A 1,153,433-nucleotide genomic window follows, 5' to 3' on the forward strand; every position below is an offset into this window, starting at 1 on the left:
ATACACAGATTGCCAACAAACACATGGAAGGATGCTCAACACCACTAATCATTAGAGAAATGCAAATCAAAACCACAACTAGGTATATCACCTCACACCAGTCAGAATGTCCATCATCAAAAAATCTACAATCAATCTATGCTGGAGAGGGTGTGGAAAAAAGGGAACCCACTTGCACTGTTGGTGGGAATGTAAATTGATACAGCCACTATGGAAAACAGTATGGAGGTTCCCTAAAAAACCAGAAATAAAACTACCATACGACCCAGCAATCCCACTACTGGGCATATACCCTGAGAAAACCATAATTCAAAAAGAGTCATGTACCACTGCAGCTCTATTTACAATAGCCAGGACATGGAAGCAACCTAAGTGTCCATCGACAGATGAATGGATAAAGAAGATGTGGCACATAAATACAATGGAATATTACTCAGCCATAAAAAGAAACAAAATTGAGTTCTTTGTAGTGAGGTGGATGGACCTAGAGTCTGTCATACAGAGTGAAGTAAGTCAGAAAGAGAAAAACAAATACCATATGCTAACACATACACATGGAATTTTAACAAAAATGGTCATGAAGAACCTAGGGGCAGGATGGAAATAAAGATGCAGACCTACTAGAGAATGGACTTGAGGACATGGGGAAGGGGAAGGGTAATCTGGGACAAAGTGAGAGAGTGGCATGGACATATATATATTACCAAATGTAAAACCGATAGCTAGTGGGAAGCAGCCGCATAGCACAGGGAGATCAGCTCGGTGCTTTGTGACCACCTAGAGGGGTGGAATAAGGAGGGTGGGAGGGAGGGAGATGCAAGAGGGAAGAGATATGGGGATATATGTATATGTATAGCTGATTCACTTTGTTATAAAGCAGAAACGAACACACCATTGTAAAGCAATTATACTCCAATAAAGATGTTAAAAAAAAAAAAGAGACTTCTACCACAATGTTCATAGCACCTCTATTTACAACAGCCAGGACACGGAAGCAATCTAAGTGTCCATCAACAGATGAATGGATAAAGAAGATGTGGCGCATATATACAGTGGAATATTACTCAGCCATAAAAAGAAACAAAACTGAGTTCTTTGTAGTGAGGTGGATGGACCTAGAGTCTGTCATACAGAGTGAAGTAAGTCAGAAAGAGTGAAACAAATACCGTATGCTAACACATATACATGGAATCTAAGAAAAAAAATGGTTCTGAAGAACCTAGGGGCAGGACAGGAATAAAGACGCAGATATAGAGAACGGACTTAAGGACACGGGGAGGGGGAAGGTTAAGCTGGGACAAAGAGAGTGGCATAGACATATATACACTACCAAATATAAAATAGATAGCTAGTGGGAAGCAGCCACATAGCACAGGGAGATTAGCTGGGTGCTCTGTGACCACCTGGAGGGGTGAGATAGGGAGGGTGGGAGGGAGACGCAAAAGGAAGGAGATATGGGGATATATGTATATGTATAGCTGATTCACTTTGTTATAAAGCAGAAACTAACAAACCATTGTAATGCAATTATACTCCAATAAAGATGTTTAAAAAAAAAAGCACCTGAAAGAAAATGACTGGTTCCACTAATCATGTCATTAATGGTATTAATCACTGTTACATTCCTAACCATGTTTATCACTGCTTCTGGGAAAGCAGCTATATGGCCACTAGGCAGTAAGGCATCCTTCAATATATCATAGCATAGTTAGGCATCCCAAAGCATATCATAACATATGATCATCATGAAACTTAGGTACTTAAAATATTAGGTATTCAAAACATAAATCTTATCCACATGAATGTACATAATTACACATAAACCAATGATTTCCAGGAGTGATGTGTTCTGTGCAGTTTAAAGCCACAGCTATAAATTTCAAAAGTTACCAGAAAATAATAACAATAAATGAACACAAATACTCTAATATATATAGTTCCCTTTACTCAGTAAACCTTATGCATGTTTGCATTTATTTTTTTAAAGGTTAAAAATAGTTCTACAGCATCATGTGTTGTCTCTCATGCTATAGAGGATAAACACATTTTCAAATATTCCTTCAGTCACTTTCTCATCATTATTATTAGGCACTATTAGTTTTATTTTGCCCTTTTATCATCTCACAGAATATTACAAGTGCAAATTGTAAGGCCAACTGGCCCGAGGCAGGGGAACGCAATCAGATTCACAGGTTGCATCAGACCGAAACTCTCTGGACCACCCAGCTCCAGAAACTGACCTGGAGACTTTCCGGACCACCCAGTTCCAGAAACTGACCTGGGGACTTTCCACCCGGCCCAGCCTTCCCGCCTTTCGAGGGGCGGGACTAACGGTCCCAAGACTGATGCAACCGGCACCGGATATTGCCACGATACCCGAAGAGACCACCAAATAAGGAATACCCTGTGCCCTCCCAGATTCACCACACCCCTTTCCCTTCTTCCCCTATAAAATCTTGCCCAACCCTCGCCCGGGTGCGACTTCTCTGGCCCCTATCTCTCGCACCAGTGAAACTCGCCCGGGAGCGCTCCCTAATAAAGCTCACTTGAAGCTTTCCTGTTTCGTGGTGCTGTTTGTTAAGATCCGACCTTACACAAATAACAGGGATCAAAAGAAAACGAATGTTACGTGCATCTGTTAAGTACCACAGCAAATAAAGTTACTTGTTTATTTGGTCACCTTTTCTCTGGCCAGGAGAAGCTATGTCTTTAAGCTTCAGAGAAATATTGGCCTCTCATATGAAATCACATACACAAACACACACACACACACACACACACAACTATGAATTACTTTAATCAAACATAAAGTATTCAGTGTGTAAAACCAAATTGCAGGCAGATGAAAAGGTGATTACTCCTAGCTAATAATGGATACTATATCTTTCTTTTAAAAGTGAGGAATATAACAAAGAGCCATGTTGTGAATATATTTTTCCAAAAGACAATATGTTTTTCTTTTCATATTATCTTAGCTCAAAGCAGTTTTATAAAGCACTCAATTTTTCCTAGGGACAGAATGTAATTATATGTGAATTATTCTTTGCTAGTGTTTTAGCTGGTCATGTGACTCATGAGGAAATCAAATCAATATGTTCACTTTGCTTCTCTCATAAAGGCAAAAGGATGCCCAATTTGAATCACTGCCACGTTGTCATTTTTTTTCAGAGAAACCTCAGAGCAGAATTCTTCACCTTCAGTGTTACAACAAATCTTCTTACTTATAACAAATCAGGGGAAAAGTGGCTTTTTTTCAGTTAAGATTTTCTTCTACATGTCTAAATATGGAACTATCCAGAGGTATGACAAATTCCATTAAAAAACAGCTGAAGGTGTTAGATACATGTAAGACCTTTGTGTGTGTGGTTTTAAAGAATCAGTTTATTATTTCAAAGTTCTGTTGCTATGTATCTCTTATAAGAGGTGAAGAGAGGTTTCTGTGTTTTCATAATACATTTTTAATTTATTCTAAGTCCTTTAATTATTTTTCCAATGAAACCTATGACCCACTTACTCTGCAATGAAAAACAGTGTTGGGGTGTATGGTTCATGAATGCAGAATATGACCTGTATTCAACAAAAAGTAAGCTAAGAACCCAATGCACATATCAAAATTAGTTCAGGGTGTTCATAAATGTGGAAAGTTTTATCTTCTAATTTTTCAAACAGTTTCATAAAATTTTAATTTTGATTATATATATAAAACATGCTCATTGTAAAACTTGAAAAGAACAACATTTTAAAGGTCTTGAAATCCTTCCACCAGAGATCACAACATTTAATATTTCATTCACATTCTCTTCATATTTCTATATATCCACATGCATACATATTTTAAAGAAAGTACAACAGATGAGAGAGAAAACTAAACAAAGAACAGTGAGCCAGCTGGAAGTTCACATGATTTTAAACATGAAGAAAATACTGTGAGTTCTGTATCAGTACTTGTAGTAGACAGCTTCTGACATAGTCCCATGATCCCTGTCTCCCCAAGTTCACAATCTTATGTAATCCCCTCCCCTCCATTGTGGGTTGGATCTAATAACTGGCTTCCAACAAATGGAATACACCAAAAGTGATGAGATATCTCTTGTGTAACTAGGTTACAAAACACTGTGAATTCCATCTTTTCAGTTCTCTCTCTTGCTTGCTCTCTTGCTCTCTTGCTCTCTCTTGCTCTCTCTTGTTTTTGCTCTTTTTGAGTGGTTGCTCTGATGAATCAAGCTGGAGAGGTCCACATTGCAAGGAACTAAGGATGGCCTCCAGCCAACCACCAGCAAGGAACTGGGGCCCTCACTCCAATAACCCCTGAAGAACTGAATCCTGCTGCATTAGTTTCCTATTGCTGCTATAACAAATTATCACAAACTTAGCAGTTTAAGACAACACAACTTTATTATCTTACAGTTCTGGAAATCAGAAGTTTGAATTGAATCTCACTGGGCTAAACTCAAGGCATCAGCAGTGCTGCATTCCTTTCTGGAGGTTCTAGAGAAGAATCCATTTCCTTGCCTATTCCAGTTTCTAGAGGCTAACTGAAATCAAGCAGAACCCTGTGTGGCCCTCCCAAGTACAAAAGCCTTTCCTGTCTCCCATTTCTTGTTGGTAGGAAAAAGGTTTCAGCCTCTTAGACCTCCCCTGTGTTCCAAAGGGCAGATTCAAACAGTTAATTAGAGGAGTGAGGGAATGCAGAAATAAAGGAAAGGCAGTCAAAAAATGATAATGCAGCCGATGTGGCAGGGTCCTGGTTCCTCCTCAAGGGATATACATAACAATCTGATATGTATCTCGGAGTTCTTCTACAGGAACTAAGCCCCCCACCCGGGTGGAGGATGGCAACTTCAGGCTGAGCACAAGCACATGGACCCCAGACTGGTTGGAACCAGAAGGCTGATGATAGAGATTCCTGGAACATCACCCTGTTACCTCCCCACCAAGCAATGAGAAGAAGGTCACACATCCTGCAGCCCTCCCCCCAAATTTTGCCTATAAAAACTCTTCCCTGAAAACCATTGGGGAGTTTAGGTCTTTTGAGCATGAGCCACCCATTCTCATTCCTTGGTCCTGCAATAAACCTTTCTCTGCTCCAAACGCCTACGTTTTGGTTTGTTTGGCCTCACTGTGCGTAGGGCACATGAACTTGGCTTTGACAACATGACCACATTTTTTGACTCACACCCCACCCTTTTTTATCTTCAAAGCCATGCAGCAATGAATGGACAGCTCTAGCTCACTGTATCACTCTCACACTGATTTCTCTTCTGTCTCCCACTTCTACCTTTAATGCCCCTTGTGATTACACTGGGCTCACCCAGATAATCCAGGATGATCTCCCTATTTTAAGGTCAGCTGATTAACAACCTTAATTTCTATCTGCAACTTTAATTCCCCTTTGTCATGTAACATAACATATTCACATGTTCCAGGGATTAGGATATAGGCTTCTTTAGGGAACCATTATCCTGCTTACCACAACTGCCAATAACCAAGTAAGTGAGCTTGGAAGTGAATCCTTCCACAGTGGAGCCTTCACATGAGCCTCTAGCCCTGGCTGACACTTTGACTGCAGCCTCGTAAGAGACCCTGAAGCAGAGGACCCAGCTAAACCATATCCAGATTCCTGTCCCATATAAACTGTGAGATAATAAACGTATATTGCTTTAAATTGTGAAATTCTGGGTAATTTATTACACAGCAACAACTAATACAGTACTTTAAGTTATTGTTTTTATTTTCACATTTTCCCTCGATTTTATTTTGGCATCCTTTTAATTAAAAATAAATGTACTCCACTGATTTCAAGTTGTGGAAATTAGGAGTTACATTTAAGTTCAATAGCTAAAATGATCAATTATGACAGTGTTTGTAATGAAAAGCTCCAATTTGCAACACTCACACAGTAATTCTATTACATCAACAATACAAATCACTCTTCTTTTAGCAACAGACTGATCCTCAAAATATGATTACAGTATAGAAAGATGATCAGTCAGAAGAAAAGGCATGGTGGCCCAGCTACACCACAATGCTTGTAATTATAAAGAAATTGTGGTACATTCAACTGAAATTTTAGCTGCTTAAATCAAATTAATGTGTTGCTAGTTAAATTTTTTCTTCTTCAGAAATTAAGAATGCTTTTTTCTTCTTTGTAAAACAAGGAACACCAAGAGACGATACTGCTTTAAAAAATGAAAAGTTGATTTACCTTTTAAAACTTTTGTTATATTCAATGGGTGACATCTATACCAATTGATCTGTAACTGATTCACTCAATTGGTTAAATCATGGAGATAATGAGTGAAGCTAATTGCCCTAGGTAGACTAGAGCTCAAGAGTTTGTTTCTTTAGCACTATGTTCCCATCAGCCAAATGATCACTCTTTTAAAAAACCATTAGGAGGGACTTCCCTGGTGGCACAGTGGTTAAGAATCCGCCTGCCAGTGCAGGGGACACGGGTTTGATCCCTGGTCCGCAAAGATCCCACATGCCACGGAGCGACTAAGCCCGTGTGCCACAACTACTGAGCCTGTGCTGTAGAGCCTGCGGGCCACAACTACTGAAGCCCACGCGCCTAGAGCCCGTGCTCTGCAACAAGAGAAGCCACTGCAATGAGAAGCCCGCACACAGCAACAAAGACCCAACACAGCGATAAATAAATAAATTTATGGGGGAAAAAAAAACACATTAGGAATATTAGTCGAAACTCTGTCTCTCATTAGTAAGAAAGTCTAAAATTGTACATTTCCATATGCTTGTATTTGGTAACTATTCAGAGAGATTACCTGTTTAATACTAACCAGTTAGGTTTCGTTGTTACTTCTGAGAAAACAAATCATACAATTTATTTTATAAACTGAAGCCAGTATTGTTCTAAGTGCGTTTTCATATATTACTTCATTTAATCCCCATAACATCCTTATTCAGTAGGTATTATTATTCCCATTTTATAGATGGGAAAACTGAGGCACAGAAGTGATAAGGAACTGGCTTAATATCACACAGCTAACAATTGGCAGTACTGAGATTCAAATCTACTTTACTCACTATACTAGAAAAGAGTTCTAAGAGCTTTGAGAGTTTTAATTGTTCTTAAATTCAGATGTCTAAGTAGAAAAAAACATATTTAGGATTCTCACGGGTTGAATTGTGTCCCCTAAAAATTCACATGATGAAGCAGTACTAAACTCCAGTACCTCAAAATGTGACCTTACTTGGAAACAGGATCACTGCAGATGTAATTAAAGATGAGGTCATTAGGGTGGGCCCTAATCCAATATGATTGGTATCTTTATAAAAAGCGGAAATATGGACACAGAGACAGAGACACACATAGAGAGAAGATGATTTGAAGAGGAGCTGGTAGAAGATGGCCATCTATAAGCTAAGGAGAGAGGTCTGGAACAGATCCTTCCTGCACACCCCTCATAGCCCAACTCTGCTAACACCTTGATTTTGAACTTCCAGCCTCCAGAACCGTAAGAAACCAAACTGCTTTTTGAAGACCACACCGAATCAAAAGATATGAGCTGTGAGATGTTAAAAAAGCTCTGCTGAACGTGCCTCTTTCTACAAGTTCAGGAAAACTAATTTCATTTAAAAATGAGCAACAGAAAATGACAGAAGTAAAATCCCAAACAAAGTTATTATAAAAGAGAATACAAAGCAGAATGACATCTCTCCTCTCAATGTGCGTTTGTCCTGGAAGGGAGCTTGGGATGCAGTTTTGAGAGTTCATAACGCCTAGGTGATCCAACCCCATCAACCTTACCACATACCGCTTGCACCCATTCTAGTTCCACTTGCTTTTCTCAAATTGGTCCACTGTACTCTCTAGTAAATACTTGTAGAGTACTTGGGTTCGCAGAGTATTTTAGGGTTTTCCTATTTTCTGGTCTGTGAGATGATCCATTGTTTCCCTATGCTCATTCCATCACAGGTTGCTCGGGTCGTGTAGCTGTCATTTGCCCCCAGCCTCTTATACTTAGGGCTTATGAGAATATCTTATCACATACACTTTTGCAGATGCTGTTCACGGATTAATATTAAAATGTTAATATTAATATATCACATGCACAGTTCACTCACCCGTTCTGGTGTCAGCAGTCCCGGTCCCGCCCCTGCTCAGCCTCCGGGCCTGAGCCCGGTCCCCAGCACCGGGCTACGGGCCCCTGCGAACAGGCGCCATACAGTGACTCTCAGTGGGGGAGTACAGGGGGGATGACGCATCGACGAGGACGGCGTTTGCCTGATAGGTGGTGCGAACCAGACTCCTTGTGAACGAGTCTGGGACCAGAGGCCTCTGGCCTCCGCCACACGCCGGTATTTCTCACCCTAGGGCTGTCCTGCCAGCCCCCGTAGAACCCCCCGAGATCCCGCGAGATCCCGAGAGATCCCGCGAGATTTGGTTTCCTCTGGGGAATGCAGTAACGGTGGCCACGCCTTGAGCCTAATTCTGCCATCCTGTAGGCCACGCCTCGCAGTCAGCGCGCCCCAGCCCATTCTCTCCCTGCCCCTCCATCTGTACCCACATTTACACCTCCACACACACCCGAAGCCACAAAGTATACCCTGCGCGCTCCAACTGCACTCTGTTTTTACCTTCCCGGCAAACCCCACACTCCATCCAGCCGGACCAGGCCCTGGTCCTCGCCCCGGCCTGCAGGCATCCCCTATGTTGAAAAGGGAACATTTACGGATGGAGGGGCTTGGGTAAATGGGCCCGTTTCCTCATCGCAGGGTGCTAGCAGTTGGGCTGGGTCCGAGAGAGCAGTGCCCTGAGTCTGTTCTTCAGGGGAGAGGCTCCAGGTACAGGCAGCGATGGTCTCCTGGGACGAATTCTAGACACCTAACTACTGCTGGGAGAAACAACTGGCCCCAACGATGTGCAGCGGAACCGGTGTGTTCGGGTTGCTTTGGCCTTGGACCTTGGGGCCCCATGGTTCCTGGCCAGAGGCCCACATCACTGCCCCAGGAGAGACTTGCGCCCCTTGCATGTGCAGTCCATTCCCCCGTTCTGGCCTCCGGCAGTCCTGCCCCTACACAGTCTCGGAGCCAGAGCCCTGTCCCGGACACCTGGCCACAGGCCCTGAGCAGAGGCGGTGCTGCACTGTGACTCTTGAGTAGGAGGGAAGGCATTGAGGAGGATTGGGCTTAATGGGTGGCATGAGCCACACTCCTTACGGAGGAGTCTGGGACAAGGGGCCTCCAACACTGGGGCACCCAGGTGTAAAAGAAAAATAAATTAATTAATTAAAAATAAGACTATAAAGTTTCAATTATGCAAGATGAAAAAGTTCTAGAGACCTGCTGTACAACATTGTGTTTATAGTTAACAGTGTAGTAAAAGTTTACAGTTAAAATTTTGTGAAGAGGGTAGATCTCATGTTGGTTTTTTAATCACAAAAAAAGGCTATAAAATACGAACAATTGCATGTAAAGGATGTTTTTAAAAAATGTATCATGCCAGTCTGTGTGTGTATGTGTACAGGTATGGAATTAAACACATAAAAATATAAAGAGTGGTACCTCTAGTGGTGAGATTCTGGTTGAATCTTTTTTTTCTTTTTTTCTGTTTTCTAATTTTTCTAAAGTGAAATTAAGCTATGTTTATAGCTTTTTTAAAATATAGCTATATTTATAACCAGAGACCTACCCAGGAAATTGATTTCTGTTGTTTCAGATCTCCTTGGTTCTCTCTTACATTTCTGAAATCAAAGAGGACTGCCCCATAAGGAGACAGAACTCCTGTCCAGGATCAGACATCTCCTTCATTTGAAGCATGGTTGCATCCCAGGAATCATTTTTTACCACTTTCATCATTCCAGTCCCTTGGTTTTTACAAGGTATAATTCTCTCATCCCTAAGGGATCTTAAGAAATGCTGAGCCCTTTGTTCCTGTCCATTCTGCCACTGAAGCTGCCGCCACCTCTTGTCTACCACAGGGACTTTTTTCCGTAACCCACACCTGCCAATATGCTATGCTAGCAGCAGATGCTCTCACAGGCAGTGCTCTTATTTGACATGCTTCTGATTCTGCTTTTGTTAGTGGGAGTGGAAGGGGTTAAATGATAGATGGTATACTAATTGTGGAAATGGGAATGGGTGTTTGAAGGCACTGCTCCTGTGTAGAGTCCAGTAGCAGGTATGAGTGATAGAATGGGTGAGGAGGTGCAGTGGAAGAGAATATTGCTATGATCCTTCACTTTCTCCACACAGATTTTTTTCTTCTCTTGCTCTGAAGCTCCCACAGGATTTAAAAGGCCTCTTCCCCAGCCGCATAGCACAGGGATATCAGCTCCGTGCTTTGTGACCGCCTGGAGGGGTGGAATAGGGAGGGTGGGAGGGAGGAAGATGCAAGAGGGAAGAGATATGGGATCATATGTATATGTATAACTGATTCACTTTGTTATAAAGCAGAAACTAACACACCATTGTAAAGCAATTACACCCCAATAAAGATGTCAAAAAAAAAAAAAGTAAACCAAGTTTTCATCGTATTTAATTCAAATACTGCAAAAAAAAAAATTAAAAAATAAAAAAAAATAAAAGGCCTCTTCCCACCTCCCCTGCACTCTCCTGCTCAGAGAAATACCCATATCCCTCCTCCAGCATCACCACCTTCATAAGTGCCTGTAAGGGACAAGTGCCAGGCCCACCCCTACCATCAATAATGGCATTAGCTGCTGCCAGGCCTGATTCTTTCCTCCTTTGCTCCACCACCATTTATACTCTTCCTCTATTGCACCAGCACTGCATTTAGATACAGCAGGAAAAATACCAGCACATGCCCATCTTTCCAAGTGTACAGGGGACATTAGGATCTACAAAATATCATAGTATCTCCTCTCCTCCCCCTCAAACAGTTTCACGTTTATTCCCCCGACAGCCCTCTTCTTTTCCTTTACTCCTATCCCAAGTAACCAAGGTTGTTAACGGCTAGTCATCTCTGAGAGAAGAGAGTTCTGGTACGATGGTCATTTTTATCATCCACCCCCTCATCTCACCATACCCATTCCAAAGGTGTTCAGATCTTGGCCCCCCTTATCCCAGGGGAGGTTTATGCTGCCAGCCTGTATTTGGTTTTCTACAATCCTGACCACTTGAACCGAATTAGGCTAAGAGAGACAGGAGTGACTTAGAGAACAGAAAGGAGGAGAATGCTGCTTATGATACCTAAGCACTCCTTACTCCATGCCAGGACCCCAGGGAGAAGGCACAGCCCCAGAGGGAAATGGCTGCATGGGGTATTTAGAGAGACTGGACCCTTGGCATTAGGGCTTCTGGCACTGGAAGACACCTCCAACCCCCACTGGCTGTGGAGAAGCAGACATGCCCACCCTCAAGGGACCACGTGGACTTGGGACAGTGAGAGTACCACGGACAATAACAATGGATTGAAAGCCCCATAGAAGGCCCTCCCACTCCCATTCTTGGGTAATTCACAGGAAGAGGAGAGGCCCTTAAATAGTGAATGAAATTGAACCTTCCATCACCTCAGTGGGATGGAGGGAAAATGCAGATTCAAACTGCCGCTTCTGAGCAAACCTGCCCCGAGGTACACACTACACAGAAGACACAGCAAGTAAGTGCACACTCTTTATTACTAGTTAGAATCAGGAAACCTCTGACAAAGGTTGAGCTTGGTGAGCTGGAATCTCCTGGGGGAACTCGAGGACACGTTTTGCTCAGACTGGAGGCTGATCTGACTTCCCAGCCCCGGGGCTCCATTTGCCTCTGAGAAGCTGGCAGAGAACACACCAAGTGGAAGAGAAGGGCCCACGAGCATTCTCAAGCGTGCTCGTCCCAGTCCAGTTCTAGTTTTAACCCATTTAGTCCTCCCAAGAGAAGCGCCATCCAAAGCACGATGTCTGTCCTTGGAATCCATTTTGTTCTTCATCCACTGACCAGAAAGGGGCTTGGGATGGTGGCTGCCCGAAGCTGAGGGCTCAAACGCTCCCCCAAGCACTGTCCTTCTTTAAGACAGTCGCCCAATGGTCTTTCAGGCAACCAGGAAACTAGCTGTCCCTCTCAAGGGAGGAAATGAGGAATCAGAAAAGTCCTGCCTGCAATTTTGTTAGGCCACTTTTCCACTCTTTGCCACTACTCACTTGTCTCACATGGGACCAGTGAGATGAGCAGTTCAGCAATCAAGTCCTTCCATTAAAGTCTCTTTGAGGTTGCTCCCAGAACTGCAAAAATATCTGGATGTTATATCAATTAGGTTTACCTGAAGGTTACAATACATGCAAGACAAATAAGTCACCTCTGATCTGTAATGTATCTTAAATTATGCTCTCTCCTGTCATCTAACCAAACTCACCAAAAAGAGTTATGTGTGCACTAGATAATTCCACATAATTCTAGCTCCTATCATACACTAGGCAATCAATAACTAATTACTTAAATGAAATCCAACAAATTTGCTATCATCTATAGTATTTAACACTGCAATCCCCCCCAACACTTCTGAATTAACTCCATGTCCCAACAGAGAAATCCTAACAAAATTATTTTGCCCCCCTTTTCCCCCTAATAAGTGCCAAAGCATCTCTTCTTCCCCGACTTCTCACTCTTCTTGGCTTCAGCCAGTGGTGGGGGGATGGGGGTCTCACTGAGGTGTGGGTCAGTCAGAAACGAAGAGTTATTTCTTTAGACTCTTGAGAGATCTTCTAATGGGACAGGTTCAGATTCTTCAGCAACAAGCAAATTCTGTGGGGCTCAGAGACACAAAAAGAGGCCCTCACCTATAAAACTTAAAAACAAGAAGAAAACATGAATACTGCAGTAGGTTACAAAGCAACAATAGCATTTTCAAGGAAAAGCAGTGCTCCTAAAATTCAATACAGCTTATAACTCTAAAAACACATGGCTGTTCCCAGGCAAAGACATGGTATTTTCAGGAAAAGAAGGTTAATAAAACAGACATGAGTGAAAAAGAAAATAAATTCTTCATGACTTCAGCATCTCCAGGGTGTCAACGAATCAGCATCAGCCATCCAGAATCCAGCCCCTGCAAACACACAAGAAATTAGGAGAAATCCCTTATTTTAAAAGTGTGATACTCAAAGTGGTCTATCTTTGTTAAAATAAATGTACAAAATAAGAATATAAATGTGTGTGTGTATATATATTTGTGTGTGTACTCAGATGATAAAAATTGCTTAATTTGGGTAATGGGATAATGAATTACTTCATTTAATTTTCTATATCATGATTTTGGTTTTCAAATTTCCTGTGAAGTAAATGAATTACTTTTTAATCAAAAGGTGGGGGGGGCTTCCCTGGTGGCACAGTGGTTGGGAGTCCGCCTGCCGATGCAGGGCACGTGGGTTCGTGCCCCGGTCTGGGAGGATCCCACGTGCCGCGGAGCGGCAGGGCCCGTGAGCCATGGCCGCTGGGCCTGAGCATCCGGAGCCTGTGCTCCGGGACGGGAAAGGCCACGGCGGTGAGAGGCCCGCGTACCGCAAGAAAAAAAAAAAAAAAAAAAAGAGGGGAGGTTGTTAGGAAATTGGTTTTTCTTTGGAGTGTTTCCATTCTTACTTACCTTCCTGAAATTACTGGGTTTGTCCTGGGTCCGGGCCTTCACTCTCAACTGCCATGCAGACTTTCTTGCATTTATAGCACACCTTGCGCCATTGAAAATTCATCACTTTACACGACGGGCACTCCCAATTATTAGGACTGAAGCATGAGGCAGGCTTCCCCCGATGCTGGGAATCTGAGGCTTTTTTCCCTTTTGGTTGCTTGGCCTTCTTTTCCTGAGGCTGCTGTTTCTTTGGGCTTTTTCTCACATCATGGATTGTGCTGCCTCCCGGGGGGGATGTCCCCTGGGAATTCTCTGGACCTTCTTCTTGCTTGTGGCTCTCGCTCTTCCCCAGGGGATATGTTTCCTGGAGCAGCAGTGGATATTCGTTCTGGCTGTGGGTCCTGCTGTCTCCCAGGGAATATTCCCCCTGGAGGTTCTCGGTATATTCCTGGCAGCAGCAATTCTGGCCATACGGTAGGGCTATCTCTTCCTGGGCCCCCACTGCAGCCCACAGGCCAGGTGGGTAGGTTCCCGGAGTAGAGCTCTGGGGTGTGACTGCTGCTATTGTTGCTGTCGCGGTGGCTGCTCCTTCCGTAACTGCTGAGGATGGTAAAGATGTCGAGTACGGGAATCCCGCTGGGAATGGCACATGGAATGCGAATGGCTGTGGCACCTGCACTGGCACAGGGGGTTGCATGACCTGGGCCCAGGGGCTCTGGGACCCCGGTACATAAACCACAGCTGCTGTGGCTGCCATCTGGCCCTCTGACTGAGGCACACCCTGTGCCTCCACAGCTACCATCTGGCCTTGCTCCCCTGCATCCATGGCCCACGCTGTGGCCCCAAGCTGCTCGGGTTGAGGCTGAGGCACCATTTCATGGGCCAATGGGGCTACATGGACCAATCTCTGGAGCTGGAGCAGTTGCCCATGCAACATATCTCGCTCATCCAATGCCTCCCGCAAGGCGGCCTGCGTGCTTTGCAGCTGCACTGCTGCCTCCTCGTGCCCCTCACACAGGCGCCTCAACTCGCAGGAGACGGCCCGGGAAGCCGCCTCGCATTCCCCTAACTTCTCCTGGAGCTGCCGAATCCAGCACGCCTGCTGCTCCCGCTGCCTCGCGCCCACACGCACGCTCAAGGCCAGCGCGCTCCAGGCACAGGCCCTCTTGGTGGCGCACGGCACCTGCGGGTCAGTGACGACGACGCGCAGCTGATCCTCTACCTCATTCCAGGACCGCGAGCAGAAGGCCGTGTAGAAATCAGGGCCGCCCCCGTTCATGAGGACTTCATTGTTGATGAATCTGATCACCTCGCTGTGGCGGAACCCGCTGGCATGGTCCCCAAAGTGCACGGCCATGGCCGCTGCGGCCTAGTCAACCAACCGCCTCACGGGAGATGCCGCCTGCCGCCGCCGCCGCCGCCGCCACCACCAGTAAAGCCCCTCACCTCCCGGCTCAGTCCTCCTTCAGTTCTAGCCCAGTCCTGGCCTCCTCCTCGGCCTCTTTCCTCTGTCACGGTCCGGCTTTCCTCACAGAAAGTAAGGCAGATCCCCTCACTGCGCCAACCCCAAAATGGCAGACGCAAGCGCCACGGGTCACACGTGAGCTCCGAGTCGCCCTGCAAGGCCTGCTGGGACCAACCTCGCTGCCAGAGCCCCTCCTATTGGGTGAGCAGGCCGGAAGCTGCACTGAGTGCCCCTCCTACCGGGCTAGCAGGCCGGAAGCTGCACTGAGTGACGCACTGAACCCATATGTGGCAGAGGCGGGAAGCTGCACTGGGTGCCGCAGTGAATCCAGACGTGGCAGAGGGGAGGGGGGAGTGGGAGCAGGCAGCGGGGCGCAGGCGCACAGTGGCAGCTAGCATAGCGGATCCCTTGGAGATGCTAATAGTTGCCAATCCCACACCTAGGGCCTGCAATCACACACACACACACACACACACACACACACACACACACACACACTCCTGTTCTAAAAGGAAGGGTGAGTCAATGGAGGTCGGAGAACTTCTGGGGGAGGGAGGGAGTTGAGGTGGAGGAGACGGGGGCTGCAAGACCCCTAGTTTAGGGAGGTAAATAGGGTGCAAGTTTGGCATCTTTCAAAACCTAGGGAAGGGGAGGGACGGTGCTGGGAGAGACTTGAGAGAGAAGGCTGTGCTTGTACTACTGTAACAGGGAAGAACAAAATTTGACTCCATGTTGGATCCGTTTCTTTTACTGTGACCTTTGCTTTCCATTGTTTTTGTTCTGTCTCTAGCTATAGGCATACATAATGGCCTGCCTCAGGGAAACCTGCCCCTCTGCCTGAATGCTAAGCTAAAGTGCCTTTTATTTACAATAGCCAGGACATGGAAGCAACCTAAATGTCCATCAACAAAGGAATAGATAAAGAAGGTATAGTACATATATACAATAGAATATTACTCAGCCATTAAAAGGAACGAAATTGGGTCATTTGTAGACACGTGGATGGACCTAGGGAGTGTCATGCAGAGTGAAGTAAGTCAGAAAGAGAAAAACAAATATCATATATTAATGCATATATATGGAATCTAGAAAAATAGTAGAGATGATCTTATTTGCAAAGCAGAAATAGAGACACAGAGGTAGAACATAAATGTATGGATACCAAGGGGGAAAGGGGTAGTGGGAGGAATTGGGAGATGGGGACTGACACATATACACTATTGATACTATATATAAAATAGACAACTGATGGGAACATACTTTATAGCCCAGGAAACTCTACTTAATGCACTGTAGTATCCCAAATGGGAGGGAAATCCAAAAGGGAGGGGATATATGTATATGTATGGCTGATTCATTTTGCTGTGCAGTAGAAGCTAACACAACATTGTAAAGCAACTATACTCCAATAAAAATTAATTAATAAAAAAAAAAAAGTGCCTTTGTTCAGCTCACAGGGAAACACCCTGACCCTGCCCACCTGTGAATGGCTGCAGAAAAGAAGAAATTAACACATCCCCTCCCTGAGGCTGATAAAAACTAGGAGATATTTTGCAAGACTTATGGCCTTTTTACTTTAATTCCTCACCTCCTCCCCCTCTCTGTTCTATAAAAGAAACTAGCATCCAGACCCCGATAAGATGGTACTCTAGGACACTAGTCTGGCATCTTCTCAGATGCCTGGCTTTCCTAATAAAGTCGCTATTCCTTGCCTCAACACCTCACCTCCCAGTTTATTGGCCTGTTGTGCAGCAAGCAGAGCGAACTTGGACTCGGTAACAAATTTGGCTTAGCCATCCAGGAGCCTTGCTGCTCGTGGCTAGCCGGCCCGGGTCAGGGAATTTTGGGGCAAGGCCCTAGCAGCTGCTGGGACCATTTGTCCTGAGGATATTCCCTTCAAAATTCCCTGAAGCAGCACCAGCTACCCCAGCACTTGGCAGTTGGAGCAAGGAGTTGACGAACTTCTGTGAGTTGACGGACTCGGCCTTTGCTGGGTAAGTTGCTCTGGTGTGTATAACCAGGAATAAATTCCCCCCTCAATTTGTTTTGCATTTGGTTGGGGTACCCTACTGGAGAGGGGAATTGTTGGACTCTACCTGATATGGGAACCGGTTCATTTGCTTTTGTTTTGTGTGCATCAATGTTGGAATTTGTTTGTGTTGGAATTTGCTTGTATCTTTTGTGTTGGAATTTGTTTGCATCTTTTGTGTTTTGGTGTTATCAAACTTATAAAAATGGGAAATACTCCATCTATCCCAAAGGAGAGCCCTTTGGGGCATATATTAGATAAATGGGCAAAACATAGCCATGAGCCTATGACTAAGAAAGAGGTGATATATTATTGTAATAGGGTGTGGACCCAATATATGTTAGGATCAGAGGAGCGATGGCCCCTGAATGGCTCACTCAATTATTATACGATCTCACAATTAGAAGTGTTTTGCAAAAGAGCAGGGAAAAGAGATGAGATTTCGTATGTAGAAGCATTTATGCTATTGCATCAGGAGGAAAAGGAGTCAGAGGGCTGCCACCTTATGGTGCGTCGGTCTGAAAGAAAACCCAAGGAGGGACCTAGACAAAAAAGCTTAAACAAAATTTAGGAGATAAAACAAAAACCAAATGAGGATCCATCAGAGTCTCTAGAATAAGGAGGTGAATAACAGAAGGAAGACAGGAGCCTCTCACATGGTAGAAAGAGAGGAAAACTCTGATAATGAATTAAGAGGCCCGAGGACTCCCTTGGACTTGAGGCATCTGATTCTAATTTCCCCCACAGGAGCCCTGGGTAACTCTGACAGTGGGGAACAAGTTGATTGACTTTTTTTTTTTTTTTTTTACTTTTGCTATGTGGGATGCATTTTGATATACTTTTTTTTTTAACATCTTTATTCGAGTATAATTGCTTTACAATGGTGTGTTAGTTTCTGCTTCATAACAAAGTGAATCAGTTATACATATACATATGTTCCCATATCTCTTCCCTCTTGCGTCTCCCTCCCTCCCACGCCTCCCTGTCCCACCCCTCTAGGTGGTCACAAAGCACCGAGCTGATCTCCCTGTGCTATGCGGCTGCTTCCCACTAGCTATCTATTTTACATTTGGTAGTGTATATATATGTCCATGCCACACTCTATCTTTGTCCCAGCTTACCCTTCCCCCTCCCCGTATCCTCAAGTCCCTTCTCTATCAGGTCTGTGTCTTTATTCCCATCCTGCCCCTAGGTTCTTCATGACCATTTTCTTTTTTTAGATTCCATATATATGTGTTAGCATATGGTATATACAATGGAATATTACTCAGCCATAAAAAGAAACAAAATTGAGTTATTTGTAGTGACGTGGATGGACCTAGAGTCTGTCATACAGAGTGAAGTAAGTCAGAAAGAGAAAAATAAATACTGTATGTTTGACTTTCTAAATGACACGGGTGCCACATATTCTGTGGTAAATACCAAGGTGGCACAGAAAACATCTCAGTTTATCCCGGTCACGGGAGTTTCTGGAGAAGTAGAAAACCGTTCGTTCTTACAACTTCTAGAATGCCAACTAGGGGACCTCACCCTGAAACATCCAGAGTGTCCAATCCCCCTTTTGGGACGAGATCTCCTTTGTAAAAGGGATTCTGGGACACCTAATCTAAAACAATATCCTCTGAGACAAGAGGCCCAAAAGAGTATTCAGCCAATTATGGGAAAGTTTTTGAAAACAGGACTGACTAAACCTTGCAGTCCCCATATAACACCCCTATCCTCCCAGTCAAACAGCCAAACTCAGCAGAGTATCACTTTGTCCAATATTTGAGGGCTATTAATGAAGTAGTCCAAGACTTACACCCTGTGGTACCTAATCCATACACTCTGCTCACAACTATTCCAGGAGAATACAGCTGGTTTTCAGTCCTGGACTTGAAAGATGCTTTTTTCTGCATTCCTATTGCAGAAGAATCACAGCAGCTGTTTACTTTTAAATGGCAGGACCCAGAAACACAGGTAGTCTAACAGTATTGTTGGACAGTCCTGCCTCAAGGATTTAAGAAACCTTCCAAACTGTATGTACAGGAGAGACAAGGCATCAGCCTTGGGGTGTTAATTCAAACCCTGGGGAATATCCCTCGACCCACTGCCTACTTGTCAAAACGACTAGAAGGGATAGCCCCCTTGCCTCGGAGCTGTAGCAGCTACTTGTGACGTACTTCAGGAAGCTGAGAAGTTTACCCTGGGGCAACCCACCATTGTGTATGTTCCTCACTGTGTCCTTTCTTTGCTGGAACAGAAAGGGGCCCTGTTTATATTATATGTCTGTGTACACATTATACATAAGAGATCTCTATCTCTGAAAAAATATTATCAAAATTGAATTGATAAAGAGCTCTATTCAATTTAAAAGTAAGCGCTTACAAATTAAAGAAACCGGCCAAAATGACCTTCAGGTTCATGTGAACTGGGAAGTATTCAATATTAAGTTGACACCTGGTATAAAAGGTTGTTTGTTGATCTAATTAATATAGACTTGCCTTTAGAGTCATCAACATTAAATATAATACTTTCCCTGCACCTAGGTTTAATAGAAGTTAAATGAAATCTTGTTATATCTGTTGCAAATTTGTCAGCAAGAAAAATAACTTGGTATGATAAAATTTTTATGAGTGAATTAAATGCAAACGAGATAAAGAGCTTTTAGGTAAACACTAGAAATAATTACGTTCTGAAAATTATCTAAAACAGTCTTTCCAGATTTTGGTAACTATTACTTGCCTCTTGGTTTTCACTAGAAATTATGGTTTTTAAGAGTTGGGGATTCTAATTTAAATATGTAATTAAAGCAACTAAAAATAACAAAACCTTTCGCTATACAGTAGGAAAGTGGGATACATGTTTTGAGTAAAAAGGAGTTTTATGCATGGTCTGAAATTAGATTAAACTTAATTGGGTAAATGAATTTTGCTATTAAAAGTAGGCTGGTATAGGACTTGACTTGGTTCCTCTCTGCTAAGAGAACAAGTTTACTTAGAATGCTGCTTTTGATAACAGATTGTGTGAACTATCTTGCTTTTAACTGGTCTGTATTCTTAAATGTTCTATCTGACCAAATGTTTTTCAAAAAGCTTTTTGATACTTTTGACAAACTTCCTATCAAATTCTAATTAAAGTTCTTTTGACTTCAGCTAGCTTTGGGATGCTTCAGAAGGCCCCTGAGAACCTTCCCTATGGCGTACGTTTTGCCTGTGGCGAGGTGTTGGTTGGGATTTTCTCTTTTGAACTAGCCTTGATCATTCATTCAGCTTCATCTCCAGTGGGGCACTGGCTGGGGTTCTCCCCTTTTGGACTGACGGGGCATTAGTTGGGAATCTTCCTATTTTGGGGCTAGGGAACTGTAACCCTGAGGCACCTCAGAAAAAAAATGTATATATATATATATATATATATATATATATATATATATACATACATATATATATGTGTATATATATATTAAACTGACTAGAATTGGTTGCTATGCTAAATTACATAGAAAGCATTGTCAAATAAGTGATAAGCCTCCTCAGAGTATATGGTATGAATAAATGTTATTAATATAGACATTCTAGAAATTATATAAAGTTTCTGAAATTTGTATATGTCCTGGTATAATGTTATAATTTTAGTCATTATCTTAAAATGTTGTATGTCACAACAACTTAGATAAGCTTCATTACCAGGAAGAATTGTAATCAGATCTTTAACCTTGCCTTTTTAAGACCTTTATCATTCATAGGCAGCTAAGGTGATGCTTTGCAAAACTGCCACATCTCTAAGAAGACTCATGAAAAAGAACTTTTAAAAAATATATAAGTTTCTGATAGCCTTTAGATAATACCACTGGGTAACAAATGACAAAACTAATGGAAAACCTGATTAGTGCACCCAGATCAACAGGAATTAATTACATGGGACTGAATGAACTGATGAATATGACTTATAACTTTATGAGTTTGGGAAATGTATTGATGCTAGCCTTAATCTTTGTTTTCCAGAAAAACCTTTTCTCTTATGCTATGACCTACAACAAGTTGATAAAGTATACCCTTGTAAACAAAGATGAAACATTTATCTTTTTCTCTCTACATGATCCTGCCAGAATTTGGCTTCTCCAGCCAGCTCTACTGTGGATTTGATGGTTTATTGTAACTGGATTACAACCAGTTATACTAAGCATTGTTTTAATGTGTTCTTTGTTTCCAAATTGTTTATGCTTTGTGTCTCCCTGCTAAACTAGGACTTCGTCAGTATTACTAGCTGCATTACTTATATCCTATTTTATGACTGTTGTCTCTTACAGTACCCAGTATGTAACCAGGCCTCCAACAAAATTGATGATGGCTAAACATCTTGAGGAAATAGATCACATTTATGACTCTTAGAGAATAATTGTAATAGTGTGATTCTAGGTATGGGAAAAGCAATAAGGGAAAACATTTCCTGGATCATAATAGACTAGTAAGACAGAGGATCCAGAGAATCTTTAGTAATCAACAGGGCCAAATCTGGAAATTAGCACCTGGAGTGGCATATCAACAAGAATTTTCACCTGATCTGGAATGAGCCTCTCAGCACCATGGAACAAAATTTGGTCATGAAATGTCTCCCAAATATTGGTCGAATTCCTAACCAAGAGGGGGATCTGAGAAATGGAATATTTCCTGCCACAGTCTTCAGTGATTGAAGCCACCACTGATGGTGAGCTGGTAAGCCCTGAGGGAAATCAGGAAGGAAAGAATGCCTGCCATCAAGCAGCCATCAGACTGCAGCCACTCCCTATGGTGAGCCTTGAGGAAAGTCAGGATGTGAAAACACAGGATACTGGCCCCAGATAGGTGAGGTGCATATCAAAGGAATAATTTCAGTGAGCCCAGACTCTTGTATCTTCCCTTACATAGAAAAGCACTAAATTCCATAACTTGAGATTGCAATTTCCTTACAGCTGGAGAAGCGTGGGTCAATCTATTTGTTTAATCCTGTTCTACTGAACAACATAGCATCAGGTTCAAATAATTGAGAGTTGTACTATTTACTAAAAATTATTCCCTACCCAAGGCTGATCAATTCTATTCCACCATCACCCCTCATCACCCCTACACAGCAGGAAGCAGTTAGAGCTGTCATCGCCCTTTATCCCACAAGATTGTGGAATGGACATTGACAGTGAGGAATTGTAACAGGGAAGAACAAAATCTGACTCCGTGTTGGATCTGTTTCTTTTACTTTGACTTTTGCTTTTCATTGCTTTTGTTCTATCTATAGCTATAGGCATACATCAAACTAATAAAATTAGAAATGAAAAAGAAGTAACAACTGACACTGCAGAAACAAAGGATCATGAGAGATTACTACAAGCAACAATATGCCCAAAAAATGGACAACCTGGAAGAAATGGATAAATTCTTAGAAAAGCACAACCTTCCAAGACTGAACCAGGAAGAAATAGAAAATATAAACAGACCAATCACAAGCACTGAAATTGAGACTGTGATTAAAAATCTTCCAACAAACAAAAGCCCAGGATCAGATGGCTTCACAGGCTAATTCTATCGAACATTTAGAGAAGAGCTAACACCTATCCTCCTCAAAATCTGCAAATCCGTAGCGCAGTAGGCAGCAGGTCAGTCTCATAAAGGCTACCCAAGTGAATTCAACATTCAAAAGAAGAGCAGAATTTTCTTTAAAAACAATTTGAATCAGCTACAATAATCATGCATGGGCTTATTGGGCTTCTGGGTACAAGCCTGAATTTTATTCCCATCAACTGGCTTTGGCAAAACCCTAGGAATTGCCAACTGTAGTTGCCTGGTGATTCCCCAAGCCCGATGGTATAACAAAACAGCAGGGGTTAGTTTATCTCCAGGGTGTAACTCTAAAGACTTCCAAGGATTATTCCAATTAGCAGTTTTTATCCAGTGTTGGGTCTGGCCTTCATCAACAGGCGTATGAGCTAGCTGATAAGTCAGAGAAACCAGGATGACAAGTTTGAATGACTATATTAAATTCCTCAGGAAATCTGTGGGGATCCCCAGTTGTTTGGGGGAAATCTTTGACTATGGCTTATAGTTCAGCTTTAATCCAAGGAACATAAGAAAATAGGGGTTTAGCATTTAGATCCTCAGAGGGTCTGATTTTAAGAGGTTCAGGGGAAAAAGCAGCAGGGGGAGGTTGGGAGAAAAGGGAAAGTTCAGTGGGGGGATTCAAATGAGGAAGCAGAGGGTGTAGAGGAGGTAGAATGGTGCAGAAGGGAAAGAGGAAGATGGAAATAGAGACAAAGAGGAAAGGGAAGGGGGAAAAGTCCTCAGAATCTTTTTTGTTTTCTTCCAATTATTTGTTCCCCTCAGTTTATTTAGAAATGGTATCCTATAAAGAGGGAATTTTAGAGGCTTGAATGTGTTTGAAAGCTTCCAGGTACCAATTAAAATAGGATCCCATTCAGTCTCTTTAATTTTAGAGGCATAGTGTTCTAACTTAGTTCTGAGAAAAACAAGTTTGGAGAGGTCTAAAGTTCCCCATAATGGCCATTGGAGTTTTAAATTATTTTTAGTTAAGTTGACCCATTTAGTTAAAAATGTGCATGAGGAGGAACCATAATTTTTAACATAAAACCAGCCAGAGTCCCAGAAGGAGGACCCTTCCAAGAGAATTTAGAGGCTTGGGATCACATACTTTAAAACCAGAGGTTAAGAACTTCCCTGGTGGCGCAGTGGTTAAGAATCCGCCTGCCAATGCAGGGGACACGGGTTCGAGCCCTGGTCCAGGAAGATCCCACATGCTGTGGAGCAACTAAGCCTATACACCACAACTACTGAGCCTGCACTCTAGAGCTCACGAGCCACAACTACTGAGCCTGTGTGCCACAACAACTGAAGCCTGCATGCCTAGAGCCTGTGTTCTTCAATAAGAGAAGCCACCACAACGAGAAGCCCACACACCGCAACGAAGAGTAGCCCTCTCTCACCACAACTAGAGAAAGCCCATGCACAGCAACAAAGACCCAATGCAGCCAAAAATAAATAAATAAATAAGTAAAAATAAAGTAAAACCAGAGGTTAAGAAAACAAATGAGTACTTACCAAAAAGGCAATACCTTCACACACACACACACACAAAAACAGATCCCAATTAAAGTCAGAGAACTCGATCAAAAAGAAGGAGCTCAAATCTGAGAGACTTGCCAGATCAGAAGGAAGAAGACAACTCTTAGAAATGAAGAGCACAAGGGGCTCAAGTGGGTACTGCACACAGTTGCAGGGGTCATTAGTTCCTCCAGAGTTCAGCTCCTTCTATCCCACTTCGGACACCAAGTAATATCAACCTTTAAAACAAAAAGATAAGTGGTTGAACCGGTGAAATCAAGTTTATTCAAGAATGGCAGAGGAATTGCAATTCAGGACATGCGAGCTATGGCAAACCATAGCCAAGTCCAGAGAATATAGGAGAGGAGCACTCTTTTATAGAGGAAAGGAAGAATTTGGGAGGGGCTGTTTTGAGACAAGGTTCGTTGGAGGAGAGCGAGAGTTCTGGGTTGTGTAAAATAGACTATGACAAGTACTGTATGTGAGAGCTCTCCCTTCAGGGCTTCCCAATTCCATTTTGAATGGGGGTTTTCCTTTATTCTTTTTCACACCAGAAATAGGGAATTTAGGGCCAAGAAGGCTGTATAACAAACATTGTTACTTCACTAATTTACTACCCCAAACCCAAACATTTTTCTCTTGTCAAATCTTTGCAAATGCATTGTTTCTCTGTCTAAAAGTATAAAAGCTGCCTGCTTTGGCCACTTATTCGTCTCATATTTTTATGGTGCTCTCATACGTAAATTTGTTTTTCTCCTATTAATCTATCTTATGACAATTTAATTATTAGACCAGGCAAAGAACCTATAAGGAAGAAGGGAATCGTTTTTTGCCCCTACACAGGCTCAGTTGTGTACCCTGCACATGAGTGAAGGGAAAGCCTGGCAACTACAGGAGATTATAAGTCTAAACTTGTTGGTGAAGTCTGGTGAGGGGCACTAGAATCATGTCCGAGTGGATAAGGAGGAATGGGAAGCCAGACCAAGATGTTCTGGGAAAATAGGGAGCTCTCAAGAATAGGAAGCCACACTGAGGATAAGTGACCTGATTCAGTGAAGAGGAGGGAAAGACTGTTCAGATTTTAGCATTCCAAGCTGGAGTACTCTAATGGATGATGAGACAATGTTTGTGAGTAAGTATGGGACAAGTGAATCATAGTGAAGATGTTGAATCTCAAATATTTCTGGGGGCTTCAAGAGTACACCACAAGCCATATAAAGGGGTTTTCCATTCTGGATTGTGTGGAAGGGAGTTCTCTTTGCTCAGCTCCTTCTCTTATACTTCTTAGTTGCCATCCTCTCCTCAAGCCTCCTACATATTTCCCGCCTCACTTGCTCTTGCAGAAGAATTTTCTCTCCTCAATTTTAAAGCTACATCCTTCACCTGTGATTTGTGTCTTAGCCTCTTCCATCTCCTTAGGGAGTTAAATCCAGTCAGAATCTCTCCACTGTCTTCTATATTTCAGCCTTTTCCTCTCTACTAGCTTTTCCCCATCATGGTATGGGCATGTTCAAGCTTCTTCCATCCTGTAAAATGTTCTTATATACATTCCTGTACCTTAATTTACACTCATAAAACTAAAGAAAATATTCTAAAGGTAACACCAGTGACCTTCTACCCTCTATTAGGTCAAGTTTCTTCTAACTTGACTTTTCTGTAGACTTTATTGATCACTCCCTTTTTGGAATTCAATCTTCCCTTTTCTTTGGTGACACCAAATTCTATTGATTTTCTCCTGTCTTTCTGGCTGTTCCTTCTTAGTTTCCTTTTGCTGTCTGCTATGCTTCCATTCAGCCCTTAAATACTGGTGCCTCCCTGAGTTTTGTCCTTAGACACCTTAATTTTTTTAGGTACCCTTCCTTATTCCAGACACTTTTTCTATTCTATTGTATCTATTCTCTTGTTCTTAACTACCATAATTAATTGCCAAAGACTCAAAAACTTTATATCCAGTCCTGCTCTGTGTCCCAAACTTGAGATTTACCTAATCAACTAACTAGAAACCTTTACTTGGATCTTCCATAGGCACCTTATTTTCCACAAATCCTAAAATCAACACTACGTTGGACAAATGGCTTGCCAAATTTCTTACCATTTTTGAGGATCCACTTCCTCAAAGAGTTGTTGCAAGGATAAAATAAGAACATATATATATATATATATAGTAATTTTCACTTTCATCATATCATCCTTATTATTATTAAAGAAATCTTCATGCAGAAGGTAGGGCTTTATCTGGGATTTGAACAATAGGTAGAATTTAGATGAGAACAGTGAGGGAGAGAATGAAATTGACAAAATATGTTTCTTTGTTATTTACCAATCAACTGCTTAGCCAAGATTTGCACCGGGTCACCCAGTTCTTCCATATCCAGTTGAATTATATTGCTCAATTCATATAACAACTGCCTCTTGTGCTTTTGTTCCACTATGTTTTTAGAAGCTGACATCTGGTCCCCCACCTACTTGCCTTCTACATTTCAGCTATTTCCATGGATGCCCTTTGCTAGAGCTACACATGTGATACCACCAAGGAGGCACCATGTGAGTACTGATATTTGTGATATTTCCAGGATCTATGTTGCTTTCTGGGTGCTGAGGCATCATCTGTCTCTGATCAGAAACAAAACGTATCCTGTATATGAAAGTAGAAAGATAGAGTTGTTAGAGAGTACATATAAGACTATAATTGGAATATAGAGAAAAAAAAGAAAACATATTAAGAGGATATAATTATGAGGGTAAATGATTTTATATATAATAATAATCATATCTTCTTAGGTCAGTAATAGAAAAATGAAAATAAAATGGAAAAATCTGGTATGACCCCGAAATATTAAAAAGCTACATTCAGTGTGTTTATATATGTCTCTATGTAGATAACCAGATAACAGCTTTCCCTGAGAATAAAAACATTTTCATGCTTGGACCTGTTCAACTTACCAAGTATAGAAAAAATATTATAAATAACTGCACTGTTTTTCTATCTATATAAAAAAGCATTCAGGTGTAACAGGAGCAATTATCAATATCACCAGATCTAATTTCCAAATTGGCACTAATTATTGTTGCATATTATGTGAAGGTAGAAGAGATTCCATTTAAACTAAAACTAAAGTTGTTCACTGATGATCTTTTCAATAGTTTCTTGCATATTTATATTATAAACAATAATAATGGTGTTAATAAAAAGTTTCTCTTCTGGGCTTTTTATATAGTAATAAATAATAGATAACTTTTTAGTACTTACTATGTGCTAGATGCTGTGCATAGTTTGTGAGCTTTATTTCATGCAATCATCACCACAATCATGTGAGTTAAGTAACAGTATTACCTTCATTTTTTAAATATGGAAATTGGGGCTTAAGAAAGCTAAATAATTTTTACAAGGACCCACCACTAGTATGTGGTGAAGCCAGAACTAATACCGTGATTGGTCTGAGTACAAAACCCATGCTCCTAACATTACACTCTACTGCCTTCAATGACACATTTCCCCAGAATGCTGAGACCCAAACTAATAAAGTCAACACATGATAGTTGTGATTATACATGTGCAAAAGTCATACTAAAAGAGAAAATGTCTTTCAATCCAGAAACAAAAACAACTCTTGCCTATAACCTATTAGGTGGCCTAAACATATTTTAAAAATGAGTCAAATGAAGAGAAATGAACAATTTGAAACATAGGAAAGCAGGAATCAGAGGGTACAAATTGAAATTGGCATTAAAACCTGTACAGTGTAGAGGTTGTTCTAACGAATGGATGGTAACATTCTGGTCCTCTGGTCAGATCTGTCTCTATAGTGGAGACAGAGGCATCAGATCAGAGCATTCCATGACAAAATTCTATGAAAATCTTCCAACCTATTCCAGTTGTTCTCATTACATGTTCATCTATTGTTTCCTGATAATATTTGGACTTCCAGTTTAACTTACAAATATAGAGGGAACTCCCTTATCATCAACCTAAGTGTTGCAGTCTGCTTGACAGTTATGCTTATAATTGTAAACAAATAAAGCAACACTCTGATTTTAAACGTTGATCCCTTTTGAATTAAACTAATATAATCTAGTCTTGTATAAATTGGTAATATTTGGGAACCTGATCAAATTGAGCATCTGATCTACAGAGCTGAGAAGCATATCCTGGATGGGGTATCCCCACAAAGATATATCCATCCCAGATAACAACTCTATGTCAGGATTCATGCAGCCACAGGTTTCACCTACTTGACCTAAACTAATCAAGATAATCATTATAATTTTAGGGAGAATCAGATATATAGTGCCATTTGTAATGTTTCTCATTGTCTGAAAGCCCTACAAATAATTGAAATTACAAATAATATAGCATTTGTAAAAAATTAAAAATGTTTGGTTACATGTTATAATAACTGCCAATATTCCACTAAAGCAATACCCCTCTCTGATGTTCTACTTCAAGAATTGACCTTCTATAACTAATGAGTATTAGCAATTAATTTTAGATGGCTGTAATAGAATACTATTGCTTTTGATCCACCAGTTAGGTCATCATTGTTCATATTTCTAGTGGCAAGCTTAGTGTGTTTTACTTCCCAGGAGAGTTATTTCCTACTCTACCCCTGTGGTCTTGCTTCTGTTGTTTTCCTCTCAATAGTCTTTGTCAGAAAGCTAAAAATATTGCATTACCCTTCTGAGATTGCATTCTAAATTGACAGGAAAATTAGGATGCAGTCATGTGTTCCCATCCCTGCGCTTATAGTATGTCAATAGGGTAAATAAACCCATGAGTTATCACCCATTTGGTATTAATCCAGACAACATTACAAATGGTCCTATGGGTGAGTGTTATGATAAAAACATAAGAAATGCCTTTTATGTCTATGCATGTCAGTTTAATGAAGCTACTGCAAACAACCTTTCTTTTATTAATAAATGCCATGTATCTGCAACTCACAAAATTATCTAAAAAATGTAAGAGTTTTTTTCAATCTGTATCATGTCTTGGAAGTTAGAAATTCCAGGGCTCTTCTACCTGGTCTATGTAAAAGAAATGAAGGGAACATACTTCTATTAATCCTAAGTATTGCCCTCTTAGCTTCCTACTCAATCCTCAATTTCCTGGATTCTAGATTCTATACTCACTATCATAACTGACCTTGCAAAGCTTTTAATTGTAAGCTCCAAGGGAGATTTTTTAACCCTTACTTTTCTGGACCTCTCTACTGTATTTGGTAATGATAATCACTCTCTTTTCCTGAAATTCTTCATTCTTGACCCCCAGGCCCCCAAATTCCTCCAGTTAATTTAGTATATCTTCAACCATTTTTTTGTTTGCATTTGCTCAGTAAATATTGATGTTTCCCAGAGTCTGTATCATTCCTCTTATCTTCTCACTTTACACCTTTCCCCAGATGATCAAATTCATGCACAAGTTCTTAAATATTACCTATATATTCATAACTCCTACATGTATATCTCTAACCTATATCACTCCTTCAGGCTTAAGACTTGTACTAAATTGCATGCTAAATGTCTTACAGAACTTAATACCACAACTGAGCTCATCTCTAAATCTCATGTCACATCCTCTCCTCCCTCTGTAATTATTTGGTATCTATTGGCATGTATTCAATCACCAAAACTAGAAATTTTAAAGTCATCTAGACTCCTCCCTCTCCTTCCCTCCTCCTATATCCAATTGGTGGCTATATCCTCCTTAATATTCCCTGGGTCTGTCATCACTTTAACATCCATACCACCATTATCCAAGGCAACTGTCATCATTTGCCTAGACTAGTACAACAGCTTCCTAACTGTTCTCCCAACCTCTTATATATTCCCTTTCAAATTTATCTTCCAAAAAGCTTCCAGGATGATATATTTTAAAATTTATATATAAATACTATGCCTAAAAATAAATGAATGCCCATATTTCCTTAACAATAATGCCCAAACTCCTTAATATGTTATTTAAGCTCTTCATGATTATCCCTATTGGCCTTGCCAATCTCATTTTTCATCCATTCCCCTATCAAATGCTACATTCAAGCAATGTTGAACTGCTTGTAGTCCCTTACACATGCCTTCCTGTTTCTCCTTTTTTGTTTGTTTGTTTGCCAAGCCATGTGGCAGGCGGGATCTTAGTTCCCCAACCAGGGATCAAACCTGTGCCCCCTGCAGTGGAAGCACGTAGTCCTAACCACTGGACCTCCAGGGAATTCCCCCTTCCGGTTTCTCTTGTATTTCCTTTGTTTCTGCTGTCTTCTCTGCCTAGCTCCAAATACTCTTCACCTGGTTATCTTCTATTCATATTTTAATATTCAAAATAAGTATCACCTTATCCAGAGAGCATTTCCTAAAATTCCCATATCAGGCTTTTATGGACTATCCTATGAACTATTTTATTTTATTCATCTTTGTGTCTCCAGCATCTAGCACAGTACCTGTTACACAATGCATGACTACTGAAAGAAGGAATTCCGAAGGGCAACCCCTAGTTATTAAATATGGACATACAATGAACAGTCCTAAACTCATTCTTTCCCTTACAATGTCTAACCTTCAGCTTCCGGCTTGTCAGATTAAAGAAGCTTACTCTTCATAGTCTACTCTTGAAAATTTGCTCCTCAATCATCCCAATTACTTGTTACTTATATTTAGAACTTCTCCAGTTCAAACACATCTTCAAGATATGGGGATAAATTTTTAATTTTTTAAACAAAGTAGAATGCTGTACTTTTTATGTTTGATATCCACTGTGATTATGCTTTTAATTTTCTTGAACTTTTGGCCACAGTAGCATGCTAAATTGAGGTCTTCAAGATATTCATGCATTCAACAAATATTTAACAAGTGTCTTATTTTTTTTTTCTAGGAGCTGATGATTCAGCACAACAGATAATAACAACTAAAACCAGGGTACCTACTCTCATGGAGCTTTCATCTTGATTTGGAGATGGGAGAGGTCAACAGAGACAACAAACAAATAAGGAATAATAAAATATGAATGGCAAGTGCTATAAAGAAAATAAAACAGGTGGATATGATAAAGTGTCCTTGGGTGCCTGGAGAGGCTATATTAGACAGACTCACAGCTCCATTCCATAGATGTAACTGATAAACTAGGAATCCATTAGCCTATGAGTATAATTTGGATTATTACCCTCATGCTGCGTACCATATGAACTTTCACTCGCCACTTTCCTGCCTACTCACCTTTAAAAGTCATACCTCCTTTCTTTAATCACATCTTCTAATTCATTTTAGTCAGGGAAATGTTAAAAGTGGTCCCTCAAAGTCCCTGGTTGAATTCATGTCTTTGCATTACACAACGTTAGAGTGATCTCACAGAGGATGCATTTTCCTTGTTTTACAACCTCCAACTTAGCATTTCACTAACCTAAAAGACTGTGATATTAACTGCCAACTTGGCAAATGTATTATGGATTCGCTCTTCCACATAGTTTTATTCAACAAACATTTAGAAAACATTATATTATAAATATATGAAAAATAAGATTAATCTTAGCATTTATACCTGTGAGACATCCCAGTTCCCACTTTATGTAGAGAAGTACATGCCTAGCATCAGTGTGTCTTTGTAGCTCTTTTCTCCTCATGAGCTCAGTAACTCCCTTTAAAGTAATAAAACTCTTGTTTCTTTGTGAAAAATACCCCAAAATATCCAACTGCTGGTGTCTGTGATAGAAATGAAGAAAAAGAGAAAATGAGAAGCTCTAAGGTAGTGATGGTTCTGAGCCAGCAAAATAGAACTTCTATGTGTGAAATTACAATGATTATAGTGGTATTTACAATATTGAGAATTTCCAAAAGTCTCTGGATATGTCCTTTGTGAACATTAAGAGTCTATAGAAGCATTTTCTAAAATTGCCTTACCATAAGAATCACCTGGGTTACATTATATCAGGCCACTCCTCCTGATTACCATTCAGGAAGTAAGCTGAGGGCAGGGAATCTGTATTTTTAACAATTGTACCAGGTGAATATAATGACCTGACAAGATTGGGAAACACTGATCTATATTATTTTCCTCATACAATAAAGGTTGCATGAAAATAGACTGGAAAATTTTTCACAAATAATACGTACTTGATAAATGTTTTTATCCCTTTCTCTTTCTTACTTGTTTTTATGTCCCTTTTATGAAATTGTGATATTCAAGGAGGTTTGTATATCTCACTTCTAGAGCTCTGCTTTCTATGTGAAAGGAGAACCAAATTCTTACATTTTATCCCCAAATTTTGCCATATAATCTCAAAATTTTTACTCACCCAAGTGCCATATTACCTATCATGACAAATATTCTTGGTAGCTGAATTCTATTTAAGCATTTTGTTTAGGCCATTCATCAGTGTTATTTTACTTTCAGCATGTTTTCCATTTGAGTGGCCTTCAAATCTCAATATTTTTCTTAGACTTAGAGTAATGATAATTTTATCCAATTTGTTACTCCTTGGGAAGAATAGATTGGCATTACTATAACACTATTTTAATCAGGGCAATCATAGAACTAATTAGCGGCAGAATTAAACTGGAAAAAATTTCTCAATTATCAGTCCAGTACTCTTATCACCACACTACATTGTCTCTCAGCATATATTAATGTAAACAACTATAAATGCTCATTTCAGACATGATACTATATATAGAAAATCCGAAAGGTACCACCAGAAAACTATTACAACTAACCAATGAATTTGGTAAGCTCACAGGATACAAAATTAATGCACAGAAATCTCTGGCATTCCTATATACCAGCAGCGAAAAATCAGAAAGAGAAATTAAGGAAACAATTCCATTTACCATCGCAACAAAAAGAATAAAATACCTTGGAATAAACCTGCCTAAGGAGGTGAAAGACTTGTACTCAGAAAACTATAAAACACTGATGAGAGAAATCAAAGATGACATAAACAGATGGAGAAATATACCATGTTCTTGGATGGGAAGAATCAATATTGTAAAAATGACTATACAACCCAAAGCAATCTACAGATAGAATGCAATCCCTATCAAACTACCAATGGCATTTTTCACAGAACTAGAACAAAAATTTTCACAATTTGTATGGAAACACAAAAGACCCAGAATAGCCAAAGCAATCTTGAGACAGAAAAATGGAGCTGGAGGAATCAGGCTCCCTGACTTCAGGCTATACTACAAAGCTACAGTAAACAAGACATTATGGTACTGGCACAAAAACAGAAATATAGATCAATGGAACAGGATAGAAAGCCCAGAGATAAACCCATACATATATGGCCACCTTATCCTTGACAATGGAGGCAAGAATATACAATGGAGAAAAGACAGCCTCTTCAATAAGTGGTGCTGGGAAAACTGGACAGCTACATGTAAAAGAATGAAATTAGAACACTCCCCAATACCATACACAAAAATAAACTCAAAATGGATTAAAGACCTAAATGTAAGACCAGACACTACCAAACTCTTAGAGGAAAACATAGGAAGAACACTCTATGACAGAAACCACAGCAAGATCTTTTTTGACCCACCTCCAAGAGTAATGGAAATAAAAACAAAAATAAACAAATGGGACTTAATTAAACTTAAAAGCTTTTGCACAGCAAAGGAAAACATAAGACAAAAAGACAACCCTCATAATGGGAGAATATATTTGCAAATGAAACAACAGACAAAGGATTAATCTCCAAAATATACAAACAGCTCATGGAGCTCAATATCAAAAAAACAAACAATCCAATTAAAAAATGGGCAGAAGACCTAAATAGACATTTCACCAAGGAAGACATACAGACGGCCAAGAAGAACATGAAAAGATGCTCAACATCACTAATCGTTAGAGAAGTACAAATCAAAACTACAATGAGGTATCACCTCATGCTGGTCAGAATGGCTATTATCAAAAAATCTAGAAAAAATAAATGCTGGAAAGGATGTGGTGAAAAGGGAATCCTCCTGGACTGTTGGTGGGAATGTAAATTGATACAACCACTATGGAAAACAGTATGGAGGTTCCTTAAAAAACTAAAAATAGAACTACCATCTGACCCAGCAATCCCACTACTGGGCATATACCCTGAGAAAACCATAAATCAAAAAGAGACATGTACCACAATGGTCACTGCAGCACTATTTACAATAGCCAGGACATGGAGGCAACCTAAATGTCCATCAACAGATGAATGGATAAAGAAGATGGGGCACATATATACAATGGAATATTACTCAGCCATAAAAAGAAATGAAATTGAGTTATTTGTAGTGAGGTGGATGGGCCTAGAGTCTGTCATACGGAGTGAAGTAAGTCAGAAAGACAAAAACAAATACCGTTTTCTAACACATATATTTGGAATCTTAAAAAAAAGTGGTACTGATGAACCTAGTTGCAGGGCAGGAATAAACATGTAGACATAGAGAATGGACTTGAGGACACAGGGTGGGAGGGGGAAGCTCGGGCAAAGTGAGAGTAGCATCAATATATATACACTACCGAATGTAAAATAGTTAGTGGGAAGCAGCAGCATAGCACAGGGAGATCAGTTCTGTGCTTTGCGATGACCTAGAGGGGTGGAATCTGGTGGGAGGGAGGTTCAAGAGGGAAGGGAAATGGGGACTATGTATGCATACGGCTGATTCACTTTGGTGTACAATAGAAACTAACACAGTATTGTGAAGCAATTATACTCCAATAAAGATCTATTAAAAAAAACCAATAAATAAATTGTTAGCTATTATTTATTCTAGAACATCTTTATTCTGCTTAATCTATAAACCATTTTTACTCAAACTGAATAATACTTGGAGTAAATGTTAATTTAATTCTTGAATTATCAAATAAGATTAGTGGCATTGTTATTCATTTCTAACCTTTTTATCCTTTTACATAGCAGAACTAGATATGTCAGGGTTAACTGTGAGGGGGAAAAAACATTCTAAAATGCATTCATTTCTGTTAACCTGAGTTTCTCAGAAACAACATCATTAGGGAAACTTCCAGTAACACATAGATTTTTAAATATGGTGCATCACCAAACATGACTCACCAGAAGTTTATGGGCTAATCGTAAGTTATCTTTGCACTTACGTTCTCCTTTATACCATTACTTTTCCACCTATATGTCCTGTTATCCCAAACTAGATGATTAGCTCCTAGAGAACAGAAACTACACGGTAAACCTTTGTTTTTAACCCAGAACATAGTAAATTGTCATTAAATGCGTGCTGTTTTGTTGATCACCTTCTCAGAGTATTACAAGGCACAAAGGGACCTCCTGGGAGCATCTAATTGGTTTGAACCCATTCTTAAAACTAGGTGAATGGCTAAACCATAATTCACACAAACTGGCGGCCCTCAAGTTGAATCTAGCCTTCCTATAATAATTGTCACAAGATTTTTAACAGAAACAACCTCAATAATCCCACATCCATACCTCTCTGTCATTTGTCATCTGCCTGTCATAAGTCAGTCACTAATGCCATTTTCCTCATGAAAATTTCTAGAGGTAAAGAATTTAAACATATATACATCATCACCCGGATGATCCATAAAGTTTACTTGGTAACCAACTCAAAGTTTCCCACTTTTATCATTTTCTTTACTCTTTTCCACTTCACGGTAATCAGAGAGTAGACAAAAATCTTTCACATTAAAATCTTATATTGGAAGACTGTGACCAAGTCACCCCTTAGCCATCCATACTCCAGAAGTAAGCCTAATTCACTTCATTTATCTCCGTAAATCTATTTTCTGTATCTTTCGTTCTATCTCCCTGCCTCTAATCTCACCCATTCTAATCCCTACCACCACCAGTGATTTGAGCCAAATGTAAACAGAAACATGTTAATTCCCTACCTTAAGCCCTTCCCTGGCTCCCCATTGATCCTGAGGACCCAACTTCTATCAAACTCTTCCGCATAAACTCTAGTTACTTCCTTTTTTGCATTCTATTCTCCAGCAACTCTACTCTTGTGTTTTCCCACTGTTCACTTATACGCCTTTGCTCAAGATGTCCTCCTTACTTAGAATATCCTTCCCAAGCTGTCTCGACCACTTTCTTACTCACCCTTTAAGGTTCCAGGTTTCCATTGTTATTCTCATTCTCCATTGATTTCCACAGTGAGGAGTGCACACTTGAGGGAGTACACAAGATGGTGCTTTGGAGTGTGGAAAATATTAGAACTCTTATGTGTACATATTCTTATATCATCTTTTTAATATTGACATTTTGGTGGTATCTGTAATAAAAATATTTACAAAATATACAATATACAGTTAAACGAATATACCCATACATGCATAGAAGCCAAACGTTTTTATGGATGAAATACATCACCAATAAAATTTGGAACGTATTGCTTTTCTCTTTTCACTTTTCATGATTCCTCTAAATGATAGTGTCCACTTCTGTAGCATCAACTAACATATAAGTACAGATGACTCTATATTTTGAGCCCAAACTCCTGACCTTCACACTTAAATTTCCAACCAGCTACTGTATATCCCCACATAGGTGTTCTGGAGTTATCTCAAAGTCTACCTAAGTATGAACCAGTTGTTTGTTCCTCTCTATTTCCCCAATCTATTTTTCCTCATATGTTTCCTACTTTTGTTAAATACAAAGTTTTCTAAGATAGAAACCTAGAAGGCTTTTTGACCCCATTTCTTTCAAATACATTTCTTATTCCATGTTCCTACAACCATGTCTTTATTTGAAGCCCTCAAATTATTACAACGGGACTGTTACAAGTCTCCTAACTACTTTACCTACCTCCAGCTTTCCTTTTAGTTCTTCCTTCAGTCTACTGTCAAAGGATTCATATAAATTGCAAATGAGATTATGTCATTTTTCAGGACTTCCCTGGCGGTCCAGTGGTTAAGACTCTGCATTTCCACTGCAGGAAGCACAGGTTGGATACCTGGTCTGGGAACTAGGATCCCGCATGGCACGTCGCCCGGCTAAAAAATAAATAAATGAAAGAGAGAGATTATCTCACTTTTCCTTCTTAAAACTGTTTGTCTGTCAGTCACCACTGACTTCAGAATACAATGCATGATCTCTTAGCAGAGCCTGGCAGACATAGGAGGCCCTTAATGATGTCCAGGGTCATTTTCTGACCCTCCCACAAGATACAGACAATGACTTACTGTTTTCCAAGTACACCATGCTCTCACTGCTCAGTGATCTTGCAGGACTCAATTCACATGGTCAATTCAATTCAATTCAAATTCAAATTCCTCCTCTAGGAATTCTTTGCTGATAACAATTTGTTCCAAGATTGGTTATGTCCCTCAGTTGTTAACAAAGAAATAATTATTTAATCGTTAATTAACAATTAATCTTGTTGACCTTCTTAGGTGTTCCCAAAGGTCCAGGTGCACAGTTTTAGTGTGTGTGGAGTGTGAGTAGAGATTATTTTTGAATGAATGAATGGTCTAAAGCTATTTTCTGAAAAATCTCCAAGTTATCCATATATCATTAGAAATTCAAAGGAAAAATTTTATTTTATAAGATCTGAACTAGTTCAGAAAATGGTGTAAAGGTGATTTGTTTGGTTTTGTATAGATTCTGTGAGGTTTAGAGCTATAAGGGAACAATAGCAATCTATTAGACTCACTTTCATTTTATTGGTTCAGGAAACTAAGGCTTGGCATTTACATACTCGTCTAAGGTATGTATTGTAGGTAATAAGCAGCAGAGCTGGAAATCAAAACAACCTCTTCTGTCTCTCTTTTCAGGGTGTTTTTTTCCCCACAACAAGAGAGTTCTTCACCCTTTTTGGGCCATAGACCCCTTTGACAGTCCGGTGAAGCTTATGAGCCTCTTCTCAAAATAACACTTTTAAATAAATAAAATACATAGGATCACAAAGAAACTAAATATATTGAAATAAAGCTATAAAACTATTAAAAATTGTGATATAGTAAAATACATGTTAATTAAAGCCATAAGTAGCAAGATCTATTGGCAGGTTTAATAGCTATCCTAATTTTGAAGTAATGATGAGCATGAATGATATTTTGAGATATCTACAAAACCTAAATGTGATTTCCACTGATGAAAAAGTCACAGGTACAACTAATACAACTGTGTGGGTTTTTTTTTTTAACCTAAATTGATAATTGAAGGAAGTGCTAAATTTCAGTAACAGAGTAGTGGAAGTAAAGAAGTAATAATTTTCCCATAAAAATTCATGGATACCAGATATTTGAACCTACACATGTAATAAAATTGTACAGAACTAGACACACACACACACACACACACACACACACACGCACGCACGCACTTGACTATAAAACTGAGGAAATCTGATTGTGATCAGTAGATTGTGTAAATATTGATATCCTGGCCTGATATTATACTATAGTTTTGTAAGATATTACCATTGGGGGAAATTGGATTAAGGGTATACAGGACCTCTCTGTATCTTACAATTGAATGTGCATCTATAATTACCTTAATAAAAATTCCAGTTAAAAAATCCAAACTCCAGGTTAAGAACCTATAGGGGAGCAAAATTTGCCACCCCAAAATATGCCTCTTTAACATATTAATTATTTTAAGCTGGTTATTTTCCAAGAAACAGCAGACAAAGGAAAAGCTCTGAAAACCAAGTAAGAGTTACCCTTTTGTAAGAAACATTTACATTCATAAGGGAAATCTCCATTTGTAAGGGTGTCTCCCTCCCTGTACCAGGAAGAGGGTGACCAAATCTCTAGAAACTCATCAGAGAAGTGAAGGCAATGACGTAAATCTGCATAACAGCACTGTGCTGTTCCTGGTAATCTCCCATAACTAACTCTCCCCATCCTCAACATTCTTTTTGTCTTTAGCTGAGTATGGTATTTAAGGTGAGGGCTTAAGTCATTTTGTACTCAGTTTTCCTGGGTCTGTCCCATGTATACATGTTATTAAACTTTTGTTTTATTTTCTCCTGTTAAACTCTCATGTCAATTTAATTCTTAGACCAGCCAGAAGAACCTAGAAGGGGAGAGAAAATTTCTTCCTCCCCAACAAACACTCGCAATATCAAAATCTTGATGTAGTGTTTCCCCAAGTGTCTTGAAGATGTGTTCCAAGGCATTGAAAGGTACTGAGAAGTCAAGAAATATTTTTTTAAAAAACTCTAACTCAGACTTGTCCGAGACTATTTGCCCCCAAAAACCTTATTTTTGTGGAATACTTATTAGTATCTCAAACAGACTTGCATTCCACAGACTCCACTTTGAAAGTGCTGCCTTGTTCATCACAGGATCACGTCAGCTATTATCACAAGAGCCCAAGAAAAGCATTCAAGATAGCATTTGAATAAGGATATTGCATCAGACTGTTACCACTTTCCTTTCATCATTGTTTTTGAGCTACATAGCTTGCTTTGGGGTGGAGTCTGTTTGGAAGGATAAGGCAACCAGGTGGAAGGGCTATGTGGGTGTACTGTAACACTTTCACACTCATTATTTTCCTTTGCAATTCAGTGAGCTGTACTGAATTGAAAATAAATCTGTCAACAACCAAAGCAAAAGAAAAAATAAAAATGTTCTGAGGAAAAGAAGGATCAATTTAACAGAACATAGCAAAAAAAAAAACCATATATATATATATATATATATATATATCTCCACAGAAAGAGAGGGAGATGCACACATACACTTACCATGAGATATGTACAGAATTCTCTTCACAAACTTATGCATATAAACCCACATTTAAAGAAATTTAGGCATTTGCATGCTCTTTTGAATATTCTTAGAGAAGGTACTTCTAGGTTGAGTCTTGTTCAGCATATCAGCCCCTTTGAATCTTTCTTTCCCAAGATTTCTGATTTAGTACTATATGCTTTGGAATGATTATAAGTTGCATTCGACTTGATGTAGTACAATGTGGTGAAAAGAACACTCGGCTTGGAAACATGTAAGGGGGATCCCAATCACAACAGTGCTACTCACCATGTGACCTTAGGCAAGTCATTTTGAAACAGGAGGGAAGGGGGCAGGGCACAACCTCTAAAAGAATGACATAGTCCAAGGACATGACATAAACTGATTAGAATTAAATAGGTCCAAGATGGCAAACAAGTTGACTAGCACCAGACCTCGAACTTCAGTATATGCTCATTGTAACACACCCACAGGCACCATGACAGTTCCAAGGCCGACTATAAAGGTCAAAAAGTGGGCAGTGGCCCAATTCCTGGATATCCCCACCCCTTCCCCAAAATAGCCGGAATACTCCTCCCACTCATTAGCCTATGAAATTACCCACCCCTATAAAAACTGACAACAACATACCCTGGTGCCTTTCTCACTTTCTGAAATGGCCCACACTCTAACTGGGGAGTGTGTTTCTCTCTAAATAAATCTACTTCTTACCTATCACTTCGTCTCTCACTGAATTCTTTCTGTGACGAGACATCAAGAACCTGAGCTTCATTAAGTCCTGAGTCCAGGTGTGTGATCTCAGTTAAAAGACCATGGGTTGGACTTCCCTGGTGGCACAGTGGTTAAGAATCTGCCTGCCAATGCAGGGGACACAAGTTTGAGCCCTGGTCCAGGAAGATCCCACGTGCCGTGGAGCAACTAAGCCCGTGAGCCACAACTACTGAGCCTATGAGCCACAACTACTGAAGCCTGCGCACCTAGAGCCCGTGCTCCACAACAAGAGAAGCCACCGCAATGAAAAGCCCGTGCACCACAACGAAGAGTGGTCCCTGCTCGCCGCAACTAGAGAAAGCCCGAGCGCAGCAACGAAGACCCAACGCAGCCAAAAATTAATTAATTAATTAATTAATTAATTAAAAAAAAAAGACCATGGGTTCAAGTCCCAATCTGGGTTTTGGCTGGGTTCGGGTCCTGGCCTGTGGGTTCAAGTCCCAATCTGAGTTGCACGGTTTCAACTTAGCCTCCCTTGGACTTTTATATGTGGTTTGTTGCCTACATTTATAACTGAGAGAGAATAAAGTGTAGGTCAGCTGACCTCAAAGGAATCTTTTAGTTATATAGAAGCAATTGTTATCCTTGAACTACTGTACAAAGCATGTATTATGCTCAAATCAAAAGTATAACTGCTAACATTTAATGAGTTTTATTGTACAATAATTTTTCTGTGTGTTTTACGTATATTATTTATTTGGATCCTCACTAAAATCCTAAGGGTAACTATTACTATTATCCCTGTTTTATAGATGAAAAAATCTGAGCCATATAGAGGCCAAGTAACTTGCCCAATGTTATGCAGCTAATGAATGGAAGAGCAGAGATTTGAACCTAGGTATTCTGACTTCAGAAACTTTGAGATTAACCAAGGTGTTGAATGGGGGCAGAATTTGTCACCCCCAAATATGCTTCTTTGGTATAAGGATTATCTTGTAGGGAAATCTCCATTTGTAAGAATGTCTACCTCTCTGTAACAGGAAGAGAAGGATGACTAAATCTCTAGAAACACTTATCAATGGAGAACGCAAAGACCTAAATATGCATAACAATGATACCCATGTTACTAATAGCCTCCCATAACTGGCTCCCCAACACCCAACATCTTCTTTTGTCTTTAGCTGGAATTGATATTTAAGGTGGTGACTTGGGCCATTTTGGAGAGTTACTCAGTTTTCCCAGATATCTCCCATGTATACAGGAAGTATACATGCTAATAAATTTAACTTTATTTTTCTCCTGTTAATCTGTCTTTTATAACGGGTGGGGGGTGGGGTGGGGAGGTGAGCCAAGAACCTAGAAGGGTAGAGGAAAAATTATTTTTCTCTCCTACAGTATAAAAGAAACTGAAGAAATAAATACTGCCACAAAGAGAGAAGATGGGACCAAAAGAAAAAAAAAAGAAAGAAAAAGGAGAACACTCTAACTAATGAATTTCGGTAGTTGCATATTCCGTATGTATGTCAAGAACTTGAGTGGTATTACACAGTTGGAACAATGTGAAGCACTCAGGAAGCTGTTTTGCTGCTCTGAAAGCTATCCAGTAAAAGAAAGACACTAATAAAGAATAAGATTTAGTGGCCTCAAATCCTTATTCCCTGACCTGCACTTAAGAAAATAGATCAGTGTGTTGTTGCAAAAGCTTATGGATAAAATGTTTTCCTTTTGGTATATTCTGTTTGGAACATATAAAATAAAGTGTGTGTTCTCCATAGATAAAGAATGCTAGCCTGTATGCACATAAGAAATCTTAATAGTTTCCAACATGTCAATGAATACTTGTATAACAAAGAATTTAGTTGGCCTTTGTCCTCAGTTCCTGGGAAGTAACTTCTATATTCTTGGAATTTCCTGAGTGATAAGAGTGTCTTTGTTATTCATGGTAGGTGCTGATAGTTTATGCCAATGAGGGGACACATGGTGGGTTTCTATAGAAGCTAGCTAAGATGACTTAGGGTAGGAGAGCTGGCCACGCCAGAAAGAACAACTATATGATTAGAAGTTCAAGGCTTTGAACCATGTGACCTCCAGGGAGGGGCGGAAAGCGGGAGACTGAGTTCCGTCACATGGCCAGAGATTCAGTCAATCATATCTATATAATGAAACTCCAATAAAAAGTCTGGACACTGAGGCTCAGGTGAGCTTCCTGGGTTAACAATACTGTGTACTTATTGTTACACACTGATGTGCCAGAAAGATGACACATCCTGATTCATTGGGAGAGGACCCTGGAAGCTTCACATTTGAGACCCTACCAGATCTTGCCACATGCATCTCTTCTTTCAGCTGATCTTGATTTGTATCCTTTTTACTATTATAAAACTGTAAACCTAAGTATAGCACTTTCCTGAGTTTTGTGAGTCATTCTAGTGAATTATTGAACCTAATGGGGTAGTGGGAAATGTTGAATTTATAGCCTGTTGGTCAGAAATGTGCATGGTTTGAGACCTCCTTTACCTCAGGCTGTTGGCCAATGTCTGAGGTGAGGACATTCTGGGGAGGATTGTGCCCTTAACCTGTGAAGTTTGGCTTAACTCCACATGGCTAGCACCAGGAGTCTTTCCAATAATCCAGTAAAAACTGACTTAGAGTATAACATCAGAAATATTTAATAAAAGTTGACCACTGCAGATTTCCATAATGCATCAGGACCATACAAACAAATTTTCAAATATATATTTATAAATTTTTTCAACACCATAAATCATAATAATATTGCCAAAATAACTTTTCTAGTCAATCATTAAATCAAACTCATCATTTATGAAATCATATATTTCAGTGCACAAAACTGAATTTTTGGTGTAAACAAAAACATTCACTGTTTCTTTTTTTCACTAAAATCAAAGCCTTTTGACCAAGGTATTTTCATCTCACTAAATAAACTGATTATATTCATCAGCTTTATGTCAGCATTAGACAGGTAATTTTCAAACAAAACTTTTTTCTCACTGAGTCTGAGTCCAAACTTTAATCTTATACCTGTGTTCTTCAAACTCAGCTTACAGTGACATCAATATGGTTAGGAAAAGCTCTTAATATGTAATATGCAGATAATAGTGTTAAGTTCTCAGTAACATGAGAGTTCTACAACTATGTCCAGTGATACTGAAACTTGTTTTCAGAACAAAATAAGGCCATTTTGTTTGCTGACTGTAATAGATTTCCTAAATCAAGTTTAAAGAAAACACATCCCATTAAGTAAAAGAAGACTAGGGTTAAATAAGGAATTAATTGAACTCATCCCCAGCATTTAGAGTGTGGGTCGATTGGTTTAGTGTTTCCGAAGGAAGCTGAGACTGTCCAATCTGATTTTCTAACAAAGTGAAGGACTATTGACCATTAGCGCTTAGTTCAGTTTTCCAGTCCTCATGATAAAGAGCAGTTTTAGATCCAGTGCTTCATTCATCTTTTCAATAAATTTTTACAGTTATCGTCCACTTTTCAAAATTTCACTTGATGCCACTTCTGTTTTACTAAAGACCAACATTAGCATCTGTTTTCACTAACAGAAAGGAATCCTAATAGGATTTTCACTTTTACGAAAGATAAAGGCAAAAAGTGAAAATAGGATTTGGTGTTTGTTTTTCAGTGAGCCATTACAGAAGCAGTGGGCACCCCAAGCAGTGGGAGTGGAAGCTCCTTCCCCACGAACTACACTCAGCATCTCAGCATCAAGCCACCATAGCTTTGTACCAGGTTTGTGAGTATCTGTGCTTTATCTCAGTTTATTTTGTGCATCTGTTAGCAAGATGTGTCTTAAGGTAACTGCTTCTTCACTTTTCGCCATTTTGGCTTATGAAAGGTTTCATAGGAACGTTCTACTTTTGGATAGAGGGGGAAACTGGTATTGATTACTTGTTAGGCACCCAAAAACACAAAGATGAGAAAAAACTCAGTTTCTGCCCTAAGGAGCTCTTGTCTAATGGGAAAAACGACCAAGGAAGCAATGTGGTAAATTCTGTAAAAGTGATATCCAGTGTTGTACGGGAGCAGAGAAAAAGGAGAACTTAGCCAGTAAGTATCAGAAAGTTTCATGGAGGAGATGGACTGCTTAGGCCAAGCCTTCAAGCTGATGTTTGAAAACAAGTCAAGGCAAAGACAGGGAGTTGTAGGCATAGAATAAAGACATGGAGACAGGATGACCACTCATCCTGCTTTTCCCAGAACTGAGGGGGTTCCTGAGACACAGGACTTATAATGCTAGTAGGAAGGTCCCAGGCAAACCAGGATAAGTTGGTCAAATTTCAAGGAAATTGTATGTGTATAGTGAGTCAGAACAAGCATTTTTAAAAAGAACATAGTAAGATTCAGTGTTTTTTCATAATATTTTTGTTTCAGAAATGTGGTGTGTGGGTGTAGGTGGGTGGGTGTACATGCACGTGCATGTGTATAAGTAAAACCCAAGTAGAAGACTATTTTCGTTTCTTTTTTTCAACATTTCTTAAGCGCTTTTGAGCAACTACCTGTTTAGAGGATAAACAGGGACCTTGTGTTCCCAAGTGAGCCCATCTTGGAAGACAGGCTTTACGTGCTTAAGACCTATGTAGTTAGGAGGCCCTGATCTCATGAGTCCCACACTTGATTTAATGTTCTGCTGTCACTATCATGAAATTCTTAATAGTTTTGCCTTTGAACTTGTGTTTCGTAAATCAAATCCAAAGGTACAATGGAGTACGGGCATGAGCGGAGGAAATATGCATGGCGCCAGCATACATACCCAAAGCTCAGGCTCAGGAGCACAACGAGCACTGTACTTGATTGCCTGAGACCCACTTGCTACCTTAGGGCAGTCTGGGGCTCTGCTGGACCCTAATGAATGACTGGGGTCACGACCCAGACCCATATATATGCAGCTACAGTGATGGCAGCAGCAGTAGAATTAGCAGTGGTGGTGGCAGTGGCTGTGGCCTGGGGAAGAGGAGGGGTTCCTCATGGGGGCAATGCTGAGAACTGCAGTGGGAGGTCAGCTTGCCTGTCCATCCTGGCATCCCACCCCTGCAGCATCTGTACAAATATTAACTCTCTGAGCAGGAACTGCAAGAGCTCGGGAACAGGCAGTAAATTTTTTCAGTTAATTTTTACAAAGTGAAAACATATACATGGACATTGCAATAAAACATATCAAGGAATTATTAGAATTCTTTTAAGAGTTTAGAATTTCTGGATTTGAAAATTGCTGCAACATTGTAAAGCAAATATCTACAGGCTTAGTAATAGAAATTAAATTTAAAGAACACTATTTCCATTTGAGCATCACATGAACCAATTATTAATGTGGAAGAAAATTTAAAAATTAATTTTCCTTATAATTGAAGATAAAGCAATAGAATGTATAAACAGGCATTTTGAGCTATGGACACACTTTCAGTTTCTTCTACAACCTTAACAAGTTACAGAAATGTCAGAGGACACATTAAAATGCCATTATATGAGTTCGCATTTAAAATTAAATTCAGACTTACATGAAACTGAATTGTATGAAGAGTTAAATATTTTTAGAAAAATTGTTCTGAAAAAAATATCAGCTTTAGATGTACTAAAATTTTTATTTAGAACTAATTTATCAGAAATTGTCTCAATGTCATCATGGCCTCTAAAATACTCTTAACAGTTGCATCAGCAGAAAGATCCTTATCAAACAAAAATTATCAAAAATTATTTGCAATCTTGCATTTGCCAAGAGCAACTGATGTCACTTTCAGTTCCAGCAATTGAAAATGAAGTGGCTCAGATACAGAGAACCAACTAATGGTTACCATAGGGGAGAGGGGTGGGACGAGGGGCAAAATAGGTGAAGGGGATTAAGAGGTACAAACTACTAGGTATAAAATAAATAAGCTCCAAGGATGTAATGTACTACACAGGGAATATAGTCAATATTTTATAATAACTTTGTATGAGGTATATTATATAAAAATATCAAATTATTATGTTATACACCTGAAACTAATATAAGTTCACTGTACCTCAATTTTTTAAAAAAGGAAAAGAAAATAAAGTGGCTAAAAGTACACATTTTGATGAGCTAATAAATGAAATTACAGAGCAATGAGCCAGAAAAATCTTTTGATGGATCAAGATATCATACTAATAAAGTATTATTTATTGTATTTTATAAAATTACTACACCAAAATATTTTTTTCAATTTGCAAGGTTATGTTTTTATTCATGTGTTTTTATTACCCCTATTAAGTTTTATAAGTAAAAAAATATTTCAGGGCTTGCCTGGTGGCGCAGTGGTTGAGAGTCCGCCTGCCGATGAAGGGGACACGGGTTCGTGTCCCGGTCCGGGAAGATCCCACATGCCGCGGAGTGGCTGGGCCCGTGAGCCATGGCCGCTGAGCCTGCGCATCCGGAGTCTGTGCTCTGCAACGGGAGAGGCCACAACAGTGAGAGGCCCGCGTACCGTAAAAAAAAAAAAAAAAAAATTTCAAAGAAAAAAGCTTTATATTTTAGCACTTTCAACTACTTTTTCCTGCTTTTTGAACAAGAGACCATACACTTTCATTTTGCACAGGCCTTGCAAATTACGTATCCCACTCTTGTTGCAAGTATTACCATAGAGTAAGAGAAACAGAGAGAATCTAAGGCATTCTACAAATAAATTTCTTTTGTTTTTTTGGGTTTTTTCCCCAGGATCTCAGTTCCCTGACCAGGGATGAAATCCAGGTCATGGCAGTGAAAGCTTGGAATCCTAACCACTAGGCCACCAGGAAACTCCCTTGTATTTTTAATACATAAATCATCAAGCAAATAAAACTATGATATGTAGTAATTCTTATCTTTGTCTGCTCAAGATATTTTCCTAGCCCCATTTTTTAATAAAAATGAGTGAACATGTGACCCATGCTGAGACCATCATAGTAACCCAGTTATTTGACCTTGGTGATTAGCAATGGGATGAGCATGCCATTCTTGCATGCAATCAGAGTCCTTCCTCAGGATTTTTCAGCTGGAGGTGGTGGTGAAGTGTCTCTCTTAACTCTAGTCAAGGAACTGTAAGGATATCAAAGAACTGTAAGGATATGACTCTAGGGGTACCATAGGCTATGTTTTCCCCCAAGTAGAGAAGCCTGAGAGGAAATACCTAATACAGTGGTCCCCCCCTTATCCATGGTTTTGCCTTCTGCAGCTTCAGTTAGCTACAGTCAAACATGGTCCAAAAATATTAGATGGAAAATTCCAGAAATAAACCATAAGTTTTAAATTGTGCACCATTCTGAGTAGCACGTTGAAATCTCACGCTGTCCTGGTCCATCCCACTTGGGACATGAATCATCCCTTTGCCAGCGTATCGTGCCCATTAATCACTTAGTAGCTGTCTTGGTTATCAGATCAACTGTCAAAGTATCTCAGTGCTTGTGTTCAAGTGATCCTTATTTTACTTAACAGTGGCCCCAAAGCATAAGAGTCGTGATGCTGGCATTTTGGATATTCTCTGTGCTTAGTTTATAAATTAAACATTATCGGGTATGTATGTATAGGAAAAAACATAGTATATATAGGGTTTGGTACTCTTTGTGGTTTAGGCATCCACTGGGGAGTCTTAGAACATATTCCCCATGGATAAAGGGGGAATACTGTATTCTCCAATGGGAGAGAGAAGCAGGAGAAAAAGAGAAAGCGAGAGAAAAAGAAATCCATGGCAATGAGACCTTACTTTACATACCCGATATTCCTAGAGCTACCCTGTCCTTGCAGTTTATTTTTTCCTTCTTTCTTGATTCAGAGAGCTACCCTATGCACTTTCAATACATTCATATTACCCCCTTAATTTAGTTGGAGTTGGATTTCCATCTCTTGCAACCAAAATAAACCAGACTAATAGATAGATGACAACAACTTTATATGATCAAAATTCTAATGCTAACTTTTGTAGAGTATAGTTGACCCTTGAACAACACTGGTTTGAAATGCACAGATCCACTTATACACAAATTTTTTTCAATAGTAAATTCTACAGTACTATACAATCCAGGGTTTAGTTGAATCTGTGGATATGTAGGGTCAACTATAAATTATACACAGATTTTTTACTTCCTGAAGGGTCAGTGCCCCTAAACTCGACGTTGTTCAGGGTCAATTGTATTTCATAATGCGCAAAATACATACAGTATCTCATTTGACCTTCACATCAATTCTGTGAACAAGGTAGGATAAGTATTACTATGGCTTGTTTTCCATGCATTAGATGGCAAACTTCATAAGGGAAAAATCTTTATCTTTTTCAAATTTTATAATTAGCCAGCAGCCAACTATATTTCAGAAATAATAAAACTGAGGTTCAGAGGATATGATTGACCCAAGGTTATACAAATGTAAGCATCCCGTCACAGACCGGTTCCCCTTTACATCCTGTATTTTCTATTTTATGATAGGCCCCATATTTGGCATTGGAGATGCAAAGGTGAACAAAATGCTCTCAAAGAATTCAGAGTCTAGTGCAATGGTTCACAAAGACATACTCCTCAATTCTCCTATGCATCCTGTTGAAATGACTGGTCTGGTGGTAGGTTTGTATTAACTATTCTTACAGAAGGGTCTCAAAGTGCACATTGTTTATATATTTCATCATATTTTAATTTTTATCAAATGATAAAATAACTAACTGGATAAGAAAGACCCCCCTCCATGGGAAATCTGCCACATCCAGTGCAGTACTAAAACCTGGTCCATAATGGACACTTAATTAACCAGCTGTATTGCTGCACTCTCCACCCTCACCCCCAATAGTCTTATTCAGAAGTGATATTTTAGGGTAGTTAAGAGATTGGGATCTTGGGATGAAAAGAACTTGGTCAAGACTCAATTCTGCCACTTATGAGCTCTTCTACTACTATAAAGTATCATAATCATTTTGTGCTTTACTTTCCTTTTCTGGAGTACGAGGATAATAACAGTACTTATCTCACATGATTTGGTGTGAGGACTAAATGTACTATTTCAATATAAAGCACTTGGCCTATATTTTGCAATGTAATATATTTTATTTTTATTTATTTTTGGCTGCGTTGGGTCTTTGTTGCTGTGCATGGGCTTTCTCTAGTTGCAGGGAGCGGGGGCTACTCTTTGTTGCAGTGCGCGGGCTTCTCATTGCGGTGGCTTCTCTTGTTGCGGCGCTCAGGGTCTAGGCACGCGGGCTTCAGTAGTTGTGGCACATGGGCTTAGTTGCTCTGCAGCATGTGGAATCTTCCCGGACCAGGGATCGAACCCGTGTCCCTTGCATTGGCAGGCGGATTCTTAACCACTGCACTACCAGGGAAGCCCTGCAATGTAATATATTTTAAATTTTGTTGTTTTTCCTAATTCTAAGTTAAAATAAAGTATAAGAAGTACTGGCAGGTGATTAAATAATCAGAACAGCATGATCTATGGTAAATAAAAGGCATGTGCAATGCTGTGATGGTATGCTTTCATGATTAAATAAGAAAGGCCTACAGACAGAACTTTTTTAATGAATTTACTCCTAAATATCTCTATTTGCTTTGACCTTAAGATTGATACCACAACCACATTATTTGCAAGCATCTAGTTTATGAAACTTGCATGGTTCATAGAATATCAAAGTTAAAATGCATTACAAAGTAAGTTGTTACTTCTGTAGTTGAGCTTGACAAGGCACAGCCATTGCAATCTCCATTTTTCCCCATTTACTTCCCTTCTGAGAATAGTACTATCCAAACTTCTTTTGGGGACTAATATTATTTAAGTCTGAATGTGAACTTAGAAGTATTCAATAGATCAACTATCTTGCTAATTTGTAGTAATTATCTTACCTTTTATCTAGTCTAATTTTCAAGAGATTTAAATAGCAAATTAGCATGCATTGATTAAAATTCTAAATTGACAAAGGCTATTAATTTGGGAAGCATAAATTTTATGCAAAATATGGTGTCACACAAAGATTTATTTATTTCAGTGTAGGATGATCCAGTATGGTGATCAAGACACATGCAGATCAGATATCAGCATCAGTCCTATAATAGTTTTCTTTGGGGAGAATAAAGAGCTGCCTTTAGATGCTGCAATTTCAGGCACTCTTATTTCCTGAAAATAAGAAATGGGGGGACACAGAAAGGCTTTTGTGCCCAAGAGGGCCCCATAGGGTCCTGCTTGGTTTCACAAACGAAACTTAATGTATTACGTATTTTAGTAAGAACTATCTGTAAGGCCAACTGGCCCGAGGCAGGGGAACGCAATCAGACTCACAGGTTGCATCAGCCCGGAACGTTCCACACACCCAGTTCTTGGAATTGACCTGGAGCTTCCACCCACTCAGTTCCAGGAACTGACCTGGGGACTTTCCACCCGGCCCAGGCTTCCCGCCTTTCGAGGGGCGGGACTAACGGTCCCCTAGGATACCCGAAAAGACCACCAAATAAGGAATACCCTGCACCCTCCCAGATTCACCACACCCCTTTCCCTTCTTCCCCTATAAAATCTTGCCCAACCCTCGCCTGGGCGCGACTTCTCTGGCCCCTTTCTCTGGGACCGGTGAACCTCGCCCAGGAGCGCTCCCTAATAAAGCTCACTTGAAGCTTTCCTCTGTTTCGCGGTGCCGTTTGTTAACATCCGACCTTACACTATCACCTTGACAGAGTCTTAGTAGTATCTTGGAAGGAGAAAGTCAAAGGCAGATATTTATAAAGTTTAGGGGTTTGGTCTAAGGAACCTCTTTCAATGCAGGGATCTGATTGGAATTGGACAAAATTTGTGATATAGATTCTTAGATTGGTGATTATAGCAAGGCAAGAGTTTTGAAGTATGTCCTGTTGAATAATCATTTGATGAGTGAGCAATTTTCCCATCTGAGAATGGTGATATTTACTCTGACCCGTAACCTCTTGCCTTGAGAAGGGCAACTAGTTAAGCCAGCTTATTATTTTAATAAATAACTTTTCAGAAAGTTCCTGAAACAAACAATAAAGTTATTTACAACTTTATTTTCCTAAGGAAAAATTTGCTGTACTAGTAATGTTAATATCGACTGCCTTAGTTCTGGATCTTAATAAGCATTATGCTTACAGGAAGTTTGTTCTCACTTCTATTCCAATAACTTTCAAACAGCATCTACAAGACTCAGTCTCATTTACTCTGGCTGTCTGCTATACCAGCTCCTATTTCCATTTTATTGATGGCATTAATATGTTTCAGGAATCTCAGATTTGAACCCTAGGCACTATTCCTAATTCGTCTTTCAAAATCACTCTTAAAGGGGAGTAGAATTTGCTACGCCAAAATATACCTCTTTGGCATAAGGATTACCTTGAGCTGGTTATTTTCAAGAAGGAGGAGACACAGAAGAAGCTCTGAAGCCCTAGTAAAAGTTACCCTTTTGTAAGGGCCATTTACATTTATAAGGGAAATTTCCATTTATAAGAGTTTCTCCCTCTCTGCAATAGGAAGAGGAGGATGACTAAATCTCTAGAAACTCCTGGAGCAAGGAATGACCTATATCTGTGTAACAACCATACCCCCATTTCCCCAATCTTTCTTCTGTCTTTAGCTAGAGATGGTATTTAAGGTGATGACTTGGGCTATTTTCAGGAGTTACTCAGTTTTCCTGGGTCTCTCCCATGTATGCAGGAGGAACACATGCTATTAAACTTCTGTCTGATTTTCTTCTGTTAATCTGACTTTTATTACAGGCACAGCTGGAGTGTCTCAGCCAAGAACCGGGAAGTGTAGAAGGAAAATTAGTTTTCCTCCCCTACTCCCAATATTCAACTAGTCCCCACGTGCTACCTATTTACTTTATGAATTTCTTTGATGAAACTCTCCAAAAAGTGATGAGACTGGCCTAATGAGGAAGTAGTTGAGCAGCGTCACATAGCATGAGACTAGAAGATGGCCAAGGAGAACATTCACAGAGAGTAAGAAGAAACGTAAGAGAAATAAGATATTACTGTGTCTCAGAGCCAACAAATGAGAGGGAACTTCTTTTTGGATGGAGTGATCATAATTGTCATGTGTGAGAGGTTTAGGATAATAAGAATTAAAAGGAGAGTGCTTAAGCCCTCTCTATAAGGGCTATTCCTCCCATAGACTGAAGAATACCTTTGGCTGGAGGTGAACTGAAACTTTACAACAAAATGTCTCCGGACAAGGAGAGTGAGAGAAATAAAAGGACACTAATTCATCTGTAATTTACTGTTGGTAAGCCTAGCAGTAAAGAGACATTGGTCAATTGCTCTGACCCTACAGATCTAATCTTTCATACAGGTGGTTTCCTGGATGAAAGAATAGATCTGTAGATTAAACAATGTATTAGTTAATCATTAGTTTGACATTTAGGGTTGTACAACTTCCAGAATGGCAATGTAAAAAGAAAAGGCTAAATTACAAGACAAATGATGGGAGAGAGAGATTTGGAAACCATTGGTAAAACTGAAAGTGAAATTTGCAATGCTATGAAATGTCTTAATTAACATCTACAACCAATTAGAAGTTAGGGATCCATAAGAATTCAATTTCAGTATGCAATCAGGGTTGAATAATATTTAGCTTAATGACCAAATACCCTAAGTAGGAAAAAATAAGTATTAGCTGAATTGAAATGATGAACCCTCACTATCTTTGGGAAGTATTCAGGAGTAAAGGCAAAGTATTGTTGCTCTGTTCTAACTTACCCCAGAGGATAGAACGTATAGAAACCAACAAGCCTACTGAGCTTCCCTCAACAAAGCAATTCCTTCCCTTTCATTGACCCCCAACATTCTGATGATGGATAACTTGATATTTGGGGAATTTTTTTTAACTTTTTATTTTATATTGGAGTATAGCCGATTAACATCATTGTGATAGTTTCAGGTGCACAGCGAAGCGACTCAACCATACATGTATCCATTCTCCCCCAAACTCCCCTCCCATCCAGGCTGCCACATAACATTGAGCGGAGTTCCCTGTGCCATACAGTAGGTCCTTGTTGGTTATCCTTTTAAAATATAGCAGCATGTACATGTCAATGCCAGTATTGGGGGAAATGTTGATTCTGGTTGCTGTTTGGCAATGAATTCCCTACTGTAGCAAATAGGTCTAAGCTATTGAGTTGGCCAAAAAGTTCGTTCGGGTTTTTTCCGTAAGCTGTAACAGAAAACCCAAACGAACTTTTTGGCCAACCCAATATTTTGGCAATTCTGGGAATGTCAGGTTCTTCTGGTAAATCTCAGCAACCTCTAGTGATTAGAAAATAAATGGAGGTTACCTATCTTTAATCCTGAAGTATACTACCAGGAGAAAGCAATTCTCAAACCAAATTCCACCAAAGGAACTAATATTTCTTGGCAACCCATTTATAGATAAAAGAAGTCCTTTTCTATGCCCTCAAGTCTACCTTGCATGAAAGGCTCACTCTGAAACAAGTACAATTATATTCTTCCACCCTAAACGGCAGAATGTGGAAGCCTTGTAGCCATACCAAGTGGCAATATTTTCGATGAATAGGAGGTGCAGGGTCAATAAGCTTCAGACGTTAAGCATTGTGCCTAAGGCTTTTGGGCTTCCCGATTTCCAACATCTCATTCATATGAAGGAGTTTGGTCTTCTTGTGCTATTCCTAACCAATCACATATCTTAACACTGCTATTTATTTAAGATAGTTCACCAGCTAATTAGCTAGCCCCCAAGTGTTGCTACATATTAAAGACACTTCATTTGGTAATTAGTCAACCCTAGGATTTTAATTAGAATTAACTTCTTTTCTCTTACCCATCACACTGCTAACACAGCCCTGAAGTATTTTAAATTCCCACTCAAACAGTATAACTCACTGACTCCTGCAGGCCCACATATGTGTTAATGTCAGTAAAGCCCTCCCCACACTCTATAACCTGGCTGCCAGGATGTGGGAGAGCTACCTTTCACACACAACTGGGATGAACCCAGCTTGACTCTCAGCTCTGCCCTTTAATGTATAATTGAGTATTTATGTCCATTGTCCCTACTAGAATTTCAAACCCACTATCATTATCTCTTTCTCTGAATTATCACAGCACTTCTGGATCTCTTATAAGATCCTTAAGGCAGGGTCCAGTCTGTCTTGATCACTGCTCTATTCACAGTTCCTAGAACAGTTTCTGATGAATAAATGTGTCAATGAATGAACACATTAATGAATAACCTGAGTGATTCCAGGCTATTACTGAATCTCTCTAACCCTCTGAAATTTCCTTATGTTCAGAATAGGAATAGTAATAGTACCTACTTTATACCACTAATTTGATATCCTTAACTCAAGTGCACTTTACATAGTGCTACCACATTAATTTTCTTGAAATACTATCTTATATATACAACCCTGCCACTGACTGTACTTATAATATTGTTGCATAATTATCTCTTTACTTGTCTGATTTTCCCACTGGATTGTGAATTTGTTGAAGGCTGAGACTTGACATTTTAAATTGTATCCCCATATCTAACACTGTGAAAAGCACATAGGAAGCCTCAGTGAACGTTTGTTGAATGAATAAAACTGCCTGAGTCATTGAAATTATTAAAATGAACCTAACTATAACTGCCCTCAAGAATCTGAGTACCAAATTTAATGTTACCCGTAGTTTCAAAGTTTGCCCACTCTGAAGATTTCCAGTCTATTATTAAATTGTATCATTTTAAAAGTTATCTTTTCATAGGAAATGAATTCCTCAGAGTAAGTTAACTGAGCCAGTTGATTTGCCGCTATGTGTACAAAGGCAAATGAAATAGAAAGTTGAGTAATTGCTCTGTCAATTTAGTCAATATTGACAGCCACTCTGGAGTACCCACACAGTTTACTTTTTACTTAAATAGTACAGATACTTGCCTCACATCTAAAAAGAATGACCCTGAGTTTGTTCCCCACATGACATAAAACTGGTTGCAGTGAAATGGAAAATTAAAACTCATACAAAGATACTAGTACAAGCGTACTACTTCTGTAAGTATCAGAAGGAAATAGTTCTAAAGAACTTTTCCATATAGGACAGCTACATGACAGGAACCTTGAGGAGAACACCAATGGGGACTGTATAGCTCTCAAGGAAGGGCACCAAAGAGTTCAAATTTTTATTTCCACCATAAACTCATTATTTACAATTCCACACCAACAAACAAGCTTAACCCTTCTTTAAAAACATTTGTCCTAAAAAAGTTTAAGTAGGCAGAAGAGTGAGATGCGGAGATCACCTTCCTCCCCACAGATACACCAGAAATACATCTACACGTGGAACTCCTACAGAACACCTACTGAACGCTGGCAGAAGACCTCAGACATCCCGAAAGGCAAGAAACTCCCCACGTACCTAGGTAGCGCAAAAGAAAAAAGAATAAACAGAGACAAAAGGATAGGGACGGGACCTGCACCAGTGGGAGGGAGCTGTGAAGGAGGAAAGGTTTCCACACACTAGGAAGCCCCTTTGCGAACGGAGACTGCGGGTGGTGGAAGGGGAAAGCTTTGGAGCCGCGGAGGAGAGCGCAGCAACAGGGGTGCGGAGGGCAATGCGGGGAGATTCCCGCACAGAGGATCAGGGCCGACCGGCACTCACCTGCCCGAGAGGCTTCTCTGTTCACCCGCAGGGCCGGGCGGGGCTGGGAGTTGAGGCTTGAGCTTCGGTCGGATGCCGGGAGAGGACTGGAGTTGGCAGCGTGAACACAGCTTGCAGGGGGTTAGTGCGCCACGGCTAGCCGGGAGGGAGTCCGGGAAAAGGTCTGGAGCTGCCGAAGAGGCAAGAGATTTTTTCTTCCCTCTTTGTTTCATGGTGCGCGAGGAGAGGGGATTAAGAGCGCTGCTTAAAGGAGCTCCAGAGATGGGCGCGAGCCGTGGCTAAAAGCGCGGTCCCCAGAGACGGGCATGAGACGCTAAGGCTGCTGCTGCCGCCACCAAGAAGCCTGTGTGCGAACACAGGTCACTATCCACACCCCCGTTCCGGGGAGCCTGTGCTGCCCGCCACTGCCAGGGTCCCGGGATCCGGAGACAACTCCCCCAGGAGAATGCACGGCGCACCTCAGGCTGGTGCAACGTCACGCCGTCACGCCGGCCTCTGCCGCCGCAGGCCCGCCCCGCACTCGGTGCCCCTTCCTCCCCCCCGCGCCTGAGTGAGACAGAGCCACCGAATCAGCGTCTCCTTTAACCCCGTCCTGTCTGAGCGAAGAACAGATGCCCTCTGGAGACCAACATGCAGAGGCGGGGCCAAATCCAAAGCTGAGCCCCAGGAGCTGTGAGAACAAAGAAGAGAAAGGGAAATCTCTCCCAGCAACCTCAGAAGCAGCGGATTAAAGCTCCACAATCAACTTGATGTACCCTGCATCTGTGGAATACATGAATAGACAACCAATCATCCCAAATTAAGGAGGTGGAATTTGAGAGCAAGATTTATGATTTTTTTCCCCTTTTCCTCTTTTTGTGAGTGTGTATGTGTATGCTTCTGTGTGAGATTTTGTCTGTATAGCTTTGCTTCCACCATTTGTCCTAAGGTTCTATCCATCCGTTTTTTTTTCTTAATAATTATTTTTTTATTTTAATAACTTTATTTTATTTTACTTTATGTTCTTTCTTTCTTTCTTTCTTTCCTTCCCTCCTTTAGACAACGAATCATCCCAAATTGAGGAGGTGGACTTTGAGAGGAAGATTTATGATTTTTTCCCCTTTTCCTCTTTTTGTGAGTGTGTATGTGTATGCTTCTGTGTGAGATGTTGTCTGTATAGCTTTGCTTCCACCATTTGTCCTAGGGTGCTATCTATCCGTTTTTTTTTTTTTTTTTTTTCTCTTAATAATTATTTTTTATTTTAATAACTTTATTATACGTTATCTTACTTTATTTAATTTTACTCTATCTTCTTTCTTTCTTTTTTTCCTTCCTTGCCTCCTTCCTTCCTTCCTTCCTCCCTCCCTCCCTCCATTCTTCCTTCCTTTCTTTCTTCCTACTTCTACTAATTCTTTCTTTCTACTTTTTCTCCCTTTTATTCTGAGCTGTGTGGATAAAAGGCTCTTGGTGCAGCAGCCAGGAGTCAGTGCTGTGACTCTGAGGTGAGAGAGCCAACTTCAGAACACTGGTCCACAAGAGACCTCCCAGCTCCACATAATATCAAATGGCAAAAATCTCCCAGAGATCTCCATCTCAACACCAACACCCAGCTTCTCTCAACGACCAGCAAACTACAGTGCTGGACATCCTATGCCAAACAACTAGCAAGACAGGAACACAACCCCACCCATTAGCAGAGAGGCTGCCTAAAATCATAATAAGTCCACAGACACCACAAAACACACCACCAGACGTGGACCTGCCCACCAGAAAGACAAGATCCAGCCTCATCCACCAGAACACAAGCACTAGTCCCCTCCACCAGGAAGCCTACACAACCCACTGAACCAACCTTAGCCACTGGGGACAGACACCAAACACTACGGGAACTACGAACCTGCAGCCTGCAAAATGGAGACCCCAAACACAGTAAGATAAGCAAAATGAGAAGACAGAAAAACACACCGCAGATGAAGGAGCAAGATAAAAACCTACCAGACCTAAAAATGTAGAGGAAATAGGCAGTCTACCTGAAAAAGAATTCAGAATAATGATAGTAAAGATGATCCAAAATCTTGGAAAAAGAATAGACAAAATGCAAGAACCATTTAACAAGGACCTAGAAGAACTAAACATGAAACAAACAACTATGAACAACATAATAAATGAAATTAAAAATTCTCTAGATGGGATCAATAGCAGAATAACTGAGGCAGAAGAATGGATAAGTGACCTGGAAGATAAAATAGTGGAAATAACTACTACAGAGCAGAAGAAAGAAAAAAGAATGAAAAGAACTGAGGACAGTCTCAGAGACCTCTGGGACAACATTAAACGCACCAACATTCGAATTATAGGGGTTCCAGAAGAAGAAGAGAAAAAGAAAGGAACTGAGAAAATATTTGAAGAGATTATAGTTGAAAACCTCCCTAATATGGGAAAGGAAATAGTTAATCAAGTCCAGGAAGCACAGAGAGTCCCATACAGGATAAATCCAAGGAGAAGTACGCCAAGACACACATTAATCAAACTGTCAAAAATTAAATACAAAGAAAACATATTAAAAGCAGCAAGAGGAAAACAACAAAGAACACACAAGGGAATCCCCATAAGGTTAACAGCTGATCTTTCAGCAGAAACTCTGCAAGCCAGAAGGGACTGGCAGGACATATTTAAAGTGATGAGGGAGAAAAACCTGCAACCAAGATTACTCTACCCAGCAAGGATCTCATTCAGATTTGATGGAGAAATTGAAACCTTTACAGACAAGCAAAAGCTGAGAGAGTTCAGCAACAGCAAACCAGCTTTACAAAAACTGCTAAAGGAATTTCTCTAGGAAAGAAACACAAGAGAAGAAAAAGACCTACAATAATAAACCCAAAACAATTAAGAAAATGGGAATAGGAACATACATATTGATAATTCCCTTAAATGTAAATGGTATAAATGCTCCCACCAAAAGACACAGATTGGCTGAATGGATATAGAAACAAGACCCATATATTTGCTGTCTACAAGAGACCCACTTCAGACCTAGAGACACATACAGACTGAAAGTAAGGGGATGGAAAAAGATATTTCATGCAAATGGAAACCACAAGAAAGCTGGAGTAGCAATTCTCATATCAGACAATATAGACTTTAAAATAAAGACTAACAGAAGAGACAAAGAAGGACACTACATAATGATCAAGGGATCGATCCAAGAAGAAGATATAACAATTGTAAATATTTATGCACCCAACATAGGAGCACCTCAATACATAAGGCAAATAATAACAGGCATAAAAGAGGTAATCGACAGTAACACATTCATAGTAGGGGACTTTAACACCCCACTTTCACCAATGGACAGATCATCCAAAATGAAAATAAATAAGGAAACACAGCTTTAAATGATACATTAAACAAGATGGACTTAATTGATATTTATAGGACATTCCATCCAAAAACAACAGAATACACATTTTTCTCAAGCGGTCATGGAACATTCTCCAGGATAGATCATATCTTCGGTCACAAATCAAGCCTTGGTAAATTTAAGAAATATGAAATTGTATCAAGTATCTTTTCCGACCACAACACTATGAGACTAGATATCAATTACAGGAAAAGATCTGTAAAAAATACAAACACATGGAGGCTAAACAATACACTACTTAAAAAGAAAGCGATCACTGAAGAAATTAAAGAGGAAATCAAAAAATACCTAGAAACAAATGACAATGGAGACACAACGACCCAGAATCTATGAGATGCAGCAAAAGCAGTTCTAAGAGGGAAGTTTATAGCAATACAATCCTACCTTAAGAAACAGGAAACATCTCAAATAAACAACCTAAACTTGCACCTAAAGTAATTAGAGAAAGAAGGACAAAAAATCCCCAAAGTTAGCAGAAGGAAAGAAATAATAAACACCAGATCAGAAATAAATGAAAAAGAAATGAAGGAAACGATAGCAAAGATCAAGAAGACTAAAAGCTGGTTCTTTGAGAAGATAAACAAAATTGATAAACCGTTAGCCAGACTCATCAAGAAAAAAAGGGAGAAGACTCAAATCAATAGAATTAGAAATGAAAAAGGAGAAGTAACAACTGACACTGCAGAAATACAAAAGGTCATGACAGATTACTACAAGCAACTCTATGCCAATAAAATGGACAAGCTGGAAGAAATGGACAAATGCTTAGAAATGCACAACCTTTTGAGACTGAACAAGGAAGAAATAGAACATATGAACAGACCAATCACAAGCACTGAAATTGAAAGTGTGATTAAAAATCTTCCAACAAACAAAAGCCCAGGACCAGATGGCTTCACAGGCAAATTCTATCAAACATTTAGAGAAGAGGTAACACCTATCCTTCTCAAACTCTTCCAAAATATAGCAGAGGGAGGAACACTCCCAAACTCATTCTACGAGGCCACCATCACCCTGATACCAAAACCAGACAAGGATGTCACAAAGAAAGAAAACTACAGGCCAATATCACTGATGAACATAGATGCAAAAATCCTCAACAAAATACTAGCAAACAGAATCCAACAGCACATTAAAAGGATCATACACCATGATCAAGTGGGTTTTACTCCAGGAATGCAAGGATTCTTCAATATATGCAAATCAATCAACGTGATACACCATATTTACAAATTGAAGGAGAAAAACCATATGATCATCTCAATAGCTGCAGAGAAAGCTTTCGACAAAATTCAACACCCATTTATGATAAAAACTCTGCAGAAAGTAGGCATAGAGGGCACTTTCCTCAACATAATAAAGGCCATATATGACAAACCCACAGCCAACATCATCCTCAATGGTGAAAAACTGAAAGCATCTCCACTAAGATCAGGAACAAGACAAGGTTGCCCACTCTCACCACTCTTATTGAACACAGTTTTGGAAGTTTTAGGCACAGCAATCAGAGAAGAAAAGGAAATAAAAGGAATCCAAATCAGAAAAGAAGAAGTAAAGCTGTCACTGTTTGCAGATGACATGATACTATACATACAGAATCCTAAAGATGCTACCAGAAAACTACTAGATCTAATCAATGCATTTGGTAAAGTAGCAGGATACAAAATTAATGCACAGAAATCTCTGGCATTCTTATACACTAAGGATGAAAAATCTGAAAGTGAAATCAAGAAAACACTCCCATTTACCACTGCAATAAAAAGAATAAAATATCTAGGAATAAACGTACCTAAGGAGACAAAAGACCTGTATGCAGAAAATTATAAGACACTGATGAAAGAAATTAAAGATGATACAAGTAGATGGAGAGATATACCATGTTCTTGGATTGGAAGAATCAACATTGTGGAAATGACTCTACTACCCAAGGCAATTTACAGATTCAATGCAATCCCTATCAAACTGCCGCTGGCATTTTTAACAGAACTAGAACAAAAAAATTCACAATTTGTATGGAAACAAAAAAGACCCCAAATAGCCAAAGCAATCTTGAGAACAAAAAACGGAGCTGGAGGAATCAGGCTCCCTGACTTCATACTATACTACAAAGCTACAGTAATCAAGACAGTATGGTACTGGCACAAAAACAGAAACATAGATCAGTGGAACAGGATAGAAAGCCCAGAGATAAACCCACGCACGTATGGTCACCTTATCTTTGATAAAGGAGGCAGGAATGTACAGTGGAGAAAGGACACCTCTTCAATAAGTGGTGCTGGGAAAACTGGACAGGTACATGTAAAAGTATGAGATTAGATCACTCCCTAACACCATACACAAAAATAAGCTCAAAATGGATTAAAGACCTAAATATAAGGCCAGAAACTATCAAACTCTTAGAGGAAAACATAGGCAGAACACTCTATGACATTAATCACAGCAAGATCCTTTTTGACCCACCTACTAGAGAAATGGAAATAAAAACAAAAATTAACAAATGGGACCTAATGAAACTTCAACGCTTTTGCACAGCAAAGGAAACCATAAACAAGACCAAAAGACAACCCTCAGAATGGGAGAAAATATTTGCAAATGAAGCAACTGACAAAGGATTAATCTCCAAAATTTATAAGCAGCTCATGCATCTCAATAACAAAAAAACAAACAACCCAATCCAAAAATAGGCAGAAGATCTGAATAGACATTTCTCCAAAGAAGGTATACAGACTGCCAACAAACACACGAAAGAATGCTCAACATCTTTAATCATTAGAGAAATGCAAATCAAAACTGCAATGAGATATCATCTCACACCCGTCATCAAAAAATCTAGAAACAATAAATGCTGGAGAGGGTGTGGAGAAAAGGGAACCCTCTTGCACTGCTGGTGGGAATGTGAATTGGTACAGCCACGATGGAGAACAGTATGGAGGTTCCTTAAAAAACTACAAATAGAACTACCATATGACCCAGCAATCCCACTACTGGGCCTATACCCTGAGAAAACCATAATTCAAAAAGAGTCATGTACCACAATGTTCATTGCAGCTCTATTTACAATAGCCCGGAGATGGAAACAACCTAAGTGTCCATCATCGGATGAATGGATAAAGAAGATGTGGCACATATATACAATGGAATATTGCTCAGCCATAAAAAGAAACGAAATTGAGCTATTTGTAATGCGGTGGATAGACCTAGAGTCTGTCCTACAGAGTGAAGTAAGTCAGAAAGAGAAAGGCAAATACCGTATGGTAACACATATATATGGAACTTAAGGGGAAAAAAATGTCATGAAGAATCTAGGGGTAAGACAGGAATAAAGACACAGACCTACTAGAGAATGGACTTGAGGATATGGGGAGGGGTAAGGGTAAGCTGGGACAAAGCGAGAGAGAGGCATGGACATATATACACCACCAAACGTAAGGTAGATAGCTAGTGGGAAGCAGCCGCATAGCACAGGGAGATCAGCTCGCTGCTTTGTGACCGCCTGGAGGGGTGGGATAGGGAGGGTGGGAGGGAGGGAGACGCAAGAAGGAAGAGATATGGGAACATATGTGTATGTATAACTGATTCACTTTGTTATAAAGCAGAAACTAACACACCACTGTAAAGCTATTATACTCCCATAAAGATGTAAAAAAAAAAAAAAAATTGTCCTACGAGTTAAAAGATAAAATGAACTCACAACATTCCCAATTGTTCACAACATTCCCAACTGTTCTGGCATAACTCTAAAATAAGCAGAGAACTTTAAATTCCTAGTTTGAATTTTTTTAATATAAAAAAACATTTGAAAAGAAGCATTTATATTTCCATTTCTAGTTCTTCCAAATTCAAATCATTTTCTCTTCATTCTTATCTTCACATTATTTTGCTCAAAATCTGAAAATTATTCCAAAAGGTATAATATATTTTATCTTATTTTAAATTGATTTGTTATATTAATCAGTACCATCATACATTAAAATTACTGAATTGACTTAAATATTAAAGTACATGTGACAATCAAATGCCATTAGTCAGTAAAATTTGAATTTTGCTGGGAAGTTGGGCTTGATCTAGTTGGAATTGAGCTTTCAATCTAGTTCTAATCTTCCTGGACTCAGAGGCAAAATGGGAAACATTAAGGGGTCATATAGTTCTTATTTTCTGTAAAAGGAAACAAAAGTGTTTGTTTGCAGAAACTAATGTTACTGGCATTAAACTATCACATGAGTGTTTGAGGAACATGACACAGATATGGAGGAACATGACAGGCATTGACCTCCCCTTTGATTTGATGGAATGTACAGAAATATTTTCCACATGGCCATTTCTTATACAGACTCAAAAATATAATGTAAGGTCTTGACAGAAAGTTGTGATCCAGTAAAGGTATTGTTCCTAGAAAAAATTAGAATTTAAATTCCACTGGGAGAATCTCAAGTTCCTGCTGCAACATTGCTGTCCATTCCCAAGAGTCTCACAAATGTGCCCTTCCCCCTCTTCACCCGTTCCAGGGCAGCCAAGAGGACAAGAAGGATAACTTCTTTAAAGTTTTCCTTATCAGATGCTTTTTGTCTCGAAACACTTGAAATAAATTTAATCTGGAATGGAAGTGAACTATTAGAGTAGAATTTGCAACAAGAGGGACCCATTGTGTTTCAGGTAATCTTGGTGGAGATATACTACATTGTCTCTAAAAAGCAAATGCCAGACAGAAATGAAAATTATGTCTCAAGGGCCTCTGATTTTCAGTCCTGCAGGTATGGAGCTTAGAAGTCTTCACTCCATCCTAACAACAAATAAAAAGCTGATCAAAATGAAAAATCACCAACACTACTTAGAACCACCAGAGAAGTGAAGTCACACGGCAAACCAATGTCCCCAGAATTAGAGAGACAGACAGGTGGATACAGAGAAGCACGATTTACAGGGGCAGAAATCCATGAGCAGCAACCTCTATGGGAATGAGTGCTGTGGTTGGAAAACCTAAAATGTAACTGCAAATTGCTAGAGGCTCAGTATAGACAAGCCTAAGGAATAAAAAATCCAGAAGGACCTAGTCATAGAGAGGCCCTCACACTTCTGTGGGTTTTACCTCCAGGAGCCCTACCAGGTCCTCAGAGTGAATATCAGAAAAAAGTCTTCCCATGCTTTGGGCAGGGGGAATGGAAAAGGAACCATTTTTAAATATGCCAGAGAATTCTATTTCTCTTAACAAGGCTTGCTGTAGGAAAAATGATTTTACCAGAGCCTAACCTGCTGACATTATATCAGAGTTTAGCTTACCTGGGGAAGAGGAGGGATATCCAACACCAGGTCTCTTTAACCTTCTATATGGGGGAAGGGAAGTATACAACTCCAGCCCTCTCCAGCCATCCTGTCCCACCTCAGCAGGGGGCAGGGGTAAGGCCTTGGGGAGAGGGGGGATAGAGAAGCACTGATGAGGTTCACAATCCAGGGGCACAGGCTCACCAAAAGACTGAGACCTAATCACCAGACTTTGCAATGCTTCACCTCCCCCACTAAAGGCCTATTACTGCAATTCCTTTTACCCTGTATATCATATCTACCTTTTTAAAAAAAATTACAAGGCATACTAAAAGGCAAAAAGCACAATCTGAAGAGACCAAACAAGCATCAGAAACAGAGTCAGATATGGCAGGAATGTTGGAATTACCAGACCGGGAATTTTAAAAAGATTATGATTATTATGCTAAGGACTTTAATGCCAAAAGTAGACAACATGGAACAACAGATGCATAATGTAAGCAGAGGGTTTGAAATTCTAAGAAAGAATCAAAAATAAATGCTAGACATCAAGAACATGTAACAGAAATAAAAAATGCCTTTGATTGACTTATTAGTTGACTGGGCACAGCTCAGGAAAGAATCTGAGTTTGAGAATATGACAATAGAAACTTCCCAAACTGAAAAGCAAAGAGAAAAAAGACTGAAAAAATACAGGAAAGGACGTCTAAGAACTGCGGGAAAACTACAAGTGGTGTAACATATGTGTAATGGGAATACCAGAAGGAGAAGAAAGAAAGAAAGGAACAGAAGCAATAGTTGAAGCAATAATGAATGAGAATTTCCCCTGAGTAAGGTAGATCAGAGAACACTAAGCAGGATAAATGACAACAACAACAACAAATATATATCATAGTTATACTTCAGAAAATAGAAGCTAAAACAAAATTCTTGAGAGAAGCTAAAGGAAAAAAGAAAATCTTACGTATAGTGGAGCAAATATAGGAATTACATCCAACCATGAAAGCAGTAGAGTAGAATAAAATATTTAAAGTATTGAGAGAAATAACCACCAACCTACAATCCTGTTCCTATGAAATTATCCTTCAAAATTGAAGGAGAAATAAAGACTTTCCCAGGCAAACAAAATTTGAGGGAATTTATTGCCAGTAAAGCCAGCCTTGCAAGAAATGTTAAAAGAAGTTCTTCAGAGAGAAGGAAAATAATATAGGTCAGAAATTCAGATCAACATAAAGAAAGGAAAAACATCGAAGAATGGAGAAAAGGAGGTAAGATAAAAACTTTCATTTTAAAAATTCTGAATTGATCCAACAGATAACAGTTTGTTCAAAATAATAAAAGAAACAATGTATTTAATTTTATGTGTGGACATACATATATTTATATATGCTTATGTATATGTATAAGTGAAATGAATGATAGCAATGATACAAAGGATGGGAGGAAGGAATTAGGAATATTTTATTATAAGATACTTCCACTATCCATGAAGCAGTATAGTGTTATTTGAAACTGGACTTGAATTAGTTGTAAATATGTATTGCAAACTCTAGGGCAACAAGTATAAAAAGAAGTTAAAAGAGGTATAATTGATAGTCTAAGAAAGGAGAGAAAATAAAATCATATAAACTGTTCAATTAAAACCAAAAAAAGCAGAAAAGAGTGTGGAACATAAAAATAGGAACAAAAACAAGGGCAACAAACAGAAAACAGTAACAAATATAGTAGATATTAATTTAACTATATCAATAATCACTTTCAATGTCAATGGTCTAAATATACCAATGAAAAGACAGAGATTGTCAGAGTGAATCAAAAACTAGACCCAGCTATATGTTGTCTACAAGAAACCAACTCTAAATGTAAAGACACACATAGATTAAGAGTAAATGGAAAGAGAAAGATAGACCATGTTAACACTAATCAAAAGAAAGCATAAGTAGCTACATAAATTTCAGAAAGAGCAGAATTAAGATCAAGGAAAATTATCAGGGAGAACTATGTACATAACATAATGATAAAGGACTTAGAGGAGCCTGACTGAAGTTTGGTTAATGAGTCTTTGTCAGGGATTACTTCATATAAAATTATTTCAATATACTCTTTCATAAACTTGGGCTCTGGAAAAGGAGTTAGGGTCAAATCTATGTTCTGCCACTTGCTAGCTGTGTGAACTTAAAAAGGGATAATAAATAGTGCCTCTCTTGTGGGGTTATTATGAGAAATAAGTGGGAATATATTACAGGCAGTAAGCATAAGGGCATGAAACAATGAAATACAATGTCTACCACATAGTAAGCATCTGAATGTTAACTGGTATTAAAAATAAAGTAATAATGATAATTTAAGACTGTAGACATTGTATGACCCAGAGAGAATTTACTCCACATAAAAGCCATATTATATTATTGAGCAATTCATAATGTTTCTTTATGACTAGAATTGTAATACACTTTTTAAGAAATATTGACTAATATGGAATTTTGTCTTATACAGGTTTTGACTATGCTGCTGGGGAAATTTTTAACCTTTTTGGTACTGAGATAACTGTAGGAATTTTAAGGTTACACGTTTCCTCAAAGTATTACTTTATAGAAATCTGTTCATTTGCATCCAATAATATTTCTTTGATCTGCATGCTAAGTTATCTATCACTGAATAACAGATTACTATGAAATTTAGAGCTTTAAAACAAAAAATACCTCATGATTTCTGTTAGTCAGGGATCCAGGAGCAGGTTAGTTAGGTGGCCTTGACTCAGTTCTCTCATATGATTGTAGTCAAGCTGTCAGCTAGGGATAGAGTATTTGAAGACTAGCTGAGAGGAAGCTGAAAAATCCACTTCCAAGTTCACTCCTATAGCTTTTAGCAAGAGGCTTCAGTTCATCATCACATGGGCCCCTCTGATAGCCTGCTCTGACATGGCTTTCTCAAGAGTAAGTAATCCAAGAAAGACAGAAAGAGGACAAGTGGCAGTGAGCATGCCCAAGACAGAAGCCACAGCCATTTACATCATTTCTGCCATATTCTATTGGTCACACAGGCCAATTCTGGTACCATGTGATGTGGGCTACACAAGGATGAGAATACCAGGAGATGGGTATCATTGGGGGTCATATTGGAGACTGGTCACCACGATCAGTGACTGTGGATTTAGATACATCTGCCCATAGAGTCTTTCAGGACCTATTCTCATTTTCTCCTAATACTTTAATCACATTACAATAGTGTCTAGATTAATATGTATCTCATATATCTTCATTTCTGTTGCTGCAAGATCTTAATTATATTGCAAACCACAGCATGCTCAAAGGCTGAAAATATATACAAGTGTATGTAGATTTCTTTCTCAAATACAATAAATTGTGTTTAAGACATGAACTCCTCATGGAGAGCTCACAACTTACGTAGTGCTCCTATTCTTGTATCGACCAAAAATTATGTAACATTTATAAAGTGTTATTCTGATTAGTAAATCATTGTTCTGACTAAATGGAAGCTGACACCTAGCCTCCCATAATGAGATTCTGTGGAATCATAAATGAATCAACACAATTAGCTTTGAAATGACAATTTTGCACCTGATGTATCTGCCTGTGTTGTGTATCTATGGATAGTTGTATGGACCACAATAATTATCACATTTAAATATTCTCGGGACCTCCTAGGCGGTCCAGTGGTTAAGAATCCGTCTTGCGATGCGGGGGATGCCGGTTCAATCCCTGGTTGGGAAACTAAGATCCCACATGCTGCAGGGCAACTAAGCCCACACACCACAACCAGAGAGCCCATGTGCCGCAGCTAGAGAGCCCACGTGCCACAACTACAGAGCCCACACACTCTGGAGCCCACACGCCACAACTACAGAGCCCATGCGCTCTGGAGCCCATGCACCACAACTAGAGAGAAGCCCGTGTACCGCAAGGAGGAGCCCGTGGGCCACAGCAAAAGATCCAGCGTGCCGCAACTAAGATCCAACACAGCTAAAACTAAATTAATTAATTAATTAATTATTATAAATAAATAAATAAATATTCTCCCAAAATTTTCTTTGTGGGTTATCTTTAGTGCCTAGCACAGTGCCTGGCACAAAGTAAGAGCACATTTTATAATGTTGCATTGAATCTAGGAGAAGTTGACAATGGTGCTGACATTTACCAAGAACTAAAGAAATATGCATTTATGCTTACTGGAGAGCACATGGCATAGTTCAGTGGTTCTCAAACGTCCATATACAGCAGAATCTGTTTAAGAACTTGTTTAGAATTCATATTCCTTAGCCCTAAGCCCAGGGATTTGTTTTGATATGTTGGACGGAGCCATGTGATCTGTATTTTTAACAAGAATTTTTAGGTGATTCTGATATAGGTGATCAGTATTTAATATTGTACTCCGAACATGTACCTAAATATAGCATAGATGTTATCAGGTCCCTTTTAATATCTAAGCAAAATGTCTTAAGCTCCCATCTTCTCTACTGTGGAAATTTGTCACCATATCTCAGCCTCCAGCATTTCCAATGGTTCCTTAAACGTCATACCAAAAGCACAAACAACCAAAGAAAAATGAGATAAATTGACCTTCACCAGATTTTTAAATGTTTGCACTTCCAAGAACACCATCAAAGAAATGAAAAGACAACCCACAGAATGGGACAAAATATTTACAAATCATATATTTGATAAGGGTCTAGAATCCAGAATATATAAAAATTCTAACAACTCAAGAACAGAAAGACAATTATCCCAATTAAGGGTGGGCAAAAGATCAGAAAAGACATTTCTCCAAAGAAGATATGTAAATGGCCAATAAGTACATGAAATAATGTGGGAAATGCAAATCAAAACCACAATGAGATACCACTTCACACCCACTATGATGGCTATAATCAAAAAGACAGACAAGGGCTTCCCTGGTGGTGCAGTGGTTGAGAGTCCGCCTGCCGAGGCAGGGGACACGGGTTTGTGCCCCAGTCCGGGAAGATCCCACATGCCGCGGAGCGGCTGCGCCCGTGAGCCATGGCCGCTGAGCCTGCGCGTCCGGAGCCTGTGCTCCACAGCGGGAGAGGCCACAGCAGTGAGAGGCCCGCGTACCGCAAAAAAATAAATAAATAAAAAAGACAGACAAAAAAAATACAAGTGTTGGCAAGGATGTGGAGAAATTGAAATCCTCATATGCTCCTAGTAGTACTGTAAAATGTGCAGCTACTTTCGGAAAGTTTTGCAGTTCCCCCAATAAATTCAACATAGAATTACTACATGACTCAGAAATTCCACTCCTAGAGGCATACCCAAAATAAGTGAAAACAGATGTTCAAACAAAAACTTGTAAACCAATGTTTATAGCAGCACTCACGTTAGCCAAAAGGTTGAAATAACTCAAATGTCCACCAACAGATTCGTGGATAAACGTAATATGGTATATCCATACAATGGAATATTATTCAGCCATGAAAAGAAATGAAGATATGTATATGTATAGCTGATTCACTTTGTTATAAAGCAGAAACTAACACACCATTGTAAAGCAATTATACTCCAAAAAAGATGTTTAAAAAAAAAAAAGAAAAGAAATGAAGTACTAATTCATGATACGACATGGATGACACTTGAGAACGTTATACTAAGTGAAAAAAGCCAGACACAGAAGGCCACATATTGTGTGATTGCATTTACATGAAATGTCCAGAATAGGCCAATCTATAGGGGCAGAAAGTAGATTAGTGGTTGCCAGGGGCTGAGAGATGGGGGAACGGGGAGTGACTACTAATAGATATGGAGTTCTCCTTAGGAGTGATGAAAATGTTTTGGAATTAGATATTGATGATCAACGCACAACTTTGTGAATACACTAAAAACCACTAAATAGTAAACTTTAAAATGGTAATTTTATGGTATGTAAATTATATCTCAATAAAATTTTTATTTAAAGTTTTTCATTTAATTTTTCCATCTTAGTTTGGCATGCCACATGAAAATTAATAAAAACCTTCAAATATTAAAGTGAGTATTTCAGACAATAAGGCACATCTTCACAGTTGTGTTTTGAGGGAAGGTATTTGCTATTATGAGAGCTAATTCAAAGCTTTCTCCCTTCTTAATTCCACACTTCATCCATCATCTTTTTTTTTTAAATTTTTAACATCTTTATTGGAGTGTAATTGCTTTACAATTGTGTTAGTTTTTTCTTTATAACAAAGTGAATCAGCTATACATATACATATATCCCCATATCTCCTCCCTCTTGCATCTCCCTCCCACCCTCCCTATCCCACCCCTTAATTGGAAATATTTTCAGCTCTATCTAACAAAAAATCTCTGGCCAACAATGTTTTAGATAGTATTTAATTATATTTCATAACTAGAAGGCTGGAACCAGGCTGTCCTAGAGTTGCTTTGGTGGTTCAGTGATATCACAGTACTACTGTTGGGTTGGTATCACTTCAATTCACTTGGCCATTGTGTGGGGATCAAAAGATTGTTGCCACAGCTCTAAATACTACAACCTTACACCAATATCTGAAAGAGTGCGGGGCAAAAAGGCATTTCTTCTTACTCGGCTCATGCCCTGTTTTTTTAGAGATAAAAATCTTTCCCAGAAAGCCCCATCAGACTTTTATTTGCAAGAATTAGGTAATGTGCCTACACCTAGACCAATTACTAACAAATCAAAGGGTAACTTAGAACAATCATGATTAATTTGCTAGAGCTGGAATGAAATTAGGGGGTCTGTGTTGTCAAATGATTGGAAAATGCCTGCCACAGTGTAGCCAAAATCTTTCGCCACAATGTGACTGGTCTCAGAAAGACTTAATAGTTCTTAATAACTCTGAATATAGTACTAACTTCCTGCCTCTACACAGAGGACCCAAGTGTTTGAAGAATAAAACTGATTTCTTTCCATAAAAATGACTGGTGATTTTCCCTGATTATTCCATTTTTTATTGGCCTCTCCTATGATTTCTTTAAGTATGATTAGCCTATATCCAGAGCCAGATCCAAAGTTTGTGCGGACTGAAATTATATACAATTTGGGGAATCCTCCTTAAGGAAAATAATATACAATTAGGTCCAGAAGTGAAAATTTGCTTAGAATTAGGAAATAAGTCACAACAAATTACACATTTCAATAACTGACAAATACCATAAACATCACAAAAATCAGGAAAAATAACACATTTTATTAGTCAACTGCCTGACATTCATTTCTTGAATACATACTTTTTATTTTTTACATCTTTATTGGAGTATAGTTACTTTACAATGGTGTGTTACTTTCTGCTTTATAACAAAGTAAATCAGTTATACATATACATATGTTCCCATATCTCTTCCCTCTTGTGTCTCCCTCCCTCCCACCCTCCCTATTCCATGCCTCCAGGCGGTCACAAAGCACCGAGCTGATCTCCCTGTGCTATGCGGCTGCTTCCCACTAGCTATCTACCTTACGTTTGGTAGTCTGTATATGTCCATGTCTCTCTGTCTCTTTCTCACAGCTTACCCTTACCCCTCCCCATATCCTCAAGTCCATTCTCTAGTAGGTCTGTGTCTTTATTCCTGTCTTACCCCTAGGTTCTTCATGACATTTTTTTTTTCTTAAATTCCATATATATGTGTTAGCATACGGTATTTGTCTTTCTCTTTCTGACTTATTTCACTCTGTAGGACAGACTCTAGGTCTATCCACCGCATTACAAATAGCTCAATTTCGTTTCTTTTTATGGCTGAGTATTATTCCATTGTATATATGTGCCACATCTTCTTTATCCATTCATCCGATGATCGACACTTAGGTTGTATCCATCTCTGGGCTACTGTAAATAGAGCTGCAATGAACATTTTGGTACATGACTCTTTTTGAATTATGGTTTTCTCAGGGTATAGGCCCAGTAGTGAGATTGCTGGGTCATATGGTAGTTGTATTTGTAGCTTTTTAAGGAACCTCCATACTGTTCTCCACAGTGGCTGTATCAATTTACATTCCCACCAACAGTGCAGGAGGGTTCCTTTTCCTCCACACCCTCTCCAGCATTTATTGTTTCTAGATTTTTTGATGATGGCCATTCTGACTGGGGTGAGGTGATACCTCATTGTAGTTTTGATTTGCATTTCTCTATCATTAATGATGTTGAGCATTCTTTCATGTGTTTGTTGGCAGTCTGTATATCTTCTTTGGAGAAATGTCTATTTAGGCCTTCTGCCCATTTTTGGATTGGGTTTTTTTTTGTTATTGAGCTGCATGAGCTGCTTATAAATTTTGGAGATTAATCGTTTGTCAGTTGCTTCATTTGCAAATATTTTCTCCCATTCTGAGGGTTGTCTTTTGGTCTTGTTTATGGTTTCCTTTGCTGTGCAAAAGCTTTGAAGTTTCATTAGGTCCCTTTTGTTTTTATTTCCATTTCTCTAGTAGGTGGGTCAAAAAGGATCTTACTGTAATTTATCTCATAGAGTGTTCTGCATATGTTTTCCTCTAAGAGTTTGATAGTTTCTGGCCTTACATTTAGGTCTTTAATCCATTTTGAGCGTATTATTGTGTATGGTGCTAGGGAATGATCTAATCTCATACTTTTACATGTACCTGTCCAGTTTTCCCAGCACCACTTATTGAAAAGGCTGTCCTTTCTCCACTGTACATTCCTGCCTCCTTTATCAAAGATAAGGTGACCAAATGTGCGTGGGTTTATCTCTGGGCTTTCTATCCTGTTCCATTGATCCATGTCTCTGTTTTTGTGCCAGTACCATACTGTCCTGATTACTGTAGCTTTGTAGTATAGTCTGAAGTCAGGGAGCCTGATTCCTCCAGCTCCGTTTTTCGTTCTCAAGATTGCTTTGGCTATTCGGGGTCTTTTGTGTTTCCATACAAATTGTGAAAATTTTTGTTCTAGTTCTGTGAAAAATACCAGTGGTAGTTTGATAGGGATTGCATTGAATCTGTAGATTGCTTTGGGTAGTAGAGTCATTTTCACAATGTTGATTCTTCCAATCCAAGAACATGGTATATCTCTCCCTCTATTTGTATCATCTTTAATTTCTTTCATCAGTGTCTTATAATTTTCTGCATACAGGTCTTTTGTCTCCTTAGGTACGTTTATTCCTAGATATTTTATTCTTTTTATTGCAATGGTAAATGGGAGTGTTTTCTTGATTTCACTTTCAGATTTTTCATCCTTAGTGTATAGGAATGCAAGAGATTTCTGTGCATTAATTTTGTATCCTGCTACTTTACCAAATGCATTGATTAGCTCTAGTAGTTCTCTGGTAGCATCCTTAGGATTCTCTATGTATAGTATCATGTCATCTGCAAACAGTGACAGCTTTACTTCTTCTTTTCCAATTTGGATTCCTTTTATTTCCTTTTCTTCTCTGATTGCTGTGGCTAAAACTTCCAAAACTATGTTGAATAAGAGTGGTGAGAGTGGGCAACCTTGTCTTGTTCCTGATCGTAGGGGAAATGCTTTCAGGTTTTCACCATTGAGGACGATGTTGGCTGTGGGCTTGTCATATACGGCCTTTACTATGTTGAGGAAAGTTCCCTGTATGCCTACTTTCTGCAGGGTTTTTATCATAAACGCGTATTGAATTTTTCGAAAGCTTTCTCTGCAGCTATTGAGATGATCATATGGTTTTTCTCATTCAATTTGTTAATATGGTTTATCACATTGATTGTTTTGCTTATATTGAAGAATCCTTGCATTCCTGGAATAAACCCCAATTGAAAATGGTGTATGATCCTTTTAATGTGCTGTTGGATTCTGTTTGCTAGTATTTTGTTGAGGATTTTTGCATCTATGTTCATCAGTGATATTGGCCTGTAGTTTTCTTTCTTTGTGACATCCTTGTCTGGTTTTGGTATCAGGGTGATCGTGGCCTTGTAGAATAAGTTTGGGAGTATTCCTCCCTCTGTTATATTTTGGAAGAGTTTGAGAAGGATAGGTGTTAGCTCTTCTCTAAAAGTTTGAGAGAATTCGCCTGTGAAGCCATCTGGTCCTGGGCTTTTGTTTCTTGGAAGATTTTTAATCACACTTTCAATTTCAGTGCTTGTGACTGGTCTGTTCATATTTTCTACTTCTTCCTGATTCAGTCTTGGCAGGTTGTGCATTTCTAAGCATTTGTCCATTTCTTCCCGCTTGTCCATTTTATTGGCATAGAGTTGTTTGTAGTAATCTCTCATGATCTTTTGTATTTCTGCAGTGTCAGTTGTTACTTCTCCTTTTTCATTTCTAATTCTATTGATTTGAGTCTTCTCCCTTTTTTTCTTGATGAGTCTGGCTAATGGTTTATCAATTTTTTAAATCTTCTCAAAGAACCAGAATTTAGAGTTATTGATCTTTGCTTTCATTTTTGATTTATTTCTGTTCTGATCTTTATGATTTCCTTCCTTCTGCTAACTTTGGGGTTATTTTGTTCTTCTTTCTCTAATTGCTTTAGGTGTAAGGTTAGGTGTTTATTTGAGATGTTACTTGTTTCTTAAGGTAGGATTGTATTGCTATAAACTTCCCTCTTAGAACTGCTTTTGCTCCAACACATAGGTTTTGGGCCGTCATGTTTTCATTGTCATTTGTTTCTAGGTTTTTTGATTTCCTCTTTGATTTCTTCAGTGATCACTTCGTTATTAAGTAGTGTATTGCTTAGCCTCCATGTGTTTGTATTTTTTACAGATCTTTTCCTGTAATTGATATGTAGTCTCATAGCATTGTTGTCACAAAAGATACTTGAAAAAATTTCAAGTTTCTTAAATTTACCAAGGCTTGACTTGTGACCCAAGATATGATCTAACCTGGAGAATTTTCCATGAGCACTTGAGAAAAATGTGTATTCTGTTGTTTTTAGATGGAATGTCCTATAAATATCAATTAAGTCCATCTTGTTTCATGTACCATTTAAAGCTTGTGTTTCCTTATTTATTTTCATTTTGGATGATCTGTCCATTGGTGAAAGTGGGGTGTTAAAGTCCACTACTATGAATGTGTTACTGTCGATTTCCCCTTTCATGGCTGTTATTATTTGCCTTATGTATTGAGGTGCTCCTATGTTGGGTGCATAAATATTTACAATTGTTATATCTTCTTCTTGGATTGATCCCTTGACCATTATGTAGTGTCCTTTTTTGTCTCTTCTGAGAGTCTTTATTTTAAAGTCTATATTGTCTGATATGAGAATTGGTACTCCAGCTTTCTTGTGGTTTCCATTTGCATGAAATATCTTTTTCCATCCCCTTACTTTCAGTCTGTGTGTGTCTCTACGTCTGAAGTGGGTCTCTTGTAGATAGCCAGTATATGGGTCTAGTTTCTATATCCATTCAGCCAATCTGTGTCTTTTCATGGGAGCATTTAGTCCATTTACATTTAAGGGAATTATCAATATGTATGTTCCTATTCCCATTTTCTTAATTGTTTTGGGTTCGTTATTGTAGGTCTTTTCCTTCTCTTGTGTTTCTTGACTAGAGAAGTTCCTTTAGCACTTGTTGTAAAGCTGGTTTGCTGTTGCTGAACTCTCTCAGCTCTTGCTTGTCTGTAAAGCTTTTAATTTCTCCATCAAATCTGAATGAGATCCTTGCTGGGTAGAGTAATCTTGGTTGCAGGTTTTTCCCCTTCATCAGTTTAAATATGTCCTGCCAGTCCCTTCTGGCTTGCAGAGTTTCTGCTGAAAGATCAGCTGTTAACCTTATGGGGATTTCCTTGTGTGTTATTTGTTGTTTTTCCCTTGCTGCTTTTAATATGTTTTCTTTGTATTTAATTTTTGACAGTTTGATTAATATGTGTCTTGGCGTACTTCTCCTTGGATTTATCCTGTATGGGACTCTCTGTGCTTCCTGGACTTGATTAACTATTTCCTTTCCCATATTAGGGAAGTTTTCAACTATAATCTCTTCAAATATTTTCTCAGTCCCTTTTGTTTTCTCTTCTTCTTCTGCAACCCCTATAATTCGAATGTTGGTGCATTTAATGTTGTCCCAGAGGTCTCTGAGACTGTCCTCAGTTCTTTTCATTCTTTTTTCTTTCTTCTGCTCTGCCGTAGTTATTTCTACTATTGTATCTTCCAGGTCACTTATCCGTTCTTCTGCCTCAGTTATTCTGCTATTGATCCCATCTAGAGTATTTTAAATTTCATTTATTGTGTTGTTCATCATTGTTTGTTTCATCTTTAGTTCTTCTAGGTCCTTGTTAAATATTTCTTGCATTTTGTCCATTCTGTTTCCAAGATTTTGGATCATCTTTACTATCATTATTCTGAATTCTTTTTCAGGTAGACTGCCTATTTCCTCTTCATTTTTAGGTCTGGTGGGTTTTTATCTTGCGCCTTCATCTGCGGTGTGTTTTTCTGTCTTCTCATTTTGCTTATCTTACTGTGTTTGGGGGTCTCCTTTTTGCAGGCTGCAGGTTCGTAGTTCCCGTTGTGTTTGGTGTCTGTCCCCAGTGGCTAAGGTTGGTTCAGTGGGTTGTGTAGGCTTCCTGGTGGAGGGGATTCGTGCCTGTGTTCTGGTGGATGAGGCTGGATCTTGTCTTTCTGGTGGGCAGGTCCACGTCTGGTGGTGTGTTTTGGGGTGTCTGTGGACTTATTATGATTTTAGGCAGCCTCTCTGCTAATGGGTGGGGTTGTGTTCCTGTCTTGCTAGTTGTTTGGCATAGGATGTCCAGCACTGTAGCTTGCTGGTCGGTGAGTGAAGCTGGGTGCTGGTGTTAAGATGGAGATCTCTGGGAGATTTTCGCCGTTAGATATTATGTGTAGCTGGGAGTTCTCTTGTGGACCAGGGTCCTGAAGTTAGCGTTCCCACCTCAGAGGCACAGCACTGACTCCTGGCTGCAGCCCTAAGAGCCTTTCATCCACACGGCTCAGAAGAAAAGGGAGAAAAAGTAGAAAGAAAGAATTAGTAGAAGTAGAAAGAAAGAAAGAAAGGAGGGAGGGAGGGAGAGAGGGAGGGAGGGAGGAAGGAAGGAAAGAAGGAGGGAAGGAAGGAAAAGAAGAAAGAAGATAAAGTAAAATAAAATAAGATAAAATATAAAGTGTTATTAAAATAAAAAAAATAATTATTAAGATAAAAAAAAAGCGGATGGATAGAACCCTAGGAGAAATGGTGGAAGCAAAGCTATACAGACAAAATCTCACACAGAAGCATACACATACACACTCAGAAAAATAGGAAAATCATAAATCTTGCTCTCAAAGTCCACCTCCTCAATTTGGGATGATTCGTTGTCTATTCATGTATTCCACAGATGCAGGGTACATCAAGTTGATTGTGCAGCTTTAATCCGCTGCTTCTGAGGCTGTTGGGAGAGATTTCCCTTTGTCTTCTTTGTTCTCACAGCTCCCGGGGCTCAGCTTTGGATTTGGCCCCACCTTTGCGTGCAGGTCGCCAGAGGGCGTCTGTTCTTCGCTCAGACAGGACGGGGTTGAAGGAGCCGCTGATTCGGGGGCTCTGGCTCACTCAGGCCGTGGGGAGGGAGGGGCACGGAGTGCGGGGTGGGCCTGCGGCGGCAGAGGCCGCCGTGACGTTGCACCAGCCTGCGGCATGCTGTGCGTTCTCCCGGGGGAGTTTTCCCTGGATCCCAGGACCCTGGCAGTGGCGGGCAGCACAGGCTCCCCGAAAGGGGAGTGTGGAGAATGACCTGTGCTCGCACACAGGCTTCTTGGTGGCGGCAGCAGCAGCCTTAGCGTCTCATGCCCGTCTGTGGGGTCCACGCTTTTAGCAGCGGCTCTCGCCTGTCTCTGGAGCTCCTTTAAGCAGCACTCTTAATCCCCTCTCCTCACGAACCAGGAAAGAAACAGGGAAGAAAAAGTCTCTTGCCTCTTCGGCAGGTCCAGACTTTCTCCGGACTCCCTCCTGGCTAGCCGTGGCGCACTAACCCCCTGCAGGCTGTGTTCACGCCGCCAACCCCAGTCCTCTCCCTGCGCTCTGACTGAAGCGTAAGCCTCAGCTCCCAGCCCCGTCCGCCCCGGCGGGTGAACAGACAAGCCTCTCGGGCTGGTGAGTGCCGGTCAGCCCTGATCCTCTGTGCGGGAATCTCCCTGCTTTGCCCCCCCACACCCCGTTGCTGCGCTCTCCTCCGCAGTTCTGAAGCTTCCCCCCCTCCGCCACCCACAGTCTCCGCCCGCGAAGTGGCTTTCTAGTGTGTGGAAACCTTTCCTCCTTCACAGCTCCCTCCCACTGGTGCAGGTCCTGTCCCTATCCTTTTGTCTCTGTTTATTCTTTTTTGTTTAGCCCTACCTAGGTACGTGCAGGGTTTCTTGCCTTTTGGGAGGTCTGAGGTCTTCTGCCAGTATTCAGTAGGTGTTCTGTAGGAGTTGTTCCACGTGTTGATGTATTTCTAGTGTATCTGTGGGGAGGAAGGTGATCTCCACGTCTTATTCCTCCGCCATCTTCCCGGAACTGCAAATGCATACTTTTGATCACCTCTTAAGATGACAATTATTTTGTAAATTTCATTGTCTGTAGAGAATAGAAAGATAACTTAGTTTTTCACAAGATCAAAACTGGTGCCTTTTCTATTATTGTTAATAAATAAGCATAACGCATGTAACTTCATACAGACATGTTCACTGCTTATAATACTGCTATAGATAAGTGCCCTACAAACAGAAATTTTGATAAATTATATTTCATATAATTTCCATCAAAAATGAAAAGAAACATATGGTCCTTTTATAGTCAATTTTGAAGAATATTGCTGATAGGAGAGAATATTTGACTAGGCTCTGTGAGAACCAAATCCTTTGCTTATAATTTTATATGTTTAATGTTTGGAAGACTTTTGCATAGACAGGCTTCTGACTTCATACATTTCAAATCCTGCTTATCCTTCATTGCCTTTGTATTTCCAGTGCCAGCAGCTATAGTGTCATATTCATATCACAACACAGCTTTAGCTTTGCATCTTCATGTGGTAGGCACAGAGGTGACAGGAGTATTCCTGGAAGCCACTCCGACCCTGGGGCAGCTAGTAATAACTATACAGAAAAGTGACTATGAACCACATAGATACATCCTACTAATGCCAGACTAAATGATCTTCCCCTTAGCCAGATCTCTAATGTGCCTGTGGCTACACCAACCCCAGTCTATACAAGGCAAAGGGCGTGGGAAGACAAAGGTGAAATATAGAAATGGAACTGGGTAATGGATGGAGACTGGAAGAGTTTTGAGGTGCATGTTAGAAAAAGCCTAGATTGCCTTGAAGAGAGTGTTGATAGAAATATGGACATTAAAGGTAAACTCTGGTGAGGACTTAGAAAGAAAAAAGGAGAGCTGTGGATAAAGCTTATATAATCTGAGAGATATACATACATCATCATGAACTGAATGCTGGTAGAAATATGAATGTTAAAGGTGCTTCTGTTGAGATCTCAGATATGAGAAACATGTTATTGGAAACTGGAAAAAAGGCAATCCCTGTCATAAATTGGCAAAAATTTGGCCAAAGTGTGTTCTAGTGTTCTGTTGAAAGTAGAACTTGTAAGTGATGAATCTGGATATTTAGCTGGGGCAATTTGTAAGCAAAGTGTTGAAGGCACAGCTTGGTTTCTCCTTGCTGCTTACAGTAAAATGCAAGAAGAGAGAGATAAATTGAAGAAAAAATTGTTGAGCAACAAGGAACCTGAACTTGAAGATTTGGAAAATTCTATCCTATGCCTCCCCCCTATTGTATTTTGGAAGCAGATAACTTGCTGTTTTCATAGGTTCACAGCTGGAGAGGAACTGTGCCTCAGGATGAATCAAACCTGGAATCTTTCCATATTTGATTCAAATGAGACTTTGAACTCAGAATTCATGTTGGAATGAGTTAAGACTTTTGTGGCTGTTGAGTTGGGATGAATGTAATATGCATGTGGCAAAGACATGAATTTTGGGGATCCAGGGGGCAGAGTATTATGGGCTGAATTTTCTCCCCCCCCCCAAATTCATATGTTGAATTCCTAACCTCCAGTAACTGAGAATGTGACTGTATTTGAAGATAAGGTCTTTAAAGAGGTACTTGAGTAAAAATGAGGTTACATAGGTGGACCCTAATGCAATATGATTGGTATCCTTATAAAAGGAGATTAGGACACAGATACGGACTATGTGAAGACACAGGGAGAAGATGGCCGTACACAAGCCAATGAGAGAGGCCTCAGAAGAGACCAAACCAGTTGACACCTTGATCTCATATTTCTATCCTCCAGAATCGTGAGAAAATAAATTTCTGTTGTTTAGGTCACCAGTCTCTGGTACTTTGTTAGGACAGCGCTAATGAACTAACACAGTCCTAATGAACTAACACAGTCCCTCTTAGGACCTTGCAAGGGACCCATTCTAGTAAGGGTCTCTGAAGTTTAAGTTTCATTAGCTTCATGAATATAACCATCTCTGTCTGTATCTCACAACTTATCACTTAATTTGGTTCTATCTTGAATCATTCATCAATCATTCTATCCAATTCTATTTTAAGTTCCTTGAGGACACTGATAGTTTTCTGATTCTTCAACATCCACCCTTGTCTTGCCCCTCTTATGTCCCCAAATAGAATTGAACACAGTAGGTATTTAACAAGTAACTTTCATTGGTTTATTCATCACACCTACATGTAATCTCATGTAGAGTTCTTAAAAATTTATTAAAGAGAGAATTACCATCTCCCTAAGATTAACTTCTCTGCAAAGTCATGGTTATTTTTGTGAGTAAAGATTTTCACATGATAATTTTGTTGAAAGCCAAGGTAATTTTAGTTTTGTAGTAAATACTGTTGTAGGCTGAAATTATGATATATAAAATGCTAAGTACCAGATATCAAATAAATATTTATTAGCAACTAAAAATAAGAAAACTGATTTATATCTAGGAATAAATGTCATGAAAAGAGAACTTCAGTAAGCGATCAAATGAGTATACAGAATCACTAACTTCATATGTGTTGAGGCCATGGCCTAACCAAACCCCTTCTTGAAATCAGAATCTGAAAATTATTTTTATATATGCAGAATCCTAGTTTCACTTTTTCATATTTTACAACTCTGGTGATTGTTTGTAAAAAGATTTTATTCAGAAGGTAAACCGATGCCTGTTTAAATCTAAAAGGATCTATAAACATTCTAAATCCTTTCCATTTGTAATGTATTGTTGCAAATTTTGTCTTTTTTATTGATGGATTCTTAAAATTGGCTTGATTTCTATTTGAAGTTCTTAAAAATTACTATTGATTTTGGGCTTCCCTGGTGGCGCAGTGGTTGAGAGACCACCTGTCGATGCAGGGGACACGGGTTCGTGCCCCGATCCGAGAAGATCCCACATGCCGTGGAGCGGCTGAGCCTGTGAGCCACCGCTGAGCCTACGCGTCCGGAGCCTGTGCTCCGCAACGGGAGAGGCCACAACAGTGAGAGGCCCGCATACCGCAAAAAAAAAAAAAAAAAAAAAAAAAATTACTACTGATTTAATTATTTTCTGGTTAATAATTTAATAGGCTTTATTCTCATAATTCATTAAAAGAAAACATCAAGGGCTAGAAATCACAATTACTATTATTTTCATAATGATTTACTTGATTCTCCTTATTGTTTCCTAGGTGTTGTCTTGAGAATGGAGTGTGGGATACCTGACATATGGGGAAAATGCTAGACATCGCCCTCATGAAAGAGTAATAAAATGCAGCAGTTCTCTTCCAGAGGAGAAATAAAAAGTTAAATAAGTCCTATATCTCCTAAATATTATGGTGTAAGAAAAAAATATAACTAAGTACATATTATTATGTAAGAAAACAGCTGGTAAACTGGATTTTTAAAAGTAGAATGAAATATACAATGAAAATATTTTAGTCAATGGGAAGCAGAAGGTTTAAGATGTGTCTATGCAAACCCTGTCTCCCTTTCAGTCATGGATCAATGTTTTGTATGTGATAAAATATCAAAGTTCATGGGCATCTTGACAAAATGGTTATGGTACTAAGTTTTGCTTGCTTATTTAGCCAACAACCTATTATTGTTGATGATTTCAGATAATAACTGTGCTTAGAAAAAAATCTTGCTTCTGTTTAACTTGCCATGCTAAAGGCTAAAAATGTGTTTTATAAAAAGGTTCTGCCTTGGGAATTCCCTGGCTGTCCAGTGGTTAGGACTCAGTGCTTCTACTGCAGGGGACATGGGTTCGACCCCTGGTCAGGGAAGTAAGATCCCATAAGCCACGTAGAGCAACCAAAAAAAAAAAAAAAAAAAAAAAAAAAAACGAAAGGGGTACTGCCTTGATTATCATCATCAATATATAAAAGGGTAAAAAATGAATGTATTTTCTAAGTTGGGTTCCATGATGTGAAATGCTGAAATAATAAATTTTACTTTCATAGAGTCATGAAACAAAATAGACAGATGTTGTAATTGTTCTCTTCTAATTGTGGTTTTGACTAGGGTCCCATTAAATAAATATGTTACCTGACTGTAAATATAGTATATGCTCACCATAGAAAATTGGGAAAACAGAAAGTTTAAAGCTAATATTCTATATACAGTTGTATCCCATTTTCTTTTTTTCTCACACATTGCATATCTTATGCATTTTCCCAAGTACTTTATAATTCTTTGTAAACATCATTTTCAGAGTTTCTTTTTAATAGTAACTTACAAAAATGGCCTAAATAAAAGGTTACACTTAGAAGTATATTAAACATATTTAAAACTACACTATGTTGAGAAAGAATGTATGTAACCAGAGACTATTATTTGTTGTTTGTTGGATAATACTACATTCTAAAACACTTATCCTTTCTAGTATTGTTCATTTACTTGAGCTCTCATTTATGGAAATGAATAACTATGTCTGTGAATAAATGTGTCTAAAGCATATAACAAAAGCATGTCATTAATACTTCCTCAGAAATATTTTAGCTGTGGTGGAAGTGGGAGTAGACTTTTAATTCGGACTCCCCCTAACTGATAATTATAGCTTCTAGTTAAACTGGTGTAAACATACAATAATTCAAATACTCAGCCACAGGACTTTTTAGCACCTTAAATTATGTCTTCCCTAATTAAGGAACTCATTAAGCTAAAGTTTCAGGTAACACATATTCTCAGCACTTCACTGAACTTAGGTCAGTTCCCTGGTTTTATTTCAGGCAGTGTCTATTCTGAGATTTTCCAGACCAGTTTTTCAAATGTTAGGGGAAGGACTATAACAAATTAGTGAACTGTCTGCCCATGAACCTGTCGAAATTCTTTACCAATAATTAAGAAAAATATCCTACTTTCCTCTTGATGTGGTTTCCTTAGAATAGAAAATAGTCAGAACCTTGAGATTATTTTTAACAAAACCATTTCTAAAGAGAGAGAGAGAACAGGTGGCTTAAAGAGAGAACGAATTTTAACTTATGAAAGTGACTAAATCTTTCTAAATCTATAAATAGCATTCCAGTCCTCCAGTTGTTCAACTCTTAAAATTTAAATGCTTTTGGCTATAAAAATATTACATCTAATAATTTTGAAGTGTGCTTTCAGTAATGCATTTTTTATTTAAAAATGTCTTAACATTGAGAATGTCATTGTGAATTATGAAACTTTTCTATATTTAATTTTATTTGGTGCCATGCGCTATGAGGAAAAGATTTTAGTGAAATAAGAGCTAATAATAACTTCACTTTAACATTATTTTTCTTTATTTATTTTTTCTTCTTTTATTAGCTAATCATGATTGAGTGCCCCTTAAATCAGGACACCAATGACACTTTGTTTCCAATTAACAGTAAAAGCCTTCTTTGATCCTTTGACTTTTTTTATGAGATGAATTTATATTTTCCAGACTAACATGCATGACAACATAATTCTCTATACTTATTAATATTCAACTTTGCTGCTTTAATGAGAGAAACCAGGAGAAATGTAATGTCATCTGCTTATCTAAGGCATTAGTATCTTTTGCTAATATAAAGAGACCAAAAACACTTTTGAATAATAATAGCCAACATTATTTGAGCACTTGCTATATGCCAGACACTGTTCTAAGTGCTGAATATGTATTTACCTATTTAATATTCAAAACACCTTTATGAGGTAGAAACAATTGAACAGTGAACACAAATAAATATGCCTAACCTACTTCTAGGTTTAATTTTTTATTGATTCCATGGCTCTATGTTAACATTAAGATGAAACTCTGAAAATGATGCTTAAAAAAATTATTTAGTGACCTGGAAAATATGATTTAATGCTTAAACTTTATATACAGTGTTATATTAGCTCTATTTTATACAGGTGCATATTCATGTATATATAGAGAGAGGAAGTTCACCCAATATCCATAGCGTTCCCTCTAGATAATGGAATTTCAGGTGATTTTCATTTCCTTCTTTATACACTCTGAATGTTTTGAACCCAAGTAGCATCCACAAACTTAGCATGACAATAGAATATTAACAAAAATCACATGAAGGATGTGGACTGGATTGATAGAAAAATGTATGTTAGTTATTAATACTCCAAAGCAGAAGAAGGAAGAGGCTATAAAAATCATTGATCCAGTTTCAGCTGATAATCTGGTGATCTGGGAGCTATATTTAATTCATAATAAAATGTGTAGGAGACAATCCAAGCATTTTCCTTTGTTCTAATGAGCCAAATGGTCATATATGTAATCCTTACTGATCCATTACTACTCTCCTAAAATTAGATTGAAGTAGCCAATGCTAAGGATACAAAAATAGAACTCAACAGCACTTTTCAACTTTGTGTTATGTAAATCCAAAGAGGTCCATTTAATTCTGATCCATGTTTAACAGGAAGGATTTGAATGAAGTATAATGAATTTGAAAGAGGTTATAATACTTTTTGAGAATGTGTATATTCACTAAAAATATTAATTTGAAAATAGGGTCTTATACTCTAGTAAAGGCAACACATTAAAGTTGATATAGAACGCTGTCTAAACCAGTATTTCTCCAAGTGTGATTCTCTAGTTATGTGTATCAGAATCATCTGTGGTACTTGTTAAAAATGCAGAATCCTGGGTCCCCTCCCAAGCTAACTGAATCAGAATCTCTGGGAGTGGAGACCATGTTATATGAATTTTCAGCAAGCTCCCTACATGATGTTAAGTGTACTAAAGTTTGATGTTCACTGTCCTAGAGGTAAGATTTAGTCTCTGACAATGAGATATTTTTTATGTTCACAATATAGAACCATAAAGGAGGATGCAGTTGGACTGCAAAACTCAAATTAAGGACTCAATGTCTCTGAGGAACACAGTGCTGAGGACAAACCCCTCCCATTATGCCTCTTGTGGTAATTTAGACTAGTGCATCTCAAATCTGGTTGAGTCTCAGAATTTCCTGGGAAGATTTTTAAAGCACAAATTCTCAGACTCCACACCATACCTACTGAATCAGAATCTCTGGAGAAAGGATGTGGGAATTTGTCTGATTTTTTAAACATTTTCGGGCCATTTTGCTATTTGCCAGGTATGTTTGGAAGCCTCTGGTCTAGACTACATGGTAGGCCAATGTTTTCATTCTGAACTAGTTTTCCTTTCTACCTAGAAGTTCATTTTTCCAGGCCCCTGAGTCTGCCATGGAATGAAACTGCATGTTTTTTGTTTTGTTTCATGTTTTAGGAAATTGATCAAAATGCTGATCACTATGACATCTTATAGAGACTTGCTCATGGGTGCAGCAGTGTATCATTAGCTCCACTGACACTGATTTCTGTTAATTGCATTGTGCAAATAAACTGTGGCACATTGGTTAGAATGAACATTAACAGCAAATATGAGTGATCTACTGTGAGTAGGTTATACATGTATAAAACCAAAGGATTGAAATTTTAAAGCTAATTTGACTAAATTTATTTACCACCGCATTGAGAGGTGGGATTGAGGCTCATGAACCTTAATTATAATAAAATGTTCTGTGATTCTTTTATTGGTAAATGAAATTATGTGGAAACTGGCAGTTCCCTCAAATTAAAAAATAATTACACAAGAAACCTTTTTTTTTTTTTTTTTTTTTTTTTTTAGCGGTACGGGGGCCTCTCACTGCTGTGGCCTCTCCCGTTGCGGAGCACAGGCTCCGGACGCGCAGGCTCAGCGGCCATGGCTCACGGGCCCAGCCGCTCCGCGGCACGTGGGATCTTCCCGGACCGGGGCACGAACCCGTGCCCCCTGCATTGGCAGGCAGACCCTCAACCACTGCGCCACCAGGGAAGCCCCCACAAGAAACCTTTTAATAAATATACCTAACCTCTTTCTGGTTCTTCATGGTTTTCAAAAATCTTTCACATACATATATTTTCTTATTTTATTAGACCCTCAGAGGAATATCTGAGGTAGGAATGTCTAATATTAACTTTTCCAGTTTATAGATGTGCAAGTTAAGGTCTAGATATTAACTAATTTGTGTGTAAGTTTGCCTAGAGCTAATACAATCATAGAACCTAGCCCAGAAACCAAGTCTGCTAAGACCAAGTGTCTTCCCCCCACTGCATTATGCTACCTCCTTCACTGAAACCCACTCAAGGTGGCAAGCACTGGACAAATTGATTTTTTTCTCCTTTAGAGGAAAGAAAAAGGGAAGAAAAAAAGTCTTTAGTTGGAGTTTTTTCTGAATTCTACCCTCACTGAATGCTGCCTTATTTAAAAAAAAAAAAACAACTCATTTTCAGAAGAGCTTGTTTAGTCCAACCCTCTTGAAAATAAGTCAGTCACTAAGCTACAAATCCAAGTGCACGGCAGGTCCACACTGGTGCATTCGTTATATGAAAAAGATAATAATCTTTATTGATAAACAGAGTTTCAGATCACTAATACATTACTTCATAAAACCATGAAAACAAAGAATGCTATGCGAGACTGCTCCAGATATTCTTACTAATGGGCAGCTAATAAAAAGAGGTCAAACTGTCATGACTGTATTAAGCACATGAATATAAGGAGAAAAAATATCAGCAGTCGAATGGAAACTTTAAGGATAAAAGAAGATTGTAAAGATGTTATTAAATAAGGAATTGAAAAGTTAGGTCATGCTGGCCTCATCAAGGTACTAATAGGTTACTGACAAAAACAAAAAAATAAAACAAGACAAAATGGGGGCATTTTGAAAAAGAACATATGTCAGAACAGTGATGCAGAATGAAAGTAATTATTTTTACTTTAGAAGATAACCCTTTAGATGCTGCCTGCCTTGTGACAGTTTACAGTGACATGGAATACTCAAATACAGATCAACCTTTCCAGCCCAACAGGAAATTTCATGTGAAGCACATTGGTAGAAACCAGAGAAGTTTCTTCAGTACAAATCAAGGATTTATACTAGACCTTAAAAAATCATTTCTGTTGCTGAAGAACAAGACTTTTATCTCATTTTGTAACTGTCATCTCAGCTGATGATTGTGCAGCAGAGGTTTCAAAATAGAGGAGCCAGGTCTTAACAAAAAAGTATAAGCGGTTTTTTAAACCTTATCAGCCAAACTTTCCTTGATTATAGCTGACTTTATCCAAACCAGATTTTTGTACAGTATTTATGTGTGCCTAGAGGGTAATAAGCACAATAAACCCAATGAATAAAATAAAATATATTTAGCCATATTCTCTCCTGTGCCTAAGTCTCTCTCTGGGAAGTGAGCGAAGTGGTTAATGTTTTTAGCTACTTACTGCATAACTGCTAGAAGAGACTTAGTGGGCTCCCTAAGCCTCTAACTTACTTCTAAGGAGAGACTTACTGGGAATATTAACCTCTAGATTATATAAAAAGCTTGATCAAGTGTTAAAGGTACAAAGGAAGTATTATAGTCAGCCTTCCATATCCCCAGGTCCTGCATCCGCAGATTCAACCAACCACAGATCGAAAATATTACATAAAAAAAATTCCAGAAAGTTCCAAAAAGCAAAACTTAAATTTGTCATGCTCCCAGCAACTATTTATATCACCTTTACATTGTATTTATAACTATTTACATAGCATTTACATTGTGTTAGTAATCTAGAGATGATTTAAAGTATAGGGGAGGATGTGCATAGGTTATATGCAAATACTACACCATTTTGTGTAAGGGACGTAGCAAATCCCTGGGGATCCTGGAACCAATCTTCAGCATTTGGATGTCGAGGAATGACTGTATTCTAGATATGCAAGGGATACAGTCAGCATGACATAACTTTTAGCCTAGCTGAAAAAAAATGCTCCAGAAACCACAGTGGGCCATGTTTCCCAAAGGAAGAAACAGGAGCTAATCTACCTGGAATAAGTGAGTATTCTTATTTTCTCTTACACTGAGAATTATTTAATAGCCCAGCAAGGGGTGGTTCTCCATTGTTCTGTCATATGATCATATAAGGAAAAATCACTTATAACAAGGATACCAAACACTGATCTGGGAAGAAGATGGATATATATATATATATATATATCTCATAGATATATATATATGATTATGGTTAAGGGAGAACCAACTTTAGCAGGGAGATATATATACATATATATACTCCCAGATCAGTATTTGATACCCTTGTTATATTTCATTTTTTCTTATATTTTTTATATTTATAGCATTGTCATCTAATTGTTTTAAAATAGAAATATTATGTTTTTTAAGTGAATTTTGTTGTGCTCTTTTTTAAAAAATTTTCTTATTAAAATAGCAACATTTCTTCTATATTTAGAAAAACAGGCAAGGAAAAAGAAAAATAGTAACTCTCCAAATCCTGCCACCTAGAAACAACTACTATTAACATTTAGTGTTCTTCCATTCACTCATCGGTATAGAAATATTTTATGTTAAAAATGCAAGTTTTATTGAGTAATTGATAAGATTGAATCACTTCCTTCTACCTCAGTAAATCAAATGGCTTTACATGTTATCCCTCCCTTACAGACAAAAGTCATATCTCTTCTTTGACATATGTGGAGACCTGTTCATATAAATGTTTAAGTGGTTATTAAAGTATGATTTTCATCCTGTTATTTTAAATCTGGAATATGTATTTCGTCTGGAATTCAAAGATTTTTGAAATTCTATCAATTAATAGATGGTTGATTTCTTAGACAGACCCATCTTACCTGAAGTATAATAGTGTCTTTCACAAGAGTCAGGATTCAGTGTTCACCCTGGATTCACCTTTGAATTAGAACTGTATCATGGATGTTTAAAAAATTGAGTCTTTTGATTAAAAAAGGAGAAAGAGGGACTTCCCTGGGTGGCACAGTGGTTAAGAATCTGCTTGCCAATGCAGGGGACACAGTTTCGATCCCTGGTCCCGGAAGACCCCACATGCCATGGAGCAACTAAGCCCGTGTGCCGCAACTACTGAGCCTGCACTCTAGAGCCCGTGAGCCACAACTACTGAGCCTACATGCCACAACTACTGAAGTCCGCGTGCCTAGAGCCCGTGCTCTGCTACATGAGAAGCCACCGCAATGAGAAGCCCGTGCACGCAACGAAGAGTAGCCCCCGCTCGCCACAACTAAAGAAAGCCCACGTGCAGCAACGAAGACCCAGCACAGCCAAAAATAAATAAATAGATAAATTTATAAAAAAGAAAAAAAGGAGAAAGGGAAAGAAAGAAAAGAAAAGGAAAGAAAAGAAGCAGTATTTTTTACCTCTAACATGAGGAAATCCTTATGCTTTAGAATTTATAACAATATATCTGTGGCAAAATATAACCTGACTGATTTACTATGTAAAAAGATTGTGAGAACTAGGCATGACATATCAAAGTAGTGAGGCATTTGGCAAAAACTTGAAAAAGATACACTTGAGTGGAAATGACTGAATATTTTTAATTAAAATTAGAAAAATAACTAAGGCATTGGTGCTCAATGGAAAAAAATACACTTAAAGTTTTGTGTTCTATAAAGAGAATTTTGAATATGCACCAATATGCATGCATTAATATTTTTATTTACTATGTAAATAAATCAACTCTATGGAACCAATTCTTCCACTGAGGCATGAAGAAATTATATAGGAAAGTAACTCTCAAATGAATCAATGAAAGAGTAAGCTATTTAGCATTTTACAGTTCTCTTTATTCATTCATTCCATTTCCCACATGAATATGCCCCAAACCTCAGAACCAGAATCTGTAAAATTACAACCTACAATAACATGCACTTTCCAGGAAAGTGCTATGTGCTAGCACTTTGTGTATCTAGATATGCTTATCTTTGAGATTTCGGAATATTTAAAATGCATTATGCTTACAAGTATCCTTTTTGAGATACCCACATTGGAAACGTTGTTTTAAAACAATACTTACACTGCACTCTACTTTCTGCAGTTATAGGCCACACTCTTCCCCAAAGTATTTTGCAGGGCTTTTACTGGCAAAGAATTTCTCACTGCCTTCATATTTCAGATATTGGTTTACAGGAAATTCGTACACCCTTGGAAAGTTCTGGGAAAGGGTAGTACACATTTGTTCAAATCTTTTTTTTTTGATTAAATATGTGTGCATGATATAGAGGAAGTTAATCGTGTTGCATACAAAACACTGTTCCAAGTCACAAGGTGTTTCAGGGATATGGGAATGCAGCTAATAAAAACATTTATAAAATAAAATATGTCAGGTGAACTCTCAGGAGTTCTATTTCTATTATAGATCCTTTGCATAACAGAGCAAATGGAAACATTTAGATAACATTTAGATACGTCAATAACCAAAAATTCTAACACTATTTCACTGTGTGTCAGTAGCACAAATAAGAGATCCTTAGAAATTCCTGATGGAGATAAAAATCAGCAACAACTAACCAGGGAGTGGGAAGAGATCTGAAGAGGTTAGGGTGCCTAGCCTCAGGCTCCTAACAGTAATTGTACTCATCTGAGATAGAACTTTTGCACCATCAGCTTTGTCAGAAGCATTAACACCTTATTCATCTGCAAATTCCAAATTCAGAATTTCTGATGATCAAAATGGATTTGGGTTTGAAGTTTGCTTTTGTAATAACTGTGAAAGAAAGATTTTCCATGTAATTAAGGGTTTGAATCAGATAACCTAGGGAAATGTTCAATTTGATAAGAAAGTACACTTTCCAAGCCCTCTTTAAAAATCACTTTGATGGTTTTTATTTCCTTCATCATAAAAGCACCATGGGAAACTTGGGAAAAATACAAATGCAGAAAGAAAAATCAAAATCAAAATTTCCAGTAATCCAATAACTCAGATACCCACAACTAATATTTTAGACAGCAGAGGTCAACAAACCTTCTGTAAAGAGCCAGACAATATACATTTTAGTCTTTGTGAGCCACATAAGATCTCTGTCAGTTTTGCGTTTTGTTTTTGTTTTGTTTTTAACAAACCTTTTAAAATGTAAAAACCCTTCTCCTTAGCTCAAAGGTCATACAAAAACAGATCCTGAACTGGAATTGGCCCACGGGCTATAAGTTTGCCAACCCCATTTTAGTGTATATCCCTAAAGGTCATTTTTATTTCAAAGATTATTCTTTTCAATATAAAATATTTTAAACACTCAAAAACAATATTTAAAATATTAATTTTTACATTACCAATTTTCAGTATTAAACTTTGCTGAATCTTATTTTAACTCTTCCTTCAAAAAGAACTCAACATTACAGATGCAGCTAAAGTCTCACCCCCTCCCCAGGAATCAAGTTCTAGAGGTTTTATTTTCCTGAAGTTATGTATATATTATTCCTGCACATAATTTTTAGACTTTTACTATTTCTACATATACCCATAATGATACTGTTTTGTGTGATTTTTAAATTTATGTAAAATAATTGTATTATATGTACCTTCTGTTTTACATTCAACATTATGTTTTTAGATGTCTCCAAGTATTTCCCCCTATTTAAGTCCCCTTAATAATGCTATATACACACGTATAAATTGCTATAAGTCATTCTAACCTATTTTAGAGTGCTTGTATTTGACCGTACCCCATTAACAATTAGTCTGTGTTACTGAATGCATTAACCTCACATCTTGTACATCATAGTTTAGATCTGAGGGGACTCAGAGACTATCTAGTCCAAATCCCTCATATTATGAACGAGTATACAGGCCCAATGACAGTAACTGGCATGTCCAAGATCACATAGCAAGTTAGTATCATATTCAGAACTAGAAATGAGCTTTTGTGCTTATACTAATAAAGCTAGTACAACCCATGTGCTCTTAATTGGGGCGCAGTAACAATGGCAAAGTATTTACCTTGCTTTGCTGCTCCCTTCAACTTGTTCCATTCAGTGAGTCCCTGAGGAGTATCTCACATGAACATGAACATGTGCATTGCTTGATTATCACATGGTGTCCATCACGTTCCTTTCAGATGTCCTCAAGATCGCAGTTCTCTGGAGGGTCATCTTCTTGGATATGTTCTGCCATTTTCTTTCCCTGGCTGCTATAATTAACAGCTCTCACCTGCAATCACAAGAGCCCAAATAGATGATGTCCTCTTTGGTGTCTCCTTTATGCCCTTCTGTAGGCTGGTTTGGTTTGTTGTTCCGGGTGCTGTGCACATGTTGTATTCTAAAAGTGACTACAAATGAAGAACATATCTATCACATTACTAAGTCCTACAGAGATTTAGTGAAGCAGATTTTTACGAATTTAGTGTAGCTCCTCTCCTTTGGACTCTGGCAGAAGAACATGAGGACTGGACAATGGGATAGTGAAAGTGACAAGATCATTCTACCCATATGAAACTGACTGTTGTCCCTTGGACAAGGCTTATCTGCCACAATTTTCTCTTTGCTAATAATGAGCTCCATCCTCACTCCCAATCCAGGATGGTCTCTAACCCTTCATAAAAATAGTTACCTTGCAGTTTATTCTACCAACCCTTCAGATATGCCCAGATAGTAGAGCTCTAAGATGATCAGTCTATTTCTCAAACTAAGATTTCCTGATGTAAAAATTCTATAGAAGAAATTTTTTTATTACTTTAGTCCAACCTTTCCTATAACCTTCTTATTCTGGTATTAAAGATTTAATATAAGAACACATTTTCTTCTAATCCAAGCAATACATTCTTTTTTCCCCCTCTGCTTTTGTTGAGATAAAATTGACATACAACATCGTGTAGGTTTAAGGTATACAATATGATCATTTGATAATATGCGTATATAGTGAAGTTTACTGCAATAAGGTTAGTTAACTTTCACCTCATACGATTACCATTTAGTTGTTGTGGTGGTAACAGTAAAGGTCTGCTCTCTTAGCAACTTTCAACTATACAATACAGTATTGTTAACTATAGTCATTACGCTGTACACTACATCCCCAGGACTTATTCATCTTAGACCTGAAAGTTTGTATCCTTTGACCAACACCTTCCCATATACCCCATCCCTCAGCCCCTAGCAAGCACCACGTTACTCTCTGTTTCTATGGGTTAGATGTTTTTACACTGCACATATAAGCAAGATCATACAGTATTTGTCTTTCTCTGTTTGACTTACTTCACTTAGCATAAGGCCCTCAAGATCCATCCATATTGTTGCACATGGCAGCATTTCCTTCTTTTTTATGGTTGCATAATATTCAAATATATATACATATATATATTATATATCATCTTTATCTGTTCATCTGTTGATGGCACTTAGGTTGTTTCCATGCCTTGGTTATTGTGAACAAAGCTGCAATAAACATGGAAGTATAGATAATTCTTTGAGATAGTGATATTTCAGGTCCTTCAGATATATATCCAGAAGTGAGATTGCAGATCATATGGTAGCTGTATTTTTAATTTTTTATTGAACCTCCATACTGTTTTCCATAGTGGCTGTACCAATTTATATGCCCACCAATAGTAAGCACTACATTCTTGATCCACAGGAAATGTCATGTAAGATTTCAGTATTTAACTACTATGACTATGAATAAAAATTTAACTATTTCCTATTCATTTTTCCCACTTTTTCTCTTAAAAACTAGTAAGGGTTAGTCTAGTAGACATAATAATGCCCCCCCCAAAATGTCCATGTCCTAATAACTGTAACTTTTGTATATGCTACCTTACATGACACGAGGTACTTTGCAGGTTTGATTAAGAGTAAGAACCTTGAGATGGGAGATTATCCTGGATTATCTGGGTGGACCCAATGTAATCACAGGGGTCCTTAAAAGTGTAGAACCTTTCCAGGATGTAGTTAGAGGGAGATATGACTACAGAATAATTGTCAGCTAGATGTGATGTCGCTTACTTTAAAGATGGAAAAATGAGCCATGAGCCAAAGGATGTAGGTAGCTGCTAGAAGCTGAAAAAGGCAAGGAAATGAATTCTCACCTAGGATGTCCAAAAAGGAATGCAGCCCTGCTGATATCTTGAGTTTATCCCAGTGAGACCTGTGTTGGACTTCTGAACCACAGAACTATAAGATAACACATTTATATTGTTTAAGCCATTACACAAACTTGTTATGGCATCTGTTACAGCAGCAGTAGTGACAAACCACTCCAGTTAACAACCCATTTACAGGCTGTTTTATTTAAAACCTGCTTTGTTCCTAAAAGGCTAAAGTAGTGTACAAGGATGCATACCATAAAACAAGACAGTATAAGTTAAACATCGGCACAAAAGGGGTAAAAAAGCAAATCAAGGACAGCAACATAAAATGAAACCTAAGAATGAGGTTAATACAAAAATGCATACCATACATACATATATTACAGGTGAGCTCTAGCTTTCTAGTAGCCAATGCAAAGAGGGAAGCCTGATCAGTTCTAAGGATACTATATGCTACCATAGTATTCATTTTATAACAATCGATGATTTGCTTAGAAGTTCACTTTAACTTGAGACTTGAATCAGATGAGAAGTTGTCCCGAGAAAGTTTATATTATGCAATAATATCCCCACCCAAATTCGTATGATAGAGACAAGTCTAACTATACTAAATTATACGATTAGTGATATATTTTGATGAGTCCACTTTGGTTTACAATTTGCACAAATCAATATAACAATGATCTAAGTTAAAAATCCTCACAAGCTTTCTTTCTAATACTTGAATCATTTGGAATTCCATCTCCTAAACTCAAGTAGTTTTAGGGCTTAATGACCTTAAATATCCTCTAGTTTGACTCAATATCTTTACAGAGGAAGGAATGGAGAGTCCGAGTGACATCACAATCACACGACAAATTACCATCAGAGCTGGGGATAGAATGCAGGTGTTTCCACATTTGTTGGTTCCTCCTATATACCTCTGTAAACTTCCTTAAAAGATGAGTCACAGTTTCTTTAAAACGAAGGCTTAACCTCCTTATTTTGGCATATTCTTCATCATAATTCCAAAGGGTACACATTCTTCCTCTGATCCAAGCACTGAATTCTTGATACCTTGGCAACTCACATATATTACCTTTGGCTCTTTCAAAACTGGAAGAGCTAACTGGGGAATGAATTCTGTTCTTTTAGTAGACCTAGGTTCCTTCCATAGGTAGATTCCTTTCTTCTCCAAGGAATAGAATTTCTTTCTCCCTGTACACTTTTAAAAATAGAAAATTCAGTGTAGTACAGGTATAAGAGACTCTTAGTAGAGGGAAAAAGAAAAAAAAAGAAAGATGGTCAACACTAAAGAAATGTTAGCTACTTATCATTCATTGAGAAAAATGCCTTTTAAGTCAGAGGAATCACAATGTGGCTTCATTTAGTAACACAATTCTGTCACAAATCTTCCTGGTAAAATAGTGACAATAACAGATTGGCTGCAACCAGAATTCAGAAGGATCTCTTGATCTTATCTCATGCATTATCTCCCATCTGAAGACATAGATCCTTTTTTTTTAATTGAAGTATAGTTGATTTACAATGTGTTAATTTCTGCTGTACACCAAAGTGATTCAGTTACACATATATATACATTTTTTATATTCTTTTCCATTATGGTTTATCATAGGATACTGAATATAGTTCTCTGTGCTATACAGTAGGATCTTGTTGTTTATCCATTCCATATACATTAGCTTACATCTTCTAACCTCAACCTCCCACTCCATCCCTCCCCCAATCCCCTCCCTCTTGACAACCACAAGTCTGTTCTCTATGAAGACAGATCCTTCTAAAAACAGCAAGAACTTAATACAGGGTAGAGGGAAATGAGTGACAGAGCAACAAAACTTTAAAGGGCTGCTACTAATTTATATACTGGATGTCATGCCTTTGTTTTGATTATGGTATTTAATGGATGAAAATTCATTGTTTTTATTGAATATTTAAATTCTGGTTGTACATTGTCTATTTCAACACTGTAAATCATTGAGATCTTTAAATGCTGGAAATTGATAAATGAAAGTTAGGAATGTTATTATCTTTTAAAATATCAAGCAGCATTTTCATACTTAGGGAGTTTCTATTCTAACTAAAACAATATGTTCCCATGTTTAACATTCTAGAATCAGAAATATTGCATCAGCCATGCAGATGGAGAAAGCACTAGATTTTACAATGTAATTAAAAAAAAAACAGTAGTTACCAAAGGGCCGTAGGAATGAATGCACACAGAAGGGGCAGAACATGCCAGTTTAGAATTGATGGATTGCTAAGAATAAAACTGAGCAATAGCAATAAGACAATATTCTTTTTCAATAGTTTTTTCAATCATATCTGTACTTAACGACTCTAATATATTTCTAAGCAAACAACATAGAAACTAGAGTCATATTTAGGGTGAAATGACTGTCACAAAGCAGGATAAATAAGTCCTCGGAAAAGTAGGACACTTGGAAAAGTTTACAGGTACCCCACCCAGGCACAGGTGTCTTTTTCAGAATAGGGAAAAAACATGTGGATTCTCTCTAGCCACCTGGCCAACCAAAACAATTAGCTTTCTGGGGATATCCCGCCTTGTTTCATATCAGACAGCTAAAGTGCTCTTCTACGGTTTTTAGTTTTTTTGCCAATGGTCCTCAATCCTGCCCTGGAGGACCCACCTCCTTTTGGTTTTCTTGGTTTGTTAAGGAGCTCTGAATGGGATCTGTGGCTCCTTTGGGGGTACATGGATGGTTTCAGAGATGTGGTTCTTAAACTCCCTGAAACTGTCTACAAATGTATAAGAATGTACAATTGATTAATTGAGTGTCCATATATATCCAGTGACTCAAACTTGACTCTGAAGACACAAAGGCATAGAATTATGATGATTATAGTATTTACAATGCCTTACATACTATCACACATCACATACCTGACAAACTACTTTCATACAAGGGTCTATCGATGAAGAGCTTATATCTCAGTTGGGACAAAAAATACACACTTCAATTGTTTAATAAATATTTATTAAGTTTCTACTATGTGCCAGGCTCTGTTCTAAGTACTCGAGAAACACCATCAATAAAACAAAGATCTCTGCCCTAGAAGATCATCTTACATTCTGCATTTAACAAATGTAAAACATGAGAAGAGTTTGAAAGCTATATATACTCTTATGCAAAGTGAATAGCAAAATGGTTATAGGCTGCAGAGTAAAGAACTTATATTTAAACCTCTACTCTTAAAAAGAAGCACTATCTTATATATCAGAAATACCCTGCCTTTCACACTGCTTTCTACTTTCAAATAATGTTAAGGAATTAAGTTTGAAACTTGCCTGGCCCTAAATGCTACACTTAGCCTTAATAGCCTTCAATATTTTTTATTATGGATCTTCTCATTTAGGTTGATTGTAGAAACAGCTGGTCTATTTCAACACAAAAGCCTAGAGGTGAAAGTAACCATGATTTTTTTTTTTTTGCCTCTTTACTAGAATAATACATTATTTCACAGTGGTACAAACTTAGACCATGTATATTACAAAGTATCTCTTCCTGTTTGGGTCTTGTGCCCTGCTGGCACTGTGCCTGGTAAAAGTGGTCAACAAAGCAATATAATTTTTTCTTTCCAATTAATAAGAAGGTAGTAATTTATTTTTAGGACCACAGAAAATAGAATGTACACATTTATTTAAGTTGTGAAGAATACCAAGAAAAAAAGCATTTGCTGACAAAGCCTAAGAAATTTGGATGGTGATGTATATAAAACCATTGCAGATGAAAGAAATTTTAGTCAAACATATTAATTATTCAATACGTAGTTTCTGGGTTCTTAAAAGAAACTCATGCCTGAGAAGGAAAAGCTGACATGGTAAAATATTATAATGTTTAATTATAAATATTATATTACTAAATATTCTTACTAGTGGACTTTCTATCTTTTGGTCTGGACTAGTTAGTCTGCCTAATGTAAGCTAGAATACAGAATTGCCAATTTGTTCCTTTTAGAGGATGTTTGGTAATCAGAGAGAAAATCTCTTTTCCCTTGTCACGGTTACCCCCCTCATCAGCCACTCTGCAAATGCATGTATTTAGGGGAGCGTGGAGAGCTCAAAACAGAGTATCCCCTTATCTAGGAGAGAAACAACACTGTTCCTAATAAATGAGCCACAGGTGTCACCTTAACTTACAAAAGACAGTATGTACTGTCTTTGCATCATGCTCGTGACTCAGATTACCAGAACTCTTACCAGTTTTATTCTCCACCCCCACCCCCTTCTACTTAGAGTATGTATTAGTTTAGCCTGAATGCTCAGTTCCTAATATTACAGAAGGTGTTAATCTTTTCTCTAAGGGTCAGAATGGGTTCTGGTAAATCATAAAACTGATGTTCTGGGAAGAATTGCTGTAATTGCTGTTCTAACAGAGTTCTTTGTGTCTTTGTATCTATGGAGAGAAGAGAAATTTTTCCCTTTACTAATTGTCTTTCCTTCTCCTTAGAGTGCCGATTTCATTTAGTAGGACAATTTTAAAACTATTCTTTAGAAAATGATTTTTGTCATTCTTTAAAATATCTAATTCTTATGGGGCTCATTATACAGGTTCTCCAGTGCGGCTTTCTACCCGTGTGACACACAAACAACATTTTCTTTTCTCCATTTTCACATCCTTAATATGTCTATACTCTCTACTATGAAAATATATCTACTTTTGCTTTAATCTCCATTTCTTTATCTGCTGTTACCTTTAGGTCTATCATGAAATCACTTTAAATCCAATAAATAAAATCTTATTTTTAAAGTGCTCAGTTCTCAGAATTGGAAGAATGCTATTACTGAGAAAGTGGCTATCAGAACACACCTAACATGGCCTTGAAGCACCTCTCAGCCCTAATAAACCAGAAGAGCCAGAGGTAAGAGCCCCCAACTCAGAGCTTCAGATGAGCTCACCATCAGAGTCAGTTATCTCTTTGGCTCTTCTCCAGCTGCTCAGGTTCATGGAGCAGTCTGCTTGGGCTGCCACAACAAAATACCATAGACTGGGGTGTCTTAAACAAAAAATATGTATTTTCTCACAGTCTGGAGTCTGAAAGTCCAAGATCAAGGTGTCAGCAGAGTTGATTCCTGCTGAGAGCTCTCTTCCTGACTTGTGGATGGTCACCTTCTCACTATGTCCTCACATGGCCTTTCCTCTGCATGAAGAGAGATCCTTAGTGCCTTTTCCTCTTCTTAAAAGGCCCCCAGTCCCATCGGATTATGGCCCTACCCTTATGACCTCATTTAACCTTAATTACATCCTTAAAGGCCTATCTCCAAATACAATCACAATGGGAGTTAGGGTTTCAACATACAAATTTTGGGGAGACAACGTTCTGTCCATAACAGTACTATTCTTCTCTATCCTTGAATCTCTATTCTGAGGATTCAGTTCTCCCCCCTCCCCCCTTCCATAGTGTAACTTACCTTGGCATGCCTCTTAGGTGACATTAATTGTATTGGGCTTTTCATTTTACTGTCTCTCTATTCCTGGTTCTTCGTTCCTTTGCCTCTATGTTTCAGGTACCACTTCTGTAGGCCTGTGTATTTAGACTGTTCAAATGAGTTGTCTCCCCAGCTCGTCCCTCAGGAGACAGATTTTTCTAAGAAATGATAGAATAATTTTTATTTGATAGTAACATTCTAGTTGAATCCCCTTAAAGACAGATGAGCCTCCCCCATTACCTACCTCCTCCACACGCACCCAGTTCCACCCAGCACCTGACCCTGCTCCGCCCTGTCCTGCCCTCACTTACTGTAACCCTAAATTCCAGTCAGGAAGCCCTGCCTGGTCCTGCCTGACTTCTCTGAATCCCACATAAACATCAAACAAACCATATACCCTATAGTTTCATGTGTTGCTGTTTTTTAATAATAACCAAAGTAGCACTGCCATTCAGTGGTAACCCATGAAAGCTCAGTTTTATGAAGGATAATATACAGTTATTCTTAACATTGAACCTGAACCTGAAGAGCTGAAGTCACTCACTGACAACACTGTCATGAGATTTGTTTAAATTAATTAAATTTTTCATGTCGTTTACTACATTTTAATATATCATTGTTCCCACCCCTTGTCAACTGTACTTTTTAAAAATTGAGCCATATATCAGATGATACATCTCTGTACTGTAAACTCTTATATAACAAAATATGTGTTTCCATGGTTTTGTGATATAGTTTCTTCTATAACAGTTTTTGGAATCTTTTCACTACCAAGTTTTATGAAAATTCCAGGTAAATGGCTTAGATTTTTGAGGGATAAGAAGGTGGCGTGGGTAAAGGAGAAACTATTTCTAGTGAGAAAAACAATCCTCTGAAGAACTTTGTACACCAGTGAATACCAAAGAGAGAACTGAAATTGATGTCTCTGGGGCAAAACAGCTCATATAGCCTTAGGCAAAATTCTACCGACCTATCTGAACACATCTAGCTGATGAGAGACTATGTTGCTTGAGATTCTTCTGTTTTCCCAAATGTGCTTAATTTAGATTTCTATGTCCTTTGTGCTTTCAGTGGAAATCCTCCAGGAAGATTTGCAGTGATTTAAAAATAGATACTTGCCACACTTTTCTTTGCATATTTCAGTGGCATCTAACTACAGATTATTTGAGGAGTTCAAATTCCAAAATATCCTAAACCTGCATTGAAAACAAACAAAAATCTATGAGTTCTCTGTGTTCATTGTTAATGTATAGCTCTTGAAAACAAAAATTTCGTATGTGTCTATCACAAAATCCAGAAAAAAATGTGTACTTGATGCTGCAGTGTCTAAAAGACTGCCTGGGCTTCCCTGGTGGCACAGTGGTTAAGAATCTGCCTGCCAATGCAGGAGACATGGGCTCGAGCCCTGATCCGGGAAGATCCCACATGCCGTGAAGCAACTAAGCCCGTGTGCCACAACTACTGAGCCTGCGCCCTAGAACCTGTGAGCCACAACTACTGAGCCCGCGTGCCGCAACTACTGAAGTCCACGCACCTAGAGTCCATGCTCCGCAACAAGAGAAGCCACCACAATGAGAAGTCCGCGCACCGCAATGAAGAGTAGCCCCCGCTCACAGCAACTAGAGAAAGCCCGTGCGCAGCAATGAAGACCCAATGCAGCCAAAAATACATAAATAAATTTATAAAAAATAAATAAAAGACTGCCTAATGCTGAAGGATGAATAAAATTTGTCCTCAGAATTATTGTTTATTTAGAGCATATTATTTCTTTAATTGAAAATATTTTAAAAATAATGTAGATGTTGCAAGAAGATTACTGTGCCAAACCCTTTTTTAATGGATTTTTTTCTTTTTAATGTTTCCACATTGATTATAAAAATAATGTGTAGTCATTCTGTAAATTTTGTAAAAGTGTATCAGGAAAAGAAATAGCCTTTTCATAAACCCACCAACTTGAGATGATTAGTGCTAACATTTCAGCAAACTTCTTTCCAAATACTTCTATAAATATTATAGAGTTTAAATACATGATTTTTGTATCATTTTAACTTAAGATTATGTCATAAGCATCTTCTTATAATACTAAAAAGGTTTTTTAAAATATAATATTAAATGGCTATGTAGTATTCTTTCATACGGACATTCCATAAATTTTTAAACATTCCTCTAATGTTGAGAGTTTAGTTTGCTTTTAATTTTTCATTATTATAAATAACACTGTATAAATCTTGATACTTAAATTTCTGTACAATTTCCCCATTATTTCCTAAGGGTAAATTCCTAGGTGAGGAACTATTGGATGAATAAAAAAATCTGTTGGAAAATAAAAAAACTTAATGCTGAGGTTTCAAACCTCTTTAGGTTTGCAGATACCTCTGAGAATCTGACATAAATTTTGCCCTTCTTCCAGAAAATGCTAGCAATTATAGTTTTCTTCACATAAAGATACTATAAAATGTTTTTTTAAGTATGTCTGCCACACTCATGAAAACACATTGAAATTCTGAAAATAAAAAGCAAATTTTAATTTTGCTCAAAAGTAAATTTCAATGAGAATGTCTATGTTTCAAATGAGTTTAAAATTTAGATGACAGTATATGCAATTTGAGTCACCAAGTGACTTTTGATGGCCACAAGTGCTGAAAACTCTGACTGACAAAATTATGTTAAATAACAAATTGAATCACACAGCTTTGCCGGATGAGAGTAAACTTGTGTCAATGAGCCTCAGAATTCCCCAGAATTATTCCAGTTGAAATCATGTCCCAACATGTCGCTTCTTCTCAAATGAATAAAGGTAAATTCTGTCAGAATTTACCTTGTTGATGCTGTTCATTTTACTAAGGGAGAGCTTAGAAATCAATACTTCAGGGACTTCCCTGGTGGCGCAGTTGTTAAGAATCTGCCTGTCAGGAAGGCTTCCGGGAAGATGGCAGAAGAGTAAGACGCAGAGATCACCTTCTTCCCCACAGATACACCAGAAATACATCTACACGTGGAACAACTCCTACAGAACACCTGCTGAACGCTGGCAGAAGACCTCAGACCTCCCAAAAGGCAAGAACCCCCCCCACGTACCTGGGTAGGGCAAAAGAAAAAAGAATAAACAGAGACAAAAGAATAGGGATGGGACCCGCACCAGTGGAAAGGAGCTGTGAAGGAGGAAATGTTTCCACACACTAGGAAGCCCCTTCGCGGGCGGAGACTGCGGGTGGCGGAGGGGGAAAGCTTCGGGGCCGTGGAGGAGAGCGCAGGCACAGGGGTGCGGAAGGCAAAGCGGGGAGATTCCCGCACAGAGGATCAGGGCCGACCGGCACTCACCAGTCCGAGAGGCTTGTCTGCTCACCCGCCGGGCCGGGCGGGCCTGGGAGTTGAGGCTCGGGCTTCGGTCGGAGCGCCGGGAGAGGACTGGGGTTGGCGGCGTGAACACAGCCTGCAGGGGGTTAGTGCGCCACGGCTAGCCGGGAGGGAGTCCAGGAAAAGGTCTGGAGCTGCCGAAGAGGCAAGAGACTTTTTCTTCCCTCTTTGTTTCATGGTGCGCGAGGAGAGGGGATTAAGAGAGCTGCTTAAAGGAGCTGCAGAGACAGGCGCGAGCCGCGGCTAAAAGCGCGGACCCCTGAGACGGGCATGAGACGCTAAGGCTGCTGCTGCCGCCACCAAGAAGCCTGTGTGCGAACACAGGTCACTCTCCACACTCCCCTTCCGGGGAGCCTGTGCTGCCCGCCACTGCCAGGGTCCCGGGATCCAGGGATAACTCCCCTGCGGGAGCGCACGGCGCGCCTCAGGCTGGTGCAACGTCACGGCGGCCTCTGCCGCCTCAGGCCCGCCCCGCACTCCGTGCCCCTCCCTCCCCCTGGCCTGAGTGAGCCAGAGTCCCTGAATCAGCGTCTCCTTTAACCCCGTCCTGTCTGAGGGAAGAACAGACGCCCTCCGGCGACCTACATGCAGAGGCGGGTCAAAATCCAAAGCTGAGCTTCTCCGAGCTGTGAGAACTAAGAAGAGAAAGGGAAATCTCTCCCAGCAACCTCAGAAGCAGCGGATTAAAGCTCCACAATCAACTTGATGTACCCTGCATCTGTGGAATACATGAATAGAAAACGAATCATCCCAAATTAAGGAGGTGGACTTCGAGAGCAAGATTTATGATTTTTTTCCCCTTTTCCTCTTTTTGTGAGTGTGTATGTGTATGCTTCTGTGTGAGATTTTGTCTGTATAGCTTTGCTTCCACCATTTGTCCTAGGGTTCTATACGTTCGTTTGGGGGGGGGGGTTGAATTTTTTTTTCTCTTAATAATTATTTTTTATTTTAATAACTTTATTATATTTTATCTTACTTTATTTTATTTTACTTTATCTTCTTCCTTTTTTCCATCCTTCCTTCCCTCCTTCCTTCCTTGCTTCCTTCCTCCCTCCCTCCCTCCCTTCTTTCTTTCCTTCTTTCATTCTTTCTACTTCTACTAATTCTTTCTTTCTAATTTTTCTCCCTTTTATTATGACGTGTGTGGATGAAAGGCTCTTGGTGCTACAGCCAGGAGTCAGTGCTGTGCCTCTGAGGTGGGAGAGCCAACTTCAGGACACTGGTCCACAAGAGACCTCCCAGCTCCACATAATTTCAAACGGCGAAAATCTCCCAGCGATCTCCATCTCAATACCAGCACCCAGCTTCACTCAACGACCAGCAAGCTACAGTGCTGGACATCCTATGCCAAACAACTTGCAAGACAGGAACACAACCCCACCCATTAGCAGAGAGGCTGCCTAAAATCATAATAAGTCCACAGACACCCCAAAACACACCACCAGACGTGGACCTGCCCACCAGAAAGACAAGATCCAGCCTCATCCACCAGAACACAGGCACGAATCCCCTCCACCAGGAAGCCTACACAACCCACTGAACCAACCTTAGCCACTGGGGACAGACACCAAACACAACGGGAACTACGAACCTGCAGCCTGCAAAATGGAGACTCCAAACACAGTAAGATAAGCAAAATGAGAAGACAGAAAAACACACAGCAGATGAAGGAACAACATAAAAACCCACCAGACCTAACAAATGAAGAGGAAATAGGCAGTCTACCTGAAAAGAATTCAGAATAATGATAGTAAAGATGATCCAAAATCTTGGAAATAGAATGGACAAAATGCAAGAAACATTTAACAAGGACCTAGAAGAACTAAAGATGAAACTAACAATGATGAACAACACAATAAATGAAATTTAAAATACTCTAGATGGGATCAATAGCAGAATAACTGAGGCAGACAAACGGAGAGGTGACCTGGAAGATAAAATAGTGGAAATAACTACGGCAGAGCAGAATAAAGAAAAAAGAATGAAAAGAACTGAGGACAGTCTCAGAGACCTCTGGGACAACACTAAACGCACCAACATTCGAATTATAGGGGTTGCAGAAGAAGAAGAGAAAACGAAAGGGACTGAGAAAATATTTGAAGAGATTATAGTTGAAAACTTCCCTAATATGGGAAAGGAAATAGTTAATCAAGTCCAGGAAGCACAGAGAGTCCCATACAGGATAAAACCAAGGAGAAGTACGCCAAGACACATATTAATCAAACTGTCAAAAATTAAATACAAAGAAAACATATTAAAAGCAGCAAGGGAAAAACAACAAATAACACACAAGGGAATCCCCATAAGGGTAACAGCTGATCTTTCAGCAGAAACTCTGCAAGCCAGAAGGGACTGGCAGGACATATTTAAAATGATGAAAGAGAAAAACCTGCAACCAAGATTGCTCTGCCCAGCAAGGATCTCATTCAGATTTGATAGAGAAATTAAAACCTTTACAGACAAGCAAAAGCTGAGAGAGTTCAGCAACACCAAACCAGCATTACAACAACTGCTAAAGGAACTTCTCTAGGCAAAAAACACAAGAGAAGGAAAAGACCGACAATAATGAACCCAAAACAATTAAGAAAATGGGAATAGGAACATACATATCAATAATTCCCTTAAATGTAAATGGACTATATGCTCCCACCAAAAGACACAGATTGGCTGAATGGATACAGAAACAAGACCCATATATTTGCTGTCTACAAGAGACCCACTTCAGACCTAGAGACACATACAGACTGAAAGTAAGGGGATGGAAAAAGATATTTCATGCAAATGGAAACCACAAGAAAGCTGGAGTAGCAATTCTCATCAGACAAAATAGACTTTAAAATAAATACTATTACAAGAGACAAACAAGGACACTACATAATGGTCAAGGGATCGATCCAAGAAGAAGATATAACAATTGTAAATATTTATGCACCCAACATAGGAACACCTCAATACATAAGGCAAATACTAACAGACATGAAAGGGGAAATTGACAGTAACACATTCATAGTAGGGGACTTTAACACCCCACTTTCACCAATGGACAGATCATCCAAAATGAAAATAAATAAGGAAACACAAGCTTTAAATGATACATGAAACAAGATGGACTTAATTGATATTTATAGGACATTCCATCTAAAAACAACAGAATACACATTTTTCTCAAGTGCTCATGGAACATTCTCCAGGATAGATCATATCTTGGGTCACAAATCAAGCCTTGGTAAATTTAAGAAAATTGAAATCATATCAAGTATCTGTTCTGACCACAAGGCTATGAGGCTAGATATCAATTACAGGAAAAGATCTGTAAAAAATAGAAACACATGGAGGCTAAGCAATACACTACTTAATAACGAAGTGATCACTGAAGAAATCAAAGAGGAAATAAAAAAATACCTAGAAACAAATAACAATGGAGACACGACAACCCAAAATCTATGGGATACAGCAAAAACAGTTCTAAGAGGGAAGTTTATAGCAATACAATTCTACCTGAAGAAACAGGAAACATCTTAAATAAACAACCTAACCTTGCACCTAAAGCAATTAGAGAAAGAACAAAAAAAAACCCCAAAGTTAGCAGAAGGAAAGAAATCATAAAAATCAGGTCAGAAATAAATGAAGAAGAAATGAAGGAAACGATAGCAAAGATCAATAAAACTAAAATCTGGTTCTTTGAGAAGATAAACAAAATTGATAAACCATTAGCCAGACTCATCAAGAAAAAAAGGGAGAAGACTCAAATCAATAGAATTAGAAATGAAAAAGGAGAAGTAACAACTGACACTGCAGAAATACAAAAGATCATGACAGATTACTACAAGCAACTCTATGCCAATAAAATGGACAAGCTGGAAGAAATGGACAAATTCTTAGAAATGCACAACCTGCCAAGACTGAATCAGGAAGAAATAGAAAATATGAACAGACCAATCACAAGCACTGAAATTGAAAGTGTGATTAAAAATCTTCCAACAAACAAAAGTCCAGGACCAGATGGCTTCACAGGCGAATTCTATCAAACATTTAGAGAAGAGCTAACACCTATCCTTCTCAAACTCTTCCAAAATATAGCAGAGGGAGGAACACTCCCAAACTCATTCTACGAGGCCACGATCACCCTGATACCAAAACCAGACAAGGATGTCACAAGGAAAGAAAACTACAGGCCAATATCACTGATGAACATAGATGCAAAAATCCTCAACAAAATACTAGCAAACAGAATCCAACAGCACATTAAACGGATCATACACCATGATCAAGTGAGGTTTATTCCAGGAATGCAAGGATTCTTTAATATATGCAAATCAATCAACGTGATACACCATATTAACAAATTGAAGGAGAAAAACCATATGATCATCTCAATAGATGCAGAGAAAGCTTTCGACAAAATTCAACACCCATTTATGATAATAACCCTTCAGAAAGTAGGCATAGAGGGAACTTTCCTCAATATAATAAAGGCCATATATGACAAACCCACAGCCAACATCATCCTCAATGGTGAAAAACTGAAAGCATTTCCCCTAAGATCAGGTACAAGACAAGGTTGCCCACTCTCACCACTCTTATGCAACATAGTTTTGGAAGTTTTAGCCACAGCAATCAGAGAAGAAAAAGAAATAAAGGAATCCAAATCGGAAAAGAAGAAGTAAAGCTGTCACTGTTTGCAGATGACATGATACTATACATAGAGAATCCTAAAGATGGTACCAGAAAACTACTAGAGCTAATCAATGCATCTGGTAAAGTAGCAGGATACAAAATTAATGCACTGAAATCTCTTGCATTCCTAAACACTAATGATGAAAAATCTGAAAGTGAAATCAAGAAAACACTCCTATTTACCATTGCAACAAAAACAATAAAATATCTAGGAATAAACATACCTAAGGAAACAAAGGACCTGTATGCATAAAATTATAAGACACTGATGAAAGAAATTAAAGATGATACAAATAGAGGGAGAGATGTACCATGTTCTTGGATTGGCAGAATCAACATTGTGAAAATGTATCTACTACCAAAAGCAATCTACAGATTCAATGCAATCCCTATCAAAGTACCACTGGCGTTTTTCACAGAACTAGGACAAAAAATTTCACAATTTGTATGGAAACACAAAAGAGTCCGAATAGCCAAAGCAATCTTCAGAACGAAAAACGGAGCTGGAGGATCAGGCTCCCTGACTTTAGACTATACTACAAAGCTACAGTAATCAAGACAGTATGGTACTGGCACAAAACCAGAAATACAGATCAATGGAACAGGATACAAAGCCCTGAGATAAACCCACGCACATATGGTTACCTTATCTTCAATAAAGGAGGCAGGAATGTACAGTGGAGAAAGGACAGCCTCTTCAATAAGTGGTGCTGGGAAAACTGGACAGGTACATGTAAAAGTATGAGATTAGATCACTCCCTAACACCATACACAAAAATAAGCTGAAAATGGATTAAAAACCTAAATGTAAGGCCAGAAACTATCAAACTCTTAGAGGAAAACATAGGCAGAACACTCTATGACATAAATCACAGCAAGATCCTTTTTGACCCACCTCCTAGAGAAATGGAAATAAAAATGAAAATAAACAAATGGGACCTAATGAAACTTCAAAGCTTTTGCACAGCAAAGGAAACCATAAACAAGATGAAAAGACAACCCTCAGAATGGGAGAAAATATTTGCAAATGAAGCAACTGACAAAGAATTAATCTCTAAAATATACAAGCAGCTCATGCAGCTCCATATCAAAAAAACAAAAAACCCCATCCACAAATTGGCAGAAGACCTAAATAGACATTTCTCCAAAGAAGATATACAGATTGACAACAAACACATTAAAGGATGCTCAACATCATTAATCATTAGTGAAATGCAAATCAAAACTACAATGAGGTATCACCTCACACCATTCAGAATGGCCATCATCAAAAAATCTAGAAACAAGAAATGCTGGAGAGGGTATGGAGAAAAGGCAACACTCTTGCACTGTTGGCAGGAATGTAAATTGATACAGCCACTATAGAGAACAGTATGGAGGTTGCTTAAGAAACTAAAAATAGAACTACCATATGACCCAGCAATCCCACTACTGGGCATATACCCTGAGAAAACCATAATTCAAAAAGAGTCATGTACCACAATGTTCATTGCAGCTCTATTTACAATAGCCCGGAGATGGAAACAACCTAAATGTCCATCAGAGTATGAATGGATAAGAAGATGTGGCACATATATACAATGGAATATTACTCAGCCATAAAAAGAAACGAAATTGAGCTATTTGTAATGAGGTGTATAGACCTAGAGTCTGTCATACAGAGAGAAGTAAGTCAGAAAGAGAGAGACAAATACCATATGCTAACACATATATATGGAATTTAAGAAAAAAAAAATGTCATGAAGAACCTAGGGGTAAGACAGGAGTAAAGACACAGACCTACTAGAGAATGGACTTGAGGATATGGGGAGGGGGAAGGGTAAGCTGTGATAAAGCGAGAGAGAGCCATGGACATATATACAGTAACAAACTTAAGGTAGATAGCTAGTGGGAAGCAGCCGCATAGCACAGGGAGATCAGCTCGGTGCTTTGTGACCACGTGGAGGGGTGGGATAGGGAGCGTGGGAGGTAGGGAGATGCAAGAGGGAAGAGATATGGGAGCATATGTATATGTATAACTGATTCACTTTGTTATAAAGCAGAAACTAACACACCATTGTAAAGCAATTATATTACAATAAAGATGTTAAAAAAAAAAAAAGAATTTGCCTGCCAGTGCAGGGGACATGGGTTCGAGCCCTGGTCTGGGAAGATCCCACATGCCGCAGAGCAACTAAGCCCATGAGCCATAACTACTGAGCCTGTGTTCTAGAGCCCGTGAGCCACAACTTCTGAGCTCCCGTGCCACAACTAGTGAAGCCCACATGCCTAGTGGCCGTGCTCCGCAACAAGAGAAGCCACCGCAATGAGAAGCCCACACAGCACAACGAAAAATAGCCCCCACTCGCCACAACTAGAGAAATCCCGAATGTAGCAATGAAGACCCACCGCAGCCAAAAATAAATAAATTTATTTTAAAAATCAATACTTCAGTTTCAACATCGTCTGAGCAAGAACTTTCACAGAATTAGGTAATGTTTTTAAGTATCAGCAAATTTGTGCCTGTAGAAAATTTGACCCAGTTTTGTCAATCTTGGCTCCACCCAGGAGAAGTTTGTCCAAGTTTGAAAAGTTTGTCAAGTTACCTGCTTCCAATCCCGTCTTCCAGAATAGCAATCTTGGCAAAACAAAAAAACAATAACAACAAAATTTTTATGTTTTTTCCATGGCAACCATAGTTGTGACTGCAGGACTTCGAGTGAAAAGATTTTTCTTAACCCTATGGCCAAAAATCTTCAAATAAGCCAAACCATCATCTGGTAAGTAAGCTCTAAGTTAATTAATCAAACACTTTAGAACTTGTTTTGTGGAAAGCCTATGTAGTCAAAAATTTCAAATTCTGTTCACCTTTCTTCACAAAGCCTCTTGAAAAGAAGGTGCTTCCAGATTCAGGCTTTCAGAAAGTTGACAAATTCTACAATATCTTAGGTCTAGACAAAAAAGAACAGAAGGGGTAAGTCTCCTGGTGCCAATCTACAGGTGCACCACAAAGGTGGCAATTTAGGCTTGGCTGTAGTCTCCGTTTATCTGCAGGGGATACATTCCAAGACCCCCAGTGGATGCTTAAAACAGAAGATAGTATGAAATATATATACACACACATATATATATACACACACACGTATATGTATACACACACATATATATATATATATATACACACACACATATATATATACTATGTTTTTCCTCTACATACATATGTCTGATGAAGTTTAATCTATAATTTAGGCAACCATTACTAAAATAGAACAATTATTCCAATATACTGTAATAAAAGTTAAGTGAATGTGGCCTCTCTATCTCAAAATGTCTTATTATATAAATTTAATGCCTTTTCCATCTTAACTAAGCACTTGTCACGCACTGTGGCTGTGACTTTTGCAGTTTGAAGTGTGACAGCAAAACTAGCATGTTTTTTTTTGTTTTTTGTTTTTGTTTTTTTTGGCTGTGTTGGGTCTTCGTTGCATGCAGGCTTTCTCTAGTTGCGGTGAACGTGGCCTACTCTTCGTTGCGCGGGCTTCTCTTGCTGCAGAGCTCTGGCTCTAGGCACGTGGGCTTCAGTGCTGTGGCACACGGGTTCAGTAGTTGTGGCTCGTGGGCTCTAGAGTGCAGACTCAGTAATTGTGGTGCACGGTCTCAGTTGCTCCGTGGCATGTGTGATCTTCCCAGACCAGAGATTGAACCTGTGTCCCCTGCATTGGCAGGTGGATTCTTAACTGCTGCGCCACCAGGGAAGTCCCGAGAAGATTTGTTCTTACCATAGATATTAGCAATTTAGAACTTATGAATTGTTTATTTCTGGAATTTTCTATTTAATGTTTTCGGAACTCTGTCAACCTTGGGTAATAGAAACGGCAAATAAGAGGGGACTACGGTATAGAGATTGAGCTTCCTGTAGAGTGAATGTGTCCCTCCAAATTTGTAAGTTGAAATCTAATATCTGATGTGATGGTATTAGGAGGTAGGGCCTTTGGGACGTGATTAGGTCATGAGAGCAGAGCCCTCATGAATGGGATTCTTGCCCTTATAAAAGACACCCTAGAAAAGTTCATTGCCCCTTCTGCCATGGGAGGGTGCAACAAGAAGTCCATCTATGAACAAGGAAGCAGGCTCTCACCAGACACCAAACCTCACCAGACAGATTCTGCTGGTGCCTTGGTCTTGAACTTCCAGTCTCTAGAATTGTGAGAAACAAATTTCTGCTGTTTATAAGCCACCCAGTCTATGGTATTTTGTAAAAGCAAATGTACGGTCAAGCATTGTGGATACTGTATAAAAGACTACCAAGATTGTTTTCCCTATTGAACTTTTGCTTGGCAAATAACCTTCCATTTTTAAAGACAGCAACAACATCTGAGTTTCTAAAAGGGGCTCACAAAAACAGGAATTCTTTTATGACATTAGCATGTATATAACATATAAATACTAGATGCAGTCTGCACTGAGAGATATGAGTGATGCTATCCAGTTCCAGTTCTTGCTGGAGGCAAACGTTTTAGCTGCCTATTTCTTCATGTCTCATTTCAAAATATTTGAAGAAAAATCATCAATTATGGAGTTGATGGGTTTGACAGAAACACTGCTCATATTTTCTCTGGTTTCCCTAAGTCATAATCCAGTTCAGCCTTTTCCAGAGCACATGGCTTCACCAAATCCCTGAAAGTATATGTGGCTTCTTTTGGCAGACAATGTGACAAGCAATCTTATAGGAAAATACTAGAAAGGTTTTTGTGCTGAGGCAAATTTAAGTCCTGGTTATTTCCTTGTCTTTTCAAACTGAACTATCTTTTTAAAAATCCACACTGTTGGCTTCATGTTTCCACTGACAAAATCTTTGGCACATAGTTAAGTATTATGGCTTTGTGTCACATCATATTCAGTAATGAAAGTGAAACCAAAGTACACCTTAAGTATTTTAATACATTATTTTAATTTTTTTGTGTGTTTTCCCACTTAGGCTTGGGCAGATATAAACAATATGTCCATTACTGTTAACTATGTTTTCTTTAATTTAAATTAACATTAAACTGTATGAAAAGTCAGAGCATTGTAATATTACCTGGTGTGACCTTTCATTCCACCCCACAGTTAATAACATAGTTAGGATAAAATATTTCAACACAGTTTTCAAAATCAAAGGGAAAATATATTCATACACATGTAAGTACACACATCTATAGACACACATATATATTTCATACCTCATGACACTTAACAACATTATTTGAATACATTTTTCACACAATTTCTAAAGTAATAGGAAAAACACTGAAGTTATAGATATTTACACATATATGTTTATGTATGCATGTGTGTGTATATGTGTGTGTGTGTACACATATAATTTTACCCTGTTAACAATTAACAGTAACTGCTATACACTTTTACAGCTCCTATGAACATGACTGTATAATAGAGATCACAGAATATGGGTGTTCATAATGAGGACCTAGAATCATTATCTCAATTGGAGTTATATTCAGTAGACTCTATAAATTCAGAGGATGACTAATCCTTTCTATAAGTATTTCCATCAAAAATAAAGTAATTTTCAAAATGCACAGATATGCTCTTTCAGTTTTCATTGGCTAGAACTGGGTCACATTAGAAGTGTCACAGTTTTTGTATTCTATCATGTACTGCAATGAAAGGAAATCAATGCATACTTAGACACTGTTGTGCTTTCTTACTTTGGAAATTTTCTAACCTAAGCTAGGTTCATTGTAAACAAAAGCAATCATCTGTGATTATAATAGCTGGATACATTTTCTTTAATTCCTAACAAGAGAAATAATTCTAGATGTCATAATGTGGCAATAATAAAAATCATATACTGATGGTGCTCATTTAGCATACCGGGCCACCTATATTAATCAGAATAGGCTAGGCTGGTGTAGCATTAACAGCCATACTTTAACGGCCTAACACAGAAAATATTTAGTTCTCGTTCCCACAAAATCCAGTGTGGGTTGAGACAACTCTCCAGGGCAGTTTCCCTCCATGTGGTGGTGATTCCTGCAATAATTAGACTAGACTCCTGCAATAACTTGACTCAACCATTTATTTATTTATTTATTTTTATTAAAAAAGTTTTATTGGAGTATAGTTGATTTACAGTGTTGTGTTAGTTTCAGGTGTACAGCAAAATGAATCAGTTATGCACATACATATATCCACACTTTTTTATATTCTTTTAGGTCATTACAGAGTATTGAGTAGAGTTCCCTGTGCTATACAGCATGTCTTTATTAGTTATCTATTTTTTTTTAACTTTTGAATTTTATTTTATTTATTTATTTATACTGCAGGTTCTTATTAGTCATCCATTTTATACACATCAGTGTATACATGTCAATCCCAATCTCCCAATTCATCCCACCCCCACCCCCACCCACCACTGCTTTCCCCATTTGGTATCCATACATTTGTTCTCTACATCTGTGTCTCTGTTTCTGCCCTGCAAACCGGTTCATCTGTACCATTTTTCTAGGTTCCACATATATGCATTAATATACGATATTTGTTTTTCTCTTTCTGACTTACTTCACTCTGTATGACAGTCTCTAGATCCAACCGCGTCTCTACAAATGACTCACTTTCATTCCTTTTTATGGCTGAGTAATATTCCATTGATTATGTACCACAGCTTCTTTATCCATTCATCTGTCGATGGGCATTTAGGTTGCTTCCATGACCTGGCTATTGTAAATAGTGCTGCAATGAACACTGGGGTGCATGTGTCTTTTTGAATTATGGTTTTCTCTGGGTATATGCCCAGTAGTGGGATTGCTGGATCATATGGTAACTCTATTTTTAGTTTTTTAAGGAACCTCCATACTGTTCTCCATAGTGGCTGTATCAATTTACATTCTCACCAACAGTGCAACAGGGTTCCCTTTTCTCCACACCCTCTCCACCATTTGTTGTTTGTAGATTTTCTGATGATGCCCATTCTAACTGGTGTGAGGTGATACCTCATTGTAGTTTTGATTTGCACTTCTCTAATAATTAGTGATGTTGAGCAGCTTTTCATGTGCCTCTTGGCCATCTGTATATCTTCTCTGGAGAAATGTCTATTTAGGTCTTCTGCCCATTTTTGGATTGGGTTGTGTTTTTTTTTAATATTGAGCTGCATGAGCTGTTTATATATTTTGGAGATTAATCCTTTGTCCGTTGATTCATTTGCAAATATTTTCTCCCATTCTGAGGGCTGTCTTTTGGTCTTGTTTATGGTTTCCTTTGCTGTGCAAAAGCTTTGAGTTTCATTTGGTCCCATTTGTTTATTTTTGTTTTTATTTCCATTACTGTAGGAGGTGGAGCAAAAAAGATCTTGCTGTGATTTATGTCAAAGAGTGTTCTTCCTATGTTTTCCTCTAAGAGTTTTATAGTGTCTGGTCTTACATTTAGGTCTCTAATCCATTTTGAGTTTATTTTTGTGTATGGTGTTAGTGAGTTTTCTAATTTCATTCTTTTACATGTAGCTGTCCAGTTTTCCCAGCACCACTTATTGAAGAGACTGTCTTTTCTCCATTGTATATCCTTGCCTCCTTTTTCATAGATTAGTTGACCATAGGTGTGTGGGTTTATTTCTGGACTCTCTGTCTTGTTCCATTGATCTATGTTTCTGTTTTTGTGCCAGTACCATATTGTCTTGATTACTGTAGCTTTATAGAATAGTCTGAAGTCAGGGAGTCTGATTCCTCCAGCTCCATTTTTTCCCCTCAAGACTGCTTTGGCTATTTGGGGTCTTTTGTGTCTCCATACAAATTTTAAGATTTTTTGTTCTAGTTCCGTAAAATATGCCATTGGTAATTTGATAGGGATTGCATTGAATCTGTAGATTGCTTTGGGTAGTATAGTCATTTTCAAAATGTTGATTCTTCCAATCCAAGAATGTGGTATATCTCTCCATCTGTTGGTATCATCTTTAATTTCTTTCATCAGTGTCTTATAGTTTTCTGCATACAGGTCTTTTGTCTCCCTAGGTAGGTTTATTCCTAGGTATTTTATTCTTTTTGTTGCAATGGTAAATGGGAGTGTTTCCTTAATTTCTCCTTCAGATTTTTCATCATTAGTGTATAGGAATGCAAGAGATTTCTGTGCATTAATTTTTTTTCCTGCATCTTTACCAAATTCATTGATTAGCTCTAGTAGTTTTCTGGTGGCATCTTTAGGATTCTCTATGTATAGTATCATGTCATCTGCAAACAGTGACAGTTTTACTTCTTCTTTTCCAGCTTGTATTTCTTTTTCTTCTCTGATTGCCATGGCTAGGACTTCCACAACTATGTTGAATAGTAGTGGTGAGAGTGGACATCCTTGTCTTGTTCTTGATCTTAGAGGAAATGCTTTCAGTTTTTCACCATTGAGAATGACGTTTGCTGTGGGTTTGTCGTATATGACCTTTATTATGTTGAGGTAGGTTCTCTCTATGCCCACTTTCTGGAGAGTTTCTATCATAAATGGGTGTTGAATTTTGTCAAAAGCTTTTTCTGCATCTATTGAGATGATCCTATTGTTTTTATCCTTCAATTTGTTAATATCGTGTGTCACATTGATTGATTTGCGTATATTGAAGAATCCTTGCATCTCTGGGATAAATCCCACTTGGTCATGGTGTATGATCCTTTTAATGTGTTGTTGGATTCTGTTTGCTAGTATTTTGTTGAAGATTTTTGCATCTATATGCATCAGTGATATTGGTCTGTAATTTTCTTTTTTTTGTAGTATCTTTGTCTGGTTTTGGGATCAGGGTGATGGTGGCCTCGTAGAATGAGTTTGGGAGTGTTCCTTCCTCTGCAATTTTTTGGAAGAGTTTGAGAAGGATGGGTGTTAGCTCTTCTCTAAATGTTTGATAGAATTCACCTGTGAAGCCATGTGTTCCTGGACTTTTGTTTGTTGGAAGATTTTTAATCACAGTTTCAATTTCATTACTTGTGATTGGTCTGTTCATATTTTCTATTTCTTCCTGGTTCAGTCTTGGAAGGTTATACCTTTCTAAGAATTTGTCCATTTCTTCCAGGTTGTCCATTTTATTGGCATAGAGTTGCTTGTAGCAGTCTCTTAGGATGCTTTGAATTTCTGTGGTGTCTGTTGTAACGTCTCCTTTTTGATTTCTAATTTTATTGATTTCAGTCCTCTCCCTCTTTTTCTTGATTGACTCAACCATTTATACAGAAGGTTCCAGAATTGCCAAAGAAGAGAAGTGAGAGCTGAGGAATTGTACACTATGTCATAAGTGTTTCAGCCCAGAAGTGACACACATTATGTCTGCACAGCCCTTTGAACAGAAATATGAAGATGATCCCACCTACATGTGAGGGATCTGGGAAGTATAGTTTTGCAGTTACTCAGAGGAGAACAGAACTGGATATTGATGAGTAGTAATAATGTCTACTATACCCTTCTAGACTCCCTTAGAATGAAGAGAAATATTCTTCAAAGAAGTGAGAAGGAAATCAAAGACACTGTAGTGATCTTTGGGATCCTAGTTAAGGACTCTTGATTTACTTTCTAAAAGTTATAAATCCAACTTTCACTCAACTGATTCCAATAAGAAGCAAAATCATTTAATGAATTTTGTGTTTAATTCTCAAGTTCACCGTATACTAATTCTGTGAGCGTGTGTTCTTGAACAAATGACTTAGTATCTCTAATCTTTGATTTTCTCATCCGTAGAAGGAAGACGATAATGCCGAACTTCCATGGTTATTTTGAAGAGTAAATGAGATATTATGGAAAATGAACTAGCATTGTCTCTGGCACACACCAGATTCTTAATAAATACTAGTTCTTTTCTCTATCTCCTCTTCCTTCTTCCCTCACTCTTCTAAATATTAGCTCTTTCCAGGTAGAAGAAAGAACTTGTGTGGTTATAGGATTAAACTCTGAAAATACACAGCTTGCATCTTAGCTGTTACTCACTAGTGCATAATCTTGGGAAAATTACTTAAACCTCCTGACCGTCAACATTCTTATCTATAAAGTAAGGGTCAATACTTACCTCATAGGGTTTTTAGGAGGATTAAATTATATAATTCTATAGAATATTTAACAAATTTCTCAATAAATGTTGGCAATTATCATTATTAACAATGCAGTGCATTTGCAGATTCATGTCAGAAATTTAGCCTGCTTAAGTCAAGCTTTGGATAATGCATTAATAACCAGTTATTCAAAATATAACCCATGGACCAGCAGAATTGGCAAATTTTAGGAGGTTGTTAGAAATGTAAACCCTGCCCCAGATGTACAGGATCAGAATCTATTGTTTAAAGAGATTCCCAGGTGATTCTTATACATGCTGAAGTTTGAGAAGCACTGCCCTACTATATGTGGTGGTTGAGTGTTTTCATGTAATGTAAATATTATCAGAGTGGTGACAAATAGGATGTCCAAGAAGGTAGCACAGCGTTTTGGAAAGGGCATTGGATTGGGAGTCAGAAAATTATCGTTTACATTCGAATCTTCCACTGACAAGCTGATTGACCTTATACAAATAATTTATTTCAGCCCTTTTCCTCATTTACGAAATAAAGACTTAAACTCTACCTATGGTTCTTAACCAGGAACACACATCAGAATTCACAGAGGGAGTTATTACCAAATATCTGACAAGCCTGCGACACATGAAGAGTCTAATTCATTAGATCTGGAGGCAGTGATCTCCAGAGGTAGGAAGAGAAACTGGAGAGGGGACACCTGTAAAATAACCTCAGAAAAGAACAGAGGGTGGGAACCTGGAAGCCAACATGCATCATGCAACAGACATTAACAAGCACTCCAGTGCAAGAACAAAATCCCATGAATAGGGCAGGCTGGAGAGCTATTATGCTCAGTGATCTTGTGGGTATAAAAGAAATTACGTGGGAGAAGCACTTAGCCTAGAGCCTCGCACAAAACAGACTCTCAATAACTTTTCCTTCTCTTTCCTATTTTCCTCCTTGAGGAAGTTCCCAATTCACTTCAGAGCTATCTAACTGATTTCCAAATGCCCTCCCTACTTTAACTCATTTAGGCGAAAGAAACTGGATATTCTTAAAAAGAAACAAAACACCTAACAAGTAATTTAGCCAAATCAAACAGAACAATTAAATGTCTTACTTTATTAAACAATAGAGTTTTGATGTTGTAATACTAAGACTTTAGACCAGTTATATTATTTGAGGGGCCCAGTGCAAGATGAATATGTGGGAATTCTTTAATCAAAAAAGTATTTAAAAAAGGGGGGTAGGGATAAATTGGGAGTTTGGGACTGACATATACACACTACTATATATAAAATAGATAACTAATAAGGACCTACTGTATAGCACAGGGAACTCTACTCAATACCCTGTAATGGTCTATATGGGAAAAGAATCTAAAAAAGTGTGGATAGATGTATATGTATAACAGATTCACTTTGCTGTACACTTGAAACTAACACAGCATTGTAAATCAACTGTACCCCAATAAATTTTTTTTTTAATGTACTAAGAATTTCAAGGCAGTGACGGCAGAGCATTAAACCAAGTGTAGGTCCCTTCTGCATATCTTAAAGTACCATGGGCCCTTGGAGAATGCACAGGTCACATGCCCTGCAAGACTAATGGAATCCTGGACTTGAAGTCTGAATGCCTGGAAAATATGCTAGCTAGGCAACTTTTTTTGCCAGTTGATCTGAACCCCATCACTTTGTTTCTCTGGACCTTAAAAATTTCCACACCTGTAAGAACAGCTCTGATATTCTATGAGTCTATGGTACACACTGGAATTTCCTAGAAAATACATTACTTAATTTTCCACTCCATTGAATAAATTTTTAAATGACATCGGGCCCATGAAACAAATTAATTCAGAACTTTGTTTTGCCCTCTGACCTGTCTTTTATTTAATGTGTGCTACTCACCATGGAAGCAAGGCAATACAGGGCTAATATAACTAATAAAAATAAAAAGTATTTTTCCGATGTCTGAGTGCAAAGAATCCAGATTTTCAGGTAATAGGGCTTATTGGGAGTAGCCAAGCAAGCAGTTGCAGGTCCCAGCACTCCACTGGGAGAAGGGTACAGATTTACATGGAAAAATAGTGGAGATAAACACCAAAGTCTGGTGTTAATACGCATGCATTATTTGGATTCATCTCAATTATCTGAAATATTCAGTCATACCAATAGCTTTGTTCCCATTATATTCAGTTTGCTATAGATTAGAACAGTGACTGTTTCAAAAACACAAGGCTACATGAATGTTTATCCTTCTCGTTATCAAAGACCTTTGCTATATAGACTAATCAAAGAAGAGAATTTGGAAAAGCATCAGTGAGACACAAGCTTAGCATGTGTGACCAAGATTAACTCAAAATTACTAGAAGGGAGACAGAAAAAAATAAATTAATCCATACCCCCTGCAAGGGATTAAAAAAATGAGCAAAAAGCTTGATTAAAAAAAAACTCGAGGTCAAAAAAGACTATTTGAACAAAAGCAGCACTTGAACAAGATGAAACAGAATACCCCAGGCAGAACAGAAATGGTATCCACTGGAAAGCTAATGCTCCCCAAAGAAGGAAACTCCCCAGAAATTCAGAACAAAGATAAAGACATAAAGAATCAAAGTGCACATTAAGAATATTAAATTCTTCTAAGTGAACAAAGTGCTTGATTCACAAACAAGCACAGTAAGGAAGCTCTCTACCGAGTATTGTTTTCTGCCTGAAAATGCAGGCAATGAGTGAAAATAGCCACGCAAGGCCATGTGGAGACCAACGCCTTACGATGACGTCGCCTTCGTGGTTCATGGCATGGGACCATACTGTAAATGAAATGGTGTCTCAGTGGGGTTGCTATGGACTGAATGTTTATGCCCTATCCCCAATTCATATGTTAAAGCCCTAATCCCCAATGTGATAGTATTTAGAGGTGGGGCCTTTGGAGGTAATTAGATTTAGAGGAGATCATGAGAGTGGAGCCCCCATGATGTGATTATAAGATCAGACCTCTCTCTGTCTCTGCCTTGTGAGGACACAGAAAACTGGAAGAGGGCTCTCATCATACACCCATTACCACCAGCACCTTGATGGTAGACCTCCTGGCCTCCAAAACTATGAGAAATGTTTGTGGTTTAACCCAGCCAATCTATGGTATTTTTTATAGCAGCCCGTGTTGACGTGGACAAGTATTCTTTTCAGACTCTCAGAGATAATATCCACTCCCCACACCCTGAAATTAAAAAGCATCAAAATAGAGCTAACTTAAGCTGTTTTGTATAGTTTTTAAAAGTTTTGTTAAACATCATCACTTTTTATGTTTGCTTCAATTTATCACATATTTACTGAGCACTTAGTATCTGCCAGGCTCTGCACTAGGCGTAGAAGACATAGAGATAAATAAGGCAGGGCCCATATCTTAAAGTACCTTAAAATCCAGTACAGGAGACTATAGGAGACCAGATGGTATTAATACATGGTATACAATCTTTAAACGTCTTTTTAACAGGTGCATAATATTCTACTGCATGCATTTGCCAGAGTAGATTAATCATCCTTCTATTATGAGATATTTAGGCTTTCCCATGACTTTTAGCAACCATAAGCAATAAAGCATAAAATACAGTTGTACACTTTATATTTTCCATATATGTGTGAATGCATGTTTAGGGCAAATTCCCATGCATGAATTGCTTTATCAAAGCCTATATATTTTTTAGTTTTTATTTTTTTAAAGAACTGTTTTATTCAGATAAAATTCACATATCCACACAATTCTCCTATTTAAAGTGTACAACTCAGTGGTTTTTAGTGTATTCACAGAGTTGTTCAACCATCACCACAATCAATTTTAGAACATTCTCATTACCTGCCCTTCCCACAAAAAATCACACTCATTAGCTGCCACTCCCCATCTCCACCCACCCTTCTGCAAGCCACTAATCTACTCTCTATCGCTATAGATTTTGCCTATTCTGGACATTTCAAATAAATGGAACCATACTGTATATGGTCTTTTGTGACTAGCTTCTTTCACTTAGCATAAAGTTTTTAAAGTTTACCCATGTTGTAGCAAGTGTCAATATTTCATTTCTTTTTGCCAAATAGTATTTTATTGTATGACTATACCATATCTTTTTATCCATTCATCAGTTGACGGACATTTGGGTTGTTTCTAATTTTTGGCTTTTATAAATATGCTGCTGTGGACATTCATGCTCAAGTGTTTTTGTGGACACATGTTTTTATTTCTCTTGGGTATATACCTAGGAGTGGAATTGCTGGGTCATATGGTTACACTATGTTTAGCCTTTTGAGGAAGTACTAGACTGTTTTCAAAAGCAGCTGCACCATTTTACATTCTCATCAGCAGCAGTTGCTTAGTGTACTAATTTCTCCACATCCTTGCCATTATTATTATCTTGCCTTCTTATTATCTGTTTTTTGGTTATAGCCATGCCAGTGGATGTGAAATGGTATCACATTGTGGTTCTGATTTGCATTCCCCTGATTACTAATGATGCTGAGTATCTTTCCATGAGCTTATTTGTCATTTATATATCTTCTTTGGAGAAATATGGAGAAAATTTAGTCAGATCCTTTGCCCATATTTTAAATGGATTATTTGTGTTTATACTGATGTGTTGTGAGAGTTCTTTATGTTTTCCAGATAGACATTCCTTATCAGTTATATGAGTCAATATTTTCTCTCCTTCTATGGGTTGTCACTTCACTTCTTAATGGTGAAGCACAAAAGGTTTTTTTGTTGTAGTTGTTTTTTCATTGGAGTATAGTTGTTTTACACTGCTGTGTCAGTTTCTGCTGTACAGCAAAGTGAATCAGCCATATGTATACATATATCCATCCCCTCTTTTTGGATTTCCTTCCAATTTAGGTCACCACAGAGCACTGAGTAGAGTTCCCTGTGCTCTACAGTAGGTTCTCATTAGTTATCTATTTTATACATAGTAGTGTATATATGTCGATCCCAATCTCCCAATTCATCCCACCCCCCCTTCCCCCTTGGTATCCATATGTTTGTTCTCTACCTATGTGTCTCTATTTCTGCTTTGCAAATAAGATCATCTTTACCATTTTTCTAGATTCTACATATATGCATTAATATACGATATTTATTTTTCTCTTTCTGACTTACTTCACTCTGTATGACAGTTTCTAGGTCCATCCACGTCTCTGCAAATGACCCAATTTCGTTCCTTTTTATGGCTGAGTAATATTCCATTGTATATATGTACCACATCTTCTTTATCCATTCCTCCATCGATGGACATTTAGGTTGCTTTCATGCCCTGGCTATTGTAAGTAGTGCTGCAGTGAACATTGGGGTGCATGTGTCTTTGAATTATGGTTTTCTCTGGGTATATGCCCAGTAGTAGGATTGCTGGGTCATATGGTAGTTCTATTTTTAGTTTTTTAAGGAACCTCTATATTATTCTCCATAGTAAAGCCTATATAATTTTTAAACTTTGCAAAATTTTCTCTCAAAGGACTTGACAACATACAAGCATAGAAATAGTACATGCTTCCTCAAACTCACATAATTGTCAAGCCTTTTACATATCAATATGATGAGTGAAATATAATATCGAAATGTGATTTGGATTTGTTTTTCACTAAAAATAAATTTCAATTATTTTTTTAAAAATATATCGTACAGATGGAAAGGTAATACCAGTGACAGAAGCATGAACCTTGGCCCTCCACTAAGTTTGTCAGAAGGAATCTCCTTATACTGTTAGCAGTTTATGAGCCTTTTGGCCTCTTGGCCATACATTCTTTTTTTTCCCCATAATATCACCTTTGCTAGGTAAAGATACTGCCTATGTGGACAGGACGTAAACAAAACAAAACAAACCTCTCCAAAACAACCCGGTGCCTTGGATGGGGAAGCTAAAGCAATCCTATCGCCCCCAATTAATGGCCATCAGTGGACAAGATTGACTTCAAGTAATATCGCAAAGCTAGAGAGGTTTCCTTTGGCTCCTTCTCACTCTTTTTTTCAGAATCCACCATTCTAGACTCTCAGTACCAACTTGTGCCTCTAGGACCCTAAAAGGAGATTTTAATTCCTCATCTTGCTCCTTTTCAAAACAGACAGCTTGTTGGAGATCATTAAAATAACAATTAGGGCTACTATTGCATATTGAGCATTTTGTAAGTGTCAAGCTCCTTGCTTAACATTTCCATATAATATCTCATTTAATTTTCACAAGCCTGGAAAAATATTTTATTCCTCATTTTATGGTTAAGGAAACAGGCTCAGTGAAGTTAATTCAGCTGATATTCCATAGCTCCTGTGTGGAAGAACAGGATTCAAACCCAGATGTATCTAACTTTTAAAGTCCTGTCATTAACCCTAAAGGGTGCTGAGTCTATAAACAAATTCTGGTCGTTGTGTTAATGATTAAGAGTAAAGGAAATTGTTATCTTCTTCGCAAGGTGTCTGTATTTCAAAAGACAACATTGGAGAATGCAAAAATTCATACCAAAGGAATGATTCTCTAATGTTGGGATTGCTAGCACTAAAAAAGAACAGGTAGGCACTATTTTTAGCCACATGGGACTTTTGACTGTACTTCTAAAACAACATTGGGTAGGTAGGCACTTTCTCCACTTGTGTAGAGGCTGACGTCCAGTTCTTCAACCTGTCACATCTTTTAACTACAGCATCCACAGTTTCTGGTATGATAACAGTGGTTGTTTAGTTCATTCATTCATTCATTTAGTCATCCATTTAAGAAATACCAAGAGTCATACACTGTGCAAGGCACTGGAAATGCAATGGTGAATGAGACTGATATTGCCTTTGGCCTCAGGGTTATAGAATAATTAGACATGATGAATTTCTAAGTATAAATATTACTTAGAACATACAGCAATGGCTATTTCTGTCCACATATATATTATAGGCAAAGATATTCTTTTTTTAAAAAATTAATTTATTTATTTTTGGCTGTGTTGGGTCTTTGTTTCTGTGCGAGGGCCCTCTCCAGTTGTGGCGAGCGGGGGCCACTCTTCATTGCGGTGCACGGGCCTCTCACCATCTTGGCCTCCTGCCGTGGAGCACAGGCTCCAGATGCGCAGGCTCAGTAGTTGTGGCTCATGGGCGCAGTTGCTCCGTGGCATGTGGGATCCTCCCAGACCAGGGCTCAAACCCTTGTCCCCTGCATTGGCAGGCAGACTCTCAACCACTGCGCCACCAGGGAAGCCCCTAGGCAAAGATATTCTTATAGCCTAGTTGTAAAATAATCTAAATCACTCTGCAGACATGCTTAGTTTTCACATGAAGAAGAAATTAATTTTTTAAATCCACAAGGAAGTATTGTGAATTAGAAAGCATTCTTCTGCGATGAATTACTTTTTGAATGAGGAGCTTTGGAGAATGTTCAAATCAATATGGTTTATTGGGTTCTGTGAATTTGGAAAGGAAATTGACTGGATTATGTTAGAAAAATAAGGGCACTACCTCCCCACTTCTTGTTAAACTCTAGAATACACATCTCTTTAAAGATGAGCAAAGGGACAGGTATTTTCCAAGTCATTCAGCATTTAAATGGATCAATCTCACTGAAAACCATTGAGATTCAAAGATATTAAATGTTTTTTAAATTAATTAATTAATTTATTTATTTTTGGCTGCGTTGGGTCTTCGTTGCTGCGTGTGGGCTTTCTCTAGTTGTGGTGAACAGGGGCTACTCTTTATTGCGGCGCGTAGGCTTCTCATTGCAGTGGCCTCTCTTGTTGCAGAGCATGTGCTGTAGGCACACGGGCTTCAGTAGTTGTGGCGCATGGGTTTAGTTGCTCCACGGCATGTGGGATCTTCCCAGACCAGGGCTCGAACCCGTGTCCCCTGTGTTGGCAGGCGGATTCTTAACCACTGCGCTACCAGGGAAGCCCAAAGATATTAAGTTTTAAAGCAAGGATATTGTTGAATGCAGAGCTTACGGTAACAAATCTGTATCAACACATTAAGACTACTTCTTTGACATATCACATTCAGTAGATGCCTTTTTCGGGAGAACACTTAACTCTGTCCATTTAACAATCCATTTCTTGCCTTTTGCTTTTGAAAATGCATTGACATTTGCCCTTCTTATTTCTGTAAGCAGTGTCATAAAGCTTAATTTCAATCACAAGGTTCAGCAGCTCAGAAAATTTGTACCCTTCCATTCCTCTTGTGATGAAAAGAAATACATTTTTTTCCAGCAGGGAAAGGGGTAATGAGGTAAAGATTTAGTGTTCATGATTATGAGTGGTTTCTGTGGTTAATCAACTTGTCTTTTTAAAAAGTGTCTTTGTCTATATGTTGCAAGTATAATTGATGTTGCTATAAAGCATATTTTTTAGTTTCTGTTAATTTTAGACAAAATTTTATCATTGGTTAATTAGCATTAACAAAACACAAGTGCTACTAACTCATTTAACCATAATTCATTTTAGTTTCAAACATACTGACAATTTTTGCTTTATTTAAATATTCTGAATGGATAATTTTTTCATCAGTGTTTATTATTTTTCATACAATTTATTTTTCTTTTTCAGTACAAATGGGAAAATGTATTTAAGGAATAAACAAATTCAAATTAAAGTTGAGTACACTTTGTATTAGTTTTCTATGGCTGCTATAACAAATTACTACAAACTAGGTAACTTAGAACAGCAGACATTTGTTCTGTTACAATTTGGAAGGCTAGAATTGTGAAGACCGTTTCGCTGGGCCTAAATGAAGGTACTGGCAGATCCATCCATGCCCCCTCCAGAGGCTCTAGGGGAGAATCCATTCCTTGCTTCTTCCAGCTTCTGGTAGCTGTCCACATTCCTTGGTTTGTGGCCACATCACTCCAATCTCTCCCTCCGTGGTCATACTGCCTTCTTCTCTTCTGTGTGTCAAACTTTCCTCTGCCTCCCTCTTATGAGGATACATGTGATTACATTTAAGGTCTACCCAGATAATCCAAGGTAGTCTTCTCATCTCAAGATTCTTAATTTAACCACACCTCCAAAGTCCTTTTTTTCCATATAAGGCAACATTCACAGGTTCCAGGGATTAAGACATTGATATCTTTTGGGGGGGGCCACTGTTCAACCTACCATTCCCTTCTGAAGTACATACGGGGCCACATATGATTTCTGTGGGCCATAGACACTTTTGTTTATGTGGTCCTTTCCTCCAAAAAGAAATTTAAAATTATATTTTGACTGCAGTGATATAAACATAAATATTCATGTATTCACTGTTATCATTAATATATGTGTATTATTATTGTGTTCATTTTTTCTTCTGATGTTAAAAGAAATTAAAATGAAAACATTTTTGTGGACCCCTAAAAGTGCTATGGGTTCTAGGAACTCTGCCTAATGGAAAAGTCAGTCCTGTATATAGAAAACCTATAAGGTCTGTGGACCTCAGCAGCTGATAAAATTTTAAAGTACACAAGCGGGCTTCCCTGGTGGCGCAATGGTTAAGAACCCACCTGCCAATGCAGGGGACACAGGTTCAATCCCTGGTCTGGGAAGATCCCACATGCCGTGGAGCAATTAAGCCCGTGCGCCACAACTACTGAGCCTGTGCTCTAGAGCCCGCGAGCCACAAGTACTGAAACCCGTGGGCCTAGAGCCCGGGCTCCGCAACAAGAGAAGCCACCGCAATGAGAAGCCCACGCACCGCAATGAAGAGTAGCCCCCACTCGCCACAACTAAAAGAAAGCTCACATGCAGCAACGAGGACCCAATGCAGCCAAAAATTAAATAAATAAATACATACATTTACTTTAAAAAATAATTAAAGAATAAAAGTACACAAGCTCGGGAAAGAATTCTAATATATACATACGTTTCTTAATTGCACTTAGGTTTTCAAAATTCACATGATTTCTGCTCCAGTTTAGATGTTTTCCATTTTCTAAGCTCTATCATTTTCCTATCATGTAATCATTAAAAAGGAAAAGATGAAATATTTTTAGGTCTATTTCTTTCCTACCTCACTAATACGAAAACTGAGAAAAATAATGTGTATGATTTTTTAAAATGTGATAAAAATTGTTTCATTCTGTGTCATCTCACTGCAGATTCTGCATGTAATAATACATACGCCATTGTGTTTGCTTTCTGTTAAAATTTTAAAGATTGGGTGTAAGAGAGAAGTAACACTAATAACATTGAACTAAATCACACAGCTTCAATGTGACCTGGTTGGACATCACCCAATTTACGCCTTGTCCAAATTAGGTTTCTCAACAATAATGTTGTTCTACTATCAAATGGTTCATAATTGTTAACACAGTTCATTTGTGGTTTGCAGAACTACATTTCCTTTGGCAATACAAGGAGAGTGAGAAATCATACAAATCTTTATTTTCACTGTGTTATGAAAGATTATGTTAATCAAAAAAATCAAGCTTGGGTATCTAACAGCAAATCAAAGTTTGTTTTTTTCTCCTTTAGTAGGAAAATGCTATTATTATTGTGCATGGCTTTTCAACTAGGCATTCAACCACCACATATTTTTTTAATATGTAAGCTTTGTTTCACAAACTCAGTTCATTAGTTTTAATAAGCTCTTCTGATTTACATAATGCAACAGATGATATTTTATATTATATTTTATTACCTCCAGGACAGTTTTAGCTACACCTAAACTAAAATGTGCTATTGCACATTTTATATTTATTCATTGCTTTCTTTGGGAGAACAGAATGAGTCATTATATATGGAAAGGATAGATGAATATATCATAAAATATACTTATTAAAGACTATTCCTATGTTTATTTTCAAACTGAATTAAATTTTTCATGCGATTATATAGTTTACAACATTCTCAGTCTCACATAGTTATGAAATCAGAGTAGTAATAACAATAGTTAAATTTTTGGCTTCACATGTATTATCTCATTCACTGCTCATGACAAAATTTGAAACAGTTTCTTTCATTATTCCATTTTATTGGTGAGGACACTGAGGCACAGAGCAGTTAAGTAATTTGAAAAGATCACAAAGCTAGTAAGTAATGAAGTTGGGATTTAACCCTAAGTTAGGTCTGTCTGCCTACAGAGCCTATACATTTAACCACCATATTATACTGCTTCCACATAGACTATCTTTCCATGTTATTATAATATTTTAGTATTCTACTTTTCTGTTGAAAATGCCAATGATCATACAAAGTTTTCGATGACTGCAAAGTAATAACCAGATTCAATTAGTAAGACACATGTATGTCATGAATCAAATGCAGAATACACTCAGCAAGTTAACTAAAGTTTGCAGTTTAGTGGGCTGAAGAATGGGATTAAAAATGACAACATTTTGATAGCCTTGTAGATAAAGCTGTTTGTTTTACTTTGTTACAAAGTAACAGACTGGACCAGTAACCCCATCAGTTTCATAAATATATGGAAGACACAAAGAGGATTTGGGCAGAGAAGATGAACAACTCATAACAAATCTGTTGTTTCTACTGAAACGGAAACCAAAGATTATGGCCCACTGAGGAGGTAACAGTAGTGCAACATTACAATCAGAGGACAACATTAAAACATAAAAGAGCCAAAGGCTTTAACTGAAAGCACTGTTTGCTATCCATTGCTGTTTTAAAAATGGGGGTATCTCTATTACTACATGATACCAGAAGAAGTAAGATAATAATAATAAGAAAAATAATAATAATACATGTATGAATGTTTGCAGAATGCCAAAGCACTCTTTGGCTCACCCCCTCATGCTGCTCAAATTCGCAAATCGTTTTGATACCATAGAATCTAGGAGTTGGAAGAGATTGTGAGAGTTCCTGAGCACAGCTTATGAGCAGTGCAGAGTTTCCCTCTACATTATGCCTGGTAGGTAGATATCCAGTCTCTGCTTAACACTGCCAGTGACGAGCAGCATGAAAAGTAGTCCATTCCATTATTGTACAGTAATTTTAGATTTTGTTGTTTTAGCAGACTGTCTGTACTTCCATTTATTAGGCCTAGTTGGCTTTCTGAAGAAGACAAAATTAGACGTAATCTGTTCTCCATATGACAGTATTTTAAGGTAGCAATTATGTTTTTTTCTCTTCCTTTGGCTAATCACTGCAGATTATGTTAACCACTCTTCGTATGGAATGTTTTCATAGAAAGAACATGCAACTCTTAATTTACTTCCCCATTTATTCTGGGCCAAAGATCACAAGATGAACCTTGTAAGTTTTAAGAGAGAAAGGAGTTCCCTGTTTTATATCTGCAGCTTTCCCTCAATTCTGAAGTTATTATCTATTTTTTTTCCTGAAGCAGATCTCATGAGAAAAAAACATCTTCCTCTGATATTTCACTATGCATGTTCTTAAGCAATCTGAAAAGAGAATGTCTTTGCCAAAATTCTTGCTTGATTCAGAGGCATTTGAATTTGTTGTATCTGACCATGCATCCATGCAGTTAAAAGGTTTTCCGGGGCTTCCCTGGTGGCGCAGTGGTTGAGAGTCCGCCTGCCGATGCAGGGGACACGGGTTCGTGCCCTGGTCTGGGAGGATCCCACATGCCACGGAGCAGCTAGGCCCGTGAGCCATGGCCACTTAGCCTGTGCGTCTGGAGTGTGTGCTCCGCAACGGGAGAGGCCAGAACAGTGAGAGGCTCGTGTACCGCAAAAAAAAAAAAAAAGGTTTTCCACCTCATGTATCAGCCCAGCACACTTTCTTTTAACTGTTGATTATATTGGCTTTGTGCCTACCTTACAGTTTTATCCTCATACTGGCATCAATTACAGTCCCTAGGATGCCATAAACATGAGGTTTTTTTTCACTGTGTGGATCTGAGTCAAGACGAGGTGAGGAGAAGGCTTGAAAGTCAAGCATTCAAAAATTAAGGATAGCCTATCTTTTCTCCCCTGAGACCAAAGTTCTATTCAGAAACCTGAAGCCATCTGCTTGTCTCCAGTCTTCTCATCACATATGCTTTCTCAAACTCTCAACCCTCTATTGCCTTGAACTTTCTCCTTCCTCCCATTCTTCCAATGGGGATAGGGTTCCCCTCTCCAACCTTCCAACATCTTCCTCCCTTACAATGCTTTCCACTATGCCAATCTGTTTCATGATAAACAACCTACCTCTTCTCCTTTGTTCCTGTTGTTTGTTCTCTCCCAAAGACAAGGAAGTTTCCTCTAAGAAGTCCTCTGGAGGAAAAGCTACTCATCCTTATGTTTTGGGTGAGGGGAGAGGACAGGGTGTTCCTAGGAATAAGTATTAGCTAACTCTCCTTTACTGCTTTCAAAACTTTACTTCACCTTCCTGCTAACATATCTTGTTCTTGAGGATGGCTTTACCATTCTCTAACGTACTCCATTACTATAATCCACAGATTTCCTGGTCAGTTTTCCACGGTTTAGTTTTTAGACGCTCAATCAGCTTGCAGATGCTTTTTCTGGGATAGAAGACAGTTATATCTGGAAGTTAGGATGAAACAAACAAAAATTTGTAGGACTGAGTTTGGAGTCTGTTGCCACCTGCTACTGACTCTCCTGATATCTAGAGTATATTCATTCATTGTCTTCATTTATGCTTCCTTGCCTCCTTTTGCTAAACTACCCTAGGCAACAATCAGGATTTGCAAGTAAGGGGTTCTCACCAAGGTCTTCAATGTCTGCTTGTTGACAAATCCAGTTGATACATTTTTTTTTAGACATACCAGTCAAAGGCTGTACGTCGTTCTTAAATGATCTCTTACTTTGGCTCTTATGACACTATTTTTCTCTAGGTTATCCTTTTATCTCTTATACTCCTCTGACCATCTCCTACCTGTTGATGTTCCTCCCATTCTGTCCTAGGATCTCTTCTGTTTTTACTTTTTAAAAAATAATTAATTAATTAATTTTATTTTTGGCTGCATTGGGTCTTCGTTGCTGTGCGTGAGCTTTCTCTAGTTGTGGCGAGCGGGGGCTACTCTTCGCTGTGGTGCGCAGGCTTCTCATTGCGGTGGCTTCTCTTCTTGTGGAGCACGGGCTCTAGGTGTGCGGGCTTCAGTAGTTGTGGCTCGGGGGCTCTAGAGCATAGGTTCAGTAGTTGTGGCACACGGGCTTAGTTGCTATGCGGCATGTGGGGATCTTCCTGGACTAGGGCTCAAACCTGTGTCCCCTGCATTGGCAGGCAGATTCTCAACCACTGCACCACCAGGGAAGTCCCTCTTCTGTTTTTACTTTATACCCTTTCTTTTGGAAACAGAATCCCTTTCTTCTCATCTCACTCCATTCACCACCATTTCCCTGATTCTGAACCTGTCTGTTCTCTCTGGTCCTTCAAGTTTCAGCCCAGGAGTTCTTTCCTCTAAGGACTCTTTCTTGACTCATTTCCCTTCTACCTCTTAGATCCTCCTATAGTTCTTTGCTTTTAGAATATATAGTCATTAGATCTTAACTTTATTTGTCTTAACGTTTTGAATGTTACTTTCCTTAAGGCCTATGGTATGTTAACTGTCTATGGTTTTTTTTTCCCTTGTTTATTCAGTTTAAAAGAGGTCATTCTCTCTGAATGCATCTATTGCTATCATTTCCTCAATTAGTTTTGCATTGTTAGTAAATATAAAGTCCAAAGAAATGTTTCCCATTGGTGCTTTCTCCTTCTTTCCTTGTGAGGAATTAAATCGTCAACAACAATTAAGACAGGAATATATAAGTGTTTTTACTTTTAGCATAAATAACTCTAAAATATGTATATAGGTGAAACTCTAATCCCTATGATGTCTTGCCTATGTAAGAACTGGGGTATTTTAAAACAGATATCTACCATAGTCTCTGTCTATTTGGGTAGTGTATATATGCTTTTAAAAATCATATAAATTCTCCCTCTTTTTCCTTTAACCTAATAAAATAACTGCACCACATTTCTACACTAAGATTCTTGGATTTTCATATGGGTGCTCATTTTGATGAACTGGGTCATAACACAATTCTTATTCTTTATTTCCATCATTGCCTTCTAATTATGAATCACATTTGTGGTAGGCAGCATTCTAAGATGGGCCCAAAGATTCCTCCCCTCTGGTGTACAGGCCTTACATAAGTTCCTCCTCTTAAATATGATCAAATCTATGAATATGATGAGATATCACTTCTCTGATTAGGTTACTAATCAGTTGACTGTGAGTTAATCAAAAGCAAATGGGCTTGGCATAATCAGGTGAGCTCTTTAAAAGAAGGTGAAACATCAGAGAGACACTTCTGCTGGCCCAGAAAATTCACTTTCTCCACTTTTCTGAGTCTATCACTACTACAGTTTAACAGTGTTTCCCAGATTTCCCTGATGATAAGAATCCATGTTGTGAACCTCCATCAGTGATAGATCACATGACAAGGAAATGTGGGCAGCTTCTAGACCCCACACCCAGTGAATGAGGATCTTCAGGAGGAGGGGCTTGGTTATCTGTTTTGTCAATAATTCCTTGTAGTGAATCTTATCCAGGAAATTGAGGAAATGCTGGTTTATACCATGGTCCAGAAAACCAGCTTATCTTATTTGACACAGCTATGGAACCGCCTGATAAATCACTGTATTCCTTAATGCTTACAAAATCATGATAGTCAACTGGAAAAAATGCAAATTCCACTTGTGTCCCAGCACCCTCCATTTCCTACCCCAAATTGAAAAATTACTGGAGATTTTATTATTGTTTAGTCTGGTAATAAAACGTATTCTACAAGGCCTCACTATGTTTGGATTTCATCCTCTTCACCCTACTGGTGAGGGAGGTATTCCCACCCTAGGGTTATGGAGAAGGCTGAACACATTACACCCAACACAGGACAGATGAGATTAGAAGCAGTTTATTAATCACATATACTCACGGTCTGGGGCAGGAGACACCACATGCTATGCAACATCATACAGAGTGGGGATGGGGTTGTACTCAGGAACCAAGTGAAGAACCAGGGGCTGCAGGAAGCAGGCTTTATATTATCAGGAGGGAGGGGTGACCCCTGGTGCCCTTGGAGGATGTGATTGGTTTGTTTGAATAATTCCATAGATTGACAAAGAACTGAAGCTCACTACTCAGGGGTAAGCAGGAACTGTGCCTGCTCTCCTGGATAAGGACGGTTGTTAGACAAGGGGACCTCCTCCATGGGAGCAGAGTGGGGAGGAAAAATATGGTTGGGCTATTTGAGGCGCTCCTGGTTTCACGAGATGCCAAAGCAGCACATAATTCGCGGCCTTAATTTTAGGCCTTACACCACACACAATCTCTAATGAACAGTGGCAGGCAAGACCCTCAGTATACCCTGAATATGTGTACCTGGAAGGGCTTATGCCCCACTTAACCATGCTGGATGAGTGAACCTTTAATGTATATTTACATGTAACCATATTTCATTTGCAATATTGATAACAATAAAAAAATTAGGTTCTTACACTCCTAGCTGAATGCATATCATGCATTTATTCCCCGTTAAAATATCAAATTTTCAAAACTATTAATGGAAGCGGGATATTAAACTATGTTACCATGAAGTTAAAGTCTTCTTTCAAAATAATTCATTTCAATTGTACTTAAAATATCTCGCAGAATAGAAACATTGAGAAGACCATAATGCATTATATCAAATAAATTTGTGTTCTTCTTATTTCTAGGAAGTTGTTAAAGGACATATTTGTCTAAATAAATTTACCCCTGGCTCCAGCTTCAGAAACAAAGAGCAGAAAGCCATTAGGTCTGTTGTTTCATTTTTCTGATAAGAGGAAAGTAGACAATTCTTTCTCTATGAAAAAAAATTATCCATAAAATTTTTTTTTACTTTCCATAGCACTTGCAAAACTTTTCAAACCTGACACATATGCCCTCTTCTTTTCCTCCCTTTCTGCCCCACCTTATGATATTACCTGCTAGGGGAGGTTGTTTCCTTGGTAAAGAATCATTGCTGTAGCCTTCAGTATAGCCATGAGTGTGATTAGAGACAGAGCAGTTGATAACCACTGTGTAATAGTATAGTATTTCCCTCCCTTTCCCCCTCCTTCCCTTCCTCTTCCCTCCTCCTTTTTCTCTCCCTTATTCTCACCTTACTACCATTGCAAGTTAATTGAAACTTATAAAAAGGACTTCAGCTTCAGGTTATGAAAGAAGGCAGTAAGATAAATGAGTCTTGAAGCCAAGGTTCTCATGGCCTAGAGTTGCAAGAGGCTTAAAAGTCTGAAGTCTTAGAGCTGTAGAACTTCTCTGGGGTGGGTATAATTCTAAAACACAATTCAGGGTAATCTAATGAGTAGTATTATCAAAACAACCAAAGTGAGAATTAAGAATAAGTTTAAAGTGTTGCTTCTGTTGAGGATTTCTGGGATGTTCAGGGATTTTCTTCCCCAAAAGCTTACTTCATAAGCATAATCTTTAAATATTATATTTTTAAAGTATATCTATACATAGCTTATAAAGAAGAAAAATAAAGGTATATCTATTTGAGACACAGGGGAAAACATTATTGTTTGGACCCAATATTCCTATTCATAGTACCTTTGCCAACTGGGAGTAGTGATCATATTTGTGATAAAAGCAACTAAATGAAAAAATCCCTAAATCTAGTGAGCTGAACTTACAAACCTCAAGTTATACAGTAATTGCAAACATTACGTATGTCAATGTAATAGTTGCAAATGTGAAACATGATCTACTTTAAATCATAATTAATGAGATGGGCAATAGTTCACAAATGTAATGTTTCCATTTAAAAGATGTTAAAATTCATTACTATATTAGCGTCATATTTTAAAATTTTTTGGACACTGGGTTTAGGCCCAGAGGAATTTCGAAAATCAAAATTCACAGTACATATTTAACTACCATAACCACTCAGCAGTTATGCTTAGCTGCTATATTCTCATCCAATAACTCCACGATCTAGGAACTTCTGTGCATATTGAGATTCCTATGGAAGTTATAGCATTAATGAAATTGAGTTTTAAATTTCCCTAGGCTCAACCTAGACATTAAGAATATAAATGTAAATTAACAGAGAACTAGCAGTCCTGAATACTAACACTCAAATCACATTCATTTCCATTTAAATTTTACGCAGACATCAGGGAAACAATTTCTCCTCCTTTCCTCCAAAGAAATTATATTAATAATTTTGGCAGTCTTCCTGTGAAGGTACAATGTGCAACATCTTTACCTTACTTAGAAAACAAGCATATTGTAAACTAACACTTGATAGATTACATTTGCTTTGCTAGTGGGACAATTTTAGAGGCTATACTTAAATAGGCTACTCCTGCTTTGAGGAGATTCTAAGTTTAAAAATATGAGTTGAATATACTTACTAACCAATAGTTTGTTAATGGCATATAGTACTACCAGGTATATCAAAAAGAAGCATAAAGTAAATAGTCAAAACAACAACAACTCTGCATAATGATATAACTAGTAGCTCCCCCCATCTTTCTAGAAGATTCTGCCATGATGAGAGTGTTGTATGTCTCTACGTGGCTTTACTCATCCTTCTTTCTTCCTCCTTTCCTTCAGATTAGACAAACAAAAGAAAAGGGGGAAAGAGTAACAAACTGCTGGCTGCTTAGTGTTTGGTTTATTTGATGTTTGGTAAAGGAGGGTGTCTACTATAGGTAGACGGACAGGTCCAAGTAGTTTGTGGCTCCTGGGAGACAGGTGGATACCAAGAGCAATCCCTGGTGAAAGTGAAAGTTGTCCAGTGAGTAGCTCCATTCCAAAGTTGTTTATTTGAAACATGTATTAGGTATGGTTGAGTAAGTAGGACAATGAGAGCAAGAAGCTTAGCTTATGTGTCCTAGCTCTTGGGCCCTTCACTCAAGATAATAATTTGATCCTCTTTATCTGCCTCATGGGGCTCCCAACCGAATTTCTCTGTGAATTTCTCACATGGACTCTCTTTTCTGATGAAAGTTTTATTCCTTGGTGTTACAGATAATTTTCTTCTGGGAAATACATTATCAAATACTGTCATGTAACAATAATCCAAATTCATAATCAAGTTTCCAGAGCATTCCTGATAGACATGTGGGGTCATTATAAAAAATTCTGTGTAGTAGAAAGATCTTGAAAGTTCATATAGGGGAAAAACGTGCACAAATACTCTTCTTTTTTTAACCACAAAAAAAGTTGAAAAAAGAAGGATGAGAGAGGAAGCGGAATGCCTTCCTGGAGAGATGTCAAAATACACTATAAAACAATGTTAATATAGGATGGTATTCGTTCAGGAAAGTCAGTCAAATCCACGGAGCATAACTGAGAATTTTTTTAAAAGATGTAGGGCTTCCCTGGTGGCACAGTGGTTAAGAATCCACTTGCCAATGCAGGGGACACGGGTTCGAGCCCTAGTCTGGGACGATCCCACATGCCACGGAACAGCTAAGCCTGCACGCCACAACTACTGAGCCTCTGCTCTAGAGCCCATATGCCACAGCTACTGAGCCCACATGCTGCAACTACTGAAGCCCGTGCACCTAGAACCCATGCTCCGCAACAAGAGAAGCCACCGCAATGAGAAGCCCGCGCACTGCAATGAAGAGTAGCCCCCGCTCCCCACAACTAGAGAAAGCCCGCGCGCAGCAATGAAGACCCAATGCAGCCAGAAATAAATAAATAAAATAAATAAATTTTTAAAAATGTATAAAGGTATGCTCATTTGGTTTATAATAAACTTCAGATTACTGAGAAAAGGACGGACCTGTCATTAAAGGTTTTGGGACAAGTGGCCAATCAAATGGACAAAAAAAAAAAAAAAAAGGCTGTACCCTAAATAGAAGCCACTAACAAAAATAAACATTAGAGTCATGGTTTTAAAACATATTGAAAATAGTAGAAGAAAAGAATGGATATTCTAAAAATATGTGGGTGGTAAAATATTCTTAAGCAAAATACAAAACCCAGACTCCATGAAAGAAAAGACTGACAGATTTGACAACACCAAATGATAGGCTGAGAGAAGATACCGACAACATATACAAAAGAGTAATGCCTAGAATATAACAGAATTCCAACAAACCCATGAGGAAAAGGAAGATAATTTATTAGATAAATGAGACAATGACACAGGTACTTCACAAAAGAAATTTAAAAAGGCAATAATCATATGAAAAAAGTTCAGCAAATATGTAGTAATCAAGCAAATTTGTAGTAAAATGTCAATGAGAAAAAACAAAACGAACAACAACAAAGCAATAAGATATTTTTGTCCACCAAATTTAAAATGTTTGATGCTGTACAATGTTGTTGAGTATAGGGGAAATGCACACTTTCACACACTTTTGCTTTTTTGAAGGGAAATTTGGCAGTATAGAGCTTGGCCTTTAACTCATCACAGCCACTCTTGGAATCTATTCTAAGGAAATTCTCATACAAGTACGCAAAAATTTCTAATGAATAAAAAAAGAACGAATTCAAGAATGTTTATTATAGCATTATTTGTAAAAGGAAATAATTGGAAACTACCTGCATGTCCATCAATAGAAAATGGTTAAATAAATTATAGTACATCCACAAAATGGAATACTATGCAGCTGTATAAAAAAGGAGATAGATCTGTAGATACTGATATATCACCTTGACTGATTTTTAAGTAGAAAAGGCAAGTTTCAGAATCCAGCATATAATGTGATCCAATTTAGGTAAGGAAAATGCATCTGAACATATTCATATACATAAATGTGTAGAACTAGTACTAAAGAAATGCATATCAAATTGTCAACAGGGTGAAAGTAGCGGCAAGATTAAGGAGAGTTATAGCAGAGTAGTTAAGTACATAGGCTCTGTGGTCACAGAATTTAGTGGCCTGCTACTTACTAGCTATGTGACCTTGGCAAGTTAGACCTCTAAGTTAAGCTCTCTGTGCCTCAGCTTCTTTGTCTACACGATGGTGGTGATATTATTGCTTACCTCAAAGACTTGTGAGGTTTAATGGAGGCAATGTTATATAAAGCACTTAAAATGAAGCCTGGTCATAGTATGAGCTTACTGTATAAGAGTCTGCTATTATTGTATGCCTTAAACATTTTGCAACAAGAATGCATTCATGGATTTCTTATTAACAAAAAAGGAAAAAAATGAGAATGGGACAGAAATGCTTCTAAATAAAAAAGGGAAAAAAGGAAAAAATTATATCACCTGCACTGGAATTTTAACTACATCAGAATCCAGTAGAACATCGAATTTATAATAATTCATGTCTGAAATTGTGCCTATGGTACAAAGAAAAGCATGGCCACATTATTTTGCAGCTCCTCATATCAAGAGATGAACAGTCTATTTCTCCAGTCCTGTGATTTTCTTTGAATAATAGAACCCAGCAGAAGCAACACTGTGTGTGTTCTAGAGCCTAGGCCTTTCCAGGCCTTGTAGCTTCTACATTTGCCATCCTGGGACGCTGCCCTGGCACCAGCATTTGAGGCAGCTGGTGTAGCCAACTCTAGAAAAAGAGACCATGTGGAGAAGAACTGACAACTAAGGCATGCAGACAGCACCCAGTACCTATTGCCACCTTGTACCTTTGAGCCCAGCCAACCCTCCTGCTGAATGAAACCACATGAATGTGTCAAGGAAAAATCAGCAGAGCAAACGTGTAGTTACCTACAGAATCATGAGAAATGATAAATTGCTGTCGTTTTAAGCCACTAAGTTTTAGGGTCATTTGTTATGCAACAATAGTTAACTGATACAGAGGATATGGCATCTCATGGAGACACCACACGGAGAGAGGTTGACACCTCAGTTGTTCGTGCCAACCCAGCTAAGTCACCAGACACATAAGGCCATGTGACCTGCCAACTGAATGCAGCTACTTGAGTGAGCCCAGACAAGACTGGCAGAAAAAAATTCCCATCTCACCCACAAAATCGTGAGAAATGGTAAAATGTTGTTTTAAGCTATGAAGTTTTGGGGTAATTTGTTATGCAGCAGTAGATAATTGACACCATATCCAAAAAGCCTAATTTATTAGATACATAGAATCTCTTTCAATCACAATATTACCTCTTAGACATTCCCACGACATGGACTAAGAACTAAGCAATTATACTCCAATAAAGATGTTAAAAAAAAGAGAGAGAACGCAGTAGCCTATAGCATCTAGAGCTTCAACCAATGTATTAGGTGTTCTAGAAAATTGATGAACCTGCTTTGTGGTGGTATGTGACTCCTACCTATACCCATCCTGCAATTGGAATTCCTTTGGTAATAAAATAAAGTGGTCTTGGAGGAGTCTGCATTATTAAAATGATCATGACTGAAAAAATGTGTTTAAAGCAAATTTTGAGATAAATAAAATCATACCTTTAAATGAAAGGCATGAAGACGTATAGGATATGTAAGGAAGATTAGTTCTGTTTTAATTTTTTAATTGTAACTTTCTGATTATGAATTAGTACATATTTATTATGGAAAATTAAATATAGAAAAAGGAAAATTAAAATTACTAACAATCCCATGAATCACTATTAATACTGTGATTTCCTTTTCCTAGTCCCTTCTCCATGCATCTATTTGTAAATAATTTATTTTTAGTCAATTCATATAAATCTCAGATTACATGCTTTTGTAATCTCCCATATTTCCTATTTTAAAATATTTGGGGGATCAGTTCAGTTTTAAACAAGTTGAGTTTGAGGTAATTGTGAAATATTAAGGAGGAAATGTCTAGCCAGCTGTTAGAGGTGGCACCTGGGAGGAATGCTGGGACAGGGAATATGGTCTCAAAGTTATCAAACTAGAAGTAATTATTGCAACCTGGAAATGGGGTGAGATCACCCAAACTTTTTACTGGGTTAAGAAAGCAATTGATTTGGTTGGAATAGAATAGATCATTTCAAAATGCATCATAGAGTAGTTGTAAGTAATCATTCTGGATTGCAATGTAAAAGTCAATTTCTTATTGTAAATCTAAGACTGAGCCTTTAGGAACAGAAAAAGATACTGATAGGAGGGAAACCAAAAGCAGTTTTAAGAAAAGAAGAAGATCAGTGGTTGGCACTGGTCTCTGGACCGCTTTATACTCTAAAAATTTTTTGAAGACCCCAAAGTGCTGTTGTCTTTGTGGGTTATCTCTATTGATATTTATTTATCAGAAGTTAAAGCAGAAAGAAATTAAATATTTATGTACTGATGTACTTAATATAACAGTAATAAACTTAATACATGTTAAAATAAATAAGAGTTTCATGAAAAAGTACTATATTTTCCCAATTATTGAGAAGTTATATTGTTATCTTTAATACCTGGCTTAATAGAACAGCTAAATTCTCATATTTGTTTTTGCATTCAATTAATTGATGTACATTTGTAAGAGAATGTGAGTGAAAGGCAAATATTATCTTGGTATTATTGTGAAAATAACGTTGACTACACAGACACCTTAAGTCTCTAAGGAACTCCCAGGAGTCTCTGGACCAGAGAGAGGTCAGGAGGAATAAGGATAGAAAAGGGGTTACTATTTGAGAGTTGGCAAGTATCAGAATTTGAGCAGGTAAAGAGCCATTGAACTGTAAATCAGATCATAACACATCCTCCCATTGTCCTTAGGGCAAAATCCAAAATCCTTATCAAGGCCCCTAAACCCTTGTATGATTTGGCTTCTTCCTGCCTCTCCTTCCTCATCTTATGTCACTCTCCGCCACCCGCAACCCCCAGGACACTACTTATGTTCACTACACTCCAGATGCACAGGCTGTCCTTGTGTACCTTGACATTGCATATTTCTCATGTCGAATACCATAGTTTCTTTACTCAGTGCCTGGAATGCTAACTACTACTCTTTCATGCCTCAGATTAGTAGCCGCTGCCTCAGGGACGCCTACCTCAATCTAAATGGAGACTCTTCCGTTCTCTAGCCAATACTGTGTTCCTTTCTTTCAGAGCCCTCATCGTGGGATTGGTTTTGTCCATCTCCTGCCGGTGGACTGTAATCTCCACAAAGGCAGGAACAGATATGTTTTCTTTATCACTCTCTTCCCAGTACTTAGCACTGAGTAGGTACATAGTAGGTATTCTATAAATCTTTGCCTAATGAAAGTATGAATGAGAGAATGAAGATACGTGTGGAGATCCTGTTTCCTTAATCTGAGAAGAAATTTTTCGTGTTTATTGTGTTGCATGGAAAATGATAGCATCTTAGTTCCCAATTTTCTTATAAAATGTGTTTAAAATCTGTTTATGATAGACTATCCTAATAATTGTTAGCATCTAATAGCAATTGTTAATGTATGTGGCTATAAAAGTCTTCTTATGGCCATGATTAAGCATGCATTTTAGAAGCACTAAATGCTTTAGTTATTTCAATACAAATTAATAGTTACCTGTACGTCAATCATGATAACAATTCACTTAAAAGGTTATGACGATGAGGTCAAAAGTTAGAGAGAAGTTCAAGTGCATTTAAATGCCAACAGGACAATCCTAATTGTTCTATACTCTTTTCAAATTCTTTTTCTGGAGTGTAATTTCATCTCTCAAACAGAAATCATGGTACATTTTGAAATCAGTATTTCCCCTTTTCAACAACTGTGATAGTTAAAGTGTGCCAAAAAGTAATATTCTTAAAAATATTTACGATAAAAAGGCAAACACTAGCATAAGGCCAGCTTTCAGATCTGCAAGGGAAGGTACTATGTCATCTTTATGAGGGTACAAATTATTGTTATTGCCATATTTTTATGTGTATGCATATCAAATATAAGTGAATTTCATATCAATTAAAGACCAAGGTGCCATTCTTTTAACTGTCTATAATTTTAAATTTAGGCAATTATTTGAATCCATTATATCAATAATACAGATGAATTGCCACTACACCCTATTGAGAAACCTTGGTTTCTGAAGGTTATGATTAATCTGTATTAGGGCTACATTTTATTTTGAGAGTAAGGTGCAAAGAGTAAGGTGCAGAAGCATTGATGGAGCCCTTCCAGTAAGGGATATTCTGTATGAATGTACACTTCCATGAACAGGACTTGCTATATGGAATACAAAGTGACTTGCTAAAGCCCAAAGTTAAAAAAAAAAGTATTTCGCTTCTCCTTGGAACTCTAGCCAGAGAAGTGGATCCGGAGGATCCATTTGGGTACTAAGTAGGGATAGGTAAAGAGAAGACTTGAATTGGTTTGTCTGTGGTTCTCCTGAGGCTTGAGAGTGAAAAAATGTGCCTGTCTGCTCCGAACCTATGGATGCAGAATCATGGCCACAACCTGTTCACATCCAGGCTCAAGTGAACTTCCTTCAGTGTGGCTGCTTCCCCCAGAGGGGCCCATAGCTAACTGGAAATGGGCACTCTCTAGCAGCAAACTGGTGACTGCAATTTTACAACTCTGTTTATGAAAACTGTTTGGGTAGAAAATCATTAAGCTACCTTTCCTGCTTCCAATCATTGTAGCCAAAAGTTGAGGTGCCAGCACCATTCATAATCTCTGGTAGTTAATCTCTAGACGACACTGTTATCAATTGCAATAGAAAATAATGGTTCAGCACAAGAAGTATGTATTGAAGGTGTGCCTTTGAAATCATCTTCGCATTAGACAAGCAACCAAACAAAACTCCTCCATTTCAGATGGTTCACATTGATTTTCTTTATGTAATTGTTATTGACTTCAGTCTTTTAATATTATTGTACTTACACTTTTACTTATGAGGGTACTTAGAAACAAGATTGAAATAAGTGATATTTTCCATTTTCCATTCTTTGCAGAGAATGCAACCTATGGATTAAACAAATACTTTAAAAAATCAAATCTAAATACTATTCTCTAGGACTGAATTGTTCTAGGTACATGGTAACATAGGTACATGGTAATTGTTCTAGGTACATGACTTGTTGATTAGTGAATTGTTCAAAAATCTTTGAACATATCTTAGCTTCTGTAATTTCTTTACCTATTCTCAGTGCTGGCACAGTTCCTGGCACATAGTAGATGCTCCATAAGCATTTGCTGAATTGAATTATGTAATTACATTAGTTCTGGGAATATGTATAAGGGTGGGTATGCATGCGTGTGTGTGGTCTTTGTTAACGAAAAGGCAAATCTCTTTAACAATTCCTAGCACATTATTTGAATAATATAACCCAGGCAACTGGGTAACTGTCTTACACAGACTGCATGCTCCATTACAATTGGTTATATTTTCCTTCACATTGGCCATTCTGAAACTAGCAATTTAGTGTGGCTTCTTCCTGATATCCACATTTGAAATAGAAATTCTTGGTCCCATGAGCAAAACGACTTAAAAATTCTGCAATTTCCTGTTGCTTAAATGTGTCTAGGGAATCTCTAAAGTTGAATAAACGCTTTAGGAAATCCACCTACAGTTTCAGGCTATGGACCTCTAGAAGCAGTAAATCAGTTCTTTGGAAATGGAGAAAAGTCACAGAGCCCTCTGTACTTTGGAATTAGAAAGGGAAACAATGTTTTTGAAGGGACTAAAGGGAGACAGGCGCAGACCAAATGAATTAAGGACTCCAGGGAGCTGTGGAAGATGGATAAGGAAAATGAGAGGGAAGAACGTGAGAGAAAACATAAGGAGGAGCCGGTAGAGGAGAGAGTTTTTTAAAAATGATTAAACAGACTGCCGAATCGCCAGGAGAGAAACAAGCTGAGTTTCCTTTCATGAAATCCCTGGGGATCAACTGTCCCTTCCTCCCTATGTCTTCGAAAAGAGTAACAAAGAGGCAGCGAGTGTGAGCGTGATGATGATCATGGTTTTAAATCGTATATTCCATTTCCATGGCTGTTATGATTTGTCCAAGTCTCATTCTGCCAAAATTCCCTTTTCATTAATGAGGAGCTCTTTCTTTAATCATTGGTGACAGAGTTTCCTTAGACTCAGAGTGTTTCCAGTCACTGGAGAACTAACTGGCCAGATGTTTCTTTTTCCTCCTTCCAGAACTCTTAGATGGGAATTGGGGAGGTATCCTGAGTCTTTTCCCTCCACAGTTCATGTAGTTCTTAATGGGAAATCTTTATTTTATTTAGGAGATATATGTAAACATTATCTCCTATAGCTCCTAAATATATGTTTTCGTTTTGTTTGGGAGGAGAGTAGGGGGTTTTAGGAAGGTTCGTTTACATATTGGTGGCTAGACACAGGTTTTATAGCCATCCCTTCCCCGCTGCTTTTTCAACCGCCCAACAGAGAGATGGTTCTGGAAGCAGTTGCTATCCCCCTACAGAGTCGAGTTGTCATCTTTTGTTTCTTTGTCGGCAGAGCGATGGGGTGGGCGTGGGAGGGGTGATGGTGAGCGGCTGGGATCCAAACGATTACTGCCCGAAGCTGAAGGCAGTGTTTAAAAAGGGACGATGGGAATAAACATGCTCTTTCTTCCCCGATTCTTACCCTGAGAGTGTTCAGCTCGCTATATTTCCTCCCCTCGTTAATGTGCTGGGCTTACAATGCTCCCTCTTTGCAAATACCTGTATCAAAAACCAGGAAGATGGGAACACACGGTTCCGAGATCTATCCCTGGCGTCACCCTATACTCTCTCTTTTTAGGAAACTGAATCCGGTCCCCCTGCTAGGGAGCGCAGAGACCATCCAGCCCGGAAGCCGTTCTCACGCAGCTGCCACCACCCAGGGAGAAGAACAGCTGGAAGCTTTGGTGCGCGCCCACCGCGCCGCGAGCAACTCTTCCCGGTAATTAGCGCCAGCCAAGGCTCCAAGTGTGCCTCATCGCAACCCCTAGCGGACTCTCAACTCAGCAGTAGCTTCTCGCTTTCCTGTCCCTGCTCTTGAGGAGAAAAATTACAAACATGCGTGCACACATACACATTCACACATGCCCTTCTTTCTTCACTCAAGAAAACCATCAGTAACGTCTGTCTCCTAAAGATTCAACTCTTCGCGCTCTCTTTTCTTTACCTAGAGGCTAGCAGTCCCTGCAAACACACACGAGGCTCTCTTTGCTGCTTTGCGCGCCCCCTACCTGCCTACGGCGGGGGTGGCGCTGGGGGGAAGGGGGTCTGGGAGTACGCTAGACTCCTGTTGGTGCCTCTCCCCTGGCTCGGCACTTGGTATCTCCCACGGTCTTCCTCTAGCTGGGAAGCCAGGAAGGAGAAGGCGACTGTGGGCGTCGCCGCCGCCCTTCACGGAACCGGAGCCAAACCCCAATCCCGGACCAACTTCTCCCACCTCAGACTCACATCTGGCCCAGCCGTGCAGATGTTGGCGGCTGGAGAGTTCCTCCACGCGAGGCGCCCCAAGTCCTGAGCATGCCCAGTAGGACTCCTTAGGCTCCCAAAGCGAGTTTCTGGGCATGCAGATTCCGCTTTTCCGCTTTTTCGAGGAAGCTGAAGACACTCGGGAAGGGAGGGATCCAGGGCTTGGGGCAGCGCGCTGGGTTCGTCCGGGTACTTGCCCTCGTGCCTGGCTGGGTGAGCGGTGGAGCGGGTTGGGGAGCCCAGGGACCTTGGCGGCCAGGCTGGGTCGAAGCTGGAGCGCAGGGCCCCTCTCCAGGGGGAGATTGTCAGCGCTGACCCGACGCGCCGCCAGGAGGCTGCTGCATGTGGCCGGCCGGCCTTGGCGCGCTGGGGTCACACTGTCAGCGGGAGGCAGTCGGCGGTGCTCTCACACGCACGCACGCTAGAAAGCTTGCGGGTCTCTTACGCACCGCACTCACGGGCTTGGCTTTTCTGGAAGGCGGGGAAGAGGGAGAAAGGAGGAATCCAAACAATTTTCTCTCTCTCTGTCTCTCTCTCGGTCTCTCGCTCGCTCGCTTTCTTTCTTTCTTTCTTTTTTTTTTTTTTTGCCAAAGTTATACTGGCAAGAGACTTTGCATTCTTTCTAAGTCAGTCCTCAGGCTTTACACATCGCTGTAGCGTTCGCGCTCCTGTGTGTGTGTGTGTGTGTGTGTGTGTGTGTGTGTGTGTGCAACAGCGCGCGCGTTTGTGTATGTCATGACTATAAAACACTGTTCCAGGTTGCTTTGGGGATGACAAACACTCCTCCGAACCACCCCCACCCCACCTAACCCTCCGGAAAAAATAGAATCTGGTCATGAGAGTACCCTGGCCGGGAACTCATTGTGGTACGAAATCTAAATTTTGTTGATCCTTATTTCCTTCCTCTGCTCCCACCCCCAGCTTTCTCCTTCCCTCTCTCCACCCTCTAACACCCTGATCTTTCTCATCTCGATTTCCCTTCCTTTGCCCGCTACCTGGTCCCTAAGCCCTCCTCCTCCGGAGCTCCCCCCCCCGCCCCCCCATCTCAGCTGCGGCTAAAACCTGGAGTCTTAGTGGAAAAGGAAAAAAAAAAAAAAAAAAACCTTGGCTGTGGAGCTGTCAAACCGGGCATGCTCAGTAGACAGGGCAGGTTTTTTGGTCTCGAGTAGAAGAGAAACATTTTTTGCACCACCGCGACCAGCCTTAGAGCGCGGCGGCGGCGGCCACGGCAACATCAGCACAGCCATCAGCCGTGCAGAGGGCCCGCACCCGGGAGCGCGGCGGGCTCCGGCTTAGCCCGGAGTTCATCTCCGAGTGCCCCGGGGGCTGGGCTCACCCCTTCTGCTCGCACACACACGCACACTCTCTCTTTCACGGACATAAACGCGTATACACACTCTCGCACCCACGTACGACCCCGGGCGCAAGCACCCTCCTGGCAGCGATCGTCCGCTGGCGCGGTAGTAGCCAGGTTCGGTCCCTGCCCCCGGCGGCTGCCGGCTGAGAGCACCGCCGCCGCAAACCGGAGGAGAGCGATGCGGGGGCCCGAGCGGCAGCTCGAACAGTAATGTGGATTTACAGTCGTTTCCCGCAGGAACCGGCTGAGACGCCTGAGGTCCCGGGCACGGGCAGCGCCCGGCGGGGCTGAGCACCTGGTGAGGGGGCGGGGGACCGCACCTGGGGACGCCATCGAAACTTACGCCTGGACTAGGTAGGTGCGTTGCTGCCGGCTCCCACCTCCTTCCCTCTGGCTCGCGGCCCCCAACCCCCCACTTCCCACCCCAAGGACTCCCGGCGAACTTCGCCCCAAGGCTGCAGGCAGCGGATGGCGGTTCCCGGCCGTGAGTGGCGGGCAGCGTCCGCTCTGGGAGTCCTGCCTGAGGTGGCATAACCTCGTCTCCTTCTTTTGCTCTTCGCCCGGCCCGGGGCTCTGGACCACCCGGGGGAGATGGGAGGTCGGCCTTGTTCTCAGTTCAAGCTTTCAGCGGGCCCTGGGGGCGCTGCCCTTCGAGGGCTCATTAGCCTTCTCAGGCGACACTTTTGCCAACCAACTCCTCCAGTTCTGAAAGGGGGGCCCTCTCCTCAGCTCTCGCTCAGAGCCCTGGCGCTCTAACAAGTGGACCTGGACGCTGGGAAGTGGGGGGTGGGCTCGGTCCGAGAAGAGACAAGGGGGCGCCTCTTCTCCAGCATCCTTCCCACCAGGAGCGTCCGCCAGGGGCTCGGCCACTCGGGTCCCGCTCCTGCCGTCTCTCTGAGAGAAGATGCTCAGGGGCTAGGAGGCACTTTAGTACCAGTTTGCTTTTGAATTTCTCTTTGAACCTCACTCGGGGAGCCCATGTTCCGGGGGGAACTGCAGGACCTCCTTCTAACCTACGCCGTCTGGGGCCCTACCCAATGCGTCCTTCCTACACCCCAATCTCTGTCATAAGAGACAGTCATTACGCAGCAGTAGGTGCTCTGGGAGCCGTCGGTGTTGGCTTTAACCACGCGCTTAAGCTGTGCGGGTTTGTGTGTTTTCGCATTTCATCCTGAGACGTGGTACCGGCAATCTAGCAGCGGCCAGCATCTCTGCGGACTGCCAAGTACCCACTGGGCATGCCTGAGGAAATGTAACCTCACTTTCTTCCACTCCACAACGGGCGAATTGCCAGTTCAGTTTTAGGATGCTTTTCCTAGAGGTGGAGAAGGGGAGACTGTTAGCGCGACTTGGTGAGTGGATGTGTTTGCAGTCAGGAGTGTATTTAAAGATTTCAGCAAACCCAGTGCAGCCGGTTGTTTACAATTGCGGAGACAGACGATCTCACTCCACTAGTACAAGTCTTCTCGACATCAATTTCGCCACCGGGAGAGTAGGGGCGGGGGCGGGGGCTGGTTTGCAGCTCCTGCTTGCCGTCGGCAGCTTTGGGTTTAGCGGATCTGCATCACTGTTACGGGCGATATGATAATATGGGTAGGTCTTCAAAATGAAGCAATTGGTCAGGAGACGTCTTGAACTTTCCCGTTTTTTTTTTTTTTCCCTGGGTTGTTAATCCTGAGGAGTATTTGAGGTGGCCCGAAGAAATACAAAGAGAAGTTCCTAGTGCCATAGAAGGGAAATTAGTAGCCCCTCGGGTTTAGAAACCAAAAGGAAACGAAACACTCCAGTGGATCCTGTTAGGTACTGTTAGATTAGCACTTAATTGATCGCGTTCGTGGTGAGGGTCACAGACAGCTTCCTTGAATTTTATATTGTTGTTCTATGATTATAATTAACAAACCAGGTACACTGTACTGTGAGAATCAATCGCTACTCTTAACCTGTTTGGGGAAAACATTGCAAATGTCTGCTCTATTATTATCTTTTGGCTGAAATATCCTTGTCCATCTTCTTAGTCCGAAGACGTCCGATTTGGAGCATAGGGTACTCCAGTGCTGCCAAGAAAGATGACAGTCTAAGAAGAAAGGGCTTATTATTATGATGATGATGATGATGAGATCCACAGCTTTACATTCTGCTCCATGGTTACCCAGCATTTGCTTGCTTGCTCACCGCCCCCTCACCCTTGCTCTTAATATTTTCAACGTGGGGAAAAATGAATTTTCATAAGGCATAGTATGACCCTTTAAGTAGTTAACTGGAAGAACAGAATCCTAGTTTTGCCATTTTTGTCCAAGTTCATAAGACTTTTTGTGTGTGTGATGCGTTAAATAATTTACCTTTGCAAAGTTTTTTTAAAAGGTAGTTAAAAGCTTGCAAGTATGCCAAAGTCATGTTGGAACCTTTTAATGATAATAAAAGAAAGTCACAAGATGCATTTTAAGGTGGTTTGGGTAATTTCTAAAATGAATCCATGCTCTAAATGTTATTTAAAAGTTTTCAGATTGTCCCCCAGAATGTTTTTGAAAAACAGGTGTTTCTGGGAAAACAACTCAACGAACAAATGTTAACATTTATATAATAAAACCAATAGAGTCTAGTCCCTAGAACCATGCCAGACACATAGTAGAAAACGAGTATTTTTTGAACACATGAATTAGTATTTACCATTAGTTCTAAGTCCCCATTATGAATTAAGAACCATCATGTCATTTGACAAAATATACAATGGAGCTGAAGGAAAGAATGCTTTGTGGAATCATTGTGCTGTAAGATTAAGTGAGATTCCAAATATTCAAACAAATAGGTGTGTTAAAAAGTAAAATCAGATTGTATGTTAACTACCATCTCTTTCAAAGGCCTAATTAGAAATCTGAGTACTCTAAAGGTCTCGGTGTTTCATTTCAGCTATCATATGTGTAAATAATGCTGACATGATCATAGTTTCCCTTATAGTCATTGCACCTTTCTGATGCTTTTAATACAAAGATTCTTGCTGAAGCAGAACTGTCCAACATTCAAGTTTATTCTGTACAATATGACTTTAAATTGTCAGACTGCAAAATATTCTTTTGATATGTTGCCTCTGAAAACAGAAGGCTTAGTGGAAATTTATTTTCCATGACAGCCTTAAAAACTTGGAAATGGTAAGAAGGTTCAGTATTAACAAAGATTTTTTCCATTTTATGTTAGAGGTAGCAATTAGAATCCATGTAAATTTTACTTGAAGCTTGCTTTTCTGGAAAGTCCATCAGTTTCAGTTTTCAGTATAGTTATCAAGTACTTGGTATAGATTATGGTTAATAAATTTCCTAAGGTTTCCCAAACAAGTGATTTATTTATCTATTTATTTACTTACATACTTACTGACCTGAGGTCAAAAGAAGACCAGTACTTTGAATACTTGACACAATGATTAATTATTTTAACAAAAACAGATTTTCTTATAATATTCACATATTTGTTCTAGCACTCTCACATACACACACACACGTTTAGAAGCAATCTCATGAGAGTGCCATGCATCAGATATGAGACATGTATGATAATTTTATTAATATTACATATATTTAAGTTCCTGTCGATTTACCCTTAAAAGTAGTAATCCATGCGTGCTTTTTTTTTTTTTTTAAAGAAGCTTCCCATCCTTTACCAGAGTGGTTTGAATTGGATTACTAGCACAACTACAGGCAGATTAAATGATGAAGAATATTGTAAGGGATAGTATTTAGCAGTTATGATCAACAACATATATCAATAGCTAGAAATATAGCTGCTGATTATAAAAAATTAAAAGGAATCAGATTTCAGAACTGTTTCCATATACAAAAACTGCTTTAAATCTTCTGCAGATTCTGAGTATTAGATTAAATCATTATTTTGAATTGAAATTAGTCTGTTTCCTTCCCCTAAATGGTAAAACATTATGAATCCTGGCTTAATGTATTATTTCTTTTCCTTTCTGTTTTCCATCGATTTTTTTTTTTAGAACTGAGGAAAGTAAATATCAAATAGAACCAGCCAGAATTGTGCTTAGTTTGAGCAGGTGAATGCTATAAAAGCTTTCACACAGCTTTTGATTATTCCTAACAACCTTGATGGTCCAACCATATGTGTCTCTTCCAAATGTTGTACCCAGTTATGACAATTTATATAATGTATAGAGATTTTGTAGTTTGCTAGTTGTACTATGGTACAATTTAGCAAGACCAATGAAATTGCTTACATTTGGAACCCATGAAAAATGGGGCTGAGGAAATTGGAATATAATGGCCTAAACTGAAAATTGTTTTATAACAATATTTGTACTAATTGTACTGCTAACATTTCTATATATAATCAAAGCAAACTAGTTTTAATTGGAGCTAGTAAATATTTTTACAATTGATGTTGGATCACTAATGTTTTAAAAATAATAATTTAGAGTCTGATAAATAAAGCCTGTTAAATTCTTATGTAACTTCAGGACACATTTCTAGACCTGGGAGTATAATCTTGGATAATTTACAACTTAAAAAAAATTCTGACTTTTACTTCCTGTCCAGGCCTCCACTTTAGGTAAACAATAGCATATGGTGAAACATGCATATATGCCAACTAACCACTGTCTCTTGGATGATGTTTTCAATGTGATGTAATGATTCTGAAATATTGGGTTCTCCATTCCCACCTACTCTAAGTGGAGTGGAGAAGATAATTGGAAAGTGGACACAGGAAAATGTGTTAAATCATCTCTTTTTATATCAGTGAATTACGCCCTGTGAAGCTCTTACTCAGAGCCTTCATATCTGTGTTTATGGTAGGTATGTGCCAAGATTAATATTTTTTTCCTGGGTACTTATGACAGGTCTCTATGGCTGTATCTAGGTGACACCCAAATATGTGAGTGAAAAGTTCCGTCAACCATCCAGCTGTTTGAGGTGATGCAAACAAACATCTGGTTGGTTGAGAGAATTTTTTACTTAGTTTCTGGATGTTTTGGAGTCATTTAACAGGCTGATGAATCTTAATATCTATGTCAAAAAAGAAAGAAAAACATAAAATGAAACGCTTTAAAATACATGTAGAGACCCTTAAACATTCTTGGGTTACTATAAAATACATAATGAGCCAAATGCCATCCTGAATCTACAGTCTTCTATGAAATGTGTAAGGAGCTGTTGCTTGCATCCCTCAGCAGTGACAAAAACAGAAACACACTGGCCTTTTCAAAAAGCCAGGAAATAAAACACTTTAACTTCAGTTCTACCTCCCCGCCGCCGCCCCCGGTACTGATTCATCAGCTTAAAGAAATCGACTTAAAGAGTTTGATATGTTGGCTTCTTACAGTTTCCTGCACCTCACTTTTCACCTATTCTTCTACTGCCATGGAAACTAGGTGGGACAGACAGCTGGGAGTCACTAATTCAGGATGGGAACCTGCTTGTTAATTTAATTTCATGCCAGCCTGTTGGTCCCTGAGAGTAACTGTAAAGGGCTGGGAGATTGAATTTGCGAGCAATAAATGATTAAGCAGAACAAAAATCAGTGCCATCTCTGTCATTTTCCTGAAGATTTTATGCAACCTGCCTTGTCCCTACTCAAGCAGTTCTTTAAAAATTATCACAGAAATAGAGCTTTGATTTGTGCATTCCTATTGGTATTTATGTGTATGCTACAGAGAGTTTTTTGTTCTATGAGGACATTCACAGCTGTTAAATAGTTTCATAATAGCTATTACATTGAAAAAATATGTTCAGTCAAATTATGATTTTGTAGACTTTGAAGAAGCCTAGTTAGAGATCACAGTAAAGTTAAATATAAATCATGCTTGAATTTTCTGGTAAGATTAGTTATTTTTCCTTTTCAAGTATAAAAACAATTTTATTAAAATATCTGTGCCCCACTTTTTTTTTATTACAGAGACCAAATGGATTTGAATACATTTATTTGAAATCTGTAAAACACTCATTTTACCCATCACTATAAAGCATACTGATTGTTTTAATTTTAATTGACTAAGTTATCAGTTGATAAGTAGTCAACAATGAGGAAATTGCCTTTTAATGTTTCTCATATTCTGTTGTAACATTTTTGTGGCTGATTATGACTTGCAAAATTGAACTTTGGGATCACAAACTCTAATATGAGCTGAATTTCAATCCATGTTAAGCCTTTTGCAATATTATCAGCTATTGGTTCTGATAAACTAATTTTTTTTGTCTGAATTTATAGCTGTAAACAAATTTCTGTATTATGGCTAAAAAGAGTGATTCCCAAAAAGGATTTTGGTAAGGAAAAAAAGAATGGAGATCTAAATCTATATCTATATTTATATGTCACCAGGTAATTTTCTGTTTTAAAGTGACTATAATTTCAAAATGTAAATGTCCCAGACAGAATTATTAAAGATAGAATGAAGTAGGATTTAAAAGTTTAGGAAAAATTGGGAATTGCCTGGCAGTCCAGCGGTTAGGACTCCGTGCTTCCACTGCAGGGGGCCCAGGTTCAATCCGTGGTCGGGGAATTGAGATCCCGCATGCCGTGCTGTGTGGCCAAAAAAAAAAAAGTTTAGGCAAAATAATATTTTCATTTTTACATGTTAGAGAATATTCTTGATATCAGTATCCAGTTGTTGGGTATTGAATTGCATATATTTTGTTAACTGGTTTATTTTTGTTACTTGAGCTATATCTGAGTAAAAATACCAAAATATCTGAGTAAAACATGAAAAATTCAGTCAATCATCATTATTGAACATGTAGATTTCCTAGTATCTATCTATGTCATATCTTCTTTGTCATGTCGATTTCCTCTAACCTTTCAGCAGATGCTTGGCATTTGGATGTACAGTGAAAAAAAAAATTAGTCAATCATCTGAATAGTTCCAAAGATCTGATCAATGAATTTTAACTGTTCAACCAAATGATATTGTGAAGATACAGCCTCAGTTTCCCTTTAGAAATGACTGTATATTTACTTTTAAATTGTTTTCCTATTTAGATGAAAGGTACTGTAAATATTCAGAATGTTGATTGCATATATATATGTGTGTGTGTGCATGTATATGTGTGTGACTTTAAGTAGAACCCCTATATGGTTTTATCAAAGGAAATCCAGTTTCATTTTAATGTTTGGAATCACTGCTTAGTGTTTTTAACTGCCTGTCTGAATGAGGGTTTTTAAAGCAACCAAAATAAAAAATACGTTGCTATCAGTTTGCATACGTCAGGGAAAATATGATCGCAGGCTAAGGTCAAGGAGAAAATTTCCCAGTTCCAAGGTTTTGTATAATTGGTGGATTCTAAGTGTTTATATTACTTCTAATGCCTCTATCTGGTTTAGACACCTGTCAAAGAGAAGGTGCCAGATTAGCTGGACAATTGGTTTATTAGATATTGCCTTCCCTGTGTCCCAGATGTATATAGACATTTTAAGAAAACTCTTCAGTTGTTCAGGGAAATTAGAAAAAGATACTGCAGATGGCCTATCTCAGTAATCCAGGTTTTTTCAGGTACATTTAAAATTAAATGTCCTGAGAGATGATTAATTCAGGAAAGTTATTGATAATGAACTCATACTACACATCCTTTGCACCTATGATGATGCCTTATTAAAGGTGTCTCAATCTTGCTAATTACCACCTGTGTTTAAATATAGAGGTGTATAAATACACTACAACCACACAGTGGCTGGAAGCTTTCTAAACCCAAAGTGTTCCTAGCTAACTCAATTGCTATCAACAAAATGTTTCTTATCAACATTTTGAATTTATATCTGTGCATTACCCCCCTTTAGCATTAATGATTTTCTTTTTTTAAAGCTGCTCTGCTTAATTGCAGGCATTTCAGTGATATTGATGTGTGATCTCCTGCTCCATTAACTAGCCCCCAAATATACTTGTATTTATGTGTGTGGGGATGGGATTTTTTGACTAAAGGAATATTTATTAAAAATTATGTGTACATTTTTGATGTGGATTTTGCAAGCATCGTTCACAGAAACATACATCACCTATTTGCTTACTGCGTGCTTGAAATGAATATATTTTTGTGATTGTGACATATCTTTAGAGCTTTAAGCGATGTAGGGAAACATTGACAGAATTGCTGTGCAAGTCAAATAAGAAACTCCTTTTATAAATTTCACTAAGGAGATCTAGTGACCTCTAAGGGAGAAGGCTGTGCAGTTGATTGGCCACTTGATACCTATTACTTCGACTTAAGAAGACTCTTGTACCTTGAAATACCAATAACATCACTCTCATTTCTTCCTCCCTCCTTCCCTTCCTTCCTTTCTTTTTCTTTTTCTTTCTTTCAGCTGTTTCCAAGAGTTGAGGTAGTATATAGATTTATGAGAAAAGAAACTCTGGGACATTCACTAAAGTTTTTGGAGTGATTAATCTTTTTATTCTTTTTCTAAATCTGACCAATTCCTTAGGTATATACTAGCGAATATAAGTATAAAGTGAAATATTATTTTTATATTGTTTTTGGCTCATACATTCTTTCAATTATCTTGGGTAGGAGCTAAAATAACATACCGATTTTCTGGATTGGTACCCTTTATTACAGATTTACTCTGTGCATGTATCCATTCATTGTGAGTGCATTTGTGATTGATCTTTCATGTTTAGTCTAATAAAACGTCAACCGTTAGGTGTGACATCATTATTTTTGGTTTCAAATACATGAAGTGTTAACACAAGAGTGCTACATTTTCTTTTTTGTTTTGTTCTTTTCCCCTATTTGAGCCATTGCCTTGATGAAACATTGGACAACTTGTGAAAGTGAGGTAATTTTAATACAAACAATTAGAATTCAGTGCAAGGGAAATATTTTAAGGGTAATTTAACACGGAATAGAGAAAAATTTAATGATATATTTCTGCTAAACATGGAGTAAAACATGTTGAAGAAAATGTGTAAAACAGCACTAGACCTAGTAAGAAGGGAACACTGGTCCTAGACATTTAGCAAAATGCTTGGGACTGCTTTGCTGTTGAAAAGGCAGAAGAAGAATCAATGTTTACCCAGAGCTCTAGGACAATGGGTCTTGAAATCTCAAGTGTTTTCCACAAAGACTCTCCAAGTCTCATGGACTGGCTTCTTTTTTTACTGACGACTTCAGTATTACAGGGTTTTGGTTATACATCATAAAACAATCTTCATGAAGAAAGAACTTCATCTGTTCAATCATTCATTCATTCATTCATCAAAACTTTTTAAATGTCTCTGTTTACCCAGTGCTGCAAAGACATAAAAAAAAACTTGCCATCTAATGGGGGAGACAGACATTTGAATTGGCTCTTAAAGAATAGCTAAGAATTTTTCAGTCAGAGACTATGGAGACCCACAGTCCACAGGGCTAAAAGATCGTGAAAGGGTACATGGCTAAATTAGAATTGGGGAATACCAACCCAGGAAAATAGAGTGTCATTTTATTTCCTACCCAGATCTGGGGAACAGATGTTAGGGATAATGTCTTATTTTATTTCCTTACATGTGTCTGACACCCAGAGGGGGCTTAGTACATATTTATTGAATGACTGGATGTGTTAGGATTTTCCTGCATGGAGAATTATATTGGAGAATTGTGGTTTTTATGATGTTTATCCAAAATTACACAATGTAATGCATTGTAGCAGAATCTACTGAATTAGATGAAGGGCTTTAAAGTGAGGGGGGGCAGGTCACCAACTTTGAGTTTTAGAAAGATGGCACCTGTATGAAGGATGGATTAAAGTGCATTAAGAGTAGTAGCAGTGAGACATTAAGGGGCTATGTTGCAACGGTGAGCGGTTATGAAGGTGTGAACCATGGCAGTGACAGTAAAGATGGAGAGGAGGGGGAAAATTTGAAAGCCACTCATAAGGTAACATCAGTGGGACGTGGGAATTGATTACATTTAGAGGCTGAGGGAGAGAGAGGAAAGACACTGAGGCTTTTGGCTTGGAAAATTAGGTAATGCCATTAAGCAATACAGGGAACATAGAAGAAAAAGCCAGTTTGGGTGGGAATAATGAGGTCAGGTTTGGATTTATTTAATATGAGGCACTATCTTGACATCCAGATAGAGATGATTTGTCACAGATGGAAATTACAGATCTGAAGATCAGGTCTGGAAGTAGAGATTTGTGTGTCATCAGTCAATGTAGTAGTTGAAATCATAGGAAGGTGGGTTCACCTAGGGAGTATATGTAGAGGGAGAAGAGAAGTAAGGATGAAATCTCGAGACACACTGAACTAAAGAGGTTGGTGAAATAAGAGGAGACTTCAAGAGAGAGCAGGTCAAGAATAAGGTCAGAGACGTAGGAGGCAAACCAGGAAATAATGAAATAGAAGCTAAGGGAGGAAAGGATTTTGTAAGTGCCATCTGGGCAAAGGCATGGAAAGCTAATTCATAAGAGGCAATTAAAATGGCTAATAAATGTGAAAAAAGCTCAGTCTTCAGTAATCAGAATAAATGCAAATTAGAAAAAATAAATACAAGGGTTGTTTTGTTTGTTTGTTTTGTAAGATAATGCTCGGTGTAATTGCTCAAGTCCCAAACCTTAGAGTTTTCTTGATTCCTTTTTTTTTCACACCTGACATGACTCTACCTTCAAGCCATATCCTTTGAATCATTTGCCTCTCCTCTCATTCACCATTAGTGTTTTAGTCTAAACCACCATCACCGCTAGCTAATCTGGACTACTGAAATAGCCTTCTAATTGATGCCCTTACATACATTTTTGCCTCCACATAGTTTTCCACACAGCAGCTAGGGTGATCCTTTTAAAAAATAAATAAGATCTTCTGATTTTCCCACTCTGTCATCTGATGGCTGGCTTCTTATCACACATAAGATAAAATTTTTAAAATAAGTTAAAAAATCTTTACCATGTCCTACACAGTCCTACAGGATTTGTTCCCTATTTATCCAGTCTCATATCATTCCATTTTTCCCACCAAACCTTGCTCATAACATTCTAGCCAAACTGCCTTCCATTCTGTTCCGTAAACATGCCATGCATTTTTGTCTCTCAGGGCTTTTGCACTTGCTCTTTCCTCTGCTTGAAATGAATTCTCACTTCATTCAAATCTTTGATCAAATTTTCCTTCATCATAGAGGCCTTCCCGGACTATCTTATGTAAAGAGTCCTATCGTGGTTTATTTTCTATGCCTTTATCCGCTTCTGTTTTTCCTCATATTACTCATCACTACCTGGTATCACACTGTATGTTTGTTTATTTAGATTTATGAAATCTACTAACATACTAGCTCCCTGAGGGCATGGACTTGATGTCTGTTTTGTTCACTACTGCATCCATATCACCTAGCAAGCACAGTGCCTGGTACACAGTAGGTGTTTAATAAGAATTGGTTGAATAAATGAATGAATAATAAGGACATGATGAAATGTTAGTTGGTATAGATTTGGCAGTTTGCAGCAGAAGCATTAAAAATGCTCATACTATTTGACCCAATAATTCTACTTCTGGGAATTTGTCCTAAAGAAATAATGTGAAAGGCAGAAAAAGCATTATTTGCAAAGATTTTCACCAAGCATTATTTGTAATAGTGGAAAAAATGAAGGAACTTAAATGTTCAACAAGGGAATTGCTAAGTGATTTATAGTACGTTTAGACAATGTAATATTTTATGGCTGTTACAGATGATGTTTACAAATATTTTATGATAAAAGGAGAACGTTTATGTTATACTATCAAGGCAGGATACCAAATTATATATACCCAATAGGTAAGAAAAGAAAGACTGGAAAAAGATGCACAAAAGTGCCAAAAATAATTATTTCTGTTTGGAGGAGGTGGGTAATAGGTGATATTTTCCTTTCTGTATTTTTCAGGTTTTCTGTAATAAGTCCATATAACTTTCACTACAGAAAAAATACATTTATAAAACAAAGAGGAAACAAAAACACAAATATAAATATTGCCACCTTACAAGTGAGGTTTAGGTAATAAAAAACAAGGAGAATAAACCTATTCTCCTTGAGAGATGGTGCTGGAGGGAGAGGAATATACCAATTGTAATTGGGGCCAACTGTTCTGTGGCAGCTTTACTTTGAAGAGGTCCACAGCCAGGGAAAATAATTGAGATCCACTGATCCAATCTAGTCTTCACTCACTGGAGAACCAAGGAAGGTTGAGTTTATCATGTCAGGATTTAAACAGGATGTTCGAGGGAGATTAGGCAAGTTAAGTCTTCTTCATATTGCTGTGGAAAGCACTAGCAATTTGCTTCATGTAAAACAGAAGTGATTACTCACTATATTTCTTCATGTCATGTAGTAAAAACAATTAAGTGAAGTTAGACTATAGATTACTTGGCTATTCAGCCACAGTCACCTCTAATGGAAAAGAAGAAAAATAGCATTGACAAGTTTTGGCAGGTCTCATCATTAGAAATGCCCATATTGCCAGAAAAAAAAGAAGCTGCAGCCAATAATGTAAACCTAGATGTTCTGTAGGCCCTGAGGAAGAAAGTGACAATACAGAGTGTTGCAGCATTAATTGTCTGAGAGCACTGATCATTGTAATGGGGAAACTGTCTCTGTTATTAACACAATTATTTTCTACAAGGTCTTTGAGTAAACGTCCCATTAGAAAAATAGCATTAGGGGTGTCAAAGCATGTGTAGCAATATGTAAAGATACACTCATTAGTAAAATAAAGTGTGACCTGTATGCATCCCAAAGTCTTTTGAAAATATAGTGTTAATATAGGTGTTATAGTTATAATTAGTTTATAACTGAGTAATTATTGAAAAACAAGTTTAAAAAGTCCCATTTTCTAAATGAGTAGGAATTATACTTTTTAAATGCATCTGAGAAAGATATCTATCTATACACACATATATGCATGTTCATATATATGTATATATTTTTTGAACCAGAGTTTTAGACCTTTCTTCTGCTCACCTCCAGTTTATGCATTTTATCTCCATAGCCAGTTTCAGATGATAGTTTCATTTTAAGAAGCTGAGAACTGAAGGATGTAGTATATTATTCTCTAGGTGGGCCCAAACAAGAGGTAGTGGCACTAATGAAAGTTTGGGTTAGATGATCCCTTGATGAGCTTTTCCAATTTAGATTTAGGACTAGAGCTTGTTCTGTGAGATGCATTTCTAACATTTGTGGCTCCTGCTGTTTTTGCCTCTGGTATGCATTATTTGGTTGCGTTCAATGATGGTCCTGTCAAACATTCTAACTTGTTTTTACTCTAAGGGTAGCTAGCCCTCATGCAGTATTAAGACAGTCAACAGTTTCTTTTGTGGAAATGAATTCTTGAGTCAAACAAAAAGGTAAAAGGTGAGGGACGTGGTACATGTTGGGAACTGGTAAGTTATGGAAAGTAACCTGGGGTATCTTACATAGATCGTGTGAACTGGCCTTCTCTAATCATAAAGGGGGAGATAGACTCCTAAAGGCTTCAGTCAGAAGGCAATTGAGAAGTGAGCAGAGAAGAGCTATATGATTTTAAAGCCCTCTTGCTTCCCAGTCCTCTGTGGATCTCACCCAGGCAAAATGCTGCATATAGGGCAGTCTGTTTTTTAAAGCAATTTTGCTAGCTGCCTTGCAGAATCAGCCTGATGAGTATGAAGCCAATTTCTACAGACTTGCTCTGGTGTATGTGGCAGAAGAGCCAGAAATACTTTTTGTAGTCTAGATCTAAGTACTTTCTGAAATGTCTTCCCTTAAAAGATTCTATCTTAGCACTATTATGGAACTACATGAACACTTGAGCAGAACCATGTCTTTTCTGAGCAACATTAACAGTGATGAAAAATGCACATCGGGCAATTAGATTGCAACTAATCAAGAGCACCACTTTAGTCTATTATGAATGATTTATATATAGTGTACTGGATATGGAGATCATTACTAATAATATTATACTCTATTATCATTGCAAGGTCACCTTGGTGATCTTTGTCAAAGGTGACAATGATGTTATTGACCTACATTTTTAAAAAATTGCATTTAGATATTGTCTTCTGTCTTGATTCACTGTGTAGAAATTTTAAATTGTTTGCCCTTATTACTAAGATTTTTGCCTCAAATATTAAAGAAATAGGTTTGGGAATTACTTGATTGATAAGTTGGGGCCATCAGGTTAATTGCCAGTCATAAAATATTGGAATGTTAATGTTTTCCTTTTTCTTTTGCTTTATAATTCATCACACTGCCTTTTCTTTTCTTTTTTTAAATTAATTTATTTATTTTTGACTGCGTTGGGTCTTCGTCGCTGCGTGCAGGCTTCCTCTAGTTGTGGCAAACGGGCTACTCTTCACAGAGGTGCGCAGGCTTCTTGTTGCGGTGGGCTCTAGGTGCGTGGGCTTCAGTAATTGTGGCACATGGGCTAAGTTGCCCCGCGGCATATGGGATCTTCCCAGACTAGGGCTCGAACCCATGTCCCTTGCATTGGCAGGCGGATTCTTAACCACTGCACCACCGGCGAAGTCCCCACACTGCCTTTTCTGAAATGGATTTTTGAAGAATTTAAAACATGTAGCTTTTTAATATATGGGTGATATAAGTTCATTTTAGAAAAATTAGAAAATAATGTGCTTTTTTGTTTATCAATATATTGTTAACATATTTCTATTTCAATAAAATATATATGTATACACACACACATACAGAGACAGAGAGACAGAGACACAGAGAGGTGAAAAAACAACCAAAAATGTAAAAAAAAATTGTAATTCTCCACTCCCCCCACTCTTCCAGAGTATAGTTTAAAAGCAGCAAATTAAGCCATAGGTAGAGATGATATGGAATGACAATTAACATCCTGACAGTTCTCACATCATATTTAATGGCTTCGTAGTAAAACATCCTATGGTTGTTCCTTGATTTATTTAACCAAACTCCAATTATTGGGCATTTAGGTAATTTCCAGTATTTATGTAAAAAACATCAATGAAAAAATTCTTATACTTCTTTGTATACATCTCTGATAATTGCCTTATAAATATATAAACATGCAGTAAGTCGATTGAAGGGAGTGCATTTTTTTTTTTTTTTTTTTTTTTGTGCGGTACGAGGGCCTCTCACTGTTGTGGCGTCTCCCGTCGCGGAGCACAGGCTCCGGACGCACAGGCTCAGCGGCCATGGCTCACGGGCCCAGCTGCTCCGTGGCATGTGGGATCCTCCCGCACCGGGGCACGAACCCGTGTCCCCTGCATCGGCAGGCAGACTCAACCACGGCTCCACCAGGGAAGCCCGGGAGCGCATATTTTTAAGGCTTTGGGTACCTATTGACAAGTTCCCCTCCAAAAATACTGTACCAATTTATATTACTGCTGAAGGGTTTTTTAAAGTTCATATGTTAAACATCTATGTGACTTCATATTGGGCCCTATATAAATCAGAGGGAGAAGTATATCTGTCAGGTGGAATAAATTAATGGGGATCATTATAGGGTACACTTCCTGCCCTATTGCCCAGTACCAAGTGTGGCACATGGAGACATATGCTCCATTTTATAACTTGAATAAAGGAAGTCATGTGGGACTTGGGAAACCAAAGTGAGGAGACATGGATCCTAGTCCTGGCTCTGCCACTAACCACATTATGTGACTTTATGCAAGCCATTTAATCCCTCTGGGCCTCACTTTCCTGAGAATTAAATGAAATGTATATATGAAGGTTTTCTGTAAATTGTAAAGGACTATTTTAATATAAGAAATTACAATTATTATAAATTGTTTACATTGGTGAAAATTTCTTGAAATTGTGGGCATTTCATCTCAAAATGAGCGGTATATTGAGCAAAAATTGAATAGTATTAAGTTGGAAGAGTCTTTGTAGGTGAGAATTCCATAGCCCTCCAGGTCTACTCATTCGTAATGAAGAAATTCTTTATTAGCAGCATAGTTAACATAATTGTTTGGAGTTTCAAGCAGATCTTTTAAGAAACTGACCCCTTTATCCTTTGTGAATTGCAAAATGAAGCCTAATATTCACAACTCCCATGCCCACTCCCACCCCCACCCCACGTGTCTCTTCCTTTCCCTCATATAAGGACTGCTTTGGACCTGCTTGTACATATGTTTGAAGGATAATTTGGCCTAATTTGTTTACAGGAATTACAAGGGTGACCTTTATTCAGCTGTCTCCTTTTTGATTCCCATAACTTCTGGATCTATCAAGGTATGTGCATTCTACACTGAAATTTACTTTGGAAATTGAACACATTGATATATAATGTGAAAAGAACAGAATGTTCCACCTTTATAATCGGTTATATTTATTGCGTGCCACGTGAATGAAATACATTGTTTTAAACTTTAAAAAACCCATCCGGCCATTGTATAGATAAGCTTGTATCTGTACTCCATAATTGCTTGAGTCTTTGCAAAACCAAATATGCAGGCTGCCCTCTGTATTTGAATGATTCTGTGACCTTTTCCACACACAGCTACTAAAACCAGGAGACTCTTTAACTAATGGGAATATCTGCAGAGTACAAGGGAACAGCAGTGGCCAATGAGGATGTTTGCTAAACCATTTAGTAGTTAACATTGACTGCAAATAAACATGGAATTTCTCCATAACAATGGCAAAAGTATTTCCATGCAGATAATTTTACTGACAAAACAAATATTTGCCTCCTGAAAAGAATGTTTTAATTTTTTAGGAAAGTCTGAAGTAAAATATCTGTATTGTCATGGTATTACATTAATTTATTTACCCTTCCATTTTTACTTCCTTTCATCTATCCATCTGTTGAACCATACTGGTTGCAAGTCATTGTGTCTTTTCCTTTGGTAAATATGCCAATGTAGATAGAATTCACCTGGAATATTGAGACAGTGACTGCTTCTATGTTCAGTCCTATGTTAGGTGAAATATGTGAGAAAATGTGGCAAGATGGGGGAGATTTTCAGATTAATCAAAATCTTCAGTTACTTAAAAGACTTCCCTCACTGGGCTTCATTCTTATTAGAAATATTCATCATTGTTAAGTTCTTAGTAAGTAGGGAATAGGAAGCATTGACTTTTTTTCTTTAATACCTGTATCTGGCACTGCTACGTATCGTTATTCAAATATGAATTCTCACCCATCAAAAGAATGACCTGAATTTGTGTTAAGTTTTTGGAATCACTTGATACTTCCTTTAAAGAACATTAAACAATGAAATTACATAAAAAATGAAATCTTTAAAATCTTGGAATTTGCATTGCCCTTCAAAAAATACACTACAAATACATTAAGGGTTTTTTTGTTTTTGTTTTTGTTTTTTAATTGGGCTCCAGTTAATTGAGATTAATTGAGGGAAATTTTAAATGGATTTGCCAGTTTTAACTCTGCGCTTCGTTCTATTTGCCATTCTTCTAGAGGTACTGCCTTTAAGGGGATACCATTGCCAAAAGTTCATTTCACTACAGGAAAAAAAAAAAGTAAGATCAGAACATAAAATGACATTAAAAAAGAAACTTACTGGGAAGGAATAAGAGATTTTCGCATATTGTGTCATTTGTGAAAATAATTTTCCTAATTTGGGAATTGTGAGTCTGCCAGTTGTGTAATATTAACTGAAAGGTATTTTTTCATACTAAAAAGGTTTAAATGTGTGAAAAATGATGGTCTTGCAAAGAATGGGGGAAAAATGCCTAGCAGGCCAAAAGAACGCACACTTATGAAAATAATTGGCACTAAATATTTAAAAAGTTCAGAGAGCAGCTACTTTCCCTCCCTTAGAGAGACAACATGGTATAGCAGAAAAGCCCTTGCCTATCAATCAGAAAACATAGGATCTACTCCCAGTCTTATAAGAGCGATATGGTCCTCCTAGGTCACTTATCTGCTCTGAGCCTTGGTTTTCTCACATCTATAATAAAAACTTTCTTCCTGATAAAACAGTCCATGATTTTTAAAAAATTAAGGGCTCTTCTCAAGTATGCAAAATGGAGTCAAGATTGGCCATTAAGTTGGAATACACACACCAGTTGTTAAACTGGCCATTAAGTTGGAATACGCACACCAGTTGTTGACTGCTGCTTGTTTAAGTGGTTTAGTGCATTGGTAATAGGGCATTTATTTACTTTTTATCTTAAAGCAACTGTGTATGCTAACACCATTGCCCACCCCCCTACCCTCCACTGTGCACACCAGTAGTGGCATTATACTAAATAGATTCAAGTAGAAGTTTAGTTAGTAGTCTCATTTTCCTCCTTGATAAAAATGCTCAACTTTGGGGTGCTGCTGTGCCGCTCCTCTGTCAGTCTGTTGAAGTTCAGCAAAACTGTATGTTTTCTCCCTCTTGCAAGGTGGTCATTCAAGGTCAAGTATCTCTCTGAAACTTGGAACCAGCCAAGTGCATAACCCGATGACTTCAGACTCCAATGCTTTCAATCTGGCACCCTTCATAGCATTGAATTCATATTAAAGCACTTAAAATATATTCTCCTTCATCTACATATCACAGCAATAACACCCTGGGCACAGGACAGTGCCTGGGAGCAAATAACCACTTGGAGTTAATGATCTGAGGGGCAGCTGAAGGACCGTTGACTCTTCCTAGTCAGTCCTTCATCCCTATAAAATGCCTATTCCTGAGATGCCAAGCCTTCAATAATTTTTCTGTCTCACATCAGATTAAGTAGTAGCCATAAATAATAGCGTTTAATACATAATAATGAGATGTGGTAATGCAATAAAATGTCAACAATTCTAGTACTATATAAAGATGTCTATTCTGATCAAACCAAGAGAAGGAGCGGTAAATGAAGTTCATGAATCATAATATTTTAGAAGTGACTTTCCCCTTATTGGTTGAAATGAAATATAAATGAGAATTCATATGGTTTAGGGGAACAGTTCCCTTTCTTTTGCTTCTTATTCCACTGATGAATGATCCATTTTAGAAATAATTAAAAAATACCTCTGACGTCTATTTTAAATAGATTTTTTTAAATCGTGTATGTTCAGCTTCCTTCTCCCTTTTTAGCAGTAGATTCAGCTTTCGAGATATGTACAGCTCTGAAATAAGTAACAAATACAACTCTATGATTTTTTTCGCCAGAGGAAGCATTTTTCATTTATTTATTACTGTGATAACAGTAAGTTTCTGCAATGTGCCAGGCATGGTGCTAGTTGCTGGGGAAACAAAAATCAGTGAGGGACACGGTCCCCAATCACAAGCTATTGATAGAGAGGTGAGGACTGACCTATATAGAAAGAAGTAAAATAATCAAGTGTTGTAGGTGTGGAATGCATATGAATTTATTTGCTCATGGCATTCATATTCTTTTTTCTAAATTAAAAAAACTTCACACATCAGAACCTAACCAGTAGGGCAGTGAGATGTATAGTCTCGATAACCCCCCACTCAAAAAATCTATAGGAATCACTGGTCATGGTAGGCAGAATGGCCCCCAAACATGTCCATGCTCTAATCCCTGGAACCTGTGAATATGTTGCATCACATGGCAAAGGGGAATTAAGACTGCAGATGGATTTAAGGTTGCTATTCAGCTGACCTTAAAATAAGGAGATTATCCTGGTTAACTCGGCCTGATATCGCTGGCTTTGAAGACAGTGGCCATGAACCAAGGAATGGGGGGTAGCCTCTAGAATCTGGAGATAGTAAGGAAAAGGATTATCTCCTAGAGACTCTAGAAAGGAATGTAGTGCTGCTGACACCTTGATTTTAGCCCATCAAGACCCATTTATGACTTCTGACTTAGAGAACTGTAAGATAAATCTGTGTTGTTTTATGCCACCAAGTCTGTGGTAGTTTATTACAATGGTAATAGAGAACAAGTATATTGAGGTCTGCCCAATACAGAAAATCTGGGGAGAAGTCTCTAGTTGTTAGCAATTGCTGTGGCTGAAAGGTATGGTTTGTGCTGATCTTGGTACACAGAGATATTTGTCTAGTGATTATTTTTCCTGGATATCCATATCAGGCCCCTCTATTAGAAGTATGACCACTATGAGATCCCTGAAATACCTGGCAGTTCTCCTTTGCTCCCACCCCGAGTCTCAAGGAGAATGTAGCCCTCTTTCCCTCTTCTTCTGTAGACCACTTATGCCCTTTCCTCCCCTCCCCTTGCCCTTCCTCCCTCTGCCTTGAGGTCTAGGATGCAAGGTTTGTGGACAGGTGAAAAGTGGAAAATTATCTTGCTTTCATGGGGTACCTACAGCAGTGAGAAAGATGCAGGCACTACTATCTAATAAATTATCCTGGCAGGGGCTTTACGACAAGCATAAAGTTGGGAATTGAATATAGTATGAAACAGGAGTCTCAAGCTAGTGGCCTACTGCTCAGGATCATTCCTCAGATATATTTTGTTTGCATCCCAGGACTCTCCTCTTCCTCACTCCTTCCTCTCCGCTCCCCTTCCTTTTTAAAATGCTTATAGCTTGAGTGTGCCCTGTTCAATTCCATAGTGTCTGCCACCCCCCTACTGTCTTATTCCTTGCTTACCTGACTTGTGTGTTATGATCCTGGTCCCTGTGCTGTAGAGGTTAAGTGCAAATGCTTTGGAGTTTAAATAGGTGAGATGATTCAATTCTGCCACATATTGGCTGTACAACTTGGGCAAGTAGAATAAGCAGAGTCTTTCTAACTTTAGTCTTCTCACCTCTAAAATGGGATAATAATTATACCTCACACCTCATAGACTTGTGAAGTTTAAAATAGCCTGCACGTGACACATAAAGCACTTTGCACATACAGCATAGTACATCCTCAATAAATATTAATTGTCACTCCCACTACTATTATCACCACTGTGAGGGCACAGAGGGGGGTTAATCAAGTCCATCTAGTAAAAGGATGAGAAGCAGGCATCTGAAAAGTTTTCATGGAGAAGGTAATGCTAGTACTGGAGCTGTTTCTGTAGGTATGCACTGGTGGGGGTAGGGACTAGCAATTTGGTATTATCTGATGAACAAATGGTGGAGATAGGCAGATGTTCTATGCAAAAGAAGCAGTGGCACAAAAACACCAAATAGCCTGGTCTCTTAGAGGAACTGCAATCATCCTGTTCAGCTAAAGGGTGATGTAGAAGGTAGACATGAGAGAAGATGAGGCTGGAGAGGTAGGCTGGGGACAGATGAAGAGGGACTTCTCTGACCTAAGAACATCTCCTTTTTCCAGGAGGCCAGTGTTTTTTGTTTGGGTTTTTTTTTGACATCTTTATTGGAGTATAATTGCTTTACAATGGTGTGTTAGTTTCTGCTTCATAACAAAGTGAATCAGTTATACATATACATATGTTCCCATATCTCTTCCCTCTTGCGTCTCCCTCCCTCCCACCCTCCCTATCCCACCCCTGCATGTGGTCACAAAGCACCGAGCTGATCTCCCTGTGCTATGCGGCTACTTCCCACTAGCCATCTACCTTACGTTTGTTAGTGTATATAAGTCCATGCCTCTCACTTGCTTTGCTTTGTCACAGCTTGCCCTTCCCCCTCCCCATATCCTCAAGTACATTCACTAGTAGGTCTGTGTCTTTATTCCTGTCTTACCCCTAGGTTCTTCATGACATTTTTTTTTTCTTAAATTCCATATATATGTGTTAGCATACGGTATTTGTCTTTCTCTTTCTGACTTACTTCACTCTGTATGACAGACTCTAGGTCTATCCACCTCATTACCAATAGCTCAATTTCGTTTCTTTTTATGGCTGAGTAATATTCCATTGTATATATGTGCCACATCTTCTTTATCCATTCATCCGATGATGGACACTTAGGTTGTTTCCATCTCTGGGCTATTGTAAATAGAGCTGCAGTGAACATTTTGGTACATGACTCTTTTTGAATTATGGTTTTCTCAGGGTATATGCCCAGTAGTGGGATTGCTGGGTCATATGGTAGTTCTATTTGTAGTTTTTTAAGGAACCTCCATACTGTTCTCCATCGTGGCTGTACCAATTCACGTTCCCACCAGCAGTGCAAGAGGGTTCCCTTTTCTCCACACCCTCTCCAGCATTTATTGTTTCTAGATTTTTTGATGATGGTCCAGGAGACCAGTGTTTTTTAACACTACTATGAACTTTGAAGTTTGGTGTACTGCCCACTGAGCTTTCGTCTTGTCTGTCAGGCAACCCTTGAAACAGGTTTACCTAGGAACACAGCTTAAAAGCCACTTCTATAGTCATAGAGGAACTAGGAAAGGACTTTAATAATCATATTCGTGATATAGAGGGTTCACCCTGGTGATAGTATGGAGAATGGATTGGAGGGGGCAGAACTTCTGATGGCCAGGAAACCAGTTAGGAAACTATTATTATAGGCCAGATGACAGATGACGAGGGCCAGGTGGCCGTTAGCAGTGGGAACAGTGATAAAGGGATAGGTTTGAACAGTGGTTCTCAAACTTGAGGGTTTGTTGGAGGGCTTGTTAAGTTGCAAATCTCTAGACCCTGCCTACTCTTGAGTTTCTGTTTCAGTTAGTCTGGGGTGGGGCCCAAGAATTTGCATTTCTAACAAGTTCTCAGGGGATGCTGATGCCACTGGTTCAGGGACTACAATTTGGGAATCTCGACATTTGAGATATGCTAACTGTAGAACTGACAGGCATGGGTCACTCAGTAGATATGGGGAGTAGGGGAAAGCTTTCTGGCTTGGGAGACTGAGTGGATGGTGATACCATTCAGTGTTACTGAGATCAAGTTTAGGCTGAGTTGAAAAATTCTTTTTCATGACCCTAGCAAGGGAACCTCAGCTAAAAATCTTTAAATAGGATTTAAAGGGCCCTCTTTTAGATATCTTGACCCTGTACTTTTGTACCAGTTTTTCCCAACCCTACCGCACCCCACCCCAATCCCATTTACCTGCCTTGGTGATAGAAGTGAAAGTAGAGGTCTAGGGGAGGTAGGTTAAGGAGTTCCATTTTATACCTGTTTGTTTAAGGAGCCTATGGGGCATCTAAATGAGGGAACCTCAAAAAAATAATTAAAGCTTTAGGGTTTTTTAGGTTTTTTGAATTTAAAATAAGTTAATCTCATTTCAGGTTGGTCATCATCTTTTCTTTATGTAAAAGCAGAATAGTCAAGGTATAGGTCCTGTAGTTAGATTGAGCTTTCATCTAGTGACTTCCTGTATATTTGCAGTCAATCCTATAAGGATTTCTCAGTGCTAAATTTGCTCGTAGCTGACACTCATCCTTTTTATAGTATAGATCGGTGAATCCAAACATGTTCATTTTTAAATTCCCCTTGAACCCTCCTGTGACCTAGCTTTCTCTATATTGCCGCTTCACCTAAAAGAAAAATCAAAGTATGGCAGAATATCCATGCTGTTAAGTAGGGGAGAGTAAGAGAGTATCATTTAGGTTGCCCTTTTTTCTACTTTTCTTTTTTTGTGTGTGGCCTATTTCAGTAATGTTCAGATTTTTCACCAAAGCTACAAGCTATCTCTGTAAGGTTGAGAGTAGGCAAAGAAAAGATCTTACAATAGGATGAAGTACCTATGTGCAATGGTGAGATGAGGAATAAAACAGCCTATTAGACTTTGGAGAAGCAGAAGAAGTGGATACTAAGCAAGAAGAATTAAACCGATAGACTTGATTTTGTTGCAAGGGGGCAGTTGTACAGGTAAGTCGATCTTTTCTGGCATAGAGTATATCCTTACAGAGATAGATAGATAGATAGATAGGTAGACAGATAGATAGCGACAGGTAGATAGAGATATATAGGTATATATAGATTCCCAATTCACTTGTCAGCTTATAATTCCATGAAACTGTAGAATTAATCTTAATTTGGGAGCAGAAATACTTAACTTGTAGATTCAATTCATTTTCTTATAGCATTTAGCTCTAATCTTTTTTTTTTTTTTTTTTTTTTTTTTTTTTTTGCGGTACGCGGGCCTCTCACCGTTGTGGCCTCTCCCGTTGCGGAGCACAGGCTCCGGACGCGCAGGCTCAGCGGCCATGTCTCACGGGCCCAGCCGCTCCGCGGCATGTGGGATCTTCCCGGACCGGGGCACGAACCCGCGTCCCCTGCATCGGCAGGCGGACTCTCAACCACTGCGCCACCAGGGGAGCCCTCTAATCTTTTTTATTTTATTTTATTTATTTATTTATTTATTTATGGCCGTGTTGGTCCTTCGTTTCTGTGCAAGGGCTTTCTCTAGTTGCGGCAAGTGGGGGCCCCTCTTCATCGCGGTGCGCCGACCTCTCACTATCGCGGCCTCTCTTGTTGCGGAGCACAGGCTCCAGACGCGCAGGCTCAGTAATTGTGGCTCACGGGGCTAGTTGCTCCGCGGCATGTGGGATCCTCCCAGACCAGGGCTCGAACCTGTGTCCCCTGCATTGGCAGGCAGATTCTCAACCACTGTGCCACCAGGGAAGCCCTAGCTCTAATCTTTTAAGGAAGATGGAAGTATTGCTTAGTTGGTACTTATTCCTCTACTCCAGGAAACACACACACACCACACACACACACACACACACACACACACACACACACACACACACACACACACACAATCACAAAACTGAAAACAAAGCCTTGGGCTTTTCCTAAGTGTTTCTAGATAAGCCAGAATCTGAAATGCATCCATTATTTCCCAACAGAAAGTCCAACATTGGATGTTTAGGATATGGAATCAGAGTTAATAGAAATGGCTCTTAGGGTTTCTGGAAAATCTCTCTGAGTAGATGATCTTCCTTAGGAGTGTTATTTCAGCCCCATAATATTGCTAACCTGACAGCCGAATGTGGCAAAGTGTCTTTTGGGTGAGGCAAAGTCCAGCCCTCCATCTCACCATTATAAATTTGAAATCACTATTTCTTCAGCCTAACATACTTACAAGGTATATTGAGAATCATTATATATTATTTTTTAAAAAGGTAAAAAAAATTGAAAAATCAATGACAAAAATTCTGAAATAAGTATAAAAGGGCAATGTAATCCCTTGCCGTGTGGTGCACTACCCGAAGTAGTCAGGGTCTTTTCTATAGGATAGGCATTGAATTGGTGACCTTCAAATATTGTTCTGCTTTCGCTAGATGTCTGACATATGTCAGATGAAACTATTCAACTTATATGATTTTAAGTGGCTGTTTTCCGAGAACGCATCAGCTACCTATTTTGTCCCAGACTCATCTGTACGACTGCATGTGAACTTTAATTTTGAAAGGTACACTTTAAGTGATATGGTTGACTATCACTGTGTGTAATAGATGACTGATTTGTTCTCTTCCTATTTGCAAAGTTCTCACCTGGTTAAGTGGGTTAGATATAATTCATAGTGTATGATGTAAACCTCCAATGATAAATTAATGTAAAGAATACAAGTTTTCAATGCCCTTCTTAATTTTATTTAATTTTACACACTGCTTTGTTCAAAAGCACTCTGATTCATGCTTGACTCTTTTGTATCCTGTGTATGAACACAAAATGAAAGATGCACTTCTTTGCATGCCGTGATCTAAGCTTGCATCTACATACTGTATGATGTGAATGCTACCTATGAGTACTAATTTACATCAAGCTTATAGTTTTAATCATAAGAGAGCACAGGAAGTTACTACTCATTTTATTGTTGACAGTAGTTTGAGGAAGTGGAGGAAGGAGCTGAAAGAAGACTGTTTGGTAATTCTAAGAAAGGCTGATTTTCAGTTAAGTACATTTTTGTAAGTCATTCTGTCATTTGGTAAACACACAATGATTATTCCTTCAGACAGATGAAATATTCATTAGTAAGAGTAGTGAGGAAATCACAGTACTATTAAAGAATAGCAAGGGAGTGGGAGGCCTGTCAAGAATACTCTGACCCTAGGAAAAAGAAATCAGAATTGCCATAGAGAGGGACCACAGAACGCAAACTTTCAAAAAGGTTATTTCCATAAAGTCTGAGGAAATCTTGGCCCCCATTAAGATTTTTGTCCCTGAGAGCCTGAACTGTAAGTATGGTATCTGCTTTGTCTGCAGAATAAAAAAGATCTTCACTTAATCATTATCCTGGGAGCTGAACATCCTGCTACATTTGAATAAAAATGCCTACTTCATTACTGATGGGAATACAGAGTTCGGTGTACCAAATGATCTACAGTAGAGCTTACTGACAGGGGTACCTTATAAATGAACGGGCTGTTTAAAGAATACTAGCTATTAATGTGTTTAGTATTAGATGAAGCCCACAAATTCTAAGAAATCTACCAAATGAGTGCTGTCTAGTAAAAAAGTAGTTCTATCATACCTTTAGGTAAAATGGAAAATGATGATGTAGAAAATAGATTTCTGATGCGTCAACAATGCCATCAGTTTTTTTCTCTAGTGAAATCTCTTAAAATGATGGAAAACATAGAGCTATGAAATAACTGAGCTGCAGAGGACCTTGAGAAATCATTTGCTCTAGGCTTCTGCTTTCAAGCATGTGAATGTCTATACAAAGGGTAAGGGAGTCATGTTGTCAGCGTTACGAGTATAGAATCCTTTATTTAGCAAATATGTGTGTATATATATATATATATATATATATATATATATATATATATATATATATATATATATAGCATTTGTGTGTCAGTCACTGTTCTGAGCACTTAACAAACATTAGCTGGACACATTTGTCATGGCATTGCTTTTCCCTCCTTCTAGTCTTTCTTTTTTCCTGTAGTTTTTCTTAGTACATCTTTTTCTGCTTCCCTTTTCCACTGCTTGTTTCTTTGTTTTGCCACAGGCCTTCCTTAGCACTCTTCCAGGGTAATGAGGTTACTGAACTCTAGCGTAAGCCTCCTTTCTTCTCATTGCTTTTAAGAATGTCACGTAATTGAAGTTAAATTTCTTATAGAAATCAAAATAGATTATTTTATCATTTTGCCTTCATCTCTGTGACTTGTCATTTTATCTTGGAAAGGGATAAAATTGGCCTAGAATAATTTGATATCCACATAGCATTGATAGTTACTTCCATTGTCTTAAGATCCTTTCTTTAATGATAGTACTTTTGGATAAGACTAGAATTGGAAAGGGGGCTGCATATAGACTATTCCTTAAATAATGATTTCCCATCTTAAATTTCCAGTTTGCCAAATCACATGAGAATCTTTTTTTCTCATTCTTGACATTTGGCAAAAGAGGGTGAATATACTTTCTTCATTTTATATTTTCTCTTCTCATTCTTGAGTTTGTGTTTTTTTTATTTTATAAACTTAGTAGGTCTTTATAAATAACTTTTCATCTTGTTCTCTCAGTTTTCTGCCTAGAAGATAGATAATCCTATGTGACTGACATACTTGTATTTTAAATAATAGTAGAAAATTCAGTTTTTGACCTAGTATTTAAAAAATCATGTAGAATTTTCTATGTGTTGCTTATTGACGGGTGTGATGTAACAAATTATGAACAATTGCTTTACGCCAAGAACTATTCCATTCATTTTACACCTGTTATCTCATTTAATCCCCACAATAACTTTATGAAGCTGGTACTACTATCATCTCCAGTTATAAAGTTTAGAAGACAGAGGCCAAGAGAGGTTAAGTAATTTGGCTCAGGTTACAGAGAAACTAAGTGGTATGGCCAGTATACAAATATGGTTTCAGCTACTCTTATATCTCTATTTGTTACTAAATCAGTTAAGAAAAGAACTCTGGTTTTTTAAAATCTGACTTGTTTTTCTTGTTTTCTGACTTGTTTTTAAATTCCAAATTTTGGAATTCCTAAGTTAAGGCATCTGAATATTGGACTGGACCTTTGGATATGGCAGGTGAATTTCAGACACCTGCCCAGAGAGTGCTTTTATTGTAGAATACCTCAACTAAAGGATCCTAATGTGATGCCTCCAAAGTATAATTCTAGTAGGTATATTCTGAAATATAGTCTTAAAAGTGTTTGCAGTAGTCTGAATAAAAAGAAAGGAAGAAAGAGAAAGAAAGAAAGGAAGAAAGAGAGGAAGGAAGGAAAGAAGAAGGAAGGAAGGAAGGAAGGAAGGAGAAGTGAATCAGAGTAACTTGGTTTTGTGGTGTCCCCTAATCTTTTGCCTACTCATATCACCATTCTGAGAAGAACTTGTTTGTCTTCTCTTTGCCTGATATCAGTGTTGTTCATTTCCCATGAAGCTTTCTTGAGTAAAGAAAATGGAGATTTCTTCCTGGATTATTTTGTTTTTTATACTCAAACTATGGATATATTCAAGATCCATTATTTTTCTTCCTCTACCTTTTCTTCCTTGGAGATTTCATCTACCTTTATGAGTCTAACTACCATTTCTTATATAAATTATTTTTTAAAAATCTGTTTCCTGCACTATGGTCCCATAATCTCCAACTTCCTGCCACGTATGTATGCTTGGATATTCTGCTGATGTGGGAAACGCATTGCGTTTCTAAAGGTGAGCACATCATGTTTCCGAGGTTGGAAACATAGAGGTTGGATCCCCTATTCACCTTCTCGCTTTCTGTCAGAAATTCCATTATTCTTCTAGCTACCCAGGCTTAAAACCTTGAGGCTTTCTTTGCCCCCTCCTTGTACTTTGCTTTCTGTATATAATCAGTCACTGTGTCCCATTGGTGGTTCGCAATGTCTTTCACTTCCCTCCTTTCTTTTTTATATCACTGCCATGAGATTTACCTCTAGTTTAGACAGTTTAGCATCTTGCTCATTAGTGCCCTACCAAAGCTTAGTGTGTTGCCTTGCCCGTAGCAGGAACTCAGTGTATTTTTGTTTTGTGATTGACTGAGGCACAAGTTCCCTCCTACCTCTAGCAACAATGAGCAAGTCACTTTTGGAACCAGATTTTTGGAAGTCCATCTTTTCCTGCACGTGCGCAATATTCCTTTTGTAGCCAAGTGTATATATTTTATCAGGGTCAGTATTATATATCTATCTTTTGTGAGCTGCTAGGGGGAAAGGGATTTAAATAGATCCTGAATTAATGAGTTCCAATGCTTTAGAAGGACAATCAGTACAAGACAAATTTTTAGAGCAGTTTAAAGTTCACAGCAAAATTGAGAGGAAGGTACAGAGATTTCCCATATGCCCCCTGCCCCCACCCCCCCAGATGCACAGCCTCCCCCAGCATCAACATCCCCATAGTGTGGACATTTGTTACAAATAATGAACCTACACTGACATGCCATAATCACTTAAAGCCCACAGTTTACATCAGCATCATTCTGGGTATTGTATGTTCTGTGGGTTTGGACAAATGTAAAGTGACATGAATCCACCATAATAGTATCACACAGAATAGTTCCACTGCCCTAAAAATCCTCTGTGCACCCATCGCCCATATTCATCCCTCCCCTCCCTTCCCCAGGCCCTGGCACCACTGATCTTTTTACTTTCTCCATAGTTTTGCCTTTTCCAGAATGTCCTATAGTTGAAATACTCTTCAGATTGGCTTCTTTGACTTAGTAATATGTACTTAAGGTTTCTCCATAGTTTTTTCATGGCTTGATAGCTCATTTCTTTTTGGCCTTGAATAATATTCCATTGTCTGAATGTACCATAGTTTATTTATCCATCACTGAAGGACTGAAGGACATCTTTTGGTTGCTTCCGTTTGGCAATTATGAATAAAGCTGCTATACTCATCTCTGTGCAGGTTTTTGTGTGAACATAAGTTTCCATTTCCTTTGGATAAATACCAAGGAGTATGATTGCTGGATCGTCTGGTAAAACTATGTTTAGTTTTTTAAGAAAGCACCAAAATGTCTTCCTAAGTGGCTGCACCATTTTTGCGTTCCTGCCAGCAATGCATGAGAGTTCCTGTTGACAATCAGTACGTTTTATCTAGTGAGGGTGAGATAATAATCTCCATGACGGTGGAAACTATCTAGACTTTATTCACTGCCAGATCCCCAGCACCTAGCTATGTACCTCGCATCTAGTAGGTATTTACAAATATATGTTGGATGAATTAATGAATAAATGCCAATGATAATGATAACTATGCTGTCCCCAAATGGGAGAACAAAAGTCTCCTGATGACTTGCCTCATTTGCTCTAATATATTAGACTGAGGGGATTGTACCAAACATACTGAGATTTTTCCACACAGTCATATATTTAAGGCAATAATTGAATCTTTAAGTAAAATTTATGTCCATTCTAAATTATGCTTCTTGTGGGATATCATGGCATGATTCTGCTTGGGCACTACAAATTATACTGATGGGGTGAAATGTGTTTTCATGTCTGTTTGTGAAATGTGGAATGTTATTGAATTACTTTAAGTGTCATGTTTGAGATGAGTTTAGGCTGGTTTCTTTGAGTTTGACACATTTCAGTCTGTCATCCTGTGCTTAGAGATGCTGGAAATTAAATGGGGATACTTAAATAATTTAATTTATAAGCTTGCTTACAGCTATGTGGTTTATCAAGCCAGATGTCGGTAGCCTCAGTTTCTTGCAGCTCAGATGCTGCCAGAACATAAATTAAAATTGTTTCTGTGTGTCAGGGATTAGCATGTAAAAACAGAAGACACCTTCTATCAGAGGGCCAATAGTCTCTGCTGGGCAGTGCCATTTTTGTTAACCATTGGCTAATTTTGAAAAAAGAAAAAAGTATAATTCACTTATAATACAAGCTCAATTATATTTCTGGGGAACTCTTGTTTCCTATGTATGTGATGACGTAACTCATCTCTATAACACAAAGTCTATAATAGAAATGTTATTCTGGTTTTATGCCTCTCCCTCCCCAGAAGTCATTTTCTGTTGTTGTTTAAATGCAATAGATTTACTCAAGTTTTTATGGTTATATTGTCAACATTTCCAGGTTCTCTTTTAGAAATTGATCTAGACAATGTTTTAACAGGGCGTTTTTCCTAGCAAAAAAGTATGCATCTGAGACCTACTAGAGAATGGACTTGAGGATACGAGGAGGCGGGAGGGTAAGCTGCGACAAAGTGAGAGAGTGGCATGGACATATATACACTACCAAATGTAAAATAGGTAGCTAGTGGGAAGCAGCCGCATAGCACAGGGAGATCAGCTCGGTGCTTTGTGACCACCTAGAGGGGTGGGATAGGGAGGGTGGGAGGGAGGGAGACGCAAGAGGGAAGAGATATGGGAACATATGTATATGTATAGCTGATTCACTTTGTTATGAAGCAGAAACTAACACACCATGGCAAAGCAATTATACTCCAATAAAGATGTTAAAAAAAAAAAAGTTTGCATCTGAGCACATCTTCCCCCACATAAATAGAAAACAAATAGCCTGTATGTAATTTAAGTGAGTTTGTAGGAGACTACTTGAGGTGATAGGAGCAATGAAGATTCTCTCCCAGCATTGCACACATCCACTTTGGGACCTTGGGTAAGTCATTTTCTCTATCTGGGTTTATTTCTTATATAAAATACGGAGTTTAGGAAGAATCGTCTCTTAATTTCCTTGCGTGGTCTAGAATTCTTTGAGATGTTTTTAAGTCTTAGGCAGCCTTTATTTCAACTCTCTTTGCATTATTAAATTCTTTCAGGCCCATGAAATATTCTAAGCTGCATGACTCTAACTTGACTTTCCCATTTTTTGAATGCGTACAGCTTTTATATAGTCAGAATGCAGAATTTTGCATGTTTGTATAGTCACATTTTATCTAATTCTTTTTTGTGCATTAAAATGATCTCCCCCACTATATTGCAGGAGTTTTTAATATAAGAATATGTCTTATATTTCTCCTATTTCCTTCATTAAACCTGTTACATTATGAAGTACATAAAATTATTAATTGATTTGGATGAGATGTGAATCGCTTATCGCCTGTATTGAAAGAATTTGGAGTATAAACAAAGATAGCCTCTTTTCATGGGCAGTTGATTCTCTGGTAGCTAAAAAAGGGTATAGAGGCCTCCTCTGAAATTACTGCTCTAGAGCCTTTAAATTGAAGTAATATTCCAACCAAAAAGAATGTTTCTGGTTCTTTAGATCTGGGGGATTCCATTTGTGAGAAACAAGTACCTGTTTGGCAAGAAAGAGCTATTTTGGTTACTTTTCTTCTCTGGACCTCTAATATCAATTTTCTAATCCAATCCGGCCAACATAAATTGAGCACACACTATGGCCATGTTCTGTTGTAGACACTGTGATGGGTTTGGAGGAAGACTGCTGTGTGTAAAGACTGATGGGACATAATTTTTAGCCTCAAGGCGTTCACAGTGTGGAAGTTGAGGTACAACTAACGTAAAAACAAACAAAACCCCCTACAATATAATTTAAAATGAACAGTAATAGAGGTATATATGAAGTGATTTAGAATCACAGAGAAGGAAGTCTCTGACTGTATCTCATGTTTTATATCTGGGAATATACTATAGAAAGGTGACATTTATTTGGACTTTAGAAAATGACTAGGAACTTGGCTGTTAGAAAAGATAGAAAAGTGAATCTAACTTGGGTATATTATAATAAGTAAAAGCATAAAGGCATGCAATCTATGGTATGTCTGAGGGACCATCTGGTATGGCTAAATTATAGGATGTTTAGGGAAATCGTTTCAGAAGAATGGACTGGAGTAGCAGGCCTGCTTCCTAGCTTATCACTGATCTTCCAAGTACTTTTATTTAATTCCCTAAAGGATATATATCATTGAGCATTTTCTAAAAGTGATGAAGGCCATGCAGTGGGGGAGATAGTATACAAGAGGAATTTGTGGAAATATATTCCTTTCTGCCATAAAATTTTCAGTCAACTTCTTCAACTGTTCTATATATGCCACGCAGTAATTTTTTGTCCTTTTCCATTGCATTAGGAATGATGAGATTGTCTTAATTCATTTTAATGACTAATTAAAATGGAAAAAACAAGTATGCACCTGAAACTGAAATCTTACAACTCATAGCAGTAGGCAGCCACCCAGACAGCTGACACTACATCCCATTCAGGCTTGAATACAGAAAAATTCTTCAGGCAGTTTGGAATGCGGATCTCGCTTCCTTGGGTACTTTTTCAAGTCTCAGTGGTGGATGTCTCCTATTGCCTCAGGCAACCAGGGGATTTAAGTTTACCCTCTTCCTTTGTGTCTACTCTCTGGAAAACATAAAGCCTACTTTCAGAAAAGAAGCTGATAAACTTTGTCATTTGGAACCCTAAAGTGACTTAAGGCTCTGAGAGATGGTCTCCCAGTGCTGTTTGCATTTTAACAAGGGGATAAAGGCCTTGCTTAACTTAAATAACAGACTTTAGAATTCCCTGGTAGTTGCTACCTCAACATTAACAAGAAGTCACTGATAACACTTTATGTCCTTTCATCTTGTCCCATAATATTAAGCTGCTTGAGTTTTGATATTTCTTGCAACTGAAATAAGAATATATAGCTAGATTTCTATAATAAAAACTGTATGAAGGATTTGATTCTCCATACTATTTCCCACACTTATTGTTTCCCTTTATAGTAATGAATAAACAATATTTTAGTTGGAGAGAAAAAGAGAGTGAGAACAAAAGAAAAAAAACTAGACTGAATGAAGAAATGGTTTTCCGGGCCTTGGGTTCTTTCCTATAAGACCTTTACTTTGGCTTCTCCTACATGTTGCTGAGTTTAAGAAACTGATCTTTGATTGGCAAGGAGAGTGTTAAGGTTTTGAATAGAAACTTAGCTATTAAGAGAACTGCATTTTTTGTAGGGAAATTAGCATGGGCTCGGGGTGTTTAGTTTTAAGATAAAACTAAATCTCTTAAAAACTCTCCAAGGGTCAGATAGGAAATAGATACCTCCGTTACTTTAAAAGCAAAGCTGTAGCCTGACTGAGAAGCAAATTAAGAAAGAGGAAAATAATTCTGATTTATACCAGCCATGTGTGGCCACCATAGCCAGTTTGTTAGTCAGTTCATTGTAATTGGATTGCTGAATTATTTTTTTTCATCTTACATTATTGCCATCTTTAAAAGGAATGTGGTCATTTTTCAGCTTCATGCATTGATAAGTAGGTACACAGCTCCCACTGTTTTTCATGTGTGTCTAATTTTTGCCACTCTGCTGAAAAATATGTGACAAAACAGAAGTCAGTATATTGCGTTTCACTTCCTCAGTAGAAAACAGTTTCAGCAGAAAGTACAGTATAGTACCTAGTGCTCACAAGTAGAAATGATTTATTTCAGCCTACAAGTATGCCTGTGCTGTGTACTTGGCTGGGCACTTGGCACTGAGAGAGAGGGAAAGCAAAAGATGTGCTTTCTTCCCTCAAAGTGTTTATCCTCTAGGATGAGAAGTATGATCTGTACACACACAGCGTGTACTGGTTTTCTATGGCCCTGTAACAAATGATCACAACCTGAGTGGCTGAAAACGACACCAATTTATTAGCTCACAATTTCTGTAAGTCAGACGTCTGGGCATGACTTCCACGATTTCTCTGCTCAGAGTCTCACAAGGGTGCACTCAGGTTGTTGGCTGGGCTTGTTCTCATCTGGAGGCTAGACTGGGGAAAAAATCCACTTCCAACTCCCTTATGTTGTTGTTGGAGTTAATTTCTTTCCAACTATAAAATTCATGGCAGGTTGGTTCTTCAAAGTCAGCCACAGAGAGAGAGAGAGAGAGAGAGAGAGAGAGAGAGACTCTGCTACTTCAAATCTCTAATTTCAGAGATGGCCTTAACAGTGTTTTAAAGGGCTCTCCTGTCCACATTAGGTCTACCCAGGATAATCTCTCTTTTGATTAAACTAAAGTCAACTCATTAGGGGGTCCTAATTATACCTGAAAAATCCTTTTGCCTTTTCCATATTCTCTTGATTAGAAGCAAGTGACAGATTCTGTCCACACACAAGGGGCAGGGATAACATAAGGGCATGACTTATTGGGTGTTATCCTAGGATGTGTTTGCCACGTACAGCAGACACTAAATACAAGCAAAGGCTATACAAGTACCTTGGTCCAGACAACAAATCTAAGTGTAAAGTGTGCACAGGGACTGAGGGAACACAGAAAAAATGGGTAAACCCTGCATGGGGGTAGCTCATTTATTCAGCAAACGTTTACTGTATGCTTACCGTACACCAGGCCGTCTGTTAAGCTCTAAGGTTGAAGTAAATGCTGAGTGGCAAGTACCTTAGGTTACTCTTGAAGACAAACAATGTTCAGTTCCAGAACACTCCAGAACCCTATTAGATGTATTTGTCTGAAAAAGAAATACTAAATAAATAGATGATAATAATATGTTTACTTATAGCCATGAGTTCTTTATATCTTGCTGTGGAGGTACAATACAGACAGACACAGACACACACATAAGCATGTCAACAAAGCAACAGAAGTGAGTTTGACTGTATATAACAATCTGCAAATATATCCCTGGACACAAAATTGTGATTGCTTTATTCTGGCCTCTTTATTTAGCTTGTGAGGAAGGTGGGAAATTGTAATGATCCAGGCCAGGGTTTGAAGTTCTCACTATTGAGTCTATTCAGGTAATGTATGTGGTGAGCAAAGAAGCTTCTCAGATCAGTCAGGGCATTTAACATATCACTTACAATTTGTTTGACTCTCTTGGATCTGAATCCTATCACATACACAGAGCAAAGTTCCACTCCCACTTTACAGAGGAATTCTTTGTCCAGAATTACATAAGCGATATAGCAGAAAACAAGGGCAAAAACCTAGGTCTCTCTTATTCCATATCCAGAGTTTTCTGTAGGATACTTACAATTTAACAGGAAGGAAGGAAGGTGGAGAGAAAAAAATAGTATAGAAAACAAAAGTATCCAGCTTCTCTAGTTCTATTTTGTAATACAAGATTTCCCATTTTATTCTGTGTTTGGTGGGCCCTTTTTTAACCTTGTTCATTTTGAAGCCCCAAACCATGGAGGTTGGAGTTCTTTATGGAGTCAGAGTATTTATACTCAAGAGTTTATGAAAGTAAAAGTCATTGTCCCTAAAAAGTGTCCTCAGACACACCTAGAGAGACCACTTCTTACGATTAGGTTCTCCATGCTCCATAAGTTTCTTGATATTTCTACTGAGACTACAAACAAGTGTACCGTTTTCACAGTGATTGTAATGATGTGAATATCTGCCCCATTGGGAATGAGACTGAAATCACCAAATCATTTCATATAGGCTATTGCACAACTGACAGTGATGATAATAAATTTCAGGACACTGCTGTCTGCTTTTTCAAACCCACTTTGGGATGTTTGCAGTTCATCCAATTTTGCCCCAGATTTTATGTGCTAAATATTATTCAGACTACTTTAGGCCAAATGTTTAGTCAGTTTTTAATTTTGTATCCTTACTGTCTGCATGTAGACTTTACATGGTATACTGGAGTTACTGCTTAGTCACCTGGAGCTGCCTTGTCCTGTCAGTGGGAGAGTGTGCTGGGCACTAAATCCTGAGAGGAATGGGCGTTTGCTTCATATAGGTATCTCGAAAGGTAATTGCAAAAGCCCTCTCAGGATTCTATTGCAATGTTTGTTTGTTTTCTGCAGGTGAAACTCAAAGATTAAACAACAGTGTCATATCTGGCTGAAGCTAACAGCCGCAAACCAAACTAGTTATGGGGATTTGATTATGGGGAAATGGAATTTATGATTCCATAGCCATTTAGATACCACCTAATATTCAATTTTATCTGTCTTCAATTATTTGTATCTCATTTCACAGACACATTAAAGTTATACCAACCCTTACAGCCAACCATTTTTGGTATCCTGTTTCTCTAAAAATCTCTTTAAGAAGAATAAATTTAAATGTTTCTAGTTTTTCAATATTTAATATGTTATAGTGTAAACATAATGAGCCTTTCATTTTACACTATAAGTACGTTAGATTAGTAATCTGGGTCCTTTAATTTCAATTGCTGACTTTATTACTAACTAGCTGTGTGACATTGAAGAATTCACATAACCTCTCTAGGCCTTGGTTTTCTAGTTTATTTCCCAAGGCTACTGTGATGAAAAATCAAGATAGTGTATGCAGAAATACTCTGCAGAAAATGAAGTGGAGTGGAAGGAGTAGCTATTAATAATAATAGCAAATGTTGATAACTTGGTTGGGGTTACTATTTAAATTCATATGGTAAATTCATATGGTAAAACTTTTGTAAATGGTGCTCATTCCCTAGTGTGAATATGAGCATTCTTAAGTTAGCTTTGCTTCATCTGAACTTCAATGTTGTTTCCTAAAGAGGTTATGATGTTTTAAAGTTATCAGGTGTAAATGAAAAGGGCCAAGTTTCTCAAAGATTCCTAATGATATGTTTTTTTTAAAGAAGGCATTATATGTTACTAGGTTCTACTTCCTAACAAGTAGGGTACAGAATGAGGAACAGATATTGGGTTGTTCTGCTTGCAATGCTATTGTGCATCCATATGCATTTCAAAAAATGCTCTATGTCAGTATATATCACACGTGCAAAACTTGAATGTCATCAGCACCAAGTCATTTGATTCATTCTTTACTAAAATTGTTTTTCTCTCTAATGGCAAGACTTGTGGCTCTTGAAGCGCCCAGAAAGTACCTCAGACCAACCATGATGGCTTAAAAATGTGACTACTTTGTTCATTATAGTAGTGATAAAATATTTGGTGAACAGGGAGAAGACAAAATGTTTTCCCAGAAAAAAAAGTCCATGTAATTTTCACTACCTGTGTCCTCTGTTGAAACAAGCTTAAGGAGTTAGCATAATTCTCTTCCTGAATTGTGGACCTGGTACCACCAGTCTCTCAAAAGTTGAACAGAAAAGTAGTTCAGCTTTTGTCTTCCTACTGTCATTAAAAGCGTCTCTGCTTCTCCTCCCCCACCTGTATCCATGGGAGTCTCACCACATCAAGGAATATTACCTGTCATTGTGATGCCTTTATGATGCAGATGTCTAAATATTTCTTTTTCCACTTTTTATTTCATGCAGTGTAGTAAATTTAGTCTTCCTATGGAGAGGATGTCTTATAAATAAAATAATGTGTCAGATCTGCATGCACATTTCTCTATGTTAGTGTCTGATGATTTTGTTTTGAACCATTGGTGTATTGTCTATTAATAGAGCCAGAGAATATGGCAAAAATCCAACTTCCTCCACATTTCTGTTTAATATGCAAAACCAATCCTTCTCCATCCTGTTCTTTCCCGCCTTCTCCTCCTGTGTCTCTTCTATCCTCATAATGTTAAGAATTGGTATAATTTCATTAAATAGAGGTTGTGCAAATTAATACAGAAAGTTTCTTTTGATGGCCCAGATAATGTGAATGAGAATCGCTTTCTCACTGTAAACTAATCTGTAATGATACTCAGTGTCATTTGTGTCACTGACAGCTTTTTATGCCAGCTTTAGCAACCCTTGTCCTACTGAATCAAGTCTGTTTTCTAGTCATAAACATGATATTCAGTCATGAATACCTCTTTGGTAGAAGTTGAATGGAGGAGGTGATTGGTATTGGAAGAAAGCCCTAACTCCTTCTCCAGAAACCTACTGCCCATTGCAGGCTGACCCACTCTGTTATGTCTTCAGTGATAGAACAGTGCCTACAACTATGGTATACTTATGCAAATTAACATTGATTCAGTGGAGAATTAAAGGCACAAAGGAAAGGAGATTTTCCCTGTTATTTACTAAGTGAAGTATAATTTGGAAGGTTGTTATCACACCTTAGGTGCATTCTTATTCCATTGGTAGAAGTCGATGAGACAAGTTTACAGGTGTCCATGGAGTATCTACTATGTGCTAGGTACTCTGTTAGGTACTCTGCCAGGTACAGAGCAATAATTTTGACACGTGTTTTTCACATGTTAACTTTCTGTTCTTTAGATTTTCAGTGCAATACATACTCAGAGAAGAGAAACTTAGTGCACACTGTAGTAGTTATGGTTGCTTTTGTAGAGGAGTTGAGACACTGGGGCTTGAGGAGAATCTATAATCTGGAGAGATTGAGAAGAAGATTGAAAATTTTCCATTTGGGCAGAATGACATAATCAAAGGCTCAGACTTTATTTGTAGGCAAGAAAAAATTACTTGAGGATTTTAAGCAGGTAGGTGACATGATAAATGATAGTATTGGAGGGATTGAAAGTGGCTTGGGAGGATGGGGGTTCATCGTTTAAAAGGGTATCACAGTAAACTATGTTTGTACATTACTTAAACAAATGGCCAGTTCAGGCTTTGTGTTCACACGTGACTGCAATAAGTCAAAGACCTAGTTGTTTTGAAATTAAGTGACTTGAAACTGTTGTGAAAACAACCAGTTTGATTGAATTCAGTTGGTTCTCTCCAAATCAGCTCATTATTATAGCAGCACTATGTGTTAATTACACTCAGAAAAAAAATCACTTAAGCTTGTTGTTTCATGGCTCACAAGCAAACCAGCTTGTAGATTACCTAAAAATTTGGCTTTTCAGCTGGAAGTTTCAGTGTTGTGTAGATACAGCCTTTTAAGAGTTACATAAGATATTGGCAGGCAGTACTGAGATATGTTAGAATTTCTAGGTGTTAGGAAAGACTTAAGTTATCTCCCGTAGCAAAATAAATCCTTGAGCAAAGAAATTACAAAAACCCATATGGTATATTAAATTACTTTCAGTGGTTTAGAATTTGCTAACTTATAAATTAAAATTTACAGAATGGAGACTGGTTGAGGAGAAAAAGGTGACTTAAAAGCACTTTATTTTATATATCATGTTGAAAATAATCCATACTGAAGAATACGCTATTGCAAGGAAACAGTCTTTTCTGAAGAGAAGGAGTTCATTTGTCAAAACCATATTCCAAAGGGTTAGTACCATGCTAAACATTCAGCAGGGGTCATGAATATTTTTTTAAACACTCATTTTCTCAGATCTGAATGATGTTTCAAACTTACTTTTCCTGAAGGAATACCAACCAACTACTCTATCCTTAATGATATCCTGGGACATCTTTATTTTTGCTTCTCATAGCCAATCTACATAGAATAGTTAGTTATATCAATCTCTCTTGAACATTAGCTATCAATGCTTTCTAGATAGCTATTATGATGACATTGTCAATGCTGAGTAAGTTAATCTGGTTGTGACAACCAGTGGCAAGGGTTACTCACTGACTAATGGCATGTGCCCTAGGGTAAGTGGGGCAATATGAAGCAAGAAAATCCCTTTGAGAAAAGAAGCACTTCTCTGTGGCAGTTCTTGCCCAATAACCACATGCTGCCACTACTAATTTATTTCCAGCTTCCAATTTATAGCTATATCAGTAATACAGCATCCAGAGAGACTAGAGGCAGGAATACTATTTAAGAGGCCATTGGCACAGTCCAGGAAAGAGTTGACATTTGTCCAAATTAAAGTATTGGCAGTGCGGGTAGTTAAGAGATGGACATACGATTGAGACATTCAAACTTTGGTAACTCTGGGAATATGCAATGTTAAGAGTGAGAGGGAAGGTAAAATGACTCCAAAGTTTCAATCTTGGGCAACTGGGAGTGTGGGTACCATTAAATGAAATTGGATATTTAGGAGGTGGAGTAGGTTTGTGATGGGGAAAGATGTTCCATCCTGGACATGTCTTTGAGGTGCCCAAGGGGGTAAAAGTCAACTGACTGTTGGGATTGTGAGATTGGGGTTTAGGTAAGAGATTAGGGCTGGAGATGTAGATATGAATTCATCAGTATATTCAGAGTTTGGGTGTTAACTAAAGCTGTGGCAATGGATACAATTGCCCATGGAGAGAATATAGAGAGCAAAGAAAACAAAGCAAAATAAAATGGACTGAGGAAAAGACCTTGAGGTGCTGGTGGAGGAAGAGTAGCCAATCAAAGAGTTAGTGAAGGGGCAGTCAAAGAGATAGAATGAGGGCTTCCCTGGTGGCGCAGTGGTTGAGAGTTCGCCTGCCGATGCAGGGGATGCGGGTTCGTGCCCTGGTCCGGGAGGATCCCACATGCCGCGGAGCGGCTGGACCTGTGATCCATGGCCGCTGAGCCTGCGCGTCCGAAGCCTGTGCTCCGCAACGGGAGAGGCCAAAACAGTGAGAGGCCCGCGTACCGCAAAAAAAAAAAAAAAAAAAAAAAAAAAAAAAAAAAAGATAGAATGAGAACCATGATAATGTAGTGTTTTGGAGTCTAAGGGAAAAGAGGGAATCAAGAGGTGTGAGGGTGGTCAGCACTATGAAATGTTGCAGAAAAGTTGAAGAGACTGAGGACTGAAAAAGGCACTTGGCACTTTGACACTTTGGTGACCTTTATTTCAGGAGCAATTTCAGTGGAGTGGAAAGAGCAGATATCAGATTGCAATGAGTTACTGAAGAAGTAGAAGTAGGAAATACATGCTAGGGCACGTATCATCAGTGATAGGAACTATGGTGATAAAGCAAAACGAAATATGAAAACTGCCTTAAGGTTATGGATTTTAATTCTGACAGTGCACAAATGCTTCCTTAGGTATAGCCCCAAGTCCATATGCTTATCTCCCATGAATCCAGTATAGCACTGTGAAATTCTGTCAACAGCCATTGTAATTTTCACAGCCAAAACAGGGAGCAACAGAGATGAAGTCAAGGAAGTCATTCCCTTAGTGAATCCTTTTCTGAGTTCCTCTGGGTCTCCCAGCACCTGGCACATAGTAGGCACTCAACAACTGTTAGTTGAATTGAATCGACTCCCTTGAGAATCTCTGTCTTAACACACTGATTGCCTCAGGGAAAAACAACCAAATAAAAGCTTTTCCACTGGCAAGGGCTCACATGTGCTCCCATGTCTTTTGAGAAAGGAGAAGTTGACATTTTTATTCTTCAGTGCCAGTGTTTGGTACTGGGCTTGTGGTGAAATGCCCCTAGTTTCTTTGTCTGTTTTTCAAAGCAGTTGTAATAACTAGGGACTTCATGTATATTAGCAAATGATCTTAACAGAAACTCCAGAAACTCCCTAACCTAAATAGACATGCACACACACTGACTTAAAGTCTATTGTGAAATGGAGGCTTTTCTGTCTAGAACCGAGAATGATTTAGAGTTTTGTTTCATTAAACATTTGTCATGATTCTCAGACAAAACATTGCTGACATTCTTTCATCTAATTGGTTTATCATCCAGACTTAAGCATCTGCATCAAATCTACTTAACCTGGTTATTATGTTTAGAACTACTTGTTAACTTACAAATTCTAAACATTTGTAGTGCCTAAAATTTATACTACCAGTGGTTTTGCATGTTTCTATATAATGTTAAGATTTTTCACATCAGGTTATATACAAGGAAGAACTTTCCAGGAGATCTGTTAAACACTGAAAAGTGATGGAGAGAGAGGAATGCATTCATTCTCTAAAAGTCTACTAGTGATTTAAATAATTATCATCTCTTCAATAATGGGGTGCAGGGTTCACTGTCAGATAGGGTTGATGGACATGGTAATATGAGCTCCTAAAGACTTTTATAATGCTTAATTTTAAACGATTATTTAGGTACTTCAAGTGATTTTGGTATAAGATGGAATATAAATAAATATTTTTTATTATTTAGGATGTTCTCAACTACAAATTGAAAAAAATGCAACTCAGAGTGGCTTTAACAATGAAGAGATTTATTATCTCACCATAACAAGAACTCCAAAGGTAGTGTTTGTCACTTCTGTAGCATAAAGACATCATTTTATTTCCTGCTCTTCCATCCACAATATGTAGAGTAATTTGCCCCTCGTAATATCAATATGGCTGCAACAGCTCCAGGTATCACATTGTCATACAACAATGCAGAAAGGGGCAGAAAAAAGAATTATTTGTTTCTTGTAAGTCTCTAAGTGCTAAGAAATCTTTCTCATCCTTTTATCCTCAAGAAACCATTCCCTTACATCCTATTGGCTAAAATTGGGTCGCATGAGTTTTCCTTAGCCAATTGCTGACCAAAGAAAGTGGAGTTACCATAATCTACGTACACTAATCAAGAGTGACACTCTGTGGTTGAGTCTGGGTCTGAGTCTGGGCTTGCAGCCTTAGCTGGGACTGAGGACGGGGCTGTGGATGGACTTTTTAAAACAGCTTTACTGAGATATAACTCACAATACAATTCACACATTTAATGTGTAAAATTCAATGGTTTTGGTCTATTCACAGAGTAGTGCAACCATTACCACAGTCAATTTTAGAACATTTAAATCACCCCTAAAGGAAATCCTATACCCTTTAAGTAGTCACTCTCTAGTCCCCCTTCAACTTCATATTCTATACATTTCTTTGAATTCTCAGAATTTCTCAGTTACTGACTCGAGAAAGATTCAGTATAATAAGCAAACATATCTGGATATAATCATCCTTTTTTAAAACTGAAGTATAGTTGATTTACAATGTTATATTAATTTCAGGTATACAACATAGTGATTCAATATTTTTATAGACTATATTCCATTTAAAGTTATTATCAAATATTGGTTATATTGTCTGTGCTATACATTACATCCTTGTGTCTTATTTATTTTATACCTAGTAATTTGTACCGCTTAATCCCATTCCCCAATCTTGCCCCTCTCCCCACCCCCTCCCCCCGGCAACCACTAGTTTGTTCTCTGTATCTATGAGTCTTCCTGTTTTGTTATATTCATTCATTTGTTTTATTTTTTAGATTCCACATAAAAGTGATAACATACAGTATTTGTCTTTCTCTGTCTGACTTACTTCACTGAGCATAATACCTTCGAGGTCCATCCATGTTGTTGCAAATGGCAAAATTTCATGCTTTTCTATACAATAATAATGAACTACCAGAAAGAGAAAGCAAGAAAACAATACCACTTATAATTGCATCAAAAGAATAAAATACCTAGGAATAAACTTAACCAAGGAGGTGAAAGACCTATACTCTGAAAACTATAAGACATTGATGAAGGAAATTGAAGATGATACAAATAAATGGAAAGATATACCATGTTCATGGATTGGAAGAATTAATATTGTTAAAATGTCCATACTACCCAAGGCAATCTACAGATTTAGTGCAATCCCTATGAAAATACCCAAGACATTTTTCACAGAACCAGAACAAATAATGCTAAAACTTGTGTAGAACCACAAAAGGTCCCAAATAGCTAAAGCAATCTTAAGAAAAAAGAACAAAACTGGATGTATCAAGCTCCCTGACTTCAGACTATACTACAAAGCTACAGAAATCAAAACAGCATGGTACTGGCATGAAAACAGACACATAGGTCCATGGAACAGAATAGAGAGCCCAAAATTAAACTCACGCATATATGGTCAATTAACCTATGACAAAGGAAGCAAAAATATGCAATGGGGAAAAGACAGTCTCTTCAATAAGTAGTGTTGGGAAAACTGGATGGCTACATGTAAAAGAATGTAGTTAGAACATCTTCTCACAACATGTACAAAAATAAACTCAAAATGGATTAAAGACCTAAATGTAAGACCATGAATAATCAATTCTATAACTAAAATATGGTATGAAAAACATAACTCTTCAAATTCATTTGGGCTGATGTATTAATTACCCCCAGTAGATGGTATGAATGATACAAGAAATAATCAATGTTATAACATCAATTCCCAGAAGACCAGAATACTTGTCAGGTCCATTTATCCCAGGACTGGGAGTTGGGTTTGGTGAAGAATGGCAAAGTTAAATTTTTTTAGAAACATGATCATGCACATAGGAAGACTTATTCAGGAGATGGGGGTGTGAGTCCTGTAAATCCATAGGCCAAAGCTAAATTCAGTCTGAGAATGTCAAGGGGGCTAACATGAGAAGTTAAGGGGCTTAAAACCAAATGAGAGTCTATAGCTTCTTTCTTGTGATTAGCAATTATATGCCCATAGTGCTTTATGTTACCTCCCTGATTATTTATGGGTCATTGTACAATTTCTTTTTTGACTGAACTTGGTTTCCTACTGGTTAGTTGTGCCCTTTTTGGATCTCAAAATCTCACCTCTTCATGTGTTTATGGACTGTTTCTGCCTTGGCTCTCCTACACAACTTGGATCTCTGGAGATGACTCTAACTCTCCTTGTTTGAATAAGCGCATAAGTAAGATCAGATACCACTACTTGCCTATCCAACAACCATCTGCTCTTTCTTTTTTGTTAACATAATATCAGATATTTTTCAGGAATCCTAGAATCCTAGAGTCATAATCATACTTGATATTTTATACATGGAGGGAACTTAAAAGTCGTTTAGTCCTCATTTTCTAACTGTAGGAACTACATTCAAGCCAATAGGCTTGGCATCTCAAACACTAACCTCTATTAGTAGTCAGGTTCACACTTATACAGTGGTTCCTTGAAACAGGTCTGAGCATCATATTTTGCCTACTAATACCATATGGGCCCTTGCTCTCTCTTGGGAACCTATTATCAGAATCTCTAGGAGTGGAACCCAAAATTGGTGCTTTACGAGTTCCCAAGAGTAATTAAAATGTGCGTCTAGTCTAACTTCCTAAAAAATTGCTTTGAGAAGTATGCATATTAATGCCATAAAGGGCTATGCTCGGATACTACCCTAAATTTTTCTGGTTGATATCATGTAGACACTCACAACCCTTTATCCCTACTCCAAAATGCTCCTTGATACCTCTACAAAGACCATCTTGCCTGGGAAGGACCCTATTGATTCAGTTTGGTATTTTCTGTGATTTTTTACAAATATATTTGTTATCTATGTCAGGATGTAGGTAAGAACACATCCAAAAAAATACTCCTTCCCATCCATAAATTCGATGTCTTTATTTTTGGTTTAGGGATGTGTATCATGGAAAGTTCAGTTTCTTCACATTAGTGTGATATATGCTGTATACATTCAGTTGAAAAGATGGGTTTTAGGAATACTGAAGCATATTGAGTATTCTGCTCTTTTACTTTTTATCAGCTAGTGAGTTTGTTCAAATGATGACCCTTTTCCCCTGATTTAGTGAGATTATTGCTCAGATATATGTCCCAGTGTAGTGTGCTGGGGAACATATTTCGACATTTCTAGGTTTTCTTTTGTGAATTGTAATCTAATTAAGCTCTGAATAACATGATTTTATTTTTATACCTTGGTTGTGGATTCCTTTCACTTTAGAAATGCATTCCAAACACGGCCATCAGTGTTGAATTCATAATGCAAAGTTATTTGGAAATTGCAGCATGTTTGTTCACACCAGATAGACTTGTTAGGAGGTCAGCCATTCTTGGAAATTACTCCCAGAGAAAACAATCATCATCAAGTTTTATTACATGTGCATAGTGTAAAGTGCTCCAAAATCTATAAGAGCAACAAAAACATGATATCAGTCGATGGATACAAAAGTATATGTAATATATAAAAGTGTCTATCTGCATGCAGCCTTGTGCTGAGTACTTGGATTGTGACCTGGTGCTGCTATTTTCAAACTGTATTGCATATTGGGGTGATTGCTGTAACAAGCTAGTTAAACAGAAGTATAACATTGTCCTAGTGCTTCTAATATAAGGCAAACAGCCTATGTCTACATGTATGACTACCTCAACTCTGCCAGCATATTAGGATCCGCTAGGGAAATTTTTAAAAAATAATGACACTCACTCTCTGCTCTCACCAATTCTGATTTAATTGGTCTGGAGTGGGGCCCAGGCATCAGTATTTTTTTTAAGTCCCCGAGATGATTGTAATGTTGAACCGAAGTTGAGAATTGCTGGGCTTAACTGTATGCCTTGTGAGAATAGGCCAGTGCCTGACACAATAAATACTTGTTAAATGCAAAGTTATCAGCAGTTGAGTTGGTAGAAACATGAACATTTAGATTCAGTTTTTTAGGCATTCAAATAGCAACATTTGCTAAATGTTTAATGAGAGCTGTGAGTGGTTACAAAGAATATAATCTCACAAAAGCCCTCATTAGGAGGGTTTCTTAACTAATGGCCCATTATGTTTGTGTCTTGCCTAAAATGCAAAAGTGTCAAAAACAAAAATATAGCAGGCTTTGACCTCAAGGTGTTTGTAACCTACATAGTTTTACTAATTTTCCATGTTCTCCATTTTGTGTGCTCTCCTTCCTGGTCTTTACTCCCTTAAGAAATGGGAACAAATACTACTTCAGGTGGGTCTGCTTTTTCTTTTCATAATAATATAAAGAGGAGGAAGGTGAAAATATGTTGAGTAAACAGAGCAAGAGACCTCTGTAGAATTTTCAAGGTAGTTTCTAAGTCTGGTAGCACAGTAATGTCTCTGGTTTATATTCTTGGTGTAACTTCCTACTTTGAGATCTAGCTTACTCTTAATTGCATCTCAGAAACTTTTCCAAACAGAAAATTTTCAAACTAGTTTCCATCTCTTACTCTGTCATAACTTCAATGACTTCAGAGTTTATCCCATACCCCAGGGTTATGACTCCTATTTAAATATGTAAATTTAAGAAATGTAATGCCAGTGCCCTTTCTTTTTAGTGTAGATTGGCTCCAAATGCTGGCATAGCTGGGATTTGATAATTACTTTGGCCTATAGTAAATCTAGTTGGGTAGTGAATCAGGTAACATTTAACTAATTGATTGTATTTTCTTTTTATTAATTCCATGTTTGCAATTGAGTTATGTATGAAGCAGTAAAAACATCCCGCTGTTCTTTGAGAATGGTGTTATATTTTATCACACAGTGTCTTGAGAATACTAATGTTTAAGGAGACGACGTGAGGATTAAAATGCAGTTTTAGCTTATGGTATGGAAGAAATACCGCTCAACAATAGTCAATACAACTTACATGCAGTGAAAATGACAATCAACCAATCTATTAAGTGTGGAGACAGATGTCTTGTGTAAAAGATTTCTGTGTCATTGCTGGATGACGTGAGTGTGCATTATTCATCTCTGCTCAGACACTACATTCAAATCCTTTCCAAGTGTTCCCTTTTGAAGCACTTTCATGCTGAATTGCTGTCTGTGAATTTGTGCCTTACATTTAACACCCAATTTGACTTTTAGCAGAATCACAGTACCAGAGTAGGGAGAAACTAAGGGTCAAAGAATAGCTTAATCTGAAAATCCCAGCTTTATGTAGATACAGTTGGTATAAGAGGACTCCAGTGAGGAAGTGCTTTGTGAAAATGAAAGCTTCAGAATGTTAGATGGGGTTATTGTACTCAAGTATGCTTGGCATTAAACACCCTCTTTTTTGCTGATTAGTAAACTTTCTCTGATTACCCATCAAGAAACAGGGGGAAAAAAAGAAGTAACTTTCACTTCTGTTTTAGTAGACTCACCTGAGGAATTTAAGCCAGTTAGGCTTTCTTTATTATTATTTTTCACTCAGGAGATTAATTCAGTTTACATCTAAAAGCGGAAAAGACCTTTTTCTCCAAAGGACTGAACTAGTGTAGAAAGGCCTATAATTAATGCAGTAAGGGATTCTGGAAACTGCGTTTGAATAGAATCCCTGTCCCCCGTCCCCCATCCCCCGTCCACCCCCCACCCCGCCCCACCCAAGGGCATTCTAACAGTTGAAACTCGGAGAACTCAGCTTGTTTTACCTTTCCAGTGTTAAAAAAGAACACTTGGTGGCAGTCCTTCTTAAGCACCAAATTTCCTTGATTTAGCTCCTTCTTGGGGAAACAAGAGTCTCCCTCAAGCTTTTCCTGGGCTCCTGACAGATTCCTTTCTCCTTTAAGCGGTAACTGAATTACTAAGACATTTCCTCCAGTGAGGAAACAGCAGTTGGGGGACTCTAGCCTTATGATTTGCTTTTTCATTTGAGACTCAGCTTGCTCAGGAAGGAATTGTTTCTTTGGGATTTTAAGACACACCTCCATTTTTTGCATTATCACTGACTTAATGGTTCTCTATTCCTTCCCTCTTTTCCCTTTTCTGAAGCAACATTTCCAGTGTGTATACTTTGGATTAGCCTTGTCATACTGTCCTTTTTAATAACATCTACCAGCTTCTTGACCATATAACACATCTTGAATCCAGAAGGTATTTTGGGGTGGCAGTAATCTTGGTCTTCACAAGCTTCCTTCTTCACAATATCAGTTTGCACAAACTGGTCAGGCAAATCTGCTTCTGTGTATTCCTAGAACTATATGGCTGTAGCTCTCTTCTTCGAAATTTTTTTATGTAATGCTGGCTCCTAAGTCATATGGAAAGCTTCCTTTGAATATTGTGAACAGAGATTCAAAGTGCATGTGTTGTTTTTGACCAAATGAACAAAAATAATCATTTTTCTGTTGTATAATTCATGTCCTCTCCTTTAATTACAACTAAGTAGTATTCCATACTTGTGACTATTTTCTCTTCCTCAACCATATCTGCATTGTGTGGGAGAGGAAAAATAATTTCCCCTGTACCTTTCTGGGTTCCTGGCTGAGACCTCCCTTAATAAAAGACACATTAACAGGAACAAACAGAAGTGGAATACCATGTATACCTCCTGTATACATGGGGGATACCCAGGAAAACTGAATAACTCCAGGCCCAAGCCAGCATCTTAAATCCATCTCCAGCTAAAGACAAAAGAAGATTTGGGTGGGGGGCAGTTATGGGAGGTTACCAGGAAAAGCACAGTAAACAAGGGTATGGTTGTTATGCAGATTTAAGTCCTTGCCTTCTCCATTGATAAGAGTTTCTAGAGACTTAGAGTCATGTTTCTCTTCCTTATACAGAGACAGAGACACCCTTACAAATGGAGATTTCCCTTGTAAATATCTCTTACAAAAGGGGTTTTCAAGCTTTCCCTTTGTCTGCTATTTCATTTATTTATTTATTTATTTATTTAAATTTTTTATTAAAGTATAATTGACTTACAATATTATTTTAGTTTCAGATGTACAACGTAGTGATTTGATATTTTTATACATTACAAAATGATCAGTTATGGGGAGGGGGAAGGGTGAGCTGTGACAGGGCGAGAGAGAGTCATGGACATATACACACTAACAAACGTAGTAAGGTAGACAGCTAGTTGGAAGCAGCCTCATGGCACAGGGATATTGGCTTGGTGCTTTGTGACAGCCTGGAGGGGTGGGATAGGGAGGGTGGGAGGGAGGGAGACGCAAGAGGGAAGACATATGGGAACATATGTACATGTATAATTGATTCACTTTGTTATAAAGCAGAAACTAACACACCATTGTAAAGCAATTATACCCCAATAAAGATGTTAAAAAAAAAAAAATGATCACCACAATAAGTCTAGTTACCATCTGTCATCATACAAAATTATTACAATAGTATTGACTATATTCACTGTGCTGTACATCACATCCCCTTGACTTATTTATTCTGTATCTGGAAGTTTGTACCTCTTAATTTCCCTCACCTATTTCACTTATCCCCCCACTTCCCTCCTCTCTGGCAACCACCTGTTTGTTCTCTGTGAGTCTGTTTTGTTATGTTTGTTTTTTAGATTCCACATATAAGTGAAATCATACTGTATTTGTCTTTCTCTGTCTGACTTATTTCACTTAGCACAGTACCCTCTAGGTCCATCCGTGTTATCACAGATGGGAAGGTTTCATTCTTTTTTATGGCTGAGTAATATTCCACTGTGTGTGTGTGTGTGTGTGTGTGTGTGTGTGTCTGTGTGTGTGTGTGTCTGTGTGTGTGTGATGTATATAGCACATCTTCATACATCTATCGATGCACACGGATTTCTTCCATATCTTGGCTATTGTAAATAATGCTGCAATGAACATTGGGGTGCATATATCTTTTCAAATTGGTGTTTTTGTTTCCTTTGTGGAAATACCCAGAAGTGGAATTCCTGGATCATATGGTAGTTCTATTTTTAATTTTTTGAAGAAACTCCATACTGTTCTCCATCGTGGCTGCACCAATTTCAATCCCACTAACAGTGCACAAGTGTTCCGTTTTCTCCACATCCTCACCAACACTTTGTTATTTGTGGTCTTTTCAATGATAGCCATTCTGACAGGTGTGAGGTGATATCTCATGGTGCTTTTGATTTGCATTTCCCTGATAATGAGTGATGTTGAACACCTTTTCGTGTGTCTGTTGGCCATCTGTATATCTTATTTGGAAAATGTCTATTCAGGTCCTCTGCCCACTTTTTAACTGGGTTGTCTGTTTTTCTGATGTTAATTTGTATGCGTTCTTTGTATATTTTAGGTATCAACCCCTTATCAGATGTACCACTTGCAAATATTTTCTTGCAGTTAGTCGGCTGCGCTGTAGTTCTGTTGATAGTTTCCTTTACTGTGCAAAAGCTTTTTAGTTTGATGTAGTCCCATTGGTTTATTCTTATTTTGTTTCCCTTGCCTGAAGAGCCTATATCTGCTGTTTCTTAAAAATAATCAGCCTAGAATAATTCTTACGCCAAAGAGGCACATTTTGGGATGGTGTATTCTGCTCCCCTTCAATTGATCAAGTCATCTTTTATCTTCTTAAAGCCACTCACATTCACACACATATTCCTCTGCACATTCACAGTACTTCTGACTCTTCACTGCCTTCCATGGAGTATATAGCCCTACTAGATGAAAACACAGAGTAGATTTATTATAATGCTTTCTAGGAAGACACACATATTAAAAGTAAAATCAACTCCTAGGTAAAAATATCTTTTAATATGTTTTGTACAGTGCTTGGACATGAGATCTAAGATGGTATTCTTTGTGACAAATTTCAGTTGATGTTATCTAAGGTTTGTGAGGTCTCGGTATAGTCACTTAGGAGAGGGTTTCTCTGCAGAGGCACTATTGATATTTGGGGTTGGCAGTCCTTTGTTGTGAGGAAGTTGTCCTCTGTGTTGTAGGATGTTTAGCAATATCCCTGGCCTCTACTTGCTACATGCCAGTAGCATATCCCCCACTAACTGTGACAATCAGAAATTTCTCCAGACATTGTCAAATGTCCCCATGCGGGGGGTGGGGGGTGATGGGGACAAAATTTCCTCCAGTTGATACCTACTGGGTTTGAGTATCTTGGGCCTGGCCTTTCATTAAAAAGATACAATCACTTTCCAATATAAACTATATATACAATACCCTCATGACTCTGAATATACTTCCTATATTTGAAGAGTTAAAAATAGCCTCATCGCTTTTCTATGACTGTGACATGATTATCAAAGTAATTTATAATATCCTTACCCAAGCCCCATTGTCAAGCATTTTCTCTTACAAAGCAATAATCTATAATATACCACAAACAGTTCATCTGTGTCGTTTTCTGCATTGGTCTCTGATCCGTGTGTTATGCTGACTTGCCATTATTTTTAAAGCAGTGATGCTAAACTATTTTGGATAAATACTTTCATTGCTTTGTAACTTTGCTGGAAAGATTAAAGACACTTTATTTTAATATTTTAGGGGATTTCTTTTCTACTAAGGATTTTTAGCCAGCATTGCTTTTTAAGATATCATATTCTGATGATTTATTTGTTAAGTGTACCCTTTCAACATAACTGCTGCTATAAGCTTGAGATGCATCATACATTTTCAAGACCAGTCAGCCCACTAGAATTTCGATTTTTTTCCCGTCACATTTGCAGGAATTTTATACAGACAGATTTCCTATTTAAAGATAACTTTGATTTTGTATAAACCTCACTGTGCTATTTAAGTAATAAATATTGGTGCATGAACTGGTTTGACTTTCTGCTGAGAACTGCTAAAAGCCTTTTAATAGAAAACAATAGGGAATGTCAAACATTGAATCACGATCTCACTGAAACAATTTTTCTTAGAAAGACTTTCATCACACAGAAGTTTTCTCCGTGCTCAAATTTTGCTAGAAATTATGTCTGGTTAAAAATCTATTGTGATGCTTTGTCCTGCTTGTTTACCCATATTTTTATGAATAAAAAGCATACTTTTAATATGTTGATAGCTTTTAATTTATTAAATCTTTATCTGTAGATATATTTAGAGACAAAACAAGATTACAACTTTATTTTAGGTTAAATATTCACTAGGAGATGTGGTAGAATAGCCACATGTATGTTTAATAGTATATGACTGGTTGCTTTGAAGCAAGCTAGAATTCCCCCAAATGAGCCACCTATTTTCACTCTGTGTTCTTGCCAGTCTGTGCCCTCTTACCCAGGCCAGCTGTCACAACAGAGACCATGTGAAAGGAATGTAGACTCGGCAGAGTTCAGTCACCATAGAGAAAATTTGCTAGAATCATATAAAGTACTAGGTTTATTTACTTTAGTATTTTTCAACTACAATATGCTTTCTGTGACTTTTGACTAGGCCTTAATTTTTACAGCTCATGTAGATCTATTTAGAACAGTTGAGAGGAGGAAATAGAAGTGAAAACCAAATAATAACTCAGATTATTCATTCCGGCTTTACGTAAACAGAGTCTGTGTTTGCTATGTGCAAAGTCCCTTTTCACAGCTAACCACCATTTTGGACTTTTCCTTATCTCCCTCCCTCTCTTCCTTCCTTCCATTTCTTATAGAAATATTTAGCTAGTGATGATCCTCATTACACATTTTACAAACATGTGTTCATTGCTGAAATAATGGTATAATTAGGCTAAAAAATAAGGATGTTGCCTGTGTTGGACCCTAGAGGAAGTGGGTCCTCAGATACCTAAAAGATGTAAGTTGTGGTTAGATTGTATGTTATATTCCCTCACTGTACACTTCCATCCTAGTTCAGTGCCTCACATATGAAAGGTACTTTTATTTCCTTTGATTAGGGTATTCTTAGATTAGAAGTGAAAAATGATTCTGTTTTCTTCTCCATTTACTTCCTTCAATGATCACAGTTAACTCCTCTTCCCAGATGGGGACAGAAAAATGTTTTATATAGCATTACAGTACAATTGCTTAGATATACTCAATTCCATAGCACTCGAAGTATAATAGAATTTATCCTTTGTTGCATGGAAGTACATGACTTGTTTGACATCTGTGTCATATGTTCCAGTGTTGCATTGGGACAATTTAATGTATATAATACTAGAAAGATAGAACCTCGAATGCCAATTAATGAATTTGGACTTTATTTTGTAGGCATAGAGAGCCATTGGAAGTGTTTTAAGCAGGATTCTGGCATGATCTCCATTTTATAGAGAGAATTTTGGTAGCAGTATTGAAGATGCATTAGAGGGAAAGGATATGGGATGTAATGGAATCAGTTAGGAGTTCACTGCAATTATACAGGTGATAGATAATGAGTGTCTGAATTAGTTCATGGGCAATGTAAATGGAAAGGAAGAAATATTTTGTAAATATGATAGACAGAACTTAGTAACTAATTACATTTGGGGCATAAGGAACAATAGGGAAGCATGACCCAAAGGCTTCAGCTACCAGCTAGAGGAATACAGGAGGGGGAGGAGGGGGGAGAAGGAGGAGGCGGAGGAGGGGGAGGAGGGGGGAGGGGAGGAGGGGGAGGGGAGGAGGGGGAGGAGGGGGAGGAGGGGGAGGAGGGGAGGAGGTTTGATTGGGGAAGGGGAAGCTGGATGTGTTTGTTATAAGATTACTGTAGAACGCTAGGCATGCAGAACATTCAGAACAATGGAACTGGAGTTCGAGAATTTAGAGCCAGACACAGATTTGAGAGTCATCAGCATATACGGGGTAGTTAAAACCATGACCTGAGTGAAATTGCTCAGTGAGAGCATATAGAATTGTGAAGAGTACAGGGAAGAGGACAAAACTCAGGGGAAAGACAGGTTTTAAGAAGCTGGTAGAGAAAAAGAAGCAGGTAAAGCTAGAGGTGTTGTGATCAGACTAGAGGAGATCTAGGATAGAGTGCTGCTGAGAAACTTGAAAGAAGAGAATGAGAAAAAATAGAAGGAATGAGAAGAGAGAAATTAAGAAAGGGAGAAAGATTGAGAGAGAAATTGAGACAGAGTGATTGAGAAAGATATTGAATGCTGGAGGGAGAGAGAGAGAGCAAGAGAATGAGCAAGAGAGAGAAAGATAGATAGATAGATAGATATACACACACACAGTTTGAGACAGAATTTTGAAAGGAAATATAACTAACAGAGCAAATTTTCAGAAAAGACCATACAGGTGAGATGGAATTAAAAGCACAGATGTGGGAAGATTCTTGGAAAATAAGGAGGACATTTCTTCCTCTGATGCAGAAAAGAGTAAGAATAGATGAAAATACATTTTGAAGGTATAAGTAAGGGAATTTGAGAGTTCAGACCTGATGACCCTTGATTTCTGTAAGAATAAGGGAAAAAGTCATCCATGACCAAGAGAGTGAGTTGGCCTGAATGAAGTAGGGCTGAGTAAAAGCATCAATGTTAGATTTTTAAGGACCAACAGTTGTTAAAAAAAAAATTCCAGCTCTACAGTGGAACCAATCAGCAAGGTCATGTGGGTTTTCTCTTGCTTTCAGCTGCCTGTGAGCTTGAAGAGTTAAAAAAAAGAAGAAAACAAAAAACGAAGGAGGGATGGGTACAGGGTTGTGAATTGGCAGGTCCCATGTGTTGGCAGGTCAGGGGCACAAGGGAACTGTGATTACTGATGAGGGTCAGGTGGGCATGTAAGGGTAGTCAGGAAGAGGCTGATAGACTAGGATGTAATTGGAGGTTTCATTGAGGTTGAAAAACAGATTTAGCGGGAGTGAAAAAGTATATTTTAACATCTAATTATAATGTTAGAGTCTTGCAGATGTAAACAGAGAGTCTATTATGGCTTAACTAATTTTTATAACTAAAAAGTAATGTTGAGTAAAACATGAAAAGAATCTTTAGACTCCCATGAAGTGTGTGTGCCTGTGATTTGAGTTGCACAAGTTTATAGGAATAAAATCAGAAAAACTGAAGCTGGAAATGGAATACTCTTTCTCTCTCTGTATATATATTGTGTGTGTTTATATATACACAAACATATATACATTGTTATATATATTAATATTTATTATATATGATATATATTATATATTTTTATTTCAGCCTATTTGAAACAAGAAAAGCTTGAAAAAATAGATGAATCTGTGTTTAACTGAAAAGGGAAAGATTGGACCTGAGAGAAGCTAACAGAAACTATTAGGGGCTATGCTTAGATTCTTGGTAGGTGGGCTTAGAATTCAAAAATGACTTTTACATATTGAAGAAATGGTTAGAAATCAACCAAATTCAATTATGGCATATTTTGGGTTAACTGGGAGGCAAAAATGAACCATGGATGAGGAAGGTCTGGCTTGCTAATCATGAACCTTTTACGTTTTTTTACACCTCACTAAATATGTGAATAAATTTTTAAGTTTTTTTACATCTCACTAAAATGTGAATAAATTTTCCTTATTAATATGAAAAAACTGCCAATTAACTCTACCCTTCACTCTATTTACCATTAACTCTCTCTCATCCCCTATCTAGTTGGTCCCTAATTATGGTTGGTTCTACCTCAGAAATGTCTTCTTGAATTGATCTTTATACCTCTATGTTGATGTATTGACTTTGTGTTTGTGTAAAATTCACATATGTTGCCTAGTAAATTTTGCTGATCATTTGTGCCGATTAAAAGGTGTAAAGGCTCTCTCTGAAAAGGGACAGCATTCTAGTTAGTTTTGCTATCATAGTGTCCTGAATCAATATGGTTTCCGTGATTAAGAAAGTTAGAAAGCAAGTTGTAAAAATTTAACTTTGTCCTATGCCAGTGAACCCAACCTTGATCAAACCAAACTCGAGTTCTCAGATCTAAGAGGGCATTTGTTCTCAGTGTTTTCTGCTTGATTTCCCTCAGTGGAAGTGAAATGGATGAGGAATTTTAATTTGTCTTTTTTGCATTCAAATATAAAAAGTCATTGAGTGTTAGTTGAAAATTTATGAAGTGACAGTCTTGTTAATAAAGATAAATGAGATGGCTTGTTTTATTAATATTAAAGTTGCACATAATGTAGCTTTGCTAAATAAATACAAGGTTACATTTTGCAAATTTTGCAAACTAAGAATCTATAGCAATTATAGAGCTTAAGGCTAAGTTGTAATTTTCAGGTGCATTTTATTTGTTGGTAAATTTTTAAAAATTGGAGAATCACTTGGATTTATTTGAAATATTTATGAGAAAATCTGGTTATAGCTTTAATGATTTCCAGTATTTGTAGTGATGTCTCAATCATCATACTTCCCTGGTGGCGCAGTGGTTGAGAGTCCGCCTGCCGACGCAGGGGAGGCGGGTTCGTGCCCCGGTCCGGGAAGATCCCACGTGCCGCCGGAGCGGCTGGGCCCGTGAGCCATGGCCGCTGAGCCTGCGCGTCTGGAGCCTGTGCTCCGCAACGGGAGAGGCCACAACAGTGAGAGGCCCGCGTACCGCAAAAAAACAAAAACAAAAACAAAAACAAATGAGGACTAATGCAAAACATATAGGTATCTGGTAATTGAAAAGCAGAAACCTCCATGCTCTAATACAAGTCAGTCCCACCACTATGAACCCCGTAAGGGAGTCACATGTTCTGGCTGCAGTGAAATGCTTACAGCCTCAAAGAAAAAGTCAGGCCCAGATTTTCTGTGGGAGATGGGAGTTAAAATAATAGTTAGGGGGGAAATGGAAAATGGGAAAGGAGAAAGCCTTGGACATGTCTTCATTTCACTCATTCATTCATTAAATATTTGTGAGTACATTTATTATGAGTCAGGTCTATGATGGGTCCTGTGAATAAGACAGTTCTTGCCCTCATGGATATTCATCCCTTTACTTCTCAAATGTGGTGCTCATGTGCTTCTTTGGTATTGTTAGTTGTTTGGGGAATTTGGCTGGATCTTTCTGGTCAAAGTCCTAACTTAATAAAGATGATTAAGATTTAGAGGTGGAGAGAAGGGAGGATAGTTATTGCTGAACAAAACTGATGTGAAGAACTTAGCTGTTCTCTCCTTACCTCTTTCCCTTTTTGACTGCCTGCCTAAACTTTCACAATGGATTAGCAAATAGGATGTGTTCTATAGGCAGCACAGGACTCCATTTCAAGTTTTTCATGATTGTTTTGGAAAGTGACAGGAATTAGAAGCCCAGTTTGGCTACACAGGAGTTAGAAGTGACATTTATTCCAGACCATTTTTTTTCTTATTTTAGTTTTATGATGTAAGCTGTGATTATGAATGCAACTGTTTTATTCAGTGTTTACATTTTTATGTATTGTCAGAACAAGTATTAATGTATAAGAGAGGAACAATGTAAAAAGTGAGCTACATCTTTGGATTTATTGGAAGGTTAGTTTTCCTAACTTATAAATGACTCAGGATCGCTAACAATGCTAATGAATTTGACCAAAAGTTATCATCAGAATGATCCTCAGACATCGTGTACATTTGGATGTAGTAACATACCATTCTGTACTTTACTAGGGAACAAAAACATTTCAAAATCATTCTGTTTTGAGGAATTTAGTTACTTCTTGCTCTCTTAAATAAAAGGATTTGCATTATGACTCAGAATTCCTCAGTGTCAATAAGACATCAGAAATATCTCTGACAAACTTATGGTTACCAGGGGGGGAAAGGTTGGAGGAAGGGATAAACTGGGAGTTTGGGATTGACATGTACACCACACTACTGTATTTAAAATAGATAACCAACAAGGACCTACTGTCTAGCACAGGGAACTCTGCTCAATATTCTATAATGCCCTAAATGGGAAAAGAATTTGAAAAAGAATAGATATATGTATACGTATAACTGAATCACTTTGCTGTACACTGAAACTAACACAACATTGTTAATCAACTATGCTCCAGCATAAAATAAAATTTTTTTTAAAACTCTGAAAAATAAAAGTGTATAAGTTATCCATATGTTTTTTGAGACATCCAGGTGTTTAATTTCATGGTCTAGGAAAATTAACCTCTACATTGACTATTTTTCCCAAATCTGCTATTGATACTTTAGATAATGTAAAGGGAGAAAAAGTAAATGCTATATTAGTCTCTTTTCCAAGAAGACTTATGGCTTTTTTTTCTGATTTTTTTCTTCATGGGATTAATCATTACAGTATTAGAAAAATTCTTGTTTCACAATCTAGACTGTTATGTGCCTTTGCTTTGTGTAGAGGATAGTTAATTTCTCTTTGACAGAATTTCAGATTTCTAATACCGCTATGTTAGCATGTAGGTATTTTGGTGATAGGTACTTTAAAGAAAGTTACAAATGGTTGCACTACTTTTACCTAGTAGCTAACATTAGTTTCCATGGCAGAAGATACATAAACTATTGTCAGTCTTGACAATATAGAAATAAGATCAGCTTTGCTCAAGAAAGTTTTCATTTAGGTTAATAATATTAGAGTAACATCCCAGCTGAGTCTATATTGGGAAATCTTTTAGCTCTGGTATCATTACACATTCAGGAATAACAACCTTTCCTTTAAATAAAATTAGAGGGAGTTGGTTTGAGACTGAGTAAAAAAATATATTGGAATACTGTGTACAGTGGAGATACATACCCTTGCTCTGTTGGGAACCCATTTATCTGTGACTCTGAGACTAATCATGTTATTAATAGTCATACACTCTCTGGGCAACTTAAAAAAAATCAGTTTGTTCAGTTCCAGAAGGACCCTCTGAGATAGCTTCTCTTGCCTGAAAAACCCTGTTTGACTCTCTTTCTGAGATTATTATTTTTTACATTTTTTGCTTGTGTATGTATCCCATGATGATGCTTCATACTTGAACTGTCTTCAGTGTTCATATTCTTTTATCTCCTTCTTTTTTCTCCTTTGGTAGACCCTGTCAAGTATTACTGATCATTAACAGACATTTTCTTGGAGAGTCAGTTCAGGGGCCTACATATTATTTCCAAAGGGTTCTTGCATGCCACTGGTCTGGTGAATCCAAACCCCTACTGCTATTTCCTTTGTATAAGTTTGTTCATGACTGTGTTTGGGCAGCATACACTTATACAAGTATACTTAGAATAGGTTATATTTTCAGATAGCGATTCTGATCCATGTTAGAATGACCTGAAGCCTTATGGTTATAGCTGTACTAGAATGAGATGGCTAGAAATGTGGAAGAGTTAGACTCAAGTGGAATTGCAGACCAGGCTTGACTGTCCATGCCAAGGGAAAGAGGCCATGTTGTATAGCAGTGGGGTTTTACAGCTTTTTTCCTTAAAGAAATACAACCATCTTTTTAAGTAAAATCCTATGTGGAACTCCAATATCTAAAATAATTAAGAAAATGAACTTGCCTGGATTAGAGCAGTCTCTCGTCTGCTCTGCCTTCTGCATGACCTCCTCGTTATCCCATACCTCTTTGGAGTCCTGAGTGCTCTGAAAAATGAGATTGAAAACCACTGGGGTAATAATAAAATTTTTTGGAAAATCATTGATCATTGACTTTGGAATATTTAAAAGATTTTTTTTACATTTTAAAATTGGAGTGTCAGCTGTTTAGGAAAGTCATATCAGTTCACGTAAAAATAACAGTCCTGCTATGCAAACTGGATGCAGGAAGAATTAAAAACCTGTCCATCTTTACCATCTTAACAAAAGATTAAGTAAATATATGAAACGTGATGAAGTTTCATGTAGTTTGAAAACTGGATTCCACACCTACCCCCATATCCACCCCGCTGGCAGGAGGGGAACTAATTTTTGTTGAGCATCTACGGCCTGCCAGGTGCCCTGCCGTGTGTATTATATTCTCTAATTTAATTCTCACAACAACCCTGGGAGATAGCCATTATTCTTATTTAACAAATAATGAAAATTTGGCTTGTAGAGATAAAGAAACTTATCTAAGGTCGCACAGCTAGGAAGTGAAGAATCTGGATTCTGAACCCTAAACTGGCTGGCTGACGCCCATACCCTTTCCCCAGTGTTATGCTACCTTCCCAATAATATAATGAGGGGAGGCAAGGATATCATGGAAGGGAAATACAAGAGAGTTCTGGAAAATCTGCATAGGGACGCCTTTGACCACAAATGCAGTCTTTTTCATTTACTGCCTGTGTACTACTATGCTAGTACCTCTTCCTTTCATCTGCAATATATTTAGTATATTCTTTCTCCTTACTCCTTTCCCTTCTCTCTCAGTAGGGAGAGAGTTGCACAGTCTTAAGGGGGCCAGGTCCTCCTCTCCTCTAGTCAAGATTCTTTTTGATTACAAAAAATGGAAATTCACTTAAGATAGTAAAGTGGGGAGGTTATTGAAAAAAACATAGAGCTAGCTCACAGAATGCAAAGGCAAGACGCGAATACTAGGGACTTCCCTGGCAGTCCAGTGGTTAGGACTTCCCGCTTCCACTGCAGGGGACATGGGTTCGATCTCTGGCCGGGGAACTAAGATCCCACATGCCGCGTGGCATGACCAAAAAACAAACAAACAAAAAACCCACGAATACTATATTAGAAACTTAGGCATCTCTTTCCACCTCTCTGCAAGTGCATGGTTTTTCTTATGCCCGCTACTTTCTCCCGGATTCTCATGGAACATCTGCTCTTTCTCCCCTCACACCTCTACTCCTCTTAATTGGATTCCTCTTCTTAGTCCTCTGAAGCATTGGTCACTATGGATGTCCAAGCCCTAACTTGGCATGAGCTTTCAGATCCAGTACCTGGACTTTTCCTCCACATGTCTAGGTTTAAATTCCTGATGGCTTATGATTGGCTCGGCCCAGCTCCGGAAGAGTCCCTCCTTCCTGCATTAGGTATTCATTCCTGGTCCAGTCAGCTATATTGGTGAGGCTCACAGGTTCAGATATAGTCCTTTCGGTAGAGACTCTAGGTAGGGCCTAAACCCCAAGACATGTCATGTATACTTTCCTTTATATTGGACTTTGCTTCCACGTGTACTCTTCTCCCCTGTACCCGAATTACTCTAGGATAGGAGGGAAGGAGGGACTGTGGTAGCTAGCAGGACTTTCTCCTACAAAGGAGGTCACATTGTTCCATGCAGGACTCGTAGTAGGAGACATGTTTAGTTCAATTAGATCTGGGCATCCCAGAGAGTGGCAGAGGGCTCAGAAACCTTTGTAGGAAAATAAATGGAAAACAATGTTCTTGGGTATTTGTTTTTGTATGGAGTCAATCCTTATAAAACTACTTTTTGAATTAGAATGAACAACATAAAAAGCCTTTACCATGTTGAAGAGTTGCTTTAGACATGGGTAAGAAACATGAATGTAGTCCACCTTGCCTGGAGTTGTCTTACTTGTGCAAATAGTAGGAAACGTATTTCTGTGAATAAGATGTACTGGATGCTTTGTTTCTCGTAGGTTCATGCATACATGAAAGAGAAGTATCTATAATGCTGCTGCCGTTTAAGGCCCAGGACTTCAAAGAACATCCTCAAACTACAGTGCAGCCCTTTTATACTCGTGTGTGTGTGTGTGTGTGTGTGTGTGTGTGTGTGTGTGTGTGTGTGTCTATGATGAGAATGGAGAATTGCAGTGTGAGGCTGGAGTAATGCTTTCATTATAGGCTAATAAGGTTATATCAAACTTTGGCCCTTATGATTTAACTAGATGATAAGAGTTGTGATATATAAGGAAGTGGTTAAGATAATTCTAGGGTACATGAGTCTAGTCTTGATGTATCATGTTGTGAGTTTGCAACTCTTTAATTTTCTAAAAAGCCTAAAAAGGCTTCCTTGGTACTCCTCGGGCATCTTTCACTATGAACGTTTAACTGAGGAAGTAAAGAAGATGGTCATAATCAACAACTCCTCAAACTCGGCAGCATATCACTTTCAGGTTTGAGAGTTTTTCCTGGAGATGCTTTGCTTCTAGATACTACCTCTTGCCTTCCCCACAGTGTCAGCAGGTTTAGTGCTAGCTTAGAGAGGGCTAGCCACTCTGTGGTTGCTCAAGCTTTTCTACCTCAGGGCCTTCATATGTGATGAGTCCCCTAGACTTCATGGATGATGACTTGTCACTTCAGGGAGGCCCTCCCCAGCTATCCTGTCTACAACAGCCTCCTCATCCCTCCTATTATCTCACTTTACACTCTGTTTAATTTTCTACATTTTCTTTATCACAATCTACAGTTATTTAATCATTTTATGCTTTATTGAATGTTTTCCCATCAGACTGTAAGCTCTGAGAGGGCAAGGACCATATCTATGTCAGTCACCATTGGTATCCCCAGTGCTTTACACAGTGCCTCGCACATAAAAGGTGCTCAGTAAGTATTTGATGGATGGATGAATGAAGAAAGCAATGGAACACTATCACCCATGATTACAAAGGAGACGCATAAGCCATTGTTTCACTCTAGAAAACATATAAGAAATCTATTGCCACACTGGCTGTGTCTCTCATATTCACTTGGTTAGTATTAGTGGCATCCATGCAGAAAGGGTTGAGGAGTTTGAGCAAATCTTACTACATGAAAAGTCCTCACGCCTACCTTTTAAAAATAATATTTATTGGGGCTTCCCTGGTGGCGCAGTGGTTGAGAGTCCGCCTGCCGATGCAGGGGACACGGGTTTGTGCCCTGGTCTGGGAAGATCCCACGTGCCGCAGAGCGGCTGGGCCCGTGCGCCACAACTACTGAGCCTGCGCTCTAGAGCCCTTGCTCCGCAACGGGAGAGGCCACAACAGTGAGAGGCCCGCATACCGCAAAAAATAAAATAAAAATATTTATCAAAGTTTAATATAAATATAGGAAGTCTCCCTTATTATAAATGTGCAGGCCAATGTTTTTCATACATTGAACATGTAACCAACACACAGATCAAGAAACTGAATATCCCCAATACCCTGGAAGCTCCCCTCATGCCTTCTTCCAGTTATTATCCCTTCAGGGTTAACCACCATCTTGTCTTCTAACAGCATACATTAGTTGTCCATTTTAACTTTATATAAATGGAATCATAGTCTGTACCCTTTCAATATCGTGTTTGTGAGATTCATCCATCAGCCATATTGTTGCATGTCCACACTTAATCTTTTTAAATAGTGGAAGTGAATCCCAAGACATAGTGAGAGGCCAAGGTAATGGGAGAAGGAGGTTAGTCATACAGAGTGAAGATTGGAGATTTATGTGCTGAGGTGAGCCATGTTCTATTAAGTTCATTTGGCCTTCTTTGCTTCCTCTACCCTTGCTTCCCAAATCTTAGACATGTAGCTTACAAATATTTTCCCTTGGGAAAAATACTTACTGATCCACTGAAGTCCATCTCTGCTACTGCAAAAAAATAAAAAGTCTTTTGAGCCCATGCTCTCTCCCTGAGGTGTGTCAGTAGTACCACTTCTTTATACCAGGGGCAGCATTTAATTATTGATTCTTAATGCATATGTCCTGAAGGTGTTTATTAAACTGAGTTTTGGAACATGGTTCTTTCCTTCTCAATGCATGAGGTTATGAGAAGACCTACGGGGGGGAGGGGCGATGAAAAAACTGATTAAGTTTCTGGACTTTAACACAGAGACAGATAAAAATAGGATACTATGTGTGATTTAAAATTGGCAAGGACAGGCCTTCGGGATGAAGAAATCTCTTCGCGTTATTAATCATGAGTTATATGTTTTTGTGACAGTGAAAGGTAGAAGCTTTAATTAAATACACCTTAATAACCTTCCCTTAGAAAATCTCTTTTTAAAAATACATGTGGCAGCAAATAATCTATGGAAGGTGAGGAGTAACTCTTCTAGAGTCCAATATAATGAGGAAGCACTCCCTGACAGACAAGGTTGCCAAACACTTGCACAAATTACTGAAGACAGCTGGGGAATCGGTGGCCATGTGTTCAGCATGAGTCTCAGGCAAGTGTGCCTGGAGCCAGGGGGCTGGTTGACATGATCTTAGAAGGAAAAGGCCTTTCGCTTTACATTTGATCATGATCAGGGTTCTTCAAGCCTTAAAAATGCTTTAAAACTTAAGGAATGAAATAAGATGTGCCTTTGGCTCATGCAGTGTGTCTGTCTCCCTCTCAAGCATTTTCCGACTTTATGCCAGAGACCACTTGGAGGCAAAAGACACCATTTATTTTCCTCCTTCCACTCTTAGTACCGCACATTAAAAAAAAAAAAAAAGGTGTTGTGCTGTTGCTTGAATAAAGAGCTATTATTTACTGGGCCTCATTTTAAAATGTTTTTATTGCCTTTTAAAGTGGTCAAAATGACACTTTTAAAACCCACAATTTTGTGTGACCTGCATATTGAACCAGGCCAGACACCACTTGAGAGGTCTTTGCAGGCCACTATGGCTCCATACACAATAGTAATCAATACCACTTAGACTACTTATTGGGTGTATACTAGGTGCCAGGAACTGGTAGGCACTTTACATATATTATCTCATTTAATTCTCTCAGTGATCCAGCAAAGCAGGTATCATTATTACTTCCCTTATAAATGAGGGAAGTATGTCTTGGCCAAGTCAGATAACTAGCCCTCAGTCACATAGCTGGTTTTTCCAAGCACTGAATTATGAACTCAGGTCTATCTGACTCCAAGGCCCACGTTTCTTTTCTGCATTATATTTTCCTAATACTTTGAGAACCCTGGCGTATTTAAAATAAGTCTCTGAAACAAACACAACTGCTGATTTGGATATATTTATACGCTCAACTGATTTGTTTCCCAGTCATTTTTGACATATTGGTAAGACTGGGTTTTAGAATTGGATAGTCCTAGGTTTGAAGCCTGCCTTTTCCTCCTGTCACCTATGTGACCTGTATGTAGCAAGTTAATTAACCTCTTTGAACTTCAGCTTCCTCTTCTGTGAAGTAGATCAAATAATAGAACCAACCTCACAGAGCTAGTTTAAGGATTAAATGAGATGATGCAAGTGAAAGCATATATCAAAATAATAAAGAGCACATAGTAAGTGTTCAAGAAATATTAATAACAGTGATACTAGGAATGGTTTTTGAACTTATAGGACCTTGGCAGTCTCTCTTCCCCTGCTCAATATTTAACTTGGTTGCCTCCCTCAGAAGGTTTTCTTGTTCCAACAGGGCCAGAAAATGTTTCTTATCACCCAGAGTTTAGGTTCACCAGTTCAATGGAGGCTGTCATTGCAAAAGAATCTTGTTTCTCAAACTTAGATTTTTTAGGAGCCTGTCTTCCCATCCTTAAGGTCCAAAGAATAACCACAAAAATATAAACTAACCCCAATCAAATCAAATCATATGTGTTCTAGCATTATAAACCTTTAAAATGTAAGAGCAGAATTCATGCCTATTTACCTGGCCCTGTGATTCTTATATATTCCAAAACAAAGATTGGGACACATGGTCTAACAAAGAATTTTTTTTTTTTCAGATTTTTAGTCTGATATATAGGCTAAGATTATGGAGGCGTAACAACTAAATTGTGCTTATACATTTTATGCATCACTTTTATGGGAAAAAAAATATAGGAATTCCGTAGAGTTGAACTCTCCCGAAGATCAGGGACATGTGCTACTCCACCTCCTTCTTTCCAGTAAAAGCCTATCAGTGATCTTTCGAATCTCCTTGAAAAGTAGAAGGTAGAAGGTGATTAACATCTATTGCAATGTTAATAACTTCATTCTAGAGTTTCCTTGGATTTCTGGTGTATAGCTTCACTTGTAGAACTCTTATTAATGCAATGCTCAGTTTACAGAAACACATGCTTTGCCTAAATTTTGGTGTTGATAAAAGTGATATATATTCAGAGGGGGGAAAAAGATAATTAGCCCCAGGGTTTGATAGACATCATTTAGTAGTCATCCAGTGAATCCAAAATCCTGCATATAACCAATTACCATTGTAACGAGAACTTTAATTTTTAAACTTCCTATCCAATTTCTTTCAATCATTGCTGCAAAACATTTGAGAGCCAACAATGCAGAATTTGCTTTATAGGCCTGTGTTAGAAACAGTCAGATCCCCAGGGAGCTAAAACACAGACCACACATGTAGAATGATCTTCTTTTTACTCTGAATGTTATATAATTTAGGCTTTTGAAAAAGTTGTATTAATAAGGAGGAAACCCAGCAACTTTCAGTGATAAAAAAACACTTTGCAATCATGTTCATAGAATACCCACCCAACACCATTGTTTCTCCTGATTTTTCTAAAGAAATTGCACTAACTGAAGTGAATCTAGATAAAGGATGTTGAAGGCAGTGGGTGTTAGTAAGATTCTTGTTTGGTTTCTGCAGGTCTCTGTGTGCCTTTTGCTATTCAGGGCCTTTTCTGCTTCTCCTCCCCCATCAACTTTCCTTTTCTACCTGTTCATAAAGACATTGCCCTGTTAGTTGAGGGTGATTCATTTCTACTGGTGGTGAAAAGACATTTTCTTCCACCACTCTGAGGTAGTATTAATCTGCTAAGCCTTCATAAATTTCATTGTGAAGGGACTTAATTTGTTTCCATTATGAGAACTTCTGAGCACATTCAGTTATCATAATCAAAAAGCACTTAAGTGCGTGTGTGCTATGCCAAGAGAATTACAGAGACACATTTTCTGCCCTCTGAGTGTTCAAGTTTAAGAGTACGTGCCAGGTTTGGTGGATCACTGTGCAGAAGGACGAGGTGATGCGTGATCTTGGTGAGCAAACTTGGGGTCAGGCTGTCCGTTCAAACCAGAGGACCTGTGTCACAATTGGGAATGTCAGGGGAGCTGGGAGGCCATATAAGAAGTCCAGCCATGATAGGGACACAAATGGAAGCCTGGTTAGTTTGTGTAGATGGGAGAAAGAACTGCATCCAGAGGATCAAGCACAGCTAGAGGGTACAGGCAGGAATGGAGTCCAAGTACATTCATGTCAGATAAGAAGAAACAGGTGATAAGAGTTTTGACCCAGATTCAAAACAGATAGGCATGTCTACTTAATAACACAACCATGGTGGGAATCTATATTCCTCCCCTTGCCCTGATTTTAAACAACTTTTCTGATATATTTGGTTTAGGAATACTGGTTTGGGCTACTTCCTCAGGTGAGGCAGGCTGCTACTGATCCTGGGTATTGCAACACAGACTGGGATCCTGGAGTGAGCTCTTATAATTTTACCTTTGACACCATATTAATATGAATAAACATTCATTTGAAGGTCAAATGATATCTAGTGTCTGAGGGCTACAGTGAATCGGACCTTTTCTTACAATTCCTTCTTTCTTGGCAATGAAATACAGAATATAGGCTGACTCCTATCAAAGCAGCTTTTAACATTTAGAACAGAGGAAACCAATTGGTATCTGAATAGAACTTTTTTTCCCATCTCTTAGTCCCTAAGGACAGTAGATTTCCCAGAAAGTGTTCTTAGATTGTGGTAAATTCCAGGTGATCAGTGAATCTGTTAAGTACAGTGGTAAGTACCAAATTAGTCCCTGTTTAAAAATTTATTTCAATTTTTATTTTAAAACATTCAACTTGTACTTCTAGTCATTTAGTTTGATGCACGTTGGCTACTATACTGGTTTCAACTTAGACAGTGATGTATATTATTTCTTCATAGTGTCAACTGTGATTTGATAAACAGATACTAGTGCCCTTTCTGGAATAAAGGCAAACGTAAGCCCTTGGGTGAGTGAGAGGGGAAGGAGGCAAGGTCTTTAAGGGGATGCTTAACAAGCTGCTAATTACTTTTGATGGCATTATGCCATGATGTTGAAGCAATGAACCAGAGAGTATCACTTGGAACCCTGAGGGCAGGAAAGATGATAGGGGAGACTGCCCTAAAGAATTCTGGGGCAATAAGTCCAAGAAAGTTAGGGCTCCATTTGAGTCTGACAAAAATAAGTTCTCAGTGATACCTGAAGAATTGAAGCTTCTCCTGGGTTCCTAAGAAATGGAGAGGGAGAAATGGGAGAGAAAACCACCCACCATTTGTGCATTTGATCTTCATAATAACATTATGAGTTGGTATATATTATCATCCTTGTTTGAGTAAACTGGATGCTCAGTTTACAGTTGAGTAAACTGAAGCTCAGAGATGTCAAGTAACTCTGTTAAACATTGTGGTTAAGAATTAGGGCCCTGGAGGCAGAGGAAGCTGAGTTTGAATTCTAGCTGCCCCTAATTTCTAGCAGTATGACCTTGGGACAGATCATTAAACTTTCTCTGTACCTTGTTTTCACCATCTCTGAAATAGACATTTTAATAGCACATATAATCAAAGGCATTTTGTGGATATTTGATGACATACGTGTATAAGTCACTTAGCACTGTCCCATACTGTTAGTAACTGCTCAGAAAGGATATCTATTTGTAGTCATCATCGTTGTCATCGTCATCGTCATCATCACCACCCTTTTACCACCCAAACATGTCAGGCACTAAAGCTCTTGCTATTTCCACAACAGTATAGTGCTTCCAAGTGGTAAGAATGTTGGTAAGGAGAGACACGGTAAGTCAGTGCGTACAAGCAGGAGATGAAAAGATAAGGCAGTGAGAAAAAAATAAGGGCAAAATTTAAAAACAAAGATAAATGGAACTTTATACTAAGAGGCATGGTCACTAGAAAGCCACTGGCTAGCAATTGTCTCAGGTGCCACACTCAGTGTGTCCTACACTAAAACAACCCTTCCTTTCTAAACCCCTAAGGTCATTAGATTGTAGACAAAAAAAAACCAACAACATGTGATCAATCAATGAGATTGATCGATCGGCTTTCATTAAGCTCTGTTTGAGAAACCCACTACGTAAAATTCATCTAATGTTCTGGCCTGTAACTCAAAGAGGGTTCAAAACTAGTTGTAAGGCCATGCACATGCAATGGAAAATAATGGTCAACCAAACATGTTTATCTGTCTTAATGACTGAATTAAATCAGTTCCATTACCTGTGAGATATAAGGAATAATCATTAAGTATTAAATTGATCAGTTAAATCTATTGAACTTTCAAAGCCATGGATTTTTTGTGTGCCAAATATTATTCAAATTGTGCAAAAGCTATGTGAAACTATTAGGTTGGGCCACTTTAACTCAATTTCAGATCATTTGCCTGAATGTCCATGTTTCTTCTTACAGCACTCAACAAAGTAACCAGCTGTGTGCAGATGGAGCTAAATTAGCCTGATTCCTGCCATTGCTGGTTTGACCTTCATTTTAATATAAAAGTGAGAATAAATAGGATCCTTTTCACTTGTTCCTCTAGTAATTGATCACCATTTCTACTAATTCATTCTTAGTCTCTACACCATTTTCCAAGGGTATTCAGCCAGATGCCTTCCACCTGAGAAATTCCTGGTTCCAAGCTTGAGTTACTTTCATGAGTATTGAAGTTCAACATACAAACTTATTGGACAATAGCTGATGAAGAGTTAACCATTTTTGGTTAAGTGGGACTTTTAAGTTCTGAGTAGAAATTTCCCACATTCTGAGACTTGGGACTTTTGACCTGTGGGGCAGTTGATACCGTAATCAAAGTAGTGTTCTCTTTATTCACTAGGTGGCAGGAGATCCTTAATATAAATGTAAGGGATTTCTATAAATGCATGTTTAGACCAATGCATCAATAAAGCTGTCATTTTAGAGAAAGGAGAATACATGAAGATGTGAGCCCATGAAATATTGAAACAGAGCCTATGAGGAAAGAAATCCTTTTTGTTAAGCACAGCAGTCTAGGATTTAATAATAATAAAACAAGGTTACTGTTCCTTTACATAATGCCATTTTGAAGAAATTTCAGTAGTAAGTTAACCAAAATGGAGTGATAACACTACAATTTACTAGCATTTTACTATTTAATTTCAGTTTTTATTTCTGTTTTGAGCAGTTGTGTAGCATTTTCTGGTGTCTCTTTTTATAAGGACATCAGTCCTATTGGATCAGCACCTGCCCTTATGATCTTATTTAACCTTAATTATTTCCTTAGAGGCCCTATCTCCAAATATAGCCACACTGGGGGTTAGGGCTTCAACATAAGAATTTGAGAGGGGGGGCTTCCCTGGTGGCGCAGTGGTTGAGAGTCCGCCTGCCGATGAAGGGGACATGGGTTCGTGCCCCGGTCCGGGAAGATCCCACATGCTGTGGAGTGGCTGGGCCCGTGAGCCATGGCCACTGAGCCTGTGCGTCCGGAGCCTGTGCTCCGCAACGGGAGAGGCCACAACAGTGAGAGGCCCGCGTACCACAAAAAAAAAAAAAAAAAAAAGAATCTGAGGCAGGGCACAAACATTGAATCCATAACAAACTGCAAGAGCATCACCACAGTAATGTTTAGAGTAACTTTTATCAAGCACTTTTTTGGATGTGCCAGGTACTGTAATAGGCACTTTAAATGAATTATCTCATTGTAGTAGTCAAATATTTTGGTAACTCCCCACAATAAATATTTATTTGGCATTCACATCACAATCCCATGAGGGTCAGTGAGAGGAGCTCTTTTCCATGTAATTATTTAAAACACAAACTCTTTCCATCACATGGCTCTGGTTTCCTCTAAGTCCTAGGAGTCTAGCCAGTGGATGATTAAAAAAGAGTGAGGATTGCAAAAGGTAGGATTTTATGGTCTGTGCCTGAAAATGATACTTTACCACTTTTCATTAGCAAGAACTTAATCACATGGTTATACCTAACAGCTGAGAGATGCAGTCTACCTGTGTGTTGAGGAAGAGGACAACAAAGAAATACAGATCTTGGTGAGCTTTAGCAACCTCTAGCATACTCATTTATCTTCACAGTAACCCACTGAGGTAGGTACCATCGTTGTGCTTATTTTACCAATGAAGAAAGGATGAGTAACTTGCTGAAAGTAACACAACTAGTAATTTGGTGTTGAACTCAGTCTAACTTCAGAGGTTTGCTTTTAAACGCTATGCTGTTCTTTCTGAACTAGGGATAAAAGTATTATTTCATTACTATAGGGAATATTTGAAATGTTTCAACCATCCCTCAAAGATGTTTTAGCAAGTTGCTATGTTTGGATAATAGATCAGTTTGTTTAGTTTTAATTTGTTTTGTTGCTGAAGGAAGGAAGGAAGGAAGGAAACAAAACAGGAAAGAAGAAATAAAGGAAGGAGAGAGGGAGAACAAACGAGAATAACAAGCTTTTGGTGGAAGTGTTGGATGCTGTTCATTATATTCAATCTTATGTGTACTTGTTAATAGAAGCTTATTCACCATTAGGGTCTTTTCCTCATTGGCATAAATTAATAGAGTTACTTTGAATGTGTTTAGGGTATGATGGTTATATCAAAGTATATGAAGTCTTTTGTCTGTCCACCCATGACTACCTCTTCAACAAAAGAGGTTGTACTGTCCAAAGAGACCATGCAAACTCATCTTGGAATCTGAATCCATTTGTCTGTGTTGACCAGAAGTTGAAAGGTCAAGAACTAGGGTACTGCTTCCCACTGAGCTAAGAGGTTCCTGAAGTGATCCAAGACAGGGCGGGGATAAGAGACTCCCCCATCCCTTTTATCTAAGTGAATACAGTACTGAATATAAATGACAATAGGCTGCCACTTGTTTTTTGTATCTGGGGTGACTTACAGCCACTTGGATTGGGCTTCCTTTCCATTGTACCACATTAAATGGTGCATTGGTTGATTTGCAATGTTCAACAAACATCTATTTTTTCCATTCTTATATTGTAGTTGAGAGTTAAAGAAAATTTTTTTATTGAAGTATAGGTGATTTACAGTATTATACTAGTTTCAGGTGTACAACATAGAGATTCAAATTTTTATGGATTATACTCATTTAAAGTTATTATATAAAATATTAGCTATATTCCCTGTGCTGTACAATATATCATTGTAGCTTATTTACTTTATACATATTAGTTTGTACCTGTTAATCCCCTACACCTATCTTTTCCCTCTCCACTTCCCTCTCCCCACTGGTAACAACTAATTTTTTCTCTATATTTATGAGTCTATTTCTGTTTTGCTACATTCATTCATTTGTTTTATTTTTTAGATTTCACATATAAGTGAAAACATACCATATTTGTCTTTCTCTGTCCTAATTATTTCACTTAGTATAATACCCTTCAGGTCCATCCATGTTGTTGCCAATGGCAAAATTTCATTCTTTTTTATGAATGAGTAGTATTCCATTGTATATATATACTATTGATACATTTCCTTTATCCATTCATCTGTTGATGGACACATGGGTTGCTTCCATATATTGGCTATTGTAAATAATACTGCTGTGAACATTTGGGTGCATGTATCTTTTTGAATTAGTGTTTTCGTTTTTCCCAGATATATACAAAAGAGTGGAATTTTTGGATCATATGGTAGTTCTATTTTTAGTTTTTTGAGGAACTTCCATACGTTTTCCATAGTGGCTGCACCAATTTACATCCCCACCAACAGTGCACAAGGGTTCCCTCTTATCCACATCTTTGCCAGCATTTGTTATTTGTGGTCTTTTTGATGATAGCCATTCTGACAGGTGTGAGGTGATATCTAATTGTGGTTATGATTTGCGTTTCCCTGATAATTAGTGATGCTGAGCATCTTTTCATGTGCCTGTTGATCATCTGTATGTCTTCTATGGAAAAATGTCTATTCAGATCTTCTGCCCACTTTTTAATTGCATTGTTTGTTTTTTTGATATTGAGTTGTATGGGCTGTTAGTAAATTTTGGATTTTAACCCCAATCAGTCATATTATTTGCAAATATTTTCTCCCATTCAATAGGTTGTCTGTTTTGTTGATGGTTTCCTTTGCAGTGCAAAAGCTTTCAAGTTTAATTAGGTCTCATTTATTTTTGCTTTTATTTCTTTTCCCTTAAGAGACAGATCCAAAAATATATTGCTACAATTCATGTCAAAGAGTGTTCTGCCTATGTTCTCTTCTAGAAGTTTTATGGTTTCCGATCTTACGTTTAGGTCTATAATCCATTTTGACTTTATTTTTGTATGTGGTGTGAGAAAATGTTCTAATTCATTCTCTTACATGTAGCTGTCCAGTTTTCCTAGCACCAGTTATTGAAGAGAGTGCCTTTGCCCCATTGTATATGCTTGCTTCCTTTGTTGTAGATTAATTCACCATAAGTGAGTGGGTTTATTTCTGGGCTGTCTATTCTGTTCCACTGATCTATGTGTTTGTTTTTGTGCCAGTACTATACTATTTCAACTACTGTAGCTTTGTAATCTAGTCTGAAGTCAGGAAGCATGATATCTCCAGCTCTGTTCTTCTTTCTCAGGATTGCTTTGGCAATTCAGGGTTTTTTGTGTTTTCATACAAATTTTAGAATCATTAGTTCTATTTCTGTGAAAAAACGCCATTGGTATTTTGATAGGGATTGCATTGAACCTGTAGATTGCCTTGGGTAGTATGATCATTTTAACAATATTCTTCCAGTCTATGAAGAGAGTTCATTTTCTTTTGATGGATAGTTCCATACTATCCTAATTCTAGCTAAGTTGCACTAAGAAACTATAGAATATGAAATTCTAAGCTCCTAAAAAAGTTATTTTTCTACCATTCAGATGGTATGTTTCTTAAAAATGCCAACATATCTCAAAGACAATTTAATTCAGCCTTCTTGAAGCACAAGAAGGAAGTATTGCTCTAGTAAAGCTGTTCTCCTACCATATTAAGTGAAATCTCTCCAATACTATAATAGTTCTGGTAGCTTTTGAAGGTGGAGGGAGATAAAGTGTTTAGACAGTGTGAAAGAGCTTAAATGTTTCCTTCCTATATTAAGGAGAGTAGCACACTGGGATACTTTCATCTTAAAATAAATTTGTGTTCTGTGGTTGTTGGTAACGAGATAGGGAAGTGCACTGGACTGACCTGTTCCATTATTAAAAGCTAAGTCCAGATTGTTGCCTGTGCATATATATGTGGTCAAATGAGAGTTCATAGACAATGACATTACAACATTAGGCTTTCATCTGGTGCTGTTGATAGTAGCAATAATATGGATCAGACCTGTCTTACCAATTCTGAAACACTTTATAATCTGAGAAAACATTGAAACCAGACTTGTAGAACTGAATTAGAGATGTGTGGATATTAAAATACTCCATCCAACCCATTTCCACATGTACCATCTGTTGTTTCCAGATGTACTGCTTCCTAGAGGCAGTATTCATGGGCATGGTATTATAACAACAACAAATCGGCATTCCTAGTTCTGGGACTTAATTCCCAGAAATACAAGTTTTCATGGGCTGCACTTCAGGGAATTAGACTCCTCTGTGGCTAGGGACATGCCATTACAACCATGGTAATGGAAATAGACCAATTCAGAGCCTATAAGGCATTAGGGAGCCTTCAAGTTGGGAGCAGTACAAAGTTTCTCTTACGTGTCTGTAACTCAAAGTAAGTTGAGCAACACTATTAACGCTCCCCCCTTGGTGATTAGATATGCCTAGCTCATTGTAGATAAGGTGTCGGAGGTATCTCTTCTATGTTAAGTTTGATAAGGAAAGTTATAAAACGCTCCAAAGGCTCTAGAGTATATGTTGAAATCCTCGTATGTTGTCCAGCACCTTAATCTGGTGCTGTCTGTAAAGCAATGGGCTGTCACCTCCCTCAAGACCACTGCTTGCCTCATTAATACCACTGGAACAAATTATCACTTCACAGCCCAGAAATCTTCTATAGCAGTTGTGGTGATTGATGTAACAAGGCTAAAAAGTAATGATGAAATGCATGTTCCAGAAGACAGATTCAAATGGCAGGAGCTTCAAAGGCAATTAAATGTGACACAGAAGGAGTCTTCCTGGAATAAAGTATTTTCAATAAATGGTAAGATAAGTGTGATAATCTCCTAGACTCACATTACACATAAATTGGCTTGCTATGAATAATTATTTCTGAAGGCTTAGTGTACATTAAAGTAAAAGTTTAGAAACAGCCAGTTTGAACTATTTTTAAAATATATTTTTGAGTTTAAGATGGGGAAAAAAAAGCAATGCTTTGGGACTGGCATATAGGCTCATAGGCTCGTGATGGGATTTATTTATTTGTAGCCATAGTATTTGAATAGCATCTTTTGATAGGCTTTAAAGCTTCCTGTTGGTTGGAAAGAATCATGACTACAGATGTCAAGTTTACCTGCCTTCCTCCAAAGTGAGTCAAACGATTCTTATGATGTATTGATTCTGTACCACTAAGTTACTAACTATGCTGTGGGAGGAACCTGCCTACTCAAGAGAGTGCAGCTGTACATTAGACAGGCACATTAAGGTCGCAGTGAAGGGGAAATTTAAGACATGTGGAAGTAACTGGAACAGCTGGGCAATGTTAAAGCACTCTGGCATCTAAAGCCTTGGAAAAGGTAAACCTCAAACTGCCATTTTGGCTCTGTAAGTGCCCTTGTTTTCTTGAAATTTGAACATAGGACAAATAGGTGAGCACTGGCTCAGATGTAGCAAGAGAGAGGTTATTTTTATAGGAATTCTCCACTGAAAGGTTAGTTAATCATAGGACTGGACTTCCAAAGAGAATTTTAAGAATAACTTCTAAATAGTAAATTTAAAAAATCGTGTTGTTTGAGTTTGGTGTAAACTTATCTGGGGTTGCATTGGATACTTGTTTAAAGTTATTTCTTCACTAGTCTATTATTAGCCAAACCCGATGAGGTCATTTGTTGATTTCTTGGCAGGATCAAAGGAACACATTTATTTAAGGTAGATTATGTGTCGCTCTCACTCAGAATTATCTAGATATGAGTCAATGCAAGTCAACAGCCATTCATTGCACTTTAACTAATCAGTTTGACATTTACTTTTTTTAATGATATCTTGACCATCCTTTTCAGTGAAATGATCAAATGATTAGAAATGTTTTTCTAATTGTATAGGCCATCATTAACACTGTTATTTACTCTTGGTGGGGGGTTGAAGTGTCCTTTTGAAATAAAAATTAAGGACTATTTTGACCTAGTTCTTTAAAATAAGTAACACTTTTATGCCAGGACACTGGTTGATATGTAGACCACAGACAGAAATATTCACCAACTGTCAAAAGAGGCTTAGAGGTTATTTCCACTTTAAGATGTCTACAATTCACTAGGTTAGACAAAGATATATAAACATGAAGCAAGTGACTTTTTCCCTTAAAATGCTTTAAAAATTGCTTTAGCTTTAAAAAATTGCATTCGCCTCTTAAAAACTTTGAGTTTGGACTTAGGAAATTCTGCCTTTTACTTACCTGTCTTGTTAACTGGTCAGAAATATTGAAAATACATACTTATGTATCATGGATGGCAGAAAACACATATGACTAAAATGACAGCTGCTTGAAATAGAAAAGGCAATAAAATGACTTTGTACTTTTATGACACATTTATAGGCTGGTAATAAAGCTCCTTCCTAATCTCATTCTCTCATCACAGCACCCAAATGATTTGTGTAATAATTATTTAATCTATCTTTTTAAACAATGGAAAAGCCAGAAGATGAACCTAATGACCCAGCATTCATTTTTATTGTTACCTGAATGCATACTCATAGTCATTTTGAAGAAAACCCTGGGTTTTTTAGTCCAATCCAAAACGCATGTCACTAAGTTCTCAGATCTTGTGACAATTGACAAAGAATAGCTAGAGTGTATTTTTTATACTAACTGATTTTAAACAATGCTGAGAATTGGTTGCTTATGTAGGGTAGTTAAATTAAAACACAGAGATAAGCCTTTTTAACTGAATACTTGGAAGCACCCCATTCCAAATTAGTCATGTAATATTTTGAGAAAGGAAATATACTTACGTGCACTGAGTGCCTGCTCTGGGCCAAACACTGTCATGTATGTAAACTTATTTAACAGCAACTTCACAACAACATTGTGCGGTAGTTATTTTTATCACTCTTTTTATAGAGGAAGAAACCCAACCTCAGAGATGTTAAGGAGCTTCTCCAGTGACACACCAGCTACTCAGTGGCAGAGCCAATATTCAAATGTACATCTGCCTGGTTCTAACTGCCACATTACATAGCTTTTAAATAAACGTGGAGAATATGTTGGATAATAGTGGTTATATTGTAATACATTGGAGTAAATCTGTATAATACCATTCATCAAGGTAAAGTATGTGTTTAGTTTGTTAAATTGCTTTATTTAAGCTGCTGGAATAAATTAAATGCATGAATCATATCAGAATGTACAGAATCGAGTTTATTATATTCATGCTATTTTATAAATTATAGTAATGATTTTCATATAGGAACAATCTACACAACTAATGGAAAAAATAAAGTTATTTGCACTCACACATTGATAAAATTATGGGTTTTAAAGCTGGAATTTCTATCTTCTACAACCTCATATATAAAATAAGCCAACTACCAAAACTGAAAAATGATATTGCTTCAGATTTGAACTATCTGTTGCTAGGTGTGAGGATTGTTAAAGATATTCTGATGCAAATTACTTTTTAAAAAGAGGACTTAAATTAAATATGTTTAATTGTATAATATACTTTTAGCTTTAGGGTGTAATACAATTATTTCACTGCAATTTAATATTGACATATTTCTGCTGGAGAAAGAGGCCAATTACTATGGAAAGCAATTGTATCATTCTACATGTATAGAAATCTTACAATGTAATTGCATTCCTGTTATTTTGCTACTAATCATTTATGAATGTTTTTATTTTTTTCACTTTCAATTTAAATGACACTTTTTTTGCAGACTTATAGAAAGAATAACCTAAACTTAGAAATGTATTTATTAGAAATAGTAACTATGCCAGAAAGTGCAGCAAAATAAGTTCCTATTTCTTTACCAGATGAATCAGTGCTAAGTACCTATGATAACCCTTGAAGTCCATATGACCTTGTAGTTCTGTAACCTCTCTGAGGCCATAGCTTTCCTTTCTTATCTATGAAATGGGATAATAACTACGACTCTGGGCTGCTATGATAACTACACAATATAGTGTACAAGAGGGTAATGAACAGTGCCTAGCAATGAGTAGCTATCAAATTATTATGGAATCAATTAATGTTTGTGCATATAATTTAGCATTTTTGAAATATGATTTAGGAATGTCTTAAAATCTGATGCAGAAATTGATCTTTAAAATGAATGAACCCTCAATTACACTGCAGCTGCTTATCAGATCCCTTTGATAGCTTCCCCAACATTGATAAAAATGACATAGACCTCTTAAGAGCATGCCTCCTTTACCACATCTTACCCTATACTTTCCCTCTTGTGTTTCACTAGTTTCCCTCTCAAAGCAGAGCGTTTTGATATGGCTCTTTGACATGACTTTTTTGATGGAGCATATTGACATAACCACATCTAAATAATACTTTCAAATATAAAATCACTGTTTTTTTTTCCTTCCAAGGATTGTATATCATATCAAACATTACTGAACCTAGTTCTAGCTCTACCACTCAGACTGCATGGCTCTTTCTCTTCCTGCTTTACTCGTATTTAAATTGTTTGATTTTTTTTCATTAAAATATATTGCTTTTATAGTCATAAAAAAGAGAAGTATTTTAAAAATGCATACAATTGAGTTAACCTCCAAGGGAGAGGGGTGGTTTTGTCTTCCAAAACCATGATTATAAGAGTGCTACCATATAATGTATGTATACCACTGTGGAAATTGTTAGAAGAATTATTCTCATCCATCATCCCCAGTGTCTTATGGGGTTAGTGAAATCAAGAAACCTACCAAAAAACACATAGCCATTTAAAAAACATATTCTACTGGAAAACAGGACAAATTCCATGATTACAAGGCTAAATCTGTATATCACTAGAGATTAAGTATGACCATTGTAACTTTAAGAGATCATCCAATTTGAAATGGTGACCATTCAGCAAACAAAATGAATTATGACTGATACTCCGTTGTGAGAAGAGCATGTGTGATAAGCACGTGGCTCCTAGTTTTATGTCATGTGGATGCCAGATGGTGCCGAAGGCCAACCTCATCTTTTACTCTATTTGTGAGCTTCTTGTCATTTAATACTCTTCCGGCATGTAGATCAGGGATGGGGTGAGGCTCAAAGACAGACTGAGGATGACTGCTTCACATATTGCTTGCTTTCAAATAATCTGAATATTTAATAATTTTGTTGGTTAATTTTGTTGGTTAAACCTTGTCACATTATTAAAATATAAGGTACCCACTTCTTTTCTTTTCAATATTCTTGTCTCCTCTCTCTACCAAAGTAGCAAGTGGTTGATAGTTGTGCTACAGGTCGGGGTTGGTAGGTGGGGATGGAGTGGAGAATGATGTATGCAGTTGCTATAAAAGGCTGGGCATCATTTTCCTTGATTTTTTAAAAATTTTGATTCCCTGCTTCTGTGTCATAAAACAAGTAAAAATTCTAAAATTGTATAGCTAAAGAACTGTAAGATATTGCTCAATAATAAAGAATATTAAAATGTGCTTTCAAAGTAAAAATTAATCTCTATTCAAAGTGAATGCCTTGGAAAATGCAGTGGAAAGGCCAGAACATCTGCAAGAAATACAGATGAGAGAGATTTGGAGAGATATTTGTGTTAAAAAACAGGCCCTATTTTTGCAAGCAACCTGCATGACTATAGTTATATAGTAACAGACAAAGATTTGAGTGAGTAGAATGATAATAGAAAATACCAATACATGTATATGTATAACTGAATCACTTTGATGTGCACCTGAAGTTAACACAACATTGTAAATCAACTATACTCCAATAAAAAGAAAGAAAAGAAAATACCGATATGGAACAAGCTGGTGATATACTTTATAAGGCTACGTTGGCCGTGGCATATCCCGTACAACAGGCAGATGTTAAAATAGTGTCAATAATTATGCATTTGTTGAGGATCTATGAGCAGTGTGTTTTTATAATATAATGGATGCAGGCATTTTGGTTCTTGCCTTTAGACAACTTTCAGCCTAGAGGGGACCATATGACACTGTAAAGAAGAACAATTTTTTAAACGTTGCTCAGACAGATATTTAAATATTGTTAGTGCATAGAATTGTTATTATCCAGATTAATCCAGAAAAGATCTCTGATCCAAGTGAACCTTAAGAGGAAATTTCTAGGAAAGGGTTTTGTCACTCGTACTTTTGAATCAGAGGTATTGAAGACTGCTCAAGGAACCCTGCAATCTATATTATCTTCTAAGTCCAGAGTGAAAGAGTGCTATCATAAGAAGAAGTTCATGAAGAAAGACTGTTGGAGGCTTTGGTTGGGTTTAGTACATGCTGATTTTATGGTAACAGTATGTCATCAACTGGTGCTATAAAGATTATTACTCACTACTCACACAATTAGAAGATAGCAACCATTCATTTCCATTTTGATCATCTTCATTTTTTTCTAGGATATTTATAGCTTGTAAAATAGGATAACCTGATTAAATTTAGTCCCTTGAATCACAAGGATTTCTAGATTATTTCCTTTTTAATTCTGGGAGAACTTAAGCCATCTGTTGCCTTGAAGCAGAGAGATTTAGTAATCAGGCACAGCAGTAAGACGGTATTTGTCTAGGGATGCTATTAATTAACAAACTTGGAAAGCATTCTGCATTTCTTACCTTAAAGTCAAAGCACCCCTAACAAGTACTTTGGACACTTAGATGAGAAAATCTGTCTTGGGTCAGATGCTCTTTATGTTCTGCTTTGGGTAGTGCAGGAGAAAATGTGAATAGAAGGTGTTAGATCCATTACCATGAAGAGAAAAAGCATTAAATGACAAAAATTGTTGATTCTGAGATCCCAGAGAAGTGTGCATTTAGAAAACCCCAATATTTCTAAATAAGCATTATGATATTTTCATATAATCCTTTTTCACGTAAAAGTAACTCTCCTGGTGTTCCTTCTAATTAACTACTAAATTTAAATTGGAAAATTTGTGCAAAAAATTTTGAGGGAATTAGAGAACATTTTTTGTTCCTTTTAAAATCAACTTTATTTAGGTATAATTACCATACAATAAAATGCACTCATCTTAAGTACATACATTAATGAGTTTTGATGAATATATATACCCATAAAATCACCACCACTGCTCAAGACTTAGGATAGATTTCTTTCTTTCTTTCTTTTTTTTTTTTGCCCCCTCCTGGTCAATTCTGCGCTATCCCCAGTCTCAGAGAATCACTGATCTGCCTTCTGTCACCATAGATTAAATTTGCCTTTTCTAGAATTTCACATTAGTGTAATCATATAGTATTTACTCTTCTGTATATGACTTCTTTCACTTAGAAGGAGGGGTTTTTTGGGTTTGTTTTTCCATCTTTACTGAGGTATAATTGACAGATAAAAAATTGTGTATGTTTAAGGTGTACACCTTGATGTTTTGATACATGTCTACATTGTGAAATAGTCAAAACAGTCAAGCTATTTAACATACCTATCACCTCACAAAGTTACCGTTTTCCCTCCCCTCCTTCCTTTCTCCCTCCTCCCTTCCCTTCCTTCCTTCCTTTCTGTGAGAATACTTAAGAACTTCCCTCTAGGCAAATTTCAAGTATTCATTACAGTATTGTTAACTATATTCACCTTGCTGCATGTTAGATCTTGAGACCTTATTCATTTTCCATAACTGAAACTTTGTACCTTTTGACCAACATCACCCATTTCCTCCTCCCCCTAGCCCCTGACAACCACCATTCTACTCTTTGCTTCTATGAGTTCAACTATTCAGATTCCACGTAAGTGCAATTATGCAGTATTTGTCTTTCTGTGGCTGGCTTGTTTCACTTAGCCAAAAGTCCTCCAGGTTCATCCGTGTTGTTGCAAATGGCAGAATTTTCTTCTTTTTAAAAGCAGAATAATATTCCACTGTATATATATGTTTTATATACCACATTTTCTTTATCCATTCATCCATCAACACTTACGTTGTTTCCATATTTTTGAATAGCATGAACAATGCTGCAGTGAACATAGGAGTGCAGGTATCTCTTTGAGATCCTGATTTCTTTTCTTTGGATTTATACCCAGAAGTGGGATTGTTGGATCACAGAGTAGTTCTATTTTTAATATTTTGAGGAACCTTCACACTATCTTCAAAAATGGTCGTACCAATTTACATTCCTATCAGCAGAGTACAAGGGTTCTGTTCCGTTTTCTCCACATCCTTGCCAGTACTTATCCCTTGTTTTTTGGATAATAGCCATCCTAAGAGGTGTGAGGTGATATCTTATTGAGATTTAGATTTAGATTTCCCTGGTGATTAGTGATGTTGAGCACTTTTTCGTGTAACTGTTGGCCATTTGTATATCTTCTCTGGAGAAGTGTCTATACTCAGATCCTTTTCCCATTTTTCAGTCAGGTTTTTGTTTTTGCTATTGAGCTGTATGAGTTTTTGTATATATTTTGGATACTAACCCCTTATCAGATAGATGGTTTGCAAATACCTTCTCCCATTCCGTAGGTTGCCTTTTCATTTTTTTGAGTTTCTGTCCTCAAATGCCTCCAGGGTACATAAGTCAATCAAGAATATCCAGTCTAGACTTTGACATCAAGCAGACTAGCATTTGAGTCCCAGCTCTTCCATTTACTACCTTGTTACTTTTGCAATTTATTTAACCGCTCTAAAGCATTGCTTTATTAACTCAGAATTAATGATAGTACTTTATGGATATATTATTATTGCTAGGATTGAATGAGTTAATGTATATAAAGTGCTTTTACAATAATGACTGCCACATAGACGTTTCCCACAAATGTTAGTCCTTCTCTTCTGTTCCCCTAAGAATTGACTTTATTCTTGAATAAACTTCTATACATCCCATCCTTCCCCAGTCCAAACTATCCTGTATACTACAACCATAGCAATCTCCTAAAAACAGCTTTTGGATCCTGTTGTGCCCTGCCACACAGTGTCCAGTGGTGTTGTATTATCTGCTGGGTAAAGTTCAAACTTCTTAGCTCAAAATTCAAGGTCCTCCACAATCTGACCCCAGCTGTTTCCTCCCTACCACTCTACGTGAACATTTCACTCAAGCTCAATTAGTAGACCCCAGGGTTTCTTCAGTAGGTCAGAGCGCTTGTTGTTTAAGGATAGGGAGGTTTGGTATTGCAGGGGTGGATGGTGGTGTGATGATGGAAGTGCTGATAGCATTTCAAAGAGGGGAGGGCAGGATTGAAAAAAATTTTCTCTTTTTCTCTCTGCTCCGCTCTCCCAGTAAAATATCCTTTTATGAAGTACGTCCAGGTTATCTCAGCTAGGGAGTGTTACTTTAAAAGACCAGGTACTGAGCACCAACTCTGTGTGTAAGATATTACCTTAGAAATGAGGACCAAAGTGACCTGAGAGTTCATCACAAACAGGAGACACACATGAAAACAATTTTTACAAATTTTACAAATTGTAATATGATGTGGTACTACCCTTCTGTGTGTGCGTGTGTGTGTGTGTGTGTGTGTGTGTGTGTGTGTATCCTTGTGTATGTCTTCTATGGAAACACAGAGGGAGATGTGGCAAATGGATGTAGGTAATCATTCACTAAGAAAGTAACATTTGAGTGTGAACTTGAGGTATGTAAAATTTCAAGGTGAACAAGAGCACTGAGGACATTTGAGACAGAGGGAACAGAAGATGCAGAAGGATTGAGCATGTGAAAGGGTTCTGTGTGTCCAGGGAATCACAGAGTCTAATGAGGTTTCAGTATAGAATTGGGGTGAGGAGGGAGTGGAAAATAATGAGAAATGAGGCTCTGAAGGTAGATTAGAGCCAGTTTGTGGATCATATTACAGTAATAATTGCAATTATAATTTATTGAACACCTGCTGTGTGTTAAATGCTGTATATACATTGCCTTTTCCAAAGATTTCTATCAGCCATATGAGATATAAGGAATATTATTATCCCCATTTTATAGTTGAGGAAACTGAGGCAGAAAATAAGTAGTTGCCCAAGATTACCAACTGGAAAAGGCAGAGCTAAGACTCAAACCTAGGTGTGAATGACCGCAGAGTCCATGAACATGAATGAATGAGGCAGTGACGTTAGCAACATGGATATAGAGCAGGGGGAGTTGCGTCCTCTGAGGCATCCTATGAGGTAGAAAGATAGTGTTGATGTGGCTTGGTAATTGGCTTGATGTAGAGGGATGAAGTAGAGTGAGGCATTCAGGATGATTCTAAGGTTTCTACCTGGGGAGATGTGGTTTGGGGGACATGGTAAACCCATTTGCATTAGGAGGGAGAGGAGTGGTGGGAAGTACTCATGAATTTGGATTTGGATGTTTCATAAACTTCAGGATCTTCCAGGGGATTGAAGCTGGTCACTAGAGATTTATAAATACACATGGAGAGATCTGGACTGGATATACAGATCTAGAACCATCAGTATATTGGCAATAATAGGAGTTTAGTGTAAAAGAGTGGAGCACCAAGGATAGAATGCTCCTTCCTTTGAAAATTGTTTACATTTTCCTTGCTAAATAGCATAAGCTTCCTAGTGTTTTATAGAGTTTTGTTTTAAATCTGTCTGATGTCTGTGGATTATCAGCTACTTGAGGACCGAGACTGTTCTGATTAATTTCTGCACGCATTTAGCAGAGAGCCTTGTGCATAGTGTGAATTCATTATAGTGGATTGCCTTGGAACATGAGATGGTGTTGCAGATAGGACTCTGAGAAACCATAAATGAGGGGCTTTGGGTGAGAGCTGTGCATCGGGAGCAATGGAATCGAGGAGAAAGTGTCTACTGCTCCAGTCTTACCAAGGGTTGGGCTACTTCCCTCATTTAAAGGTGGAAATATAGTCATTTCCAAAAGTATTCATTTTGTGTTTTGTTAAGTAAATATTCTCAGGCTTGATGTTTGATAGAATTTAATGGAGGCAGAGAGAAGTCTTCATTTTGAATTTTCACATTGCGAAGAAAACTTCCGTAAAATTTTGACAAACTGAGTAAATGGCAAATGGCAAACTGAGTTTTTTTTTTAAATTGAAGTATAGTTGACTTAAAATATTGTGTTAGTTTCAGGTGTACAACAAAGTGATTCGTATATATATATATATATATATATATATATATATTCTTTTTTTTATTCGTTTCCATTATAGGTTATTACAAGATATTGAACAAACTGAGTTTTTGTTTTAAAATTTAGGAATAATATTTCAACTATGCCTCACAATGCAACTGTTTAAATGAACTATTCACTGGTTATTCTGGGATTTGAGAAGACTCAGGGCACCGAATAAAAGCCGACTATTGTTATTTCATTGTTGCTAAAAGACAAAATCAATACTTGATTACTCTGAATTAGTACATGCAGCCATGCAAATCTTTAACCTCAGATTAACTAAATGTAGGACCATGACCCAACCTACAACAGTAACATTTAGAAATAGAGAATTAACTGATGCAGAGCCCATTTGGAAAGCGTGCAGCTGCACTGATGCCGAAGCTCTTAATAGTTTTCTATCATTCTGTCTGAAGCAGAACGTTAACTAATTGGCATTTCCGTGCTCCTTCCCCTTCTCCCTGTCCCTACTACCCATTTTATTTTTTTAAGATATTTTTTGGTGTAGACCAATTTTAAAGTCTTTATTGAATTTGTTACAATATTGCTTCTGTTTCATGTTTTGGTTTTTTGGCCGCGAGGCGTGTGGGATCTTAGGTCCCCGACCAAGGATGGAAACCACACCCTGTGCATTGGAAGGCGAAGCCTTAACCACTGGACCGCCAGGGTAGTCCCCACTACTACCCATTTTATAACACAGCTCATAAATGAGATCTTCCTATCCCCAGTGGTATTTTGCATCATAGTAAAGGTTGTTTCCTTTCTTAATATCCCAGATAGTTTTACAAATAGCCATTTCTCATGTCCTGAAATATTCATTAAATCATTCAAACTTTAACAATTGTGTATTGAGTACCTGCCATGTGTCAGGTACTATAGTAGTACGCTAGGCATTGGAGCTGTCATGGTGAGCAAAACTGGCAAGGATCCTGACTGTACATTCTGTAATGAGACAGAAAGGTAATAGACAAACAAATACGTAAGTAAACGAGGTAATTTCAGATTAGTGTCATGTAGACAATAGAACAAGATAACGGGATAGAATGATTTGGTGGTGGTGGTATTGGAGAGCTGGGAAACATCAACTAAGATTGTTGTCAGAGAAGCCCCCCCACCCCCGAGGAGGTGACATTTGGGCTGAAACCTGAATGGGGGGAAGGACTCGGCCAGGCAAAGATATAGGACATATAGGAGAAGAGGGTCGCAGACAGGAGGAAGAGCAGGTGCACAGACTCCAGGCTGGGAATGAGTTGGCAGGTCTAAATAACCTAAAGAAGGTCAGTGTGGACAGAGCTAGTGATGGGGTAGGGGGGGAGTGAGTATATGAGGTGATGTTGGAGAAGCAGGTGGAGTCTGGGTCACTTGGGGCCTCAAGGGCTATGCAGCTTGGGTATGATTCCAAGGACAGTGGGGAGTCCACACTGGGTTTACCAGTCCGGCTTCTGAGATTTGCCTTTGGGCCCCTTGTGTCCCCTCTTGCTATAGTGAATGATACCTGTTTTTCAGTGTCCCAGAGGAATGCTCAGATCTCCGGTATTCTAGAACCATCCATTCTATGCTGTCACTGCCCCTCCCCAATTTCACCCCTGCCCTGGCTCAGAGTGGGAACCCCTCATTGTTCTCAACAGAAGGGCACAGCCAGAACTGGGGGACCAGATCAGAAAAAGAACCCCCCCCAAGATGGAAGGCAACATGAATCTTCCTGGAGTAGGTCAGTGCCACTTCTTGCAGCTGAACCTCAAGACAGAGGAGTGAAGGTGCAGCTGTGGCGGGGAGAGACCCTGCAGCCAGCATCAGTCATTTCAGCCTGTGCTTCGTGAGGAGACAGCAGGAGGATGGAAGCTTTGGGTGTCTAATAAGGAATTTGGAAAAAGGTGTTAGAGACTGAGATTTCTCTACATGTCCAAGGCACAGAGACTACGTGTGGTGGCTTTGAGTCCTTAGAAAAGCTGTCTCTATAGTGCAGTAAGGACTTTTTTTTTTTGGTTCCACCAGAGTGGGGATAATATTGCCTGCTGAATTCTCCAAGCCCCTTTCTCAGATTCTATGCCCACCAAACTGCCTTCTTATTGTTAAAAGCAACTTCTATTTGTACCATGCTCACAAATATTGCCATATATGCAATCTAGTTTAGTCATCAAACCAATCCTATAAGGTAGGGTTTATGATATGTCAAAGATTATGAAGTTAAAGCTCATAGAAAGTGCCCCCAAGAAAATATCAATCTTTACATAAAATGTAGGGAAATGAACAAAAATTGTGGTGAATATCCTGGAAATAGAGCCAAGAGGATATTTTTTATGGATTAGATGTGGAAGACGAATAATATAGCTGCTTTGCCATTGTTACAGACAGAGAAATTGAATTAGTTAGGGTTAGTCTATAGTTCTTGCTAGAAAGCAGTTATTAATTCTTCCAACACATTGTTGTGTTTAGGTTTCCGACAATTAAAATAAAAACTTTTAGGAAGGCTTTTCTCTTTTTTTTTCCTTTCTAGTTATTTCATCCTTGGGGTAGCTCTAGATTAAGTCGTCCAATTGTAAGTATTCTGCTTGCTTATAAGTACTCTGTTTACTAATGTAAAACTTTCTTTTTTAATGTGAGGAAATTGGTTGTTCCCTTATGGTTGAGGATGGAGGGAATTGGATCTTTGAAGAAGCTCTTACTAATGAAGAGCACACTTCAGCTATACAGTGACAAATTGGGTCCAACGAGGTCCGGAATTTTGTGAAGGACATTTGACAATATCTTAAATGAAGGATGGAGTTAGAGATAGATCTTAGTTTCCCTAGGCTTTTGTAATCAGTGATGTGCTACATGTAAATCACTTCCCTTTCAGAGTTGCTGGTCTTAGGGAAAAGTTTTGGAAGTAACTGAGAAAGAGCAATTGAACTCAGATTTACAGACCTCCTACAATGTGCCAGGAACTGTTACAAGATTTTTCTAAATATTATCCCATCCACTTTCCACAAAAACACTGGGAGGAAATGTAAAGCCCTCTTAACAGGTGAAAGGATGCCACTCACCCTTAAAGAGTTTAAGTAACTTGCTCAAGGGACAAAGCTGGTAAGTGGCAGATTCCTGATTCAAACCACAGCCTACCTTCTCTTTACACTACGGCCCTTGTGATGACATGAATGAACTGCCTTATTTAAAATTGCTGGTTTATTTGTAGTTTTAAATGTGCATCATAACGAAGCTTCTGACTGTAAGTAAGTCTTAATTTTACATTAAGCAAGCAAGATTGACCTCCCTAACTCTGGAAATAATTAGATGGTTGAATTATGGAAAGATACTTTATGGAACCACTCTATATGATACTTCATTTTGCTGTCAAGTTTAGGAGAGCAATCCCTCTTAATATCACAGTTTGGGGCTATGTGATTAGCTTTTTCTTGGGATTGTCAAAAATATCTAAAGGGTTGTATGAAAACAGAGCCCTAAAAATATGAACAATTGCACCATGGGCCAAAGAGAACTCCAAACACTAGCCAGCATGGGAACCAAGGCACCTGATTATGTACTGAGGTATCATTAAGACCTGAAGTGTTAGCTCCAAATGAGAACAAAATGGGACTAGAAATGTTCACAGCTTTCATGCTGAATTTATAATATTGAAACCAAATTAACTTGGGGTACCATTTTACAATACGTATGTCAAAAAGAAAATTACTAGAGCTGGGAGAATCTAAGAAAAACAATAAGAACTAAAATGGAGGGCTTCCCTGGTGGTGCAGTGGTTAAGAATCTGCCTGCCAATGCAGGGGACGCGGGTTCGAGCCCTGGTCCGGGAAGATCCCACATGTGGCAGAGCAAATAAGCCCTTGTGCCACAACTACTAAGCCTGTGCTCTAGAACCTGTGAGCCACAACTACTGAAGCCTGCACGCCTAGAGCCCGTGCTCCGCAACAAGAGAAGCCACCGCAAGGAGAAGCCCGTGCACCACAATGAAGAGTAGTCCCCGCTCGCCACAACTAGAGAAAGCCCGCGTGCAGCAACAAAGGACCCAGTGCATGTGGTGTGATGAATTGGGAGATTGGGATTGACATGTATACACTGATGTGTATAAAATGGATGACTAATAAGAAAATAAATAAACATTAAAAAAATAATAAAAAAATAAATAAAATATGACACACACAAGACCCAATGCAGCCAAAAAATAAAATAAATAAATTAAAAATAACTAAAATGGAAAATCTTTATATTTGGATTTTTAAAAATTAAGAGTATATAAATTCAACACACACACTTACCTTTTGCATTATAGTTTAAAAATTTTTGATTACAAAGGAAAATATGTGTGCAATGTCAAGTCTGCTACCTCAACAAGAATAATTTATTGAGAGTCAAAATGTGGGATTTAAAAATCATTTCAGATTAGAATTATTTTCATCATGACATTTGTTAGTTTGTTTCTTATACTTCAGCAGAAACTTCCTCACTGTTTTGGCTTAAGTTTCCATCTCCAGGACATGATCTTGCAAGATCAGCTGTCACCCTTATCTCTTGGTGAGTGGGTACTGAGATGGGACATTATGAACTTGATCTGACAACTTAATAAGATGTAATAAGACCTGAAATAGGGGCAGTGCCCTCTCAGCTGAGAAGATCTAGATAGGTACAGAATCTTTTCAAGGGTATGTCTAACTAAATTCCCTTTAAGACTTCCCTTTAAAGCATTAAATGTCTTTTCCTGTTTCAAACTAGAATGTGATCAGTTGGAATATTGGCGAGGAACAGGTCATTAGCAAAAACTCCAATGAAGACAGTTGGCTTTGGGTTTGATTTTCCTGTTTTTGCGGTTAGCTTAGCACCAGATGGTGCCCTCGTGAGTTCTGTATAAATAATACAATCATAGGCTTGAGTGATTCTCTACCAGTCACAGACTCAAGCAGAAAATAGCACTCGTCTTTCCACACAAGCCCGTGTAGATTCTCTTATTGCAGAATTGTTCTTACGCAGCTCTAACCCTCAAGTTGTTGTTATGGTTGATGTTTTTTTTTTCCTATTTCTTTATTGGACAAGCAAGCAGCCAAATCCTCACTGTGACCCAGAGGGAAGGGCTACTGATTTGAGGCTCTTTAGCTGATACATCCATCCGTTGCAGAGAGGAGGAGAGGCAAAGAAGCAAAAATCTCTGCATTTCCTCTATTGTTCCTGAAAAGGAAGAGTGGCCCCAATACCCCCTTGACAGTTGGTGCACATTAGGGGGTGAACTGGCTTTGCTTACAGAAGCCCTGTGGCAACCCCCTTACAGGCTTTCAAGGTCCAGCTCAAGTGCCAACTCCAGCCCGTGATGCTCAGTGATCTTTCCTCTTTCTCTAGGTTCATATGACAGTTACAGTTTGTTCCTGAAGATCTAGCTCTTCATTAGGTACTCTTTGGTATACTTTCCCTGCACTTCTCCTTTTGGATATGTCATATCTCACCTGCAGGATTCTAAGTTGCTCAAATCTATTTTCTTACAACCTGAACTACTTAGCACAGAATTGGGCATTTAATAAACTGTTGTTGAATTGATGACACATATGTGGGTCACAGCTCCCACGCACTGGAGCACAGTTTTAATGGTCAGTACCCCACTCAATGAGCAGAGTTCATCCATTGTGACACAGAGGATTCTAGTTAATTAAGAGTGATAGAGAAAAAATGAAAAACCTCCCCCACTTTTCCCCTTTCACTTTACTGTCCTGAAGATTTGACCCGTATAGTAACAAACCACAGAAAAGGTGATGTAGCACACTGGGGGAAATAGGCAGAATCACTAAGAACCTTTCCTCTTTTGAAAGCTGCCTGTATTTTTACTTTGGAAGCACAAATAACCATACAATGTGTCCAACATTCACAGAGACCTGCAATAAAATTGACACACTCAAGTGTTTTCCTGAGCTTGGGGCTCCATTTCCCAGTCTTTGTTACTTCCTGTGTATTAGATGTTTTGGGTGACCTCAAAAAGGTGCTTAGGAATTCAGATCAGACTATTTAAACCATTAATTTATTAATTATATACCTAAATAACTTATTTCACATATTTCCCAAAATATTTTGTGGTCTGCAGCAGAGTTTTCAAAGTGTGTCCTATGGAATATTAGTATTTCATGAGATATGAATAGATGCTTCCTGAAAAAATAACTGCTCGCTTGGTTGCTAGGAGAAATGTGACATACTCTGCCTCTTGGAGCATCACATAGCATATTAAAGGCTCCAAAGAGTCTTGCAGCAAAAAGATCTGTTTAATTTGTTTAACTTGGCATTTAGCAAACATATTTGATCTTAGGAAGAGAAATAACATTTAGTGAGTATTCTGTGTCAGGTATATATTAGCTTATCGAATTTTCACAATAAGACTCTAAATTAGGTATTACTATCTATATTTAAAGATAGGGAACTGAGGTTCCGCTATATTAAATGATTTGTTCCAGATCAAACAGTGACAGAGTCTTGTATAGTGGGTTTTCATGTTTGACTCTGCCAGCAATTAGCTATGTACGACCGTTTTGGACAAATCAGTCAATCTTGCCTTAATTTCCTTATCTATGAGTCACATCAAAATAATGATGTTGGTTTAAAGATGAAAGGAATTGAATTTATATTACCATATTTTGACAAAAAAGTGCCACACAAGTAGCATTTGTACTTTACAAAAATAGGAGGAGAAGGAGGAAGAAGAGGGCAACAACTAGTCCCAGGAAACATGCTCACTCATAACATATAATGCTAAGTGCTGACTTTTAAGAACACACACACACACACACACACACACACACACACACACACACACACAAATAGTTGCATCTGCCCTGAATGTTTACCAGAGCGCATATATTTCCATTTTGTAAATGCTGTAAATTTTTGGTATAGATTCTCAGATTCACGGATTGATCAAATTGAGTAGTACAGCATTAAAGCACCCAGTGGTACCGTTTTGAAATGTTAAGACTAGAAATACATTATGACTAGATATTGGAACTTTGATCCTTAACTGCAACTTTCTTTGCTTCTATGGCTTTAAGCCTCACTCTACCAATTCTACCGAATGGTACCTGATTCCTAGGACTCTATTGTCTCTCTTAATTTGTCAAGTTCACCATATGAGGTAAACTCATTTCTACTCAGCCTCTGGCAAGAGTTTTGAATAATTTGGATGTAGATACATTTTCCCCCTAAATTTCGAGAGACTTTAAAAATGTGTTCCACCTGTAAATTCTACAGATAAATAAATAACACAATGTAACACATAATTCCAGTTCTCTCCAAACGTACTCCACATACTGACCTGAATGTGGTGATGGGTTTATGACAAAGAGGAAGGAGACTGCTAATTAGATGTCTACCTTGCCAAATTGGAAACTGATTTCCTTGTTACCTAAGTTGAACTGAATCCCGTTTCCAATCTAGAAGTAATTACCAAGGCAGCGCACAACTGAACTGAGGCAGACTGAATTTTGCATTCTGTATCCCTAAACTATCATTAGCTGGTATCATAAATATTGATATATAGTATAATACTCCACCAAGTTTATTAAAAGAATAATTTAAAAGTCCATGGTGGTTTTATCATCCGGGGTTCTACCATTCTCAAAAGTGTGGTGTTTCCGTGGTTTTCCTAGATTTTTGTATTTATGAGTTGTTTATGGCTCTGACATTACTTTATGCCAGAATTCATTAACCTTTAAAAAGTTTCTGATATGATTAGGCACTATTGTCACCTCTGGTTTCTAGACACAGAGAATACATCCTGAAAAGAGGAGATGGAACTGATAGCAATCAGATTCACTGAAAGCTGCTTTCTTTGGCCACTTGGTCTCTGAGGTGTAGTGCCAGATGTACTGGAGAGGGCAGAACTGCCTTTGATGTGATGACATTCCAGGTCCTTTGTTAGAGCCTCAAATTACAAGCTTCATTCTCTGATAACTGTGATTTCTTGAAAGGTGTGCATCCGTATCTTTACTGTAAATAATAGAAGAAAAATAATGGCACTGTTTAAAGAATGGTTTCAATATATAAAAAAGGGTAATTGCCATGGAATCTGTACATAGCCTAAACGAGCTTATACTCTGCTAAAAGCATTTCTCTAAAGGCAGCCGCATGGGTAGGGTAGATTAATGCTACCGTCTGGGTTCTGCTCAATAGAGCTTATGGGACTGAATGGGATGGACAATAAAAAACAAGCAGACAGACATAAAAACAAAAACCTCTTTCACTCTTTTCTAAACCCTTTGGTCTTTGTGCAGCTCAAAAGATGAAGCAAGTATCAGAAGTACTTCTTAACACTCATTAAATACTGAGCCTTCTGCTGCTAAGCAGTGACTTAGGAAGGACTGAGGTTGAAGTAAGATCTATGCTAATATTGATTCTGGCCTGAAATAAATGTTTATGTCCTTGAAGTAATTTGCTGGTGGTTGTTTATTCATTATTTTCTTTATATATTAAATAGAAAGTCCTTTGGTCTCCTTCAAGTTCTGGATGGGCTAATTAGCCATTTTGTAAACCAATATAGTACAGTATTTCATCTGGATAAATTAATTTATAGTCTTGCATTGAAATGTAATTAAAATGTTGCAACTAGTTTTTAGTCCCTAATCAGCAATTGCTGTTACTCTTTACATGAATTGGATGGTAAATTTCATTAGCTTGTTTTCCTGGGCAAAAGATGGTGTCTAATCACAGTCTCTGATCCACAGAGCTGCAGAACAAAACCTTGGCTTCAGCTTGCTAAGCAAAAGTTTTCCATGCCCTGTAAAGATATAGAGATGGAGATGCTCCTTTTTGCTTTGATAATATGTTTTTCATTTCCTTGATGCTTTCTTTAGGCTTGATAATCCCTACTTATGAACTTGAAAAGAAATAAGGCTATTTTTGGCCGCAATTTAAGCCAATATTCACTTATTTTGTTCTTCCTACATAAGTGTCAAGTACAATTACAATCAATCCATCAGTTTGTCTACCAGTGCGATTTAAAAGTAAATTTCAACATTGAAACTTATCCATTCACTCATTTATTCTCATTTATTTATTCACTCATTTATTATAAACTTATCCATTCACTCATTTATTCACTCATTTATTCATTTATTATTTATCCATTCACTCATTTATTCACTCATTTATTCATTTATTCACTCATTCATTCATTTATTCACTCATTTATTGATCACATTGTTCAAGGCATTGTGCTAAATATACCTTATGATGCTTTTTGCGAACATAGCAGGACAATTTCTTAAGTTTAAAATTTGTAGTTAATAAAATTAAAAATTTTAAATATCACATTTTTAGCAGAATGAGGCCAAATTGGTGGCAATATTTATCAGTAAGCATGGTATATTTTCAAAACTTTAATACTTAGTAACTGTGCAAAGAGCAACATATTTGCTGAATTAGTGACTTTTTTGGAAATTTAAATTGCTTGACTGGTAGCCTTTTAAGAAAACACTGACAGACTTTTCTGTAATGGTCTGTGTAATCATGTGATTTACATTGCTAAGCTTTTTTCCCAGGAAGGCACATTACCTCAGGATCAAAATAAGAAATACTGTACTATGTTTGTGTCACAGACCTCAATTTTAATACATTTAGTAAATAAAATTGAACAAATTAAAAATCAGTGAGGCTTTTGGGGTGTGAGAAGGTTATTTGGAATTTTTGGTAACAGGTCTTTGCACCTTAGGTGAGATTTTAAAAAATGCTTTTTGTTGCTTTACAACATTGTTTGAATTTGTAGAAATGGGGCTTTGTGATTGTTTCTACACACACACACACACACACACACACACACACACACACACACACACACCAGTTGAGACCCCAGTTGAGAAAAGAAGGTTGGATTCAGTCAAAACTGGTAGACACAACATAGTTAATGAATCCACTTGTCTAATTCAATGTATACCTTCCTGATTGGTTATGGTGTAGGCCAGCAAAATATTCTGGAGTTTGAGCTAGTTTACATTATACTGAAGGGGGTAAAGAAGGAACAGAAAATACCCTCTCACGTCAACTTGTTCTCAGGTATTAGGTCACAACTACCACTCGGTACCAGAAACCCAGTCTTCAGTAGGTAGGCCCAGATGAGGAACCAGCTTTCTAGTAGGAGGGTCGGGTAGTGGTGGTTGGTGAATGTGGAGACTGGACAGCCCTGGAGCACAGGGCCGCACTCTTCTGTGGTGGCTGAGCACACGAAACACAGTGCCACTCTTTGTCCAGCTTTTCTGTGACTTACCGGGCTCTTGTTTTCACACTGCTGTCTCTTTTCACCAATCTTAATAATCCTTCTCCTAATATTTTACCATTAAGATAGTTGAAAAGTTAGCCTTTTTTTTCCTAAATGTCAGTGTGTATTTGTGCACGTGTGTTTATCATGCAGCCTGAGTGATTGCATCTTAAATGTATTTTCTTTTAAGATTTTTTTTTTTGATGTAGACCATTTTTAAAGTCTGTATTGAATTTGTTACAATATTGCTTCTGTTTTTTATGTTTTGGTTTTTTGGCCACGAGGCATGTGGGATCTTAGCTCCCCGACCAGGGATCAAACCCTCACCCCCTGCATTGGAAGGTGAAGTCTTAACCACTGGACGGCCAGGGAAGTCCCAAGATAGCCTTTCTGAAGCATGTGCTTGCTGGAGAAACTGTTTTTCCCATCACTCTGCTACTGTGGTAGTTCTCCAGAGAAATTTTCCTCACTAGATACTGTGCTCCAGGTGTCATAGGGAATTAGTGCTATGTATTAGGTCTAGTTAATCAGGTATCACAGACTTCCACGGTAGGAGGCAACCTTCTGGTCTTTAGGCCAACATTCATCTGATGTTTGGTTGTCTTCTGTTTTTAAAAAGAATCTCACAAGGAACTCATTGCCTCCTGAGACAGCCCTTATTCAGTGTTTCCTCAGGGGTATCTTCTTTAGTGGCAGTCCCAAGAGGTACTTTACAAAAAGAAGTGTTCCATGGTCAAATAAGTTTGAGAAGTAATGGTCACCATTTAGGCTCTGAGTATTCCTACAGAAAATAGACTTGTTTAAATTAACCTAGAGCTTCCCTCAACTGATTTGGTCATGAAACCTCTTTCTCCCATATAACATATTTTAATATCCATTCTACAGAAAATGCTTCAGTATATGTCTTTCTAGATAATACATATTTATTAAAGCAACTTAAAATTGCATTGACTTTTTGGACTCATATCAAGCTGACCTTAGACTCCTTGAGTCTTATTCTCTACTACAACTTGCTGTTCAGTCACATCTTCCTGTTTTGCTGCACTTGGCTTTTTGGATTCAAGTATTGGTCTTCTTTTTTACATTTCATCTTATTGGATCCAGCCCACCTCTCCAGCTTGCCTTTTTGGATCCTGACTGTGTCATCCCGTACATTCATCAGCAGTCTGAGATCTGTGCTATTCACTGATGTCATGAGCATGCCATCTACATCTTTATTCAAACTGTTGATTAGAAATGATGAACAGGACTGGGCAAGGTTGGTATCATTCCATAAACCATCACCCTTTGGTTCTGATTGCTAATTTCCCTAATCAGTAACAAATCCTTGAGAAGAGAATTTCCAGTTGCCCGGGCCTCTGGTCTTTGTGGTTTGCAAACCTTTTTTTTTTCAAGAGGCAAATCATCTTTTCCTATTATTAGCTCTCCCAATTTTTTCCAGAGCAAAACTGGTAATAATTTTGTTTCTAAATATAGTGGCTCATCAACTCTTCATAAAGCCAATGCCACCTCTTTTCAGGAAGTAATGTTGGTCAAAATCCTGCTTTATTTTTGCAGAAAATATTTTTGGGATGTCTTATAACACTGGGGTGTCTTTCTGTGCCTAGATAATTTAGTTGGTGTGGTTTCAGTATACTTGTATTGTAATTTTCTATCTGGAGGAATAGTCGTTTGAAATTGTATACACTAATTAGTGTAGTTTGTAAAATAATAGATATTTTTGAATGTGTGGGAGGTAAGGCTTTCAAATGCAGCATTTAAAAATAATTGCTCTTTAAATATCATTTCACTTAAAAGACATGTATTAATTAATTTTTCTTATAACTGCAGGTTTGGGGTGGTCTATTGTTATATTTATTTATTCATTTATTTTTGGCTGCGTCGGGTCTTAGTTGCGGCACGTGGGATCTTTCGTCGTAGCATGCGGGCTTAGTTGCCCTGCAGCATGTGGGATCTTGGTTCCCCCACCAGGGATCGAACCCGCGTCTCCTGCATTGGAAGGTGGATTCTTAACCGCTGGACCACCGGGGAAGTCCCTAGGGGGGGGGGGTCTACTTTAATTAATCTCTGCACAAAGCAAAAAAAAAAAAAAAAAAATCCAATGATTTCCCAAACTTGCCCCAAATATCCTATTTTTAATATAGTTTATTTATATTTGTGCAAGTATATTTGCAAAAGTTTAGCCCCAACTATTTATTTCCACCAAATCGAATCCTGGAGAAGAATTTTAGCATTGTGTGCAAATCACTAGGGTAGTAGTATTGAGATTTTGAATCTACTTTTCAATATCAGAGCATCTTTATATTTTCATTGTTAAGGTTGACTTAGAAAGGAGTGTGTTAGAAGCAGTAGAAACCTCAAGTTCTGAGACTGAAAACACGTGAGTTCATAATTGACACCATGCAATTTTCTAGCTGAGGTACCTGTAGTAAATTATTTAATGTGTCTGAACCTCAGTTCTTCATTTATGAGATGAGGATGATGATGGATACTTACCTCATGGGATTGCTTTAAAGATTACATGAGGAGTATTTATAGAAAGCACTTACCACATTGCTTTACACACACTGAGAATTGGATGAGTGATAATCAATCTGTTAAGTTTCATCTATAAGCAAAACTCTTAAAATGTCCAGAAAAATTTGGCATATTATGTCAAAGTTTTATTTCCACAGCGCTCTGGCAATCAAAATGGTTATATTTCTCAAAAGTCTTCAATTTTCATGATGACTGTGGATTTATATTATCTGACTCACAGTCATACAACATGGCAGCATAGTTGGAATTCAGACTGTTCTAGACAGTCTATTTCATATAGCCACCATCCAATAATATCCAAAACATATCTCAATCACAGCACTTACCACAGTGCACTATTCAGTCTGTAGGAAAAAACAAAACAAAACAAAACGACAGGCCCTTTCCATGGGGCATCTGACTAGTCTGAATTTGTCAAAGTGCAAATGGGCTTTTTTAAGTTAATTGAAGTTTAGAACATGGTTCTGGATATTTTGTTTCCCTATCAAAGCAAGCTAGTTTGATTAAAATTTTTTCTGGGTATTTTTCATTTCTTAGGAACAGCCTAAGTTACAAAAATACAGCAGGGTGCATCATGGCTCAGAGTAAAATGTCTTTGGATAGAGTAGACCCCTATTTAATATTAAAAGGACAATGAGGTTTGTCGATTGAAAAAAAAAAGCACAACCTAAAAGTTGAGAATGATGTTTTATTTGGGGCATTACTGAGGACTGTAAGCCTGGGATACAGCCATGTAGAGAGCCCTGAGAAACTGTTCAATGAGGTGAGGGAGGAGCCAGAATTCATAGGAGTTTTTGCTGAAAAAAAAGCAACAACAAACAAACCATATAGTTGGACATCAAAAGATTACTGCTAATCACAAAAAACAGACATCTCAAGTTAATAATTTTAGTGCTTTTCTACGGATGGGAAGAGGCAAGAGTCTGGGCTAATTGAAATTATTCCTTTGATATAAACCTTAACTATCTAGCACCAGTATCCTGTCTTTTTCCATCTTGAATTCCCTTCAGGGTGCACCAGGGGCAGGTGGCTTTATGGCCACATCTTTTGTTTACTGAAGTGGCTGGCGATATACAGGTTTATTGATCACCAATCCTGTGAGGACGTGAAGATCTAAGGTGAAAATACCAGCCAACAGCCCAAGTCCTCTGGAGTGATAGCTCCAGAGAACAAATCCAATAGATGATTTTAGGCAGTCAGCAGGGCCTCACAGATGCTTGTGCGATTTGTTTTGTGTACAAGGATGCCCTACTGAGGGGACATGAATTTGGGTTGAAATTTAGTCTGTGCTCCACTCACTGTGGGCCCTTTGTAGTTGTTCTGCCTGGAGATGGTACCCTGTGGTAATTCCTCCAACTCGAGGGACTGTCTTGTTCTATTTTGCACAAAGATATTTCTACTCTCATGTGCCTCTGACTGTACCTTAAAGGTACAGAACACTTTCATGGAGAACTTGTGCTATGGTAAGGGCTGAAAAGGCATAACCTGGTCCCTCTTGGTTTCTGTGATATTGTGATTTATAAGAAAAAAATATATTTGGTCATTTAGATGACCAAAATATATTTCTCATATATATTTGGCCATTATCCATGGTGTCTGGATCTCAGCTCCCCAAACCCTTGGAATTTCAAGTGTTGACAGAGATTAAGGTGTTTTTTGTTATGTTAATAATTGCTTTTGGAAAAAGCCTAAGGGTGGGGGCTGGTTGCTGGTAGAGCCAACCTAGTGATTGAGGGTTGGAACTTTTATTTCCACCCCACCCTCCAACCTCCGGAGAGGGGAGAGGAGCTTGAGGTTGAATCAATGGACAATAGCCAATTATCTAACCGAACATTACTACTTTACGAAGCCTCCATAAAACCCGAACAGGCACTCTTCTGGTTTGGTGAACACGTGGAGATTGGGGAGAATGGCGAGCTCCGAGAGGGAATGCAGGCTTCCTCGCCGTTTTCCACATACCTTGCCCTATGCATCTCTTGCATCTGGCTGTTCCTGAGCTATATCCTTTCATAAGGAACCGGTAACATGGTAAGTAAAATGTTTCTCTGAGTTCTGTGAGCCGCTCTAGCAAATTAATCAAACCTGAGGAGGTGGTCATGGGAACCTCTGATTTATAACCAGTTGGTCAGAAGTACAGGTAAATAAACTGAACTTGCAACTTCACTCTGAAGTTGGGGGAGGGGGCGGCAGGGGGACAGTCTTGTGGGACTGAGCCTTTTACCTGTGCGGAATCTGATTCTGATCTCGGGTGGCCTCGGCCTGCAGCAGCTTGAAGCAGGATTTTGGTTCCCAGCCAGAGATTGAGTCAGGCCGTGGCAGTGAGAGCGCTGAATCCTAGCCACTAGATCAACAGGGACCAGTGGCCAGTGACAAGGCCCTGGCCCATCAGCTGTGTAGAAATGAATTTCAACATACAGATGGAAAGTAGTGAAACAAGTGTTTATTAGGAGGAAAAGGGGTACAAGTTGATAGACACTCGGTGGACTCAGAGAGTCAAGCCCTTGTGGTAGTTTGAATCACTTTTATGGGGCATTTCTCTCGGGTTTCCTTTGGTCAGTCATCTTGCTTTGCCTGGTTCTGAGTCCATATTTGGTTTATCTCAGAGTCCTCCCATGTGTGTGCGTGTGCATCATTTAGCCAAGATGGATTCTAGTGAAGAGGCCTATGGGTAGGTTGACATCACCTACTTTGGGTGGCGTCCCCTCCCTTTTTGACGTTCTGGGCAGGGCTTAGCTTCTCCTGCCTCCTGTTATTGTCTTCATCTTGGAGTCTATCCACAGGGGATGAACTCCAGCTGCACAGCCTGGGGCCCATCGAGCTCCTGTCTCAATTATGTCTCCAGGTGGATAGTGTCAGAATTGAGTTAAATTGTAGGACACCCAGCTGGTGTTCCCCCACTCACCCACCCCCGCCCATTGGAAATTGAGTCTCAGAATACCAAAAGAGTTCCATAATATTTCTAGAAATCATACAAGGATCACGTTAGTGTTATAATAGAAAGAACTGAGACTTTGTAGTCAGAAAGCCCAGGGTTTTAATCCTAATTTCAACAGTTACTGCTTTGTGACCTTGGTCAAGTTAATGAAAAATTTGGGATGTACATCAACTCTATAACATTTTAAATGATCATATATGCTGTGAATTTTACTACATTTTGGTGAAATTTGGTACATAAATAGAAAGGAATGATTTTTGAGACAAAGAAATGACTAGATTGCTATTTTAAAGCGAGCTAGTCATCCTGCCTACAATATTTGCTATAGGTAAAAATCACCTGTGGTTCACGTTGACTGATAGAATATATGTATGATTCTTACAACTGTGTGAATTCTGGAATTCAGGGAACCATCTCGTATATAATGACTACCTCTAGGATTTAGAGGGAGTGACTCCCCATGCTGTTATCTGGCCCACTGGGGTCTGAGCTGCAGAGGGGTGATGCCCTACACTAATACATTTTGAATAGCTTGAGATTCAAGAGCAGCAAACCAGGTCACATTTCAACGTCCACTGTGTCAGCCTTACAAGTATATTTCAGAAATGGATAGGTGACCTACAAAAATCCTATTCTGTTAACAAAGTTTTTTGTGTTTTCCTTTAATTTTCCAAGTAGAGATAGTTCTCTGGGGGAAGAGCCTATTACATATAGAATATACTTATAAGCAACAATATCCCAAGGTTCTTGTTTACACAGGAATGGGAAAAACCAACTGAAGGTTCTAGGTAGTTTTCATCATTTGAATATGCAGTGTATATAGATTCTGCAGTTGTTAGTCAGGCACAAGATGTTCAGCAGGAATCCTGAGGTGTAACCTAAGAAATACATAACTAAAAATATCAAGCTCCAATAATATCCCCATAATTCTTACTAGCTCTAGGAATATGGGAAGAAGCCTTACGAAAAATGATTTCCTTTCATGTAAATACTTTTAGTAAACAACATTGAATCATAGAGAATGTTCTGTGTGTTGTTTGCTAGTTGTTTTTATAATTTGATGTGATTCATATATTTAGTTCTGTTCCATATATGATCCTTGTTATTTTCTGGTGGTACTTGGGTCAGAACCCATATTAACTTGTAGTTTCCCTGGTTCACAAATTTCTACTTTTCTGGAGCACCTTACTCCCATATTAGACCATAGAATTAAGCTTCATCCAAAAATTGGTTTTCGTAGCAACTACATTCCTTGGAATCACATCTGCAGTTGGGTTTTATGTTCCTGAAGAATATTGTCTTTCATATGACTACTTTTAATGTGTCTTTGATTTTTTATTGTTGCCTTTATTGACAGCATTTTTGGGAGAAACGTTAAATTAGTTCTGCAATTTTTTGGCTGCTATAAAGTCTACAAACGTTTAACTGAAAAGTAATATTGGCAAAAATAGTAATTTTATAATGCATAAAACACTTAAATTTAATTTGAACTTTCCCTTTTGTTTTCTTTTTTTTTTTGAGTTTTTTTTCAGTTTTTTTTTAACATCTTCATTGGAGCATAATTGCTTTACAATGTTGTGTTAGTTTCTGCTGTATAACAAAGTGAATCAGCTATATGCATACATATATCCCCATATCCCCTCCCTCTTGTGTCTCCCTCCCCCCCCCAACTCTTGTAGGTGGTCACAGAGCACCTAGCTGATCTCCCTGTGCTATGCAGCTGCTTCCCACTAGCTATCTATTTTACATTTGGTAGTGTATATATGTCAGTGCCACTCTCACTTTGTCCCAGCTTCCCCTTCCCCTTCCACTTGTCCTCAGGTCCATTCTCTACGTCTGCATCTTTATTCCTGTCCTGCCCCTAGGTTCATCAGAACAATTTTTTTTTTAGAGTCCATATATATGTGTCAGTATACGGTACTTGGTTTTCTCTTTCTAACTTACTTCACTCTGTATGACAGACTCTAGGTCCATCCACCTCACTACAAATAACTCAATTTTGTTTCTTTTTATGGCTGCATAGCATTCCATTGTATATATGTGCCACATCTTCTTTATCCATTCATCTGTTGATGGACACTTAGGTTGCTTCCATATCCTGGCTATTGTAAATAGAGCTGCAATGAACATTCTGGTACATGACTTTTTGAATTATGGTTTTCTCAGGGTATATGCTGAGTAGTGAGATTTCTGGATCGTATGGTAGTTCTATTTTCAGCTTTTTCAGGAAGCTCCATACTGTTCTCCATAGTGGCTGTACCAATTTACATTCCTACCAACAGTGCAAGAGGGTTCCCTTTTCTCCACACCCTCTCCAGTATTTATCGTTTCTAGATTTTTTGATGATGGCCATTCTGACTGGTGTGAGATGACATCTCATTGTAGTTTTGATTTGCATTTCTCTAATGATTAATGATGTTGAGCATTCTTTCATATGTTTGTAGGCAGTCTGTATATCTTCCTTGGAGAAATGTCTATTTAAGTCTTCTGCCCATTTTTGGATTGGGTTGTTTTGTTCTTTTGATATGAGCTACATGAGCTGCTTGTATATTTTGGAGATTAATCCATTGTCAGTTGCTTCATTTGCAAATATTTTATCCCACTCTGAGGGCTGTCTTTTCATCTTGTTTATGTTTTCCTTTGCTGTGCAAAAGCTTTTAAGTTTCATTCGGTCCTATTTGTTTATTTTTGTTTTTATTTCCATTTCTCTAGGAGGTGGGTCAAAAAGGATCTTGCTGTGATTTATGTCATAAAGGGTTCTGCCTATGTTTTCCTCTAAGAGTTTGATAGTGTCTGGCCTTACATTTAGGTCTTTAATCCATTTTGAGTTTATTTTGTGTATGGTGTTAGGAAGTGTTTTAATTTCATTCTTTTACATGTAGCTGTCCAGTTTTCCCAGCACCACTTATTGAAGAGGCTGTCTTTTCTCCATTGTATACTCTTGCTTTCTTTATCAAAGATAAGGTGACCGTATGTGCATGGGTTTATCTCTGGGCTTTCTATCTTGTTCCATTGACCTGTATTTCTTTTTTTGTACCAGTACCATACAGTCTTTAGTACTGTAGCTTTTTAGTAGAGTCTGCATACGGGAACCTGATTCCTCCAGCTCCATTCTGCTTTCTCAGGATTGCTCTGGGTATCGGGGTCTTTTGTGTTTCCATACAAATTGTGAAATTTTTTGTTCTAGTACTGTGAAAAGTGCCATTGGTAGTTTGATAGGGATTGCACTGAATCTGTAGATTGCTTTGGGTAGTATAGTCATTTTCACAATGTTGATTCTTCCAATCCAAGAACATGGTATATCTCTCCATCTGTTTGCATTATCCTTAATTTCTTTCATCAGTGTCTTATAGTTTTCTGCATACAGGTCTTTTGTCTCCTGAGGTAGGTTTATTCCTAGGTATTTTATTCTTTTTGTTACAGTGGTAAGTGGGAGTGTTTCCTTAATTTCTCGTTCAGATTTTTCATCATTAGTATATAGGAATGCCAGAGATTTCTGTGCATTAATTTTGTATCCTGCTACTTTACCACATTCATTGATTAGCTCTAGTAGTTTTCTGGTAGCACCTTTAGGATTCTCTATGTATAGTATCATGTCATCTGCAAACAGTGACAGCTTTACTTCTTCTTTTCCAATTTGGATTTCTTCGATTTCTTTTTCTTCCCTGATTGCTGTGGCTAAAACTTCCAAAACTATGTTGAATAATAGCAGTGAGACTGGGCAACCTTGTCTTATTCCTGATCTTAGAGGAAATGGTTTCAGTTTTTCACCATTGAGAATGACATTGGCTGTGGGTTTGTCATATATGGCCTTTATTATGTGGAGGTAGATTCCCTCCATGCCTACTTTCTGGAGCGTTTTTATCATAAATGGGTGTTGAATTTTGTCAAAAGCTTTTTCTGCATCTATTGAGATGACCATATGGTTTTTCTCCTTCAGTTTGTTAATATGGTGTATCACATTGATTGATTTGCATATATTGAAGAATCCTTGCATTCCTGGGATAAACCCAACTTGATCATGGTGTGTGAACCTTTTAATGTGCTGTTGGATTCTGTTTGCTAGTATTTTTTTTTTTTTTTTTTTTTTTCCGGTACGCGGGCCTCTCACTGCCGTGGCCTCTCCCATTGCGGAGCACACGCGCCGGACGCCCAGGCTCAGCGGCCATGGCTCACGGGCCCAGCCGCTCCGCGGCATGCGGGACCCTCCCGGACCAGGGCACGAACCCATGTCCCCCGCATCGGCAGGCGGACTCTCAACCACTGCGCCACCAGGGAAGCCCTGTTTGCTAGTATTTTGTTGAGGATTTTTGCATCTATGTTCATCAGTGATATTGGCCTGTAGTTTGCTTTCTTTGTGACATCCTTGTCTGGTTTTGGTATCAAGGTGATGTTGGCCTCGTAGAATGAGTTTGGGAGTGTTCCTCCCTCTGCTATATTTTGGAACAGTTTGAGAAAGATAGGAGTTAGCTCTTCTCTAACTGTTTGATAGAATTCTCCTGTGAAGCCATTTGGTCCTGGGCTTTTGTTTGTTGGAAGATTTTTTTTTTTTTTTTTTGTGGTACACGGGCCTCTCACTGCTGTGGCCTCTCCCACTGTGGAGCACAAGCTCTGGATGCGCAGGCTCAGCGGCCATGGCTCACGGGCCCAGCTGCTCCACAGCATGTGGGATCTTCCCGGACTGGGGCACGAACCCGTGTCTCCTGCATCGGCAGGCGGACCCTCAACCACTGCGCCACCAGGGAAGCCCTGTTGGAGGATTTTTAATCACAGTTTCAGTTTCAGTGCTTGTGATTGGTCTGTTTATATTTTCTGTTTCTTCCTGGTTCAGTCTCGGAAGGTTGTGCATTTCTAAGCATTTGTCCATTTCTTCAAGGTTGTCCATTTTATTGGCATAGAGGTGCTTTTAGTAATCTCTCATGATCTTTTGTATTTCTGCAGTGTCAGTTGTTACTTCTCCTTTTTCATTTCTGATTCTATTGATTTGAGTCTTCTCCCTATCCTTCTTGATGAGTCTGGCTAATGGTTTATCAATTTGGTTTATCTTCTCAAAGGACCAGCTTTTAGTTTTACAGATCTTTGCTATTGTTTCCTTCATTTCTTTTTCATTTATTTCTGATCTGATTTTTATGATTTCTTTCCTTCTGCTAACTTTGTGGGGTTTTTGTTCTTTTTTCTCTAATCACTTTGGGTATCAGGTTAGGTTGTTTATTTGAGGTGTTTCTTGTTTCTTGAGGTAGGATTTTATTGGTATAAACTTACCTCTTAGAACTGCTTTTGCTGCATCCCATAGGTTTTGGGTTGTCGTGTTTTCATTGTCATTTGTTTCTAGCTATTTTTTGATTTCCCCTTTGATTTCTTCAGTGATATCTTGGTTATTTAGTAATGTATTGTTTAGCATCCATGTGTTTGTATTTTTTACAGTTTTTTTCCTGTTAATGATATCTAGTCTCATAGCATTGTGGTCAGAAAAGATAATTGATATGATTTCAATTTTCTTTAGTTTACCAAGGCTTAATTTGTGACCGAAGATATGGTCTATCCTGGAGAATGTTCCATGAGCACTTGAGAACAAAGTGTATTCTGTTGTTTGTGGATGGAATGTCCTATAAATATCAATTAATTCCATCTTGTTTAATGTGTCTTTTAAAGCTTGTGTTTCCTTATTTATCTTCATTTTGGATGATCTGTCCATTGGTCAAAGTGGGGTGTTAAAGTCCCCTACTCTGATTATGTTACTGTTAATTTCCCCTTTTATGGCTGTTAGCATTTGCCTTATGTATAGAGGTGCTCCTATGTTGGGTGCGTACAACTGTTATATCTTCTTCTTGGATTGATCCCTTGATCTTTATGTAGTGTCCTTCTTTGTCTCTTGTAATAGTCTTTATTTTAAAGTCTATTTTGTCTGATATGAGAATTGCTACTCCAGCTTTCTTTTGATTTCCATTTGCATGGAATATCTTTTTCCATCCCCTCACTTTCTGTCTGTTTGTGTCCCTAGGTCTGAAGTGGGTCTCTTGTAGACAGCATATATATGGGTCTTGTTTTTGTATCCATTCAGCCAGTCTGTGTCTTTTGGTTGGAGCATTTAATCCATTTTCATTTAAGGTAATTATCGATATGATTACCATTTTCTTGTTTTGGGATTGTTTTTGTAGGTCTTTTCCTTCTCTTGTGTTTCTTGCCTAGAGAAGTTCCTGTAGCATTTGTTGTAAAGCTGGTTTGGTGGTGCTGAATTCTCTTAGCTTTTGCTTGTCTGTAAAGGTTTTAATTTCTCCATCAAATCTGAATGAGATCTTTGCTGGGTAGAGTAATCTTGGCTGTAGGTTTTTCCCTTTCATCACTTTAAATATGTCCTGCCACTCCCTTCTGGCTTGCAGAGTTTCTGCTGAGAGTTCAGCTGTTAACCTTATGGGGGATTCCCTTGTATGTTATTTGTTGCTTTTCCCTTGTTGCTCTTTATATTTTGTCTTTGTATTTAACTTTTGATAGTTTGATTAATATGTGTCTCGGGTTGTTTCTCTTTGGATTTATCCTTTGTGGGACTCTCTGCCCTTCCTGGAGTTGATTGTTTCCTTTCCCATGTTAGGGAAGTTTTCGACTATAGTCTCTTCAAATATTTTCTCAGACCCTTTCTCTGTTCTTCTTCTTCTTCTGGGACCCCTATAATTCAAATATTGGTGCGTGTAATGTTGTCCCTGAGTTCTCTGAGACTGTTCTCAATTCTTTTCATTGTTTTTTCTCTATTCTGCTCCCTGGCAGTTATTTCCACCATTTTATCTTGCAGCTCACTTATCCATTCTTCTGCCTCAGTTATTCTGCTATTGATTCCTTCTAGAGTATTTTTAATTTCAGTTATTGTGTTGTTCATCTCTGTTTGATTGCTCTTTAGTTCTTCTAGATCCTTGTTAAATGTTTCTTGTACTTTCTCCATTCTGTTTCCGAGATTTTGGATCATCTTTACTATCGCTACTCTGAATTCTTTTTTAGGTAGGTAGCCTATTTCGTCTTCATTTATTTGGTCTTGTAGGGTTTTACCTTGTTCCTTTGTCTGTAATGTGTTTTTTTGTTGTTTCTTTTTTTTTTTTTAATGGGTGGGGCTGTATTCCTTTCTTACTGGTTGTTTGGCCTGAGGCATCCAGCACTGGAGTTTGCAGGCAGTTGGATAGAGCTGGGTCTTCGTGCTGAGTTAAGACCTCCAGGAGGCCTCACTCCAATTAGTAGTCCCTGGGGTCTGAGGTTCTCTGTTAGTTCAGTGGTTTGGACTCGGAGCTCCCACCACAGGAGCTTGGGTCAACCTCCGGCCTGGGAACCAAGATCCTGCCAGCTGCGTAGCATGGCAAAAAGAGAAAAAAAAGAGCAGTACAATATCAAAGAATAAAAAACAAAATAAAATTAGAAAGATAAAAATATAGTTGGAAAAAACAAAATTATAATTAAAACACCTGCAACAAGTTAAAATAAAACCACAACAGAGAAAAGAAAAAAAAAAATAGGGGGTGTGGGCGGAACAAGCCAAAAGGAAAGAACAATAAGGAAGTATAAAGAATAAAATAAAATTAGAATAATAAAAGATTTATTAGGAGAAATAAAAATATAAATGAATCAAGAACAATGAATCAATGAGGTAAAACAGAACCCCAGTGTAAAAGAGGAACAAAAAAAAAAAGCCTTGTCTATTGGGGTGGAGTTCAGGCGGGGGTGGAACTTAGGCAGGGGTGGGGTTTAGGGTGGGGCGGGACCTAGGCTCAGGACCCATGCAGCCGGAAAAGGCCTTGGGGGTGGGGCTTAGGCAGGGCAACGTTCAAGTTCAAGCATGGGGCAGGGCCTCTCCTTAGGACCTGAGTGGAAGGGGAGAGGCAGCACATGGAAAGGAGGGTCTCGGGAGTGTGGGGTTCCGGAGTTTGGAGGTAGGGCCCTGAATGAGAGTGTGTGGGTGGGGTTTAGGCCCGGCCCGTTGGAGGGGGTCTCTAAGTGTAGAGGTGAGGCCCTGGGTGGGGGTGTAGGGGCGGGGCTTGGGCTCTGCGAGGCAGGAGGGAGGCTCCAAGGGCAGAGGATTAGGCCTGGGAGCTCAACAGGCTCCCTGGTGCTTAAGTGGACAGGGAAAGTGCTGGCGGCGTTCCCTTCTGTTCCTCCGTGCCGCCCTCATCATCTCCCTCAGGGTCTCCCCGTCCCTGCTGGACCCGTAACCGTGGGTGGGTGCCGCTGGGTGTATGAACTCTTCCCCTCCCCCAGCCACCCCTCAGGGGTGCCGGTCCTGTAGGTCCAGCCTTTACTTTTGCTCCCCCTTCCGTCCCTCCTGCTCCCTCAGGACCCCTGCAGCTGGAGGGGGCCTCGGTGGGCAGAGGATCAGGCCCCAGATCTCAGCAGGTTCCTGGGGGTCCAAGTGGGCAGGGGAAAACTGGCCACACTCCCTTTTGATCCTCTTCCCTCCAAGTGGTCCCCCAATTTCCCCCTTTTGGCGTGGGATCCTGTCCCCTGCCCCAGCCACCCTCAGGGGCCCAGTCCCATCCCACCTCCACTTCCCCTCCCCCTTCACTTCCCCCATGGCCCACATCCTACCCGGTCACTGGGGGTTCCTCCCATCCCTTTAGGTGTCCGTGGTCCCCCACTGATGCCTGATAGGTGCCCTAGTTGTGTGGAGATGCGAATTCCACGTCCTCCTAGTCCGCCATCTTGACTCTGCCCCCCCCTTTGTTTTCTTGATTGAATAGCTTCCGTCTGTTGGGATCCTTAGATTGATAAGCTATTTAAGCAAGGCATGTGTTTGTTTGGTAGATTGTTTTGAGTTGTCACATTCTAGAGAGTTTCATTTGATGTGTGCTTTGATTGAAAGAATTTATATACAAGGGTGGGACAAGATTTCTGCCGTTGGTAGGGATTATTTGGACATTTTCTTTTCCTACTTTCATGTGGATATCTTTCTTTTCAAAACATCACTTTGGCAGATAATGGTGTAAATATCCCAAGCCAAAAAAAAAAAACTTTTAACAATCCTTTGTCCTAATTACCACAAAATCATCCATTTCTCCCCTTAGAAATACTACTCATGGTTTGAATTATAGGTCCACATTAGATGCAAAGGAAATACTTTCTCTTCTTTCCTATGTTCCCTAGCTGATAGATTTGGATCTTAGGACTCTTTATTGTGAATGAACATTGGGCTAGCCCTCCTGACCCCTAGATGGCCTTCTTGGTATTCTGTCTGCTCGGGAGCAGGTTTCTGGCCACCTGTCTTTATGCTCCCCCATGGATCAATTCTCCTGACACCCTGTGTCATTTACTTAACACACTTAACCTACCTGGTCTCCTGTGAGTTGACTGTACTACCATTTAACACTTCCCAACTTAGCTGAGCTCTCTGCATTTCTTTTATAAGACAAGCTTCTTTTTCCATTCCTTTCAATAGCTGTCTCCAGCCGTGTCTGCCTCACAGTAGATGATTAGGCCTTCTAATTTCACCAAGAAAATGGAGGTTGTCAAGCATGAATGCCCTCAACTTTCCTCACCTCTATCTTCAAAATATGCTTCAAAATAGGCTTAAAAATATGCTCAAAGCATTTTTCCTCTTTCCCTGTTTTTGAGTAACAAACCTGTTTTGCCAGTATTTGCTCATTTGTCCTTTTGCTTTCTACTTTCTTGCTACAATCTGATAATTCAGACTGTCGTCATCTGTCATCTTATAACTAACATTGTCTCCAGTCTTGTCCCCCAGCCCACTGATCCATTCTCTTCAGTGTAGCCAGAGCGATTTGCCACTCGAGTGGTAATTTTATATCTCTGTGCTTTGCTCATGAAGCTATCTCTATTCCCTTTTCCTACAATATCTTCTGGACATAGTAAGTTCCTACTCATCCTACAAGACCTCGTTGAAATATTGCCTCCATGTGAAGCCTTTTCAAGACCACCTCTAGGCAGCATTCAATTTCTATACATTTCCATGGCCCCGTTTGCATATTTCTGTACAGGGTCTCCACATTGCCTTCGATTATGTGTTTACATGCCTTTCTATCCTTACTAGCCTTGTGAGCATCCAGTCCTAATCATGTTTGTTTCTCAGTTTTCTAGCAGAGTGCCTGACGTGCATTAGATACTCCATATTATTGAATGAGCAAGTAGAAGAAATACAAGCGAGCAGAACAGATTTCATTTTGGATAGTCAAGCATAACTTGAAGCCTCAAACTCCAGACACTTGAAAAGATAAACAGCATTACAACAAAATTGGCAAAGTCAAAGTTGGAGATGACATGGATAGTGGCAGAGATAGTTATGGGATTGCTAAAGCCGTACACAAGCTGAGTCTTTTGTGTTGGTGGTGGGGGAGTAGGGGTGCAGGGATAGAAAGAGAAACAGGGAGGCAGAATGGCCGACAATGATGGGTCCCCTCTCCATCCCATGACTTCCACACACACTTCTAGATTTTCTATCTGGCACTTCCTGTAGTCCTCCTAGATGGATATAGGAAGTCCGTATCTTTCATTTCTCTCCAGAAATACTTTCCCAAAGGGTCATGTCTACCGCTTGACTGTGGTGTTACTGAATGTCCTTCCTTGTGCTTCTCCATGGTAGAAACACCAAAAGAAGGATGGTTCAACTTACTCCCTTCCTCACCTGCTACCATCATCGGACTCCTCCCATTTGGCTTTATCCCATACAGCATGCCTAATATTTTTATTGACTTCTGTCTCAAAAGACTAAATAGATCTAACCGCCCACTAAGAGGCATAACATGAGTTTAAATTATGAGTTTCTAAACCAAATGTGTTGAGAGACTGCCCTATTTATTCATTAATTCAACAGTCAGATTAAGAGTACCTACTGTGTGCCAAACCACAGAGTACTCAGAAAAATGTTCATCATGCCCTATGTGGATGTCATATTCTCATATACTAGTTTGAAATGATGCATTCCTCTTGCTTTTAAATTTTTAAGTAGTTTTTTGGAATTTAGTTACCAGTCATTTATAAGGGTGATTAAAGTTAGGTGGTACTAATCAATAATCTTAGAGCCAACAGTCTTAAAAGTATCTTAGTGCAGGTAACTCCAAGAAAAGTTTGACAAAATAGGGTGTTACAAAGTAATTGCTAAAACCATAACAGAGGGATCTTTAACTGTGAGGATGACCCTGATAATTTATGAACCTTCTCTGGATATCTTTATAAAAGATCAACACCCCAGTAAAATGTTACAGACAATAATAAACTTGGAGGTCCTTTGAGGTCTAAGATCCTATGGTTAGAATGCATGCTTGATATCATACATTCTAGGACAAACCTCTATTCAGCTCTCTTATCCCTTTTTTGGCATCCCATTTAGGAAAGTGAACAGTCTTTGGGCTAATTTGGAATACAGTGAGCCCTCTTTACGTCACTGGTGTTGGGGGAGAACTGTTTTATATCTAGATTTTACTGTGTATAGGGATTTTTGAAGCTATGATTTGACTCATGATATATGAATTTATTCATATTGTAACTTATCCTACTGTAATGAGCTATGTTATGACATTGACATTTAGATGAAGTGGATTTGATGTTAGGAAAAGCTTGTCTGGTGTTGTCTTTATACCCATTTTCCTCCAAGAGGTCCAGGAGTTCAGTTTTTTCCTCTTTCTTCACTATAATCTCCTAATTTTTCTGACCACTGCTGTTTTACAAAATGAAGTAAAAAAATTAATAGGCTATGTTTAGAATAGTTTTAGGTTTACAGAAAAATTAAGCAGATAGTACAGAGATTTGCCATTATACCCCCCCCCCCACACACACACAGAATTTCCCCTCTTATTAACGTCTTGCATTATTATGGAACATTTGTTACAATTAGTGAAATTTACATTGATTCATTAACTAAAGTCCATAGTTTATTCAGATTTCCTTAGTTTTTACCTGATGTCTTTTTTCTGTTCCAGGATCCCATCCAGGTTACCACATTAGAGTTACTTGTCATGTCTCCCTATATTCCTCTTAGCTCTGACAGTTTCTTAGATTTTTTGTTTTTTGATGATTTGGACAGTTTTGAGGAGTATAGGTCAGACATTTTGTAGAATGGCCTTCTATTGGAATGTGTATTATGTTTTCCTCATGATTAGACTGGGGTCATGGGTGTTTGGTAGGAAGACCACAGAGGCAAATAAAATCTTCTTCACAAATTATCACAGGTACATATTATCGACAAGAATTATTGTTGATATTGGCCTTACATCACCTTACTGGGATAGTGTTTGTTAGGGTTCTCCACCGTAAGCTTACTCTTCTTCCTCCTTTCTATAGTATACTCCCTGGAAAGAAATCATTAAGTGCAGCCCACACTTAATGAGTAGAGTTAGAGTCCACCTCCTTGAAGGTAGAATATCTATACAAGTTATTTGCAATACTGCACAGGATATTTGTCTCTTCTCCCCCATTCATTTATTTATTCAATCATTTATTTATATCAGTAGGGACTCTTGGATATTTATTTTATACTTTGGGTTATAGTACAATACTATTTTTTTTGTTGCTCAAATTGTTCCAACTTAGGAGATCTTTCACTTGGTTCCTGTGACCCTCTGACATACTCCCATCAATGTCGGTTATTTTTTTTTTAAGCATTTACTTATTTTTTGGAACAATGGGATGCTCCTGTTCTTCATTTCCATTTCATTTTGTACATTCAGCTCTTTGCTTTTAATCTTACTGATTTTTGTGAAGCTGTTAGATGATCACAGATGACCAGAACAAGCTGATTAATAGTTTAGAAAAGTGGGATGACTTAAGCCTTTACTAGTCTCTCATCTATGACTTCAGATTGCAGTTAATAAGAATTCTTCTCATGCTTTATATTGATCTCCCAAAAAATTAAACTGTTTTCTATACTACTAAACTGGAATTTGTGGGTGATGACTTTCATAAATTTACAAAGCCTTCTGTGGATTTTAGATTCACTGAATCAACCTTAGTCTTTAGAAAAAAGTAGTTGATATGTTTGTGCCCAGACATCATAGGCATTAGTTACAATTAATGAGTTAGAAGAAGACATTTTTCAGTATAAAATATTGAAAATATGATATATTGTCTAAATAATTGAAAGGCTATGTAGATTGATTATGTCCTAATAGTAACTTTAAGGGAGACAATGGACACTAGATATGATAAATAAGAAAATGATTTTCAGGAAAAAAAAAAAACCTTATCAGTTTACATATACTGCCTATGTATACAGAGATTGCCACTTACACATAAGTGACATTAGAGGTGCTCACGATACTACAGTCTTCTCTCATAAGGTCTGTCAGCATTTTCATTGTAAACTTGCTTTTCAAGGGCATATAACATCTCTAAAATTTCATTTGGGATTTAAACTTGCCAAACACAATTGCAAACTGTGAAAATTTCCTTTGAAAATTTAATCAGAATCATTGTTATTGTCCCAGTGCTTTGACTTGTGGATAGCTACTTTCTTCCTGTGTCTTGATAAATGGTTTCTCTCTCATCTGAGAATGATGACTGTGGAATGAGAACATGGCCTTAAATTCTCTGAGTTTGATGGGTGATGTGTAATATCATAACTCTTTGATTCTACAGAAGGCAACTTCCAGCAGAGAATGTTTCTGAAATGACAGTGTTCCGTCTTCCTTTTTTTTTTTTAATGCCTATTAATGTAGTCCCTATGGGCTGTGCTATATTTCTCTGTTGATGTAGCCACAATAACCAGTTAGAAATTATAAATATGAAAAAAGAGTTTATTGGCAATACTTAAAAATAAATATCTTCAAATTCTAAGGACAGTTTTAACAAGAAAACTATAAGGCCTATATTTTCTTCAAAATTACCGAAATTTCTGGAGAAACTAAAGTAAAATTTGATTAAATGGAAAGATGCATCATGTTCTTGGCTAGGATATCTGAATATCTAAAATATGTAAGTTTTTCCAATTTAATTAATTTATAGGTTTGCAAGTATAGAAAATTAAAAATTAATTTGTAAGTTTCATATAAATGCAACAAAAATTTCTGTTTACTTTTTGGACAAAGTTTCTAAAGTTCATTTTGGAAGAATAAGCAGATTTTAATAGTTAAAATGTGTTTTAAAAACATCAATAAAAGATATTAAAATGTATCACAGAGTTATAATTATTAGCGTGGTAAGGTTGTAAGAATGGAAAGGTGAATAAAATGAACCAGATAGCCTTGAAAAAGTATTATTTTTATAATAAAAAACATGAAAAATGGGGAAAAGAATAATTCAATAAATAGTTCTTTGAAAATTGGCTGTTTGAGAGGTGAGGGAATTTACTGTAGAATCTCAGGTTAGAGCCTCACTTCACACTATATGCCTAAATAAATTTTTGAAACATTTGAGTTAAATGTTTTAAAAGTTTAAAAATAAAAACAAATACAGTTGGCTATTAACTAACTTTATGACGAGAAGAAATCCCAGAAGAAAAGGTTGATGGGTTTAAATCTATAACAACCAATACTTTTTCTTAAAAAACATAATTAACAAAATGAAAAGGCAAATCATAAACATGCAAAATATATGCAATGTATATAACAAAGGCCTAATAATATATAAATATGTCTCATAAATCATTAAGAAAAAGGTGAACACCCCTGTAGGAAAAAGGCAAACATCTGAGTAGGAAATGCAAAGAAATGCACATGGACAATAAACATTTGGAAAAGCAGATTTTTTTTTTTTTTTTTTTTTGCCAATGATATTCACAGAGATTAGTTCTTGTGAAGTTCTTGTGAAGGTACTGTGAGACAGGCAATCTCCTGTACTTCTAGAAGAGTGTAAATTAATATATTTTTTCTGGAAAGCAAATGGTAATATGTACAAAGAACTTTACAAAGCTATTAAGCTTTAATCCAGGAATCTTGTACCTAGAAAACAATCAAGAGAAAATGATCAGGATGTGGACAGATATTTGCAAGGTCAGTCATTTTATTATTATTACCAGTGGTGAAAGACTGGGGAAAATCTAAATACCTACAAGATGGAAATATTAAAAGAAAATTATAGTACACCCATTAGCATAATGTGCAGGCATTTACAACCATGTGGCTTACATGATTTGAATTGTCATTTGAGTAGGTAACTTTTTCTCATCCTGCACTTTTCATCCCTGAGCCTTATCAAATTAAAAGATTGATATTTGAATCAAGGAAACTTTATAGAATTTCCAAAACTATACACAGGTGCTATTCACTGTTTCCAGTTGGATTTTTTGGCCTGGGTCAGGACCTTGCTCTTTTGCTGTTTTGCAGTATCAAATTACACTTGTACTTGCGACCTGCTTAGATCACCTAACTCTGAAAAGATTTCAGAAACTATGTCCCAGTAAAGAACTCAGTTTCTACTCCCAAGTAGGTACATCAAAAGGTTGATCATTCACTTTCCTGAAACTCTCTTTTCCTTACCGCTGGGTCGCTACTCTTTCTGGTTGTTCACCCATATTTCAAATTTGTCCTCTACTGTCTCCCTAGTATGAAGGGGGAGATACCATGTAGGTCTCCCAGACAACCCTCTGCCATTGAAAATGACTGTGCTTTGGGTTAAGACACTTAATCTATCATGAAACAGAATGATGAGCATAGAATTTGGGGTCAGATATACCTAGCTTTTCTACCAGCTAGGTAGTGACTTCAGGCAAATGGCTTAACCTCTCTGAGCCTTAGTTTGTTATGGAATAAAAGATAAAATATATATAAAACACTTAGTTCATTGCCTGAGATATAGTAGGCGATTAAAATGGTAGCTATTGTTACTACTATTGTGTATCAGGGACTGCAGGAGACAATGAATGTCTAAAGAAAATACTGAGGTTTTTAGGAAAAGGTACTTTATTGTTATCATTAACAGCTAATGCTACCAGAAGGACAGAATATCAGCTGAGCTGCCAGTCTAAGTACTTAAGTTAAAAAGGAAAGAAGTAGCTCTCAGGAAATGTTCTGAGCAAGTAGCTCTTACAGACTTCATCCATTTCTTCCATTTCTCTATCCCCAGCACCTAGCACAGTTCCGAGCAGGTAGTAGTACACAAAGATTTGTTGAATAGATGGATGGATGGATGGCTCACTGGCTGGCTGGCTGGCCGAGGTGTGACAAATCAAAGCCCCTGGTAGCCAGGGAGTAGTGTGAAGGAATACAGTGCATGTGTGCCTGGAGAAGAGAGGACATACGTAACTGGGAAGAGACGGGAAAGGTAAGATAAAGGGAGATGCAAGGGTGTGAAAACATCTTCAACTTTTTGAATTACGATCCTCATGTCCTTTTTTTTTTTTTTTTTTTTTTTTTTTCCGTTATGCGGGCCTCTCACTGCTGGGGCCTCTCCCGTTGCGGAGCACAGGCTCCGGACGCGCAGGCTCAGCGGACATGGCTCACAGGCCCAGCCGCTCCGCGGCATGTGGGATCTTCCCGGACCGGGGCACAAACCTGTGTCCCCTGCATCAGTAGGCGGACTCTCAACCACTGCGCCACCAGGGAAGCCCCTCATGTCCTTTATGTTGTTTTCACACCCAACTGAAATAGCAGGGAACATACTGTAAGAAAGGCAAACTCTTACGGCCTTACTGATGGACTTGAGAATCCCCTTCTTCACTTCCACCCTCCTAGTGAAAATTAGTGACAAGATGACAAGGCAGAGACTACTCCAGGGAGCTATTTCTGAAGTCTGTGAGGATCCAGAATCTAGGCTAACAGAGCAAAAGGACCATGGCCAGAGTGACCTATTTTCTGAGCCTTAAATTGGGACACATGGTCTGACCAAAGATTTTTTTTTAATATGTGAATGCATTCATGGTGACAATCTCAAAAGATATATATGTCATATATCCTTTAATAAATTACCATTATTGGAAATAATAAAATTCTCTGAAATTAGGGCTGTCCTAAAAGGTTGGAAGCACGGGCTTCCCTGGTGGTGCAGTGGTTGAGAGTCCGCCTGCCGATGCAGGGGACACGGGTTTGTGCCCCGATCCGGGAAGATCCCACATGCCGCGGAGTGGCTGGGCCCGTGAGCCATGGCCACTGAGCCTGCGCGTCCGGAGCCTGTGCTCCGCAACGGGAGAGGCCGCAACGGGAGAGGCCACAACGGTGAGAGGCCCGCGTACCGCAAAAAAAAAAAAAAAAAAAAAAAAAAAAAAAAAAAAGTTGGAAGCACATGGTTGCCATGGTTTTTGGAATCTTTTAAAATACAAGGATTCTGAGGGGCTTTCAAAAAATTCAGTAATCTCCCAGATTACACACACACACACACACACACACACACACACACACACACACATACACATTTCTTTATTGTAGGAAGTCCTATGAGGATTTCAGACTGGTAGATTTTTCCATAGTCATGACCAGGGTACAAAAGCCCAGGTAGGACACGTTCAGCTTCAGAAGTGGTGGAGGAGTGGGTGCCAATAGATGTGATGTTAAGCGGACTTGACTGATAAGGGTAACATAATAGAATCTAGACCCCAGGAATTCAGGAATAAAAATGGGACTCGAAGGGAGGATTAAGCATTTATTGGGATTGGAGTATGATAATTATGTATGCTTTGTAAATAAACCAAAAAGTACATACACTTGTTCAAAGAGAAAGTGAATCTTTGTGGAAAGACCACAAGAGATGTCAGGCTTTATGAAAGAGGAAAAGGGCACATACTTAGTTGGCTTCAAAAGAGAATACTAGAATGAGGAAGGTTTCAAAGACAAAGGTGGTGTCCGCCAGTATTCATTCAGTTACCAGATATTTTTGGCGTGCCTTCCATGTGCCAGATAGTGTTCTAGGCACCAGGGATACAACAGTAAGCAAGATCTACCAAGTTTCTGCTTTCATGGAACTTGCGTTCTAATGGGAAGACAAACAATAAATGAATAAACAAATAACATGTATAATGTGTTAGCTAGGGATAAATGTTATAAAGAAAATAAATCAAGACAAGGGGATAAAGAATGGTATAGTGCAGTTGGAGTGTTATTTTGGCTATCATGGTCATCAGGGGCCTTCTTCCTGAGGAGGTGACACTTGAACAGAGACATGAATGAAGTGCAGGAGGCAGCCATGCAAAGCCTAGCAGGGAAGGGACCAGCACTGCAAACAGATTGATCAATAAATGAATATGCCCTGGGGTGGTGTTAAGCTTGGAGTGTTAGAAGAACAGAAACAAGCTGGTGAGGTTGGAGCTGAGTGATTTTGAAGGAGGCAGGGGCAGTTTGTGTGGGACCCTGTAGGCCATGATGGGGAATTCACTTCAAGTTTGATGGAAAGCCATTGGAGGCCTTTGAGCAGAGGAGTTAGGTGATCTGATTTATGTTTTAAAAACATTACCCTGGTTGCTGGGTAGGAAGAGACTTTAGGGAGGCAAGAATTGAAACAGTGAGGCCAGTTAAGAGGTTATTGTCATAGTCTAGGTGCAGGCTAATGGTGGTGTGGATGAGAGTGGGTGTGGTGAGGACTGACTAGATTCAGATGTTTTGAAGGTAAACTTGATACAATTTGCTGATTGATTGGCTGTGCGATGGAAGGGAGAGAGGAACCAGAGAGGGCACCAAGGTTTTTGGTCTGAGTAACTGGGTAAGTAGTGATGCCATTTATAGAGGTGGGGTTATAAAGGTGGGGAAGGTTTGGGAGGCAAATCAAGGGACAGATTTTGAACATGTTAAATTTGAGATGTCTGTACTGTTACCAAGTGGCCATTAGGAGTAAGTAGTTGGATACATGAGTTCAGGGTATAGTCATGATTGAAGTTACAGTTTGAGGAGTGGATACATAGTATTTAAACTGTGGGACTGGATGTAATAATCTAGGGAATGGGTGTAGATAGAGAAGAGCTCCAACAGATATGCATTCCACAGAAATTGCTCTCACTGAGATTTATTTGTTCAGTCAGCAAATGTTTCTGAGTGCTTATTACAGGTTAGGCACTGTTCTAAACTCTGGGAATGTAGTGGAGAACCAAATAGAGCTTCTGTCCTTACAGAGCTTAGAATGAAAAGCTGCATGGCTGATAAAAGGATTAGGAGAAAAGTGTCGCCCAGAAAGATAGATTAAAACGTTGAGCTTTACAAAGAGTAAAACAAACATAACAATTGCTAAGTCAATATCCTCCAGTTAAACCAGGAGACAGAGAAAATGAGTATTCAGGATACGTGTGGGGAAGCAGAAGAGGATCAGAGTCAGGGACCCCTCCAGAAGTGAGGTTAGGTATCTCTGGAGAACATACAGGCAGAGGAAGCCTTGGATAGAAGTTTTTGAGTCTATGGGAAAATATCTTTCTTACTCAGGGTAGATATGGAATAGAAGTACATTCACATTGTGCCAGAAAAGGCATCCTAGAGTCACAAGTAGAGAAAAGATCAAAAAGGCAGTAACTGGTTATGAGCTCAGGTTCCAAAGTCATGTGTGGATTAAAGTGAAAAGTATGGAAAAGTATGGAAAGTATCTAAGAAGTTGCCTGGTATATAGTACACAGTGAATAAATGTTATAATAGTACTGCTTCTGATGATAATAAAGTTTGAGAATCTTCTACAGCTGAGCTAGTATTGCTTTCCATCAGTCTGATATTTCCTCCCAACAAACTGAGGGAAGAAACCGGGTTAATTGAGGCTCATAGGTAATCGATGTCAATGCTTGGTAAATATGTCTGGTTTTGTACTTTTAAATTTTTTTCTTAATTTCATCCTTTCATTGTTCACTGTGTGTGGGTCAAGATCTTTTCATATGTCCCCTCTCAGCTATCTCAGAGAGAAAGAAAATATTTTCTTCAACTGGGCATCTTACTATCTCTAGAGCAGTGCTTCTTAAATGTGCTCAGGAATCACCGCGGGATCTTGTTGCAATGCCGATCTCAATTCAGTAGGTCTAGGGTGGGGCTTGAGGTTCTGCATTTCTAACAAGTTCCCAGGAGTTGCTGATGCTGGTTCTGCTTTCCATGAAACAAACTTTGAGTAGCATTGAGCTAGGAAACCTATCTGGAGAACACTAGAAAATATAGAGCTGGGACAATCAGTGATGTGAGTCTCAAATAAGTGAGGCACACTTGCCGTGATTACTTCTGCTTCTCATCTCAGCCTCAAGTGGTTCTCTCACATTACACCCCATGTAAGGAGAGCATTTCGGGGTGGGGAACCCTGGTAACAAAAACAAGAACGCTGCATGTGATCCCTTACTACCTCCATGTTGTCCTGAAACAGATGTGCGTGCACAGCTGTCTACTACAGAGAGAGCTTCTGAGGAAAGTCTCCATGGAGTAATATATCTTGTTTTTATCATTTTCCTCCTTATGATGTTTTCTCAATTCCATGAAAAATCACATAATGGGATTTTATTGTAACCTGTTTGAATGGATAGGACAATGGAGAAATAATGTAGCCAAGAAGGTGTTCCCACAACTAAAAGAAGTTTATCTGAGAAGTGTTTGTTGCAGAACATGAGCAACCATTAAAAATGAAATTCGGGCAAAGTTGAAAAATCATTCAATATAAATTGCATATTGTTTATCAGAAATATTTGTAACATACAGAAAGACTTTCATTATGATTATTGGGATAAAAAATGTGGCTTTCAAATATATTGTTCCAATATGACCAGCATATTTTCTTGCAAAAATAGTCCTTCCTCAAGAAAGTCCTCTGATAAATGGAGATTGAAATAGACAGTATATTCAGATACCGCTGAATATCCTCAGATATCTTGGCCTTTTCAACATGATCCACCCTTTTAATGAATAAAACATTAAGTTTTATCCCATTATTTTAGAGGCATTTATTATCTTTGTATATTGTTCAGTCTTTCTTTGTTGTTTAAAATTATCAATCCACAGCCCTTTAGGAATTTTTTCTGTACTTGATTGATTGATATGAGAGGCAGTATAGTGAAGTGTTTAAGAGCATAGCCTTTAGAGACCGATTCGAATCCTGCCATTGCCACTTATTACCTGTGTGACTTTGGAGAGCTAACTTAAGGTCCTGATGTCAGTTTCTTCATCTGTGAAATGATGAATAATAATAGTCATAGGAATAATAATAGTCCTTAATTTATAGAGTTGTTGTAAGTAATAAATGAGTTAATACTTTAAACCAGCCTAAACTATGACCAGTGTGCTTGTGAACACTTACTAAGCATTCAAAATATTTTGGATAATCTGATTAATGATGTTAAATGGTAAACCATTTCCTATCAGTGCTCATGTTTTATCTCCCCAGCCAGACTACAAATACATTTTAATTATGGGAGCAATATCTTTTATTTTCTGTTTATTTCCTTCAATGCATTATTATTTCTATATGTTTGCCATCATCACTTTAGATTTGGTTTGCAGATGCAACTACCATGAAGTAAATTATACATAAAAAATTAGAAACTGCAGGGTTTCCCTGGTGGCGCAGTGGTTGAGAGTCCGCCTGCCGATGCAGGGGACACGGGTTCGTGCCCCGGTCCGGGAAGATCCCACATGCCGCGGAGCGGCTGGGCCCGTGAGCCATGGCCGCTGAGCCTGCGCGTCCGGAGCCTGTGCTCCGCAACGGGAGAGGCCACAACAGTGAGAGGCCCGCATACTGCAAAAAAAAAAAAAAAATTAGAAACTGCAATTAGGAAACGCTTCCATCAATAAGCAAGTAATGAGGTGGGGTAAATGGAAAACATTTTCTCACTAATAATTAATACTAATTATAATAATCCTATTTATCAAGTACCTGCTTTACTTTGTTTTAGACACTATGTCATATCCTTTATTCTTCACATTAATTACATGAATTAGAAAACTGAAACTCACAGAAATTTAATAGCAAGTTTCAGGCCACTCAAATAGGATTCAAACTGATTACTTAACTAATTGCAAATACTCCCTTGCCTTATCCCTTAAAAAAAATTTTGAGATATGATTCTTGGTTAAAACAGCTGAATTGAGTTCACATAACAGTTCTGCTTCTCACTAACCACGTGACAACTTGGAATTCAGAACCCATGTTTGTACAGAAAGACTCTCTAAATCTAAATCCTTTGCCATTTCCCTGCTAGGCTGCTGCTCTTGCCTCCAGAACCACATGAGTTGACCATTTCCTCCAAATTCCCTAGTTACTGCCAACCCAAGACGGCGCATCCTCTGTTATTATGCCCCAGAATTTGTCTTCTTTTTCTTCGTAGGTATGAGTTATGATAATGCATTTCTGATTTTCCATTCAGTGAGAATAATCCAAATGTGAAAACTTTGTATTTCTCCATCTATTTCAATACTTGGGCTAGCGATCACATTTTAATTAGTAAGTACTACTCTGAAGCAGTGGTCTGGAACAGGAAGAGAATGATCAATACTGCTGGTTCAAGTGCAGTTGTACTATAATGAGTATCTTGGCTATAAATAGGATTACTTCGGTTGACTTATAGTCTTGGCATTGGCAGATTATTAAACCACTAATAATCTCCTAGTTCTACTTTGCCTGGGGCCAATAATTTCAAGAGTTTTTCCTTTCTCTCCTGATCACTTCTATTTCTTACTATTCTTATGGAGTGTGTGTTCAGTGGGGGAGTTGCTCAAGGCTAGGTATAGAGATGGTGATAGATCAGAGAGTAGGAAGATCCCGAATGTACTTTTTTATGCCCGAATATCCTTAATGTGAGAATATACTTTGCCTTATATTGATTCAGTCACCTGAATAATATGTGTCTTTAAGGTTTTGATTACAGTTCCTTCATCATTTGCTTTTCTTCCAATTTGAGTATGATTTGCAAACTAGGAAATGTTTTCAATATCCTCATTCAAATAATTACATTCATATAAAAAATCTGTTAATGAAACATTAGCGCTGAGGGCTTAATTGCTGAAAAATCAACTCTCAGAGCTAGAAAATTCAGTTAAGGTTCCATGGCAACAAGATCTATTATTAACTGTATGAATGTTATCTAATAACATTTGGAAATTAACATGCTAGTTTAGGTACTTTCAAGACTATATATAAAGGTAAGGTGCTGTTAAAAAAATAAGATAGTCTGTTTAAATGGTTTCTCTGGATGAAAATTTTGGAAAACTTCCAGTTTCTCTCAATTATTTTATTCCTTATCAAATTTTATGCTCGTTTTTCTATCAGTTAATGAGAAAAGGCTCCATTTCTTTTGAAATACGACAGCATTTAATGTCCAAGTCTTATTTCTGTCTCAGTTTTTTCTAAAGAAAAAAACTAGCAGAAAAGAAAAATGCAAACACAAGCATAATGACGTGGGAAAGTTGCTATAGGATGTGTCTAAGAAGGGAATTCAGGAGAGCAGATTGTCCTTTGAAGGAAAGAATTTTAGACATGAGAAAATATTTCTGCAATTTGAAAGTATGATAAGGATACAAAAGTATCTCAAGTTGAGTGAAAGATATTACATACTTATTTGCCACAAAGAAGTGAAAACTGGCCCCGGTTAATAAAAATGAATTTAGGAAGGCGGTAAGAGTTTTTAGTTACCACATCATTAATGTAAGGCAAAAATGATTGAATATTGAAACTATTGAATGTATAACTGAGGACTTCTAGTAAGCATATTGAACATATGATTCAGGAGTGGGAAGCACTGCTGAGATTTTTCTCATTCAAACGGTGCCCATGCTACAGATGGCAAAACAGGGGCCCAGGGCTGGGCAGCAATTTTTCCAAAGGCCCACAGTGAAATAGTAGCAGCCTCAGCATATAGAAGAATGCCAAGCTCCACTCTTCTAGAGAAAAATAACACATCCTCATGAGAGATGATGGTAGTATGCAAACACAGGAAGAAGCATTTATTAGAAACATGCTGTTTATTCATCACTATGCTGGTTAACACAGGGGATCCGAAACAAAAAGACATGGTATTTGCCCATGAGAAGCTTTTTATCAATTAGGGAAGACAAGGGTCTAACATATTTACAGCAACACCTAGAGGACAAGTCCAAGTTCAGGTAAAACATAAGTCTCTAAAAGACTACCTGGAGCAGACTAAATACATGCTGTTGGAGCAATTCCGAGTAAAGGTAGATTGTTATGGGATGACGTGACGAAATATGATGGTGCTTCAGCTGCTGGTGCCATACTGACACTAAAGGAAACGACGGAATATTGACCTTAATACGAGTAAGATTTAGGTTAATATTAGGGAATAACTTTCATTAATTAAAAAAAAATACTGAGCTCTGTTTATGCTACTTTCTGGGACCGAGGAGAAGTCAAAGGAAATATAGTAAGTGGTTCTGCCTTACCCACGGTTTCACTTTTCATGGTTTCAGTTACCTGCAGTCAACTGTGGTCTGAAAATATTACATGGAAAATTCCAGAAATAAACAATTCATGTTTTAAATTACGTGCCATTTTGAGTAGTGTGACGAAATCTCGCGCTGCCTTTGGCCCTTGTCCGCCGTAACCCGCTGTCTGCCTTTCAGTAGCCACCTCGGGTATCAGATCAACAGGTAACCCTTATTTTACTTGATAATGGCCTCAAAGCGCGAGTGGAGTGTTGCTGGCAATTCTGATGTGCTAAAGAGAATCTGTAGAGTGCTTCCTTTAAGTGAAAAGGTGAAAGTTCTTGACTTCATAAGGAAAGAAAAAAAATTGCATGCTGAGGTTGGTAAGCTCTATGGTAAGAACAAACCTCTCCACAAAACTGAAGAAAGAAAAAGAAATTCGTGCTAGTTTTGCTGTTGCACCTCAAACTGCTAAAGTTATGGCCACAGTGCATGGTAAGCGGTTAGTTAAGATGGAAAAGACATTAAATCTGTACAAGAAGATATTTTGAGAGAGGGATCACATTCACATAACTTTTATTACAGTATATTGTTATAATTGTTCTATTTATTATTAGTTGTTGTTAATCTCTCACTGTGCCTAATTTGTAGATTAAACTTTATCATAGGTATGTATGTATAGGAGAAAAGGTATATATAGGGTTTGGTGCTATTCGAGATTTCAGGCATCCACTTGGGCTTTTGGAACATATCCCCCCATCACCTCCACAAGGATAAGGGGCGGGCTACTGTACATACTTCTTGCTCTTCATAAACTTATGGTTTGGTCGTAGATACAAGGCATTTGTTTTGAAGTGTAAGACATAGATAAGGAAGTTGTTGATTAAATACTAAAAGATGTAAACAGGAAATCAAGTGAATATCCTAGAGTGATCTCAAAGAAGAGGATTAGTGACTACATGGTGATGTGGAAATATTGTGAGCTATGGAGTCATACAGATTGTGTTCAAGTGCAGGCTCTGATGCTTAGAGGGTGTGTGACTTTGCTGATCCTCTGTTTCTTTATCTGTAAAACTAGGGGTGTAATACCTAACTTGTAGGGGATCCTGTGAAGATTGTCAATAATGGATGCATTGGTTTGGGACTTCATTTTGGGGTAGTGAAAATGTCCAGAAGGTGATTGTGGTGATGGTTGCACAGCTCTGTTAATATATTAAAATCCATTGAATTGTATACTTTAAATGGGTGAATTATAAGGTGATATATATATATATATATATCCAAAAAGTTAAATATAAATTTACCAAATTGTAAAAATTTACCGTATGATCCAATAATTCTACTCCTAGGTAGAGAGACAAGAATAATAAAAACATATTTGAATGTTCATAACAGTGTCATTACTAATAGCCCCAAAGCAGGCACACCCCAAATGTCTATCAACTGGTGAATTGATGAGTAAAATGTAAAATATCCACACAATGGAATATTATTCAGCCATAAAAAGGAATGAAGTTCTGATGGATAAATCTCAAAAGTGTCATGGTAAGTGAAAGAAGTCACATGCAAAAGACCACATATCGTATGATTCCATTCATAGACAATGTCCTGAAAAGGCAAATCTGTAGAGACAAATAATAGATTAGTCGTTGCCAGGGGCTGGGGGTGGGAACAGGGAGTGACCGCTAATGGGCACAAAGGATATTTGGGGGGTAATATAAGTATTGTAAAATTGGTTTGTGGTGATGTTTGCACAACTCAGTAAGTTAACTAAAAACCATTGAACCGTACATTCTAAATAGGTGCATTTTATGGTATATAAATTATACCTCAATAAAACTGTAATGGATTCAAAGTGTCAAGTAATATGTGCTTAATATATTATAATATAATTGCTTTTATCTTTGTTGAAGCAATCAGGGAAGGCCTTCTGAAGAAAGGGACCTTTGATGATGGGTGGTGGGTAGGTTTTGGCTAGATAATGGGGAAGGAAAGAAGGAAGGATAAGGAAATAGTGTGAGTAGTGGCCTGGAGTGAGAAATAGGCCTAATGTAATGAGTATTGCTTTAGAGCTAACTAGAGTATGGAGTCTACTAGGGGCTATTGGTAGATAAGGAACTGCTGCAATCACACTGAAGACACATACCGGTGACGAGTAGGTAGAAATGAAGAGGTCTGAGTGATAGAGCACCCAGGTGATAGTGACAGTTTGTCAGCTGGCTGGTGCTGATCCAAACCATTTAGAGGCCGATTTCGTTCGGAAGAGCTTAGGTGATAGGATGTGATACTGGTGGGGTGTGATGTTGTGTGACAGGTGTCTAAGCAGTAACTTACATAGTAAGATCAGTTTTATGTCTGAGCAAGTATGCTAGAAGGGCCAGCCTGAGGAGTCAGGCCCAGAGTGACTAGCTTGGGAGCAGGTAAGGTAAAGATAGAGTTGTGGAGACATGTAGGTAAAAAAAAGTGGTGATCCAGCTGGCTATCTTTTCTCTGGCTGCTCCAGAATTAGGTAAGAAGCGCTGACTACACTACCTTCCAGTCTTATGAGTTAATTACGTAAGCAGCCCCGTCAACCTTATGGCTTTCCAACAAATTCAGTGAGGTCTCTGGGGGAGAAGTCTCCACATGTCTTCTAGAAGTTGTCTAGAATTTTAAAGATTTCCCACCCAACTTGAAGCAAATCCTTACAGTGCTTAATCTAAGCGATGTGATAAGATCATGACATTTTCAGAAATGCCCTTGCTGTCAATCCTAATTCCGCTAAATTTTACGTGACAGGGGAAGAATGAAACATTATAAGCTAGTTTGTCAAGCATCTCAGTAATCTACTGTGGCAATAATCTGCTGCAACTCAGCTCTGCAATGATGGGGTCTGGTGAGTGATGTTCTTTAACTTGGAAGGAAATTATTAAGTATTTGGCCATTGATTAATGAAGTAAAAATGCACTAAGTAGACCTTGAAGTGATAAACTAAATAGAAACCTTGACAGCCATTAGTCCCTCCTGCCCACTATCCATACTGTGATTTATTTTGAAAATGATGACTGTTCATTTTCTTACCCACATACCTACAATGACTCAGAAAAACCAGTGTTGACAATCAACAGATACAGAAATGAAAAATACTGCGGGTAACTCCTATCTTGAGTTTTAATCACCATTATAAAAGTGAAAAAAAGTGCCTATAAAGGATTAGAGTTGTGAAAGCCCATCTTTCCTCAAACGGCTGTTCTGATGTATAAATTAAAGAGCTATGCTATCATTTTTTGATAATATAAACATAAAAGATCAAGGAAATTGAAATTGCATCTTTATTTTTTCAGGTACACTTTATGATTGGTCATAACAACAAAGTAAGTGTGTGATATTTTTGAGTTGATCATCCATTAAGTTTTAGAATGCTTTTAATCTCTTCTTCATCAATGTGTCCCATTTTCCCAAAGACCATAGATACTACAGTTCACAAACTGAAGAAATGGGATTATTTTGGTCATTATTGCTTTTCTTAATATTTTCATGAGTTATCAAGTTTCTTTCTGTTAAAATTTCCCTCTGTATCCACAAAGATTATTGAGTGCTTAGAGGATTGACAGCATACAGCATATTCGTTTTTCTGCCTCCTGCTTTTGTGCCTCAATGTGATACATAGGGTACAGTCTGAAATATTTGATACTCTTATAGACTAGCAACTCTTGAATCCCTATTGAGGCTTGTTTGCCATGAGTAACTCTTTTTTTTTTTTTTTGTCCAGGTTAGATTTTAGCATGTCATTCCAGACTATATATAGTTTTTGAAACTTCTTTCTAGAGCTATTCTCTCGATGTGATCATAAGGCAAATGAATGAAAACCTCCCCCTTCATCATAAAAAGGCTTTACCGAACATGAACATAATGTAACATTCATAATGGTCAAAACCAAATGAGATATAAAACCAAGGTGGCATGGAAGATTCCACTAGAGATGGAAGGCTTACCAGTGTTGCCTTGAAGTTTCTTCCCTAGACTTCGAACGTTTTTTGTTCATTACAGACCCTCAAAATTTGAATACTACAGCCCCAAACCTTGCTTCATGACAGTCCCTGTGTGGGCAACTCATTTACTAAGAATTATAATTTCTTAAAAAGAAAGGGAGAAGATACTAGTTTGATAACACAAATCAATTCTTCATATCGTGGTGCTCAACAGGTATGCTTATGAATTACTGATATATAATAGTAGATGGCAGTTCCTGCATTATTGCCACTAAAAGATAAATCTATGACTTATTATTACAGCTTTTATTGTCTCTTAAAACATCATCAGATTGATTTTTAGAGTAGCAAGAATATAATATTAAATACACAAGATACCCTTCTCATAAAGGAGAGGAAAACCAGCCTTCTTTGTGCTTGAGCACTCTAGTGTCAAAATGGAATGACATTTCTGAGAAACTTCTTGTTTCAGCACAAAAAAATGTATACCTATTTCATACTTGACTTTAAAAAATGCAGAGCCAGTTTGTTGTAGAAGAAAAATCACAGGACCAAGAGAAAGAAAATCCAATGTTTCAGTCCTACCGCTATCACTAACAAGCTGTATGACCTTTAACAAGCCACTTAAGTTCTCTGCACCTTAGTTTCCACCTCTGTACAATTTTATGGTTAAATTAGATGACCTTCAGGTTCCCTTTTGGTTTTAATATCTTATAGTCTAAAATGATGAATGTACATAATACATATGTACCTTATTTATAATTATGTACCTTAGTTGTATGACGTGACGGCAATATAGAAGTGAAAATGAAATAGTCCCTTTCCCTTCACACATAATAGTGAAGGACATGGTTCTATAATATAGAAAATTCTTGACTAAGTAGATACTTAGGGAAAGGGATGTTAATTGAGGCTTTTAAAAAATTAAGCAGTACAGCTATCTTTTATTTCAGTCTTTGTGTTTAAAACATTTTATAAAACTGTAGTCCATTTTACTACCTTAATAAGTACAGTTTAGTGAACATAATTGAGTTTTACTTTAGTATTTGGAATTTTTTTCAGGGTCTCAAGTTCATAATTCTGAAATCAGTCCTTATTGTACAGGAAAAGCAAGAGATTGTGATGAATTTATATTGGACCACACCATTTCTTAGGAGATGAGTTTGGTTTTCTTTAAGTACATTCAAGATATCTGCTTGCTTAGTCACCATGTTTCTTTTTCTCATAAAAGTTGAGTATAGAACATGAAATAAAATGTTTCATCAGTTTGGCTTCAGTTAATTAAGGTTTTACTGTACATAAAATCCTAATTAGTAACATGGGAATCTGGTTGGGTTTTTGGGAATTAGTACATTCGGCTTTCAGTGCCAGATTTGGTTAGGAACAGGGGCTGACTACATCATGGTATCCAGAAGAGATCAACCAGAAAGTAAAGGTAAAGCATGTGGGAGTTGCTATTTTTTTACCCAGCTTTATTGAGATATAATTGGCATATAAGATTGTGTAAGTTTAAGATGTATTATGCAAAATGGATAAAGAAATTTAAAATATTTGTGTTGAGGGAATTCTCTGGCAGTCCAGTGGTTAGGACTTGGTGCTCTCACTGCCGTAGCCTGGATTCAGTCCCTGATTGGGGAACTGAGATCCTGCAAGCTGCATGGCACGGCCAAAAAAAAAAAATATATATATATATATCTCTCTCTCTCTCTCTCTCTCTATCTATCTATCTATATATGTGTATATATATATATATACACACACACACACATACATACATACACATATATACACACACACATATATATGTATATATATATTCGGGTTGAAGAAAAAAGAACAGGAGATAGATCTATCTTTCATCTCTTTGAAGAGCTCTCTTATGGAAGAGTGAGTAGAATTCCACTTGGAAGGGATCTGAAAAATTGCCTATTCCAATACCTCCTCTTATACATATCTATATAATATTTGAATCCCTTCTACAGCATTCCATTAAGTGACTGAGATCATCTGGAGAACTTCTGACACAGCCCATTCCACCCATGTCTGCCCTTGTTAGCTTTTCATTATGTTGATCTCAAATATGTCCATCTGCTTGCTGGTTTAAGATGTACAGAATACGGCTTTCATACCATACCCCTTTCATACCATAACCCCTCAGATACTTGAATAACAGTTAATCATGTCCTCTTATTGGATCTGATTTTTGCCCCAGAATCTTAACAAGTAGACTGGTTCTCCAGAGGGTGGAGGTAGCACCAAGAACACTCCACTGCTTAAAATCTGCTGTTGGCTCTCTGTTGCCCAAGATATTGTACCAAGTTCCTTAACATGGCATTTAAGGATCTGCCTACCTTTGGCCTTAATTCCCATTATTTCTCCCATGCCGACTTTACTCCAACCTCCTTTGACCTTTCTCTGTTTTATTAATGAGTTATTTATTTTGTTTTAATTCATGCCCGTCTTCTAGAATAGCCTTCTTTCGCTTCTGAGACCAGTGAACTTTCAAGTTCAAGGTCCAGGTCAAATGTCCTCTCTTTTGTCAAATCTTCCTATGCTTCTCTTCATTCCCATCTCCTTCCATCAGAAAACTATTCCCTAATATGTTCTTTAAAAAAAAAAATTTGTTCTTTTTTATGGCTGAGTTATATTCCATTGTATATATGTACAACATCTTTTTTTTGTTTTGTTTTGTTTATTTGGCCATGCTGCATGTGGGATCTTAGTTCCCTGACCGGGGATTGAACCCATGCCCCCTGCATTGGAAGCACGGAGTCTTAACCACTGGACCGCCAGGGAAGTCCCCTAATATGTTCTTATACTCACAGCCCATAACTCTTTTAAATCATTTATAACATTTTATCATGTTTAGGTTTTATGTATTTGCCCAACTGGTATGTGAACTCTTGAGGTTAAATACCATATCTTGTTCATATTTCTTTCCCATAGATTTAACATATTTGAAAAAATTTAATGTATAAATGATATATAAAGTAGTATTTCATTTCATTGGTCATAAACTTCATTCATCAGTTTCATAGGATGTTACCTAATTTTACCTTTCTGCAATGTGATTCATTCAATCTGTAACTTCTTTTGTTAGATTTCTATCATATACTTCTCTTCTTAACCTTTGTCTTTCCAGATTGAAGAACCTTCTTTTGTTCCCCATTCCTTTAATTGAGGTTTTTTCTGGATCTTTTCCATAACTGTTGTGGAGCAGAACACTGAGCAGGAATAATTGGGGTAGGGGTGGGGAGAGAGGCACCATGGCAACTGATAGCACCATTCATCCTAGGTGAAAATTCTCAGCATTGTTCTACTACCATCACTACTTCTTTCATTCTTGCTTGCTTCCCCCAGGACAGCTTCTGATTCTCACTGAATCACATAACGGTTGTGATTATTTCCAAGTCAGTGGCTTATTATTAGTTTGTCTTTTTTTGCTCAATAATGCAAATCCAGAGAGTGTCGTCCTTAAAATTATGTGCATTTTAGTGTGTGGTACTAGAATGTTAGTTCTTACTCTTCCTTTGAACATGCATCTTCCAAAGCATTGCAGATCAATTCTAAATCAACTTTTCACTGGAATTTATATAAAATTACAGGATATTGCAAAGCCAACTTTTATTCTCTCAAAAAAGGAGAGGAAGGATGAGAAGCAAAAGTATAAAGGTTGAATGGGAGCCTGAAGTTAGTTTCTTTAGGTGAAAGCTTGAAAACAGAAACAGTCTCCTGAAACAAAAAACAGAACAAAAGCAAGAAACAACCACCTAGAGAGGCCATTTCAAAATTTGGCAGCAGTAAGAAAGCTGTGGCCTGCTATGTAGATCAGACATGATAGAAGTTTGCCTGCCTCACCAATCTTTGAATAGCAATTCCTTTTAATGACTGAACTTGAGTTACTGAAAGCCCAGATAAGTGATAATAGTCGATCAACTGGAACCCAAGAAGTGATGAGCAAAGTTGAATGGTTTTTAAAATACAGGGGAGCAATAGGAAAAGCTTTCATTAGATAAACTATATTTTCCCTTCCCTGTCAACAAATAGTATTTCAAATTCTTTAACCTAGAGTCTCTGGCAAAACGTCCCTTACCCAGAAGGCTCCAACATGATAAACTGAAATCTATTTGAACCCCAATGTTATTTTGGGAATAAATGCCCTAAAATGCTTGGGAAGCTCTCCACGTCATTGGATTTTTTATGAGACTGGATTTTCCCCCAGATCCCTTGACTTGAATTCTAAGGAGAATGAACCCTTTCTTTGGGGGTGTTGAGGCAAGAATGAGCTGTTAACATTTGGTGTGCATCTCTGCAAACCGATGTATTATTATGGTGAGAAGTGAAAATTGGTCTCTGAGCTGCCATTTCTATTTCTGAGAAAAATTACATTTGAAAGTCACTGAAAATGAAGCATTTATGCTTTAAATTCTATATCTATAAATACTGTATGTTTAGGCCTTTTACTTTTTCCTAATGTGAGATATTTCTGCCTTTAAATAAATGACACATTTAAGTTCAAATATGTAACCTGAATCAAAAACTAGAAGGAGCTATTCCAATTTGAAGAAACCCTGCTTGGGAAAATTCATAGCAGGCTCACTTTTCTTCTGTGGCCTTTTAGGGCTTCTGACCTTCTGTCTCAAGCATAGAATTTTGGCTCCAAGTTCCTTTTTGGCTTGTCCTGGCATTTGCTCTGCTAAGAGGCAGCTCTTTAAAGAAGGATAGTGTGAATTTCTACCAGATTAAACTAATGTTGTAAAAAATGGACCTGAGTTTAAACCAACCAACCAAACAACAAACAAGAGACCATTTAAAGCAATTAGAACTGGAAATAAAACTATGTTTGCCTGAATCACTGACCTTAAAGTTCTTAGCATTCTCTGAACTGAATATGTAGTGTGGAGTTATTTCATTCAGTTTAATTCACTAAGTCAAATGATGGCTTATTTTCATGCTTTGTTACTGCCTTTGAAAAATATCATAAGATATTCTTTAAAAATTAACACAATAGTGATAGAATTATAGTATATTTTCAATTTGAAAATGACCTTAGAGACTAATCTGACTGCCTCCTTTCTCAGATGACAAAATTGAGACCCAGAGAAAATGAACTAAGGGCAGGTCTTATGTAACCTTGGTATCCTCTCAGTTCAGTGATCTTTCCAATACTGCAAGTTGTTCCCTCTGTAGTCAACACTTTGGGGATTGTAACTTGAAGAGAACAATAATGAAGGGCGTGAAAAGTTGCCACTAAGTTTCTGTTCCTCTTCATTAGCATAAGTAGCTAGGCTCAGAATCAGGCTTATTGGAGGGAGGGACTCTGGGCTAGAAGCCGGTAGTAGATGGAACTGGGGAAGGTTGTCACAGACCCTCTGAGTTTCAGAGAAAAGCTGACCCAGACAGAAACTTATCTGTGAAATACCCTTAATTCTGTACCAATCTTGTGTGCCTTAGTTCCCAGCTTCCCACCAGTTTGCCTCTTTAAGGCACAGACTTAGGCTTGGCAAAATCCTTATAGGTATGTAAGTCATCTATTCCTGTTGTTTGAGTCCTTTCCACAACTTTCTTGACAAGTGGCAATTAAAAACATGCAGGGATGACATATCTTCATGCTGTTCAACTATCCTCGTCACTCTCTTCTGAACATGCTCTATTTGGTCCATGGCCTTTTAAAGACGGGGAACCCATAGTTGAATACAACACTCTAGGTATAGTTTGGGCTGCCCAAATTAGATCAAGAATATCATATTTCTCTTCCTAGAGTCTACGTTTCCATTCACACAGCCTATGCTCACGTCAGCCACATCATCCTGCCAACTCATTGTGCTTACAGTCAACTAAAATCTCTTAGTCTCTATACACACACTATTTTAAAGCCAGTTTCTCCCACGAGGTACTTATGTAGTATTGATATTTTTTAATGCAAATGCAAGATTTTATATATCTGTGTATGAAATTATAACATGTCGTATTTGGCTTATAGTTCCATCCTGGCATCAATTTGGGGCATCACGATAGTATTATTCAACATGTTAGCTATTCTGGCTAGCTGTGTGTCACCTAAAAACTACTTCCTCACCCATGGCATGGATTTAAAAAAATGTTAAATAGGATGAAGGAAAGGAGATCGCTAGAGACAAATTAACCAAATTAAACCTTGGTATGGTTGTTCGTTCATTTATGTGTTAATTGGCACCGTCATTTGTCTCATATATTGTTTAAACTCATCTAATAGTATACCACGAAAGACTTTGCAGAATGCTTTGCTGAATATGAAACACATCTACCTATTTCCCTGTTCTGTCAATGAGTCAGCCTGCTCAAAAGGAAAGTGAAGTTAGTCTGTCAAGACATATTCGGAGTTGCCTAGGCTGGCTACTCGTTCTGGATGCATCCTAGTCTCAGAGCTAAGTCAGTACTCTCAGAAGTCTCTCATGCGGGCCAAGAAACATAAGTGCTTTTAACAGTACTTCCTCATGAATCCTGGGCTTCAATTTATTCTTACTAATGATTCTGTTATTCTTTCGAGTTCAAAAATCTCTTTGATAGAAAAGACAGATGCAAAGTAGGGGTTATCTACTTAGTGATTCCAGGGTTTGCTTGACGACTATCATCATTACGCCACTGACTCGAGCAGGGTTCATATTCACTCATTTTTCGTCATGCCCTGGATACACCTTAAAAACCCTCCACCCCTGATTTTTTGGGCCTCCACATCTTTCCTAGATTATATTAGGCTTAGCTAGTCAGACCCTATTCTTGATGATATGCTATTATCCTCATCTTTTAGCATCATCTTTAAAAAAAAATCTGACTTTGTGAAAAAGTTCCCAGTTGTAGCCATATCTTAATCTTAAGGAAATTTCCCTTTGGTCTCCTGTCAATAGTACTCTCCTGTCAATAGTACTAAGATAATGATGATGAAGGTTATGAAAATGGCAGTGACAGCAACAAAAGTATTCTAGGAGCTAACAGCTATTAAGCACTTCCTAGGTGCCAAGAGCTATTCTGTTTTAGTCTGTTCAGACTGCTGTAACAACGTACCATAGACTGGATGGCTTATAAACAACAAGCATGTATTTCTCACAGTTCTGGAGGCTGCGAAGTCCAATATCAAGGTGCCCGCTGACCCAGGTTCTGGTGAGGGCCCACTTCTTTCTGTGCCTTCGCATGGTGGAAGGGGCAAGAGAGCTCTCTGGGGTCTCTTTTATAAGGGTCCTAATCCTGTTTAGGAGGATTCCACCCAAATGACCTAATCTCCTTCCAAAGGCCCCACCTCCTAACATTGTCCCATTGGGGGTTGGGATTTCAACATGAGTTTTGGGTGGATGCAAACATTCAATCCATAACATATTCCTAGTGCTTTTCCCTTGTTAATTCTTAATTTTTACAACAACCCTTTGAGATAAATCCTATCATCTCCATTTCACATATGAGCATATGAGGGCATAGAGCTTGCCCCAAATCCCATGGTTAGTAAGTCTCAGAGCTGGAAGCCCTGCATTCTGATTCCATAGCCTGGGATCTAAACTTTTACTCTACTGCTTGAGAACACAGGTCAGACACTGAAAGGCTGAATTGTCAGGGCAATCATGATGCAGTCTCAGAACATCTTACAGGCAAACCTGTGGGGTGTACAGAATTAGTTTTTGGCATGCCTCATCTCCTCTTCTGCACATTTAACTACCCTACTGCTTCTTGCTGCCAGCCTCTAGGTTTTCTCTACTTGTAAGCTATCCTTAGATCTTCAGCTAAATTGTAAAGTTCTAGAGGGTATGGTTTATGTTTCCCACATACTATAGCCAAGCACGATGTTAAATGTGGGGTGTATGTGAAATCCTTGTGGAATTAAATAAGTGACAAACTTTGGAATTCATTGTTCAAAAAAATATAATGGGCTGTTTTCTAGAGGAGGTGTGTGCGCATGTGCACACTCAGGAGCTCAAACACATTCTCAAATGAGCTGTGAGTAGTGAGGGGAAACACAATACCTGGCATAGAGCAATGCTCAGTGACTGCTAAATGAATAAATGAATGAGTCAGAGAGGCAGAGAGAGTTTCCTTGGATTAAGATCCATATCAGTGGCCCCCCTGCCTTATTTCTGAAAAATATACACTCTTTTGAACCATTAACTAATTGATCCAGTGTGTTAAAGTCTCTTATTCAGATCTGAGTCATAGTAATTATGCCAGCAGTTTACTATGCTGTCTCATCACAAGTTCAATTAAAAACACAAGTGTGTATCTGTATGGGATGTGTGTTTATATAATCTCCAAAGACAGATAAGAATATTATGTGTTTTTTGTTTGGGTAAACAGATGAACTCGTAGTGTGTTTCAGGTAGGTGAATACAGTTTATTATCTTAGTATCCGGGTAAATCTTGAGGTAAAAATTGACTCAGACCTATTCAAATTTTAATATCAGACTTTAGACAAATCTTTTCATAACAAAAAGTAAATGGAGAACATATGACGGCTTAGGTCTTTTATATATAATTATATGGTTCCCAGAGGGGAGTTATAATTGAATTATAAGCTGCCTCATGAGTATTCTAGCCAGTGTTTAGAGAACCACGAAGCAGAGCTGAGCAATTTTTTTTTCACCAGCTAGAATGTGAACAAGGCACCCTATAATTCAATTATAACTAGCCTCCAGGAACTATATAATCATATTATAAAGTAGTTTGGGGAAACTGGGAAACTGAATGTTTTTCAACACATTGTATATGTTTAAATGATAATTTGATAATTTTACTTACCCTCTCACCTTTCCTAATCACGCAGGTATGGGGACACGTTTTGTGACATTAGTCTCATGTACCTTAAAAAATTTTTGGAATAAATTATCATCCTGGGAAGTCCTTAGCTTACTCTCCTTTGATTGTAGGATTGTCTGTACATACATACACATCACTTAAACTCTTTGGTCCTCAATTTTCCCAACTATAAAATGATATATTCGATCTAGATGATATTTAAGGTATTTTCCAACAATTAGAGTGCTTCAGAGAAGAAGACCAATAGGATCAATTGATTATTGATTGATCTATAAAATATATATATATCATATATATAGAACTATATATATGATATATATATATAGACAGAGAGAGTGAGAGTGAGAGAGAGGGAGTTTAAGGAATTGGCTCACATGCAGGGTAGGCTGGCAGACTGGAGACCCAGGGAAGAGTTAGTGTTGCAGCTTGAGTCTGAAGTCTGGAAGCAAAATTCCTTATTCCTCAGGCCACCTCAGTCTTTTCTCTTAGGCCTTCAACTGATTGGATGAGATTTATTCACATTATGGAAGATAATCTTCTTTACTCAAAGTCTAATGATTTAGATGTTAATCACATCCAAAAAAAGACTTCCACAGCAACATCTAGACTGGTGTTTGACCAGTAAGTGAGTACTATGGCCTAGCCAAGTTTACACGTAAAAGTAACCATCTAAGTCTTTATAGCAAGAGAATTTTGTACTATTCAGGGTCTGCTTCTCCAGATTGTAGATTATCTTTTAGGAACGTGAATGTAAATTGGGAAGGTGAAACTTTAGCTCTGAAGCTTTGGTATAATTCAACATTGTCATGAATATAATATATAAAGGTAGATATTTTTATTTGTAACAAACTCATCCTAAGAAATATGCCTTCAGAAAAGAAAAACAAAGTGTTTAAATCTGTTTCCTATTGAAGACTTCCTCGAATTTTCTATTCTATAAGTAACTGATGGTACAGTAACTCTCCGTAGAAAACCCACCCTTATCTGCTTTTGCACCGTCTTACCATCTTACGGAGGTTTCCTCTGAGTAACTAATAGTTGTGGTGGCTATATTAATTTTTAATATTTGAACTAGTTTTTATTTAAAAGTAATGCATACACATGTACATTAATGCTCATAGCAGCACTATTCTTTTTTTTTTTTTTTTAGCACTACTCTTAATAGCTAAAAAGTGGAAACAACCCAAATGTCCATCAACTGGTCAATAGATAAACAAAATGTGGTATATACATACAATGGAATATTATTCAGCCATAAAAGAGGGCACAGTTCTGATTCATGCTACAGTAATGATGAACAGTGAAAACATGCTAAGTGAAATAAGACATCCCAAAAGGCCACATATTGTATGATTCCATGTATATGAAGTATCATGAATAGGTAAATCATAGAGCAGAAACGATTGGTGGTTAACATGGGCTGAGGGGGAGAGTGGGAAATGGGGAATGACTGCAAATGGGTACAGGGTTTCTTTCTGAGGTGAAGAAAATATTTTAAAATCAATTGTGGTGATGGTTGCACAACTCTGAAGAGACTAAAAACCACTGAACTGTGCATATTAAATAGGTGAATTTTATGGTATGTGAAATACATCTCACTAAAGCTGTTGAAAAGTAATGTACACATAGGAAAAGTTTCAAACAACACTGAAGAATATATATTGGAAAGTTAGTCTCCCTTTCACTCCCATCCCAATCTGCACTCACCCTGGGACTCATTCCTTACTGGTAACCACTGTTAACATGTCTTGTCTTTGATTTTTCACTCAGTGGTGAAACACTGTTTTGTCCCTTGATTTTTCACTCCATGATGTTTTAAAACTTTCTGTATCAGCACATATACAGCTTTAACATTCTTTTGAACAGCTGTCTAGTAGTCCTTTATGTGGGTACATCACAGTCTTTTTAAACATTTCCCTCCCGCAGAATTCTTAGTTCTTTCCAGTTTTTGCAAAAATGCTGCATAGACATTCTTTCATATTTATTCACAAGACAGTAGAAACATGTCTGTAAGATAAATTCTGAGACATGAAATTGTCTAGTGAAAGGGAATGTGCATTTTATTTTATTTTATTTTTGAATTTTATTTCATTTTTTTTTTATGCAGCAGGTTCTTATTAGTCATCAATTTTATACACATCAGTGTATACATGTCAATCCCAATCGCCCAATTCAGCACACCCCCACCCCCACCCCCTGCCACTTTCACCCCTTGGTATCCACACGTTTGTTCTCTACATCTGTGTCTCTATTTCTGGAATGTGCATTTTGGATTTTGATAAGTATTGATTGCTTCATTGCCCTATACAATAGTTGGACCAATTTAGACTCCCATTGACAGGGCTTGAGAGCACTTATTTCTCCTAATTAACACTGGGTATTATCAAACTCGTTAATCTTTGTCAATATGATAAGTAAAAAAATTTTTTTCTCATTTCAGTTTTTAATTGTGAAGAAAGTTGAACATCTTATATTTTCTCATATGTTTTCTTCTTGTGAATTTTCTGTATGCTTTGTTCACATTTCTATTGGGCTATTAGTCTTTTTATTATTGATTTGTAAGAGCTCTCAAACATTAAGGAAATTAGCCCCTTGTCTGTCATAAATGCTGCCAAGATTGCCCACTGTTTCATTTTTCTTTATTGTCTGTTTATGATATTTTTTGGATGGGTACTTCTTTAAAGTGTTTGCTTTGTTGCTTTCAAATAGACTGGGATGTACAATAGAAAATATAGTTCACACTAAAATCACACCTTTATGTGACTTATTTTTTTTCGATGAGGCCATGAAGTCCCCTCTGGAGGAAACCCTCAAATTACCAGTGCTGTCAATACTCCACTTCACAGACCCTTGTCCTCATAGATATCAGATATTCCTTAATTCTCATCCTCAAGTTTAAGGGTATTTTTTGGTTGTTTATTTTTTAATTGGACACAGATTGATCAATAAAAACATGATAACATTGAACAGATTTCAGATCATTTTTCTTTTGCCAAGGCATTCTCACTTCACTCAATATAACAGCTGCCACAGTGCTTACATTATATGCTAATATAACTCTATTACTCTTTTCTTATATACCAGATAAGAGTCTTTACAACACACAATTTTATAATGGAGACAAAAAGGCACAGAAAATGGTTTAAAGTAGAAAATGCAATTAAAAACACAGAAGACCTGACAATAGGGTATTAGCTGTTAGTACTACTTTCCTTTTCTCTTCCCTTCCTCCCTCTCTTCATCTCTCCCTCCTTCTCTCCCTCATTTCTATTTTAGTTTCTTCATTTTTGCTTTTTTTCCCTTCCCTCTTTCCTTTCTTCCTCTCTCCCTTCCTTGTTATGAAAGCAATTACACACACGGTAAAAAAAATATGTGTGTGTGTGTGTGTGTGTGTGTGTAGATAGATATAGATATATCATTGGAAACAGGATACATAAAGTAAAACCTCCCCTACTCTGCATTCCCCCCAACTCTCCATTGAAATGCCCCAGAAGGTACAAGTTTTTTTAATGTATTTTTCTTGAAATTTCCTATGGAAATACAAATGGGTATGTGGGTGTGGGTGTGCAGTATATCATCTTGCAAGAATAAATGCATACAGATGAGTGTGATTCCCTTAGGAATAATCATCTCAGCCTATACACTAAATCTAGTGCCATCACTGCTAAACATTTTCTTAGGGTTTCTTTCTGACGACTGCTTTTAGACCTTGCGAATTATCATGAAATGTGCTCACTGGTGGAATTTGTTTTCTTTGAAGATGGAACTGATTTGGGGGGAATAAGCAAATGCTATTTGGAGTCAAGTCTGTTGAATATAGGTGTTCAAAATATGTAGTATGACCTTTGATCAAAAACTCCAGACAGTAAAGCTGATTTTTAAAGCAGCCCATAAACAAACACTAAAGATAATCATCAATGAGGAATTGTATTTTGAGTAATGACAACACTGTTTGTATGTTTACGGCATCACAAGATGACAGAATCAGTGAAGGAGCCAAGGCTCATTTGAATGTACGAATGCCACTTTACTGGTGTTTGGATATCAGAGTTCTACTTATAAAATTTGCCTTAGTTCCCCTGCTTAAGGGAAGAAGCCTCATTCTAGGTCAGCAGTGTGGTGCATCCAGCATAGACTTCTGCTTCTGACAGTAGCCCCGAGGGGTATAATGACAACCGCAGAGGTAAGGAAGAGCCCCCTGAATTTTTTTTGGCAGTCTTTAATAACCCATTGTACAAAGACTCTTTTTTTAAAAAAGAAACCTAGTTTTAAAAGGATGTCTGATTATAGTCTGTTTCTGACACAGATATATTGTTTTAGTTTGGCTTAAATTCATCTCTTATCTCTTCAGAGAAGTAAGATATACATCTTATGACATTCTCTATCATCATTCACATTGAGACACTTAAAAAAAACTTTTCAAAAGCTGTCACTTAGGGCTTCCCTGGTGGCGCAGTGGTTGAGAGTCCGCCGGCAGATGCAGGGGACACGGGTTCGTGCCCCGGTCCGGGAAGATCCCACATGCCGCGGAGCGGCTGGACCCGTGAGCCATGGCCGCTGAGCCTGCGCGTCCGGAGCCTGTGCTCCGCAACGGGAGAGGCCACAACAGTGAGAGGCCCGCGTACCGCAAAAAAAAAAACAAAAAAAGAAAAGCTGTCACTTAATGAAATCATTATTATGTCCTAATATTCAAGGGTTTCTTGCTTCAGGACAGCTGCTATTTTCATTGACTTTGATGGCCTGTATAGAAGCTTAAGATTTAAATTAATGGAGGGCACAATAATAATCTATGGTCAATCTTTCCTAGTTTAGGTAAGAACTGTGGCACAAATATTTGTTTTTCATTCTGTAACATGTACAAATGCTAGATGCAGTAGAACTAGGAAAAATATTGCACTGTGATTATAAAGAGGATTTGTGGTACCATGTGTTGGGCATGAAAGAAAGTAATAATAAAAGCCATTCATAAGAAGTGAAACTTGGTTTCGAAATATGACAGGGTAGATAGGAGGAGGCCAATGATTTGGATTCTTAGTAAGAGCCCTGACTTTCAAAATGAAGAATAGTCCTCTAAATTAACTGCACATTTCCATCAACATATTTTTTTTTCAGATGAAATGTGATGGGGCAATCCTGTGTTGTTAATCCTATGTTGTTTTAAATATACAACTGTTCACGTCTATATACAGTGAAGCCCGTGTCAGGCAGTCCCAGTTCTTGTTAAATACGGGCTTCCATGTTTCTATTCACTAGTTTGTTCCTTTTTGGAACATGGCCCTTCACTGCAACTGAATGGGCAAAATGTGGGTAGAATCGTCTTCAAATGGTTTTATAGAATTTATGTTGACAAGATGTCATTCCTTCATTCAAAAAGCATGTGTTGAATACCTACTATGTGCCCATCACTGTGGTAGGTGCTGGGAATATAGAAATGAAGAAGATGGCATATGCCCTTGAGGAACTCATAGTCTGAGGACAGAGGTTGGAGTAAGGTGCTGAGAAAGAAGTGTCTTTATGGTATTGATTGACTATACTAAAGGCTTTCTCGATTTCCTCCTCCATTAAATAAATAAAAGGCACACCTGAATTCAAATTCCATAATAATTACCTCACAGAATTTCAGTGAACTTTATAATTTATGCATATAGTGTGACTAGTCTTTTGTGAACAGTCAAATAAATGGTAAGTAAGATCATGATTATTAATATATAATTTGCTTATATGGATTGCAGTTGTGTGGCTGAGTTTTTTTTTTTTTTTCTTTTCGGAAACATGATTTTTACAATTTAAAAAGTGACAAACATTAGAAAAGAAAATGACTATTTTCCCAAAGCCTTACAAGTGCTTATAGATCACACCAAACATGCTTTTATGGTGACACATTTCCTATCTGTGCAGCATGGAATGCATATTACGCTTGCCTTAAACACAATAATTTCATTTGCCACTTAACTCCTGTCTCACACATTTTTCCTTCATACTTCCCTTGTAAGGGTCATGCCAAGGAAAAGTGTGCACAGAAAAACGTTCCCCTCCCTTCCTCCACATGTCTCCTTTCTAGTCTCTGATATCTTCCCTGTCAAACTGAAGCCTTAAAATTGGACTCACTTTAGGACATGAAAGGCCAGCATTGAATAAAGAAACAAATACTTCAACCTGACTTATGGCAGAAAGTTTTATGTGCTGTTTTCCTGTCTCTGTCCTTTATGTCCCTGGTTTCAAGCTTGCTTTACTTAATGTTGAAACATTCAGTCATTGGGAAAAAATCAGCCAAATTAGTTGGCAGTTTATAGACAGATTTTTTTTTTTAACTGACTGCACTTCTCGAGCTTTTTGACTTTATGATATGTTGGTACAGACTTAAATGTATCTTTCAAATGAGAGATAATATTTGCATTGGAGTAGGAGTGTCAACTTAATCACATTTTGTTTTTGTTAACTGACTATTAAGCCTAAATTCATTTTTAGTTTATTACTAGTAAAAAGCCCAGTAAGTAATTTTACTTCCTTAGTAAATTCAATAAAGGCGTGGATAGCACACTGTATATGTGTATATTAAGGAATACATGTGTATCATGTGCCAGCTATTGTGAAACATACTGAGGAAGCAGATAAGATGCTACCTCCTTCCCTCATCTTGAAGAAGGGTCACAGTGTAAATAGAGACTTACTGTAGAAATTTGGTGAGTGCTGTGATAGAAATATGAACAGATAAGATAGGGCAGTTATCTTTTCAATAGCTATCATTCATTCATTTAAGAAATATTTCTTGAGCACCTACTATATGCTAGTTACTATGCAAAGCATTGGGTAATTAGCAATGAAAAAACAGACCCAGTCTCTGCTTTCTGGAATTAATAATGAGACAGACAAGAAATAGTTATAAAATTAAAATTGTAATAAGTATACTGAAGGATAATTACCGAATGGTATAAAAATGTATCAGAGGGGGGCTTCCCTGGTGGCGCAGTGGTTGAGAGTCCGCCTGCCGATGCAGGGGACACGGGTTCGTGCCGCGGTCCGGGAAGATCCCACATGCCGCGGAGTGGCTGGGCCCGTGAGCCATGGCCGCTGAGCCTGCGCGTCCGGAGCCTGTGCTCCGCAACGGGAGAGGCCACAACAGTGAGAGGCCCACGTACCACACACACACACACACACACACACACACACACACAAAATATATATATATAATCTCAGAGGGGACTTCCCTGGCAGTCCAGTGGTTAAGACTCCGCGCTTCCACTGCAGGGGGTGCAGTTTGATCTGTGGTCGGGAAACTAAGATCCCACATGCTGCGTGGCGTGGCCAAAAAAAAAAAAAAAAAAAAAAAAAAAAAAAAAATATATATATATATATATATATATATATATATATATATATGGCCTTAAACTCATTCTGGTGGGCAGGGAAGTCTTCCCTAAGCAAGTGACGTTTAAGTTGAAAGGTGGAGGAAAGGCAGGAATGATCAATGCAAAGAAAGGACGACAATTTGTTGTGTTAGGGCAGTGGTTCTCAACTGGGGGTGATTTTGCCCTCCAGAGGACATTTGGATATTCATGGAGACATACTTAATTGTCACAACTTGGGGGTGGGATGCTACTTAGTATCTGGTGCACAGAGGCCAAGGATGCTGCTAAACATACAATGGACAGGGCTCCTCCCTCCCCCAACAAAGAATTATCCAGCCCCAAATGTCAATAGTGCTGAGGTTGAGAAGCCTTGCACTGGATTCTAATAAAAGAAGGGCAGATCAGTGTACCAGGGAAAAGTACAGAAATAGTACAAGAGAAACCTGAGTTCAGTTCAGCAAACTTTATTGAGTATGTATTGTGTACTAGGCATGAGGGTGAAAGACATCGTTCCTCTCCTTAATGAGCTTAATCTACTAGGGAAAACATAAGTAAACTCCAGAAATAGTACAAGTGATACAAATCATTATACTGTGCAAAGGACACATTGAGAAGGGGTGACTAACACATTTTGAAGAGGTCAGGAAAAGCTTCCCTACAGATAAGACACTTGAATAGATTTTAAATTGTGAATAAGAATTAATCTTTCTGAAACCTTTGGCATCACTGAGGGCAGAGAATTAGAAAATGGACTACAGAACCTTAGAAATGGACGAGGGAGCCAAAATTAAGGCTTAGGAACACAAGAGAAGGGTAAGACATTCCCTAAGCTAGCAAGCAGGCTCATCCCAGTGGGTCCTGGAACAAAAATACAAATGTAGCCTCAGACCTGCGAACTGACCCCCTTCCTTGCCATCCGCAGCTCTTTGTAGACACTTTGGGCAAAGAACTGTGGGGCACAACATGGTCTGGATGGAGGGGAAGATCAGGCTCAGTGTGGGCATGGCTCCCTGGGTTCTGCAACGTTCTCATTCTGTGAGCAGGAGAGTGTCTAGGGTCCTCTAAGGTGAGGTACAAGGCCGGGGTGTCAGCAGCTGGAAAACCCAGAAAATGCAGCTAGAGGCTTGGAGTCAGTTAAGTAGTTACAAGTCAGGGCACAGAAAACACAGATTACTTTAGGTAATGGATATACTCTGGATTTAGGATAGCTTTTGGATAGCAAACATGAGACACTGTTAGCAAGGACATCATCCTGAAGCCCCAACCTCTGGAACAACTGTCTCAACTAGAAGCTTCTTGTGTATCTCCTGCTAGTGAAGGAACAAATAAAAAAGTATTGCAGATAAGTGAATACTTCTTCAAAATAGTTCAAAATTTGAGATATATAATGTTCATTCTTCTGAAACACTCTTCTTTTGCTGTGCAGGATTGTACCTAGAGATGGTATAGGTGGTTTAGTTGATTGTATCTAGACCCTTGTGTCCATGCTGTAAATTCTGATGTTAATTTAATTAGCTCATTGTAGAGCTATGGAATTTTTTAAAGCTAAAGAGGTCTTTAGAGCTTATATAGTCTAATGGGATTCAAAATTTTACCTTTTATTTTTTAAGCAACAGAAACTTCTGTTTTCGAGACAGCATAGCCATAGTGGTGAACAGTGTGAGTGGTGGAGCCAGACTGCCTGGGTTCAAATTTGCATCTTTTATTTACTGGCTATGAGAACGTGGGCAAGATCCTTAACTTCTCTGTGTCTCAATTGTCTCATCTGAAAAAATGGGGATCATGTGCTGATTAAATCAGCTAATGCATAAAAAAAAAAGGCTTAGAACACTGCTTGGCACCCAAGAAAGTATCACTAAAATGTGTAATATTTTTCCAAAAAATAATCTTTTATAGAACCCAAGCCTATACAGCAGACAAAAGAAAACCATTTTGGTTGAATGGGAGAGGGTGACAGAAGTGACAGTGCTGCTCAGCTACACTCCACGCTACAGTCACTACCAATGTGGAGCCATTCCTTTTTCTTCCAATAGAGGCAGTCTGGAGAGACTTTGAAAACCTGGAAATAATTTGAAAACCACCAGTCTAAGCCAGTCACCTGTTGGCAAATGAGAAAATTGCTTTAGGTGTATTAACTCAGTTAGTCCTCACAAAAGTTCCCATTTTGAAAAAAGTTCAATAACTTGCTCAAGGTCATGCTACTAGTAAACTGCAGAGATGGAATTTGAACCCATGCAGAAAAGCATGTCAAAGGATACAGGTATTTTTACATGTTGGCTCCCACATCTACCATCTTCCCCAAAGAGGACTTTGTCATAGATTAGATATTTGATTTTGAAGTCATCTCAACTTTGTTTGTTCTCAACTAAATTAGAGCATAGTAAATTCGAATATAGTAAACTTTCAATCAATATTACCTAGTATTTTTCTTTCCTACAATTTTCAGTCACTTTCTACTGTTTTTTTATAATAGTTTTAGCAACTATCATGTCAACATGCTACCTTAAAATTTATTTAATTAAATTTGTGCCACTTTTGGAAAATGTGTTTGGGCAAACAACCATTTCTCTGCTTCTGTTTTCTGTTGGCAAAGCCTGAAACATTTGTGTTCCGCTCATAAAAGTACTTGGTGCTGGCAAGCAGTGGAGTGGGAGTTGGATTGTCTGCTTTATTTGAGGGATCTATCCATTGGATTGCAGGTCTTTTAAAAAATTTTAACAATATTGGTCTTCATGTGCAAAATGAACTAAATGTCCTTTTCATATTGTTATTGTTGTGATGATGATGGTGGTGGTGATGTCTTTGAAGGAGGGGAGAAATCTGGTTGCTTGTTGTGTGGCACTATGGTAGCAGTTGAGCTTGCTCTCTCCCGTATAAAGTGTTTTTGGTTAAAACTGAATGCATTAAATTTCCCCACTGCATCCAATTACTTCAGTAATTGAAAAGGATAGCATTCCACTGTAATTATGTTTTCTCGTTTCTGCATTTCTTTTAATTTATGGGATGATAAAAAGTAAAGCAATGCAAAAAACAACCATTTGAAGAGCCATTTGGTGCTGTTTCTGTTTGACCCCGTCCATTTGCTATTTCCAGATTTTCTGTGATTTTGGTCTGTCTCCCTAAGCATGGTTGGTTAGCTTCACTCGTTATTTTTAACAGCACATTAAATGTCCCCTGAGACCCTGCTTTCAGGCTGACACTTGATACTGTTTCTGCTGTCACTTTGAAGATTCTATACTTCTCCAGCTGTCGGGTTCTGGAGTAACCTGCCTGTGTTGCTTACATCAGAATCATTTAGAATTACAAGGAAACATGAATGGGAATGTGATTGCATCAGTATTTCTACTGAGCACTTTTTTGCTTCCTATAGATGAAGTAATAGTAATAATAACAATAACAACAATAATAATAATTGAAGATGGAGGATGAAGGTGAAGGATGGGGAAGGGGAAGATAGGTAGGAGATTGTAAAACCTTGGTGGAATCCAACACTGAGGAGGGCATTTTGAGAAGTCAGGCCCCTGACCAGGTGGCAGATTCCCCAACCATGGTCCCTTGTGGACTCAGCTATAGCCCTGTTTGGCTTTGGTCCTGCCTTACCACCACCATCTGCTGAAGAACTTAGCAGAGATCATGCCCACTCGTGCCCCAGATGACAGGCCTGCTGAACTCAATCCTGACTGTGACTATGACCCGGCTCCAGTCCCACACAGTCATCAGTCCTGCCTGGGGACTGGGCAGGAGACATGCCTGACTGTGCCCTGAGACAGGCCTATCCTGAAATGGGCCTATGACTCAGTTCCAGCCCCTCTCAGCCATGGGTTGACAACACATGGCAACATTAGCCATGGCCTGCTCAGAGACCGGGTGAGACATGCACCCATCCATGTCCCTGAAGCAGGCCCGGTGACATCGGTCCAACTGCAGATCCCTGTAACTCAGCTCAAGCCCCTCTCAGCCATGGGCCAAGAATATTCTTGTCTACCCAGGAGCCAACTGGGAGCCATGCCTGCCTGTGCCTTTGGAGGTAGACCCATTGACCTTGGTCCAATTGTGGGCCTTGAAACAGTCCTGTAACCTGGCTCCAGCTGCTTGCAGCCATGGCCTGGGAATAGTCCTGTCTGCCCAGGGACCCAGAGGGAGATATGCCTGTCTGTGGCCCTGAGGCAGGCCTATAATCTTTGGTCCCAATTGTGGGCCCTGAAGAAGTCCTGTTACTCAGTTTCAGCCCCACTCAGCTGTGATCCGGGGCCAATCCCACCCGCCCAATGGCCTGTTGGGAGCCTTCCCAGGGACTCAGAAGGAGCCACAACTGTTTGCATACCTGGAAAATAGTCTTGCTGTCTGAAGACACTGGGGAACGCTTGTCACAGTCCCAGTGCTACTGACCAAGGTCCTGGAGGAAGTCTCATCCACTCAGGGGCCAGACAGAATCCACACTCACCTGCGACCCTGGTCATAGGCCCGCCAACCATGCACTCCACTGTGGACTTAAAAACAGCCACGTGACCTAGCTCCAAATGGCTTGACTATGACTCTGTACCATCAGATGAGGGACCTGACATAAAGACTTTACCAGCCAAAACTATTCTTTAAAGACTGGAAGAGATGTTTGCTTCTTCAAATGCGCAAACACCAATGCCGGGCTCTACAGATCATGAAGAATCAGGCAAACATACTATCACCAAAAGAAACTAATAAAGTTTCAGTAAGTGACCCCAAAGAAATGGGGATCTATGAATTGCCTAACAAAGAATTCATATAATCCTCCTAAAGAAGCTCAATGAGTTGCAAGAGAACATGGATAGACAGCTAAAAAATAATCAGGAAAACAATGCGTTAATAAAATGAGAAGTTTAATAAAGAAATATAAACCATAAAAGAGTGGAATAAAAATCCTGGAGCTGAAGAATACAATGATAGTACAGAAAAATTCAGTAGAGAGCTTCAACAGCAGACTGGATCATGCAGAAGGAAGAGTCATCAAACTCACAGAGGTCATCTGAAATTAGCCAGTTGAAGGAACAAAAAGAAAAAAGAATGGAAACCCACACGTATATAGTCAAAGGAGCCAAGAATATACAATAGGCAAAGGATAGTGTCTTCAACAAATGGTGTTGGGAAAACTGGATATCCACATGCAAAAGAATGAAATTGCACCCTTATCTTGCACCATACACAAAAATTAACTTGAAATAGCTAATGACTTAAATGTAAGACCTACAACCATAAAACTTCTTGAAGAAGCATAAAGTAAAATCTTCTTGATATTGGTCTTGGCAATGATTTTCTTTTTTTAATGTACAATGCTTTTAGATATGCCACCAAAGCACACACAAACAAAGTAAAAGCAAAAGTGTGGGATTATATCAAACTAAGAAGCTCTGTATAGCAAAGGTAACAATTGACAAAATTAAAAGGCAAACTAGGGGAAGGGAGAAAATATTTGCAAATCATGTATCTGATAAGGGGTTAATATCCAAATATAAAAGGATCGCCTGCAACTCAATAGGTAAAAAACAAATAACGTGATTTTAAAAATGGACAGAGGACCTGAATAGATGTGTTACAAATAAGACACACAAATGCTCAGTAGGTATGTGAAAAGGTGCTCAATATCAGTAATCATCAGGGAAATGCAAATCCAAACCACAATGAGATATTATCACCTCATACCTGTTAGGATGGTTATTATCAAAAACACAAGAGATAACAATTGTTGGTGAGGGTGTGGAGAAAAGTGAACCCTTGTACACCGTTGGTGGGAATATAAACTGGTACAGCCATTATGGAAAACACTGTGGAGGTGCCTTAAAAAATTAAAAATAAAACTACGATATGATCCAGGAATCCGCTTTTGGGTATGTATCCGAAGAAAATGAAAACGCTAATTAGAAAAGATTTATGCACCCCATGTTCATTGTACCATTAGTTACAATAGCCAAGACTTGGAGACAATGTAAGTGTCCACTGATGGATTAATGGAGAGAGAAAATGTGATTTTATATATAAATACACACACACACACACACACACACACACACACACACATACAGTGGCATATACTTCAGCCATAAAAAAAGAATGAAATCTTGCCATCTGCGAAATGGATAGACCTCGAGGGTATTATACTAAATGAAATAAGTCAGACAGTGAAAAACAAATACCCTATGATCTCACTTGTATGTGGAAGCTTAACAAAAAGCCCCGAGCTCCTAGGTACAAAGAACAGATTGGTGGTTGCCAGAGGTGGAGGATAGGGGTTGGGCGAAACGGGTGGAGGGGGTCTAAAGGTACAAACATCCAGTTATAAAGTAAGTAAGTCATGGGGATGTAACGCACAGGTTGCATCTTTGGAAGTTGCTAAGGGAGTAAATCTTAAAAGTTCTCAACACAAAAAAATGAAACTCTTTAGTGACAGGTGTTAACTAGACATGTTGTGATCATTTCACAATGTATACAGATATCGAATCATTAATACACCTGAAACTAATATAATGTTCTATGTTACTTATACCTCAATTTAAAATATAAATAAGTAAATAAAATAGAAGTAGATATTTTCCTTTTTCATAACTTAAAAAGATGATTTCATTTACTTTTATATTCTGTCAGTGATGAACATTTAAAATGTTACCATTTTATCCTATACACATATCTTTGCCATTAAGACCGTCTATATTTATATGGGATGTTGGGTAGGAAGGCATACGGAGTTTTGATTCCCCCTCTTGATGAAAAAAGCAACAGCAACAAAAAACATGTCCATTTTACTTGAGTGTTCAAAGCAGCATTATTCATGATAGTGAAAAAATAGAAATTCACAAAATGTCCATCATGTGATGAATGGATAAAACAAAATGTGAACTATCCTTACCAGGGAATATTATTCAGCCATAAAAAGGAATAAAGTTCTGATACATGCTGCAATGTGGGTAAGCCTCAAAAACATTATGCTAAGTGAAAAAGCCACACACAAAAGGCCACGTATTATATGAAATGTCCAGAATAGCCAAATCCAAAGAGATAGAAAGTAAGATTATTGGTTGCCACTGAGGGAAGAGAGGACAATGGGGAGTTACTGCTAATGAGTGGTTTCTTTCTCAGGTTATGGGAATAGTCTGGATTTAGATACTGGTGATAGTTGCACAATTATGTGGTTACACTAAAAATCACTGAAATGTACACTTTTTTAAAAAAGGGTGAATTTTATAGTATGTAAATTAGATCTCAAAGCTGTTACTAATTTTTTTTAAGGGAGAGAATAATAGCCAACATTGAGCACTTACTGGATTCTAGGCATTAGGCTAAGCATTTTGCAACACATGATCATATTTAATGTTCAGAACAACTGTATGTGCATAGATAATATACGTTTTCTCCTTTTTACAGATCTGAAAATTGAAGCTTAGTAACATTACTTAAGTTACTTCATAATGTACCCAAGGTCCCATAAGCTAAAAAGTCCAAGGACTGGAATTTAGCATCTAGATAGCCATCTGGCCGTCTTGACTATGACGTGTTCTTCCTGCCTATATTTTTTATAATAACTTTAAGATATAATTAACATACCATATAGTTTGCCCATTTAAATGAACCACCCATCAATGTTTGTTTCTTTGCTTGAGTATACTCACGGATATATGCAACTGTCACCCTAGTCAATTTTAGGACATTTTCATCTTATAACACATACAACCCCTACCCCCACCCCCAGCCCTAAGTAACCACTAATCTGTCACTGTGCTGGTAGATTGATAATGCTACCTGTAGCCACTTGCATCACTGTATTATCTGTTAAAATTGTGTTAGTCGATATAGATACAACCAAGGAATTGAGAACGTAGAGTTCCTTTTAAAAATGGCTTGGAAACCTCCATGGCTAGAAAAGGGAATAACTGAATATGATTTAAATGGACCGAAGGCAAAGGAGGGACATTGCAGGTTTTGATTTGCCCTGTTTCTGGAATTACATTATTTTACTGAGGAGCTGGGTCTAACCAAAAAAAAAAAAAAAGGAAATCTTGATTGCAAAAAGTATATTTTGCTTCTGAGCAAGGATACAGAAATTGTTAGACACTTTCCTTGACTTTGAAATTGGCACAATGCCCTCTAGCTAAATGGTTTTGCTAAGTGGCTTTGCAAGAAAACCTTTCCTACCCTCCTTGTCCCGAAGCTACTGCTTTTCCTCCTGACCCTCTTGACTTCAGTTTGAGTGCATGTCTTCCAGTTAACAAGTAATTTGAGGGAGTGTCAAAAGGTAACTAGTGCCCCCTGGGTTACAATTAACCTAAAAATTAAAAGGTGGAGTTTAAAATCCTCATTAAGTATAACAAAAACATGAAAGGGAGTTTCTAAATTGGAGTTGGATTTAGAAAGTCACCTTTGAATTAATGAAACTGACCGTACTTGACTAAGTACCAGGCTAGGTATTTGAGAGAGGGTATATGCTTGAGAGAGGATCTGTAGTATAGTTTAGTAGGGATTAGTGGTTTAGGCAAAACGAGTAGAAAGGTATTCTTTCTGGGAATCTTTTTCTGTGATCACACTCACAGTGCACATACTAATGCCCTTGAGTTTTAATTACCACTAATTTCTGAAATATGTTTATGAGTGTTATATTATTGGAATTAAGAATTAGTGTTTTCTCATTTAACCTGGCCAGATATTTGGCAATGTCATATTGCCCTGAGAAATTCTTCATGATTTATTTTTAAAGATAGCATAATAAATATAGCTGGGGTTTCTAAAAATGATTTATAGTGAACTTACAGCTTAGTAGTGAATTCTAACTAATATGCATTACTCATAATGGAGGCCTATAGCTTGTCAACTCTGAGCTAAAAGTGGGTAACAATATTGTTATTCTTATTATGTAAACCTTAAGCACCTATTTTGTGCTTGATATACTCAAAGCATGGTGGATGCTTAAAAGATTTAATAATTCAGACATGCCAGTGTTTTTTAAATAATTCTAAAAATTGGTTCTAAATGCAACAAGGTTCTTACTCTAAAATAGTATTTAGAATCTCATTTTTTGGAAGTCAGTTTGTGACCTCTAGAACCAGAAATATGTAAATATAATCATCTACTGAACAGGAAACATTGGGGAAAGGATTGAAAAATACCACTGCTCTTTTGGAATATTCAAAACTGAACTGTTCCCCCAGAAGTGCACATGCTCTCTTCTGGTGTTTCTATTAAATGGTGCCTGGGTAGTAATAAGCCTTATTTACTTATTCAAATGTATTCCTCTCACCCCATCCCCCAACACACACGTTTGAATGAGCAGATACGCTGTGGGTTCCATTGTCTTAACCTTCTCAGTTGCCAGGTTTTTAGGGGCGTTCATTTGGAGGCATGGAAGGATTTAGAGGTGAAATGAAGATGACCCCACTGACCCACAGTCAGTAGGCCATGTCCCTTGAGTTTAGAAATGCAGATGACCTTGCCAGTTCCTCTGTTCCCTGTGGCGAACATTTCTGCAGCAGCTGGTTGGGGTTAGGCTTTCTTCTGTATCCATGGAAGAGAGAAAAGGGAACTGGTCCATTTGAAGATCAAACCCCTACCTCGGCCTCATTAGTGCTGGGCTTTAACCAATGGATATGGGATTATATAGAAGTGAGCAAGTAGCAAAGGGCAACTAGCAAGTTCATGGCTATATGACAGAGATATAGTGCAGATATCTAGGACATTTTCTTCATTAGGAATGCCTCTGAAAGGCTCAAGCGCTTGAGTTCTTTGGAGAGCCATTTAAGATATCTCATGTGTAAGGTTTCAAACAGAATCAAACTGAATTCAGACACACTGTAGGTTTCTGGACTGAGGTCAAAGAAAGATTTTTAGTTTGTATGAGTGCATGAGCAAGTTTGTCTCTTTTTTAAATGCAGGCATACAGATAAAAATAACACTTTCTAAAAGGGTAGTGTTTTTGTACTTATTTCCTTCATCCTTTAATAACATCAATAAAAAGTGAACAGATTTGGTTACCTAGTGGACCTCCTCTCAGTTTAGTTTCTATCACCAGAAATGGATTGGCAAAATTTAGAATTTGAGGTTTTGTTTATTTTTAGTACTACTCTTCCAATATCTTGTTTTTTCCAAACTACCTCCAAGTCAGGAGTGCAAATATAGGAAGTGGTTGCTCTGCTTCTTCAAGAGAAAAAGAAATGTTTCTAGTATTTGTAAATGGAAAATGGTATACTAATGCATATGAGAGTTTTTTTTGTTTTGAATTTTCTTTATTTTTTTATACAGCAGGTTCTTATTAGTTATCCATTTTATACATATTAGTGTATATATGTCAATCCCAATCTCCCAGTTCATCACACCACCACCCCGAGTTTTCTTTTTTTTAATTGAAGTATAGTTAATTTACAATGTTGTGTTAGTTTCTGGTGTACAGCAAAGTGATCCAGTCATATATATACTTTATATATATATATATATATATATATTCTTTTTCATATTCTTTTCCCTTATGGTTTATTACAGATTATTGTATATAGTTCCTTGTGCTATACAGCAGGACCTTGTTGTTTATCTGTTTTATATTATATATAGTAGTTTGTATCTGCTAATCCCAAACTCCTAATTTATCCCACCCCCACCCCCTTTCCCCTTTGGTAACCATAAGTTTATTTTCTGTGTCTGTGAGTCTATTTCTTTTTGTAAATAAGTTCATTTGTATCCTTTTTTAAGATTCCACATATAAGTGATATAATACGATATTTGTCTTTCTCAGTCTGACTTACTTCACTTAGTATGATGATTTCTAGGTCCATACATGTTGCTGCAAATGGCATTATTTCCTTCTTTTTTCATGGCTGAGTAATATTCCATTGTATATGTATACCACATCTCATTTATCCATTCATCTGTTGATGGACACTTAGGTTGCTTCCATGTCTTGGCTATTGTAAATAGTGCTGCAGTGAACGTTGGGGTGCATGTGTCTTTTCGAATCGGAGTTTTCTCCAGATATATGCCCAGGAGTGGGACTGCTGGATCATATAGTAACTCTAGTTTTAGTTTTTTAAGGAACCTTCATACTGTTTTCCATAGTGCCTGCATCAATTTACACTCCCACCAACAGTGTAGGAGGGTTCCCTTTTCTCCACACCCTCTCCAGCATTTATTATTTGTAGACTTTTTGATGATGGCAGTTCTGACTGGTGTGAGGTGGTACCTCATAGTAGTTTTGATTTGCATTTCTCTAATAATTAACAGTGATGAGCATCTTTTCATGTGCCTATTGGCCATCTGTATATCTTCTTTGGAGAAATGTCTATTTAGGTCTTCTGCCCATTTTTGGATTGGGTTGTTTGTTTTGTTACTGAGTTGTATGAGCTGTTTGTATATTTTGGAAGTTAAGCCCTTGTTGATCACATCGTTTTCAAATATTTTCTCAGGAGAGAAAATATTTTAATTGAAATTAAGTTGAAATTAATTGGTAAAACTGTTTTTGGCTTAAACTGAATGAGTCATTGATGTGCTTTAAACTCTCGCAAAAAATGAAGAATTTGTTGGAGAAAAGAATCTGGAGCTGACTCGTGACAATAATTCAGTTACTTGGGTGTTGGGACTATTTTCTACTTTCACTGAAGTCACAACGATGGTCAGAATTTCCATTGACAAGAGTTATGCCTAACTGGCATAATGATTAAGGAATGTGGATTTGCTGAATCCTGAAGATAGATTTGATAATTTCTCTGGCATTTAATGCTGAGCTATAGCCACAGGTAGTAAAACATTCAGGAGTAAAGGAAAAAGAAAAAACAAACATCGTTCCGCCTTTCCCTTTGGATATATGCATAGGAATGGAATATGTCAATCTACAACCTAGTGTACTTGCAACCAACAACAAAACTAGAGACCACTCCGTAACTTTGAGATTACGTAGAATATCATTAGTCTTAGGTATATTTCAGAAAGAAATCAAAGAACTAGCTATTAAGAATTGAATCAGTAATGGAATACGAACGTTAGTATAAAGGTAATAAAGTCATTGTCATATCTTGTAACAAATTTGAAATTACTCATCAAGTTACAAAATTTGGTAGTATGTTAGCTCTCCATTCCTGCAAATGGTTCAGTTGTCATTTAATATAGAAGAATATCCTTGTATAATGAGTTGGATGTGAATGCTTTCTAGGCTGATAATATACCACCACCTGGAATTTATATAGTCTCTGTTGTGGTTAGTGAGGAATCCTTCTGCCAAAGAGATATATTTCTATTTCGGGGTTTATTAAGGAAGATTACATACGATTTGATGATTTTATAATTTTTAAATCTCTGTAATTTGTTAGGTACCTACTCATCTTTAAAGATGAAGGTCAAATTAACCTGTTCCTAAACATTATACCCAGATATGATTTTCTTGCCTTGTAATACCCTAATCTGTATAGTGTGCTGACCAACCTGTTGTTCAACTCTAGGCCTGAATCTGACTTTTGTCACCTACCATCCATCCCTCCAGGTATTTTTTAAATGTCAGCGTCTATTCAGGGTCTTGAACTTTGTTACCTAATGATATCCTCTTCTAATGGGTCGATCATATTTGTTTTAAGAGCTCCACTTGGTATATTATAAAAGAGGAGGAATTCCATATCAATGCCCTCTCTTTAGGTATCTACACATTTTTATTTTCTCCCCAAACATCTCTGACCAACCCCACTATGGTACCTAAAATTCCTTCTTGAGAGTTAAGGCATCATTGCTCTAGGAGTCCCATGCTATAAATGCAATTACTTGTATTGACATATTTTGTTTGATTAGTTTATCCAAGTCATTTTCAGGTTTCTCATTTGAGAGCAGAGTCCTAAGGGAAAGGTTAAGTTTTGGCTTGGCTTGGGAAGGAGAGGAAAAAGCCTGAAGATCATATTATTGTCCATTCTGCTATTAAGTGAGAAGACTGTTTAAAATTACTAGTGTTACCTATTAAGATAAACAAGGGGAGGGCTATAGAAACAGGGAAAGAGGACTTAGAAGGAAAAGCAGATCTGCAAAGACCAACATTACCTACTTTACTGTTCTGCCCAACACTGATTCAAAAATGTAACTCAGCTCATTACTGGCATTCACTTCAAGGTATATTGCTGCTTTTAAACTTAAACTGTGTCTAATTCTGTGATGAAGAGAAATTAATGAACAACCTCAGCTTTTCGGTATTTTTTTAAAGTGCACTAGAGTCATACTTAAAGCTGTTGAATAGAAAGTGCCCATTAATTGAAGTATGGGATATGTGTTGATATGAGAGGTTTTATTATCCTTTGGAGAGTACAATGAATAATCTTTAAAAGTCATTAAAGCGCACACATTCTACTTGACCTGCTATGTTTACATAAGCTTTGCCAGTATATACCTTTGTGGTTGTATCCTCTTCAATTTTTTTTCTATTCTTTCTCCCTTTTATCCTCCTTACTATTCATTCATGCTTCCTTCAGCTGTTCACAACATTGCTAGGCTAAAGTATATATAGTCCCCTGAGTGGTACCATTGAATGGTACCATTTGAGGGATGCCACAAGGTCTGCTTGCTAGTGTTTTTTGTTCTGTCCTGCACTGGTGCCTGAAATTTCCACCATTTTCGTTATGGTTTGTGGCTAAGCCTAAAAAATAAAAAAACAACAAACAAAAAAACCCATACGGGTAGTGCCTATGTCCAAAGTAAGTATACGTACATTTATTTCTTAGAAGGCAGAGAGAAGATTAAATGTTCCATTTCCTTAAGACTTAGGTAACCTGGCATGTTAGAGTTGGAAAGGATTTTTGAGGTCCTCTCCAGTTTTTTTTTTTTTTTTGCGTTATGCAGGCCTCTCACTGCTGTGGCCTCTCCCATAGCGGAGCACAGGCTCCGGACGCGCAGGCTCAACGGCCACGGCTCACGGGCCTAGCCGCTCCGCGGCATATGGGATCTTCCCCGACCAGGGCACGAACCCGTGTCCCCTGCATCTGCCGGCGGACTCTCAACCACTGCGCCACCAGGGAAGCCCTCCTCTCCAGTTTTTAATTAAAGTTGGATTTATTTTTTGTTTCTTTTTGTTTTGTTTCAGAATCCTTTCATTAAATGAGATTTGATATGAAAGTTCAGTGAGTAAAATAGATGAATGAGAGAACATTAGGGCTCACCTTCTCTGGCCATTATCAGTTCTGTGGAAGCTTAGTTCTTCCATTTACTTTAAAATGAACTCATAGTCCCGGAACTATTTTGTGGAGAAAGGTGTTACTAGAAGCCCTGATTCTGATTCCTAATCCGACCTCTTTCTATCCATTGAACTAGTCCAGTGATTACTTTTTGTTTAACTCACTCAAATTTCTCCTATTCTGTGGAAATATTCATATGAACATGCTACATAATAATACTGTAGTAATACTAAATAGAGAAATGGCAAACATAGGGAAAATAATCCAAAGGGGGAGGAATAAGGGTGGTTCTGAAATAGAACCCTTCCTTGTAGGGTCTACAACTTTTAAGAGAATCTCTGAAATATGGCTAGGAAGATTGGGGAGGGGTGTTGTATTATTAGCAATTTTTATTGTTTTTAACAACTCCCTAATTGACATTAAACAATATTCAATGAAAGTGGCCTTTAATAGAAAGGAGAGTGAATTGTAGGTCAGATTCTCCCAACTCTAGAAGATTACTTTCTGAAAACAAATAGCAATATCTGGTGAAAACCAGTTTACTGAGGTCACGTGCCTAAATTTTATTGCAAAGTTCCAAATGATGAATAGTATCAATTTTTTTCCTTCAGCTCAGATTTTTTAAATCAGAGGAAAGGATGTTATATATAGCAAAACAGATGTAATTAGTGAATCCAAATAGAACAGTTATTGTGCAGTGAAACAGTGGATCCAAATGGAATCTTATTAATTAAAATATGTCATATTAATTAGGAAGACAGTTGATGTCATAACATGTATCTAGATGTTTTAAAATATTGTAACTGATGAAAGTTGCCTATATTAAGCATCTGAATGGGTTTTTGCAATGGATGGGAGATTCTCCAGTTCTTGAGAACTGCAATCGGAGCGTTAAAGAGGTGCTGACCATGAGGGAGAGAAATAAATATCATATCATTACGTTTAATTTCCATAGAGTTCCAATTATTCGATTTTTGGTGTCCAAGTTTCTACAGCTTTTCCTTCAGAAACACTTCTGGAAGACATGCAGGCAGGTGAAGATCCAGGTTTTTTGGAGGCCTGAGGTTTATACAATTTGGGGGCCCCGCTTTAAAAAAAGAATACAAGATCACAAATGCAAAATTAGATATGAAAGTGAATATTTAGAAGGGGCCTGTGCAAGTGAGGTGCCCTGAGGCTTAAGCTTCAAGGTAAATCCACTCTGGCATGCAGAACACACCATTAAATAATTCAGTAGTTGATCAGTGAAGGAAAGGGAAATTTTTCAAAAGCCACAACCCTTTGATATTGGCAGCGGTTTTGATATGCTAATGACATGTATAAATACAAGTGACAAGATTGCAATCATTTGGTCAAAGAAAGACGAAATTATAATGCACAGTTTGATGAGATCTAAATTAGATCAATTAAACTTTGATAGTGCTGTGACAATCTGGTATATTTTTATGCAGTGCATCTTGAGGAATTTAGTTACAATTATTTTAAATCATTGGTAGTACATTTTATACCAATGAAATGGGAATTACCAAGAAATACATTCAGTCTGATCAAGGTTAATAAGAAAAGGCTCAACAATTTCATAAATGCCCTCTTAAACAGATGGTCTTGTATAACATGTAAAATGAAATCTAGGATTACAGTAATGATTCAGTTTTTAATTTGTGATACATAGTCTGCAATTTAATCTAGAATCACCATAGTTTTAGGCATCTGAGTCTACTGTCTGGGTAGTTCACAAAGTAACAGCATCGAGTTGATTTCAGCTTCAATAAGAACCTTTGTACACACACTTTGTTATCTATCAGTTTCAAGTTTAATTATGCCTTTTTTTCCTGTAATTCATTAGAAGCTTTTCTTAAGGTCTATGTATATCATTACTAGCAGAAAAGTTAGAATATATGTTGGTGGTTACTAATGGTGGATGAGCACAATTGATTCATGCTTTTGGGACCAGTGATATAGGTTAGGGAAGCTTTTGGCTCGCTGAGTAGTACCATTTGTGGGGCACCACAAGATCACTTGCAGAATGTCTCCCCCTCTGTTCTGCACTGGTGCCTGAAATTCTTCTCACCATTCTGGCTATGGTTTGGGGTTAAAACACTGGTCTGAAAACACAAATCATCAGAAAAATTAAACCTGCTGGAAGGAAAAAAACCTTATCTGATATCGATCCATGCCAAATATAAAACTGATAAGAGCTTGGCTATAAATCTAGTTAAAGGTGTGTAGTCAAGAAGAAGATAATGAATGTCATTGGAATGTATTCATACACACGCAACTTGAATTTAGGGATATAAGTGTGATAAACTGGCTCATTGGGAATGAGACCTTAGTTCTACTCTTTGACTTGGTTACTAGCTAACTGTATGACTTCAGGAATGTCACTTGAATTCTGTAAGTTGTCCCTCTCTGTAACATATAGGAATTAGTCCCTTCCAGTGACAAAAGTCTGTTTAGTTAAATACATGTTGAGCATCAAACTTTTTTTAGCTTAGTCTTCTGGAATATTAGTCTGGAGTTCTTTAAACTGAGGTCTGTAAGCCACTTGCCACTGATGAGCATTGCAGTCACCATCTGCTCATGCACCACTAAATTCATATTCACTCTCCCTTTTCTGCTATTCACTTTTGGTATAGAGGTCTAGGTCAATTACAGTGGGTTTTGTGACATGAAAAATAAATTGAAAAATGACAACTTTATAGGCTGATTTAAAATTTTAACTTGAAAATCGTCTACTGTAGACATGCATGTCATACTTCAAAACAGGTGTGAATGTCCCTGTGACCACGATATCTATTGCAGATAGTTAGATGTGGCCCTCAGAGAAAATTATAGTAGAGGTCTCAGTTTAAATAGCAGAGAATGCCACGTGCCTATAATAGCTGTTATAAACAATAAGGTGCTTTTTGTACAGTAAATGTATGTATATAGCACTTACTATGAGTCAGCCACCATTCTGAGTGCTTTAATATATTTACTGATTTACTCTTTTTAATACATCAGTGAGGTTTGGCACTCTTATTATGTCCATTTTACAGATGATAGAATTGAGACACAGAGAGGCTTAGTAACCTGTTTAAGCTCACAGAGCTCTAAGTGGCAGATGGAAGGATTGAACTTTCTGACTCCAGAGCCATACTGAATAAAGGAAAACAAAGGAAGGCTAAGCTGTCAAAGGGTGTAGAAACATCTCTGGAAGTAGCCAAGCAAAGCTATTTCACATCTACAAAACTATATTCTGAAGAATATGTAGTTATTAAGAGCTACTTATCATAATAATCTGCAAGAGTGGCTAGTATGAGACAGAGAGGAAATGTGAGACAAGCATGGCTGGAGAAGTGTGGAAAACAGGGCTGTGAGGCTCTGTTGTTTTACTGACTCTGTCTTTCTGCCTTGGGGTAATGATTACAGCCCCTGCAGAAATACACCTGTGAATGTGGTGTTCCATATACCAATGTGAAACAGACAAAGTTCTTTCCCACTTGGTTCTGTCGTAATGGCATGAGGAAGACAGGGCAGCTTATAACAAAAGTCTGGGAGAAAGTAGTGCACAGTACTGAGAACATTTCAAGAGTCTAGAGAGACTAATTTATGGGGAAAGATTAAAAGGATTAATTATATACAGCTTGGTTAAGTAATGACTAATGAGAAACATGAGACCTGTCTATAAGTATTTGAAGAACAAGTATAACAAGGAGAGAAGGGATTTACTTATAGATGAACTAGAAACATTAGTTGGAATTACAGAATGGATCATTTTGGTGTATAAACCTTCTTGACAGGTGATATCTACTATACTGTAAAATAGATTCAGAAAATAAAACAAAACATAAAAGGGCCCAATATGGGTTTTAAGAATATCAGTAAGTTTTACAAGAAGGTGCAGTGACGTATATCAAGAGGTGTAGTCTAGGTTAAATACTCTGGTTCTAGAGTCTGATATCCCTTAGAGTTGGGAAGGTCATTGCCCATCTAGCTCATAACAATGTTATAGTGCGAGTTAAGGTTGTTATGTTTTTCTTTTTATTGCCCAGTGGCACGTCCAGTAGTTTTTGTGCCTGGTTCCCTGGATAGGTGTTGCTACAGCAAGAGGGGCACCAGTGAGAATCAAAACCTGTTCTCCTGAGGGAGGAAGTATTATTTCAAGCTGAGACCAGAGGCTGGAACTCAGGAGATTAGACATTGCAAATTGGGCATTTTACTTAACATAGTAAGTATTCACTTATTTATAGACTGAATAAATGGATGAATGAACAAATCTCATTGAATCAAAATATCCTAATCTGTAAAACATGGTTAGCAAAAAATACATACTCATCAGGTCAGTTAACTACTGTGTGTGGAGCCCTGACATATATATATATATATATCTGGTGCTCAGTGAACTGGTACAGAATGATGTTTAAGCTCTTCCTTTGACTACTCCCTGCTCTTGTATCCCTGATTATGCCTACCTTATCAGGAGGGTGTTGACAGGGGTCGTCATAATACTTAAACTCCTTGGGGGAAGTTAGGACTTCAGAATGAGCCACTATTGAAGCACTCACTTTTGGATTCAAATTAAGTCATTCTGCACAGAGTAGAAGCCTGACGGTGCCGCCAAAAAGAAAAATAAATCACCGTGTTTCACAACATTGTTCTGGTAGAAGAAATGAAGATTATTTTATACAATAGCTTGCCAAAGCATTTGCTTATCCTCTTGATTCTCTGTCACTAGAAATCACCCATGTTCATTAAGTTGAAAGTCCCAGTTGGCCATTCGAATATTCTCATAGACACTCCAAGTTGTGGTGGGCATTTCTGTACATGTAAATACAAGTGTATCGTGTCCTAACCTCTCCCCAGTACCCTGTATTATAGTTGAACTCTATGGGGTTTTTGTCTTTGTTTCCCCTTTACAATTCTTTGCACATTTTGACACCTTAACTCGTAAACATTTCAAACTTAAATGTTTTTTTAACTCTCAGATGTTTAAAATCAACACAAATATGTTGCAAAACCGTGATGCTTTATTTAGGGTGAAAAATCATTCTTTTTAAAGATACAGTGGTTGAACTTTCAACAAATGCATCCTTAAAATGAGTATAACAAAAGCAATACCAAGCATAAATTACATTAAAAGATAAATCAGGTGGAAATAGAAAATTTTGACTAAGTGCCAACTGCTACATAATGTTGCTAAGACTTAAAGAATACATTTACATTTATTTAGTAAGGATTAAAGGCATCTCTGTTTGTGAAATGTCAATTAATAAGGACCTGCAGTTTTTGTTAGAGTGAGCATGCATTTTAATTGTTTCTGTGGAATTTTAATAATGATTAGATTGTCCTTTTAACCCGACTACTAGCCCTCAGTCTGCAGAGTAGCCTGAGATAATACACAAGATAGTTCCTGCAGTCTTTTTTTATAAAGTTGTCCATTGAGAGTGACATGCTATTGTTTCTAGTGGAGCACCGTAATGGGAGGACAGCACACCTTCTCCATTCACGAGGGATAGGCCCTGAGACCTTCTTGACTCCCCATGTCCTCAAATATCACTTTAGCATATAATTTCCCTCATAAAATGTAGCAAAGTATAACTGAAAAATTTAACAGACCCTTTTCAGACCATTAATGATTCTATAAATAGAAGACCAAAGTCATTTACAAAGCCATTTTCTAGCTAAGAACTAGCACTTTCTTTTCACTGCCAGGATTCTCACTAGCAGTTGTTTTTCTTTTCAGGGCCATTTTTCACACAGAAATAAAGTTAGCTTTTATCACTTCAGTAGACTTGCTGCATACACCCCAACACATATAGAAGGGCATAGAGTTTTGGATGCTGGGTAGTTGGCCAGCTACTCAGTAGCTATACCAACTTTAGTAGACCAGCCTCTCAACACCAAAGATCCAAATTCCTGTGTCAGCAACACAACCGGTTACTACAGGTCATGGACCCATGGAGTCACTTCATTAATAGTCAAAATTGCGAATGTTAAATCCATAAATTCCAAGGATCTACTGTATTTACTACCTTAATGAGCTTGGAAGTTGCTCTTCACTGGTTATTAGAGCAGAGTATCAGAAGCATCTGAATCTTAACGGACTCTTGGTGCTAATATCAGCTCTACAAAGAAATCTAGAAAAATGTTTTACATCATAGGAGTTGAAGACCAGTACCGGCCTTTTTTAAAAGAATCAATGTACCTTTACTTTAATAATGTGGAGATTATGGATTGCAAGTTAAGAGATTTTCTGCACAAAAAAATCCCCAAAGAGGGCTTTTTAAAAAAGATTTTTAAAATGCTGCTATCCATGCTCACTTTTTGATACTCCCAAAAGTAGTATATCATTTCTAGTAAATTTTACTTATATTACTATTAAGAATTTAGAGAGCATTCTATTTATCTGAAAATTAGATGCTAAATAGCAGTATGTATAAGCCCTAACTATATCCAAACACTGTGCTTGGCACTACAGTGTATAAAGATATTAATATAGAAGCTTTCATTTGTTGTTCACTCACCATATGTCAGACATTGGGTAATCCCTTTACATGCATTATATCTTATTACTTTTAATGATGAGCATATGAGGGGTTCTCCTTGCTCTTAAGGAGTCTGTAATCTGTTTGAAGTGATAAGTCATAAAAGTTACATCTGATTGGTTCCTTAGGATGGCCTGAGAGGCATAAGGGGTTTTACCCGAAAATAAACTGAAAGTCCAACATCCAGTTTTCCAAGTCAATTGCATTCTCATTTTTTTCACAAACCAATTAATTTAGAATTTCTGGTAATTCAAGTAGGTGTCTCTGAAGTTAAAACCTTTGTATGTCTAATTTTAAATGATTTATAGAATATTATAATGATTTATCAAGAATATAGTAGGATATTATAGTAAAATCTTAATCTTCATTTGACCAATCTGCTTTTGTGCTTTTTATTCCAAAGCTTTTCATTACATATAACAGGATCTTTATCTTCTATTAAGTAGTCTACAGCCCTGTTGGGTTTGTGTTAGTTTGTGCGTTTACTATAATGCTACCAGTGATCTTAGATCAAAATTTCATTTTTTTTCCATGGGAGTTGCAGGCATGAGGCAGTCCCAAGCTTGTTCCTTTAGAGCAGGCTCAACTTACTGAATTAGAATTTGTTGATCAGTGCATATTGATGCCAACTTTTGCAAATGACAATTTTTGGTCTCCCGCCTCCTCTGGTGTATAGTTAACTAAGAGCAGTATAACATAGAAAATCCTGCAAAACCAAACAGATTGCAGAAGTCTAGCATCTCGGACGGTATGTAGATTTGTTGCTTTTCCTGGAGGACTCTTATCTGTGAAGCAATAAAGGCAGATAAATAAAGTCTCCTGAGTTATATATTGCCTAGGGAGTCAAGAACTCTAGCTTTTAGTCCAGGCCTTGACACAGACTATGTAACATCTAGCAGGTTACTTTATCTCTAGGGGCCACGGTTTATACAGCTATAAAATGGGATGATGATGTCTATCTCATAGTGCTAGTATAAGGACAAATGCAAAGAAAAAAAAAATGTGTTCCTTTCAGAAGAAAGGCACAATATACATCCAAAGTAGTGTTCTTAGCTATGCACGTATGATGTGTTTTTTCATTGTTGACATGTATAATGAAAACTATTTGTCATTTTATTTAACTGTTGCAGCCCAACAAGAGGTACAGATGAATAAAATTTGGTTATGAACAAAGGAAGAATATTGTATAGATGAGCTGAGTACATTTTTCTTCTGCAATGCATGCAGTTTATGATTGTTATAGTCAGGAAGAGTATATGAAAAAAGAAAGTAAATCCACAGTAATTCAGCACCAATCTCTATAAAGTAAAATGTTCTATAGCAAACTCATGGTTCAAGAGAAGGAATTGCGACTTCCACTGTTTTACCGACCCTTTGTTGTTCCCTGTCTCCTACTACTTATTGCCAGAGGCTGCGTTTTCCACTCTTAAAACCCCATTGCTGTCCCTCAGGAGGCTGAGCAGGCTCTACTGTCACAGCTTTGTCTTCTTCACTGATTTTAAAATGCGGTAAGGATGATATGATTACCTGTAGAACTATCCTTCCCCTGGATGACATAATAAACACTGAATTTTGGGTTTTTTAAAAAAAATAGATTTCAAGTCAGTAAGTCTTTACCTAGTGTCTACCGCGTATCCAGACTAGTGTTAGATACCACAAGGGACTGATGGAAAATAACCAACACAGTCCTGACACCAAATAGTTTACATGTTGAGATGTAACATTTTTATGTATAACACTCATGCTATCTTCCCTTTGAACCAGTAAGCTCACTGAGGCCATGAGCCATGTCTCATTCATCTTGGGGTCTTCACTCACCTTTCGGGAGGGAGAATTCTTCATATATGGGACTGCTCCACACCATTGCATGAGAATTATTATTCCTGGACCCTGTACACTGAATGCCAGTAGCATCTCTCAGTCACTGTAACAACCAAAACCACCCCCGCACATTTCCACCTTTGGGGTAACTGTCCCCTCAACTGAGAGTTGCTGTTTTGTAGCCTCATAGATGTTACCTTGCATATGATGGGAGCTCAGTTAATATTTTCTGAAGGAATGAATTCATAAAACATAACAATTGGAGAATAATTCAAAAGAACATGAAATCACATGTAAGAATTTTTGGAACAGAATACTGGTACATTAGGGCTCTGGGAAGCAATACTGTATTATGCTGGGCTGTATGAATTGTTACCTTGGGCTGTGCCTTAAAGGCTAGGTAGACTTTCAAAACTGAATGGGAGATTAGCAGCCTCTGTAAATAAGAGTAGCAAAATTAAATAAAAGTAGGTTTTGGAAGGTGCCATGCTGACTGGGTTAGAAGACTGGGGAGATAGTATAAGAAATGTTTGTTTATGTAGGAGTGGACCGGACTGTCGACAGCCAAAGAGTCTAGACTTGAGCCTTGCTCCCAAAGGCTCGCGTACAAGGTTATAACAAAGTGGAAGTCTTATTTTATGAAGATGAATTTGGTTATTTGGGTATAATTTGGATATAAGAAGGCACATAGTGGTGACTAGTGAGGAATTGTTACCATAATCTAGTTGGAAAATATGTCATTCCCTTTTCTTTTTTGTTTTCCCATCCACATTTTTCTTTTACTGTTTCTTCATCTCTTTGGGGTATTTTGATACCAAAATTTGTTAATGTTTCTTTTTTACTTCTCCTTGCCTTTCTAGTACCAATGGAACATATTCTATTACTTGCATAATTTTTAAAAATCTGCATAGTTTTATCTTCTAGTCTTTATTTCACATTTTAAAACCTTAAAGTACTGGAAGATGGAAACAAGAATCAACTCAGTCATCAATCTGCTCTGCTCCTAGGAGAAATGGGAGCATAAGAGGAAACATTTAACTCTAAAATTTAATTCTTAAATATGAATGGATGAAGTTCACAGAGGAACAATGCCTTCTAGTTTCTGAAAAACAAAAAACTTGACGATGAATTGGACTGTATTAACTCGTGTTTTTCTTAGCAGATTGTTTTATTCAATTGTCAGTGTTTTAAAATTTCAGTTGGAAGAGGGTTAGAAGAGGGAATGATATATGTCCTTACTTCTCAGAACAATTGCTACTTACTTAAGGTAACCAGAAAAGGGGCAATATAGTTATTAATATAGCAATATAATATGGCAACAACTCACTAATGTCTATTAATTTATAAAACAATTCAGATTAATAACTAATACAAGATTCCTAGGCTGGTGATTTAAACTTCGGAAGAAATACATTTCCAAAACATAGTTTTACTCAAGTGCCCATTTATATACAATCAATATACCAATTTCATATTAATCTAGTCGTTAAATGTCCCTAAGGGAACATCATGTAGCAGTTAACAAGAATCATTGTTTACAAATTAATGAAACTATTGCATTAATTAAAATATTTTAAAATTTACACCTTTTTAAAAAAATTCACAATTTTCTTACACCACTAAGATTTTACCCTCTGTATGTTACATGTGTTAACATATAACATTAAGCAGAACAACTGTTAGACTGTTTGGGTAGAGATAAATGAACTTCTGACATCTGTCATATATAGTTTGAAAGAGAAGTCTGGGGAAAAGAAAACATAAGATTGAATGTTTTTCATGAACAGGTAGTTAAGAAAGTATGGAATACAAAATCCTACATGATATAGGAAGCCACTGTGGTGGCTCCAAACTAGAGTAGTGGCTTTTTACCTTGATAATTAAATTTTCTTTGACATCTTTTTGAACTGAAGTCTTTTGGGAAGCCGATAAAAGAATGGTTAAAGTAAATGCATTTAGGAAGCAAAGACAACAATGTAGTTAAGAGTGAGAAATGTATTTTTCCCATAAGAGTTCATTTGAGCTTCATGTGTCCCTAAATACCAACCTTTGAATCTTTCAGGATTTAATTTTGGTAATATTTAGCCAATTGTGATTCTGCAATTTGAAGAGGGGGGAAAAGGCCTCCTAATATCTACCATGGCCAATGTGCCCCCTGCTTGGTAACATTGGTCCTCAGTTCTCATCAGTGCCCTACCTTGGGAACTGGGTTGGTCCATGTGTCAACTTCAAGGTCTCTATTTGCCTAGGCCATGGGCAGACTATAGGGATATGCAGTGCCACTTGTTTCCTCTTGGCTTTCTAAGAGGCCTGTGGTGAACTTGGGCCTGTGTTCCCTACAGGAGGACTCCGCAGCTTTCTTATTGTGCTGGTTGCATGAGTTCCAAAAAGTAGAAGAGCAGAGCAGTGTAATATTTACTTTTGAGGTTAACTAAGTTATCTTAAACGTAGGAGAAGAACACGGACTTTGTAATCAGACCAACCTAAATTCCAATCCCAGATTTGACACACATGAGCTTTGCCATGTAACCTCAGGCAAGTTGCTATACCACTCTGAGCCTAGGCTCCCCATCTGTAAAATGGCCAAAAGTATGCCTGTTACCTGCTAGAATGCTTTGATTTTAAAGTGTGGCAAGACATAAGAAGAGATGGGGTATTTTCTGGATGCTGGAAAGAGTTGATATAATATAGACTGCTCCCAAGAGTGATTAATACCTGTTGTTGAGATTTAGCATGATGATAAAAATAAATAAGAACTATTCTTAACATCTGGCTTATGAATAGATTTAAGGAAAATCAAATAGAACATAGATAAAAGCGAGACTTCAATGGACTGGAACCAGAGAGCTCTCCAGAAGAAGGTTGAAAGAACTACCTATAAGTTCACCGTCAGGCAGCCTGAGGACCAGCCTGAAGCCCAGTGTCATCATTACTCAGTGTTCATCACGGCAGGATCAGCAGTGCCCAAGGTATTCGCAGAGCAGGAATTCAGAATATTTCATGGCCAGCGTCTATAAAATGGAGGACTATACCAGGAAAACAAGAGTGATATTTTTATCTAATGACAATAGGATTCACATCCATAAAGCCAATTAATTCTCATCACGAGTCTGTGGGAGAGGCATGACAGCTATTTTTATCTTTTTTAAAAAGTCTTTTTTAATAGACAGGAAACAGGTTTGGGAGAAGCAGTAAAAGGATAAAAGATCAAGACAGGCCCACCCCTAACATTTGCCAGGCCTCAGGGTAAGAATATATATATTATCATATGACTAAAATGTTAAAGCTGTATATTAAACTGACATACTTTGAAATACAATGTAGTACACCTTCCTGCCTATGAAATTTATCTTCATAGTGACCTAGAGGGTCAGGTTCAAATTTAGAACACTTCTAAGTGTCCTCACATATACACAGTTGACATTCCAGCCAATGTGTAAACTCCATCCACATCTCCTGCAAACAGCTACTTCTTGACCCCAGTGGACCTGGGGATATGGACACAGAAATCATGTCTGCCATCAGGGATAAGGACTTGGGGAAGAAACCCTTAAAAATCTTGGAAATGGTTTCTAGCTCTTTGGGGAATTCCAGGGTTTTGGATACCCAGAACATAGTCTCTCCCTCCCCCTCCCTATCTTCCTCTCCCTCTCTCTACTGTCTTCTTTGTTGAAGCTTTGGGCAATTACTGTGTAAGATATTTGACTTCTAAAGTCAAATATCATTAAAAGGCACCTTTAACCTAGCAGCAATTCATAAGAAATTTAAAAAATTCTGCTCAGCTCACAATTTTTAGGCTTCTTTGGTTTCTCTTTTAACTGCTGCCGTTTCTTTTTGGGGGGGGGGCATTAAGATGCATTAATATATATTTAAACCAACTTCTCTGTTCATTTAAATCATTTGATGTTTTATAGAATTTGGTATCTTTGGAGTCAATATTTGGAAATCTTTAGTGGCATGTGAAGTCAGCATACAGCTGCTAAATGCCAACTTAACTAGAACCTCAGGATAAAACTTTTAATTCTGGATGAGTTTATCCTGGGTTTTTAATGCCAGGCTGGTTCCTAAACTTGGGAGAAATTTTTAGGAACATTGGGTGAAATGGTTTTTATTTTCCTCTAAATATTTTTATTAATGATGAAATATGTCAAATATACATGAATTTCACATAGCAAATATGCGTATACCCATCGCTCTTTTCTCAGCTCAGATCTAAACATGTCACCATATTTTCTTTAGATTTATTTTCAGGAAATAAAACATTACAGACAAAATTGAAACTTTTTATGTATCCCCCCACCTCGTTTTCCTCGCTCTCAAATACAATTCTCAGATGTAACCAGTATCCTGAATTTGATATTTATCATTCTCATGTATACTTTTTTTTCAGCAAACACATAAGTTTTCATTAAATACATATGCTTCGTCAATGGTCTTTTGTCTCTTAACATTGTTTCTGTGATTTAACTATACTGGTATGTGAGGCTCTGTTTCAATCTGTTAACTTATATAAATGGTCTATTAAATTAATATACTAATCCTCCCCTACTAATAGACATTTAGACTGTTCCTCAAATTTAATTTTACAAACAGCTGCAGTAGAAATTCTCATGAGTGTTTTTTGTGTGTATGTGTGAGAGAGTCTTTTAGAGTATATACCTAGAAGTGGAATTTCTGAGTCAAAGAGCATGGGTATCTTCGACTTTACTAGATATTGCCAAATTGCTCTCCAAAGTGCACGAGGTGAGACTTCCACCATCACTACCTGAAATTCCTAATTCTCTATATTCTTATCAACATTTATTTTTGTTAAATTTTTGCCAGTCTGCATGCATGTTATTGTTCCTCACTGATTTAATTTATATGTCATTGATTGCTTGTGAAGTAAAGGGCTTTTCCAGGTTTCTTTGTCTGAGAATTGCCTGTTGGTATCATTTGTTTATTTTTCTACTTTTTTTTTTTTCTTGTAGTTTTTAAAGAAATAAATCCTGGACACTAATCATTGTAGTTAGGATCTTTGCAGTTTTTGTCTCCAAGTTTGTGATTTGTGTTTTCAGTTTGTTTCTTGTGTCTTTGATTGATTGGCATTGCAACAGGTTTATAGATTAATTTGAGTACAGTTCATATCTTTCTGATATTGAGTCTTCCAATTCATGAACATATTTTAAGTCGTCCATTCATTATAATCTTTTATGTCCTTCAGTAACTTTTACAGCTTACTCCATAAAGGTTTTGCAGAGCTTCTGCTGGATTTATTCTTAGGTTCTTTTCAGCTTTTGTTAATACTATAAATAGGATCTTACTTTTTTTTCTATTGAATTATCTAATTGGTTATTACTTGTATAGGGGTTTGCTATTGATTTTAGTATATTGATTTTGTTTCCAGAAACCTTACTAAACTTTCTTGTTAGTTCTAATAGTTTCTACTGACTCTTGGATTTTTTTTTTATGTAGACAGTTATATCATTTGCAAATAATAACAATTTTGTCTCATCCTTTCCATTTTTATACCTGATTTATTTTCCTTATTTTACTGCATTGTCCAGGACCTCCATTAAAATGTTAAATAGAAGTAGTGAGAGTGGGTGTCTTTGTCCTGACTTTAATGGAAACACTTCCAAAATTATACCATTGATTATTCTGTTTACTGCAGGTTTTTAATAGGTACCCTTTACGAAGTCAAAGGACTACTGCTGTATTCCTAATTTGTTATATAAAAATAGATTTTTAAACATAAATAGATGCTGATTTTGTTAAATGCTATTTCTGTATCTATTCCAATAACATGCATTTTTGTTTCCATATTTGTTAATTTGGTTAATTACACTGATTAATTTTGCTAATGTGGAACCAGCCTTTCATTTCTTGGATAAACTCAGCTTGGCTATGATACATTATCTTTTCTTACACATTCCTGGATTGGTTTGTTCTTTTTTTTTAAAGGATTTTTGCATGAGTTAAGATTAGTCTGTAATTCTTTTTATTTTTTTTTACATCTTTATAAGAGTATAATTGCTTTACAATGCTGTTAGTTTCTGCTTTATAACAAAGTGAATCAATTATACATATACATATGTTCCCATATCTCTTCCCTCTTGCGTCTCCCTCCCTCCCACCCTCCCTATCCCACGCCTCCATGCGGTCACAAAGCACCGAGCTGATCTCCCTGTGCTATTCGGCTGCTTCCCACTAGCTATCTACTTCACGTTTGGTAGTGTATACATATCCATGCCTCTCTCTCACTTTGTCACAGCTTACCCTTCCCCCTCCCCATATCCTCAAGTCCATTCTCTAGTAGGTCTATGTCTTTATTCCTGTCTTACCCCTAGGTTCTTCATGACATTTTTTTTATCTTAAATTCCATATATATGTGTTAGCATACGGTATTTGTCTTTCTCTTTCTGACTTACTTCACTCTGTATGACAGACTCTAGGTCTCTCCACCTCTTTACAAATAGCTCAATTTCGTTTCTTTTTATGGCTGAGTAATATTCCATTGTATATATGTGCCACATCTTCTTTATCCATTCATCCGATGATGGACACTTAGGTTGTTTCCATCTCCGGGCTATTGTAAATAGAGCTGCAGTGAACATTTTGGTACATGACACTTTTTGAGTTATGGTTTTTCAGGGTATATGCCCAGTAGTGGGATTGCTGGGTCATATGGTAGTTCTATTTGTATTTTTTTAAGGAAACTCCATACCATTCCCCACAGTGGCTGTATCAATTTACATTCCCACCAACACTGCAAGAGGGTTGCCTTTTCTCCACACCCTCTCCAGCATTTATTGTTTCTAGATTTTTTGATGATGGCCATTCTGACTGGGGTGAGGTGATACCTCATTGTAGTTTTGATTTGCATTTCTCTAATGATTAATGAAGTTGAGCATTCTTTCATGTGTTTGTTGGCAGTCTGTATATCTTCTTTGGAGAAATGTCTATTTAGGTCTTCTGCCCATTTTTGGATTGGGTTGTTTGTTTTTTTGTTATGGAGCTGCATGAGCTGCTTATAAATTTTGGAGATTAATCCTTTGTCAGTTGCTTCATTTGCAAATATTTTCTCCCATTCTGAGGGTTGTCTTTTGCTCTTGTTTATGGTTTCCTTTGCTGTGCAAACCTTTGAAGTTTCATTAGGTCCCATTTGTTTATTTTAGTTTTTATTTCCATTTCTCTGGGAGGTGGGTGAGAAAGGATCTTGCTGTGACTTATATCATAGAGTGTTCTGCCTATGTTTTCCTCTAAGAGTCTGATAGTTTCTGGCCTTACATTTAGGTCTTTAATCCATTTTGAGCTTATTTTTGTGTATGGTGTTAGGGAGTGATCTAATCTCATACTTTTACATGTACCTGTCCAGTTTTCCCAGCACCACTTATTGAAGAGGCTGTCCTTTCTCCACTGTACATTCCTGCCTCCTTTATCAAAGATAAGGTGACCATATGGGTGTGGGTTTATCTCTGGGCTTTCTATCCTGTTCCATTGATGTCTGTTTCTGTTTGTGTGCCAGTACCATACTGTCTTGATAACTGTAGCTTTGTAGTATAGTCTGAAGTCAGGGAGCCTGATTTCTCCAGCTCCATTTTTCGTTCTCAAGATTGCTTTGGCTATTCGGGGTCTTTTGTGTTTCCATACAAATTGTGAAATTTTTTGTTCTAGTTCTGTGAAAAATGCCAGTGGTAGTTTGATAGGGATTGCATTGAATCTGTAGATTGCTTTGGGTAGTATAGTCATTTTTACAATGTTGATTCTTCCAATCCAAGAACATGGTATATCTCTCCATCTATTTTTATCATCTTTAATTTCTTTCATCAGTGTCTTATGATTTTCTGCATACAGGTCTTTTGTCTTCTTAGGTAGGTTTATTCCTAGATATTTTATTCTTTTTGTTGCAGTGGTAAATGGGAGTGTTTTCTTGATTTCACTTTCAGATTTTTCATCATTAGTGTATAGGAATGCCAGAGATTTCTGTGCATTAATTTTGTATCCTGCTACTTTACCAACTTCATTGATTAGCTCTAGTAGTTTTCTGGTAGCATGTTTGGGATTCTCTATGTATAGTATCATGTCATTTGCAAACAGTGACAACTTTATTTCTTCTTTCCGGATTTGAATTTCTTTTATTTCTGTTTCTTCTCTGATTTCTGTGGCTAAAACTTCCAAAACTATGTTGAATAAGAGTGGTGAGAGTGGGCAACCTTGTCTTTTTCCTGATCTTAGGGGAAATGCTTTCAGTTTTTCACCATTGAGGATGATGTTGGCTGTGTGTTTGTCATATATGGCCTTTATTATGTTGAGGAAAGTTCCCTGTATGCCTACTTTCTGCAGGGTTTTTATCATAAATGGGTGTGGAATTTTGTCAAAAGCTTTCTCTGCATCTATTGAGATGATCATATGGTTTTTCTCGTTCAATTTGTTAATATGATTTATCACATTGATTGTTTTGCATATATTGAAGAATCCTTGCATTCCTGTAAGAAACCTCACTTGATCATGTTGTATGACCGTTTTAATGTGCTGTTGGATTGTGTTTGCTAGTATTTTGTTGAGGATTTTTGCATCTATGTTCGTCAGTGATATTGGCCTGTAGTTTGCTTTCTTTGTGACATCCTTGTGTGGTTTTGGTATCAAGGTGATGGTGGCCTCGTAGAATGAGTTTGGGAGTGTTCCTCCCTCTGCTATATTTTGGAAGAGTTTGAGAAGGAGAGGTGTTAGCTCTTCGCTAAATGTTTGATAGAATTCTCCTGTGAAGGCATCTGGTCCTGGGCTTTTGTTTGTTGGAAGATTTTTAATCCCAGTTTCAATTTCAGTGCTTGTGATTGGTCTGTTCATATTTTCTATTTGTTCCTGATTCAGTCTTGGTAGGTTGTGCATTTCTAAGCATTTGTCCATTTCTTCCAGGTTGTCCATTTTATTGGCATAGAGTTGCTTGTAGTAATCTCTCATGATCTTTTGTATTTCTGCAGTGTCAGTTCTTACTTCTCCATTTTTGTTTCTAATTCTATTGATTTGAGTCTTCTCCCTTTTTTTCTTGATGAGTCTGTCCTTCTTTGTCTGTTCTGATAGTCTTTATTTTAAAGTCTATTTTGTCTGATACGAGAATTGCCACTCCAGCTTTCTTTTGGTTTCCATTTGCATGAAATATCTTTTCCCATCCCCTTACTTTCAGTCTGTATGTGTCTCTAGGTCTCAAGTGGGTCTCTTGTAGACAGCAAATATATGGGTCTTGTTTTTGTATCCATTCAGCCAATCTGTGTCTTTTGGTGGGAGCATTTAGTCCATTTACATTTAAGGTAATTATCGATATGTATGTTCCTATTCCCATTTTCTTAGTTGTTTTGGGTTCGTTGTTGTAGGTCTTTTCCTTATCTTGTGTTTCTTGCCTAGAGAAGTTCCTTTAGCAGTTGTTGTAAAGCTGGTTTGGTGGTGCTGAACTCTCTCAGCTTTTGCTTGTCTGTAAAGGTTTTAATTTCTCCATCAAATCTGAATGAGATCCTTGCTGGGTAGAGTAATCTTGGTTGCAGGTTTTTCTGCTTCATCATTTTTAATATGTCCTGCCAGTCCCTTCTTGCTTGCAGAGTTTCTGCTGAAAGATCAGCTGTTAACCTTATGGGGATTCCCTTGTGTGTTATTTGTGTTTTTCCCTTGCTGCTTTTAATATGTTTTCTTTGTATTTAATTTTTGACAGTTTGATTAATATGTGTCTTGGTGTATTTCTCCTTGGATTTATTCTGTATGGGACTCTCTGTGCTTCCTGGACTTGGTTACCTATTTCCTTTCCCATATTAGGGAAGTTTTCAACTATAATCTCTTCAAATATTTTCTTTTTCTCTTCTTCTTCTGGAACCCCTATAAATCGAATGTTGGTGCGTTTAATGTTGTCCCAGAGGTCTCTGAGACTGTCCTCACTTCTTTTCATTCTTTTTTCTTTATTCTGCTCTGCAGTAGTTATTTCCACTATTTTATCTTCCAGGTCACTTATCCGTTCTTCTGCCTCAGTTAGTCTGCTATTGATCCCATCTAGAGTATTTTTCATTTCATTTATTGTGTTGTTCCTCGTTGTTTGTTTCATCTTTAGTTCTTCTAGGCCCTTGTCAAATGTTTCTTGCATTTTGTCCATTTTATTTCGAAGATTTTGGATCATGTTTACTATCATTATTCTGAATTCTTATTCAGGTAGACTGCCTATTTCCTCTTCATTCGTTATGTCTGGTGGGTTTTTATCTTGCTCCTTCATCTGCTGTGTGTTTTTCTGTCTTCTCATTTTGCTATCTTACTGTGTTTGGGGTCTCCTTTTCACAGGCTGCAGGTTTGTAGTTCCCGTAGTGTTTGGTGTCTGTCTCCAGTGGCTAAGGTTGGTTCAGTGGGTTGTGTAGGCTTCCTGGTGGAGGGGACTAGTGCTTGTGTTCTGGTGGATGAGGCTGGATCTTGTCTTTCTGGTGGGCAGGTCCACGTCTGGTGGTGTGTTTTGGGGTGTCTGTGGACTTATTATGATTTTAGGCAGCCTCTCTGCTAGTGGGTGGGGTTGTGTTCCTGTCTTGCTAGTTGTTTGGCATAGGATGTCCAGCACTGTAGCTTGCTGGTCATTGAGTGAAGCTGGGTGCTGGTGTTGAGATGGAGATCTCTGGGAGATTTTCGCTGTTTGATATTATGTGGAGCTGGGAGGTCTCTTGTGGACCAGTGTCCTGAAGTTGGCTCTCCCACCTCAGAGGCACAGCACTGACTCCCGACTGCAGCAGGAACACCCTTTCATCCACACGGCTCAGAATAAATGGGAGAAAAAGTAGAAAGAAAGAATTAGTAGAAGAAAGAAAGGAAGGAAGGAAGGAAGGAAGAGTGAAAGAAAGAAACAAAGAAAGAAGGGAGGGAGGAAGGAAGGAAGAAAAGAAAGAAAGAAAGAAGATAAAGTAAAATTAAATAACATAAGATAAAATATAATAAAGCTATTAAAATAAAAAAAATTAAGAAAAAACAAACAAAAAAACGGACGGATAGAACCCTAGGACAAATGGTGGAAGCAAAGCTGTACAGACAAAATCTCACACAGAAGCATACACATACACACTCACAAAAAGAGGAAAAGGGGAAAAAATCATAAATCTTGCTCTCAACGTCCACCTCCTCAATTTGGTATGATTCGTTGCCTATTCAGGTATTCCACAGATGCAGGGTACATCCAGTTGATTGTGGAGCTTTAATCCGCTGTTTCTGAGCCTGCTGGGAGAGATCTCCCTTTCTCTTCTTTGTTCTCACAGCTCCCAGGGGCTTAGCGTTGGATTTGGCCCCTCCTCTGCGTGTAGGTCGCTGGAGGTCGTCTGTTCTTCGCTCAGATAGCACGGAGTTAAAGGAGCCGCTGATTCGGGGGCTCTGGCTCACTCAGAACGGGGGGAGGGAGGGGCACGGCGTGCGGGGCGGGTCTGCGGCGGCAGAGGCCGCCATGACGTTGCACCAGCCTGAGGCGCGCCGCGTGACGTTGCACCAGCGTGAGGCGCGCCGTGGCTTTTCCCGGGCGAGTTGTCCCTGGATCCCGGGGCCCTGGCAGGGGCGGGCTGCACAGGCTCCCCGGAAGGGGGTTGTGGACAGTGACCTGTGCTCGCACAGAGGCTTCTTGGTGGCGGCAGCAACAGCCTTAGCGTCTTCTGCCTGTCTCTGGGGTCCGCGTTTTTAGCCGCGGCTCGCGCCCGTCTCTGCAGCTCATTTAAGCAGCGCTCTTAATCCCCTCCCCCCCGCGCACCAGGAAAGAAAAAGGGAAGAAAAAGTCTCTTGCCTCTTCGGCAGGTCCAGACTTTTCCCCGGACTCCCTCCCGGCTAGCCGTGGTGCACTAACCCCTGCAGGCTGTGCTCACGCCACCAACCCCAGTCCTCTCCCATCGCTGCGACCGAAGCCTGAGCCTCAACTCCCAGCCCCGCCCGCCCCGGCGGGTGAGCAGACAAGCCTCTCGAGTAGGTGAGTGCCGGTCGGCCCTGATCCTCTGTGCGGGAATCTCTCCGCTTTGCCCTCCGCACCCCTGTGGCTGCGCTCTCCTCCGCCGTCCCGAAGCTTTCCCCCTCCACCACCCCCAGTCTCCGCCTGATAAGGGGCTTCCTAGTGTTTGGAAACCTTTCCTTTTTCACAGCTCCCTCCCACTGGTGCAGGTCCCATCCCTGTTCTTTTGTCTCTGTTTATTCTTTTTCCTTTTGCCTTACCCTGGTACGTGGGGGGTTTCTTGCCTTTTGGGAGGTCTGAGGTCTTCTGCCAGGTGATCTCCGCGTCTTACTCTTCCGCCATCTTCCCGGAAGCCTAATTCTCCTTTCTTAAATTGCCCTTGTCAGGTTTTTCTATCATGGTTATACAAGCCTCAGTGAATGAGTTGGATAGCTTTCGCTCTTTTTTTAGTCTCTGCAACTGTTTATATAGACAGAAGTTATCTATTCCTTGAAAGTCATAAATTTTGCATTTAAAATTGTGTGAGCCTGTTGTATCTTAGAGTGGGAGATTTTTGATTACACATTGCATTTGTATAATGGTTATTGTTCAATTTTAATTTCTTCCTTAAAGTGCTTTGGTAATTTACATTTTCCTAAAAAATATTCCTTTTATATAGTTTTTCAAAAATATTTGCATAAAGATGTGTATTGTTATCTTTTATTGTTTTTGTAGTTTTTATTATACTAGTATTTTTTCTGTTTGGTCTTACTTTGCCTTTTCTCATTTTTTATTTATCAGTTTTGCCAAAGGATTGTTCATTTTATGTATATTTTTTAAAATGAGCCAGCTTTTAGCTTTACTGTTCCTTTCTCTGCTTCCTTTTTTCTATTGCAATAATTTCTGTGCATATTTCTATATTCCCTTCCTTTTACTTTCTGTAAGTTTAGTCTGAGGTTATTTTTCTAACTTTTTGAAATAAATATTAACTGACTTATTTTTCCATTTTTCTTTTTAGTTAATAAAGGCATTTAATGCTATCTCTTTCCTTCATTGCGTAACTTTAGGTGTGTCCCATAGTTGTTGATACGTGGACCCTTGCTGTCTCTAAGTTCTAAATGTGTTTTTTAATTTCCATTATGATTTCATATTTAACTCATTAGATATTTAGCAGTGCAGTTAAAGTTTCCATACATCTAGGGGTTAAGCATTGTCCTGTTAACATTGATTTCTTAGTGCTCATCACTGTGTTCAAGGGCTCTCACTAATCCTGTCCCTGAGCCAGTGGGTACTTAGCTCAGTGCTGGTGTCTGTGCCTTGTTATCTTTTCTCCCTAGGTCAGCAGTTTCTTATAAATCTGTGACCCTGTTCAGGTGGCCTGCCATCAGGACGTTTTACTATTCACGTAGCCTGCCTCAGAGCACTTTTATTGCTGACAGTCCTCTGGAACTGAAGTCTTGGTTAGCACCACATGCTTTTGGACTCAGAACCCAGCACATCATTTGCTTCACACCACTTTGCAGTTTCTCTTCTGTTCCTAGTCCAAGGAGATGCTAATCTTGTCTTTGAATCCAGCTATGTTTTTTTTCTGTTTTGCTTTTCCCTTTGTATGAATTATCTATCATTTCTGTGTATTGCGAATAGAGGGATGAGTCATTTTGACTTCCGGTAGCTTTCATATTGTTAAGGCATTTTATTCCTTTGTAAAGATAAAGAACTGGTATAACATCTTCACTTTAACTTCCCTGCCCCGCAAGCAACAGTATATATACTTATAGCCTAAATTAATCTTGTATTTTGACTAAACACCCCTCTTCATGCAATGTTGAAAATTCCTCTTTGCTTTATGGTCAGGCAGCTCAATACTTATAGGAACATTACCCTGTTTTTTGGAGCCTTCAGAAGTGTTATTCCCAAATAAAATAATACTTTTGTGTCGAATATTCTCAACATAATTTTTTAAAAACTTTCAACTTTTCAGTATAAAACTGAAGGTCATGCTGCCTGTTGATAACCAGCTCACTCAAGTAACAGTGAATCATAAGGCCAAACAGAATTGATTGGGAATTGGCAGGACTCTGCATTCTCGAGGCTTATCAGGAGATTTAGTGAAAGCTAATCACTTCACTGCAAAAACAGCTAAAAATGTAAAGATCCCTTTTGCGTTAGGTAAAGCATATTGATAGTAATTAGATGAGAATAATAAAGCTAACTAGCATATTTTAATGGGCAGTAAGAGTATAGGTTTTGGGTTAAAGGAGGCATTGTAGAATGCATCTCCTCTACCAGCATCCATGACTGAGAACAGTGGCTGCATGCTTTATACTGAATCATCTGGGAGCATTATTTATACCACTGACCCATCCAGTGAATTTTTTTTAGTTTTTTTTTGTCTTTATTCATGAGGCACAATCTACTTAGTAAAAGTGTATGCATGTTATCATCTGTCATCATCCAATGTTACTCTTCCGGAGCATTATTCCTTTCCAGAATCTTAACCTGCCCAGTTGATGAAGAGCTGTAAGACTCTGGTCAGTCTTCGAAATATATTGTCACATGTCCATGCCTAAAACTTAGCCAAATGGTGGATTTACAACCTGATACTTGTGGCTTTCAGAACTCATGTGGCCCAAAGCTTAGTGGACCACTTATTCCTTTAATCCTGCATATTATTTTTGTACATTCAATATGCAGAATATGTGATGTGTAATAAATCTACATTTAAAAAGATAACACAAGAAAGAGAAATGAAAAAGTCTTACAGAATTAAGTTGTATTTCTTGGGGATCCACAGAGAATATATGCACATTTAATGCAGACCTAAGTTTCTCAAATATAAAATCAATTGTACTTTAACTCATACCTTGGAGGGATAAATGGTCCGTTTTAGTAGAAAGTGCCTTACTCTAAATTAATTAAGCCCTTTGATGCTTGGGATGCTAAACAGAAACATTTTAAAGTAATTTTGTAGTAGTCATAGAAGTGCTCTTTAAAAGGTTCATTATATATCATGTTTGAGACTGGAGGTTTTAGAGCACTGGGCTATACTGAAGTTGCTAAGACCAAGCATCAAACTCTGTTTACTGTAATAATTTTGCTACTTGGCCCCCATATTATAATGCCACCCGAATCTCTGAGGAGTTAACCTAAAACAAGATCATGTATTTTATACATTTTGACCTGAAAGCTTTCATCTTGTATTCAGCCTATTTTTACGGAACCCTGAGCACCACTTCTGCTAGTTCTTTGGCTTCCTCTTTGCAGAGGGACACTAGATGTGGTCAATACTAAGAAGACTGAAACCTGTAAGGTTCTGGTTTTATTTTTTTCTACCATTTTAGTTTCTTTGGGTCTTTCAGCCACCGAGTATAGAGTCACTAAGCTCTAAAGTGAGGTCTTTTTCCTTGTGGAAAAACTATGTATTTGCCCTACAGGGGTGAGGCACATATCAATTATTTGAATATTGGGGTGGAGGGGCTTGATGTTGCTAACACATTCATTTCTAGCCAAAGAAACACTCAACAAATAATTTGCTGAATGAATGAATGACCATATATTGTGCTAGTACTTGCTATAACTTCCTTAAGTTTTTAGTGTTGTATCATCATCAGAGGAGAAAAGGATGATAATTTCTGCTATGTACAAGTGTCACGGAACAACTTAGAGCAGGGGTGAGCCAACTACAACCCTCAACCAGATGCAGCCTGCCTCCTGTTTTTGTTTTTTTTTTTGTGGTTTGTGAGCTAAGAAGCATTTTTGAATGGTCGAAACAAAAAAAATCAAAAGGAGGATAATGTTTTGTGATCTGTAAAAATTATATGAAATTCCAGTTTCTGTGCCCATAAACAAAGCTTTACTGAAACACAGCCATGTACATTTACTTACATACTTACTGCTTTCACACTACAAAGGAAGAGCTGTGTATGACAGATTCTATATGAACTGCAAAGCCTAAAAAATTTAGTATCTGGTTCTTTACAGAAAGAAAAAAGTTTACCAACCCCTGACTTAGAGGATTGATGAAATGGTTCTCATAAAGAAACCAACTAGGGGAAAAACAGTGCAGTATAAACACAAATCGTTATGACTTTCATTTCTAAATCTGTTGCTATTATTTTTGAGCTATTTGCTTGCAGGCCTTTTTAATGGTAACAGGTGCTAATGCCCAAGAACAGAACAATAATTCCTACCATAATTGTCCACATTCATACAAAACTACAGGTATAGCTGCAGCCAGATGTTTAAAGAATAGGAACTGAAATGGAAATGTGAAAGTCTTCACTGGGAAAAAAAAAAAGGATAAATGATAATAGGAATTGCACCAAAGACCTATTAAGAAGCACAGGCAAAATAATTATTTGTCTTTAATTCATGTGTATAATCTCTGGGGTGGATTTTTAATAGACAGCCCAACAAAAGCTCAATAAATTTTACTAGACCATAAAGCAGTTTTCTAAGGCAAAACCTTAACTTCCTTAAAATTTACATAACATCAACCAGTTCAAGTAAAAGTTACATTTTATTTTATTAATGAGTCATATAGAAAATTTTGGCAATTTATTTACAATCACAACATAAAGCCTTGGTGAGATATTTATATTCCTATGGGGTAAGTGTGTAGCGTATTAATTCAGTGGTAGAGGGAGAAAAAAGGGAATATTAAAATTTGAATAATACAAGGAAAATTTGGCAGATTTTAGGACTACAGCCATTTTTAGGACTACAAACTTACAACATAGGCTATCTTAAAACTGCACAAATGGAAGTGAAGTTTAACTAATGGAGTTCGTTTAACTAATGTAGACACTAAAACCAGATACTTCACTCCCCAAATGGGATTACATTTTGGCAGTTACCTAGTTAATTTGATTCATGGGGATTTGTAAATTGGATCATTCAGAGTCCAAAGTGAAATGGTGATTTAAATGCAGCCCAATGGCCTCTGGAGAAATAATCAATTCTTTAGAAATCATCTGAAGACTTAAGTTTTATCCTAATTACTCACCTGGAGAATTAACTTGAATTTTGAAGCATTTGACTAGGAAAAAAAAATAAACCTGGGCCTTCCATTTAGAAAAACCCTCCAGGGAACAAGTTTGGAAACATTTGAGCCCAGAAGCGACAGGCCCAAACCCTTTCTTGATAAAAAAAAAAAAAAAAAAATCAGTTATATTGCTTCATGGAGTTAGCAGATTTATTCACTTGTTTATTTAGTAAATATTTATGAAATCTTTCTATATACGAAGTACTTGCAGAACTATTGGGAATACAGAGGTAAACATGTGGATAAGACAAATAGGTTCTCTGCCTCTTTGGAGCTCACATTCTTGTTGGGGGAGATAGATGAAAACTGTATTTAAAAAACTTATTTCAGGAAGCAATGAGTTTCATGTAATTAAAAAAAACAGGTCATTCCACAGAGAGTGAGATAAGAGGTACTACTCTATGGTCAGCAAAGGCCTCCCTGAGGAGTAGCTTTTGAGCTGAGACCTGAAAGATGAAAACTCATGGGGAGTTTATAGAGAAGATACATGGAAATATGTGAAATTAACCCCAGTATGGAGGCAGATTTCATTCCAGAGACTGTTTGATTTTGTTCAACATTGAAACCCAACCTGTGTTTTCCAATCAATTCTCAAAAACACCTTCGAGGGACAATTATGACATGGATTTTATTGCTATCATTATTTTTGTTAGATTATGGTTAAGATTTTATAACTCTTAGAGTTAAGGGATGTTTTCACATATATCATACCATTTGAACCTCATGTGGTGTGGGTCCTCATAATATCCCCGTTTTATGGAAAAGAAGACTTGGCATTCAGGGAGCTCAAGTAGCTTACCCAAATCCGCTCAGAGAACAGTTTAGTAATTGTGCAGATAGGGCCTTGAATTCAGACTTTTTGTTCCAAATTTCCAAATTGCTCATTTTATTATACCATTCCATCTTAAGCTATACCTGGAATTATAAATGTCTGAATACTAATTAATATCTACAACAGACAACATATTTCTGTCTGATAAAATAAGATGGTTTAATATGTGCTACTTAGGAAAAATAATCAGAACAAAATTTTCCATCTGAAACTTCACAGTGATTTGTGATCAAAATAGAGGATATGATTGATCTTATATAGTATCACACATGATTACCCATGTTTAGTTTTTTGGGCTTCCTCTTTTCAAAGTAACTCAACATGTGTAAATATCACTATTGTTATAGGTTTATTTTATTTTATTTTTTTTAACATCTTTATTGGGGTATAATTGCTTTACAATGGTGTGTTAGTTTCTGCTTTATAACAAAGTGAATCAGTTATATATACATATGTTCCCATATGTCTTCCCTCTTGCGTCTCCCTCCCTCCCACCCTCCCTATCCCACCCCTCCAGGCTGTCACAAAGCACCGAGCCAATATCCCTGTGCCATGCGGCTGCTTCCCACTAGCTATCTACCTTACTACGTTTGTTAGTGTGTATATGTCCATGACTCTCTCTCGCCCTGTCACAGCTCACCCTTCCCCCTCCCCATATCCTCAAGTCCGTTCTCCAGTAGGTCTGCGTCTTTATTCCTGTCTTACCCCTAGGTTCTTCAAGACATTTTTTTTTTCTTAAATTCCATATATATGTGTTAGCATACGGTATTTGTCTTTCTCTTTCTGACTTCACTCTGTATGACAGACTCTAGGTCTCTCCACCTCTTTACAAATAGCTCAATTTCGTTTCTTTTTATGGCTGAGTAATATTCCATTGTATATATGTGCCACATCTTCTTTATCCATTCATCCGATGATGGGCACTTAGGTTGTTTCCATCTCCGGGCTATTGTAAATAGAGCTGCAATGAACATTTTGGTACGTGACTCTTTTTGAATTTTGGTTTTCTCAGGGTATATGCCCAGTAGTGGGATTGCTGGGTCATATGGTAGTTCTATTTGTAGCGTTTTAAGGAACCTCCATACTGTTCTCCATAGTGGCTGTATCAATTCACATTCCCACCAACAGTGCAAGAGGGTTCCCTTTTCTTCACACCCTCTCCAGCATTTATTGTTTGTAGATTTTTTGATGATGGCCATTCTGACTGGTGTGAGATGATATCTCATTGTAGTTTTGATTCGCATTTCTCTAATGATTAATGATGTTGAGCATCCTTGCATGTGTTTGTTGGCAGTCTGTATATCTTCTTTGGAGAAATGTCTATTTAGGTCTTCTGCCCATATAGGTTTATTTTTAAAAGGGGAATTGTTCTTTGAGCATAGAATTAGTCATAGTGTAAATTTGCAATTCAGTGGGGTTTGTTTGGTTTATTTTATGTTTTGCTTTTTGTTTTTATTTTTGAGCCTCCCTGGCACTAATGCTAAAATGCCCACCTGCAGTGGCCTGGGTTTGTGGGGTATTCATTGAGTTTATGTCCATACTGAAGTAGTGCACATTGTCTTATGTGCAAAACACATTTGGCTATGGTTGACAGGATTTTCATTTTCCATTCACAGATGTAAAGCATTTTCAATATAACACAAGCTTCAGCACAACAAAATCAGCAATTTATGAGAGTCATACAGCTCTGCTTACCTTTCATTTGTCAAAGGTTGATGTGAAACATCTATATTGCTTGTTCAATCTGTTAATTGTATGTTTTCATCCAAGCTGAACTGACAAGCTAAGATCTGTCCACTCATATTAGTCTGCAGGGATGTGCTTGTCAATAAGGCCTTTAAACTGCTTTACATGTGACCTATAATTCAAGTGATTCTTAATAAGACAATATTCAAAAGGTTATCTACACTTTAACATTACAGTTGTGACACACTCTAAAGAAAGGATGCAAATTTCAAAGACTGTAGTGTCATCATCTCTAAGGTTTGTAACTTAGTTAATTTTAGGTGGGTTTAGTATTAGTTTTGAGGAAGGAGTTAGGAAATTTACCATTGAAATAGTCTGCTTTTAATTTTTAAGTTACTCAGACTTTTACAGAGAATTTGGAGAAGTTTGGATAAGTAACGTTGTGAGTTTTAGAGATGTTTTTTCCCCTATAGATAAGACCTGAAAAGTCATTTCAAAATCCAAATTGTAGAATATTCGAACCAGAAGCATAGTGGACTGTGAGCCCCTTGAGAGGTGTGTCTCGATTGATTAGCTCTGGGTCTAGTGTATAAAAGGTGCTCAGTAAACAACTGATGAGTAAGTCAGTTGTCTAACTTATTGTTATTTACTATTTTTGAACCTGGGGCCCAAAGAGGTGAAATGACTTTTACATGGTCACACAACAAGTTAATGGTAGAAGAGGAAAGAATTGAATCCCCTTCCACTCACTGCCCTTTCCTCTACAGCACCATGTTTCTTTTAATTAATTTACCTTGCTTCCTCAATCCTAATTTCCATTGACTTGGGTTGGGTAGGTGATTGGCTATTTAGACTGTGTCCCAGTATAAGGCTGCACTCTCAAAACAAAGAAAGTATTGATAATATATCAAAGCATATATATGGAACTTTTAAGGTTAATAATGATTCCTCCATAAAGGGGTCAGTTTTTATTTTATAGGTTGGAGCTCAGCAGTGACAGCTGAAACTAATGTACAGCACAGCTTTTTCTCATTAAAGAGCTATTGGGCAACACTGGGAGCAAGAACATTTTCTGAATAAATGATCAAGTTGAATTGCTTGCTCTGATATATTACATGTATGCTCTATGATATATTGCATAATCCCTTGGGAAGTGTTATCTTATTGATGCTCTAGAGGGAAGGTTTCACTAAGTGTTGCCAGATAAAATACAAGATGCCCAGTCAATTGTAACTTCAGAGAAACAATTAATATTTCTTTTTAGTGTAAGTATGTCCCATCTGGGACTTAGTTGCTGAATCTGGCAATCCTAGATTATCTACCATGTAAGGTTGTCTTGATTTGCTTTTTGACAGCCTGCTCTTCATTGCTTGATTTTAATAGTGGTGGTGATTGCTTTGCTAGCTGTTCTCTTTACTGTGTGTCAGTGAATCTTCAGAGCATCACTGTGGGGCAGTTGCTAATGCTAGCAATTTACAGAACCTGTTAACAGATTAGTGATCCAGGCATAACAGAAACCTTTCCCCAGAGCCTTTTGGGAGCTGGGGCTAAACGTTTGAACTATTTTTTAACCTATTCAAACACATATCTCCTTTTAAGAAACATAAAAACCTATGGCCCTGAACTCCCTTGAGAGTGTTATTTTCTGTAGATTCTTTTATGAAAATATTTAATCTTTTCCATTTTACATATATAAAATTATATTATGATAGTAAGTATGCTTTTTCAAGTTACACTCCATATAACATTGTTCTTGAGATTTTGAAATCCAACCCTGGAGAATTAGGCCCCCAGTTGAGAATCGGTGGTCTAAGAGATGCCAAAACCAATCAGTGAAAAGTCAAGTATTCAATCAAGCTACCCATTTAAATTTTTCTTTCTTTTTTGCTAAATCAGTGTTTCTCAAAGAGTAACTTCAACAAAGGTTAAATAATAATTATATAGTTATTTTAATGTGTATTACAAAATTACAGTTTTCCATTCTGTTGTAGAGATAGAAAGCTTCAGTTTGGAAACCACTGGTCCATATGAAAGCCCAGGAATAGGTAAGCAGAAGACTGCTGCCTTTAAAAATGGCCACATACAAATCTGAAAAGCCTTTTATTGTTAACAAGTGTAAAATTATAATACCTTGCATTTTTTCTCAATTTATCTTTTCAACACTGGGATATGATTATATTCCCATTTTGCAGATGAAAAAGCTAAAACTCAGGGTGGAGAGATACCTGGTTAAACTATTGAGGATCAGATCATAATCTTTATTATAAACCATAGCTTGTTTTTATTTCTATTGAATTAATTTAAAAAATTACATTACTGCACATTTCTGTGCTTCAAGTGTCTATTGATATATGAACTATTAGATTTAAAGGAGGAAGTTTTTATGAGAAGATTAATGTCTAGGCAATTACAGCTCTAGGAAAGAAGCTTAGAGATATGTATTAATTCTCCTTGTACATATTTGTTTTATTTTCACCCAAATGATAGGTTTAGCATCATGCAAAAAATATGTAATAGCAGTGTTTTCTATTGTATCATCCACTTGTGGATTAAGCTTGCTGAAATGCTGTAGCAGCCCAGGGTTCACACGCTTAATCGGGTTAGGCTGTTGCCTGTCAGTTAACTAGGACTTACTGATTCTTTTCAGGTTGGAGAGCACTGTGACTCAGAAATCTTTACCCTTTGATTTAATCAACCTAAAATAAATACCAAACTTAAACTGATTTCTGAGTTTATCACATAATATCACTCAAGCACAGACCATCGTTTATCATTGTGGCATATCCTAGCCTCCTAAATAAAGGAAAACACAAATTACCCCGTGAAATTTTTTGGTGGAAAGGTGTGAAAACACCATTTTACTAATTGACATCCAATATTAGCTCTTCATGTTAACCAAAGGCAGAAATGAATAATCAGGATCTTTAGTGGTTACTGTAATATGAATTATGTATTTTAAGGTTATTGTAGATTAAAGTATTAAGCACTGATTATTATTAAAATTAAATACTAAGATATTTATCAGGCTCACTTTAAAATTCACTGTCGAAACAAAATTTCTACAGCAATAAAATTTAGATAAAGTGTCTAAAATTCTAACCTAAAGCAATCATTTTGTAGTTACTCTACATTTATGATTGCCTATCCCCATTTGCGTAGACATCTTGATTTTTGAGATAACCAGTTTTGTCTTTTCTGTTTATCATCATATAAATCTAAACATGTTACCAGCTGCTTTGGAGATGAGGGACAGTGAGGTGCAGGAAGATGAGGTAACTTCATAAGGGACTTCTCTGAATCTTCGTCCTCAGCCAGCACTAGACAGAATTGTAGATATTGAATATTTTGGTGTTCTGTCTTCCGGATAAAAAAAACCATTCATAGAAAAAGTGAAATGTTGCCTGTTAACTAGGTAGTCAATCTATACAATGCCCAACTTTCAGATACTTTGAAAATATCTGGTTGTTTATTTTCATCTGTAAATCAGATGCTTGACAAGCTTGTTGCTCTAGCCATCTCGTATATTTTTAGATAAAGCTAAAATACCATGATAATCAATCAGCTAGACACCAAATGACCTCAGCTAATATCCATGAATTGTTTTGATCTCTTGCACACCCATCTTTGGTCTTGTGCCGTATCAGTGTTTTCACGTTTCCTTCCTTTAGCCTTTATTTAAATTGATTTTAGGGATAACAAAGTATAATTCGGGTTAAATATGACTCTCACTTGATTTAGAGTATTTTTTGCAAATATAATTATTATACTATTCTGTGAATATCTAAGTCACTTTCCAATTTACTATAATGAGATTATCAAGATATATATCAAAAAGAACACTTTAATTAAATTATTACAACCTAAAAAACTGGCTCTGGGTATGATGGTATGATGAAATTATTATAATTATATGATTCTTTTATTTTAAAGTACAGTTATAAATATATTTAATTTGAAAATCTACTTTAATATTTTTAAGTTGTAAGGAAGCAGTTCACTTCTACATGGGTAGTCTCATTTTAATATTTGAAAGTGGACAGGAATCTGTTCTTAGTTTCTCTCACTGGAATATTCCATCATTTTTCCTTGAAAGTTTTCTTCAACATGTAAAGTAAAGCAAACCCTAGATTCTCTTAGTGGAGCATTTATCAAAATGTTTTCTGGAGATACCCCTTAAACAACAAAAATAATACACACACAGCAACAACAATCAAAAGTTCATCCTTTAATACAATGGAGAAATACTGCATACAAACTGTAATATTATCTTGGAGATTCCCAATGTATATTAGTTAATTAGAGGCTCTATAAAGTTCTGCAACAAAGAAACCTGTTTATTCGAACCAGGGTTTCCCAAACTTATTTGACCATAGCAGTCTTTTTGTGGGTGTGTGTAACACCTGTTAGCATTCTAATGAATGAGTATTACGTGGAACGCACTTTGGCTAATGCTGACTCAGTCTAATTTCTTTCAATATTCTTTTGGAATGAATTTTGAACAGCAACTTAGTTTCCTGGAAAGGGCATTGAGCTAAGAGGCAGGCAAGTTGTCATTACCTTATTCCTAGTGCCTAGCCCAATGTCTGACACAGAAAAGGGATCCATCGTTTCTGTTCTGTTACAAACTTGCCTTGGTATCTCAGACCAATCTTTTGAACATTTCTTAAGTTTCTTTGTCTTAAAAAAAGGAAGATCTCTTGACCTACGTTCTTAATAGATGTTGAGAAAATAGTAGAAATTTAAATATTTTGGAAGTAAAAGTACAATATAAAAGGTTATGTTCTTTTTATATACAGAAATACTTTGGGGAGAGATATTTCTGGGATTTACTTTAAAATACTCCAGCAAAAAAGAAAAATAAAGCAAATTTAGCAAAATATTAATAATTATTCAATCTAGGTATGTGGGTGTCTATTATACTATTCTATTTTTAATCTGTTTGAAAATTTTTTGAATTAAAAGTTTTAAAAATTAAAAAAAGTGGTATGCTCTTTGTATGTAAAGCTGCAGTTACAATTTAGACATGTTTGCATGATTGTACAGAACAGGACATAAGATTACAAAGAAGCGTGCCTATTTTGCCGTCTTGTCCTCCCTGTAACCTAGGGCAGACAAATGTTGAACTGTCATATCTGGTTAGGGTGATCACATCAGAATTTTTCTTTGTGTAAAACCAACTGATTGAAATGAGATTTGAACTTAAAACCTTAGGCTGATTATGACCGTGCTCTAGCACAGTAATTCTCAAAGTGTGTTCCTTGAACCAGCAGCATTGACATCATCTGGGAACTTGCTCGAAATGCAAATCCACAGGTCCTATCCCAGACTTACTGAGTTAGAAACTCTGGGGGCGGAGTCTAGAAATCTGTGTTGTAACAAGCCCCCCCAAATGATTTTGATGCATGCTCAGTTTTTAAAATCACAAATCACTGCTCTAACCTATTGTGTCGATCTACATAGACTGAAGTGCAGTATGAAAACTCTCTATCGTTAGCATTGTGTTAATTCTCTCTTAACTCTATACTAATAGGAAGAAGTTAACAGAGATTGTATCATTGCTTGACTTAACCTGCTTCTCCATCTTTTGAGCACTGTTTACACAGGGTGAGTAGATTGAGGTAGGAGCTGAGAATGTGTCTACTATCTTAATGACCTGAGAGCCTTGCTGCATGCCACAGCAGTCCCATCCACACAAGGCATGCTTATGGCATGCAGTGAGAACCTTTCATTGTGCAGGTATTTTTAGACACATCTTCTGAGTTGTTGTGGACGGCTTATTGTTTTTTTGTGACAAGGATATTCTCTAGCAGGGTCTGCTTATCTATAGATGATGGGTCGCATCCCATCTCCATGCCCGCAGCATATATAAAAGCACTCAATTTACTGGATCACAGAGTTCGGGTTCAGTTACTATTTAACTAGAACTAGTTACTAAAGTAGAAATGTCCTTCTCAGTTTTGGTAAAAAGCAAAAGGAAACCATAGTCATCAGGCTGAGGCTTCCAAAAATTATAAAGCAGCCCAAACTCTGTCCCTTGAGGCTCTATGGTAGAGGTGGCTAACATCTTATAACTTGAAAATAAAATCCTAAATCACGCTTCTTCAGAGGAATTCACAATGCTCTACATTCCTCTATTAACTTGTTGAATTAGAGAAGAGGAGAATTATTTCCATACGGGGGGGATTGATGAGAAAATGGAAATTTGGGAACTTTTCTCTAATTGCATACTTGGCATTATATATGTATTCTAAATGCAAAGCAATATAACCCTCTGTTCTTACATTTCTTAATGAGGAAGGCCATTTTGTTGATCGCATTTCACTTTTTATGCTAACGCTTGGCAAACGTTCTTCCCAAATGTTCATGGAAACACAGGATCAGACATAGCATTACAGGTAATTTCCTCGAACCTTCTCCCTATTTCTGTCGCCCCATCAAAAAATGGCAGAAGCTTTTGGCTTCATAGACACCATGGCCATTTCTAATCATGACAGCTGTAGTATGAGATGTACTGGCGCTGTCCTGCTGGCAAATCAAGGGCATGTTCTCACTTTGTACAATGAGTCAGTATTGCAATAGGTTTATATCATTTACAATGTTTCCTTTCCTGCCTACTTTTAATTTATTCAATTCTAGAGCCATTAGGACTGTGAAAAATTTCCAGTTCCATTTAACAAATCTCTTGGGACAGTCAAGAGTTAAGTCAAGTTATGAAGAAGTGAATTGTAGAAACCAGAGGGCCCTTTAATTAGTAGACTCACTTGGGTATGTAGAGGAAGGACCCATTTACTGGGTCTTTCTCTGGCAGTTGCTACAGCAGAGTCTAGTAAAGAGGAAAAGATGAAGGAGCAGGTCTTACGGAAGTGGTTCATTTTCTTCTTTTATTTTCATCTAAATCTATATGAAGTATTTTAACTGAAACCCATTTGGAAAGGGCTTACTTTTATGAGTCAAATGTACACCAATAAATGTTGAGGCTATTTTTAAGCTTTATCGAGGTATAATTGACAAACAAAAATTGTATAATATTTAAGGCATACAACATGTGATTGGATATATGTATACATTGAGAAATGTTGATCACAATCAAGCTAATTAGCACATCTGTCACCTCACATAGTTACCCTTTTTGTGTGGTGAGAACGCAAGATTTACTCTCAACAAATTTGAGGTGCACAGTATTGTTGACTATTGTCACCACGCTGCAGGGTCCCCAGAACTTATTCATCTTATAACTGGAAGTTTGTACCTTTTGACCAACATCTCCCTCATTCCCCCCACCCCCAGCCCCTGGCCACCACCATTCTTAATGATATTGGGGACTCTGGCAGAAAACCAGGCTTTCAGTCTAGGACAGGTTACAGGCCAGTTTGCAATGAACAAGGACAAGGTTCAGGAGATTTGGGGGTACCAAGACACTTTTGAGCTTTGTCTTAAGCAGGGAAGGACCCTCAGTCACTCAGGGGAAGGGAAAGCGACTTAGAGGGCAGGTTTGACTGAGGGCCTTTATGTACACAAGGCAAGAACTCTTTTGTTGGCCCCAGAAGGCATTCTCCACTTACAGTATGAAAACATTCACTGAGTTCAGACCTTGATTAAACAAATACTTATTGAGCACCTTGCTCTCTAAAGAAGGAGACAGACAATATATAGCAATTACAGTATAAAGTGATAGGTGCAAGGATGGTGCAGGAAGCCCAGGTGAGAAGCACCATGTAATTTAAGGCCTCCTTCATTGACTAAACAAATATTTACTGGACACCTACTATGATCCTGGCACTAGGTACTGAGAAGGCAGTGATGAATATAAAAGACAGGACCCCTGCCTTCCTGGGGCTTATAGTCTAGGAGGGATGAAAATTCAATAGCTATACCTATACTCCCCAGTGCGATCAATTTAGTCATGGGGGTGGGGGGGTGGGGGGGTGGGGGTCGTATTGATAGATACCTTCCTGATGAGCAGTAGGGCCTCATGCTTTGACCTGAAGTGTGTGTGTGTGCCTGTGTGTGTGTAACCTCTTTAGACAAATAGAGGTAAAGGTGTATGTAGAAGTATATACGAAGTTAGGGTAAGCAATACTGCTGTAACAAACCAGCCTCAAATCACAGTGGTTAAACACAATGAAAGTTTATTTTTTTGCTTAGTTCTTAGTCCAGTGTGGATTGGTGGGAGTGGGAGTTAAGGGACTCCACTCTATGCACTGTGCTTCTCATTTTGGTACATAGTAGCCTTTTCCTACCCTGCACTGTTTTTTTTTTTTTTTTTTTTTGCGGTACACGGGCCTCTCACTGCTGTGGCCTCTCCCGTTGCGGAGCACAGGCTCCGGACGCGCAGGCTCAGCGGCCATGGCTCACGGGCCCAGCCGCTCCGCGGCATGTGGGATCTTCCCGGACCGGGGCACGAACCCGTGTCCCCTGCATCGGCAGGCAGACTCTCAACCACTGTGCCACCAGGGAAGCCCCCCTGCACTGTTTTGTATCCTTGTATGGATATAATCTTATTTCTCTAACTGGGTTTCTAGCCACCTGTAGAATCTTAGACCTCTTTGTCTCCCCAGTGCCTATCATATGTTTGTTGAAGATAATTTTCTAAATGTGTGTAGATTATTAAATCAAATGATAGAGCACATTTAAAGTGAGTTGAATTGTAGATGGTTAAAGCAGGGGAAAGAATTTGCACATCATTTAGTCCCAACTACCTCATTTTACAGACAAGGAAACTGAAGTCTAGCAAATAGTTCTAAGACTATCATTTCAGTCAATAAATCTCACCTGACACAGTCAGCCAAGTGTGTCCTATCTCGTATGGAAAGGATATTGTGGGACCAAAGGAGATGATAAAAGGTAGCTAACTATGGTGGGCCCTGCTTCCTTATACTTTGCAAGGGAGGCTGGAGGGGTGTTTTAGTTAATCCACATTATTCACTGTTTCTGATGCTTGGATTTGCCTCCCTCATCTCATAAATTTATGTGTACGAGGATCCTTTCAAATATACAGCAGAATTTGAAAAGAATTGAAATTAGACAAAAATAAATAAAAACAAGGTCGCACATGTACATATGGGATGACTGGAATACACTCTTAGGACAGCGGGCAAGCCCTTGGCAGGCTTGTAAGCAAAGTCCTCTCTGGAGCTTAATCAAGACACTAATTTGAATTGAAACAGGTGGGGGAAAAAAAATTGAGCTCATTCAAGTACAGTAAATTGAATTCCAGTGGAGTCAGTCTCTGGTTGCGATTAGAAGCCGTTGGAAGTCTCAAAAACGAGAAACAGAATCCTCACCCTCATAGAGTCAGCAGCTCAAGGTGAGTTTGGGAAACACTTTATTTCAGAATATACTTCTTAGATGGCTGGGCTTGTGGGCCAGCAAGAAACCATCTGGCTGCAACAAATACAACATGTACATGGTCATTTCTCATTTTATATGAAAAAGCAGACTCAAACAGAGTTCAGAATTTTCCATACAGTTTATCACTTAGTGAAAAAAACAAACTTACTATTTTGATATTAAGGCAAACATCTGTTCATGCCAGACTCTAACTCAATGTACATTAACTTGCTCCTCTCATATTTGTAACGTATGCATTTTGGAAGTATGATGGTTTTAAAGGAATTCTGGAACTATAAATTCCACAAAACAATGTAATTTTCTTTGTTCATGTATTCTATATTTTTCTATTCTGACATAAATAAAAAGATGGCCCCAGTGTTCAGAGACTTCTGTTATTCTCAACCATGAATTTCAGATGAACTTTCAAGTTTCAACATTTTCCTTCCTCTAGGTCAGATAGTATTTTCAGTTATTAAAATCATAATCTTGAAGATAAGCATAATTTTTGTAGCTTACTTGTAAATTTGTAATTTTAATGACTTAGTTTATGCTGAACATGAATAATAAGCTATCACCTATTGAACCTGGAGAACACCAGAAGTTACTAATATGATTTACAATGCACTGTGAAATGGGATTCATTATTGTCTTGCATTTTAAAGATTTTCAGTAGAGTAGTGTAAACAAGTATTTACTTTAATTAAGAAAATAGCAAGGATTGTTTTAGGGCCATATTTTATATAGAAAATAATTATCCAATAACCAAGGAAACTCATACTTGGTTAAAAGAATTCTCTGCATGTACTGAATTCTACCTGAAAACTTGTTCATCCTTTTGAAAGCCAATAAGGCATTTATAAAAGCTTATCTACACGCTGCTGATGGCCCCTTTTCGATCTTGCCAGCTCGCCCTGTCTTTAAAGCAAGGTCAGTGGGAGGGCCTTTACTCAAGGGAGAGAGAATTTGAAGTATCCATGTTACTTTTCTTTTCTTAAATTGCCTTTGTAGAGCAAGACATTTATTAGTGGGCCTTGACAGATCCTTGAGACTTACAAAATCACAGGCGGAGGGATAATAGGCTAACTTTGTGCTTTTTTCTACTTTTTTTTTTTTTTTTTTTTTGGCTGCATTGGGTCTTCGTTGCTGTGCACCGGCTTTCTCTAGTTGCAGCGAGCGGGGGCTACTCTTGGTTGCGGTGCACGGGCTTCTTATTGCGGCGCTCGGGCTTCAGTAGTTGTGGCGCACGGGCTTAGTTGCTCCGCAGCATGTGGGATCTTCTCGGACCAGAGAATGAACCTGTGTCCCCTGCATTGGGAGGCGGATTCTTAATCACTGCGCCACCAGGGAAGTCCCTAGGCTAACTTTAGATCATGCTCAAACTCCCCAGCTAGCATTCATTGGCAGCCCTCCTCCCCCTGTAATCTGGGTCTACCGTATTGTCTATGTTTGTCACTCATTGTTCTCTAATATTAACATCTGCTTTTGCTGATGTTTGGTTTGAAAATGAGTTTCAGGTGGGCTTCTATTTCATGGATTAGAATCTTTTTCAAGTCCACTTTTATTAACTCATCAAGTCAGATTCTTCTACACTACATGGAAGATCTTTTCCCTTACTTACTGTAATTTCCCTCGTTCTTCAAGCCCAGGTCATCCCTACATCTCTCCAATAAAGCCCTTGTCAGCTAGTCTAGTCCATACTGATCTCCACATAATTTGAATACCCATAGTATTTATAATGTATCTGTGCATGGATATCCACATGTAGGAATATTATTCTCTAATGGTCTTACATGAAATGTGTGATGTAAAATGTATAACCTCTTAATTTTAATATAAAGATTTGCATTTTAATATCGCACATACTAGAACCGGAATTTATAGAGTTAGGTTTTCTTCTAGGGAAATTATTGCTGATTTTAAAGATGCTGCCACTGCTCCAGAATTTGGGGGGAGTCCTTTCAGAGAAAAATTCCATCTGACTTCTTCATGTCACATCATGTTCTTGATCCCCAATGAAATTATGTAGCTTGATAGCTAACTTCATTTGACAGACTTTATTCCAATTTATTTATTTATTTTTAGGTATTTACAAAATTTAAACTTCACCTCAAGGTTAGAAGGTTTCCACTAGTGAATAGGATAAGTGTGTTTCAGGTTTAGAACACAGTCACTAAAAATAGAGTTTTGAAATGTTTGCAGCAGTGTAATAAGTGTATGGCTCCCTAAGGTGACTACTTTGAACAAGACAGTCCTCATTTGTTTGTATAAATTCTGCTGTATTGTTAAAAATCATCCATGGTTGCTGTGTTCTCAGGAGGCATATGTTAAATTGCCTGAACCAGAATGTAACCTCATGCCTCAACCTGACATTTAATCTCAGGAAACTTACTTAAGTTCTCTGTGCCTTACTTTTCCCATAAGTCAAATGGTTATAATAAGGCCTGTCTCATAGGATACTATGAACACTAAATATGAATACATAGAAAGCAGTTATACATTGAGCCTGCCATGCAGTAAATATTCAGTAAATATTAACTGCTCTTGTTAACATTGGTTCTTTATAAATCCTTGTTCATGTCTACCTTCTTTTCTCAAATCCTCTGGTCACATTTCATATTTTGGATCCCAGTCGTCTTATGTTAAGTGACCATACACAGCACTCCTGCTAAAATCATCTTTATCTGTTTCTGAGCTTTCTCTTATTCTTGAAACCTCTCCGTAGCTTCCTATTTAATTCTGTTCTAACTTAAAACCCCTTGATGCCAGTTTCAATGCTTATATCCTATTACACTCATTGAAGTCAGAGACTATATGTCTTTATGGTATCTAGCATCATGTAAATTATGTTAATAAATAACAGTAATACCATAATGAGCTATGTTGAAGAACTAGCAGCAACCAGAAAGGCACTTGTGGGAAACAAAAAGTTTTTTCTGAAATGAAACTCCCCAGTTCAAAGCCACATGGTGATTGGCCATAATATAGAATCACAGGTGAAGCAATTGAAAAACTCATCCCTTCTAAAATGAACATGGACAACTGATGCTGTTAATAAACAGACTCAGGGATCATTGCCTTGACCTTGTACATAGATGAAAACAGAGTGGTTTAGGAGATGGAGGCTTTCCAGAGTGGTTTAAAAAATGGTCAGATGTTGTTCTACTTGAATAACCTTACTATCCATGTTGAAAATGGGACAAGGGAGCAATCAGATCTAAAGTCGAAAATTACAGCCCAGTTTGTGTTCAGGTCTCCTCTGTGTCTTCGTGTGGTGTCCAGAACCACTGCCTCACACCTGGCACTAACTGTACCAGGGAATTTGAGACTTTGGCATTTGACAGAGCACATGGTCAAAGTTCTTATCGTTCACTTGACCTAAATTAATGGAAGCATTTGTGATGAGAGCACACCAGTTATGTTAAATCACATTAAACTGAGACCTTTTGTCTCTGCAGAATAATGTTCTGTTTTGAGATTTCTCATTACACAAAGTAATGAAACAGCCAAATCACTATGTACATCTGCGTTTGTTGATACTTGACATTTGGTTTTAAAGTGAGATTTAAGAGGACCCATATTTAATCCGGGTTGGACTCTCCTGTGATCCAATTTATTTGCTGCCATTTGGATTTCATTTCTATAGTTGAGCATCCTGTTGCCCCAACATAAAATTAAAAGGCCTTCTTCCTTTAATTAATTATACTTACCATATTCTGTACCATTATGCAACTCATTCACCTTGAAGAGTTGGAATTAACTGTATCTCAGGGCCATAGACAAATGGCACTCTCAGCTAAAGTTGTGCTTTGGAGAGGTTTTGGAATAGAGTTGCTAATTGCTATTGGCTCAAATTCAAACTCCTTAATCTACTAGCATTTCAGACCTTCCAAAATCTGGTCCCAATTTGCCTTTTCCTTTCATAAATTCCCTTGTAAGTTCCCTGCACAAGGTAGTTGCTTTATAAACCAAGTATATTCCTCCTTTTCCCAGCTTTCCTTGTACTTTAATCAAGCTGCTGTCTTCATACTTCTGTGCTTTCAAACTACCTGTCTTTTAAAGTCTACTTAAATCCCACCTTTTCTTGAAAGTTTTCCTTGTAGTATAGCCTCCTCTATGCTTTCCCTCTTTACTTTAATTTCTTTGGGGCTAGGTGCTAGATTCTGCTGGCTAGTTGATAAATGTTTTACAAAGATAGATCTTTTTAACAAGATTATAATGGCTAAAGGGGCAAGGACCACATCTTATTCACTTATAAATCCTCCAGAGTGCCTGGCACAGTGCTAAGCGTATAAACAACACTTACTGATCTATGATCGAGTGGTTGATTGGCCTGATGTACCTTTGAAATTGTTTATTTGATGAGTATATATTGCCTACTATAAGGAGGATTCTGAGAAAGTGAGAATTTCATGATGAATGAAGTACAGGGTTGAATTTCATTTGAAAATGCAGTTGTAGTATTCTGGAAGGATAAAAGTGGTTGGTTGTTGTGATGGTGGTAGTTGTGGTTTTTTTATTTGTTTGTTTGGGGTTTTTGTTGTTGTTATTTGGTTATTTGCCTTTTAGCTGTAATGGAAGCAGTAAATCCCCTTCTGATTTAACATGGAATCTGTTGGTAAGTAGCTGTTAGGTTTCTAATCCTGCAATTCAGAAAATAAAATTGGACTTTCGACTAGAATATCTATTTTTAGGAGTCTGTATTAGACATATGTTTTCATATGGACTACTCAGAACCAAACTACATCTGTAAGATAGTTGCTAACATAGGGTAACCTGAATAAATTAGGTTTTTGTGTCACTAACATATTTTCAGGGACTTAAGAGGGTTTGCAAAAAGCTAGGTCAAAAAGTTAATATGGAGAAGGATTAAAGAATTGGAAAGATCAGGCACCTATTAGATGATTTTAGTACTTCAGGATTATAACTTGGATTTTCTAAAGAATATGCACAATTCTCAGATTTCACTATTACAAGTCTACTTATGAGTTTAAAATAAAAACCTTCTATAAGTAGTTTTTCCAGAAAAGCATTTCATCAGTTTTCTTTATTATGTCACTTAGCTTTAAACATCTAAAAACGTAAATACATATTTCCACTTACGTTTCTTTAAGGAAGAACGGTGTTCTGTTTTATTTTTTCCTTCCAAATAAGTAACAACTTAGTCTGTGAAAGGTTGTTTGTGATGTTTCTATAAAAACATTAGGCATTTTAAAGAAGAATGAAATTCAGAAACCCAGGTTAGCAAACTGAAAGTATTGGGAAAAACTTTCAAAAGAAACTTAAATGCGCTTGTAATAGTACTACATTCTTTCCTTTTATGGTTAATGCTCAATTACTTACCTTTAAAATTCACATATATACGTACTACTTTGATGATAATAAAAACACTTTGTGCTCACATTCTTTAAAGCATGTGATTTATTGTTCTACCAGTGGGACTGAGTTGCTAATGCATTCATACACTCCCCTTGGTGAAAAATGTCATACATATGTGTAGCAGCTGGCAGAAGTTAAGGGGTTAATATGAAGCCAAGAAATAGAAAAATGTCCCAATCCTGTGTTGTTGACCTAAATAGAAGCAGCATTGTACTATGAAGAGTTCCAAACTAGGACTCAGGAAACTTGAATTCTAACTCTGTGAACTTCTGGAAATTCATGCATTAATTTATTAAATTAATATTTATTGAACTAAGGGCAGGCATTGAGCTGGGTATTGGGGCTACAGTAAAATAAAATAGGATCCCAGCCCTGATGGAACTTACAGTCTGGTGGTGAAGACAGACATTATTAAAATAATCATACATCTAAACTATAAAACTGTACCTGTGATAAGTATGTGAAAGGAAAGATACAGTGCTAAATAAGAGCATAAAATAGGGGAATTTGAACAAGTCAGGAAGGTCAGAACAGGCTTCCCTGAAGAAGTGATGATTAATACCTGAAGGTACAAATTAGGCAAAGAGGGGGAGGGAAGATCAGTCCAGACATAGGAAAAGCATGTGCAAAGGCCCTGTGGTGTGAGGGAGCTTGGCAAGTTTAAGGGACTGAAAGCAAGTTAGAATGATTAGAGCAGAAAGTGAGGATGCAGGTGGAACAAGATGAGACTGCAGAGGTCTGCAGAGTCTAGATATTATAGGGCCTTTTGGGTCACATTAGAAGTTTATTGTTCATCCTAAGATCAATCAGAGGCCTTTGAAGACTTTTAGGCAGAGGTAAGTTGTGATCAGATTTGCATTGTGAAAGATCACTGACTACAGCATGAAGAGCAAATCAGAGTAGGGCCAGAGGAGAAGCAGGGAGAGTACTTAGGAGACTGTTGCAGTGGTACAGGGGAGTGGTGGTGGCAGCTTGGACTAGAATGGTGGCAGTGGAGAGAAGTGGAAAGATTCAATAGGGAGGACACAAAACTGGAAGAGCTTAGACTGGATCTAGGGATGATATAGAGGGGTCTGTTAGATGACTTGTGGATTTCAGGCTTGTCTAACTAGGTAGATGGTGTGTTGTTCCTTGAAATGAAGAACACTGTAGAAGAATTGTGATTATTTTGGGGGTCCAGGAGGGTAACAAAAACCATGCATTCTTAAATCAGATATATTGAATTGAAGTCATTTAACATGTTTGGGCGTCAATTTCCTAATCTGTAAGATGAGGGTGATGATTCATTGAGGTCTCTGTGTCCTCTAGAGCAGAGGTTAGCAAGTTTTTTCTGTAAAGGACCAGACGGTATTTTTGACTTTGTGAAACATGCGGCCTCTGTTGCAACTACTCCACTTAGCTGTTGTAGCTGGATTAAAGCTTTCTACCTCAGTTATCAGATATAATGTCCTTAAGACCACGTCAACATAAACCTGCCAACTGATTTGATCAATTGCAGGAAATAATCAGTCAGTTCAATGAAGGACTGATTGTATATTCAGTTAATGAGTCAAATCAGTAAAATTAATTGAAGCAGTAGACTTGAATGGACATAAGTATATGTATTATGACTATAACAGACCCAGCTGCCAACTTAAGGGGTGGCAATCAGGAAGGTATGGATTACCCACCAATGCAATAACTAAACAAAGCAAATCAGAGCAATCCTTGTGAAGTGAGGGCTGTACTAGACATTTACTTTCTGAATAGAAGTTATTGTTTTTGCAGATGTTACTTCCTGTTCCAGTCATGGGTGTTGCCATTGCCTCTTGTTTTGCAGCCTCAGATTAGTGGGACAGCCCAGGTACATAAATGATACGTGTGTACGTGCACGTTTGGCAGAATAAAACTATATGAAGAATATTATATTGCAATCTGATTTTTCAACTTAATGAATGTTTTGGACATCTCTTAATTTTATAAACTTTTTTGTTGAAAAATGCTTATTCTTAGCTTTGTGAATTGTCTGTATTTAAGTCTCATTTGGCTTTATCCTTGCCACTCAAAGTTTTCTGAAATAGCTTCCTCTCATCCTTAATTGGTATATATTTTGTCTGTAGCCACTGCTCAATAAATGTTTGTGTGGGAATGGGGTAGAAGCATCATATAATGTACTCCCAAAGCTCAGAAGATTTTAAGTTTTGAATAATATACTATTGTTGATGAAATGTTTTTCTGCTCCTCACCATTAACAGGGATGATCAAGGGTTAACCGTGAGCATGACTTATGCAATAGGTGTGCAAAATGAGGCTTCTGAGTATATGGACTATGGCAGTTGGGTGAATAATTGAGTATCTCAGGAAAAAGTAAAAATTTTAATGGAATCATACCCATAATTCATCCTTATGAAATACTAGTTCGTTTCCATTCTTTACAACTTGTCATGAATGAATGTAAGGAAGCTAAGCCTAAAACCAAAGATATTTTTCATAAAATTCTTTCAATTTGAGACAGGTAGGTTGACATTTCCATGATTTATTTAATGAGATACTTTTACTTCATGCTATATTATTGTTACTGAACACTATAGACTGAGATGGTTGCAGGGGGAAAAGAAGGGCGTTTGCCAAGTCTTAGTTGACACCAATTCTGAGCAAAAGTTTTGCTCTAGCATTGAGTCAAAGCCACTGTCTCTGCCTCTCGTGAGTGGAGCATGACCAGCGGTGAGGGCAACCTAAAGAGGCCAAAATCTGGAAGCCAGGCAGATGGAGAGGGACTAGACAGAGCATTACACAAACCCAGGAAGGTCTTGGTTGTGGGGAATAAATAGAAGGAAATCTAGACATGTAGAGAATTGTCCTCAGGGAAACCAAGCAGTAAATAAAAGTCTTAATAAGCAAGTTTAACATGTATCAGAGAAGGCCAGTGACAGATATTCAGGTATTCTGGTAGTCGCTAAATGTCAGGTCTAGCTCTACCAGGAGCTGATGGGGCCTGAGATTCAGAGCCAGGTTTCCATTCCCCAGAAATACTAGAGTGAAGGTACTAGCCATGACCGGGGAACTGTAGTTTTAGGCTAGAGAGTTATGAGAAGGCAAGACAAAGACTTGGTTCCTGGAACTAGGATCATGGGTGGGGCTTAATTGTAAAGGAGCAATAGTGAAATACTAAGAGTTCACAGGGTTAGAGCAAGTCTAGCAGCAAAGTTGATTGGATGCCAGACACTTGAGTCACTTAGAACTTTAAAAAATTTTTCCGCTTGTCTAACTGGTCCCAGATTCAAAGATGGGAGGGGGGAGCATTGAACACAAATGTGGGTACCTAGTGACACTGGCTGCTCATATTAGAAGAATATGGAGTCAAGTATCCTGTCATTGTCAGAGCAGGATGATGAGTTTCCCTTTTCCGTCAATCATTTGAGTGAAAATGATAGAGTCATGAGAACAACTTTGCTACATGAATTTGAATGCTCTTTCTCTGTCACTCACACACACACACACACACACACACACACCACTTCCACTCTCACAAATACATGGATCCACAAGAAGACAGCAGAGCCAGCCTTAAGTGTACATAGTCTTGTCTGTGGTGAGCTTATTTATTTTATATTTACATTTATTTATATATATTTATTTATATTATTTATATCATGGTTCTTCCACTTACTGTGTGACTGTGAGCAAGTTATTTCACCTTCTGTAAACCTTAATTTCCTCGTGTTTAAAATGGTAATAATAGTCCCTTTCTTGTAGGAGGGTTGTGAGAATTAAATGAGAAATGAATAAAAAGTGCAAAGCACAGTGCCTGACACATAGAATATGTTCAATATATAATAACTCTAATTAGTTTTATGATCATATCTTAAATACCCTTTCTCTTTCATGAAATTTCTCTTGATATTATTTCATGTGCTTTGGACCTATTTCAACATTTCCTTTCACTTCTAGAATTAACTTTTTTTCTTTTTCGGTACGCGGGCCTCTCACTGTTGTGGCCTCTCCCGTTGCGGAGCACAGGCTCCGGACGCCCAGGCTCAGCGGCCATGGCCCACGGGCCCAGCCGCTCCGCGGCACGTGGGATCTTCCCGGACCGGGGCACGAACCTGTGTCCCCTGCATCGGCAGGCGGACTCTCAACCACTGCACCACCAGGGAAGCCCCTAGAATTAATTTTTTAATTAACTGTCACTCAGTGATAATAGATAATCATGATATTGTGATTTATAATAAGAAATAGATATTTAGTCTTCATCCACTTTTTCTGGCACAGAGCTCCTAAAACCCTTGGAGTTTCCTAAGTGATGAGAGCAATAAAGGTGTCTCTTGTTATGTTCATGAGGTGACTTTTGGACCTCACCTAAAGATGGGGACTGGTTGCCAGGAGAACCAACCCTGTGACTACAGGGTTGTAACTTACAGTCTTACTCCCCTGACTTCTGGGGAGGGGAAAGGGGCTGGAGATTGAGTTCAATCACCAAAGGCCAATGATTTAATTATTCATGCCTATGTAATAAAACCTCCATAAAAACTCAAAAGTATGGGGTTCAGAGAGCTTCCGGGTTGTGAACACATGGAGGTGCTGGGAGAGGGCATGGAAGCTCTGCAGCCTTTCTTCATACCTTGCCCTATGCATCTTTTCCATCTGGTTGTTCCTGAGTTATATCCTTTTATAATAAACCAGTAATTAGTAAGTAAAATGTTTCTCTCAGTTCTGTGAGCTGCTCTAGCGAATGAATCAAACCCAAGGAGGGGGTCTTAGGATCCTCTGATTTACAGCCAGTTGGTCACAAGTACAGGTAACAACCTGGACTTGCAACTGCCATCTGAAGTCCAAGGAGTAGGTCATGGGAATCTCTAGTCTATAGCTGGTCTATCAGAAGCACAGGTAAATAGTTTGGGCTTGCAACTGCTGGCCAAAGTGGGCAGGGGGGCAGTCTTAACCTGTGGAATGTAATGCTGTCCCCGGGTAGATAGGCGTTAGAATTGAGTTGAATTAATTGTAGGCCACCCAGCTGGTGTCCTGAGAAGTGCTTGTTTGTGTGAGGACTCACCCCCACTGCCACACTGGAATTGGTACCAGAACCAATTTAATAATAATAATAGCAGCAACCATTTTTGAGTTCTTATGTCATGCCAAGCAGAATATTAAGCACTTAATGCATTATCACATTCAGTCCTTACCACAGTTTTGTGAGGGAGGCACATTCTCTGTCTTTCCAGGCACCAGTTCTTCTCCGTGTCTGTGAGGAAGGTGAAAAATGAATTTATTTTTGTTTCTAGCCTTAGTGACTAACACAGTAGCTGTCATGTTACAGGCACTCAATGGAAGATTACTGGTTGAGGGAGCGAGTGCTGTTCCCTTGCTGCTCAAACTCCGCCACCACAGTGCTCTACCTAGGTTTCAACACCTGAGCTCATCCCTAGCTCCACCCACATTAAGTTGTATCTTTCCTACATTAGATACCCTCAGAGCTTTTGTTTCTGCTGGACAGTTGATAAATTAATACTGATAGGATGATAGCAGCACATAATTACTGTGAGTATGTTGATGTGTCACCCCTCCTACATACCTTATTTGCATTTTAATGGAGCAATTCTGGAGATAATCCCTTAAGTCAAAGGACTGAATCTTCAGGGTAAGAAAGCCAGAGTCAGTGCCAAGCTGCAGTTGTAGGGGTGGGGAGGAAGGTGGTGATGTACATATCTCAGAAGTGACACCATATAGACAGCTACCTACTCCACTTATGTGTTGTGCCAGCTTTGATGAGTAATTTTTAAAAGCCAGAATTATGATCTATGGTTGTCCTTCCTTAGTATTTTATTAGATTTGTGGATTCTCTAGAGCAAAACCTCAAGACCTTTTGGGCAAAGATGAATGGCTAAGCCTAATAAGATGCATGGTGCTGTGAAATTAGATTAGCTAGGATTTGAATTGAAATTATTTTCCAGATAAAATTTATCCAAAATGTATTCTTATGAAATGTTTGTTTGCAGTGCGTACAGTATGCCACTTTGAATGTAATTTTTCTCTTGGTACTGGGAAGGGGAGCATGTAGTGGGACATCTTAGAAGAGGAGACAAATATCTCACTCTATTGCTTTCTATTATCCAGGAGGCTTCAGATTAACTCACCATGGTGTATTCCATTTGGGGTCAATTATATCTTTAAGAGGTCATAAGAGTAACCTTTAAAAATTCTATTTAAAAAAAGAGGTCGTAAGAAGTATATTACCACAGATTTTAAAAGGTTTGCTAATTTTACCTTGCTAAGCTATACGCACATAATCTGCTTTTACACATAAATGATTAATTTTGAGGTTGATGGAGTTAGATTATTTTCAAATAATATGATGTCAGTTACCACAGAGAATTAATTAAATTTCTGCCAAATGGATTATTGCCCTAGCCTGAATGCTTAAGATGGATTTATTCAACAAATGTTTGATGAACACCAACTATGTACCAGAACTGTGAAAGGCATTATGGGGAATGTAAAGATTATTAATAAGTGAATACATTTCATATATCCTTATGCCAGACCTGGGGTTTCAGACTTTTTTTTCCTGCATAAGGCTTCTTTAAGAAATTGCTTCCATTTGGTTCCATTGGTCTATTTGTCTTTTCTTACACCAATGCTATACGTTCTTGGTTATTGCCATTTTGTAATGCATTTTAAAATCAAGTAGCATAACTCCTTCAACGTTGTTCTTTTTCAAGATTATTCTGACTATTCTAAGTTATGTGTTTTTCTACCTAAATTTTAAAATCAGCTTGTCAGTTTCTACCCAAAAAAAGCCTGTTATTTTGACTGGGGAGGCAGTTTGGGGAGAATCAACATCTTAATGATATATATCCATGAACATAGTATATTTCTTCATTTATCTAAATATTGTTTAGTTTCTCTCAGTAACATTTCATAGTTTTAAGCATAGAGGTCTTGCACATTTTTGTTAAATTTTTTCTTAAATATTTTATGTTTTCATTTATGCTGTAGTTACTGGCATTTTAAATTTGATTTTCTAGTTGTTTGTTGCCAGTATGTAGAAATACAGCTGATTTTCATATATTGATCATGAGTCATGTGACCCTCCTATATTCACTTATTAGTTTCTAGTAGTTAATTTGTTAGCACCTTAGGATTCTCTAGGTATCCTGTAATTTGCAAATAAAAGCAGATTTACTTCCTTCTTCAAAACTGGTATCTCGTTTATTTTGTATTTTTGCTTACCTTATTGCATAGTCTAGGTCCTGTAGTACAATATTGACTAGAAGTGGTGAATCCATACATCCTTTGCCTGTTCCTGATCATAGGAGAAAAGTTTTTAGTCTTTCACTGTTATAATATTAACTATAAATTTTTTATAGATCCCCTTTATAGATTGAGAAAGTTCCCTTTTTTAATACTTTGCCAAAAGTTTTTTTTAATCGTAAGTGTGTGTTAATTTTTGTCAAATATTTTCTGCATGCATTTTTTGAGGTGATCATATGAATTTTATCTTTTATCCTCTCAATAGTGTGAATAACACTGACTGGTTTTTGAATGTTGTATTAACCTTGCATCCCTGTGATAAACCCTATGTATTTATGATTTATTATCCTTCTTTATATATTGCTTGATTACCTTTGTTACATTGATGATTTTATGTCTATGTTTATGACAGATAATGATGCATAATGTTTTTTCTTGTAATGTCCTTGTCAAGTTTGGGTATTGGTGTTATAGTGGCCTTGTAAAATGAGTTGGGAATATTTCCTCCTCTATTTTCTGAAATAGTCTAAGATGATTATTATTTATTTATTTTTTAAATGTCTGATAGACTCCACCAGTAAAATCATCTGGGTCAAAAATTCTTTTCTGAAATTGGTTTGAAAACTACAAGTTCAATGTTTTTAATAGATATGGGCATAATTAGATTTTCTATTGCTTCTTGTGTAAGTTTGCCAATTTTTAAGAGAATTTGCCCATTTTACCTATGTTTTTATTGCTGTAAAGCTGTCCCTATCCTATTTAATGTCTATGGGATCTGTATTGATATCCCTACCTTCATTCCTGATATGTCTTCCACTTTATTTGGTGGTAGTGAAGAAATAGGTCAATCCTGAATTCCATAGTCAGTGCTTCTTAAACTCTAGGCACTTGTTTCTCCTTCTCTTCAATAATCTACCACTCCATCCTTCCCAAAATTCTACAATTACCCAGAAAAATCATTTTTAAAAAATATTTTATTGAAGTGTAGTTGATTTAAAATGTTGTGTTAATTTTTGCTGTACATCAAAGTGATTCAGTTATACATATATATATTCTTTTCCATTATGGTTTATCACAGGATACTGAATATACTGTAGTTCCCTGTGCTATACAGTAGAACCTCATTATTTATCCATCCTATATATACTAGTTTGCATCTGCTAATCCTAAACTCCCGATCCTTCCCTCCCCCACCCCCGACCCCCCTTGGCAACCACAGATTTATTCTCTATGTCTGTGACAGAAAAACAGTTTTTTTCTGTATAAATTACTGCTATTTTTTTTTCAGGGAAGTTTTAATCATTAAGAAACAATCCATTACCTTGAGCCAATCAAACCTGACTCCAAAAATAGCTACCACTTTGAACTTTAAGCTACAGTAAGTTTTCAGATTGTTTGAGGAACAACCAAAAATCTGGTGTTAATGTAAATGCTTGAATTAATCAGCCAGAGTTCATGGTTCTAGAGATTGTCTTCTAAATTCCTAGGGGGAGAAACATAAAGGTTGTTAGGAAGTATAAAATCTTTGTTGAAAATTAGATAAATGTCTTTGAAGATAGTCTTATGCCATCTTTTAAAATTAAAAGATATATATAAAATGGAGAGCATGTGGGCAATGTATATCATCTATAGTTGCAGCATCTTAACTGCTGTCATTTTCATGCATTTTCATTTGGTCCTTTTTAGGTGTTTACATTTGGTCGTTTTTATGCACAGATTTGTTTTGACTTAGTTACAAACAATAGGATATATTTCTTTTTCCTTCACTTAACAGTATATCATATACATGTCTTTAAGTCTCTACATAGTTTTCGTTGCCTTCACTTTTAATGATGGCATCATAGTAAATCAAGTGGTATACCAAAATATAACTATTTCCCTACCTTGACCCATTGGATTTTTCCCTAAGTATTTCAGTTCTCTAAACAATGCTGAGATGAACATCTTCATATATATAACTTTCCCCAATATTTTGTCTCTTTTAATTAGGATGGGTTCATAGGGGTGAGATTGTAATCGAGTGTTAAATAGGAAAGCCACCAGATTCTTTTTTAAAATTAGGCTAACTGCAGAGACTGTGATCGTAAACTTCTTATTGGAATTCCTTACATGTTGAAAATGGTAATTAGTATTATTATCATGGGATCTCAATTTGGCATACTAAAAAAAAAAATTCTTGAGAGCGAAAGGTAAGGTATAGTATAGCAGAAACACAGGAAAACTTTAAGCCTTTCAAGATCATGGATTTATAAGGAACCCAGGTCTAGGGGAAGGATGTGGTGAAGGAATGGTAGGGCAAGGTGTACAGTTAATTCCCCTGAAGAGTAAGAAGACATGTAGCATCTTAAAGCCTGCTGCTGAGAGAGGTGAGTTACATCCACTGGGAAGGCCCTTGTTTCATAGAAAAATCACTTAAATATTCTCTGTAAGAATTCAAAGCTTCAAATGCTTCTAAGGTTGTTGGACATTATATTGTCTTGTATTCAGAGGGAAACGTTTATAAGAGATTGCCTAAAAGAGAGTGTTGTGTGATCAAGTAACCCCTAGGACAGCAGCCTCCACACTTGAGTCCAGGAGGCTTTCAAATTCTTCCTCGGCATAAGGTTTAAGTATTATTATGTGAAAGTGACAACTCCATTTCATTTCTTAATTAAGAGGAGAAAGGTCACCCTGACCATCATGCTCAGAAAGATGCTTGAAAAAATTCAAAAGTATATTATGTGATAACATTGGGCTAGCCTTTCCCAAAGAAACTGTACACCTTAGTATTTCATTTTCACTGATGGAAAGGTCTTAGGTCAAAGAAAAGGGAATATAAGAAATAGAACATGAAATAACTCCTTGTTTAATAGATATCTGATTATCTGATTTTGAATAGAGCTATTATTTATTTTTATTTATTATTATTATTTTTCTGCAGTACGCGGGCCTCTCACTGTTGTGGCCTCTCCCGTTGCGGAGCACAGGCTCCAGACGCGCAGGCTCAGTGGCCATGGCTCACGGGCCCAGCCGCTCCGCGGCATGTGGGATCTTCCCAGACCGGGGCACAAACCTGTGTCCCCTGCATTGGCAGGCGGACTCTCAACCACTGCGCCACCAGGGAAGCCCCTAGAGCTATTATTATTAGTATTATTTAAAAAATTAATAGTGATCACCTCTTCTTATATTTCCCCCACTGTGTCAGCTCATACACCATTCTTTCTAACCTATGTCCTGAATATTAGTAAGAGACTGCAAACGTTTAACTACCAGATTTCCCCCCATCACTGGCACTGCAGCTGAGCACATTTGATGTGCCATATTTAATTTTCCATGCTTTTCAAAATGATGTTTGAGTTGTGATGTTGTGTAGAAATGTCAGGGCTACTGACTTGTCAGCCTCATTATGCTGTGCTTTTCCCAAACATTAATTACATTGCACAGAGACCATGTCTATTGTTTTCAGTTTTTTTCCTCTTAAACTATGCAGCCAATTAGTCTTTATAATATTCTCTTAATTAGACACAGTTGGAGGTCCAGGCTACGTATTATATGAAACACTGACAGCATTGCCAAAAGATAGCCCACACCCAGTTCATTTTCTGTGACAAGGAGTTTGTAAATGATTACAGCTCATGCCACATTTGTCAACCTATGTGTATTCTGATGTCAAGATACTTTAGAGATACAAATGACTACTTATCTCTAAGCATAGTGGATGTCACCCATGTGTTAGTCACAGTTGCTCATGAGTAAATGTTTTAAGGTGACACTGCATCAAAGAAAGTTATAGTGGTCCTAGATGGTGATTCAGAGGTCTGTGTCTTGATGGCAGTGTTTTTATAATTGCAGTATGATTGAATAATCAGATGCCCAGCTTAATCAAATAATATGCTTTGTAGCACTTCCAAGGAATGAGAATTTAGTAAACAATATTTAAATGTAAATCTTCCATGAGTGGAGTACAGTCTTTCTTTGAATATTCAGAAGGCACTTCCAGTTGAGGCTCTTCTTCAGGGTCATCATTAGAATTAGCTATTATAGTACTGACTGAAGCCCCAATCAAGAGAGATTTCTTACTGACAGAATGCCAGAACACAGGGTGTTGACTGTAATTCACATGCTTTGTTGACGACAAAAGGGTTAGAGTCAGTTACTGTGGGCATTTTTAACCTTAGATATTTGAAACAAACACCAAATGAGACTCAGTGGAAAAAAAAAATTCTAGAAATACCAATTCCTTCTCAGTAACTTGAGGCCGGTAGCTTCTTCAGGACTCTTACAGCATTGGCAGAGGGGGAAAAGAGCCCTAGCTTTGTATCACTGAATCCTATTAGAGGAATTTTATATAAGCACAGGAATACAACTATTCATAGGAAGTCACAAATTCTTAACCTTATTCAGCAGTGTTAATTCATATGTTTAAGCAACCAGTGATGTAACACTGAGTCCCTCTGAGGCTGCAGAGGGGAAAAATTTTATCATTTGTTAGTTTCTATCTAGAGATGAGCTCAATTCTCCTCACTTAATATTAAACCCATGGGAGACATTCCGTGAGGATTCAGGCCAGTCCTGTCTCTGCCCTAAGGCTTAAAAAATCATGTCTGGCTAGAACTCAGCCCTGTAAAGTTGGTGGTTGCTGGAATACTTTGACTTTAGAAGCACAAAGGAAAGCACTCTCTAGTCACAGGCTATCTTCTTAATGGTCTACTATGGGGCTTATTTTTCAAAACTAGAAATTAATACCTTTAGTCAAAGATGCTGAATTTCCAAATGCCCTCTGTAAAAATTAACTTCTTCTGGTAGGGATAACCCATTTAGTTCTGATTAGTCATTAATCACTTTGAATAAGTTGTTGACAGGTAACATCTGGAAAAGACATGAGAGAAAGGGATATATAGACAGATCAAGTAACCTTTGATGAAGGAGAGGAAAGAGGGATAGATTTAGAGTAGGGATGAAGGAAAGGTACTGTGGTAGGATCTTTTATTCAGTCTGGGAGCAGCAAAAAGCCACTGGAATTCCAAAGAAATAAGGGGAAGGGATCGTGGGTGTGGGTGTGGGTGTTCAGGCACCTATACAATATTGAGAGAGAGAGAGAAAAGCTTTACCTACTGATGGAAATCTTTGAGAATTGGCAAATTATTATTGAAGACTGTTGTTATTCTTTAATTTTCAATATTGGAAATCCCTTCCTTTTCTTGATGTGATTTTATGACTCTTTCAAATCTTCATATAATTTCTTGCATACATTTGTCCCCTTGTCAAAATTTTGCTCCATTTTAAGCAGTCGGATTGAGTGAGGGCTTATGTGTTGCTCAAGTTTGGGTTGGTGACTTTCTCAACCAAATCTACTTATTCATGATTCATAAAATGAGATGTGTTTATATATGTGTAGATTTCAAGCAGTATGTTAGGCATTTTGCTTGCTTCTGAGATACATGGAATTAATAAGTAAGCTACCAAACCTCTTTAGGCCTCTATTTTCACAGCTGTAATAGGAGGAATAAGATGATGATGATATCAATGACAATGATGATGGCAGCCACCAATGAGGAATGAGTCCTTATTCTGTTTCCCACACTAGAATAGGAACTTCACATATATTATTTTAAAATAGTATGTGATATCCTTTTCCTCATTATAATATTAGAATGTGTTCATTGTAAGAAAAAATAAGATGGTAGAAAACAGTAAAAATTTGCCTTAGTGCTATTATTTAATAATTAACCTAAGAATTCTACCATCTTATCCATTGTTGATACCTTGATGATATATATACTTTCAAACTTTTGCTACAAAATACATCCAGGGTATGTTTTTGTTAATTCTCACATCAACATTGCAAGGTAGATATTGTTGTTCTAATTTTATAGATGAGCAAACATGAAGTTAAGTGAATGGAAGAGAAGGTAGTAGAGCCCAGGTCTGTCTGACTCAAGAGCATTCTCCAGTATGCTTCTTCTCACTCTTCTGTAATAGAGGTATTTGAGGATACATACTCCTCCCTTTAGCTAAGTAGACATCTGCACTTAGGCTGAACTCCAAAATATTTCATTTCTTCCCCTATACAAAACAACTTGCCAGTAAGGAGTCATATGCATGTAAGACAAGGTTTACCAAATAAAAAAGATTGACCATACCTGCTGGAGGACCAAGTGACACTGTCTGTCATCCAAAGTGACAGTGATATTTCTGGAAAAGTCCCCTGTCTCACTCAGTGAACCCCTTCACTTAAACAGGAGGTATTTTCCCTGAGAGTTTCTATTAAACTGATAGCAAATGTTCTTGTAGCAGATAAAGCAAAATTTTCTTATTCTTAAAAATCTACAGAAATGTCTTCTTCATGGGACTTCCCTGGTGGTCCAGTGGTTAAGACTCTGCGCTTCCACTGCAGGGGGCATGGGTTCAATCCCTGGTCGGGGAACTAAGATCCCGCAAGCCGTGTGGCACAGCCAAAAACAAACAGACAAAACCAGAAATGTCTTCTTCAGATATTCCACAGTGCCCTGCTCTCCAGCATCTTCCCTCCCTGTTAGAGAAGAAGTAGACTCACTTGCAATGATTAGATCATTTGTATCAAACTAAGGGCTACTTGGAGATTTTACAACCTCCGAGGGCAAAAAGGGCAAAGATATTATTCTGCATAGGAGCCCTTAGCTACTTTTGCCCTTATGCTTTTAGTATTCTTGGTTGCTTCCTGGTTTAACTTTCATTTTCTTTCCTGGAGGTTACTTTCATTTTCTGAAATTATAAATCCCCATTCGCTAGCCAGAGATAAACATAAGGCTCCGTTGTATCCCCACTTTCCTTGACCTGATGACGAATCCAGATGACAGCTTAGAGTCCTTCTCCACAGTGGATAATCTGGATAGTTTGTATCCACAAATGGGTCAAGCATATTGCATTCAGTGTTCCATCAAGTCATGCCAAGTCCATGCTCTCACAGGTTTAGATTTTAAAAGAAAGGGCTAGGAGGTTGGTGCATTTCCTGGCATGGAGTATACCTCTTAGTGAAATGAAAGACACTTTGCAGACCAAAAGCTGGCATGAAACATACCTTTGATTTCATCAGCAAGCATGCCATATGTCACAAAATTCTACTGCTTCCTCCCTGTTATTTCATCTGAGTGCCTCTTTCCTGCACATGGCTCTCAGTTGCAGTTAAGTAAAATGGATAGTACAGTTAATTGATGTAAATAACTTGAATTCATTTGGGCCTAAGTTAGTTATTTGCTAAATTAACACTATTCTGAGTTTGATACTCTTTATGGGAGGTAACATGTTATAGTGAAAAGAGGAGCAGACTAGGAATAATGAAACCTGGGTTCTCGTCCAAAGTCTGCTACTGCCTTGCTGTGTTTTGCAAATATTTGAGGCTCTGTTTTCTCATCTGAAAGTGGGAGTAATAATATCCTGCCAACGTGCTATGTCAGAGGGGCGTAAGCATATAAATTGTAATATTGTATGTGAAATTTAAAAGTTGAAAATGTCTAAAGTACTTTGCAAAGTGCGAGGTACTCTTAATATATACCTTCTAATGAATGGCCAAATAGCCATGCATATATGAACGTGGATAGGAAAAGCAGGAAGGACAGTAAAAATTTCAAGTTTTCCACACAAAACTTGTCATTCCTAATAATATTCTGGTGAAAAAGTAATACATCCTCAATGTAGAGAATAGGGAAAATATAAAGGAAATAAAAATCATTCATAGTCACACAACACAAAGATAATTACCATTAGTATTTTGATGTATTTCCTTTCAGTTTTTAATTTTCAAAAAATAATTGGTAATAAACCTCTGTGTATGAGGGGTACTGCTTTTCTGGTTAAAAATTAATAGAAGTTAATTATAGAAAATTTAATAGTTCTCTGTAATCAACCCCTCTTCCTATGAAACTAGGTTTAACAATTTTTCAGTATTTCAGTTTTGTACCTTATTTTTTTCATTTAACATTGTATTGTAGTGTTTCCCCAAATCATTAAAAATTCTCAGAAACTATTTTAACTTTTTAGTATGTAAAATTTTAAATATATATTGAAGTAGAGAGCATGATTGAATGAATCCAATATTTAGCCATCACATAACTTCAGTAATTTTCCACTCATGGGCAATCATGCTTTATCTACATCTCACTCATTTCCCTCTGTTGCCTCCCTAGACTTTTTTGAAGTCCAAGATATCATATCACTTCATCCATAAAACTTTAGTATATGACTACAAGATATAAAGACTCTTCCTTAACCTACTTTTGATACCATATTGCACATTAAAAATATACAATAAATCTTTAATATCATCAGATATGCTGTACATTTTCAGATTTCTCAGACTATCTCATAAATGTATGTGTAGTTTTTCATTTCTTTGTTCAAATGAGAATCCTAGTAAGATGTACATATTACAATTTATAGCTATGTCTCTTAAATCTCTTTCAATTCCTGTATTTCCCTTCCTGCTATTAATTTTTTTCCTTGCAATTTATTTGTTGAGGAAACTCGATCATTTCTCACACTCTTGATTTTGCTCTTTGCATTCCTGTTGCATTATTTGATGTGTTTCTCTGTCTTTAGTATTTCCTATTAACTGGATGTTAGATCTGGACCACCACTGGTTAATAGAAATATAATGCAGGACACATATGTAGTTTTTAAATTCTGGGAGCCACATTGAAAAAAGGAAAAAAAACAGGTGAAATTAATTTTAATAATATATTTTACTTAACCCAATACGCCCAATTGTTATCACATCAATATAAAATTATTGATGAGGCATTTAAAATGGTTTTTATTATATTCTTTGAAATACTAAGCAAAAAGGCTATAAATCCCTAATGTGTAGCATTTTTATAAAGTCCTGCCGTTAAAAGATCAGTGATTTGGGCTAGATTTCTGGCTGTGGCCTAGTAAGGATCTACAAAACCACTTCCTAGAAAACAGCTATAAACTATGAAGCTCTACAAGTTGACAAAAACAACCATTTAAGCACCCTGGAAATCAACCAAAAGCCTCCAACAATCCAAAAGGCACCCATACTTGAGTAAACTATTGGACTTTAAGTAATAGTAGTGGGACTCTGTGGTTTTTTGGCCTGGGAATACTCGTGCTCTACACACACCCCTCCCCCCTTCTTTACACACACACACACACACACACACACACACACGCACGCACGCACGCACACACACAGACTGATCAGTGCCCATGTGGGACAGGCAGTAAGAATTGTAGCTGCACTGCCATGGTTGACAGTGGTTCACTTAATGTGGAGAGGTGCACGATGCCCACGTCCAGTGATATTGCTGGTATAAGTGATAATCTCAGTGGAGTTTGACCAGTGGGGCAGGCCAACCGTTCTGCTAATCTGAGATTGTGGTAAGCATATTCCTGTCTGAGACTGTGCACATGTGCAGTAGGCAGTGGAGACTTGAGAGAGCCTCAAGCCAGCTCTATTCATCAACCCTGAGGCAGTGCACAGAGGAGACGTGAAGAGGCCCAGTGGAAAATGAAAGCTTTGGCAAACTTAAAAATGTCATGAACTTTGAATGTGCTCCCTTTTCCACACACAGATCCATTGGCAGAAGATAGAAGCCTTATAGATTCGAGGTGGTTGAGGACAACCTCTTTGCAATTATTGACTGATCACAAAGCTACAGGGACACAGAGTTCACCCTTAGGAAACCAAGCTTAAAAAAGAATATAACAAAAATACTGACCAGAGAAACCAGCCGTACATCATCGGGTGACATATTTCACAGATTTAGCCCAGGCGTGTCAGTAAATAAATTAAAAAATCAGCAACAGTTACCTTCAGGGGAAAAGTCAGAATCCAGAATTGTTATATTTCCAAAATGTCCGGTTTTCAACACAAAATTATGAAATATGCAAAGAAAAAAAATCAGTCAATATAAACTGTCTCTTAATATCGCCAGATGTTGTAACTAACAGACAAGACTTCAAAGTAGCTATTATAAATACGTTCAAAGAAGAAAAAGAAACCATGAATAAAGACAATGGAAATTGTGACAAAAATGAACAAACTAGTGATTTTCAACAAAGAAGTAGAAATATAAAAAGAACCAAATGGAAATAATTGAAATAAAAAATTCACTAGAGGGACTCAACAGCAGATTCATGATGGTAAAAGAAACAGTTAACTTGAAGATTGATCTATAGAAATTATTTAATCTGAAGAACAGAGAGAAAAAAAAATCAAAGAAAAATGAACAGAGCCTCAGGGACATGTGGGGCAACATTAAGAATACAAGAAAAAACCCACCAAAAACCCAACATATACATAATATGGATCCCAGAAGGAAGTGGAAAAAGAAAGGGGTGGCAGAACATGCTTAACAAAAATATTTGCAAATTTAACACAACAACATACAAAAAGGATTATGTTCAGAAATAAAAAGGACATGAAGGACTGATAAATGCTCCAACATGGATGAACAAGAGCATTATGAAAGCATTGTGAAAGTAGCCAGATGCAAAAAGACCACATATTGTGTGATTCCATTTATAGAAAATGTCCAGAATAGGCAAATCCATAGACAGAAAGTGTATTAGTAGTTGCCAGGTGCTGGGGGGAAGGTTGAATTGGAAGTGACTGCTTGATGGATTTAGGGATTATTTTTAGGATGATGGAAATGTTTAAAAACTGGATGGTGGTGATGGTTTCACAACTCTATAAATGTTATATAAATTATATATCTAAATAAAGCAGTTTAAAAAAGAAATAGTAAACCAACAACAGAAACAAAACAAAAAGATCAGTAACGATTGACTCCCTGAATATTATTTTTTCAAAACAATAGATAACCTAGGATTGCTACATTTACAGTTGCAAAAGTCATTAATTAATAATCATAACTGTATAAATTGTTTTGCAGTTTACATGGGGCTTTCATATATTTCATATATTTTATTGGGGTCATCTGTCAGCACTCTGGGGGAGGAAGGTTGTTTAGCCTTTATTATGCAAAAAGGAGAAGAGGTTAGCTGATTTATCCGATGCCATACAGTAAGTGACACAAGATGGGCCCAAACTCAGACTTTCTGACTCCAAGTTCAGTGCCCTTTCTGCTATATTATATCAACCCCACTCTCTGTGGTAGCAACCCAATTGGAATTACATTGTACTACTCCCTGTAGGTAAATATGGAACCTTAGATATTAGAAGAGGGAATCACAAAGGTGAAAATTACAACTCAATCTGTGCTCTGTTCTTACTGAGCATTTGTTGGTAGGGAGGCTGAGGAAGTCTAGTAAACTTCTGGCTTGTGGCCTGGAATGGTGCAGAAATCTGTATCAAACTGATCACACGTTGACCCAGCAACACCAAGCCTGTTCTAGGCCTCTTTCATCTGGGTGTCTAGTAAAGGCAAAATGTGGTAGGCAGGAGAAATTGTGTTGGAGATTTATACCCAATAGCGTTTGCAGAACAGCCATGTTTTTATAGGTTTACTGGTATCACTCATGGTATTGTAGGACCCTTCCACTTAGATCTAAATTCCTCCTTTCCTGGGCATCTTTATGTCATCCTTGTCCATGAAGCTTATTCTCTTTGTTACATATGCAATACCTTTTTCAGATGATTTGTAGGATCTAGAAGCCACTTAGTCTCCTAAGCTGCTGAACTGCAAACTAAAATCTTGCCTGAGTTTCCCACTCTGGTTCCAGCACCTTCCTCTGAATCTTATTTCGAAGAATCTGTGACCCTCATAGCAAAGAGATTAAGAGTACAGGCTATGGAGCTGGACATTTTGGATTTGAATTCTAGCTTCACTAGCTGTGTGATCTTGGTGAAATTACTTAACCTTTCAGTGCTTCTGTTTCTTTATCTGTCAATGAGGAAAACATATCTCATTATGAAAATTTTGAGGATTAAATGCAATCATGGATGTATATTGCTTAAAAGAGTTCCTGGATCTTCTTTTTAGTCCTTTTACTTCTGATAATAATAATAATAAGGAGGAGGAGGGGGAGGAGAAGAAGGAAGAAGAAGAAGAAGGAGAAGAAGAGGGGGAAGAAGAAGAGGAAGAATTATTACTTAAGCAAGCCGAAAACTTGAACTTATACTACAGGCTTTCCTCTGGTACTTGTTTTTTACAACTTTCAATCATATTATTTTCATGTGCTAGCCATAACAGCCCTGTGAGGCTCATAGGATTAATGATATTAGGTATTTTCCCCACTTTACAGAAAAGAAAATAGTGGTACACTACTTTGTCATAAAGCTGGGTCTGGAACACACATTTTAAGATTCTCTCATGGGGCTCTTTCTAATACAGCCTGCTGCCTTTAACATAGTTAGCATTTGCCCAAAGGAGCAAAATACTTGGTGCAAAACTCAGCAATCATTATTAACCCCTGTATCCACCTCTACAATTAAGTCACTAAAGGGTCTACATCTTTGTAGCATATGTTATGTTAATTTGATTAGCTTCTTTTCCACCTAATATTTAACATAATTGAAATTGAAGTTCAAGCAGTAAGTAGTGAAAATGTTTCTGCTCCCAATTGTTTTACATGAAACTTGAGAGGGTTACTGATAAAGTGCGAATTTCACTGAACTAATGTAGAAGATGGATGGCAACAGAAGGCTATGATTAGTATTTGCTATTTGCAAACTATGGAAGAAAGTGATATCTCTGGTTGTTCAATGTCATATTTAAAGCCTATTACTTTTCAAGATACTGTGTTAAATTTGATGCTACATTTTGGATAAGTGTGTTAATGCTAAAATTACTATGAAATTTACAACACCCCAGTGGATTTCATTGTAAGAAAAATGAATCGACTGTAATTGTTTATTTGGGGAAATAAGCAGCTATTGTTCTTCTCCAAAGAGTGAGAAGACTTTTATACATTGAGTTACCTGTATACATACAGTTTTTTTGAAGAGTATTCCCCATATTAAGTGTTTAGCTGATTTACATAATCTGCCACAAAGGATATTGAGAAGTTATAAGAGAAAGATAATTTGAAATTACTTTAGGTAGTTGTTGGAGTTCCAAAAGAGGGATGGTGTGATGCAGATAGATGTCACTGCAACTCAGAGATGTATTATTATTTTTAAATTACTAAGGTATAGAGATGTGCTAGGTATTTGTACACAGTTTTTAAAAAATCCCTGCCTCAACAAATTTGAAATATGAACCAGAGATTCTGGGCCCTCATTTTGGCATGTGGTAAGCTGTTGCCATTTATCTAATGGGATATTATGAAATACTCAATAAATCTTTAAAATTATGATATATATTGTTCCAGTTCCCAAGAACTTTGACCAAACGTCTGTGTGTGTGTGTCTGTGTGTCTGTGTCTGTGTGTGAGTTTTGGAGTCCAAATTCCCTAAGCAGCAATGGGGAATACGAAATTAGAGTGTCTAAAATAATTGGTCTAGAATTCTAGATGTTTTCCTTTTAAAATCATTTTCCAGATTAGAGTGTTTTGTGGAGTCTGGCAACAACACCAACTTTGCCATTTACTAATTCTTCTCTCTCCCTGCTTGTCTCATGTGATCTAGCATCCATATCCATAAAAGTGTTTAGAGTTTTTATCCAAAAATAATGAGAAAAAATAGACACAAGAAGCCAGAAGAAAACAGAGCATCTACAGAAAGAGATGTGAGATTAATCATCACTATTTAGTTGTGGAATTAAATGACTTCCATTTTTCTTTTTCAAAATGGCCTAAAGAGCCTGCCGAGGCACTGGGAGGAAATCCACTGCAGCTGTTCTCACAACTGAGTCAAATCAGTTTTAGAGGAATATTTTTCCAGGAGGGACCTTTCATGCTTCCATTGTAAGACTTTAAAAGCACTAATAGAACAATTAGGTTAAACAAACTCATGTGAACCAATGCGGTAAACAGAATTTCATTTCAACTCTTGAGTGTTATCTCTTTGATATAATGGGATATCTATGTACCACAAAAGCAGTCTACTTCTAAAGGTATCATTTCCTGGATGAGAAGCCCCATATGCAGTACATAAAATTCTCAGCCTATCTCCTGAAAAATGATGATTTATTTCTCTTTTTATTTACTAAAATGTTATAGCAGTATCCATGAGACACCATAATACCTGGCCAAATCCATAACAAAGCAAACTAGTGCTTTAGGCTTTATGTACCTATCTAGGCTCTCATCATACACATATTGATAGGTTTTCTTGTTTTTTAAATAATAGAATTCAGTCAGACTACAGTTTATTTGGTGTATGAGTAAATGAAGTCAATCAAACAGCTGCTGGGTAGTTAGATACTAACAAATTGTCTTCAGAAAGCCTCTTGGTTTTATCAAGTTTGTCATATTTTTCTAAAGCATCTAAAGCAACTGATTTATGTCCAGCCAGTGATCATGCTTTCCTTTTAGTATAAAGTTCATTCATCTAAAAAGGACAAAAATAAAAAGGACAAACAACAAACTGTGAAAGGCAGTTTCAGCAAATATTATAAAGGCTTAATTTATTTGCCGTATTGTACCAATATAGTTTAATTTTTAAAACTCACTAAGGACCCCAGTAGATAAATGCACAAAAGCCATAAATAGTTCACAAAAGAGGATAAAGAACTAGCAAACACATGCAGAGGAAATATTCAACATCACTAATAATCAAGGAAATGCAAAGTAAAAGTGGATACCTTTAATTTACTTATTTCAAGTAGACGTTAAAAAATAATACTCAAAGTTGACAAGGGTAGAGCGAAAGGAGAGTGTTCCCATACATTGCTAATAGCAGGGTAAATCATTATAATCCTCCAAACCTTTTGACTCATTAATTCAACTTCTTGGAATCTACCCTAAGGAAATAATAAAAAATATCAAAGATGTTCATGTTATTTTTATTTGACTCCAGTTAGAATACTTGTAAATAGAAAGGGAAGAATATAAATGCCCAATAATAGGGGAATGGGTGTGTAAATTACAGTACATCCACACTACACTGCTATTAAAAATGATGGTTACACAAATTCTACAGAAACATGCAAAAAACATCTACTGTGAAGGAAACAACATGAAAAAAATATATGTGTATATTATGACTGTAAGGAAATGGGCCAGAATGACAGCAGTCACTCTTACAGGCTGGTAGGATTATGGGGGAGATTTCTCCCTCAATTTTGCAAAGATGCAAGTGATTATGTTACTTTTAAAGCTTCCCCCCGCCCCCCAACAGTTCACTACTTAAATGTTTGCTTAAGAAAAACAAAGACAGGTGAGAGAAGAATCAGCGAAGAATTCACATTTACTTCCGAAGTCCAATGTCTTCTGAGTCAGTCAATCTGCATCAAAATAAAAGGTCCTTATTAAGGAAAATTATTGTAATAATTCCAAAGAGTACGATCCCCCTTTTGCTAGCTGTTCTCCAGGTACTTGGTGGCCTCATTTGGTCTTGTCTGGTGTGCTCTGAAGGCCTGTTTTCCTTGGGCAATATGCTCTGTACCCTTTAATTTTTTTTCTAGGGTGGAGTGAGCCTTTTTGGTGAAAGCCCCAACAGTTGCTATGAGTAGGACAAGTCTGTTTTCCGATTTGAGACGGCAGCCATATATGATAAAGAACAAGATATGGAAAGAAAGTAACAGGAATAGAGGAAGAGGAAGAGAGGTTATCCTCAATGAATAGATGTATACACAGACCCACGGATTCAAAAGCAGTATTTTACTTAAACTACCCTATAATAGATTGGAATGAGTATGAAGGGTTGGGAAAAGGGAGGGGAAAGGAAGGAAGGCAAGCTGATAGGAGGAGGAATGATAAATAATGTAAACTTGGCTTTGAACATACCCACCATTTGGGGGGGCAATCAATTTAAGCTTCCCTTCAATTTCATATACAATCATGGGATTTTAGAGCTGGAAGAGCTCTTTGAGATAATCTAATCTCCTTTTATATTTAGGTAAACTAGAGGCCCCGAGAGAGGGAACATGATGTACCTTAGGCCACTATTCCAGGTATTCTTCTGAAAGACAAAGTGGAATAGTGATCAAGAGTGTGTCCTTTGGAGACAGATTGTATGAATTGAAATCTCAGCTCTTCTGCTTACTAGCTGTGTGACCTTGGGCAAGTCACCTAACTGTTCTGTTCCTTAGTTTTCTTTATAAAATGGGTATAAAAGTAGTACCTACCTCATAGGGTGCTATAAGAATGAAAAGAGGTAATATATGAGAAGCATTTACAACAGTGTCTGGTAGGCCTGATACCTGGTAACTGCTGTGAGTTAGCTGCTGCTGGGGCAGCTGCTGCTTTTGTTGTGATAATCCTGCCATTCCAAGGCCAGTGATTTCCCCATACCAAATTGTCTGTCCATAGCCTTATGTGACTAAAGAAATAAACATAAAACCTCCTTGGGTCTCCTCTGAAGTCACCTTGGAGTTTATCTTGTTAGCAAGTAGAAAGTGGAAAACACAAGGGTAAACCACAGGTGGTGACATTTAAATTTATACTATGTGATCTATCTGAATGGATCTTCTGCAGTAGCAAAGATAATTGACTTCTTTGTTTTTTACTCTGTTACATTAGCAGCATGCGTTTACCTACACAATTGCTTTTTTTAAAAAAGTTTATCATTATCAAAATAATAGAGAAATAAAAAATTATTTTGATGTGAATTGCATTATATGTACCTTTGGTTTTTCTACGAGTTGATAATGTCATCATCATGTCTAAATGACATTGGCTTGTCAGTGGACCTCCAGGCACTGAATGAAAACGTCAGTTAAGCAGATATGAACCTATTCTTTACCTTAGAGTATTTAGAACAGCATCTTTTCAGAATTATTGTGCTTTCAAACTTCGTTACATTTAAAATATTAATCTCTTTCTTAATGTTTTACCACTTTTTTATTTTCAAAAGGTGAACTAGTTTTGAGTAACATCAAGCTCTGTCTCTCAAGACCTTGTTAAATCTCACAGTTGTATACTTTCACAGCTCTAGGCACATGATTATGTGTGCCTCCGTATCACGTGTCTGAAGAGAGCTGGAGTATATCTTCTGCCATCTCTGTCCACTGACGTAGATTTTAACATAAGAAATTGTGGTTGAGGGTCAGGGAACAGGGAAAGATTATTTTCTCTTGGTTTTTACCAATTTGTGATGTAAGATTGTTTCCAACGGACACTCTGATTATAGCTGTGAATAGCTGTGATTAGAACTTCAAGAATGGTTCAGAATGGCTATAGGAATCTCTCTCTCTTCTCATCTCACTTTCATGTTGCAAGTACACATACTGAGGGAAAGAAGAATGTCTAGATTTTCATACATAAAAATACAGGTGATTTTAACATGATAAATCATAGTAACCAAAAACACAACGTTAGGCATTAGAAGTGAGATGTTTTTCATTTTTAGATTTAACTTGTTAGGTTCGAGTGGTATAAATTTATAACCAGCTGAGGCTTAAGAGGGAGCATTATTTTGGCCATACCTCTGCTATGTTAATCCCAAGCAGAGTGAACCAAAGATTTTACTGAAAGAGCAAGTGAGAGATCGGAAGTGTGCTTTAGAAAATAAAATAATATCTATTTATCTCCTTATTATAACATTTTATCAAGCATGTTATTGGTTTTTTTAATTATAAGGTCCTTGATTGATATTTTTGCATTATCAATGACCTTATGTGGAAAATAGCTCTCCAGCCCTCCTCAGTAAACTTTCAGTCTTTAATGAACAAAGAACTGTATGTGTTGGTTAAAATGAAGTGGCGTGAATTTTATTGATGCCTCCTTTTCTGGGTGAAAGTCCAATCTTCAGCTGCAACAATGCATCTCGGGAAGTCTGCTATTGGTACATTTCTCACTTTGCACTGTTTGTAGCTAAGTCAAGGTCTAAAATCCAGGCAACTGTTTACTTTCTGAAGAATATGCTATGGGAACCTAAGAAGAGAGAGATTAAAATTGGCTTTAGATGCTCAATGGAATTTCAGTGGTTGTGGTGATGGTGTCGGTGATGAACAAATAAGCAGTCCTTTCCCAATATCTTCATCTTTGGTGCTCAAACATTACTTTGTCTTTTTTTTGAGTCATTTCATTATGCTTTGTAGTAGAGTTGTTTATTTATCACTTATATTACATAACAACTGTGAGTTCCTTGGGGGCAGAGACTATGGCCTATTCATTTCTATATTCTCCCTGGCCCCTCTTGTGAGTCTTGGCAATGGTTTATTCATTTCACTTAACAGGTATTGAGCAAAGGTCTACTATATGCAAGGCACTGTGCTCATTTTGGGGATATAGGAATGAATAGAACAGATAAAAATATCTACCTTCATAGAGGTTGCATTTCAGAGGGGAGAGACAGGTGGCAGACAATAAACAAAATATACAGTATATCATTTAGTGACAAGTGCTATGAAAGACAGGAAGGAGGATGAGAAATGACACTTTTCAGTGGTTTACAATGAGAGGTTGCAAAGGCCCTGAGGTGGAATCGTGCCTGGTATTTTTGGAAACAGCAAGAAGGATAGTACATCTAGAGTGCATGAGATGGGGGAAATATCAGAGGATGAGTTTGGAGACGTTAGGGGAGGGAGAGGTGGACACTGTAGGGGTCCACCTAGGTCATTGTAAGGATTTCAGCTTTTATTTTAAAGGAAATAGGGTGCCATTGCTACTTTTGAGCCAAGAAGAGACGTGCTATGACTTAGATTTAAAAGCTTCATTCTGGCTGGAGTGTGGGGAACTTGCTATAAGGGACTGATGGTGTAGCAGCGGATCAATTAGGAGGCTATTGCAATAATCCTGGTGTGGTAGTAGGGAAGTGGAGACACGTTGTTGGATTCTGGATATATTTCAAAGGTAACACCTACAGGATGAACTGATGGATTGCATGTGGGATGTGAAAGACAGGAATCAAGGATGACTTCAAGTAGTGTGGCCTCAGCAAACAGAAGAATGAAGTTGCCATTTACCAAGGTGGAGAAGACTATGAAAGGAGCAGTTTTGGGAAGGGGAGCAGTTTTGAACATAGTAAGTTTGAGATACCTTTTAGATATCCAAGTAGAGACATAGAGTAAGCAGTTGGATATTCAAGTCTATGGCTCAGGGGAGGGACCTCTGCTGGAGCTATAGACTGGGGGACTGTGAGTGTATAGTCAGTATGTGAAGCCGTCAGATGGTATGAGCTTAGATTATTATTGAATCATCAGTATATATTCATTTATAATACTTTATCTGCTTTCTCTCCAAGGATGCTCAACTTTGCTGTCAATTCAACCAAGCTAGGTGTCTCCGTGGGCCACTTAATGGAATTTGTAGATTCAGGAGTTAAATAGTTTTTACTATGTATGTGCCTAGAGTAGTGCTAAGTGGTATGGGGGACATAAAGAGGAATAAGACTCAGAGTCTGCCTTCAAGGACCTGGTTAGGGAACTAAGGCTTCAACTGGTGAAACGTTGCTCATACTATGAAGCATTATGTACCATTGAATGCATATCAGTCAATTGATAAGCTTTATTGAGTGATTTCAGTGTTCTTTTTGCTGTACATGCAATAGAAATTCCAAAAAGTGAGATACTGTACATGATAAAGGAGCCACTACCTAGATGCCTGAAGATTTCTTTGACAATGCATATGGTGAAGAGCTGAAGAAAAATAAGGGAGTCATTTTCACTGCAAAATAAAATCATGGCATTATTTGGTTTCAAGCTAGGTTTCTTTAACATTGTATGAAAGGACCAAGTTGCAGAGTTACAACAGTGGATGAAAATGAGAATGAAAATAAGAACATTTTGACAGGACTTTAAACTTTTCAGAAGACTTTGACAGCTCAGGTGGCATTTGATCTTCTCTGACCACTCTGTGCTAAGTAAGGTGGATAATGCCTCTATGGTTCTTAAGAGCCTTAGTGGCTCCTAGCTCAGCATTCTGTGGGGAAGGGGGGTTCTTTCAGTGATTTATCATGAAGTGTTAAATCTCTATTTCTAAACCCAATTTAGATCCTGCTGTTCCTACACCAGTATACTCACCAGAAGTGTTGTTTATATCCTCTCGGTACTATGAAGAACAAAAATTTACCACCACCTAACTCATTAAAAATGCTCTGCAAGCCTGAGGCGCAGAAGCCACTGTATGAACACATAGAGCTCGGTCCCCCTTAAGGACACTTTATTTCATGAGCCTCTCTAACTCAGAATCATTCTCTTCCTCAGAGCCCCTTTCTTAAATGCAGTATTAAACCAGAGGCAAGTATGTGTTTTTTTCTGAATGTAGTTCTCTTACCAGTTTTCATTTCAGATGTAGGATGTGCTGGGTTAATATTTGTACTTCTGGCCACTTTCAAATCTTATAATGTTTTTTTAATCTGACCACAGACTTTAACATTAAACACATGCACACACCATAGAAAAACGCTGTCCTTTATTTGCCTTCCAATACAAATATTTTTGAAGACTCTCTTTCACCTTGAGTATTTTCTAATACTGCTACCTCCAGCTTAATCCTAACTGCTTGACAAGGTATGCGTGTAACACAGTGTTATTATTGCCTCCGGCTAGCTTCATGTCATCTAGTTTGTCTTTTGCTCCCCTCCTTTGACAGTATTATCAGGACCAATTGTGAATCGGCCAGATGCATTTTCTCGCAAAAGGACAAATCTAAGATGGCTTGTGTTTTTCCCTCTTTCTTTCAGGACTGCTTACATTAAAGGAGTTCCCTTTTTCATGAAACTGAGCTTGCTTAATCAGAGATGGAGCAAACAGACTGCAAACCCTATCAGCCTCTGTCAAAAGTCAAGCATGAAATGGACCTAGCTTATACTAGTTCTTCCGATGAGAGTGAAGATGGAAGAAAACCAAGACAGTCATACAACTCCAGAGAAACTCTGCATGAGTATAACCAAGAGCTGAGGATGAATTACAATAGCCAGAGTAGGAAGAGGAAAGAAGTAGAGAAATCTACTCAAGGTATGTTTTTATTGGATTTTTATAGCTAATATTATTTCTCATTAGGGAATGCTTGTATGCATAAACATAAGTTTCAAAAACAAATTTGCTGATGTTAACTGGTTAATAATTTGCGCTACTTACATATGCTTAGTGAATCTGTTTCATATGCCAATCCAGCTGAGGTTGTCGGATTGTGCATGAATTTGGATGCAACAATCCTCTTATCAGAGCATTCAAAATTTGTCTAATCCTACAAATAGCCATTTACAGACTGAAGGATAAATAATTTATAGTAAGATGAAAAGTAAACAGCTAAGTGCTTTTCAAGCCACTGCCTATATGGGACAAAAGTCTCAAATAAATATTTGGCATCTAAAAGAGCTTTAAAAAGGTTAGTGGGGACTACCAAGCAAAGGTCCAGAAAGTTTGTCCACAGAATGCTGAAACCTTGTGCAACACAGTCCTAAGGGAAGGTAAGAATTGGTTGGAACCCTTCCTACCACAGCCGTAATGTGGGGCATATCCTTTGGACAGCCTTGGTTTTTCAATTATGGATTGACAAGACAATTGCTAATAAATAGAAAACAGATAGAAATATTATTTCCTTATTTCTTTTCAATTGATAGATACGTGGTATTAGACTATTTTAACTACACAGGAAAAAAAAAGATACTGACATTGGCACAGGTTACTTTTTTAAAAAAAGAAGAAGTCTGTGTTGAGATTTTAAAAAAAAATAATTTTATTATCTAGATCAGTGGTTCTCAAAGCACGGACCTTGGCCCAGCAGGAACAGCATCACCCACAGACTTGTTAGAAAGGCAAATTCTCTGGGATCACCAAAGATCATGTAAAGTGTGGTTATTACAAACGAAAATTGCTGTATTCTAATTAGTATTGGAACCTTATGTTAGAAAAACTTTAAATGGAGCCAAAGATTTAAGATATTCATACCAACATTTAGATATGCACTAAATGTTTATATTAACTATGTTACTCATTTTTTAGCTCTTAACATACTTGCTAAAGGTCTTATATCTGTCTTTTCAAGTAATTCATTTTAATCTTCCCTATTTATTCAGCTAAAGACTGAAACTTTGTTATGAGTAATTTTATTCTTCTGCGTAACTGGAAATTGGAAAATGTCTTATGGGAATTTTGGGGGGGGTGTTCTATTATACTTTAAGAAATGTGTAGTTACCATTAAAATATTTTTCTATTAAGTTTGTCTTTACAGAATATGAACTTACAATTGTGACTTGTGGCTTATGGAATTGGAGTGTAGAGTGCCTGACCTAATAATGTTGTGAATTTAAATAAGAATGTATTTCTGGTGACAGTTTGTTCTAAAAGTATAAGCAATTTTATATTAAGTCAATATAAAGAACTAGCCAGCCTCGGATTTTGTCTCTCTGCATTGTGATCAAAATGAATTCTGAGACAAGAGAAGTTTGTCTTTAAAGATGTCACCCTAATTTCATTTTAATAACCTATTATTATTCAATAAGTTTATTTTTTAACATCTTTATTGGAGTATAATTGCTTTACAATGTTGTGTTAGTTGCTGCGGTATAACACAGTGAATCAGCTATATGTATACATATATCCCCATTTCTCCTCCCTCTTGTGTCTCCCTCCCACCCTCCCCATCCCACCCGTCTAGGTGGACACAAAGCACCGAGCTGATCTCCCTGTGCTATGCAGCTGCTTCCCACTAGCTATCTATTTTACATTTGGTAGTGTATACATGTCCATGCCACACTCTCACTTTGTCCCAGCTTATCCTTCCCCATCCCCGTGTCCTCAACTCCATTCTCTACATCTCCATCTTCATTCCTGTCCTGCCCCTAGGTTCTTCAGAACCATTTTTTTTCTTTTAGATCCATATATATGTGTTAGCATACGGTATTTGTTTTTCTCTCTCTGACGTACTTCACTCTGAATGACAGACTCTAGGTCCATCCATCTCACTACAGATAACTCAATTTCGTTTCTTTTTATGGCTGAGTAATATTCCATTGTATATATGTGCCACATCTTCTTTATCCATTCATCTGTCGATGGACACTTAGGTTGCTTCCACGACCTGGCTACTGTAAATAAGGCTGCAATGAACATTGTGATACATGACTCTTTTTGAATTATGGTTTTCTCAGGGTATATGCCCAGTAGTGGGATTGCTGGGTCATATGGTAGTTCTATTTTTAGATTTTTAAGGAACCTCCACACTGTTCTCCATAGTAGCTGTATCAATTTACATTCCCACCAATAGTGCAAGAGCGTACCCTTTTCTCCACACCCCGACCAGCATTTATTGTTTGTACACTTTTTGATGACGGCCGTTCTGACCGGTGTGAGGTGATGCCTCATTGTACTTTTGATTTGCATTTCTCTAATGATTAATGATGTTGAGCATCCGTTCATGTGTCTGTTGGTGATCTGTATATCTTCTTTGGAGAAATGCGTATTTAGGTCTTTTGCCCATTTTTGGATTGGGTTGTTTGTTTTTTTGATATTGAGCTGCATGAGCTGTTTGTAAATTTTGGAGGTTAATCCTTTGTCAGTTGCTTCATTTGCAAATATTTTCTCCCATTCTGAAGGTTGTGTTTTTATCTTGTTTATGGTTTCCTTTGCAGTGTAAAAGCTTTTAAGTTTCATTAGGTCCCATTTGTTTATTTTTGTTTTTATTTCCATTTCTCTAGGAGGTGGGTCAAAAAGGATCTTGCTGTGATTTATGTCATAGAGTGTTCTGCTTATGTTTTCCTCTAAGAGTTTTATATTGTCTGGCCTTCCATTTAGGTCTTTAATCCATTTTCAGTTTATTTTTGTGTATGGTGTTAGGGAGTGTTCTAATTGCATTCTTTTACATGTAGCTATCCAGTTTTTCCCAGCACCACATATTGAAGAGGCTGTCTTTTCTACATTGTATATTCTTGCCTCCTTTATCAAAGATAAGGTAACCATAAGTACATGGGTTTATCTCTGGGCTTTCTACCTTGTTCCATTGATCTATATTTCTGTTTTTGTGCCAGTACCATACTGTCTTGATTACTGGAGCTTTGTAGTATAGTCTGAAGTCAAGGAGCCTGATTCCTCCAGCTCCGTTTTTCTTTCTCAAGATTGCTTTGGCTATTTGGGGTCTTTGGTGCTTCCATACAAATTGTGAATTTTTTTTCTTCTGGTTCTGTGAAAAATGCCATTGGTAGTTTGATAGGGATTGCACTGAATCTGTAGATTGCTTTGGGTAGTATAGTCATTTTCACAATGTTGATTCTTCCAATCCAAGAACATGGTATATCTCTCCATGTGTTTGTATCATCTTTAATTTCTTTCATCAGTGTCTTATAGTTTTCTGCATACAGGTCTTTTGTCTCCTTAGGTAGGTTTATTCCTAGGTATTTTATTCTTTTTGTTGCAGTGGAAAATGGGAGTGTTTCCTTAATTTCATTTTCAGATTTTTCATCATTAGTGTATAGGAATGCAAGAAATTTCTGTGCATTAATTTTGTATCCTGTGACTTTACCAAATTCATTGATTAGCTCTAGTAGTTTTCTGGTGGCAGCTTTAGGATTCTCTATGTATAGTATCTTTCATCTGCAAACAGTGGCAGTTGTACTTCTTTTCTGATTTGGATTCCTTTTATTTCTTTTTCTTCTCTGGTTGCTGTGGCTAAAACTTCCAAAACTATGTTGAATAATTGTGGTGAGAGTGGGCAGGCAACCTTGTCTCGTTCCTGATCTTAGAGTAAATGGTTTCAGTTTTTCACCACTGAGAACGATATTGGCTGTGGGTTTGTCATATATGGCCTTTATTATGTTGAGGTGTGTTCCCTATATGCCTACTTTCTGGAGGGTTTTTATCATATTTGGGAGTTGAATTTTGTCAAAAGCTTTTTCTGCATCTATTGGGATTAGTATATGGTTTTTATTCTTCAGTTTGTTAATATGGTATATCACTTTGATTGATTTGCATATATTGAAGAATCCTTGCATTCCTGGGATAAACCGCACTTGATCATGGTGTATGATCCTTTTAATGTGCTGGTGGATTCTGTTTGCTAGCATTTTGTTGAAGTTTTTTTTTTTTTTTTTTTTTTTTTGCGGTATGTGGGCCTCTCACTGTTGTGCCCTCTCCCGTTGTGGAGCACAGGCTCCTTGTTGAGGATTTTTGCATCTATGTTCATCAGTGATATTTGCCTCTAGTTTTCCTTTTTGGTGACATCTTTGTCTGGTTTTGGTATCATGGTGTTGGTGGCCTCGTAGAATGAGTTTGGGAGTATTCCTCCCTCTGCTATATTTTGGAAGAGTTTGAGAAGGGTAGGTATTAGCTCCTTTCTCAATGTTTGATAGAATTCGCCTGTGAATCCATCTGGTCCTGGGCTTTTGTTTGTTGGAAGATATTTAATCACAGTTTCAATTTCAGTGCTTGTGATTGGTCTGTTTATATTTTCTATTTCTTCTTGGTCCAGTCTTGGAAGGCTGTACTTTTTCTAAGAATTTGTCCATTTCTTCCAGGTTGTCCATTATATTGGCATATAGTTACTTGTACTAATCCCTCATGATCCTTTTTATTTCTGCAGTGTCAGTTGTTACTTCTCTTTTTTCATTTCTAATTCTATTGATTTGAGTCTTCTCCCTTTTTTTCTTGATGAGTCTGGCTAGTGGTTTATCGTATTCTCAAAGAAACAGCTTTTAGTTTTTTTGATCTTTGCTGTTGTTTCCTTCATTTCTTTTTCATTTATTTCTGATCGGATCTTTATGATTTATTTCCTTCTGTGAACTTTGGGGTTTTTTTGTTCTTCTTTCTCTAATTGCTTTAGGTGCAAACTTAGGTTGTTCATTTGAGATGTTTCCTGTTTCTTAAGGTAGAATTGTATTGTGATAAAGTTCCCTCTTAGAAGTGCTATTGCTGCATCCCATAGGTTTTGGGTGATCGTGTTTTCACTGTCATTTGTTTCTAGGTATTTTTTGATTTCCTCTTTGATTTCTTCAGTGATCTTTTGGTTATTTAGTAGCATACTGTTTAGCCTCCATGTGTTTTTATTTTTTCCAGTTTTTTTCCTGTAATTGACATCTAGTCTCATGACCTTGTGGTTGGAAAAGATACTTGATATGATTTCGATGTTTTTAAATTCACCAAAGCTTGATTTGTGACCCAAGATATGATCTATCCTGGAGAATGTTCCATGAGCACTTGAGAAGAAAGTGTATTCTGTTGTTTGTGGATGGAATGTCCTATAAATCTCAATTACGTCCATTTTGTTTAATGTATCATTTAAAGCTTGTGTTTCCTTTTTTATTTTCATTTTGGATGATGTGTCCATTGGTGAAAGTGGAGTGTGAAATCCCCTACTATGATTGTGTTACTATCGATTTCCCCTTTTATGGCTGTTAGCATTTGCCTTATGTATTGAGGTGCTCCTGTGTTGGGTGCATAAATATTTACAGTTGTTATATCTTCTTCTTGGATTGATACCTTGATCATTATGTAGTGTGCTTCTTTGTCTCTTGTAATAGTCTTTATTTTAAAGTCTATTTTGTCTGATATGAGAATTGCTACTCCAGCTTTCTTTTGATTTCCATTTGCATAGAATATCTTTTTCCATCCCCTCACTTTCAGTCGGTATGTGTCCCTAGGTCTGAAGTGAGTCTCTTATAGACAGCATATATATGGGTGTTGTTTCTGTATCCATTCAGCCAGTTTATGTCTTTTGGTTGGAGCATTTAATCCATTTACGTTTAAGGTAGTTATGGACATGTATGTTCCTATTACCATTGCCTTAATTGTTTTGGTTTTGTTATTGTAGGTCTTTTCCTTCTCTTGTGTTTCCTGCCTAGAGAAGTTTGTTTAGCATTTGCTATAAAGGTGGTTTGGTGGTGCTGAACTCTCTTAGTTTTTGCTTGTCTGTAAAGGTTTTAATTTCTCTGTCAAATCTGAATGAGATCCTTGATGGGTAGAGTAATCTTAGTTGTAGGTTTTTCCCTTTCATCACTTTAAATATATCCTGCCACTCCCTTCTGGCTTGCAGAGTTTCTGCTGAAAGATCAGCTCTTAACCCTGTGGGGATTCCCTTGTATGTCATTTGTTGTTTTTTCCTTGCTGCTTTCAATTTTTTTTTTGTATTTAATTTTTGATAGTTTGATTAATATTTGTCTTGGCATGTTTCTCCTTGGATTTATCCTATTTGGGACTCTCTGCACTTCCTGGACTTGATTGACTATTTCCTTTCCCATATTAGGGAAGTTTTCAACTATAATCTCTTCAAATATTTTCTCAGTCCCTTTCTTTTTCTCTTCTTCTTCTGGAACCCCTATGATTCGAATGTTGGTGCGTTTAATGTTGTCCCAGAGGTCTCTGAGACTGTCCTCAGTTCCTTTCATTCTTTTTTCTTTATTCTGCTCTGCAGTAGTTATTTCCACTATTTTATCTTCCAAGTCACTTATCCGTTCTTCTGCCTCAGTTATTCTGCTATTGATCCCTTCTAGAGAGTTTTTATTTTCATTTATTGTGTTGTTCATCATTGTTTGTTTGCTCTTTAGTTCTTCTAGGTCCTTGTTAAACGTTTCTTATATTTTCTCAATTCTATTTCCAAGATTTTGGATCATCTTTACTATTATTATTGCGAATTCTTTTTCAGGTAGAGTGCCTATTTCCTCTTCATTTGTTAGGTCTGGTGCGTTTTTACCTTCTTCATCTACTGTGTGTTTCTGTGTCTTTTCATTTTGCTTGTCTTACTGTGTTTGGGGTCTCCTTTTTGCAGGCTGCAGGTTCGTAGTTCCCGTTGTTTTTGGTGTCTGTCCCCAGCGGCTAAAGTTGGTTCAGTCGGTTGTGTAGGTTTCCTGGTGGAGGGGACTAGTGCCTGTGTTCTGGTGTATGAGGCTGGATCTTGTCTTTCTGGTGGGCAGGACCATGTCCGGTGGTGTGTTTTGGGGTGTCTGTGACCTTAGTATGATTTTAGGCAGCCTCTCTGCTAATGGGTGGGGTTGTGTTCCTGTCTTGCTAGTTGTTTGGCATAGGGTGTCCAGCACTGGCTCTTGTTGGTCGCTAAGTGGAGCTGGGTCTTAATGTTGAGACAAAGATCTCTGGGAGAGCTCTCGCTGCTTGATATTACATGAGGCCAGGAGGTCTCTCGTGGTCCATTGTCCTGAAATCAGCTCTCCCACCTCAGAGTCTCAGGCCTGGCTGGAGCACCAAGACCCTGTCAGCCACATGGCTCAGAAGAAAAGGAAGAAAAAAAAAAAGAAAGAAAAATAAGTAAAATAAAATAATTAAAATTTTAAAAATTATTAAAATTTCAAAAAAGTTTAAAAAGTAATAAAAAAGGGAAGAGAGCAACCAAACGAATAATCAAATCCACCAATGATAACAAGCGCTAAAAACTATACTAAGATAGACAAAAAAATCAGAAACTAGTCAGTTGGATACAGCTAACCCCAAGTCTACAGTTGCCCCAAAAATCCACCACCTCAACTTTGGGATGATTCGTTGTCTATTCATGTATTCCACAGACGCAGGGTGCATCAGGTTGATTGTGGAGCTTTAATCTGCTGCTCCTGCAGCTGCTGGGAGAGATTTCCCTTTCTCTTCTTTGTTCGCACAGCTCCTGGGATTCAGCTTTGGATTTGGACCCGCCTCTGCGTGTAGGTCACCCTCTGGGGTCTGTTCTTCGCCCAGCCAGGAGGGGGTTAAAGGAGCGGCTGATTCGGAGGCTCTGGCTCACTCAGACCGGGGGAGGGAGGGGTATGGAATGCGTGGCGAGCCTACGGTGGCAGAGGCCAGTGTGACTTTGCAATAGCCTGAGGCACGCCGTGTGTTCTCCCGGGGAAGTTGTCCCCGGATCCCGGGACCCTGGCAGTGGCGGGCTGCACAGGCTCCCGGGAGGGGAGGTGTGGAGAGTGACCTGTGCTCGCACACAGGCTTCTTGGTGGCGGCAGCAGCAGCCTTAGCGTCTCATGCCCGTCTCTTGGGTCTGCGCTGATAGCCGCGGCTTGCGCCCGTCTCTGGAGCTCCTTTAAGCGGCGCTCTTAATCCCCTCTCCTCGTGCACCAGGAAACAAAGAGGCAAGAGAAAGTCTCTTGTCTCTTCGGCAGCTCCAGACTTTTTCCTGGACTCCCTCCCGGCTAGCCGTGGCGCACTAACCCCCTGGAGGCTGTGTTCACGCAGGCAACCCCAGTCCTCTCCCTGCTCTCCGACCGAAGCCCAAGCCTGAACTCCCAGCCCCGCCCACGCCAGCGGGTGAGCAGACAAGCCTCTCGGGCTGGTGAGTGCCGGTCGGCCCTGATCCTCTGTGCGGGAATCTCTCCGCTTTGCCCTCCGCTCCCCTGTTGCTGCGCTCTCCTCCGTGGCTCCGAAGCTTCCCCCCTCCGCCACCCACAGTCTCCGCCCGCGAACGGGCTTCCTAGTGTGTGGAAATCTTTCCTCCTTCACAGCTCCCTCCCACTGGTGCAGGTCCCATCCCTATTCTTTTGTCTCTGATTTTTCTTTTTTCTTTTGCCCTACCCAGGTACGTGGGGAGTTTCTTGCCTTTTGGGAGGTCTGCGGTCTTCTGCCAGCATTCAGTAGGTGTTCTGTAGGAGATGTTCCACATGTAGATGTATATGTGGGGAGGAAGGTGATCTCCACTTCTTACTCCTCTGCCATCTTGAAGTGGTCTCTACTCATTAAGTTTTTATTTAGCACTTGCTATGTGTTAGGCCTCCAGTCAGATGCTGGGGATGGAGATGACCATGATAGTTTCTGCTTGTAGGAAACTCATAATGTGGTGGAGAAAATAGACATCCAACAAATCATTACAATTAAATGTAGTAAGTACTTTTACAGATAAAGTGCTATGGAAGTACATGGGTGAGTCAGGGTCCATAGAAAGGTGATATTTGATCAAGGTCTTGTCATTTGAATAAGAGTTTACTAGGAAAAGGACATTTCAAGAGGGTAGATTAGCAGGTGCAAAGGATAAAACTGTGAAAAGGCCTAGCATGATGAAAATTTCAATATAAAAAGAGTGAGGTGCATTGGCGCCAGATGACAAAAAGTCTTGCATGCCCAATTTAGGAGTTCCTTTTTTTCTTTAAACTTTTTTTTTACAAAAAGCTTTTAAGTGATAGAGAATTTCACGATGAATTATAATTTTTAGGATGATAATTGTAGAAGTGAATTGTAGTTGTGTAAGCAGCAGTATAGACGATTGATTGCAATTGGGGAAAATTGGGTGCAGGGAGACAATCTCTGAAGGAACTGAAATAGCCCAGGCTAAGAATGGTGATGAATGTCTAAGCTCTGGCTGTATCAGTAGAGGTGAAGAAACATATTCAAGAGGTATTAGTGTGGTAGAATTGATAAGACTTAGTAATTGATTACTTGTCGAGGTTGAAAGAGATAACAGAGTCAAGGATGACTCTAAATTTCAAGGTTGGAAAACTGGGAGGATGGTGATCCATTTACCAAGAGAAGTAAAATACGAGTGGGTTTGGAAGGGAAGAGAATGAGTTTCTTTCTGAACATGTTAAGTTTAAGTTGCTTGGGTGACATCCTGGTAGATTTTCCTGTCAAGCAGTTGTTAATGTGTGCCTAGAGTTCAGGAATGATCTGGACTGTTGATATAAGTAGATTTGAATTCACAGGTTTCTTATAGTAGGAGATGCCTGGGGATGGATGAGATTACCCAGGTAGAATGTGTAGAGTGAGACCTGAAAAAAGTCAAGGGCAAAAACCTGATTCTATCATCCATGAACTGAAATAAACATGTTTTCAACCTATTTAAAATTTTAACTAGCACCATCCTTTGCTATATTGACTTATGTAAAGTATAAATATCCAGGAGGTGAAGGTCTAGAAACTTGGGGTCTTCTTGCTACTGACTTCATGATCTTTACAGACGCCTAGGAAGGGAAATATGTACCTCTTTGGGAGAGAAATGAATTAACCTACATTAGGCAAAATTGTGGGCCCCGTGATCATCTTTTTTGTGAAGTCTGGAATCCTCTTTGTTGTTCTAGTCCATATATTGCTACCTATGTGTAAAAAAAAATGTTGATTTTCACAAATACATGGTAGCATCTTGCATCGACCTAGCTAAAGGTGAGCCTGACATTATTTTTAAGGAGTAAAATTCTTAGAAAATCATTGAGTTTTAAGATAGGAAGGAAGAAAGATAACATAGTGTTGATTGGACACCTGCTATAGTTCCAGACACTGTGCTAGATGCCTTTTAAGCTCACCAGCTGTGCAGCCTTAAGCAAGTTACTTCAGCCCGCTGAGCCTGTAAAGTTCACTGCAAAGTTGACTTCATCATTATCATCATCAACACCATAATCACAATGATAAAAGTAGTAATAATAATAATAAAAAAACTTGAATAGTACCTGCTCTTTTCCAGGACTCTGCTAGATGCTTAAATTTACTGCTCATGCATGCCTTATGAGATATGAGATGTTATCTCCAGTTTACCAATGAGGTAACTGAAGCTTGGAGAGAAATACTTTTCCAGTTTCTGCAGCTAAGAAGTAGTAAGAGTTGGGTTTGGAAATCAAGTCTGTGACTCTCGTATGTACATCATAAGGTTGTGATATGGATTAATTGTGATCATAAGTGTGAAAGTTTTTAGGGACTCAGTAATTGTTAGTTTCCCTTCATTTCCTTCCCTAAAAGACTTGTCAGCCTCTTTGTGTTCCGATGACCAAGGGTTTACAAGGAGGTTTAAAAAGGCTTTCTGTTCTGATTTTCTTTAGTAAAGGGTAGATGATATGCTATGTAATTTATAATGAAATATTCCTGAGTCTGTTTGTTGTTTTTCACTTTTTAGGGAAGTTACTGTGTCATTCAATTCAGGGCTTGTTGGGGGGAAACATTAATAAGAGGAAATACTTGATCCCATTTAAAAGTATCTTCATATTCTTATCTTTATTTGCCAAGAAAGCAGAATCCCCCCTCCGCCATGTACACAGAGTGCTGGATTTTAAAACTGGTTTTCTTATTTTCCAAAAGCTTTCGAATTAAGAGATGGACACTAATCTAATATTATTCACAATTCTTTGCTAATAGGATGAATGAGGCTTAGGCAAGCTTACTTTATATGACTTTTGGTAGGTCTAATAGCAGGGGTACATTTCCTGGAGGCACACAGGCTAGCAACTCTTCCCAAGCAGCCTCACTTCCAAGGGAGGCATCCGTTAACTAAGAAATTAGTAAAAAACAAATGAAAAAAAATATCGTTATATAAATCAAGGATAATAATTTTAGTTATGAGAATTGCCCTATAATTTTTATAATAGGTAAGATTAGTTTTGAATATAGCCGTTTTACTGAAAAGTAATTATGAATGAAAGTCACCCATGCATAAAAAAAGGTATAGGGAGGACCTATTACAAATCCCAGAAGATCGTAGACTCCTGAGATACTGAAGCTGACACAGACATTTCATTTCTCCCTTCTTAACCTGTTTTGTGGCTTCTCTTTCTCCTAATATGGTTTTTGTTTGGTTGGTTGTTTTCTGCTTTCTGTATTACAACCTAAACCTAAATCTCACATTATCGCCATCTGGTGGAAAAAAACTAAAACTGCCAATCTGTATTTACCAAGATTACATGGGAGCAAAGCTTATCTGTCATCCATCTATCCATCCATCCGTTTTTTCAGTTACTCATTTATGCATCAAACATTCATTTAGTGTCAACTGTTCCAGGTACTTTGTTAGGTGAATGCAGTTCATCTTGAAATAAATGGGCACAAGTGACTGTTATTTTCCTCTTAATTGCCCCTGGCTAATAAGCCACTTCATCCCACAGCGGAAGCTGCTCAAACAGTATTGCCACTTGTGGGTTCAAGGTGTAGACAGAAGCCCAGATTTGAAAAGCACATTTCTTGACTCTTATTTCAAGCACTTAGCAGTAGTATAAACTATTGTTGGCTTATGTCTAAACAGTTTGGATAACAGTTCCTACAAAAATCTTGAAAGAACTCAACCTCAGAATCTGTATTTACGTGGTAAATGTCACAGATGGCAGGTGTAATATAATGTAGCAAAGCCTATGAAATGAAAATTTCAACAGCATTTGATCACCTGTGATGAATTTTCTGCTGTAAGCATGTTATGCTTCTAGTTGTCACAAGTTTCTAGCATAAAAATCTATAATGACTGCCCAAAAAATTAAACTCTAAGAGAAAAGTAAGTTATTTAGCAACAACTCCAATTTGCTCATGTCTTTCAGCCAATATAATTTGTTCATGAAAATTTAATCAATAAATAATTATTTATATAGCGTCTAAAACTGGTATGGGATATCAATGGCATTTGTGCCACTGCTCTCTCTACCTGTCCTATGGCAGACATCCCTGATCAAACAGTTGTGCTCTTTCTTGTTGAGCCCAACTGCGGCCTCACATCCTTATCATCACAGCATTCCATGCAAACATTGTCAGTCAATTAGAGTTGGCAAGAGAGATGAAACCTATTTCCTATCTGTGTTCTGCTTATCTGTGCCAAGTTCTCTGAAGATATAGATGAATAAGAAGCAATCTTTACCCTCAAAGAATTCAGAGTACGTTTAGGAAGGCAGGTATAAACCAGCTACAGTGCTGCAATATGATTGATGTTGCAATAGTGGTGTAGGTAAAGTACTATGAGAGTCTAGAAGCTAGAAACATGTACTCTCTTTGGGGAATGATAACGATGATTATAAGTGAAATATCTAACATTCATTAAGCACTAGGCATTGAGTAAGGCACTTTAGATGGATTATGTTATTTAATCTTCCCAATATGCTATGAGGTTGGGATCATTATTATCCCCATTGTAAAGATGAGTAAAGTGAGGCACAGAGATGCTCAATAACTTGCCCAATATTACAGAGGTAGTAAGTCATAGGACTGGCATTGGAACCCAGGCAGTCTGACATTAGATCCAACTGCTGTATGCAGAGATAGCTCCAAATTCAGATCTTAAGTTCAAGGAAATGGTGTCACTGTGTGTGTGTGTGTGTGTGTGTGTGTGTGTGTGTGTGTAAAATCATCTAGAAATAGATGGTTCCTGAAGTAGTGAGAGTAGAAAAAAATCATCCAGTGAGAATATGTACAGTCAGAAATAAAGAGAGCCAAGTATAATACCCTGAGAAACATCTGAATTTAAAGGAGTGGGCAGAAGAAAAGAGTTGGTCTTGAGATGTCAGAGAAGAATCAAGGGGAAGGGGTATCACATAAGCTAAGGGAAGAGGCTTTCCAGTGGGAAGATGTGACTAAATAGTCAAACACTTCAACAAATAGAATGAAAATTGAGAAAAAGCAATAAAACAGGCAATTAAAAGGTCACTTCTGACTTTAGACCAGAGATTCTCTACCTTGGTTGGACATTAAAATTACCTAGGGAGTTTTACAAATCCCAGTGCCAACCCTGCTCTTCAGACCAATTAAATCAGAATTTTCAGTGGTGGGACCCAGGCATTAAAAAAATCTCAAGGAATTCCAACGTGCATTCAGATGAGGATCTACTGCCTTAGAGTAAACAGTTTCAATAATCTTAGAGAAAGACGCCAAATCCAAGGATTTGAAGAGTGAGTACAACTGAATATAATGACTGGAATAAGGCTCTATTGGAGAATGTTTCGGAATCTCAGGTGGAAGGAAAGGCTTTGAAAGGGTTCATTGCTTCCTCTGAGACAGGAAGTAAATTCCAAAACGGAGTGGCAAGTGTTGAAGTTCGAGTCTTGGGTAAAGGAGGGGAAGGTTGTCTGCTCAAAGTGTGCGTCAGGAGCTTCAGATGAGTAATGAGGGAGGTTTTTGACCTGGCCAAGATGGAGTGTACATACATATCTGCAGCTCAGGTGATGCAGGACGGAAGATGGAGATGTGGGAATATTAATGACAATAAATATTATTGACCACTATGTGTCAAGTAGTCTGCTGAGTGGGTTCACATATTGCTTGTATTTAGTCCTTGTCATAACCCTGTGATGTAGTGATAATCGTCATGACCCCTATATTATAGAAGTACATAGCTTGAGTAGATAGCAGAGCTAAAAAATAAATTTATGACCGATGTTCTTTCCACTACATTATTAGGTGCAGCCCTAGTACATGATGTCCACACTGTGCTCCATGCTTTCAATATTCTCATTTGAAAAAATGGTTTCCAAACAGTATTGAGTGCCAAACTGAAGTTGGAAATTCTTTATTTTGGGGGATGCCACTCTGTAACAGATTTAAAGGAGATAGGGTATTTACTTTATGTGTTAAAGTTTCTTCTTCTAATGAAAAGGGAACTCCAGACTCTCCTCCATATTGTTACCGGTGATCTTTGTAAAAACACAAATCAGATCACACCATTCTTCTGAAAATCCTTCAGCACGTCCCAATGCCCAGAGAAGTGGTTCTTCACAGCAGGGGGTAGAGGGGGGCACACTACTAAATGCTTTGAGAGTCTAGTCAAAGCTCTCTGTCTTCTTTGCAGAAAAAAATGCACATACACACAGTATCTGCCATGTATTTCAAGGGTTTCAGGAAGCTTGAAGTCATTCTACATCCATGGACCATGGGTTAAGATTCTCTGCTAAGGGAATTTCATCTCCCCTGAGTTAATGCAACTTAGATCTTCCACGATCTAGTACTAAAAGTAGAAGCTACAAGGAGAAGCTGTTGGGGGTGGAAGACTCAGCCCCTGAATTTCACCTTCCCTTGGCACTCAGTCACCTTGATTTATTATGTTCCTCATCAGCTAGGAAGTTTTCTACCCAGTGCTAAATCCACAGGTTCTCTGCATTTTGTTTCCAACAAGGGAGACAATATTTCCTTATATAGACACTTATATAGCACACCCCTACATACAAATGATTTTAAGTTAGGCTGATATGTGCAAAAATGTATATTGCACAGGTAAGTTTGGATGCCGACTGTGGAGAAGGGAAGAGAACCAAACAGGTGGAAAATTGGAGGAAGGATATTTACAGTGATGCACTATAGAAGTTGTCCCTTCATGCAACCTTCAGGAAGTCCTCATTTCTGTAAAACTCCCCTTTGCTCTTCATTTAGCCACGAGTATAGGTAGCTACAGTCGGTCACAATTCGTCGCTTCCTAGATACCAAGTCATTATCAAATGGGAGGTTCACCTAGTAGGGCTAAATTGCATGGAAGTAATTCTCTATATAGATTCTTAAACTAACTTTATAAAACAATACGCAGTTACCACTAATTATAGACATATTACACAGTGTGGTTTTACCTTTGACCATCTCTCTTGTTGATGGACACTCTTTATCCAGGAATAGCTAGGTCAGTTTCCCGATTCTTCAGCCTTGCTGCTTCTGAGGCTACATGGCCTTTTGCTCTCAGTCTGAAAATATCTCATCTCTGCACACTCATCCATTTCAGCTGCCTATCCCTGAGCCCACTTTGCTTAATACTTTGTTTAACCCTTTAATGCTTCTTTCTCAATCTAGATTAAAACCTACACCACAGTATGGAGAATAATTCTGGTGTTTTCTTCTTAAATAACTCTTTACTCAGTGGAATTATGTATTTTCCTTTGAGGATCTACATGATTTCAGAAGGAAAAGACTGGCTCCCTGGCTGAGTGTCACAGAAATGACTATGCCCCGGGAAACAAAGCAACTGTCCTCTTTTCAGGTGCATAATTTGGTTGCTCTTTTTGAACTGCTTCAGCTACAGGGCAGGCTCAAAGGGGATATATACCCTGGGGTTGTGAAGACTGGGGAAAAAAAGCTTTGTTCTTTTCCTTTTAACTCTTTAGGGCCCATTTATTATATGGTTAACACAAAGGCCGGACAAGGGTAAGTCAGATCATTTGAATGACAAACATGATAGATAACATGGCTGAAGCAGAGAGACTATTGAAGATTGATGAAAAAGGGAGGTTGGTGAAACATAGAAGAAAGCAGTTGCTAAACCTAAAAAGTGAAGTGAAGGGGCATGGATTTGTTTCAGTACATAACAGGGAAGCTGTGGCGTCTTGAAGGATTCATAGAGTTGATTGAGACTATATCCATGTTACATGTTGATTCTCTTTTATTACAAAGATTTGAACAAGATTTCAGAATTGGCATTTGAAAATGTAGCTTTATATTTCTGTGAACAGCAAAAAACAGTTTTAAATATTTGCAAAGGAATGACTGTGAGGTATGCCAACATGTCCTGTCAGGAAATTGCCCTGTCAGAAAACGGTTATTCTGCTTTTTTGGTCATCTGTGATGCAGAACTAGCTCCATATACAAATAAGTTCTATTTATTATCTTCAGCACTTTTCTTTCTCATTATAATTCTGAAGGGGTCTAGAGGTGACAGAAGATAAATCTTGAATCTTCTGGAACCTTGGAAATAGTCTCATTTGAAGCCTTTATACTAAAAGCTGAGGATTCTGCTGTCCCGTCAGTGTAAACTGAACCATATGCAGTGCTATTTTGGTGCCAGTCATTCCTGTAACACATGAAGTATTTAATTTTATTACTCTTGAGCCTTTAACTGTTTGAGCAAATGACCGTTTGTGTCTTTTATGTCATGTAAGAAGAAGTTAGAAATGAGCTCAAAGGCAAAAAAAAAAAAAAAATGAAATTAATAAGGACACACCCAAACCTTTCATAGAATTTAAAGGTGTAAGGTAAGATTCATTTCTCTACCTTCAACTAAGACATTTACAAGGCTTCGCTACTAAAGTCCAATTATGTCTCCTCATTAATGGTTCAAGTCTAGAGTTTCGAGAACACTTTAAAAAATTATCACATTGACATACAAGTAGGCTGAATGCTAATGTGTCTGAAATTAATCAATAAATATGGTCCAAAACCACCTTCACTAATTGGAAAAAAAGTAATGTGTGGTATTGAAAAATGAGAGTCACAGGAAATGCAGAATTTTATTGTACATTTTCTATGTATAAATACACATATTTATATCATATATTTTGTGATCATCATTTATATATATGTAACATAATGTATAGTTTTATATTTATATAATTTATATATGTAACTTAAAGAAACAGTGAGGTAGATTAATTTTTAATGGAACGGCTCTCTGATTTTTTTCCTATTGATTGCATTTTCTTAAGCAAGACATACTTGTATATAATAATGGAGAGGCAAAACAGAAGAGAAGCTATATGAAGTAGCATCTAAAATTCGAACATGGATACATGCCTCCTGTTTTTCCCATAGTTTCCCACTCCAAATGCCCTATGCTCCAAGTACGCTCAGCAAGTGTTAGTGGCTGGCAAACTATGTGCTTCTCAATTGTTCCTCTCAAACTACCTCTTAAATAGATGGCAATAAAGCTGATTTCTGCTGCATCCTAACTGTAACACACTGCCAAGTCCCTCAGTCAGCATGCTGTTTCCAAGCCACACTGTGATTGGCGGGGCCAGTATATATGGTCAGTGGGCTGTGCAACCTGTCTGATCTATTTGACTTACAATTGGGCTGGCTATGCCATCTTTCTGCCACCATGCTTTTGGAATTAACTTTAGAGCCTAGAACAGTATTTGGCACATAATAGGTGTTTGATGAATATTTATTGAACAAATGAATTCATTAAATATGTCGCACTTAATATTCTCTTCTGGTAAATTAAATTTGTAAGAGGCTCAAATTTGAATTTTGCCCACCTTGATTGCTACATATCTTTTTTACTTTTCATAGAAGAGTATTTGATAGTTTTAGTGTATGATACTTTGTCTGAATGGTTTGTAGTCTTTGCCATACCATAAATAACAAATTTAGATAAAATTGAAATATAAGTTCAAAACCTTTTGCAGTTAACAACAGTTAGCGTAAAATTCATTGACAGAAAGCTTTCTAAAATGTGTGAGTCTTCTTTTTTCCCATGCCTTAGTTTGTAGAGTTGGATTTGGATGTGGGATTGGTTTAAGTGACTTTCTGTGTATGAGGAGGGTGTTATTCTGATCAGTTACTTCCAGTTTTATTGTACTAGGCTATAGATGTAGAAGCCAATGAAGAATGACCTCAGTGTAGAAATATAGAAACAAAGCTCAGAGGTGGCTTTGTATTGTTCATATTTATCTCATTCTTATCAATGCCAGCTGCCAGTGATGAGTGGAAAGGGAGATAATTCCAATTAAATGAGACTCCCTATTATTTAGACTTTTAATCATGGTTATGCTGTACTAGTAAGATGATCTAAAAGGTCTATTTGCAATTCTTATTTGCACATACTTAAATATTGTGGGATTGAAATGTAAATTTCAGTATAAAGTTTGGAGCCCATGTTGTTAGGATAGAACACGGTGGAGGGCTGTTGTCCCAGATTTGTAACCTTATGTGATGTCCAGATTCAACAAGAGTACCATCAAAAAGTTACCTTTTCAACAAAGTAAACAAACTCTCATGAGTCATTCTCTTGGTAAAACACTTGAACTTCTGCTAAAATAAAGCTTAACAAAATAGAAGCTGTAAAAAGGAACCCAATTAAGCAGTTTTTATTACTCAGGTTCTGAACCAAAGTTCAAAGCACTTAAAATTGAATCACAAGGCTGCCAAGGACCTTCAGAGAACATGCCTTCAGGCAGGAACACACTAAACCTACCTCTCTACGAGTTTTGAGAAATTTGGTTCTATTTCAGTTGTATCACCAAGCTTTGGTGATAGTGGGGTGTGTTGATTTTTCCCTCCCTATGTAAGTGTAGCATTTCTAATTATTCATTCTTTATACCCTAAGTCTCACCAGAGTTCAACGCAGTAATCATTGTTTTCCAGAGGAAGCATTCAATAAGTATTTGTTGATTATTGATTTTGAAGGCATCAAGGAATTTGTACCATTTTCTAGTGTTTGACAATGTTTATTGCTGAGCGTATTTTACCAGAATTCCACAGGTAGAACTTTAAGCCCCTTTCCCCTTGTCCCATCCTTGGAGATTATGGATTAAAACCAGACATTATTAACCAGTAACTGGGCATTTTTTATAGTGCAATATTTTGCACATAGTGAGCCAGGAATTGAACAAATATTTATAAATTGAATTAAAAAGTTGAATACCTTGGTTTTGATGTATTTGTTGATAAATTATTCAGGATGGTATAAGAGAAAGGCTACTGAACTAACAGTGATTTACCTAATAGCCTAGCACAGTGTCATTACAGAATAAGTGCTTAGTAACTATTTCCTCAAAGATTGAAGGCATTGAATTGAATGAATGAAGCCTTGGGCACCCCTTCCCCTGCAACCCTCTCATGCAATTCCTCATACCTTCCATCCTGCCTCAGACATGACTCTCCTCTGAGGCTACTATTTCTCCATCAGCCACTTTCTTGGAGCTACTCTTCACTCTCTCACACTCCACAAACCTCAGTTCCCACTGCAGCACTAAAACCCTTACGTTAAAAACCAACAAACCTCAATAAAACAAAAATCCTGCTCCTCTGTGGTGCATGCCATCTAGCTATACCACTTTACCAACCCTACTGGCATGGTCTGTGGTGCATGCCATTTAGCTATACCACTTTACCAACCCTACTGGCATGGTCCCTTATTTCTGTATTGTTTTTGGAACTGGTAAAATTCTTCCTATTGATTCCAAATGTTGTTATAGCCCCAGGTTCACTTGCACCAGCTTTCATTTGTGGCTGAAGCATTGTTATAAACCTGCTCTTCCCCTCTCATCACCTGGCTAGGTCCTTCTTAGCCTGCATGTTTCCATCTAGACACTGCCTGCTCTGGAAATCCTCTCTTGGTCCTGTGCAATCTCAGCTAGATGCCCCTCCTATGTGCTCCTACAGCACTCAGTACATATTCCTACCAAAGCACCAATCACTCTTAATTGTAACTGACTATTAACTTGTTTGTGTCTCCAACTAAACTGTAAACTTCTCGAGGGCAGGGACTGTCTTTTTTACTCTTGTAGACTTTGCTACATAGGTAAGTTCTCAAAACATATTTTTTCTTTTAATAAGATAACTTTTACAAGGTTTTGTTTCCTCTTATGTAAAATGAAGATGGTATTTGCTTACTGTGGTACAGAGGATCAACTGAGATTGTATACATAAATCATTCTGAAAGCTGCTGGGACACAAATATTATTCCCAATTGTCAAATCCTTTCACAGGTGCCTTCCACTCACAGAATGCCAATTACAGCCGTTTTCAGAGAGTGACTTCCTGCCCATTCTTAGGATCTAGGAAATTGTGTCACTGGAAATAATATGAAAATGAATGAAGCAGAACATTATGTATGGGAATAAGGGCACATGCTATGTCCACACCAGCTGGTCTGAGTTCATTGAGGATCGTAAATTCTTCTGTATTTGCTCTGTAGCTTAACTATATGGATGAGCAGTAGTGGAAACAGGCTTAACAAACGTTTTGGCTCTGTCATAGTGATTATAATTGTAAGACCTCCAATTAAGTTGCTGTGGAACACCAGAGAATGGTTTTCACTTCAGATCTTCTTGAGAATGTCTGCTAAAAATGACGTGATTAACACCAGATAATAAAAATTTTAAATCCTGAAAGAATATTGATGAGAATCAAATGTCTAACATCCATCTTTTTCAGTATTGTAGTCATGCATATTAACCAATTAGATTAGAAGAGTCTTCCTCTGCTATAATCTAGCAGAAGTGTCATGGCTTTTGTTACACTGTAGGTCTCTAAAAACTCTATCCAAAGTAGTTCAGCATGTACTCCCTTTAATACTTGCTGACAGCACTGACCTCAAAGACCTTTCAGTAGCAGATGAGTCTTATCCTGTTGGATTCTTTATCACCTTCTATTGCCTTCATGCCACAAACCCATTTGAAAAGTTTTGTGATCCAATCTCATCTCAGTTACTATCATTGCACACCTATATATATAATCAAAACTCTGTACATATTAATAGGTCTATTATGCTGGGAGTTCTCAGGAACTGTTAAAAAATTGAACAAATTTATCTGAACACTTCCCTTCATTGGTAGAGTATAGGAGGCACATTCTAATTGATGTTGTAGTTTGAATAAATGGAAATATTGCTCTTTATTATCCTGACAGCCTTCCTAAGTAAGCATCCACTGGATTATTTTACAGTTTAGTCTACTCAGAGTGAGAATGGGAGAGTTTCTAATCTTCTAGGGGATTTTTCTTTCTTCCTTGAAAGGTTATGATAACTAGAATTCATAGCTCATAAAAAGCCCAAATCAATATTGCCATTGACTTAATCCACATAAGAGGCTTAACTTCATAGGTGACTTCTGAAAAGCTGAAACAAACAAAAATTAGTCTCTGTTGAGTTCCCAAGTTTAAAATAAAGTTGAAAGCTGCTGCAGAAAAACGCTTCTAGGCTAACAAAGACAGCACGGTAGGACCCTGTAAACAATTATATTTCAGCAAATAAATGCTCATGCTTTCCCATTTTCAAGAACAGTAAGAGCTAATATTTATTATGTGTCAGGCACTGTGCTAAGCATGAACTTTAAGACAAACTTATGACGTTTAGACACACTTATAATCCCAGTTCACAGGTGATGAAATTGAGACTTAGAGAGGGAAGTTCCTTTCCCAATATGACATCTAGTAAGTGGCCTAGTTGAGACTTAAACATATGTCTGCTGGATACTAAAGATCATGTCCTTTTTTTTTTTTTAAACACAGGGTAAATACTTGCTTTATTTATAAAACTATTTATTTACTTGGCTGCATCAGATCTTAGTTGCGGCATGTGGTATCTTTAGTTGTGGCATGCAGGCTCCTAGTTGTGGCATGTGGGATCTAGTTCCTCGACCAGGGATTGAACCCCGGCCCCTGCGATGGGAACATGGAGTCTTAGCCACTGGACCACCAGGGAAGTCCCTAAAGGTCATGTTCTTAATCAGTATACTGTGTATATAAAATTCATTCATCAGATATAGTAGTTGATGTTCAAATAGGTCTATAATAGAAGATGATGCTCTTTACCTACCATTAGAAATATCTTTATGGTTTTCCTAGATATAGGGTAACACCCTGAGCCTTCTGCTCTTTAATGTCAGGAATCCACTGTCATTGGCATCAGGCCAGTATGGCTGTGCATGACTATAGTGTATGCCATGGCCATGGGACAGTGTTCTTTTCTTTGTCAGAATAGCTATCTAGGATTAGGGTCAAATTCTTGACTTTATTCTAACATTATGCTCTAACTACTTGAATTAACTGAGCCAGAGGTAGTGTACTCACTGATAAACTATTTATTCCAGGCCTTCAGTTTAACAGCCTTTCTTCTGTTGAAATTCATACCATCTGACTTTTGTTTTCTCCTTCCTTCTGCCTCATTAAAGTGGTCTATCAATCTTCAGACTACTGACAGGTGTTTTTCAGTGTCTGAATGTTGCATCATTTCATTCCCTACTAATATCTACATGAAATCCAACATTGAGGTTAACAGTTTTTCTAACATCTAACCCTTAGAGTTCTTTGGCATTTTAGTAAATGCACTTGTCAAGATCACCAAGGCCTCCACGTTGCTAAATTCAGTGGTCAGTTCTTAGTTCTCGTCTTGACCTTTCAGCAGCATTTGACGCCGTTGATCACGCCTCCTTCCTCTTCACTTGATTTTCAGGATATCTGTATTCTTCTGAGTCATCCTGTGATTCTCTGTTGGATTTTCCTCATCTTCCCAACCATGAAACATTGGAGGGCCCGAAGATTTCTTCTCTTATCTTTGATACACTTATTCCCTCGGTCCTATCATCCTGTCTTATGATATTAATACCATTTATATGCTGAAAAAAAATTCACAGCTCCGGCTTGGAACTTTCCCCTCAAATTCAGATTCGTATATCCAGCTGGCTATTTTTCATCTCCACTTGGGTGGCTGATAAGTATCTCAAACTTAACATATCTATACCAAACACCTCTTGTTCTCCACCTCACATTCTCTCATCCCACCTTTTTATTCCAGCTGTTATTGCAGCTACCAGCTGTGTGCATATGAACACTAACAACATCTCCTCTCAGCTGCACCAGATAGCTCTATTTCCTGTCTTTTCTGCTACCTCTGTGTGGAATGCCTGTGGGAGCCCACTCAGTCAATCTGAAGCATGTGTAAACAGGGAAGTGTGAGAGAGTTAATATGGCATGGGACAATTCCTGACCTATAAGAGACAGAAAGCCAGTCGTGAATGTCTCCCTCTTCTAAGATCAAGCAGATAATCTTCCAGGCATTTTACAAGCTCCTCAGAGGGCCCCCAGTAAGATTAAGCTTCAATTACCCATAGCTGTGACTGGCTCAAAAACTCACCCTTGGATTGACTTTCCATTCTGGTCTTCCATTCCTGTTTGGGAATCACTTCCCAAAGTTCACTCCCGGCAACACAATCTCTTGTCTCAGGTTCTGCTTTTTGGGAAACCTGACTGAGACATTATTCAAAACCAAACTCCTGGTTCTCCCTCCAAAACTTACTTCTCTATCTCAGGTTATGGCAGCTCTTCTTTCCAGGTCCTCTTATCAAAAACCTTGGTGAGGTCACTAACCTCATCTATTTTATCAGGAGACCTTGTCATCTCTACCTCCAAAATAGGTTCAGAGTCTAACTTTTCCTACTTCCTCTGTTACTCTCCTAGTCTAAGCCAGTATCATTTATCATATTGATTTTTGCAGTAGTCTTCTAACCTGTCTCTCTGCTTCTGCCCTTCTACTCCAACATTTATTCTCAATACAATTGTCAGAATGATAATTTTAAAACCTAAGGCAGATCATGCCCACCCCCCAGTCAAAAGCTGCAATGGCAGGACTTCCCTGGCCGTCCAGTGGTTAAGACTGCGCTCCCAATGCAGGGGGCACTGGTTTGATCCCTGGTCGGGGAACTAAGGTCCCACATGCCGCACGGTGCAGGGAAAAAAAAAAAAAAGCTGCAATGGCTCTCCATCTAACTCAGAACATAAGAGTCTACATAATGTGGTCTCCCTTCACATTTGTGACCTCATCGACTACTAACTTGTTCAGTCGTCCTGCTAAAACCACAGTGGCCTCTATGATAGTTCTCAATGCAGGCATATTTCTGCCTTAGTGCCTTTGTAATTGCTATTCCCTCTGCCTGGAATGTTCTTCCCCTTGATAACTACCAGGTTTGGTCTATCACCTGATGGAGGTCCATACTCAAATGTCGCCTCAGTGAGGCATTCCTTGACCATACTACTGAAAATTACAGTCTTCCCCCCATACACTCCTTTTCTGCTTTTTTTGTTTTTCATAGTTCTTATTACTTAGGTGACTGTATAATTTATTGTCCAAACTGGGACATTTTTGAGAGTGAAAGAGCGCACTAGGAAAAATCACACTAGGACCACAGATATAAGCCAAGACTGTTTGAGACAACGGAGATACTATGGTCACCCTACTTATCACCATCTGACATACTATTTTGCTTATTTTTATTTTATATATTTATACTTACTATGTATGTATACCATAATGTATAATTAAATACATAGTTATTTGTATTTTTATTATATTTTACTTTACTCATTTATTTTCTATCTCCTCCACTAGAATTAAGTTCTGTGAGAGCAGGACTTTTTATCTGTTTTGATTTCTGCTGAATCCTGGTACTTAGAACATTGCCTGGAACATATTAGGCATCTGATAAATATTTATTGAATTAATGCAAACCCACTAGAAGACTGTCTGGTACATAATTAGCTCTCAATGAATATTAGTTATTGTTACCAGTACTTACTATTTATCATCAAACAGAAGTGATTGCTTTTAGCTCTTGACTGAGAATGGTGTATCGGGTGGCATTACTCTATTTTATTTACTCTCCAGTAGTATTTTCATGGGCCACCTGTATAGAGATGCTTGCAACTGCCAAATAATTTTTATTGAAATGGCCTGCCCTCCTCCAGTTTTTTAATCAAGATGCCTCATAGTTGGGTGACTTACAATCCTTTGTGATTCCTGACATACTGATGAACTGTTCTTTTATACATCAGAGCAGATTTAAAAAATTAGCTGGTAAAACCTTGTAGGAAGTTCGTGTTTTAGAACATTGGATTAGCTTATTTAAAGTCCAGTTGTGAACATCTTAAAAAAAAGCTTGAACTTCTAATTGTAATAAAAAGTAGCACATCTCTTGTGCACTACTTTATCCACAGTTGGGGAATGTGGCTAAAAATATCTTAGAAGAGTGATTTTGAGTTCTTTCAGTAGAGTTCTAGAAATGCAAATTCAGGTAATTATAATGATCAATCATTTACTGGTATGTTAATTTCTTAATGCATTCAATTTATCAGCGGCAGGTTTTTCCTAATTCTAAAGAAGCAACGCTTAATTCTCTTTTTACTGATTAATTGTGGAGAATTATACTTCTGGCAGTTGACAAAGGGACTTACATGGCTTGCTTCAATACCATTCAAGACATAGGTAAATAATAAAAGTAAACAATTCATGAGAAGTGGAAACATAATTAGCAGCAATCTTATAAATGTTTGTCTCCTCTTGCGAACACCTTGGCAAGCTATGGCATGAGCTTCCGGTTTTCTTTGGATGAGAAGTACTTGTTAGCTAATCAATGTAAAATCCCAAATGCTCCTTAAACATTAAAAAATTGACATTAGCCAATTAGATAATTCAATTAGACAAGCATTTATGGGGCATTTACTATTCAGAGAATTTCCTTTTGGTCACAGTCACAAATTAAATACAGCAGCAGCCCTTTGTAAAGCTAATGTTTGGAAGCATAACTGGTAGCTTTTTTATTTTGGCTTTTGTCTTACTGAGCCTTTGTATTTCAAGGCGCAGGATTTCCTCTATAGTATATCTGCAGCCTTATAATCGTGGGCTGCGTTGTAACAGGATTGTGCTTTATTGAGATAGAATGGATGCATTGAAAGTTCACTTGGTAACTTCTTTTATTTTAATACAGAATTCCATGCTGAGAAGCCTTGTCTTCTAACCTTTTGTGCAGATAGTGTCCCTTATTCCCATTTGCCCCCTTTTGGATAGCCTCTACTATATTGTCTACCAGAAAGATCACATCACTGGGTCAAGACTCATGCTTTCAATTTTGCTTCATTCACTCACTGAATGACCTTAGGTCTTCTTTTAACTGCCTTTACTAGTATATTAATAGTCACCTGGGGTCTTGTGGCACAGTTAATCAAAGTCCTAAAAATAATTTGAAATGTGCAGCCCTCCCTTCTGCCTCTAGAGAGAATCTTTGAACCAAAGAAGAAAAGTGAAATGGAAAGGGAGATTTGCTAAGATAATCAACAATATCTCTGTGTGATGATTTTGTTTTTTGGCACTGGCCTGTCTGATCCTCCTTAGTCTCCTAAAACTGAAATACTCATTTCTGAGATTCTTCTTTATAATTCCTCATTTGAAGAACAGACCTTAGAAAATGACGAGACTGACATCTATTTGAAATAAAAATAATAAAACTGGTGATATTTCTTTATGATGCCTGTGTTAAGGTACAAGAGAACAGCAATGACTTCCAATATATGCTAATCATATAATATCGGGCTTGATCTGCATATAGATATGGTTCAGAAGAAGTGATTGAACTCTAGCAATATCCAAATTGTAATAAGAAGTCAGGTAAGAATTTAATTCTCCTCTAAATTACATTTCCATCTCTTTTTCTGTACTGTTTTACCTCTTTGTCTAATGCTATTACCAGTATTCAGTGACTTCTTATTGCTACTAATAGACTTCTACTTTACTTAGTTAATTACAGCCTTATCAAAATAACTCTGAAACATTCAAAGGTACATTTTTGAATCATTTATAATGAGCCTGGTGGGGGGAAAATGTACAGTCCTCAAGGTGGACTTTGGTGTATTTTAAGCACATTCCTGTACATTGGGGGAGATTTCCTAACTTTTGTGGTTTCTGTTGGGAATGTAGTGGGCCCATTGGAAGAGCAAAAGACAGGTTGAAAAGTTCCCAGTTAGGAAGGCATTGCAATAATCCAGAGGAAGAGATGATGAAGAGCTTAACGTAAGCATTGAATTTCTGAGTAAAGAAAAGGAGACATACATGAGAGAGAAATTAGAGTTTGCAGGACTTGGTGGCTGATTGGATGTGGGTGATGAAGGAGAGAGAGGAATGAAGGTTTCCATCTTTGGTAAGTGAGTGAAGAGGGGTGCTAACAATTAAGGTAGGGAAGCAAGAAAGACAGAGTTTTGGAGAAAAAGTGTTCTCATTTGAACATGACTTTGCAGGTTTTCCAGGTAGAAATATCTAGTATGAAGTTAGATATAAACTTGAAGTAGTGGTGCTGGAAAATGGATTTGGGAGTTGTTGATGTATAATCGATACATGAGATTGGATATGATCACACAGAAAGAGCATATACAGTGAGAAGAACACAGAAAAATGCAGATAATGGACAAAATCATAGTGTACACAAACATTTAAAGGACCGGTAGGAAGAGGAGCCCAGGAAAAATGCTGAGTAGTTAGAGAACTAGACGGAGAATGAAGACAAAGTGGTATTACAGAAGTCAAAAAAGAACAGAATCCAGAAAGAGGGGATAACAGTATCATATACGAAAAATGGTCTCTGAAATCTTTACCAGATTTGGCAATTAGGAGTTCATTGCTGACTTCACCAAGAGAGTTTTTAATGGAATAGCAAAGGCAGAAGACAGATTCCAGTGGATTGAAGAATGAGAGGAAAGGAAAGAAGTGGGGACATTAAGTATAAGCTTTTAATATGCTTGGCTGAGAAGGGATGGGATGGTCAAGGATAGGGACAGTAGCTTAAGGAGGGCACAGGTTCCAGGAAGGAATTTTTCTCATCTTGTTTATTTATTTTATGGGAAAAAAAGAAAAACTTGAGCATGTAGGCTGGCCTAGTCCTGTATCTCCCACAGTGGCAATGAATAAATATTTGAAGTGTGAATGAATGGATGCTTATACAATGAAAGAAAAGGACTAATGAAGAAAGAAAATTTTAAGTGATAGGAAAGACAGGTAATAACTGATAGAGCAAGGTCCTGGAGAAAGCCAAAAGGGATGGGATCTGGAATACAGATGAAAGAGTCTCTGAAACATGAGAGAAGGAGGGATAATTGAAGGCATTCATGATGTCTCTTAATATCTGTTTTCTATGTTAAGTAGGAGACAATGTCATTTACCAATACTCAGTGAGAGACGGTTGTGAATGGGGTAAGACATTAGCAGAGTGAATAATTAAGACATTGAACATACTAGGAATAAATATGCTAAGTGGTATTAGGATTGCAGGGAAGGTTAACATATAAATTAGGATCTTGGTTTTAAGTGATAAAGTCAACTCAAACTAACCAAAGCAGAAAATGGGAACTTATTTGTTTAGAGAATTTTAGAAAAAAAAATTTGAATATCAAACTTCGGAAAAGGTAGGGTTGTGACTGACACCAAAAACAACTAGAGCTAATGAACCAAATATTACCAGCATAGTCTTTAAATCTTTCTAGTGGTCTTTATATTTAAGCTTCATTTTCTTTTATGCACATAGAATTTCTCCACAGAGTCAGAAACATGGCTGGTAAGGGCTCATGAGCTTCTCCTCTTATAGTTCTAGCCACCCTGAGCGAAAAGGATTCTATTCTATGGACTCTAAGTCCTAAAACAGTAAGCAAGGACTCTGATTATTCTTGCATGGTTCAATTGCCTACTTCCGGATCCATCAGTTATGACCAAGGGTGGGTGGGACCTGTGAAATGTACCCTGATTGATAAAGCTTGGGTCAGGTGCTCACACATGAACTGATCAACTATGGCAATTCATTACATCAATTCAGTAAGTATTTATTGGGTGCTTAGAGTGTGCCAGGTCTTGTTGTAGGTGTTGGATACACAGTGATGAAAAGCATAGACGTGGTCGCTATGGTCCCTACTTCTGGGAGCTTACACTCTAATAAAGGGAGGCTGATAATAAACAACAAGATGTTTCTGGCTATTGATAGACTGAATAAAGTAAAGCAGAATGGGGCTGATAGACTGGGAGAATAGGAAGATGTCCTCAGCCTTGTGGTTTTTGGACCACCAAATTGAAGAGTAGGTTTTACGGCCATGATAAAATCCATTAGGTAGAAGGGTAGGAAATCATTGTCAGAGGGGGATTTCCTAGTTAAAGGTGTTGTAATGCCCTTTCTTGTTCAGATGAATATTTGTTTTCATATTTTTACCTATGTCTAACCTACATGCTTGAATACTTTGTTAATGTACCTAGTTTCCAGGAACTTTCTAATGTGGGTTCAAAATACCCTCTCTTTTTCTCCCTCTGTTTTTAAATTGTGATCTTTTCCGTTATTAAACACTGGCTTTTTTCCCAGGGATGGTACTGAAGAAGAAAATCAATGACATATCTAGCCAGCCGCCTTGGACTGAATGGGCATTCAAATAGACTCCAAGGGCCAAGTACAGATGGTGATTTATTGTGCATACAACTTCTACAGAATGCCTTCATTTGAGCATTGTTGTATATACAATTACTTACCAGAATGCTGCAGTTTTACAATTTAGCCAGGAATCTGTTATGTTCACTAAGAAATCCACAAATGTAGTTTTCGCCCTTTTCAGTAATTCTTCAAACTCTCAGTAGTCTTCTACATGAAGAAAAGAGATTTCAAAATAGTTCTTTCATTATACCATATTTCTCACTATCGTCATCCTTACGCAATTCTTATTTCAGAACCAATTCAAATTTATTAAACCATGTCCTTCTCCTGACATGTAGGTCGATGGAGTTGCTAGACGCAAATCGCTTACTGTGGCTATTGTGAAACCTAAAGTTGTGGTAGTCATCCACACATATCACAGGCCTGCTCATGGTAAAGGTCGTTTGGCAGTGTTTGTATGATACTGCAATAGTCACTTGAAAGTTGAACAGTTTAAATAAACCAGATACTTGACATCTCATAGGCAGAAAAAACATGAGGGCACTCCTAAATTCCTTTTTCTTGTTGAAAACAGTTTGAATTACCCAAGTTTGTCCTTATAATTTGAAGTTGAAATTGTAAGGATATTACTACCTTTAAGAAGATATTTTCCAAATCTTGCTTTTTCTCTCTGGTCAAATATTACTTCATGCTATGCTATTTTGGGGATGGTACCCATGTCCAAGCATTTATGAGTTTATATTATATTTGTGTTTTATAATATTATGGAGGATGGGTTATTTACAACTGAAATTAAATTACATTTTTCTTTGCACCAACATATATGGTGTTTTATCACAATGTATTTTCTTTAGTATTTTGGCTAAATTTCAGTGAAAAAAAATGTTAATCATTTTAATAGAAACACTTCAGACCACTCCTTAATGCAAACAATGCACAGTCAAGATTAATAGAAGCTATAAATAAAAAGAAGCTGTGATAGTATTGATAAAAATCAGCTCAGCAAATGAAAATGAGGAAGTTCAATAACAAAAAATATACTGCAATGACATAGCCCATCGAGTTGCTATATGAGGCAGCATGAATAATAGCCCTTGATTTATTTATGTACCTTACAGTATGATCAGCATCTTGGATGGTAAGCTACTAGAAGGGATAATCAAACTTAGTATACATACAGTGTTGAGCCTAGTACCACCCCTAAATTAAATGTGAATGTGCATTCGATGCCGCATGATAGTGCTTCTTCTAGTGTGATTGTGCCCATCATCACTGACTAAGTTTCCAGTTCTCATTAGGGTTTTTTCTTCTTATCTATATTTTCTCTGTGCTTTCTCAGAAATGTCTCCATTTGAATCTTAGTGTGAATTTCCTAATGGAAAAGTTCATGGTCTATGTCTGTTAATACAGGGAGAAGCCCTGACATGAGCATCGTTTATTTGTTGAGCACTGCAATAGGCACTCTTGGAACGATAAAAATAAAATCTACAGTTGCTACTCTCCACGTATAGCGTCTATTCTCCATACATAGGAAGAATAAGCACATACCTGTGGAGGAGTTTACAGGCAGTTAAATACAATTTACCAAAAAAAAAAAAGTTCTATTTTATTTTTAACTGGATCCATCCATTTATGATAACAGTTTTTATACATATAGGTTATCATAGTCATTATTGATTCCATATTACTATGTCATTTGTTAAATGAATGACTGAATAAATGGGTGAATGTTTTCAGTGGTTCTTGCCAGTATTTGTGGGTGAGGTGTGGTGGATAAGTGCTAAATAATTATAGGTCATTATAAGAATTGTGACTAACCACTAAAGATCTATTTATTAAGAACACCCCTCCTCCATGATTAACCATATTTTGCTTTTGCACCAAAGACAGTGTTGTCATTATTTGTACTCTCCATCGGTATCTATTATGCATTTGCTTAGGATTACATTTCAACATACTGAAATGTATATGCTGACTATTGTGGTACACGAAAGAAATATAGATCCTACCTTCATTGAGTTAATGATCTACTAGGGGATACACACAGCAAACAGTGCTATGAAGGTAACCAACAGAGTGTACTGTTAGAAGATGTGAGGATGAAGCTAGGGGCCTACTTAGTGTGTTCAGGGATGGCCTGTCTAAAGAAGTAATCTTTAAACTGAGATAAGAGAATAAGAAAGAGCCAAGCACGTGAAGAACCAGGGACAGAGCACTCTGAGCAGGGGAACAGGATATGCAGAGTCTCAAAGGCATGAAAAAGTTTGGTATGTTTCAGAAACTTTAAGGAGACCTCTGTGGCTGTAGTGCAAAGAAAGAGGGAAAAGGTGCTACTTGAACCTGGGGAGATAGGAAAAGACCAGACTTAGGGCTCTGTAGGTCATGCTAAAGATTTTAGTCTTTCTCTTAAGGGTAATAGGAGATATTGATGGGTTTTAATCTGTGATAGGAGGGGATTTACACGTTTAAAAGATTACTTTGGCTGCTGATTGGATAATGACTGGAGAACACAAAAGATGGATAGGAGAAATCAATTATAAAGTTATTGCAGAAGTTCACATAAGAGGTAAAGCTAGAGAGAAGTGGACTAAATTGATATATATTCTGGAGATACAACCTATAGGACTTTCTGTTCCAGGTTATATTTAAGTGGAGAGGGAGAGAGAAGAATCAAGAACGAGTCAGGTTTCTGGCTGGAGCAACTGATATGAAGAAGAATAAGAAATGAATGGGTTTTAGGCTGTGAATGAAGAATTTTGTTTTAAACATCTTCACTTAGAGACACTCATTAGATATCTAAGAATATAAATAGGTATTTTTATTTACTAGACAATGATGTAGGAAGTTCCGAAGTTTCTTCCATGAAAATAATCGACAAGAGTGGTTTGACTGTCATGCTTTAATTAATTCAGCAAACATTTGTTGAGTCTCTGCTATGTGGCAGGTATTATACTAAGCACTAGGAATAGTAAGTCATAGTCACTGCCGATAGGGAGTTTATTATAATCTAATGAGGAGACTGGAGGAAAAAAAACATGAATAATTTAAAATCCAGTGTGATAATAACAGTAGGAGGAACATCTAACTCAAATAGGGGATTGGAAGGGTAAGGGAAAGATTCCTGGAAAAATGATATCTGAGTTTGGTTCAAAAGTAAAATCTAGCCAGGCACAGAGAAGCAGAAGTCATTCCAGAGTATCTTTATTGGAAAGAATTGTGTCAATAATGGACTTATGATAAATCTGAAAAGGAGCATTTTAGTATTTTTCTGACCACAGAATATTTTATGTCTATACAATATGATTATTGAATATGTCCCCAATATCAGAATCGTAGAAGTGAAAGAGCTGTTAGAAATCATCCGGCATAGCCACCTAGTTTTACAGGTGCGGAATTAGACTGAGAAAAGAGGCCTTTCTAAAGAATCAATTCCACCGTTACTTTTTCGTTTACAAATATTCTAAGTATGCTGTGAATGCAAAGTCTAAGTGGTGCCCCAAAGCATTAATTTTTTTATTTTATTGTTTCTCTTTTTGCTTAATTTTATTTATTTATTTATTTATTAACATCTTTATTGGAGTTTAATTGTTTTACAATGTTGTGTTAGTTTCTGCTTTATAACAAAGTGATTCAGCTGTATGTGTACATGTATCTCCATATCTCCTCTCTCTTGCATCTCCCTTCCACCCTCCCTATTCCACCCCTCCAGGTGGACACAAAGCACTGAGCTGATCTCCCTGAGCTATGTGCCTGCTTCCCACTAGCTCTCTATTTTACATTTGGTAGTGTATATATGTCCACGCAACACTCTCACTTTGTCTCAGCTTATCCTTCCCCCTCCCCGTGTCCTCAGTTCCATTCTCTACATCTGCATCTTTATTCCTGTCCTGCCCCTAGGTTCTTCAGAACCATTTTTGTTTGTTTGTTTTTTAGATTCCATATATATGTGCTACCATACGGTATTTGTTTTTCTCTTTCTGACTTACTTCACTCTGTATGACAGACTCTAGCTCCACCCACCTCACTACAAATAACGCAATTTTGTTTCTTTTTATGGCTGAGTAATATTCCATTGTATATATGTGCCACATCTTCTTTATCCATTCATCTGTCGATGGACACTTAGGTTGCTTCCATCTCCTGGATATTCTAAATAGAGCTGCAATGAACATTGTGGTGCATGGCTATTTTTGAATTATGGTTTTCTCAGGGTATATGCCCAGCAATGGGATTGCTGGGTCATATGGTAGTTCTATTTGTAGTTTTTTAAGGAACCTCCATACTGTTTTCCATAGTGGCTGTATCAATTTACATTCCCACCAGCAGTGCAAGAGGGTTCCCTTTTCTCCACACCCTCTCCAGCATTTATTGTTTCTAGATTTTTTAATGATGGCCATTCTGACCAGTGTGAGATGATATCTAATTGTAGTTTTGATTTGCATTTCTCTAATGATTAATGATGTTGAGCATTCTTTCATGCGTTTGTTGGCGATCTGTATATCTTCTTTGGAGAAATGTGCATTTAGGTCTTCTGCCCATTTTTGGATTGGGTTGTTTGTTTTTTTTGTTATTGAGCTGCATGAGCTGCTTGTAAATTTTGGAGATTAATCCTTTGCCAGCTGCTTCATTTGCAAATATTTTCTCCCATTCTGAGGGTTGTCTTTTGGTCTTGTTTATGGTTTCCTTTGCTGTGCAAAAGCTTTGCAGTTTCATTAGGTCCCAACTGTTTATTTTTGTTTTTATTTCCAATTCTCTAGGAGGTGGGTCAAAAAGGATCTTGCTGTGATTTATGTCATAGAGTGTTCTGCCTAGGTTTTCCTCTAAGAGTTTGATAGTGTCTGGCCTTACATTTAGATCTTTAATCCATTTTGAGCTTATTTTTGTGTATGGTGTTAGGGAGTGTTCTAATCTCATACTTCTACATGTACCTGTCCAGTTTTCCCAGCACCACTTATTGAAGAGGCTGTCTTTTCTCCACTGTATATTCTTGCCTCCTTTATCAAAGATAAGGTGACCATATGGGTGTGGGTTTATCTCTGGACTTTCTATCCTGTTCCATTGATCTATATTTCTGTTTTTGTGCCAGTACCATACTGTCTTGATTACTGGAGCTTTGTAGTATAGTCTGAAGTAAGGGAGCCTGATTCCTCCAGCTCCATTTTTCTTTCTCAAGATTGCTTTGGCTATTCGGGGTCTTTTGTGTTTCCATACAAATTGTGAAATTTTTGTTCTAGTTCTGTGAAAAATGCCAGTGGTAGTTTGACAGGGATTGCATTGAATCTGTAGATTGCTTTGGGTAGTAGAGTTGTTTTCACAATGTTGATTCTTCCAATCCAAGAACATGGTATATCTCTCCATCTGTTTGTATCATCTTTAATTTCTTTCATCAGTGTCTTATAATTTTCTGCATACAGGTCTTTTGTCTCCTTAGGTAGGTTTATTCCTAGATATTTTATTCTTTTTGTTGCAATGGTAAATGGGAGTGTTTTCTTAATTTCATTTTCAGATTTTTCATCATTAGTGTATAGGAATGCCAGAGATGTCTGTGCATTAATTTTGTATCCTGCTACTTTACCAAATGCATTGATTAGCTCTAGTAGTTTTCGGGTAGCATCTTTGAGATTCCCTATGTATAGTATCATGTCATCTGTAGACAGTGACAGCTTTACTTCTTCTTTTCTGATTTGGATTCCTTTTATTTCTTTTTCTTCTCTGATTGCTGTGGCTAAAACTTCCAAAACTATGTTGAATAAGAGTGGTGAGAGTGGGCAACCTTGTCTTGTTCCTCATCTTAGTGGAAATGGTTTCAGTTTTTCACCACTGAGGACGATGATGGCTGTGGATTTGTCATATATGGCCTTTATTATGTTGAGGAAAGTTCCCTGTATGCCTACTTTCTGCAGGGTTTTTATCATAAATGGGTGTTGAATTTTGTCAAAAGCTTTCTCTGCATCTATTGAGATGATCATATGGTTTTTCTCCTTCAATTTGTTAATATGGTGTATCACGTTGATTGATTTGCGTATATTGAAGAATCCTTGCATTCCTGGGATAAACCCCACTTGATCATGGTGTATGATCCTTTTAATGTGCTGTTGGATTCCGTTTGCTAGTATTTTGTTGAGGATTTTTGCATCTATGTTCATCAGTGATATTGGTCTGTAGTTTTCTTTCTTTGTGACATCTTTGCCTGGTTTTGGTATCAGGGTGATGGTGGCCTTGTAGAATGAGTTTGAGAGTGTTCCTCCCTCTGCTATATTTTGGAAGAGTTTGAGAAGGATAGGTGTTAGCTCTTCTCTAAATGTTTGATAGAATTCGCCTGTGAAGCCATCTGGCCTTGGGCTTTTGTTTGTTGGAAGATTTTTAATCACAGTTTCAATTTCAGTACTTGTGCTTGGTCTGCTTATACTTTCTATTTCTTCCTGGTACAGTCTCCGAAGGCTGTACTTTTCTAAGAATTTGTCCATTTCTTCCAGGTTGTCCATTATATTGGCATAGAGTTACTCATACTAATCCATCATGATGCTTTGTATTTCTGCAGTGTCAGTTGTTACTTCTCCTTTTTCATTTCTAATTCTATTGATTTGAATCTTCTCCCTTTTTTTCTTGATGAGTCTTGCTAATGGTTTATCAATTTTGTTTATCTTCTCAGAGAACCACCTTTTAGTTTTATTGATCTTTGCTATTGTTTCCTTCATTTCTTTTTCATTTACATTTGATCTGATATTTATGATTTCTTTCCTTCTGTGAACTTTGGGGGTCTTTTTGTTCTTCTTTCTCTGATTGCTTTAGGTGTAAGGTTAGGTTTTATTTGAGATTTTCTGTGTTTCTTGAGGTAGGATTGTATTGCTATAAACTTCCCTCTTAGAACTGCTTTTGCTGCATCCCATAGGTTTTGGGTCCTCGTGTTTTCATTGTTATTTGTTTCTAGGTATTTTTTGATTACCTCTTTGATTTCTTCAGTGATCTCTTCTTTATTTAGTAGCGTAATGTTTAGTCTCCATGTATTTCTATTTTTTACAGTTTTTTTCCTGTAATTGATATCTAGTCTCATAGCATTCCAATCGGAAAAGATAATTGATGCAATTTCAATTTTCTTAAATTTACCAAGGCTTGATTTGTAACCAAAGATGTGATCTATTCTGGAGAATGTTCCCTGAGCACGTGAGAAGAAATTGGACCCTGTTGTTTTTGATGGAATGTCCTATAAATCTCAATTAAGTCCCTCTTGTTTAATGTGTCATTTAAAGTTTGTGTTTCCTTATTTATTTTCATTTTGGGTGTTCTGTCCATTGGTGAAATTTGGGTGTTAAAGTCCCCTACTATGATTGTGTTACTGTCTATTTCCCCTTTTATGGCTGTTAGCATTTGCCTTATTTATTGAGGAGCTCCTGTGTTGGGTGCATCAATATTCACAGTTGTTATTTCTTCTTCGATTGGTCCCTTGATTATTATGTAATTTCCTTCTTTGTCTCTTGTAATCGCCTTTATTTTAAAGTCTCTTTTGTCTGATATGAGAATTGTTACTCCAGCTTTCTTTTGATTTCCACTTGCATGGAATATCATTTTCCATCCCCTCACTTTTAGTCGTTATGTGTTCCTAGGTCTGAAGTCGGTCTCTTGCAGACAGCACATATATGGGTCTTGTTTTTGTATCCAGTCAGTCTATGTCTTTTGATTGGAGCATTTAATCTATTTACATTGAAGGTAATTATCGATGTGTATGTTCCTATTACTGCTATCTTAATTGTCTTGGGTTTGTTATTGTAGGTCTTTTCCTTCTCTTGTGTTTGATGCACAGAGAAGTTCCTTTTGCATTTGTTGTAAAGCTGGTTTGGTGGTGCTGAACTCTCTCAGCTTTTGCTTGTCTGTTAAGGCTTTAATTTCTCCATCAAAACTGAATGAGATCCTTGTTGGATAGAGTAATCTTGGTTGTAGGTTTTTCCCTTTCATCACTTTAAATATATCCTGCCAATCCCTTCTGTCTTGCAGAGTTTCTGCTGAAAGATCAGCTGTTAACCTTATGGGGATTCCCTTGTATGTTATTTGTTGCTTTTCCATTGCTGCTTTTAATATTTTTTCTTTTTAATTAATTTTTGATAGTTTAATTAATATGTGTCTTGGTGTGTTTCCCCTTGGATTTGTCCTGAATGGGACTCTCTGTGCTTCCTGGACTTGATTTTGAATATTTCCTTTCCCATATTAGGGAAGTTTTCAACTATAATCTCTTCAAGTATTTCCTCAGTCCGTTTCTGTTTCTGTTCTTCTTCTGGGAACCCTATAATTCGAATGTTGGTATGTTTAATGTTGTCTCAGAAGTCTCTGAGACTGTCCTCAATTCTTCTCATTCTTTATTCTTTATTCTGATCTCCAGTAGTTATGTCCACTATTTTATCTTCCAGGTCACTTATCCGTTCTTCTGCCTCAGTTATTCTGCTCTTGATTCGTTCCAGAGAATTTTTACTTTCATTTATTGTTTTGTTCATCATTGTTTGTTCGCTCTGTAGTTCTTCTAGGTCCTTGGTAAACGTTTCTTGTATTTTCTCCATGCTATTTCCAAGATTTTGGAGCATCTTTACTGTCATTACTTTGAATTCTTTTTCAGGTAGACTGCCTATTTCCTCTTCATTGTTTGGTCTGGTGGGTTTTTACCTTGCTCCTTCATCTGCTGTGTATTTCTGTGTCTTCCCATTTTGCTTAACTTACTGTGTTTGGGGTCTCCTTTTTGCAGGCTGCAGGTTCGTTGTTCCCGTTGTTTTTGGTGTCTGCCCCCAGTGGGTAAGGTTGGTTCAGTGGGTTGTGTGTGATTCCTGGTGGAGGGGACTGGTGCCTGTTATCTGGTGGGTGGGGCAGGATGTTGTCTTTCTGGTAGGCAGGGCTGTGTCTGCTCTGTGTTTTGGGGTATTTGTGAACTTAGTATGATTTTAGGCAGCGTCTTTTCTAATGGGTGGCGTTGTGTTCTTGTCTTGCTCGTTGTTTGGCATAAGGTGTCCAGCACCATAGCTTGCTGGCCGTTGGGTGGAGCTGGGTCTTAGTGTTGAGACAGAGATCTCTGGGAGAGCTCTCGCCAATTAATATTATCTGGAGCCGGGAGGTCTCTGGTGGACCAGGGTCCTGAGCTCGGCTCTCCCACCTCAGAGACTCAGGCCAGACAGCAGGCCGGAGCACCAAGACCCTGTCAGCCACACGGCTCAGAAGAAAAGGGAGAAAAAACAAAGGCTGACTAAATAAATAAAGTTATTAAAATAAAAAAGTAAAAAATAAAAGGAGAAGAGAGCAACCAAACCAATAAACAAATGCACCAATGATAACAGGCGCTAAAATCTCTACTAAGATAAAAATGAAAGTCAGAGGCATGTCAGTCGCAGACAGCAAATCCCAAGTCTACAGTTGCTCCCAAAGTCTACCGCCTCAATTTTGGGATGATTTGTTATCTCTTCAGGTATTCCACAGATGCAGGGTACATCAAGTTGATTGTGGGGATTTAATCCGCTGCTCCGGAGGCTGCTGGGAGAGATTTCCCTTTCTCTTTGTTCGCACAGCTCCTGGGGTTCAGCTTTGGTTTGGGCCCCGCCTCTGTGTGTAGGTCGCCGGAGGGCGTCTATTCTTAGCTCGGACAGGACGGGGTTAAAGGAGCCCCTGATTCGGGGGCTCTGGCTCACTCAGGCCGGGGGGGAGGGAGGGGCACGGAGTGCGGGGCGGGCCTGCGGCGGCAGAGGCTGGCGTGACGTTGCACCAGCCTGAGGCGCGCCGTGCGTTCTCCCGGGGGAGTTGTCCCTGGATCTCGGGGCCCTGGCAGTGACGGGCTGCACAGGCTGCTGGGAGGGCAGGTGTGCAGAGTGACCTGTGCTCGCACACAGGCTTCTTGGTGGCGGCAGCAGCAGCCTTAGCGTCTCATGCCCGTCTCTGGGGTCCGCGCTTTTAGCCGCGGCTCACACCGGTCTCTGGAGCTCCTTTAAGAAGCACTCTTCATCCCCTCTCCTCGCGCACCAGGAAACAAAGAAGTTAGAAAAAGTCTCTTGCCTCTCCGGCAACTCCAGACTTTTCCCCGGACTCCCTCCCGGTCCTACCGAAGCCTGAGCCTCAGCTCCCAGCCCCGCCCGCCCCGGCGGGTGAGCAGAGAAGCCTCTGGAGCTGGTGAGTGCCGGTCGGCCCTCATCCTCTGTGCGGGAATCTCTCCGCTTTGCCCTCCGCACCCCTGTGGCTGTGCTTTCCTCCGCGGCTCCGAAGCTTTCCTCCTCTGCCACCCACATTCTCCGCCCGCGAAGGGGCTTCCTAGTGTGTGGAAAACTTTCCTCCTTCACAGCTCCCTCCCAGAGGGGCAGGTCCCGTCCCTATTCTTTTGTCTCTGTTGTTTCATTTTTCTTTTGCCCTACCCAGGTACGTGGGGAGTTTCTTGCCTTTTGGGAAGTCTTGAGGTCTTCTGCTAGTGTTCGGTAGGTGTTCTGTAGGAGTTGTTCCACATGTAGATGTATTTTTGATGTATTTGTGGGGAGGAAGGTGATCTCCACGTGTTACTCCTCTGCTGTCTTGAAGGTCCCTCTCCTAAAGCATTAATTTAAACCACTGAATTGTTTACTTATTACAAAAGAGTATTTTATTCTCAGGCAGATTACGTTTATACCCCGATTCTGCTCTGTTATTTTTTTCCCCCTTAATTCACAGGGAATAATGTGAAGCAATCCTTCAGTGAGTGGTATCTGCAATTAAACGGACTGTTTAACTTTATAGGGCAACATTAACATATAGTCTTTCAAAAGAATGTTCTTAATTGTTAAGAATGTTAAACATTCTTTTTACCTCCTAAGCCATTTATGTTTCCATTTCTTCCACAGGACATACCAGTGTTTTGGGGGAAAGATGAAAGAACTGACTATTCATAGTTAAGTTACATTTGGTTGTCTCTTAGCCCTTTGTTTCTACTGCTCCTATCCTTTGCCAGACTAACTCTCTGTTCAGCTGTACCATTGATTTCCTACTTGTTCTGCCACCATTGTTTCTAGTTTGGTACATACTAGGAAAAGCAGCTCCTCACAAACCATATAGTCAAAATAATACAAAAGCAGAGAATAACACAGTTTTCATCTTCTTCCTCTCCCTGTAATGCCAAGGACAGTATAAATGAGCTGAAAACTAGCAAAGAGGGCAAAATATGTCACAGTAGCAGCAGTGTCTTCAGAATCAAAGGAAAGGATTGTATACTGGTCCTCACTAATTTAGACCAGTTGAAAAGAAGCTCCTCAGAACGTTTGAATGTATTAGTAAGAATTGCAATCTTATTACTCTAAAATATAGAGAATCAGCACTCTTATGTAATGCAAGTCCATGCAGTCTGTTTGGGGGAAGATTGTGCTAGTATCTGACAAAAACAAAATGGAATCGTCTTAAATCTCTGTCAGTAGGGACTGGTTAAAAAAACAAACAAACAATTCTTCCATATAATGGGATACTATGCAGCCCTTAAAAAGGATGTGGATGGATATATCTCCAAGATATTATATTGTTAAACAAAGTTAACAAAGTATAGAATAGTCTATGTGAAAAGTTCCAAAATTTAAAAAAAATATACATACACTCATACAAAAAATACGCATGCACTATACTTTTATCCACATATACAAAGGAGCACGCACACAATTACAAACACATATAGGTGTGTATCTGCATAAAAGATACACAAATATTCTTAACTGTTACCTATGGAGAGTAGCACTTAGGAACAGCGATAGAGGAAGTATCACTTTTCATTCTATACTTTTTTTAATTCTTTTGGAAATGTTTACCATGTGCAAGTATTTTTTTTTATAATGAAAAAGTATGAAATAACGTGAAAATATTTGTATGGAAAATATATCGTGCAAAATAATATACATAGTGTTATATAGCTATATAAAAATTATGGAATAAAATATATCAAAATGATTTTTAAATGCAGAGGAACTTAAACTGGGTAAAGTGTGGCCAAATAGAGATTCTTTGGTGTCTGCTTTAATGAACAGATAAGAATGATTACCAATTGTTGGAAATGTAAATGCATGCCTTTAAAACACTTTTTAAAAGGCTTATTTTAAATAGCTGAAGCTTTTTCTCTTCAAATTTTAATTTTGCAATTAATTTGTCTTACGTGTATTTTTTCACTAATAGTAAATTTCTGACAAAGCCTGTTGGAATTTTAACAAATTCTGGATTTTTAGACCATGAAAGAGGATTTTACCCATTTTTTAAAATTAAATGGATAATATCTAATCCCTCTTTTAAAGTACTCTTTGAAACACTGAATTGAATATTGTCTGTAAGTTGAGAAGTCACTCAAGATTGCTCTAATCACCCTTGATGTGTCTTTAGATCTATTTTTCCTCTTTGAAATCATAGATACGTTCTGTTTGGTGAGCCGGACGCTCACAACTTTGGGTTGTTGAAAGAGGGCTTTCCCAGTTGGTAGACTGTGGTTGCCTTTTTTTCTGTGGCTGCTGGCCTTTGGCCTTTTAGCTGCTCATTAACACCTTCCTGAGAGTGCTGGAAACTGGTTAATACTGCTGCCCCCAGGATAAAAATCTAGGAGGAGGGTTCTATGAAAACCACAGGTTAATTTTCTCTACTGCTACCACATGGATAATCAAGAGTCAGAATCTGTAGAGTTGGAGGATTTGGTTTTACTATTATTCCTGGGATTATTTTTAAACAGAATTTATGATTGATTTGAACATGAACTCACCAAGTGTACTGACTTTATTATGAAACACATTCAGAGGCACCTCTTGGGATTTTTTTACTCTGGCACTGATTCTGATCTTGAACGGAAGTATGCAGAGATGCCTGAAATTTAATTAAAATAAATTTTTTAAATTTATTTTTCTGTTTGCATCATAGGCAAGTTTAGAAAAAACCCCACATGAATTGTGATTTATTTCATTTTAATCTCTAGGGACTTTAATTTCCATATTAATAAGAATATCTCCACTGATTCTTATACTCAAGAGTAAACATAGTAACTGTGACTCATGCTGAAGGTCATATTTGGAATCTCATATTTCCCCTGAGCTTTGGTTACAAACATTCTTTCTGGGATTCTTTCTTGCATTTGCAAATCCTACTCATCCCTCAAGGCCTAACTCAAGTCTCCTGCCTTTGATAAAGTCTTCCTTCTCCACTTCCTCATGTATTGCGCACTGCCTTCTGTGAACTCCTATGGTTTTTATTGTCTGACATTCACAGTCTTGCAGTTGACTGTTTACTACTAGCTTAAGCATTGGTAATAAAGCTTGTCTCTGCAAAGAAATGGTAGCTTCCTTAAGGGTAGGAACTATATATAGTTTTAATTGTATTGACATAGAGGTCTGTTGAATTCCTTATAGCACCTGACATAGAGGACCTAGTGGGTGCTCAGTAATATTGGATTTATTTTTAGTCCATTTTCAGGCTGTTACGCAAGTTACATTAAAAATTCTTTGTATCTCACTATTGCCACTGCCTCAGTTAGTTCCATTGCTTACTATATCATTTTTTTTTTTTTTTTTTTTTTACAAAGCAGGACAAAATATTGCCACTGATACTGAACTCTAGTTTGGCTTATCTGCTGGCAGCAGGCTTTCCTGTAGGGCACTGTGAGCATTTACAAAGCTAGTATAGCTAATCTGTTATAGAGCTATCTTACCCTTTTGGTCTGATTTATTTTCATGGGACTGCAGTATTCTCTAGGTGACTGTGGAAGCTCAGAATTCGACTTTTGCAAGCATCGGTGACCAGGTAGTAACTCTGTGGAACCAGAAATTATGGCATGTTCACAAGTGACCATCTACACTTTTAAAGACCAAACACTTCCTGTGGTGACGAAGGGCCTTTTGGCCTCTTTATCTGCCCCGCCAGTCCCAATAGGCCTCATGCCACCTGAGCTCTAATACTTACGTCATATTTTAATATAGCACATAACAATTTATCTTCTTTCTCCAACGTAGGCCATAGAAAATGTTTGCCTCTCTCCTCTGCTCAGATCTTTGAGAAATTTCCCTCTATCTGCCAGAAAAACAACTTGAGATACTATAAAATTTGAGAGACCTGCGTGGAATCTTATGCAAGCCAGCCCTGCCAAGGAAATAACTCCAGAGGAAATCAGGGACAATAGTTCAGGGTCGCAAGAGGAATCCTATCCTGCACTTGGGCGTTTTCTGCTGTTTCAGCCTCATGGTTCCTCTCCCTGAAAAGAACAGGTGTGCCTGACAGCAGGTGTGTTTGTTCTACTTTTCCTATGGCAGCTGTCACTCCCCAGGTAACTCCCTTTTCCAGGTGGTGAATTCTTACAACCCATCATCTTCTTTCCTGGCTACCATTACTTTAAAAAAGGTTTGGATGTCAACCGCCATCGTTGGACTTTATATTCTGTTGAAATGTCATTGTTGTCATTGTTGGTTTGTTTGGTTTTTTTTTGCCTTTGTGTTGATTTTTTAAAAGGGAAAATATGTCTTCAGATGGATTCTATTTACAATTCAGACAAACTTAACGTTTTCCTTTTAAAAGCCTCCAGGAAAGTCCGCTGCCCTCTTTGATTTGGATTGAGTTTTGAAGGCTTCTTCTGTGACAGCTTTGGGTTTCTCCATTTTTGCCTTTTCCAGTAGATCTTGGGATCTGTCCTCAGTCAAGACACCTGCTGCTGGGACCGCCAGTCACAACATGCTTGGCTTTTATCCTCCCTTGTTTCTATTCATAGCGTGTACTTCTCATAACTCTAAAGGACTATTTGATGCCCCCATGTTGTTTAATATCTACATGATTAAAGCAGCTGAGAGAATTAGCACATGTCCTAAGCCTAAGGAAAAATCCAGTCCCAAGGAAATTATATTACAGACCCAGATCATTTTTAATAAGTACTGCTGCTCAATCTTACCTATGCCTCTGTTGGGCTCCTTTGGGCATTTTGTAGATATTTGAGAGTTAGCTTTAAAGGAATACTTTCAGGCATGCACTCGGCTCTCAGTATAACAACACTTACTGAGCCCGAACAGTGTGCAGGACCCTTATAGTGGTCCCCTGGTAAGATACAAAAGAAGCAAGCATACCATTCCAACACTCAAGGAATCAAGGGACCTGGAACTTAAGACGAACTGAGGGAGACAGAGTGCATACAAATAAAAGGCTTATGTGTATTTTGAAGGCACCGGATGGGTAACAGTGACACAAGTGCCCATTGGGTACATAAGGGGGGGATGCATAAAATGAATGTGTGATCACAGTTGGAAGGAGGTAGGCGTCTTTAGTGAGAGCTTCAGAGGAGTGAAAGGTGTGAGTGGAAGAGCTTTTCTCATGAGGCTTTTCAGGGACTTCAGTAAAGGTGATGAATGAACAGTGCAGAAAACAGGTTTGTCTTCTGATAGAGTTATAAGATAATAATAATAACTGCTACTATTTATTGAATTTTTACTCTGTGTCAGTGTAAAATGAGTGGAAAAATTAAGAGAACAAGAAAATATAAGCTTTAGAGAAATACATTTTTTAAAAAACTTTTTGGCTGCACCACAGGGCTTGCGGGATCTTAGTCCCTTGAACAGGGACTGAACCCAGGCCATGGCAGTGGAGGCGCGCAGTCCTAGCCACTGGACCACAGGGAATTACCAAGAAATACATTCTTGAAGTGTTAAGTGTATGACCATGGGTTGCAGTCTACCTGGGGAGGTGGGTGATGTGTGTGTGTGAGAGAGAGAGAGAGAGAGAGAGAGCGCCAGAGACATATGGAAAGGGAGAGAGGCAGAGAAAAAAAGAGAGACAGAGAGAGGGAGAGAGAGAAACTTGGAGAATAGGGCAGGGTCTGGGAATTAGGTGTTACAGTATAGGTGAATAGTAAGTTAAATGAGGAAAGGAGTACAAGAAAAGAGAGTGTGTTCAAAGAGAAGAATTCATAGTTCTAGATCTTGGAGTTAAATTCTTTACCTTCTGAATGGATTTGTCAGTGAAACCTTGGACTTATTTTGCTCATGCATAATGAAAGAGAACATTTAAATTTGAAAATAGTGTTTTCACAGAAAATAAAGTGTGTCTTTTTTTTTTTTTTTTTTTTTTTTTTTTTGCGGGCCTCTCACTGCTGTGGCCTCTCCCGTTGCGGAGCACAGGCTCTGGACGCGCAGGCTCAGCGGCCATGGCTCACGGGCCCAGCCGCTCCGCGGCATGTGGGATCTTCCCGGACCGGGGCACGAACCCGTGTCCCCTGCATCGGCAGGCGGACTCTCAACCACTGCACCACCAGGGAAGCCCAAAGTGTGTCTTTAAAGTGCTAAATTCTTGACTTCTAGAGTATGCCCAATTTTTCCACATATTTGTAATCCATGGTTAGTCTAGGGCATAGCCTATTGGAAATTAGAATGCCAAAGCCATGTCAGAAAACTAAGCAGGTAGAGATTTGCAGTGAATTATTTAAGAAACTCACATCATCACATTAGCACATGGCTTAGCTGTATTATGACACTGGAAAAGCTGGCATAAGAGCTTCCTAGAGCACCAAGTAATACGCCTGAGGTCCCTTTCCTGCAGGTGAATTCTCTAGTGGCCGTTATCACAATTTATGCCAGAGGCTTTTTTTTTTTTTTTTTTGCGGTACGCGGGCCTCTCGCTGTTTCGGCCTCTCCCGTTGCGGAGCACAGGCTCCGGACGCGCAGGCTCAGCGGCCACGGCCCACGGGACCAGCCGCTCCGCGGCTCGCGGGATCCTCCCGGACCGGTGCATGAACCCGCGCCCCCTGCATCGACAGGCGGACTCCCAAACACTGCGCCACCAGGGAAGCCCCCAGAGGCTTATTTTTATGCAGACATAATCTCTGGCAGAAATTTCACAGCCTCTGTTGACAAAACTGACAGTGTCTATCGGCCCAGGCTACTAGACAACACCAGCAATCAGTTAGCAGTCAGCAAATATTTATTATGTCTTGACCATGTGCCTAGCACCAAGCTAGAAATGAGGGGGTTATAAAAGAAGAGGCATACACAATCCCCTCAAATACTTTAGTCTAGTTTGAGCAACCAAGCTGACATACTTAAAGTAACTAAAATAGTGACAAGGCTATATTGAATCAAATGCCATCTTGGGAGAAGGGTGAGTATTTTAGGATGTTAGCAAAGGGAGAGATCAGTTAGCTCAATAGATTGGGGAAGTCTTCATGAAGGAAATAAACTGGTCCTATAACTCAAAAGATAGGTAGAATTTAAAGAAACAGAGTGGAAAAAGGAAATCAGTTTATGTGGAGAATAATTCAAAGGAAGGCAAAGAAGAAACCTGGTGTTCTTATAGTTTAACAAGGAGACTGGTTTGATTGGCATGGAAGACAGGTTTGAGATCAGTAGAAAATAAGTTAGGTACGGCCAGATTGTCAAAGGACCTTAATAGTCAGGTCAGATATTTTGAATTAAATATATTGAGAAATGGGGAACCATTGATAGTTGCAAGATAGGAGTACAGCATGATCGTTAAGGGAGTATCTTAAGAAGGTGAATATGATACTGATATACAGGACAGGTTAGAGAAGGGAGAGAAGGGTATACAAATATTACCATAGCTGTAAAAAAAGCACATGTGGGAGAAGACTCAAATCAATAGAATCAGAAATGAAAAAGGAGAAGTAACAACTGACACTGCAGAAATACAAAAGATCATGAGAGATTACTACAAGCAACTCTATGCCAATAAAATGGACAACCTGGAAAAAATGGACAAATTCTGAGCAATGCACAACCCGCCAAGACTGAACCAGGAAGAAACAGAAAATATAAACAGACCAATCACAAGCACTGAAATTGAGACTGTGATTAAAAATCTTCCAACAAACAAAAGCCCAGGACCAGATGGCTTCACAGGCGAATTCTATCAAACATTTAGAGAAGAGCTAACACCTATCCTTCTCAAACTCTTCCAAAATATAGCAGAGGGAGGAACACTCTCAAACTCATTCTACAAGGCCACCATCACCCTGATACCAAAACCAGGCAAAGATGTCACAAAGAAAGAAAACTACAGACCAATATCACTGATGAACATAGATGCAAAAATCCTCAACAAAATACTAGCAAACGGAATCCAACAGCACATTAAAAGGATCATACACCATGATCAAGTGGGGTTTATCCCAGGAATGCAAGGATTCTTCAATATACGCAAATCAATCAACGTGATACACCATATTAACAAATTGAAGGAGAAAAACCATATGATCATCTCAATAGATGCAGAGAAAGCTTTTGACAAAATTCAACACCCATTTATGATAAAAACCCTGCAGAAAGTAGGCATACAGGGAACTTTCCTCAACATAATAAAGGCCATATATGACAAATCCACAGCCATCATCGTCCTCAGTGGTGAAAAACTGAAACCATTTCCACTAAGATGAGGAACAAGACAAGGTTGCCCACTCTCACCACTCTTATTCAACATAGTTTTGGAAGTTTTAGCCACAGCAATCAGAGAAGAAAAAGAAATAAAAGGAATCCAAATCAGAAAAGAAGAAGTAAAGCTGTCACTGTCTACAGATGACATGATACTATACATAGGGAATCTCAAAGATGCTACCCGAAAACTACTAGAGCTAATCAATGCATTTGGTAAAGTAGCAGGATACAAAATTAATGCACAGACATCTCTGGCATTCCTATACACTAATGATGAAAAATCTGAAAATGAAATTAAGAAAACACTCCCATTTACCATTGCAACAAAAAGAATAAAATATCTAGGAATAAACCTACCTAAGGAGACAAAAGACCTGTATGCAGAAAATTATAAGACACTGATGAAAGAAATTAAAGATGATACAAACAGATGGAGAGATATACCATGTTCTTGGATTGGAAGAATCAACATTGTGAAAACAACTCTACTACCCAAAGCAATCTACAGATTCAATGCAATCCCTGTCAAACTACCACTGGCATTTTTCACAGAACTAGAACAAAAATTTCACAATTTGTATGGAAACACAAAAGACCCCGAATAGCCAAAGCAATCTTGAGAAAGAAAAATGGAGCTGGAGGAATCAGGCTCCCTTACTTCAGACTATACTACAAAGCTCCAGTAATCAAGACAGTATGGTACTGGCACAAAAACAGAAATATAGATCAATGGAACAGGATAGAAAGTCCAGAGATAAACCCACACCCATATGGTCACCTTATCTTTGATAAAGGAGGCAAGAATATACAGTGGAGAAAAGACAGCCTCTTCAATAAGTGGTGCTGGGAAAACTGGACAGGTACATGTAGAAGTATGAGATTAGAACACTCCCTAACACCATACACAAAAATAAGCTCAAAATGGATTAAAGATCTAAATGTAAGGCCAGACACTATCAAACTCTTAGAGGAAAACCTAGGCAGAACACTCTATGACATAAATCACAGCAAGATCCTTTTTGACCCACCTCCTAGAGAATTGGAAATAAAAACAAAAATAAACAGTTGGGACCTAATGAAACTGCAAAGCTTTTGCACAGCAAAGGAAACCATAAACAAGACCAAAAGACAACCCTCAGAATGGGAGAAAATATTTGCAAATGAAGCAGCTGGCAAAGGATTAATCTCCAAAATTTACAAGCAGCTCATGCAGCTCAATAACAAAAAAAACAAACAACCCAATCCAAAAATGGGCAGAAGACCTAAATGCACCTTTCTCCAAAGAAGATATACAGATCGCCAACAAACGCATGAAAGAATGCTCAACATCATTAATCATTAGAGAAATGCAAATCAAAACTACAATTAGATATCATCTCACACTGGTCAGAATGGCCATCATTAAAAAATCTAGAAACAATAAATGCTGGAGAGGGTGTGGAGAAAAGGGAACCCTCCTGCACTGCTGGTGGGAATGTAAATTGATACAGCCACTATGGAAAACAGTATGGAGGTTCCTTAAAAAACTACAAATAGAACTACCATATGACCCAGCAATCCCACTACTGGGCATATACCCTGAGAAAGCCATAATTCAAAAAGAGTCATCTACCAAAATGTTCATTGCAGCTCTATTTAGAATATCCAGGAGATGGAAGCAACCTAAGTGTCCATCGACAGATGAATGGATAAAGAAGATGTGGCACATATATACAATGGAATATTACTCAGCCATAAAAAGAAACGAAATTGAGTTATTTGTAGTGAGGTGGATGGACCTAGAATCTGTCATACAGAGTGAAGTAAGTCAGAAAGAGAAAAACAAATGCCGTATGCTAACACATATATATGGAGTCTAAGGAAATAATAAAAGGTCATGAAGAACCTAGGGGTAAGACGGAAATAAAGACGGAGACGTACTAGAGAATGGACTTGAGGATATGGGGAGGGGGAAGGGTAAGCTGTGACAAAGTGAGAGAGTGGAATGGACATATATACACTACCAAACGTAAAATAGATAGCTAGTGGGAAGCAGCGTCATGGCACAGGGAGATCAGCTCTGTGCTTTGTGACCACCTAGAGGGGTGGGATAGGGAGGGTGGGAGGGAGGGAGACGCAAGAGGGAAGAGATATGGGAACATATGTATATGTATAACTGATTCACTTTGTTATAAAGCAGAAACTGACACACCATTGTAAAGCAATTATATTCCAATAAAGATGTTAAAAAAAAAAAGCACATATTTGACTTGAATCCCACCCTCAAAGAAGTCATGCAGGCCATTCCCAACAAAGTCCTAGATTCCGTTGTTAGAGGGACCATGCACTTACCTCAGGGTAGAAAATCTCCAGTTCTCAATTTTGATTCGGTTTCTACAGATTTCCTTTTAGGAATTATCACTCCTTTTTATTAGAGCTAGCGCTCAAATTTTCTCCATCTAAGGCTGATGAAATAGCTTGGCAACTCTTACTGTAGGAAAAGTGGAGCGTATAAAAAAAGATGGAGTTCTTTTGTTTGTTTGTGTTTAGGAGAAACAGTGTGTTTCAAGAGGAAAATGTACGCAAATCAAAATAATTTAGGTGGGCGACCCAAAACCCAGGATGTAGCTGAAAATAGAAAAGCAAACAAGAGCCATCCCAAAGAAAGACAAACTAGAATAAGAAGATGGGCACTGCAGAGAACTCAGGACATAAAGTAAATATCAGCGGAATTATACATGAACATTAAGACAATTAGTTATTTCAGTTTTGATTCATGCACTTGGTTATTTTCCTGTTAAACTTTGTAAGCGTAAACTTCGTTATATTTATATCATCATCAAAGGGTACTTGATTGCTAGATTTGAGGGAAGGAAGTACTTTTCTTTAACAAATTGGAAATGAAGACTCAGGAAAGCTACTTCTACAATGAAAACCTTTTAAAGATAATTGATAGCAAGAAGAGAGGTTAATTAAATGACACTGTAAGGGAAAAAGTCAAGTATATCTTTACTTATTTGTCTTTTGCCTTCCTCTGTTCTTCCCCTACAGCATGATTTCTTTCCTTTAGCCCAGTGGTTCTCAACGCTGGCTGTACATTAGGATTTCTATGGGAACTTTAAAAAAATTTCACTGCTGGGACTCCACCCTAGATTAATTCAAGCTTTGGTATTTTCCAAAGCTCCCTAGGGGATTGTAATAGGTAGCCAGCATCTTTCCCTCTTCCCTCCTTATATAGTCCCTTAAGGCATAACACTTTTTGCAAAGGACATATATTTTAACGAGACTAAAAACTAATGTTACACTGATGATTGAAAGCTCTCGTGGGCAGGTCCTAGTTTTATTCCCTTTTATGTCACTCACTGGGCTGTGGTCAGTAAAGTTCGTTAAATTAATATTAAGTAGAGATATAAGTGGTAACTGGTATTGGAAATAGGACCTAGGACACATGAGTTTTTATATAAGGGGTGAGGGGCAGGAAAAATCCAGATTGTAGGAGGCACTGGTGGTGGCTGTAGCGGGAAAGTCCTGGCTAGATCCTGTGGATAGAAAATGCCACTTTAGAACTGTAGTCTATTGCTAGATCTTTTAGTTATTTGTATTGTGACTTTAGGTAAGGCACTTGTCACTGGATGTCTCTGATCTTTGTAAAATGAGGAAAATAGTTTCAGCCCTATCTACTTCACAGGGTTGATGTGCAATTCAGTTGAAATTTATAGTTATGAGTGTTCATTTGACAGTATTTTTAAGTACAATAAGCTAGATATATGTAAAATTGTTACTATGATTTATAAAGCCAGCGAATAGACTTTTTGTCAGGATGAAAAGCCTGGAAGAATCAATAGAGCACTATAAGTGCCTTTAACCATCAAATTCAGTAGAAGTGAAAGAAATAGACTGTTTTTGAAAGGCTTCTTTCCTCAAAGGTTGTGTTCTCTATAAAGCTGAAAGAGAATTATGTCCATGTAGGACATTACGTAATTTTGGCAGCTTTCATTAGTGCTGTGGAAATAATCCTAAAGAAGAAAGTTGATATGAATTTAAGTTCAAGGTACAGTTATTAACTTGCATTTTGAACTTGGGCAGCATACACATACATGTACTTGCATTTGTTTATTCATTAAAGGGAAGGAGTCAAGGCATTATCATTTGTTGAAATCATTAATTAATCTATTCAGTCTATATTTATTCAACACCTATTATATGCCCAGCAATATTTTAGAGCCTGGAATAAAGTAGTGAAAAAAATAGACACATTCCCTACCCTCATGAAACTTACTTTCTAGTTAAGAGGTGGGGCATAATAAAACTACAGGTGCACAGAATTACTATTGGGAAAAAATAGAGCAGGGTAGGGCCATAGAGTGATGAATGAGGCTAAAATAGTGGATGTGTTCTATGTGTCAAGATCCACTATAGGCACCTCCCATATGTTATGTTTATATAATCTTCATAAGTATCTTATGTCATATGTATTATTACCTTTGTTTTAAGGAGAGGGAAACTAGGCTCAGAGTTTAAGAAACTTGCCTAAGGTTACATAGTAGCTATGTAACAGAATTAGAATTGGACTCAGATATACCAGAGTTCAAATCCCATTTTCTTTCTGCTACATGTGGCTAAGTACTTAAGTGACTTCATCTATGTTTCCATATTCCTTTCTGTAATAAAAGAATGTTGGACTTGATCAGAAATTTAAATCTGGCATGTTATGCACCCTATATGTCTTGCAGATAGTAACATTTTAAAAATTGAAGTAGTTAGCATTTAAAAGTAACATATTTCGTCTAAAATTATTGATTTCCAACTTGTCTTTACGTATTGGAAAGTCTGCCCCCCGCCCCCTCCAAGCCTGTATTACCACTTGTCAACACCAGCTGAAGCTGAGCAGTAGCACCTCTTTGAGACAGAGTATATTCTCTGGCTCTCCACCAATCCTTATGGCCATAACCCACCCACTTCCCTCGCTTATATTACTTACCTACCCGACCCATGCAGGTATTTGAATGTGTGACTCACTAGACCACATGGTCTGAAAAGCCCCTTCCAGTTCCAAAATATAATCCAATGTTGAAAATTCAGTTATAAACGTTATATTTTTCTTTTAAGCTTTTAACTATTTATTTGACAGCCTTAGCTATATTTCAGTGAGTTTTCTTCCTTCATGTATTTCTCGCTTTGCTTATATTTTATGATTTAGCAACCATGTAAGTGGTAATCAAAACTGCACACTAACTTCTTTATTTTTCCATTTAAAAATATGATCCAGTGAGTCTTTATGAAGGAAAAAAAATGTGAGACATGCTAAACATGTTAAGTCTCAAGCATGCATATAAAATATAAACAGCATAATTAACAAGTAATTCATAATGGTAGTTGAATTTTGCCAGTGTGGAAGCATGTAAGCCAGTTTAGAAGTCCATGTTTTAGTTAAGTCTGTTACTCACCATAACCTTTAAGATCCAAATAATTTATTAAGCTAATTTTGGTGAGAAGAGAAATCCAATGATAATACTGAAAAGTGTGTGGGAAAAGATCTTTTTCATGAAAATCAAAGTATAATTATTCTTAAGCACAGCATTATTAAAATGTATTTCTATAATATAAAAGTTTTTATTAGTATTCCGTGATATAAGGTACCCTATTGCATTATTATGTTAAATTCTTTTTCTCTCCGTATTTATAAGATTTATAGCATTTATTTTGTAGTGGTAAACAATGGAACCTCTGCTAGAGTCAGAGTGAATTACAGTTGTGTTTAATGTTATGGGTACAAGTTGTTTTGTCATCTCACAGGCCCAATTATCTGTCCGTATAGTTGCCTTAGAGCTGCCCTGAGGCACAGTCACCTCTAAGTCTTGGTTGGTGGTTCATACTCTGTTGTTACTTGTTTGATTTCACACAGGTGTAGTTGGAGCTCACTTACATAGTGCAGGGTGAAGTATGATGCGAAGTCCCCTTCCCTTGTCCCAGCCACAGATGTCTCCTTATGTAGCCAGCCACAGATGTCTCCTTATGTAGCCGGCCACAATGCCTGGGATTCCCAGCCTTGGAGAGCCATTTCTTTGAGTATAGTTATTGTTCCCTTTTGGAAAGCAAAACCGCTTAGGAAAAAAAGTGAAGCCATTGTCCCCCATATAAGTAATATATGTTTCATTAACAGCATGAACTTGTTCATTGCTTTGCATGCCAAAGTGTCATGGAGCATAGAGCAAGTCCCTAGGGGAACAGGACACAGAACAGGTAACTCTTAAGGGAAGAGAGAGAATAATTGGATCCAGATATAAGATATTCACCAGGAAGGTCATGGCACTCTTTGGTGGAGAGCCTTGAACAGTCCATTCTTGGTTGGGGATAAAGGAAAGGGACAGTAAAATGGGAAGGTAAAAGTGAAATAAGGTTAAATTTCACCTACTTCCTGCTACTCCCTCCCTGGGGCTAACCCTCACGTTATCTGTTGGTTATAAATTAAAAGGATAGTAAGACTTCAATTAGTATTAGTGCTTGAGGAATGGGCCACTATAACTGAAAGCTTTTGTTAATTTAGATTGAGATATACTGTAAAATAAAGATACCAGTAAAGTTGCAAATTGCTGTGAAGGGGCAGGTAAGGGAGAAAAAGCCAATTTAAAAATTAAATAAGAAAATGTAAAGAATAAATAACAAAGGTGAACGTTAATATCCTTATTTAATTCTTGAATTGACTTTTTCTCATTATCCATCTACTTCTCCTTTCTGCCCCCAGTAATTTGGAAACGTACCGTTACCTACATTTTACAATATTGTATTCGTTTTCTGTTGCTGCTGCAATAAAATTACCACAAACTTACTGGGTTTAAAAAACAAAAATTTGTTATCTTACACTTCTGGAAGTCAGAAGTTTGAAATGAGTCTCACTGGGCTAAAATCAAGGCATCGGGATTAGGACATAGACATCTTTGGGGGGACCATTATCCTGCCAACCACAAATATAATAAATATAAATTATTACACTGATTAAGACATTGGGTTTGTCACAATAATAAAAATGGGTTGACGTTTCTTATTCCTGGAGTAAAACACACAGATTTATAAATTTTAACTTATGTACGCCTAAAAGAGAGAAACATTAAGCAAAATGGTGAAAATGTTTCAAAATAAAGAAACAAAGAGGTGTAAGAAAACTTTCAATAAATAGTGAGTAGAGTAGAGAGATGCCAGTATCAGGTAATGTGGCATTTAAGGCCAAAAGCATTAAAGTAGAACCTACATGTATTCATTTATTCAAGAAATATTTATTATACATAACTTTGGAACGATACACAAATGATTTGGTAAAACTACAAAGGCAGTTGTGGGATGCAACTCTCACAATTTGAAAAATAAGTAGGCAAAAAAGTAACAATACAATGTATTTGAATAATATAATTAAGAAACTTGACCTAATATTTTGACAAATACATAGAATTATAGACTTTAATGGAAAAGAATACACATTCATATCATATGCCCTGGACCATTAAAAAAATTGATCATGTACTTTGCCACAGGAAAAACCTGGATAAATTCCCAAGTAGAGAACTGACAGGTGACATTCTCTGTTGAGAATTTTATAAAGCTTAGAAATAAACAATAAAAAATATGACAAAAAAGTAAATAGGAAAAAGCCTTGGAATCATAAAATACTCTTCGTAAATAATTTTTGGATGAGAAAGGAAGTCTAAACAAATTTAAAATTATTTAAAAATAAACAAAAATCAGATTACTTCATAAAAAGCCTAAGGATATGGCTAAAAACAGCACAAAGGAAATTTTATAGCATTAAATGAATTTAAGGAAATATTGGAAAGAAAACATCCAATTCAAGGGAACAGAAAAAGAAAAAATATATGTATCACATGAAAGTAGTCATACGAAACTAAGGTAAAATTATTTAAAGAATTTAAAAGCCAAAAGTTCGTTCTACAAAAAGATGTACAGAACAGGAGTTCTTTGTTTTACACTGAAACATACATTGATAAATTTCCTGAACTCCAGGAATAAGGAGAAAATCTTGCAGTGTTCCTGGCAGAAGGAGCAAGTTATCTACAAAGAAAAAAATTAAGACAGGCATTGGTTTTCTCATCTCTATGGTGGAAGCTAGAATATAATGTAATAGCATCTAGAAATTTCCAAGAAAAAAGGACAATCCAAGCATCTTATTACCCAATCAGGATATCATTCACCTGTTTGATTCAGAGAGAGATGTTTGAGGACATACCAGAATTCAGAAAGTACATCACTCTCATACAGCATTGAAAAAAATATTTGAGAAAAAACTCAAACCCAACAATAAATTAATCGGAACAGAGACTTCAAGGTGAGAGAAGATAAATAAGGGAGGAAACAAGGATAAGCAATGAACCTTGCTCTCCGGAAAAATATTTAAATCTAAATAGAAAGGCAGATTGCTTCGGATAAAGGTCTAAATTAGTATTCTTTAAACAGAAAGGATATTTTATAAGGGAAATGTAATAACATTCAGAACAGACTCTCCAATAGAAATATGAAATCTAATTTAAAACTCTTCAGTAAACACATTTTAAAAAATAAAAAAGAAACAGATGAATATATTTTATTTAACTCAATATATCTAAAACACTTCAACGTATAATTAGTGTAAAGAATTATTGAGATATTTTGCTTTCTTTTTTATGCTAAATCTTAGGAACCCCACATATGTATTGTATACTCGTAACACATCTCAGTTCAGACTAGCCACATTTCAAGTGCTCAATAGTCACAGGCTACCATAATTGGACAATGCAAACCTATAACTAAAAATACTAAACCATCTCAGCAAAACATAAGAGTTGGGGGTGAGGAAAAGGGGGGAAGTAACAGCACTCAGAAAATCTCATGAAGTCAGGAAGATAAGGGAGAAAGATATTGAATGTAATATCATTTTTACAGTTAACAATAATAAGAAAAAGAAACAACCTGGATATCTAACAATAGAACACTAGTTTAAATAATTAACAGCACATTCATAACATCGAATATTCCTAGATATGGAAAGCATGAATTAGATGCATATCCTATCATAGAAGAACATCCATATTATATCATTAAGTAAAATAAACAAGTGTAATGTAATTTATAAAATATCCCATTTTCATAAACATAAGAGGAAAGTCTATTCATATGTGTCTATATATTTGTATATATGTTTATGGGCCTAGAGAAAGGTAAGGCAAGACAGTCACTCTTTAATGAATATCAGTTGCCTTGTAATGGGATTGGAGGAGGCAGAGAAGGAGTTATTAATTCATTTTGTCTTTATGAACATCTGTATTGTTTGAGTCGTTATAATGAGGAATGTTTTGGTAATTTCAAAACCATCTTATATAATATAAATGGACTGAGAAAGAGAAATAGACAGCAATGGCTCTTGGTGAGTAGAAGGAATTTGATCTCTCTTGATGGAGTCAAAACCTGAGTTAATAGCATAATTCAGTCATTAATAAAGGGAGGGTGAGATTAAAGGGGAAAAAAGTATAAAAACAATTCTGTTATGTAGAAGGCCTTCCTAAGCAAAGCATGAAACCCAGAACCTGTAAAGGATAAAACTTGACAAATTTGATAACATGAAAATTGAACACTCATAAGAAACAATAAGGGAGAAGCAATAGGCTGAGAGATAATATTTGGCACATATAAAATGCAACGGGATAGCACATTCCATGTACAAATGAAAGAATTACATATAACCAATAAATATATAAAAAGACATTCAAATAAAAAGAATATAAATACATATAAATAGAATGCAAATAAAAATGAAATAACATTTTTACCTTCTTATTTGGCAAAAGGAACAAAAAGATGACTAAGATCTACTGTTGGCAAGGACATAAGGAAGCTGGCACTTGGGCACACTGTTGGTGGGAATGTGAATTAGAATAATCTTTTGTAGCATAACGTGGCAGAACCTAACAAAACTTAAAAAGCATATATGCTGTGACCCAGCAATCAGGCTTTCAGGAATATATCTTATATAAAAATAGCAAGAGTGCAGAAAGATGTCTGTACAAGGAGAGTCACTGAACTTTGATTGTAATAGTAAATACTTCAAAACAAGCTAAATATGCAGGTCTGGTTAAATAAATCATGATATCTTCAGACAGTGGAATTCCTTGCAAGTATTAAAAAGAAGGAAGTAGATCTATATATTCTGACACGGTAAAGGTCCATGATATAGTATTGAGAGGTGAGAGAGACAAGTTACAGAACTTGTGATATGTATCAGTTAATATGATGCTTACAGAACGAGGAATTCAAGTAAATCCATATTTTTGGTTGATTCAGGGTTAACCATACTTTAAAAAAATTTCAACCTTTAATTGTTGAAAATATTTTAAAAATGATTCCTTTTCTGTCTGTGTGATATCTAGGAAACACTTTTGAACCTTCATTCTATGACTGTCTGGTAGTAGAAGAAAGAGACAAACCAAAGAACTACTACAGGGCATTTAATAGTGAGTATTTAGTAATGAGTAAAATAAAACTAAATAGAAGACTAAGTGGTTAGAACAAGACTTTGAAAAGAGATGATTTGAAGTGAGCCTTGAAAAATGATTATAACTTTCAACAGGCAAATATAGAGAGGTTGAACTTTCTGTGCAAAAGAGTCACTTGAGTGCAAAAGTGGGAATTTAAGGACAATATTCAAATACTGAATAGCATAGGTGTGGTTGGAGTGTAGGTACTTGAAGGCCTGCCTTACTCAGGCTAGGCAGGAACAGGCTTTAGAGTGAAACAGATATGTTTCTAGCTCCATTTTAATTCTATTCTAAAATTCTAGCTCCATTTTAAAAAAATTGGCAATGTTACTTAACTTGCCAGGTTACTTAGCTTGACCCTGTTCTCTCATCTGTAAAATAAAGTTAATAATGGCTACCTCTCTGAGTAACTGCAATGACTATATCTTTAAATGTGAAATCTATGTAAAGCTCTTTCTTAGCACAAAGTAGGCCCTTAACTGCAGTCAGTTCTCTTCTTTTCCTTGACATTGACTTGAGTAAGGCCTCTTTCACTTGGCTGAATAGGTAATGGGCAGTATATTTTTCTTGGAATTTCTCTTCAGGCTTAGAGCCCCACCATGACACTTTTCCTTGCTTCTGTTAGAAAACTGACTACTCTCTGACTCAAGTTTTCAGCATCTTCATCGAGTTGTCTTCCTCTTCCTAATTCTTATATGTAAATATTAATTCCTGTACTTCAGAGACAGCCCAAGCCAGGATGTGAAACTCAGTCCAAGGAGTTTGGATAGAAAGAAGGAAGAATGTAGACAAGGTTTTTGTTTGGTTAACCTGAGCTGAGAAACCAGCATCACAATTGGGTTTGAGATTTGAGTCCAGATCTTATAAGCTACATGTTCCCTTTCTGTTTCGTTCCTAGGGGGCAGAGCTGATGTCAGAGAGCTCTGAGTATATACATTACCTGGCTACCACGGAAGGGTGTTGAGGCAAGCGACTTAATTTTACTTGATAAAGGTGAGAAAGTCAGATGAGCCAGTGAATGTACTAGAAAGAAGCAGAGGGTGAATAAGTTAAACAGGGGTGTCCAGAGTTAAATCATATCAGGCGATAGCAAAATAGTGTGACCAGCTAGCAGAACAAGCACATAAACAGAGTTTATTGGAGTTGAAGAGATAAGAAAATTAAAAATCTACAGGAGGAATCTACCACAATTCAATTCAATAGACAGTTTACAGGCACTGATAATGGACCAGGCTCTCCTCTTGGTCCTGGGATGTACAGGGAATACACCCAAGGACAGTTAAAAATCCAAGTCAAAAAACAAGAGCCAGTAAATCTGTGTGGGGTTAAGGGATGAGATACAAACATCCATTAGCAGAGACTTGACCATGAAGATATTTTCTAAATCCAACTCTACAACTGTTTCCTCTGATTTTATTTTAGTAGTCAGGACTCTGATTGCAACGATGGAAACCCAACCCCAACTAGCTTAAGAAAAGAAAAGAATTTTTTTGGTTCATATAACCAGTCAACGAGGTGGACCTGGTCTTAGGGAAAGCTAGAACACAGGCCAGAACCATGGACTTGAGGACAGTCAAGACCTCTTCTTAAGCCTAGCTCTCTCTGCATGTCAGCTTCATTGTGTACAAAAATTGGAAATCTGACCGTGCTGACTGCTCTAGGCCATCAACCTACCTAGCTGACTAAGAGGAAAGGGTCCTCTTCTGCCTATTTGCAGAAAACATTTAAAAAGCAAAGGAAGAAAACCTGAGGACATGCCTGGATTGGCCTGGCCTAGGTCCCAGACTAGGTCAGCTGTCTACCTCTTGAATAATCACTGTGGCTAAGACTGCAACACAAATGTAGGAGCTTGTTTTCCAAAAGCACAAGTCTAAAATGGTGATAAAAAAGAATGGTTTCCTTAAAGAAGTGAGATTACAGATAGAGTGGTCACTGGGAAAATCAGTGTGAGCCAGTCATTCAAACATGTGGCAGTTCCATTGGGCAGCAATCTTTCCAATCACAGCTGGTCTAGCGATGCTGAAGGTTGGGACAGGTATTTGGAAACTCTAGGCTGAAATGGAGACTACATGAGCGATTGTGAGAGCAGCAGATACCAAGAGGCATGTCTGGACCACCTCAAGCCTTCAGTTGTTCTCTATTGCCTACAGAATAAATTCTGAAATACTTACCTTATTAATTAAGGTCCTTCATGATATTATCTTTCTTTTCACCCTCTATATGAACTCTAATCCAGCCAGACTGGTGTATTTCCTGAGCAGAGAACCATGTGCTGAAGCCACTCTCACGCTATCATCAGTCCCCTAGATTTGACATCCTCATTCACATCTGTCTGCTTATGCTACTGTCTTCACTTAGAATGCCTTCCCAATGCAATCCTTTATTCACCAAGTATGTATTGATGCTTCTTTGTATAAAAAGTTGTTTTGGACACGGCTATATACAATGATATACAATGATGATCAAGACAGATATGGTCCCTGCTCTCAAGGAATTCACACTCTGGTCATGTTAGACAGTCATTGCATAATTATGTAAATAATCCAAAAATTATAACTGTGGTAAGTGCTACGAAGAAAAAAGGACCTAATCTGGGCTGAAGGGCCAAAGAAGTGAGCTGAAATCTGAAAGATAAGAAGGAATTAACCAGGTAAAGAGTAAAGAGATGGGAAGGAGAAGAGGGAACGATATGTACAAATATCATGAGGTGAAGAGGATGACACATCTGAGAAAGTGGAAGAAGTACAAGGTTGCTGGAGGAAGAGAGTAAGAGGCTACAGAAATAGATAGGGAGCCACATCATAGAGGGCTTTGGACAGTACATTAAGGACTTCGGGATTTACCCTAAACATTACAATAAAGTATTGAAAGGGGGTGATGTGGTTAGTTTTATCATATCTTTGGTGGCTATGCAGAGAATGGATTGGAACGGAACAAGATTAGAAGCAAGGAGACCAGTTAGGTTACTGCAGTCATCTAAGCCAGGGATTATTGAAAGTGGCAAAGGAAAGAACTGGATAGGTTCAAGGTATAGTTAAGAGATAACAATGACTGGGTTTGATGTTGTGTTGAATACGGGGATGGGGGGATGCCTCCTAGGGTTCTGGCTTCTGCAATTGTGTGGTTTCATTCACTAAAAGGCAATGCCAAGAGGAGGATCTGATTTAGAGGCAATAATAGTCATATTAGCTTTGGATATTTTCTTTTTATTTGAGGTACATTTTAAGCATCTAAGTTAGATGACAGATGAACAGTTGGATATACAAATCTGGAGCACAGTGTTGGGTCTAAACTCTTCCCTCTGCTCATTCAAACCTTATCCATTCATTAAATCCTAGCTTAATCTACCACCACCATGAGATGTCACCGAGCTATTTTTCTCTCTGACCTTCCTCTCCTCTCTGCTCTCCTAGTACTTATTGTCTGGACCACTCACTGGGCTCCAGTTTTATACTCTACCACGTGTATGTTCCTTGAAATTGGAGACCATGTTAGATTAGACTATGCTTCACTACCGCCACTAGCTCTACATATAGTAAGAGTTCATTTTACCTGTAACAAAGTGAATGTATAGCCTTTCTGCTACTAGGTAGTATATAGTTAGAAGTAAAAGGTGTTAAATGACTGGGATTTGAATTTTGACTTCACTTCTAACTAGCAATGGTGGCTATAGTCAAGTATTTTAACCTCTTCTCAGTTTCCTCATTTGTTAATTCAGGATAATACTAATACCTCTCTCAGAGAGTTATTGTTAGGATTAAATGCATACTATCTGCCAAGTGCATAGCATAGTGTTTGGCACATGGTAAGCATTAGAGTAACTGTTTGTTGTTGCTGTTGTTGTTGTTATTATTTTGGTAAGGATCAGAAGGTACCATAATTTAATGTGACATCTAGTGGAGATCAGCTGTCAATTTGTCCTCATTATCCCTGGTTGGAGCTTGGCTCCTGGTTTTAGAGAATGTTCTAATGGAGACAGTCTCTTGGGTTTCAGAAAGCATAAGTTAAGGTATGGCTGGAAATCACAATGTGTTGAGTTGTGTGCACATGTGGCTATATGTACATAAATATGTACGTATTAATCATTTTTATTAAGAGGACCCATTGCTTATGGTGCGTGCCATGTACTGGTTTTTATGTTGCTAACAACTGAAAAGAAATCACTCATTTTAGAGGAGAGAAGCATATTAACTCTTTAAACAAGTAGGGGGTACTTTTTATAAATTACTTGTTCCAGTTGCCTTAATGGTGCCCTAGTCACCACCCCCATCCCCACCCCCCTCAGTAATGTATCTCTGAAGACTAAGTAGTTTTCTGTCACCTCACCAAGAGAACAAGGATATTTCTTTTTTAACATGAAGAGCCTTGGGAGGCCGTGTGGATTTTTTCCCCTTATTTAAATTAATGAAATATTTATGTATGGAATCATGTTGGGAATGTATATAAGTGCATAGTAGACATAAATTGCTACCTCTGCTTATAAAAATCCAGTGTCTCTTTTACACGAATAGTAGTAGTAAAAAAAAAAGTTATAATAAACGTTTTTCCAGTCTTTTACATGCCGAGTCTAATTTTATACTTAAATTATTCTAATTCTTATTGTAAAGGGCTTTTTTATTAAAATGTGAATTTGGAATCCAGTTGCATTTTTAATATACCAGTAGATAATATATATTTCAATTTCATATATGAATAATTAGAATTCCAAATGGCCTTTCCAGTTTTCTTTTCACACTTCTCCTAAGGCCCATTTGAATTTTATGTAGGTTAAGAAATAAAACTGATTTCCTAGATGAGTGAAAGTTATCTTTCTATAATTTTAGCCTAATGCTAAAATTAAACTCTTCACAAATTGACTGTTTTAAATAACCCTGCCCAGACTTGAAATTCTTAGAGCAACTATTATTTGGTATTTAAATGGGGCACCCTATCCAGAATGTACTTTTTTTATTGATTATATATCATGAAGTAGAACACTGATAGACGTATCATTTTATAGATAAACTGTGGAATAATTCAATTTTTCTCTTTCTCCCCCCTACCAAATCCCAGTCACTGCAGGCTAGCCTCTCACTTCCTCCCCTGCACTCAAGATTATTTTAACCTCTCAAGTATTTAGCCAAAAATATTTTTGGAAGCAAAGTGAATACATATAGCAGGGCCAAATGTAGCATATCTCAGCCTAGCTTCCTGAGGTCCTCAACTTCCCTGCTGGAGGATGCACAGAAGACATTGTTTTCACATAGTAGATTCAGGTGTTACAAGAAGCTAAATTCCTCCGTGTCACTGCTTTCATATACACAATTTAATGAAGCCTCTGGAAAGACCTTAAATTAACCCCCCGATGAAATACACAGACAATAATACACAGATGAAAATCTGTGTAATACTGATACTGAGTTTGGTCTGAACACCATTCTTACAAATTTATTCCAACTAGAATATGAGCTCCATGATGGCAGGGATTTTTGTCTGTCTTGTTCGTTGCTTTTTCGCTAGTACCTAGAACAGTGCCTGCCACATTATATGGTTAATAAATATTTGCTTAAAAAAAAGAATTTTCTTACATTCTGGATGAAAACTCAGAGCTCCAGAATTTCCAGGATGCTTCATAGATTTCTGAAAATGTCTTAAAATTTGATTATTTGTGTGTAATGATTCTGACACCCTTACATATAAGGCACAGTAAGCAGCATGGGATATAATTTGAGACAAGTAAGGCCCTTTGCAAACTGGCCCCTCTACCTATACACCTATAGCATAGACAGCAAATCATTTGCTATTCTTTGAATTTACCATTTCCTTGCACATACCTTTGCCTTTCTCTGTGCTAGAAATGCTCTTACCACCTTTTTAACTTGCCAGAGGCATATTCATCCTTTTTTAAGGTACGACTCAAAGTATCATCTCTTCTCTGAAGCCATTCTCAATCTTCCAGGCAGGAGGAGTCCCTCACATCCCTTGGGCTCCACAGTCCTTTATGCATAAATTTGTCATGGCATTTACCTCCTTGTCCTGTCATCATTTCCAGGTCTGCACTGGATTGTCAGCCCTTCAAGGGCAGAGGACATGTCTTTTTTCCCTTTCTTTCTTATCTGCCTGGATCATATCATAGTGTATATCACACAGTAGGTGCTTAATAAATGCTTATTAAATAACTTACGAACTGAGTGTATGAAAACTAAAGGTGGGAGTGTTCTATTAAAAATGAGAATATATAATTTGGCATGAGTTTGGAAAAAGTAAGTATACTAAACCTGGCTTAAATTTATCAGATTTGCTAGCACAGTGCTGTGGTTTGAGGTAACTGGCCACACAAAGGAACAGTTGAAAAAGAAAGAGAATAAACAGATGGAGTTAAAGTTCTAGGCAAGGAGGTGACACAATAAAAATAATGGATGCTGGATATGGAGTCAGAGAGGCTAACGGGCAAGTGGGTGGACAAAAGGAACAGACCTGCCTTAGAATCATATCTAGGACAAACCTTGGAACCACTGAAAGAGCCAGTGACTATGTCGGAAGTGAGTATTCAACCAAGCAGATGTTTTGTCAATACAACATCAAATCTCTCTTTGGCTGTTTGTGTAGGTTGATTTTTTTCCCTCAAGGTGATGATTTGGGGACTGAATGGAGTCAACTGTTCAGGCATTATGTAGACTCATATTATATCTGTCCTTATATCATTAATGTCGTTGGGCAATTCTCATAGACTGATTCACCCGAACATCTTTCCAAAATCTGTAAAATGGACACAGTTGCATTCATGTATATAGATTGACCATTGTATTTTAAGTGCCTGAAATGTTTGTTTGCTTGTTTGGGTTAAATATTTAGAGCAACGTTAATAAGGAATTGGGCCATATGAATTTCCAGTTCAAAAGCATTAATGTTATTGTTGCTGTTTGTATTTGCTTTCTAGCTTTAAGAGGTTTTGGAAAACACATTCTGTAGAAATCGCCTGCAGTGTTAGCACTAAATGATAGCTAAAGAGAAGCATGCCTTTTTCTAATTTCATACCTCCTTGATAAATTTAAAATAAAGAGAAACTTCCTCAACATTTAATCAGAAACTGGAATATTTTGAACTCAAAGCCATTCTCTGAATGCTGTAATACATGTAAAGTTCTGAACGTAGATCACAGATTTAGCCTCAATCTATTTAGCTTGAAATGGTAATGCTACCTTGTAAACAGGAAATGCCCCCAATTTTGATCTGATTGTCTCCTCTGGAGGGGTGATCATGTGTTGAAGTAATACTCCAACACGCATTTCCCAATGAATAATATTCCTCTCAATTTTGTTAATGTTAAATAATTTCAAAACTCAAGGCAGCTGCTGTGAGCTAGGGATCTAAACACAGGAGAGGCCAGCGTTTTATTTGTCCGCCTGTAGACACAGATGTTGTTTGTGTTGTCTGGAAGCCTGGAATATGCTCTAAAATATCACTGTTGCTTTCAGTGACTTAAAGTGCCATGATGGTGATGAAGTGAATCCATAAGAATTTGTACAAAGTGAAATAATACTTCAAAAGGTATAAAAATATATTAAACTCTTATAAGAGCAATGAGCTTATATATGCATAGTTTAAGGATCTCTTTTTCATACTGTCAGTGACAAAGGAAATGCTCATTGCCTCCCAGCTGCCATATCCCTCAAAGTATTTTGGCGGCTGGCTGTGAAAATCCAGATGGAAACGGCAGCGAGGTGAATGAAACCTGGGAAGGCGAGAAGCAGGAAGTTCTAGCATGAGCCACATGCACACTGTACAAAAGAGGAAAACTAGGCTGTGAATTCGAATGTGCTACTTATAACTTCATATGCTGTATAAGGTGATTAGGACTCAGTGATAAAATTGTTCCAAGTTGGCTTTGCCACTTGGTATCTATGTGGCCTTGGACAATTTACATAAACTCTCTTTGAGCCTCAGTTGCTCTATTTAAATGATAGGGATAATAATAACCTTTCTCACAGGGCATACTGTGAGAATTATATAAAATAATGTATGTCTTGGGACCTGGTACATTGAAGGTGCTAAATTTACATCTGGATGTGATCTTGGTGGCCTCGGCCTGCAGCGGCTTGAAGCAGCATCTCAGTTCCCCGACCAGTGACTGAAGCCAGGCTGCGGCAGTGAGAGCGCTGAATCCTAGCCACTAGACCACGAGGGCCAGTGACTGAAGCCAGGCTGCGGCAGTGAGAACGCTGAATCCTAGCCACTAGACCACGAGGGCCAGTGGCTGGTTACAAGGCCCTGGCTCGTCTACTTTGGAGAAAGGAATTTCAACAGAAAGATGGAAAGTAGTGAAACAAGTAAAGTGTTTACTAGGTGGAAAAAAGCACGTGTGGATAGACACACATGGGCAGGCTCAGAGAAAGAGTCACACCTTTGTGGTAGTTTAAATCACTTATATGGAGGCAATTCTTCCGGGTTTCCTCTGGCCAATCATCTTGCTTTGCCAGGCTCTGTGTCCATATTTGGTCTCAGTCAGGGCCCTCCCCTGTGTGTGCACGCATCTTTTAGCCAGATGGATTCCAAGGGTTTCTGGAAAATAGACCAAACATATTATGGTCTGGCGCCCCCTCCCTTCTCTGACCTCTGAGGAGCTTCCTGTGCATGTGTAGTCTGGGAGGTCTCCTTGACCTCAAGAAGGAGAAATATGTGGTCTCTTTATCTTTTATCCAAGCAGGACTCAGTTCCTCCTTGCTCCTGCCATTATCTTTATCTTGGAGTATCAGCCTAGGGTCCTCCTGCCTCAGATGTACTTTTTTTTCAATACATAAAAAAAAAAAAAAAAAGCAAAAAAATCCCCCTGCATGTTCCTTGGTAGCTTGAGTTCCATCCGCTTGTGCCCTAGGACTGGAGAATGTGTGCTTTGAAATCAGAATTACTAGTCAAAGTGTTTAAGTCTAAAACCTTGTACTTTGTCAGTTACAAATGAATTTCCTGGTAAATGAGGTAGATTAGTATCTCAATTTCCACAGCAAATAGAGAATGGCCTTTCTTTCTAAATATAGGTTTGTACAGGTAGGATTGTAATGTAAACACAACTCTCAAAAATAATTCTATTATTAGAATATACAGTTCAGTTGAACTGTACTTTAGAATGAGGTCAAGACTGGCCCTGATTACTAGAGTTATTTGACTACTGTGCTACTGTTTCTGTGTAATAACCTATTCTACAATTGACTATATATACACTATGCTACTAAAGAGCCCTTGTAGAAATTAGTGGTAAACAAAGGGGACATTACTAACCTCCCATTAGTGAGAGATAGCTTTTGAAGGTTAGGGCTGCATTTGCACTGAGTTAACCATTTCCTCTCATCTAAGTCTTCTTTGAAACAAATAACATGCATTTGAACAGAACAGTTAGCCAGGATTATGTGAGAAATCTATAGCTGTAGACTAAAACAAAGGCAACTAGCCTGTTAAGGTAGGAATGGCAAATGTGTGTCACTGGTATTGAGTCCACCTGATCTGTCACAGTACTTTATCGCTGAGCTCAGATTGGCCCATGAATCCTTCCTGCCACATTAGGATCATACCTAATTTGTTGATCATGTTTGCATCAGTCTAACAATCAAAGCATTCAGGAATTTTAGTGTCCAGAATCGAAGCCCTTCTGATTTCACCATAATGAAGGCAAAATGGCAGACAAGTCAAGAGAAATTCACCTGTCATTTCCCTCATGCATGGCGGTTTGTGAACACAGATTGGTTTTTCAGTCTTATCAATTATGTTACTTTGTTTCACTGCTCCCAGTGTTCAATTGTGACATTTGAATTAGGCAAACAAAACATTCTTGTCTTCTCCATTTTCTAAAAACTTGCTTATTAAGGTATAATTAATATACAGTAAACTGTACATATTTGTAGTGTGCAATTTGGCAAATTTTGACCCATGAAAACATCACCACAATCATCATAGTGAGCATATCCATAACACCCCAAAGTTTCCTCTTGCCACTCTGTAATGCTTTTTCCTCTACCACTCCCAACCTACTCCACTCCCAGGCAACCTGGGATCTGCTTTCTGTAGATTAGTTTGCATTTTCTAGAGTTTTACATAAATGGACTTTTTGACCCTTTAAAAAAAATCCAGCATAGCTTGATATTTACCCATGTTTTTGTATGTATCAATAGTTCATTCCTTTTTATGGCTCAACAGTAGTCCATTGTATGGATATATGAGAGTTTACAGTTATTCACCTGTTGATGGCTATTTGAGCTATTTCCAACTTCTGGCTATTACAAATAAAACTGTTGTTTATGTACAAGTCTTTGTATGGACACACGATTTCATTTCTCTTGGGTAAATAGTTAGATCATATGGTAGGTGTATGTTTAACTTGATAACACGTGAAGGTCTAATTAGCCCTAGAGCAAACGTTGCACTCCACCCACCTAACAAAGCTTAATAGCAAGACCCAAAAGGGTAAAACCGTTGCCAAGTATGGACCACACACCAAAACAAAGTTCAATAATAGGTATAGGAATGCAAAACCCTTTTTGCGTACTCTACTCAGTGCTCATGAATTATGAGGTTTTTCACTCTGGTTGAGAACAGGGACTATTGGCAGTCCTGTTTCAGATTTGCAGCCCTGTTTCAGATTCAAAGTTGCTTCCTTTAATCCTTTCAGATGGTTCTTTCTCCAGTCTCAAGTGTTTCCTTGCATCCATGTGCTGTTCCGGACCCGGTGAACATCCAGGGGGACCCTCTGCAGATCTCTGGAATTTTCTTTCTCTGCAGCTCTCTCCTCTTTGGTACTCTGTACTGCTAACTCTAGCTGTCTTGGCTTTCCCAGACTACCAGGTCCGTCTCCACAACTCAGAGAGACTGCCAGGCTCCCCTACAGTCTCCCTCCCCTGTGCTAAGGCCTGGAAACTCTTTGCAGGCAGTAAGCTGGCGCACTCATAGGGCTCATCCCATTTGTTTCCGACATCTCAGGGATTACCGTCCTTTTTTGCCCAATGTCTGAAAACCATTGTTACATATATTTTGTCTGGTTTTTGTTGCTGCTGTTTCAGGCGTGAGGAGAAATTTCGTCCCTGTCACCCTATCTTGACTGGAAGTGGAATTCTTCTCCAGAATTTAACGTTTTTCTCTAAACTGAATTCAAATTCAGAAGTCCCTGATGAGTATCCTAAAAGTTCTTTCTACAACTTTTGCCCGTTTGGAAAGTTTCTTCTATCTCTGGGGAAAAAAAAAAAAGACACATTCTCTGAGTTCATGAAAACAGAGTCTCTCAGAGGAGCCACCTATTTAGTCCAGGACACTCTACAAATTTGCCAAGATGGTAATTTCTATCTGGTATATGGGATGGAACCAATGGGTAAGAAGGACAAGAGAAGTTTTGACTCAAGTCAGCTGAGAGATCGTCTTCTACCAAGGCTTTGTGGCTGGTTTGATCAAAGCCCTCCCAGTTCTATACCCTAGGGTATATTTTGAAGAATTTTAATAGGAATTAGTTTCCCAATTCTTTAAGCCAAAAAGAATAGTGAGGACAGCTTCCTTGGTGAGACTATCTCAGTCAGAAGATGGTACAGAGAGCTTGTTCCCCATTAGTTTAATATTGCTATAAATTGGATTTTTTCCCTAAATCCACAGCCAGTGTGTTGCTGTCTTTCTCTTTCTGCCACATTTGTGGCGCATCAGTCAAAATGCATAGCTAATTTACCAAAATAGCAATTTTTCAATTTGCAGTGGTAGGCATTGTTTTATGTTAAATAAAACCATCTCATATGTGTCAGAATTGGGTTCAAGAACTTAACCCTTTCAAGAGTGGTTTCATATTAAGTACTGACTTTAAAACTTTGGTATTTTATGCTCACTCCTTGCCTAGAATTATTCTAAGGCTGGAAGGGATGGCAATACTACCTTATATTTATATGTTCCTTCATAGATCATACAACACTTTGCAGAAATTATCTCATTTGATTTTGAGAGATACCAAAAAGTTTAGAAAACTCCAGGATCCGGAGGTCTGATTCAGGAGGTAATACAGATGATATACATATAGAGAAAAAAATATAAAATCAGACTTAAAGCCATGTAGTAAAGCATAGAAATGCTATAAGGAAGGATGAGATTATTAGGAGGAGGGAGAAGAAAGTCAGAGAATACTTTGTGAAGGTACTGACCCAAACTGGATATTAGGAATTAGATTGGTGAAAAATCAGAGGGCCGTATTCCAGGTGGTTGACACAACATGTCCAAAGATACTGAGGCACAAATAAATAGGTCATCTGTGAAAGATGGTTAACAGGAATCCCCTAATGGAGCAGAATGTAGTTTATTCAGTAGTTCTTTGTGGACAGTGACTCTGGTGCACAGTTCTACCTTGACATCTTTACTGAATCATCACAAAATAAATGCTTACAGATTAGGGTAGAATGTTGTAGAAGTCACATTGTTTGCTTTTAAGAGTATGTGTTTGAAGCACTCTCAAGTGTTTTTAGTGGGCATCTAACTCTTTAGCTCACTGTTCTCACTTCTCTAGATGAAATTGTGCTGCACATTAATGCAGTTTAACACACACACGTACACATACAAATACATACATTAAACAAACAGCTTCACATACTTTGTGAACATAATGAAAATATGGAAGTATACATGGAAGACCATAGTGGTCAATAAAGATTCAGGCTCCAAAGTGATATGAACAGCCAGAAAATTGGACCAGCACAGGTAAGAAATGAGAAATTTTTAGGGCCATTGAACATCATGCATTTTCAGTGTTCAGTAGCCCTGAAAATCTCTCATTTAGGCCAGGAAGTCTCAGTCTCATTTGAAATGTTGAAATAAAGAGAACATGCACAGGTTCTCATTGATCTAAATTTCTGTTGAAGTCCAGGACCTCCCACCATCTTTTCTAGTCCTTGATTATTTTTCCAGACTCTTGTTATGAAGGCTGTAGAGCAGGCCTCACCTTTTTTTATTGTAGTGGTAACTGCTGTCTGAGTTAGCTTCAGAGCAAATTCTCCCATCTTATGTGAGGACAGTCTAAGCTGGACCCTGCACTAAGATGAATATTAGTTCAAGGAAATAAATAGAAGTTGTTTATTCCCACATCAAATTTCCTTCCTTCCTTAGATTGCTGAAGGATATTTTCATCTTTTTCTAAATAAGATTGGAGTCCCTTTTGATTTCTTCTAGGTTCCTATCTCATCTCCCTTCCTTTTGACTTTATGCTATAATTCTGTGTCCTTCTCTGGTTTGAGCCATTTTTACAGATTTGCAAATCAGTATACTTTTTTTTAACTGTTTATTTTATATTGGAGTACAGTTGATTAACAGTGTTGTGTTAGTTTCAGGTGTACAACAAAGTGATTCAGTTATACATATACATGTATCTATTCTTTTTCAAATTCTTTTCCCATTTAGGTTATTACAGAATATCGAGCAGAGTTCCCTGTGCTATACAGTAGGTCCTTGTTGGTTATCCATTTTAAATATAGCAGTGTGTACAAATCACTATACTTTTGAGAGCATCTTTTTTTTACATTAACATAGTCTTTTAACTATGTTCTGGGATGGCTCCAGTTAGCCAATATCGGTCACAAAGGATGAATGTTTATACTTCGGGCTTTTAACTCTACCAGATTTTTTGCCTTACTTTTCACTATACTGACAGATGGGGAAATCTTGAAAATTAAATAAGGCAAAATTGGTAGGTCCTGAGTACCGAAATAATGGGTGCATTTGGAACTGTGAGGGGGGAGATTAGGCTTCAGGAAGCTTAGTTATTTAAGTCATCTGATATCCACAGGCTCCAGACTTGCATGTGGGAGCACTCCATCTCTCACTCTGGTGCCCCAGAAAAGGCTGATGATCCCTGAGCACAAAAACAAAGGTCAGGTCTGGGTGGTGTGCCTTTAAGACTCTGTTGTCATTTGGACCTTTAAAAAGGCTCTCTGTGATACTAGCCAAAGGACGTGACATGGTCCTGTTAACTCACTCTGCTCAGTGCCTAGTACAGTACTGTGCATTTGATACACCTTTTTCACAAAGTAACAGAAGAGAAGAGAGAATTAAATTGGGCTAATTTTCTAAGACTAGGGGAAATCAGAGAAGTCTATTTTGTTTTGTTTTCTTGACTTGAAATTGAGTGGATGTTCAGCAGAGGTGTGTTTAAGTAAACTTAGATGAACTGATTTGTTTGACAATTTGATATCATTTCCCCTTCAAAGCCCCCAAACTGAGAAATATAAAATGGTAGCCAGTTGTGAAAATTATCTGCCTCCTGTGTAGTGTTGCTCCTTCCTTCCTCCCTCCCTCCGCTCCTTCCTTCCTTCCTTCCTTCCTTCCTTCCTCCCTCCCTCCCTTCATTCCTTCCTTTGTATTTCTTGCTTAAGACTGTAATAACTCATTGTATTTTTCCCTAGAGCCAGTAATGAATTATTAGTGGGTCTGTAGTATTTTTTTTAAATTTGTTTATTTATTTTTGGCTATGTTGGATCTTCGTTTCTGTGCGAGGGCTTTCTCTAGTTGTGGCAAGCGGGGACCACTCTTCATTGCGGTGCACGGGCCTCTCACTATCGTGGCCTCTCTTGTTGCGGAGCACAGGCTCCAGACGCGCAGGCTCAGTAGTTGTGGCTCACGGGCCTAGTTGCTCCGCGGCATGTGGGATCTTCCCAGACCAGGGCTCGAACCCGTGTCCTCTGCATTGGCAGGCAGATTCTCAACCACTACGCCACCAGGGAAACCCTGTAGTATTTTTAATTGTGTGAATTTTTATTCACTATGCCATAGAGTACAGTTTGTAATAGCCATGTTTATAAACTGATAATTTCATGTTTGATGAGGAACTATTTATTAAGTAGACTTTTTACATGATATATTTTATGTACTCGGTTTATTAATAATCTTGCAATTCACAATGGATTACCTAGGTTGTATCAGTACTTTAACATAGCAAGACTTGTAATCATGACACAAGATCTTATTTAGCTAATATGACTGATTATCTTTCACAGTGGAAGTATGAATAGCACCTTGACTCATAAAACCACTAGTTCTTTTCCCATTCCAATTTGAAAATATTAACCATTCCACATTTTTCCATAACAGGCTTAAGTTATAATTACAGAAATTTATAGAGGTCAAGGGAGGTCACCTAGAGATTTGTTTCTAGTTGGACCTGAACATTTTGCAAATGAGAAAACTGAGGCTCCAAGATATTAAATGACTTACCCAAAAACTGCATGGCTAATTAATAACAGCTGTCTTTGCATATAGTCTGTAAGTCTTGTTATGAATTACAGTAATTAAAGCTAATAATTTTATCCCCTCTCCCTCTTTCTTATTTTGGAAATGGACTACACTCTTTGGAAGTTATATTCCAAATCACTCAGGTCATGGCTAAGATATACCATGCTTTTTGGCCTCCAGTTATTTATTTGGAGTGTGATGACTTAAAGCTCCATTTTAAGAGGAAGTGTGGATGGGTAGAATTTAAAGAAAAATAAAGTCTTGAGCTCATCAGAAACTCAGAAGTTCTAGAAAAATGCTGATATAAGTATTACTTTCCCTTTCAAGTTCTGATAAATGACTTCTCCAGGCTGAACACCTGAAGATCAATCCCTAGATTCAGAGAGAATATACAATAGTTCATTTTATTCAGCACTTCATAGAATTTTTAAAAATTATTAAATTATTGGCATTAGTAGAGGCCTAAAGTGATCCTTCGTGCCAATCCACTCAATCTAGTCACATGATTTCCAACTACAGAATGTTCCCTTAGCTGCTGAAAGCTACCAGTGATCAGTTTCACCTTCAGTTTCCCCCCTAAAACTGATTTTCGAAAAATGGTTTTCAATAATGTTCCTAGGAAAAACGTGCTCCCTAGAGGATCAGTGAGAAATCACGAGTCACTTAGCCTTGATTGCCTCTTGACTTATAAATAAGCAAAACAGAATTTTGACTACCTTTTTGTTCATATTGCATGTGCTTTCTTCCACTAGGAGGAAAAAAGCAGGGCCTCCTTCTGGCTCAGAGACGCTTAACTCCACTCTCTTACTATCTGGTGGGGTACAATCCACTAAAAAAACAATTGTAGAGGTATAATTGAAGTACAATAAATTACACATACTCAAAGTGTACAATATGATAAACTTTGGTATGTACACACATGTGTAACTATTGCCATAGTCAAGATAGCAGATATTTAGATCGTCCCAAAGGTTTCCTTGTGCCCCTTTGTTCTCCATTTCTCCCTTATTGTCTTCCCCAGATAACCATTGATTTACTTTCTGTCACTATAGGTTGGTTTGCATTTTCTAGAACTTTATTTAAATGGAAGCATGCATTATTACATACACATTCTGTTGGTCTTTTTTCACTCATTTATTTTGAGGTCCATGCATCTTGTTATATATCAATAGTTCATTTTTTTTGACTGAGTAGTATTCCATAGTGTGCATATACCACAGATGATTTATCATTTCAGCTATTCATGGACACTTGGGTTGTTTTTAATTTTTAGCTGTTAGTGAGTAAACCTTTTGAACAACCTCGTACAGATTTTTGTGTGGACAGAAATTTTTATTTCTCCGTGATAAATGACCAGAAGTGCCTTGCTCTCCTGTTAAATTTAGCTTCACCTTTTTACGGAACTGCCAAAGTGTTTTCCACAGTGGTTGTACCATTCTACTTTCTTACCAGCCGTGTATGTAGTTGCTCCACAGTTGGTGTGATCAGAATTTTTTAGCCGTTCTGGTAGGTCTGTAGTTGTATCTCATTGTGGTTTTAGTTTGCACTTTCCTAATAACTAATGAGGTTGAGCATCGTTTCATTCATTTATTGGTCATTCCTGTATCTTTTTTTGTGAAGGATCTCTTCAAATCTTTTGCCCATTTTAAAAACTGGATTTCAACTCTTTATTAATTTGCTCAGATTTTGTCTCCTACAAGGCTGCAAAATAGGTTTTCCTTACAATAAGAATTAAATACATGTTTGTAAGGCCCACATACATCATTCACTTGGCAACATCTGTGTCTGTTTACTCCTGAAATGTAGTTTCTCATGTTTCCAGTCTGTCCATTTAAATCCTAGATATTCTAAGATTGTACTTATATTTCTCTTGTGACTAGCTTTTTGGTAAGAATAGATCTATAATAAATCCATTGAACTTTATCTTCTCTAGGGAATCTGTAGCATTTTAGTAACAAGGTTATATGTGCAAGGCTAAAAACATCCACTTATGGTGCTTTGTAAATGCTTTATAGAAAATGCATCCTGTGGGAATTTTGAACACCACCAAGACATTTGTGTATTTAAGGAAATAATTTACAATGGTAACATTGATTTCAAGAATGAGAAGCGAGGCTGTTCAATGAATAACACTTACTGTAAATAAGTGAAACTTTTCCTTTTCTTTCTTTCCTTATTTATTTATTAATTTCTTTCTTTATCATTAAAAAATGAACAACTGATAACTTACTTGCATTGTTTCATTCAAAAGTTAGTTATCGGCAAGGCAGTGTACTTTTATCTGACTGTATCTAAGAGAATGTGGGGTTTAGTCTTTTTGTATTCAAATCATAGTTCCAATAGAAATATTATGTAATTTTTTTATCGTGTTACACCACATTTCCTTAGAAGGGAACAAATCCACGTTCAAGTTTCTTTTTGAATGGGAAACAAATCTCTTTAACAAAGAGGGATTGTGCTTACATCCATCAGTGGTTATTTTTAAAAACTTCTCTGTTATTATCTGAAATGACAGGTTAGCCATGTATTTATTTTTATTTGCTCATCCTTTTCCAATGAATGTCTTTACTATGACTCAGATGCTCATATTAAAATCTTTGGAAAGTCTCATCTCATATGCCATCGTATGAGTGAAAATAAATGCAAGTCTGTAAATTTATTTCCTAAATATTCCTAAAGTAAACTTAATTCCTAAAGTAAATTTCCTAATTAGTGCCCTGAATCCATGGCAAATAAATGGGGGGTTGGGGGGGGCAGCAGTTCACAGTAATTCAGTTCAAACACTTTCTTGCTTGTGTCTCCAAATAGAATTTGAGCTGTTGTTGAAAAATCTTTGGTAATGCCACAATAAGGTTGCTCTCTCACTTCTCCCCTTTTCCTGGCTCCCGCTGATTTCAGAGAAATCTCTAGAGAAGCAGTTTTCAAAGTTTTCAAAGTCCCTGGACAAATAGCATAGGCCTTACCTGGGAACTTGTTAGAAATGCAGATCCTCTGGCCCAACTGCAGACCAGTTGAATCAGACACTGAAACTGGGGGCGTGGGGAAGTCAGGCCCAGCAGTCTGTGTTTTGACACGCCTTCCAGGTGATTCTGAAGCATGCCAAAGTTTGGGACCCACTGGTCTAGGGGAATGAAAGAAGTTGTGAATGCAGGCCTATATAAAATTCCTTTCCTACAGCTCCAAGCTGACAGATTCATGATGAGGTTGCTGTAGCAACAACTGCACAGTAGGATTGGATAATGAAACTTTGTGAAATTAAGACGCATGAATATTAACCAATCCCATATTCTAGATCACTAAGATTTATATTGGGCAAAATGGATTTTTACTTTTAGCCTTATGTCAAGAAGCACAGTTTCATAAGGTTTTATGTTTGACAAGTGGAAACCATGCCGTTTCTTAAGCATCACTCCTATAGAATTTAGACAATTTTGGTAGAAAAATAGAATTACTCTTAAAGACATTCATCACAGGACTTCCCTGGTGGCACAGTGGTTAAGAATCTGCCTGCCAGTGCAGGGAACACGGGTTCTATCCCTGGTTCGGGAAGATCCCACATGCCGCGGAGCAACTAAGCCCGTGCACCACAACTACTGAGCCTGCGCTCTAGAGCCCACGAGCCACAACTACTGAAGCCCGCGTGCCACAACTGCTGAAGCCCGCAAACCTAGAGCCCGTGCTCCGCAACAAGATAAGCCACCACAATGAGAAGCCCGTGCACCACAACAAAGAGTAGCCCCCGCTCGCCGCAACTAGAGAAAGCCCGCGCGCAGCAACGAAGACCCAACACAGCCAAAAATAAATAAAAATAAATAAATTTATTTTTGAAAAAGACATTCATCACAGAAATCATAAGTAACATCCTCAACAGTGACATATAACCCTGACAGAATTTATAATTGACTTTTCGTAATAAAATATAGTAGCTTTATTTACCTGTAATACCTGTTTCACAGAACACAGTGCTGGGTACCTAATGGCTGTTGAATAAGCATTAAGATATGATTTGTTAAACCCTTGTTTGGCAATTACATGTCACAAAAATTGCTATTAAAAATATATTTGTATTCTGTACTCTTCTTTCTAGTATACGGTCAGTCTAAATTCTAGCACTTTCTGTATTCAAAGAATTAAATTCATTTTAGGGTTTGCATTTTATTGATATGTGCTAAGGATTAGATGCGCTCAGTTAAGCTTCTTCCTGGCCAAATGACATACCCTGTCTCTGATGTCAGTCTGAGAAAATCCTATATAGTGTACAACATCCCCGGATTACCTTATCTAAGTATTACATGGACATTTCAGATGATATGTCTTGGCATGTGGTCATTTTTCATCATTAACTTATTAAGGTCTGTTAAAGCATCTTTTCCCCCTTTTGACACCTTGCCATAATTGAATGCAAAATTGACTGGAAGACTGAATGAATGCCTGATATTCATGCAGTAAGTTGATGGGGCTTCCTTGGTGTCTAGCAGGCACCATGCCCAGATGAGTGTTTTAGGAAAAAGGGCTCTGTTGCTATCTAACATTGGCTATGGACAAGTGACATCTACCCTGTGGACTTCATTTTCCTCAACTGTAAGCAGAAGGGATTCATTACAGCATCTCTAAGACCTTAAACATTTTATGATTCTAAGGCTTAGGGGGAACTGGGGGGAGAATCCAAGCCTTGAAGCATTGCTGAGGTGCAATATACGATTGAAAGTTTTTTTATGTATTTCTTGAAAGAATGAATGAAACAATAATTAGCATAAAGTCAGCCTCATACTTCTTTGGAGACAATGGAAAGTAGTGATATTAAATACTCATAATTTTAGAGTTTAGACTAATGTGTTTTAGGAAAAATACTTTCAAAAAGTATACTTAATGTTTTTTCCTCAGAGTTTTCACATTGAATTATTTCTTCTTAACCCTAAGGTATATTAAATACTTAGAAAAGCCAATAATTTTAATATTTTAAGCATAGGTGTGCTCTGCAGATCATATATATTCTTCCTAGAAGAGAAATATCTTTTAAAGGACAGCTCTCTACACTTTATACTCCCCTGCACTCACTTATTTCATTACATTTGTGCAACCTAAAATTGTAGGTATAAAGCTATTTTGGGCATGCTTTTTCCAGAACCTTGTAAGAATCAACAGGAGCATAATTTTAAGCTACGGAAGTGCAAAATAAGCACAGAATCCTAGCTACCATAAATATAAAGACCAGAATTCTAACTTGGCAAAAACACATAAATACTAGCAATGGGGGAGAGGGACATAAGGACAAAAAGGTCGAATTTTACCAGGTATTTCTGTATGTTTATAAACCTTTTCTCTGAACTTTGTGTCTTCTCAGAGATGGAATTTTGTGAAACCCCTCACACTCTGTGCTCTGGCTACCAGACAGACATGCACAGTGTTTCTCGGCATGGCTACCAGCTAGAGATGGGATCTGATGTGGACACGGAGACAGAAGGTGCTGCCTCACCTGACCATGCGCTGAGAATGTGGATAAGGGGGATGAAGTCAGAGCATAGTTCCTGTTTGTCCAGCCGGGCCAACTCCGCATTGTCCTTGACTGACACTGACCATGAAAGGAAGTCTGATGGAGAGAATGGTAATAGAGCTATCTGTATTGTTTACATAAAACCCAGAGAGGATGCAGGTTTTAGCCTTTGATTTGTTTTCCTTCCCTATGTCTGCCTACCCTTCATTCTGTCTGCAGAATGGAGATGCAGGTTAGCAGGGTCCCATGGACAAGGCATGTACCTAAGTATCTGGCAAATAGACACATACATTTACAATAATAGATGAAGTACTTTTTATTTCTGGTGATTCCCCCGAAGGAAATAAATCTCATAGAGTCAGTAATATTGTGCATGTCTTATTCATTACTCACCTTTCATTTTCATCTTTATTTTCCAGTGCAATACTAGTGATATTTATTTTAGAAGTACTCATGTCATGTATTTTGGCTTTGTATCAATATATGAACAATGAGACGAACAGCTGTATAGCAAGCTTATTATGTATGTGCTCTCTATTCTGATTCAGATTAACCTGCCAAGTGTACAGAGAAAGGCAAATTAACCAGATTGGACTGAAATGATTAAAAAAAAAACAGAAGGTGAACATCAGCCATTTGCCAGACAATAAGTAGTAACAGCAGTGTCATTAAATTGTAGTTATATATTATTTTCTTACAACTTTTAGAAATGGAAAAGTTTTGTCATTTTGATTTGTTGGGAAGAGGTTAATTTATTTTGTTGTCTGCTTTTCTGTCCCTACCGAAGAACAAAGTCCTTTCATAAAAATCACATTACTGCTTATTAAACACATTAATCTAATCTCCTCCTCATTCTGTTTGTCTAAATTTCATAGGTCCCATCACCATGACCACAAAGCCTGGTCTGTTAGCAGTGGCTAATGAGTATTTTCTCAGGTGTCAGAGAGGTAGCCAACAGCCCTGTACCTGCAGCTTTTTCTATTCTATCCTCCTCTGCCTCCTTCAGCCTGTAGGAGACATTGGCCACAAGGATATAATCAGGAATGACATTTGTAATATCACTAAATATCCTATCACCAAATATCCTTGAGGGTCTTGATATTTTAGGTTTATTTTCATGTATGTATGTATGTATTGTTGACTTAGGCGAAGAGTGTAGAGGAGGTGAAGTGTGGAAGTGAGAAGGGAACATATTTGATCTATGTCGTGCATATTCATGTAAGTGAAGCAGCAATAGGATGGCAGCTGGGGGACCTTGGACTAGTCCCTACAGTTTTGGGGCTTCAACTGTCAAACAGGAAAAATAACGACCAAATTTATGTGAAATGGGGTGATAGAGGCTCTCCTGTATTTCAAAGACATTGTTCTTCGTCATCTCACTCCTGACATAAGGAAGTTATAGCCAGTTCACTGGGTTGAAACATTAAAATAAAAGAAAGGAATTTCCCCGTAGTGCTCCACCATTCTTCTACTCCTGCAAGACCCTAGGTATGGGTTTCTTCTGGGGTGATGAAACCTCTGGAATTAGATAGTGGTAGTAGTTGCACAACTCTGTGAAAATACTAAAAGCCACTGAATCGTACACTTTAATAAGAGTGTGAACATTATGGTATGTGAATCGTATTTCACTGAATTTGTTATTTAAAAAATACTACTGGATGAAGGGTAAGGATTGAAGATTGAAGAATCCCAGATGACTTGGACAAGGATTAATTAGTAAAAATGTTTGCTATTACAGGTTTTAAATTCTCTCCTGTTTGTTGTGACATGGAGGCTCAAGCTGGGTCTACTCAAGGCAAGTGTTTCCAAATATTCAATGACAAATTATTTTACCTCACCCCATCCCTGACACCCACCCTACAACATTCAACACTGCCTGTCTGATAAACCACACACAGGCCTGGTTAATTAACCTGTCAAAGATTAGTTTATTGGTAGCTTGTTGGTTTGCTTTCCTGTGGAAGACTTCATGTATGTGTATGTTGATAGTAATGAGGAGGTGAGGGGGGAGCTAGGTAGAATAGGGAAACGTTGATTTAGCATGAAGGCAGAGATTTACATCAGGTTGGGTTGGTTTTGGCCTCATGACTTTCTGTTCTATCAATACATTATCTATGATTTTTTACATGACTCTAGCCATTAACATAGTATATAGTTCAGATACTGTCATAACTTTACACCTAGCAAATGGTCTTGGTCTTTTCCTTCCGACACTCTGGCTTGGCTTAAGAATCACACTATACCTATGTCATCAATTATAAATAACACCTTCAAATGAAGGAAATGTTGTTCATTCTTTTCTGTAGACCTGTTTTTATACTGTGTCATTCCTTAGTGAGGGGACATTGGTGTCCTTTTACTTTTGCCTTCATTGTGCTCATTGTGCTTTGCCCCTTTGCAGAGGGATACTGAAAGCAATATTTATTAATGATTTTAATGAAAATCAAACACTTTGTGGCAGAGGGAATCCTCACATCTGACCACAGGGCAATGACTCAAAATATGTAAGAAACTGGGGGAAATGGATCAGAGGGAAGATATATTAGAATCAGCTTCATCAAAATGCATATTATCCTCCCCTTCTTCCACCACGAGAACTGCTTACTGTGATGAGCCACTATACGCACTGTGTTCACATGCCACGTCCCTTGGATGTGTTAGGAACCTTCAGGAATGTTTGGGGCTGTTCAGTTTCGTTTTGCCTTCAGTCTATAATCAGCCATCTACCTTGATCATGTAACACTGTTTACTGAGACAGAGTTGGAAGACTCAGGAGTAAAGGCTGTGTATCTTTTCTTTTCTTTATAGGTTTATTTTCCTTATGATTTATTTTAGGAACTGGATGCGCGACCACAAAATTGGGCAGGGCGCCGATATAAAACTATGATCCGCTCTGCTAAAAACTAGTCCTTAACTGTAAGCCTCTTTTGACCCAATGTGCACCTCCAAGGGGGACTTCAATAGAACATAGTGATAAAAAGTTTGTATTGTGAAGCCAGACAGCTTAGATTTAAATCCCAGCTGTGTGATCTTGGGAAAGTTGTCTAAAGTTTCTGTGCCTGAACTTCATCATTTGTAAAACAAGGAGAATATTACTATCTACCTCTAAGATTTTGTGATGATTGAATAAATTAATGTATATAAAGGTTTAGAATAGTACTTGTAACATATGAGTACAATAAGAATGTTCACTATTCTTACTGATCAGCACTTCACAATTTCCAAACACACTTTTAATATCTTTATCTCATTTCATCCTCCTCTCATTTCATTCCCATCTGTGGAATGATTCTATTGTTGTCAGCATTTTACATAGGAGGAAGAGTTAAACAGCAATTCAGAAACAAGTTAGCTAAATACAATTGATTGTTTTCCAAATAGCCACTTTTTTCCTCCCTTGGATCATGAATGAATATAAGATATGAACTTGAACAACTTTTCTCCACTCAGAGTTCTGTTAAGTTTTACTCTGCTCCTACTAGTAATTTTCAGTAAGGAGTATACAATTTGGAATCTTATGACTTAGAGTAAGATTTCACCAATTTAGATTCCAAAAATTTTCAGTCAGTGATACCAGGCCTGGCCTGCCTTCAACATTTCCATAGATTCTCACAGAGGAGGTTTGAGTTGAGAGTGTAAATGGTTTTTCTAAAAAAATGTTAATTTGAAAAAACAAGTTATTTTTAACGAATTAACATTTGTGTGCAAATGTGGCTATTTATTTCCCATTGATCTCATACATTCGTGAAAGCAGGCCTAGCAAGGAATCTATTTCAGTAATTTGAGTTTCTATATACTATGTTGAAAAGAGTAAATAGCTTAAAATTGGAGGGATTTATATACTTCACTACCTCAGACTCCATGCCACTGCATCCCTGTGTTTCAGTTAATGTCAATGACATTTTATTTTGTTTCTGTCTTCCTATATACATTCTGATTTTTAGATTATTGATGAGGCAATGGGCACAATATCATGGATCGGTTTAGGATGATTTAAGCTTCACTCCTGTAAATTTGGGAGAGAAGTGAAGATTGGGGAAATTGTTAATTTGGGTGTGCTGTTCAACTGAGAAAGATTCTGAGATGTGATTTCAAAGACACTTTGAATTCTATCCATCCTAGGCTATAATGTCTTGGATTTTCTACTTATATTTCCAAAATCATGTCTGTAAGGACTTATTTCTTTCATTTAATTAATCGATCAAGCCTTTGAAAATATTTATTTTTTCTCATTTTCGTAAACTCTATTTGGTTACCCTTAATTGAATTGAAGTTTCTGATATGCTTTAACCCATGAAAAATTAAAATAAATAACCTTCCATTTCAGTACCGAAACAGACAGAGGTCTGCAGTACAAGGAAGGGAGAGCAGCAGGTAACAGAAGAGAATGTGGATTTCTCGTCTTTCACAGGGCAGTCAGAACACTAAGGCACTTTATTTCCATTCCCTGAAATTTGTCCTAAGTAAACCCTTTGTTGTCTATTGACGCTTAATCGGCTGTTAGGAAAAATGCAGATTTACTCAAGTTAGCTTCAGCCTGAGGCCCGTGAGCAGGACACTTTGATATCAGTCATAATACTTTATTCATTTTACTCCTTTTCTACTCCCATTCCACGTTACTACCAACCTTACTATTCATTATACTTGAGTTGTGTACTTTCTATCTTCACGATGGTTTTTAATAAGTACTAGATAGGAAGCTACTTGAAGACAAAGCCTGGTTTATTCCATATTTTTGCTTCAGTACTTAGCCACTGGATCTGGAGCCCAGTAGGCACTAAATAAATGAAAAATGTGCTTTGCTCTGAGGGGAAGAATTAAAACTGAGAGATAATATATTTTGTAGATCTTCTCTAATAGAAATGCTACAGTGGGTCAAACCTCTGGTCATCTAACACACAACTGCCTCTAACAGGTGATCCAGTGGGCTTTTCTTAGAAGGATTTGGCAGTCCTACTTGAGCATTAACCTCAGTGATTAGGGTGTTCCTCAATAATTACATTTGACTCTACATTAGGTTGGAGGAAAAAACTATATCAACAGCTAAATCTGAATAATCAATTTCCAAGAATGTGTTTCTCACATATGGCCTAAATGAAACACTTGGATTAGAAAATGTGAAAACGAAATTGCTTATCAAGAAGCTAAATAGAGGGAAATAGGTAGAGAAAAGACATTTATAACCTTTAATAAAGTATAAGTTGCAAAGAAATTATTTATGGCTATGCTCTTGTTGATAATGCTATTTCTATGTAAGCAATACTTATTGAGCACTTACTCTTCGCCAGGCTCTGTATTGGAGACTGGGGATATATAAAAGATGACCAGTACATGATCTCCACCCCCAAGGAATTTACAGTCTAGTGGGCAAGATTGATGCCCTGTTAATTAGGATTGTTTATTATTATTTATTATTGTTATTGCAGGTAACAGCTTGAGCTAGCTTAAAGAGAGAAAAACAAATTCATAAAAAGGGCATGTGAATGCTTCATGGGACCAGGACAAAAGAAGGAACTAGATTAGAAGAATTGCCTGGGCTTTGCCTCTTGCTTCTGAATCCATTTCCTTCAGTCCTGTCTCTGCAGATTTACTTTCTCTAAATCTCCATCCACAAGGCAGGCATAAAACCTCATACAGTTCTCCAGTTTATATTTCTTCTGTTCAGGAAAGAAGTTGAGATTAACTGGATGTTTTTCAATGCCGTTTCTAAATTCCAATGAGACAGATTAATTTTCCCAGCTTGAGTCAGATGTCTACCACTGGTCACATCAGCTACAACCAGGGAGTAAGGTCAGCAATACAAATGTTGCTTTCTGGGAACCCATCCACTGGATTCTTGGAGCAGTTTGCAATGCAGGCGGTCAGAGTCAAGTGAGCATGTATACCCAGTGAGGTCTACCAGAGAAGATAAAGAGCTAACTTTAATATGATTTAGTTAGTACCCTGATAAAAAAATATGTGCAGCTTGCTATGAGAACACAAGGGATGTGAAATCATTTATTAAAGTAAAAATTGCTGTATTAATGCAATCTAAATAACAATGTTCTCCGGACGGTGAGTGATTAAGAACATGGACTGCGGTATAAGATAGATCTAGGTTTGTGCCATGGTTCTGCCACTTTACTGTGTGTCCTTGGACCGGTAGCTAAAGCTCTCCAAGCCTCAGTTTCCTTGTCTGTCAAATGGAGACATTACCTATTTTAGTTTTTGTATGTGAGGATTAAATGAGAAAATGGACATATAGCACTTTACAGTGTTTTATATTAAATTAAATGCTCAATAAATCTTAGTCGTGGTTATCTTTCACACAACAAGAATTTATTATGCATGTATTGTGAGGTAGGTGCTACAGGGTGAAGTCTCTTTTATCAAGGATTAGCCAGACATGCAATGTGGCTTCTGAAACATCTGGTGTCCCAGGAAACTCTAGCGTAGCAGAGTTCAGCCTACCTTCTCATTTCAAACTGGGTAAAATTCCTTGCACTTGTCTTACCTTAAATAATACATCATTTTAATAGCCAACAATCTTGTTCTGCTAAGTAGAGAAGACTATGAGAGGGAATTCAATGAAGCACTTCAACCTGGTTGAGGGTTAACTTTGTACTATTGTATGTCCTATTGTCATTGTAGTAGCCCCTTAAGGTAGAGCTGGAATTTCAGTTACTCAGAAGCCCTGTTGATTTCCATGATTGTTGGGCAGCTGAGCTCCCTATGCACTGCTCAGGAACTTTACAGGTAACAGATTATCTGATACAATCCCATGATAGCCAAAAAATCCGTTAGTACTACTCCCTATTGCTTCTGTACTGCATACCACAGAAACCTGGTAATATACCATGTACTACCAATAAACACCATACCATCATAGCCATGCATTTGTCATTCTCAGACCCTGGATTGCTTCATCGGAACAGCAGGCAGGAGTGGTGAAAAAATAGCTAGCCTAACACCTGGGTTTCTTGAATGACATATAATAGTTATACCCAAATGAGGAGTTATGCCTTCTGATATTTGACCATGTGGGGCCATTCATGTGCATTTAATGGAAGGGATTTGTTTGTTCTACACTTCTTTCTTTTGCTTTTTTTGTTTTCCCTTGATAGTGTAAGTTATACAGGACACTTCCATAGCCATAACAGTTCCTCGGGAACCATCTGAATGTCGAAGGAAGTGTGTGAAACAATGCAATGACTTGGTAATAGCTTTGGCAGGAGCCCTGCCATATAACTGACATCCTAATGGCTCTGTTGGATCCATTAGGCATGTATAAGACAGTGCAGATGACTTTGTAATGGCTCCTTTGGAGACGTTACACAATCAGAGGAAGAGTGTAAGTCATTGGGATCACTTTATGTGTGGGTGAGACACTTCTGCGTTGACCATGATACTCTTACAGTTGAAAACAATTTTGATGATATTGAAATTTCAAGCCATTATAAAGTTAGATATAACAAGCTTATATTTTCCTTTTTAGTAGGGAATTTTAACTACTATTTTTTTAGTATGAAAGTAATATCAGCTGATGGTTTAAAAATTAAAACAGTAAAAACATGTTTAAAGTGAAAATCCTCTCCCTCTTTACGCTTCTATATAAAGTATAAAAGTCATAGGTTTACAAAGATTCCATCGTGCATATGCAAGAAAATAAAAATTATTAACCGGTATATAAATCTTTTAGGTAATTTTATAACTAGGACTTCCAGTTGTATCACCAGGGCAAGAAATTATCAAGACACTCTTGAGAGGTAGCCAGTGTCAACAGTGTATTATGTATCATTGCCCAAATGTTCTGTACATGTACAAATGGGATAACATAGTAAAAGAAGACCAATAACTTTTTTCTAGTTAATATTATACCTATATAATATTAAATATATATAATGTTAAATTATATCTATATAATATATGTAATATTATCATCTAGTTAATATTATATTTTCCCATGTTTGCAGTATAGATCTGCCTTATTCTTTTTTTTTTTTTTGGCCACACTGAGTGGTTTGTGGGATCTTAGTTCCCCGACCAGGAATCGAACCCAGGCCCTGACAGTGAAAGCGCCAAGTCCTAATGCTGGACCATCAGGGAATTCCCCTGCCTTATTCTTTTTAATAGCTGTATAGTATTCTGTTTCTGTATGTATCATTTTTTACTTAGTCCCCTGTTTATGGAAATCTATGTTTCCAGGACTTTGATATTAAAAACAATGCTGGGGCTTCCCTGGTGGCACAGTGGTTGAGAGTCCGCCTGCCGATGCAGGGGACACGGGTTCGTGTCCCGGTCTGGGAAGATCCCACGTGTCGCGGAGTGGCTAGGCCCGTGAGCCATGGCCGCTGAGCCTGTGCTTCTGGAGCCTGTGCTCCGCAACGGGAGAGGCCACAACAGTGAGAGGCCCGTAAACAAACAAACAAAAAACAATGCTGTACTTAACATCTTTGTACACATCTTTTTGCATACCTGTTGGATAATTTCTTAGAAGTAGAAATGATGGGCTAAGGATATGTACATTTGACATTTTTTATAGATATTACCAAATTTCCCCTTTAAACAACCAGTTTATCTTCCTACTAATGCTATATACTACTAATGCATCTGTTTTCCTGTATCCTTTTCAACACTGGCAAGGAATGAAAAAGATTTCTAATACCCAATCTGCTAGATGAAATATGGTATCTTTTTGTGCTATTATTTTGCAATTTACTTATGAGTGAGCTTGGGCATCTTTTTGTATGTTAATGGACCATATACATTTCTTTTTTCTAAATTGTCTGTTGACATCCTTTACCAATTTTTTCTATTTGAATTTTTCTATTTCATTTTTAATTAATTTTTAAGTTGAAGTACAGTTGATTTACAAGGTTGTACTAATTTCTGTTGTACAGCAAAGTGACTCAGTTATATGACATACATTCTTTTTTTATATTCTTTTCCATTATGGTTTATCCCAGGATATTGAATATAGTTCTCTGTGCTATAAAATAGGACCTTGTTGTTTATCCATTCTATATCTAATACAAATTTTCATATTTCTTATTAATTTTCAAGAACATTTTACATATAAGAGGTAAAAAAAAGCCTTGAATGCATTATGCATGTTTCCTAGTTTTTCATTTGCCTTTTGAAATAGGGTCATATGATGCAGTTGTGTTTGTAGATATAGAGCTTTATATTTTTAAGTGGTCAAATTCAACCATCTATACTTTATAGCTTATGGAAGTATGTGAAGATTAGATAGATAGAGAGATAATAGATAGTAGGTAAAGATACAGATATAATTGTTAACAATATTATAATGTCCCCAATTCTAAAAGTAAACTGCTTGAAAATTTATTTTCATTTTAGGTTAGAATATAAATATCTATATACAGATCATAAATCTAAATGGATGGTATGCATGAATGTAGTGTGCATCATGGTTATATTTACCTGAAAACAGACTTCAGTGTGGAAGTAGTTTCAGTATAAATACAGCATAAATAATGTAATTTTTAAATTAGAATTTTTTAGGTTAGTCATCATGATTGATCTTGATATATTGTTTAACCACTTATTTATTAGTACATTAAATAGTGTACTAATGAGTAGTGTACTAAGAAGCCAAAATGAGTTAATGTGGGGAATTCCCTGGCAGTCTAGTGGTTAGGACTCAGCGCTTTCACTGCTGAGGGCAGGGTTTCAATCAGTGGTCGGAGAACTAAGATCCTGCAAGCCGTGAGGTGAGGCCAAAAAACTCAACCAACCAACCAACCAACCAACCAAACAAACAAAACCCAAAATGAGTTAATGTGCTTACAGTACAGCATGTTACTTTATAAGGATCCATGCAACTTGATATTTTAGTTGAATTAAAACATAGGCATGTTCATAGTATTTTAAAATATATTAGTTAAAATGAAAATATGTATCATAAAAATCTAGAACTAATGAATAAATCCAAGAGCCAATTCTGGGATGGGGGGCATAAAATAGATAAGACAATCAAGAAAATGGGAGACAATAAGAAATAAGCATGTCAAAATAACTATAAATAAAGAGGCAACTGCTTCATAAGAGACTACTTTGTGTACCTCTTTTAAGATATGCTTGAAAACATGGGTGGAATAGATGATTTTATAGAACAAATATGAATGACCAAAATGTTCTGAGAAGATAGATAAATATAAACTTTCTAATTTATATTATAGAAATAAAATTTCCAAAGAACCACCCAAACCAAAAAAAGTAGCAAATGTAGACAGTTTCATAGACAAAATCTGCCAAAACTTTAAGGAACACATACATCATTTCAATGCTACTTAAATGTTTTCAGAGCATAACAAAAGTGGAAGCTTCCAAATCTTTTTTTAATTTTTTGAAAGGAAGAAAAGCAATGAGATCTAAAGCAGAAAAAGAAATCACAAAGTAAATCTACAAACCAATTGTAGTTGTGAATACTGATGCAAAATTTTTAAGTAAAATACTGGCAAACAAGGTCCAGCAATATAGTAAAAGAATAATACACTACAACTAAGTGCAGTTCATACTAGGGAATGCGAGGATAGTTCAATACTAGGAATTCTGTTACTCTAATTTATCATATGAATAGATAAGTATAGATAAACCATATGAAAAGTTGCACAGATGACAAAAAGGCATTTCATAAAACCCAATGTTGTATTAAACAAACACATAATATTTACTCTCTGCTTGATACTGTTAAGTATTTTAGATATTAATGAGTTTAATTCTCACAACCACTCTATGACTTAGGTACTAATAACATCCCCATTTACAAATGTGGAAACTGAGGCACAATGAGGATAAGTAAAAAGTTATTCAGCTAGTACGTGGCAAAGCCAGGATTTAAATCCAGTCCGATTCCAAACCCTTGCATTTATCCACTGTACTATACTACTGCTCATTAATTTTTGATAGAGACTCTTAATTTTAAAAAGTATATAATATATATAATTTCTTATGTAAAATCACAAAATCCAGTTTTACTCTAAGTGAGGAAACACTACAAAGATTTCTGTTAGAATCAAGAACAGAAAAAGGATGTCCATTTTCCCCAATTACTTTAAACTTATAATGAAGGTAGCAACTGTAACCATGAGAAGAGAGACTGAAGTAAGAGGAATAAAATTAGAAACAACGAGGTCAATTATTATTTGTAAGTTATACAGTTGTATATCTAAAAATTCTAAGAAAACTAAACAATAAATTAATACAAATGATAAAAATTCAGTAAATTAATTTGGTATAACATTAGGACACCAAATTAATAGTTTTCTTCCATATAAATCACAACCAATTAGAAAATGTGGTTGAATAAATTATTACTTTTACAAAAGCAACAATGACAACCAAAATGCCTAGGAATAAACTAGCAAAAAGACCAAGACACACACTCATACACACATACGTTTACACACACAAACACAGACACACACACAACAATGCTATTGAGGAATATAGAAGAAAACGTAAGTAAATGGAAAGCCCTACCCTGTTCTTGGATGATAAGTATCACTATCATAAAATTCTCCCTAAATTAATCTATAATTCTAACATAGCTCCAATAACAATATCAATTGGTCATGTAAAAACTCTGATTTACTGGCGCTAATGTTCAAATGGGAAAAAAAAAACCAACATGCAAGAATACCTTGAAAATATTTGGAAAAAAACATAATGTTGTGATAATAAGTTTGCCAGATGTTTAAATATATTTAAGTTCATTTTAATTAAACTAATATTCTAATACATGAATAAAGTGTTAGAATGGCAAAGGAAGCCTGCAAATGGACCCAATACAAATAGGAATATAATATATGATAATGCTAGCATTTCAGATCAATAGGGAAAACATGGATTGTTTAAAAAAGGTGTTGAGACAATTGGGTAGCTGTCGAGAAAACAATAAAATTGATTCTCTACCTCACTTCCTACACCAAAATAAATTCTGGTGAATCAAATTTTAAATGTGAAAATAAATAGTAGAAGGAAATTTGGGAGAATTTTGTCCTAACCTTAGAGTAGAAAAGCTTTTATAGATATAGCAACAACAAAAAAAGAAGCCATAAACAAAAATGTTGTCATGCTATCTGTATTAGCATCCAAAGACAAAGGGTTAATTTCTCTTATGTAAAAAGTATCCATAGTCAATAAGAAAAAAGTCTCAACAATAAAATGAAAAATAAAGTGACTCTAGGCCATAGAAAAGGAAATAAGAATGGTTCATGAGCCTATGAAATATGTTAACCTCACTCCTAAGAGAAATGCATAATAGAACTATGTTATTTATCACTGATCACATTGGAAATAAAAAATTTGATAATATACTTTGTTGGTAAATGTGTATAAAATGTTGGTTATAGGAGTATAAATAGATACAATCTCTATGAAAGAAAATTTGGCAATATCTAGCAAAAAATATACCTCCTTTTACTTAGCAATTTCACTTCCCGGAATTTATCCTACAGCTAGTCAATGGGTATGCAGTGAAACGTGTGAGGATGTTCATAGTAGCATCGTTTGAAATATCTAAAAATCAGGGATATCAATCAAAATGTAAATCAGTAGGAGGCTACTTGTATAGTTTATGGTAGAGTCATGCAATGGAATACTCTGTAGCCTTACAAAGAGTGAATATATATGGTGGAAGGAGAAGTGGAATGCCTTAGCGGAAATGGCACAGGGAGATTTCAACTCTGTTGACACTATATTTATTTGCATATTTATTTATCATATTTTATTTCTTAAACTAGGTGGTAGGGGTACATTAGTGTTTACATTATTGCTCTTTATACACTTTTATGGATGTCTGAAATATTTTTTCATAAACTTAACACAAACAAAATGAGACAACTATGTATCGAAGTAAAGCAATCTTCAACATACATCATTAAACAAAAACCACAGGGTTTGAATCATCGTATATAGAAATGGCCTTTTTGTCTGTGACCCAGAGTAAGAAATAAAATTTACATTGTGACCCAATTCTTAATGAATCTATAAACAAAAATAAAAACTAGAAAAAATTTTCATAAGACAATACCTACCCTTACTATGAACAGCGCACTCTGACATTTTCTGTTCTGTTTTATTTCTTGTCATTCTAATGTTAACTGTGATCCATTAAATTTATTTCTTAACCAATTCATAGGTCACAACCTGCAACTTAAAAACTGTGGTGTCCAGTACACTACACTTGATGTGTGATTTTTTAATGGAACAACATGTATATATGCTTGTAGATGTATAGAATTTCTCTGGAAATATTCACAGTAAATGGATTATTCTGATTGCATTTGTGGAAGGGAACTAGGTGACTGTGGGATAGGGTTGGAGGGAGATTTATTTTCATCTGTGCTCTTTTGCACTTTTAGAACTTGGTACCATGTGTTATTAAAATTTTTAATTTAACATAACTAAAAAGTAAATAAAATGACAATGGTATCAAGGAGGAATGAATCCAACTCACTTGCTTTCTAGACCACTTTTTAAAAATAACCAAATGTAAACTAGATAGCTAGTGGGAAGCAGCCACATAGCACAGGGAGATCAGCTCGGTGCTTTGTATCCACCTAGAGGGGTGGGATAAGGAGAGTGGGAGGGAGATGCAAGAGGGAAGAGATATGAGGATATATGTATATGTATAGCTGATTCACATTGTTATACAGCAGAAACTAACACACCATTGTAAAGCAATTATACTCCAATAAAGATGTTTAAAGAAAAAAAAGAAAAATAACCAGTAATTAATTGCTGCTTACAGGGTTCTTTCCAATGTTTGAAAATAAATGAAAAAAATAAAAGCTTCCCTAAAACAAATGAGCGCAAGATTATTAAATATTCCCTTTATGGCAGTCTCCAGGTGTAGCTCTTGATTTATTTCTTTAACACAGCTTTTTTGGTGTGTGTTCCTTGTAAAAATAAGATGAGAAACAAATCTATTAGACCAAGGGTAATATTTTGCTCTTTACATTACCATTAAGTCACTTGCTCATTTTAATTGTCATTATGAAATTAGAGCCCTGTCTATGGAAGAGCCATATTCTTCTATTTACTTGGAAAAAAGCTATGTTTGGAGATCGTTTCTGCCTTACAGAGAAAGCAAGGAAGGCATGGAAGTATTGTTATCCAGCCGACCAGCAGTTTTATGTTTAAAAGTTGTCTGCCAAAATGAGCAGTTTTAAAACAAAGACAGCTGAGAATTTCAAACCTTTCATGTAATATATACCATACTATTTTCCTTTGAAACCAAAAACATGTATTTGTCATTTAACAATTTCAGCAATGTACACATAATTGTGTTTGCATGAACAAATGACTATTATACTAGGCGGTTGACTTTAAATAGCATTTCTTTATTCTCCAAGGTCTATATTTTTAATTTTTTGTTTTCAGTTTTATTCTCCTATCATCTAGAAATTTGTGTTTAAATAATTTTCATTTATTTTGTTGTTTGTAAGTGCAAAACTAGTTTTTTTGAGATAACTTATCTTTTATTTTCATTGTCCCTTGGCAAGTTTATATTCGCTGCACTAATCCTGCAGCTAGAGAGATTGTGTGGCCTGTAGAAATCTTCTGTGCAAAAGTTTAATAACTTTTACTATGAGAAAATTGGCAGCCTTGTGAAATAATCCAAGAATTTCCCTTCTGCCACATTTTTTATAAACCTTGGGTTACCTCTGCTAAAGAGGGGCCAAGACAAGAGATGGTTAAAACTAAGGGAGTATCTCATTTCCTGATGAATTCATGAGTTTTCTGTGCTTACTTCACCTGGCTTCCAGATTACCATGCTCCTAGTTTTCCGCTTATCTCAGTAGTCACTTCTCTGTCTTGTTAGCTGATTCTTCCTCTTCTCTCTGACCTTTTAATATTGTAATGTCCCAGTGCTGTCTTTGTCCTAGAGTCTTCTCCATTTACACTCACTCACTGAGTGATCTCATTTGGTCTTGATACTTAAAACACTGTCTAATACACAAATGAGTCCCAAATTCATATCTCAGCCAAGACCTCTCTTCCAACATCCATTTTCAACTTACTTGATGATTGCACCTGGATGGCTAATGGGTATCTTAAATTTCACTTGTCCAAAACTGAGCTCCTAACCCTCCCTCTACTTCAAACTTGCTCCACTTGCAGACTCGCCCATTTCAGTTGATGGAAATGCCAGCCTACCACTTGCTCAGGCCAAAAAACCTTGGCATCGTCCTGAAAGCTCTTTCACTCTCACACCTTACATCCACTCTATCAGCAAACACTGTTCCTTTATTACCAACCCTACTGCTATCACCCTTGTCCAAACCACCATCATCTCTCGCCTGGTTAATACCCCCTAATAGGTCTCCCTCCTTCCTAGAATGATCCTTTTAAAATGTCAGTCTGCTCTGCTTAAACATATTGCAGTGGCTTCTCATTTCACTCAGAGTAAAATATTTACAGTGGTCTAAAATTCCCTCCCTGATATCTCTCTGACCTCACTTCCTTCTACACTTCCCCTTATTATTCCTGCTCCCACTTCAGTGGCATCTCTGTCCCTCTCCAGAAAAACTGGAGCACACTTCTGTCTTAGGGACTTTGTCTTAGCTAAGTCCTCTGCTTGGAACTCTCTTCCTCCAGATCTTGCATCTTTAACTCTCACACATCCTCAAGTATCATCTTCTATATAATTTACTTGTGTACTGTGATGATTGTTTATTGTCTGTTCCCCCCATCAGAATTACAAGTTCCATAAGGGCTGGGATCCTTTCCGTTTTGTTCACTGAAGTATTTAAAGCTTCTATCAGAATAGTTTTGGACACTTAGTAAGTATTCAACAAATATTTTGAACAAATAAATAAATATAGAGATGTAATTCTTGCTATATATGTTTTGACTGTGTCTTTGCACAGAACTGAGTAACTGTTTTTGATTGATTTGAACTGTTATTTCTTGCACAATTGATTTTTTTAGCGCCTTGTCTATATGCGTAAACCAATTTGGTTTCTGAATGATTTGATCGGTCAGCTCAATAAACTCAGTAGTTCTTAAACCCCTTTGTTAATAGTTGAATCAGTCAGACCTGTTTACTTGTTTCCTGGATTTGTTTAGTTTCAGTTTGTGATGACGGTACTGGCTTTTATAGGTAAAATATTCAAGCTAATTTATGCATGGAAAAACCACTGCAATTGATATGCCAAATCAATGCATGTAGACATAACCATATTCAATCACAATTAAACTACAAGTCAAATGAGTATTGTAGGAGAACTTTATAGTCAGCATAGTTGGTTTTAAGACTAAGAAATAGCAAATACCAATCGGTTGCGTATCCATAATTAAATAAATAAATAAGCGCATACATATATCTTTTTGAGTGATTTATGAAAATAAGCAAGTCAATCAAAATTGTCAAGCAGTTTGATTCATTTAAGACATTGCCTAAGTTGATATGTTGTCTGACTGAATTGCCTGGTCATTCCGGTGGAAGTTATTGAACCTTTTGTTTATGAAGACACAACCATATTTTGTCAAATGACGCATCAATTGATTTTTTAAAAAACCATTCCAATTAGAATTGATCAATCAATTCAGTCAAAATTGAAATGTGAGTCTATAGGACAGTCAAGTCTAAATTAAGACTAGGATAAGAAATTATATGAAGATGTTAAAGTGAGATTTTACTAATCCTGAGTCATGTCAGAGTTTGAGGAAGTGTCTGTACAAGTTGAAAAAACAGTGGGAAATGAAATTTCAACGTTTCAGCCTTGAAAGAGTCATGAACCCATCAACTCATGACATTTTCACCAGTTCTTCCATACTTACTGGTGTCAAAACAGTGCCACAACCGATATTGAAGTACCTCAGGAAGGAAAAGCAAGACACAACAAAACAACCACAAAAAAGAAAGAAAGGAAGCAGTAGCTCTATGAATTAAGTACTTGATATATATGTGTTTACTTACCCACGACATATGTGCATAAATTATTTTAACCTTTGGCTGCTTTCATTTTAGTCCTGGATCTGTAGGATACCGTTTATTAATTTGTATAACTTGCACAGGAAGCAGTAAGGATTTGGAAAGTAATTTTATCTTTTCCCTCAAGTGTAGTTTTCTCCCTGAGCTCTGTCATTTGTACATCAGACTAACACTGCCATTTTTATCAGCTTCAGCCACAAGAAGGTTTATCAAGGTGTTTCTGTTTCACTTCTTGTTTCTAAGGAGCTGCCTGGAACTGGAGTCACGAGTCTGCTAAATTGGGCAGTCATTTGGAACTTGTTTTTTATCACGTTCTTCTAAGAACCATAATTTTCTAAAAAGAAATTAGCCCAAGGTAAATCTCAGCAGAAAAGTGGTTTTCTCTGATAATGGTTTGCCTCCAATGAAGAGGTTGGTCTTTACCCACAAGAACTAGAAAGAATAATTTGGACATATTTTCTTATACCTTATACCTTGGGCCTGTGAGACTTAAAGAAATATCTTGCCTTCCAACAAGTTAAGTTTCAGTTGTTCCAGATTGAATTAGTGTAAATAAAATAGAAAGAAGAGCCCTAGCAAATCAATACTGCATTGGTAGTAAACTGGAAAATACTGACAAATTATCCTTTTAGGCCTTAGCGAGGTTTAATCTAAACATCGTTTTCTCCTGACAGTATGAGAGAGAAGAGGGTAATTTATTACACAGTCCTGATATGGATGAGAAAAGACTGCTGCTTGTTCTTCACTGTTCTGGCTCTTTCCCTCTCCATGCCAGTTCAATTTTTGTTTTGCTTCAGAAAATCATTCTCCAATAATATATTTATAGGTCTTGTAACTTTAATGCATAGTAATTGCTGCCTTATCATGGTGCATTTGAGTACTGGCTAGCTTGTTTAAGAATGTAGATTTTTAAGTGCCCCTTTGAAGCTCAGGTGTCTCTTAATCCCCACACAAAGCATGCTCTTAAAAAGCATCATATGCAAATCTTTTCATAGTTTACCTGCTGTAGGGGATCAGTATATAAACTAATTTTTTAGAAAATCTGGTCACATTATCATGCAAATAATTACCCTGCTCCCAAATTGATGATTTTCATGACTTGGGCTTTTTGTTTGCTGGATTTATTTAAGGTGGCCCCTATTTCTAGTGCAATTAAAACTTATTAGTCATTTGCAGAAAAGGAGAAATTTGTGTTTTTTGACGGAAAAATATTTAGTGTTTCTTTCAAGTTTCTTATGATTTTAATTGTTTCATCATATAACTCTTATTCTTTGTGATAGGTGTGAAGTTCAAATATGTGAAATGTGTGGGAGAAAAAATTAGGTCAGCAATTTGTTCATCTTTTTTCTGTTAAATAAATTAGTTGTGCTAAATGTCACATTTTCTAACATGGATATGATGAAATACATTTTTAATTAACCCAAGAGGGATATGGACATAAGAAAACAAAACACTTGCTCCAGGCAGGATCATTTCTCAAGATACTGCATTGTGAACAATATTTAAATTACTGGTTATATTTATCCCATGTATTTTGCAAAACTTGAAGTCTTATATTAACAGTGCACCTCAACAGTTAGAGTAATAAAGAAATGAACCTCAAACTTTTCACACATTTTGGGGATAGTATGTATATTAAGTAGTAATAAATGTTTTCCTACATGATGTACCCCATACCAAATTGAAGCCTTACTATGTTTAATGGCTCATCTAGGCTCCAGAAATATTTAAACTCCCAGGTACCTCTATCCAAAAGATTAAAAAATTAAGATGGAAATGGTGAACATATTTACAAAAGGAGGAATTTTAGTAAGAAACTCAGTTAAATTTAGTTTTATTGGTTCAGAAGGGAAATAAATTTCTTTTGGGAAACATTTTCTAGAAGAGAAAAATATATTATGGATATATGATTGGACTATTAAATATAAATGTTGCAATCTTAATCTTCTCTAGACCAAGCCATTGTGACAAGATTTCCCTATATAATTAGCAGCACGCTGCATATGCCGGTGAGTTAACAAGAGAAAAAGAATCAGTTTGATGCCTTAAACATAATTAACTACAATGTATGAATTTGCTTTACTTCAGATATTGTATGACACATTATTACCATTCTGTGAGACTTCAAAGTTGTTAAACACTTTAAAATTCCCTTTGAGGGCAAGGCATTGTTATAGGAAAGATATGGGGAGGTGTGCGGGGAGAGATAACGGATTAAAAACAAATGTGGTCACAGGCCTTCTACTTAACAGCTTGCTTACTTGGACCTAATGGTGTTGATAAAAGTAATTCTGATGGCATTATTAGCCTATCTCTGTACAACTAGGCCAGTTGACCAAATAAGATCAGTATTTTTTTCCCAATTGTCAAGACAGCCAATCACCACGGGTTTGACTAGATCACTGCACAGTTGATCCAATTCATTAGTTAAGATTACTGAAATAAATCACACTTGGAGGAAATTCAAATGCAAGTTAGTAGGCAAGTACCATGTGGTGGAACAGTTCCATAAGAGCAAGCTCATCAGATGATTTCTGCAAGTCATTATTTATATCCAGAATTGATTCAGTGAGTAAAGTCATTTGAAGGGTCTTAAAGATATAAGTAGAAAAAGATGTTTTTAGCAATTTAAAGTGAAAACATTTGTTAGCATTTATTAAAGAATGTTTCAACACTAGAACTTATTTATTCAACAAGCATTTGTCAAGCACCTACCATATGCAAAGGACTGGGGACCCAGAAATGAATAATTAGACATTTTCCCTGACCTTGAGAAGTTCACTGTCAGCTGGTAGGGTGGATGAGTAGACAAACTAATAATTATGGTTTGATGTAGTAAGTTTTATAATAAAGATATAAGCAAAATGCATGCAATGAAAGCATAGAGAATAAAATAACAAACGGGGGAAATCTGGGAAGCCATCACACAGAAGGTGATATTTGAAGTATGAATACAGATTTACCAGGCAGAAAAGGAAAGGAAGGATATTTCAGGCAGAGTGAACTGAATGTGCATAAGCACAGAGGCATTAAAGGGCATGGCATATTCTAGAAATTGCAAGAATTTGAGTCTGGCTAAGTGATAGCATACTAACAGAGACAGATAAAAGATGATACGTCAAGATAATTTGGGGACAGTTTGCAAGGGCCTCATATGCTTGGCATTTTTCTCCTAAAAATATGGAGCTCCACCAATTTGTTAATGTGATAAGATTTGTACTTTAGAAAGACAACTTTTATGGCATTGCAGAATATTGATTGGAATTCATTCACTAATTCAACAGTATTTATTGAATACTTACCATTTGTCAGGCAAGTGGTAGAGATAAAAAGACCAATAAATCATAGCCCCTGCCCTAGAAAACTCAGCCTGGTTAGAAAGACAGATATGCAGACGATTACAATTCAACATAATATGTCCTTTATTATAACTATGCCCAAAATACAATGAGAACAGAGAGCAAAGAGTGCCTAAGTTATCTTGAGGAAGTAAGATAACGTTTCAGAAAGTATGTTGACAGTTTAGCTAAGACTTAAAGGAAAAGTAGAACTTTGTCACATGGGCAGAGAAGAAAGACATTGTGGCATAAGGAAAATCTAGAGGTGACTTACATTTTTACAGTGGCATAGTAAAGTGGACCCTGCCCTTTCTTTTCTCTAAAATTACCCAAATACAAAAGGAGAATGAAAAGCAGAATAACCTTATGTCTGAATCACAATGAATGGATAAAGCCTGCCAAGTGCCATGATGATCAAGGAGTGTGGGAAGATGCCTAGAGGTGACTAGTTTTCAGACAAAGCAGAGCATACATTCTCAAAGTAATCAGCTCATACTGTGAAATAAACCAATAATCCTTTATTTAGAAAAATGGGAATAGGGTTATAGACTGTTGGTGGAAGCTTCCATGGGCCAAAGGGAGTTCAAGTCTGAAGAAGGAAGCATGTGCATACATCATCTTTGCAGTAATCATTTTGAGGAATGGTAGAGGAGAGGGATTGAATTTTGAGTAGCCATTCAACTTCCAATATTCATTGACTGGAGATAAATAAAAGCTAAAACAATTGTCTCTCTCTGACACACACACACACACACACACACACACACACACACACACACACACACACACACACACACACACACACACACACCCCCCCCCCCCCCCCCCCCCGTGTTGAAAGGATCTTTATTCTGAACCAGGGGAAATTTCTGTTAGTCAGGAACAGTGCATTATCCTGTCCCCTACCTGAACCTATTACTAATAGCTGGTCTAGAAAGAACTAACCTTATTCAAAGATGAGTAATAATCTAAATGGAACCAGAACATAATCTATACAAAGGAACTAGAAGAAAAATAAAAAATAGGAAAAACAAATGGCAGTTAAGCACTCGCTAGAGAAATATGACCCACAAGCAGAAAAAAGTTGGAACAAACGATATAGCCATGAAAGGACATAGTATATAAATCAGAGAGCTCGAAGAGAGTCATAAAGTTATAATCAGACAACATAAAGGGAAATAATGTGAGACAGTGAAGCTCATGAAAATAACAAAAGAGCAAAAAATAATCATGAAAATGAAGAAAACATTGGAAGCAGCAGTAAGGAGAACAGACACTGCCAAAAATACAGTTTAGACACATGAAGAACAGAACAGAAAAAAGGGAAAGAAATTAATGGGATAAACAAATAGTTTTAAAGAAATAGAAAGTCAAATCTATTTAATGTGGACAAAGTAGATCCCATCTAAGTGCACATGTTATTCCCAAAGACAAGAACCAAACAAAAGTAACAAAAATATGTGAAGATAAAATTCAAGAAAACATTCTAGAAATTAACTTGAATTTGTAGGTTGAAAAAGCACAACATATCCCAGGAAAAGTGTTAAAAGGATGATCATTGAGACACACACTGGTAAAGTGATGAGATTTCAAGAATCTTTAGCACACCTAGGTAAAACAGGGTGCCCTGAGACTACTTCACAATAAAGTTCAACACTAGTAAATAGTGAATCAGTGCCTACAAAGTCATTGGGGTAAAAAATAGAGCTCAAGAAATGTGAGGCAAGCAAGGTGTCTAGACCACTGAATTTAAGGTAGCACTCAATCTCAGGTGCCAACACTACTCTTCACAAAAGAGTTAGTGCCTTCTTGAATTCTGTGCTCTAGGCGCCTCACTTGTCTCTCCCTAATACCAGCCCCAGATACTGGCTACAAAAGTATATAATATGTTATAAATATAAATAAATAATTTATAACTGCAAAGGTAACCATTCGTAGGTAATAGTAGAACTAAAAACAGAATACAAAACTTCCACATTATCAGAAGAAATATGCACATATAATACACACAGCAGAGAAAATATATACCATATCAATTAAGAGAAAAGAAGGCACCACTCTTAGCTCCTAGAGACACCTCTCAGGTCTTTGTCCTGTAGCCTCTTCCATCTCAGCAACAGAGAACCTTCTTCACATTGAATCCCTTCTACTTCCTAATTTCTCTTATAATAAATTTAAACTTCCCTTCCTGGCATTTAAAATGATCCATAATCTGACTCTTCTTCATCTCTAATTTAATTTCAACAATGTGAAAATTCTACTGTAGTCAGCTCTGTCTCTTTTTGATTTTACCTAGATTGTTCTACTGAGAATAGGCTTGAATCTTTTCTCTACTCAGGCATATCCTACCCCTTCTTCAAAGTGTATCTCATATATGGGGTCATCAGGAGTCTGCTTGTTATGTATTCTAGCCCACACTGACCTTTTCTTAACTCCTGCAGTACTCACATTTCGTTCTATCTCTGTTTCCTTAACTCTGTATACTATCTTTCATTGTTCTTTTTATGTGCGTGTTTGTGCACGTATTTTCCTCTCTCCCCATATAGTCTATAGGCTCCTAGACAGTAAGAATGCCTTATACAATCCCACAGGACTTAGCACAATGCTTTGTCTAATGTAGACCTGCAGTATATGTAGTTATTCATCGATTTCAGGCAATGAGGCTAGTTGGTAATGCATTTATTAGTCAAAAGGACCCTTGTTGATGCCTCTTCAAGTCAGACAATAACTGCCTTACCTGTCTATTCTGTAAATACATATCTTTAATGAACTGTTACTAACCTAAATACATTATATGTTAGGCTCTTAGGTCCCTGTTTTGTTTTTTTAATTTTATTGATTTTCTTTTAAACTTTTTTTTCTTTTAATTAATTCATTTTTGGCTGCATTGGGTCTTTGTTGCTGTGCGCAGGCTTTCTCTAGTTGCAGCAAGCGGGGCCTACTCTTCATTGCGGTGTGCGGGCTTCTCATTGCATTGTTTTCTCTTGTTGCGGAGCACGGGCTCTAGGCACGCGGACTTCAGTAGTTGTGGCACGTAGGCTCAGTAGTTGTGGCTCACGGGCTCTAGAGCGCAGGCTCAGTAGCTGTGGTGCGCGGGCTTAGTTGCTCCATGGCATGTGGGATCCTCCCGGACCAGGGCTCAAACCTGTGTCCCCTGCACTGGCAGGTGGACTCCCAACCACTGCACCACCAGGGAAGCCCTCTGTTTTGTTTTTTTCCCTCTTCCACACTTGTTTCCATATAGGTCTGTTTGGAAACAGAGAGGTACCTCTGATTTTGCTGAGTTAATTTTTAAGTACATTTTTGCAATAATCCTATATACTGCAAATACTAGGTGGTGGTGGTTTTGCACTTGAACTGAATTGATGAAGTGATAGGCAGTTAGTTAAGGTTACTGTAGCAGGATGGATATACTTTTCAAGTAAATTGTACTTTTTCTTGTGGTTTCTAGCAAGTCTTATTCTCCTCACAACAAGCATCTGTATTTTTCCTTGTTTTCTTGTATAAGTGTGTGTGTATGTATGTGTGGTTGTGCATACATGATTAGTATCTATATCAGTTAGTACCCTTCAGTTTGAGAGTGACAGATCACCTGATTTCATCTGGCCTAAGGACGAGGTGAATGTTGGACTTCAGGTTTATATTTGTCTTCAGATATGGCTTGATCTTGATCAGGGCTCAATCTATGTCACCAAGATCTAATTTATCTCTGTTGCTTGGCTCAGGTCTACTCTTGGGGTCTTAGCTACATTGTCAGGCTATGTAGTGGTGACAGAAACTTTTCTGGAGCGGGGAGGAAAACCTTCTTCTTTCCCAGAAACTCTAGGAAATGTCTAAGTGCATCTCATTCCCTTTGGTTAGTGGTTAGTCATTTGCCCAACCCTGAACTAATCACCATGGCCAGAGGAGTGAGATTTGCTGATTGTTTAAGCCCATTAAGGGCCTACCTATGGAGCTGAGAATGAGATCAGTCTCATCCAAAACATGAGAGTTATAGAGGGGTAGTTTACAAGAAAATATTTAAGGTACAGTTTTATAAAAAGAAGGTTGAAAAGTACTGGCTAGCAAAAACAACAACTCATCAACACTGTTTGGCTTAGTTGTTCTTTCTCCTGACCTGTGCTTAATATTGATACTGATTGCTACTGAGCCTCTTGTTTTTGAAGAATGTTCTTTGTTTTTTCAACAGCTTTATTGAGATATAGTTCACATGCCATACAATTCACTGGTTTTCAGTATAGTCACAGTTATATGCAACCATAACCACAGTCAATTTTAGAACATTTTCATTACCACAAAAAGAAACTCCAACCCCTTAGCTATCACACCCCTAAGCCAGTATCTCCCAACCCTATGAAACCACTAATCTACTTGCTGTCTCTATAGATTTGCCTATTCTGAACATCTCACAGAAGTGAAATCATATACTATGTGGCATTTTGCATCTGGCTTCTTTCCCTTTGTACGTTTTCAAGGTTTGTTCATGGCATAATATGCATCAGCATTTCATTCCTTTTAATTGCCAAGTAATGGTCCATTGTATGGATACAACACATCTGTTTATCCACCAGTTCTTGGAAATTTTCACAGGGAGTTTACTCTTTTTTTCTTTTATGTTTCTATTGTTCCATCTTGCTGAATTTTTTTTATCATCTTGGAGATTCATGTGCATCTATATCATTTTTCCCAGTTGAGAAGTATTTGTTCTCCTGAGAATGAGATAAATGTGGTTTTCCCTCAGAGGAAAATAATCTTCTGGTCATATCTGTGGTCATAAGTAAAGCTTTTCTCTACTCTCTGTGAGATGTAGAGCAGCTCCTAAAACAGTAACTTTCAAACTTTTTTGGCAGTGATCCACCATAATAAATACATTTTCCATTGCAACCCAGTAAACACATAATATATATGAATATACTAAAGTTTCACAAAACAGTTCACCAAACACTACATACCAATGCACTGTGATATCCTATCCTATTCTAGTCTATTCTTTTCTACCCTACCCTACAATATTCTTTTGTTTTAAAGTGCCCTTCATCATCCCATACATTGATTTCACAACCCACTAATGGATCACCACCTGAAGATTCAAAAACACTATCCAGAAAGATACTTTCTCATCTTTCTGAGGTAATGGCTAAAGAATGATTTTTTATTGTCTGATACCCATCAAATGTTTGTGGATAATAGAAAGCCCCTATGATGACAACTTTGTTCTCAACCTACTGACCTTGAGAAGCAAAAGAGTAATTATTGGCATAATTTGTCATGTTGGGAACAATTAGAGTAACTGTGCTATGCATATTATTCCCTTCTCTTAGGAATCACCTTCCCTCTTATGACCCATAATATTTCTTTTGTACCAAGAATCTAAGATTTACCATTTAAACGTTGTTACCATGACAAACTCTTTATGGGACTTCCCATCCGTGTTACATTTTATTTCATTTTGTTATTTGTCATGTGCACTAATTTTTTTTCCTTTTTTTTCAATTGCAATATAGTTGCTGTACAATATTATATAAGTTACGGATGTGCAATATAGTGTTTCACAGTTTTTAAAGGTTATACTGTATTTATTGTCATTATAAAAAAATTGGCTATATTCCCTGTGGTGAACAATATATCCTTGTAGCTTATTTTTTACGTAATAGTTTGTCCCTCATAGCACCCTAACCCCGTGTTGCCCTTTACATTCCCATGAACAGTGTACCAGGGTTCTCTTTTCTCAACATTGTTGCCTACATTTGTTATTTGTGATCTTTTTGATGATAGCCATTCTGACAAGTGTGAGGTGAAAGGTGATATCTCATTGTAGTTTTGATGTGCATTTCCCTGATGATTAGCAATGTTGAGCATCTTTTCATGTGCCCCACCTGTATTTTAAAGGATGTCTTAAGGTGACAAGGTTTCTCTGGAGTGACAAGTCCAAAGGAAACATTAGTAAAATGTTCCCTGTGGAAACTAGAATAACCTGAAAGACTATTGAGATTTTTTTTCATATGCCCTGCTTTACTAAATTTGGTTTTAACAGTTTAGGTTCTAGAAGGAAGGATAATTGCCAGTTAGAATTGAAATAACTGTGAATAAAATGTGTGTCTAGGACACAATATGATACTATATAATAGCAGCCTGTTTTTTTAAAACTACAATTCCTACAACCTTACATAGCACCTCTTCATGGTTCCTAAGTAGAAGAGTACTCTTATTCTCTTTCTATAGGACATTATTGCTGAATTTACTCTTTTCCCCTTCCCACGCTTCTCCCCAAACACATATAAGCTGGGAAAACTGCTCTAAAGTACCTTCCTACCTCGTATACACAAACCTTCCTTTCCCCTTATCTTTATTTCCTATTCCTCCCGCACCACCCCGTCCAGAGTCTTCTTTTCCCTCTTATACTTGTGGCCTTCATTTCCAAAAGAATCCAAAATGTAAAACTGACAGAAAATACAATCTGGATTAGAGGGGGAAGGGCAGAAACTTCAACTTCCCTTTTTTCTTCTTTACCTATCACCCTGATATTTCAGAGAACTTAAGTTTTGATTGCAAAATTACTGCAAAATCAAAACTGAGAAGTAACCACACACAGTGAGGGCTGAGGGAATCCTACAATGGAAGAACGTAAAGGTATTAGAACCCTCCAGCATGTTACATGTTCTTCATTTTATTTATTCAAGCTCTATCCTTTTTAAAATCTATATTTCCAGCATAGGTCATCATAACAGCTCCATCAAACATCCAATTTTAGCCTTTTTTGTATCGATTTGTTATTTCTTTGGGTGGAGAATTTCACACAAAGCACTGCATTTAAGTAATGCCCAATAATGGCTGGGGAAGATGGTTTTGTATATATATTTTCTAAATGGCAGATAATGCCCAAATAAGGTAAGAAAAAACATAGATGAAAAGTTTAGTATATGCTTCTATAGTCAAGCTTTATCCTGATTTCAGTTAAGAATTATGACATAAAGGTAAATACAAGAATGTAAAATATATGAAAGTTGTCAAATGTAAAGTATATGAAAGTCTCACCTACCTGCGAAATTGCAAACATGCTTTCATTTATTCTTGGGGACTAATGACTTTAAGCCAGAACATCTCAAAATAACACTAATGACAATTACATAGGTTAGATGACTATGAAGTGGACTTGAATTAATGAGTTTTTTTCTTTAGTGATGTTGGCTAATATTCAGTCTTCAAGTATAAAATATTCTTTCCATGTTCATTTCCAAAAAAAAAATCATTTTTAACCCAATTCAATTTTACATTTTTCTCTTATCCTACCAGGCAGAGTTTAATGCAGTATATAGCTGGACTCGTGTTATCTTTTACTGAATAAGTTTATCCTACTTGCCCAGAGTTAATGCATTTTATTACTTTGAAAGTCATTATTGAAACTTAAACGTGTTTTCCACTATTTTACCTAACAACAGTGAGAGTATCTATTTAGTTAAAGTGTGTCTTCAGATTTTGAGATTCTTTCTCCAAATAGTATTTACAAAACATTTTCTGTTGTTCTATTGAAATGAGCTTTTTATAATTGGCATTTTGGGGGATATTTTCTCATTTACTAAATGGCTGTTGACAACTGTAAATAGATCTATGATTCAGTTCATTTATTTACCTCTTTCACCATGCCAGCCTCTAATGATGAAAAGATAAACAATATATTGTACCTGCTCTCCATAAGATTAAGATACAAGCAGAAAAGTAAGTATCCTATAATAACAGTATAATATATGCCATACTTGAGATATGAAGAAAGGAGTAAAGGAATGCAGAGGAGGAAGTAAGTAATTTGGCCAGGAGACAGAATAAAGAGGGATGCAAGGAGCCTTCACTTGAAGGGAAATTCTAGCTGGACTTTTATGATTGGCATTTCAGTGTTTTATTGGATCATGAGGATGATACAACATGTACTAGATTTATACTCTGCTGAATTTTTGGTTTGGGCTGAAATCTACTTTTTTGATAGAAAAAATATCTGAAATTATCTGCCTGTATGTTTTAATAGATAACTCATCTGAAACCCTAACTTACTTCATACTTCCTTGACCTTCTTCAGGCCAGTGATCATTGCCTGCACTCCTCATGAGCAAGTCACTTCCACTGCTTCCACTCGTTTCCTCTCATTAAATCACCTCTGGTATCATCAAGAACTCTAGGCCCTCACAACTCCCTAGCTACCTATCTACCATTCAGATCTTTTCATGCTTTCTTTCTTACTAATCCCAACACATTCTTACCACTAACTCATTGACATCCTTGTATTGCACCATCTTGCCAATCCTCAACGTTGATCATTTTCACTTGATGTTTTCTTTCTTCCTTCTCCCATTGTGCTGACAACTGTCAAAGAAAATCGCATGCCTCATTGATTGGTGCCACTTCAAATTCATAATATCAAACCTTAGCCAAGTCTTTAAGACTACCCCTTGTCTTTATTTTTATCCCTAAGTCAGCTTCTTTTCTAAGCACCCCATTCTTACTGCTCTGTTGCCATCTTCTTTGAACTACTTGCTTTACTCACACCCTCACAGACAGCAGAAAATCTTGCTTCCTGTCTCAACTTCCTATCACCCCACCTTTAACATTCCTGTATTTATACTCAGTCTCACCAGAAATTTCACAGTCAGAAGTTGCCTTCCCCCTTTTCAATGTCAATTCCCATTCTGTGTTTTCAATCCTGTACATTCTTCACTTCCTTTGGAGCTTAAACCTTTACTTCTCTCTCACGTGTATTATTAATTTCTCCGTTACCTTGTAAATACTTCTTCCTTTACCAGTAAGCCCTCAGTCTTCATGGATTATTCCTTAATTTTTTCAGGTCTTTACCTAATGATAACCTGCTCCGTGAGTCCTTATCTGACCATGTAATCTAAAATGACAACTTTGGATTCCTTACCCATACATGTACACCCTATCCCCCTTCTGTTTTAATTTTGCCTTTAGCCCTTGTCACCATCTAACATACTTTAACTTGTCTTATCATTTATATCTGCTTTCCCCACTAGAATATAACTCCATAGGGCAGGGATTTTTGTCTGAATCCTTGTCAGCTATAACAATGTTTGGCACATAGTAGGAGAAAAATAAGTTTATTGAATCAAATGAATAAAATAAACTGTAATTTGACTTCTATTTCCACTATTCTATTAGTCATAAAGATCATCACTAACATTTTGGCCAAATCCTCATTTTAGTTCTCATCCTACTTAAACTTTCCATAGAAATTAGTACTATTATTCAATTGTTCCCTTGGGAAAAGTGATTTCTCTACGTTCTCCAAAATTTTTAGACTCCACTGATGTCGCTTCATCATCCTGCTCAAGGTCAAGTGGAAGAGTAGTGAGATGCATATTTGGATAGGCAAATTTGAACTTGATTATGGGTTGCCTGAATATCATGAATTTATTTTTGTATTGGGTACGTGTGTGCCTAGGCACATGCATGCCACTTAGATACAAGATATATTTTGCCCTATTATCTGTCCTTTTCTGTCCATTCTCATCCTAAAATGACCAGATCTAAACCAAAAGTTTTCTGGAGTCCTCAGAGAATCTATCTGGTTATCCTCTCGCATTATCCTGTAATATTCAACGCTGTCCTTCTGGAGTCTACTCCATTTTGACCTCAGTCTCTGATCTCAGGGTCCAAGTTATACATTGCACTGATTCTGAAGGGAAAGCAGAAAGATGAGAGGTCATAAATGGGATAAAATGTGGATCACAGAGATCATTTTCTTGATGTGGCAACAATTTTCAGCTGGTAAGGTGAAGAGGCAATAAAAGCAGCAGTGCATATAGTCTGCAGTTTGAACCGCAAATTTGAGCCATAGCCTTGGATGTCCCTTTTGCTTTCTGGTTGTCTCTTTATTCAGAAGTCTATGTTAATTAAACTTTGCTCTCCTAGTGTTTGAATGCCAATTCTCAGTGCCTGCGGTAAGAAAATCACAACCTATAAAATCAGTCAAAATGCACATTCTAGAAGAGTAATCACAATTGATAATGATATTTCCTAACATCCTTTTGCCCTTAGTATTCCTGATATTTTCTGTACTGTTTTTTTCTAATTATTATCTGTGGAGATTAGTGGTTTGCCCTTTGCTTTCTGGCATGGCACAGTGTACAAATGCTTTGTGGTAGGACTTTAATTTGTTCATGATGACACTCTTTCTGCCTTTGCCCATGGGAAAAGTAAAATTAAGTCATTCTTCCTCTGGCCTTTTTCAGCAACATATCCTGTCAGTATGATGTTTATCTCAACTTGCCTATTGATGATTACATTGATTGTGTCATATTCTGATATGCAGCTCTATGCTTCTGGCTTTTTAGTTTTGTAGGGTTTACTTCCTTTAAAAGGAAGTCCATTTGAACTTAAAAAGTCACTGATCTCCTGATACTAAGGAACAGAACTACCCTTGACATGGGTTATCAACCACTACTCTATTTGGTGTAACTCAAAGAGGAAATTATGTGAATGGCAGAATACATAAAGCTGTGTGGTATTGTAGCCAAGTTCTACTGTTAATAACTCTTACTGAGTTTTTATTTTAAATCACTGGAAAATGTAACATATTTGAGGGGAAAGAAGTAGCATTTGATCTACTATTTGGGTGGATTGCCAGACTACCATCTTGTTTTTTAATCACTGATTTTGAATGTATTATCTGAAAGTGAAGTGACTTTTTAAACGTTGGGTCATTTGTTGATTTTTCTTTTTTTTTTTTTTTAGTCATGTTAAACACAGATTTGGGGTATAAATCCTGGCTTAGCTACTTACTAGCTGTGCCACCTTGGGCAAATTTTGTAACCTTTTAAAGCCACAGCATCCTTATGTGTAGCCACTTCATAGGAGTCATGTGAGGATGTTGTAAGATAAGGGATGTAAATGCATAGGATAGTGCCTAACATACAGAATGTGATTTATAAAGTTTGCATGTATGCACTCATTAATGATTCAGTGAGAGGGAGTTGGTAGACAAATTAGCTGATTGAGTGCATTCTCTTGTCTTCTACTCCTTACTGTGGCATCAGACAGATTGTAAAACAACGTAATTGTATTAGTTTCCTATTGCTGTGTAACAAATGAGTGCAAACTTAAGGACTTAAAACAACAAACATTTATTATCTCACAATTGCAATGAGTCAGGAGTCCGGGCACACTCAAATGAATTATCTGCACGTGGTTTTTACCAGGCTGAAATCATGATGTTAGCTGAGACTGATGTCTCATCTGAGGATCCTCTTCTGAGCTCATGTGGTTGTTGGCAGAATTAAATTCCTGTGGTTGTAGGACTGACTTTCCTGTTTTCTTGCTGGCTATAAGCCAGGGATCGCTCTCAAGATACCAGAGGCTACTCTCCAGTCCTCGCCACGTGGCCCCCTTGTTGGTATGCAAACTCAGGAGTTCCCCAGGTAAAATCTGAAATGCCCCCATACATGGAGGGCAAGGAGAGACTGAAGAAAGATGCAGACCACTCCAGATTGGTAGGTAGCAGTTTTAATAAGCAAGGAAACTTACACACAAGGTTTGTCTTGGGTGGCTGCAAGATGAGTAAATCTCTGCACCAGCTCGTCACAATCTTAAAAGTTTACGTAGAGACCTTAACTGGGTTTGGTCACTTATACCATCCAGATGGTCTCCACAACATTTTACTTTCTCAAGGCTGCTTCTTTGAAAGAACTCCTACTGTGGGAACTGTGGGCAGAACGTACAATCCAAGGGCAGGGGAGGGGATGAGGAGCCTCTGACTGTCCAGGTTCAGCTCCAGGGTTAACTGGTGGTCATGTCTTTTTGATGACCTCCTCCAACACTGCCTCCATAGGCCCATTCGCAGCATGGCAGCTTCTTCAAAGACAGCATCAGAGAGAGAGAGAGAAAGAGAGAGAGACTCTCTATTATATGCTGGTAAAATGAGTCTTACATGTCTAAGTGGTAATATAATTAGGGCAGTGATATTCCATCACCTTTGCCATACTCTATTGGTTAGAAGCAAGTCATAGGCTGTGCCTACACTCAAAGGAGGGGGTTATATAAGGGCATGAACATGGGGGACATTCTAGGGTCCATGAGCCACAGTACTCAAAGAAGTACAGTAAGTCCCTACATGTGAATGAGTTCCATTCCAAGAGTGAGTTCGTAAGTCTAATTTGTTTGTAAGTCCAACAAAGTTAGCCTGGGTACCCAACTAACACAACTAACATGGCTATATATTACTGTACTGTAATAGGTTTATAATAATTTTCACACAAATAATACATAAAAAACAAATACAAAAAATAAAAAAACATTTTTAATCTTACAGTGCAGTACCTTGAAAAGTACAGTAGTACCAGCTACATCACCACTTCTTTTACGCTTGCTTCCAGACATCCTGAGCTTGAAATAAAGATACTGTACTCTATACAGTATTGTACAGTAAAGTACACAGAAGCACAACCACTTGTAGAGGATGCACACATGTGACAATGTACGCCAGACACATGAACTAACTTACGTGATTGGACATGCAAACGCATGTTCGCATCTTTGAAATTTGGTAACTTGAAGGTTCGTGTGTGGGGGACTTACTGTAATAGGTATTTCACTGGCCTAAAACCTAAGACAAATAATGGGTGTGTCCCTTAATAATTCTTTAATATGCCTGATGAGAACTATTATCAAATGCCTCTCATTTCTTTTCTCTGAGTGTATGACTTTTGAAACTAATGTTTCAGAGATTATTGCAGTATCATTTTACTGTAAAAATACTAGTTACACAATTAATACAGCGTTATATGCTTATTGCAAAAATGAAACAAACCATACAAAAGTATAAAGCTGAAAAGTCCTTTATTTTCCACCCCACCCTGTCTTAACCCATCCCCCTATCCAGAGGTACTCAATGATAATAGTTTGGGAGGTATCCTTCTGTAATATTTTCAAAACCTAAATAGGATCATGCTATATGTGTTTTATGACTGGCTTCTTCCCTTTCTTAACAATGTACATTGGAGATCCTTTTATGTCAGTATATATAGATCTACCTCTGCGGCTTGATATTCCTTTATATGTAGGGGCAAATAGGCCATTTCTAATTTTTTACTTACATGAGCAACACTACAGTGAATTCCATGTGCATACATATTTGTGCAGCTGCGTTAATTATCCTTTAGGAAGTGGAATTGATGAGTCAAAGGGTATACGCATTTAATATCTTGATAGGAAAATAAATCAAAGATATCTGATATATATATAGTGCTAAAAGGTCCTCCCCGAAGTCCGCATATGTTTACAGTCCTACCAACAGTGTGTACATGAGAGTACCCATTCTTTTTCAGAGAATGGCCTTTTCCAAAATCAGTAACATGTTACATTTTATCAACTCCATAGGGAGAGCAGTAGAAGTTGATGAGCATAGGCATGAGTAGGAGTGGGAAAGCACTGGAAACGATGGGCAAGGTTAGTGCCCTTTTGGCTGGCCACAAAAAACTTAAGTATCCTAATAGTGTTTGAAAATGACTTTCAGGGCTGTATTATATCGAGAGATGCTATCTCTTGTGGTATATAAAATTAGAGTACTCATTCTAATTCAGCCCACATTATGTACACATACCTACATAGACGGGGAGAGAGGAGGAGGAGGGAAAGAGAATGAGAATGGCTCATTTAGAGAGTGAACATTTTGGGAGTATAAAAAGTATCATGGAATGTTGGTAACGCATGTTATTAACTCAACAGCTCTAAGAGTCCTTCTTCAAAGCCATTTCCAAATCATCTATGATTACATGATTAGAGACCTCTTAAAACAAGTAAAATAGTTCTGTAAACTAGGTTATCTCTCAGAGTACTAAAAAGCCTGTTGAGAGCTATCATGTAAAAATGTCACAATACATAACCCCCCAAAAAGAAATACAGTGGCTTTCATAATATATAATAATGCCAAAGGATACACTGTAGGATGGTATTTCTGGGGCTGCATGGAGATTTTTCAATTTGCTGATTACAAAGCCTACTCAGAATACCAAGGCTCATTCCAAACCATTGTGGCTTGTTGAGACCCACATTGCTTGTTCAGTCTTCTGAAAGTAATTATGAATGCTGCAGAAACACTCAATTTTATCCAATTTCTAGACAACTCCATTCCGATAGCTACTCCAATTTAGTTTTTCTGTTTTGAAGGAGAATGTGTAGGAGGAATACAACAAGCAAATAAACCTTCTTTCTCCATGCTTTCTGTTTTGCACACACACACTTTTCATTAATTTTATGTCGACGATTTGTGGATCGATCATGTAAAGTGGTAGTGTTGGCTTAGTCCAGTTTGTTTAATTACCCTGAATTGCATGTCCAATCTGGAAGTTATAGACACACTACACTGCCAACGCTGAAAGTTGCTGATTAGAGGACAGCATTGGTGAAATGTTTTGAGAGATTTGAAGATATTTTTAATACAGGCAGTTTTTAAAGGAGTGATTAAACAAGATTTATACCATTTCTTAAGTTTAGAAATAATGATTATTTCCAATATATTCTAATTTCTCAAAATATGTTAAAGTGAAGCCCTAGTTTTGAACTATGCACTGAAAAAGATAAACAGTCAATGTGTCTAGGAAATGCTGCTTACCATATCCTTCTCTTGGTAATTGATGATACCTATCAGCATATTAAAGACTCTGAGACATCCTGTAATTAAGAAACCTGTTAAACATGTGTTTAACACAAAGTTTCCCAAATTTATTTGTACTGAGAACTTTTTTCTCTTGAAACACTCATGAACATTCCCATACATTAGGAAATGCTGATTTAAGAGATATCATTACTAGTATTAGAATTATTTAGCTGTAAAATATTTATTTCAACATTTACCATGCTAGTTTCATGTCATTCCTTTTGATTCATTTGATGAAAATTTTCATTCCTTTTAAAAATACAAATATATCTCAAAATAATAAGATATACATTTGGCTGGCAAATTGATGGCAGCTTTTGTTTATGAAACTCATCATAAAAGCCTTATTAATTAAGATTGTTGAATTAGCCATGCAATGGGGAAGAAGGTGATTCTGGATAACCACACCCCTCATTTCAGAAGATTATTTGATTCATGTTTAATAAAAAACACAGCCCACAGAAGATGGCATTTGATAAACCCTCATCTTTGAATTTATTTTTCCTGTTACCATTGTAGACTTTGCTTGTGAAAGATAATCTAAGGGCACCTCGGGAATTTGATAAAGAAGGGCTGCTGGGTCACCTTCATCCACGTGATGAACTGATAACTGTGATTGAAAATTGTAGTCAACTTAAAACAAAACAAAATAAAGAAGGAAATTACTGTCAAATGGAAGTGTAGCTTTGAAGCTGAACCATTATAAATTGTATTGATGGGGAGCCTGCACCTGAGCCACAGTGAATCACTTCACTTGGATTATATTTAATAGCAGTTGGAAATATTCTTATTCCTTATGCTTTTATCGTATGGCACTTTTTTTTTGGTTCAGCTCAGAAAGTCAAGTTTATTAGGAAATAAATTTTCAGTGTTTCATACATTGTCTTTAAAGAAACAGTGGTCACCACCTGCCGCTTGACACCCACTGAAGTCGTTTTTCTTCACAATCAAAAGAAGCAGGTCAGCAATTTCCTAGCAGGACGAAAGTACTAAAGCTTCCTTTTTCCCCTGCACTATATCATGGGCAAGGCTTACACCTAGTCTGATTTGGGGCATATATCTTCCTAACCTCCCTCCAACTACCCTGCTTCCCCCAAGAAGAAAAAAAAAAAAGTATTTATACAATTGTCACAAGGCCTGAAATTTCATATTACCTTCTCCTTTGGGTCTAAATATATTTTCTGTGAAAGGTACATTTTGGCCAAGTGCTTATTCATGCAAAACTTTTATCACTTCTAAGCCTTCGTATAATCTGTTCCCTGTGCCTGAAACATTCTCCTCCTCTCTCTTCTCCCCCCATCCACTCACCCATCTCCTTCCCAGCCTACCAGACTCCTATGCAGCCTTTAGATCTAAACTTCAACGCCAGTTTCTCCACGACTCTTCCCATACCCCCTCCCATACACATCCAGTCACACCGTGTAATTTCCCCGCCTTGTCAAACTTTTTTTAAAAAAGTATAAGTCCCAGTGTTTTATAAAATGAGACAAAATATTAATTTTTCATTTTTAGAATAATTGTGTTTCTTTTATTTTTAACCCCTTGGTCACCTGGAGTGCTTATTATACATGCAGATTTCTCAACCACAGCCCCAGAGATTCTGTATTACGTGGCCTGTGATGGGTTCATGAATCTCCCGTTTTAACAAGCTGCAAAGGTGAGTGTGATGCAGATGGTCCATGGATCTCATTTTGAAAAACAGTGGGAGATTGGGAGTGATAAGGAGAGAGAATGCAATATAAATATAGTAAAATAAACACCATCTGCATCAAGCCAATTGTAGATACTTCCTTAAAAATACAATACCACATGGCAGATTGTTTATTTTCAAGGGACCAGGTGAACAACATGTTTTACCTCCAGCACAACTTTTTTTCATGTTTGCCAAAGCTCCACAGTTAGTGACACATAATTTTTCAACATGAAGTATTAGTTCTGTGGAAGGGCCTGTGGTTAAAAGCCTTAGCTATCATTAGCTATCAGAGTGTATATAGTCTTTTACAGGAAGCACTCAAAACGTAGTACAAAATGACCACCCCTCGTCCTCCACTGCTACCACCCCATTCAACCACATAGTCCGTCAAGAATGAGAAATTGCTGCTGGGAGCACCAAAGGGAATGTTGCAGAAGGGGAACTTTCCCTTAAAGATCCAATGTAGATCTATAGATTGTAGCCCATGCATTTATAAGAACTTGAGAATAACTTGGGTCAGGATGTGTCTATTTAAATGCCTAGCAACAGATTCTAGTATTGAGTTATTAGATACATCGGAAGTGATAACCTCGAAGACACATTTACAATAGTTTGTGTGCTAAAAATAGTAAAGTATGTCTATAGTTGTGTGCCCTTGAAAATTCCTTTCTACTTGGCTAGAAGGTCCAGTGCCGTAAACTCTAGATGTAGCAGTAAAGGAGAGGCTTTGCCTATGGTAAGTAAAGATTCCACAGAGCACTGAACTGGAGAACGTAAGTCTGTTACATAAACTGTGCATCTAGAGAGGAAGGTGAGGCATTATGTACTTCCACTGTGAACCAAAGGAGGCGGCAGGGAAGTTGATAAAGTTCTTGATTCCACTCTGGCTGCTAATGGTAATGAGTCATTGAATGCATCTGTTCATTGCATTCCTCGGGCATCCCAGGAGGAGAGCACCATAAAACATAAAACCTCAAGGAAGTTAAACAAAAACACAAACTAGAACACTAAGGAAAGTAGGCATCTCAGTGAATGGATCTATGAGTACCACATGGCGCCGCTTAGGAGGTAGGGGAGCCCAGCGGAGATCTGTGTCATTACTTACACGGATTTATAAAGAAGAAACAGAATCAAGTTTGGACCCTTCCTTTAAAAAAGCAGTTTTTTGGTTGAAAGAAAACTGCTAATGATATCTGAATTTCCTCCCAGTGGGCTGCTGCAGTGTTTTATGAAATAGGTGAAAAATAAATTGATTAGCTTCCACTCAGCTTTGAGCATTGTTCAAATTAGCTGCAGAACAACTAAGGAGGCGTTGTGCAGTGAGGATCAGGTCTCTGAAATGGGGGAGGTTGTGATAGGAATAGGAGGAGTGGAGAGGCAACAGGAATCAGCTGTGGCTAATACACTCCTAGGCTCTGAATGAAGTGGCAAATAGCCGTAAGAACAAGGGGTTCCAGATGAATAGAATGCTGGGCAAAGCTGCTCCAAGAGTTAATGGCATAGATCTAGAAAAGCCGAAGAGAGTGCAGCTTGGATAAAAACAAAAAATAAAGGAAAAAACCACTATCTCATTTTGAAAGTGAAACAACGCTTAGTGGGAACAAATTTTATTTGTTAATTACAGGTAATAGAAATGCTGTTAGCTATCTAGTTCTAATATGGCTGGTGTGCCAATAGGGATACTTAGTACATGATTGCTTCTTGTTACTGCTTGCATTTGAGCTCAGATAAGGCAAAATGAATGACAGCATTTGAGGCTTTCATTAATACAGATATGTTCATGCTTGATGAGAGGACCTGAGGTTTGAAAGAAGAGGTGGGACTATGTAGGCAGTGGCATCAATTGATACAAGGGAACCCGAATAGAATGGCTGATGGTAATGGTGTCAAAGAATTCTATGCAGGGCTTTTTTCCAGAAATTTATTCTAACTGTATTCTGACCTTCAGACTAGAAATCCTTAGTAATTAACTTAAAAACAAAACCAGTGTGCTATGGACTGAATTGTGTCCCTGAAATTTTAAATGTTTAAACCCTAACCCCCAATGTGATGGTATTTGGAGATCGAGCCTTTGGGAGATAATTAGGTTTAGATGAGGTCATGAGAGTGGGACTCTCATGATGGCATTAGCGCTCTTATAAGGTGAAACACAGAGTTTGCTGTCTCTGTGTTTGCTCTGTCATGTAAGGACACAGCAAGAAGGTGACCATCCGCAAGTCCTCACCAGAATCCGTCCATGCTGACACGCTTATCTCAGACTTCCAACCTCCAGAACTGTGAGAAAATAAATTCCTGTTGTTTCAGTCACCCCATCTGTGGTATTTGGTTATGGCGCCCAAGCTGACTAAGACGCAGTGTAGTTGTCATTCAACTTCCAACTTAGTTTCCTTTTCATAAATAGAGCATCAGCAAAGGAATCTGCTGCTTGGGAGTAAAGAATGGACAATGTTTGCATATCAAACTTAATTATTTCAAACCCATGAGCTTATCTCATTTTTCTGGTCATTTCCCACATCTCTGAGAAATTATCAGGCCTTGGGGTTTTTTTCATTGATTCATTTATTTATTTCACAAATATTTGTTAAGTGCATACTTTGCATCAGAGGGTAGACTAGGCATTTGGTCATGGTAGTATGGATTTCTAGGCAGTAGACTGAGAGCATGGAAATCCCAAGGTGTGATGAAAAAATATCAGAAGAGACATAGTAAACTTAGGGGGAAGAAAGGTAAACACCTGTGTCATGATTTTGTCTACACTCAGCTCTGATAACACTGCAAGTAAGACATTAAGTGCTGCAAACTTGGAAGTATTTCTAGGAAACCACATTGACTTTCTAGAGGCCAACTGCTCAATGGCAAGTATAACTAGCTATTGAAAAACAGATCACAGACATAAACACACTATTATATATAAAATAGATAACTAATAAGGACCTACTGTATAGCATAGGGAACACTACTCGATACTCTGTAATGGCCTATATGGAAAAAGAATCTAAAAAAGAGTGGATATACGCATATGTATAACAGATTCACTCTGCTGTATGCCTGAAACTAACACAACATTGTAAATCAACTATACCCCAATAAAAATGAAAACAAAACAAAACAAAACAGATCACCTAAATAAACCTAAAGTGATTATTCATGAAAGACAAAGTTATTCAACATGTTCTTGATATGTCCTGGAGGTTTTGTTTACAGATCTTCAGAAGTTTATATAATCCCCAGCAGGGTCTCTTGTTTCCATGAAGGTGATCCTGGCATCACACATCTTCCTGATCCGTATGTGGGTGGTGGTTTGAGAGCATCTGAGGTGATAAAGACATAGTAGGTCTTGACCACAGGTAAAAGGACCAGTAGGTGGCATGTTGATTCTGTGTCTATCAAATCCTCTCCAAATTCATTCCCTTTTTTTTCTTAATCATTCTCAGAAAGAAGCAGCCAGATTACTTACCTGCTAGCCAAGATGGGTCACAACCTATGCTCTGCATGCAGAGCTTTTGAGAAGCCCCAGGTTACTGGGAATGATGCAGAAGCAATTGTACATGATTGGTACTCCTCTGAGCTGAGTTTTGTCCACTCTTTTCTAATAATGGGGAACACATGTTGTGTACCAAGGAAGTCTTTTTGCCTTTGCAGGAGTCCAGGAGTCCTTGCTTTCATTTACAGAATACAAGCTCCCTAAATATTGTAGGTAGGTTTAGTTTTAGTTTAAATTCTATTGCTTATCTGGTTGCTCTCCTGTTTTCCCTTTCTTTAGCCAAAAGGACGAAAGATGGTGTGTTTATCTAACTGTGTGCTTTCCACTGAGGTAGGAAGGCATCAGGAAAAATGCTTTCTCCACCCAGCTGAGGATAATGTTTAGAAACAGCTAACTATTTTCTATTTTTGTTGCCTGTCGTTTTACCAAAAGTATCTAGTTACATGGAAAGGTGTTACTTTTCTGAGCCCTTGGGTATAAACTCTCTAGAAGTAATTTTAGGCATAGAAATATCTTATCCATGGTGACTAAGTCCCTATTTTGATCAACAAAAAAGTGTAAATCACCTTGAAATAAGCAGAGCGAATCATATTCTAACCTCATTCCTTTTTTGCTAGAGAAATCGAGCTGAAATGTAAAAGTAAAATGGCATATTAACTTTGCTGTAACATATTAACGCCTAAGTAAAATTATAACGTGTGTGTGTGTACGTACCTGAAGATACGTATGCATATCTCCAGGTATTTTTAGCTCTTTTCACTTGAGGTTGTCAAATAGGCAGTTGGGTACTGATTATCACATATATATATTTTTTAACATCTTTATTGGGGTATAATTGCTTTACAATGGTGTGTTAGTTTCTGCTTTATAACAAAGTGAATCAGTTATACATATACATATGTTCCCATATCTCTTCCCTCTTGCGTCTCCCTCCCTCCCACCCTCCCTATCCCACCCCTCCAGGCTGTCACAAAGCATCAAGCCAATATCCCTGTGCCATGCGGCTGCTTCCAACTAGCTATCTACCTTACTACGTTTGTTAGTGTGTATATGTCCATGACTCTCTCTCGCCCTGTCACAGCTCACCCTCCCCCCTCCCCATAACCTCAAGTCCGTTCTCTAGGAGGTCTGCGTCTTTATTCCTGCTTTACCCCTAGGTTCTTCATGACATTTTTTTTTCTTAAATTCCATATATATGTGTTAGCATACGGTATTTGTCTTTTTCTTTCTGACTTACTTCACTCTGTATGACAGACTCTAGGTCTATCCACCTCATTACAAATAGCTCAATTTCATTTCTTTTTATGGCTGAGTAATATTCCATTGTATATATGTGCCACATCTTCTTTATCCATTCATCCGATGATGGGCACTTAGGTTGTTTCCATCTCCGGGCTATTGTAAATAGAGCTGCAATGAACATTTTGGTACATGACTCTTTTTGAATTTTGGTTTTCTCAGGGTATATGCCCAGTAGTGGGATTGCTGGGTCATATGGTAGTTCTATTTGTAGCTTTTTAAGGAACCTCCATACTGTTCTCCATAGTGGCTGAACCAATTCACATTCCCACCAGCAGTGCAAGAGTGTTCCCTTTTCTCCACACCCTCTCCAGCATTTATTGTTTCTAGATTTTTTGATGATGGCCATTCTGACTGGTGTGAGATGATATCTCATTGTATCGCATATTTTAAGCATGATCTGTTTAACCTAAAGAGAACAGATCAGCAGCTTTTTGGAATATAAGGCATTTCAGAGATATGCTACGTGCATTGGCAGATTTGTATGATTTTTGAGCTATATGGCAGCCGCTCTCCTTTATCTTTTTCACATTTATCTACAAATGTGCATTCAAGAGGTTAGTCCTAAGCTGTTTCTAAAGTTTACCATCTAACATAATTTGTACACATAAAGATACCTTAGAAGTCATTCTGCGAGTTAAATAAATGTCTGAATGTTTTTTCCATGTTTCCGCTATGTTTATTGCTAAGTCTCATTGCAAAATGAATAGTGAATACTCATAGCTCAGTGAAGGTTAATTGGGAAATTTAATAAATACTTTATAATCATATTATAATCACTGTGAAGTAGATGAATCTCTAGGCCCTCCCAAGACAGTTTATTTGATGGGGGGTGGGTACCAAAAGAACTTATCAAGGTGACCTTTGACTATAAGGGAATCTTATACCACGTGTTCCAATGACATCATTATCATAAGGCTTTTGTGTAGCACCGTGCATTTATCTAATGATGAGTATCCAAGAAAAGAAGTATATTTTAAAAGTAGTGTCAATATTATCATCTTCATTTGAAAGGTGGAAGAACAGAGGTCCAGAGAGGTCAAACCACATGTCCAGCTTTTAAGAAGTCATTGCCAGAGATTGAATTCTCAAGGCTCCAGTCCTGTACTCTATCCACTTCTGTCACTCAGCTGTGAAGCCAAGGATTTACTATAAGCAGAACTAAAAACAGCAGGATCTCCTTCACTTATGATATGCCAAAGAGATGAGGTCCAATCACTTGACAGAATGGATTGAGGCTGATTACATCTGAAGGACAGGGACCAGATGATTTAAAAGGACTTTTTTTTTTTTTTTTTTTGGTCCATGCCTAAAATGACCACTGATGTACTTCATTTAGAAAAAAGTGCTGTGAAGATGTTTCATTAATTTCCCTGTTCTGAATATGGTATCCTTTTATGACTAGCTGATAAACATTTTCATTAGATGAACAGAGCTGATAATGTCACTTCTGTCTAATCAGCAACTCTCCATTGCCCTTTTGTACAGAGGCACTCCATTTTCTGTCCCTAGTCTTTTCTTTTTTTTTTTTTTTTTTTTTTGCTGTACCACCCCCCACCACCCCCCGCTGCTGCAGAGCACAGGCTCCGGACGCACACAGGGTCAGCGGCCATGGCCCACAGGCCCAGCCGCTCCGCGGCATGTGGGATCCTCCCGGATCGGGGCACGAACGCACGTCCCCTGCATCGGCAGGCAGACCCTCAACCACTACGCCACCAGGGAAGCCCCCTAGTCTTTTCTAAAGACAGACACAGACTTTATTTTTCTGTATGAAACCTTTTAACCATATCAAAAAAGTGCAGAAAATATAAAATTTATGTGTCCACAACCAATATTAAACCTATATTAACATTTTGCCACTTTTGTTCCACAACGCTCTTTCTTTTTAAAGAAATAAAATGTTAAAGACCTGTGTAAAGCTGTACCCCATCCTTTCCTTCCCAGAGTTAACCAGTTACCACTGGAGTTTCTTCCTCTGTAAATTGCCTCATTTTGTCCTTTTCCTGTTCCTTCTTTTGAGTAATTAATGTTTTTCTAATTGATTTGTAGGAATTCTTTATATATTCTGGATACTGATCCTTTGTCAGCTGTATACATTGAAAATATCTCCTCTCAGTCTATGGCTTGTCTTTTCACTTTGTTTATGGTTTTGTAACCTTTTCCAATCTTTTTCTTTTATTTCAATTTTCTGATGGAAAACAAATTATGGAAAACTTAGCTTCACACCCTGTTAAGAGACAGATGCCTTCTGTAAATACAATTGTTTTGATCTTCCTGTCTTCCATATAACTTTCAAACTTTAAAAAAAAAAAATCCAGCTCAAATTCTAAAATGATTACTGCATCTCTATGATTACAGAGCAAAATAAGATTAATTTTGGATTGCACTGATGTGGTGCACATTTATTTCTTTTCCTCTTGGTCTTTCTGCTTAAGCACAAAAGCTTATGCATTTACCAGACCCATCTGCCCAGGTGGAGGAAGAATCTCTCTATCTAGCTAGAGAACTGCTCTTCTTCACAAGTTTGATGAGCTAGTATGCCTGGGGGATATGTCTGAAGTCTCTCTGCTCATGTTTTATCCTGTTTGATTTCATTTTCTTTACGTGTGAGCAATGTATTTTCTGTTTGTGAATAACATTAGGGAGCATACTTTTCCAAAATACACATCTGTAAAATACAAAATATTTGGCGATGCGTTGTTGGTTTTTTGCACCTTAACTATGCAACAGTTAACATCCCTCTCTGCAGTGTTGCAAAACTCTATGTGTTTTTTCCCCTAACCTATAATTAAAATAAAGCCGCATTTAAAATATTTTTCCATTGTCATCATCCTTGTGAGTTTCAGTAATTCCCTTTTGTTATCCCATAAGCCCAGTAGACATTTTAGGTATGGAAGAGGCTGTGTTGCATTCACTCAGATTTGATTGTTTCAGGTTCTTGATGGATGGTAATATGATATGTTTAGAGGCGGCATTTATATGGTTTGAGCATAACCCATTTTACACTTCACTGATTTTCACCAAGCAAAGAACATTTCTGCCTTTGTTTCCTACGCTGATGGAGCCATATTCACATCTTTAGACATAATTGCCTTCAAGGGAAATAAGTAGTTTTTTTTTTTCAACTCTGTTTTATTAGAGGTATGTGTCACTGAACCAACTGGTCAAGACAGAGCGAGTAAGAGAGAATAAGATCTATGTGTCATAGTTGGATGGCAAAACTTAAGGCTCAAACTACAATCTAGATCATACCAGGTTGAGGCAAGTGAGCAGCCCAGGGACATAACCTGATTAACATCACAAGTCATGGGATTAACAAACTGGAATCAGTAGAGTAAGAGTCCAAATCCAGATAGAGAACAAGGATCCAAACAAATCCTTTAAGAGTGACAAAGATCCAAACTTAGAAAGCCAGAGCTCTAGGAAGTAAAGCAAAGATAAAGTAATAGCAAATCAAGAGATTGCATGGAGGCTGTTTTCCTAAGTGTTTTAAGTCTGATTCTAGGATGTGACACATCACAGAGGACTAATGCTAAATCCAAATATCAGGAAACTGTCTACTTTTATGAGAGGGGCAGTTCAACAGTCAGGCAAATAAGATGGTGGTGCAGAATACTTAGGTGGTTCTGCATTTTTAATCTTTATATATTTTCTAGAGCTTGGATATGCAAGAGGTAAAAAATTACAAGAAAAATGTCTCCCTTCTCAAAAGGATAAAGATTTTATTATGCTTACATAGAGATAAAGGGTAGTAGTCAGACTGATTACAAGTACTCTAGGGAGGAGTGGGAGAAGGAGGGAAAAGGGAGGAGGAGAAAGAGGAAGAAGATACAAAGTTTTTGAAGTAAGGGTTGTGAGGGAGCTAGGAGAGAGACTCGGACACTAATGATGAAGAGGGGGTTGTAGGGCTTCCCTGGTGGCGCAGTGGTTGAGAGTCCACCTGCCGATGCAGGGGATGCGGGTTCGTGCCCCGGTCCAGGAGGATCACACATGCTGCCGGAGCGGCTGGGCCCGTGAGCCATGGCCGCTGAGCCTGCGCGTCCGGAGCCTGTGCTCCGCAACGGGAAAGGACACAACAGTGAGAGGCCCGCGTACCGCAAAAAAAAAAAAAAAAAAAGAAGAGGGGGTTGTAAAGGACCTGGAGATAAAAGAGAGATGGTACTTTGAAAGGAGGGAAGGCGTATTTTCCTACATAATCACAAATATGTTTATCATTTGGGTATATATGTACTCTTCTGTACAGAGTACTGATGTGGGCCTAGGAAGTGATATATTTTAGACAACAGTTCTTAAAATCAAGTTATGTTGAACGTGCTTTACTGGTCTGACATGAGATTGTGATTTAAAATGTTCACCTGCTTATCCCTTAAACCAATATCACTAAGCCACCTGTGGTCCGTGGAAAATCATTTTATTGGCAAAGTCGTCATGAGTCTTTCCAGAGCCCACACTATGTATTTTAAACTGAATTTCACCCCCTCCAAAAACATCCCTATTGTGCATGCAACAGCTGTGCCTCTTTCCTATGTCCTTGAAGCAACTTTTAATGAATGGCTAAGTGAGATGATTCCCCTGAGGAGTGATATTCCAATGATCATTTTTCACTTCTGGAGCCCCATTTTTGCTGTTATTTCTTTAATTTTAATATTTCCCATTACGTTGAATCATTTATGAAGGTAACTCTCTGTGCCAACTCTTAGTGACCAGCAAACTGAAAACAAATCAGTGACCTCTTAGAAGCTAATGTGGGGAATGCGTCCTATTGCTCCCAATAGGATGGGAAATATTAACACTTAGGGTAAGATGTTAATAAAAACTAGAGTCAAATGTTGTAATGAATTCATTCATAGAGCAGAAATGTATTTTAACATTTTGCAATATATATGAAACATTTATAAATATCAACTAATGTATATTTAATGAACATGGCAAGGATTCTACTGCCTAATATCCAAACATTATATTTCATAATTATGATCTGCTCACTGGGCAACATTTTACAGATGAGAGGTCATGGCTGGGAAAACAATTTCTAGAAGCATAAGCCCCAAATGTACTTTTCATAGCATTTTAGCAAATCAGATTACTGTATTTACCCATGTTCATCTCTAGCCCTTAATTTTGAAAAGGAAATAGCCTTTATAATTGTTGTTTTAGCCAAAAGATATTTACTGAGCACATCCTATGTGCTGAGGAGGCTTAAAGGACAGATGGGAGTCTAGGTCACGAAACGGGGTTGACCTTTTCAGGCAGTGGGAATCACAGAGGCATGAGAGCATGGAATTATGGGAGAAACTAAGGCCAGCTTAGTTTACCCAGAGCAAAAGGTACCCGTGGGGGAGTTGAGACTAGAGAGGTGGGCAGGGACTACTTTACCAAGGGCCTTCCTTCTATGTCCTCTGTGGAATTTGGACTTCATTCTAAAGTCAACGGGGAACATGCAAGTGACATGATTGCATTTGCATTTCAGAAAGCTAAATCTAGCAGCAGCTTGAAATAAAGACTGAATGAGAGATGGTTAAATCTGGAGACAAGGAAGCCAATTAAGAGGTTGTTCCATTGATCCAAATGAGAAATAATGGTTTGGACTAACATTGTGGAAGATGAAATAAGGTGATGGAAGAGGCAACATGGTGTGAGCATGGGCTTTGGAGTCTGTCAGAAATAACTATTAATTCCAGCAATTACCATTTACTGTCTCTGTGGCTTTTGGAAAGTTATTAACTTCTTTGAGCATACAGTGATGTGGCATGGTGCCTGGTGTGAGCTTTCAATTAATAATTAATATTATTTTACTATTTGGATGCTGTGATCTACAGAAGTTGGTAACCAGTTGTACCTAGGGGTTGAAAGAAAGAACATAATCTACAATGACCCCCAAGTTTTCCCTTCAGATAAAGTTGTCAATGGCAAGCAAAGCCCCTGAGAAGTTGAAGAGTGGTATAAATGGTTGTTTCTCAGTAATGAGAGAAAAAGTATACAATCTTATTTGTACATTTATATTTGGGGATATGGCTTAAAAATAGGAACAGTGTCTGGTGACTACGGGGTAGAGAACTAAGGATAAAAAGAAAAGGTAAGCAAGATAGATGGGACATTGAGGTAATGAGTTACTCTTTGTAGGAAGCTAATGGACAGTTTTAAGCATGAAAGTAATGTACTAAAAGTATGAGAAATATTGTGTGTCATAGAATCACAGAATCCTAAAGCCAAAATGAACTGTAGAGTCTGTCCAGTTCAATTGCCAAACCTACAACTCCAAGAATCCACTAAGCACATAAGCATCTCTATTTGTGGTTCACTCAACTCAGGATCTCCTGGGCAGAGACATTTTGGAAAGTAAGGTGGTGATTTTCCATGAAATGCTTCTCCAGACCTAGAGGGATCATTTAATAACCACTCATAGCTCTAGCATTGAAAAGTGTTAGTAAAAATCTCTTGAGCTGATTCAGCCTACGTTTAGAAGTTCATCTTTCTCTCTACCAATTTCACCTGTAATGTGTACCTAACTTTTAGCTTTTGGCTCTTGGTAATTTCCACCTATCAGTACAGGACATAAAATTTCTATTGACCTTTCTTTCAGCTACTTTTATTTTTTGCTATTTCCATAAAAGACGTCCTTTGATGGCCACAAGGCATGTCACCAAAAACTTTTTTCCTATTACATCTAATAGTGTCAATAACATCTAATGTGTTCATTGCGTACTTACTGTCTGCCAGACACTGTTTTAAGTGCTTTGTGTATATGAACTCCTCTAATCCTTACGTGAGAGAGACCCTATTATGTTTCCCATTTCACAAAAGAGGAAATCGAAGTCAGAGAACTTCAGTAGTTTGGCCAAGGCCACACAGCTAGTAAATTGCAGAGCCTGTATTCAAACACAGGCAGTGGCAGTCTGACCCCAGAGCCAGGCTCTTACCCTCTCATCATACTAACTAATATGTTTTGCTGGCTAAGAAACAGACACTGTTTTGAACATTACACAGCACTGTTCTGTTCAGGTATGATTATAACTCCCTTAATAATATTTATTTCTCTCATTTTCCTCTGCTAAAGTTTTCATCCAGGCATTTATTTCTGTTTTGCGAGTTGCCTTAAGATGCATATGTTTTCATTTGTTCAAATTTTGTTTAAGTTTCTTATTATGAATATACACCCAGGGCAATAGCAAGGGTTGCATTAAAAAAAGGAAGGGGGTGGGGATAAATAAGTAAATAAGCACCCCCTGCCAGGATCTCCAGGGACTCTGGCATGTGATAAAGCAAAACAATGTTAAAAATTCATACTAGTAACTTGTGTTGTATATTATGCATGGCAACTAAACTTTTTAGTGTCTTGGCAAAACCCTGGGGTAGCAGAGAAGTACCTCAGAGCACAGAAAGTGCATTTGAAATGGTAATGAGAAGTGAGCCGTGTGACAAAGTGCTAGTCAGTGAAATATTTCTCTGAGATAAACATGTACTTGGAGAGGTTGGAAAGTCACTGACTGCTGCCATATCTTGAAGGTTTTCCTTTTTCCCTCCCAAGCTATGCTTAGGTGGCTTCACAGAGGGCGCAATTTTCATAATGCAATAAATACCACTCCATCTGAAGCTTGATGCTAACATGTTGCATTATTAGTTCTCAGAATGCGAATTCGGGGTTTCATAGTTTTAAAACAGTAGATCCTATATTAAAGTACTTCCAAGGTTTAGAATCCTTTAAATACTACTCTGTTTTGAAGACAATTCCGAAGTTCTTCTTCATCATGCCTTAATAGACTATAAACTTGCTTTTTCTCTGGACTGTTGGATAAACAGTGAGTGAAGTTCCTTATATAATACATTTCTGTTGGTACAAAGTTCATTAAAGTCTCAGCCTTCTGGTCACTGATGAATAAAATATGATAATGAAAAAGAAGCAGCTTCCAAATTTGCAAGAGTCATTGAGTACCATTTCTCATCACACACATATACACTTCAGTATTCAGTGCAGCCTGTGGGATACTGGTACAGTGAGTGAGCTGCCTTAAATCAGCAGGAACTTCCAGATGCTCTAGGATTTTGTTCAGAACTTTTGAGTAAGAGATTAGGAAAGAGAGGCTGTCTAGGGAAGCTCTCAGTTCAGGCCCTAAGAAGAAATTTAAGGGAGGAGAGGCAGAAGGCTGCAGTGGATTGTGAAAACTAAAGAAACAATCTCCAGAGGTAGAGCAGTCAGGGGACAGAGAATGAAGCTGTGAAAATGTTGTGTTGGGAACAAGGAAAAAAGTCAAGGGACATTCAGATCTTCAAAAATTGTCCTTCACTAAGACGAAGACAACTATGGACTTGCCTCCGTGCTAAATCATCACAGCCTGTTACTCCCAGGAATACCTGAAAACTTGGAACACAAACAAAACCAGTCTGGAACTCCAGTGGCTTTTGACATGTATGTGATGCTCTTTGGTCCCCTCGCGAGGGCTTGTGGAGTTCAGTATCCTAACTTTGTAGCCAGCCTTGTGTGTGTAAGAGGTGGGATTGGTTGTGAATAAGCTCAACAGCCTGTTTAGAAAATGCCTTGAATTTTTTCATTATTCAAAGACCATAGGCCTTCATCTGTCTGGAAACGAATGAGGTCACGTGGACGTCAGTACTCACATTTCCCTAACATCCCAATAAGCACTCACAGGTTTTCCCTGCAATGTGCAGGATCACAGCTTCTCGCTGCCTTTGTCTCTCCAGTTATTTCTGGAATCACCCAGTACCTTACATGCTCAAGGCCAATCCTTTCACAGTTTTCTGCTCTGCCTTTCTATTGCCATTGCTGCAACTAATGCACTCTTTATGTAGCCAATTTCCCCTTCAGGACTCCGAATGTTACCCACCCCTTCAATGTACCAAACTCTACCACTACTTCTCAGCCCTTGCTGTGTTGCCAGAGTCATACTGTGTTCCATACAGAAATGATCAAACTGTCCCTCTCCCCTATTCTATGTCAACTTTTGCCACCTGGTCCCTGAAGCATCGCCACTCACTTTTGCTCAATCCTTCATGAACACAGATCCTTCCATTTTTGTCAGCAGCCCTTATTAACATACAGGCTCCCGGGGGCAGGCAGAGAAAATGTGTTACGTCAGGCCAGTCTCAGTTCTCCATCTCTGACGGCCAGATATCCCTCACTACAAATTTCCATACAATACATGTACTCAAAGATCTTTCCTCCTACTCCCTATTTAATTCATTCATACAAATAAACTCCCCTGGGAGTTCTTATATCTCCCAGGCTCACTCTCAGTTTATACTAGGTCAGGACCACCTAACCACCTAACTTGGGATACCTAGTGCCACCTAACCACCTAACTTGGGATACCTAGTGCCACTTACTATGTTTGAGGTACTGGGGCCAAATGTTTTTTTCTAGGTTTTATGTGCTATTTGAAGAAACATGAGGAATGAGTATTTAAGAAGAGGTGTTTTGGGTTTTGTTTTTGTTTTATGGGGAGGTGGGGTAGAGGTAGTTTGTGATGAATATTGCCCACAGATCATAACATAATAAACTATGTAACAGCCAGCACACAACTATGAGCCCAAGAAGTCCCAACTTTTAATTACACAGGGTGAACACTTACAGGAAATAGTAAAGATTTCTGAACTGAGCGATTTCACCCTCCCGTTTGAATCTCTCACCCACTAGCTTTTGTTGCCTTGGACCTTTTTTTTTTTTTTTTTTTTTTTTTTTGCGGTACACGGGCCTCTCACTGTTGTGGCCTCTCCCGCTGCGGAGCACAGGCTCCGGACGCGCAGGCTCAGCGGCCATGGCTCACGGGCCCAGCCGCTCCGGCGGCATGTGGGATCTTCCCGGACCGGGGCACGAACCCGCGTCCCCTGCATCGGCAGGCGGACTCTCAACCACTGCGCCACCAGGGAAGCCCCGCCTTGGACCTTTTAAAAGTAGAGGCCACTGGTCTCATATATGATGCCCCTGAAACTTGAGATATGTTGGTTTGAAGAATGTAATGTCTTAGAGGACACAGACTGTGTCTCCTGTGTATCTTTCCGTCATCTAGCATGCGTGTACTCTCAATGAATATTAAACAATAAGGTATGGCCCTCCTAACCATAAGAGATGATTCCTTGTTTTGAGATGATGTGCCCTGGGAATAAAGGATGCTTCCTTCATTTTCCATGGCTGTCAAACTGGCATCTTTCGTCAACACTAAATTCCCTTTTAAGTAGTGGAATGCCTTACATGGTGTTAACAGGAAATCTCTCAGCACTTCTAGCTATTTGTTGAAAACAAGTCTTTTTTTTTTTTTTCAGATACGTCTTGCAGAAAAGCATTTCCCAAATAAAATACAAAAACGTGGTATCATATTTAGAGGGAAAGAAATAAGCCCCTGAATCATAGTGCCAGTTTCAAGTTTTCCTTAATGTTGCAAAGGTGATTATTTTTGCTGTAATCTTTTTCTGGCTGTTAGCCCAGGATGGCAAGCTGCGTGGTGCCTTGTTAAATAAAAGAGAGGGGAGACTTTCTTGAGGCCATTTTTTCAGAGGATTTGTACATATGTGTGTGGGAAGAGTGTGGGTAGAATCCTCAGGACAAAAATTCCCATCTACTACTTTCATAATAATTCATGAAAAAATGGAGTTCTATCACTTGTTATTAATTCAAGCCCTGGGAATATACTCTAATCATCAGTATTGTTTCCAAACAACATATAAATATCATGGTGTGTTTCAAGTCACCAAAGAACTTACATTCTGTGGTTTCTTTCTTCCTTTCCACCTACCTTCCTTCCTTCCTTCCTTCCTTCCTTCCTTCCTTCCTTCCTTCCTTCCTTCCTTCTTTCTGTTGGGAGTCTCTGTTGCTTCAATAAGGAAAGGAATGGGTACACGTAGAATGGGTTAGTCCCTTGCCTTCGGCCTCTTTGATAATCATTCTCTACATTCCTTTTGTCTAATCAAATGTGTACTGTGCTAAAAAGAACAGTTTATTTGAAAAGGGTCTAACTGGCATGAGCTGCCATTGCTGTCATGTTGAAGTCCCGCTGACAAGGCTGAGGTTGGCAGAGAAACAAATAAAAGCAACTGATAAATGTCAGAAGTGAGTTGTAGTAAAACATACTGTTTGTTTAATGTTGATAAAAGGGCAGGTGGAAAGTGCATCAAATTCTCTTCTCGGAGAGTTCTTGACTCATAAATTGCAAATGCTTGCCAGAAATTAAATTTATCTCTTATTTAGTCATGGCTAAAACAATTGGATAGTGAGTATACTAGGAGTATAGCATACAGCAGACACTGCTTGTATTCCATGCTTGACTCTAACAGATCTGAGAATTATGAAAAATGTGTTTCAAAAGAATGATATTCTAATGTATCCTTTAGCCATTATAAATACTTAGATTTTAATATCAGAGCAGAAGGACTGTAGTATTCCAGGAAATAACCCTAGAGTAAGATAAGTCACTGTTTGAAATGAAAATATCGTTGGAAAATGTGTGTAAATGGTTGTTAATCAAAGCCTGTCTTTAAATTGATTTGATTTACTTTCAAATTTCTGAAATCTGTTACCTTCCATTCTGATTGCTCTGAAATTGACCATGACTCCTAATGTTTTATCTTAAGTTTTTAATTTCTTGCTTTCTTTATATCATCTGACAGTACTAGCACTGGGGCCCTTTCTATTTTAAGGGTCACCTTCTTTTGAAATATATACAGAGAAAGAAAAGGATTGACTTTCTATGTGAATAATAATTTACCTTTTTTTGCCGATGCTTTTAAGTCTGTGTTCACTATATTGACTTTTCCTAAAGGGAAAAACCTGCGACTAGTTAAATCAGGCCAAAAATATTTTAAACTGCACATTAATTTTTTTTTAATGCAGTGAGGCTAGATAATAGCCTTTGACTTGGCATTATAACCAGGCTCTTCTCAGGATACTAAGGACACACATGCTGCTTATCCGATTGACACTTTTTTCAGAAGCAGGAGATAGTTTTATTGACTTTGGTGTAAATCCCAGCGTCAGGGCTTCCCTCATATAAAAAATAATAATGTGAACCTTGGCTGTTGGGAAGGTCACAGACTTTGGATCTGAGCCAAAGGTCTAAGTTTTATTTGGGGCTCCTAAGCAAAATTTTCACACAAGAATTCCTCAGATTCACTTCACTGCAACATAATCGCATTTTCACTCCCTCCCAGGTTTAGTGTGAGGCCCTTTTGTCGCATCGCATGGGGCTGCTTGGGCAGTATTTATGCTTCCATATTGACTGCCTGCAAGCCTCTCAACTAGAAAGTGAAAGTCATCCAGGTGGGCTTGATAAAAATCAGAAAACCCACATAAACTTTTTAGCAAATTCACTTTTCTTGCCTTGCTTTGCTCTTGTAAAGAATCTGCAATTTGGAGAAAAGTGACACATTTTCGCTATTTGAAACAACACTAGCGTCAGAAACAAGCAAGGGATGTTGCAGTGGACAGAAGTGTGACCTTCACAAATATTGGTCCTGTCAATAAAACAGAGTCCAAACCTTTGCTGTCAGGTGATTTAAAAAAATTTTTTTTTTCCTGATTTTTGAGGAAATAGATGATCACTAGAAAATTTAGAAAGCACAGAACAATAAATTTCAAAAATACAGAAAAGTATAAAAGTGGAAGGGGGAAAACTGTTTATTTTCCCACAACCCAGAAGGAACAACTGTCAACGTTTTGGCTTATTTTCTTACAGGTTTTTCATTTTTTATTTAACGTGTATTGTATTATTTATATCATATCTTGCCTTTTGTTCAACACTAGTCACATGTAAGTTATAATACCAGTAAACAACTTTTTGGAAATTATTTTAGTGGCTCTATCATGTTCTGTAATTTACTTAAATATTCCCCTGATGCTGGATATTTAGGGTGTCTCCAGTTTTTCGGTATTCTGAATAATTCTACACTGACTACTTTTTGCATGAATTTTTGCATACATTTCAGATTATCTCCCTAGGAGAGCTTCCAGCAATAAAATAATAGGTCAAACAGAGGAACATCTTTAAGATTTCTGTTATTATGGTTTCAAATTAATTTCCAGAAAAACGTAACTAATTTATATTACAGACAACAATGTATGAGAGGACCTGTCTCATTACTCACTTTCCCCAACGCTGTTTTAATATCTTTTTAATCTTTGTTAAGTTTGTTGGTAAAGGGTGGTTTTGTGTTTTAATAACCTTTTTTGCCTTTGATCAATTTTCAAACTAATATAAACTTGATGACAGACCTGAAGGCCAGATCCTGCACCACAGGCTCTTCTTCAGGAAGTGAGACACGTTATTTACAGTAAAAATTGCCTATTCAGTATTGCTGCATATTTGAAATGATATAAAAAGTATATCATGCACACATATTTTATATCAGTTAAATGCAAAAAATGGTTAATTGGGGATTAGGATGGTTCAAAAGGAAAAATGCTTGCATAACTAATGCCTGATTCTTTTTTTCTTTTCAATCATGGATATCATAACCCATAGACTTAAGAGTAAAAACATGCAGAAGTTGTCATCCTGAATTGTTTGGATCTTTTGGGATTGATATTTTCTGCCCAGTTTTCTAGCTAAAAGGGGATAAAGAAAGTTGACTCGTGTGAAAGAGAAACTTGTCATTTTCTACTTGTTAGAATATCATTCAATTCAAAATCAGTCTATAGTATAACAGTATTTTCCAAATTATCACCTTTCTGGGAAGAGCTTGAGAGAAAAAAATGTTAAGCATTGTCTTTCCCGTCCTGGAGTGCTTTGCTTTGGTTTGGTGTGATGTTTGTAGCCAAGCCTGAATGTGCGATAAATGTTTTCTTTCAACCAACCTGGAAGCATGGGTAGAGAGTTAAGAAATTAACTGTATCTGGTAAAAAAAAATAATAATATTTGCCTTACTTTCCTATATTTCATCACCTTCCCATTTCATTTTTTTTATTTCAGCGGAAGGAAATGTGTGTAATGAGAAAAGAATTTCTGTCCTTTTTAAAATTTTATTTTTGGTAAGGAAAAGTTTGGGATGTGAAATCAGTTTATTTCTAGAAATCCTCTAATTGGAAAAAATGCTGTCCTTTAATAACATTACTCTGGCCTTAAAGTATGGAAGGTAAGAGGTAATAATGCAGGATTGACATATATACACTATTGATACTATGTATAAAATAGATAACTAATGAGAACCTACTGTATAGCACAGGGAACTCTACTCAGTGCTTTGTGGTGACCTAAATGGGAAGGAAATCCAAAAAAAAGTGGGGATATATGTATACATGTGGCTGATTCACTTTGCTGTACAGTAGAAACTAACACAACATTGTAAAGCAGCTATACTCCAATAAATTTTTAAAAAGGAAGTAATAATGCACGTTAGTAATACTGCACATTAAGTGGATTGTGTTTGTAATTTTCTAAGTTACATCCTGCTATTGTTTTATTTGGACATGATAAGAACACCCTGGCAGTGGTTTGGAGCATGGACTTTGAAGTCAAACAGACTCAAAGTCTCAAATTCTGATGCTGCCCCTTACCAGCTGTGTGATCTTAGTTTAAATACTTGGAAACTAAGTTTTCTAATCTGTAAAATGGAAATAATAGTAATTTTAAGACTGGGGATGAAAATTATAAGATTATTGGGAATTAAGTACACACACATTTCATTACAGGCTGCCCATGTAAATGCATGTATGTGATACTCCCTCTTGTACTTACCTATTTGGTTCTTCCTTCCATCACGTGGCTACTAACCCCACTTCATGTGTTTGTTTTGTGGCCCTCCATGAAGTGCATGAACAAAAAATGTCTACAGTGGATATAGCAGCTAAGGAAAAGATATGCTGACAGGTGCAGAGAGCCATAGTCAGGGATATTTGCTTCATTTACCTTTTAATTTTTTTATTTTTTGGCCACGCCGTGCAGCATATGGGATCTGAGTTCCCAACCAGGGATGGAACCCGTGCCCCCTGCATTGGAAGTGCAGAATCTTAACGACTAGACAGCCAGGGAAGTCCCATTGCCTCATTTACCTTTAATTGGCTAAAGAAGCAGCAATTTTCTTTTTAAAACTTTTTAAGAAAAATTTTGACAAAAGCAAACTCCTCTTAAAATATCTTATTAAATAATTGATAAGTATTTTTACCCCCACATTTTGTGTAATTAGGTATAAATGAAATAAATGTGAGGGAAGAAAGAGACATAGAGACAGGAGGGAAGTCCTATAATGGAGGTCTAGTTAAATAAGTTAGGGTATATCTGTACAGCAGAACATTATGCAGCATTAACCATAATGCTTTAGAAGACTAATGACACGAGACATTTTTCATGATGTGTTAAGTGGAAAAAACGCTAATTATAAAACAGTGTCTATGTAATGATCACGATTTCTTGGAAAACATAATTATATGTGTTTTAAATCAACCAGAAGAATGTCCACAAAATTGTTTATGATGGTCATCTCTGGGCATCATATGAGTGTATGAAACCTACATTACTTTCATAAATTTAAAATATTTTCACGTAAAGGAAGAAAACGAACTCTGTAAGGATAGTATATTCTCATACTAGCCTTTTAGGCTCACAGATAAAAACCTATTATTTAGTGTTTTACACTTTTGTCTTTTCACTTTCCTCTTTGCCTGGCACAGGGAATTGAGAAATGTTATTGAATGATGACATATCAAAGTACAAAGAAGAAAATAAGTTTGTTAGACTGTTTGCTCAAACTTTCCTATTTTACATTGATTTAGAACGGTAGGAAAAAAATAATAAATCTCAGCCCAAGATCTCATGTGCAAATTGGTAAGCATATTTATTTATCTGTTTCTGAGTAATTTCTTTGAAAAGTTCAGGTAAGTTTCCAGTTTTACCAATGCCTGTTGCTCCTTAGTATGAAATATAACACACAGGTCTCTGCCATATTGTAAAAACGATGGTGGCACGTGAGGACAAGTGAAAGAAAAGCAGCTTAATATAACAGTGTAGGTTTTCGACTCGAAATGGTTCTTGGCCTATTCAGTGCCTGACTCTACTAAGCTTTTGTAAAGGGACAAAAGTTGCCACGAAGGAGCACTTTGCCACAATCCAGTCAGGGGTTGGTCAGAAGTGAATGTAAACTCTTTAAGATAACTAACATGCATCCTTTATCTTCTTTGGTGCTATGAAATGCTGGAAACGGAAAGCAGCATAAGACATAAGATAGCAAGGTCATAGGTAAAAGTTGTTTTGAGGTCAACTTGTCATCGATTCTGGGACCTAGATTCTTTTCTGCTTCTGTTGCCTGTGACAAATATGTCCTTGCTCCAGGCTCACTCAGCTACAACAGTGGGTTATAGACAAACAGCATGAAGCTCAAATGTTTCAGTCCTTCATTCAGACAGTAAGCAATTCTTGAGAAAGGCACAGTACTAGCACTTTAGAGGTTACACAGGAGAATAAACATGAACTCACTCTCATGAAGTTTGCTCTGGTAGAAGAGATAAGACATACACAAACAAAACTTACGTTATGAGGTTAGAAAATGAGAAGTCCCGTGAGAAAGGAACAAACAAGGTTGTGTTCAGCTAGTGGGAGCTTGGAGGTAAATGGGGAGAAGATTTGTGGAGAAGTTGCATTTCAGTTATGACCCAAAGTATGGGGAGCATGTTGGCACAAGTAGATGGATGCAATGGACACAAGTAATAATAAGCTCTTTAAATACTTTCTGGTGTGTAATAAGTTTCTGGCATATTTGTACATTTATTAGGGTAAAAGGCTTAGCTGCTGTAACAAAAAGACCCAGCAAAGAAAATTATTGCATTCTCATGCAACGGTCCAAGGTGGGTGAGCAGACACCTCTGCTGCACACAGCCATGCAGAGACCCAGATTCATCTCTTCACGTTATTCCATCATCCCTAGGGCCACTGTTATCATCTGGATAGTTGAAACTTCTCCTACTACATCCTAATTCCAGCAGACAGGAAGTTGGAAAGAATGGAGGAATATACTTGCAATGTGTTAAGGCTTCCATTGGTGAGCACATGGTCACCTGGTTGAAATGGGGCTGGAAAATGTGGTCTCTGGCTGGGCAGTCACGTGATTTCTATAAATGTTACTCAGGAAGAAAGAGAAGACAGATTTTGGTGGATAGAGCTTGTAGTCTCTGCCACAGCTATTATTCCTATTGCACAGTACACTATTATTACCATGCCATAAATGGACCACAGTGATCTGAGATGGCTAGTCCATCTCCCTAAGCAGGGAATTTTCTATTATGTAAGTGACTCAAACCCAAGATATTCTTGTCACTATTTCTATAGGATAGGATCTAAACCATTCCCAAGCCTAGCTCAGGCTATCACTGAGTAAACTTCCTTGACTGCTTAAAGCTCATATCTTTGCCCCTAAGTATCAGGCTGTGAAGCAATGGGTTATAAAAGAGTGAATTGCAAAACCAGTGCATCCACCAGCACCAAATGCCCTGCTCTTTTGATTAATTCATTTCACAATAGAGTGGCAAGGGAAAATTGGTTGAAATAGTTTATTCTATACTAAATTCTTCTCCTTTGCCTTTTATTTTTTTTTGCGGTACGCGGGCCTCTCACTGTTGTGGCGTCTCCCGTTGCGGAGCACAGGCTCCGGATGCGCAGGCTCAGTGGGCATGGCTCACGGGCCCAGCCGCTCCGCGGCATGTGGGATCTTCCCGGACCGGGGCACGAACCCGCGTCCCCTGCATCAGCAGGCGGACTCTCAACCACTGTGCCACCAGGGAAGCCCTCCTTTGCCTTTTAAAAATCACTTACAGAAAAAAATCTTCAACAGTTCATTTTGAAGTTTCAAATAATAGTTGTCTATTTGTGAAATATTTTATAGTAAATTAAACGGATAATAATCAATGTCATAGAAGTTTATAGCTTTCACAGTGTGTACTTTTCTAATTGTTCTAATTTTTCATAGTCATCTTGGATAAGACGTAGCGCATCATCTTATCCAAGCTTGGGAATTATACCAATTGAATGCTGTGCAGAAATGTCTATTTTTAAGCAACTTTTCATCCTGTATCCCGTTGACATGATGATTTATTTGTAACTCAGAAATGGAAGGACAAGAAGCCACATGTCTGTAGTGATCACTTATCTTATGGAATTTTAATTGCAATGCTAATTCAGTCTTGGAGTTAGATTGTCAACTAAATGATGATAAGAACAAGATATTGATAAATGACAAATAAGGGAAGTATTTAGTAAGTCACTGGTAAATCTGTTTTATCTTAATGTGTTGAGAAATTTGAAAATTAGGAGAAGGAAATAAGAGCATATTTATGAAATTTTATAAATTAACTGCTGCTCCCAGATATTATTCTAGATGTTGTAGAGGGTTACATAAAGGAGGAAGAGTGAACTCAGCCTTTGGTTGATCTTTGCCTTTATCAAATAGAAGACAACATATACTTACTCAAAAGGACAAGGCAATATGTTAAGTATAGGTTATATCAGAAGAAAAGGACTGGTCTGTAAGGCAGGAGATGTGGCTTCCGGGATATCTTCCACCTGAGTATGCGACTCTGAGCAGGTTTCTGCTTCTCTCTAGGCCTTAGTTTCCCCACCTGCAATATGAGGGGGTTGCATTAAGTCGACTATGATCCCAAAGAGATTATGTGGTTATTTGAATTATGTAGCTGTACACTTAATAGAAACTACCTATTGATAGAGAATACAGAACACTGAGGGAAAACAAGACAAGTGTGAGAAGTTCACTTTCCCAGTAATGATAATATTTAATGGAGAAATATTATCTAAGATTTTTCGAGTGATTGCTTTCAGTGACCTTCAAGAATGCTTCTAATGTGAGGACTTTATGATTACTGTTGGGCAAACAGTGAGATCTCTCTTCTTCTCTCTGAAACCCCTAGAAGATATAAATTGGATGCTATTTTCACAAGTGAATCTCTACTCATCAGATGAATTAAGAGAGAACCCAGATGGAAAGAATAAAAATTGAAGGTCTGTGTGTGTTCAACAGTGAAGGGGTGGGGGTTGGTTCTCTGACTTTGGATAAGATAATAAACTCTAATTTATGTAATCAGAATAAGAGAAGACATGAAAATAATGTATGACTTACTGAAAAGTATAAGTAAAAGCCAAGCAGAAAGAGAAATGAGTTGTCTGATACAGGGGAGAACTGGAATGGAAATGATGGGCTGCATGTCAGAAAGTGAAATTGGGACGGCAACACTAGGACAAAAATACATTGACCGATATATGAAAAAGGAATGGGGCTGGAATATTTTAAATTCATATGGCCCAGTATCATTCAGATTAATTTAAACACTTGGAACTTGAGAATTTCATGGTGCTTATGCGTGAGAGAGAGTGAAGGTTAGCAGTAATTAAAGAAGGGGAAGAAGTTTCTTACAATTATATAGGCCAGAAACATTTTCTCCTACTGTCTCAGGCATTATGTTCTTTTGCCTGTTGCCTGAAAAAGACTTTGTATTGGAAAAGTTTCCGTTATAACACTCTGTAATAAAGAAAGAATTAGAGCTTTAGACTCTAGGTGTCAAACCATTGAGACCACATGATCTAGTGGCAATTCTAGAGTCTGGTTTACACTCTGCCAATGACATCAATGACATGTCAAGCTTTTAGCCAAGTCACTGAACCTATCTATATAACTTTTCTCATATAGCCAATAGGGATTGCACCTCATGGAGTTGAATGTCATAAGAATCAAACAGGGGTATATCACTTTGAGATTTTTAAGGTGCTATAAAAATTCACCAACTTCTTGTACCTTCTTCTTTGCTGTCCTATTTTTTTTTTAATTTTAAGTGACTTGGTTCATAAGATTGTGCAATGAAAATATTTTTAAATTTAGGATTGGTTGGAGCACCTGGAAGTTTTGAAATTCAGATAAATTTCTCAAATTATTTCATGCAAGTCCTTCTTGATATTGCTGTTAATAATAAGAATAATCCATAGCCTGATTAAGACCAGGAGGCACTGAAATTTGTGGCTGGGGTGTTTAAAATTTTTTGGATTAGATTAAATTGTTATCTTCCCGGAATCATTTATCTTCATGTCATCATTATCTTATTTTGTCCAAAATTGGCCTGGGGTGTATAGCCTTGCAATGACCTTACTGTGAGGTTACTATTTGCTCTTAGGCAAATTGTTTAGTTCTTCTTTAATGTTTAAAGTATTCTTACACAACCTGACAGCTTTCTGCTGTGGACTGACCTGAGCATGCAGAACTTTTAGGGTTTTTTAATAAGTAACGGTAGCCTCTGGAGAAGTCTTGAGATGATTGAGGGTTACTCTCTCCAAAATCTCACTATCAGGTTACAGTAAAAGCAAATCTCAAACCAAATCCTGCCATATACACATATATTATTAACATTTATTAGCAGTTTAGCATATAAAACAGTTTGTTCAGCGTGTTCTCTAAACTCAAGGAAATCCCAGTTCACTGTCCTTTCAGGTGCTTAAGAGATTCAGCCAGACAACTTCTCTAAGAAAGTCCTAAAAGATATTATGGGTTAATCCTGTCTTATAAAAGGTGCTCCTGATAGTGAGAAGACTATGTAATCATGGTATTAAGTTCAGAGATGGTGTATCCTGGGTTGTTGGTTGGTTGAGAAATGACAATGATAAGCATGATAAGAAAGAAGATAACAATAAAAGTAGCAACCACATTACTACACCACATTTATATCCCCAAAAGGTAAATTTCATGAGGGCAGGAACTTTGTTTTATTTACCAGTCTGTCTCCAGCACCTAGAATTGTGCTTGGAACATACTAGGCACTTAGTAAATTTTTGTTGCATGAACAAATGAACAACAGCAACAGCTAAAAATTTCAGTAACTGATGGGCCAGGCACTGTTCTAGGCATTATCACATTTACTCACCATATAAACCTATGTGAAAAGCAAGTTAAATAGAGTAAAGCTTTTACTAATATAAATGTTCTAGAAATGAAGTATATTAATTGATTGAATTTTATGATTAACAGAGCATCACACTTCCTTTTTATTTTAACCCTTTTCATTGCAAATTAAAAAAAAAAAATTAGTGACTTTCCTGCCTCACTAAATAGAATCTAGAGGACATTCTTGAATTTTCGATTAGCTGATTGAAGGTTTTCTCAGGGTCCCAGGAGAAGCTTCAAGCATCAGTTGTTTCACACAGAATCATAAGTGGAGAAGGTGTAATACATTAGATTAAATGCATAAATAATCTCATAACATTCTCTAGAAGTTGTTTTTTCCTTCTCGCCAGTGTGGGCAGGGTTACGCTGTTAATGTTTTAATATAGCCTTGTTTTCCTCTGCCAGTGGTCTCATGGAGAACCAGTAGTGCACAGTGGAGAAAGCACAGGTTTTGGAGTATGAAAAGATTACATTAGAATCCTGGTTCTGTCATTTAGCTGTCATGTAATTTAGGCAATTTTCTTAACATCTCGGAGTCTTAGTTTCCCCTTCTATGAAATGGGGAGAATCCCACTTAGTCTCAGGTTTGTTGTGAAGATTGAACGAGTAGTGTATGTAAATCACATAGTTGCCGCTGCTGTGAGAATCTCATGCACTCTGAAAGACAACTTAAAACATATATCTTGCTTTAGAAACACATGAAGTATGATGCATAGGCAAGAGAATATTCTTTGAAAGTTGACAAATCTCAAATGGGCTGTATACAGATAATTAATTATGAAAGTACCTTGTTCCTTTTATAACAAATGACAATGATAAAATACTAATCCAAAATAACTAAGGTAATTTTTAAAGTTTTACAGCAAATGGTCCATTTTATGAATTCTGTATAGTAAAATCTATTAATCCTGAAACTATTATTTATGATTATGAGTGCAATGGCTAGGCTACATCCCATTGCTCTATGTAAGGTGATAAGCAAATTCAGACATAGAATAAGGTGGCAAATAGCATACAATACTTCAGGGAAACCAAAGTGTTTTCAAACACTTTCTAAGCACTCGTTTACATAGAAATAACTGATATGCAACTTGTGAATCATTCTTCTATATTTCCAAAAGCAAGTGCTTAGGAGTGTTTCTTTAGCCTATGTTGAACTCTTGTATATATTTTAAATATGTTGCGTGAACACATACACAACTGCATACACACATGCACACATATATACATACATGCATATATTAATCGTTTGCTTTTTAATGAACTATAATTCTTATGAGTCTTTTTGCAAGTTGGTCCGAAAGAAAGGTTATTTTGTTGTGTTTTATCATCTCCTTTCTTTCCAGCATACTAATGTAATTACCATTTTATGCCCAATGATTGATTTTGTCTTTATGACAGCTGTATGATTTTCATCTTTGTAATCATCTCTTGATACATTCACAGATAGAATAATTTCCAAAATATTTAGAAAGAAACAGAAACATGTTCCATTCATTTTCAAACTTCATATCCAATTTATTTTCATTAACACAGTTTTACAAGATTTTAAAATACTTTTTTCAAATATGTTAAACCCCTAAGTAAAAGTAATTTCCTTTAAAATTGCTTAAAATTTGAAACAAATACTATTTTTTGCACAGAGGAATCCTTCTCTCTATTTTACGTGCTTTTGTTTCATACGAGTTCTTCTAGTCTATCTAAAGTTCAAATAACTATTTGCCAAGTCTTTTCAGATTGTTTCATTGAACGATTCTGTTTCATCGAACAATTCACAATGTCTTAAATCAGTTTTATTTCCCTGAGTACAGTGTTTAGATAAAATTTGCTTTATTCACCTAAACTACTTCTTTTTTAATTAACAGAGAATCTTTTATTATTGAAAATTATCTCTGAAGTATAAAATGCTATGTATATACTGATGGTATTTTAAAGAAAAAAAATAGAATCTATTTAGCTTCTGCCCATAATTTTTCTGGCAATGATTTCAGAGGACAATAGTCATTTAAAATTTAATATTGTCTGGTGTTTTGTAGAGTCCCAATTAGAATGTTATAATTTACTGTATAATGAAATCAGGGTTGGAATAAAAATCCCTGGATTTAACAGAGTAAGTCAATTGTGTCTTGGTTTTAGGAATGTTTCCTTAATGTATTGTTTCATGCGACCAAATTGAAAATTGTCTTCATAAACATTGTAGAGCACTGTAAGTTACATTGTTTTATGTATTTATTTGTATTTACTTGGGCTACAGCATATGATTTGGTGGAGGATAAGTAGAGAGTAAACCTTTTATTTTATGCACATGGGCTCCGTGGAGTGTATAAACAAGCATTTCTAAAACCCTGAGTTGACTCTGACAGACCCAAGGTATTGATGTAGTAGCCTGCCAGCCATTTACAGTCATGCATAGCCTCTTGAATTCCTCATTAGGAAATAATGAGGAAACAGTCATAAATACATTCAATTGATGATGCATTACTACTGATGCTGCATTGCCTTTCAGTACTGGTTAGGCCTACTCTAGAGTTTTAATTAATAGTTTCCAGCAGTTGCTAATGGAAACATTAGATATATGCCATCAAGGCAGACATAACTTTTTTGTTTGATTTAGTGAAAATGTTAAATCCTGTTAAGACTTGGTTACCACAGTACTAACATTCAGTGTAAGTTCATACCCATAGGATTCAGTTAAATAAGACTGGTCAGGAACTGGAATCATTCCTGGCCACCAACGTGAATCACATCCTGCCTGCCTTCCATCCTTTATCACACCTCTTTGTGTTGGCCCTACTGTGTCAGTTAAGGTCTAATCAGGAAGAGAGAAATAGAAATTAAAATAGAGGGAGTTAACATTGGAACTTGGTTACACAAATCGTGGAGGAACTGAAGAACTGAATATGGGACACTGAGGCCACCACAATAAGAAATGGAAGGAAGCCACCACTGCCTCTTGGGTGAAGGGACAAGGGAAGAGTCAACTGACATGGAAACCTAGGAATGGGGAGCAGGGATAAGGCACAGAGGAGGAGAACCATGAATACTGCACCTGAGGGCAAACAGATCCAAAACAAGCACAATTGCTGTGGGCTTTTGGAAGGAAAATGAGGAGAGAACAAAAGGATGAAAGTGAGCTTGAAGCTCTGGAGAAGTGAGTAAGCCATGTTAATAATAATAATAACAATGATAATGGTGGTGATGATGATGATAATAGTAGCTAACATGGTGGAGCACTATGTGTCAGGCATTGATCCAAGCACATTAGACATTAGGTCTATTTTATCCAACAATAGCCTGCTGAGTTAGGCACTACTACTATCTCCATTGTACAGACAAAGCTGGGGTACAGAAAGATAATTTAACTTTCCCAAAGTCACACAGCTAAGATTCAAATCTAGGCAGTCTCATTCCATAAATGGGGCTCTTAACCTCTACGCTACACTACCTCCCAAAGAAAAACTATGCTGTTTCCCTCTTGGCCATTCCATTCCCCAGCCATCTACATAATTGACCATGTCCTAAGTTAATTTGATGACACTATAATAATTTTGGTAAGAGACAACAAAACCTTTTGCATGCCTTGCAGCTTTTATTAAAACACTTCCTTTTTGGCCAAAGCAATCTTGAGAAAAAAGAACGAAGCTGAAGGTGTCATGCTCCCTGACTAGAGACTATACTACAAAGCTGTAGTAATCAAAACACTGTAGTATGGCACAAAAACAGACACATAAATCAATGCAACAGAATAGAGAGCCCCAAAATAAATCCATGCACTTAAGATCAATTAATCTATAACAAAGGAGGCAAGAATATACAATGGGAGAAAGACAATCTCTTCAATAAGTGCTGCTGGGAAAACTGGACAGCTACATTTAAAAGAATGAAATTAGAACATTTTCTCACACCATCTACAAAATAAACTCAAAGTGGATTAAAGACCTAAGTGTAAGACTGAAAACCATAAAACCCCTAGAGGAAAAAATAGGCAGACACTCTGACAGAAACTGTAGCAATATTTTTTTGGATCTGTCTCCTCAGGCAAAGGAAACAAATGGGCCCTAATTAAACTTAAAAGCTTTTGCACAACAAAGGAAACCATTAACAAAATGAAAAGACAGTCTACTGAATGGGATAAAATATGTGCAAATAATATGACTGATAAGAGGTTAATATCCAAAATATATAAACAGCCCATACAACTCAATATTTAAAAGCAAACAACCCAATTAAAAAATTGACAGAATATCTGAATAGACATTTTTCCAAAGAAGACATACAGATGATCAACAGGCACATGAAAAGATGCTCAAACAGCACTAATCATCAGGAAAAGGCAAATCAAAACCACAATGAGATATCACCTCACACCTGTCAGAATGACTATCATCAAAAACCCACAAATAACAAATGTTGGAGAGGGTGTGGAGAAAAGGGAACTCTTGAACGCTGTTGATGAGAATGTAAATTGGTGCAGCCACTGTGGAAAACAGTATGGGTTTTCTCAAAAAACGAAAAATAGAATTACCGTATGATCCAGCAATTCTACTTCTGGGTATATAGCCAAAGAAAATGAAAACAGTAATTCGAAAAGATACATGTGAGCGTCCCTGATGGCACAATGGTTAAGAAGCTGCCTGCCAATGCAGGGGACACAGGTTCGAGCCCTGGTCCGGGAAGATCCCACATGCGACAGAGCAACAAAGCCTGGGTGCCACAACTACTGAGCTTGCGCTCTAGAGCCCGCGAGCCACAACTACTGAAGCCCATGTGCCTAGAGCCCGTGCTCCACAACAAGAGAAGCCACCGCAGTGAGAAGCCTGCGCACCACAATGAAGAGTAGCCCCCACTCGCCGCAACTAGAGAAAACCTGTGCACAGCAATGAAGACCCAATGCAGCCAAAAATAAATTAATTAATTAAATTAAAAAAAAAAGATACATGTACCTCAGTGTTCATAGTAGAATTTTTTACAAGAGCCCAAGATGTGGAAGCAACCTAAGTGTCCATCAACAGATGAATGGATAAAGAAGATGTGGTATATATATATATATATATATATATATATACAATGGAAAATTTCTCAGCCATAAAAAAGAATGAAGTTTTGCCATTTGCAATAACATAGATGGACCTAGAGGTTATTATGCTTGGTGAAATAAGTCAGAGAACGACAAATACTGTATGTTATCACTTATATGTGGAATCTAAAAGGTAAAACTTAATGAATGGATATAACAAAACAGAAACAGATTCACAGATATAAACAAACCAGGGTTACCAGTGGGATGAAGGAAGAGGGGAGCGACATGACAGGGGTAGGGGATTAAGATGTACAAACTACTATGTATAAAATAAATAAGCTACCAGGACATATTGTACAGCACAGGGAATATAGCCAATATTTTATAATAACTTTAACTGGAGTATAATCTATAAAAATTTTGAATCACTGTGTTGTATACCTGAAACTAATACAATATTTTAAATCAACTATACTTCAATTAAAAAAAGGAAAAAAAATGCCTTTTTAATAATAGGAAACACATGCATGGAGGAGTAGATATTGTAATGTTATTTTTGAACCATATGAAATTGATGTTTTTGTATATCAAAAACAGTTCAGTATTGGCAATTTCTTATAGTTCAACCTAATGTAGAGGTTATCCAGTAAAGATAAATATCTCCCATTCCCCCCCTCCCAGTTTCTCTGAAATCAACCACTCCTACTAGATACTAGGTATCTTTCCAGAGATATTATGTAAATATACAATCACATATATATTCCCTCTTTTGGCCTAAATAGAAGCACACTATACTTACTGTTGTACACCTTGCGTTTTGTCATTTAGCAGTATCTTAAAGATCCTTATTTTAAACAGCTACCAAGTTTCCAGTTACACAAATGTACTATAATGTGTTTACCAATACTGCTTTAAATTAGTTTCATTCATTTGCTTTTTTCTTCTTTTTTCATTTGCTATTATAAAAACATACTATAGTTAATATTTTTATGTCTGTCATTTTATACATGAAAAAGTGCTAGAAGTAGAATTTCTGTTCTGAAGTATCTGTGCATTTTAAATTTTGATAAACATTGACAATATTTGTCAAATATTGCTAAATTGCCATCAACAGAAGTTAGATGAATTTGATTTCATCACCAATGTGTGAGAGTGCCGGTTTCCTCAAACACTTGCAAACACAGGGTGTTATCAAACTTATTGAATTCTGCCAATCTGATAGAGTCAAAATCCAATATTAGTGTATTTTCATTTTGCATTTTACTAACGATGAATGAGAGGGGGGATTTTTCATATGTTCAAGAGCCACTGATATTTTATTTTCTATAAACCATATTGTTTACCACATTGAATTGTTGGTCTTTTATTATTGATTTGTAGGGTGCTCTTTGTATATTAAGGAAACCAGTCATTTATTTGGGATTTGATTTGCAAATACTTTTTCCATTTCATTGTGTTTCTTTTATGTTTTTAATGGTGTGTGTGTGTGTGTGTGTGTGTGTATGAATAATAGTTTTTTTAAAATGTTCTATATGGTTTAAAAATACCTGTACTGTAAAAAGCAGACTGTACTTACTAATCAAGAAATCTGAAGGAAGAAAGTTTCAAAATTGGCTGGCTAATTTTTGATGTAGTTGGGAAGGTTCTAGTGGTTTGTTTTATTTTAATCAAAACTAGTTACTTTTATCCTTTATTTCAAAATTTCTATTCTAGATTTTTAATTCTAAAAATGATTTTGTATAAGCGTTCATTGTATGCTTGGAACAGTGTGTCATATAAAATGCATAAAAATATTTTTTCTTGTTACCACAGTGTATTCATATAAATGTAAAAATAGAATAAGAAGAAACAAGAAAACCTTTCAGCATAATTTTTTTGTTGTGATCCTTGTTTCTGATTTGTGGAAACAAATTGGAAAACTTTTTCCAAAATGGATTATAAAAAGTTACCAAATTTTATGATACTGATACTGTCATTAAGCCTACTGATAAAGTCATGACATTTGTTAGGTAGTTGTATTTATCTATAGGAATGTAAAATAAAACCTTAATATTTAGCAATGATTGAGATCACCTGTTTCTTTTCATGCCAGCCAAACATGAATATTTTAAAAGTCATCAATAATGACACATTAAATGCTTTCTTATTTTAGCTGCTTTTAATTTTTGAAATACTATCTTGAGCACTCATTACATACCAAGCCTATTTGATAACTGTTAAGAAATGATTTAAATGGTTGTTAGTTATTAGCACAAATAATTTCATTTGTGTTCCAAAGCATTTTCTTAGTGTCAAGTTAAATTTCTGTCTGGTTTACGTCCATGATATCAGAAATATCTCCTGTAAAGAAGATGTGGCACATATATACAATGGAATATTACTCAGCCATAAAAAGAAACGAAATTGAGCTATTTGTAATGAGGTGGATAGACCTAGAGTCTGTCATACACAGTGAAGTAAGTCAGAACGAAAAAGACAAATACAGTATGCTAACACATATATATGGAATTTAAGAAAAAAAAAATGTCATGAAGAACCTAGGGGTAAGGCAGGAATAAAGACGCAGACCTCCTAGAGAACGGACTTGAGGTTATGGGGAGGGGGAAGGGTGAGCTGTGATGGGGCGAGAGAGAGTCATGGACATATACACACTAACAAACATAGTAAGGTAGATAGCTAGAGGGAGGCAGCCGCATGGCACGGGGATATTGGCTCGGTGCTCTGTGACAGCCTGGAGGGGTGGGATAGGGAGGGTGGGAGGGAGGGAGACGCAAGAGGGAAGAGATATGGGAACATATGTATATGTATAACTGATTCACTTTGTTATAAAGCAGAAACTAACACACCATTGTAAAGTAATTATACCCCAATAAAGATGTTAATTAAAAAAAAAAAAAAAAAAAAGAAATATCTCCTGTAATCATTCATTCCTTTATTCACTCATTATGATAATCACCATAATTTTATTGAGCATTTATTATATAGGCACTGTGCTAAAGGCTGGAGATACAGCTCCGCTGAGGTGCATATATTCTGGCTTATTTAATGAAGTTGCCTTTTTTTATCATCATGACTCTCCAGCTCTACTATATAATACTGACTCCATTCCTCTCTCACCTCTTATTACCCTATCAACCTCTGAAAAACTAGTGTGTTCCATCTTACCACGTATCTCATTTGATTTGAATTTCTACCTCATTACGTCCAAATTCTTCTTTGAGGCTTTCAAGGTTGGAAATATCATCTGTCACTTCCCTTTGTATCTATTTGATGTTATTTTCCTAAGACTCCTCAACATATTTGCTCTTGCAATAATCTCCTCAGCACAGCACACTTCAAAATCACTCTTCTCATTACTCATGTTGTTCTTCTCACCTTATCTGTTTTCTCCATCCTTCAAGGCTAGCATGTTTCTGAGTGAGAAATACACATAATGTCATATCTGGATTCTTGTCCCAGATCTTACTAGCTCTTAATAACTGTGTGACCTTGAGCAAGTTAAAAGAGATAAAGCAGGTAACATATTTCCTGGCACATTAGAAGACACTAAATTTTTTTCTCTCCAGCCTCACTCCACATAGTTTTCGTTGAAGACTTCACTGAATGCACACTCCTCTGAACTAATCTCTCTCTCCTCTTAACTGCAAACACTCCCTGTGTCACACAAACCAATGCTATCTTGCAGTGATGCTATTTGTAATTTTTTTTCTCCCTAACTAGATTATAAACATCTTGAAGTGAAACTTTTCTCCTTGTATGTCCACTACTCCCCTCCCCAAAACATGTGTTATAATGCCAAGGATACCAGGTACTCAATAAATATTTGGTGGTTGGTTTGTCTATGTGTGAAAATAGGATAGCAGCGTCAAACTTTCTTCAATTGGTAAGATATAATTCTAGGAACACATATAATTTGAGGACCTGGTACTTCTTTTTTTGTCTTGTTGTGGTCCCTGCTAATGTCTATTGGTTTATAGATGACTGGATACACAAATTTAGCAAGAACCATTTTGTGACTCACAAAATCTTTGTTATTCAAAGTCATTTTTCAACCTCTTAATTGGTTTTAGGATTGTAGGGGAAAATGGAATAAAAACTGTAGTGATTTAAAATATCATAGGATAGAGGGACCAGGAAATTAACATATTTAATTACAGATTTTGAATGACTTCAAAGGAAACTCAGGTTTTTTTCAAGGGATTAAGCCAGGAACTGGGCCCTTATTACAGGAGGCCACTTGGGCCTCCATTTAGCCAGTTACTGGCACATTCATTGACAGGAATAATTTAATGATTGTGAATAATCACCAAGTGTAGGAAATAAGGTCCTCTTTGAATCATAAAGCTTTTAAACATGAAAAATATTATGCATTTGTTTGAGAATGGTGAAATGAGTGAACTAATTTCGTATAGTCCTACCAATTATGAATGTGTTATTTCTGGCAAGCAGGTCTCTTTAAAATTGCATATGCTTAGTTCCTTGCCAAGGAGGTGAGAGAAAAACATTGTCAGCGTCTTTATACCCAGCTGAGGCCAGGTGTTGTTCATTAACATGTAAATAATGCAATTACTGCCAATTAATATTTTTAAAAACATTAAAGTCTATGGGAACACAGTTATAGCACCTATAAAATTTTAAAAAATATATACATCTTAGTGCTTTAGGTTCATAGAAGGCATATAATGTATAACTTGTACTTTTAATTACACAGTGCATCAAGTTGCTATTCCTTTGCGGAATGTCATGTATGAGGTTAGAATGGTAAGTAAAAAGTACATTGGCTGGTTACTGATCATAGCCAAATATTGAGATTTTATTATGGGTTATAATATTTATTCAGTTCCTACCGTATGTAAAGAATTGCATTAAGTGCAAGGCATTCAGCGGTAAACAAGGCAGAAATGGTCTGTGCCTCATGGAGCTCATAGTCTAGTTGGGCTCCACAAGTAAACACACAGTAAACATACAGATAAACACACAAATATATTAATATCATTATTAGCACTCATGTGAAATGAGAGGGTGCCATTTGAAAACATGATGGGGTCAAGTGGACACAATTTGGGTAGAGTTAGGAAGCTATCTATTAATAAGCAACATTTCAGCTGAAACCCAAAGGATGAGCAGGTGATAGTGAAGAGAGTGAGGAAGAGCATATTAGCAAGAGAGAACAGTGCTTAGGAAGGCCTTGAAGCAGGAAAGAGCTTGATGTCTTCAAAGAACTGACAAAAAGAATACAATACCCACTTCAAGATAGTGGTTGCCTCTGGGGAACAAGGGAGCAGAACAGAATTTAGCAGAGGTAAGAATGGGACTTCAAGAGTAGCTGTAATGTTTTAATTCTTTAATAAGAGATATGAAGCAAATATGATGAAAGGTTAACTTTTGTTAATTTCCCATGGTGGATTTATGGATGTTTGTTATCTACTCTCAGTACTTTTCTGTGTGATTGAAATACCTGATCAGTGAAGGGAAAAAACAAATGAGAAAAGATGGAGTTGAAAATTTCTTTCAGTAGCATAAACTGGGTTTAATTTGCTATAAGGTAGAGTTAAAACTTTTAATCTATTTTTGCCTCAATTTAGTCTTTAGAAAAATACTCTATATGCTTGAGGTAGTCAACATCCTTAGCTGCTACTGACACTTATTAGGAAACCCCGTTACCTATAGATGACATAAATGCTGTGATATTAATAGATGTAACATGGCAATAAGCACATCTTTCTGCCGCACCCCACTCTTAGGTCCCATAATTTGTTTTTATAGTTATAAGACCACTTGGGGCTAAAACAGTGGGACTTAAATAGTGGGACTTTTTCAGGTAGCCAAATCCCTGTATTAAGATCAACTAAATAAGCCAATCCTGCATCAAATGCTGGTAACACCTAGCTAGCTCAGTTATAGTGTTAAGACTTTAATTATGTTCCCAGGGAAAAATAAATCATGCCACCCTCTCTGAAAACTGCAGTCAAGTAAATAGGAGATCCTTGAAAGGAATTTCTTGAATTGTGGTATTTTAGGCTTTATCAAGGTTTTATACCTGGATTAACAAATCTCTAGGAGTACCTAGTGACTGAAAAGCTGGAGAGAAAACGGTTCCTATAAATCATTTTGCGAAGTCCCCCAAAACTATGTGATATGGAAAACCACTTAGAAAATAATCAACTGGAAATTGCTCTTGTTCATCTACTCACCTACGTGAAAATGAATTTGGGACTAAAGCTTATTTTGAGAAATGCACATGATGGGTTTACAAGGGGATATGGGGATATATGTATACATATAGCTGATTCACTTTGTTGTACAGCAGAAGCTAGCATGACATTGTAAAGCTATTATACTCCAATAAAGATGCTTAAAAAATAAAATAAAATGAAGATACACACACACACACACACACACACACACACGCACGCACACACGCTAGAGCATCTGGGGAGCTCAGCTAAGCCCGGAGGCTTTCGAAACATAACCAGAAAGGCTCATGCAGTTAAGGTGCTTCTTCCTGAAAGCTTCTGTCAACAACACTTTGCTTGCCAAAGTAGACTTCACATCTTCTAATTAAGTAAATTATAAAACTTGATTTCTTTCTTTAGGATTGGTGGCTATTTCACTTTCTTTGATATAAGAACTGGAAACATATTGACAGATGTTAAGAGTTTCCTTTGTTTCATCTCCTGAAATGTAGCTTACTTCAAAAATTGAGAAGGCGCAAAATACTCATGCCTCTCTGATGAGAAATACACCAGGGAGGCTGTTTCCTCCTTTTCCCTCAATGACAGAAACATGGAGAATTGTTAATAAAAGTTGTCAGCAATTGAAATTCTTGATATGACTTGAAAAGAGAATTTGTGTGGGACACCGCCAGCCAAACTCACATCCAGTTCACTCACAGTAGGACTAAATTTCAGTTCAACAAATATTTGAGTCATTACCATATAGAAGGCACTTCATGGGCTAAAACTGAGTAGGATACAACCTGAATACACAAGGAGTTTATAGTCTACTTGTGGAGATGAAATACAAATTCTACTTAACTTTGGAATAGGAGTAAGAATGGGAGAGTGGGACATGCAGAGGTGGCCAGGGAATGGGAAATGACTATATTTCTTTCAATTCCTAGATAAAACGGTTCCAGTTGGACTGATGCCCCTTATTCTTATCACATTTTCATGGAAGACAAATTAGTAGAAATCTAGAAATATTCATTGTAGTTTAAATGGCTGTTTTAAATACCAAAGTGAAATTAATGATGTATGATTATCTTTTACAATCCAGGGATACTTTTTTTTCCTTCATAAAAAGTCCATTTATAACAATGAATGTCAAGGTCCCGTAAGTATAAATCTTACAGTTGAGGTTTAAATAACTGAGGTTGTATTTGGTACTCCAGAAGATATAGCTTTGTACATTATGTTTTATAAAATTTCAGACAGAAATTTTATTCTGTTTGACAAAGTATATCTTCCATATTTAGTATAATAATGAGCTCTCCCCAGCAGAGCACAACATTCTTGAAATCTAATGTTTGATGCTGGTCGCGAGACAGTGGTACTCAAGGTACTTGTTTTAGAAAGAAGAAAACAGAAGAGTTATCCTGTGTTTTAAGGTTGAGAAGTCCTGATTTTATATATTGACTTGGATAGAAAAGTGCATAAAATATAATGCAAAGGTCATAGGGGTCTGTTATCTGTTCCAAAATAGTGATCCCTAGTGGAAAAGCAGTGTAGTGCATATTGCCGTGTGCTGCAAAATGAAAATGTGTTATACCACCCTTCATAAGCAGGACCTGCTGAACTGAATAAGCACAGATGTACTTCAAATTAATATTTAATCTGATACCAAAAACACTTAAAGGAGGTAGGGATATGAGTTCTCTGTAAGAAATGACTACTTCCTCACAGACAACAATTATGGTACCAGAAGATAACACAAATAAGATTCTCTTTAGGCTTAAATAGTAAGTCTGGAGGTGAAAGTATATTATTGTCTCTATTTTGAATTTTCTAAAAATTTCTTTAAAAAAAAGAAAAAATTATTATTATTTTTTTTCTTGTTCTTTTTTTTTTTTTTTTTTTTTTTGTGGTACGCGGGCCTCTCACTGCTGTGGAGCGCAGGCTCAGCGGCCATGGCTCACGGGCCCAGCCGCTCTGCGGCATGTGGGATCCTCCCAGACCGGGGCACGAACCCGTGTCCCCTGCATCGGCAGGCGGACTCTCAACTACTGCGCCACCAGGGAGGCCCAGAAAAAATTATTTTTGAATGTCATGGCACGGATCAAATCTAAAGCTAATAAAGTGACTTTGATTAAGAGACTATCTCAGTCCTTGAGAGTAGATGAGAGTGACTTTTAATTGACATCATTAGAATATTATTAGAATGAAATAGAACCAAGTAACCCTTATTGATCTTTAAAAGGAAAGTGCCTATAATAAAGTTACTATTCTAATTTCTTTTTGTTGCTTTTTTGAGGCCATCTTTAGAAAATAAATCCCCAAGATAAGTTTGAGTCCAGAGCCATCTCATGCCTTTCATTTTAAACTTAAGTTTCTTCCAAGATTTTAGCATCTCATTACATATTAGGTACTCAGAAACCACCACCTTAGGTTAAAGTGACATTTCATTTCTTAGGGTGTTTTTCTAATTATCTGTAAAAGGAATGACTGAACCTACTATTTCAATAGGAGGTTTAAAGCAAAGACATTTTGCAAATATTATAGGTATTAACTGGAACACATTGTATGACAGTTAAAAGCAGGCAGTATTACACTTACTGACTGTCTTGTTTAAAGTATTAGCTCCTTCTGAAGGATAGTTAGCTTTTAGATAATCAAAATGACAAGTGGGTGTTGTACTGAGATAACTATTTTTAGATGATGGGTTGGTCTTATACATGGTGGCAATGAGAAGCTATGTACATCTTTCAGTTTTAGAGGAGATTAAAAAAACATGTTCCTTCCCAACCATTCATTAAACAAGTATTGAAACGTACTATTTATTCATATATTTGTTGAGCACCAACTACAGCCAGACACTGGATGTACAGCATTGAATAATGCTGCTTATGGAGCTAATATTCTAGTGGGAAAAAGAGGGGAACATCAAAAAAACAAAGACAAAATTTTGAATTAAAGATGTAAGTACTATGAAGGAAATATACAAGATGTGATGAGGCAAGGGTAGGGTAGGGAGAATCTTTCAAGCATAGGCAAAGGACTTGTGGGAAAAGATGACCCCATCTAGGGACTGCTAGAAGACCAGTGTGCCAAAAATGTGGTGGACTAGATGGAGAATAGCTCAGCAGGAAACTGTAAGCTAAACAGCGGTCAAGTCACAAGGCTTTGGAGGCCATGATGATGAGTTCAAACGTCTTCCTAAATGCAATAAGAAGCCTTTGAAGGGATGTAAGCAAGGGAAGGGTGTGTCTAGGGCTGGTTACTGTACAAGAGATAGATTGAAGAGGGTAAGATTGGAAGCGGGGGACCAAGAAGGAGATTATTGCAGTTATTCAGGTGAGACATGAAAGTAGCTTGGAATAGGAAACAGAGAGAAGTGGATAGGTGCAAGATACACTTCTGAAGGAAGCCGATAGAATTTGGTGATGAATTGGATGTAGGAGGTATGGAAAAAGGTGAAATCTGAGATAATTCCATTTTCTTGCTTAAGCAACTGGGTACCTTGTGGTGTCACCTAGGTAAGATGAGGAAAAGAGTGTGGTGAGATTAAGGAAATCAAGAGTTATATTTTAGGGATGTTAAATGCATGCTTATGAGATACCCAGACTATATCTTGAATTTCAGTTGGATATACAAACCTAGGCTCTAGGAGTTCTGGAGTTAGCCTTCAACTAACTGGGAGGAGTCAGCAAACAGCTGCATTTAGAGTCATCATTTCTTGATGATAGTCCCTGAATACTTACCCCTTTGGATTCAGGCATTGAAGGCTCTACTCAAAATATCGGCACCACCTCCATGGTAGTTGATCATTCCAGATGCTGTCTCACGGCACTGACTTGAGAGAATGTGCCACAGGTTGAATGAGTTTTGTTGGGATACAGAAAAGTTTTTTAAAGGGACTCGATTATAGTTTTATTTAAGAATGTATATTTGGGTGAGATTTCGTAGCCAGAGGGGAAAGGGCCACTTGGGAGGAAAAGAGGAAGCTGTAAAGGAAAGGGGGTTTTAAAGAAAGAGGGAAGAAAGTGCTCTAAACGAAACTTTGAGTCATTTCACAACTTTGCATAGAACCACGCCTACTACTAAATATTTATATGTAAATTATTCTGAATTCCTCTTTATTAATAAGAATTGCAAAATTTAGTGAGCACTTACTATATGCCAGGCACCATTCTAAGTACATGAACTAACTCATTTAATTCTCTCCAGAAATCTATGGGATATTTGTTATTTGACCACTTTTACATGAGGAAACAGGCCCAGAGAGGTTCAGTAATGCCTAAATTAACAGAGATATTAAGTGGTATGCTAGGATTAAGACCATGGTAGTCAGCTTCCAGAACCCCTGGTCTAAACACTACACTATACATTTAAGTTTGCAAGTAATATAAAAATGTGATTGTAAATGGCCTTATGTATCTCTAATAAGTCGGTCTTTCAACATGAGTGCCACTGACATCTTAATATTCATTATTTTTCATTCTGTAAGCTCCACATACTTTATGGCATGGAGAGTAATTGTGATGATGGTTCTGTAACATGAAGATATCTGCTTCCTGGTCTACATATTTCGTGATTTTTATTTTACTTTATTTTATTTTTGTTTTCTTATTTCCTAGCTCTTTGCCCTTTAAAAACAGTAACGAGCAGTATTCACTGGTTGGGATAGAAACCACCACGCAATTCTGCAACCCTGTTATACTGACCATAATTTATTGATGAAGTCTGCCATCTCAAACTCTTTAACCATATTTCCTCCCATGGGGAGAAGACTATAAAATTATTTTCTTACCTGGCACATTTAATTCCAGAAACTTATATCTAACTAGTATTGTGGTGAACAACCTCAGCAGCTGTGTCAGATTCTGAGCCATTTTACTCCACAGAGAGAAATGAGGCATGCTAATTGGCTAATCTATATATTATGATATTTATTTATTTAATGGGATAGTTTTAAGTTAGTTTGGTCATATATTTAAGCCCGTGTTTAGAAACCAGTCTATTTTCAAACTAACATTCAAGAACTACCCAAGTGTAGAGAAAAGCTTGATTGAGATGTTTAAAACAAAACAAAAATGATCTTTTATTGAGTTTAAAGTTATATGTTAATGACTGGCTGTTTTTTAACCTCAAAATACTTAAAACTCATTGAAACTTTATTGTAATCAATTGATTTTCAACTTACTAATTTGAAAGTGTTTTGCCTTTTTTAAATGTTTTTTTAAAAATCTTAAAGAGGGCTTCCCTGGTGGCGCAGTGGTTGAGAGTCCGCCTGCCGATGCAGGGGACACGGGTTCGTGCCCCGGTCTAGGAGGATCCCACATGCCGCGGAGCGGCTGGGCCCGTGAGCCATGGCTGCTGAGCCTGTGCGTCCGGAGCCTCTGCTCCACAACGGGAGAGGCCACAGCAGTGAGAGGCCCGCATACCGCAAAAAAAAAAAAAAAAAAAAATCTTAAAGAAACCTTTTTCTTTTTCCTTATGCCTGGTTCCCATCTGTCCCTGTGCCTATGGTCTTGCCCTTTTTCTTTTGCAAATGATCTACTTCCCTTTTAATAAATATGTTCCCAATTTTTATAGTAAATATGAAACAGAGGTTGCTCTTATTCTGTGGCTGAGAAATGGTAAAAACTTACGACTCTGAAGAGTTTATTACTGAGAACGTCTGTCTCTTGAAGTTATTGATGGATCTTTGCAAAAATTATGAGAAAATTTTCTCTCTTTTGATCGTCATCAACAGTACTTCAATGGAAGGTCGGTTTAGAGGTAATTCCTGTGTCACTGACATGTTTTTTTAATGCCCTGACCAAATAATAGACAAAATCTATAAAACAAAATGACCTACAGTTACTGGAAGCTTGCAGGCTATCAGAGTTCTGGAAATCTACCTACGGAATACTTAGCACACAATTTTTATTCAGCATTGAGTAGGAAAAGAAAATGCAAATTCTCTCAAAGAAAAAAATGTATAAGGAAAAGTGTTGGGGAAAGGAGAGAGTATGGGATTTAGGGAGGTGGAAAATCAGATTACTTGAGTTATTGAAATGATTCAGGCTGGCAAGTTTCTAGAAATACTCCCAGTTTCCCTCTGAGATAATTCAGTCCTCCCAAAGATAGGTCGGAGAGAGGAAATATTGTACTATCCGAAAGAAATAAAATCCTTGCCTGGATCCATCCTTTATAGGGAGGTTAACATTTCCCTGAAGGCTCGCTATCACCTCTGGAGACACAGTGTGATGTGCTGGGGGGTATATTTTACACACACACACCCCACTAAAATTAAGGTAGAGAAATAATGACTCTACTTATTCCCAGCTTCTGACTGAAGTATGCCAATCCCATTGCTCTCATGATACAGAAAATTAATATATCCTGTCAGGGCCACATGATATGAATAGTAAAATGCTGTGAAGTGACTGCATATGGAAGAGTCAGGAAATCCACTTTGATCTCCATTTTTGATGTTTGATAATTGCACTTATTATCGGGTCCTTTATACTCTTTTTCTTTGACACAAGATCCATTATCAGTGACAGCATGAGTGTGAGTATGGGTTTGATTTGAAAAACTACTTAAGATGAGGTAATGGAAAAGAAGCTTTTTTTTGGTCCACGCATATTAAGAGAATGGGAGAAAATTAAGTCTCATCATACAATGCCTCACTTGAATTATTTCTCTTTTATGTGTGGTATTGTTTGGGTGCCTTATGAAGTTATTTTTTTTAAGAATTTGTTTCCTAATGAAATATTTTGTATATACACACACTCTGATTTGCTTTGATACCTTCATTCTCTGACAAAGCATTGAGTGAATAAAGAAATGATGGCCACCGAGAATAGGACAGGTCATGTAGCCAACCTTTGTAGCTTCAGAAATCATTATAAGTAGAATTCAAAAGAGGATGTGGATAGGGCTAAAAACAAAACACAAGCTCATACTTATAGCAAGACAGATAATTGGTAAATTCATTAATTAGGATTCTTTCTGTATCTGTTAACCTATTTTAAATAACACAAATTACCTTGATGCAAGTCATTATTGGCAATTAATATGTGATAATGTATTTGAACTTTTCTGATTGCCTAAATTTCACAACAAGGACCAAGGCTAATTTAGCACTTTAATGCAGAAACTTGCACATTAACGAATTAGTATTCATCACAGTAGAAGCCTAGGTAAAATGCTGATTCATTCATTTACTTCTTGTTTGTCTTTGTACTAGCATTACCTACTGTTTGGTCGTTGGCTGTAAATAGTGTATATATAAATAAAAATGAGGTAAATAATACATAGTCAAATAATAAAATTATAAAACTCTTTCAGCCAAAACTAAATGCTATTCCTGTAGTTTTGCTTTTGAGTTTTTCTTTGCTGTATGGAAGAGAAAATAAACTTGTCCTTTATCAAGTTAAGTTGTATTTAATTGGGGGCAGCTTATAGAAATAATAGTCTTTAATGTTCCTCTTTTCCACTGACTATTCTTTTTTTAGATATGTTCTCAATAAAAGTTTCTGGAGAAGTAGTATTCCTCACAGCTTTTGAAGAAAATGACACTGCATTTGGAAATGGTTTATGAAGTAGCTTTTTGTAGTCCCTGACTTTCTCTGACTGTACCCAATGATCAGGTGAAAGCATTTTATAAAGTATAAAGCACCACACAATTGTCATCAAGTGTTAGGAAAAGTAGAATATGGGAAGGTATGACAAAGTGCAACCACAGGCTTTCCAGATGAAAGCCTTAGCCAAATTTGTGCTGCCTTAAAATTACTAGTCTATTTGTTCCTGTTCAAGTGCATGTACTTTTACATTCTAGCTCCTTTTTTCACTGTTTTCTAGATTTCTGTAAATCATTTAGCACATCTTTAGGGAACTGGGAGGAGGTTTAAAGTAGTTTTAATTGGAAATTTATAAAATAATATTAAAAGTTTGTGGGGAAGGAAAAACAGTTTTCCCTCTACCCTTCTAGGGTCTTGGCTGAGAGCCCTACCCCCATAATAAAAGACAGATTAACAGGAGAAAAGCAAACAGAAGTTTAATAATATGTATACCTTGGGAGATACCCAAGAAAACTGAGTAACTCCCCAAAATTGCCCAAACCACCAAGTTAAATACCTTCTCCAACTAAAGACAAGAAGATGTTGTGGTGGCATGGGCGGCAGTTATGGGAGGTTCAGGAAAAGCACAGTAAACAAGGGTAAGGTTGTTATGCAGATTTAAGTCGTTACACTCTCTATTATAAAAGTGTTTCTAGAGATTTAGAGCCATCCTTCTTTCCCTGGTACAGACTGGGAGATACCCTTACAAATGGAGATTTTCCACATAACTGTAAATATCTCTTACAAAAGGATAACTTCTACTTGGTTTTAGGAGCTTCTCTAGTGTAGTTTGATGCTGTTATTTGAATATGATCTCTAGGGACAAGCGAGAACTTATTGGCAAGTGGCGACCCTCCAATACCATTTTGATAGAGGTTGACCCTGGTACTAAACTATGAATATCAGGCTACATCAAGAGTATTACTAAAGGCAGGGCCTGAAGTCAGAGAATTAAAAGAAACTGGAAAGAAGCCAAAAACAACCTGATCTCAAATTCTGCTGATAGCCAATAACATCAAGACAAGATTTACAAGAGGATAACTTTTCCCAAAGTTTGTGAAATTCTTTAACTGAATTAATTCCATATGGTGAAGGTACACACAAAATGTTTATAGAGAGACAGTGTTTGTTAGTAGGATTAAACTTCCCAGTTTCGCAGAATATTAACTTCGATGCCTGATCAGTACCATAGCTGATGATCTCAGATATTTCAGTTGCAACTAATATGCATCTGCTTTTGTATAGAAGTGTTAACAATTAGCACCGCAATGAAATGCTGTATAACATTTAAAACTGAGATTTGTGTTGGGTGAGCAATAACATTTTCATTTAAATGATAGAGTAAGGGGTATTGAATGAAATTACTAATGTTTTCATGAACACTAAGAGGAAAGTATAGAATTCCCGTGATTATAGAACTATTAACCTCTTTCAAAGTGAGATTTTGGTGTCACATTTTCATAGTGAGTTACATTATTTTTAAAATAAATTTATGTATTTATTTATTTTTGGCTGCGTTGGATCTTCTTTGCTGCACACGGTCTTAAGTTGCGGCGAGCAGGGGCTACTCTTCATTGCAGTGCACGGGCTTCTCATTGCGGCTTCTGTTGTCGCAGAGCACGGGCTCTAGGCGCGCGGGCATCAGTAGTTGTGGCACGCAGCCTTCAGTAGTTATGGCACACGGGCTTAGTTGCTCTGGGGCATGTGGGATCTTCGTGGACCAGGGCTCGAACCTGTGCCCCCTCAATTGGCAGGCAGATTCTTAACCACTGCGCCACCAGGGAAGCCCCATTATTTTTTAAAGAATAGAAAAAAGTCTCTCCATCCCATACTTGCATTGAGTTGTTGTTAGGCCATGTTCATTCCTTTGCTTTGTCTTTCTGACTTGCTTTTTGCATTATCATGGATAAGAAGAGGAAGGGCAAGCATTGTGTAATAACTTGCTTTGTCCATATAAATAGTGGCTCAAATGAAAATCTAGCAAGTTGTTGGACCGTGATAATATTGCATTCCATATTAAAACTCAGCTATAGGAGCACCAGGCTTCCACTGGTTTTTCATTTCTGCTTTGTAACAATTAAATATATTTCTTTTAAGCTCTTTCATTTGGATACAGTTGATTTCCAAAATGTTCAATTTGTGGGTAGTGTTCACTTAAGAATTCCCTGAATGTTTGAGAAAATAATTTGAATGTTGACTGATGGTCCACTAAATCCTTTGAAGTTGACCACACGGTATTCCTGCACACCATAAGCCTAAATTGGTGTGTATAGGTATTAGAGGGAGTGATCTACAGAAAAAAATACTTTATTTTGCAGTATAATTTATTACAAGTTCATTTTAAATCATGTGGTTAAAATATAATTTAACAGAGCACTGATTATGTATATACACTTGCCAGAGCATATATGTTGCACACGGAAGAGATATGTCTGAAAACTCGTTGGCAAAAGCAAATTTCCTTTATTAATTTGTCTTCCTGTATAAATATCAGCTGCTTCCCACTTTGAAAGTGCAGAGTTAAGGTAGAGAATATAGAGTGGTTTTCTTTCCCTGCTTCTAAGTAAGATAATTTCATAGTGAATATATATTTTGCTTTATAGTCAACATTCTTACAATGTACATTTTCCAGTTTTACCTGGAAATGCCCTAGAACATTTGTATATATCTATATATTTTTTAATATTCAAAAGTAACATTGGTCTATTACACGAATAATACAATACATCAGCTATATACAGTTCCTACTTGAGACAAATGTATTTTCAGTATGAAGCTCCTATAAGAATTTCCAAATATTCATGGACTAGAGTAAACACAATTGAGCAAAATACAATATTTGTGAATAATTTGAAATTTAACCTACTTGGATATTTTTTTTGGGTGAATGACAGGATAGAGTCATTACCTAGAAAGACTGGATTGCAAATCTGGGCCTCTTGGGGAGGTACTATCCTATACCACTATTTGGCACATTAAGTCTATTTTATTTTGTTATGACATCTAGAGTTATTTGACCAGTGGGAGTCTGCCTTTCCTTAGCCAAACTCATAAGATACTGATGTATAAAACCAGTAGGTAAATTGATTCTTTTAAAATGTGAAATATAGCTATTAAACAGGTTAAAATATTCTTGTCAGTGGTCCAAGCATTAACTTCCTTTGGGAAGCTACATGGGAAATCAAATGATAACCAGAACGCTTCTTGTGTAGGGGTAGAAACATTTTTCCTTCTTCCCTTCTAGGTTCTTTGGCTCATCTAATAATTAAAATGACACAAGATAGATCAACAGGAGAAAAACAAATTTCATACATATAGGAGCCCATAAAAATACTCATATACCATCTTGAGCTATGCAGAAGGGGGGTAGGGGTCTAGGGCCTCAGACGGAAGGAAAACAATTCACAGGAAGATGAGCAAATGTTTGGCAAACAAATTTTTACCATGCCATGCAGATAAGGCTTTGTGATATAGAAGTTCTCTCTGGTAATAGCTGTCTTCCTGGTACTGGCGCCCTACCTCAATTCTTCTAGGCAGTTAAGGGGGAGGTAAAAAGCTTTTCCTGAGTCTGCTGGTCTCAATTGCCTTCATCTCAAAACAATACATATGCCAAAGTGTTACATTTTGGGGCAGTGTGTTCTGCTCCCCCTCACTTGACAACAATGGATTTGAGGGAAAAAAGGAGTTAGTTTGGAAGATCAAACTGAATATCCCAGTATGGGATAGACCTAGTCTAATGCCAGATACTTAGGTTCCTGAATCAGGGGACCCCTTTCACTAGACAAAATGGGCAAGGGGGACAGTGATGAATTCTTCCTCTGATTCCCCTTTTCTATGACTCATGTTTCTGATAGCATGTTCTTTCTTCAGATAAACTACTATAACTATATTAGCATGTCAATTTAATCACATCTAGCTGTTCCTGAAATACTTGACCACTCAGTTATAGATTATTGTTCAGGATGGGTTTCTTCTACAAATAACTGATCTCATTCACTACATATTTTCCTAATTTCATTCTCAATTAATGGCCTTTACTTTTAAATTTGAGAAGATACCTTATTTGCGTGTTCTTATTGCTTCCGCTTCTCAGCCTTGAATTATTGCCACATCCCGCACTTCACGCATAGGTGAATAGCCAAAGAATAGATATATACATAGCCACATAATCAAGACTCTTTTGATAGCAAGTAACAGAAATGTAAACAAGAAAAGTGGGAAACTGAATTTCTTATAAAAATATAGGGTCATATCAGAGAACCCAAGAACATAAATCATTATAAGGCCTAATGAGGGACTGGAACCAGGAATTGGAAAAAAAAAAATCAGTAACTCCCAAAGTCTCAATTTCTCCATGTGTTTCTCTCTGCAGATGAGTTCTGTTTGCTTAAATCTGTACATGGCTGGGAAGGGCCACACCTCTGATTTAGAATTGACATGACATCTCAATTTAAAAACTTGACTGAGACTGACTAAGGCTCTGTTCTAATTCTAAAATCCCAGGAGAGATATCTAATTAGTAAATCTTGGATCAGGGGCCCACTGCCAAGATATTTAGCCCTCAGAATATTAGAAGAAGAATCACGTTAAGTGTCACAGGAGCCCTTTCTCTGTGGGTGTTGGGCAGTTTTCAAATAAAAGGGAGGGTGAACTAAGCAAATACCCCCAAATTGTTACCTATGAAGAGGGTAATGAGAATTAGTCATGTTCTTGACTTACACATCCTCACCTTTTAGTTCAATTATTGTGATTTTTACATTAGAACTTCCATTTGTCTTTTAAAATATTTTCTGTTTCTCTGATGAGATTTACTTTCTTTCCATTTATTATAAGCATATCTTCCTTCATATTCATAAGCATAGTTACAATAGCTACTTTGAAATCCCTGTCTGCTAATTCCAGCATCTGGGTTACCTTGGGGTGAGTTTCTATAAGGTTATCTTTTCTCTTGAGAATGGGTCATTTTTTCCTATTTTATCATATTATTAATTTTGGATTATATCTTGGACATTGTGATTGTTATGTTACTCCAGGGGCCATGAGTGCCTGGGTTTCTCATAGCCCCCCACAGGGTTGCAGCAGAGGAGGGAGGACCATTTTATGATGAAACAAAAATTCTGTGGGTGGGGGAGTTGGGGGTGGAGGAGGGTGAGGGGTGCCGCCCATAGGCCACAAATCTCTACAAGTGCCTGCTATCCCTCTCCTACTCCCCGCCCCAGCGCCAGTCCAACCCCTTCACCCCCAGCTGCTCCTAGGACTAGCCCGTAGGCAGGCAGGTGGGAAGAGGATGCCCTGAAACCAAACTGAAAGCCCCCTCTGCCTCCCAGCTGGGGCCCCTGGGCTGGGGGTCTGTGGTCAAGCCTTATTCTGTATTGGGGATGGAGGTTGGGGGGAGGGAAGTTGGGGGTTGCTGGAGAATGTATTCAAAACAATAAAACTTTGGACCTTTGGATGCAAAAAAAAAAAATGTGTTATGTTATATTCTGCTGAAGAATTTTGATTTTCTTTTTCCTTTTTATCTTTAGCAAGCAATTCAATTTTTTTTTTTTTCACTCAGTCAGCAAACTCTGCCTCTTGGGTTGCAGCTCAAATCTCAATTCAGTTCCTTTATTCTCAGTTGGAGTTTGCCCCACACATGCATGACTCCCGGGTCAGCCAGAGACTGGGGCAGAGTTTATATGCAGAATGTGGGGTGTAGCTTCTTTATTTCCTTTTGGAGGCTCCGTCTTTACTTTTCAGTGACTGTCATTGCCTGAACTCTGTCTTCTGGTTCTTTTTTTTTTTTTTTTTTTTTTAATTTATTTTTGGCTGCATTGGGTCTTCATTGCTGCGTGCAGGCTTTCTCTAGTTGTGGCGAGCAGGGGCTACTCTTCACTGCGGTGCACGGGCTTCTCCTTGCGGTGGCTTCTCTTGTTGTGAAGCATGGGATCTAGGCATGAGGACTTCAGTAGCTGTGGCATGTGGGCTCAGTAGTTGTGGCACATGGGCTTAATTGCTCTGCGGCATGTGGGATCTTCCCAGACCAGGGCTCGAACCCGTGTTCCCTGCATTGGCAGGAGGATTCTTAACCACTGCGCCACCAGGGAAGTCCCTGTCTTCTGGTTCTTTAACTCACAGATACTAAGAGTTTTCTGTCAGAGTTTTTGCCACTTTTTGCAGCTCTGACCACTCCCTACCCTCAGGTTAAAAAAACATAAAAAATGGAAACTCAGTCACACTTTCTTTTCTTTCAAGTTTCGATTCCCCACCAGAATCTGCTTGCCTTTGTTTAGTCTCCAGTGCCTAAGGTCATTGATTTTTTTTTTTAATTGAAGTTTGTCCAGTGGTTATTGTCTATAGGAGGGCAGAGTAAGGTAGAAGTTTCCTCAGCTATACACTTCTCTTCACTTATTGGATAACTCTCACTGCTTTTTATGATAAGTTAACTTTTTTCATTTTTCAAATTAATGTTACACATGTTTACTGTAAAAACAATATAATAAAAGTAGCTAGCATGTGTATACCACTTAATTTGTGCTAGGCCCTGTTCTAAGCACTTTACATATATTAACTAATTCATGAAATCGAGTACCACAAAATGATGTAAAGTACATTTAGAAGTTTAAATTCTCCTGTCATTCTCCTCCCTGAGAGGTGAGTATTCTTCCTGATATTTTTTACACCAATGAGATTATACTACATATCATCTTTCTGCAATATGTTTTTCACACTCACACTATGTTATAGATATCTCTCCAAGTCACTTTAAATCTTGAATTATCTAAAATAAATTTGCTACTACTACTACTGCAATCCACACACACAAACACATACACACTCACAGACTGGGTACTTTCATAGAGAAAGTTGCAATGGTCATTTTTATGAATGAATTTTTATGGTTAGGGTAGCATCACAAACTAGTTTTCTTTTCCTCCTCCCTTAGGTGGTTAAACCATGCCCATGACCAGTGTCAGAATACTGAGATCTAGACTATACATTTAACCAACTGTCCTTATTTTAATCAAATCATTTAAGTCTACATAATCATTATAAGGCTAACAATGAAATAATATATATGAAAAATACTTTGAAAAGTTTAAATTGATAAATAAACCAAGTAATATCAATTCAACCTATATTTCTTCAGTAAGCGTCTGTGCTAATTGCTGGGGTTTATATGAATAAATGAGAAGCAATCCCTATCCTCAAGGTGATAGCAATCTAGTTTTGAAAATAGGCATATGAACAGCCAAAATGTATTTCAATTTAGAAATAAAGTTAATGCTAATGATACAGATTTTTTTTTAATGTGTTATGGGAGTGCCAATGGGAAGGCAATTGATTCTGACAAAGAGGAACAGAGAAAGATGTCTTCAGAGATGATGACATGTGAACTGGATCATGAATGATAAAAATAATTTCAAGTATGCAACAGAAGAAAGAGAATGGATTCTAAGATGAGGGAACAACTTGGGTGTTGGCATGAATGTATTCTTTTTCCTTCTGAGAATGCCAACTACAGTAATTCATTGTGGTTGAAGCAGAAGTTATGGTATATGACCGTGGGAGGGTAAAAGTTAAGGATTTAAAGTAGAATGAGACTGGTAGAGTGAGTCACATTTAGATCATAAAGGGCCTTATACACGTCCTTCTAAGGAATTTGTGTAGAGCATGATAGCCAATGGGTGAAGGATTTTGACCAGAAGAATAGCATGGTGTGTTAGTTAAGACAGTACCAGCTTCTGTTACAAACTAATCAAAAAATGTACACTGGCTCAAAAATAGTAAATTCTTTTTTGTTCATCTAAATGCAACCTGAGAATTCCTCATTAGTAGGCAGTTTTCCCAGGTTTGACCCAGGTCCCAGGCTCTTTCCACTCTATGGCTCCACTGTCTTCTACAGATGGCTTGAAAAGTTGCCATGTTTGTCTGCATTAAGCTAGAGGAGGGGAGAGGGGCAAATAAGATCATGAATAGGAGTTTTTTATGGATCAGACCTGGAAATGGTGCTCAACACTTCTGTTTTCTAGACTCAGACATATACCTAGACCTATCTGTAAGAAAGGCTGGAAAATGTGGTCTAACTGTGTTCCTTGGAAGACGAAAAAGGTGGTGAACAGCTAGGTAGTCTGTGTCCTGCACAGTCAGATCTAGTTTTTAGAAAGCATGTTCTGGTGACAATGTTACTACTAGATTGGAGGGGAGGATACTAAAGGCAGGTTGTTGTAATAGTTCAGATGAGACATAATGAGGCCCCTCAGGCAATGCCTAAGGCATTTGCAGCAGGGTAAAACAGGGATATACTGCAGAGGCAGAATTAGGTGACTGAGATTTTGGGGGTGAGGAGGTTGTTAACATGAGCAACTAAATGAACGGTGAATTCTCTGCTTCATGTCAATAATGCACATCCAAAAGTAAAAGGTTGCTTTCTTAGACTCATAATTACTGAGTGCTTAATTGATCGGTGCCCTTTACTAAGAACTATAGGCAGATAGAGTAGAAATATTTGATAGAGCCCTTTCCCTCAAGGAGTTTTTCATCTATCCGGGGAGGGAGAATATACCAAAAGAAGAATTTGAGAATTTTGTGTGTATCAGTAACATAAATTAATTCACCACAAACTGAATCCAGAGTGCTAGAGATATTCAGGGGAGAGTTGTGATCAGGGGTACATGGGATCATTTGGACTAAGTTTGGGGTTTAGATTTTATTCCTTCATTTAAAAAACGTATTAAATGTATGGTGTGCTTGATAACTGTAGTGCCTTGCTCATAAAGGGGCTGAATTAATTTTTTTATTGAATTAAATATTGTTTAATGAGACAAATAAAACACAGTCCTTGCTTTTGAGGGACTTATTTGAAATAAGTAATATGTTCAATAGGATTAACATACAGGTAAATCAGCTAGTATGAAAAAGTGTAACGGGTGGTAGGATAGAATGGTCCAGTCAGGGCACAAAAGAAGGAGTGTTCAGGAAAGTATTTGTAAAGGAGACCCTTGAGCTTGTCTTGAAAGAAGAGTGCAGGTGACCACACAAACCAAAGATGAAAGATGAGTGAAGAAAGGTCTTTCCAATACAGAGGCAAAGAAGGAAAAATGACGAGTAGGCAGAAGGTGAAGTATAGTGCTCCTGAGGGTAAGAACCAGATTGTGTTAATATCTGTACCCTCTTGCCTACCATAGTCCTTAGCCCTTCGCAGATGCTCAGAAAGGTTGGATTCTATCCCTGTATGCATTTTCATAGTCCTTGCTAGTATGTTTAGTTTACTTCTCTCCAACTTCAGACATCAAAGTAATTAACAGAGGTGGTAAAATAATGATTTTTCCATCAGTAGTTGAAGGTTCTACTTGTCCCTGCTGGTGACCTCACTTTGCATTCCCCTAAGGCTACAAAGTCATTTGCTGGTGTATGTGGTTGCTTTAAATCACAGTTGCAAACCATCACTGATATAAGCCTTCTGAATCCCAATTTCTGTTCAAAGTGAGATGCCTAACTGAAATAATAGTGTCACCAAATACCATCTTGAAGTCAAAATCAGATTGAGGCAACAAATAAAGTTTTTTTGTTTTGTTTTTTTGCGGTACGCTGGCCTCTCACTGTTGTGGCCTCTCCCGTTGCGGAGCACAGGCTCCGGACGCACAGGCTCAGCGACCATGGCTCACGGGCCCAGCCGCTCCGCGGCATCTGGGATCTTCCCGGACCGGGGCACAAACCCGCGTCCCCTGCATCGGCAGGCGGACTCTCAACCACTGCACCACCAGGGAGGCCCAACAAATAAAGCTTTATGCGATGTGAATCACCAGTGGTTTGAATTTCTCTTACTGTAGTAGAACTATATTTCTTAAAAGCTAACAACCATATTTTCTTAGTGAAATTTACTACTTGAAGTATGTAAGTACCCTTTGGTCCTTAAAGGGTAATAATTTTAACCTGGAATATTTCAGAATAGGATAATAAGTTAAGAAATGAGCACTTGGGCAAGGTGTTTGAAAATGTAATTTTATTTCATTGGAATTTCGGTATCTATCCTCATTTGTGTGTTTATGCATAAAATAAGTATCTATTATAATTTAAACTTTGTGGTTTAATTTTCCATGAGCTCAATTCCTAATCTACCTGGGCAGAATTGATGCTCTTTTAAAATGAGGTATACCTAAAGCTTCTTTGGTGTTTTCCTACTAATAAATACCTTACATTAATAAAAATAGGGTAGGGTGAATATTTGATGTCAGACAGACTCAAGTTCAGCTCTCAGGTTTGCCACTTACTAACAAGGTAGCCTTTCTGAGCCTTGGTTTCTTCATCTGTGTCCATTTGGGTTGCTATAACAGAATTCCATAGACTGGGTCACTTATAAACAACAGAAATTTATTTCTCACAGTTTCAGAGGCTGGGAAATCCAAGATCAAGAAAGCAGCAGAACCAGTGTCTGGTGAGAACCCACTTCCTAATTCATAGATGGCCCTCTTTGTACTGTACCCTCACATGGTGGAGGGGACCAGGGAACTCTGTGGGATCTCTTTTTAAGGGCACTAATCCCACTCATGAGGGCTCCACTCTCGTGACCTAAGCACCCCTCAAAGGCCCCACCTCCTAATACTATCACATTGGGGATTAAGTTTCAACATACGAATTTTGAGGGGACAAAACATTCCTTCCATAGCAGTCTGTAAGTAACAGCTACCCTCTTGCAGGATTTTTTGAGACTTAGAGATTATATTGTGGAAATCACCAAGTATGAGGTGTTTAAAGATTGGAAACTTCTATTGCCGCCAGTATTGTTGTCTGCATCTTTCAATTAAAGTTATTCTGGGGGAGGAGGAAAGCGTGTTTGGAACTGTCCTCTGCATATGTAACACTTTTAAAACTTTCCCCCCTTTGCACCAAGGTATTATGTGCAACTTCAATATACACAACAGGTAAAAGTGAAAGTGAGGACCTCAAAGCTCCAACCCCCATCCTAGTCCATAAGACATGTTCCTGAAACACAATTTGAAAACCATTCCCTCAGTGGCACACATTTAAAAGGACTGGGGAAACTTAAAATGTAACTTTAAGAACAATAGCAAGATGATTAGGAAAACACTGTATAGTTTCTGTTAGATCCCTGTGTGATCTAAATATTTATTCTATGGTTGGTGTGATGAAATCACTGCAGTAGAAACCTACAAGAAAATTGTGCACTATGCCTACTGACCTTAGCATTTCAAAAAGAAGAAAATGGAAATGGATGTCCTTTGAATAGAGAGGTATAAACTTTTCATGGTTTCCTATCTTTCTTGCAGTCTTGCCAAGGAGGATAGCTACCACCTGTGCCCACAATTATTAGAGGAAGGGACTAATTCCCTCATATAATGCAAGGCTACTACTGGAACAGATGTTTATGGGTTTTTTGTTTTTTGTTTCTAATGTGAATATAAACTTCATCCCTTCCTCAAGACACTTTATTACAATCCATCAAAACATGACTGTAAAATACTGGTTGTTAGAATAAGACTCTCTACAGCCATTTTCCAGAAAACTGTTTTAATAAATCTGTAGATTTTCAGTATACTCAATGATCCATAGTGTCCCAATGTGAATTGTCACTCCCTGGGGTGGTGCACTCTTTTGTAGTGTGCAATCTCCTGACCATTACACAGTGACCCTGCCAATATCCACATTTTTTAATGAAGGTGAACTGTTTGGGTAATTTAAAATGGCAGCTAATTAAAAATGTAAGTTTCACTTAAAAATTTTTACAAAATCTTTAGGAATTGTGTTCAAATAAAGCATTAAAACTACAGAGATTCTTGAATTTCAAGGGCTTCTCTGTAGATAGGTAAAAGAACAGAAATTCAGCTGTCAACAAAATTATAAGCAGATTAGGTGCCATCTGTGAATTTAAATGTAAAATTTGTAATAATCTTCCTGGAAGTGATTGAGTTGAATATAATTTACACACATTGACAGATGAAATTCCTTCTTTTACTTTTTTTATGACTTAAAATATATTGGAACTATAAATGCATCCCCTTATGGGGATATATGTTATATGTGTAGCTGATTCACTTTGTTATACAGCAGAAACTAACACAACATTGTAAAGCAATTATTCTCCAATAAAGATGTTAAAAATTAATAATAAATGCATCCCGTTGACTTGTAAGCTGAAGTACCTTTAGAATATTGAAAAACCAAGGCAGCATTTCTTTCAGTCCTTAAAAGCAAATTTTTCACAAAAGTTCCACTCGGTGGAACAAAAGTAGTTTGCAGTTTAAGAGGACAATTAAATAATCCTGGCAGTGAACTCCGTTTTGTGAAATGAATTCACTGAGCAATGAAAACCAAACCAGTACAACAGGGGTCAGCAAATTATGGCCCGTGGGCCAAACCTGGCCTACTGCCTGTTTTTATAAATGAAGTTTAATTGGATCACAGGCACACCCATTAATTATGTATTGGTTGCTTTGGAGAGTGAAATACTTGGACAGAGACCATAAAGACCTGCAAAGCCCAAAATATTTACTGTCTGGTCCTTCACAGAAAACGTTTGCTGACTTATGCAATATTAAGTTATTTCAGGTAAATATTAAATTCTAATTTAATATTTCAATATTGTAGGATTATGGAAGCAAATTCATAAATATAGGGAGAATATTCTACACCACTTTATTTTTTTATATTTTTTTATTGGGGTATAGTTGCTTTACAATGTTGTGTTAGTTTCTGCTGGACGACAAAGTGAATCAGCTATATGAATACATATAGCCCCTCCCTCTTGGGCCTTCCCCTCCCCCATCCCACCCATCTAGGTCACCGCAGAGCACTGAGCTGAGTTCCCTGTGCTATACAGCAGGTTCCCACTAGCTATCTGTTTTTACACATGGTAGTGTATATATGTCAAACCTAATCTCCCAATTCATCTCACCTGCCTCCCTCCCAACCCCCATGCCCACATGTCCGTTCTCTACATCTGTGTCTCTATTCCTGCCCTACAAATAGTTCATCTCTACCATTTTTCTAGATTCCACATATATGCGTTAATATATGATGTTTGTTTTTCTCTTTCTGACTTACTTCACTCTGTATGACAGACTCTAGGTTCATCCACCTCACTACAAATAACTCAATTTCGTTTCTTTTTATGGCTAATATTCCACTGTATATATGTGCCACATCTTTACCCATTCATCTGTCGATGGACATTTGGGTTGCTTCCATGTCCTGGCTATTGTAAGTAGTGCTGCAATGAACATTGTGGTACATGACTCTTTTTGAATTATGGTTTTCTCAGGGTATATGCCGAGTAGTGGGATTGCTGGGTCATATGGTAGTTCTAGTTTTAGTTTTCTAAGAAACCTCCATACTGTTCTCCATAGTGGCTGTATCAATTTACATTCTCTCTACAGCCTCTCCAGCATTTACTGTTTGTAGATTTTTTGATGATGCACATTCTGACTGGTGTGAGGTGATACCTCATTGTAGTTTTGATCTGCATTTCTCTAATAATTAGTGATGTTGAGCATCTTTTCATGTGCTTCTTGGCCATCTGTATGTCTTCTTTAGAGAAATGTCTATTTAGGTCTTCCGCCCATGTTTTGATTTGGGTTGTTTGTTTTTTTGATATTGAGCTGCATGAGCTGTTTTTATATTTTGGAGATTAATCCCTTACCAGTTGCTTCATTTGCAAATATTTTCTCCCATTCTGAGGGTTGTCTTTTCATCTTGTTTATGGTTTCCTTTGCTGTGCAAAAGCTTTTAAGTTTCATTAAGTCCAATTTGTTTATTTTTGGTTTTATTTTCATTACTCTAGGAGTTGGGTCAAAAAAATCTTGCTGTGATTTATAACAGAGAGTGTTCTTCCTTTGTTTTCCTCTAAGAGTTTTATAGTGTCCGCTCTTACATTTAGGTCTTTAATCCATTTTGAGTTTATTTTTGTGTATGGTGTTAGGGAGTGTTCTAATTTCATTCTTTTAAATGTAGCTGTCCAGTTTTCCCAGCACCACTTATTGAAGAGACTGTCTTTTCTCCATTGTATATTCTTGCCTCCTTTGTCATAGATTAGGTGACCTAGGTGCGTGGGTTTATCTCTGGGCTTTCTATCCTGTTCCATTGATCTGTATGTCTGTTTTGATGCCAGTACCATGCTCTCTTGATTACTGTAGCTTTGTAGTATAGTCTGAAGTCAGGGAGTCTGATTCTTCCAGCTCCTTTTTTTTTTCCTCAAGATTGTTTTGGCTATTCAGGGTCTTTTGTGTTTCCACATAAATTGTCAATTTTTTTGTTCTATTTCTGTGAAAAATGACATTGATAATTTGATGGGGATTGCACTGAGTCTGTAGATTGCTTTGCGTAGTATAGTCATTTTCACAGTATTGATTCTTCCAATCCAAGAACATGGTATATCTTTCCATCTGTTTGTGTCATTTTTTATTTCTTTCATCAGTGGCTTATAGTTTTTTGACACCACTTTACTTTAAATGTTAATTGTTATCAGAAAGGGTATTGAAAATTAAACAGAACATTTTAACCTCCCTGTTGTACAACCTTAATGCACTCAGACATAATATCACTCAATGGCCTCAAACAAACACCAACACTGATATCAAGCCATCCCACAGAGGGAGCTATTGTGACATTCAGAATCTGAGGGAGAAGCAGAAAGTCATTTCTGAAATACAGGAGTTCAGCATCAGGAAGACAGGGAAACAATTAGATGGAGTGGTACTCAGACTTTATTTGCAGAACCCTTTCTTCAAACAAAATTTCAAGTGGAAAGCCAAGATATGAAAAACAAAGAAGTAAAGGTGATGATGAAGCTAGGGAAGATGAGTCTTAAAGTTCTGTTTGCTTGGATCTCTCTCTTCTGTCTATCTCTTCCGTGGAGAGGAAGTATGTATTTTCAATTAGCAGTGTCTTACTGAAAGTGAATCAGAAAGCTTACTCAAAGAAATGGAATATGTGTGTCCAGCCCATCTAATTTCCAGCATGTCCTGATAGGCTTATGCTCGGTTGCTGTCTCCCACTTATTTTGTCCTTTGTTTTCCTGTTATGAAATACTTGAGACATACTGAAAAAAAGTTGTGTTTAATATTTACTCATCAAATTTTGTAAAATGTTAAACCTAATAAATTTGCACATGAACAGAGATATAGTTTGGAATGCTTTTTCAGCCAGTATTCATGGGAAAAGTTTATTACTTCTTTGAAAAAAACAGTATTTTTTGACATTCTGTTCATGACATTAATATGTTTTTCTATGTTTAATTGATTAAACCAGTTCTATCTCAAGAATGAATAATGATAACAACAACAGATGTGACTTACTGAGTAATAACTATATGCCAGGCACTATTCACAGTATGTTCTGTGGGTTAATTCATTAATCTTTACAAAATCCCTATGACATAGAATCTATTATTATCTTCATTTGAAATTGAAGAAGCCAAAAACACAGTAGTAGTAATAAGTGTCTTATTCAAGATTACCTAGCACATGAGTGGCAGAGCTGGGATTAGGCCTTTGAACTAAGTCTGGCTATAGTGTGCTTTTTCTCATTCTCTCACAATCACTACTTTAAAAAATTTTTATTGGAGTATAGTTGATTTACAATGTTGTGTTAGTTTTAGGTGTACAGCAAAGTGAATCAGTTATACATATACATATATCCACTCTTTTTTAGATTCTTTTCCCATATAGGCCATTACAGAGTATTGAGTAGAGTTCCCTGTGCTATGCAGCAGGTTCTTATTAGTTATCTGTTTTATATATAGTAGTGTGTATACATCAGTCCCAATCTCCCGATTTATTCCTCCCCCCCTTATCCTCTGGTAACCATAAGTTTGTTTTCTACATCCATGACTCTACTTGTGTTTTGTAAATAAGTTCATTTGAAGGCTTTTTTTTTTTTAAAGAAGATATTGGGGGTAGGAGTTTATTAATTTTTATTTATTTATTTTTGCTGTGTTGGGTCTTCGTTTCTGTGTGAGGGCTTTCTCTAGTTGTGGCACGCGGGGGCCACTCTTCATCGCGCTGTGCAGGCCTCTCACTATCGCAGCCTCTCTTGTTGCGGAGCACAGGCTCCAGACGCGCAGGCTCAGTAGTTGTGGCTCACGGGCCTAGTTGCTCCGCGGCATGTGGGATCCTCCCAGACCAGGACTCGAACCCGTGTCCCCTGCATTAGCAGGCAGATTCTCAACCACTGTGCCACCAGGGAAGCCCCTGTAGCCTTGTTTTGATTCCACATATAAGCGATATCATATAATATTTGTCTTTGTCTGACTTACTTCACTCAGTATGACAATCTCTAGGTCCATCAATGTTGCTGCAAATGACGTTATTTTGTTCTTTTTTATGGCTGAGTACAAGAACAACTAAATGAAGAGGAGTAAGCAATTTATCTGAAAAAAAATTCAGAGTAATGATAGTAAAGATGATCACTACTTTTTAATTGTTATCTTTTCCTGCCCTCTATTGAGTTGATTTTATTCTTTTCTCCCTCTATTAATAATTATTCATTTTAATTCCATTATTTTAGTAGATAACTTTAATTTTTATCAGCCTTTTTTGGCTTGAAGTCTAAAAATTAGTTTCTCTACCCTTTTCCTTAATAATACATGGAGCTTAGAATGCTTTAATTTGATCCTCCCCTCTTCACTTACATGTAATTATTATCTAGTTTTTTGGTATCACTTTTTCTTAACACACCAAAATTATTTATTATAATATTTTCCGCATTCAGTGTTCATTTAGATTTACCCTTGTGTTTACCAGTTATTTTACTCACCACTCCTTGTAGCTCACTCCTTTTTTCTAGACTCAGTTTTATGCTTCCTGAAGTGCCTCCTCTCATAGTGCTTTCAGCAAGGGTTTGTTGGTGGTAATTTCTCCTTCCTTGTCAGAAATTTTCTTCATTTCAGCATCAGTCTTGACTAACAAATTCACTAGATATAGAATCCAATATCGACAGTTTTCTCTAAGCATTTTGAAAAAATTCTATCAGTTAGATTGTGTGGTACAAGTAATATAATATCCAGAAATGATAGCTTAAAATATAGAGATATGTATTTTCCTCGCATAACAAGCAATTCAGAGCTAGGCAAGGCAAGGGTGATTAATTGAGAAGCTCAGTTAATTGAGAGCAGCTGATTAATTGAGAGCTGTTGATCAGCTTCTCTGTGACTCTTTTGGCTTGTCTGTTTTAGTTGCTAAATGGCTAACAGCTCCAAACATCATGTCCTCACAATGACAATGTCCAGAGGCTGGAGAGGACAGATTTCTCCTTGTCTGTCTCTCTATATCAGATAGGGTAATCTTTCCCAAAAGCCTCTTTCAGACTTCCTCTCTGCCAGAAACATGTCCACCCTCTAACCCAGTCACTGGCAAAAAGAGAATGAAATACCCTGATTTGCTTAAACCAGTAATGGAACTCAGGGTGGGGTACATCTTTCATACCCGAACAACTAAGGGTTCTGTTAGCAATGCAGAAGAGGTTAATGACTGTTGTGTAGGCAAACTACAGTGGTTGGCACACGTTGTCTTACAGCTCCTGGGGTGCAATTGAGAAATCAGCTGTCAGTCTAATTAAGTATATATAGTTCCGTTGTAGGTTATCTCTTTCTATCTAGTTGTTTTAAGATTTTCCCTTTCTCTTTGATATTGTGATAATTCACATAATTCAAGAAGCAGATGCCAAGATGGGATTAGACAGGCAAGAGTTTTTTGGAAGTCTCTTTGAAGGATACAGGAGAGAGAGCTGAAGCCAGGGAGGATTTTCAGACCAAGATGCAAGGTCTGTCCTGTAGGGGAGGAAAAATTGAGTGGGAAGAATTTCATACTACAATGTGGATCCAGGAAAGTTTTAGCCAGGCTTATGTAGAGTCCTAGAACCAAACTTACAATTAAAGGAGTCCCCCATCTTGCAGGAATGGCCTGCACTAGTACCTAAACCTCATTCAATCATTGCCTAGGAGTAGGCCTTAGCATGAACCTGGTACTGGATTCAAAAGGGCCGGAACTGGTCAATTCTGCACCCATAGCAGATCTGTGTGGTGCATTTTCATGGCTGCCTCAGATGTTCTTTAGGTGTGGATTTACTTTTATATTTCCTGCTTGGGGGCTGTGCTTCCTGAATCTGAGAATTTTCCCAGAATCTGAGATTCTTGAATCAGTCTTGGGAAATTCTTAGCCATCATTGCTTCTTCCCACTTTCTTTATTCTCTATTGCTAGAACGTTTATTAGAGCTGTATTGTACCATGTCATTCTGTCTTCCGTGACCCTTACCCTTTCTTTCAAAGTTTCCATCTCTCTATCTCTCTGTATTGCATTCTGTGTAATTTCCTGAGACAGACATTCAAGTTCACTAATTCTTGCTTTATTTATGCCTTACTTGCTATTTAACTTGTCCTTTATGTTTTAGTTTCCATTGAGTTTTTCACTTCAATATTATATATTTTTTAATTTTAGAATTTCTCTTAGTTCTTTTTATTGTCTACATGATCTTTTTTTTTAAATACTGTTTTGTTCTTATGTTTTCATTTGACCATTTTAAACATATACTTTTTTTTTAACATCTTTACTAGAGTATAATTGCTATACAATGTTGTTAGTTTCTGCTATATAACAAAGTGAATCAGCTATATGTATACATATATCCCCTCCCTCTTGTGTCTCCCTCCCACCCTCTCTATCCCACCCCTCTAGGTGGTCACAAAGCACCGAGCTGGTCTCCCTGTGCTATGCAGCTGCTTCCCACTAGCTATCTATTTTACATTTGGTAGTGTATATATGTCCATGCTACTCTCTCACCTCATCCGAGCTTACCCTTCCCCCTCCCTGTGTCCTCAAGTCCATCCTCTACATCTGTGTCTTTATTCCTGTCCTGCCCCTAGGTTCTTCATAACCTTTTTGTTTTCTTTTTAGATTCCATATATATGTGTTAGCATACAGTATTTGTTTTTCTCTTTCTGACTTACTTCACTCTGTATGACAGACTCTAGGTACATCCACCTCACTACAAATAACTCAATTTCGTTTCTTTTTAAGTTGAGTAATATTCCATTGTACATATGTGCCACATCTTCTTTATCCATTCATCTGTCGATGGAGACTTAGGTTGCTTCCATGTCCTGGCTATTGTAAATAGAGCTGAAATGAACATTGTGGTACATGGCAAACATGTGGTTGGGTGCATGTGCACAGACTTTTTTTTTTTTTTTAACATCTTTATTGGAGTATAATTGCTTTACAATATTGTGCTAATTTCTGTGGTATAACAAAGTGAATCAGCTATATGTATACATATATCCCCATATCTTTTCCCTCTGTGTCTCCCTCCCTCCCACCCTCACTATCTCAGCCCTCTAGGTGGTCACAAAGCACCGAGCTGGGGGCAGGACAGGAATAGAAACATATGCTTTTTTACAGTCTTTAAATAATGGCACTATTATTTGAAATTCTCAGGGATCTAATCTTATAGTTTGTTGAATCTGTTGACTTTTGTTTAGGTAAACTGTTTCCTCATATAATGTTTAATTTTGGATTGTGATCTTATTTGCAGTTGCCTCTGCCAAGGCCTCCAGATACTTCTATATTAAGGTCTCATACTGCTAATTTTGAGACCACACAGAAATTGTAAACCCAACTCTATTCATTTTTTTTTTTCTTTTTGGCCATGTAGTGCAGCTTGTGGGATCTTAATTCCCCAAATAGGGATCAAACCCATGCCCCGTGCAGTGGAAGGACAGAGTCCTAACCAATGGATGCCAGAGAAGTCCCTGTAAACTCAACTCTAAATCCGTGCATGACATAGACCCATGCTTATGAATTCTCAGGAATGAGTGTTTATTATTTTCACCCGGAGGTCATTCCAGGACAGAAAAGATTCTTTCTTGTCCCCTTATACAAGTGGGCAGACTTTTTTTTTTAATTTAATTTTATTTATTTTCTTAATACAGGAGGTTCTTAATAGTCATGAATTTTATACACATGAATGTATACATGTCAATCCCAATCGCCCAATTCAGCACACCACCATCCCCATCCCACTGCGGCATTCCCCCTTGGTGTCCATACGTTTGTTCTCTACATCTGGGTCTCAACTTCTGCCCTGCAAACTGGCTTATCTGTACCATTTTTCTAGGTTCCACATATATGCGTTAATATACGATATTTGTTTTTCTCTTTCTGACTTACTTCACTCTGTATGACAGTCTCTAGATCCATCCACATCTCTACAAATGACCCAATTTCATTGCTTTTTATGGCTGAGTAATATTCCATTGTATATATGTACCACATCTTCTTTATCCATTCGTCTGTCGATGGGCATTTAGGTTGCTTCCATGACTGGCTATTGTAAATAGTGCTGCAGTGAACACTGGGGTGCATGTGTCTTTTTGAATTATGGTTTTCTCTGGGTATATTGCCCAGCAGTGGGATTGCTGGATCATATGGTAATTCTATTTTTAGTTTTTTAAGGAACCTCCATACTGCTCTCCATAGTGGCTGTATAAATTTACATTCCCACCAACAGTGCAAGAGGGTTCCCTTTTCTCCACACCCTCTCCAGCATTTGTTGTTTGTAGATTTCCTGATGATGCCCATTCTAACTGGTGTGAGGTGATACCTCATTGTAGTTTTGATTTGCATTTCTCTAATGATTAGTTATGTTGAGCAGCTTTTGATGTGCTTCTTGGCCATCTGTATGTCTTCTTTGGAGAAATGTCTATTTAGGTCTTCTGCCCATTTTTGGATTGGGTTGCTTGTTTCTTTAATATTGAGCTGCATGAGCTGTTTCTATATTTTGGAGATTAATCCCTTGTCTGTTGATTCGTTTGCAAATATTTTCTCCCATTCTGAGGGTTGTCTTTTCATCTTGTTTATGGTTTCCTTTGCTGTGCAAAAGCTTTGAAGTTTCATTAGGTCCCATTTGTTGATTTTTGTTTTTATTTCCATTACTCTAGGAGGTGGGTCAAAAAAGATCTTGCTGTGATTTATGTCAAAGAGTGTCCTTCCTATATTTTCCTCTAAGAGTTTTATAGTGTCTGGTCTTACATTTAGGTCTCTAATCCGTTTTGAGTTTATTTCTCTGTATGGTGTTAGGGAGTGTTCTAATTTCATACTTTTACATGTAGCTGTCCAGTTTTCCCAGCACCACTTATTGAAGAGACTGTCTTTATTCCATTGTATATCCTTGCCTCCTTTGTCATAGATTAGTTAACCAGAGGTGCGTGGGTTTACCTCTGGGCTTTCTATCTTGTTCCATTGATCTGTGTTTCTTTTTTTGTGCCAGTACCATGTTGTCGTGATTACTGTAGCTTTGTAGTATAGTCTGAAGTCAGGGAGTCTGATTCCTCAAACTCTGTTTTTATCCCTCAAGGCTGCTTTAGCTATTCGGGGTCTTTTGTGTCTCCATACAAACTTTAAGATTTTTTGTTCTAGTTCCATAAAAAATGCCATTGGTAATTTGATAGGGATTGCATTGAATATGTAGATTGCTTTGTGTAGTATAGTCATTTTCATAATATTGATTCTTCCAATCCAAGAACATGGTATATCTCTCCATCTGTTGATATCATCTTTAATTTCTTTCATCAGTGTCTTATAGTTTTCTGCATACAGGTCTTTTGTCTCCCTAGGTAGGTTTATTCCTAGGTATTTTATTCTTTTTGTTGCCATGGTAAATGGGAGTGTTTCCTTAATTTCTCCTTCAGATTTTTCATCATTAGTGTATAGGAATGCTAGAGATTTCTGTGCATTAATTTTTTTTCCTGCATCTTTACCAAATTCATTGATTAGCTCTAGTAGTTTTCTGGTGGCATCTTTAGGATTCTGTGTGTATAGTTTCGTGTCATCTGCAGACAGTGACAGCTTTACCTCTTCTTTTCCAATTTGTATTCCTTTTATTTCTTTTTCTTCTCTGATTGCTGTGGCTAAAACTTCCAAAACTATGTTGAATAATAGTGGTGAGAGTGGACATCCTTGTCTTGTTCTTGATCTTAGAGGAAATGCTTTCAGTTTTTCACCATTGGGAATGATGTTTGCTGTGGGTTTGTCATATATGGCCTTTATTACGTTGAGGTAGGTTCCCTCTATGCCCACTTTCTCAGAGTTTTTATCATAAATGGGTGTTGAATTTTGTCAAAAGCTTTTTCTGCATCTATTGAGATGATCCTATGGTTTTTATTCTTCAATTTGTTAATATGGTGTATCACATTGATTGATTTGCGTATATTGAAGAATCCTGCTTCCCTGGGATAAATCCCACTTGGTCATGGTGTATGATCCTTTTAATGTGTTGTTGGATTCTGTTTGCTAGTATTTTATTGAGGATTTTTGCATCTATATTCATCAGTGATATTGGTGTGTAATTTTCTTTTTTTGTACTATCTTTGGTTTTGGTATCAGGGTGATGGTGGCCTCGTAGAATGAGTTTGGGAGTGTTCCTTCCTCTGTTATTTTTTGGAAGAGTTTGAGAAGGATGGGTGTTAGCTCTTCTCTAAATGTTTGTTAGAATTCAGCTGGGAAGCCATCTGGTCCTGGGCTTTTGTTTGTTGGAAGATTTTTAATCACAGTTTCAATTTCAGTGCTTGTGATTGGTGTGTTCATATTTTCTGTTTCTTCCTGGTTCAGTCTTGGAAGGTTACACCTTTCTAAGAATTTGTCCATTTCTTCCAGGTTGTCCATTTTGTTGGCATAGAGTTGCTTGTAGTAGTCTCTTAGGATGCTTTTTATTTCTGTGATGTCTGTTGTAACTTCTTTTTCATTTCTAATTTTATTGATTTGAATCCTCTCCCTCTTTTTCTTGATGAGTCTGGCTAATGGTTTATCAATTTTGTTTATCTTCTCAAAGAGCAAGCTTTTAGTTTTATTGATCTTTGCTATTGTTTCGATTTCATTTATTTCTGCTCTGATCTTTATGATTTCTTTTCTTCTAACTTTGGGTTTTGTTTGTTCTTCTTTCTCTAGTTCCTTTAGGTGTAAGGTTAGATTGTTTATTTGAGATTTTTCTTGTTTCTTGAGGTAGGCTTGTATAGCTATAAACTTCCCTCTTAGAACTGCTTTTGCTGCATCCCCTGGGTTTTGGATCATCGTGTTTTCATTGTCATTTGTCTCTAGGTATGTTTTGATTTCCCCTTTGATTTCTTCAGTGATCTCTTGGTTATTTAGTAATGTACTGTTTAGCCTCCATTTGTTTGTGTTTTTTACATATTTTTTCCGTGTAATTGATTTCTAATCTCATAGCATTGTGGTCAGAAAAGATGCTTGATATGATTTCAATTTTTTTAAATTTACTGAGGCTTGATTTGTGACCCAAGATGTGATCTATCCTGGAGAATGTTCCGTGCGGACTTGAGAAGAAAGTGTAATCTGCTCTTTTTGGATGGAATGTCCTATAAATATCAATTAAATCTATCTGGTCTATTGTGTCATTTAAAGCTTCTGTTTCCTTATTTATTTTCATTTTGGATGATCTGTCCATTGGTGTAAGTGAGGTGTTAAAGTCCCCCACTGTTATTGTGTTACTGTCGATTTCCTCTTTTATAGCTGTTAGCAGTTGCGTTATGTATTGAGGTGCTCCTATGTTGGGTTCATATATATTTATAATTTCATATCTTCTTCTTGGATTGATACCTTGATCATTATGTAGTGTCCTTCCTTGTCTCTTGTAAAATATTTTAAAGTCTATTTTATCTGATATGAGTATTGCTACTCCAGCTTTCTTTTGATTTCCATTTGCATGGAATATCTTTTTCCATCCCCCACTTTCAGTGTGTATGTGTCCCTAGGTCTGAAGTGGGTCTCTTGTAGACAGCATATATATGGGTCTTGTTTTTGTATCCATTCGGCAAGCCTGTGTCTTTTGGTTGGAGCATTTAATCCATTCACGTTTAAGGTAATTATCGATATGTATGTTCCTATGACGATTTTCTTAATTGTTTTGGGGTTTTTTTTTTTTTTTTTTACGGTAGGCGGGCCTCTCACTGTTATGGTCTCTCCCGTTGCGGAGCACAAGCTCCGGATGCGCAGGCTCAGCAGCCATGGCTTACGGGCCCAGCCGCTCCACGGCATGTGGGATCTTCCCGGCCCGGGGCACGAACCCGCGTCCCCTGCATCGGCAGGCGGACTGTCAACCATTGTGCCACCAGGGAAGCCCTGGGTTTGTTTTTGTAAGTCCTTTTCTTCTCTTGTGTTTCCCACTTAGAGAAGTTCCTTTAGCATTTGTTGTAGAGCTGGTTTGGTGGTGCTGAATTCTCTTAGCTTTTACTTGTCTGTAAAGCTTTTGATTTCTCCATTGAATCTGAATGAGATCCTTGCTGGGTCGAGTAATCTTGGTTGTAGCTTCTTCCCTTTCATCATTTTGAGTATATCATGCCCCTCCCTTCTGGCTTGTAGAGTTTCTGCTGAGAAATCACCTGTTAACCTTATGGGAGTTCCCTTGTATGTTATTTGTCATTTTTCCCTTGTTGCTTTCAATAATTTTTTTTTGTCTTTAATTTTTGCCAATTTGATTACTGTGTGTCTTGGTGTGTTTCTCCTTGGGTTTATCCTGCATGGGACTCGCTGCGTTTCCTGGACTTGGGTGGCTATTTCCTTTCCCATGTTAGGGAAGTTTTTGACTATAATATCTTGAAATATTTCCTCTGGTCCTTTCTCTCTCTCTTCTCCTTCTGGGACCCCTATAATGGGAATGTTGTTGCGTTTGTTGTTGTCCCAGAGGTCTCTTAGGCTGTCTTCATTTCTTTTCATTCTTTTTTCTTTAGTGTGTTCCGCAGCAGTGAATTCCACCATTCTGTCTTCCAGGTCACTTATCCATTTTTCTGCCTCAGTTATTCTGCTATTGATTCCTTCTAGTGTAGTTTTCATTTCAGTTATTATATTGTTCATCTCTGTTTGTTTGTTCTTTAATTCTTCTAGGTCTTTCTTAAACATTTATTGCATCTTCTCGTTCTTTGCCTCCTTTCTTTTTCCAAGGTCCTGGGTCATCTTCACTATCGTTATTCTGAATTCTTATTCTGGAAGGTTGCCTATCTCCACTTCATTTAGTTGTTTTCCTGGGGTTTTATCTTGTTCCTTCATCTGGTACAGAGCCCTCTGCCTTTTCATCTTGTCTTTCTGTGAATGTGGTTTTTGTTCCAGAAGCTGCAGGATTGTAGTTCTTCTTGCTTCTGCTGTCTGCCCTCAGGTCTCAACTTATTCTGCTAGTGTTGGAAGGTCTCCTGCAGAGGCGGAGGGTGGCTGTGGCTCACCGTGAGGACAAGGACACTGGTAGGAGGAGTTCTGGGAAGTACTCCTTGGTGTCAGCTCTCCCAGAGTCCACCATTAGCCCCCCAAAGACCAGACTCTTTTTCTAACATACCCTTTTTTGGCCTGTAGCATGTATAAAGGTCCATATATATATGGGCAACTCCCTGCCTTGCAAAGACCCAAAGCCTACCTCCTGCCTGTCTCACTTTAGCCTTTAAACCTATGTCCTTAGATTACCACTTGAAGGGGAGCTGCAGCATCAACTCCTGAGCATGCCACTCTTGTTTACAGTTCCCACCTTGGCTTTGGCTTTTGTTGTTTTTTTCCTACTTCTTCTGAGTGCCATTCTTCTATGCTATGTTCGTCCAGCATTTCTAAGTGTTTTGTAGTGTAAAATTTTAGGTTTTCTAGTATACTAGTATTTCCAGAAGCTGAATTCTTCATTCTTCCTCTATACTATCTCCCTGTAGTTTGGTTTCCAAGCATCAAACTTCACTTGCCATCGACATATCTTCTCTTTAAAGTTTAAGAAACCATGTTATTAGAAAAAGATCTTGATTCCTCTAACTTCAGAGAAAACTGTAGTGCTTCCAGGGCAACTAGAGAGGTCTCAGACATTCTAGACAGAGAGATGCTTGAAAATGTTTTAACCAGTCTTACCATTACATCAGTGAAAAAGCAGAGGTCTTTTCTAGAGAGTACTTGGAAAGTCACATTGCTCCTTTTTTAGCATAAGCCATTGTTTCAAGGAAATTGCTCTTAATGTTATCTGTTTTCTATCATTTGGTAAGAAACAGTGAGGAAATAAGCCTATTGTGACCCAGTTGGCTAGTTGTGTAAGTTATAAAGTTTTATTTTGTCAATAAAGACTTACTTTTCTTAAGAAAGTTTATGTTACTGAATCCTGTAAAAGCTGGGTGAAAAGAAATCAGCTGCTAGATTATTAACCACAGATTCAAGGTCCTATCTAGTGACAAATGCAAACTCAGGTCGATGCAATTAACAAAAATAAAAACGGGTTCATTCTTTGATATAATTGACACAGAGTGACATATATCTGCCTTTCAACATCTGCTTTTTAATAAGGTATCTCCTTTACAGTATGTTGTGATATTGTTTTAGAGTTCCTAGAAAGGGGATTTTAAATTGTTATCTACCAAGTAACTATTGGAAATTAGAGATTGGCTTTTTATAATGTTTACACCTTTTATATGCCATTTAAGGGACAATTTTTTATTTAATTTAATATAGCAAAATCTCATAATTTTAAGACTTACGTTGACAGGGTTGAGCTGAAATTTACCTTGAAATAGCCCATGAAAAGGGTACTATGAAGATTACAGAGAGCTCGTTTCACCTGCTTAAGAGCATAAACCATTTTAAGCACATTAAAAGCAGTAATAAGAACAAATAGACATTTTTACAGTTTTTGTTTATCCGTGACCCTAAGTGCCTCTATAGGACATTAGTAGTAGCAACATATTTGCAGTGCACGTGAAAGTAAATACAACATACTTGTATTTTAAATATGATTCAAACTTAACAATGAAACTTGACTCTTTGAATTAGGCTGAATTTATAGAGGTGAAAAACATTTCTACCCATTTTCTTAAATGTAAATATTTTATAAACTGAGGGAAAGCACAGTTTCTTTTTCTTAAGCTGTTTCTTAAGGAATCATTACATTTTCATTACTCACACCTTTGGATTCCATTTTTATTTACAATCCCACATCGAGCTGCTCATGTCTCTTCTCTATTTCAAGTAATCTTTTGTCTCATTCATTTTGAAGATGTGGTCAGAGACAGGGTGTGAGTGGGTAATATTCAATGCAAACAACATGACTACACATAATTTAAAGCGTTCACTGAATTTTAAACTGACATTTAAGGATCGCTCTGGACTAATTTATCCTGCCCTCTTCAGCCTACATATTTCTTCTGTGCATAATTCCTTCTTGAAGTTAATAGGAATTTGGCATGTAGCAGGAGTACATGTTTCATGAAATGGGAATCTGGGACCTGTCATTTGATAAGAATTCTGCTTCTACCTTGATTGGTCTGTCCCCCTAATGTCTTTCACTATACTACAGCAGTGTAGGCAGGCCTTCCATTCCAATGTGAAATGAAACTATTTTAAAATGCAAGGTATATGTGGGTTACCATGAGCAGAGGATAAGTAGTATGATCTATTGGACTGAAGATAGAAGGATTTTGAAATGCTATGCTTACTGAACATAACATAAAAGTAAAAGTTTCTATGTGCTGCATTACAAACATTTTCATTATAACACATATTTTCACTTACCCATACCAGTAAACCCTGGGAAAACATCTTAATTATGCAATGAGCTTCAAGACTAGGACTTTAAATCAAAGGGAAAGTAATAGCTTTTCTAGTTTTTCTTCAGTGCTGTGCACACTGCCCTGTCTTTGTCGTGATATATATTTTTTCTACATTTTCCATTATGCAGATAAGTATTTCTTATAGGTAGAGTGAAATAATTTTTAGCATCTAAAACATTTTCAATTAATTATTCGTAATTTGCCAACACATTGAATAAACTGTAATACATATGCAAGGGAACACTGTGCAGCTTAAAAGAAAAAAATAACAAGGAAGATTTCTATGCACTGATATGGAATGATCTCAAGATGTATTTTTCAGTGAATAAAAGCAAGATGTAAAGACGTATGTAGGGTGTACTATATTTACGTACAGAAAGGGAGAAAATAATAATATACATTCATACATTGTGCATTGGCATGAAAAAATACTGGAAAGATGAATAAGAAACTAGTAAAAATGGTTACCTGCAGGGGTTGGAGGAAGAATGGGGTTGACTGGGAAACAAGAGAAAATGAAACTTCTCAGTGTATATCTCTGTGTACAGGTTGGGGTTTGTTGGTTTGTTTTTAGTTTTGAAACGTTAATTATTGGAATCAGGAGAAAAGGAATTTACCAATACCAATACATAAAATTCTTTTTTACCTGTTGATTCTCCAGGAATACATAAGTTAACATGTTGGACCTAGAGTTTTTTTCTTGGCTGTGCCACTAATTAGCTATATGACCTTAAGCAACTCATTTAACTCATCTGGACTTCAGTGTTGTAAAATAAGGAATTTAGAAGAGATGGTTTCCAAGGTCCCTTCCAGCTCTAACATTCTATGAAATGCAAATAGGTGACAGCATAATATGGGTATATTAAGTCAACTTCTTAAGGACTGGAATTGTGTGTGACTGATAAGAATATTTATTGCTGCTCTAGGGTGTTCTGTTTTGGCTAATTTTTCTCCAGAAAAAGTAACAGTTAAAGTGAGTTTTCTTACTCAGGCAGATAGATGCCTATATATAAATTACCTTTTGAAAGTAGATATAAATTACCTTTTCAAAACCCAAATTTACTGCTGTGCTAAAGAGAATTTCTTTTAACGTTGGGTAAAAACTTTATACAAATATTTTTTAAGATACCATAAGTGTACTAACACAGATGAACTCAAAACATTGACTTGACTTGTTAATCAGTATTTTGATAAGCTTCTGAGTCTTTATTAAATATGTGTTCACGTTTGATATCCATTCTGTTTAAGCTTCAATTATTTAATTACAGGTCTTGATATGAAACTAATCATGCATATATCCATACGAAGCTTGCATACTGACGGGATAAAATCATTAAACAGTCATTACTGTAAACTGACGTTGGCCTGAAATTTTTGCAGTTAACGGGGGAGTTGATGCTTGATGAACAATCCAATTAAAACTGGCAACAAAAGACCTAAAATGTCAGCCAAATTGCTTTTTAATAGTCAATGCAGCCGTCACAAAACATAAACATTAAAGTCCCCATAGAAGCATAAAGCTTCATGGTGAAACAATTCCAGAAAATGAATAATAATTACAGCATCTTGAGGATTCTTTTAATAGATGTGCACTCATTAAAAATATTTTGTTGGTTAGAATCAGTTGATAAAGTATGTTTTGCTGAATACTTCTTTATATTTGTTATAGTAATGGTTTTATTTAATATTAGATAGGTATAATTTCTATTATCCAAAAAAACGTTATTTTAAAAGGCATTTTACTAACCTAGAAGGCAAGGTTCTGATAAAATACACAATATGACTTGCTGGCTCCTCAAAATATAAAAAAAATAATGAATCCTCGGTTACACTGAAGTTCAGATGAAAAGGCAGGGAAGCCAGTTGTGATTTCTACAAGTAACCTGAAAGCAATAGCCAACATTTAGACTCCCGAGGCTCTGGGCGAATACTGAATATGTGCATGGTTTAATCACCTAGATGTTTCCTACTATCCAACAGTTTGGTTTTTAGTTGAAGATACAAATCCAAATATTTTATTGAATTTTTCACCTTTGGTTCAGGTGCTTCACACCTGGAGGCCAAAGTGTTAGATTTTTATAAAAGATTGTCTTGTGTGTTATGAGTAATCCAACTTCCTCTGTCATTACTGCCATCTTTTTCAATAAGCAAAGAAAGAAATTGTGAGGTTTTTATCTTTGTGACATTATAACACAGGAGAAATATCAAATGGCTCCTAGGGGAGATGTTTAAAGCATCAGGGCTTTAATAATCTATTCATTTATTTTTCCAATAAACATTTGCTGAACATTTATTATGTGTCAACATGGTGTTGACCACACTGGGAATCTGGAGCTGAGTAAGATTTGGAAACCATCCTAAAGCTTTCTATTGAGTTGAAGGTTAAACATGTAAACAATCAGCTGTAATACAAGGGAGAAATGTGTGAAGAATTCAAATGAGGAAAATAAAAAATACTTGTCTCTCAGATTCACACGTGAGTTAGAAATTCATAGCCTACCATAATTTTTTGAAATTATTTTGTAGCATAGATATGCACAGTAGAGCCCTCAAACAGATGTCACCCTAATACATTTATGTATTAGAATATCTGTCAATTAAATATTGCCTTCCTCTACAATCATAGAGTATAATTTTTTGTGCTATGAAGAGTAAATTGGCATTCACACTTCTCCAGCTGTGGTTTCTCTGTTTTATCTTTTGAGGAAGTTAGTGCTGTGTTTTCAGAGCAACAATTAAAAAAAAAATCCCTCAAAGGAGTGATAGACACACTGGGACTTCAAAATCTATTAGCTGAAACAGTGAGGAGAAAACCCTATAGGAATATAAATGAAACTTTAATGGTACCATATCACAAAATACTAAATGACCCAACTATCCATGAAAAATTGCTTATCTTTTCATTTTTTTCTTAATACAATGATGACTAAAATTTGGAGGGAAAATTCTAACATGTAGGCTATATCTCTAAGCCACCATCTCAACCTATGGAAAAGTAAAAATGCCTTGGTCTGTATCTTGCACATAATCAGATAAAATGATGTCAGCAGTTTGATTAAATGTTGGTTTGAACAGACCAAATCAGCCAGCTCTTTTGCCGATGTATGGACCACAGAATAATAGATAGAAGTATAATCTTCTGCCCCTAAATTAATATTTTAATTTAGAAGTGAACAATGAAGCTTTCAGTGTGAAAAATAGTAGACAATAGATTATAGATTAAAATTCTTATGACCTCTTGTAAAATGCTTTGTGTTTTGCATTTACAAAATGCAAAATGTCCATTAAAACGAAATAATATATCTCACATATTTAGCAACGAATCAGGTGTCTCTTATGTCCTAGGCATTGTTCTGGGCACCAAGGATTCAGGAATGTATAAGACAGAGACTTCAACTTCAAGTACCTCCTTGCCTAGCTGAAGAAACTCACACAAAGAAATAATTATAGTAATGTGAGATCTCTGATAAATAAACTGTAATAAGTTATGTGAGAACACTTGAAAAGGAATGGATGAAGGCATCACAGAGGAGGTAACATTGCCTAGAAGACTTGTATTCATCCTTTAAGACCCAGCTTCATTGAGGAAGGTGGGAGGCAATGGCATCCAAGCAAAGGAAGCATGTACAAAATTATAGAGACATGGAAGAGCGTGGCCTATATGAAGTTGAGGGACAGGAGATAAAGCTCCCGGCACTTATATGCTCTACTAAGGATTTTGCACTGTATCTTATAGACCAGCGGTCCCCAACCTTTTTGGCACCAGGGACAGGTTTCGTGGAAGACAGATTTTCTATGGACCCGGGGTAGGGGCGGAGGAGGGGATGGTTCAGGTGGTGATGCGAGCGATGGGGATCTGCAGATGAAGCTTCGCTGGCTCGCTGCTCACCTCCTGCTGTGCGGCCCGGTTCCTAACAGGCCACGGACCGGTAATGGTCCGCAGCACAGGAGTTGGGAACCCCTGTTATAGGCAATGAAGAGCCACTGTATTAATCGTAATTAAGAAAACAGTTGTGGATTCATTCATTTTGATTATTCATTGATAATACATATATGTAATTAAATACGTTGTTAATAAATTCCACAGCTATCAGATATTCTTACTTTGATAGGAATCAAATATTTGAATTCCAGGGTGTTATCTATACTCAGTGTTTCCTACATTACCCTAAATATATTTAGTCAGGTAAAGATTTTCTAAGATGATTTCTTAGTAAAGCATGATTAACATTTTTTCCCATAAAAGCTTGAATATAATCAGTATCATGTCTATATAGAAACCCTCAATTTTTAAATATAATATTCAAGTAGAACTCTTAAAAGAGGTCAAACAATGAATTTACCCCACATAATTAATACCTAACTGAAAGATTGCCGGAAAATACTTTTTTATTATCCACAATTATTTTAATGTTAAAAACAAAAACATGGAGACTTTTTTGGCATCATGAATTACTTTTGAGCAACTTGATTTAATGGGCAACATGGTATACTGATCAGTGACTTTTGATGTACTTTTCTCAAAATTTCTCACAGAAACATATTTTACATTATAATAGACAAAACTGAAACAAAAGTTTCAGGAAACACTTCTTTCCTTTACTAAACAAATTCTTACTTACAGTAAAAAATGAAGTCATGGAGCTAATGCTCTATGATATATTATGTTCTATTTCATTCTTTAAATGCTGGTCAAAGTTGGTCTCACAACCGATCAATTGGTCATAGCCAGAAGTTTAAAAAGCACTGTCATAGATAGACTAGTTGAAAGAAAACTGGATCCGAAGTCAGAAGACTACTGGATTAGAAGTTGAAAGACTTGGGTTCTTTCCCTAGCTCTCTTCACTATTTACTACCTCTGTGACCTTGGCAAACTCAGTTAACTTCTCCATTTTTTAATATACAAAGTGGGGATGATGCCTTCTGTGTCTATCTCACAGACTCCTGTTGTGAGGAACAAATGAGATAATATATTTCAAAGTGCTTTGCAAACCGTAAAACACTATGTAGGTGTAAGAAGGTGATATCCATGAAATGAGACTATACTTCATTGTTATGTATTTCATGTGACTTTGGCGAACCTTTTAATCCTTCAAATTCGTTCTTGAAAAATAATTTCCTTGAGGGTATCTAGCCACACCAGATATATATGAAAATAAGATTGACAAAGTGTTTCCCATTCTGAATAAGAGACAACAGTGACATTAGTTCAATACAGTTTACATTTCTGGCCTCTCAGAAGAGAACCTGATACAGATCACCACCCTTTAAACAAGGATACTTGTTAAAATAATGGGAGGAATGCATGGCTTCATATTATGTAATTTGATTATATGACACATCTTTTATGATACATGGTACTACTGCTAAAGTTAGCCTTTGGCGAAGATATGTCATAAACACGTTTGCAGAACTCTAATAGAAAGAGAGAGACAGGCAAGCCACTCATTTGAAAAAGCAATGTTTAGTAAAGTATTATTATGAACTACCTGTGTTTGGTTCTTGCCTTGCTACAAATGATCTGAAATGCAATATGACGTGATGATCAATTGCCCAGTTTTCTCCATCCTTCCAGCAAGCATTTATTGAGCGCTGACTCAATAAATGGCACACTGACTGTGCCACACTGCAGGTACTAGTGGAGTCATGAGAAAAAAAGAAGCCATGGTCACTGCCTTGCAAAGAATTTATGGCCTGTTAGGGAAGGTAAAACAAGTACATAAACACAAGGCACAATATTAGGTTGTTTCGGTTGCTTGAAACATAGACTTGCTCAGAGTAGCTCAGGTGATAAGGATTTATTGTCAGCGTGCATATCCAAAGACTGAAAATGAATCCAGCTCTAGAAACCTCAGCAGTACAAATTTGTGAATCTTTACCTAGGCTTCTGCTGTTGGTATGATGCAGTGACTGGCCTCGTGTCTGCTTTTTTCTGTGACCATCTGCTTCTCTCCCTGCCACCACCTAGCTTCACATGTCTTAGGAGGTGCTGAGAGCATAAGAGGAATACAGTGCTGTAGGAGGTCAGAAGTGAAAAACATTGCTTCTTTATTCAGATTTAGATTTCAAGGAATGCTTAATGAAAGGAGTAACATTGGTAACTGGCCTTGGAGGAGTGGGATGTAGACAGAATATGAGATGAAAGGACACCCAAAGTGGAAATTCAGGTATGAAAATAAACATTCAGAAATGGAATGCATTAATTGTCTGTTAAATGACAAACATTGCAATTTGGTTGGAGAAGAGGAAGTAGCGAAAGGTAGACTGCAGCAAAATGATGCCCTTTTAACCTCCCAAATATATTTTTTTAAATTTTGAATTGAATTGTAATGTAACCAATCTCTATATACATATTAAATTATAATAATATATTTTATAAAATGATTATATATATAAATAGTTTTCCATTTTAAGAAACAGTTTGTACAGAGCATACTTCAAAAAAATGTCTTCCACTGGCCTTTTCTTCTGTTTATTTTGCAGAAATTGGAAGACATTTGTCACTCCATTGACAAGGTTATTTAGTGAGGCACAGCACTAGGCAGTGTGTGGACTGATAAAATAAGAAATTCCCTGTCTTTAGAATTCACCATTTAGTTGAGGGACAAGACAAACAAGCACAAACACAGACATAATGGTATCAGAAGCAGGTACTTGTAGACAGCTGTCACCAAGTGCTTGCATAATCCCTAACCATTGTACACAGGTAGTACTACCCAACTACCTTATTAGCTTTCTTGTCCCCTTACCTTTTTTCAGATCCCTTCCTCCTCTACCCTTCAGCAGCACAAAGAGACACCTAATTGGTTCTCAGGTTGAAATATCTAGTCCTGGGCTTAAAGGCCAACAATCAATTGCTGCCCACCCCCAAACTCATCTGACTATGTTGTTCCCATCTGTACTTAGCCATGCTCTCCTCTCCAGAGTCTCAGACTTATTCATCATTGGAAAATACTGTCTTTTGAGGATCTCAGTGTCTTTCTTAATAGAAGGCAGAAGAGCAAACAATGAATCACTGATAAAATTTGATTGCCTTTGATAAAGTAACATGAATAAGAGCTTAACACATAAATTCCTTGATAAGTGTTGGGTCAAAGTTTAACCAAACCCTGCAATTAACAGTTATATGTTAAATAGTTGAGATGTACTAGCAAAAGTGTTTTATTTTTCTTACTAATTCTCCAGGAAATAGAGGCTAACTAATTCAAGGTGACCTGATTACAATAGGATTCAACAAAGTCCCAGTCTGTTCCAGGATAGAAAGGTATCTTCTTGCTTCTCTTGAACGCCCTCCAGAAAGAGAAGACCGCATCCACACCTATTCCAAATTAATTTCAAACCCAAGAGATATCTCTATGCCTGTTACCTAATTCAACTACTGCCATAGCACTGATCACCTTGTAAAGCACACATATAAATGGCTCTGGAAAGAAACAGAGACGTGTCCTCCCATGAAACTTAGAATATTTGTGGAGTGATTATATACAGATTAATGATGTGGCCATTAGTAGTGGCAGCTCTACTGAGAATAGCAGACAGGTTTCTACAGAGACAAAGAACCTCATGTTCTCACCATTTCTTCAAATTGACTCGAAGAAGATGTATGTGTATGTGTGTGTATGACTGCATGATAATAGAAATAAGCTTTCTTGGGGCTTCCCTGGTGGCGCAGTGGTTAAGAATCCGCCTGCCAATGCAGGAGACACGGGTTCGATCCTTGGCCTGGGAAGATACCACAAGCCGCGAAGCAACTAAGCCCATGCGCCACAACTACTGAAACCTGCATGCCACAACTACTGAAGCCTGCCTGCCTAGAGCCCGTGCTCTGCAACAAGAGAAGCCACTGCAATGAGAAGCCCGTGCACCACAACGAAGAGTAGCCCCACTCGCCGCAACTAGAGAAAGCCCAAGTGCAGCAACAAAGACCCAATGCAGCCATAAATAAATAAAATAAAATAAAATAAAATAATAGAAATAAGCTTTCTTATGTAAGCTGAAGATTTAACATGTAATTTGGTTTTATTGAACTTCTTTCTAGTATCTTGGATTAATAGTATTTATAAGGTATTAAAACAAGATACCGTTAGTTCAATATAAAAAGTTATAGTAGATTCATGGAAAATAATTTACAGCAATAAGAAAATACTTCTAAAACAAATGGACTTGGCACTTAAAAAACTATGGTCTTGTGATATGCTTTAACTGTATACATGTCTGTCCCCCATGCTCCGGCCCCCAACCCATCACACTGTGAGCTTTTGAGAGCTGTGACATTCACTTTCACCATTATATCTTGTGTATAAAACATGCCTAACCCTTAATAAGTAGTCTATAAATGCTTATTTAGAGAATTAAATAACCGGGTTGGAGTAGGGAAAATATTAACTCAGCATTAGCATGTGTATAGTTTTGTGTCCCATCTTTTATCTCATTATTTGCTCCTGCCACCTTGCCATTCCTACATGTCATTCACTAAGCCACCAACAAACTCTGATCCCTTTCACTCAGGCCACTTCCCTTCCCTATCACTCAACTTTTCTGTGAAACCTTATAGATGCGTCTGTTCTCTTGCTCTCTCTTTTTAACTGTATCACTCTTTACTGTTCCTTGCTGGTTAAGTCAGTTAGGTTCATATGAATGTGCTTCCCCTCCCCCTGTGTCGGTTGTATTACCATCTCTGATGACCACCCATTGTTTCTTATGGTGATTTTTCAGGCCAATGCCTATGTTAGGGGAAGGGTGAAAGGGTTGAATGGCAGCTCTATGTCTGTAATCTTTGGAATGAGGTTAGTCAGTAAAGAATACACAAATGTATCTTTTGTTCTTCCTTAGTTCAGCCTATAGTGTGTTTTGGGAAAGACATAAGATGCTGATCATTTGGTATAAAGGTGGAAAGTGATTATGACATGGAGTAAAGCTACCTTCATCAGAAATGCCACCCTTGTTTGACCGTGTGATCTTGGGCAAATAACATAAATTTTCTGTGCTTCATTTTCGTCTTATATTTAAATGTATTTATGTATTGCACCAGCAACTGTAAAATCATAATACTTTACCACATCTTATAATGAGAATGATATGTAAATGGAATGATGTTTGCACTTCTCTCTGTGTCAGAGAACTGAGAGTAATTAAATACAGTAGAAAACCATTTACTCGGGAAGTCTGAGACCTGATCTGTTCTACATTAATTATATCAGTGTTTAGATATCCTAATTCTAAATGAGCATAACAATTTTTAAAGGGATGTTAGCTCATAAATTATGCCATATAGTGTGGGATGGTAAAGTATAGTGACAAATAATTTTTTAAATCAACACTTTTAGGAAGTATGAAACATAATATGGAATGCAAAATATGGTAGAAAATAAGATTTTAAAGCATGAGTCTTAGAAAATGTTTATTTAGTATTTATATATTATTATCCAGATCAATTAAGGAATATGTTGGTGCTAGGGGCTGAATTGTGTCCCATCCCCCCTCCCAAATTCATATGTTGATATCCTAACCCTTAATGTGATGGTATTTGGAGATGAGACCTTTGGGAGAAAATTAGGTTTAGACGAGGTCATGAGGGCAGGGTCGTAATGATGGGATTAGTGCCCTTATAACAAAAGACACCAGAGAACTAGCACTCCTTTTCTCTCTCTTTTCTTTCCTTGCTTTTCTTTCTTTCTCTCTCTCTCTCTTTCTTTCTTTCCTTCCTTCCTTCCTTCCTTCCTTCCCTTTTTTTTTTTTTTTTGCCTCTGGATAAATGATATCTCTAGTCTCACCCAAATCTGATTTAGATGATGTTTAGATAAGAATTTGGACTTTAGACTTGAGTTGATGATGGAATGTGTTAAGACTTTTGGAGCTGTTTGAATGGAGTGAAAATATTTTGCATGTGAGAACATGAATTTGGGGGGACCAGGAGCAGAATGCTATGGAATGAATTGCATCCCTCCAAAATTCATATGCTGAAGCCCTAACCCCCAATGTGATATATTTGGAGATGGAGCCTTTGGGAGATTATTAGGTTTAGGTGAGGTCATGAGGGAGGGGCCCTAATGATGGGATCATTGCCTTAATAAGAAGAGATATCAGAGAGGTTTCTCTCCCTCCCTCCCTCCCTCCCTCCCTCCCTCTCTCTCTCTCTCTCTCTCTCTCTCTCTCTCTCTCTCTCTCTCTCTCTCCCCCCCCTCTCTCCCTCTCTCCCTCTCTCCCTCTCTCCCTCTCTCCCTCTCTCCCTCTCTCCCTCTCTCCCTCTCTCCCTCTCTCCCTGCCATGTGAAGACACAGTGAGAAGGTGGCCATCTACAAGTAAGGCCAGAAACTGACCATGCTGGCACCTTGATCTGAAGCTTCTATCCTCCAGAACTGTGAGAAAATAAATTTTTATTGTTTAAGCCACCCAGTCTATGGCATTTTGTTATAGCAGCCTGATCTGATGAAGAGAGTTGGCTGCTTATCATTCTATTTATGTAAATATTTGGCCCAAATTTTCCAAATGCAATCACTTGTTTTCTCTTTCCATTGTATAAATTAAGGAATAGGCTGTACATATTTACACAATTCAGTGCATTAAAACTATTCTTGCCCATTAAAGCATAAATGGCCAGGAACACCACAATTCTTGTATTACCAGCAAGATCTATGATGATGACCATGTCATCATCTATTACAATTTGTCCACCCTGTCCATAATGCTTGGATTTGGCCACTGTGATATCACTAACCCACATTATCACACTATGACTATATGACTAAGGTAAAATAAAGATTCAGTTAGTGGGAGAATGGCATGACATTTTTATTGAGGTAAAAGAACATACAAAATTTACCATCCTAACCATTTTTAAGTGTACAGTGGTGTTGTGTTAACTATATGCACATTGTTTTGCAGTGGGTCTCTTTTTCAATCTTGCAAAATTGAAACTCTATACCCATTGAACAGCTCCCCACTTCCCCTCCACCCTTGGAAGCCACCATTCATTTTCTAATAGTTTGACTACTACTTTAGATATTGCATATAAGTAGAATCATGCAGTATTTTTGTGACAGGCTTATTTCATGTATAATATCCTCAAGGTTCATTCATATTGTAGCATACAACAGGATTTTCTTCTTTATTGAGGCTGAATAGTATTCCATAGTATGTATATACCACATTTTTCTTTTCAATTCATCCACCAGTGGACATTGACGTTGCTACCACATTTTGGCTATTGTGACTAATGCTTCAATAAACACGGGTGTGCAAATATCTCTCTGAGATCCTGTTTTCAATTATTTTGGATGTACACCCAGAAGTGGGATTGCCAGATCATATGGTAATTCTATTTTTAATTTTTTGAAGAACCTCCATACTATTTTCCATAGCACTGCAACATTTTACATTCTTCCCATCAACACTTCACAAAGTTCTAATTTCTCCATGTCCTCACCAACACTCATTATCTTCTATTTTTTGATAGTGGCCATCCTAATGGATATGAGGCGATATCTCATTGTGGTTTTGATTTGCATTTTCATGATGATTAGTGATGGTGAACATCTTTTTGTAGCCTTGTTGGACATTTGTACATATTCTTTGGATAAATGTCTTTGCACTTCCTTTGCCTATTTTAAAATAAGATTTTTTGTTGTTGTTGAATTATAGGAGTTCTTTACATATTCTGTATATTAACCCCTGATATATATGGTTTGAAAATATTTTCTCCTATTTCATAGATTGCCTTTCATTCTGCAGGTTGTTTCCTTTGCTTCACAGAATGAACAATCATTTAAAAAGTAATTTTTAGGAAAAATATGTTGTTCTGATACTTCTGCTCATTGGATTCCTGGATAAACAAACTTGTTGTAATGTTTAGGGCATTAGGGGTTTGTTTTTGGTTTTGTTTTTTGCTTTTTTTTAATTGAAGTATAGTTGCTATACAATATTATATAAGTTACAGGTATACAATGTAGGGATTCACAATTTGTAAACTTTTTATACTCCAATTATAGTTATTATAAAAAATTGGCTATGTTCCCCATGTTGTACAATATATCCTTGTAGCTTATTTTATACCTAATAGTTTTTACCTCTTACTCCTCTACCCCTATATTGCCCCTCCCCCCCTTCCTTCTCCCCACTGGTAACCTCTAGTTTTTTCTCTGTATCTGTGAGTCTGTTTCTTTTCTGTTTTATTCACTAGTTTGTTGTATTTTTGAGGTTCCACATATAAGTGATATCATACAGTATTTGTCTTTCTCTGTGTGACTTATTGCACTTAGCATAATACCCTCCAAATCCATCCATGTTGCTGCAAATGACAGCATTTCCTTTTTTATGGCTGAGTAGTATTCCATTGTGTATATATACCACATCTACTTTATCCATTCATCTGTTTATGGACACTTAGGTTGCTTCCATAGCTTGGCAATTGTAAATAATACTGCTATGAACATTGGGGTGCATGTATCTTTTTGAATTAGTGTTTTTGTTTTCTTCCAGTATATACCCAGGAGTGAAATTGCTGGGTCATATGGTAGTTCTATGTTTAGTTTTTTGAGAAACCTCCATACTGTTTTCCACAGTGGCTGCATGAATTTACATTCCCACCAACAGTGTACAAGGGTTCCCTTTTCTCTACATCCTCACCAATGTTGGCTATTTGTGTTATTTTTGATGATAGTCATTCTGACAGGTGTGAGGTGATATCTCATTGTGGGTTTTTAAAAAAATATTTATTTATTTTATCTTTGGCCACGTCAGGTCTTAGTTGCGGTATGTGGAATCTTTCATTGCAGCACACGGGCTCTTCTTTGTGGTGCATGGGCTCTGTAGTTGCCGCACGTGGGTTTAGTTGCATCGTGGCATGTGGGATCTTAGTTCCCCGACCAGGGATCGAACCCATGCCCCTTGCAGTGGAAGGTGGATTCTTAACCACTGGACTACCAAGGAAGTCCCTTCATTGTGGTTTTGATTTGCGTTTCCCTGATGACTAACAATGTTGAGCATTTTTCATGTGCCCGTTGGCCATCTGCATTTCCTCTTTGGAAAAATGTCTATTTAGTTCTTCTGCCCATTTTTAAATCAGGTTGTTTGTTTTTTTGATGTTGAGTTGTATGAGCTGTTTATACATGTGGGATATTAACCCCTTATGGATCATATCATTTGCGCATATTTTATCCCATTCAGTAGTTTGTCTGAATCAGTAGCTCGTTTTGTTGATGGTTTCCTTCTCTGTGCAAAAGCTTTTAAGTTTAATTAGGTCCCACTTGTTTATTTTTGCTTTTATTTCCTTTGCTTTAGGAGGCAGATCCAAAAAGATATTGCTGCGATTTATGTCAAAGAGTGTTCTGCCTATGTTTTCCTCTAGGAGTTTTATGGTTTCTGGTCTTACATTTAGGCCTTTAATCCATTTTGAGTTTATTTTTGTATATGGTGTTAGAGAATGTTGTGTTTTAGTTTCTTTTCCTTTTTTTTTTTTTTTTTTTACATTTTCAGGTCTTTCAAATGGAAGCGCAATACAAATTACATTAGAATGGTTGTGTTATAAAGAATACAGTAATTGATGCATAACGAGTTACTAAAATCCATAAAATACAAAATAACATTTAATTCCTCTTTAAAAATAAAAGCCACCTCTAATATCCCTAGCATTTTTAGAGTTTAGATTTTGACATATCCATGAAGCATTACACTATGGATTTGTATAATATAGCCAACCGTTAGAGCTATTTTACTGAGTGACATGTAGTGGTACTACTTCTAGGGTTGCTACTTGAACTACCCTAACTTAAGCCATCCTCATGATTATCCATTGTTGTAACTCTAACACATATTTAGTAAACAAAAATCCCTACATGTGATTCGTAGTTGAAGGAAATCCATTTTATTTTAATAACATGTGTTTGAAACCAATTTTGTACTCTCCATAGAGAGATGGTCATCATGAGTGCCAGTTGTACAAGAATTTATTTTAGAGCCATAGTATTTCATTAATAAATATGATTAGGTTTTAACGTGAAGGAAGAAAAATAACATAAATAAATTGCTCAGTTGTCTTTTTAAAGCAAGCCCATTAAGCAATCTCTTCTGATATTTTCAGGATCAACTTCGGATAAAATGATATACCAACTAAGTTAAAGACTGTTAATAAGGATCACATAAATTATATAGACACTTCTGAAATGAGGATATTTGCTACTGAGAATTAAAAAGAAGCACTTAATGATGTGTGAACGAGCATACTGAACTGGGTTTACAGATAGAGTAACCCACTACCTAGATTTCATTATGAGTTGTTACATAGCTAATTCAGTCACAGCATTTTATCTTCATTGGTTGCTATAAATATGAATGGCAAGTGTGATAGAAGCACCGTTGGTGTGATTTGCTTGGAATCCCAGGAGAGATGGCTGAGTGGCAGCTAATGGAGTTAGTTCAGTACTATGGTATCAAGGCCTTGGACCAGGTTCTTTACTTCATTAAGCCTCATATTCGTCATCTCTAAAGGCGGAACAATATATGACTTTAAAACAATGCATTTTCTTCAAAGAAGTGGAAATTATTCATCGCCTCAGAAGACTTTCATAATCCCACATTCTTAATATTTTTTTCATAGTCCAATTTCACAACATATTAGTTATGTAAACAAGAAGGTACAATAATAGAGTATAGAGGACCAAAAATACTAACCCTAAGAAGCAGTAAATGAAGCTGATGGTATCTCCACTGTGAATGTGTGTAGACTAATGTGTGTTCATGGCACCAATACAATTGATTAAAACTCTGTCAGTTATTTCATTTGGATTATAAAAAGGCTCTCACTTGATACAGTCTCCCCTCCCCTACCCCCCAGAATTACCCATGTGTTTTAAGGACATATCCACAACCATAGTCTCTGTGACAAACAGACACTGTGTAAATGATTCCAGTCGGAAGGCTGGAAGAGGTCTCAACGTGCAAGTAGCCATGCACGTTAGCCATGTTTTCCTAATCTAAATTCATAATGATAATAATTACAATAATAATTAGTTTGGTAACTAACATTAATTGAGGACCAGGCACTGTGCTAAGTACTTGGCATACAATTCTGGTTTGACACCCATGCTTTTTTTTTTTTGCGGTACGCGGTCCTCTCACTGTTGTGGCCTCTCCCGTTGCGGAGCACAGGCTCCGGATGCGTAGGCTCAGCGGCATGGCTCACGGGCCCAGCCACTCCGCAGCATGTGGGATCTTCCTGGACCGGGGCACGAACCCGTGTCCCCTGCATCGGCAGGTGGACTGTCAACCACTGCGCCACCAGGGAAGCCCGCCCATGCTTTTTATATGTACTAGGGACTATCATTAATATGCAGTGTTTATATATATATAGGTTACAAAATTGATCAAATATCATTAGCATATAATGCGGATATTGGTCTCAGTGCCAATACAACAAAGTTCCTGTGTATGTATTTACAATGAAAGCTATACCTATGGGACCCCATACTTCTAAGTAGTAATCATAGTTTGTTCACTGATATTTTCGTATATACTATTTGTAAATGTCTCTGAATATTCTTGACACTTTAACCAGCTATCTACAGTTCCTTCCCTCGTGGGGTTTTATGTACTTTGACGAACTTCACTGAAAGGCAGTTTTGTTTGCAGCTTGGCCCGGTGAATAAAGCATCAGATAATATTCTGAAGGTCTTTGAGGGATGCAGGTGAAAGCTGCTTCCTAAACACAAAGCACTAATGTTGTATTCATGAAAATGGTTTTTCTTCACATCCTTTGCTCTAATGTTAAAATCCCGAGGTGTTATCATTTAGAAATAGAGTCTGTTATCTGAAGTAAAAGGGACTGAGAGCATAATAAAGCTAATCAATAGAGAGTGTTTGGTGTGGCTTGGAGGAAGAGGAAAGGATAGGATTCAACTGTTCTTATATTGACTCATGATTTCAATAATAGCTTCTTAGAACTGTTGGGAAGAAAATAAGAAACGTGTGAAAATTGTAAAATATTTTTTAACTATAATGGAGAAGTTTTAAATAATCAAAAAGCTTAGAATCAGATAGATTTTTTTCTTAGGTTACTTACTAGCTAGTGCTTGAATTTTATAGATTTTGCTGGATTCAATAACTGATCATTCATTTAATAATATTATTTAGTGGTTACTATGTGCCAGGTACTCTACTAAGTGTTTTATACACATGACCTCATTTAATTTTCACAAAAACATTAAGAGATGTTTAGTACTATCCCTATTTTACAGATAAGGAAATACAGTCTCAAAAAGGTTTGATTGCTCAACATCAAACTGATAGTAAACGGCAGAGCTATGATTTAAACTCAGATTGATCTCATCTTAAAGTCTGTCATTTGGAAATGTCAGGATGTACTTACAAATTTAAACAAGTTATGTGCAGATTGAGTTCTCTAAGTAGATGAGTACTAGAGAAAGTACTCTATACTTGTTTCACCTTATTGAAAATAAACAAATGAAACCAAGACACCCTCTCCTTTGTCTTCTGCTACTGAATGAAAGGTGTTCCATAACTAATTAGGTTTAATTCCCTCTCTGATTTGGCTCCTCTATCATTTCTGTTGCACATTATAAGCAGTAACAACATACTAGTAAGATATGAGCCCTACTTTTAAAAAAAGTATATTTCTTTTTTTAAAATTTATTTATTTTATTTATTTATTTTTGGCTGCGTTGGGTCTTTGTTGCTGCACACGGGATTTCTCTAGTTGCGGCGAGTGGGAGCTACTCTTCGTTGCAGTGTGTGGGCTTCTCATTGTGGTGGCTTCTCTTGTTGCGGAGCACGGGCTCTAGGCGTGCGGGCTTCAGTAGTTGTGGCTCACGGGCTCCGTAGTTTTGGCTCGTGGGCTCAGTAGTTGTGGCTTGCAGGCTCAGTAGTTGTGGCTCATGGGCTCTAGAGCGCAGACTTAGTAGTTGTGGCACACGGGCTTAGTTGCTCCAGGGCATGTGAGGTCTTCCTGAACTAGGGCTTGAACCTGTGTCCCCTGCCTTGGCAGGCAGATTCTTAACCACTGTGCCACCAAGGAAGTCACCCCCCAAAAGTATATTTCAATAGTGGTTCACACTTGACCTTTTATTTCTATACCTTGACCTGCAACTGATTTTTTTTGTGTGTGTGTGCGGTACGTGGGCCTCTCACTGTTGTGGCGTCTCCCGTTGCGGAGCACAGGCTCTGGACGCGCCGGCTCAGCGGCCATGGCCCACCGGCCCAGCCGCTCCGCGGCATGTGGGATCCTCCTGGACCGGGGCACGAACCTGTGTCCCCTGCATCGGCAGGCGGACTCTCAACCACTGCGCCACCAGAGAAGCCTGCAACTGACTTTTTGTGATTACTACTAGAAGGCCCTGTGGTATACTGTGGCCCAATTTGCCCATGTAAATCCCCTAAGTGGGAATAAATGAGAAACACCTAGAACTTGTATTGTGCAGAGAGATAAGGGGACATTTCCCTAGTGTGGCCATAGCAAGAACTTGAAGATCAGGGAGCTGGTTGGACATTTACCCTGCATGATATGACTGAGTCACAGAACTATGCTTTACATAAGCTGTTTCCAAATGCTAATGAATCTGGGAGTACAAAAGACAGCAATCCTGTAATACTATGTTCTTTTCCCCGTTAGACATTTCACTCTGTGTAGGCTACCAACCACCAAATCAAGGCTTGTTTTCATGAAGTACAAGGGAGGCAAATGGAGCCGTGTACACATGCCTGTGTTCAAATTTTATTCAGTATCTTTTGCAGTTGACAAAGCAAACTTGAGTCAAGTCCAGCTTGTCATCACACCCCACCATGAACCCAGATCACACTGCAGTTTGGCCTGGTGCAGATCCCCCTTATTAATACACAGGAAGGAGCTTCTGTGCACTCATTCACTGATTTCAGGCACTACAAGAGGTCTCTTTGAGAACTGCTTCACATAAGCAATGTGTGTTTAAATCCTCTGTCCCTCTCAGCATCTCATCTATCATACATAAAATGTTTCCCCTGAGTCCCGTTTGAAAAAGGTTATTTAAATGACCTTGACTAAGAATTAAGTTGCTTAAGATACTTTCTTAAAGGAAACACTGATCAATCACTACCTATGAAATATTTTCTTAATTTCTAGGATTACCATTTATATTTATTTGTTACTGCAGTCTCAGATATTCATAGTTTCCTCAACATATGTTCTCATTTTTCCTTCTGTTTGTGCAGGCTGACACTCTTCCTCTTGAGACAAGTTAATTTGTTAGTTTTCCTAAGGCATCTATACATTAAATCTCAGTGGGTGAGAGTTGGGAGGAACTTGTCTGAATTCACCAGTTGTTCATTCAAGTCTAACGTTATATTAATAGATTGCACTAATTTGCTTATTTTTGTGGGACCTTTCACTTGATCCTCTAGCAGACACATCTATACCAATATATCAGTATATTTCCTGATTGAGCCGCTTTCTCATGACTTTATTAGCCATCTTCCAGTTAATGAAGTCTCAAGTGCAATCTATACATAATTTGAGGATACATGTGAAAAGACATCATTACAAAAGAATTTTTCAGATAACTTTTTTGTATTCTGGGCAATGTTCATCCAGAATATTGCATTTTGTTTGGGGAACCATAAAGACCTAGTTAAATTGGAGGGAGTCCAGGGAGATATGCAGTAATGTAATTGAGGGAATGAATCAGAATTTGAAGGAAAAATAAAATGAGTTAAATATGCGTAGCTTAGCATAAACAAAGTTTATAAGGCAGGCTTACTAATAGGTCTTAATGTTGGCACCTCTCCAAAAATTAACTCTATTTAACGTCTCACTAAAATAACATGTTGAAAAACAAGAAAATGAAAATTTGTAATAATGAGTGAATTAATCAATGAACATTTCAGAACACTTCAGGCAGAAAACTTCAGATAAAGGCTGTGCCCACACAATGCCAAAACAGCTGGTAGGAATGTGAAAAATTCAGTCAAATAAGGTATTTGTCATCATCAAATACTCTCCCACCATAGTGGCTATAATTGGTTTTTTAAAAATAAATTTTAATTGAATTCAAACTTTAGAATTTTGAATTCATTCAAATTAATTAAATTTGCAAACAAAATTATAAAGCTGTATTGAATAAAATTATGAGCTAAGTGTGTGGGAGCTATAAAGATGATTCAGACCTGGGTCTTGATATATGACAAGTAGATGCAACGCTTGAATGCATGACAGAAATAAAACATACTCTCTCCTTCCTGCAGAACTATCGCTTCTCAGCCATACCTTTTGGGAGATTCCCTCAGTAATCCAAAAGATATCCTGCAGAATGGTTGATGGAAGCCAGTAGTGTTTTATATCACAATTCTCCTTTTATTTGGCTCCAATATATTTGAATAACATGTACATGTATAAAACACTCCTGTGAAAATGCCAAGATTTTTTTCCCAATTCACCCCTCCCCATTTTCTTTTTTGGGGGTGAGAATAACCAAACTTTCATCATCCCTGTTATATGCATAGACTCATTTTACAAGCATGTGATATGGAACTGGTTTATGGGATCAGAGTTGTACCCAATTACTAGCACTAACTCTAGCCCCACCCCTTTTTCTCCCATCCAGAAAAGCATATCCAAATGTAACTCAGAGTGTATTAGAGGTATCACCTTGAATTCACTTTCATCTACCATTTTTAAAATAAGTTGTCTGTGAACTTTAGTCCTCTATTGTAGTAACAGGCGATTGCAAAACATTGGTTTATTTAGATCCTGTAGCAGAGAACTGCTGAGTTAGTGCAACAGACCAAAACATGGGTGAAATTTGAGAATCATCTGGGTCTTGTAAATACTGCTGTAACAGTGCTGTCTCTTCCCATTGTCCCTGGTGGAGACTACGTATGTTTTGAGTCTCCAAGTATAGATGTTGGAACCCCTCTCCACCACTCCACTGGGCATCTGTGGGTCCCTGTTGTTCATGGGGGAGGACCTACAGGGTATGGGGGAACTTTCTCATCAAATAGCCAGACAATGATTGTTAGATGGTGTTTAATGTAACATTATTAATGGTTAATAATAAGAACTTTTTCTTCAGTCTTTTTTTGAAAAGAAAAGCTTGGGGTGGAGGGGCTAAAACTTGCCCCAGCCTTTCCTAGTTCTCCATGCTTTCTTTTTATCCTCTAGGAATTTTTTGTCTTTTGCTTTTTGTTTTTTATTACTCAATATAGTTTGCCCTCATTATTTAACATATGGTAGTTTGAAAAATATTTTTCTTAGAGCTTTAGACACAGGTCACAATGTTTTCTTAATTTGTGCTTCAAACATTCAGAATGCCATTTTCATAAATAACATTAGAATGATTTTCATCCATTGCATTTTGAACAAATATAGGGTGACCATTTTTAATAGTCTAATGAAAAATGAAGCTCTGAAAATGAAAACTTTGTAAAATTCCATAATATCTGTTATTAGCTAATTTATTAAATGATTCACTGTCAATTAATTCATAACCCTCCATTACCTACTTGCAAATAAATAATGAACTTGGGGACTGAAAATAATTGAAATACCTACATACGACTTTAGTTTGAGTATAAACTAAATATGAACTTTTAAGGATCATTACTTTTTTATATTTTCTTTTTGATATACTTCACTGACTAATAATGGAAGCCACAGCATCATTGTCAGCATAAGATAAAACAGGGCAATTATCTATTTCATGTTTTATACATAATGAATAACAGAGTTTCCTTCAAGACCATAGTGGAAAAGGCTTTGGCCAACCACTAATTTTAATTGTTAATATCATATATTAATATTTAGAATTTGACATTTAAAATTCCAAATTGTGCCATGAAGTAGAGCTCTTTACCATTCTGCTTAGAAAAATAAATAGGTAATAAATGTATTGGATTCATTTTTCTTTTCTTTTTTTTTAACACTGCCAAATTACTCTAAAAACATAAGCAAAGATGTATTCTTCTTGTATTTTCACAACCAAGAAAATCAGATAGTTTAAACATTTACATTAGTAATTTAAGCAAAATAGCATTTAGCCACAGTCCTCTCTTTTTTTTTTTGGTTGTAAAGTCCTAGTTTGTTTGTCTTAATCTATGTCAGAGAGTTGACTGAGTTAACAGACCAGGCATTTATTGGCAGGAATATTGACTATTATGCCTGAGATTGGCTAATTGCACTATGTAGAGCCAATACAGCGTGCAGCACAGTTGGGTTCCCCCAAAAACAGAGACAAGGAGAAATGGATTGCGGGAGTCCTGCCTTGTGGATATTTAACTCTTCGTTATGCTTGTACAACACACTGGAAAACAGGAAAAGAGATTAATGAGACCTAGAAGATAGAAAGTTTAGGTTTTCTGGAGGTAGACTAGCACATCCTTTGAAGATAAGCATCAGCTTATGGAGAGACTGAAGTGCAAATACGTGTTTCAGCACAAACATGTCAAAGGATAGTAGGTGCTTCACTGTTGACCTTTATTTCTAGTGGTTGTAACGAAGATCAACTTAACTGACAAAAATTAATAGAGCATATTCTCTTACTTGCTGGCTTAGTGAGAGGACCATTCAAAGTCCTCAAAGGGATGGACTTTACAATCTCAAAGATAGTACAAAACACTGCAGGGCTCGGGAGCAGGCAGAGGGCAGTAATCCAGAACCCGATTGAAACCATGTAAACTGGATGACATTATAATTTATTATTGTTGGCTTTCCCCGCAGGGCTTCTGTGACTCTCCTGCAGTCATCTGCTTTCATTGCAAATTCTCTCTGTTTCTCTTTCCTTCTGCCTCTTTCTGTTGTTTTCTGTGTCTCACTCATTCACATGCTAATACATACACACAAATACCTATTAAGCATTAGCTATGTAATAGACTTTATTTCTGTTCTCAATCTAATGGTTTATTTAACTAATGAATCTGCTTTTATTAAAGGTTGTTAGCATATTAATTTTAAGGCAGTATTATTTGAGCCAGAAGAGTAATAAGGTATACTTATTCAATTTTCTTTGGAAAATCAATTTTCTTACCTTCATATTCTTTGAGCCTCTAATAATAATTATAAGGTTAAGAACAGAAATGTCCACAGCCAGATACACTTAAGACTAATTTGATGATCCCTGAACACTATCAAGTTAATGGATATTAGCCGTAACATGCAAATGTATAAACTATGTCCTCACCGGTTGTGAAAGCTCCTTGTGACAAGTACTATAAAGTAGTAATATATTGATACATTTAGAATTAGTAGGAATAGTTAATATTACTAATAAACCTCTCTTTTTTCTTTTAAACCTGTTTTTTTTATATCCCCTCTCCTTCCTGGGAGGGAGAACAGCTCAGAAAACCAACCCAAGGAACCAAAGGCTTACAATTGGCCTCAAGAGACTTGATATAAGTAGTTATGGCCATAACCCTTGGTGCCCTGATGTTCTTTGCTCAGGTAGATTACTAAGGTCTTCAGAAGTATTAATTAATTTTGCCTTATAAGAGTTCAGAGAGGTGGTTAAATACAGCCCCATAATCCTTTATCCAAAATCTTTGGGGTCCACTTGTTTCAGAATTTAGAATTTTTCAGACTTTATAAAAGCAATGGTATAAATATATACTGTCTGTTGTGCAACCCCTGGATTGGGATGTGGGCCAGCACCTCTTAATAAAATGCATCAGTATTTTTGTAGCTAAAGGTAGGAGAATTCACTAAATGAAATACATAAAGACTGTAAATATCCTCATATCAGTTCTGGTTAGGTTTTCCCACCAATGAGTTAGAAAAAAACCCCTCCATTTTCAGACATTTTTTCAATTCCAGAATTGCAGTCAAAGCATTGTGGAGCTATCCCTGCTTTGGCCAATGGGGTAATGAAACAAAGACTAAAGTGAGAAAGTACAGACATGTTCTCTGACCTTCTGTGACCTTTTCCTAGAACTATAGGAATATATGCGCCCCCTTTTGCAACGTATACTGTATAGTGACTTTAGGAAAAAACATATTTTGGGGGATATTGTCATAGTGTCACTATAGAAAAGAATGATCAATTAATTAATTAAGTACATGGAGTTTAAAAAACTAGGCCTGTGTCCACTTTGGTCAAATTGTTCAAGAAAAATTATCTATTTGACTTTACCATATTAATGACAATATTTTTTTAACACCTACCGAAAGTTATTTTGCCTGTACAGTCAGTTCTGCTACAGTGCATGTTTTGAAAACATTAATTTGTTCCCATGCTATCGGTATATTTGAGAACAATTTGAACGTAAGAGAAATTGCATGTTTGCATATGTGCGATCCATCTGTTAAAAATACTAGGTGAGTGCAGGAAACTGCATACAGCAGATAGAGCCATGGAGGAATACACAAAATGCACACATGCTTACATCTGAAACATCCACCAGCTATCTTCGTTCACCACATGTATTAGAAGCCTTGCCCATCCACATCTGGTGTTAGAACTTTCTGTCTGATTCAGATAACACTCCTTCCACCACTTCACAATAACTCACAGGTTGCAACCCTTCTGACACCCACTTTCACAAGCACATTCAGATATTGTGCCCAAACCCCATTTTTCCCATAAGCCCCTTACCCATGCATGATTTTGTGATATGCAATGAATCTTCAAAATGCAAACATCACCTTATAGCTGAATTGACCATATGTGTTAATGAAATGAAAGGGGTAAAACACCCTGGCGGATACCTTGAGAAGTTCCCACACAGTGTTTCTGGGCAGATATATTCTAATTTCTGGTGAAAAGTTTCTCTGACACATGATCCAGAAGAAGGTTTATTTGCAGAAAAAGAGAAAAAAAAAAGTCTATGCATGACACCTTTCTTCTCCCACTTACCTTTTGACAACAAGGATCATGTTTTTTCTGAAGGCTTATACTTCAGTTAACAGCTCTGCCACACCTAAAATGCCTTGGATATAGAGTTTGGAGGACTCCTACCCCCCCACCCCCCGAGAGATTTTCTTTCCAAGTTATTTTAGGACCTTAAACCTGAAACTGGTTCCCACCCAAGTATATTATGTGAATTAGACCTTTCCATCTGAAAACTTAATTTACTTTCAGAAAGCTTTATAAGTATGTCTGGATACCCATATTTGCATAATCACTACTCCCCCCTTCTCCCTTGCGTCTCTCTCTTGGGCACAGAAATGTATGGTTGCCAGATACGTTTGGAAGTGAGTGCATGTGACTCTTAACCCCTTGGAACTGGTGTTCTAGAGCTCCTGACACTGAACGCTAATGTAGTTTTTATTAGTATTTAATGTTGAGAAGTCCCATTTCATGGAGCCCAAGGATTAAATTACTTCATTTGGGAGGGAACCAGTGCATTCCCCATCTTTTTCTTGAGGTGAAAAAAAGAATGAAGCCGAGATGATTTGCATTTCATAAAGGCTTAAGGTCCGGATATATTCCACTCAGTCCAATATTCTGAATTTTAAAGACAGTATTAACAAGTAGGGAAACCTCTGCATATTTAAAATGTGGAAACAAAAATAGACAATAAAATAGATATAAATAAAAATATACATATATATAATCAAAATATATGTTTTCAATACATATAATCGATATATATAATCATAATGACTATACAAAGCAGTACTACCTGTGGAAGAAATGATATAATATGTTATAATAATAGAATGATTGTACTTTTCAATGAAGTAGAATTTTTATCATTTTTCATAGTTAGAAAGGAGTTGCAAAGATTTTGAGGAAATCCAACAAGCAGTAAATCCAAATGATAATGAGTGATCCTTTCTTTTGAACAATTGTACTGAACAGGAACTTTCTTTCTTTCGAACAACTGTACTGACAGAAACACCTACTCATTAGGCGAGTAGATGTCACACGTGTTGCTTGGAAGGTGTTCTGAACACAAGACCTAAAACTGATTCCTTTTCTTTCTAACTCTGGGCTCCCACCTTTTGCTTCCCTTCCTTGCATCATTAAGTTCATGTATTTAGGTGACAAATCTGTAGAGTGTGTCACTGCTGCTCTCTTCGCATCTTAGAGGGCATGATTTTAAGCACCCTCTTCAGGGTATCATTGTCCTTCCCCATGGCTCTGGGAGAGATGTCCCTGAGACCTCCAAGGGGGAAACCTAGTGCTCTATGAGCTGTCTAGAAATCCAGTGGCTATATCAGAACGGAAGAGCCAAGGGAACCTTAAGGGTGGTTCTCTAGGTCCCACAGACCAGTGAAACACTTTGCTATCAATAAAAACTTTTAGGGAGGGGCTTCCCTGGTGGCGCAGCGGTTGAGAGTCCGCCTGCCGATGTAGAGGACACGGGTTTGTGCCCCGGTCCGGGAAGATCCCACATGCCGTGGAGCGGCTGGGCCCGTGAGCCATGGCCGCTGAGCCTGCGCGTCCGGAGCCTGTGCTCCGCAACGGGAGTAGGCCACAACAGTGAGAGGCCCGCGTACCGCAAGAAACAAAAACAAAAACAAAAAAACTTTTAGGGATCTTACTCTGTACCCAGCACTGTGCTCAATCTTACGTGGCATTCAAGAAAGGTAGAAGGTGATTTGCTCTAAGAAACATGTTGTCCCTTTGGGGAGATAGGACAAAAACATGGAGTAGCAAGGGAATGTTGTAAAATTACAAACTCAGAGGCCAATTTTATGATAAAAATAGTAAGTGTTGAAGTCAGAGAAGAGAGTCATTTATTTTCTGCAGTAGTATAATGCAAAGAGTTCTGGGCTGGGAATCATCAGACGTAGGCAGGCAAATTCATACAAGGTGAATGACTTTGAACAAATCACTTCACCTCTCTGAGCCTTGGGTTCCTCAGCTGTAAAATGGAGAGGGAATGAGGGAGGGCCGAACTGGGTGATTCCTATGGTCAATTCCAGTCTCTCTTTTTTTTTTCTTGACCATGCTGCGCTGCTTGCAGGATCTTAGTTCCCTGACCAGGGACTGAACCCAGACTCCTAGCAGTGAAAGGGCGAAATCCTAACCACTGGACCACCAAGGAATTCTCCAGTCTTAAAATTTTATACTCCTGCTACCTTCAAAAGACAGTCGCTGACATACTACGTCTGAGCACATTTTACATGAATTAAAGTTAATTATTAGGAAAAAGGATTATTATCTCCATTTAACATATGAGGGAGTAAAACTTCTAAACGGTAGAGGCAGAACTCAAACCCAGGCTTTTCGTACCTGCAAGTTCTGTGCCCTTTCCACTGTGCTGTGCTGCACACCATTACACCAGTATGCATTCCTTTGTAACGGTCTAAGAGGGGAGCAGACATAGAAGCAAATAACTGCAGTGCAGGTGGTGTGTCATAAGTGAAGAACCCAGAAAATGTGGAGGAATCTGTATCTCTGTATCTTAAGGAAGTAAAGAGAACTTGTATTACAGGGATCTGCAAGACAGTGAACGGAGCATTGGCCAGAGTCAGGAGGTGTGGGTTTTGATCTTGGCCATGCCACTAACTTGCCAAGTATCTGGACAAGCAATTCTCTGGGCATCAGTTTTCTCATCTACAAAGTTAGAGTCTCCCCGGGTGTTTTGGGTTCCAGCATTCAATGCTTCTTTGAGCCCCAAGGATGGAAAGCATGCTTCTGGTTAAGGTTATGAGTATGAGCCCAGAGGTTTAAAAAAATTAACTAGATGTTAAGTACTTGTGATGATATTTTTAGTGGATATGGGATTTGGGCTGGGCCTGGAGTAATGGGGGTGATTTAGAAAATTCATGAAGCATTTTAGTTCCTTTTAAATATACAAGGGTAGCTGACTTTCTAAAGGAATTTCTTGTATAAAATGAATGATCACCACTCCTTATCTTTTGTACAGTTGCGTTCTTCATATAGCAAGCTTATTTAAAGGGAGAGCCACCTGTACTAGAAAACACAGCCAAGAATTTGTCTTGCTCTTGGGGCACTAGTATCGTTTTAAAATACGAAAATGATGCCTGTGTCTTCAAAATTCAAGTTTGAGGTGGAAGGGTTGAAAAGAGTGATTTTTTTTTTTTTTCTACGATCAGCCACTGCAAAGTGAGTCTCGGCACAAACCAGCTGAGCCCTTTGCTGGGCATCGAAAGTCTGTGGCATTTTTCTGCTTTTCAACTCTCAGTCATTTGGGAGGTGGGACAAAGCCATGCTGTCTACAAAGTTCATCTGGAATGTGCTGGTGTTACAAGAAATCACTTGACGTCTGCTATGTTTCTCCCGTGAAAGAGAGGTGGTTATCAACTACAGTAGTGATTTCTTTTCAAAGAGGTTTAATTGGGGTATTTCTCATGGGCCAAATTCTAACTTACTGTGTGTACGTGTGCCTGCCAGGAAAACGGAGGAAAAATACCAAACAATAACAACAACAGAAGTCTGAGGACCGCTGTCCCAGGCTGCCCCCTCTGCAAACAGGCAGAAAGAACAGTCTATCTGCTGCCTAAGCTGCAGCTAATATGGTAGAGCTTCTAGAAGGGTGTGGCAAAGGTGGGTGGAGTGTGGACTGTGCTTTGCGTGGCCATGGAAATATGTGTAACAACCTAAACAAACTCCTTCTAGCCTCCCTTTTATAAGTAGCACTCTGAGTTGGGGGGCTGGCGGAGAGATTAGTCTCACACAGTTCAGTTACACACTTGTGAGCTGTTTTTCCGAAGTATGGATTTGCTCCCATGTAGGCAGGCTAGCATCCTTTCCTGAGGAAGCTAGAAGGTGGCCTTATACTTTTATTTGAAGTGTGGAATGATCTTCCTTGCAACAAATTTGTCCCTTTCACTGGTGTTTTCCGAAGTGAGACTTTTGCAACCATGGAAATCGGCTCACTTCTGTTCTGTAATTCAGTGTCTTGTTGATGATTTATTTGTTCAGTAGCAGAAACGATGACAAATTGTGTGAGGCGGCCTCATTTACTTTTGAGCTGCTATAGCCCTGAAGAATTTACATGTAAATGCGACTGTGAATGTTTTACATTTCATAAGCGTGCTGCACGTGTTTTTGTAAGTTAAGTGACATTTTTACAAGTAGACTGAACTTCAGACTCTCCCCCCACCCCACAGGTTATATTATTCTGAAATCCTGATAAGTCTGCCGTGCTGTTTTCTTGCCTGCCAAGTGAGAGAGTCTGTGTCTATTTTGTGTTTTTCTCCTTCTCTCCTCTTTAGACATGCAGAGCAGCTCACACAACCAGTTCACCTTCAGACCCCTCCCGCCGCCGCCGCCGCCTCCGCACGCCTGCACCTGCGCCAGGAAGCCGCCCTCTGCCGCCGACTCTCTCCAGAGGAGATCAATGACTACCCGCAGCCAGCCCAGCCCAGCCGCTCCAGCTCCCCCAACCAGTACACAGGATTCAGTTCATCTGCATAACAGCTGGGTCTTGAATAGCAACATTCCGTTGGAGACCAGGTACTTGAGCTATTATTGATCCCACTGAACTTAAATATTGGCACAGGATGATTCCACTGAGTACAGAAACGCATAGACATCTGCAGAGACGCACAAAGACTCACACAGATACACACCCAGATGCCTGGGCAAAAAGGCAGACCCCTCCACAGGCACACAATCTAGATCCAGGCACAGCCACAGACCAAAGCAGACGCCCGTGTAAAGAGGAAACCACAGATGCATCAACACCCCTATGGTGGACACCCACAAAAAACATAGGAAACCAAGCAATTACCCAAACTGTCATTGTATCCTCGAAGGAAAAGACTTTTGTCCCTTGTTTTCAGATGCTGCGATATTACAGGAAAATCCAGACACAATTGGAGGAACAGCGATAGTTTACATTTTATTTATTTTAAGATTCTTTGACAAAGTAAGTTGCCTTCAAACATTTTTAAAAACGATTTGCTCCATCGGAAGTCCATGTGTAATTTCAAAAACTTGATTCTGCCTTTAGGATGAAGTTTGATCTTTTGAGCAAAAAGTTTGCCTCTGTTTTTCTGTTGCTTCATATATTAGGTTTCCGGATTCCTCCTCAAGTCTTTGTCAGGTGATTAAAGTTCTACTCCTCCACAGTTCTATGTGCCTTGATCATAATAGACTTTAGCACTAGATGCGATTAATTGAGAAATTATTCATCATTTCTAGTTACTCTCTCAAGTCAAAAATTACAACTTTCTATTAAAGTAGAAAAACATTAACTAATAAAACATAGTATTCTGTTATCTTGTTAAACTGAAGGACTTCCCCTTCTATATGTCGTCTTTAGATCTACCACCAAAGCTTTTTCTAAACACATTTGTGTGTAAACACTGTGGGTATAATATATCACTTCATAAGCAATGTCTGGTGTCAACTCTGATCAACTTCTATCCCAATAATCTGAGAATTGGAATGGAAAGGGGAAGACTAATAAACTCACATTATAAGACTATTTTTCTTTAGCAGCATATTAACTTAAATGCCAACCATAGCATCAGAAATATGTCACCACCAACAAACTGATGGCACTATGGCCCAAATCCAGGAAACTCTATATCATCCCTCACTAACTAGATTAAATAGCTTCATAAACTGATATTTCTAATCTTTCCCAAGAGGTAAAATAGCGGTCAGCACCTACGGTGAAGATAACTGAATTATCACTGTGCTAGTGATAAGGTTTGTGTATCGTTCCTTTTTTTTTGATTTTTAAATTGAAAGGCAGGGAAGTGAATGAAGTGAGAGAAGCAGAGAGCAGTGTATATCTTCAAGGAGTTTTCACTGACAGTGCTGATTTACTCACTCTTCTTTTAATTCCTTTGCAGGGCCTAGTGATAGCTAAGAAAGCAGTGGGCCAATCTGGATAACTAGCAATCTTGATAAGCAAACACACTTCTTTCATCTAAGAAGCCAAATAACAGGAAATCTGGAAGGAGGGTGGGGAATGGGCTGAGGCAAATGCGAAGAGAAAACTATTCTTATTTGAAATGTACATCTAGGCATGTTTGTACAAACTGCACCCACGGACCTTCTGTATCTATGCAAGGAATGTATTAATTGGTCTCAGTTTCATAAGACGCAGAGAAGAACATAAGTTTTCATGTGAGACTGAGCAGAGAGAGAGTACCTTTTTAGTACATTTGAAAATATATTCAACGTCACAAAGTTGAATTTTAAAAAACCTAGAAACCCTATCAGCTTGATCAGCAAGGATTTTCCAAATTTATCCTTTACAGTGTTCATTTCACATGTAGTCAATAGAAGGTAACTCTGTGAGTACCCTGGCACTTAATCATGAGCTGTGTGACATACCGCTCTGAGCCTCAGCTCCCTCATCTGTAAACATGAATATAAAATTGCCTGTCTCGGGACTTCCCTGGCAGTCCAGTGGTTAAGACTCCGCACTCCCAATGCAGGGGGCACAGGTTCGATCCCTGGTTGGGAAACTAAGATCCGCCTGCTGCACAGCGTGGCCAATAAATAAATAAATAAAACAATGGATATGTAAGCCAGCTATACTTCGATTTAAAAAATAAATAAATAAATAAAAATGCCTGTCTCAACAGATTGTTAAGAAGATCAAGCTAGTGTAACAGAATGTGCCTCATACATCATAAAGCATTATAGAATTTAAAGGTAATCTTGCTCTGCCTACTAAGTGGTTACCTGCTTCTGCCTAAATATCTCCAAAATAAGGAATGGACTCATTCCTAAGGCATTCCATTTCATCTCAGACAACTACCGGAAGAGTCTTATTGAACCAAAATCTCCCACCTCTTAACTCTACCCATTCCTCCCAGGTCTAGTTCTAGGGTCTCACAAAATAAATAAAAACCCTCTCACACCTGACAGCCCTTCACTGTTGCTGATACTTCTCTACTAAATGTTTCCTCAGTTCCTTCACTTGCTCTTCACATTAACTGGTTTCAAATCCTCCATCCTCCATTGATTGAGGATCAATCCTCAATCCTCCATCTAAGGTCTCTTCCCTTAGAACATACTTCAGTCTGTCCAGACTGCTCTTGAAGTGTCACAGCCAAGGTTAAATGCAGGTATAGGTTATTAGGCTCTTTGGTTGAAAGGAGCAGAGGTCATTCAGATTGCCTCAAATAATTGAGAACATCTTTTTAAGACTGTTATCTCTCCCTGGGAACCCAGGAAATACCGGTCAACCCACAAGGAAGGATAAGGCCTATAGATCTCTGGCACCAATATGACTCAGCAATTCTCTGCAGTTTTGCCACTCTCTGTCTTTTTCTTTGCCCAATAGCTTATTGTCAGCTTAATATTTCTTTTGTCTACCACGTAGTTTCTACCTTCTCATAGCAATGTCAGGTTTTCATTGCACTACGTGACTCCAAGTATACTTCCCAGCACCTCTTACTTTATCCCTTCACCGCCTGCTCCATTGCTACCTGCCTAATTCTCCTGCTAGTTCTAGGTTTAAAAACCTAAGAGAGGGGCTTCCCTGGTGGCGCAGTGGTTGGGAGTCCGCCTGCCCGATGCAGGGGGCGCGGGTTCGTGCCCCGGTCCGGGAGGATCCCGCATGCCGCGGAGCGGCTGGGCCCGTGAGCCATGGCCGCTGAGCCTGCGCATCCGGAGCCTGTGCTCCGCAACGGGAGAGGCCGCGGCGGTGAGAGGCCCGCGTACCGAAAAAAAACAAAACAAAACAAAAAACCTTAAGAGAGTGAATTTGATTAGCCCAGGTCATCCCTTCTGTACCAGGCAGTGTTTAAGTTTCTTGGCAAGCCCTGTCAGTTATTCTCTCAGTCAGCTGAGACTAAGGGGAGAGAAAGATCATGTGATTTAAAAAGCAACAGTATGGACACCTATGGCTGCCCCTGAGCAAGAGCTGGGAGCAGATCTGAGGTACCTTAGATGGAAGTCTCAGCAGACAGTCAACTTGACTGACTCATTCAGGAATTTGTGCTATAACCAACAATCAGATGTCTCCCCGGTTCTAACTAAAAGTTTCTCTTAATGCCGTCTACTCCAATATCAGCATTTTTGGTGAACACATAACACTACTGATACACACCGAAAACATTAAGTAACTAAACTCTTAAAACTTTTAAACGAGTTCTGAGGCTAAGCCACATTTTAGTTATTCTATAATTATAGAGTTGGTGGGTATTTTAATTATGTGTTTGGGATTGGGAAGATGTAGGTGTAAATAGGTTTAGAGGTTTGATTTGGCCTAATTTGATTTCATCTTGTTAACCTGTGGATATGTAGCTGAATTCTAATTCTGCCATCCAAAGTATTGAGTTGGCCAGAAAGTTTGTTCGGGTTTTTCAAAAGATGTTGCAAACCCGAACAAACTTTTTGGCCATCCCAATATTTGCATTCTATTGCTCTCATAACTGTATCATCTGTAAGTTTGTTAGGTATGTTTTCCTCATTTTTATGTAAGTCATTAATAAAAATGTTATATAGGATAATATTAAGGTCAGAGCTTGGTGGCATACCGCTGGAAACCTCCCAGCAGGTTGACATTTATCCATCAGGCAGCATTCTTTTACTAGCATACAACCCACATTTCTCCATCTTGTTCACAGGCATATCATGAGAGACCTTGTCAAATGCCTTGCTGATATCCAGATAGAGTGCCTACATTTTTACTGATCTGCCAATCCAATAATGATATCAAAAATAGAAATGAAATGAGATTTGTCTAACATGACTTGTTCTTAGAGAATTTATGCTGCCTTCTGACGGTTACTACTTTTTTCTTAAGCATTAACAAATCATCCTTTTAATAACCTGTTTTAGGCTTTTGCACTCAATCAACATGATGTCCCTTGCCTAATCTAAAGACCCCATGTGCTTTCTGTCCCTTTTCAAAACCAAAGCCAATACTAAGGTCTCCAGTCTTCTGACATACGTCACCCATACCACAGTCCCAAAACTTTAGCAACTATGACTGGGCCATCCAATCTACAAGACCTCTCACCACTCTGCAATGTAATTTTAATTCATTTAGAACAGTTGAGTGCCTTCTTAGGGACACCTTGCCTATCTTAGGCTTCAATTTATGGTTCTGATATTGACTACCCTTTTAAGTCTAGAATCATTCTTTTTCACAAAAAAGATACAGTCATTCGATATTATTCCATGAGTTGCAAGTCTATCCTATCCTTGCTCTTCTTGCTCTAAACGTATTTTTTAAAAACTGTTCTGTCGGGCTTCCCTGGTGGCACAGTGGAAGAGAGTCCGCCTGCCAATGCAGGGGACACAGGTTCATGCCCCGGTCTGGGAAGATCCCACGTGCCGCAGAGCGGCTGGGCCCGTGAGCCGTGGCCGCTGAGCCTGCACGTCCAGAGCCTGTGCTCCACAACGGGAGAGGCCGCGGCGGTGAGAGGCCCACGTACCGCAAAAAAAAAAAAACAAAAAAAACTGTTCTGTCATCTTTAGCAGGTATTTTTCAACCTTTAGGGTCATTTTGGATATGAATCTTCTTGGCATTTTTTTCCACCACGCCCTCTTCTATTCATTTATCCTTGATTTTCATCCCTTTATTTCAGTACATGTTCTTTAGAAATCAAAACTGGATGGAGAGCACCCAGTACAGGCACACTGGTTTCAATAGTCAGCAAAGCTCCCCAGCTGACTCTTAATTCATCTCCCTTTTTTAGAGTGTCTCCGGGCATGGAATCATACCTACTTCACTTTAGAGAACTGCTTTCCTAAAGTCTAGGATTTTGCTTCATAAAATACTTATGAACTCTAAGCTAAAATGGTTGCTTTCTCTGAAGGTTTCTATTGCCTTCGACTCACCAGTTTCTCTTTTTTAGTCAGTGAGAGAAACAAATATCCTTATCATTTTCTCTACCTTCTGGGAGGTGGAGTTGTCAACAGTGGAGGTTGAAAACTTGTCAGATGTTGGCCTTTAGTTAAAGGATACGTCTAGTGGATGTCTATGGAGCTGAAACCACTCATGTTTACTACACTTACTCTTAGAACACTTTTGGAGCAACTGTGTTGGAGCATCTATTTCCTCCATCTGGCCAAGTGGCTTATTGTAGACTCCCTGATCTCTTCACCAAAATGAATCCTGCTTAAAGGTTTTGCTGTGATATTCAGTACTAGGGAGAACTTGGATCTGATATTAACATCACCACTTCAACTCACAACGACAAATCAGAATTGTGTGGAGGAGTCAGGCCAGAATAATGGGTAGCAACTATCTTCATTGATTTTTAGCATATTCTGACAGATGGCTGTAGCTTGTTATGAGGCTAACTGCCCTTGGTGGCTTTAGGCCAATGTGACAGTTAACGGGAGCCAATGGGTTATTTTTACAAAAGAAGAGCCAGGGCCATTGGCGGAGGAGATGTTGACAAGGAATGGAAAGAGAAATGAAATCTACATGACCAATGCTTGTTACCAGACTTATACAGCTAGTGTCTATCTTGGGGAAATAAAAATCATTTGGAAGAAATATTCATTAGTGGTGATGGCAGTGATTTAAATATCTATGGGATAATACTCTTTAAATATTAACCCATAAATGTAAGGTCTCTAGTGGTAGTTATCTTTATTTTATAGTACTACTAAAATCTACCTAACATTTATAAGTAGGTTTTCTTTTTTCCCTTAGGGTGTTTGCTGTGGAAAAATAGATTCAGTGATCATTTTTTTCCAAGCTCAGAATATACATATTCAGTGCTTAGATCCAACAATATCGCATGTTTGAATCCTTTAACAGCACTGGGGTTAGCAAAATCTATCTTCAGCCACAGATTTAAAGATTCTTTTTAAGACAAGAAAAGACTTCGTAGGACTAATCTATGACCTATAAATCCTGTTTACTACAGATGAACAGAAATCAACCAAGCTTTTCAGCCTACACCAAATGATGGATGTGGAATATGTTAAATTTACATGAAGGAGAACTCTGTAGCCTTTAAAATATATTTTACATATTGAGAATAAAAATATATCTATAGTAGTCTATTGCTCTTGGACAGTGAAGAGCAATATTTTAGAGATTATCATGATATAGTCTCTAGTCACTTTGGTAGTGATATTATTTTTTTAAATGCTTTTGAATTGACTATCTATAGTTTCAATTGAAAATTAAAACCATAGGCAAACATAATGTGTTTCATTTTATAAAGAAAAGGAATTTCACTATAGGTGAGGTGAAATCTGGTTTTAATATGGAGAATATTTATTTAGCAATCTAAATGTGAATCTAAACAGATATTTTTAAGGAATTATAAAAAATGAGTTGATCGGTGAAATATATAAGTATAGCAAACAAAAAATACATTTTAGAGGAATCTCTGTACTAACCTTTTTGCCCTCCCTCATCATATATACTTCCCTATTCTGGGTTGTATGTTTAAACAAAAATATCCGGTTTTGATCCAGAGCCAAACTAGTTCTTCATTGACTACAAAGTTATTTATCCAGTTAATCATAATAAATATTTTCATTGCCATGTCGAGTTAATAGATACTTGTCTGTTGTATTTTACTAAAAGTATAAAATATATTTGAAGTAGCAAAAAATGATTTTCCTGTCAATTATTCTCCTTATTTTCTACAGAGGGGTGCGTGCGTGTGTGTGTGTGTGTGTGTGTGTGTGTGTGTGTCAAAGACATGCTACTAAACATCTCCCTTTGGGAAAATCTAGCTGGTTTTTAATTAATTCCACAACACAAAAATGTTTGTAGCTTTAAAAGCAAAAGACAAGATCAGGTTAAGTCCTGAGGTCTTTGAAATGTCTCTGCAAGAATTGTGAAAGTGTGGTACTGAGTATTCCATTTAAAGAACAGGAAAGCTCAAAAACAATTGCCCCCTTTGGCGAACGAATAAGCAAATAAACAGTAACATCTGCTTCACCATTCTGTTAATTTTTTTGGTACAATATCTGAAGGTATAAGAATGTGTACAATGTGAATATTTTTAATGAAAAACGATTCATTATAAACACTATGAGGAATTAATTCTAGCATGGATGAGTTTTAACAAACTTTGACCAATACTTACTGAGTGCCCACCACGTACCATCCATTGTTCTAGTTGCTGGGGCTACATCAGAGAACAAAATAGACAAAATCTCTGTCTTTATGGAGTTTACATTCTAGTGGGGGAGACAGTTTTTACCCTAAAATGTTGATTATATTGAGACTAATAATACTGTAGGAATTGTGGCCTGGCTAGATGTAATATGGGAGACAGGGGAGAGGGTACGAAGATACCTCTTAGAAGTCTTCTTTTACCTGCCTTCACTTCCCCACAGCAACTTTCATAGAATTGCCCCTTATCTATGGTCTCATAGCACCCTGTTCATGTGTCTGTGAAGACCTTATTCCATTGTATATTTGCACTCGAAATATTTCAGTTACTTGTCTTTGTTCCCCGTTGCAACGTGAGTGAAGGACTATGCCCTTTTTTTACTTTGACTCCTTAGTTCTTGGCTTATATAGTTCAACAAAATTTTTATAGGGTATATGGATAGACCGATAGAGTAAGTGAGCAAGGAACTACAGATGGAGTAGATTTCTGAAATCAGAAACAGTAGTTTGTAGAAGCAGTGAGTTTTATTTTATAAACATGTATGTGGGACATCCAGTTTGAAATGTCCAATATCTAATAAATAGCTGCAAATATGGATCTGTGTCCCAGGAAAGGAAAAAACGTTTTTCTACTCCCACTTACCGAATGCTTTCTGTGTGCCAAATATTGTGCCAAGCCATTATCACATTTATTCCAACTTACGGTTTTTAAAACTGAGGTTTATAGAAGTTGAAAAATGTACCACAAGGTCACCAGTTAGTATGTAATGAAGCCAGCTCATGATAGATGTGGATAACTAAGAATTTCATAGGTAGACATAATAACTGAATTTCTGTGAATGATGGAAGAAATACTGAAAAACCTATAGGAGAGTTTAGTGTAAGAAGAGGACAGTAAACCAAACCGTGGAAACCCTTTTTGGGAGTCCATGAAGGAGAGAAAGCCAGTACAGATGACTGAGGAGTAATCATAGAATAGAACAAAACCAGGGAGAAGAAAATTTCAAGGAGATAGTGATCATGATTTCCAAATGTCTCAGAGGAATTAAATAGGATGTGGATGAGAAAACATCATTGATTCTGTCCATTACAGGCTTCTTGATTTTTAAGCAGCTAATTTCAGTACAGTGGTAAAATTGAAGCAAGGCTGCAATGGGTTTGAAGAATTGGTAAGAGGGGAGAAAATGGAAATAGAAGGTAGAGTACTGTTTTGAAATGGAACAGTAGATTGAGAAGAAGCTGAATCTGGGTAAAACGTCCTTATAAATTGGAAGGAGGAAAAAGAAAAGGGGAGAACTATATTTAATAAGGAGGTACACAGTAGTCACCAGGATGGTGATGTGATTGACAGAAGGAAACCTACAGACCAAGTTAGAGATCAAGTTTCCTTAATGGTAAAGAATATGGAAACTTGCAGAGATGATCACATAATGCTGAGGAAAACTGCATGATCCCACAGTGGTACAGGCATCCTGGGTTGCCAAGTCTCAACAAGGGCATACAACTGATAATGACACTGCCTTTGGGGAATAATGCATCCCTTAGGTGCAAAAAGTTTGTCTTTGCTAATCTCATACTAGAGGGAGGTATTATACCCTGCTTATTTAAAGTTGACTTTCAAATATAAGTCACATTTCCAAGGGCAAGCAGCTATTATTGGCCAACCCAAGATTATAATTCAGACTTCTGGTCTCCACCTGGCACATACAAAACTCTAGGCAGTCCCCTGTTGTTGATGAAGGTACTCAATAGTGACGTATGCCCAGGGCCTCATTGATGACATAAATGCTAACTTATGACTATTTCCGATTGAACTATCAAAATATCAAGTACGATATAAAAATAATATCAAGATATCATTGATTCTTTTCTTTTGTGGCATTATATTAGTCTCCTAAGTAAATTGATTTTCTTTTCAAATAAAATATTTGCAATCTGCTATTTCCCCCACCGTTCAACCTTTCAACTAAAATAATTGGTTGGTTTTGGTCTATGACAGTCAGATCTTTCAAATCTGTCACTTACCATACTGAATAGTATCATTAACTTAGTTTTATAACACCATGGTTGGTTGCTTTTTAGTAGATACGCTTGTAGCTAAATACTTTTCCTTATTTGTAATACTCAAAATACTCCGATTTTAGATAATATATTGTATATATGTGCATGTGTGTGTGAACACACATGTAGGCATATGTGTATATATAAATATGTATGTATAATTATCTACTGTCCAAAGTCCTTTCACTCGTTATCTCATTTTAAACTCTTAACAACCCTGGGAGGTAGACATAATAGAAATCATGCCCAGTTTAAAGATAAAGAAACTGGGTCTTGGGAAATTTTACTCACTTCTCCCCGTGGCAGTTTTTTACAAGATTTGGAGCTACAGTGCAAGTCTCCATGCAACCAATCCAATATTCTTTGTACTGTAACTATTTGCCTCTGGAATATAAAGAACCCCAAGTCATCCCTTTTTGTCTTTTGGTGAATATTTATAGTTCAGTTAAATTTCCCTGCCTGGAGACATAATCTAGGTTTTATTCTATTTATATTAAAATCTTGATGAGCCTAAATGCCCAGAAAACTGGGGGTTCTGGTTAATTGGATTTGGTGGTTAGCTTAAGGTTAAATAGAACTTTTGAAAAATTACCATTCTTGTTGAAAATCATTCTTAAATGTGAATCTACTTTCCATTTTAATCCAAATGATCATAATTTAAACTTTTATAATTGAAAAGCTTACAGTAAGTGAGGGTTGTCATTTTGAACGTGATTTTTTATTGTACAGCACTCTAGATGTAAAAGATATTGATAGGACAAAATGTCTAGCAGTCCTGGGATATCCTTTGTAAATTTTGGATGGCCTCTTGTGAGTAGTTGAAAAAGCACTGAATTTAGAGTTAGAAATCATGAGTCCAAGTCCAATTCTGCCACTAAATAGTTGTGTGACCTTGATAATGTCTCTTTCTTTTTTTAAAATTTATTTATTTAATTTATTTATTTTTGGCTGCGTTGGGTCTTCATTGCTGCGTGGGCTTTCTCTAGCTGTGGTGAGTGGGGGCTACTCTTCATCGTGGTGTGTGGGCTTCTCATTGCGGTAGCTTCTCTTGTTGCGGAGCACGGGCTCTAGGGCATGGGCTCGGTAGTTGCAGCATGCAGGCTCCATAGTTGTGGCTCGCGGGCTCAGTAGTTGTGGCTCGCAGGCTCTAGAGCACAGGCTCAGTAGTTGTGGTGCACGGGCTTAGTCGCTCCGCTGCATGTGGGACCTTCCTGGACCAGGGCACGAACGCGTGTCCCCTGCATTGGCAGGAGGATTCTTAACCACTGCGCCACGAGGGAAGCCCCAATAACGTGTCTTTCTTTCTCCCAACTTCATTTTACTCAACAGTCCAGTGAGAGAATAAAGCTAAATGATATTTGAAGTCGTTTCTGGCTTTACTAACTGTTATTCTATGGCTTTTGCCTTCTTGTCATTTGCTCCTTGACTCTACTGAGCTTTCCAGTTAGTTGGATGCTAATTAGTTGCAAGATTACTAATTCTAGGTGAGGTCCCCAAACAAGTCAGATAAATTTAAGTTGAGAAATCATGATTCCTTTCAGGATTTCCAGTAGCCAAGAGGAAATGAGGAAAACACTATATATCCCTGTGTGTCAGAGGGTAGCGATAATGACAGGCAAGTATAATCAAGAAGGCAGTCTTAGGCCAATGCATGACTAGTCTATGATTCCGTTTTGCCTGATACATAATCGGTATTCAGTAAAAGTTTGTTGAATAAATGAATTTAAGAACAAAATCCTTCATAGAGAAAGGATTCAACATGCAACACCTTATGCAGAAATTTATCTTGCCTTGGGTCATATTGTGAAGCAGCAGTAGTTTCAATATTTTCTTTCATATTGTCATTCTCTGTCTAATTGTGATATAAATATAACTTCATTTTTGTGTTTCTTATTCAAAGGTAAAAATACAGTCTGTTTTGGGTTTAAGTTCCAGTCAGCCACTACTGTATCGCATTGTGTAAATTCATGATAATTTTTTTCTGTGTAGTGACAACAATGCAGAGAGAAAATAGGCTCAGGTTTAATAATATATTTGCCCAATGGAGATGTATGTTTAGAGGTCAAAGAAGTACATGAAATCACTATACTCTTGAAGTTGGTCTTACCTTGTTGATCTTTCTGTGTTGTCCCTGAATAATTAACATGAACCAATCTTTCTCCTTTGTGTTCTTCAATCCGCTCAGCAGGGAACCAGGGAGAGAATATTTCTGTGGAAGGAAGACCTGGTTTCCACAAATTCTTCTATGCTCAAGTGGGAATATAATCACTGAGTTTAGAGCATGGCACAAAGCTGAATTTGACTGTTTGTTAGGTGGCCTAACCTGAGGGGAGTTAATGCTATTTCAGTTGCTGTGATTATTATATATTGTGCATGTTTGTTTTTTTAAAATTTATTTATTTTATTTTTTTTGGCTGCATTGGGTCTTCGTTGCTGTGCACAGGCTTTCTCTAGTTGCAGCGAGTGGGGGCTACTCTTTTCTGCGGTGCGCGGGCTGCTCGTTGTGGTTGCCCTTCTTGTTGCAGAGCACGGACTCTAGGCGTGCAGGCTTCAGTAGTTGTGGCATGCAGGCTCAGTAGTTGTGGCACATGGGCTTAGCTGCACCGCGGCATGTGGGATCTTCCCGGACCAGGGCTCAAACCCATGTCCCCTGCATTGGCAGGCGGATTCTTAACCACTGCGCCACCAGGGAAGTCCCAACTGTGTATGTTTTAATCAGTAGTTCAGGTTTTGGATTTATGTCTCATGACAGGTTCATGAGGGGTACAGTTTGAAAAGCAATTTAAAAAAATTGAAAGTAGAAAATGTTTTCTATTCTCCATATTTCATAAAGATTTCTTATTTGGTCAGCAGCGTAAATGTTGGAGGTAATTATGAGTGAGTTGTATATGCTCTCTGGTCCTAGGGTTCAGGATATTTGTTTGGATAATAGAACAATCCCAAGTGCAGATAGTCTCAAGGGAGGAACGGCTGTGAGCTTGGGGAGAAAGGCAAGAAAATCTTTCTCTGAGAGTCTTTAAAGAATGACAGATTCCTTCCCATAGGGACATGGAATACTTCAAAACTGCATGTTCCAATCGGAGGAATAGTTTTCAACGAAGGTTTCTCAACCTTGCCCCTGTTGATATTTCAGCCTGGATAATTCATTGCTGTGGGAGGCTGTCCTGTGCATTATAGGCTGTATAGCAGCAACCCTGACCTCTACCCATTAGATGCCAGGGTCCCTGCTCCTCAGTCATGGCAACTAAAAATGTCCCCAGACATTGCCAAATGTGGGCCCATTTGTCCCCAGTTGAGAAACACCCTTTTAGATTAATGGCTAGACAAAATCTATTGTTTCCTTACCTGCTCACTTTACTCACCCCTCTTCAGACTCTTGCAATTTCTTTTTTCCCTTCCCACCTTCCCCCTTCCTATTCCTTTCTTCTTAAGCCTTTGTTGGAGGGTTTAGATAATTCTCCAGTCTATAACATAATTGGGGTTGGAAACCACCGCTATAGATTCAATGTTTGTATCGCCCCAAAATTCACATGTTGAAAACTTAACGCTCAAGGTGATGGTATTAGGTAGGGTTTTTCGAGGTGATTAGGTCATGAGGGAAGAGCCCTTGTTAATGGGATTAGTGCTCTCATAAAAGAGAGCTCAGATTGCTCCCTACCCCCTTCTGCCACGTGAGGACACAGCAATAAGTTGTCAGTCTGCAACCCAGAAGAGGGCCTTCACTGGAACCCTACCATGCTAGCACCCTGATCTTGGACGTCCAGCCTTCAAAACTGTGAGAAACATATTTCTGTTTGTTATAAGCCAGCCAGTCTATGGTATTTTGTTATAGCAGCCCAGGCGGACTAAAACAACCACTAAACTAAATCCATTTAGTCAGTGTATCATTGCTGACTAATAGCTAGACAGCCTATAACAAGGGAGGCCAGAGTGACCCCTAAAGCAACTAACAAATGATCTCCTACCCTTGCATATACAGCCATATCTATCTACCTATCATCTATCTATCCATCATCTACCTCTCTATAAAATTTCCTTTCTTATTCTATTCCTTTCTCTTCCCCTACACTCTTCATTCTTCCTATATTCACACTTTATTCTCTCTTTCTTATCTTTATATCTACACCACTCTTGGGCGTTTCTTAGCTCTTCTGATATTTCTAAAAAGCTTACATGAGAACACAGAAGCCTGAAAAAAAATGGCATATTTGGGAAACCGTATATGACATAGGATGTTCAGAGCTTAGAGAGCACGGGAGACAATAGCTGAGGTGAGTCAGAGAGGCCTGCAGAGGCCAAATTATGAAGGCTCTTATAAAAGTAACAGACCTTCATTCAAAAACAGGAAAAACACGGGAAATCAGAAAGAAAAATATATCTACAAATTCTGTTACCCAAAGATAGTTACTATTAAGATTTCCATACGTTTTCTTTGGGGTTAGATTTCTGCAGAATAGGGATTTGAAATTGGAATTGTTGTTGTTTTTGTGTGGGAAGGGACAGCACGTAGTTGTGGTTGTGCTGTATATATGAATTCTGGGTTTTGTTTCCCAACATGGAAAACCACTTATTGCCTTAGAAATTATCTGATTAACGGGAACAGAAATGCTTTAAAAAACCAAATCTAGTAAAAAGGAGGTTTTAAAAAATGATACAGGATAGTCTCACAGGGAAAGGACAGTGAGTACAACAAGGCCTAATGAGAGATAGAGCTCTCCCCATTGTTCTGTTTCTTTCTGGGGCCACATGCGTGCTTCTCTCTGCACACATGCTCTATTCTCAGGCTTCATTCTAAATGGGATTTTTTAATCTGTTCCCCTGTTCTGCTGCAACTTCAGCTCTGGCTCAAAATGACCTTGCATTTTGGCTTTCCTAGCTGACAGGTTTCTGTGTCTAGATTTCTGAGAGAGAAAGATGGAGAGAGAGAGAGGAAGAGAGAGAGAGAGGAAGAGAGAGAGGGGAAGAGAGGGAGGGAGAGAAAATATCATTGTCTCTGAGGTTGGATGTCCAATTCTGGTCCAATTAACTATGACCGTGAGCAGTGGGGAGTGGGTTTGGGAAAGTCATGGATAGGGATGCTCTGTCCAGGGCTCTTTGCAGAGAGACAAAGGTCAGCATATCTAATATGCTTTTATGGTTAAAAATTCTTAATATTTTTTCTGACGTCATAATGTTCCATGGAATGAATGGACTAGACTCCTTCCATATTTGAATCTGCTCTCTTATGCAAAAGGACATTGAGAATCATGGGTTGGAATTTTTTAGGGCTGAAGACTGGAAGTGTCAAACACCACTTTTTCTCACCCTTCACATTTCACTACCCAGAACTTAGTCACATGACCATACCTAATGGAAATGGTGACTGGGAAATGTAGTCTATCTGTGTGCCCAAGAGAAAAGGAGAACATGGACGTTGGTCAGGAGTGGACAGTTTCTGCCTCAGGCCACATCTTTGATTTTTGAGGCTGATATTTCAGAGGACAGCCGTGCCCTTTGCCAGTTTCTCCCTTAGAGAAACGTTATGCTGAATAGGTTAGAGGACTGATTTGAGTGGCATTTCTTATGTTATTTTATAACATTATAAAAAACATTCTTGCCTTTATTATACATGTATGAGTAAGACTTTCAGAGAAGTGAAAGCTAATGAAAGCAAGTGCTGATCAACATCCTTTAAAAGTTGCATGAGAATGATAATCTAGATTTTTAACCTGAAGAGCTCAGTGGTAAACTCTCAGGTTCTGTCCTTATTATACTCCTTTGTATTTAGTTTGAAACACTCTCTCTTTAAAATAAAATGTCTTTGCTAATATAGATTACAATTCAATAAAAAGAAATGATACAGAAAAGTATACCATGTCAACTGGCTCATAAAACAAACGAGGATAATACATATCTGAGGAAAATGAGAGTGAATAAAAAGGTAATTAAGGTATATGATACTCTGCCCGCTATCCACTCCTCTAAAAAGAGAAATAAATAAATAAGCCAAGTAACCAGTGAAGACCAATTCTACAAAATCAGCAGGTTGCTCTGGTGAGTAAAATTGGGAATGGACTTTCAGCTTTTGTAAAGGGAAGCATAATTGAATTTCTTTATAAAATGAATGAAATTCTCTTAAATCTTAGAAAATTTGGGGTCTGGTTTAATTTTAAACGTGTGCTAATAAATTTTGCCTAGGTTCCATGTTTGTTCCCATTTAAAATGGTTCCCTGGTGGGAAATGAACTCTTGAAAACTGTGGGGTGGCATTTTGTTATGCCTTCATGGAGAAGATGTATAAAATCATAAGAGGATTGAAAGTGTCACCCATCAGTAGCTTTCCAGATTGTTTCTAGTTTGAAAGGATTACAGCTTCCACACCATATCTTGGGACCTAAATTACCTTTAAATACAAAGAGAATGAAAAAATGGTAAGATTACTAATCTAAGTAAATAATTTTTATATGTTGGCCTTATCCTTTTAATACAGGAACGTGTACATTAATAGAAAATACTAATTTGATATTTACCCTTCAAGTGGTGTAGGATTTTTTAATATCGATTTTTAAATTATAAAGTACATCTATAGAGCATGGATTTAACTTAGAGATAGAGAGGATGACTTGAAAGGGCATTATTATGAAGTGGAGGATAATTGTTCATTTTCATTTATTTTGGAGTCTACTAAAGCATCTTGGTCAAACATTATAGAATACGTAGTATTTTCTTTCTCTAGCATTTATATATATGCCATATATATATATATAGATATATATATATATATATATATATATATATATATATATTCCAACCCTGCTAGCTCCAATGTATCTCTAAATGTCCTGTTACAGAAATGTTTAATTTATATTGGGAAGTCTGATACACTGTTGAATGAAAAATGTTCTGATGTATTCTAAACAAGGAGACATGACAGTTCACTTTCATAAGTATGTATCCTCCTAATATCATTTGTCAATTCTATAATTAAAAGAGTTGAAATAAATATATCCATAAAAACATATTCAGTGGAATAATACGCTCATATATGTTCATTCTGAACAGAGAAATGCCAGATGATCATGTGATTTAAGAAGATTTTATTACCTTAATGATTAGCAGTAAGAGTGACATCAGGGATGTCATGAGTTAGTATGTGCACAGTGGTTAAGTAAATGGGTTTCATTGTTCGTGCATAGAAGTAAAAATATTTATTAAGCACCTAGTCTTTGTGAGGCACAATTCTAGATGCTGGGGATACAGCAATAAATAAGACAAACGAAATTTCTACTCTCATGTAGATTGCATCCTAGTAATCAGAAAAACTGAAGTAGATTCTATCATTTACTGGTTGCGTGACCTTGGGAAATGTACTTAAACTTAGTAGCTCAACCTCAGCCTCCTAAACTATGACATGTGGATAATATCATCTACTTTATAGGGTTACTTTGAGGATTCAGTGAGAAAACAAACCCCACAAATTACTTTAGCAGAGTGCCTGGCACATAGATGTTCAGTAAGTGGTCATTGCTATTGCCATTATCATTCACAGCGATTATTTCTAATTATTAGTATTTTTATTAACAATAATTCTTTCCTTACTCAGATGTCTCAAATAGAGACGAAATGTGACTCAACTATTTTTTGACTTATTTGTTTCCTTTAGATTATGTGAAAATAAAATGAAAGCTTGTAATTGTCCTTTTATATTCAGGAAACCAGGAGATATTTGCTCACGAGTGAAACAGTTATTTTAGAGTCCCCAAGCCTCATTCATTCTGTACAGAGAATCAAGAGCCTTTAGAAAAAGCAAAAACATCATGCAAATCAATATATATTCATTGAGTACCTTTGAAGTATGAGACAAGGAACCTAGAAGTTGACTTGGTCCCTGCCCTAACGGAATATACAATCCAGAGGCAGTTGAGGAGGTAGGGTAGATACTACTTCTGATTAAAAGACAAGAGGGAATAATAGCCACAAAAAAGATTTTTAAAAGAGCTCTCCCATTAGCTGCTAACTACCTCATTTGGAAAATCACATGAATACCAATCTAGACCATAGAGTATTACCATTTAAGAATAGATTATAGAACTAAGGCTTAAGCCTAGAAAAATTAAGGTTTAGATATATATATCCTGCAAGTATATTTTTTTAAAAATCTCTTAAAAATTATGAACAACATGGAGAGACTATAAACTTTTTTATGAACACTTGGCATATAAGGTTTGAATGGGACATATGGACAGGGTGACTTAAAATTTGGAAGAAAGAAACCTAGGGCAAATAAAATGAAATCCACCTTTATATAGTTGTTAATAACAAAAAAAAAAATTGTTACCCCCAAGAGGTTGTCCAAGCTGATAATACCATTTAGGCTCAGAGAGAGTTTGGATAAATACTCTTTTTAGGAGCATTTATCCTAAAAAGGAATATCAAGAATAGGCTATTATGCAAAAACTAGAGATGTTGAGGTTGATATCTTGCCAGTAACCACGCTTTGCCACAAAAGAACACTAGATATTCACTAGATATTCTTGTCAGAGAAGAAAATGGGGCTGACTCAGCATGACATTTTCTTTTATCTTCTCATGTTTTTGGAGGCATAAGAATGAATACCTATGAATAGACATTTCTTCAAAGAGGATATGAAAAATGGCCAACAAGCATATGAAAAGATGCTCAGCATCACTAACCATCAGAGAAATGCAAATCAAAACCACAATGAGGTATCACCTCATACCCATTAGGATGGCTATCATCAAAAAGACAAGAAATAACAAGTGTTAGCAAGGATGTGGAGAAATGGAACCCTTTGCACTGTTGGTGGGAATGTAAAATGATACAACTACTATGGAAAACAGTATGGAGATTCCTCAAAAAAATAAAAATAGAGCTGACATATGATCCAGCAATCCCACTTCTGTGTATATACTTAAAAGAATTGAAAGCAGGATCTCAAAGAGATATTTGCACACCCATGTTCATAGCAGCATTATTCACAGTAGCCAAGAGGCGGAAGCAACCCAAATGTTCATCGACAGATGAATGGCTAAACAAAATATAGTATATACGTACAAGTCATCAGCCTTGAAAAGGAAAGAAATCCAGTCACACAGATAAAACTTGAGGACGTTAAATTAAGTGAAGTAAACAAGTCACAAAAAGACAGATATTGTGTGATTCTACTTATATGACATATCTAAAATTGTCAAATTTGTAGAAACAGAAATGAGAATGGTGGTTACCAGAGGCTGGGGAGAGGGGGAAAGAGGAGTTGTTTAATGAGTGTAGAGTTTCACATTTGCAAGATGAAGAAGTTCTGGAGATCTCTTTCTCAATAATGTGAATATACTTAATACTACTGAAATATACACTTAAAAACGGTATAGGATGGTAAATTTTGTGTTCTGTGTTTTTTATCACAATAAAAATGCATTTAATAATTTTTTTAAAAGAATAAATACCTGAATTCCACTGTCTTATCTGAATGTGATTTGGCCCTAACACCTTGACTCAAGGCCTTTTTATTGCAGTCTTCTTCTTTATTATTTTTTTTAAATCAACCTCAGCTTCTAACTGGAGGTAAGTTGAATTCCTTCCTTTGGGTATAAAAATTAGTCTAATATTTGTAGCTAAGGGAATGCAGGTTTAGAGACTCATAAGTATGTTTACAAGATGTAAAAGAAAAAATTCATTGGTCATTTATGCATCTGTTGTTAGAAAGCTGTAGATTTCTGTCTATTTCCTATAGAATTTCAAGTGCCACATTAAATCGCATCATTTAGTGCTAACAGGTACCCTCAGAATTATGTTGTATGTAGGGTTTAAAAAGAGAAAGTACATTTTCCCCTTTTTTATAGATGATTTTAAAATCCTTACAGGAATATTTATTAAATTCCCATTTACCAGCACTGGGTCTCATCAGTCTTAAAGATATATATTTTTTTCAATTTCCTTATATGCCCATTTCCTTTTGGCAATATCTTACTTTTCCTTTTTAAATTTGAAATTGAATATTAAAACAGATGCAAAGGAGAGTACTACTTACACATAAACTCTTGAACTGCATTTTTATCATTTCCTCTGTGGAAAAAAACCTAATTGTATGAAATTGATAGCAACATTTTAGTATATCCTCAGGTCCCCTGGGAAAAGCAATGTGCTTAGACAGATGATCTGATTTTATGAGCACATAGCTGAAGTCTAGCAGTGTGCATTTGTCTTTATGCTCCTACTTTTTTCAGGGACTATGAAAACACATTTAGGCAGTAGTTTCGCTTTCCAACAATGGACTGCAAAGCCTTTGACAGTACATAGCATTTGCATTGCTGTTGTTCATGATGCACATCAAAGTATAGATCACTTTCAGCAGAGAATCTTAATCTCAGTTTGTTAATAAGAAAACAGGAACCTTAGTATGTGAACTCATTTTATTATCTACCCTCACTGAGGACTGTGATTTGGATTCCACTCAAATATGAATTAGTTTAAATGTTGCTCTGCTGCAACTGTCGAATTTATTCATTATGTTGTAATATTTTACTTATGAAACTGCATTTGGAAATCCTTTGGTATATATCAAGATGAAATTACAGTGCTCAGGGATATTGATTATTGCTTGTAATTGCCATCATAATAGCCAACAATTCTCTGTCTTTCTTTGTCTTTCTTCTACCTCTTAATGATATACCAAACCAAATCAATATCCAGCATATGGGGCCACTTACATTGTCTCAAAAATCCAATTGTTCTCCTTCATAAATACGCAAAGGATCGAAGATTTTAATCTCCAAACAGTGAATAAAAAAGCCCCATACTGCTAGATTTCTCTTCTATCCCATAGGAACATATCAGAGTGTTGCTGTATAGGATCAGTTATACGCAAGTGACATATTATCGCCTCCAGTGTAACCACAAAGTTGTGGTGGGGAAATGGGGAGGCTTCTCCACTCTGCTGTTTGTAAAGTGCTATACTTCTTCCTCAACTAGTCAATTAGATGGCCAAAGGGGAAAACATAGGCTGGGAGAGATAACCAGACATTAAAGAAGAAATCTACCTCCTTATGACATGGAGGTGATTATTTCAGGGACTAAAGAGGAAGTACAATCAAATGGAAGAAACATAATGCTGTGAGTCACTTTTTCAATAAAATATGTTTATCTTATTTCTACTACATACTGTTTGTCCATTCTGGGGATACGTTCAGTGCCTTTAGAAGCAGCAATAACTCCTTTACAGTCTTAACGACTGAAGACTAGCTTCTTTCTAATGGTTCCCCATTCATTCAAAAAAGTTAAGGTGGTCTTTAAAACTTACTATGAGAACATGTGACATACAGAAAAATAGATATGTATTATGAAGTACTGTTTGAATAGATTGTATTTGGTTAGCCCTGGTCAGTTAACCCAGAAGATTAGATAGAACCTGGTGGTAATCTGGTGAAGACTGGTTGGCAGGTAGCACAGTGTAGTGGAAATACACTATTTTGCAAGTCCTCGATTCTAACTACATTGATATCATTAACTACTGATGTTTCTTTTAAATAATCCACTTTTATTCTCTGGGCCTCCATTTCCCTAACTGCAAAATGAGGGTGTTGGGCTGCTAGCTGATTTCTGAGATCTCTCTAACTCTGTGATTCTGTAGCCATCATTCTCACGTTTTTCTCTCAGGTCCCAAAGGCCTGAGAGAAAAAGGGTAAAAGTGTGGCTCAATCCAATATCATCCACATGCCAAAATCAACACAAAGCATGCTTCTTCTGTGCCCTATAAGGCCTGGATTCAAAGCTTCATGTGTCCACTAACTGCAGAACCCTGATATACTGTACTGTAATGTCGTGGTTAAGATCAATGGCTCTGGAGCCAGACTGCTTGGACTTGAAAGTTGCCTTTACCAGTACTAGCTGCGTGACCGTGGACAAATTACTTAACCTCTCTGTGCACTGGTTTTCTCATCTGTAAATGTACATACTTACTGTAATGGGATTGTTGTGAAGATTAAATTATGTTATGCTTTCTGAATTAATTAGAATAATGTCTGGCACAAGTAAGCACTTAATGAATGTTACCTCTTATTATCATTATTATGATAACTATTATCATTACCTCTTTGCTCCTACTAAACCTCTTTCGATCTCTGTTTCATCATCTGTAAGATTATAATAATAATATCAACCCCACAGATGTATTAGGATCAAAATATTGCATATACTGTACCTACTTTGGTGCCTGGCTTTTCTAGGTGCTCAATAAATTATGTTCACATAAATAGAACCCACTATTCATGTGGTTGGTATTAGTCACTGCATTTTTCCCACTGACCCCATTCATGTGGTTGGTATTAGTCACTGCATTTTTCCCACTGACCCCACTCCCAATCTTTTTGATACTAGTTACAAGAACAATACAAGCTCAAGGCAGAAAACTTCAAAAAATACCCCTACTATCCAAAGGTAACACAAATTATTATCTTTCCATGAGCATATATATTTTTTTATTTTAAAAATTGTATTCTATTGCCCATATTGTTTTGAAACCTACTTGCTTTTACCTGGTGATATCTGTAAACACTTTTCCTAGTGAATAGATATTCTTTTACAGTACAATTTGTAATGGTTGTATAGTATTCTACTGCGTGTTTATAAAATAATATACTTACCCAACTATCTATTAATGAGCATTTGGGTGTTTATCTTTTGCTGTTATAAATAACACTTCAATGAATGACTTTTTATATACATTGTCATACACATCATTTCCTAAGGATAAATTCCTATAGGCATAATTTTTGGACAAGGAATATGCATATTTTAAGTCTTTTGTTACGTAATGCCAAATTATCTTCCAGAAAGGCGTGTGAATCTCCACTCCCCTCGGCAATCCTGCCCTTTAAATAACTTTTATCCTCATATACTAAAGCAAAACTCTCTAATGTGGATATTTTCATTAACTGGCATGTTGACAGTTGTTTTTTCCTTTAAACATGTATGCTTTTGTTCTTTAAAAATGGAAGCTAAAATCAGTCTTAAAATATTCTTAATGATTTATGCATTTGGGCGTATGTGACATGTACAAGGTGATGTTGGCTCTTTGCTCAGCGGAAGGGTCTTGTGATGTATTACATGAAAATGTGGCACCAGAATGTTTTTTGTTTAGCAGTGCATTTTACTGCCCCAGGCAGCATAGTAGAGTAGATTGAGGACTTTGGAGCTGGAATGGCTTGAGATCTCATTCTGGCTTTGTTATTCATTTCCTAGGTGGATTTAAGCAAGTTACTTAACCTCTTTCGGCCTCCATTTCCTTAAATACACCATGCAGATAATAATGTAGCCTATTTCATATGAATGAATACTAACTGAGATAATGAGTGTTTAACACAATGCATGGCACTTAGTACCCGATAAGGGTAGAGTATTGCACAAAAACATATTTTTATGCCAACTCCTTACATGTGAATAAATCACTACTGTTTATGAAATACCCATATTACAATAGTCATGAGCTGTCAATAATCATCCTCTAGTAATTCAAACATGACAGCAATATGAAGTTCCAGGACAGGCAAAAGTAATGTAGGGTAGAAAAAATGCAAAATAGTGGTTGCCTTTGGGGGTTAGGGAATAGGGATTTACTTCAAAAGGCAGGAGGGCACTTCCTGGGGTGATGGGAATGTTCTGTATCTTGATAGGGGTTTAGGTTACACAGGTGATTGCATTTTCAAGTCTCAGTAAATGTACACTTAAAATTTGTGCATTTCATTGTGTATAATTTTTTATATTATATTTACATATAACAGTTTATAAGTTTAAGGTGTCCAGCATGTTGATTTGGTACATTTATATATTGCAGTACAATTGCCATTTGTAATGTTAGCTAACACCTCTGTCACATAATTATCATTTCTTTCTTGTGGTGGGAATAGTTAAGGTCTACTGCCTCAGCAAGTTTGATATTTATTTTACATTATTATTGTCTATAATAATACTGTGCATTAGATCTCCAAGACTTATTTATCTGCTAGTTGCAAATTTGTAACCTTAAACATCTCCCTATCCCCCACCTCTCAGCTCCCGGTAACCAACACTCTCCTCTTCATTTTAACAAGTTCATGGATGGACCTCGAGGATATTATGCTGTGAGATAAATCAGACAGAGAAAGACAAATACTGTATGATATCACTCATATGTGGAATCTAAAAAACTCAAACCCATCATGTATAAATTTTACATTAAAAATCTGTAAAAAAATTACTGAACTCTAGATAATAATATGAAAGTTGAAATATGTGAAGGGAAGTGTACCGATGTATGCAGCTTACTTTGAAATGCTTGAATAAAAAATGAAATGAAATGTTTTAAAAAAAGATGGACTAAGATAGGAATGGAGAGATGGATAAATATGTGATAGAGTGAATATAGTCATATGTTAAATATAGAATTTAGTTGACAAGTACATCTGTGGTTTTGGGTTTTTTTTAATTTTTAAAATTGTTTATTTGATAACAATCTTTTAAAATTTGAATCTAGCATTTCTAAGGCCAGTGCTGCTCAACTGGATACGCACATCAAACTTACCTAGGACGTTTTATTAAAAAATACATGCTTAGGACCTACTCCAGATTTACTGAATCTCTTTACTTGATATTCTCTTGAGTAGATGTGTGTTTATTATAAAATTCTTTCCTTTGGCTATGTGTTTGGCAGTTTTTATAATAAAATATTGGGTGAAAATATGTCTGTCAAAGCTGGTCTCTAAATAAAATACTGGTCTCTAGGCCATTGATATTATCAAAATGCTTGATGATACTTCTCTTTCTCTTTTTGAGTATTATATTTAATGAAAGGGAGCAGTATAGTTAATACCATCAAATGTGGAATGTTAATGCTTAGAATTTGAGAATTTCATTAGTCAACAAGTCAGGGAACAGAAGACCTCTTTCCTCCTCTTAAAAGTCTAAAATAGGAAAACAAAAAGGAGATCACCAATGGCACTTTGTAGTTAAGTGTTAGGTATAAGAAAATTTTGTTGAGTTCCTCCTAGTTGTCCTGTGCTTTGTCATAGCATGATTGTTTCAAATTAGTGGAATTTGTATTTCTGTAGCAAGTGGCTTTGGTTTTGATAGCCCAAACTTTTGTTTCCTTTCCGCAGGCATTTCCTGTTCAAACATGGATCTGGTTCCTCGGCCATCTTCAGTGCAGCCAGTCAGAACTACCCTCTGACATCCAATACTGTGTACTCGCCTCCTCCCAGGCCACTTCCTCGAAGCACCTTTTCCAGACCTGCCTTTACCTTCAACAAACCCTACAGGTGCTGCAATTGGAAGTGCACGGCCTTGAGTGCCACTGCAATCACAGTGACTTTGGCCTTGTTACTAGCCTATGTGATTGGTAAGCCCTTTTTTCCATGCTTCGCTTTTCTTCTTAATCAACGTATTGTTTTGCTTGTGGTGGAGTTGGGAGCCGGGGGGAGTTTCTCTCTCTACTCTGCGACCTACAAATTTGAACTAAGGCTTAATATTATCAATAACAAATAGAGAGCTCTTTCCGTAGTGTAGTGGTTATCACGTTCGCCTAATACGCGAAAGGTCCCTGGTTCAAAACCATAATTCAAAAAGAGTCATGTACCAAAATGTTCATTGCAGCTCTATTTACAATAGCCAGGAGATGGAAACAACCTAAGTGTCCATCATCGGATGAATGGATAAAGACGATGTGGCACATATATACAATGGAATATTACTCAGCCATGAAAAGAAACGAAATTGAGCTATTTGTAATGAGGTGGATAGACCTAGAGTCTGTCATACGGAGTGAAGTAGGTCAGAAAGAGAAAGACAAATACCATATGCTAACACATATATATGGAATGTAAGAAAAAAATGTCATGAAGAACCTAGGGGTAAGACAGGAATAAAGACACAGACCTACTAGAGAATGGACTTGAGGATATGGGGAGGGGGTAGGGTAAGCTGTGACAAAGTGAGAGAGTGGCATGGACATATATACACTACCAAACGTAAAATAGATAGCTAGTGGGAAGCAGCCGCATAGCACAGGGAGATCAGCTAGGTGCTTTGTGACCACCTAGAGGGGTAGGATAGGGAGGGTGGGAGGGAGGGAGACGCAAGAGGGAAGAGATATGGGAACATATGTATATGTATAACTGATTCACTTTGTTATAAAGCAGAAACTAACACACCATTTAAAGCAATTATACTCCAATAAAGATGTAAAAAAAAAATAACAAATAGATTTCTAATTAGGTTATTTATTTATTTTTTGGTACTTCCTAACCTTAAATACTGCTGAGGAGCGTAAGGATTGCTCTTTGAGAAGAAATATTTATGCTACTAGCACAGTCTTATTGATTGCAATTACTGTAGTTAACCATTTCCCCTTCAATTAAAAGGTTGTTACGGTTTTCTCATTAGAAGTCATAAGTACCAATCTACAATAGCTTCTTAAATTATAGTTAAACAATAATACTGCTACCAAACTTTCAGGTAGCAATTTCATTAAAGTAGTAGTTACTTGGAAGCTATCGGAAAATCCAGGGCATAATCTCTTTCCAAGAATGCAGAGTTTTACACTGGGACTAAAAAAAATGTCTTCTTATTTTCACTAGGTAAATGGCTGCAGAATTGTGTGGTTACTGTGTTTGTGAGGGTAGAAGAGAAAACAGTAGTGAGGCACACTTTCCACTTTTAAGAAAAATGTTGTTCTTGAGGCATCTTGATTAAAGTCACCCTTACTTGATAGCAAATCGTATTGAGTTTTCTGGCTGGCATTTTATTTTGACTGAACATTAATTTCCTTGTCTGAGTGGTTTTACAGTCTAAGATGTAAATTAACTTAAAAAACATGTATTTTGTGGAAGCACTTTTCCTAGAAGAATAGCATATCATGGTAGAAAAAGAATTCTAAGTACGTCACTTGTATCTTCTTTTCAGGTTTAGCCTGATTTCTTAATTGAAGGGGAGCTACCCACAAAGGTACATTGAATATGATTCTGAGAGATAGATTAAAAAGGGATTTAGAGTTTCTTATAATTATAAAAAAGTAAGTTTTGTTGAGTCTGATTTATTAAAAAACGTGAACAATAAGAAATTTCCCATAACCAGTTTTTATAAGAGTCACAGAACAAAGGGTAGTAAGTTAAATAAACAGATATATTTTGTAGGGGAGTCACTGATAATGTCAACAGTATAGGATCATAGCCTATATTGATGTTCATGATTATCTCTTTTCTATTTTCATCGTACAGTCTGAATATGTTTGAACAATGCTTCTATTAAATGTGGATAATATTAACCTATAATATCAAAATGTGTCCTTTATCTCAGACATTTCAGGATAACCCAACGTGTATGTTTATTTGTTTTGTAATAACGTTTAATGAGGAATAGCGCTGAAGGAATGGAGGTTGGAGATGAGAAAGTACTGTAATATAAACAGGGTTTTAATATGGTATCATTCAAAGCAAGGAGTAATTTGAAAAGTTGAAATACATTAGAGGCCCTTTAAAATGTTATTGTTCAATTATGAGACCAACTCTTATCTTGTAGGTTAGCTTCTATTAACTTTTACTATACAGAGAGATAATATTTTAGATTCAAGACTTTACCTCTGGAATAAACAAATCCAGGTATAGCAAGCTTCTTATTAATAGGTTTATACTGTGTTCAAACCTATGTTTCTATTTAAATTTATTATATGGCCACTCATATAAAAAATTGTATTATATACTCTGAGACTTGTTTAGTTAGATTATGTTGATTCATTTCAGAAGCAAAAGTGGAGGACTTCCCTTGTGGTCCAGTGGTTAAGACTCTGCGCTTCCACTGCAGGGGGCACGGGTTTGATCCGTGGTCGGGGAAGTTCCACATGCCATGTGGTGCGGCCAGAAGAAAAAAAAAAGTGAAAGCAGAATGTTTCAGTTATTTCAAGGACTGCCTTTTTTAATAGGGTAAACAATGGCATATAAATCTGATATGACAGTAAGGTTGTATAGTACAACGGTTATGAGCATGGATTTTTCAGACCTCTGCCGCTTCTTAGGCATGTTACCTTGGGCAAATTATTCACCCTTTTAAGGCCTCCGTTTCCTCATCTGTAAAACTGTCTTAAAACAGTATCTGTAACATAGGGTTTTCATAAGAATTAAATGAGTTAATATAACTAAAGAACTTGGAATAGGACTTAAAACACAGTAAGTATACTATAAATGTTAAATATTATTATTGTTGTTGTTACCATAACTACCTATATAATCATTATTCACTATTAAAATTCACTGGTTCTCAGAGTTAGCCATTTTATTCATGGCTGTACCCCAGCACTAAGAACAGTGCCTGGCCCATAGCAGCCCTGTCGGTAAAAGTTTATTGAAAAAAACAAATTATGCTAAGCACTCTACTTGTATTAGCTCATTGCATTATCAGAACAGTCCTTAAGGTAGCTATCAGTATTAAATCTATTTTATAAATGAGGAAACTGAGGCACAGCCAAGGTAAGAGATCACATAGAGGTCACAGCACTAAAAAGTAGGGATCCTGAGCTTTGAGCTTTAAGCCAGAGAAGCAGACTGACCCCAGAGGACATGCTGTTGAGTGCTAGGCCTTGCTGCCCTTCTAGCACTGCAGCAGAACTTACAGATCATTTACTTCTTGGTCTACTAAATAAATCCACCATTTTTTTTCTTATTAAATCACAAATTAAATTAGATTTACCAGGTCATCCACTGCAGTAGTTACTGCAACTGAGATTCGTGGATCAGTGAGAGATATCTGTTGAAATGCTTTTCTGTGTGACTTTGAAAATGCAGAAGTATCAGGCTAAATACTAGCACAGTAGGTTGAGTGGGTTCAAAATGAGGAGATGTTGATGGCAAACACTGGAACTTTGTTCTGAGTTCTGTCATGGACTGGACATTATGTGACTTTGGATAATCAGTTAAAATCTCTTCCTCTACTTACCTCATCCATCACTGACCACCTCAGGAGGGCAGAGTAAGAATTCATAAAGAGGCATTCAAGTGAAAGATGTCGCATAAGAACTGTAACATACAAGATGATTTTTAAATGGCTTTCTGTGGTTGAAATAAAAAAGTATTATATTTCAAAATATGAAACCATTTCACTCTCAACTCTTGCTGAGTCTATAAGAGTCATCTGGTTTTTTTTCAGTCCTCCTTTGCAGTTTCTGTATAACCCAAGTAAGATCTTTCACTGAAACTATTTACCGCTTCTGTTTCCCGTGCAAATTTCTTTCTGCTATTTCATGTTCCTCTATTATCCATTATACATAACCTTTAGATACGAATGGCTATAGGCTGTGCTGCCCTCAATCCACTACGGGAAATCACATCAGTATCAATGGGCCATCAATAGATGTTCTGTGCATTATGGCTCTGTAAGTGGTCATTGGAAAGCAGTGCAAATCCAACAAGTGAAAAGTCAGAGCTGGATTATTCAGGCAACCAGCCCCATCCCCACTCCTACCCACTATACCTTTTGGGTCAGCAAGTAGATAATTTCTTTGAATAAGTTTTGAGGTCATAAAATTCAGTGAAGGGAGGCATGGAAAGATACTGATTATTTGAAGATATTATGGAATGGCTATTGTCATCACTTACCCATAAATCTGTAATATTTTCCATCTGAATCAGAAAATATGTCCTTACACTTCATCCTCTCTGATATTTTGGCATCAGTGATGTATCAGTGCCAGTCAGAAGCACATTTGCTTGAATTTACAAATAAGCCATATGAAGTAGTAGTCAGGAAGACAGATGACCATTTGCAAGGCATCAAGAGGAGGCGAGGTTAAGGTGCTTCATCAATGGTTGTGAAGGGCACAAACTCGGCTTCTTTGGTAATCTTTGATGTTTTGATCAAGTTTCTCCACAGTCAGCAGTTTGTATAAGAGGCAATAGAAACTCACAAGAATACATTGTGCCTGGGGTCAAATGGACTGTTGCATTGAATGACTTGGGGAGTAGGGGTTTCTGTCTCTCAAACCCAATATCATCAGTTAATGATATCAATGTTCTTCTTCTTTTGCCATGAAATTAGTAGTGATTCATACCACCTTCAGGGGATGCAGGTAGTGTCCAAACTCTACAGATGAAATAATTTAAGTCCATGAATCTCCTTGCCATGACATACTATATAGCCCACATGTAGAAAGTTGACCAGAATGGTTGTTAATACAGAATTAGGAGAGATAGAATATTGAGCCCAATTCTGTGATTGAAAGTTTAGGGATGAAACTATTCGACAGGGCAAACGGCCTACTGCACCTTGCTCTCTGCATCAAAATCGAGTAACAATGATTTTAGTGCTTTCTTCTGCCTCCTTTATACTAGTCCAAATTGCTCTACTTTCTAGGGTTGTTATGACGGTGGAGTAAGAACATGCTGAAAGTGATAGAATGAGAGGAGTGGAGTGTGTTTATTTTGCCTCCATCACAAAAAAAAATGCAAATACTTTATAATACAGGGAAGAAACAAAATAGAGTAAGGCAAATTTTGATTTTGGAAAATTCAAGAACTTATTTTTTTTTAATGGAGAGAATTGAAATGGAGTTTTTTTCCCCCATCAGATCTAGATAGACAATGCCCCTTCCCACAAAGTTTGCTAAGTATAGATAAATACACTTAACAAAAACCATCTCTTTCACTTACTAGTAGCTTCATTAATGCCTCCGTGCCTCAGTTTCCTCGTCTATAAAGTGGGAATGTTGATAATACCTTCCTGATAGATTTTCTTTTTAATTAAATGAAGGGAAACATGTAAAACACCCAGGACATTGCTTAGCAGATCTAAGTAAAGATTAATGCTTATTATTAGTGGAACAGGATTATTATTAGGATTATTAATTTGAGCTGAGATAAGCATAATGAGCATACAGTTTATCCTAACATAAACTACTTTTGTTTTCCTTCCTCCCAAAGTCATCTAGAACAGTTTTTTCAGAGCTGGAATATCTGTTTCACAAGAATCCTCTAGTGGGTTTGTTGTTTCCTTCTGCCTGGTCTATAATATCTGTAACTTTGCCTTTATTTTACTAATTTCCCTTTTCCTTGGTGTTTTGGCCCTTCAAATGGTTTTGTATTTCTATCTGGAGGCCATATCTAGGTTGAAACACATTTTCTTTAAAATGCATTATAGCTTATAACATTCAAGAAATGACTCAGCATAAAATGCTAAGAAGCATTTTACTTTATCCTATAGACCATAATCAATCCTTTTGGTGTCACATTTATACTTATTACTACTTTCAGTTCACTCTTGTGGACCCATTTATGATAATGATGGCAGTTTCTGCGTTAGCATTGACTTTGCCTCCTGCCCATGAATCTACCAACTTTCTAGCCATCTCTCTAGGCAGGGATCTGGAAAATGGTGGTATAACTTCAGTCTAATTATAAATCTGCCATCCATGCATTTATCAGAACTCTTCTTTAAAAAAAGGTTTATATTTGCATCTGACATCACCTTTTTGGTGTAATATGTCCCATAAGTTTTATCCCCACTATGTTAAGTGGCACTTTTACCTGTCATAAATAAAAGTATAGATTCAATCTGAATTAAACATACTAAAATGACAGGAAGAACCTGTGCCACATACAACTAATTTCAGAACCATAGTTAGCACCTATTGCTGAAAATGAAGGCACTTTAATGAAAGGCAAATACTATACTTCTATTTTTTTTTTTTTGGAACTCTAGCATGCTGTAGTTTAAGACATAAAGAGAGATAATTTCTTGGGTGAGTGAGTAATGGATACTAAACATAAGTCTTGCATGAAGAGATTACTGTTTTGTCTCAAGGAGAGGTATTCACCCTACTAAGTACGTCCCATACACCACTGTCTAAGCCTGGGTAGAGAAATTAAAATGAGGATTTGTGAAATATGGGGTTGGCCAAAAAGTTCGTTTGGGTTTTTGGTACCACCGTATGGAAAACCCGAACGAACTTTTTGGCCAGCCCAATAGATAAAGATCCACTGGAAGGCATAGTAAAAGAGGACTGGGCAGCATGTTAGTAATTTTGGAGGTTTACATGCTTAAGAAGTTTTACAACAGCAAGAATCAATCTTGCAAATTCAAGGGAAAAATTCTCTCTCAAGAAATCTCTTTCAAAGTAAGTAATTTGAGGGCTTCCCTGGTGACGCAGTGGTTGAGAGTCTGCCTGCCGATGCAGGGGACGGGGGTTCGTGCCCCGGTCCGGGAGGATCCCACATGCCGCGGAGCGGCTGGGCCCGTGAGCCATGGCCGCTGAGCCTGCGCGTCCGGAGCCTGTGCTCCACAACGGGAGAGGCCGCGGCGGTGAGAGGCCCGCGTACCGCAAAAAAAAAAAAAAAAAAAAAAAAAAGTAAATAATTTGAATTCTTTTGCATAAAGGAAATTTCACTCCTGTTTAGCTTAGTTTCTGCTCATCCAAATTATATATATAGGATACATATATAGATATGTTATATGAATATTTTTAGACCCACATTGCGTAAGTCGTTAAGCTATACTTACTCTGAAGTGAATAAGAATAAACTAAATTAGAGCAATGGCTTTGAAACAGATGGCAGGTTAACCCATTTTAAACTTCAGAAATGTGACTGAATTTTCATATAGAACAGCCAGAATGGGGAGGGCCAGGATCACCAGCAGAGTATCTGATTTATCACAGTCAAAACAAAGAGGTGGCATCTTACAGGGTGGAGACACATACATTTGGAGCTTAGCTATATTCCCTTTAAAGAGAGGTGAAAAAGCATAATATGTTTTATTAAATACAAATATATGGGAAAACCTGAGGCAGCACAAATGGAGGATATAGTGGCAGGAAATGAAGATAATAAGCAGGGGCAGATCACGAAAGGCATTTTAAGTCATGGTAAGGAGCTTGGAATTTATCCTAAGAGCAAATGGGAAGTTTTTTATGGTCTTTCATTAGGACAAGAAAATGATTTGCTCAGATTTGCGGTTAGAAAAATCACCCTAATGGCAGTATGGAAGTTGGAATTGGCAGACAGGACCAAGTTGCACCAAAACGGAGGCTTGCAGGGCTAGTGCAGAAAGAAGACAAAACAGATAAGGAAATTATAGGTGCTGCTAATAACGTTTTTAAAGTGGTCAACCAAAGTATCAAACTTAGTAGGGAAGGCAAATAGGAAGAAGAAACTAATGGCATTCTAAACAAGAGGTGGGTCCAAGTGTCTAGAACTATCAATGATATCGTAGGGTAGTTACAGCTGTGAGCAAGCTGAATAGCTAAAATGAGATGGTCAGAGGCTAGTGTATCAGAATTTTAGATTTCAGACTTGGAGCATAAACATGTGACTTCCCTGTATATTTTAGACCTAGTTAAGGAACATATATGAGGACCTCCTTCCAGATGAATCATTTGTTCAGGGAAGACTAGATTCTTAGCTAGGGATAATCTCACAAGGTGGTCTTCCCTGGGTAGACTCACAAGCTCACCAAAGTGTGGATAGTGTTTAAATAAGAGCACCACATTGTACTGGATCCTCCAATATAGACAAGACCCATGTGGAATCCTAGATCACAGTATGGCTCCTCAAGAGCTCCTTTCTTGGGGATCCTGTTGATCTCTGTGGGATAATAATGAACAAATTAAGAGGATCCAAGATGACCCACTGTAATTTTCTGCTGATTAAAACTTCATTATAGCTTTGCCAATCTAATTAATGTAGACCTTATATAAGAAATTATAGTTAACATCTAGAGTAATTGCTTACCATGAGAGTTTCTAAGGAAGGGCCTCACAAATGTCTCATTATCACGTTGAATTGGCAACAGGAAATTTTTAACTGGAAGAAAAGACTTATGATATGGTGCTTTGTAAAAAAACAAAAACTCTTGATTCCATTTCATTTCTTTTATATTAAATGAGCTTCATGTCCTGATCAAATGATCAGGAGACTGAAGGCTAGCATATGTACATGGAACATCAGAGGAGGTTGTGAGTTCTCAGATAAACTAGTTGTGGCTATGGCCAAAAATGAGTACAAATGGGATTTTGACAGCAAGCAATCTGTGCTGTTCTACCACCTGGTACAGAAGAGGCAGATTTTGCTTTTTGATATTCATAGGTTTCACCAAATCAACCAGCCCCACTTTTTATGTTGTAGATAACTTTGTTTCAACCTTAATTCAGTTTTGCCTTTTGTTCCTTGAAGGAAGAACCTAGATTCCCTTTGATCTTGAACTTTATTTTAATTAAACATAGATGTTAAATATAGCAAATAACAATACCACAGTGTCTTTTCTGTATTCCATAGGTCCAAATACTTTGCAACATTAACTAATAAAATTATGGGGTTAAGTGAAAATAATATCAAGAGAGAGTACATATTAGACTTTGGATTTTACTCATAGCAAGCAACCAAGCTAATACTGGGTACACAGTGCTTAAGAGAGATGCCCGCTATTAAGAAATTAGGAACAAGTGTACTTTGCTATGAAAGAAAGTGGAAATTTTTGAAATGAAGCAGTTTTTGTTAAAAGATTTTGTGCTGCCTCCAGACAGAATTCTGATAAATCCAAACCCTCTGAAGTTATCAAACAGTTTAGTAGTTTCCCCACCACCTCACAGAGAGGCAATAAGTCTTTTTATATCATTCACCTTGGTGGTAAAGCTGGCATTAGTCAACCCATGAGTAGTTGAAAGGTCAGATGACTTTTGAACCTAGTTGAACTATTTGGTTTTGGGGAGATGAAAATTTTTATGCCAGTGGGAAAATGTGGTAAAGCATTGCACATGCTCGGTGCTACTCCAGGCTGTAATAGCACATGCTCAAGGATTATCATGTAGGATATTGCAGACATGGCACTAGTTAAGACTTACCAACATAGAAGGCTGTGGGAGTTTTTGAAAGCCAGATGGCACAATAGATTCTTCCTTTGTCATGGCTAAAATACAGCCTGTTCCAAGACTGAACAAAACCCAAATAAACCATTAGTGTCTTTGGTTTCTATTCCTATCTGCTGTATGTTATTAGTTTGATCTCCCTGACCAAATCCTGCCCTTGGATTAGCTGGCGTAAGTCTCCTTGCCGACAGGCACCAGTCTAGTCTTTTGAAACAGTGAAATATAAAATGTAGAGATAAGAACCCATCAACAGAGGGAGAAAAAAAGCTAAATTTTAAAAATAAGAGATGCAATGGGCAATCAAGATCAAATATATAAATAAACATTCACAAAAAAAAAAATGACATGAGTTTATGGGGTCCAGTGATGGGTATGTCTTTTGCCCCAAAATAAACAGAATTAGTTGTTAGCATACACAGCAAATTGGTGAATATAGTTCTATTTTTATTGGAAATAATAGTGTGTGTATCTTTTGTGATTTGAGTAGGTAGGAAAGAAAAATATTTAGATTACTTACTGACTGTCTCAGCAGCATTCCCACTAATGAGGCCAAGGTCATGGGCTCAGTTACTGTTTCAACCTTTTAGCTCTGTTCTGTTTCATTACTAAAGCCCACAGTCTCAATCTCCCTTTTTTCTCCATCCCCCAAATCAGAAACCTAGTCCTGCCTTCTACCCCCTAACAAAACCTGAACTCAGAAATGAATCTGATAAACTAGGCAGGTTTTGCTTGACACACGTAGAAGTTGTTAAATGCTCCCAACTAATTTAAAGACTTAAGTCTAGAGATTTTACATAAAATCTCTGGTTTACATAAAATTTCTAGCCTCTCTTTAAAAATAAAAAGATCTGACATTCCCAGATGTGCATTCACGCATTCATCCACACATTTTTGAGTACCTATGTGCTACACACTATTCTAGTCTTTTGTTTTGCAAAAATAATATGAAAACCATTGACTGCAGCTAAATAGGGGCTGCTCCCAAAAGGCCCATGAACTCTCCAGTCCATCAGAGTAGCCATACTGCCCTCTTCACTTTTTTATACTACCTGCCTTCCTTCTCAGTTGGCATTTACGCTTGCAACCTATGTAATAAGATAATTCACACTGAAGTAAAAAGGGCTGTGACAAAGAAAATGTATTATATCTCCCCAAGATTATTTGCATTTTAACAGAAGACAGAGTTGTACGCCAAGAATGGCAAATCCCTGACATTAATGTCATTGCTTCCCTGTCCCAGACCCATGGAAGATATAAGTAATCAAAGCAACAAACATTCTTTCCTGCTGAGTCTAGATTCTGCAATTTGAGTTTACTCAGAAGTTGGAATATATTTGCCATCACTACTTTCAGCCAAAGAAATGAAATACTCATTATGAATTTCCTATCATTAGAAGTTTAGGAGGAGAAATTATGTAAGGGGCAGAAAAATATAACACAATCACCCTATTAAAATCTGACCCTGTTCACAGTTACTAATGGTAGCCCTAACCATGGCCAACTATCTCATAGATGCATGGAATTGAACATAAAGAACAGTGACAGGTAAATTTATAACACATCTTCATTATTAGAGCCTCATTTCAAATGAATGTCCTGTAAATACTGGGTACACAATGTTCAAGTATATGTTTCTGAATATGTGTTATACAAATGTAAAAGTAGATACTAATAGTGCGTTCTGAGTTCCCGTAGAATAATGCTGGCCCCTTAAATTCAAATCTCTCCACACCTTTCTTGCTGTCCTCCAGAAAGAAATTCAGATCAGCAAGGAAAGCAAATAAAACCACACATAACCCACTTCAATAGCATAACTAGGAGATGGAATTCCACACACTTCAAATTACACATAAGGAGAGAAAAATACTCAAAAGAAGCAGAACTAGCTCTGTAGCCCATGCCAGAGCCAAGAGTGAAACGAAGACTAAATAGAAAAGAAGATGTGAGAGCTGGGGCCTAGCAATGGCAGAATTGATCAATTAAAATGCCCTTGGGGGCTTCCCTGGTGGCGCAGTGGTTAAGAATCCACCTGCCAATGCAAGGGACACGGGTTCGAGCCCTGGTCCAGGAAGATCCCACATGCCGTGGAGCAACTAAGCCCGTGCACCACAGCTACTGAGCCTGCGCTCTAGAGCCCGCGAGGCACAACTACTGAGCCCACGTGCCACAACTACTGAAGCCCGCGTGCCTAGAGTCCATGCTCCGCAACAAGAGAAGCCACCGCAATGAGAAGCCTGTGCACTGCAACGAAGAGTAGCCCCCGCTTGCCACAGCTAGAGAAAATCCACACGCAGAAACGAAGACCCAACACAGCCATAAATAAATAAATAAATAAATTTATATTAAAAAAAAAAAAGACCAGATAGTAGTAAATATTTCAAGCTTTGCAGGCCATACAGCCTCTATCACAACAATTCAACTTATACCCAAAAGCAGCCGTAGACAATCTGTAAATGAATCAGTGTGACTATGTTCCAATAAAATTTTATTTATGGACGCTGGAATTTGAATTTCATAAAATTTTCATGTATCCTGAAATATTGTTATTCTTTTGATCTTTTTCAACCATTTAAAAATGTAAAAGCTGCAATTCCCTGGCAGTCCAGTGGTTAGGGCTCTGCGCTCTCACTGCCAGCGGCCCGGGTTAGATCCCTGGTTGGGGAACTAAGATCCCACAAGCTGTGCTGTGCAGCCAAATAAATAAGTTAAATTTTTAAAAAATGAAAAGAAAACTTAAAAAAAAAAAGCTATTCTTAGCTCTCAGACCCTACAAAAACAGAAAGCAGGCTTGATTTGGCCGAGAGTTGTAGTTTTTTGACTTATGATCTAGAGGGCAAGCTTAATCCACCTAAGAGTTAATGAGGGAAACTTTGGCAGAAGGGCTGTTGGTGAATGATAATATGCTTAATTGTAGATTTAAGGTTAAAACAAAGGTGAGGACAACGATGGAGAATTGTATTAAAATGTTACGTATTTTTGATAAAGTAGTTATTACAATTAAAGCTTGGGAGAAGAAAATAAAAAGGTAAAATAAGCTCAATGATTGTCACATAGAGAGAGTATAATTTCAGGCTGACAAACCAAATAGTAGAAAGCCAAGCGAGCAGAAGGGGGATGAAGAGCTTTATAAAAAGTAATAGCGTAAAGGTAATCAATAGAACAACAATACAGACCTTCTTAAATACCAAAATAAAATTTTTTTAAAATTTTTATTGGGGTATAGTTGATTTACAATGTTGTTTTCGTTTCAGGTGTACAGCAAACTGAATCTGTTATACATATACATATGTCCATTCTTTTTAGATTCTTTTCCCATATAGGCCACTACAGAGTACTGAGGAGAGTTCCCTGTGCTATACAGTAGGTCCTTATTAGTTATCTGTTTTATATATAGTAGTGTGTATGTGTCAATCCAAATCTTCCAGTTTATCAAAAGAAATTTTTAAAAAACCAAAGAAACAAACTACATAAAGAAATAAAATTAACATAACACTGTAAATATAACAAAATAATATGTTGAGGCTAAACATATCTGTCATATCAGTAAATGTAAGTGGGTTTAATCACCTATTAGTAAAAGGAAAAGATTTTCAAAAGAGCTCACAAAGCAAAACCTAATTCTATGCTGTTTAGAAGACACACCTGAAATGAAAGGAGTCAGAAATGGCTAAAAATTAAAGGATAGACAAAAGGTTTATCGGGCAAATGGAAGAAGCAGTAAGAAAGCAAAGCTTATAATCTTTATATCAGACAAAGTAGAATTCAAGCCAAAAACCATTAAACACAACAAAGAGTATACTCTATAAAAAGCTATGACTATCTATGCACAAATAACAACTGCCTTTACAAAACAGAAACTGTAAGAGCTCAAGGAGGAATAAACAAAAACAACTAGTAATAGGATATTTTAACCCATCACTCAGGTCACATGGATAGAAACTTATTAAGTATATAGAAGACCTAAAAAAGCAAAATCAGTAAGATAGATCTATGGCTGTATATTGAACTTAACACCCTGATAATAGAGGATATACCTTCTTCTCAAGTACTCATGGAACCTTCACAGAATTTGATTGTGTATTAGGTCACAACAGGAACCTCAGTGAGTTTCATAAAGTAGAAGTTACACAAACATCATTCCCAGATCATGGTGAAATGAAACTGAAAATTAGGACAAAAATTTTAAAACCAGGAAAGTCCTTCCACCTGGAAATTTTTAAAATCTTAAGTCTCGGGTAAAGGGGGAAATGAAACTTTAAAATTATAAAATTTCTAAGAAATAATGATAATGAACCCAGCACATGTCAAAATTTATGGGATATAAGTAAACCATTTATAAGAAAAAATTTGTATCGGTAAAAATAAAAGAATGAAAATAAAGCTTAAAAAGCCATAAAATAAGCTAGAAGAAGGTACAAGAAAGAAAATAATAAAAATAAAGCAGAAATAAATGGGGTAGAAAACAGAAAAGTAATAGAAAAGTGGTGTTAAAAATCAACAAACAGGCAGACCACAAGCTACCTTAAATCAAGAGGAAAGGGTGAAATGTATGCAAAATAAGAAATGACGGGAAATATCCATTGATACAGAGGAAAGTTTAAAAACATGGTAAGTGGCTACTTTGCATGAATCTCTTTCACAGGGGTGTAGCATTCTGTACACCCACCAGCAGTGTGTGACTGTGCCCATGTCCTGATGGACTTCCCATCAGTGTGTCACAAGTTTTTGGATCTTTGTCAATCCGATAGGTTAGAAAGGGTACCTTGGGGTAGCTTTAGTTTGTATTTCTCTTATTATGAAAGAATATTCAGTGAAGCTGAATATCTTTTCATGTGTTTAGGGATCTTTTTTTGTGAACTGTATGTTCATATCTTTTGTCCATTTTTCTATTTTTTTTTTTTTTTGGTCCTCTTTGTCTCAATTTTTAAGAGTTCTTTACGTATTAGGAAGATTCACTATTTTTAATACACAACTCTGTACACCCTCAGGAGGATATATTCTAAGGAAAAAAAACACAAACTTTGAACTTAGTAGGATTAATTCTGGTAGTGGCATTGGTGTAGTAACTCTAATACTTATTTTGTGTGTCTTGTACAATAAGCAAATGAGTAAATACATTGATGTTATTGAGAATTTGGTTCACTCTGTGAAAAAGGAGATAAAATTATGGGATTAGGGAGAAAGAGCTCTGTGGTGCTGGATTAGAATTGGGAATATCAATATGCACTCATTCTTTAAAAAACATACATACAGATATATGTACGTGTGTATATGTGTACATACACACACACACACACGCACACATACACATTAACAAAGATAAAATCTAAAGGTTTTGTTCTATGTGTCTATATCGTTGCTCTTTTCCCTGAAAGGACTTAAAAACAACGACACCTCAGTAGTAATGAGCATATCTTAAAACTAGACTTTGGTTTCTAAATACATTTTCTACTGAAAGCTCCTTAGAGAAATGGCTGATTCTAGGTCTGTCAGAAAAAGTCAGTGCAGATTAAGCCTGGAATATCTTGTGCTAGAAAGCAAGGAAGAGTTGAGACATGTCAAAATGACACAGAAACCAATTTAGAGGAGCTCCCACTGGCCAAATTTGAGTATGTAATGATGGTAATGGATTATACGTTGAACGACAACAACAAAAAAGAATCTGAGTCTATTGTAATACTTTAAAAATAAAAGGCACTTAATTTCTAGAAATAGATCTGAATTATTTTGTAATTCATGTAGATCCCTTTATGCATACTCATAGTATCTTTCAAATTAGGTATTATTATTTCTAATTTATATGTGAGAACTGACATTCAGAGAGGTTAAGCAGCTTGCCTTCAACCGCACAGCTAGTTAGAGGAAGGACCATCACCTTAAGGTCTGTCTGACTTTTCAAAAAGAGCCTATGGTGCCCTTATTACACTAACTGGCCTCTAAAAATGAGCTCATATAACAAATACTGTCTTATAACCTGCTTTGGGAACATCTTTTTCTATTATTTAACATTTTTCTACAACATTATTTTTAATTGCAGCATCATCCTCTACTGTATACAGTCACTTATATAATCAATCCCTATTTGCTGGACATTTAAGTACTTTTCCTTATCTTGCTGTTATATACAACATCATGTTGAATATCGTTGTTTTAAAATTTATTCAGATCCTTTTCTTAGTATAAATTTCTAAACATGGAATTCCTGGATCAAAATGTTTAAAAACATTTCCAACACTTTAGGTATATATTGCCAATTTGCCCAAACATTTTGCAACAGTTTACACTCCTGCCAGCAGTACACAAGAATGCTCATTTCTCTGAACCCTTGAAAACTTTTGATATCGTCAATTATAAAAAAAGAAAAAAAAGCCATTTTGATAGGCAAAATGATATTTCAGTGTTTTAGCTTGCATCTTAAAATTACCAGTGTGGTTGAACATTTTAAAATGTCACTGCTAACTTGCATTTCTTCTTTTGTGAATTGCCTGTTGATACCTTTTGTCCGTGTTTCTACTAGAGGGTCAGCTGATATTTATTGATTTATAAGGAATTTTATATATTAAAGATTTTGACATAAACTGCATATTTTAACATTGACTAAAAAAGAATCAAAATTAAAATTTTAAATCATAGGGAAAAAAAATAAAACTGAGAGACTGCCATATTCTTTTCCCACATCTCCTGAAATCCTGGCAAGACATTTCAGGAAATAGTAAAAAGAAATTTAGACCCATTTTCGATAATTATATGAAGTTGAGTAAACTTCCTATAGCCTACCTTTTCTTTAAAGCAAAACTTGAATCTGCTTCAAAAATAGAAAACAAGGCTTGGACAGCAAAGTGATCAGTTTTAACAGAAATGCTAAGAAGGTTGAGATAAAAAAGAAAACAGACTGTAAAACCAGTAGAAAATATATGGTGTATACTTCACTTACATGTAACCCAGAAATCCAATAAAATAATCAGTGTCCATATAAAAAGATGATTCTACTCATGTTCTTGTATTTTGAATTGATGAAAGATTGTTAGAGAGCTTCTAGTTCTCTCCTATGCACTTACCTGAGAAGGATGGACGAAATTAGTTTGAGTAATCATTCTGTGGGCAAAGAGCAGAGTTTTCCTCTATGCAAAAGCAACTGGTTGGCATAAAACTTTAACCTATAACATTGGCCTCATTAGCCCAATATTCCAACCAAATTACTTCAGTACAAAATGTCAGTGACTAGCAGAAATGGCTCACATCTTCTCTTGGTCCCGAATAAGAGAGAAACTGGTCTCTGTGTGTCCTAGGGCAAAGCACTTCCTCTCCAGCTTTTAGTTTCCTCTTCTGTAAAATGAGATTGAACCAAATGGTTGGTCTGTGGTCTTTTTTTGTTTGTTTGTTTTGTTTTTTTCCAAAAGAAGCTTTTAATTTTTGAACAAGTTTAGATTTACAGAAAAGTTGCAAAAGTAGTACAGAGAATTCCCATATACTCCTCATCTGGTGTCTCCTATTGTTAACATCTTCTATCACCATGGTACATTTGTCACAACTAAGAAACCGACATTGAATATTACTATTAACTGAACCTGACACTTGATTTAGATTTCACCAGTTTTTCCCCAATGTCATTTTTCTGTTCCAGGATCCCATCCAGGATAGGATATTACATTATGTGTCATGTCTCCCTAGTCTCCTCTAGTCTGTGACAGTTTCTTAGATGACCTTGACAGTTTTGAGTAGCAGTGGTCAGGTTTTTTGCAGAATGTCCCTCAATTTGAGTTTTGCCAGTGTCGTTCTCATGTTTAGACTGGGGTTATAGGTTTGGAGGAGGAAGACTACAGAGGTGCATTATCATCGCATCATGTCAAGGATACATGCTATCAATGTACATGCTATCACTGATGATGTTAATCTTGATCACTCGGCTGAGGTTGTGTTTCTGGGTTTCTCTACTGTAAAGTTACTCCCTCCCTCTTTTCTAAACCATTAGCCTGTGATCTTTTTGAGCTCTGACATACCATGATTTTATTATGTTACATACAGATTCCCTTACCTGCACAGATCAATTTGCTAGAGTTGCATCCATTACCCAGGAATGTATACTTGTGCTGGGTAACTCAGCTGAAAATTTTCTTGGGACCCATTTCATACTGTATGGCTATGTGAGAAATCTCCATTATGTTTCATAGAATGAGACTCTAATCACTTTCTTTGTAGAAAGTGCACTCTACATTTCTTAGTAAAGAAATGATGACTTTACAAATTTTAAGGATGCTCTGATTTTTGGAAACCTTTTACCAAGAGAACCCCAAATCTACAACTTCCAAATCCCAGTGATCAATATGATGGAGAAGAAGAAACGAGCAGGTTTGGGGGATGTTGGTGAGGGTGAGGAGAGAAATGAATGTCTGTTCTAAATTAAGTTGAGGATTTGGAATTAGGAAATCAGGTGAGGTGTGTGTTTGTCTGAATTCTGCTGTAGAGCTGTGTGAAGATGGTAGCTGAAGTTCTATTAGAGACTTGAGTCCCTCTACATTGCTCTTGCCAAAAAAATGCAACTACACAAACCTCATTTAGGGCAAGAAAGCAAAGGATGCGATGGGCAAATGACCTTCTGCCTTTCTCCACTTCCAAGATAGTTTTGGAAAGCCTAGCTTAAGGGGACAATTAACCAGGCCTAATAATAATGGTTAACATTTATGGAGCATTTACTATGTACCAAGCATTTTTCTAGGTGCCTTACATGTACTGACTCACAAGGTCCTCACTAGAACCCTATGGGGAAGGTGCTATTATTATGCACATTTTATAGTGAGGATACTGAGACACGGTGATTGAGTAACTTGCCCAAGGTCCCTCTGATACTAACTGTAGCAGAGTTGAGATTTGAAACAAGACATTTCCGCTCCAGACACATGACAACTGCCTCCCTTTAGATAGAGTGTAAAGCTCCAGGAGGGCAAGCGTTTTTGTAACCAAGCAGTTACTGTTGTATCTTCAACACGTAGGACGGTGTCTAATACCTAGTAGTCGGCCAGCAAATAATTATTGCATGAAGGGAGGGAAAGGCTTGAGGATCCTGATCATGAATCAAGCCCAAACATTGGTGACTCTTCCAGAAGAACACCGTCATGATGCCACCTCAGAAAACTCAGAACAAACTGGGCCATTATAATCTCCACCAGTTCATTCTCTGTATCGCCCCATCCGATCAAATGTTATAAGGCAGGTAGAAGGGCTTGGTACATACCCAGCTGTAGTTTTCTCCTACTCATCTGTTTTCCACCTTCTCTATTATATATTCTGACTCCCCAACCTCATCTGAGCCCTACTCTTTAATGCTAACTCTGAATAAGCAGGTAATGGAAAGGGTTTTAACATCTCAAAATCTAAAAGTTTGCAGAAGAACACATGCCAGGTATCCATGGCTGTGACAACATGATGCCAGATCAGGAAAGTGAGTTTAAAAGCATCAGCTACCAGGGGTTGAGGACATAAATCAATGAATACATTCCCATTTTTTAAATTTAAATACATTCAGGTCAAATGAGTAAGAGGAGGAGAGAGCTTGTGTGTAAGTCTGTTTCTCACTTTCCAGTCACCAGTTTTATATGGATCTTTTTAAAAGAATATGCATATTATTACCAATAAGCATTCAACCAGGAAAGAGGATGAGAGACTGTTTAGGAATCTAAGAGACTTCCATCATCAGTAATGATGAAGTAATAGGCAATGACTTGGACCATAGCGAAAGGGAGACTTCATTGAGCAGAAAACGAAGTAAAATGAGAAAGAAAAAGAAAATTTTAAGGAAGAATCAAAAGTGCCGAGTCCTGGCTAAATTGACATTTTTGCTGCATTATTCATTAAGGTGGGATTTTTTTGGGGAAAAAAAAAAGTGTCCCGTCATTATGCTGCTTATTTCTCCTGACTCCACAAAGCAAATAATAATACAAAAGTAAATAAGATTTGAGTTATGGAGAGCACTTATTTATTGGTGCTGTGACTTGAGATGAAAACACTAAATAATTGTGTCTGTCTGATAAGGAATACACAGATGGGCCCGTTACGCAACTGCAAATGGAGATCATATATTAAACCTGTGATAAGGTACCCAAATAGACATGTTATTTATAAATATTGCTGCAACCTTGGAATGGAAAATATAAAATACATAGTAAATGAAAGTTTTAAGATAATGTAATATAGAACTGGGATATTAAAATGATTTATTACCTTGATAGAATCTTTTCTAGCTTCAATATTGGATAAAACTAGGACTGTACTAAGGCAAAAAAAAAAAATGTATGCTGCAGTAGAGAATGTTTCATTTCATTTGGGAGAGGAAATGTAGGGATTCAAACATGTGGAGCAACAAGAAAGGTGTCATTACCTCTGTTGTACTGTCTCAATCTTCTCTTTAATTGGCATTTAATTTTACTGTTTCACTGTGGCAGACTAGCAAAATGTGTTACGTAAAACTGTTCAAATTATAAAACGCTTTTTTTTCACTTTTTTTTAAATTAATGAAGTCCTTCTTTCAAAGGAAATTCTACCCATACCCGACATGACAGCTTTTAAAAAGGTTTGAAAGGAATCTCATAGTCATACTGACTCCATTCAAATTGCTTTGAAAAGGAACATTTAAGTATGTTTTATTTATGTTTATGATGTCGTGCAACCACAGATAATATTTTTAGTAGAAAATGTATATGTATAACCCTAGGAAAAAAAGAGAAAATTTGAATGAAACTGCTGAAGCAAAAGTAAGGTACCATAAATAAACATGCATTACTTCCTCTGTTTAGTTCTTAAAAAATGTTTCTCTGAAAACTAATGGTTTTCAATCCTGCATATAATCTGGTTATTACCAGGATAAAGCCAAGATCTGAAGGTGATTTATCAAAGGGCTATAGTTCACTCATACACCAATTTGATGTTTAATGTAATGAAAATGGGATTTATTTTAAGATGGAAAGATAACCTGGTTTCTGTAATGTTAGCAGTCACTGCATTTAATTCAGGTAGCATTTATTTTTGCAGTGATGTTCCTTATTGTGGAAGCCTCTTGCTTCACACGATGTCCACTGAAGTATTGGTCTGGTGAAATTGCTTCCAACAGGAGTTAACTTGAAAGCCTGAAGTCATCAGGGGTCACCATCTGGGTAATGTACCTGGTATATTTTTCAGGAAGGGAACTGTCCAACATACAAGTAGATCTGTAGCTTTGACAAGCTTTGCAAGTACAAAAGCAGTAGCATCCCTTAGCCTGAAGGAATATGAAGCAAGATATGTAAGGGAACTAGTGGGGGCAAAACTTGCTGACAAAGAGGAAAAACAAATTACCTTGAAAAATATCACATGCTTTTGTCTTGGCATGATTTGAAGCTTATGACATCATCTATAATGGGCAGGACTTTTATCTGTAAGACAGATTTCAAATTTTCAAAATAAATTTTAGTCAAATTTGAAAATAGCACCAAAAAATTTCTTGTAATAAAAAATATAGCACCCTTAGCTGAATATGTGTGCAGTTTGAGATGCAAGATGAATTTCTTGAAAGCAAACTTGTATTTGCCTTGCAAATATTGCAATTTCAAGGTTACTTGTGTATTTATTATCAGAGCTCTATTTACCTTATTATTAAGTGGATTGGAATATTATCTGTAAAAGAGTGGACACAAAACACCAAGAGATACAGAGTAACATGGAAGGTTTCATATCTTCTGACACTGGCATTATGAAACTATTCCAACAAATTTAATTGCCTAGAAAGAATTCTTCCCAGCACCCAAATTTTCTTGATTCAGATATTTCAAGGATAATTTTTTAGGACAGTACATTTCAAACTATATCTGTGGAGCTTTTGGACTCCCAGTTCCTTTCAGTCAAAAGAGTTCTGTTTTATCTTTTGATGGGTTTGAGGGTTATTCATATTTAATTGCTGGATTGTTCTACTGCTTTAAAATGTTTTGAAAAGCCCTATTTTAGAAAACAAAAATTAAAGAGATGGAATAAAAGAATGCATCTATCCATTCAGCTTTTTAAAAGGTTTGTTGAGCACCTACTATTTTTTTGTTGTATAACAATATGTGAATACAGTATCACTGTAAAAGATTCTAACAATACTATGGAAATGTTGAAGTTCCCCCAGCTCCCCACTCTAAAGATCAATAATTTGATATTAATCCTTCCATTTCTCTTTCTATGCATTTACATACATAGAGATACCTTTTCTTTTACTTAAATAGGGTCATTGGATGTGCCTTGTTCTACATTGTTTTTTATACAAATCTTAGAGCTCTTTCTATGTCAGTACATATAGGTCATCTAGTGGTGTGCTGATAAATGTTTAACAACCAGCTCTCTGGGCAAAAAAGCCTTGATGTGCAACATTTGCTGATTCCTGGAGTGTTAAAACACCCACCATGGTGATTTCAACTACCAATGTGAAGTCACTGAAAGTGGAATTGGAAGAGATGTGCACAGTTGACTCTTGTAAACCAGTAGAAGCTGGCTCTATCACACCACTGGGTCAGTCCTTTCTCTCTCTCTCTCTCTTGTTTTTTTTTTCTTTCTGGCATCTTATTTTGAAATGCATTGAGACTTACAGAAAAGTTGCAAATATAGCACAGAATTCCTGTAAACCTGTCATTCAGTTTCTGCCAATATTAACATCTTGCATAACCATAGTACAGTTGTTAAAAGTAAGAGATTAGCATTAGTATGGTGCTATTAACTCAGAGTTTATTTCGGATTTCTTCAGTTTTACACTATTTGTTCTTCTTGTTCCAGGATCCTATCTAGTATACCACATTGCATTTAACTGTGATGTCTTCTTAGTGTCCTCTAATCTGACAGTTTGTCAGTATCAGTCCTTTTGATTCTTATGTAGGATTTTATATTATGGGTTTACCATTCTCTCATAGATGGATATATTGGTGGGGTATTTTTTCTTTACTATATTAACAAAATCATTATATTAACAATGCTGTTTTGAACTTCCTTGTACATGCCCGTTTATGCATGTATAGGCATACTTCAGAGATATTGCAGGCTTGGTTCCAGACCACTGCAATAAAGTGAGTCATATGAATTTTTTTGTTCCCCAGTGCGTATATAAATTATATTTACACCATACTGTAGACTATTAAATGTTTAATAGCATTATGTATAAAAAAACAATGTACATACCTTAATTAAGAACTACTTTATTGCTAAAAAATGCTAACCATCATCTGAGCATTCAGCAAGTCATAATCTTTGCTGGCGGAGAGTCTTGCCTCGATGTTGATGGCTGCTGACTAATCAGGGTGATGGTTGCTGAAGGTTGGGGTGGCCGGGGCAATTTCTTAAAATAAAGCTATAATGAAGTTTGCCTCACTGATTGACTCTTCTTTCACAAATGATTTCTCTGTAGCACATAATGCTGTTTAATAGCATTTTACCCACAGTAAAATGTCTTTCAAAATTGGAGTCAATCCTCTCAAAACCTGCCCCTGCTTTATCAACTAAGTTTATGTAATATCCTAAGTCCTTTGTTGTCATTTCAACAATCTTTACATCATCTTCACCAGGAGTAAATTCCATCTCAAGAAATCACTTTTTTTTTTTAACGTCTTTATTGGAGTATAATTGCTTTACAATGGTGTGTTAGTTTCTGCTTTATAACAAAGTGAATCAGCTGTAAGTGTACATATATCCCCATATCCCCTCCCTCTTCTGTCTCCCTCCCACCCTCCCTATCCCACCCTTCTAGGTGGTCACAGAGCACCAAGCTGATCTCCCTGTGCTATGCAGCTGCTTCCCACTAGCTATCTGTTTTACATTTGGTAGTGTATATATGTCAGTGCCATTCTCTCACTTCGTCCCAGCTTACCCTTCCCCCTCTCTGTGTCCTCAAGTCCATTCTCTACGCCTGCGTCTTTATTCCTGTCCTGCCCCTAGGTTCGTCAGAAGCATTTTTTTGTTTTTGAGATTCCATATATATGTGTTAGCATACGGTATTTGTTTTTCTCTTTCTGACTTACTTCACTCTGTATGACAGTCTCTAGGTCCACCCACCTCACTACAAATAATTTCGTTTCTTTTTGTGGCTGAGTAATATTCCATTGTATATATGTACCACATTTTCTTTATCCATTTGTCTGTCGATGGACATTTAGGTTGCTTCCATGTCCTGGCTATTGTAAATAGTGCTGCAATGAATATTGTGGTACATGACTCTTTTTGAATTATGGTTTTCTCGGTATATGCCCAATAGTGGGATTGCTGGGTCGTGTGGTAGTTCTATTTGTAGTTTTTTAAGAAACCTCCATACTGTTCTCTATAGTGGCTGTATCAATTTACATTCCCACCAACAGTGCAAGAGGGTTCCCTTTTCTCCACACCCTCTCCAGCATTTATTGTTTGTAGACTTTTTGATGATGGCCATTCTGAATGGTGTGAGGTGATACCTCATTGTAGTTTTGATTTGCATTTCTCTAATGATTAATGATGTTGAGCATCCTTTCATGTGTTTGTTGGCAATCTGTATATCTTCTTTGGAGAAATGTCTATTTAGGTCTTCTGCCCATTTTTGGATGGAGTTTTTTGTTTTTTTGATATGGAGCTGCATGAGCTGCTTGTATATTTTGGAGATTAATCCTTTGTCAGTTGCTTCATTTGTAAATATTTTCTCCCATTCTGAGGGTTGTCTTTTCATCTTGTTTATGGTTTCCTTTGCTGTGCAAAAGCTTTTAAGTTTCATTAGGTCCCATTTGTTTATTTATGTTTTTATTTCCATTTCTCTAGGAGGTGGGTCAAAAAGGATCTTGCTGTGATTTATGTCATAGAGTGTTCTTCCTATGTTTTCCTCTAGGAGTTTTATAGTGTCTGGACTTACATTTAGGTCTTTAATCCATTTTGAGTTGTTTTTTTGTTTTTTGTTTTTTGCGGTACGCGGGCCTCTCACTGTTGTGGCCTCTCCCGTTGCGGAGCACAGGCTCCAGACGCACAGACTCAGCAGCCATGGCTCACGGGCCTAGCTGCTCCGCGGCACGTGGGATATTCCCGGGCCAGGGCATGAACCCGTGTCCCCTGCATCGGCAGGTGGACTCTCAACCACTGTGCCACCAGGGAAGCCCTTGAGTTTATTTTTGTTTATGGTGTTAGGCAGTGTTCTAATTTCATTCTTTTATATGTAGCTGTCCAGTTTTCCCAACACCACTTATTGAAGAAGCTGTCTTTTCTCCACTGTATAGTCTTGCCTCCTTTATCAAAGATAAGGTGACCATATGTGCATGGGTTTATCTCTGGGCTTTCTATCCTGTTCCATTGACCTATATTTCTGTTTTTGTGCCAGTGCCATACTGTCATGATTTCTGTAGCTTTGTAGTATAGTCTGAAGTCAGGGAGCCTGATTCCTCCAGCTCCATTTTTCTTTCTCAAGATCGCTTTGGCTATTAGGGGTCTTTTGTGTTTCCATACAAATTGTGAAATTTTTTGTTCTAGTTCTGTGAAAAATGCCAGTGGTAGTTTGACAGGGATTGCATTGAATCTGTAGGTTGCTTTGGGTAGTATAGTCATTTTTACAATGTTGATTCTTCCAATCCAAGAACGTGGTATATCTCTCCATCTGTTTGTATCGTCTTTAATTTCTTTCATCAGTGTCTTATAGTTTTCTGCATACAGGTCTTTTGTCTTCTTAAGTAGGTTTTTTTCCTAGGTATTTTATTCTTTTTGTTGCGATGGTAAATAGGAGTGTTTCCTAAATTTCTCCTTCAGATTTTTCATCGTTAGTGTATAGGAATGCAAGAGATTTCTGTGCATTAATTTTTTAACCTGCTACTTTACCAAATTCATTGATTAGCTCTAGTAGTAAGAGACCACTTTCTTTGCCCATCCATACAAAGCAACTCCTCTTCTGTTGAAGTATTATCATGAGATTGCAGCAATTCAGTCACATCTTCAGGCTCCCCTTCTAATTCTAGTTCTCTTGCTCCTTCCACCACATCTACAGTTACTTCCTCCACTGAAGTCTTGAACCCCTCAAAGTCATCCATGAGAGTTGCAATCAACTTCTTCCCAACTCCTGTTTATTTTGATATTTTGACCTCCTCCCATGAATCACAAATGTTCTTAATGGCATCTAGAACAGTGAATCCTTTCCAGAAGGTTTTTAATTTACTTTGCCCAGATCCATCAGACGAATCACTATCTATGGCAGCTATAGCCTTATGAAATGTATTTCTTAAATAGTGAGATTTGAAAGTTGAAATTACTCCTTGATCCATGGACTACAGAATGTATGTTGTGTTAGCAGGCATGCAAACAACATGAATCTCATTGTACACCTCCATCAGAGCTCTTGGGTAACCACATACATTGTCAGTGAGCAGGAATATTTTGAAAGGAATCTTTTTTTCTGAGCAGTAGGTCTCAACAATGGGCTTAAAATATTCAAGAAAACATGTTGTAAACAGATGTGCTGTCATCCAGGCTTTGTTCCTCCATTTATAGAGCACAGACTGGGTTGATTTAGCATAATTCTTAAGGGCCCTAGGATTTTCAGAATGGTAAATGAGCATTGACTTCAACTGAAAGTTACCAGCTGCATTACTCCCTAACAAGAGAGTCAGCCTGTCCTTCAAAGCTTTGAAGCCAGGCATTGACTTCTCCTCTCTAGCTATGAAAGTCCTAGATGGCATCTTCTTCCAGTAGAAGGCTGCTTCATCTACATTGAAAATCTGTTGTTTAAGGTATCCAGCTCATTAGTTATCTTAGCTAATTCTTCTGGATAACTTGCTGCAGCTTCTACATCAGCACTTGCTGCTTCTCCTTGCACTTTGTTGTTATGGAGACGGCTTCTTTCCTTAAACCTGACAAACCAACCTCTGCTGGCTTCAAACTTTTCTTCTACAGCTTCCTCACCTCTCTCAGCCTTCATAGAATTAAAAGAGGAGGGCTTGCTCTGGAGCAGGCTTTGGCTTAAGGGAATATTGTGGCTGGTTTGATTTTCTATCCAGACCACTAAGACTTTCTCCAAATCAGCAATAAGGCAGTTTTGCTTTCTTATCATTCACGTGTTCACTAGAGTAGCACTTATAATTTCCTTTAAGAACTTTTCCTTTGCATTCACAACTTGGCTAACTGGCACAAAAGGCCTATCTCAGCTTTCAACATGCCTTCCTTGCTAACCTTAATCATTTCTAGCTTTTAATTTAAAGTGAGCAACATGTGACTCTTCCTTTCACTTGGACACCCAGAGGACTTTGTAGGGTTAACTGGTCCAGTTTCAATACTGCTGTGTCTCAAGGAATAGGGAGGCAGGAGGAGAGCAAGAGAGATGGGGGAATGGCCAATGGAGCAGTCAGAACATACACAACATTTATCGATTAAGTTTGCTGTCTTATATGGGCACGGTTCATGGCGCCCCAAAGCAATTAAGGTAGTAACATCAAAGATCACTGATCACAGATCACCACAGCAAATATAATAAGAATGAAAAAGTTTGAAATATTGTGAGAATTACAAAATTGTGACACAGACACGAAGTGAGCAAATGCCGTTGGAAAAATGGTGTTGATAGACTTACTGGACACAGGGTGGCCACAAACCTTCAATTAGTAAAAAATACAGTAGCTGGGAAGCATAATAAAGCAAAATGAAGCAAAGCAAGGCATGCCTGTATGTGATTCTTTCTTTAGTGCAGATTCCTAGTAGTAGAATTCCTTGGTCAAGGAACATTCCCAATTTAAATTTTGATAGACAATCAATAGCAATCACAAAATTGCTTTCCAAAGCCGATTTACCACTTTACAGTCCTATCAGCAGTGTTTAAGCAAGAGTACTTCTTGACTACCAGGTGCTGAGTTAGGTACCAGGGACAAAAAGATGAAGAAGACATGGTACCCACCCTCTCAGTGCTTAAAATGATGAGGCATTCATATAAATAGGTATCTTCAACATAGCATGGTGGGTTCTATAACGAGGTGCTAAGAGAGAAACACCATATCTCTTTGTGAAATGTTCTAGATAGTCAAGATCAGTACTTTCCAATAGAAATACAACCCACACCACATATATAATTTTAAATTTTATAGTTGCCACATTAAAAACGTAATAAGCAGGTGGAGTTAATTTAAATAGATTTTTAATTTAATGAAATACATATCTAAAATATTAACACTTCAATGTATAATCAATATAAAAATTATTAATTGGATAATTTGCATTCTTACTTTCATATGAAATCTTCGACTTTGACTAACCACATTTCAAATGCTTGATAGACACATGTGGTGAGTGGCTGCCATGTTAGACAGTACAGACCTAGGTCATTCAGCATGTATTTCCTACATCTACTTCTGAAGCACTTCTGCAGTCTCTCCCTTATAAGTGAATATTTGCCTTTTGAAGGGGCATGGAATGGGGAAGCATTATCAATTATAAACATTACCAGAGACCATCAGTCTTACTTAAGAGAAACAAAGACCAACATCCCAACAGAGAGTACAGAAAAATAACTGCAGAGAGGCTTTGAGGCTCCAGCCTATAGAAATATGCAAGTTAAGAAGGGCTTCTTATGAAGTCAGGCTGCCTTGAGATCTAAGATGCTTGATTGAGTTTGACACTTGGGGACAGCAAGATACTCCATTTGTTACCTTAACTTTGTAATAAATTTATAATTTCGGAGCATAGCTCTTTGCAATTGGATAAAACAAGAAGGATAAGAATTATAAAATCTACAGGACTCAGCACTAAGGAACATTTGTGAGGAGAGCATTAGGGACTGCCATTCTTACTCAGCTGAAAAGACATTACTCCTGGAATATCTGAATAGGCAGACACATTCTGTCCGGCCATTGAACTTTAGTGAAGTGCAAATAATGGAACTGGTACTTCCTGAGAGATCTGGCTAGTGTCCAACCTTGCTCATTGAGTATGTATATTTTTATATATGTCTTTAGGAAAGAGAACTTTGTTTGGGGTCAGGAGTAGTTATATTAGACCTACTATAACCAGTAGTGCTCATTTGTAGGTATATGTTGGGGCATGTGTGATTTTAGTTTTATTACTTTCTATTCATTTGTAGTTTATTGGTGACCAGTTTGTGAAGTTGGTTAGAGCACAGAGATAACAGGATTATGGTCCCAATCCTGTTTTTGAGTTTTCCTACCACTCTTCTGTTTCCTAACTGAGCCCTGGCCACACTGAGCTCCTTAGTGTTCTTCACATATTCCGTACAAGACTTCAGGGTTTTCTGTAATTGCTGTTCCTTCTTCCTAGGAGGTTTTTCAACTAGATATTCATATGCCTTCACTTCATTCAAATCTTGGTTCAAATATTACCTACTCCAAGAGACCTTCCCTGACTACTCGGACTTATTTTTTTCCTTTATAGCATTTGTAACTACTGGACATTATTTCACTTATTTGCTTCTTTGTTTCTATATAGCCATATTATATTACATCATATATTTATTCATTGTCTGCCTCTCTTAACTTACCACCCTCTTACATGAGTTCTGGGAGGGTAGAGATTTTTTTTTAATTCACTGCTCTAAACTTAGGAAAACAGTGCCTGGCACAAAGTAGGCACTCAAGAAATACTTGTTGAATCAATATATGAATAATACTTAACACTGCCCTGTTTGTTCATTACCAGTTGTACCCTTATTTCATTATGAGTGGGCTCATAATGTTTATACTTGGGTTTAGGGGACTTGCTTAAAGTGTGGCTATAAATACATAGCATAGATCTGAATGGTGATCTATTAGAAGGTAAGGACTCTGTATCTTCCTCATTGTGTATCCAAGGCTGATACGCAGCCAGTAGGTCCTGGTCAGGATATGTTGGTTGTTTACATCCAACATCCGTATGGGTCAGCCAATACCTTTGCAGTCCTGGCTGTTTATTACCTTTTCCTGTGTTCCCGACATTCCTGGTGTGCTCAGCATATGCTTTGAAAATACTTGTTGAATGAATCAATAAATACATCCCCATAATAGAAGTATTGCCATATCTTTCTAGTGGTGTGTTGGTATATCCCAAAGTTCAACATAGTTTTATGTATTGGTCTTAGTGTGAACAAAGTATTATTTATTTCTAACAGAACACAAACACTGGAGTTATTTAGTTACCTCAGTCTACCCTGCACATAAATGCACTCTTTGATTTCCTTTCACAACTCAGTATATGGAAGTTCAGTTTGGAGGAGAGAAAAGACCCATAGCCTTGCCATGGTACCCATAGTCTGTAGCAAATCATTTTCATTATGTATTCATACATAGGGACATCACAAAACAATGGGTACATTACACACAGCTCATTGCCTAGAAAAGGCATAAGTAAACTCGAAAAATTATAAAGCTTTACCACCCTCAAAAGGTATTTGACTAATTGTGCATACCTCTTTATCTGTCATGATTGGCTACAAGCAGTCCCTTTCATTTGATGGTGAAAAATTAAACCTTATTTTATTATTTTGAAGTGATTCTCAGCACATGTATTTTCTCTCTCATTGTTAAGTGCCCTCAGGAAACTGGCGTAACTTAAATAAAGTATTTAAAATAGCCCTCTTGATCTGCAAAATGCGAACTACTGTGCCTTTTGTTCCTTATGGCCCATCTAATTTCAAAAAAGTAACAGAACCAAGAAAGTCAAACACATTTTCAATATAGCTTCTAATATCCATCATATTCAAATTATTAGGGGACTGAGTAGACTGAATTTTCTATAAAGCTGATAAATACCTTTAATTGGAGCGAGGATGTTAAACCAACTGTACTTTGAGTCTTTTGGCAAGGAAATCTCAGGGATGTCCCTAATATAGCTCTATTAGCATGCCATACTGTACCTTACTCAGAACCAGTATCATTTGAGTTTCATTTGTTTCCAGTAATTGCAAGAGAAATTCATCAGGCAGTACTGGCCTTAATCCAAAGAAAAGGGTAGAAACCAATTAAATGCTTAAAAGTTTTAAGGATAAATTAGAAGGTACGTGTTAGAAATCTCTTTAGCTCAACTAAAAGTGGATGAATGATTTTTAAATAGGCTATCTGGCTAGCTTTCCTGTTCTCGGTTGCTAATTCATATGCTATGTATTTGTGTTAGACATATAAATTAGCCCCTTTCAGTCTGCCTAGGAACATAAAGAAAAATATGAGATGGCTTATGAACAGATACACTTTTTTTTTTTTTGCCTTTTGGTAAGATTTGGTTGATTTGAAAATTGCAGTAAGAAAACAAATAAAAGGATGTTCTCAGCTTCTGTCCGAGGCACTGTTTTCTCCTAACATTCTCTCCACTCAGTAATCTCACTTGCTCTCACTTCAACTGTTGCTTATGTGCATGTGTGATTCTAGTCTTGTCCTAGACCTAATATTTCTCCAGAACTTCAAACTCCTGTGTCTGACATGACTATCTAGATAGCCCATCAGTCCCTGGAACCTGGAATCTCCAAATATTAATTCATTGTATTCCTCCCATCACGTCACCCTTCCCCAGACCAACTAGTAAGCATTCAACAAACACATATCCAGCACCAACTGTTCGTAGCTAGTGCTGAGCTAAGTGCGAATTCCCTAACTCTGTTAATGGTTCCACAGTGCTTTCAGTTATCAGGCTCAAAACCTTAACGTTTTGGATTCCTCCCTTTCTGTCACTCTTTCCTATGCCCATCCCCAGCACACCTACACACATACACAAGCGTGCAAGCACACACCCACCCACTCATACACAGAGCTGGTTGCCAAATCCTGAAATGACATTTATGCAATTTCTCCTTAAGGAATTGCCTTCTTGGCATTCTCACAGCCACGGCCCTAAATGAGACACTCATCATTTTTCACCTAGATTATTGCAGTGCCATCCCAGTTTGTGTTCTTGCCACATTTTTAGGCCTCCAATCCATCCTTCTCCACACTACTACTGGATTTATCTTTCTACAGAGGGTGCTCTGATGATATCATTTATTTGCCTAGAAATCATCAGTGCTCCTCATTGCTATTAAATTAATCTTCCTAAAGAAAATTGATCATAGCCCTCATCTGCTCAGAAAATAGCGGTGCCTCCCTGTTGCCCAGTAAATTGAATCCAAATACCTAAGTGTGGCATTCAATGCCCTCCACAATATGGCCCTTATCGACCCTTCCAGCCTTAACTTCCACTAACTTCTATATGTAGCTAAACTCCAACCAACCCCATCAACTTCCTTTGCCTCAAATACATCTTGTGCTTTACAAAGTCATATTTTGTTCACCCTGCCCCCTCACCCCACCTATTGTTGACACCTGCCCCACATATCCTTCAAGGTCTGTCTCTAATCCTACTTCCTTCATTAAATCATCCCTGATCAACCAAGCCAATTTTTATCTATTGTTCCTTTAAACCATTTCTTTTAAAACAAAAATTTCTTTTTTCCCCAGATGGCAAACATCACACATATTCATTGTAAACAATATAGACAATACAGAAATCATAAAGAAGAAAATAAAATCCTCCATAAACCCCGCATACTGTTACTATGTTGCAATACATCCTCTCAGCCCTTTCTTTCTCCACACAGCAACATATGTGCGCGCGCACGCGCACACACACACACACACACACACACACACACACACACAATATATAGATCATACTATTCATACTGTTTAGTAGCCTGATGTTTTTCATTTGATGCATCATAAATATTTCCCATGCCATTACATAGTCTTCTGCAACAAGATTTAATAACTGCTTAATCTTGTATTATTTATATCATCGGTTATTTAATTAATCTCCTTTTGATGAATATTTAGATTGATCATAACTTTTTACTAGTTTTTAAATGTTTCAATGGATAGACTTGTAGTTTAGTACACATTCATAGCTAATTCATAGAAATTGAATTGTTTCCTAAAAGATTCAGCCAAATTTCAAGTTTTCTTAATAAATGGTGCCACGTTACCCTCCAAAAGGTGACTGGTTTTTTATACTCACATCAAGAGTGTATGAGAAGCAGCCGCATAGCACAGGAAGATCAGCTCGGTGCTTTGTGACCGCCTGGAGGGGTGGGATAGGGAGGGTGGGAGGGAGGGAGACACAAGAGGGAAGAGATATGGGAACATATGTATATGTATAGCTGATTCACTTTGTTATAAAGCAGAAACTAACACACCATTGTAAAGCAATTATATCCCAATAAAGATGTTAAAAAAAAAAAAGAGTGTATGAGAGGGCTTCCATGGTGGCGCAGTGGTTAAGAATCTGCCTGCCACTGCAGGGGACACGGGTTCGAGCCCTGGTCCGGGAAGATCCCACATGCCGTGGAGCAACTAAGCCCGTGCGCCACAACTACTGAGCCTGCACTCTAGAGCCCCCGAGCCACAACTACTGAGCCCTCGCGCCACAACTACTGAAGCCTGGGCGCCTAGAGCCCGTGCTCTGCAACAAGAGAAGCCTCCACAGTGAGAAGCCCATGCACCGCAACAAAGAGTAGCCCCCGCTCGCTGCAACTAGAGAAAACCCCCGCGCAATCTAAAAAAAGATTTAAGTCAATCTAAAAAAAGATTGACTTAAAAAAAAAAGTGTATGAGAGTCCCCATTTTCCTGCATGCTGATCAACACTGAGTATTTTTTAATCCTATGATAGCAATTTTTTTAAAATAAATTTATTTATTTTTGGCTGCGTTGGGTCTTCGTTGCTGTGCACGGGCTTATCATATAGGGAAGCCATATGATAGCAATTTGAACCTGTATTACCTCAATTATTCTGTGTATTATCATTATTTTATACTTGTATTACTTTCAGCTCCTACCCTAATAGGCATCTAGATGTTAACATCTGGAGTAGCTATCATAGGACCTTATGCATACTAGGCACTCAGGAAATATTTGCTGAATTGAATTGAACAAGGGCCATAGAGAAGGTCTCTCATGTTCTCGCGATAGCCTGTCCACCATTACTCTGCGGTTTCCATGTGCAAACTAGAGTTACACGACTGAGGGAAATGGAAGAGGAAGGGGTCACAGCACTGAGGAGCAGAGTCCAATCCCACTGTAATTGCTTGACCAGAATTTCAACTTCTGCTATCACTGGGATAGCTTCAGCCTCAAAATTTTAAGCACTGTTTGGGAAAGTCACTACATGTGTGATGTGGGTATCAACTCCAGGTTGCTTGGCCTAACTGAAAGAAAACCAGTCATGGCATTTTTGGGTGGAAAGGGACAGCTGGTTTAGAGAACTTTTTGACAAGTCTGGAATAAGTTCATGTATGGCTTGTTTTCTTGCAGCAGTACATTTGTTCGGCCTGACTTGGCAGTTGCAACCAGCTGAAGGACAGCTCTATGAAAATGGAGTTAGCAAGGGGAACAGAGGGACTGAATCCATGGATACCACTTACTCTCCAATTGGAGGAAAAGTTTCCAATAAATCAGAGAAAAAAGGTACAGTGATCAAAGTGACTGATTGATTATTGATTACTTTTCTTCTAATTTAGTCATCAGAACCAAACCTGGGATGGTTTCACTTCACATTAAATTTCATGATCACTCGAAAGAAATACTCTACGTGGACAGAATAAATACATGTAAATGTCTTGTGAAAGCAGATTTTCCTTTCTCTAGTGCCTTGAATATAAACCAATTAAACCTTTCAAATATGTTGGCAATTTTGAAAATAGATAAATATTTACAGGATGGAGGTTTCAATACAATGGAAATTGCATTTCACATATAAGTACCCTGAAGCAACGTGGGATTTTGATTAAGTTCTCTGTGTCCAAGCCCAGCATTTATATATAACACTTTACAAAGGATATATGGAAATTTCTTCTGTTAATAATAAGAAAATGCCTTCTATGTGTAATACAAGGGCGAATGTTTATGTCAAAGTGGGAGAATATGAATTTTTTTCCTAGTTGGGAAACATGAATTCTTCCTAGTTGGGGAAAAGAAAAAAGCACTTTGAGTACTGAATTGTTAAATTTAACCAACATAAGCTTGAACTACCTGACATTTACAATAAATGTCACAGTACTGTACCAGCAGTCCCAACATTTTATTCATGTTGAATGATCTTAGTCTTAATATTCAAATATTGAAAATAACTGAAAATTTGTATTGTGATTTCTCTTGATATAAGATACAGTACAGAGGGCCTTGAGCCATGTAAAATATCGGGGATGTCAATTCAAAAAGTAAAATTTGAAAACAAAACGTATAGCCAGTACTATCCTAAATATTTTTAGATTAAATATAAAAAGATGAATGAATGAATGACCCAAACCCTACCCTTAAATTAAGAAGCTTATAATTTTATAGAGGTGGAAAATCAGTTTTGGTTCATTAGTTGAAAATAAGAGATTTTTATAGTTGTTTCAATTACTACTCTTGTGTTTTTAGTTCCTTCTGGGGAGTTATTTGTGGGGTTTGTTTTATTTTTGTTTGCTTTTGAAAAAGGAACTTTGCTTTGGTCTATGCTTCAGTAAAAATTAATGCTTAGGGTTCAGGAAAACATTATGGTTTATTCCAGTTTTCAATTCACGGTGCAGTTTGCTTTATGTCCTTTAGAATTACTGTTTCTAGCCTGGGCTGAACTTTCCCAGCAATTTCATTGTTGCTGCTGAGAGGGACTGAGGGTAGTGCAGGGGTCAGAAATGGCAGAGGAAAGGGTCTGAATACACTTGGACATTTTCTCCCTTACCTTCCCTCCTGCTATTTGATTCCTTTATATCTGCAAGTACAGGAGCCACCATTTGGTATCATATGCTTAGGGATTTTTTTTGCCAGTCACACTGAAAATCATGAATTATCTGTTTGATGAAAATGAAGCATACAAGACAGCAGAAGGTCATCACATAGTTGTCATCAGAGCATATTCATTTTTTTATTCTAATTCAGATTTCTAGAATTCCTTTCCAAAAAATAGTTTGATGATGATGACTAAATTGTATTAAACAGTTACCATGTGCCAAGATTTACTCCAGACACTAAACATGTATTTATATCATGAAAGTAATGCTATGGTCTTCATTTTCCAAATGAGAAATAGAAGCACAGAGAGTTTAAGTCATTTGCCCAAGGTCACAGAGCTAGAAACTGGTGGTCTGATTCCAGAGACTTGTCTCTTAACTTCTGCATTATACTGAAATCCACACATGAAACATATATGAAAACCACAAAAGACATTTTACACGCTGAAAGCAAAGCCCCAGTGTCTATTCATGATAGATTTTAGGTAAATTCTGTATTTTAATGTGTTGTGACAAGTTTCATAAATGGAAAATGTTTTTAAGATTCTGCTCAATTACAACAACAAGCAGGCCAAACCAATTTCTTTATTAAGAAAAATCATTAAAGGTTCATGCCATGTATACCAAATTATTATCTTAAACTGACTTTTTATGGAAGTCTGGACAAAACGTTAGCAATAGCTGCACATCATAGTTCTGTTATATTAGGTCTTTACTGTGTATTACTTACCAAGTAAAAACATAGCTCCTCTTTTATAAAGTCCTGTGTATACTAAACCAAACCTTGCAGAAGATGGAATATACTATAAGGATATTTTCAAATGGTCACCTGTATCCTTTTACAATTTTCTAGACATCACACAACTCCATAAATACAGTTCTAAACTCGAAAACCAGGTAATTCTTTTTACACTGTTTTCTTTACAGTGTAGCACTTTACAGTGTAGCACTGTAGTTAAGAGCCTGGACTCTGGAGTCAGGTTTGGCTTTGAATACTGACTTTGTCATTTGCTGGCACTCCAACCTCAGGCAGTTAATTGACAGAGCCTTGCTGAACCAGTGTCCTAACCTGCAACATATGGATGATAATATAGTACCTGTCGCATAGAGTGGCTGTAAGGAGTAAGTGAGACAATGGATGTAAAGGACATTGTTTAATTTAGCAAAATAATTATTATTGGGTCAGATGATTGGAAAATTACCTTGTATTGGCATCCTATTAGATACTATAGATCCTGCTTTCAAACTGACATCAACTTTTTTATGAATGATGGCCTCCTTAGGATTTAGATGTTTTCTCTCTTTAAAGTTTGATTTCTCTTTACTTACCAATTTAACATCTATTATTTTTAAAATATCATCACTTTCATCACCAAAGCCATGGATAAGTAGAATAGCACTTTAAAAATAATCAAATTTTACTGGAATTGGTTCCCCATTAACAGTAGCTATATGTATCTGCTTCTCATTAGGAGATTAAAGAATTTTCTCACCACTTAATTTTCAAAATGAAAGAAAAAAAGAATATTTGATTATTTAGTATGCTAAAATTTTCTTTTTTAAATTTATTTGAATAATTTAAATTTAGTTTCAAAAAGAAGATATAAGTCACAACCATATGTCAGAATCTACCAGAAAAATCAGTTATCAGTTTTTCACTAGTGTAAAATTGAAAGTATTGCACTAAAACAGGCCCTACTACCTTAGAAGCTTACAAACTAGTCATAACTCACTCTTTCTCTTTAACTTGTAAATATTATGTTAACAGCTGCTTTAAACAGAGCAGGGGATATGAACAAATGAAAGACTTGTTCCTAGACCTGAGTCATGTAAGGTCCATAAATTGAACTGAAAATAATTACAGTGTAATTTATCAACTAGTAGAGAATGTTAAAATCTTCAAGATTATCAAATCCAATATCATTATTTAAAGATGAAGAAACTGAGGTCCAGAGGGGTCAAGAACACACAGAGATGGTGGCGCAGTGGTTGAGAATCCGCCTGCCAATGCAGGGCACACGGGTTCGAGCCCTAGTCTGGGAAGATCCCACATGCCACGGAGCAACTAAGCCCGTGAGCCACAACTACTGAGCCTGCACGTCTGGAGCCTGTGCTCCACAACGAGAGCCCGCAACAGTGAGAGACCCGTGCACCGCGATGAAGAGTGGCCCCCACTCGCCGCAACTAGAGAAAGCCCTCGCACAGAAACGAAGACCCAACACACCCAAAAATACATAAATAAATAATTAAAAAAAAAAAAAAGAACACACAGAGAACTGAGACTAGAACCAAGGACTCCTGGTTCCACCTCTTCTGTTTTCTATTATTGTAATAATGTAACACAATCTAAACATGTAAATTCCTAAAGAGGTTTTCTAAGGGGGAATCAAAGACAGAAACTGAGCTGGTAAGAAAATTAATTTTATTCAGGCTATTGCAATAGGGAGAGCACCTCAGGTTCAAAGATCAGTTTTGCCTAAGGCTTTTATAGGAGGAGTACATGAGCTACAAGCGGGATGATTTACAGTTGGAATTGTTTTGTACTCAGGGCAAATCTCAGTGAGTCAGATGAACAGGAAATGTTTTCTCTGTGTCTAGCTAGTTGAAGGGGAACAAACAGTTCTAAACTCCGATAACTATTTATGAAAGAATGGGAAATTGGAGGGTCTGTATCTGGTTTTTCAGCAGGTTCCAGCAAAAGGGGAAAGGTCTGTGTTTGGCTTTGTCACAGGTAACAAAGGAGTCATGTGCAATTCTTACGGGAGTGCTGAGAAAGAATGGACAGAGAGCCTTCTCTAATAAGTCTTAGGGAAAAGGGTTTTCAATTTGGTTATTTTTGCTTATTTATTTGTTTGTTTTGTGGTAAGCCACTTCCTAAATCATAAAAGCGTGGAAGGATATCTGAAAGCAAAAGTTTGGGGTAATCTCTTAACCAGCTCTGTTTTCCAGGGGCATAGGGCTCAGGTAAAATCCAACATTGTCAGTAACAATCTGAATGAGGAAGAAGTTTGTTGGGTAGATGAGGGTACTGAATTCCTGCAGGTTGGATGCCCAGGAACAAAAAGGGTGGGTAGAGAGACAGAAAACTAAAGGACACTAAAGACAACCTTTATCTCCTTTACAATTTTTGCAAAAGGCTGGCCTTGGGAGGAAGTGACATTTCTTTTAAGTTCATCCTACAAAATCTATCTCTGCAAAGTTGAAGGAAAAAAAAAGACATTTTCTAGTCGATGTCTGCTGAATATACGACCATGTAAACAACGTATAGCTGATTCATACGACACAATCTATAGCCTGTCGTGAAGATGCTTCAGCCAGGACCAAACTGTGACTATAGCTTCACCTGTCTGGGCTCCAGTTTCTCCTCTGAAAAAAAAGGGAGTTGGCTTTGAAGGGAAGGAAAAATAATTTTACCTTTACTCTTCAGGTTCTTGGCTCAGACCGCCTTGTAATAAAAAGAAAGATAAATAGGAGAAAAACAAGCAAGTTAAATAACATGTGCACCTCCTGTTTTCATGGGAGAGACCCAGGAAAACTGAGCACCTCCCTGAAATGACCCAAGCCATCACCTTAGATACCATCTCATCTGAAAACAAAAGATGCGAGGGGAGTCAGTTAAGGGAGGGTATCAGGAAAAGCACAGTAAGTGGAGTATGGGTGTTATGCAGGTTTAAGTCATTTCCTTCTCCTTTGATCAGAGTTTCCAAAGATTTAGAGTTATCCTTCTCTTCCTGGTAGAGAGGGGGAGACACCCTTACAAATGGAGGTTTCCCTTATAAATCTTGCAAAGGGTAACTTTTAACTTGTAATTTTTAACTTGCTAAAGGCTCTCTTGCTAAAGGGTAACTCCTATTCACTTTTCAGATCTTTTCCTATGTCTGCTGTTTTGTAAAAATAATCAGCTCAAGATAATCCTTAAGCCAAAGAGGCATATTTTGGGGTGGCAAATTCTGCTCCCCTTCAGCTTGCAACCCTTTGTGGGGGAGAGGTCATGGGAAGTGAAACACTTTTTGCAAATGAAATCTTACCTAGCAATTAGAAATATATAGCAGATAAGAGCCACCTTTCTCCAGATAAGGTGAGGGAGGGGAGCAGACTCCTGCCACCCCTCTCTTTTCCTTACTCTTTCCTTCCTTTTCCTCCATTCTCTTCCCAGCCGCTAAGGCTCTGACAAAACGGGGTGTTGCTCCGTAGGACTAGCTTATCTCTAAGGTCCCTTCTAGCTGTATACAGTATGAGTCAGTGAATCCGAATTATGCAGTTAACAAAGAAAAATTAGCCATTCCAAGTAAAAGTTGACCTAGTTTTGCAAAAGGGGATATACTCCTGGGAAGTGGTTGAAATGTGTGTCTGTAAAATTTGTAAACCGCTGTTTTCCCATTTAAAGTACTTGCAGAGAATTCTGTTGTCATTCAAATAATTAATTCCCAGTTTTCTGCATTATAAGTTTCGGGTTTTGACATGTATATAACGATAATCATATGCACTTAGAGAGCATTTACAGTTTCAGAATACTTTAATGTCTTTTATCCACATAACAGTTTTATGCTGTAGCAGCTATTGTTACCCTTGTTTTACAGTTGAAAAGGAGAACACAAGAAGGTTAAGTGACTTGCCTTACATAATAGACATAACTACTGGCAGAGCTGAGATTAGGATCCAATCTCTTAACTGTTATCTCAGCACCCTTTTTTGGGTCTTTTCTTTCTTTTTTAAAAAATTCTATTCTCAAGGCCAGTTGTTTAAGTAACAGCTGTCTTGATTAGAGATCTCAATGCTAATAGCCACATCCCTTCCTAAGAATACTTTTTGTTTGCCATTTTCTGCAGTTTTTTTTATTGATATTTTATTGTCCTTGTAATTCGTTTTAAGTCTTTTATTCTCCCACTACATACATTACCATATCTTCCCCATGTGGATAGTCATCTTTAGTTATACCCTTTCTAGTCCCACTACCAATATAAATAGTCACCATATCCACCATGTTTTATCAATTTTCTCTTGCTGTATCCTTAACATCTGGTTGCCATCACTACTTAATTTCAGATGTATACTTAATCTTCTCACCTGTCTCCATAGTGTTCTGCATTTTCTATTTAAAAAAATTTTTTTGAAATATAGTTGATTTATAATACTATATTAATTTCAGGTGTACAGCATAGTGATTCAGTATTTTTACAGATTATACTCCATTAAAAGTTATTATGAGATAATGGCTATAACTCCCTGTGCTATACAATATATCTTTGTTGCTTATCTATTTTATACATAGTAGCTTGTATCTCTTAATCCCATAACCCTAATTTGCCACTTCCCTCTCCCCACTGGTAACCATTAGTTTTTTTACATCTGTTAATCTCCTTCCGTTTTGCATATATGTTCCTTTGTATTATTTTTTAGATTCCATATATAAGTGGTATCATACAGTATTTGTCTCACTTATTTCACAAAGCTTAATATTCTCTAGGCCTATCCGTGTTGCTGCAGCTTGCAGTATTTCATTCTTTATTATGGCTGAGTAATATTCCATTGTATATACATACCACATCTTCTTAAGCTAGTCATCTGTTGATGGGCACTAGGGTTCATTCCATGTCTTGGCTATTGTAAATAGAGCTGCTATGAACATTAGGGTGCATGTATCTTTTCATTTTTCCATTTGTATACCCAGGAGTTGGATTGCTGGATCACATGGTGGTTTAATTTTTAATTTTTTGAGGAAACTCCATACTATTTTCCGCAGTGGGTGCATCAATTTACATTCCCACCAACAGTGTACAAGTATTCCCTTTGCTCCACATCCACTACAGCATTGATTATTTGTAGACTTTTTGATGATAGCCATTCTGACAGGTGTGAGGTGAGATCTCATTGTAGTTTTGATTTGCATTTCTCTAGTAATTAGCGATGTTGAGCATCTTTTCATGTGCCTGTTAGCCATCTGTATATCTTCTTTGGAAAAATGTCTGTTCAGGTCTTTTTCCCATTTTTTGATTGGGTTGTTTGGTTTTTTTTGATATTGAGTTGTAAGAGCTGTTAATATATTTTAGGTATTAACCCCTTGTTGGTCATATCGTTTACAAATATTTACTTCCATGCAATAGGCAGTCTTTTCATTTTGTCACTGGTTTCCTTTGCTGTGCAAAAGCTTTTAAGTTTGATTAGGTCCCACTTGTTTATTTTTGCTTTTATTTCTTTTCCCTTAGGAGACAGAGCCAAAAAAATATTGCTATGATTTATGTCAAATTATGTTCTGCCTATGTTCTCTTCTAGGAGTTTTATGGTTTCAGGTATTACATTTAGGTCTTTAATCCATTTTGAGTTTATTTTTGTATATGGTATGAGGAAATGTTCTGATCTCATTGTTTTACATGTGTCTGTCCAGTTTTCCTAGTACCACTTGTTGGAGAGACTGTCTTTTCTCCATTGTATATTCTTGCCTCCTTTATCATAGATTAATTGATGATAGGTGCATGGGTTTTATTTCTGGGCTCTCTATTCTATTTCATTGATCAATGTGTCTGTTTTAGTGCCAGTAACTGTGCGTTTGTTTTGTTTTGTTTTGTTTTTTTTGCGATACGCAGGCCTCTCACTGTTGTGGCCTCTCCCGTCGCGGAGCACAGGCTCTGGACGCGCAGGCTCAGTGGCCATGGCTCACGGGCCCAGCCGCTCCGCGGCACGTGGGATCTTCCCAGACCGGGGCACGAACCCGTGTCCCCTGCATCGGCAGGCGGACTCTCAACCACTGCGCCACCAGGGAAGCCCCAGTACTGTGCTTTTTGATTACTGTAGCTTTGTATTATAGTATGAACTCTGGGAGTGTGATATCTCCAGCTTTGTTCTTTATCCTCAGGATTGCTTTGGCAATTCAGGGTCTTTTGTGGTTCCATATGAATTTTAGTATTATTTGTTCTAGTTCTGTGAAAAATGTCTTGGATATTTTGATAGGAATTGCATTAAATCTGTAGATTGCTTTAGGTATTATGGACATTTTAACAATATTAATTCTTCTAATGCAAGAGCATGGGGTATCTTCCCATTTCTTTGTATCATCTTCAGTTTCCTTCATCAATGTTTATAGTTTTCAGAGTATAGGTCTTTCACCTCCTTGATTAAGTTTTTCCTTGATATTTTATTCCTTCTCTTTCTGACAGTTAATTATTATTATATAGAAAAGCAACAGATTTCTGTATATTAATCTTGTATCCTGCAACTTTGTGGAATTCATTTATTAGTTCTAATAGTTTTTCGGTGGAGACTTTAGGGTTTTCTATATAAAGTATTATGTTATCTGCAAAGAGTGACAGTTTTAATTCTTCCTTTCCAATTTGGATGCCTTTTATTTCTTTTTCTTGTCTGATTTTTGTGGCTAGGACTTCCAATACTATGTTAAATAGAAGTGGTGAGAGTGGCCATCCTTGTCTTGCTCCTGAATTTAGAGGAAATGCTTTCAGTTTTACACCCTTGAGTATGATGTTAGCTGTGGGTTTGTCATAAATGGCCTTTATTATATTGAGATTTGTTCCCTCTATACCTACTCTGATGAGAGTTTTTATCAATGGATGTTAAATTTTTGTCAACTGCTTTTTCTGTGTCTATTGAGATGATCATGTGATTTCTATTTCTGTTCTTCCTTTTGTCAGTGTTGTGTATCACATTGATTGATTTGTGAATTTTGAAGCATCCTTGTGTCCTTGGCATAACTCCAACTTGATCATGGTGTCTGATTCTTTTTGTGTATTGTTGGATTTGGTTTGCTAATATTTTGTTGAGGATTTTTGCATCTATATTCATCAGAGATATTGGTCTGTAATTTTCTTTTTTGGTCATGTCTTTGTCTGATTTTGGTATCAAGGTGATGGTGGCTTCGTAGAATGAATTTAGGAGTGTTCCATCCTCTTCAATTTTTTTGAATAATTTGAGGATAGGTATTAGTTCTTCTTTATATGTTTTATAGAATTCCCCTGTGAAGCTGTCTGGTCCTGGACTTCTGTTTGCTGGGAGTTTTTTTTATTACAGCTTCAATTTCACTACTAGTGGTCTCTGTGTTCGTATTGTCCATTTCTTCTTGATTCTGTCTTGGCAGATTATATCTTTTAAGAAATTTGTCCATTTCTTCTAGGTTGTCCAATTTGTTGGCATACAGAAGGGTCTTGTTTTTTTAATCCAACCAGCCACCTTATGTCTTTTGATCAGAGCATTTAGTCCATTGACGCTTCAAGTAATTATTGATAGGTATGTACTTATTGCCATTTTATTACTTGTTGTCCTTCTATTCTAAATGACAGTCTTGCTAGGTAAAGTATCTCAGGTTGCAGGTGTTTCCCTTTCAGGACTTTGAATATATTATGCCCCTCCCTTCTGGCCTGCACAGTTTCTGCAGAGAAATCAGCTAGTAGCCTTATGGGGATTCCCTTGTATGTGAATCTTTGTTTTTCTCTTGCTGCCTTTAGGATTCTCTCTTTATCTTTAACTTTTGGCATTTTAATTATGATATTTCTCGCTGTGGCTGTTTGGGTTCATCTTGTTTGGGACCCTCTGTGCTTCCTGTACCTGGATATCTGTTTCCTTCTTCAGGTTTGCGAAATTTTTAGCCATAATTGCCTCAAATACATTTTTGATCCCCTTCTCTTTCTATTCTCCATTTGGAACCCCTATAGTGCAAATGTTGGAAAGCTTGATATTATCTTAGAGATCTCTTAAGTTGCTTTCATTTTTTTTTTTAATTTGTTTTTCTTTCTGCTGTTCTGATTGGGTGATTTCCATTATTCTATCTTCCAGACCACTTATGCATTCTTCTGTATCACTTAGTCTGATATTCATTCATTCTAATACGTTTTTTGTTTCAGCTTTTGATTATTCATTTCTGTTTGGGCTGATTCCTTGTTAAAATGTTCATTGTTTAGATAATTTCTTTTCTGTAATTCAGTTAACATTTTTATACCAATGTTTTGAATTCTTTATCTGATAAATTATTATCTGATACTTTGTTTCATTTTTTCAGGACTTTTCTCTTGCTCTTTCAGTTGAAAGTAGTTCCTCTGCATTTTCATTTTGCTTAACTTTCTCCATCTGTATGAATTTAGGTGAAACAGTTACCTATTGTGGTCTTGAAGGAGTGTTCTTATGTGGGAGCAGCCCCAGACAGACTGCTAGTGCCCAGCGCCTTTGATGGGAGGACTGGATTTGACGTGGATGCAAATCACATCTTCCCTCAGGGTGTGCTGGCAGCTCTCAGCTTGGTAAGGTGTGGGGCTGGAAATGGAGGAACTAGAGCTGCACAGGGTGTGAGGTGGGACTTCCTCTCTGCTCAGTGGTTATCACCGCCCTGTCAGGGGCAGAGTCTAATCAAGTTGCTGGAGCAGAAGCCCCAAGGGTTTGACTTGAGCTGGCTCTGTTTCAAGTGTGTGATTTTCACCTTCCCCACACTGAGACCTTTGCCCCAGAGGAGGGGAGTGCTGAAATAAGCGGGGCCCATGTGCAGACAGAGGTCTGATGCACTGCCTGTGTAGGTGTCTGAGGCTTCACTCAGATGCAGCCTCGGGTGCGAGACCCCTTCGTTTCTCACAGTTGATCACTGCCCACTGCCTCCACCACCCCTGCCCCCTTGTGGAATTGCTCCACAGGTCTGGCGGGACCCGCTTGGACTCTCCGTGTGTATCAAGTAGTGAGCTGCAGTAGAGCGGCTGCTGTCAGAGATCTGGGCTTCTTCTGAGGCACTGCCTGAATAAGTGCTAACAATAGCTCTGCCCCCGCACTGGATCACCTCGGCGGCCCGTGATCTGATCTTTTCCCCGGTCATATCAGCCCCAGATCCAGTGCCGTGCTATGGCGTGGAGTGACCGGGGCCAGAGCGTTCACTCAGCTCAGGCTGTGGTGCATGGCATGGTGGTCTCAGGAAACCCAGCAACTGCTGGGGCAGACCTCACAAGCAGAGTCCAGGCTTCACCAGACTTTCTGTCTGATCCAGCGGTCCTCCAGACAGCTAAGGGGGCTTGTCTTCTCCACATAGTACTCATGGACTGAGACGTCCAGTCTGTGGCTCGACCTGCTCACTCCCCAGGGCCGGTATCTGCCTATGTGATATCCCTTTTCCTCCAGTTCCCCTCCCAGGTGCACAGGTCCCAAGCCAAGACTTTTCTTTCTCTCCTACCCGATTATGTGTGTATCTTTCTTATAACCTTGGTTGTATAGGAGTCCTTCTAACCAGTTTCCATTTAGTTTTCAGTGAGGATTGTTCCACATGTAGATGTATTTTTGATGTGTTGGTAGGGGGATGTGAGCTCCATGTCCTCTTACTCTGCCATCTGTATCTCCCTCCTCTCCCGAAGAGTACTTTGCAAATCTTACATTTCACACCAAAGATCTAGGTTCCCCAAGCACTCCCTTCTCCTCAAAGGAGAACACATACACTTGCACACACGCAAGTACCCTTGGGAATTGAAAATTAAACAACAGCACAGAATGCACCTTTCTGACCTCCTTTCCTTGTAGACTTAGCTGAAGAGGTGTGTGTGTGTGTGTGTGTGTGTGTGTGTGTGTGTGTGTTGCTTGTTTTTTGGCTTTGTTTTGTTTTCTTTCCACCTACAGCATAGATACATTTGGAGGCAATTTATGCTATAACAGTTGTGGGCCCTGAATAACAGGTTGAATTCTAAATTTACTTACAGTTTCACTGATATTTATTTCACAGACCCAGTCAGTAAGTGAAGATCCATTTTGTGGTACCAGAGTAAAAAACTGCACCATCCCCACCCAGGTAATCATTGTGCATTCAGATGGAACACAGTCCTGCATTATAATTCTGTGGTTCTTCAATATTCGTCCATAGGACTTGTCGATATTAAAATGCACTCAGTTGCCCTTTGAGTCAGCCCATAGTTTCAGTATCTTTTACTTAGAGGATATTAGAGCCTAGGATATTGTTGTAGAATTGCGAATAATTCATATAAGCACAACAAACCACATGAATAAAATAGTAGTAATGCACTAACAAAGACAACAGTGTTGGGAGCATAACATTATTAGTTTTAAAGATTGATGGCAAATTACAGTAAATGTTTCCTATAATGCTATATAGATGTTTCTCTAACACAGGGTTTCAGGGGGCCCAGCTAGAGTGCTGCAGCTTGTTTTCCACTATATTAAATCACTTTATCAATATACCTCAGTTTTAACAAAAGCTTTTCTAAAGCATACTGGAGGCCTGACTTCTAAAAAGATTTATGGAAAGCGTTCACTATGCTAAAAGGCCAACTTATTTACATTATAAAAAATTCATGTTAAATGTTCTTGGCCATATATGTTTTACGTTTCATTCTTGTTTCATTTTAATCCTCATTTTCCCTTTTTTTAAACTTGTTTTTTAAACATACCTTTCCTGTGATGCCTATGAAATATGTCTGCCTTTTGGTCCCTCTACCCCAATAGTCTACACCTGACAGAGGCACTAAATGGTATGCTATAGAATGACATATTTATCCTCCTGGAGTAGTCCTTTGAAAGCTACGGGATCTTCCCATAACATGTTTATAATGTCTTAGTTTTTTGAAAGAAGCAGTCCATTGTAGAAATTTATCAACCATGTGTATATCTAATCCTGTTGAGTGTCCAGTTATATCTTTCGGCCTGTATTATTTTTGGAGGAAGTTCAAACATTTAGTAGCTTTTTCGTGAAGTCAAGGTAACTCTAGTATGTAAAATTTACTTTTGAAAATAAAGTGCTAAAGTTCCAGGATCTAATGCACAAGTCTGCATTTTTTCCTATGCATAACTTTGGCAATCCCATAGATAATAATCACAAATCCTTTCTTAGCCTTTGCTTTTCTAATACTAAGAGTCTTTGGTTTTACTTCTGTACACTACTTGTAGCTCCTGTGCTCCCTTAGTCATTTTAGTTGCCTTTTCCTATTTCCATTTTATATCCTACCAAAGGTGTCTTCACCAGGACTGTATACGGATTCCGTCTTGCCATTGCCAGTGGTTCAGTGAGAGGGAAGAATACATGTAAAAAGTTGAATTGTATGAGATTCTTGACCACCTCAAACTCTCCATTAAAATAATATCAAGGGAAGAAAAATGAAATCTTAGTATTCAGAAACATAGAGTAGAAGCTCATGATTTTTAATGCTACTTTGAGTCAAGGTGCTATTTTAACTGTAGTAAGTACTGTGGAGAGTTAAAAAATGAAGCAGAAGACATAGCTTTTGCCCTTGAGAAAGTTCCTATTAAATAGTAGAGCTGGAAGAAACATGCATACATACACACACAGTGCAAAATAACATGCAACCAACTGTTGTACAGAAATAGAAATAAGATGGTTAGGTGACTAAGAGACTTAAAAGAAAGAAGATGAAAAGATGATTGTTATTATAGAAGTAGCTTGAGCTGAGCCTTGAGAAACAAGAAAAATCAATCCTAGTTGACCTTAAAGAGCACACGTTTAGGAGACTGGAATGATAGGGTGGTAAGGGGGAAATGCAGGTGGTAATAACCTATGTGGTAAATGAATAATGAAGCAATAGAGGCAGCAGATGGAGACAGTTTGGCAAGGAAAGGAAGGATATAAATAGTTTGATAACTAGATGAAGGGGCAGTTGTTTCATTTTATTCCTTTTTTTTTATTAAAGAAGAGAGATGTGTGGTTGTTTGAATATACAGAATAAGAAACCAGTAGAGAGGGCGACATGGATGGTGCTAGTAAGAAAGGAGATGGTAAAGGGACAAAGTCTCTGAGGAGGAGAGAAGGGGAGGGAGGAGCCTCAGAGATAAACTGACACCAATTGTATGGCACACTGTGTATGAGAGAGACACTTTGATATTGTGGAAATAAGAGGTAGGAGTTCAAAAAGAGGACACAATACGTTCAATAGATGTTATGTTATTATTATTACTCTCTGTAATGAGTTTTATTTGTGAAGAAAAGTTTTAATTTTTTTTAATTAATTAATTTATTTTTGGCTGCGTTGGGTCTTTGTTGCTGTGTGCGGGCTTTCTCTAGTTGCGGTGAGCAGGGACTACTCTTCATTGTGGTGTGCGGCCTTCTCATTGTGGTGGCTTCTCCTGTTGCGGAGCACAGGCTCTAGCCACACGGGCTTCAGTACTTGCAGCACACGGGCTCAGTAGTTGTGGCATGCGGGCTCTAGCGTGCAGGCTCAGTAGTTGTGGTGCACGGGCTTAGTTGCTCTGCGGCATATGAGATCCTCCCGGACCAGGGCTTGAACCCATGTCCCCTACATTGGCAGGCGGATTCTTAACCACTGCACCACCAGGGAAGTCACAAAGTTTTAATTTGATATAATTATAGATTTTCTGGATTCTCAAAATGTATCAAAATCTGTAGCAATATGACAACCCATGAGAACTGGTGCCTACGCTGGCTGCTTCTCTTTCCCAAGACCTGGCATAAGAAGATATGTACCCCCCTCATTACTCTCAGCTATGGGATAGGAGGGTCATAATATAATTGTGTTTATTAAATGCCTGGTACGTAGATGTCAAGAATTTAGACAGACGTGACTGTCCTGTCCTCTGGGAACTTATATTCGAAGATACAAAGGGGGAAGCTACAGAAAATGAGCCATGACCTGCCCTCCTGCCACTATCCCAAAGTCCAGAAGGATGTGATCATAGTAACCTACCTATAACAAACATCTAACATTGTATAAAATATAGAAAATAGGCGTCCCTGCTGTGAACTACCAATTACATGTCCTAAAAGTACTGGCCAGGAGACAGTTCAGCTTCTAGGTAACAGGTGACCTTCTAATACCATTTGGAAACACATCAAAACTCTTATGACAGTGCATGATAGTTTGTGTGAATGTGTGTGTAGGTTATCCATGGCAATTTATACCTTCCAACCATATTTTTTGTAATAGCTTTGTTGAGATATACAGTTGTATGATCAGAATTTTTTTAAAAAGTGACAGGAATATGTACATCCATATACGGTTGTCCCTTGGTATCCACGGGGATTGGTTCCAGGACCCACCCAGGGACCAAAATCTGTGGATGCTCAAGTCCCTTATATAAAATGGTGTAGTATTTGTGTATAAATTATGCACATCCTCCCATATACCTTAAATCATCTCTAGATTACTTATAATACCGAATACAATGTAAATTCTATGTAAATAGTTGTATATTTGAGTGCAGCAAATTCAAGTTTTGCTTTATGGAACTTTCTGGGATTTTGTTTTTCTGAGTATTTTTGATTCACCATTAGTTGGATCCACGGATATGGAACCCATGGATATGGAGGGCCAACTGTAATTTACATACTATATAATTCACTGATTTAATGTCTACAGTTCAGTGATTCTTAGTATATTCAGAGTTGGGTAGCCATCACTACTATTTAATTCTAGAACATTTTCATCACGCCAAAAAGAAACTTCATAGGCACTGGCAGTCACTTCCTATCCCCAGCTCTCCCCAGCCCCTGGCTACCACTAATTTACTTTCTGTTTCTATAGATTTGCCTATTTGTACATTTCCTATAAATGTGGTCATAATGTGTAGCCTTTTCTTTTCTGGCTTCCTCCACTTAACATAAAGTTTTCAAGGTTTGTTCCTTTTTATCATATTCCATTGTATGATAATCTTCCACTGTATGGATATAACGTATTTTGTTTATCCATTCATTAGTTGATGGATCTTTGTGGATTTTCACCTTTTTTGGCTGTTATGAATAATGCTGATATGTGTTCAAAAATAGATCTATAGAGTCAAAATGCAATTCAAAATTAGTCCTTTAATTAAGGGTAAGATTTTAACAATGCCATTTTATTTCTGTCTGAGAAGATGTATGCAATACTCGATAAGATACTGTACTGGAATCTGAAGTCTGTCAGTGTGTGGACATAACTATTTACACTTATACAGTAGTGTCCTTCTCAAGTGTAAGATTAGTTAATGGACTTTTCTACACAATCAGCTATTATCATTGTCAGTAAGACAGAGGTATTTCATTGCTGAACATATTTTATTCACAGTCAATTCCCAAAGGTCTATGTATGTAGATGATTTCAATTCTTCCTCGCACCAAACCTTGTACTGAAATGTCAAAATAAATGATCAACAGTACTAAATAAATTATCAAGATTACTATTTTATTAATTCACTGAAACAGTATTTACCAAGCGCCTACTATGTACAAGGTTCATTCTTCCTTTTCTTTCTCCTGAGTACTCCTGGGTATAACAATATAAAAGGCATGTGTAATACACCATCTGGAAAGTGAGTTGAATACATACTTTTCTTCAATGGTTCGTATAAGGAAAATTATACAAAGCCACATAGATGGACAGGTTAGGTTTTTCCCCATCCCCTTTTCATCTCTTAACACCTTTGGATCACAGGGAATAGGCCCATTTTGCTCCAAGCACTGATATTCTAAATTTCACAATGACTTGTTACTGTGGAACAATTATTGTATTTGAAAGAACACAAAGAAGATGGTACTTAAAACATGAGAGACACACTAGGACTAATTCAGGTGAAAGATGTACCAAAGCCACTTGATTGTGTATTTTGTGCTATAGGATGAAGTGAAGGGGAAATAGAATCTTAAGGCATATTTCTTTTTCATCTCTTTGGACAACATTCCCTTCAGTTAAAACAGTACTTTTTTAGCTTAGATACTTTTTATGGAATTTGCAAATGTCTTTAAAAGACTTCTAAGATTGCTGTTATGGACACAACCAAAGCCTTTAAACTAGTCATTTTTACACAAGGACCTGATAGTGGAATCTTTTAAATAACCATGTGTCAGTATCTTCTACTAATGTCCCACTGAGTTTTGCACAGAATCATTGAATCCAGTCTAGCTATATTAAGTAGAAAAAACAAATACATGTATATGTCCAGTTATTTACCCCCTCTCTTATAAGGACAATCTATTAAAATCATGTTATTAGTAGTCAGGTATGTGTCTGAACGAAGCTTTGGTTTAGTCAATAGAACCACTACATATGATGTCTGTCACCAATTCCAGCCTCTGTATTTTATCTTTCAGGTAGCTTGACCTTCTCCTTTTGCACCATCAGTTTGCCATCATTCAGCCCAGCCTATCTGCCATTGTTTTTTCCTACTCTGCAGTTGATGCCTGTGTTGCAACCTATAAAGAGAGTGTTTAGCTCAAACTAAATTGGTGGATATTGGTGAGACTGTGATAGCTACAGTACTTCACAGTCTGATATAATCCGTGGCTGTCTGCACTTCATCTTGGATTTGTGCAAGGAAGTGCCTGTTACTGAAGAATATGACCCTCTTGGGCCTTCTGATATGCTTCAGTAAAATAAGTGATTAAGTGATAATTAAAACATGAGTATTAAAATGATAATTAAAACGAAATCTGTACCCTTAGTGCTGTATTTTAACTCTGCCACTGACGATTTGCAAATGAAGGATCAGAATCAGTGTTAAGTTTGTCCAAACTTATTCCACTTACGTATATTGATGCAGAATTTCATCATGAAATCACATTACATATTGTTTTTTTGCATGTAATTTATTTCTCTTTAGTTTCCTCCTTTGAACTACAGTAAGAAAAATAATGAAATAATAAATTAACCAATAATCACTACATTGTAATCCGTAACTAATTTTGGGAGAAGTGGAAAAGGAACAGTCTATTTAGTGAAGTAAATTGCTAACAGGGAGATATCTTCCTTTCTGATGCACTAAGCTCTAAAAGGTTAGGGGCTGAGAAATTTTCCATCTGCAAGCTGTGAGAATTTCTCTAATACCAAATCACTGCAAAAAGCTTGCTTTGCTATTTTTATTTAAGTTATAGCCCACATGTTCATTCATGTTGTCACGTCTCTTTACCTACCTTGTCTTAACTGTGATGCAGGCTCTCAAAGGGTAAGACCATCTTCTTTTAAAATCATTTTTATAAATGACATGTATATGTGCTTTGGATATTTGGTAATGCTAATAACTAGGAAACCCCAACAACACAACTTCATGAGTTTCTTTAGATTTGGTGAATAACATTTAAGTGGCCTTATTATGCAATATATGATGCTGTAAAATACAGAAGGAGAGATGGTGTAGCATTCGGTAAAGCTCATATATAAAGGTTAATGTCCATCAGCCAGTTTTGTCCTGATTTTTTAAAAATGACAGAATCTATATTCATTGGAGACTGTTCACAGCACCTTTAAAATACCGTTTGCTGAACCTAAAACATTTTTTGTCACTTTTTTAAAATTTCAAAGTGAATTTATTTGCTGTTAATGAGCTAAATACTATGGTGAAAATCTACATTGCACAGCACCAGGAATGATGGTATTTCTAGATACAAATAATAACGATCATTTATTGAGCACTTGTCATGTTCATGCTGGGTTTTTTTTTTGAATTTTATTTTTAAATTTTTTTTATACAGCAGGTTCTTATTAGTCTTCCATTTTATACATATTAGTGTATATATGTCAGTCCCAATCTCCCAGTTCATCACACCACCACCACCCGACCCCCCCACCACCCCCTTGGTGTCCATACGTTTGTTCTCTACATCTGTGTCTCTATTTCTGCCCTGCAAACCAGTTCATCTGTACCATTTTTCTAGGTTCCACATATATGAGTTAATACACAATATTTGTTTTTCTCTTTCTGACTTAACTTCACTCTGTATGACAGTCTCTAGATCCATCCACGTTCTCTACAAGTGACCCAATTTCGTTCCTTTTTATGGCTGAGTAATATTCCATTGTATATATGTACCACATCTTCTTTATCCATTCGTCTGTTGATGGGCATTTAGGTTGCTTCCATGACCTGGCTATTGTAAATAGTGCTGCAATGAACATTGGGGTGCATGTGTCTTTTTGAATTATGGTTTTCTCAGGGTATATGCCCAGTAGTGGGATTGCTGGGTCATATGGTAGTTCTATTTGTAGTTTTTTAAGGAGCCTCCATACTGTTCTCCATGGTGGCTGTATCAATTTACATTCCCACCAGCAGTGCAGGAGGCTTCCCTTTTCTCCACACCCTCTCCAGCATTTGTTGTTTGTAGATTTCCTGATGATGCCCATTCTAACTGGTGTGAGGTGATACCTCATTGTAGTTTTGATTTGCATTTCTCTAATAATTAGTGATGTTGAGCAGCTTTGCATGTGCTTCTTGGCCATCTGTATGTCTTCTTTGGAGAAATTGAACCTAAAACATTTTAAATTCTTATGTTTATAATATTGTTTGCATGACCAAATGATGCATTTTAACAAGTGATAAAAGCCCCTAATGAGGATAGCAGTTGAACAAACTGAACATTAAATTGAGAACAGACGTGTCCACATAAACATGGTCTGTTAATTACTGCTGATTGAAGAGATTTGTCCGCTCCAGGACCTTAGGAGTTAAATGTATAATCAACCCTTTAGGGACCAAACTGTTCTGCCTCACATGGAAAAAAGTAACTTCCACTGAAAAATAAGGTCCTCAGTTGGTCATTTATCATCTCAAAGGGCATATTTTATTATAAATGTCAATTCCACAAAATTATGTGTCCTGTAATACATAATTATGTTCAAAATTGCATTTGAAATCTATTATTAACAGTTAACAGTGAACATTCTTAAAATAGTTATTACTCTTAGCCTTAACACAGAAAGCAATAATGGAGGTATTTTAAGGAGTTAAAAGCTGCAAGGCACTGGCCTCTGAATAAAGCCACTGCAGGTGTGTTTCTTAATGGGCTGTTAATTTTATAGTGGGTGAACACAAAGGACAGAGACCATGTGTGTTTTTAAACTGTGTTTGGTGTGGAAAAGGAGTTGATGGCTGCAAAATATAAAGGCAGAGTGAAATGAGGCCAAATTGAACTTGCCCTCCTGAGATGTAATCCTCCTTGCTTAAAATCAAGGCAAACTAATTCTTGCCCCTCTGCTTCTCTCTCTTCCCTCCCCACCACCACATAATAAAGAATCCCAAGAAACTTATATTAAGCTAGCACAGCTGAAATAATTCGAAAATATGGCAAGAAATAATAAAGACCTGATACACTAACATTGTCTCATACTAACCAGCTCCTTCTAGGTTTCCTGTTTTTGCTACTGTCACTAAGTCACACAAAATTACAATTTTGACCACCCCACCGCATTCCCCACACGTAGGTTCCCAGGGTCCTCAGAACCTTGCTTCCCAGAATGTGGGCTGTGGACCACGAAGCATGGGCATTAGTTGGGAACTCGCAGGATCTTAGTTCCCCAACCAGGGATTGAATCCGGGCCCCGGCAGTGAAAAGCACCGAGTCCTAACCATTGGACCGCCAGGGAAGTCCCTACACATTCCAGTTTGAGAAGCACTGCTATAGAACTGTCCTTTACATTGTCTTCTTCCATTTTTTTTCTTTTTTTTGTCTTTTCTTCCTGGGGAAATAATTTGTTTTATTATTATAAATAACTCTCTTTATATTTTAGATATGTTTTTTGTAAGAAACATAATTAGATTTTACTTCTTAATTCCAAATGGTGGTTCTTACCTTTTAACACAAACGTTTAGTTCATTACTCTTTATTTTTAATTATAGATATAGATATATGAAATTTATCTTCCATCTTCTTTTATGTTTTCTAATTGTCCCATCTAGTCTGTCTTCCCCTTCTTACCTTTGTTTAGATAAATGATTTTTATCTCAGTATTATTTTCTCTATGCTAGTTCAAAAAATAAATTTTTCGTTTTTAGTATTTATGCTTGAAGTTATAAGATTTTTAAAATTTATAATAATCTGAAGTTAGTTGATATTTGTACCATTCTTCAGGATAATCCAGTTTTACACTTCCCAGGTAATATGTGATTTTTTTAAACATTATTGAGGCATAATTGACAAATATGATCATATATATTTAAAGTATACAGCATGATGATTTGGTATACATATATATTGTAGAATGATTACCAAGATCAAGATAATTAACACATTCATCACCTCGCATAGTTAACACAGTCAACTCGTGTGTGTGTGTGTGTGTGTGTGTGTGTGTGTGTGGTGAAAATGCTTAAGATTTACTGACAGCATTTTTCAAGTATACATTACCATATTATTAGCTATAGTCACCATGCTGTACATTAGATCCTCAAAACATCTTATAACTGAACATTTGTACCCTTTGACCTACATCACCCCATTTTCCCCTCCCTCCAGCTCTGGCAACCACCATTCTATTCTTGTTTCCATGAAATCGACTTCTTTCTGTCTGCCTTATTTCACTAAGCATAATGCCCTTCAGATTCATCCACGTTGTTGCCAATGGCAGGATTTCTTCTTTTTTATGGCTGAGTAATATTTTATGGCTGAGTAATATATATATATATGTATGTGTATATATATATATATATATATATACCCATATATATATATATATATATACCCATATATATATATATATAAAATCTCACATCTTCTTTATCGATTTATCCACTGAAGGACATTTAGGTTGTTTCCATATCTTGGCTATTGTAAATAATGCTGCAATGAATATGGGAGTGCAGATATCTCTTTGGGATCCTGATTTCAATTCCTTTGGATATATACCCAGGGGTAGGACTGCTGTATCATATGGTAGTTCTAATTTTAGTTTTTTGAGGAACCTCCATACTGTTTTCCAAAATGGCAATACCATTTTGCATTTCTCCCAACAGTGCACAAGGGTTTTCTTTTCTCCACATCCTCACCAACATTTATCTCTTGTCTTTCTTTGTTTAAAGAAGATGTTGGGGGTAGGAGTTTATTAATTAATTAATTTTTGCTGTGTTGGGTCTTCGTTTCTGTGTGAGGGCTTTCTCTAGTTGTGGCAAGCGGGGGCCACTCTTCATCGCGGTGTGCAGGCCTCTCACTATGGCAGCCTCTCGTTGCGGAGCACAGGTTCCAGATGCGCAGGCTCAGTAGTTGTGGCTCACGGGCCCAGTTGCTCCGCGGCATGTGGGATCGTCCCAGACCAGGGCTCGAACCCATGTCCCCTGCATTGGCAGGCAGATTCTCAACCACTGCGCCACCAGGGAAGCCCTATCTCTTGTGTTTTTGATAATATCTAACCAAACAGGTGTGAGGTGATTTTGTGATTTTGATTTGCATTCCCCCAGTGATTAGTGATGTTAAGCACCTTTCATATGCCTATCGGCCATTAATATGTCTTCTTTAGAAAATATATATATTCGAGTCCTTTGTCCATTTTTAAAAATTGGATTATTTGCTGTTTTGCTATTAAGTTGTACAAGTTCTTTATATATTTTGGATATTAATGCCTTATCAGATACATTTAGCCTTCCATATTCTCAGGTTCCGCATCTGCGGATTCAACCAACCTCGAATCAAAAATACTCAGGGAAAAAAATTCCAGAAAGTTCCAAAAAGCAAAATATGAATTCGCCACAAGTGAGCAACTATTTACATAGCATCTACATTGTATTAGGTATTGTAAGCCATCTAGAGACGATTTGAAGTATATGAGAGGATGTACGTAGGTCACGTGCAAATACTTTGCCATTTTATATACGGGACTTGAGCATCCACAGATTCTAGGATCCGTGGGGATCCTAGAACTGATTCCCCACAGAACTGAGGGATGGCTGCATATGGTTTGCAAGTATTTTCTCCCATTCTGTAGGTTGCCTTTCCAATTTATTTATTGTTTCCTTTGCTGTGCAGAATCTCTTTAGTTTGATGTAGTCCCACTTATTAATTTTACAATTGATTGAATGTACTTTTTCCACATGAGCTGTTGGTTCTACCCTAAATTTAGATCTTCATGTCATTCACCTGAATTATTGCCCCATAATTCCTATATCGTTCTTGTGCCTTCCTGCTCTAAAGCATCCTACTTTCTGCCTCAAGATTAGCCTTTTTTTTTTTTAATTTATTTTTTTGGCTGTGTTGGGTCTTCGTTGCTGAGCACGGGCTTTCTTTAGGTGCAGCTAGAGAGGACTACTCTTCATTGTGGTGCGCGGGCTTCTCGTTGCGGTGGCTTCTCTTGTTGCAGAGCATGGGCTCTAGGTGCGCGGGCTTCAGTAGTTGCAGTACACGGGCTCAGTAGTTGTGGTGCATGGGCTTACTTGCTCCGGGGCATGTGGGGTCTTCCCAGACCAGGGCTCGAACCTGTGTCCCCTGCATTGGCAGGTGGATTCTTAACCACTGTGCCACCAGGGAAGTCCCAAAATTAGCCTTTCTAATGTACCCAACCTCTCCCCTCTTCCTAAAAACCTTTAATGGCTTTCCATCCTTTACTAAGTAAACTATTTAGGACTGGCTCTCAAGGAGCTATAGAATATCATGCCGTCCTTTCCCTCCAGCCCTATCTCCAACTGCTCCTCTCTATATACCCATACCCTGCACCTTAGCTTTACGGTTTCTCTCTTTGTTTTGGTTCAAGCTGTTCCCTTCACATGGGAAATCCTTCCCAACTGCTCTGTTGAAATCCTTTGCATCCTTTAAGGCCCATCTTCAGTACCACTTCCCATACATAGGCTTTTCTGGTTCATTCTTTCATTCATTCATTGAATAAATATGTACTGATCACATACTATTTGCCTATATTTTTCTAGTTACTGGGGATAAAGCAATAAACAAAACAGCCACAGCCTCATGGACCTTATATTCTATTGGGAGAAAACAGGTGATAAACAATAAATAAATAAAACATGTGCTCTGTTAGGTGGTGATAAGTGCTAAGGAGAAAATTAAAGAATATAAAGGGGACTGAGACAGCTAGGAATGATGAGTATCCTCCAACCAAAACCTTTTCCTTCCTTTGTATACCCAGCTCAGGTATTTTTCTTTACAGTGTGGATATTTGTGTACTTGTCCTATTTTCTCTTTTATATTCAAAGTTCCTTAAGAGCGAGAACTGTATTTTACTCATCTTTGTATCTCCTACAGCTATCAAGACAAAGTTCAGTAAATAATGGTTAAAATGACTCAAATGATGGAAATAAATGCAATAGTAGTTTAGAGGAAAGAGAGACTGATATAGTGGTTGGTTATGGAAGGCTCCTTGGAAGATATTAAATTTGGGTAAAGTCTTAAAAGATGGGTGGGGTGAGGAGGAAGAAAGAGCTGAGTAAGTCTTTTTGATATACCTGTTTTTGAAAATCTAAAAACCATTGCTTTATAAATTAAGATTAATATTATGTGTAATTTTCTTTACTTTTGAAACCAGTGTTTCAGAAGGGACGGGCAATAGACACCGGAGAAGTTGACATTGGTGCACAGGTCATGCAGACCATTCCACCTGGCTTATTCTGGCGTTTCCAGATTACTATCCACCATCCTATATATCTGAAATTCAATATTTCTTTAGCCAAGGACTCTCTGCTGGGAATTTATGGCAGAAGAAACATTCCACCTACACATACTCAGGTATTTGATAATATTATAGGTATTTCTTGACCCTTTTAGAGAGTGGTGAGATGAATAGTTTAGGGGTTGTGACTTGCAAAGTATGTGGGAGTCAAAGGTGAAGGCAGACAGTTTTTGTAATGAGCAAATATGGAGAATAATCACAGTCAAGCGAATGAAAAAAATGGTACTGAGAAACAAGGACTAGCATTTAGCAGAGCAGATTCAAAAAAGGGAGTTTAAGAAAATATTCTTGCAACTTGAGTTCTGCTTCCTGGAACAGGGTGGTCATGAGCCTTCCCAGCCCCCTCCTCTTACTTATTAGCTTTGGTGCCCACACCTCCTCCGCTGCTTCCATACATTCCTGACCTGTGGTCCCAATAAAGGAATGCAAATCAAGAGGGAAATGAGTCAAAAAGGCACGTTTTGTCTTGCAGGTAAAACTTTTTCCTTGTTATTGTTAATCAAAACACAAATATGTAAAACCTCTATGGTTTACAAGACCCTTTTATAAACCTTTGCCACATCATTTCCCTTAATTTCCTTCCCTTATCTCTTCCTTACATGAACCCATTTGAGGCCCTGCTCCATCTAAGAAGTAGCATAGGGAATCATAACCATCTGGGGCTTGGGATACATGTGCCATGTGCTTGTCCACCGATTAGGAAAAAAAAAAGGACAGGGTCTTTGAATATTTAAATATGTTACCACAAATGTAGTAAATTATGATGAATGTTCTCAAGTTTTCAACTGTTCATTTATTTGTTTTAAAAACTGTAAAACTTTTTAATTTGTAAAGAAGGTCATGGTAACATTTCAAGGGGAATGTCTATTTTCAAGTATCTTCTATCAGATACTTTAGTAAAATATCAAGATTCTCTTGCATAATACTAAATAAGAATTTTTATATTTCTTGGTTTGTTATTTTTAAACAGTTATTTTTAATACTCTAAAACCGAAAGGTTTATAACATTTATAAATATAGTAGAGAGTTTTTTTTTCAGAATTAATAATATGCTTTTGGGTTTAGATAGTCTTAAGAATGAATAACCTCTTCCACTTTGCTCACCTCCAAAGCAAAGAAGTGTGAAGTAGCACAATTGAAATGAGAGATGTTTATCAGCCTTAGAAGTAAAAGTAGCAGCTCATATTTGTGTTTGTATTTGTTCCAGTTTGATTTTGTAAAACTAATGGATGGAAAACAACTGGTCAAACAGGACTCCAAGAGCTCTGATGATACCCAGCACTCCCCTCGGAACCTGATCTTAACCTCACTGCAAGAAACAGGTTTCATAGAGTATATGGACCAAGGGCCTTGGTATCTGGCATTTTACAATGATGGAAAAAAGATGGAGCAAGTATTTGTGTTAACTACAGCAATTGGTAAGCTGCCTTGGCTATGATTTTGAATTGACAGTATAACTCCAGAAAGACACAGTCAGCGGTGAAAGTGATACAGATGTTATTTAAGCATATTGCTCATTCTACCTTAAAGTCATTACTCGGGATAGGTCACAATGAGAAAGGTTTATATTGTTGTTGTCAGTAATGTTGTTTAAATGTTGATTAAGATTTTTAAAATGCTCCTTTATTTGCTGCTATTTTAGGTTACTTGCCACGCTCCTTTTTATATGTTTTCAACAGGAATACTTACCTGGATAATATTAATACTGTTACCGAGAATACATAGATGAACAACTTCATGAAGAAGGGAGATGAGCAAGAGAAGCCCTGTTAATTCAAGTGCTATTAAAAAAGAAAAAGCGAATAAATACCTTTTTAAATGAAAAAACTAGCATCAATCCAGTTCTTCTTTACAACAACTGATTCTAGAACCATTAAGATTTAAAAATACAACTTAAGAGTAGAGAAGAGTCTTAAGGATAATAACTTGGGTCATTCAAAGTTCTTTCTTTAGAACTGTTTAGTTTAAAAATCATCACAATGGCTCTTTCACTGCACTCAGAGCCTTTTAAAGCATGTTCTTTTTAATACAATGTCTACACACACTGTTATTCACTTTCACCCTAGTTAATCAGAGACAGCAAGCTCTTGTCATTTTTTTGGGTGAAGTCATTCCTCATAACCCTTTGTGTGAATAAAGCTGAGATCGTTAGCAGATTTAGAGCCCTAAGGGTAAACAACTCACAGACACAGTATTTTACTGTGTGAATTTTCCTAAAACACATGTCTTTTAAAAGAAGGGACAGTATCTTACAGCTGTCAGTTTTCTATACACCTCTCACCACTTTATCCTTTAGTTAACCTGTTCAACCATATGTTTAGGAAATTGTGTTGACTGTTAATAGATATACCATCTGCTCTTTATAACAATTATGTTTTATTTTTTCTTGATGCTGAAGACCTTTTGTCAGTAGAAAATGGTATTCCCGCTGCAAGATTATCAAAAACTTTCCTCTGAAGTAATCAGAAAGGCAATAAAAATGCACTGATGATTTTCCCCCTAGAGAAAACTCCACTGATCTTACATCTTCAAAAGACAAAGTGTTTGTTAAATTAGAGAAAAAAGTATTTTAAGTCATGACACTGTTTTGCCACTCACAGATTCAGTGGGGCAAATTCAGCAGACACACCTTTCATGATATTTGTCCACCAAGACCTAGTTTTGATAATGCAAATACTAATGAGTTATGAGAGGTTGAGTTTCTCCTACGAAATCAGAGGAATTAGAAGATTTAAAACATTTGGGAAGAAGATTTTCTCTCTTCCTGTTATCCTTACCCCTAAGCTCAAGTTAAAACACTAACCAAGCTATTAACCTTCCAAAAATCAATAGACCCAGAAACATGCTTGAAGTTTTTTTCCTGTTCCTTACTTCCTCCCCCCAAAGAACCTAACCTTTGAGATATAATTTTCTGTTATCCAGAGGTGAAGCTGTTAGTTTCATCTGCAACAACATATTTGCTTTTCCTTATGCAAGTCACTTTCTTTACTCTTCTGTTGTCTTTAAGATTAGAAGCAACAGAAACATTTCTCCTATAATTCCACTTAAAGAGAATCCAAGTAAATTTCCCAAAATGTCAAAGGTATATAAGTTATTCACTCTTAAATTCTCCCCATTATTTTTATGTTTTTGTACTTTATCTTAATCATAGTAAAAAAGAGGATAATGTATTTGATTAAACAAATTAAGGTCTGTATGAACTGTTCTAAATGTTGCTCCTTTGTCTATTTCATGATAATGTTAGAGTCAGTTGATTGATCTTAACTATATTTGGTCTGCTACTCATAGGGATCAAAACAGCATTAATAACCAACATTTATTGAATGACTAATATAGGCTAGCTACTGGCCTATATTATTATATGTTATTTTCTAGCTGTATAGACACAGTTATCAATATCCCCTAATCTCAGCCAACCTGCTCAATAACATGATAATATATACCATCTATGGAGTGCCATTCCACCCCAAGCACTCTGCTGGATGCTTTACATTCAGTTATCTCGTTTGATTCTCATCACAACCTCGATAGCATAGGTATAGTGCTACTTACATTACAAGTAAGGAATCAGAGGCTTGGGATGAGTAAATAATTTGGTAAAGTCTCACAGCCAACAAGTGGCAAAATTGAGATTGGAGACACTCAGTATCTCTGATTCCAAACCCCTGCCCTTTAGACCATACTCATTCCATACGATTATTCGTTAGCTTTGGCTTTTCCCATGAGAAAACCTGCCAGAAGCAAAACCCATCATCAGAGCAGATGCAGAAACCAAGGGGCTTTAGGCTGTAGCATAAAAACAGGGTTTGAAGCATAGAACTTTAAAATGATTCTCAACTCTAATGAACTGGTGTCTAGGAAGTGAGTCTGAAGTAAGATTTAAAAGATAGAAGGCAAACTTCCTGGAGGCCAGTATAAACAGAAAAGCACATTCTTTTTCATCACTAGTTATCTATGTGTTTCTGCTGTAGCCATCCTCCTTTTGGAGTCCCTAGGCTATCCTGATGTCTCTTTGATACCCAGTGGAGATGGCAGCTTCCAAAACCTCCTATATTGCCTTCTCTTCTCATTTGCATCGCAGGTGTTAAGCTCTGTGCGGCATTATGGGCCCAGGAACGGTTCTTAGATAAGTCAATAAGATGTAGGGATTTTTATTCATTTTGATAGCAAACTTTATTAAACATTTTTTCTACAATAGCTACATTCCCACAAGGCTGCTTCCATAAAGTTGTCAATAGGACCTGGTGTGAAATTAAATTCAAGTATATTTACCTTTGAAAGCTTCCTCCATTAACCATCCAGGGCAGGGGAAATCCAAATGTAGATTTAAGAACTGCCATTACTTTTTGGTACAAGAAAGCAAGATAAGAAAATAGATAATAATTGTTCCATCTCTGAATGAAAAGAGAAAAAAAGACCCTTTGTGCCTTTTCGTAATGACCTTTTAAATAAATTAATGATTTTCTGAAAATAACTAATGCTTTAATGAGTTAAAAATGGTTAGCTCATTGTCAAATGTTACATTCCTGCCAGCCCAGTTGTTCAGCAAATGACACGTGTCAGTTTCTTATCCAGTTCAGTTTTCTAGCACAGGGATCAGAAAACAGGCCACCATAAACCTGCAAAAAGGAATCTGATGTATTCACACAGATGTCAGAAGAATAATCTCTGATTGATAATAGGGTGGCTATCCACACAGCCACTGGATTCATTCTCAGCTTTCTAAGAATGACCTAAATGGACTAGATACCACTTTCTTCCTCTTGGTTTTATTGCAGAATTCCAAGTCTAGACTAGAATTCCTCTAACCTGGAAATTTACTATCTGAAGCATTGGTTCTCAATGCTTTAATTCGGTCATCACCTGTAGAGTCACCTGAGGTATTTGCTAGAATGTAGATTACTGGGCTGCATCCCTCAGAGGCCAATTCAGTAAATCTGGAGTGAGGCTCAGGTATCTGCATTTTAAGTGCCTCAGGTGATCCTACTGATATAGGTGGTCAAAAGGCCACAACTGAAGAAATGCTATTTCCCAACTCTCTTTATAAATTCTCATAGTTTAATGGAAGATGCCAAGACTACTTACTAGAATATTTCCTTCTAATTGGAAATAGCTTATCCAAGTGAAACTAGATGAAGTAGATAATTTGGATTGAAAAGAAAAAACTGGTACATACGAGAAGTATGAGTGTAATGGGCTAGAACATAAAAGTCAGAATCCAGGAGTGCTAAGTTATGGAAAACTTCCAGAAAAGAGTAATGAGAAGATTATTTTTTTAAGCTACAGGAGTAAAACATGCATATCATAATAGTTCACGGACTTGGAATTTGATGCTATCATACTCAAATACAGTTTTAAACTAAAAACCGTTTTTAACGTCCTCGTCAGAGACTGATTTTTGTATAACTTTATACCTCTTCAGTCAAGTTACTTAACACAAGACTTATCAAAGTACTGTTGCATTGCACATCTTTATGTCACCACAACTACCTATGGGCACCTTCAAAGCCTTCTCAATTCCCCTGAAACCTATTCTTCTCTAAGAATGGATTGAAGGGAAATTAGTGGCAAAGAACTGATAAGCATTTACAGTCAAGAAAGCATTTCTCAACAAAATACTTAGGTTCTAATGCTTTTAGTGGTGGTGAATTTAATATGAACACTTACTTTAAAAGCTTTCCGTTGTCACTTATTAATGAAAATGAAATACTGATTATCGTATTTAAGCTGTCAAGATAGTAGATTAAGCATTTTAGGTGCTAGAGAAGAAATTTGTATTTGCTGCAACCTAAATTTGAAAAATAAACAATAGACTTCGTCTTCTGGGTTACATTTTAAAGTCCATTTTGCTTTTGAGAAATGACTTATAATCCTCGTACATTTTTAGCTTTATCGTGAATGTCTCATAAGAATACAACTCCTCTAGACCCTTTATGCACTTTAGAGGTGAGGTTGGTTTTTAGTTTCATTCCTGAATAGCCAATTCAGCAAATCCAGGGCGCTTTTAATAATTTGGTGCTGCATATGACATCTTACAGAAATCTTTGGCATCTGATTTTAAATAGGAAGTGCTTTGTAGACAGCAGAGGGCAAAGATTGTTACAGGCCCAGAGTTTTCGCAATTTAGAAAAAAATTAAGGACTCTACAATCTATAGGTTTGTTCTTTTTTTTCTTTTTCTCTCTATTAACAGAAATAATGGATGACTGTTCGACCAATTGCAATGGAAATGGAGAGTGTATCTCTGGCCATTGTCACTGCTTCCCAGGATTCCTTGGGCCTGACTGTGCTAGAGGTGAGGTTGCTCTGTTACACTGATTGATTAGGGAGCTCAATGTCGTTTGAGAACTCAGAATTAGTAGCAATAGGAGGAAGAGGAGGGACAGGAGTGGCAGTAGCAGCAGCAATAGCAACAACACCCGAACTGCCGCTACCAAAAGCTGAGCACTTGCTCTGCCAGGCACTGTTCTAAACACTTTGCAGTACTTCTTTTAATTCCTACATCCTACGATAGTCCTACGATGTAGATCTATTATCACAGTTTTATGGGCAAAGAAATAACCTCAGAGAGGTGAAATACCAAGGTTATCTAACAGCTGGGATTTGTACCTGGATCCTCTGACCCAACCACTCCATGATACTTGTATTCCCTTCATAAACTCATTTATAATGGATGAACTTTAAGAAAGGGCAGAGTGGGTAACCGGTTGTACACACCAAGGTAAACAGGAAGGGGTAGACAGTCACCAAATCCGTGAGTAGCCTAGAAAGGAAAGACTGGAAAGGCAGAAGTTAAACTTTCAAACTTTACTAAAACTAGACTTGCCCATAGTTTAATTCTTGAAAAGCTGTAGATAAATCACACTGTGTTTTCCCCATAGACTTCCAGTTATTACTTTAGAGATGCTTTCTGTTCATTCGCAGTGTGTTCGTAAAGTTCTCAGTCTGCTAATGCTTTAATCTCAGGTTTCTCAGCCACTCCGTTTTCTTTAGATTAAATTCTATTCAACAGAGAATTCTTTTTTTTTGAATTTTATTTTATTTATTTTTTATATAGCAGGTTCTTATTAGTTGTCTATTTTACACATATCAGTGTATACATGTCAATCCCAGTCTCCCAATTCATCCCACCACCACCACCACCACCCACCCCCGCTTTCCCCCCTTGGTGTCCATACATTTGTTCTACATCTGTGTCTGTATTTCTGCCTTGCAAACCGATTCATCTGTGCCGTTTTTCTAGATTCCAAATATATGCGTTAATATACGATATTTGTTTTCAACAGAAAATTCTACAGCATTTGCTAGGTTCCAAGTTCTCTGATAGATCTTGAGGAGGTGGGAGGTAGAAGTAGAGGTGATGGCTGGTATTGAAAAAATGAATAAGAGAAGGTACAGGCCCTGCCCTCAGGAAGCCCATATTTTTAATAAGGAGACATACAGTGACAAAGCGGAGTGAGTGTTCTAATAAAGGTCTGTACAGTGTGGGGTAGGCACAGACATCTGTCCAGCATAAATCTCTTTAAATGCACAACTTTTTATTTTTATATATATATTTTTATTTCAATAAATGCACAACTTTTTAAAGATAACATTCTATAATACGAATAACTCCCTACTAGTTTTACAGATTTTCAGGGTTTTCTTCCTGAAAGTAGCATACATCTGCTTGAGGAAGAAAAACCATAAAAGAGAAAAATCCTAGCTTATAATAATGATGATAATAATAATTGTTTAAGAGTATGGTGGAATCAAAAGCAAGTACTTGAAATAATTTCTCCACTCAGGATGTTTTTATAATTTATCTTTCCCCCAATCCCATAAGAGGAAAATTCTGTTTGTAATCACGAACATGTGCCGATTTAATAAATGGCAAGACAGAAATAGTACAATTTTTTTTACCAGAAATATTATACGAGAATCGATAGAGAATTGCTCTTTGGAGATTTTAAAAGCATTATGCGAACATTACAAGTTCATTTGCCAACCTTCAGATTCGTGCCCTGTGCTGTGTGGTGGGAACGGAGAATACGAGAAAGGACACTGTGTCTGCCGAAATGGCTGGAAGGGACCAGAGTGCGACGTTCCAGAAGAGCAATGCATTGACCCAACGTGCTTTGGCCACGGCACCTGCATCATGGGAGTCTGCATCTGTGTGCCAGGATACAAAGGAGAAATATGCGAGGAAGGTCAGAGCCCTGTGTTAATCTATTGCTCCAGGCTTTTCTCTCACTGAATTGTCCAAGGTGTCATTCTGGGTTTCTAGTAGAGATGTAAGTGGTCTTTGCAAACCATTAAATGCTCAACATGTCTCCTTAGCACATGGAGCGGGGGAGTTCGTGTCTCTTCTGACAGCCTCTAATATTAACATGAGGCTTTATCTGTGACCCTTGCAGAGCAGTAGTGAAAAATGGCATTTCCCCCCTCGTTTTAACACTGTTTTATAACTTGAGAATTTCCATACTGATGATTTTAGGTGTTAATTTACATGCTTTCATTATTACAGAGTGCACTAGGCTACATCTTACTTTAAAGCACATAATAAAAATAATACGTGCACATTTGGAACCATTTCACGAATGTTTTCTTCGGGAGTGATTTGTAATTACCATTATTATTATTGCTTTATATTGTTTATTTTTACATACCTCCTGCTGAAACTTGACGTCCGTGCCTAAGGAAGTAGACTTAGCACTAATGAGTTTTGAGGCAGTGCCTTTATATTAAAATTCACCCCCAAAGGAGCCTTTACACATACACACACAATAGTTTTATCATTTACAAAACATACTTCAAAATAGTAATAGTTTTATAATTTAAAGAAGACACATTGGAAAATAAATTTACTAGTAATCAGACCTTTTTCATGTCACATTCCTCAAATAAGACTGTTTTCAGAAATAATATTAAACCATTACCATGGGAGATGGTCTCATCACAACTGTTGTTCAGGAAAGAGACTGCTGAAAATGCACTATAATTGCTTTTTAAAGATGGCTCATTGAGACGATTACACAGCATTTTAAAGAGTTTAATCTCATTCCACTCCATGAGCAAGCCAGAGTTTAGCTTTCCACTTCCCATTAGCCATAGTAGAATTTTGGTGTAAAGATTGTATCTGTTCCAATGTGAATGTCATTGGGCCTAGGGAAGGCAGTAGAGTTCCTGAGTTACTTTTGGAAGCTGTTTTTATGGGAATCCATCTGCAATCATGATATTTAAGTTGTATATTCAGATGCTATATGGACACACAGACATTCACCAAAAAATGGTGTCTATCACAACATCTACAGTCTGCCCTGAAAAACATTTAACCTAATTAATTTAGACCCTTCTAATTTAAATCTTGTAAGTCTTTGGAAAAAAGAGTTAGCTTATGTTTGCCTTCTAGGGGCCACTAAGAAAATTTACAGAATAACCAAGATAGCAAGGAATACCATGTTTAAAGGTATAAACTTTTCAAATACAGTTTTTTAACAAAAAATATTTGAAGTCAGACATCACAAACCAGGAGCTCACAGGTTGAACTGGGCCCATGGATGGGTTTTGTTTGATTCACAAAGCGGTAGTGGTGGTGTTTTCGTTGTTGTTTAATGTGACGTATTTCCCAAAATTTAAAATAGAGAAATGTCATATAAAAGTCTCTGTTTCTAGCTTCTCTTGAACAACTAGAAAATCTGGTAACCTTGGACCCACATTCCTATGTGGTGGCAATGATTGTAGCCAATTAGCAGCAGCTTCCTTTAAACTGGACACTTATTCCCAGCACACCTTGTTTGTTTTTTTAATTGTTGAATTAATGTACTTTATTTTTTAGAGAAGTTTTAGGCTGATATAAAAATTGAGCAAAAAGTACAGAGTTCCCATATAGCCCTCACCCCCTACACACACACACACACACACACATACACACACACACACACACACACACACACACACACACACACACAGTTTCCCCTATTATTAACACCTTGCATTAGTAAAGTACCTTTGTTACAATTGATGAACCAGTATTGGTACATTATGATTAGTAACTAAATAAAGCCCATAGTTTACTTAGGGTTCACTCCTGGTATTGTGCATTATATGGGTTTTGCTGAATGGATGATGTCATGTATCCACCGTCATGGTATCATCCAGAATCATTTCACTGCCCTAAAAATCCTCTGTGCTCCACCTATTCATCCCTCGTCCTACTCCAGCCCCTGGCAACCACTGAGCTTTTTACTGTCTCTGTAGTCTTCCTTTTTCAGAATGTCATATAATTTGAATCACACAGTATGGAAAAGTTAAAACTGGCTTATTCCATTTAGCAACATGAATTTGTCTCCTCCATGTCTTTCCATGGCTTGATAGCTCATTTACTTTTCACTGAATTTCCATTGTCTTGATATACCAGTTTGTTTATCCATTCATCTATTGAAGGACATCAAGACTGTTTCCAAATTTAGGCACTTATGAATAGAGCTACTGTAAACATCCATGGGCAGGTTTTCGTGGGGGTGTAATTTTCAACTCATTTGACACCCTGTTTTCTTACATCCAGCCCATCTCATTCATGTATACTACTACCAACCTGGTCCTTTCAGCCGTATGACTTTGTGCCTCTTACTTACGTATGACTTGCCTATTCATTGAAGGTGGCCTTCTAAAAAAAGAAACTATATTAAGTTAAATACTATATCATTTATTAAGATTATTGTATTTTGATGTAATAAAATTACCTCCTTCTGAAACAATATTCTACATTTTAGACTTTTCCTCTCCCTCCAAATAATGAACGGATGAAATCAGATGTACCTTCTGGTGTTTATTTGCTGATTAGCTCAGGTATTAAAGCATTGTGCTAATGATCCTGAGATCATGGGCTAATTATAATGGCAATAACACTAATTATAATACTGCTTAGTTAGACTTACTCTGTTCCATGGTACATGCCACACCTTAAAAGTAGGCCAGTCTTGCAGATGATGGAAGATTGGATCAGTCTATTTCCATTGCTGGAAAAGTAATTCAAAGCATACATCCTCATCATGGTTAAGTTATTTTGGTCTCATCTTATTTGTATGGGAAGATCAAAAATTTGGAAATCAACTTTCCCATTTCCCGTGGGATGGTCACTCAATTAAAAGCACAAAATGATTTTCCCCAAGGCAAACATAGGAATCTACTTCTAAAATAGAGTGTTTGTTAGAATGTGTCCAAAAATTTCCAGACTTCACAGAATCCGAGACAAATATAATTGAGTCTGTGATATTCTAAAGCATTGAAAACTGTGTCACAGCATCCTGGTAGAAGGAGAAGCCACAAGGAAAAGAATTTTGAAATTACATTAAAAATGTTTCATTTTCAGTGCTTCTTAGGGATAAATGAGAAATTATAAGAAATTGATTATATTGTATGATTTCATGAAACAGCAGTCACCTCACCTAATACCTTAAATAATCCAAACTTAAATATATATAAAAACTCCTCTAGACACATCAAATAAAAGCCATTTCTGGGAACTATGATTCCAATTTCAGAAAAGACGAGGAATGACTTACTAAAAATTCTTGATCTTTCTTACAAAGCCAAGGAATTCTTATTGAAGGCCCACACTGGTCCACCAACCCATTTGCGTGGGAGTACTATACACTGCTCACAATTTCACATAACATATGTGTGGTTTCCTTCTTCTAAATTTAGGTTGCAACCTTTATGATAGCCTACCATGTTTTTAGTGCTAATAATATTCTGGTTTGAACACAGCGTTTACATGAGTCATTTTATTGCCTAATTAAAACAGCATAAATGATATAATATTAGGAAATCAATGTATCTCGGTTTCATTGTCCTAAGGTAAACTGGCCACACCTGTTTACTTTCAACCTTTTCCCTCCTTTTTGGGGCCTTCAGAGGACTGCTTAGACCCAATGTGTTCTGGCCATGGCATCTGTGTAAAAGGAGAATGTCACTGTTCTACTGGTTGGGGAGGAATCAACTGTGAAACGCCACTTCCCATATGTCAAGAGCAGTGCTCAGGACACGGGACTTTTCTCCTGGACACTGGAACATGCAGCTGCGATCCCAAGTGGACAGGATCTGACTGCTCAACAGGTATGTCAGAGTTTTCTTCTTGTTCTTCTTCCTTCACTCCCAAGTTCTTACTGGTCTTTACCTTAAGGTAGTGTCTCTTAAACTCTGATCTGTATGCCTTCGTGGGTTATAAAGGGCTTCCAGGTATTCCCTAGGCTAGTATTTTACTGGATTTTCATATACAACATACTGCTGGGCTTTTAATCGTATTTTTCATTGTCATAGTTCTGTAGTTGAACTTCTGTCCTCGTTCTGTATTCTCCTGTAGTTATTTCATCCATTCTCAAGTCTTTTGTTATCAGTTCTATACAGATTATTTGAAATCTATGTCTTCCCCAAATTTAAGTAGTCCTTCCTTTCCAGCCATCTGCAGAATATTTACACTGGGTGTCCCATCATGTAAAAACTCAACTTAGCCAGGCACTTTATTTCTATATTGCCATGTTCCTGCCCAATTAATAGTCCCACAACTTTGCTTCTCTACCCTAACATCATCCACAGTTCTCCGTTGTCTATAGAAAACCTTCAGATATCCTAGCCTGTTACCAAAAGCCCAGTACAAACTATTCCATATCTCTCTCTCCAGCCTATCTTCTACTTCTGCTTCCTGCATAAATCCCTCCTTGCACTAAAGTGATCTGTATGCTCTCCTTACCCCCACTTTTCTTTATGCCCTTTCCTCAGCAGGAATGCTAGTCCCTCTCCACCTGTGAAAATTCAACTCATCCACCCAGACCAACTACAGTTTTAGCCATTTTATAAAACTTTTCCTGATCACATCAACAGGATCCTCTGAAATCCTACCGCACTCATTGCTAGAGAATCAAAAAGGCATTGTGGGGCTTCCCTGGTGGCGCAGTGGTTGAGAGTCCGCCTGCCAATGCAGGGGACACGGGTTCGTGCCCCGGTCCGGGAAGATCCCACATGCCGCGGAGCGGCTGGGCCCGTGAGCCATGGCCGCTGAGCCTGCGCGTCCGGAGCCTGTGCTCCGCAACAGGAGAGGCCATAGCAGTGACAGGCCCGCGTACCGGAAAAAAAAAAAAAAAAAGGCGTTGTGATGTAGGTATTTGAGTACGTGACTTGTTTTTCCACCTAAACCAAAAATAAGGGATCGTTCTTTATATATTTTTTTCTTATCCTCAGACCATGTGCTCATTAAGTGAGTAGAATTAATAAGTAATAGCTCTTACAAAGCCTCTGCTGATGAATTTTGTTGCGGATGTAAAATGGCACGTGATAAGCAAGAAGGACAGGTGCTCTGTGAGCACCTGAAATAGTCTTGAACCAAAAATCTGCAATCCTGTACTATAAAGAAACAGGAGAATCGCTCTGTTAAGGGAATTAATTCTAACCTAATACTTCACTGTACAAAATTTTGTTGCCTCACATAGAAATAATATGGGAGAAAGGATGGCATTTTACAATTTCAGAAAATGATTAAAATGCTAAAGACAGTGTAATAATAACTAAAATGCAAATCTTAAAAATCACTCATTTATACACTTAGCAAATGTAGTGTGCCTCCTATGTGCTTGGCATGGTGCTTGGTGCTGGGGATATAGTGATGAACAAGATGGACGTGGTCCTTGCACACAAGGAGCTAGTGGAGAACACACATTGAACAATTAGAAGATAGTTAACAAAAGGGAAGTAACTGCATATTAGGGGACTGTACAGTATAGCTCTAACCTGATTATTAATTTATTTACTAAATGTTATTAAATACCTTCCATCCTTCCATGTGTCAGATATAGTATCATGGCCTAGAGCATACACTTACATAACAAGTATTGTGTATTAGGCACTTTTCTAATTGTTGGACTTATGTTCACTTAATCTTCATAACAACCCTATGAGATAAGTACTGTAATTAGGCCCACTTTACACATGAGGAAACTGAGGCACGGAGAGATTAAATAACTTGCCCAAAGTCACCCCTATAACAAGTATCAGAGTCAGAATTTGGACTGAGGTATTCTGGCTTCACGCTCCATGCACTGAACCATTGTACTATACTGTCCTCTGGGAGCCCATCACCTAATTCACCATGTATAAAGAGGTATCATTGCTAGGCTGTGTCCAAGGCCATGTACTGCAGAGCACAAGAGGGGGGCATGGGTTATTTGAGAAGAAACCCTACAGCCAAGAAGACTTTGGAAAAGTCTTTTTTTTTTTAATTTATTTTATTGAAGTATAGTTGAATTACAATGTTGTGTTAATTACTGCTGTACAGCAAAGTGATTCAGTTATACATATATATACATTCTTTTTCATATTCTTTTGTATTATGGTTTATTACAGGAGATTGAATGTGCTATTCGGTAGGACCTTGTTATTTATCCGTTCTATATATAATAGTTTACATCTGCTAATCCCAAACTCCCAATCCATCCCTTCTTCACCCCCCCTTGGCAACCACAAGTCTGTTCTATATGTCCGTGAGTCTGTTTCTGTTTTGTAGATAGGTTCATTTGTGTCACATTTTAGATTCCACATATATGACAGGGACATAATAGGGGCTCAATAAATGTTTGGCCAATGGACAATTAAATGAGGAGGTTAGAATGGTGCCCTAGCTCTCACATCTAGGGGCAAACTGCTTTGCCTCTCTGGCTTTAGTGCACTAGAATCCTTAAGGGTGCTGAGACAGGTGAACTAGAGGCTACCACATTTGTGAAACATTGAACCACATATCTCTACACTTCTTCTATTAAACAAATTTTCCTTGAGCACTTACTATGTGCCATGTGCTAGCTCTTGGGATACATCAGTGAGGAATACAAAGATTCCTGCACTAGTGGAGCTTGCAGTCTGGCTGGGAGAGATAGACAGTAAACGATGAACAAGAAGTGTACAAGTTTTTGAAACATGAGGAAACTGAGGACCAGCGAGATTCAATGACTTGTCCAAGGCCATAGACCTGGCTAATTTGCAAACGTGCAAGTAGAAACCAGGGCTGTTGATTTCATTCTACATCTAGCGTTCCTTCTAGCCTCCACCCTCACCCCCACCAAAGGAAGAGTTAGACAAGGAGCCAGGGACTCAGGTGTATAGATTAGCTTACTGAAAAGGGAAAGTTCAAGGAGATGAAGGGCATCAAATATCAAGTGCATGAATGACACATTCTTGTCCAGATACAATGTGGACTAAACGTAGACTAAATTAGAATGCAGACTAAAGCCACGTTCATCCATTCTAGACCCAGTAGAAAAAACACTTGAAGCATCTCTTGCTCAAAGAAACAAAAGAGTGAATAAGTATGATCCAAAACTTTGCAGCCTTTCAGGAAAAAGGCTTCCTAATAAAACTACCAACTTGAAAAATAGGGGGAGGAAATGCCTTCCAAATCTCCGGTGTCATGGTATGAATAGTCCTTCTGTGATTTTTAAGCTCCATAAAGGTTGTTCCCACAGAGCATACTTAACCATCGAGATGATCTCACTGTGCAGACTTTTAATTGAGTGTGCTCAGTACAGGATGCAATTTAACATCTGATTCTTACAATGGATCATGTCACTTCAAAGGTGGTGGATATGCTCTTTGCCATTGATCATTTTATTCCTCTAAGCGCATGACGCTTAGCTGTTAGCATGTTAACTGTGCTGCTCTGATACCAGGGGGACTGCAGTGAATGGTTTACTGATTATTTTCAGTCTGTTTTCTAGGTATGTTGAGTATTGTTAGTGGCAGTGAATTGATACTTGATACAGGATTCTTTAACCTGAAGGTCTCATGGTACTTCACAAAGGTTAACTCATTAGTCTTTAAAAATACCTCAAGAGGAATACAATAGAAGCTAGTTATAACATAGTTTAGATTTGGATATACCGCAGGTCAAATCATACTCCCTTAAAATAGAACTCCTTGCCATGAAATCTCAGTAATACATTTAGCCTATACTGAAGATACTGGCCTTGGCTTCTAATATCAGCATTGTAAAATGCATCTACTACATGTCTTTCATAAAATCTGGCTTCTCCTGGTCACATAGTCTTTGAAGGGGAGCACAAAAGCTCATAGAAGGTAAGCATTCACAAAGAGAGGACAGCTTCTACTCTTTCTACCATGGTTACCTCTCATTATACTGGATCTTAGAACTGGATTAATCAGCTAGAGAGATGGAACATTACGCCCTGAAGTATTTCTGAACCTCAGATATATATATATATATTTTTGCTATATATTTTTTGTTTTTGCTATATAACAGAAATCATCTGAGGTACTATCATCATGTACCCCTTCCAAGCCGGGTTAGTTCCTGAAGATCCCAGAAGGCTTTGTTATAAGGATATTTGTTTTCAGGCTATCCTATGACATGTGGCCATCTTGTCCATCAGAGAGATGACACTGCGTGTGTGTATTTGTGTGCGTGTGCACCTGTGTGTCTATTCACAGCACAGTGACTTTGAGTAACTAATTTAACTTCTTTGAGTCTCAGCTGCCTCATTTTTGAAATGGTAGAAGATTAGCCAAATGACCCTTGAGGCCCCTTTCAACACTGAGATCTATGATTCTTGATACTGTTTATTGAGCTGTTGACACTGATTATGAATGGTTCATGGATGTAGTCCATAAACTCTCTTAACTGCATATTGTTTATGGAGTTAAGAAACATTAACTGTAAATAGTTTTGTTTTCATTATAAGGACAAACATACTTTGATATATAGACCATGCTGTTTGAGAATCTACCTCTATTTGTAGAGATATATATGCACACACACACATATACATGTGTATATATAACAATGTCTCGTTATGTTTTTAAGTGTTGCCTAATGGATGGTGATATGCATCTACTAATAAAACGGATAATTAGAGGAGGAAGTTGTAAAAGACTCACATAATTATTATTGCTAGGAAAACTTTCCTTGATTACACAAGTATCATATGCTTTTAAAACATTATTAGTTTTCCCCTTTATTGAAAGTGCCAATAATCAAAAGATTTTCATCTGATTCTACATACCTATCATATGCAATGCATCACTTTCCTGCAATTTCCAGGTATTGATTAGGCCATTTGAAATGATTAGTGCGTACGCTGTATTTTTCCTACAGATATTACAGTAACAGCAGGGTTGTACCTGCCATTTGATAAAGAAGCTTTGTTCAAAATCTAATGTACATGCTGCGGGCACAACGATATAGTCATTCATCATGCCACTGAAGAGAAAAATCCACTCATATATAAAGTAACTACCATTAAGTATCTCAGTAGAAAATAGATAATCAATGTACCCAGATTAGGAACCTAGGATTGCAGGTACTTTTCCCTCTTCAGTTCGGGGAACACACTTGAATTTCTTAGGCACAGTAGCTGAGTTCTCAGAAGAAAAGTTTCTATTAACTAGTAAACAATGTTAATATATTATAATGCTACAAATTCCCTGGACTTAAAGAAAAGCTCAAATATAGACAACTAGTCACCGAAACATGATGGGAAGTACTTTTTAGCGTACAGGGACAAAAGGCTTATGACTAATTCCTATGTAGGCTTAATTATTTTTAACTTGCATTCAAAGTATGACAACCTCTGATCTAATTTATTTTAAAGTAATTCTTTTTCTACTCAGTAAAAAAATAAAGGGTAAACCTTAAGGTGACTCTGATTTGATTGATTTAATAAAACAAACCCCTGCTTGAAACATAGTGGCTACACCATTAACACTACAGTGAGGTCAAAACCTTAACTGTAGATTTACTGAATCAGTAAATGAAGTTCATTGGTGACACTAGAAATATAACCCAAGAGCATCCTTAATAGAATTTCAATTCAAATTAAGTGTGTAAGATGGAATCCACATAAATATTTTTGAGAGGTAGATATGAAATGGAAAAAAAATCATACTATTATCATGATTTCCTAGCAACACATCCTACTCAGAGATGGTTTGACACCCCCTAAGGTTTTTTTGTCTCAAGTGAAAATAGAAATTGAACCCCAAAATATTCTCAGATTCAAAAATCCCTTATTTTTATAAAAGAGAGTTCATTTAATAGCCATAAGATTATATACACAGTGTGGTGATTCAAAGCGCATCAAATATCAAATGTTTTCAAAATACGTCTTTTACATTCTGTTCTGAGACAATAAAAACCATGCCTGTTCTGCCATCATTAGCAGGCTGCAATGCAAAAATCCAGCGAAACTTTTGACAATTTGACAAGTTTGAAAAAGGAGGTACATTTGCAGCTTCCTCTCTGTAAATCTGAACTAACTCTGCTGACTGTTCCAGGACATTAAAGCTTTAAAATTGTTTTTCAAACCAGGGACATATATTAAAATAAGGTGGCAACTGTGAAGCATGAAAATGTAATTAAGTAAGCATGAGTGTGAAGATGCATGCTTACTTACATGGTTAAAGTACAGTTAATAATAAGGAATGCATTGGGACAGACCAATAGGGGCATCAAAAGAAAACAGGAAAATTCTGTGCTTCACTATTAAATGCATTCCTCTCATTTACCCAAATTCTTATTCTGAATTCCAATTCATTTTCTATTTGGCGTTTTTCTCAATTCACATTTATCTACATGAAATGAAAACAGACCCAGAAAAGGGTGTATCTAGAAGGTGTATTTGGCCCTGTAGGTGAGATCCTGCAGGGCAAGTGGCCACCTGGGTGCCCACCTCCACAGTCTGACCTGCCGCCTGCTTCTCTAGTGGAGATGACTGAGAGAGCTCGAAGGAAGCCAGAAATCAATTGTGCACAGTCGGTGGCCAGGACATGGGCAAGGATCAGAATAAGTTGTCCCAGTCCTGTGCAAAATCAAATGATTAGAGATATTGAAGAGCACCCCATACATCTCCCCCAAATAAACTGAAGGATACTTTCCTTCCTGTAATTAAAACTTCCTGCGTTTATCTGTTGGTTTTAATTTTTTCTCCAAATACTTACATATCCATTTTCTTCATTTCATTATTATGGCCATAAGCCGGGGTCATTATTAGAATGTGGATTGCATATTGAGCTTTAATGATACAAGATACCTCCAGGACTGTTCCAGAGATTTGCTCTACATGTATTCTTCTGAGTCACTGGAAAGAAGAAGAGGCATAGGAAGGACAGAGATTAGTCCTTCATTAAAGAGTAAGGACAATACATTTTTACCTGGAAACTTAATAAGGTGGAGCTCATAGAAATTCTGAATGGGTACTTGCCTCTGCTATAAAGAACTTGACTTGTACTTGTACTTCCACATTCCCAATAACCTAGCAAACAGGTTTCTATTACTCTCGTAACATCCATAAGGTCTAAGCAGGGTTGGTAATAAGTTTCCTCATTTTATAACTGAAGGAACTAATTTGCTGTGAGACACAGGGAAAAAGTTACTTTATTGTGTATGCTTCAGAGTTGAGGTTGGCAATAGAATTCACAGCCCAGTGTCCTATCCTAAGGATCAGTGTGGATTAATTTTGTTTTTATCCTGCTTGTGACTTGCAGAGCTTCTTGAATATAAGAACCCATGTCTTATATACACTACCAAATGTAAAATAGATAGCTAGTGGGAAGCAGCCACATAGCACAGGGAGGTCAGCTCGGTGCTTTGTGACCACCTAGAGGGGTGGGATAGGGAGGGTGGGAGGGAGACGCGAGAGGGAGGGGATATGGGGATATATGTATAGCTGATTCACTTTGTTATACCGCAGAAACTAACACAACAATGTAAAGCAATTATACTCCAATAAAGATGTTAAAAAAGAAAAGAACCCATGTCTTTCATAAATCATAGAAAATGTTCAGTCATCATCTCATCGAATCTTGATTTTCCCACTTTCTCTGTTACCTCCTTTCAGAAGTTCCATTAGACCGTCCCACTCTGGTCTCTATGTCTTTTATTCTTTTTCCGATTTTACATTTCTTTGTTTCTCTTCTGTTTTATAGGTGATTTCTTCAAATTTGTCTTCTGGCTCACTAAATATCTCTTCATCTGTGTTTATTATGATGGTTAACCCTTCCATTAGATTTTAAATTTCAGTGATTTCTTTTAATTTCTAAAATTTTAATTCAGTTTTTTTTCAAATATGCCTCATTAATTTTTGGCAATTTCTTGCTCCTTAATCCTGTTTTTGTTTACTTTCTTTTCTTTAAACATACTAAACATAGTTATTTTATATGCTATATTTGAAAATAGATCATGTTAAGGCTTTGTGGGTCTGGGTCTGTGGTTTCTTGTTTCTGTCAACTCTTGTATATGATGGCTTGCTTTTTTGTTTCTTTTATTTTTTAATTGTTGGTTCAAATATGTTTAAATTCTGAGTCTGGGGAAGATTTACATTTGTTTCTGTCAGAACCTGTCTGCACTACAGATCAGGGCAAACTTTATTTTTTTACTGTAGTATAGTTGACTTACAATATTATATTAGTTTCAGGTGTACAACATGGTAACTATTTGTACTAATTTAAAGTTTTTTTGTTTGTTTGGTTTTGGTTTTTTTTGCGGTACGCGGGCCTCTCACTGTTGTGGCCTCTTCAGTTGCGGAGCACAGGCTCCGGACGCGCAGGCTCAGTGGCCATGGCTCACGGGCCCAGCCGCTCCTCGGCATGTGGGATCTTCCCGGACCGGGGCACGAACCCGTGTCCCCTGCATCGTCAGGCGGACTCTCAATCACTGCGCCACCAGGGAAGCCCTAATTTAAAGTTTAAATTAAAAATCTCGGGTTACAGTTTTTCGGACCATACAGATGGTACAAATTCAGGCCCCAAACCCACATGAAACTTGGCTAGTCACCATGAAGTATCAGAGGAGGCTTGTTATTTAACATCCTCAGACCCAAGCCTGAGACAGATTATTTCCTTCTAGTCTGTTTCTGCAAGGCACATTTTCATCTAGATTGGTTTTAATATGGATCCCTGATCCTGTGCAGGCCCAAGGTTCAGCTAACAGTCTGTTTCCCACTCTGGACCCTCACCAGAACTCTAGGTCACCCAGATCAGCAGATGCCTCTGGTGTACTGGCATACCTCTGACTCTCCATATAATCTTAAGCTAATCAGCCACTATGGATCTCAGTTTATACACCTGCAAAATGTGTTTTTCAGCTAAATTTGCATTTCAATTTATTTTTAATAATTAACGTTTTTCACTTTAAGTGGAGAAAAAATATTTAAGTTCTAATTAAATCAAGAATTTTTTCTACTAAGGTATGTGTGAACACATTAGAGTCCAACAAACCTAGAAGAGTTTATTCCAGCTAGCAAAATGGTTCAGTTAGTATGCATTGGAAGAATGTTCTGAGAAGTATTGTTCAGAAGATATTTCTGAAGCCATAGCAGTCAAAGTTAACGGTAGAGTCAAGAGTAAACAATTTCAACAATCAAAGAGAGCTTCCCACAGTTCTCTGCTAGGTCCATTCATTTTTAAAATTGAATTCTGCATGTCAAGCAGTGAGAGGTAAAGCATTCTAAATACTACTGCCTGCTTTCATTTCCAACCATCTTTGTTTATTTCTCCTTTGACAGACTTTTGGCATAATCATGGAATATTGACACTGGATTAGATCTTAGAGATCACCTAGGTTTGCCCTTCCTGTTATAAAAGAAAACTGAGGCCCAGAAAGGTTGAATGATTTTGTGTAAGGTCAAGTAGCTAATTAGACATATAGTTAATATGAGAGACAAGTCTCGTGATTTCTGGTTTAGACCTTTTGTCCAATATACCATTCAGAGAGCCTTGTTCAAATTCAACAGATGTTACCTTTCCTTTGTCAGCACTGCCACTGAATCTCTGGAAAATTGGCAATGAGCATATATACAGGGCAGGATCCCAGCATCTGTCTCTTCCTTGACTATCAGAATGTTATGATTTAGGGGAGAAGTAGGTTGATGAAAGTGATCTGAGCCAGTGTTGGAAAAAAAAAAACAATGTTATGAAAATCATCAGAGGTTCAGCATAGAGAAATTCAGACAGAAATGAACTCAAATCCCAGCTCTGCTTCTAAGAGTTGCTGTGTGACCTTGAGTAAGTTAATTGGTTTCTTCGAGCCTCTCCTGTAAAATGGGAAAGTAATTCTTACTTTGTAGGGTAGTTGTAAGGGTTAAATGAGATAATATATCTGAAACACCTAGCGTAGTGCTTCTCCCATAGTAGACATTAAATTATAATAATAAATGGTAGCCATTATTGTCATTATATTTCAATTCTCATTGTAAAGACACATTTCAAAGACAAATCTTTTGTAAGTAGAAGATAGATTAGTAGCTGTCTCAAAGAAATTCATTTTCAGACGTGGTAAAGCTGAATTAATTTAAAGGAGTATGAAAATTCTTTCTATTCCAAAGTCATTACATTTTTTTTGGTCCCTTCCCAAATGGTATTATTTCTTGTGTTTGTAGAATAGATGTTTCACTGAAAAGTTGGCTATAAAGTATTTATTCTATCTCTTCACTCCCTTTACTTTAAGTCCTGCTATTCATCATAAAATCACATTCAAGGAAAATTTATATTCCTGATCTGTCTGCTAAATTAGATTCAGTAACAGGAAATACCTCCCTCAGAGGAGGCCAAAAAAAGAGTAGGTTTAACAAGATACAACTTTGACCTTACTCTCACACAAAAGAAATCTAGAGGTAGGCAGACCAAGGCTTATATGATGACTCCAGAAAGAAAGTTTCTGCTGGCTCACACCTCTAGTATCCCTAAGATGGGACCCTTATCCTCATAGTACACAATGGCAGCCAGTGCTCCAGCCACCACATCTTCATTTCAGGCAAGGTGAAAGAATGGAGGAGAAAAGGGCCTGTCTCCTCTCTTTTAAGGAGACTTCATTGATGCTGCTGCTGGAAACATTTATTTATATCTCATTGACCAATAATTAAATCGTGTGACCACACCTAGATGCAAAGGAAGCCAAGAAATGTAATCTTTATTTAAGGAAGCCATGTGCACAGCTAAATAACATCAAATTTCATTGTAGTTTTCTAGCTTCCAACCAACACACCAGGGCAACAAGATCACTTCCATGACTCACCATGTCCTCAACATAAAGCCAAACCCATAGCTCAATGGAAATAAAACTTTCTTTGTATTGGGACAGTGAGACACTTCACCTACGGATCCTCTTCAAGATTTAGTATGGAAAATGAATTAAGGTATCTCCTTATTAGTTATTGTATTGATAACATGTTGAAATGATAATATTTTTGACAATGACAATATATTATTAATTTCACCTGTATTTAAAAATATTTTAATGTGGCTACTAGAAAATTGAAAGTTACATCTGTGGCTTGCATTTGAGTTTCACATTATATTTCTATTGGACAGCATTGCTCTAGCATATGGCAGTATTAAGTTTAGCCTGGAAAATATAACTAAATGTATCTTCTAAATTAAACTGAACATAATATAACTAAATGTATCTTCCAAATTAAACTGAACATGTTCAGATAGCAAGGTAACTTGAATAAGTACCTTATAATATAGGATTGTCAACAAAGTCAGCTATATGTGGAAAAGGGTTTACCAAAAATGATGATTTGGGTTTTAGTATAATTGATCAACAATCCTTTTTGGCACTAAGACACCAAGGGTAACCATTATTAAATCCAGTTCTAGTTTATAACAATAAGCCCATAAGAAAGAAGTATAGAAGAATGCTTATACTTATATTTCCTAAGACAGGAGAAGCATCAAGTCATTATACTCAGAGTTCTGCAAAATCTGATAAAGAATACAAATGTGGGACAACAGTAGAATAATTAAATGCCTAATGATAACCTACTTCTTGTATAGAACATAGGCCTGTGAAGCCCAGACTTTTAATCTCTCAAGAAGGAAACCAGTATATGTTTTAAATAATATGTCTAATGAAGTAATAGGTTTCTAACTTGGATGGACGAAAGAGTTTTTATGTCATAAAATGAGTTAGAACACTCTTGAGTCCAGCCAGAAAGCCTATAGAGATAATAAACAAACTGGCACGGATTAGAGCTTGTCATTCAGAGTGGCTCTTGGGTGGTTCTTCAACCATGAAATCTTCCTCAGCTGCTTTATTTAGCTTGATTGTTTAAAAAATCATGTGTGCTATATAAGGGGGAATTACTAAAACATAGACAGAGGTGGCTCCGGATCACCAAGTTGTCAGTTGTCATCTGAGATGCCATGACCTTGCTCTCTAAGTACATACCTGTGTAACTACCACAGACCCTGGCCTCTTTATGGAACAACCAAATTCAGATCTTTCCACAAGGTCATATGAAATCTGAGTTTTTACTTAGCAGTAAGCTTTTCATAAACACAGCTTGACTTTGATAAAAATCCGATGGCCTCTTTTTATTTAGGAAGGTCACCACGTTTGTTTTTCTCTATCCAGCATTCTTGGCAAACCAGATACTAGGACAGTAGAGACAGAGAGTGTATCCATTTTAATTATCATCAACCCATTCATAATGAGAGATGTCCCTCGCTTAAGGACCATGAGGGAAGGATTGAAACGGTCCTTGGGAATCAATGGAGTGTGATAGCTCCCAGTCCATCTCAATCCTCTCAGCCTCCTGGCATTGTTAGTCCAAACATAAATGCAAGAAAGCTCTAGAACAGCTATACCAAGGGTTAAAATAGTGACAAAATTATTAATTTCTGCCTGTTTCGTAATATCCATCTAAGCAAGGTAGTGAGAAAGAGAAGCTAATCCTAGTCAATAATCCTATATAGCAAATAAAATCTATAATGTTGGCCTCCAGGCTAGATACAGACAAAGTTTCTTGTACATTTATCCCACATCCTACTCTTCAGTACCAGCAGGTTTGGTGCATAAAAACATTTTTTATGTGTGAGGAAATTTCCTTTTGGGCTAATACATCTCCCTCTAAAAATGTATCTCTCTCTAAAAGATTGGTTCCTGGGGAAGCAACCCACATAGTCCCTGAAGACTTCTGGTAGAAAGCAATAGGATCCACCACCATCCTAGAATTCAACTCTTAAGATATGACTAATTCTACCAAAAGGAGCAGAGAATGGATAAAAGTTTAAAGATGATTTTAAAAGGGCTGTATATCTAAGCAAACTGTGTGCACCTTGACAGGAGATATACAAGGGTAAAGGCAAATCATTTCCAGATTGTCAGCGAACTGAATCAGGACCAAAAGGAAGACAGTCCAGTATATAAGTCAAGACATTCAATAGCGGTTCACCTTACCTCTGCCAAGTTTTGTAGTTGTTATTGTTTCTTAGCTAAGTGGAGAGGGAAAGAGGCAAAACTGTCATATATGGGAAGATACCTATGTTAAACACAAGGTCTCATGAACATGTTTAAACCAATCAGAAAAGACAGTGTAACAACAGGGTCTCTACCTGTGGAATTCCAGCCTGGGATGTACCAGAAAAATCCTGGTCATCAAAGAACACTTTGGTGACTCTGAGGACTCTATTTTATATAGATAGATACAACCAATATAATTATTATATAGTACATTGTCTGTTGAAGCTTCTACCAACACTGGACAAATTCAACCTAATCTGGCAGACAAAAACCTCTGTCTGCAAAGTTGGAAGACCCCCTATTTCTGCAAATGTATTAGACATACCTTTTCTGGCCCAGGTAATCTGTACCATGGTGGGGCTCACTAATGACTATAATGATGATTATGATAATAATAATAGTGACAAAGATACTACATTTATCGAGCTCTTACTATATACGTGCTTTACAAATATTATCCATTTAATCTTCATGACAAGTCAGTATTTCCAAAGTATTTTCTATACAACTGTTTACTGCAAGATGTTATAGACAAACAAAAACCATTCTATGGTGAAAAAGTAAAAGGAGAAATCTACATGTTAGTTCCCACTTGAAAATTCACAAAGCACATTCTCATGTTATAGATTCTAAAAATTCCCTGCGTAAGGAAAGCTGTCTACCAGAGCTTCCCACAAAATTTTGATCAGTAAACCCAGGTTTCACCTAACATTTCTTTATATCCTGCAGAGATAGAAGTGTTCTTTGGAACCACTTTGGGAAAAGGTGCTATAGAATGCTATCATCATTTTATAGATAAGGAAATGAAAACCTAGAGAAGTTCAGCAGTGTGCCTCAGATCACATAGCCATTTGGAGGCAGAACCTTTGAAGCTAGGTCTATTTATTGCCAAAGCCCATACTCATCATTAACTGTAATGACTCAGATAATTGTTATCACGTATTAACTATTATGTTCAATATGCTATATGTATATTGCCTTTCATCCTTGTAACAATCCTGCAGTGAGAGTACTGTTATTCCCATTTTATAAATGAAGAAAATGAGGCTTGATTAGATCCAATGACTTACCCAGACCTTGCCAGAAAAGCTTATCCAGGGCTGTCAACAGGACTGTAGAGCTGGCTGGTTCTGGTTATGTAGTCTGAAGCAAATTACCTTACCTCTTGAATTTTCAATGTCAGTATCTGTAAAATGGGTGTAATATCTCTGGCACATAATGGTTAGTAAATAGTTTCTAAAACAAGTGTAATCAAGCCAGTATACTTTGAAATAAACACATAGCAAGGTACTTCCCTGGTGGTCCAGTGGGTAAGACTCTGTGCTCCCAATGCAGGGAGCCCAGGTTCAATCCCTGATCATGGAACTAGATCCCACATGCATGCCACAACTGAGTTGGCATGCTGCAACTAAGGAGTCTGCATGCTGCAACTAAAGAGCCCGCGTGCCACAACCAAGACCTGGAGTGGCCAAAATAAATAAATATTTTTTTAAAAAACACATAGTGAGGTTTAACATCATTGGAAGTATGGTTCGTGAATTTATTCATTACCTCTAAGGTAGACAGATGTGAACTTGATATCAATCAAGTTTTTAGGCATCATTAGAGAAGGCAGTTGAGGGCCAGAGAGTAGCAGGCAATCAAATAAACCCCAGGCCCAGGGAGGGAAGATATAAATTCTGTAAAGGTCATACTTTCAGATTCAGTCAAAAAGGTTCAGCACAGGGTAATACAAAGAACACAATTCAGTGTCAGACAGACTGAGTTTGATGCCAGCCTCACCCCTAATTAGCCACATGACCTTAAGCAACTCATTTAACCTCTCTGAGCAACAACACCTCATCTCAAACATGGAATTAACACGACTTTGCAAGGTTGCCATGAAGATTAAACGCGGTAATGTATGTAAAGATTCTAGCACTGAACCTGGCACTCATGACATGGTAGGTTTGGCCCCTAGGACTTTGCCTTCTACCTTCTAGAGCGGCATACTTTAACCAACAAAAGGGAAATGTATCGACGAAGGGGCATCTACCTGGTCCCAGAAATGTGCCTGGCGCCCTCAAGGTGGTCTGAAGTGGAAACGATGTTAATTACAGTCTTTTAACTACCAATCTCAAAGTATCCTCAATCGCTGTGAAAGTGACATGTGTCATTAAGAATAAGGAGCCCAGAGAGAATAAAGTAATCCAAAAAAAGTTTTAAAGCAACAGGGAAGGAACATTTCCCAACTTTGGCAGCTGATTTACATCTATTAAACTGATATAACCAGGTGCAAAATCCTGGGGCAAAATTTAAATATCGCTGTTTTTTCCCTGCAAATTTTCAAGCAAGGTATAAATTCTGTGCGTGTTTATGCAAATATCTTATAGATGTGTTCCAGATACACTTGGTGGGGGGGCATTTCCCCCATTCTATGCTGAGGCTAGAGCACACTCTACTGACTGCCTAAATAAAAGTGCACATCGCATTTAATCTCCAAGCACATATTTAAACCAGAAAGTCACACACAGTCCAACATGCTCACAGCCACACAAATGCACAAACATGCATACACTGAAACACTCATGCACACACTCTTAAACACACTTGTACTCATGCACACACTCTTTTCTTTATTTCAGATTTTAAAAAGGCATTTATATTTTTTAACATCTTTATTGGAGTATAATTGCTTTACAATGGTGTGTTAGTTTCTGCTTTATAACAAAGTGAATCAACTATACATATACATATATCCCCATATCTCCTCCCCCTTGCGTCTCCCTCCCACCCTCCCTATCCCACCCCTTTGGATGGTCAGAAAGCACCAAGCTGATCTCCTGTGCTACGCGAGTGCTTCCCACTGGCTATCTATTTTACATTTGGTAGTGTATATATGTACGTGCCACTCTCTCACTTCGTCCCAGTTTACCCTTCCCACTCTGCGTGTCCTCAACTCCATTCTCTACATCTGCGTTTTTATTCCTGTCCTGCCCCTAGGTTCTTCAGAATCATTTCTTTTTTTTTTTTTAGATTCCATATATATGTGTTAACATACAGTATTTTTCTCTTTCTAACTTACTTCACTCTGAATGACAGACTCTAGGTCCATCCGCCTCACTACAAATAACTCAATTTCGTGTCTTTTTATGGGTGAGTAATGTTCCATTGTATATATGTGCCACATCTTCTTTACCCATTCATCTATCGATGGACACTTAGGTTTCTTCCATGTCCTGGCTATTGTAAACAGTGCTGCAGTGAACATTGTGGTACATTGCAAACATGTAGTTGGGTGCAGGTGCACAGACTTTTTTTTTAATACTATCATGCCATCTGCAAACAGTGACAGTTTTACTTCTTCTTTTCTGATTTGGATTCCTTATATTTCTTTTTCTTCTCTGATTGCCGTGGCTAAAACTTCCAAAACTATGTTAAATAATAGTGGTTAGAGTGGACATCCTTGTCTTGTTCCTGATCTTAAAGGAAATGGTTTCAGTTTTTAACCATTGAGAACGATGTTGGCTGTGGGTTTGTCATATATGTCCATTATTATGTTGAAGTAAGTTCCCTCTATTCCTACTTTCTGGAGGGTTTTTATCATAAATTGGTGTAGACTTTTGTCAAAAGCTTTTTCTGCATGTGTTGAGATGATCATATGGTTTTTTTCCTTCAATTTGTTAATTTGGTTTATCACATTGATTGATTTGCATATATTGAAGAATCCTTGCATTCCTGGGGTAAACCCCACTTGATCATGGTGTATGATCCTTTTAATGTGCTGTTGGATTCTGTTTGCTAGTATTTTGTTGAGGATTTTTGCATCTATGTTCATCAGTGATATTGGCCTGTAGTTTTCTTTCTTTGTGACATCCTTGTCTGGTTTTGGTATCAAGGTGATGGTGGCCTCGTAGAATGAGTTTGGGAGTGTTCCTCCCTCTGCTATATTTTGGAAGGGTTTGAGATTGATAGGTGTTAGCTCTTCTCTAAATGTTTGATAGAATTCACTTGTGAAGCCATCTGGTCCTGGGCTTTTGTTTGTTGGAAGATTTTTAATCACAGTCTCAATCTCAGTGCTTGTGATTGGTCTATTTATTTTTTCTGTTTCTTCCTGGTTCAGTCTTGGAAGGTTGTGTATTGCTAAGAATTTGTCCATTTCTTCCAGGTTGTCCATTTTATTGGCATATAGTTGCTTTAGTAATCTCTCATGACCGTTTGTATTTTTGCAGTGTCAGTTGTTACTTCTCCTTTTTCATTTCTAATTCTATTGATTTGAGTCTTTTCCATTTCTTTCTTGATGAGTCTGGCTAATGTTTTATCAATTTTGTTTATCTTCTCAAAGAACCAGCTTTTAGTTTTATTTATCTTTGCTATCATTTCCTTCATTTGTTTTTCATTTATTTCTGATCTGATCTTTATGATTTCTTTCCTTCTGCTAACTTGGGGTTTTTTTGTTCTTTCTCTAATTGCTTTAGGTGTAAAGTTAGGTTGTTCATTTGAGATGTTTGTTGTTTCTTGAGGTAGGATTGTATTGCTATAAACTTCCCTCTTAGAACTGCTTTTGCTACATTCCATAGGTTTTGGGTCATCGTGTTTTCAATGTCATTTGTTTCTAGGTAGTTTTTGATTTCCTCTTTGATTTCTTCAGTGATTTCAGGTTATTAAGTAGTGTATTGTTTAGCCTCCATGTGTCTGTATTTTTTACAGATTTCGTCCTGTAATGGATATCTAGTCTCAAAGCGTTGTGGTTGGAAAAGATACTTGATATGATTTCAATTTTCCTGAATTTCCCAAGGCTTGATTTGTGACCCAAGATATGATCTATCCTGGAGAATGTTCCATGAGCACTTGAGAAGAATGTGTATTCTGTTGTTTGGGGAAGGAATGTTCTATAAATATCAATTAAGTCCATCTTGTTTAATGTATCATTTAAAGCTTGTGTTTCCTTATTTATCTTCATTTTGGATGATCTGTCCATTGGTAAAAGTGGGGGGTTAAAGTCCCCTACTATGATTGTGTTACTGTCGATTTCCCCTTTAATGGCTGTTAGCATTTGCTTTATGTATTGAGGTGCTCCTACATTGGGTGCATAAATATTTACAATTGTTTTATCTTCTCTTGGATTGATCCCTTGATCATTATGTAGTGTCCTTCTTTGTCTCTTGTAATAGTCTTTGTTTTAAAGTCCATTGTGTCTGATATGAGAATTGCTACTCCAGTTTTCTTCTGATTTCCATTTGCATGGAAGATCTTTTTCCATCCCCTTACTTTCAGTCTGTATGTGTCCCTAGGTCTGAAGTGGGTCTCTTGTAGGCAGCCTAGATACGGGTCTTGTTTTTGTATCCATTCAGCCAGTCTATGTTTTTGGTTGGAGCATTTAATCCATTTACATTTAAGGTAGTTATCGCTATGTATGTTCCTATTACTATTTTCTTAATTGTTTTGGGTTTGTTATTGTAGGTCTTTTCCTTCTCTTGTGTTTCCTGCCTAGAGAAGTTCCTTTAGCATTTGTTGTAAAGCTGGTTTGGTGGTGCTGAATTCTCTTAGCTTTTGCTTGTCTGTAAAGGCTTTAATTTCTCCATCAAAACTGAATGAGATCCTTGCTGGATAGAGTAATCTTGGTTGTAGGTTTTTCCCTTTTATCACTTTAAATATGTCCTGCCAGTCCCTTCTGGCTTGCAGAGTTTCTGCTGAAAGATCAGCTGTTAACCTTATGGGGATTCCCATGTATGATATTTGTTGTTTTTCCCTTGCTGCTTTTAATTTTTTTTCTTTGTATTTAATTTTTGATAGTTTGATTAATATGTGTCTTGGCGTGTTTCTCCTTGGATTTATCCTGTATGGGACTCTCTGTGCTTCCTGGACTTGATTGACTATTTCCTTTCCCATATTAGGGAAGTTTTCAGCTATAATGTCTTCAAATATCTTCTCAGTCCTTTCTTTTTCTCTTCTTCTTCTGGGACCCCTATAATTCGAATGTTGGTGCATTTAATGTTGTCCCAGAGATCTCTGAGACTGTCCTCAATTGTTTTCATTCTTTTTTCTTTATTCTGCTCTGCAGTAGTTATTTCCACTATTTTATCTTCCAGGTCACTTATCTGTTGTTCTGCCTCAGTTTTTCTGCTATTGATTCCTTCTAGAGAATTTTTAATTTCATTTACTGTGTTGTTCATCATTGTTTGCTTTTTAGTTCTTCTAGGTCCTTGTTAAACGTTTCTTGTATTTTCTCCACTCCATTTCCAAGATTTTAGATATATTTAGTATCATTACTCTGAATTCTTTTTCAGGTAGACTGCCTATTTCCTCTTCATTTGTTTGGTCTGGTGGGTTTTTACCTTGCTCCTTCGTCTGCTGTGTGTTTCTCTGTCTTCTCATTTTGCTTAACTTAACTGTGTTTGATGTCTCCTTTTCACAGGCTGCAAGTTCATAGTTCTCCAACCGCACCCATTAGCAGAGAGACTGCCTAAAATCATAAGGTCACAGGCACCGCAAAACACACCACCAGTCGTGGTCCTGCCCACCAGAAAGACAAGATCCAGCCTCATCCACCAGAACAAAGGCACCAGTCCCCTCCACCAGGAAGCCTACACAACCCCCTGAACCAACCTTAGCCACTGGGGGAAGACACCAAAAATAACATGCACACAGTCTTTAACACTGCACAGTCACACATATACTGAAGTATACCATCGCACACTCATGCATGCACTCAAACACATGCTTGCTCCCTCATTCACACCCCTGCACACTTGCACACATTAACACACTCACACACACACAGTGTACGTCCATTTAGAAAGAATATTGTCATTAGTTTGAATGAAAAGAAAATTATTTTATAAAATCCTCAGCCTAAGCTTATTTATGTGCCCATTGAACACTTAAGAATTTATTTACTTTGGTTACATTCTACAGCAGAGAGGGTAGAGAATGTTAGAGGCTGCAAATTGTATTCATGCCCTTTTGAAAGTTAACTCTCTCTCATTCTACCTCCAAATACAGAACATCTTTAAAACTGAAGTGCTTTGGGAAAAAAATGTAAAATTCTGTAATAGTTGTAAATTGGTATGTGCACTGTAGAGTAATTTAAAGTCATTAGAAAGATGAATTTTTTTAAAGTAAGTGCCTCACAAGAAAATGAGTGAAGCAGTATCACAGTGTATTAATGGAGCTCGAGACATCTTAAGTTGATTTTGAAATTAAACATCAAAAACCGAACCTTGAAAAAAAATAATTAGGTAAACCATTATATGTATTGCAATCAAAAAAAAAAACCTCTTGAAATTTAGGAAATTGCAAATTAATGGTGTCAGTCATCCTGATTTGGCAAGGACAAGGATTGTCAATGAAAATAAAACATATGTCTATTTAAAATATTCTTGAAAACTGAGCTGTGCCCAGGGTTTGCTGCTCTGTTTTGGTTTCTGGTGGGTCGTCCTTTTGCTTATATTACATATCAGTGTAAGAGGTACCTTCTGCAAAGGACTTGCAAACCTCTTATCAGTGGAAGACTTGACCCTGTGATCTTTTTGCAAAGGACGGTGGTGACACTAGCCTGGAGGAAATGGTCAAGCTACTCATCTCCTCTTTTCCCCACCCCTAATATTAGATTGAACTGTATGAAATTGCTGATATTTGACCTATAAATGTGATATTTTCATACGATTCAAGCTAATAATTTCAATAAAACTAGATTTCGGAGGGAAAGGAGTGCTGACCCCAGCAGTATACTGAAAATAAAAGTGATCTCAAAATCATTTCAGAGACATGTAGCTAGTTACTTAATTGCTAGTAGCTCATGTGTTAAAAAATGGGAATAAAACCAACCTGCCACACATAACTCAGAAGTTAACTGGCTGAAATCAAATAGCAGGTATGTTGTTAAACAGTCCAAATTGCAATACAAGTAAACTTAAGTGCATCCTCCCTTGTCTGGATCTTTCATTTATTCAGGCTGTTCTCAGTGTGTAAGCTAGCTTGCCCAAAGGGTTTCTCCATTTTTACTATCAGGGCCAAATATAATACTTAATAATTTGAACCATCTCCATGCTGAAAACATTTATCTTCAGCTACCCCTGCATAAGGAGGATTAAGAAATCTTCAACTCTATCTGGATTTCTCTATTATATGGATTGAACCCAGTCTCTGTCAATACAGGTACCTACAGTTTTGTTCTATTCTATTCTTCTCCTATCTCCTTGGGTCTCTAGCAACTCCTGTCGAGTAGAGTGACAAGATACAATCTACCCCCTTCTTCTAGGTAACTCCTCCTGTTATTTATTTTTCAGGTACATACTGGTGATATTGCGTGCTTTGTTTGGTTGTGACCTTGACCATTTATAGTAATTATCTCCATAAGAAGAATGATTTCAGCTCTGAAAAAAGAACTTACTCAGGCTCTGTGTAAGGCAACAGGCTTATATTATGCACCTACTATGTGCTGAATCCTATGTGTTGTGAGAATGGGACATACAAACAGAATGGTAATCCAAACAGTATGCCTGTTATTCAAAGGAGAGAGAAATCAGCTGCAACTTAAATGTGCCATAGTATCAGGATTGTTAGGTAAATTAGGGTGCGTTTTGGAATATAGTTACAATGTTTACAAAGAATTTTTAATTTATATTAGAAAGTTCTCAAGATATAGGAAGTCCAAAAGTAAACTAAAAAAATGTATCTAATCTGTCCATAAAGTACAGAATAGAAGGAAAGATGCCAAAATATCAGTAGCATTTTTCACTGGACTGGGGGGCTGTCTTTTTCTTCTTTACTCTTTTCTGTATTAGGGACTCACAGGATTTAGGAATGTAGAGAGCAACATAATTTAAAATTCTGGGCAAAAAGATACTTGAAGATAAGTTAAGGCCCTTGTTCATTCAGAGAAAAGAGAGTTTGTAAGAGACTTAGTAATAGTCTTCAAGTACTTGTAAAGCTTTCAGATAAGGTATAGTGACCAGGTGTTCCCAACCCCATAAAAATATAGAGTAAAGGGGCTTCCCTGGTGGCACAGTGGTTGAGAGTCCGCCTGCCGATGCAGGGGACACAGGTTCGTGCCCAGGTCCAGGAAGATCCCACATGCCGCAGAGCGGCTGGGCCCGTGAGCCATGGCCGCTGAGCCTGCGCGTCCGGAGCCTGTGCTCCGCAACGGGAGAGGCCACAACAGTGAGAGGCCCGCGTACTGAAAAACAAACAAACAAACAAAAAATATATATATATAGAGAGAGAGAGAGAGAGAGAGAGAGTAAAAAGATATAAGTAAAATACAGCAAAAGAAATCAAGTTTGGCCATCTGGGAAAATTTCATAGGGGGAGGAGATCATTTAAAAATCAGAATTGTTTATGATGGCAAATCATGGCATTTCCTTTTTAGGTGATTTGAACAGCAATTTGTTCATCTGCCTATGAAGATTCAGGAACAATCTGGGCAGTCTCCTAAAGGCAGAAGGGTTAACTGATTATAATCTTGAAATTACTTCGTCCTTTGATTACATCTTTTATTTTGTGCCCTCAGAGCACATGCTATAACTCTGGCCTCTGAACATTATACCCTTTATTATGGGCCATTCTGTTCAAATCCATCTTGATAGTCTTTAGGAAAGCAACTGGAGAAGATGCTCAATTCACTAGTAATCAGGGAAATAAAAATCAAAAAGAGACTTCTTTTTTCACTCATATTGGTCAAAAGTATCTAGAAGCAAGTGTTCTTTCACTCTCCTTGTGGGTGTATTAATTGGTACAGTCTTTTGTCGGTATCTATCAAAATTTAAAATGCAGATAGCCTTCACCCCAGTAATTCCATTTCTAAGAAATATCCTAGAGAAATACTGCACATGTGTTTACAATAGAAAAAAGTGTACAAACTATCTAAATGTCCATTTGTAAAGATTAAACTATATAACATCCAGACTAGGGTATGCTATATACCAAAAGAATGAGTTAGTTCTAAGTGAACAATAATATTGTCTTAGAAATATTTCCCAGTTCTAGAAAAATATATACAATATTATACCATTTAGGTTAAAGTACTGTTTAGTCATGTAGCTCTGTGTACGTATATCAATTTATTGCATAGAAAGATGTCCACAGAGAATTTTATCAAAGAGTTATTGGTGGTTACCCTCTTGAGAAGTAACTACGACTGGTGGCTCAAGATGTATTATTGTTTTATCTGTAGTCAAAAGTTTTACAGTGAAAATGTATTTTTTAATTACTTGTAATAGCATGTAATTAAAGACGAATAAAAATTAGGAAACGGGTATACAATATAGAAATGGAGGCAAATGTTTAAAATAGATGTTCATGGCATTTGACAAGGAAAAAAACTAGGAAGATTAGGCTAAAGCTAAAAAGGATGGTGGCAACAGGGTTTGCTGGGAGAGACAAAATATAGTGGGAAAAAAATCATGCTTACAAAAGGAAAAAAAATTCTTAAGATTAAATAATACAAAATGTGCAGAACTGTGAAGAAAAGTATCAAACTACTGAGTAATGCCCTGCCAGGTGTCAAAATGTGTTATAAAACTTAAGTAAATAAAACAAGTTGGTATTGATGCCTGAATAGACACATCATGGAATGGGATAGAAAGTCTAGAAAGCAACTGAGTACACATAAGAATTTGGAGTATGATAAATCAATAAGGATAGGATGGATAAACCAAAAAGTTTCATCCCAGCCCAAGCAGCATGAAAGTCTTACCACGTCTCTCTGAATAAGTAGGAAAATGATGGGTGGAATAGAATTCCCCAGAGTAGGAGTAATTCCACAGCGTAAAGAATTTTGAATGGTACTGGTTTAAATATACTGATTTTTCATGGTTCTTAGGTTCTATATTTTTACTTAAAGATTTTACTTTCCTGTGATGACACAGGAAATGATAGGGGAAGTTCTCAAGGATGAATATGTTTGTGATAGAAGCCAGGTATTATTTTCCTTAATATATGACCCTCACTTTCATTTCATCCACAACCTCTTGCCTCTTCTGGTGAGTTTATAAATAAGGTCTCATTGTCCAGGAATCTCAGTATTTCTTATAGACTCTAAAAGAATTCAGGGAGGGGGGAAACTAACTGGTGAACAAGTTTCCTTTCTGGGAAAAAAAATCGTCATCATAACAGGAACAAAAGCTTAATTCAAGTCTCCGAGGAATTTAAAGTAAAAATCATAGGGCAGCAAGATGGAAAGCCCTAGGTTTTTGGAACCAGTCCAAGCTGAACCAGAAGGGCCTAATGCAGTCATTCATTGATTTGAAAGATAGGATATGTCAAAGGTATTAGAGTTACAACGAGGCAACCTACAAGGCAGAGGCTAGCCTGCCAACCTTTACTTGATCATTTGCTGCTTGATATTACCGGCAGGAGGGTCAGAAATATTGCCTCTTCCCTGCCCCCTTTCCTCTTTGTGTTATATCTAGTCAATTCTCAATTCCCCTCTGCTTCAGCTCCAGTTATCTCAAAAATAAACCTTCTCCAGAAAGCCTACCTTTATTACACATATATCATTTTCCTCATACTTGGCACTGTTCAATCTAGTCAGGTGTGAAAATTAGGGAGGGATGATTAGAAATCCCTTAGTATCCTTTTGTCTCAAGTCACCCTTGGCATTCCTATTTAGTGACACCTCTTAGGACGTATGGCAAGATACTAAGCACCTTAATTTCTGCTTTAAAGAAGGAAACCTAATTAACATCAGTAGTAATGACACTCAGAACTTTGGCATGATCCAAAGGAAGTCTAAAAGCGGGGAGGACTCTCAATAAGGTAGAGCCTCCCTCCTTCAGATAGAAATATCTTGGGCAGGTAGGTTTTTTTTGTTGTTTCCTCTTCTCTGAATTCCTATGTAAGTTCTTCCACTGATTCATTCTATAGATATTTAACCAATACTCACTCTATGCCAGGCACTGTGCTTACATGATGCAGATTCAATGGTGAAAAAATCCTAACCCATTCCCTCCCTTCATAGAACTCACACTTGAGGTGGTCTGGTACATAGAGACCATGCATTCTACTTCTACCATAGCACCCTCACCGAGAATAAGGACTCACTCCCTTGTTGAATATGTTTCTTAAATCTCACTTGAATGTGCATCTGAAATGACTGGGGTGCTTATTGAACATACACATTTTTGCACTCCCCCCTCCTCCCCCCTCCACACAGATTCTATTATGGGAAGCCTGGGATGGGGATCAGTTATCAGCATGTTTAACAAGCTTCCCAGATGATTGCGATGCAGATGATAGAAGGACAACACGTTGAGAACACTGCCTGCACTTTTGCTCATAGCTAATTAGTATTTCACATATTTTAATTTAAGGCAATTAACTTTCTGTTCAGTCTTCTCTGGACACAGAAGACAGATGCTTAGCATCTTCTTTATATAAGAAGTCTAGACACAGCCCAGAATTGACCATTTTGTGGTTGATTTTGGGCTTTCGGCCATATTAATAGCCAGTTGCTGTGCAATCTGTCAGAACAGATATGTGGTCAATTCAACCATTAAGATGCCCAACGAAATAACTGAGCTGATGGTGCCATACTAACACTGAGACATGTCCAAAGTCTGGCAAGTCACAGCAAGGACGGTTTTGTAGTTCTTTCCTAATCATGGTGACAAAGCGTAAAGAAGAACGCTCTAAGTAATTTCTATTGAAACGGTTTAATTTTTCGATCCACCAATGGCTGATTCAGATCTGAGTGTTGACAACTAATGATGGCAAGGAATATTTATGTCCTCATCCCTAAAGGAACATAATAATGCCAATAATGCCAGGATTAAATGACATAACATGTAAAAATGTTTATTTCATGGCTCCAGTAGGTGCTCAATAAATATCTTTTCCCTACAGAATGATCCAGACTTCATAGAAGTTAATCGGTATTGAAAAGTCATTAAGTAAAAAAAAAAAAAAGTCATTAAGTAGTTGTGATAGTAGAGTATATGACACTACCAAAAACCAAAATAAAAAGATAAAGTAAGAGAAAACACTTAGGCAATATATGAATTATCTTTCTTTTTCCACCTTATTTCCTAGAAGTTGTTAGCTTTTGTAAGAGGTGTTGGCTTTTAAAAAATGCTAGCTTACCTTTGTGTGGCATTGCACTTTTCAAAGCTGTTTCCCAATCATTATTGCATTTGATACAACAATCCTATAAGGAAATATTCTTACCATTAGACAGATGAGGAAGCCAAGGTCCTGAGAAGATACATGATTTGCTCAAGTTCACCCAGTCCATGAAGTGCCTCAAGTAAATACTAAGTTTCTTTTTTTTTTTTTTTTGCGGTACGCGGGCCTCTCACTGTTGTGGCCTCTCCCGTTGCGGAGCACAGGCTCCGGACGCGCAGGCTCAGCGGCCATGGCTCACGGGCCTAGCCGCTCCGCGGCATGTGGGATCTTCCCGGACCGGGGCACGAACCCATGTCCCCTGCATTGACAGGCGGACTCTCAACTACTGCGCCACCAGGGAAGCCCAATACTAAGTTTCTTGAGTGAGTCCAGTTCACCCTGTGTACAGGTTGTTTAATAACTGAGATCATGCTTGAGTATCAGTAAAGTGTGTTTGAATTTCATCAGCCTTTCAATTCAGGGTTTGAAGCCACGACACTTTCATGCAGAAACACGTCTGATCTAGGCGTGAAATGCTACCTCAACCAGTATTTACTCAACTGTTTTGATTGTCCTGCTATACCCAGTGCTACACATTTTTTAAAAAGTAAATATAGGACTTCCCCAGTGGCACAGTGGTTAAGAATTCGCCTGCCAATGCAGGGGACACGGGTTCGATCCCTGGTCCAGGAAGATCCCACATGCTGCAGAGCAGCTAAGCCTGTGCACCACAACTACTGAGCCCGCATGCCACAACTGCTGAAGCCCGTGTACCTAGAGCCTGTGCTCCATAACAAGAGAAGCCACCGCAATGAGAAGCCCACGCACCGCAACGAAGAGTAGCCCCCTGCTCGCCACAACTAGAAAAAGCCCACACGTAGCAATGAAGACCCGATGCAGCCAAAAATAAAACTTAATGAATGGATTAATTAATTTAAAAAATAAAGAGTACCCAGGAAACTTCCAATGCATTTGTAATTTTAAAAAAAAGTAAATATAAATCTTTGTATTATCATCAATACACATTGCTTTCTTCTTCCTTTTGTGGATGAAACAGGAATTAAGAATGCTGTAGAGAAGATGGATTCTAGGCGTAACGTCACATAGTTCATAGTTACTGGCCTAATATTAAATCTTTGGCCTGTTCTTAGCAAAGAGACCCTACTTTGCTCTTGGAAATACCTTTATCATAACTTCCCAGATAGGGGCATTTGGCCCAATGCACTAAGCAAACCAAAACACACAAAAAAGAAATTACCCACTCTGTGCCCAGATTTTATAGATTTAGATCCTAAACCATTTGGCTTTGACCATCTCATACCTCAATTCTTGTTTTTTTCTTCAAACTTCTTTAATTATGATATTTAACCCCCTTCTACATTTATACCTTCAACCAAATTCCCTCCAGTTTGAAGCATGTTCAATTCCTCCTAGTTTCCATCCTTGGTTCTGCCTTCTAGTTACTGTTCAGTACGTCTAAAATGCTATCTGGGTAACCTCCCTTCTAGCTTGAATAAACCCTGGCTCCTTTCCTCCTGTATGCCATCCTATGTGCAGCCACCCCATTTCAGTGTAGTCTTGTTGTATATGCATGACCTAGAAGTGGAAGAATTGGAGATTGTTTTCATGGGGCAGCAAGCATAGCATGGAGCTTCTTGGGAGGTAGATATATTAACTTCTTAGGTGCAACCATCTATACCACGGCTAATTTTTTAGATTGCCTTGACATTCCACATATTAGGCTGTCAAAAGAGAATCTTATGTGAGGGCTGCATCCTTTACAAGTATAATAGGGGCAAACATGGCCACCCCTAAAATTTGTGCTAATATTTGTGGAGCCTCGAGCAAGGATACAAATGGAGACCTGCCTACGTCCAGACCTCCGTCTCCTCCCAGCACTGACTATCAATGAGGGGCTTCATACGGATGTTCCTGGATACACCCTATCCATATACCATGCCCTCTCACCCCCAAAAAACAATTGTCCTTTGGCCATTGCTCAAGCTTAGTGGTGCACATATTGGCAATACATTTCCTACTAGGCAGAGTCCTACATAGTAGGCTCAGACCATTTAGACAGGGAATTCCAGGCTCCCAGCTGCCCAGGAAGTGGTCTAATGGGGATTGGAGATGCAAACTCCAGGTAGGCATATACCATTGGCCCAGTGAACTTCTTGCCCCAAAGGAGGAGTGTGGCTGTAGGAAGGCCAGGTGGGGCCATTCAAAATGGGCTCAAAGGAGACCCTAGTTGCCCAGGTCTAAGGGTGATATAGTGTCTTGGAGTTTTTAGTATTGTTAAGGCCCAACCATCTAGTGCTACAGAAAATACATTGGGGAAAAGAGTTTTGTGATTCAGGTGAGATGTTATCAGGCAGTGAAATGAAACAGAGGATGAGATGGGCAGATTTAAAGGTTACAAAAATAATTTGAAGAATGAAATACTTCATGACCACCTGACCTATATTATAGTTGGTTCTTCCATTTCCCACTGTCTCTTCATTCTGTGCCTGGATTCTGTCTGAATTTTCAAGGACACTTGGTTTTGTTAATGGTTTATTGAAACTAGGACACTACTCTATTCTTCTTTTATTTTATTTTCGTATTAAGTTCAGTGTGCATATACATTAAAATCAAGTACACTGGGATCAGCAGGTGGCCCTTTCCTGGATTTTCTCAACTTTATTTCTTGCCCTGGTCATTTCTATTTTTTCCTCATAATGCCTCAGGCATAAGAAGCAGGGAAAGTTTAAGGTGATGTACGTGACTTGAGGCATTATGATAATGGATCAGAAAGTGCTTGGTAAAGAGTAAAGTTCTATACAAATGTAACTTGTTGATCATCTTAGCAGGCAGCATCTTTCTGTAGCAGACTTGCTTCAAATAGTACCCCTCACTCAACACCAAAAGGGAATTTTGAGCTAAGGCCTTCACTCAGCTTTACAGAATGTAGAAAGCAAAGAAAGGTAACATCTAGGCAATAGAATGGAATATGGATTTTCTTTTCTTTCCTGCTCTGGGAAGAAAATGGACTGAGGGACTAGTAGATTGTTTTGCTAATCTCTTATATGATCGACTGCATATGTGTTATACGTGAAAAGTCTTTGCATTCATGTGTGAACACAAAATTGATGTGGGAATGTGCTTAGATGATAGATAGATAGATAGATAAGTAGATGAATGGATGGATGGATGCGAGTGAGAGAGAGGCAGGAAGGGAGAAAGGGAGAACATTCAGGTTAATAGGTCCTCCTCTTCCCTCTATTTCCCCAACTTGGAAATTATAGGCCTTGAACAAAAATATCTTTATTCTGTGTATAGTTACGTAATCAGTTGTCATTTCAAATGCATAGCACAATAAGAAATGTCTTCTCTCGTGGGGATTTGCTGTTGGCATGCTTTTTATCACCACAGTTGGAGATGGATGGATGACACTGTTGGAAAGAGAATTCTGGGTTTAATTCCTAGGAAAAACATTGTCACGTATGTTTGCAGTACAGAATATTGCTTCAATCTACTAGATTTCAAGCTTTTTATTCTATCTGATCTACCTGAAGGCTATGATAGGCTCCTCCTCTCAGTAAGGATAACTTTTCACAGTATAGATTCTTAATAGGGGGTAGTTATCAGAATGGGTGTGGTAGAGTGGGTATAGTTTGAAAAAGCTCCCCCAGGTGGTTTTGATATGTCCCCCAACACACACACACGCACACACACACACACACACACACACGCCTTGACATCACCGTTCTAACCATTTTTATTCTATGCCTAAACAAGTGCTCCTGAAATATACATACTCTGATTTTTTTCTGTCTTGATTGAAACTGTTACTCATAAAAGCTGGTGACACTGAATGACCTTTCTTATATTCGAAATGATCATTTTTCTTCCAGCCATAATCCAATAAAGAATTTTTGTTTTCTGAACAAATCATATTTTAAAATTCAGCAAGGATAAAAACTTACAGGCATATTTTATTAAAACATTTACTCTTGCATATAAGGCAAGTTGCTTAGTGGTAATAGGCAGCTGTGAAGTTCAAAATGGATCTAAAAATGTATACCTCCTTTGGAATTTAGTTTCTAAACCATGCTGTGCACTTGAGATTCAGCATTCACTATGGGTAACATTATGTGCACCTAATACACTGTGATATAAAAAGTCACAATACTCTTCAGGATTGGGTATCACAGTGGGAGAACCAAAGTATAGTGAGTAAAACAAGAGACAAGGAATAGATCATTCTGTGATTTGCTCCCATTATAGCTTCCATTTTATCTCGTGACCCTGAAAGAGATTATTGGTCTTCTTATCTGTAATATAAAGATACTCATTCTATATGTTTGCTTTGTATGTGTACTGGGGCAGCAATTTTGAATTGTGTTCACTAAATCTGAGGTTCCTTAAAAGGTACCTTACTATCTTCTAAAAAAGCAAGGGGTTCCATATATATGTGTTAGCATACAGTATTTGTTTTTCTCTTTCTGACTTACTTCACTCTGTATGACAGACTCTAGGTCCATCCACCTCACTACAAATAACTCAATTTTGTTTCTTTTTATGGCGAGTAATATTCCATTGTATATATGTGCCACATCTTCTTTATCCATTCATCTGTCTATGGACACTTAGGTTGCTTCCATGTCCTGGCTATTGTAAATAGAGCTGCAGTGAACATCGTGGTACATGACTGTTTTTGAATTATGGTTTTCTCAGGGTATATGCCCAGTAGTGGGATTGCTGGGTAATATGGTAGTTCTATTTTTAGTTTTTTAAGGAACCTCCATACTGTTCTCCATAGTGGCTGTATCAATTTACATTCCCACCAACAGTACAAGAGGGTTCCCTTTTCTCCACACCCTCTCCAGCATTTATTGTTTGTAGATTTTTGATAATGGCCATTCTGAATGGTGTGAGGTGATACCTCATTGTAGTTTTGATTTGCATTTCTCTAATGATTAATGATGTTGAGCATTCTTTCATGTGTTTGTTGGCAATCTGTATATCTTCTTTGGAGGAATGTCTATTTAGGTCTTCTGCCCATTTTTGGATTGAGTTGTTTGTTTTTTTGATATTGAGCTGCATGAGCTGCTTGTAAATTTTGCACATTAATCCTTTGTCAGTTGCTTCATTTGCAAATATTTTCTCCCATTCTGAGGGTTGTCTTTTGGTCTTGTGTATGGTTTCCTTTGCTGTGCAAAAGCTTTTAAGTTTCATTAGGTCCCATTTGTTTATTTTTGTTTTTATTTCCATTTGTCTAGGAGGTGGGTCAACAAGGATCTTGCTGTGATTTATCTGATAGAGTGTTCTGCCTATGTTTTCCTCTAAGAGTTTGATAGTGTCCGGCCTTACATTTAGATCTTTAATCCATTTTGAGTTTATTTTTGTGTATGGTGTTAGGGAGTGTTCTAATTTCATTCTTTTACATGTACCTGTCCAGTTTTCGCAGCACCACTTATTGAAGAGGCTGTCTTTTCTCCATTGTATAGTCTTGCCTCCTTTATCAAAAATAAGATGACCATATGTGCGTGGGTTTATCTCTGGGCTTTCTATCCTGTTCCATTGATCTATATTTCTGTTTTTGTGCCAGTACCGTACTATCTTGATTACTGTAGCTTTGTAGTATAGTCTGAAGTCGGGGAGCCTGATTCCTTCAGCTCCGTTTTTCTTTCTCAAGATTGCTTTGGCTATTTGGGGTCTTTTGTGTTTCCATACAAATTGTGAGGTCTTCTGTTCTAGTTCTGTGAAAAATGCCAGTGGTAGTTTGATAGGGATCGCATTGAATCTGTAGATTGCTTTGGATAGTATAGTCATTTTCACAGTGTTGATTCTTCCAATCTAAGAACATGGTGTGTCTCTCCATCTGTTTGTATTATCTTTAATTTCTTTCATCAGTGTCTTATAGTTTTCTGCATACAGGTCTTTTGTCTCCTTAGGTAGATTTATTCCTAGGTATTTTATTCTTTTTGTTGCAGTGGTAAATGGGAGTGTTTCCTTAATTTCACCTTCAGATTTTTCATCATTAGTGTATAGGGATGCAAGAGATTTCTGTGCATTAAAATGGTCATGAAGAACCTAGGAGCAGGACGGGAATGAAGATGCAGACCTACTAGAGAATGGACTTGAGGACGTGGGGAGGGGAAGGGTAAGCTGGGACAAAGTGAGAGAGTGGCATGCACATATATACACTACCAAATGTAAAACCAATAGCTAGTGGGAAGCAGCCGCATAGCACAGAGAGATCAGCTCGGTGCTTTGTGACCACCTAGAGGGGTGGGATAGGGAGGGTGGGAGGGAGGGAGACGCAAGAGGGAAGAGATATGGGGATATATGTATATGTATAACTGATTCACTTTGTTATAAAGCAGAAACACACCATTGTAAAGCAGTTATACTCTAATAAAGATGTTAAAAAAATTTTTTTTAAAAAGCAAGGGGAAGTTAAATAGGTTTTTATGTCTTCACCATTTTGTATCTGTTTTATATAAACAGGGGTTCTAATTAAGATTTCATTTGAACAAAATGTGTTGTGGTAGACATATTAGTGTTCACCAAGATTCCAGCTGTTTTCTCTTAGGGGGCACGGGGCCCCTATGTAATTAGGTGTGACCGCATGATTTGCTTTGGCCTGTGAAATATGAGCAGATGTTACGTGTAACACTTCCAAGGGGAAGCACTTAAGAACCACTGCATAATTCTCCAAGTTCTTTTATTCTGTCTTGGAAAACCCTAAAAGAAAAGCCTCATGTCATAATGGCAATATTCTAAATAGTGATCAGAACATCACCTCCTGAACTACTTTGGACATGTTGCATAAATGAGAAATAAGCTTCTGTTGTTTCAAGCCACTGAGAGCTGAGGGCTCATTTGTTACCTGATCTAACCTATACTGACTAGTACAAGAGTGACCTTTCAGAGCCACTGCTATAATGGAAAGAGCTGAATGTCAGGAGCCCTAGATCTAGTTCCAGCTCTGCCACTGACCAACACTGTGACTTTAGTCAAGTCACTCATTTCTTTGAGCTTCAATTTCCTCTTGTTTAAAAAAGCAGAGGGACTTCCCTGGCATTCCAGTGGTTAAGACTTCACCTTCCAATGCAGGGGGTGCGGGTTCGATCCCTGGTCAGGGAGCTAAGACCCCACATGCCTTGGGGCCAAAAAACCAAAGCACAACACAGAAGCAATATTGTAACAAATTCAATAAAGATGTTAAAATAAATAAATAAATAAAAATTAAAAAGCAGAAATAAGTAAGCTGCATGCTTCATAGAATGTTTAGGAGATAAAATGATATATTGGATATGAAAGAATAATTATTTAATTATAGTATCATTTTATTAACTCTAACCAATATAAATGTTTGCAAATCAATATAATGCTGAAAATGTCTCTAAAGGGGAGAACAAAAGACCAAATTCCTAAGTGTTTTCTCCCAAGTGCCTAGTACCTCCCCTGGTAGAAAAGATCTTATGTAAAGGAGGCATCATCCCTTTTCCAAGCCACTAGTATACCTAAATCTGGCTGACTCATTTTACTAAGGATCCACCAAGAAATAATATTTCCTGTTGAGATTTGACTACACACACTTATAGGAAGAAATGCAAGACATGTCGTAATCAAAGAATTTAGATGGCGGTAAACTTTACAAAGTTTGTAAAAGACCAAAAAACAAAGGTAGAATTCATAGCTTTTCTGTATTATGACACAATTACTACAAAATAGATTCCAAGGACACTGAAATTTGGACATTTAAAATACGTGTTTCTCTTACAGTTATTTCATATGTTCAAAGGTAGAGAGCAAATACCTACTTCCTAAACTGTATAAATTTGTATGTCATGGAAGACAATCTTTTTCCCTATTCATTTCTGAATTATTAGCTCCTATTTTTGCACACTATAAGCAGAATCAGATGATATTTTGAGCTTATACATTGTCAACTTTCTGAAGGAGTCTAAAGCAATACAATGAAACTGCTATAGGATTTTCAACAAATTATTCTGGGCCTCTTTTTTTCAATTATCAAAACAAAAATAGCTATCCATCTCTAATGAGGTGATTATGTGCCTATGTTAACTTGGGTTAGAGAATTAGAAAGCATTGTGAGCTATTGTGAGAAAGCCCTCACTTACAAATCGATTATAGGAAGTATCAATTATTTTCTTCTGATCACCCACAGTGATCACAACATGGTGCTTACCGGCATTAATCTTTATTGCCTAGACTGCCTTTGGGTGATTCCAGGGTAAAATTTATGTCTGAATTTTTAATATCTACCTCTTATGGTGACGGTATATTTACAGCCATAGCCATATGTTTTCCTTACCTTCATGCTTCCTTGGCTTTAAGCATCAATCTTATATTCAAGAGTCATAATCCTTAGGGACAATGTTGCTTTTTCCTGTACTCCAGCTGAATTATTTCTCCCAGTCTCAACTCTTTGTGTGCTTCTGCACTCTAGGTTTCAAGTACTCTTAACTCCAGTGAGGGCAACCAAGGGTTACGTGAGCATGAGACAGAGGCAAGTCTGAGTTATATCTTTTGATGAATTTCATTTCCCCACCCCAAGTCCACTAGAAATGATGGAACACAGTTCCTTCGGTGTTGCCACAATTTTGATTAAGCATGTTAAAAGGCTTGTTGGCTGCAATTTGAACCCCTGGCAACAACTGTCTTACAATTTCACTTGTAGCATGCCTTACTCAAAACCGAATGTTTTAGAGAACATGTGAGAGAAGAAATAACAGCACTGGTTCAAGGATCTGCAAATCCATCTCCTCTAAAAGCTTCATTTTTAAAAAGTTGATCTTGGCTTGGGAGACTCTTATTTCTTCAACAACTATGTCAGTCTAATTTTCCACCCTATCAGATTAAGCTTTTTTTCATTCATTGTAAACGATTTCCCACAATATCCTTATTTGATCTGCCAACTTATACAATCTATGGGCCCTAGGGGGGACTGCGGAAGGCAAGTTCTACTATTCAAAAACCCCTTGTGTGTTGGCCACAGCATAATTGTATTTCTGCTTTACACCTATATGATGGTTGGGTAAACAAAGTTATACCCAATGGTGAATGAGTAATCCTTTTCAGTAGTATCAATTTCCAGAGCTTTGGCCCCATGAAATGAAATATCTGTTAGTATGTTTACCATTACCAGTCCAACTCATAAGACTGTATTGATTAGATTTTTGCACTGCAAAAATACCATCTTAAACCAGAGTGAAATCAATATGGGTGTGTATTTTTTATATACAAATTGGATTTAGCTCAAAAAGAATATTCTTCGTTGGAGCAGAAATAAATCTGGAAAGAAAATCTGATAAAGCATCCTAAAATGAAAAAAAAAAGAAAAAAGTTTACCCTTCCTGGTGCTTTAGTCCTTTCCCCTGACTATTAATCTGAGCTCAGTCCTTGCTGTCTGCGTGGAGATTTCTTTTCTGTTCAAAGCAGATCAATGTTTGCACAAATTAGGACTTGAGATAACATCATCAGCGTGCAAATGCCTTCTTTAGATTTAAATGACACAATAGCGTTCCATTCAGCTCTTTGGGAAGCAGCACAAACTGAGTACAAAACAGTCAGTGAGGCTCCTGATGGCAGTGCGCTTACTGTAAAGCATAGAAGCTCTTTTTCTTGGAGCACTTAATGCTTCAGAAACATCCCACCAGATGGGGTAGGATTATTTCCAGAAAGCAATTAAGGCAGTTACTGGAGCGATGGTAAGGCATCACTGTGAGTAAGCAAATAGCAAAGTTGCAGCCCCTCAACTTGTACTAGTTTTCATTTGATTTGGTTAAAGCTGAAGTTCAGAGATAATGAATGTGGCTTTGGAAAGCTGAAAAGTGATGTATATTAACGCTGAATGTGGACTTCCCTTGCATGAGGAAAACTGCAGCTTATTCCCCAAATAATTTTCTGAGCACTATGCTAAAGCTAAAGACAGCATTCCCTAGTTCCCTTATAATACTAACAAGAGCACTTTACTAATAAAATCCCAGAGCACCTGTTCCTGGGCTCCTCACGCAGGAACTGCTCACTAAATGTTAGTTGACTGACTCTTCTCACGATATCAACTGATTCGCCTATGTACTTTATCTTCCCCATGCCTGCTACGCCCACTGTCTTCCCCATCTCAGGAAATGCAATTTTGTTTTTCCAGTTGCTCATGCCAAAAACTGTGAAGTCATCATTCTCTCTCCCTTCCACATCCAGTCTATCAACACATCTTCCTGGCTCCATCCTCAAAATATATCCAGAATCTGACCACTTCTCACTGCCTATGCAGCTAGTATCCTGGTCCCAGGCCACCATCATCTCTTGCCTGGATTATTGCAATAGCCTCTCACTGGTCTCTCTGTTTCCACCTTGTCCCCCTAGAGTCTATTCTTAACACACTGGTCCTTTGTAAGTCACATCATGTCACTCTTCTGCTCAGAACCTTCTATTGTCTTCCCATTTCAGAGTGAAAGCTGACTTCCTTACCACAGTTTACAAGGCTCTACACAATCTGTTCCCTCCCACTCCCATGACCTCTCTCACACCATCTCCTCTCTCCCTCGTTCACCCTTCTCCAGCTACATAGTTTGGACTCTGTCCTCCTTGTTATTCCTCAACACTCTGGGCCTTTCTATTTGCTATTCCTTCTGCCCTTCCCCAAAAGGGCTTCAAGGCTTTCTCACTTCAATTATCTGTTCAGTTGAAACATTATTAATAATTGATACATTATTAGAGAGACCACCCTATGTAAAATGGCAGCTCCTCACCCTCCATCACTCTGTCCCCTTGCACTGCTTTAAGTTTAATCACAGCAGTTATCACCACCTGAAATATTCCATATTCATTTATTTATTGTCTTCCTTACCCATACCCCCTCCCCATACACATACATTTCAGAATATAAGCTCCACGAGGTAGAAAGGATCTGTTTTGGTCTTTGCTGTATCTCCAGTGCCTGGAACAGTACCTGGCACATCATAAGTTCCCAACCAATATTTGTTAGCAAACAAATCTACCAGAGCACGAAAAGGCCGACCATCTCGTCTCATTCCCTTCCTTTCCTTCCTCGTTTCCTTTGTCCTTCTCCTCCTCTTTCCCTTCCTTCTCTTCTTTATCACATCTATTATGTATTGGGAACCTGTTGCTGGGTGCTGTTGCAGATATTGTTCTCACTCTTTTCATTATGATGAGCTCTATAAGGTATATTATCCTCACGTTAATAAACAAGCAAATTAAAACCCAGAGAGTAATGTAATTTGCTCAAGATGACTCAAATAGTATATTAGAGCTATGACCTAAACTGCAGTCTGTCTGATTCCAAAACTCATGCTCATTCCACTCCTGCAAACCTAGTGGCTTTTTCAGCTTATCCTCCTGTCCTCTTTTTCCCTCCGCTACTCTCCCTGTAGCAGCTAGAACATTCATAAAATACAGGAATGTTGGATCCAGACAAAATCTTAAACATTAACTCATCTAATAATCTTGCTTCCTCCCCTTCCTTTCCTACCTTCCACCATTTTGCAGTTGGTGAAAATAAAGCTCAGAAATATTAAGACTTGTCCAAGTTCATATGGATAATAAGAGGCAAAATGAGGACTGGAACCTTCTTATTCCCAATCTTGTATTCTCAGTGGAACACCTACACATCTCTTAACAGCCAGCTGGGCAGCTTGAGGTTACTGAGAAAGGATTCAGATGAAGAAGATGATAAAGGCTCTTAGAGAGGGAAAGAACAGAGGGATTGAAGAGTGCTTGCTCCCCCAAATCAGTGGCTCTAAAATATTAGAATGCATAAAAATTACCTAGAATATTGTTAAAAGGCAAATTCCCAGGCCCCTCCCTCACATTTTGATTCAGTAGGTCTGCAGTAGGGCCCAAGAATCTACATATTTAATGCATCTCCAGCAGGCGGTCTGGGGGCCATACTTAGCTAAACTTATATAATCCAAACGCACCAGGTTTAGGGTGACAGTATATGGTCTTGTTGCAAAGGTGCCACAGAAATTATTTTTAAGAAGAAAAACATCATCACATTGCTTCATTTAAGAAAGCTTGGAGAAAATCGAATTGTCATTTCCATACTGAAGTGGTTTATAAATTTCAGACGTTAATACACACTGCCACAGTAAGAATTCAGCTTTTCAAGTCAGCAAAAGTAACACAAGATGAAAAAAAGTCTGCTTGGTTTGATATATGGTGACAAAAGTATGTATGCTAATTAAAACCCTCTCACTTAATGGGAACTGTGCATTTATTAATGATGCATGACATTGGCATTCCAGTGGAACAGTAGATCATGTTCCATATTATCTAATACATTGTATTACAGTAAACACCCCAAGGATTAATAATCTTTCATTATGGGAAAATGGAGTTTAAAATCATTGTTAGGTTACTGGACAAGTGACATCAGTCCTCAAAGGCTGAAAATACAACACTGAGAAAAGCAAACATTACCAAAGACGAAATTGGCAAAACAAAACCAGAAGGGTATTCATAAATTTTAGGTAGCTGTGCTTTCAATATTGGGAAAAGATACTGAAGATTAGAAAATGGAATTTGCTCCCAAAGCTCACCAGCAATTCTCTTGCCCCTTGACTCCATATATAGATCACACCTGGAGTTATTTGAGCAATAGACCAAAGGAGAAAAAAAGTTGTTTTATGTGTGATTTTTAAGGTGAAACTTTCTGTTGGACCTAAGAAAGGACAAAACTGTTCTTATACACACAAAACCACCCAGTCAAAAGTAGTAAAATTCACCCCTTTTATTATCTGTAGTGAAAGAAAAGCCCATCTAGTATGGTGAAAGTGGTATTGAATTTAGAGAACACTTTGAAAACTCATACTCTAGATATTAAAGGCCAATTTTCCAAAATGCAGCCTCCTTTCTGGTTGGACTCAAATTGATTTTTCTAAGAAAATTTGGAGCCTGACACTTTGACTTCACAGTAGTTCCTGGGGCTCCGTCCTCAGGGCTTTTTTTTTCTTTTCAGGCTGGAGTTTTTTTATTTTTTATTCGAGATGGCCAACTAGGGTATCAAAGAAGACAATTTTAGTTGTTGATAAAGTCTCCAGAAAACCCTGAGAGTCCTGCTAAGGTATACACATGACCGGTTCCTCTCTTTACATGCTCAGGGCTTTTTTTTATGAGCTCCATGTAGAGGAAACCAAATATTGGTCCTAAATGGGTTATCATATTTGTCCTGGGTCTAGGGGTGTTCTTCAGAAATAGAAAGGGCATAAAGGGGAGAGATAGGAAGGGAATGATATGATATGACAGTCGGTGTGCTAAATACTCTCATACATATCACCTGTTTATTTTTTTAATATTTATTTTATTTATTATTTATTTTAAATAAATATTTAATTTATTTATTATTTTATTTTTAAATATTTATTTATTTGGCTGCTCCGGGTCTTAGTTGTGGCATTTGGGATCTTCATTGCCGGTGTGGGATCTTTAGTTGTGGCATGCGGGATCCTTAGTTGCGGCATGCAAACTCTTAGTTGCAGCATGTGGGATCTAGTTCCCCGACCAGGGACCAAATCCCAGCCCCCTGCATTGGGAGCATGGAGTCTTAGTCACTGGACTACCAGGGAAGTCCCCATATCACCTGTTTAAAACAACCCTTTTAAGTAGCTATTTTTATCTCATTTGCCAGATTAGGAAACTAAGATTAATTTCTGCAAGTCCACACATCTAGAAGATGGCAGATCCAGGATTCAAATCTAAGTCTGTCCATCATGAAAGCTCATACTATTCCTGTATATCAAGATTATTCTGGTTTATTGTTTAAGCTTTCAAAGTGTTTGCACATATTTACACCATATTTTTGATATTCCTGTAAATTAGGGTAGGTGATAGCGTACTCCTTTTGCACATAAAGACGTAAACTCAGAAAGATTAAATCACATATCCAAGTTCATGTGGATGATAATTAGCAGATCTGGGACTCCCAGCTGGGTCTCTTGATTCTACGTCACACATCAGTGACTTTGTACCTAAAGATGAGTTTCTGCCCCAACGCTTTAAAAACTGATCATTTGGGGCATTTTAATACAGAAAAGTAAAGAACTCTATCCCTTGAAGGAATGAAATTTTGGAAAAAAGCAATGTGATTCTGTTTGAGGAAGGCAACATTTGAAGATATCTCATACATAGAGAGATATTAAAAACATGGGATTGGGACTTCCCTGGTGGCGCAGTGGTTGGGAGTCTGCCTGCCGACGCAGGGGACACGGGTTCATGCCCAGGTCCGGGAGGATCCCACGTGCCGCGGAACAGCTGGGCCTGTGGGCCGTGTGGCCGCTGGGCCTGCGCGTCCGGAGCCTGTGCTCGGCAACGGGAGAGGCCGCAACGGTGAGAGGCCCGCGTACCGCAAAAAAAAAAAAAAAAAAAGGGATTGAACCTACTGCACATTAGTACTCTCTTATGTCATTGTTAACTTCTGAAATAAATAAAAATGTAATCAAGAGATAATGCCAAGGGAATGGAAGGTGTCTAAGTAGAAGAATTTCCTATGACAGCTGAGCAATCCACATGTCAGGGCAGAGCAGAGGGGGAACTGCTGATTTTGAGATGGCACCATATCACTGTGTCTTTTTTCCATTATGCTAAACATATGTAGATTAAATAAATTTACAACAGAAGTTAGTGCAAAGGTGTGAGAATAAAAGAGGAATATAGTCAAATTAAAGGGTGAAAATGTTATTCTGATAATGTAATGATTTTATTAAAGTGTCATTTGCATATATTATAGAGCAAATAGCTTAAATGAAAAAAAGAAAAATTGGACACATTAGAATAACATCCCAATTTAATGTTGGCTGCGGTAAGTATGGTGTTGCAAAAGTTACAATTTTTCTGCTTTTGTCGCCTCTGGTCACTTGAACTAAGTGATAAGAAGTCTTGTAAAGCTTCCAGGTCATTGTGATGTACACTTGCGCTTATTATATAGCAATGACTATCTGAATTTAGATTGTACTTAAAAATGAAATTCCCTTTCTTATCCAGCCAGTCAGAATACAAGTGCCTACCAACTGCTGTAGGGCATCCAAACTACTCTTGAGGGGCTTCCCTGGTGGCGCAGTGGTTGAGAGTCCGCCTGCCGATGCAGGGGACATGGGTTTGCGCTCCAGTCCGGGAAGATCCCACATGCCGCGGAGCGGCTGGGCCCGTGAGCCATGGCCGCTGAGCCTGCGCGTCCGGAGCCTGTGCTCCGCAACAGGAGAGACCACAACAGTGAGAGGCCCGCATACCGCAAAAAAACCCAAGCAAACAAACAAACTACTCTTGAAAGCAGTCCAGTATAGGAGTTAAAAGTGTGGGCTCTAGAGTCAGACTGTATGGGTTCAAATCCCTGCTCTACTGCCTGGTAGTTATATGACCTTAGGCAAATTGCTAAGCCTTCATCCCTTCATCTGTAGAGTGGGGTTCATAACAGTGCCTCTCTCATAGAGCCGTTGTGAGAACTAAGGAAAAGAGTTCATTTAAATCATTTAGTACAGTGTCTAGTATCTAAAGTTCCCAGTAAATACTAGCAATGGCTATTACTATCATTATTCTTGCTTAGTGCCAACAGGTGTACAGGTTGAGAATACTTTATGTAGTCTTGATAGCTACAGTAGAACCACTGTTTGTTTAAATAACGATAGAAATGTATTCTCTCACAGTTCTGGAGGTTAGAAGTCTGAAATTAAAATACCAACAGGGAAGCACTCCCTCTGGAGGCTCTAGAGTAAAAATCTTTCTTGCTTTCTGCAGCTTCTGGTAGCTGTCAGCATTTCTTGGCTTATGACATAATTCCAGTCTATGCAGCCATCTTTACATGGTCTTCCTTCTCTTCTCCTTTTCTGTCTCTTAGAAGGACACTTATCATTGGATTTAGGGCCACCAGGTTAATCCAGGATGATATTATCTCCAACTCCTTAACTTAATTACATCTGCAAAGACCCTTTTTCAAAATAGGGTCAAATTCATAGGCTCTAGGGGTTATGACAAGGACATACTATTCTACTCACCACACTAGGTAAAACACCTGTAGTTTCATTTCCTCTGCCTTCATCAACTCTTCGAGTGATACATCAGGGAAAGGGCTTTTTCGTTCAGCCTGCTATAACATAATGCTACAGACTGGGTAGCCTACAAACAACAGAAATTTATTTCTTGCATTTCTGGAGGCTGGGAAGTCCAAGATCAAGGCACTGGCAGACTCAGTGTCTGGTGTGGGCCTGCTTTCTGGTTCATAGATGATGCCTTCTTGCCGCATCCTCATGTGGCAGAAGGGGTGAGCTAGCTCTCTGTGGTCTCTGTTATAAGGGCACTAATCCCATTTATGAGGGATCCACCCTCATGACTTAATCACCTCCCAAAGTTCTCACCTCCAAATACCATCGCACTGGGGATTGGGATTTCAATATATGAATTGGGGGTGGGGGTGGGGACACAGTCAATCTATAGAAGAGCTGTATCATTTTGTCTTTGTCTCAAAGACATAATTTCATCAAAATTGTGAAAATAGCAAAGTTTATCTTCAGTGGCCTATAACCTCTCCCTAGGCTCTTGCCTTCCCCTATGTGGCTCTTCTGTTCCTCTCCTCTACACATAGCACCCTCATTCTGCCTAGGACACCCACCTGCCATCCCCCCCAAGTCTTCTTTACCCTGAGCAGCACTTCAGATTCAAGACTTAATTTTCTCCTTGCAAATTCCCAGTAATCTTATTATCATTTATTTTAACAATGCTTTTTAGTGCATTCTCCTAAAAATCTGGTAAGGAAAATAATGTCAGCCTTAAGATTAAAATTTGTGAGAAAGCTGACACACTGGCTAGGGGTTCTTTTCACTAGATCAGTCAGTGACTTTTGAACTCCATTTTTGGCAACAGAAACTTGCAGTTAAATCTTCTTCAGAGCCCCAATAAATAACACAGGTAACAGTGGAGCTGTTCATGTGGACATGGAGGTATCTGAACTGTAATGGGATAATATCTTAGTTGTTGAGATTTCAGGCACTAGCTGCAAAGGAGTAGCTGTCCTTTGACTCCAGAATCAATATATTTAACCCATTTGTAATGATACTGAACAGATAGGACCTTCTCAACCTAAAATCTGTAATTATGTGCTAGTGCTTTAAAGTTCTCATTAGTGATTTCAAATGATAAGCAAACTAGGGAACATTACTGTAATTTATTGGGAAGAGTAAGATTTTCAGCTTGGAGAGTATTCAACTTTAGATTTATTCTGACACCTCAGAAGTTTACTAAATTATAGGTTCAGTGGGTTTTATTTTTTCCCCATCAGTAAAAGGTTACAGAACTTCTATATAAATAGTTCATTTAAGGGAGAATGCACAAATACTTATTTCCCCCGAGTTCCAATGCAAATGGTCTGTCATTTCAATCTCTCTTGCAAATACCCTAAAATCCCCTGCCCCATTGGGCCTTCCTGGCAAAACAAACAAGGAACGATGTCACCCGTAGCCTTGTCCCTGTCTGTACCCAGCAGCCAAACTCTGTTGGAGAAAAATCACCATTTGTGTAGATTGGTACCAAGAAAAATTCATGATCACCAACCTCACCTGGGCCCTCAACGGTAATATTGCGCAGCAATACTTTTCTCAAACTTTCAACTTCCTCACTGTCCATTCACTCTCAATGGATGACCTTGCCTCCTACCTCACAGAGAAAATAGTCATCACATGAGAACTCTCTCAATTTCCCGCCATCAAATCTTAAATAAGATTGCGCCCATGCCCTCTTTCTTCCTCCTGCCTGTCAAACGTCAGTCCTTCTGCCTGTGCTCAAGACCCTACCCCTGTTTCATTTTCTCTCACATATAAGTTTAACTCCAAAGTTTCTGCTATATCTTTTTCAAGAGCTTTTAAACATGATCTTGTCTTTCTCATTTGAAAAAAATTTCATTTGGAATCCTACGTTCTCTGCTAGCTAGCCAATCATCTCTTTCCTCCCTTTCATGATTCAACTTCACTGCTTCACTTCCTCCCATTCATACTTCTTTTTCATTTTGAAACAGTCACAAGATTACAGAACATTTTAAGTACAGAATTTTAAGTAAAGAATTTCCCCCGGAACATGTACGATTAAGTTGTCGACCCATTTTCCCCAATTCTTTTATTGTCTATTTCCTAAAATAAGGATATTTTTCTACATAGCCACAATGCAGCTATCAAAATAATGAAATTAACATTCAAACATCACTATCATCTAATGCTCAGACCCCATTCATGTTTTGCCATTTGTTCCAGTAATGTCCCTTATAGCAAAAGGATCTGGTTCAAAATGAAGCATTGCATTTTAGTTGTCACGTCCCTTTATTTTCCTTCATCTTGGAACAGTGCTTCAGTCTTTCCTTGACTCTCATGACTAACATTCGTGAAGGTTGTACACCAGTTATTTTGTAGAATGATTCTTAATTTTAGGTTTCCTGATATTTCCTCATAATGAGATTTAGGTTATGCGTCTTTGACAAGAATATCACAGAATTAATGCTGTGTTCTTCTCATTGTATCCCATCAGGTGGTGTCCATTATTGATTTGTCCCACTACCAGTGAAGTTAACTTTGAATACTTAAGATGGTATCTGCAAGGCGTCTCCATTGTACTCTCCCCCTTTCCACTTGTAATTAATAAGCATTTTGTGGGGAGGTACTTTGAAACTATGTATATATTCTATTACTCATCAAACTTTCAATTTATACATTCACTTTTTTATATCTGTTTGAACTCATGGTTTCCCCTATAATTCAACAAATTATATTTGTTGCTATTTTTATTTTGTTACTCAAATTGTTTCGTTTTGGCCAGTAATAACCCCTTCAAGCTGGCTTTTGTGTCCTTTTGACATATCCTCATCATTCTTTGAGCACTTCATTACTTTCTGGCACGATAAGATGTGCCAGTCTCATTTTGTATTTTCCCTGTTCTAGCCCTGGAATCAGGATTTCTTCAAAGAGCTTGATTCCTTTTGGTGTAATGGTATTTAGAAGTCAAGTTCTGGGCACTAGGTATATTCATGGCTAGACCCTCACAGTGAACAGGGCTAGGGAATATACACATACATTTACAAGCATAATATACTTATTTACATCTATATTACTTTATCTATCTATAGAAAACTATGAATTTCCATTAATAGTTCCAATTCCGATCCAACAACACAATGTCTATTCTAGTTTTCTCCCTTTTCATATTTGTATGTCTCTTCTCTGAAAGAGTTTAGCCTTAATTCCCTTATCCTTAATATATGTACTCTTAATATATCTTAATATATATAATACATATATATGATATGTACTTAATAATGTCATTCATCGACCTATTGATTCAGGCTTCTACCCCTCATCACTGCACCAAAACAGCTGTCACTCAATTGACCAGTGATCATCATTTTACTAAATACAATGGACACTTTTAAATCTTTATCTTACTTGACTTTTAGTAGCATTTGGCATAGCTAACTGCTCCATATTTATGGAAAACACTTCCATTGGTTTCTGTGATGCTACATTTTTCTGATTTCCTTCTTAACGTCTATGGCAAATCCCTCTCACTCTCCTTTGCTGGATCTGCCTCTTTTACTTGACCTTTAAATGTTAAAGTTCCTCAGTCTTAGGCCCCATTCATTTCTCATCTTAGTCTACATTCATTCCCTTGGCTTCAATTACTATTTTTACTTGTGACTCACAAATTTAATCTCTAGTCCTAACCTCTATTAATTCCAGACCCATAAACCCATCTGCTTACTTGATATCTTTACTTATAGGCACCTCAAGTTAACATGTCTAACACTGAACTCATGATCTTCCCCCGAAAACTTGCTCTTCCTCCATTATTCCCTATATTGATAGAAATAGCCTAACTACCCATGCAGTTACCCATGCCAAATCTAGACATCATTCATGGTACCTCCATATCCTTTACCCCTGTTTTATCTAATAATTCACTAAGTCTTATTGCACCTACCCTAGCCCTAGCGACCATCGTCTGTCACCTGGACTCTTATGATAGTCACCTAAATGATCTCCTTGAATCTCTTCTTCCTTCCACCCCATTCTCTATATTGTATCCAAAGAGACCTTTTTAATACAAATCTGATTTTTGTCACTTCCTTACTACCTTTCAATACTTTTCCATTGCTACTACTATAAAGTCCAAAATTTTTAGCAAAGCTTACAAGGCCCTGAATTCTCTGACCTCTGTCTTTTCTCCAGTCTCATCTCACACCATTCTACTCCTCTGTCTGACTCTGCTTCGAACACACATTATCTGTTTTATCTACCCCATCACCACACGCATATCCCCACGCATCCTGTGGGTTTCAACTTAAATACCAGTACCTGAATGAGGTCAAAATCCTGACATCCTCAAATTAAATTAGGTCACCCTGTTACATTCTTTCATTGCACTTTGTATTGTTCCTCCATAGTACTTACTGCGGTTTCTAGCTACATAGTTCTTTGAATGTTTATGCAGTAGATTTTATGCTCATGAAGGCAGAGTCCATATCTATCTTTATTGTAATTTCACCAGTTAGCACATTGTGCTTAACTCGTGGTGCACATTCAACAGATATTTATGAGATGGATGAATGGATAGAAAGTTAAAAGTAAGTAAAAAAGGAAGGAATACTGATCCTCCCAAAGACAAATATTTGGGTAAGAGATTTCAGTCAAACATTTAGATATATCCAAATAATCACATATTTTAAGTTTACATAAATATAGGCAAACTACTTTTTAAAGTCAGGCATAAGGTCCAGTTTGATTGGCCGGCTTCTAATCATTTCACTTTGTGTCATTCAGAAATCACTCTGTGATTTTGAAACGTTTTCTTAACTCAGTTGCTCAAAAATGAAATTGGATTGTATCCTGGACACAGCAGGAAGGTAATTTAAAGAACCCATGAACATTGTTGAAATTATCATGCAAGCTTATTAAATGCAATGTATATTTAAATTGAAAAAAACTGTCTTTATTAAAACTAGATAGGTGAATTTTTACAGCTTCCAGCACTAAAATATATTAGATTTGAGAGTCAGGTTAGATTAATTTCTAACTTTATGGAAATCATTTTTATTAAAAAGTGGAAAGTTAAGAATTTGACAGTTACAGGGTTTGGATAACTCTAAAAGGGTCATCATTTAAATATGCAGGAAAGTAAAATCAGAGTGCTTTCATGATAAAGATGATTTGTTTATCTTATGTGCTCATTTTTAAAAGCTGTTTTAATATTTAGGCTTGTTAAAGAAAATCTGAAATGTGGTTGACTATATTAGAAGCTAAATAAGAATTTTGATTTTCATTTCCTTTTATAAGAGCCAACCAAATAAATCTCAGCCTGGACTTAGATGCTAAAATGAAAAAGATTAAGGGGTTATTTTCCCTTATAAGTGATCAAAATATTTGTTTTTTATTTGCAAATACATTCCATAATTTTCAAGTTAGCTGATATTTTCTACTTTGATAAAAGAATATTTCACATAATTGTAACTTATTTGTTGATCATTTATATTTCATATTGTTTCAAGTTAAAGGACACTTTGGTTTCTGGGGGTGATTGACTCAGAGGTGGATCAAAACATTGTTTTCCCCAGGAGGTAGCTGACAGCAGAGTGAATGGAAGCCACCTCTGTCCTTTGAATCTGGATTGCTCTTGTGTTCGTAAACGTTGGAAACCAAACCTCAAATTAAAACAAAATTTTGCTCCTCCAAAAGAGCAAAGGCTTTTGTCTAGTGTGCCTATTGCTGGTTTGCAAGTGACTTGGGAGGTTGTAACTTGTGAGAACTGACTTTTGAAGTTTAGGCAAAACTTAACTATACTCACATTCTAGGCCTTTCAAACCAACAATTGTATAGAATGAAGTCCTCACTAAATGAGGATAAGAATGAAAATAGAGATTCAGGTATCTAAGAGAGAAACGTAGTGACTCATAGCCACTGGTTTTATCTCGTTACTTTGATTTATTGTTAATCTCAGCCAAGTGCTTAAGAATTAACACTCTCCCCTTTCCTGCCTTTAAAAAAAATTTTTTTTAATTGAAGTATAGTTGATTTACAATGTTACGTAAGTTTCTGGTGTATAGCAAAGTGATTCAGTTATACGTATACATATATTCTTTTTCAGATTCTTTTCCATTATAGGTTATTACAAGATACTGAATATAGTTCCCTGTGCTATACAGTAGGTCCTTTTGTTTATCTATTTTATATATAGTAGTGTGTATCTGTTAATCCCAAACTCTTAATTTATCCCTCCCCTCCCCCTTTGGTAACCATAAGCTGTTTTCTATGTCAGTGAGCCTATTTCTGTTTTGTAAATAAGTTCATTTGTATCATATTTTAGATTCCACATATAAGTGATATCATATGATATTTGTCTTTCTCTGACTTACTTTCCTTAGTATGATAATTTCTAGGTCCATCCATGTTGCTGCAAATGGCATTATTTCATTCTTTTTTATAGCTGAGTAATATTCCATTATATATATATATATATATATATATATATGTACCACATCTTCTTTATCCATTCCTCTGTTGATGGACATTTACGTTGTTTCCATATCTTGGCTACTGTGAATAGCACTGCTATGAACATTGGGGTGCATGTATCTTTTGGAATTAGAGTTTTCAGATATATGCCCAAGAGTGCCTGCTTTCTTTTTGTATCCACAACAGCACTTAGCATGGAGCTTGCAATGTGCCAGCTTCGTAAATATCTATCATTCTGCATCTCTTGCCAGCATTTTAAATTCTACACATCCAAAACCAAACACAATGCTCATCCCAATCAATCACTGCCTTTTCTAGACTTCCTGATTTCTCTCAATAGTGCCAACATTTTTGTAGTCACCCAGACTGAGAATTTCAGTCAGACACTTTTATGTTTATCAGTAATCAATGTATTAAACATATATTAAGGGGCTTCCCTGGTGGCGCAGTGGTTAAGAATCTACCTGCCAATGTAGGGGACACGGGTTGAGCCCTGGTCCGGGAAGATCCCACATTGCCACGGAGCAACTAAGCCTGTGTGCCAAAACTACTGAAGCCCGTGAGCCTAGAGCCCATGCTCTGCAACAAAAGGAGCCACCACAGTGAGAGGCCCACGCACCGCAACGAAGACTGGCCCCTGCTCGCCACAGCTAGAGAGAGCCTGCGCACAGCAACAAGACCCAACGCAGCCATAAATAAATTAATTAATTAAATAAATAAACCAATCCAGAAAGTTCTTAAAAAAAAAAAACATACATTAAGGTCTTGTTATACCCTGAGCTACATGGGGTACTCAATAAATGTTTACTAAGTGAATTAATGAAATAATTCCACATGTATTTATTGAGTGCTTATCATGTGTTAGGAAATGTAAAAGAGAGGAAAAAAGATTGAGACTCAGCTGCTGCCTTCATCACCTTATAATACAGTAGGGACAATATGTATACAGAGCTACAGTAACAGATTATATGCAGTAACAGCCATAATAGATGTGTGAACAAAGCACTGTAGGAGTACAAAGAGGGTCATATCATCCCTGCCTTGGAGCATCATGGACCATAGACTGTTGGCTTTAAGAAGGTGTCATTCAAGCTGTAAGCTGAAGGACCATTGGGGCAGATAGAGATAGACCGAGGGAAGAGCATTGAAGGAAGGGAAAACATGATGTAGCTCCAGATGCATGAAGAGGAAGGTGATTCCAGAACAGGCTGGTAGTCAAATTTGTCTGTAGCAAAGGATGCAAATAGAATAATGAAAGCTAAAGTCAGAAAGGTAATGTGCATCGTTTGGTTGGGAAGAATTTCAATTTCTAGGCTAAGGATTTTGGACATTAGTGTGCTTTGGGAAATTATGAAATATTTTTACACATAATGTGTGACCAGAGCTGTGCTTTGTCCAGAGAAGAGAAACCAAGATGTTAACTGTAAACAAACCATGTAATACGAAGAACACCTAAAGAACTCAGGAATGGTTAGAAGAAAAACTTTGAGATCACGTAACTATTTTCAATTATCCGAGAGGCAGACCAGTGGAAGAGAGAGTATGTCAATTTCTGGTAGATCAAACGGACAGAAATAAAATAAATTGGTGAAAGAAAGAAGATAATTGGTTGTGGCGTGTTTAAAGAGAGAACAGAACATTTGAGAAACCAATAAGGAGGCTTTTGTGAGACTCAGGACAAATGATGAAAGCCCTGATAAGCAGAGATCATCATGATAGCTAACACATACATAGCATTTATTATCTACCCCGCACTGTTGTAAGCACTTTACATATATTTACTCATTTGATCCTTACAGCAACCCATATTATAGATGGGAAACCAAAGCACAGAAAGATTTAGTGACTTGCCCAAGGTCACATAGTTAATCCATAGCTCACCTAGTATTCCAGGCAACAAATTCAGGCTTCAGAGTCCAGACTCTTAACTACTATGCTCTACTGGCTCTCAGAGAGAGAAATAAAAGGGGAAAATTAAACAGAAGAATTGAAAGACCTGGCTAGATACGAGCAGAAGGGAAAAAGAAGATGAACACATAATGACAAGGTTCCTAGTTTGGAAACCAGGAATATTATCACAGTAATAACAAAAGTGAAATCAGGAGGAGCTTCAAGACGGTGGAGGAGTAAGATGTGGAGATCACCTTCCTCCCCACAGATATATCAGAAATACATCTACACGTGGAAAAACTCCTACAGAACACCTACTGAACGTTGGCAGAAGACCTCAGACCTCCCAAAAGGCAAGAAACTCCCCACGAACGTGTCTGAGCAAAGAACAGATGCCCTCAGGTGACCTACGCGCAGAGGTGGGGCCAAATCCAAAGCTGAATCCTGGGAGCTGTGCGAACAAAAAAGGGAAAGGGAAATCTCTCCCAGCAGCCTCAGGAGCCGCGGATTAAATCTCCACAATCAACTTGATGCACCCTGCATCTGTGGAATACCTGAATAAACAACGAATCATCCCAAACTGGGGAGGTGGACTTTGGAAGCAACAATATATATATTTTTTCCCCTTTTCCTCTTTTTCCTTGTGGATGACAGGTTCTTGGTGCTCCAGCCAGGCATCAGGGCTGTGCCTCTGAGGTGGGAAAGACAAGTTCAGGACATTGGTCCACCAGAGACCTCCCAGCTCCACGTAATATCAAACGGCAAAAATCTCCCAGAGATCTCCATCTCAACACCAAGACCCAGCTCCACTGAACAACCAGCAAGCTACACTGCTGCACACCCTATGCCAAACAACTAGCAAGACAGGAACACAACACCACCCATTAGCAGAGAGGCTGCCTAAAATCATAATAAGTCCACAGACACCCCAAAACACACCACCAGACGTGGACCTGCCCACCAGAAAGACAAGATCCAGCCTCATCCACCAGAACACAGGCACCAGTCCCCTCCACCAGGAAGCCTACACAACCCACTGAACCAACCATAGCCACTGGGGACAGACACCAAGAAGAATGGGAACTATGAATCTGCAGCCTGCAAAAAGGAGACCCCAAACACAGTAAGTTAAGCAAAATGAGAAGACAGAGAAACACACAGCAGATGAAGGAGCAAGATAAAAACCCACCAGATCTAACAAATGAAGAGGAAATAGGCAGTCTACCTGAAAAAGAATTCAGAGTAATGATAGTAAAGATGATCCAAAATCTTGGAAATAGAGTGGAGGAAATACAAGAAACGTTTAACAAGGACCTAGAAGAACTAAAGAAGAAACAAACAATGATGAACAACACAATAAATGAAATTAAAAATTCTCTAGAAGGGATCGCTAGCAGAATAACTGAGGCAGAAGAACGGATAAGTGACCTGGAAGATAAAATAGTGGAAATAACTACTACAGAGCAGAATAAAGAAAAAAGAATGTAAAGAATTGAGGACAGTCTCAGAGACCTCTGGGACAATATTAAACACACCAGCATTCGAATTATAGGGGTGCCAGAAGAAGGAGAGAAAAAGAAAGGGACTGAGAAAATATTTGAAGAGATTATAGTGGAAAACATCCCTAATATGGGAAAGGAAATAGTTAATCAAGTCCAGGAAGAATGGAGAGTCCCATACAGGATAATTACAAGGAGAAACACGCCAAGACACATATTAATCAAACTATCGAAAATTAATTACAAAGAAAAAATAATAAAAGCAGCAAGGGAAAAATAACATACAAGGGAATCCCCATAAGGTTAACAGCTGATCTTTCAGCAGAAACTCTGCAAGCCAGAAGGAAGTGGCAGGACATATTTAAAGTAATAAAAGGGAAAAACCTACAACCAAGATTACTCTATCCAGCAAGGATCTCATTCAGTTTTGATGGAGAAATTAAAGCCTTTACAGACACGCAAAAGCTAAGAGAATTCAGCACCACCAAACCAACTTTACAACAAATGCTAAAGGAACTTCTCTATGCAGGAAACACAAGAGAAGGAAAAGACCTACAATAACAAACCCAAAACAATTAAGAAAATGGTAATAGGAACATACATATTTATAATTACCTTAAATGTAAATGGATTAAATGCTCAAACCAAAAGACATAGACTGGCTGAATGGATACAAAAACAAGACCCGTATCTAGGCTGCCTACAAGAGACCCACTTCAGACCTAGGGACACATACAGAGTGAAAGTGAGGGGATGGAAAAAGATCTTCCATGCAAATGGAAATCAGAAGAAAGCTGGAGTAGCAATTCTCATATCATACAAAATAGACTTTAAAACAGACTATTATTACAAGAGACAAAGAAGGACACTACGTAATGATCAAGGGATCAATCCAAGAAGATATAACAATTGTAAATATTTATTAACCCAACATAGGAGCACCTCAATACATAAGGCAAATACTAACAGCCATAAAAGGGGAAATTGACAGTAACACAATCATAGTAGGGGACTTTAACCCCACACTTTCACCAATGGACAGATTATCCAAAATGAAGATAAATAAGGAAACACAAGCTTTAAATGATACATTAAACAATATGGACTTAATTGATATTTATAGGACATTCCATCCAAAAACAACAGAATACAGTTTCTTCCCTTGTGCTCATGGAAATTCTCCAGGATAGATCATATCTTGGGTCACAAATCAAGCCTCTGTAAATTTAAGAAAATTGAAATCATATCAAGTATCTTTTCCAACCACAACGCTATGAGACTAGATATCAATTACAGGGAAAAATCTGTAAAAAATACAAAAACATAGAGGCTAAACAATACACTACTTAACAGGTAAGAGATCAATGAAGAAATCAAAGAGGAAATCAAAAAATACCTAGAAAGAAATGACAATGAAAACACGATGACCCAAAGTGTATGGGACGCAGCAAAAGCAGTTCTAAGAGGAAACTTTATAGCAATACAATCCTACCTCAAAAAACAAGAAACATCTGAAATAAACAACCTAACCTTACACCTAAAGCAGTTAGAGAAAGAAGAACAAAAAACCCCAAAGGTAGCAGAAGGAAAGAAATCATAAAGATCAGATCAGAAATAAATAAAAAAGTAATGAAGGAAATGATAGCAAACATCAATAAAACTAAAATCTGGCTCTTTGAGAAGATAAACAAATGGATAAACCATTAGCCAGAATCATTAAGGAAAAAAGGGAGAAGACTCAAATCAATAGAATTAAAAATTAAAAAGGGGAAGTAACAACTGACACTGCAGAAATACAAAGGATCCTGAGAGATTACTAAAAGCAAGTATATGCCAATAAAATGGACAAGCTGGAAGAAATGGACAAATTCTTAGAAATGCACAACCTTCTGAGGCTGAACCAAGAAGAAACAGAAAATATGAACAGACCCATCATAAGCACTGAAATTGAAACTGGGATTAAAAATCTTCCAACAAACAAAAGCCCAGGACCAGATGGCTTCACAGGCGAATTCTATCAAACATTGAGAGAAGAGCTAACACCTCTCCTTCTCAAACTCTTCCAAAATGTAGCAGAGTGAGGAAGACTCCCAAACTCATTCTACGAGGCCACCATCACCCTGATACCGAAACCAGACAAAGATGTCACAAAGAAAGACAACTACAGGCCAATATCACTGATGAACATAGATGCAAAAATCCTCAACAAAATACTAGCAAACAGAATCCAACAGCACATTAAAAGGATCATACACCATGATCAAGTGGAGTTTATCCCAGGAATGCAAGGATTCTTCAATATACGCAAATCAATCAACATGATACACCATATTAACAAATTGAAGGAGAAAAACCGTATGATCGTCTCAATAGGTGAAGAGAAAGCTTTTGACAAAATTCAACACCCATTTATGATAAAAACCCTCAGAAAGTAGGCATAGAGGGAACTTTCCTCCACATAATAAAGGACATATATGAGAAAGCCACAGCCAACATTGCCCTCAATGGTGAAAAACTGAAAGCATTTCCACTAAGATCAGGAACAAGACAAGGTTGCCCACTCTCACCACTGTTATTCAACATAGATTTGGAAGTTTTAGCCACAGCAATCAGAGAAGAAAAAGAAATAAAAGGAATCCAAATCAGAAAAGACAAAGTAAAGCTGTCACTTTTTGCCGATGACATGATACTATACATAGAGAATCCTAAAGCTGCTATCAGAAAACTACAAGAGCTAATCAATGAATTTGGTAAACTAGCAGGGTACAATATTAATGCACAGAAATCTCTTGCATTCCTATACACTAATGATGAAAACTCTGAAAGTGAAATTAAGAAAACACTCCCATTTACCATTGCAACCAAAAGAATAAAATACCTAGGAATAAACCTACCTAAGGAGACAAAAGACATGTATGCAGAAAATTATAAGACACTGATGAAAGAAATTAAAGTTGATACAAATATATGGAGAGATATACTGTGTTCTTGAATTGGAGGAATCAACATTGTGAAAATGACTGTACTACCCAAAGCCATCTACAGATTCCATGCAATCCCTATCAAACTACCACTGGCATTTTTCACAGAACTAAAACAAAAAAATTCACAGTTTGTATGGAAACACAAAAGACCCCGAATAGCCAAAGCAATTTTGAGAAAGAAAAATGGAGCTGGAGGAATCAGGCTCCCTGGCTTCAGACTATACTACAAAGCTACAGTAATCAAGACAGTATGGTACTGGCACAAAAACAGAAATGTAGATCAATGGAACAGGATAGAAAGCCCAGAGATAAACCCATGCACATATGGTCACCGTATGTTTGATAAAGGAGGCAAGAATGTACAGTAGAGTAAAGACAGCCTCTTCAATAAGTGGTGCTGGGAAAACTGGACAGGTACTTGTCAAAGAATGAAGTTAGAACACTCCCTAACACCATACACAAAAATAGACTCAAAATGGATTAAAGACCTAAATGTAAGGCCAGACACCATCAAACTCTTAGAGGAAAACATAGGCAGAACACTGTATGACATAAATCACAGCAAGATCCTTTTTGACCTACCTCCTAGAGAAATGGAAAGAAAAAGAAACAAATGGAACCTAATGCAACTTAGAAGCTTTTGCACAGCAATGGAAACCATAAGCAAGACGAAAATGTAAACCTCAGAATGGGAGAAAATATTTACAAATGAAGCAACTGACAAAGGATTAATCTCCAAAATTTACAAGCAGCTCTTGCAGCTCAATATCAAAAAAACAAACAACCCAGTCCAAGAATGGGCAGAAGACCTAAATAGACATTTCTCCAAAGAAGATATACAGATTGCCAACAAACACATGAAAGAACGTTCAACATCATTAATCATTAGAGAAATGCAAATCAAAACTACAATGCGATATTATCTCACACTGGTCAGAATGGCCATCATCAAAAAATCTAGAAACAATAAATGCCAGAGAGGGTGTGGAGAAAAGGGAACCCTCACACACTGTTGGTGGGAACATAAATTGATACAGCCACTATGGAGAACCCTATGGATGTTCCTTAAAAACCTAAAAATAGGGCTTCCCTGGTGGCGCAGTGGTTGAGAGTCCGCCTGCCGATGCAGGGGACATGGGTTCGTGTCCCGGTCCGGGAAGATCCCACATGCTGCTGAGCGACTAGGCCCATGAGCCATGGCCGCTGAGCTTGCACATCTGGAGCCTGTGGTCCATGAAGGGGGAGGCCACAACAGTGAGAGGCCCGCGTACCGCAAAAAAAAAAAAAAAAAAACCTAAAAATAGAACTACCATATGACCCAGCAATCCCACTACTGGGCATATACCCTGAGAAAACCATAATTCAAAAAGAGTCATGTACCAAAATGTTCATTGCAGCCCTATTTACAATAGCCAGGACATGGAAGCAACCTAAGTGTGCCTCGACAGATGAATGGATAAAGAAGATGTGGAACATATATACAATGGAATATTAGTCAGCCATTAAAAAGGAACAAACTGAGTTATTTCTAGTGAGGTGGATGGACCTAGAGAGTGTCATACAGAGTGAAGTAAGTCAGAAAGAGAGAAACAAATACCGTATGTTAACATATATATAGGGAATCTAAAAAGAAAAAGTAAATGGTCATGAAGAACCTAGAGGCAAGAAGGGAGTAAAGATGCAGACCTACTAGAGAATGGATTTGAGGATACAGCAAGGGGGAAGCGTAGGCTGGGACAAAGTGAGAGTGGCATGGACATAATTACACTACCAAACGTAAAATAGATAGCTAGTGGGAAGCAGCCACAAAGCACAGGGAGATCAGCTCGGTGCTTTGTGACCATCTAGAGGGGTGGGATGGGGGGCGAGGCAGATGCAGGTGGGAAGAGATATGGGGATATATGTGTATGTATAACTCATTCACTTTGTTATAAAACAGAAACTAACAAACCATTGTAAAGCAATTATACTCCAATAAAGATGTTAAAAATAAATAAATTCAATTGGAAACATAAAAAAAAATCTACAAACAATAAATGCTAGAGAGGGTGTGGAGAAAAGGGAACTTTCATACACTGTTGGTGGGAATGTAAATTGATACAGCCACTATGGAGAACAGTATGGAGGTTCCTTAGAAAACCAAAAATACAACTACCATACGACCCAGCAATCCCACTACTGGGCATATACCCTGAAAATACCATAATTCAGAAACAGTCGTGTACCACAATGTTCATTGCAGCTCTGTTTAGAATAGCCAGGACATGGAAACAACCTAAGTGTCCACCAACAGATGAATGGATAAAGAAGATGTGGCACATATATACAATGGAATATTACTCAGCCATAAAAAGATACGAAATTGAGTTATTTGTAGTGAGATGGATGGACCTAAAGTCCATCATACAGAGTGAAGTAAGTCAGAACGAGAAAAACAAATCCCGTATTGTAACACATATATATGGAATCTAAAAAAAAAATAAAATAAGGTCATGAAGACCCGAGGGGCAAGACGGGAATAAAGACGCAGACCTACTAGAGAATGGACTTGAGGACACGGGGAGGGGGACGGGTAAGCTGGGACAAAGTGAGAGAGTGGTAGTGTATATATGGACATATATACACTACCAAACATAAAATAGATAGCTAGTGGGAAGCAGCCGCATGGCACAGGGAGATCAGCTCGGTGCTTTGTGACCAGCTATAAGGGTGGGATAGGGAGGGTGGGAGGGAGGGAGATGCAAGAGGAGGGAAGAGATATGGGGACATATGGGTATGTATACTGATTTATTTTGTTATAAAGCAGAAACTAACACACCATTGTAAAGCAATTATACTCCAATAAAGATGTTAAAAAAAAGTGAAATCAGGGTAAGAAATGGGATTATGAGTAGAAATTAAAAGGTAGGTTATAAATATTTTGAGTTTAAGGTGATGATGGCCTAGCCAAGTAGAAATATGTAGCATGATATCTGTGGAATTGAAAGTAAGTCAAGGACTTTAAGTTTGTCTTAATATAGCCAGGTTAATATACTCCCTACCCATAGCTTTCCCACAGTACAGTACAGCCTCTGTGGAATGTTGATATTGTGGCACAAGGATAGACATGAAGTCAAATTCTTTATATAATAATAATCCCATTATTAGTTCTTAGAAGAATGAATATGGTAGCTTTTAGGAAACATATAAAGTATGTCTCTTGAAGTTCAGATGACACTAATAACCATACAGCCTTTTAAGCATTTTAGTGATTGCCATAGAGTAAAATTATAAATTAAAAGCTAAGTGTATTAAATAGCACTAAACTGTGCCTTCAGATGATATATAAGGCATTTATATGCCTTTGTCTTCATCGTGCAGAGGATTTTGTTGACACTGGATTCTTTACATTTCATTTCTCCGTGTCATATTTATTTATAGGGGTAAAAATAAACTGTAGGTGCATGGTCTGCTGGGCAATGATGGCAGCTTTGTAAATATGTATGCAGCCCTTCCCCAGGTCTTTGACAGAAAGCTGCTTTCTGTGCCTGTGTAATGCCTTGAACACACCTTACACATTAAGGATGCAGGTGGAGCCTACCACAGTTTCAGAGATTGCCTGATGACTGCTAGCCTTGTCTCTCTTGTGGACTCCAATTAGACTTCATTTTCTAAATCCAGAGAGCCCTTAGCAAGAGTGTTGAATGGGGTAAAAACAGTTATATAAGCTTTCTTTTATTCAGAGTAAATTTTCCAGTCTGCATGAAGTGTCCTTCCAGCAAACAGCTTTGGCTTCACCCCTGAAGTATGCTATCAGATGTGTTTTGGAGCTTGGATGTGTCTGAAGATCTCTCAGTCCATCATTTGTAGCGCTTCAGGGAACATAGACCTTTCTGTGCTCACTTGGAAGGCTTATTGCCTCAGAAAAACACCAAGCAGGAGTTTTAGATGTGCTTAATGAAATTCATTTTGGGGAGAAGAGAGGTAATATCAAAATTTTTTCAAGAGGCAAGAAGAGGTCTAATATCAATCAGAAGGAAGAGAAAGTTCTCCTTAGCACAATTTTAACATTATGTCTAATCATGCCAAAAAGAATGCTAAATGTTATATATAAAGAACAGCTTTCTGACTTACCAATAAATACTTCTTAAGTAGCCACTCTGAGCCAGGATGTAATGATAATTGCTCCAGTAGTAGTTGTATATAGTTGAATGAGTGAGGGCACTGTCTTATTGAGGCCAAGGACATGAGTTTGATACCTTGATGAGCCAGTGAGGCTTGCCCTTTTAGGTGGTCACAGACTGCAAATAGGTAGCAACGATGGTAAGAAAGTCTAAGCACAAAACTATGGATAGACTGACACAAACTTTTCCACAGCTGAACAATCAGTTCAGAGCACAGGGCCTGCTACAAATCATATGTTTGGAGTTTCCAAAGTTAATATTTTCTCCTTAAGGGTAATGGTATTACCCTGACAATCTGGTACCTGATTGGGTCAAGTGAAAAGCAGTTGTGAGACAAGTGTCTAGATATCAACATTCTTTGTCAGTTGGGGATATTATTGGATAGACGAGTATGTTGGGTTCGTAATCAAAGGATTGAGACAGTTTTGCATCTGTATCTATGAATAAGTAGAAATTCACCTCAGCCTCAGTGTTTCCAGCTTCTGATCACTGAGTTAAACAAAATATGATCTCTAGAGTTATGGGAGAATATTTCATTTGGCCGAAAAGCAAACAGGATTTATTCCAAAGGAAAGAGTCTAGCTACTGAAAAAAGCCAGTTGAGTATTTTATTGAATTCAAAAGTTGTAAGCCAGGCATGATTTTTTCTGTCTTGTCAGGTTTTTCACGTTTACCAAAGAGCAGTTCACCAGTTTATAAAGGAAATCCAAAGCCATGTCATAACCATACTCCATGAAACATTAAGCTGAAAGTCAATTCAACTTTTGATCTTCACATACTAGATTCCTTCAGATTTAGTTCTTATCCGAGAATTTGAGACTCATCTCAGGAGTTTTATAGGATGGAGTGTGGTGGTGTTGTTACTGCTGCTTCTATGTTGCTATTTGTACAGAAAGAGCTAGCTGACATGTATCATTTGTAGTCTCTTCAATCAAATTGTTGTTCAAATGTAAGGCAGTGTTCAGATTACTAAAATATATTGAAGCTCATTGTAATGTTGGGGCTGAAAGACAAGTGTTATGCTTATGTCATAGGTTTCTGTGTTAAAATGAGAGATACACTATTACACCTGAAACACAGAAAATGTGATACATGGCCCACAGTAAAACCAAATCTTTGTCATAGCAACGTACTGATAAAGATCGGGTGGAGGTGGTATTGAATTTAACTCTGTGCAATAAAATAGATAATATTTTCCCTATTGCTTTTCAGAGAAACAGGGACCCAAAAAGTGTGCGTGTATGCATGTCTATGTGCGAACCTGCATGTGTACGAGCCTGAACATGTGTTCTACAAAGTTAACAGTTATTTATAATAGTCCCACTCTCAAGTAGAATGTCTGCCACTGAGGAATGCAAGGACCTGTAGTAGTAAAATAAAAACGATTCAAATATTTGAAAAATAATACCAAGTACACAAACCTTTATTCTTAATAATATTTATTATTCTTGGTTGATTCATTGCTTGATTTTAGTGAAGAGCCTGGGATACACTGTAAAAACTTTTCCAGTCCTTAACCTGCTTGACTTGGTACTGCTCACACTTATCAAATCAACTTACTTTTTTTCCTTACTCTTATTTCCCATATTAATCACATAAAACAATGAGAAAATCTCATAGTTTCCCCAATAAAAATTGTATGATAGTCTATCAAAGAGAAGGTCTCTATCTGTTCAGGTTCATTCATTCCCAATTCTTGATTTTCCTTATGCTCCCAGCCTGATTTCCTTTGATCTTTAACTGATTCTAGTAGATGTTGAACAAGTGGACATGTAATACTTCCTTAATTTTCATGAATTTTTACATCAAAGGTGTCCTTTCTTTGTTTAGAATGCCATATTGAATTATTGAAAATGTTACATAAATGTGTATTTTAGAGCCTAACTAATACCCAGATTTAATATTTCAGGGTGCCCAATATTATCATTGTCTAATGTTGGGCACAGCCAAAGTGCTAAGAATAACAGAATTTACTTTACTGGGAACTTTTGTCTAAGAAGTAAACCTAAGAGAAATGGTTCTGAGGGAGGCTCTGAAGGATTTACTGTTTAATCAAATTGTTCTTTGTCAGCATGCAACAAAGAAGTGTTCCAGTTGTATCCTAGTTCAGTTTATACAAGTGTTGTTCATTGTTGACATGCATAAAGAAACTTATTAAAAATGAAATGTCTCAATAGAACTTTAAAGTGTCTGCCTATATTTTTCATGTTCTTTTCCAATACATTTGCACAAAAGAATGTTTATATTTTAGCATTCTTTTGTCATATTTTGTAGCCTGTAATGTTAATGTATTTTCAACCAGATAGAAAATATTACACATGGAATAGAACTATTCATAAGACAAATATATTAGAGCAAATATCATTTCTAGCATGTTTATAAATTATACAATTGCCAGCATCTGTTTTCTGTTAGTCCTCCCACGCCCACCCCACTGCTAATCATGAAAGATTGGGATTGAAAAACATCTTAGATGAGTCCAGAAACTTCATTTGGAAATGGAGGCAATTGCAGGAATGTTGATGCAGTTCAAAGTGAGGAATGCTTCTTGTTGAAGATCTGCTTCTCCATGTGTAGTAATTTATTTCTTAGAGGATTCCCTTACTCATGCAGATATCACTTCCCGCCTGGATCCTTGCAGTGCTGAAACTGTCAATCAGATTAATAGTTGTGGCTTATGTCTGTGGGGGGTTTCGTGTTGAGGTTAAGTCACATCTCCACTTATTTATTCAACAGAGTGGTCCCTAAAGACAGTTGTTTCTTTTTCTTGCACTGTTTACAACATTTTATTAAAGTACAAAATTGTTGGAATTAACCTAAATAGAAAAACATAGTAAATATTGACAAAAACACTGATAACACCACTCAGGTCACACACGTGTAACAAATACAGGAAGGTTTTAAAAAGATTACAAGTTGAAAATTATGGAGATTTCCCCAAATGGATAGAATAGCTCACTGCTGAGTATGGCATCAATATAATATGTAAGGTCTTTGAGAGAATGCTGTCCCCGACTCTTCTGCAATCTAGTGCCTCCTAGAAATTTGTTCTTTGGGAGATTCAGACTCAGAGGCAGCCAGAACAGACAAGTCGTTTCCTTTTTTTTTTTTTTTTTTTTTTTTTGTGGCCCCGTCCTGCAGCATGCAGTATCTTAGTTCCCCGACCAGGGATCGAACCCTTGCCCCCTGCATCGGGAGTAAGGAGTTTTACCCACAGGACCACCAGGAAAGTCCTAAGACAGTCATTTCTTATCTATTCTTTATTTCTTTTCTTTTGGATATTATTACTAAATATTCCAAACACATAAAACAACATAATGCACAACTGTAAACCCACAACTTAGCTTTAAAAAGTAACAAATACAAATAACTCCCTGTGTATCCTTTTGTGCTTCCAGTCCCCTCCCTTCCCTGCAGTGGAAGCCACTACCCTAAATTTAATCATTCTTGTACATATTTTTAGGCTTTTACAAATATGTATATACCCATAAAACTATATTGTTCTGCGTATGTTTAAATTTCATATGAATAACTTGCTTCCTTCCATTATTATGTTTTTAAGGTTTATCCGTTTTGAGGCATGTACCTCTACTTTATTCAACTTAACTTCTGTATATTTTTGCATTGTATGACTACACCAAAATTTATATATCCATTTTCCTATTGATGTACATTTAGGCTGGACACACATACACACATCAATGAATATACTTCAAAATGTTCTTAGTCTTTTCTGTTTCATACGGATTTTAGGATCAGGTTTTCAAGCTCTATGAAAACGGTTGTTGAATTTACAGAACTAGTAGAGGAAAATTGACATCTTAATGATATTGAGGTGTGTGAGCCATGAACACAGTATATCTCCCCATTGATTGAGTCTTGGTATGTGTTCTTCAGAAAGTTTTAAATTCTTATATAAAAGAATGTTGAACTTTTTTTGCTAGATTTGTTATTATTATGAATGAGATCTTTTTAAAAAAATTACATGTTCTAATTGGCTGTTCCTGATATATAGGCAGGCTGTTGATTTTTTTCTGTTGATCTTGTTTACAATAACTTTGCTATCCTCTCTTCCTGTTTCCATAGTTTTCCTGTATATTCAATTTTGTGTCTTCCTTTCCAGACATTAAACATTTTATATTTTTGGTTGCCTTATTGTGCTAGCTAAGTTCTCCAGTACCACATTGAATTCGAAGCAGCAGTTAATTGTAGTACTTCTGACTTTAAGGGAATTCTATTATTTTATTACTACATTTGACGCTTACTTTAGGATTTTGGTAAATCACCTTTATTATATTCAGTAAATTCCCTTCTAGTCCTATTTTGCTAAGAGATTACATCATAAATAGGAGTTATTTTATAAATATATAATATTATATAATCTTTCCGTATATAAGATATTTTTTCTTTAATACATTATGAAATGAGATTAAAGTGAAACGGATTAATTCAATGATGAATTGCATTAATAGATTTTCAAAAGTTAAACCATCCTAGCATTCATGCCTACTTGGTTGTAATTTTCTATGTGTGTGTGTGTGTGCACGTGTGTGTGTGCGCGTGTGTGTGCATTGCTGGTTTGATTTTCAGATCTTCTATTGGAGATTTTTGCAGCCATGTTTATAAGTGAGATAGGCCTACAAAAAAGTCCCTTCTTCTTTACTTACCTTATTTTAGAACTAGATTATAGTAGTCTCATAAAATGATTCAGGAAGTCTTTTCTCTTTTTGTGTTCTCTGGTGTGACTTAAAATAGAGATTATCTATCTGTCGCTTAGAAGTTTGGCTAAATACACCTGTAAAACCATCTGGGCCATTTTCAATGTCTTTAAGGTGTATTCAGGCTTTCTGTTTCTTCTCAAATTCATTTTTTTTCTTGAAAAATAATTTACTTCATCTAAGGTTTCAAACTTACTGGCATAAAGTTGTTCATAGCACTCTCTAATTTATTTTTATATTTTAATCTTTAATGCTTACTTGTTCATTTCCTTTCTTTATTTCTTGTTCTACTTTGTCAAAGCTTTCTCTATTTTATTATTCATGTCAAAGACACAGATTTTGGTTTAGTTCATCTTCTCTATTGTTTCTTTGTTTCTCATTTCATTAACTTTAGCTCTTTTGTTGTTTCCTCCCTTCTACTTATATGTAGTCTTTTTTCTAACTCCTTGGGTTGGATGCTTTCTTCATTAATTTTCAGTTGTTCTTCTTTTCTACTAAATGTATGAAAGGCTGTACATTTCCTCTAAGTTACTGTCTAAGCTGTATCCCACAGGTTTTTATAAATAGTATTTTCATTGTTATTCAGTTCCTAATTTCCAATATAATTTTTATGTGATTCATAAATTATTTTAAAGTGTATTTTTAAGGAACACTTTTCTGCATTTTTTCTTTTGCTTTTTGTTTATTGATTTCTAATTTTAGTGCATTTTGCTGAAACAGCATGATCTATGTGGTGTCGAATCTTTGTCATTTGTTGAGCCTTGCTTTGTGAACTAATAATTGTCAGTTTTGTGGGTATTCTGTGTGTTCTTGAAAAGAATATGTATTGTATAGTCATACGTTTGGGGTTCTATATATGTCCATTAAAGTTGTTAATTGTACTATTCAAATTTTCTACATCCACTAATTTTTTTATCTTCTTATTCCTGAAGTTGAAATTTTCAATTTGTCTTAATATAAGTATGTCGAGTGTTGCTTTATATATCTTGAAGCTGTATTTTCTTACAGGATCAGGATTGTTACATCTTCCTGGTGAATTAATCCTTTTATCATTACATAATGACTCTATCCATAATAATATTTTATACCTTGAAATCTATTTCATCTGATAATATTATAACTATATCAAGTTTCTCTTGGTACTTTACTACAGTGCCTTTTTTCCCTTTTTGCTAACTTTTCTGTATTAGTGTGTTTCAGCACATCTCTTATTAACAGAAGGAACATAACTAGATTTTCTTCTTCACTCAGTTCCAGAGTCTCACTCTTAAATTGCAAGTTCAATTTGTTTTTATTTACTAGTATTACTGACATGTTTGGAGTTATATCCTATAATCTTCTTTTGTGTCTCCTATTTACATCATTTATTTTTTCATTGACTTTTACCCTTTTTCTGCCTTTGCTCTGATTGACTGGGTTATCTTCATTCTTATTTCTCTTTTTCTGGTTAGGAAGTTATATATTTTGTTTATTTTCTTTTGGTCATTATCTTTATTTTTTTTTAAGGGAGGTTTAATTTTTTTAATTAATTAATTTATTTGGCTGCATTGGGTCTTAGATGCGGCACACAGGAGCTTCGTTTTGGCATGTGGGATCTTTCGTTGCGGCGCGCAGGCTCTTCATTGCAGTGTGTGGGCTTCTCTCTAGTTGTGGCGTGTGGCCTCCAGAGCATGCGGGCTCTCTAGTTGTGGCGCGTGGGCTCAGTAGTTGCAGCATGTGACTTAGTTGCCCCGTGGCATGTGGGATCTTAGTTCCCTGACCAGGGATCGAACCCACATCCCATGCACTGGAAGGCGGATTCTTAATCACTGGACCACTAGGGAAGTCCATGGTCATTATCTTTAATTTCTTAACATTTCATTAAAATATAACACACACACAGAGAAAAGGACAAAAGTCCTAACTGTACAGTACAGTGAACTATCCAAGTAAGAAACACCTGGTAACCACTGTGAATATACTCTACCACTGATATAGCATGCTTTTTCTCTATCTTTTTTTTTTTTTTTTTTGCGGTACGCGGGCCTCTCACTGCTGTGGCCTCACCCCTTGCAGAGCACAGGCTCCGGACGCTCAGGCTCAGCGGCCATGGCTCATGGGCCCAGCCGCTCCGCGGCATGTGGGATCTTCCCGGGCCGGGGCACGAACCCGTGTCCCCCGCATTGGCAGGCAGACTCTCAACCACTGCGCCACCAGGGAAGCCCTCTCTATCTTTTGATTAAAAGAAATTCTTAATTTTGATACAGTCCAATTTATTGTCTTTTACCTTTATGGTTAGCATTTTTGTGTACAGTTAAAAAAAGTTTTTTTGTACCCTAAGATCATGAAATTGTTTTCTTATGTTGTTCTAGAAGCTTTATCAGTTTATGTTTAGTACATTCTATCTGGATTTGATTTTGTATATGTGCTGAGGTAAAGATGAATTTTTTCTTAATGGATATTCAGTTTCCCAGAACCATTTAATATAAAACAGTAGTCATTTCCCACTTGCCTACAGTACCACCTTTACCATAAATCAAGTATCCTTATATGTATGGATCTGTTTTAGGACTCTATTTACTCTCAGTGGTCTATTTGCCATTGTACCAAAGCCCACTGTCTAAATTAACATAGCTTTATAATAAGTCTTGCTATCAGCTAGAGTACGTCGTCTCACTTTATTCTGCTTCTTTCTTTGGCTGATCAAAATTCACATAAATGTACAAACACACACACACAACTTCCAAGATATTGATTGGGGTTGCATTGAATCTGCAGAAGAATTTGGGGTAAATTGGCATCTTTAATTTTGAATTTTTCAATTCACAAATATGTTATAGCTTTCCATTTATCCAGGTCTTCTCTAGTTTCTCTCATAAAGTTCTATAGTTTTCCAGTATAGATCGTGCAAATATTTTGTTAAAATTATTACTAGGTATATGATATTGTGATGCTGTTGTTAATGGTATTTTAAAATTTTCTCATTGTTTGCTGTTCATATATAGAAATAACTTTTTTATCTATATTAACCATGTATCTAGAGATCTTGCTAAATTCACATATTCTAATAATTTATCTATACAGATTCTTTTTGTAGTTTGTACATGCACAATCATACTATCCGTGAATAATGATTTTCTTAACTTTTTTTAACATCTTTATTGGCGTATAATTGCTTTACAATGTTGTGTTAGTTTCTTCTGTATAACAAAGTGAATCAGCTATGCGTATACATATATCTTCATATCCCCTCCCTCTTGCGTCTCCCTCCCAACCTCCCTATCCCACCCCTCTAGGTGGTCACCGAGCACCGAGCTGATCTCCCTGTGCTCTGCGGCTGCTTCCCACTAGCTATCTATTTTACATGTGGTAATGTATGTATGTCAGTGCCACTCTCTCACTTCGTCCCAGCTTACCCTTCCCCCTCCCCGTGTCCTCAAGTCCATTCTCTACGTCTGCGTCTTTATTCCTGTCCTGCCCCTAGGTTCTTCAGAACGTTTTTGTTTTTTTTTGATTCCATATATATGTGTTAGCATACAGTATTTGTTTTTCTCTTTCAGACGTACTTCACTCTGTATGACAGAGTCTAGGTCTATCCACCTCACTACAAATAACTCAATTTCATTTCTTCTTATGGCTGAGTAACATTCCATTGTATATATGTGCCACATCTTCTTTATCCATTCATCTGTTGATGGACACTTAGGTTGCTTCCATGTCCTGGCTATTGTAAATAGTGCTGCAATGAACATTGTGGTATATGACTCTTTTTGAATTATGGTTTTCTCAGGGTATGTGCCCAGTAGTGGGATTGAAAGGATGCTCAACATCTCTAGTCATTAGAGAAATGCAAATCAAAGCTACAATGAAGTATCATCTCACACTGGTCAGAATGGCCATCATCAAAAAATCCACTAATTGGCTTCCCTGGTGGCACAGTGGTTAAGAATCCACCTGCCAGAGCAGGGGACATGGGTTCAAGCCCTGGTCCAGGAAGATCCCACATGCCACAGAGCAACTAAGCCTGTGGACCACAACTACTGAGCCTGTGCTCTAGAGCCCGTGAGCCACAACTACTGAGCCCGCATGCCACAACTACTGAAGCCCGCACGCCTAGAGCCCGTGCTCTGCAACAAGAGAAGCCACTGCAGTGAGAAGCCCGTGCACCACAACAAAGAGTAGCCCCCACTTACCACAACTAGAGAAAGCCCGCGAGCAGCAACAAAGACCCAACGCAGCCAAAAATAGATAAATAAAATAAATATATATATTTTTAAATCCACTAACAATAAATGCTGGACAGGATGTGGAGAAAAGGGAACCCTCTTGCACTGTTGGTGGGAATATAAATTGATACAGCCACTATGGAGAACAGTATGGAGGTTCCTTAAAAAACTAAAAATAGAACTACCATATGATTATTTTATTTATTGCTTTTCAATTTTTATACTTTTTTTTCTTTTTCTTGCATTATTGCACTGGCTAGGACCTCTAGAATTATGTTGTATAGCAGTGATGATCATAGGCATCTTTTCTCAGTCTCAGTAGTAGAAGAAAAGAATTCAACATCTCAGTACTAAATAATGTTTGCTGTGGGGGGGTTTTGCAGCTAATCTTTATCAGTTAAAGTTCCTTTTGGTCTTAATTTGCTATAAGTTTTTATCACAAATGAATGTTTAGTATTTTATCAAATACTCATTATATATCTGTGGAGATGATCATATGAGTTTTCTCTTTTATTCCATATATATGATGAATTACAATGATTGATTTTCAAGTTTTAACACAATCTTGCATTTCTAGAATAAGCACAAATTGGTCATTATACAATTTCTTGTTGTGTAATACCAGTTTTACTGTGTTAATATTTTGTTTAGAGTTTTTGCATCCATACTTATGAGTGAGATTGGCCTGTATTTTTTCTTAAAATATACTTGTCAGAATTTTACATCAAGGTTATGTTGGACTCATAAAGCATATTTGTGAAGTGTTTTCTCTTTTTCTATTCTTTGGAAAAGTTTACTCAAGATTGGCAATTTTTTCTTCCTTAAAAGTTTGGTATATTTACAAATGAAGTCATCTGAGACTGTAATTGTTTGTGGGCGAGGGAATATTTTTCATTGTTTATTAAGGTTTTTTATAGAAACTATTCAGTTTCCTGTTTTTCTTGTGTTTATTATTGTAAGCTGTATTTTTGTAGGGATTTTTCCATTCCACTGAAAGTTTTAAATGTATTGACAAAAAGTTGTTTGTGATATCCTCTTATGATGTTTTATGTCTGAAGGATCTGCAACAATGTCATCTTTTTCATTCCCGATATTAGTTATTTGGGTCTTCTGTAGTTTCATCTTGGTCAGTCCCCATCAGGGATTTATCAGTTTTATTAGTCTATGCAAATCATCAGGTATTGGCTTTGTTGATCCTTTCTATCATATGTTTGTTCTTATTTAATTAATCTCAGCTCTTATTATTTTCTTCCTTATACCTCTTGGAGTTTACTTTGCTCTTCTTTTCCTAATTTTTTAAAATTGGATGCTTGGGTCATTGTTCTCCTGGTGGTTTTCCGTTCTACCTTATAAATTTTCCTATACATAGGGACTGAGTTATATTACACAAAATTTGATATGTGGTACCTTCATTTTCATTCATTTCAAAATATTTTCTGGGCTTCCCTGGTGGCGCAGTGGTTGAGAGTCCGCCTGCCAATGCAGGGGACACGGGTTCGTGCCCCGGTGCAGGAAGATCCCACATGCCGTGGAGCGGCTGGGCCCATGAGCCATGGCCACTGAGCCTGCGTGTCCAGAGCCTGTGCTCCGCAACGGGAGAGGCCACAGCAGTGAGAGGCCCGCATACCGCAAAAAAAAAAAATTTTCCTATTTCCATGATGATTTCTTCTCTGTTCTGTAGTTCATTCAGAAGTCTATTTCTTAATTTCCAAATTATATGGATTTTATAATTATCTTTTGTTGCTGATTTCAAGTTTAATTCCATAGTAGGTAGAAAACATGCTATATATAATTTCAATACTTAGAAATACGTTGAGACTTGCTTTATAGCCTAGCATGTGGTCAATATTTGTAAATGTTCTTTGTGCACTTGGAATTTCTGTGTATGTTGTAGTTATTTAATGCAGTGTTCTGTATGTATCAATTGGATCAAATTTGTTAATCATGTTGGTCAAATATTCCATATTCTTTCTAAGTCGTCTGCTTGTTCTGTCAGTTAGTTAACGAGAAAGGGGGTCATAAAAGTCTCTGACTATAATTGTGAATCTGCCTTTTTCTCTTTTTTGTTCCTTCAGTTTTGCTTCAATATTTGGCTTGGTGTTTTCTTCAGTATTGGAAATTTCCTAGCCATTATCCAGTCAAGTATTTTTTCTGTCCCCATGAGACTGACAAAAGCTTTACCCAACCTTTGAAACTTCCAGCTGCATCTACCAGAATTGACAGACACTTCTAGAAAAGAAGCATCCAAAAATATCAGACACCTCTCTGGGTTTTCATTTTCTCCTAGCTTTATAATAAGCAAATATAATTGCTGGAACTTGGCCCAGCAATTCTTTACCCTTTTGTGAATTCTAGTAGTAATATCCAACAAATTTTAGAATATATTTTGTCTAGATTTTCTAGTTCTCATCAGAAGAGAATAGTAAAAATTATTTAGGTCACAATCACTAGAAACAGAGCTCCACCTTTACATTTTTATATGCATACTTGACAAAGTATCTCTTACCTAACTCCTGAAAAATACAAGGCTTTAGAAATATTGAACACAGGGTACTCCATTGCACATATTATGATAAGGTAATATTTTATTTCACTACTGTCTTCTAACCCCCCAATTGTTATTGTTGTTGATGTTGTTGTTGTTACTATTATATAGTCAGTGCTTCTTTGCCATCTCTCTGAGCTAGTGGATAGTTTATTAGTCCCCATCTCATTGAGATTGCAGCTTTTCAGGGGTTGTCCTTGCTTTCTGCAGGTGTTTCCGTCCAACTCTCCATCTTAAATGGGCCAAAGACCTCATCTCTTTTCCCTTTGTGGACACAGATACCCAATCCCCTGGTCATTACTGGGTATAATAACCCCTCTATGCTGCCAGAGGGTTGACTTATATGCTTACGTCTTTGACTGTTAGCATCCTCTTTGCTTCCAGTGTTTGAGAATTTCTCTTTCTTGTGAACTAAGACATGCAATTTTAAAAATTATTACATTATATTCACCATTTCTAAGGGTTTATATCAAGGTGGTTTAAAGATAGCCTAGTCTGCCATTTTGCCAATACTGTTCATCTAGTTCTGAACAGTGAATGAATACTAGATGAATACTATTTCATCTAGTCCTACTACTTTTCAGGAAATCATCAGAATGATGTACTCCTATGTCTAAAATTTATAGTTGTATAAAGCAATATATGCAAAATGTTTGCCTCTCATTGTTTCAGTCAGCTCTGGCTTGATTGGCTTTGACCACTTAGCTTTCTAATCTTAGAAATGCCCTTTCAGTTCAGCTTTTAGTGTCTTGAGGGAGGCCATTAAGGGGAGCAGAATTACAATAGCAAATTCGCTATAAGAACTGAATTTCAAAATCCAGATTATCAATCATAGATTCAAAATCAAGATATAGAGTGTTGGTGCTAATTCAAGATTAACCTACTTGAGCTACCATTTATTAGGCTAAGTCCCCCATTTTTGGTATTGTCTGGGTCCTAGACTTTTCTCACAACCTGGTGATCCCACACACAGTTTTCTATTCACTCTTCCACCCAGTGCAGTCTGGCTTTACAACTACCACTTTATCAATACAGCTCTTCCTGAAGTTACCAACAATTTCCATGTGGTAAATCCAATGGGTACTTCTCTGCCCATGTCTCACTTGACCTCTGAGCAATATTTTTTACGTAACTGAAACCATTAGGTGGCACTTCAGGGGCTCCGAGGAGCTCCAGTTCTTTATGTCTCAACGCAGAAGGAATTCAGCAAGAGGCAAAGTGATAGATAAGAAGTGATTTACTAGAATAGGACACTTGTGAGGCTTACAAGCAGGTGGACGAGAGGGTGCCGCACCCGAAGAACTTAGTGGGCTACAGTTTTATGATCAAAGGAAAAGTGGGGAGGGGGAGAAAACCACCTTCTTCCTCATTCTTGAATAGACATCAAAATTCCATCGTCATCAGTTCCTCCTCCACGTCGGGTGGGAGAGTTTTCTTGTCCCTACATGGTCAAGCTGGGACTGTCATGGTGCAATGGAAATGAGCAAAAAGGCAATAACATATACTAAAATATGTTAAATCATTTCAGGTTTTAGTATAATGTCACCTTTTCCTTATATTTTTGTTTTTAGTGCGTGCAGAGGAGCGTGTCCTAGTAATCATTAACTTACTGAGCTCACTGGGAAGGATGTGGGTCTCATGCCACCATTGTTTTATTGTTTGGGGGCATGTCTCATGTTTCTGTTACCTGGTTTTGTTGCTAAGCAAGCCTGCTTGGTTTTGTGGTTAAGCAAACCTGCTTTCTTGAGTGATCATTAACTTACAGGGGTCTCCTATACTTTTTTCTTTACTTATAATCCCCTAGTGGGATTAACTGTTTAATCACCTACTTTGGCCCTTTACTCTGTCCCTGTGATGACTACCCCCTTCTTCTTGAAAAAGTGTCCTCTTTTGGCTTTAGCTGTACCACAATCTATAAGATTTCCTCCTATCACTCACTGCCCTCTCCTTCCCAGTCTCCTTTGATGGTTCCTCTTCTTCTACCTTATCTTTAAATCACAGAACACCTCAGGGCTCATTCCTTAGGGGATATCATCTGGTCTCAAACTTAGATGCTAAATACCACCTATATGCTAATGGTTGCCAATTTCATATCTCTAACCCTGGCCTGTCAAATTCATATATCTTAGTGCTTAATTGACATCTTCATTTGGCTATCTATACGTTATCTCAATGTTAATCTGTTTGATCTCCCATCTTATTCTTCCTTTATCCTTTTCCATTTTGTTAGTGGCAGCATTATTCACCCATTTGTTTAAGCCAAAACTTTTATTTTTCCCTCTCCTTCATTTCCTATATCCTCTCTTAAGCATTTCATATTGGTTCTACCTCCAAAATATACCTCAAACTGCCCAATGACCCTGTCAGGTGTAAATATTATTACTTTCATTGTGTAGTTACACAAGCAGAGATTAAGAAAGCATGTTAGTAATTTGCCTAAGGATACGCAGCTTTTATGCAGAGGAATTCTTATTCCAAACCGTTTACTCTTTCTGTGAAATCTTGACCCTCAAAGAATACTTGTGAATGAATTAGTGAATATATTGATCCAGTTAGTAATAAAATTCATAATCATGGCTTTATCAGAAGAATATTCTCACCTACTGAAAAATTAACTCTGCTACCTATAGTGTAGAACCTTTGTTACATATGAAGAGCTTTGTTACATGTAATATAGGGTAATACTTATATCATCATATGTCAATATCTATCAATATATAAAACCAGTTTCAGAATTTAAGACTATGAAAGATAGACAACTTGGCTTCCAGCACACCCTCTTTTTCATTCAAGGATATGTGGCCAATTGTACCCAAAACCTATTGCATTCTTTCGATAGGCTTTTATCTCCCTTCTGCTCCTCCAGCAAGGGAATTTTATGAAGAAACAAGCTAGCCAAACTTTTATTTTGGTTTTCTACTGTCATGATTTTATTAATATTCAGTGTTTCTCAAAAAAAAAAAGTCAGGGATACAGAAGAGAGAAACTGGGCAGAGCTAATAATACACCTTGATTATATTGGCTAAATATTGAATGGCATTTTGAGATAAGAAGACTGTGTATTTTAATCAACCAGGAGTCATTTTAAATCCTTAAAATAAATGCAAATATTGTTAGTATGATCAGAGAAAGCAGTTGATTACTGTCACTGGCAGCTTTACCTCTTGTATATTATGAATTTTATTAGAAAGTTATCATCTTTCTGATTGTAAAACCCGAATGAAATTAGGGCACTGTGTGTTTTCCCCAGTGATTTCTTGTAGCATCACAAAATCCCTACAACATTACCTGTAATCTTAATGAATGTTTAGTGAAAACCACTTGACATTTGTTTGGCACTGACTTCATTTCTAAGCCTTGAGTGCTGTTATCATTTTGTGGACTGCTCAAAAGCAATATGATTTAGAGTTTATTTTATACATTGAGATATAACTACCTTTTTTAACAGAGTTCCTTGTACATTCACTCAAATGCTAGAGGGCTTTGTGCCATTTTGATTATATATTTTAAATACAGGTATAGACTAAGATTTTGATAATCCTAATGTGTTTTTGAAAGAGTAGGCTCTGGTTGTAATAAAATATGTAAATACATCTTCTTTGAATTCCCCACAGAGCTCTGTACCATGGAGTGTGGTAGCCATGGAGTCTGCTCAAGGGGAATTTGCCAATGCGAAGAAGGTTGGGTAGGACCAACATGTGAAGAACGCTCCTGTCATTCTCATTGTGCTGAGCATGGCCAATGCAAAGATGGAAAATGTGAGTGTAGCCCTGGATGGGAGGGCGACCACTGTACAATCGGTAAGTACCACCATACTTTGAACAAAGTAAATTGGATGAATTGAAGAAGTAAAGCAGTCTAGCAAGTCAATCACCAACCTGTTTGTAGAATTTGAGATGGGAAGAGGGAAGAAGTAGGAGGGCTGGCCATAAGTTTGAAAGTTTCCTTAACTGGGAGGTTTCCTGTTTTGTTGATAATTTTTACTTATTTCTGTGTCTTTTCCTTTCTCATTACTTCATTATTCTTTATATTTTCTGCTTTCAAGTGCTTTGAGTTACTCAAATGAAAGATGATACATTAGAATATAGTGTCATTAGTTAATAAGAAAAGTGCTTTTGTTGTAAAGTTAACATTCACTGGCCATTTTTCCTTTTGAAAAGTATAGGTTGTTTTGGTTGAAAGCACTTAGAGGCAGTTTCATTAAATGGGACTACTTTATCAGGGGCCATTCAGTATCATTAAGGGCTGTCTTTAATGTGTATAAGGAAGATACTCCTGACCTGCTATCAATAGAACATCTGTGTTGAATTGTTTATTGGGTAGTATAGAGAGTTCGTACCGAGGCATCCACCCTCTCTCGTCCCTTGTCACCAATTTCACTAATTTTCAGGCTGCTTCCTGGGAGAACACCTGTGGGTGTGAGAAAGTCTATGTAATAATTAATCTATCACGTGGTCTTCACACCATAAAAAACACTAATAATAATGAAAGTTTCATTTATAAAATACTTTTTTCTGAGAAAAATATCAAAGCCCTTGACACACACATGTATCTGCCACCAAGGTTCCCTGCATATACAGAGGGACAAGTATGTTTACCACTGTTCAGCTAAGGAAAGTGGGTAACAGAGTGTTCCAGTGTCATTCTATGAGCACACAGAGAATTCATACAGTGCAAAAGCAAGCGTGGGCCTCTGGGTACACAGTTCATTGTTTATGGGCTTTTTTTCCCCTCTAGACTGTACTACAGCTTTCATTTTTAGGTGATTTTTGTTGTAATGGTTGGAACCTGCCAAAGTAATGTATAGTATATATAATATATATAACATAATTTTAATAAACTGCATTACTACTCAACTACAGTCAGTCTTGTTCTGTGACTGTGGAAAATACTTAAGATTCATTAAAAAGGTGGTGAGGGGTGAGATTCAGATGCAGCTTAAGTAATTACATTCCTGCACTAGAGTAAGTTTATTGCCTTCACATAGGAGGATTTAAATATTGTCATGATTACCAAAGGTGGTTACTCCAGAACTCCCTTCTAAAGATATTACTAATAAGAAGTTCAAGCTAGCACTCCTTCATGAGTTATTACTGAAATGTAAAAATGCAGTTCTTATACTTTTAATGAAATATGACACTTTTTTAGGAAGCCTAATAGAGTTTCTTACAGAAAAGCCATTAATATCTTTCCCACAGAAAATATTATTCACAAACCACACAGGCCAGTGTACTAACTTTTGAGCTGCAGGCATTTCAGAATTCACAGTTTGCTGTTCTCCCAGGCAACAGATGGTAAACCATTAGTGCTTGTTGTATAGCTTTGGTCTCCCAGAAATTCATTCAATCACTCTTTTCCCCCCTTTTTAGCTCACTACTTAGATGCTGTCCGAGGTAAGCCCATTCTCTCTAGTTTTATAACAGAAAAATATTTTAAACCGAAAATATGCATGTGGGAAAGGAAGTGTTGGTGGGGTTTGGGTGTTGTTTGTTGTTGTTGTTTTTAATGTTGGCAGTCTTACTTAAGTGCAATATTGTCAGGTTCATGCTGTAATAGACTTAAAAGTAATTTGCTTTCCCAATATCAAAGATTGATTTTTTGCCGTAGAGTTTAATAGACTGATAAGCAGTTTTAAGAATTATTTTTCTTTGTCTTGATGTCGAGGGGGGTGTGTGTGTGTGTCTGTTTATATGACAGAGAGGTAATTATTAAATAAACTAGGTTTAGGTAGACAGCTGAACTTTCTCTCTAACGTAACAATATAGCTTTAAGTCCGTGTAGAGTATCCTTACAAGGGCAGAAGAATTATTCCCCTGTTAGTACCTCATCATCCATCCCCACCAGGGATCTGCATTCGATAGAGACTGCAAGGGTTTTTCTGTCAGATTTCCTGGTGCCTTTCATTACCTCAGCCTCAGAAGGTTGAAAATGTCATACTCAAATTATCCCTAATTTCTCTTTATCCACTGTATGTGCATGAGAATGGAACTAGATAAATTTCTTTCTTAATCTTATACATGTGCGTGAGGAATATATATATATAATCTTTTCATATTTTCTAACAGCCATCTGTCATTTTATTTTAAAGTCTTTTCTTCCTCTGGTCTGTTGAGAGTTGCTAGGAAAACCATTTGCAAGAAACACTGGATTACTTCTACAGATTTTTTTAAAAATTCTTTTGCTTTTTATACTTTTGGAATTTTCTTTCAAAGACAGAAAATGGAAAGAATATTGATTGGACTCTCTCCTGTAAAATCCAGATCTGGTCCTGTGTTGCTACTGGGGAAATTTCCAGAAGCTATGTGCCATTATTGCTCTCTCTGTTCATCTGCCCACTGAGCACTTGGGACATGCAGAGTTGCCCTTTGGAATAGCCTATCTCTGAACCACTGGTAGAAAGAGTAGGTCATCCCTGAGAAATTAAAAGTCTAAATAGAGACCGTCGTTAGTGTTTGTGGTTAGGGTTATCAATGGATAGAAGTCATTTAAGCATTATAATTTCCTCTTGACTATATTTATCCAATTATTCTCTAGAATTCTGAAAGTCTAAATTTGGTGTGCATTAATTCCATAAACATTTGTTGAGCACTTACTACAGGTATACTATTATGCTAGTTTCTGAGAGAGATACCAGATAAGTAAAAAAATCAATCCTTAGCTTTCAGATCAATAATAATCCTGAAGAGAAGAGCTGAATAGGTGTAAAGCAACTGCAGCACATTTCTAAGGCACCATGTGGGCAATTAATGGTCTGAACTGTATACCAACATACCTAAGTCCTGAAGCAACATATCACAAGGGAAAAATCAGCACAGAGTAGCAGTTGTTAGGAGAAGTATCTCTTCATAGAAACTGCTGTCTTTTCCCAACTTTTTGGTCATAACTAGATACAATAGCATCCATCCAGTTTTGATTGAGATGAGGAGATACCTTTTTCGAAAAGAAACAAAAAACATGTCTTGTCCCCATCATAGTTTTTATCCTGTCTGAATCAGAGGTTGGGAATTGGGGTTAGCATTAATAACGTTTAATTGGCTCTCTAAGGAAAAGCACAGCAGAGTAAGGGATAACAAGTTCCCTGGGAAGGTGGTATAAGCAAGCAAGCTCCTCTTCCATTTATTCAACACCTCATCTGAATGGAGCCCAGGTGATTCGATTTTTCCCTCTAGGCAGATACATCATTGTTGGCCAAACCCATTCTGATGTCTCTGAATTTGTTACTCTCTGCTGTCTTTTCAGATGGCTGCCCAGGGCTCTGCTTTGGAAATGGGCGATGTACCCTGGATCAAAATGGTTGGCACTGTGTGTGTCAGGTGGGTTGGAGTGGGACAGGCTGCAATGTTGTCATGGAAATGCTTTGTGGAGATAACTTGGACAATGATGGAGGTGAGTCATTTATTAAATGTTCATAAAAGAAAGGAATAGCCCAGCCTCTAGCACAGTGATGACCAATCTGGCCAAGAGTGAAAATTAGGAATCCTTATAAAGTCACACTATTTTGTAAATCTCAATTTATTGAATATTTACAGTAACCAGGCAATACTCCAAACTCTTTCCATGTATTATATCTCATTTAATTCTCACAATAACGTTATCAGGTATAGGTACTATTTTCCTTGTTTACAAATGGGAAAACTAATACTTGGAGTGGGGATGGTAAGTGACTTTTCCAGGATCACACAGCTAGAAAGTAACAGAACCAAGGTTCCAATTCAGGGCTATATGACTTCAGTTTCTGTTTTCTTAATTGTTACAACCATGCTGCCTCCCATATCTGTGGCATTTATTCTACTAAATTAAATCAGCGTACCACTGTCTAAACTGTCAGATGCTAGTGTAGCTTGCACTATACACATCGTGAGGTAGTTTTCTTTGTTCTTAGTTATTTAGAGCTCCCTCTTGTGTCTTTACCTTTTAGTACCACTTTACATCTTTCAAAGGACACAGCATCATGACAATTCACAGTAGAGTATTTTACATTTAATTCAAGAGCCGCACATGTTTTAGAAAGCCGTATGTGGCTCCAAGGCCTCCGGGTATCCACTTCTGTTTTAATCAAGCAAACAAAGGCATCTAATACATTGTACAGTCAGGCCTCAAAACAGCCAAATCACCTCTGAGTGAGCCTAAAACAACAAATCCTCACTTTCCTCTTACTTTCTACTCAATAAAACATGAAATTGACAAAAAAATTTATTTCTAATTTCTGTATATTGACTTAAAATGAAGTAGGTTGTTAAATTTGACTCCTCAAGGTTTCTATTTGTGCTTAGACAATTATATACCTTGTCATTTGAATCCAAATGGGGCTTAAAACAATAAGGTAGCAGTCATCGTTTAAGCACCAAATTAGGTGTAAAAGTGTCCTCTGTTATTGTTCTGGCTAACAGTTTACCTTTAAAAGTTATAAGACCTTATGAATTTTAAGCAGAAGCAACTTTCTGATTAAGAGCACAGGGCTTTGAAGTTAGAATTTCTGGGGTCAAATATTAGCTCTGCTATGTACTTCTGGCTGTAGGGTTTGGGAAAAGTTTCTTGCTATCTCTGTGCTTCAATTTCCTTATCTTCAAAATGGGGCTGATAATAATAATAACTGTCTAATAGGGTTGTTATAAGAATTAAACAAGATAATTCATGTGCACTACTTAAAGGGTGATAAACTACACCAATCAACGCACACGTGCACACAAACACACACACAAACACACACACACACTAAATTTAGGGTAGCAGACCATTTTCTGAAGAGACTGTTTACTTCCTATCTAATTTGAAATTTTTGTTGGGGAGGCCAGAGTGAGATTTTCAATTAAATGGTACACTAATCAACCATTTACTTGACTTCTGTGGTCCGCCAAGACTCATTTTCTTTTTTTGTTTTTTTCAAGACTCGTCTTCTACACCCATCATTCTCAGTTCATCATTTAAGTCCCAACTCAAGCCATATTTCCCATGATACCTCTGACATCCACCACCCCAGCCTACCATGGTGTTTATCATATGCACCATACAATCAAGCACTAAATTATATCCTGTCTATATTGTTTCCTTGTTACATGTTAAGTATGACTCAGAGTCCATAGTTTGATGCCCAGTATAATTACTAATAATATTAGCTCACTTGTATTCAGGGTTTACTATGTACAAGGCACTGTGCTGAGTCCTTTATGTGAATAATTTCACTTAATCCTCATGACGTAGAAACTACTATTAACACTACTTTACAAATTGGGAAACGGAGGCACTGAGAAGTTAAATAAATTGCTCAAGATCATATAGAAAGTAGACGATAGAGCCAGGGTGTAAACCTAGGTGGTCTGCTTCATTCCAAAAAAGATCGGAGGCAGTAATGGAGATTTCTCAATTGATATATTGATTAAAATGTTATGCTCAGAAAATACATTAACAACCTATGCAAGTATAATTTCTTTCTTTCTTTCCTTCTCTATTTATTTGTTTTTGGCTGTGTTGGGTCTTTGTTGCTGCACGCGGGCTTTCTCTAGTTGCGGTGAGCAGGGGCTACTCTTTGTTGCAGAGCATGGGCTCTAGGCACGCGGGCTTCAGTAGTTGTGGCTCATGGGCTCTAGAGCACAGGCTCAGTAGTTGTGGCGCACGGGCTTGGTTGCTCCATGGTATGTGGGATCTTCCTGCACCAGGGCTCGAACCTGTGTCCCCTGCATTGGCAGGCAGAATCTTAACCACTGCACCACCAGGGAAGTCCCAAGTATAATTTCTGACTCAGGGTTGAGCTAAAATAAGTTTCCTGCTTAATAAAGTACAGCTTGATAAAAATAATTGAATAATTATCAAGCATTTTCTGTGGCGTCCAGGTCACCTCAAGGGAGCCAAAAATGTTTAAGGAATGGATCAATTAAATATTAATGAAATAATGGATTATCAATTTTCAATATCTGTGGCATATATAGATACAAAAGGTATAGAAGATGTTGCTGAATGTGTATTGACCTATGAACATTCCTTTAAAATTGTGTATCTACGTGGGAATCAAAGACGCTGATGTGAGTTTAGTGTATTTTTATGATTGTCTCTTTAGGGAGTAGCAGGGGGAGGCTCCTTGAGATATTCAATTACCATTTTTTCATTTGGTAGGATTAAGATGATACTGATGACAAATAAATATTTAGTTCTACTTTGCGATGGAAAGATGGATTAAATAACCTCTGAAAGCCTCATGACTAAGATTTTGGACAATAAATCCATTTTTATACTGTTTAAGTAACATCCCTAAGAATATATTAAATGCCCTGCATTTGGTGGTCTCAGCTTTCCAGCTATCCAGAATGGCTGGATTCATTTCCAGCCATCCAGAATGATTGTATATGCCTAATGATTAATATTTGCATACTTGTTTGTGCATGTATGTGTGTGAGTTTTAATTAAATCAGAAAGTGCCAATTGAACCTTTTGGGGGAAAAAAAAGTGGTCCTAATTTTTTAAATGTTAATTCTTAAGAAATCTTCCCAGTCAAAAAAAAAAAAATCACTTTCAAGCAGTTGTTTCAAGTAGCTGCTTCCTGATTACTACATATCATTGCTGATACTTACAGAATGGCAGGATTTTTTTTTTTGCATTCTAATCAGCTTTGATTACTCATTAGTATTACTGCTACTTCCTGAAGCTTTGACTTTAGTTACACTCTGATTCAGTGCATTGTGACTCTTAGTAACTAGTTGGGCTCATTGAATATGTGGGTGACACAGGTCTAGGAGCTACCTAAGAGCTCCTTGAATAATAAAAACAGAGCTAAGAACAAATAACCCTTGGATTTTTTTTCTTAACATGCAAGAAAATTGAAAACTGTCTTTTACATTGTATATTTAAGAACTAATTACTACAGAAATCACAAATCTATCAAATGTCTTGACCTCATGTATCCCTTTAGTCAACAAGCACATACCATGGACACAACCTTGTGCTTGGAAGAGGAGACTTAACCTTATGGTGACCACATTTTTCATGTGTTCATCATGTGTCCTGATTTAGGGTTTGAAAAATATAATCACCATACATTACATGCACATATGAATTGACATGAGAAAAAAAGTTTAGACATTATATTAACTGAATCAGAATAGCTAAAACAAAGAATAGTGAGAGCAAGCTAGAACTATCAGATGTTAAAATAATATTTTAAAACTATGATAATTAAAACAAAATGGTACTGATGTAAGCATAGACAGATCAGTACAACCGAATAAAAGCTTCAGGAACACACCCCAGTACAAATATTTAGGATATTATAAAACCAGCATCAAAAATCATTGGGGAAAAGAAACATTATGAAATAGGTGGTGCTGAGACAACTATTAAGGAAAAAAAAAACTTAGATTTTCAATTCATATCTTATTCCAAAAGAATAAAATAAATAAAAACACTGCAGCTGATTAATGAGTTCAAGGCAAAAGAAAACTCAAACACAATTAGAAGAAAACATAGATGGTAGATCTCAAGATTGGAAAGGACTTCTTAAACATAAAAGCTAGGAAAGAAACCACAATAGGAAAAAAATGATAAGTTGGACTTCATAAAAGTTTCCAACTTCTTTGTATTCTTTGGCTAAGTTTTATAGACCATCCGACATCTATTTGGAGATACCAAAATCTGCATTGTCTGATATGGTAGCCACTAGCCACATATGACTCTTTAAATAACATTAAAAATTCCATTTCTCCGTTGCACTAGCCACATCTCAAGTGCTCAACAGTCACATGAGGCTAGTGACTACTGTGTTGGTGCACATCTAGAGCATTCCTATCAATGGAGAAAGTTCTATTGGATAGCGCTGATCCAAATGTTTGACTCAAAGAGTTATTTACCTTTCAGCCAAACATTTCAGATTGGGCACCCAATTTTCCATTCATTCATGACTACTTTGTGCCGAGTATTGTGCTTGACACTGAGGAGAAAATGCCAAACAAGTTTCTGCCTTCATGGAGCTTATGGTTTAGGTATTAAACAAGAAACCACACAAATAACTATATATTTACAATTGTTTAGAGTGCTGTAAAGTTTTTAGAGTGCTATAAACATGTATAGCAGGACCTAACCAGGTCTATATGGCAAGGAAGGCCTCACATGAGTCAGGGGAAGAATGTTCCAGGCCAGGGAAACAGCATGTACAAATGCCCTGAGGTGGAAATATACTAGACTCTTCTAGAAAGTGAAAGGTAAGTCATTGTGGCTGGAATACAATGAGTCAGGGAGAGATTGGTGGGAGATGAGAATATAAAGGTAGGCACTGGCCTGATTATACAGAACATTGTAAATTTTTAAAGATCTTCAGCTATCAAAGATTACAGTTTAGTCCCTCAAGTCATAGAGGAAGGAAGGTGACTTCTGATACTGTGGAACGATTGTCACGGAGGTTAAAAAGACGTACAATAAGAGTGTTTAATCAAAACACTCTTTTTCCCCCTGATCTTTTAAGTGTTTGTCACATGTTTGTCCAAGCTTCTCTTATATAAACTCTTCCGGTGGTCTATATTCATATTCATTGGTAAAATCAATAAGTTAATTGCCTAAAAGAGAATGATCTTCCAGGAATCATTCTTCATAACAAGTCACCATTCATTAAGAACAATAGCTATTTGCAAGCCTGTTTTATGATGCAGTGTTTCTAGATCTAGAAATCAGCACCATGGGTGAATTATGAACACATATAAGCTTATGGATCAATAAGCCTCATGTTTTGAATGTCACCAGCATGCTGCAGGGTTTAATAAATAGGAAAATGAAATAGAAGGAGCAATGAATTGGTAACATTTGCTCTGTTTAAGGGCCCCTCTCTGCATTTACTTTTAAGATTTGGCTGGGAAAAAAGACCTGGCAACAGAAAGCATATTCCTAATTATTCTCTTCTGACCATACCCCCCTCATTTCCAAGGAACCCATTTATTAGAAGATCATCACTTAGTTATGAGAGCCTAAACTGCCAAGTGATTCCAGATACGAGTGGAAGTTGGAACATCTAAACTCTATAACTCAGTTAACCCCTCTATAATGGAACTGTCACATTATTTATCGACTAAGACTAGTAATACTTGACATCTTCCTACTTTGTAGTGGTGAAAATGAATGAGAATGTTTGAAATACAGTAATATAAAGTGTGTGATAAAGATGTGGTATCAATGAAGAATCTATTTGTAACTTAACATATTTTGATGCATTCATTGAACATTTATTAATCTCTAGGTGCATTTATAAATGTCCTAAAAATAGGACTTTTAGGACATCCATTTATTCATTCAATAAATATTTATTGAAAGCTTACTTGGGGTCAGGCACTATTCTAGTCATTGAGGAAATAGCAATGAATAAAAAAGACTAAATCTGTGTTCCATGGATCTTATATTCTAGTTTTGAGAGGCAGACAATAAACTAAAAAATTTTTTAAATAGTCTGATAGAAGATGGTAAGTGTTATGGAGAAATTGTTTTTTAAGCCCGTTAAAAAAGGATAGGGAGTGTGCGACAGAGGTGGCATTTTAAATAATGTGGCCAGAGGAAGCCTTACTGAGAAGGTGGCAATTGAGTAAAGACTTAAAGGAGGTGAGGGATGAGCCATACTGACATTGGAGAAAAGAAGATTCCAGGCATAGGAACAGTGGGGAAGGGGGTTGTGGGATACGGTAATGGGAGGTAAGGTCAGAGAGGTAAGAGAGAGACAGTAAAGAACCAGACTGTGAGGAAGTAGGTCTTGGTCAGGACACAGGCTTTTATTCTGAGCGATTTGGGAAGCCATTGATGGCAGGTGGGGAGGACGTGAACATTAGTGGCATATAAACAATTTACTTTCCTGATGCAGAAAAAGTAAATGTATAGGTTATACATTTATATATAAATGTATATATAACAATGTATATATAACAATTAATATATGTATATATTAACATATATATATAACATATATGTATATAACAAATAAACAAATGTATATATAACAATATATTATAACAATGATTTGGGCAGTTCCAGTACTAAGTGCACTTGAACTTCTCCCACTTTCTTTTTACCAATACAGCAAAATACTAGGGTGAAAGTCAGCCTGAATAAATGAAAAAAGATGAATTAGAGACTATTTCCAAAGGAAATACAGTCATATTACCTTCAATGCATATAATGACAACAACTAAGCTACCAGGAGTGCCTAGTAGAGGGCCTGCTTTAGTAAAAATTTATGAATGATTTGTAATGAGTCCATTGTTTGTAGGTTTCTAAAATGCCCGAGAAGATTTTGTTCAACTGAATCACTGGAATGATCAGCCCTTCAGTTTCTTTTTCACTATTAATTTGCTTGGTAGACGCTCTATTCTATCGATGCTGAAAAGGTTAAGCTTCAGTCCAGCCCCTGTCCAAATGATAACAAATTCTGAATTTGTGAAATTCAATGAATAAAGATTTACTGTAGCATTAGTGTCTGTTTAGAGCCACATAGATTCCTACCTATCTGACAACCTAACCAAGCAGAGTTCACAAAATGAACACATTTTAATGACCTGAATATGCTACAGAAAAGTTAACTGCCCTCTGGCCAGTGATAAGGCAACTTAAATAAAAGTGAGTCTGAACATTTTCAGCTGCCACTGCAGACCATTGGCATCTACCCCAGGACTCTATCCCTGGACTCCTTGTAGCCTGTACAGTCTATAATTTGGTTAATGGCAAGAGCTAACATTTATCGAGAGTGCTAGCTACTAAACTCTAAGCACGATGCTGGTATGATTATGAGAGCATGTGATCCTTACGACAGTTCTACTCATCCCATCTAGTAGATGAGGAAACTGAGAATCCAGGAGTTGCACTGATTTGTCCAGGATCGTGTACATTGTAAGTGGCAAAGTCAAGATTAGAATCAAAGTCGTCTGATTCTTTCACCTTAACCACTTCATGTGTTCTAAATCCTACATTGATCAGTCACTTGGAGGTCTTACAGCCTAGGTCAGTAGTACTAGTCATACGTCTTGGATGGTGATGTTGGACGTGTGATTTGTAGTCAGAGCACTGGGTGTTAATATGACTCCCATATTTCTTCCAACCACATTCAGCTTCCCTTCCTTTATTTGTAAAATGGAGATGAGAATGTCTACCTAACAGGGTTGTCACAAGGATTTAGTTAAAATACTACATGAGGATGTACCTAGTGCCATACCTGACAAATATTAACTAATCTATACGTGGTGCCAAATCCTTTTGGATAGCCTGCCATGGAACTTGCTGTCCGTTTTTATCAAGGTGATAATATGGGTGCTGTCCCTAAGAGGATATATATTTGTAAATTCATTTTAAGGATTAGGAAAATGTGGGTTTTCCCTATATTGTTCATATTCCCTTGTCCAATCCTGCTTTCAACCAAGGGCATACATCTAGTAGGTAAAAGTTTAATATTGAGTGACTTGATCATGTACAGAAGAAACCAGTGTCCTTGACCTTCATCAACCCCAACTGAGCCAGCTGGCATAGTCCCTAACTGGCTGGCAAAGCTAGGACCAGTGAATGCCCTGTTTAGTCCTTCAAGACAATTTAACCTCCCTTTTATTTTGCTAGCTTTTATTTTTATTCCTTTAAAGGGAACAGGCCCTAAAAGTAAAGTAAGCTAACATTTGATATGTCCATATCTGACACCTTGAGCCTGGCTGTCAAGGGTGCCACAGCTTCCAATTCAGGGTGATAAAAGAACCATTAACAGCCAAAAAAAAAAAAAAAGAAAAAGAAAAAAGGAAACCCACACAAGCAGTGTGATATCATTTGCACTTCTTTGTAACAGTCTAGACATACTGTATGGAGTGTTATCCAACGTGATAATTGGTAAGTAGATCTTTGCCCATGTACTGGGCTTACCTATGAATTATAATTCGGGGTTGCATACCATTATTGGTCTGCTTGCCTGCAGCCTTTCTAGATTCAACAGAAGTCTTGCTGTTCTCAGAAAACAGAGGTCTTAGAGGGTCAGCCCTGTATAATAGGCAATTAGTGAATATGAAACATTAACTTGGAATTTATAGCACATAACTAGATGAGAATGTGAGTCCCAATTTTGAATTGGCTCTGTGTTTAGTTTTAGAATCTGGTTTTGAAGATCGTTGGGGCATTACTATTTATTTAAAATCTATTTCTTTTCAAAAATAAGTTAGAATTGTGTGGTTGACAGGTCGAAACCTGTGAATGCCCAATCTGATTATTACTACTGCACTTGCTGCCGATTGAAAGATAAAGGTGACTGGCCATCTGAAAAGCAGTTTTTCATTGTTTAGTATATTATGCATCAATTTCAGACATCAGAAAACTGTTTAAATCAGATTGATATTTTTGCCAGCTTTCCAGCACATCCAGATGTTTAATTGGCAGAGTAAAGAGATAATGTGCTAATAGGAGGCTGAGAACAATGTATTGGAGAGAGAGGTGATAGTGGCATCTAAAATCTATAGAAAATCTGTTAATGTAATTTGCTGAATGAGGGGAGAAAGGGGAGCAGAAGGGAACTTCTTAGGGAAACTAATGCACACAAAAGTTATTCATCAGTGAAAAAGAAATATATATACAGAGAAGTAAAAATCAGGGGCAGAACGACACTGAACAAACAGGGTAGAGGCCAGAAAGCAGCAAACTGCATTTTAAATCAAAGTAGTGTCTATGGTACAGGGAATTTGAAAGGACCTCATGTGGGGAAGAATATTTCCAGGGTGCCCTAGGGCTACTGTTCCAAACGCCTGCTCTCTAGGTGTTCCTGACTTTCATTGCCCCCAGCTGTGGTACTTCCCCCTCCAGCTCAACAGGGGCAGCCATGTAAAGGAGAGAGAGCGAGCAAAAGAGCCGCGTGAAACCGGTGCCAGTAACTTTCATCATCAGCCTTAAGGAGCGGGTGATCCATCTGAACCTCCCTATTCCACTGCAAGCCAAGAAGATGAGCATTTTTATATTTACCCTTGTTAAACATCTGAATTAGGGCTTCCCTGGTGGCGCAGTGGTTGAGAGTCCACCTGCCGATGCAGGGGACGAGGGTTCGTGCCCCGGTCCGGGAAGATCCCACATGCCGCGGAGCGGCTGGTCCCATGAGCCATGGCTGCTGAGCCTGCGCATCTGGAGCCTGTGCTCCGCAACGAGAGAGGCCACAGCAGTGAGAGGCCCGCGTACCGCAAAACAAACAAACAAAAAATCTGAATTAGAGCTACTGGTCTGCTTTAAGGACCATGGAAGGGCTTTAACTTTTTTTTTTTTTTTTTTTTTTTTTTGCTTATTGAGTGTGGAATGAAGTGTCCATATGCTCAAATAATCACTCCAACCCCTTCTCTTTGCACGTAATTCTTATAACACTTATTGCAGGTTTAACTAGTGTAAGAGTCAGCTGTTTTATGCACCTATTCCTCCTAAATTCTGAGCTCCTAAAAACAGGGAAAGGGTTCTTTTTTACCTCTTTCCTTCCCCAAGCACCTAACACAGTGTTGTGCACCTACAGTCAGCCCTTCGTATCCTCAGGTTCTGCATCCTTGGATCCAGCCAACCACGGATGAAAAATATTTGGAAAAAAAAGAATTCCAGAAAGTTCCTAAAAGCAAAACTTTAATTTGGCGCGTGCCTCATAACTATTTACATAGCATTTACATTGTATTTACAACTATGTACATGGTATTTACGTTGTATTAGGTACTATAAGTAATCTAGAGATGATTTAAAGTATACGGGAGGATATGCGTAGGTTATGTGCAAATACTGTGCCATTTTATATAAGGGACTTGAGCATCTTCGGATGTGGGTATCCGCGGGCGTCCTGGGACCAATCACCCTCAGATACCGAGGGACAACTATATCAGGTTCTCAACAGTCTCCCCTCCTCCTGTAACCCCTGTGTCCCACATCATTCCTCTACCAAAGAATGAAGCTTTTATGTGATTTATTTGTTGGAACAACCATGGATTCAGGAGTCTGGAGTAAATGGTGAAGGCCTAGGAAATGAAAGAGAGCCATTCATCACTATATACTGGAAATTTCTTAGTATTTGCTTCAAATAACTGCAGTTAGGAACAAGTAAGCTCTAGTCACTTCTACAGATTCCTAAAAAAGTGGTTCTGAAAATTTAGTATGCTTCGGAATCACTCAGATTAAATACGGCATAATCCTGGGCTCTGAAGAAATTCTGCTTCAATAGGCGGGACTCAAGAATATACAAATTTAGGGCTTCCCTGGTGGCGCAGTGGTTGAGAGTCTGCCTGCCGATGCAGGGGACATGGGTTCGTGCCCCGGTCCGGGAGGATCCCGCGTGCCGCAGAGCGCCTGGACCCGTGAGCCATGGCCGCTGAGCCTGCGAGTCCGGAGCCTGTGCTCCGCGACGGGAGAGGCTGCGGCGGTGAGACGCCCGCGTACCGCAAAAAAAAAAAAAAAAAAAAAAAAAGAATATACAAATTTAATAAACTCCCCAGGTAATTGACTACACGTCTGAAAATCACTGCCCTGCTTTAGACACTTTGTCACCATCAGAATACCAGCTTCTATTGTGGGAATTAGGAATAGACAAGTATATTGGGAGAATCTTTTAAAAATACAAATTCAAGTTGGCAAGCATTTGTTAATTATGTGTTCATAAATGTACATGATGTGAGAAATTCCAAAAAATTATAAGAAATAGTTGCAATCCCAGAGGAATGGTCTTGCGGAGGAAGAAAGAAACTTCAAAAGAGTGATAACTAACAGAATACTCTCTTCAAATGCTAAACAATGTAGTACTGCTGGAGGATTCAGGAAAGATTTATGAACACAATAGTTTGAATTTCACTGATGTGCCACGTAAATTCAGAGTGGGTGATAATTCATGAGAGACATGTGAATTTAATAGATTCTAAACTCAAAATGTGGACCATTACCTTTGGCGATATTCTAGATATTTCTCCATTTGTGCATGTTACTAACTATGTTGTTTCTCTTGACACTAAATTTCAAAAATTCTTTTTCAGATGGTTTGACTGACTGTGTGGACCCCGATTGTTGTCAACAAAGCAACTGTTATGTAAGTCCTCTCTGCCAAGGCTCACCAGATCCTCTTGACCTCATTCAGCAAAGCCAGCCGCTCTTCTCTCAGCACAGTTCGAGACTCTTCTATGATCGAATCAAATTCCTCATTGGCAAGGACAGTACTCATGTCATTCCTCCAGAGGTCTCATTTGACAGCAGGTATATATGTATTTATTCTATTCCTTAATGAACAGTGGTCATGTTTTTCCTTAACCGTGAAAGGAAGATACACACACACACACACACACACACACACACACACACAACACATGATGTGTATTATTCGTAGTAAAGTATAAATGGGGCTTTTAATGACAAAAACAGAAGTATAATTTACAAATTTATTGTTCAGCTTTTGGATTGATCCCTTAAAAAATTCTTGAATTTCAAAAGCCAAATTTTAAGTTTTATTCCATGGTGTAAAATGTTTCCATATGAGTTGGGTGAGTCTGATGTCCCAATGTGAAATGCAAGACTTGTGAAAATCTGTCTTCTAGGCAAGCTCAAATGCGTGAATTGTCACTAAAGACCTGAGACCGAAGTCCAACCCATAAGATGAAGAAATTTTAAAATGCTAACTTACTTATTTGAAGTGTAATAACATGAATTTGCTCGTTGTTCTTCTCAGCTTCATCTTCAGCAATGATATATTTTAGTCATTAGCACTAGATATAAGTAAGTCACTGAAGTCAACATTTCTGATCTCTTAAAAATGTTCATGCCTTGTTCATGCCACAATTCAACATGTGTAAATATTGTTATTAAACTATAAGGATGTTTATCTCTCAGAATAGAAAGTCCAGCAGTTGGGCTTGGGGGTTGGCTGACCTAAGCGTTCAGTAACATCATCTAGGTCCCAGGTCCTTTCCATTTCTCTGTTCTACCATCTTCAGCATAAGCTTCATTCTTAGGTTGGTAGCAAGATGGCTGTGGCAGCTGCAGGTTCACTTCAGATACAACAAGGACCAAAGGAAGAAAGAGAAAAATACTCCCCCAAGCATGGAATATAAACTCTTCCCTTCACTCTGACTGTTTCTCATATTTCACTAGCTTCTAGACTATTACAAACAGAAATTAAAAAAAAAAAAAAACTTGGAAAGTATTTGTCCAGGAGCTCCTGTCTACATCCCACCCACTCAGTTGCATCCTGGTGGGTGTTATCAGGCCCCAGGAAAAACTCGGTCAAGAGTTTATATTGATATGAGTGATAATCTAAGAAAATCACAACTCAATCTTGACCTATACACACTAGGAAAGGGAAAAAAAACGATGTGCGTGGAAATTTAAAACACTCAGCATCCTTCTCACAGACTGTACACTAGAACTGTTAGTGAAACTTAAAACTTTCTCATTATGTTTATTATGTGCAGTTCTAACCTTTTAAATCTTTGACAGAACCCCAAACCAACTGCCAATGCATCACAAGAAAGGCCTTTTCTGCCAGGGGATCTAGTCAAAGTTTGCCTTCTCCCAAGAGACTCAGTCATCCCCATTTTGAAGTATTTCCCCCATCTCATTAACAACTCTGGGGTAATTTCAAATGGCTGTAGTCAAAGTAATTCTTGAGATAGTGAAGCCTTACTTATTGCACACCAGACGAACAAAGGAAACAAAAAGCATTATTCATGCTTAAGGAAAAGTCAGTCCAAAAGAAAAAAAAAATAGGTAAATGAAATAACCACCGCCATGACACGGAGATATGTATTAAATGACTCACTGAACTCAAGTAAAGGGAGAAAGTCAGGACCTGAGAGAGACAGGAGCCAAGTCATTGTGATCCAGAGGAGGGCGTTTGAGCAATAAACTTAGAAAAGTGAAGGGAAACTCCAGCCCCTGCGGTTCAGCTTCATGCTTCAGCAGCGTTGCCAGCCACTCACAGAGTGAACAAGCCTATTACTTGTGGTACTTAATGCCCTTCTCCTCCTCCTGGTTTGATTGAGTTTTCCTCATTCTTTTGTAAAAGGCTCCAAGTTATCATTTGGCCTGTAAGTCACATTTGAATTCAGAACGACTCCTTCTTCCAGTGGTCTCCGCTCTGACACACATGTCTAATCTGTCAGAAAAGGTGCAGGCCTTTTCCAAGGGAAACGGTTGAGGACAAGCAATGTAACTATATTTCCTTTAAAAAATCAACGCATGCAGTGTTATTCGGGTTATCTCTGGATAAAATCAATCCAATTCTGATCATGTAGAGTATAAGTAATAATAGGTACAAGCTCTTACATCTCAATAGTACTTTTTAGTTTGTGCGGCTCTCAAACGTACATTATTTCATCTTATCCTCACAGTATCCCTGTGAAGTAGGTATTGTCTTGGTGCATTTTATATGTGAGGGAATTGAGCTTCAGAGAGATTAAATAACTTGCCCAACATCACACAGCCAGCAAGTTTCTTTGTAGCAACTCTTATAATCTTTCTGTTATACCACTGCTGCCCCATTTCAACTTGTCCTTAAATGAGCCTAGTGACTCAGATCTCATTTTTACTGGATGAATGACATCTGGGTTAACACAAGAAACTTAGAAACCGAGCGATATTGTAAAATCCAGCTCATTTTAACACATTTCAGTGACATTATTTACAAACTCTGAGTCAATGGTAATGAGCTTCTTGGTAGAAGAACACTTTTGAACAACTGGTAAAACAGGCCTTTTGCTACGTGTAAATTGTTATTAACCACTTCTTATGTGTCAGGTCTCTTACCAAGCTTTTACATGTGTTATCTCATTTAATCCTTACAAAAACCCGATATGGTAGGCACCATTATGATCCCCACTTTTCAGGTGAGAAAACAAGAACTGAGATTTCAAGTGAGTCACTTGCCCAGGGTCACAGCCAGTGAGTGTCAGAGCCAGGATTTGAAACCAAGCAGATTCATACTGAGAGCCTGACCTCATGCTGAGCCACTTTGGCTACTTAGAAAGCTCTGCTGAAGACTTATGACCCTTATCCATCTGTGACTGTGGGGTTGCTCTCCTCAGACAGATCTAGAACACTTAGGTACTATAATCAGGGGAACCATTCTCCTCTTTGGCTTTTGCCACATAATTGAGTGATAGCTGAGTAGGTGGATGAAGAAGGCATTGCCGAGGGGCTCATTTGCCTACTGGCAAAATGTGACCCGCATGGAGGACTTGCTGCTGAGTGTTGCCACCATCAGAGGCCTTTGAGCTAAAGATGGTGGCATATAGGTGACTGACTGTTGCAAGGACAGATAAAGGTTAAATAACTGTGCATCCTTGTGCATCCAAGTGAGACTAGCCTTTCTTGTTCTGAGTGTGCTGCACTGGCATGTGAGAGCACATGGAACATTAGACCTCCTGTGTCCCTGATGGTGTCATGTCACTGGGAACATGCCACTTGCCCATGGTAGAGTCTCCAGCAAGCCCAAGTCAGTTACCATTTTTTCCTTAAATACATTTTACCCTGTAACCTGAGTTTCTTGTTTTCAGTCGACTCCAAACATGACTACAAAGTAAACCACATATTCTACGTGCCCTGTATGACTTATTACTTTTTAATAATGTAAATAGGTGAACAGAAGCATTATTGATCTTCAGTGTCTAAGCATTTAATCACTATTAATAATGTAGAAGGTTTTTATAAATATGTAAAAACAAGAGTGCATTAAACTAAACGACAGCAGTAATTTGCAAAGCCGGACATTTCACTCATCATCACTAATGGAGAAGTGCATTTAAAAAACAAAATCCTACCGGGGTTAGTGCAACCGCTGACAGCAAGGTCTGGCCAAACTCATTTGTCTGTTTTGTAGCCACGAGAGGCTGATCCCCACATCAATCCATGTCAGGTGTCTACATCAGGCATTGCTTAATATCAGCCCACAGATGTATTTTGTTTGGCCCAACATTTAGAAACTAAGAGATCTAACATAAAAATTGGAATGTCTTCCTTCTCTAGAAAATTGACAAAGCTTGACATCTCTGGTAGAGGCCATCCAGAGCTGAGGGCCAGTTACCCCTCTGGAATGACTATGACATGCCTCTCTAGCTCACCATTCACTGTTTCCCTTGCACCTGACTCACTTCCCTCACTTTCAAGGTCCTGCCTGGCCCTGCTGGCCTTTGAGTTCGTAACCTCTGGACTACACAGCTTCTATAGCTTTTCATGGAAAGGCCACAAGTGTTCGTTTTTTTTCTTTCTGATCTGTTTCCCTGAGAGTCTTCAAAAATCCAATCTTAACTCTTTACTTAATTTTTGAACCTTTGCTGTGTTGGTTTAAAAAGAGAAAAAAAGTGACCGAACATAAGCTAAAAACCACATTAATGGAAGGGTATTTCCCCCCTTAGTTCACTGGGGACCTGTGGACACCTCATGAATAAGTTGATGTACATTCTGCCTCACATCTTAGAGTAATAAACCCCCAGGTCCCACCATAGTAGAAGCAAAATGTCCACTTTCTATGAGAAAGATGTGTATGTTGAGAGGCATTTGACGATTGTTTGTCACTTAGAGTAAGTTTTAAGAACAATTTAAAGATCTAAAACTTTGCAGCAATGCTGCTGGGTGTGGGTGTGGCTGCCTCTTGTGCCTGCTTCTGGTGGGATCCCTAGCCTTAGTTGAAAAGTTCTAGAGTTGGGACCAAACTTCATCCAGCACTAAGCACATGACAGCACTGTTAACACGCTACAAAATGAAGAGGTTGAGCAGGGTGATAGGTTTCTTCTAGTGCTAACTTTCTGTGAAGTTGCTGTATTTCAGTTTCTTGCTCCACACTGGGATGTGCAATATTTAAGTTCTGAACTGTCCTCATTGCTAAAATCTAAGTTCTTTGAGGACAAGGATCAAGTCTGATTTGTTCTCTCCCTGTTTTGATTATCTATCACTGTGTAGCAAACTACTCCAAAACATAACGGATTAAAACAATTTATTATGATTACATTTCATGATTCTGTGGGTTAGAAAAAAGAAACTTCTTTCTCCTCTCCTCCCCTCCCCTCCCCTCCCCTCCCCTCTCCTCCCCTCTCCTCCCCTCTCCTTTTCTTTTCTTTTCTTTTCCCGGGTAGGGAAAAAAGACAGAAATTCTGACAGGGTATGGCCAGGATGACTTCTCTTTTCTCCATGATATTTGGGCTCTCAGCTGGTATAACTCAAATAGCTGGGGGCTGGAACAGCTGGACAGCAGCCAGGAATCCCTCTTTCTACCCACAGCCTCTCTACTTGGGTTTCCTATGGGCATGGCAGCCAGTCTCGAGTTTGTCAGAGCTCTTATATGGTGGCTCAGGGCTCCAAGAGGTAACGTTCCAAGAGACAGGAAACAACAAGATACCAGTCTCTTAAGGCCTGGGTCCAGAAATTGTCCCAGTGTCCCTTGTGTTATATACTGTTTATCAAAGTAGTCACAGAGCTTGTCCAGATTCAAAGGGAGGGTCATAAATCCTACCTCTAGCGGAGAGAAGTATCAAAGAATTCGTGGCCATCCTTAATCTGCCATACCACTGTATCCCCAGATCCGAACACAGCATCTGGCAGAAAATTGGTAAGAAAATGAGTGAATGAGTGAGTGGCTTAGTTGTAGTGATATTGAAGTGCTCTTCTCATATTTGCTAGTGAAAAACTCTTTTTGGTTGCCTAGAACACACAGATGATATTAGGACCTCAAATAAGTCAATTCCCAAATGTAGAAGCAGCCTAAAGGTAAGATTACTGTTCTCCAAATAGCACAGGAACAAATTCATAAAAGATGAAGTGATTATATAACAGTAGCAAAGTAATTACTCTTTTTTTTTAAACTTATGAGACATTCCACCACTGCCAGAGCCTGTTCATAATTGACATCATTTATAACTTTGTGTAAGCATCAATAATCCTCTCTGCCTTCAGTGGGCTAGATAATCAAAATTTGAAACCAAGGAAAAATTAGAAAATAAGGAGCAATATCAGGAAGTCATAGGAATACTGCTGTGAACTGGCTCACTTTGCTGTTCCAGCTCATGAGAAAACCAAAGACAAGCACCCCAAAACTAATTGAGGTACCTCAAATGCCTTGAGCATGGCATTCTTGGCAAACTCTTTACCTACCCAAGTCCTTCCCTTCCTTTACTATACCCCATTCAGTAACGAAATCATTATTCATGATACCTGGCAACAGCCATGATTACTATCATAACTTGTTTAATAAATTATGCCTTTCTGCACTTAGTTGATCTGGGAACGTATACCATTTGAAATCCTGTGAATGGCAAAATGAGTTATTAAATCAAGAATGAGGTTAAGGCGAAGGTTGCAGGAAGATGATCATTGCTGTTGATCTCGGATCTGATGAAGACTTAAGAATAACCATACTTGACAGATACAAATTCCTGTTTTTTAAAATGTACATTTTATTGAAATATTAGTATTTCCAGAGTAACTGAGAACTTTAAATTTCTCTACAAGAGATACCAAAGTCCTCTGCTGTCTCTAATGTAATCTAATATCCTCCTATCAACTCATTTTTATAAAGTGATGAGGATATGTATTCACTCATTTATTCAACAGATATTTCTTGAGTCACCCACTCTGTGCCAGGAACTGTGCAGATGGAGGTAAACAAAAGAAACAGAGTCCCCTTATTCACAGAACTCCCTTTACATTCTAGTGGTAGAAGCAGTCAAAGCATCAAGTAGATACATAAAGAATTAAATGAATTACAAATTGCAATAAATTCTGTGGATAATGGAACATCAGGGAGCTTGGGGTTCATCAACTCAGGGTCCCAAATTCGACTGCTTTGATGAAGCAGTCAGGTAACCATAATGGAGGTAAGACAAGGTATTCTAGCAAATGAGACCAAGTCATTAAACAATTACAGAAGTGAGACTGACCTGGAAGTTTTCAGCAGAAACTCAGGGATGGGACTAATCGACTCAGGTGAGCTTGAGGAGGCGCCTGGATGACTTGCAAGAAAAAATACAAAGCTTATTTGGACGGTGAGCAGCTTAACTATTCGCAGGAAGTTTCATCCTTTGACATCTGGGCCTATAAATAATTTTAGTACAGTTTGAAATGTTTGTGTTAAAAAGATGAATTCAAGGGGAAAAAACAATCATCCAAAAAATTCCCATTTACCACACTGAAAAAACTTCCCATTTAACCACACTTTGGCGTCATTTGTAATGATAGACCCTACAGTTTCTTTCAAGATAATCCACATTGGGGAAGATTAATCATTTCACTCTTGAGATTGATGAACATGGCAGTGTTTACTTGGTTCGCATAATGGCACTGTCCTAGGCTCTGGCCTACAGCAAATTGCCTTCCCCATACAGTCTAGTGAGGAAAACTGACAATAATGAAAAAGGTAAATGTCAGGTAGGTATAAGTACTGTCAAACGAGATAAAGAAAATTTAGGGACAGAGAGTGACCATTTAGACAGAGTGGTCTGGGAAATCCTCTCTGGCACTAGAGCAGAGAGCTCATAGCATTCATCTATATGTTAGATGATCTTGGCAAGAATGTTTCCTGCCACCTGGACCCTTCTGCAGCAGCTTATCACACAATCCAGAGCCTGGCTGTCACTTTTAGGGTCCACTGAATCAAGATTCTGTGGCATTGTGTGAAACAGAAAGGTAGAACAAACCTTTCTCAAGGAATTACTACATACTGGTTATTGTACCAGGTTTTACTGATAAATGGATGGGGTGCCTGTCCTTCAGGAATACATTGAGAAAAACTGAATACCTCAGACAAACTGAATGGCCTCTGAAAGAGAAATCAGCAACAGCCCTCGACCATTTAAGTCATGAAAAGAATTTTTTAAAATAGCAGATTGTCATCAATTAGTGTTGACCCTAAAAGAAATCAGATACGTAGAAACCACATCCTGATTTGGAATTATGAAAAAGAGGAGGTAAGGAAAGCTTATATTTTAGAATATTTATAAGGAAATGCAATGTTATTATAACATTAAAGCATTCATTGAGTTAACATTCACAGTCTATGTACAGGTATCCCCCAGAAGGTCTGTACCTAATCATTCATAATTTTGCTGAGGAACAAATTTGAATTCATATGCTTTGTGTTTAACTTTTTCATGAATCTAGTAGTTAAGGACCTCCAGGTATACTTACTAATGGCAAATCTTTGTGTATTTTTAATCTTAAGAATGTGAAAGACATTATGCCAGGTACACAACTAGGGACTGATAAACACACAATGCAACAATTGCTGAATAAATTGAATAAACTAAGGACTGGGGGAAGCTCTTTCTAAGGCATCAGCACCTGCAAATCTATCTGTGTTCACCTTTCTTTCTAAAGTGAGGCACTGCACATAACCTGCCCACATTTGGAAGAGGGACCCAAGAGTGGGTTGGCTCTGCCATGATTCCTTGTGAGTCTGTCTGTCTTCCCATGTTGCTTTTCCTAAGCAACCTCCTTTGCTTATCACTTCTGTAGTCGTCCCAAGTGAGAAGTAAGATTTCTGCTACTTGCTAATAAAGCACTTTGATCTCGTGTATGTGAAAGGTGTTACGTGTGTGAAGATGGGATCTCCTGATTTTCAGACAACTATTTTGTCTAATGCTAAAGTTCAGGAAACATGTTCAAGACACATTTAAAAACTTACAAAGTGCTGAAGGTTCCAAGATTTATAGTGCTGGCTAGCTCCTGAAATCAGCAGTCAACACCTAAAGGTACCAAAAAAGAAGGAATGTGTGACTTTCACTTCTTTGCAAATGCTCTTGGGCAAAGAAATCTGAGCACAAATCTTTCAAAAGCTGTGCAATTGATTATTTGTGATATTTTGAAACTCAGATGTTCTGAGGTGCTTAATAATGGTGATTAGTAGTACCAGTAGCTGTCTACAGCTTATCTCGGTGTGAATAGGTGTCTTCTAATATTTTACCTATCTTACTTACTGCTCAATTAGGATTGAAATTCGAAAGGATCAAATCCTTAATACCTACTTCTCAGCCATACAATTTGCTTGCAGTGACTCTAGCTAGTTCTGTCATCTTATCTTGTCCCTGGAGAGGGCAGAGTCAATGCAAGTCTAGGGAGAAAGAACAAATGACATCTTGTGGTGCATCTCCACCATACACCCTGCACGTAGAAAGTGCTCAGCAGCTGGTAAATGTCTACAAAGTAGTGACATCCTGTGGATGAAAAGCACTTTCTTTTCATCTGTAGCCACATTATTTACATCTTGACTAAAAAAGTCTACAGCTTAGGCCATTTAGGGTCCAGGTCAAAAGACGTCCACCATTTCTACCACTTACTAGCTGCGTTATCTTGAGCAATTTTTTTTAACCTCTCTGAATGTGTTTCCTCATTTTTTAAAACAGGCTAATAGTAGTACCTACTCAGGGTTATATTGATGGTAAGTGAAATAAAATAAGAAAAGTGCCTGGCATGGTACCTGACTCATAGTAAGTGCTTAATATCTTATTTATACAAACACATGTATTTACATATATATATATATATATATATACTTTATATATATAGGGTACATAATAGAATATAATTTGAAAGTTCCAGTTCAAAAGACAGTCACTTTACTGGGTTACTTTACTGTTACAGCATCTTTGTGAGGTGACTGGGGATAAGACAGGGAAGAACTATCACTCTCACTTTCCATAAGGAACAAAGGAGGCTGAGAGTAATCCCATTTCTTAGGAAAAGTCACATCGATGATTATTAACAAGCCAGAGCTAGAACTGGCGTGGACAGTTAGGCCACACTTTTTCCTCCTGGAGGGAAGAGTAATCCATGGCCAGGCTATAGCCAACAAGACAGACTTGCCCTGTATTTAACGACTATCCATTTATTTGAAGGGCAGATTCACAGAGAAGTGACAGGAAAGGTTAATGAGGTTAACAAAACCCCATAAGGCTGATTACAAAGATAAACCATTTGAGTAATGTGGAAAACAGGACAAAAACAAACCAACCAAAAAAATAAAATAAAACTTGAGACTATTCAAGAGTTACAAGGGCTTCCAGGGCAAATATTTCAGGATTCAAATTCTGGACAAAAATAATCATGTGTCTAAATGAAGCAAACTGGCACTTCTGCAGTCCTGAAAATGTGACTGTGTTGTCAGTTTTCTTATTGCTTCAAAACACTTGATCTTTTTCCCATTACTTTGGGGATTTCAGGCATCAAAAGCAAGTCTACTTTTGACAAGCAATTACCAGGGCAGATGGGAAAATAGGCACCCTACCTCAGGGTGAGTGCCCCCATTTTGTTTTACTTGAAACATCACTAGCCATGAGGAAAATAATTCTTCTTAAAAAGCTATCTGCATTTGCAATAGCACCACCTTTCCCAAAGTCCTAGAATGTTGATGGGTAATGCTCCTAGCTGCTTTTAATGTTACCCATTTGGTAGGTATTATTTATTTGGGCTAGTGACCAACTGAGTAGGATTAAATCAGCCTGCTCTATTTAACTAAAAACTAATGAGATTTTATTGGGTTTACATATAAACATTCACTGCATTCACATTTGCAGAACATGGAAACAGGTTTATGCTATAGAAGTAAATGTTTTCATGGTACTGTACCAGCTTAGATAACATACATCAAAAAAAAACTAGCATGTGATGTGTGGAAACCCCCAAAATATCTGAATATTAGAACCCTCAAATGTATTTGAGTTATGAAATACCAAATTGTAATTATATAGTTGTATATAAAGGAATAATGGGGTTAGTGTTCATAAATTAAGCATTTGAGGAGGACCATTCATTCTTTCCAATCACAGGGGTACTATTTAATTCCCTGAAGTAGTCAATTATCAGACAAAACTCTCATGATGAGAAGGTCATAATTCACAATCCAGAATGCTGGCTTCTAATAAATGAGCTGTTACACAGGAACCTCAAAGTGGTCTCTGAAACCCTTGAAGTAGTGCTGTGGGATAGGCCGGAAGTATTTTACAACTTCATATAAAAATATTTGAGTTGGGGCTTCCCTGGTGGCACAGTGGTTGAGAGTCCGCCTGCCAATGCAGGGGACACAGGAGGGCAGGCCCGGCAGCCTGTGTTTTAACAAGACTTCCAGGTGATTCTGGTGCATGATCAAGTTTGAGAGTCACCGGTGTATATGAGAGAAAGATAACCAGAAGGGACTGAGGACCAATACTACAGTCCCGAAATTACACTCTTAAAAGAAGATCCTTTATTCATTGTGTGCCACAGTGGATAAGAGGGCATCATAAGCCCTTTGTCCCAACCGCTCAGAGGTATTTGCATTCCAGTAGCGCCCCCAGAAGCAGCAGTGATTTAGCCCAAATGACACAGTCTACAGCTGTGGAACGTTACGGTATAATAAGCCCGCGGAGAAGATGTCAGGAGAACCATGAAACCACACCTCATATGCAGCAGGTTTCTGTCCCTTGGAGATTTGAACCAACTGACAACTCATAGAGGAATTTACAGGGCAGGATTCCAACACCACTGAGCAGAGGATTCACATAGCCTCTCTCAGCCCAGTCCTTCTCGATGCTATCTCTTGACCAGAGCTGTCAGCTGTGGAAAGGATTTCATCTGTTCCTGTGGAAAAAACAACCTAACCTGTCCACCTGCTGCTAGATCCCCTGCTGGCCAGGTCCTTGATTTTGAATGTTACCCTTCAAAGGTTGCTTATGCTCCTGTTAGCAACAAAAGCAAATAGCTATAACTTCCCTAGCCCTTGAGCCTCATTTTCCTTACGAAAGATTTTAATCAGAAATACCATGCAGTAAATTACATCTTCTTTCAGCAATTTAGTTTTCAGCCTTGTTTTTCAAACCAACTTTTGTGCTTGAGGTTAATGTTTTTTGCCTGAGGTGTTGAATGAATATTGGAAATTTGACACCAAAGACAAAAGACAACAAAGAAGGGAAGAGGAAAATGAAACCAAGAATTTATTGAAGCCTAGGGATAATTTGACTATGCCACGAAAATAGCAAATACAGAATGAATTAGACCTTTTGCATCAGAACTGTCTAACAAGCAGCTTGTTAGTTAAATAAGGCTCTCGGTAAAGTGTACTGACTTGCGTTTCCCAAGATGCCCTGTTCTTCAGACCAAGCTCCAAACACCTAGAGGATTCAGCATTTAGTTAAAGGGAGAAGCAGTTCCTCTGAGGTTGCTGCTTTAGCATAGTGACAGCAGGTCGACAGCTTGGCCTGTATTATCCAGAGAAGAAGAAGAGAGACACTTGTGAGGGGTGATCTTCCCCATACATGTTTTTAAAGTCACATTGGACACGTTCATCCAAGTTCAAGTTATCTTGCTCTAACCCACAATAGCAGGGAGAAGTCCTTGTTTTTAGAGGTTCAAGGAAGCAAAATATCCCATCCAAGTCTGTGGATCAAAGAAGGAGAGCCCCGGACAAAGATGGAAAGCATGCAGTACCCGCCATTGAGAGTACTCAAACACACACACACAACCAACACAAAAGACAGTCACACTGGGCACATACCTGCTATACACATGTGCAGGGCCAGCTTCATGATAGTCCAGACAGTAGCTTCTGTAATCTAGTTTGGAAGGTTCACAAGAGTTCCGTATATTACTTAATTGAAAAGGTTTCAGGAAAAGACAGGTCCTTAAAGGTTTAGGACTCACGTTGAACTTTTTCATGTGGCAAAAGTTTAAGAGTTCAAGATGTTTCCTCAGGACAGACCAAGGACAGGCCAAGTATGACTGCCTCACTTAAATGGTGATTTGAAGAAGCTGGACAGGAAACAGGGAGGCACCGCAATTGGGCATGACAAAAAACACGGAAAGTAGGATTGTGGGATGACTGAAGACAGACCCCAGCCATAGATGCCTCACTACTTCAGCAAGGATCTAACCTAGGAAAAAGGTGAATTATGCAGGCCACCTTGGATATTGGAAACATAAACAAACAGATTATGTACATGGGGGAGAAAGTATATTTTAGTGGTTGCGTAAATCAGGAAAAATAAAGCAGATACAAGGCTACCCCCCACAATTAATGAAGAAAGTTGAGTTTAGAAGCTGGAGCGTACAAAGTGGCAGTTGTGCTGTATGAAGTGGCACAATACACCATACCTGCCAAGACTACATCTGAAGGTTCCCTAAGGGCTATCTGGAGCTCGAGTAGCCTGGGGAAGCGAGCAGACGTGAGAGCATTCTTTTTGAAATGGAGAGTTTGCCTGAGAAGATTTTTTTCCTAGGTTTCTGCATGCAGTGCCAATCCAAATTACTGCCAATTAAAAAAGAATAATACTGTCCGGAAATTTAGACAACTTATACTGATGCAGGATGGCTGATGTTGGTCAAAGATTATAGTAAGTACTAGTAACCCAGGAATGAAAGGAGCTAAGAGTTATTCTTGTGAAAAATGGATGACATGGAGTGTGTAAATAATGGAAGCAAATGCAGCAAGATACAGGGAATCTTAGAACATTTAAAATCCAGTACATTACAAAGAGAGTTCAATGCTGATAAATGTAAAATAATAAGTTTTATGGGGCTTTATCATATGCTGTAAGTTGGTGTGGATCATAAAATATGAGGAATAAAAAAAGTAGGGGAGTTGAAAGACAAGTCTGAGCATTATTTATGAATGATGAGAGAAATGAATGAGAACAGGTAGACAATGTCTTGAATAATGATGACTTTGATGAGTCGTTATCACACAAATCTGTGTGCTTCATAAAATATGAGGAATATTAAAGAGAAGAGGATTCAAAAGACAAGTCTACTCAGAATGAGATACAGAATGAAGGAAGAGAAGAATACAAGAGAAGTGCACAGAATAATGATGACTTTTATGAGACTTTCACTCACCAGCCTGGATCCTTCATAAATATAAGCTGTATAGAAAATAAAAGAGCAGCTAAGAGAAGAGACAGATCTGTGTCTGTCATAAAATATGAGCAAATAATGTCAACTAGGCTTGACAAAATAAAAACAAAAATAATTGAGCCTAGTGCAGCTGTGGGAAGACACAATGTCTAGATTAATGTGAACAAGTAAAATAAGCGCGTGTAGAATTGTCTTGCCAGTAGGGAATCAGTGACCACCTAAGTAGGCATCATTGTTGAAAAGCCCACCTTGTTAACTGGTAAAGACTTGGCAAGTTCATAATTACCCCCTACCACACCCCTCCAAAAGCCATCAGCACATAGGGCTCAGGAAGCAATGTTGAACTGATCTTCAAATGAAGGTGGCCTCACTAATGCACGTTTCTTCTCAGCCCCTCTGGCTCCGATCCCTATGTAGTTTGCAGGAGATTTTCTCAGCTGGTTTCTACTTAATCTATACACAGTTTGTCAAATTTTGCTTTGTAAAGACCTTCAAAATGTCACTGTATAAAACTAGAGCCATCCTTCTCTTTTCATGTCTTGTTACATTGGATTTAGAACCAGGGACCAGATCTGTCAGGATTAGTTCAAAATCCAGAACTTGGTGACTTTCAAATATCTTCTCTATTAGAACAAATGGGATTTCAAAATCTCCCCAAAAAGGAACTGGAAGAATCAGACAAGGCAAAGCAAGTGCCAGTGTGCCATTTGCATGCCATTCAGAACCATTATTTACAGAATTCATAAGATGGACAGCTCATTGGAAAGAAGAAACCCACTAATTTATGTCAGAACTAGGAATGTCGCTCTGAAGAGTTCAATAAAGACACTAATAGCAACAATTATACTAGCTTAGCTTTGTGCAATACTTAATGGCTTATAGTTTGTGTTGGGGGAAGGCTTTAGGTGATGCAGGATAAATCCTATCAGTATAACATATCCCAGTTCTTCTGATTGCAGTAGAATTTAGTAGTGATGTTTATTGGCCATAACATATAACACAAGCTTTGGCTGGTAACTGTCTCTTGCTTTTTCACAGTTTTTTTTTCTCTTGAACGATCTTTGTGGCCAAGAGCCTTTAGACACATTGCCTTGACTTGCTGATTGAAAGAATGTATAATGCCAGGGTGGAATTATTATGGTTACTTTGGAAAGTCATGTTTGCCCAAATCACATGGCCCCTTTTTTTTTTTTTTTTTTTTTGCAGTACGCGGACCACTCACTGTTCTGGCCTCTCCCGCTGCGGAGCACAGGCTCCGGACGTGCAGGCTCAGCGGCCATGGCTCACAGGCCTAGCTTCTCCGCAGCATGTGGGATCTTTCCCGACCGGGGCACGAACCCGTGTCCCCTGCATCGGCAGGCGGACTCTCAACCACTGCGCCACCAGGGAAGCCCACATGGCCCCTTTTAATCCAAGATTGAGCTTGCCTGGATACCCTGATCTCACTTGGTGAAAAAAATGACATTAATGCCCTAGGAAAACTCATTGACCCTGCCCAACCTCTTCAACCCTACCAGCTCCAGCTATAAAATGCACGTTCTAGAGCTCAGGGCTGCCAAGGCTAGGACTGGACTCTGGTGAGACCCCCTTCCCCCCAACCCCAAAAACGACAGACAAGTGAAAAATCTGTGCTTGGGGGTTGCCCCTGGGCCTTCTTAACTGCCAAGCTCCTAAACTTTGTTACAACTTGTTGGCCAAGCTATAGCTGAAAGTATACTCGTTTTAGTGGACTATGTCCCTGGGAGACAGCTCTGTTAAGGGCTAGTCTAATGGAATCCTCTTATTTGGCAAAGATGAAACTCATTTGTTTAAAGGGAAAATCTCCTGAAATATTTTATTTCAATCAGGCCAGAGAAACATGGTGCTATATAGTCAGGGACCATGTCTCTTTTGCAGACTTTAACTGTTAAAATTTGCCCAACTAAGTCTGCTTTTTTTTTTATTATTATTTTTCCAGAAAAAGTAATTTGGCAATATGTATTAAGAGCCTTAAAAGTGTTCACACCTATGTATGTAAATGCATAGAAAATGCCCTCAACAAAATGATATTGCTGATTACCTCTGGGGAGAAGACCAGGAACTGGGAGGGAGGTGGTCAGCAGGGACTTTAGTCACGTCTACAGTGTATTTATGTATTAACTAATTTTCATTTTAATTAATTTTAATAAGAGAAAAGTATCTTTCCATGACTAGGACTATCTCCCAAGGAAATAATAAGAAATTCATTGCAGAAAAAAATAAGAAACAACTAAATATCCTAAAATAGGGAATGGATTAAACAAGGAATACTGTTTTAGGGCTATATTATCTAATATCAAAATGATATATTAAGGAATTTCTAATTACATTGGACAGTGTTAATAATATACTGCCAACTTTAAAATATCAGGATTCATGGGCTTCCCTGGTGGCATAGTGGTTGGGAGTCCGCCTGCCGATGCAGGGGACACAGGTTCGTGCCCCGGTCCGGGAAGATCCCACATGCCGTGGAGTGGCTAGGCCCGTGAGCCATGGCCGCTGAGCCTGCGCGTCCAGAGCCTGTGCTCCGCAACGGGAGAGGCCACAGCAGTGAGAGGCCCGCGTACCGCAAAAAAAAAAAAAAAAAAGAAAAAGAAAAAAAATGAAAAAAATATCAGGATTCAGAACTATACTGAGTATAATCCCAATTTTTATTGGTAAAAAAAGGTATTCATACCGTCACCAAAATGTTATTAGAAGTTACTACTCGTTGGTGAAATTATTGTTTTCTTTGTTATACTGAACTGTGTTTTCCAAACTTTCTCCAACTTGGCTTCTAGAATCTAGTTTCAACATGCTTTTATATTTGCCTTTGATCTTGTGTTGCAGGCGTGCTTGTGTGATTCGAGGCCAAGTGATGGCTGTAGATGGAACCCCTCTAGTAGGGGTGAATGTTAGTTTCTTGCACCACAGTGATTATGGGTTTACCATCAGCCGGCAAGATGGAAGGTACGTCAATATTGCTTCTGATCATTGTGTGGGCCAAATACTGACTTCTAGCCATGAGTCAAACCAGGGCTCAAGTGATACAGTGTTTATAAGCCCATCTTCCTTCAAGCTGTATCTAAAAAAGTCATTGGTGTTATTTATTTCCTCTATTCCCCATCTAAATCAAACCAAGTTTAGCTCCTAACCAACCCTGTACTATTACTGTCAAGTCTTCCTGAAACCCTGGCCATGTGGAAAGTTGTCTAGCCTTCATCTAAGCCTTCATCATTTATAAATACAGATTCAAAATCCAGTAAGATGATGCAGGTAATGAAGCATTGAACACCTAGGCTGTTCTTTCCATGATAGCCTCAAAATATTTCAGAGGTAAAGTTGTCCAAAAGGTTTCTTCCAAAGGTATACAATTCAACCACATTGAGACATTAAAGGAAAAAAAAATGTGTCCTCCCTAGACTGCCTATTTTACTAGTGGCTATAACAGGTCGAAAAGCATGGCCAGCTTAACCGATTTCCCTTGGTGTCTATATAACCATAGTGATTTAACCTTAAGCACCAACCACCAAGCTGCTCTCTAAGGGCTTCCCCAGGTTCTCAGAGACCTGGAAAGCAAGACCACTAGTTAAATCTTTTCCTCGTGGAAAAGGGTTTGCTCACAAAAACATTTTTGTTGCCATCCTTCAGGTAGACATTCGTTTAGAATATTTGAGTCAATAGGCCCATGTGTCCAGCTTAAAGGTACCTATTTATGATTCTCAGGAACATTGTAATGATGGCTTTGAGGTACCCTAGACTCCAGGTGGCTACCCTTGAAATGTCCTACTGATAACAAGCCGCTTCAGTACTCATATAAAGAGACCTATTGCCTTGAAGCTTTATCACAGTGTGAGAGACTATGTCATTTCAAGAACCTAAAATCAGACGTTATTATTAGTCCTAGCCACTTCAGAATTGTTAATTGTTCAACTTGGGCTATGCTGAATTTATTTTTTCAACTGCCTCTCAAGAAAAGGCTTACAAAAAATAGTTAAAGAAGATACTAAGGAAGAGTTTAAACCTATTTAAGAAAAACTTTTTAAGATTTTAGGAAATTATATGAATTATTTGTATGTAAATTATATTGCTAATTAGAAATGAGCCGTCTATTCATTATAACAAGCTCAGCAGAACTACTCTGGGAGCATCTAGTTTGAATATATATATATATATATATATATATATATGCAATAAAAACTATTTCCTTTCAAATATTCTATAATCAGAGCTCTCTACTAATTCAAATGGACTTTTTTCTCAATTAGATTGAATGATGGAATTTTGATAGTTCACGCACCAGTAGCTGGTACAGAAAACTGGCCTCTCCCTTGCCAGCAGGTTCAACCATGTGCCAGAAATTGAGAAATGGATTATTTCTTTAAATAGAATATGCCCACAGGGATATTTGGCTTCTTATGGAGAAATGATGTGCCTTAGGTTTTTTAGCTTGTGTCCAAAGGTTTCAGTGAGTTATTCGATATTCACAAAAGAACCTAAAAGAAATGTGATGTCTAAAAAGTCTATAAACTTTCTGTTTCCAGTTTATAGAAAGCATTAAAGAATGACAATTTTTATTGTTATTTTTGTGTTTTTAATCTTAAGTAAAATACCAGGACCCTCCCACTGAGCTCACTGTGAGAACCAGGTTTATATAGATGACAGATATTAGCCAGAGTCCCCTCTGGCAGTAACTCTTCCCTCAGGCTCCACAAAGGATGTAGGCATTCAAAATATATGCCCCAAATACCAACCAGACAGTCCCACTATCATCTCTTAGACATAAAGTGACAGTGTGATGAGAGTTTCCATTTATATGTCTCTGCTGGTTGCTACCTCAGATTGAGTTAAGTACATTTCAGAAGTAGAATATCTAGAGAAACTACAGATCTTCCTCAGTTTATGATGGAATTACATCCCGATAAATCCATCATAAGTTGAAAATATTTTAAGTTGAAAATGCATTTAATACACCTAACCTACCAAGCATCATAGCCTAGCCTAACCTACCTTAAATGTGCTCAGAACATTTCCATTAGCCTACAGTTGGGCAATATCATGTAACACGAAGCCTGTTGTAATAAAGTATTGAATATCTCATGTAATCAATTGAATACGGAACTGAAAGTGAAAAACAGACTGGTTGTGTGAGTACAGAAGAGTTGTAAGCATATCAGTTATTTACCCTCGTGATCACGTGGCCAACAGAGCTGTGGCCCGCTGCGCTGCCCAGCATCACAAGAGAGTTTCTATCGCATATCGCTAGCCCGGGAAAAGATCAAAATTCAAAGTATGGTTTCTACTGAACGCTTATCACTTTTGCACCATCATAAAGTTGAAAAACCCTAAGTCAAGCCATTGTAACTTGGGGACCATCTGTATACCTGAGGGCAAAAGGATTATAGAAAGGTTGAGGTTAGCATTTAGATACCTGGTAGACAGGGTGTGATATGCAAAATGCTGTAAAGTTCTGGCTTTCTGTCTCCAAATCTCAATCCCACCTCTCTGCCACTGTGGCTTTTGTTCCCATCAATGGTATCACTGCTTTGGGTTAAGTTATTGACTCTTTCAAACTCCCTGTTATATGCAAATATGTTATGGTGGCTGGAGAACTAATTACCCACATTATCATCCATCTGCACAAGTTAATTGACAACTTTCCATAGGGAACCAGGAAAAGTCTAGGTCATGAGACCAAAGTGATGTATAAAAAGCAGAAGGAAGGGTGGGAGTGGAAGACGGGTCCCTCTAAAAGTAAGAAGAGATTAGGTATGCAGATTGGGAGAGGCCAAAGTAGCAGAAAAGAAAAAAAAGGCAATTCTAAAGGAAAGATGATGTATGAGTATCTACTGTATTCCTTGCATTTTCATACATATTGTTTCATCCTCATAACAACTTTATGAGATAGGAATCATTATTATCATCCTCCCCATTTGGCAGATGAGAAAACTTATCCAAATTAACACAGCTAATAAGGGTAGAGCCAAAAGTTGAACCCAAGTAATCTTGCTCTTACCTTCTATGATTTACCACCTTCAACTTAGATATGTAACAGATGCTCATATTGATAGTTCAGCTAATGATAAGCAAAATAGGTGAAGCATTGACATTCCTAGAAGATTCTTGAGAGCATTAAAGGTCTCAAGAACTTTGTTCAGAAGACTTTGGGAGATGAAGAGAGGGTTTCCTCTGATTCCCCTCAAGGTAAGAGTTTGTTCATTTATGGATACCATAAGGCAGAAATAAGCATTTTACATAAGCTACAATAGTCTTCCATCTATGAATAGGACGGGTCTGACTTATTACGGATTAACGGTCTCCAGACAAGTATGCTCTCTCCCTTGGGTGTTTTATGCTCACTCTCACGTGACTTTGTAACCTGTTCTTACTGACTCTTGCCAATGGAGACCATTTGTGGTGGGGGAAATCCCAAAGGAATTAATCATCGAGAGAGCATTCTATTGGGTATTGCAATAGTTTAGATGGATTGTTGGCTACAGATCCACCTTCCACCACCATGGCAATTAATGAGCCACCCAGACAGTGTTTTCTATATATAATAGCTAGGTGGGAAGAGGAGAAATCAGTCAGGGTTCTGCAGAGAAACAGAACCTCTGTGTGTGTGTGTGTGTGTGTGTGTGTGTGTGTGTGTGTGTGTGTGTGTGTGCATGCATATATGCATGTACATATGCATGCATATGTGTGTATATACATGTGTGTATATATTATACATATACATGTGTATTATAATATGTATTATAATATACATAATGTATATTATATATATGTATAATATATATACAGTTGGCCCTTGAACAACATGGATTTGAACTGCATGGGTCCACGTGTGGATTTTTTTCAATAAACATGTATTACAGTACTACATGATTCGCAGTCTGTTGAATCCGTGGATGTGGAACTGTGGATATGGAGGGCCAACTGTAAAGTTATAAGCAAATTTTCAACTGTGCTTGCGGGGAAACCCTAACCCCCACGTTGTTCAAGGGTTAACTGTATATAGAGAGGGAGAAAGAAAGAGATTTCAAGGAATTGCTTATGTGATTGTGGGGATTGGCAACTCCAAAAACTGCAGGGTAAGCTAGCAGACTGGAATCTCTCGGCAACGAGTAGATGCTACGTCTGCAGTCTTGAGGCAGAAGTCCTCTTCCTCTGAAAAACTTCAGTTTTGCTCTTTCAACTAATTGAATGAGGCCCTCCCACATTATCAAGGGTAATCCCCTTTACTTAAACTCAGCTAACTGTAGATATTAACCACATCTACAAAATACCTCCCCAGCAACACCTAAATTAGTGTTTGATTAAATAACTGGGTACTGTAGCCCAACAAAGTTGACACATAAAACTAACCCAACACAGGATGCTTAGGGGGAGTTCCCAGGAGAACTTAAAACTCAGTATCTGCTTATGGAGATAATCAAAAACTGGCCTAGAGTTCATCTGAACTACAAGAGAAGACATCTGTAAATTTAATAGGGCAATGGATCTGATTTGACAAGAAAGTTAACATTTGTTGAGTCCCTACTATATGCTTGGTTCTTAAGTCTTTATCTTATTTACTCGCTTATGGCAGTAGCTGAGTGATAGACCATGTTAGCCCCATTTTCCTAATGAGGAAACTGAAGTTAAATAATTAGCCCAAAGACACAAAGTTAACATGACAAAGCTTGAATTTTGAGATTTGAACCCAGGTGTGTATGAAGCCAAAATCACATTCTTTCTACAAAACAAGAAGCCTGGCCTGTCTGCTTAATCTTTCTAGAAGTAGAGAATAATTCCCAGGTACATATGTTCTTGTTTGGGTAGTTTATTTTGTTTTCGTGTTTGCATTTGTTTTTGTTTTCAAATAAATAAGCAGTTCAGTTTTAAGGACTCAAGAGCTGAGGTTTGGGTGAGGCAAATAAACTTGCCCAAGGACACAGCTGAATCAGTGTAGAATGTGAACCACAGAAAAGGTCTCTTGACAAGCAATGTAGGATTTTCCCCGACTACACTTGCCTTAAATTCCTCCTGTATTATCATGAATTCAGCCTCTCTGTCTTAAACCATAAGCTGTTTGGGGTTTTCTTTTTTTACTTCAAACCTGAATTATTTTCTAAAGCTAATACAGTTCTTCAAATCCTCTTTTTGGAAACTGCCTTAATATTACAGCTACTTGACTGAAAAAGCAACAATAAAAAATACAGTATTAGCTATCCTTTAGTTACTGTCCACTTATCTTTACATGAAAGATTTCTGCAACAGGACACAATTGGTAATACTATAATAAATATAATAAATGTCATATGAAGGGAGTGGTGAGATAGCCATAATTAAGTCTGATTCACTATCAGAGCATTTTACCATTGAAAAGTGTGTTAAGAAAGTTCTTTTTTTTTTTTTTAAACACAGAATTGCTTACATCTCTCTCCTGTGGATTTAAGTTGCTTTGAATATTAAGGAGTATCCATTGCCCTTTATCCATTTTTAAGATATAATGATAATTTATCATTATCTTGTATACATAGTATTTTATGCTTTTTGAATGCTTTCAAGTACATTATCTCAAAGACATCATTGTACTTAAAAGAGCAGGAAGGTAGAGCCATCTAGTGCAGAATGAACTGAAATCTGAGTCTATTATGCTCCAGCTGAAGAGTCATTTCAGAGACCACACCAAGAGATGGACTTACAGAAGAGGTAGTCTTGTTTAGTCAGAGATATGGAAGGAGTTGTCAGTGGAGATGGACAGGGTCCATTGCAGACTTCCTTACAACAGGAAACGAAGAGGCATTCTAGAGCGAACCAGAAATCCTAAATCTAGAGTTCAAGTAGAATCAGGCGCCAAAGGGGGCAGCCAGATATGGAGGGTTCAAGCATGGTATTGTTCAAGAAAATTTCACTGAACAAATTTCCTCAGCTGGTATCTCTCTCCAAATGCCATCTCAAAGTCACCATCAGGTTTCTGACACTATGTTTGTGACTGTGAACAAGGTATTTAACCTTTTGGCTCCTTACTTTTATTGAGTTACATTATAGGAATTTTTTTAAGATGAATAATGCAGCATATTACAGATGTTGCTTAATGTTCAATGGCCATCTTTCAGTTCTCTCTAGCACAGGGAGGAGCAGTGATGTCAGATTTGGCTTTGCAGAAATACATGCAGTGATTTTGTTTAAGAAAGCATTAAAATTGATATATAAATCCTAGGTGAATATCAACTGGTGATGTGGAATTTTTTCTCACCAAGTCTACTGGATAGTGAAAAGAACACTCCATGAAATGAATATTTAGTTAGATGGAATAGAAGGAATAAAATAGAGAATACAAGTGGATATAGTTGCATCCCAAAAGAAGGAAAGAGCACTGAAATTACCTGTTTTTTAAACTTTAATTTTATTTTAGTTGTTCATTTGGTTGAAACTATCTTCTGTTTTTCCTTCTCAGCTTTGACCTCGTAGCTGTCGGTGGTATCTCTGTCGTCTTAATCTTTGATCGGTCACCTTTTCTACCTGAGAAGAGGACGCTCTGGTTGCCTTGGAATCAGTTTATTGTGGTGGAGAAAGTGACCATGCAGAGAGTTGTATCAGACCCACCATCCTGCGATATCTCCAACTTTATCAGCCCAAACCCTATTGTGCTTCCTTCACCACTCACATCATTTGGAGGGTCCTGTCCAGAGAGGGGAACTATTGTTCCTGAGCTGCAGGTGGGTACATTGACCTTGAAAGTATAAAATCATAGTATCCATGGCGTGCTCAACAGTGTATAATGGCTAGATTCCTTTTCCTGGTACTCCTGCCAGCCCTAAAATGTGCTGCCCTTCATTTTCCAAGAGAAGCCTTCAAATGTAATCTCTCTGGCACACATTTGCAAGGTGGTTGGCCGGGGTTATAAGGTGCTATCTCTGGCCATGGAACAAAGCAAGATGAACTAGCTGTCATGAGGATTAGACCCCAAACCTTGACCTGATGAACACTGTGTTCAAAAGAACAGAGCTTGCTGGCTCAATAGTGATAACAGTATAATCAATGAGGTGGGACCATTTGTGGTTCTGAAATTAAAGCTCCTTAAGAAATCTAGTTTTCTCCCACTGTCTAAATTGCATCCGCTGTCATTGTTCTTAGAAGTCATGACAACTCCTCTTGTTTAGCTGTGTTTAGTAAAGGTAGTTGTCAAGCCTATGCATTTTCTCTAAAACTGCTTTCTAAGTGTTCAAGCTTTATAGTCAGAGGAAGACATTTTTGAAACTTCATATATTAGGATTCCTGAGCATTTTTCTTTTTTTTTTTAACGTCTTTATTGGAGTATAATTGCTTTACAATGGTGTGTTAGTTTCTGCTTTATAACAAAGTGAATCAGCTGTACATATACATATGTCCCCATATCTCTTCCCTCTTGCGTCTCCCTCCCTCCCACCCTCCCTATCCCACCCCTCTAGGTGGTCATGAAGAACCTAGGGTCAAGACGGGAATAAAGACAAAGAATACAAGATGTAATTTTAGTGACCCCTTTGGTTAACTCCATCCATGCTAATAAACAAATAAGTAATAGTAATTAATTAAGGAAGCCAAGAGTTATTTTCACTCTGGGACCAACATTTGTAAAAGATTTGCAGAGGAGTTAATGGGAGTTATTTGCTTCTCAGTCACAGGTGCCAGCTTGGAAAAACTTGTTGCTAACTATTGATACATCCAAACACAGAGAAATATGCAAGCAAAATTTGATTAAAAAGTTGGCCCTCGGGGTCATTGCAAAGCTCCAAAGAAGGCAAGTTTGATGGCATCAGGAAAGATTAGTTCTAGAGACACCTGTCATAAAATATCACTTGCTGGGCCTGCTTCCAGAGTCCTTCCTCTTAGAGAGCCTAACCTGAATAAGAGCTACAACAGTGGTTTGTGATATATAACTTAACACATTGAACAAGCTTTTGTGTCTGAATATATGAGAAAAAACCTTTGATGGAACCCATAGCACTGAAATCCTTGACATTCAGCAGTGTGATCTTCTCCAACTCCTACAAAGCAATTTTTGGAACATGGTTGAAAAACCAAAATTGTTATTTTCACAGTCTCTCCTGGCAGGAAAAAAAGGAGAGCAATCCTCAGGATAGGCTAGACGTCTTGTCCGCATGCAGATTTGGTGCAAAATTCGAAACCTATGGTCATGTAGCCTCACAAAGATTCTAGACCAAATGCCTTGACATCCATAATCCCTTTAAGCTCTCTCCTCTGGCATGTTTCTAAGACAAAAGCATGCAGTATCCTTGCCTACCTGTGACCGCTGATAAGAGCCAATGTGACTTTTTTTCTTTCAGGTTGTACAGGAGGAGATCCCCATTCCTTCCAGCTTTGTGAGGCTGAGTTACCTAAGCAGCCGCACCCCCGGGTATAAAACCCTGCTTCGGATCCTTTTAACACATTCAACCATTCCCGTGGGGATGATAAAAGTACACCTCACAGTAGCTGTGGAAGGGCGACTCACACAGAAGTGGTTTCCCGCTGCAATTAATCTTGTCTACACATTTGCTTGGAACAAGACCGACATCTATGGACAGAAGGTTTGGGGCCTGGCAGAGGCTTTGGGTATGTTGAAATAATTCTGTGTAAATAGCAGTGTTGTGTTCACAAAACAGAAAGTACTAGCTGCATATTAATTTGTATTTGGAATAATTATGGGTTTTCTTCTATTTGAGGGATCTAAGGCACTTTTTCATTTAAACACTCCCTTTGGGCCTGTTTAGAGTTCCCTTTTGACACATTTTTGCTTCAAAACGATTTTAGTTCCTCTTTCATGATGGCTGCATACCAGTGGAATCACACAATATCTGACTTGTAACTGTCTCCAGAGCTGAGTGTTGACTTCTAACTGTGACCTTTGGTGTGGCGTTCTTCAGGTCATGCTTTCATATTTGACATTTAGACTGTCATTTCCACTTAGAAAATACAAAATTTTAACTTACAGGCATCTCCACGTACTATTTTTTATGTCTAGGATAGTTAGACTCCATTAACTTGTTACTGTGGTAGGTTAAATAAAAAGTCATCCTGCCTTCCTAGTCCTTTTGACTTTAAAACCTAGAATCTTACAAATAGCGGGGACCTTAAGAGGTCCTTGGGGGTCTGTGATCTTCAGATATTTAATTCCTTTAGACAAACGGCATTTTTTTAAAATGAGACTGAGACAGATTTGCCAACTTTTTATTTTGCCAAGTAAGAATATTTTTTAAAGGAAAAAAAAAAAGCCCCTACAATCTACTATTGCCTACCAGTACCATAATTTCATCAAGGAGGAATACCGTAGCATCAAAAAAAGGAATAGTCTGTCTTAAGAAATGGTAGTAAGCAATCTAATACTGATGCTCAGACAGACAGACAGATAGGCAGAGAGACACCAATGTCTTTATTTCTCTCAGTCTGTAGAAGACAGTGAAAACTTCCTAAGAGACCTGACAGGTCTTCGGAACCACGGTTGGGAGCCATTGACTCTTGTGCCTTCAGGCAGTAGCTCATGGAAACCACCCTTGGACAGATGAGAAGACTATTTTTAAAGTTCTCCAGAGGAGATCTTTTCATATTCTCCCTTGGAAGTGTCTATCATGGTATAATTCGCATATAACTGACCTATATTTCTTAGACTACAGTGTGTCGATTTCCTCTCTTTCTTTCCAGAGGGAAGCATAGGGAGGGGGAAAAAAAAAAAAGACTGGTGACTCTTCTTTGCCCAAGAGACCCTCATATATTTAAATAATCAACTCATCTCTGTTGGGCTTTATTAGAATGCAAGGACCATGGAGTGGTTCAGATTGCCTCAGTTAGTGAGGAATTATTGTAACGACACAGGGGAAAGTAAGGAAAGAACAAGAAAAGGCATCAGCAGCCTCAAAGGTGGGCCTCATCAAATTGCAGCCTGGCTTGGGATACACTGTAGTCCTAGAAGATCAGCATCTGCTCTATCAGCTGAGCAACAGCTCTAGTTGTCCCCTCTGCAGCAAGAGTCCACTGCTTCCCACCATGGTGACCCAGCCATAGTGATGGTGGAGCTCATTACTTCTCCTGTGGTACTAACTACCCCTTTTTCTCTCAGCTCTTACCAACTCCATGATCTGGTGTCTTGCTCTGTATTTTGCATTCAGATCTCTCTTACAATATTGGGTTTTGTCAGCCAATCACCATGCAGTAGAGAACATCCGAAGGCAGAGCTCTACCGTTAGGCTAACTATCAATGAGGTCACTGGCCAGCCTGTGGAGTCCTGCCCAATCCCTAGTCCAGTGAGTGTAGTGATGAAGAGAATAACTCTGGAGCCAGACTCCCTCCCTGAGTTCACATCATCCCTTCTCTACTTACTAGCAGCTATGCAACACTGGGTAAATTACTTAATCTCCAAATGCCACAGTTTTTCCATCTAATTACTTAATCTCCAAATGCCACAGTTTTTCCATCTATCATAAAGAGAATGTTACAGGTTATGCTATGAGGATTAAATGCTATGAGGATTATTATGCTATGAGGATTATTATTATTATGCTATGAGGATTATTATTATGCTATGGTACCACACCTGCTATTATTATTATGCTATGAGGATTAAATGAGGTGAGTGAGTGCTGGTTGCTGGTATGGTCAGCATATTGGAATCACAAGGTATAAAGCATGGCGCCTCTGCAGGTGTTTGTTGCCTCAGCTTCTCTAATAAGGGAGCTGTGGGCTTAACAGGTAGGTACTGTGTTAATTATTCTCCATTTGCCCTCCCAGACACACACACACACACACACACACACACACACGCAGACACACACACACACGCACACGCACACACAGTCTCTTCTGTGACCGTCTCTGTGCTTTGAAAGACTGGCTTCTGTGGACCACATTGCCTGGACTCCTTTGCTCTCTGGCTTCCCTCTTGATTTGGTCAATGGATGGCACCATCAGGAGACAGCAGGGTGGAAGGAGAGAGAGGTCAGGGTATTTATCCCTCTCCCTGCTTCACTGCAGTTCTGGCAGTGACTACACTGGAAGATGGGAGCTCCTGTTGAGTAGCCCCTCCTCCAAATCCCCAGGCTCTCTCTGGTCTCCTGTATCACTCCCTCCCCTTACCCCTCTCTGCAAGCCCAGACAGCTTCCCAATGTTGCCAGTCCCTGGGTGGGTCACGACCCTTGTTGATTCCCTTCACCCTGCTCATGCTTCTTTAAATAGTCCCTTCATACTGCTCTTTACTGTGAACACTTCTGAGTGTGATATCTGACTCCTGCTGGGAGTCAAATATCACAGCCTGGCTGATGCCTCCTCAAAGCCTCATATTCCCCTCTCCAGGATATTATCCTAAAGCCTTTGCTTCACTAGAATAATCTAAAATCCCTCTAACTTTTCTCCATAGGGCTTTGTTTTCCAATTCTTTATGGCTTTGCTCAGAACCCTTGCCAAGTTGTGAGATTTGGGGGGTTTTTTGTTTTTATTTTTTTACTTTTTTCTTAAGTTGTGACACTTAGCAACTTACCCAGTACTCTGATGAAGAGCTGACCAAGACAGTGTCTAGCAGTCATTTCTTGCTAGGGTTCACATAAATGCAACTCAGCCTGACTTTTTTAAAAAAGGAAAAGCTTTATTGAGATATAATTCACATACCATAAAGTTCACCCATTTAAAATGTACCATTCAGTGGGTTTTAGTATTATCACAATGTTGTACAACCATCACCAACATCTAATTCCAGAACACTTTCATCACCCCACAAAGTAGCCCTATAGACACTAGCAGTCACTAGTCACTCCTCCCTCCCCTCCAGGCCCTGGCAACCACCTCAGTCTCTGTGGATTTACCTTTTCTGGATATTTCAAACAAATGCAATCATATAATATGTGGTCTTTTGTATCTGACTTCTTTCAGTTAACATAATGTTTCCAAAGTTCATCCATGTCATAGCAGGTGTCAGTCCTTCATTCCTTTTTATGACTGAATAATATTCCGTTGCACAGATATACCACGTTTCATTTATCCATTCATCAACTGGTGGACTTATGGGTTGTTTCCACTTTTTGGCTGTTGTGAATAATGCTTCTATTAACATTTGCATACAAGTATTTGTTTGAATACCTGTTTTCAATTCTTTGGGGGATATACCTAGGAGTAGAACTGTAGGTCATATGGTAGTTGTTTGACATGTTGAAGAGTGGCCAAACTCTTTTCCACAGTGACTGCACTATTTTATCAACCTCACTTTATGCATAAAAATGTGTTATACATCTTCCTTTTAAATACTCCCAGTGCTGAAGATTCTAGAATTTTCCTCCTTGTTGTAGTTAAGCACTCTTAATGACTTAGTTTCTGATATTTCCATGGATGATTGAATAAACAACTAAAACACAAAGAAAAACAAAGATGTTCTAGTATACACGCCAGTGATGAAGGCTTCATCCGTATTTTTTGCCTATGGATATTGTTTTACTTCCTATTTCTACAGTTAAGTTCCTGGTCAAAACTTGCTCCAGCATTCTGACTATAAACATGGCCTTAATTAAAATGCTGAAACATATATTGTTGGTTCCCTTTTAAGGCTAGTAACAGTAATAAAAGCAAGAGACAACTGACCCACTCAGAAGTGTCCAAGGGAGAGGGAAAAAATGTTCCTCGTGGTGTTTTATGTATACTTAAGGGACATTTTTTTTTAGAGTAGAGAAAGGAAATTGGCAAGGATCCCAAGGAAAACAGCCAAAATAATTTCAGGTGTGGTACCTAAGATGGAATATGGATTATTTACCTTGTAGGAAGTGTTCCTGATAACTTAATCATGGTTAAAGGGATTTTATTTACTACCTAGTCTCCATTTCCATCTCCGCGGAGACTAAGGGAATTTTCTTGACAGTGGTAAAGCATTAGGATGTGTGGTAGAATGAAGATGGACAATCTACTTCTCTGAAGATGGATTGTGAGTGCCTTAAGAACATAACAGACAATAAATAGTTCAGGTGATAAATGGATGGACACAAAGAGATCAAGTATGTTACCATTGAATTCACACCTTAATAGATACGATTGAATCTAAACAAAGAAGCAAACATTTAGTTGTACTCCTAGCCATATTTTTTAATCACTTAACTGATGTTAGAAGAAACAGACTAAATTTTGCACCAGATATTAACAATGGTGCTATATATGACACTTCTCAGGTTTGCTTCAAATTCAGAAATCCTAGTATAGGCTTTTGGTAGGAAAAATAATAGCCACCACCTCCCAAAATTGGAAATATATTATGTTACATGGCAAAAGATAATTAAGGTTACAAATGGGGTTAGGGATGCCAATCAGCTGACCTTGAGATGGAATGATTATCCTGGATTGTCCGGGTGGGCCCACTGTCATCACAAGGGTCCTTAAAAGTGGAAGAGGGAGGCAGAGGGTAGGTCAGAGTTAGAGGATAATATAACTATAGAAGAAAGGCACAGCAAGATGCAGTTTTGCTGGCTTTGAGGATAAAAGAAGGGAGCCAAGGACCAAGGAATGTGGGTGGCCTCTAGAAGCTGGAAACGGCAAGGAAATGGAGCCTTGGAGCCTCCAGAAGGAACTCAGCCCACTGACCCCTTGATTTTAGCTCAGTGAGACCCTTTTCAGACTTCTGACCCCCTTATCTATAAGATGATAAATCTGTCTTGCTTGAAGCCTTTAAATTCGTCATAATTTGTTACAACAGCAATAGGAAACAAACCTTGACCACTATCCTTACAGTCCCAGTTATAGCTAGGATTTTGATTAAAACTATGGCTTGAAAGGTCTCCCACTCTTCTTCCTTCCCATGCCAGTTAAATATGAACCTCTCCCACCTGTTTCTGGGTGATAGAGAAAGAGATCAGATTTAAACAAGCTGAATTGGAAATGATGGTGAATATCTAAGTTGAAATGCCCACTTAGTGTGAAATGTGGGACTCTTGTTTCCCCCATGGCTCAGCTGTGGGAGATTGGTGTGATCTCTAAGGCCTAGAGTGTCACAAAAGAAGAACAGATTGTTGAGAGACAGGCAAAATGAGAAAAGGAGTACTTGAGATCCTAGGGTATCCCACCAGTTTTTACAGTGACACAGATTTTGCAACTAGAGGGATAATACCAGAGTGAATAAATTACCAACAGAGGTTGTGTGAACTAATTCCTTGGAGAAGTATCAATGGCAGCTGATAAGATTGATTAATCCAAGTACAATATTGATCAAGTGGAAGAAGAGTAAAATCTCCCTCGGGGTTGCAATACAAAAACCACAATCACTAGTTCATCCGGCTTAAAGATTTTGGTGTCTGATACACAGACAAGACTCCCCTGCTAAAAACTCCATGTGAGCATTTGAACTAATTTGCCCTTAGTGCTTTATTCTCTGGCTCTAAATAAGGTGTGATGTCTGGAAATCACTGTATATTATTTAGTTTCTTTCCCAACTCTGCTGCTTGCAAAACAGTGTAAAAAAAAATCATTTTTAAGTTCACAGTGCTGTTAAAATTCTAGAGACGGCTTATTTAATTTGACAAACTGGCTTGTTCAGGGGCTCTGATCTGCATCCATTATATGAATTTTGTCAAAATAATTCCCTATGTCCGCCTGTGTCCGCATACCTTATCAATATATAATAATGCATTCTGCCTGGTCTTCATTTTAATTAAATTAAACTGCAGTGGTTTGGAGTCCTGGAAGTGCAGGAAATCAGCCATCCGCCTTTAGTAGCACTGCTATAAACAATTCTATTTTTCTTCAAGGTTATTGGCAACAACAACTGCATAATTATTTAGTACAGTAGTTTGGCAAGAAGGAGTGGTGTTTCAGGGAGAACTAGACTTCCTAAAGGTTCACGACGCAACGGAGTCTGTCTAAATTGTGTTAGAGAGAAACAGGGGAACATTAATGGTAATAGGTGCTAAGCTAAGTTTGCTTTGTGCACACAAAACATCCCCAAGAATGATGCTTTAGTGCTCATAAATTTCCCTTCAGTAAAACCTAAGCAGGCTGGGCAGCCACAAAAATAGCATCCACTGAATATTTCGATAATAAATGGGTAGTGCTTCGCAATTTACAAAGTTCTTTCACATACATTTTCTCATTTTAATCCTTATAACATTCCTGCCTGATAGGTATGGCACAATGAATATGATCTTCATGTTACAGAGCGGGAAACTGAGGTTCAGAAACAACAAGTGACTTGCCGAAAGACCGTTCCAGAGCAGGGATTCAAACTCAGGTCTCCCAGTCCTGAGCTCTGCATGCCTTTTTACTGCTGCCTGTCTTCACTAAAGGGACCAACCCACTTTACTGAGTACCCAATTCAACGCCCCAGTGGCTTTCTGTCAAAGAAGCTAGCAGAGATAATAATCTTTCATCATTTCTCTCCACTCATGAATTCGTAATCATTAACTGAGAGCAGGGCTGTTTTATCCATTCAGCTTTATAGGCACAGCACCAAGGATATGAGTTTTTCAAGGACCTACAAAAATCTTCACAACCTGAAAAATAAATTTATTGGCACCAAAATGTGCAAAGAAAACCAGGAATCAACATTAATAAATTGTTTAAATAAATGTCTGCAAAATGGAGCATTATGTCAGCTTGTCAACTCCAACTCAATTTTCACACTTACACGTGAAATGTGTTCAATGTTGGATATGGGTTGTGGGTTGTATCCATTTTAATATTTCTGATAAAATGTGAGATTGGCCCTCCGAAGAGTACCTAGAGCTTACCAGGGTTTTTAAATGACCCTTGATTGACACTCTGGTAAGCAAGTGGTCTGTGCCCATTTCAAACTGCTGGTCACACCCAGTATTAGACTGTGAAATCCATTTGGTGAGTCAATCAATATTTTTTAATGGAATAAAATGGAATGGAATGGAATAGAACATAAGTGAATAGAATAGAATAGAATAGAATAGAATAGAATAGATCAGAATGTAAAACTATGAGGAGAGTATGGTTTGGGAAAACTTCCTTTCACTTATATGTGTGTGTGTGTGTGTGTGTGTGTGTGTGTGTGTATCTTTACATGTGTGTTGGGTCACAATTAAATGACTTTCAGGCATAAGAATTTGAAAGCCATTGGCAAGGTAATATAGTCAAGAGACAGAAAAATTAAATGATTTACCAAACCATATGGTTTATTTTCCAAGTCAGCATTTATGACTGTTCTTGCCTCCCAGTCCCTGCTACCAACCCATCTGAGGGCATTATGGTGATATCTCTTCAAGATTAGGTGACGATATATATAATTTGTCATTCAAACCAATATACTCTTGAGAGTGAAAGAGGATGCTGTTAACAATAGCATAACTGGATACTGTTTTGGGCCAACCAGGATACATGGTGCTTCTGCTTCAAGGTTATCCCTAGCTTCCAATCCTTATACCTTAAACTCAGAGCAAATGAAAGGTTATTTATTTAAAGCACTTCTGAATCATGGGTCTTTCCCTTAATAGCTGTGATCTAGCATAGAAGTAAAAGGCACTTGCTAAGAAGTGACTGGGTTTGAGCTCTGGTTCTGCCATTTACTACTAGTCAGATGACCTTGGACTAGTCACTTCACCTCTCTGAGTCTATTATCTCATCTATCAAATGGGAGTAAATATATCTTCCTCATGAGCTTGCATGAGTCTTCAAATTAGGTAATATACACAAAAATGGTAGGTGTTATGCAAATGTAAGGTGATATTATTTTAAGGAGGCCATGGATGAAAGTTCCAAAAGGCAGGTAACCCTTCAGGGTATGGCCTCTCTGACATGACGAATTATCCTGCCCTGTGTAATATCCACTGCGTCTGCAGTGCTTAGCAAATCACCTGTCTGGCACGTAGAACTGCTCAGCGAAGGTTTGCTGAGTCATTAAATAACCAGCACCTTTCTTTCCATTACAGTATTGCATCCCCGTTAATCAATCACATTGTTTCAAAGGATAACTAGTCCATTTTCAAGGTGAATCCATCTCCTAAACCCCCTCCCAAAGAAAAATGCCTAAATACTGCTAGAAGATAGTAACCTTTTGTTTTCTTTTGTACTGGGTGAGGGGCGGGGGAGCGGGGAAGGGGAAGGGATTGTTCTTCATTTGTTTTTCTTTTTGTTTTTTTGTTTTTTTTTTTTGTTTTTCCGGTACATGGGCCTCTCACTGTTGTGGCCTCTCCCATTGCGGAGCACAGGCTCCGGACGCAGGCTCAGAGGCCATGGCTCACGGGCCCAGCCGCTCCGCGGCATGTGGGATCTTCCCGGACCGGGGCACGAACCCGCATCCCCTGCATCGGCAGGCGGACTCTCAACCACTGCGCCACCAGGGAAGCCCCTTCATTTGTTTTTGATGCACTCCCCAGACATTGACTGTCTAGCTACCCTGACCTTCTTTCAATCTCCCAAAGATATGAAACCTCAAAGCCTTGCCCACATGCCATGCTCTCTGCCTAGAATGTTCTTCCCTGTTCTTCATGAGGTAAACCCCTTCTACATGAAGAGGCTTTCTCTTGTCTTCCCATTCCAACTTAAATTCCCTTGTTACGCTGTCTCATGATACCCTGCACTTTCCCACCATAGCAGTTATCATGATTTGTGTGTGTACGTGTTGTCTTGTTTCATATTTGTCCCTCTCACTAGAATGTGAGCAACGTGAGCTCCGCTGGCGGGAGTGCTATCTTGTTCATTCTCACATTCCCAGTGCCTGACAACAGGAGGTACTCATTAAATATCGTGAATTTGTTCACCCTGCCTTCTGTGGTACACAGGTCATCTGGGTTCTGGGTTCGCTTTTATGCAGCTAGGCTCGGACAAAGCAGCCCGAAAAAAAAATTCATAAGATAAGTTGTCAGTGTACAGGACCTCTTGGCCGAAACTCTGTGTGGCTACCTCACTCCTGGATGCTTTTTACCTTTTCTACCTGTATTTTCTCTTCATTCAACTACTGTGTCGCTTTTAGAACTATGATGTTTAAACTGGTAGGGTTATTTTTGTAAACTGGTTAGGTGCAGATCCTAAGTAAAATATTACCAAATCAAATCCAGTGACTCATTAAAAAGATAATACATCATAACTAAGTACCGTAGAGTGTATTTTAGGACCTCAAAGATGGTTCAGCGTTAGGGAATGTATTGCTAGAATTTTCCACCTCAATAGATTAAAGGAGAAAACTATGTGAATATCTCCATAAGTACTGAAAAGGCACTTGGTAAAAATTCATCACCTGATTCTGACACTCTTAGTAAGCCAGGAATAATAGATAAACAAAGCATTTCAGGCCACTGGGCACTGTGTCAAATTGAGGAGTCTCTGGGGTTATCCTATCCTATGAGAAATCACTAGAGAATAGGAGAAAGTAGAAGTCATTCTGGGAGCAGGTACCCGTTCTCAGTAGATAGCATTTTATCTGTAGTTTTTGTCTATTGTGGCCGTGGCCTTCATTTGGTTTGTTAGGCCTCTCGTCTTTTATTGTTGTTGTTTTATATTAATCTACTATTTTAAAAGAATGGGAAATATTTCTTGTTCTATTTAATGATTTCTTTTCAATAAGAACGTTTCGATCTTGTTGTTACTTACCTTTTAAATGTGATGAAATTATTTTTAGATGTTCCTTGAGTTCATGAAGGTAACATAAATTTCTCACACTGACTATCAGACTACTTTTAATTATATATTGCCTTCATAAATGCAGCCATTATGAATTCTGAAGCCTTAGCCTGAAGCTGTTGAAAATCATCTGCTTAATCTTGTCATATTTTGCACATCAGCTTCATTGCATAGCATCTTTACCTTGGCTACATAATGTCAGTCTCCTATCGCAACCTTTATAGGTGAATGTCACAGTCACTAAGTCGGGTGTCAGGAGCGCTGTGGCCCTCCACCTTCTTGCAGTCCCTGCATCACACTAATGCTGCTGCTCTGATAAGTAGAGTGTAATTCAGTTACTATTTTTCTAATGTCAAATGGCTTTAGGGGAGCAAGCTGCAGTCTTTCTTTATAAGCCAGTAGAATAAAGTCTTCTTTATAAGCCAGTGTTGTTGCAAGATGACTAACAGTGAAGTCAGGTGCAAATCCTGTGACCAGAGGACGGCATCCTCTACAAAAGTAGCAAGGCTATCTTGACAATCAGTGACTCTTGGTTAAGGAACATCCCATTAATATCTCTGTGTCAAGGTGAGGGAGAGAATATGGGAAGACAGAAATCCAGACGGAATTAAGGGTGTCACAAGAGAGGCAGTCACATGGTTCTGAGAAAGTATTCTGCCATATTAACGGCTCTTTCTCAACTGCCTTCCCAATATGTACACACCAGCATGGGACCACTACACCAGCCCCTAGGAAGTATAGCCCGGGACCCCCTCCTTCCCCACCTGTCTCCACTCACTGCCAGCCTGGTCTGTCCTCCATAGCGCCTCTGAAATGTTGATGAATAATTATTCTTTTCTTCCTATTACACTGTTCTTCCCAGGCCCCACTCCAGAATGCTGGAGGCTGAATCCTTTGCCTACACCATGCTGTGTTGATGATCAGATGTGATAGGCACCAGGCCACCTGGGAAGTGGTAGTGGGTCCACTCTGCTTAGTTAACTGAGACTCAGCTGTCACAGTACCAGGCAGAGTGTAATGTCGGTGCTCAGCCTTTTCAGTGCCAACCCCTGAGTAGCCCTTTTTTCCCCCATATTTAATTATATGAAAAAGAGTAGGCATTCAGTGCGTTACAGTCTGCTTCCATGAGAGGAAGTCTAGGATTGGTTGCTACTGTATTTGCCAGTTCCTTGTGCATTTGGAGAGCAGCTCAACTCCGCGGGGTGAAACGTCTGCCTTCTCGTACACCAACTGCAAGTTCCAGGATTCTGTTAAAGCGGCTGCTGTCAGAAAGAAACCTTGCCTTGTTACTCTGAGCAAGGAGCCACACACAGCCATTCTCATTAAAGTCAGTTGGAATTTTGGACAAGTCTTAAGTATAAATCATAACATGATTAGCTCATAGAGTTTTCTCAAGAGAAAGTAAATCTAATAAAAATTAGAGGGAACTTATTAAGTGGCCGCCTTGTTGCTATTTGCTATGACTAGGGGAAAAAATAATATAATTGTGGGGTTTGCAGCCAGTGCACTTTTTTGTTGTGGGCTAGAGAGCAATTCAGACATGAGGAGGTGAAGAGGATGTCTCATTACCATTGCACTGAGGATACTTTATATAAGCATTTCCTGCCACAGTGTTGGGAGGATCTTTGCTCCTGAGAGGGAAAAAGCAGGCTCCAAACCACCATCGGAGGTCACCAGGGCACACTACTTACTTGCAAAACTGCACAATCAACTTCCGGAGAAGAGATTCTAGGGGAGCACATCAGGCTTCAAATGTGTAAGAGGCAGATCCTGACAATAGCAGGGAAGGAGATGTGGCTTTAAGGGAACTTGTAATCATTATCGTTGTGATTATTTATTAATCAAGACTTTTAAGTGTTGGCAAGAGAAGCAGAAACTGTGTTATTCTTCACACCAACAGGGCCCTAAGTGTGCTTTCTCACCCCCTGATTTTTCCAACATGAGATACAGTGCTCTCTTTGGCTTTTGGGTTTGATTCCCCAACTTGAACTGATCAAATGCAATCTTGAAAGAATGCACTTTAGAATCATAGAGTGAAATGCTAAAGGAGGACTGTAAGAATTATCTAGTACAGCAGACTTTGATCTGAGATCTTTATTTAGACTTCAGGAGATCCGTGAACCCCCTAGAATTATATTTAAAATTTTGTGTGCATATGCGTTTTTCTAGGAGGAAGATCCATAACTTTCATCACATTCGTAACAAAAGGTTCCCTGACCCAAAAGGGTCTAAGAACCACCAATTCTAGTCCATCCTCTCCCCTCCTCCTTTGTTACAATGAAGAACAGACTCCCGGAGATGGAGAATAATATGCCTGCAACCACACAGCTAGTTAATGGCAGACCCAAGAATTGAAGTCTCTTCTGACTCTAGGTCTGAAACCAGTTATCTCCACTATACCAGAGTTGTTTTAGCAAAGCACTGGGGACATGATAAGATATCAAGGAGATTGTAGACAGCAATGATTTGTGCCACACGTGTAACCTGAACTAGATTACCTTTGAGATCCTCTTCACCACTGAAATTCTGTGTTTCTATCCATCTTAATAGAGAACAGCATTGAACCAGATGATCCCAAACTAATTTCCCTTTAGAAATCATTTCCACTGTATGATTAGTCTTTCCTGCTTCCTATTGATCCCCCTTGCTAATAGTGCTTGGTTAGGGCTAATACTAAAATGAGTTTGCATTCCAAGAGTCTTCACCAGCTTATGGCAGGGTAGAAGGGCATCCCCATCAGGACCAGCTACATAATTTGCAGGGCCCAGTGTTAAATGAAAATACCCAGCCTCTTGTTAAAAAAGTACTAAGGATTTCAAGACAGTGACAGGAGAACATTAAACCAAGTATGGGGCCCTTCTAAGCGTGAAGATGGTCCTGGTCCCTTTTAAAGCTTTGATGGAGGGGGGACAAAGAGAAGTCAGCCTGTGGTTTAAAATTGGCCACAGATGACCCCCCAAAGGTAACGAGTTGTATATTCACAATCATAAGGACTTTTTGGCTTATCTGTGCATGTGCTTGCACACACACATGCACGTGCACACCTAAATCAGTTGGACTAAAATTACCGTCTTTTCTCTTCACCTAATGCCCAAATCCAAAACTAGTCTGCTTGAATTTTTCCTCTTAGGACCTATTGCACTGGCATTGTTTAAGCACACATTTTCATTACCAGTTTTCATAACCAGATGACAAAGAAAGAAATGAGTTCTCCAGGGGCATCTGAAGAGTCAGGTAGAGGCAGGTACTCGAAAGCAATAGCACACGACCAGCTAGGGATATTTTAAGCTGCCAGAAAGGGGGAAAAGCAGCTAGCTTTGGGCTATGCAGTGTGATGAGCCAATACTCTCAGGCTTAGAACATTATGAGGACACAAAGCATTTTAAATTCAAGAATCAGAACTCTGGGGTTCCAACAGGTAAGCAGATTTACCAACTGAGAAAATGGTTGGGACTTGGTATACTTGAGTTCTACATATTTCAGTAGAGCAGAGGCACCCAAGTTATCACATTCTGCACTTCCCATTTTAGCGCCGTACTGGGGTTCCCAGTTTAATGCACGACATCCGTGCTTCATAAGGGTTGGAGCCAAATGTTCGGCGATGTCCCATTGGTTAGAAACGAAAGTCTGACATGCACAAAGTGGAATTTACACTCACAGTGCTTGTAGCACTCTAAGCAAACTCAGACTTCTTGGCAAACTAAAGGCCAGTTAGCATGGGAGAAAATATAAATGGGCGAATCGATTTTTATTAGTCTCATGTGTAGTCAGTTGTTGTATAAGTGACCCAGTACTCCAAAGCCAACTTCCTAAGTGCATTTTGCACTCCAGAGAGATCAGAAAACAACTTTCCCTGCACTTCTACTACAAAGGTAAAGAAAGAAATTGTATGACCACAGCTTAAGCCTTCAGGGAGCTTATTTCTTCAGTTTTACAACGCAGCCTTTTACCCAAAAGCCCATACTAAAGCTTGATGTCCAAAACATATGGTGCATACCTAATGACAGCCTCAGTGAGTCACTCATTCATATATTTATCCAATATGCACTGACTGGTCACTTTCGGATGCCCGATGCTATGCTAGGTGAAAAGTATTTGTGATCAAATTTCAACCCAAATCAGAATTCAATAGCAGATGTGTTAGCCAGAGGTTTACCAACCAGTGCAAAAATGAAGCAAATCTTTTTAAATGTTCTAATGTGTTATTAACTCTTTGTTTGCAGTGTCTGTGGGATATGAATATGAAATGTGCCCCGACTTTATTCTCTGGGAAAAAAGGACTGTTATCTTACAAGGTTTCGAGATGGATGCGTCTAACCTAGGAGGCTGGTCATTGAATAAGCATCATATTTTGAACCCTCAAAGTGGTAAGCACATTTTTTGATATTTATTAATACTATTTTCCTAGTGCTATATACGTATATATGTAATACTTATTGCAGAAAATTTGGAAAAGTACAAGGAAAAAAGTACTTATAAGTCCACCACCTAGAGATGACCACATTATATTTCTTTTCAAATGGATCTGATTTCAAATTAGTGCTAGTAGAGTGAGACCTCTTCACAAAGTAATATGAAACTGGGTTTTGAGAATCATCTGTCGGGGCTTCCCTGGTGGCGCAGTGGTTAAGAATCCGTCTGCCAGTGCACGTGACATGGGTTCGAGCCCTGGTCCAGGAAGATCCCACACGCCACGGAGCAACTAAGCCCGTGCACCACAACTACTGAGACTGCGCTCTAGAGCCCGCGAGCCACAACTACTGAAGCCCGCGCGCCTGGAGCCCGTGCTCTGCAACAAGAGAAGCCACCACAATGAGAAGACCGCGCACCGCAATGAAGCGTAGCCCCCGCTCGCCGCAACTAGAGAAAGCCCGCACGCAGCAACAAAGACCCAGTGCAGCCAAAAATAAATTAAATAAATAAATTTATTTTTAAAAAATCATCTGTCATTACTGCACTATCCCAGGTGATTAACCAGTTTATCTGACATTGTAACCAACTTCTAAAAATTGGAATAATATTTGCCGTATTTCATATGATCTAAGACACCATCGATTATAAGTACACCATTATTTTATGGAAAACGGTGTCAATTAAACAGTGACACACATTGATTGCAAGATACATACTTATTCCAGAGATGTGAAAATAGGAAGCAAAATGTGCATCTTAGAATTAATGAATAATCTAAGTGATACAGTTTTCAAAGAGTTTTAGTGAACTCTGTCCCATTTTAAACACAACCACCCTGCAGTGTGGCCTTAACCCCATTTAAAAATCAAGACTCCGAAGCTGAGTCACGTTACTTTCCCCTAGGGCTCACAGTAAGTGGCCAAGAGCTGTCCATGTGCTCTTTCTCTACGCCAGTTTTTTATCCACATAAATGTCAGTATATGCAGTAAGAAGCTAGGGGTAGAGTAAAGGGACAGTAATGGGTAATAGAGAAAAAGAGGTAAGAGGAACGCAGGGGAAGAAGAGAAAGAATCTGGGAAAAGGCTACAGCTCTGGACTTCACTTAGTTTTAAGCCTCCTAAGTCCTGGACTTAGGAAAGAGGGAACAGCAGTGAGAATCAGGACACTCTCATCTTCAACCTTTGCCTTCTTTGTACCACTTTTCCTGCTGTCGCTTTCTCCTAGTTTGTAATTTAAATGTTAAATAAATCAGGAGAGGAGACCACAGGTGGCCCTTAAGTCCATGCTTCTCTCAGACAAACTGATTTTGCTACCCTGGTTATAAATGCTTCATCCAAGTCACTTCACCTCCTTTTGCTGGGAAACCAATCGTTGGTGTTTCCATCCAGCGTCATTTGAACATCTACTGGTAAGTTTTCACTGTGAAATCATATTCCTTTTCATCTGAAGAGGCAGCTTCTGACCAACCTTTAGTAGAACGTGTACTTTGGGTTATTTCTCCAGGACTGGGGAAATGAATGTATATATGAGGCAGCTACACCCTTCCATCCAGCTGCCCTTGTATCCCTCTTACCTTTGTGAAATAGCTGGCTAAGGCCGGGTTATCTTGTAAGGCCATGAACTGACCAAGGCTAAGAGATCCGTTTTATAATCACACCTATGGTCTTATTCATTTGCACCGTAGTTAAATCAACCAATCCAACCAGCCACACAGGCTGGGAAATTTTGATCGGCAAAGCTAACCAGGTTTGCTTCAACCACAGAATGAGACCACCTACCAGAGTCCCAGTGTGGGCCCTGAAGGTGGAGTCCATTGCTATATGCCCGTGTTATACCTTCTTCCCCCCATTCAAGGAAGATCCCAAATTCCACTTCCGACTGTTTGTTTTTTTAAGAGCAAAGATTCAGGCACGGATATAAAATATCAACTTTTTTTCTGTTGTCAAAAGGAGAATCACAGTTTTAAAAGTATAAAAACGAAAGGGCAGATGCCACTTATTAAATTATTAGGTTTTTTGTTTTGATTTGAAAGAGTTTGACATTTTAAGCAGCCGTTTCTTTTCCACTCACTTTTATTGGCTCGTATGGATTGTCTCTTTCAAATGCCTGTCATTGACATTAAACACAAAGTGGAAATGATCTCAATCCAGCCCCCAGCTGTGTGCTCCCAGTCCTATATTCTCTTACCATTTGCTTCACCCAGGTTTAAAAATTCAGAACAGAGGGGAGCCATTCAGAGAGTTGGCTTTAGGGGCCCCCCTGATTTCCACAGATGTGTCCTTTTCACCCCTAATTCACCAGTAATTGGTTTTTAGGTAATAGGAACCAAGTTATTTCTGGGAATCTTTTTAACAGCCTTACTGAAGTATAACTTATACACCACAAAATTTACCCATTTTAAGTGTACACTTCAATGCTTTTTAGTAAATGGTAGAGTTGTGCAGCCGTCACCACCACAGAGTTTTAGAATGTTTTTATCACCCCAAAAGATCCCTTGTACTCACCCCAACCCCACTAAATCTACTTTCTGTCTCTTTCTGAGAATTTTATTCTGAGAAAGAAACCTTACTTAAGATAGATTTTTTAAAAGGAAGATTTGTTCATTTTATCATCTCATTTGTAGGCACATTGTATTTCTCACCAAGAACTGGTCACACTTGCCAGGAAACAGATCTGAAGGCAGCTCTGCCAGTGCCTTTCAGCCTGCCCTTGGACACGAACACCTCTCTTGGGACATTTTCGGAACCTAAATCCCACCCATAAATGCAGTTTTCGAAACAGGAATGATAAGTGTGAAGGAGCAGCTTTGAGAGGACCAATTAGAAAGCAATGCTCTTTCCCCCTCAGGTCAGACAGTCTTTTCTGACTGATTAAGGCCAGAGCCTAACTCTTTAGGCACCCCGCTTTTTTGATCTGAGACAGATAGCAGATTAGAAACAAGAATCTATCTTCCCCCAATTTCCTCTCGCTGGTTAAAAAGACACCTGTAATTAGATTGGATGTCTGCTGCCATTCAATTCTGCAGTTTTTCTTTGGCTCCAAAATCATTATGCAGCGGGTAGTTTCTAGTAGGCAGTGTTTTCAGACCATTTGTCATTTCAGTTGCAGCAATTGTATTTACCTGACAATTAACCATTGGTTGTGGAGCATTGTTTCCAAATATTATGCCTGATATATGGAGATGGTTCCTGCTTTCACTGTGAGATTAAAAAAAAAACAACTAGGAACTTGTGTTTTTCAATATTATTCCTTCAAAATACATCTTCTTAGTGATTACAGAGAGTACATATTTATTCTTTTAAGATAAATCAGTTCTTTAAAATTATGCCAGTTGAGTGTTTAAAATTATTAGAAAAAACAATCCAGGGTTCTAATTGGGTATTGTCATCTGTCTGAAATGGATAAAGAATTTCCTTTAACTTAGCTTCCAAGATAGGCCAGTAGTTTGTTGGCAAATGGTTTTAGTGGGAGGACAAGTAAGTTTCCATTGATCATGTTGGCATATCTCCCAGTTTGTGTTTATATCCTCTCAGTCAAGTCCTAAGAGAAATATGTATTGGGTCCCATGTTGTTCATAAGCCTGAAAAATGGTTTCTTCTTTGAAATCAGCATAAAGCACCACTCACTGGCTCCCAAGGGGAATTTTTATTTCAAACTTACTTATAAGCTTCAAAAGAAGTTCTGAGCAAGGTAGCAGGAAGGTATGAGTAGTGTGTTTAAAAGTATGCTTAACTTACTATACAACAGGCTTGACTTTTTGGCAGAGGAAAGGAAACCTTGGGGGAGATCTAAAATGTGCTGTAGGGCTCCAGCCAGTGGGGTTTCTTTGTTGACTGTAAACAAGACACGCAATCCTTAGCAGGAAGTTGGCCTTCATATAAATAATGTGCGTAGTCTCAGGATCATTTGATTCTGTTTTCAAAATGAGCATGTGTGGCAGAATAAACTGGAAAGGAGGCAGCAGTAATTGATCAAGATTTCCAGGAACATAAACAAAATCTTTTCAAAGCAACCTTTTGCAGAAGAATTGGTGTTAAATCATTGTTGCTAGATGGTATGCCCCGGTTCTATGTAATGGAAGGTTAAACAGATTCTTGAAACAACAAAAACACCCTTCAAAATGATCTATCTTTCCAGGGCAATACAAAAGGGGTTTGCCCATTTTTGTTTTGATTGCTTCAGCTTTAAACAGGAATGGTAATTTCAGTACACGGGCACTTTAGTACCTTGCATGAAAGCAAGACATCAATTGTTGAGATGTAATCAGAAAGTACATTGCCTTATGTTTTATTTCCTTTAATCATTCTTCTTCTTTGATGGAGTGCTGGGCTTTCTAATAGAAAAGAGGAGTTTTAGAATTGCAGGCTTAGAAGAATGGTTTGGAATAGCCATCTTAGTTTTTAAATTGGCAGGAGCCTGGTAATAACATGTCATTTTGAAGGTAATTGTTAACTATACCATTATATTAATATAAAAAAAATGGAGATCTATCTGTGAAAATAGATGTTAATAGCAAGTCTGCTATTTCCAAGCCCATACTTGGAAATATTTTTGAATGATATACCCTGTAGTGCATTGCTGAAATACTGACATGCTAAACAGTTGGTTTTCTCATTTATTAAAGAACATATCATGGTCTCATTGGTAGGATATTCAGTGAGTGATCATCAGGAGATTTCTTTTCAATGATGTTGTGCAACCGTCATGCCAGTTCTCATTCACTTTCTCCCAATTCATTTAAATTGCAGTATTGATCACATTGCAATTAAGTGTTTTTTGAGAAATGAAATTCCATCCTATTAATCTAACTTAATTAACTACTCTAAATCTTAAGAAATTTCTTTACTGCCTAATAAAGTTATTAATAAAATAAATAAGAAAGTAGTGAGCCTCAAGATATCTATCTCATGGTTCTACAATGACAGACCAATTTGTTGGGGCATAAGCTCATAGCTGGTCCTGCAGATCATATGTTGAAAAAATAGCCAGAAATCACCTTGTGAGGGAAAGTAAAATTACTTTAGATTTGAAATGCAAAGGCTATATGAGTATGGGATTTCTGTTTCCTGGAAGGCCCCTTCTAGGTTCATATTTGGTGCCATGGTTTTGTGCGTGTTTTACCCTCTTGTCTATTTTTGCCAGCAACGTTCCTATTTCAGAGTGATCAGTAGTTTCTATTGTAGGACTATGGGACTAAAAGTTGGAAGAAAACCGAGGGAGACATTTCAGGAAATGTTTAGGGAGAGTAACAGGTAGTCCGAGGAGATAGATAGCAGGGGTCATGGGAGAAAAAATAAGACTGGACAGGATAACTGCATTCATTCATTTGCTGTCAGTTACTTCAGCCTGACACATTGGCATGCCTTCTCACCACATGGCTTTTTTTTTTTTTTTTTTTATACCTGTCCTGGCTCATTCTGGCAGACTTGAGCTATTTAGCACAGCAGTACTTGTTCCTTGGGTTTTCTGCCCAGGCTCAGCAGGTTTTCAAAATCATTGGAATTTGGACAAGGAAACTATAAGAGACTCAAAGCTTATTTTCAACATTTACTGAGCACTTATAACAACTTGGCCACAGGGATGGGCGCTGAAACGCAGGAAGGAGTAAGACAGAGGGTGCGCCTTCAAGGAGCTCATGTTCTAATGGGGAAGATAGAGAAGTAGTGAAAACCGTATCATACATGTGTCAAGTGTTATAACAGAGCTATGGAAAACTGCACATACAGAGGAGGAAGTAACTAATTCTGGCTGGATAGAGCATTGGGGAAGAACTGAGCTGAGCTTTGGAGGATAGGTAAGAATTTCCCAAACAAACAAGATGAGGAAGGCGTTCAGGATAGAGGGACTAGCGAAGTACAAAAGCAGAGAGGAAGGACTTCCCTGGTGGTCCAGCAGTTAAGAATCTGCCTTCCAGTGCAGGGGACGTGGGATCGATCCCTGGTCGAGGATCTAAGATCCCACATGCTGCACGGCAACTAGAGAGAAGCCCACGTGCCACAACAAAGACCTGACACAGCCATAAATAAATAAATAACTTTTTTTAAAAAGCAGAGAGGAATGGAAGCATGTGAAAATACTTGTAAATAGTTTGCTGTAGCTGAAGCTCGGGATACACATGAGAGGGCGATGAGACAGAAGGCTGAAGAAAGAGGCAAGCGCCAAATCATGAAGGGCTTTGTATTCCTTAATAATAAGGAATGGACCCCTTACTCCACAGAGGGTATGGAACTATTAAAAGGTTTTCAGCCACAGATTGACATAATCTCTATGGCAGGAGTGTGGACAGTGGTTTGGAGATGGGTATGCATGGAGACCAGGAGACCCAGAATTTAAGACAAACTGAACGAAAGCAGTCGTGGTAGAAACGGAGACCATGAAACTGGTTCAACATATTTTAGGAGATAGACTCAATGGGGGTTTAGTAATTAATTAGGTTTAGAGAGTGAGGAAAAGAATAGCCACAGTGGTGCCCACATTCCCAACTTGGGTAAATACACGCCTAGTGATACCTCGGAAGATCAGTGGGGAACACAGAAGGAGGAGGAGGGTTTGGTAGGGGAGTGCAGAAAAATAAAATAAAATAAAAATAACGAGTTCAGTGTTCAATTTGTTGAGTTTGAGGTACCTGTGAGGCATCCAAGTAAAGAGATCTACTAGGAAATTGCATGTCAGGTGAAAACTCTAGACTAGACAGGAGAAAGTTTCAGCATAGAGAGATGGGAGTTAAAGCCGTGGGAATGGATGAGATTGCCCAAAGAAAATGACTGCAGAGTATTTTCCAGCATTCTCATAAGTCAGTATCTCTATTTCCTGCACTGATGATAGTGAGATATGGTCCAAAAGAGTGGAAAATTCAAGTCCTTTTCTTATATCTTTGAAGTGCATTCTAGCAATATGATTTCTTTTCTTTTCACAGAAGTAGATTACCTTCCTGATTGTGTTTTGCTAAGGTTAATATTAAATTGACTGATAACTCCCTTTTCACGAAGCCGTTGCATAGTGCGGGTGGTTTGAAGTCAGACAGGTGTGCGCCAGGCATCAGAAGAAAGCCAGCCAGAGATGAAAAATCAGCCATGGATGATTCACAGAGCCCAAAGTGAACAGGAGATCATTAAAAGTTAGTCATTAAATGCTCCATTGAGGCATTTAGAATCAACATTAAAAGGACTGGGTATATTACTCCATTTCACAGATGGGCAAACTGAGGCAAAGTGTTATGCTGCCATTTGTTGTAGCTGTGCAGTTAACTAAAACCTGGGGCAATGCGCTTCACTCTCAAGTTCTTTTATAGCAGGCCAACGCTCCTTCCTGCTTTGAACAATGAGAAATTAAAATATCACTGAGAATACTGTGTGGTAATTTTTTTAATTCTTTTTTTTTTTCCCTTGGATCTAGGAATCATACACAAAGGGAATGGAGAAAATATGTTCATTTCCCAGCAGCCTCCAGTCATATCAACCATAATGGGTAATGGACACCAACGGAGTGTTGCCTGCACCAACTGCAATGGCCTCGCCCACAACAACAAACTCTTTGCTCCCGTTGCCTTAGCTTCTGGCCCTGATGGTAGTGTGTATGTTGGTGACTTCAATTTTGTAAGGCGAATATTTCCCTCGGGAAACTCCGTTAGTATTTTGGAATTAAGGTAAGTCTCCTCTAATCTCTGTGTTTGCTTAGTGGATAAGGAAAAAGCAAGAATGAGAAAACAGGAAGAGACAAGGCATTGCCAGAAGGAGCAGAAAATGCAGTTGCCCATATTGTAGTACTGAGCTAAGATGCAGGAATAGGGTCACCATGGCTACTCGTACTTGAAGAAACCTTTGAGCACTGCTTTGGAGAACCAGGAAGTGTTGACATCGCTGTATGTGTGGCCTTCCCTGGGTGCATTCCTGTCACTGACGTGGATCTCAGTACTTCTGAGTGCTCAGGTAAGTCACTCAACCCGTGCTCTGGCCACTATGAAGACTGATCAGAAATATCTAGTATTCATTCTAGCAGGTAGAGGTGTTGTCAAATCCAAAAGGCTAAATTTTCTAAGTTCTCCAGGTCCAGTCTTTTGAAGTCATCAGTTCATCAAAAGGAAAATTGCCGTCTGTGTTTGTGTGACATTTTGAGGAAGGATTACTTTTTTATCCTTAAAAGCTCTAATCCATTGGAAAAAATGATTAAAGCATTCATCTTTAGGCTTTCTTCCTCTGTTTTAGGAATTTTCTTGAGAGTACAAAGTATTTTGGCACCTTTTGAAAGGAATTCATACCTTTTGGTATTTCATATTTTGAAGTTACACAAAGATAGCAAGTAAATAGACCATGGCTTAATCAGCTTTATTTCTCCCTTTCTAAGGATATAAGACCAAATATATGTCCCCTGGAGTCCTAGAAAAGGAAAACATCCTCTCTCATCCCAGTAGAGATAAACAGACCTGTTTCCCTTTCCCTGGGTAAACTGGTAGAGCCTTTCTTCTCATTGGTTATCACAGCTTTATCCCTGACACATGCCTTCAGGGCATTAGGCTGAAAATTTCCCTATGTTCCAGAAGACTTTGGCGCCACTCTATAAACTATTCCACAAAACAGTTCTTGCCTCATTCATCACCTCATTGACCTGAAAAGTAGTGACTGGGAGAATAGAGACAATGATGGAACAACTTGTATGTATGGAAGCACAGTCAAGACCAGTGAAAGCACATGCAAAATCTTGGGTCATTTTCATTTAATACTCATGTTGACACAAACGTGGAAATTTGAATACATAAGGACAGTCCTCGAAATTTTTCAGATTCTCGTGCTTTGCTTTGGAATCTACCTCCCGTTTCTCAGACTGAGTTAGTCTTTCATAGCTAGCTGGGGAAATCTTCTAGTCCCAAGCCCCCATCCATTTTTCACATTAATTCACTCCAGTTTTAATACATTTCTTAATTATAATTGCAAACGCTGTCATAGAGAACAAAGCTGTTAAATCCCTTGACTGATAAAAAAATAGATTGTAAAATTAAGATTTTATAAAGATAAAGCACATCTACAGAGTCTAGAGAGGTACTAATTCATAGCACCCTGCCCTAATCAAATGTTCATGTACCTCGGGACGTCATACCTCACCAGGATTTGTCATTACAAGCACTATATCCCTTTGGGTACCTACTTACTGGAAAGTCAATAAGGAAGGCCAAGATGGCTGTATGCCTGGATTTGCAAATGTTTTATACAACATTCTATGTTGTTTTCAAAATCCTAGGGAAGTTCTGTCCACCTGATGCCGAACATGGGTGGAGCACTGAACAATTCATTCACCATCTGAATATTTCCAGGCATGCAGATCTTGGCCATCGGGTAGACAGAGACCTTGTCTTGCTGACCCTATATAGCCAACCCTATAAAACCTATATAGCTAGCCCCTATATAGCTAACTCCTCAGAGGAAAAAGCCATGGGATTATCTATAAAAACAAAAAAGAAAACCCAGCTAAATTTAGTCCCTTCCGTTGTAATTTAAATGCAAATTTACCTAAGGTGGAGCAATTGTCATTCATCAAGGAGATTCTCCCTCGTCAAGGATCCTTAACGGTTCACAAATTTGAATTTTAGTCCAAAGTACCTTATGACCTTCAACACAAAGTCATTTGAAGACTAAAGTAGAATAACTTGGACCCTAATTGCAGTGATTTTCTCAGTATAAAGGAAAATTCATTTCTGATGGCGTGAAGTATTTTCCAATCCCTCTATTCCTTCTTACTCCAAAACACTGCTCTCTCTCACTGTCACAGCTCTTCAAATGCATAGGCGAGTGCACACCATGAGCTCATACACCCAGGCTCTCACTTAGCCTGAGTCTCCCTAGCTGACTCTTCTGAGCTGACTTCCTGTAGAGCAATTCTTCCTAACATTCTTTTTTTCTGTACGCGGGCCTCTCACTGTTGTGGCCTCTCCCGTTGCGGAGCACAGGCTCCAGACACACAGGCTCAGCGGCCATGGCTCACGGGCCCAGCCGCTCCGCGGCATGTGGGATCTTCCCGGACCGGGGCACGAACCCGTGTCCCCTGCATCGGCAGGGCGACTCTCAACCACTGCGCCACCAGGGAAGCCCCCTAACATTCTTTTGTAAAATTCTCAGATTTTTTTGAGAATCTATTGTATGTTATGTGCCTTCTCCCCAGAAAAAAACATTCACAAAAAATTCAGGGGTCACATATTTTCCCTCTCCCCACATTCCCCCCTCCTGTGGATGAAGCCCTTTCATAGACTCATGGTTAAGATTCCCTGCATTAGGTTCAAGAAGAAAAAAATAGTTCTTCCTTCTCTACTCCGACACTCCTCTGACTGGCCATCGGAGGAATAAGCTGATTGAATATATATATATATGATCATTTTGACCTAATTAACAGGTAACTCCCTATTTGACTGCAGTCAATACCATCCACCCAGTCTGTGACAGCAAACATTATCTGTCATGTTTCCTCAGAAACTAATATAGCTCTTATTAGATTCACTTCTTTAAAAAAAGTATCTATCCTGATCGGTAGCCTATACTGTACACATTGCATCTTTCACATACAATTGGTGAATTTTTATATTTGCTTTGTAACTTTTCCAGGCTTAAACTTCCTGGGGAGAAATAAGTTGATATAAGGGGCTTTGCTAGCTTAACAACCATAATGTTCATTGAATTCTACTGTAGATAGACAGAAACTTCATTTTGTACCAGTTTTTGGTTGATGTTAAAATCAGTTAATTTAATTACCCCCCCTCCAGTGCATATTAGTCATTTTATTTGGTTGAGTCATCTGTTTCCTTGGAAACACAGACTATATATAGTCATTATGTTATTAGTTGCATTTAAAGCTGTGAATGAAAGAGCAATATCGTCAACAAGTTGTTACAGAAAGGGATACAGAACATTCTAGATCTTCACTCTCTGTCAGGTTATTCATTATATAACTTAACTACTCTGTTTTCTACTTTTCTATCTATAAAATTGGCTTCACGTTAATATTTGAGCATCCTCTTACATGTCTTATACGGTTTAACTTGTTTTAAGATCCACAGATGTGTACTTCTCAGCCCAGAGTTTGATGACATTTTGAGAGGACATAAAGCTTGCTCCTACTGGTTGCCCTTCTAGATTTCCTTCTCTTTCATCCTCTTGTTCCATTTTGGGCCACATTGAACAATTCTAGATGCCCCTTGACATTTCAAAGATTAGAAGACTATAGATTTTTCCTCTCAGCTCTACCGATCCAAACTGTCCCCAATTGAGTTTCTTTCATCTGACCTCAAAAATAATTTCATTTTCATTGTTGGATGATCATTTATTTCCTCAAGCTGATCCCCCATTGGCTGAATGGGGAGGGTAAGGAAAAGTCAGTTATGTGATTATTATTAGCAACATGCCAAGAACACCAATATTATTTCTTGTTATTTAAGTATATAGTATCCCTTTGCCTGTTTACTGCAGATGTCATCTGCACATATACATCTTAGTGCTTCCTTCCAGTGAGAAATTGAGATAAAATAATAAAGAAGGGAAGCTTATAAGATCATGCGATTAATCCCGAGGGAGTCTCAAAAATACATTCTGTGAAGATTTTTTTTTAAGATAGATTTATTTCCATATGAGATAGTTTAGGCCTAGGTATCCCTAGTGACTTGCTTCTCGTGTTAAAATTTTAAACACACACACATATTTCAGTAACGCAGAAGTGATATCACAGATTTGTGAGCTTAGCGATAGAAAGAGTCCATGGAGGTATCTGGTACAACGTAGTGCCCACTGCATCCCTGACGGTTGATCATCTCTACTTTGTTTGATCCTTTTCAATAACAGAAAACTTACGTATCTCTCTAGACAGTCCACTGCATCTTTGGAATGCTCTGTTGAAAATTCTTCCTTATATTGTCTTCATGAAACATCCACTCAGTAGTGGCAAATGTTAACATCTGAAGCACAGAAGCCACTTCCCTTGTTTACCTGAGAAACTTTCACAAGTGTAAAGACAGATTACCATAGGTTCCTGAGCTTTCTCTTCTTCATTCTCTACATCCCCAAGTCCTTCAACTATTTCTCATCAATTAATGGCTCTGTTTCCTCTTCCTTTGATTATGGCCTCAGGGTCATTTTTCAGTTTTCTAAAACTTACATGGATAGTTATATAAGTAAAAACAGGAGACACCATGTCAAGTGCTTTGCAAGAATTTAAGTATGAATATCCTCTTGCTCCCCTCTCATCTTCTAATTTCATGAATCTATTAGAAAACTTATTAAGCATAACTGGAAATGACTTATCCTTTATAAAAACCTCATGCTGTTATTCTTCAAGATGCTGTTATTCTCCAGATATTTATTTTGTCCTTTCATTAAAAATGAAAGAAAGAAAAAACAGTAAGAGCCTGGCAGATGCTTCTTGGTACCTTGAGTAATTTGGACTTGACAAATGTCAATGTGACATGAAAATTTCTCTTGAGATGTTACTGTTTCTTTTACAGTGACTGGTGAATATTTCCTACATTGTTCTCAGGACTCAACTCCTGTCATTGACTAGGTATTGAGTAGAACTGGAATAGCACCCATTTAGGGGCAGTTAGCATGCTGAGGGGCATATGGAATGTGGACTGTGAGGGCTTTGAAAATATCTGAGAAGTGACCAAGAACCTTCCTCTTGTCAGCAGCGCTGGAGCTACAAAGACAGAAACAAACTACACGTAGATGAAATAGGTGGTTACCTTCCCAGTGTAATCTCATGTATTAACATTGACACTCAAAGGCTCCCTTTACGTCACCCCAAAACATCTTCGCTGGCCTTCCACAGTGCCCCAATTTCCACTCTAAGAAATGTGTTCCTCTGAGTTGAGACATTGCCTCTCCAAGAGTCCCCAACACAGGAACCTGTGTTAGAATGACCCATCAAGCTAAAGTCATCATTAATCCCTGGGCATGGATTCGTTTGTGAGACTGCTTTTCAAACGAACTGCTAGCTGAAAGCAGGACCCTAAACACAAGACAGGTAAGTTGAGATAAGGCCAAGGGACAGAGCCAGAGAATGAGGACAGTCTTAGATGAGGGTTTGCTGAAGTTGGAAGATCTAAGAAGTCAACGAGTGGCAGGAGTGGGAACTCGGTCTTCAAAGGAAGACTACCATGGGACGATGAGCAGGCAGGGAAGTTCGTTCTTTGACTTCAGATATTTCTGGCTACGTATGAGGGAAGAAGCTGAAAACAGCATGAAGAACAAGCAAAGTGCTGCAACCAACACAGAGCAGGCCACGACTGGTCACGAGACAGCACCTCCGAAGTTGGCATGTCCCTTTTTTCTCCATCCCCCACCTCACTGAATATATAAAGAATAGGTCAGAAGTGATGCTAAGTGAAAGAAACCAGACACAAAAGGATACGTATTATATGATTCTGTTCATACGAAATGTCCAGAATAAGCAAATCCATAGAGGCAGAAAGCAGATTAATGGTTGCCTGGGGCTGGGGGAGCCGGGGAAATGGGGAACGACTGCTGATGGGCACGGGGTTTCCTCATGGGATGATGAAAATGTTCTGGAATTCAGTGATAGTGATGGTTGCACAACTCTATGAATGTACTGGAAACTGCTGAATTGCACTTTTTAGAAGCGTGAATTTTATGGTTTGTGAATTATATCTCAATAAAAAGTTTTCAATTAAAAAAGAATAGACAGCCCTTTTAATCATGTAGGTCCTGAACAAAATCAAAGATCTACTTAAAGGTCCTACCATCAGGAGCATTTATTGCTCTAAAAAGATTCGCCATTCCACTCCTTTCTCCGAACTCACCGCAAGCTTCAAGTCAGTCAGTTGCCAGGTGGTGATGCCCGCCGATGGGCCCAGGCACTTGTGAAGCGCTCACACGCTGACACCTCAGCATGCAGTCCATTGCCAGCTAGACAGCAGACCGACTTTGGTGGTAGCTCAATCCTAAATCTTTAACTAAAAGTAATTCTGGGACAGAACAAGGTCACACACTGGAAATAAATTCCGTCATTTTCACTTCCTCCCTCTGAGATGCTAACGAGAGAAGCTGTTCTGCATAATATGGGACATCTTTCCAAATTCACAGTGACATTATTGGCAGGATCAGAAGAAGCTGCAAGAAACTCAGACCATCCCCCTCCCCACACCTTGCCATCACCTAAGAATTTCAGAACCCTTTGTAGCCACACAAATGGTTCTGTACCATGAGACTCTGTGGTAGACGAAACCATTGCTTTAATGAGATCCTTTTAGTATTTTTACAACTCAGCTTCCTTCAGGAAGATCAACCCTGTAATGGTGATTAGAGCCAGCCTCAAGCACACTCAGCCTGTAATTTAGAGACCATGAAAACAAGGAAGTGTCTGAAGACAAAAAAAACTCAAAGAGGTTCAAATGTCTGGGGCCAGATTTCTAATCACATCTCCCCACCCTTACCTTTTGATCTTTTGTGTCAACCCAGGGGATACCCACCCTTTTGAGGTGGCCCCATGAAACAGAAAAGTCAGTGGATCCTCACCATAACCCAACTAGTAAAATCCCAGAAAGATTCTCTTTAGAAAGACTTGAATCAGTAGTTGCAGATGGCTTCAAAAGAAATCATTTTGTATCTTTTCTTCTTTCCTGATGTTCCAAAGAATAAGAACATTTTCTAGTTTAGATAAAAAGATTTGTTATCTTCATATTTTTCAAAATGACATAAGGGCCAGGTTTAAAAGGATTTTAAAATTTAAATGACTATATTTCACAGATGATTATAGCCTTTTAATTCTGGGTAGATTTGACCCAAAGTCAGGCCTGTCCACGAACTGCGCTCCCGGGGTGAGAAGACCCATACCAGGTCGCAGAGTGAAATAGCCTAGGCAGTGCCCTGTGCCAAGAGGCTTACAGATCAGGGGCTCCCCGAAGCGTTCTGCTGCTTCTGACATAGTTCTGTTTTGCCCACCCCGGTTGCCCCCTTGGTGCATGGATAACTGGACAACACAAGGCCCTAGGAGTTTGATGTAAATGGTGTTTTATTGAAGCTATTTTGAGGCAGCAGTTTTGATGCCAGGGACATTCTATCATGGTCGAAGAGAAAACTTTTATACTTTCAATTTGTTAAATTGTTTAATATTGCTAAATAATGTGCTAATGTTCACAAGACATGTCCCTGTCTTATCTCTGCAATCATATAAGTGGCTTAAAGTTGGGTTTGGGATGTCTGTTGCACGCAAGACTTGATAATGAAAGAGTTTGCATTTTGATAAAGTGGCTTTCAAAATAACTAATAAGAACCTGCTGTATTAAAAAATAAATAAAATAAAATTCAAAAAAACAAAAACAAAATAGAGCCTAGAACAGTCAGACCCTTTGCAGTGGCTGCTTCTTCAAAACCTAGCCTAGTGGTCCTTAAACCTTATTCTGCATCAGAATCACCACCTGAGTTCGTTCAAAATGGAATTCCTGGGAATTCCACTCCCACTTCAAGGTCCTGATTCATATGACTGGGGAGAGCCCCAGGAAACTGCGTATGTGGCAAGAACCCAACCGATTCCGATGAAAACGGTCCCGAGTGAACTTTTTGAAAAAACTGCCTTAGAGCTTTGCCCACCCACCAAGCAGGATATTCAGTCACCTTGACACCATTTTAGGAGGAGCAGCCTGGAGGGATTGGGTCCACATCTGGAGGGATTGGCTTGCACATCTAAGTGATCCCTGTGGAGTCCCTCTAATAGCCACAAGCTGAGTTAGGAATTGAATAGGTGTGTCTGGTTAGGTTTGGCTTGTTGAATGACACTGATGACTCTCTGTTTGCTTTTACTTGCCACTCGTGGATACCTTGTGCACCCTAGAAACAGAGATACCAGACATAGGTAAGCAAATCACATGGGTGGCTACCTAATGCCCCTTCTTGCCTAAGACGCCACCTCCTAATAATGCGCTAACAGGGAAACTTCTTAAGTAAGGTTAAAGGCATAATGTGAACATGAACTTGGAAGTTATAACTCAGGTAAGTGTCTTCCAAAAGGAGAGAGCTCCACTAAGTGGGAATTTGCTGGAGGATCAAAATATACCAAAAAGAAAACAAGATAAGTGAAAGCTGGCCGTTCAGTACTTCATGGGAAAGCAAAACTTTCAGGCTTATGTTTTCCTTAGGTGATATCACAAGTGAGTCTGTAAGTTCAAATAGATTCGATGTTTTCAAGTTGCAGGTAGAGAGAGAGGTAGCACAGCAATCTTCCTGCTTCCAGGAATGTAGTTGACGTGTGTATTAAGAGAGAGTGCCCATGATGACCTTCTTGAATAAGATTTTTCCATTTTCCTCTTATGTGACCTCATGGTTTCTATTTTATCCCACCAAAAAAATAATAAACTTTAAACTGACCATTTACTGACAAGGGCACATAACTCTGAAATTAGTCATAATGAGTATTTGTATTCAATTTGTTTATGCATTACACTTGTCAAAACTGTTCTACATTACCTGAAATTGCAAAGGAGAAAATTGAATTTGTTCACTTTCAAATGCCAATTGTCATCAAAATGGCGCTGGTAGGGTTTGTAACTTGGATTTTGTTTGGGAGATGCCACTTCCTAAATACCAGTGCACAAGATCAGCCTTGCTACTTTGGCATAACTGATTCCTTAAGCAAATTAAATTGGTTATCAAATTGCTTTCTGGGAAAATGTTGCCCAGTGTTAATTATAAGCATTAATTGCCCATTTAACAATCTGTGTGATTTTAACTAGCATGAATGAAGGGATCTTTGCTAAGTTGAAGGGCATTGCTTGAATATAAAACGAACCAGAAGGTGACAATAAGTGTAACAACACTGAAGTTGTAAGAGAAATCTTCACGTATCTCAAATTGCAATACGCGTTTAGACACAAGGGATTAGAACAAATTGGAATGTAGTCCAGTGGTTTTTCTTTCTCAGGTTTGGCATGTTTCCACAAAGTAGAAAGAAACAATCTCAAAAGAGCTGACGTGCACTTGGGAAATGGCATGAAATGGCAAGAAATTACATCTCAATATTGGAGACCTTCCTGACTGTTGGCTGTCAAGAAAATAACCATCAGATTTGAATTTGGTGCGTTGGGCTGTTCTGTTTTCTAAAGGCCAGTGTGCAAAGTTTGAGAACAGCCTCGCTGAGCAACATAGTTAGAAGAAGACAGTAACGCTGATTTTTTTGTTTTTTTGCCACTTTCAGAACAAGACTATTCTTGTAGGTATTTATTTTGCATACAGAGTCACATATGATCTAATCTAATATTAGTCCAAGCACAGGCTTGTTGGTGACCTTGGGCGAGCCTTCTATGTGTCTGGGTTTCCCCAGCTGAGGTTTGAGAAGAATGATAATTCCAACTTCCCTCACAGGCACATAGGGGATATTCGATAGTAAATGAATGGAATGCATTCCAAAGTGCTTTTGTGCAAGTAACATTTCTCTTGGAAAAATAGCCTATGGACTTCTCCTAAACAAAACATGATTGATCTGGCTCAGTTGAAACTTCCACAGACTGGCTACCAAAGTATTGAAGGTTATTTCAGGGAAGGGTTGTGACCCCTTCTGTATTCTAGAAAGATCGAAGGGCACTGGAAAAATTTTATTCTGAAGGCAAAAAGTGCAAGTAAATATGTCAAAACTTTTACTCAAACCCCTATTTAAGCAGTCTTTGCTACAGAGATGCTTTGTCTGATATGACTGCCAAATCAATTCTGGAATCTGTTGGGACCCTTTACAGTTTATTTACAGCAGCTGTCATGGTGGTTCCAGGGTTGAAGATGTCCCTGGAATCTACCGGATTCTCTTATTTGATGAAGGTAAGTAGAAAAAAATCAAGTATTCCGATTGGATTTGATTTTTTTCCAATTAAAACCATAAACTGGGTCTCAAATCAGTATTTGCCAGCCTTACTATCATTAATATAAATATGCTTAGAGGGCAAATGCAATTACAAATACAATCAGGAACATGCCAGTCCTTAAGAGTATCTTAATTATTCTAATGACCTTCTCCCCTCCATTTTGCTTGGCTAAGTAGCCAAGGCCCGAACTCCTCTATGTCTTAGTTAGTTTCATGTCCTGCAGTTTAGTTCAGCACTTCCTGAACATCAACCCTGTCAGACCCTCTGTTGGCACCGAGGTAGAGAGCGGAATAATGTTCTTTCCTGCAAAGAGTTCACAGTGTATCTGGAGAGAGAGAGATGTGGAAAAAATAGTGCTTACACCCAGCACTCAGATCTCAGTTTCTAATACCATTCTTCAATGAAAGGAACCAGGGGTCCTTGGAGAAATGATTCGTTCCAGTCCTGGAGCAGGGATTATACAAGATGAGCCTGCAACATCTTGTACTTCCAGAAAGTAAGGAAGTGCTCAAAAAAAACCAAAACGCACCGACATTGATGGGGGTTTATGAGGGGCACATAAGCCCACAGAAAGAACTCCCAATGGCTAAAGCTGGAACAATTTGAGCAACAAAATAAAGTCACATTGGAGTTTAATGCAAAGTATAAAGCAAATATCCATGAGTCCATACTGATATAAATAAATGGTTGAGTTCATAAATAAATGGAGGAGAAAAGATAAGGTTCTCATGCAGAAGAACTCCAAATAATTTATGTAGCTACTCGACCCTCAAGGAGGTGGAGTATAACTCCCTACTCCTTAAGTGTTGCCTTGGCAGAATGACTTCCTTCCAAAGAATACAATGTGGAAAGTAAGAGAGAAAGTAAATTTGCAGAGGAGAAACTTGACAAACACTACCTCAGCCAGGCGATCGAGGTCAACATCAACAGTAAGTCATGTTGATATTACTACCCTTGATTTGATTTGATGAGAATGGCACTTTACCCTTGTGGTCTTCCTCCCCAAAACCTGTAGTCGCTGTCTAACTATGAGAAAAAAGAAAAATCAGACAACGATGCCGTGGGGGCATCCTACACAATATCTGACCTGTACTCCTTAAAACTATCAGGGTCATCAAAAACAAGGGAAGTCTAAGAAACTGTCACAGCCCAGGGGAGCCTAAGGAGACGAAGACTAAATATAACTTGGTATCCTAGGTGGAATCCTGAAACAGAAAAAGGATATTAATTAAAAACTAAGGAAATAGGAGTAAAGTATGGACTTCATAATTTAAAACAATAATGCTAATACAATGTGATAGCTGCTGCTAGGTCACGTGTCCCTCCTATCTGCTCATTTCTCTCCCTTTCTTCTTCTGTTGTAACACTTGGATTTATGACAGTCATAGCCTATTTACTGATCTGACTCCCCCACTAGACTGTGAGTTCCATGCAGCAAGGGGCTGTATTGGGCACACAGGTAGGTCTCCAGACCATAGCACAGTTCCTTGGCACATTGTTTGCACTTAGTAAATACTTCTGAATGACTTGAATAAATCCACAATACAGAAATGGTATTACCAAGCAAGGAGTGCAGCTGAGAGATGTCAGGACTAATGACGGTGGAGATAAAGAGAAGTGGGCAGATTGGAAAAGAGTTTAGGAGGTAGAATTTTTTTTTAATGATGTTTTACTGGATATGGGGAACGGCGGAAAGAAGGAGCAGTAAAGAATGGCTTCTGGTTTCTGGCTTAGACCATTGGGTGTGAGGCAGAGTGCTGTGCAGTGAGCACGTTAGAGATAAGACAAGATTACTCTCCTCCAAGCTCTCATGGTTTACTGGGGCATACCAATACATTTTTAAAAAAGTAATATGATGTGTGATTCCCGAGAATAGAGGTAAGCATAGTGCAAATAACCGAGCCTAGACATTTCCGGAAGGCTTTCTTCAGAAGATGATGCCTGAGTAAAGCCTTAAAAGGTTAAAGAGAATTAATTACTAAGTGAAGAAAGGAATGTGCACCACACTAAGGAACATTTAAAAGTTTGTACAGTTTTTAAAGATGGGAACCAAATGATCAGAATAACCCTGGAGTCAGTATGGGGGAAAAATGGATTTAAGATTTCAAAAACACCTCCTATGGGCAGGACTATAGAAAATATTCCAGGCCACAGATGATAAGAGTTAGAACTAATGTGATGGCAGGAGGGACAAAGCTTCTGAAAGCTTGTTTTCAGGCACAATTAGGCACAATGTGGAGAGAAAAGGGGAGAGTAAGGGTTAGACTTCCATGTTGGGAGCTTGGGTGATATCAGCAGTACAGGAACCTTAAGTTCAAGCAAAATGTCCCCCAAACCAAAGTTCCTGCAGCTATTGGAAAAATGATATTAGGAATAGTCAAAACTAATGAATGAGCTCAGCCACGTATGCAGATAAAAATAACACAAGATCCTATGTAAAATATGGAACTGAAGAGTTTCAGGAATACCAAAATCCGATCAAGGTAACTTGAGTGTCACCTTTTGGAGGTACGGATGATTTTAATTATAACCAAGACAAGGTCAAATATGATCACTTCTGTTATGTCCTGAAAAAGAAAAAGTGTATTAGAGAAGTACGGTGGTCAGCTAACAAAAGGAAGCTTGGAGTGGAAGAGTATCTCCAGCACAGCCCTCCCTAAGACACACTCCTCCCTTTTTGTACATGCCTTTCAATTTCCAGCAGCACCCTGGGATGACAGTAGTGACTGCAAGTGAGGCAGGAAGCCCAGAAGACAAGAAGTAGGTTTTTGAAGGATGGGGAAGGCAGGAAGAGAATAACTTCTGTTTTGGATTTGTTGAGTTTGAGGTGACTTAGACATCCAGGCAGTCATCTAGTAGGTAATTGGAGAACTGAGGGGGGTATGAAAGGTATGTATGAGAAAAAGGATCTCCTGGGATTTTCTATCTTCTGCTTCTTTCTCTACCCCCAAATGGACGGTATTGGAATATCAGGAACATTACAGGTTAGCAGTACGCACTGAATTATTTTTTAATCCCAGACCCATTACTAGAAAAACAAAGAGGTACCTATCGGCTCGATACATAAGGAAGATACATTAATTCTTTTATCTCTTAAGAGAATTTTCCATTTGTGACAAAAGGCAGACCCCAGGGAGTGTATGCTGAACAAATTGCTTTGAATAACTTTACTTTTCTCTTCCTTAGCACAAGTCCTGCTCACAAATACTATCTGGCTATGGACCCTGTGTCTGAATCACTTTATCTATCAGACACCAATACCCGAAAAGTCTACAAGTTGAAATCTCTTGTGGAAACAAAAGACTTGTCCAAGAATTTTGAAGTGGTGGCAGGAACAGGAGATCAGTGCCTTCCCTTTGACCAGAGTCACTGTGGAGATGGAGGGAGAGCATCGGAAGCTTCACTGAACAGCCCTCGAGGTAAAAATAAAAAATCCTTTGGTTATCTAAACGTTTCATTTGACTTGGCAGAATCCTAAGATTGTTATCACACTGTAGTCCATCCGTCCCAATGTACCTCTGACAGACATCATCTCTGAAGTCTATCTCGGAAGATAGGCACACCCAGGACTAATTTTTAGCCAATATGCATTAGTATAGTCATAACTGTTATTAAAATATTGGAATGCTTCTTTTCTGGTTGATAAATAGTTATTGCCCAGAACCCTCTGCCTCCCGGACACCCCAGCCTCTCCCCATGATCTCCTTCCTGGAAACTCCCAATAGTCCAACAACTAAAGGGTTAACTCCTGGCCAGCAGAGAGCCTCCAGGAGGAAGGCTTTAGCACTGTGGCCTGCACTGGTTTGGGGATCAGGTCTGTGCCACCTTCTACCACTTTCAAATATATTGAGTATCTCACAGACTTTAGACACTCCTGGCTTTTCCTTAACAACCAACCTTTAATGAACCTATCTTCCATTAATTTATCTAAATCATTCTTGAAGCTATTTATATTTTCAATTTATATCACCCCTAGTATAACAAATTCCAATTTTTTTTTTTTTTTTTTTTTTTTTTTTTTGGCCTTCTGTGAGAGCTCAGCCTTACTGTTATTTTTTTCTAAATTCAGCTTCTCAACCTTAAAGGGCCAACCCTCAATTCTGTTGCCTGGGATTTGTAAATAAACGTGTCCTCCCAGTCAGCTTCATGATTTTATAGACTTGGATCATATTCCCATCTTAGGCCACTAAGCTGAAGGATAGTCAACTTTTAAGTCTGTCGTCATATATCATCCACCCTATCTCCTTAATTATTTAATCATTCTTCTCTGTTCCTTCTCCAAGATGTTGTGTGTATGTGTGCTTTTATTTCAGCAGGTTTTATGAAGTATTCATTGTAGTGGGTTTTAAGAACCCAATGTGTTTTTTCTTTTTAACTATTACACAAATAATACACAATTGTTGCAGAAAAATTAGGAAAGAGAGAACACAAAAAATGTTTTTAATTGAGGTCACGCATAATCCTACCACATCTAGAAAGCCACTGTTAACATTTTAGTGTATATCCTTCTAGACTTTTTTCTATGCATATCATATATTTTATTCTCTGATAATGGAATCGTATTATAGAATGCTGTTCTGTAATCTGCTTTTCATACGTAATGTATTATGAACACCTTTCCATGCCGAAAAATATAGTGAGGTCAATGTGTTTAATTTGTTAGATGGTCAACTTACTATTTCAAATATTAAGAGGTTACTCTTTAGCTATTTGACATTTGCCGTATGGGGATTAAATTTCAACTACAGTCGGAGTTTAAAGCCGTCCCTTTCTTCAACGCCATACTCAAGGCATGTGTCTTTCATAAAGCCCCTCTGGCTAACCCAGCCCATTAAATCTGAATTTCTTTAAGAGTGTCTCCACTACCCAATTAGCACCTGATTATATTTTGCCTTCTTTTACTTTCCAGTCCTTTCATGAATGGAGTGTTTTTTATTACCAAAGTGAGCTGCTCGAGATGAGAAACTATATCTAATATTTCTTTTGACTCTTCCCCACCTCCTCAGCAATATCTTGCACAGTGTGAGATCCACTACACATGCTTCTTATGTAATTGACCAATTAGGTAACTCTTATCCATACCCAAGTATTCCTAAGAGGAATTTCAATGGCACTTAAAGGGGATGACCTTTTTTCCCTAAGGGAACATAAGCGTCCCCACCCATAAGTATCATGGTAAAGTGTTTGGGAATGTTTCTTTTTTCCTCTTGTACCTGTGCTCCATCCTTACACATAGTAGGTCTGCAATAAATATTTGATGAGTGAATGCATAACTTGGGTGCAACATATAATCAGCTCATCTTTCAAGGAAATACGTCAGGCTGGGTCCCACCTTTTACACAGGTTTAAAACGCTTACAGGTATTATAAGGATTTCTGCATGAGAAATAGGGAGGAATCAAGCTTGTATTGTGCCTGAAATTGACACCCTCCTGAGTTGCTGCTGGTGTGAAAACCACTCATCTCACCTACCACATTCAACCTGCCACACAGGATGAATGTCAGCTTTTCCAAATAAAGCAAATAATTGGTTCACTGCAGCTCTGCTTTTTTTTTTGGCTTGGAAAGCAGCAATAATAGAGTCCTGATGAGCAGGGTTTACATGAACTCTGGAAACGTCAGTAATGAGAGTGTCAAAATTTATATATCTATTAAAGTTAACATTAAACTAAGTTTTTCTTCTTGTCATAGCTAGTAGCACATTTTCCTTTGGCTTGACTTACGCAACCTTCTATCTGAGCGTGGCTTTTACAGTAATCTGGTACACTATTCATCCCAAAGCAGTAAGGGGCCCTAAGAACAGCTGGCCCAGTCTTCAGACAGCTGAATGTCTAATCCATCCAAGACAGCTTTCACATAATGTACTAAAGCTGCTGTTGGCAACATCTGCTCTGATCCAGTGAGTGAATGAGGATGTTTAAAGGGAGGGAATGTGTGACTCACACTAAGTGTCCATCACACCTCCTTCAACCATATTCACAGTGTTTGAGGACCCTGTTAGTGATCTTCGAAATCACTCAGATGGCAGAACCTATGTCCAGACATCGGTTGATCTGAAAATGCTGGTCAGAACACTGAGGTGCCTAGCTAGGGCACCTATCTCCACGCTGAATCTAGACAGCACTTACCCTTGGCAGTGAATCAGAAGTGAGGTTCTCATTATATGGAATGCTGCAGGGCAATTTCGTAGACTTCCGTAGAGGAAGGAAATATGCAGGAAGTCATTAGGGCACGGTGGGCATATTGAGAGGAGAGTATTGCTAATTGCTAATTATGTCTTTGAGGTTCTCCTGCAGGTTCTTTATCTCTCAAGAAAGCCCAATTTGTTTGTTTTTTGGCTTTACAGCTACCATGAACATCAGCTCCTTCATCCCTCCCCCTTAGAAGACAGCAAATGTTTAATGGATTTCTTGAAGGAGAGGTTTGATTTTTCTCTCCACCTAGAAGCTAATAAAGAAAAGCTGTAGATCAGTAGAAAATGGAAATGTACATCTAGGGAGTATCATTTCTAGGTTAGGAAAGAGAGCTCGCTCTAAGACTTTAACAAGCAACATATTGCAATTACAGGCAGGCTCTCCAGCATGTCCTTAATTATGCAAGGTAAGTCAAATAAATGTTAATCTGCAAGACAGCTAATTTATTTTCTGAATCTATTCTAAAAATAGGATGAAATAAAATTTGCTTTTCAGATCATTTGTCCTAACATTGGAATAAATTATCAAATGGGATTAAAACCAGTCAGCAAAAGGTCAGAAAAAAAAAAAGGTCAGAAGCCATGGGATTTTTTTTTTTTTTTTTTTGAGAAATGGCAGCAAATTTTGATGAATATTGGGTTAGGGAGCCTAGGCTTTCGTGTTCCATCCATGTAATGCCACTGTTTCTTGGAAAGTCACCGTACCTCCCTGAACGCTGAAATAGACTTAATGATGCCATTGACTAGTTTTGTTACATTGGACTAGTCATGTACACACTGGGTCCTGAGATTGCTCAGTTGTAAACTGAAGGGCTTGGGATGATCTCCCTCCCAGCTCTAATGTATTAAAATAACCATAGCTCTAACTTACTTAGTGTCTACTGTGTGCTGTACACTGTGTTCGATATTTTACACAGAGTATCTCTAATCTTCACAATTCACAAGGTAAATAGTATTATCCCCATTGTAAAGATGAGGAGATAGAGGCTCACATACCTTAAGAAATTTATCTAGGGTCAGACAGTTTACAGATAACACTGGAATTCAAACCAGGTCTACCTGACTCCAAAACCCATGAGGTGGGGTGGGGGGCGGGGTAGCCTTCCCTTCAGCTAAAATCCATGATCTCTGTTGGCTTCTCTAGGAGGGTAGGAAATAGTGGAAAATGCTTTTCAATCTAATGACACGTATTCAGTGAAAACAAAATATTTTTATTTGGAAGATGAATGACTTTCAGTCCAGTTTCCTTTTCCTATTAAAACTATTCCTCTGATTTTTCTGACCCGATAGTATACCCATAGTGCACTCCATAGCATTTGCATAATCTGTAGATGGAATTGTTCAAATAAATCTCCAGGAAACATTGTCACATCTCTTTGGAAGATTCTGCAGTTAGCAACTTCAACTTTTTCTTAAGAGATGGAGTCAGGAAACCTTAACTTCATTAAACTGACTACAACTGGTAGCTAAAAATTGTGTTTAAAGGAAAAATGGAAGTACCCCTGAATAGAGTTTTATATAAGATAGCCCCTGGGTACTTCTCCTGGGAAGAAGTCTTTATCTGATCCAGTTTTACACACTTTGATTTGAATCCCAGTAAAGAGAAACATTTGCCATTTTACTCATCAGTACTTCAATGTAATGGGGCAAGGAAAAAAGTTTAGCAAAGAAGTTGATGGTGTGCTAATCCCTGGCATTGTATATGAGTTTGAACTGACTTTGCAAGATGCTTTTAAAACATGCATGGCTGATGTAGTTGAAACTTAGGTTCCATTTATTATTTTTACTGCAACGTTCTTTAATTCTACAGAGAACTCAAACTAATGAGTCATGTAATAGATGACCAAGTACTTAAGCAGAATGTGAAATGCTACTAGGTGGAGATATAAAATAAAATTTGTGACAAGCTGAATACATTTATTTTTTTTAAGTAGCTACAGAGGGTGAAGGAGTGACTGGACAGGATGAAATTAATCAATGACTTAATTTGGTCTTCTTGGACCTCACCATGGAGTATATTTCTATTTTCATGTGCATCTTTAAGCATAACTGACCTCAGAACTCAGCAGGAATTGGGCAGTATCCCCAGAAATGCAAACAGCCCTGGAGCCACTCCCAAGGAGGGAAATGATCCTTAAATCTTGATGGCTTCCGAAAGTGTTTTTAGGTTGTTCATGACACTAATCACACAGGAGTTCCTTTAACTTCATTGGCAATTAAGAAAGCTGGGTATGGTAAAGTCTAGACAAAAGCAATCTGTTTTTGTCCCTACCCAGATCTATCCGGGGTGCATCCTGGAGCTCTGCTGATTCCCCTGGTATCTAAATGCTATTCTGAAAGGCTAAACTTGGGGTTAGTGGAAAGATGGTAAAACTCTCATCAGTGACATCTTGTTCATGTAACTGGTATCTATGAGGGAGAGAGTGTAGTGCACAAGCACACATGAGAATGTTCTTCTGGTTCTACTATGCAACTAGGGTGCAGTAAGACTTTTCCTAAATTCCTTTAGTACATGATCCATTATGGTGACGTAACCATTTGGATTGGCACCAGGGCCAGCCCTCACCAAAATTACAGGCAAGCTGCAGCACGAGTAAAATGAATGGTATATTTGGGAAATAATCCAGTATTATTAAAGTAAACATATTTGAGGGTAATAGGAGCAGGGCCAGAATCAGAAGTTTGCATTTTGTCCTGTAGGCAAAAGATTTGAAGCAGGAAAGTGACATGATCACTTGATGGATGCATTCTTGATAGATTGTTTTGTGACAGGGTAAATGCACAGGAGCAAGACTGGGGCAAAGAAATCATAGGGAATGCTAATATTTATAGGGTAGGCAATGGAAGAGCATCTAATGAAAGAGAGAGGAAATCTTCACAAGAAAAGGAAGTGAACAAAGAAAGCTTGGTGTCCAGGAAGCCAAGGGAATCCTTTGTTTCGAGAAGGTGTGAAAAACAATACCAGATGTCACACATTTGTAGCCATTGGATGAGGCACGGAGGAGCTCATTGGTGACCCTGCCTTTGGTGGTCTGAATGGTGGTAGAGGTGGAAGCCGGATTTCAGGCATTTGATGAGCCAGTGAGAGGTGGGGAAGTAAATATGATTAGTGAAGATCATTCTTCTGAGAGGCTTGGATGTGAAAGACAGAGTGATAAGTAGTAAGAGGACAAGGCGCTCAGGGGAGGCTTTTTCTGTGGGAGACATGGCAATGATGATAGGTAAATGGGAAGATACAGGAGACAGAGGATAAATGATGAAACCAGATCTTGAGGAAGCTGGAGCAGGCCTTGAATGGGAGGGGAGATTGCAGAGACCATCCTAAGATAATGTGTAGGTGTAAGGCTGAGAACTTTGTAGATAGAAGGTGCTAGAAAGTTGATGGTACTCCGTTCTGATAGCCTCAGTGTTCTAGAAGAAGTGCATCTATTCTGCTAAAAATGAGGAAGTACAGTTAGGCCTTGAGGTATGTGAGAATGGTTCGGAAACACCACTTAGTGAGGTCAGCTTTTTGGGTAAGATCAACATTCTACCACCCATGCCAAATTCCCAGCTCAGTGTCAAGACATTTCTTGTGAGAACTTTTCCTCCCACATCCTTGTCCTAGAATCAGAGGCATCTTGAGAAAAATATGTTTGACAAAGCCTTAGAATTCAGGTAAAATATTTGTTCCTTATTACTCAGTGATCCTGTGCTGTTTCCACTCCTGGGTATTTCCTTCCTAAACTATGTTATTGGTCTCTCAGTTTACGGTAGCTACACCTGATGACTTACTTAGCACCTGTGATACAACCAGAATGAGAGCTTAACTTGTTATTTGCACAGTTGGTCTAATGCATCTGCTTATGAATAGTCAAAAGATTTAGACCTTACATTATGTCAGCAGCTGGAATCTGAGAACCTTTCTGCCTTTTCTGTCACAATCCTAAAGCCATAAGCTTTTGGTGGAGAAGTCAGACAAAAGGAAGGCACTTACTTCTAGCCTTGGCTAATTGGTCCAGGTCACATCCATGGTTAATACGGCGGAACTTGTATTAAGTTCATTCAGGTTTTATAAAGCCACAAATACATCATTAAATGACTTTTTCTTCTGCATTTATTTTAATTTTCATGCATGTATAGCATTCTAGCAAACAGATAATACTTTAGAGGCCAAATACCATGAGAGATAAGTGCCCAGGTTCTGGAGTCAAACAACTGGATGCAAATTCCAGATCCACCACTCATTAAATGTGTGACCTTGTGTAAGTCACCTAACTTCCCTGAGCTTCAGCTTCCTCATCTATGAAGTTAGAATAAGAGTAATAGTGCCTACATGAGAGTGTTTGGTAATGCAGGTGAAGTGCATTGTAAAGCACGGTGCCCAGCCTGTGGGGTGTACACATTAAGTGTTACCTGCCATTATGATCAGGCTTGCTGTTTGGTTGTTAATACTAATGCTGCTTATAATAGTGACCCAAGCGTGGAACAAGTTACTTTTAAAGGAGGCAAGTTCCAAATTGTCCAAGGAGACTTGGTCATTTCTAGGGTAGAATGGTGCCACAAAAGAAGCAGGAGTCAAGGTAGGGTGGGATTCGAGTATTACATGTGATTTGATTAGCTGATCCCTCCCGACCTTGAGATGCAGTAATTCTAGTGCTGGGTCTTTCCAACGTGTTGTATTTTGAGGAGCCCCCCCACCAAGACCCATGTAACCAAAATAATTCCCTTAGCAGCCTACCATTAAATTCATTCCATGAGGGTTTTCTTCAGATGTGAACTTCAGTGTTGAATGCAGGATAATGCCTAGGAGAGCAACACATTAATTCCTCATTAAAACACTTTATGGGGGCTTTAAGGACATGGAGCACAGGATGGATGTGTTTGGAGAGATGAGATCACTGGAGGGGGACAAGCCAAGGTGGCAACTACTCCAGGTAGCATGAGGAAGGGCAGTGCTAGGTATCGGGCAGAAGGGCAGCAAAGTGGAGAGAGATGGGAGAATGACCATGATATACTTCTCTGCAGTATTGTCTAGAATGAAACTTCAACCCCTACAAATCAGGACAGACAGAACGGGATTATGATTCTTCCTCTTTTTATTTGAGATCACTAGCCCCCAAAACTTTCCTTATCACAGCTCGTCAGTGTCACATCACCTCAGCTGATTAAAAAAAGAACCCCCTCTCCATCAAACAAAAATGACAGGGATCACACACTAACAGACTGCAAATCACTAAAATCATATTTTGAGTGGTGTATTATGGTAACCTATAAATAACTAATTGCGTAAAATTGCTTTAGTAGTTTCTAGATGGCAGCTTTAATTAAAAGCACCAGAGACATTTAGAAGTTTAGAAATGGATGGCATGTAATTTGCCCTTTTACCAACCATAAAATGGTAATTAAGGAATTTGATTCACTTCTTCCTATTAAAAGTTTTATGAGAATAGCAAGTTCCTTCTAAATACAGTTTCTCTTCAGCAGAAGGTAGTACGTTTGCTCTATCAGTCTTCTCCAGCAGGGTAAGATGTTTTAATGTACAAATTCTTCAGAAGTTAATTAGGAAATTTCTTTCAATGCAAAATGTTTGTTTTTAAGGTTCTAAAACATGAAACTGTATTAGAGCTAAAGCTTTGATCATGGCCCCATATTGCTCCACCATCAGTACAAGATGGCCCAGTAATTTCAAGTTTACCAAATGCATGGAGCTGACTGTAAAATCAAAGAAATGAGGAAGTCATTTCCTGGTGAGTCTAGCATGCTTTGCTGATTCTTGAAGGAATCTGAAATCTACCGTGGGTTGACTTCCCAGGGAACCAAGAATATTCGCTCCACAACAGAGGAGTCATCAGAAGATGTTTTTAGCTTCATTGATCCTCCAGCCATACTGGATGAATTAGTAGAGTGTAAAACTCAAACAACATGCAGCAAACCTAGATAACTAAGGAAATCCATTATTTTAACATCATCACAGGCTAAAACACAGCTGGAAATGGAGTCAGGAAGCCCATTTTTATTTTATAATTGATCAATTAATTGCGTTTTTTGGCCATTTCAGACCAAGGATTAGAGATGGCACAACAGAGGGTATTTAGACCAGCATTCTGAAGGTACTAATGACTTAAGTTATATGCACATAAGACAACTGCTAAGTTTTTTTTTTTAAGTCAAGCAGATTCTCAAGTGAACTGAATCTAACTAAGCAACAAACTAGCAGTAAAGGAGAGGCTGTTTGAAATGTCACCTCTTCATTCCCTCTTTCAGGGACTCCCCTGGCTAACTCTGAGCCCCCTCCCTGCAGCCCTCAGCCTGTCTTCCCGAGATAGAAATCCAGCCTTTCCCTTCCCTCTCCCCTAGTCAGAGCTGTGTGGGCATACAGTGGTGTATGCTACAGGGAGACTGGACAGTGCGAAGAATATTTTATCCTGATGTTGTTTACAATTTCCAGTGAATGGGGATAGTAAACACAGTCCTGTTATTCATCAGTTTTATTATTGTTTTTAATTTTCCTATCAAAAATGCACTCCCCTCATTGTCTGCACCCAGAACAGACCATTCCCATAGCCCCCAAACCTGCAGGTATAAGGAAAATACTCACAAAATAATACTCAGTGGAAAGTTCAGGATACAAAACTATGTACTGTATACTGCTACATCTGTAAGGCGGCAGGGGTGGTATATATGTACAGAGAAAAAAAATTGAGAGGAAGTTTATCTAAATGTTAGCAATGGGACTTTCCTGGCGGTCCAGTGGTTAAGACTCCACGCTTCCAATACAGGGGGCGTGGGTTCAATCCCTGGTCGGGGAACTAAGAGCCAACATGCTGTGCGGCATGGCCAAAAAATTTTTTAAATAAAATAAAATAAAGAAAGTAAATGTTAGCGATGATAATTGCTTCATGAGGAATTTTGAGTGATTTGCCTTTGTTCTCTTTAATTTTCTGAGCATTTGTTATTTTTATAATGCAACAAAAGACAAAGCATATTATTTTAAAACACACACGTTCTGTCCTGTCCTATGACCGACCTCTGAGGACCCAGGTCTCTTTGCTTTCATAAATGACAGCTTTCCAGAGAGGGTCTCATAGTACTGATGGTTGCCAGTGGGTTGCTCTCATCTGAGCATGTTACTGGAGACCTGCTGGAGGGGCTATACCATCAGCCAAGGAAAAAAGCTCAGTGGAAGACCTTGAAGGCATCCTGGCAGGCCCGTAGTAAAAGACATTTTAATTATATTTATTATTTTTTAAGAAAGAGAAATATAAAGAATACAAATTAAAATGGCCTATAGTCTCACCATCTAGATAAGCCCTGTTGATATTGAAAGATAAAAATATGGAAGTAATATATGTCTGTGGTTTGGAAATTGGAACTCTGTAGAAAAGCACAGAAAGAAAATTCTAGGCTTCTTTACCACAAACACACACACCCCAGTCCCTCTCTCTAAGGTAACCAGTGTTAACAGTTTCTTGCGATTCCTTTGAGACCTCTATATGTATTTTTCTCTTACATAAAAGGAATCATATCATATACATTACTCCTCACCCTCCTTCTTTCATTTGATTATATTTCTTGAAGATCTTTCCATAAAAGCATGTATATATCTGCCTCTGTTTTTAAGAGATGTATGATATTACAACATATGGACATACCATAATTTATTAAGTAATTTGCTTCTTTTTTTTTTTTTTTTTTAGTAATTTGCTTCTTGATTGATGTTTTTTTTTTTTTTTTTTTTAAATCCTTTATCACTGTAGCACTGCATTGAACAACCTAATTCACGTGTTTTGAAACACTTTTGTGAGTATATACACCGGATTAATTTTCGGCAGTAGTAGATATTACCAAATTGCCCTCCTAAAAGATTGAACACATTTACACCAATAGCGTGTAAGGATGCCCATTTTGCCATACCCGCAGCCACACTATCATTAAACCTCTTAATATATGCCCATCTGATCAGTGGAAAATGGTATCTCATAGCTTGTAGCTTTAATTTGAATTCCTTTAATTTTAGGTGAAGAGGAGTGTCATTTCATATCTGTTGTGACCATGTGTATTTCTTTTCCAGTAAACTCACTTTCATATCCTCTGCCAATTTTTCTACTGAGCCGTTGATCTTTCTCTTTTGAAAATTAAGAAAAGCATCCTTTTGTCTCTCCTATGTGTTGCACATATTTTCCAAGTTTGTCATTTCTTTTAACAGTGTAGAAGTTTTCTAACTTTATTTGGTCAGATTTAGCAATATATGCAATATATGTCCTTAAGATCTCTAAAGTTTGTGTCCTTCTAGAAAAGCCTTCCTGTAGTAAAGGTACTTTTAAGGCAAGTGGGCAGGCCTTTCAATGACCTTTAAATCGTACTCTTTGTATTTCCCATTTGGGCCCCGTGAAATCTGGAAAACTTAGGAAGTGTTTAGAGTAGTTAAACCAGAGACTTTGGAATCAGGCAGGTAAGAATGAGTTCGAATTTATTACTAACATCTCTGAGCCACTGTTTTCTCATCTGAAAGATGGAGACAGTGCTCCTACCTTCCTTGTAGGGTTATAGAGGATAAAATGACACAATATGGGTTAAGCCAGTACCTGGCACAGATGAAGTACTAAATAAAGTATGATGATAAGGAGGATAAGTAAATAATTTTTTTTGTTGTTTTGTTTTTTTGTTGTTGTTTTTTGCGGTACGCGGGCCTCACTGTTGTGACCTCTCCCGTTGCGGAGCACAGGCTCCGGACGCGCAGGCTCAGCGGCCATGGCGCATGGGCCCAGCCGCTCCGTGGCATGTGGGATCTTCCCGGACCGGGGCACGAACCCGTGTCCCCTGCATCGGCAGGCGGACTCTCAACCACTGCGCCACCAGGGAAGCCCAATAATTTTTTAAACTAATATTAACTGGATTGTTTTCAAGACTAGTAGTAAACATTTTGTTTTCAAAATTGTTTTACTGTATTCAAATTCTCTTCTGTCAAGCTTTGTTGATTGTATATACACAGCCCTACTTTAATTCTCTTTGCCTGCAAAATACATTGTCCAACTAAAAGGAAAACTTGCAACTATGTTTTTAAAATACTTGGAGAGAGGTACTGAAGGGAGCTTGGCTGAAGAAAAATGTATGGAAAGTCACAAGTACACATGTGTATAAGGAGATGTGCTACGCTGTCATTACAGTATAAAAAATGGAAACAACCTAATAATCTGTCAATCGGGTTTGGTCAAATGATGGAATATTATACAACAGTAAAAATGAATTAACTAGATGCCCGTGTAAAAACATTAAGTCACAAAACATAAGGTTGCATGAATGAAAGAGAAAATTACAAAAGAATATATATGATGTGATATCATTAGCATAGTTTTGTGGTAAAATATACAAAACAAAATTTACCATTTTAACTTTTTTTTTTTGGCTGTACCTTGCGGCTTTCGGAGTCTTCGTTCCCCAACCAGAGATTGAACCCAGGCCCCGGCAGTGAAAGCGTGGAGTCCTAACCACTGGAGCGGGGAATTCCCCCATTTTAACGATTTTTAAGTGTACGATTCTGAGGCATGAAGTACATTCACATTGTTGTGCAGCCATCACCACCATCCATCTCCTACATAAATTTCTGAAGCATAAAAACATACTGTGTATTGTTTTTTGCCATATACATATGTAGCAAATGTATAAAAACATGCAAGGGGATCACACTAACTGCAGACTAGTGCTTACCTCTGAGGAGGGAAGGGAAAAGGGAACAGAGATAAAGACATGGGTTTTGGCTGTATTCATAATATTTTCTCTTTTTTTTAAGAGCTATATGAAACAAATGTTAACACCTATTAAATTAGGGTGGTAGATGCATGGCAGTGTGTAATGATTTTCTGAGTTGTCGACCATTTGAAATCTTTCATAATTTAAAAAAAATGTTAAGTCAGAAATAGGGTTTAGAAAACAACTTGCAAATTTATACCTGAAAATTCCATTTTAAAAAGTGTTTGTTTTAAATAAGGCTTTCAGTCATACAGAGACAGTGTTCAAAATATTTAACAACCTTTAAAGCACAGGAACCAACATATCAGAACACACACCAGCTTTGGCCCTGGAGTAGGGTCTTCAGGGACCCCTACAGTGGCCAGTATTAATCCCTTATTTTCTGAACTGATTGGATGTGAGTGAGGCTCTTCCATTAGCTGCAGAGCTCACCAACACATCTAGTGTGTGTCCATATGTGGAGTTCCCTAAATGGCTGACACTGAACTTCCTTAATATTAAAGAGCCTTGATATAATGAGTCAGCTTTATCATTGACCAAAGAAAGTCACTGTTCCCTTGCGAATGAGTCCTGGGCCATTTAAAGTTTCTCTCTGAGGAATCAAAGGCTTAATAACTGAAATGTGAGGCTGTCTTTAAGCCCCAAATATCAAAGCCTAGCCAGGAAGCTGCAGTGTTTTTTGCTCTGTTTTTCTTCCAGTTTCATTTACTAGCTATTCCATTTGGTCTTTCAAAAGGCTTGTTAGACTGTATAAGAGGTTTTTGGGGAAAGGAAGGTGGGTAGGTGCCCCATTTTACCAGTATTTGCTCAGGAAAGAAAGCTGATTACAGCAGTAATTTCCCTTAGAAGGCAGGAATCATTCCTCATTGTGGAAGGCGTCTCTAACCCAAGGAAACTGAAGCCATGGTAATGGATTGATAGGTCTGCTTTGTCCTCCTCCCCACTACCACCCCCCAGTCAAAAACCCATCAGAATGCCTTCTGCCAAGACTATCTACTTTGGTTTCTATAATCTTTTCTCTGTGTTCTCTTGAACAAAGTAAAACCAGAACTGTAGGCAGTCAACTGCCCCAGCCCTACCTTAGGGCTTGAGGTCCCTCAAAAGGTGCCTCCCACTTTTCCCAGAGTGGTGAAACTGGGGGCATCTCTGGGGAGAGCGGTCTGAAGAAGGGCTACTTTTACATCTTCTGATTTTAGCCTGTTAGGCTTGAAATTTTTGAAAACCCAGAGATCAGCACTTAGCGCCCTCAAAACCTTTCTTTATGTGGTTGTGTGTGTGTGGGGGGGGGGGTGTTCATTTTTGTTTGTTTGTTTGGGTTTTTTTAGTTATGCTGGGCACTATTTTATTTCCCAAGTATATCTGGTCTAGTTTTAACAGCATGTCTTTATTCAAATAATCTATTTGAATGTTTAAAAAAAAATTAGTCAATTAATACATGACCAAAACCACTGCCTTCTGAATTGGCCCTAAATTGATATCTTCCTGGTTCCTGGAAATGCTGAATATATTTTGAGCAGTTGAATTAAGGAACCATTGCAGCTGCAAAATGTTATCTAGCAGTATCTGTAAATGCCTGTTTCCTTTTGTTTTACCTTCTTTATTAGACTTGCTGGCTCTTATTAATTTGGTTTTTTCTAATTGCTCAAATTGTTCTCTTTCTAATATAGAGCTTAGTCATTTATTATTCTATAAAGCACTTCTGTATGGCAGGAACTATGCTAAATGCTGTCGTCACACACTGCAACCATCTCTTGTTACAACAAAGATCTCCTGGTTATCAAGCAGGTGTCCAGAGGTGCCATCATCTTAACTAATACTTTCAACATATTTAACTAGTGTCAATGAGACACTAGTGTCAATGACCCACTATACTATTTATAAGACTCCCACTGGTTTTAGCTACTCTGTCAGACCCATGTCATGCTCCTGGTATATCTTAGTAGAAAAAGAACCATGTTCACTGACCTTCAGTGTTTTGTTGAGCTTTTCAAGCAGCAGACAATCTGGTCTGCATTGGGAAATTTGGAAATTATAAGTGCAGTAAAAAGGCTTGATCCCTGCCTGTGAGTGAAATATGATCTGGTTAGGCAATGAAGGGAGACATCGTCAGAGGAAACAGTAATCAGCATTAGGTTGTGTGATATAAACCATAAGCACTCGAGGGGCTCAGAGAATGGAGAGCTGGTTGGGATTTGGAGAAAAGGGGAGAGGAAAATGAGCAGAAGGGGGAAGATGTGGAAGAAAGGAAAGGAATCTGAAAAAGGACTGGACACGTGGGTAAAGAAAAACTGGGAACTAGATTCTAACCTCTCTTCCTGGTAGGTTAAGTGAATTCATAAAGGAATGAGATCAAAGAACAAGGCAAAGAAGTAAGGGTAGGGCAGTGGAGAACAAAGAGGCCACCTAAGTGGGAAGTGAATGACTCAGCTCCTCCTACGAAGGCTGGGGTGGTCTTGAAATGGGTTGGTTAAAATGACCCTATCTCAGTATGTAAAATGCATTCTTGAGTCTAGTCAAAAAGCCTCACACTCTTAGTTACAGGCCACGCTTTAGATTTGCAGCTTAATGATGTATACCTGATGTGATCCTCATTCCCAGCCACTTATATCGGTGGAATAACACATCTCTTCTAAGAGGCTCAGATTTCTACCATCAGACAAGATTGATGAAATTGTTTGATATACTCGACAAGGAAGTACCTCCATCAAGATATCTGCAAGTCTTTGAGTTAGTTTATATATTATAATTATTGAGGCTAGACTTTGCACTGTGTCTTAAAAGATGAGTAGGATCTGGATACTAGGAGAGGGAGAGGGGATTCCGGGCACAGGAGTAGTGCAGGCAAATATGTAGTGATAACCAGGGAAAGAGAAAGATGTGTTTCAGAGACAGTGAATAGACCAGTTTGACTGGAAAAGTAACACAGGACCCCTGTACAGACTGCTCGTCACCATCAGCATGGAGGAGACGCTGACAGAATTGCACAGAGGGTTCCTGCCATCTAAGTCAAGCTGTGCTGAAGCAGGTCATCATGTAACAGGTAATCCACAGCAAGACGCCAGAAACCTAACAGTTAATCAAAAACAGAAATATTAACACCATTTGTGTTAACCTTTCAAAACAATTTCACAGACTATTCTGTTCCGATGTGATTTTATTTGGTCTTTACAGTAATCCACTGACATGGGCATCTCAGCTTTTCTTCTCGCAATTAGACAAAGGCAAAACCCCAAGGACTGGGAGATTATGTAAATTTTTGAAAGTCACAGTCAGCCTCACAACAGGATCTCCTCATAGCTTCTACCCTGATGTGCTACTCTCATAGCTCTCCTGAACATGTCTGGGTAATTGAACTTAGAGGGAAAAAGGTGGGGAAATGGCCTTGGAAACCCCAGTCTCAATCAAGACAAGGCCAGAGGTGTCACCAGCCCCCTTTGAACAGCAAATCCCAGTTTTTTTCAATACCTTTCAGTGTAACCTTCTTCTGCACTCAGATTGTCAAACCTGTAGGTCAGAGCGTGGAAAAGAAAAAGTCAAAGAGTTGTTTGTCTCATTGGACAACTGCTTTGCTTAATTTTTTTCTTTTACTCAACTGTCATATTTGTGTTTGTTGTTGTTGTTCTAATAACATATTTTTGATTAAGCCCAAACTGGTCCTCCTAAGTGTCTCTTTAAACCTCATTTCAAATGTTCGAAAATTGTATTCACAGAGTGTTCATCACCCTGCCTTTCTGGCTTCCTGAACTTCTCTTCTAGTGTTAGCTTCATTAGTCAAGATGTACGGCTGTTGGAAGAATTTTAAATGGGCCTTCCGCGTTGTCTTTGAATAGATACTACATGCAAATAACTTTCCTGCAGAAATTTTCATTCTTCTTGAGTTAGCCCACTATTGTGAATAGTAAGCACTGTCAGGCTTAATTCCTCATATCCTCCTTTTATTGAGTATTCAGGCCAAGGTATTCTACTTAGTTCGCTTTTTTATCAGAACCTTTTGGTCGTTCACATATCTTGAAAGAGACTCATTTTCCCCCAGAGTGTAACAACTGCAATTAGCTTTTTGCTGGTTCATGGGCAATAAATGAACTTTCCCTCTTCAAGCTAATTGTTCGCGTAAGGTTCTTGTGAGGTGGTTTGTTTCCTTAGGATGACAAAGGCATTTCTTCAAAATGTATCTGAGTAGTGTCCCAGATACAGTTGCTTGATAATTGAAGAATTTTTTAAGGGGGGGGATATAAAATATTCAGATCGTGTCCAATAAACCTCATTTATCTTAGCCCAAATGTACTGAGTCCCCTTAAATCTCAACCTGTAGGCATCTTTTGAGCAAGAATTCTAGCATAAAAATAAAACATGAGGTATGCATTTCAACTTGAACTAGAACTGTCTATTTAACCCAATCGCTTACACACACACACACACACACACAGACCTCTATAAAGCAAGGAAAAATAACTCATACCATCCCTAGTGTTTGGTGTCACTGTTAAATGTTGAGACACCAGCACCACCCCCAGCCCAGGGTCTCCCTGAGCCAGTTGCACAGCATGGAGCTTCATTTATTTGATTCTCTGGATGAAAACTTTAGCTATCTTATAAAAGCTTGAAGGCTTCTACACCAGTAGTTCAGTAGTGCAGTATTTCCCCTAAGCTAACAAAATTGTTTTCAACCTCTGCCTTGTCTCTGTGGTGAATCTAACATAGGGCACTCTGCCACTGACCCGTGTTATGGACTTAAAGCTTCGACTATGTCTGTCCAACATAGAAGAGCCTAAAATGTTGAAGCAGAGCCTATGTGGAAATCTTTGTCTATGGTTCTAAGGCTTAGAAAAGTCACTTTCAGAAAGAATTACAGCAATGACTGAGCAATTAGGACACCACTTAGCACCACTGTAAGACTTCATCCTCTTCAAAGGGCTCTTATTTCATTGGCCCTTGTGAGCTTCACACTGTTTTAACCCTGTGCAGTAGGTAGGGTGTGGGTTAGGAAATCAAGACAAGTTCTACAGCTAATCTGTAAGAGAGGTCATCCTGAAGCCCAGATCCCCTGATGTGACCCTGGAGCCAGTGTTCTCTCTGCTTTCCCTTATGTGGTCCAGAGTGAAGCAAATTAAGGTGAAATCTTGAGATATTGCTGTTTCCTTAGAACTCCTAACATTAGAGTACGGTTGGAAGAGGTCATAAGATCATAACACAAAGTTGTGTTGATAGAGCAAAGTGGATTTGCAGGGAACCTGAGCTATTCAGTGTAGCTATCTACATGGATCAAATTCAGTTGCAGTTAATTTGATCCATGGTCCTTATGCTATTTTCTCCGAGTGGTCGATTCCCCTTTTTCCCATATTCTCATCATCACTAATTGATAGGGGGCTGTACTCCTCTTAAAGGTCTTTGGAGAAAGAGATTACCATTGCCTCCTTTCTAAACTCATTTTTAGAGAAAATTCATATGCAGATCTTGACATCGTGGCATGCTTTATTTGATTCAAGATAGATGTGCTTCATTATAGATGCGTGGCAGTTAAGCCTGTAATTCAACAAGGTTTATTGAACATTTGTGCCCGGCTCTACTGGATTTGTTGAGATATAAAACTAAAGCATAAAATCCAGTTCTTGCCCTCAAGGAGCTTTTTGCCTAGACAGAGCATGACTGGATAATTCACATTTGAAAAAAAAAAAAAGAAGCTTCTTTAGGTTAGAAAACAGAGAGACCAGAAAGTGGAGTTTATGGAGAAGGCTTCCTGGAAAAGAAACATCTCATAAAAACCTTAGAAGATAAACAGGATTTGAATTGGTGGTTGGTGAATGTAATAGTGAGGCCAAGCTAACAACTATATATTACACACAGACACACACACACACACAATCTCAATGGCTTAACAAAATAGTCGTTTATTTCTTGCTCACATCACAGTGCAGTAAAAGGTTGCCTGTGGGATAGGAGAAATCCCTGCTCCTAGCAGTGACTCAGGAGCCAGGCTCCTTCCATCTAGTGGCTTGTCAATCTCTTAGGCCTTGGAGTCCTCCAGTGGGTACTCTGCATCCAGCCAGCCTAGAGGGAGGGGGGGGCTCCATAAAGGAGCTCAACAGAGGTTTTGTTAGGGACCAGGCCTAGAAGTAGCATATATCACTTCTTCCCACACCTAACTGCAGTGGAGGCTGGGAAATGTAATCTAGCTGTATTCTCAGAAAGAAAAACAGATAGGATGACCTGAATACATAGCATTGTCTCCGCCGTACTAAAGGGGGAGAGCTTCCTGAAGGAAGGATGAGGAAGAGAAGGGGGACAGAGCAAGAGCAAAGTCAAGTTCAGCTTGAACACCTACTTTTCTGGTTTGATTTGACTAAATTTGATGAACTTGTCATAAATTCTGAGCTTTGATCTTGGTGGGAACAAAAGAAGCTGCATGCTTAGCAAGTATTGTGTCACTAGCCATCCAGGGATTTCATTTTCCCGTGATGGAGAATTGGAACTAGATTTGATTATCTTTGGTTTCTCAGAGCTTATAAACCAAGACATAACTTCTTTTTAACCGGACTTTATTTTTTAGAGCAGTCTTAGGTTCACAGAAAAATTAAGCAGAATCTTTATAGGCTGAAACTACTCTGTCTGATACTCTAAAGGTGGAAACATGCTATTACACATTTGTCCAAACTCAGACAGTGTCCAACACCAAGAGTGAACCCTAATGTAAACTATGGTCTTTGGGTGATAATGATGTGTCGGTGTGGGTTCATTAATTGTAACAAACATACCAGTCTGGTGCAGGACATTGATAGTGGGAGAGGTATGCATGTGGAGGCAGGCGGTTTATGGGAAATCTCTGTTATCAGGACATAACTTTTAACGGCAGTACTAGTTATTAGATTTATTCTAAGTTCATGGATCTTGTCTGCTCACAGCAGCCTCTTCACTGACGATATATTCCTCTTGATTGTTCTCTAGCAAGCATCATAAATTGGCAACTCAGGGAATAAATCTGGTTCAAAATATAATTCATTTGTCCCACTCTGTGTCTTTATTAAAAAAAAAAAAAAAGATTGAGTGCATTTAGGTGGGACATGCATTATTTAGTTAACCTTCGTTTCCCCTAGAACTTGTATAATGTAACACCTGACCTAACTCACAGACTAATGCTACCTGCCTGTCCCCTGATGACATATGAGTTTGTGACCCTTGTTTCTGGGGTCTCCTTTTTATTTAGTAGATCATAAATAATAGTCAAGTTACCAAAGTCCCTATCACATGGAAACTCTGGGTGCTTTCCTAAAACTCACCAGCTCTGTAGGAATGAAGCTGCAGAATATCTTTGAAGAATAATTCTGAAAAGGTCCAGGAGCTCTACAGGAATATAAGAATTCTTACAATTTCAGGGGAGGGATCATGGATCACTTTGACCATCTAACAAAAGCAATGGACCATCTCCTCATGACGATACACATACACGAAACTTTTTGCAGATAATTTCATGGAGTTTCTGGACCCTCAGAAACCATTCTGTACACCACTCCTGTGGTAAAGTGATTGATAGCCCCACTTAGGCTACATGGGATAGGGATCAAAAGAATGGACATTGAAAGTCAGACGAACATGAGCTAAATCTAGCATTGGCAACCTGGAGTTAGTCATTTGACCTCTGAACCTCTATTTCCTCTTCTAAAAAATGACACTAATAATACCTACTTCACAGGGCTACTGTGAGGATTAAAAAGAGAAAATGTATGTAAAGAGTCCACAGGGCTTCCCTGGTGGCACAGTGGTTGAGAGTCTGCCTGCCGATGTAGGGGACACAGGTTCGTGCCCCGGTCCGGGAAGATCCCACATGCCGCGGAGCGGCCGGGCCCGTGAGCCATGGCCGCTGAGCCTGCGCTCCGCAACGGGAGAGGGCACAACAGTGAGAGGCCCGCGTACCGCAAAAAAAAAAAAAAAAAAAAAGAGTCCAGCACAGTGCCTGGAATATCTTAGTATTCTCAGCAAATGAAAATGGTTATTATTTAGTGATAATAGTCAGCCTTAATGGGTTTTTTGTGGTGCTTACCTGGGTTTCACACTGGGCTCATCAGAAATTCAACATAGTCCTTCAGATTTCTGCTTACGTGTGATTTATAATCTGAGAAAACACTAGTGACCTTCATTTCCCCAGCCCATCCCCCAAGGCTGCTCCCATGGTACCGTGGACTTGCCCCAAACTAGTGTTTATCTCAAGGCACTGTAATTGCCTGGTTATTTCTCCGTCTCCCCCACTGGTTTCTGAGCTTCTCAAGAGCAGTGCCATATCTGTTTTATAGTCTGCAGTAGTCCCAGTGCCTAGCACAGTGCCTGACATATAATAGGTTCAAACTAAATCCTGAATAAATTAATAAGTGAGGACAAAAACAACTTTCCCAGTAAACTTTTAGGAAAATAGTGCTGGTGGAGGTGGGAGAGCTCTTCATTCACTGTTCCTTGCCTGGGGGGCTAAAGCTTTGAGAGAATCAGAAGGAGCGAAAGTGAAGACAAGTGGCCTTACCTGCCTTTCTCTCAATCACAATTCTTGGTTTAACTAGCCCACGAATCTCTCATTCCTCGTGATGTCTCTGAGTGCCTTCTGAGTCTTGAAAGGAAGGACATATTAGTCTGAATGCTTATCATTTTTAATTTGTATTTAAATTCTTTGGAAATTGACCTTTACTGTTAGAATATAGTGTAACTTTTTTTTAATTAAAGAGGTCATCTGATTAAATAACTCACACTATTCACTTGTCCTGTAATGTTACGGTAGGTTTATTAGAGTGTCATATCTGAGAACTCCTGTTCTCATTGTTAACCACACAGTGAAATCATCTCAGCTGGTCATTAAGCTCTGCTTCCTTCCAACCCTAGTAATAACACAGATATTTGTAATCCCTCCAAATTCTAGAAGCTCCATTTGGTGTCTACCTAGCAAGATAACAGGCTTATTGTACAGAAGTAACTTGGCCCTTTCTGATTTTTGGTAGGTAGTTGTAAGTGGACAGTAGTTAGATCAGTTGGGGAATGGACTTTTCTGCCTAGTGGAGAATTTCCATATAGACCACACATATGATACCAATTTTCAGAGAATTGAAATGCACAGAAACAAAGCAAAAAATTTAAACTCTTTGACTTAAAGGGCACTTTATGATCAACTGGCTAATGTCAGCTACACAATTCAGCACACTCAGTATTGGAGATTGAGCTGATGCCATATTGCACTTAAGACATTCCCTGAAAGTTTATTTTAACCATTTACCTCTGTCTCATAAAATTAAAGAGCAGATTGTGGCAGGAAAAAAAAAAAAAAAAAATAAGCAGTATTTCAGTTTTGTGGTTGCTAGGGCTGTAGATGGAGAGAATTTTATGACTACTTTCCAAAGCTTATATTCTGAAAGAAAGTTCATTTTTAATACAGAAATAATAAAAATGTAGGTGGCCTCAACAGCTGTAATTTTTATAAATTAAATACAGAGATGCCTTCTGCCAACATTTGAAACTGGCATTCTGCACAGCCAAAAACTCTGATCTTCTCTGTTATCTAATTTGGGATTTTAGCTACTATTTCCAGGCTGTTAACCTCCACATCTGGACTCTCAGTGATACCACATCAGGTTGCCCCTGCTGCTTCAGTATCGATCAGCAGCATCCTCTTCCCCAACAGGTGATAAATTTATTAGTAACGATCCAGGCTGCCCCAGCTTTAGGCAATTGTCTTCTTAAGAATTATAGTATTTATTCATTAGAGGATAATAAGACAAGGGTAGAAGTCAAATACTTTCGCCCGTTAATTTGCAGCTGTTTCATACAGAGCTATACTTCACAGAGAAAAGAGCCTGCAGTTCAGATATTATATAATGTCCCCTACTTTGCATAAGACACTGCGAATAATTTTTTTTTTTACAAGATGCACTTTATTTATGAGCAGTTTCCTCCATAGAAAGAGCTTGTTAGGGCTTAATGCTGATGAATGGAGACAGCACCATTCACACTTCCAGGTTATGGTCTGTCAGTGCTTTCATTATATGCACTAATTTACAAGGATTTATTTATTTTCTCACAAATGTAAAAATGTGCTCCAAGCTAAACATGCTGTCTGGGCATCTGAGGGAAGTGTATTCCTTGGTGGTTCGTCCCACCCCTATCCCACCCACCCCGCATCACTGCCTAACCTTGTGGTAATCGCACAGAGCTATATATTTTTTGCTTGCTCTAAAAATGAATACTGGTTAAAATTTTAAACCCTGGAAGTGAGTCTTTTCAATGCAGTTTAATTCCTTTCTCATTCAAAGACTGTGCCTTCCATTGTGTTTTAAGTGCTAATGAAAACCCTGTCAAGTAAGCACATCAAGGGACGTGACCCTTGGAACAAATTATGCCCACAGCATTGGGTAACAAATTTTGGAAATCTGGGTACAACTATATCAAAATATGAACGTCTTATTGAATCTGTAAGATCTTGCTAGCCCCAGATGGCTTTATGTGCTCTGAAATCACTCACGTCCCCATCTCTGAAGACTAAAATTTAAAATAGACTGGGCATGTGCTACCTCCTCCCACTCAGTCTAACAAACAGTAATAGATCATACTGCGTCATCAACATCCCCGGGCTATACCGATACTCATTATGGGAGATGACCACACCCCCTCCCGCTCCCCAGCCAAATAATAGCAGAAATAATTCTCTTTTTCTTACCCGTGATTTCCAGTTTGGTTTTCAACCTCAGTGAAAATTAAATACCCTTTAAACCTCACCAGCAAAGAGTTTGTAAAACTAGTTGTTTGGGGAATTTGTCTGTGTGTTGGTTGTTTGGTTGGTTCATTGGTTGGGGTAGGAAAATGAGAGGAAATGAAAATATGTACATAGAAAATATGCCTAGATGCATAAATAAAGCACCTATCACACAGTCCCTCAAAGCCCTTTCTACTATTTCTTTTTCAACTCCGAACATCAGTATAACCCAATTAAATTTAATTAAAGAATCTCAAAAATTGGAGTATTTTGGAATTTGGACCGCGATAAATTGCTACACAAATATATGAAAGGAGAATATCCTACAAACTGTCAGCCAAATGAGCCCCGAAGGCCAACAGCGAGGATTTAATAAGCCTCATCTGTGGAGTTCAGCTGACAGGAACAGAGAGAGAGCAGTTCAGTGTTTAGAAGTTCACGAAAATTAAAAGTGGGAAAACCATGAAAGTCCAAGATTATCCTCCCCAGCTCAGGCCAAGCTCCACCCTCTGGCGGGGGTGAGGAGTGTAGTAGTCAAGGAACAGAATGGTCCTCCCTGATGTCAGCATAAAGATGTATGTTTCTGTACTGCTAGTTTCTGGAGGAATACATTTGTCTTTACCTTTTGGGAATCTGTTTCAATTTTCAGGGATTTGATTCTCTAAGTTTATCATCTCCCAGTTAGAGCAGCACCTTCACAGTATCCTCTTAGTCTTGCTTTCCATGTACCTGAATTCTTCGTCCTTTAGCGTGCACAGAACTTGGCACAGTGCCATTCAGTATGCGTTTGGTAGATAATTCATGATTTTATACACTTCAAGCCTGTCTGCTCTTAGCCTTTCTCTCTCCAGATTTGAGTCTTGATCTTTCAGTTCATCCCCTTATGACAGCCAGATTTCCAAGTTCACATTCAGTGATATTGAATACAGAGGTCATAGAAGGTGACCCCAAATCATAGGCCTGCCACACACCAGACCAAATTCTAGGCATTTAAGAAATTGATTTCGCCAAAACACAAAGAAAAATAGAAAGCAGAAATACCCCTTGATTCATCTTCAGTCCAGATATTCTGGAGATGAAAGAAATGTTCCTATGCCATCATCCTTTGACCTGCCGTGGTCTTGAAAGTCTTTTTAAAAACCTTCTTTAAGGTCTTTATGCCACCCAAAATAATAAAGGGACTTACTGACATGGAATTGCCCTTGTTTGGACACGCTGGTTTCCTTGGAGAACTCACCAAAACGTAGATGACTTTAGAGGCATTCAGGGAAAGTTAAGATGAATCTGGGGCTTCCCTGGTGGTACAGTGGTTGAGAATCCGCCTGCCAATGCAGGGGACAAGGGTTCGAGCCCTGGTCCCAGAAGATCCCATATGCCGCGGAGCAACTAAGCCAGTGCGCCACAACTACTGAGCCTGTGCTCTAGAGCTGGCGAGCCACAACTACTGAGCCCGCGTGCTGCAACTACTGAAGCTGGTGCACCTAGAACCTGTGCTCTGCAACAAGAGAAGCCACCGCAATGAGAAGCCCACGCACCACAACAAAGACCCAATGCAGCCAAAAATAAATAAAATAAATAAATTTATTTTTAAAAAATGAATCTGTAACTTTCATAGATGTTAAGGATTAATACTTCATGAGGAACATCAGGATTAATCAAAGTACATCATAAAGTCGAGCCTTAATATTAACCTCCTGCCAATGAACTAACTCATCTAAAGGCAGTTTATTAAGTTGGGTTTATAAACTGTCTTTAGATGAGTTCACTCTTTGCCAGGAAAATTATTGTGCGTGTGTGTGTGTGTGTGTGTGGGTGCACGCATGAGCACTAAGAGGACATGCTGGTTATCACAGATCTTCCTAACTTTAACATACATTGTGAGTTTCACAAGGTCTGAATAAAGGAGAACTAGGAAAAGACTAAATTGTAAACTAATTTTAAAGTAATGCCATGTGGTTATTTTCAAAGTAGCAAGGGAAGCAGGAGTTGAACCATATGTTCTTTATCAGTGTCTGACACTTTTTAAATGCATTATTTCATCAGATACTTACTACAACCTAGGCATAGAATAACCAACTCATCCTAGTTTGTCCAGGACTGTCGCCGGTTTAAAACTGAACCCTGCCTCAGTCCCATGCAAGCCAGGACAGTTGGTCACTTTAGCCAAGTAAAGCAATAAAAGGTATTCTGAGACCAATTTCCAGCATGGGGAGAACCACCAACAACACCACCAAGCAATTCTACACCAGTTGAGTATCCTACGATTTCACTTAATTCTGACGCGATCTACCCGTAAATAGTATCAGATCCCACAGGTTAAGGGGTGAGTCCTGCAAGACTGCCTTCCCCCAACACCACTTCACATGCCAATCACACGTCCAGGTTGTCACCTGTGTTTCGGACAGAACTGCTGTAGATAGGAGGTTCCAACAACTCCCTTCTTGGGTTCCATTATTTTGGTAGAGCAGCTCAGCTAACTCAGAGAAACAGTTTACTCACTAGATAACTGGTTTATTATAAAAAGGATGTAACTCAGGAAGAGCCAGATGGAAGAGATGCATGGGGCAAGGTATGGGGAAAAGGAGAGGAAGCTTCCAGGCCCTCTCCAGGTGCACCATTCTCCCCAAATCGCCCTGTGTTCACCAACATGGAAGCTCTCCAAAGCCTGTCCTTCTGGGTTTTCAGTGGAGGCCTCATAATCATAATTGATTAAATCATTGGCCATTGGCCTTTGAACTCAATCTCCAGCCCAGGTCAGGAGGTGGGACTGAAAGTTCCAATCCTCTAATCACCAGGTTGGTTCTCCTGGCAACCAGCCTATTCTTTCGGCCAAAGTGCAGCCAAAGTCACCTCATTAACATAACAAAAGTCACCTTTATCTCTCTCACCACAGGCCATCCCAAGAGTTTTAGGAGCTCTGTGTTAGAAAAGGGAACGGAGACCAAAATTCTTTATTATAAATCACAATATCACAGGCAGATAATCTTTTCCATATTTTACCAAAGAGGAGGCTGAATGACTCAAAGTCACACATCAGTTGTAAGTGGTGCATTCAGTATTAGAACCCCAGCCTTCTAACTGCGTTTATATATTTTCCAAGAAACAAGACTGTAATTAGCACAGTGTGTAAAACTACTGTGAGAATTTTATTGACTTGTATTTTTTCTAGAAGCTTAACCATTCCTTTTGTGACACCATAATTTTGCTCTCCAGCTGCCCTCTTAACAGATAATACAGAGAAAAAACTCAGTCCAGTTTATCAGAATTATTACAGACTCTGTTAACTGAGAGTGAATTGATGAAAATAATTTTAATGCTTTCCAAGTCAGTTATTTCTAATGCAACTATGAAAACAAGCAGCGGCCTGTGCATCTGCACTCTAAAAGAAATGTAACATACACTGCCTCCCCTGTCTTTTCCCATTTGTCTTAGAGGATTTTTTTTTTTTTTTTTTTTCTGTTTGTGGGAGTAAGCAAGTATCCAGGGGGTGGAAATGTAAAACTGGACAACAAAATTGTTAGACTGGCTTTCTCTCCACATACTACATTTTGTCGTTTCTTCTCAATACACAGAGGAGTGAATGTGTGTCCAAACAAACCTCTCCCGTTACTGTTCTGTCTGTGCTGAGCAAAATTGAATCCATATGTCTTTAAAATGCCTTTTCATTTCTATGGCTTCTTTCAAAATACTGATCTTGGCGCAAATGTGGCCCTCTAGACTACTAATGCTCAATTGCTCTTCCCCAACAGGCATCACAGTTGATAGGCATGGATTCATTTACTTTGTGGATGGGACTATGATTCGGAGAATTGATGAGAATGGTGTGATCACAACTGTAATCGGCTCAAACGGTCTGACTTCCACACAGCCACTGAGCTGTGACTCGGGAATGGACATCACTCAGGTAGGCACCGATGGTTTTCAAGCGCTATCACCATTTGGCATCGTGGAAACGGATAACAATTTTCTCATACAGAAATTAGGTAGAAAGGAAGCCTGGTGTATCCATTATAACACCAGATAGCAGAAGTTTCTCTTTATGTAAGTTACTTTTTTCCTCCTCAGAAAAACTCAGTTGAGAGAAAAGAGTAAACTAGGATGGGAGTACCACTGGGTGGAATGTTGGCGTGAACATTAAAGTCTCTCAAATTTGAATCAATTAGAGGGTAAGGCCAATTTCACTTATTGACCATGGTCCAAGATATGTAATTTTATTATTTTTGAATAATACAATAACTCACATTTGGAAAAGTACTGACTACTAAAGTCTGGAAATCTTTTTTAATGAATATATGAGCATGACTTATCATTCATGTCTATGTAAATAGCTATTTCTAGGGCGGTTTTTTGTGGGGTTTTTTTTTTTTGAAGTAAAAGCAACATTCCCTCTGAGATCTATTTTACATGTATTTAGGAGAGCCTTTTGCCAATGAGAATAAAAGGGAAAATTCAGTGTAGTTCCCGTCTGAGTTCAAAATTCTGATTTTACCAGAATTATGCAAAATCAGGATTAGACATGTAGAGATTACAGAGCATAGAGCACAGTCCCAGCACCTTGTGGATGAGTTTCTTAGTTTGCAGACACAAGCAGTTGGTATGTTCAGTGAGGCAAACAGACTAGACAGTCGTCAAACGGACTTTCAAACTAACATTCCATGAATCTATGACTCTGATGAAGTAGATGATTTATCTTTTCAAATGAATCACAGTAGAAGTTGAGAGTTTTAGAATTGGTTAGTGTATCAGAGAGGATGGTTTTGACTGCAAGTAGTAAGACACTTAACTAAAAGTGATTTGAACAATAAGGTTTCATTAATTCACATAGTGAGATGACCAGAAGTAGGCAAAGATGCCGGCAGATTTCCTTCTTGTGTCACATTGGCCAGAAGTGAGTCACTGGCAAAGGGGAAATGGGATCTCCAAAATGGATTCAGACCCTCTGGAACTGGGTCAACCTCCCTGAGCAGACTGCTACCTAATTCTAGAACCCAAATCAGGGTTCTGTTAGCAAGGAATGAAGGATTACTCTTCAGTAGGCAACCAGCAATATTCTCCACGGTTAGGATGCCCCTGCCTCACCCCAGAACCTCAGAAAATAGTCAAATAGAGTCAACTACAAAAATAAAATCGGAATTGGAAGGCCTGGAAAACTGACAAAATGAATGAACCCTCTTTAAGAGAGATAAGAGTGGGTCAGGCTATCAAGTCCTAGAGCAGCCTAATTTTCCACGATGCAAAGTCCTGCGGGAGGCAAGCAAAAGGAGCATTATTTATGGCGGTGAGGAAGGGCGTGAACGTGTTTATATGGAGGAGGGGGACGAAAGAGAGAAGATGCGCGTATATGATTCACTTGTGGGAATAGTTTTAAAGTAGAACACTTAGTATTGCAGTCAGTCAGCTCTAAACAATTTGTGTTTCGGTGTGGAAAGTTATGCTGAAAAGAGAATTCTTTGTCTAAATAGAGCAAACATAGGATCTTCATCACCGTGAGAAGGGTCCTTTTTCACACGACACCTCGTAAGCCATAACTGCCGCCGTAAAAGCTACCTCATCCCTTTCAGGTTGGCATGCAGAGTGCAGCCCACTGAACAGGAGACAGAGTCACAGTTTCTCTATGACATTTCATTCCAAGCCTCAGTTTCCCTGACAGTATCCCCCTTCCCTTTTCCTTAAACAACATCAGCTTGAGAAAAACAGTCATTTTGGGGGGGGAGGTGGGGAGGAGATGGAGAGTTAAGTGGGGTGGGTCAGGGTACATGTTCGAAACCAGCAGGACAGCCTGGGAGAGAAATCAGGCTTCATGTCCAAATTATTTGGCTTCTATCTCCGCTGCTGGCCATCTCTTCGTGTTGTGTGCTTCAAGCACCCTAAAGAGTATCTGGCATTTTTCCTCTTAGGCCGGCACAGGACAATGAGTCTGGACTGATGTCTACTTCAGTGTCCAGAGTATGACCTTCCACTTTTATTAGGAGCCTGCTTCTCATGGCCCCGATCCTTCAGACTGGAACTTCTTCTGCTGGTCCAAATCCCCTTCCCTACCCCCCTTACACCTCACCTCTTCCACGGGACCCTTCCCTAATGCTTCTAATCCTCTCTGTGGTCTCATTCCCTTCCTGGAATTTAACATCACAATGTTTAATATATAATTCGCTCTCTGTTGCCAAACTATGTATCCAACGAGTTTCCCACTGTACCTTCTTTGGACATGCATAGTAAGTGCTCAGCAGGCATCGTTAACACATATACCAATATGAAAAAGACACTATATGGTACAAAGAATATGAAGGAGTTAAGTGCGGGCAATGTGGTGAAGGACCTTATAAGCGTGATGGAGTTCCAGTTTTATCCAGCGGACAATGGGGAGCCAATGAGAGCATTAAGCAAGAAAATGCATTTTTAAAATAGTCTTAAACATGGAAATCCATTTGTAAAGGAGCATTCTAGCTGTAGTATAGAGAATCAAGTGGAGGGAAACAGTATTAGAGGCAGGGAGACCACTTAAGAGGCAGTCAAAGCAATGTAGGTGTGACAGGGACAAAACATCAATAAATAAATGATTAGTCCCCTTTCAAGAAACTTCAGTGCAAATTAAATTGCTTTCCAGTTTTTTTTTTTTGGCTGTTCAGGTGATATTTCTTTGAGATACAACTCCGTGATGACCCTGACCGTGAAGCTGCCCAGCTTCATGCGGGTTACATAGGCACGCAATGATAATGGCCAAGCCTAAAGTATCAGCAGTGTGGATTAAGAAAGCGAGACAGATTAGTGAAATATTGGAGCTACAATCAAGGAACTTGCTGACTGACGATTTTGGAATTAAGGATGTATGTGTAGAGTGGTACCATTCGCTGAGATAAGAAATACAAGAAGAGGAGAAGCAGGTTTGGGTGAGGGTTGGGTGAGGGGTTTATCTGGGGGCAAACTGAGTTTGAGGTACCGTTGCATGTTCAGGTAAATACATCTGGCAGGCAATTGGATATCAAGGCCTAAAATGGAGATGAGATTTGGGATTATCAGTTTTATCCCATGGTAATGGCAAATAGGGAAGTGGGTGAGATCTTCCAGGGAGGGTACATAAGCAGAAAAAAAGAGAAGGCTTCAGACCAAACTCCAACGATAACAATATTCAAGAGAAGAATGAGGAATAGGAACCCACAAAAAGGAGAGTGAGATGAAGAGACCCGACAAGTAGGAAGAAAACCAGGAATGCATGTGGTCCAAAAACGCAAGGGAAGCAAGCTTTTCAAAAGGGAACGGTTAATATCAAATGCTGCTTAGAGGTCACGTAAAATAAGGTGTGTTTTTGTTGTTGTTGTTGTTGTTTTTGCGGTACGCGGGCCTCTCACTGTTGTGGCCTCTCCCGTTGCGGAGCACAGGCTCCGGACGCGCAGGCTCAGCGGCCTTGGCTCACGGGCCCAGCCGCTCCGCGGCATGTGGGATCTTCCCGGACCAGGGCACGAACCCGCGTCCCCTGCGTCGGCAGGCGGACTTTCAACCACTGCGCCACCAGGGAAGCCATGGCAGGCGGATTCTTAACCACTGCGCCACCAGGGAAGCCCTGTTGTTGTTTTAAGAAGCAATTTGGTTGGACAGCATTCGTGACTCTGATAAGAGTGCCTTTGGTACAGTGCAATTTAATTGGAGTTGGACTGCAGTGGTAGAGTGGGAGGTGAGGAAGTGAAGAAAGTGAAAATAGATCACTCTTTTGAGATGTTTGGCTGGGAAGGGGGAGGATCTGGCATTGAAGCAAATCAGCACCCAGGTGCGGCACAGGCGGACAAAAGCTGGAAGACACCAAAGGAAATGCTCTGGGTCAAAGTGTCTACCGGGAGGAAGCCAGCGCGTGGCACAGCTTCCCAGGTGCTCAGCCTCTACGGACAGAGTTTCCACTGTCTGTTTAGACAATGGTGGCAGATTGGGGACTTAGGTTTCCCATGACTCTGCTTAAGAACATGGGCTGTCTTGAGCTGGAAGGAAGAAAGCTGAATAGGGAGCTTCATAACACCTTCCAAGAGGAAAGCCCCAGTTGTTTATAGTAGTACTTACAGTGATCCAGCTGAGCTTACAGTGCTCAGTTTTATATTTCAGTAAATCAAAATATATTGATGGGTGAGGGTAGAGACAAATGTCTAAATGAGAGCACACAGATTCTGCTGACAGGCAGAGGCAAGAGAAAAAATAGAGGCCTGTGCTGCAGCATGAAGATTTGAATCAGACCTTATGAAGAGCTTACTGATTCTAAGACAATGTGGCAGTGTCATACATTATCCAAAGATCTTATAGAATCCCCACCTTCTGAAACTTTTAAAGCAAATGTTGGATAGCAGTAATCTATGAATGCTTGGAATGCAGGCCTCTCTGGAATCAGGAAGATGGATCAACTGTTTTCTCAAGGGCCCTTACAACATCATGAAGGTTTCTCTACAGAAATATAACCCAATTGCTAAAGTTCCTTGTTACTCTCCCTACATTTCAAAACCAAAAGGTCCTGGGCATTCTCTGCCTGTCCAGTGGTTAGGACTCAGCGCTTCCACTGCCTGGGGGGCCTGGGTTCGATCCCTGGTCGGGAAACTAAAATCCCCCCCACACACACACAAAAAGTCCCCAACATGGGAAGGCCCATTCATGCTAGCATAGTATAATACCTTTGGAAGCTGGGACGTGATGCCTTTGTTTTCTGTTCTTTTCTGAGGCAAACCTGAGCCCCTGGGAAGAATCAATCCTCAAAAGCGCGCCCTAATCCTCAACAGACTATGAATATTCTCCTTCTGTTAATTCTAATAATAACTGCTACTACTTATTGAGAGCTTACTATGTGCCAGGAACTATGCTAAGCATCTTACTCACACTGTTCCATTTTATCTCCACGACCCAACCACCCTTGAGAGAAGAAGCCACCCTCCCCATCTAAAGAGAAGAAAACTGGTAGTCAGAAGGATTATGTATTGTGCTATGACCATAGAATTATTAAGTCATACAGCCAAGAGTTGAGCAAAAACTTTCTGACTCCCAGTGTGCAATTTTCCCACTTCTGCATTTTCAATGACAACTGGAGATGACCAAATATAATTGTATTTAGTGGGTGACAAATGTCATTTGGTTGAGGAATATGCTGTTTATTCACAGAATGTGTGTTTAGTGGCACTTAGGAAAGAGTTTAGTAAAATCTAATCATCTCAAGAAATGAAATTTGCTTTGACAATAAAATCAGCCATTTGTTCAAAATCAATATCTTTTTTTGATTTACTGAAATGTGAAACAACTCTCGGTATAAACCCTGAAGCATAACTTCCCATTGTCAGCACTGCTATAAACAACCAGGCCTTTCACTTCAGGAGATGAGTTGATTATGAAGAGATTGGGCTCTTTATTTCCGTTGCTGCTTTTGAATCATCTTGCTCTGGTAACTCACTTCCATCTTGTGCCTGACTAGAATGGAATTGGGAGTTAGACCAAGTCTCTTGGTGTGCTACCAAATTTGAGAGCTGATTTACTCCTTGGGGCCAGCCCAGTGCTCTCCCCAAAATCAGCCCAATAGCAGATACACGAGCACCATGGACCTCTTGTATGCAGATAATCCTGTTCACCCACTGTCCATAATGTGCACACTTGGAGTATCCAGTACATAACCAGTCCTCCGTATATGTTTGTTGGACCATCTTTATACTACAAAGTGCTTCCCCAAAGCACTCATTTGTCCGATGGGCCTAACAAGTGGAAGGAGGCATCATTCATGGTTATGAAAGAAGAACAGTATCTGGTTCTTTGGAGGAGCCAAGCTTGACCCCATGCATTCAATCTATTGAGCTAGTCTACTGGGAATTCTCCTCCTCTCCCCAGTCATTCCCTACAGAATATTCTCACCATTTAGTAATAGTCCAGCGTCTCCTCAAATGCCTCTTGGGATAGGGAACTCACTACCTTTCCCCAGCAGCGCATTCCATCCTTGAATGTCTCTGACTGATGGAAAACTCTTCTGGGATCCCTCTAACTTTTTAATCTTCCTTTAACTTTCACCATCTCGTCTTTACTGCAACTCTTTAGGCCTCGTGGTATGAATTAATCTGTCTTCTATGAAATAAATATATTTGTGAACCAAGCACTATACTGAGTACTTTCATATATATTATCTTATTTAATCCTCATGACAGTCCTTCAAGGGAAGTATTATATTCCCCTATTTTTAATAAACATGAAAAACAAGGTTCAGAGGAGTTGAGAAACTTGGTCAAGTTCACACAACCAATAAGTGGCAGAGTTGAAATTTGAACCTGGTTGACCTGATGCCAAAGTTCACATTCTTTTCACCAAACTATTATACCAAACTGCCTTCTCCACATGACAGCCTTTTCAATATATGTGAACAACTCTCTCAGGCCTCCTAAGTCACATCCCTGATTCATTTAACTGTACCTCACTTGCCACGGTTTTGAGTTCCTTCACCATTCTCCTCATTCTTCTCTGAACATGTTCCCATTTATCAATATCTCTTTGACAGTGAGGCTTCCAGAAATGAGTAAAATAATCCAGATGTGCTCTGACTAACTCAGAACCCTCTTTCTGTATTCTCTGTTTCGGGTCATTTTGCCTGGTGGTTTTCAGAAGGACTTTTGCCAAAGAACATTTACTTCAAACAGAAGAAGTCCCCATTTATAAAACTGATACAAACAGCAAATTCAAACAAGAAGTAGTATCCTAGAACCTTCTCTATTCAAGCTCACTCCCACCCAGTGGTAGTTTGCATGGCAACCCCCAAAGCACTTGGGCAAAATGCTAGGGAAATAAAGAGCACAGGTTAAGAAACCACAGTTAAAGTTGAGTTGGATTTTTGGACACTTTTGACGTACGATGTGATTACAGAGGACTAAAAATTCACATGTCTCTCATCCCCATCTCCTCATCTTGTACTTGCACTGTTGGTTTTTCGATTGTTTTGACTGTGACCCTCAGTAAGAATTATATTTTACACCATTATTCAGGATATATAGTTGAAATAAAAGTTTCATGAAACAATACTGACTTACCCTTACTACACATACATCATAGTACCGGATCTTATGTTAGTCTGTATTCAGTTCCATCTCATTAGATTCAGTGGGTTGTGATTCATAGTGGATCAGGAAAGCAACACGATGGCCTATGACTAGTTTTCAAGAAAAATGAAATAGAACAACAACAAAAAAAATCAGTGTATCATGTGTGGTAAGGGTAAATAAGTATTGTTTCATGAAACTTTTATTTCAATTGTATATCCTGAATAATGGTCTAAAATATAATTCTTACTGAGGGTCACAGTCAAAACAAGCTTGAAAGCCACTACACTCACCTATATTTCCCCTAACTCATCCACGAAGGTATCTGAGAAACCTTACCAAGTTGGTAACTCTGTTTAAAAGAAAATAAGAATCCCTTGACATAATTTGTTTCCAGCCATAGTATCTATAAACACCATTTCCTCATCTAAGAACTAAGAAACAACTGTTTAATAACCCATTCCAAGACCTTTCCTAAATCAACATCAGGTTCCCTCCTTACAGTTTGTGGGGCACATCTTCGGATTCTTCTTGAGGTCAGACCTATGTTTAACCACCTCTAATCGTCCAACATATCTTCTACTGCCCAGTATTTCTCAGTAATTGTAAAACTGGGTTCTAAAAACTCGTTTGCAATTCTAAGAGGTAGTTCTTTCTGTCCAGGAAACTTGAACTCAGTTTAAAGAAGTTTGGTGCTATTTTACAGTCCCTTCACCCATCTTGGACTTTAGTAACTTTGACTCAATGTTCTTTGTGGTCATTCTGTTTAACAAAGGAAACAAAACTTTCCTCTCTCTCATCCATCTGCATTATACCACCTGCCCCAAGCCGAGGACCTTTGCCTTCCCTGAAAGATTTCAGGTCTCTGTGTGCCTGAAGAAAAGCTATTTTCTATTGTTCTTTAAACTTTTTGCAAGTCTCAGATACCCTAACCACAACTGGATAGAAGGAGAAATATAAGCCTCCTCTTTGAAATCTACATGTCAATTCAATTTTATACAAGTGGATTCAGCATTTCCTGTTGTTTTGAAAAACTATATATAATAACATTCATGCATGAAAAGTTACAGCAATCCAGGGAGAACAAAGAAAAGTAACAGTCATTTTAGTACAGAAAAGGCACCTTCTTTTCCCCTTTTTAAACTCTTGCCTAATGTGCCTCATCGTCTCTTCTTCTCTCCCCTGCCAACCTTTTCATTTCTACAGAACGTCCTCCATCACCCTGAGTGATATGGAAGCTACTGAAACTCAAGTTCTTCAGGGGTTACTTGCCTTTCTTCATGCACTTCCATCACTCTCCCATATGCATACTGAAAGAGGACAGAATTATATCTTTGGAATGAAGGCCATTACAAGTGAAATTCCCTGCAGGGACAGACTTCTGAATTTTGTGAAGCTCTGTAGGGAATCAAGAAAATATGAATTATAATAGGTTTGCTTGAATAAAGGGGTTTCCCAGGGAGAAAAAAAAAAGAAAGAAAGTTTACTTTAAAAGTTCTTGGCACCAGAGATGAAAATCTCACCACCTCCACCCCCTCCACCACCCCCTCCCAAGGCCTCAGTGACTATGGAACCTATCTCACTGTCAAAGCAAAGAAACGGTCTGTGGCCACACTCCAGATAATTCAGACCAAGGGATGTGCGGTGGAAGGAAGGAGTGACTTGCCAGTAAATGGCAAACAGGGAAGATGTAAGCAAGTTAATCTGAAATATCTGTAAACACCTCTATCAGGAGCCAGCAATGCCAGTGGGCAGCAGGGACAGCTAGGTGGGAGTAAAAGAGAGGTGACAGAAAGGATAAGAGAAGTTTAGGGAGTGGAGAATGGCTCAAAGAGCAGATTAATGAGGCCCAGGGAGTAGTAAAATGAAACCAAAAAAGTTATTTGACAGCCCTTGTGCCAACCATTTACTTCATCCTATTTGGCTGGTTAGTTTAAACAACTAAATCAACCACTTTTTCTTTTTTTTGGCCTTGCCTTGCGGCACGTGGGATCTTAGCTCCCCAACCAGGGATCGAACCCATGTGCCCTGCAGTGGAAGTGCAGAGTCTTAATCACTGGACTACCAGGGAAGTCCCTGAATCAACCACTTCTATAGTGACCACCAAATAATGAATTGGATGGTATTAAAACATACCACGAGAAAGAAAATCTGGTACATACAGCCAATGGAATATTATATAACCTTTAAAAAGAAGGAAACCTTGTCACATCCTACAACATGGATGAAACTTGAGGAAATGCAAAATGAGATAGACCAGTCACAAAAAGACATATACTATATGAGTCCACTCATATGCAGTATCTGAAGTAGTCAAAATCATAGAGACAGAAAGTAGCAAGGTAGATACCAAGGGGAATGGAGAGAGGGAATTAATGTTTAATGGGTATAGAGTGTCATTACTGCAAGATGAAAAAGCTCTAGAGATCTGTTGCCCAACAATGTGAATATACTTAACACAAGTGAACTGCACACTTAAACGAGGTTAAGATGGTAAAAATGTTATGCGTGGGTTTTTTTTTTTTTACAATAATAATGATAAACTCATACCGACCAAACCTCCAATGGATTTTCTCACTTTCTTTCCCTATTCTCATGCCTGGACAGCATCATTAGTGCAGCAGTCTTGCTGCTCGGCAGTCGGTTCTTGCAGCAGTCCAGATATAAGCATCCTAAGTCAGGAATGTTCTGCTCTATTCATTTGAGCCACGTGCACTCTGTCAACCCACATCAGTCACGGCCAGTCCCTCCCGCAGATCCAAAGGCTCATGAACGTAAAAATGGGGGAGGGGGAAGTGCTACTCTCTAAGGTAAAGAGGAAGCTTAGTCTACACCAACCGTGGCAGGAAGGCGCTGCTAACTTAGCCACGCTCTTCTCAAAGAGCTCAAAATATCGATAACCTTAAATGTGAAAGTACTTAAATTAGAGAGTGATGACAATTGACTAAAAATGAGCAAACTTCCTGTCAGACACGTTTATAAGCTTGGAACAGTTATTCACTTCTTCAGGAGTACTAAGCCATATTTTACCAGTTCTCTGGACAATTTCCTAATCACCCACTTCCCTTTGACTAAGGTAGCATGTCTAGTAGAAAGAACATAGCCAGTCCTGGGTGTGAGTCCAGATTCTACCATTTATTAGCAGTGCAACCTCAGGCAAGTTACTTAAAGTCTCTGTGTCTGAGCTTCCTCAACAAGAGAAAGTGGGATAAAAGCCCGTATTGTTTCCTAAGGCTATTGTGATAGTTAAACAAGAAAACAAATATGAAAGACCTTTGTTTTCTGAAAAGCACTTGCAACTGTAAATTGTTGGTGTTAATCAGAAGTGAAGAGAGAGGTCATATGGCATTACATGTAACGTTGGCTTTTGTTTTCCTTCGCCCCACCAGTTAGGTGAGTGGCATGTGGAAAGGTTTCACAAACCTCCAACTATATAGCAATCAAATTATACTGTCACACAGCATGAGATGGCAGTTACTGTTGTTCAGACTCTGATTTGACAACAGCACCAAGAACCATAAAGAAAGTCGACTTTAGGAGTCCCTAGTGACTCTCCACATTACTCACCTGTAAAGGAGTGATCCATTAGCGTTTATGGCTGGAAATTACAAAATAGCACTAAATAAACAATTCTTCTAGTTGCCATATCTAGATTTGAGGAAAAGAACATCTTTTTTTTTCTTTTTTTTTTGCGGTATGCGGACCTCTCACTGTTGTGGCCTCTCCCGCTGCGGAGCACAGGCTCCGGACGCGCAGGCTCAGCGGCCATGGCTCATGGGCCCAGCCGCTCTGTGGCATGTGGGATCTTCCCCGACCGCGGCACGAACCCGCGTCCCCTGCATCAGCAGGTGGACTCTCAACCACTGCGCCACCAGGGAAGCCCAGAACATCTATTTCTGAATCATTTATTCTGTTCTCCTCTGAAATATGGCAATATATTTTTTTCAATATTTTATTTTATTTTTAAATTTTATTTAACATCTTTATTGGAGTATAATTCCTTTACAATGGTGTGTTAGTTTCTGCTTTATAACAAAGTGAATCAGCCATACATATACATATATCCCCATATCCCCTCCCTCTTGCGTCTCCCTCCCATCCTCCCTATCCCACCCCTCTAGGTGGTCACAAAGCACAGAGCTGGTCTCCCTGTGCTATGCGGCTGCTTCCCACTAGCTATCTATTTTACATTTGGTAGTGTATATATGTCCATGCCACTCTCTCACTTAATCCCAGCTTACCATTCCCCCTCCCAGTGTCCTCAAGTCCATTCTCTGTGTCTGCGTCTTTATTCCTGTCCTGCTCCTAGGTTCTTCAGAACCATTTTTTTTTTTTTTAGATTCCATCTATATGCGTTAGCATACAGTATTTATTTTTCTCTTTCTGACTTACTTCACTCTGTATGACAGACTCTAGGTCCATCCACCTCACTACAGATAACTCAATTTCATTCCTTTTTATGGCTGAATAATATTCCATTCTATATATGTGCCACATCTTCTTTATCCATTAATCTGTCGATGGACACTTAGGTCGCTTCCATGTCCTGGCTATTGTAAATAGAGCTGCAGTGAACATTGTGGCACATGACTCTTTTTGAATTATGGCTTTCTCAGGGTATATGCCCAGTAGTGGGATTGCTGGGTCATATGGCAGTTCTATTTTTACTTTTTTAAGGAACCTTCATACTGTTCTCCATAGTGGCTGTATCAATTAACATTCCTACCAGCAGTGCAAGAGGTTTCCCTTTTCTCCACACCCTTTCCAGCATTGATTGTTTGTAGATTTTTTGATGATGGCCATTCTGACTGGTGTGAGGTGACACCTCACTGTAGTTTTGATTTGCATTTCTCTAATGGTTAGTGATGTTGAGCATCCTTTCATGTGTTAGTTGGCAATCTGTATATCTTCTTTGGAGAAATGTCTATTTAGGTCTTCTGACCATTTTTGGATTGGGTTGTTTGTTTTTTTGATATTGAGCTGCATGAGCTGCTTGTAAATTTTGGAGATTAATCCTTTGTCAGTTGCTTCATTGGCAAATATTTTCTCCCGTTCTGAAGGTTGTCTTTTCATCTTGTTTATGGTTTCCATTGCTGTGCAAAAGCTTTTAAGTTTCATTAGGTCCCATTTGTTTATTTTTGTTTTTATTTCCATTTCTCTAGGAGGTGGGTCAAAAAGGATCTTGCTGTGATATATGTCATAGAGTGTTCTGCCTATGTTTTCCTCTAAGAGTTTGGTAGTGTCTGGCCTTACATTCAGGTCTTTAATCCATTTTGAGTTTATTTTTGTGTATGGTGTTAGGGAGTGTTCTAATTTCATTCTTTTACATGTAGCTGTCCAGTTTCCCCAGCACCACTTACTGAAGAGGCTGTCTTTTCTCCATTGTATAGTCTTGCCTCCTTTATCAAAAATAAGGTGACCATATGTGCGTGGGTTTATCTCTGGGCTTTCTATCCTGTTCCATTGATCTATCTTTCTGGTTTTGTGCCAGTACCATACTGTCTTGATTACTGGAGCTTTGTAGTACAGTCTGAAGTCAGGGAGCCTGATTCCTCCAGCTCCGTTTCTCTTTCTCAAAATTGCATTGGTTATTCGGTGTCTTTTGTGTTTCCATACAAATTGTGAAATTTTTTGTTCTAGTTCTGTGAAAAATGCCATTGGTGGTTTGATAGGGATTGCACTGAATCTGTACATTGATTTGGGTAGTATAGTCATTTTCACAATGTTCATCTTCCAATCCAAGAACATGGTATGTCTCTCCATGTGTTTGTATCATCTTTAATTTCTTTCATCAGTGTCTTATAGTTTTCTGCATACAGATCTTTTGTCTTTTTAGGTAAGTTTATTCCTAGGTATTTTATTCTTTGTGTTGCAGTGGTAAAGGGGAGTGTTTCCTTAAATTCTCTTTCAGATTTTTCATCATTACTGTATAGGAGTGCAAGAGATTTCTGTGCATTAATTTTGTGTCATGCTACTTTACCAATTTCATTGATTAGCTCTAGTAGTTTTCTGGTAGCATCTTTAGGATTCTTTCTGTATAGTATCATGTCATCTGCAAACAGTGACAGCTTTACTTCTTCTTTTCCAATTTGGATTCCTTTTATTTCTTTTTTTTCTCTGATTGCTGTGGCTAAAACTTCTAAAACTATGCTGAATAATAGTGGTGAGAGTGGACAACCTTTTCTTGTTCCTGATCTTAGAGGAAATGGTTTCAGTTTTTCACCACTGAGAACAATGTTGGCTGTGGGTTTGTCATATATGGCTGTTATGTTGAGGTAAGTTCCCTCTGTGCCCTGCTTTCTGGAGGGTTTTTATCATAAATCGTTGTTGAATTTTGTCAAAAGCTTTTTCTGCATCTATTGAGATGATCATATGGTTTTGTCTCCTTCAGTTTGTTAATATGGTGTATCACATTGATTGATTTGCGTATATTGAAGAATCCTTGCATTCCTGGGATAAACCCCACTTGATCATGGTGTATGCTCCTTTTAATGTGCTGTTGGATTCTGTTTGCTAGTATTTTGTTGAGGATTTTTGCATCTATGTTCATCAGTGACATTGGCCTGTAGTTGTCTTTCTTTGTGACATCTTTTTCTGGTTTTGGTATCAGGGTGATGGTGGCCTCATAGAATGTGTTTGGGAGTGTTCCTCCCTCTGCTATTTTTTGGAAGAGTTTGAGAAGGATAGGTGTTAGCTCTTCTCTAAATGTTTGATAGAATTCGCCTGTGAAGCCATCTGGTCCTGGGCTTTTGTTTGTTGGAAGATTTTTAATCACAGTTTCAATTTCAGTGTTTGTGATTGGTCTGTTCATATTTTCTATTTCTTCCTGGTTCAGTCTCAGAAGGTTGTGCATTTCTAAGAATTTGTCCATTTCTTCCAGGTTGTCCATTTTATTGGCATATAGTTGCTTGCAGTAATCTCTCATGATCCTTTGTATTTCTGTAGTGTCAGTTGTTACTCTCCTTTTTCATTTCCAACTCTACTGATTTGAGTCTTCTCCCTTTTTTCCTGATGAGTCTGGCTAATGGTTTATCAATTTTGTTTATCTTCTCAAAGAACCAGCTTTTAGTTTTATTGATCTTTGCTATTGTTTCCTTCATTTCTTTTTCATTTATTTCTGATCTGATCTTTATGATTTCTTTCCTTCTGCTAACTTTGGTGTTTTTTTGTTCTTCTTTCTCTAATTGCTTTAGGTATAAGGTTAGGTTGTTTATTTGAGGTGTTTCTTGTTTCTTGAGGTAGGATTGTATTGCTATAAACTCTCCTCTTAGAACTGTTTTTGTTGCATCCCATATGTTGTGGGTTGTTGTGTTTTCATTGTCATTTGTTTCTAGGTAATTTTTGATTTCCTCTTTGATTTCATCAGTGATCTCTTGGTTATTAAGTAGTGTATTATTTAGCCTCCATGTGTTTGTATTTTTCACAGATTTTTTCCTGCAATTGATATCTAGTCTCATAGCATTGTGGTTGGAAAAGATACTTGATATTATTTCAATTTTCTTAAATTTACTGAGGCTTGATTTGTGACCCAAAATATGATCTCTCCTGGGAATGTTCCCTGAGCACTTGAGAAGAAAGTGTATTCCCTTTTTTGAATGGAATGTCCTATAAATATCAATTAAGTCCATCTTGTTTAATGTATCATTTAAAGCTTGTGTTTCCTTATTTATTTTCATTTTAGATGTTTAATGTATCATTTAAAGCTTGTGTTTCCTTATTTATTTTCATTTTAGATGGTCTGTCCATTGGTGAAAGTGAGGTGTTAAAGTCCCCTACTATGATCGTGTTACTGTCGATTTCCCCTTTTATGGCTATTAGTATTTGCCTTACGTATTGAGGTGCTCCTCTGTTGGGTGCATAAATATTTACAATTGTTATATCTTCTTCTTGGATCGATCCCTTGATCATTATGTAGTGTTCTTCTTTGACTCTTGTAATAGTCTTTATTTTAAAGTCTATTTTGTCCGATATGAGAATTGCTACTCCAGCTTTCTTTTGATTTCCATTTGCATAGAATATCTTTTTCCATGCCCTCACTTTCAGTCTGTATGTGTCCCTAGGTCTGAAGTGGGTCTCTTGTAGACAGCATATGTACGGGTCTTGTTTTTGTATCCATTCAGCCAGTCTGTGTCTTTTGGTGGGAGCTTTTAATTCATTTACATTTAAGGTAGTTATCTATATCTATGTTCCTATTGCCATTTTCTTAATTGTTTGGGGTTTGTTATTGTAGGTCTTTTCCTTCTCTTGTGTTTCCTGCCTAAAGAAGTTCCTTTAGCATTTGTTGTAGAGCTGGTTTGGTGGTGCTGAATTCTCTTAGCTTTTGCTTGTCTGTTAAGATTTTAATTTCTCCGTCTAATCTGAATGAGATCCTTGCTGGGTAGCGTAATCTTCGTCGTAGGTTTTTCCCTTTCATCGCTTTAAATATGTTCTGCCAGTCCCTTCTGGCTTGTAGAGTTTCTGCTGAAAGATCAGTTGTTAACCTTGTGTGGATTCCCTTGTATGTTATTTGTTGTTTCTCCCTTGCTGCTTTTAAAATTTTTTCTTTGTATTTAATTTTTGATAGTTTGATTAATATGTGTCTTGGCGTGTTTCTCCTTGGATTTTTCCTGTATGGGACTCCCTGTGCTTCCTGGATTTGATTGACTATTTCCTTTCTCATATTAGGGAAGTTTTCAACTATAATCTCTTCAAATATTTTCTCAGTCCCTTTCTTTTTCTCTTTTTCTCCTGGGACCCCTATAGTTCGAATGTTGGTGTGTTTAACGTTGTCCCAGAGGTCTCTGAGACTGTCCTCAATTCTTTTCATTCTTTTTTCTTTACTCTGCTCTGCAGTAGTCATTTCCACTATTTTATCTTCCAGGTCACTTATCTGTTCTTCTGCCTCAGTTATCCTGCCATTGATTCCTTCTAGAGAATTTTTAATTTCATTTATTTTGTTGTTCATCATTGTTTGTTTGCTCTTTAGTTCTTTTGGGACCTTGTTAAACGTTTCTTGTATTTTCTCCATTCTATTTCCAAGATTTTGGATCATCTTTACTCTCATTACTGTGAATTCTTTTTCAGGTAGACTGCCTATTTCCTCTTCATTTGTTTGGTCTGGTGGGTTTTTACCTTGCTCCTTCGTCTGCTGTGTGTTCCTCTTTCTTCCCATTTTGCTTAACTTACTTTGTTTGGGGTCTCCTTTTCACAGGCTACAGGTTCGTAGTTCCCATTGTTTTGGGTATATGCCCCCAGTGGCTAAGATTGGTTCAGTGGGTTGTGTAGGCTTCCTGGTGGAGGGAACTGGTGCCTGTGTTCTGGTGGATGAGGCTGGATCTTGTCTTGCTGGTGGGCAGGTCCACGTCTGGTGGTGTGTTTTGGGGTGTCTGTGACCTTATGATTTTAGGCAGCCTCTCTGCTAATGGGTGGCGTTGTGTTCCTGTCTTGCTAGTTGTTTGGCATAGGGTGTCCAGCACTGTAGCTTGCTGGTCGTTGAGTGGAGCTGGGTCTTGGTGTTGAGATGGAGATCTGTGGGAGGGCTTCCGCCATTTGATATTGCATGGAGCCAGGAGGTCTCTGGTGGACCAATGTCCTGAACTCGGCTTTCCCACCTCAGAGGCACAGGGCTGGCGCCCGGCTGGAGAACGAAGACCCTGTCAGCCACACAGCCAGGTATGTGGGTAGTTTCTTGCCTTTTGGGAGGTCTGAGCTCTTCTGCCAGCCTTTAGTAGGTGTTCTGTAGGAATTGTTCCACACGTAGATGTATTTCTGATGTATTTGTGGGAAGGAAAGTGATCTCTACCGCTTACTCCTCTGCCTCTTGAAGGTCTCTCCCTCTGGCAATATATTTTTTAAAAATTAAATCGTTTTTGTCTACTTCTTGACCTAAAAGAGGTTTCTCTGTCATTTCCAATTCAGCCCTACACTTGGAAAACACACATTAGAATTTTAGAGCTGGTTAATTATTCCTCCTTGTGAAGGCTAATTCAGTAAATGACCCAATTGTTGATTAAGTGTCATCGCTTTTTTTAATGTGAAAGCACTTGGAAAAGTATGAACTGCTTTACAAATATAAGGGATGATGTAAGATGTTAATTGGCATCTTCAGGAAATATTTTCTGTTGATTCATCATACACTTTCTAAAATGGGAGGACACAAGAACAAAATAAGTCTGCAAGGTGTTTATTCTGATTTTGTAATATCTGTGATTGTCAGTCTCTATTTTAAATGCCTTCCTGGATAATGTTATTTATTGCTCATTCAGTCCAGACCTACTCTCCTTGCTCTGTCAGATGCAGGAAAAGACCTTCTGGAACTGCAAAGGGGAGCCAAACTTTTCTCTAATCCTTTAATAGAGGGTGCAGGAGACAAAAATCAGGCCTTTAGGGTAGATTCTCCTTCATAATAATATTAATATAAAAATTCAGTAAAGTTGAATGGTTGGGAAAACAGACCTCCTGGATTTGAATCCCAGGTCCACCACTTGCTAGAAGTGTGCCTCTGGGAAAAAATCTTTATCTGTAAATGGAGATGACAGTGATACTTTTCTCTATAGGGAAGTTGTGAGGATTAAATGAGATAATACTGATATATAAAAAATCACTTAGCAAAGTACCTGGCTCGTAAGTGCTCAATAAATTAGCAGGATGAGCAGTAGCAGCACCAGTAGTAGTATTTGACCTTCCATTCACAGAACAGAAAATTGAAGTGATAATTTACAGAACCAAGACATAAAAGGACCAAGAAGTTTGGAACTGCTATAGAAATTGTGTAATCTTCCCTTCCGTCCTTTGTACATAGGGGTACCTTTTGCAGAGAGGCATGCATAAACCTGTATATGAGTTTCATGGGCTGTATCAAGCATATGCTCCAGAGACTGATCTTAATCTACTGTGACCTTCACAGGATGTTTCGTGTGCCTAATGCTAATGTGACGCTCTCTCTAGATTGCTTAAAGCGTGTTCACTGCAGTCATTGAATGGTGCCCCAAATCCTTCATTTTCTTTCTTCTGTCAAGAAGTGTCATGTGGACTGTGGAGCTAGGGTTGGAATGTAGTGTGAGTTTCATACGTCTGTGAATTTGAGATGTATAGATTTTAGATCATCTTCCATCACTTTGAAATCAAGAGGTAAAGAGCAGCTCATTCAGTGGGTGGCCATCCTAGGTGGGTCAATTTCACAAAAAAATTAAATATGAAAGTAGATAAGTAAGATGACAGGGTTTTTCTAGGTCAATACGAAGAATATGACTCTCCCAAGACAAAACAGAGGCTCCCAGCTAAGTGGAAAATCAAAAGGAAAGAAGTTATGAGGCTAATATATTCATAATAAGAAAGAGCGCAGTGTCCTAGAATTTTTGAAGCAAGTTTAGTCTATGAGTTGCTTTGTCTTTTTCTTTTTTTTAATCAAGATATTCAGGTTCCAAGCATGTCAATCAGTTTTTAAAAGTCTAATGTATAAAAACCCAAATTTAACAAAATTATAAACTGGGAGAAGCATTACAATAAAATTACCCACAGAGTTTCTTTCTTTTTTTTTGGCCGTGTTGGGTGTTCGTTGCTGCGCGTGGGCTTTCTCTAGTTGTGGCAAGCTGGGGCTACTCTTCGTTGCGGTGCGCGGGCTTCTCATTGCGGTGGCTTCTCTTGTTGCGGAGCACAGGCTCTTGGCACAAGGGCTGCAGTAGTTGTGGCACGTGGGCTCAGTAGCTGTGGCTCGCAGGCTCTAGAGCGCAGGCTCAGTAGTTGTGGCGCACGGGCTTAGCTGCTGTGCGGCATGTGGGATCTTTCTGGACCAGGACTCGAACCCATGTCCCCTGCATTGGCAGGCGAATTCTTAACCACTGTGCCACCAGGGAAGTCCCAGAGTTTCTTTAAATATCAATCATTTCCCTTCTCCAAATTCATTCAAACTCTTTTTCTTTTAACTGCACTTTTTAGGCCCACATCTCTTAGGTAAAATCACAATCAGGGTAGAATAGCCTATTACCCAAGATATTTGCATTGCTCCCTCCAAAGTGAACGCTCGGTTATTTATATAAGAAGTGGAGAACAGCAGGCCAACATCTTCAACTCCAGCACATCCAAATTCTGCTGAAATGTCTGCACACAAGCAAATAGCCAGAGTTGTCAGGGGCCTTAAAATAAAAGTCAAGTACCGTGCTCAATTCTATATCGAAAACGTAATTTATCGCATAAATAAAACTCCCTCAGCAGTGTCCTCTTTCCACACGAAGGACAATGGCATGTTAGCTCTTATTAAAGCTATGAAGCACTAGAGGAAAAGCATCTTCAGAGTTCAGGGAGAGTCACAAGATGCAAAGCTTGCAAACTACTTTTGAACCACTCAGTCTTGCACACATTTTGCCTGGCAGGCGCCATAACCTGAAATAAACCTGAAACTCTCTAAGATGCAGAGGTATCTGGTTGGAAAATTCAGTGGTTAGTATCTAGGGCTTATCTATGGCCAACATCCTGGGCTAAGTTCAAATGTGAGCCAATTGGCCTAACTATCTTTCAGACTTTATCTTTAAATGTAGCCTTGCTCTCTATTAACTGTGGGAGGGGGAAGTTCATGATTCAGTGCCAACCCATATTTATTAAATGGAAACACAATTCAGAGAGAAAGTTCTGTTAGCTGTCATGAGGCGTGTCATCTTTTCATGCAGAAGTTAGTATATATGTAAAAAGTGAACACGGGAACATATGAAACACCAAGAGGCTACACCTGCTGAGAGGTGTTTATCTTGAGATACATAAGAAAAACTGGTGTTCATTTGATCCGCCTCAGAACACACTCCCCATTCCAAATCAAGGGGAAAAGGATTCTGAAGGAGCAATCCTAATTTCTGACAAGGAGACTAGCAAGAGAGAATATAAAAGACATTTAGTAGTAAATGCCCATTGTATTATTATTTAATAAGTAAATTCTAAGCACACAGGAACTATTGTCATGGGCCCACCTTATGAATCATTCAGTACAGAATTCTTTCTCCAAAAGATGTTTGGGAGAGTGGCATGATCCACTATGAAATCATCCTCAAAAATCACAAGGGTGAGAAGCTTTTAAACGGTAAGGACATCAACATGGCAGCGCCAGAGAGTCAGAGAAGCTCTGGTTAAAGTCAATCACAACGAACTTCATTAAAGTCCAAACACAGCGGATTTATTTTGTGTGGCTATTTTCTGGACATGGCAGCTTCACAGGCCAGTAGATACACTGAGGATGCTACTGACTAATAAATTCTCTCAGTACCAGATAGTCTTTGCTGCTTCTGGTTCACTTTTACTAGTTTTCTATTACCACTGCCCTGCAGTGGGTATTGCTCTTCCTTTGTCGTTGTATATGGGTTGATGCTGTGAATCTCAGTTAAGATCCAGTCAGAAAAACAGAAATTAGTGATTTTAACAGAGAGAGATTTAATATAGGGAATGGGCTGCACAGGTGTTAGAGGGTTGCAAGAAAAGAGGTAGTATCTGCATGAGGCAGTCACCACCTCTAGGGCTGGGGAAACAAAAGAAAGGGGTTGGACTTGTCAGAACCTAGAGAGGTGGGACCTACTCCTCTGAGAAGAGGGTACCAGTCAGCCTGCTTCCGGCCCCTGAGAGGGAGCATGATGAGACCAATTCTCCGATTACGGAGAAGAGCTGGAAAGTGCAGCCAGCCACTGCCACCAGGATGAAGGGCTACTGTTATAGCAACACTGACTGGAACAGAAAGCAAGCAGGAAGGAGTGAGTGCCCTCGCCCTCCTCTAGCCTTCCAGAGTCGCTTTATTTCCCAGATTGTCAGGATGGATCAAATATCCAGCTGGTAAAAAGAGAAATGTAGTTTGCAGAGTCCCAAGCCCAGTATCACAAAGCAGTGTCTTTATTATTATTATTTTTTTTTTGCGGTACGCGGGCCTCTCACTGTTGTGGCCTCTCCCGTTGCGGAGCACAGGCTCCGGACGCGCAGGCTCAGCGGCCATGGCTCACGGGCCCAGCCGCTCTGCGGCATGTGGGATCTTCCCGGACCGGGGCACGAACCCGCATCCCCTGCATCGGCAGGCGGACTCTCAACCACTGTGCCACCAGGGAAGCCCTTTATTTATTTTTTTGAATTTTATTTTATTTATTTTTATATAACAGGTTCTTATTAGTTATCTATTTCATACATATTAGTGTATATATGTCAATCCCAGTCTCCCAGTTCTTCCCACCCCCCCACCCCCCGCCGCTTTCCCCCTTGGTGTCCATACGTTTGTTTCTCTACATCTGTGTCTCTAGTTCTGCCCTGCAAACCGGTTCATCTAAAGCAGTGTCTTTAAAGGAGTGAGTCTGGAGCTGGGAGACAATAGCTCACTAACTAACACACTGTGCAACGAGGTGTTGGATTTCCATGTCATTGTTGCTGCCGGAGTCACTCACATATGCTTACGGTTTGGATGAAATGTTAATTAGAGTGGACTGTTTGCCACAGAGAATTTCATCATTACTGAATCCATAAGAAGCTGTTATGGGGTGACCTCAACCAGAGCTGCTCAGTTTGTTTGCTAGTGATTCTGACTCCCCTGTTGTTGAAACTCGGGTACTCAATATGCATCACAATTTTTTGCTTTTGTTCAGGCTCAAGTCCGTAGCCTGCCTGCTTCCTTAAATGATTCTGTACACATGGTAAGTGGTCAGATGGCCAGTCTCCAGAGTTCTAGAAGCATGAAGCCTGAGCTGGGCCATCTGTTGAGGATGTGCTGTTTTGTATTACACACAGGGAAGTGGTGGGCAAAACCCGGAAGTGCACTGGAGGCCTAATGAAAATAAGACCAGTTAAATCTTCCCTCTAAATGTTCATTAGGCCATCTGTTCTTATTAGTGTCCTTATCATTTGGAAACATTACAGAGTTAAGATGAGACACAATCTGTGGTGGAATTCTAGTCTAACTTGAAATGAACTTTTGAGTAGAGCAATCGTGACTTGTGACATTTCTCTTCCCATTTAGAACCCTGCCCACTTCTAAAGATCTCCATGGTGAAATTTTTTAATAGTTCCTTCCTGAAATATTATACCGGAAAACAGGGTTAGCAGTAGCTACAGAAATGAAAACATAATCTCAGAGTGGCTGATCAATGAAATCAGAACATTTCATAAAAGCAGTGCAGTCATACTTCTGGCCCGTAAATTGCTTTAGGTGCCAAAGGGAATTGGAAGCGTGGTCTATCCTGTCGAGCCAATACTATAATATTAACAACCTGCAACAGACAAGTTTCTGCAACTGCTCAACAGGAAGGAACGCTACCAAATGATTCTGGGGCCTTCTTCAAAGTCCCTGGCTCCTACGCAGGCAAAGCCTTGGCTGTCGACAAGAGCCCCACCCGCTACTGCATGAAGACCCACAATGGTTTTTTCTTTACTCCAGATTCTCTCAGAATGCATGGTCTCATCACCTGGTCTCACATTGGATTTCGTGTTACCTTGGACTGTTCTCTGGTCATCTCCCCTTCTGTATGTGTATCTCCCACAGTGCTGGCTATACACTGGGAATTTAAGAAATACATGTAAAATTAAATTGAAATAGAGACACAAAAGAAAAAGCAAAAAAACAGTACAACTTTCATGTTCCTCTCCCCACCCGCAGAAGTGCTGAAAGTGTTAAGTTCTTTGACTGTAATGATAAAGCCCAAGATACAGAGAGATACAAATAGTAAATCGGCAAGTAGCATCGTGTACAATGTGTTCTTACAATAACAATCAAATTTACAAACAAATTAGCTGTGGAGTCTGAAGGACATGCTGTAGTTTTCACACTGGGCCTTCATCTCCTGCTGATAGATGACTTTGACTGTAAATTAAAAACTGGAAGTGGTTAAACATTCTGTGTATTCACAAGTGCCATTTCCAAAATTGAGGCTTCAGAGAGGAGATGCAAGAAAGGGTGACGGAAACTCAGAGCAATTATGCCTGTTATGAAGATGAGGTAGTGGCAATTACACAGCAGACTCATACAGAGTGTGTACGTGCCGATTGCTCTGAGGGAGCCTCTGAGAACAAACTTTTATAGCACCCATCAGGCCTTGGGTCTCTAGAGGAAGGAAAGATTTTCAGCCACTCGGTCAGTGTGCTTTTGGACAGAGCTTATGGCCCCAGGAACCATCTTGGAAGGGATACGTGCTTTTTTCTTAATGAGCTTGAATGAAACTCTTATGTAGCAGAGCGGTTTCATTCACTGTTTCTTTCCTATTCTCAAGCTTTTTGGTGTCAGGACCCCTTTACACTCCCAAAAATTGTTGGAGACTTCAAAGAGCTTTTCTCTATGTGGGTTTTATCTATTTACTTTATTAGAAAGTAAAAGTGTGAATTTTTTTAAACACAAAGCTATAGTAGCCTCAGGCACCCTCTGGAAAACTCCACTATATATACTCATAAGAAAGTACAAAAGGCAAATAGTATTAAGAATAATTTTGACCTCACAGACCTCCTTGAAAGAGTCTCAGGGATCCCCGAAGTCTGCAGACCAAAATGGAAATACCATATTTCCTCAGTTCTAAGACACCATGTATTCTAAAACGTAGCATCAATTTGATAACTTTAGGTGGTGAGGAGAGATGCTCCATTAAATGTATGCGTTGATTATAAGACACAACCTCACTTCAGAAAATTTAAAATATGGAAGGGGTAGGAAATACAGTTCTTAAGATTGAGGAAATATGGCAACTCCCACTAACCTCAGTGGGTCTCTGGAAATGCAGATTTACTGACTGGAACATGTTGAGGAAAATTAGTTTTTCTTAGAGCTAATTTGTGTTTTACAATTTTTAAAATGCATTCATGGACTGAAGATGTTACAGTCAGTGAGGCACTAATGTTTTCATTCAATAAACATTTGTCAACTGTAATACCAGATACTGGAAATACAAAAATGAATGAGACCTCATTCCTGCCCTTGAAGACTCACAGACCTAATAGAAGACAGAGGAAGGCAAACAAATATTTATAGTATAATGGAGAAGCATTGGATCTGAATGAGTCATGGACCTGGAAGAACAGCTTGAAGTACCCAAAGATGGAGCCCTGGGTATTCAGGAATGCTTGAGGTTAATCACTAAGTGTAAGCAATTAGTCATCCTCATAACAAAGGGCTGCCCTAGTGGACTTTGGCACATGTGTCAGTCTCTTTGGGACATTAATTTATGTCAGTTTAATTTAATTTTGCAAACACTGGTGATCTATCCAGAGATGTAAACCTAGAAATTTGTTAGACCGGATTGACCATATTGGTATAGTCAGTAGCGCCAGTCAAAAAGAGAGCTTAACAGAACATTTTCTTGGTTGTGATTGGATTTGGCTGAGAATAATAGAGCCCCTTCCCCCTGCCACACACACACACACACACACACACACACACACACACACACACACACACACACACACACACAACAGTGACATAAGCAGGATAGCAGCCACATTAGTGTAGTCCAGGACTGGATGGCAGTTCCACGAGGTCGTCTGGGACCCAGGCTCCTATAATTCTGCCCTGCCCACCCGGCACAGAACTTCCATTTTCATGGCCACCTCATGGTCTAAGACATCTGCTAAAATTCCCACCACTTCTATCCATATTGCATATTGGAAGAAAGGGCAAAAAGAGGCTCCTTCCAGTTGGGTCAGCTGTCCTTAAGCAGCATCAATTTAAAAGTGTGGATACTTCCACACCTCCTCTTACATCGTATTGCCTTGAACTTTATCACATGGCTACAGGTAACTGCAAATCAGGCTGGAATGCCTTCGATTCTAGATAGCAGTATGCCCAAATTTTAAGATTAGTGCACTAAAGGAGGAGGAGAGAGTGAAAGAATGATAGGGTAGGTCTAGAACTAGTAGTCTCTGCCGCAGGCATCTTAGTAACCACAAATTCAGCATTTTGTTTTGACCCTGATACTGTCTGAGCTTCTTCAAATTTCTAAAAGCCATCTGGAAAAATTTGGTTTGGGGCACTTGGAAAGCACAATGATACTTTTCAGAGTGATGGTTCCTATTGATCTTCCTTTTAAAAAGTGTGAGTTATTGCAAGATGAAACATACCAGCTCTGCTTTGGGGGGTTTTTATTTGTTTGTTTTGCTTTGCTTTGTTTCCTCAACTTCCACAATGTTTTTGAAACATTGGGGTAGGTGTGATTTAATCTATAGGCTCTGCAGCAAAATGATTCTAAAGATCAGTCCAATTGTAACTCTTGATTAGATTGATCCTGGCTATTCATCTGCAATGAATAATGTGACTTACGTGTCAGTTATTCTGATTGGGCAGCCATGGACACAGACCAGGCTGACACATTTGACCAAAGGTTGAGGGGTTCCTCAAACTCTCCAGCCGTTATGCAGAGAAACACAAGAATGTGGATCTGAGATAATGGGAAATAATTTGCCGGTTGACGAGTCCGTGTAGTCTCAGTGTATTTCATCTTCTAATAATTTCCACTTTTTAAAAGCAAGATCAATAAGGGCCATCGCTCTCAAAGGTGTCATCGCGCTTTCCAACTGCAGAAAACCAAACTTTCTCCAGACGGTTTTTTCCCTCTTTTATAAATTTGAAGAAGCTCAGACAGTATCAGTGTCAAGAAACGAGAAGGCCATTTGCAAACTGACAGAAAGTGATGCTAACAGTCTGCAGTTGTCAGCTTTTAGAAGAATGGGGAAGTCTAACATGGAGTTGGCAGAACACCTGGCAGAGAGCACTGCGTCCCGTCACTGCATCTTCCCCCAGGTTGGCGTACTACAGAAGCGCTAATCATACGCTTCCTGGAAATTCCTGCTGAAGAGGCCTCAGAGATCAAAAGCAAACAGTCACTTTTCAAATGAGCCACAAGGCTAGAAATGTACTAAAGGAGGGAGATGAGAAGTGTCCTGTTTAGGATAGTGAGACAGGGCCGTTTGGGAAACAGCTGGTTTCTTCAGCACAGTTGAACTTGGGGAAAAGAAGTTATTAGCACTTGGTAGCAATGGCAAAATATAGTAACAGTCATGATGTGTTTCTGAGGCTTTTCCATGGAAAGTAATTTCTTAAAATGGATGGAGTGGAACAGAAGTAGTCTACTGCTCTGTGTCACTGGCAACACCCTGTATCTATTAGAAAATGAAGGAAATGAAGTCAGCCAAAGGTTGTCAGTTACATGAGGGCAGGGCCTAGTCTGTGTTGGTTAGAGCTGGCTCCTTAGTGCCTAGCATAATGCCTAAAATGGGATAAAGAGCCATTTATTGGCAGAAGAAAGGAAAATAAAGTAGCATGTTCTACACTTGGAACTGCACCAAGAGTACTGTTACAAATAACAGTGGGGAATCCAAGTAATAAGCTGAAATATTAGCCATGAAATTGGCTGACAAATGTAGGAGAAATAATATATCCCAATATAAGCCAAATGTTTCTTGGAGGACACATAGCTTAAAAGGATTCTCAAGCAATGGAATAAATGAACAAGGAGGGAATGGCTGGTGACAGAGAAGCAAGGGAAACATTGAAAGAGCATGACGATGTGACTGCACTTAAGAGTTCATGAGAGGGACTTCCCTGGCGGTCCAGTGGTTAGGACTCTGCACTTCCATTTCAGGGGGCACAGGTCCAATCCCTGGTTGGGGAACTAAGATCCCACAAGCCGTGAGGCACAGCCCAAAAAAAAAAAAAAAAATCAAATAAGGGTTCATGAGATAGCCAAGGAATAGAACATGTCCATAGTCAGACAGGAATGAGAAGAAATACAGGCATGTTCCATAATAAAAAGTAGCCTTTACAGAGCTCTTTCTGTGTACCAGGCACTGTGCTAAGTGCTTTATGTAGATTTTTTTGGTATAATTCCTATAATAAATTTTTGAGAAGGTATTATTACTATACCCAATTTCTAGATAAGGAAACTGAGGCTCAGAGAGGTTAACTGATTTGCTCCAAGGTCACAGAGTTAGCAAATAACAAAATTTTGAACCCAGGAAGTCTTAACTCTGAAGCCCGAGCTCCTAACCACTTCCTTCTACTACATCTGAGCCTTTTTCTACGGAGAGTATATAGCTTCCATCAGATTCTCGAAGGACTTTGTAAATCCAAAAAAGTATGAGAAACAGTGTAGCGGACTCTAAGCCCATGAAGGCAGGGACCTTGTCTGTCTGAATCAGCATCAGATATTTGCGAGAGGCGTGGAGGGACAGCTATGTAAATGTGTGAATGTACTGGTGAAGATCTGGCCTCCAAATTGATTCTCCTGCATCAATCTGGTCTCCCTCCAGCCTGCTCCCCAAACTGCAGCCTAAGTAATCTTTCTAAAGCCCTAGTCTGACCATGTCAACCCCCAACTTTAAAGATCTTCATTGACTCCTCAACACCCTCAGTTCAAGTCTAAAGTCCTTAGCCTACACAGCCCTTCATGGCTTAATGCAGCGGTTCTCAACAAGGGACAGTTTTCCCCTTAGGGGACATTTGGTAATGTCTGGAGACATTTTTGGTTGTCACAGCTCAAGGGAAGGTGCTACCTGCATTTAGCGAATAAAGGCCAGAGACGCTGCTAAATATCTTGTACTGCACAGGACAGGCCCCACAACGAAGAATCACCTGGTCCCAAATGACAATAGTGCCTCAGTGGAGAGACTTAAAATTAGTCCCCGGCAAACACTGAAACTTCATTTACCACCACTGCCTACCCTACTTATGCTCCAGCAATCCCAGACTCCGGTGAGCTCCACACTCCCATATGGTTTCGTGCTTCTGTGCTTTTGTTCATTCTTTTCCCTCTGCTGAGATCACTCTTCCCACCTTGCTTTTTCTCAGTACCTTTGCTTCATCCTTCAAGATTAAGTTTACATTTCTTTTCTAGGAGTATTGCCCCAAGCTTCCTCCTCTGTGTTCCCATGTCATCCTGGGCATGTGTCTATCGTGTCACTTAACCACGTGATATTGAAATGACCTGTTTCTGTATCTGCCTTCTGTCACTTGACCGTGAACTCATAAAGGGCAGGGACCTTTTTTATTTACCTTTATAATAGTGCCTGAGACAGAGTAGGCACCACAAAGCATTGAACTGAAAGATAACAAATGACAGAGAGAAAGACAATCACTCAACTCCTAATGAGCTTTGACCTTCTCAGGAACAAAACAAAACAAAACAAAAGGTTGAAATCAACCTTTAGGTTGAATCTAACCAGGTAAAGGGGAGGCCAGACTTGGTGAGGAGAGCGTGAAGAAACATGTCCACTCTTCTAGGTGAGGAATCAGACGGCATAGAGGCAAAGCACAGACATCTGAAAATGGGGATATTGATAGTTCCTTTCTCAAGTGATTGCTCTAAGAATATAAAGGAATAATCCATGTAAAGAGCCTGATACACAGGAAGCACTCAGTAAACAGTAGCTACTTATATTAAAGGCTCAGATGAGTGGGCCTGTAATCTTACAGATGTTACTGATTAGGACCAGTTCAAAGGAAGGGGCAGCACCTATTTATATTTAAAAATAAGTCAATTTAAAGAAAAAATATTAAGTCAATAATAGTGCAAGTGGTGGACAGCTAAGGCAAAATTCATGAAGCTGTTATGTGGACAACTGAAGTCTGGGAAACGGAGCTGAAAAGGAACTATATTGAATGGTAACTGGACTAGGTTCCTTCTAGCGCTAAAGGTTTATGACTTTGAGACCATTTTTCATGTTAATACCATTTTCTATCCCATACTTTGTCCAGGCACTGGGCTCAGTACCTTGCCTCCTTATCACAATTGATCCATGCAATATCTCTGAAAAGTAGATAGACTATCATCAGCTTCCTTTCCTTATTGCAGATGAAGAAATCAGAGACTCACAGAAGATACCTCATTTGCCTAGGGTTACACACTAGTATGGGAAGGAACCAGCCTTGAAACTGTTAGGGAGAGCCTCAGTTTACAAATTATGGTCTGTGTCTACAGTGTGGGATAACTGAGGAATTTTCTAGTTTAGTCTAATCAAGGGCTCATATTTAGATATTGCTGTTACACATGGATTTTCCCCGATAGGATTCTGTTGCTTTATAAACTACTACTTAGGTCAAAATTAGCTGACTCTTTAAACCAGCCATGGGACTGGCTGACCTGAGGGCCAAGTGCCTTCAAGGCAGATTTTCAATTAGCAGAGGAAGACATGGTGCTGTCAAGGCTTGACATCCAGACCAAGAGCCCCTTTCTGCTCTGGGTTATTTCTCAGGGAAGGTTGTTGGGAGATGGGCACATTCTACCAGCTGGCGGCTACACCAGTGACCTTTAATGCTAGTTTAGCTTGAATACATTTTGACATTTCAAGCAAATTAATGTATTTTTACAAGGTGGGGCACCGACCACAAATTAGGCCAAATGGTTTCCCTGCAGGCTGGGTTACTGTGCAAAGATTCTCCCACCACCCCCAAAAGAAATGTTTATTTTTCTCCACCTGGACAAATGCCAACAGCCCTCAGGGGTTAACCTTAGTCCCACCTCAGTAGTCTATAATTCTGGGGTCTCTCTGCAGCTAACAGATGCTAATTCTGACAGCCGGAATGAGGCAAAGACTCCAATCCGCATGTTACATTGTGTGTTATGGAAATGCCTTGGTATAAAGCACCAGTTCCTTGAAAAATTACGTGGAAAAGAGAGTATCTACCATGAGAAGCAGAAGGAACTAACAACCTACGAGAGGTGAAGAGGTCCAGTTTCTGAAAAGACAGACCCTAGACTACGAAGTAGCCACACATCTTTCATCTGAGGCGTTTTCAGAGACAAATCAAATGGGAATTAAAGGGATTCTGTGTAGCTCATACAGAAAGTGTCTCAGAAGCACAGAGGCCACTTTAGTCACAGGAAACTGCCAGAGGGTGACTTATTTGATGGAACAGAAAACAAACAGACACAATAGCTGGTGTATTTTTGAGGCAATTTTAAACCTAATAAACATGACACCAGTAGCGTTGACTTAAATCAGCTCGGGCGAGTTGGAGAATTTAACAGCTCGTCTTCCAACTACCAGCCTTTATCTCAGAGGCCGCCTTGACAGCAGAGAGCAGAGTCCAAAACATGGCCTTCTCTGACTTCTGCCAGGTGTGTGCCGTCCCCGGCCTCTGGCCCGGCCTCAGCTCTCAGAGTGGGGATAATTAGAACGTCATTTCTGCCAGCTTTGTTTTTTCTGGGTCACTGACTTCAGACTTGATCAAAATACGAGTGTTGGACTGAAATCAATTGGTTTCCTCTTCCTCAGCCAGCCCCAGCTTATTTCCTGGGGGACCGTGCTCCAGAGGCCCAGCGCACACAGACAGCTTCTGTAGCAGCCCGATGGTGTGTATAGAGGTCCAGAGTGAGGGCTGCGGAGGGGTCCACAGCGCAGGCGCTCCATCTCCCTGCTCTCCCTCTCCGTGGCAGGGCGCTGACATGCAAGGGCCTCAGACAGACGTGCTGAGGAACACATCACAGCAAACAGCTCTGGGAGCTGTTAAGGCTGGTGTTTAATGTTTATCCAATGGCCTCAGTTTGAAAGGCTCTGTAGAACATGCATAACAGAAGCTCAGCTTTATACTCCATTAGCATTCAAATTCCTAGCTGTCCAGAGGCATATGGTACTGACCAGAGAAGGCCAGCCGATGTCGAGGCTGAGGGCATGTAGAGACAGGAGGACAGGTTGAGGCTGCTGGATGTCTGGGAGAGACACTCAGAGACAGGGGACAAAGAGACCCAAGTGGTACAAGAGGGGAGGTCAAAGACAACCTTTGTCTTCTTTATAACATCACCAGTTGTCCTCCATTAAGAGACAGAATTAGAGGGAAGGGCTTTATCTCAGACTGGCCTTTGTCCACTTCATTACTGAGTGGAAGGCCTCTTCCAACCTGGAAATAGTGGGCCTCAGAATGCGATGATAGCATATATCTTGTTTTCAGACTTTCAGATTCAATGAGAAAAACAAAGCTTTCCTCGGGCTTTCACTCAAGGCAAAAAGAATTGCAGCTACATTACTGTTACTATCTTGGCCAGGAATGGGGCAGACTCTTCTGCCTTTGCCTAGCCATAAGAGAAGAGAAATAAAGTACAGAATAAGTGAGTGGTGGAGTCGAGAGTGCACGTAACGTAGTTCTCTGAGAAGTGCCCGGTGATAAATAGCAGCTGTCGTGTCGAAGAGATGTCAGGGTAGACATTGGGCTGACTCCTGTGTCGAGAAAGGAGCTAGAGTAGATCCGTGTTTGCTTGGCCTGTGTGTCCCAGTGCCCAGCACAGCACTTGGCACCAGCACGCCAGACACACACACACACACACACACACACACACACACACACACCCACCCCAGTCCTTTTGCTTCTAACTCTTTGTCTCAAATGCATCTACTTCTCTCCATCCCCACTGTCGCCAACCTAATTCAGGCCACCATCATCCCTCACCTGGACCACTGCAGGAGCCTCTTAACTAGCGGCCTGTTTCCCATCTCACCTCCTCCTCCAATATGATCTCAACAGCAGAAAGGGTGATCCCTCTAGAACCCAAATATGATTATGTCACATCCCTACTTAAAGCCATCAGAATAAAACTGGACATGTACATCTCTCCATTACCTGGTGTATTAGTCTGCTGGGGCTACCACAACGAAACACCACAGACCAGGTGGCTTTAACAAGAGAAAGTGATACTCTCATAGTTCTGGAGGTGGGAAGTTCAAGATCAAGGTGTCGGCAGGTTTGGCTTCTCCTGAGATCTCTCTCCTTGGCTTGCAGACGCCCATCCTCTTACTGTGTCCTCACATGGGCTTTTCTCTGTGCATACACATTCCTGGTATTTCCTCCTTCTTATAAGGACCTGAGAGCCCCACCCTTATGACCTCATTTAACCTTTATTACCTCTGTCAAGGCCTCATCTCCAAATACAGTCACATTAGAGGTTAGACTTCAGCATATGAATTTAGGGGGGCACAATTCAGTCCTGATACCTAGCCACTGTCTACCTCCTGATTCTCACCGATCACCTCTCCATCACTCAGCCTGTATTAGCCTTACTGGATTGTTTGTAGTATCTGGATGGGCCATACTGTCTCTAATCTCTGAACCTTTACCCATGCTGCTCCCTCTCCCTGGATTGCCCTCAACTCTACTGCCTGCCATTTCCACCCCATTCCTCTCCTACTGGTCATTGCAGACCCTATTTAGGTACCACCTTCTCTGGAAATACCCTGCCTCCTGACTCCTAGTCTGGGTAAAGAGCTCTCGCGTCCTCTCCGCTGCCTCCTTCTCATGACATGGAGAGTAATTGCCTGATGGCTCTCCAAGGGTTCTTGTAGACCATGAGGCATTTGAAGACAGAAGCTGTGTCATTTTGGAGATCTTTTGAATGCCCAAAGCCTAGCACAAGGCTTAGCACAGAGAAGGTGCTCAGCAAACATCCAATGAAAGAACAAACCAACCTGTTTCTTTGCTGAGGAAAGAAGGATGTGGAGTGAACCAGGTCAAGCCACATGAGCAGTGCATTACAACTTAGGATTCCAAATCCCCAGCTGATGAACTGTACCTGAGTACTCCACAAGACAGCTGCTAGGTCTGTGCAAGGAAAGGTCCTGTCCCCAAAGGTTGCTGATAGAGTAAAATCGGGTTTCTCTAGCACTCTGTTGTCCAGATGCCTCTATGACTTTGCTGTTCCATGCATCTACAGAGCAGTGAGAGAGATTTGCATCTCATAGTGCCACAGAAGCCCTAGAGCAGTGGTCCTCAAACTTTATTGTGCTTCAGAATCACGTGGAGGACTTGTTAAAACATGGCTGGCTGGGCTCCAACTCCAGAGTTTCTGATTCAATAAGTCTAGGTTGGGGCCTGAGGATTTGCATTTCTAACTGGTTCTCAGGTGATGCTCTTGCTGCTGGTCCAGAGACCACACTCTGAGAAGGATCCTTCTGGAATTATAGCAGAAAATAATTCACATTATGTTGGAAATGGCATAAATGGTAAATGTGTTTACCAGAGCACTTAATCAGCTGTCCTTCCGAACTTTGCCGGATAACACCAACATTGCTGAAATTCATGAGACGGGGAACCAATAAGCCAATTTTTCTTTCAAGGTAAAACGGCCCCGGAAAGATATTGTAACCTAATGGTGTGTGTTCTGTTCTTTTTGCAGGTGCGATTAGAGTGGCCAACAGACCTTGCAGTCAATCCCTTGGACAATTCATTGTACGTCTTGGATAACAACATTGTGCTTCAAATTTCTGAGAACAGGCGAGTGCGGATCATTGCAGGGCGCCCCATTCACTGCCAGGTGCCAGGCATCGATCATTTCTTGGTCAGCAAGGTAGCAATTCACTCCACTCTGGAGTCAGCAAGGGCCATCAGCGTCTCCCACAGCGGGCTGCTCTTCATAGCTGAAACAGACGAGAGGAAAGTAAACCGCATTCAGCAAGTTACCACCAATGGGGAGATCTCCATCATGGCTGGTGCCCCCACTGACTGTGACTGCAAAATTGATCCCAACTGTGACTGTTTTTCAGGTATGACCTTTCTAGCAATTCAGTAGCACCCCCTCTCTGTTTTCAAAAGAAAAACGTGCATCAGAAAAGTCAAAAAAAGAACAGAAGTATTACTTGTAAACATTGGTGTGAGGCACTGGAGAAAGCAATGGATTGGGGGTCAGATAGCTTAGTATCTTGTCCTTGTTCTGCAGCTGACTCACTGAGTGACCCTAGGAAAGCCATAAAACCCCTTCATGACTCACTTCATCTGCTAAGTAGAGGGACCACGTGTCTCAGTTATATCACCTTGCTATTTTGAAGATAAACTAGTATAATAAAAGTTTTGGTACTCTAAGAAGTTAACACCACTCTACAAATGTAAGATCATGATATTATTTGTACTTTGGAGAAAGGGAAGCTAGGTAAAACCTACATTTACTGATTTAGCTAAGGAAAAAATTACTTCCAATAAGTGACTGGTTTCCAGATTAACAATGTGTGCTATTTGAAACCCAAAGGGACTAGAAGCAGACTGCTTTCAGGATACAAGGGCAAAATTAAATCTCACAATGGAGGGTTCTCAGGACATCAGTCTGCTACTTACATTGTTTTTTTTTTAATCCAAAATTTTCTCCATAACCAATAGTGCCCTTTACTTCAATTGAAATAGAGGGGGGGAAAAGAGCCTTTTCTCCAAAACACAGAGTGGATATTCCAGACAGTAAACAGTCCTGTAAATGTCAATAGATGCATTTACTGCTGGTACGTGGACATCCCTCCATGCTGCATGCCGCCCTATTAAACTGCTCATCCACGCCCAGATGGTTCTTTTAACCTTTGCCTTTCCTTGCGACAGAGGAATCAAGAGTGAGCAACTTGGTCAATACTACTTTTGATTGATATTTCCAATGTTTTCCTAGACAACTAGTTTTATAGTTATTTTGCTAATTGATATCTTTCTTTCAAGGCAAAACTGGAATGTTTATTCCAGTTATCAAATTTGATGTTCTGAATCATTGTCGTACTTGCAGACTTAGTGTACTTTGACAGTATGACAATGAAAGTTAACAGAAGAAAGGTGTCTGGGCACAGTAGGACTGGAAAGCCCTGAGATAGATGCTATGAGCATGGACAGGCGTAAGTCTCTGGCTAGATTTGGGGTGACTGTCATCATTTGCTGTTTTTGTATCTTTAGATACAGAAGAGCAGGATTGACGATTTCACAAAATTGGTGTTAACTGAGAGAATTGCATCTCACTGTTCATCTTTAGTGGCACTGACTCAAGAATTGGGAATAATGGGTTTCAAATATCCAGCTGGGGCATGTGGAGAATGTTGGTTCACTGACTGTTCCCTTTAAAATGATTCTTGATGCACAGCGATTTCTGTATATGGTATGTTTGTATAAGTGCTTGTGACCACAACTATTAACATCAGGGTCTTTCTCCCACAGGTGATGGTGGCTATGCCAAAGATGCAAAGATGAAAGCCCCTTCCTCCTTAGCAGTGTCACCTGATGGTACCCTCTACGTGGCAGACCTTGGGAATGTTCGAATTCGTACCATTAGCAGGAACCAAGCCCACTTGAATGACATGAACCTTTATGAGATTGCATCACCTGCTGATCAGGAACTGTACCAGTTCACTGTCAATGGAACCCACCTGCACACCTTGAACTTGATAACGAGGGACTATGTGTATAATTTCACCTACAATGCCGAAGGCGACTTGGGTGCGATTACCAGCAACAACGGCAATTCTGTGCACATTCGCCGAGACGCAAGCGGGATGCCCCTTTGGCTTGTGGTGCCTGGCGGGCAGGTGTACTGGCTGACCATAAGCAGCAACGGAGTCCTGAAAAGAGTGTCAGCCCAAGGCTACAATCTGGCCTTGATGACCTACCCAGGAAACACGGGGCTTCTGGCTACCAAAAGTAACGAAAATGGATGGACAACCGTTTATGAGTAAGTTTCTAAATCTCAACATGGGCTTTGTTAGGTTTGTATTTGCAGTTGTATTACAGTGGGAAAATGACTTAGTAATTGCTGAGTGTTGCATGCTATTTTCTCCTAACAGCCACAATAAAAAAAAAAAAGTCAAGGAGAAAATTTTACCCAACTCCTAGGCTTCGAACCCATTTCTCCAGAGCAAGCACTTTTGCAGAGCATAATAATAAACACATAGGCTGAATGAAGAATCAAGCATGGCGCTGCACGAGACAAGAATGAGGCGGAAGTCCATGTGCTCGAGAAATTTACAGCATAGCTGGGAAAACAAGGGAAAATTTCATTTAAATGACAAAACTAGAAAATAGTTCTAAAGTAGCAAAGAAGCAGTGTAGCTTAACTAGTATTTATTGATCGCTGTGGGGTTTAATGAATGAATGAATGTGTGCGCAGCCCGGCCCAGCCCAACTCAGTTTAAGTTGTGAAATGACGTGGGGCAAATGCTGAAACAGGAGAAGCTGCGCTCCACTGGCTGCTTCTGGGAAATGTGGAGTCAAAAGCTTCAGTACAGGCCTGCGCCCTCCCCCCAGTTTCCCTGCACAAGGCAAAGACTCCAATACATTTGGGTATTCACAGACCGGGTCTGTGATAACTTTGTTTAACTGGGAATTAACAGAAGGTGTGTCTGACGGCAGGCTACTAGGAGGTGTCCTGTCATGGACATAGAGACCATCGTCCTTGCCTTTTAAGGCTGGACAACGTTATTTGCAAGTCAACCCATTTAGAAAGCTAGTTTGCCAGCGCTTGGCAAGCCTCTTCCCCATGAAGGGAGTTGCTGAATTTTTAACCAGTTTACAGAGTGAAGATAATGCATGGAACTGAACCCAGAGCCTGAAATGGCATTCAAGTTGGGGAACGTGAGAAGCGGAGATACTAAATACGAGGAGTTCCAGGTGTGACTCTTCCGTGAGAATGTAGGGAATATGAAAAGGCTGGATCCCACGAAACCCTCCTGAGGAAAGGGACAAAACAGTTGGCCTTCAAGTTTTGGATCATTTCCCAAAGAAATGCCACTTATACAAAAGAGCTGGACAGCTATTTTAGTTTCACTGAGAAAAATGTATTCAGTTTCTGTCGCAGGTCTTCCTCTATTTCTGGAAAAATTTCTCTTACATCTTAATAAAAGTAATAAAAGCTACTGTTCACTGAGGGTTTACTATGTGCTAGGTCCTAGGGTAGGTGATTTACATAAAGTATTTTGTTTGATCTCCAAAATAACAACATGGGATACGTGCTCCTGGTTTGCCTGTTTTATGGATGAGGAAACTGAGGCCCAGCATGGTGAGCTTGTCCTGATTCACACAGATGTCCAGGATTCAAACTGCAACAGTCTGACTCAAGAGCCCACATTTTGAAATATACTACCCTTAAGAAAGATGAAAGTTCTAATGAGAATATCTTTTTTCAAAAATTCATGCAAGATCACACTGCAGCTGAAATTAGACAAATAACTTTTTTTTTTTTTTTTCCGTACGCGGGCCTCTCACTGCTGTGGCCTCTCCCATTGCGGAGCACAGGCTCCGGACGCGCAGGCTCAGCGGCCATGGCTCACGGGTCCAGCCGCTCCGCGGCATGTGGGATCTTCCCGGACCGGGGCACGAACCCGTGTCCCCTGCATCGGCAGGCGGACTCTCAACCACTGCGCCACCAGGGAAGCCCAACAAACAACTATTTTGAAAACTAATGGTTAAATTCAGTTAAGCAACAAGAAATGGCAGAATTATTAACTAGTTTTCAAAATAACCAGTTCAACCGTTTACTTATTTACCAATCATCACATTGTACACTTGAAATACATGCAATTTTATTTGTCAATTATACCTCAATAAAACTAGAGAAAAAGCCCCCACAAAATAACCGTTTAACCATTCATTTATTTATTCAACAAAGATTTGCTAAGCAGCTAGTATACACCTGGCAGTGTTCTGGTGCTGGGGATATAGCCGTGAACAAGACAGATACAAATCCCTACCTTCACAGCGCTTACATTGTACTGGAGGGAGACAAGTAAAATGCACAGAACTTCAGATGGTGATAAGCTCTGTGGAGGAAATAAAGCAGGGTCAGGGGGAATCAAGATTTGGAGGCAGAAGGGGTTTTTATTTCAGACTGGGTGGTCAGGGAAGACCTCACTCAGAAGGTGACATTTGAGTAAAGGCCTGTAGGAGGTGAGGGAGTGAGTCGTGTGGGTATCTGCCGGGGAGGAAGGGCGAAAACATTGCAAGCAGAGTGAACAGCAAGTGCAAAGGCCCTGCAGCAGGAACAAATCTGACATGTTCAAGGAATAGTAAGGCAGCCACTGTGACTGGAGTGGAGTGCACAATCACAGTAGGGAGACAAAATCAACGAAGTGGCCAGGGCCACTTCACATAGGGCTTTGCAGGCCTCTGTAAAGACCTTTTGACTCTGAGTAAAAGGTGAGACCACTGGAGAGCTTCAAGTAAAGGAGTGACAGAATCTGCCTTCCATTTTTAAAGAATCACTCTGTATTGAAAACAGACTGTATGGTGGAAGTAGAGGAACCTAATGGAGGGAGGGGGCTATTGCAATAATCCAGGCAAAATGGTGACTTAGACCAGGGAGTGAGGGCAGTAAGTGATAATATTCTAAATATATTTTGACAATAGAGCTGTCAGGACTGACAGATGGGATGTGGAGTATGAGAAAAAAAAAGGGTCAGAAATAACTCCAAAGTTTTTGGCCTGAGCAAGTGGGTGTTGGACTTTCCATTTACCAGGATGGGGAAGACCAGGCAAGGAGTACATGATACTGGGTGGGAGTTCAGGGTTGGATATGATCAGTTTAGACATCCAAGGGAAAATATCAAGTTGGCAGTTGGATTTATGAGTCTGGAATTGAGGGGAGCGGCTGGAGATGTGAAATTTGGAGATCCAAATTTAGCGTCCACCAGTGTCTTGACTGTGTTTAAAGCCACGAGATCTTCATGGAAAAGTGAGTGTAGTCAAGGAAGAAAAGAGATCTGATGATGGAACCTAGAGCACCCCAACATTGAGTTGAAGATATGAAGAGGAACCAGCAAAAGAGACGGAGAAAGAAAGTCCAGTGAAGTAGGAAGAAAACCAGGAGAGTGGGACGTCCTGGAAGCGAAGTAAAACAAGTGATGCAAGGAGGAAGGAGCGATCAGCCGTGTCAAATACTCCTGATAAGTCAAGTAAGATAAGCACGGAGAATGACAGTTCCATCCAACACTGTGGACATCATTGTGTACCTTCACAAGAACAGGTGCTGTGGCCACTGGGGGACAGAAGCTTTAGCAGAGGAGGTTTAAGAGATAATGGATACACACATGTTCATAGCAGTGTTATTCATAATAGCCAAGAGGTGTAGAGGACCGTGTCCATCCAGTCATGAATAACCAAACGAAATGTGGTATAGCCATACAATGCGATATTATCCATCCATGAAAAGGAGTGAAGTTCTGGTACGTGCTACAGCATGGGTGAACCTCAGAGACGTTATGCTACCTGAAAGAAGCCAGACACAAAAGGACAGATATTATATAGTTCCGTTTATATGAGATATCCGGAAAAGGCAAATTCATAGAGACAAAGTATAACAGGTTAGCAGTTGCCAACAGCTAGGGAGAGGAGTGAACGGGGAGTGACTGCCAGTGAGTACGGGGTTTATTTTGGGGGTGATGGAAATGTTCTAGAAATGGTGCTGACGGTTGCACACGTTGTGAATGTACTGAAAGCCACTGAATTGTGTACTGTGTACTTTTAAATGGTGAATTTTATGCTATGTTAATTATATTTCAATAATAATCATCATAATAATAAAGAGAGCAACTGGGAGGAGAGTTTGGGGACAATGAGTAAAGAACCCTTCTGAAGTGCACTGCTGTAACGAGCAGAGAAATTGGAGCGGGGGGGGGGAAGAGAGTAATCAGAAGGAGGTTTTTAAAATGAAAGAAATAATGGTACATTTGTGTGCTGATGAAAATAATCCAATACAGAGGGGAAAACTGATGATGTCAGATAGAGAGCAGAATGTTGTAGTCGGATAGTTTGTGGTCCCGGCGGATACTTACAGCAAGCAGAGCCCAGGCCTGTTACCAGGACTCAGCTGGCAGTGAGAAAAAAGTAGCATCTAACATCATTGTTTTTGGGTAACCAATCTTGAGGCATTAAGAGATGAGAAACACAGGCATTCACGCGGGGGTAATCATGGAATTTTATGGCCACAAGGAGACATCAGAGGTCACTTTACAAATAAGGAAATGGAGGCCTAGAGTAGGGGACTAATTTGCCCATTCATGTTGCTGGTTGGCTGGGTCTAGAGTCAGATCTTTGAGCTTCTAGCCCACTGCTCTTTCCACTACTACCCCACTGCCTTCCAGAAAAAGGAAGAGGATTTGGGATTACAGGAGTGACCATGGGAAGTCTGGGGAGCTAGAAGATTTCTGCTGCAGTAGCAGGACAAGAGGAGTATGAGAGCGCCATGAAAGAGAAAGGGAGGCTGAATATCCGTTTCGTCCTTCTCCCACCTTCTCGACTCCAGCCAGTATTATGCGGAAACCCTCTGTGGAGAGAAGGTTCCTCTTCCTCCTGAAGCAGTGCATTCTGTCCCCAACGGAATGCTGTCCCTGTCGGTTCCTGCATGTACATACGGGAATGAGCAACTTCCCAACCTTCAAAATGAAACTAATTCTTCCCAGTCTACTCTGTACAAACTCTGGCTTCTTTCACTTTTATCCTCCAACGCTTTAGCCGGTTCTGAGCACTCCTTTGAGGTTTTCCTTCTCCTTCTGAAGCCAGGGAGCACCGAATCGGACCTACTCTTCCAGTCAGGGTTACAGCCATGCTGAGGTCAGTAGAAGGTGGCCTTGGGCCACTGTTACCAGGCCCTCCTAAAAGAACTTGAGCATTGCTCAGAGGTGAGAGAGAGGCTGCCTTCTTTGGCCAAAAGGTGACAAATCCTTTGCTAAGGTGGACATCAGATTTCTGTTCTGAGATGAGAAACAGAAAAAGAGAAACAGAAGCAAAATTGTTGGAAGGATGGAAGACTGCTGCATAGAGGTAGCTAAGCCAGTAATCCGTTCAACTTTCGGTTATCAGCGACAACGCAGGGAGAAATGACACAGATGACCCTGAACAGTGTGGACAGTCCAAATGGGATTTTAAAATGCATCTGGTGCCGTGGTAGTATGTGGGCTTGTCTTGTGTAGTGTGATGTTGTTTAAATAGTTCATTGCTTTCCATAATTCCGTTTGACTCGGACCAGGATCAAAGTTGCACACCCCAAGTATTAGTACTTGATGTGACTGCGCCTAAGTGTCCTGAGTGTCAGGGGAAAAGCTGACCACAGAGAAATGGCTGTCAAAGCAGAACTAGGAACGAGGCAGGGGTTCTGGCCCGAGGGGCTGGCGGGCTCCTAATTGCGATGACCCTGCCCCAGCAGAGGCTGCAAGGATAGCCAGGACACCCTTGCTTGTTTCGCAAGCATTTCCCCGGTAAAGGCTTCTGCTACGCTCAACTGAAAAGGTCCCAGACTGAGGCCAAAGTGTCAGTTTTGTCACTGCTGCCAGTGCAGGCCGAGCTGACAGTTCCTCAGGCCCTTGACCTTTGTGGGAGCACAATCTCTTGATCCCTGGTTTTCTGTGTTCTCTCTATCCCGGGACTTGGTTTGCACATTCCCCACCCCCCCCCCAAGAAAACGCCATTTACTGACAACTTGGAAATGCCCTCACGATAGCTCTGGGTGCCTTCTAGGCTGTTTTACAAATGCTCAGTCTTATGGAAGATGGCTAATGGGAGGTTCTCTCTCCTCCCTGATAAGATTAGCAGAACGGGGGCGGGGAGCGGGGAGGCGGGGCAAGGTACACAAGCCACGTCTCCGGGTGAGATATTTGCCTAAGCAGAGGATGTGATTCCCATGCGGAACTGGTTATGTAAGTGAATAGTCAGTCCAAACACATCGAAGTGTTTCCAGTGCTTTTGAGAATCTCAGAGTAGGGAGAGAGCTAAGGCACCACATGGTCCAGGCCCCTGCCTCTGGGCAGGTGAGGGATTTCATTTAAGCAAGAAGAACGTAGAATTGCCAACAGTTCCTTCAGTACTCCAGAGACAGACTGGACACCTTTGCTCAGTTCCTTCCCCCTGTGCTTTATGCCCTTGGTAAGGCTCAGGAATGGGCAGAGAGAACTGTCGTGGCTCATGCTGGGGAGAGAGAACTACCAAAGAGAAAGGGACTGAACAGAAGGAAGAGAGGCTGCTGGCCGAACGAGCTTTCAGAGCCTGGCTGGGAAATGAGCTGCACCTCACAGGACGTCCGTGTAAGCTAAGCCTCCACACCACCTGGGATGGCTCTGTCTATCCTCTCACCACGCTGACTCTCATACCCACCCCTTCCTTCCCATTTCCACTGGCAGATCCTGTTTCTCTCATTCAACAAGTATATGCAGTGAGAGTCTGCTCTGTGCCACACACCGAAAATACAGAGGTGATGAGACACTGTCCTCTCTCTAAAGATGCGAGAGTTTACAACCTAGGAAGGAAGACTGGTCCCAAGGATAGGCGATCACAACGCATTTCATAAAGGCAAGAGGCCACCATCTTCTCTTACACAAGCTGAGGCGTTAGCCTCCCAACAGGTTTCCCTGCTCCATAGCTTCCCTTCCGAGATTCACTGCCACCAAAGAACTGCTTGAATCATACCGTTCTCCCCCTGAAGAGCTTCCTACGCCTCTCCATTGTCTACTGACTGCATGCTTTCCTCCAGAGCCTGACACCCCAGTTTCCCCGTGCTCTGCTTCCAACGTGCCTCTCCGGCCTCATCTCCCACTCCCCTCCGAGAGGACCTGTGTGCTCCAGCACCATCCTTCCCTCGATGGTCATCCCAGCCACCGCTGTGCCTACCTTTGGAGTGCCTTCCTCCCGTCCCCAGTCTCTACCTATCAAGGGACTGATCTCCAGCTACCCTCCAGGATTCAAGTACCACCTCCTTCTCTTCTGCTCAGCCTGCCTGGAAGTAACTTCTGCCTCTTCTGAGCTTCTGCAGCTCCTTGTTTACAGAAGTATATGGCAATGTTCTGGCACCAGAGTGGTTTGTGTGCGTATCTTATCTACGCTACTAGACTTTGAAGTTCATTCACCACAGTATCCCCAGTACCTAGCGCAAGACTGATATTTATTGAGTGAAGGACAAGTGAAGATAGAAGGGCATTATGGACATGGGCTGAATCATAGGGGGCCACATGAAGTTATTGGTGAAGAAAGGGCAATCCAGTATTTCCTAAAGAACGCTTATTAGGTTGGTCAGGTTTCCGGCATGAGAGGGTAAAGAGGGTCTATTTCCTTTAAAAAAAATAAGTAATGAATTTTTCTTCTATAATCTTCAATATTTTCTTAAGAAGAGCAAAGATGGAAGAGCTACTAGTTTTTACCCTGCCCGGTTTAGCTCTGGCTTAAATTGTCCTCAAGGGAAAGGGCAGGCTATCCCTTACGAGAAAATATCAGACCAAATATATTTTTAATAATGTGTAAATATCATCTCCCCTAATATAAACTATATGTTCCTCAAGGACAAGAATGAATTCTGAATTTCCTTTACAAATGTTTCCTTTGATCCACGGGGACACGTGTGTGCGCACGCACACAGTGGAACTCTGTAAAATCAGGGACGGGAAGGGACAAGGTGATGGCAAAGCTCCTCTTCCCAAGCTCACTCCTGATGACCATGAAGGCAACAGTCAATGCCTGATCACACAATTCACCGACCAGAATTTGCAGCCCAGGGTAGGGAGGGGGAGTGGGGGCAGGGCGGTGGAAGTTACAACCCTGTTACGGCCTGAAGGGATCAGTTGCAGCATATTGGCTTGTGTTCTCTGCACCAAAGGATGCAGGCACCAGAGGGAAGCCCACAGAACAGTGTAAGAGATTTTGATTAAACTTGTTTCTTTGACATTCACTCTGGAAACATGCAGTCCCCTGTGATGGAGGGGAAACAACAACAACAACAACAAAAAGAAACCTCAAGCAAGCCATAAGAAATCAAAGGCTTCCTTTATTTCTTATCCAGTTTGGAGCAATCTTTCCAAAGTTGTGGGATCTGCTCTTCCTTTGAACATGACCCCACAGAAGAGACTTGGGCCTGTAGGTTTTGAATGAGCCCAGGAGAGGCACCACACTGCAGACACCAAATGCCATTGCTTTGGCTGTGACTAGCAGAATTGGGGCGGGTGAGTGTACTGGGGGGGTAGGGTGCTTTGTTTTTTTGGGTTTTTTCCCTTCAGTTTTACTGAGATATAATCGACATACAGCACTATATAAGTTTAAGGCATGCAGCATAATGACTTGATTTATATATATTGCAAAATGATGATGACAGTAAGTTTAGTGAATGTCCGTCATCTCATATAGATACAAAAAAAAAAGAAGAAAAATATTTTTTCCTTCTGATGAGAACTTTTAGGATTTACTTTCTTAGGAATTTTCATACATACCACACCGCAGTTAACTATTGTCGTGTTGTACATTGCGTCCCCAGTACTTATGTAACTTATGACTGGAAGTTTTGACCTTCTGACCACCTCTGTCCCATTCCTCCACCCACCCCCTGCCTCTGGTAACCACAAATCTGATCTCTCTTTCTATGAGTTTTTTGTGTTCGGGTTTTTGGTTTTGTTTTTTTTCAGATTCCACACATAAGTGAGATCATACAGTATTTGTCTTACTCTGTCCGATTTATTTCACTTAGCATAACGCCCTCAAGGTAGAGTGCTTTGTTTATGATAAAGTCAAATGTACACTTTCAGATAAGGAGGCTTATCCAGCCACAGAAAGGAAATCAGACAATACAACTTTCTAGCTCTCTAGTGCCTGGGCAGGACTGTGGGAAATTCTATCTTATCCCCACTGCATTCCCTCTCTCAGCAGACGAGGAGCCAGGCAGCAGCCTCCCAGCTACATCTATCCAGGGAATTACACCACAGGCCACTGCTGAGGTTCATTCAGATTTTTGACCTCTGCTCATGGATGGCTCAGTTAGCATCTGATCTTGTCATCTTGCCCTGAGAAGTGGGCACGACCACTGCCATCACCTTTCAATGAAATCTTGCTTTCAAACAAGGGGCTATGTGACTGGGAAAGAAAGAAGCTGCCCTGAGCTGGAAAGCCCGTTGGAAACCTGCATGCGTAGCATCTTAGGTCAGATCTCCTGGAGGAATAATGAAGAGTGACCTTGCTGAGTGCTGAGGAAACCCTTCAGAAATCAGGAAAGGGAAACCAATGAGGCAGAGTTGCTGGTGATGGATGTGAAACAGAGAGGAACTGCCTGAGTATTCCAGGCTGTGGGACCACAGTCTCCATAGTGAGGGGGGCCTGCAGCAGCTCCCTTCTGTCTGCTGCCTGGAAACTCCTCCCTACAGGGAAAAGCAGGTTGGTACCTTGCAAGAATCAAAACTGGATATCGTTTTCCTCTCCTGGAAGGAAGACCAGGCAGACAAAGTCGGAGCTGTGTTAGGTGTTCAGGCCCTTCCATGCCCCTTTCTCATCAGGGGTCTTCTTCTTGCAGCCACAGAGCCCCGAGCAGGCCACGGGCAAACGGGCTGAGCAGGGGGGAGGATTTTGCCATTAACCCCAGGCGCAAACAGCACCCTTCAGCCTTTCCTCGATAATGAGGCCTTAGCAGCATAGCTGCAACATGCCAATAACCTTTTTGACTGAAATCCATTTAAGCAAAGCGTGCATCCAATTAAACAACTAGGGCTTGCCATATCTATGATGTCAAATGACCTATTTGATTATTTTTATTTGCGTGCCTGACTCTTTTAACTGATAGCATGTGTGTGCAGTGCACACACTCATGTACAAACAGAACTGAACTTGAGATGGCATTGTGTATAGCCTCAAGTTCAGTTTTGTCCTATAAAATAATGTCTAGCCCCTTTTCCCAAGCCTACCAAAGGCTGGTCTAAGTTTTAAAATTTCAGCAGCTATCCAGGCTGAGTTCTTTAAAGCGTAGTGGATTAACACTGAATCACTAGGCCATTTTGCATAATTTTGGTGGGAGAAGGCAGTAGAGCCAGACTCTACCACTGTGTCCAGGCTGTATCCTGCTCACTTTGGGTAAAAAGAATATAATTGTTTAACATTTTAAAAACAAAAAAAGTACTTAACTATTTTGTAATTTGCAACTTGAAAGCAGTAATGGGTTTCCAAGTGCATGTCCTTACTTTTAATGAAGGGTTTATTTTTCATGGTTCTATTGGCAATAAAAGAACAGCTCCACACCAAAAGCCTTCAGGGAGGCAGTTTCCACTTGGAGGACAGTGAGATTGCCAATTCTGATTTTTTTAAAAAAGTCAACTCACAAGACTATATTTCTAGATATAGGTTATTGCCTATTATCCCAGGTAATTATTTGTTTTCGTCTCTTACTCATATAGGCAAATTACAACACATTATGTACTATATTATAAAAAGATTAAAAAATTAAGTGGCACTGAGATCAGGGGGCTCCAGAATGTTTTAATGAACATGTTTCCATTGTCTTCGGTGCTTGGTCATTTTGTTGGAAGAATGATTCATTCATTTCAAATTTGGCAACTTAAAGATCAGCAAACATAATTTTCCTATCACAGTGCAGAATCAGTTTATTAGCCTTCTCAGGCTGGTGGGGGCGGGGCGGGGCGGGGCGGCGGACAGCCATGCCTCCTTTTTCTTTGTCAACAGCACCCTCTGCTGGTCCTTGTGACCCATCACATCTGATGGGATCGACCCAAATTGCAAACGGAGGGCTCCCTGCAACATTGCACACAGCAGGACATGACTCATAAATCAGTTTTCCACCCTAGTGATTCATTACCAGATATATTTTTTCTGTAAAACAGCACAGCTCAAGGAAGTCATCAAGAATTCAGAAGCAGCAAAAAATACCTTCGTTTGATTAATCATCTCTCTGACCTTTTTTTTCTTATTGAACAAGGTTAATAATACTTGTTATCACTCAAAGTTAAACTGTATTAGCTGCCAAGTGATTTTTATTTTGCAAAAGCCTGTTATCACTGCCAAGAGACTTCAACATTGGGATTGGTTACATTCCTCAGGTATGACCCCGAGGGGCATCTGACCAATGCAACGTTTCCCACTGGAGAGGTCAGCAGCTTCCACAGTGACCTGGAGAAGCTGACAAAAGTGGAGCTAGATACTTCCAACCGCGAAAACGTCCTCATGTCAACCAATTTGACAGCAACTAGTACCATATATATTTTAAAACAAGGTAAGAATATTTCCAACTTCGCCAGACTCTAACAGCATCTCTCTTACTTCTACCATCAAACCTCTGCACACCGTCAATGACTAGAATTCACTTTTGGCTGAGAAGATGACTTCTTCTCCCAATATTCCAGCTATGGAGGCTGAAGCCCAGACAAAGTCACACCTTTCACAAAGTTCCTATAGCAACATTGGGCCACATCCCAGTGGGAGTTATGAGGTTAAATCCCTGCCAAATCTACTCTTCCATCAAGTCATTTCCCAACACGCAGCTGTTTGTAAGGCTCTTTAAGCTCCAATTGGGTTATACTAAAGAAATGAAGTCTGTGTCCCATCTGAGATTAGCATTCTAGAGCAATGATGACATGGGTGAATAAAAAGGATGGATGAGGATACACACCAAGCAGGAATATAAGGGAAATGAGAGAATTAAAAGCTCATTCTGTTCAAAGAGAGGAAAGTAAAGGAATGGAAGGAAAAAGAAGGAAGGGAGAGAGGGAAGGAAGAAAGGAGGGAAGTGAGGAGAGAGAGGGGGAGAAATAGAGGAGTAAACAGGAAGGAAGGGAGGAAGGGAGGGAGGGAGGTGGATTTGGAAAGAATATCTTGGAAGCTGAGGGAGGTGGACACAGAGAAATTGTTTTCTCTCTGCCCAGTCATTAAGGACTCCTTCTATTGTTAGGCTGAGCCACTGTAAAAGGATCGGTGGCGACCTTTGTCAGCGTATCATTTTGTGGAGTCCGGCAACCGTGCTGGTGTCCCCCCGCAGTGATGATACTGAGTTAAACTTCATACTCTGCCCATTCTAGCTCCCAGCATATCAAATGGAGGAGGCCAGTCCACCAAGTCAGAAAGGGAGTTTGTGAGGGAATTCTTTAAAAGTGAGAAAGTTTCTCAAAACAAAAACAGCCTGCAGTATTACACAGGAGTCTTTTATCCAAGAAACAAGACAGCCCAGCTGTGAAAATAACGAGACCCAAATGGACAGAGTGTGTTGGCCTGTCAGAGTGGTTGTCTAGCCCAGAGGGCAGTTAGGTCCACGGCACCCCACCTGCTCATCCTTTCCCAACCTTACCTCCTAAAGCTAAACTTGTCTCTCCTCTGCTTCTGTGCTTCCCTTTCTTCCCCCTCTTCCTCCTTTGCTCCTCTGTCTGCAGAAAATACCCAGAGTACCTATCGGGTGAGTCCAGACGGCTCCCTACGTGTCACTTTTGCCAGCGGGATGGAGATCAGCCTCAGCTCAGAGCCCCACATCCTGTCCGGGGCGGTCAACCCCACCCTGGGCAAATGCAACATCTCACTGCCCGGAGAGCACAACGCCAACCTCATCGAGTGGCGGCAGCGGAAAGAGCAGAACAAAGGCAACATTTCTGCTTTTGAAAGAAGGCTGAGGGTAAGGCTCGACCTGATAGAAGCTATAGAATTGGTGTTTCAGTTTTGAAAACGGCAGGGCCTCCCTCTTTGGAAGTCCCATTTCTCCAAAGCTTTTCTAGCTGACTGACTAGCTTATATGATATACTAATTCAAGAGAGGGTGCTAAAGGCTGATAATGGTTCAGTACCCTGAAATGAACATTCTAATAGGAGCTTTCTTTTTATTTATTTATTTATTTTTTAAACATCTTTATTGGAGTATAATTGCTTTACTATGGTGTGTTAGTTTCTGCTTTATAACACAGTGAATCAGCTATATGTATACATATATCCCCATATCCCCTCCCTCTTGAGTCTCCCTCCCACCTTCCCTATCCCACCCCTCCAGGTGGTCACAAAGCACTGAGCTGATCTCCCTGTGCTATGCGGCTGCTTCCCATTAGCTATCTATTTTACTTTTGGTAGTGTATATATGTCCATGCCACGCTCTCACTTTGTCACAGCTTACCCTTCCCCCTCCTAATAGGAGCTTTCTTTGTCATTAGCCAGCTAAAGTGCTCTGACAATAGCGATTTCAGGACCCAAGAACATCTGGATCGAGAAATGTGTTTAGTCGGGAGGCCCTCCAGAATCCCTCACAAGGCCTGCAGATGGTCAGCAGGTCCACTGAGCTGTCCCAGACCCCTGCTTTGCGGTAGTTGATACTTCATTTGGAAAGGCCAGGCAGGCACACACAGAAGGATGTGAGACATCAGGCAACATCTGGACAAAAGCAAGATAAAGGGCGAAAACAGTGAATGATATCATTGTCATGAATATACATATTAAGGGCCAAAGGGGTCAAGGACTAGTACTCACATTGGGCTAATGGTGCTCAGAGACAGCTGCCCGGGGAAATGAAAGATTTGGGGGTTTTCAAGTTCTTACCAAGCACTGTTCACCACAGTTAACCAGGGATCATTCAATCAAAATTGCCTTTCTGCAGCACACAAAGCCTACAGACACCACAGCGCTCTGTCTACCTGTCCCTTCTTGAACATGAACCAATGTTAGGATGACATGACCAACTTTCCAAGTATAGTAACATTCAATATCAGCCCGAGAGCAACTGCCAGCCTGAGGGAGAAGATCACTCATTATTGAGGCCTGCTTTGAGCACCTGTGTCGTGCCTGGGATACCTGGAACACTTGCATTTTCTTCACTCACAGTAAAATTTCACTCACAGTAAAAATGTGGTAACCTCTAGGCTGTGGCAACGCAATGCCAAACAACCACCCAATTCCAGTGACAAGCCGTCAAGTCAGTCCCATGGCTTGATACGGACTAAATGATCTACACTAGCGCTCACTTTCCAGTCACTTCTGTTGGTAACACAAAGACACAGACTTCCATGCTTGTTTTTTGTAACAGCTACTAAGGTTGTCTACATGCACAAGTCAATTTGTAGGTTTTGATTCCATTGGCCAGACTATTTACTAGGTATGCCACTGAATTGGGAGGTGAAACCAGTCCAAATAGTCAAACCTGTCTGTGTGAGAGCAGTGAGGGTTTCTATCAGAGTTCTTCTAGAAATGAGATCTCCTGGGTAGAACCCTCGATGGGGAAGTCTTACAACTGGCTTAAGGAACGCCTTTATTTTCTTCACCTGTGAAATGAAATGTCATACTAGAGAAAAGTCAGAATTATCTACATATGGCTCACCAACCTCATGGATTCACCCCAGAACAATTATATCAAATAAATGGTCTCATAGTGCCTCCCCAGCTTATAGTCTGAATAAAACATTGTGAATCATATCATACACTATGTGACTTTGGGATTTTATATTCTTTAGGAGAACTCATTCTATACTATGTGACTTTAGTATTTTCCACTTTCTACGATCACCCACCCTGTTTTCTCCCTTCCATATGCACGGATAATGGAGAGAGACTGTAAATTGTAATTTGCACCTCATATCCCAAATTGTTCTTAATACTGAGAAGCTAATGGTCATAAAACATACGGGGGCTCTTTCGTGTTGAGTAGAGTGAAGTGTTATTTAGTTAGTACCATTGATAATTGACCCGTTTCCCATCCCGTGGTAGAGTTGAGCAGATTTGTGGAACGGCTTATAAGGGCAACAAATTCAGGGCCCTCTCCTCTATGACTTCTAGGGTTCTTCCTGAGGTCCTGGGACTGAAGAATGGCTAGGTGGTGTTACTGTACATGTCCCTAGCAATCTAACAACAATAACAATCCTTTACATATGTTTAGTGCCTTACAATCAATAAAATGCTTTCATAGTCAGGGTTTTATTTGATCACCACAACCATCAATTTTTTAAATAAATTTATTTATTTATTTATTTATATTTATTTTTGGCTGCATTGGGTCTCCGTTGCTGCGTGCAGGCTTTCTCTAGTTGCAGCAAGCGGGGGCTACTCTTCGTTGCGGTGCGTGGGCTTCTCGTTGCGGTGGCTTCTCTTGTTGCAGAGCACGGGCTTCAGTAGTTGTGGCACGCAGGCTCAATAGTTGTGGCTCACGGGCTCTAGAGCACAGACTCAGTAGTTGTGGTGCACAGGCTTAGTTGCTCTGCGACATGTGGGATCTTCCTGGACCAGGGCTCGAGCCCGTGTTCCCTGCCTTGGCAGGCAGATTCTTAACCACTGTGCCACCAGGGAAGTCCAACAACCATCAATTATTGTTATTCCCAATTTACAGATAAAGAGACTAAGGCCCAGAGAGGTTAAGTGATTTGCCCAAAGTCAAACAGCTATTAAGGATCCGAGCCAGCACTAAAATGCAGGGCTTCGCCTAGCGCAGCACTCTTTCCACTACATCATGCTGTGCTGCCTTGTTCCTTAAAATAATTAATCTATAAATCACTGCCCCGCTCAGTGGAGCCACCTTGGCAGGGCCTGACTCCTCATTTCAGTGCTGACAAAAAGAGACAAATAATCGACTCTAATGTACTGGCAAGTGTGGATGGTGCGGGACAACTGGCTGGCCTCCGGGCAGGCAAAGTGTGGAGGCGGCAAGAGGAAGGAGGCTGTTTAACTGGGTAATCCTTACCTGCTGTCCCTATCCTTAGGCACTTTGGCTTATATTACTGCCTCAATTTCCCCAGATTAGACATATCCAATTTAATGGAATGAATACGCTCCCCAAAGGCAGGTGTAGATCCAGTTTTAACCAGGCAAATTCTTTTTCCTTACTGACTTTATTATTTCATAGATGGTGCCCCCTTCACTTATGGTAGCTTTCAAGGGGCAAGCTGATGACACATGAGATGTAACTTTCTCTCTCTCTGGGCCAAATATGCGGTGACCCATTCGTAAACATCTATGTAAAGATTAAGGCTCTCTGGTGCCCCCAAGTACCTGGAGACCTTGCACTGAATCTTCTATTTCTCCTGGAGGAGCTGCTGTTCCAGAGCTCTTCAGACAGAATAACAGGTTCAGATAGTCACACAACATAGAAACCCCTGCTGCCCTGGGGGAAATAGGGCTCCTCTTTGAAAAACCACACAGAGGTGTGCTTGTAATTTGCAAATGTGCTTGGGCAGCAGGTCATAAAACACTAATTGTTCGGGCACAGAATGACAGGTTCGTTTAAAGGCTTCCTTGGTAAGATGATGGACATCAAATGTTCCCCAAAGCTACCTATCACATCCACCCCAGACCTTCTAGGTGGAAAGAAAAAAAAAAAATCAGAAAATGATAGACCTCTCTTGAAGATAAAGCAACAAGAGTTGCTTTTCTCCAACCATCGGTGATTTTCTTTTTCTATACACACTGGGGGTCCTCTTCAAGGTGAGGAAACAAACTGCTGGGAAACATGATATCCTGCTTAGCCTGAGCAGGCGAGGGATTTGTTACCTCTGGGCCATCCGGCACCAGCTCCATTAAGTGAAATAAATCACATTAACATCCTGAAATTTCATTTATTTTAAAAAGCCATTTCCCCCCCAACCTGAGTTGTATTTGAATCATTTTCCTTACAAAGTACTTTCCCATCCAGTCTATGTACCTTCTCATCTGCTGCATCAGTCTGTCCCCATAAATACATTTCCCTGGACAATAGAGAAATTAGACGTTCACCAAAAGCACACTGGTTTAGGAACTACATCCAGATTGCACCTTGCTGTGTCCGTGGATAATAATGCTATTAAATGTGACTTATCCCAGCATTGGACCTCAGAGCTCTTTACAAGATTTCGCAGACTGAGATGTGAGGTTACAGCAAAACTCCAGAACTGCAGCCTCCTTTATTAAAAAAAAAACAAAAACCAAGAAGCTTAGCACTTCAAACCAAAGTCATCAAATCAAGTAAGATGATTATGTTTTACAAGCAAAATGAAGCCAAGACTAATCTAAAAACCCTCACGATTGATTGGTTTTCTCGCCATTCAAAGATAACTGAGAACAGGGTAGATTTGTTTTGAAATGCAACATGTGACTGTTCATATGCCAGCTGAGCTTTGAAAGGGGGAACAAGCCCAGGTGAAACACAAGGTCCCAGGCTGACAAATGATGGGGAATGTGGGAGACAGCCAAGAGGGTTCCAGCGTCTCCTTCCTTTCTCAGAAAATGTGTTTGCTTCACACTTTTAACTTCGTTCTCCCTAGGTTTGCTGGAGGGTTTCATTTTGTGAAAATTTAGATAAGGAGCCTGCTTGCAGATAGATTCATCTATTTTTTAAATATATCTGTGGGTGTCAGTCCCAAGTAGCAGTGTATTCACCCCTAAGGAGTCGCCTGGAGACAGGAGATTTAAGGCATCGAGGCCACTGGGCAGTGTTGGTTTTTGGGGTCAGGGGATTCTTGGGGCCTTCAAATCACAGAAATTTACTGTGATTTGTAAATTTAACAAATTACTATATTTGTTAATCTTGGGTCAACTCCACAAAGATAGCTAGACAGAAAGTATTATTTCACACACTATTTCACTTGTATATAAGCATTAATGAATTGGTATTAAAATTTTTAAATGCCTGTTGTACGGTTACCCAGATGAATTCGCCAACGGGAAAGTAATTAAACAAGAGCAAATTATTTTAGTGCACAAAGTGTCCAAGTTAAATGGTATGGCAGAAATCAAGTGAGAGGAATGAGTAAGGTTTGAAGAAGAACTGGTATGCCCATAACTTTACACCACTTTTCCCATCTATAAAATGAGGGATATGAGCTATACAATCTCTATGATTATGACTAGTAGTATTATTACCATTAATCATAATTATAGCAACTAACATTCATTGAAATATTATCTGTGTATGGCCATATATTAACTCATTTATTACTCATAACACCTTATCAGGTGTGTTTTCTTATTAACATTCTCACAGATAAAGAAACCAAGGCACACAGCTAGTAAATGGTGACACAGGATTTGAACCCAGGCAGTCCAGGTCAATAGCCCATGTCGTAAGATTCCTTCTGGCACTAAGATTCTGTGGTCTGGCGAGGTAAAGAGAGTGCCTTGGGAGGAAAAAAGAAGAAAAACAGGTATAAAGAAATTCCCAGTGGAGCCGTGCAGGCTGATGTTAACCCTGCATACATGCCCTGTTCATCTGTAGGCAACTCTGTGAAACAGAAGCAAGCCTGAGTCGGTTTGCATTGTCAGCGTAGCAATAGCAAATAAAAAATAAAATCTGTAGAATTGTATTGATCGATTTCTAAAAGTCACGTACTAATTACCTTAAAACCAGTGAGAATAGAGTAGCGTGTACCAATTTAAAAGCAGCTGTGACTCTGTCCATTCCCACAGCTTCATGGAAATTAAATGCAGTGCATCTCCCAAACTGTAATGTGGTTATTTGGCCCATCTCACTTATTCACCTTTCAACTTCTTCAGCAAAAATCAAACACGTACCTCAGTTGCCTTGTGAGTTGAAATGCTAGACAGCATCCTTGAAAATTCAGCCTTCTCCTCCTTTATTCTGAAGAAAATCAACTGCCATGATTGGAGCTTAGAGTTCAGCACGTGTGTGTGTGTGTATTGGGTTGAACCATAGGAAACTGCCCTTTTGGTAGGCCCAAAACACTCAAATATCAGCAGTTGCCTATGGATATTTATATGTCTATATATCTTATATATCTATATATCAACCTAATATATCTTTATATATTATCAACCTAATATATTTTTATCCTACTAATTGAATGAGTCTCAAATTGCAAGGGGTTGAAAGGACTTTCTCTTAAGCAATTAAAACTCAAACTCCTAGGAAAGAGCAAGGAAAGGATCTGAGGGGAGGCAGAGGACACTTTTCTTTGGAGCTTCTGCCTGTACCCACCCTTCGCAGGCACTTTGATTTCTGCTGGCAACACAACCCATGGCTCCCCAGTGCATGCTCTTTCCTCTTCCCTTTCTGGTCGAAGTGTGAACAAAAAAGCAAGCCCTTCTCCTTACTTCTCTTCAGCAAAGCTAAAAAAAAGCCTAAAGAAAACCGAAGAATAAATTAAAGCATAAATACTTTCCTTATTAAAAAAATTACCAAGTCCAACTTTCTTACCCCAATGTACAACTCATCAATTGCCAAACTCAAGTGTCTTGCTCAATGTCCAAAGAGACTCTTTTTAACTTGGGGCTATTCTCAAATGTCAACCTTTTCTTTGCCCCTCTCTTTTCCAGGGCAAAGATTGGTATAGATTGTTTGGAGGAAGAGCCAAAATAAGGATTGATGACCCACACTTAGGTCAAGGGCTATTGTTGTCTTTCAGGCAAACAAGAGTTTGTATGAACGTGTTGCTTTCCCACCCTTGCTCATGACCCCAGCAGTCAAAGGCGGTCAGCCTAGCATTCTTTCTCTCAGCCTTCTCACATGTGGGTTCCATAGGAGACTCGCAGGGTGGGGGGCTGTGGCATCTTCAATTCCTTCATCCCCTTTCAGCTCTTAGCCGAATTTTACATTATCTTCCAAACCTGACTTTAAAACTAGCGTTTCAGCAACATCTGAATATCCGAGTGCATTATCCAGAAACAGAAGCATGGTTGCAGAAGTCTTGGCAGGCAGGGAAAGAACATTAGGCAGAGTTTTCTTCTGCTCGCTTTGTAGTGGATTTTTTTTTAATTTTATTTATTTAGTTATTTATTTTTGGCTGCGTTGGGTCTTCGTTGCTGCGCCCGGGCTTTCTCTAGTTGCGGCCAGCGGGGGCTACTCTTGGTTGTGGTGTGCGGGCTTCTCATTGCGGTGGCTTCTCCTGTTGCAGAGCACGGGCTCTAGGCGCGCAGGCTTCAGTAGTTGTGGCTCGCGGGCTCTAGAGCGCAGGCTCAGTAGTTGTGGCGCACGGGCTTAGTTGCTCCGTGGCATGTGGGATCTTCCCGGACCAGGGCTCGAACCCGTGTCCCCTGCATTGGCAGGCAGATTCTTAACCACTGCGCCACCAGGGAAGTGCCTGTAGTGGATTTTTAACAGTGGTCCCTGCTTGTGTAGCTGTAATGACTTTATTTAGAAATGTGTTCTTGAGTAGTAAACTTAATCTATCAGACAAATAAAACCACAAATTTAGTTGAACTGGAAATCACTTGTTACTTTGGCTCTTTAACTATCATTATAACATAAATTGTAACAGTTACAACCGTCTCTGGGAGTACATGGATATTTTACAGCTATTGTAAATGAACAGTATTACAGTTAGAGATATGTGGCTATAAAACCACAGGAAAGGTAGTAGAAGAAAGAACACCTGGTTTCGTATAGGTTTCCAAGCCCTGTGTATCAAAAGACAGGAAATACGTGCTTCTCTATCCCCTTTTAGGTGATAACAGCAGTTTACTGTGTATTTATGCACCACGGCACTGCACACATTGGCTACAGATGGTTAAAGAGTCATGTTTCCCAATCTGTGGCTCTATTCCCTGAATGAAACCTACCCCTGCAACTGACAAGACTTCCTCCCAAATAATTGGAGTATCTAATCACTAGTCTTCTGGAATTCATGGCGTGGAACATTTGCTGTCCTTTTTTTTTTTTTTTCTTGCAGAAGCTCAAAATTAATGGCAAGTATCATTAGCCCCAGCTGGCTGATGAAGAAACTGAAACCAAAAGACGTTGAAAATAGCAGACAATTCATAGAAGACGTACATGTGGCGAATAGACGTTTAAAAGGGTTCAACCTCATTAGTAACCAAATAAATGCAAATTTAAACCACAGTAACATACTATTTTCCCACTCTCATATTGGGAAAAGCATACTAACAATGACAATACTCAATGGTGGTAAGGATGGAATGAGTTGAACTCTTCCACTGCTAGTTAATAAGAGCATAAATTTGTAAACCTTTGTGCACCATGAAGTAATATCTCGAGTTGCATCAGGAGTCTTTAATGCGTTATCATTTGACCCCATAATTTCCCTTATAGGGTTTTGTATTAAGGAAATATTTATTTACAAAAATGTTCAACAGAACATGAAAGATAAAAGAAAAATGGAAAACAAAAACTCTAATTTCCAACAATAGGAGAAAGGAAAAATAAATGCTTACCATGTAGAAGATATTATGTAACCACTAAAATCCACATTTTAAGAATATTTAATAACATGAGGAATGCTCAAGACAAAACATTAGCTGAAAAAGTAGGACACAAAACTTTAAGTATAATTCTAATTGTATTCTTTAAGTGTATGGGCATAGATTATGCAAAACAAAAGTGGGCATGAAATGCTGCAAAGTACTAGCAATGATTCACATTGAAGGATGGGATTACAGGTGATTATTTTCTTTGTATATTTCTATATTTTCCAATTTTTCTGCAATGAAAAAATATCACTTTTATGATGGGGGTAGAAGTTAAGGAGGTTATTTTAAAAAGCAAAGTGCACAAAATTACTGAGCAAAGGAAAACCAGAGTCTGCAATGAGAATGCTGGCTTTGCAGTCATGTAGGGCACTAAGATAAAAACTCTGGATCTCATTTAGATGTGGAATCAAAAAAAAAAAAAAAGGCCATAGATACAGAGAACAGATTGGTGGCTGCCAGAGGCAGGTAGTGAAGGGTGGGCGAGATGGATGAAGGGGGTGAAAAGGTGCAAAGCTCCAGTTAAAAGATTAATAAGTCCTGGGGATGTAATGTACAGCATGGTGACTATAGCTAATAATACTGTTTTGTATATTTGACAGTTGCTAAGAGAATAGATCTTAAAAGTTTTCATCACAAGAAAAAAAAGTTGTAACTACATATGGTGATGGATGTTAACTAGATTTTTGTGGTAATTATTTCACAATATATACACATATTGAACCTGAAACTAATATAATGGTATATGTCAGTTATAGCTCAAGTTTTTAAATAGCAAAAAAAAATTTTAACAAAAAATTTTTGAAAACCTCTTTCTGAGCCAGGATTTTGAAATTGGACTCAAGACCCCTAAAGGTTTCATGTTTGAGTTTCAGATCCCACTTGAGATTTTGTTTAAAATGTTTGTTTATGTACTTATGTGCGTTTTTCTGGGGACACAGTACATAGCTTTCAGATATTTAAAGAAATCCTTGACCACAAAAATTATAAATGAACATGAAGTTTAGTTGAATAGCTAGTGAATCCATTTAGTCCGACTATGATTAATGTAGTCAAATCCTAATGTTGGTTTTTTTCCCCTACCTCATTAAACAGATATTTAATATTCTGTTCAGGATCGTGTTGACAATTCCTACAGATATAAATCTAATACACCAAGCTACAGTCCTTGGAATCTGACACATGGGCCCATTCAGAAGCCTAACTAAAATGCAAAAAGTAATGATATCTAAAAACAACAATTACTAATATTATTTTTACACATCACCAGGTACCCGTATATGTAATCTCATTTAATTCTTAACACAGGTGTGTGGTGTAGAGTGGTAAATATCACTCCCTTTTCACAGATAAGAAAACTAAGGCCCGAATACAAGAGATGGCTGGTGCACAGGCCAGCAGCTAATTCAGTCTCCTGACTCCCGAGAGCCACTGTTGTTTATACTTCTCAAAGTTTCTCCTTCTTTATTTGAAGGGGAGAAGAATTTGCCACCCCAAAATATGCCTCTTTGGTATAAAGATTATTTTAGGCTGATGGAGAAAGCAATGACTTAAATCTGCATAACAACCTTACCCTTGTTTACTGTGCTTTGCCTGGTCACCTCCCATAACTGGCTCCCTCCTCCCAACATCTTTTGTCTTTAGTTGGAGATAGTATATAAGGTGGTGACTTGGGCCATTTTGGAGAGTTAATCAGTTCCCCTGGGTCTCTCCCATGTGTACAGGAGGTATACATGTTATTAAACTTGTTTGTTTTTCTCCTGTTTTTATTACAGGGTGAGGGTGGCAGTGTGTGGGGGTCTCAGCCAAGAACCTAGAAGGTTCCTTCCAGATATGCTTGGACCCCCTTCACCCAAAAGAAGTCTTTTCCTTGAAAGTTGGGTGAAGAGTACATGGCTACTGTATCATTTTTGCAACTTCTTTTTTTTTTAATAGCTCCAACAATTTACATATTTTATTTTATTGGCCGCACTGTGAGGCTTGTGGGATTTTAGTTCCCAGACCAGGGATCAACCCTGGGCCCTGGGCAATGAGAGCTTGGAGTCCTAACCACTGGACCGCCAGGGAATTCCCCACTTTTGCAACTTCTTGTGAGTCAGACTAGTTCCACATAAAAAGTTATAATAAAACAAAACAAACGACTCACTGAAATGAAAACTTAACTGAGCTAAACTAAAATAAATAAAACAAATTTTTAAAGCCCTCCCCTTGGCCTCTCACCCACCTACTTCAAAACCCCTGTCTTCCAGAGCCTTCTTCAGCTCTGTGTTGTCATCAGCTTGCTATAGCAGTTACTGGTGGGAGTGCCAAACATTGGCATTACTAGCTGAAGAGTAGAACAGATCATGTCAGTTGTCCAGTTGCTTTGAAAACCCAGTAAAAGTGGCCTTTTGTCCAATTTAAAAACTTTTTAACTAAGCCATTTAGTTCTTTGGTTATCTTGTGTAGACCAGGCTGAATTTCCTCAGAGGCAGGATTTCTCTGGACAACTTTGGGGCCGTGAAGTACACAGAGGGGATGCTGGCGTGCAGTCAAGGAAGCCTAAGACCAGAACCAAGCTGAGCTACTAATTGTTTCTAAACTTGGTACCCAGATTGAACTCCATGCTCTAACCTCACTGAGTGGTGTCACCCTCGCAAATACTGGGGGGCCTACCAACACCTGCCACATTTACCTTCTGGTAAAACATTGCTGAGTGGGCTTCCATCTCAGGAGACAATCTGAGTTGCTCTGTGTTTCCCTGTGATAGATGTGAAGTGATAAAGCTCCATGCCCAGAGGAACAGGAAGCCCAAGAAGGGATTCTCTGTATAAATTAGAGGGGGCGCTCTATATTCATTTTTTCTAATTTCTAATTATGTAAATAACTCACCATTCTATGTTTTAGCCACTTCATTGGTAAAAGAGGGGGAGGAAATCCCGTTCCTTGGTAGGCATCTGACTCACATAAAATAAGATTACATAATCACTGAAAATTGTATCAGCACACTTGAGGCTTGAGTTGGGCAAAAGCAATCAATAACCGTATGTTGAGGAGGTAGCACATACCAGTAGTTAAGACATAGCCCCAACCTTCCAAGACTGTACAGTCTGCTGGGAGAATAAAGACAAGTGTCATCCGAGGAGAAGCCGGTGGATTCAAAGGCAAGAGACGCCCCATTGCTGGAGAAACAGAAAAAGCTTTTCAATTGTGAATGCACTTGATGAGGGGAGCTAAGGCAGTGCTTCAAATGTATTTCCTATCTCTTTTTTGTAGGCCCATAACAGAAACCTGCTCTCCATAGATTTTGATCATATGACTCGCACAGGAAAGATCTATGACGACCATCGGAAATTCACCCTTCGAATTCTTTATGACCAGACTGGACGACCTGTTCTGTGGTCTCCCATAAGCAGATATAATGAAGTGAATATCACATATTCACCTTCAGGATTGGTGACGTTTATTCAACGAGGGACGTGGAATGAAAAAATGGAATATGACCAGAGTGGAAAAATCATTTCAAGAACTTGGGCTGATGGGAAAATTTGGAGCTATACCTACTTAGAAAAGGTAAGCATGTAGGGGAAATAAACTAGTTCTGAGTTCCCGAATGAGAATATTGAAAGCGGCACTGAACTACCCGCCTTGCTGAGGACCTGCAGGAGAAAAGTCTGTGTTCTGGCTGTTCTGCTCTATAGAAGTAACAACAACAAATTATACCTGTAAGGATAAGCTGTTTTTCAGCTGAAAACTTTCCCCAACCCCACGCTCTGCCAGGTACTCTTTCAAACTGAAGTCAGGATAATGGCTTCGATTTCTCCTCATTTGAGCATATTTGTTCATGCTCCTGAAAATGTATCTTTATTATTATGAAAGCTCACACTGAAGTAAAATAGGTAGAAAATTATAAAATTGCGTGTTAATGTATCGCAGCTCCGGAAAAGAGCCTCTTACGCAGAGGATAAGGACTTCTACTTTTGTTAGGATAGTCAGTAAAAGTTTAGCGGTATACATTTGAAGACTAATTTTCCCAAGTAATCGGTCTGAGGAAATGGTAGCAGTGGGGCCTCGTTGGTAATAGTCCTTTGTATGTAATGACTCTCCAGTAGCATCTGTAATAGGAGCTCGTGGCCTCTGTCTGCTTGGAATGGGCAAGGATTTTAATCCCATCACTGGATCCATTTGTCAAACATCAGCCCCCCACAGCAAAATGATTTCTAGCCGGATCAGTATCAGAAGACAATAAGAGAAATTGATCTCTATCTACCATCTCAATCTCTGATGTCCTAAGATACTGTCTCTTTTTTCCCAAATCTATCCATTCAACTTATCAGTCCTGAATTAATTTCTGGGAAAATTGGAAGATGCCTTCCCTTGAGGATTCAAGGGTAGTCAGTGCAAAGTCACCCCTAGAAGTTCTTAGGAAAGTCATGGGCATTCATAGCTCACATCGCAAAATTTCACTATAATGATGCTAAGCCTTTCTGATATACCCCTGAAAGTTTTTTTTTAAAAAAAGTGTGCCAGCGGTTGTATGTTATTATAAAACTATTGTATTATTTCCCAGAGCCAGTCGCTGGGGAATTTGCCAAGTTGGGAATGCCTAGGAGATAAAGCAGAGCTCCACTTGGGAGCCAGGGTAAAGGAGGGAGTTCTCTGCTGTATCCACCTCCTGTCCTTTTCTGCTGAAGAAATCGATGAAATCTCTATAATCTGTACTCTACACTGGGAACATCTGAATTTTACAGAGTAGATCTTTTATCTTTTGAATTTTAGTAACAAGGATGATTGGCAAAATCGTATGACTACTGTCCACAAAGAGAGGCCACAACAGTGAGAGGCCCGCGTACCGCAAAAAAAAAAAAAAAAAAAAAAAAAAAAAATTAACTGAATCCAAAGATTTGGTGTACGTTCACAGAGGCAAGGCATGTAATGATGACCATCATATGAAAAAAAGATGCCACTGATTCTAGCAGAATGTAGGCTGATTAGTCTTTCCAGGAATGAGGATAGGTTTGTGCTGATCCTCCCACAGGTCTACGTGTGACTAGTGAAGGAGCTGGCACTCATTATGAGTATGTACAGTTTTGAGGAAATTCCCTGGTGGTCCAGTGGTTAGGACTCAGCACTTTCACTGCCAGGGCCCGGTTCAATCCCCGGTCGGGGGAACTAAGGTCCCACAAGCCGCCGGGCACAGCCAAAAAAAAAAAAAGTATGTACGGTTTTGAACTCAGAGCCCCAGCCTCATTAGCGCCACAGTCTGGCCACTGAGCTAACTGCCTGTAGACAGTTGCTTCTATGTCTCGTAGAACTTTCCCTTTAGGCTGTCCATACGATGACAAAAGAGCCTGTTGAAACTTAAATTTCAGCCCTGCATATAGTTATTTAGCCTCTTCTCTGACACCAATGAAGCAATTTTATTGTTCCCCTTTTCTGGATTAACTGATTATTTCAGCACAGTTATTTCAGCAAAGAATGATGTGAAGCAAACTTCACATACGTCCGTTTTGCTACAGAAACTTACTTGGCAATAATTCTTTAAAAAAAAAAACACAACAAAGAGAGCTCCCTGAGACTGTCAGTGTCTGCAGTAGACAGAAATAAGACCTTATTGTCACAAAACAATGTATGGAGAAAAGCCCCAGTGACTTCCAAAGACTAGTTAACTGACCAGTGAGACAGCCAAATCGCTTGTGCCTTTTAGTTGACTTTTCTCCCTTTCTTGATTTCATATTTAATTTGTTCTCTAGTTACAAGATAGCCCGTGACTTAAGCAATGCTATTATGCAAAACTCAGAACCTACAAAACACATAATTATGGAATGGTTCTTTACTTTCCAAAAATCATCTATCACGAGATTGATTTTATTAACATTATTATTACCAGTGATAATAATTAATTCACTGAATAGAAGCAGCGATTAAATGAAATAACAATATAAAGCACCCAGCACATCTAGTCATTCAATAAAAGTTAATTCCTTTCCATTTAAATCGTGCATTCTAGTATTTATTCTAGTATTTATATGAATCGAAGAACTTAAAGGCTGGCAGTTACTGCTACTTGAAGGTAAATTAAAACAGGAAAGAACGGAAGGAAGGAAAAAAGGAAGGAAATTAAAGCAACTTTGAAATTGTGATTCTAGAAAGAAAAGGTAAAGAATATTCAATTTACCAAAATCCAGTTAACATGTAACTTTTCCAGTGAGGTGATGAGGTTCTGTGCCTCCCCGTGCTCTTTTAAAGTCCTCTCTTTAACATGGCCTTCGCTGGAACATTCTTTCACTATGTCTGGGGCAGAGCAAGACAAAGAGGCTGGCTCTAGTAGTATATTTTGAAGTAAGAGTTCTCAAACTTTAAAATATAAGTCTCTTTTTATACCTCAAAATACTTCTGGTAGTACCTCTGTAAATTTGCTTGCCATCCCTATACCATGATATATTAAAAATCAAACAGCAGATATTTCACCTTAATGTGCAGAAATTTTGTAAAAATTGTTTGACTTCCTCTAGAGTAAGTAAAAACTACTCGTATCATTTTCATGCGCAATGATTTGTAGCCATTAGGAGAAAAATAATTATTTGGCTGATAGCTGCGGTGGCTTAAATGATCTCATCTCTATTTAAAAAAATCAATTATTGTTTCTTAAGTTTTCTCTGTGTGGCCATTAATTCTCTATCTTGATTTATGAGCCTTCCCTGAGTTAATTATATTTTGAAGACTTGTGGGGCTAAAATTTTGTATTACAGTAAATTTACATCTTTCCGTTTCCTAAAATTGTTCTTAAGAACTTCATTTTTAAATACATTTAAATATATTTTATAATCATTTAATAAGATGCTTTAGTCTGATACATTTACACAAAATTGCCTCTTTGGGGCTGAAATTTTCAAAGGCTGCCTCGAGGGAGAGAATGCAGCCTTTGGCTTGTGCTTCCAGGTGGCCCCAGACTGCCATCTGGTGGTCATTCAAATGCTTTAATTTTTCAAATTTCTGCCATTTCTCATTTCTACTCGTGTTCAAATGAGTATACAGCCATGATTGTTCTTGTTTTCTTCTTTACAATGATGTCACAGTCTTTTCGGATCTCACAATCAATTTTTAAAAAATACAAAGTCTCCCACTCCATTGTTTCAACGAATAAGAAATGGCCTTTTACCGTATAGCTGCACTATGGGCACTGGATGGACTCATAAGTATTGTTTTTGAAAGAGCTGATAATAATGCCCACCCAAAGTGAAAAAGCAGGCAAGTGAGAACTAAATGGTAGTCTGGCAACACAACGGTTACATTCATGAGATTTCTAATCACATCATCCACATTTTTGCCATTGGCAGGAAGCTTTAAAACAGACCAGGGAGCTTTTGAGACAGCGCAGCATCAGCACCACCCAGGAACAGGGTCAGGCAGTAGTTTACTGCAGCGCAGAGGATGAGAGCAGGGAGAGAACACAATGGCGATGTGCTATAAATGTTTGGCAAGGCTGGTACAGCGACTGGAAAAGGCCTGGCCCAGGCAGGCTGGTACTAGATAATGTGTGCGAGCCATATGGTGATTGTCCCTGGCCCACATCGCAGGTGACAGATGTCATTTGTTCATGGCAAATTGACAGAAGAGAGTGGAAAGTAGCTGAGAAATCTGGCTTTCAGCATAGAGGTGATGCAAAGGCATCTCCCACCAATTTCCTCCCAGGTTCTGTTGAGTTCTGCCGTGGTCAAGGACTCAGTGGTCCCTTTGTGTCCTCGTGCCCCCGCAGGAGTTCCAAGTCTCCAGCCTTCTGTTCAGCAGATTTTCTGGAGCTACAGGGTGTCCACAGGTGATGAGGTGATAGGATTTCCACACAGCTCTGTATCCCCGGGCAGAGTACTTGGTGGAAAAGAAGGAAAGGATAAGCGAACAAGCAAATAAGTGCTGACTTTGACTTCACAGTACTGACATGCGATTCCATATCAATTCTCAGACGAGCAGGGATGACGTGCAGTTTCAAGAAGCATGTTCAATATTAGAGTATAATTTCATACTTAGAAGTTTTAAAAGTACATTATATATGCTTATGTAATTCATATTCATAACTATGTAATTTATATTTAGAAAATGAAAAGATACCTATTGTTTTCATAACAGAAACTTCAGAAAATAAAGCTCAACTAAATCTTTTTGCTTGATAAGCCAATTCTCAAGAAAGGAGGGGTAAAAGCTCCCTTAGGGAGATATATCAGAATTCCCAGGGGTGAACAATTTTTATTTTTATTGAAAGATGAGGCTTAAATGCTTTTCAATTAGAAATAGGGTTTGAGTTCTCCCTACAGTAGTGTTCTTTTTATGTCTATATTTAAAATTAAAATAAGATAAACCAATATCAATGAAGCACCCATAACGTGCAAAGCATTATACCTCAACAAATAACTGTTTCTGAAATACAGATCAGTTTGGGGGAGAGGGCTTGCATAACCAGAGAAGTCTTCACTGTTAATGGCATGTTTCCCTAATATAGTTTAAAACACGAATTGCAGAGCAATACAGTAGTCCCCCCTTACCTGCGGGGGATACGTTCCGAGGCCCCCAGTGGATGCCTGAAACTGTGGATAGTATGGAACCCCATATATACTGATATTTCCTGTACTATCGGGCGGGTAGCAGATACAGCGTGGATACACTGAACAAAGGGATGATCCACATCCTGGGAAGGACAGCGTGAGATTTCATCACACTACTCAGAACAGTGTGCAATTTAAAACTCATGAATTGTTTATTTCTGGAACTTTCCATTTAATATTTTCAGACAGCAGTTGACTGTGGGTAACTCAGAAAGCAAAACTGCAGATAAGGAGGGGACTACTGTAATAGTAATATTTTATATACAACTTTTCAGAAAGACACCTCTATAAAGTCAATAAGTATTTTTTGGTGACTAATACTTAATATGTGGCATGCCCTGCCCCCCATTTACCTCCCTCCAATCCACCTCCACATTGAAGCAATAGTAACCTTTCTGGAATACCTACTGGATTGCCCTGTCCTTCGATTTGCTTTCAGCGTTTTCCTTGTTGCCAGCAGGTTAAAGTCCAAACTCCTTAGCGTGGCTTAGAAAGCCCAGTGTGATCTAGATCCAGCCTACCTGCCTGGCCTCAGCTCTTGCCATTCACCCACCCCTTCCAACACACCCATACTCTGGCCACACAAAATTCCTGTCATTCCCTGAAAAAGCCATGTTCTCTTTCTTATCCTGACCCTCACAGTGCTATGCCCTGTGTCAGGAATACTCTCCCCATCCTGTTCCACCCACCACCCTGCCTTTATCTGGGCAACCCCTAGTCACCCTTTATGTCTCAACTCAGATGTCCCAGCCTCCAGGACACCTTTCTTGACCTCTTATCTGAGTTAGCTGCTCTTCCTCCGCTTCCCATAAGCGCCCTGTACTTCCTCTGTCATAACACATTTCACACTATATTATAATTGTCTGGTTATTTGTCTTTCTCTTCCATTAAACTGTAAGTTTAAGATAGACACATTATTGCCCACTACTGCATCCACTAGGGTCCACCACAGTGCCTGGCACACAGTAAGTGCTCCATAAATTTGTGTTGAATGGATGAATGTGTATTTTCTTTAATCTCCTGAACTCCAATGGTACTATTATGCTGTCGTGCCTTTGTCTCGTTTCAGTCTGTGATGCTTCTCTTACATAGCCAGCGGCGTTATATCTTTGAGTATGACCAATCGGATTGTCTGCTCTCAGTCACCATGCCTAGTATGGTGCGCCACAGTTTACAAACCATGCTTTCAGTGGGCTACTACCGGAACATCTACTCCCCACCAGACAGTAGCACTTCTTTTATCCAAGACTATAGTCGAGATGGCCGACTACTACAGACCCTGCAGCTGGGGACAGGGCGCAGAGTTTTATACAAGTACACCAAGCAAGCAAGGCTGTCCGAGATTCTCTATGATACCACCCAGGTCACATTAACATATGAAGAGTCTTCTGGAGTGATTAAGACAATACACCTGATGCACGATGGCTTCATTTGCACAATCAGATACAGGCAAACAGGTTTGTTGTGAAAGGGTGGTGATGTATACAACCACATCAGTCTTATGAAATTTTTGCTGGCCACAGTCTGAGATATAAGCATTAACCTATAGACATTCTTCAATTCAACCAAATTTCACTTGCATTATCAAATCATCTTCCATTGAAAATGAAAAACATAAGTGACATGAAAGCTGATTCCTTAAAAACATACAGTACATTTCTCTTTCTGTGTCTCAGCTCTCAAGAAAGTTGAGTTCTAGGTACCTAGTCTAACTGTGTACCGGTCCCTACTCACCACCAAATCTTCCCAAAGATGCAGCTGCAAGATATGAGTCTCACTGAAACTAACTCAAGCCCTATATAACCTCTATAAGCCTCAGTTGATGGCAACATGTCTTTAAAAGTCACAACTTTTGATTATACTTCATCCTTTCGGTTTATAAAATGCCCAAATCCAGTTACTTGAATGCTGGAATTGGTCAAAACCTGACCCTCTGACTTTGTAGCACAGGTTAAATAAACTGAAAGTATTTTTGTCTGTAATTGTTTTTAAAAAAACATGTTTATAATATCAGTTTCATCACCTCAACTACTGGATGGGTTATTACTTCTAAAGTTCCTATAGTTAAATTATTCTATAACTATAATATACAGTATTTAAAATTTTTTCATATTTGGTGACCACAACTATGAGAATATATATATCTATGAGATGAGATGCCCAGGCATTAGATATCAGAGGTCAATCTCTAATATTTTATTTTGAATGTAAAAGCATCCATACTAAAGAAAAGAACACTAGAACTTTCTGATTGTTCAGTGTTGAGCGCCTAGCTTTGTTCTCATTATTTTTATTTTGATCCCTTCAGGACCTCTTATTGGGCGCCAGATTTTCAGATTCAGTGAAGAAGGCCTTGTGAATGCTCGGTTTGACTACAGCTACAACAACTTCCGCGTCACCAGCATGCAAGCTGTGATAAATGAAACCCCTTTGCCCATAGATCTGTACCGATATGTTGATGTCTCTGGTAGAACAGAGCAGTTTGGAAAATTCAGTGTAATTAATTACGATTTAAATCAGGTCATAACTACTACAGTGATGAAGCACACCAAGATCTTCAACGCCAATGGACAAGTCATTGAAGTCCAGTATGAAATCCTAAAGGCAATTGCCTACTGGATGACTATTCAATACGATAATATGGGCCGAATGGTAATATGTGATATCAGAGTAGGAGTAGATGCCAATATAACAAGATATTTCTATGAATACGATGCTGATGGGCAACTTCAAACTGTTTCTGTAAATGATAAAACCCAGTGGCGTTATAGTTATGATCTGAATGGCAACATCAACCTCTTAAGCCACGGGAATAGTGCTCGTCTTACTCCTCTCCGATATGACCTCCGAGATCGCATCACCAGACTAGGAGAAATTCAGTATAAAATGGATGAAGATGGCTTTCTGAGGCAGAGGGGAAATGACATATTCGAATATAATTCTAATGGTCTGCTGCAGAAAGCCTACAATAAGGCTTCTGGCTGGACTGTGCAGTATTACTACGATGGGCTTGGGCGACGTGTCGCCAGTAAGTCCAGCCTAGGACAGCACCTCCAGTTCTTTTATGCAGACCTTGCCAACCCCATAAGAGTTACTCATTTGTACAACCACACGAGCTCAGAGATTACATCCCTGTATTATGATCTCCAAGGTCACCTTATTGCCATGGAGCTAAGCAGTGGTGAAGAATATTACGTAGCCTGTGATAATACAGGAACCCCGCTAGCCGTGTTCAGCAGTCGAGGTCAGGTGATAAAAGAGATACTGTACACGCCTTATGGAGATATCTATCATGACACTTACCCTGACTTTCAGGTCATCATTGGTTTTCATGGAGGACTCTATGATTTCCTTACTAAATTAGTGCACCTGGGGCAAAGAGACTATGATGTTGTTGCTGGTAGATGGACGACGCCTAATCATCACATATGGAAACAGTTGAACCTCCTTCCTAAACCATTCAACCTCTACTCTTTTGAAAATAACTATCCAGTTGGCAAAATTCAAGATGTTGCAAAGTATACCACAGGTATTTAAACGGTGTAACACTTTATGCTAAGGTAAAGAGAAAACTCGTTTATCACATAATCTCAATGCCTTTGTAAATATGCTTCCTCTTCCTGCCAGCTAGCCCACAAGTTATTGTGCAGTCACTCTCTTCCTTAGTCTTCTAGAGTGAGCAGAACTGTGTATGTTGGCATAAAACATGATGCTTTTGCATCCCAGTACATTTTCTCTTTCCTTTTAAGCTTTCTTTTTGTAGTTTTCACTCTTAAAAGTTTCTACAAATAATTTCATAGAAGAAAAATCGGGATTCTGTTGCATCAAGTAAATCTAATATCACAGTCTGTGTGGCCTTATTACCACTACCACATTGAGAATTTCCACACAGTAAACTGAGCTGATCTCTGTGATTATCCATGAATCAAAAGCTTTCCCTGGGGAACGGATCATATGTTTTGGAGTGGGTGACATAAGGGGGAGTTTATCCCTAACTTACCATTGGCTAAACATCTCGAAGGCAGGAGAGGCATCTTTCAAGCTTTCCACAAAATTTGTAAAGTATGGGCTTTAAAATCTTTTTTTCTTTTAAATTTTTGTCTCACAGACATTGGAAGTTGGTTGGAGCTATTTGGTTTCCAACTACACAATGTACTACCTGGATTTCCCAAACCAGAATTAGAAAATTTGGAATTAACTTATGAGCTTCTACAGCTTCAGACAAAAACTCAAGAGTGGGATCCTGGAAAGGTTAGTATATGTTTTACCATCTCTATTTAGCTGAAAAAAACAGAAGAGCATCCAACACCGTGAAACATATATTTGCTTACTTATGTTTGAGTCTTCTTGAATATTCACTTAAATGTCCATGATTAATAAGGAGGTAGAAAAAAGCTTCCATGAGGAAAGGATCAGGGAATTGGAGCTTTGGGAAAAGAAAAGACTAATGTGTGACTTGATGACTGCTGCAGAAGAAAAAAGTGGAACTGAACTTTAACAATTCTAAAATGGGCTACCAAGGGCAATTATGGAGGGGGACTTCCCTGGCGGTCCAGTGGTTAAGACTTTGCCTTCCAATGCAGGGGGTGTGGGTTCAATCCCTGGTGGGGGAGCTAAGATCCCACATGCTTCATGGTCCAAAAACCGAAACAAAACAGAAGCAGTATTGTAAAAAATTCAATAAAGACTTTAAAAATGGTCCACATCAAAAAAAATCTTTAAAATAAAAAAGGGGCAATTATGGATTCTATATAGAGAAAATTGTTCACTAAGAGACCTAAAACATCAGATCTCCAACTGCAAAATAATTCAGGGCATAGTGCATTAAGAGCATGGGAATAACAAATTAAATTATTCTGATAAATGGGACTTCCCTGGCAGTCCGGTGGTTACGACTCTGACCTCCATTGCACGGGGCACAGGTTCAATCCCTGGTTGGGGAACTAGGATCTTGCATGCCTCATGACGCAGCCAAAAAAAAAAAAAAATTATTCTGATAAAGAAAAAGTATAAAAATACAAACACATGGGCTTCCCTGGTGGCGCAGTGGTTGAGAGTCCGCCTGCCGATGCAGGGGACACGGGTTCATGCCCCGGTCTGGGAAGATCCAACATGCTGCGGAGCAGCTGGCTCCCTGAGCCATGGCCACTGAGCCTGTGCATCCAGAGCCTGTACTCCACAACGGGAGAGGCCACAATGGTGAGAGGCCCACGTACCACAAAATAAAAAAAAAAAGGAGGCTAAACAATACACTACTTAATAATGAAGTGATCACTGAAGAAATCAGAGGAAATCAAAAAAATACCTAGAAAAAAATGACAATTGAGACACGACGACCCAAAACCTATGGGATGCAACAAAAGCAGTTCTAAGAGGGAAGTTTATAGCAATACAATCCTGCCTTAAAAAAACAGGAAACATCTCAAATAAACAACCTAACCTTGCACCTAAAGGAATTAGAGAAAGAAGAACAAAAACAGCCCAAAGTTAGCAGAAGGAAAGAAATCATAAAGATCAGATCAGAAATAAATAAAAAAGAAATGAAGGAAACGATAGCAAAGATCAATAAAACTAAAAGCTGGTTCTTTGAGAAGATAAACAAAATTGATAAACCATTAGCCAGACTCATCAAGAAAAAAAGGGAGAAGACTCAAATCAATAGAATTAGAAATAAAAAAGGAGAAGTAACTGACACTGCAGAAATACAAAGGATCATGAGAGATTACTACAAGCAACTCTATGCCAAGAAAATGGACAACCTGGAAGAAATGGACAAATTCTTAGAAATGTACAACCTGCCAAGACTGAACCAGGAAGACATAGAAAATATGAACAGATCAATCACAAGCACTGAAATTGAAACTGTGATTAAAAATCTTCCAACAAACAAAAGCCCAGGACCACATGGCTTCACAGGCGAATTCTATCAAACATTTAGAGGAGAGCTAACACCTATCCTTCTCAAACTCTTCCAAAATATAGCAGAGGGAGGAACACTCCCAAACTCATTCTATGAGGCCACCATCACCCTGATACCAAAACCAGACAAAGATGTCACAAAGAAAGAAAACTACAGGCCACTATCACTGATGAACATAGATGCAAAAATCCTCAACAAAATACGAGCAAACAGAATCCAACAGCACATCAAAAGGATCATGCACCATGATCAAGTGGGGTTTATTCCAGGAATGCAAGGATTCTTCAATATACGCAAATCAATCAATGTGATAAACCATATTAACAGATTGAAGGAGAAAAACCATATGATCATCTCAATAGATGCAGAGAAAGTTTTCAACAAAATTCAACACCCATTTATGATAAAAACCCTGCAGAAAGTAGGCATAGAGGGAACTTTCCTCAACATAATAAAGGCCATATATGACAGACCCACAGCCAACATCGTCCTCAATGGTGAAAAACTGAAACCATTTCCACTAAGATCAGGAACAAGACAAGGTTGCCCACTCTCACCACTCTTATTCAACATAGTTTTGGAAGTTTTAGCCACAGCAATCAGAGAAGAAAAGGAAATAAAAGGAATCCAAATCAGAAAAGAAGAAGTAAAGCTGTCACTGTTTGCAGATGACATGATACTATACATAGAGTATCCTAAAGATGCTACCAGAAAACTACTAGAGCTAATCAATGAATTTGGTAAAGTAGCATGACACAAAATTAATGCACAGAAATCTCTTGCATTCCTATACACTAATGATGAAAAATCTGAAAATGAAATTAAGAAAACACTCCCATTTACCAATGCAACAAAAGAATAAAATATATAGGAATAAACCTACCTATGGAGACAGAAGACCTGTACGCAGAAAATTATAAGACACTGATGAAAGAAATTAAAGATAATACAAACAGATGGAGAGATATACCATGTTCTTGGATTGGAAGAATCAACACTGTGAAAATGACTCTACTACCCAAAGCAATCTACAGATTCAATGCAATCCCTATCAAACTACCAATGGCATTTTTCACAGAACTAGAACAAAAAATTTCACAATTTGTATGGAAACACAAAAGACCCCGAATAGCCAAAGCAATCTTGAGAAAGAAAAATGGAGCTGGAGGAATCAGGCTCCCTGACTTCCGACTATACTACAAAGCTACAGTAATGAAGACAGTATGGTACTGGCACAAAAACAGAAATACAGACCAATGGAACAGGATAGAAAGCCCAGAGATAAACCCACGCACATATAGTCACCTTATCTTTGATAAAGGAGGCAAGAATATACAGTGGAGAAAAGACAGCCTCTTCAATAAGTGGTGCTGGGAAAACTGGACAGCTACATGTAAAAGTATGAAATTAGAACACTCCCTAACACCATACACACAAAAAAACTCAAAATGGATTAAAGCCCTAAATGTAACGCCAGACACTATCAAACTCTTAGAGGAAAACATAGGCAGAACCCTCTATGACATAAATCACAAGATCCTTTTTGACCCCCCTCCTAGAGAAATGGAAATAAAAACAAAAATAAACAAATGGGACCTAATGAAACTTAAAAGCTTTTGCACAGCAAAGGAAACCATAAACAAGACCGAAAGACAACCCTCAGAATGGGAGAAAATATTTGCCAATGAAGCAACTGACAAAGGATTAATCTCCAAAATTACAAGCAGCTCATGCAGCTCAATAACAAAAAACAAACAACCCAATCCAAAAATGGGCAGAAGACCTAAACAGACATTTGTCCAAAGAAGATATACAGACTGCCAACAAACACATGAAAGAATGCTTTAACATCATTAATCATTAGAGAAATGCAAATCAAAACTACAATGAGATATCATCTCACACCAGTCACAATGGCCATCATCAAAAAATCTACAAACAATAAATGCTGGAGAGGGTGTGGAGAAAAGGAAACCCTCTTGCACTGCTGGTGGGAATGTGAATTGGTATAGCCACTATGGAGAACAGTATGGAGGTTCCTTAAAAACCTACAAATACAACTACCATATGACCCAGCAATCCCACTACTGGGCATATACCCTGAGAAAACCATAATTCAAAAAGAGTCATGTACCAAAATGTTTATTGCAGCTCTATTTACAATAGCCAGGACATGGAAGCAACCTAAGTGTCCATCAACAGACGAATGGATAAAGAAGATGTGGCCGATATATACAATGGAATGTTACACAGCCATAAAAAGAAACAAAATTGAGTTATTTGTAGTGAGGTGGATGGACCTAGAGTCTGTCATACAGAGTGAAGTAGGTCAGAAAGAGAAAAACAAATACTATATGCTAACACATATATATGGAATCTAAGAAAAAAGAAAAGGTCATGAAGAAACTAGGGGCAAGACGGGTATGAAGACACAGACCTACTAGAGAATGGACTTGAGGATATGGGGAGGGGGAAGGGTAAGCTGTGACAAAGTGAGAGAGTGGGATGGACATATATACACTACAAAACGTAAAATAGATAGCTAGTGGGAAGCAGCCGCATAGCACAGGGAGATCAGCTCGGTGCTTTGTGACCACCTAGAGGGGTGGGACAGGGAGGCGTGGGAGGGAGGGAGACGCAAGAGGGAAGAGATATGGGAACATATGTATATGTATAACTGATTCACTTTGTTATAAAGCAGAAACTAACACACCATTGTAAAGCAATTATACTCCAATAAAGATGTTAAAAAAAAAAACAAGAAAAAACAGTATACAAGGGTAATGAAGCAAAATAATAAATATTACAGAGAGAAAGTCTCTGGAAAAGTAGGAATACCAAAACATTCAAGGTTCGGCAGATAATTCCATCACTTAATGAGGTACAAATGACAACAAGAAAAGAACTTTATCTTTCAGCTGAAAGAAAGAGGAATATCTGTGTTTGCCAAAAAAAATGGCTTTAACAAAATAAAACTGAAACTTGGGGTGAGAGGGCTTGAAATTCAAGTATAAAAATTATAAAGGAAACGAAATTCTAAATAAGTACTATAGGCTTATCCCTTTTTGTAAATACATATAACATGTAAATGCTTTTTGTAATTAAACGTCCTGAAAAAAGTTTAACAAAATTTTGAAAATTTCTGATGCTTTGCAATGGATACTTGGAGGTTCATTATTCTCTTCTCTTTATTTCTTAGTATGTTTGAAATCTGCCATAGTAAAAAGGTTTTTTTTTTTAAATCCACATAAAAAGATCCATGGACTTGCTGATTTGCCCTTGTGATTTATAAGGTCATAAGCTACTTGAAAGCAAGAATGATGCCTTATACCGTCTCTTTATACCTCACTGTGGCTAATGTATTACTCTACATCCAATAAGAAACAGCTAGTCAGTGTCCGTTGAATGGGTAAAAATAAAATGTCTTTGTTTGGGGGGAACTAGACCCACTTAAGTGCCTTTTAGCTCTGTGATTCTGTGGTATCAAGTTTTAACGTATTTGCTTATGCTTAACTCTTAACTCACCAAGATATCAAGAAATATATGCCAGGTGATCAAGTCACCTGTTAGTCTTTTCCAAAGCTCTGGTGAAGAGATTCCAAACGTGGCTTGTTTTTAAATCACAAACCAGCAAATTAAAGAGAGAAGGAAGCAACCTGGCAAGCCTTTGCTTTCTACAGTGACCAAGCGTATGCTAGGTGTCTAATCGTCTGCTGCCTTTGCTCTGTGCCTTTCTTCTTTCCTAGACCATCCTGGGTATCCAGTGTGAGCTCCAGAAACAGCTCAGGAATTTCATTTCCTTGGACCAACTTCCTATGACTCCCCGATATAATGATGGACGGTGCCTTGAAGGAGGGAAGCAACCGAGGTTTGCTGCTGTTCCTTCTGTTTTCGGCAAAGGTATAAAATTCGCCATCAAGGATGGCATAGTAACAGCCGATATTATAGGAGTAGCCAATGAAGATAGCAGGCGGCTGGCTGCCATTCTCAATAATGCTCATTACCTGGAAAACCTACATTTTACCATAGAGGGGAGGGACACGCACTACTTCATTAAGCTTGGGTCTCTGGAGGAAGACCTGGTGCTCATCGGGAACACTGGGGGGAGGCGCATTCTGGAGAATGGTGTCAATGTCACTGTGTCCCAGATGACTTCGGTGTTGAATGGGAGGACTAGACGGTTTGCAGATATCCAGCTCCAGCACGGGGCTCTGTGCTTCAACATCCGGTATGGGACAACTGTCGAAGAGGAAAAGAATCACGTGTTGGAGATCGCCAGACAGCGTGCTGTGGCCCAGGCCTGGACTAAGGAGCAAAGAAGGCTGCAAGAAGGGGAAGAGGGTATCCGGGCATGGACAGAGGGGGAAAAGCAGCAGCTGCTGAGCACTGGGAGAGTACAAAGTTATGATGGGTATTTTGTTTTGTCTGTTGAGCAGTATTTAGAACTTTCTGACAGTGCCAACAATATTCACTTTATGAGACAGAGCGAAATAGGCAGGAGGTAACAAAAAAAATCTCTGCCTTTGCGTCACCAAAGACTGCCTGTTTTTAAAACATAAAATGGTTTATTGTATTGGTTTTCTAGATCAGAACTCTGTATATGTAAATATGGAGGAGAAACATATCCAACTGCCTTTCAATGTGACGGAAGATGGTATTTTAATATTGTTTGTTTAAACTCTTTAAGAAATGACAGAGATTTTTAGTTCTTGTGTGGCAGTATTCAAAATAACACAAGTAGAACTCAACTAAAAAAAAATTTTTTTCAGCAAGCACCGCTTTCAATTTGTGGAACCATGCCGATGTTCAAATATAAAGAAAGAACCCAAGGTTCTCTATGTCTATTGTGACACGTGGTTTCATATTCAGCTTTTGGCAGAACTTGCGGGCTATTTGAAAGGTGGTGCAATCATATCTGAACCTTGCATTTTGAAAGACTGCCAGCTCTTTCACATGTTCCAGATCTGTTATAGGAAACTTTGAAAGAAGTGTAAAATGTCTTCGGCCACCATCTCCTAGAGTCAGGACCCATTTGCCCTTCATCCCTGATGATTCCTCCTTGCTTGTTGAAATAGATGCCATGTTGTTGTGCTGTGTTTTGGCGTGTGGTGGCTGGGTTCTGTCTACCACGCTTCCCTGTGGGTGTGGTCACCAAACCCAATTGCCACTATTTGCTCGTGTGTACATGATACCAAGGCAGCTGGCCAATGTAACTCCTCCCACCCAACTTGTTTTGACTACATTTTGTACTCAGTTGTCCAGCTGTATTAGTGTCATGAAAACATAGCTTTTATTAACCTGGGTAGGAATTTCTCATTTATATATAGGGTGTGTTTTGGTCATAGTTTCACATTCGTGATTCAGTATTTATACACTAATCCAATGGTTTTGTGCACATGAAAGGTAATTTACTACAAAGTGTGATTCTGGTACAAAAAAAAAATAGGCTTTCACAGGCATACATGCCTGGGATGCCGACACATTACACTCACTACTACTGCAGAAATTCATAAGAGCCAAAAACCTTTAAAAAAAAAATAGACATAGTACTAAGGTGAAAGGAAAGTACCAAAGGGAAGACCAAACTAAACATCACGGGAAGTTGCTGCCACATTGTTTCACCCCACTTAGATTTATCTTTCAAATGTGCAATTCTGTATTGAACATCTCCCAGCCATAGGAAATTTAATTAAGTGAGTCCTTTCCAACCTAAAACATTTCAACTAATTATAGAGAGGCAGACTATTTTTTACTAAGATAATTTATATGGTTAGTTATTTTAGTTCTCTGTCTTTGCCCATTTATTTTTGATTTAATCATCTCTCCTGCCTAGGAAAATAGCTATTTTCCAGGAAGGGTTATTTTGTTCTACAATCATTTAAAATGCAGAAAAGATCAGGATTAGTGTTAATATCAGCTGCAGTTTCTCAATCTGTATGAATCCTGTCGTAAAAGAAGCCCCTTGGTGAGCTGGGAGTTTTGTGCCCAGTGACAAAGAGACAGTTTGTAAACTGCTGTGCAATTGTAAGTTACCACAAATGAAAATACAGGACAGCACAATGTGGCCTGTGGAAAATTCTCCTGAGCCACCTTCAGCACTTTCATCACCAGGTCTGGACACTCACTCACTATGTCTGAAGGAGAATTTATGATGATGGAATGTCGCAGTTTGGATTCTTTCCAGCCACTACCTAAATGCAGTGTGGGGTCATTGCCTTGCTTTGTGATGACAGTCTTTTTTGAAAATATGCAAAGTCAGAATCCAGGCTCACATTAAGGTTTTTAAAGAGTCTGGCTCCTAACTACACAAAGAGTGAGAGAAAGGCAAGGGCCCGCTGACTGACAGTAGGGGAGGGTGTATCCAGACATTTCATTTTCAAAACCTTCAGGTTGGGATTACACATGTATTCCAAGAGAGAGAAAGAATTCACGATGAACTCACTCATATTGGGGTTTTTTTCCCCTGAATCAGGCCTGTGTTAATGGTATAGTATTTATTCAGGACAGGATCTAAAATTACTAGCAAACTTGTTGAAAATTTGAATACCTCCACACCAGCCTAAAAATGGACCTTAAGTTCCTAGAACCTCTGATGTTCTTTTAAATCAATGGAAAAGTAACTTATGAACTGTATATAAAGAGTGCATTCATAAATGTGATGATGTATTTTATCACTAATCCAAGATGTCAATATTAGAGTCTATTTTGCTTATACTTTAAGCGATTATACTTTTTTGCAATTCACTGATGATGTATCATTTTCAAACTGCTTTAAATATCCATTAGAAACAAGTATTTGAAGCTTTTACTTAATAGTAATTACCATGAACTGTGCATTTCTAGTTTGAAATACATATTTAATTTGTGCCTTTAGTTTCTTAAAGTTATATTTGTATTATATTCAGAAAATGCACTTTTTATCACTTAGAGCTGTGGTTTTAATACTGCCTTGAACTATTACTGTTCTCTTTACCACTTCCAAAGTTTTTTAGGAGGAAAGAGAAAAAAACCCAAAAGGTTAGCACTAATGAGTAGTAAATCTAAGAGAAACATTTTGGCATTTCTTAATAAGAACATGGAGATATTGAGTACATCACTTCCTATTCATGTGAATACAAAGGATGCCTTTATTGACTTGTAGTTCTGAAGTTTAAATTAATGAAAGAACAATTCATTTGTATTTCTTGATGAAAGTAAAAGCATTTTAAAGAGAAATATATGAATTTCTCATACCCAGAAGACAGGTGGCTGACACTACACAGCCACACACCATTCAAGTAAGTTCAAGTGAGAGCACAGCAGTTGGGCTCTCCTATGAAGAATATTCTGGGCCGGAGGCAGGGAATACTCCATGGTTGTTTCTTTTTCCTAGTTAGGCCCATTTTATTTGTGCTTTGTTTTATTTTGTTTTGACTCTTGCACTACAGTCTAGAGATCCAAATGAGCTGAAAAGTTCACAGTTGAACAGACATTTAAATATATTTATTTTTAGTTGTCATTCTAATCATTACTGATTAGAAGCATGATTCCTGAAGGAAAGGGATATAAAGCCCAATTCATACTAATTTTTATTAAAACACTCACCATATAAATAGGCATATGTTTTATTTTTAACCCAACAAAATAATGTATAAAATAAGCGTGTCCTTTACTGTCAATTTATCTAGAAGATCTATAATATATAGACTATATATATAATATAATATATACAACATAGCCAAATGTATGAAAACTTAATGATGTATAATTTGGAATTCACATGCTATGTAGAGAGGTATACAATTAATTCTAATTTTTGTAAGATTGTTCTTTTTCATTACTATTGACACAGTTTCAAGCATCCTATCATGTTGTTTCTACTTTTTTTCCTCTCTTTCCTTTTTTTAAAAAAATTTTTAACCAGACCAGGCCCTACTGTAATAGCACCTAAGAGAGTCAGGGCAAAGTTTTTGCATTTATAAAGATATGTTCCTGTAAGGGCAACTGTAATGGAGTTCAGTGGTAATGGAAGCAAAAGTACAGTAATCAAGTACTGAAAGGAACTTTTGGAGAGACTGGAGAGTATTATAGCTTGTGGAAGAACAGAAGGCTACAGGTTGGATGCAACGTTCTTGTGTTCTTAGAGGAACTCACGTACACATAGCTGACCTGACTAGTACTTCAGATCTCAGACTGCTCTTCCACAGCCTTCTGTAAGGTTCTTTATTCTGCAAAAAAACAAAAAAACAAAAAAAGCAAAAAAACAAAACAAAGAAAAAAACCAGAAAATAACAAACAACAACAAAAAAGAATTCAACCACAAAATAGTGACTGTTTCAGTGTGTCCTTCACGTGAAAGCTATTAAGGACCAAATATACTACTGTGTGTAAGAAGAAATTACTTCCTAAACAGTAACTGAAAATAGTTAGAGTTAAACTTGCTGTGGATTTTGTCTTGGCAGTTGTCATCTTACATTATTTGTCAAAGGAAACGTGTTTGGCAGTTAAAAAAATCTTTCCTTAGATTTAGTGGTGGACTTTAACCTCTTAAATAAATGTTAGTATATCAGATTGTGTCCTTGAAAATATTTTACTTGTATGATTCATGACAATGTCTAAATCTTTACTATTCTTCTGGCAAAAGCATCAGTAAGAAAGAAGGTGAAAAAGAGAAGTATAGCCTTTACGTCAGAAAAATATTCTTTTTAGCTGCTTACTTTCTCATGAGAAGTAAAGATGTTTACAGTGTATGCCAAGATTTTCAGTTTCTATATAACAACAGTTAGAGGTTCTAATCATACAGGAAATTGTGTTATAATGGCCTGAGCCATGTTGCTAGGAAACAATAGGTTCCAGTTTTGTATTCCTGCTCTCAATCCTGTGCTGAAAAGTGACTGGATACTGTACAGGTTCATGTTCTCTGGCTGCAGTTAAATGGTCTTTTGCATTTTGCTCTGGCTTTCAGGCCAGAAGCATGCATTTTTCTACAAGAGCATCACAACATGCTGTAAATATTTAAAGTTAAACATTATGTGTCGATATTTGAAAGAAAAAAGTACTTTGAATATTTCATTTTTAAAAAATAAAATTGCAAATGAACACTGTGTCCCATTTTATTCATGCGCCAAACTGCATTCTCAAGTCAGTCTGGTCACCTGAGATTTGAAAAGTGGCTCCCTAAAAGGGAGCAATAAAACCACATCACCTTGAAAATATAGGTGCATAAGTCAAAAAGGCACTAATCCTAAGCAGACGCCTCTTCACTTTTATTTTTCATACATATAGGATCTCTGCCATAAATGACCATTTAATAAAAATAAAAATAAAAAAAGAGTAGCTGTTTCAAGTTTAAATGCCTCTAGGCTAGGACTCATAAAGGTTCTCTCTCCTGCTGATGCCTTTCTGGGCAATAGAAAGAAAATTAAGAATTGAAAAACAGGGGTGGGAGGGAGCTAGGAGAGCAGGGCAACCCAACGCATTGGCAAAGAATGAATGGGGCAGGGGAGGCAATCAGGAAAGACTAAAAAACAACTCTTCTGAGGCCCGAAGTCCTGGGCAGTTACAATGGCCATTGGCACTTATTTTTCACAAAAAGACATTTACGAGTGACACTGGGAAGGCTGGCCAACAGATCTTCCAAAATTCATCTTGAGAGTAATGAGGTACCTATAGTCCAAACAGCCTGTTACTGAAACTTGCTTGGAATCCTGGAATTTACACCACTCTAAAATGCCCTGCTGCCTTTTATTCACTGATATATACAGAGATACAGTGAAAAGATTGACAGAGCAGAAGACAATCCTGATTGTTTCAACACACCAATCAGCAAAAAGCAATGGGGGTGGGGAGTGGAGTTGGGGGATATTAGTAACACCAGGCGATTGGTTTTTCAAAATATGCATCCCACCCTCAGTACAAAAAGAAAGAAGCAAGAGCTCCTACGTGGAGAAAATTATAAAGGAGATAAGGGATTTCTCCATGTTCCTTCCCTATTCACCCTCAGTTTTAGAGATCTTTAAATATCAATGCTATTTAAACATTTAGTAATATTACTACCATAAATTTATATAATTCTAGTATCTCAATAATCCTGTGAGGTGAGCAAGACTTAATTGTTCCTATTTGGCAAATGCAATACCAGCAACGGACTGACTTACCTAAGGTCACTGGCATAATCGGTGACAAAGCCGAAAAGCAAATTCAAGTCTCATTTGCTATGTTGATGGGCTCTCTCCAGTCGATCAGGTTATATTCTTTCCACATAAAAATATTCATTTAAAAAGCAAATGACCTAATGATGAAAATTCAGCCTTTTACTGCAAGTTGGGCCAATGACCCCAAATTATGAAAGTGTCCAAACTGGGCAGTTTAACTTCACCCTGAGCTGCAAACTGCAAAATTATGGTGTCCCATTTACTGCAAGGGCAAACATAGGTGACAAAGTTGAATTTATAGCCCACTAACAGGAAGACTAGGCATCTGTAACCTTGAAATGCTCAAGGGCAAATCTGGGTTTTATTATTAATAGACTTTGGATTCTGAACTCAATAAGTGAATCAAATAAAGCATAAGCTGATGTCTAAACATTCTTAACAGATTTTAAAGCTGGTTCTCACATTTTAACTTTTCTATCCATTCTACCACAAATAATATCTTAAATCCAGCCCTTGATTTATACCAGAAGACTTAATCAGAGGCATCCTCTGTAGACCTATTCTACCTATGTACTACCACAAAAGTTCCCTGCCTGTAACAGCCAAATGGACAATTACCTAAGCTTGTCTCCCTACTGACCTTATCTCTTCAGAACAAATTTCAGAGGAAATGAACAAGTATTTGATAAACTGTCATGTTCCTTGTGGGCTTGCTGACACACGTTTTTTTCTGAAGAAAGGTGTGCACTTAGAAATATATGTGCATTTTTCTACCTTTACTCAGCATCTTACAGGTATATGTTAACATGGCAATATTTTAGATATGGCAAGGATATGACCTTTCTGTAAAGGTGCAAGCTATTATGTACTGGGAAATAGCAAGGATGCTCATGCCAGGAAAGAAAAAGTGCAAAAAACTTGATGAATAAAAGGCCAGCAAAAGAAAACAGTGGGTAGGCACATCAACTGGAAAATTTGACAATAGCAAAATCAGAAAAGCACTTACCTTTTTCAGTGAATCAGTCCAATAAGATAAGATGACCTTCATCGATGCTTTATTTAGTATATTAATAGCACCTATCTTTGAATATTTTTGAAAGGAATATTTTAAGACAAATTAGAAAAATAAAGATTTCAAATACTTTATTAAAATATGAGAAAACATAAATAATTCAAAAAAGGCCCTGGTAAAGGAACATGCAAACAATTCCTATATTTAGGATTATTCCATAATGAACAAATTAGAGTAAAAATTAGTTACACCTATTAAAATTTAAACCCAAGCTACAAATAATTAAAAAGTATCTAAACATATGCATTTTATTTGGAAAGTCAGCTTTCTGAATTCCTTTACAAATTAAAGTGATGCTTTTACTTCCAGAAATGGTAACTGGAGCACAATACATCATTGTGGCTATACCCCACTTTTGCACTCCCAGAGCATCCAGGTTAAATGCTCAGAAATCAGATGTTGCCAGCAGAGAGAGTAGCTTTGTCTCTTGGCAGTTCACTAATTATTAACCAAGCTCACCACCTCTCACATACAACCCAGAATTCCAAGTTACTGGTTTATAATGAAACTTATAATGAACCAGCTTCCTATGGACCATGGGCCAGAGTATTGGGTTAACTCATTCTTCCTTTAAAGACAGATCTACCTAGGGAACCCTTGTACACTGTTGGTGGGAATGTAAATTGGTGCAGCCACTGTGGAAAACAATATGGAGGTTTCTCAAAAAACTAAAAATAGAGCTACCATATGATCCAGCAATTCCACTTCTGGGTATATATCCGAAAAAAACAAAAACACTAATTTGAAAGATACGTGCACCCCAATGTTCACAGCAGTATTATTTACTGCCAAGCTATGGAAGCAACATAAGTGTCCATCAACAGATGAACGGATAAAGAAGATGTGGTATATATATATACAATGGACTACTACTCAGGCATAAAAAAAAAGAAGGAAATTTTGCCATTTGCAACAACATGGATAGACTTGGAGGGTATTATGCTAAGTGCAATAAGTCAGACAAAGAAAGGCAAATACTGTATGATATCATTTATATGTAGAATCTAAAAAATACAACAAACTAGTGAATATTTTAAAAAAGAAGCAAACTCACAGGTATAGAGAACAAACTATTGATTACCAGTGGGGAGAGAGAAGTGGGGAGGAGCAATATAGGGGTAGGGGATTAAGAGGTACAAACTATTCTGTATAAAATAAGCTACAAGGATATATTGTACAATACAGGGAATATAGCCAATATTTTATAATAACTATAAATGGAGTAGAACCTTTAAAAAAAAGATCTACCTACATGTTGGGACACTGACTTACCATGTACTTACCACCTTTTATTGTTATTTTCTTGTCTTTTATTATTTTCTTTTATTGTCTTTTATTGCTATTGTTTTCTTGTCCAACTAGGCAGGGGGCTACCTGAGCGTGGAGGCCAGGTGTTTTTACTTCTCTACCCCAGTGCCTATTGTGTTTGCTGGTGAATGAATTCTATGAGGCCCGAAGCAACTTGACATATAATTGAATTGTAAGAGTCATGAAAATATAAATGTGAGAAGAAAATACCAATACCCATCACTGCCTACAATCTTGGCTCTCACTTAGGTTACAATTACTTGGAATTGTTAAAAATTAATGTAACCTGTAAGCTTCCAATGGTCTTGTAGGGCGGCCTGATAGGGAGACTGCTTGTAAATCAGCTACTCATGAGCCACAGCTGATGAGCTGCAGCTGCTGTTTTTACATGGAGTGACAACTACTGGGGCAGAGGTAAATGAAAAGAAGAAAAGTCCACTTCATCAGATTTGTAATATAATTTCAAATCCTATAGCATCAAATATAATAAACATTTAGAGCATATTTTAAATTACGGGAATTTTAAACTACAGATTGGTCTGTGGATTTTACTGTCCAACGTCAGAACACTAGGCAAGAAGGTTGCTTTCAGAATTAAACAGAAATTCTTCACTCTCTATCTAGTACTTGTTTTTAGCACACAGTGCACAGTTCATATATCCCCAGAGAGCCTATAACACTATAGCTATTGGAGAGCATAATACCTAATGTAGAACCGCACATGACAAAGACGAGGGACACGAACCAGCTTCCTGCCATATAATCAAGCAAGACATTTTAAAATCAGTAGCTATCAAATAATATTTCACTAAAAATGGTGCTTTTGAGAAAAACTGAGGATTATTTTTATTTATATTTGGCAAGAATTGACATTAATCTTTTATAAAGTATCACTATGTTTTAAGTCATTTCCCATTTGTAAATACAATAACTGAAAATAACCTGTGGAATTATTTTTCCCCAATCCTCATTTCAAAGCTCCTCATTATCCGAAAAGTCCATTTCAGCTTTAACATCATGCTATAGATGCTTCCATTACAGGACTATGATGGTTTCAGAAATACTTTTGTAGCTCACTGAACTGTATTATCAATTATATATAAGACTTAGCATATATTTAAATTACTGAAAATAAAGTACAAGGTGTGTTTTATTTTTCTTCATGGTGCTTTCAGGAAGACATCAGGATCTTCTCTTCTCCCTAAAGAAAAATAATAACAAAAATCAAGAAGAGATAAACTTACAAGCTATTAAAATTACAGGTTAACTCAAACATAAAATTTCCAACTGCATAAAGTTCACAAAGATACAATCCAATGATATAGCTCAAGCAACAAGTATTTAAAACTGTTATAGAGAATGGCATACTGAGCCAATTTGTAAATTGGAATTCTATTTACATTTCTTTTAAAAAAGCTAACTACTCATTAATTTAATTCACCACTTGAGTCTGAGTCTAATTGTCAGTTTATGCCTGAGCCTGGGTCCCTGTCAAAAAAGGAAATAACAACTCATTTTATTTAATCATAAATATTTATTGTTTCAATCAACGTGTATCCTCTTACTCAAGACAGATGATTAACCCCCTTCAATAGATATCAACTATCACAAATCTGACAGCTGAGGACATTGGCTAGTATTCGGTGATTAGCTTGACATGTCCACTAAAATAGCTTTGCTCAGGAGATGTAACAATTTGCGCTAGTGGAAAAATAAAGTCTACTAACTTCCTTTCCTTTGCTACAATAAAATTGTATTAATTCAAGCACCACAAATTCAGAAATCGGGATCATGTGGACCAAGCTAACATTAGCCTTTCCATCCCTGAAGGGAAAACACTACCTGATAATAAGCAAAAGTAAAGGACAAGTCCAGATGTTCTCTGAATTGTCCCGTCTTTCAAATTATTTGTGTCTGAATTAGTGAAGTGAAATGGTACTCATGGAGCGACAAAACAGGCTTGGGAAAACAAGACGGGATAAGAGAGATTAAAATGTTGTGGGCTCATAGAATTTTTTATATTTTTGCAGAGTTTTATTAAAAGTTTATAGTATAGCATGTGGAAATCATAGTATGTGAATAGCCCCCTCTCACTGGGGCTGCTGGCTCCATCTTCTTATTGCATTTTTCTATATGTTTATGACTAGGGTGACTCATAGCCCTAAGCTTCCAAACCTGTCAAAAATAAACAGTAAACCATACCTGTAGCACCTTGTGTACTTCTAGCTGAGGGCTTCTTCTCAACTGGATACTGCAAAGGTATTACAATACCTTGATCTGGCTTCTGAAATGCTGAAATGAGATTTTTTATTTTCCGGAAAAATCTTTTATGTACCCCAGGTGCTGTCTGGAAAATAAAAGGCCAAGCAGATTATTCATCTACCTCATAATGATACAAAAAAGGGCCTACAAAATGTGCAAGGGATGCTTAGAGAGGTAACATTTGTGTAACTTGTTCAAATATTTGAAAACATAAGGAAGAAGGAAAAACAACATTCTAGAAGAGCTTACTTTGGTTGGCTGAATTTCCCTGCAAGAGGAGCTAATGAGCTGTCATTTCAGTTCTCCCGAGGGTGGTATTAGTTTGTACAAGCTGCTGCTCATCGCCCTGCCCTTCCTGCCTGCTACCCATCATACATCCCGAACCTCTAAGGGTATACAGGCCATTACCCACAATGAATTCACCAACAGAGAGGATGCAGTTAAACAGAGAAAAAACACAGATCCTACAGGTCATTAATAAAAAGCCTAAAGAACCAAAAAAAAAAAAAAAGCAAACAAACAAATAAAACAACAACTACAACCCATCCTCCCTGCCATCATTCCACAATATAAAATGCTACACAGGAAATTAAAAACTGGCTGTTATGAGGCACACAATGCAAGGCTAGTTAGTCCTCACACTCTTTCACTTCACAATATGTCCTGCCTCATCCTACACATTAAATTTTTTCCTCCTTGGGAAACTTCCCTATCCTCCCCCAAACTGTTCTTTATGTCAACACTTCACTGTGACAAGGTTTTCTCTATGACACGAAAATGAAAGACTAAGGTCACCTTTATTTATTTGTTTGGTTTTGAAGGGATCATTATTTGCAGGTGAGTATTAAAATGTACTCCTCTCCTGACATGAATTCTCTTGTAAAGACACTACTTGAAATCAACAACAATTTCCTGCAAAAGCTTATGAGCCAAGCTTTAAGCGTCAGCTCAAAACTGTCATTTTACATGAAATAAAATAGTATTGCTATAAGCAATTGAACAATGACCAGTTTTTTTAGAAAGCTGTTTTTCAGCTATTCCATCTAGAAAGTTTTTGAGGTGGGAGCTATTTGTTTGTTAGCATTTAATGAGAAAACATGAAGGCTGGCATACAGACGTGTGTCAGCTAGACAAAATGCTAAAGACAGCACACTGTCCACTATAACTCTTGGTCATTTCCTACACTGGGGTAAAGAGTTTTTCACTGAAAACACTGAAAAAGTTCTTTTTAGCTTTAAATTAGTGTCAGCTCATAGGCTCACACAGCTACTCAGTAGATACAGAATACGCTCCCACTCAGCTCCAGCCTTACAGTCAAAACACCTTCCCAGAACTCTATTGAGACCTCATCCAAAATAATATGGCCATTCTTACAGGGATCCAAACAGTTCTTTGGCTCCAGGATAGAATCTCCAAATGTCAAAGGCAGGCCATAGGCACAAAATAACCTTCTTATGTCTTCCTTGGAGTACTTGTTCATTTTCAAAGCACTTTCCCATCTCCTGGCAGTTATTGGCTGATTTGGTTACTCCCATTTGACAGATAAGAAAATGGAAATACAAAGAGATAATTCAGCTTGCCCAAGGTCACACAGATAAGCAGAGGCAGAACTGGCTCCAGATCCCAGGACCCAGTCTCTTTCCTTTCAGATTAGGCAGATTAGAGACCAAACAGGTTCTAGTGAAGTTAGAGTCACCAACCAGAAGAGAAACTAATCCACTCCCCCGGTGTGGAAAGATTTCAAACCACACATCTTTTTACCTGTTCTTGTGGCTTGTAAAACCATTTATCAACAGAAGCATCTTTTTTATGAGGATTTGTATGCAGTTAACACTTGATTCTCCATGCCAATGGAGAGGAATAATAGCACTGAAGGTAAAAAAGCAATTTGAATTTGGCATGCAATGTTGCATTGGCAAATAACTGACTGAATTTATAGTGCTTTGCTTAGGTCAATAAGTAAAATTATTTAACATCCACTGATCTACTGATGATCAAATATCCAGAAAAGCCCAAAAGCACTGAAGTCAGCAGGAGGATGTTAGTACATTTTTTACAAAGTACCACAGACAATGAACATATTAATAAATGATAGGTGACTGTACATGGAATTCTCTGAATTAACAATTTGGCAAAATTTTAGCCTGAGTCACATGAGATAAATTAATATACTAGGCAATGATAAAACCTAAAAGTCTACCTGAAGCTAGAAAATCACATAATATTTGTCTTTCGTAGTTCAGTGGATCCAGGGTTCAATTTCACTCCACTCTTTGAAACAAACTGCAGACACACCTAGATTTCTAGCACAATCTTTGCACAGAAAATTTAGTGCTACTGTCAAGATTTTTCCCGCAATGTGGCAAACTAAAGCATTGTTCCAAAGAGCAATATAAATTATCTGTTATTTACCCCATTCTGAAAATACATTTACCACAAGAATTGTACCACTGACATCTCCCATCCTGTCACTGAACTCAGCTATTGTTCAAATTTGCACATTTCCCATACAGTTATCCATGGAAACATGCTTTGGATCATAGCTGGTCTTCAATATGCTCTAGAGAAATTTCTTCCAGTCAGATGATATGAGCTCTAAGAATACACACTAGTTTAATATTCACCATAGAAAAACATAACTAGAAGGCAAATTTAGTAGATAGAAAAAAATGCAATATGCATTTCAAAAATAAATCTAAAGAGTTTTTTTTTTTAAACTGTTTTCCCTTTGGAGAAAACATGCCAATCTTCTGCTCTCTTGGTGCAGATAATTACAATATTATTAGATAAACGGGTCAGACCAGACAACAGAATGAGAGAGCATTTGTGTTCAATAAGCCCTTTCTTCCCTAACATGATCACAAACATGTAACAATCTGCATATGATGTTATACTTGAAATGGAAGAAAACAAGTTTAAAGAAAACGTTACCTAAGCCCTACTAATTTAAGATCCTTTCCATAAAGAATATTCTTCAGCAGCTGAAGGCTACTTCTCTAGGAAGAAGGGCTATTTCTGGTCAAATTATATACAACTATATATGTATATATCATACACTACTATTCCTCATAATAAATGAAATTTAATAACCTATTCAATCATCTCTGCAGTGATGCAGAGAACTTTTAAAAATAAATGGGTATAAACAGTTTTGATTAGAAATAGTACTGCTTTTCCTCTAATTAGAATGGTAGCATCAATTATCCTGATATAAAGCAACAATGTGTTTGAAAACTTGCCCTAATTCATCTCAGTAGTTCAAAACATTTGTAGTCTGCAATTTGTGCTTTCTAGTTCACCAGTGCATCTGTAAAGGTTAGAGCTATTTTACTTTTTTTTTTAAGTCTAGACTTCAGAGTTTCTTAAATGCATAGACTGAGTTATTAATACAGGTTGATATTAGCATTTACGTTTTCAAACAACTCATAATGAAGTCGTTTCATTATAAAGACAGACTGGTTTTATAAAAAGTCAGAAATCAGAGAAAGCATTTGAAGTCAGAAGTTTCCATTGTAGAGACCTCTACTTTGCTAGCATGGTAATATATTGATACTACCCTGGTATGTGGAAAGAGATTCACTCTACAGGCATTTCTTGCAATGGTACTGTGACTTTCAAATGTTTTCAAAGCCATAAGAACCCATTTTTCTAATGAAATTTTTCTCAGAGCCCCAGTTGATAAGCAAACTAAAAGGGACTGCTCAGATTAAAGACAAATTGGGGACCCAAAGCATACCCACACATCCTCCTATCCTTCTGTAACCCCCTGGGCAACTCCAAGGCACTCAAATGAAAGAACTTCAGGATTTTGCGGAGCATAGCTTAAGAGTCACTGGAATGTTCCCTCTCCCTCTTTTCTACCTATCCTTGTCCTTCCCATATGGCTAAGCTGGGAGTCCTGCCTCCACAGAAGAGCAGCCTTGATTACCCTAATACTTGGAAAATTCTCTATTCTTTAAATGCTTGTGCTAGATAGCACTTGACTATAAACAATCATATTGTTCAGCAACTTGGGTGAGTTCTCATTTTCGAGGGCTTGCTTGCTAGTCCTGTGACTAAGAGCTTTCTTTATATGCATTATCTCATTTAATCTTCAAAATGAGCCCTATGAGTAAGGGACTATTTTTAGGCTTATTTTACAGATGAAGAAACTGGTTCAAAGAAAAATTAGGTAACCTACCCAAGGTCATAGACCTCTCAGAAAGGGGTTGGGGGTAGATAAGACCTGGAACACACATCCACCTGACAGCAAACACCAGGCTCTCACATTGCTGTTTAATTCATGTTGTATCTCTCAAGGGTCTTACAGGCTGTTAGAAAACAGGAGTCATGTTGTTTAATCCCCCATAGAGCCAACACTTGCATTAGTATCATTTGGTAAATAATTGTCGATTTGATTTTTTAATATATTTTTGATACGCTATCTAAAATTTCACATAGGCACCAAAAGTTTGACACAATCCTTAAACTTTGTTATCTTTCCCCCAAAGTGAGACCACTCCATACAGTGGTGGCTGAACAGAACTGGGACCAAAATTCTCTAAAGGCTTCTTAATGATCCATGAGCAATTTTGGATTGGAGCTTTAGTGATTTGAATCTGATGAATATTTTGGGAATGTAGAATTTGACAGCTCTTTTATAAAAGCAGTCTAAATTTCAAATACCTCCCTGATACCCCCAGAAGCAAAAATAAATAAAAGAGCTATACCTCAGCACTCCAAGAACCTGTTTCTGTCTGAGACACTCGGTATGTATAAATGTAACCTTGATACCTGTGAAAGAATAAACTTCCATTACTGAAAAATTCCAAAAGAACAACGGATGCTCTAAATTTGAGCTTTAACTATTACATATAAATGATACATATACTGGGACACACGTATATTGCACCACTGCATTCATAGAAAGAAAAGCCTGTGGAATCTAACTTGCTTGCATATCACAGTTTCTAGTACGCCTTCTTTATCTTTTCATTTTTTTTTCAAACGAGGGTGCTCACACTTCTAAGGATTTGTCAAGGTGAGAGACTGTTGGGACAGAAAGAAACTAGAGACCTATTGTAATTGGTAAAAATTATGAATTATTAAACAGATTCAACAAAGCATAGTAATATTATTTTTTGAGTACATACAGAGCCTTAAGGTGAAAACATTTCACTGGGGATAAGATACTATCAGGCCCACTTAAGTTAATAATAATATTAATTATAAATATAAATGTGGTATATTCCTATGATATTACTATTACTATATAACTTTATAATACATAATATAGTACTAATAGTAATTCGAATTAAAAAGGAGTCCTGCTAAAGTACTTGAAATTAGCTTGTCCTTTTAGATGGGGTAAACGTTTTCCCCCATTATTCACTGTGTACGCATATTGTACATCTGTATAGTTGATTTCTACTACATGCCAAGAGTTTTACATGTTGTATTAGTTTGCTCAGGCTGCCATAGCAAAATACCAGTCTGTGTGGCTTAAACAAAAGAAATTTATTTTCTCACAGCCCTGGAGGCTGGAAATCTAAGATCAAGGTGACAGTAACATAGGTTTTATTCTGAGGCCTCTACTCTTGGCTTGTAGGCAGCCACCTTTTAGCTGTGTTCACATGACCTTTTCTTTGTATATGTGTGTGTGTGTGTGTGTGTGTGAAGAGAGAGATTTCTCTTCTTATAAATCCACCAGTCCTATTGGATTGGGGCCCCATCCTTACAACCTTGTTTAACCTTAATTACATCCTAAAGGCCTATCTCCAAATACAGCCACATCGGGGGTTGAGCTTCAACATATGAATATGGGGGGAGAGGGAACATGATTCAGTCCATAGCATTCCAACACTGGTACCTCCAAATTCACATACAAAATACATTCATTCCATCCCAACAGCCTTAAAAGTCTTAAACACATTCCAGCATCAACTCTGAGGTCTAAATAAAGTCCAGAGTCTCTTCTAAATATCATCTAATGAGATACAGGTGAGACTTGGGGATATGACTGCTGCTGAGGCAAAATTCTTCTCCAGCTGTGAACCTGTGAAACCAGACAAGTCATGTGCTTCCAAAATACAGGAAGACAAGCATAGGACAGATATTCCCATTCCAAAAGGGAGATATCTGAAGGGGAAAAGGGGTGACAGGTCCCAAAAATGTCCGAAATCTCATAAGGCAAATTCCATTAGATCTTAATGCTTGAGAATAATCCTTTTTGGATTGACGCTCTGCCCTCCAGGCCCACTGGGTGGCACTGCCACCCCCACGGCTCTGCAGGGGCAGCCCCACCCACTTGGCTCTGTTGGGCAGCTGATCCCACCTTTGAAATCTAGGTGGAAGCAGCCTTGCCCACCTGGGCTTAGGCACTCTCGGCCTGTGGTGGGAGTGGTAACCCTGATGATCTCTGAAACAACTTCAGGATCATTCTTCCATTTTCTTGAAAGATAAAGCATGTTTGCAGCCAAACTGCACTATTGTCCTGCCCTATTCCCTTTGGTCCAAACTGACAGTGTCTCTGATGCTTTGGTCCAAACTCTATTCCTGGCTTCTGTTGAGATGACTAGTTAACATCATGGGCAATCTCCTTAAGGAGTGATTATCCAGCCATTCCCTTGGTATTCTCTCCAGACCAAGCTTCCTCATTTTTTGCCATATGAGTAGGCTGAGAATTTTCCAAATCTTTGTATTCTGGTTTCTTTTTGCTTAACAATTCCTTCTTCAATTCATGTCTCTCCTTTTGCATTTTATTATAAGTAGTCAGGAGGAACCAAGCTATTCCTTCAACACCTTGCTTAGAAATCTCTCCAGCTAAATATCCACTTTGCAAGTTCTACCTTCCATAAAATACTAGAACACAGTTCAGCCAAGTTCTTTGCCATTTATAATTAAGGATGGCTTTTTCTTTAGTTTCCAACAACACGTTCCTAATTTCCATCTGAGACCTCATCAGAATGACCTTTAACATCCATCATTCTACCAATACTGTGTTCACAGTATTGGTAGGCTTTTTCTAGCATGCATCTCCAAACACCTCTAGCCTCTACCCATGACCCAGTTCCAAAGCCACTTTCACATTTTTAGGTGTTTGTTACAGCAGCACTGTACTTCTCAGTACCAAAATCTGTACTAGTCTGCTCAGGCTGCCATAACAAAATACCATAGGCTGGGTGGCTTAAACAAAAGAAATTTATTTTCTCACAGTTCTGGAGCTGGAAGTCCAAGATCAAGGTGCTAGCAACATAGGTTTCATTCCAAGGCCTCTTCTCTTGACTTGTAAACAGCCACCTTCTTGCTGTGTGCTCACATGACCTTTTCTTTGTGTGCATTGAGAGACGGTGCTCTCTCTCTTCTCATAAGGCCAGAACGCTATTGGATTAGGGACCCACCCTTATGATCTCATTTAACCTAAATTACCTCTTAAAGGCCCTATCTCCAAGTACATCCCCATCGGGAGTTAGGGCTTCAATACATGAATTTGACAAGGACACAATTCAGCCCACAGCACATGCATTATCTCTTTTGGGCCCCACAGTAATCTTATGAACTTTATATTGTGAAATTGATTTTATAGATGAGGAAACTGAGACTTTGAGAAGTTAAGTAACCAAAGCCACACTACAAATCAAGCATCAAAGATGGGATTTAAATCAGGCATCTTTGACTCTAGAGCCCTGGCTTTTGATCCCCACACTGTAATGGATATAGATTATTTATTATATTTTAGTATCTATGGTACTGCTACTTAACTTGCCTAACAAACCTTTGCTTCCTAGAAAAGTATGGTAAACTTTATGCTGAATTACTTCAAATTATGAATCTGAATCTTCACAGAGTTTTATTTCAGACATTTTCTGATTGCTATTCTTCGGCACAAGTTTGGGTCAAAATATATCTTTGATTAGAATACATGCTGGGACTTCCCTGGCAGTCCAGTGGTTAAGACTCCACACTTCCAATACAGGGGGCGCAGGTTCCATCCCTGGTTGGGGAACTAAGATCCCATATGCAGCATGGTGCAGCCAAAAAATTTTTTAAAAAAAGAAAAAAAAATACATGCTAAAGTCTGGTAAAATTAAATGTGTTTAAACCTAAAAGAACCTAAAGTATCTCAAACAGGGTCAAGCTTGAGTAACTGACCTCACTTACCATTAATCCCCTATAGAACTAAAAGTCTTTATGTGGATTAAATTACTATATTTTTAATCACTATCCATCAGTACTATTACCTAAAGGATGAAAAAATTAGGTCTAAAACACTCTAATCACGTTCATTCGATTTGTGAAACCCCAAAAAGGGTCAATTTAATTTGCTGGTACAATTACAGGAAATGTTTCATTTTTGTTATAAAGATTTGCCAGAATACTTAGATCATATATGAAATAGCTTGATATATGCATATAGTATACTTTTTAGCATATATAATATGCTAAATAAATATAAAATATTACATTGTAAAGTCTTTTGTTTTTTTAAGCAATTGAAATGTACCTCACTGATTTCAGTAAGTACGCTACAGGGAACAAAGCAAGAGCTTTGATTTCCATTTTTCACCATGGGGACTCCAAACATAAGGGTTTAAGTGGTTTTCTTAAAGTCGCACAGCAGAGAATTCCCTGGCAGTCCAGTGGTTAGGACTCGGTGCTTTCATTGCCAGGGCCCGGGTTCAATCCCTGGTCGGGGAACAAAGACCCACAAGGTGCCGGAAAAAGAAAAGAAAAAAAAAAGTCACACGGCAAAATGGAGGTAGGAGCAGGGAAATAGCATAGGCCTTTAGTTCCATTTTCCCTATGGGAAGAGATGAATGGCAATAATTCAGTATCATTAAAGGTGTTGTGGAAATGCATTATTTAAAATTTCAGCAACGATGCAAACAAAATCATAGGCAACCAGTTTTCCACTTTCTCAAACAGTGGGTTTCTAAAAGATACAATGAATCTATCTCCCTACTATCATTCAGCCTCATTTAGTCAAAATAAATGAGTCTGTTTTGAAAATGATTTCCTAACGAATCTGATCTTATCGCACTTTCAGTTAAGCAGCAGGAACCTGAGTACCACTTCAAAAGTCCTTACCTCCTTCAGTCTTGAACAACCTGGTGCTAGTGGCACATAAAGCTCGTTGTGATTAACCCATCCAATTTTAACAATCTCCTACTCCACAACTCCTCAAATTTCTGAATGAGCAAAATTGTTTCACCCCTCAAACAAGCCAGAAGTTCATCTCTTCCACTTCCAAGTTGCTGAAGTCACTGACCAAAGATCCCCTGTAGCCAACTGTCGTTGATATACTCTCATATATCACTGATGGAAGAGATTTAAAACAGTGCGATTCAAATTATGTTCCCAGGGTAATAACAGTGCATCACCTGGGACCTTGCTAGAAATGTAGACTCTCAGGCCCCACTCCAGAATTGCTGAGTCAGAATCTGCGTTTTAACAACATTTCCAGATGATTTGTAGGAACATTAAAGTTACAGAAGGATTGATTAAAATGCATGGAAAATGCTCACACCTCATTGGGAATATTGATGGCAATTTCACCAAAGTCAAGCTGGCTTCTTTCACCACCCCCATAGTCACTCAATTTTTTTTTTTAGTCTATGCTTTAAGAATGAAATTTTATTTAAATAAAAGCTGAAGCTTTTTCAATGCTTTTGGTCTTCACAGAACAGTGTTTCTGAACTTTTTACTCCCTCTTCCCCAACAAGATTTCATAGTTTTGTTTTCTGTAGCTTGTATTATGAAACAATAATTCTATAATACAAAAGTAAATGAAAATATTGATTATGTTTTTTCCAAACTACACATACTCTCTCCCTGTCCACTGAAAAATCACTCTTTTAGGAAATAAACTGACAAATTATAACAAGAGCCATAAAACTGTGCGTATTTTTACCTAATGACCTTCTTTATCTTCATATACTCTAAGGAATCAAATGGAAAAAGCAATTTGACAAAGATTTTCATAGTAGTTCTATTTTAATAATGAAAAATGGAATTAACCTAAGGAATGTTACTCAAAATAAGGAAATGGCAGCAGAAAGAATGGTTCAAAACTATACCAAAGTTCAAAGGTATTAGAGAGCTACATTTTTCAAAAAATTTTAAACACCTGGACCATGTTGATATAAAATGATGGTATGTGAAAGAAGTGGACACAAGGAGAGCCGCCACTCTGATTACTGTTCAAAACTATCCCCATATGTATATAAACTAGAAGTAAATTTAAACTAATATAAATGCATCCTTGCATATTAATTTTCCATTTTTTTTTCTTTTGGCCACGCCACCGCATGCAGGATCTTAGTTCCCCAACCAGGGATTGAACCCGTGCCCCCTGCAGTGGAAGCACTGAGTCTTAACCACTGGACCACCAGGGAAGTCTTGTAATTTCCCTTATAAAGTTATACAAATGACTAACAACATTTTTTTAAAGAAACAGAAGTAAAATTACAACTTGGAGCTTTACAAATCTAGCCTAAGCAAATCACAGATCAGAAAAATATCATTCGTCTTTAAAAACTGTTACATCCCTTTTAGGATTATTTTTCCTCTGACTCCCCATTAATATAGACAAACCAAGAATGTAGTGTAATTTTAACTTCCTTCCTCCATCAAACCTTTTTGTCACACTTGATGATAAGCCTGGAATTTTAAATTTATCATGAAAAAATCTAGAAAATAAATAATTGGTAGAAAACAATAGAGATTTCTGTTGTTGTTGTTGCCATTAATTAATTTTCTTAAAAAATTAATTTCTTAAAAAATACATTTTGCATTTTAATGACACAAAGCATGTGTTGATTCAGTCCCTGCTAATATTAAAATTTGCCTTTAATTTTTCAAAAGCTGTCCCCAACTCTTAAAAAAGTGTTCTGGTTAGAAAGAGACAAGAAGAAAGCAACCTGACTTATTTTTTCTTTTCTCAAAGGGTCAGCGTTGGGGACAGGTCTTGCTTTACAATTGACAAAACCACATCAATTCCTTCTTTATACCACTTCAAGGACTACACAAAAGAAAAGGTTTAGGTACATCTGACTTCTTCATGACACCACAAATAAAGCAAGCTAGTGCCCAGGCTGTCTGTGTCTATACAAACGAATGTTACATGCAAAATTCAAGGCACAATTATGATGTGACTGTTTTTGTAACAAATATTTCAGAGCTTTTATACCCAGAGGAATGGTATCCTATAGAAAGCCACTTTGATCCAAGAAGTTTTTGAATTTCCTATGGCCCAATCTTCATTCTTTCAGTGAATTTGAATTTTTCAGAACCATCAAAAGTCATTCAGCTTCAAGTTTGATGGTAAAACTATGTAATACCAGTTTCGATGAGTCATGACAATAAATATAATCTCTTCTTCCCTTGAAGTGCCACAGAACGTTTTATTTAAGTACTCATACAATGGTCTAACTTTGTCTCACAATTATTTATGGAGCTTTTATTTATATTAACAAACACCTACTACATATTAACTTTATAAATGTTAACTCATGCAATAATTCTCATAACAACCCTATGAGGTAAAGTACTGTAGTATTATTATTGCCGTCACCCTTTCCACAGATAAGGAACCTGAAACAGAAAGTTTAAGTAACTTGCTCAAGGTAAAATAGCTGGTTAAGGGCCAGAATTGAGATGCACACCCAGAGGGTCTGGCTGTAAGATACGGGCTCTTAACCATCTTTCTATGCTGCCTCTCTCTTATATCAGAGGGAATGAGTTAACAAATTGATCTTAAGGTGAATCCAAAAGCATAGTTCTCAAAAAGGGAGGGAGTCTGCTTGGCCTTACGACCGGAGAGAAAGGGCAAAGGAAGGGTATAAAGCATAGAGACAAGATGGGGAGAGCCCAAAAGAGGTCAACCTAGGCTTCCCTTTTGCTTTAAACTAAATGACATCTTCAGACTAATCTTGCAACTTAATTTTACATTGTCAACCAGAGTCAGCACGTGATTTATTGGCCTGTGAATTGTCCATTTGGTGGTTTGTGTATTTGCACATTTAATCCTAGGCTGGCCTTCAGGCTTGCTCTGCCATTAATGGATTGTACTTAGATAATCCAAAGTAATTCTAGTGGCCTCAGTTATCATGAAGATAAATGCGGTGCCAACACACATATCCAACTGTATTCAAAAATTAACTAAGTTTTATAATTTCTCATTCTTCTGTTCCCTGCAATTACAACTGATACGCTGGAGTTTTATTTTGTCACTGTTCCTTCACCCATTTCTCCAGTTCAATTGTTTGATAGGCACTTTATTCCCAGTCATCCTTTAAATCTTAAAGGACAAAAAGATAATTATCCTTTTATCTAAAGACGTATATGTCAAATGACTTCATTATGTGTCCTTGAGGCTAAAGAATATAATAGCATTTCTTTTTCCAAATCTTCCATCAGATAAAAGTAGCAAACTGAGATATGTACAGAGGATGTACAGAAATAAACTATTTCTTCAAAGTAATTATTTTAAATATTTTAAATTTGTTTTTCTCTTATCACCATCAAACTATCCCAGTGGGCATTTAGGACTTTCCCAATGGCTGTCTACATTAGGGGTGAAAAGGGGAGAAATGTGAGAGCTCACATGTACCTTAGTGAAAAGAAACTTGATATACCTTGAAAACCAAAAAGAGTAAAATTAAATTAAATTAAATTTAAACTATTTGCATTAATAAGAACATTTAGTATACTGGATGGATACAAAAAAAACCCATAAAGTCAGTAGCTTTCCTGTTGCAAAAGAAAATATAGTGGGAAAAGATTCCATTCATGATAGAAACAAAAAAATAGACACATACATTCATACTCACAATAACTAGAAATAAACAACAAAAACTATGCAAGACCTATGGGAAGAAAACTACAAACCTCTATTGATGGATGTAAATGAAAAAATTAATAAATGGAGAGACATATCAGGTTTTTGGATAGGAAGACTAAATTCTTTAAAGATGACAATTCCTCCTTATTAATGAGTTTAAGGTAACCCCAATGGGATTTTTTTCATTTAACAAAATCATTCTAGATTTCATCTTGAAGAACCAACAGGTAAGAACAGCAAATAATTTTTTAAATGTATTAAAACATTATCATACTATATATAGCGCTAGTGGTATAAGAATAAATAGATCAATTGAGCCAAATAGATAACTGCAAAACAGTAACTGTTATATGTAAGAATTTAATGTATAGTAAAGTAGGCTAATAAATCAATCAGGAATGAAAGTTCTATTTATAAATTATTAGCTATTTCGAAACAAAATCAAATTGGATCCTTTCTCCACATAAAAATATAATTCCAAATGGAATTAAAGAGTTAAGTATAAACTAGCCAAACCATAAATTTAAAACAAAAATTGAAGTGAAGTTTTATGACATCTCTGCAGGTCAAAGAACTTTCTAAGTTGGGAAGCAAAGGGGGAAGTCAAACACACAGAAAATGAGTGACGGACTTGACTACTAAAAATGTTAATTTTTTGTGTGTCAAAGAAAAGTAATGGCAAACACCAAACTGAGAAAAGATACTTTCAATAGATCAAGGATTAGTATATAAACACTCATTAAAAAAAAAAAAAAAGGGCTTCCCTGGTGGCGCAGTGGTTGGGAGTCCGCCTGCCGATGCTGGGGACGCGGGTTCGTGCCCCGGTCTGGGAGGATCCCACGTGCCACGGAGCGGCTGGGCCCGTGAGCCATGGCCGCTGAGCCTGTGCATCCGGAGCCTGTGCTCCGCAACGGGAGAGGCCACAACAGTGAGAGGCCCACGTACCGCAAAAAAAAAAAAAACCTCATAATGTGTTAAGAAAAATAGTAAGATCCAAATGGTTAAATAGGCAAAGTACACAAAGAGCCAATTCATGAACAAGGAAATACAAGTTTACCAACCATATAGACACTCAATCACTAAAGAAATATGAAATAAAGAGTGAGACACCAAATTTCAAGAAGAATTTTTTTTTTAACAAGAATACCCATTTCTAGGGATGGTGCGGTGAGACAGACACTTTCATGCAGTACTGGTGAGCATATATATAAACTGGAATAACCATTTAGGAAAAAATATTTGGTTATCATGTATACATCAAGAATCTTAAGCTGTTCATGTTTTCTGATCTAAAAATTGCACATCTTGAAATTCATTATAAGGAAGTCATCATAAATACAAGGAAACCTTTATGGATTGAAATATGAATCATGACGGAATTTATAATAGCAAAAAACTGGAATGATTCAAATGTCTAAAAATAGATGACTGGTTAAGGAAAATATAGTTGGACTGGTTGGACTATCATGAAATCATTAAAAATAATGTTTTAAAATCATTTGTAAGAACATTATATATAACTGTGTTTTTTTCACATTAAGTGGAAAATGCAGCAGAATACAATAGTGTAAGAGCACATATGTTTATAAAGCAATTTGTTTTATTAAAATACAGAAGAAAAAACACTTAATTTTCAACAATAATTGTCTTTAGGTTATAAAACTATAGATGATTTTCCCTCATTTCCATTATCTACATTTTAAAAACTTTCTACAATATGAATGAGTGTTTAGGAACTATTTTTAATAGACTTATACCAAAATCTAGATTTACTTATTGAAAATAATTGGAAGAAAAACTTCTCGCTTTAAATGAAGGTGAGCAATCCTATAAATGGAAAATTTCTTTAATACTTTATGAGATTCAATTTCCCAAAATGAACAGAGGAAAAGGCCTTATCTAAAGGCCAGGATTGGGGGTTCAGAACTGGGGAAAGGAGCAAACCTAGTTAGAAAGTATAGTTTAAAGTAGAGTTAGAAAGGCATATGCAATGTGTTATTTCTACAATAAAAATACAGAAACTGAAGCTCAACCAAACCTTCTTGGATAATGAGAAGAAACAAAAGACAGATTGAGAAACTATTCTGAGTGAACCCTACAGTCAAATATATGTTTGTTAGCTATACCTTGCTGTTCATATATATATGACACCATTTACATTGTTATTTCTGCTGTATATCATAACCATAGATGTTTTGGTTTAAAATGAGTATGTGGTTTGTTTCAAAATAAAATTTGATTTTGTTACTACAGCGTAGTAGTAAAAAGGAGGAAATGAAATGTTTACGTTTATCAAAAGGGATCCTTGGCTCAAAAAAGGCTGAGAAACTGTCATAAAAGGCAATGCATCCTTGTGTCTTTCCTCTGGAGCAGTCTGGCCATCACCCTCCAGGACTCAGAGGCCTCAGTGTGCCCATCGTAAGATATGCTAGGGGGACTCCCAATTTGCCGACAATTTTCTGCTACTTCATAAGGAGGTGTGCACGGAGAACTAAGAGTCATAAAAACTGCATTTATGCAAGATTTACTTTGGGTGAAAACTTAACTTGAGAAATTCCCACCTGCCTAAATTAATACCTTATGTAGTTCTGGCCTACTTGGGAAAAAGGCTAAGATTATCCTTCTCTCTTGCATCTTTTACCAACTGTAATCTTATGCAGAAGGTAGAACATACATTACTATTCCTGTTTTACAAATATGGAAACCAAGACCCAGAGAAGTTGAGTGATTTCCCCAGAGTCCACACCCTGGCCTCCTGATATCAGCCCAAAAGCTTTCTGCAGTAAAGAACAGTATTTGTCTTGACAGTTCATTCATTAATTCAAAACCGTTTATTGAGCACCTATTGCGTGCCTCACAATGCCTGTTACGTGCCAGGCTGTGTTCCTGGTGTGGGAGACAATGTCCCTGTTCTCATGGAGATTACATTTTAGTAGGAAAGCCCAGCAAGACATAAGTAGACAAGCAAATGTCAGACAGTTTAAAGTTCCCTGAAGAAAAATAAAGTGATGGAGTGTAACTGGGACAGGGAGAGGGCACTTATTTTAGATAGGATGGTCAAGGAAGTCCTCTCTGAGGGAAGAGGCAGAAGGAATAGTTAAGTGCAAAGATCCTAAGCAGGGAGCAGCTTGGCAAGCTCGAGAAACAACAAAGAGGCCAGTGTGTCTGAAGTCTTAAGAGCATCCTGCCACACACTGTCCCCTGCTCTTCCACCCCTTCCTAGGCTTCTTTTGTACCTTATTTTTTACCTCTAGGTTAAGGGGCCCATTACCTCCTTTATCAGCTTCCCTAAAGAAGCCCCTTTCACCAGTCTACTCACTCCTTCACTTTCTTTTGATAAGAAAAGAGCCTAGGAATACTAGTTGGCTTTCACTGACTGTCTCCAGTTTCCACTTGAGAAAAACAATAATATAAAGGAAACGTAAGATCTGAGCCCAAGAGATTCAATAGCTTGCACGTATTGTCCTGGAAGCTTTTATAACAAATGTATCTAGCGTGGCCTGATAGTTGCCACAAACATGTCTTGACCGTTTAAAAAAACACAATAAACAATGAAAATCCTCTAACACCAGGCTCAATACAATCTCTCTTCAATGACCCAGAAGGAACTTCAAAACCTTGCAGTGTATCGTCAGACACCGAAATTACTACCAAGCATTTCCCCTCATTTTGTTTCTGTCTAGAAGCTACTGTGCAGGGCTGGTGTTTTCGTGGATGTTTTTGTCCTGCTAACAAAGAGTGATCGAGCTAGGTACTTCCGTAGAAATGCCCTGTGAGTACTTAAAGATATAGACTGAAAAAAACAAAGAATATAATAATAATACTGAGTACCGAAAGAAACAGACTGAAAAAATAATAATATAATAATAATAACAACAACAACAACAGCTTACTTTTACTGAACATTTAGTATGTGTCAGGTCCAGTGTTAAATTTTCTACCTGCATATGGCATTTAATCCTCACACGCCTATGAGGTAGGTAGTAATATTATTTACATTTTATGGACAAGAAAACTGAGGGGCTGAGAGGTTAACTTGCCAAAGTCAGCATCAGACCAGCACAAGATTAGGTCTCAGATCTGCCTGACTCTGGAGCCCTGAAGCAAAGATGAAGGTGCATCTGATTCAAAATGGGGCGTTAGACTAAGATGCTTAGGTAAAGAGCAAAACTGAATCATACAAGGGTGTTTTCCCTCCATTCCCTTTATGACTATTGTCAGTCCAAGCTTTTATCAAGAAAGGCCCTATTTCTGAAACCCCCCTCTGCCTGCCAACTCCTCTAAAGAAAACTCAGTAAGTAGATCCAGAGAGGTGGTTTTATTCAGAAACATCCCTCTCTCTGCATCCTGACCTAACTGGTATTGATGTCTTAAAGTAATAGATTCAGTTTCTTAGTCTTCTTCCTCTCCTTGAATTTGACGTTCCTTTGGGAAGGCACCTCCAAAGCCATTTCAAGAGAGCTGGAGAGAGAGGCTTCTCCTTCCCTGAGGAGGTGGCCCCAAAGCTGGCCGCTCCACCATCATCGCAGGCCTCCACCTTGCTGGCCTCTATTAGAGGTCAAAACTGAAATCGGGAGCCTGAGTCCTTTCGGCAGCAAAGGTAAATTCTACACTGCGTTTCCCCACCCCAAAGGGCATCCGCCGGGCCTGGGCCGCACGGTGGGCAGTGGAGGCTCCCACCATGTACTCACAGAACACACAGGCAGTACACTCCCGGGACGCTCTCGCTGTCCCTCAGCAAATAGCTGCCGTCCAGACCCGTGGCAAGCAGGAGCTTCTCCCCCGTCTCCCGGCTGATTTTGCCATGATACACAGCCACCGCCTCCATGACCTGGGGAACTCTTGGGAGGACCTAGGCGTGGAACGGCAGCGGACAGATGCCACCACTGCTGCTGCTGCTGCCGCCGCAACCCAACACAAGTCAGCCACCCGCCTCCCAGTTCAGCCAGATGTGCAAAAAAGAGAGAGGAGCGCCCGAACAACAGGATGTTGTCTACCTGCCTGAAAACCTCCCTCTCACGGTTCAATTAAAACCAGCTCAGCAGTTTAGCAGCTTGGTTATTGCCGTAGGGTTCCATCCCCCTCCCAGGCCCACCCACACAACACAGGGTTCGGATGGACGGGTGGACAGAGAGGGGAGGACCATTGGACTTTGCAAGATTTGGCCTGTACTCCCAACGCACGCAGACAGGAATGCTTGGTAATGCTCCTGTCCTTGCGGTTTTCGCAGGGGGCCACCATGACTTAGCTTAACTAACTGACTTAACTTAATTAGCTTAACTAATCAGTCCCCAAAGGGGTTGATGATAGAGGCAAGTTGTACATGACCTTCATGTGGGGCAGAAACACACTGACAGAGAATGAAAGGCCCCAAAGTTCTGAGACCAAAACACAGAAGCTCTCAGTACTGTCAGTGAACAGACACCCCTGAGCACAGCCAAGAGGCTCCTACAGAATCAGAAGTAGTAAGTGAACAGCGGACTTGGGACAAGTGCCTCCTCTCGCCCTGCCCTAGTCATCTCCAGCAATCTTGATCCTGAACAAATCAAAGTTTCCCAACCTTCTTGTCCAAGATCCCAAGGTGCTGGTTGAGGTACAAAAATCAGTCTGCATCCAAAAATGTTCCAGATTTATCTATTTGATGGGTCTTAGATGAGAGAATAAACCATTTAATTGGTGCTTTGTCTTTATGTGGACTTGTACGTGCCCTTTGATGTATAGGGCCCACCTTTTAGCATTTGGGGCATTGAACTTGTTTTAAATCACACTGTGAGTGTTGAGAATTGTGTTGTAACTTTTATCATCTGTTGTTAATAGAGAATATGGTTTTAGTTCAGTTGATGCTAAACTATCATAAATTTTTTAGAACCTTTCAACCTTTATTTCCTTCTCTCTTCTATTTCAAGATGTGCAGTTAATATTTCCCCCAAACTTCCTCCTTTTTCACTAGAACAAGACTTTGTTTAATGTTTGAAGCTGAACGGTCTTCTACATTTTTCCTTTTGAGTATGTAAAATAATTTTTTAAATTGGAATTTAAGTAGCCGAAGTTATGTTGTCTGTTGTATCTCTTCAACAACATCAGCACCTAGCTCCTTGAGAACCTGGTACAGCTGGGAGCCCAATAGGGAGAACAATTTTTTTTTTTTTTTTTGCGGTACGCGGGCCTCTCACTGTTGTGGCCTCTGCCGTTGCGGAGCACAGGCTCCGGATGCGCGGACTCAGCGGCCATGGCTCACGGGCCCAGCCGCTCCACGGCATGTGGGATCTTCCCGGACCGGGGCACGAATCCGCGTCCCCTGCATCGGCAGGCGGACTCTCAACCACTGCGCCACCAGGGAAGCCCGGGAGAACAATTTTTAAATCTTCACTAGTCCTACAGATGGATCAGATGTGCAGAGTTGCCTTATGCCAAAAGCCAGATATTTGCTGTCCATCTGCTAGGGTTGAAAACAATCCTCTACGATTTCAGTGGCAGCTCATAGTTACTCTCCTTGATTGATGCATACTCGGCCTTAGAATCTATCAACCTTGGTAGATAAACTGTAAACATAAGCCTCCTACATTCATTTCCAACACCAAGAATAAAAAAATAAAACAGCATTCAAGATGATGTTGGGGCATGGCTCTGGGGAACTGAGCCAAGATTGTCTCATTATCTGCCTACCTCACTTGCTATGGCCAACTCCACCTCTCACCCTTTTTCATGCTTTGGGTCAAGGAAGAAATTGATCTGATAAGTGAATGGATACACCAATGTTAAGTACTTGAGAAGTTAGTCCACCCTGAACTCTTTATGTTTTGAGTGGGCAAATGATTAGCCCAGAGATTAGTGGGCAAATGATTAGCCCAGAGTGGTGGAATTTCAAACCCGAAAGGAGATGATAGGGAAGGGGATCCCCACATTCACTCCCTATGGACAACAGCCCACCTATGAGGTGAACTGTGAGAACATTCAGTGTCACATAGGCAAAAACAAAACCTAAGCTTTTTTGTCTCTGAACAACCCTGAACAAATCATCCACAAATTTAGGAACAGGGCAACCTCAAGCTGACAGCAAAAGCGTACCATGCATTCTTCTTTTCGTTCTCTGTTTTGTCCTGTGTTGCTAAAATAGCACGCCTGTCAAAGCAGCCAGGTACGATGGGGTTCAGCACAACTAAAACTGTATAAAAAAGGAACAGATAAATTATAAGGTAATAGTACAACTCTCACATCCCGTCCCTCGTTGTCATCTCACAAGCAGCCTGACAGCTGAGCCAGCCCACTACTGCAGTGTTGATGAAAAATACTATCTTCACCCTAGTGCTACACCAGTACTAAACCTGACTTTAGCAAATTCAAAACCTCACGCTGAGCTTGAAGTATAGAGAAAGAAGAATTGTAATGGCTTTCTTCTCTCTCACCATACCCACAAGAGAGGGAAGGGCAAAAAATACAAGAGGGGAGCAATAGAGATAGCAGAGGCACCAATAGAGAAAGACTTAGGAAGAATGGGCCCCGTGATACAAATATAGCTCCCTTAGAAGCAGAATTATCTGATTGTTTATTGTCTGTCTCCCCCACTAGAACATAGGGTCCATGATGGCTAGATTTTGTGTACCTTGGTCACCATTGTATCCTCAGTGTCTGGAACATATCAGATACTAAATGTATTTGCTGAGTGAGTGAATGAATGAGTGAAATTAGTGCTCTCAAGAAAATAAGAGGAAAAAATACACACATGCACACACACAAATTTGGTTCTATGTGCCTCTGGCCCACTTTTGAAATAGCAAGATGAATTGGAAGCACTGGTCCAGCAATTATGAGAGTCTGATTATACTCCATATTTTGCCACTAAATCACTTCCTCTCTCTGAGCCTCATTTTCTCCATCTGTCAAATGGAGTTGAACCAGATGACCCCTAAGGCTACTTCCAACTTTAACATTCTGTGCTTTAAACGAAAGCCAAGCATACTTTAGAGAGAACCAGAGGGGGGAATGGACTGAACTCATCTGTGTGCAAGAAGCAAGAGCTGTTTCCTCAGGTCTTACCCAATAGAGGAAAGATTTTTGTTCTTGTTGTTTTTAAATAACCTAACAAATAAAAACCATGAGGTAGAGGAAGAGAGCTTCACAGCTTAAAGCAAACTACAACCTCTTAGAATATAAATGCCATTTAAATCAAATATAAAAGCATTGACAAACTGTCAGCCAAGGTCAAAAGTATCTTCTTATCTAAACTTGTCACCTCCTGAGGTCTCTGAGAGGTGACAGCATTTTGTTTGTGGATGCCCTGTCTGAGGTGCTAATTGCCTTCATTTCAAATGAAGGCTACTCTAGGCTACTCTCAAACCCAGATAGATTAAAAGGATGATGGCAAGGGTGGTTAGTTTTATAGAGTGGATCTGACATTTCAAAATCTTTTTCTCTAACCTTTCAAAACTAACTTTGTTCTTCAACTAGCTCATCTATAGGTGTGAATTCTCCTGTGACAGTGTTATGATATTGTCACCTGTGGTGAGTTTACACATTCTCTCTTACTAAAATTGACTTCCTTTACAAAAATGAGAAAAGAAAAAAATTACATCTTTTAAAAAAAAGAGCACCTCCTTTTGATATGTTGGTTTACCTATGAGGTTAATTTTCCTAATGCCCTTTTGTAAGTGAAGATTCAGAAACAGTGTTGTGTTTATTTAAGCCTTCTAGAAATATGTTTATTCTTTCAACCAACATTTATGAGCATCTACTGTATGATGGACACCGTGGTAGGTACTTAGGTTAGAGAGAAGAAAAGCATATACCTGATCTCAAGTAGCTCATAGTGTAGTGAAGACAGACAAGCAAACAAACAATTACAATTAACACAATAAGAGCTGCGATAGAGGGAAGGATGGGGCTCTAGAGGCACAGTAATGGGACATTTAACTCAACTTACATTCTAAACCTGCACAACCTGCTCGAGACAGCAATGTCTTTATCTTTCTGTCTGTTATGTACAGTTCCTTTCACTTGTCCTAAGTTTACCTCCTTCATGACTCAGAAGGTACTCCCTAATTCTAGCTGAAACTCTGCCTGCTTCTGAGGTTTTATTCTTGGAAAAATAGCTAATATATGTTAACTGAATACTACATTCCAGGCTTTCCTGCTAAGCACTTTGCATATATTATCTCATTTATTTATATCAACAACCTTATGAAGCAAATACTATTATTATCCCCATTTTACCAATGGGGAAGCCAAAACTCAGAGATCCTGGGTAGCCTGCTCAAGGTTTCACAACTGGTCAGTGTGAGGCCTGGGATTTGAACACAGGCAGCTGACTTCAGAGCCTGTGCATCTCACCATATCCTCTTCTGTCTCCCAATATTAACTCTGAGGTCACTGCACCAGACTGGTGAGGCTTCAGTTTCCTATCTAGCAACTGTAATTTTGACTTCTAGAATATTCTTCTCACACTTCTCAAGTGTCAAATGTTCCCATGCTCCGACTTGTAGCATGTCTATGTCTATCTATATATGCCTTATGAGATCAGATACACTGCTCTATCCTGGGCCTCATTGGTCAGTATGCCTTGGAAGGCTCTTCCAGAGTCAAGGTCTATTCGTCCAGGCTTTAAGATCTGGGATCTGGAGCATCAGCTTATCCATGCAAAGTAATAGATCCCTGAGTAGTTTGTTTGTTTGATTTTTAAGTGGTCTGGACATCTTCTATCCTGGGAAGACCTGGATATACTGGTAAAGTCTTATTGCCCAATTCTTTTTCTACACCAAATGAAGGCCACTCCTAGCCAGTTTTTACTTATCTTTCCTTGTGAAGATAAAATGAAATGACATATGTGATGTGCCTGGAAACTAAGAGACACTCAAAGTTTCTTTTCCTCCTAGTCTGTGAACTCCTAGAAGACAGGGATGTCGTATTCCTCTTTACATACCCAGATCCTAACACAGAATCTGCACCTACTTAGCTCCCTTGCTTTCCCCTTCCTCTTTCCCTTCGTAGAGAACCCTTTGCAAATTTGTCGCAAGGAGTATATCATTTCTGACATTGACTTCTTTCACATCCACTGTTTATCAATGACAATCCTGTGGTCTGCCTCATATGGGTTTATAGAAACAACAGTTCATAACTCACATCTCAGCACCTGACAGACAAATAAATCATCATGTAGCCCTTTAGGTCTCTTCAAACCCATTGCCTTTGGATCGTGTCTGAATCTTCTTCCTACCTCCCTTCATCCTGGCTGTGGGCACTCAAGGTATGATATCAGGACAAGAAAATATCACCTCTTTGTAAGGGAGGCTCCAGCGTTCCTCATAAAAATCTATTCTTTTTCTTGGAAGCTCAAAGAGAAAGTTCTACCACTGATGCTTAAACTAAAAGATTAAAGTCCAAAAGACTATTTTATCCATACTTTTTTTTTCCCTGAACATTTTTTAGGAAATCTCTGATGCTTTGAAACATGGATGACCAGTTTGATCTATACACCACAAACACCAAAATTTGGCAAAAGAATGGAATGAAATGGACTTTATAAATGTTTCCCTAAGCAGCTTTGTAAATACAAATGAAATATTATATCCCAGGAACTTCCCTGGTGGTCCAATGATAAAGAATCCGCCTTCCTATACAGAGGATGCAGGTTCGATCCCTGGTCAGGGAACTAAGATCCCACATGTCGTGGGGCAACTAAGCCCGTGCGCCACAACTACTGAGCTTGCACGCCTCAACTAGAGCCCATGTGCTGCAAACTACAGAGCCCACGCACTCTGGAGCCCGCGTGCCACAACTAGAGAAGAGAAAACCCGCACACCACAACTATAGAGAAGCCCACGCACTACAACGGAAGAGCCCGTGTGCCGCAACGAAAGATCCCACATGACTCAACGAAGATCCTGTGTGCCGCAACTAACAAGACCCGACGCAGCCAAAAATAAACAAAATAAATAAATAATAAATAAATCTTAAAAAAAAAAAATTATATCCCAGCAAGGAAACTAGCTAATGGATTTCTGAATGAATTTTGTAGTTACAGATGCAACATTGGCATTATTTTTCTTTTCCTTCTCAATAATAAATATGTCATGAAAAAATGTTAGAAACATTGATCAACGGGGAGTTCAATAGTATGAGTCTTTTACAAAGCAGGTCATATATGTTCTGAAGTTTCAAAACTGTCTAGACAATATCAGGCATTTTAGTGGCAAAAGCATGAAATTTTCAATATTTGCTCAGTCTTTTCTTTCCTGGAACCAATATGGCTCATTGAAATGATCAAAGTAAATACATATCAAACAAAAAAGTAAATGAGGTTAAATATCCTAAAACTTTTACTTACAGACAAAACCCTCAGAGGGCTCTTTGTCATCATTTTATAAACATTGGAGTATGGTTTACTGCTGCCTGCCAGAAAAGTAATCACAACTTTCTGCCTTGTGTGCAATTATTTTTGTAATGTAGTGCAGAATGAAGAATAAAACATAAAATAGTAGATATAAACATAAAAACAAAAAGCTGCAGAATGTCACAAATGAAGCTGTAATATTGCATATTATTTTGAAGTAAAACAAACTCAACTTTTCTAGCAACTGCTTCATCAAATGAGGGCACAATCTGAAACCATCTGGCTATCATGGAAGTTTTGCAAACTAAAATGATCCATACTGAACTTGGACTTCTCTAAAATCCTTTAGCAGTTACTGGTATTTAACATGTATTAAAACTACTAGCTTTCTATACACCTTGTTCCTAACTTGTGTTCCCAAGGCTCATAGAAGTTTAAGAAGGCAGTAATGATGGATTCTGAGGTACTGTCAGTATTACAAACAGCCTAGTAAAATGGTCCATTTGCCTGCGATTAGGCTGCATGTAATAATAATAATATTAATTGAATCCTCACAAAAATCCTAAACTTAAATGGAAAGTGACTGCTCTTAGTTGGAATTATATCAACCTTGTGCAAGGAAACTTTATACAAGCTTTCCTAATTTTTTTAAAAAATTTATTTATTTTTGGCTGCGTTGGGTCTTCGTTGCTTCACGTGGGCTTTCTCCAGTTGCAGCGAGCAGGGGCTACTCTTCGTTGCGCTACACGGGCTTCTCATTGCAGTGGTTTCTCTTGTTGCGGAGCACGGGCTCTAGGCACGCGAGCTTCAGTAGTTGTGGCACACAGGCTCAGTAGTTGTGGCTGGTGGGCTGTAGAGCACAGGCTCAGTAGCTGTGGCACACGGGCTTAGTTGCTCCGCGGCATGTGGGATCTTCCCGGACCAGGGCTCGAACCCGTGTCCCCTGCATTGGCAGGCAGATTCTTAACCACTGTGCCACCAGGGAATTCCCAGCTTTCTTAATTTTAACTGAGAAAATAATCATTTATTAAATAATGCTGTTTGATGCACAGAATCCTTCGAAAACCAGCATCTACAGGCCAGAAAATATGTTGGAAAAATTGAAGAAAAAAGACTGATAAATGGTGTCTGGTGTATATTTGTCTTATTTCTTCTAACAGGACAGGACATCGCTGAGGGCAATAATGATCACCTTCACAGAGTCTAACACGCTGCCTAGTGCATAGGAAGTCTTCTTTCCATGGATGCTGTTTGCTTGATCTGTAAAGTACCATGATTTTAAAAACATCGATTCCATACACTACCAAACGTAAGGTAGATAGCTAGTGGGAAGCAGCCGCATAGCACAGGGAGACCAGCTCTGTGCTTTGTGACCACTTAGAGGGGTGGGATAGGGAGGGTGGGAGGGAGGGAGACGCAAGAGGGAAGAGATATGGGAACATGTGTATATGTATGGCTGATTCGCTTTGTTATGGGGCAGAAACTAACACACCATTGTAAAGCAATTATACTCCAGTAAAGATGTAAAAAAAAAATAAAACATCGATTCCATTACCATTTGCAACATGAGTCTGGAGCTTTTGAAGTCTCCTTTCCCCCTACTTCCTCACTGAAAAGTACATATGCATATCTATTGGACTGTTACTGCTGGCACCTTACCCACTTAAAAACTGAGTAATTCAGACAGACTTTAGATAAGCAATCAAGATGGGCTCTATCTTAATAGTACTGAACTCGGCTCAAAGATCTTTTCATAAGGCCAGTCTGCTGAATCAGATACAAGCCACTCCCACTGCCTAAATTACCATTCCCCCCCCCTTTTTACTTTTTGCAGTCCTGAGATAAGTGGTCCTACTTACTGGCAGCCTAGATGATCACGTATCCCAAAGCCTGAGAGATTCTAAAAGAGCAGCTCCTGACCACCAGACTGTCACTATGCCTCAGTCTCTCCATTATAGTCATTTCATTGAGCTTAGACATTGATAATCCATGTTAACATACAAATACATTACTTAGTAAGGGTAAAAGGTTAAGGCAGTGTGATATAATGGAAAGAGCACAGACATTAGAATCAGTAAAATTTTATTTTGAAGCCAGGCTTCACCAATTCCCAAATTTTTGAGTTACCACATCTATAAAATGGGGGTAATAATATTCACTTTGAAGAACTATTAATACAGGTACCTATTATACCTTACAGTCACCAAAATGGTAATGTGCTTAGAGTGCCTAGCACACAGTAAGCACTCAATGGTATTAATGATTTTACGACCATTGATAATCCCTTATACTCATTCCCACAGCATCCAGAGCAGAACCCTGAGGGCAGGGAAAGGGAACAACCACTCACTGGGGCTCAGAGAAGTTCAATAACTTGTTTAAGTTCACATAGCTAGTGAACAGCAGAGCAAGTATCTGAACTCAGGTCTCTCTAATTCCAAAGCCCAGGTTCTTGCCTAAGAAACCTCCTGCCTTTTCTTGTGTGTACCCATTCCAGAAGAAAGTAGTGATTTGACAGCCTCAGTTATTCAGGTTGCTTTGGAAAAAGTCAGCCCTGAAAGACTGTAATCATATTAAACTATATAAAAGCTATGCACAGGGTGAGTGCTTTCATGTAGACCTAAAGGCATGCCAATGAATAGCAGAGTCCATTTGAAACCATAAATTAAAGCAAATGTAGTGAGATCTAAAATGATCTGCTGGTACACCAAAATGGATTATGCTGGAAAATTCCCAAGTCTCATCTTCCCAGAATTCTACAGAGCTATCAGCATACACAAGTGTATCACAAAGCCATTCTCCAACCCAGAAAGCCTAGCTTTGGGTCGATGTCCCTGATGGTCCCCTTCCTCCCCAGCGCCCTCCCGAGTTACCCAGGCCTCCTGGTAATCAGGACTCCGAGGGAAGAGAGAATGCTGGTGGGTCAGGTTCACGTCTGTTCTCTGCCCCTTCCCTGTCTCTACACCAAGCAGGTAGCCAGACTCTACCCCCCTTTGCCTCAGGGAACATTTGTCTTGTTAGCTGACTGTCTAAACCTGGCTGTTCTCCAGAATCCTGAGCACCTTGATGGGATTATGCATAGGAGGGAGGGGGCAGTGCCTTGCAGGGCAGAAATGCAGGGGGGAAATTTCTGCTCAAGGGACCTCTGGGATACGGGGCCTCAGGGAAATGGCTTCTCGGTGCCTGTAGGGAGGCTGGACACCAGGCATTAGGGCTCCCAGCCTAGGCAGAAGCCCCCTCCTCACCTCACCTCTCATGCCCCACGGGCCCAGGAGTAGCAGAGATGCCCACCTTCAAGGAACCGTGGGGACTTGGACAGTGAGGGGAGCAGGGACAATCACAATGGATTGACGGCCCTGTAGAATACCCTCTGCCCTCCCATTCTTGAGTAACTCACAGAAAGAGGAGGGGCCCTTCAATAGTGAATGAGATTGGATTTTCTGTCACCTCAGTGGGATGGAGGGAAAATGCAGATTCAAACTGCCGCTTCTGAGCAAACCTGCCCCGAGGTACACACTACACAGAAGACACAGCAAGTAAGTGCACACTCTTTATTACTAGTTAGAATCAGGAAACCTCTGACAAAGGTTGAGCTTGGTGAGCTGGAATCTCCTGGCGGAACTCGAGGACACGTTTTGCTCAGACTGGAGGCTGATCTGACTTCCCAGCCCCGGGGCTCCACTTGCCTCTGAGAAGCTGGCAGAGAACACACCAAGTGGAAGAGAAGGGCCCACGAGCATTCTCAAGCGTGCTCGTCCCAGTCCAGTTCTAGTTTTAATCCATTTAGTCCTCCCAAGAGAAGCGCCATCCAAAGCACGACGTCTGTCCTTGGAATCCATTTTGTTCTTCATCCACTGAACAGAAAGGGGCTTGGGATGGTGGCTGCCCGAAGCTGAGGGCTCAAACACTCCCCCAAGCACTGTCCTTCTTTAAGACAGTCGCCCAGTGGTCTTTCAGGCAACCAGGAAACTAGCTGTCCCTCTCAAGGGAGGAAATGAGGAGAGTATCAGAAAAGTCCTGCCTGCAATTTTGTTAGGCCACTTTTCCACTCTTTGCCACTACTCACTTGTCTCACATGGGACCAGTGAGATGAGCAGTCCGGCAATCAAGTCCTTCCATTAAAGTCTCTTTGTTGCCCCCGGAACTGCAGAAATATCTCGATGTTATTTCATTTGGGCTTACCCAAAGGTCACACTACATGCAAGGCAAAGAAGTCACTCCTGATATAACTTGTATCCCAAATTAGGCTCTCTCCTGTTATCTAACCAAACTCACCAAATCAGGTTATAATGTGTGCACCAGATAATAACATATAAGTCCAGCTCCTAACACATATCAGACAATAACTGTTTAATGAATTAAATGAAATTCGTCACGTTTGCTATCATCTATACAATTTAACACTGCAACCACCACATCTTATGAATTAATTCTTTGTCCCAACAGAGAAATTACATCCTAACAAAATTATTTTGCCCCCCTTTTCCCCCAAGTGCCAAAGCATCTCTTCTTCCCTGACTTTTCGCTCTTCTCGGCTCCAGTCAGTAGGGGTCTCACTGAGTGTGGGTCAGTCAGAAACGAAGAGTTTTTTCTTTAGGCTCTTGGAAGATCTTCTAATGGGATAGGTTCAGATTCTTCAGCAACAAGCAAATTCCGTGGGGCTCAGAGACATAAAAACAGACCCTCACCTATAAAACTTAGAAAACGAGAACAAGAAGCAAACATGAACACCGCCGTAGTTTACAAAGGAACGATAGCATTTTCAAGGAAAATCAGTGCTCCTAAAATTCCTTATAGCTTATAACCAAAAACACATGGCTGCTCCCAGCCAAAGACATGGCATTTTCTGGAAAACAAGGTTAATAAGAAAACAGAAAAGAGTGAAAAAGGAAAAAACAGTCTTTTTTTTAAAAATTTTTTCAACATCTTTATTGGGGTATAATTGCTTTACAATGGTGTGTTAGTTTCTGCTTTATAACAAAGTGAATCAGTTATACATATACATATGTTCCCATATCTCTTCCCTCTTGCGTCTCCCTCAAAAAAACAGTCTTGACTTCAGCTTCTGCAGGGTGTCAACCAATCAGCTTCAGCCACCCAGAATTCAGCACCTGCAAACATAAATGCATTAGGAGAAATTCCTTAAAGAGTGAGTGTGATACTCAAAAGCAATCCGTCTTTGCTCAAGTAAATGAAAAAAAAAAAGAAAGCATATAAATACATATGTATCTATGTGTGTACTCAATGATAAAAAGTTGTTATTTGGGGTAATGGGACAATGAATTATTTTATTTAATTTTCTATATCATAATTTTAGTTACAAATTTTCTGTGAAGTAAATGAGTTACTTTTTAATCAGGAGGGGGTCTTAGAAAACTGGTTTTTCTTTGGAGTGTTTCCATTCTTACTTACCTTCCTGAAATCAGTGGGTTTGTCCTGGGTCGGGGCCTCCACTCTCAACCGCCATGCAGACTTTCTTGCATTCATAGCAAGTCTTGTGCCATGGAAAATTCATTGCTTTACACCACGGGGCACTCCCAATTCACTGAACTGCAGCCTGAGGCAGACTTCTCCTGGTGGTGTGATTCTGAGGCTTTTTTCCCTTCTGGCCGCTTGGTCTTCTGCCCCTGAGGTTGTTGTTTCTTTGGGTTTTCTCTCCCACTAGGGCTCCAGCTGTCCCCCTGGGCGGTTGCCTGAGGCCTCTCTGGACCTCCTTCCTGGCCATGTCTCCTGTTGAACAGCGGTGGGGGCATCCCCTGGGGCCCTTGTGGACCTCCTTCCCGGCTCTGGCTTCTGCTGACCCCTAGGGGGCCAGTCCCCTGGGGCCTCTCTGGATCGTCTTGCCTGTGACTTCTGCTGTTCCCCAGGGGGATGGTCCTCGGGGACCTCTCTAGGTCTCCCTCCTGGCTCTGGCTTCTGTTGTCCCCCCGGGGAACATTCCCCTGGGATCTTTTGGGAACTTCTTCCTGGCTGTAGCTCCCATTGGCCCCCAGGGAGACCATCCCCTGGGGGCTCTCTGGACCTGCTTCTTGGTTGAGACTCCAGCTATCCCTCAAGTGGACCATCCCCTGGGGTCTCTCTAGGCCTTCTTCCTGGCTGTGGCTCCAACTATCCCCAAGAGGGATCATTCCCTCGGACCTCTCTGGACCTTCTTCCTGACTGAGACCACAGCTGTCCCTAAGAGGGACCATCCCCTGGGGCCTCTATAGACCTTCTTCCTGGTTAAGACTTCTGATATCCCCTAAGGGGACTGTACCCTGCAGGATCTCAGGACCTTCCCACTGGCTGTAGCTCCTCTGGTTCCACAGTGGGGCCATCTCCCCCTGAAAGACCACTGCAGCCCACGGGCCAGGTGGAGAGATGCCCAGAGGAGGCACCTGAAATGGGACGACTCCAGCTTCTGTTTCCATATGGCTACTGCTGGTGGTACAGGTGGCAAGAATGGGAATCCCATCGGGAATGGTGCATGGAATGGAAATGGGTATGGTATCGGCACTGGCAGAGGGGGTTGCACGGCCTGGGCCCAAGGACTCGGGGGTCCCGGCACATAAAGGACATCTGTCGGGGCTGGCATCTGGCTCTTGAAATACAGCCTGTCATGCTCCCCCATGGCTACCACATCTCTCTGCTGCTCTACGCTCATGGGCCACTCTGCAGCCCCAAGTTGTTCGGCTCGAGGCCCAGGCAGCAACTCTTGGGCCAGTGGGGTGACCTGTGCCGACCTCTCGACCAGGAGCAGCCGCCCACAAAGCACATCGCGCTGTTTCAGCGCCTGCTGCAAGGCGGCCCGCGTGAGGCGCAGCTACGTGACCACTCCTCGCGCTCCTCGCGCAGGCGCCGCAGCTCAGAGGGCCCAGGAAGCCGCCTCGCGTTCCCCTACCTGCTCCTGCAGCCACTGAACCCGGAACGCCTGCTGCTCCCGCTGCCTCGCGCCCACACGCACGCTCAAGGCCAGCGCGCTCCAGGCACAGGCCCTCTTGATGGCGCACGGCACCTGTGGGTCAGCGACGACGACGCGCAGCCGATCCTCTACCTCATTCCAGGACCGCGAGCAGAAGGCCACGTAGAAATCGGGGCCTCCCCCGTTCATAAGGACTTCATTGTTCATGAATCTTATCACCTCGTTGTGGCGGAACCCGCTGGCATGGTCCCCAAGGCCCACGGCCATGGCCGCTGCGGCCTAGTCAACCAACCGCCTCACGGGAGATGCCGCTGCCGCCGCTGCCGCCGCCGCCGCCGCCGCCGCCGCCGGTAAAGCCCCTCACCTCCCGGCTCAGTCCTCCTTCAGCTCTAGCCCAGTCCTGGCCTCCTCCTCGGCCTCTTTCCTCTGTCACGGTCCGGCTTTCCTCACAGAAAGTAAGGCAGATCCCCTCGCTGCGCCAACCCCCAAAAGGCAGACGCAGGCGCCACGAGTCACACGTGAGCTCCGAGTCGCTCCGCAAGGCCTGCTGGGACCAACCTCGCTGCCACAGCCCCTCCTACCGGGTGAGCAGGCCGGAAGCTGCACTGAGTGCCGCAGTGAACCCAGACGTGGCAGAGGCCGGAAACTGCACTGGGTGCAGCAGTGAATCCAGACGTGGCAGAGGCCAGAAGCTGCACTGGGTGCCGCAGTGAACGTCTAGAAGGCTTTAGTGTTTCTAAGAATTTCAGAAGGACAATATCCAGCATGGTGGAATGAATTTCTAGCTGGGTGGAGCTGCACAGGTGGGTGCAGTTCTACTTTTGTCTCAGCTTCATCTTAGTTCTTAGATACACATCAGACCTTTAATACAGTCAGTCCCACTGTCGGCACGCTTCCCTCAGCATCCTGCACAGGTAAACTTAGAATCCCTGTCATCAAGAAAATCCGGGGACTGAGCCATGAATTTTTCCTGAACTCTCCCTGTAATTTCACTCTCATGTTTACCTGATCAACTTTGTTCTCAGACGATGTCTCTCTTATTTTAAACTAAATGCTTCTCTCTTGATCTGTGTTTTCCATACAGGAGATGCTAAAGGAGTTCTGCAGGCAGCCCTAAATGGTAACTGGAATCCACGCAAAGAAATAAAGCACACGCTAAAGGTAACTACATAGGTAAATACAAAAGACAGTATTACTGTATTTTGTGACTCCTCTTTTTTAATATAGGACTTAAAACATGACTGCATAAAACAATACAAATCTGTCTTCATGGGCACACAATGTATAAAGGTGTCATTTATGGCAGTAACAACATAAAGGGGGTGGAGCTATACAGGAGCAAAGGTTTTGTATACTGTTGAAATTGTTTGTATTAATCCAAAATATACTGTTATAATTTAACATGTTAGTTGTAATCCCCAGAGCAACCACTAAGAAAATAACTAAAAAATATACAGAAAAGAAAATGAGCAGGAAATCAAAAAGGTAAACTACAAAAAAAAAAAAAGAAATCAATGAAACCCAAAACAAGGCAGTAATGGAGGAATGGGGGGAGATATAAGACATGTTAGAAAACAAATAGCAAAATGTCAGAAGTCCTTCCTTATCAGTAATTATATTAAATGCAAATAGATTAAACTCCAATTAACAGGCAGAGATTGGCAAAATGGATACTTTTAAAAAAACATGATCTAAATGTATATTGTCTACAAGAGATTTATTTTGGATTCAAAGACTTGAATTGGTTGCAAGTAAAAAGATAGAAAAGGCTATTCTGTACAAACAGTAATTAATTAAGAGCTAGAGCAGCTCTCCAAATATCAAAGTATACTTTAAGACAAAAATTAGGATTAAAAAAGAGGATATTATATAATGTTAAACAAAGGGTCAATCCACTTAGGAAACAAACTTTTAGTTACCAAAGGGGAAAGACAGTGAAAGGGAGGGATAAATTAGGAGTATGGGATTAACAGGTACACACTATCACATATAAAATAAACAAGGATTTACTGTATAGCACAGGGAACTATAATCAATATCTTGTAATAACCTATAATGGAAAAGAATCTGAAAAAAGTATATATATATAACTGAATTGCTTTGCTGTATACCTGAAACTAACACAATAGTGTAAATCAACTACACTTCAATAAAATAAAATAAAAAATTTAAAGGGTCAATCCATCAAGAAGGTATGTCAATTATAAATATATGTGCACCTTATATATGCACCTAACAACAGAGTCCCAAAATACATGCCAAAAGTAGACAGAATTGAGAGGAGATAGAGGCAGTTCTACAGTAAGAGTTGGAGACTTCAGTACTCCATTTTCAATAATTTATAGAAAGACTTGATAGAAGATCAAGAAGGAAATACAAGACTTGAAAAATACTATAAACCAAATAGACTTAACAAACATCTGTGGAACAGTCAAGCCAAAAACAGCACACTACATATTCTTAAGTGCACATAAAAGATTCTCCAGGATAAACCTTTTGTTAGGCCACAAAACAAGTTTCAATAAATTTATGAAGATTGAAATCATACTAAGTATGTCCTCTGACCACAATGGAATGAAATCAAAAATTAATAACAAGGAAATTTGCAAAATATACAAATATGTGAAAATTAAATAACTCTACTAAATAACCATTGGGTCAAAGAAAAAAATAACAAGGGAAATTAGAAAATATGTTGAGATTGATAAAAACAAAAACACAACATACCCAAACTAATGGGACTCTGAAAGCAGTGTTCAGAGGGATATTTATAGCTACAAATGCCTATGTTTGAAAAAAGAAACATATCAAATTAATAACCTAACTAGCCCACCTTAAGGAATTAGAAAAAGGAGAGAAAACTAAACCCAAAGCAAGCAGAAAAAAGGAAATAAAAATTAGAATGGAGATAAACAAAATAGAGAAGAGAAAAAACAATAGAAAAAAAAGGAAACAATAAATGGTTCTTCAGAAGGATCAACAAAGTTGACAAACAGACTGTTCAAGAAAAGAAAGATTCAAATTACTAAAATCTGGAATGAATGTGGGACATTTACTATCAACCTTACAGAAATAAAAAGAATTATAAGAAAATACTATGAACAATTATATGCCAACGAATTAGATACCTAGATGAATGGACATATTCCTAGAAACACAAAAACTACCAAAACAGATTCAAGAAGAAATAGAAAATCTGAACAGACCTATAAGAAGTACAGAGATTGAGTAAGTAACCAAAAACCTGCCAACACAGAAAAGCCCAGGACCAAACAGCTTCCCTGGTGAATTCTACCAAATATTTAAAGAGGAATTAACAGAAATCTTTCTCAGGCTCTTCTAAACATATAAGAGGAGGGAACACTTTCTAGCTCATTAATGAGACTAGTATTATGTTGTTACCAAAACCAGACAAAGACATCACAAGAATAGAAAACTATAGACCAATATCCTTTATAAATATAGGTGTAAAACTTCTCAACCAAATACTAGCAAATGGAATCCAGCAGCACATTAAAAGAATTATAAAACATGACTAAATGGGATTTATCTCAGGAAAACAAGGATGGCTCAATAAATATTGGTGTAAAACACCGTATTACTAGAATGAAGGAAAAAACCCACATGATCATCTAATAGATACCAAAAAAACTTTTGAAAAAATGCAACACACTTTCATGAGAAAAAAAAAGAACTCAAAAAACAAAATAGAAAGGAATGTCCTCAACCTGATAAAGGGCATTTATGAAAAACCCACAGCTAACATTATACTCCACGGTGAAAGACTCAAAGCTTCCCCGCTAAGATCAGGAACAGATAAGAATGCCAGTTGTACCCCTGCTATTCAACATTGTCCTAGAATGTCTAGCCAGAGAAATTAGGCGAGAAAAAGAAAAGCTATCCAGATCGGAAAGGAATAAGTAAAACTGTTTCTCTTTATAAAGGACATGATCCTATATAGAGAAATTCCCAAAGAATCCACAAGAAAGTTACTAAAACTAATAAATTCAGCACAGTGGCAGGGTACGGGATCAACATGCCAAAATCTGTGGTATCTTTGTACACTAGCAATGAGCGATTTCATTTCCAGAAAATTAAGAAAATGATTTCACTTTCAATACTATCAAAAGAATAAAATACTTAGGAATAAATTTAACCAAAGAGGTACAAGGCTTATACACTGAAAACCACAAAACATTGCTGAATGTGAAGGAAACGTTAAGTAAATGGAAAGACATCTCATGTTCATGAATTGGAAGATGTCAAAGTGATCTACAGATTCAATGCAGTGCCCCAACAGACTCTTTTCTTTTCTTGCAAAAATGTAAAAGCTGATCCTAAAATTAACATGGAATTTCAAGGGACCCTAATAGCTAAAACAATTTTTAAAAAGAAAAATAGGGACTTTCCTGGCAGCCCAGTGTTTAAGAATCCATGCTTCCACTGCAGGGGGCCCAGGTTGGATCCCGGGTCAGGGAACTAAGATCTCGCATGCCGCGCAGTGCGGCAAAAAAAAAAGAATAATGTTGTAGGATTCATGCTTTCATGCTTCCTGATTTCAAAACTTACAAGGTTAGAGTATCAAAACAGAGTGATACTGGCATAAAGATAGACATGCAGATCAATGGGATAGAGTTGAGAGTCCAGAAATAAATCTGTCATCTCTGGTCAACTGATTTTTGACAAGGACACCAAGACCAGCCAATGGGAAAGGAATCGTCTCTTCAACAAATGGTTTGGAGATAACTGGATATCCACAGGTAAAAGAATGAAGGTAGACTACTACCTCAGCTCATATACAAAAATTAACTCAATTTTTTGGTTTTGTCTGTTGTTGCTACTTTTTATTGTCATTTTAGTTACTTTTCTAAATTATTTTTGTAAAATTTCCATTTATCATATGTGGCCACTGAAGTCTGTGTTCCATTAGTTTAGTGGTCAACTAGTGAATTGACAGAGTATCTACAAACACCTAAAGCCCAATAATATTTTTTAAAAGAATTTTTAAAACTCTCCCCACTCCCTGAAGATTGTCTGTGTTGGGACACGCCTTCAGTGCTTAGCCAGGCCATTTACAATACTGCCCTCACCTTTACTTCCTGCTTGTGCAGAGCCTGAAGGTTAGCCAGAGGTGAAAGTTTAGGATCTCTTCTGAGGATTAGGCCTTTTCTGAACTTGTGTCCAGTCTTGGGCATATGCATGGCCTTCTCAATTCCCTGACTTAAGCAGGAGCTTTTAAAAACTCTCACTCCCCTGTAGATTTCCTTTCCCAAATTCTTTCTTACCAGGCTTTTTGATCTGTCTCTTGCTTGTCCTGACTGCTATCCCTTGCCCTAAGCTGCTCTGGCCAATACTTTTGCCTTCAAGTGCTTTTGGCAAATGCCATTTGGGAAGCCACCCCAGACCTGGGAATGCTCTGAACCGGGTGAAACAAAGGCAAGCCCTTGTGTACCAGTCCTTCCAGGAGCCACTAGACAGATTGAAATAAACAACCACAATTCTTTGAGAATAAGGTCTGTAATTGCTCCCTCAGGTGCTTGGCAACCTGCACCAGGGGTACAGGCTGCTGTCTTCATGGCTGCCTCCCATCTGGTATGTGGGGAAGGGTTGGTAGACAATTTAAAACACCAGAGAACTCTGTTGCTGCAATGCAGCAGCTTCTTTCTTCATTAAGCTTTCCCCTGGTTGTTATAAGTTTTCAACTAGACTCCAGAGTTCTGTAAAAGTTGATTCTGACAGGTTTTGCCAGCTCATTAGTTGCTTTAATGGAGGGATGGAGCCCTGGGGTTCCCTACTCTGTCATCTTTGGTATAAAGAAAGCTATCATAGCCCCAAACCATTAATAATCCAAGTAAGATTAATTTCATCTCCTTGTCATCTCTCATTCATCCTTCCAGCTCAGCTATCACCTCCTCCAGGAAGACCACTCTACAAGCCATACTGTAATTAGTTTTTTATTCTTCTTTTTCACCAACTAGACCTAGTCGCTCCAGGGCAGAGACTGTATCCTTTCATTTCTGGATCGCTAGCACCTAACATAGTTCTACTTACATGATAGCGCTTATAAATGCCAAAGGGAAGGAACACCAGAATAATGGAAGATGGGGGGAAAGAAAGAGGGAGAAACAGACAATTCCATGACTTCTATAATCCTGTTTAAAATTCAAACTGAAACCTATAAAGGGATGTCCTTGTCATGGTTTCAATTTTTTTAAAAAGTAATTTTGGGAATTCCCTGGTGGTCCAGCGGTTAGGACTCTGTGACGCGACCACCGCCCCCCCAAAAATAGTAATTTTGTTAAAGACATACACATCCCTAAAGAAAAAAATTCACCATAGCCAAACTGATGCATGTATCTTGTGGGGAAGTGCTTTCATACAATGTTAAACTTTATAACAACGTCAAACTATTTTTAAATTAATGCAACAACACTTCATAAATGCCAAGGTATTTTAAAATTATTAAATTTAAGATACATTTGACCTTTAAGACCTTTATGGAATCAATTTCCACTGTATTGAAACAGGAAAGTGATAGATAATGGCCTGTAAAGTGAGATTTTAAAAGTAACCTGACTGAGTTATCATTCTTGATGAAACAATGATAACATCACAAATACCACCACACTTTACTTTGCAGGTGTGCAAGTTTGCAAAGTGCGAATATATGTTTACAAGAGAATAGAACAATTCAATTGCATAAATTAATCAATCTGAGAAACCACATTAAAAACATAGCTAATTTTTACATGATTTTCAGTAAGTTCATATACTTTCAATTTTAGTGTAACCTCTGTCACAAAGCCTTCATAACAACTTTAAATGATAATCATTGATGATAAAGGAAGGAAAATAACATTTTAAAGTTCATCATATTAGTATGTATCTACGCTTGTGAAGATTTAATCTCCCAGGAATCAGAGGTGGTAAACAGAATAGAGAAAAAGCATATACAGTAAATATAAGCTATATATGCTGAGTACTGAGGAACAGTTTTATACGGCTTTAGGAAAATTTACACCTTTTATTACATAGGCTTTCTTTTCTTGTACTTTGCACCCACAGTGACCTCTGCGATATAGCTGCCCAGAAGATGCCAAAAGAAAAGAGAGGAGGTACCTGGGCAGTTAATCTCAGAAATACTAGAGCCACGTTCCCTGAATTCTTTTCCCCATGTGAGCACAATACATGGGCAGGAAACCATAGTAGATAATCAACCCAAGTGTGAGCATAGCTGAACACAATATATCACATTGTAAGTAAATATAGCTTACAATTAATTTCATCTGACCCATATTGACAACTTGCATAGTTATTATTGTCTATATGGTAAAATTAGCCACGAAGAGTAAGCAGATTCTGTAAATTCATTTTACACAGACAAACTGGATTTTTGTATTTCCTTTCTCCATGTTAGTTTTCAAGTATCGGTAAGTAACATCACTATTGAACATTTTCCCTGAAATCACTCACAATTTTATGTCTTCCTACCCCCATTCCCACCACAAACACACTCATATACACAACCTCTTACATCTGCTCACATTCCAAGGTGCCCTGGAGAACTCAAGGAGGCAGGAACTCTGGGGCATTAAGCTCCAGCTGACTAACTGACTGGCAAGTCATGCTTGGATCACCACACTTGGAGGAGAGGGCAAAGACAGATGAGCCATCAACCAAGTGCCGCAGTGTGAAACAAAGAGGGATGGACTCTCAATCCCCAAGGATCTGAGAGTCTTAAGGTTGGTACAGAAGGTAGGGGGCTGAAGCAGAAGGGGAGGAACCAAGTAAGTGGCAGATCTGTGAGCAGCTAGTTATCTCAGGACAAGCATAGGCTGACTGGTACAGAAAAACTGGGGATGCAGCCTTTGGGAAAAATCACTGGACTAGAATTGGAGAAAACTGACAGGCCCTTTTTGCCCTAGCAGTTCTTAGAAATAGCTTACCAATAGCACCATCTCCAAAATACATTTATATTATTAATATAAATTCATTTATACTAGAGTGTAAAATGACTACTGCTCTGGTTTTGATCTGAAGGCAAGGAGGAGACTTTTGAGGGCACTGGATACCTAAAGGTCAATAGGCTATAGCTGATGACTGAATAACAGGAAGAGGTGAAGTCAACTTCTGTTTTTCTCTGGTGAGGGTAGCACTGACAAGCCTAACCCCACACCACCTCACAGCCTTTTTTTTTTTTTAAATGCCACTTAAGGTATCCCTGTGATTTTTCCATAACCTTTTTGACCCTTGCTCAGTGGATTCCATTTAGCTATTAGAAAGGAATGGGCAACAGGCAGTGCTGATAGGACTTTATCCAGAGTTCCCGAACCTGAGAAGGACATAAAGCCATTGGTAGAAGAAATCAGTTATCCTTCCAGACTTGCCTCAAGGCTGAGAAGAGAGGATGGTGACTTCTTCACCAGCTCTGCCAGGGTCTGAGTTCCACACTCCACTACTGTCCTGCTCTTCACAAGTCAGTGGCTAGGAAGACAGCAGACCACTCTAGAGGCACCACCTCTTTCTATGGAAATTTGAGATTAAAACCTTGTACCAGATAGGGGCACTCATTACCCACCACCCCAAGAAACACAGACTTATACAAACGCTTCAGGGGAGACAGACACTGTACCCAACAGAGCAGCACAATGAGAGGGCAACATTCCTGCCTTGCTCTCTCTGCTCAAGGGCACGCTCGGCACTGTACACTCACCAGAGGTGTTCGTGCTCTGAAGTGCCACCCAGCATCTCTCTCCGGAATGCACTTTTTCCCATCTGCTCTGACCAAAGCTGAGTGAATGCTTTGGACACTTTCTTGCTGGTAATAACAGCTGTGATTTAGGGAATGCTCACGTGGTGACTATGCAAAAAAAAAAAAAAAAAACAACTATATATTACCTCATTGAATCCTCATGACAACTTTATGAATTACAGGTACAATTATTATCCCTTTTTACAGATAGGAAACTGGGGCTCATAAAGATTAAGTAATTTGCCCAAGATCACACAGCTAGGAAGTGGTGGATCTAACACTTTGGTGAAGATGGCATACTTGTTTTCAATCTTTTTCTTTAAAGAACTTTAATGTTAGTGATACAACTAAAGTTCTCCTCCATCACATTTTCTCCCTCTCTCCCTTCCTCCTTCTTTCTCTGAAAGTAACCCAAGGTTGGTGTATATCTTCCTGGGTATGCTTTTATAAATATGTATTTACCCATAAATAATATATAGTATTACCTCTGTGGTAAATGATATTAACTGTTTTCAAACTTGCATTTTTCACTTTACGTGATGTTTTCTAAATCCTCACATGTTGATAACTATAAATCAGTTCATTCATTTTTAACTGCTGTTTAATAGTTCACTCTATGAATGTGCATTTTCCAGTTTTTTCACCATTAGCAACAGCTGTGATCAACAACACTGTACAAGTCTACTGGTGTATATATGTGAGTATATGCCTAGAAGTGGAATTTTCCCCATACAGGCACCTCCAATTTTATTATACATTGCTGAATTGTTCTCCAGAATGGTCTTAACAGTTTATAGTTCAGTCTGATTACAAATACAGAATTTCTGCATTTCAGAACTTACTAAACAGAGTCATCTTAAACATAATAGCAGAGCTGAGACAACTGATGCCTAAGAGAAACAGTGTAAGACAGTGGTTCCCAAGCCATTGGTTCCCATCCCAATGTCCAGTAGAATTATCCAGTGGACTTATAGAATGCATATCTCCAGGCCTGGCCCCAGACAAAATGCTCCCAGGTGATCCTGATGCAGTTGATCTGTTAATTAGAGTTTGTAGACCACTGGTCTCAGCTACATTCTGACCATACACTCACTATTCAAGATTTTTTTCACCTTTAACCATATGTTAATTTAGACTATTAGAAAGCAACACATATGGCTGCATTAGCTGCTCCCCTTTACACATTACCACAGAATATGTGTTTGGCTTTTACTAAGGGCTGTCATAGAAGAACCATGTAAGAATTGGGAGGGAAGAGGGTTGAAATTAGGTAATTCTGCTTCATTCTGCTGTATTCTGTATTAAGATTGCTAATTAAGAAAAAACAGTCTTGTTTTCACTGCCCCAAATTCATCAACAGCAGCCAGACAAGGAAAGGAGAAGAACCTTATGCTGTAAATTTTCAAAAGAGATAACCAGGGGAAAAGAGTATCTGGTGCTTCCAAACCCACCTCCATTCCCATAATTAGTACTGAGGAAAGAAGGAGTGTTCACAAAAACCTGACAACTTTTCATGAATTTTCTTCAATTTATAGAGACACGGCATGCAAGGATGAGTAGGAGTAAAATTGCCTAATTTTTCCTGAGTCAGTTTTGATAAGTAATATTTTTCTAGGAATTTTCCAATTTCATCTAATGTTTTCCATATAGTCTTTTATAATACACTCTTATCATCTACTTGATGTCTGTGGCATATGTAGTGATGTCTCATTTTTTGTTTTCGTATTTTCTTGATCAGTCTTGCTACAGATTTGTTAACTTTATTGTTCTTTTTGTAAGAACTTTTGGTGTTGCTGGTCTACTCTGTTGTATTATTATTTTATATTCTGTTTCATTAATTTCTGTTCTTACTGACAATGTTGAACATTATCTGAGCTTTGTGTTCCCACCCTTTAGTACTCCTGCTAACTTGCAAAGGACCACCCTGCCCTCACATATCCCTAAAGAAGACATACCTTCTCCACTCTTCCTCAACACCTCAAGTAAGATCCATCTTCCTCACTCCTCGTGAATCTCATAAGACTTACCTACAATTCCCTTATTTACCTGCTTCTATAAAACCCCAGACCCCTTCCTTTTAAGACATTCTTAAGGAATATTCACCTGATTGCAATAGCTTGTATAAAATTATCTCCTTAAATGTCCAGTGATTTTGTCTTTCACATCATCTTTATTGTTTTCTTCCTTCTGCAATCTTTGGACTAATTTTTTTTAACTTTATGAGCGTAGCTTTTTAAATTTCAAGCTTCTTCTTTTTAATATATACACTTAAGGCTGTAACTTTCCCTCCAAGTACTACTTTAACTGCATCCCACAGATTTTGATATGTAATATATTCATTGTTGTGAAGTTCAAAATATCTCTTAATTTCCAATGTCTTATTTGATCCAAGTCTTATTTCAAAATCTATTTCTTAATTTCCCAAATGTGAGGGTTTTCTGGATATATTTTTGTAATTCATATCTAATTCAATTATGTCAAAGTTGGAAAGTATATTCTCTGTGATTTTAATTATTTGAAATATTAGGCATATCATTACAGCCCAGTTCATGATCATATTTGATAAGTGTTCCACATGTCCTTGAAAAAAATTATATTCTGCAGTTTTTGGTATAGTATTCAATATCCTTTCATTAGCTCAAATTTGTTCATTGTACAATTTGAGCAACAAAGTAAATAATAATATTGGATTATAACTCAGAATAAAATAAATATCCATGAGTCTCTACACATATAAATAAATAATTGAATAAACATATAAATGGGGGAGAAGAAACAAATCTCCCATGCAAAAGAATTTGAAATAAACTATGTAGATACCCTACCCTAAAGGAGGGGGAGCATAACACCCCATTCCTTGAGTACAGGCTGGACTTAATGGCTCAATTCCAAAGAATAGACTATGAAAAAGGGAAAATAGTAACTTCACAGTGGAAAAACCTGGCAGACACCACCTTAACCAAGTGATCAGAGTTAACATCATTGGTGATGAGTCATATTGAAATCACATACCCCCCTCATAAGATGCAAGAGATGGGTACTTCACTTCTATGGTGTTCTTTCCAAAAACCCATAACCCCAGAGAAATCATGAAATTTCAATCATGAGAAAATATCACATCAAACAAACCCAAATTGATGGACATTCTACAAAATACTTGATCATTCAAATTTAGCCAAGGTCATGAAAGACAAAGACTGACAAATTGTGACATACTGGAGGAGACTAAGGACACATGACAACTAAATGCAATGTGGTATCCTGGATTGGATACTGGAAAAGAAAAAGGACATTAGTGGAAAAATAGGTGAAATCTGAATAAAGTCTGCACATTAATTAACAATATATCTACCAATGTTAATTTCTCAATTTTTACAAATGTTCTATTGTTACTTAAGATGTTCATATGCATAGAAGCTTGGTGAAGAGGATATGGGAACTCTCTATACTATCTTTGCAACTTTTCTATATATTTAAAGTTATTCCAAAATTAAAAGTTTATTAAAAACACATTTATTTATTGTATTGTCCAAATTTTATACACACACACACACACACACACACACACACACACAGGGAGAGGGAGAGAGAGAGAATTTTTTTTTCTGCCTGTACTGTCAACTATTGAGAGAAGTATGTTGAACTCTACCACCGTGATTGTGGATTTGTTTAATTCTCCTTGTAGTATTCTCAATGTTTGCCTTTATGTTTTGAGGCTATGTTATTAGGAACATAAATGTTTTATATTTTTATATCTCTTGGTGAATTGAACCATTTATTTGTATGAAGATTCCCTTTTCATCTCTAGTAATGATTTTTACCTTAAATTTTGTATTGTCTGTTATAATATTGAGCTTCCATGCTCTTTACCATTTTCCCTTCATTTTTGACATGATAATTCCTTACTGTGTTGTCAGTTTTCAGTGTTGTGGAGAAGCTGTCATTCATAATGTCAAGACAATTCAATGGGGAAAGAATGGTCTTTTCAACAAATGATGCTGGAAAAGCTAAACACGTGCCAAAGAATAAATTTGCACCCCTACCTCACACCATATACCAAACTGAACTTAAAATGGATCAAAGACCTAAATGTAATAGTTAAAGCTATAAAACTCATTTAGGATCCAATGGGGTGGGTAAAGATTTCACAGAACACAAAAAACTTTCATCATAAAAGAAAATATTGATAATTTGGACTTTGTTTAAATTAAGAACTTCTGTCCATCAAAAGAGACCATTAAGAAAAGGAAAAGACAAGCCACTTGTAATACATATATACCAGCGGTCCCCAACCTTTTTGGCACCAGGGACTGGTTTTGTGGAAGACAATTTTTCCACGAAAAATTGGTGGGGGTTGGTGAGGATGGTTCAGGCAGTAATGTGAGCGATTGGGGGGATGGTTCAGGTGGTAACGCGAGCTATGGTTCAGGCAGTAATGTGAGCGATGGGGAGCAGCAGATGAAGCTTCACTCGCTTGCCTGCTGTTCACCTCCTGCTGTGTGGCCCAGTTGATATATACAATAACAGACTCATGGCAGACTAAAGAAAGAACTTCTACAAATCAACAAGAAAAAGACAGACAACCCAATTTTTTAAATGGCACGTCACAAAAATACTGAATAAGCACTTCACAAAAAAGATAGCCAAATGACTGTTAAACACGTGAAAATATGTTCAGCATCATTAGTCATCAAGGAAATGCAAATCAAAACAATGATATACCACTAAATACCTATTAGAATGGCTGAAATTTAAAAGTCTGACAGTACCAAGTGTTCACAAGGATGTGGAGCAACCAAAGCTCTCATACATTGCTTATGGGTGTGTAAATTAATGCAATCACTTCAGAAAACTATTCGGCAATATTTTCTAAAGCTTAATACTAGCCTACTCCCAGATCCAGTAATTCTATTCCTAGGTACATAGCCAAGATAGTTGATACCCAAGATAGTTGAGTGCATATGCCCTTCAAAAGACATGCACAAGAATATAATAGCAGCTTTTTTATAATGGCCACAAACTAGAAACAAGTCAAATGTTCATCAGTAATAGAATGAATAAATAAATTGTGGCATATTCATACAATGGAATATGAGCAGCAGCAATAGAAAAGGACCGTCTACTGCCACACACAAAAACATGGTTGGATTTCAAATACATAATGTTAAACAAAAGAAGCCAGAAACAAGAATACTTTCAGTATGATTCCATTTATCTGAAGTTTAAGAACAGGCAAAATCAACGAATTGTAATGTGATGGAAAAAAATGGCCACAAGCTTTTTTGCAGCTCCTGCCATCAGGAAGTAGAGTTTATTTCTCCACTCCTGGAATCTGGGATGGCCTTGTGTCTTACTTTGACTGAAAGAATGCAGTGGGGGTGATACTGTACAACTTCTGGGCACTTTGCTGTGCCTTCTTGCTGCCCTGAGATCTCCATGTGAAGCAGCCCAGTCTAACTTCTTTGAGGATTAAATACCCATGTGGAGAGTGGGGCCCAGCTGACAACCAGTACCAAACCACCAGATACATGTATGACACCATCTTGGACCATCCAGCTCCAGTCAAGCTGTCAAATGACTGCAACCAAATGAGTCACCACAGGTGAGACCAGCAGAAGAATTTTCAGTTGAGTCCAGCGTAAATTCCTGACCACAGAATTATGAGCAAATAAAATGGTTGTTTTGTTGTATTGATCCACCAAGTTTTGGAGTGGTTTGTGATAGACAACCAATACATTGATATAAGACAGAATACCGGTTACCTCTTGGGGGTGGATATTGACTGAGAAGGAGCATGTGATAGCATGGTAGATTTATTTCGTATCTTGATTTGAGTGGTGGTTATGCAGGTGTATATTTACACACTACACAGGCGTATATTTATATAAAGTTCATCAAGCTGTACACTTAAAATTTGGGCATGTTTTATATGTTAAAACCAATAATTTGTTTTAAAGGCAAGGTCCAGTTTGGTTTGGATCTCCCTGAGTTTGGTAGGCAGGATAATGCCCCAAAGATGTCCTAATCCTTGGAACCTGTGAATATGATAGGTTACCTAGAAAGACGGAATTAATGTTGTGGATGAAATTATATTTGCTAATCAGCAGATAGGGAGATTATCCTGGATTATCCAGGTGGGTCCAATGTCCTTAAAAGGGGAAGCAGGGGTTTCCCTGGTGGCGCAGTGGTTGACAGTCTGCCTGCTGATGCAGGGGACGTGGGTTCGTGCCCCGGTCCGGGAGGATCCCACATGCCGTGGAGCGGCTGGGCCCCTGGGCCGTGGCCGCTGAGCCTGCGCGTCCGGAGCCTGCGCGTCAGGAGCCTGCGCGTCAGGAGCCTGTGCGTCCGGAGCCTGTGCTCCGCAACGGGAGAGGCCGCAGCGGTGGGAGGCCCGTGTACCGCAAAAAAAGAAAAAAAAAAAGGGGGGGGGGGAGCAGGATGCCGAAGAGTAGAGTCAGAGGGAGATGTGACTACAGAAGAATGATCAGAAAAATGCAACATAATCTGGCTTTGAAGATGGAGGAAGGGGACCATGAGCTAAGGAATGCAGGTGGCCTCTAGAAACTAGGAAAGACAAGGAAATGCATTCTCTCCTAGAGTCTTCAGTGGGAACTAGCCCTGCCAGTACCTTGATTTTAACCCAGTGAAACCTATTTCAAACTTCTGAATTATAGAACTGGAAGATCCTAACTTCTTGTTGTTTTAAGTCACTAATGTTTGTAGTAATTTGTTACAGCAGCAATAGAAAATGAAGGAACTGACCTCAGTGGATCTAGTTATAGCTCTTAGTGGCCAGCAATCTCATTTTACACCTAACTCCTTCCTCCCTAGTAAGGCAGCTCTAGAGGAGCCAGGGCAAGAACAGTTCTCTTGTGCACAGCCTCAGAAAACCAAGACCATGGGCTGGCTTCATGAGTGTACAACCTGTGCAGTTGCACAGGGCCTTATGCCTAGAAGGGCCTCGCCCTTGGTTTAATGCTTTGCTGTTACTGTCTTGAAATTCTTAATAATTTTTGAACAAGCGGTCCTGCATTTTCATTTTGCACTGGGCGCCACAAATTATATTGTCAGTTCTGCTGCCACTCCCTGCACTCCTCTTTACTCAGTGCCAGCGACAGCCCACCAGACCAGCCTCTCTTTAAACTGTTGGTAAATTTATTTCATGGGTCCTATTATCCTTCCCTGGCATTAGGCCTTAAAAATGGCCACTCTCTCTACCTTGATAGATCCTCCTAACTCCAAATCTCAGGACAGAGAGGCTGGACATATAATTCTCTTCCCTCCCTGGACTTCTCATCGTGACTGGCCCACCCTTGCCCCAGACATATGTACATCTGTCTGGTGAACATCTGCATAACTGAGATGGCCTCTCAAAGATCTGCTCCAGGGTGCCCTTCTGACTGCTTGTACGGAAAGTAACTGGCAGCTTCTTTCTCTGAAGAGGAGAAAATATAATTACAGTCAGCCCTCGGTATCCTCAGGGGTTTGGTTCTAGATACTAAAATCTGTGAATACTCGAGTCCCTTGCATAACTGCCATAGTATTTGCGCATAATCTACACACATCCTCTCATAGACTTCAAATCATCTCTAGATTACTTGTAGTACCTAATACATTGTCAGTGCTATGTAAATAGTTGTAAATACAATGTAAATAGTTGCTGGCATGGCAAATTCAAGTTTTGCTTTTCGGAACTTTCTAGAATTTTTTTCTAATATTTTTGATCAGTGGTTGGTTGGATCCATGAAATTGGAACCTGTGTATACAGAGGGCTGATTGTATATTGGATAGGACACCCACTACATGTAGAACAGTAGTGCTTGGTGATGTTAGTAAGTGTGACAGAAAAAGGAGTTATGTGGCCAAGGAATTTTGTCAAACTGAGTTTAAAAATTAAATAGCTTTTTTTCCTGGAGGACTTCTCAGCTCTCTTAATGTGCTAAAGGACATTATGACTCTCCAAAGTGGGGATTGAGAGAGAACTAAAGTATGTAGTGCTTCACGAACTTATTTGACAAGGGACCTCTTTTCTCCTAGGGAATCATGCAGGACTAATTTTCCACAGAAAAAGGTTAGGGAAATTGTCTCCTAAACAAATTAAGCCCTTACCAGGCTGAAGCTTTAGTTTATCTCCTTTTGCATTAACTATAACCTTGCAAACAAACACATACCTACGTGAGAAGACTTTCTTTGTCTGCAACTCCTCCCTTCCACTGCCCCTCTGCTCACATATATACTCTATACAGAAGGACAGCAGCCTAGAGAGTAGAATTCAAATTCATGCTTCTTGAGTGGGGTGATGATGGTGATAGTGATGGTGATAATGACGATGATAGCTAACGTTTATCAAGCACTCATTCTGTACCAATAAGCTCTGTTCTAAGCACTTGTCACGTATCATTTTATTTAATACCATGGCCTAGTTTTAATTAATACCCTGCAGAAAAAGAGAATACCCAGGACTTCCCTGGTGGCGCAGTGGTTGAGAGTCCGCCTGCCGATGCAGGGGACACGAGTTCGTGCCCCGGTCCGGGAAGATCCCAGATGCCGCGGGCTGGGCCCGTGAGCCATGGCCGCTGAGCCTGCGCGTCCAGAGCCTGTGCTCCGCAACGGGAGAGGCCACAACAGTGAGAGGCCCGTGTACCGCAAAAAAAAAAAAAGAGAGAGAGAGAATACCCTGCATTTGTAATGCAGGAGCCTCAGTTTACAATTGATAAATCTCAGTGGACACCGCTGATGGTAGACCCGGCGTTTTTCTGTCACAGGGTAGCAGCATTTCCAGTGGCACATCTCCACCCAAAGGATTAGAGAATTCCTTTTCTGTTCATAAAACGAACAAACCAAACCAACCAAACAAACCTTATAAAACCAACAGCAAACTACTGACAGCTTAATTGTAAACCTGCAGGGGATGAAGTTGAAACACCTGGCATTTTTTCCATTCAAATATACATCAGTGAATGACTGATGATACTGCCGTTCAAGAAAACTAAGATTTGTTCTGGAAGCTGGGAAGTGATTACTCGAGCGAGCTCTAAAGCAACTGCTAGGGGAAATATGCTCTCAGCCTCTGAAGTTACACTCAGGTTATAAAATATTTCTGTGAACACATGTAGAGGATGTTCAGCTAATGGAATATTGAACACAAAAAGGAGACCTCGCTTGGTTTTTATCTTTCATATAAAAAAGTAATAATAAAAGCCAACATGATGGCTGTTACTCTTACAACAAATACCTTTAGAACACAAATTTCTTCAGGCCCCTCTAGCCTGTGGATACTACAGAACTAAATGTAATCACCAAATTTTACTGTTTCTTCCACTCAGTGCACCCAAAACCCCAACTTCTTCAATTAAGAGCCCTCTAGGCATTCCTGGGGAATGGGTATCACCTGCGAGCACAAACAACTCTAACCACTGTCTAATCAACTGCCATGTGGTTTCTGCCATTTCTTCTGCTTCTACCTTCCGTACCCACTCTCTTCGCTGGGCATTATGGCATCAGCCAGGCACCACTGTCCCCCTCTAGTCATCTTCTGCCATCTTCTACCAGGCTTCTCGATGTCTCATTGAAGCTGAGGCACTGGAGTCTAGAGATGTCAGATCTGCATGGTGCTGTGTGGACAAGTGGGGAAGAAGGCTGCTTATGCCCTATTATTTTTAGTGAAAGGAGGAAGAGTGGATACTATAAGTGAACTAAAAGCCTCATCATTCTTATTGGGAGCATGCAGATATCGTTTTCATCATAAGCTACCAAAGGGGAGCAGAATTTGCAACATGAAACTATACCTCTTTGGCATAAGGATTATTTTAAGTTGGTTTTTTTTAAAAAAAAAACAGCAGACACAGGAGAAGCCCTGAAAACCACGTAGAAGTTACCCTTTTATGAGAGAAATTTACATATATTAGAATTTATTAGGGAAATCTCCATTTGTAAAGCACTCACGTCTCTCTTTCTCTCTGTCTCTCTGTCTCTCCCCCAAGAAAAGGAGGGGAAGGTGACTAAATCTTTAGAAACTCTTACCAATGGAGAGGGCAATGACTTAAAGTGTCATAACAACCTTACCCTTGTTTACTGTGCTTTTCCTGGCAACCTCCCATAACTTCCCCTGCCCCCAACATCTTTTGTCTTTAGCTGGAGATGGTATTTAAGGTGTTGACTTGGGCCATTTCAGAGTTACTTTGTTTTCCTGGGTCTCTCCCATGTATGCAGGAGGAATACATGCTACTAAACTTCTGTTCATTTTTCTCATGTTAATCTGTGTTTCATTACAGGGAGGAGTCGCAGCCAAGAATGTAGAGGGTAGAGGGGAAATAATTTTTCCTCCCCTACAGTACTCAGTCTCACATTTAAATGGACAGGGAGACAAATCTGAGTGATTCTATTTTCCTTAAATAGGAATTCCTGACCTTTTTGTATGCCATGCACCCCTTTGGCAGTCTGGAGAACTCTATGGACCCTTTCTTAGAATAATGTTCTCATATGCATAAAATAAAATACATCAGATTACAAAGGAAACCAATTATGTTGAAATACAGTTTTTCAAACAATTTGGGGTTTTTTGTTTGTTTGTTTGGCCTCGCTGCGTGGCATGTGGGATCTTAGTTCCCCAAACAGGGATTGAACCTGCGCCCCCTGCAGTGGAAGCACAAGTCTTAACCACTGGACCACCAGGGAGTCCCTATCAAACAATTTTTAAACACAAATTTTATATGGTAATATATATGCTTTTTATTAGCTTGTTAAATAAATGATCTAGCAGCAAGTCTAACACCACAATAATTCAAAGTAGTGCATGAGTAAATAATATTTTGAGACATTTGAAAAAAATCGCAGTGTGGTATAAAAATATCTATGATTTGTTTCCATGACAGAGTGACAGATACTGCTACTCCATTGTGGTTTGTTGCCTATGTTCATAATTGGGGGAAAATGCTAAATTTCAAAGCTGTAATTGTTTTCCCTTCCAAGTTCACAGACCCCATGAATTCTATTCCTGAAGCCCAGGTTAAGAATCACTGCCTTAGAATGAGTTCTCTTTAAAGAGTACTCATGCTAAAAGACTTATAGCTGCCCATCCCTGCAGTTCATTGCATAAGCCCAGACAAATCCAAATCCCAGCCAGGACTCAAGCTGGGAACCCTACTATATTTAGATGAAATGTTTTTAAAACTAGATGGGTCTATTATTAGGATATTTGTACATAATCAAGAGATCTCCTTGACTGGGTCAGTTTTAACCTGGCATTGCTTCCCAGTATCCACAGTCCCTACCAATCTACCCACCACACTGTGACAAGAGTGATCATTTAAAATGCAAACATGAGCGTGTCACTCCCCTACTTAAAATACTTGGCTCTTCTGGCCCTCTGTCGCTTTCAGAAAAAAGGCATTTCATAAGCATGTTTCCACATGTTAGCCTACCTCCTTCCCTACCCAACCACAGTTTATACTATAGTAATTCAAAATCACTAAACCACATGCAGTTGCGCATATATACCTACATTTGTACATACCATTCCCTTTTCCTGGAATGTCCTCCCACCCCATCCTCACCCAGAAAATTCCTTCTTGTACTTTAAAATCGAGCTCAAGCACTAACTCCTCTGAGGGAAGGTGTCAGGCCTTCCCTGGCCTCCCTGGGAAGAGTTTATTACTTTCTCCTATGTGCTACCACTCACTGAACCTTGACTATACATATAGTGTGGCACTTAATATAAACTAGTTTATTGAATGAGCTAGACACAGTAGGGTGTAAGCAGAAAGCAATATAGTTCTTTCACACCACTGCTTCACACCACAAGCTCTGTGGAATCATTTTTCCCCACCCCTGCATGAAATTTCAGACAGAGCTCATACCTTTTTCAGTCACTCTCAGATATTAAAAAATAGTTTTGTTTTTTAGGCATTAAAAATTCCAGTCCCGTCTAATATATCACAGCTTCAGTCTGTCACCTATTTCCAAGCTTCTCCCCTCTCCCAGCTCAGGTCTAACTCAGCCAGGAAACTTGCAGTGGGGGAAGGGTATGGAGTGTGGCTGGCTTCCCCCCTCATCCATTTTTCTCTTTTATCCCTCCTCCCCCACTCACTGTACTGCCTCAAACCCTGCCTCCAGGGTTGAAGCACAGGGAAGGACTAGAAGGAAGGACCTAAACAAGCTTTCCTTCATTGGTTCAATTTTAACCTGGCATTGGAGAGTGTCGCAGATGTCCAAATCTGATACTTTCTCCAGGGGGTTACTTGGAACTCCCCTGTCACTGGAGATCTCTCACCTGCAGTTTCCTTGGCCTGGGCAACACCTCCTCTGGCTGGCCTTGAGACTGAGCAGGACCCTGTGGGGCCTTCCTCGGTACAAAAGCCTCTCTGTGTCCTGTTTCTTGTTTGCAGGGAAAAGGTTTCAGCCTCCTAGACCTTCCCTGAGTACCAAAGGGCAAATTCAAACAGTTGCTAATCAGGGAAGGGAAGGAATGTAGTCAAGAGCAAAGGAGAAGCAGTCAAGAAGCAATAGCACAGCAATAAAGCAGAGTGCTAGTTCCTCCTCAAGGACTATACATAACAATGTCTTTGAGGGAGTTCCCTGGAAGTCTAGTGGTTATGACTCCACGCTTTCACTGCCATGGCCCAGGTTCAATCCCTGGTTGGGGAGCTAAGATCCCACAAGCTGCCCGGCGTGGCCAAAAAGTATGTATATATATTGGGTTGGCCAAAGAGTTCGTTCGTTTTTTTCCATAAGATGGCTCTAGTAGCGCTTAGTTGTCTTTAACTTCATTCGAAACAATTTTGTTAGATTGTATTGTGACAACTGTCATTTCAGCATTCATTTTTAAAAAACGTATCAAAATTGGTGAATTTTTATGTAGCCATTTTAATATTGAAGATGAAAGAGAAAAAGCAACATTTTTGGCATATTGTGCTTTATTAAAACGCAACTGAAACACAGAAAAAAGATTTGTGCAGGGCTTCCCTGGTGGCGCAGTGGCTGAGGGTCCACCTGCTGATGCAGGGGACACGGGTTCGTGCCCCGGTCCGGGAAGACCCCACATGCCGTGGAGCGGCTGGGCCCGTGAGCCATGTCCGCTGAGCCTGCGCGTCCGGAGCCTGTGCTCCACAAAAAAAAAAAAAAAAAAAAAAAAGATTTGTGATGTCTGGAGAAGGTGCTGTGACTGATCGAACGTGTCAAAAGTGGTTTGCGAAGGTTCATGCTGGAGATTTCTCACTGGACGATGCTCCACCATCTGGTAGACCAGTTGGAGTTGATAGCGATCAAATCGAGACATTAATTCAGAACAATCAATGTTATACCATGCGGGAGAGCGCCAACATACTCAAAATATCCAAATCAAGCACTGAAAATCATTTGCACCAGCTTGGCTATGTTCATCGCTTTGATGTTTGGGCTCCACATAAGTTAAGAGAAAAAAACCTTCTTGACCATACTTTGCATGCGATTCTCTACTTAAACGTAACAAAAACGTTCCATTTTAAAAACAAATTGTGACGGGTGATGAAAAGTGGATACTGTACAATAATGTGGAACAGAAGAGATCGTGGAGCAAGCGAAATGAACCACCACCAACCACACCAAAGGCCTGTCTTCATCCAAAGAAGGTGATGTTGTGTATATGGTGGGATTAGAAGGGAGTCCTCTATTATGATCTCCTTCTGGAAAACCAAACGATTAATTCCAACAAGTACTGCTCCCAGTTAGACCAACTGAAAGCGGCACTCGACGAAAAGCAACCAGAATTAGTCAACAGAAAACACATACTCTTCCATCAGGATAACGCAAGACTGCACGTTTCTTTGATGACCAGGCAAAAACTGTTACAGCTTGTCTGGGAAGTTTTGCTTTATCTGCCGTATTCACCAGATGTTACACCTTTGGATTTCCATTTATTTAGGTCTTTACAAAATTCTCTTAATGGAAACAATTTCAGTTCCCTGGAAGACTGTAAAAGGCACCTGGAACAGTTCTTTGCTCAAAAAGATAAAAAGTTTTGGGAAGATGGAATTATGAAGTTGCCTGAAAAACGGCAGCAGGTAGTGGAGCAAAAGGGTGAATACGTTGTTCAATAAAGTTATTGGTGAAAATGAAAAATGTGTCTTTTATTTTTACTTAAAAACCAAAGGAACATTTTGGCCAACCCAATATATATATATCTTTGAGTTCTTCTGCAGGAACTAATGTCCCCATCCAGGTGGAGGATGGTAACTTCAGGCTGAGCACAGGATTCCTGGAGCACCGCCCTGTTACCTCACCACCAACCAATCAGAAAAAAGTGATTCATCCTATAGCCCTCACCCCAAATTTTGCCTATAAAAACTATTTCCCCAAAAGCACTGGGGAGTTAAGGTCTTTTGAGCATGAGCCACCCATTCTCTTTGCTTGGCCCTGCAATAAACCTTTCTCTGCTCCGAACTCCAAACACTTTGGTTTGGCCCCACTGTGTGTTGGGCACGTGAACTTATTTTGGCAACAGCCTCTTTCAACTCCTCTGTCCCTGGTTTCTGTCAGTCCATTCCTCTGTTGCAGTCACTTCACACCTCTGAGTATTCTTCTTAGGGGACATCCCTTATAAGATGACCCAACTCTAAATTCCTACCATGGGGACTATTTCTGGCCCCTCAGAAATAGACAGCTTTGCCCATATGTTGGTGGAAATACAGCTCTCTGCAAGTGCAGCCCTTTCCTCTGTTATCACAGGCTGATTTAGCCATAGCCTCTCTCACCTTAAGATTTTGTTTTCAGATGTAAGTCAGTAGCCAGTCCCTGCAAATGTCGATCCCCAGAGAATACATATCAAGCCATTGGATTGTTTCTCTTGTAGTCTCATTCCACTTAAGTGAGTAGGAAGTACCTCCTCCACTCCCCCAGGAGCAGAAAAGACTCCAAGGCATTCTTAAAATTCTCTTCAAAATCATCCTTTCTGCTACTTTTCTCTCAATCAATTCTCTGGCTAAGGGGCCACAGATCATGTTTTGGAAGTCATCCTTCAGCAAATTCCATAAAGATGGTGTGTCACCTTGCTTTAAATATGTGATCCCTTTGTTTTCAACTTTGGATTCTCATCTAAAACCGAAACAGGAAAGTTCTATCTTAATATTTTTTGCATAGGACTGCATTCACTACTACACTATGAGCTCTTTGACACCAGGAAATAAGTTTAACTCACTTTTATACCCCCAGAACCTAGCATAGTGTCTGGTATAGGGAAGGTGCTCAAAACTATTTGTAGACTCCAGTTCAAGATATTGACCTATGTATATGCATTGTTCACAATCCCTCCTATAGTCCACTAAAATAAAAGTACAGCAGTACATAAAGGACTGAACCTCTAACAGGAAAAAGAATGAGTTGAAGGTGAGGGGACTGCCAACAAAAGAGGTTCCAACAAATTTCTGGGAGAAGGAAAGTGGATATGAGCAAGTTGGCAGGTGAAACAGATGGATGAAACCACAGTCTAGAATATATTATGAGGAAGCTACAGAGGAGATGGGAGCCAGCCAGCCTGGCAGAACCCTGGAGATACTCTGGGCTCTGAGTCAGCAAGTACAGAAGGGAGCAGGAATGAGAAGTGGGGATTTAAACTGGGGAATTAATTGAAGATTTGTAAAACAGAACAGCTGCATCAGTCTCCACCACCAAAATCTTCCCCGAATTCTTTGCCCAGAGTACCAGTTACTGGCATCTGCCAACAAGCAAAAAAATTAAAAACAAAACAAAAACTAGAGGGCTTTTATCTAAAAACTAATGAATGCCACAGAGAAAGTTAAGACTTCTAGTTTGGATATCAGCTTCTCAGAGAAGTGCCCTTTTCACTGGGCATTTAGAGAGCTCATAGCCAGACAATCAGTTCCCAGCTTACCAACACTGAAATAAAGCTTGCCAAGCCTGCCTTACCTCATAAAGACTTCCCTGTCAGAATTCCCAGTCAGCCGTTAGAGAAGAGAGCTACCTGGAAAACAGACCTGCTTTACCTGGGAAACAGACCTGGTTTCCAAAACAACAAAAAGGAAACCCACATCAGCTACCCAGTAATTTTTCTTTAAAAACAAATGGACAGGGGAGTGACAGCACCAAAAACTGCAGAGTGGGGGACTCCACTGCTCCATCCCTTCACAAAAGCAACTATTGAGCTTGCAAAAACTGTCAGAATCAACTTTTGCAGAACTCTGGAATCTACTCAAAAACTTAAAACATACAGAGAAGGCTTGGTGAAGAAAGAAGTGACTGCTACATGGTAAAAGAAAGAGATACAGCATTTTAAATTGCCTGCCTATCATCCCCCAATCTCCAGATTGGCGGTGGCTCCAAAGATGGCAGCCCACACTCCTGGAGTAGGTCGTTAGTACCAGAGGGAGCAACAAAACTTATTCTCAAAGACTTGTCCATTTCTACCTATCTGGCAGCCCTTTGAAGAACAGGCACAAAGGCTTGTCTTTGTTTCACATGACTCACAGTATTCTCACAACTGGGACAGCTTCTTAGGTAGTATTTACCAAAAGCAATTAAAGGCACAGGTATTGGCTGCAGCAGATTGTGGCAAGGGGCAGCAATGGGGACAAGTAATAGACCAAAACATATAGGAAGGCAGAGGTTATGAAAGGAGCTATGTGTGGATATAACAGATTTTGAAAGCTCCCAGATATTCCAGGGAATTGAGAAGGCCATGCACATACCCAGGGCTGAATGACTAAACATAGAAGGCCAGAGAAGACCGTAAGTTTCACTTATGGCTGACCTTCAGGCTCTGTATAAGCATGAAGTGAAAGCTGAGGCAGAGTTGTAAACAATGTGGCTAATGTTTCAAGGAGTGCCCAAGACAAAGCTAGTATGTCAAGAATGGCAGCAGATTTTTTTTCCTTCTCTGGCCCCAGGCATTTAAGAAGACTGTCAACACACTAGCTTACCACCAAGCTCATAGATTGTAGACTTCATTGGCCACACAAAACAAAGAATAGAATCCATACAAAAATAGTTTAGAAAAGTCACTAAACAACCAAACAACTATAACCCAAAGCAAGTAGCAACAAAAAGCCATGGGAAGGGGGGAGAATCTGACCTCCAGATGTACCACATTAATATTCAAAATGTCCAGTTATCAACAAAATATTTCAAGGCATGCAAAGAAACTAAGTATGGCCCATTCCCAGGAAAAGATGATATCAATAGAAATTCTCCCTGAGAAAGCCTAGACGTTGGACTTAACTAAACAATGACTTTAAATCAACGTCATAAATATGCTCAAAGAGCTAAAGAAAATCATGGACAGAGAGCTAAAGGAAACTAAGAGAATACTGTGTCAAATAGAGAATATCCAATAAAGCAAAATAAATTATAAAAAAGAAACAGGGAGGGTGGCAGGGAGACGCAAGAGGGAGGAGATATGGGGATGTATGTATATGTATAGCTGATTCACTTTGTTATACAGCAGAAACTAACACACCACTGTAAAGCAATTATACTCCAATAAAGATGTTTGAAAAAACAAACAAACAAAAAAAGAAACAGATAGAAATTCTGGAATACAATAAAACAAAAAATTCACTAGAGCAGTTCAACAGATTTCAGCAGGCAGGAAAAACGGTTGAGAGAACTTAAAGATAGGTTCTAAGGAGCAGAAAAAGAAGAATGAAGATAAATGAACAGAGCCTAAGGGACATGTAGGATACCATCAAGCATGCCAACTTAGGCATAATGGAAGTCCCAGAAAGAAAGAGAGAGAAATGAGCAGAAAGAATATTTGAAGAAATAATGGCCCCCAAATTCCAAAACTGGATGAAATATATGAATCTAAACATCCAAGAAGCTCAACAAACACTAAGTAGGATAAACTCAGAGACTCACACCAAAACATATTATAATCAAATTGTTGAAAGATAGAGAATCTTGAAATAAGAAAGAGAGAAGTGACTCATTATGTTTAAGGGATTCTCATAAGATCAACAGCCAATTTCTCTTTAGAAACCTTGTAGGCCAGAAGGCAGGACTATAAAATATTTAGAGTGCTAAAAGAGAAAAATTTGTGAACCAAGAACTCTATATATTTGGCAAAACTATCCTTCAACAGTGAAGAAGAAATTAAGACATTTACAAATAAACAAAACCTGAAGGAGTTCATTGCTAGTGCACCTGCCCTCTAGGAAATACTAAAAGGAGTCCTGCAGGCTGAAATTAAAGCACACTAGACAGTAAAAGCCCTATAAAGAAATAAAGAACACCAGTAAATGTTCTTTACATACAGAGGTAAATATAAAATCCAGTATTTTGCATTTGTAACTCCTCCTTTTTTCTTATATGATTTAAAAGACAAATGAATAAAATAATTATAAATCTATGTTAATGTGCATGCAATGTATAAGATGTAATTTGTGCCAATATCAACATAAAGGGAAAAGGACAGAGCTGTATGAGATGGGAGTTTTATATACAACTTTTGCATACTAGTGAAGACAAGTTAGTATTAATTCAATTTCTTTGTTATGCATTTAGCATGTCAGTTGTAATCCTCAGGATAACCACTAAGAAAATAACTAAAAACATAGGGAGAATAAGTGGGAAAGGAATTAAAATGGTACACTGAAAAAAATCAATGAGACGTAAAAGAAAGCAGTAATAGAGGAATTGAGGAGGAAAAAGATATATGGCATAGAAAACAAAATGGCAGAAGTCCTTCCTTATCAATAATTACATTAAATGTAAAGAAATTTAACTTTGCAATTAAAAAACAGAGATTGGCAGAATGGATAGAAACACATGGCCAAATTATATGAAGTCTGTAAGAGACTTACTTTAGATCCAAAGACACAATTTGTAATTGAAAGGATGGGAAAAGACATTCCATACAAATAGTAACCAAAAGAGAGCTGGGTTGGCTATATAAGTATCAGAGAAAATAGTCTCTAAGTCAAAATTTTATGAGACAAAGAAGGACTTTATATGTTGATAAAAGAGTCAACCCATCAAGAAGATATAGCAGTTATAAACATATCATACCTAACATCAGAGCCCCAAAATATATAAAGCAAAAATTGACAGGAATGAAATGAGAAACAGTACTACAATAATAGTTGCAATCTTCAGTACTCCCCTTTTAATTACGAACAGACAAAAGATCAATAAGGAAATGAGGACACCATAAACCAACTAGACCTAGCAGATGTATACGGAACATTTCATGCAAAAGGAGCAGGATGTATATTCTTCTCAAGTGCACATGGAATATTCTCCCAGATAAACCATATGGCAGGCTACAAAATAAGTCTCAATAAATTTGAAAAGTTTAAAATCACACAAAGTATCTTCTCTGACCATAATGGAATGAACCTGTAAATCAACAACAGAAGGAACTTGGGAAAATGTACACATTTGTGGATACTCTCAGATAACCAATGGATCAGAGAAGAAATCAGAAGAAAAGTTAGAAAATATTTTAAGATGAATGAAAATGAAAAAATAACATAACAACTTACAAGATGCAGTGAAAGCAGTGCTCAGAGGGAAATTTATATATGTAAACACCTACAATAAAAAAAGAAGGAAGATCTCAAATTAATAACCTAGCTTCCCACCATAATCAATAAGAAGAAAAAAAAAGAGGAAACTAAACTCAAAGCTAGCAGAAGGAAGGAAATAAAGTTTACAGCAGATATTAATGAAATAGATAATATAAAAACAATGAAGTAAATCAATTAAATCAAAAGTTGGTTTTCTGAACTTTGAAAAAAGATCAACAAAATTGTTAAACATTTAACTCGATTAAGAAAATAGAGAGAAGATGGAAATTACTAAAATCAGAAATGAAAGTAGGGAAATTACTACCAACCATACAGAAAAAGATGCTCAACATCAGTAGTCATTAGGGAAATGTACATCAAAACCACAAAATACCACTTCACACCCACTAGGATGGCTACAATCAAAAAAAGAGAAAATAACAAATGCTAATGAGGATGTAGAGAAATTAGCACCCCCATACTTTCCTGGTAGGAATGAATATGGTGGCCACTGTGGGAAATAGTTTAGTGATTCCTCAATAGAGTTAAACATAGAATATGACCCAGGAATTTCCTCCTAGAAATATACCCAAGAGAACTGAAAACATATGTTCACACAAAAATTTATAACAAATCTTCATAGCAGCATTATTCATAGTAGCCAAAAAGTGGAAACAACCCAAATGTCCATCAACTGATGAATGGTTAAACAAGATGTGGAATAACCATACAATGGGATATTATTCAGCCATAAATAGGAATATAGTCCTGATACATGCTACAACATGGATGAATCTTGGACTCAAATGCTGAGAGAAAGAAGCCAGATACATAAGGCTACATATTATATAATTCCATTTATATGGAGTATCTGAAATAGGCAAATCCATAGAGACAGAAAACAGATCAGCATTTCCCTGAGGCTTGGGAGAAGGGGGAATGGGTTGTGACTGCTCAGTGGTATGAGGTTTCCTTTTGGGGTGACAAAAATTTTCTAAGACTAGATGGGGTGATAATTGCACAACATTGTAAAAGTACTAAATATCTTTCTCAAATGGTAAATTTCATGTCATGTGTATTCCTACCACAACTAAAAAAAAAAAAAGAATGGGCAACTTAACCAATTGATCAAAACTGATATTACCATGGATACAACATAGAAATGAAAATGAACAAATGACAGCTATTCACAATCGTTTGATGAAATCTCACAAAGATTGAATATAAGAAGCCAGACATAAAAGAATATATTCCGTATGATTTCACTCATATAAAGTCCCAAAATGAGCAAAATAGTTTTTTTTTCAGTTTAACCATACTCATTTATAATTTTTCAAGTATACTGAACATTAATTTTTTTAAAAAACTGCTGGTGGTTGAGGGTTTTTTGAGCAGTGTTTTTTCTGTTTTAACTGAACTAATCATTTTATTTATTTATTTATTTAAAATTGAGGTATAGTTGATTTATAATATTGTATAAGTTTCAGGTGTACAACACAGTGATCACAATTTTTAAAGGTTATACTCCACTTTTAGTTATTGTGAAATATTGGCAATATTCCCTCTGCTGTACAATATGTCCTTATAGCTTATTTATTTTGTGCATAGTAGTTTGTACCTCTTAATCCCCTATCCCTACATTGCCCCTCCCTTTTCCCTCTCCCCACGGGTAACCACTAGTTTTTTCTCTATATCTGTGAGTCTGTTTCTTATATACATTCATTTGTATTATTTTTTAGATTCCACATATAAGTGATATCATACGGTATTTCTCTTTCTCTGACTTATTTCACTAAGCATTATATCCTGCAAGTTCATCCACGTTGTTGCAAATGGCAAAATTTCATTCTTTTTTTACGACTGAGTAGTATTTCCAGTGTGTGTCTGTGTGTGTGTGTGTGTGTGTGTGTGTGTGTGTGTGTGTGTGTGTGTAGTATATACCACATCTTCTTCATCCATTCATCTGTTGATGGACACTTAGGCTGCTTCCATATCTTGCCTATTATAAATAATGCTGCTGTGAACATTGAGGTGCATGTATCTTTTTGGATTAGTGTTTTAGTTTTCTTCAGATATTGCCCAGGAGTGGAATTGCTGGATCATACATACAGTAGTCCTATTTTTAGTTTTTTGAGGAACCTCCGTACTGTTTTCCACAGTGGCTACATCAATTTACATTCCCACCAACAGTGTACAAGGGTTCCCTTTTCTCCACATCCTCACCAACACTGGTTATTTGTGGTCTTTTTGATGATGGCCATTTTGACAGGTGTGAAGTGATATCTCATTGTGGTTTTGATTTTCAGTTCTCTGATGATTAGCAATGTTGAGCATCTTTTCCATGCCTGTTGGCCATCTGTATGTCTTCTTTGGAAAAATGTCTATTTGGGTCTTCTGCCCATTTTTCAATCAAGTTTTTTTTTCTTTTTTTTTGATGTTGAGTTGTATGAGCTGTTTATATATTTTGGATATTAACCTCTTATCAGTAATATAATTTGCAAATATTTTCTCCCATTCAGCAGGTTGCCCTTTCATTTTGTAGATGGTTTCCTTTGCTGTGCAAAAGCTTTTAAGTTTAATTAGGTCCCATTTGTTTATTTTTACTTTTGTTTCCTTTGCTTTAGGCGACAGATCCAAAAAAATATTGCTACAATTTATGTCAAAGAGTGTTCGTTCTGCCTGTATTTTCTTCTAGGAGTTTTATGGTTTCCAGTCTTATATTTAGGTCTTTAATCCATTTTGAGTTAATTTTTGTTTATGGTGTTAGAAAATGTTCTAATTTCATTCTTTCACATGTAGTTGTCCAGTTTTCCCAGCACCACTACTGTACTGTTTTGATTACTGTAGCTACAAGCAAAATAATTGTAACGCTAGATGTCTGGACAGTGATTATTTTGGAGGAAGATGAGGAGTGGTAATTGGGAGGCTATATGATGGAAACATTTGGGAGATTAGTAATGTACTTTTTGTGACCTGGTAGTAGTTATGTGGGTTTGTTAACTTTGTAATAAATTTATGATCATTTTACTTTTCTCTACATGTGCTATATTTTAATAAAAAGATTTTATTTATTTATTTATTTTGACCACGCTCTGTGGCTTGTGGGATCTTAGTTCCCCAACCAGGGATTGAACCTGGGCCCTTGGCAGTAAAAGTGTGGAGTCCTATCCACTGGACCACCAGGGAGTTCCCATAAAAAGTTTTTAAAAATTAAAAAAAACCTAACATTGCCAATCATGGGAAGGAAGGAAGGAAGGAAGGGAGGGAGGGAGGAAGGAAGGAGGGAAGGAGGGAAGGAAGGAAATAAAGCCAATATAAAATACCAGAAAAAAATTTTAAATGTACAAGAAACCATATTACAAACATCAAGCAAACTAAATTAGTATAACTTTTATTCAACTGATGTAAGAAAATACTATAAAATACACACATACAGAAAATTCATTTCACCTTGATAGTAGGATCCATAGAGAATGTGATGTACTTTTTTTTTTTTTTTTTTTTTTTTTTTGCGGTACACGGGCCTCTCACTGTTGTGGCCTCTCCCATTGCGGAGCACAGGCTCCGGACGCGCAGGCTCAGCGGCCATGGCTCACGGGCCCAGCCACTCCGCGGCATGGGGGATCTTCCCGGACCGGGGCACGAACCCGTGTCCCCTGCATCGGCAGGCGGGCTCTCAACGACTGCGCCACCAGGGAAGCCCAATGTGATGTACTTTTAACACAGATTGGCTTGGCATTTCTTGGCCCAACATTACATGACTCAGTATCGAATGATAATTATATGAACATATGTAATTTTTTACTTAGTTTTCTAATTTTAGAGTTGGCCTACGGACAAGGAATGAAACGTGGTTGTATTTGCAGAAAGGATTTAGTCAAGAAAGCTGAACAATTATATGTATTATGGAATAAGAGATTTGTTGTAGGAATATAACTTTACATAATTGTGAAAGAGGCTGGGACAGTAAGGATCAGAAAGAGAGTTGGAAGATTGGGGAAAGACACAAAACATCCAGGCATGTCCTGCTGTCAGAGTAGGAATTCACAGGATTGATGATGGAGAAGTCTATGGAAATCTGTGTGTGTAATGTGTATAAAGACACATATGTATATATATGTATGTTTTGAATATGTGTATAAAACATACACATATGTGCATGTGTGTATATGTATATATACATATTTTACATCGAAATATATTTTATATTTTTAAATTACATATATATACATATATAGGTAGTGTGCGTGTATACCATGAGCCATACTTATACTAAAAAATTATCCATTGTTTTTCTGAATTCAGTTTAACTGGTGTCCTGATTTACCTGGCAACTCACAGCCCTAGCCAGGGATAGCCCTTAGTCAGCAAGTCTGGCAGTTGGGAAGACGAGCAGGACTCTGAGTTGGGGGAAAGCAAGGACAAGCTGGAACTGGCAGGCACCTCTGCATCTGGCTCTCACTGCATGTGACAACAGCCTTCAGAGAGTGAAATAGCTGCTTCATCTCTCCCTTCCAAATCTCAAACAAATTTCTCTTTTGGCCAATTCTAACCTGGTACCATAAAGGGAAGAACATTCTGAAAAACATAGTTCCAGCTTAGCCAAGCTGATAAAAATTACAGAGAATTGAAACAGGTCTAATATGTTTAAATCACAGGAACTATGCCACTGGTTAACCCAATAGTAGATGAATGTGATTGCTCTTCATAAATCTATTCCAACTAATGAATGGAAAAGAAATTATAAAATTAAAATATCACCATTTTGCAACTTCTACGGCTTAATAGATATAAGCATTAAGCATCAATAGCTGCTAACATCACAAAAAGAGAGACGGCCAGACACTATATGCCTCCCATATTCTTGCCAAACAACACCTATAGTTTTGCCAAAGGAATCAAACCTGAGTTTGATCCAGTCTCTGCATTCACCTGCCAATTTTCCAGAAACACAGAGGACGGAGAAACACGTTGGATTCCACCATGAGTGTGAAATCAGCAAAAACCAGACTGGGAAACGACAGATTTTATTCTCTGAGTTCATTGAGAGTTAAATTGTAAAGAAAAGAGAGGGATAAAGGGTGAGCCTAAAGATTAAACAAACTTAAAAGATATATCAAAATGTGCATATTTTAATGATAAAACTATTTTTAAAACACAAGGAAGCAATTACTCTAGAAGTCAGCACAGTGGTTTCTTAGGACAGGAATGAGGGGGTTGCGGTTGGGATGGGGATCATGGAAGGGCTTCTGGGGGAGCTGGCAAAGTTCTGTTCCTTGATCTGGGTAATAGTTACAAGAATGTTCTCTTTATAGTAGTTCATTGAACTATATGTTTGTTTTGTTTATTTTCTGCATCTTTTGATTTACAATAAAATATTTTTCAAAGAGCAATTTGGAGGAAACAGACTATTTGAGGGAAACTTTAAGAAATATTAATATCTTAATAGAGATAAGAAAGGAGATTGCATCCACAAAACAAAACATGGCTCTATAAAAAAGGAACATTTGGAGAACAAAAGGAAAGGCTGTTAGAAATTTAAAACTGGGTAACAGAGTGAAAAAAAATAATTAGAATGAAAATAAAGCTCAAAAATAAAGTTGAAGAAATTAGAGCAAAAAGATAACTAAGTTCTGGCCAATGAGATATCAGTGGACTATATCCTTTGAAAAGGAAACTGGCTATCCTCCACCCCTCATTCCTTCTTTCCATGGCTAGAGTGAAGAAGTCATGCTCATTATCCAGTTTGAACCATGTAGACATGGACTACACTATAGGCTAAGAATCAGCAAACTTTTTCTCATAAAGGGCCAGAAAATAAATATTTTAGTCTCTGTGGGCAATGTAGCCTCTGTCCCAACTACCCAGCTCTGTCACTATAGCTCAAAAGCAGCCTTGGACAATATGGAAACAAATGGATATGGCTGTGTTCCAATAAAACTTTATTTATGGACACCGGAATTTTAATTTCATCTAATTTTCACATGTCACAAAATAGTCTTTTTTCCCCAATCATTTAAAAATATAAAGACCACTCGTAGTTCGTGGCCAAAACAAAGAAAAACAAAACAAACAAAACAACAAAAAAACAAGTGGTGGGGAAAAATAAAACAACAAGTGGTGGAGACAGGATTTGACCTAGGACTATAGTTTGTGGCTCCCTGCCCTAGGGAATGTCAGAGCATTATGACAGAGGGACCTGGGGTTCTGAAACAACTCATGGAACAGAGCCAGCTATCTGAACTGAGCTCTAGACTACTACATGAGAGAAATATACTTCTATTTTGTTTGGCCAGCATATTTTGTATCTCCGTTATATTGATTTAGTCTAAACTCTAATACAAGGCACTCTTATAAAGTCTCAGAAAAACTGAAGTTAAATAATTGTTAATAAGCTACTAAAGCATTTGATGAGAAGGAGGGGGAGGGAGCACTAGCAATTCCACTTCTAGGTAAATACTTTAGAGAATCTCTTACATATGTACATAAGGAAACTAGTATAAGAATGTTCATTGCTGTATTTCTTACAATAACAAAACTTAGAGCTACCTAAATGATTATCAGCAGGATAACGGATGAGTAAACTGTGATACAGTCATTCAGTTGAATACTACAGATAAGTCAACATGAGTGAACTAGAGCTACGTGTGTCAACGTGGAAAATTTCTCAAACGACTGAGCAAAAAGCAAGTTGCAAGATGATAAATACACGATGATGCCACTTATGTAGTTTTATAGAAAACTAATACTAAATATCATTTATGGATATGTATACATTGAAAGTATATACTATGCATGGAAATGTTAAATATGAAGTTCAGGATAGTGCATGGGGTGGGTTGGGGGGGCAGGGAAGGATGGAGGAAAATGGGGCCCTGGAAGGGTACAGGAGGTGCTTCAACCATATCTTCCAAAATGATCACCATGAAAAATTTAGTTACCATGTGTCACCATACAAAGATATTAGATAATTTTTTACTATATTCCCTACACTCTACATTTCATACCTGTGACTCAGTTATTTTGTAACTGTTAAGTGTGTACCTCTTAACCTCCCTCACCTATTTCTCTCATGCCCCACCTCCTCCCCTCTGGCAACCACCTGTTTCTTCTCTGTATCTATGACTCTCTTTCTGTTTAGTTATGTTTGTCTACTTTGTTTTGTTTCTTGGGTTCCACATATAAGTGAAATCATGAAATATTTGTCTTTCTCTTTCTGACTTATTTTACTTCTCTAGGGCCATCCATGTTGTTGCAAATGGCAGGATTTCAGTTTTATGGCTGAGCAATATTCCATTTTGTGTGGTGTATATAAATATGTCTCTTACAACTTCTTTATCCATTTGTCTATTGATGGCCACTTAGGTTGCTTTTATAGACCCTGTCCCCACCCTCTTAGAGCTCACAGTTGAGTGAAATGATACCAGGTAATAGTCACATTGAAGGTGGGATAAAACAGAAATGCAAAGCAGAAGGTTAACAGGAAAAGAAAAAGAAGAAATCAAAATGACAGTTATTAAATAGAAAAACAAAGATAAAAATGGAAACCTTCCAGTTTATTTTTCAAAGTAATCATAATCCTTATTCCATGCTGATAGCGTGTGTGCACACAAACATAAGACCAATTTTAGCTATATGTGCAAAAATTCCATATAAAGTACCAGCAAAATGAATCCAACAGCATATAAAAAGAATATGTTGCTAAATATGGTTTATTTCAGGAGTATAACGAATATAATGAAACCTATCCATACTATTCATCACATCATTGAAGCAAAGGAAGAAAATATTGTGTTTATCAACACAATGGCAATAGTACATTTGATTAATTTCACTTCTAAAAAACAGAATGAAAAAATCTCTTGATAAACTTGCAATACAAGGCTGTTTCTTTATTAAGATAAAAATGTTTTTTAGTCCAAATGCCAAAATCTTACTTAAGGGTAGAACACTAGAAGCATTTCCTTTAAAGTCAGGGACAAAACAAGAATTCCCCCTACAATCAGCATTATGTACATTTTCTAAAATTGCAATTAGTAAAACATGAAAATGAAGTTATAGTATTTATTTAAGTGTAGTTGATTTACAATATTATGTTAGTTTCAGGTATACAGCAAAGTGATTCAGTTATATATATATATTCTTTGCCATTATAGGTTATTACCAGATATTGAATATAGTCCCCTCTGCTATATGGCAGGACCTTGTTGTTTATCAATTTTATATATAGTAGTTTGTATCTGCTAATCCCAAGCTCCTAATTTATCCCTCCACCACCTCTTTCCCCTTTGGTAACCATAAGTTTATTTTCTGTGTCTGTTAGTCTGTTTCTGTTTTGTAAATAAGTTCATTTGTATCATATTTTAGATTCCACATATAAGTGATATCATATGATATTTGTCTGACTTACTTCACTTAGGATGATATTCTCTAGGTCAATCCCTGTTGCTGCAAATGGCATAATTTCATTCTTTTTTATGGCCTAGTAGTAGTATTCCACTGTATGTATATACCACATCTTCTTTATCCATTCATCTGTCAATGGACATTTAGGTTGCTTCCATGTCTTCACTATTGTAAATAGTGCTGCTGTGAACACTGGGATACATGAATCTTTTCGAATTAGAGTTTTCTCCAGATGTATGCCCAGGAGTGGGATTGCTGGATCATATGGCAACTCTAGTATTAGTTTTTTAAGGAACCTTCATACTGTTTTCCATGGTGGCTGCACCAGTTTACATTCCCACCAACAGTGTAGGAGGGTTTCCTTTTCTGCACACCCTCTCCAGCATTTATTATTTGTAGACTTTTTAATGATGGCCATTCTGACCAGTGTGAGGTGTACCTCATTGTAGTTTTGATTTCCATTTTCTAATAATTAGCGATAATGATCATCTTTTCATGTGCCATGGCCATCTGTATGTCTTCTTTGGAGAAATGTCTACTTAGGTATTCTGCCCATTTTTTGATTTTTGTTGTTGTTGTTTGTTTGTTGTTGTTTGCTGCCCTGCATGGCTTGTGGGATCTTAGTTCCCTGACCAGGGCCCTCGGCAATGAAAGCTCAGAGTCGTAACCACTGGCCCACCAGGGAATTCCCAGCTTGTTTGTTTTTTTGTTATTGAGTTGTGTGAGCTGCTTGTATATTTTGGAAATTAAGCCCTTGTCAGTCACATCGTTTGCAAATATTTTCTCCCAGTCCGTAGGTTGTCTTTTTGTTTTGTTTATGGTTTCCTTGCTTTGCAAAAGTTTATAAGTTTGATTAGGTCCCATTTGTTTATTTTTGCTTTTATTTCTATTGCCTTGGGAGACTGACCTAAGAAAACATTGGTACAATTTATGTCAGAGAATGTTTAGCCTATGTTCTCTCCTAGGAGTTTTATGGTGTCCTTTCTTATATTTAAGTCTTTAAGCCATTTTGCATTTATTTTTGTGTATGGTGTGAGGGAATGTTCTAACTTCATTGACTTACATGCAGCTGTCCAGCTTTCCCAACACCACTTGAAGAGACCATCTTTTCTCCATTGTATATTCTTGCCTCCTCTGTTGAAGATTAATTGACCGTAGGTGTGTGGGTTTATTTCTGGGATCTCTATTCTGTTCCATTGATACATATGTCTGTTTTTTGTGCCAATACCACACTGTTTTGATTACTGTAGCTTTGTAGTATTGTCTGAAGTCTGGGAGGGTTATGCCTCTGGTTTTGTTCTTTCTCCTCAGGATTGCTTTGGCAATTCTGGGTCTTTTATGGTTCCATATAAATTTTAGGATTATTTGTTCTAGTTCTGTGAAAAATGTCATGGGTAATTTGACAGGGATCTCATTAAATCTGTAGATTGCTTTGGGTAGTATGGCCATTTTAACAATATTAATGCTTCCAATCCAAGAGCATGGTATATCTTTCCAAGAAATAAAGTATTTTTAATAAAGAAAACATCACATGGAAACTAAGTGGTACAGTCCAAATTAATGTATTAGAAACAATTCCCTGTGCTCTATCCAATTTGAAGATTTGGAAGCATAGGCTGCATTAAAGATAAGAAAATTCAACTTCTTCAGTGGCATGTGCTAAGTGAGGTCTGGACTCCCAGTTGATCAAGAATGTGAGTATATCTTTGTTTATAATGAACCTGGATCTATGGAAGGAGCATCTGTCTAAAAAGCATGCTGCATAAGCTAGAAATGGTCAAGAACATGCAACCTATGTGTGGCACCTCCATGGGTGGATTTTACTTATAATGTTTGATTTTACACAAATGTTTAATATAACAGGACTTTTTATTACATGTAATTATCATAGCAAGTAATAATTCTCTTTATATCTAATTCTAAAGCACAAATATCCTTTATTAATATTCATTTTATTCCAGTGTTATTTGTAAATTACAGATTTATTTAGAAAATATAGAAGATTCATATATACATTATAAATCTACAAATAAATTATTTATTAAATGTATATTTTATAAATCTAATTTATTCCTAATTTATTTTATAAATAAATTTGTAATTTTTATAAATTTTATTTGTAATATTATAAACAGAATTTGTTTATAAAATACTAATTTTAAGTATAAATATATTTTTAACAGATATCATATAGCTTATTTATAGAATTAATTTCTGAATATTATTTCTAAAATAAATTATTTTATAAATGGTTGATAAAAGAGGGAGAAAGGAGGCATTTTGAGGCATTTCTTTCTGGATTCCTGGTTTCCCATTTTGATCTCCAAAAATCAAAGGAAAGATTCAATCACTAAGGAAAGAATAACTTCCTCATTGTGTATGCTTCAGTGGAGTGCATGCCTGATTAGTTCACAACTGTTTTAAAGCCATAGGAACTAGATTCATTCTCGGCACTCACTAAATAGCAGGGGAATGGGGAACCAAGGCACAATTATTTATTACATTTAACTGCTCTGTTCCTTCCACACTAATAGTTGAGCCTCTTTCAGTTGCAGTAACAGAAAGAAGTAACAGCATATATACAGTAGGATAATATATCATCACTTCTCTAAGATTTTGAAGCTCATTAAAAAATATATTGTCCAAATAATCTAGCAATTGTTTTTGTGGTGCATGCATGGAATGAGACATATTCTGACAGCACATCAACAAAGTGTCAGGCCCTGTGAGAGATACTGGGGAATTATTCACACCATTCTGTTCAGTTTGCTGGGGTTTTTTCTTACAAGTTTTTTTTTTTTTAATTTGATTGTAAAAGTTTGCTGTTTCTGAAGGCTCCTTCTGGTTCATAAAACTATGTCACCAGCAGAGAAGAAGGTGCTTGACTTACTATGCGTTTATTCAGTATATTCAATTATCAAGTTATTTAAATGGAAGGTAGAGAGAAGGGCATCTAAGACAAAGCCCTGCTTTATTCTACTTCCAATTACAATTTAAACTGTCAGGTATTTCTACTCACTCTGATTGTTGTTAGATTGTCTTTTTTTCTAAGAAATTTAAAATGTATATAAAACTTCAGAGGATAATAAAAAAATACATATATTTTCATTATACAGAACTGAGGATTGTTAATATTGTCATCAATGCTTCAAGTTTGCGCGCATGCACACACACACTGTTGCACTGCAGCCAGTTCATAACTTATTCTCAAGAGCTTTTTGTTAAGTTTTGGGGAATTTTGAGAGCTGACTGCTAAATCTTTGGTAGGTTGAAATTTTCCATGGTGGGAGTATTATACCACAGAAATCTACAAATGCTATAAATCAGGGTTTTTTTAATTCCTGGAGAACCAGTTGTTAGACATTTATCAGCACACTACTGCTTATATATAAAAGAAAGAAAGCCCGTACAGGTAAATTCAGCTTGTCTTGGACCCACACTCCCAATACCATTATCCTTCCCCCTCCTCAGAGGCAACTGCCATCATAAATTTGGTGTATGTTATTCCAGAACATCTTCTATACTTTAAATACATTTACATGCATCCATAAATAACAGAGTATACTTTTGGTATGTTTTAAAATGTACATATATGGCAACTTGCTTTTCTCATACAACATTTTGTTGCAAATGGATATAGATCATTCCTTTCATCTGCTATTTAGAAGTCTACATATGAATATACAGGTTGTTTCCAATTTTTCACCATTAGAAACAATGCTAAAATGAATGGCTTTTGTCCATATGTACATGAGTTATCTAGGTATTTACCCAGAAGTATAATTGCTAGGTTATGTGCACAGTGTCAAGTTTACTATGTATTGTCAAATTCCTCTCTCAAGTGTGCAAAACCAATTTATGCTCCTACTCAACAGGAGTGAGTGAGAATTCTCTTTGATTCACATTCCAGCCAATAATTGGTACTGTCAGACTTTCACTTTTTGTCAGTCTGATGGGTACAAAATGACTTCTCATTGTGTTTAATTTTCATTTCCTTGATCACTAGTGAGGTTGAGCATTTTTTCTCCTATTTATGGGCCATTCGTGTTTTCTACTCTATGAATTCCCTTTCATTTGCCCATTTTTCTATTCGGTTGATTGCCTTTTTGGTCTTGATTTATAGTTCTCAATATACTCTGGATACTAATACTTGTCTTTTCACTTTGTTTATGGTAAGTCATTTTGTTTTTGGTGTTTTGTATGGGGTGAGAGGCAGGTGCATTTCATCTCTGTGAGCTCTTTGAGGACGTGGTCTGTGGGCCTAGTGGTCAGAGGACCTGTCTCACTTTTGGGTGATGACACACCCAAAAGACATAGTTTCCAAGGCCACAAGTTCTGGCTGGCGGCAGATCTAAAAACAATAGACTTACTGTCAGCTCCAACCAGTTTTTTTTCAATTGCTCCACATTGTCTCTCCTCTAGGCCTTTGCACATGCTGTTTCCTTCACCTGGAATGCTCTTTAGTCTCCTGTCTGTGCCCCAGAGCACCTTTTACATTCCCTCTCTTAGCACTCACCACATTGTACTGCAATAACCTGTTAGCTTGTCTGTCTCCTCCACTATCTGCCTTTGTAGCTCTAGCGCTTAGTAGAAGTCTTGATAGAGTTCATTGCTTAAAAAAGAGAAAAAGGGTTGTTGAATGAATGAGTGATTGAGTGAGTGGGTATGGTAAGACATTGTGTGCCCCCCCACACACATATATACACATATATAGGGGCAGCTATATGGAAGTTCAGAGAATGTTTCATTCATTCATCCAGCAACAAATCCCTAACACTTGCCAGGCACCTGCTAGTGATATGGACCCTTCCCTCACCAAGCCCACAACCAGATGGGGAAGACAGACTCATACCTGCCAAGCACAGTACAGTGACATGAGTGTCTTGTTGGAGAGAAGCACAGAGTACCGTGAAGTATGCAGAGGAAGGACACTTATTCCAGCCATGAGTGGGAAGGAGTTTGGAAAAAGATCTCTCAAAGATGGAGATCAGCCAAGAAGAGATGATAATTCAATAATCAGCCTCTTAATTAAAAATGTAAATGAAATTCTCCCTAGCAATCCCAGGGGCTGCTATTTGGCTTTCTTAGATTATGTCAATAAGTGAGTCTGACCAGGTGTTTTACTCCTTGCTTCAGGTTATAGCAGCACCTATCAGTGAATTCCCAGTACTAGAACTCCACCCGCCTTGGATAACAGAGTAAACCCAAGGATCGCCCGCTGCCCCTCCCCTGCTCACTCTACTCTCTCCATTTGTTCCTTCTAGCTACAAATTGCCTCACAGCCCCATCTTTATCTTCATTCTCACCCGCAATCCTGGCCCCTCCACCAACTCTCTGCAGCCCCTTCCTATCACCAGGCCGAAAGAAACACAGTCATCCCACTACAGTCTGCTCCCAATCAGTGTTTCCTCGGTGCCAGGTACATACTAAGCACTGGCTAGGCCCTGAAAACTGAAGAATGAGTAGGAGCCAGCCATCAAGGATCTTAGGGAAGAGCTTTCTAAGCAGAGAAAAGAGCTAGTGCCAAATCCTGGTAGTGAGATAAAGCCCGGCGTGTTCTAGAAACTGATAGAAAGCCAGGGAGACAAGAGCATAATAAGTGGGGGGTAGAGTGGTATAAGATGAATCTATAGAGATGGGAAAAAGAAAGGAAATGGTAGGTTTTCTACTAGGTTTTTTTTCTTTTTTTTCTTTCATGGCATCTGCCAGTTCTCACCATAAAGTGTGTAGTCCAGCCCTTAGGGATAATCTGTGCCCTTAGGGACGATCTGCGCACTGTCGGGGATTTCTAGGAGAAATCCACAGATAAGAAAAGTTCTGGGTCTTATCAAAGGGGAACTTCAGTCCAAGGAAAGCAGGGTAAGAAAGCATAAGACTGGGAGAGCTGGAAACCTGTTGCTCAAGGTCTGTCACCAGCCCTCTCCAGCCCTGGTTCGTGGGCTCTTCCTGAATCACATTGCAAAGCTTTCTTCATCTCTATCCCCAGAGTAATCAGCATCCAAGCGTTAAGACCCAGACTGGGCCGAAATGACATACACAGATTGGAGCACGCACGAGTTTATTTGTGACTTGCTGTCTGGGACTTAGGAACGTGCACCTGCATGGGAACAGTCTTTACTCCCAGGACAAGGGACAGCTTGCACATCTCTAGTTAGGAGTCATTTCAATTGAGCATTACATCATTGACAAGGCATAACAGCCTCCTGGGTCCCTTTGCTATTATTCAAACATCTGTTTCCTCCCACCTCCCCTTGCCTTCTTCTGGGGTCCTGGAGCCCTCTTTTGCACATGGCTCCCTTCCTGAAAAATCAATCATTCTTATTTATTTTCCTGGAACTGGAGAAGAGTTGAAAGGTCTGGCCCTCTCCCTTCCCGGCTCTGCCTCTCAACTCTTAAGGCCTCTACAAAGGTGTTGGAACCAGAGGGGGCTTGTCTTCTCTCAGGGACAAGAAACACTGTCAGAACTTTGCTTAGGCTTCTACTGTGCTCACAATCCTACTGTTTGCTTGAACACAAGGTTCCTTGTCCAGGGCCTCATTTCTTGATCTCTGGTCTGTTGAGAGACGCAAGAGCATGTGTCTCTGATGGCCATGTTTTGCAGCCAGCTGAAGTCTCTACTAGTCCAGGGCAGGCAGTCTGCAGCGAGGTGGAGTGCCCCAGATGACCAGCCCAAAGAACCAACCTTCCTCTCAGAAGGAGCCGGTGCTTTGCTGTAGGAAATGTGCCAGAAACCTCTGAGACCTCCTTCTCAGAATTTAGAAAAGGCAAAACCAATCACTGGGTCTTTATTCCTAATAGACATCCATCACTAGAATAACAAAGCTCATACAATTTACCATTGAAATGGAATGTTTAAATCAAACAATAAAAGATGTTTATCTATATTCAATTTTGGATCTCCTTATATAGAAGGAATTATATTTTCATCAGGTGATTTTTTTTCACGTCGGTGCATAGCTCCCTCCAACTTTTTCTAGATCTGATATGAAGCCAATACTTTTCAATACTACTGGGAAAAACAAAGAAAGAGGAAGTCTGAAAAGCATCAGTGGATCAAATATGCATTTGTTTGTGATTCTATGTAGGTAAAATTCTACCTCACCTCTCCCTCTAATTCCTGAATCTGCTGGGAAGACAGATGGCATCAGAAGGAAAAAAATGTAATAGCATGCCCAAAGCATAAAACCCCCATTTGCCTTTCTTTTTCTTATTTATATAAAATAACTTGGTCTAATACTAATGAAAAGGATGTACTCCAAAGCCTTTTTGTCCCCATAAAGAGCTGAAAGAGCCACCTAAACTCCCAGTATGGAATTTGAGATCACTCAAAATACATTTCATTTCAAAGTCCCTTCAATCAATGTTTTTCTCTTCACAGGCACATTTCTTCAAGTCCCTCTACACCCACACATTCTCATAGTTCCCTTTAAGAAATGTGTCATGAAAGAGAAAAGTTATCAAGATGGCATTTTATTTTTTCAGCTTTATTGAAGTATAATTGACAAATACAATTGTTAAGATATTTAAAGTGTACGTTGTGATGGTTTGATATACATGTACACTGTGAAAGGATTCCTCCCATCTAGTTAAACATCAATCACTATATATATGTGTGTATATATATATGTGTGTGTGTGTGTATGTGTATATATATATATATATAAAGTTCCACTCTTGTAGCAAATTTCAATTATACAATACAATATTGTCAACTATAGTCACCATGTTTCACATTAGATCCTCAGACCTTATTCATCTTATGACTGACAGTTTGTACTCTTTTACCAATCTCTGCCTATTTCCCCACCTCCCAGCCCCTGGCAACCACTTTTTTCACTGTTTCTATGAAACACAGTTTTTAAACCTGGGCAATTCTACTTCCTCCAGTCTGCTCCCTTCTCCCTTGGTGGAGCCTCTGTTGGATCTGTCCGGCCTTTTTTTTTCCTTTTAACTTATTGATTGAAAGTCATATAATATAAAATTAGCCATTTCAAAGTAAACAATTCAGTGGCATTTAGTACATTCACGATGTTGTACAACTACCTTCTCTGTGTAGTTCTAAAACATTTCCATCACTCCAAAAGGAAACCCGGTACCCATTAAGCAGTTTTCCCCATCTCCCCTCCCCCAGCCTCTGGCAGCCACCAAGCTGCTTTCTGTCTCTGTGGATCTATCTACTCCGGATGTTTCATATAAATGAAGTCATACAATATGTGACTTTGTGTCTGGCTTCGTTCGCTTAGCATAATGTTTTCAAGATTCATCCACAGTGTAGCAGGTATCAGTACTTCATTCTTTTTAAGGATGAATACTATTTCATCATATGGATGTATCACATTTTATTTATCCATTTAGTGGACTTTTGGGCTGGCCTCTCATCTTGAGCCTCCTCCTCTTATAATCATGAAAGTCTTTGGATCCTGTCTGTCAAAGTAAGTGTGGCAGAACCTTGTGATCTATACAGAACTATAGTCAACTTATGGAAACCTGAACCTTTACCATCTTCTAACCCAGTGGTTTTCAAGTGGGGGCAATTTCAACCCAACCCCTTGGCCCCCTGGGGATACTTGGAAGTATCTGGAGATATTTTTGGTTGTCACAGCTAGGGGTGTGCTACTAGCATCTAGTGGGTAGTGGCCAGAAATGCTGTTAAACATTCTACAATTCAAAGGACAGGACCCACAATAAAGAAATATCTGGCCCAAAATGTCAACAATGCCTAGGTTGAGAAACCACGTCAATTTAATCTAAGAGATTAGCTGAGTTGCCAGAGGCTCCAGAGAGATTTGGTAGGATAGACAACTGCTCATAGATCTAATCACTTTGTCTTGAAACTGCAGTTATGTATAAGACATTCATGGTCAACATACATGTACTGAGCACGTATATATGAGCCCGATTCTGGCCTGCCTCAAAGTATTCACAACCTAAGCTTCATATAACCATTCATTTATGTAATATATATTATACACAAGATGTTATAAAGCTAATAAATTTGCTTCCTAAGGGTGTGAGGTTTTTGATTCTAGCTTTTTAAATTGTGGAAACACTGAGAAACTAGTTACTACATCTACAATATATTGTATTAGTATCATTTCAACACAATAAACCAACTTATTTAATTTGGCATCCCTCAATTTACCCATTCCCACTCCTGTGGTGTAGTGCCCCAGGCCTCAGCTACTTGTGTAAGAGGTTTCACAGTGGACTCTGTAAACCTCAAATCCCATCTTTTTAGACTACTGAGTAATTCTTTCATTTCTTTTAAACAGAAAAGCCACACTTTTTCTTGCCTTCTTCTTCTTTTTTTTTTTTTTTAATTTTTTGGCTGCACCACATAGCATGGGGGAATCTTAGGTCCCTCACCAGGGATTGAACTCACAGCACCTGCATTGGAAGCGCCTTATTCTTGTTGTGGTGGTTGTTTTGTGTGTTTTGAGTGTTTTGGTATTTGTTTATTTAATGGCAAGAGGGAGAAGTTTAATGGCAAGGAAGAACAAGACATTATTTGAAAACCCAAACTGTTAACACAGGACACGTCAAAACCGTCTCTCCACTCTCCACCACTGTGAAAGACCATATATGGTCCCCAGGAAATGCAGAATGTTCACATCTATCACCCTCCCTTTTCCCAGCCCATGCCACACTGGTTTATGATTAAGAGGAAATCTTGACTGTCTAGGCCATACCCTAAAGTGTTATTGCAAAGCAGACAGTTGGTCCTGTTGAGATTTATATCATTTATTTTACTGCTGCCATGGGAGATTAAAAATTAAATCATAATTTAAAATATTTTCCTAAAGGTTAGGTAGGCATGTTTGATTTCTTTATTGCTCTATTGAATGTCAGAGGCTAGAGCATTCACAGAGGACTGACAGTGAGGAATGATGGTATTTATAAACCAAATGTCATTAAGTTTACCTTTGAAGAAGATGCATTCTTGACTTTACCTAGAAAATTATGCACAAATTAATTCCTACAATAAACTAGTTTTTTCCACACTAAGATTGTTATACTCTACTTTAAAAACCATAGCAACAAAATATGTCTAAAGCAATGAATGATTGCCACTACAGGGTTTCATCTAAGCTGGGCACATATGCGGTCAGGAGCACACAACCTCAGAAGGCTCCTGAACGGCCCTGGCTTGCTCACACAGCTGAGGATAGCAGCAAGACCCTAAGCCAGACTGTAAAATTTTTCTTCAGGGCCCACATCTCAGGTTTCTGTGCTCTTTGTACCCATGAGGAAAGGTAAAGTCAGCCAGTACAAAACCTGGCCCAGTGACAGAACCAAAACTTTCAGCAAAGCTGGTCACATGACATGAGGATGGGAATCTGATAAAGTTCTTATAATATTCTTGTGAATACTATAGAGTAATGAGAACTGGATGAAAACTGGAGTGTAGGGTTGCCACGTAAAATACAGGACACCAAATATTGCATGGTACATACTTACATTAAAAATGTATTCATTGTTTATCTGAAATTCAAAATTCAAACTTAATTAGGCATCCTGGGTTTCCTGTTTGATTTTGTTAAATCTGGCAACCCTACACTGAGGAGGTTCATGAGTCTCCTGAACAAATCTATTTTTTCTGTCTTCACAAGATACATTTCATCCTTAAGCAGAAGCCTCATTGTTCTACCATGAGGCACAGTCCAGAAAATTAGATCCTGCTCAACATCATGAATGTGGTCAACTGTTAATTTCTTGTACCTTCCATTCTCTGCCAAGGTCATCCCTTTCACCCTATGAAAGAAATAAAAATGCTACCTATAACTCCCAAGCCCTTCAAGTTTCACATCCAACTTCAGAATCACTAACAAACCCGTTCAGTCTCTTGATTATTTCATTTGTTCCCACATGAATCAACAAATGTGGATAGAGGTCAGTGAGCTTGACAAATCTTGGCAGAATCTCTGTTTTGTGGCTGTCCACTCCAGGAAGAAGGAACACTGTGGCGATCCTGCATTGCCCTCTGTCCTCCTCATTCATTCATTGAACAAACAATAGCTCCTGATCACCTAGAATGCACCAGGCACTGTGCTAAGCATTGGTTATACACAGCAGCTAAACATGACAGACATGGTCCCTGCCTGCATAGAGGTTATAGTCTAGTGGGGAGGGAAGAGGGGAAAAATAAGTAATAAACTAGATTATTTCAGATAGTGATAAGTTGCTTCGAAAGACATTAGAGGAATATGATACAGAGAGCGAATAGGCTGGGGAGAGACCAGCTACATTAGAGGGGATGGTCAGGGTAGGCCTCTTTGAAGACATAACCATACATATAACCTGAGGAATGAAGAACTAGGAGTTCAACATGCCAAGAGCCAAAGGAAGAGCAATCCAAGCAGAACACAGGCCACAGTGCTTGTTCCCAGAGTTAGTAACACGACCAATGCTGATACGGCCTGGTAAATGCATCCTGTAACCCCCAAGATATCAATCCTCACCCCATGCTTGCTTTCACACTCTTTCCACTAAAGGACAGCAACTTAAAAGGCTGAAGTGAAGGAAATAGCACCAAAAATAGGTCAAGAGAGAACAGAGAGGCAAGTGGCATTTTGCCTCCGTTGCCATTTAATACAAGAGAGAAAACACAGAGGCAATGGCTGGAAAACAGTATTTTTATCACATGTAACCTTTATTTTCGAGGAAGTTCTGGAAGTTCTCACCTAAAACCTACTGTGATCTTTCAGATTCTCTCTCCCTGGCTTGTTCCTTGGGGAAACTATGCAGCAGTGTTTTTTTTGAACTCAGCACACAAACCAGATGATTTGGCTCTGAGCAGTGGAATGAAAATGATTCCCAAATCATTTTGGGAACTTTCCCTCCCTAGATTGAGTAGCAAAAACAGCAATAGTAATTAGTCCTCAAGCCCATCTTGGGCTCGAGTTTTTTACATGTATTTCTAAATGACTGCCAAATGACCTGCCTTCTGAGGTGACAGAATGAGCAACTGTTTTCTCATATTTTGGTGTGGTTTACTATGAGGTTGCTAAAAGTGAAGAAGGCGGCTAACTGAAAATTTTTGAGTGTCAAATACCGCAAGTAAGAGATACACACTGACTAAGGTAGGTTGTTTCAGAGTGGTACTTACAAAATGTAACACAGTGAATGTAGGCCAGATATGGAAAAGAAGATAAACTAAGATCCAGTGTTTTAATTATGTATGAAAAATATATCAAGTTACTTTAGTTCGCAGATGAGAGGAAAAGGTGTTATTATTGCCAAAAGGTGCTTTTAAGGAAGTTTCAAATAGAAAAGGACAGATTGGGGGCCCTTTAGCAACCTGGCTGGGTGTTTTCCAAGAACTCTTTTGGGGCAACGGCAACTTAGTGAATTTACCATTGTCTGACTTTCAGGCTTATGATCTCGGGAGCCTTATTTTGTCAGCGTACCCAGAGTAAATTGAATCTCCCAGAAGTCTCACCTTTAGTCATTCAACAGTGTTCCTTAAGAGCCTTCTGTGTGCCAGACTCGGTGTTCTAGGCAGTAAGATGTAATGGTGAGTAATACAGATATTAACAAATCCCTTCTGATGGGTGCATTCTTTTTTCAACTAGGTTAGTACATTTACAACCTAATTATCTCTTTTTTTAAAATAAATTTTATTTATTTTTGGCTGCATCAGGTCTTCGTTGCTGTGCACAGGCTTTCTCTAGTTGCAGAGAGCGGGGCCTACTCTTCGTCGCAGTGTGCGGGCTTCTCATTGTGGTGGCTTCTCTCATTGAGGAGCACAGGCTCTAGGCGCGCGGGTTTCAGTAGTTGTGGCACGCGGGCTCAGTAGTTGTGGCTCACGAGCTCTAGAGAGCAGGCTCAGTAGTTGTGGCGCACAGGCTTAGTTGCTCCGCGGCATGTGGGATCTTCCCGGACCAGGGCTCGAACCCGTGTCCCCTGCATTGGCAAGTGGATTCTTAACCACTGCACCACCAGGAAAGCCCCCTAATTATCTCTGATTTAACTGATCTGTGAGGTCACACAACCTTTTAATGACCAAATCTGAGCATTATCCCACTTAACTACAGAAAATCTAATCTTTTACCAGATTTCCCTCTCCGGAGTCTTTGAGAGTCCCTAAGGAATACTTACACATTCCTTAGATCTATCCTACTTATCCAGCACAGCAAGTGTCCAGTAAACCATTGTTATATGCGTGAATGAATTTTGATATATATGTAGGTTTACAAAGCACTTTCGTGGTTCTTTCATCTTAATCAATCACTTACTATGTGCTCTGCAGAATACATGGCACTATGGGCAATAGATAACTCTCCCTGCCTTCAGGGGGGGTCAGATCTCATTTGTGGAAAACAAATATACAACATACAACACTTAGCTAAGAATCCGAGCAGTATAGCTAGTGAGCATTGTACAAGAACTCAGTGGGCATTCAGTAGCTAGGCAGAGTGTCACATTTGGAAATGGGAGATCCCTCCCTAGCAAAAGGAAAAGATAAGAATTTGGGTTGTGCATAGTGCTTAGAGCCCAATGGCAAGGCCCATCTGGCTGGAGCAGGAGGCATGGTAGGAAACAGATTTGGATAGGTCAGATGTGGCCAGGTTAAACATCAGGCCTTCAGTGCCAGATTCAGGACTTTGGGCTTCACTGGCAAACAGGGAAGATGGTGTTTATGCAGAGAGAAGCATAATGATATTGCTAGCACTGGCCTATTAGGGTTGAAGGAGAGGATAGAGCCAAGTATTTCAAACTTTACTAATAAAAAGTGATACCACTGATGGAAATGGGAAGCTTTTTGTTTTTCCCCTAAAGGGATGAAACGTATAAATCTATGAAAAGAGATGCTGCACTAAGATTTGAGGTTAGAAAAAATTCAGAATGCTGTCCCAGAAGAAGGTATTTTGGTGGGCTGAAGGAGGTAAATTGATTGAAAGTTTCTAATCTCAGCTTGCACTAGATTCCTAAATCAACCTTGTCCTGATATGTCTTTCCCACTATTTCTATTCAGTTCAGCAAGTACTAACTGAGCACCTAGTGCACTCTGATCTCTGTGTTAGGCAGTGTGGGGATAGGAAAGAAGCATAGAGCATCTAGCATGGTCCCAACCATCAGGAGGTAACAATCTGGGGGATAATGCTGTTGTTCTTAAGTACCTGCTCTGTGCCAGATTCGTTACTAAATGCTTCCCATGAATTTACATGAATTTAATCCTCTCAACCACCCTGTAAGATAGGTTTAGTACAGTCGGCCCTCCATATCTGCAGTTTCAACCAGCCATGGATCGAAAATATTCAGGGAACAAAAATTCCAGAAAGTTCCAAAAAGCAAAACTTGAATTTTCTGTGCGTCAGCAAATATTTACATAGCGTTTACATTGTATTAGGTATTGGAAGTAATCTAGAGCTGATTTCAAGTATACGGGAGGATGTGCGTAGGTTATATGCAAATATTACGCCATTTTATATCGGGGACTTGAGCATCTGCAGATTTTGGTATCCATAGGCATCCTGGAACCAACCCCCCCATGGATACCAAGGGACAACTGTATCTTCATTTTGTGGATGAAGGAACTACGATTCAAAACAAAGATTAACCAAAAAATTGGTTAAATTACTTGCCCTAAGTCACAGTCAGCAATCAACCCGTGGAATCAGGATTCAAATTAAGGTCTGTCTGATGTTCTTGCTTTTAACTATTACTCCATTATCCAGGGCTTACGTGCATAAAACAATTAAGGAACAATACCAGATAATACTGCTCAGCACTTCTCATTCCTCTTTGTGGTCTTGTGTGCTTTGTGTGACTGGAGGCAGGTTCATAAGGAGAATGAGACGTGCTGTAGAATATTATCTTGGGATGACCTTTCTAAGGATTAAAGGTGGGTCAAACTGGAGATGGAGAACGTCAAAAAATTTCAGTCTCACCATACGGCGGTACATTTCTCCGTCTCTGGTTACTGACCCATATTCATTCTCTAGTACCTTCCCAGCTTCTACTCTTTCACTTTAACCCATCTTTAGACCTCCTAGATACGTAGCCTTTCAGTGGTCTACCTTGAGCCAAGGATAGAACACATAATACCTATAGGAGTGGAGGGGGTGGGAGTGGGTAACATGTCCCTCACCTAATGTCAGTTATCTCAACCAGGCTCTTGATAAGGGCTAGGGCAGACAATTCAAGGTTATGTTCCCTATCAAGTGTCTGGAGCAAGTAGGTAGTCTAGTTAGTCTAGTTCAGTGGCCTCCAAATTTTTAACACAATTAAGTTAAAAAAAGGTGTATAGTCCAAAAAAAAAGTAAATATAAATTTATTTACAAATTATATATACATACTACAACTATACTAATGGATTGCATATATCATGATATAAACATACACAAAATATGAATTTTAATAGGATGAGAAAAGATAAAATCAGTCGTATTTAAAATAAAACTTTAGGAGGGAGGGGCAAGATAGGCATAGTATATTAAGAGGTACAAACTACTATGTATAAAGGAAATAAGTTACAAGGATATACTGTACATAGGGGATATAGCCAATATTCTGTAATAACCTTAAATAGAATATAATCTATAAAAATTTTGAATCACTATGTTGTACACCTAAAACTAATATAGCATTGCAAATCAACTATACCTCCATAAAAATAAGTGAAATAAGACTATTTTTATTAATGGTACAAAAATAATTTCTTTCTCACTTAAAAGTATTATTCAGCTTAATTTATTAAATGAGAGCAATATGACAACACAGTTTCTTAATTTTTAAAATCTTATATCCATTTGAAGGACTGGTTCTAAATTTAGGTTATTTCAATACTAGGTTTTACTGGATATCTTGGTTGAAAAAGAAAGGACACAAAGATACACAGATCCAAAGAGAAAAAGTACATCATTGTCTGTGCTTAATGTATCATCACAAAAGCAGTTTTAAAGATTTCATACTCCAATCATTCAAGTGTTTTTGTTGTAATTTGTCTAGCAAATTTCTATATTTCCTGATATTATGCCTGCAAAATTCTTCATCTGGAAGTTTTAAAGAGGTTAGAAATATTTTTTCAATTTTTAAAAATTATGCAGATACCAGAGATCTTTCTTAGGTGACAAAGCAACAAAACCACTTAAAAGACACTTTTTTTTAAAAGCAGTTACTTTTCACTCATTAAAAGTCACCTTGAAGGGATAGATTAAGTCTTTTTCTTTTTAAATAATCTCTTCTGGATATCATATTATATTATTATATATTATATATATAATATTATATCATATTATTGCCAACTACTTAGCAAGTAAAAGTCAGCAAATGTGGAATACTTGTTTTTGTTTAAAAGAAAAGAGTATAACATCTCTAAGTTCAACTACTTTTCAAATCTTTTCCTCAAGATAACTCGTGAACCCTCTGGGTGGTACAAAAGATTTCCAATGGTCATTCTTCCTACAAAGTATTCAAAAGACTCTATTATTTAAGATTATTTGAGCCATAACCTTCTCCCTGCACAGGTGGACCACAGCGTGTTGTAATACACTGAAAGCAAGAACAAGTGAGGCCACTGCTGAGAACCACTTTGAATTGTGAAGCACTCATTCTTCCTTCACGGTGCTGATGGATATATGTGACACATCTAACTCAGAGATCCAAGTGAGGGGAGCAGTGTCAATCCAAAGATTAAACTTTAGTAAGGCTTAATTTCTTTCTTTTTGAGATAAAAATTCAATATAAATTTTAATGTTTTCCTCATACTCAAATAGGTCATCTTGCACACCCCCTGGGGGTCCATACATCTTTCTTCCACTTTGGAGACCACTGGCCTAGGTTACTGATTAAGTGCAAGCCATAAACTTTGAAGCCAAATGACTAAGTGGGTGGTAGGGTGAGTAATTAAGAGAGTTGAGTAGCTCACACAGTGTCCTTAACCAGGGGAAGGCCATCCTAGGTCTGCTCAGAAGTGGGCTGAAGGAGTAGCTAAGACAAAATAGGATCAGTGGCTAAACTTAATAGTATCAGGTGCTAAAACAATATTTTCAATTCCATAGTGTGAGACACTCTTATGAAAGTAATAGACGTTTCTGAGAAAGAAAAGCTAATAAAGAAATTTCATATGGAATACAACGTATCTAAAATATAATTGTTAGTAATTACTAACATTTCTAATGCTTCCTATAGACTCAAAGCAGTCTCCCATTTATTAACCTGTTTAATCATCACAGCAAGCCTATGAGATATATGTAGTCTCATGCCCACTTTATAAGTGAGGAAACTGAGGCCCAGAGGGAAGACTTTACTTGCTCAAGGTTGCACACTTACAAAATGGCAAAGCCAAGCTTAGGATTCAAGTGTCGCTTCTCTTCCTTCTGCCCCCAGCCTAACATGGCACACAGCAGCGCCAATCTGGGGCCAGCAGCTCAATTCCAATACAAAACGAATGAATTCCACTTCAGGAACTCCTCTAATCCTCCTTGGGTCCTTGCCTTCAAATCCTAAACAGAATGGCTTATCCTGGACCCCTGACTTCCCAGACACTATTAAACCCCCTGAAAATGTCCACTTTGCTATCTGTGTTCCTCAGTCTTCCAAGGACCAGGAGCAACTCTGGAAATATACTTAGTGCACAAAAGCCACATGCAGCGTGGGATGTTTTCACCTACAGTGTATGCTTAAGTTTATTCTTCCTACCAGACTATAAAGGGTTGCAAAGTGGCCTGTGGTCCATTCACTGGGGCTACGCATTGGTTCCTCTTAGTTACCACATGACATTTCCTAGGACTGGGAGGCAATGCACAGAGTAGGAGCTACTGCAAAATTTTATCAACTATGACATATGTGGATAGAATAAAGGTGAAAATATTAAAATTCCTTTGGATTTAGCACTTTGAAACTTAATGTAGCATCCTTCATAGAACTAATTTGTTCTTCAAGGCAGCTTATTAATGGAAAAAAGAAATGGAATATTCCTGAGGGAATAATTTCAGTACAGATGAAGGTCAGCTAGTCTTTCCTTTAAAAAGTGTTAATACCTCAGCATGGCACAAAGTAGCGTGGCACTCATTTAGCAAATTTACATACATACTTACATATGCACATATATGTATGTGTTATGCATATACACACAAATATATATATATTTGAAAAATTAACATACAAGAAAACCAGAGTACTCTTAATAATCAGAGAAGCTACAGAGCATCACAGAAAGATATGGGTTAAACTGAGTATGTGAACCTGGGCAAATTAACTCTCAGTCTCAGTTTCCTAATCTTTAAAATGGCAAAATAATAATATCTACCCCCATTGGATTATTGGAAGGATAAAATGAACTAATACACGTAAAATCCTTAGCACACTACCTGGCAATTTGCACTCAATAAATGTTAGCTTTTTTTAAAAATGATGATTATTAGCTATTATTATTATCATTATTATTGTAAAAGCAAGAAACCTAAAGATTCATTTCTTCTGGAGTGAACTGAGAAAAGCCTATGTTGTCACTACAGAAAGTTATTTAGCCTAGAGAAGGCTTGAGGAGTATGGTCCAATGGTCCATGAAGGGGTTGGATGGGGACAGCACTGAGAAGCTGTTCTCATTGTAAATGAAACACTGATCAAGGAGAAATGAGCAAAAGTCAAGTAAGAGGGACATGGTTGGAAATAAAGTTTCCTGACTTCCCCGGAAATGGAGCAGGCTGCTGAGAAAGCCAGCGGGGCCCCAACCCTAGATACCGCCCAAAAGTTACAAACACCCATTCATCTGGCAGAAAGTAGGTTTCAGGTCCCAAGAACTGTATTTATGAATCGCTTATACATCACATGCCCACCAGCTGTAATGGGAAATTTCCATTATCAATCTACTGGGAAACCATACGGGAACCCTGGCTTCTGCCTTTGACAAAGCCCATTCACATGACCGCAACAGTAGTTCTCTGCCCCGGCACCATAAAGATCATGATCGCCAGGCACCTTCCCAGCACCATTATCACTTTCACCTTTAAATGTCATCATCTGAAGAAATTAATGGGCACATTAAATTTTCCACCTGCAAATGAGCAAATCCAATTTTTTCAGATGACTCATGGAGAAGTAATCTGAATTTTCCATCCAACATTAAACTCAGAAAAGCCAACACCACACCCACATGGGGTTTTGTTGATTTTCTGCACCCCAAACCATTCTGAAAAGTACATGTCTTTCTGAATACAAAAGGCTCAGTTGTAGAATTAACAAAGTGAGATGGGATTGTGAGATGATAAATTAACTATTTTAGGTCAAAGAGGTGTCGATGAACGTGGCATTCCTTCCCCCCCCCATGGCATTCCTTTTGGCCTTAGATTTTAAGTTCCATAAAGTTCCTTCTTTGTAGGTCCAATGCTCCTTCTATATTCTGAGGGTTAGACAAGACTCTGGACTGATTTTACTTGTACATTTCAAGTAGTCAAGTCCAACATCTTCATAGCTTCTTAGAGTACATTTTCCTTCACTTTCAAACTGGGAGCTTTATGTTTTCCCAGCTTAGTGAGGTTGGACTGATTGCTAAAAATAGCTTGGAAAGAAGACCCAAGAGGCAATTTTGTTTTAAGAAGTAAGGTCAGTTTTCAGGATGCAAGGCTGGGCCATACCTAGAGTACAGAGTATAGAGGACACAATCAGAAAGCTTTGCTTTCCACATCACTTCATTTGCTTAGAAAGGGTGGGGCTTCTGGCAGGCATCACACACACCAGACAGTCCTGCTTCTAACCTAAATTATCTAGGTTATTTGTAGAGAAGTGACAACTTCTGTAATGGCTAATCTCTCCATTCACGTCATGGGCTTCACACTCCTAACTTTGCCCCCACTTTCTGGAAATCATTGAGATAGGAAAGAAAGCACTCATGCTATAGCCACATGGAGAGTGTGAGTTACATATATAAATTATGGAATCTCTTACCAGGTATATTAGTTTGCTAGGACTTCCATAATATATCACCATGGGCTGGGTGGCTTAAAGAACAAAAATTCATTTTCTCACAGTGCTGGAGGCTAGAAGTCTGAGATCAAGATGTTGGCAGTGTTGTTTCTTCTAAGACTTCACTCTTTAGCTTGTAGATAGCTGTCTTTCCCTGTGTCTTTACAAGGTTTTTTTCTGTATACATGTGTGTCTCTGTGCTAATTTCCTCTTCTTATGAAGACCCCGTCATACTGGATTCAGCCCCACTGTAATAACCTCATTACAGTTTAATTACCTCTCTAAAGACTCTGTCTCCAGATACAGTCACATTCTTTGGTATTAGGGGTTAGGACTTGAACATATGAATTCTGGGGAGACAATTCAGCCCATGACCAGGCTTTTAAAAAATGTGTTTTATATGTGTGGGTTTAATAGATAGCTTTACTGAGGTATAATTGACATACAATGACTGAAAGTAATATGTATAATGTTATAAGATTTGACATATGTATATAGTCATGAAACTTTTGCCACAGTAATCAAGATAATAAACTTCTTCCTCATCCTCAAAAAAAAAAAGAAAGCCCCTTGAGATGTTCAGGACAGTGACGCTTCAGTGGGCCATCTTCTTGATCAATTCTTAGCAGATCTCTGCAATCAACCTAATATCTCAGAGAGTAAACCATTGCAGACACCAAACATATGGTCAATGAGTTGAGATATATACATGTGCACTAAATACTATCATTGTCATCTGTATGGGGTCAGCTTTTGCGAACACACTGACTCTTAGCATGCACACACGTGCACACAGATACAGACAAACACACGCACACACACACACACACACACACACACACACACACACACACACACACGCCTACCCTATCCCATGGGTCCTATTCTTCCCTCTAGTTCTGCTAGACTAATTAGATAAACCCCTCCCCAGCAAGTCTCTGATAACTGTTTCCACCTTAATGTATTGGTGTCCCTCCCCATCCAGCTCCCTATATTTTTGAGAGGGGCTCCAGAACAAACAATATTTTGTTTCTTTCTCTAATGGGAAGTTCAGGCCTTGGGGCTTGCCTGTAGGGGAAGAATCTGACAAAGGAAGATCCTTTCCCCACACCCTACAAATCACGAGGCTTAGGTGACTGCCTATGCCCTCGACATAAAGCTGGCTCCAAGTCCAAACACACACATATGGTGTCCAGCTGCCTCTCACTTCAGAGTCAGAGACTTGGCCTTCCTCTTGTCTTCCCCAACCTACATTCCATCACCTCCTCATAGATCACTGATGGGAGCCATATGTTCAGAATTTACATGTACTGTATTCATAATGGAAAATTCTAGTTAGACTTCTGCAATAGATATCTGGATGTCAGCTTTGTTAAATTTCTCTGGACACAGAGCAAAGCCATTTGGCAGTCATATGTCTCTCCACGTCTTATAAAAGTAAAATAATAATCTTTTGTACTTAGGTAGACTTCCTTGACTGTAGAGTCTGAAGACTTTTGTAAATATTCTCACAAGCATGTGATTCCCTTTCGTCTGTTTAGACTATTATATCACTTTCAGAGGCAAAACTTAACTCTGCATTTCTAAATACATTCCAACCTGTCCTCACACAGAAAGATACATACATATACAAGTTGTGTGTCATCAATTGCAGAAGCCTTTAGTCCAGCCTAGACAGATGTTTCCCCATCTCCTGATCTGTGCCAGATTTGCACTTGCTTATACAGTGTCTTCTATGGTCCTCTAATTGCTTCCAATGTGTTAAGCTGATCTTGCCAACCATACTGTAACATCCTTGAAGCCCTGGTCTGCATATGATACTTCTTACATAGCCTACAGAACTTACCATGGAGGTGAGCATCTGGTAGGAACTCTAGAGTAAATGAATGGTTGAATCAAATTCATCTTCTTAATGTATTCTCTTAAAATATTGGGTAGAACATTTTAAAATAAAATCAAGGCATATGAGTGGGAGGAGAGTGTGAGTATAAAATGATAGCACAAGGAAGGTTTCTGGGGAGATGGTTTACATAAATCTATACATGTGCTAAAATTCATGTAACTGTGTACTTCCCCAAAAGTCAATTTTACTGTCATACATACAGTCATACTGTATGTATGACTGTATGTATGATAATTTGAAAAACTAAAAAAAATTTAAATCAAATAAGTGAATATATTTTACTTTAAGTACTGTTCTCTAACTAATCTTGAAACTTACTCTAATCCTTGTTTCCTATCCAGAATTGAGTAAAAAGTTTCTTTCAAATCACACACACCTTTTATAAATCAGGGACAATCATCACATAGGTTTCAGATACCTCTCCTCTTTAATAATCAACTGAATGATGCCAGGGGTTACACTATCCAAACTGATCAAAGGGAACTGAAGTTCTAAGAAGTCTATTAAAATGATAGCGCTTAGACTAGAAGCTATTTTAAATCCAGTGCTTTTTCACTATACCACAGAGGTAAAATAATATAGGATTCGTCTGTTTATATGTTAATGTCCTTCCTCATACCACAGAGGATTTGAGGCAACTTATACATACTTATGTATACAAACTTATACATACAACACATTACATGTAAAAATTATATTAACTAAATATCAAAATTGGGAGGAAAAAAAAGCAACAAAGCCAGAGGGCAGAATAGGACATAGATGTTCAAGCCATAGAATCCTACATGGTTAATAAAGTTGGAGCTTCAAATTTGGCTCTGAACATCCTGGCAGCCAAAGCAATATGATCATGCATGGTTATTTACCAGATTTGTATTGTCCATGAGGAATAAAAGCATACCAGTTCCTCAGGATAAAAAAAGATTTTCCTGGCACTTAGTTCTAAAATTTCTCATGTGGGGATATCATATGGAGGACGCTGAATAATAGAGTGGATGGAGTCTTCAACAACATCCTTAAAATGTATTTAACTGTTTCTGCAGGATTCTAAAAAAAAATCCTGTAAAAAATGTTCCCGGGTCAAACAAGTTACACCTTTAGCAAATTAACTGCCCCCCTCTGAGCCTCGGTTTCCCCATCATTCCCTACCAGCTCTGACATTCCTAGACTGTGACTTAATTAAATATTGGCCTTCCACCAACTTATGTGGTCTTTTCCAATCCATCTTCATTGCATGTGTGTATGTTTCTATGCTGGATATATCTTCAGTGGTCCAGGTCATTCAGTTTCTCTTTCATTTCATATCCTCAAACAGGGCCAACCTCAAATGTAGACATAACAGACAGCTTGCAATCTGATATAATTGTTTAGCGATTAAAAAGTCCCCCTCCCAGTCTCCCCCAGTACTACTCCCCAAACAACCCCAAAACAGTAAAACCTTCTCCACAGGCCCTGATGCTGGAAATTCTGCTATCCCTTGGCCAAAGGGTAGGAGAAAGGAAGAAAATTGACAACCCACTATGCGCTAGATACTTTTACACAAATTTTATCTCATTAATTTTTTTACAACAATCCTATGAGTTAGGTATTATTATCCCAATTAAGAAACAGGCTTGTGGTGGATTCGTATTCTGTCAACCTAGCTAAGCTGGAACTAGGGTCTCTAGAATTTCCTTCCTTATTCCAAATAATTTTATCAGGGCCATGAGAGAGATTTTGCATGAAATTTGAAAGATGTAAGTGAAGTGGCAGCCATCATTTTCTTACGCCCAGATGGTAGGGGCAGGGCGCCAGGTGCTATTCCAGCCTAGGCACGCTGCCTCTTCTCTACTGGCTCTGCTTTTGGAGTGGGGCAGTGTCTGAGCCCCCAGCGACTGCTAAGCCTCCTCCTTCAGCCCGTCTGACTCAGGGGCCAGGTGTGAGTTTAGTTCCATAATGAAGCACACCACCTTCTCCTGCAGGACAGCCCCATCTTTGAATTTGGAGACTTAAAAGACTATGAGAGATTGATGTGGATTCCAGTTTGTTTCATGGGTTCCAGCTGGTCCTTATAAGTTCTAGTTTGACCTTGCTGTCCTCTACTTCACATTCATCTTTCCTGACTATCTGTCCTGCTGACTTCAGGCCCAACACCAAATGCAGAAGCAACGGCCTGATGTGAACTGTTTAATCCACTCCCACAATTGTCTAAGGTCAAATCCCCATGATAGATCCTCTGTTTTATATCACTCCTAATGGTCCTGCTTCTCTAATTCAACACTGAGTGATACAAGGCTCAATGAAGTAAAATTATTCGCCCAAGGTCGTAAAGCTGGGAGCAGAGTTGTGAATTCAAATAGGTTTATCTGACTCCAAAGTCCACGCTTAATTGCCTAGGAATTAAGAATTTCCTGTTACCTAACAGAATTTCCTGTTACCTAAGCCCTGATGAGAACCAGCACTGATTTTTCCAGGGAGATAGTAAGCAACTGTACTCAGAACTCCAAACCCCCATCGTGCTTTATTTTCTGCCATAGAACTTATTTAACACACTGTACAATGAACTACTATATTTTGTTTATTGTTTGCCCAGTCCACTAAAATATAAGCTCCATGAGGGCAGAAATGTGGGGGGGGGTTTGTTGTTCATTGATATATCTCCAGTACCTAGAAAAATATTTTGCACATAGCAGATGCTCAATTAATTTGTGCGGCTGAATGACTGAATCTATATCATACCAGTCAACAAGGACAGCACTTTGGGGTAATAAAAGCACTAAAGGAATCCAAATTTAGTCAAGAAAAAAGTTATTATAAATGTTGTAAGTGTCCATCTCTCTTAAAACAAAAGCTAATGGTGATAACAAAGCATTTTAATAGTGTCGAGAACTCATATCAACATAATGAAAAACCACCGCTAATAACAACACAAAAACCTAAACAAATATATTGTCCATGGTAACCTGCTGTCTCTGACACTAGCTCAGTTGTACAGTAAAGCTACATTTTGAAATATTCCTACTTGCAAGTCGGTCATTGTTGACTTCTGGCCTTTGTCTCTTTAGGAAACAGCCAGAAAACAGTAGAAAGAAGCGCAGGTGCAGAATCATAGGCTGTCACAGCTAAAAGTACTTAAAAGATAATCTTTCATTTTACAGGTGAGGAAACTGAAGCCCTGAGAGAAGTGATTTTCCTAAGGTCACACAGCTGGATCTGGGTCTGGGTCTCCTGCGACCTAGAATCAAATCTCTACTGTACTGTGACCTCTCTAAGCAGCAAAAGGAGACTAATTGTATATACCTTAGAGTTGACATCAGAATTAAATGAAATAATACATGAAAAGCACTTAGCACGGTGCCTGGCAGAGAGTAAACATGTTAGTTACCTCTCCCTGCCAGACAGGCACGCAGACACACACACCCCGTAGCCCATCAGCATAAATCTTTCCTCTTCTCTCCTTCTGGGTCCCCTACAACTCACACCATCTAAATAAGCTTTTGTACTTATTTTAACTCTCTTCTGTGATGACAGTTCTGAAACCACTTTAAGAATCTAAAGAACCCAAATAAAAATGCAAATTTCAGAAACAGGGACACTTATTTGCTGAATAAACAGATTCATAGCTGCGTTTCTTTAGCTAGCATATTCCACTGGCATATTTAAAATTTGAATTGTTCACCAAAAGTGCATTTACTGACTACCATTTCAAGATGAAGAGCAATGGCAGAGTTCCAGGCACACCTGCATTCATTTCAAGCCATCTGGAAAATTCCTGACGTCCTCATTTCCCTCAGTGTAAGTTTGACAATCCCTGTGCTGTTGTCTGCCCTCCAAAAGTTGATGAAAAGGAAAAGAAGTCACTTTTCGGGGGTGGGGGGGTCTATTCTGAAAAGGCTTTAGTAGAATCTACCGAATTTGGCATTTTGCTAGGTGCAAATTGAGAAATGGTGGAACGACTGGCAGCAGAACTGGGGGGAGTAATGCACTGCCAGCTGTTTCCTCAAATCTCATTTTGTAGATGACCACGTCTTCTGCCACTTCTTAAAGTTAACTCTGTTGGGGTTAACTTGAAGATGTTACCAGAAAGCTGAATATGCTCTCCACAGTCAGTGGAAAGTCCATTCAGAAAACCATAATGAGAACACATACCTGTCTGATACTTCAAGAGCAAAACTGAATTCATGTTCCTAACTATTTCCAGTCAACAATCACTAGTAGTCTGTCCTAAAAGACTGTCCTTCTCCATGTCTATCAAACATAAGTGCATCTCATCTTGTGTATGCTCCTAGGGCCCTGTGACAGGCCAGAGGAACAAAAATTCTCAGCAAGCACTGCAGTACTCTAGTGGCAGGGCAGAGGGGAAAAAGAAAGTTATGCTCCAGTCCAATTCCTCGTCCATTGCAGGACGACACAAGCACGAAAGCCATAACTAGATCCTCCCAGACACCCCCCAATAGAGGTCAGTGCTCCCATTTCCCATAATCTTTCTTTGGACCTGAGACTTGCTATGTGGCAAGCATGTAAGAGGACCAAAGGCAGGTAATGAGGCCAGGCAACCATATTCTACCTATGGGCTAGCCTCCAACCATTAAAAACATTTGGTGTTCAGAAGTTTTTAAAAGCATTCTTCACATAACCAAAAAAATACCATAAAATAGATGCTTTTGGACATAAATACTTAAGATATGTAGAGTCTCAAGGAGCTGGGTTAAAATCCAACTTCTAGCACTACTAGCTGGGCATTCTTAAACAAATAACTTTATCTCCCTAAATTTTAGTTTCCTACTCTATGACATAGGGATGATAATTATACTACTACTTCATGGGATTGTTGTGAGTATTAAACATAATATATGTGGTACGATGTCTGCCATCTCCTTTATAACACTTCTGCATACACAGTGTGATATTACATATGGGACAGTAGGTTTTAGCTTTACTTCTAGGGTCAGTCATTTGCCCTCATCAGGATATAGACGGGGGAAGGGAGCCAGAGCTATAGCAGAAAGGGCCACAATACAGAGCTGATGACCACAAGTGTTTCTGTTACCTATATCTCCGACACGGAACCTATACTTTGGTAATTAGCATAACAAGTGTCAAAAGTTTGTATCATTGATGCCTGCTAACTTGAATGATAAATATAAAAATTGGCTCTAACTGGTTAAAAAAAATATCTTAGAGACACTCCCACCCTTGCATGAACAGGGTATAAGAATCTAACGAATCTCGTAACCTCTCTGTACCATTAATGAAAGACTTGAAAATATCTAAAGAGCCTTATTCCAGCCATTGATTTAAAATTTTTTTCTTGGTTGTCTAATGTCTACTATAAGGCACAAAAATCCTGCTTCTGGGAGGAATGTCACTGAATATAGAAGAACAGAGGACTACAAGAATCCTCCCTAAATAGCAACTAATGACCCAGCAAAAACTGCCAAAATCAACTTTTGAGGAACTCTTGAATACAAAATCGAAAACTGACAATAACCAGGGAGAGATGTGAAGAAAGAGGAGGTTGCTTTGCGGTAATAGAGTGCAGTGTTGTTTTAAATCACCCACCCACCCCCCACACACACATCAGACTAGCAGTGGCTGTGCAAACCACAGCCTGCACCTCTGATGCAGATTGCTAATGCCAGAGGGAGCAATACGGACCTTATTCTCAAAAAATTGGGCCTTGACCTGTAAGGCATTTCTCTCAAGAACCAGAGCCCAGCTACCCTTTGTTTTGCCCAACTCTGAGTTCCCAGTGCTAGGGCAGTTTACTGGGCAAAAGCATTCAAAAAGGTACAGGTATTCGCTGAAGCAGTCTGGGAAAAGGAACATTTGCAACAAGAAAGAGACCAGGAAGTCTTGGAAGGAAGAGGTTGGGAAAGGAGCTACATGTGGGAATAAAGGCTTTAACAAGCTCCCATGTATACCAGGGAATCGAGGAATGCATACACATGCCCTACGTGGGATGCATATTCATAGAAGGCCAGAGAAGACCCTAAGCTTTAATGTCTGGCTAGCTTTCAGGCTCTATACAAGTAGGAAGTAAAGACTAAGAGTTGTAATCAGCCTGGCTAAGCATTGAAGGAGAACCCCAACACAGAATCAACCCGCAAAGACTAGGAGAGTAGTCCTTTTTCTTTCTTTATTATTTTTTCTTCCTTTTATCTTTTGTTGGCTGTAGGCATTTAAGGTAACTCTGTCAGAACACCAGCTGACCACTAAACTAACAGAACAGAGGCTTCAGGGCCACAAATAACAAAGAATACAGACTTTATGAAAAGTTTAGAAAAACCCACAACAGGCAGCAACAACAAATTCTGGGTAGAGTGGAAAATCTGTTTTTCAGAACTGCCACACTATAATATTCAAAATGCCCAGTTTTCAACAAAAAAAATTTCCAAGGAATGCAAAGATACAGGAAAGTATGGCCCATCCATAGGGAAAAAATTGAAACCATTCCTTAGAAAGCCTAAGTGTTGGACTTAATAGACAAAGACTTTAAGTGAACTGTCAAATATGCTCAAAGACTTAAGGAAACCATGGACAAAGAACTAAAGGAAACCAGTAGAACAATGTCTCAATAAATAGAGACTATCAATGAAGAGATAGAAATTATAAAAAAACAAATGGAAACTGAAATGAAAAATCCACTAGAGGGGTTTAGCAGCTGATTGAAGAAGTAGAAGAAAGAAACAGCAAACTTAAAGATAGGTCAGTTGAGATTATTCAGTCAGAGAAGCAGAAAGAGAAAAGAGTAAAGAAAAATTAATAGAGCCTAAGAAGCCTGTGGGACACCTTCCAGTACGTACCAACATATGCATAAACAGATTCCCAGAGGGAGAGTAGAGCCAGAAAGGAGCACAAAGAATGTTGGAAATAATAGCCAAAAATTTCCCAAATTGGATGAAAAGCATGAATCTGCATATCCAAGAAGCTTAACTAAACCCAGTCGTGATAAATTCAAGGAGCTTCACAGCAAGAAACATAATAGTCAAATTGTCAAAAGACAAAGAGAGAATCTTGATAGAAGCAGCCCATCACATATGAGGGAGCCTCAAAAGATTAATAGCCAATGTCTCTTCAGAAACCATGGAGGAAGTAGGATGACATATTTAAAGTTTTGAAAGAAAAATAATGTAAACCAATAATTCTACATCTAGCAAAACTATCCTTGAAAAGTGAAGAAAAAAATTAAGGCATTTCCAGATAACAAAAACTGAGGGAGTTCATCACCAGTAAACCTGCCATACGATAAATATTAAGGTGAATCCTACAGAATGAAATGAAAGCGCACTAGACAATGATCCAAAGATACATGATGAAATAAAGAACAATAGTAAAGGAAGCTACATAGGTAAGCATAAAAGCCAGTGATATTGCATATATGATTTCTAACTCCTTTTTATCATTCTTTTCTGTCCCCATATGATTTAAAAGAAAAATGTGTAAAATAATAATTACAAAGCCATGTTAATTGGCACACAATATATAAAGATGTAATTTGTGAAAACAACACAACGCAGGGGCACAAAAATGTAAAGGAGCAGTTTTTGTATACTATTGATTTTATTAATACTAAATTAGGATTAATTCAAACTTGATTGGTATAAAATTTAGATATTAACTGTAATCTCTAGGGTAAACTCTAAAGAAAGAAACTTTAAAACATACAGGGGAAAAAAAGCCAAGAAGGGAATCAAAATTGTACTCTAGAAGAAAAACCAATTAACCATAAAAGAAGGTAGTAATGGAGAAATTGAAGAACAAGAAAGGCCTAACCCAACAACCAAAGGAGAAAAAACCAATGAAAAAAATGGGCAAAGGATCTGAATGGACATTTCCCCAAGGAAGATATCCAAGTGGCCAACAAGCACATGAGAAGGTGTTCAACATCATTAATCATTAGGGAAATGCAAATTAAAACCAAAATGAGATACTACTTCATACCCACTAGAATGAGTATAATTTTAAAAATATATTAATAACAAGAGTTGGTGAGGATGTGGAGAAATGGGAACCCACATAGACTGCTGGTGGGAATGTGAAATGTGGCAGTCCAGTGGAAAGCAGTTTGGCAGTTTCTCAAAAAGTTAAACATAAAATTACCATATGACCCAGCAGTTCCACTACTGGGTATATACCCCAAAGAATTAAAAACAGGAACTTAATCAAATACTTGCATGTGAATGTTAAAAGCAGCACTATTCACAATAGCTAAAATGTAGAAACAATCCAAATGGCCATATCAATAGATTAAAAAATGTGGAATATACACAGGGAGCTACACTCAATATCCTATGATAAACCATAATGGAAAAGAATATTTAAAAAAGAATGTAGCAAGAGGCAGGAGATATGGGGATATATGTATATGTATAGCTGACTCACTTTGTTATAAAGCAGAAACTAACACAGCATTATAAAGCAATTATACTCCAATAAAGATGTTAAAAAAATTACGTATAACTGAATTACTTTGCTATACAGCAGATATTAACACATTGTAAATCAACTATACTTCCATAAAAATTAATTTTTAAAATGTGGAATATGTATACAGCAGAATATTACTCAGCCATAAAAAGGAATGAAGTACTGACATATGCTACAGTATAGATGAACCTTGAAAACATTATGCTGACTTTCTGGACCAGAGTCCTGTGAAGAAATCTGTGCCTTAGTTGTGCCTGTGCAGAGCAATGATTCCTTCACCTTTTCCTTTTCTCCAGTTACCTTTCTCCATGCTTCCCAGTCTCAGCTTTATCCTAACAATATTATATAGCAAATAAAAAGACTGTGACAACAGAGGGAAAACAGCAGAAGCAAGAAGAACTACAATCCTGCAGCCAGTGGAACAAAAACCACATTCACAGAAAGACAAGATGAAAAGGCAGAGGGCTGTGTACCAGATGAAGGAACAAGATAAAACCCCAGAAAAACAACTAAATGAGGTAGAGATAAGCAACCTTTCAGAAAAAGAATTCAGAATAATGATAGTGAAGATGATCCAGGACCTTGGAAAAAGAATGGAGGCAAAGATCGAGAAGATGCAAGAAATGTTTAACAAAAACCTAGAAGAATTAAAGAACAGACAAATAGAGATGAACAATACAATAACTGAAATGAAAACTACACTAGAAGAAATCAATAGTAGAATAACTGAAGCAGAAGAACCAATAAGTGACCTGGAAGACAGAATGGTGGAATTCACTGCTGCAGGACAAAATAAAGAAAAAAGAATGAAAAGAAATGAACACAGCCTAAGAGACCTCTGGGACAACATTAAACGCAACAACATTCGCATTATAGGGGTCCCAGAAGGAGAAGAGAGAGAGAAAGGACCAGAGAAAATATTTGAAGAGATTATAGTCAAAAACTTCCCTAACATGGGAAAGGAAATAGCCACCCAAGTCCAGGAAGCACAGCGCATCCCATACAGGATAAACCCAAGGAGAAACATGCCGAGACACATAGTAATCAAATTGGCAAAAATAAAAGACAAAGAAAAATTATTGAAAGCAGCAAGGGAAAAACGAAAAATAACATAGAAGGGAACTCCCATAAGGTTAACAGCTGATTTCTCAGCAGAAACTCTACAAGCCAGAAGGGAGTGGCATGATATACTTAAAGTGATGAAAGGGAAGAACCTACAACCAAGATTACTCTACCCAGCAAGGAACTCATTCAGATTCTATGGAGAAATCAAAAGCTTTACAGACAAGCAAAAGCTGAGAGAATTCAGCACCACCAAACCAGCTCTACAACAAATGCTAAAGGAACTTCTCTAAGTGGGAAACACAAGAGAAGAAAAGGACCTAGAGAAACAAACCCAAAACAATTAAGAAAATGGCCACAGGAACATACATGTTGATAATTACCTTAAATGTGAATGGCTCAAATGCTCTAACCAAAAGACACAGGCTTGCTGAATGGATACAAAAACAAGACCCATATATATGCTGTCTACAAGAGACCCACTTCAGACCAAGGGACACATACAGACTGAAAGTGAGGGGATGGAAAAGATATTCCATGACAATGGAAATCAAAAGAAAGCTGGAGTAGCTATCCTCATATCAGATAAAATAGACTTTAAAATAAAGAATGTTACAAGAGACAAGGAAGGACACTACATAATGACCAAGGGATCAATCCAAGAAGAAGATATAACAATTATTAATATATATGCACCCAACATAGGAGCACCTCAACACATGAGGCTACTGCTAACAGCTCTAAAAGAGGAAATCGACAGTAACACAATAATAGTGGGAGACTTTAACACCTCACTTACACCAATGGACAGATCATCCAAAATGAAAATAAATAAGGAAACAGAAGCTTTAAATGGCACAAAAGACCAGATAGATTTAATTGATATTATAGGACATTCCATCCAAAAACAGCAGATTACACTTTCTTCTCAAGTGCACATGGAACATTCTCCAGGATAGATCACATCTTGGGTCACAAATCAAGCCTCAGTAAATTTAAGAAAATTGAAATCATATCAAGCATCTTTTCTGACCACAACGCTATGAGATTAGAAATGAATCACAGGGAAAAAAACGTAAAAAACACAAACACATGGAGGCTAAACAGTACGTTACTAAATAACCAAGAGATCACTGAAGAAATCAAAGAGGAAATCGAAAAATACCTAGAGACAAATGAGAATGAAAACACGATGATCCAAAACCTATGGGATGCAGCAAAAGCAGTTCTAAGAGGGAAGTTTATAGCTATACAAGCCTACTTCAAGAAACAAGAAAAATCTCAAGTAAACAATCTAACCTTACACCTAAAGGAACTAGAGAAAGAAGAACAAACAAAACCCAAAGTTAGCAGAAGGAAAGAAATCATAAAGACCAGAGCAGAAATAAATGAAATAGAAACAAAGAAAACAATAGCAAAGATCAATAAAACTAAAAGCTGGTTCTTTGAGAAGATAAACAAAATTGATAAACCATTAGCCAGACTCATCAAGAAAAAGAGGGAGAGGATTCAAATCAATAAAATTAGAAATGAAAAAGGAGAAGTTACAACAGACACCGCAGAAATACAAAGCATCCTAAGAGACTACTACAAGCAATTGTATGCCAATAAAATGGACAACCTGGAAGAAATGGACAAATCCTTAGAAAGGTATAACCTTCCAAGACTGAACCAGGAAGAAATAGAAAATACGAACAGACCAATCACAAGTAATGACATTGAAACTGTGATTAAAAATCTTCCAACAAACAAAAGTCCAGGACCAGATGGCTTCCCAGGTGAATTCTATCAAACATTTAGAGAAGAGCTAACAACCATCCTTCTCAAACTCTTCCCAAAAATTGCAGAGGAAGGAACACTCCCAAACTCATTCTATGAGGCCACCATCACCCTGATACCAAAACCAGACAAAGATACTACAAAAAAAGAAAATTACAGACCAATATCACTGATGAATATAGATGCAAAAATCCTCAACAAAATACTAGCGAACAGAATCCAACAACACATTAAAAGGATAATACACCATGATCAAGTGGGATTTATCCCATGGATGCAAGGATTCTTCAATATACGCAAATCAATCAATGTGATACACCATATTAACAAATTGAAGAATAAAAACCATATGATCGTGTCAATAGATGCAGAAAAAGCTTTTGACAAAATTCAACACCGATTTATGATCAAAACTCTCCAGAAAGTGAGCATAGAGGGAACCTACCTCAACATAATAAAGGCCATATACGACAAACCCACAGCAAACATCAAACCAATGGTGAAAAACTGAAAGCATTTCCTCTAAGATCAGGAATGATACAAGGATGTCCACTCTCCCTGCTATTATTCAACATAGTTTTGGAAGTCCTAGCCACGGCAGTCAGAGAAGAAAAAGAAATAAAAGGAATCCAAGTTGGAAAAGAAGAAGTAAAACTGTAACTGTTTGCAGATGACATGATACTATACATAGAGAATCCTAAAAATGCCACCAGAAAACTACTAGAGCTCATCAATGAATTTGGTAAAGTAGCAGGATAAAAATTAATGCACAGAAATCTCTTGCATTCTTATACACTAATGATGAAAAATCTGAAAGAGAAATTATGGAAACACTCCCATTTACCATTGCAACAAAAAGAATAAAATACCTAGGAATAAACCTACCTAGGCAGACAAAAGACCTGTATGCAGAAAACTGTAAGACACTGATGAAAGAAATTAAAGATGATACCAACAGATGGAGAGATATACCATGTTCTTGTATTGGAAGAATCAATATTGTGAAAATGACTACTACCCAAAGCAATCTACAGATTCAATGCAATCCCTATCAAATTACCAATGGCATTTTTTACGGAACTGGAACAAATCATCTTAAAATTTGTGTGGAGACACAAAAGACCCCGAAGAGCCAAAGCAGTCTTGAAGGAAAAAAACGGAGCTGAAGGAATCAGACTCCCTGACTTCAGACTATACTACAAAGCTACAGTAATGAAGACAATATGGTACTGGCACAAAAACAGAAACATAGATCAATGGAACAAGATAGAAAGCCCTGAGATAAACCCATGCACCTATGGTCAACTAATCTATGACAAAGGAGGCAAAGATATACAATGGAGAAAATACAGTCTTTTCAATAAGTGGTGCTGGGAAAACTGGACAGCTCCATGTAAAAGAATGCAATTAGAACACTCCCTAACACCATACACAAAAATAAACTCAAAATGGATTCGAGACCTAAATGTAAGACCGGACACTATAAAACTCTTAGAGGAAAACATAGGAAGAACACTCTTTGACATAAATCACAGCAAGATCTTTTTGATCCACCTCCTAGAGTAATGGAAATAAAAACAAAACTAAACAAATGGGACCTAATGAAACTTCAAAGCTTTTGCACAGCAAAGGAAACCATGACCAAGACCAAAAGACAACCCTCAGAATGGGAGAAAATATTTGTAAACGAATCAACGGACAAAGGATTAATCTCCAAAATATATAAACAGTTCATGCAGCTCAATATTAAAGAAACAAACAACCCAATCCAAAAATGGGCAGAAGACCTAAATAGACATTTCTCCAAAGAAGACATACAGATGGCCAAGAAGCACATGAAAAGCTGCTCAACATCACTAATTATTAAAGAAACGCAAATCAAAACTACAATGAGGTATCACCTCACACCAGTTAGAATGGGCATCATCAGAAAATCTACAAACAACAAATGCTGGAGAGGGTGTGGAGAAAAGGGGACCCTCTTGCACTGTCGGTGGGAATGTAAATTGATACAGCCACTATGGAGAACAGTATGGAGGTTCCTTAAAAAACTAAACATAGAATTACCATATGATCGAGCAATCCCACAACTGGGCATATACCCAGAGAAAACCATAATTCAAAAAGACACATGCACCCCAATGTTCATTGCAGCACTATTTACAATAGCCAGGTCATGGAAGCAACCTAAATGCCCATTGACAGACGAATAGATAAAGAAGATGTGGTACATATATACAATGGAATATTACTCGGCCATAAAAAGGAACGAAACTGAGTCATTTGTTGAGACGTGGATGCACCTAGAGACTGTCATACAGAGTGAAGTAAGTCAGAAAGAGAAAAACAAATATTGTATATTAACACATGTATGTGGAACCTAGAAAAATGGTACAGATTAACCGGTTTGCAGAGCAGAAGTTGAGACACAGATGTAGAGAACATATAGACACCAAGGGGGGAAAACCACAGTGGGGTGGGGATGGTGGTGTGCTGAATTGGGCGATTGGGATTGACATGTATACACTGTTGTGTATAAAATTGATGACTAATAAGAACCTGCAGTATAAACAAACAAACAAAAACAACTAATACTAAACTTTCTTTGGGTTATTTGTATGGAAATATGTTAATATAAATGTTTTAGACCTTAAAAAAAAAGACTGTGACAAGTTGAAAGGCACAGCACAGAATAAAGGAAAAATCTTTTTTTAAAAAAAAAAGAAAACATTATTCTAAGGAAAGAAGCCAGACACAAAAGGCCACATGTTGCATTATTCCATTTATATGAAATTCCCAGAATAAGTATATCCATAGAGACAGTAAGTAGATTAGTGGTTTTCAGGGGCTGGGAAAGGGGGAGGGAGAAAGTGAGTAGGGAATGATTTCTTAATAGGTATAGGATTTTCTTTGAGGATGATGAAATGTTCTGGAATTAGTGGTGATGCTTACACAATACTGTGAATGCACTAAATGTCACGAAATCGTACACTTTAAAATGATTAACGGTTAATTTTATGTTGTCTGAATTTTACGTTAACCAAAGGAATAATTTTTTAAAATCCTTCTTCTGAAGTGTGGTTGTACCTTCTTTCTGTGACCTTTCTTAGGCATGTTGTGGTCAAAGCCTTTTAAATGACAGGGATATTAATTGCTGGGACATTATCAAGCTTATAGAACTGGTTGCATGAAATATTTTGTCACTGCTATTAATGAATATTCATTTAATAAATGTTAATGTGTATGATAAAATTTCATCATCCAAGACTTTCTTTCATTATAACCTCATAGGGAGATTGTGAAAAAGTGAGACCGTCATCCATCTCAAACTCAAACTTCTTTGACAGCTCCCATTATCTCCAAACAAACACAGATACAGTTAAATTGACTAAGGCCAGTTTACAATACATGGTAAGTGTTCAAAGAATGTTCATTGTTATTATTATGTTTTGAAATGAATTTAATTATGACATTAAAACCTGCAAAAACAGTGAAAAGGGCGGGGTGTGATTTAGTTATAGTGCAAAAAAGAGGATTTCTAAATAAATCACATCTAACCAAAGTACAATCATATAGAGTACAGGTTCCAGAAGCCCACCACCACCACACATGCAGAACTATAAACGCTGTAAGGAAAAGGTTGCGGAAGCCATCAAATACCTTTAGACAATAATATAAATATTATGCTTAATCACACAAGCAAATTTACCAACTCCCAGTGGTTAAAGAATGTTCCCCCGAAGCCAGATTGTGTTTAAACTCCATTTAAAATAACACATCCTAAGCTGTTAAGGCTTTTCACTTTCCTAGGCATGCTCACACAGCTAATCATCTTATTCTCTCCATACCAGTGTGAGATAGGTAAGGCAGGCATTATTCTTATTTTACTGATGAGGAAACTGAGGCACAATGAAAGGGAGTAACTTGGCTAAAGGTACACACAGACTCAGGTCTTCTAATTCTCCTCCCAGAGCTTTTTCAACTCAACTTCCAATTATGTAGATTCAGGTTCAAACGGGGTTCCATGCAAGGAGAATATCACAATTGAGATAAAGAATCAAACAACTAAACAAAAGAAACCAAACAGTGTAAAGCCACAGAGCAAAATACATGACACATTTTTCTCCAAAGAGTCACTCACAGTTTTTTTTGATGTTGTTTTTGTTTTTTTGTTTTTTTGTCCGTGCCGCACGGCTTGTGGGATCTTAGTTCCCAGACCAGGGATTGAACCCGGGCTCTCAGCAGTGAGAGCGTGGAGTCCTAACCACTGGACCGCCAGGGAATTCCCAGAGTCACACTTTTCTTAATCCCCATTTGCAGTATCATCTTGCAACAACTTTGGTAACACTCAGAGGCAACAGCCAAATAGAGATTCAAAGGAGAAAAATCATACCACTACCACATAAAACTACTCCACCCACCCTACCGGAAGGCAAAGCCATTGGCCTTTACTGATGTGAACAGGTCGCTGAATGCAAGTTCAGTGCCACAGCAGTTCAGGCCTCCACCTTGCCCCAAGGGTGGAAGCAATACAAACTGGGGTGGAGATTCTTCCATCCAAATAAGATTCTGGCTTGAAACTCAGTGCCGGGAAGCAAGCATGAGGGAAGCAAGCATGAACGTTGCTGACAGGAAGGGAGGTAGCAAAAAGGAAGTAACTCTGTATGGAAGCTCCATCCCCTTAAGCTGCAGACAGTTCTTTCCTCCCAGCTCCTATAGTACTTTTAGTTTGTGCTACTAAATACTTACAAAATTAGCAAGCATGTGTGGAATATCTTCTGTGTTGGCTCAGTGTACCATAGGAGAATTCAGAGGGCATCAGAGACAAGTGGCAAGTACGGTGCCTGCCCTTAAAAGAGCTTTACTATCAAGTTGGGGAGAAAAGATACTTATATCCATGAAACAATGAGGCCGGGTACAGGGCATTAGATAATAAAAGGCAAAGTTATGTAGTAAAGAGTAGGCAACATAGGAGGTCAGAAAAGAGGCAGGGAGAAAAGGAACTCATTTAATCCTTCTAATAACCCTACAAGGTAGAAACTAGTATCATCCCCACTGTACAGATGAGAATCCATAACTCAGGTTATGCAAATTGCCCAGGAAACATAGGTAGTAAGTAGCAGAGTCAGGAGTTCAACCAAGTGCTGTCTGAATGCAAGAGGATTGGAGTAAACAGAGAATGCTTCCTGGAGGAACTAGGGCTTGAACCAGGCCTTAAAAGATGTGGAGGACTTGAAATTTGAAGGGCCTTGAAAACAGGTAAGAATCTGTAACCATCAAAAGGCAGAACCACATGCAGAAGGCACTATCTTAGGAATATGAAGCTACAGTGATATGCAGAATGACCCAAAGAGTGAAAGACTGGAATCAGGAAACCGGCTAGGCAGCTGTTACAGAATGCAAGCATGCAGTGCTATAGGGCAGCCTGAACAAGGATAGAAGGTGATGTGATGGAGCAGAATTAAAATGTTGCAGCTTAACGGTGAAAAAAAAAAACCAGGGTGACTTTAAAAATAGGATGGATAAGAAAAGATTCCAAGAATTTGAGCCTGAAGTACGCTGAGAATGCTGGTACCACATGATGGAAATAATGTCATCAGGACGGAAAGCAGGCTGGAACACTTGGTTTGGAACAAATTGAGAGTGAGGTGCGGACAAAAACTCCAAGTAGAAATGCCAGGAGACAGTTGAAATAGGTCAGGAGCTCAGATGAAGTCAGAACCAGAAGCGTCAGTCTCCACATAGAAGTGCTCGTTGAAATCACGAATGTTGATTAGTTACTGTGGCAGACATTGTGCTTTGCCTACCACAAAGCTTTTCCTCATTTCTTCTTGGCTTACAGAATCCCAGGTTTGTCCTATAGCAGATACTTGTGCTCTTAAGGGAGCCTAGGCATGCCTCTGCTGCAGAGGAAAAAATCAGAGGGAGTGGTCTAGGCCAATGGTTCTCAACCTTGGCTGCACAGGGGAGTCATCTGGGGAACTTCAAAAACATTGATGTCCAGATCCTACAGTCAGATTCTGATTTGATTGCTCTAAGACATGCTGGGGCATGGGCTTTTATTTATTTTTCCATAAATTTCTTTCTTTCTTTTTTTTTAACCTCTTTATTGGAGTATAATTGCTTTACAATGGTGTGTTAGTTTCTGCTTTATAACAAAGTGAATCAGCTATACATATATCCCCATATCTCCTGCCTTTTGCGTCTCCCTCCCACCCTCCCTATCCCACCCCTTTAGGTGGTCACAAAGCACCGAGCTGATCTCCCTGTGCTATGTGGCTGCTTCCCACTAGCTATCTATTTTACATTTGGTAGTGTATATATGTCCATGCCACTCTCTCACTTCGTCCCAGCTTACCCTTCCCTCTCCCTGTGTCCTCAAGTCCATTCTCTACGTCTGCATCTCATAAATTTCTTTCTTTCTTTATTTTTGGCTGTGTTGGGTCTTTGTTGCTGCATGCAGGCTTTCTCTAGTTGCGGTGAGCAGGGGCTACTCTTCGTTGCAGTGCGTGGGCTTCTCACTGCGATGGCTTCTCTTGTTGCAGACCACAGACTCTAGGCACGTGGGCCTCAGTAGTTGTGGCACACAGGCTCAGTCGTTGTGGCTCGCGGGCTCTAGAGCGCAGGCTCAGTAGTTGTGAAGCACGGACTTAGTTGCTCCATGGCATGTGGGATCTTCCCGGACCAGGGCTTGAACCCGTGTCCCCTGCATTGGCAGGCAGATTCTTAACCACTGCGCCACCAGGGAAGTCCTGGGGCATGGGCTTTTAAAAGGCTCTCCAAGGTGATTCTCATATGCAGACAAAGTTGAGATCCACTCATCTAAACCAATCATGGTAGTTTCATTCCCCTTGTCAGTAATTGACTTAGGTAACTATAGCTGATGGGTCCCAAGGGGAAGTTGGGTGGGGGTATGGAAGATGGGTTTTCTTACTCATAAAATTAAACACACTGCAGGAAACACCTTTTTTAGATGAACATCATCATTTCTACATGTAATATGTGGAACTGCTACAACCGTCTTGCAATTCTGCAAGGGATATGCTAAAGATAGCAGATGAAAAGATGGAAAATGACTGGGTTCTTAATGAGGTCCTTGAGCTACTGAACTGAGCAATTCTGGGACCTCTCTACCTTTAGATATACCTTTTTATAAGAAATAATATTTGTTTTTATGGTTTAAGTCATCTTGAGTTTTCTGTTACTTGCACCTGAAAGCGTCCCACTTGGGAACACATATAGATGCCTCTGCCATGGATTTCCATTAAAAGATTTCACATATATTTCATAGTAGATATTACACTATATTGTGTTCATTGATTTCCTGTCCGTCTCCTTCCCTAATCTGAGTTCTCAGAAGGATTGTATCTAATACATTTCTGTATCCCCAGAGTGCAATTTAAGTCTCCAAACATAAATAAATAAACATTAAAAACGTTTGATGGATGGATGAAAGAACACATAAAGAAAAGAGAAGAGTGCCAATGACTGTGTCTTCAGGAGAATTCATAGTTTGAATGAAGAAAAGAGAGAGGGCTTCCCTGTTGGCACAGTTGTTGAGAGTCCACCTGCCAGTGCAGGGCACACGGGTTCGAGCCCTGGGCCGGGAGGATCCCACATGCCGCGGAGTGGCTGGGCCCGTGCGCCACAACTACTGAGCCTGTGCTCGGGAGCCCGCAAGCCACAACTGCTGGGCCCATGTGCCGCGGCTACTGGGGTCTGCGCGCCTAGAGCCTGTGCTCCACAACAAGAGCAGCCACCCCTCGCCACACTGGAGAGAGCCCCGCTCACAGCAACGACAACCCAACACAGCCAAAAATAAAAACAAATTTTTTTTAAAAAAAAAGAGAACCGGGAAGTACAAGAGGTGTGGCCAAAGGGATAGAAGGAAAACTAGCATAGGGCTTGGTCACTGGAGCCAAAATATTTTTAAAATCTAGTAAGTTAGGGTAGTCAGTGGGAACAAGAAAAACATGGGAGTGAAGAAAAGGCTATTGAGATTTGGTGAGCAAAAATGTCTGGGAACTTCTGGCATGTATTTTCCCAAGCAGACCCAAAGCCTCATGTGGAATTATTTCTCAACAATCTGAGTTACTTGCTCTCTGCAATGGAATCTTTTTTTTTTGCAGTACGCGGGCCTCTCACTGTTGTGGCCTCTCCCGTTGTGGAGCACAGGCTCCGGACACGCAGGCTCAGTGGCCATGGCTCACGGGCCCAGCTGCTCCCCGGCATGTGGGATCCTCCCGGACCGGGGCAGGAACCCGTGTCCCCTGCACTGGCAGGCGGACTCTCAACCACAGCGCCACCAGGGAAGCCCTGCAATGGAATCTTTAGCACAGTCAGGTGCTTAAGTAGTCAAATTAGTGTTTAACGGAATTTCAGTAACTCCATCTTCAGTTTGGTTTCTGGTGACATCATTAGCTTTGGGGACCCTATACCCAACAGAAACTAGATCAAAGTCAAGAATTATTACCATCATGTGTTAAAATTATCTTTAGAGGAAGAGAAAAAGAGATCAGATTTTCTCTGCAGGAAAGTGAAGAACTTTGGGTGTCAATTTCTGCAAGCGCAGAGCAGCACCTGTCACAAATATGTCTGGGTGGCATGAAAAGGTCACCTGCTTGCAGCCTTACTTTCTGGCTCACAAGTCGGCAGGGGGTTTCCCAGCGTGGTAACACTCTCATTTAAGACATTCTGGAGCCCTAATTTCCATTTCAAATAATAGATTATCTCTACTTTCGATTAAACAAGTAACTTTAACTCATTGCCATGGAATTCCTTTACATGACTTTAGTCTCTGAGAACTGCATGTTTCTGGGAAGGAGTCTTGGGGAAAGTCCCCTTCTTCAGTGCACAAGCCCTTCCTTTTTTTCCATCCAGGAGCTTTTGCCACTGCCCGGCAAGAAGAGAGCATTAGGTCGTACAGGTAGTAAGTACCCTTTGAGAATTCTGTGAGATGTATAGGAGCCCATTCTAACCTCTAAACAGTTAGCTGAGATATGTCAGGAACTCCCCCAAATTCAATGAAGTTTGACCTTAGCACAGTCTCCAAAGACTATGATTGTATTAGCGTGTTTAATACCACAGTCCAGTGTTTCCCATTGTTTCCTGTGGTAGGTAAAATAATGACCCCCACCCCGCAACAAAGATATCTACATCCTAATCCCCAAAACCTATGAACATGTTAGGTTACATGGCAAAAAGGACTTTGCAAGTGCAATTCAGTTAAATATCTTGAGAAGATTATCCTGAATCACAAGAGTCCTTATAAGAGTGAGGCAGGAGTGTCAGAGTCAGAAGATGTGATGGCAGAGTAGAGGGGAAAAAAGAGGGGAGGGATTTAAAGTTGCTATTCTGTGGACTTGAAGATGGAGAGGGTACGTGGGTGGCCTCTAGAAGTTGGAAAAAACAAGGAAACAGATTCTCCCTTCGAGCCTCCAGAAGGAACAAAGCCCTGCTTACACCTTGATTTCAGGACTTCTGAACTATAGAACTGTAAGATAATAAATTTGTGTCATTTCAAGCCCGGAAGTTTATGCTGATTTGTTAACAGCAATGGTAGGAAACCAATATACTTGCCGTCATGACTTCTTTTGAAAAATACAACTAAGTGGTCAAATAAATTTGTGATCTCCAGCCTTCTATTAGAAATTCTCAGTGCATGTTAGTTCACTAAAGGCTCTGAGAAATCCTATGGAAAAGAAACCTACTTAAGTTTAACTCGTGTTGACTTGGAAAACATTTTTAGCTGCAACCATCAGTTATCATCCGGCAGAACTAGGTTCCTTTCTCAGAACACTTGTTTGAGGTAATTATTGCATGATAATTTGACTGAAGCTGAGGATAGATGTGTTAACCAAAGAAGAGCTTAGTGTGGAGATCTAGAAGGTGGTGAGTCAAAGAACAAGAAGCTCTCAATTGTTGCTCAACTGGTCCAGAAAAGCTCATTCTCATAAACAAATATGAGTATTTAGTCTTTGTTCTCTGATCTGTTCCTAGGGTGGGGCTATCACAGGTGGATGGCAGATGCTGTTGAGATAATTCAAGGAATTCCCCTAGTTCTCATTCCTTTCTCCCCAAACAACCTTCTTCTACCATTAAACTTCCCTTTCAAATCTGGCCTGACAGGCTGACATGCCAACTCCAGTCTGATTAACAGTATCTGTATCCCTGAAAATGAATAAGTTGGAATTCTGGCTTTGGATCGCTATCGCTTGTGATTTAAATCTGGTTAGCATGAGTCCATCCCCAGGAGATTACTGACCTCTAAGCATCTCTAACAAAATTCAGTTTCTGGGCCTAATTATTACCCTATGAGGTCCTGCCTAAATTGCCAGACAGACAAACGTTCTTAATGACACATCCACCCTGCCTCACTCCTCTAATTGCCATATCCCTCTCTGGGGTAATTTCCTTGTCCATAACAGCTCTGTCACCATGTCTAGGAAAAGCTCATTGAAAGTGCATTCAGTTGACTGAGTTCACCTGCAGGGTGAGATCAAGCAAGATTGGACATCAACAGAAAAGGGCCACAGGGGCAGAGAACAGGGCCAACTTGGGACAGATATGAGGATCCTCCCTTTGGACCAATGCAATGAATGTAAATGAGGCGACCACATTCATTACCTATCCTAAAGGGAAGACGTCAGAGGAGAGATGACAAATAGTACCATGTACCAGTTCTGATCACTGGGTAGAAGGCAGATGGAATGGTGAGTTAAGATTTTGTGAACAGCTATTGTCTTCCCCATACTTCATTTCAAGGACTTTTCCCTTTCCTTCGTCTTTCCACATGGTATCAGTAGGAACTACTTGTTCCTACAACATGACTTGCAGCCCTCTGTCCATGGTTTTGTAAATCCCTCTTTTATGAGTTACATTTGGTTAGCCAAAGTTTATCCCCAAGAGACTGAATCCAGGGCTGGACACCTAACCCAAACTGAGCTAATAAGTTCCCTCCAAGAAGATGTGTGAATTAAGAGAGAGATCAGTTTCTCTCTCTGGATGGTCAGATTCAAAACATGTAAAACTTGGGTGGTATTAGCCACCAGATTTTCCTCCATATAGACTAGAAAGAGAAAGCTGATCTAATATAAGAGAGAAGAATGAACACAGTACAAAGAGGTAGAGAAACAAGTGGTAAAGAGAGAACCCAAGCAGTATTTATCCCATAGTCCCAGTTCATCTCTGAAGTTCACTTACATTCACTTGGGTTTTGTGAGACACCCCTGAATCCATACTAAAAAAAAAAAAAAATCCCCTTTTTGTTTAATCTATAAAATTGGGATAATAACTCTACCTTCTATGGTTTATTTAAAAGAGTCTGTGAATTTGAAAATTTATAAAGCCTTTAGAACTGTGCCAGGCACATAGTAAGTGCTAGATAAGGATTTAAGTTTTTCTGTCACTTGCAACCAAGAACACCCTAACTAATAACAGAGGCATGCCCAGGGTCAATCGGAAAGAGGGCTGTGATCGCATAACAGTGTCTACCATGAGAGCAAAAGAGAGAGGTGACAACATATATATATATATCATGCATAAGAAGTACTTGCCACTTCACCAACTCAAAGTACAAATTTTAACATTTCTTTCAGTGTTCAAATTATTATGACTGGATTTTTATATGCCCATATTGACAGAAAATTCAGCCTTTATCTTGGGGTCCCTTAGAACACAGGGTATCAGACACACTCCCTGAGACCACGATCGTTGGCCCTCTGTATCAGTGAGTTTCACATCTGCACATTCAACCAACCACGTATTGATAATATTTGGAAGAAAAATTCCAGAAAGTACCAAACACTACAACTTGAATTTGCAATGCCTTGGTAACTATTTACATAGCATTTACATTGTATTTACAACCATTTACATAACATTTACATTGTATCAGGTATTATATGAAATCTAGAGATGATTTAAAGTATGGGGAGGATGTGCTAGGTTATATGCAAATACTATGCCACCATTTTATATAAGGGACTTGAGCATCTGAGATTTTTGTATCCGTGGGGGTCTTGGAACCAGCCCCCCATGGATACTGAGGGATGACTGCATACGACCTTGACTGCTGGGCCGGTTATGTCCCATAAGGATGATGGGACTTGATTGCCCCAGACAAATGTTTCTATCTTCCAACTCTTTCATACACATGGATCTTTGCTTGTGGCTTAACTTTGTTCCCGGGAGGGGCTATGTTGAGGCAGATTTTGGTATCAGTGGCTTCAAAGACTTGGCAGAAATGTCTCCCAATCCCCCTTGTACCACAGGACCTCCAGTGCAGAGGCCAGCCACCTGGTTCTGGCTCCTTCTACCCTCATAGTGCTTTTTATCTCTGGAGCTTTGTTACCCTTTCTCGAACCCTGGAATGGGCCAGGGCCACCCTAGTCCATCCCAATTATGTTACAATAACTTTGGGCCTCAAGTAGAAAGGGTCAGGATCTCAGTCAGAAATTCGGGATCTCAATCTCAAATAGAAATCCTGATACTCCTTATACAAATTTCCCCTGACAAGTGTCAGTACCCTATGACAATGGGCATGTAGTCATCTCTATTTTTGTAACTAAAGGGCCATTCTGGTGACTTGCCCAGAAGAAAGGAAGAAAGCCTCAAAGTGAATCAGTGTCTTCACATCCCTGGTTTAGAGAATGGAAAGACACTGGCACCTAGAGGAAGGGACAGAGGTAGAGGAGTTAAAGTTGATGTAGGTACAAACAAGACCAGAAGCAACAAATCCAAACCGCAATTTTGCTTATCATCAACCTAACACAGTCAAGAGGGATTATGCAGGGAGGTAGCTGAGGGCAGCACGGGTGACTACACTCCCCTTGAAGGAGCACTGCCTGGGAGCCCCCAGACCTGCTGCAAGCAGTCTGCGAAGCTTTCTGCTTGCATAGTATCAACTTGGCAACAAGAGCTGCATTCCCATTGGATGTATTTATTGAGGCTGTGTTAGAGCAGTGGTTCCTCAAGTGTGGTCCCCAGACCAGCAGCACCCAATTACCTGGGAACTTGTTAGAAATTCCAATTTGGGGGCACCTCCCCAGACTTGCTGAATCAGAAACTCTGGGGGTGGGAACCAGCAGTCTGTGTCTTAATCACCTCCAGGTGATTCTGGTGCACACTCAATGTGGTAACCACTGGCCTAGATGTATTTTAATCCACAAGCTCTGTGCTCTGTGCTGAGGTGGGGTTGCCAGATAAAACACAGAACACCAAGTTGAAGTTGAATACCAGATAAACAACACTAATTTTACTGTAAATATGTCCAAAATATTGCATGGGATATATTTGTTTTATTGTACGTTTATAAAAGCATTTGTTGTATATCTGGAATTCAAATTAACTGGGCATCCTGGATTTTTATTTGCTAAATCTGGCAACTCTAGGTGGGAAGACTCCAGGCAGGATGATGATGACACAAGCCTAGCCCTTGAAGGGAAGCACAATGTGCCACCCCGAAATGTGCCTCTTCAGCACAAGGATTATTTTAGGCTGATTATTAAACAGCAGACACTGGGAAAACTCTAAAAACTGAGCAGAAGGTACCCTTTTGTAACAGACATTTACATTTATAAGGGAAATCTCCATTTATAAGGGTGTCTCCCTCTTTGTACCACAAGATGACTAAATCTCTAGAAATGCTCATCAATGGAGAAGGCAGTCACTTCAACCTGCATAACAACCATACCCTCATTTACTGTGCTCTTCCTGATATCCTCCCCAAACTGGCCACCCTCCCCTCAGCATCTTTTGTCTTTAGCTGGAGATGGTATTTAAGGTGGTGGCTTGGCCCGTTTCAAGGAGTTAGTTTTCCCGGTCTCTCCCAGGTATACAAGAGGTACACATGTTATTAAACTTGTTTTTCTCCGGTTAATCTGTTTTTATTCCGGGGTGGGGAGTCTAAGCCAAGAACCTAGAAGAACAGAGGGAAAATGATTCCTCCTACACACACCCTCAAGGGTCCCCCAGCTCAGTTGGGTGTGCAAAGCTTTGACATGATAGCAATTACAAAGAGCAAGCACTCCAGAGTGTAAAACCTAGATCTCGGGGAATTCTAAACAAGGGGGGTGGGGGGTGGGGTGCTGTAGGATAAACCAGAAATTTTAGGAATTATATTCAAGTTCACAGTTCAGACTCCAGAGGTCCCAGCTTCTGTAGTTTCTGGCCATGAGAATTTTTTTCCTCTCTTTGACCAAACTCCTGCCTTGTACCCATAAGGCACCTTTGTGTGAACTGGAAAAAGGCATCCTTTCCTTGGGTCACCTGGTTGTGCAGCTTGGTGCATGGATCCTGGGCTGCAGTTCAGCCCCCATGGGCCCCCTCAGCTAGGCACAAGCTGCACAACCCTTTGTGGCAGCTCTGAGCCTACTGCCCTTGTGACAGATCCGCCTATTTGCTGGCTGACTTGGATTCATTCCAACTGCTTACTTTCTGTCTGCTTTGTTTCAGGGTCCGGGCTATCAGTGGTGGTGGGGGGGTGGCCCTGCCCCCCACCACCCAAGGCTTGCTTTTCTAAAGCCATGTTTGTCAAAAGCATCCGTGTGCAAATTCCTTTGTTCATAATGGTGGCATTTAAGTTGAATTGCGCATGAAATTGTCTTGCTAAAGAAGCAGCTTTCTCTATATAAAAGGGGGCAAGAGAAATTGAAGGATCTGATTAGTTAATAAGAATTCTGAGTAGTGAAATTCCAAATTAGCATAAAACAATTTCTCGTTCAGAGCACATGCAGCACCAGAGTAAAAGAATTCTTTTCTTCCTCTTTTTTTGTTAAAGCATTTTGTTCTAAAATAGTATAATCACAATAAGACATTCCAATGTGTGAATTATAGTATATTAAGTCATGACTAATTGCATTGATTTGCATTCAACGTTTTTTTTAACATCTGTGTGGTAATTATCCTAATCCAATTTGTTATGCAGAATACAATCAATGTTATGTATGTTAGTGTTTAGGGCCCCCTCACAATTTCCTGTAATAAAACAGAATGAAATACAAAGGTAGCTCAGGTGGAAAAACAGGCACATCTTTTATAGATATCAAGCTCCCTTTCTTGATCTCCAAAATTAGCTAGGGGTGGGGGGCAGCAGAGATCAAACAAATTTAATTAGCATTTTAAAAGGAGGCCCAAGAAAAGAGAGAGCACGTGCGCTCCAGAGAAGAGCAAGTGAGAGCAAGCTATATTAAACCCTCAGGAAGACGACTTTTTTCTAACAGGCTGTGGCTTTCAGAAGCTGCCAGAAATAATGTCCTGACCTTGCTTGATAATGAACCAATGAGACCGTGTTCTGCTGACATAGTGCTATTTCAGTAAGGGTTGCATCTTACCTGAGAGTCAGTATTTAGCTTTAAACCTTTCATTTTTCAGTTCTTTTAGGAAAAAGATAGAAGTCTGCCTGATAGCTCCCAGAAAGTCCTAGGAATCTGGGGCATAGACAACGTATCTGAGCCAACCTTAGGCACAGGAAAAGAAAGCAGCTACGTCTGTGTCAGTTGTAGGGATACTAGAGAGCCTTTCCCTCACCACCTCTGGACACACGCACGAACACAAACACACACGCGTGCGCGCGCGCGCGCGCGCACACACAACACACACACACACACACAACACACACACACACACACAACCTTGCTGCCACCTCTCAGATGTCTGAATTTCCTACTTTGGAACATTCAGTTCTTTAACTTCTGGATCTGCCCCCTTTAAAAAATGCCAATCTGCCTCATCAAAAGTACGAACCTTAGTGAACAGCCTCTTTCAGAAAGAAGACAATAGAAAGAAGGTGAGGGTACCAGATGTCTGAGGGGGAACAGATGCTCTGAAGGGGTTAAAGAGAAAAACAAAGACCTGAGAAGCAAAAGTGGCAGACATTACAAACACTGTTCACCTACTTTGCTATTTTGCTGAGTACACAATTCCTGGCACCCTGCAAATGTGGAGAGAACCCAAGTCTATGGGGAGAGGGGGCAAAGTAGACATCGTATCCCCTCCAGCATTCTCCCCACCCCCTCCCCAACAATCAGTTCCCATTCCCTTTCTATCACTCTCTTGGTCAATCCATCATGTAAACCTCTGGGTCCCCAACCTGGCTGATAATGAAGGTCACCAGGAAAGCTTCTTAAATATATAGATGCCTCATCCCCACATCAATTCAGATTTAGCAGATGTGGGGCCCAGGCATAGGTATTGTTAAAGCTGCTCCGCAGGTGATTCTAATGGACGGCTCCACCTGGCAACCACCAGCATCAGCTTAGGTTTCCCACCAGGTGTGCCTACCCATGCAAAATTTGCCTGGGCAAATGGAGGTCACAGTGGTGTGGCAGATGCCAGACATAATGAGCAAAGGTATGCCCCAGCAGACTAGGCCTGAAAGAGACTCCCTCCTTGACCAACATTTAGTCAGGCTCCTCTAAGCCCTCTTTTCAACTAGACCTCCTCTTCAGCCCTGTCCTTGGCCTGTCTTTGGCAAAGAATCCTGCAAAGTCAGTTTAGCGGAAAATTCCCCCACCTGAGATACCCGATCACCCTTGATGTCTGATCAAGTTCCTACCCCTCACCTTTGATTTCTAAGTCTTTGGTTTCCCTTTAGTAATAATACTGTTAAGCCAGCTTAGCAAGAATTCCCTCACCCTTAGTCTATCTTAGCTAGGGCTGCTGTAACAAGCTACTACAGACTGGATAGCTTAAACAACGTTTATTTCTTACCGTTTTGGAGGCTGGAAAGTCCAAGATCAAGAAGCTGGCAGGTTTAGTTCCTGATGAAAACCCTCTTCCAGGCTTGCAGATGGCCTCCTTCTCACTGTGTCCTCACATGGGAGAGGGGAAGAGGGAAGAGGGAGCAGTCGGGGTAAGGGGCTCTGGCCTCTCTTCCTCTTCTTATAGGGACACTAATCCCATCATGAGGACCTCACCCTCATGACCTCATCTAAACCTAATCACCTCCCAAAGGCCCCACCTCCAGATACCATCACATTGGGGATTAGGGTCTCAACATATGAATGGGAGAGACACAAACATTCAGTCCATAACAACATCTAATCAAACTCCTCTTAGTAATTTTGCATCCACTTACCCCCTCACCCTGCTCATTGGCTTTAAATCTCCACTTGTCCTTGTTATATTAAGAGTTGAGTTCAGGGACTTCCTTGGAGGTGCAGTGGTTAAGAATCTGCCTGCCACTGCAGGGGAAACGGGTTCGATCCCTGGTCCAGGAAGATCCCACATGCCGTGGAGCAACTAAGCCCGTGTGCCACAACTACTGAGCCCACGTGCCACAACTACTGAAGCCTGCACGTCTAGAGCCTGTGCTCTGCAACAAGAGAAGCCACTGCAATGAGAAGTCCGCGCACCACAACAAACAGTAGCCCCCACTCGCCGCAACTAGAGAAAGCCCACGCGCAGCAATGAAGACCCAACGCAACCAAAAATAAATAAATAAATAAATTTATTTATTTTAAAAAAAAGGAGTTGAGTTCAGTCTCTCTCCCCTACTGCAACAGTCTTGAAGAAAGTCTTCTTTACCATTTTAACAAGCCTCAAAAAAACTTTTAACAGGCCCTTAAGGGAAAAAACTACCTCTGTCAGGCACCAGGACTCCATTTTAGCCAACTATTCTCTGGCTAGTCAAGGCCTGCTTCAGCCCACTAAGCAGGACCCCAATGGCTCTACCCAGGTGCCTGATATGTAAGTAGGAAAGACTGCTAAGGATTGGCAGCCCTTGATGGGCATTTGTTTGCAGTATCTGTGAGCAAAGTTATGAAATTCCCATCATTCAAACAAGCATTTACTCCAGGTCTTGCCCTGTGCTAGGAAATGGGGAATAAAACTAGGCCCCTTTGCTCTCAAAACTCATAGAAAAGCAGGGAAGGCAGACAAGTAAACAGATAATTACAGCACACTTGAGAGCTGTGACCAGCTTTCTGTAACCATTTGCTGGAAGGTGGGGAACCAGCTATCGTGATTAATTGGCACAAAGTCTTCCTTGGATCATCCCTCTGAGGTGACGCCTTCACCTTGTTTACCCTGCAGAGCTGCTCCTGCTTCCTGCTTATCTTTCTACAACAACATCCCAGAGCACACCTTTCCCCCAGAGTTTCCTTCTAACTCCCAGCACACCGACCCTTCCACAGCTAACCTCTGCCTACAAGATAAAGCTCAAATTTGTTAACCTGCCATTTCAAGTACCCCATGGTCCTGAAAGGATGGCTTAATCCCCATAAGCATCAGAAATCAGCAAGGCATGCTGGACATCTAGCTCAGGAAGATAGAAGACAGGGCAGCACAGAACATTCCCTGATTCCTGCATCTATGCTGTCCTCGCTGGACTTTGGCCAGTGGTGGGAGGTGGGTTATGCTGGAGGTGAAACAGCAGGGAAGGGGACAGGGCACAACCTTTAAAAGAATGACATAGCCATAGGACATGACAAAAACTGGTTAGAACCAACTAGGTACAAGATGGCGGAAGATTCGATTTCCAGTAGACCTTGAGCCTCATTATATGCTCGTTGTAATACAGTAGCATGTGCTAAATGACACACCCACAGGTGCCATGACAGCCTCTGAAGAGGCTAACCATAAAAGGCCAAAAAGTGGGCCGTGACCCAATTCCTGGAAATCCCCACCCCTTCCCCCAAAATATCAATAGTTGGAATAATCCTTCCACTCATTAGCCTATGCAATTACCCAGGCCATAAAATCTAGCCACCCCATATTTTGGGGCCTCTCACCTTCTAAGATGGCCCACACTCTGTGGAGTGTGTTTCTCCAAGGGCCATTCTCGCCTTTTGAGATGGATGACATTCCGTTTATGGAATGTGTATCTCTCTAAATAAATCTACTTCTTACCTATCACTTTGTCTCTCACTGAATTCTTTCTGTGATGAGACATAAAGAACCCAAGCTTCATTAAGTCCTGAGACCAGGTGTGTGATCTGAATTAAAAGACCGTGGGTTCAAGTCCCAATCTGGATTGCATGGTTTTAGAGGGGCTTTCTGACTCCAGGGAAAGAGAGACTGGGCTAGAAAGGAGGAGCTAAGGAAAAAAAAGTGAGGCAGAAGACAGCCTACAGAAGCTACTAGTGCTGTCAACCCTATAATCACCTCAATGCCATGAAGAAGCACATCATGCCAGCTGTGGTGCCTCCCCTTCCCAGCAACCAAACTTCTCTACCTTCTCCCAAAAGCAAAGGAGACAGCAGGATGGGCTTACTAGAACCTTTGAGAACCAGAAAGATAGCCAGATGTCTGGGATTCCAGTCAGGCACCATTCAAACACTACCTTGCAAAGAAACCTTGAGGCCTCTCTCAGCCTCCATCTCCTCACCATTAAAGTGGAGATGGGGATGGGCTTCCCTGGTGGCACAGTGGTTGAGAGTCCGCCTGCCAATGCAGGGGACACGGGTTCGTGCCCCAGTCTGGGAAGATCCCACATGCCACGGAGCGGCTGGGCCCATGAGCCATGGCCGCTGAGCCTGCGCGTCCAGAGCCTGTGCTCCGCAACGGGAGAGGCCACAGCAGTGAGAGGCCCGTGTACCACAAAAAAAAAAAAAAAAAAAAAAATGGAGATGGGGAATTCCTTGGAGGTCCAGTGGTTAGGACTTCCTGCTTCCACTGCACGGGGCATGGGTTCGATCCCTGGTCAGGGAACTAAGATCACACATGCTGCACAGTGAGGCTAAAAAAAAAAAAAAAAAAATGGAGATGATACTGTCATCCTCCCAACTTCCTAGACAGCAGGTGAGAGTAAAGACAGACCAAGGGCTCAAAAATGCTCTATCAACTGCAGCTGACCAATCAGGCATGAGAGCTCATTATTTCTATACAGATGGGCCAGCAAGGCATTTTGAAAAGGTTTTTTTTTTAGATTTATTTATTTATTTTTAATTTTTTTTTTTTTTTTTTTTTTGTGGTACGTGGGCCTCTCACTGTTGTGGCCTCTCCCGTTGCGGAGCACAGGCTCCGGACGCGCAGGCTCAGCGGCCATGGCTCACGGGCCCAGCCACTCCGTGGCACGTGGGATCCTCCTGGACCGGGGCACGAACCCGTGTCCCCTGAATCGGCAGGCAGACTCTCAACCACTGCGCCACCAGGGAAGCCCTAGATTTATTTTCTATTGAGGTAACATTATATGTTTCATATGTACAACATTATGTTTTCTCCTTCTGTATATCAGCATGCTGACCACCAAAAATTTAGTTTCCATCCATCACCATACAGTTGATCCCCTTTACCCATTTTGCCCTCACCCTCACCCCTCTGGTAACCACTACTCTGTTCTCTGTATCTATGCCTTTGTTTTTGTCTTGTTTGATTTTTTTTTATATGCCACATATGAGTGAAAGCATACAGTATTTGTCTTTCTCTGTCTGACATTTCACTTAGCATAATACCCTCTAGGTCCATCCATGTTGCTGCAAATGGCAAGATTTTGTTCTTTTTTTTGTGGCTGAGTAATATCCCATTGTGTATATATATATACCACGCCTTCTTTACCCATTCATCTGCCAGTGGACACTTAGGTTGTTTCCATATCTTGGCTACTGTAAATTATGCTGCAATGAACATAGCGGTGCATGTATCTTTTTTAGTTAGTGTTTTTGTGTTCTTCAGATAAATACCCAGCAGTGGAATTGCTGGATTGTGTGGTAGTTCTATTCTTAGTTTTTTGAGGAACCTCCATAGTGTTTTCCATAGTGGCTGCACCAATTTACATTCCCACCAACAGTGCGTGATGGTTCCCTTTTCTCCACATCCTTGCCAGCACTTGTTGTTTCTCGCCTTGAAAGGTTTCATAACAACACACATGAGGGCAACAGGTTGCTTCCAAGAATAAGAACGAGGAGAGGGGACAACCCTGACTCAGACATAGTCTCTCCAAGTCACCTCTCACCCAGGTGCTGGGTACTTGGTAGGATACTTGCCACCACGCTCCCTCACCTCCTGTCAACATGACAGCAAAGCACCTGCTGTATCAACCACAGATGCCAAGACCTAGCCACAGATAACCATTCCGTGGCCTCCCCATTCTTTTTGAAAACTTGTCATTATCATTCTCGAAGTTCTGGTCCTGGCAGACCCTGAGAAATATCCATTTATGAGAGGCATTGTGCTGCTGAAGAACCCTTGCAAACCTTCCTTGCAACTGAATTTGAACCTGCAGACAGGACCACAGGCTAAAGAGAGAAGTAACTGGAGTGTGTCTGGCGTATTTATAACTTTTCAGCAAACTACTCCCCATTCATCAAAACATCCCCACCCTCATCTCAGGGCACTGCGGGGGGAGAATAGGCAACACTCTGCCCCACTGACGTTGACATGATGTGTTGGCCAACGACTCAACAGCACACTCACTTTGAAGGGGAGGAAACATCACAGACTTCCTGCAAGGTCCAGAGGAAGATTTATTTTAGGGGTGGAGGGACATAGAGTTTTGTCTGTTTCCCTATAGATAGCCACCTGCTAATAAGGAGGACCCTACTTCGTTAGGCCTCTGAAAACCCACAAAAATCTCCTTTGGTAATCACTGTCCATCACTTGACTGCTGGCCCCAGTCCTGAGGAATTTTGTGGTATTGCCTATAAATCAGTGTAGCGGAGGAGAGCTGCTGCAGACTTTGACACTTCTTTGGAAGCTCCTTTATTTTTTTCTCCTCCTGTAGGCAGCACTGATTTGATAAGGGCCAAGGTCTAGAGACAGAAGTAGCAAGGGGCTTAACAGCCAACACCCACTTGGCATCTTTCCTTTCACTGCCATGACTTGAGGCTTCCAGAGGGGTCTGCAGTCTTAACACAAAGTCCCGAGCAGAGGCTGTGGCTTTTCAAACATCAAAGCCTAAGTAGGGGTCTGAGGTCAGGTGAGCCTGGTTGGGGTGGTGGAGGGGGCAGCGGGAGTGAGTCAGCAGACAAGACTTAGCTCAGAGTTTTTAAAGGGGCTGAAAATACTCCCCTTTCACCAGTCAAGCTAAAAAAAAAAAGGGGTGGGGGGCGGGAATGGGACAGAAAATTGGAGAGAAAGTTAAGAGGAGACCAAGCCAGGAACAAAGGGAGCTGTACTCAGGTTGTTCTCTGAGAGGGCCATACCATTTAAATGCCTTTTAGCCATTTAAAAGCACAGAATCTAGCTGAGTGCTACACAATATAACTCTCTGTGATGATGGAAATGTGTTACAAATACACTATCCCATATGGTAGCCACTAGCCACGTGTGGCTGTTAAGCACCTGAAATGTGGCTGGTATGACTGAGAAACTGAATTTTAAATTTTATTTCATTTTAATTCATTTAAATTTCAACTTAAATAGCTACATATGGCTAGTGGCTACCATGGACCAGCACAGCTCTAGAGTTACCAAACTCTCTGGGTTCAAATCCCAGAGCTGCCTCTTATTAGCTGGGAGACTTTGGCAAATTATTTAACATCTCTGTGCTTCAGTTTTTTCATCTGTAAAATGGGAATAATAAGGATTCTCACAGGACTGTTATAAGGATTCTAGGAATTACTATGTATAAAGGGATTAGAGAAGTGTCTGGTGCTTAATAAGTGCTATATATAATTGTTTTCCAATTAGAGACACTCAGTAGAGCAGCATTCCCACAGCCACTGAGAGGCCTCTGCAGAGAAAGACCTTTCTCTGCTACAGAGATAGCAGGTGGAACTCATTCATGCTTCTTAAGCCAGACTTCAGAAGAGATGCACTTCAAATCATGGCCCTTCTCCTGAAAGACTGGGAACAGTGTGTGTGTGGTAGGGTGCAGAAGGAAGTGCTCAACCCTAGTCACTGTCTGCAACTAGGTCCTCATCACAGACACACAGAACACTCCTTGTCCTTCCAAGCTCATCCCGTTACGGGTATGTGAGAAAATTCAGACAGATGTCAGCATCCTCAGTATTGGGAGACAGTGAGGTGTAGCCATGGAAATCTGAATTCCAATCCCAGCCTAGCTGTTAACTTACCAAGGTGAGGTTGGGCAAAGGACTTATCTTCTCTGAACCTCAGTTTCTCCATCTATGAAGCAGGGGTATATTAATTCCTCTCTTCCAAGATTGGTATGATGATTGAAGGAAATGATATAAGCAAAGCACTTAGCACAGCACGTGGTAGCTACTATTTTTATTATCCATTCCTGTATGTTGGAATGAGAACCAATCTAAAGTAAATAAGTGAGTGGAATTCTTTCACAATCCATCACCAACAATTCTCTGAGCTCAGTTGGGGATAAGGCAGTCTACTTCCTGTTGCCCAAAAAAGTGGAAATTAACTGTAAAGCCAGGGCTAAAACCCATTCCTACTGCCTCCTAGCCCCAGGCCAGGCAAGCACCACAGAGCCCTTTCAAAGGGCTGCTAATTTCTGATGGGGTTATAGAGTGTTTTTTGCATCAATCACTCTCAGTGTAGGAAACAGAAGTGCAAGTTACTTCATTAAAAGCACTCACACATAACTGGATACATTTACATATTAAGCAGGGAACTGAGACTCTAATCTTTCTATTTTTTGTACAGCTGTAATCATTACTCAGCATCAGAATGCTTGGTAAATACTTAGGATACTACAGAGAACTCTCAAACCTTTGCTAAGTACAGGTGATGATTTGAAAGTGCTCCCATTCACAAGCTGGATGCAATCTTCCCTCGACATCCCTTGCATCCTGGTGACCATGTGCACAGGCACCCCTGGAGCGCATTCAAGTTGACCCGAAGCATAGACAGAGATATGACTACGGGTCTCTTGGGCCTCTGATGTTTGATGTAACTGATTAGGTAAATATTACACATAGGGAGCAGGTCTCTATTGTTTTGTGCATCATGTTGTTGGTTTGGAAATGGAGCAGAGAAGGGAGACAGAAAATTCCAGCGCTCTGAGCAGCACAGGGACTATTGAGGGTCCAGCACCATCTGCAGTTGTGGGAAGGTCAGTAGTGTGTCTCAGCAGAGTAAAGGAAGGCAAACTGAGTGCCTCTGAGAAACTTGGCCTTCTTATAACACTGTTGCATCAGACCAGCCCTAAATTCAGTCCCTCCACTTGAAAAATAACTCCAATTCAAAACGCAATCCAGACAAATACCAAACCAGACAAAGGTGTTATAAGAAAACTATAGGCCAATATCCTTTGTGAACACAGGCCAAAAAATGCTCAACAAATTATCAGCAAATCGAATTCAGCGATACATAAAAAGGATAACACCTCATGACCAAGTAAGGTTTATCCCAGAAATACAAGACTGGTTAAACATTTGAAGATCAATCAGTGTAATTTAGACTTCTCTGGTGGCACAGTGGTTAAAAATCCTCCTGCCAGTGCAGGGGACACGGGTTCAAGCCTTGGTCCGGGAAGATCACACATGCCGTGGAGCAACTAAGCCCGTGCGCCACAACTACTGAGCCTGCGCTCTAGAGCCCACGAGCCACAATTAATGAGCCCACGTGCCACAACTACTGACGCCCGCACGCCTACTGAAGCCCGCACGCCTACTGAAGCCTGCATGCCTAGAGCCGGTGCTCCGCAACAAGAGAAGCCACCACAATGAGAAGCCCGCGCACAGCAATGAAGACCCAATGCAGCCAAAATAAATAAACTTATTTTTTTTTAAAAAATGGCACCAGGACAATTTGACATCTATGTGCCAAAAAATGAACCTCAACCCTTACCTCATATCATATACATATACAAAAATTAATTCAAAATGGATCATAGACATAAATGTAAAAGCTGAATCTATAAAACTTCTAGAATAAAACATATTCAAAAAGAAAACTGTGACTTCTGGTTAGGCAAAGATTTCTTAGATACGACCAAAGACAGAATGAACAATAGAAGAGAAAAATTAATACACTAAGTTGCATCAAAATGACAAACTTCTGCTCTTCCAAAGGTAGGCTTAGCAAATGAAAGGTGAGCCACAGACTGGGTGAAAATATTTGCAAAACACACATCTGATAAGGGACATATACCCAGACTATATAAAGAACTCAAAACTCAATCATAAGGACACAAACAACCCAATTAAAAATTGGGCAAATGACTTGAATAGATACTTCACCAAGGAAGAGACACAGGTGGCAAATAAGCACATGAAAGGACCCTCAACATCATCACTCATTAGGCAAATGCAAAGTCAAACTACAGTCAGCTAACATTCACATCTATTAGAATCACTAAAATTAAAAAGACCGTCCAAGTATTAGCAAGGATGCAGAGCAACTAGAACTTTCATGCATTGCTAAGGGAATTCAGAATGGTACAGCCACTTTGGAAAGTCTGGCAGGGATTTTTTGTTGTTGTTAGGTATACACTTACCCTATAACCCAGCAATCAACTCCTATTTACCCAAGAGAAATGAAGATATATATTCATGTAAAAACCTGTATATAAATATTCATAGCAGCTTTATTAATTATCACTACAAGCTGGAAACAACCCAAATGTCTATCAACTGATGAATGTATAAAATTATAGTGCAATCATACTGTGGAATATTACTTGATAATGAAAAGGACTGAACTAAAACATGGATGAATCTCAAAAGCATTATGCTAAATAAAGTCAAACTCAAAAGTATACATATGATATGATTCCATTTATACAATATTCTGGAAAAGGCAAAACTACAGAAATAGAAAATAGATGAGTGGTTGCCAAAGGTTGGGTATAGGGGCAAGGGATTGACTGCAAAGGAGCTCAGAGAACTTCTGGGAGGTAATGAAAATATTCTATATCTTGATTGTGTTGGTGGCGACACAACAGTAGACGTTTGTCAAAACTCATTGAACAGCACTTTAGAAAGAATTTTACTGTATGAAAATTATACCTCCATAAACTGGACTTTAAAAAACATGAATCATATTGTGAGCCTATGGTAGAGAAAAGGTCTACCAAGCTTGTCTTCCATACTGAAGGTATGCGTGTTTGGGGGGAATGTCGCACATTCAGGAAGGACCTCCATCCTTGCCCTGCTTGCCAGAATGCCATCCTTGGGAGGTTTGCCTTTTGATTAACAGTAGGGAAGAATGGAGGAAAGGGAGGAGAGTCAGCGTTGCACAGTAGTTTAGGGCACAGGTTTTGACATCAGACCGATGTGGGTTCAAATCCTAGCTTTGTTATTTCCAACTTCTGTGACCTTGGGTGACCCACTTAATGTGTCTGAGCCACAGTTTCCTCATTTCTAAGACAGGAGCAATAATACCCAGTTATCTCCCTGGGTAACTAAGAAGCTCAAATAAGTAACATAAGTGAAAGTGCCTGACGCCAGGTGTAACATAGTGATAGGACATAACATAGGAAGTAATGTATATGAAAGTGCTTGATAAATGATAACCAATCTTATTCCTAAATCAAAAGATGATGTGCAGTAGAAGGAGAGCAGTCTGGCTGGTAGGAAAGTTACGTGGGAGGGGTTACTGCCTCCCACCTGCAACCACACTCAACCCTGCTCTCCACTTGTGACATGACCCATTCAGTGGGTGACCTCTATTCTGGAATTTCCGGGACAGCCACAGCTCTGGTCCATCCACTCAGGGGACCACATGTCAGAGTTGGGGAAAAAGGGGGACTGTAGTTAAGGGACACATTCCTAGCCTCTCCCTTTCCCACCCTCTTCTTTTCTTTCGTCTCCACCCCATCAATGGGGATTCGCTTAGACTTCTTTCATATGAAATCAAACAGAACTAGGAAGGTAAATCTCCTGGGGGCGCGGGGGGGGGGGAGAAGGCAACAAAAAAGCCACCCACCTCTGTACAATACATTTGAACACCACCAAGTGGAAATGGTTGAAAGATCACCGCTATTCCAGTTATCTGTGACGCGCTCCCCTCCCCGCCCATACCTTCTCCCGTCCTCCCTCCCCCTCTGCCCTCCCCTCCCTTCTCCAGAGGTGGCTACGGTTGAAAAAACGACATTTGTCTCCCAGCTGATCAACTGGGACTGAGAGGAAGGCAAATGAATTATTTCGGTTCAGCAGCAAGTGCGAGCGTGGGTTTTTCAGCACCCGCCCCCCCTTTTTAATTAATGAACAATCTGGCCCATTGCCGCTCCCGTAGGTATGCAAAACAGCTTCTTCATTTGAAATCCCTGTTGTTGAATGTACTCCGTGGGGCACAATCACATTGCCGCCCCCTGTTTTGCATAAGAAACCGCTGTTTCCAAGATAAGAATCTTTTCATTTAGCCGTCATGAGCTCATCCTTTTTCCTGTGCATTGTGTCTCTGGCTCCTTTGAGTCAATACCCAAACAATGACTGCCTGCGCTCGCTCGGGCATCCTCCTGCCCCCAGCCCCTGAAGACAGAAGCCTGTGGCCTCCGGAAGCCTGCCTAGGCAGGCAACCCAAGTTCTTTTCAGGCCTCAGATGTCAAGAGGGCAAGAAGTAAGAAGATTCGAGAGCTCTGAAAATCTTCCTCTGGCTTCAAAGCAGACCCTGGGAAAGAAACCCTGAATGGCATGGCGTGTATGGCAGGGGGCGGACAAGCAGTGCCCTGGGATCGTGAACTTAAACAGCCTGGGAAATCTAAGGACGGGGAGCGAGGCACCCACAAATGTGCAAAGCTGCTCAACCACTCCTCCTCTGTCCCTGGTTATCAGACTGCATCCTGTCCCTGCCCTTTGGTTTGGAACAACACGCACAGCAAAAACCACACAATGGCGCTGCACTCAAATTAGAAACTGGAAGGGGCCTCAGATTCTGTGGAATCCAAACCCTTTCCTCCTTCTGCATGTAGGTAAATTGAGGCCCGGGGAGGGGGAGCATCTTGCCTAACGACACTCAGATAGTTAGTTGAAGGGGTATGTGCTAAAACCCCAGTTTTAATGCTGTTTATTCCACCACACATGGCTGCCTCTGGAGGGAATCAATAACATTTGTGTACAAAGCAGCTGAGGAAAAAGATAAGATAGAAGATTAACTGAGATCAGGTAAACTACAAAGCCTATACAAACAGTAGGGGTTTTATCGTTAGCCTCCTCATTTGTAGGAGAGGAAATAGTGCAACAAAGAAGCTTTAATCAAACCATAGATAACGAACATGTATCCAGAAGGAGGCCAGGTGCACTGAGGCCGGCTAGAAATGGGGAAGACAAAGGCCGTGCCTTCAGAGAGGTTGAGAGGATGGAACGTTTTGTCTCTGCAATTTGATCATAAATCCCTTCAGGGCAAAGCCTATGTATCCTTGGTAACTTCTAGCATAGAAGAGCTCACAGTAGGAGTCTAATCTATCCCTGACGATTGGTTGGTTGACTAGGAGAGACAAGACCTCCCACGCTGACTCTGCCGTGTTTCCAGCATTGCTTTTTCTCCATGTTTGGCGGAGAGGAACCTTTATTACATTTCAAGCAAACAGTTCCCCCAGGGCCCTGAGAAAGCTCCAGTGATTCCCAGTGTGTTTAGCCCTCTGTGGCCCTCAAGATGGGAGGGAGGCCGTTTTTCCTCCTAGGCACCAGAAGAAGTAATGTTTCAATGCCACGAATGATACTGCTGAGAAAAAACCACTGCATGGAGTCAGAAGGAAAGATTTCCCTCACCTGCTTATCAGTTTGGGGGAACATAAATCTTATATCACAGATCTAAAAGGAGCACTAGAGCAAAAGGCAGGAGACCTGGGTTCACATCCTAACGTGGCCCCTCATTAGTGTCAGGGAGGAGAATATTTCCCTCTTCCCCTCTTGGTTCTTTTAGTTGGTCAAATAATTTAAATGACATAAAACAAATTAATAGGAGGAGAAAATCAGATTTAATTTTGTGCATATGTGGGCTCCGTAGGACTATGAGGCCCACAGGACAGTCAGGTAAAATAGGGTATATGTGTCATCCTGGACTAAGGAGAAGGGGGTAGGGGTCTGGGACTTCAAAGGGAAGGAAGGCAATTCACAGGAAGATGAAAAAGAGCAAATGTTTGTAAACAAACGATTGCTGGGCCAAACAGAAACAGTGGGACACAGAGGGAAATTTTAACAGACTTTGCTAGGTTCCTCCCTGCCCTCCACACCTAGTTCATATTATGCTGTAGTTATCCGTGGTGATATCTCCCTTCCTAGAACAGGTCCTCTATGTAAATTCTTTTAGGCAGTTAGAGGAGAGCTCAAAAGTTCTTCCTGAGGCTTTTGGGCCTTGATTGTTTTCAGCTCAAAATAATCCGCATGCCAAAGTGGCACATCTTGGGATGGCCTGCCCTGAACCCCATCAGTAGTTGTGAGATTTTGGCGAATCACCTCTCCTTTCTGGGGCTCAGTCTCATCTGTAAAATGAGGGCTCTGACTAGACCATAGTTTCTCAAACTGAGTTTTGGAAGTCTAACTCTTTTCAAATATGGGTATTTGGTGAGGGAAGGTGAATATATAATAAAAGAGGTACCTGGTGGTAAAAAGACAAGGAGTGGTACATCCAGACAATGGGATATTATTCAACACTAAGAATAAATGAGCTGGGACTTCCCTTGTGGTCCAGTGGCTAAGACTCTGCACTCCCAATGCAGGGGGCCCAGGTTCGATCCCTGGTTAGGGAAATAGATCCCACGTGCTGCAACTAAGAGTTCGCATGTTGCAACTAAAGATCCCGCAGGCTGCAACTAAAGATCCTGAATGTCGCAATGAAGATCCCACATGCCGCAATGAAGATCCCGCACATGGCAACGAAGATCCCGTGAGCCACAACTAAGACCCAACGCAGCCAAATAAATAAATAAATATTTTTAAAAATGTTTTTAAAAAATAAATAAAAATAAGTGAGCTGTCTAGCCATGAAAAGACATGGAGGAAGCTTAATGCATATTACTAAGTGAAAGAAGCCAATTGAAAAGACTACATACTGTATGATTCCAACTATATGACATTCTGGACAAGGAAAAACTATGGAGACAGTAAAAAGATCAGTGATCTCCGGAGGTGGGGGTGGGGACAGATGAACGCAGAGCACAGAGGACTTTTAGGGCAGTGAAAATACTCTGATTGTTATTATAATAACAGATACATGTCATCATACATTTGACCAAACCCATAGAACGCACAACACCAAGAGTGAACCCTAAGGTCAACTATGGACTCTGGGTGGTGATGTGTCAACCAACGTACATTCATCAATTGTAACAAATGTACTAATACTATGGTGGAGGATGTTGGTAATGGGGGAGGCTATGCATGTGTGTATCTTCCTCTCAATTTTGTTGTAAACCTAAAACTGCTCTAAAAAATCAAGTCTATTAAAAAAAAAGAACCACTGGGCTGAATAAGTGTTTCTAATTATAATATAATATTTCATGATTCTATGAAATCCAATTTGTGTTCATGGAATCTGCTTTAAAAGGAACCAGGGTGTTTGCTATTTAAGACAACTCCACTTCCAGTTAACTTTGGTGAATTGAACACATGCACTTAGCTCCTTCCTGAGACCCCACAAAAAAGACAGTAAAGGAATTAAAAGGCCAAACACCATGAGGACAAAGGAAATGGGAAGAGAGGCTACAACAGGCAAGACAACACCCTCCCCCTACCTACCTCGAACAAAATGTGGAAACTAGAAAATGGATAAACGAGTAGTAACTAATTTAGCAGACTAGAGAAAGCTGAAACCTAAGGAAGCTATTTGTACTGCAAACCCCAAAAGTCTCAAGAATTAAATGTACCAGGTATCTCTGAAAATGGGAGTATGCAGTTGGAATCAGGATGATTGATTGAACATATTTATAAGGAGCAGCTAGTTCCCAGATCCCTTCCTCCATCTGAGTAAAGGATGAGACACTTAAACCAACCATGAGATGACATTCTGAAACTAGGGATTAAGTTAAAGTCTGCATTCTGATCATTGAGACCTCCGGGCCCTTTCCTTGGCTCAGTTCCCCAAAATACTGGCAGCCAAAGTTTACACACTCCAAGTTGGAGATTGGAAGACTCTGCTCTGGGAAACTGACTGAACCCAGAGAAATAAAACAGAGATTATACTGGAAAAAATAGGCGGTTGGTCAAATTATGTAGGGTCTTGTAGGTCATATTAGAGTTTTTGGATTTTAGCCTTAGGGCCGGGAAATCACCCAAGGGTTTTAAGAAACAGAACAGCAAGATCAAGTTTGCATTTTTAAATGATTCAAAAGGAGCTAGTGTGGATGTTCAAAGACAGAGGACTCTGGACCACGTATTGGCCAGTTTCAATCATGTTAAAACACAGTTGCTTACTTTCCCTTTCCATCTTCCCTTCCAAGCTTGGAGGAGTCAGTGGCAGTGAAGAGAGCTGCCACGTGGAGACACATCAGTGGTATGCCTGCTGGTGCCTGAGGATATAGTGCTAGGGAGGGATACAGGAGGTGCTGTATGGAGGGATGTCAGTATTATCCCCAGTGGCACCCAAGGGCATGGGATGGTAAGGGGGAGGAGAGGGGAGCTGCACAGAGATGCACTGGAGGTGTGCCTGTTAGTGCCCAAACATATGGGTTGTTGAAGCAGTATAGGATGCCACATTGAAGCACATTGGCAACGTGCCTGCTGATATCTGAGAATGCAGAGTGCTGGTGGCAGGGTGCAGGGGTGGTAGGTGGAGGAGAGAAGCTAGCGTATTTGCGAGACTGGTTATATTAATTGAGCAAATAAGTGAGGATTATATTGAAGATAATAAACACCAGGTTTCTTACTGTTGGAGAATATAGAAAAATCATGGAAAGGAGCAAGACCAGACTGAACCCCAAGATTCTGAGTTGAAATTGGAGGTTTTGATATGAACCCATGTTTTTTAACATTTATACTCAGAGAGATGGGGAAATGTATTTATCTATGTGTGTGTGTGTGTGTGTGTGTGTGTGTGTGTGTGTGTGTGTGTTTATTCTAGGCCCTCTTACAGACTAGCTCTATCTATAAGAGGACCTAGAGACAATGACAGCCTGGTAGCAATGAGCACACCAAGTACCCAGATCATGGTTTATATGTACCACCTTCCACCAAAGAAAATGCGCAAAAAATAATGGCAACATGTCAAAAGAATACAGCTACCACCTTGGAAGAGGCTCCCAATAGTCAAATGTGGGACAGTTTGAGCATCAAAATAAATAATGATAGTAATGGATTACAACCGATTATGTAAAATTGGAATCCATGAGTCCATATTGATATAAACAAATGAATAAACAAATGGGGAATGGGGCAGACTGTATTTTACAAAGAAGCCCACCACAATATATTCTATCCTACATGCCATTCTTACAATGTGATGTTAACAACTTTCCCACTGAGTGGTAAATGCTATGTCCCCTCCCCTTGAACCTGGGTGGATAATTGTAACTTCTTTAAACGAGAGAGTACAATGAAAGTGAAGCCCTGTGACTTCTGAGGTTGTATCAGAAAAAGGCCAAGCACTTTCCCCTTACTCTCTTGGGATGCTTGCTGTTGAATCTCAGTCACAGTGCTGCAGTGGAAATCAAGCAGCCACATGGAGAGGCTTCATGTAGTGGTTCAGGCTGACCAACTGAGGTCCTAGCCAAAAGGCAGCACCACCTTGTCAGCCACGTGAGTGAGCCACCTTGGAAGTGGATCCTCCAGACCCAGTCGACTGCACTGGTTGATACATCACCTTGCCCAGATGCAGATTCCTGAACTAGATCAATGATTATTGTTTTAAACTACTAAGTTTGAGAATATTTTGATACACAGCAACAGATAGTTGGAACAGGAGAGAATCCTGTTTTTTCTTTATAGTAGAATGCCAACTGATAAATGTAGAAAGATTGATGGAACTAGAAAATCACTATTTGGCCACCATGACAAATAGTGGTTGATTCAGGAGGCTAAGGGTGGCTGGTGGAGGATGGATGAGGAACAAGACGTTGGCATAATCTGGGAATATCTCCCCACAAAATGCTAGTTACAAAAAGAAAAAAGTAGTGTCTTTATGGTGGTGAAACCTGCAGACACCAACATGACCAGCTGATCAAGGTTAATGGTACCAGTGACAGGACAGGTTGGCATTGTGTGCCCTCTGATGTGATGCACTGAGAAGAAAACATGGCCTGTGTCTAGTCCTAAGGAAACATGTGGGTCATCCTACAAAATGTAAAACCAGAAGTTTCTAAAACTGCTAAGGACATGAAAGATAGGAAAGACTATGGAACTATTTCAAATTGGAGGTCCCTGGGGACTTCCCTGGCAGTCCAGTGGTTAAGACTCCACCTCCCACTGTAGGGGGTGCAAGTTTGATCCCTGGTCCGAGAACTAAGATCCCACACACCGCGCAGCATGGCCAAAAAAAAAAAAAAAAAAATCAAATTGGAGGAGCCTGAAAGATATGACAACTCAATGCAACACATGTTCCTGGATGGAATCCTGGACCAGAGAGGAAAATGAAACATTGCTGGGTCAGTCTGGGGACTATAGAGGGAGAAAGAGAGCAAGTGAGCACAAATGCAGTGAAATGTTAACACTTAGGAAACTAGATGAAAGGGATGTGGAAGTTCTTTGTACTGCACTTGTGACTTTTCTGTAGGTTTGAAAACATTTCAAAATACATTATTTTTCAAAACCACACAATTGCTTATTTTACCAAACCATTTCAGATCAAAGGCTCATTGCTTAATTTCAACCTCTCAACCAATTGTATTCGTCAGGGCAAAGAGGTAAAGATATGGTACGCCTAACCCCAAACCACAGGTATGCAAATCACATTGCTAACCAGGCCCCAATTCATCAACTAATTCATCAACATTTCCATGCCCAGTGCTGCATCAGCTCTCTCCAGTCCAACTGAGACAGCAGGGTTTGCAGACTTCACTTCCAATGTCACAGGTGCTCATTGCACAAAACAGCCCCACCCCTGCTGTGATGTAACAAAGAGGTACTCCTTTGTGGTAATAGTCTTTATCTGTCATCTGTAAGTCTTTGGCAAAAATGTAACATATCTCTTCAATGTCCCTCTGATTTATTTTCTGCATCACTCTTCCTCTGTCACCTCATTCTCTGCTCCTGCTGGCCTGATGGCTTAGGGGGTAGTTTTGAGGCTCGCTCTGCTCGATTAGCATCCTACATGTAGGGTCTTCCCTGTCTTCCCCCCAAAGTGTCCTGCCCCTCAAACACATAAGGTTTTTTTTGTTTTTGTTTTTTTATAAATTTATTTATTTTATTTATTTATTTTTGGCTGCGTTGGGTCTTCATTGCTGCACGCAGGCTTTCTCTAGTTGCAGTGAGCCGGGGGCTACTCTTTGTTGCCGTGCGCAGGCTTCTCATTGCAGTGGCTTCTCTTGCTGTGGAGCATGGGCTCTAGGCGCGCGGGCTTCATTAGTTGTGGCATGTGGGCTCAGTAGTTGTGGCTCACGGGATCTAGAGCGCAGGCTCAGTAGTTGTAGCGTACGGGCTTAGGTGCTCCATGGCATGTGGGATCTTCCCGGACCAGGGACAAACCCGTGTCCCCTGCATTGGCAGGTGGATTCTTAACCACTGCGCCACCAGGGAAGCCCAAACACATAAGTTTTACAACAGGGATATCCAAACAGTAACTATATGAAAGAACTTAGATAATATGAATAATTATAGAATACAGATTAAACCACAATGTGGTTGTCATTAATTGTAAATTAGTAGTCTTCATGGCAGCATGATGGTAATATATATTGAGGATCATGAAAATATTCATGCCTTGTGTCATGCATTTTGATATAATAACCCTACTTTTAGAACTTTTCCCAGAAAGATTATTCAGAAGCTAAAGAGTATTATTTGTGATAATGAAAAGATGCAAATAATATAAATGTGTGGTATTCATGTCTTCTTTCAACAAATATTTACTGAGAACCTGCTATGAACCAAGTATACAATAGAACAGAGTCACGTTTAAATATTATGATAAATTGACACAATGAAATATTACATTACTGTTAAAATACTGAGTAGAAAAGAAATGTTCATAGGAAAACGTTCATGAAAATGTAAAGTAGAACACAAAATTTTATTTATTTTTAAAGCAGCATTATTTTTTAATGTTTCTTTCTTATATTATTTATTTATTTATTTTGGCTGCACCGGGTCTTAGTTGCGGCACACAGGATCTTCGTTGCGGCATGTGGGATCTTTACTTGCAGCAAGCAGACTTCTTAGTTGTGGAATGTGGGATTTAGTTCCCCGGCCAGGGATAGAACCTGGGCATTGGAAGCATGGAGTCTTACCCACTGGACCATCAGGGAAGTCCCAGACACAAAACTTTATAAACACTATGCAAAGCTGTATACAAACTGTAAATTATAATAAATCCAGAAACTTCATTAGATGTGTAAGTATCTCATTTAAATGCTCACAGAAACTAGTATTATTGCCCCCATGGTACAGATTAGGAAACTGAGGCTCACAGGGATTATGAAAATACAATACTAGAATGTTAGTTCCAGAAGCTAATGTTTTTGTCTGTCTTGCATCCCCAGTGCCTAAAACAGTGCCTCGCATACAGCAGACACTCAATAAATAGTTCTTGACTATCTGAACTGACTGAGCCATGATTTGGACCCAGTGTCCCTATCTGAAATAAGAACTTCACTCAAATAAGCTAGACCCACCAGGACCATGGGGGAGTGAGTACAGAAATGGGTTTAGGTAGCTTGAGTCCTTCCTTGTGTCGTGAGGGCCTCACGGCCAGGTCTCTCCTTTCCTTTCTCGTTTACTGCCTGCCCTCTGGTGGAGTTACTAAGGAGTAGCAGGAGTCAAGGAAAAAAGGGCCAGAGTCATCACTGATTGGACAGATTACCTATGTCTTATCTATATGTAATTAACATCCAGTTTTGTCTGTTTCTTTGTGGTATGGAGACAGCTACACAGATTTTCACCAAATTTGCAGGCTATGTTTAGGATGGTGTGATTTAGAATGCATTGTATTGACAAAACTAACTTTGGGGACCCTGGAGGGTGCCTTGGTTATTTTTTCCTTTCTTAGTGAATTATGTGGCCCATAATTTGAAAGGTTTGTATGAGTTAAGAAATGTACACCTTATGAATTTTGCTAAAATAAAATGTCATGGATGAAGAGGACATTCCAAAATTGCATTAGTTTTTCAAATTTATTAATTTTAATTTTGTTTTTCCTCTGAACACAAAGAAATTAAATACCACAAAATCCACACCAAAGATTTGTAATAAATATTAGCTTCACGTCACCAAGAGCATTTTAAATGAGAATTTTAAGAGAGATGGAAACCCAATTTGAAAGGCATACCCATGTGAGGGCCAGTTGGAAAGATAGGCTCTTTCAAGGGCACATGAAAGTGCAATGAGAAGAATGCTTGGTGGGCAATCAGGAGTCATGTTCTTTCACAGGCAGTTGAAACCAAAGTCCAGTTCAAAGAGACACTTGGCCACTGATCAGGAGATATGTGAGCTGTGAATTCAGATGCTTCTGCTAGAGAAAATAGTGCCTTTAAATTTGAGCTCCAAATCAATTATGCCAAGGAATCTACACCAGTTCCATGTCTGGAATCTGAAAGGAGAGCCTAAATGTTCCAATGAAAAGGTCGTGTCGGAGCCAATTACTAAGCCCCCAAAATTGCTAAAATCTTTATTAATGAAGCAGCATTCAGAATTCCAAGATCTTTAAGATAATATCAGAGCTTAAACTGTATATTTCCATGGGGTGCAGTAGAGATGAATCAGTATTTAACTCCCCCAAACCACCCGTTCCCTCAAACTACCCCTTCATCTTTTAAATGCCTGAAATACTGAGTATCTTTCGCCTCATGGCTATTAATAAATCACAAGCACAGATGCTTCAAATAATCAACGTTGTTTTGTGATGGAGCTACTTCTCATACAGGCAACACAATGTACTGTGTTCCTGAGTGGTTAGCAACAGGGATCTACTCAAACCTCACCAGAATATAACAATACATATGACGTCCAAAGAAACTCATTACAAAGTTAAAAATTATTACAGCTCTGAACTAAATATTTCAGTTAGAGAAAAGTATTACAATTCCAACATTCACGTTTTTATTGTTTCTATTAAACTTTATTTAATGGTAGTTAATAATTAACTCTCAGTGAAGCACTGGGAGTTTCCTAGAGTCTCTTTCTTTTCTGGCACCTAAAATGAAGGCGTGTAGAGTTAACCCCGGGTTTTCTCTCTTATTGACAAAAAGAGATCAGCCTGTTAAGCACTTGGAAAGCCCTCCCCTCTGACTAGCACAGTGCTTGAAAAATAGTAAATACTTAATAAATATCTGCTGAATGAATGAATGAATCACCTTTACTATATGAATTGGGGATTTTTGGTTGTGAATAACAAAATCCAATTCTGGTTAACTTAGGGAAAAAAGAGGGATTTAATTGAAGGATAGATACAGGGGAGCAAACAGGTTTAAGAAAAGGCTGGCGAACCAAGCTCTCCAGAAACTAGGGCAGAAACCAGGCAACTCCAGAAGGTGTTGTGCAAGAACTGCTTAGCATTTTGTCTAGTCTCTATCACTCTACTCACTAGCCAAATCCAAGTGGAAGCTTCTAACTGACCCAGCTTGGGTCCACATCACTGCTCCTGAGCTAGGAGAGGACAAGGTATCTTTAATATTCCTGCCAGACTTTGTCTGTTACATATAGAGAGAATTTCTCAAAATGAAATTGACGTCCTCTGGCCAAAAGTAGGTAGAATGGATGCAGGAAAGGAAGGAGAAAGGAATAAAGTATTTTTCTAAGGGCTAAGTAAGAAAGTACTTAGGAAGAAAGTACTTAAAAAGTAAGGTCTTAATAAGAAAAAGTACTAAGTAATGTTTTTAAGTATTGCCCTAGAGGTCAGGCCTCCTGGGACTCTCTATGGGGGACAAGTCATTGACCCCAAAACAGGGAAATTGCATTCAAAGGGATATTAAAGTGAAAGGGGCTTTTGCTATCCAGTATCAATATAATGCAAGGAACTGAGAGGAGGTTTCATTGCTTCAGAAGAGTTGATACACTATAAAATGTAGGCAGGTACAATGACCTTCACCATGTGCATTCTCAGTAGGGATACTGAGTAGACAAGAGGCTGTGACCTGAAAGACCTAGTCATAGTTTGTAACTCATTTAATGATCTTTATTTAGTAAGACTTAACCACTCTTGGGCTTTAACTTACCCATCACCAAAATGAGGTTAATAATACTTGCTTCACCCACTGTATTAGTCAGGGTTTGCGGGAGAAACAGAACCGAGAGAGAGAGAGAGAGAGAGAGAGAGAGAGAGAGAGAGAGAGAGAGAGAGAGAGAGTGTGTGTGTGTGTGTGTGTGTGTGTGTGTGTGTGTGTGTGTAGAGAGAGAGAGAGAGAGAGAGAGAGAGAGAGAGAGAGAGAGAGAGAATGAATGACAGAGAGAGATTGATTATAAGGGGCTGGCTCATACCATTACGGAGGCTGAGAAGTCCTAGGACCTGCAGTTGGTGAGCTGGAGACCCAGGAGACCTGAAGGTGTAGGTCCAGTCTGAAAGTCAGCAGGCTCAAAACCCAAGAAGAACCAGTGTTTCAGTTTGAGTCAAAAGGTAGGAAAAAACAGATGTCCCAGCTCAAAGGCTCAGGCAGGAGGAGTTCTATGTTACTCACACAAAGGTCAGCCTTTTTATTCTATTCAGGCCTTCAATTGATTGGGTGAGGCCCACCCACATTAGGGAGGGCAGTTGTTTGTTTCTGTTTCTCTGGAGAATGCTGACTAATACAGATTTTGGTACCAAGAAGTGTGGTACCTCTGTAACAACTACCTAAAATGTGGAAGTGGCTATGGAACTGGGTAATGGGTAGAGACTGGAGGAGTTCTGAGGTGCAGACTAGGAAAGGCCTAGATTGCCTTAAAGGGACTGATGGTAAAAATAAAGGCGATTCTGGGGAGAGCTCAGAAAGAAAAGAGGAGAGCTGGAGAGAAAGCCTCCATCTTATTAGAGAACACATAAATATTCATGAACAGAATGTTAGTAGAAATATTATTAAAGTTCATGGTGTTGAGGTCTCAGAAGGAAAGCAAGAAACAGGTTATTGGAAACTAGAAGAAAGGTGATCTCTGTTATAAAGTGGCAAAGAATCTGGCTGAATTGTGTTCTACTGTTCTGTGGAAGATAGAATTTATGAACAATGAAATTGGCTATATAATTGAGGAGATTGCTAAGAAAAATGTTGGAGGTGTGGCCCAGGTCCTCCTGACTGCTTATAGTAAAATGTGAGAGGAGAGGGAAATTGAAGAAGTTGTTAAACAAAAAGGAATCAGAACTTAAATATTTGGAAAATTCTCACCCTGCTCATATTGCAAAGTATGAAAATGGATGTTCTGAGGAGAACATGTACGGCGTGCCTAGACTATCACTCAATAAAGAGATGTTGGGATTAGACAAGCAGAAACACTGCCAGTTCCCACTGAAGGGGGAGAGAGGCTTCAAAAAGAAAGAAGGCCGGGCTTTCCTGGTGGCACAGTGGTTGAGAATCTGCCTGCTAATGCAGGGGACATGGGTTCGAGCCCTGGTCTGGAAAGATCCCACATGCCGCGGAGCAACTAGCCCCGTGAGCCACAACTACTGAGCCTGTGTGTCTGGACCCTGTGCTCCGCAACAAGAGAGGCCGTGACAGTGAGGGGCCCATGCACCGCGATGAAGAGTGGCCCCTGCTTGCCGCAACTAGAGAAAGCCCTCGCACAGAAACGAAGACCCAACACAGCCAAAAATAAATAAATAAACAAATGTGGGGTTTAAAAAAAAAAAAAATTATAAAAAAAAAAAAAGAAAGAAGGCCGTTGAACTTCTTGAGTTCTATAGGGTGGGATCATAGAGCTACCTGACTGTGAAACATGTGTTATCCCTCCACAGAAGAGAAGAATGGCTAGAGATCATAAGGGCCACCACTCCCACCACAGTCCCAGGGGACAAACTTGATTCCTCCTCAGTTTTTGAGGGTAGGCCCACCTCTCAAGTTTCAACAGACCAGGTTGCCACAACCTGGAGCAGAGCCACAGGGGCTGGAACACCACCCAGCAGAGCTTCATGGGTGAGAACACCACGTAGGGCCACGGGAACAACACTGCAAACCCCAGTTGGTCTGGATGGCAGGCTTATTTTCAAACCTCAAGGTCTAATGGAATTTGCTAGCTTTCAGACCTGCTTGGGACCTGCCACTCCTTGCTTCTTTCCTATTTCTTCCTCTTGGAGTGGGAATGTCTGTCCTATGCCTGTCCCACTGTATTTTGGAAGCACATAACTTGTCTAGTTTCTCAGGTTCACAGCTGGAAAGGAATTTTGCCTCAGGATGCTCATACCTAGCCTCACCCATATCTGATTTAGATGAGATTTTGGAATTTAGAGTTGATGCTGAAATGAGTTAAGACTTTGGGGGCTATTGAGGTAGGATGAATATATTTTACAAGTGAGAAGGACATGAATTTGGGGGGACAAAGAATGGAATATCATGGGTTGAATGTTTGTGTCCCTCAAATTCTTATGTTGAAACCCTAACCCTCAGGGTTGCTGTACTTGGAGATGGGACCTCTAAGGAAGTAATTAAAGTTAAATAAGGTCATAAGATAGGGCTTTGATCTGATAGCATTAGTGTTCTCATAAAAAGAGACACCAGAGAGTTCTTTCTCTCTCTCTCCCCATGCACACACCTAGGAAAGGCTGGGTGAGCACAGAGGAAGAAGGCAGCCCAAAGGGAAAGTCCACATCAGACACCTACCCTGCTGGTACCTTGATCTTGGATTTCCAGTCTCCATAACTATGATAAAACAAACTTCTGTTGTTTAAGACACCAAGTCTATGGTATTCTGGTTTGGCAGCCCTAGCAAACAAATACACCCACCATGAAAAATGTTGAGACAATCAAATAATTTAAGAGATACAAAAGTGCCTTGTGGGGAAAATAGTTAAAATAACTGCATAGGTATAAATATCATTGTTTTTATGTCTATAATTCAAATAGAATAGGCTACACTGACCATCAGTTGTTACAGAGGAATCTCTGAAAGACCTAAGTGTGAAAGACGACTACATTTTCAATGTTATTATCAAAATATGTACAGGGAACATTTCAAATCAGTGGGGAAAGCATGAATTATTCAATGAATTGTGTGGGACCATTTGAAAAAAATAAAGTTAAACTCCCACTTTATGCTAAACATATAAAAATTCTACTTTTAAAATCTACATTTTATAAAAGCTCAATAAGATTAGAGGGAAATGTTGAAAACATTTTTATAATCTTGGGATGGAAAATATCTTCTTAAGTTTCAAATTCAGAAGCCATAATGGAAAATATTAACAGATCATGCTATGTAAAAATTTTCAAATTCTGTACAGCAAAAAATAATGCAAACAAATGTAATGGACAAGCAACAGACAGGGAGAAAATATTTGCAGCATATAAAGCAAAGGATAAATATCCACCAAATATAAAGAGTTTCCACAAATTAATAAAACACCAACTATACAATAGAAATATAGTCAAAAGATGTAAACAGGCAATTCTTTTCATTAGAGGGTTTTTAATACAATCACAATGTTGTGCAACCATCACCACTATGCAAATTCCAGAACACTTCATCATCCCAATAAGTAACCCATTCCTCTCTACCCCAAGCCCCTTGCAACCATTAATCTACATTCTACATAAATCCACAATCTACATAAATCAGGGATCCCCAACCCCAGGGCCACAGACCAGTACCGGTCTGAGGCCTGTTAGGAACCAGGCCACACAACAGGAGGTGAGCAGCGGGCGAGCAAGCGAAGCTTCACCCGCCGTTCCCTGTAGCTCCCCATCCCTCACATTACTGCCTGAACCAGTGCTCACATTACCCTCTGAACCATCCCCCCACCCCAGGTCCATGGAAAAGTTGTCTTGCACAAAACCCGTCCCTGGTGCCTAAAAGGTTGGGGACCGCTGACATAAATGTATGGATTTACCTATTCTGGATATTTCATGTAAATTAAATCATACAATGTGTGACCTCTTGTGTCTGGCTACTTTCACTGAGCATAATGTTTTTAAGGTTCATCCACATTGTATTATGTATCAATACATACATCATTTTTATGGCTGAAATATTCCTATTGTATGGATATACCACATTTTTTCATCTATTCATAAGTTGATGGACATTTGGGCTGTCCAAAAACACAAGTTTTTGTGTGAACATATATTTCTAAATCTCTCAAAGATATACCTAGGAGTGGAATTGCTGGGTCATTTGGTAATTCTGTTTAATTTACTGAGGAGCTGGCAAACTGTTTTCAACAGCGGCTGTACCATTTTAAGTTCCCACCAACAATGTATGAACGTTCCCATTTCTCACATCCTTGCTACAACTTGTTATTTTCTCGGATTTGTTTGTTTGTTTGTTTGTTTTTATATAGCTATCCTAGTGGGTATAAAGTAGTATTCCATTGTGGTTTTGATTTGCATTCTTCTAAAAACTAATGATATCAAGCATCTGTTCATGTGCTTATTGGCTGTTTCCATATATTCTTTGGAAAAATGTCTATTTCTTTGCACATTTTAATTGGTTGTTTTTCTTTCTGTTGTCGAGTTGTAAGAGTTTTTATATATTCTGGATGCTTATCAGATATATGATTTCCAAATATTTTTTCTCATTCTCTGGATTGTCTTTTCACTTTCTTGGTATTATCCATTGCAGCATAAAAGTTTTTAATTTTTATGAAGTCCAATTTATCTCCTTTTTTTCTTTTGTTGCTTGTGCTTTCGGTATCATATTCAAATAACCATTGCCTAATCCAAGGTCACAAAGATTTACACCTGTGTTTCTTTCTAAGCATTTTATAGCTCTTACATTTAGGTCTTTGATCCATTTTGAGTTAACTTTTGTATATGTTTTAAGATAGGGGTCCAGTTTCATTCTTTTGTGTGTGTGTATCCAGTGGTCCCAGCGTCATTTATTGAAGACTATTTATTCTCCATTGAACAGTTTTGGCAGACTTGTCAAAAATGAATTGACCTTGGGCTTCCCTGGTGGCGCAGTGGTTGAGAATCTGCCTGCTAATACAGGGGACACGGGTTCGAGCCCTGGTCTGGGAAGATCCCACATGCTGCGGGAGCAACTGTGCCCGTGAGCCACAACTACTGAGCCTGCGCGTCTGGAGCCTGTGCTCCGCAACAAGAGAGGCCGCGATAGTGAGAGGCCCGCGCACTGCGATGAAGAGCGGCCCCCGCTTGCCACAACTAGAGAAAGCCCTCGCAGAGAAACGAAGACCCAACACAGCCAGAAAAATAAATAAATAAACAAATGTGGTTTTAAAAAAAAAAAAATTAAAAAAAAATGAATTGACCATAATGTATGGGTTTATTTCTGGATTCTCAAATCTATTCCTTTGGTCTCTATGTGTGTACTTATGACAGTACCACATTGTTAAGATTACTGTAGCTTCGTGGTTTTGGGTTTTTTTTAAGAGTTTTTAAAAATTTATTTTAAAATTTATTTTTCTTTATTTATTTTTGGCTGGTTGGGTCTTCGTTGCTGCACACAGGCTTTCTCTAATTACGGCGAGTGGGGTCTACTCTTCGTTGTGGTGCGTGGGCTTCTCATTGCGGTGGCTCCTCTTTGTTGTGGAGCACGGGCTCTAGGCGTGTGGGCTTCAGTAGTTGTGGCACATGGGCTCAGGAGTTGTGGCTCATGGGCTCTAGAGCACAGGCTCAGGAGTTGTGGCACATGGGCTTAGTTGCTCTGCGGCATGTGGGATCTTCCTGGACCAGGGCTCAAACCCATGTCCCCTGCACTGGCAGACGGATTCTTAACCACTGCGCCACCAGGGAAGTCCTATCCTTCATTCTTTTAATATGAGAATGTTAATTAGAGAATATTAACATCCTCTAATATGGCATATTACATTGTTTAATTTTCATATGTTGAAACCACCCTTGCATACCTTGGATAAATTCCACTTGGTCATGGAGTATAATCCTTTTAATATGCTGCAGGATTCAGTTTGCTAGTATTTTGTTGATGATTTTTACATCTGTATTCATAAGGGATATTAGTCTGTATTCTTCTTTTCAGTGGGATCTTTGTCTGACTTTGGTATCAGAGTAATACTGGCCTCATAGAAGGAGTTAGGAAGTGTTCTCTATTGTTCTATACTTTGGAAGAGTTTGAGAAGGGTTGTTGTTTCTTTCTTTAGTGACTTTTCTGAACTAATTTTGTAAGGTTTGTATTCTTTGTCATGTGTGGCCACTGAACTCCTTCTTCCATACACTTAGTGGTCAGCTAGTGATTTAACAGAGAATTCCTTAAATGCCTGGAACTACAGCAACAATCTCCTGGTCTGTGCAGAGGGCCTCTGTGTGTGTTGTGCTGAGCCATCAACTAGCTCAGGCACTTTACAGCTCTGCCTGACCTTCCCTCCCTGTTTCCAGATCCTCGAGGTGAGCCATAGGTGAGAGCTTACAACCTTCTCAGATCTTTCCTGAGCATCTGCACAGCCTTGGGCATACACGTGGCCTTGTAGATTCCCAGGAATACATAGCTTTTCAAAGGTCTTTTCCCCCAAAGCATCTCATTTCCCAGCCTCTCCTCCCAAGCTTTTCAGTTTTCTATTGTTTGCTACTACTGTTATCCCTTACTCCAGGGAGCAGCAGCTGAAAACACTTGCCTTTAAATATTTTCAACCAATATCCCCTGGGTAGCCACCTTAGCCCTGGGAAAGTTCCAAGTTAGGTAAAATTAACGCAAGCCTTTTGAGCTAATCCTCCAGGGAGATACCAGATAGGTCAAAATATTAACCACAGTTCTTTGAGAATAAGGTCTGTTCTACTTCCTCCAGTACTGGGTGCTTGTAACCAGGAATATGGGCTCTTGTTTTCAAGGCCACTGCCAAGCTTGGGGTAGGGAGTGGTACCAGGGTAAGCTTAAATGCCACAAATCTCTTACTGAGATTCAGATACAGTTTCTTGCTTAAGTATTCCCCTGGTTGTTGTAAGTATTTGTTTAGTCTTCAGAGTTCTGAAAAAGTTTATTCTGACGGCATTCACAGGTTTTTTCATTGTTTTTATGGAGGAATGGACTTTTGGAGTTCCCTGTTTTGCCATTTCAGTGATGTTTCAGGCAATTCTTTTTTTTTTTTTTTTTTTTTTTTTTTGCGGTACGCGGGCCTCTCACTGCTGTGGCTTCTCCCCTTGCTGAGCGCAGGCTCCGGACGCGCAGGCTCAGCGGCCATGGCTCACGGGCCCAGCCGCTCCACGGCATGTGGGGTCTTCCCGGACCGGGGCACGAACCCGTGTCCCCTGCATCGGCAGGCGGACTCTCAACCACTGCGCCACCAGGGAAGCCCTAAGGCAATTCTTAAGATGAAAAATAGGTGATCACTTGTCATGAATACCAGGTGTTCAACCTCACTAGTTATTAGTGAAGTGCTGATTAAAATGAAATTATCCTTGGTCTATTAGTTAGCAAAAACTAAGAAGATTGAGAATATCTAGTATTGACAGTAATGTGTGAGGAAATAGGCCCTCACATGCTATTGGTGGTATATGAAATAATAACTTTTAGCGTGTAGTTGGTAATAATCTCTCAGATTTTTCAATGTGAATTCCTTTTAACTCAGTAATTCCACTTCAAGGAATTTAGCTTATGGATTCACTCACATGCATAAAGATATATTTACAGGGATGTTTTTTGCAAGATTGTAATAGTGAAAATCTGAAGGCAAACAGGGGTGCCCAATAGGGGAGTGGTTAAGTAAATTATGGCATCACAGACCCTGCAATATATACCCTATGGTGACAGAAATTCCAACCTAACATCATCGGCAATTGGCTTCTTCCTCTGCCCAAATCTCAGATGGGGAGGCCAAATATTCTTATTTTATAGTGTCAGGGGGGAGGGTGAGAGGATTTGGGACTTGGAGGGGAGAGCAAAATCAGACAGCAAAATAGCCATGTAGAGGGAAATGGGGCATTGAAGATGAGTCCCTTGTCTCCACTATTGTTCTGATTCGATATCCTCAGATTCAGCCCATGAAAGCAAGTAATAAACCAAGATGTGTAGTATAATCCCATTTCATGTGTGTGTACTGCATACATGTATATGTATTTATGTATGTATGTAAATTCATTTTAATAGAAGTGGATGGAAACACACAAACTAATAACCATAGCTACCTCTAAGAAGAGAAATGGGGGAATGGGGAAGGAATGAAGGACTCTCACATTTTACTCTATGTAACTCTATGTTATTTGAACCTTTAGAACAGCAGTGAATTCAGCTCACAAAAAAAAATCATCTAGTTCAAAAACTTGTTTAAGATAAGCTTTTAGACAACATTAACACACATTGGGATGGGGGAAATCAGTAGTAGCCCCATTACTCTAGCAGCAACAAGCATAATTAGAGAATGCCAGAGCCCAGCATGAATTTATAGATCACAACCTCAAGAGGCGCGACTCGCCCAAGTTGACATAGTGAGTTAGTGACAAAGTTAAGTGTACAACCCAGGTCTCCTCAATGCCATAGGAAAACTGTATTCGAAAACCAGAAAGAAAACTGGAAATGACAGTAGGAACCAGTGAACCACTAAATCTGAGACGTGTGCTACCCAGTCCTCCACTCTCAGCGAACAGGGAAAGAGAGAAGGACAGAGGCTTGTTATGACACCATGGAATGCATCAGGTTGGAGGTGTGAAAAAAAAAAAGAAGAGGCTGTGCATTTTGCCTTCTCTGAGGCCTCCAGTGCTGGTACCTGTCACTTAGGATTCCCCCAAAGAGCTGTTTGACAATTAGAAAAGGAAATTAAGCACTTTAACGGTATCTACGGAGTCACCGACTCTAAAAGAGCCCCAATGCCATGTTTAGCTCTTCGAAGCAGCAGCAGTAACAAGCTGTTCTCTCTCTTCGAGGTATACCTTTTTACTAACTGTTTTACTCGGAGAAGCTAGGAGAGGGGTGGCAGAATCCAACTCTGGCTCATTTGAGTAAAAAGGGAATTTACTGGAATGGTCTGGTCGGTGGTACACTGGTAAATATTTAACAACCAGCTCTTCAGAACAACAACAACAAAAAATCTGACTCGTACGGTTTACTTATTTCCATCATATAAATACTCCCACCATGGCCAATTGCAAGCTACTGACGTGACATTATCTGGTTCCCAAAATTCCTGAAAAGTTAACAATAGGCCCTCAGAGCTGATAGGGAGAAGCTCACAGGATGGAAGGGAGACAGAAGAAGGTCAGCAACTAGGCAGTACCAGAGGGTCTTCATAGCAAGAACTACTCAACATCACAGTCGGGCCACCACCATATTAGCCTCTTTACGCAGACCTCTATACTGCCCCGACCACCTCTCATAGGCTTTATGCCCTGTAGGGAGAAAGTCACTCATTCACTTCAATATCCATAAACTATGCAATCCAAAACTAATGCTCATGGCCACACACTTACAGCTCAAAATACCCTTACTTCTGGGCCCCAGTTCATACTTGCAAGCCCCAACTTGCAAGGTCCCTTCCTGCTAGCTCCTAAGCTGTAGAAAACAAGTTTGTAACAAGAAATTGGGACAACATCTAAATTCAGGGTTTCTTACTGTTTTTTTGTCTTTTTAAAACATTTGCTTATGGAAAACTCCCACACACATATAGAAAGTAGAGGGAAGAGTACAATGAACCCACGTTCTCAATAATCATCAACTTATGGCCAATTTTGTTCCATCTATATTCCAATTCTTTTTTTTATGGAAGAAAAGCATCACAAGAAAGATCAGAAGAGTGGTTAAGACTGTTACTTGGAATTGGAATAACCTGGTAAAATAATAATAGTTACAATTTTCAGCGTAACTATGGGTTAAGTGCTTTACATAAATTATCTTGTCAGATCTTCACGACAGCCCTGCTAGATTGGCATTATTATCTTAGTTTTTCAGATGAGGAAATTAAGGCTAGGAAAAGTTAAAAACTTGCCCAAAGTCAAAAAGCATTAGCAGAGTCAGAATTCAAACCTGGAAGGTTATAAACTATATTGTACCCAAAGTATTAATGGTGGTTGCCTCAGGATGGCAGAATTGTGGGATTTTACTCTCTTCTTTTTGCTCATTTTCCCTTATTTCTCTAGAATTAACATTCCTGGGCAGCATATCGGTGCAGGCACGCTGGTGGGCGCTAAGATGTTTTCTTTCACAGGCACAACTGGTTTACTGCCAGTGCATCCCTTTGAAGCAGTTTCAAGAAAATGCAATTAAGCAAGCTTCTGGACTTTTTTTGTGGGGTTTGTGAGGAGTAGAAGTGAGCTCAACAGTCATCATGGAGCTATTGCTATCATGTTCTCAAATGTGGTCTGAGCTCAGTGGACTACGTTCAGATAAGCATAGCATCCCAGCCAAAGAAAGAATCCCTCCAACTCTCTTCTGCACCAGTCTGTGTGCACGATTGAAACCAATGACAATTTGCCTCCAGAAGACTGACCAGGAGAGTGATTAGTATAGAAACCACGTTAATGGATCAATGACTAAGCACCTACTCTGTGCCAAGCCTTAAGGTATAGTTCCTGCTGTCAAAAAGCAGACTTAAAGTGGACCATGAAAAAGAGATGGCTCCAAGGTAGAGGGAAGGAACGAGGTCAAGCAGAGTCTGAAGCTTGTTTTAAACTCTTGAAAGGAATGTTGTATAAAAGAGGAATTGACTTATTCTACGTTATTCCAAAAGGCAGAATAATTCATACCTTGAGAACACAGCAAAATGTAGTCCACAGGGCTTCCCTGGTGGCGCAGTGGTTGAGAGTCCGCCTGCCGATGCCAGGGACGCGGGTTCATGCCCTGGTCCGGGAAGATCCCACATGCCGCGGAGCAGCTGGGCCCGTGAGCCATGGCCGCTGGGCCTGCGCATCCGGAGCCTGTGCTCCGCAACGGGAGAGGCCACAGCAGTGAGGCCCGCATACTGCAAAAAAAAAAAAAAAATGTAGTCCACAAACAGCACTGGGAAGGGCTATAGTTGGAAATTTGCTAGGCCCCCTGTGATGGGATATACATAATTGAGGAAAGGTGAACTTCTGGATTGAGCTGAAGGTCTGGGGATAAACTAAGCTGGCAGACATGTGATGAACATCTCACTTCCGTCCACCGAGGATCTGCATCCCCTGCACTTCTTAGGATTCTGTTGTACTGCCAATCACAAGGATGCGCATGTGACCCAAGCTAGACCAACTTAACTCCCTCTTCTAGGAATCTGACTTACGGGGAGACACATAAGTGCCGAAGGAGATGGGAGTTGTGTAAATCAATGACAGCGCTTCTAAAGATGTGGTTCATGAGTCCCCACTCAGAAGCTTCTGTGGTTTCTATCCTCTTAGTGCCTCATATGTGGGCTGCAGTGAGAACATGGTGAGAGCAAAAGTGTACCTCACTCAGGCCCCAGTTATCAAACCTGGAGGAGACTGGGTCTCAAGAAGAAGGCAGCTGCCCAGTTATCAGAAGTGGGACCTGAACTCGAGGCTGGCCCAGAAGCAAGAGTGACCTGAGGAAGAGTGTCAGAGTGCTGGCTTACCATCACCGACTTCCCTCTGGCCCGTGGTCAGGGTGGGTCCTAGAGCCTGGGACAGAGCTGACACTGTAGCTCAGGAACTGGATGATCCCCTAGTAAATGGTCCCAGCAGGGGGAGTGCATCAGTCAGGGTTTAATTCAAGAAGCAGAGGCGCTAGGAGTGGCCCTAGCCACTAGGAGCCACTATACCTACATATATATCCTGTATATATGTAGGTTATATGGGTTTGCTGCAGAGATTTGACATTATATAATTGTGAAAGCTGATTAAGCATTCTCTGGATCTCTATCAGGCTGTGGTCTTTGCATCGGATATTCCAGCTTGAAGTCCACAGGGCAGGCAGTTGGCAAGGGAAGATGGATGTAAAATGCAGCAGAGCAAGGACACGCTGAAACCCACGAGCACAAGCTGAAGCCCGGGAGGACAAACCAAAACCCACGTCAGTTCTGGTCACCACTGACTTTGGTAGTATGGGTGTCCTGAGAAACACACACACCTGTCCCAGGAGTTGGAGATGCTGAAGAGAGATCCGTGGGAAGGTAGGGCAGTGGCAGGCCCAGACTGCCTCATACCAACAAAGTGAGTCAACAGATGAACAACATGTATGAGCTACAAAATGGCTACTGCTTCATTTCCACCTTGCAAATGTCACACAAGAATCTGTCTTCCCTACACAGGGAAGGAAATTCTGGGAAAGGTAGTTCAGCTTAGCCGAATGAACTGCACAGTAAGGACAGAAGTAGAGGCTGGAAACCAGGAATGGCCTGATGGGTAGACTTCCGGCTAATAAATGTTACAGGAATAACTGTCAAACAACTTGAGTTATCTGATAATCGTTTTGACTATATCATAAGTCAGGAAGCTCCTCGTCTCTGGATGTATTCAAGTAGAGATTTACAGCCAAAATATTTGGAATACTTAAGACAGCTAGGATCCACACTTTGTTTTTAGAACAAAAAACGTCATTCGTCTGGTAGATGCATCGGAGGAGGTAAGACTTAAGAAAGGGAGACTAGGGACTTCCCTGGTGGTGCAGTGGATAGGACTCCATGCTCCCAATGCAGGGGACCCGGGTTCGATCCCTGGTCAGGGAACTAGATCCCACATGCATGCCGCAACTAAGGAGCCAGCGAACTACAATTAAGGAGCCTGTGAGCCGCAACTAAGGAGCCCACGAGCCACAACTATGGAGCCTGTGAGCCGCAACTCAGGAGCCCACCTGCTTCAACCAAATAAATAAATAAATGAATAAATATTTAAAAAAAAAGAAAGGGAAACTAGCTAGAAAGCTATTTCAGTAACATGGGGGAAAGGTCATGAGAACTTGAACTGGGCCTTAGTGGTAGCCATGCTGTGGGGAAGAATGGATTTGGAAGACAGGTAGAGGGAGACTCAAAAGGACTTAGCAGTGGATTTGAGGTAGGACAGTGTACTCATTTCCTGTTACTGCTGTAACAAACTGCCACTAATTTAGTGGCTTAAAACAACAGAAATTTATTCTATTATAGTTCTGGAGGCCAGAAATCCAAAAGGAGTCTTATGGGTCTAAATTCAAGGCTTAGGCAAGGCTGGTTCTTTCTGAAGTTTCCAAGGGAGAATCTGTTCCCTGCCTCTTTCAGCTTCTGGTGGCTGCCAGCATTCCTTGCCTTGTGGCTGTGTCACTCCAATCTCTGCCTGCACAGTCACATGGCATTCTCCTCTTCTGTGTCAATTTTCCCTCAGCCTCTCCCTTTTAAGGACACTTGTGATTATATCAGACTCATCCAGATAATTTTCCCATCTCAAGATTGTTAATCATATCCACAAGGTCCCTTTGCCGTACAAGACAACATTCACAGGTTCCAGGGATTAGGGTGTGAATATCGTGTGAGGAGCATTATTCACCTATCACAGGTAGTAAAAAGAAGGAAGGCAACTGTAACTCTGGGACCTCAAATCTGCATGACTCAAATCATGATAGAATTATTAACACAAGTAAGAATATCAACAAGAAGTGAAAACAGTTTGGAGGCGAAGAGTTTAGTTTGGGCTATGTCATATATAATATGAGGGATTGATGGGACATCCGTATGGAAAAAAAAGCTAGAAGCTTTGGAAAAGTATCTAGGCTGAAGATAAAGATTTGAGAGCATCTGCAGAGATATGATAGAGGAAGAGTATAAAGCCTTTGAAGGTAGGGCTTAGACACTTATAGTTCTATCCTTGGTGTCTAGCATGGGGTTTGGCACATAGTAGATGCTCAACAAATGTTCACTGACTGAATGGATGAAAGTAAGCTCCCAGAGGAGAATGGCAGGGATGGGTAGAGAGTATGGATGAAGGAGTGAGCTTTGGCTGGAAGGAGAAAGCTTTCTTCTTTGAAACAAGAGGTAATAAAAGGGGGAAGAGGCAGCTATGCAAACTAATTTTGAAATGGACAGGATATATTGCAAGATCTCACTGGACAATTTGGGGATTACAAAATGGAAGGTGTAGTCATCAGTTAGAAATGTGACTGGGATTGGATTGAGGTTTGAGGAAAGTAAACCCTAAAATGTCAGGACTTGAAAGGACCTTGGAGAGTATCTACCCCATAGCCCTCATTTTACAGATAGGGCTTAAAGAAAGGAATGTATTTTCTTGGGTCACCAAGCCAAATAGAGTTTGGTTCAATTCATGCAATAAATATATATTGAGGGGACTTCCCTAGTAGTCCAGTGGGTAAGAATCTGTGCTCCCAATGCAGGGGACCTGGATTCAATCCCTGGTTTGGGAACTAGATCCCACATGCCACAACTACAAGTTTTCAGGCCGCAACTAAGAGTCTGCATGCCACAACTTGGAGCCTGCATACCACAACTAATACCCGGCACAGCCTAAATAAATAAATAAAAATACTAAAAATATATATATATGTATTGAATGCTGACTCTATGCCAGGCAGAGCCTACGCCAGGTGTGGCAAGTACAGTGGAGAACAAGGCAGATTTAAGCCCTGGACTCATGGAGCTTTTAGGATAGTGGGGAAGACAAAGTAAGCAGGGTGCTAAATGCTATGGTGCGAAAAGCTTAACTTGCTTAGGGGAGCATAGAGGAGGAAGCATGAGGGTCAACAAGAAATGAATAGTGCAATTGGTGAACTGGAATACCAGCCCCGCTGACGGTAGACGGTATCTTGGCTGCTTACCGGGTAGCAGTTTCATGACTTAAATGATATTTATAATTCCGAGGAGAAGAAAAGAAGGCAACTCCCAGGACCTTGACTCGGTGCAACATTCCTTTGTACTTCGCTCTTTTCTTCACGTTCTCCAGGCACGCCAGAGCCACAGAATGGGGAGCACTTCAGTACATTGAGTGGTCAGCTGGTGGACTAAATCCTGTACATCTGAGCAGATGAACAAATAGGAAAAAAAATTCAAAAGTTTTGTTCTACTTGTCCAAGGACACCCAGGATTAAAGAAGCTGACAGAGCAAGGACGAGCTTCCCAAAGAAAATGAGGTTTGGAATGAGATTTGATGTCCACAACAGGCAAGATTAACAGAGAGGGCAGCCCATTTTGTTCCACTCCTTTAATATGTCATCACATCTCCCTTATGGCCAGTTGTGCCAGAAGCCAATAATAACTTAAGGCAATTATGTTTTGGAAAATAACAAATTAAAAGTGTAAAAAAAAGTATATACCATTTATCTAGCGTGAAGTAAAACAATTAAACTTCTATTACTTTTCTAATTAAATTCTCCCTAGCCCCTCACTTTACCTATCATTGGAATACACTTCTGCCCTCTCTAGGGTGCGTCCTCTCACAAGAGTTCAACAAATCTCAGGGCTACATATTCATTTCAAAGGGTCAGTGCTGGTTTCTGTTGCTTTGAGGAAAGAAAGCTGGAAGCCTGCTCGGTCCACCTAGGAAATGTTTTCTTCAGCTGTTGTCGCTGTTTCTACAACATGGCATTGCTAGGAGTCCAGCAGTCCAACCCCATCCCTGGTGTCATGGTGGTTGAAGCTTGCACAGGCACAGAAGCTTCTCTGGGTATTGGAGGGGGTAGCAGCAGAAGTCTTATATTCAGGTGTGGGCAGGTCACGCCACCCGTAGGCCTCAGCCTCAGCTGTCAAGCCGGAGTAGTAGCAAGCCTCCATCTGCATTCAGATGAAGAAACCAGAACACTCTGCAACTCTTTCTCTTGAGGAGATAAGTTTCTCAAGGAAGAGGGTTAGAATGCTGGAGGGACTTCAGAACAAGTACTGGGGGGACTTGAGAGACAGAGGGGTTGAGAGAGACAATGCAAGGGGACACCCCTCTTCTGAAGGCCTAAAATGGTGAGACTTCCTCCTATCCTCTTGTGTAGTTCTTGTGAAAGATAAAGCAGAGCTTCCCAACCGACGGGCCTTGGCACACTGGGTGCTGCCAATGGGTGAGAAGTGGGCAAGAATTTTTTATCTTCTCGGGGTTTGGAGCAATCAGACAGGGCTTGGGGGAGCCAGAGCCCCCAGGCCAGTCACCACCAGCTGCTAGCAGCCTTGATAGAGCTTTTTTTCCTTCAGAAGACAGAGCCAGTAGAACAGAATCTGGGATTTTGTCCTACAGTCTTCACGGGCAGCCAGCACTGAGGGCACTTCCGGCTGCTCCACTGTTTCTCGCTGAGTGCACCCAAGGAGGTGCTGCACCACCAGACAGGGATTTGAAGGAGGTTAGGGGAGAGAGTGAGGAGGGGGGCTGCTGGGTGGCACAGCTCTAGGTACCAGACTCAAATCCGTATCTTCACATGCCACATACTTAACATCTGTTTGATACACCCTTTTAGTTGCATCCAAGTTAGCCACATGTGACTGCACGTGTGTGCTGCGAATTGTAGCATCATCGTTATTTTGAAATACCTCACTTGACATGAAAAGGTTCGATTGCAATTGAAATCCATTTGTGTCATCATAAGATATTTCATCATAGTATTTATCAGTGAAAGAAAATGAAAAGCTGTTAGATTCTAAAGATAATTTCAACTGTTGTAAATTTTGGAAATGACTGTAAAACACAGTTGAAACTGTCTTTATCACCCATTTGTGGGAACAAAATTCCTTGTCAGTGGTGACCTGGAAGAATTCAAAGAGTCACCACTAAAATCTTGATAGGGAATTGTACATAATCATTTCAAGCACAACACCAGATGTAAAATGTTATATTGAAGGAAGCAACCTCAAGTTTTTCATGAAACGTTTTTGAAAATATTTTACTTAGAAGTTTGACATACATATTTAATATCTTCTTGAATATTTTCTATTCATTTTTCTTACCGTAATTGAATGATACAAACAAGTAATGACTGTTGTCCCACATAGACACCCACAAATCCCCTCCAGCTTACCCCCAGGTGCCATACAAATGTAATCACTTTCCATTTGCGTTGTGATGTAAAGGAGTTGGGAAACACTGACAAAGTCACATTAAAATAAGAATAAGAAGAGAGAGAGTTGCTTAAACCACTTTACTAATCAGGACTCATTTAGTTGTAAGTGGTAGAAGTTCAACTCAAACTAACCTGAGCCAAAGAAGCAATGGGGGTGGGGGAGTACCTTTATTGACTCAAGAACCAAAAATGTATAAATGGCAGGGATGGAGCTGACCTTAGTGATGACTGGCTGAAGGGACACGAATACCATTAGCTGGCTCTCGCTCACTATCTCTAGATCTCCATTTCTCTATTTCTCATCGCTGCTTCTCTTGGAATGTTTACTTTTCTACCTCCTGCTGTCTACCTTTTCTACACACAAGGTAGGGAAGAAGGCTTTAAACAGATCTTGGCTTGTATCTTTACAGCTCATGTCCTATATTAGTATGAAAAATTCTGGGGAAGGATTCTGATTAGTCCACTTCAGGTCAGGCGGTCACCTCTTCACTAAGGGTACAGGATCTGTTAGCAAAAGAACAGTCACTGAAGGAATCATGACTCAGATAGCCCTCGAATTTTTGTTTTACAAGACCTACAGTGTAGTTCAGTATGCCTCTGGTCTGGAAGAGACAGGATTGGAGGGTTTCTGGAAGGGAATTGTATCAGCTTACAGATTACCTTCCAGGATTCCAATTGTTATAGAGCTGAGAGGGCACCAGTCCTACCTGGGTTAATTATTAGGTGAAGCCACCATAGGTTCTCTGGGGTTCATGGTTAGTTAAACTCCAGGAGAAGACTAAAAGGCACAGTAAAATCAAAACTGTGACATTCATTATACAGAGGGTACGACAAGAGTAATCTCTTCCTCCAGATGTAAAGCGCCCCTTTTTCTTTTCAGAAGTGGCTGGTGGGATTTTCCAAGGAGACTCCGTAGTTGACATGTTTACACATTAAAATGAATAACAAAGACCTGGGGAGAAACTTTATTCCCACAGCAGAGTTGTTATAACAATAACCCAGTATTAGCATATGGCCGTGCCTGCACTCAAGAGGACACCCCACACCACTACAAAACAAGGGCAAGAGCACGCTTCTCATCGGTTATCTTTGCCAGTGAGCCTCAAAATCATCAGCAACCAATCGGCAACAGCAAAACTTTGCTACCTCTGGCAAGGTGAGCTAAACAAAGCATTCAATCAATCTCCCTGCACACAAACTTTCAATCAGCCCCTGGGGCTGCTGCCTTATCTACTGGTAAGCACTGGACCAGCAAAGTCAGAGGCCTCCAAAAGTAGCAGAAAACTTGGCACCAGTCCTCATGGAACTGGCATTCCACTTGAGAGAGACAGATGTGATATTAAGAAAAATTTTAGGAATCACTATGTTGTGCACCTAGAACTAACATAGTGTCATAGGTCAATTATACTTTAATTTAAAAAAATCTCTGTGATGCAAGAGGCAATGGCCATGACACTGAGGACCCAAAAATGAAGAGGAAATGCTGTAGGTAGTGTAAATGAATAACTATACTAGTGTAAATGAATAACTAATCACTAGAAAGTGATTCCTGCACATATCTTTATGATAACATTTATTACATTGTGTTGAAATTGTCTAAAAAATTTTGTAATTACAAGTATGAAAAAATTAGCCTTCATCTACACAGGCAATACTACTAACCTACCAGGAACACAAGTACCACCACTGCCCTATTGCCTCATCCTCGAACCCCTGAACTTGGCTGCTTTGCCCTGTGTGTATCTGGAAGATAGTGCTGCATATATGGGTCAAATTAAACAGGAAAATCGGTGGGAGTTCCTTCCCAGGAAAACTCAGCAATTTCTTTGGAGGCTGAGGTACCGGGAGAATCCTGACATCAGGAGTTACAGAATGTCTGACATTCATTCACTCCTTTACTTAGTAATTCATTCACAAACGTTTATGAACACCCATTAATTGCTAAGCCATGTGCTAGGCATTGGACAAGACAGACATGGTGGTCTCTGCCCTTATGGAGCTCACATCCTGGTGAGGAAGACAAATAAACTGTCTTTTCTCCAGGGGATGGAGAGAGCCCACATGACAAATGACCTTGTCAGTGCTGACCAGAAAGTTCCAGACTGGGTGATGAAGATTACATTTCCAGTGAATGTCAAAATTGCAATTATGTTAGGCATTAAATCTAGGTTTGGTATCATAGGCCTTAGCACAAGTGACGCTATTTTGGGCCTGGAGCTTTTCTTTTTAACAAGGTAGTGGAGAGCCTTGCAAACCATGAAATCAGAACTTGGACTTTATCCTAATGGCAGTAGGAGTGGGAGTGAGTTTTTCTAAAAACAAATGGCTCCTTCCTCTACACTGTGTGCCACAGCCATACATCTGACAGGCTTGTATCTTGTGGCTAAGAACCATACATTCCCACTTATGTTTTATGACACAATAACTTGCAAGACAGGGAAAGCACCTCAGTTGTGCACCTCTGTGGTAGAGACTTCTCACGCTCATTGATGTCTTATTCTCCTCTCCTTCCAAGCACATAGGAGATTACACTTCTCCATCCATCATGAACTTGGTCAGGGCCATATGACAAGTTTGGCCAGTGGCTTACGGGCTGAAGTGGCATGTATCACTTCTGGAACAGAGTATTTAATTGCTTGTGCAAGATCCTCAAACTCTCTTTCTTCCAATATTACATCAACTAAGGTTAAAACAACCAGATGTTTAAGAGGGTACGATTATCAGATGGCAAGGTCCCCATCAGTCTGGAGGGAATAGTTACCACATAGAGGTACAGTTGCGCTAGGAAGTCCCTCAGACCTACACTGGATATGAGAGACAAATACATCTTTGTTGCATTAAGGCACTAACATTGGGAGTTATTTGTTACCATGTCATAACCTAGAATATCCTCAACTAATGTCCCTACAGACTTGGAGGGACAGGAGGAGGCAGGTGGCCAGCTTTAACCAAATTGTCCATTCTTCTCCTTTGCCTAAGAAGCAGCTGACTCCCTCCCTCCCTCCCTTCATCCTTTTTTCTGATGGATTTTCTATTACACAGAGACACTCTCCCTCCTTTTCCCATCTATGCCCACTATACAAAATTCCTCGTGTTAAAACGAATTGTTCTAAAACTCAATATTTTAAGATGCTTCTTTGAAATATCCTGTACTTATATCAAATAATGACTGAAAACTTGCTGGACAGTGAGCACTAATTTTCAAATTTAAAAACCAATAGAGAGGGCTTCCCTGGTGGCGCAGGGGTTGAGAGTCCACCTGCCGATGCGGGGGACATGGGTTCGTGCCCCGGTCTGGGAAGATCCCACATGCCACGGAGCGGCTGGGCCCGTGAGCCATGGCCGCTGGGCCTTCGTGTCCAGAGCCTGTGCTCCGCAACGGGAGAGGCCACAACAGTGAGAGGCCCGCGTACTGCATAAACAAAAACAAAAACAAAAACAAAAAACCAATAGAGAGCCCCTTCAAGTACCACCCTCTTTCTTATTCATATTCTTCCTATTCAGTAAACACCTCAGCTTGGGCTTCTTAGCCAGCCAAAACACAAGACCAAAAAATGTAAAGCTAAACAGTTGATTCCATTGTACTAAGGGCAACTAACCAAAACAATTGCATTTCTGGCATGTACTGGTAGAATGGAAATAGCATCATTGGAATAACATATTGCCACAGAGGTGCCTGGTTTTTATAAACAAATGTGTTGGCAAGACCTATTCAGCAACAGGCAGCTTTTATGAAAGGCAGCATTGCAGGTTATCAACTTTTGTTCCATTTAAACTATCCAAGGTTGGGAACATGAACAATGGAGGAAAGAGTCAGTTGGACTCTGCCTGTTATGATGGAAAGTTAGCAAGGTGCCTAGAATGAATTGTGAGGCCTAGGAATTTTTTGAAAATATTGGTACATAAAAGTTGAGAAGGTTGTTATTTACAAAAAACAAGCACAGAGCTCGGAAACTGGAAATGTGAATCCATCTTTAGTTCAAACTGCTCCTTCCTGGGGAGAGGTTGGGGAGAACCCTTGAACGGGCCCTTCAGTTCCATACACGCAAAGCAAATAATGATACGTTGTTTGTTTGTTTTGGTTTGGTTTTTGGCTGCATTGGGTCTGCGTTGCTGCGCACGGGCTGTCTCTAGTTGAGGCGAGCGGAAGCCACTCTTCATTGCGGTGCATGGGCTTCTCACTGCATTGGCAGGCGGATTCTTAACCGCTGCGCCACCAGGGAAGCCCAGATGCTTTGTTCTTGAAGGAAACTATGAAGCAACCTGAATGAAGATGTCTTTAGACTGATGAACTGAGTTCTGTTTGGTAATGTAAAGTGTTGCAAAAATCGTTGGGTGTAGTTGAACTACAGTTACCTTATGTTTCTGCAGGTTTTTGTTTTTTTGCCCTGGGGAACTGTCCTTTGCCTTATAACTACTGCTTATTCTTGTGGAAATATATCTTCACATACAGGAGATGAGAAATTGAGCCTGAAAGAACAGACAGGAATGGCTCTCACCTTGCAGAAGAGATAGAAAATAAAATGGGATGGAATTAAATGCTAGCTTCCTAATTCTGGTCATTGAGGGCTAGATTATTTGGACAACCCTCCTACTGAAAACAACTGAAAACCCTGGATAAAAATATAAAAATCACCATCTTAAAAGCATAAAAGACCCAACAAGACAGTGTGGAACTACCAGACCAAAAGTAAAGGGAAAATATTCACCAGAGAGGTGAATAAGAACAAAAGGAACTTTTTCCCTGGGGGTTTTTGACAATTCCAAAAATTTCAAATTTTCACATTGGAAACTCACAGAACAAGTGGCAGCAGGACATAAGTCAAAGCCCAGAGCCCTCACAAACAGGAGACTCTCCCCACAATAAGCTTAGACCCTAAAATGCTACACCCTCAGGGAAATGGTGAACCAGAATTGGGACAGTCCTTACATAGGAATACAGCCCAAATCTGACTCTCTGGGTCATTCTGAGAACTTCAATCCTTGAACTAGACTTAAGGCAGTCCCATATTGCTGGTACCCCCAAGTGCCTAACAGAAACAAATCCATATCCTCTTTGGAGGAAGACACCTTTACTCTTTTTTTTTTTTTTTTTTTTGTGGTACTTGGGCCTCTCACTGTTGTGGCCTCTCCCGTTGTGGAGCACAGGCTCCGGACACGCAGGCTCAGCGGCCATGGCTCACGGGCCCAGCCGCTCCGCGGCATGTGGGATCTTCCTGGACCGGGGCACGAACCCGTGTCCCCTGCATCGGCAGGCAGACTCTCAACCACTGCACCACGAGGGAAGCCCTTTTTTTTTTTTAGTTGAAGTATAGTTGATTTACAATGTTGTGTTAGTTTCTGGTGTACAGTAAAGTGACTCAGTTATATATATATATATATATATATATATATATATATATATATATATACACACATATATATGTATATATATATTCTTTTTCATATTCCTTTCCATTATGGTTTATTACGGTATATTGAATATAGCTCCCTGTGCTATACAGTAGGACCTTGCTGTTTATTTTATATTTAGTTGTTTGTATCTGCCAGTCCCAAACCCCTAATTTACTCCTCCTCCACCGCCTTTCTCCTTTGGTAACCATAAGTTTTTTATATCTCTGAGTCTGTTTCTGTTTTGTAAATAAATTCATCTGTGTCATATTTTAGATTCCACGTACAGGTGATATCATATGGTATTTGTCTTTCTCTTTCCGACTTACTTCACTTAATATGATAATCTCTAGGTCTATCCATGTTGCTGAAAATGGCATTATTTCATTCTTTTTTAAGGCTGAGTAGTATTCCATTGTGTGTGTGTGTGTGTGTGTGTGTATAAATATAAATATATATAGACCACATCTTTATCCATTCATCTGTTGATGGACATTTAGGCTGCTTCCATGCCTTGGCTATTGTGAATAGTGCTGCAATGAACATTGGGGTGCATGTATCTTTTCAAATTAGAGTTTTCTTTGGATATTATGACCAGGAGTGGGATCGCTGGATCATACGGTGGGTCTATTTTTAGTATTTTAAGGAACCTCCATACTGTTTTCCATAGTGGTTGCATCAACTTATATTCCTACCAACAGAAAACACCTTTACTCTTGATCTCAAATTATTCTTACAAAAAAAATTAAATACAATGAGCAACACACAGTCCAAGATGACCAAGCACACAAGGAAACTAGACTCCAAGAGCAAGAACTAGTAGAAATAACCAACAAAATCAACATTGCATTTTAAACAAAGTGCAAAAAACATGATACTAAATAGGCTGAAAAAAGGACACCTGTTTATAGCAGGAGAGCTGAAACAAGAAGGCAGAGCATCACCTTGTTTGACGTCAGCTGGGAACACGCACGTCAAGTGACTCAAATTTTTTGCCACTCTGCGCATGTCCACGAATGCCCACAAAACACTACAAAGTATTGATTTTCCGGTTACAAATAAATTTTAGCCAGTAGGTGAATTTGCAAATATGGAATCCACAAATAATGAGGATTTACTGTATTTCATAAGAGTTCCAGAGAGAGAAGAGAGAAAGACTGGACAAAGACAATATACAGGAAAGTAATGACTGAGAATTTTCCAGAAACTATGAAGGACAGCAATAAACAGATTAAAGAAACCCAATGATTCAGAAGCAGAATACATATAAAGAAAGATACTTCTTCACACATCACAGACAGGACAACTAAATATACGATGGTCCTGGGGTGGTTCATGGATTTTTAAAAAATGTGTAAAGGACATTATTGGAATAATTGGGGAAATGTAAATGTGGACTTAATATTTGGTAATAATATTGTATTAATATTAGCATCCTGTAACAATTATTTTGTGGTTGTACAGGAGAATGTCTATGTTCTCAACAGATACATACTGAAGAATTAGGGGTGAAGTGTCATAATATCTGCAATGTACTCTTAATTGGGTTAGTGTTAACAAGAAAGAGAAAAAGAAGAGGAAAAAAAGGAGGAGACAGGAAGAAGAGGGGAGGAAGAGAAAGAGGGGGAGAAAATGAGAAGAAGAAAAAAATGTAGCAAAACATTAACAGTTAGTGAATACAGGTAAAGCGTATACAGGCTGTCAATTTCTCTATAGGACTGACAGTTCTCAAAATTAAAGGAAACGGCCAGGTGTCTCTTCCCTCCGCCGTCACGGAACTGCCCCGGAGCCCGAGGGGAGGGCGGCCTCACTGCGGCTGCAGGCTCTGGAGGGGCCCCGGCAGCCGAAGCCACGACAGTCGTGGGGACGGCGGGCCGGTTGTTTCAACAAGTAACTTAAAGACAAAATGGAAGAACAAGGAGGTTTGTGCCTGAGATCATGTTGATGTGAAACCAGGGATGGCCACCTTGTGCCAGCCGTGTGGATGAAAGGCTCTTGGTGCTCCAGCCAGGAGTCAGTGCTGTCCCTCTGAGGTGGGAGAGCCCACTTCAGGACACTGGTCCACAAGAGACCTCCCAGCTCCACATAATATCAAATGGCGAAAATCTCCCAGAGATCTCCATCTCAACACCAAGACCCAGGTTCACGCAACGACCAGCAAGCTAAAGTGCTGGACACCCTATGCCAAACAACTAGCAAGACAGGAACACAACCCCACCCATTAGCAGAGAGGCTGCCTAAAATCAAAATAAGGCCACAGACACCCCAAAACACACCACCAGATGTGGACCTGCCCACCAGAAAGACAAGATCCAGCCTCATCCACCAGAACACAGGCACTAGTCCCCTCCACAGGAAACCTACACAACCCACTGAACCAAACTTAGCCACTAGGGACAGACACCAAAAACAACGGGAACTAAGACCCTGCAGCCTGCAAAAAGGAGACCCCAAACTCAGTAAGATAAGCAAAATGAGAAGACAGAAAAACACACAGCAGATGAAGGACCAAGGTAAAAACCCACCAGACCTAATAAATGAAGAATAGGCAGTCTACCTGAAAAAGAGTTCAGAAAAATCTTACTAAAGATGATCCAAAATCTTGGAAATAGAATAGACAAAATGCAAGAAACATTTAACAAGGACCTAGAAGAACTAAAGAGGAAACAAGAAATGATGAACAACACAATAAATGAAATTAAAAATACTCTAGATGGAATCAATAGCAGAATAACTGAGGCAGAAGAACGGGTAAGTGACCTGGAAGATAAAATAGTGGAAATAACTACTGCAGAGCAGAATAAACAAAAAAGAATGAAAAGAATTGAGGACAGTCTCAGAGACCTCTGGGACAACATTAAACGCACCAACATTCGAATTATAAGGGTTGCAGAAGAAGAAGAGAAAGGGATGGAGAAAATATTTGAAGAGATTATAGTTGAAAACTTCCCTAATATGGGAAAGGAAACAGTTAATCAAGTCCAGGAAGCACAGAGAGTCCCATACAGGATAAATCCAAGGAGAAATATGCCAAGACACATATTAATCAAACTGTCAAAAATGAAATACAAAGAAAACATATTAAAAGCAGCAGGGGAAAAACAACAAATAACACACAAGGGAATCCCCATAAGGTTAACAGCTGATCTTTCAGCAGAAACTGTGCAAGTCTGAAGACAGTGGCAGGACATATTTAAAGTGATGAAGGAGAAAAACCTGCAACCAAGATTACTCTACCCAGCAAGGATCTCATTCAGATTTGATGGAGAAATTAAAACCTTTACAGACAAGCAAAAGCTGAGAGAGTTCAGCACCACCAAACCAGCTTTACAACAAATGCTAAAGGAACTTCTCTAGGCAAGAAACACAAGAGAAGGAAAAGACCTACAATAATGAACCCAAAACAATTAAGAAAATGGTAATAGGAACATACATATCGATAATTACCTTAAATGTACATGGACTAAATGCTCCCACCAAAAGACACAGATTGGCTGAATGGATACAAAAACAAGACCCATATATATGCTGTCTACAAGAGACCCACTTCAAACCTAGAAAAACATACAGACTGAAAGTAAGGGGATGGAAAAAGATATTTCATGCAAATGGAAACCAAAAGAAAGCTGGAGTAGCAATTCTCATATCAGACAAAATAGACTTTAAAATAAAGACTATTAGAAGAGACAAAGAAGGACACTACATAATGATCAAGGGATTGATCCAAGAAGAAGATATAACAATTGTAAATATTTATGCACCCAACATAGGAGCACCTCAATACATAAGGCAAATACTAACAGCCATAAAAGGGGAACTCGACAGTAACACATTCATAGTAGGGGACTTTAACACCCCACTTTCACCAATGGACAGATCATCCAAAATGAAAAAAAATAAGGAAACACAAGCTTTAAATGATACGTTAAACAAGATGGACTTAATTGATATTTATAGGACATTCCATCCAAAAACAACAGAATACACATTTTTTTCAAGTGCTCATGGAACATTCTCCAGGATACATCATATCTTGGGTCACAAATCAAGCCTTTGTAAATTTAAAAAAATTTAAATTGTATCAAGTATCTTTTCTGACCACAACGCTATGAGACTAGATATCAATTACAGGAAAAGATGTGTAAAAAGTACAAACACATGGAAGCCAAACAATACACTACTTAATAACGAAGTGATCACTGAAGAAATCAAAGAGGAAATAAAAAAAATACCTAGAAGCAAATGACAATGGAGACTTGATGACCAAAATCTATGGGATGCAGCAAAAGCAGTTCTAAGAGGGAAGTTTATAGCAATACAATCCTACCTTAAGAAACAGGAAACATCTCGAATAAACAACCTAACCTTGCACCTAAAGCAATTAGAGAAAGAAGAACAAAAAAATCCCAAAGTTAGCAGAAGGAAAGAAATCATAAAAATCAGATCAGAAATAAATGAAAAAGAAATGAAGGAAACGATAGCAAAGATCAATAAAACTAAAAGCTGGTTCTCTGAGAAGATAAACGAAATTGATAAACCATTAGCCAGACTCATCAAGAGAAAAAGGGAGAAGACTCAAATCAATAGAATTAGAAATGAAAAAGGAGAAGTAACAACTGACACTGCAGAAATACAAAAGATCATGAGAGATTACTACAAGCAACTCTATGCCACTAAAATGGACAACCTGGAAGAAATGGACAAATTCTTAGAAATGCACAACCTGCCAACACTGAATCAGGAAGAAATAGAAAATATGAACAGACCAATCACAAGCACTGAAATTGAAACTGTGATTAAAAATCTTCCAACAAACAAAAGCCCAGGACCAGATGGCTTCACAGGCGAATTCTATCAAACATTTAGAGAAGAGCTAACACCTCTCCTTCTCAAACTCTTCCAAAATATAGCAGAGGGAGGAACACTCCCAAACTCGTTCTACGAGGCCACCATCACCCTGATACCAAAACCAGACAAGGATGTCACAGAGATAGAAAACTACAGGCCAATAACACTGATGAACATAGATGCAAAAATCCTCAACAAAATACTAGCAAACAGAATCCAACAGCACATTAAAAGGATCATACACCATGATCAAGTGGGGTTTATTCCAGGAATGCAAGGATTCTTCAGTATACACAAATCAATCAACATGATACTAACAAACTGATACATGATATTAACAAACTGAAGGAGAAAAACCATATGGTCATCTCAATAGACGCAGAGAAAGCTTTCGAGAAAATTCAACACCCATTTATGATAAAAACCCTGCAGAAAGTAGGCATAGAGGGAACTTTCCTCAACATAACAAAGGCTATATATGACAAACCCAGAGCCAACATCGTCCTCAATGGTGAAAAACTGAAACCATTTCCACTAAGATCAGGAACAAGACAAGGTTGTCCACTCTCACCACTCTTATTCAACATAGTTTTGGAATTTTTAGCCACAGCAATCAGAGAAGAAAAAGAAATAAAAGGAATCCAAATCAGAAAAGAAGAAGTAAAGCTGTCACTGTTTGCAGATGACATGATACTATACATAGAGAATCCTAAAGATGCTACCAGAAAACTACTAGAGCTAATCAATGGATTTGGTAAAGTAGCAGGATAAAAATTAATGCACAGAAATCTCTTGCATTCCTACACACTAATGATGAAAAATCTGAAAGTGAAATCAAGAAAACACTCCCATTTACCACTAAAACAAAAAGAATGAAATATCTAGGAATAAACCTACCTAAGGAGACAAAAGACCTCTATGCAGAAAATTATAAGACACTGATGAAAGAAATTAAAGAGGATACAAATAGATGGAGAGTACACCATGTTCTTGTATTGGAAGAATCAACATTGTGAAAATGACTCTACTACCCAAAGCAATCTACAGATTCAATACAATCCCTATCAAACTACCACTGGCATTTTTCACAGAACTAGAACAAAAAATTTCACAATTTGTATGGAAACACAAAAGACCCCGAATAGTCAATCTTGAGAACGAAAAACGGAGCTCGAGGAATCAGGCTCCCTGACTTCAGACTATACTACAAAGCTACAGTAATCAAGACAGTATGGTACTGGCACAAAAACAGAAAGATAGATCAATGGAACAGGATAGAAAGCCCAGAGATAAACGCACACACATATGGTCACCTTATCTTTGATAAAGGAGGCAGGAATGTACAGTGGAGAAAGGACAGCCTCTTCAATAAGTGGTGCTGGGAAAACTGGACAGCTACATGTAAAAGTATGGGATTAGATCACTCCCTAACACCATACACAAAAAAAAGCTCAAAATGGATTAAAGACCTAAATGTAAGGCCAGAAACTATCAGACTCTTAGAGGAAAACATAGGCAGAACACGCCATGACATAAATCACAGCAAGATTCTTTTTGACCCACCTCCTAGGGAAATGGAAATAAAAACAAAAATAAACAAATGGGACCTAATGAAACTTCAGAGCTTTTGCACAGCAAAGGAAACCATAAACAAGACCAAAAGACAACCCTCAGAATGGGAGAAAATATTTGCAAATGAAGCAACTGACAAAGGATTAATCTCCAAAATTTACAAGCAGCTCATGCAGCTCAATAACAAAAAAACAAACAACCCAATCCAATAATGGGCAAAAGACCTAAATAGACATTTCTCCAAAGAAGATATACAGACTGCCAACAAACACATGAAAGAATGCTCAGCATCATTAACCATTAGAGAAATGCAAATCAAAACTACAATGAGATATCATCTCACACCAGTCAGAATGGCCATCATCAAAAAATCTAGAAACAATAAATGCTGGAGAGGGTGTGGAGAAAAGGGAACACTCTTGCACTGCTGGTGGGAATGTGAATTGGTACAGCCACTATGGAGAACAGTATGGAGGTTCCTTAAAAAATAAAAATAGAACTACCATGTGACCCAGCAATCCCGCTACTGGGCATATACCCTGAGAAAACCATAATTCAAAAAGAGTCATGTACCGAAATATTCATTGCAGCTCTATTTACAATACCCAGGAGATGGAAACAACCTAAGTGTCCATCATCGGATGAATGGATAAAGAAGTTGTGGCACGTATATACAATGGAATATTACTCAGCCATAAAAAGAAACGAAATTGAGCTATTTGTAGTGAGGTGGATGGACCTAGAGTCTGTCATACAGAGTGAAGTAAGTCAGAAAGAGAAAGACAAATACCATATGCTAAGACATATATATGGAATTTAAGAAAACAAAATGTCATGAAGAATCTAGTGGTAAGACAGGAATAAAGACACAGACCTACTAGAGAATGGACTTGAGGATATGGGGAGGGGGAAGGGTAAGCTGTGACAAAGCGGGAGAGTGGCATGGATATATATACACTACCAAACGTAAAATAGATAGCTAGTGGGAAGCAGCCGCATAGCACAGGGAGATCAGCTCGGTGCTTTATGACCACCTAGAGGGGTGGGATAGGGATGGTGGGAGGGAGGGAGATGCAAGAGGGAAGAGATATGGGAACATATGTATATGTATAACTGATTCACTTAGTTATAAATCAGAAACTGCACACCATTGTAAAGCAATTATACTCCAATAAAGATGTAAAAAAAAAAAACCTGAGATTTAGAAAGAAATGATGTTCAAAAATATATATATACATATGAGTACATAGATAAGTGTAAGTGAATATTGACTATATAAAATGATATTAATAATTCTTATGGAGATTTGTGAAAATTAAATAATAATATTTAGTAACATGATACATTTATCCCAATAAGAAAAAAACAGGCTAATTTCACCAACAGAACCCAATATGCCATAGTTGGATATAGTCATGAGGTATAGTGAATATCAAATATGAGTAATGGAATTGTTTAGCATATCAACTTGTTTAATGTATTATAAAAGGAAGAGCTAAAAGGAGAAAGTTTAAAATACAAGTTTTTTAGGATTAATATTATGTGAAGCAAAATTCATTTTAAGCATGAGTCTCTAGAAAAGGCAAATCTTGTTTTTTAGATTTTTGAAACATTTTATTTTGACATAATTTCAGACATAAGAAAGTTGCAAGAATGCTAAAAAAGAATTCCCATATACCTTTCACCCAGATTCCTCAAATGTAGATGTATTACCACATCTCTCGCTCTTTCTCTCTCTTTATTTACACACACACACGCACACAAAGATAACTAGAAAATGTCCATATGCTTAGGAATTTGAAAATAGACTTCCAAACAACTCAAAGGTTAAAAAAGAAAGAAAGAAATCGTAAATTATATTAAAATAAGAAAATATATTGAACTGAATGATAACAAAAAGTATCAAATCTTGTGGGACTGTCCCAACAAAATTAAACAGATATTGATAATTTACCTTATTTGCTTTACATCTTTATTTATAGTTTAAAGTTTTCCTTGTAAGAAATAAAATATTACACATATATCCCTTTACCTCCTTTGCTTCCCAGAGGTAACTACTACCCTGAAATTGGTGTGTATATTTCCCATGTATGACTTGCACTTTTACTACCAATAAATGCACTCATAAACAATAAATAACTCTGTAATATCATTTTTTTTAACTTGTGGGAAATGTTGCTTACAGCAAACCTTTTTAGCCTTAAGTATTAGAATGAATCACATTAAACTGCCAATATTTGATCATCATGTTCCTATAAAAAAGACCATTTTATATAGCCCAGCCTAATATATATATGTATATATATACAAGGTTGAAAATCAACGAATTAAAACAAAAACCAAAGTGCAGAGGAAAGAGAACAAAAAAAAATAGAGACTAGTGACATAGAAACTATACATAAAATAGAAAAAAATCAACAAATCCAAATTTTTTGAGATTAATAAAATTGGCAAAGTTTTGGTGAGATTATTCAAGGAAAAAAGGAAGAAGACATAAATAAGGAAGACAATATCAGAAATGAAAAGTAGATTTCATGCATATGTTGAAAACACTTTTAAAAGGGACTTCCCTGGTGGCACAGTGGTTAAGAATCCACCTGCCAAGGCAGGGGACACGGGTTTGATCCCTGGTCCAGGAAGATCCCACATACTGTGAAGCAACTAAGCCTGCGAGCCACAACTACTGAACCCATGTGCCACAACTACTGAAGCCCGTGCACCTAGAGACTGTGCTCTGCAACAAGACAAGCCACTGCAATGAGAAGCCCACACACTGCAACGAAGAGTAGTCCCTGCTCACCACAACTAGAGAAAGCCTGCGTGCAGCAATGAAGACCCAACTCAGCCAAAAATTAATTAATTAATTTAAAAAATAATACTTAAAAAAAATAAGTAAGATAAAAATTACTGGGCTTCCCTGGTGGCGCAGTGGTTGGGAGTCCACCTGCCGATGCAGGGGATGCGGGTTCGTGCCCCAGTCCGGGAAGATCCCACATGCCGCGGAGCAGCTGGGCTCGTGAGTCATGGCTGCTGAGCCTGTGCGTCCGGAGCCTGTGCTCCGCAGTGGGAGAGGCCACCACAGTGAGAGGCCCGAGTAAAAAATTTAAAAAAAAAGACAAAAAAAAATTACTGAAACTGACTTGAGAAGAAATAGAAAATCTGAACAGATCTATAACAAGTAAAGAAATGGTATCAGTAATCAAAAACCTTCCAGGGACTTCCCTAGCAGTCCAGTGGTTAAGACTCTGTGCTTCCAATGAAGGGGGTGCGGGTTCGATACCTGATCAGGGAACTAAGATCCCACATGCTGCAGCATGGCCTAAAAAACAAACAAACAAACAAAAACAAAGGAAAAAAACCAAAAAAACCTTCCAATAAAGAAAAGCCCAGGACCAGATGTCAATACTGGTGAATCTTATCAAACATTTAAAAAATAATTAACACCAACCCTTCTCAAACTCTCCCCAAAAAATAGAATTAGAGAGAATACTTTCTAATTCTTGAGGCTAGCATTACCCTGACACCAAAGCCAGGCAAAGCCATCACAAGAAAGGAAATTTACAGACCAATATCCTTTATGAATATAAATGTAAAAATCCTCAAGAAAATACTATCAGACCGGATTCTGCAGTGTATCAGAAGGATTATAAACCATGACCAGGTGAGATTTATCCCGCAAGTGCAAGGGTAGTTCAACATAAGAAAATCAATCAATGTAGTAATACGCCACATTAGTAGAATGAAGGAAAAAGTCTACACAATCATCTCAACTGATGCAGAAAAAAATTTACAAAATTTAACACTCTTTCAGGATAAAACACTCAGAAAACTAGGAATATAAAGGAAATTTCTCAACCTGATAAAGGGCATTTATAAAAAATTCACAGCTGACATCATACGCAGTGGTAAAAGACTGAAAGCTTTCCTCCTAAATTCAGGAACAAGACAAAGACATCTCTTCTCCACTGCTATTCAACATAGTACTGGAAGTTCTAGTCAGGTCAATTTGGCAAGAAAAAGAAAAGGCATCCAGGACTTCCCTGGTGGTGCAGTGGTTAAGAATCCACCCACCAATGCAGGGGACACGGGTTTGAGCCCTGGTCCGGGAAGATCCCACATGCCACGGAGCAACTAAGCCTGTGCGCCACAACTACTGAGCCTGCACTCTAGAGCCTGTGAGCCGCAACTACTGAGCCTGCGTGCTGCAGCTACTGAAGCCCACATGCCTAGAGCCTGCGCTCCGCAACAAGAGAAGCTACTGCAATGAGAAGCCTGCGCACTGCAACAAAGAGCAGCCCCCACTCGCTGCAACTAGAGAAAGCCCACACACGGCAACGAAGACTCAACGCAGCCAAAAATAAATTAATTAAATAAATCTATTTTTTAGAAAAAGCTACAGTTTAAAAAAAAGAAAGAAAAAGAAAAGTCATCCAAATTGGAAAGGAAGAAGAAAAATTTATTCACAGATGACACGATCCTGTATACAGAAAATTACAAAGACTACAGAAAAATCTACTTAGGCTAATAAATGCAGCAAATTTGCAGAATACAAGATCAACATCCAAAAATCAATTGTATTTCTATGCATTAGCAATGAACAATCCAAAAAGAAAATTAAGAAAACATTTGCATTTACCATAGCATCCAAAAGAATGAAATCCTTAAGAATAAATTAAACCAAAGAGGTCCAAGACTTGTGTACTGAAAACTGCAAAACACTGCTAAATAAAATTAAAGAAGACCTAACTAAATGGAAAGACACCCCATATTCATGGATTGGAAGGCAATATTGTTTAAGATGGCAATACTATCCAAAGTGATCTGCAGATTCAAAGCAGTCCCTATCAAAATTTCAACGGCCTTTCTTGAAGAAATGGAAAGGCCAATCCTCAAGTTCATATGGAATGGCAAAGGACCCTGAATAGTTGAAACAATCTTGAAAAGGACAAAGTTGGAAGACTCACACTTCCTGGTTTCAATACTATGAAGTTACAGTAATCAAAAACAGTGTATTATTGGCTTAAGCACAGACATACAGACCAACGGGACAGAACTGAGAGTACAGAAATAAACCCACATATCTCTGGCCAATTGATTTTCAACAAGGGTACCAAAACCATTCAGTGGGGAAAGAATAATCTCTTCATCAATTGGTGCTGAGACAACTGGATAGACATATGCAAAAGAATGAATTTGGACCCCTAACTCACACCATATATAAAAATCAACTCAAAATATATCAATGACAAATGTAAGAGCTAAAAATCTTAAAATTCTGGGCTTCCCTGGTGGCGCAGTGGTTGAGAGTCCGCCTGCCAATGCAGGGGACACGGGTTCATGCCCCGGTGTGGGAAGATCCCACATGCTGCAGAGCAGCTAGGCCCGTGAGCCATGGCCACTGAGCCTGCGCTTCTGGAGCCTGTACTCCGCGACGGGAGAGGCCACAACAGTGAGAGGCCCGTGTACCGCAAAAAAAAAAAAAAATCTTAAAATTCTTAGAAGGAAACATAGGAGTAAATCATGTTCATTAGCAATGTTTTCTTAGATATGACACCAAAAGCACAAGAAATAAAAGAAAAAAATAGATAATTTCGACTTCATTAAAATTAAAAACTTTATGCTTCAAAGAATACCGGCAAAAAAGTGAAAAGAAACCCTAAAGAATGAGAGATAAATATTTGCAAATCATATATCTGATAATGGTATTGTATTCAGAATATATAAAGAACTCTTAGAACTCAACTGCAACAACAACAACAACAACAAAAAACAATTTAAAAATGGACAAAGAACTTGAATAGACATTTATCCTAATAAGATATACAAATGGCCAAGTAGCATATGAACAGATGCTCAACATCTTTAGTCATCAGAGAAATGAAAATCAAAACCACAATGAGACACCACTTCACACCAACTAGGATGGCTATTAAAAAAATAAAACACAGAGGGCTTTCCTGGTGGTGCAGTGGTTGAGAGTCTGCCTGCCGATGCAGGGGACACGGGTTTGTGCCCCGGTCCAGGAAGATCCCACATGCCGCGGAGCGGCTGGGCCCGTGAGCCATGGCCGCTGGGCCTGCGCATCCGGAGCCTGTGCTCCGCAACGGGAGAGGCCACAACAGTGAGAGGCCCGTGTAACGCAAAAAATAAAAATAAATAAAATAAAATAAAACACGGAAAGTAACAAGTGTCGGTGAGGATGTGGACAAATAGGATCCCTCATACATTGCAGATGACCATATAAAATAGTGTAGCTGCTGTGAAAACCAGTTTGGTGGTTCCTGAGTCAGTTAAACATAGAGATAGCATATGATCCATCAACTCCCCTCCTAGGCATATGCCCAAGAGAAGTGAAAACATTCACACAAAAACTTGTAACACACCTTCATAGTAGCATTATTCATAATAGCCCAAAAGTAGAAACAACTCAAATGTACATTGACTGATAACTGGATAAACACAATGTGGTATATCCACATAATGGAATATTATTCAACCATATAAGGGAATGAAGTACTGATACATGCCTCAACATGGGTGAATCTTGAAAACATTACGCTGAGTGAAAGAAGCCAGACACAAAAGGTCATATATGATTCCATTTATATGAAATGTGTTTTTATACTACCCTGAGGTGGTTTGCATTCAGCAATTTTTCACTCTTTCCCACCCCATCCCATTGGTCTAGTACACTTTACTGAACTGGGCAGGGGTGAGGATGGGGACAAAAGAGGGAAAAGCGGGGAGGGGTAACTGAGCAGTCTCCTTAATCAGCAGAACCATATTAGACAATATCAGTGGAGGGTAACAGGGTTCTATTTCCATGTGTATTTTTCTGAATTCATTGCTATTGTAAAATAAGGCATACCATAAAAGCAGCAGGGTATCAATACTGTAATAGCAGGGTATTGAAATTCTTATAATGGAATTAAGTCAGATACGGTGCCGTTTTGACTGGACAAATATTAAAAAATAATTGAACTGTTTTCTTATACTGATAGGTATATTATGGTATAGTTTCAAAACTAGAGACAGTTTCTCTCATAAAATAATGTTCATTTGGGCCCAAAGAGACCTTTATTTGCATGAGCTACATTTCTAAAAAATAAAAATTTTAGTAGCAAATGTGAGCTTTAAAGTCTTCTCAGAATTTTACTAAAAATATGGCTGACATAGAAAAGTACTTATGCATTCAAATCCCTTCTCTCCAGGGCCTAGTCATTTTAATCTGGTTTAGACACACGGTCCTTGGAGTCAATTGTACTGTATTATAAAATGACAAAGGTTGATTTGAATTCTGTCAAGTTGTTCTCCAAGTTCTCCGTGTAATTTTTTAATCTCAATATTTCACTTTAAAATTAAAAAATTTTTCCTCTTGATTTATCAGCATACTTTCCACCATATACAACCACTATCTAATTTTTTAGAAACAAAAGAAGGCGAGGTTATTACCAGGTGATGGAGACATGGTTGATTTGTGTTAAAACCGGCAGTGAAAACTCCATAATTCATTTTGTTTCCCTTAAACATATTTCTTCAAAGTGGAATATATAAAGACTTCCTTAAAACCTAGTGTATTTACTTTGCATGACCTTTTCTGATGGTATTTTTCACAGAATGATGGAGGAAATAGGAAGGTTTATCTGGATAAATTGCTTTGAACCAGTCAAAGCAGGCAATCTAGCCACTGAGTTATTTCCACCCTCTGATGATTTGTTTGGAACAGCTGAGGAGGGATAAGCAGTAGCTTTGTATATTTCACGTTGGCAGAGCTGTTCAGCCTCCACCACTGGTCTTCTTAGCAGACATCAATCGGCAGGTGGCTAGGATGTCATTGAAGAGAAGGGAAGCAATGTGATGTGGTAGTGGTAAGCCTCTCTCTGACACTGTGCTCGTGGTCCGTTTTTACTTTCTATTTTGGTCTTTTAAAATGTCCTATGTTTACACTGTCATAGAATAAATAGAACCATGACATATTTTACCAGCTTTCCCCCACCCAACATCTTTTATATGGGTGATCTGATCTCATTAAACTGAGAGACATTCATGCTAATCCCTGATGTCATCACCATATCTTACAACAAATACTACTGAACACCATCTTGGCCAGGCTTGGTTAATAATACCCCAAAGCAAGGACTCTAATAAGAAATTTCCTGGCATCAGACCAGTCAGAGAGCTATTTTGGGGTGGGAGGAAGAGGCTACACAGATGACTGGCTCTTCTGACGGAAGTATGTTCCCTAATCTTGATCCTTCAGTCAACTGAAGATTTATTTACAGGATTCTGCAAGAATGAGGAAAGTTGGTATGAGTATAAGCCTTTATAGGACTTTAAAAAGAAAACAGAGGATCACATAAAATAAAAATTAAAAAAAAGAAAAAGACAACAGAGGATTTAATCTTTGCCATTAAGACTTTTACAGAAGCTTTCTGGGAACCGAAGTTAGGGGAGACTTCAGAACACTTGGCAACAACCTGAACTAAGTGAGGTAACTTCCAGTGGCCTCTCACCATCTCATTCTACACCTCATCATTCACCACCACAGACCCCCAAAGGGGCTATTGCCCATACTCTATACTCAAGATCTTTTCAGATTTCTCATCCAAGTTTACCACTCTCTAGGATAAGATAAACCAATCTATGCTAAGGTATGCTTGATCATACAGTATTCCAAAGAGCAGTTGCACTCAAATAGGGTAGTCCAGATAGCATATGCTTTTTTCAAAAGGAATTTGTGGAGCAATGTTCATAAAAATGACCAGAGGAGATGAGACTGTGTCTTTTGGCCCACCTATGGTGGGGCAGGACCTGGAGGTGCTGGGCTTAATTAGATCACTGCTGCACAGATTTCTTCAAACAGCTTCCTTGTTGAGACACAGTAGTTGGACTTTTAACCCTATGCCATTCCATAGCCCCTACAGTCTTCATACTATATAAGATAAAACTAACACCAGTATGCATTTGCCCCATTAATAAAATGGACCTTGAATCAAAAGATAAACAAAAAGTTTTCATTCTAGACATGAACTCCAGTAGAACTTAACATCTGTACTACTTGATATTTAATGTTATACTCCCTTGTAGTGTTGGTTTATTTTCTCATAGACACATCTTCCTAACTCAAGTGAGGGCTGAGACCTTATCTAAAACTTCTTTTCTGCCCATGGTACTTAGACAAACCTATGCACAAAGTAAATATTCAATATTCTTTGAGGAATTGAAGCAACATTTGATGCTTAACTCTAAGAGGATGTTCAATACCACATGGTTTGTGTGCTTGTGTGGGTTTCACACAACAATCAGATCTCTGCTTTCTGCTCTGCGTTATGGTTATCACCATTTCCTTTAGTAGATAACCTCTGAGGTGTCTGCATAGCTCACAGTACTTCTTGTTTCTCTCAGTACTATTCTTCTACTTATATGGATAGGAAGCCACGCTTACACTATGTGACTCTGCCTCCATGGTTTCAGTTTATTAGACTAAGGGTCGTGTCTGCCAGAGTTAGCCAATCAGATTTTTCTCTCTGGGGAATTTTTCATGGGGCCTAGAGTCAGATAGTCAGTCTCTGTGTAGACAGAGAAGCCAAGAAAGTCATTCTGCAAAGAGAAGCAAAGATGAGAGGCCAAAAGAGAGTATGATTCCTGTGTTCCTTGCTGGCTTTCTGGTTCCTGGTTCTAGTTTCCACCTGAGACCCACCTACATTCTTGCCTGTAGATACCATGAGGCCTCCACCATTTCCTTTTTGTAAATGACAATGTATAGGTTTTTTGCTTAAGCTGGCTTGAGACACTATTTACTATCTAAAACCAAAATCTTATCCAGTACACCTTTCTTATCCAAGTCTACCAAAAGGGAGTGAGGCAACTAAACTGGTTGGCTGGCACAATTTACACACCTAGTAGTAGAGAGCAGGCTAGGTGGTGGAATGTCTTGTGACTTGTTACACGCGTAGTAACCATTCAGAAATCCAAGAAGTTGTGATCTAAGGCCCAGCCATCATTTACAGACTCAGGGGACACGAAGAAGGCCTAGTCTCATTACCAAAGCATGCTTCTTGTATTATGTGGTTTTAAAAAAAAAAAGGTGGATGTGGTTTATGATCATGTTTGAAGCTGTTTAATTTTTTAAATGCAGAATTTGATACTATGAAACAACACGCTAAGAAGAAAAAAACTGAACCATCTCACTCAAAAACTAGAGTTTAACTGCAGCTCACATCTATAGGGAAGAAGGGAAGAAATATATCTGGTGTCCTGTAACTCTCACCAAAGGTGGCAAATGTCAGTTCCATGTGAACTGAACATTGGCTAATGACTAAAGGATAACCTATGTTAGAGAATGAGTTTGTATTAGGTCAACCATTACTATTTCATTATAATATGCATATTATTATTGAGATATTTTCCTTAAAATTTATACTAAGTACCCCGATGCAAGTCTGCCTACTTCTTTCCTTAATTGTATTCCATCACCTTACTTTCTAGTCCATAACTAGAGCAGTCCTTCCATCTTTCTAATCTGACCTCTGTTGAGTCTGTCTTGCCCCAAAGGCAACACTTCTCTACCAAAACCCAGCATCCTTCTTTCAAATTGAAGCCTTCTTTTTTTACCCCCAACTTTAGTTATTTTTAAGTTTTTTTTAGTAATTTTAGATATACAGAAAATTTGTACAGAGAATTCCCATTTACCTCCACTCAGTTTCCCCCAAGGTTACTATCTTATAAAACCATGGTACATTTGTCAAAACCAAGAAACCAACATTGGTACATTACTATTAAGTAAACTCCAGATTTAGGTTTCACCAGTTTTTTCCACTAATGTCCTTTTTCTATCCCAGGATCCAATCCAGGAAACCCCATTGCATTCAGCAGGCCTTCCTTTTAATCTGCAATAGACAACCAGGAGCTTGAAGGAAACCCATCTTTTGTGCTTTGTTATAGCAAAGTGATTCTCACTTTTTACAAAACCATAAAGACATCAAACTGGAAAGTCTGCCTAGTAAGAATGTTTGCTGGTTTCAGAGAATATCATCATTCCATTGGTTTTTCCTCCTCACTGCTCCTGAGATCCTGCCTCAGCAACTTTCTTCAACATTTAACGTGGCTTCTTCCATCAAACACTGTTCTCCTTAAAACTTAACAATGTTCACACCCATACCTAGGGGAAATTAGAAACAATGAGTAACCTCCAACAATCGTTTAATAACTCAAACGATGCCCTACCTCTGCAGCCTTCTATTCTCTAAAGAAAACCAGAGTCCTCCCTGGTTCTTCTCATATCCTCTCTTAGTCAAGTTCGTTCATCTCTTTCTAGTATCTCTCTTTCCCCACTATAGGTGCACTCCCCACTTACTGTCCCGCCTATTAATCTTAAAAGAACCCAGCTCACGGACGAGGGCAAAATGTCGGAAGAGTAAGACTCAGAGATCACCTTCCTCCCCACAGATACACCAGAAATACATCTACACGTGGAACAACTCCTACAGAACACCTACTGAATGCTGGCAGAAGACCTCAGACCTCCCAAAAGGCAAGAAACTCCCCACGTAAATGGGCAGGGCAAAAGAAAAACGAATAAACAGAGCCAACAGGATAGGGACGGGACCTGCACCAGTGGGAGGGAGCTGTGAAGGAGGAAAGGTTTCCACACACTAGGAAACCCCATCGCGGGCGGAGACTGCGGGTGGCGGAGAGGGGAAGCTTCGGGGCCGCAGAGGAGAGCGCAGCCACAGAGGTGCGGAGGGCAAAGCGGGGAGATTCCCGCACAGAGGATCAGGGCCGACCGGCACTCACCAGCCCGAGAGGCTTGTCTGCTCACCGCCGGGCTGGGCGGGGCTGCGAGCTGAGGCTCAGGCTTCAGTCGGAGCCCAAGGGAGAGGACTGGGGTTGGCGGCGTGAACACAGCCTGCAGGGGGTTAGTGCACCACAGCTAGCCGGGAGGGAGTCCGGGTAAAAGTCTGGACTTGCCGAAGAGGCAAGAGACTTTTTCTTACCTCTTTGTTTCCTGGTGCGCGAGGAGAGGGGATTAAGAGCGTTGCTTAAAGGAGCTCCAGAGAAAGGCGCGAGCCGCGGCTAAAAGCGCGGACCCCAGAGACGGGCATGAGATGCTAAGGCTGCTGCTGCCGCCACCAAGAAGCCCATGTGCGAGCACAGCTCGCTCTCCACACCCCCCTTCCGGGGAGCCTGAGCAGCCCGCCACTGCCAGGGTCCCGGGATCCAGGGACAACTTCCCCGGGAGGACCCACGGCACAGCACAGGATGGTGCAACGTCACACCGGCCTCTGCCGCTGCAGGCCCGCCCTGCACTCCGTGCCCCTCCCTCCCCCGCCCCTCCCTCTCTCCCTCACTCTGGCCTGAGTGAGCCAGAGCCCCCGAATCAGCGGCTCCTTTACCCCCGTCCTGTCTGAGCAAAGAACAGACGCCCTCCGGCGACCTACAGGCAGAGGCGGGGCGAAATCCAAAGGTGAGGCCCTGGGAGCTGTGAGAACAAAGAAGAGAAAGGGAAATCTCTCCCAGCAGCCTCAGGAGCAGCGGATTAAAGCTCCACAATCAACTTGATGTACCTGCATCTGTGGAATACATGAATAGACAACTAATCATCCCAAATTAAGGAGGTGGACTTTGAGAGCAAGATTTATGATTTTTTCCCCTTTTCCTCTTTTTGTGAGTGTGTATGTGTATGCTTCTGTGTTACATTTTGTCTGTATAGCTTTGCTTCCACCATTTGTCCTAGGGTTCTATCCGTCCGTTTTTTTTTTTTCTTCTAAAAAAATTTTTTTCTTAATAATTATTTTAATAACTTTATCTTATTTTATATTTATTTTATTTTATCTTCTTTCTTTCTTTCCTTCCTCCCCTCCTTCCTTCCTTCCTCCCTCCCTCCTTCCCCCTTTCTTTCTTTCTTTTCTTTCTTTCTTCCTTCCTTCCTTCCTTGCTTTCTTTATTCCTTCCTTTCTTTCTACTTTTTCTCCCTTTTATTCTGAGTCGTGTGGATGAAAGGCTCTTGGTGCTGCAGCCAGGCGTCAGGGCTGTGCCTCTGAGGTAGGAGAGCCAACTTCAGAACACTGGTCCACAAGAGACCGCCCAGCTCCACATAATATCAAACGGCGAAAATCTCCCAGAGATCTCCATCTCAACACCAGCACCCAGCTTCACTCAATGACCAGCAAGCTACAGTGCTGGACACCCTATGCCAAACAACTAGCAAGACAGGAGCACAACCCCACCCATTAGCAGAGAGGCTGCCTAAAAGCATAATAAGTCCACAGACACCCCAAAACACACCACCAGATGTGGACCTGCCCACCAGAAAGACAAGATCCAGCCTCATCCACCAGAACACAGGCACTAGTCCCCTCCACCAGGAAGCCTACACAACCCACTGAACCAACCTTAGCCACTGGGGACAGACACCAAAAACAACGGGAACTACGAACCTGCAGCCTGCAAACAGGAGACCCCAAACACAGTAAGATAAGCAAAATGAGAAGACAGAAAAACACACAGCAGATGAAGGATCAAGGTAAAAACCCACCAGACCTAATAAATGAAGAGAAAATGGGCAGTCTACCTGAAAAAGAATTCAGAATAATGATAGTAAAGATGATCCAAAATCTTGGAAATAGAATAGACAAAATGCAAGAAACATTTAACAAGGACCTAGAAGAACTAAAGAGGAAACAGGCAACGATGAACAACACAATAAATGAAATTAAAAATACTCTAGATGGGATCAATAGCAGAATAACTGAGGCAAAAGAACGGACAAGTGACCTGGAAGATAAAATAGTGGAAATAAGTACTGCAGAGCAGAATAAAGAAAAAAGAATGAAAAGAACTGAGGACAGTCTCAGAGACCTCTGGGACAATATTAAACACACCAACATTCAAATTATAGGGCTTCCAGAAGAAGAAGAGAAAAAGAAAGGGACTGAGAAAATATTTGAAGAGATTATAGTTGAAAACTTCCCTAATATGGGAAAGGAAATAGTTAATCAAGTCCAGAAAGCACAGAGAGTCCCATACAGGATAAATCCAAGGAGAAATACGCCAAGACACATATTAATCAAACTGTCAAAAATGAAATACAAAGAAAACATATTAAAAGCAGCAGGGGAAAAACAACAAATAACACACAAGGGAATCCCCATAAGGTTAACAGCTGATCTTTCAGCAGAAACTCTGCAATCCAGAAGGGACTGGCAGGACATATTTAAAATGATGAAGGAGAAAAACCTGCAACCAAGATTACTCTACCCAGCAAGGATCTCATTCAGATTTGATGGAGAAATTAAAACCTTTACAGACAAGCAAAAGCTGAGAGAGTTCAGCACCACCAAACCAGCTTTACAACAAATGCTAAAGGAACTTCTCTAGGCAGGAAACACAAGAGAAGGAAAAGACCTACAATAACGAACCCAAAACAATTAAGAAAATGGGAATAGGAACATACATATCGATAATTACCTTAAATGTACATGGACTAAATGCTCCCACCAAAAGACACAGATTGGCTGAATGGATACAAAAACAAGACCCATATACATGCTGACTACAAGAGACCCACTTCAGAGCTAGAGACACAAACAGACTGAAAGTAAGGGGATGGAGAAAGATATTCCATGCAAATGGAAATCAAAAGAAAGCTGGAGTAGCAATTCTCATATCAGACAAAATAGACTTTAAAATAAAGACTATTACAAGAGACAAAGAAAGACACTACATAATGATCAAGGGATTGATCCAAGAATAAGAAATAACAATTGTAACTATTTATGCACCCAACATAGGAGCACCTCAATACATAAGGCAAATACTAACAGCCATAAAAGGGGAACTCGACAGTAACACATTCATAGTAGGGGACTTTAACACCCCACTTTCAGCAATGGACAGATCATCCAAAACGAAAATAAATAAGGAAACACAAACTTTAAATGATGCATTAAGCAAGATGGACTTAATTGATATTTATAGGACATTCCATCCCAAAACAACAGAATACACATTTTTCGCAAGTGCTCATGGAACATTCTCCAGGATAGATCATATCTTGGGTCACAAATCAAGCCTTGGTAAATATAAGAAAATTGAAATTGTATCAACTATCTTTCTCGACCACAACGCTATGAGACTAGATATCAATTACAGGAAAAGATCTGTAAAAAATACAAACACATGGAAGCCAAACAATACACTACTTAATAACGAAGTGATCACTGAAGAAATCAAAGAGGAAATAAAAAAATACCTAGAATAAAATGACAATGGAGACACGACGACCCAAAACCTACGGGATGCAGCAAAAGCAGTTCTAAGAGGGAAGTTTATAGCAATACAATCCTACCTTAAGAAACAGGAAACATCTCAAATAAACAATCTAAGCTTGCACCTAAAGCAACTAGAGAAAGAAGAACAAAAAAACTCCAAAGTTAGCAGAAGGAAAGAAATCATAAAAATCAGATCAGAAATAAATGAAAAAGAAATGAAGGAAACGATAGCAAAGATCAATAAAACTAAAAGCTGGTTCTCTGAGAAGATAAACGAAATTGATAAACCATTAGCCAGACTCATCAAGAGAAAAAGGGAGAAGACTCAAATCAATAGAATTAGAAATGAAAAAGGAGAAGTAACAACTGACACTGCAGAAATACAAAAGATCATGAGAGATTACTACAAGCAACTCTATGCCACTAAAATGGACAACCTGGAAGAAATGGACAAATTCTTAGAAATGCACAACCTGCCAACACTGAATCAGGAAGAAATAGAAAATATGAACAGACCAATCACAAGCAGTGAAATTGAGACTGTGATTAAAAGTCTTCCAACAAACAAAAGCCCAGGACCAGATGGCTTCACAGGCGAATTCTATCAAACATTTAGAGAAGAGCTAACACCTCTCCTTCTCAAACTCTTCCAAAATATAGCAGAGGGAGGAACACTCCCAAACTCGTTCTACGAGGCCACCATCACCCTGATACCAAAACCAGACAAGTATGTCACAGAGATAGAAAACTACAGGCCAATATCACTGATGAACATAGATGTAAAAATCCTCAACAAAATACTAGCAAGCAAAATCCAACAGCACATTAAAAGGATCATACACCATGATCAAGTGGGGTTTATTCCAGGAATGCAAGGATTCTTCAATATATGCAAATCAATCAACGTGATACACCATATTAACAAATTGAAGGAGAAAAACCATATGATCATCTCAATAGATGCAGAGAAAGCTTTCGAGAAAATTCAACACCCATTTATGATAAAAACCCTGCAGAAAGTAGGCATAGAGGGAACTTTCCTCAACATAACAAAGGCCATATATGACAAACCCACAGCCAACATCATCCTCAATGGTGAAAAACTGAAAGCATTTCCACTAAGATCAGGAACAAGACAAGGTTGCCCACTCTCACCACTCTTATTCAACATAGTTTTGGAAGTTTTAGCCACAGCAATCAGAGAAGAAAAGGAAATAAAAGGAATCCAAATCAGAAAAGAAGAAGTAAAGCTGTCACTGTTTGCAGATGACATGATACTATACATAGAGAATCCTAAAGATGCTACCAGAAAACTATTAGAGCTAATCAATGGATTTGGTAAAGTCGCAGGATACAAAATTAATGCACAGAAATCTCTGGCATTCCTATACACTAATGATGAAAAATCTGAAAGTGAAATCAAGAAAACACTCCCATTTACCATTGCAACAAAAAGAATAAAATACCTAGGAATAAACCTACGTAAGGAGACAAAAGACCTGTATGCAGAAAAGTATGACACTGATGAAAGAAATTAAAGATGATACAAATAGATGGAGAGTATACCATGTTCTTGCATTTAGCATCAACATTGTGAAAATGACTCTACTACCCAAAGCAATCTACAGATTCAATGCAATCCCTATCAAATTACCACTGGCATTTTCCACAGAACTAGAATAAAAAATTTCACAATTTGTATGGAAACACAAAAGACCCCGAATAGCCAAAGCAATCTTGAGAACGAAAAACGGAGCTGGAGGAATCAGGCTCCATGACTTCAAACTATACTACAAAGCTACAGTAATCAAGACAGTATGGTACTGGCACAAAAACAGAAAGATAGATCAATGGAACAGGATAGAAAGCCCAGAGGTAAACCCACGCACATATGGTCACCTTATCTTTGATAAAGGAGGCAGGAATGTACAGTGGAGAAAGGACAGCCTCTTCAATAAGTGGTGCTAGGAAAACTGGACAGGTACATGTAAAAGTATGAGATTAGATCACTTCCTAACACCATACACAAAAATAAGCTCAAAATGGATTAAAGACCTAAATGTAAGGCCAGAAACTATCAAACTCTTAGAGGAAAACATAGGCAGAACACTCTATGACATAAATCACAGCAAGATCCTTTTTGACCCACCTCCCAGAGAAATGGAAATAAAAACAAAAATACAATGGGACATAATGAAACTTCAAAGCTTTTACACAGCAAAGGAAATCATAAACAAGACCAAAAGACAACCCTCAGAATGGGAGAAAATATTTGCAAATGAAGCAACTGACAAAGGATTAATCTCCAAAATTTATAAGCAGCTCATGCAGCTCAAGAACAAAAAACCAAACAACCCAATCCAAAAATGGGCAGAAGACCTAAATAGGCATTTCTCCAAAGAAGATATACAGACTGCCAACAAACACATAAAAGAATGCTCAACATCATTAACCATTAGAGAAATGCAAATCAAAACTACAATGAGATATCATCTCACACCAGTCAGAATGGCCATCATCAAAAAATCTAGAAACAGTAAATGCTGGAGAGAGTGTGGAGAAAAGGGAACACTCTTGCACTGCTGGTGAGAATATGAATTAGTACAGCCACTATGGAGAACAGTTATACCCTGAGAAAACCATAATTCAAAAAGAGTCATGTACCAAAATGTTCATTGCAGCTCTATTTACAATAGCCCAGAGATGGAAACAACCTAAGTGTCCATCATCGGATGAATGGATAAAGAAGATGTGGCACAAATATACAATGGAATATTACTCAGCCATAAAAAGAAACGAAATTGAGCTATTTGTAATGAGGTGGATGGACCTAGAGTCTGTCATACAGAGTGAAGTAAGTCAGAAAGAGAAAGACCAATACCGTATGCCAACACATATATATGGAATTTAAGGAAAAAAATGTCATAAAGAACCTAGGGGTAAGACAGGAATAAAGACACAGACCTACTAGAGAATGGACGTGAGGATATGGGGAGGGGGAAGGGTAAGCTGTGACAAAGCGAGAGAGTGGCATGGACATATATACACTACCAAACGTAAAATAGATAGCTAGTGGGAAGCAGCCGCATAGCACAGGGAGATCAGCTTGGTGCTCTGTGACCACCTAGAGGGGTGGGATAGGGAGGGTGGGAGGGAGGGAGACACAAGAGGGAAGAGATATGGGAATATATGTATATGTATAACTGATTCACTTTGTTATAAAGCAGAAACTAACACACCATTGTATAGCAATTATAGTCCAATAAAGATGTAAAAAAAAAAAAGAACCCAGCTCACAAATGGAAGAAATTAGTGTTTCTTGGGGCAGGTATGGGGTGTTAATGAAAACACATGATGCTATATGGAAGTGGAGCTGAATGAAGCAGGATTTTATGACGTTCCTCTGTGTGCTGCTATGGATAAAAATCATCCCACAACTGTTTCAAGTCACATAATCCAGGAAAGTTCTGGAGCAAGGAAATTACTGAATGTCAACTGTAGGGAAGTACTGAAGTATTTGGCCAAAATCTCTCAGCTATGGCCTCACTCTTTTAATGGCCAAATGTCAACCTCAATATCACTTCTCCCATCCTGGAACACGTGCAGAATGGAATCTTGTATGTTACCATCGTTTATAATCAGTCTCCAAATGTCAGAAAAAATGAACAAAGAATATCACCTGCATTTATTTTTAATAGCTAAACATTTATTTTCAAATATAGGTAAGCATTCTAGATGTCAGTTGGAGTGAAAAATTTCCCTATATGCTTTATATGTTGAAATCTCTCAGTCATTTGAAGTAGAAATGCATATTTATCATGGCAGGAGTAAAATGCTATGATACTTATTGATGATTATGAAAACTTTCAATTTTATGTACCAAAATAATTATTAGGAACTTACAGTTAAATAGGGAAATATATGAAGTCAACACAATTATTAAGAAAAATGAAGTGACCAAATAACTTTAAAAGCATCATCTTCTTTGAGCCAATAATTTTTTAATTAAGTATAAGACAAAAATAAAAATTAGATACCATATTCTAACCTTTGTAGAGTTGTCTTTTGTATTAGCATTCATAACAGTAAGCAAAATAGCCTTTAAGGACTATATTTGATTTTTAATTATTTAATTATAATGAATGTTTTAAGAAGAAGCCTTATTTGAAAATCCTTCATGGTGTATGAAGCTGTAATAAAAGCTAAATGTCAACTTTTCCATCTCAAAATTTTATAACGAAGAAAATTTTCAAAACCATGCACAACACCCATGATAAATCGTGTTCTATCCAAATGTAGTGATAAAGATTGTAGTGACTATAAAGAGAAGAAGGTATTAGAGACAAGTGAGATAGCCAAAGATTGGTTCTCACTAAGCAAACTTCAAAACAACAGACTTTACAGGTATGCTTTCAACTTCCTCATAATTTTAGGTCTATGGAGTTCAAAAATCTAAACAAAACTTGTTGAAATGATACTTATAGACTGCCAACGATTTTCAGTAGTTGAAATGGAAGGATTTTGAGATGTGCCCAAGCTATAAATCCCAGGTACAAAGTTTATGCTAGAAATTAAGTTACTGGAAAACGTTTTTTTCTGAATTATATTGTACTGTGCACAAAATGATTAGTGATACCATTAGATGTGCTATTTTTTAAGTTTTGTGCATCATACACTTGGACATGCAGAAACATCCAGAAAAAAATTTTTAATCAGACAGCACAATGGATTAATGCTTTTGTTTTACTTGCTTACAGAATCAGCTATTTCTATGTTAAAAGAAAAAAGAAACTACCCCAAAGCTTAGTGGCTTAATAATATAACAATCATTTATTTAGCTCACAATTTTTTGGGTTGGCAGTTCAGTCTGTACTCAGCTGGGCAGTTCTGGTCTCAGCTGAGCTTCTTCATGTGTCTATGAGCAGCTGTGGGTCAACTAGGTAAATCTACCTCTGGGGGTTGATTGGATATATACATGCAATGAATACTAAGATATAGGTGGAAATTCATAGATGATTTTAATACCTTGAGTCAATTACATCACTCCATTGTCACATTTCTAGATCCAAAAATTAAAGGGAAATTTTCTCAAATGATTTAAAAAAACAGCAAGGGCTGGTTTCCATTCCTGCTAAGATGTATACACTCCATTCTGTCTCTGTCACTGAATGCAGCTATAAAACCTGGACAGAATGCATGGAGCAGCTATTTAACAACTCCGTACAGTAAGTGCTACCACACATCTTGGAAAATAAGAATTCAAAGTACCACAAAATCGGCACCCTTAAGCAATCCTGTGATGGCAGGGGAAACAGCACTGACAGTAGCAGTAGCAGGGACCCATGGAAGCCTAACACTCTCAGAGAGGGGAACCTTCCTCTTCAGGAAGATGTAGTACCAAAAGGGTGAGGCAAACTACCATTGCTTTTTTTCTCTTTACTCCAGATATGGACACGGTCACAAGAGGTACATGGCAGAACAGGGTAACGAAAGTCCCAGCTTTCTGGCCAGAGGACCAAATAGGGGAGCCCTAGGAACCAGAAAGGACCAGGGAGTTGGTGGAGAGGGAGGGACTCAGGAAAATGACACTAGAAAGTGGTTTATGGACTCCTTATAGAACTATACACCAAAAATAAAGTAATTTTACTGTATGTTAAATTGAGAAATAGAAGAAAACTAAGATAAACACTATTTAAAATAAAAATTAATCAAAAGATGTTGCTAAGACCAATGTCAAAGAATCTACTGCATATGTTTTCCTCTAGGAGTTTTATGTTTTCAGGTCTTATAATCAAGTCAATCCATTTTGAGTTGATTTTTGTGTATGATTTTTGTGAGATAGTGGTCTAGTTTCATTCTTTTGCATGTGGCTGTCCAGTTTTCCCAATACCATTTATTGAAGAGACTATCCTTTCTCTGTTGTATGTTCTTTGCTCCTCTGCCATAAATTAATTGTCCATATATATGCAGGTTTATTTCTGGGTTCTCAATTCTGTTTCTTTCATCTATGTGTCTATTTTTCTGCCAATACCATGCTGCAGCCACTAAGGAAAACAGTATAAAGAGATTCCTCAAAAAATTAAGTATAGAACTACCATATGATCCAGCTATTCCACTTCTGGGAGTTTACCCAAAGAGTACAAAAACACTAATTTGAAAAGATATATGCACCCCTATGTTCACTGCAGCATTACAGTAGCCAAGGTATGGAAACAAACTAAATGCCCATTGACAGATGAATGGATAAAGAAGATGTGGTTGGTATAGAAACATACACACACACACACACACACACACACACACACACACACACACAATGGAATACTACTCAGGCATTTAAAAAAGGTGAAATCTTGCCATTTGTAACAACATAGTTGGGCCTTGAGGTTACTATGCTAAGTGAACTAAGTCATAGGGAGAAAGACAAATACTATACAATTTCACTCAGATGTGGAACAAAACCAAAACAAAGTAAGTCAACAAACCAAACCAAACACAAACAAACACATAGATACAGAGAACAGAGTAGTGATTACCAGAGCGGAAGGGGGTTGCAGGAGGGTGAAATGGGTAAAGGGGATAAACTGTGTGGTGATGCATGGAAACTAAACTCTTGGTGGTGAGCACACTGTAGGGTATACAGAAGTTGAAATGTAATATTATACACATGAAACATATGTTACAAACCAATAACAATAAATAAATAAAATTAATTAAAAGGAAAAAAACACCAAGGGCATACAAAATATCAGAAACAAAAACACAAATGAGGGCAGCAATCTTAAAATGGCATCTAAAAAATCTTAAGAAAGCAAAACTTCCAGTTTCCAGTCCAGCATGAAAGAAGCTTGTAAGTCTCCACTAGGAGGGAAAATAGTTCTTTTCCCATATTTGATACTATACAATTGGGCAAAGAATTGGGGAGTTCATGAGGAGGCTATAAAACATCTGAAGATCTCGCTGAGGACATCTGTGAGTTGTTTTGCCAATACTCCTTCTTTCATTCATTTATTCTCTCACTTAACAAGTATTAGCTGAGCACCTATTATGTGCCAGGCGTTATGTAAGTTGCTGAGTTTATGACAAAGTTCAAGACACAGTTTCTGACCTAAAGGATCTCAGAGATTACTAACAATACAGGTCCAGTTTCCAGTCCAACATGTAAGGAACTTAGAAGTCACCTCTCCAACCTAACAAGTAAAAGGCTGAACAAACTGAAAACTCAGCAACTCTTCTTAGGTCCGTGACCGAAATGATGTCACAGGGCAGACTGCTGCTCACCAAATGGGAGAGACTAACGGGTGAATGCAGGAGAATCACAACTTAACCTGAGCAGAAACTTCTGTGGGAACCAGTGCTGGGCAGGGAAACCTAAACTGTAATTGATGAATTGCTGGAAGCTCGGTGTGGCCAAGTCTGAGAGTTTAAAACTCCAGGGGGTTAGATTGTTTATTTCAGATTTTTCTTGTTTCTTGAGGTGACATTGAATTGCTATAAACTTCCCTGTTAGAACTGCTTCTGCTGCATCCCATAGGTTTTGGGTCACTGTGTTTTCATTGTCATTTGTTTCTATGTATTTTTGTATTTCCTCTTTGATTTCTTCAGTGATCTCTTGGTTATTTAGCAGTGCACTGTTTAGCCTCCATGCATTTGTGTTTTTTACGGGGTTTTTTTCCTGTAATTGATTTCTAATCTTAGAGTGCTGTTGTCGGAAAAGATGCTTGATATGATTTCAATTTTCTTAAAATTTCCAAGGCTTGATCTGTGAACCAAGATGTGCTCTATCCTCGAGAATGTTCCATGTGCACTTGAGAAGAATGTGTATTCTGCTGCTTTCAGGTGGGATGTCCTATAAATATCAATAAAATCTATCTGGTCTATAGTGTCATTTAAGCTTGTGTTTCCCTATTTATTTTCTGTCTGGATGATCTGTCCATTGGTGAAAGTGGGGTGTTAAAGTCCCCCACTATTATTGTGTTACTGTCGATTTCCCCTTTTATGGCTGTTAGCATTTGCCTTACGTATTGTGGTGCTCCCATGTTGGGTGCATAGATATTTATAATTGTTATATCTTCTTCTTGGATTGATCCCTTGATCATTATGTAGTGTCATTCCTTATCTCTTTTTTTTAACATCTTTATTGGAGTATAATTGCTTTACAATGGTGTGTTAGTTTCTGCTTTATAACAAAGTGAATCAGCTATAAATATACATATATCCCCATATCTCTTCCCTCTTGTGTCTCCCTCCCACCCTCCCTATCCCACCCCTCTAGGTGGTCACAAAGCACCGAGCTGATCTCCCTGTGCTCTGTGGCTGCTTCCCACTAGCTATCTATTTTACATTTGGTAGTGTATATATGTCCATGCCACTCTCTCACTTCATCCCAGCTTACCCTTCCCCCTCCCCGTGTCCTCAAGTCCATTCTCTAAGTCTGCGTCTTCCTTATCTCTTGTAACAGTCTTTATTTTAAAGTCTATTTTATCTGATATGAGTATTGCTACTCCAGCTTTCTTTTGATTTCCATTTGCGTGGAATATCTTTTTCCATCCCCTTACTTTCAGTCTGTGTGTGTCCCTAGATCTGAAGTGGGTCTCTTGTAGATAGCATATATACAGGTCTTGTTTTTTTGTTTTTGTTTTGTTTTGTTTTGTGCGGTACACGGGCCTCTCACTGTTGTGGCCTCTCCTGTTGCGGAACACAGGCTCCGGACACGCAGGCTCAGCGGCCATGGCTCACGGGCTCAGCCGCTCCGTAGCATGTGGGATCCTCCCGGACCAGGGCACAAACCCGTGTCCCCTGCATCGGCAGCCGGACTCTCAACCACTGCGCCACCAGGGAAGCCCCAGGTCTTGTTTTTATATCCATTCAGCCAGTCTGTGTCTTTTGGTTGGAGCATTTAATCCATTTACATTCAAGGTAATTATCGATATGTATGTTCCTATTACCACTTTCTTAATGGTTTTGGGTTTGTTTTTGTGAGTCTTTTTCTTCTCTTGTGTTTCCCACCGAGAGAAGTTCCCTTAGCATTTGTTGTAAATCTGGTTTGGTGGTGCTGAATTCTCTTAGCTTTTGCTTGTCTGTAAAGCTTTTGATTTCACCTTTGACTCTGAATGAGTGCTGGGTAGAGTAATCTTGGTTGTAGGTTTTTCCCTTTCATCACTTTAAGTATATCCTGCCACTCCCTTCTGGCCTGCAGAGTTTCTGCTGAAAAATCAGCTGATAACCCTTGTGTGTTATTTGTTGGGGGATTCACTTGTATGTTATTTGTTGCTTTTCCCTTGCTGCTTTTAATATTTTTTCTTTTAATTTAATTTTTGTTAGTTTGATTAATATGTGTCTTTGTGTGTTTCTCTTAGGGTTTATCCTGGATGGGACTCTCTGTGCTTCTTGGACCTGGGTGGCTAGTTCCTTTCTCATGATAGGGAAGTTTTCCACCATAATCTCTTCAAAAATTTTCTCAGACTCTTTCTCTTTCTCTTCTTCTTCTGGGACCCCTATAATTTGAATGTTGGTGTGTTTAAAGTTGTCCCAGAGGTCTCTGAGACTGTCCTCAATTATTTTCATTCTTTTTTCTTTATTCTGCTCCTCAGCAGTTATTTCCACAATTCTATCTTCTAGCTCACTTATTTGTTCTTCTGCCTCAGTTATTCTGCTATTGATTCCTTCTAGTGTATTTTTCATTTCAGTTCTTGTGTTGTTCTTCACTGTTTGTTCTTTAGTTCTTCTAGGTGTTAGTTAAACATTTCTTGTATTTTCTCGATCCATGCCTCCATTCTATTTCTGAGATTTTGGATCATCTTTACCATCACTACTCTAAATTCTTTTTCAGGTAGGTTGCCTATTTCCTCTTCATTTATTTGGTCTTGTAGGGTTTTACTTTGCTCCTTCATCTGTAACATATTTTTTGTCATCCTTAAAACTGCAGGAGGACCCAGCCATCAGGAGTCCCCCAGACTTTTGTGAGTTTTACCTCCTGGATCTCTACCAGGTTCTCATAGTGAATGTCAGAGAACAATCCCCTCCTGCTTCCAGCAAGGGGAGGGGAAAAGGAAATACGCTGGAGCATTCTTTTCTCCTTAACAAGCTCTGCCCTCAGGAGAAACTATTTAATAACTAAAGCCTAACTTGCTGGGGTTCTATCAGAGCCTAACTGACCTGGGGAAGGGAAATAAATACAGCCAACTCTAGCCTTCCTCCTGGGAAAAGGGAAATACCCAACTCCAGTCCACTCAAGCCATCTTGTCCCACCTAGGGGGGAGAAAAAAAACCTGAGAAGCACATGTGAAGTTCACAGTCCAGAGGGACAGGTCTCCCTTAAAGTTTGAGATCTGTCAACCCCCCAAAAAATGTACAACCTAAAAGGTGAGAATTATGTTTTATTTGGAGGAATTTCTGAGGACTTAAACCCAGAAGACAGCCTCTTAGATAGCTCTGAGGGACTGCTCTGAAGAGGTAAGGGAGGAGCCAGGATATATAGGAGGTTTTGCAAAAAAAAACCAGGTAGTTGGAACATCAAAAGATTGCTGTTAATTACAGAAAACCAGACATCTCAAGTTAATGAATTTAGCACTTTTCTAAGTATAGAAAAATGTAGGAGTCTGGGCTCATTGAAATCATTCCTTTGATGCGCACCTTAAGGGCCAGTACCCTGCTTTTCTCTATCCTGAATCCCCTCAGGGGGCACAGTTGAGGGTGGCTGCAGTGGCTGAAGGCTTGATGGCATCTTTTGTTTACTGATATTGCAGGCAACATTCTTCCACAGATCTAATACAGGACTATAGAGTCCGTCCCCTTCCCCCACACCCTATCACCACACCACTAAAGGCCTATTTACAGCCGTTCCTTTTACACAGTACATCATACCTTCCTATCAAGAAAAAATTACAAGACACTAAAGGGCAAAAAAACAGTTTGAAAAGATAGCGCAAGAATCATAATCAAACTCAGACATGGCAGGGATGTAGGAATGATCAGGCCAGGAATTTAAAACAATGATTAATGGATAAAGTAGACAGCATGCAAGAACATGCAAGAACAGCATGCAAGAACAGATGGACAATGTAAACAAAGAATCAAAAAGAAATGCTAGAGATCAAAAACACTAACAAAAATGAAGAATGCTTTTGATGGGTTTATTAGTAGACTAGAAATGGCTGAGAAAAGAATCTCTAAGCTTGAGGATATCTCAATAGAAACCTCCAAAACTGAAAAGCAAGCAGATAGAAGATTGAACCTATGGCTTCCCTGGTGGCGCAGTGGTTGAGAGTCCGCCTGCCAATGCAGGGGACACGGGTTCGTGCCCCAGTCCGGGAGGATCCCACATGCTGCCGAGTGGCTGGGCCCGTGAGCCATGGCTGCTGAGCCTGCGCGTCCAGAGCCTATGCTCCGCAATGGGAGAGGCCACAACAGTGAGAGGCCCGCGTACCGCAAAAAAAAAAAAAAAAAAAAAGATTGAACCTAACCCCCAATATCCAAGAACTGTGGAATAACTACAAAGGATGTAATATTTGCATAATGGGCATACTGGAAGGAGAAGAAAGAGAGGAAGGAACAGAAGAAATATTTGAAACAATAATTACTGAGAATTTCCCCAAATTCGTATCAGACACCAAACCACAGACCCAGGAAGCTTAGAGAACATCAAACAGGATAAATGCCGAAAAAACTACACCTAAGCATATTATTTTCAAGTTACAGAAAATTAAAGATAAAGAAAAAACTCCTGAAAGAAATCAAAGGGAAAAAAAACACCTTACCTATAAAGGAGCAAAGATAAGATTTATATCCAACTTCTCAGAAACCCTGCAAGCAAGAAGAGAGTGAGTATATATAAAGTGTTGAGTGAAAAAAAAAACCCACCAATCTAGAATTCTGTACTCTGCAACAGAATCCTTCAAAAATGAAAGAGCAATAGAGACTTTCTCAAAAAAAAAAAATTGAGGGAATTGGTTCCCAGTACACTTGCCTTGCAAGAAATGTTAAAAGAATTTTTTTAAAGAAAAGGAAAATTATAGAGATCAGAAACACAGATCTATATAAAGAAAGGAAGAGCATCAGAGAAGGAATAATTGAAGGTAAAATTAAAACTTTAATTTTTATTATTCTTAATTGATCTAACATAAAATAGTTTGTCCAAAATAATAATAGCAACACTGTATTCAACTATTATGCCTGTGTGTGTGTGTATGCGTGTGTACAGGCACACCTCAGACATATTGCAATTCAGTTCCAGACCACAGTAAAGCATATATTGCAATAAAACTACACACAAATAAAGCTACACACAAAGTCACACAAATTTTTTATTTTCCCGGTGCATAAAAAGTTATGTTTACACTATAGTGCAGTCTATTAAGTGTGTAATAGCATTATGTCTAAAAAACAATGTATATACCTTAATTTAAAAATATTTCATTACTAAAAAATGCTAATCATCATCTGAGTCTTCAGCAACTCATTATAGTAACATCAAAGAGTGCTGATCACAGATCATCATAACAAATATAATAATAATGAAAAAACTTGAAATATTTCAAGAATTACCAAAATGTGACACAGAGACACAAAACAAACAAATGCTGTTGAGAAAATGGTGCCATAGACTTGCTCGATGAAGAGTTGCCACAAACCTTCAATTTGTAAAGTACATAATATCTATGAAGTGCAATGAAGTGAGGGGCAATAAAATGAGATATGTATACGCTTATGTATAAGTGAAATAAATGACAGCAATAATACAGAAGACAGGAGGGATGTATTAGGATTATCTTGTTATTATAAGGTACTTGTACTACCTGTGAAGCAGTATAGTCTTATTTTAAAGTGAACTTGGATTCGTCATAAATGTATATTGCAAACTCTAGGGCAACCACTAAAAAAAGTTTAAAAAAAAGTATAACTGATATGCTTAGAAAGGAGAGAAAATGGAATTATATAAAATGTTCAGTTAAAACCACAAAAGGCCAAAAAAGAGAAGAAGACAAAAATAGGAACAAAGAACAAGGATAACAAGTAAAAAACAGTAACAAATATGGTGGATATTAATCCAACTATATCAATAATCACTTTGAATATCAAGAGTCTAAATGCAACAATTAAAAGACAGAGATAGTGTGGATTGAAAAAACAAGACCCAACTATATGTTGTCTACAAGAAGCCCACTTTAAATATAAAGACACATATAAATTAAAAGTAAATGGATGGAGAAAGATATACCATGCTAACACTAATCAAAAGAAAGTAGGAGTAGTTATATTAATTTCAGACAGAGCAGACTTCAGACCAAGGAAGGTTATCAGCAATAAAGAAGGGCATTACATAATGATAAAGGGGTTGATTCTCCAAAAAGACATAACAGTCCTTAATGTGTATGTGTTCAAAATCAGAGCATCAAACCAGTGAGGCAAAAACAGATAGAACTGCACAGAGAAATAGATGAACCCATTATCATAGTTGGAGACATCAACACCCCTGTATCAGAAATAGATCCAGCAGGCAAAAATTCAGTAAGGCCAAAGTTGAACTCAACAACACCATCAACCAGCTAGATATAATGGACATCTATAGACTACTTCATCAAACAACAGCAGAATACACATTATTTTCAAGCTCACATGGAACATTCACCAAGATAGACCACATTCTGGGCCAAAAACCACACCTTAACAAATTTAAAAGAATAGAAATCATACAATGCATGCTTTCAGACTACAATGGAATTAAGCTAGAAATCAATAACAACAACAACAAAAGGTAGATGGAAAATTCCGAAATACAACCCATTTCCAAATAACACATGGGTCAAAGAAGAAATCTCAATAGAAATTTGAAAATATTTTGAACTAAATTAAAATGAAAACCTAACTTGTCAAAATTTGTAAAGTACAGTAAAAGCAGTGCTTAGAGGGAAAATTACAGCATTGAATGCATATATTAGAAAATAAAAAAGATGTAAAATCAATGATCTAAGCTTCCACTTTAGCATACTAGAAAAAGAAAAGCAAATTAAATCCAAAGTTAGCAGAAGGGAAAAAATAATAAGAATTAGAGCAGAGGGACTTCCCTGGTGGTGCAGTGGTTAAGAATCCACCTGCCAATGCAGGGGACACGGGTTCGAGCCCTGGTCTGGGAAGATCCCACATGCCTTGAAGCAACTAAGCCTGTGTACCACAACTACTGAGCCTTCTCTCTAGATCCCATGAGCCACAACTACTGAGCTTGCATGCCACAACTACTGAAGCTTGTGCGCCTAGAGCCTGTACTCCTCAAGAGAAGCCACCGCACACCGCAATGAAGAGTAGCCCCCACTTGCCACAACTAGAGAAAGCCCACATGCAGCAACGAAGACCCAACACAGCCAAAAATTAATTAATTAATTTCAAAAAATAATTAGAGCAGAAATCAATGAAAATGAAAACAGGAAATCAACAGAGAAAATCACTGAAACCAAAAGCTGGTTCCTTGAAAAGATCAATGAAAGTGATAAGCCTTTAGCCAGGCTAATTAAAAAAAAAGAGAGAGGATGCAAATTACTAGTATCTGGAATGAAAGAAAGAACTATAGATCTAATAGTCATTAAAAACGTAACACAGGAAGGCATACCACCACCAACTTTATGCCAAGAAATGTGATAACCTAGATGAAGTGAACCAATTCCTTGAAAGATACAATCTACCAAAACTCACGTTAAGAAGAAATAGACAATCTGTGGTGGGAATGTAAATTGATACAGCCACTATGGAGAACAGTATGGAGGTTCCCTAAAAAAAGTAAAAATAGAACTACCATATGACCCAGCAATCCCACTACTGGTCATATACCCTGAGAAAACCATAATTCAAAAAGAGTCATGGGGCTTACCTGGTGGCACAGTGGTTGAGAATATGCCTGCTAATACAGGGGACACGGGTTCGAGCCCTGGTCTGGGAGGATCCCACATGCCGCGGAGCAACTGGGCCCGTGAGCCACAACTACTGAGCCTGCGCGTCTGGAGCCTGTGCTCCACAACAAGAGAGGCCGCGATAGTGAGAGGCCTGTGCACCGTGATGAAGAGTGGACCCTGCTTGCCACAACTAGAGAAAGCCCTCGCACAGAAACGAAGACCCAACACAGCAAAATAAATTAACTAATTAATAAACTCCTACCCCCAACATCTTCTTAAAAAAAAAAAAAGAGTCATGTACCACAATGTTCATTGCAGCTCTATTTACAATAGCCAGGACACGGAAGCAACCTAAGTGTCCATCAACAGATGAATGGATAAAGAAGATGTGGCACATATATACAATGGAATATTACTCAGCCATAAAAATAAACAAAACTGAGTTATTTGTAGCGAGGTGCATGGACCTCATACAGAGTGAAGTAAGTCAGAAAGAGAAAAACAAATACCATGTGCTAACACATATATATGGAATCTAAAAAAAAAAAAAAAAAGAAAGGTTCTGAAGAACCTAGGGATAGGACAGGAATAAATATGCAGACGTAGAGCAAGCAAGAATTACAATCCTGCAAACTCTGGAACAAAAACCACATTCACAGAAAGATAGACAAGGCAAAAAGGCAGAGGGCTATGTACCAGATGAAGGAACAAGATAAAACCCCAGAAAAACAACTAAATGAAGTGGAGATAGGCAACCTTCCAGAAAAAGAATTCAGAATAATGATAGTGAAGATGATCCAGGACCTCAGAAAAAGAATGGAGGCAAAGATCGAGAAGATGCAAGAAATGTTTAACAAAGACCTAGAAGAATAAAAGAACAAACAAACAGAGATGAACAATTCAATAACTGAAATGAAAAATACACTAGAAGGAATCAATAGCAGAATAACTGAGGCAGAAGAATGGATTACTGATGTCAAGGTCTGGTTTTACCACTGTGAAACAGAATTCTATATGATCCTAATTGTTGAGACAATATGGAAAGAGGCCAACATCACTACCTTTCCCTACTCATTCCTCAATTACCCCACTCTCTACTGATCCTAATACCCCCAAATTATCTTTTGTTTTCCTACTAATTCACATCTCAAACCACTATTCCAAATCTCATCACCCTCTCAGAATTTCAATTACTAGTATTAATTTCCTTACAACTAACCATTTACTACTAACAATCCATTCCTCAACTGATTTTTGTTTCTATCCTTATTAAGTCCCATTCTTCACTAACCTTTCACATTATCCATTGGTGTCTTTAAATCTCCACAGCCCCTTTTCTTAATGATTCACAGCCAGTAAAAAGAATAATGTAGATCTCTATTTACTGACTTGGAAAGAGATTCACAATAAATAGGATAATACAGTCCTATATAATGAGTATGTGTGTGTTTGTGTGCGCATAGAGAAAAGTCTATAACAGCACTATTCAGAAGAGATAGGGACTTCCCTGGTGGGGCAGTGGTTAAGAATCTGCCTGCCAATGGAAGGGACTCGGGTTCGATCCCTGGTCCAGGAAGATCCCACATGCTGCAGAGCAACTAAGCCCGTGTATCACAACTACTGAGCCTGCGCTCTACAGCCTGTGAGCCACAACTACTGAGGCTCGCACGCCTAGAGCCCGTGCTCCGCAACAAGAGAAGCCACCACAATGAGAAGCCCATGCGCCGCAACAAGCCACCACAATGAGAAGCCCATGCGCCGCAACGAAGAGTAGCCCCCGCTCGTCGCAACGAGAGAAAGCCCGTGCACAGCAACGAAGACCCAACTCAGCCAAAAATAAATTAAAAAAACAAAACAAAACAAAAAAACCCCAATGCCTTCTTTAAAAAAAAACCAAATCCCATTTAACTCAATATATGCAAACTTTTGTTATTTCAACATGTAATCAATACTTAAAAAGTTGAGATATTTTACATTTTTTCCCTACTAAATTCAGTGTATATGCTCACAGCACATCTCAGTTTGGACTAGCTACTTTCAAGTGCCCAACAGCCACCTATGGCTACTGGCTGTCATAACGGACAGCACAGATCTGGAAGGATACACACTGAATTGTCCACAGTGTTTTTCTTCGGAAGGAGGGACTGGCCGGGGAGAGCAGAGGTAAGAAATGAGGGATTTTTTACTTTTACCTTTTATTACATTCACAATGAACATTTCTATTTTATAATAAAAAATAATAAAAACTGATGTCAATTGACAGACCCCCCCTCTACCATTACTCTAGATGCCCACTAAGAGAACTAACCTTTCCTCTGATAGCAAATCTAATTCCTCTGACTAAAATCTAATTCATCTGCTATTCCTCAAACCCGCCCCCTTCTTCGTGACCCCAATCCCTAAACAATAATCTCTTCACTCTTCACATTTCTATAGCTTCTCACCACGTTTAGTCTCTTCTCACCACCACTATTCAAAGGCTAAGGAAGACTTAACCACTCACTCATGTTTCATGATGTTCAGCTGTGGGAGGGTCTGATTTGGGACCACAAAACTCATTCGTGCGCAGATGTCCTTATAATCCTGATTCCTTCTCT

The 1,153,433-nt window shown here is 38.6% G+C and overlaps 4 protein-coding genes and 1 non-coding gene across 12 annotated transcripts; 2 read left to right on the forward strand and 3 right to left on the reverse strand.

Moving 5' to 3' along the window:
* Positions 1-13,553: 13,553 nt before the first annotated feature.
* Positions 13,554-14,882, reverse strand: LOC138413954 (putative testis-expressed protein 13C). Its single transcript, XM_069540333.1, has one exon. It carries the CDS (start codon positions 14,880-14,882, stop codon positions 13,554-13,556), a length of 1,329 nt encoding a protein of 442 aa, XP_069396434.1.
* A 133,212-nt stretch (positions 14,883-148,094) lies between these two features.
* Positions 148,095-947,606, forward strand: TENM1 (teneurin transmembrane protein 1). 8 transcript variants are annotated; one of them, XM_060002255.1, is made up of 34 exons: positions 148,095-148,205; positions 163,922-163,988; positions 377,767-378,040; positions 456,741-457,001; positions 458,629-458,685; positions 593,630-593,870; positions 618,608-618,846; positions 652,591-652,743; positions 677,213-677,412; positions 678,564-678,774; positions 683,549-683,650; positions 685,350-685,544; positions 689,254-689,454; positions 763,850-764,035; positions 765,605-765,628; positions 767,475-767,621; positions 779,201-779,417; positions 795,873-795,992; positions 802,468-802,729; positions 804,338-804,605; positions 818,815-818,958; positions 826,400-826,649; positions 834,827-834,847; positions 840,030-840,262; positions 867,237-867,391; positions 900,593-900,959; positions 902,374-902,884; positions 913,995-914,167; positions 915,318-915,553; positions 927,294-927,590; positions 933,687-934,074; positions 934,926-936,146; positions 936,726-936,868; positions 942,284-947,606. In XM_060002255.1, exons 3-34 carry the CDS (start codon positions 377,824-377,826, stop codon positions 943,040-943,042), a joined length of 8,199 nt encoding a protein of 2,732 aa, XP_059858238.1. In that variant the 5' UTR covers positions 148,095-148,205; positions 163,922-163,988; positions 377,767-377,823; the 3' UTR covers positions 943,043-947,606. The 8 variants fall into 8 exon arrangements, with proteins under 8 accessions (XP_059858238.1, XP_059858243.1, XP_059858241.1 ...); XM_060002260.1 differs by having other exon boundaries at positions 763,850-763,993; XM_060002258.1 differs by lacking the exon at positions 834,827-834,847.
* A 4,311-nt stretch (positions 947,607-951,917) lies between these two features.
* SH2D1A (SH2 domain containing 1A) lies at positions 951,918-971,037 on the reverse strand. Its single transcript, XM_060002263.1, has 4 exons — positions 970,824-971,037; positions 958,022-958,085; positions 953,253-953,397; positions 951,918-952,251 (listed from the first exon to the last, which is right to left on the reverse strand). The coding sequence occupies exons 1-4, from the start codon at positions 970,958-970,960 to the stop codon at positions 952,211-952,213; spliced, it is 387 nt and encodes a 128-aa protein (XP_059858246.1). The 5' UTR covers positions 970,961-971,037; the 3' UTR covers positions 951,918-952,210.
* An 11,843-nt stretch (positions 971,038-982,880) lies between these two features.
* On the reverse strand, positions 982,881-984,626 carry LOC132418078 (testis-expressed protein 13D). Its single transcript, XM_060001980.1, is given in 4 exon segments — positions 982,881-982,988; positions 982,990-983,606; positions 983,670-983,868; positions 983,871-984,626. Coding segments are annotated over 4 exon segments (1,680 nt in total).
* Positions 984,627-1,083,492: 98,866 nt separating this feature from the next.
* Positions 1,083,493-1,083,565, forward strand: TRNAG-CCC (transfer RNA glycine (anticodon CCC)). Its single transcript has one exon. It is a non-coding gene; the product is annotated as a tRNA-Gly (tRNA).
* Positions 1,083,566-1,153,433: the final 69,868 nt, after the last annotated feature.

Source organism: Delphinus delphis, chromosome X (assembly GCF_949987515.2).
Source record: "Delphinus delphis chromosome X, mDelDel1.2, whole genome shotgun sequence".
NCBI lineage: Eukaryota > Metazoa > Chordata > Mammalia > Artiodactyla > Delphinidae > Delphinus > Delphinus delphis.

Bases quoted from the DNA above. Each gene is read 5' to 3' on its own strand.
- LOC138413954 (XM_069540333.1), bottom strand. From the start codon at position 14,882: ATGGCCGTGCACTTTGGGGACCATGCCAGCGGGTTCCGCCACAGCGAG.
- SH2D1A (XM_060002263.1), bottom strand. From the start codon at position 970,960: ATGGAGGCGGTGGCTGTGTATCATGGCAAAATCAGCCGGGAGACGGGG. The intron at 958,086-970,823 runs GTGAGTACATGG...ATTCTTTCACAG, and splicing joins GTGTACTGCCTGTGTGTTCT to GTATCAAGGTTACATTTATA. The intron at 952,252-953,252 runs GTATGGTTTACT...ATTTTTCTTTAG, and splicing joins AAGTACACAAGGTGCTACAG to GGAGAAGAGAAGATCCTGAT.
- TENM1 (XM_060002255.1), top strand. From the start codon at position 377,824: ATGGAGCAAACAGACTGCAAACCCTATCAGCCTCTGTCAAAAGTCAAG. The intron at 685,545-689,253 runs GTCAGAGCCCTG...TGGGGCCTTCAG, and splicing joins AGGAGAAATATGCGAGGAAG to AGGACTGCTTAGACCCAATG. The intron at 818,959-826,399 runs GTAAGCACATTT...CCTTGGATCTAG, and splicing joins TATTTTGAACCCTCAAAGTG to GAATCATACACAAAGGGAAT.